This window comes from Mesoplodon mirus (genome assembly GCF_964341445.2).
Source record: "Mesoplodon mirus genome assembly, chromosome: 4".
Lineage (NCBI taxonomy): Eukaryota > Metazoa > Chordata > Mammalia > Artiodactyla > Ziphiidae > Mesoplodon > Mesoplodon mirus.
The window spans coordinates 174600403-175673975 of NC_138979.1; the positions used below are offsets into that span (position 1 = coordinate 174600403).

The following is a 1073573-nucleotide window of genomic DNA, read 5'->3' on the forward strand; positions in this document are numbered from 1 at the left end:
CATTATACGGAGCCCTCAGACAGGCAAACAGTTGCAGAGCGGTGGTCTAAGTGCTGCAGTAAAACCATGTTACAGGCACTGTGTGTTCGAATGCCAGTGGTTCCAGTCCTGGGCCAGTTTGACTTTAGAGCCATTCTCAGCCTTGCCTCTGCTCTGTTTTGCTAGGAGCTGACTCGTGCAGGCCAAGGTTTACAGAATCCTGGGTCAGTTGGCTAATAGAGGGATATGGCCCATGAGAGGCATTGGAGGGAAAGTGGAGGGTGGGAGGAAAGGAGAGGCCAGAGACTTTCTTCACCTCCCTCTTGCCTCTGACAGCATCTGTAGCCATGACTGCATCTAGCTGAGGCTTCTGCCAGGTGACCCCAGCCCTTGGCTCAGGTAACACTGTCACTTCCTGTTAACTCTCCAGCTTAGTGATATTAATGGCTTTCTGCTAAAATTAGTTGCTGGGTAACTTCACCTTCCTCTGTTTACATCTCACATCCTCCATCACCTGTGGAGCAATCCCCTGCATTAAATTCCTTCTGTGCACATCAGCAAATCCCAGTGGAAGGGCAACTTACAAAATACCTGAGCAGTACCCCTCAAAAGTATCAAGGTCATTAAAAACCAGGAAATGCTGAGAAACTATTACAGCAAAGAGGAGCTTTAAGGAGACATGACGATTAAATGTATTGTGGTGTGCTGGATGGGATCCTGGGACAGAAAAAGGACACCAGGTAAAAACTAAGGAAATTTAATAAAGTATGGATTTTAGCTGGTAATACTGTATCAATACTGGTTCATTGATTATAACACATGTACCATACACTAACATGTAAGATGTTAGTAATAGGGGAAAGTAGGTGTCAGGTAGGTGGCAACTCTCTGTACTATCTTCTCAATTTTTCTGTAAATTTAAAACTGTTACTTTTAAAAAGTGTATTTAAAAAAAATTCTTCCGTGGTAAACATTTGAAGTGGTTTTGTTTCCCTACTACAGAAACCCCACTACCTCCCTTCCCAAGCAGGGGCTAGGTCTGATCCAGCAGGTCTAGGGCTTTTTTACAGGGAACTAAAACAGGGGGTTTCATGGTCAAGACATCAGGACATCCCAGCAAGGGATCAAGCAGCTCTAGGGAGCCAGGAAAAAACCTGAATCTGAAGCCAGAATGTGGTCTGGGCAAGGATGATGAGAGGCGGGAGATGGCTGTGAGTGAGGAAAGCAAGACAGCCAGCCTGGGTGTGGAGCCAGGGTCCAGGGTGATGGCTGAGAAGGGAGGCTGCTTGAAAGACTATGGGGTGGGGGAAGGGCTGGCCCCGGCCTCTCTGGGTGAACAGAGAGAAGAGGAAGAGGGGAAAAGGAAGAACAATAATAATAGCAACTAAGAGTCACTGAGTCATTTTACCTGCATTTTCTCATTTCTAGTCCCTTATGAGCAGGGTACTGTTTTTATTCCCATTTTACAGATGAACAAACTTGCCCCAAATTGCACGGATATTTAGGGGCAGAATAACAGCTCAAATACAAGTCTGTAGGACACCAAAAGAGGGCCAACAAGTCACCATGCTGGGCACCCTTGGTAGAAGCCATGAAGTTGAGTCTTCAAGGACAAGTAGAGGTTAAGATGTGAGCAAGTGTGGGGAGAAGAAGGACTTCACGGAGGGGACATCCTAGGTGTGGGCAAGGGCATGGAGGGATGAGAAAGCCAGGCAGGTCAGAGAGCTGCATGGAGAGCCATGAGGCTAAAACAAAGGTTTCAAGTGAGGACGTGCCGGTAGGTCCCACTGGAGATGCTGGCAGGGGCCAGTGACCACCCAGTTTTACACTTTATCTTGACTTGCACATGGCAAACACATTTATCTCCCTTAAGCCTTTGCTCAAAGGTCCCCTTCTCAATGTCTCTTGAGCCTCCCCATCCTGCTGTACTTTCTTCCTTCTTCCCTTGTACTTACCCCTTACTAATTTACTTATTATTCATTGTTTGTCTCCCTCCACCACCAACCCCCATACGAATAAAAGTTCCACAAGGCCAGGAATCTGTTTTATTCAGTGATAATTTCCAAGAACACCAAACAGTGTCTGGCCCACAGGAGGTGCTCAATGATTTTTTTTTTAATGAATGAATGAATGAAGTTAGTAACTAAGAAAGTATTTGTATCAGCCAGGATACTTCAGAGAAACAGAACCAATAGGATGTGAAGACATATAGAAAGCAGTTTTTGTAAGGCATTGGCTCACATGATAATAGAGGCTAAGTCCCAAGATCTGCAGTCAGCAAGGAGAACCATTGGTGTGGTCTCAGCCTGAACAATGGCGGGCTCAAGACCCAGGAAGTGCAGATGTCTCAGTTGGAGTCTGACGGCAGGACGGAACTGATGTCCCAGTTCAAGGCAGTCAGGCAGGAAGAGGTTCTCCTTACTCAACCCTTTTGTCCTATTCAGGCCTTCAACTGATTATATGAGGCCCACCCATGTTAGGGAGGGCAATCTGCTTTATCCAGTCTGCTGAGTCAAATATTAATCTCACCCAAAACACCACCACTGATGTAACCAGATATCTGACCAAATATCTAGGTACCCCATGGCCCAGTTAAGTTGATACATAAAATTCACCATCACAGTTTTGAAAGGGACTCGATCATTCTAGAACCTGTAAGGAGAATAATTTACAAGGGAGCAAGACAAAGGCAGGGAGACTCATAAGGAGGATATTATTATACCAGTTCAGGCAAGAATTGATGCAGACCTGCAGGAAGCCATCATTGGTAGCTCCAGATGACCCTTCTGTGACCCATGGGTGATATGTGATGTTACATACCAAAGGTATCACATAGACACAATGCCAGGAGGAATCAGTCAGAAGTGCAATGTCCAGAAAAGAACAAACTGGAGGACTATGGTGGGTCCTGGTCATTGAGAAGGCCCCTTGCGGCAGGCTGGGGACAAGAGCATCTTCTGGCCTCTTTAACAGCTCAGTTGGAGTCGACATAAGTGGGGGTGGCTACTTGGCTCTCCTTTGGGGGATTTTCCACTTCACTAGATGGTCCTGGTGTTGAATGGGAGCAGGCATCTTATAGTGTGACCATCATTCTCTGACTGTAGGATTAGCCCCAGACTGGGCCCTTGCCCCCATGCCAGGCTGATCAGAGTCTTCTGGAATTTTCTAACTGAAGTCAGAGGAAGTGGGCTTCCTTCTGCTCTGGTTTCCAAGCTGTAGGGTGCTGCCTGCAGCCACATCCTCAGTTTGTGGGCTCAGGAGGTGGGTCACAACCCAACTCTTAACCCAAGCAGGACATAAAAACATGATGAAAGCATGAAATAAACTTTGGATTCTCCAAATAGACCTTTTCCCCCTCTACCATCATAAACGGTTTAGAAGAGGCCGTATAGATAGCCACCGTTTAGATACACACAGAGATGCTCAGAAATCCTCACTCAATTGGAAATTATGTCGTAACACTAACTTTCTAGATACAGGTGATATCAGGTGATATTGAAAGGCAGATTTTCCACTTCCTTCTTTGGATGCTTTAAATTGCAATAAAATGCCACCTGCCTTTGCCCTATGAGGTCACAAACCTTAACATCCTCCATGAAACCAGTGGTGTCGCCCTTCTACTAACACACTGAAGAGACGGTGCACTAGCACGTGACTCAGACTTCATTATCTTTACCCGCCACTTTCTAAGGATTTAATGCCTCCCACAGGTGACGGCACTAAATCACTACTGTGAAGCCATGCTTGTCGAAAGGAACGAACCAACGTCACTTTGCTTCATTCATGTCTTTGATATTTATCACATTTCCTCCTTTATCGACCAAATCCGGTAATTTGCAGGTGGTCCTGCGTTGGCAGCAGTGATGAACGGGTGGCATCCCCTTCTCTGGAGGACCAGTTACAGAATTGGCTGCAATTCGTGTCCTCAGACCCATTTCCCTCCGCTCTGGCTCGGCCCTTGTGGAGTGATTTATCCCAGGGTCTGACTCCTGAGCAGAGCTTGGGGCAGAGCGCTGCCAGAAACAGGCCGGCCCGGCTCCAGGCCAACCAGCTGGCTTCTGAGCTGAGACTCCCGGTGTCTCCCCAGACCCGCTTTGTCTCCCCGGGCCTCGCTCTTTCAGCTGTCTCGCCTCAGGTAATCATCGACGCTCTGCAGTTCCCTGGCTCTTTTTATCCCCTCATTTCAGATCACTTTACACACGTTAAGTAAGCCTTGAAACACCCAGGAAAGAAAAACAAAAGGTTCCCCGGGAGGTCTGCACTGTGCTCCCCCCAGCAGTGCTCCCCCTCGGAAGCAGGCCAGCAGGAGGGCAGCCCCCACTCACCCCGAGGAGGAAGGACCCTGTTCCTTAGAGCAGACAGGGTTGGGGTGAAGAGGGTTGCACCAACTCCACACATCACAGAAAACCCCATTCACTTTACAGTCACGTGTCAGCATCACAGAACAACCTCCCACCTCGGGGTCACCCGCCACAGTTGATCCAGATGACCTTCGGAAGGTGGGTCCCAGGCAAGGCTCTGATTGAGAGGCAGTATCTGTATCACGCGTGTGATGAATGCCCTTCAGTCTGTACTGTAGTGGTGACGGTCACGGTCATGGGCTTTGGAATCAGAGAGGCCTTATTCCACACCACGGCCCTGCCACTTCCCACCTGAGCTGTCTTGCACATGTGGCTTGGAATCCTAAATCCCACTGTCCTAGTTGTAAAGAGGATATGATAGCATCCACCAAACCCCCTCCTTGGTTTCTGAGGGGGATGAATCAGATCACGCGGGCAAAATATTGGGGGCCACAATTTAAAGCGTATTTATTTTTGGCACATAAAATGGTATATTTCAAAACCATCTCTCTATCTAGTCCCAGTCCATCTGAATTAATGTAGTTCTCTAGCTGTGTTGGAACCTTTAACCTTTATCTCAAATTAGCACTGAAGTCTCTCATTGACAAGAAATGGTGCGGGAATCCAAATGAAGTCTGTAGTTTAGTTGACAGCTTATACCATATTCGGTGTCTTAGTTTTGATAAATGTATCATGGTTATTTACAGTATTGACATCCAGGAAGCTGGGTGAATGGTATACTGGAACTCTTTCTTTCTTTGCAACAAATGCTCATCTGACAACAACAATAATGTAATTAAAATGCATCAAAATCAGTAACACTCACACATAGGTCTAATACTTCACCTATACGTTTAGTATACTATAGTCAAATATCTCCTTAGGGCTCAAAACAATGCCAAGTTTTTTTGTTACCAAAAGGAGAGGCAATTTAATGTTATCTCTCGCTGTCCTCACCACCAAGAAAAATTCCTTGAGTTTCCAGTGTCTGCAAGGCACCATACTGTACGTTAAAACTGCAAACATTACTGTCAGGAAAAAAACGCTGCCTGCGTGGAAGTCGTTTTAAGGTAGCCGTTCAGATGTAAGATATTTGATAACTTTACCATTGAAGTCCCCAGTGCTTCCCTTATTTCACAGGAAATGGACGACTTGCCAGTCAACCAGCTCCACGCTCTCCCTTCCAGTGGGCAGTGACTACGAAGAACGATCTTGTCAAATAATGCCGTAGATTATACTGCTTGCCACCCTGAGTACAGGTTTTGAGATGTTCATCTTAAAAGGCTGAGATCTTTTCTCTCTCTCACTTAAAGGAGACCAGAGGCTTTACATACTTTTATTTCCTTATTTCTTGTACCAGGCACATTGTGAGATACTCATGGGGGTCAGAAGGAGGTTTGCCAAAGGCAGAGGGTGAGTTTTGTTAATGGCTTTGACGTAGATCTCATCAAAGAATGTGAATATCCTGTGGCCACATTACAACAGGTTCAGGAAAAGAGCCACTGCTTTAAAATGTGAAGATAGATATGCTATCAGGTTGCCCAGCTCTCTAGGCTATTAAGAATCTGTGAAGGGCCTCCCTGGTGGCGCAGTGGTTGAGAGTCCGCCTGCCGATGCAGGGGACACGGGTTCGTGCCCCGGTCCAGGAAGATCCCATATGCCGCGGAGCGGCTGGGCCCGTGAGCCATGGCCGCTGAGCCTGCGCGTCCGGAGCCTGTCCTCCGCAGCGGGAGAGGCCACAACAGTGAGAGGCCCGCGTGCCGCAAAAAAAAAAAAGAATCTGTGAAGTGTGACTCTCTCCTGAACATATGTTGGCAAAGCATCTCATAATTGAAAGTGCTGTCGGCACCTACTACGTGCAGGGCATTGGGCTGGGTCTGGACCCATAGAGTAGATGAAGACATGGTCCCAGTTCTCAAGGGCAAGAACGACATTTGTCACTGTTTTTAGTTGCCCAGGATGTGACCTCCTTCCTGTGCTTGGGGGAATCCCCAACCTCGGGAGTCAAAGCCACCTCCCGCTAAAGACCGGAAAGTCCCCTGGAAGTGCCAGAGACAGACTTCCTAGCCTTTCTTGCGGTTGGGAGGGGAGGGGCATGACCTAGGCTCCCCCTGCAACTGGCGATACCAAGGAGTGGGATGCTGCAGAATTCTGCAGCCATAGGGGTGGTGGCAGCCTCCAGGGCACAGTGCAGCATCTTTGGGGTCCATAGCAGGGTCACCGCCAGACCCGTCTGCAGCAAAACTGCAGGCTTTGAACCAGGCTGCATCACCTCATTGCTGATCCCACCTCCAGCCCACCTGAGGATTTCTGGGGGCCACCTGCCATGCTGAGCATAAGTGCCCTTTCTGCTTAGACCATCCAGACTCAGCCTCTGTTGAGTGACACAAGGGCCCTGCCCCCAGTCTCCCTAGTGGATACCAGTTGAGCCAACCAGCCATTATTTTTCAAGCCGCAGCATTGGGTTTGCACTGATCCTTCACTCTGTCACCAGACTCCTTATAATAACACACACTTAGGTACAGGGCCATTTGTGGTCATGGAATAAGCCAGTTGCTCCCATGGGGGATTTAACTAGTTACCTTGGCTGCTGGTGCTAAGCAAATCAACCAGAAATGTAAGCAAATTTAATCTCAGATACATTTCTGCATGGATAAAATGAGGCATGTATTGTACACATGGTTCTGGTACTGTAGTCTCTCTTTTTTTTTTTAATGACACTAAAGAATGTAAGACACTAGAGTTCTGGGCAAAAATAAAATATAAAACAAAATAAACCTTCATAGTGACAGAGAAAACATCATTTTTGTTGTTGTTTTAAATAGAGAAGAAACAGTTTCAATATTCCGTTCATCTTCCTTATTCAGTCTCTCCGTTTGTCTTGTAGAAATCGCATTGTGGTGCATACTTGTAATTCATCCACTGACTCTTCTTGATGACACTGAACTTGGCAATAAGAAACTTTCAATGTGAGATTGGATCATTTTGTCTCAAAGAGCAAAGAATTGATTCCTTAAGAGACTGAGAAAATATGAACTTCCGCTGATGAAAACCAGGAACGCAAGTCTTTCACATTATTCTCCCAACAAGTTAAACGTGGAAGTGGGCTCATTTCTTAACAAAACGAGAAGGCAGAGAGATCATTAAGCTTCCCACTTACACTTACTTTGAGCAACTAAGCCCAGGAGCAAATGCTTGAGTGTCAGATGAGAGCAGGGTGGATTGAAGAGATGGGAGTGGAGGTCTCAGTGAAAGGCGTCGCCCCCTGCCTTTCCTGTTGAATCCCCGTGCGTTCAGGTGTCTGCAGACTTGTTACTCGAGAAGGAAGGTGATCGTCCCACCACACAGCTGCAAAGAGGGGGCCACGGTGTCCACCTTCCTCCCTCCCATGCCTTCCTCACCCTGACTCCCCCGATCCATCTCACTAATGCACTAACAAGTCCCCCACGGCTCACTCTACCCGCTGTGCTGTGTGACGCTGCTGCTTCATTTTCTGGGAACTCTTGCTTTCCTGGAGCTCTACTTGCTTCTGGTTTTCCTCCTACCTTTCTGGCCAGTCCTTCCCAGTTTCTCTCCCTGGCTTCTCCTCTGCCTGCTTCCTGATGCTGGTATTCTATCACGGGCTTTTTTCTCTTTTCTTTCCACTTGCGCTCTCTCTAGGTGATCACATCCACGTCTGTGCCTTAGAATGATCACCAATAATCCATAACCAGCACCCAGCTCCCTCCGGAATTCCAAATCTCTGTCTCCAATGAGCTCCTGGACCACTCGACCCTGGATCTTTTGCTGTCACCTCAAATTCAACATCCGTTATGTCCCAGTCTGAATTATTTATCCTCCTGCTCTAAACCTCTTCTTTCTATATTCCCATATTCAGCGTCCAGAAACCTCAACATTACCCTTAACACCCTCTTCCCGCCTGCTCTACATTCATGCACCGAATTCTATAGATTCTGCCTCAGAAATTGTTCTTAAACTTGGCCCCTCCACTCCGTCCCCACGGCCTCTGCCTCGGTTTAGCCCCTTCATATCTTGACCACCGCTACTGCCCCCAGCGTACCCAGCACGGCTTTCCAGTTACCCTCGCACCAGATGAGATGTGCTGCTTGGGCAGCCAAGGGAGAAAAGCCCATCAGACCTGGGAATCCAAGCAGATGGGAGCGAGGAAAAGAACAAAGGTTTCTCAGGGGGTCAGGACCCTGGAGGATTCTGAGGCTGGAATGGAAGAGACAGTTATGAAACCTCAGCAAGTCTTGCCTCTGCCAGTGACCAAGCCAATCCCTGGAGCCACTCTCAGGGTCCGTACATGGCTGCTTGCCTCCACCCACTTCCTACTTCCAGGGAAGCTGCCCATGGCCATATAATTAGTTATCCTAAAAGACCACTTTGGCTCCATCACTTTCTGACCCCCGATCTTTGGTGACTCCCCATCGGCCATAGAATACACAACATAGAATTGACATCCTCCTCTCAGCACTCCAGAAGCCCTATAACTCTCTCATGGCTCTGTTCCCCTGTGTATCTTTGCTTTCTGAAAGTAACCTATCTCCTCTGAACTACTGACCGTGACTTTTCAATTGCTGAAATTTTGCCTATGCGTTTTCTCTTCCTAGAACCCTGTCATATAATTCCTCAAACTTGTTTGTTTCGATCACACATGATTATTCATTTGCTCAACCAATATTTATTGAGAGCCAACTATGGGCCAACTGGATTCCAGTGAAGAAGGCAAATCTCTGACCTTGAGGAGTTTCTCATCCACTGGAAAGACAGACAGGCAAGGGAAAGGAAGTTACGTTACAATGTGATCAATTCGGCAATGGTGCTACCAGACGAAGACCTGGGAGCATCCTTCTGGGAATCTCTCATATCTCATCATCACGGAGACAATTGGGTCACCTTATGGAGGAAATACTGTCTCTCTTTTGAACTCCAAGGGTGTGATTCTCAACTTTGTGGTACAAAGATTCATGTGGAGTGCTGTTTAATCACACAGTTTCTAAGGGTCCATTTCCTGAGATTCTGTTTCAGTAGGTCTGGGCTTGGGACTACAAATAAGCATTTTTAGTAACCCCCCCAGTGAACTTAATAGATGAGGCCACAGTTCACACTTGGAAAAACATTGCTAAGGGGTTTACTGTTTTCGCAACTCACAAAACATACCAGATACTGCCTTGTAATCTACATGCTTACATATATGGCTTCTATAGTTTGCTAAATAATAACTCTTTAAATGTAGGGTCCTTTTCTTTTTTAAACATCTTTATATTCTTCCACAGCACAAGAACAGGGCAAAAGACATTGCATACCTTTTGTACCTTCATAAGTCCTTAATAGTTTTAGTTAAGTCCTTTATTGTGTTTGAATTTTTATATCTACATATTGCTTTTAAAAATTAAAATTTTTAAAAGATTGATCTGAGGACGTATTGCTGCTGAAGGCTGAGTTATTAGTGACAAGATGGGATGTGCAGGGGGCTTGCTGCTATATCCCTGAGGCCCAAGCCCCTCACATGGGGGCAACAAAGCCAGGGTACCCACTGCACATGTCACTCAGGGCAGCTAACGCTGCACTAACATGGGGTTAAGTACATGTTTTAGAAAGATGCCATTGGGCCTTGGAGGAGGGTGTTCTTCAAAGCTAAATCTGATTTCCTGCAGCACAATTGTGGCAAACCATTCTTTCAAACAAGTTTTTCAGTGGCCTTTCATGAAAATGTGGATGGAGGCCCAAGATTCCCTGGCCCAGCTGGAGGAAGTCAGCCTTCCTTTGCTTGCAGCCTCCAGCAGGCACTGCACCTGACCATCCCTGCCTGGAACAGCTACAGGACCGCCGGACACCCTGGGTTGGTGTACTGAGATGCTGGTCCCAACCAGTGGGTCTGACTCCTCCCTCTCTCTGCTCCAACTGGATCCTTTCCTAGATGTGAACATGACTGCCCGTGATGCCACACGTGCTGGGCCCCTGGTTGTGTTTCTTGGGGTGCAGTCCCTGGACCACCCACATCAGAGTCTTCCCAGGTAGTGAACCTGAGCCAGAGCAGGGCCTTTGAATCATCAGTAGAGAAACAAAAGAGGAAGATTAAGCTGGGATTAATATTCTCTTTACTGTTTTTTCCTACAATTCTCTTTCTGTTCTCAGGAGAGGCTTATATACTATTCCCTGAGAGCCTCCACTTGCCCCAGCTTCCAGCTCTCCTCTCCCCACAGCTGAAACCATTAACCCACCTATGCAGTATTAGCCTTACTCCAATCTTGAGATTCTAGAAAGTTCAAGAATCTAGAACAAGTCCAGATGTTGGGCAGGGGAGTTTTAACCATCTACTCTTTAACGAGGCATATATTATACCTCAGAACCCAGTGAGATGTGTCTTGGGATCTAACAGGACGAGGAAGGTTGGGAGCTATCAAGACCCAGAGCAAGACTTAAAACTGGACCCAGAACTGGACCAAGATGGAGCCAGCCCAGTCACAGGTGCTGGTATTGCACCCACTGCATGCAGCAGGTGCCCTACTCTGCAACAGGGACAATTGCAGGGCAGACTCACACGCTCAGGTATGTCCCAGCAAAACAAGAGGGACCCAGAGGTATGGTCAATAGCCAGAAGTAACATAGCCCACTGGTGAACAAAGGGTCCCTAGCTTTTAGGCTGACCTTGACGAGCTTCTCTTAGAGGACCTGTACTACTCGGCGATTTAGCAGAACAGGGAAGCAACACAAGAATCTAGTTATCAATTCCGGGTGGGGTATGGCAAAGAACGTACCATGGCTTTGGAGCTTTGCTAGTTGAACAAAACAAAAAGGAAGAGGGACATATACAGAGGGTTGAGGTCTGGAGACGGGCTTCAGAAATCATCTCTATGTTCCTTTTTATAGGATTCAGAGGAGTCAACAATACCCCATCACAGGGCTGAAGTAGAAGGCAAAGAGGGTAGACAAGGCAGCCCTGGACAATGTCCTGGGTCCAAAAGCCAACCACTGCCTCAAATATATAACATTTCTTTACTTTAACGCCAGCATCCTTCCTTATCCTCACATGCCCTGGTTCATGCTCTCTGAAAACTGGGACTGATCATCATGTGTGCCTCTTCAGAATATCTGCTCAGCAAAATGGGATTAAAAACAAAGTTAGTACTACAGACAGGAGCCCCAAATTTATTCCTTTGAGCAATGTTTCCTTTTCATAAGCATTTAGTAGAAGTGAGAACCTTTAGAAGCTCTGATTTAGTCCAACCCACTGATGTAATCTAAGGCTCTATATGATCTATTATTTTAATTTCTAGAACAAAATTCCAAGGGCAATTCTACTGGTGTTGCCACAGAAGATTTAAAAATGGAAAGCTCATCACTTCTTGGTAGTTATAAGTGTAAAATCTCATGATGTGCTTTATACTTTTTTATTGGCAGGTGGTTTTATAGGCTAGACCATGTGGTGGGGTTTGCCTTCGCTAATGGCAAAATAGGAACATCAATTTATTTGCGTGGAAGTGTTCTAACATTGCTCTACGTATCATGGATGTACGTCACCAGATAATCCCGGTCTCAACTCTCCTTGGTGGCTTACCTTTACTATCGTCACACAGCTCATGGATTTAGGAAGATGTGCCTCCCTACCTTCCCACTTCCCAATTCAGCTCACCCTACTTTATATAAGCTCCATATTCTCCCCACCCCTCCCCTTCTCAATGGCAAGACAGGGGTCTGGTCATTCCTTCTCCTACTGTATCTTTGAGATTATGTCAACGTGGTTTTTATTTCACATTTCCTTTAAGATGTTTGTTTGTGCTAAAGAACCCATACAGAGATTTTTTTTTTTTCCTCCCAGGGGATTAGCATTTTAGTAAGAGCTGAATAATAAAAGTGGATTGTAAAAGCCTGTCAGAAATGTAGTGGTGCGTGTCTTACTTCTCATAATTGCCTTGGAATGATTAGGATTGAACTTTGTTGTTGCTGTGTTCTTGTTCCAAAGTGAAAACAGGCACTTTTTCTCTGCCAGGTCTCAAGAATGGATGTCAAGGGGGAAATGACCTGTGATGCCTTATAAAAAGGTAAATTCTAATTTTCTAGATAAAAAAGATGTGGAGCAACTTAAGATGGGGCATTAAGGTGTGGACCACTAGGACTGCTTTGAATGGTTCTTAATCTTTTGTGGATGTCACTCACACTCCTTCGAGAATTTGAAGCAATTGCATACATACACAAAGATATATAAAATACGGCAACAATTTCAAGGGAATTGTGGACTTTATGTCCCTCAGATGAAAAAGATCCTTGTGGGGTCATCAAAATACTCTCCCCCTTCTTTTGCTTCAATCTTAATCCAGAAGTTAGAATAAATGGATGAAATTTAGAGTCCAATTAAGTTGCAAATATACCATGATGCTTAGCATTGTGCTGGGTACAAAGAACCCAGAAGAATGTAAAACCTCATCCTTGCCCCAGAGTCTCAAGACTTTGAGATGACTATACAAACTTACATGATGTACCTTTCAACAAGACCGTGTAGAGTTCAGTGCCAATTTGTGTGGTAGAGGGTCAATGGCTTAAACAAAGAAGATTTCATAGAGAAAGAAGGATTTCAGTTGCACTTGACAGGATCTGTAGGGCTTAGATCAACAAAAGGGAAATGTGAATGCTTTCCGTGGAGACAATATGGTTCAAGAGAGAGAATGTGAGCTTTGACATCTGATACATCTGGGTTTGAATCACCACTCTGTTGATTACAGGCTCTGTAACCATGCTAAATTTATTTAATATCTCTGGATTTACATTTCTACATTTGTAAAATGGGCATTTTTGTAGAATGGATGGGAATAATAAATGAGATACTTTTTTAAAAGCATATGGAGCAGTGCCAAGAAGGCAACAACTACGTTTCTCTTGTTTGCTACCATATCACAAGTGCGTAACCCACGGGCTGGCACATAGAAGGTGTTTGGATAAATATCTTCAAGAATGTTAAATGGGGGCTTCCCTGGTGGCGCAGTGGTTGAGAGTCCGCCTGCCGATGCAGGGGACACGGGTTCGTGCCCCGGTCCGGGAGGATCCCACATGCCGCGGAGCAGCTGGGCCCGTGAGCCATGGCCACTGGGTCTGCGCGTCCGGAGCCTGTGCTCCGCAACGGAAGAGGCCACAGCAGTGAGAGGCCCATGTACCGCAAAAAAAAAAAAAAAAAAAAGAATGTTAAATGGAAGAGTGAATGAATGAATGAATGAAAAATATGTTGAGTAGTAGGCAATAACAATGAATCCAATGCCTGGCAATATATAATTTATTTTTCAAACATATTATAATAAATAAAATTATAGGATAGCTCTAACTAAAATGGTTTCACATTGTGTCCTAGATTATCCAAGGACAAACTCTCCAGTGTCTGGGTTATTTAGGCCCTTTACAACTTCGTTGCCGGCTTCACAATTCTGGCTGATTTTAATGAGTTTTTTTTCCTCCATCTTTGGTTTTCAGTTTTCAGCAGTTTACTATGATGTCCCTAAGTGTGATTTCTTTGTATTTATCCAACTTGGGGTTCAATGACCTTCTTGAATCTGGAGGTTGATGGTTTGCATCAGTTTTGGCAAATATTTGGCCAATACCCTTCAAATATTTTTTCTGTCCTATTCCCTTCTTCTCCAAGTCTCTGATTACCTACGTGTTAGACCTTTTCACTGTATCTCATATATCTTTTACCCTCTTTTCTGTTGTTGGTTTTTTTTTCTCATTCATTTGTCTCTGCTTCAGTTGAACATTTTCTATTAACTTGTCTTTCAGTCACTAAGTTTTGTTCTTTTGTACCTAATCAACCATTAAACCCATTTAATGGGCTCTTAACATCAGATAGCAGGCTTTTCAACTCTAAAATTTTTATTTTATTCTTTTTAAATAGATTCCTCTCTAGTAAAATTTTCTTTTATTTTCCTGAATGTAGTAATCATAGTTATTTTAAAGCTCTTATCTGCTATTTCCAATGTCTGGGTTATAGGCCTATTTCTATTGCTTATTTTTTCTCTTGGTTTTCAGTCTTATGGTACTTCATACGGGGCTTGTATCAGCTGTATCACTTTTTGTGACCACCTCTATTAGATAAATCCTTAAGAGATCTCCAGATATTTATAATATGTGTGTAAGGCAGAAGCTTCTTTCCCAAATCACAAAGACATCTACTTTTGAGCAAATATCTAAGGGGACAAACATCACTATCTGGTTAACAACATCTAGGTTTCTTAGGGTTCTGAGGGATTTCCTTCATTCAACAAGTATTTGAGATCCTATTATGTGCCAGCACTATTCTTGTGCTAAGGCTATTTTGGTGGTCAAGATAAGGTCTCTGTACTTATGAAACTTGCATTTTATGGGGGAAAGACAGCAAAAAATAAACAAATAAACAGCAAGAAAACTCTCAGAAAGTCATGAGTATTCTGCTGATAATTAAAGTAGAGTGACCTGATAAATAGTAACTTAGGGAGATACTTTACTTTGGATGGTTAGGGAAGGATTTTTGGGAAGAAGGTGACTCTCAAGGTGATAACTGAATGACAAGAAGGAATCAGCCATGCGAGTATGAAAAAGGATTTGAGGCAGAAGGGAGAACTAGCACAAAGTCTTTAAGAGAGGAATGAGGTTGACACATGTGATGGTTAAATTTATGTGTCAACTTAACTGGGTCATGGTATATTTAGTTGCTCAGATATTTGTTTCAACATGATTTCTGGGTGTGTCTGTGAAGGTGCTTCCAGGTGAGGTTAGCATTTGAATCCATAGGCGGAGTAAACAAGACTGTCCTCCCCAATGTGGGTGGGCATCACCCAATCCATTGAGGGCCTGAATAAAACAAAAAGGTGGAGGAAGGGAGAATTCACTCTCTCTGCTTTACTGCTTGAGCTGGACCATTGGTCTTCTCTTACCCTAGGACTGGGATTTATCACTAGCACCCCGGGTTCTTAGGCCTTCAGACTTGGACTCATATCATCAGCTCTCCTGGTGCTCAGGTCTTCAGATCCAGACTACAACCCACATCACTAGGTCTCCTGAGTTTCCAGTTTTTAGATGGTAGATGTTGGGACTTCTCAGCCTCCATAGTCATGTGAGCCAGTTCCTTAAAATAAACCTCTTTATGTACGTAAATATAAAGATGCTACTGATTCTCTCTGGAGAATGCTGACTAATGTTCAAGGAAAATAAAGAAGGTCAGAGTGACCCAAGTATAAATGGGGGAAATTGAAAGTGAAAGAAATGAGGCAGTGGACAGAGACTGTCTACATCCTTTAGAGCTTTATAAGTCAGAGTAAGGAGTTCAGATTTATCCTAAACGTGGTAAGAAGCTACTGAAAAGCTTTAAGTAGGAGAGGAACAGGGTCTGATTTATATATATATATATATTTTTTTTTTTTCTTTTTTTTTTTTTTTTTTTTGCGGTACGCGGGCCTCTCACTGCTGTGGCCTCTCCCGTTGCGGAGCACAGGCTCCGGACGCGCAGGCTCAGCGGCCATGGCTCACGGGCCTAGCCGCTCCGCGGCATGTGGGATCTTCCCGGACTGGGGCACGAACCCATGTCCCCTGCATCGGCAGGTGGACTCTCAACCACTGCGCCACCAGGGAAGCCCTGATTTATATTTTTAAAAGCTCACTTTAGCTTTTGTGTGGAAAGAAGCAGTTTGCAGAGAGGCAAGATTGAAATGGAGAAACAAGTTGGGCTGTGATTGCAGTGGTCCAGGAGAGGGATGTTGAGGACTTGGATGAGGATAATGAGAGTGGAGATGAACAGGAATGGAAAGACTCAGGATTGCTTTTGAAGGTAGAGCCCACAGAGCTTGCCAACAGCTCAATATGAGTGAGAAAGGAGAGATAGTTAGAGAAAAATCCTAGATTTCTGGCATAAGCAGCTAGGTGGACAGTAAAGCCATCCCACTGATTTGGGAAAACTAAGGGAAAGCTCATTTGGAGGTCAGTTGGATGGATTAGGAATTCTGCTTTGGCCACGTTAAATTAGAGATGCCCACTCACCATCCCAATGGACATAGCAAACTAATACTTTGGTACACGCCTCTAGCTTTCCAGAGAGAAGTTCAGCACAGATAAAGAGTGGGAAATCATTCACATGTAGATGCCATTTGAATCAGCCTTGGGACTAGATAAGACGACTATATTTCTTGGCCAAGTATATAGAAACATGACATCTCGGACTGGAAAAGACATTAAAGATCCTCTAGTCCAATCCTATTCTTTTATAAACAGGAAAAATGAGGCCTTGTGAGGTGAAGTGCTTTTTTCATAGTCATACAGTCCATCAGAGTCTAGGATTTCCTTACTTGGTTCAGTGCAGTTTTATTTACCTTCTGCTTCTAAAATAGTGCAACTTAACTTCAAAGTTATAGCAAATATTTGTTGAATGAGATAATTACACTCTGTGCAATATTGGATTTTAAATGACAAAAAAAAGTTTAAAAGGAAAAGAAACCACAAATAGATTGCTTTAAAATATTTCACTATCAATTGGAATTCAAATAAAGAAGCAGCTTGGTTGGCAGACTGGTTGGCTCAGTGAAAAATGAATTAGCAGAAACATTTTTATCCAGAATTTATTGTAGCTGAGGCAACCTTTTTGAGAGAAGACTTTAAATTAAAAGGCCAATCGTTTCTTCATCATATAGAAGAAAAAAACTTGCAATGTAAAATCTCATTACCTGAGTTGTTAAACTGGGTAGTAAAATTCTTTAGACCACTGGCTGTTACATACACACACACACACACACACACACACACATTTACAGTTTCCTTAGATAAACAGCAAGTGTGTGTCCTCCTGCTACAGCAAAGTGGTACAGAAGGAAGCTGTGAGATTGAAAAGAACAACCGTGGACATTTTGTGTTGGCTCACTTAGAATAAAGTGAAAGAGGCAAGAAGTTGAAACTGATGTTAACTGCTTTCCAATTTAGCAGCAAAAAGCTAACCTAGGCACTGCAGATAAAAGAACGTGGCAATAAATGATCAATAATTCCTTGTACAAATGTACCTCTGACTTGTTTATGAAACTCTCGATAACTATAGAAGATATTCCAAATAGAATGTTCCAGATGTTGTTCTGCCTGAGAGACTTTTTTTTTTTGAATTTTATTGTATTTATTTTTTATACAGCAGGTTCTTATTAGTTATCTATTTTATTCATATTAGTGTATACATGTCAATCCCAATCTCCCAGTTCATCCCCCTAACCCTCCAGTTTCCCCCCTTGGTGTCCATACATTTGGTCTCTACATCTGTGTCTCTATTTCTGCCTTGCAAACTGGTTCATCTGTACCATTTTCTAGATTTCACCTACATGCGTGAATATACAATATTTGTTTTTCTTCTCTTTCTGACTTAGTTCACTCTGTATGACAGTCTCTAGGTCCATCCACATCTGAGAGACTTTTCTGAGAAGAAAGCAACATCTGTGCCTTTCCCCTCTGTCTGTATCCAGCAAACTTCCTGGTACCAACACAGGAGACAAACATAAGCATCATTTAACCTCTTTGAGCTTCAATTTCCTGGTCAGTAAAATGAAGCAGGTGATTGCTTGAGAATTCCCATGGGCTTTGAAATCATATTTCCAACATTTGCCAAGGCCAAAATCAATAAAAAGAAAAAAATAAATTCTAAGGTCGTGTGAGACTAACTTTTTTTCTATGCTGGAGCACAGCTGTGACCAGCCACTCGGTAAGTCACCTACCTTTGACCCCCTTTCTTTATGCCCCCAGTTAAAATACCTTTTCTTTGGTATTTTATTGAGTCTTTAAAGTAGTAAACACTATTTTATAAATAACGTCATAGTAACTTCTCCAGTAACTACAACATATAAATCCAACTTTCAAACATGATCTCAGATGAAATCTTCAGTGCAAATATAAATGATGCGTTCTTTGCAATGCCTGAAGATATGGTAGAAGACTAGCCTAATGTGAAGACGTGCTCTAACGTTAGGTTGGTAAACAAGAGACCACTTGTCAAAACCAGGGGGTGTCCCCTTTCAGGAAGGAGGACTTTCTCTCTTCTTGATCCCATCTGGGAGGTCTTTGCTGGGGGCTGATGCCACACCAATGACCGACAGCTGAGTGCAAGAGGAGTCTTCTGCTTACTGATTGCCCACGCAAGATCAAGGCCTCTCTTCCCGTATCCTGCTTCGTTCAGTTAATTCTCTATGTTTGGGGGAAATAAAACTCGACATGAACCCTGATTGCCGCTGTCACCACTAAATGTTGACCCAGTTTAATGTCAACTCAAATTTGACGTATGCCAAGTTTCATAGTGGGGAGCTTCCAGATTTTCCAGGATTTTGGTGGTGGTAGAACAGGAGACATTCCTGACAGTCTTCTTCTTTTTTTTAACAACCAGTTACTTTTACTACTGTATCCCCAGAAGTTAGTGCAGTGCTTGGTATGTAGTAGGCACACTGTATTTGCTGAAAGCTGAGTGAATGAATGAATGAATAAATAGACATCCTTATAGTCTGGGGAAGAACTTTATGTGCTGTGAAGGCGGAGAGCAGGACTGCATTTACAGTTCACTTTAAAATGTCCCAAACTGGCTCCATATCATATGTTATCAGGGAAATGCAAGTTAAAACAATGAGATATCACTCTACACCTAGTAAAACAGCAAAATTGGAACTGACAACACCAAATGCTGGTGAGGATGTGGAACAAAAGGAATTCTCATTCATTGCTAGTGGGAATGCAAAGTGGTACAGCCACTTTGGAAGACAGTTTGGCTCTTATCATATGGTCCAACAGTTGTGCTCCTTGGTATTTATCCAAAGGAGTAGAAACCTATATCCACACAGAAACCTGTCATAGATGTTTATAAACAGCTGTATTCATAGTTGCCAAAACCTAAAAGTAACCAAGATATCCTTCAGTAGGTGAATGGATAAAGAAACTGTGGTACATTGAGACGATGGGATGATACTCAGCACTAAAAAGAAATGAGCTATTGATCCATGAAAAGACATGGAGGAACCTTAAATACATATGACTAAGTGAAAGAAGTCAGTCTGAAAAGGCTACAGACTATGTGACATTCTGGAAAAGGCAAAACTATGGAGACAGTCAGAAGATCAGTGGTTGCCAGGGACTGGGGCACAGCACAGAGGATTTTTAGGGCAGGGAAGCTACCGTCTATGATACCATAATGATGGACACATGTCCTTGTACATTTGTCCAAACCAAGCAGTAGAGTGAATCCTAATGGGAAGTATGGACTTTGGATGGCAACACTGTGTCAATGTAGGTTCATCAGTTGTAACAAATGTCCCACTCTGATGGGGGATGTGGATAACAGGGGAGACTGTGCATGCGGGGCGGGGGGTGGCGGGGGGGAGGGGCCATATGGCATATCTCTGTTCCTTCCCCTCAGTTTTGCTGTGAAACTTAAACTGCTCTAAAAAAAGAGTCTATTTTGAAAAAAACATTCTAATAATATTCAGAAAAGGGGAATGAGGTGAAATATTTCCTACGCTCCCTCTTCCCAGCTTCAACTCTGAGCCCAGTGCAAGCACCCAGTTTCCTCACTCCATGTATAGACCTCAGTTAAACTGCAGGAAGCAAAAAGATCTGTTTTACTCCAAAGCCTGTCCTCTTTCCATTTTACCATATCATCTCATCATCCAAAAGTCTCCTAAAGTATGTTGTATACCCACCTCATCTTAAATGGAAAATACTGAACATGAAATCAAGTTGATGACTTAAAGATGTAGTTAGGGGGCTTCCCTGGTGGCGCAGTGGTTAAGAATCTGCCTGCCAATGCAGGGGACACGGGTTCAAGCCCTGATCCGGGAAGATCCCACATGCCACGGAGCAACTAAGCCCGTGTGCCAGAACTACTGAGCCTGTGCTCTGGAGACCGCGAGCCACAGCTATTGAGGCCATGCGCCGCAACTACTGAAGTCCACGTGCCCTAGGGCCTGTGATCCGCAACAAGAGGCCACTGCAATGAGAAGCTGGTGCACCGCAACAAAGAGTAGCCCCCCGCTCGCTGCAACTAGAGTAAGCCCGCGCGCAGCAACGAAGACCCAATGCAGCCAAAAATAAAAATAAATAAAAAAAGATGTAGTTAGGAACATAATTTCTAGGGTAATGGAGATTGCTGCAGAATGTAGAGCTATTTGACCAGATACAAACTGGTTCCTCATTGCTGTAATTTTTTTAAATGAATTTTTATTGGAGTATAGTTGATTTACAATGTTGTGTTAGTTCCTGCTGTACAGCAAAGTGAATCAGTTATACATATACATATATCCACTCTTTTTTAGATTCTATTCCCATATAGGTCATTACATAGTATTGAGTAGAGTTCCCTGTGCTCTACAGTAGGTTCTTATTAGTTATTTATTTTACATATACTAGTGTGTATATGTCAATCTTAATCTCTTAATTTATCCCTCTCCCGTGCTGTAATTTTTGGATTACTGAGTCTGGGTCTTTTTCTATCTTCTCCTTTGCCACCAGCCATCATGTCAATTTCTAGAAGCCTCTTGATCTTTTTTGAATTAGTTGTTTCTAATCTTCTGTGGGCTAAGAAACCAGGTAACCAGGTTTATTAGGATCATGTCTAAAATGGGAAAAGACAGTTGCTGAATGACAGAGTAAAAGGATGGAAATCAAATTCATGAGCTTAGCGAGTGAGATCTATGGTGTTTATTTTAACTTCTCAGAGGCCTTTTTCTTTGAGCTGTGTTCTCAGTGACTGACATTATTGGAAAAATGACCTCTGGGTAGGTGAGTTATTGCTACAAAATGGCATTGTTTCCTCTAAAATGAATAAGAATGGCAGCTAATACTATATTCCATTTTCTTTGTAGAATGCATTCTTTGTTTAAAAAGAAGCGAGCAAAAAACCCAACAACAAAAAAAGGTGGAGCAATATACTCTGGGAAAAAGACCTAAAGTGAGTCACATTATATGAATAGCTAAGTTGATAGGAAAATAAATGTTGTTTTGCTCATACACTGAAAAGTCAATAAGCAGAAAATGAACTTCAGAGTAGCAGGGCCAATATTCATTTAGATGTCCTTTGTAATTAAAAAACAGGACCCAAACAAAACAAAGCAATAGCGTAGGCACAATGCCTAGAAGGGTTACATATGCAGGGGAACAAATTGTTGTATAAATAGATTTGTAAAACTTATTCATGAGACATCGATAGCTCATTAATGGAGAGGATGATTCATTTATTCAGAAGAGGTTCCATTATTTTTAGATTCTGTAGTTTAAAGTATAGTAAGGGATTTGAAAATGGAAAATTCTAGTAAAAGGATTTAGAACACCAAAATGGGAAGAAAATTCCTAAGAGCTCAGAGGTTTATACTCTTGGAAATTGTTCAATAAAGATTTAAAGGCCTTTATCTGGTTTTAATGCTGCTCATTCTTCACCTGCCTCATGACAAATACCTCTCCTTTACCTCTACCCTTCTTCTTAAAACTATCTTCAGGTGGCCATGAAGGATATTTTATTGTATCAATAGCCTATAAGCAGCTTCTTATCTTTTAACCACAGCCTTGGACTCTAAACTCTACCTTGTATACCAGAGATGTTATATAGGTTTACCTTGTATGCAAACTCCAATCATTTGATGGTGCCTTCCTAGAGGGTTACAGTTAGAAAGTTTCTGAGCTCACATCTGTGCTCAGCAGGAAGGAGTGTAGTGGTTGATTAGTGATGTCTACCATGGGCAAGACAGAGGTGATGGAAATATGCATGCCTTAAAATCGCCATCCCATTCCTATATCCTGCCAACAGTGAACCAAGAGAGGCTGGTTCACACTCAGCTTCTCTCTTGGGCACTGGACTTCCTGTTAATTAGAAAGATCAACTCCCTATATCCAATACCAGCTTGTGGAATATGCAAGTGTGTTGTTTCTGCATTTGAAGAGGATGAGTGTATATGAATTTGATTCTTGGCCACTTGGTGGGTGGATTATATAAATTATGGACATATTTTAAGTCAGTTGAAGAGTATTTAACACAAATATACTTTAAATATGACAAACACACAGAGAGAGAGAGGGAGAGGAAGAAAGAACAACATCTATATCCCAATGAAGTTTTTTTCCATTTCTTAACCTAGCACCATTTCTTAATCTCTCTCTCTTCTGAATTAAAAAAAAAATTAAATCAAAGAGAGCAAGTTTTCAACCAGATCATTAAAAAGGGGAAAAACTGTTAACATTGATCAACAGGAAATATGACAATTCATGGCATAGTAACAAATTAGCCATATAATTCCATATACTTGAAGGTACATTTGACCAAAAACTAAATGGGAGCGGGACAGCTCTTGAGAAGAAATCAAAGGAGAAAAAAAAAAAGAGAGAAGGAATTCAATTCATTCAAGGAATGTTGGGCTCCTGCCCTCAGGGAGTTCCTGGTCAAGTTTATATCGGCCCATACACATTCCTGGGTCATGGATGGAGACCTGCAAGCTAGTAGCTGCTGACTTTTTCTGATTAAAAAAAAAAAGCAAGTATACAAGGTATTTCAAAACTGAAATTTCCTCCTATCTTCTTTTCTTGGTAGCCCTGTTCATGACCTTGTTATGCTCCGGCAAGTGGACCCCTTCCAGATGTCTACCAGGCTTTTCCTCCTGTCCACCATCACTGTACATTTTCATACTCAGAAAAGTGCAAAATAACAACAGCAGTATATAAGTATTTATGCAAGAATTAAAGTCTTTCAGAAGTCTTTCTTACCTTTGTAAGACCTAAGTAATTTTAAAACTTGAATGAAAGTTGAATGAACAAAGGAAAACAAATGTAAAAGAATGTAAAAGAGCATCTGCTTTCCCTTGCTTCTAGGCCTGCACTGAGCAACACAGTAGCCACTAGCCCCAGGTGGCTACTGAGGATTTGAAATGTGGCTAGTCTGAATCTAGGTGTGCCATAAGTATAAAATATATGCTGAATTATGAAAACTTAGAACAAAAGAGAATGTAAAATATACCACTACTAATTTTGTCTACTGGTTACATATAGAAATGGTAATATATTGGACATATTGGGTTAAATAAAATCTATTACTAAAACTAATTTCACCTGTTTCTTTTTACCTTTTTAATGTGGCTATTAGAAAAATTTAAATTACCTAAGTGGCTCACAGTATGTTTATATAGGACAGAGCTTCTCTAGGTAATTTTTTCTGTAAAACATTCAAGATGGATGGTGGTATAGTTTATTTTTGAAGATTTACAGAAATAGAGGTAAGTAATCTATGCTAATTTATCCTTTAAGTCCAGAAAATCCCTTCTAACTGCCTAAAAGGACAAAAATATTATGAGTGTCTATAGCACAGGGTCACAAACTCTACAAGGCACAGATAGTACATATTTCAGGTTGTCAGGACTAAATGATCTCTGTCATTTTTGGCCTCTCTCCACAGCTTGTGGAATCTTATTTCTCTGACCAAGGATTGAACCCAGGCCAAGGCAGTGACAGTACGGACTCCTAATTGCTGGACATCCAGGGAATTCCCTGTTCAACTGTGTTCTTACAGTGTGAAAGCTGCCATGTCCAAGATCTAAAGAGTGAGTGTGGCTGTGTCATAATAAAATTTTATTTACAAAAGCAGGTGGACATGCCATGAGGCACTAGGAATTTCTAAGTACGTAATAGTAGGCATGACAAAAATACCCCATAAGTTGAGAAAATTTGACACAAGTGGTCAACTTGCTTTTGTTCAAAAATAGGTATTGTCTTCTTTTGTAAATATTGGAATAATTTGGCACGGGGAGACACTAGGTCTGAAATCATGAAAAGTCTGCATTGAAGATGATTTGGTTTTCTTTTTCGACTGTGCCACGGGCCATGCGGGATCTTAATTCCCCGACCAGGGATGGAACCCATGCTTCCTGCAGTGGAAGCAAAGAGTCTTAACCACTGGAAGGCCAGGGAAGTCCCAAAGATGATATATTTTAATACAAAGTAATTTTTCAATTATATGTACACTACATTTAGTATTACCTTTTGCAACAATAATTTGTTATAAAGCTACTTGTCTCTGAAATGATTCCATATTCATAATTTAAAGAAAGAAAACATGTATCTTCACATATGATTCATTATAGTCTACTGCAATGTCTGTTTTCCCAGAGCTGAGGAGATCGTGTGTTCTCAGCCAATGAGACAGGATGTGACAGACTCTGCTATATGCTGCAGTCCAATAAGCATTACTGTACTATGAAGCATATACTCTCAACCAATCAGCTTTCTGCTATGCCACTTAAATGGGTTTTGTAATGTGTTGCTTAGTTTAGGATGGCCTCTCTTTTCGACACGTATTTTGTGTTCTGGATAGTTCTGAACCCATCAATGACTGGCAATGTGTACGTGTGATAAGACTGGACTTGATTTTAAGGGAAGGGTATCACCAGGGATTTTAAATATCAATTTTACAATAGCTTGGGAGACCTTCATGGAAATAGTTGAGGAAACAAGAGTAAAGATCAACAGATGATTGGGACTGGTGGAAACTTTTGATGCTGTGAAGGACATCATGAACATCCCTGCAGGCTGGCAGTAGGGTGGGGTGGGGCGGTGGGTAGGGAGGCTTATGCCCTTTATGGGGATTTGGAAAGAATAGACATGAGTTGGCAGCATAGTGATGTGAGATGCTGAGCATATAACTCCATAGGGATGGGGCTTCCCCAGTCTACTCCAGTACAGGTTTGGGAGGCAGTCCCATTTCTAGAAAAGCAGCCCTCGTGATAAATAAGTTTATGAGTGACACAGAATTCAAAGTAGACTTAACATAGTCTTTTCAAGTTTGTTTTGACAAATAAGACATCTTTGGATCTGCTTTAATAAATCTATTTTAAAATGTAGTGTAACTTACATGTTTCATTAATTATATATTCAACCACCTAAACAGCTTGAAAACAGTTTATTTTGTAAATTGGGTTTAATATTTTCCTCTGAAATATTTTTAAACCATTCATTTCCATTACAAACTCTGTAATACAAAAGTAATCTCTGAGCTGATCTCTGACCAAATCATGACAAATTCTCAATCAGCAGCATCTAAATTAGGGCATCCACCAGCTAAACAGTGGCATCAGTCATTAATCTCTTTGTAAAATTGTTTATTTTTCTGTTTAAAAGACATAGTAAAATCTTGTTCCTGTAAGTTATGGTTCAAAATTGCAAAGGGATATATGATCCCTCTAAAGAAGATAGTCTGCTTCAGAAAGCAGTTTGTATTCCATTCTGGGTTAGAGATGGTTACCAAGGAGACAGCTCAACTTCATCAGTAGGCTTCTAGGATCAGGAATCTAGTGGGCTCTTAGAAAGTGTTTGTAGAAAGAAAAAGGAGAGAAATAAAGAAGGAAAGAAAAGAGGGAGGGGGAAGGGAGGGAGGACAGGCTTTTTCCTATTAGGAAAGAACATTATGATGGTTAATTTCATGTGTCAACTCGGCTAGGCTACAGAACCCAGATATTTGGTCAAATGTTATTCTAAATATTTCTGTGAAGGTATTTTTCAGATGGGATTAACATTTAAATCAGTAGATGTTGAGTAAATCAGATTGCCCACCATAATGTGGGTGGGCCTCATCAAATCAGTCGAAGACCTTAATTGAAAAACCCTGACTGCCCCCTTAGAACATAGAATCCTGCCAGAAGACTGCCTTTTGAGGCAAACTGTAGCATCAACTCTTTCCTGGGTTCCCACTCCTGCTATAGTACCTTCTCTCTCCCAGCCTGCACCTATAACCTCATAGGGAGTTCTGTATGATCACTCGGAGAAAGAGAAAACTTGGGCCTTGTTTACAATAGTCCTGTGTGATATGCAGCCACCACCCCAAAGTGCACAGCCACAGCACTACAACCCTTTCTGGGATATCACTGAAGGACAGTGGTGAAGTGAAACCCTCCCGGTGGGTAGAATGTTGAGCAGTGCACCTGATTGTTCATTTTGCTTGTTAGGAGAAATGGCCAGATTAGATAGCAATTAGATAACAATTCACAGTCTCTGGCCATGTGAGGTCTGTGGTTTGACTTGGAAGGAACACGACTGGAAAACTGGTGACAAGGAGGTCTAGAGAAGACATATGTGACAGACCTCTCTGAATGTGCAAAAAATGTGAAGATATCTGTGTCCCATGTGAATGCTCGCCAAATGGTGACCCCAGAAGAGGAGGATTTTAATAGTCAAGTGGATAGGATGACCTGCTCTGTAGATACCAGTCAGCCTCTTTCCCCCTGCCAGCCCTGTTATTACCCAGTGGACTCATGAACAAAGTGGCCATAGTGGCCGGGATAGAGGTTATGCATGGGCCCAGCAACATGGACTTCTACTCACCAAAGTCAACTTGGTTGCAGCCACTGCTGAGTGTCCAATCTGCCAGCAGCAGAGAATAATACTGAGTCCCTGATATGGCATCATTGCCTGGGGTGATCAACCAACTACCTGGTTAATTACATTGGACCACTTCCATCATGGAAGGGGCAATGTTTTGTTCTTACTGAAATAGACACTCTGGATACAGATTTGCCTTCCCTACACACACTGCTTCTGCCAAAATTACCATCTGTGGACTTAAAGAATGCCTCATCCACTGTCATGGTACTCCACATAGCATTGCTTCTGATCAAGGAACTTGCTTCACAGCAAGTGAAGTGTGCCAGTGGGTTCATTCCCATTGGAATACACTGATCTTACCATATTCCCCACCATCCTAAAGCAGCTGGCTTGACAGAAAGGTGTGATGGCCTTTTGAAGACTCAGTTACAGCATCAGCTGGGCTGTAACTTGTAGGGCTAGGGCAAGGTTTTCCAGGAAGCTGTATATGCTCTGAGTCAGAGTGCAGTATATGATGCTATTTCTCCCATAGCCAGGATTCACAACTCTGGGAATCAAGGGGTGGAAATGAGAATGACACCAGTCACTATTATTTGCTAGTGATGCACTAGCAAAATTTTTGTTTCTTGTCCCAAGATCTTATTCTCATTGGCCTAGAGGTCTTAGTTCCAGGGAGGGAATCTTTTACTAGGAAACACAGCAATGATTCCAGTGAATTGGACGTTAAGACTACCACCCAGGCACTTTGGGCTTCTCATGCCTCTGAATCAACAGGCAAAGATGGGAGTTACTGTGCTGATTGAAGTGACTGATCCTGATTCCCAAGAGGAAATTGGACTGCTACCCCACAATGTAGGTAAGGAAGAGTATGTATGGGATACAGCAGACCCCATAGAGTTTCTCTTGGTATTACCATGTGCTGTGATGGAAAACCACATCAACCCAACTCTTGCAGGACTACTAATGACTAATGGCCCAGACCCTTCAGGAATGAAGGTTTAGGACACCTACCAGGTAAAGAACCACGACCAGCTGACATGCTTGCTGATGGACTTTTGAGTGATGATGATGTATCAGTGAAAGTTCATCAGCTCTGCTGGGGCATGTTGATAACTGGGGAGGCTATGCATGTATGGGCACAGGGTGTATGTGGGAGGGAAATCTCTATTTCTCTAAATTTTGCTGTAAACTTAAGCTGCTCTAAAAATAACGTCTATTAAAAAAAAAAGAAAGAAAAAAAGACTGAGGTACTCCAAGGAAGAGGACTGCTTTTGAACTCAAGCTACAAAATCAGCTATTCCATCAGTCTCTAGTCTGTTAGCCCATCCTTCACAGCCTCCAAAATCACACGAGGCGATTCCTTAAAAATCTCTCTGTATATGTATATGTATATGTATATGTTTATGCATATGTATATATGTGTGTGTGTATACATCCTGTTGGTTGTGTCTCTCTGGAGAACCTTAATATAAACATCATATAAAGTAATATTATGCTGATATAAACACCTTCTACATGTCCTTAAATTTTTTTTTTAATTGTTGTTGTTACATGGAGAGAGAGATGGTGTAAGTCAAGGCTTGAGGAGACGTGAAGCTTTAGTGGGTGTAGCAGTAAGCAGTCAGAGGCAGGGCTCTCCTGGTAAGAGTCACCCCAGTCCCAGTCATCAGGTCCATGTGAGATGGACCCGATGGTCTTAAACTCGCAGTTGGTAGATGAGAGCAGAGGGGCCACCTGAACAGAAAAGTCCATTTCTTTAATGAATCCTACCAGACCTCAAGCAGATCCCATCCTAGATTCTGATTCTGATTCTGAGAGCCAGGAGCTTTGATGACAGCTATGGTGCTAGTCAGCTAGAACAGCCAGAAGCTTTGATTGGAAGTATAAGGATTCCAAGGACTGAAAAAGAAGTTTTCTACAGAGCTTTAAGAATAAAACAGAGATTAACAGTGGCTGATAAGATTCAAGGATGGATGAGAAATGTAGCAAATGTACTTAGGTATGTATTTTTTTATAGTAATTTGCTTTGTGGGGCTATCTTGTTTGCTTTTTTAATGTTTATTATTTGTTTTAATAAAGGGATATAGTCTATGTAAAAAGAAATTATAATTAGGTTATGAAATAAATTAATCTTTTGACTAATCATACCTTTGGGAGATTTGGGTTTTTTAGACTGCAAAGCTCTAATGTAAGAATCGTCACTTACATGGCGGCCAGTACCCTAATCGTATGCAAAGCGCTAAGAGGAACTAAACAGTCTTTTGAGTGCCAGGCTTACAGACTCAACCCCATAAAGAGAAAGAAATATCGGAGAAGCAAAACTATATTAAGATTTCCATGTCTGGGTGAACTTCAAATGCTCCATGGCCAATAATTATAGCAGAATAGCACTCAAGACACCCTATCTACAGACCTACTAGAGAATGGACTTGAGGATATGGGGAGGGGGAAGGGTAAGCTGTGACAAAGCGAAAGAGTGGCATGGACATATATACAGTACCAAACGTAAAATAGATAGCTAGCGGGAAGCAGCCGCATAGCACAGGGAGATCAGCTCAGTGCTTTGTGACCACCTAGAGGGGTGGGATAGGGAGGGTGGGAGGGAGGGAGACGCAAGAGGGAAGAGATATGGGAACATATGTATATGTAGAACCGATTCACTTTGTTATAAAGCAGAAACTAACACACCATTGTAAAGCAATTATACTCCAATAAAGATGTAAAAAAAAAAAAAAAAAGACACCCTATCTAGGTCTGGGGTTGTGAACTTTTTCAACTAGGAGGACTCTCTATAATATTTCCAAAATCACTGGGATCCCCTATAGAATGCTAGTCACATTTTAGTATCTGATGCAAACATACATAATAACAAAAAAGTTAGGAAGAACTTGGAAGTTATTTTAAATGAATGTGCCTATTCATTCATATGCACAAGCTCCATGATTTACTTAGTCTAGGCAGGTACATGGATTCATAAGCCCCGTGTAGTAATTCTTCAGTAGCCTCAGGGCTCCTCTGCCACTGATTTAGATAATGAGATGCGAAGCATCTCAATAACCTATACATCTTTAAAACCTCTGCATCTTACTGAGAGCAAAAGCAAGGTTCTCCCTCTGGATTCCTTATCACGGATCTCACTGATGCTCTCAATAGCTCCCTAACTGGTCTCACTGCTTCCACTCACCTCCACACCCTCTCCCAGTTCAAATCCATCCGGCACATCATGGCCAGAGATACCTTTCTAAAAATCTAGATCTGATCTGGCCACTTCCCCACTCAAACATATGCATGGCCCCTCATCACCAAGAGCGGTGGTTCTCAATCTTGAGCACACATTAGACTCATTTGGAGGACCCCTTAAAATGCGGACCATCATGGGGTTCCATTCCCAGAGTTTCTGACTCAGTAAGTCTGAGGCCAGGACTAACGATTTGCATTTCTAAGAAGTTTCCAGGTGATGGTGATGGTGGTGGTCTGAGACCACATCTCGAGAACCACAGCCCTAAGTGTAAAACCCAGACCAAAGTAGGTCCTCCACTCCCTGGACCCCGACATCTCTCAAATATCGTCTCCTGCCTGGTCTGCCCTTCACCCTTTACCCACTTGTCAAATTCCAACTCATCCTAAGCCTAAGCATCACCTCCCTCTCAGAATGCCGTCCAGGAAAATACCAATTTCTCTTTCAAGTTCCCACTGACTGTGCCAAGCATCTTACCGAGCATCACACTTTTACTGAGCATTGCATCTCTTTGCAACCATTTGCTTACACATATCTGCTTCACCCACTAGATTGGGTGCCCCATGAACAGGGGGTCTGGTCATACAGCTTAGAGCTTCCAGCACCAGAAGATAGTAGGTGCTCAATAAGTATTTATGCGGACTTTTAAATCAGTATAAATAGCAAACGCACAACTTTAAAAACACACTGTTTCTCTAAGACGTTTAGAAACCCTGCACCCTTCCGGCTAGCGTCAGTAGGATTAGACTGTTGTCAGTGACTCAGAGTTCAAGATGCTGCTTGCAGCAAAGAAAGTAATATGTTGTTAACACCCTGTAGCTATTTGTGATCCTGATTAAAGAGGACATGTATACGTCATGCATGCAAATAGAGTGAAGAAACATCTGAAATCTTTATTAGAATCTAGGACCAACTAGACTGACACCAAACCAAAAACTTGTGTTTGTCTCTGAAACTCTGTATGACTCAGTGAAAATCAAAGATGGTTCCATATTCCTCCCAGCAATGCAGCATCAGAGAGAGGGAAACTCTATTTCAGTGATCTTTTCTATGTATTTTTTACAAACACAGCTGAGAATTCCCAAGTAACAGACTAATTGGAGGATGGCAATAAGAGACGAAGGAACTTTAAAATTTTTTGAGATTCTCTATAGTCCGTGAGGTAAAGAGAAAAAATAGAGCCTATAAGAACATCTGATGTGGCTGCTTATAAACAGTGGACTATACGCGTACTGGGTCTAAAGACTATTTGTGGTACAATTGCCTGTGGAGGGATACCCGGAGAACTGAAAATCAGCATCTTCAAATGTAAACAATATTATATTCACGGAGTCTATTGTTCTATTATGAGCTCCTACATGATGTATATTCTGGTTGATTACTCATTGATGATTAGGGGATTTTTGTGTTACACTTCCAAGGGTAGATATATCTGGTCAGTGACTGCTTTAACCTGTCAATTACTCCTTCTTTCCTTCCTTCCTTTTTTCCTTCCCTCCTTCTCTCCTTCTTCTAACTCTATTGCCCTTATATATTCATACACATACATACCAATTTTATATGTATATGTATACACACAGACATACACACACATTCTCCTATTGTTCAATTACTTCTCTTGATTTTCATGAATTAATATGACAACTGATACCTCCTCATGCTCTGATAACAGCTACCAAATTTTGCTCAACCTTTAACTATCTGTTATCAGATCCTGCTTATCAGAACATATTCAGCTTTTAAGATGTTTTTCAGATATTCTGTTCATTTTTATTCAGTTAAATAATTGAGTGTCACAGGTTCTGGTGACACCACAGCAAATAAAGTAAATATGATTCCTGACCTCATTGGGCTTACAGCATTATGAGGGAGACTGTCAGTAAACAAGTAATCTCACAAATAAGTAAACAATTACCAAGTACAAGTGCCTTGAAAGAAAAGTCTTTCCTGAGACATTAAGAATGAAGAATCTGGACTTCCCTGGTGGCACAGTGGTTAAGAATCCGCCTGCCAATGCAGGAGACACAGTTCAATCCCTGGTCTGGGAAGATCCCACATGCCACAGAGCAGCTAAGCCCGTGTGCCACAACTACTGAGCCTGCGCTCTAGAGCTTGCGAGCCACAACTACTGAAGCTTGCATGCCACAGCTAATGAAGCCCGTGCGCCTAGAGCCCGTGCTCCGCAACAAGAGAAACCACCACAATGAGAAGCCCGTGCACCGCAACAAAGAGTAGCCTCCACTCGCCACAACTAGAGAAAACCTGTGCGCAGCAACAAAGACCCAACGTAGCCAAAAAAAAAAAAAAAAAAAAAAAAGAGTGAAGAATCTAATTTAAATGAAGCAAATATGGAAGATGTCATCATTGACCCCCAATTCTTCTTCCTTTCCTGTATCCAAGCCTTTTGTCATGTGATTGTCCCAGCCTCTCCCACATAAGGGGTGGAGGGCACTTCCCACCTTTAATTCTGGCTTTGGCCTTGGAATTTGGTTTGACCAAGAGAAGGAGGCAAAAATGATGTTGTGCCAGTCTTGAGTCTAAGTCTCAAGAGTCCACCGTATTTATATTTGCCTATTGTACTTCCGTCATTGCTGTGAGAAGACTATACCCAGATTAGCCTGCTGGTCCCAGAAGGAGGACAGACACTCAAAGCACCCTGACCCTCCTAATGTGCTCCAGTCAATCCTGGCTTAAAGCGAAGCCTCCGGCCATCCCACAGGCTCATGTGTGATCCCACCTTACATCAGATGACCCAGTGGACCTATAGGTGCATGAACTACAATAATAAGTGATTATTTTTTGAGCCACTGAGTTTTGGCTTGTTACACAGCTATTGTTAGAAACAGCTAACTGATGCAGGGCATCAGAGACTTCTCTCCCAGACAGTGACATTTGGACTGAGACCAAAATATTAAGTAGGTATTAGACAGATGAAGAATGAAAGTAAGAATGTTCTTACAGACCGGAGGCTTCAGGGGAGAAAGAACTTGATCACTCAGATGATTGGAAGAAGGTTTAGAGAACAGGATGAGCTGAAGACGGGGAGCAGGGGCTAGGTCATGCATGGTTCCTCATATAGTCTTTTTAGAGAATTTCAGATTAAATTTCAAAAATTGGACTCAGAGGAGAGCTGTTGGTAATCAAGAACATTAAAATCAAAGGATTGCTGTCTTCATTATGATTAATCTAGAACTGCACGGTCCATTAGGGTAGCCACTAGCCACATATGGCAACTTAAGTTCAAAGTAATGAAAATTCAGTTCCTCACTTGTACTAGCCTCATTTCAAATGCCCAGTAGCCCATGTGGCTAGTGGCTACCATATCAGCTGCACAAATATAGAACATTTCCATTATGATGGAAAATTCTACTGGACAGGGTCTTAGTTTCTTTTTACTGTATAACAAATTACCATAAACTGAGTGGCTTAAAACAGCACAAATGTATTATTTCAGATTCCGTAAGTCAGGAATCCAGGTACAGCTTATGTGGGTCCTCTCCGCAGGGTCTCACCAGGCTGCAATCAGCCTGTAGCCTAGGGTCTCCTCTAAGGCTCGGGATCTTCTTCCAAGCCCCCTAGTTGTTGGAATTCATTTTGTTGTATCCACATAGCCAAGGGGCTGCTTGCAGCTCCTAGCGGCCACCTTGAGGTCCTTACCATGTGTCCCCCTCATCTCATAACATGGCAGTTTGTTTTTTATCCTTGAGGCCAGCAGGATATTATTTCTCCTCTGATAATTTCCCTTTTGACTAACTCAGTCAACTGAAGAGTAACCTAATCAAAGGAGGGATATCCCATCATACTCACTGGTTTACACACATTCAAGTGGAGGTGATTATATAGGGTGTATATGCCAGGGCATGGGGGAACCTTCAGGACCATCTTAAAATTCTGTGTACCACAGACAGAACTGATCTAGAAAGTGGGAAAAGCTTAAATAAATTAATAAATAGAGAAGGCAAGTGGCGGGAGAATTTCGAGTGATTAGCACAGGCTTGGACCACAGGTGTAATCTCTATTTAAATAATCTCTACATCACCGAGGTCTGTAACAGCCTTCTTGTAATTAAAGACTGGCTGCAACCAGGATCAAGGTTTATCCACAGTAATTTCACCCTCAAAGTAGCTGTAACCACTACTCTGCCTGCAACCGGGGAGCAGTATAAACAAGACCCATAAAAGCAAACACATTAAAAAAAAAAAAAAAGCAAACACAAATAGATGTTACCTTAAGAGCTGACATCCCTAGATTCTATTTCCTTGCAGTTACTAACCTCCAACAGTTTCTGACCTTCTGCTAAGTCTTGATCTTCAAAACCCAATTGCTCCTTCTCAGATTTACTGGTTTACTGGCTTGACAGAGTCCAGCCTTGGCCTGAACTCCCTGGCTTCCAGACCCTTGGCCCCTCCAACTGCAAACATTCTTGGGCACAGTCCCCTCCTCTTGCAAGCCCTGTCTAGGTGCTGCCCATCCCCCAAGTGACTTGGGTTTCGGAGGAGGAGAGGACTTTAAATATTGATTTTCAGGGAGAGGTGCACTGGCAGAAAAAAAGCAGTTACACCATTTGGTTTCTCTTTTTTAATTGAAGTATTGTCGATTTACAATATTATATTCGTTTCAGGTGTACAGCATAGTGATTTAGTTTTTTACAGCTTATACTCCATTAAAAGTTATTACCAGATAATGGCTATAATTCCCTGTGCTCTACAATCTATCTTTGTTGCTTATCTATTTTATACGTAGTAGTTTTTATCTCTTAATCCTGTACCCCTCCCTTGCCTCTCCCCTCACTCCTCCCTTCAGGTAACCACTAATTTGTTTTCTATATCTGTGAGTCTGTTTCTGTTTTGCATACACATTCCTTTGTATTATTTTTTAGTTTCCACATATAAGTGATATCACCCAGTATTTGATTGGTTGCCCTGAAGGTAAACGTCAGCCATGAATTATAAGGACTATGTAAGGCTAATTATTCATTTTAAAGAGGTGCTAATTAAAAATCATGTAAGGAATGTATTTACCATTTTGATAAAATTGTATCTACATAATTTTAAATTCCACAAAGAAAGTGGGTTTTTTTTAATGTTGCATTTAGTTATTTTAAGAAATTCTATTTCAAAGCTGTACCTGATTCTGAAATGGCTTCTATAGTAGCACTTCCTTTAAAAAAGTTTTTTTCTGTTACAAGTGAAGAACAAGTGTTTGCATTCTAACTACGATCAGTATTTCAACAGAGTGGAGATATTTTAGTGCCTTCGGTGGGCATTTATCTTCTTGCCATCAGCACAATAGAACAAAAGAGTACCCGTATTAGCATTAATAATAAAACCAAGTCCATTATGCAGATTTTCTTGTCAGTTAAATTTGTTGCAGGCTCAGTTTTGGATTCAATTTCATACATTTGGAAGTACTTTTGCTGTCAAGCAAATTTTTATCATTTTAATTTTGGAGGGTTTTTCTTCTTTGTTTTTTTCCTCTCCTGTGTCTAAATTACCTTTTTAGAGGTTGGCAAATGGTTCTTCCCCACTGATATAGGAAGGGTTTGATTTGGCAAACTTAGGTATTTTCCCTGCCATGTGAATAGGGTTAATTTGAACAGAGCCGTTTCATTTTAACAGCCTCAACTTGCTCGGTGTACGTCCTGCCAAACAGCTTTGTGTATGATTGTCGACTGATGTCAGCACAGTTCTAGAAATAGTATTTGATAGTTAACAGCTGCCACAGAGCCAGAAGGGGAACACGAGACATTGTATTTCAGGAGGGTTTACGAAACTGGTGGCTATTGTATTTATTTATTTATTTATTTGATTTCTTGACAACAGGAGAGTTTAAGATACCAAGTATAGGCTTTTTAAAAAGACTGATATTCCTAAGTAGGTCAAGTGGATCCTAGGACCTTGACACTATATACCATTTAAATATTCTGCTCTCAAATAATATTTGATTAAGAGAGGTTTTTACTCATTTTGTGATGATGTATATGGTCAACAGGTATGTAACAAAAAACAGGTAGGTCGAGACTTGGCAAACTTTTTCTTTAAAGAGCCAGGTAGTAAATATTCTAGGTTTTCTGGGCCATGCAGTCTCTGTGGCACCTACCCAGTTCTACTGTTACAGGGCTAAAGCAGACAATATGTAACAAATAGGAGTGGCTGTGTTCCAATAAAACTTTATTTACAAAACAAGCAGTGGGCTGGCTTTGGCCATGGGCTATAGTGTTTCCACCCTTGTTTTGAATACTAAGTGGGAATATTCCACATAATTCCATGCAGCATTCCATAAAGGTTAAAGGTACTTACACTCTCTTACAGGCTTCTGAATCAAATTCCCCATGCATTCCCTGTGGAAACACGTGCAGTTCTTTTATGGACGCAGAGGGGTACTTAATTACATATGTATATGTGCTCTACAACCACTCTAATAATGGTCTGAGAGTAACGTGAGCAATAGATATGCCTTAATGAACTGAGAGGATAAAGATCATGATCTCTGGTGTACAATGAACCTGATTTTTCCTACCTTTCTTACTTTATTTAAGTTAATATCACCCTTAAAGTTTGAATTATCCTGCAAGAATGCAGGTTCATTAACTCCAGTTCAGCTTGTGCATCATCTTAATGGGACATATTTTGTAATGATGTAAATCACGAAACAGTTCTGTGCTCCAAATGACCTGCATATTTCATTGAAGTCATTACAAGCAGTGCATACTAGTAAGAAAATGGATGTTATTATTTAAAGATAACTTACACAGAGAAAAAAATCCAAGGAAGAAAAACTAAAGCATGGTCTAAAAAAAGGAAGTTAAAGAATATGCTGGTTGCCAAATGTTATCTCGAAAGCCTTTATATGCCTTGCCCTTGCCCACTCTCCACCATGTACAGACTACCATGAAAATTACCAATTTGACCGTATACAAAGATGGGGGAAAATGTAACAATGCTTTACACTTTTTATTTTTCTGTATTCATGTATCACATTTGTTCTAGAAATGTCATTTTTGCCTTTGGCATCTCAAAGGCAAATTGATGGTCCCAAGCTGGAGAACGTCTACTTGAAAAGGATCCCATGCACTAGCAACTTCCTAAAAAATGATCACTTTTTCCAAACCTGCCTCTTGCTCGAGGCTACATTTTCTTTTAACAATAGTTTTTGGAAACTTTCCCTCTCTTAATGTTACTACAATCTCTTTGTTGTCTTGTTCTTTCTTGTTTTTCCTATTTGTTACTTTCTAGACATGGGAATGTCATCTATTTGTCTAATGGGATTCAGAATGATTTTAATACTGTTGCTCCTTTTAGCTCAGTCTATTACTTGCCTTCAATATATATATCATATAACACAATAGTGTAGCACCATGTCAAAGGCTATGATGCTTTTTCTTTAATGGGTTATCTTATAGCAATTTAAATTGAATAAGTAAATCATTACACTCTAAGTTATTCTTATCTATTTACATAATTTATAAAAACTATGCCTGTCATTTTGTTAATCATTTCCTAATTGAGTTAGGACCATCTGTAGATCTCTTTGGCTCTAAGTTATCTGAAGGATGCTGTGTTGTCAGCAACCATTTTTCAGTTTACTCTCCCACTGTCATGAGTAAACATCACTGGTCTCAGTACTGATTGCTAGAATATCTCAGCCCTAACTTCATCATCATGCTCTTCAAATGGCATGGAAGTGTTTTTTATGGGTGATCTTCTCTCTCCCAAACTCTCCATTTTATCCCCTGGAATCCCTATTAAATGTTAAGCAAATTTCCTAACATATTCCATCACGTCACAAAATATTCCCTCCACTTCCTAATTATAACTGAAATCTGCTCTCCCTCGAGGACATGGGTGTTCTTTATAGGACTCTTAAGCAGCTGTTCATTCTCACAGGATTGACATGTGAATAGGCCAGGAGCTGGGGGTGGTGTGAGTGCAAGAGGGCTTGATATTCCCTTAGCTTCTCATTGTGACAGCCAAGTCATTACTTCTCTACCTTCATCTAGGCTTTCCTTCCTCTTTGAACCTCGTGCCATCCAATTATGTAGCATTTTACCACCCCTCATGTCTGGCATCTACTGGTCCAGAGGTTTGCATGGTAGAGGCACTTCACAAATAGGGAAGGAATTTATGAAATAATCAACATAATTCCCCAGATTCATCAAAGACAATTCAGTCCCTCCACCACAGGTACCACAGTCATTTTAGGGGTTCTTGGTTTCCAAGAGGGTAACCTGTCTAAAATCCTTAGCTCACTCTTTTTTTACACCTCAACTCCAAAGATTTATACCTCCACTCTCATGATTGTACTACACTTTACCATCATCTAGAGCACTTTACTAACTCAAACACTTTAAACAATTTAAAATTCTTGAAGTGTGCTCCAAATCAATCCCTTACTGTCCTTACTTTGTTCCCTATCAAACCATCCACCTAAGTGTTTCTCTGAATTTTGATATCTTCAAACAACTTTATGTCCATTTAGAACACATGTGGATATTCAAATGTAGGCAAATTATTTTTTAAAAGATTAATCAAAACTTTTAGAGTGACAAATGAGGTGTTTTATACCAATGCTCCTTCTGAGAAAAATTAGAAAAGCTGAAGCAAATATTAAACACACACACACACACACACACACACACACAAACTCTAAAGATATCATAGAAATATCAAAGCAGAGATAATTTGTAGGATCAAGATTTGAATAAGGAAAAACCCAAAGAGGTAAGCCTGGTATTTGGAGTGGAGTGTGGCTGAGAAAATGAGAAAGTAAGCAGAGATATTAGTGGTCTCATAGATTCAAGAAGTGCTATGAATACCCAAGCAGTATGTATATACATATGCTTGATAGTAAAGCTGCTAAAATACAAAGACAAAGAGATAATCTTAGATGCCTCCAGAAGAAAAATTATATATGAGCTTCAAAGAAGCAATACTATAGGACTTACAGCTGACTTCTCAACAGAAGTAATGAATCCAGAAGGCAGTGGAATCATATCCTCCAAGTACTGAAAGAAGATAGATAGCTGCCAACCTAGAATTCTATGTCCAGCAAAAATATTCCTCAAAAATGAGGATAAAATAAAAACATATTTAGGCAAGTGAAAACTGAGATTCTTTTAGCAGCAAACATTCTCTTTTGCAAATGTGAAAGAGAAAATTTTAGGAAGAAGAACTATGATCCTAGATGGTATTTGCAGAAAAAGAATGAATGATAAATATGTACATAAATTTAAATATTTACCCTATGAAGCAATAGTTATAATGTCCTGTGGGGCTTGAAATATACAGATACAATTAAGGTACATTACAATAACAGCCCAAAATGTGAGGGGTAAATGGACTTAATGTATTTTTAGTTTCAAGTAATATCAAAGAAGAAATAAAGTAACAATTTATATCTTACTTTTTAAAACATCTTTATTGAAGTAAAATTGCTTTACAATGGTGTGTTAGTTTCTGCTGTATAACAAAGTGAATCAGCTATATGTATACATATATCTCCATACCCCCTCCCTCTTGCGTCTCCCTCCCACCCTTCCTATCTCGCCCCTCTAGGTGGTCACAAAGCACGGAGCTGATCTCCCTTTGCTATGTGGCTACTTCCCACTAGCTATTTTACATTTGGTAGTGTATATATGTCAATGCCACTCTCTCACTTCATCCCAGCTTACCCTTCCCCCTCCCCATGTCCTCAAGTCCATTCTCTACATCTGCATCTTTATTCCTGTCCTGCCCCTAGGGTCTTCAGAACCTTTTTTTTTTTTTTTTTAGATTCCATATATATGTGTTAGCATACGGTATTTGTTTTTCTATTTTTGACTTACTTCACTCTGTATGACAGAATCTAGGTCCATCCACCTCACTACAAATAACTCAATTTCGTTTCTTTTTATGACTGAGTAATATTCCATTGTATGTATGTGCCACATCTTCTTTATCCATTCATCTGTCGATGGACACTTAGGTTGCTTCCATGTCCTGATTATTATAAATAGAGCTGCAATGAACATTGTGGTACATGACTCTTTTTGAATTATGGTTTTCTCAGGGTATATGCCCAGTAGTGGGATTGCTGGGTCATATGGTAGTTCTATTTTTAGTTTTTTAAGGAACCTCCATACTGTTCTCCATAGTGGCTGTATCAATTTACATTCCCACCAACAGTGCAAGAGGGTTCCCTTTTCTCCACACCTTCTCCAGGATTTATTGTTTGTAGATTTTTTGATGATGGCCATTCTAACCGGTGTGAGGTGATACCTCATTGTAGTTTTGTTATATCATACTTTAAGTAAACCAGGAATGCATGTTGTAATCTATTGGGCAACTACTAAAAAGAATAGTTTAAAATACATAGATAACAAGTGAAGAGAACTAGAAAATGTAATAACAAAAATGGAATTAATGAATAATAACACAAGGAAGAGAGAAAAGGGAACATAGAACATGTAGAACAAATAGAAAACAAATGGTAAGATGGTAGATTTAAATCCAGATACATTGGTAATTACATTAAATGTAAATTGACTACATTTTTCAGTTAAGAGGCAAAAATTTGAGACTAGATTGAAACAATGACATACTGTTTACACTAGTCACATCTTAAGCATAAGAATACAGATAAGTTGAAAGCAAAAAGATAGAAAAAGATATACTATGTGAACAAAATGAGAAGAAAACTGATGTACTATTATCAGTCGAAGTAGACTTTAAAGCAAGAAGCATTACTGGAGATAATGAAGGATATTTAATTATATATCTCTACAAGACAAAGTTAAAAGGAGAAATAGATAAATCCATACACATAATGAAAAATTTTAATATACTCCACTCAGTAAGCTGATAGAGCAACAGACAAAAAGATCAGTAAGACTATAAGTTAATTGAATAGCATGAGCTAAAAAATTTAACATAGAGAGAACACTTTACCCAACAACTGTAGAATACACATTCTTATCAAACATATATGGAGAATGTATTATCCATATGGAGAAAATTGTCCATATGTTGAGCCATAAATTTAAAATAATTAAAATCATACACAGCTTCTCAGGCTGCAACTGAATTTAATAGAAGTTAATAATAATAAAAAAAAACCTAGAACCCCCCCCCCAATATTTGGAAATTAAAGAGTATAGTTCTTAATTAGCATAGGTTAAAAATAAAGCATTATGCAAAAGAGAAAATATTTTGAAGTGAATAATAATGAAAATACAACATACCAAAACTTGTAAGATACAGCTAAAGCAGTGTTTAGAGAAAATTTTTATCATTAAATGCATAGGTTTGAAAAAATAAAAAGGCTAAAAATGAATTAGCTAAGCAACCTCTCAAGAAGTTAGGGGAAAATAGCATTATAGGCCCAAAGAAAGGAGAAGGAGGGAAATAACATAAATAAGAGGAGAAATTAATGAAATAGAAAACAAACATAACAAAATCAGCGGAGTGTACAGAGTTGGGTCCTTGAAAAGTCCAAAAAATTTGATAAAGCCCTAGCAATACTGGATCAAGATGATGCCAAAAGTAGTTCTACCAATTCACATACTCCACCAGCATTTTCTCAGAAGATCCATTGCTCTAATTGACACTCAGTACTGTCAGGGTTTTTGGTTTTTCCTATTTTAGGCATTTTGGAGTGTATGTAATGGTATCTTATTATGGTTTTAATTTTAGTTTCCCTAATGGCTTATGTGGTTGAGCTCACTTTTATATGTTTATTTACAATTTGTAAATCATAGTTATTCTTTATGTTTTGTTGCAACATTTAGATGTTGGATGTGTTTAAAACCAACATACCCAATATTGTATATTTTTCTTATGTCTTCAACAATTTTTTTAAAAAATCAAGTGTAAAATTGAGAAATCTTCAAACACTGTGCTGAAATCATTTGGACCTGAGTTTGTATTTCTAGAAAAATCTAATGTCTGGTCCTCTGCCTTAAGAATTGTGGTGATGGGCAGCGAAATGATTAGTGAGAAAAACCACCTGGTAATGTAAAATGACTTCACTGGGACTATTAGTGTCATAAAGAAATAACTTTGTCTCATCCTTCATTTAAAAATGTTATGGGTACCAGCCCCCCTTCTGGCCTGCAATGGTCAACATGCTTTCATGTGAAAAGCAGAATCTCTATTCACTGTCCATTTTTTGTGTTGCCTGACAAAAAGAAGCTTGTCCTCAGTGGAGTCAAATAAATCACATTTATATTTTTCACTATTTTCTTCAGCACTTAGGCAGTTGGGTTTCCCTCTCCTTTTGAGGCAGAAATTAGCATGTAGGAGATTTATTTGGGGAGTGCTCTTGAGAGGAACACCTGTCGGGGCAAGGGAAGGATGGTAGACTGGGAAGAGGAGAAGCTGAGCTGCAGTGTAGCCACTGCTAGGTGTCAGCCGACCCCGCCGGGAGCTCTGGAGCTGGGATAGCCATTCAGAGTTGTTCTGAGTTGGGGCACTGGGGTGGGGCCTCTGTACCGTGGTGACCAGCCATTGGCTGTGGGCTGACCTGGAAAAGGAGTATGACTATAAGTGGGATAGCTCTCTCCAACCTCGGCTATTCCATCAGGGCAATGCAGCCTGTGGCCACTGCCAACGCTGATCAAATTCACGAGGCACATTATTGAACGTTCAAACGCTCTGTGGATACAGCCATGCTTGGGATGGCCTTTAGGAGCTGCATAAAGTTGTCCAGCTCTTTCTTTGCTGTGCTTATAGGCAGTCACGTATGAATACTGAGCCCAAAATACCTACCCTGTTGACATTGTGGCTTATGGAGTACTTCACGTGCCCAAATGTAAGGCAATTGTGTATATAGGCAATACTCTATGAGAAAATAGGGAACAAAAGCCTTTTGGCAATTTGAATATAATATAAACTTTCAGGAATGCAGATGAAACAGCCAAATAGCTATGCATAATATTTACTTTAATTATGTATATTTAAAATCTCATGTTATAAACTCTCATGCGACAATTTTATTCAAAGTCTTTATATGCTTTACCATATCTGTCATCACTGGAGTCAGTTTTTGAGTTTTCTAGAGCTTTTTAGAACACATCACCTTTGTTTCCTTCTACATTGTTTAAGATACAGTACTTTTGGAATCTCTATGTAATAGTGAATGACCTTGGAAGTTGTACCCTAGGTTAAAAGTAGCCACTTAGTATTTGTGAACTCCATAATCACTTACTTTATTACTTCTTAAATTGTTTGTCTTTTTTTCTTGAAACAATTGACATACATCTTTGTATAAGTTGAAGGTGTACAATATTTTGATTTGGTACATTTATATATTGCAGTATGGTTACAACAGTAGTGTTAGTTAACACCTCTATTATGCCACATGATTATCGTTTCATTTTTATGGTGAAAAAATTAAGATCCAGTCTCTGAGCAACTTTGAAGTTTATAACACAGTATTGTTAACTATAATCACTATGCTGTGTATAGATCCCCAGAACTTATTTATCTACTAGTTACAAGTTTGTTCCCTTAAACAACATCTCTCCTATCTCCCCAGCCCCAGTCCCTGGTAACCACCATTGCAATCTGTTTTTATGAATCCGGCTTTTTTGGATTTCACATATAAGTGATATCGTACAGTATTTACCTTCCTCTGTCTGGCTTATCTCACTTCTTAGTGTTTTTAAAAGGTTTATTCTCAACAGTTTCCAACACACGTGATTGAGAGCTCATTTTACTATTAATAATTACTAAATCTGTGTTGAAGTTTTCTTTTTAACTGATGCCATAACTTACCACTATAAGAATATTAAAACAACGTCTTCTCCCAATGGGGTTATTATTGAAAATAAAGCAACTCAGACAGCACTCTGTAATATGAGTGACTTTGTAAAGATTCTAACTTAAGGCAACAGCTTTTTTTCTGAGAGATCATCTGTGGGGAAAAAAGACCTTGCATTATATTTGTGTGTATTCAGCAACCATGAGCTAAATGAAAATTTTTCCTCTGTATAATGGTTTCCAAAGATAAACAGATTGAGAGCTGCCTTAACTTCCCAATTCCACTCTTAAATTTATCTTTATCACATCTTCCCTATAGTGTCAGAGGAAACCTACTGAAGGTAGGAAAAAGAAGAAGAGATGCGTCATTCAAAGTTGCAACTTGTGGCAAAGATGGTCTCATTATTGCAGCGAAGCTGGGAACATGGTAAAACCAAATAAACGAAATGACAAATTGCCAAGGAAAAGAAAAAAAGAGAGTGAGCGAGTGGCAACATTCCTTTATCAGAGAAATCAATGATGTGTGTCGTGTCAGTGGCCCTCCGCAGGGGAGAGGCCAGGTGACCCAGGCTTGGTTGAAAGCCCATGACTGAGCCCAAATCCCTTACCACAGCGACCCATCTGCTGAAGCTCCTCTTGAAGACATCTGCACGCCCCCAACACCACCCCTGGTTCCTAATTCCAATATTCATGTAACATTCTTGCTTCACTTGGCCTCCCTGCAAAGGTGAAGGATCTCTGGAAACATGCTCCTCCCTTGAATTCACTAACTCACCTTCTACACAGCTTTCCTCTTCTCCTTCTGAACACTCCCTTTCCATCTTTTCCAAGGAAATCTCTCATGATTTACTAGTAAAAGTTCTTGTTCCCTAGAATTCCACTGTCTGCCCTCTGCTTAAACTGCATACTCTGCCTAAGCACACTCACTTATCCCTGTAGCTTTATCTGTTGCCTGTAAAGTGAGACCTTCCAGCCAGATTGTTTGGGTTTAAATCTCAAATGAACCATGTTCTAGCTGTAGAATCTCAGAAATGGGTATAATAAAAGGACTGATCTCACAGGACTGTTTAATGATTAAATGAGATCATACATACAACATGTTTAGTACAGTGTCTGGCACATGGTATAAAAACACATGAAATGTCAGCTGCTCTTCTTAGAGTCTATTTCCAGCCAATATCTCCAACCTGAGTTATCTTGCATATTATCATTTAGATGTCCCATAAACACTGCAGATGCAACAGGTTCCATTTAAAACTCATCATCCCACCCTCTCCACCTCACTGTCCCCGCTGTCACCCCATACACACACCCCTAAATATAGTCTTCCTTCAGTAACATACCCTAATGTCAGATAGCATCCTTGAGATGGAGAGCTCATTTGCAATATTTCATTTTGCCAAGTTATTTTGTTATTTCATTTAATGCGATCAGTATCCATACATGTGTTTGAGCCCAAAACCTTTGCCTGATTCTTAACTCCTCTTTCTATCTCCACCCAACACCCTCCCCTTGCTCCAAATTAAGACTTAAGGTAGCAGAAGAGCCACTCCAGACAGAAAGGACAGCGTGTGCAAGTGCTGAATGGGTGAATGGGTGCCACATGTTTGTCTGACTTTCAAAACTGTCTGCTGCCAACACACAATTTCAAGAATGTGTGTGGCAGAATTACAGTCCAAATAAAATAATACCTAATATGTTGTGTCTGTATGTGGTCATTTTTTAATGTGCTTGAGTACATTGTCTTATTTGATGTGCACAAAAATCATGTGAGTTGGGCAGGGAAGATATTACTTTTCCCATTTTAATATTTTCTTTTCTTTTTTTTTTTTTTGACAGTTTTGCTTTATTTATTTATTTATTTATGGCTGTGTTGGGTCTTCGTTTCTGTGCGAGGGCTTTCTCTAGTTGTGGCAAGTGGGGGCCACTCTTCATCGCGGTGCACGGGCCTCTCACTGTCGCGGCCTGTCTTGTTGCGGAGCACAGGCTCCAGACGCGCAGGCTCAGTAGCCGTGGCTCACGGGCCCAGTTGCTCTGCGGCATGTGGGATCTTCCCGGACCAGGGCTCAAACCCGTGTCCCCTGCATTGGCAGACAGACTCTCAACCACTGCGCCACCAGGGAAGCCCACTTTTCCCATTTTAAAGAGGAGGAAATTGAGCCCCAAAGGGGCCTCAAAGACCTGCTAGAGGTGCATGATCTGAGATCTATGAATGGAGGAGCAGCTCTACCAGTTTTTGGACCTGTGCTCTATGCACAGTGTGGCCACCTCATCCGACAGTGATCAGGGTATCAAAGCTCATATCCAAACCACTGCCTCCAAATCAAGGGCACTTGCTGTCTGTATTACTCAGGGTTCTCCAGAGACACAGAACCAACAGGAGATACGCATGCATGCATGCACACCCATGCATACACACACATCTTAGAAATGTGTAAATAAACACATAGATCATATAGTATACTGAGTGTCTCTCTCTATATATATAGATATAGATAGATGATAGATATAGATATATACATATATTTATTGAGAGAGAGAGAGATTGACTTTAAGAAACAAGTTCATGTGATTATAGATGCTTGGTAAGTCCAAAATCTGCAGGGTAGGCCAGCAGTCTGGAGACCCAGGGAACAGTTGATGTTGCAGCTCAAGTCTAAAGGCTGCCTGCTGGCAGAATTCCTTCTTGCTCAGGGGCCATCAGTCTTTGTTCTCTTAAGACCTTCAACTGGGACTTCCCTGGTGGTGCAGTGGTTAAGAATCTGCCTGCCAATGCAGGGGACATGGGTTCAAGCCCTGGTCCAGAAAGATCCCACATGCCGCAGAGCAACTAAGCCCGTGCGCCACAACTACTGAGCCCACATGCCACAACTACTGAAGCCCATGCTCTGCAACAAGAGAAGACACCGCAATGAGAAGCCCGCACACTGCAACAAAGAGTAGCCCCCACTTACCACAACTAGAGAAAGCCCATGTGCAGCAACGAAGACCCAATGCAGCCCAAGATAAATAAAAATAAATAAATAAGTTCTTTAAAAAAAGAAAAAAGACCTTCAACTAATTGGATGAGCTCCCCCACCTCCCCCCGGCACTGCTCCATGATGGAGAGTAATCTGCTTTACTCAAAGTTCACTGATCTTTGAAAAGCATAAATCAGATCTTGTCACTTCCCTGCTGTGGATCCTCCAATGCCCTTCTAACACTTGAAGAATACAATCCAAATTCCTACTGTGCCCACAAGGTTCTCCTTGGGCTACATTCCAAACTCTGCTAACCTAGATTATAAACCTTCTCCTGAGTCTGTCCCCGCCCACCTAGCTAATCCCACCAATACCACTCCCCATTCCTGCTTCTTCCCTTTCAAGAATCCCTGCACATGAAATTAAGATAATTCAAGGAAGGCTTAATTGTGGGACTGTGTACAAAGCGTTGGGTGGGGTGTAGGAAAACCACAGAGATAGTGCAGTGCCTCAGGGCTGTTATCACCTGAAGGAGGGAGCAGTTACAGGACCTTGGAAGAGAAAATGGAGAGGTGTCCCAGGACACCATCAGCCAGCCAGAAACCCCTCCATAAGGACCTGAACTCACTTCAGGTCCTTCATCCAAATCTCCTCCATCCATATCTCCTCCTGGAGCTCCCCATTGGCTTAACCACAACTGGCAGCCATAGAGCACACTGGTGCTCACCAATTGTAGTCCCTGCAAGTTGGTCTCCCTTCAGAGAGTAGGGGGCAAAGGGTGGAAGGTAGGCCTCAAGGAGCAAATGGAAGGAATAGGGCACAAGGTCCTTAAACAGGTCCAGCGATCTCTCGAGGGGGCGTAGCATATGAACATCCCTCTATCTGGGTCACCTTCCTCCTTCCTGCCCTCGCCCTAACACTCTCTCCAGCTCTGATGTCCCTTCACTGGGCTATGTGTCCTTGCCACGTGTCAATAACACCCTGAACCTCCCCTTATCACACTGAATAGTAATTATATTAATTATCTGGCTCTCCTACCCTGTACAGCTTGTTCATAGTTATTTACCCAGCAAGTTATCTCTGTGCCCTGCACATAGGCACTCAATTTCTGTCGTTGAATTGAATTAACCAGAATTATTTTATGTTCTTTTTTAAAAAAAAATTTTATCGAAGTGAAACAGGAGAGAAGGGGGCAGGGCACAACATTTGAAAGAATGGCATAGCCCAAGGACATGACATAAACTGATTAGAACCAAATGGGTTCAAGATGGCGGACAAGTCGACTTCCACTAGACCTTGAGCCTCAGTATACACTCACTGTAACACATCAGCAAGCTAAATGACACACCCACAGGCGCCATGACAGTTCCAAGACCGACCATAAGGATTAAAACTGGGCAGTGGCCCAATTCCTGGAGATCCCCGCCCCTTCCCCAAAGTAGCTGGAATACTCCTCCCACTCATTAGCCTATGAAATTACCTACCCCTATAAAAACTGACAATCCCATACCCTGGTGCCTTTCTCGCCTTCTGACTTGGCCCACACTCTGTCTGTGGAGTGTGTTTCTCTCTAAATAAATCCACTTCTTACCTATCACTTTGTCTCTCACTGAATTCTTTCTGCGATGAGACATCAAGAACCTGAGCTTCATTAAGTCCTGAAACCAGGTGTGTGATCTCAGTTGGAAGACGGTGGGTTTAAGTTGGGTTCGAGTCCCGCCATGGAGGTTCAAGTCCCAATCTGAGGTGCACAGTTTCAGAAGTACAGTTGATTTATTGTAACTTCTTACGGAAAATTCCGAACGAACTTTTTGGCCAATCCAATACAATGTTGTGTTAGCATCAGGTGTACAGCAAAGTAATTCAGTATGTATATTCTTCTTCAGATTCTTTTCCATTGTAGGTTATTACCAGATATTGAATATAGTTCCCTGTGCTATACAGTAGGTCCTGCTGTTGATCATTTTTTTAAAATAAATTCATTTTATTTATTTATTTATTTATTTTTGGCTGCTTTGGGTCTTCATTGCTGCCCGTGGGCTTGTCTCTAGCTGTGGCAAGCGGGGGCTACTCTTCATTGTGGTGCACGGGCTTCTCATTGCGGTGGCTTCTCTTGTTGCAGAGCATGGGCTCTAGGCGCACGGGCTTCAGTAGCTGTGGCACACGGTCTCAGTAGTTGTGGCTCGTGGGCTCTAGAGAGCAGGCTCAGTATTTGTGGCACATGGGCTTAGCTGCTCCGCGGCATGTGGGATCTTCCCGGACCAGGGCTCGAACCCGTGTCCCCTGCATTGGCAGGTGGATTCTTAACCACTGTGCCACCAGGGAAGCCCCTATCTATTTTTTATATAGTAGTGTGCATCTGTTAGTCCCAAACTCCTAATTTGTCCCTCCCCCCACCCCATTTTATGTTCTTAACTTCTATTTTAGCCGTAGTTATAAGAAATAAAATTCATATTTTATGGCAAGACAAGACAAATTTAAACATAAATGCTTCTCTGCTCTTTGGCCTCCCTCTCGCCCCACTGTGCATTGTGTATCTTCATTATCCATGGATCAGACCTCCCCCGTTGGCAGAAACACCTGCTCAGCCATAAAGAGCAACATTCTCCCAGCATCAACAAGACAACTCCTTAAAAAATAACATTCCTCCTTAATCTTGTAAGAGGTCACGTGACCCACCAGGATTACGCTTAGATCTGGATTATGGGAACTGTCAATAATACGTCATTTGACGCACAGCCCTCTGTCTCAGAAAACTTATATAACTGTGCCTTGATTTCTAACCAGTGGAAGAGTCCTCAGAGCTTTCTGAGATGCTGTTCCCGAGCTATAATCCTCAAATTTGGCTCGAATAAAATTTTCCATTTCTTTCTTAGATTGACTGATTAATTTTTTGTCGACATATATAATACTCACTGACATCCATATTCTTATCACATGTTTGAGCAAATAGGCCAAAGTATTCATTTATACATATTCAAGCCACAAAGATACTGCAATGTTATTGTCAGCATTTTAAACAACCAATTCGTTATCTTTATGTATACTCTCTTCTACAATATGCACTGTGGATAAGACACTTACCCTCTTCAGGCCACTGGTTTTTTTATCTGTGATAAAAGGGAATTTGGCCAGATGATTTCCATGGTGTCCTCCAACTCAAAATTTCAGAGGTTTTAAGTGAAGGGCTGCATAATCTCCTTAAACTCGGCGCCCACGTCTTACTCGTGGTTGTGTTTCCAGCACTCAGCCGAGGGTTTGGCACGCAGCAGGGACTTGAGAGCACAGCCCAGCTGTGGGGTGTCTGTTCAAACCCAGCTCTGCCCCATTCTGGCTGGGTAAACCGAGGCCGTTACCTTAGCCCTTCAGAACCTCAGCCTCCTCCTTTGAAAAGTGGGGCTACTAAATGGGATAATATTGGCAAGGAGCTGAGCACAGAAGCCAACTCACGGTCAACCATCATGGAATGTGGATGACTGTACGAGCCAGTGAATCTGGGATGCTAGACAAATTGCCTAGATTAAACTGTGCACTATTTCTTCAGTATCATGTTCTCTAAAATACTGAGTGATTAACATAACTGTTCCTACTCTCTAGTTCGTAAGTAGATGTAAATTAGTTCCTGGCATTTGTGCCAAAACACGAAATATTACTAAGATGTATGGTTAATAATTATATATACATTTACAGTAGGAGGCATACACTAAATTTATTTATCTTGTTTTTTATGTATAAATAGATCCATAAACTGATTATTACACATTTAAATGAACAACAGGCCAAACATTTGCTGAAACTTTTTTGTGGGCAAGAATTTTGTTTCTAATAAAAAGAACTACTCGATTATCATATTGTTACTTAATTATTCCCGAACAAAACAGTCTGAACCTTTATTGAGTTAAACCAGAGCTCAGGAGTTACATTATCTTTCAAACCGAGTTTCTGACTATCTCAATAAATAAGAGAAGGTGTGACAACAAATGTAATGAACAAATGTGACTTTTTCTGCCAATTTTTTCCCTTAACTGTTTATGCTGTTGGTTTTGCCCATCTGGTTTTCATTTGAGAATAGAAATCACTAATCCCACAAACCATCCACTGATTTCTAATCCTAGAAAAGACTGGAATTACTTAGCAGCATAATATGTTTTTCTTTCCTCCTGTGGAAATAAATGTGCAGCTTCATAGTGGATTAAAAAGACAATTGAGAAATTTCCTATTATAAACATGTATGGTATCTTCATTTCCTAGTATAATAGCAGACAGACAAACATAATTAATTATATTTTAAATGCAAATTGCTGACAACTGTTTATCTGGTTGAAATTATTTAAGCCACATCAACTCTAAAGAAAGTCCTACTTTCTAATTCCTATTTTTTATAAAAATAATTCCATAGGCTTTTCCATACCCAGCAATCTCGTAAAAATTTTACATGATATTTAAAGCACCATTGCTGCAACCCCCATAGAGACATCTGGGCAAATACAAGTGATTTATATGCAGATTTCAACCTATTTACTGAGCTTAATAGTGAGAGACAAAATATTATATGCAAAATGTGTTCATTTAAATTTTTGATCAGATCTTTCTGCTGCTTGATGGCATGAGAAAGTTATATTGGTATAGGAGTAAATACATTTCAGAATAGAAGTCTCATACCACGTTTATCTGTAATGAAAGACCTGGACAACAATGTGGCTAGATGATCCATCGGTTTCACTCGTCTTCTTGATTGACAAGTGTCACTGCAATGTGACTCAATCCTGAGATTTCCATAGTAAGCACTAAAGTGGCTGAAATTATGACAGCTCTCAAACCAGCAATGCTGTGGGACCCACAGAGATCACCTCATCCATAGGATGCCAGCCACATGTGGTATACAAGATAATTTTAGGAATTACACACACATTGGTTGAAGTTACAGTTACGTTTGTATATCAATGTGTATTAGAAAAAAACATAACTAGCATATTGAAGCTATGATTTCATAGATGGTATTACTTAGGAAAAGGATCAGTAATTAAGCAAAAAGTGAGTTGATTAAAGAAAAATATTAACAAAATAATAGTGCAGGTGGCATATAGAAATGACAAAAATAGTGATGGCCATATGTAAGAATGACTAAAATTTAGAAAATACTGACCTACTCCAACCCCTAATTGTATAGGTGAGGAACGTGAGGTCCTGAATAGTTTTAAAGGTTTCCCCAAGATCCTATGGCTTGTCAGAGGCAGTTTGGATTCTACAGTTTACAGCCCCACACTCTATGTATTGCACCTAAGATTGACTATCTTGCCTTTACAACATTTATTTCAGCCTCATGGAGCACACACATCTTTTTCCTGGAAGAATGAGTCAATGAGAAATTCAGATAAATTCTCAAGCTATTTATGTATTTGATGTTGTTCCTTTTTATGGAACAACGGTTGTCCAATGACAACGAGTACAGTTGTCATTGGACCAGAATAAAAAGTGCTAATGAAAGCTGATCTCACTTTCAGCTACATTTTTTTAATTGAATAAATTTGACATGTAACACTGTGTCAGTTTAAGGTGTATAGCCTGTTACTTTCATATATTTATATATTGCAATATAATTGCCATTGTAGCCATATTTATCACATTATGTAATTATAGTACAATATTATTGTCTATATTCATCATACTGTGCATTAGCTCTCTAGGGTTTATTTACTACTCCTTACAAGTTTGTACCCTTAAACATCATCACTCTTATCCCCGCCTTACCCACCAACCCCTGGTGACCATTACACTCTCTGGTTTTTTTACAGGTTTAACTTTTTTAGATTCCACATATAAATGATATCATTTAGTACTTGTCTTTCTCTGACTTATCTCACTTATCACAGTGAGCTACATTTAAACAGAGTAATATTGATTAGGTCTGTGTTGTTAATTATGAGTATAGATGTGGACTATAAGGATGATAAGCTTTGGGCTTCCCTGGTGGCGCAGTGGCTGAGAGTCCGCCTGCCGATGCAGGGGACACGGGTTCGTGCCCCGGTCTGGGAGGATCCCACATGCCGCGGAGCGGCTGGGACCGTGAGCCATGGCCGCTGAGCCTGCGCGTCCGGAGCCTGTGCTCCGCAATGGTAGAGGCCACAACAGTGAGAGGCCCGCGTACCACACACAAAAAAATAATAATAATGGTAAGTTTATAATCCTCTATGCATTTTGTTAAACTAACTTGTGAGCCTTCTTACTCAATTCAGCTATGCTTAAAATTTCACTTTTATCCAACACACCAAGGCCCGTGGACATTTTTGCTTTGTATGTGAAGGATATTCTAAGATATAGATTCTATAGTTTCCTGAAAATGGGGGGGTGGAAGTGGGAGGACTCCACATAAATGTCACTGTGCTCCAAGTGATGTGCTGGAGCCATTTTCTACCAGACCATGAGCATCGCTCCCCACCCCCCTCCAGTGTTCAGAGATGTCACATTGGTAGCTTGAAATCATTGACCACAGTGGGAGTATTTACACCACAGTAGTTGGCAAATGCTACAAATCAGTGTTTCTTCGTTGAGAGAGTTGACTGTCAAACATTTACAAGGAAACCACTTTTTTGAGGGTGAGGGGAAGGCAGGCCCTTTTAAAATGAGGCTTGGTGGTCTCTCGTTTCAGCGGTGGCATGAGAGCAGAGTACAAACTGCAAGCTGTGGCGGCCGGAATCCTGGCAGGACAGGCGTTTAGAAAGTTTCTTCCCCTCTTTGACTGAGTACTCGTTGAAAGAAATGCAGCCAAAACTGTAACCAAAGGAGGTATTACACTTCCAGAAAAATCACAAGGAAAAGCATTGCAAGCAACGGTAGTAGCTGTTGGATCAGGCTCTAAAGGAAAGGGTAAAGAGATTCAACCAGTTAGCATGAAAGTTGGAGATAAAGTTCTCTCAGAATATGGAGGCACCAAAGTAGTTCTAGACAACAAGGATTATTTCTTATTTGGAGATGGTGACATTCTTGGAAATATGTCGACTGAAATATGTCACTATTGAAATGGCATCACGTGAAGCTGCCCGTTCCACTGAAGTTCTGAAATCTTTCATCATGTAAATAATGTTCACATTTCTCTGTGTAAAATAAACTAATGATATCCAAACTAATGACATCCAGTGTCTCTAAAATTTCGTTTCAGTGTATTGATATAAACGTTTCCAAATAAACGTATATAAATGAAAAACAAAAATGAGGCTTGGGTGCTTTAAGAAATGATATGCAAATTAACTTTTGCACCTGTTAGGGAGTAACAGAGGCAGCACCACCCCTGCTCTAGGCAGCAGGTGAATGGAGGACGCAGAGAGCCTCTGACGGTGTTTGCTTTGCTTTCGGGGGACTATGGTATAATGTGAGCCCTGAGGAAAAAAGCACAGGTGCAAATAATCAGAAATGGCTCTTCTCATTATTCTGCTGACCAGAAAGACCCTGCCTAAGGCTCTTTGGAAAGTAAAGATGACAGGTAATGCCTTCTTCAGAAAGAAATATTTCTACATAAAAATCCTCATGAACGGGCTAGATGTGTGCCATCCCATAGAACTTTCTGCAGTGATGGGAACGTCCTGTATCCATGCTGTCCAGCAAGGGAGCCACTACATGCAGCTTATTTAACCCTTGAAACGTGGCTAGTCTGAATTGAGACGTGCTGTAAGGGTAAAATACACACTGGATTTCCAAGACTTAGAATGAAAAAAAGAATGTAAAATACCACATGAAAATGTTTATATTGATTACACGTGGAAATGACGATCTTTTGGATAGATTATTAAATATTATATACTATTATTAAAATTAATCTCACCTGTTTCTTTTTACTGTTTTAACGTGGCTACTAGAAAATTTTAAGTTTAAATTTAATATTTAAATTAATGCACACATTATATTTTTATTGGACACCACTGAGCTAGATCATGAAGTTCTGAGTCAGGTGCTATGGAAGAGAGAAGGGTATAGAGAATCAGAAAGGAGGGGCAAGGAAAAACAAAGCTAAATTGTGCACACCTCAGGAGACGGATTTTGTAATGCAACTTCCCCTTCCACACGGAGTGTTAGAATGTTGGGAAAATGCACCACGAGTTGCCTGTATGTGGCCTAGGAGGAGAGGGAGACACACCCAAATATTTAAAACCATGAGCAGTATGGCTGAGTGTCAAGCAGAACCTATATTCCCCTTAATCCTCCTTCCTTTGGTGGATGGGATTAGGACATGGTTTGAGAAGTTTCTACAGAATTCTGTGAGAAACTACGCTCAAATTTTCAGTCCTGCTTCCAGTAGATGTGTCCTATTTCCAGCCCCAATCTGAGAAAAAACATTGTCGTGTTTGTTTGAGAATTTACGTCAGATCATCACCACCTTGAAATCCAGAACCTCTCTTTTAGATGGGGAACCATAAGGCGTAGACTAAGGTGTAAGCACCCTCAGTAAATCAGGAGGGCTGAGGCCATATAGGACTCAGATTTCATTATTTTAATCTCAGGTCTTCCCTTTCTCAAGAAGATTTAAGAAACACAGCACAGTCATTCCAATACACTTGATGTCCAAGACCTATTTTTTGGTCTGTTTTTTAGAAGTAGGGGTGGCTTCTGAATCTGTCATCAAAAGCATCTCATGGAGGGCAAATGCTGCAGCCAGCAGAAAAAAGTTTAATTTCAACATATACAAAAAAGGAAAGATGGGGAAGGGAAATTTTTTTCCTACTGCATAGAAATCCAAACTTTCAAGCCTTCAGCCATAAAGTATGTGCACCTTAATGAGACAAAAGTCACGTTCTAATCAGGAAACTTTGATCAAGTAGAAGTTAAATAACTTCCCACCTGCAAAACCATGAAGAAGGAAGCACAACAGGAAGCCCTGAGCAGTAGCGAGGCTGGTACACAAATCCTGCCTGTCTCTGCACGCGCCTTCTGGGACTTTAACATTCACCCAGAGAGTGGGAACTATAAAAATAGACGACATGTTTCTGAAGAAGTGAAAGACTTATTGCATAATGGTGGCAAACTCTGTCTGCTAGAACAGAACGACTCGGCATGCAAACAGAAAACTAAAAAATAGCTACCACTCTAGACAAATGTATTTTTGAAATATTCAGCCTCCAGAAAAATGTATGGCTGCATTAGCAGAGTGAAAGCCTCGTCACCTGATATTGGGAAAATGGAGTCACCTTCCCTAGTCCACAAATCTGGCCCATAAATCTGGCTAATTCATGTTGACCCCTCCCGAACTGTAAGTCTCAGAGTTATTTCTCTCCTCTTCCCTTCCTTTTCTCTGTAAGACTTGTACATCAATAGAAAGGAAATAATTTGTGAACAGAAAATATCGATTTTGGCAGAAGCCCTGTAAGGCAGAGATCTACCGCTTCCTTCATTTTCATCGTGGGGAACGAGAGCAACGAGGGAAACATCCAGACGCAGACACAGCTGTCAGGTTGAAGAGGCATCTCCTCTGGTGTCTCCTTTGCTCTCTGCCCTCCCTTTTTCCGCGTCCCCTCCAGAGTTTCATGCCGACTGCGTGAGTCTCTGTCCAACCCCTTCTTCCTTGATGACTACCCGTCTGCTGATTCACCGACCCTTACAACAAATATTTATTAAGCAACTAATATGTGCAAAGCCTGGATTAGATGCTTAGAGAGGGGGCTTTGGGGAGGGGGAGAGAGAGATGCAAAGACAATTAAGATATAATAACTTTCTTAAAGGAATTTAAAATCCAGGGGAGATAAATATGAAGATTGTAATAAAATACCGAGTATATCAAGTGCTGTGACTGTGTGGCAGGAAACCTGAAAATGCCCTAGGATAGGGCTTGTCTCAGAGTGCCTGGAAGTCCCATGGGATGCAGGTGGAAGTCTAAATGCCCAATGAATTGAGAGGCCTTTCGGGAAAAAGTAAGGGGGAGAGAGATTAGAGGTGCATAAGGTGGCTGCAAATTCAGGGCTTCCAGGTCAGAGTAATGAGACACGCTCACTGCAACAGGGCTGTCAGCTGCATCCCTGAGTCTTACAGGGTGAGGCCCAAGTGGACAGAATCTTTCCATCAATTACATGCCCATGGGGGTATCTATGGCCCGAGGTTACATTGTGTCCTTGCTAATAGACCAACTTCATCTCCCTCTGGAGTTATTGTTGGAGGCTATATGGACATGGCACAGACCCACTGTTCTAAGCAGCTGGACAGTCCAGCCAGGAGCTGGACCAAAGAAGATGTGTAAGAGGACAATGTGCATCTACCATTGTGATTGTCAGCAGCAACTTGGTGGCCTCAGAAGATAGTTCCTTTGAAAGGCTTCTCTTTGGCAGGCATCAGCAATTGTGCCTTCATAGCATCACAGATAGAACAGGAAGGGAGAAAATAAGAGACCCTGGAGGCCAAGGCTAACTGCAGATGAACAAAACTCAGGTGCCCCATGGAGCCTGTGTTCTTTACAACCTGAATGTTTACTGGGCATCACCCATGTGCCTAGCATTGGATTAGACCCTAGGGCCACAAGGACCAACCAGTCAGACACTAGCCCCTGCGCCAAAGGGCTGATGGTCTGCTGGGGGCAAACAAGTATTAACTCATAGTTGCATAAATGATTATTTCATTGGGTAAGTGCTCTGAAGGAAAAGCATCGAATTGGGAAAGTATAAGGAAGTTAGGGGCAAGGTCATCTGAGGGGTTATAAACGCTTCCTTGAGGCAAGAAGTAGTTGGGCAAAGGGAGTTAGATGGAGAAGTTCCTACAATTGCAGGCAGGGACAGGACTGGAAAAAAGCTGGTTGTGACTGGTGTTATGGCTCTGTCATTATGCCAAGTCTGGGTACCCTGGAAAAACAGGGTACAAAACCTATAAAAAGGGACTGTGGGGACCCATGGGCAATTGACTTGCAAGAGCTGAGAAGCCTTCTTAGAAAAGGTGGCCTTTTAGCTGAGCTTTGAAATATGAGTAGGGTTTTGACAGGTGGAGGATGCAGGCAAATGGCATTCCAGAAAGAGGAAGAAACAGTAAAAGCAAATACTAAACATGAAGGGAAGAGATGAGCAATTGTGTATCTATACCTATATCATATATATCTACACACACATCCCAATACCATGAGGTAGTTGTTATTTCTGTTTTGCAGATAAGAAGTGCAAGGTCTAAAAGATACAAAGGTTGGAAAGACTTGCCCAAGGTCATCAGAGTCTTAGGTGATAGAGCTCACATTTAAACCCATCTAAATCTGCCCCATGTTGCCTTCCTGAAAGCTCATGGCACATAATAAGCCCTCACTAAGTGGCTATCATTATAGATACAAATGTGACAGCAAAAATGATCACGTGATGTGCCCAAGAGCAGTTGGATGAAGAGGGGGGTAACGGGAATTGGGATGGAATAGCAGAAGGAGTCAAGCTTTGAACGTCTGTTAATGTAGCCCATGTGCAGTAGGTATAAAATGATCAAACAGCAAAGTCTCAGCCAAATCCATTATCCCAGGATCCTGTAAGGCAGAACCTGCTGTTTCAGTGCCTCCTGGGGTTTGTCCAGAGTCAAGAACATAAAACAACAAAAAAAATAGGAGCAGATTATAGAGATATATTAATGGTAGTTGATGAATCCTCTGTAGTTGAGGCAGAAAGCCTGAATTTTAAGGACAGAGGTCTGAGACACTGCAGACAGAAGAGTTTGAACACTGTCACAAAACTGGTGCATTTCAGCAAGGGGGTGACAAATCTCATGGGGACATAGGTAGGTTTCCAGAAGTGAACTGCAGACAATAATGAGCGGCAAGGAGCAATGACCACGTACATAGAGGTTGCTGGCTGAGGAGAGGTGGCAGTTAATGCCATAGTCGCATTTTAGAACACCGGAGGTCATGTTAGTAATATGCTTTGTTTCAATGGATGCTTGTCAATATACTGCTCAGTAATTTCATTTAGAGATCAGCCACAGTATTTGCTTAGAAATTTCTCAAAAATCCCTTTTGATCGTCACTCTGATTTTATGAACTCTTTCAGGTTTTTAAAGAAGGGATATCTAATCAACCAGTATGGTCTCAGTGCTCTTGTCCTGGTTAAAATGCTTTAGATATTTGCTTCTTAAGTGGGAGAGTTGGAGTGAGGTGAGGACAGGGTAGGGGACCTTCTTGTTTGGATAAGGCAGATAAACATCTTTCACATTAAGGAATTTGACATTTATTCCATAGTAGATAGAGTCATCAAAAGCAGTTGAGTTGGGGCTATAACAATCAGCTCTGTATTTTAGGAGGAAAATCCCAATAGCAGTGTGAAGGACGGATTAGGCCTTTCATGCACTTTTCTTTTTTTTTTTATAAACTTTATTTTATCAAAACTTAACTGCTCCCCTTTAATCAGTATGAGGGTGATATGTATTACAATAAGTATCTTAGTGCCTTACTTCTATTAGCTAATAAAAGTTAATGTAATTGAACTTCAGTTGAATTGAATAGTTCCTAGAAATGTAATGACAACCCTTCTAAAAACTGGCTTTTTTTAAACATTTTTATTGCAGTATGACTGCTTTACAATGGTGTGTTAGTTTCTACTTTATAATAAAGTGAATCAGTTATACATATACATATGTTCCCATATCTCTTCCCTCTTGCATCTCCCTCCCTCCCACCCTCCCAATCCCACCCTTCTAGCTGGTCACAAAGCACTAAGCTGATCTCCCTGTGCTATGTGACTGCTTCCCACTAGCTATCTATTTTACATTTGGTAGTGTATATATGTCCATATATACACTACCACTCTCTCATTTTGTCCCAGCTTACTCTTCCTCCTCCCCATGTACTCAAGTCCATTCTCTAGTAGGTCTGCGTCTTTATTCCCTTCTTGCCCCTAGGTTCCTCATGACCTTTTTTTTTAGATTCCATATATATGTGTTAGCATATGTTATTTGTTTTTCTCTTTCTGACTTACTTCACTCTGTATGACAGACTCTAGGTCCATCCACCTCACTACAAATAGCTCAATTTCGTTTCTTTTATGGCTGAGTAATAGTCCATTGTATATATGTACCACATCTTCTTTATCCATTCATCTGTCGATGGACACTTAGGTTGCTTCCATGTCCTGGCTATTGTAAATAGAGCTGCAATGAATATTGTGGTACATGACTCTTTTTGAATTATGGTTTTCTCAGGGTATACGCCCAGTAGTGGGATTGCTCGGTCATATGGTAGCTCTATTTTTAGTTTTTTAAGGAACCTCCATACTGTTCTCCATAGTGGCTGTATCAATTTACTTTCCCACCAACAGTGTATGAGGGTTCCCTTTTCTCCACACCCTCTCCAGCACTGAGACAAAAGACCTGTATGCAGAAAATTATAAGACACTGATGAAAGAAATTAAAGATGATACAAATAGATGGAGAGATATACCATGTTCTCAGATTGGAAGAATCAACATTATGAAAATGACTATACTACCCAAAGCAATCTACAGATTCAATGCAATCCCTATCAAACTACCAGTGGCATTTTTCACAGAATTAGAACAAAAAAATTTCACAATTTGTATGGAAACACAAAAGACCCCGAATAGCCAAAGCAATCTTGAGAAAGAAAAATGGAGCTGGAGGAATCAGGCTCCCAGACTTCAGACTATACTATAAAGCTACAGTAATCAAGACAGTATGGTACTGGCACAAAAACAGAAATATAGATCAATGGAACAGGATAGAAAGCCCAGAGATAAACCCACGCACATATGGCCACCTTATCTTTGATAAAGGAGGCAAGAATATACAATGGAGAAAAGACAGCCTCTTTAATAAGTGGTGCTGGGAAAACTGGACAGCTACATGTAAAAGAATGAAATTAGAACACTCCCTAACACCATACACAAAAATAAACTCAAACTGGATTAAAGACCTAAATATAAGGCCAGACACTATCAAACTCTTAGAGAAAAACATAGGCAGAACACTCTATGACATAAATCACAGCAAAATCCTTTTTGACCCACCTCCTAGAGAAATGGAAATAAAAACAAAAATAAACAAATGGGACATAATGAAACTTAAAAGCTTTTGCACAGCAAAGGAAACCATAAACAAGACCAAAAGACAACCCTCAGAATGGGAGAAAATATTTGCAAATGAAGCAACTGACAAAGGATTAGTCTCCAAAATTTACAAGCAGCTCATGCAGCACAATATCAAAAAAACAAACAGCCGAGTCCAAAAATGGGCAGAAGACCTAAATAGACATTTCTCCAAAGAAGATATACAGATTGCCAACAAACACATGAAAGAATGCTCAACATCATTAATCATTAGAGAAATGCAAATCAAAACTACAATGCGATATGATCTCACACTGGTCAGAATGGCCATCATCAAAAAACTGACTTTCTTATGAAGGGTATTTTAAGTTCTAGGAGAGAGGGCAGTAGAGCAAACATGTTGGAGAAGGAAAACATTTGATGCTAAAAGTACCACCAAGCATATCAGCCTTTGCCCTTACCATCCAAGTTTTTTCCACTGCTACAGATCACTCAGAAGTATTTGCTACAGTGTGGGATAATGCACTCATTTGAATATTTACATTTGAAAATAACAGAAATAGATTTTTTCTAGAACTTCTTTTTCTGCAGTAAATTTCTGGAAAACACAGCTTTTGCTGTGTTTAAATCAAATTGTTATGACTGTGCTTAAACGTGGCCCTCAGCTCTTCCACATTACACGGTTTTCCTCATTTCCTGGGACTGTGGTTTACTGAGAATTGACATACTTTGGGCAAGAATCTGTATAACAGATCTGTCAGCAGAGGCTGAAAAATAAATTTCATTTCAGACTGCTCTGTGTTTAAATTGTTTGAATGAGTATTGGTTCTCTTATTTCTTATGTTCTGAAACCTGCTTACCACCTGCACCTTTTTCTTTTCCTTCTTTGGATATTCATTCATTCATTCATTCCCTCATTCATTCATTCATTCATTTGTTCCTTTAACGAATATTGGTTGAGGTGTACTTGTGCTGGGTACTGCTCTGGGGACAGAGATAAGAACGGTCCAGTTCTCGTCATTGAGAACAATGTGGTTTACTCGGGGGAGATGATGTGATTGAGGCTGGAAGGGGCTCCAGAAGTTCAGAGGAGCCATGTCTAACACAGATTGCAGAGTCAGGGAGCAATTCTCAGAGGACCTGGCACTTGAGCCAGGTCTTCTGGATGAGTAGATGCTAATAACATCAGGAAGAAGAAGGAATTCTAGGCAGAGGCAAAGAGGTGTGTTTCCTTTTGTCACTTTCTTTTTTTTTTTTTTTTTTGCGTTTTTTTTTTGCGGTACGCGGGCCTCTCACTGTTGTGGCCTCTCCCTTTGCGGAGCACAGGCTCCGGACGCGCAGGCTCAGCGGCCATGGCTCACGGGCCCAGCCGCTCCGCGGCATGTGGGATCTTCCCGGACCGGGGCACGAACCCGTGTCCCCTGCATCGGCAGGCGGACTCTCAACCACTGCGCCACCAGGGAAGCCCCCTTTTGTCACTTTCAAACTCTTATTCCTACATCCATTCTCTTTACCTTTTTAAAATTAATCATCCAAAGTGGATAAAGATGGAGAGGAAAACACTAGAAAGTAGCAAAAGAAAAATATTTTTGAAAATACTTTTATCCAATGTCAAAAATATGCAATTCTCTGTGTTCATAAAGAAGTAAGGGGGCCTCCCTGGTGGTGCAGTGGCTAAGAATCTGCCTGCCAGTGGAGGGGACACGGGTTCGAGCCCTGGTCTGGGAAGGTCTCACATGCCACGGAGGAAATAAGCCAGTGCACCACAACTACTGAGCCTGTGCTCTAGAGCCCGCAAGCCACAACTACTGAAGCCTGTGTGCCTAGAGCCCATGCTCCGCAACAAGAGAAGCCACTGCAATGAGAAGCCCACGCACGGCAAAGAAGAGTAGACCCCGCTCACCACAACTAGAGAAAGCCTGTGCACAGCAACGAAGACCCAATGTAGTAAAAAAAAAAAAAATTAAAAAAAAAAAAAGAAATACCAGCTAATGGGCATGGGTGATTATTTTTAAATGCTTAAAAAAAGAAAGACTGTTGTGATGCTTTTCACCATCAGTCTATGCTAAAAGATTCATAGCCCATATTGATTTTTCTTCCCCCAAAGACATCTCAGTTTTCAACAAGTCTTTCGGCCTGCCTCTTCCCATACACTCTTCTCCTTTCTTTCTCTGCTATCTCTAGCCTGTGGCTACCTTCCAAGGTAGTCCATTTCCTAAACATGTATACTTTTAAAGAAATTTTAGCGATGATATCTGGTTTGAGATATTTTATTGCTCATTTGTTCTTTGAGGTTGTGTTGAGATGTTCAGGGAGAAACAGGTGACATTAGGTATCTCCGTATATGGATGCACTTGAACCTGCCCATTGAAGATGAACTAACAGGGCCAAAGTTTCAGCTAGAATTAGGGAGAAAAGCAGGGGAATTAGGGGATCTTCTTAGAGTATCCACAGCAAAAGCACCAACATACAAAGTTTGTCTTCCATACAGTCTCAGTTCCTTATTTGGTGCCATTCTGTCTCTCTGGGTTGGGCATCCCTGTTCCCCAACCCTAAAGATCTATTTTAGGGAATTTATTTTGTTTCCTGACATGTCAGGTTGGAAATCATTCCTGATAGGGTTGTAGTGAAACAAACAAAGAAACAAACCATAATAACAATAAAAAAAACCAAAACAATAGCCACCAAAAAAAGGTCTCCTAAAGGTGTTTACAATGTGATTCACTTATTCCCTTAACAAAGGGTGGCTGGGAGCATACATGTGCCAGACACAGTGTTAATGAATGGAGATGAAATGATGAATATTCAGAATGCAGTATGTTAAATGCTAAGATAGATGTATGCACGAGGTGCTTGAAAGCTCAGAAAAAATCAAGCCTAGTGGGCCAAGCTCTGCATGCATGATTTCAGTGCCTTCTCACTACAATCTTGAGAGGTACATACTTTCATTACTCCCATCATGCAGATGAGGAAATGGAGGTTAGGAAGGATACATAATTTACCCAAGGTCGCACGGTGAGTACATGGAAGAACCTGGACTTGACTGACTCCAACCCCGTGCATCATGTTTTAGCCAGGCTCCTTCCCAGAAGAAGACACGCTCAGACTCAGTTTAGAAAGAAAAGGATTAAAAGCATCCCAGGAGGGCTTCCCTGGTGGTGCAGTGGTTGAGAGTCCGCCTGCCGACGCAGGGGACACGGGTTCGTGCCCCAGTCCGGGAAGATCCCACATGCCGCGGAGCAACTGGGCCCGTGAGCCATGGCCGCTGAGCCTGCGCGTCCGGAGCCTGTGCTCCACAATGGGAGAGGCCACAACAGTGAGAGGCCTGTATACCGCAAAAAAAAAAAAAAAAAAAAAAAAAAAAGTATCCCGGGCAAAGAGAACACGTTCAAAGTTTCAGAGGCAAGAATCATGGCGTGTGCAAGGAATCCCATCTGGATCATTGTGGCTGAGAGTGATCTAGTTAAAAGAGCAGTGGGCCAAGGGCAAACCTGGGGAATCCCAACATTTTAGGGGAAAGGGGGAGAAACCTGAGAAGGAGTAAACCATAAGAAAGGAATGCCACTGAAGCCAAAGAACAAGAAACCTTCATGCAGGAAGGAGAGATGCAGAAGAATGAACGAAAATGAAGAATGAAAGCCCCAGGGAGTGAAGGGTGGGATTTCGGGCACCTGAATCCCAGGGGATGGGAGAGATGATTTAGAGGCCCTTCCTTAAATACATAAATGAAAATATACTGTATAGGTGGTCACCTATCTCCTCCCACGTTGACCACTGACAAGGCCTGCTGATGGGTGGACCGATGGATGGAATCACAAAATTTTAGAGAACAACAATGAGATGATTTAATTTAATCATCTAGTTTTCCACAAGAGGAAATGGAGACTCAGAACTCTGCAGTGATTTTTTTTTTCCTGACATCGCATAGCTAATTAGGGATAGAGCTGTGATTAGAATTCAGATCATCTGACTCTCTATCTCAAAGGGAAATTTTTCAGACATGTATTCTTTGCAAAGGACGTGAATAGACAATCCACAAACGGCCAACAAACATGAAAAAATTTGTTCAGCTTCACTTGTAATCAAAGAATCCTCAACAGTACAGGGAAGCAGGCACACTCACATACTGCTGGTAGAAATCTAGATTGTAATAATTTTGGGGGGAAGCTATTCTGGCAATATGGAAGGGGCCATATAGTGCAGTGATTAAGAATATTGGCCTCAAAATCAGACAGACTTGGGCCCAAACACCAGGTCTGCCAACCACTGTCATGTGGTAACCATTTTCTGGGCACAGGTCTCAGTTTCTTCTGAAAACAAATGTGGATATTAATAGTACTTATCTCATGAATTTGTTGTGAGGATTAAATGGGAATATGTTGATAGCATACTCCCCAGCATATGGAGTCCAATAGAATGTATATTTGTGATCCTTATAACCAAGAGTTCTACAAATACATTCCTTGGACCAGCAATTTCATAGCTAGGCATTTGTCTTACAAAAATAATCAGAACTGAGCATTAAGATTTATGTACATGGATATTCATCACAACATCATTTATAATAGTGAAAAATTGGAAACACAAATGTCCAACAATAGAGTGGGTAAATTAATGATGGTTCATGTGGTTGACGGAATACCACGAGGCCATTAAATATCAGGCTGCGAAAGAACACTTCATCATTGGAGAAAACATCCATACTAAGTGACAAAAGCAGGTTACACAACAATGTACAAGCATAACACCGACTGTGTAATAAACCGTACACACATATGTGCATTCTATACATACAGAAAGTACTGGATGGCAATTCGGTGAGAAAGGAAGGATCTCCACCCCCATAAATCCATGCTGGTCATACAAGTGCATGTCTGTGTGAGACGCCTGTCCCCCAAGTTGAGGAAAACCTAGTTTTAGTGGATTCTGTTGTAAACTCTATAACAAGACTAAGTTAAAAGAAAAAATGAAAATAAGTTCCTTTTTCTGGGGGCTTCCCTGGTGGCACAATGGTTGAGAATCTGCCTGCCAATGCAGGGGACACGGGTTCGAGCCCTGGTCTGGGAAGATCCCACATGCCACGGAGCAACTGGGCCCGTGAGCCACAATTACTGAGCCTGCGCATCTGGAGCCTGTGCTCCGCAACAAGAGAGGCCGCGATAGTCAGAGGCCTGTGCACCGCGACGAAGAGTGGCCCCCACTTGCCACAACTAGAGAAAGCCCTCGCACAGAAACGAAGACCCAACACAGCCATAAATAAAAATAAATGAATTAATTAAAAAAAAAGCATAACACCGATTGTGTAATAAACCATACACACATATGTGCATTCTATACATATAGAAAGTACTGGATGGCAATTCGGTGAGAAAGGAAGGATCCCCACCCCCATAAATCCATGCTGGTCGTACAAGTGCATGTCTGTGTGAGACGCCTGTCCCCCAAATTGAGGAAAACCTAGTTTTAGTGGATTGTGTTGTAAACTCTGTAACAAGACTAAGATAAAAGAAAAAATGAAAATAAGTTCCTTTTTCTGATACTATCAAAATGACATAAATATTTGAGTTTAACGAGCCATTCTCAACCTTCCAGATTTGAAAAGGCTTGGAAGGAAATTATATTTTACAGTTGTAAACTGATTTCAGCATGCTGGGATTTCCACATTTAACTTCTATTAATACTTTGCAATGCCAGCATGAAAACATATACCTTAGACAATCTTCCTCAGTGGTATTTCTTACAGGGAGCTAATTAGACTAAATAAAATAAAGTAGTAAACAAAACAGGCAAACCCTCTCTGGACAAACACTGAAAAAGGATGTTAGAGTTGATTTGTTTACTACTTTCTTCCATCGATAAATCCTAGGAAATCTACAGAGGAATTATAGTACAAATGAGAACAATAAAGAACCCAAAGGAATGAGCAACCTTTTTTCCTACACCTATGATTCCAAGTGGTTCACTGTAATAAACTTTGAAAAGACTATAGTATGCATTCTTAGCTGTAAAGCACTTATCTGCTCCTTCTAGTTGCACATTCTTTGTGGAAGGTTTGGAACATACACACCAAATAGGTTCTACAAATACAAAGACTGCATCATTATTGGTTTTGTGCTTTAATTTATAATGGAATTAAGTTATAAATGTGCTTCTAATAATGTACTCTTGGACAAGTCACATAGCCCATCAAATCCTCCATAACCTCATTTGTAAATAGTTATAGGATTGAACAGAATGATTTCTAAGATTCCCTCTAGCTCTGAAATTATACAGCAAGGTATAAATTTAAAAATTTGTCAATCTTTTAGGTCAGAGGTTGGCAAACTATAGCCCATGGGTCCAATCTGGTAGGCTGCCTACTTTTTAAAATAAAGTTTTACTGGAACACAGCCACACCTGTTCATTTACACATTGTTTATGGTTGCTCTTGTGCTACAGTGGCAGAGGTGAGTAGTTGCAGCAGAGACCACGGGGCTCACAAAGCCTAAGATGTTTACCACTGGCCCTTTACAAAAAGTTTGCCAATCCCTCTCTTGGGTTCAGTTTACAGATCTTATTATTCTTTATATAAAGTTAGCAAATCTTGACAATCACTTGACAATTCAGTTAAAATGCCATCAAACATTTTTAACTACAGGTATACACTTGATGTATTAGATTTCCTTTTAATGTAACTCAGGTGTCTATCTTAACAAACAACTTTCCAAGTGTTTGTATTATTCTTGTAAATCTAGTAAACCATGTTGAATCTTGTAAATATAACCATATATTTATATTATTTTTATATAACTTATAACCATTACTATAATCCTACAACTATTACGTTCCCTTGAATGTTTCAATACTTTGTATAAATGTGGAAAAGTTTCAATTAGACGTCAGACGCCTAAATCAATTATAATTTCTATTTAAGATAACAAGACTGACCTATTTAACCAGGAGGTTAAATTCTCTTAAATATTAACAGATATGAACAGATTCCTTCTTGAAATAAAATATAAATATTAAAGGTTGGATCCTCTTCCATGTTTCTATGCTTCATTCTAAATCATCTCAGAGTTAAAATATGGCAACTCATTAAGGAAGTAATTATATCGTCATTACAAATAGTTTGGGGGCCTCCCCTCTCAATGATGGATATTGCAGTAATAGCAGTGGACGGACTGGACATTTCTTGGCAACAGCGATGGGACTTGCTGAGCTCCATTTATGAGCCATGACAAGGGCACCATACACTACAGTAGGGGTGGTCACAACAGTCTATATTAGTTTGCTACGGCTGCCATAGCCAAATACCACAAACTGGGTGACTTGAACAACAGAAATTAATTGTCTCTCAGTTTTGGAGGCTAGAAATCCAAAATCAAGGTGTCAGCAGGCAGGGTTGGCTCCTTCTGAGGGCTGTAACGAAAGGATCTGTTCCAGGACTGTCCTCTAGCTTCTGGTGGTTGCTGGAAATCTTTGTTATTCCTTGGCTTGTGGAAGCATAACCCTGATCTCTGCCTCCAGCTTCATATGACATTCTCCATGTGTGTATGGATGTCTTTGTGTTCAAATTTCTCCTGTTTTATAAGAATTTCAGTCATATTGCATTAGTGCCCACTCTAATGACCTCATCTTAAGTTAACCAACTATATCTGCAACCACCCTATTTCCAAATAAGGTCACATTCTGAGGTAGTGAGGGTTAGGACTTCAACATATGAATTTTGTGGGGGACACAATTAAATCCATGGACAGAGTCCATGTCCATAGGTTTGACAGCAGAGACTGGAAGGCTAAAAGTATCTTTCCTGAATTCTCTTGACATTGGGATGGTGGCTTTAATGGAGGTTCAGTACTCAAGTAAAATTTGGAAGACAACAATGGGGCAGAGGTCCTGCTTCTGCTGTTTCTTCTGGAAAGCATGGGCATGGAGGCATTTTGTTTTTCTATGAGAGTTTTCAGCAGACCACAGTGGTTTGGAGCTGGGTCTAGTGAAAGATTCTTGACTGTGGTCACTCCCTGAATATGGTAGCCTTCCAGACCATGGCCAGAACAGATGAGTCTGAAGGAAGCAATCTACATTGTATTAAGGTGACGGATCCATTTACCAAGTAAGCTGTAGGGCAGTCAGTTTTGAGTGGGAGAGAGAGTGAGCAAGAGAAAGACCTCAAGCTGATCCAATGCAAGCAGTTCTGCAATTTGGTTCTTATGACTCAGAGTATCGAATGGTGGGCCCAGCATCTATGACAGGTCAGAGTGCTCTCTGGAGCCTGTGATGAGCCCCAGTGGGAGGGTCACAGCATAGGATTTTGATTTTTTTTTTTTTTTTTTTTTAGAAAGTGTCTCCTGACTTCTTTTAAATACATTTATTTATTTATTTTTAGCTGCGTTGGGTCTTTGTTTCTGTGCGAGGGCTTTCTCTAGTTGCGGCGAGCGGGGGCCACTCTTCATCGCGGTGCGCGGGCCTCTCACTATCGCGGCCTCTCTTGCTGCAGAGCACAGGCTCCAGATGCGCAGGCTCAGTAGTTGTGGCTCACGGGCCCAGTTGCTCCGTGGCATGTGGGATCTTACCAGACCAGGGCTCGAACCCGTGGCCCCTGCATCGGCAGGCAGATTCTCAACCACTGCGCCACCAGGGAAGCCCGGATTTTGATATTTTGAAACTAAAGCTGCATCTTCTTTGCAAAGAACTATTAAGAAACAGCTCTCAGTTTGCTGAATGCTTGACAATGGAAAACCAAGTGATCTTGTGACCTGTCTTACCATCATGAAGTGGGTGCTGCATGGATCCACTCACCCACAAAGCTGGTAGAAGTGGAAGTGGTCTATGGGATACTGAGCCTGTGCATGTTCAGATGGTCCAAGGAGCTCAAGTGGTTAGCTCACACTCCCACAGCGCCTGCTCTGGTTGCTTGTCTCCTTCAAACCACACGTAAACCCTCATGAGGAGTTCCCCACGAAAAGCATGGGTTTATTTAGGGACTTGGAAATAAAAAGAGGTGACTGGTGACATGGTAGTCTGGGGAATAGGGATGTGTATAGCCCTCCTGGAATAAACCCAGAGTGTGATGCATCCCACAGGTTTGCTTGCCAAAGGGCAGCACAGGCATTTGGGAGGGAGGCATGAATCCAAATGATAAGGCAGATAAGATGTCTTGTTCAGTGCCTGTGAGTCAGCTGCTTTCCTCAACCACACCAGACTGCCCAGAAAGCAGCCAAAAAGCAAGGATGGGGGTCACACCTGGGCTCAGTCATAGGGGCTTCCACGTATCAAGGCACATCTGGATACCTCTCACTTCTGAGGGCCACCTTACCAACAGCGGACTAATGCTGAGCCCCTGGTGCCACATCGTACTGCCTGGCAGCAGGTTTCATATAACTGACCTCCTCCGTCATGGGGCGGGCGACAACTTGTCCTCACTGGACTATTTCGGTTTGGATTCGCCTTCTCCGCCTGCCATGCTTCTGCCAGCAATGCCATTTATGGACGCATTAAATGCATTATTCATTCTCACAATATTCCACACAACATTCTTTCTTTTTTTTTTTTTTTTTTTGATTTTATTTATTTATTTGTGGCACGCAGGCCTCTCACTGCTGTGGCCTCTCCCTTTGCGGAGCACAGGCTCCGGACATGCAGGCTCAGCGGCCATGGCTCACGGGCCCAGCCGCTCCGCGGCATGTGGGATCTTCCCGGACTGGGGCACGAGCCTGTGTCCCCTGCATCGGCAGGTGGACTCTCAACCACTGCACCACCAGGGAAGCCCCACACAACATTATTTCTGACCAAGAAACGAATGTTACTGCCAGAAAAAAACAGGTGGCTGACCTCCATGGGACTCACTGACCTACCTATGTGCCCATCACTCAGAAGGCTGCCACGCAGAGAGCAACGGCCAGGGGACACAGCTGAGCCACACCTCGCGAGGTGCTTTCCTTCCCGGTGTGACATACACTCCAAAACAGGTGCTCTTAGCGGGTGCTGATGCTCCCACAGGCGGCTCTCACAGATCTGGAAACCAAGGGGTGGAAAAGAGAACGGCACCTCTCCTTAGTAAACCTGGTGCTATGTAAAAGCTTTTATTTGCCTCACTGTGACTTGGAGTTATCATGGAATTGGAGGTTTGTGGACTCCCCCATCGGGGAACACACGGTTTCACTGGACTGGAAGTTGAGGCTCCCACCTGGTCATCATTGGGCTCCTGACTATGAGGGAAAATGAAGGTCGCTGCTACACAGTGAGGGCCAGTAGGTGCTCTGGAGCACCTCCCAGGACTTCCACACCCAGGGGCAAAAGTTAGAGAAGACGTCAGCAGCCCTAGAACTCAGACACCTGGAAAAGGAAGGTTTAGATCATGCCACTGGGCAAAGATGCTGGCCCACTGAGCAAACCTGCTGGGAGCAGAGATGCCATGGAGCAGGTAGCAGAGGAAGGAAGGTGTGACTGCCAGCCCTGGACTTGTGAACCACAGCGAAATGGAGGATCGTAGTAGAGATCATAGTTTTTTCTTGCTCTTTATGTATCATTTACATACATTAACCACTTTCATTTTTTTCCCCTCCCCTTTGTCCCTAATGTGTTTTTTTTGTTTTGTTTTTTTGCGGTACGCGGGCCTCTCACTGTTGTGGCCTCTCCCGTTGCGGAGCACAGGCTCCGGACACGCAGGCTCAGTGGCCATGGCTCACGGGCCCAGCTGCTCCGCGGCATGTGGGATCTTCCCGGACTGGGGCACGAACCCGTGTCCCCTGCGTCGGCAGGCAGACTCTCAACCACTGCGCCACCAGGGAAGCCCCCTAATGTTTTATAAGGGGTCTGGGGGGCATGATTAACTTTACAGTTTAGCCCATAGGTTGTGGAACATCAAGCCTGGATTGTGACTGGGCTTAAGAGAAAATGAACATTCCCCACATAGATACAGGGAAGTGTTGGTCTCCCTTCGTGGGGAGGGCAAGTGCATTTGTATGTTAGGGAGGATCTGTTGTTATTGCTATAATGTGTTTTTTGTTTCTTTGGGTTTTTTTTTTGTTGTTGTTTTGGGCCGCACTGTGTGGCTTGTGGGATCTTAGTTCCCCGACCTGGGGTTGAACCCAGGCCCCCAGCAGTGAGAGCCCAGAGTCCTAACCACTGGACCTCCAGGTAATTCCCGTTATTGCTATAATTTGGAAGTTTAAGTTTGGGAAGAGCAGTGGACCAAGTTCCAACCTCCCTTTCATATGCCTTCCTCGACTGCAGAGGTGGTGGGAACGCCACAGTGTTCAGACTTCCTTGAAGCAAAGTTCTGGATATAATTTAGGTTCTCACGGCACACTGGCACTATCCCAAGTTCACTTCTGGGTTGGGCTGTTCCTGCCAGCAAGCATGCTCAAGAAGCCACCGGGGTCAACAAGGTTAACACTGGTGCCCATACTAGCCTGCTAGGTGTCTGGACTTTTCTCCTTGTACGCTCCCCTCCTTAGTCGAAATGTCTGTTTTATGTGCTGTCAGAATCCTGTCTATCTGTGGATAGTCTAATCTAATAAACTAATTTAGCCTAAGTTAATTGGTGACAGTGGAAACAATGTTTTAATATAGATGATAATCAGGATGAGCACAGCCACTGCTGACTAACATCACTCACTGAGTGTTGATTGTGTGCCAAGAGCTTTACGAGAATTATGTCGTTTAATCCTTTAAAATTGCCAAACTTAATGAACTAAGTGCTGTTATCTCCATTTTACAGATGAGGAAACTTGAGGCCTAGAGAGGTTAAAAAAAACTTGATTAACATCACATAGCTGAATGTATACACTGATGTGTATAAAATTGATGACTAATAAGAACCTGCTGTATAAAAGAATAAATTAAATAAATTAAAACAAAACAAAACAAAACATCACATAGCTAGTAAGCGTTAGAACCAGGATTTGAATCCCAGTCTGAGTTCAGTGTAGTAGTCTCCTAACTTCTGTACTACATTGCCTCCTCAAATCGCACGGAATGATCTGAGAATATTAGGTGACCTTGCAGCTGGATGGGAACAAATATTTTGAGATTTCAAGATGGGGGAACCTTCTAGCAACAGATGCATTTATATTTTCCCGAGATCGGGAGAGCTAAACGTAAGACATGAAGAACTAATGTCTTAACGAATTAAGCACTAAACAAGAACACTTTGTGGTAACACAGTCATTTCTGTAGTAACAAGTAAGCATTTTGGTTTATTTCATCGTATAATGAAAGTGGGAAACATGAATATTTAAAGAAGGAAAAAGGTACACAGGTAAATGAGCAAAAATAGAGAAATCTGGAAAAGTAGAGAAAGGTTAGTTTATTCTTATGATAAAATATTTCATTAAAGAGCCCATATTATGATAAGCCTCTAAAGGATTAAAGTAGTATAGATAAAGCAGTAAATCAAGTTTAACACAGGATTAAATAAGAGGCTGGTAGCCAGTAATAAGGATAAGATGCTCAAAGCTTAAGGTCACTGATCATTTGGAAAACAGGAAAGGTGAGCATGCAAAATGGATCCTGTGTTTGATAAATATTAGGTTCCTAAGAAACAATAACCATAAATGATAAGGTAGAAACCTTGTAATAATGGAAACTAACTGCAATGGCTATGTGGAGATCATTTTCACATTAGGAAATTATGCAGAAAATCTAGTAAGGTTCTCGACATTCATGTATTCTTAATAAAGTAGGGCATGCAGTAACTCTCTAAAACGGTCAATGAATTCTAAGGAGTGAAGGCTGGGCTAACTCATGGGTATAATCAAACCTCTACCTACCTAGAGAGAACAACCAACCAGTTAAAGAGCTGAGCTGGTCAGTTCTATTTGCCGTGCCAGGCACGTGTGGATCCTTACCAATATCTTGCAATCAAGCTGGTCTAAGCTCATACTGATGAATAACTTCTGTGAAAAGAGCTTCAGGGTAATGAATGAAGAATCAGATACTAGGAAAATTACCAAAGAAAAATTAATGTTTGCAAATGCTAATATTTTATTATAAAATATATTGCTGTTTCTACCATTTAAACTACCGAATCTGAAGCACATTCCGCAATGTGCCTTACGCACAAAAAAGTTGTTACTATACATAGTTTTGTACATTCTTTTTTTCCCCTCCAATTAGTGCTAAACATAAAACTATTATTTTCAGATCCTTGATTTAGCTTTCCGAATGCAAAATAAAGGTTCTGTTGTGATACTGGGGGAAAAAGATACAAACACACATATTCATATATAAATATAAATAATATGATCATTTGCCCAATTACAATTACATTTTCAAACGAAAAAGTATGTGAAAGAGGCTTTCTGAGAGATTAAATATTCTGGCAAAATGAAGAATAAAGACGTTCCAAGTGAATGATCCTTTAGAGTGGGAAAAGGTGAGCTGTGAACATGCCTGTGAACTACGCTGAGGAGGATTCTCGTTCTGAGATTATGGTGGTTCTTGCCTCCAGCTTCAAGTGTTGCTCAATCAGCAAGGTGCTCAATTCACAGTGATTGCTGCGCATTTGCTTGTTGATCAAGAAAATGCATAATCTCAGCCTAGACACATTTACCATAAAAATGAATATAAGAAATAGGATTTTGATTTAAATTTTCCAGTTGCAGCAGATCGAAAAAAATATATGCAGGAGAAGATTCCATTTGAAAAGCTCTGATTCAAATAAATCCAAAGAGAATGCATCTCTATGTACCCAATGCAGTCTTCGCATTACATAGCAAGCTTTTCTCGCTCAGATCCCTTGTCCATTTGATTAAACTCACGAGCACGTGACTGACTCCGCCTCTGTTAAACATACTCTCAAGCCGGGGCTTCCCTGGTGGCGCAGTGGTTGAGAGTCCGCCTGCCGATGCAGGGGACACGGGTTCGTGCCCCGGTCCGGGAAGATCCTACATGCCGCGGAGCGGATAGGCCCGTGAGCCATGGCCGCTGAGCCTGCGTGTCCGGAGCCTGTGCTCCGCAACGGGAGAGGCCTACAACAGTGAGAGGCCCTCGTACCGCAAAAAACAAAAAAAACAAAAAAAACAAACAAAAAAACTCTCAGGCCAGAGAATGAGTGAGAATCGTGTGGCTTTGTCTTTGTGAGTGGGTCCTTTAACAGAGCATTCATAACACACAATACTAGCTAGGGGCGTATACGTTTAAATTTAACACCCCACAACTGAATTCTCCAAACGCAGCTCACTGCAGAGAAGGATTTAGGAGAATGCAAATTCAAGTCCAGAATCCAGACTACCCTTCCAGGCATGGACATTTTCAGTTTAAAATGGCCCTCGTGAAACATGATACTTATTTGCAGGGTTGTTTTTAAAAGGCTGATTTGGAAGCCGCTCTGTTTTCTGCATATTCTCTTTCCAAGATTAAAGATCCTTCAGGTGAAACACTTGAGAGAAAAGCACGGGACGCTAGGCCGTGTGTGTACGTGTTTCTTGTGTAGCTGGGGGAAAAAGGTGCGATAAGATTCCAAAACCAAACAGTTCATTCAGCCTAGACCTGGCCCGGACGACCAACTCCGTCCCCACGAGACAGACTGTAAAGTCTCCAGGCCGTTAGCTGGCTCAGGCGGCGGGGGAGCGAGTCGGGACCAACGACCTTGGGCCCCGGCCACGGTTGCCGACAGCTCGGGTCCCCCTGGGCTCCGAGCGAGCGCCTGGCCCCCTCTAGGTCGGAGCTGGAGCAGCGGAGGTGGATGGGCGCCGCCCGGCCGCCCACGCTGGGCCCGGAACCCTGGTTTCCCTCCGGCGCCGACGGCGTCGGGCGCGGCAGACGCGCTACCATGGCAACGGCGGCCTGCCCCCCCCCCCCCCGCTTCCCGGCGCCGCCGCGGCAAGCCGGGCGGGATGGGGCGGGGCGGGTGTTGCTAGGACACCGCCGGCGGGCGTCAGCCTCCGCGGCGTGGGCTCTCGGCTTCCACCCTTCACCTACTTCAACCCTGCCGAGAGGGCTGTAGGGGAGGGTCGGAGAGGAGGTCGAGGAGCCACGTGGTGGCCGAGGGTGTCAGGGCCTTGCTCCTTTGAGGCCTGCCCTCCTCTTTCCCTTTGCCTTGCAAGTAGGGTGTCCTGTGCCCTGGGAGGAAAAGTGAATGAAAACACTTGGGCGTTGCCTCTGCCCAGGCTGGCTCTATAAGGGTAGTGATGTCCCCGGACTCCACTGAAGACGCAGTATCCACCGTTCTTCCCCTTCCGAAAGGAACCATTTCTTGAGCTTTACTAGGTCAAGGAGCAACGCTAAGCACTTTGCCTACATTAATTCACTTTCAGTTCTGTGAAGTAGGAGCTAGTTAACTCCATTAGAACATGAACAAAATGTGGCCAAGGTCATAGAGCTGGTTGGGTGGAGGCAGGATTTGAGGTCCTGTCTTGCTTAACTTCAAGGTCCCTGCTTTTTCATAATGCTTAAGTGTTCTCCCTCAGCTGCCTCTTGGCTAGCACATTATCCTTTGCTATCCAAACACCACACCAACTGGGACACACTGTCTGGAAATGGTCTGACAGCGAGATTAAACAACTGAAATCAGTGTTGTCCAAAAAACCTGGGACATGTGTTTTACATTGATGTATCACTGATAATTTACAGATGTCCCCGTCTGTAATATACTAATGCAATCACCACTTAGCATCCTCAGATTCTTACTAAGGGAAGAGAGTCTAAACGCAAGAATTTGCCAAAACCCAGATCAACTCCTGGTAGGTATCCCATGCCGGGCTACATATGGTGGGAGATTAAAAGGTTTTTTTTCCCCCTAATTAGTGTCTATCCACAAAGAGTTTATGTGCTACTAGGGAACTGTCTTGTCAAGGATTTCTTTGCAAGTAATTTATTAAGGACATGCTTCCAGGAGAAACTAGTAAGGGAAACTGAATAGGGCAGGAGAAGAAGACAAGCAAGGCAGCAATTTACGGTCAAGTTCCAGCCTCAGCTTGATCCAAAGGCAGCTCTCTGGAGCACAAATTACACAGTGAGTTGATCCCACCTTGAGGCAAGGGAGCTGGATTTTTATACCCCTGCACTAATCAGTCACCGGCTCCAGGCCTTCCTGGAGGGGGTGGGGGACATAGCACCCAGCACTTCTGATTCCAGAGTGAGCCTGGGTGAAGTGGCTCTGGTAGATTAAGGTAGTTCTCTGAAGGTTGGAGGTGTGAGCCATTAGGAGAGAAGCACCCAGTAGCTGGGGGATGTGTACAGTGAACCAGTCAAAGGTCTCTGAAGGGATCTGGCAGAGTACCAGAAGCATCCACTACAGTCCACCCCTTGCAACACTCAGACTCACATGTTCTCACATTAAGTCTCCATCTTGTCACAGCTTATTCAAGATTCTAATTGGTCACAAATCTAGTGGGACAAACCACAGCCCTTGCTGCTGCAACTGGTCCCAAGATTATTACTAACATCCATCACCTCTCTTCTCTACCATCCATTCTAGACTCCTCTCATCCTCAACTAGCCCTTCTACCGATCTAGGGGTTTGCCTGTTGGAGTGACCCAAGTCTTCATCCTTGAGGGATCTGAGTTCCTTGCTACCAGGTCTTTATCAGGCAGTGGTTGCCACGACTGCCTATTTTCAGTTAAAACTCGGCAAGCTGAGTGCCAAACACATTCCTTCCCCATTATGTAACAGCAGCCCTGCATTCTTATGATGATTGGGGTCAGTTACCTCTGCCAGTATGATCATAGCTTTCTTTGCTCACATGGAGTCCAAAACAATAGGACTACAGCAATAGCTTTAGGTTTAGTGTGAAGTATTCTCCCTCTGGGAACTAGAACCTCTAGACCCAATGCCCTAGAGTTGTGAGGACAGGAAGGATGCATTCCCCAAGCAGGTCGCTGAGAGTGGCAGTGAGCCAGGCTACTCCTCTTTCCACCCCTTGGTTCCCAGACCCATGTATTCAACTCACTGGAGACAACACAACATAATGGCTTTTGGTTTAAGGCACATGATGCATCCTGAAGGATGGTGCCCCAACCTCACAGGGTATCATTTCTAAGTTAGTGCCTTCCTCTGCCTTCAGAAGGTGGTTACAATATATTATGCTAGAATGGCGTGGTATGTTGTGGGATCTGGGGATCCCCTAGTCATTTGCCCATTACCATACCTCTTTGGGACAAAAAATGTTTTGTGAGATTCTGTGTCCATAAATCAGACATTCTGAGACCTCAAATAGTGGATCTTATCAAAGCACTGCAGTCAGGAAAGGCAAATTCATACAGTGAATTTGTACCAATCAGTCAGAACAAAATGCTGCCATTGCTAGGGTAAAAGGGGTCCTACATAATTAACTTGCCATCAAGGCTCTGGTTGGTCTCTTCAAGGAATGGACCTATAGTGGGGACTCAAAGTCAACCTCTGACAGGTCAGACATTCAGCAGTGGCAACAGCTAGATCAGCTGTAGTGAGAAGGAGCCCCAGGCTTTTGGACTGATGTGTAGCCTCCATTTTTGTTACTGTAGCTACAGTAACAAAAATGAGCCTTTAGGACAAGAGCCTTTAGGACAAGAACTGAGGTAGCTAACAACAAATGCTGGCTGACATCTATTGATGAGTTATCCTGCCCACCAGTTTGCTTAATGCCTCTTCTGCAGTCAGTGCTCCCTGGTGGGCATCAGTGTATAATACAAAGGTCTTCACTCCCATGGGTCCTCTTTCCTCAAACCTCCTTGTCCCGCATCTTCCAGTTGTGTGCCTTCCAGTTCCGTGACCAGCCTGTGGAGTCAGTGTCCATTGCCCATAAGTCTATCTGTATCTTTACCTTGGGCCACCTCTCTCTCCACACAAATTGGATCACCAGGTGCAATGCCCAAAGCTCTGCCTATTACAACAATTTATCTTCATTGGTCTCTTCAGAGCCACCTCTGGGTGGGGCTACAGTGCAGCTGTCCATTTTCAGTTTGTGCCAGTATACTGAGTCAACCCATCTGTGAACCAAACTTGGGATCTTTCCTCTATTAGCTGGTCATGGGGGATACCCCATGAGGCCATAGGTGTGAGCTGATGAAGATGTCTTGGTTGGTGGATAACATAGAGTCTGGGTCCCTACTTTGTGCAATTTACTCATATGTTCTGGACCTGCTCAAGCCCAATTCCACCCAATTACATAGTCCTTATAGTTGTTATTTCCTCTATTTCTCAAAAGCTAGAGATGTTGCACAAGCCAATGCAGCTCCTTTTAGCTGTATGCCATCACAGTTCACCAAGACTGAAAGTCTTAGTAACTTTAATGATACAAAGATATAGAATGCCACAATTAATGCTTGGTACATAAAAAACATTCTGCTTTCCTTTTTTTTTTTTTTTTTTTTTCTTTTTGCGGTATGCGGGCCTCTCACTGTTGTGGCCTCTCCCGTTGCGGAGCACAGGCTCCGGATGCGCAGGCCCAGCGGCCGTGGCTCACGGGCCCAGCCGCTCCGCGGCATATGGGATCCTCCCAGACCGGGGCACGAACCCGTATCCCCTGCATCGGCAGGCGGACTCTCAACCACTGCGCCACCAGGGAGGCCCCTGCTTTCCTCTTTTTTTAAAGATAAAGGTGCTTTTGTCCATTAAAAAAAAAAAAGGTTTAGGGCTTCCCTGGTGGCGCAGTGGTTGAGAGTCTGCCTGCCAATGCAGGGGACACAGGTTCGTGCCCCGGTCCGGGAAGATCCCACATGCCGTGGAGCAGCTGGGCCCGTGAGCCATGGCCACTGAGCCTGTGTGTCCGGAGCCTGTGCTCCACAACGGGAGAGGCCACAACAGCGAGAGGCCCGCGTACCGCAAAAAAAAAAAAAGTTTATTTATTATTTATTTATATTTGGCTGTGTCGGGTCTTAGTTGTGGTAAGCGGGCTTCTCTCTAGTTGTGGCGTGCGGGTTTTCTCTTCTCTAGCTGTGGCACGCAGGCTCCAGGGCGTGTGGGCTCTTTAGTTGTGGCGTGCAGGCTCTCTCCTTGAGGCACGCGAGCTCAGTAGTTGTGGTGTGCGGGTTTAGTTGCCCTGTGGTATGTGGGATCTTAGTTCCCTGACAGGGATCTAACCCACATCCCCTGCATTGTAAGGCGGATCCCTTACCACTGGACCACCAGGGAAGTCCCTATTCTGCTTTCTTGATGCTTCATCATAAACTACTACTTAGAGGTTTGTATCAATATGTATGTCCTTAAACGTAAAATTAGATAAATTATTATATGTAATTTTCTTTTGTATAAAATGAAGATATGCTGATTTTCTAACAAACACAGAAAAAAAATACAGAACGCCACCTACCACCAGAGATGAGATCTCCATTTTCAGCTTGCTGGTGAATGAGCTGCATCCAGAATCCCTTTCTTAAAGTCAGCTTCCTGGGACTACTTATGGCACCATCTGTTTTAGGCAGGTTCCCCAGATGCAGACCCTGAGGAAAGGGTTTTTGTGTAAATAATTTATTAAGCAAGTTGCCTCAAGAGAAATTAGAAAGGGAGTAGGAAAAGCAGAATAGGGAACAAAAATTAGCCAGGCAAGGTTGTGATTTCAAGTGAAGTTCCAGACTCAACTTGACCCCCTGAGGAGCTTTTGAGAATAAATTGCCCAGTAGAGTTTATCCTGCCTGAAAGCAAGGGAGCTAGGTTTTAATACTTCTGCACCAGTCAGTCATTAGCCACAGGCCACAATGGGGATTTGAAATTTCCCAGGCTGTTTTGGTTCTGGAAGCATCTGAATGAAGTGGTTCCAGGGGATCCAGGGTAATGCTCTGAAGAAAGTGATAGATATGAACTCTTTGGAGCAGAGCCTGTAGAAACTGGGGGATGGGTGCACTGAACCAGTAATGGGAGGGATTACAGGGCTTTAGACAGAGAGCCACAATTGCTAAAGGAGCTAAGATTCACATATGGAAAACTGACATAGAGCTTCTGGTTGCTGACAAGATGGTAAACTAAGTTGAGCTTCTGCCTTCTCCCAGAATCTAACTCTGAAGAAACTGGTAGGGAGACATAGAGAGGTTGGGTCCCCATGTGCGTTGATGGGGGGCACAGTGCATGGACGTTCAGAGCATCACAGAGCTGGGTGCTATGGAGACTTTTGCTTCCCTCACTGCCCTGAGCAGATTATTGCCTTCTGTGATTAGGCTACATAAGATTATGACTTCCATCTTGCTAGTACACTCTCTCTACTGTATGTCTGGGTTGCATGTCTTGATAAAGCAAGCTGCCATGTTGGAGAGGCCCACGTGGCAAGGAAGAGGTGGAGGCCTCCAGCCAACAGCCAGCAAAGATCTGAGGCCCTCAGTACCATAGCCCTCAAGGAACTGAATTCTACCAGCATGAGTTTAGGATTCTTTGTGGGTTGAGCCTTCAGATGAGAACACAGCCCTGGCCAATACCTAGACAGCAGCCTTTGAGAGACCCTGAAGATAGTAGCTGGCTAAACCAATCCCAGATCCCTAACCCATAAGAACTGTGAGATAAGATTAATATGTTATTTCAAGCCACTAAGTCTGTGGCAACTGGTTATGCAGCAATAGATAACAAATGCTAGCATTCTGCAGCTGGCCTGTAGGCTTGAGCATATCCTCCTTACAGATGGTTATCTGTGTACAGATTATATCTACCTGCTAGAATGCAGTGCCCACTTCTGGGTCTCCCTGCAGCAGCTAGGGTATTGCCCTGCACATAGCAGTCACACAGATAATGATTTCTAGGTAGGAAGTCCAGGCATTTATGAGAATAACAAAAATGGATTGAGTCCTTACTATGTGCCAGGCCTTGTTGTAGACACTTTACAAATCTTAATTTATTTAATCCTCATTGATGATCAGATTAGGATTTCCATTTTGGAGCAGAAAAATGAGTCTTGCAGAGGACAAATAACTTACCCAGGTCTGACGCTTGTGAGTGGCAGAGCTGGGATTCAAGCCTTAGATAGCCTGGCTCCAGAGCCTGTGCTGCTCTCAGACCTGGGAAGAGATGGGGATCAGTGCCACCCAAACACTGTCCTTTTCTGAAGCACCAGAAAGAACTCCAACCTGTCAGCCGCTGCTCGTCAACTGTTGGAGGGCAGGAATGTACCTTATTTGATATGAAATCTCACTTTTAATATTCAAAACATGGGTATATGGGCTCCCCTGGTGGCGCAGTGGTTGAGAGTCCGCCTGCCGATGCAGGGGACACGGGTTCGTGCCCCGGTCCGGGAAGATCCCACATGCCGCGGAGCGGTTGGGCCCGTGAGCTACGGCCGCTGAGCCTGCGCGTCCGGAGCCTGTGCTCCGCGACGGGAGAGGCCACGACAGTGAGAGGCCCGCGTACCGCAAAAAAAAACCCAAAAACATGGGTATAGTAGGAGCCTTACAAGTTGGCTGAATGAGTGAGTGAGTAAATGAATGAATGAATGAATGAGATGCCTTGAATAGGATGTGGAGAGAAAAGAAAAGGGAACGCACAGAAGGCTCTGTTTCTAGATATCACACCAGCAGACTCAAACGTCTCACCCCCCAACACGTTTCTTTGCAGTTGCTACCAATATTACCTCTGCCGGTGCTTATCTGATAGCATGACTTAGGAAATAGGATGTGTTTTTCTTGATTTGGAATTGAGAGCAGAAAATAATTCATAAGAGGTAAGTGAAGTGGAAGGCGGCTATTGTCCCTAACAAGTGTGTTCATTTCTTACTGGTCTGACTGCACGCGCACACACAGAAAACCCAGGATTATATCTAATTCTGCCTTTATAGCAGCTTATTACCTGCAGGGATAAGCGAGGTTATATAATGGGCTGGTTCAAAGCATGTGCTTGTTTGTATATGCAAATATCTGTCTAAATTGCTTAAAATAACAAGTTGTTTAACCCCCGCCACTGAGGGAATTTGGTTTGAAATGTTCAAACATCACCCTTTATTAGGCCTGCCTACTCCAAGCACATGAAGTGAAAGATGGTTGCTTAGCCACACAATTTGTCCGAAGAAGGAAGGAAGCTCAAGTCTTGTCTCATATTTCATTGTTTTCAGGTACTGGAATCAGAATAATAGTTAACAGTTTTTAAGATTAAGTTGCTTTGGTTTCTCGACACAGATAAAAACGTATGGGAGGGTTTGCCTATACAGTCATCCTTTGCTTCATAAAAGTGGACTCTGCCATTTCAGGCAGTGGGATTTTCTCCCTAATAAGATGTGAACAACTGAGCTTAATTTCCTTGGCCTTTTTTGGCCTTCTTCCTCTCTTTTCGTGCCATCCTGGCTGAGCCACACAAATCTGGTCACATCACACCTTGGTTAAAACTTTGTACTGACTCTCCCAGGCCCCTCAAGACAGGGTACACTTCTTGGCCTGATATCCAAGCCCTCTGTCATCCAGTCCTTACTCCTCTGACTGACTTCATCTTTCAGAGGTTTTCCCCACCTTCCAGCCTCCATATTCCCACCCTTCTGTTCTATTTCTGGTTTCTCAAATTCTCTATGATCTCCAAAGCCCTGGGCCTTTGCATTTGTGGTTCCCTCCATCTTGTTCCCCTTCCTCTCCTACCCAACCCCGAGCCCAGCCGGCCTCCACAGGTCCCCGCTAAGATGTCACCGCCTGGGAAGCCTTCCCTCCGCTGAGGCTCGGTGCCCTCCTCAAGGGTGCTATGGCTCCCGGCACAGGCCCACTGCGTTAGCGTTGTCTGATTCCCCTGCTGGACTCTGAACTCCTAGACGGGGTGTCTCGACACCCAGCACAGGGGCCTGGTTCACGCAAGAAACTAAAAACACTAAAATAAAAATCGGTTGAATGTATTTCTCATTACTCTCCTGTAACCTTTGTTTCTCTACTTTGAGTGGATCTAAATTGTAATTAGTCCAGTTTATACATTTCAATCCAAATGAATGACAGTTTACGTAAAGTAAAAGCCGTTAGCACAATAGAGAATTTTCCTGAAAACAAAATTAACTTTTGAAATGTTAACCACATGAAATTCATTGCTATAATGTAAAGCGCAAAATTGGAAACCGGTTCTCAAATGTTAGACCCCAGTACTGCTTCCAAATCCATCTATTTTCATTTCTTACAGACTCCCATCATTCTATGGGAATAAGCCCCCCTAGACGACGCTGCCTCTCACCCTCCCTCCGCAACTTTTCTTAGAAAGTGTGACATGCATTTTCTTCTGCTGGCCGAATAATGAAAGGAAGGGTAAATACAGTAAGATATGCTTCATGTAGCGCTAGTACAGGACAGAAAAATAGCTAAGAAGATCTAAAAAAAATGCTTCTAAAATATAGTGTGTATTAGCAAAATTGATTTTTATTTAGAAGGGAATTCTCTCTGTGCAGGGCACACTCTTGCTTTGATATCTCCTCAGCTATTATCAGCAGCAATAACAGTTGAGTCAAAGAGATGAGACTTGATAATTTGGGCATTCCTAATCGGACCCCAGTGCTCTCTAGAATGGGATGACTTTAAAACAAGTACTGGGAGTTGGGACTTTGTTACTATTTTGGAAGTTCTAGTGGACTTTGGTCTAAATACTTTGTAAACCATAAATCACTACTGTAGTTTTGCTCAGAGTCTTAAACTGCCTTTATCAGTTTGAATTTTTAGAGCCAGGGGGCCCAATTTGTACATTATGCTGTTATTCTGGGAAAAACTCCAATGTTTTCTGAACATTTTGTTCAGGAAACTGAAGTAGGCCTGACCCCACTTACCAGGACTGACTTCCCAGGTCTGTTGAAAAGGCATTCAATGGCTCACCAGGCAAGTCGGGAAACAAGAATAAAATGAAAGAAGAGAGCATAAGATATAGAGGGTGTATTAGCTTCCTGGGGCTGCCGTTAGAAATTACCACAAACTTGGCGGCAGTAGAAATCTATTCTCTCACAGTTCTGGAGGCCGGGAGTCCAACATTGAGGTGTCAGCAGGACTGGTTCCTTCAGGAGGCTCTGAGGGAGAATGCCTTCCATACCTCTTAGCTTCTGGTGGTGTGGGCAATCCTGGGCGTTTGTTGGCTTGTAGACACATCACTCTGATCTCTGCTCCATCTTTACATGGCCTTCTCTTCTGTGTGTCTGTGTATGTGTCTCAAATCTCCTTTCTCTTATAAGGACTCCAGCTGCTGGATTTAGGGCCCTCACTTCTGCAGATAAGCAAATACCTTATCCAGGTTGACCTTAAGATCTTTAACATCTGCAAGGATCCTATTTCCAAATAAGGTCACATTCACAGGTACTAGGGGTTAGGACTTGGACATATCTTTTGGGGGGATGTAATTCAACCCACTACCAAGGGAGAGTTCACCTGGGGAAAAACCCTTCGTGCTTTGACCCTCCCAAGAGCTGTCTACATTTTGACCTTCTCAACTTTCTCCTCCAGCCACTGAGACAAATCCCTGCCTCTTGTCTGCGCTATTTACAATAAAACCAGAATCTGAGATACTATTGTGACGAGCTCTTGAAGACTGAAAAAGAGAAAAATAACCAAGAAACAAACAAGAAGCAAGACTGGCCCTAGAATCCTAAAAGATGGAACTTTAGAACTAGTGATGTATAACATGGCCCCTCTTTATTTTATTTTTTTTTGTAAGGTTAGATTGTTTATTTGAGATTTTTCTTGTTTCTATTTCATTTATTTCTGCTCTGATCTTTATGATTTCTTTCCTTCTGCTAACTTTGGGTTTTGTTTGTTCTTCTTTCTCTAGTTCCTTTAGGTGTAAGTTTAGATTGTTTATTGGAGATTTTTCTTGTTTCTTGAGGTAGGCTTGTATAGCTATAAACTTCCCTCTTAGAACTGCTTTTGCTGCATCCCATAGGTTTTGGATCATCGTGTTTTCATTGTCATTTGTCTCTAGGTATTTTTTGATTTCCTCTTTGATTTCTTCAGTGATCTTTTGGTTATTTAGTAACATATTGTTTAGCCTCCATGTGTTTGTGTTTTTTACGTTTTTTTCCCCTGTAATTGATTTCTAATCTCGTAGCATTGTGGTCAGAAAAGATGCTTGATATGATTTCAATTTTCTTAAATTTACTCTGGCTCTTAGATGTGACCCTGTTCTCTGCCTCCTCTCAAACTCAGCCAGCTGGTTGGTCTCCAGCCTTTGTTTACTTCTCAGCTTCCTTGATCTTTCCCAAGGCTTCAGTGCTTCTTCTCTGCCTTCTGCTGTTCCTCAGTTTCCTATTCCTCACTCTTAGCTGATTCCCAACAACTATTTTTTTCATCTGATTATTCTTAACGGAAATGAGTTTCATGTATATGAAGCAAAATTTTCATGGTTGCAAAAAAAGGCACCGTGTTAGTCAGCACAGGCGACTGAACCCCAATTCCATCAGTTTTAGGGAATTAACTGGCTCAGGTACCTGGGATGTCTGGGGGCGCTGCCTCCAGGCATGGCTGTATCAAGTGGCTCAAGCAATGACATGAAGAGTTTGTCTGTTTATCTTTTGACTTGGTTTGACTTCTCTCAGATAGAATCTCTCCAACGTGGCAGCAAGAATGCCCTGGCATATCTAGGTTCCTATGATCCCTACCTCTCTTGATCTCACGGCAAGAGAAAGAAACTCACCCCTACCCCACCCTCACCCCCAGCTCTCATACAAACCCCCATAATGATTTTGATTTACCCTGTTTGGGTTGCATAGCCATCCCTTTGGCAAAGGGGTGGGGACATGTTTGACAGCCTCAGGGACATGACACAAAATTGGTGTAATGTTACCCATTACCTTTAGAAAGGGAAGCAATAACTATCCACCTCGGTCCACATAACAAATTTTCCCTGAGGAACACTCATGACAGCAGAGAGAACATGAGTTCTCCACTTAACCCCCATGATCACCACAGGCTAATTTGGGAAGATTTACCCCCCATTTCCAGTTGGCTTGGGATGGGAGGGGGCCCAGCATTAGAGCCAGACAGGCCAGGAGAGAACAGCCAGAAGCCATAGGCCTCGGTATCTGGAAGCCCCTCCCTCATCATAAATGTCCCAGTGACCAAGGGGCCTGCCTGAGTCCCTGGTGAGGAGCGTGGAGAGTGGCCAGTTGCTCCTTCCACTGCTTCCCCTACCCAGGCAACCTGAGGGACAGTTTTCAATACGCATATTCCCAATGTCCTTCTTTCGTCTCCCAGATCTAAATGATGATGGTGATGGCGTTGCTAATGACAGTGATAGCATAATAATGTAAAACTAAAACTTACTGAACACACCCAAGTACTGCTCAGGGTGATTAAGAGGCAGTAACTCATCTAAGCCTCTCAACAACTCCGTTTTACAGGTAAGAAACTGAGGCACAGAGAAATTAAGAAATTTGCCCAAGGACATGTATACACTACCAAATGTCAAACAGATAGCTAGTGGGAAGCAGCCGCATAGCACAGGGAGATCAGCTCGGTGCTTTGTGACCACCTAGAGGGGTGGGATAGGGAGGGTGGGAGGGAGGGAGACGCAAGAGGGAGGAGATATGGGGACGTATGTATATGTATAACTGATTCACTCTGTTATAAAGCAGAAACTAACACACCATTGTAAAGCAATTATACTCCAATAAAGATGTAAAAAAAAAAGAAAAGAAATTTGCCCAAGATCACAGAGCTAGCAAGTGGAGAGCTGGGCTTTGCACTCAAGCAGTCCCTTAACAGATAATGAATGTTAACTGAGCACTTAGTATGTCCCAAATGCTTTATAAGGATTATCTTTAATTTTTACAGCAGTGCAACAATGCAGTGACTATTATCCTTACTTCACAGAAGAAGAAAGTGAGGTGTAGGAGGAGTAAGTAACTTGCTCAGTCCCCAAAGCCTGCAGGGATCCACCCGGCTAAGTAGTTGGGAGCCGGTTCTGAACAGCAGAAACATACATCTGATGCTGCACTTTTGGAAAACGAATCTGGCAGTGGCGTAGAAGAGAGACTGTCTTTTCTCGGCTCAGTAGGATCAGCTGGAAGATCCGACCGCAGAGCCAGCAAGGGGCAGAGCTGGGGTTAGAACCACATCTGTCTGATTCCAGTGCCTGAGTTCAAATCCCCTCAGCCAAGTGGACTGAAGCTGGATGAAGGCTTAGGCTCCACAGCCCTCTTCCCTCATTGTGGGTGCTCTGGTGCCTCATGGCCCTGCTGTGCTTCCTCTTGCTTTGAACCCTTCTATTGGCCCATCTCAGCAGCAGACAGTTCCTCTGAGTCGAATATGCTCAGAAAAGCCCAAATCCGCCACCAGTTGGAGCTGGTAAGGCTGCAGTACTTCCTGTTGAATTGGGTCCTAGGGGCAGAAACTGCAATGTCATTTATACCCAAAGCTCTTTATTCGTGGGGCTTTACAAAACACAGAAGGCTGAGTCCTGTCTCATGGAGCCAACAGACCACAGACGTACATAAAATAACAGAGAAGAAGAATAAACTCTCTCCCCTCTCCTTACACTGTAACTTCCATTCTGCCTGAACAGCCCCCTCTGCTGCCCCTTTTGTTTCTTTCATTACCTTCCTCTGAGCAGGCTTATTACTGACATAGACACCTAATTAACACATCAGGTTTCCCCTTTTCCAAAAAGTCTCGGAAATTTGCCTGTTCCCTGATGCTGTTCACTCGAAGCCCCCCCTGCCGTCTTTATTTGTTCTACTTTTCGTCCTGGCTTGTATCATTTGTTTCTCTGTATTGAAAGCTTGTCAGCTCATGGAACCTGGCACGTATTAATTAGGAGGATGGTCCAGCGCACGTCGCAGCTTGATGGAAAGCAAGCCTGAGTGGGCAACTGGGCAGAGAATCAGAAATAAGCAGAAGCAAGCAGGAGTGGGAGACGGCTTAAGACCATGACCCAATTCTCGGGCCCAGGGGAACCAACAGTCGGCCTTTTTTTTAAATAACTTTATTTATTTATTTTTGGCTGCGTTGGGTCTTCGGGGCTGCGCACGGGCTTTCTCTAGTTGCGGTGAATGGGGGCTACTCTTCATTGCAGCGCTCAGGCTTCTCACTGTGGTTTCTCTTGTTGCGGAGCCCAGGCTCTAGGAACACGGGCTTCAGTAGTTGTGGCACGCGGGCTCAGTAGTTGTGGCGCACGGGCTTAGTTGCTCCGTGGCACGTGGGATCTTCCCGGACCAGGGCTCGAACCTGTGTCCCCTGCATTGGCAGGCAGATTTTTAACCGCTGCGCCACCAGAGAAGTCCCAACAGTTAGCCTTTTGTGCCGTGATTCTTTACTTGGGCTAAGCCAGTCTTCAGCTTGTGCTATTAAAGCTCATATCGGGTCTCGCTTCTGTGCCTCCACCCAGTTTGTTTCCCTCTGCCAGGATGCCCATCCTTCTGTTGATCACCTCTCTGAATTCCACTGATTTACAAGGCCAAGATGAAGCCCCATCTCCTCCAAGAATCCTTCCATGATTCCTCCAATCCTAATTAACCTGCATTTTCATGACACTCTTACAGTATTTGTATCACAGAATCTAGCCCTTGACTATGTAGTCTTCTCAAAGAGAACTGTCTCAGCCTCTCCTTCCCTCAGTCTGGAGAGAATGAAAAAAAGGGCTCCTCCAGACACAGGCTGAATAAGAAAGAGGCTTGTTAGGTGTTTTGGGTCAGACGTACCCCCAGAGCAGTCCTGCAGCCACCGCAACGAGGGCAGCAGGAGAAGAGCTCAGCAGGAGAAGAGCTCAGCAGGCACCTAAGATTATACAGCAGCTACGAACGGGAATCACCAGGCATTGTTCAAAAGTATGACCAAGTATACACACCTCCGCTGCTGCCAGGTGCAAAGGGTTGCCCACCCGTGAGAGAAGCCGCTCAACTGAAAACCAGCTTCTGCAATTTGAAGTGTCTGCCTTTAGAATTTTGGACTCATCTGAAATACCTATTCCTTGTCCTGTACACAGGTTTTAATACATGTGATGAACTATTGGGTGTCTCTCTGATCCCCTCAAAATTCTTTTTCCATTTCTGGATGCCCTACCCTTGGCTTCTATGTTTGCATCCAATGGCCAGCACCAGTGACTCTCTTCAGAAGACTGGAATTTAGATTCTCCTGGGGGGCCCTTGGTCAATGAATGACTGGTACCCAACATGAAAGCTCAGCTCTCTGCCCAGAGTTGGGATCAAGTCTGAGGTGTAACTTACACTCCACAGCCCTCCCAGGGTCAGGCTGAGGCTCGGACTTGCCTGCAATGGCTCCTTGGCTTGGCTTCTTTGTGTTCTCTGTCCTGCCTGTCTGGCCTCCCACTCCCACCCCATTCCCTCTGATTTTCCCCAGGGAGCAACTCCTTTAAAAATTCCTTGCACATGAATCTTCATTTCCAAGTCTGCTTCTGGGAGAACCTGACCTAAGATAATACATATGGTGTGTTTTTCCTTTGGTCATTGGCAGTCATATACCCCACCCCACCCTACCAGCTCCACGTCTTTGAGTGATGATTGTCAGTCTCTTTGAAGTAGCCCTCCAGGACCCAACTCCGAGTAAGTTTCACCACAGAGCCCATATTTCATGTTACATCATTGCAAAGGTGCCCTCCAACCTAGTAAGAATCCACCCAGTCACTCCTAGGTGATGTGACAGCAGATACGCAGTCAGAAACTTATTTTTACTTATTCCATTTAGAAGATAACATGTATCTTATTTTTTCTTCTTGGACTTTCCCCCATTTAAAATAATTTCTATGTAATACATTTAAGGACATCAATGTACTAAAATGTTTTGTCTGTGAAAGAGAGGAACCATTAGGACCAAAAGGAGTCACGGAGCTTGTATATATAATTAAGACAATGATGGTTACTTTCGATCCTGGGTAAAGGTTTCGTTTCATATTTATATCCCAAAGTTTGCAAAGATAACCAATTAAATGTTATCTTTCATCCTCCTAGAAAACAGTAATACCTTCGCCCTCTGTGACTTTGGATGCTGTCATTGGAGTCACTGATAGAGTTCATTCACCTTTCTAGATCCAGCATTCCTGACATTGTGACTCAGCACACTGTGCTTCAGCACCCCTGGCCCTGCCCTAAACTCTTCTGACAAGCTACCAATGAAGCAAAGGAAAAATTTACCTTTCTGTTCTTGGTCACAATCACTAAACTCTTCCTAACTTCATTAAAATCTATCCCTAAAACCCCATCAGCATGTTGTCACCTTTGTTGCAGGCGTGCATGTTCACTTCCTACCTCTCTAAGCCTAAGGCCAAGTCTTGTAGTTCTGTGTTCCCCTATTTTGCTCGGCACGGGTCCAGAGTCACACCTGCCAAACGTATCAATCTCATGGGAAATGAAAGTCTATCAAGCCAGGTAAATAGGGTCTGTACAAGATTCAACCTATTCATGGGTCCAGGCAACTTTGCAAGCTAGAGCCTCACCTTGGCAGCTGCAATGTACTTTTCTACGATGTAATTTCTCACACTCCTTTAGCTATCTGTTGTAAGGTGCACTTGGTTTTCTTTCTAGCTCTATCGTTCTACAACTTGACCCATTTTCCTGCCTCCCTGAGACATTTAAGTCCTCCTGAACTCCAGGATTTCAGTACTTCAGATTTCTAAGAAAGGCAGTTTATTAGGAAACCTGTGTTTACTCAAGTATGTGGCAAGTCCCACTTGGCCAGCAAGCTAAATACGATTCCTTGAAATTTTCTTCCAAGCGTGGACTCCAGGGAGCTAAATGTAACATTTAGTCATCAACAGGATAATTTAGGTTCATTCTTTCTACTTGACTTCTAAGAAGGGATTGGAGTTCACACTGGTAGTCTCTAGAAAATGGAACTACCTTCCCACCCTGTAGAGGTATGTTATTATTGAAAGAGCCACCTATTTCCTGCACTGGCTTCCTCTGTGCTTTGGGATTTAGGCACAGTGTCTTTTCAGACGTGCTGACTCTTTATGGCTTCGGCAATGTAATAGTGGATAAATGCCATTGGCCGTTTACCATTTGGGATTCAACTCCACGTCTGGATCTTGTTATGCAGGCATTTTCAGAGCATTACAGCTCAGCTGTGAAAGCACTCTGGCTTAAAGCGAAAACGCAGTAGAACCTTTGCTAATCTAACAGCTTAATCACACTTACCACCCCTTCACAGCAAGGACTTAATAGTAAGACTCAAAGTGAGGCTTCATGTCTTCAGAATGCACAGGAACACATTCTTCTGATGACTGTATTATCATAAATAATCTCCAACTTTGCTTATTGAAGCAAATGAGACAGTACTTTACCGCTGTGCTATCCTTTTAATGCAGGCTTCAAGGATAGCTTCAAAATGCTGGAGAACTTGACTGAGATATTCTGGTTAATGCCTTGAATTCTATCCTTCAGTACCAAGACTCTGTGAAAATGTATTGTGATCCTGGGCCATTTCGTGTCTTCAGGTACCTGAAGACAATCTTTAGAGGAATGTTCTAAACAAGGAACGTTTGGATTTAGATATGGAAATTCACACATATATAATTCTAATTATTTGGCCAGAGTAGGTTAGTCCATTTTCTCTCCCTTTGGGGGTGAGGGAAGCTTTCATATTCATATTGAAGTTGTTTCCAGTTATCTCTAAACGATTTCCATGGCATATACTAGATAAATTTGTTTTCTATTTACCATCTCGCCATTCATAAAACAGAGAGTGTGTTTCCAAAAGAAGAGAGACTGAAAAAGTGACCTACTGTTATTTTTGAAATCTAACTGATCTCACCTAAAATTCTACCATCTCTAACCAAGAAATTACAGTTGAAAGTTTCTGTGTGTGTGTGTGTGTGTGTCCAAAATCGTTATACTCTTCTATATGAGGAAGTTTTTTACAGATTCCAGAAGGCAGCCCTCAGTAACAAAGTTTAATGGAGATACAAGAGGGAAAAGTTGATGGCTCATGTTCACAAGTTCCCATGAAAATGCCTACCAATCTATCCAACAAATATGTTTTCTACTGAGTATAGTGCCTGAATCTGAGTACAACATAAATACCCTGTACAGATGGATATGGCCATTTTAAGTGACTTAAAATGTCTTGATGGTTTGGGTTATAATCCAGTGTTGTGCAGGCTTCCCGTACATGAGGCTTTAGAATACCAGTCTCTGGTTATTTCAGAATAGGGTCTAGGTATATGACTTGCTTTGTGGAGATCCCTTATTTTTTGGCAACAGGTTGCTCAAGACTTCCAAAGTAATTGGTATTCTCTCTTGTTACTTCATCTATTCTAGAGATGACATTTGTCAAAGATGGAAAAGACACCTCAGAGTTTTGCCCTGACTCAAGTTGTCCCAAGTGATGTCAATTTAACATCACTTCTTATAAATAAATTACTACAGACCCAATCATCAGAACCAAAGTTTTTCTTCAAGAAAAGGGTATTTTTCCATATATGCAAATTGAGCCAGCTATTTCTCTTGTCAGAAACTCAGCATCATTGCATGTGGCAGGAGAAACCTCAGCAGTAATCCAGTATTCCAGAGAATTCTTAGCTGATACCTTAATCTTTGAGGGAAGGAATTCCTAGGAAATCAGTGGAGAGTAACCGCTGAGGTCTGCATCTCAACTTTTCTGGGTTTCATGATCAGTATGATCTTTCCAAGAGAATTCTTGGGAGTCTACAGAAAATCTGTTGCAAATTTAAAAATAATCCTATACAAACATATGTGAAATTATGTCCCTGCCTTGCTCAAAACACTCCCCTAACTTCCCATGACATTCGGAAGAAAATTCAGTCTTCACCATGCCTCCAGGTTTCCTCATGGCTGGCCTCTGCTTGAACCTGTGGCATCCTTGCCTCCCTCATGGGCTCTGGTCACCATGGCCTCCTTGATATTCCAGCCTCCAGCCTTGAGCCTGTGCACTCACTGTCCCGCTGCCAGAAGCGCTCTTCCCCCAGATGACTCACCCTACACCTGTGACTTGTTCCCTCATTTGGTCTCTGCTCAGATGTCTCCCCTCCTCAGAGAGGACCTCCCTGAATCCCCGTTATGGGCTGAATTGTGTCCTCCCAGAGTTCATATTGAAGCCCTAGCCCTCAGCATCTCAAAATGCAACTGTATTCATCAATAAGGCCTTTAAAGAGGTGATTAAGTTAAAAAGGGTTTGTAAGGGTGGCCCTAATTCGATATGACTGGTGTCCTAATAAGAATAAGAGATTAGCACAGACAAAGACACACAGAGATGACCAAGTGAACACACAGTGAGACGATGGCCATCTGTAAGCCGAGGAGAGAGGCCTCAGAAGAAACCAAAACTGCTGGCACCTTGATCTTGGATTTCTAACCTCTAGAACTGTGGAAAAACACACTTCTGTTGTTTAAGCCACTCTATCTGTGATATTGTGTTATGGCCGCCAAGCTAATACACTCCCCCAATCTAAGGGCCCTTCCCTGACTACTTTCCCCCATTCTGTGGTTTACATCTCTTCCTAGCCCTTGAGAGTACGAACTTATTTATTTATTTATTTATTTATTTATTTAATTTCATTTCGTTTCATTTCACTTTTTTCTTTTCCATTATGGTTTATCACAGGGTATTGAATATAGTTCCCTGTGCTATACAGTAGGACCTTGTTGTTGATACTTTTTAAAATTGAGATTTAATTGACATATAACATTATGTCAGTTTCAGGTGTACAATGTAATGATTTTATATATATATACTGTGAAATGATGACCACAGCAGGTCTAGTTAACATTCACCGTTGCACATAGTTACAATTTTTTTTCTTGTGCTGAGAACTTTTAAGGTCTATTTACTTTCTTAGCAACTTTCAGATGTACAATACAATATTACTGACTACAGTCACTGTGCAGTATGTTACATCCCCAGGACTTATTTATTTTATAACTGGAAGTTTGTACCTTTTGACCACCTTCACACATGGTAGGTGTTCAGTAAATAGTTGCTTAATTAATTACTAAATATACTAAATAATGCACAGTAGTCTAGCTCTACAATAACTCTACTAGGAGCTTTGAGCCATGTATAAATACAGATATTAAGGTCTTGTGTTTAAATCAAATGAACCAACTTATTCCCTAAATGTATAGAAACCTGGATTGAAATGATTATAATCCTGGCAGGCACCTCGAAAATGATATTGAAATGAACCTAAGAATTAGAAAGGTGCTAAGTGGAAGCTATGAATATGATATCAAATTCAAGAACATAGGGCTTCCCTGGTGGCGCAGGGGTTGAGTATCTGCCTGTCAATGCAGGGGACACGGGTTCGAGCCCTGGTCTGGGAAGATCCCACATGCCGTGGAGCAACTGGGCCCGTGAGCCACAACTACTGAGCCTGCGTGTCTGGAGCCTGTGCTCCGCAAGAGAGGCCACCATAGTGAGAGGCCTGCGCACCGCGATGAAGAGTGGCCCCTGCTTGCCGCAACTAGAGAAAGCCCTCGCACAGAAACGAAGACCCAACACGGCAAAAAATAAATAAATTAATTAATAAACTCCTACCCCCAACATCTAAAAAAAAAAAAAAAATTCAAGAACATAACATGGTTTTTCTTTCTGCTTTCTGGTCATTATACTATATTTGGAATAGTTAGGAAAAAATGCACAACAAAGAAGCTAATGTTCTAAAAGGCAGAGATACTTGAAAGTCTTTGAACACCTCACCAGAAATAATTTAACCCAATAAGATTAAAATTCCAGATCAAAGGTAGCAAAAATACAGAAAGGAAAGAAAGACAGTTGTAAGACCTCCCATTCCCACACACGTTTACCACCACGCCAATAATTAGTAGATGTGGGGTTCCCATAGCAAATAATTTCCATTTCCACCACCTGTAAGGAATAGCATTACATCAATGTTCTCGGAAACATAGCTGGTTTCCATCACTAATGATCTGATTGGTCCAGGAACAGATAAACAATAGAGAAAAAATAATGATACACAAGGATGAATCTTTACCATCATATAATCAATCAGCAAACATGTATTGACTACCTGCTACTATTTGAAATTCTATCCATGGTGTCATAGGAAAATCCAACATTATATTCAAAAGCTTCATGTGATTTAGGTAATCAAGCAAACCTACATTAAATGGATATTAAGCACCTTGCTGGAATGTAAGCCAGGGCCATGACACTGATTCACCTCTGTATTTCAAGATCCTTACACCTAGCTAGGGCTGCATTAATATTTGTTGAATGAATAAATGAATATCAAAATAGAAGTAAAAATATGGCAGTGGCTCAGTTTCTTGAGTGATCCATGAGTCATGAATTCAAAACTGTTAGAATCTTTAAAAGGACTTTGGTCAGCAAGCTTTGTAGGGAAAAAAACAGGCTACTGGACATCCAATCCAAAGATAAAGATTCCCTACACTCAACCTCGTGGTCAAATATCATCCAGTGTCTACCATTGACTGCTTTACTGGCAGCGGCAACGAATGTCTGTTATTTTGGTCTGTCCTGCATGGACTCCCTCCTTCTTTGAATACCGACATCTCAATTTGCCTTTCTCAGTCTTGATTCACACAGTATAGGTGGAGCCAAACCCTCTCCCCACCCAGCGAAGATGGGCAATTGGCTCAGGTCAGGCCAAGCCAAGGTTGCCTCCCACTTGACCACAGTGATTGGTTTAGGGATATTAGGTGACTCAAGACAGGTCCACAAGACTCAAGCCCAGATTCATGCTGGGACTTTAGAGAGAAAAGCCTTGTCTTTTTACCAAACTCTAGACTTTATTTATCTTCGTTTCTGTGCACCAGCTTTCTCTAGTTGCGGAGAGCGGGGGCTACTCTTCGTTGTGGTGTGCGGGCTTCTCAATGCTGTGGCTTCTCTTGCTGCGGAGCATGGGCTCTAGGCACGTGGGCTTCAGTAGCTATGGCACACAGGCTTAGCTGCTCAGCGGCATGTGGGATCTTCCCGGACCAGGGCTCGAACCCGTGTCCCCTGCATTGGCAGGCGGATTCTTAACCACTGCGCCACCAGGGAAGTCCCAAACTCTAGACTTTTAGATGTAGGCCTGATGCTAGTCAGTTTAACCATGTTAGCAGAGAGGTAGGCAACTCTAGAGGTGGAGAAAATGTGTGTGTGTGTGTGTGTGTGCGCGCGCGCACTCGTGCCTGGGTGTGCACACGCTTGGGCATGGTGGGGGTAGAGGGAAAGAGAAAGAGAGAGGGAGAGAGAGAGAGAGAGAGAGCACGCGAGCCACCATTTAGTCACTTGGATACAGCCGTGCCTGAAACTGGATACACACCACCGATAAATTCCCATAGTGCTTCAGCAAATTTGAGTTGGTTTCCCGGGCTTTCTAGCAAAATAACTTGAATAATACAACACAGAGCAAGCCTCAAACTAGTCTGCTTCTCAGTGGGACATCCCATGGTGAAAGTAGTTGTCAAGAAAAAGGAATACAGTAGACTGTTTAGTCCCAGGCCTTGAAAGTTTGTTGTTCTCTCCATCTGGACTCGAGGCTTCTGCCACAACCATGCTTCGCCAGATCATTCAGGCCAAGAGGCATCCTAGCTTGATCGCCATCTTCATATTTACTGCACTGGGACATACTGGAGCAGCACTGTATGTCTTGCACCTGGCATTGTTCAATCCAGATGTCAGTTAGAACAGAAAGAATAACCCAGAACCCTGGAACAAACTGGGTTCCAATGATCAGTACCAGTTCTACTCAGTGAATGTAGATTACAGCAAACTGAAGAAAGAAGGTCCAGACTTCTAAATGAAATGTTTCACTATAAAACTGCTTAGAATGAAGTTCTTCCAGAAGCCACCTGCACAATTTTCCACTTAACCAGGAAATATTTCCCCTCTAAATGCACGAAATCATGTTGGTGTATTGTGCTGGGGTTTACACTGATTAATAAATAGTCTGAAACTTGAAAAAAAACAAAAGAAAAAGGACTACAAATTTATGGACAAGTGTGGAACTGGGAAAGTTACCTCCCCTGTCTGTGCCCAAGTTTCTGCATCTGTGAAATGGGGATAATAATGAAACCTCCCTCGTGGCGTTATTGTGATTAAATAAGTCAATAAGAAAAGTGTTATACGCAAGTATCCCAAATGTTGATATGATTGGTACTATTATTAGTTACTGTTACTATTATTGTTATTTCCATCGTAAAAATAATTATATCAATGCTAGAGTTCTATTGCTCTATGTGAAGGCTCTACTTTGGAGTCATATTTGAATTGTTACCAAGTTGAATTAACTACCCATAGGGTCTATTATTGGATAAATTGAGCATTTATTCAATCATTCAGAAAGGAAATCCCGGCCCCCCCCAAAAAAAGAAAGAAAGAATTACAAAGGGACTTCCCTGGCGGTCCAGTGGTTAAGACTGCACTTCCAGGGTAGGGGGAGCGAGTTCAATCCCTGGTCGGGGAACTAAGATCCCACATGCTGCGGGGGCCCCCCCAGAAAGGAAATCCACATCCAAGTCTGGGATCTGGCCTGACTCCTGAATCCACAGGGAGCACCCGTGGACAAATAGGAGAGCCCTGGAGGACAGGGTCCTTATCACTACAAGAGCCTGTCAGGACCAGGCAGCCTGTGGCTCCATCTGCACCTGTGGAACCAGGCAAATTTCCCTTCTCTGTGGAATCCAGTAGGGAAACAAGTATTTTTAAGGGAACGGAGGGAAAAGGATAATGGTAGCTTTAGCTTGAATCTGAGGCTGCTGTAAGAGAGAATAACAGTGTTGGTAATTTCTCCTTCCTGTTTAAGCACTTTGGTGAAGTGCCTTCCCCTAAATTAAACTGGGAAGTAAGAAAAAACTAGTTCACATGCCAGCATACAGACCCACAGGCCCACTTGGCTACAGATTTCTAGCACACGGGAGTTGTCTTAAAGGAGAACTGGGGAACTGGGCCAGACTGCAATAGCAGAATTTCCCTCCATTGCGGAAAAAAGGGAAAAAGAAAATGAACTTCAGTCATCTCAGTCAAAAATGTACTGAGGTTTTCTTCCCAAATCCTTTATCTTTCTCCTCAGTCTCTTCTTCCTCTTTCTCCTCCTCCTCCTCTTTTTAAGAAAAACTGTGGTAACATATACATATAAAATTTACCATATCCATAATGTTAAAGTGTGCCGTCCAGTGGCACTGAGTACCTTCACATTGTGCAACCGTCCGCACCATGCATCTCCAGAACTTTCTCATCATCCCATCCTGAAACTGTTGACATTAAACACCAGCTCTCCATTTCCCCTCCCCTTAGCTTCTGGTATCCACTATTCTACTTTCTGTTTCTATGAATTTGACTGCTCTAGGTCTCTGATATGAGTGGAATCACACTGTATCTGTAGTTTTGTAACTGGATTATTTCACCTAGCTTAATGTTTTCAATGTTCATGTTGTGGCGTGAGCCTGAATTTCCTTCTTTTTTGAGACTGGATAATGTTCCATTGTATGTACCACATTTTGTTTATCCATTTATCTGTTGACGGACACTTACATTGCTTGCACCTTTTGACTCTTGTGAATAATGCTCCTATGAATATCGGTGTACAAATATACACGTTCCAGTACCTGATTTCAATTCCTTTGGCTATATGCCCAGAAGTGGAATTGCTAGATCATGGGGTAAATCTATGTTTAATTATTTGAGGAACCATCACACTGTTTTCCTTAGCAGTTATACTGTTTTCTATTCCCACTAGCTATGCACCATGGTTCAATTTCTCCACTTCTTCACCAGTATTTGTTATTTTCTGTTTTTCTTTTTTTAAAAAAATAATGGCCGTATTAATGGGTGTGAAGTGGTATCTCATTATGGTTTTGATTTGCATTTCCCTAGTGATCAGTGATGTTGAGCATCTTTTCATGTGTTTAGTGACTTTTTGTATATCTTCTTTGATGGAATGGCTATATATTCAAGTCCTTTGCTCATTTTTTAATTGAGTTATTTGGTATTGTACTGTTGAGTTGTAAGAGTTCTTTATATATTTTGAATATGAATCCCTTATTAGATATATGATTCACTAATATTTTATCCTGTTTCCTGGGTTGGCTTTTCACTCTGTTGATAATGTCCTTTCATGCACAGAAGTTTTAAATTTTGATGTAGACCAATTTATCTATTTTTTCTTTTGTTACCTATGCTTTAGGTGTCATACCCACAAAATCATCACCAAATCCAATGTCATGAAGTTTTTTCTTTATGTTTTCTTTGAAGAGTTTTATACCTTTGACTCATGTTTAGGTTTCTGATCCATTTTGAGTTAATTTCTGTATATGGTGTAAGGTCCAACTTCATTTTTTGGCATGTGAACATCCAGTTTTCCTGTCACCATTTGTGGAAAAAAAAATACCCCACAATGTTTAGTTTTGAAAACGCTCATAACTGTGAGGTGTAAAATCTTTTCTCAGTTCTTTTAGTGTTTGCTTTGTGTATATGAAGCTCTGTGAATAGGTATATACACATGTAGAACTGTTATGTTTTTTTAATGAATGATCCTTTATCACTGTGAATTGTTCCTCTTTTTCTCTGGTTATATTCTTTATCCTGAAGTTCGCCTTGTCTGATATTAATATAGCCACTCAGCTTTCATCTTATTAATGTTTGTATAGTATATCTTTTTCCATTCCTTTGTATTTAAATTAGATCTCTTGTAGGCGATGTTCGATTGGGTTTTACTTTCTTATCCAATTTGACTTTTAATTAAAGTATTTTTATTTAAGGTAGTTTGTGATATGGTTGGATTTAAGTCCAACCTTACTATTTTATTTTCTACTTGGTTATTTGTATTTTTTTCCTCTTTTCATGCTATCTTTTGGATTATTTTTAGATTCTAGTTTCTCTCTATTGGCTTATTATCAATATCCACTTGCCTTATTTTTTTGATGGAGTATAGAGTTCACAATAAGCACCTTTAACATCACAGTCTACTTTCAAATCGTAATATACCACTAATATGTGCCCTAAGAACCACACAATAGCTGTACTTCCATTTCTCCCTTGGGGTCCTTTAAACAATTGTTGTCATTCATTTTACTTCTACATATATAATAACCCCCACAATACATTGCTATTATTTTTTTTCCTTAAATGGTCAATTCTTTTTAAAAGAAAAATTTAAATTAGGGAGACATTTATTTTGTAGTTATACACACATTCACCACTTCAGTGTTCTTCCCTTCGTGTAGAGCCAGGCTTCCAACTGGTATCATTTTTCCTTCAGCCTGAAAACTTTCCTTTAACATTTCTTATGGTGTAGGTCTCCTGGATAAAAACCCTTGTTTTGCTTTCATTTTGAAGATTATCTTTTCTAGATACAGAATTCTACTTTAACCTTTTTTTCCCCCCTTCCAGCTCTCTAAGAACGCATTTTCCTTGTCTTCTAGCTTGCATTGTTCCTCACAAGAAGTCTGTGAGCATTCTCGTCTTTGCTCTGTGTATGTAATATGTCTCTTTTTCTGGCTCCTTTTAATAACTTTTTTTATCACTGGTTTTCAGTAACTTGATAATGATGTATTGTGATGTGTTTTTATTTGTATATTTTCTGCTTGGGATTCATTGAGCCTCTTGAATCTATACATTTATAGTTTTCATTAAACTTGGGAAAATTTTGGCCATTATTTCTTCAAATAGCATTTCTGTCCCCCCTTTTCTGGTACACCCATTTTATATACGTTAGACCACTTAATCTTGTTCCACAGGTCACTAAAGCTCTTTTCATTTTTTTCAGACTCTTTTTCTTCTCTGTGTTTTAGCCTAGATAGTTTCCTTTGTGATTTCTTCAAGTTCACTGATCTTTTTTTTCTATAGTGTCCAATCTCTTGTAAAACTTGTCCAGTGAATTCTTCACTTCATTTGGTTCCATTGAAATTCTATTCATTTCTTTTTTTATAGTTTGTATTTCTCTCCTCAGTACGATCATGTTTTCCTTTGATATCTTAAATATATTAATATGAGCTATTTTAAAGTTTTTGTTTGATGATTCCATTATTGCTATCATTTCTGGATCTGTTTCTTATGAGTAATTTTTCTCCTGATTATGAATCATACCAACTTGCTTCTTTGAATGTTTAGTAACTTTTGACTGTGATTTAAATTTTTTTTAAATTAATTAATTAATTAATTAATTTTTGGCTGCGTTGGGTCTTCACTGCAGCACGCAGGCTTTCTTTAGTTGCAGCAAGCAGGGGCTACTCTTCGTTGCGGTCCGCGGGCTTCTCATTGCAGTGGCTTCTCTTGTTGGGGAGCACAGGCTCTAGGCACAGGCTTCAGTAGTTGTGGCTCAAGGGGTCTAGAGCGCAGGCTCAGTAGTTGTGGCTCAGGGGCTTCATTGCTTCACAGCATGTGGGATCTTCCCGGACCAGGGCTTGAACCCGTGTCGCCTGCATTGGCAGGTAGATTCTTAACCACTGCACCACCAGGGAAGCCCCTTGATGTGATTTTAAATTTCACATTGTTTTGTGTCTGGCTTTTGTTGTCTTTCTTTAGAGTATTGATGTTTATTTTGGCAAGCATTAATTTACTTATGGACTAGCTTAATTTTTTTTTATTTTCAAGCTTTGTTAGGTCGAATCTGGAACATCCATTGTTTTAGGGCTAATTTATCTCTACTACTATGGCCTAACTGTTCTGAGGTCTCCAGTAAATGCCTCAGTGGTTGTAATAAGCAAAATAATGGCCTCTCCAAATGTCCACATCCTAATTCCTGGAATCTGGGAATAATTAAGTTAAATGACAAAAGGGAAATGGGGTTTAAGAATTAAGTTTTGCTAATCAGCTGACTTTAAATTAGGGAGATTATCCTGGATTATCTAGGTGGGCTCAAGGGTCTTTAAAAGCTGAAGAGGGAGGCAGAAGAGAGAACCAGAGAGACAGAGTGTGAGAAGGATGCAGCTCAGTGTTGTTGACTTTGAAGACAGAGGAAAGGGGCCATAAGTGAAAAAACAGTGGGTGGTTCCTAGGAGGGAAAAAAATGCAAAGAAACAGATTCTTCCCCAGATCCTCCAGAAAGGAATGCATCATACCCGCATTTGGGTCTTACCCCAGTGAGATCTGTGTCAGACTTCTGGTCTACAGAACTGTAAGTTAATAAATTTGTGTTGTTTTAAACCACTACATTGAGAGTAATTTGTTACAGCAGCCGTAGAAAACCAAGGCAGTGGTCAGTGAGATTCCTCCACACTGACTGGGTGGAACTCAGTTGTCTTCCAGATAATTGTGAATGCTGAGAATGTTTCTGTTTATGGCTCCCTTGTGGTTCTTTCACCTTGTTTTGTTTCCCTTCCCTCAGGGATTATAGTCCTGCTGTCCAACATCTGAAAATAATTGTATCATATATTTTATACAGTTGTCTACTTGTTTATGGCAGGAAGGGAACAAATAGTACTGGTTATTCCAGCACGGCTAGAGGCAGAATATAATGTGTGCAACTTTGCATATTGAGAAACAAATTTATATAGCATGACTTTTTTTTTAAACATCTTTATTGGAGTATAATTGCTTTACAATGGTATGTTAGTTTCTGCTTTATAACAGAGTGAATCAGTTATACATAGACATATGTTCCCATATCTCTTCCCTCTTGCGTCTCCCTCCCTCCCACCCTCCCCATCCCACCCCTCTAGGTAGTCACAAAGCGCCGAGCTGATCTCCCCTGTGCTATGCAGCTGCTTCCCACTAGCTATCTGTTTTACATTTGGTAGTGTACATATGTCCATGCCACTCTCTCACTTCGTCCCAGCTTACCCTTCTCCCTTCCCATCTTCAAGTCCATTCTCTAGCTCTGCATCTTTATTCCTGTCCTGCCCCTAGGTTCTTCAGAACCTTTTTTTTTTTGGATTCCATATATATGTGTTAGCATATGGTATTTGTTTTTCTCTTTCTGACTTACTTCACTCTGTATGACAGATTCTAGGTCCATCCACCTCACTACAAATAACTCAACTTCGTTTCATTTTATGGCTGAGTAATATTCCATTGTATATATGTGCTACATCTTCTTTATCCATTCATATGTCGATGGACACTTAGGTTGCTTCCATAACATGACTTTTTAAAAAAAAAACTTCCTTAAGTATAGAACTGAAGACCCGGCTCAGTCTTTTTTTTTTTTTTTTTTTTGGCTTTACGCGGGCCTCTCACTGTTGTGGCCTCTCCCGTTGCAGAGCACAGGCTCCGGACGCGCAGGCTCAGTGGCCATGGCTCACGGGCCCAGCCGCTCCGCGGCATGTGGGATCTTCCCAGACCGGGGCACGAACCCGTGTCCCCTGCATCGGCAGGCGGACTCTCAACCACTGTGCCACCAGGGAAGCCCCCAGCTCAGTCTTACACTGTCAAATTAAAGCACGGCCTTCTTTTGGTCTTGGCAGCCACTGTTGAGGACAAAAGGAACTTTATATGTCTTCACATGGTCTTCCCTTGTGTGTGTCTGTAATCTAAACTCTTCTTTAAGAACACGAGTTATATTGGATTGGTGCCCACCTTAGTAACCTCATTTTAACTTTTAGTCACCTCTTTAAAGACCCTATCTCCAAATATAGTCACATTTTGAGGTCCTGGGGGTTGGGGCTTCCACATATGAATTTGGGAGGAGGTGCCCACGTCCAACATGTAACAGTGCTTTCCCATGCTTGAAGTTACTGTTTCCAAAAAGACTGGAAATCTTTTCTTCCTCTGTTTCTATGGCCCATTGACTGTTCTTTATTAGTTAATGGCAGCGGGAATATTTAATGAAGTCAACTTGATTTGCTGGACAGTGTACCAGAATATGGTCAAGATACAATTCCTGCCCTCAAGGGGCTCTCTTCTTGTGGTGGAATTATACTTTTGAAATATTAAAATATTAACTGATTTTTTTTTCCTTAGTACCTTCTTCTACCGACTGACCCACAAACAAATTTCTATACACCCTGGACTCTCACATAAGCTTCTTTACCCTCCCATACCTATAAGCAGCATGAAAATGCTGAGTCTTGGCCCAATGGAGGGAAGCCCTACAGTCAAGAATGAGTGAAAAATCCCCAGTTAGCTGACAATGAAATCCCAAACAGAAACGAGAATGCCTGCATCCAATGACAATATTGAAGACCAGATGCCCATCCCCACAACCTAAAACTTAGATGGAACTCCAAAAGAAATTAGGAAAACCCCCAATTAACTAGAATTCCTTTCCTGCTATGTCAGAAGCATGGAAACTCAAGAAAGGAATTGAATAAAGAAAGTCACATTTCTTGTACCCTGAAATCAATACCTATGATATTGTCTATCTGGGAAAGGAAGACACTTCCATAAGAAGAGAAGCACTGACACTGGCTAGTAGATACAGAGAGTAAACAAGCTGTGTAGCAGACACTTTCTATAGAAGCTCAAGGCCTTTGAAGACTGTGGAGGTGGAGAGGACATCACGAATGGCCAGTGACTTTCTTGCAATATTAACTGACCATACTGGTTAAGGCGGGGGTCCCCAACCCCCGGGCTGCGGACCCATAGTGGTCCTCGGCCTGTTAGGAATCAGGCCGCACAGCAGGAAGAGAGTGGCAGCTGCCGCTCCCCGTTGCTCCCCATCTCTCACATTACCACCTGAACCATCCCCTCCCCCATCTGTGGAAAAATCGTTTTCCACAAAACCGGTCCCGGGTGACAAAAAGGTTGGGGACCACTGGGTTAAGGTGAGGCACTGTGCCTAACAAGTTGGGTGCTATAATAAGCAAACCCCAAATGTATTTATTTATTTATTTTTCATTAATTTTTATTGGAGTATAGTTGCTTTAAAATGTTGTGTTAGTTTCTGCTGTGCAGCAAAGTGAATCAGTTATACATACACATATATCCACCCTTTTTTATATTTCCTTCCCATTTAGGTCACCACAGAGCACTGAGTAGAATTCCCTGTGCTATACAGTATGTTCTCATTAGTTATCTATTTGATACATAGTAGTGTATATATGTCAATCCCAATCTCCCAATTCATCCCACCTCCCCTTCCCCGCTTTGTAACCGTAAGTTTTTTCTCTACATCTGTGACTCTATTTCTGCTTTGCAAATAGGTTCATCTGTACCATTTTTCTAGATTCCACATATAAGCGATGTTATATGGTATTTGTTTTTCTCTTTCTGACTTACTTCACCCTGTATGACAATCTCTAAGTCCCTCCACATCTCTGCAAATAGCACTATTTTGTTCCTTTTTATAGCTGAGTAATATTCCACTGTATATATTACCACATCTTCTTTATCCATTCCTCTGTCAATGGACATTTAGGCTGCTTCCATGTCCTGGCTATTGTAAATAGGTGCATGCATCCTTTGGAATTCTGAGCAAACCCCAAATTTAAAAGGTTAACCACAATAGTTTACTCCTTGCATGTGTAACAGTTTGACAGTGGCGATCCTGGTTGCTTCCTCCACACAGTCATTCAGGGACCCAGGATGCTACATCTCCCCAGCACAAGGTGGAACATTGTAACAGTAATACAGAGAATTCCTAATGAAAGGAATCATCATAGTTCCCATACATCGAGTGCTTCCTGAGTGCCAGGCACTGTGCGGAGACTCACCATTCCATCCTCACAACAACACTTTGTGAAGAAGCCAGGGCTTGGAAAGGCTCACGCCCAATTTTGCCCAACCACAAGCCAGATTCCTAATCATTCCACTCTACATCAGCTTCTTGATTTATGCTGATATTGCATTCCTCAGACGTGACAGTTAATTCAAAAACATGTAGAGCAAAAATGAATTTTCTCACCAGAAACGAAGGGAAAGAAATGCAAGAGAAATGCTCTAGTAGACTGCAAAATATTCCAGTCATGTAAATGTTTTTGCTATATTGCATTAATATGAACAGTAAATAAGCAGTTTATGGGGAAAGTTGAATATATTAAAATTTATTCATGGAATAACAAGAAAAAAATAGCCACTGACTAATGGAGCACTGGCCAATATAGCCTGCGAATGTGAGTATGCAAGTCTCCATTTTCTACATTATGAAAATTTTAATGTGTGAAGTCTCTCATCACATTACTGGTGTTCCCAGCCAAACAATCCTGTTACTCTTGGTGGCCCTGCTTACATTTTTTCTTAGCGTTTTCATCAGAGAGAAGCATACAGCCAAAGCCTATGACAATACTAATTAATAATAATAATAGTCAAGATCAAACACTCACTGAGCACTATGTGCAGACACTATTCTAAACACACGCGTCGATTCATTTAGCCTTCACGTTCACCCACTAGGATAGGTTCCTTTATTATCTCCATTTGACAGATGAGAACACTGAGGCACTGGGAGATTAACTTCCTACGAGGGTTGCTTTTATGTGTCAACTTGGCTGGGCCATGGTGCCCAGATATTTGGTCAAACATTATTCTGGATGTTTCTATGAGAGTGTTTTTGGATGAGATTTACATTTAAAGCAGTGGACTTTGAGCAAAGCAGATTGCCCTCAATAATGCTGGGTGGGCCTCATCCAATCAGCTGAAGGCCTGAAAAGAATGAAAGGCTAACCTCTCTCTAAGCAAGAAGAAATTCTACCAGCAGACTGCCTGTGGACTCCGTCTGCAGCATTGGCCCTTCCTGGTTCACTAACAGACTGCCTTTGGATTTGAAGTGCAACTCTTTTCTGTGGCTCCAGCCTGTTGGCCTCCCCCATCAGATTCTGGACTTGCCAACCCTCCACAATCACATAAGTCAATTGCTTAAAATAAATCTCTTTCTACATATGTATCATATCCTACTGGTTCTGTTTCTCTGGAGAGCCCCAACTAATACACTTGCCTAAGGTTATATACCCAGTAAATGGCAGAACTGGCTTTCAATCCTGCAGTCTGATGCCAAAATCCGTACTCTTGATGGGAACTGTCCTGTTAGCCCTTGTCAGTGCAGCTGGTAACCTCTATTCTTTTTTTTTTCTTTTTTCTTTTTTTTTTTTTGTGGTACGCGGGCCTCTCACTGTTGTGGCCTCCCCCGTTGCGGAACACAGGCTCCGGATGCGCAGGCCCAGCGGCCATGGCTCACGGGCCCAGCCGCTCCGCGGCATATGGGATCCTCCCAGACCAGGGCACGAACCCGTATCCCCTGCATCGGCAGGCGGACTCTCAACCACTGCGCCACCAGGGAGGCCCTCTATTCTTATGTTAGTAGCTTTTTACCACTTCTTCAAATTAAATGACCATATTGGTTAAGATAATGCAAATTGCTTAAGAAGCTAGCTGCCATAATAAACAAACCCCAAATTTCAGAGGCAAACCACAATAGACATTTACTGCTTACATCTATCTGTAGCCATTTGACAGGGGCCATCCTGGTTGCTAGGTGACCTTCCTTCACACACTCATTCAAGGGACCCAGCTGCTTGAGGTTCTGCCATCTTCAACACATAGGTTCCAAGGTCACCCTGGGGCTTGACTCCACTCCAGCTAGCCAGAAGGGGAAAGGAACATGGTAGATCATGCATGAGAATTTTTAAAATCACTATTGCTAAGGAATTTTTTGTTAAAACAATTTGGCAAGCAGTTTAAATTGTGTTATTCTGAAATTATTTTATGTGCATGTGTGTTGCTCATTCATTGTTCATTTTAAAGAATGTAATTCTTTAAGATGACATTTAAAAGCACATTTTAAAGTTGCTCATTTTGCTTTCATTTTATTTCAAACTCCTTAAATTAACAGAGTGTAAAATGAGAGGCAGGTGTATTTCTTAATGAATCAACCAAATTGACTAGAAGGGTTGTTTATATAGAGGATATTACGAGAGAAGGTTGGAGGTAAAGTTGGGACAAGATTATGGAGGGCCTTGAATGCCAGGCTAAGCGGCTTGGACTTTTTCCTTTGAGAGATCTCAAATTCTTGCTCTTTCTCCTCTGAACTAACAGCCCTTATTCTCTACACTAACTAATCATAGGTGATGTTCACCACCACACTTGAGTGTGATAATATTTAACTCATCATTTGTTTGTTTCTCATTGCCTCTCCTCCCTCCACACCCATTGCCTGGATAAACTGTATGCATCTCAAGGGCAGGACCATGACTTACACTCTTACTAATGCTGCACAAGCCTAGCAGAGCATCTCATATGTGAAGTTAAGGACTACATTCTGTTGAAATTCAAGAGATGTCCCTACACCTTCAAATATCCCACAAATTGGTGAATGTAACTATGCATATAATTTTCTCCCAAAATGCAATCTATTCTAACTGAAAAATATGAATGATGTCTTGAGGCTTCTAATGACTTTATAAACTACCACATTCTGGTTGGGGTTCTCACCAAAATGACTTACCCAATTATGCTCCCTGGCTTGGGGATTGCATCCTTTAACTGTTTTCACATCATAAAGCCAAGCTGCCATCACATTTGGCATTCTGTTCTTTGAAATGTCTATTATTAGGTGGGGAATCTCTATTTCTCAGGCCTCTTTATTTTCCTTTCACTTCTATCACTAAGACTAGCAGTCAGCTGATATTTTTTAGCACTTTTTTGGGGGAGCAAAGCATTTAAAAAATTACATAAAAAATTTATTGCATAAGGAATGGCTAGTAGAGAACAAAATGTTATTTGTGCTGGTGGTCAGCTAGGATCACTCACTAGCTGAGAAACTCGCTCCCACCCACGAGCCTGGGACTCAAATTCATGGCTCAGCAAAATTATAAATGACCATACATCATGGATCTGGGATTTGCAAATAATCAAAACCACGTGTGCTGACTCTAAAGACGGTAAGTATCTAGGATATAATAGCAAACGTGACAATAGCATTGATACCACTAGTTACCAAGCTGTGTGACTGTGTGTGTGTCAAACTGGATATGTGTCTGTATGAATACATTTGCATACAAACGTGAGTGTGGGCATGTGTGTATTTTCAAGTTCTTCATTGCTACATAACAAGCTACCTCAAACAGTGGCTTGAAACAATAACCATCATTTCTTCTCTCACTCAGTTCTGGGACTGACTGAGCTCAGCTGGGTGATTCTCACTTGGGGTGGCTCCACGGCTGCAGTCAGCCTGTGAGTGGAGCTGGAATCATCTCAAAGACCTCTTCACACACATGTCTGGGGCTTGGACTGGGAACACCCAAAAGATCTGGGAGCTAGGGCTGGAAGATAGGCAGCTCCTTGGGCATCTCTATTTCTATTTGGTTTCTCCATGTGGTCATTCTAGTGTGGTGGCCTCAGTGTAGTTGGACTTTTACATGGCAGCTCAGCACTCCAGAAGCATGGGTTCAAGGAGAGAGAGACAGAGACAGAAACAGAGAGAAACTCTAGCAAGATGGGTGCTACGCTCTTACAAAATCCCTTGCACATAATCATATATGTCTTATTGCCTTTGCCACCTTCCATTGATTAGGAGCTTGTCACAAGCCCCACCCACATTTGTGGGGAGGGGAGCGACACAAAGGTATGAATACCAGAAGGGAGGGATCATGGGGTCCCCCTAAAGGCTGTCTGACACATGTAATGAAATTAAGCAGTGAGTTCCAAATCACATAGCTAGTAAGCCCCACAAATAGGATTTGACCCCCAGTGGTCTGACTCCAGAGTCCCCATTCTCAATTATCATACTAGAGGGACATTTGGTATGAGTACATATTTTCAATTGTCACAATCCTCTTTTTAAATGAATACATTCTCCTGTGCATTCTCAGTTAGTAAGAAACTAACCTGACAGAATCATGCTTCTGAGTCTGCAAAGTTGAAGACCAGCCCCCAGGACAGGACATGGTAACTTCATGCAGGTACTGCCATACCCATCAATGAGGCTTCCTTGGTGGCACCTGCTCCATGCTGATACCTTCAGGTCATAATTATATACCTAATATATTTGTATAAACAGAGAAAGAGAGCTTGTCAGAAGACCATACATTTCCTTGGAACATCTTCAGGCCAGATGGCACGTGGGTAGGAACAAACGGGTAATGTTGCAATGGAAGCAACTGGGGGAAAGTCCTGTAGATGCTGGGACTTCAGCCTTGGGAAGGACTCCAGCAGCAGCTGAGTCTCTACCATACAGCAGGCTGAAAAAAACACATCTCTGTAAAAATAAAGAAAAGCCTAACCAAGTGCAGCTGCCATCCTCCCAATAATTAGATTCGGAGGATTATGCTGAGATGAATGGAAGATATCATATGGTCACTGCTAGAAATATTTGCCATCTTTGTCTAACTGCACTACCAGATACTAGAGTTCTTAGTGGACCCACATATGTTTGTTCTTAATTAAAATGTGCTGAATGAACCGTTAGCTACACTGAAATAATGAAGAAAAGCAACACAAGACAAATCGGCTAATTGACAACTCCAAACATTCTATTTTATACCCTTCAGTTATGTTAAAGGAGAGTTCCAATATGTTCTAGTTGAAATAATAATTACACAGCACACTTACATAATAACCTAAGAGGTAGATAAAAATGTTATAAATAACTACAGCAGCAAAACCCACAAATGGGTCAAAGGATCACAAATTCATTTACTCAGTCTTTATTCCAACATATTGAGTGCATATTGCTTATTATGTGTCAGGCTCTCATAAGTTAACGCTTATGATGAAATATTCCTAGTGTTTTCAAATACACATTTTTGTTTAAGACAGCACGTTCTGTGAGTATCGAGGTGCTATGCAGGGTACCTCTCCAACCACATGATGAAACAAAACAGCAAACAACTCTTGAAAAGGAGAGACCATAATTTTAAGACATTTCAAAAGCCAGTTTATATGAAGGCAGAGAATCTGGCCAAGATCTTGACAAATTACATTTTATTCAGTGCACAAGAAACTAGCACAGCTGCCTGAAGGAAAATGTGTCCTGGGATAGTGTACACAGAGCAAGGCCAAAGGGCAGCCATATTCCAAGTAGACTATAAACAGGGGATTGATTGGAAGCCTTTCCAAAGATCATGGCAGAATTTCAGCTGTGCGATGACCAGAATTCTGGCCAAAATTGGGAGTGATGGAAACCATCACATATCTTTGGATATTTTGTGGAGATTAATCCCTTGGCTGGGTCGTCTCTGATGAACGAAGGAGAATAATTCAGAGTCAGTCACAGAACACTCTTGTTCTTAACTGGAGGGGCAGGATATCAATGAGGTAAATTAACTCCAGGGCATTTAGAGTTTATTTACAACTAAACTACAAAGCCTCCATCTCATCCATATTCAATCAGAGAAAATTGTGGCTCATCCAAGACAAGACATGAGCCAAATTTGGGGCGAGGCGAAGGGTGACATCATCTGAAAGGGCTGGAAATGAAGTGCAAATTTGAATATCATCTGTATATAAGTGATAATTAAAGCTGTGAGACGCAATGTGCACCAACAGAGAAAGTCAATACAAATGAGGAAAACAGTGTCCCAAGCTACGTGGTACTCCTGAAATGGAGATTTTTTCAAAAAAAATAAGGTAGTGGGGACAAGATTTTCTTTCCTCTTGAATGATCTCAAGACAAATACAGGTCACTCGTGAGAAAGACGCTTATCGTCTTGCAGAGTCACTCAATCACTTGATAAAGTAGAGGAGTTTTCCTGTAAGATTTACATTCCAAGGAAATAAGTTACTTCATTTAGTTTAAGGAAGACCATTCTCTCTCCTCAAATAGATCATTTTGGTAAATAATAACAATGAGAATCACCCATTCAAGCTGACATTTGCTTGTCCTTTTCAAGTGCAGTATATATTTGGGCAGGAAACACAAGTTGCTTTATCTGGGTGTTAGGTGATTTCATTCATGCAATGAAGAAAGAGTTTCTCTTTTCCTAGCTCTGTCTGAACACTGTAACAGTAGCATAACTAAAGGAAATGAAACATGAGTCAAATGAAATGGAGACTAGTTCATACGGAATTATTCATTACGAAAATGGCAGCTTTTGCCCTAATCATCCCTCTAGAGATCTATGACTTAGGGCTCTCTTTTTCTCTCTCTCTCTTTTTTTTTTTTTTTTTTGGACTACCAGCTCTCCAGGTCAGAGTATCTTCCAAACAACCTGTTCCTCAGTAGCATGGGCTGAGTGTGGAGTGACCCTCACCCTGAGTAATGGGTGTTATGGGCTGAATTGCATCCCCCCACAATTCCTATGTTGAAGTCCTAACTCCCAGTACCTCAGAACAGGACTGTACCTGAAGACAGGGTCTTTAAAGAGGTAATTAACTAAAATGAGGTCATCAGGGTGGGCTGTAATCCAATATATGACTGGTATCCTTATAAGAAGAGGAAATTTGGACACAGACACGCACATAGGGATGACCATGTGAAGACACAGGGAGAAGGCAGCCGTCTACAAGCCAGGGAGAGAGGCCTCAGAGGAAACCAACCCTGCCGACACCTTGACTTCAGGCTTCTAGTCTCCAGAGTTGTGAGAAAATACATTTCTGTTGTTTAAGCCTCCCCAGACCATGGTACTTTGTTATGGCAGCCTGAGCTGACCAATACAATGGGATAAAAGAAGTAGGGACAAGGATACGACGTATTTTCCATGGAAGATCCTTACCCTGAAACTTTTCTCTCATTCTAATAGACCTACCTCATAGACTTGTTTCTTCTGTCATCATGAGCAACAACAAAAACAAAATTTATTTTACTTCTCTGAGCTTGAGTCTTCTCATTTCAAAACTGGGATGAAAAGTCTCGAATTATTGCTCTGGAAGTAGATTTTCTTTTTTTAAAAAAATACATTTATTTATTTATTTATTTATTTATTTATTTATTTATTTATTTTTGGCTGCATTGGAGCTTTGTTGCTGCACGCAGGTTTTCTCTAGTTGTGGCGAGCAGGGGCTACTCTTCGTTGCAGTGCGTGGGCTTCTCATTGCGGTGGCTTCTCCTGTTGCTGAGCGTGGGTGCTAGGCACGCGGGCTTCAGTAGTTGTGGCGTGTAGGCTCAGTAGTTGTTTAGTTGCTCCGCGGCATGTGGGATCTTCCCAGACCAGGGCTCGAACCCATGTCCCCTGCATTGGCAGGCGGATTCTTAACCATTATGCCACCAGGGAAGTCCCCTAGAATTTCAACAAATTAACACGAACTTGTCTCTTTCCCCTCTTCCATTCCCCGTACAGTCATAAAATACTATGGCTTCCCAAATATTTTTTTCATCAAAATATCCTATTAAGGTTTGAATTTAGTCTGGTTTAATCACTCACTATGTGACTTCGGACAAGTTACTGAAACTTACTGTTCCTCATAACCTGCTTCACAAGGTTATGAAAATGAAAATTCAAGTGACAATTATTTAAGGCTTCTAGCAGAGTGCCTGGTACATGGTAGGAGTTCCATGAAGGTTGCTTTCCTCCTTCTAAAAGCATGAGCCTGTTATCCACCAGTGGAGAAATGTTTATTGCATTTGATATTATACTTGTTTTATTTATTTATGTCCCTCTTCACTCTAAAAGGAATTTATCACTTCAGGAAAATATCTCCAGGATAAATTAGTCTTCATAGGGGAAAAATAGTATGGGGTGGTAGACAAGGCCATGGGCCACCTTTTTATAATGAACTCAAAAGGAAGTTCAGAGGGCTGATCCTTAAGGCATCCTGTAGTTGCATGACCTCAAAATGCAGTGGGAAGGAGTAACGCTTTGTGAGGGAGGTAGAGGTGAAATGAAGTCCTGCTTTTCAGTTCCTTTATGGTTGGACTTCACCCCAAAATAAATGTAAAGTATCTTTAGGAAAGGATGAGTTGATCTTCCCTTTTGCTTTTTTAACCTCTTTAAAAATTTAAATATATAAAAACTACAAAGAATGTAACAACCAAACTCCCATATTATACTACCTAGAATTAGAAACCATTCACATCTCACCATATTTGCTTCCAATATTTTTTATTTTTTTAAATCAGGATAGAGTTGCTTTACAATATTGTGTTAGTTTGTGCTGTACAGCAAAGTGAATCAGCTACATGTATACATATATCCCCTCCTTTTTGGATTTCCTTCCCATTTAGGTCCCCACAGAGCATTGAATAGAGTTCCCTGTGCTATACAGCAGGTTCTCAGTAGTTATCTATTTTATACATATTAGTGTACATATGTCAATCCCTATCTCCCAGTTCATTCCACCCCCTTTTCCCCCCTTGGTGTCCATACATTTGTTCTCTATGTCCACTTCCAATATTTTTTAAAGAAATAAAGTACTACATATAGCTAAAGTCACGTTTAACCAACGTGACTGGTAGCAACCTCCAGTGCGTTTGAATTGATCCTTCCAGAACACTGAAAGGTTTATACATATACAAAAGATAGCTGTGTAGGTTTGTGTGTGTGTTTCATGCCCATAGTGGTGAGTGGTAGCATATGGTACATACTATTTTGCTAATCAACATAGATTTTGCAACTATTTTTCAACTCCACATTGTTTTCTGAGCTGAAGCTGCATTGTTAGATGTGTATCTCACCCATTCCTCATGGGGGCTGTTTTGTGGGATGGATTGTGTGCCCCCAAAATTTGTATGTTTAAGTCCTAACCCTCAGTGCCTCAGAATGTGACTATTTGGACATAGGGTCTTTAAAGAGGTAATTAGGTTAAAATGGGGCCATTAGGGTGGGCCCTGATCTAATATGATTAGCCCTTATGGAAGAGGAGATTAGGACACAGACACACAGGAAGAAGATCATGTGAGAACACAGACTGACTACAGCCATCTGTAAGCCAAGGAGAGAGGCCTCAGAAGAAACCAACCCTGCTGACACCTGGGTCTCAGACTTCTAGGCTCCAGAATTGTGAGAAAATAGATTTCTGCTTTCTGTTTAAGCCACCTGATCTGTGGTACTTTGTCATGGCAGCCCAAGCAAACTAATACAGGCAGCGAAGTATTGCACAGAATACACAGCCTCCAGTGTTTTTAGCCATTCCCCTAGTGGTGGACATTTAGATGGAAAAGCATAAATACTCATCCTTGAACATGGCACCTTGTAAGAGTCATCCTTGAACATGGCTCCATGTAGGAGTCACTCCTTGCAGGAGTATCTCTAGAGTAATACCTAGAAAGGAAATTGCTGGGTTATACAGGAGGCACATTTTCAAACTTTCAAGATGCTGTCAAATTACTCTCTGAAGCATGTGTCAATTTACACTTCCACTGACAGTGAATGAGAGGACCAGTTAATTCCCTCACATCTTAGCCAACGTTTAATACCCTCAGACTTAAAAATTTTGTGCCAATATGATTGGCAAAAAAAGTGTTTTGTTAATTGCACTTCCCTAACTATATATGAAGTTGACTATCTTTTCATACATGCATTGCCCATTCTTATTTCTTCTTCTATAAATTCTCAATTCATATCCTTTGCATGTTTTCACTTTGGGTTGTATGTCTCTTTCTATGTGATTTGTGGGAATTATATACATTTTAGATAATAATCCTCTGTCTGCTAGCTGTTTTATAAATCCTTCTCCCAGGCTACCACTTGTCTTTTAATCTTGTTCATGGTGTTATTTTGACAAAAGTTTTCTAATTAGGTGTAATCAGGTGTACCTCTATTTATAGTTTGTCTTTTCTGTGTCATCTAAAAAAAAAAAAAAAACCTTTCCTCTCCAAAATTCATAATTTATTTTCTCACAATTCTGTTTTTTTCTTATGTTTTCTTCTAATAGTTCTAGAGCATTTTCACCATGTTTAGATCTTTAGTACATCTTTAATTTATTTCTGTGATTGGGATAGGTAGGACTTTCTAATTATTTCCCCTGTGAGAGTCAACTGTCCCAATACCATCTACTGAAATAGCAGATACTTACTCTAAAAAAAAAAATCTCAGTAAAGCACCCACAGACCATCTCATTTTAAGTAGTGTAATTTTCTGATAACTCCTCCAAAATGTATTAGGAGGAAAATGTGCCCCTAGGTAAGTAAAGAAGCTGACCTAAATGGGTATTTGGATATGAGCCAAGCAAATGCTAGAAGTTGTCTGCCAAAAATGGTTTTGATGTTGGAAGGGTTGATGTCAAGCCCTTCTTCCTGACAGTCACTGGATAGTGGGACCAGGTGTCTCTCCAAGGCCATTCTGGGTGTGCAATGATTAAACCATCAGTGGCATTTAGAAGGCTTGTCCTTCCATTGTCCCTGGCAAGGGGATGTGCCTCCTGCCCACCAGAGCAGTGACCCCTGCATGGAAATCTCTGGAAGGACACGCTGAAGCCAGCTACAGTATTGTCTCTGGAGATGGGGGATGCGTGGGGAGCCTCTGTGGGGAGGCTGATTTTTTGACTGAATTCCCGCCTTTTTCTTCTGGACCATATGCATGTATTACCCACTCAAAATAAGAATTTCTTTTTAAAGCTAAAAAAGAAAAAAAGGCAATATGTCACTAAGACACTAAGTAAAACCAGGAGAAAACATCCCTGTGCTATTCTGTCTAAAAAAAAGAAACATAGATTGATGAGAATTTTGGAGGGAAGTAATTCAAATAGAAATTACACTTCATCTTAATTATTTGAATAATTTAGACCATTGGTTTTCAGATATTTCTTAGCCACAAAAAACTTTGTTCAAATTAGACCCTTCTCGGGACTTCCTTGGTGGTCCAGTGGTTAAGAGTCTGCCTTCCAGTGCAGGGGATGCGGGTTCAATCCCTGGTTGGGGAACTAAGATCCCACATGCCGTGGGGCAACTAAGCCTGTGTGCCACAACTAGAGAGCCCATGTGCCGCAACTAGAGAGCCCGTTTGCCACAACTACAGAGCCCACGCACCACAACTAGAGAGAAGCTCACGTGCCACAACGAAGACCCGACCCAGCCAAAAACAAACAAAAACAAACAAAACCAACTAGACCTTTTTCAGAAGACCAACATATTGATGAAAATAAAGCAGTCTTGTTTAAAATGAGGATCCCCACTGAGGGTCTTTGAGGGGGCTCTGTGGGACCGCCTCCCCCAGGGCTCTTTAGAGTACACTGAAAAGCCTCCTTTAAAGTCAAGGCATTTGAGAATTAGAGATAAGTTATATAATTCTCTTTTTCACTTTCTTCATGTAGTAATTCTATTTCGTCTCTGAAATTCACAGTGTTATGTGTTCGTAATTCTGTAAACAGTTCTTGAGTACATCTACTGTGTTCCAGGACCTGGAATAGGCACCCAGGAAGAGGAGGTGGCATGGAGATGGTGAGGCCTGAGAAAAAATTTGAAGTGTGAGGAGGAGACAGCTGAAAGTCAGGGAGGGCATGCCAGCCCCAGGAGATTGCAGGGGAAAGCAGCAAGGAAGCAGGCTGGCAGATTAGAGGCGTGGCGGGGCGGCACAGTGTGGGGAGATGCACAGGGCATTTGTTGTTGGTGGCAGGTGCTGAAACTGGAGAGGCAGGGAGCACTGAGTTACTATGTGCCTGGTGGACCTTTCTAAGTTTGGACTTGGAAGGCCACGAGGAAGCGATGAAGGGTTTTAAGCAGGAGATTGACACAGTCATATTTGTGCTTTGGAAGGATCACTCTGGCCCAAGTGAGCATTGAAAGGGCACGTGATTAAGGCAGGGAGACTGGGTAGGAGATCGTTGCAGATATCCAGGGAAGAGATGCTGTTGGACTGACCTGAAGCCGAGCTACAGAGATGAAACAGAAGGGGGCTAAGACAAGATGAGTTGGATGGTGTACAGAGGAGGAAAACAGAAGTGTCTAGAGGATTCCTGGAGTTTGTGTTTGTATAACCGAAATGGGTTGGACAACCAGTGCCATTCAACACAGCAAGAAAGATGGGAGAAAGGATGATGAGTTCCAATGGGGGCGGGTCTTGTTTGAAGTACCTGTGAGATATCACAGTGGAGATGCCCAGTAGGCAATCAGATATTCAGTCCTGAAGTTCAAAGGAGAGATCTGGGATGGAGGGGATGATTTGGGGGCCACCCTGAGCACAATGATAATGGTGGGTCAAGAAGGTAGTTAAAATCCTTGAGAGACTGGAAACAGTACAGAGAGTAGAGTCCCAAGAAGGCAGGGGAAGAGGACCCTAGGAAGTAGACTGAGATGGCTCAGCAGAGAGGAGGAGAATCAGGGAGAGTGGGGTTCAAAGAAACAAGGGAGAAAGTTTTGAGATAAGGGGGATTTATGAGGAGGTTCAAATGCTGTGTTGAGAAGAAGAAATGGAAGAATTGTGATGATGAGAGAAGTGTGAGCTGCCTTGAGGTGAACGTGCTTTATGATTCTGGGGAGCCACACACAGAATGACCAGGTGGAGGATTATCAACTCTAACCGCACAGTAGAAACACCTGGGGACTTTTTTTTTTTAAATAATAAATCCTGGGTCATAGATTTCATTGGTCTGAGGTGGAGCCTGGGCCAGCATACATTTTTAAAGCTCCACAAGAGAGCCTAGTGTGTGGCCACAGTTGGGAACCACTGTTCCAGTTATGACCTATTTGAGCCACACAGGATTGAAACAGCTCCTCTGGGAGAGGTCAGATGACTTTCACATTGATCTGTGTTGTTGGGATGCACAGGAAATGGAGTCCAGCCAATTAAAATGCATCTGTGTGGACCCATGTCTTTTTGGTAGGGACAGGTCCTGAAATTGGGGGAATACCAAAGATGAATCCTCCATTGCTGGTGAAGGGAATTTTGCTGGCTTTCCCAGAATGTAAGAGATCTGTCCCCAAATCAGGCCAAGTTTATACCCACCAAACGTCTTTCTGGTTAATAATTAAGCTTTACCTGGTAATTTAAAGATTACACGTATTTTTCAAAATTTGAAAGGAATGCATATATAAGGATAAAAAGCTACTACAGCAGTAACATTCTTTCCCCTCAGACCATCTCTATCCACAACTACATCCCAAAGCCAACCACTGGACCAGTTCTGTTTATGTGTCTGGTGGTTACCCCATAACTGTAAATAATATGCTAATTTATCAATACTGTACCTTACCTATCAATAACAGAAGATGAAAGTTTACTTACTCTGCTTTTACTGCCGCTTCTCCCTTCCAAAGTTTGGTAGTCTCAGTATTATTTTTAATTCTTCTTTGGGTTACTCTTATAAAAGTATACTTTAATGTACTTAAAATTCTATTTCTCATTCCATGAACTTGACACAGTATTTCTTAACTCCACACAGTGAGAGATGAAGATATCAGCTCCCCCGCTTTCCTCTTTCAACTTCTGTCAGTTTGATCTATGCATTTCCATTGTTCTGATTGACAGCATTACATTCTGTTCTGTAACCATAAGTCTTCTCTGCTTGGTCTGCCGGTTAATTCTGAGTTGAAAACCAAAAAACTGCATTTGAATTATTTTGAGTAGGGCTTCCCTGGTGGCGCAGTGGTTAAGAATCCACCTGCCAATGCAGGGGACAAGGGTTCAAGCCCTGGTTTGGGAAGATCCCACGCGCCATGGAGCAACTAAGCCCGTGCGCCACAACTACTGAGCCTGCGCTCTAGAGCCCGCGAGCCACAGCTACTGAGCCCACATGCCACAACTACTGAAGCCTGCGCGCCTAGAGCCCGTGCTCCGCAACAAGAGAAGCCACCGCAATAAGAAGCCCACGCAGCGCAACGAAGAGTAGCCCCCGCTCGCTGCAACTAGAGAAAGCCCGTGCTCAGCAACAAAGACCCAATGCAGCCCAAAATAAATTAAAAAACAACATTATTTTGAGTAGGTAGATGTTGTTCCCTGGAGAGCCAAGGACTGTGTCGGCACCACACTTCTTCTTTTTGGGTCCAATGTCACAACTCTTGGGTGACTTAGGGAGAGTGTTCCCAGTAGCTTGGTCTGATTCTCTATTATACTCCATCAATGACTCAAAATCATGGTTCATTTTAGTTTGCCTCTTTTTGGATCATGCTTTTCTTGTATCTCTTTTCCTAGACTTCTCTTTTTTCTTGTTGAGAAAAGAAATATTCTGTCTTCATCATGTCACAAACATTTCTGGCATCTTACTCATCCCATCTCTGGAAGAAGAATAATTGAATGCCTTCAATTTTTCTTCTTACAGAGAGATTTCTTGGAGCCCAATTACTTCCTGTTTCAACTTGAACCTGGGAAAAGGGTGTTAGAGATAAAGAACACAAATATTTTGATCACTGCAAAAGGATGGTCTCATTGTAAACAAATCAATTTGCTGTGTATTCATTAGTCTTGTCTGAATTTAGTTAGTGTGACCTTGTCATGGAGATGCCAATTATCTGTGGACACATAAAGAAAATTCAGGTTCTGGGTCTCAGAGATTAAGTATCTGACCCTGAAGGTAGTCACTCGGCCACCCCAAGAGTCTCACCACAATCAGCCAAAATCCTTCAGTGCACTTGTAGTGGATGCTGTGATGTGTTGCCAAGACGCCCAAAGGACTAAGGCACTCAGCCCCTTGCCTCAATTCAAGACATCTCTGAAGGGCCATCCCACGTTCAGAGTTCCCCATGGGATGGGCTGAGGCCTCTTTTGCAACTGCTTTGAACTTCAACTTCTTTTACTGTCCAATCTTTCCTTCACTCTCTTACAGGTGTTGTTCCCACAAGTGCTCCCCAGTAAATATCTGTCTCGAAGTCTGTTTTCTGAGGAACCGTCCCTACAATCCTACTTTTCTCTCATACATAAACAAACAATAATATAACAAACAACAAATATAAACAAACAAACAAGAAGGTTAATTTCTTACGGGGATATTGGGTTATTGTAGGAGGGGGTTGTTTTCTAGGCAGGAGATGGGATGAGGGGTGGGATTCAGTTTCAGGAGAGGCAGGAGGGGCTGGGATCCAGGACATCAAGGGATGGGAACAGGAACTAAGCTTCATCAGAGACAGGAAGGGAGGACACTGAGGTGCTGAAGATGTTTAAAGGGATTGGAATGGGGGAGCAAGTTGAGGACGTGGTAATGATGGTTGTGACTCTGAATTGGCTTGAGAGGAGCACTCTATCTCTAACTTCAGTTCTTCCTCCTATTATACCTGTACCTAGAGACCCTGACCAGAGGTGGAGTGGGGGTGGGGAGATGGGATGGGCGTGGACTGAACTCCTCCCCCATGATGCTGCCCTGTCTAGATACTGCCAATGCCCTCCCTCAGGAGTCTGGTCCCTCTCTTTGCCGTGCCCTCCATCTCTCCAGACATAGGCCAGGGCCCTCGTTGGATGAAAGAGATCCCCCATTAGATCCCATCAGGGTCCTCTCTGGATGGAAAAGATATACCCACATGCCAGTACCAGGCCATGGATGGGACTTTCAGTGTCACTTCCTGCCTGGACCATTGCCTCACCTCCCCCCACCTCCCCATTAAATTGTTCAAATGCCCTTGAACTTGACATGCTTCTCAGCTTCCCACCAATGATGAGGGTGAGCAAACTCTTTTCCTCCCCACAAAGACTGATCTGGTAAAAATGAAATTCTGAGGGAATCCATGTTTTTTTCATTCAAAATGAGAACTTGAATCCCAAGGAAAAATATGCAGCCTTGTAGCTTAGATCACCAGCTTTGAGGGGGGAGGGACCTCTCAGCTCAGAGAACACACACCACAGTCTCTGTCCCACCTCTTGCCAGCTGGGTGACTTGGGCCAATAACTTACTGTCCCTGACCCTCAGTTTGCACATCTGTAAAACTGTCATAAGAACATCTGGTACCACGCAGAGCTTGGAAAAATTTTGTGGAAAATTAAATGAGACAACCACAAAGATCTGCTGGCACACTGCCTAGCACGTGGTAAGCACAAAGTAAATATTACCTATGATTGTGACTATGATTACTGAATTTTAAATATCAGTAGATTGGCACTGATTTTTAGTTGCTAAAATGCTACTACCCGGGCCTTTGTGAGAAGTAGCTGTACAGAGTCAGCTTTCTGTTTTATTCTGATATGTTGTCTAATCCCTTGTTTCTCCTTCCCCTTCGAGGGTCCAGCTGTGGAGGTCCCAAATATGCCTTAAATCCGAGGAGGTGTCACGTGTAAATCAGAATCAAGTCTGTTTCTCTTTGGTAAATACTTACACTGCCCCACGCAAATGCCTGCCTACTCCATGTGGCAGATTCATCTTTCCAAACCGTCAACTCGGAGATTGGTCTATCAGCCCACACACATGCATGGCGTGGATGTCACATCTTGGATGGTACTCGAAGGCCTGACCAGGTGGAGAACTTGTCCTTTGGGGACAAGGTTGCATTCTCCCTCTACCTGCTCTTTCTTTCCTACGTGTGGATTTCTTTCTGTCATCTTATTTTCTCTTTGTCATTTTTGCTTTCTTTTTCTACACAAGTGTGTGTGCGTGTGTGTGTGTGTTTACATATTAAATAAGTAACATGTGCTTAATTTAGAAAACACAGAAAAGCAAAGAGACGGGGGAAAGTGTAATGCCACCACCTTGGGTGTGTATTCTTCCAGAACACCTAGACATGCATACAATTTTTGTTTCCATGAAAATAAAATCATATAGGTTAGACCGATGGTCCTCCATCAGGGAGATTTTTGTCCTCCTCTCAGAGGACATTTGGCAACGTCTGGAGACATTTCAGTTGCCAAAACTGAGGCAAGTGGTGCTACTGGCATCTAGGGTAGAGGCCAGGGATGCCGCTACACATCCTACAACGCACAGGATGGCGCCACAGCAACTGACTGTCTAGCCCCGAAGGTCAAGAGGGCCAAGGTTAAGGAACACTGGTCTGGACCAGGGTTCGGCAGATTAAAGCCCCTGCTGGTTAGCTGCCTGATTTTATAAATAAATTTTATTGGATGGATTTAATAAGACGTCCATCCATTTACATGTTTTCTCTGGAGGCTTTTGCCTTAAACAGCAGCTGCGTAGTTGTTACAGGGACTGTGTGGACTGCAAAGCCTAAAATAGATGTGAACCACACATGAAATTTTAAGTTTTTCTGGTATCCAGAGTTTTTTAAAGTACAAAGACAACTCAATAGCAAAAGAAACAACCCGACTAAAAAATGGACCAAGGATCTGAATAGACATTTTTCCAAAGAAGACATAAAAATGACCAACAGGGACGTGAAAATGTGCTCAACGTTAATCATCAGGGAAATGCAATTCAAAACCACAATGAGGTATCACCTCACACCTGTTAGGATAGCTATAATGAAAAAGAAAATGTAAGTGTTGGTGAGGGTATGGAGAAAAGGGAACACTTGTGCCCTGTTAGTGGGCATGAAATTGATGTAGCCACTATGGAAAACAGTATGGAGGTTCCTCAAAAAGTTAAAAATAGAACTACCATATGATCCAGCAATCCCTCTTCTAAACTTATATAATAGGAAATGAAATCATTGGTACTTCAAGGAGATATCTGTGCTCTCACATTCATTGCAGCATTATTCATGATAGCCAAAATATGGAAGCAATCCAAATGTCTGCTGACAGATGAATGGATAAAGAAATTGTAGTATATATAGACAATGGACTATTATCCAGCCTTAAAAAAATGAGACCTTGCCATTTACAACAACATGGATGAACCTGGAAGACATTTTGCTAAGTGAAATAATCCAGACCCCAAAGGAAAAATACTGCACAATCTTATTTATATGCGGAATCTAAAAGAAGTCAAATACATAGATGCAGGGAGTACAACGGTAGTTACCAAGGGTGGGGAGATGGGGGAAATGGGGAGATGTCGGTGAGAGGGTACAAAGTTGCAGTTGTGTAGGATGAATGAAGTTAGAGATCTAATGTACAGTATGATGACTATAGTTAGTAATGCTGTACTGTGTACTGGAAATTTGTTAAGAGAATAGATTTGTACTTTCATCACACAAAGAAATTATGTGAGGAGATGGATATGTTAATTAGCTTGACTGTAGTAATCATTTCACTCTATGTATGTATCAAAACATTATGTTGTATACCTTAAACATATACAATTGTTCTTTTTAAAAATAAAAGTAAATAAATATTTAAAATGTACCAAGAGGCAGGTGAAATAAATTTGAATAGCATGTCCAAAATATTATCATTTCAACATTGCAATCAATGTAAAAATTATTAATGAGATAGTCTATATTCCTTTTTTTTTTCCATACTGAGCCTTTACTTACAGCACATCTCAATTCAGACTAGCCACATTTCAAGTGTTTATGTGGCTCGTGGCGACTGTACCAGACAACACAGGACTGCACTATTACAAGCTACACTATTTACTTAATATAAAGGTCCTTTCATGTCCATGCTACATTTTTATATCACTTTTAAATGGCTCAATTTATTTAAAAGATCCCCATCTTTTGGATATTTATATTGCTTCCTAGTTTCATAATTATAAACCATGCTGCCATCAACATTCTTACTTTAAAACTTTATACCCCATCTTTAATTATTTCCTTAGGATAAATTCCCACATGTGGGTCAAAGAACACACATCTGTGCTCAAATTTTTAAGCCTTTTAAAATATATTGTTTAATAATAATACCTCTCCTGACAAGGTTGTTATGAGGATTAAGCGAGCTAGTACATGTAAACCAATTTCATTAATTCAAGTAAGGTTAATAAGACTTCAAATAGTAGTGCCTTGCACATAAAAGCATTCTATAAATGTCATCTACAATTATTACCAGTACTATGTCTGAATCCATCTCCAGCACTGTTATACTAATTTATACCCCAGTTAACAACGTCCACGAATGCCTGATTGCAGTGCTCTCTCTCCAATACAATTATATTTATAGCTCTTACAAGTTTCATATGCAAAAGTGGCTTCTTGTTATAGTTGGTTTAATCTGACTGTAGTTCAGTAGTTTTCTTAGAATTAGTTTTTCTTGGATAGACCTGTCACAACCTCAGTCTATATCCATGTATCTACTGATACTATATAAAATAGTTCAACTATATAGATACACATATACACACATATCTAGTTGGACTATTTTTCATTGAACTGCGTAGGACAATAAATGACCATTGTATCAGTCAGCTTTCATTTGGTTATGTTGTTGTAACAAACAACCCTAACATTTCAGGGGCTTACAACAACAAATATGTATTTCTCACTCTCATTCCATGTGAGAACCTGGGCTGAAAGAGCAGTGCCTATTGGGGTTATGCCTTTCTAATGGCAGACAGAGAGGAACAAACGATCAAGAGTAAGAGTGAAGTCTGCTATAACCTCTACCCTTACCTGTCACTCAATCTCTCCTGCTTGCATCTCATTTTGCCCATGACAAAGCAAGTCATGGCACCAAGCCCAATATCAAGGGGGTGGAGAAGTATGCTCCAACCATAAGAGACACTGCAAGTCACATGGCAATGGGCGGGGATTGAAAGGGTGAGCAAATGATTGAGAACTAATAGGATCCACCCCACCAGTCAAATCAATCCAGTTAAGTTAAACTGGTTATGTGGCTCCACCCACCTGAAGTCAGGAATCCTTTAGGACTCACTGTAGTCCCACAGGGGTGTTGTGGCCCCTGCCCCCTGAGGGGACAGATAACAGACGCTGAGCTTCTGAACTGCTTCCAAGGTGCTCTAAGGACAAACTGAGGGACTAAGCTGAAAGCAAATATGGCTACATCTCCACTCCCTGCATGAAGGTACAATCAACGAAAAGAGCTTTGTACCTAAAGAAATCATTTCATCATCAAACAACTAGGAAATGATAAATCCCTGGATGTTCTTGCAGCCATCAAACAAACTAAAGGTACCTCGATTCTCTAGGAAAGACAGTACGGCAGTCTCCTTAAAACAGGGGAGATGGGTGTTCATATCATGGCTGCATCACCCGTATGATCAGTAGTTGCTATCATCATCATCATCACCATCATCACTGCCACAACCACCACCCTTTAAGGTCCAGCCAGCTGCCATACTCCTGAAGCCAGCCAATAGCACCCCGGTTGGCCAAAGGGGCATCTCCATCCCAGATAACTGACCCTTGTCCTAAAGAAATGAGCCACAGGCTCTGGTTGCCTGATTAACTGGAAAATCACTAAGCTATTGGAAACTGCATAAAAATGTATTTGTAAAATCCTAACACTAGATAGTTTCGGAAATAATAAGTGTGTAGTAAAATTACAGGCCTATATTCCACTGCAAATGTAAAAGAAAGCATTCCAGGAATATGAAAAATGAAAAGGAGAAATGCCTGTTTCCTATGGTAAGTCACTTCATATCTGAATCATTTATTTATATAACAAGCCTTTCTGGACTGATTAAGGGAACTGCCAATTACACTCACCATCCTTTCTTCAGGTTACAGAGAAGCACGACGTTTCTTCTTGCTTTACATGAGAGTGCCTGGGCTGGAGAAGTGTGTCCTGGCAACCAGACTCTTCCCCATGTTTGTCCGCCTCTGGAAGGATTCAGTGCTCAAAGGGAAGCGCTTCCCATCCCGAACCAATGGCAGAGGAGAGAAAAACAACAGGATCCTTTCCATCCCACAGTGCTACTGAGCTTGCCTGAGCCTTTGAAAATGGTCAGAAAAGAAAGTACAGTATTTTCTTCTTTATGCATTTTTAAGCTCTAAGTCTATCAAGGCCCAGTTCAAATCCCACCTCTGCTGTGAAGCCTTGCCAAATTCCCCCCAGTGAGCATGATTTTCCATCTTCTGAACCCCAACTTATATTTCCTGACTTGACCCCCTCTTTGGCACTGTCTTCACTCCTGGTAATGTTGGTTAACTTCTCAAGTAGACTGTTGCAGGTAGTGATTTTACAGATTCATTCCAATCTCCTTCTGGGGTTCAGAGCAATGAGTTCAGGGGTGAGCCTGTGATCCCAGCAGGACCATCCAGCACTTGTTCTGCATAATTAAAAATATATGTTGGAAGAGAGAAGCTCCTGTCTTCTCCTGGGTCATGAGCTATAAGGAGATTTTAAGCCTGGAATTTCTGAAGGCCAACTTCCCTGGACTTCTGCAGAAAGCCCAGACTGAGAGATGGACATCGTTTGAACCCCTAGATCCAGCTATGCCTGAAATTCTTACCCCAGACTTCCTAATTATGTGAGCAAATATACTCGTTTCCCTGCTTCAGTGGATTTGAGTTGACTCTTATCATCTGCAACCTAAGTGACTAATCTGCTCACTCAGAACTCCTTAAGAAAAAGGATGCTTAAAGATTCTCTGGACCACAAAGCCTCCAGAATCTTTCCGTCTTGCTGCTCTGCTCTTGTCCTTGCGCGGTTGAAGCTGACTGCCCCCACCTCTGGGTTCCAGCTGGAAATGGCTAGAGCACACGGAGGAGTGCACAGCCAATGCCTGAAGGCCCGGCTCGGGAGCGGGCACAACGGCCTCCCTCAGAGCCCTGTGGTCAGTACTTAACGTCACAGCTACACCTGCAGGGGCCTCTGGGACATGGAATCCATCCAGGCAGCTGTGTGTCCAGCCATGACTCTATTCCTGAAGGAAAGAACAGATGTGGATGCACAACTCTCCGTCTAAAGCACACCAGCTGTTTGCAGATTAAAACAGTTGAAATGCCAAGTCTCCTTGAAGTGCACGCAAGGCTGGGAGTGAGGTGGGGAAAAGCCACATCCTAAGTAAAAAGTGCTGGTGAGCGAAGCTCCGCGGGGTCCACCTCAGAGGTGTGTTACCTGGGCAACTGAGCTAAGTGGGAACTACATTTCCTAGCGTGCCGCTCCCCATGTGGCTCCGCGCCGGGCTTGGCCACGAGAGAACTGAGCGTGAGGTCCAGAAGGTGGCGGTGAAGCAGCAGTCGTTACACCCTGAAGGTCGGTGCAGGGCACCCCGCATGGCCTCAGCTCGCGGGCCGCAGCTCTTCTGCTGCTCACCTGTTGCAGTGGGCAGCGGCCTGCAGCTTCTCAGCCAATGCCCAACCTCCTCTTTCAGATTTTCCAAGTCCTCGGCCAAGTGCAAGGGTAGCTGCACAGCACAGGGCGCCAGCAGCTTCCGTGGGTCACCCTGCATGGAGCTTAGATGCTATGAGAGACAAACATGGGCTCCAGCCGGCCTCGCAGGTCCCAGCCTTTCTTTACCCTAACCTTGAGGTTTCGCAGCCTCAGCACTGATGCTGTTTTAAGCCAGATGATTCTTTGTTGTGTGGGGCTGTCCTGTGCATTGTGGGGTGTTTAGCAGCATCCCTGGCCTCTACCCGCTAGATGCTGGTAGCGACAGTCACGGCAGTTGGGGGAACCCAAACTTTCTCTAGGCTTTGCTGAATGTCTCCTGGGGGGCAAATCACCCCGGGTTGAGACCACTGTCGTCATATCCATGTTTCCTTCCCAATTTCCGGCCCGTGACCTACAGCAACTTCAGGCCCACTTTCACACGCAGAGGCGTATGACTCAGCGACCCCTTGCGACCTCGCCACCAGCTCCCACGGTCACAGTCTAACCCCACAGTCAGTCCCTTATCTGGTGTTCCTCAGGGCTGTTCCGCTCAGGGCTGCATTATGACGGTCATGTGACCCTTCCTCTATAAAAAATAAAAGACGATATGCAAAGGCTATTTTGGTATAAAAACAAATACTATGTAGGCTGGATTTATTATTAGATATTCATTTTTATACTCATTTTAACTAAAATTAGAGCTTTTGTGGGCCCCTTCAAGGAAGGGGGAGCCCTAAGCATTGTGTCTTTGATAGAGGAGTTGGCCCTGGGCCTGCTTCTGCCCCCGGAGCCTAACAGGTGTTCTCACTTCCCACAATTATCTTTGTAAGCAGAACAAAAACACATGCAGCAGTGATGTGCTTCTTTCAAGACCAGCCTGAGTTTAGGGGAGGAACTCCAAGTACTTGAGGCTGCCGTCAGTGGCAACAGAGCAAAATTGGGCGAGGGCCCTTCACGAGTCTGCCTCTTAGCCCACTAGCTGGACCAATAGAAATGACGGATGCGATTTAGCGAATTCGGGGCAAAAGATGGGTGTGAAATAAAACTCCCTTTTAAAAGCACATCAAGGGAAACACGTGTGTCTCAAGGTGAAATTGTAGACATGTGTTTGCTATGTATTTTTCCATTAGATTGTTAATAATCGGATATAAATCATCCAGTGCAATCAGATGGACCAATCCTGGGGTCCCTTTCCCCACCAGTGACGGCTGTTTCTGATTAGCACGGAGCCCCCTGCCCTGATGAACAATGGTCTCCTCTTGGGCCGTGGAGGACAGGAAATCAAGCCATCAGGCATCTTGCCTATTATTCTCACGCTATTCTCAAGCTGTAAATCCATCAAATATGAAAGGCGGAAATATAAATTGGGGCCAAATTGGAGGAAGTTGGAGATGCAGTTTTATTCCACATGTCTCTCAGAAAGTTTGTCCACAAATGTTCAGTATTCACTCTGGAATTAAAATACGCGCTTTACAGCAGATGTTTTATAGACGGGCACCACTGTAGATGGTAAGAAGTTTGTATCAGAGCACCAAATATTTCCTTTAGCAAGAACTCTGCTTTTATCTATGGATATATCAGGAAATCATTTTGAGTCGAACAACCAAAATAAAGGCAGTGGAGTTTGAGATAAATGTTAGGAAAATTGCGTAAAACATTATATCAAAACCCTTGGCACTGTCAAAAAGATTTCTGAATCCAATAAGTAGCTGAAGAAGAGAATTTCAATTCCATTTTTTCACTTTGTCTGCCAATTTTATAGCACTTCATTTAAAATGGAATCTCTAAAGAATCTATTCAAATTAGCTTTACAGTTTTCCCCCAAAGAATCTGCTTTCAAATAAATTGAATTGGAGCATGTGACATAATATGTGAGCATAAAATTCATGTTAACTAGTCCGACGGAAAAAAGTTCTCATAATAAGGAAACAAATAATCACACATGACTGAGCTAAAAATAGTCTTTAGATTGTCAGTTTCAAAATTGAACAAAAATAGGGACAGTTGTTATAATAATGATATGGCACATTTCCTCCTAATGAAATGGCCTTGAATTCTGTAATAAATTACAGAAAGAGAATCCCCTGGGCAAAAAGAAAAATACCAGACATGAGTTGCTGTCATAAATAGAGTGACAGCAATGCAAATACCTTCCAGCTGGGACTGAGCAGCCTCTGCTGGAGGCTTCATTACTGAAGACAGAGCTGAGCTGGGGCGAACAATAGAGTGAGGATGATCCTTCATCATCTGTGGCCCCCTGTTTATAAAACAGCTTCTGCTGCTGTATTTGCTTTGTTTTGATCAGGTATATTGAGTATAAATATTTATTTGAAATCTCTTTATAAAGTTTATTAGGAGTCTTAGGCTCCTTGAGAATAGGGACAATAGCTTAAGTGACTTGGTAACCACCCGTACCTATCTGACACGTGGTAGGAATCCCATACGTGTCTGAGGGAGGAACATAAGAATGAATAAATCGATGAATCAATTTAGCGTTAAAATCACATTAAACTTAGTTATTATACCTTAAAAAATTTTTACAGTTAAGTTAGGAAATGTACTGTTTAATTAAGGAGGGGATAGTTGGGTTGTGGTGATTTTTTTTTTCCTCTGTTGAAATCAAGAAACAAATACTTAGGTTTATCACTGACTAAGGCTTGATGGAGACTTTTTTTTAATTTAATTTTTTAATGTATTTTATTAAAGGATAGTTGATTTACAGTGTTGTGTTAGTTTCTGGTATACAGCAAAGTGATTCAGTTATACATATGTAAAATAGTTTACATCTGCTAATCCCAAACTCCCACTCCATCTCCCCCCCCACCCTTCCTTGGCAACCACAAGTCTGTTCTCGATGTCTGTGAGTCTCTTTCTGTTTTGTAGATAAGTTCATTTGTGTCATATTTTAGACTCCACATATGTGATATCATATGGTATTTGTTCTTTTTCTGACTTACTTCACTTAGTATGATAATCTCTACATCCATCCATGTTGCTGCAAATGGCATTATTCCATTCTTTTTTATGAGTGAGTAATATTCCATTGTATGTATGTACCACATCTTCTTTATCCATTTGGACATTTGGGTTGTTGCCATGTCTTGGCTATTGTGAATAGTGCTGCTATGAACATTGGGATGCATGTATCTTTTTGAGATAGTTTGGCCTGGATATGTGCCCAGGGTTGAAATTGCTGGATCATATGGCAACTCTATTTTTAGTTTTCCTCCATACCCTCTCCAGCATTTATTATTTGTAGACTTTTAAATGATGGCTATTCTGACCAGTGTGAGGTGGTACCTTGTAGATTTGATTTGCATTTTTCTAATAATTAGCGGTGTTGAGCATTTTTTTATGTGCCTATTGACCATTTGTATGTCTTCTTTGGAGAAATGTCTATTTAGGTATTGATGGAGATTCTTTAAGGCCCTGCCTGAAAGTAACCATACAGGAGAAGTTTATTTTAGTGGGACCCAATATCTTGGAATTTAACTATGTCTTGAAGTATGGGCCAGTCCCTCTTTCCACAATACCCATTTGAGCTTCCTTGCTTTTCCACCTTACCTATCCTTCCATTCTTCAATCCACCCATGCATCGGTCTATAGCCATCTATCTGATCATCTGTCCATCAAATACGTAGGGGTACAGTGATGAACAATAATAAGAGCTAACATTTACTGAATACTTACTTACTCTATGTCAAACACTGTTATTAACACTTTGTGCTAATTAACTCACTTAATCATCCATCATCCGCTTCTATGAAGGATGTACCATCATATTCCACACTTAACATTCAAAGCAACTCAGGTGAAGCGAGATGAAACACCCTGTCCAAGATCACATCACTAGGAAGTAGGGGAGTTGAGATTTGAAGCCAGAGGGTCTGGCTCTAGAACTACCAGTCTGCTGCACTAATTAGGCAGAAATGCTCTTGACCTTCACAAGCTTTGTATTCTAATGGGAGAAACAGAATTTAAACACACAATTATGTAATTTTAACCATTAACAACTGCTTTGAAGAAAAAGTACAGGTGTTACAAGAGTATGTAAAAGGGACATGTAGCCCAGTCTGAGGAATGCAGGAAGGCCTTGCTGCTGAGGAAGTTGACCCTTGGGTTGAGCCATGAAGGGTGGGTGGGTGGTGAAGCATAAGCAGGAAAGAGTGTTCAAGGCAGAACAGCATGTGCAGGGGAAAGAGGTATCTGTGCTGAGGACCCATGGGGCCTTTGGTGTCTACTGATGTCAATATGATCAAAAGTCAATTCTAACATGAGCCTCTTCTGATGCTCTCCATCCCACTGACTTGCACCTAGGTAACCCAGTTATAGAAGGCAGACATCTCCAGTTAAGGAGACAGCCTTGTCATCTTCTCCCTCACCTGGTGCCCAGCATATCCACCCTTGCCATCCAGTGCCACCAAATTTAACCCACTGTCCCCATTGATCTATCAGATCCACTTGTTTCTTTCTGATTCCACCCCACCTCCTGAAAACAAGCCACTTTCATTTCTTGCTTGGATGTCTGCAGCATTCTCCTGTATCCAACACTCTTCCAGAATGCACTCCAGAACCCCTCACATCCGTCGTCCACCTGCAGCCAGACTGATAATTTCCAAAGGCAAATCTGGTCATTCCAACTCTGCCCTCACATCCGTCGTCCACCTGCAGCCAGACTGATAATTTCCAAAGGCAAATCTGGTCATTCCACCTCTGCCCTTACTGAAAACCTCCGATGGTCTCCCATTGCTCTCGAGAAAAAGACAAAATTCCCTGCCCTGGTTTAGAGGGCCCTGCATGGCCTGGCTGTCCCCATTGACAATGTCAGTGTCATCCTAGCCCCACGCCATGTCTCACAGCTCCTCAGACACCATGGTTACCTCCCCTTGGTCTCTGCTCCCTGCCATGCCCCTCCCACCAGGAGGCTTGGCAGTGCCCTTCCCTCTTCCTGGAATGCCCTTCCCCTCCACTGTGTTTAGTTAGCTCTTAATCATCCTTTAGATTCCCATTTAATCCTCAGCAAGCCCACCCTATGTCCCTGCTTGGGTACCCATTAATATCTGACCCTTCCCCATTAACATCTCCATCTGAACCAGATTACTCTCTGTTATGGCTGAATCGTGTCCCCCAAAATTCATACGTTGAAGCTCTAACTCCCAGTACTCACAATGTGACTGTTTGGAGATAGGGCCTTTAAAGAGGTGATTAAGTTAAAATGAGGCTGTGAGGGTGGACCCTAATCCAATCCGACTGGTGTCCTTGTAAGAAGAGGAGATTTGGACACAGACATGCACGCACACAGAGGAAAGACCATGTGAGGACACGATGAGAAGTCTGCCATCTGCAAGCCAAGGACAGCGGCCTCAGATGAAACTAAATCTGCTAAAACCTTGATCTTGGACTTCTAGTCTCCGGAATTGTGAGGCAATAAATCCCTGCTTTTTAAGCCACCCGGTTTGCAGTATTTTGTTATGGCAGCCTGAGCAGACTGACCCTTTCTTTCATAGAAACTGTCATAGTTAAAGTTAGTTGTCAAAATTAGTTGCAACTTAACTTTCATTTCATTATTTGATTGCTATTTCCCTGAGAAGAATGCAAGCTCTGTAAGGACAGGAACTGGGTCTGGTTTTGCCCACCATGGTATCTCCAGAGCCTGGCACGGTGCCTGGCATATAGTAGGTGCTCAGTAAATACTTGGGGGCATGAACGAATGAATAGACAAGTAAAAACATATGAGTGAGTGGATGAACACACATGGAGAAGAAACAGTAATTACACAGTGGTTTTACCTTTGGAAAGATCCACTTTGGGCCAGGGCTGCGTCTGGAAGCAAGGGCACCTTGTCCTGGCTACTATGAGTATTAACACGCATTTATGTAATTTCACTAGATACAGCAAATTCCTGGAATTTCAAGTTTTTACTCCCTCAGAGCAACACTGTTCAGTGAAATTTAATCTCATGGATTTTATTTTTAAAGAGGCAAATGACTCTCTCTCTAGGGTAAAAAAAAGATAATTCTAAGAGACATAAATCCAACATCCTTGCAATTGGAAGAAAATATCTTGTTTGTATCAAACCGTGATACAAACGGCATGCTTGATTTCCGCTTGGAAAATGTCCTTGCTGGTTTCCAAGGGACAATGACACAGTGAGAGCAGCATGGAATCACCACACAGGAGGGAGGGTGGGACACACGTGAGAATTTCTGTTGCAGTTTTAAGAGGAGTCTTCTTTTCTGAGAAACTCATTATTCACTTAATTATTCATTCTGTTTATTTACTGTAGAGTTATTACACATAAATATGGTGCAAATCCCTGGAATCCTCAAACACCAGATGCCAGTTTCCCTCTGCAGTCCCAAAAGACATAGCCAAGCCATCACTGTGAGAATTAAAACAACAACAACTAAAACCCAATTAAAATTGTGCCAGCATGTTCATTTCCAAAATAAAAACCCTGGGAATGAATAAGCTTTTAGTCACTCCCCTGACTGCTTCTGCAAAAGAACAAACACAAAAAACTTTAAACTAAAACTGGCATATAATTAGTATTTAAATCACAGTTCCAATGACCCTTGTATCTGCACAGAAAGGGCACTGGCTAAGTCAATGTCGTATTATTTCTCCCATTTTCAAAAATCACGTGATTGAAGAAAATGGCATTTTGCTTTTCAGAATTTCTACGTGTCTGGCCAAAGCCCAACGATGGTAAAGGAAGAAGCCAAGATGGCGACATGAAGTTTGGGGTGTTGGAATCCACAGGTTACACAACCTCTTCCTCCTCATGATGTGAGGGGGCCTCACACCCAGGTGCATCTCACCCACCTGAGTATAAGACTGGGTCCAGGAGGGGATGAACACGCAGCCCATGTTCTTGGAAGAGAGGCCAACAGAGCACAGAGGAGGCCTGTCTCCTTCAAGAAATTGTTGGGAGTGCAGAGAGAACCACACGACTGAGCGCAGTGCAGGGCTGACCGCTGGGCTGGAGGACGTGTGTGGGTGTGGGGAAGAAGGAGACGTCGGGTGTGTGTGTGTGTGTGTACGTGTTTACAAGTCACCAATCCTCAGGTGATACTGGCTCCACGAAGAACCAAGTGGACTTTCTGATGAGCGTGTGACTGTGGTCACCTCCACTGGGGAGTCGCAGAGTGATGGGAGATCTGTCTGACCTGCTACACCCACACCAAATCACAGTCTGCCCAGGGGGTCACTGTGAGACCCGAGGTAACCTTGGAGGTGCAGGCAAATGAGTGCGTTAGTGGAAATACGTGAAGCTCTTCTGGATAGGCTGGAGGCCTGCGGTGCCTCCCCTGACCCCGAGCTCAGACCTGAAAGGCCAGGGGTCTCCATTCTCAGCGTTGTGGTTATAAGGGCAGACTCAGAAGACAGGCTGTGCAGGTTCACATCCCAGGTCTGCCACTGACCTGCGCTCCTCCGCACTTATTCCCCATCTTGACCATAAGGTAATGCCCCTGTCTTAGAGTCGCCACAAGAATTGTCTGTGACAGTGCGTGTGAAGTGCTGACAGCAGTGTCCGCCAACGGCAGGCACATACTAAACACGGGTCTCTACCATCAATGCTGGTTAAGTTCCAGACCGTGTGGCAATTTATCACAGGCCTGAGCTTTGTGGTAACACTGTTGTTTTCTACTTTGTATTTCCAAGGCAGCTGATAAGCTTGTTTGTTTCACTCCTGAGCAACAAGAATGTTGCTATTCCTGGCACCTCAGATTAAAATAAGTTCATTGCCTCCTGTCTCACCAGGCCCATGGCCATGTTTGTTACCTGTCGCAAATATTTTCTAGTCACGTAGCCTAATCGGGGGCCTTTTTGCTGAGAAGGCAAAAACATTTTCTAATCTTTTTGGCAAACACAGTGTAAAGTATCAGGTCCACAAAAACGCAAAAGGTCTTCATTACTAATATATGGAATAGGAACTCTGTATAATATTTCATTATTGCTTTCTTATGAACATAACATTAATAATCTGTTGCCGCTTTAACAATTCCTGGGCATGAAAGCCCGGTATATTAAGGTATGGCTAAGATTAGATATATTAAACAGTCACCTCCATGATATCATGAAAGAAACATGATAGAGCTGAGAAAATCAATTTAAATTAAAATAAAATCATTCTGTCTTATGCTTCAGTTTTCAAGGCAGCTGCTCTTAGATCAGCTCTGACGTGACCTCACTATCTGAGGTCTGAAGTTAAGTGGCTGCACTCAGGCCCTTCCTTCCCGGTGTTTCAAGTCGAGTTGCTCAGTGTCTTCACTTGGGTGGGGCAGGGGTGCAAGGGGAGATGAGGAAGCAGGGGCAGCGGGAGTGGAAGGTTAAGTGTGTGGCTTATAAGTTGACAGCCACACCACTAGTCAAGTCAGGTACCAGGGACGGTAAGATGGCAGCGTGTTCGTAAGACATAAAAACATCGAACTGGAAGATGGCTTAGAGACAGCTAATCAGTCATTTCCCAAAGTATAATCCATGGAACATTAGTTCTTGAAGACGGTTCTCTCTATATCCTCACGTGCACATAAACACACACACACACAAACACAGAATTACATGGCCCATCCAATAAGTCTGAGAAACTCTGCATTCTACCCATTCCTTGGAGTGCCATAACGGACTTCGGCATTTTAAAGTTTCTGTGAACTCCTACAGTAAGAAAACACCCATCTGTCATGTTTGACCAAGTGTTTCCCGAGCTTCCTTGGCCACGGCACCCTTTGTTCATATAACACTTATTTACGTCTAACAGGCAATGAGCAATCTTATCTAAGTCAACCTCCTCCTTGACATTGATGAGGAAGAGGAAACTGAGGCCCAAGGAAAGTGTCTGACTTGCCAAGGAGCGTAATTCAAACACCGAGTGGAGAGGGGAATTCACACCTTCGGATTCTCAGCTCTGCCGCTCAGAGAAACTTCCCTCTCATTCATCAATGTATGCAAACCTGTCACGCACAGGCACGGTGCCAGACACTAAAGACGCAAAGATAAAAAATGGTCCCGGCTTCGGGAAGCTCGTAGTCCAAAGCTGGAGGGGAACTGGAAGTGTACCGACCACACTACAATGTGAGGAGGGCTCAGAAGTGACAGCTGTGGGAGTGGGTCCCGAAGAAAGTATGACTCATCTCCCAAGGCGTTAGGAGTTCGTTGTCACATAGGACGTGAGGTTGGCATGGGGCCTTGAAGGGTGAGCAGGAGTTTGCCTCAGAATGTTTTTATCTCCCTTAATCCCTTTCTAAGGAGTCCCCACAGTAGCTCCCTTGTGTGGGATGATGTTCGCATAAATCACCACAGGGTTCCGTCACCTGACTGGACCAGGATCAGGGCCCCAGGTCGGCCAACAGGAGTGTCTAGGGAGTGCTGTCTAACAGAACTCTGTGCAATGATGGAAATGTTCTCTTTGGCGTGGTTCGACATGGCGGCCACCAATCACAGGTAGTTATCAAACACTTGAAATATGGCTACTGGATATGGCTATCCAGTGAGGAACTGAATTTTTAACTTTATTTAATTTTGATTAGTTAAAATTAAATTTAAGTAGTCACATGTGCTGGTGACTTTAGCACAGCTTTAGACTGATTAACAGATTCACTCTGTGATTCCAATTTAAAATACAAGTTGGGGGACTTCCCTGGTGGTCCAGTGGTTAAGAATCTGCCTTCCAATGCAGGGGACATGGGTTCGAGCCCTGGTCGGGGAACTAAGATACCACATGCTGCGGGGCAACTAAGCCCGCATGCCACAACTAGAGAGCCCGAGCACCGCAACTACTGAGCCCGCATGCCACAACCAGAGAGAAGCTCATGTGCCTCAACGAAGAGCCCGCAAACCACAACGAAAGATCCCGCATGCGGCAACTAAGACCCAACACAGCCAAAATAAATAAATAAATAAATATTTTTAAAAAATACAAGTTGGTTTAGACTTATGATTTTGAGTTGAAATTCGAGTTTACAAATACTACTGAAACATTCAAGAGACTTAAGACATCAGATTATAGAGTTTACTTAATTATACTTAAAATTTATTTAAATACATGGGAAGATGTATTTGTTCACTGGAGAACTGAAGGGCTTAAAAGAGAATTGATTCAAGGATTTGAAAACATTAAAAATAAGTCCTCTGACCAGTGGAATTAGCTAGAAATCAATAACAAAAACTAGAAATGCCACATCCTTTGAACATTTAACAACGCATTTCTGTACAGCCCATGTGTCAAAGAAGAAAGTACAACAGAAATTAGAAAATATTTTGAACAAAATATAATTGAAGTCAAGACATACCAAAACTTGTGAGATGCAGCTAAAGCAGGGCTTAGATGACACTTATAGCCTTAAATATAAGTATTAGAAAAGAAAAAAGGCTGAAAATCAGTACAGTATTTGTCTTTCTCTGTACGATTTATTTCACTTAGCATAGTGCCCTCAAGATCCACTTACATCGTCACAAGTGGCAGCTTTTCTTATTTATGGCTGAATAATATTCCATTGTATGGGTACAGATACAGATATATTTCATATTTTCTTTATCCACTCATCCATCGATGGACACTTAGGTTGTTTCCATGTTTGGCTATATTAACATATTTACAGGCCTTCTGAGACTGGCCACAGGGAGAATCTAGGAACCATACCTGTGGGTTTTCTCAGTGCTGTAGGAATTATGAAGTTCAAAACACATGCAAAGGGCTTTCATTTCGATAGGTCCAAAGCTAAGAGATTTCTTCCTTTGAAATGTATATTGCAAGCAGTATTATAGGAAAGCTAGGCACTTTTGTTTGTTTTTTGAGGTTCTCCAAATGCAATTCAAAAGCAGATATATGAGGTCTCTTCTTTGTCAGAAACCAATCCATACAACAGGTTGTGAGCATACTTCCCTATGGCAAAAGCCTGACCCCAATGGGACACTGCTGAGAGTTCAGAGTCCTATAAAGTTGCCATTAAGTGGTGGTTTTCCATTTTTTGCTAATGTATCCTATAACATTATTTTGAAAAACTATATATAATCCCTTTATATATTTTTAATTGACATCTAGACTTGTAATATAAATTTAGAGTGGCAAGGGATATAATTTCCACCATACAGTAATACCTGAAAATTTTAAAATCAACTTTTATTTTAGAACAGTTTTAGATTTACAAAAAAAAAATTGTGAAGATAGTACAGATTACCCATACACCTCACACCCAGTTTCACCTATTATTAACATTTTACATTAGTATCATACATTTGTTATAATTAATGAAACAATTTTGACATTACTCTTAACCAAAGCCCATGCTTTATTCAGTTTTCCAGGGTTTTTATCTAATGTATTTTTCCTTTTCCAGGATCCCATCCCAGCTATCACATTACATTTAGCTGTCATGTCTCCTTAGGCTCCTCTTGGCTGTGACATTTCTCAGGCATTCCTTGTTTTTGACCTTGACAGTTTTGAGAAGTGCTGGTCAGGTGTTTTGTAGAATGTCTCTGAATTAGGATTTGTCTGCTGTTTTTCCCATGATTGGACTGAGGTTGTGGGGTTTGAGGAGGAAAGCCAGAGAGGTTAAGGGTCATTTTCATCACATACATAAGGGTACATAGTATCAACAAGATTTATCACTGTTGATATTGACCTTGATCACCTGGCTCAAGTAGTGTTTGTCAGGTTTCACCACTGTTACTCTATGTCTCCCTTCCATACAGTACTCATTGGAGGAAGGTCACTATATGCAGTCCACACTTAAGGAACGGAGAGTTATGCTCCACCTCTTTGAAGGCAGAGTACCTACGTAAATCATTTGGAATTCTTCTGCAAAGGAGATTTGTCTCAACGCTGCTACTTAGTTATTCAATCATTTATTTAAATCAGTGTGGACTCATGGATATTTATTTTATACTTTGAGTTATAATCCAAACCACTTTATTTTGTTACTCAAATTGTTCTAGCTTTGGCCACTTGGAGCTCTTTCTATTGGTTCTTGTGTCCCTTTGATATACCCCTACCAATGTAAGTTGTTTTTTTTTTTTAATTTTGTTTTGTTTCGCTTTTTGAGCACTTCCTCACTTTCTGGCTCATCTTGCATATTTTACCACACTAAAAAAAAAAAATTCCCTGTGCTTTACCTATTCAACCCTCCTCCATCACAAAAAACCCTTGATAATCACTGGTCTTTTAGTCATCACTATAGTTTTGCCTTTTCCAGAACGTCATATTGGTACCATACAGAATGCAGTCTTTTCACACTGGCTTCTTTCACTTAGAAATATGCATTTAAGATTCACCCATGTGTTTTTGTGGGTCAACAGCTCATTCTTTTTAATCACTGGATAATAATTCCATTGTACGGCTGTATCACATTTTGTTTATCCACTCATCTCCTGAAGGACATCTTGGCTGCTTCCGGCTTTGGGTGATGATGAATAAAGCTGCTAGTAACATTCTTGGGCAAATTTTTTTGTGGAGAGAAGTTTTCAAATCAGTTGAGTAAATATGTAGGTTAATGATTGCTGGATCATTTGGTAAGACTAGGCTTAGCTTTGTAAGAAACTGTCAAACTGTCTTCGGAAGTGGCTGTGCCATTTTGCATTCCCACCAGCAGTGAGTGAGTAGAAATTACTGAACTGAAAGTTAAACTGAGGGAGGAAGAGGGGGAGGAGGAGAACAGAGAATGAGAGAGACGTCAGATCACATCGGCGGCATAACATACGTGTAACTGGATTCTGAGAGGACATTCTCTTCAAGGATGTCATAAAAGAAGTGTTTGAAGAGATAATGGCCAAGAGGTTTTCATATTTGATAAAATACATGAAGTATGCTGGAATTTTGGTTTCTATTTGTAGTGGGGGGGTGGAATCTGTTGACACAAGGACATCCGTTAAAAAGCAGGTCAGATAGAGCCCTGGATGGCTCAGTGTATGTAATTCTACCTACGGATGTGACAGGGATAGTAGAAACAAAGGCAGGAAGGGTGGGAGGGAGGGAGGAAAGGAAGGAAGAAAGAAAGGAAGGAAGGAGGGAGGAAGGGAGGGAAGGGAAAAAGGGGGAGAAAAGAAAGACAATGGGGCTTCCCTGGTGGCGCAGTGGTTGAGAGTCTGCCGGCCGATGCAGGGGACGTGGGTTCGTGCCCCGGCCCGGGAAGATCCCACGTGCCGTGGAGCGGCTGGGCCCGTGAGCCATGGCCACTGGGCCTGCGCGTCCGGAGCCTGTGCTCCGCAACAGGAGAGGCCGCATCAGTGAGAGGCCCGCGTACCGCAAAAAAAAAAAAAAAAAAAAAAAGTAAAGACAATGAATAAACCTCATCCCACAAGCAGTCCAATGTAAGTAGCAGTAGAGAATGCTTGGTAAAGAAGTTGACTCAAGCACTATTTCTGCCATGTTTAACCTTAGAAACATCATTTAAAGTCAAGGTTGGCTTCCTTCTTTAAAACAAAGAAGATGACCAAACCTGGCTTCTACTTTACAGTGACTATTATTATAATACTTGCGATGTACTTCCAGACCCTTGGTCAATTTTTTGGTAAAAATGTAGTATTATTGAAATTGTTCTTCCTAATGAATATACTACAGCAAACCTAACTGCTTTGTTCTCCTTTGAAGTTTTTTTCCCCTGCCAAGGATCAGTAAATCATAAAATAAGGAGTATATTTGGATTTCGGTTTATGTCTTCATATAAATTAATCTGCATTTTCTGTGAAGTTAGAATAATGTTCTTTTTGATTCACACTTCTGAGCATTTTACCAAGTTAGCAATCTAAGAGAAATTTAGATTGAACACTCCATATTTTATTATGTTAAATTGTTTTCAGCCACTTTTGAATCCACATGGCCAAGCCAATTTAAATTTGTTTTGTAAGAAAGGTCACTTTGTGAGCTGCTATCCCTAATGCCATTACATTTCCATTTGTGTGGGTTTTAACTATCTAATTCCGCAGTTCTAAACAGATTTCTCAAAAGGTACAAGAAAAAGGAAAGCAACCGTTTTTATTAACCCTAAATTACAATTCTGTAAGTGAAGCGTGAATCCCAAGTACCGTGACTGTTGAAAACTACGGTTTAGAATTTACACACATAAGTGAGTGTTGCCCAATGAAGATGCACATCTATTTCAAAAAATGCTTCCACTGTTCAGAGCATTTCTAGAAATCCTCTTTGAAAATCGCCTTTAGAGCTGGCAGCACATTTTAAAAGATATTGTCTCTGGTGGCAAATCTTTGTCTTTTGAAAGTGGATTTGATTAATAACCCAATGTAATTTGGATTAAGCTTGGTGATGTGTAAGATGGGAATTAGTATTTAATACCTATCATGTGATAGAAGCTTGACCTGGGATGGCCAATGAATCTGGATAAACTCATTTTGGATCAAAAATGAAGTGTGGCCAAAGAATGCGGACCAGTGTCATAGATGATTTTCCCACTGGAGGTGATGTAGCATAATAGCTGTTATTTATGCTCAGTCAGGCTGACAGGTTTGGATCTCCACCCTGACACTCCACCCATCGCCATCACCTGGCCTGAGCCACGTTACTTAGACTCTCTGAGGTGGTTTCCTCATTTATAAGAGAGGATGCTAATGTCTATCTCATCAATTTTCAAGAATAAAATAAAATAATACAAAATACCCAGCAAAATTAGCCCTCCTTCCCCACCCCCGAAGGTGACAATGGGGAAGGAAAAATATTCATTAGGACACTTATATACCTAAAATAGATAACTAATGAGAACCTACTGTATAGCACAGGGAATTCTACTCAATCCTCTGTGGTAACCTAAATGCGAAGGAAATCCAAAAAAGAGGGATATATGTATACGATTCACTTTGTTGTACAGCAAAAACTAACACAACATTGTAAAGCAACTACACTCCAATAAAAATTAAAAAACAAATTCACTAGGATGAAGGTGACCCAATGTTTTTTTTAAATGGAATTTTATCTTATGGTGTATTTTCCTATTACCTCATCAGATATGAATTCCAAGGTTATTTGTTAATTTTCTATTTGGGGCAAAGATCTAGTTGTTATTTTGGTGTTTTTAGGCTAAGGGACTTGTATGTGTGTGTGTGAGTTGCCTGGTTGTGGGATGGTATGGTAGAGGTAGTTGTGAAAGATAAAGCTGAACAGACAAGTGGAAACAAGACTGTAGAGGGCTTTGAATGGCACATTAAGGGTTAGACATGACCCAATAGAAAAGATGGCTATTAAAGCTTTTGAGCAGAGAAAAAAAAAAACAATTCTATTTGTGCTTTGAGAAGATAACTGACATGCTGGACTAAATTTCATGACAGTGGGGTCTATTTCTTACTTGTCACCACACCCTTTACTCATCTTTGTAACAACGAATAGAAGAACATATGGCCCGATGGATGGATGGGAGTGGGAATAAGAACATGGACTGAGAGATCATGATGGATGGAAGGAAATGTCATGAAAGTTTTTGCAGATGCAGACTCAAAGGATGCGTGACTGACTGGATGTCACAGTGAAGGAGGATGGGGGAGATTTGAAAGAAACTCCTAGGTGTCTGGTTCAGATGAGAGCTTGGGGTGGGGGATGGGATGGATGCCATTAACAGAAATAGAAAACACAGAATGAGAAGCCAATTTTGGAAATCAGAGAAAACAATGAGTCTGATTTCAGTTCATTGAGCTTGGGTTGAGGTGAAAACGTCCAACCAACAAATGAAAACACAGGTCTGGGTGCAGCAGAGATCAAGATGGAAGATAAAGTTTGGTTGGTGGAGTCACACCCATAAAGGTGATAGCTGAAGTCTTGGGAGAGAATGAAATCATCCTTGGAGAATGTGTTGATCAAGAAGAGTGGCCAAGGACTCCCCTGGTGGTGCAGTGGTTAAGAATCTGCCTGCCAATGTAGGGGGCACGGGTTCAAGCCCTGGTCCGGGAAGATCCCACATGCTGCGGAGCAACTAAGCCCGTGTGCCACAACTACTGAAGCCCGCATGCCACAACTACTGAAGCTGGTGCAACTAGAGCCCGTGCTCTGCAACAAGAGAAGCCACCGCAATGAGAAGCCTGCACATCGCAACGAAGAGTAGCCCTCGCTCACCGCTCCTAGAGAAAGCCCACACGCAGCAATGAACACCTAACGCAACCAAAAATAAATAAATAAATTTATTAAAAAAAAAAAAGAAGAGTGGCCAATGAGAGTACTCTGGAGAATACTAACACTTATGAGATAGTTGAAGATACAGGAAAAGAGAGTCAGGGAAGAATGGGCACAGAAATACCACGAGAGAGCAGTGCTACGGAGGCTAAAGAGAGAAGGACCCAAGAGAAAGGACAAGCGTGATGGGGTCCGAGAGGGGCTCGTGGGTTTGGCCACTGGAAATCACTGGTGATCTCCGAGAGAGAGCTGTTGCCACAGGGGAAGACTGGAGCTGGTCATAGTGAAAGATCAGGTAGAGGCAGAGGTATCAGCGAGAGAGAGCTGGCGACAGCTTCCTCTTCCATCTTGGCTGCTTCTTCTTAGTCTATTTGGAAGACTGTTTTCTCTGCTGCCCCAGTAAATGTTGATGTTACCTAGTATCTGTCCTTGGCTCTATGCTTGTAACAGTTAGGGTTCTCTTGGTTTCAGATAACAGAAAGCAACTCCAGCTGGCTTGAGCAGAAAGATTTATTGGAAGGATACAGAGTTACCTCATAGGACCCAAAGGGTTATGACTGGGCCTTGTGTATAAGCTTTAATCAGAAATCCAGTACCATGCGTTTCTCTAGCTCCTCTCTTGTTCCCCTCTTGGTGTCTGTTTCATTTTCTGCTCTCACTGCAAACCAGCTGCCTTGGTTTTCCAGGCCACATGGTGGCAAACACGTCTGCCCCTCGCCTGAGTCATAAACACTCATTCGGCCAGAGAAGTGCTGTTCCGCTTCCCTCACTCTCATTCCTGAGGTCTTCCACGGGGAGAGACCAAGCTGATCAGCTTGCACAGATGCCCATCCTTGGGCCATGCAACTGAAGGGAGACCAACAGGGTCACACTGCAGACAGCATCATGTGGCTTGGGGACGAGGGTGGGGCAGGGGCCTGGAAGTGAGAAGCTGGGGCAAAGCTTACAAGACAAGGATTTGGACTGAGTGTAGAGGGATAAGGAGGGAAGGTGACATGAGCAGCTTCTCACTGCCCCTTGTTTTGGTCTGTGCTCTGCCCTGAGAGCCTGGGCCCTCCTAAGCATCAAATCCTCAAGGTGCTCTCCCTCCTAGAGAAGGTCCAGATCATATTGCTTTCTTCTAAAAAAGAACAGGGGATGGCTGCCCAGCTCTTATCAACTTCCCCTCCTGTGACCAGCCCTCAGCATATCTGGCTGAGTGCCTAGGGACCAAGCCTATACCCTCAAGAGGAATCAGAGTTGACTGATCCAGGGGCCAACTGAAGCCTCTTCCTAGGGTCTTTGCACTTGCACAGATGACGGGCCAATTCCTTTTTAGAATGGTGTGAGGCTGCAGTGACCATGGGACGGGGGCAGAGTCCGGACGTGCTTGTGTTGCTCGTTCTCATTTTCCTGGAAATCCGGCTGCACCACTGCCCTTCCTATGTTAGATTATATAAGCTAGCCCAGTATTTTCTAGTAAATTCCTTTTCTGTCTAAGCGAGTCTGGGTAGGTTTCTGTCATTGAGACCTCACTGAGACCGAAGACACCCTGGACTAATCCCGGATCAAGGCAGTTGCCCAGTAGCTCTTCCCACCCTGGCCTCCTGCCTGCCACTCAACGGGAGGACGTGACCTCTCCCTCTCTCTTGTCATGTTTACAGGAAGAAATAAGGTCCAAATAGTGATTGCAATACCAGGTTTTGGTATTCTGGCAATTACTGAAATGTAAGCATTTTATTGGTAGATTACTCTAATTTTTATATTTTAAACATCTAAAAGCAGTATCACTTATGTACTGAGATGAGGACCAATGACTCAACTATTCAATTTATGATGAAAATACTTGCTGAATACAACTCCACCCAAAGTCAGAAAGGGCTTTTCATCAGCCAGAACAATTCGTCCTAAAACGCACGTGATGCTCAATGATACCATGGATCCACTTTGTTCTTGAAATAATATTTCATGTGTACTTCTTAATGATTTTCAAAGTCTTCTTCATTTTAGATAGTGTTTAGTATGCTAATTTTGGAATAAGACTTTATCTTTTAACAACCTTTTTATTTTGGAATAGTTTTAGGTTTATAGAAAGATTGTGAAGATAGAATAGAGAGTTCCCATGTACTCACTCACTTTCCCCTAGGATGAATATTTTCTATGAGTGTGGTACATTTGTCACAATTAATGAACCAATACTGATATAGCATTATGAACTAAAGGCCATACCTCACTAGTGTTTACCTAATGTCCTTTCTTCTATTCCAGGATCCCCTCCAGAACACCAAATTACACTTAGCTGTTATGTCTCTTTAGGCTCCTCTGACTTATGACAGTTTATTAAGTTTATCTGCTAATACTTTGTGTCAGAAGGATGCTTATTTAATGTTTCTCTTTGACAAATGTACATATTTCCTTGACCTTTAATACTTTTAAAATTTGAATTATATTAGATGTTTTCACAGTGTTGTTAATGTTTAGCATTCTGAACATTTACAGATAAAATACTAGTATTGATAGGAGTATTTATGTAAAATAAGTGCTGAATGTCCAGGGTCACAGTTTTTGTTCTAGGACAGCAGTCCCCGCATCCCAGGTATGGATGGGCAGAAAACAGGACAGGAACACAGATGGCTAAGGCTCTTGTTGCAGGGCAGAGCCGCCCAGAACCAAGGAGGGTACAGCAGAGGGCAGCCGGGCAGCCCAGGGCTTGTTGTTCTGCTGCAGGAACCCCAGGCCCAGGCCATTCTAATGGGTTCTGCAGGAAAGTCTTTTGCCTCCGATATCCTTACTGCACCCTGTTCTTCCTCTGTATGCAGCTAGAGAAGACTCATACTAATGTCAGCTCAATCTGGTTTTTCCATCTTGCACAGCCAGGGCCCTAGGGCCATTTTTGCAATGATAATTTTTGATGACTACTAAGGATACATTGTCTTAGAGCAGTCTTAACTTTGTTTTCCAAAAGCCTTGCTCATCGCTTGGAACGCAGTCAACACTCAGTTGCATGTACATGCTATTATTTGTTCAACCAAAGCTGAATGCATGAAGGAAACCGGTACCACTGGCAGTTCCTGACACTAGGAACTGCTGAGGATCAGGGAGGCTGTGGGTAGGGTGGCAAGGACCAGTAGATGAGTGGAGCATCCTGGCTGGCAGCGTTGTGGGGGAGAGTCGGGGGTTGAGAGTAAAGAGGAGGGGTTGGGGACCATCCCAGTGGCAGTGCAAGCAATTGTGAGCATCTGAGAACCATGATGAAGAGTATAAGCAATGGAAGGTATGCAGCATGACATCATCGGTAGAGTGGGATTCGACATCTAAATATATCACAATCTATTTTGGTCCCCCCACAGGTTGCCAAAAGCAGCACACAATAGTTAGGCTTACCTTTGTCCATAGTTCATGGCATATTCGAAGTCTTTAAAGCTGACGTGACCATCTGAGTCTTGATCGACTTCCCTGGAAAATGAAACAGAAAGTTATTTACAGGTTAGTTTCGTCTCACCTTATGCATCAAGAGCACATCAGAATCTTCATTTCTTTTCATGTCTATGTGAGAGGCACCTATTTTATCTACTTGAAGGCTGAGGTTGATGCTTATCTCTTTTTTTTTCCTTGATAATACATAAGGTGTGAAGGAAAGGAAAAGTTATTTATTAAAACCTACAGAAATAATATATTCAATACATTTAAAGGAATGTCATCAAATGCACAGGTTATATTAAAAAAGGCAGGAGTGATGGTTTTTCTAGTCATCCTGCAAATCCCTTCTGTGACGTATCAATAAATAGACATGCATTTGTCAACCAAAAACACAACGCAGGAGGCTGCAAAGAAAAGAGTTAATTTAGGGTCTGAAGAATTACAATTTGGGAGATACAAATTCGGGTAACCCCAAAAGAGTGTTCTGAGGAAGAGACGAAAAGCCACGGGGTTGTTAAAAGTTGCCTGGTGAAATCTGTGACTGACTCTGACTCAAGTTAGAGAAGATTTGCCCTTGAGGAATCACACGTTGTTTTAAGGTAAGGGTCCAGTAAATATTTTGCGTTTCTGGAAGGTGTTCTGGATGACGTCATCAGGACAAAAGATTCTGATGTGCAGAAGTCACACTTCCTTAATGGTCTCCTGGCTCCATTTTAGAGAACTCTCTTAGCAACACCAACTCCATTTTGATTTTCCTTTCACACATTACACAACAGAAGTGTGGAATAAAGAATTAAGAGATAAGAAAAACATTTGGGAGTAAATAATAATGATGGGAACAGTGACTGACACCCTGCCTTGCACTGTCTTTACATCACCTGTCTCATCGAATCTGTGCACAGATGCCAGGATGGGTCCATTTTACAGACATTGAACCTAAAGGGGTTCAGTGGTTTCTGAAGGATCATGTTGCTGATAAGTAACCAGACTTGAAATTCAAATCATGATTGTTAAATTCCCAAACCAGGGCTCTATACTCTAGTCCACATGTCTCCCTATGTACATAGGATGGTCCAGAGAGAAGCGGTTGTGTTGCAATTCCCATGCAGCTAACTCAAGCTCCGGAAGTTTTCACTGGCTTCATTCATGGCCTCGGAAGCTTGGTTAATTCCTCACGAACACCTGATAAGCTTTTCTGACTCCTATGGAGAGAGGTGAAGATGTGAGCCTCTGGCTGGTCAGCGGAGGGTGTGGGCGGCCTCAGCTGGGTTGTCCGTGTGTGTCCCTAGAGCCACTGAGACAGGGGCATTGCTCCTTGAACAGGGAGCAGAGGAATGGCACCCATTCCACCTGGTTAAGACAACACATAGCAGAAGGACAATATCATGGCATACGCAGTACATTCAACTGCTACCAGTGAAAGCAGTGTTTAAGAGTGTGTTTGGGGCTTCCCTGGTGGCGCAGTGGTTGAGAGTCCGCCTGCCGATGCAGGGGACACGGGATCATGCCCCGGTCTGGGAGGATCCCACATGCCGTGGAGCGGCTGGGCCCGTGAGCCATGGCCGCTGAGCCTGCGCGTCCGGAGCCTGTGCTCCGCAACGGGAGAGGCCACAACGGTGAGAGGCCCGCGTGCCGCAAAAAAAAAAAAAAAAGAGTGTGTTTGAAAGATAACTGATGAGTTGTGGTTCCAACTCCTCTTGGGGGGGCACTCTAAGACAATGCATTATGTGCCTTATTTGCCTTATTGGGTTGGTGCAAATTATATTTTGTTGAAACAGCAAATGGTATTAACCATGACATAGGGCTTTTTAAAGCAAGGACTGGCCCAAGTAACAAAGCCACTAATCACCATAATAGCTTTAAAGCAGGCTTTTAAAATATTGAATTCTAAAATAAACTTTCTGAATATTTCATGCCAGAGTCTCTGAAGTCTATAATGGTACTGGATAGAGTGATAATAATTTTTCATTCTTTTGAAGTAGAGAAAATCCCTACTTCTCTGCCCCAGGGCAACACCATGTTGCAGTAGGTTCGTATAAAATGACTGCAGACTGTAGGGGCGATTATTCCTGTTACTTCTTTTGGTAAAATATACATGACGATTTCATGCTATACAGGACCAAAAGCAGAATGTCGGATCTCTTCTAAGGGATTAGAAATAATCAGTATCACATGTTACTGATTACAGAGTATAAATCATCCCTTCTATTAAATTAGATAATTGAAGATTCTTAATATTGCCTACGTATTTTTTCTCAAGGAATTGGATTAGACAAATGGCCTTTTTTCTTCCCACTCTGAACTGGTATGATTGAACTATAAATCTCATAGGGTGAGTTAAGTGGATAACCTAGAAAAGTAATATTTAGAATAAACGGTTTCTGATATATATGTGTGTGTGTGTGTGTGTGTGTGTGTGTGTTTATTCACTTATTGAGATGCTGAATGCTTGTAGAAAAGGAAATCCTTTTGCCTGATTTTCTCAGTAAATAACTTTATTGTAACTCCATTAACTTCTTATTTTTCTTGCTGCCTTTGCCAAAGCTTCTCATCATAAAATGGGCACAGTATAACCAAGAGGTATTAAAATGGAAAAGTTTATTCATAAGGCTTGGAGTGGCGTTTTTATAATGAATGGAGGAACATCATGTTTATATTTAGAATGAGACATGGTAAAATACTGTCTTCAACTTTTCTTCCTCATCACATATATATATGGTCATCTCAAGGAGAATGAAAAGGAAATTCACATTTCAGAGCTATAATTTTAAAAGCTAAAATACTGTTTTTCATTGCAGACGGAAGTATTCCAAAGAAGGAAAGTTTCACAGCACCCACACTCAAGTCACCATGTAATGGATGAGCAGATGTGGCAGGTGGGTAGAATTAGTGGTGTGCTGAGGAGATGAAGAAAACGTCATTAGGTAAAACGTTTCATTGTTTCTGTTTACAGTGTTTAACCCTAAAAGGAGTACACTCTCCTTATGAAACTAGAGTGTGCTGTCTTGGTGTCACCAACATACATTCAGCACTGAAATATTCCACCACCGTCACTCCAACTAGAAATAAACTCTGGGAAGGCAAGAACTTTCTCTTGTTTGCTGCTGTGTCCCCACTTCTTAGCCCATAGCAGGTAATGAATGTTTGCAGAGTGAATGAATTTGTGGAGTAAATGAATCTGGGGAAACAGTGGACAACATTTTGGAATATCTACTGCCTCCCAGGAGGTTTGCGGGGATTAAAGAAAGTATATCATCACTGTTTTTATAGAGTCTAAAATACTAGCCAGAGAAATAATAACACACTGAAGGAGGCACCTAGGAGCCATCACTCAGGGACCAATAAGGAACGGTCAATTGTGGTCTCCATGCTCGACTGCATTTTGTAAATACAGACCAGGTACAGAGAGACCAAGTAAGACATGGACTCTGAATGGAAGGAACCCCTTGAGTGTCAGGCTGAACAATTTAGAGATAAAGAGCTGGAAACTGGAAACCAAGAAAGAGCACTGGACACATCTGTGTCTAACCTGCCCTGTAGCTGAAGTCCAAGCACTTGAAGCCACTTAACTAACTGCTCTTTTACTGGACATGTGGCTATAGACATAGATATAGACATATGCATATATACACACATACCTACAGGCTTATATTTCACAACTGTCTTTTTAAAGGAATGAACAAAGTTTATACAGATGGACGAGAGGAAAATAAATTGCTATGAACAACAATAACTGCTTTCTAGACATGTAAATCCAGTTAAATTAAAGGCTTTTTGGTTTGCTTGGTTTTGAGATGCAAAGGGAGAGCTGGAATTGATTTGGGGAGTACGGACTGAAGACAGCTGAACTGCTCTGTGTAACTCAGTATGAACAATATAGGACCATCTGGGAGGAAGGAGATGATGAGCAAGATAGGACAGGATGCAGGGAGAAGGGCTACTGAGGGGTAGGGAGGAGGCTGGGATGCTATACGATGGGAACTGGCCCAAGAAAAAGGCCCCAGTGATCAAAGGTCCTTTAATTAACTGCTACGTTTACTGTGTGCTCTGAAGTTGTTCGTGTTGCGTGTTATAACCTCTCCTTTATCTTCACCAAGGGCTTGACAGGCACACAGTCTAAGGGGGGATGGTGCGTTTGGGGAGTGTGTGCTGGTTCAGCACTGGAGATGAGTTCTGTCTGAGCGGGAGCAGTAGGGAGCAACAAAAGTGGGGTACGGTAAGATGACCCTCAACTGAATTAGAGAAGTGAGAACTCAGAGCCACAGGCCTTCCAGAAATTTGCAACAACCTAGGAAGTGCTTTAAAATTCCACAGGATATGGAATGGGAGTCCCAGGCAATACTATCTGGACTTCAAAGGGCAGAAGACCCAGGGTGACAATGGGATACACTGAGAATTTCAGGCAGGACTAGACTCTGTCCAATCAGCTGAATTCCGATAGTTTTCATATCTGTTAAAATACGAACATTTTTTGACTCATCAGATAAGTGGTTACAATTACTTTTATCACCATGAGCTTTAGCATTTGTCTCATTACATCCTGATTTGTTAAGCAAGATTCTGCTCTTTCCTTTTTTTTTAAAAAAATCTTTATTGGAGTATAATTGCTTTACAATGGTGTGTTAGTTTCTGCTTCATAACAAAGTGAATCAGTTATACATATACACATGTCCCCATATCTCTTCCCACTTGCGTCTCCCTTCCTCCCACCCTCCCTATTTCACGCCTCTAGGTGGTCACAAGGCACCCAGCTGATCTCCCTGTGCTATGCGGCTGCTTCCCACTAGCTATCTATTTTACATTTGGTAGTGTATATATGTCCATGCCACTCTCTCACTTTGTCACAGCTTACGCATCCCCCTCCCCATATCCTCAAGTCCATTCTCTAGTAGGTCTGTGTCTTTATTCCCGTCTTGTCCTTAGGTTCTTCATGACCATTTTTTTTTTTTAGATTCCATATATATGTGTTAGCATACGGTATTTGTTTTTCTCTTTCTGACTTACTTCACTCTGTATGACAGACTGTAGGTCCATCCACCTCACTACAAATAACTCAATTTCGTTTCTTTTAATGGGTGAGTAATATTCCATTGTATACATCTGCCACCTCTTCTTTATCCATTCATCTGTTGATGGACACTTAGGTTGCTTCCATGTCCTGGCTACTGGAAATAGAGCTGCGATGAACATTTTGGTACATGACTCTTTTTGAATTATGGTTTTCTCAGGGTATATGCCCAGTAGTGGGATTGCTGGGTTGTACGGTAGTTCTATTTTTAGTTTTTTAAGGAACCTCCATACTGTTCTCCATAGTGGCTGTTATCAATTTACATTCCCACCAACTGTGCAAGAGGGTTCCCTTTTCTCCACACCGTCTCCTGCATTTATTGTTTGTAGATTTTTTGATGATGGCCATTCTGACCGGTGTGAAATGATGTCGCATTGTAGTTTTGATTTGCATTTCTCTAATGATTAATGATGTTGAGCATTCTTCATGTGTTTGTTGGCAGTCTGTACATCTTCTTTGGAGAAATGTCTATTTAGGTCTTCTGCCCATTTTTGGATTGGGTTGTTTGTTTTTTTGATATTGAGCTGCATGAGCTGCTTGTAAATTTTGGAGATTAATCCTTTGTCAGTTGCTTCATTTGCAAATATTTTCTCCCATTCTGAGAGTTGTCTTTTCATCTTGTTTATGGTTTCCTTTGCTGTGCAAAAGCTTTGAAGTTTCATTAGGTCTCATTTGTTTATTTTTGTTTTTATTTCCATTTCTCTAGGAGGTGGGTCAAAAAGGATCTTGCTGTGATTTATGTCATAGAGTGTTCTGCCTATGTTTTCCTCTAAGAGTTTGATAGTGTCTGGCCTTACATTTAGGTCTTTAATCCATTTTGAGTTTATTTTTGTGTATGGTGTTAGGGAGTGTTCTAATTTCATTCTTTTACGTGTACCTGTCCAGTTTTCCCAGCACCACTTATTGAAGAGGCTGTCTTTTCTCTACTGTATATTCTTGCCTCCTTTATCAAAGATCACAAGCACTGAAATTGAAACTGTGATTAAAAATCTTCCAACAAACAAAAGCCCAGCACCAGATGGCTTCACAGGCGAATTCTATCAAACATTTAGAGAAGGCCTAACACCTATCCTTCTCAAACTCTTCCAAAATATAGCAGAGGGAGGAACACTCCCAAACTCATTCTACGAGGCCACCATCACCCTGATACCAAAACCAGACAAAGATGTCACAAAGAAAGAAAACTACAGGCCAATATCACTGATGAACATAGATGCAAAAATCCTCAACAAAATACTAGCAAACAGAATCCAACAGCACATTAAAAGGATCATACACCATGATCAAGTGGGGTTTATCCTAGGAATGCAAGGATTCTTCAATATACACAAATCAATCAATGTGATACACCCTATTAACAAATTGAAGGAGAAAAACCATATGATCATCTCAATAGATGCAGAAAAAGCTTTCGACAAAATTCAACACCAATTTTTGATAAAAACCCTCCAGAAAGTAGGCACAGAGGGAACTTTCCTCCACATCATAAAGGCCATATATGACAAACCCACAGCCAACATCGTCCTCAGTGGTGAAAAACTGAAACCATTTCCACTAAGATCAGGAACAAAACAGGGTTGCCCACTCTCACCACTATTATTCAACATTGTTTTGGAAGTTTTAGCCACAGCAATCAGAGAAGAAAAAGAAATAAAAGGAATCCAAATTGGAAAAGAAGTAAAGCTGTCACTGTTTGCAGATGACATGATACTATACATAGAGAATCCTAAAGATGCTACCAGAAAACTACTAGAGCTAATCAACGAATTTGGTAAAGGAGCAGGATACAAAATTAATGCACAGAAATCTCTTGCATTCCTATACACTAATGATGAAATATCTGAAAGTGAAATTAAGAAAACACTCCCATTTACCATTGCAACAAAAAGAATAAAATATCTAGGAATAAACCTAAGGAGACAAAAGACCTGTATGTAGAAAATTATAAGACATTGATGAAAGAAATTAAAGATGATACAAATAGATGGAGAGATATACCATGTTCTTGGATTGGAAGAATCAACATTGTGAAAATGACTATACTACCCAAAGCAATCTACAGATTCAATGCAATCCCTATCAAACTACCACTGGCATTTTTCACAGTACTAGAACAAAAAAATTCACAATTTGTATGGAAACACAGAAGACCCCAAAGCAATCTTGAGAAAGAAAAACAGAGCTGGAGGAATCAGGCTCCCTGACTTCAGACTATGCTACAAAGCTACAGTAATCAAGACAGTATGGTACTGGCACAAAAACAGAAATATAGATCAATGGAACAGGATAGAAAGCCCAGAGATACTCTTTCCTTTTGTGATGCAGTGTGGACTTAGCCCAGACTAGATATGTTCCTGTGACCTAGAGGCTAAGTGGCCCCCACCTTGAGGTAGCCAGGGCTTCACACTATGAATTTTTTTATTAAGCTCAGCACCAATGCTGCTCTAATATTACATTCTAAAGAAAAACATAGGTTGTTTTTAAATTTTAAAAATACATAAATAGCAAATGTTTCTCACAAATAGTAAATCTACATCATAACAATTTCTTGTAATGTTTTGAAAATAATTTTTGTTGTAAAATAATTCAAGATGGGCTTCCCTGGTGGCACAGTTGTTAAGAATCCTCCTGCCAATACAGGGGACATGGGTTCAAGCCCTGGTCTGGGAAGATCTCACGTGCTGCAGAGCAACTAAGCCTGTGCAGCACAACTACTGAGCCTGCACTGTGGACCCCGCGAGCCACAACTACTGAAGCCTGTGTACCTAGAGCCCATGCTCCGCAACAAGAGAAGCCACCACAAGGAGTAGCCCACGCACCGCAACAAAGAGTAGCCCCTGCTCACTGCAACTAGAGAAAGCCCATGTGCAGCAACAAAGACCCAATGCAGCCAAAAATAAATAAATAAAAGTAAATTTTTTTAAAATAAAAATAATAATTCAAGAGTGCCCCATGGCCAGGTCTCCAGAGCCAGATTTCAAAGAGTGCGTGCTTTTGCTCAAGTTACTTTAAAAAAAAAAAAAAAGAAGAAGAAGGAAAGAAGGAAGGTAAGAAAGAAACGAAGAGAGAGGAATTGAAACAATGGAATATTCTCTATTAAAATGATGTAAAGACTATAAAAGTGACATTTTTAGGTAGAAACAAGAATACAAACTATATATAACTGCAATCTTATAAACACCTATATTCATTTGGGCAGAAGTTGAAGATTATAGGCTAAACACAAACTCGTCTTATGGGTTATTTTAGCTTAAAATAGTCTTCAATATTGATCTCTTTTTCAACTGAGGGAAGGAATATCTTTTTCTTTTTGGTCTGAATTTTCTAAACAAGTGACCTTATTTATGTATAAATCCTCAACAGCTAGAGCAGGATTTCTCAGTGTTGGTGCTGTTGACATTTTGGGCTGGATCATTCTTTGCTGTGGGAGCTGTCCTGCACACTGTAGGATATTTAGCAGCACCCTTGGTTTCTACCCACTAGATGCCAGTAGGACTCTCCCCTGGCCCTCCCCCGGCCTCCCCGGCTATAACAGTCAAAAATGTCTCCCCTGATTGCCAAGTGTCTCCTGGGGGGACAAAACCATCCCTGATTGAAAACCACTGAGCTAGAGGAGCCAAAGTTGGAGGCAATTCTCTGGAACATTCCAGCTAAATCTATACTTACTAGAAAATTGCTGTAAAGACTTTTTTTTCTTTTTTCTAAACAAGTGATTTCGGGGCAGAGAGGCACATGTTTCTTGGACAGATTAAGCAGATAATTGCCTCAACACTCTGCCTCGCTGACACTAAGGTTTTGAATGGAACCCAGAGAAGAAGGCAAGCTCTGCCTTCTTCTGGTGCTAACAGAGCCAGTGGCGGGCATATCTGTGTTCGCAGCACATACACTGACAGTCGGCAATTATTTTGAGTGACTGTGATAGTTACACGGGGTGTTGAAAGTTGACACCGCATTTGATTCACCTGAAACATGAATGAGAAATTTAATGTGGAGGCAAAGATGTAAATGAGAAAAGTTTTCTGAGTGGAATTTTGGGGGCAGGGAAAAGGGAGAGAGGCCCTCTTTCTCTCTGATTCTTTACGGAATAATTTAAAGGAAAGTCAGAACTACCATTATATTAGGGACAAAGCCGTCATACTGACTGAAGAGTGAGAGTAAAAATTACCCTCCAAGCAAGGAGCCCCTGCTGGGCATGAGAGGACCCGCCAATTGAAGATGCGAGGCTGACAGCTCCGCCCGCAAGCAGCCTTCTCTTCTGAGGACCCTGCCGGCTCTCCCCACTGGCATGCTTGCCTCTTTGTTGATGAGAGTCCTGCAGGGCTCGACAGCAATTCAGTCGGTGATGTGTTTATTAATTTTATCTTTTTAGAGACGTGTTGTTATAAAGCAGAAATGAACACACCATTGTAAAGAAATTATACTCCAATAAAGATGTTAAAAGAAAGAAAGAAAGAAAAGCCATTCAGACACCCAGGAAAGACAAAAGAGCCACGTAGATGGTTTCTGGTCCTTTGCAGGTTCCTTACACGGCTCTGGCAGATGCCTTCCCTTTAGTGTGTGTTGCACCCCCTTCGTGCCCCGCCTCACACACTCGCCACCCATCTTTTGCTCCAGCCTTTGCTGGGGGTGCCTCACGTCACCAGGTACCTCCCGCTGTTCACCTGGGATTGCCTGGAATCACCTGGGCGGGGCCTCACCCTTACAGCCCGGAAGTATGAAAAAAGGAGTTAACACCCCATAGGTGGCCCTTGACCAATGAGGGGACAGGCGTCAATGGATAACCACTTTCCCTCGGTCCCTCTGAGGTTGTTCTCTCGGCTCATGGGAGGTTCTGGTGGGACTGAGTCGCTCACAGAAGTAACAACCGCGGTAAGAGGTCCTTGCGCCGGTTTGCTTTCATTACCTGTTCCGCTCTTGCACGCCAAGGTTGTGCCCCAAACAAGCAACCTCCAGTGTAAGCCCTCATCCAAAGCTCTGCTTTCAGAGAGATCCCAGGCTGACACAGTGAAAAGTTTATTTTGAGAGATGAAGTTCTCACGGGGCATTTAAATTGCCATCATCAACAGCATGTCACATCAGATTCTCATTCAAGTAAAAGGGAACTCACTATTGAAACAGATCAGTTTCTTCTATTTGGAAAATGATTTTTAGAGCAAATTAAATATTCCCTTTAAGAAGAGCTCTGAAGTTTGAAGTTCCAGGCAGTTGAAATGCCAAAGTCAACCAGAAAAAGAGAGCAGCATTCTCTTCATTGTATCATATGCATGTCTTACTTAATACTATCTAGCCTGCCAACAATAAATGGTATTATTAGACTTTAGGTGAGGACAATATATTCCTCAATATAAGAGAGTTCTTCTGCCACTTGGATGCAGAGGTACAGCTATGGACTGGCTGTGGGCAGGTGGTGGAATTGGCCATTTAGGATGAACTGTGGAGGATAAAAGGATGGCCAGGAACGAAGAATGACACAAGCCAGGCAAAACTTTGGCCTCATTAGGATCAGGCTCAGCCTGATGAGAGATGAAAGACACAGTGGATGCTGTCAGCTACTTCCCCAGCATCTATGCCCCCGTCCCCTGTGCTACTCAGCAGCTGTGTGATTTGGGTGGATGGGTCCCCACCCCAAGCTCCAGAAGCGGGATCCCACTGGCCTAAGCCAACCGATTTAATCCCACTCTCCTTAGTGTGGTGACTGGTTTAAGGATTCGCTGGTTAATTAGTCCATGGCATTCCTCCTCTGACTACTGCTGATGGGTAAAGAGTTGGGTCAACCATAATGAAGCCTGGGAATTTTGTTTGCGAGCTGAGAAAGGAGAAGCTCTTTCAGGTGGGATGCAGAGGTGACACGGTATTACAATGGTCCTTTTCCTACCACAAGAGTACAAAGTCCACAACAGTTCTATGAGCTATTGATCCAAAAATTTTTGCACCTGCTTTTCATTGTCAATTATCAGCCTGAAAATGGAGCTATACACAGTGAAGGGAAGAATCAGAAAAATTAGAGTGAATTGGAGCCTAATCAACCAGGCCTGAAGCATGCCCAATTTCAAAACTCTTAGTCACCTGATCCAATAAATTCCCTGGGTTGTTAAAGGAAGTATGAAATGGATTTCCTGGTACTTGCAAATAAAAGTGTCCTGACATGCCAGGTATTCCATCTGAAATCTTTTCTAAACCTTATAATATCTGGAACTTGGTAGACATAGAGTAGACACTCATAAATTCAATATTTTTGAAATAATTATTCCATTTTGAAAGAAACCCTAAAATAACTCAGATTTTTCTCTTTAGGTGCTATCTCAAGATTCTGGATTATTCTCCACAGTTCTGCATTCTAAAGAAGTTACTTTCTTGCTGTAATCCAACAAAAATCTTTGTTTACAGTGGCTTACTGTGATTATGTGCTGAAAGAAGGTATTGATGGGACCGATATGGTTTTTCCCTAAAGAGTGACAGGATAGATTCTCTAGTCCAAGAAAAAGAAAAAAGAAAGAAAAATGGACGTGAAATGCAGTCACAGCTGGCAAAAGCGATTAACCATAAATAATGACTCACTTTTTCCTATTTACTAGGTTTTTACAATGAGAAGTCTTATGTAAAGCTAGAGATATTTTAAAAGGAGGAAAGAATGTACTTTCAGTACGCCTGATTATTGACTGCTTGTGTGCATGTGGATAAATGCAATCAACATATAGCCCAAAGTCCCATTTCTGGCAAAGAGTTTCATATTCCTTCTCTATCAAGTGTTTTAGCAGAACTGCTAATAAATAGTGACATGATCTTTTTTCTCAGTTTGAATCTCTGGAAGAGAAATTGTGATGGAAGAAAATAGCATGGATCAGACAGCTTTAAGGATAAAGAACAAAAACAAAAGTGAGCCTCTTTGGGCTAATCATAAAAAATCTGGTTCCTGTACTTTTGAGTCACTAGGTCCTCCGTTCTCTCCCCACGCCATATCTGTGTAAGAGGCTTACTCTGAATACAGCAGGGAGGCAGTGTGATCCACCAGAAAAGGCCTAGGAGTGAGCTTTCATCTTGGCGAGGCTAGGTGACCCTGGGCAAGTGTCTCAGCAGCTGTCAATCTCAAGCTTCTCTCTGGTCAAGCTGCTCGGCTATGGTTGCTAAGATTTGATACAGCTGTACATTTTGATGAATCTATGCTGGATCTTAATCTACAACTAGTGTCTTTGTACTGGAAGTCTAAAAAGGCAAGCCAACCCCCGTTAGCCATTTTTAGCCTTTAAAAAGTAGGTTGAGGGCTTCCCTGGTGGCGCAGTGGTTGAGAGTCCGCCTGCCAATGCAGGGGACACGTGTTCGTGCCCCGGTCCGAGAAGATCCCACATGCCGCGGAGCGGCTGGGCCCGTGAGCCACGGCCGCTGAGCCTGCGCGTCCGGAGCCTGCGCTCCGCAACGGGAGAGGCCACAACAGTGAGAGGAACCATAAACATATATAAATGTAAATGGGAAAAAAAATGATCCTGCCTTCAATAGTATGAAATATGAATGGAGATAAAACCATTTCTATTTCAAATAGATAATCACTTCAGCTGAGATATCTAGTATCATCTTGAACTTGATTATGAGATAACAGAAATGGGACAGAGATGGCAATCATTTAATCTCTTAAGAACAGCTATTTTGAAGAGCTTTTCACTCTATGCTCAATAGATTTCTAGCAGGTTATGATCTGGCTAGAAAGAAAGCATAATGATGAGGAAAATTATGTTTTCAATAACACAGGCATTTACACTACAAGTTCTTCCACAAAGGAGGCAATAAAATGAACTCTGACCACTTTAACTGATGGCGTAATGGCTCCATGAACAGACGTGGCCTCTCTGAAAGCAACAAGTTCATATCCTTGATTGGAGGTTTAGGAATGAGCTGAACCTTCAAGTGTAATGTAGGAAAGATTACATACTTCCAGACAAGAAAGCTGAGTATTAGGGGGTTCAGATGCTTGGAGAGACGGACTAAAAGAATAAAGCTTAATAAGCTTCATTTTGCTAGTGCAACAAATAGAGTTGAAGTTGAAATATGAACTATAAACATCGAGCCATTTATAAATGCCCTGCTAATAATGCTGTCAGCCACTGTCAGAGAGGAAGCTTGCTTTTTTAAAAAGCATACTTCCTCGGAGTCAGAAAACACCAATTGTCAGATAATGCTTATTCGAGAAGAATATATTTTTAATAATATATGATGGGGGACTGTGGAATTTTTTGTTTGCTTATTTCAAATTGGTGGGGATAAACAGGTTGGTAGGAAAAGGAGCTGGGATCATTGACTATCCATTTATCCATTTGGGAATGGCTGGAGTCTGTTTCCATGGCAGAGCCTGCTATGTGTTCAACAAAACTTATTTCCTTCTCTTCCTGAGAACATAGCTAAACCACATTTTCCAGCCTCCCTTGCAATGAGACGGGACTGGGAGTTCTGGCAACAGAAGGATAATAATATAATAATATAGAAACAAAGAATATCCATTGCTCCATCTAATTAAAAGCACTCACATTTCAAAGGAGTGTACAGGACCTGACAGTCACCCCAGGGACTGTGGCACAGCCAGATCCTGAAAGATATTCTCATACTGTGCTAGCAGAGACTCATAGTAATCCAAGGGATTAACTCTATATAGCTTGGTAGAGGAACAATATTTTAAAATTCTATCATGTCAGGGTGGTTTTTTTTTTTCATTAAATGAGAGTATAGGAATTTATAAAAATTAAGATTTTTAACTGCTTACACTGTAGTTTTAAATAATCCCCTAGGGAAAATAAGATTTTACATCTCAGGCCAGTTCTCAATGACATGCATCACTGAGCCAATAGAAAATCTGGCCTTACTTCATAATTGCAATAAGTTATTTATGTTTTTGTTTACAGCATACTCTCAGCATTTAAAACCTCTGGGTTTGTGGACAATAATAAGCAACATAAAAAATGAATAACACTTCATAATGAAACAATTCCCTCAGATTATCAGAAGTAGCCTATTAATAAAGCCCACTTATAATCACAAAGTCACACCAAATGGAATAACCATGAGGGCTTTTTTAGAATTTCAGTCGAAACAGAATTTCAGTGGAAAGAGATGAAAGTTCAGAGGGCATATGGCAAGTGTTTAGAAAATTATGAAATGCAAAGAGAATGAACATGGCCAAATTAATCAAATCCTAGGCTAAGACCAAGGGACTCCAAGTGCAACTGCAGAGGGGATATTTTAGGACTGGGACCTGGAAGGGCTTCTTCACATAACAGCTAGAAAACAGGACTCCTTTTCTATCCCTGAACTAATAATTCCCAAGGTTGGTATGGGGATGGGGGAAGAAGAGGGGATGCACCCCGCTTAATGAGGTCTCACAAAGTACACGACACCCCCCGTCCCAATCCTGACGGGCCTCTCCCCTCCCGCTCAGCACTGAGAATCACTCTCCAGCGGGGTGACCACAGTGCCGGAAGCTGGCATGACATTTGCCTTCAGAGGTCTCAGGCTGAGAACAGAAGCTGGCTCAAGGAGGGTTTCAGTAATGCGTAAATCACCAAGGGACATTAGGAGTGTGTTGGGGGGTAGGGGCGGGGCCCTTCTTAGCCTTGGGAAGAAACTGGACTCTCCCATAAACGGCCACAGCAATACTGATTTCAGGGGTTCAACTTACTGGTCCCAACCAGCGTGACGTTTTCTACCCATTATCTAGTCTCTCCTGCCCACAGGCAGGGCCACATCACTGATGACGGAGTATTTCAGCCACTAAAAAAGATCCGGATCATCATTAAAGATACTAAGTGTTGATCTGTGCTGGCTAAGTGAGGTAAAATGTTTGTGCCCTTCTAGTAACAACTCAACGAGGCTATTTCAGGATATTTATTAAACCAATTAAGTATTTACATCATGCTCAAGCACAGAGGCACAGTCATAGAGTACATAAATATGAGAATATGAAAACAAGAAAATTTATGTTGGGAAAACTGTTTTTTCCAGTTTCCTTGAATTGGGTGCAGAGGACGCACTAACTGTTTGGGAACGAGTTTGTGTTGAGCAGGCATCAATGGTGACCTCGTGACCACCTGCACACATCTTTTTGCTGTGGTTGAACTAAGGTAACCAGGAAAAGTTCATCACCTCCCCAGATGTTTTCCTTGTAGGATGTACAGTCTACGTCTTGGAAAGTGGTGATTAAGGGCTGGAAAGACAATTTAGGAAATCTCCTTCAAAGCCTAAAGACTAAAGGAAATGGGTCTATTCCTACAATTTTCCCCCTCAATTAAAATTTTTAGTGCCATGATGATGATGAACCCAAACTACAAATACTTTCTTTAGCCTATGGTGCACATGTGGTAAAGGAGTCCATGTTTTCTCAAATACAGTGATAGTCCGTGAATACGGGACCACCTGTGTTATATGATTACTAGTTTTCCCCCTCACTTGACTGTAAACTTGCAGTAGGCAGAGACCACATACATGCTGTTCACTGTGCTGTTCTGAGACTTGATGCAGTGCCTGACGCCCACACTGGCATTCAAGAAACATGTGCTGTATGTATGAACATGTGAATAGGAAAGTTTGGAAATGGGAGAAAAGAAATATCGCTTACCATCCCATGATCTTAAACCAGTTGCTATGATCATTGTAGCACTTTTCTTTCTGATTAGGGTAAGAAATTCTGTATTCTGCTCTTTTAAATGTGCTATAAACATTTCCCCCATTGTTATAGTCTTTATTATTTCCATTTTTAATGGCTGTATATGATTTTATCAAATGGAATTATAATAATTGATTTATTTGTTGGACTTTTTTTTTTTTTTTTCGGTACGTGGGCCTCTCACTGTTGTGGCCTCTCCCGTTGCGGAGCACAGGCTCTGGACGCGCAGGCTCAGCGGCCATGGCTCACGGGCCCAGCCGCTCCGTGGCATGTGGGATTCTCCCGGACCGGGACACGAACCCGTGTCTCCTGCATCGGCAGGCGGACCCTCAACCACTGTGCCACCAGGGAAGCCCCTATTTGTTGGACTTTTGAAATGCCCCAGTCTTTTTGCTTTTATAGCTGTGTCAATGAACATACTCACTAAAAATGCTTTTTCTGAGAAATAGATTCTTGAGTTCATTTACTTATTCATCAGACACACACTAAGAGCCACTATGGACCAGGTGCATTACGTTCTGAAGATGTAGGGGTGAGCAGAAAAGAAATAGAGTTCCTTGCAGCTTTTAGTTCAGCCAGGGAGAGAATTAAATAATTCTACAAGAAAGTAGAAGCACCAGTGTGCTAAGTGCCCTGGAGGAGAGACAGAAGGTGGTGAAGTACAGGGCAGGGACGAATTGCCCAGCAGAGGGGACAGCATTCACAAGGGCCTCATGGCAAGAGATAGCAAGTACATTCAAGGAACCGGAAGAAGCAATGTGGCCAGAGTACAGAGTGGAGATGAGCATGGAGCCCAGTGAGGCTGAGGATGAATGGAATGAAACTGCTCAGGACCTGGTGGGCCACTTAAGGATTCTGGTTATAATCCAAAGAGCTATGGGAAGCTGCCAAAGTGCTTCAAGAAGAGAGCTAATGTGCTTAAATATACATTTTGAAAGTTCATCCTTGCTGAGGTAGGCAGAATAATGGCCCTCCAAAGATGTCCATGTCCTAATCCCTGGAACGTATGGTTGTGTTCCATGGGAAAAGGGGGATAGGGTTGTAGATGGAATTAAGGCCACTGACCTTAAAATGGGAGAGTATCCTAGATTATCCAGGTGGGCCCAATGTAATCTCAAGGATCTTTCAAGGTGGAAGAGGGAAGTAAGTAGAAGACTCAGTAATGAGTCAGAGAGAGATTGGAAGATGCTAAGCTGCTGGCTTTGAAAATGGAGGAAGGTGCCATGAGCCAAGGAATGCAGGTGGCCTCCAGAAGCTGGAAAAGGAGAGGAAATGGATTTTCCCCTAGAGCCTCTAGATGTAATGCAGCCCAGCTGACATCTTGATTTTGGCCCAGGGAGGCCCATTTTGGATTTCTAACCTGTAGTATGGAAAGTTAACATATGTGTGTTAAGTCACTAAGTCTGGGGTAATTCGTTACAGCAGCCATAGGAAATTAATACAAGGGGGCAGATCGTGGGTTTTGTTTTGGACAGTTAAGTTTCATGTGTCCTCAACACAAAGAATATGGACATTTGGAAGTATTCATCTATTTAGCTACTTTTCTAATAAGTTACATGATCTGTAAAGAAATTTGACTTTTCATGACCCCAGTTTTATCATATATAAAAACAAGTTTTATTTAAGGTCAGTTCTACTTCTAAATCTCTGAGTTTATAAGCTTGAAAAGAAACAAATATGCTTTTCCCTTAGATTCCTGTCAGTACTTGGCAGTCATTCGGGAAAAAGTGATATTAAAAATAGTGGATCTAAACTAAAGGGGAAAAAGATTCCATTAAAAAATGCACCCCATATATAAAATTATCTTTAAATACCTTAATAAGAAATGTGTTGAATTTATATAAAGAAAACTACAAAATTCCATGGAGACCTACAAAAGGATATTTTTAAATGTCCATATGTGTGTTCCTGGATGGGAAGACTGAGCGTAGTAAAGATGCCAAATTCTTCCCAATTAATTTATAAGTTGAATGCAATTTTCATCGGAACCCCACAGGGAGGTTTTTGGAACTCTGCAAAAATGATTCTACCATTCATCTGGAAAATAAACAGGCAGGAAGAGCTGAGAACAATTTGAAAACAAGAAATACCAGGTTTTAGAACATATTATAAGAACTGGGGGGAAAAAGTGTGCCCTTGGTGTAAGAATAAGGGAAGAGAGTAGATCACAGCCTGGAAAGGTCCCCTAGGATGTAAAAGAACTCAATACAGACTATGATAATCATGACATTATATACAGGGCTTCCCTGGTGGCCCAGTGGTTGAGAGTCTGCCTGCCGATGAAGGGGACATGGGTTCGTGCCCCAGTCCGGGAAGGTCCCGCGTGCCGTGGAGCGGCTGGGCCCGTGAGCCATGGCCGCTGAGCCTGTGCATCCGGAGCCTGTGCTCCGCAACGGGAGAGGCCACAGCAGTGAGAGGCCCGCGTACCGCAAAAAAAAAAAAAAAAAAAAAGACATTATATATAAATAGGGTTTATCTAGCAAATGATAAGGGAAAAACTGGCTTGCAATTTGCAAACAAAAATGTTTAGATCATCACCCCATGCTAAATACCCAACTAAATTCCAAAGCACTAAACAATCTTAAAATTCAAAGCAACCAAGAAAATGGAAGTGGATATTAACCTGGCCTCTAGATGAGGAAAACTTTCTCAGTATAAAAGCAGTGGGAAAAAATTGCAAAGGAAAAGATCACAGGTTTGAAATATATGAAAACTTAAAACTTTGCAGATCAAAAAGTCATCATAAAATAAAAGGAAAACAGCACACTGGGAATAATAGTTGTGATAAAAATAGAAACAGGTAAATATTCTCATCATAGAAAAGAGGTAAATGACATGGATAGATAATTCACAGAAGAGGGAATAGAAAGAGCTAATCAACATGTGAAAACGTTCAATATTACTAGCAATCAGGGAAACAGAACCAAAAATGAGATACTGTTTTCCAACTACTAGATTATCAAAGATTTGAAAAATAAATAACATTCAATCATCAGTGAGAGCACAGAGGGGCGGATGCTGCAAGAGGCAGTTACATTTGTTAATTAGGCAATTTGGTAAGAAGAATCAGGAGTCCTAAAAATGAAAAACTAAGTTCATACTACCCAGTATGGTCTTCCCACATCTAGGAACCTCTCCTAAGGAAATAACTTAAAAGTGTGAACAAATATGTTGATTGTAGGGTTGTTTATAAAGTGAAAACGGCAAAATGACTGAAAAGCATGGGATCTAAAACTCACTTAACAAAAACATGGAGAGAAACAAGAAAGACTAAATACCAAAATATTAACAACAGTTATCTTTGATTTGCTAGGGATGTGGTTGGTTTTTATTCTCTTTTTCTTACCTTTCTCTATTTCCAAAATATTGTACAAGGAGCATTTGTTACTTTTGTAGCCAGATCTCTTCCCCGCCACAAACACACACGCACAAGCGCCCCCCCCCGCCCCCCTCCACACAACCACCTCTTCTCTATTTTGCCAGCTTCCCCTTGCATGCAACTGCGATGCGAGCTAAGGGAAAATTCATGTTTGATAAAATCATGCTGCGATTGATGGCCAGCAAAGGAAAAACATTTAGCACTTCGAGGGCTTATTTGAGTTTATAAGAAAGGAATGAAAGGAAAGATGTTATGGACAGAGCTGTTAAAGAAACAAGTGTGTTCGAAGGAGGGTCCCGGGTGCCGCCGTCTGGGCGCACATTCCTCCGCGGCAGTTTTCTTTCTGTGACTGCATGGTCTGACTATTCAGCACACTTGACACTCTTTAGCAATAAATATATCCCGCGTATGGAAGTTTCACTGAAAACAGTTCCCAGCGGGGAGAGAAAACAAACAGAACCCTTTTCTTAGTTTGAATCAAACCGCAGGGATAAAACGAGTCTGAACTTCACGCTTGGTGTTCTCATCTCTGGAGGACCGTACAGAACAAACACCCTGAGGTGGGAACGCTTCATGTCTTCTTTTCTTCCCTGTCGCTTCTCTGCACCCCTACCCCTGCCCCCCGCCCCGCCCAGTGGAGTGGGCTGCTGCGATGAGGGCTTCAGATCTGCCGCCTGTCAGCCCCACGGGCTCTGGGACCCTGGGATGGAGGCGGGGTCTAACCTGCCTATCATGCTTCCAAATTCCCACCCCCTCCCCAGAATAAGAGCGTGCAGGCATTTTTTCCTTCTAGAGACTTTAGAAATCACCCAACCCATTTTTTTTCCCAACCCACTCTTGCCATTTTATGGATGAGGAAATTGAGGCTCAGAAGCGTAAAGCAACTTTCCTAAAGTTACCTATCCAGCTAGCAACAAAATTAGGCCAGAAAACCAGGTCTCTTGATTCACAGCACAGTCCCATGCCCAGCTAATAGTAATTCTGTGCTTTCTGAGATCATAAAGAAATCCACGTGGATCCTATTTTACACAGAAAGAAAAGCCAAGTTGTAGAATACAAACAGCTCAAAGCTACATACACACTGTATGTAGTACTAGAAGCAAGACTCTGCGACTCATTTCCAACTCCTAGACTGTTCTCACTGTATGTGGGAATATGGGATAAACTCTGGGGTTAGGATGACGCTGTTGTACAATCAGCCAAGCTTTTCACAGCCGTGCAGAGTTACGGGCTGAAGAAGACCTGGACCTGGAATGCCCTAGACCATGACATCACATTGAGTGTCCTCCCCAGAGTGCCACAGGACAGCACAGAGAACATTCCACTCATTCAGGGCTGGGAAAAGAAAGCACAAAAACATTTCAAAATGTTAGTGCTTCAAAATTATGCAGTGAGTGTACGTTTGAAAATTTTCCATTAAAGTTCTTAATTAGGTTTTTCTCCCACAGATGCTGGGTTGTACTTAAGAGCCCTTAGCAAACTTTGAGTTTAAGAGAAGCACTGGCATCAAAATTAGAGGAATTTCATTATAAAATACTTTTTAATGAATGTTACATAGATAGCTGTCAACTTGAGTTTTGAGCAATGGTGAGGAGATAAACTATTAGAGGACAGTGAGTGCTCCTGGAGCATCATGAAGACTCGAGTTTTGACTGATTTGATAGAGCATCTAACTGGAAAAATAAAAATCAAGGGGAAAGTCAAACGAACAGGTTAGAGACAGAGCTGAGACCAGAGAGAACATGAAGTCTACAGGAGCCTGAGCAACAAGATGAATGAATGCTAAAGCCTCTCAAAATTCAGGGCAAAAGATGAAAAATTTGTGAAGCAAAATGGAAGGTAACCAAAAAGAAATATTCTTTTTTTTTTTGTGGTACGCGGGCCTCTCACTGTTGTGGCCTCTCCCGTTGCAGAGCACAGGCTCCGGACGCGCAGGCTCAGCAGCCATGGCTCACGGGCCCAGCCGCTCCGCAGCATGTGGGATCCTCCCCGACCGGGGCACGAACCCGTGTCCCCTGCATCGGCAGGCGGACTCTCAACCACTGCGCCACCAGGGAAGCCCCGAAATACATTCTTTTTATAATATAGTTAATTTACCCCTCAGATACTTTGCTGGCACGCATAATTAGTTGTATGTTAGAAGGCTTCAAGGGGAATTCTGTAAAATATAACATACACGCTTGATTTTGAATTTGTGAAAACTAAACAAAAGCCTTAATGATATTGTTCTTAGTGGATATACAGATATTAGTGGCATGTAAAAAATTGTAAAAATCATCTTAGAGATTAATTTGGACAATAAAGGGGAACTTGTCTTAGGAAATACCAGATTATGTCATAAAGCAAACCACACTGAAAGTATGCTGCTGACTTCAGAAATCTATGGAACAAAAGTAAAGAATTTAGGTATAGGGCGTAAGTTATATGGGAATTTAATATATGACGATCTGAGTGCAACAGAAAAGAGAACTCCTGAGATTATTCTTTAATAATATTCAGGTATATAAACTTAGACTCCTACTGCATACTACAAACCATAATAAAATTATAATAAGGAAAAATTTAACATGCAATTTCCCAAAGTTAGAACAAAACAGAATAATCTGTTTATCCCAACTGGCCATTTAGATTTACTATTTAAGAAATAGGAGAAATTATAAATAAGTGGCAGCTGGGGTGGGGACGTAAAACTGAGATAAAAGGTAAATATTGATATGAAAACATTTGTGATAAATATTACACGTGTTTAGGCATCTAAATTATAAGGGAAGCTCGTACAAATCTGTAAGAATAACTCAAATTTTCTAGTTATAAATGGCCAAAAGTTACAAAAGGAAAAATTTTAACTATACCAAATTTAAGTAAATGTTCAACTTGCCAGGTGAGTGGAGTGCAATAAAACTGTGATGTAACACTTTATACTTACCAAAATAGCAAACAAATACAACTGATAAAGACCAGAGTTGGCAAGCCCCCAGGGAACATACTATTATTCAACAACAGTGTTTCATACTTTTCCCAAAGTGGTCTGACAAGAGGTAACTAGAACCACACACACACAAAAGATATTTTTGACCTTTTAATCCTATTTCTGAAAATTTATCCAAAGAAAACACATTTTAAAAACTTCTACTCTTCAAAAGACACTGTTAAGAGACTAAAAGACAAGCCACAGACTAGAAGAAAACTGTTGCAAAGCATAGACCTGATAAAGCAACACATAAAGAATTCTCAAAACTCAATAATAAGAAAGTAAACCACATAATAAAAACTGGGCAAAACACTTGAACAGACACTTCACCAAAGAATATATAGAGATGAAAAATAAGCACATGAAAAGATTTTCAGTATCACTGGTTGTCAGGAACATAAGACTGGAAACCACAATGAGATAACCACTGCATACCTTAAAGAATGGCTCAATTTACAAAGACCAAGTGCTGAGGAAGATATAGAGCAACTGGAATTCTCACTCACTGCTGTTGGGAATGAAAATACTTTGGAAAACCTACGCCTACCATATAATCTAGTCATTCATTCTACTCCTAGGTGTTTACCCAAAAGAAAAAGCACATATCCATTCAAAGACTTGTACCTGAATGTGCGGAGCAGCTTTGTTAGCAACAGCCAAAACCTGAGAGCAACCCACATGTCCATCGACATGTGAATGGGTAAGTCAACTGTTGCACATCAATACAATGAAATACTACTCAGCAATTAAAAAGGGATAAACTACTGATACACCCTATAACACGAATAAATCTCAAAGTAATTAGACTGAGTCAAAGAAGCCAGACAAAAAAAAGAGTATATATTGTGTGATCCCATTTATATAATATTCTAAAAATGGGAACTAATTTGTAGTGTCAGAAAAGAGTTCAGTGGTTGCCTGTAAAGAGGAAGCAGGAAGATGGGAAGGGGTAGGACAGTGGGATTGCAAAGGGTTACAAGGAAACTTTTTGGGTTTTTTTTGCGATACGTGGGCCTCTCACTGTTGTGGCCTCTCCCGTTGCGGAGCACAGGCTCCGGACGCACAGGCTCAGCGGCCATGGCTCACGGGCCCAGCCGCTCCGCGGCATGTGGGATCTTCCCGGACCGGGGCATGAACCCGTGTCCCCTGCATCGGCAGGCGGACTCTCAACCACTGCGCCACCAGGGAAGCCCACAAGGAAACTTTTGATGGTGATAAATATCTTCATTATCTTGACTGTGGTGATAATTCAAGAGTATATACATCTCAAAAACTATTAAACTGTATACTTTAAATATGTGCAGTTTATTGCATATCAATTATATTGCAGCATAGATGTTGAAAAATGCTTTAGGTAGAAAACCATCTCTACCATCATCTTTTACAATGGCAAAAACCCAGTAGGAAATCCAAGTGTCCTACAAAAGGAATATAGCTCAGTAAATTACAGCTCCTCAATGTACCGTAAAGCTTTTCTGTTATTAAATAATATATGTGATGCCATGTAGATATAAACTAATATTTTCTCGTAGAATATGAAATGACATACATAACATTACTACAACTATACAAAACCCTGTGATTACACATGGCTGAAGACTGAAAGAGGCCATAGAGAAACCTAACCGCTGTTCTTGCAGAGTACTACATTATACGTATAAATGGAGAGTTGTTGAAATAAGTTTCTTTCTTTTTAAAAAAAGAATAGTATGCTTGTATTGTAGAGTTTTGTTAACATCTTTCTAAAGCTCTCTCTAAAGTATTCAGGAAGTTCTGTGGTAAGGAGACAAAGAAACTAGGTGAAATTTCAATGCTGATTCTCCAACAAAATATTATTTGCCTCTCTCCTCTCTCTTTACAGGCACTCTGTTCCATTCCCACTGGTCCCACGACTGCCATGATCTTTCCATCCCCAGGACACTGCTTTCCTCCAGTCCTTGCCATTCTTCCCCCAGCTATCATCACGATTCTGCACATTAAACCTCAGTTTCTATGCTGCCATCAAGACAGACTACATCACCAATTTCCCTCATAAAAACAGAAGACTCCGACGCTGCCCACACAATATGGTTAACTCCTTAACATAAGTCTCTCATGAGCTACTGCAACCTCTACTTCCAGCCTTATTTCCAAAATTACTTCCTTATTCCCAGACTCTTATTTGTTGGTCCTTAATTCCTATGTACCACCCTAGGCTCTGGGGGTATAAAAATGAATAGTATTTGTGTGGTGGTTAATTTTTTGTGTCACCTTGGGTAGGCTATGGTGCCTACTTGTTTGGTCAAACACCAGTCTAGATGTTGCTGGGAAGGTTAATTTTTTAGATGTGATTAACCTTTAAATCAGTAGACTTTGAGTCTGGCAGATAACCCTCCACATGGATGGGCCTCATCCAATCCGTTCAAGGTCTTACAAGCAAAGAGTGATGTTTCCAAAAGAAGAAGTGATTCTGCCTCCAGAATGCAGTATAGAAACCTTGGCTGAGGGACTTCCCTGGCGCTCCAGTGGTTAAGACTCTGAGCTTCCGCCGCAGAGGTTGTGGGTTCCATCCCTGGTCAAGGAACTATGATCCCACATGCCATGTGGTGTGGCCCTCAAAATAAATAAATAAATAAAATTTAAAAAAAAACAAAGAAGAAAAGAAACCTTGGCTGAGTCTGCAGTCTGCAGCCTTACCTGTGGGACTTCAGACTTGCCAGCTCACAATCGTGTCAGCCAAATTCCTTAAAATAAATCTCTCTCTCTATATGTGTATGTCCTATTGTTTCTGTTTCTCTGGAGAATTCTAATACCATATGTCTCCTACACTCATGGAACTCGTAGGCTAACCCAGGAAATAGGAATATACACAAATAATTAAATCAAACTTGGAGAGTACCAGAGTAGCCCTTCTGCCATAAACCATGAAAGATATATATAGATTTTTTAAAAAACATTTGTTTTTTGATGTGGACCATTTTTTAAGTCTTTAATGAATTTGTTACAATATTGCTTCTGCTTTATGTTTTGGCTTTTTGGCCACGAGGCATGTGGGATCTTAGCTCCCCGACCAGGGATCAAACCTGCACTTCCTGCAATGGAAGGTGAAGTCTTAACTGCTGGACTGCCAGGGAAATCCCCAAAGATGTATTTTTTAAAGTGGCTTTCAGAGACTGGACAGCAGAGAGCAGGGCTTATGATTTCTGAGAAGAAAAACAAGTGAAGAGAGCCCTATAATTATCCTGGCTTTCTGCCTAGAGGTACCATCAGAACTGAGGTAAAGGGAAGGGAAACTCAAGCAGGGATGGCGGTCTTACTGAGCTGAGGAGACAGAGGTCAGAGTCTGGGGCACAGAGCACCTAACATATTTGACAGCAGGAGCCTGTCATTTCTTAAACACCTCTCTTCTCTGCATGACAAAATTATTTTCAGCAATAATCATGTAATAATCAGCAATAATCATTATGTTCTTGATTTATTCTCTGGTTTCAAAACAAACCATTAACGATGCAAAAAGGAGAATAAACATCATTTTACAAAATTTCATTGAAATCTGTAAAATAGTTCAGGTGTAAACTAAACCTTACACTTAACAAACATAAATATGATGCCTCACACTTCCCACTTGGTTTCACTATTTTACATTGTAAACACAAAGTAAAACTCTTAAGTGGTCACGTACAATGACAGACTTTAATACTCACATTATTTCTTTATCTTCACAACAACTGTGCTATCATTGTTTATACCAAATCTATTCTTTAAACATGGGAGTTTCTTATACTACAGGAGATGGAAACACAAACTATATTTGAAGCCAGTCCAAATGATTCTGAACTGCTACTGCTAGAAATGTACTCTCAAACTAAGCACATTGAGCTGTTTAATAAAAGAAATACATAATAATGTGCAATTTAAAGTTTACACGTGTATTATTAAAACTCAAAAGTAACCTCAGCAATTGCTTAGAATGTAGGCCAACAAAAGTCCCGTTTCCCACCCCATCCCAAGTATTTTATCACCTGATTAGTCAGAGTTGTAGAGACATGATGATAAATACAAGATAGACTTTTAGTCATTTTTATAATTATTTTAAAATTCTCTTCCAACTACATACCTCCAAATTCCCAGCACCTGGGTTGGACAGCTCCCTCACCCTAACCTTTGCTGTACCTGGGTTGGGAGTGGCTGAGGGTCTGGAATTTGTGGTGTGGAGTGCCATGGGAAAGGAGCCACACAGAGAAAGAGCTCCAGAAATCTGCATGGGATTCCCTGAGGACACGCAGGGGTGAGAATCAAAAACCTGGGGGAAGGAATTGCCAGGGATGAGCCAGCTGAACAACCACTGATCTCACACAGGGCTGTACCTGTTGAGGTTCCTGCTAGTGAGACTGGAGATAGCACTGCACACCTTGGCTACTGAGTAGACACTGGAAAGGCCATACCTCCGGAGTGGGGCTAAATTAGCTGTAAAGGGTACTCTAAAACTATACAGTTCACCCTTGAACAACACGGGTTTGAACTGCATGGGTCCGCTTATACATGGATTTTTTTCAATAAATATAATACCTGTATTTTCATTTCACAGATCTTTAATCAAGTGTGGGGGAAAGTTTGTGTTTGCTTAGAGATCACAATATGTGGAATCAAAAGAACTAGGGTTTGAGACCTGATTCCATCCAAACAGTTTTAGCTTCCTGACCTTGGGTGAGTCATCTTTCAATTCCTTTGTTTTTTGAGGCAGGGATAGCAGTACATGGATTTTTGACTACAAGGGGATCGGTGCCCTTAATCTCTGCATTGTTCAAGAATCAACTGTACAAACAAAGCTTATAAACAAGCCTTGAAAATCAAGCCCATTTGCAAGTAAATTTAAAACCTGTCAGAACTAATCTCAATACTCAAAAGAAGACATCAAAATCTCAACTCTCAACATCATAACATTCATAATTGTGGTAGGCAGAAGTTCTAGGAATGGCCCCCAAGATTCCATACCCTCGAGTCCTCAGAACCTGTGAATGTTATGAGAGATCATTTCCACGATTGTTAAATAATCCAGGTAAAATAATCCAGGCGGGCGTAATCTAATCCCATGAGCCCTTAAAAGCAGAAAACTTTCTCCAGTTGGAAGCAAAAGAGATCAGAGAGACTCAAAGAGTTAAGAAGGATGTGACACACCACTGCTGCTTTGAAGATGGAGAGGACCACATAAGAAGGAATGCAGGCATCTTCTAAGAGTGCAGAGTAGACTGGCTGACAGCCAGCCAGAAAACGAAGGCCTCTGACCCACAGCCACAAGGAAGCTTCCAAGAACCCAGATGGGCTTGAAAGCAGATTCTTCCCATGAACTTCCACATAAGAGCCCAGCCCAGAGTTTGCATGCCACAACCAAGGAGCTGGTGCACCGCAACTAAGGAGCCAGTGAGCCACAAGTAAGGAGCCCGCCAGCCACAACTAAGACCTGGTGCAACCAAATAAATTAAAAAAAAAAAAAACAACTCAGCCCAGCCAATACCTTGACCCTAGGCAGAGAACTCAAGTGAGCACATCTGACTTATAACCTGCAGAACTGTGAGATGAAAACAGAGGCTGCTGTAAGCTGTTAAATTTCTGATAATCTGTCACAGAGCAATAGAAGATTAATAAAATAAAGTCTGGAATCCAATAAAAACATTATTATACATGCTAAGAAGTAAGGAAATGTGACCCATAAACAGGAGAAAAATCAGCCAAAAGAAAGAGAACCAAAAACAACAAAGATGACATAATTAAAAGTCCTTGTCTACCAATTCTGTCATGCTCCAGGATTAAAGAAAAGATAAACATAATGAAGAGAGAAATGGAAAATATAAAAGAGAACCAAGTGGAACTTCTAGAGACTAAAAGTATAATATCTGAAGCAAATAATTCATGGGATGAGATTAACATCATATTAGACATTACAGAAAAAAACTGTTTGTGAATTTAAAGAAATGGAAATAGAAACTTTCCAAATTGAATCTGAGAAAAAAAAGGCTGAGAGTGAAATGGAAAGAACATCAGTGACTTGTGCGGTAATACAAAGTGGTCTAATTTACATGTAATTGGAGTACCAGAATATCAGGGAAGAAGAAAAAACATTTGAAGGAATGATGGCCAAACATTGTCCAAATTTGGTGAACACTAGAATACCCCTGATCCAAACTCAACAAACTCTAAGCAGGATAAATAAAGAACACTATAAAAAGGAACATCATAATCAAATTGCTGAAAACAAACAAAACAAAATCTTAAAAGCTGCCAGAGAAAATGACACATATGTTCAGAGAAAAAAAATATATAAAGATTACCACTGACTTGTCATCAGAAATAATGGAAACCAGTTAGAATGATAACTTTAAAGTGCTGAAAGAAAATATCCTTCAAAAATGAAAGTAAAATAGAATGTTTGCAGACAAACAGAAACTGAGAAAATTTGTCACCAGTAGACTAGAAATTTTAAAGAAGTTCTTTAGGCTTATAAAAAAATTATAAAGAATGGAAAATTGGATCTACACAAAGGAAAGAAGAGTCCTGGAAATAAAGGTAAGAAAGGAAGGGGAAAAAAAGGACAAATAGAAGAAACAGAAAATAAATATGAAGATGGCAGGCTTAAACCCTACCCTATTGATAATTACATTAACTGTAAATAGAATAAACACTCTAATTAAAAAGAAGAGATTGTCAGTATGAATAAAAAAGCAACTCAACTGTATGCCATCCTTAGGAAATCCACTTTAATCATAAAGACATAGATAAATTAATAGTAAAAGAATAAAAAAAGATAACAAAAGAGGAATGGCTATCCCAATATCACTTCAGAACAAAGAATACTATCAGAGAAAAAAAGGTATTCATAATAATAAGAGTCAATCAATTAATCAAGAAGACATAATCCTAAATGTATATATACCTAATGAAAGAGCTTAAAAACACATGAAACAAAAAACTGAGAGAACTCAAAGAAGAAACAGACAAATCTATTATTATAGCTGGTTATTTTAATACTCCTCTGGTAGTAAACATCGACATCTAAAAGATATTCATTCCACTCCATTTCTAATGGAACATTCACCAAGACAGATCCTGAGACATAAAAAAACTTACAATAAATTTAAAGGAGTTGAAGGGAACAGAATTAAATAAAAAATCAGTAACCAAAAAATCTGGAAAATATCTAAATATTTGGAAATTAAGCAACATATTTCTTAATAACCCATGGTTCACAGAAGAAAACACAAAGAGAATTAGAAACTATTTTGAACTGGATGATAATGAAAACACAAAATTTGTGGAATGCAGTTAAAGCAGTGCTTAGATGGAAATATAAAGTTTTAAATGTTTATATTGGAAAAGAAAAAAAGACTAAAAGCTATAAAATCAACGATGGAAACATCTACTTGAAGAAGCCATAAAAAGATCAAGTAAACCAAAATAAGTAGAAGGAAATAATAATATAACAGCAGCAAAAATCAATGAACTAGAAAATGGAAAAATAATACAGAAAATAAATGACACCAAAGATGGCTCTTTAAAAAGATCAGTAAAATTAATAAACCTCTAGCTAGACTGATGAAAGGAAAAAACCCCCACAAATTACCTATATCTGGATTGAAGGCAGATCTTACAGCCATTAAAAGTATTGTTAAGAGAATACCATGCATAATTTGTGCTAATAATTTTGAACTTAGATGAAAAGGACACATTTCTTTTGCATTTAACATTTATTTTAAAAAAGAGAATGAGAGAAGAAAACACAATCAGAAGCAAATATGGCAAAATGTCAAAATCTGTTAAATTTGGTTGGTAGGTACCTGGGTGTTTGCTATGATATCTTCTGCATGCTTGAAATGCTTCATAACTAAAATTATAAATTAATTGAGGAAAAATTATTTCTCAGAATCATTCAATCAACAAATATGTATTGATCATCTACTATGTGGTAGGCATTGGAGCAGCGTCCTGGGAATACAGTAGCCAATCAGACAGACAGGTCTCTGCCCTAATGGAGTGCAGTTTGGTAGGGGGGAGATGAACAAGGAAGTAAAAAAGATCTACAAAGACTGTGGTAAGTGCTATGAAAGAAATGAACCCGTGATGACATATTTACAAGGGGAAAGGGTTGAAGGGAACCAGTCACATACGAGAGCTTGGGGAAGTGAATTCCAGTGAGAGAGAACTGTAAAGGTGGGAGTCCCACAGCCGGAAAGAGCTAGAAAGACTAGAACAACTGAGAAGAAGAAAGCGGTTTGAGATGAGGTTGAAGAGGTTAGATTTTAAGTGCAATAGGATGTCACTGGAGGTTTTAAGCAGAGGAGCTGGTTTTAAGGCACTTGGGTCACCATATAGAAACTGGATTGTCAGAAAGAAGGACTGGAAGCTGGAAGCTACTGCAAACTTCAGGGGAGAAATGAGGATGGTGTGAGGTAGGATGATGCAGTGCAGATGGAGAGAGGTGGGATCATTTGAGATTTGCCATCTGTGACTTGACCTCAGTGTTTAAAGACGCAAGCTTGTCTTTTTTTTTTCCTACAAATACACATCCAGGCAGAAATAGCCACCCCATTCCCCACTTAGTCGTCATCATTACTGCAATGATGGGTACACGCAGCAGCCTCAAGTTTCTTGCTTCAGTGAGCACTCCATTACCATCAACCCCTGGGGGTGATCTGATTAATCACGATGCCTCTGCATGACATGGATTACTACCACGTCCCACTGGCAAGCTGCTCGGCACTGCATTCAGGGCCGGACACAACCAAACCACTGCCAGACCTGGGGCCGATGCTGTACATCAGCTGGGATCCAGTCAGGAAATCCAGTCCAGAAATACAACAGTTATTTTATTTTATTTTATTTTTTTGCAGTACGTGGGCCTCTCACTGTTGTGGCCTCTCCCGTTGCGGAGCACAGGCTCCGGACGCACAGGCTCAGCGGCCATAGCTCATGGGCCCAGCCGCTCCGTGGCACGTGGGATCTTCCCGGACCGGGGCACGAACCCGTGTCCCCTGCATCGGCAGGCGGACTCTCAACCACTGCGCCACCAGGGAAGCCCTACAACAGTTATTTTAAAAGAGAGATTTTAACCCAAGAAATAGTTAGACAGGTATTGGAGGACTACAAGGCAAAAGGGAAACACTGCAGTTATTAAAAAGAAAAAAAAAGTTGTAACTATGAGTATATGAAGCCCCTACCATCATCAGGGCTGAAGAAACAGAGGGAAGAGGCTGAGGTAGACCTAGAAGGCTGGTGGAGGGTCCTGGGAAGCTGGAGCCCACCCTCTGGGAGCTGTGGTTGATGTCTCTGAGGGGTCCAGGGTGAGAAACAGTGGGAAACTAGAACCAACAGCAGGAAACTAGAACCAACAGCAGGTGCTGGAATGAAGTGACCCTTCCGGGAACCGAGAGGAGACAGGGAGGAAAGAGCCACTGCTGCTCCCTTCTCCAGCCATCAGGCATCCGCTGCACGTTGGGAAGATGGAACCTGCTGAGAGGCAGCTGGTAAAGGAGAAATGTGGCTTTCAGAGTCTTAGTCCCAGCCTCACCATGCAGAGTAGAGAAGGGTGGGTTTGAGGCTGAGAGACAAGAGCTTAATAACCAACAAACGCTGCTTTTTCCATGATCACGTTTCATGAAACAATTTTATTCATTCTTGACATGCGCCTTCATATCAATGTTTTCATTATCACCAGAGCCACTTTTAGAGACATCAACTCTGTTTTCCAGGTCATGTCATTTTCACATCTGTTAAAGTTGTCTGGAAAACAGGACTTTGTAAATTCCATGCTTGGTACTGACACTAGAAATTTTTACCTAAAGCCACTTGGTCGCTATTTGCATAACATTATAAAATGTATGTTTTGGGTTTCTTTTTCATTCAGTCTGAGATGTATATTTGTGATCTCTAATATGTAACCACTTACTGGATTGCTTTTTTTTTTTTTTTGCAGTACGCGGGCCTCTCACTGTTGTGGCCTCTCCCGTTGCGGAGCACAGGCTCCAGACGCGCAGGCTCAGCGGCCATGGCTCACGGGCCCAGCCGCTCCGCGGCATGTGGGATCTTCCCGGACTGGGGCACGAACCCGTGTCCCCTGCATCGGCAGGCGGACTCTCAACCACTGCACTACCAGGGAAGCTCTAGATTGCTCTTAAAGTATCTTTAAAGGCTTGTTTACAATGACAGCCAGTATTTGCAGTTATGAGTTTATAACATCAGGCAGAAGAACTGGATCTGTGTGACATTTCCTTCCTCCTTTATTTGCCAATTTCATCAGGTAACCTCTGTAAGCATCAAAAACTCACACTGACTGAGGCTGCTTCAGGCTCAACACTCTTTTCTTGTTCAAAATAAAGTAACTGAGAACATGTCTGATAGTTTGAAAGACTTCATAGGAGAACTAATTCTTTTCAGAGGGTATGTTTTGAAGAAAAGCCTCATTTTCTATTAAGTCCCCTAAGGCAGTGCTGCTTTAATTCTCTTTGGTAAAGGACCACTTTAAAATTTTTTCCAGTCTGTTGCAAACTGCTACTTTGTAAAACTTAATAAAAATCTCTAGAAAAATGAAATAAAAAGACTTACAAGGTTCTGTACTACTAGTTCAATCAACAGGACATTATACTGCAATAAATATTACCAAAATATACATAAGGAAAAAAGTATGAAAATTGTACATGTTGTTTGTTCATTGAAAGTATGTATGTAGGCAACTAATACGCAGTATAGGCTCACTATTACACTTGTAACATTTTTTTCATTTTGAGGGAAAAAAATGAATCCCCATATTAAATGTCTATAGGCACACTTTGAATGAACACAGTGTATATAAATGCTTAAAATTTTTAATGTGACAAATTGACTTGCTTCTGTTTTTTTTTGGGGGGGGTTCGCGGGCCTCTCACTGTTGTGGCCTCTCCCGTTGTGGAGCACAGGCTCTGGATGCGCAGGCTCAGCGGCCGTGGCTCACGGGCCCAGCCGCTCCGCAGCATGTGGGATCTTCCCAGACCGGGGCATGAACCCGTGTCCCCTGCATCGGCAGGCGGACTCTCAACCACTGCACCACCAGGGAAGCCCCTTGACTTGCTTCTTCATTGATAATTTATCTAATCTAGGTGCTTTTGCCAACAAGGCTACTTGTAGTTGATAAGGTACATCTAAACGATTTCTATGTTTTATGTTAATAATAATAAGAGGAAAGAAACCAGTCTCACAGAATGGAATAGAAGAGGTTTTAGAGCAATTTCAGCAAGTTCGGTTTGTTCATTTTAAAATTTTATCTAAAATGGAGAAAGTGCTACTGTGTTTTCAGAGTCCTTTAAATCCTTCAAAAGAAGTCAGTTCCAGCAATGTAACTTGTAAGTTATGGTTAAATTTATCTTTTGATGAAAGAAATGGATTCTGGATCCATGAATTTTTTTAGGCGTAGATCTTCTTTTGAGGGAAAATAAAATTCAAAATGCCTTATCAAATTTTAAGGTGTTTTGTGATAGCTTTTCACAGATGTGCAGTATAAAGATCATCACCTGCATCATTGATAATTGTTAATTTATGGAACGTGTGTCATAATAATCTGTAGAAATTCTGTTCTTCCAAGCTCCTTTCTTTTTTTTATCAGCCACTGAAAAACATGTTGCATTTCTTCCTTGCATGGAAATATTGAGATCATTAAAAATACTGAAGGTATTAGATACATACGCAATCCTGCTTGTCCAATTCATATCTTCAACAAGCCAGGATCAAACTGTCCTCTGATTTTACAGAAACGTTTAGAGTTGTTCTATAAATTGAACATTCTCAAACACTTGTCCTCTTAATTATCATCACACTTCAGCATGTAGTAATAGCTGTTCATGATCTGCCTACACATCATCATGTAACGCAAGAGATTAATCCAGAATTTAACACACCAGCCTTTACCTAATTCATGATTTTTGGACGGCACTAAGCCCACAGTTTAGTTCCACCACCATTTCTTTTCATAGCAGGACTTCCTCATGAGAGAGACAGCTCACTGATTTACATTCTGGTGCAGCCCCTAAATCAGGGTGATGTCTTCAGGATGTTTTCTGCACCATCGGAACACGCTCCTACACAAAATGTAAACTCCAATCCATGTTTGTTGACAACTAATCCTTCATCTACACAGTTCAGACTTAGTTATTTGTCAGCGACAAAACTGAAAAAAGAAATTCTTCCTTCATATCAAAAACATGCTCAAATTGCACATAAATAGGAATATGAGTGAAATTATCGCACCACAATGAAAAAACATGTTGCTGGCTTCAGTTGCTCTATGAATTGGTCCTCCACACCATTAGCTGGTTCCAGAGTAGGCTGAGCTGCGGGGGCCCTGGAAGTATGCTTGAGCTACCTTCTGTGCACGGATTCACCCAACATTTCTGAGCAAATACCTTTGATACAATCCTTCACCAATGTCTCACCAACTGTATATGGATTTTCGTCTTGGGGAGCTGAAACACTACTTACTAAGAAGCCTGTAGAACCCTCATGTTTATAAGTGAAATACTGAACATCTGTTTGAATCAACTTTTTAATCCTCTATTCTTTCTTTCAAAAAATTCTCGTGGCTTTGAACTTAAATTTTTTTTGGATGCTATTAAAGAATACTTTTTTTGTGTGTCATTGTGGATTCTACTACCCTGTTTTTTTTTTTTTTTTTTTTTTTTTTTTTTTTTGCGGTATGCGGTCCTCTCACTGCTGTGGCCTCTCCTGTTGCGGAGCACAGGCTCCGGACACGCAGGCTCAGCGGCCACGGCTCACGGGCCCAGCCGCTCCGCGGCATGTGGGATCTTCCCGGACTGGGGCGTGAACCCATGTCCCCTGCATCAGCAGGTGGACTCTCGACCACTGCGCCACCAGGGAAGCCCTACCCTATATGTTTAGATGGTTCCATTGCTTCATAGCCAGCATGTCTCTACAAATCACTGAACATTATGCTTTTAGGATGTCAACATCAATGACAGCTATAAACTGAACTCAGTATGTGAGGGATCACAGTTTTGAGGAAAACAAATATGTACTCTTGGGCCTTTGTTACTTCAGAATCACTTCCACCTTCACCATTTGGTTTATACTCTTGCCACATTCAGAAAAGACAAGTGTTTCCTTGCCAACAAGCTAACAAAAAACGCCAGTGAGGCTTGTTTTACCTTCTGTAAATTGAGGGTGAAAATAATCAACATAAATTTTGTTTCCTTAATTAGCTAATAATGTTAAACAATAAAATGAAAATTTTTGATTAAAAATGAAAACTTGTAAATATGTTATAAAAAGAAATGCTTACATCTTCACAGGTTTTTATACACTTTGAGAATACAGCTGATAAACCAATCATGAACTATCACATACTGTAATATGGTCCTACTGCACGGGATTATTTATTACACAACTTGCGTCACATATGACTCACCATTTGAGCTTGCCAGAACTAAAGACGTCTATACCCTGTTCAAGGAGATGAGTCTGCCATTGTGAATGTGGCATCATGACAATTTCAAACTGCTGTAAAAGCTTTTAATGCTTACTCTCAATGTCTATACCTAACTCATCACGGACCAGCACTGATCTGCTGACCACACTTTGAATAGCACTGTAATTAAGGTATTATGATTAGAAAACCAATATTATTTGCTGATGAACTGCATTAGGGATGTGGGATAAGGGGAGGCAAGTAAAGGGAAGGTAGGATTCAAGGAAGACCCTTGGGCAATTTTTAGCTTGAGTCAGTGGATGGATAGTGATGCCACTTACTGAAACAGTAGGGAGAAATATGTTTGATTATGTCAAGTCTGGGATGCCATGAGTCACCCAAGTAGAGATGGTAAGTATGGATGAGCCTGGATCTTAGGGCAAGATCTGGTCCGAAGGTGTAACTTTGGAAATCACCAGCATTTAGGTGTTGTCACTCTGCATAAGATCACGTAGGGAAAAAACGTGGATAGAGAAGAAAACCAGGAACAAGGCCCGAGCTCTCCAACATGCAGAGGTGGGTAGAGGAGGGGAGTGAGTCAAGGATGGAAAGGCTCTGGGTAGACGGTTCTGATGTGCGTCACTGGATTAGTCATTTTCAACGTTCCCCAGTGAGCATAAGCAAGGAGCAGATCTTCATCTCTGATCTGCAGAACTCTTGACACAGAGCACTGCCTATAGAAGCACTTAATAAATAAGCATTGGATGAACGAATGAAAGACACGATAGCCATGAATATTAGTGTATCTTCTATTCTGGTACTGAAATTTTGCGCCAGTTTAATTTTATAAAATGCCTAATGATTATCTGTATGACTAACTTACTCCTTCAAATGAACAGCAGCCCCTTCAACGAACAGAGCTCTTAACTGTTTTTGCACCATGAACCCTTGTAGCAGTTTGATAAAGACTAATTTTAAATGCATAAAATGAAACCAATTACACTGAAATAGATACGAGTATTACAAAAACAAATTAGCAATAAGGTATTATAGGTGCTTCTTTATTAACACATTAAATAACAAGATCTAGTGGCGAGACAAATAACTAGTGGTGGGTAAAGGAAAGGGAGGATTCAAGGGAAAGAGGATTCACTGTGATTCCAAAGCAGTGAAGAGGGTGAACAAATTCAAGACAGCCGCAACATTTATACTATGATACAAAAATATCTGTGACTTCTGTTAGTGACAAAGTCACAGATGCTGTTAAAATGACTGTGCTTTGTTGGCAACATTTCCAGTTTAAAAAGATGCTGAATATCTTTAAAAAGATGCTGAATAAAGTTTACGTTCATGGACTCCAGATGAAGGATCCCTGAATTAAAAGGTCCCTTTCACTTGTAACCTCACCACTACATCCAGGTTAAGTTCTATTTTAAAATACATCTTTTTTTTTTTTACAAGAAGAATCATATAGTATACCAAATGTACAACCTTTAAGGAAAGCAATTTACAATACCTATTACATTTAAAATAAGCATGCCCTTTGGCTCAGCAATTCCACTTCTAATAATTCACCTTGAAGAGATAGCCCCACATGCGAGCAAATAAACATGGATGTGGACGTTCACAGCTGACATGTTCATAGCATCTGTTCATTCAACAAGTAGCTACTGTCAGCCTACTGTGGGGCAGGCACTCTTCCCGATGCTGAGGATTCCACAGAGAACCAAACAGACAAATTTCCTGCCCTCCTTATGTTCCAGGGGTAGAGACAGATAATAAACAAAACAAAAAAGTAACCTCTATTGTAAAGTACATTAGATGGTGATAAGTAACTACAGAGAAGAGGGCTAGAAAAGGCTGGGAAATGTTCTTTATAAATACCCTGGGCATGGAAGACCTCACTGAGAAGGAGTCTATTGAACACTTGAAAGTGTTAGGAAGCAGGCTTGTGTATATCTGGGGGAAGAGCATTGCTGACAGAAGGCAGAGGATGTGCAAAGGCCCCGAGACAGGAGCATACCTGGCATGTTTGAAGAAAAGTGAGAAGGCGAGTATGGCTGGGGCAGCATGAGCACAGTGGGAGAACTATAGGTGAGTATGGGCGGGGGAGACATGGCGGCGGGGGGTGGCGGTGGTGGGGGTGATCATTTAAGGCCTTGTCCACCAGTGTAAGGACCTTGGCTTTTATGCAACTGAGACAAGAATCCACAGAAGCATGGCCTGACCTGCCGCACATTTGAAAAGGATCCCTCAGGTTGAGAACAGACTGTCGGGTAAAGGCAGAAGCATGGAGCTGACTTGGGAGGCCGAGCTGGTGGTGACATAACGGATGTGGAGAAAGAGAAAGGAGCCTGAGATGATTCTAAGGGTTTTGGCATAAGCAACGCAAAGGATGGAGTTCCGTGAATTAAGATGGAAAACTTTAAGGGAAGCAGGTATGGGGGAGAAGATCAGGAGTTTGGCTTTGAACGTGGAGATGGCTATCACACATCCTTGGAGAGAGTTGGAGGCAGAAAAATAGAAAAGCTAGAAGCAATTTAAATGTCACTAATAGGGACTGATTAAGTAAATTATTATATATTGATAAATAGCTGTTACAAAGAATGTGATATAATCATACTCTTATGAAAATTTGTCTGTGATGTATTATATGAAAAAGCAAGTTGCAGAATGGTATGCAGTAGTTTAATATTATATTTATGCATAATCTATGTGTGTAAGTATGTGCATGTATATGTTAGTTTATATGTTCAGAAAAAATGTGGATGAATATACACCAAACAGCTAATAATATTTATCCAGGGAATAGGATTGGCAGAGGGGAAAAAGGAAGAAACTCATTTTACTTTAGTTTCTATACTGTTAGAACTTTTCAAATGAAGAACATGTATTATATATATAATAGAAAAGCTAACAAAGATTGAAAAGTTTTAAAAAGTGTTTTAAATGATGCTTGGTTAATATGTACGCAAACACTCGCAAACCCAGGCACATTTCATTAGTTATTGTTATTTTTTTAGATTTTATTGAAGTATAGTTGATTTACAATGTTGTGTTAATTTCCTCTGTACAGCAAAGTGACTCAGTTATATATTCTTTTTCATATTCTTTTCCATTATGGTTTATCATAGGATATTAAATATAGCTCCCTGTGTTATGCAGTAGGACCTTGTTGTTTATCCATTCTATATATAATTGTTTGCCTCTGCTAATCTCAAACTCCCATTCCTTCCCTCCTCTACCCCCGCACCCCCCACCCTTGGCAACCACAAGTCTGTTCTCTGTATCTGAGTCTGTTTTTATTTCGTAGATATGTTGATTTGTGTCAAATTTTAGATTCCAAGTGATATCATATGGTATTTGTCTTTTTCTTTCTGACTTACTTTGCTTAGTATGATAATCTCTAGGTCTATCCCTGTTGCTGCAAATGGCACTATTTCATTCTTTTTGATGGCTGAGTAATATTCCATTGTGCATGTACGTATACACACCACATCTTCTTTATCCATTCATCTGTTGATGGACATTAGATATTCTTTGAAATGAGGCAGAAACTTTGTGATTGCAGCTCTCGGCTGAAGTGGCAAGCAGTCCGAGATACAGGGTGGATGGTGGTGGGAAGAAAAAGAGTGAAAGAGGGTATGTGGAAAGGGCAATGGAGGAAATAAAGCATGGAATAGGCACACTTCAGAGATCTAACACTTGGGCTGAGACAGTACAGAATCTCTAGACATGTTTTTGTTTGGCGAGCACAGTGTTTTTCAATTTGTTAAACATGGATGCCTTTAGGCAACTTAGGAGCTCTCCAGGTTGCCAAAGCCCCACCACTGCCTGTGATCTCCCACCCAGCCTAAGTCATACATTTATGTTACCGCTGCAGGCAATGGCTTTTCCACTCCTAGGCTAACATGCATTGGGCTCTTATTCTGGCTGGGACTGTATTCAATTCTGCCTTGTGCTCTCTTGGGCCCCTAGGTAACGCCAGAAGATTAAGAGCATTAATAATGTTTCCCACGAAATCTGCACGTCTCATCTATCTCCCTTTTAGCCATATTCATCTTCTTAGACATGTTGATAAAAATTAAAGTGGCCGTAATATCACTGTTTTAGTTCATACTTACGTTGTAAAAACGTGAACTGTATAAATCAGCAGGCAATGGAACCCTGACTTCTGATTTAATTTTGACAATTCCTTTGTTCCCTGGACTGGTAAGAGTTTCCCTCTGCTTAAGTGTAGAGTAGCACAAAGACACCATAACCCAAATCACTATTAAAGTGACTGCAACAGGGAAAGATGGAATATAATAATATGACACATATGCAAAGTAGGTCCTGCTGGCAAACACATTCTGAAGGTGGGGAAAAGAAACCTTGGCAGGTAAAGGCCAAATAAAGTAAAAATAAACTCAGCGTCTCTTTTTGCCATGCATCTTCCTGCACATTAAATAATACCCATTCTAAGATGACTTTAAGTGGCTATTAACATAATTATTTGTGGAATGAATGATGAATGAATAAACAAATAAATGCTCTACATGTGGCATCTCTTTATCTCAATGAAAAGAGGGCCCTAAATAGTTCTCTGTGGAATTCTTTTTTCAAAGTGGGTTCCAAGATCTAATTATGGCCCCTAGGCTGATGTTTGGCCCTCGAGTTTTGGGTTTGGAATACGGAGCCAAGAGAAACTTTACGACGTTTCTCTTAGCTGGAAGGGAAAAGGCCATAATGTTTAATCACATGTCTCTAGGGAAAAAAAAACAATTTTGAAAATGTTCTATTTCTAATAATCATGGAACATACATTGCCTTTTAAGATTTGTTTCTCAGAACAGCAGAACTCATTTAGTCTAGGAGAACACAGTGTGGCTTAATTATTTTTTTTTTCTTTTCTAGATTCTCTGCCAAGAACTACGGAGCAAAATGAAATGACAGTGCAGGAGACAGCTGCTAAGTTATCTCTTTGTTGTATTTCTAATAAGATAGCGACATCATTTCTGTTGCTAACGTATAGCTGTGTTAGTTCTGAAATAAGCTATTATGATTTTTTCCCCCTCAGTGGACTCCAGTTCCAATAAGTAATACATCATTCATAATTGGAAATGTGTATCCCTCCAAAAAAAAGTTTGCTCCTTCTTGCTTAAACTTTTAAAGACTTGAGTTCCTTGCTTGAATTTGAAACCACTGCCTGATTTGCATACATATTTGAGATGGATTGAGCACCCACAGGTCAGTGCTGAGAGTTTAATGAATAAGAAGAGAAGCAGCTGAGGGCAGAGCTCTGAAAAAGACAACAGTGAAGGGAAGGAGACTCAGAAAGCTGCCTGGAAAAGGAGGAAGAGCATGGATGTCAAGGGCAAAGAGCATGTTTAGAAGGCCAGCTCACTTGTGTCAAATACTGCACAGAAGGACTAAAGTACCCATTGGCTTTAGCCAGTAGAGGTGACTGTTGGACCTGATCAGAGAGGTTTCAGCAGAGTTACTGGGGCAGAAATAAGATCACTGTGGACTGGAGGGGATTTGGAAATGAGAGGCAGAGGAGTGACTGCAGCTTAAAGGCAGAGTGTTAGACAGAGGATATCATGGATGCAGTTAGGTCCCCAGCAAGCAGGAAGGGTCAGAATCCAAAGTCATGGTGGAAGGACCTGCCAGAGGCTGGGGGGTGGGGAAGCAGCCCCTTCACCTGTGTGACAGGAGGAAGGCGTCCTGGCGGCAGGTGGGGCTTAGGGGTGGAAAAAGTTAGCCATTATCCTCCATCCTTATCCCCACCATCCTTGTCAGCAGTGTCCAGTGAAACTGCAGAGGGGGCAGGAAGTAAAAGACACTGTGGCTTTGGTGCCTTCTATTTTCTTAGAGAAATGGGAAGCGAGGCCCTTTGATGAGAGTGACAGAGAAGAGGTGGGGCAAGAGCCTGAGAAGGCTGGTGAAGTGTTGAAAATGTTTCGGGGGAACCAGGAAGAAGCTGGTGGTCCAGAGGTCCAACTGGGATGTGTATACTGCTTATACTGTTCACAGGGCAGGCCCTCACCAAGCCGAGCGTAAAGCAGGAAGATGGAGACTCGGGTAGCCGGGTACGAATGATGGGAGGACAAGGGGGCTAGGAAGTTGAGGGCCTTGCTGAGAGCGTGATGGACCAGAGGACCCAGAGCAGGCAGGGAGGCTCACAGTCTGAGAAAAACAAAGAGAAGGGACTGGAGGTCTTGATGAAGATGAAGATCAGGTGCTATGGGACCAGCACTAAACCCAGGCCAGAGGGGACCCTGCCGTGGGCCCTGAATTTTCGAGGGCTCTGTTCTGGCCCTTCTCTGGCTGCACCCCTCTCCACAAAAGGAGTCTGCAAGACGAACAAGATGTGCCCACCCCTACATCCTACATCCTCCACCTTTCAGACCCCATTCCAGGTACCTGGGACCCTAGGATTCCCTACCCAAGCAGCCCTAAGCACGCTTTCAGTGCCTGTGCAGGCCTCTTCCTGAGGGTCCACCCAAAGGGTGGCTGTTTGTAGGTCATGTGGATTAAGGTGGGATGTGAGGGCTGAGTGTCCACACAAGTGCATGTGAGGGTCCTGACCACCTGGAGCGGAGCCGGGGACAGAGGCCAGCTCTCCCCCATGCCATGAGTGCCCCACGTGGATCCCCCAGGAACCGATGAGTTCCAAATCACAGCTTTGCCTTCGAGTCATGATGAAAGTATATTTGTCAAGGTAGGAAGATAAAACATATTTTACCTAATAGTTTACCTTGATTTATAATTTTCATATCTGTAGACATACAGCATGTGGGCTTCTGTTTGTACCTTGCCCCAGGCCCTGCAAACGTTAGGGGTGTGCCCGAATGAGAGATTCAGCTGAGTAAGAGGTTGGAGAAGGGATTATTAGACTTCTGGGTCAACATGGCAGGGTAAACACTTGCTGAAAATTCTCAGTCTGCTGCAACATATAGAAATAACAAATGAAAATTTTTTAACCAAAAAATCACATAAGCTTTGTATTATTTATTTATTCTCTACTTTCATATCCCTCCAATCTATTCCCTGCCTTGTTCTGTGCCCCTCTGGGCCCTATTACCTGGGCTTCCTTGCTGGTGCCTTCCATCTGGGTTTGGCCAACAGAAGTTACCAGCAAGAGATAGGAGAAGAGGGGGAGAGAGGATGGGGTATTTCTTTCCTGCTCTCTCCCTGCCTCAGGTCTTCCTTCTGGTAGTGGCTACTTCCCTCCAAACTCAGCCTCTACCCTCCTCCATAGTGCCAGCTGTCCCTGGCCTCCAATAATAACATTCTCTCCCTTGTCCCTTCAGACTGGGAGTGGTGACAGCTTCCTAGTCCCTGGTACCTCAAATGACCTTGTTGGATTCTTTCTTCCTGTGCATACTTCTGTAAATAGTTTCTTCATTAAAATCTTTTGAATTTAAGTATCTGAGTGATGCTCTATTTTCTGCTGGGACCTTTACCGATTGAAACCATTCTCAAAAACAAGACAGGAAAGTCTCTGAATAGAAAAGGATCATAAGCCCACGGTGCTAAGTGATGACTAAGACGCTGTGGCCATTGTGAGGATGGGGTGGGGGCAGGTGCCAGAAAGACTGGAGGGGTCTGAGGTTTCTACATCTGCACAGGGGAAGGGACTGAATATGCCTCACAGATATCAGGGGTAGGGTGGGGTGAGAAGAGTTCCATTTTTTTTCGGTTAGGACCAAGACCCCACATTTACCTGTGACTAGAAATGAAGATAAGATGCATATATCTCACTAGCAACTGAGTCTGAATCACATGTGGGCACAGAAATTTTTACGTCCCTGTAGTAGGATTCCCAAGCCATGCTTAACTTATGACTTGTTTCAGAGCTAAGAAATTCATGGGTCTGGGATTGAGGAAATCTCAAAACCACCCTTCAGAGAGAACCCTTGTAGAGCAGATCCACAGGGGAGGTAAGCTCTCAAGAAAAGAAAAGAAAACTACAAAATATGCAAGGATATGCAGCATGATTAAATGCACTCTGACAAAAGAGACAATTCACATCTGAGGAAGTAGCTATAATAGAACACTCTGAAAAAACTTTTAAAATCCTCAAAGTCATCATAATGGAGGGACTAATAGCTATCAAACAAGACTGTGAAATCAGAAGGGTGTGAAAGAAAAAGAGGTAGAAATGCAAAGAAACCAACAGAAAATCTTGTAATGAAAAAATATAAGTAGCAAGTTTCATACAGCTTAAGAGAGATTTAATGAACTGGAAGGCAAAACTAAGAAAATCTCCCAGGATGCAGTAGAGAGAGAGAAAAAAAGATAGGGGGAAAAACTGAAAGGAAAATTAAGGAGACAGATGCAAGGGGAAAAAATTAAGGAGAAGATGTAAGGGAAAGCTCTGACATTAAAGAAGTTTCAAAAGGAGAGGAAAAATGGAGAAGAAAAAAAATTTAATGCTGTAAATATCAGATTAAGGGAGAAAAACAATATGAGAACTTCACATGTGTAGGAAAAAAAAAATTCACAGAAGCCCAACATCTATTGACAAATGAAAAAATTGAGCAGATTTGGAATATAAAGGATTTTTTTCCTTTGATATAAAGTGATATAAAGACTTAGAAGCATTTGCATAAAAAGCCAGAAATACAACATGGATGCCCACTACCATCCCTACCGCTCAATACTGTATCAGAGGTCCTGACTCACAGAACAGAGTTATTTGAATGTGAGACTTTAGAAATGGTGCACTTCCTGGTAATGGTCCAGACATTACCAGGACCAAACAATGGTCCTGCTAAGTGAGCAGTCAGCTAAAGTAATGGAGACAAAGGTCACTGGAACTGAGAGGGCGAAGGAACTGAAAATCTAAAGTACTGGGTAGCACCCAGGATGATGTCAGGGCTTTGAGTTTGCAAAGAGGCTGTATGTGATGCAGGTGATCTGGAGCTTGATGGATGACAGTGCCATGGACACAGAAAGCAAATCAATCAGATTCAGGATGATCAAAAAGGGAGGGTCTACCGTAGGGTGGGAAATGTTGGTCTCCAAACAGCACTGTGCTTCTGAAGTAGTGTTCCCTCAAAAGACCAACTGGGCAAAGCTCTTGAAGAAGAGCTGAATGTCAGCTAAGGCAAGAAGGAAGATGCAATGTTCTACCACTCAGTTAAGGATGCAGGGAAGTTCACTTACAATGAAAGAAAGACTCCAAGGATGTCCTTGGAAAGCCTGAGTGAGGGGAAGAGTGGAGGCCAAGTCAGAACAAATGAAGATCCAAATAGAATAGGCATGAGACACCCAGAGAGAGTGAAGGGGCTTCTGTTTATAACAGAGATGGTGGGGCTGGGAGCCGGATGGGATTAGGTGGTATGGAAGACAAAGCTCTCTCTGTTAGTCTGCCCCAGCCTGGATATTGACAGGAGAATCCACTATACATGTTAAGAAATGGAACAGGGCTTCCCTGGTGGCACAGTTGTTGAGAGTCCGCCTGATGATGCAGGGGACACAGGTTCGTGCCCTGGTCTGGGAAGATCCCACATGCTGCGGAGCAGCTGGGCCCGTGAGCCATGGCCACTGGGCCTGTGCGTCTGGAGCCTGTGCTCCCCAACGGGAGAGGCCACAACAGTGAGAGGGCCGCATACCGCAAAAAAAAAAAAAAAAAAGAAAAAAAGAAATGGAACAGACGGCCTCTTGGGGGTTACACTGGGAAGAAATAAAAAAATAAACTCTGACCTCCTGGTCAGATCCACTAAGTATTAACTGCAGATTTCTCATTTGACAGTGCCCTTGTACTGTACTGTAGTCCACACTTATATGTACACAACACAGGGATATTCTCATTTACTAAAATTAGAAATCTAGAGAAATTAGGATATGTCATTAAAGAATGTATCTGGGACAAACACCAAAGTCTTAAATACAATAAAAATTTAGTAGAGGGCTGTAAACTTGGAATCTATAAGTATTTAATGGCTTAATCTTATACTGAAGTTACTTGAGATATTTTATTTTACAATTTCAACAAAGAAACTGTTTCATACTTTGCATAATTAACCTCAGAGAAATAGATTTTGGAGACCAACGTCTCTGTTGATCACTTCGCTTAGCTGTGCCCCAAAAGCAACTGTCTCCATTACATCTGTCTTATCATTTCCCCTGATGCAGAACATGGCATGTATAAGTCTTAGGAAGCATCCCTTTCAATAAGGAACAAGTATCAAAACAAGCAAGGATTGGCATCTGTTAGACTATGAATCTGGACTGTTAATTATCTAAGACAAACACGGTGTATTCAAGAAAATAGTACCCATTCATCCACTTTTTTTCCAAAATAGAAACGCATTGCATTTAATTTTCGGTTCTCTGCGTTTTAAATAGACAACTCAATAGAGCAATAAATGTGCTCATAATGAATAGATTTTTCTACATGGGGAACTCAATGTCAGGAGCATAGCTGAAGATTTAACCCGGTGAATATAAAATTAAACAACAGAACACACAGGAATAATTTGAATTGGCCAGAAAATGCTTTGGTTAAAAAAAAAAAAAGAATCACTGTTATAGAGGGTAATTTTTAGGTTGTGATACAAATGCATCATTGTGCAAAAAGAAAAGATTAAATTACCAATATCTGTAATTAAATTACCAACATCTAAAATAAGATCCAGCTCTCTGTGTATCCTGCCTGTCTCCTCACGTAACTGTTCTACTTGGCCACTCTGTGTATCCTGCCTGTCTCCTCACATATGGCCACTCTGGTGAGCCCCTCTAGCCTTTGTCTTCCCTGTCTTCTTCCTCACGCTGCTCTGCCTTTTTTCTCCTTTGATCCAAATTCCCATTACTCTCCTCCTAAACCTTTCCAATGGGCACCACGGAACTTCCGTTTCCAATTAAACTATCCTACATCTTCTTCAGCTAATGCTCACTGTACCCTATGCCTTAACTGAAACTTGGTTCTCTGTTGGAGACATAGCTTCCCTCCACCTGTTCTCCAAATCCCCTTCCCTCCTTAGTCTTCTGGAATCTCACCATTGATTGCCCCTTGCCTCTTGTATCTTCAACCTTCTCTCTCTATGGGCTCCTTCCCATAGAATTATAATAACTCAAATCTCAACATCTCTCTCTCTCCCCCCACTCACCCACTGCACCTTTTTCTATCTTTCCCCTCCTGTCCTCCACCAAGCCCCTCCTCTCTCCTCTTCCCCACTCTTCCAGCTCTTGGAGCCTACCACTCCATAGACACTGTTCTGGATACAGTCAATGACTCAACAACTACTTTCTTGTTGCTCCATCTAGAAGACTCTCTTAACCATTTCACTGACTTCTTGACAACACTGGTCATCACTGACCCCTCCTTCTTCCTCTATCTCCTTGGTCTCGATGACCACATAGTCTCTGGATTCTCTTAATTCTCTGGGCACTTTTCCCGGCCAGCTTTGCACACTCTTCAAATCTATGTCTCTTGTCCAGCTCTTCCTCCTCAGCTTCAGAACCACATATGCAAATGCTGACTGGGCATCTCCTCTTGGATAGCTCGGAGATGGCTCAAATGGAATACATCCTCCCCCTTTTACAACCTGTACCTTCTGTTTTCCCTCTGTCAGTGAGCATCATCATTACTCCCAGGTGCTAAACCTGGAACCTAAATTCAGTCTTGTAAAAAAAAATTTTTTTAATTGAAGTATAGTTGATTTACAATGTTGTGCTGTTTTCAAGTATACAACAGATTCATATATATATATATATATATACTTGAATCAGATATATATATATATATATATATATAATCTTTTTTCAGATTCTTCTCTATTATAGGTTATAACAAGATATTGAATATAGTCCCCTGTGTTATACAGTAGGTCCTTGCTACTTATCTATTTTATATATAGTAGCATGTATCTGTGTAACTGTTAATTCCAAACTCCTAATTTATCCCTCTCCCCCACTTTCCCCTTTGGTAACCCCAAGTTTGCTTTCTATGTCTGTGAGTCTATTTCTGTTTTGTAAATAAGTTCATTTGTTCATGTCTTATATGTGCAATCTAAAAAAATGATACAAATGAACTAAATTTAGTCCTGATGCCTACCCTTCCCTCCTTAATCACACCCAATCTATTTACCTAGATCTGTAAACTTCACACAAATCTCCCTTAAATCTGTCCACATCTCTCCAACACCTGGGCCATACCCTAGCCCAGGTTCCATAATCTCTTGATTTGGTTGCCATGGTGACCCCTAACCGGTCTCCCTGCCTCTAGACTTCCATTCTCTACAGCCAGAGAGATCTGTCTAAAATGCAATCTGAAGTCACTCTCCTGACTTAACCCCCTCCCCTGGGATCCTCCATTCCCCTAGGGGGAGGTCCTCACACCTCACACACTCACAAAGCCCTTCCCGACCTGGCTACTGTCTTCTAGTCCAGCTTCACATCTCACCATCCCTCCACTCTGTGCTCCTGTTACACGCGACTTCTTTTATTTCTGCAGTGAAGTCATGCTCTCTCACATGGGGACCTCTGCACATGCTTTTCCATATACCCAAAGCAATCAAGCTCTCTTTGCCTGGCTAACTCTTACTCATCCTTCAAGCATCACCAGAGACATTAATTCCTCCTGGAAGTCTTCCCTAAAAAGGGCCAGGTGCTACCATATCACTTTGTGCTTCTCCTATCATGACACTTCCCACTCTATGGGAACTATCTGTTTAACTGTGGGTGACTGCTAGCTCTGAGGGCAGGGCCCGTGTCTGTCCAGTGCACCATACTATCCCTGTACCAGCTCAGGCCCAGTACATGGTAAGTATTCTTTATGTACTAAACCAGTGGTTCTCAAACTTTTTGCATTCAGGATTCCTTTAAACTCTTAAAAACAGAACTCCGAAGGCTTCTGTTTACGTGCATTAAATCTATCAATTGTTACCATACTAGAAATTAAAACGGAGAAAAATTTAAAAGATTAATTCATTTAAAAATAAGTTAATTACGTTTTAACATAAATTTTTAAAATGAAAACTAAGTAAACTTTCCAAAACAAACCAAAAAATTGTGGTAAGAGAATCATTTTACACTTTTGCATGTCTTTAAAATTCTTAATACTTACAGCTGGATTCTCCTATCTGCTTCTGAAATCCCTCTGTGGCATTCTGATTGTGGTATATAAAGAAAAATACAGCCTCACACAGATATGTAGTTGAAAAGGGAGGAGTATTTTAATAGTCTTTTCATATAACTGTAGATATTGCTTTTGATATTATACCATAACTCAGTAAGTGGTAATTTCTTACAGGCTAGCTGCAATGTATAATTTGAAATCATATCAATTAACTTTTCATACTTTGCTACATTAAAATCCTTTGGTGTATTTTCTATTTTCAATGGACCTTTTACCCAACCATGATTTTGTAACATCATGCATTGGTTATCTTCTAAATGTTAACACATTTCATTATACAATATTTTAAAAACTACATTTGTTAATATAACCACTGAATTTATCAGAAAAGTCTTTAAGTATTGAGAAACTGTCAAGCTCACAGTGGCAGATAGATTTCCCCAATTTTAATTTTCACTTGAAAGCTTGAATTTTAGCATTGGCAACAAATACTGTCACAGTTGTTTTCCTTGAAATGACAGGCTTACTTTGTTCATTTTAAAGAAAATGTCGACCGAGTACTCAAGTCTAAATAACCGTAGTTTGTCTGTCAGTCATTCTTTCAAATAAAAAGTGTTCCATTAAAACAGTGGCCAGTCTACATCTCAACTTAACTGGGTAAGAGCTTTTCCTGGAGACAATCATCGTGCCTCCACGTGTGACAGAAATGCAGTATGGGTACTTCCCAGAATGTTAAAAACATGTGCACTTGAGAATTAAGATTTAATAAAACAAGTTTTTATTGCTTCATCAAGGATACTCAAGAGAAACTGACTTTTATTTTTAGCTGTGAGGGCAAAGTGGTGAAGAATACAATGATTATCAGTACAATTTGGTGTTACTGCCTTGATTTATGCCAAAAACAGGTGAAACGATTCATGCAATGCTACCTACCACAGATTTTGCATCATCAATGCAACTGTCAAGAGAGTGAGACAAGGCACACAGTGCCTTAGCATTTTGAAAATAGTTTGGACCTCATAGACCCCTTGGGGCCAGGGATCACACTACAGAACTGCTGGGCCAGATGAATGAATACAAGGAAGGAGACCGCAAGCCAGCTTGGGCGCTGGTGATACTGCTGTCCAGCACTGGCCCTCCCAACTGGAAATCCAGCCTGAGCACCTCCTGCATGGCTGACCCCTCTGCTCTTTGCTCTTGGGCTTCTAGTTGCTTCCTCCCATCCAACCCTTAGGTGTTGACACCTGGGCCTTAAGTCCTGGTTGGAACCTGATCTCCTGGTTTCACTTTTGTTACTTCTGGGACCCAGCTCTGGGTATCAGCCCTCTGGCCTTAGGCCCCATGATGAGGAGTATTTTTCTGGACCATTCTGGGGTGTACTGGCCAGGTTTACCTCTTGCTAGCTCTGTGTATTGCACTGTGCATGCTGGAGAAGGCAGTGGGGCAGGGAAGTACAGGGTTAGAGATGTGGTACAAATTGATATTGTTTAGGGATGAACCTAACTTTGAAAGTAAAACAAAACTGTTTTGCTGTTTTACTTCTTGTAAGACAAGGTGAACTATTCTTATACTCTTGCAGATAGGGGTCAAATAAAAACCTTCATCTGGTCAGTGAATATAAGTTGAAAGAAATGACCAACATATTACAGTTTTAAAGATGTGTGCTCATCCATTTCTCTCCCATCAGTACCTTCTGGATACGCATCAGGAGTTCATCCAAGTATGAGACCTTGGTAAATGCATCTTTTAAATATGAAAGTTGGAGTTGGGCCTGCACAGAACAAGGTATCATTTCCTGAAAATAGCTTTCAGCAAATAGCATATTAACTTAGTAGCAAATTAGTATAATTTTCAAGGTGGTCCTTCCTATTGAGTAACTCATTTTTATCGTTACACAAGGAATGCTTTCTTCTCCTTGCATACCTCTTATATTACTTTTCTGAGTAATTCTTCTTTTTTCTAAATTTTTATTGGAGTATATTTGATTTACAATGTTGTGTTAGTTTCCGGTGTACAGCAAAGTGAATCAGTTTTATATATACATATATATATATATATCTCCATTCTTTTTCAGATTCTTTCCCATATAGGTTATTACAGATTATTGAGTTCCCTGTGTTATACAGTATGTCCTTGTTAGTTATCTATTTTTATATATAGTAGTGTGTAGATGTTAACCCCAATCTCCTAATTTATCACTTCCCCTTACGTTTCCCCTTTGGTAACTGTAAGTTTGATCTCGAGATCTGTGAGTCTGTTTCTGTTTTGTAAATAAGTTCATTTGTATCGTTTTCTTTATGAGATCCCACATATACGTGATATCATATGATGCTTCTCTTTCTCTGTCTGATTTACTTCACTTAGTATGATAATCTCTAGGTCCATCCATGTTGCTGCAAATGGCATTATTTCATTCTCTTTTATGGCTAATTAATATTCCATTGTATATATGTGCACATCTTCCTTATCCATTTCTCTGTCAGTGGATGCTCCCCTATCTTGGTTATTGTACGTAGTGCTGCAATGAACATTGAGATGCATGTATCTTTCCTTTTCTTTTTTTTAAAGAAATTTATTTATTTTTTAAATTTATTTTTGGCTGCATTGGGTCTTTGTTGCTGCGCGGGGGCTTCCTCTAGTTGCAGCGAGCGGGGGCCACTCTTCGTTGCGGTGCGCAGGCTTCTCATTGCAGTGGCTTCTCTTTGTTGCAGATCACAGGCTCTAGGCATGTGGGCTTCAGTAGTTGTGGCACGCGGGCTCAGTAGTTGTGGCTCGCAGGCTCTAGAGCACAGGCTCAGCAGTTGTGGCGCACGGGCTTAGTTGCTCCGCAGCATGTGGGATCTTCCCAGACCAGGGCTCGAACCCATGTCCCCTGCATTGGCAGGCAGATTCTTAACCACTGTGCCACCAGGGAAGCCCCATATATCTTTTCGAATTATGGTTTTCTCTGGATATATGCCTAGGAGTGGTATTGCTGGATCGTATGGTAGTTCTATATTTAGTTTTTTAAGGAACCTTCCATATTGTTCCCCATAGTGGTTATACTTTTCTGAGTAATTCTTGAACTAAAGATTCCATATCAGCATAACTACCTCCTTGTGTTTTGAACAGTCAAGCTCCCATCATAGTAATGTGTCTGTATGAAACAACCGTTTAATATCTTCCAAGAGTTGGTGATAGAATGAAGCACTTTTCCTGACATTCCTCAGCTCTCTTGCGAGAAGAGGCCAGAGGTTTAACTTCTGGGGGGACTTTGGGAAGACTTCTCATGCTGCCCTGGCAGTGAGGGGTACTGTGGTGAGAAAGCAGCACTGTATGGGGTGATGGATGCTCAAAGGCACAGAGGCTGTGCTCTGAGGAGAAGCAGGCTGAAGGTGGGTGGGCACTGGGGAGATGGAGGCCATCCAGGAGCCCTAGTTCCAATGGTGCATCTCTGGGACAAGGGATCTTGAGGGTGACTACCTTCCTCTTCCTTCACAAACAGGAATATGCTGAAGTCCAACACGAGGCTGGCCTAGGTATCCTCAGCCACTGAGAAGCTAGGATCTTGAGTTCTGAAGGGAGAAGGCCTGGGTTTGAATGCTGGCTCCGTCACTTACAAGCTGACTGACCTCGGGCAAGGGACTTCTCTAATCTTCAGAGCGCTTAACTATGAAACAGCTAGAGAACATGTACCCATCTTGTTATAAGGCTGTAAAGAATCATCTGCGTAAAGTGCCTAGCCCAGTAGCTGGCATGTGGCAAATGCTTAACAAATGACAGCTGCTTTTATTATTAGTATTAACACTCTTCTTCAGAAAGTGTAAGCTGTACATTTCCCAAAAGGAGAAAAAATGAATCTAGGACTTTTATATTCTTCCCCTACCAATCCCAGGAAGAGGTTCCTAAGAAAAAGTTGAAGATTCTATCAGATTTCCCGGCCACCAAGTAAAGAATATGTCACTCCCCAAGAGGAGTGTTTATACCCCAACTGGGAGGGACATCTTTATTTTTTATTATTTATTTATTTTATTGAAGTATAGTTGATTTACAATGTTGTGTTAATTTCTACTGTACAGCAAAGTGATTCAGTTATACACATATATACATTCTTTTTCATATTCTTTTCCATTATGGTTTATCTCAGAATATTGAATACAGTTCTCTGTGTTATACAGTAGGTCCTTGTTGTTTATCCATTCTATACATAATAGTTTGTATCGGGCTTCCCTGGTGGCTCCGTGGTTAAGAATCTGCCTGCCAATGCAGGGGACACAGATTTGAGCCCTGGTCTGGGAAGATCCCACATGCCGTGGAGCAACTAAGCCTGCACGCCACAACTACTGAGCCTGTGCTCTAGAGCCCCCGAGCCACAACTACTGAGCCCACGCACCACAACTACTGAAGCCCGCACGCCTAGAGCCCGTGCTCCGCAACAAGAGAAGCCACCGCAATGAGAAGCCCGTGCGCCGCAACAAAGAGTAGCCCCCCTGCTCGTCGCAACTAGAGAAAGCCTGCGTGCAGCAACAAAGACGCAACGCAGCCAAAAAAAAAAAAAAAAAAGTTTGAATCTGCTAATCCCAAAGGGGGGAGACCTCTTTAGACATAAACATTTGGATTAATAACAAAGAATTATAAAAAGACGCACTCTTTTTTTTTTTTTTTTTGCGGTATGTGGGCCTCTCACTGTTGTGGCCTCTCCCGTTGCGGAGCACAGGCTCCGGACGCGCAGGCCCAGCCGCCATGGCTCACGGGCCCAGCCGCTCCGCGGCACATGGGATCCTCCCAGACCGGGGCACGAACCCGCATCCCCTGCATCGGCAGGCGGACTCTCAACCACTGCGCCACCAGGGAGGCCCAAAAGACGCACTCTTATCAGATGAAGGACACCAGTGTGAGGTCCCAACCACAATTCTAGGCCTTGAGTCCCTTGATCTCCTCAATTCTGATGACCTTCACCTCTACTCTGCTTCAAAAACTGAACTTAATGGCAAGACCAGGGGCCTTGCCAACTATCCAGAACTTCTCTGCATATGAACGGTTGAGTGTCAAGATCCCATTCACTGTGGATAACTCGCCATTCTTACGACTCTACTGCTCATTTATTCCCAACTTCCTTTCAACATCTTCTGAGACTCCTAGGACCCTGACCGCTTAACGTTCTCTCAGTCTATGAATAGCCGTCCAGTTTTACTTGTCCTCTCCCGAGCCTAGAGCCCACAGGCCAGCCTGTAGTTATACTGACCACTATCCTCAATTCTCTGCCTCCTCATTCCTCCTAACACACCCAGCCCACACGACCCAAACTCAAGATCGGTCCAGTTATAATTCTCCGGCCAGGCTTTGGATCCCACCAACCACCTCCTAAGGCACTGGGCTCCTTCCATCGTGTTCCTATACCTTCACTTCTATCAATACTTACTATTCCTTCCCAACACATATATGTTGTTAAATATCTCCCTAGATTCCCAGTTACTTCTCTAGCAGCTGATTGTTCAAAAGTCGTTTCCCCGGGCTTCCCTGGTGGCGCAGTGGTTGAGAGCCCGCCTGCCAATGCAGGGGATGTGGGTTCGTGCTCCGGTCCGGGAAGATCCCACATGCCGCAGAGTGGCTGGGCCCGTGAGCCATGGCCGCTGAGCCTGCGCGTCCGGAGCCTGTGCTCTGCAACGGGAGAGGCCACAACAGTGAGAGGCCCGTGTACCGCAAAAAAAAAAAGTCGTTTCCGCCACTTCTCTCTACTTGCTCGCCATCAATTCACTCCTCGACCAAAGCAACCTGGCTTCTGCCACCATTACCTTAACCAAACTGCATTTGTTAAGATTATCGATGTTGTTCATCTTGCCCAGTCCAAGGAATCCTTTCTAATTCTTACCTTTTATGACTCTGCCCTGTGGCATCTGAAATGGTTGATCCTTCCTTCCTGCTCTAAACTCTCAGCTTGCCTTTTAAAAACCAGCGTTGCCCGGGGCTGCATCCTTGCCCTCTCCTCTTCTCACTCTGTAGACCCTTCGGGTGTAACCCACTCAGACCCAGGACGGCAACTACTCCCAGGACTCATAAACGGGTACCATCTAGCTTAGATGTCTCTGATGAATGGAGACCCCGTATGCAGTTTAAAAATGTAGACTCTGAATTCAGACAAACTCGCATCCAAGTCCTGTCTCTGCACTTAGCAGCTCTCTGGCCATCAGAAAGTTATCTTACTTAAACCTCAGTCTCCTCAGCTACAGAATGGGAGTAATCATATCGCTGGTATGTACGCTAGAGTTCTTTTGAGGACTAGCACATGTAAATTATTTCTTTTGAAATAACACATGTAAAAAGCACACAGTTAATAATGCTCACCAATGTTAGCTACCGTTGTTGTTATTACAGGATTTTTTAAATCTAAAAGCCTTCAAAGCAACTCAAACTTCACGTAATAAAAAAAATTAACTTGGGACTTCCCTGACGGTCCAGTGGTTAAGACTCTGCAACCCCTCTGCAGGGGGCACAGGTTCGATCCCTGGTTGGGGAACAAAGATCCCGTATGACACAAGGTGCAGCAAAACAAACAAACAAACAAAAACCCCATGAACTTAGTCAGGAGTCCTCCTGACTCCAAAGTGAATGCTTCCTGGCCCTGGTATCTGACTTTAGTGTTCGAGTCCCACACCAAAACCCAGGGCATTTATTCTGGACTTCTTCCGTCTTAGCCACATCTAGCAATGTGCTGGGGAACTGGCTGTCATGCAAAAAAGAAAAATTTCCTGATTTGCAGCATTTGCTGATTTCAAGCTACCAAGGTGACATCAGGGCAGAGCTGGCTTGAGGGCCTGCACGAGCGGCTCCAGCAGACTACTGGATGCGTAAGGCCCCAAATCCTGTTAATTCAGATCCAGATAACTTGACTGACAGCAATTTTCCAAAAACAACTTAGTCAAAACCAGGTCGGTGCAAACAACAAAGTATACCGTTTGGTGATAGGCTGCGGACTTTTTCTCTTTTTATTTGCTAATCTCTCCAGCCTCCACACCGCTCCGCCTTCCCCCTCCACACTCCAGCCTGACCGGACGGCTCTCCACTCCTGCCAGGCACCACGGTCTCCGCACCTGCAGTACCCTTGGCCTGGAACGTCTATCCCTCCGGCCTGCCATCTTTCCCTGGCTGACTCGGGTTCTTCCTCACCTTTCAGTTTAGGCATCAGCCACGGGGGATTACCGGGAACAGAGTAAATGTCAAACAACGGGACTTAAGTTGGAATAGTGCAAATGTGAGACAATTGGAAGACTGCTTAAACAAATTATACTAGTTTTCAAAACACACATGGCATGACCCTATTTCAGAAGGGAAAAATGCACATAGGCACGGAGAAGGATCTGAGAAGCTAGTCTCTAGGGGTTTTAGCAGTGATTTTCTAAATAATGGGTGGGATTCTGTGCATTTTTTTTTTTGTCTATAGTTTCCATAATAAGCATGCATTGTTTCTGTAATAAGAAAACCTATTTCTATAAAGCCCTTTTATTGTTAATGTCTTTGTATTCCAATTTTTCACAATGATAGACCATTTTGGACAAGGATGAGTGGCTGACTATTCATTTGATAGAAAAAACCTGGAAAATAATGGAAAACAGGTAATTGTGTGTGCATGTGGTTTAAAATGACATATTTATTATGTTACAGTTCTGGAGGTCAGAAGTCCGAAATGAGTCTCCCTGGGATATAATCAAGGTGTCAGCAGGGCTGCATTCCTTTCTGTGGCTCTACAGGAGAATCCATTCACTTGCCTGTTTCAGGTTCTAGAAGCTGCCTGCATTCCTTGGCCCATGGCCCCCTTCCTCTAACTTCCGAGCCAGCAGTGTTGGCCTGAGTCCTTCTCACACTGCAGTCTCCCTACTTCTGACTCTCCTGCCTCCATCTTCCCCATTTAAGAACCCTTGTGATTATACTGGGTTCACCTGGATCATCCAGACTACTCTTATCTTGTTAGCTGATTAGCAGCCCTATTTCCAGCTGCAACTGTAATCCCCCTGGCCAGCCATGTGCCCTTTGCCCCAGTAACACAAACTCCATGTCCCTGAACATGTCATGTGGCCTCAGTTCTCCATGCCTCTGCATGTGCAATGTGCTCTGAAATGCCTTTAAAACACGTACGTGCACACACAGCGTGACACGATGTGATTAACACGACCACACCATAGACTATCAATAATAATCCTATCTGCCCTATGCACACGATTGTGCCTTCTTCACCTTGGCATTCTGAGTGTCTCTGGAACTCAGGTACCCAAAGCGTGTTCTGTAGACCAGCAGTATCAGTATTACTTGGGACTGTGGCTACTAGATATGCACATTTTCAGGCCCTGACACAATATCTACTGAATGGGCAACTCTGAGGATGGGGTCCAGGAGGCGTGTTTAAAAAAGTCCTCCAGGCTTCCCTGGTGGCGCAGTGGTTGGGAGTCTGCCTGCCGATGCAGGGGATGCGGGTTCGTGCTCCGGTCCGGGAAGATCCCACATGCCGCAGAGTGGCTGGGCCCGTGAGCCATGGGCGCTGAGCCTGCGCGTCCGGAGCCTGTGCTCTGCAACGGGAGAGGCCACAACAGTGAGAGGCCTGCGTACCGCAAAAAAAAAAAAAAAAAAAAGTCCTCCAGGTGATTCTCATGCACCAAAAGTTTGAGAAGCACTGACCCAGGTCCTCCTTAATGTTGGCTGAATGAACTGATAAATGGTTAAAAACCTGTGATGCTCCTTTACATTTTTTTTTTTTTTGCAGTACGTGGGCCTCTCACTGTTGTGGCCTCTCCCGTTGCGGAGCACAGGCTCCGGATGCACAGGCTCAGCGGCCATGGCTCACGGGCCCAGCCGCTCCGCGGCATGTGGGATCTTCCCGGACCGGGGCATGAACCCGTGTCCCCTGCATCAGCAGGCAGACGCTCAACCACTGTGCCACCAGGGAAGCCCTCCTTTACATTTTTAAAAACATACCTCCAGTCCAAGCTTTTGCTTTTATATGTGTCAACCTGGACCGATGTATATGTATATACATAAGTAAAATAAATAACCAATCTTTTCAAGATGTCCAGTGAAATTTGACTCATTGGATCACTGTAGGACATTAAACTTTCTTCTCTATAAACAGGCAGTTAACACAGGGCTTCATTTCTTATTTGTTAGTTGTTCAGTGGCTACATTTGCATTACAGTTCTGAATTTTGGTTGCAGGAATAGAACCCCAGGAAGGTAAACTCACAGCGTCTTGCCTAGGACCACACAGCAATTTAACGGGAGGCCAGGTTCAGACGGAGCAGCCTTGGAATTTCCCCCTATGGCTGAGTGTATGGAGTCACAGTGCTGTTCTACCTTTAGGTATATCACGGTAATTAACTTGGTATAGAGACCTCAGGTTACAGTACATACTTTGTTTTGTGGTCAGGTAATTAAATGTGTAAAGGTCCCTACCCTCTATTTGATCATTACCTAAAGGACATTCCTATGGGGCCAGAAGTGATTTGTTGTTGTTGTAATATAGGCAGCCTTTTTACATCTCCCTCTGTAGCTGCTGAAATCTTGGCTGGCACCCAAATGCCCCACTTGGGTTTTGTTCAGGAAAGATTTCTTCCAGCTGCTTTATTTGTTGCACAATTACATGTATGAGCTTCCAGAATGTACAAGATCACAAGTCAAATGAAAGGCTTCAGTTCCCAGTTCGCATAAAGAGATAAAATTTGAAACCAAGGAAACAACAAAACATGGCTAAATGAAGGGCTAAGTAGAAACGAGACTGAATAGTATTCTTACTAAAAGGTTAGCACGTGCCAAAACTCGAAAGGAAAATGAGACACCATGGGGTAATCGTAGTATCCTTGTGCTATATTTATGGCCACACTTGCAAAGGGACTCAGACTCCCTCTTTAGCATTTACAATTTGGGGCACAGCAAGCTGACAGAAACGAAAATATATACCTGTATTTAAGCAATTATACTCCAATAAAGATGTTAAAAATATATATACATATACACCTGTATTTAAAAATAAAAACTTGCACACTCACATTCATAGCAGTATTATTCACAACAACCAAAAGGTGGAAACAACCCAAGTGTCCATCAACAGATGAATAGATAATGTGTTATATACATACGATGGAATAGTATTCAGCCTTTTAAAGAAAGGAAATTCCTTTTAAATGTGGATGGCCCTTGAGGACATGATGCTAAGTGAAATAAGCCAGTCAAAAATGAGAAATACTGTATGATATTACTGATATGAAGTACCTTGAGTAGTCTAACTCACAGAAACAGAAAGGAGAACTGTGGTTGCCAGGGACTGGAGGGAGGGGGAATGGGAGTTTCGTTTTTGCAAAGTGAGAAAGTTGTAGAAATTGGGTGTACAACAATATGAATATAGTTAAAGTTATGGTACTACACACTTAAAAATGGTAAAAAGAGGGCTTCCCTGGTGGCGCAGTGGTTGAGAGTCCGCCTGCCAATGCGGGGGACGTGGGTTCGTGTCCCGGTCTGGGGGGATCCCACGTGCCGTGGAGCGGCTGGGTCCGTGAGCCATGGCTGCTGGGCCTGCGCGTCCGGAGCCTGTGCTCCGCAACGGGAGAGGCCACGACGGTGAGAGGCCCGCATACCGCACAAAAAAAAAAAAAAAAAAAGGTAAAAGGAAAAAAAAAATAAACACAACCACATATATAGGACTTCTGTTTTAAGGACTGGAAGAGTATATTTAAAAATGAAGTGAGGTATCCTGGAGATTTGCCATCATTTATGTCGAGCCTGAGGATCAGGATAAACAGGCAGGTCTAAATGGAAGATGTAAAGTAAGGGGAGCAGGAGTCCATGGTTACTTGTGGCAGATGGAAGAGTAACTGAAGAATCTGCAGATAAAGAACTACAGGTCACAGGACGTGAGAGGAAGGTGACCTTTGGCACAAGCATGGAGAGTTGGACCAAAGGAGGAAAAAAAATCATCAAATGCCAAAAAAAAGTCTGGAAAACTTAAGAAGCAAAAATCGGAGGTTTCATGAATTGCAAAATTGGGTTGGCCAAAAAGCCCATTTGAGTTTTTAACAGAAGAAACCAAAAGGACCTTTTGGCCAACCCAATATATACTGGAAAGTATTTAGAAGTCGATGGAGTCCCAAACATCACTTGAGCTTCAAACACATCACACACGTATCCACTGTGATTAAGCCTCGCAGGCTTGCTATTGGGTTGGCCAAAAAGTGCGTTCGGGTTTTTTCCACATCTCACAGAAAACCTGAACGCACTTTTGGGCCAACCCAAATATATCACAAATGGGACAACTGGCGTATGTAAAGATCAAACACAGTGAGACCTTCAGGAGATCATGTGTAAGCAGTTAAGATGCTCTTATCTGAAGCCATCTGGACCAAAAGTCAATCAGCCAATTTAAAAAAGTCTGTTGAAAAGGGGAAACATGCAAAAAATGGACACAGCCAGTTGTGGATGCTGGGGACCACCACATCCCCCAACTGGAAGTGTCACCTGCTGAGAGTACACAGGTGAGAACCTCTCGGGCTTCACTTCCAGCCAAAGGAAGTCGCCTTGCTCAAGGTGATGCCCACCTCCGCTGGGGGGTAGCCCACACCTGATGTCTGGTCAGTGCAGGAGGACAGTACGAACTGCCTCACTCGGCCACATCTCTGAAGGGTGGTCGGCACTAGCATCCCCACGCCATTGGCTGAGGCCTGAGCTTCAATTCTCCTTCTATTAGTCCTGCCTCTCTCACTCCCATCCAGGCCTGGTTCCAAGAGCGCTCACTCCCCAGCAAGCTTCCTGCCTGCAAATCTCCATCTCAGAGCCTGTTTCCCCGGAGCCCAATCTAAGACACACACATAACTTAAACAGTTAATTTTAAATTTTAAATATAAACATGCATTCATTCTCTGATATTTTGATCTATGCCAAAGCCTTCATCTTCGAGAACCGGTCCATGGATCAGCGTGCTTTGTTCCCTTTCTTGCATAAACTACACCTAAAATTTTAGAATTACCTATTATTTCCGATTTTGGTTTCCTGAAAGTAAGAAAACTTAAAGACCACTAGAAAACAACCTAGATGTGGAATTCCTCTAGCTTTTTAAATTCCACCAATCCTTAACAGGTATCTCACCCACAGTTAATGTGACAGATTAAAACAACTTTTACTTTTTTTCTGTTGTTGTTGTATGCGGGCCTCTCACTGTCGTGGCCTCTCCCGTTGTGGAGCACAGGCTCCGGACGCGCAGGCTCAGTGGCCATGGCTCACGGACCCAGCCGCTCCGCGGCATGTGGGATCCTCCCGGACCGGGGCACGAACCCACGTCCCATGCATCGGCAGGCGGACTCTCAACCACTGCACCACCAGGGAAGCCCTAAAACAACTTTTTAATTTAATAAACTACATATAAAATTTACCATCTTTGTTCAGTCGTATTAAGTGGTACATTCATATGGTTTTGCAGCCATCACCACCATCCATCTCCAGAACTCATTTCATCTTGCAAAACTGAAACACTGTCCCCATTAAATAATAACTCTCCATTCCCCCTTTCTCCTCAGTCCCTGGCAACCACTATTCTACTTTCTGTTTCCATGAAAATAACTATTCGAGGTACCTTGGAAGTTTTTCTTTAATTTATTGAGTTACCTTTATTAAGTCTTTCCAAAATTTATTCTGTATAGAAAAAGCAGCTGTGGGTCTTCCCTGGCAGTCCAGTGGTTAGGCCTCTGCACTTCCACTGCAGCGGGCATGGGTTCAATCCCTGGTCGAGGAACTAAGATCCCACGTGCCACACGGCCAAAAGACTAAATACATACATACAAATGTACATGCATACAAGTTAAAAAAAAAAAAGCACTGTCTTTTTGGATTGCACTTATGTCCTGTTTGCTTAATGTTTAATTAAATCACCTAATTACAATTATAAGTTCAACTGGCATAAATAGGTTTGAGAACAAACAACATAGAACAGGTCTGGGGACAAATGCAACTCAGACAGTTGGAGAAGTACATGAGGGCACTAGAGATAAGGCTCCAATTACAACTGGTCAACATGCTGTGGGCATCCACTAGACGGCTCTGCACAGGGACTGGAAGCTTCCTTTAAGCTGCCGAACTGGTTAAGAGAGCTGCTTCTACTTTATAAAAATAGATATTGATAGCATTTATTGAGCACCTATTATGTTCCAGGCACTGTGCTAAGCATGTAACTATCATTGTGTCACTTAATGTCCATAATCTGTGAGGCAAATATTATCATCTTCATTTTATAATACCTACAGGAAACTGAGGCACAGAGAAGTACTCAAGCAATTTATCCAGAGTTGCACCACTAAGAAGTGGCAGAGCTGAGATTTTCAAGTTGGTGTGAATCCAAAGCCTGTCCCCACTCTACCTGCCACACTGGCTCTTCAAATGAATATTAAATAAAAGGTGTAACAAGAAGAAAAACACAGAAGTGAGCCTTTGTTTTCTACTGGCATCACACAAAATGACAAAATATGTCACAGGTAGTCTTTTTAAGACTATAATTTAACAAACGGGAGGCACTTAAATTCTCGTAAGACAGGACTGTAGGTAATACAATCTGCAATTGTTATTTGTTTATATAGGAATGATTTCAGTTAATCAAAGACAGAAGAGTTAGGCAGAATTTGTAAGGAAAGAACTGAAGTCAGACATTTTAATTATGCTATCAGATTAGCACAAAAAAGAGAATAAGCTGGAAAGTTTATAGAATATAATAAAAGCTAAGTATGTTATGTCTCAAGATAACTCTTTGGATCAAGAAAAAGAGAGAGCACATCTAAAATAATTCATAGAATCAGATAATAAGTGACTAATCAAAGAGGTCTCATTACAACCATCTATATCAACACCCACATGGAAAAACCAAGCTATAGTTTTTTTTGGCCACACTGCACGGCATGCAGGATCTTAGTTCCCCAACCAGGGATTGAACCCATGCTCCCTGCAGTGGAAGCGCAGAGCCCTAACCATTGGACTGCAGGGCATCCCCCCCCTTTTTTTTTTCCCAAGCTACAGTTTTATTAGAAGCATTTTCCCAAGAAAATAAAACATGAATTTGTGGTTGTCTTTTTGTTTTTTTCAGTACACGGGCCTCTCACTGTTGTGGCCTCTCCTGCCGTGGAGCACAGGCTCTGGACGCACAGGCCCAGCGGCCATGGCTCACGGGCCCAGCCACTCCGCGGCATGTGGGATCTTCCCGGACCGGGGCACGAACCTGTCTCCCCCGCACTGGCAGGCGGACTCTCATCCACTGCGCCACCAGGGAAGCCCCTGTGGTTGTCTTTTAAAAAGAAAAATGAATGACAATTCAAAACAGATACAGTCAACACTGAAAGCTAACCAAACCAAAAAAAAAAAAAGGAGGTATTTAAGATTGCCAAATCACGAGTAGAAGCAAGCTCCGTTTAGCAGCCTCTGGGCGACCTGGCAGAGAGATGAGCCCTCGTCGTCCAGGACAATGTGGCAGCTCCCTTCTACATCTACAAGCAAGAGGTCACTCATTACTCCCCAGTCCATCCAGGATGTTGAGATATAATGATAGCTATAGAGATTCCCAACAGAACAGCACAGCCAAGAAAGGCTGCCTGTGCCACTGGGCTCTTTTCTACACCAACAGTCCATGAACCATCAACAGACACGCATCTAAGACCTAGGCTCTCTCCCAGATACCCTGACAACTCCTCTCTCATGGGGCCATCTGACCTTGATGCCCATTTCTAGACAGAACACCTTCCCTGGTTGTCCCACAGACACATCCCAAGTTGACATCATCATAAACCCCACACCTGCTCCTCCTCCTGTGTCCCCGTCACACTGAATGGAGCCACCATTCACTCAGATTCCCAGGACGGGGCCTCGGGCCCATTCTCAACTCCTCCACCTTTCATATCCTGTCGCCATGGTGATTTACATGTAAAACATCACTTGAATGCATGTGCTCTTCCACTACTCCCTTAGTTTAGGACCTAGACTCTTGCAAGGAGGCTTCTTAGTAGTGATCAGTTTGGTCAGGGGGTCAGATAGACAATCTCCCCATTTACTGAGCTCCAACTTCATATCTAAATATCATGTTTGATTCCTTTGAATCAACCAGGGTAGAATCCCTGGAAAAAATGGGGAAAGAGAAAGGAGATTTTCCCTTTCCCTTTTAGCACTGAAGTGCTAAAGATTAGCACTTTAGGTGTGAGAAACTTTTTGCATCCCACTTAGAGATGAAAGAACATCAGGTTAACACCAAAAATTCATTTGTAGCCCAAATATAATAGGCCAGTTGATTTTCAATAGCCTTTTATTCAATCAAAAAACTGTCTCCTTTTAGCAATCTCTCTTAAATCACAGTGATTCATTCTGGGTAAACACAGAGATACCGCCTAAGGAATTTCTCCCAGGTGAAATCTGTAAGGATGCTACGTGGGCCTCAGGTGCCTACTAGAGTCTTCCCAACACCATCTATGCTGATGAACAAAACATAGACCTGACTTTGAAACCCAAACTCTGCCACTTACTAACTGCAGGGCTTCAATCAAGTTACACAATCTTATAGAGAAAAAGAAGACAATGGTATGCAGTTGTATATAAGGCTTGTTAAGCTTAACAACAAACAAAGATCAGCTAAGGGCCAGGCACTGCCTTGAGCACCTGAGATTCAAAGATGAAAGTCACAGCTCAGCCCCTTGCACTTCCAGTCTAGTGGGACAGACAGATATGGACCAACAAGTGTGACAACATACGTGAGTGCTGGAATCAAGATGTGAGCAAGTTCCATGAAGAGGGAAGGCTGGGGATGATGGAGAAGAACTGAAAGAGAACTTATTCGAAATAGGATAATTATGTAAACACCTGATACCTGGCTCACTTAAAGAATGCTTTTTGGTTGTTTTTTTAATTAATTAATTAATTGATTAATTTTTAAATTATTTTTTTAATATTAGGTTTTTTTTTAACATATTTATTGGAGTATAATTGCTTTACAATGGTGTGTTAGTTTCTGCTGTGTAACAGAGTGAATCAGCTATACATATACATATACCCCCATATCTCCTCCCTCTTGCATCTCCCACCTAGAGGGGTAGGATAGGGAGGGTGGGAGGGAGACGCAAGAGGGAGGAGATTTTTTTTTTTTAAACCCACATTTAAGCTTACAACTGTTACTGATGCAACCTTTTTCTTGTCCTCCTGAAAGTTCATATATAAAGTCACCAACAAAACACCTGATGGTTACTCTATTGTGAAGACACTCAAAGAGCCCTGACAAGAGGGCCTCATGCAAACAAGACAGGTGTCTGAAGGAGCCACCTGGGAAGTGAAACCTCCAGCCCCAGTCAAATCTTCAGATGACTGCGGTCCTGGCCAACATCTTGAGTGTAACCTCATAAGAGGACAGGAGTCCTGCTAAGCCATTCCCAGATTCCTGACCCACAGGTATTATGTGAAGCACTAAATATTAATATTTATTGCTTTAATCTGCTAAGTATCAGGGTAATTTGTTACTCAAAAATTCATACCTAAGACATAGGTCAATAGGGTATTAGTGAGAAGGTTTTTGTATTCAGGACAGCATAATTTTTAGTTAAAAACCAATTCCATTTCTTTTCTCTGGAGCACAGAAATATGATACACACGATGGCAGGTTGTGAGGCAATGAGGGGTTAATGCTGGTTCTACTTCCTTCCTTGCCTCACATCACCACCCCCCAAAGGAAACTATAGTTTAAAATACCAGACTTATATAACTAAAAGAGAGTGATGCATTGTGACTTCTTAAAGACAATTTAAAACAAGGTATATGGCAAGGCAAGTAATAATGAAAGCAAATGACTTATCACTAGATTGTAAGAATTAAGCAAATAAAGCACCGTAGTTCTAGCCACAAATATTAGGTAACAAACTATGAGTTTTGAATTTATCAGAACTGATGATTTGGGCACTCAATCTATTTCATTTCTTGAAAAATATAATTTATTATGGGTAGTATAAATTAGTATTTAAAGTTTCGAGGTGTTATATCTGTAGCCAAAAGAAAGGGCATTTTATTCTCACTTATTATTGATCTCAAAGTTAAGATTCATTTATTCACAAACATTTACTGTACACCTAATTTCTTCCAGAAATTCCCCTAGGGTTTGGGAATGAACTGATGGAAATTATAGTCTGTGACCTTCAGGAACTCATAGAGGGTAGACCAGTGCTTCTCATATGAGCCTGACCTATTTTTAAATATGGATGCAAAGGCCGATTTCTCGAAACTCAAATATTGAAGGCGGGCGAGTGGGACCTGGAGATCTCCATGGTTTTACACTCATAATTGTTTCTGATGCTTGGTCCGATGGTTCTCCACCACCTGGGTGGACGATAATACAGTACAGCCCATTTACTCGATCATCAAATATTTACTGAGCACCTGATCTGTACCGTGGGTGCTGGCTGCTGGGGGGTGGGGGTGGGGGGGTGGGTGAGGCTGTATACCAGAAAATACACAACATGAAGTTAGAAGGAAAAGAGAGTCAGGCAAATGAAGGAACAGATGATGTTCCACCATTAGCAAAGCACCTCCAAATGTGGAATCACACCGTACGGTAGGCTTGGTGACTAAGTTAAATGATAAAGTATATTCAAGGATTCTGACATTTTTTTTTATTCAAAAGAGACCTAATTGGCCCAACATCATGCAGCAAAGAAGAGAACTGAATCTAGGTCCTGTGACTCCGGTTCTTACCTACTTTTTTCTTGATCGGTTCCTCTCAGGAGTAAAGCACATCTTCATGAACCAGAATAAGAACAAAGAATATTTCTCAGTTCTAAAAAGCTTGTGTTGTTGTTACTATAGGCATACTATATCTTAGGAGCTATCAATCTGGGGCATTTTTGAAAAGATACAATCAGTGAAGAAAAAAACAAGGTGGATGTGAAAAATGTCTTTGAAGCTATTTCAGTTGCTACTGCTGGAAAATGTTTGAATTTCAACTCTAGTAGGCATAAAATAAGCTTACAGAAAACACCGGTTTTGGAATCTGAATCAATGACCTAGAAATAAATCTCCAAGAGGGATAAGCAAAATTTTGAAAGAGTAGAATCAAAGAAAATAAAACTGTTATCTCTAAATGGTTTGTAAAAATAATGTTTTGGGGTTACAGTTGGAAATAGGTACATTTTAGAGCTACAGGTATTAATGATATACTGGAATTTTGTGACATAACACTAGTCAGCTAAGGAGTAGATTTCCTTCAAAGGGGTTTATCACTGGAAATAACTGAAGGAAGGATCTTGTCTTACAATCTCACCAATAATACAAAATCTTCTCCCTTTTCTGGGTCTTTGCCATCTGGCATCTACTCCTGCCACTTTCCTGAGGTTACTCAAGGGTCAACATTTTGTCCTTCTCTGGTACAAAATCAAACTCAGACCTCTTATATTTTGATTTCTCTGCTCACCCTGTCTTCCTGAAACATTGTCTTCCCTTTGTTCCCATGAAACTGTAGGTTCCTGGCTCTCCTCTGACCCCTCCTTGCCTGGCTTCCGTCCTAATCATGGGCATCCTCTCAAGGTTTTGTCTGGTCTGCTTCTCTTTCTAATCCTCCGTTTATGCTAACATGCGACCATGATTCTCCCACTCACACAAGCTCCCCAGCCCCAGGAGCTAACTGGCATTGCTTTGGCATTGCTTCGCAATATCCAATCAGCTTTTGAGGCTATCAAATTCTTTCTGTGTAACATTCCCAAGACTTGACCTTCCCTTCATATGTCCATGTCCTTTACTCTGGAACCTCATCGATTAAGCCCTAGTCAGTTACCATGGCTTCCAGTGGACCAGACCGGTACATCCTGCAGCCTGAGGCCAGATGAAGATCCTTTTCATCATGCCCCTTCCTTGTCCAAGGATCAGTACATGCCTTGCTGAAGCCAATGACTTTCCCCTCTGTAAGCCAAATATTCTGCTTTCTCCAAGATCCAACATGAAATTCCTTCTTGGATGATACCAACCTAATCCTCTTCCACAGTGAATTTTAATTTCCTCAGCAACCATATCTGGATCACTCTCTCTCACACCCGCTTTATTGCAACTAAAGGGCAGTTCCTTTTTTTTTTTTTTTTTTTTGCTGTACGTGGGCCTCTCACTGTTGTGGCCTCTCCCGTTGCAGAGCACAGGCTCCGGACACGCAGGCTCAGCAGCCATGGCTCACGGGCCCAGCCGCTCCGCGGCATGTGGGATCTTCCCAGACCGGGGCACGAACCCATGTCCCCTGCATTGGAGGTGGACTCTCAACCACTGCGCCACCAGGGAAGCCCTAAAGGGCAGTTCTTGTAGAGACCACCATAATAGGGGGGGCCAGCACAAGCATCTCCATGTTTGCTAAATTGAACTGAATTTACTGCAGCTCTGCCAAAATTCAATTTAAATTATATAAAGATTGAAGGAATGTAGAAAGCAGATCTTGCTCCAACCATAACAGTTATTACTTCAGTTTCTTAAACTATAATAACAGAAATAGATACACACTAAAAGCATTTTTTAATTAGGAAAATCAATGGAATAAAAATCTTTATATATTCTTCTTAGTTTTCTCTCCCCTGACGTTTTAGGTGATCTTATCACTCCAATTACAAAACAGTCTTTTGGCATCTGAAGAGCTAAGGATGGATGACAATGAACGGATAGACTCAAGTATGTGAAGGATGAATTGTATCCAGAACGCTGTGGGTCAGAGAGAGATTTTCCAAATGCGAAATGAATTCTGACAGGAAGCTGCCTGCTGGGGAATGAAGGAAGGCTTTGAAAAGCTAGTAATCATAATCAAATTGTAGTTGTGTTGACTGGTCAGAAATACACAAGTGGAATCTACAATGTAGAAGTTGTTCTGAGAAGAACTTAATTATGCAGAAGAGGAAGCCAAAGATCTTTTAAAATGTGATCATCCACATCGTCAAACGTGTTAATACGTCACAGATAACAGGTCTGTCTCACAAAATAACCTATGTTCAAAAGTTCTTTGCAAGGCTCATAAATCTTACCTCCTTCAAATCAAGATTAGCTCCTGACTAGGTAAAACTAGCAGGAAGTTGCTTTAATAAGATAGTTTAAAAAAATGTGAAAATTAAAATCATACACATGTATTTATACCTAATCTCTTCTCTATTATTTCTTTCTAATCATATGTGAAATGTTGTTTTCATTCATTCACTAAACATTTATTGAGCACTGTCCAAAGCTCCAGGGATTCAATGATTCCTACCCAAAATGAACTCACAGGCCAAAGAGGGGCACTCACGGGCTCGGTGGAAAGAAATGGAGAGTAAAGAACAGGAAATAACTAAAAGGGAAGAAGTAACACTGAAATGGAAAATTTTATGTTTACTCCTAATTTACTAATTAAAGAATAATCCGACAAATCAATGTCAAATAAAGGCAGTGAAGAACTCTGCCAACTTGATCACAGTCAGATTCAGTTTTCTGAAATTCTCATATGTGAATGTGTCAAGCCAAGACAGCAGTGAGGAACAGTCTGGAACACTTTAAGATGCTGAAAAATAGTGACTGTGTAGGTAGAACAGTCTTTAGCACCTACAGATAAGAAATGGTTCCTAGATTTATTTCACAAGAAATATAACTGTTGATACTTTTATCTTCTAGCTTGCTTTTGGCAATAGTTTCTTCATCACTATAAAAGAAATTTAGAATTATATTATTATATCATTATAAAACAATTCTAAAAGAACAATAGGGAATCATTACAGAAATTTTGGAAAATAACAAACGGTCGGAAGTGATCCATATAACCAAATCCTAACAATTCTACAGGAAACTGTAATACAACAAAGAAAATCTTGGAATCAAACAATATGCTCAATAATAATTTTAGGGAAAATGGAATAAAAGGCAACTGCAAAAGCAAAGTTACCTGGTGGCCTGGGGAGCCCTACCCTTCCCTGCTGTATCTGAGCCTCTCCCACCCTCTGCAGGACCACCCGTCACCCCAGCAACTGCTCCCTCTTCTGAACTGCTTATTTCATCTTACCCGGTAGAACCAGACAGTGAATAACCTGCTACTATTTATTTTCCATGTTTTCGCCTTTTTTCCCCAAATAGATCATATGCTGTTTCCTGAGGACAGGAAGTATGCCTTCTATTTCTCTGTATCCCCAGCAACTAGGAAGCACCCTGCACAGGATAAATGCTTGTTGATGAGGATGCATATGCTCATTTTTAATACTTATGTGAATATTAACAAAATCTAGTTGGTTACTATTTTGAAGAAAGGACCTGGGGTTAAAATCTTCTAATATTATATATTTCGCCTTATTTGGCAAGATTTCTGAAGAATTCAGTACAGCTTTGTATTATTTAGACAAGTAAAAATGGTAATAAAACAATTCTCATTAAAAAAGTGAAAATTCATTTATTCTCAATTTTGAAATCTCTTTAAACTTAGATAAAATATACAGAGAACAAAAGGTTATCAAACCTTTCACTAACCAGTAACCCTTATTTGTCCTTCCCCTCTGCCAAACTCCAGTTTATAAAGTCATTCTAATACATCAGTGAGGAACACTGTTTAAAAAAATTTTAATAACAGTTTTAAATAATGCATCATTATATGGGGATATATGTAGATGTACAGCTGATTCACTTTGTTATAAAGCAGAAACTAACACACCACTGTAAAGCAATTATACTCCAATAAAGATGTTAAAAAAATAATGCATAACTGTCCTAAACAAACAGGACCCACACCTTTTTTGAATTCCACCTACCACACCCCCTACACTCAGCCTATGTAAACTTCAGACTCCCAGGTTCAAATGCCAACAGCACAGGGCATCAGACACAAAACTCACTGTGTAATCTGAGAGCCGACTGAGATCAGCTACACGGAGGAAATGAGAGTTGGGATGGGGTGGGGGAAGGGAGAGGAGGCAGCAAGTGATCCTGGAGCAGTGCGATCAGGGGGCTCTGGGGACCCCTGAGGGAGGAGGACACGAAAGAAAGGATGAGCCCGGAGCCCAGAAAGGCAGAGGAAGAGCTCCCCCTCCTCCTCTCTCGGCATTTTAACACTAACAGGCCCACAGGCATTAGGGCGGGGTTCCCCTGCTCTAGGGATTAAAGATGCTGGTGGGCTAGCCTGGGAAACTAAGCAGCAGTTTACTACATTGTCTGGGGCACTACACTCCAAGCTCCAGATTCAACTTTCCCAAACTTTAGAAACCAATCCGTTCTTAGTTGGGGACTATACTCTGTCACTTCCAAAAGGGAAAACTGTGTACTAAGCCCATAGTAAGTGTGCAATAAACACCCATTTAACTGATGGATCAACAGTGTACGACCTGATCACTGCCTCAAAGAGCCTGATCCCTGGGGAGAAACTCAGAAGGACTAAACAAAAGGAAAGGTTTCTTTTTGATCATCTTCCAAGACCTGCACGTAGTTTGTGAGAGTGGCCTGCGTTTCGAATCATGCATTATATTTCAACCGTCACTGCGCATGAGATTGTGCGGTCCTCAGGAAGTTTATGATATGAGATATTCCTACGACAAGGAGGTTTTGATTTGGCATCAAGCTCCACCAAAAGAAGGCATGCATAAGTACATATCGAGATAAAAGTACCCCATAGAGCTGAGGAGTGAACCGACTCCTGTCAAACTCTTTCCTGGAAACACTACAGCTGGGGGTTCTCTTCCTGAGTCATAAACACCCAGCACTGGCCTTCCAGGTGCTGCCAGCCTGAGGCACCCTCCGGGGCAGGCTCCTCCTGCTATCTTTCTGCTGCAGTTCCTTGTTCTAAGTGCTCCGTAAGTCAGATTAAAGTATTTGTTTATTTTTTCAGTAGCCGACTAAAAATAAATCTGCAAGCTAAGGATAAAGAAAGACACTTCAAATTCTGCCTTTGAAGCCCACTTCACGGCAAGTAATTGACTTCCCTCCTAGGGACCAGTTATAGATCAGGGGGAAAACAGCATTCACAGCTTTCACAAGAATACCAGAGACTGAAACACGATTCGCACCCAGCTTACTTTCTCGTAGAAACAAAGGTGTGCATGCCCTGTCTCCTTCCCTCACCTGAGAGAACTATCACCATGTTTAGCTAAATAAAAATCTCTCTAAGGTGCTTGTCCCTCCTCCTCATACTTTAGGAATGTTACCTCCAGCTTTTCCAAAAATATCAACCACCCAGATACCGACGACAGGGTTTTGATAAGAAGAAAAAGTATAAGATTCACTAAAAAAGAGGGGTAACGGGATCTCGGCAATGTAGTCTCCCTCCTGCCTGCAGGCCACAGAGCTTGCCCACTTGTCCCTACTACGTAACTTCCTATTGCCACAACCCTCTGGCATTCTGATATCCATCAGATAAAAACATTCTGTATGCTCACATGACAGTGTTAGGATTAATGGATGAGATGACAAGGCTGTCACACTGCTAAAAGCGTGAGCTGTAGAATCCACACACAGACTGCACTCTGGCTGGGGGAACATTAAGTTACTGCACTTCTCTCTAAGCCCTGCTTCAATAAACAAAACGGGGGTGATGATAACAGCCACCCTGGGGCTGCTGAAAAGAGTAAATGAAACAAAGTATGAAAAGCATTTAGTCTCCAGTAGGTGATAAAAATATTTAGCGGTAGTATGATGACAACCTAAGGGTGACCTCACAAAGAATCTAGTGTCTTAACTCTCAAGGTCAGCTAGAGAAGGGTTGGAGAGCTCCCAGAGGTCTTGTGTGGGGTTGTCAGCAAGCAGCTGCAGTCATTCTTGGGGGACACGGACAAAATTCTCTTCAGAGTTTTGCCACCTGAGAAAGGCTTGAAGGGCCCTTGCTTTTCTCTTGCTCTCTCTCTCTCTCTCTCTCTCTGTCTCTGTCTCTCTCTCTCGACTAGATAGAAGATAGACTTAGGAAAGGAAATAAGACTTCTCCATTCCCCTTGGACAGAGAAGTTGGTAGAGTACATATAATACTTCCCCAAATTTCCCAAATGCATGGGTAATGCCCTCTTAGTACTATAAACATACAAAGTGTTTACGGTCTGTTTTTAGGAATAATGAAAAAGAACAGTATCTAGAATTAGACATCAAGCTAAAAATAACTCTAAATTGGTCCTAGCTTAGGCAAATATGAGAGCACTTAATTTGCAAAAATTTCATGATGTATCCACTCTCCAAGAAAGGTCAAACCACTGAACCTCTCCAGTATTTCTCGCACAAAGGTATAGAGATGTACCATTTTCCTGTTGCATGTGGTAGGGCTCTCAAGGGAAGACATTATCCTCTACCAAAATCCATATAGAAATCTAACAGATGCTATGCCATTCATAGCAATCCAATAGTTTTAATTATAAACTAAATTTCCCTAAGCTGGTCATAAAAATGTATTGCGTAATAGTTGATACACACAAAAGAACGAATATATGTTAACAAATAGCTACATTATGAAGCTTGATAATAAAACCAAAACCCGTGAGCCCAACCCCAACTTAAGAACTAGAAAATTTCCAATATTAGTGTAGCTACCTGTGTGCTCCTTCCCAATCTTAGCCCCGTGCCTGGCCTGCAGAAGTAGTCGCTTTCTTAAACTTTGAATTTATCATTCCCTTGCTCTTCAAAATATTTTTTTGCAAAGATGGACCTTCAAGTGTGTATTATTTACTTTGGCTAAACACTGCAAAAACTTGGAGACCTTTATCTCCAAATGGATCTAAAGTTGGCGCCACAGAGCCTAGGATGTCTCAGCTGTTGCCATTCTTCCTTAATAGGCATTATGTGCCCTGCCCCTCATCTCCCAAGAGAGTCAACAGAAGTTCTAAGGATTCTCTCGGTTTGTGCCCACAGCAGTCACAAAATTTCCTGCATTCTCAGAATAGGTGTCTGTCTACACAGCTGCTGTCTGAAATGGGTAGAACTTTCTACCCACCCAATATGGGGGGGGGGGAGCATGTCACTGTCAGCATCCCATCCTTGTTGATAAAACTGTTAAGAACTGCGAAGGGCCGGAGAATTCAGCCTCCTTGCAAGCTACCAAGGTAGCTCGCCACAGTTTCACGGATGCTGGCAGAAGATCCAGGTCTACTGGTTCAGAGACAAAGGACTTCATTACTCATGGCACAGAGAGCAGCACGAGCATCACACGTTTGCATCAGTTTCCTGTCCCCCAGATTCTACGGGGTAGTGTAGATGCCTGTGCACACAGAGGGCTGCATCACAGAAGAGGGACCTTGAGCTTATGGAGTCCAGCATGCCTGCCTTTTGTTCTGGAAGGAGCCATTAACTCCATTTTCCAAGGATGTTCACCATACAAATGTCTTTGAAAAGAGACTGTGGCACAAAAAGCAGTCAGTGCCTTACTCATAAGATGTGTAGAAACAAGAGAGTCCATAGAGTTCCCATAGTCAACCATTATCTGTTATACTTCAATTAAAATTTTTATTTAAAACGTTTTTAATGGCATGATTGTTTTAAATTCTATCTTGAACCCAGAAGTGACAACCATATTTACAGAGCCTCGTGGAGGAATGTGTGACAATGTGCAGGAAAAGGTCCCCCAAAAGATACTTGTTTATTACAGCTGACAAATATGTGCTTTACAGGTTCAGGACTTCAGAGGCTTTGAGGGAATCTTTCTGACTCCGGTTTTTTTTTTTTTTTTTTTCTCTACTAAGAACAGTAATTTTCCTCTGTAATATCACCTTAGAATTTAATAAATAATTCTAAAAGACATAAAGATCTGCTGTGAGACAGAACTATAAGAATACTGAAAGTTCTAGCCACGGTCTGCATGGCCAGCAAGCTTCCTTGATATGATGTAAGCTCATCTTTACAGTGAAGCCCCTACTTTACAGTATCCTACAATTTGCACCTTTTCTTCCCAAATCTGCCAGTTTCCTCATGTTACTGATGTACTGACCTCTTCTTTATATTACCCTGTAATTTATGCCTTTTCTTTTTTTTTTTTTTTTTTTTTTTTTTTTTTTTTCATAGTTCCTGGGATTTTAGTTCGACATGATACTAAAAACAACAAGAATTGTGCTGGGTATTTTGGCACCTCGTCTTTCTAAATTTCTTATATACTGATAAGAATCTGGCATGGAAACAGATTTAAAGACATGAATGACTCCATACTGCATGATTTCAGGAAAAGTCAATTGGTACAAACGATAAGCACATTTTAAATGCTGAACAGCAAGAATCCTTTGCTAAGTGTCCAAGTAGGTTAATCTTAACCCAAACATAGAGGGTGCAATTCTGCCAGCCTTGTGGCCTGGTAAAACTGCATTTCAACACTCCTATGGAAGCTTCATCAGACTTCACCAAGCCAACATGCTGGCTAACATGTACGACAAATCCTGTCCTGTCTAGGTTCCACTTCCAAGCAATGGCATCAGGCACCCCAGTTTTATTGAATGCAACAGTTGTTTCTATGACCATTAGAGTCTTTGAAGCGCAGCCGCATTTTAGGACGATACTTCTCCAAATACAAAAGTTGCTTGCTGTTAAAAGCTCCTCGCCGCTTTTGTCTGATGAACTGTACTGCATCTTCGTATTTCATTCCACCTTCAATTAATGCTAGGGCGACAAGCACTGGAGCTCTCCCAAGGCCTGCAACACAATGAACGGCAATACAACAACCAGGGTCTTCACGAAACTTAATTTTCACAAGACTTAACCAATCATCAACAATCTGGTTAGATGGTGGTGCGCCATCATCAAAAGGCCAATCGAGAACATGGATGCCTTCTTTCTCCACAAGACTAGTGTCGTACGTTGCTTCACATACTCTTACTACTGTGGTAACTCCGTACTTCTTAAGTTCCTCTATAAATTTGTTTAAGGTCGCATTAGTTGGATTGTGTGTAATAAGAAATCTCATGTTCTTGTAAGTGATTTCCACAGGAGCTGGGCGGTTCATTCGAGCCATGTTAATTTAGTTAAAAAACACTCAGTAGGGTTATGAAAGAATTTAAAAGACTGAATACAGAAATGACGCAAAGAAACTGAGTCTACTTCAATATACTCCACTTGAAATTCTCAGTGCTTTTGAGTATGAAGTTGGGAGTAATGGGAAATGAAATGAACCTCCTGACAAGAAGCAGCAATTCTTCAATCCAGTAATACTGAGGCAAGAGAAAGGAAGTGCACTGAGGTTTACCCCATCCAGGTCAGAACTCTTGTAAAGAATGCTCTGTGGATTTCAATTCAACACTTCTGTGTCCAGGTTCATTCACCACTCTTATGGGGGCTTCTTGGTGGAGTAGTAATGAATTTCTACAGTTCACTTGTCTGCATAGAGGTCGTGCTGTGCCTGGCAGTAATCTCCACTGCCCTTCAGAAACTCCATAAATGTGTGACCAAGAACACCACAGAACTGCCTCTCTCCAGCCTGTTCTCTTGGTGTAGGTTTGGTTATCCCAACAAAGGTCCACTCTTGTAGCTTCACTCTCAGGGCACCGAATGCATCTATGCCTTTTCTTTAAGTCCATCACATTCCCTGCATTACTAACAGACTGACCTCCCCTTTATATTATCCTGCAATTTACACCTTTTCCTTCTGACTCCATCAGATTTCCTAATGTCACTACTAATGTACTGACAGCTCACAATTTGTACTGCATTTCTTGCAATTTGTACTCATTTTTCAGAAAAGCTGGAGGAAAGCCACCTTGTTACTGTGTGTCTAGGGCTGAAGACCAGAGACTGCTGAGCGTGTGTGCTTCACTACAGGCCTGTGGACAGGGTTCCTAACTTAGGAAGGCGATGTTAGGAAGTGATGAAAGATGATAAGCTGGGTCCTAAGTTGTTGACTAAGTATCAATAGATGATGAAAAGGAAGATGTACATTTTATTTGATTTTATATTTTTAAATTTATTTATTTACTTTTGGCTGTGTTGGGTCTTCGTTGCTGCGCGCAGGCTTTCTCTAGTTTTTCTCGAGCGGGGGCTACTCTTCGTTGCGGTGTGCGGGCTTCTCATTGCGGTGGCTACTCTTGTTGCAGAGCACGGGTTCTAGGCATGTGGGCTTCAGTAGTTGTGGCGCGCGGGCTCAGTAGTTGTGGCGCACGGACTTAGTTGCTCTACGGCACGTGGGATCCTCCCGCACCAGGGTTCGAACCCGTGTCCCCTGCATTGGCAGGTGGATTCTTAACCACTGCGCCACCAGGGAAGCCCAGGAAGATATACATTTTATCATCTGTCCTTTAAGAAAGTTTCAGGGGCTCCATAGGATGAGAAAAGTCTATCACAACTAACTTAGCTTACATTTAACACATTCTTTTTCATTGAGTTCAAATAAACGAGAGGCTTTTTCACATGTTAACAAGTTTCCGTCAGCTTGTACTCTTGCTGTTTGCCATATTTCCTCCTGGTCACTCTGAAGTAAGACTTCCTCCAGAATGTGCTACCTACGTGGAGTCTGAAATGAATTAGAGTTGGTAAAACAAAGGGAGGTAGGGTTAAGAAAAAGAAAATTCCAGATACAGGACACCGCATGTGCAAAGGCACAGAGGTGCAGGTTCAAAACCTTTAGGGAACTTCAGCTATTTCAGAGTGGCTGGTGCACACACTGAGTGGGAAGGTGCCTGGAGCAGATAATGAGGATGTGCCACCTGAAGGAATCTGGACAATCTATATAATCTGGAGCCACTGAAGAGTTTTTTTTTGTTTTTTTTTTTTTTTTTTGCGGTACACGGGCCTCTCATTGTTGTGGCCTCTCCCGTTGCAGAGCACAGGCTCCGGACGCGCAGGCTCAGCGGCCATGGCTCACGGGCCCAGCCGCTCCGCAGCATGTGGGATCTTCCCGGACTGGGGCACGAACCGGTGTCCCCTGCATCGGCAGGTGGACTCTCAACCACAGCGCCACCAGGGAAGCCCGACACTGAAGAGTTTTAAGCCAGAAGAGTAATGTGCTCATATTTGAAATCAGAATAATCTCTTGATGGTGGAATGCAGGCCACGTTAGAATGGAGATGACACTGGAGGTAGGGAAACAGATCAGGAGGGTACACAATTAGCTAGTAAGGAGATGACAAGGGCACGTGTTATGGGCTGAATTACGTCCCCCTAAAATTCCTATGCTGATGTCCTAGCTCCTAGTACTTCAGAATGTGATTCTATTTGGAGACAGGGTCTTAAGAGACAGACACTGGTCTCAGAAGAAACCAACCCTGCTGACACCTTGACCTCAGGCTTCTAGCCCCAGAATTAAGGGACAATAAATGTCTGTTGTTTAAGCCATCCCATCTGTGGCATTTGTTATGGCAGACGATGACAGCCTGGATCAAGGATGGTGAGGAGGAAGAAACCTGAGACAGACTTGGGTGGTAGAATACCCAAAATCTGGTGACCAGTTGGTATAAGTGGTCAAGGAAGAAGTTGATTTAGAGGATCCTGGTATGGGTAACTGGGTAGATGGCCATATCATGGACCAAGAAAAGTAATACAAGAAAAGAGAAAGATCAGCAGTTCTGAGGTAAAAGACAACATCAAGCATTTACAACATGTGGAGTTCAGTAGGATGTGAAGACATGGGTCTGGAATTCAGAGAACAGGACTGAGATCAAGGCAGGGAACTGCAAGTCCTCCACGTGGAAGTGGAGGCTGTGAACGAAATCTCCCAGAGAAAGTATACTGGTGTGAAGGAGAATATTGGAAGGAGGATGCATCCAGTGAAGGAGATAGAAAGGGATGCCTAGGTAGGACCGGACCCAGGAATGACAATTGTCACAGACATCAGTGGAAAAGGGTGTTCAAAGAGGGAGCGGTCATCAGGGTTGAATGTTGAAAAGAGGTCAGAGACTTAAGATTATCCATTGAATCTGACAATTAGGAGCTTATTGGTGAACTCAGCAAAATTATTCAGTAGAGCTGTCAGAGGTGAGAGCCATGCTGCACTGAGCTGACAAGTAAAGAGACTGGGGGTAAATGAAAATGGCAAGCACAGATCACTCTTGCAAGAAGCTTGGCTAAGTTGGAGCTTAGGTGATGCAGGGCTCAGGGTGGGTTTTCTCATCATCATCATCATCATCATCATCATCATCAGTAGCGGTGGTACTGGCAGTGGTGGAGGAGGAGGGGTGGGGGAATAGTACTACTAAGCAAGGTGGTCACATCCTAAGGTCAGAGGGTGCTGGGCCTGCCTCTCTGACATGTTATTTCTTCAAGATGAAATCAAACATCATCTTTACAATGAGTTGTTCCAACTCCCATTTGGGGCGGCTGATTTGGATTAGAGTAATTTGCTGATCAAAGTATGGTCATGGGTGCAGGCAGCCCATTGGTGGAGAATCCCTCAGTGACTTCTCTGCAAGGTGAGGTAGACTATATTCATTTGATATAATGAAGGGGTAAGTTGCGTCAGGGGAAAAATAAGAGGGGGACAGGAGATCAAGAAGGAGGTGAAGAGGAACTTTATCCCCTGGCTACACCTGTCATGGCTGAAGCTAGGTGAATTCGAGTCCCTTGCTATGCATTTACTCTCCCACCAGACTGCAAGTTCCCTGCCTACAGCAGTCAGTGACATAGAGCACCCACACAGCACCAGGCACCTAGAAGGAGCCCAATCAATTCAGAATGAGAGCTCTACCATGGCCCTACCATGTAGAGATCATGGCCCTAGAGCTAGGTCTTCATGCCCTGACGCCCAGTCCTGCTCACAAGGCAAGAAATGAGCCCAGTGAGTATCCACACCTGATGTCTACATCCTCTCACAAGACTAGGATAGGTCAGGGAGGGATGTGTAACTGAGTCGGTTAGAGACCACCTCTCCGGGTAGATCCCAAATTCTTTCTGAGTGAAATCAAGGTTACATCTAGGGAAATAGGGGAATGAGGCCAAGAAGAGGGTTTTAAAAGGCAGAGTAAAGCAAACTGGATGGGGATAACATTTAACACAGGAAATCTGAAAACAATTCAGAACCAGGTGGCTATGAAATGTTTGTTAAGGGTTTAAGGTGCACATTATCTTATTTCATTTATAATCAGGACACCTTTCCCCACAATTTAGAATCTCTAAAATTGTGGTGCATCTTACAATAACTGGTATCTTAGCACTGTCATAGTTTAATGGGCAGAATTTTTTTTCATTAGTGGTAGATGATATGAGGGTGCTCTAGAATCAATGGTGTATTAAACTTCATGATATGGCATTTTACTCTATGAAAGCGTGTGGCAGTTGTTTTGATCTGCTGCGTTAATTAAAAGTACTCAGCTTATGTGACAAAGTGAGAGAGTGGCATGGACATATATATACTACCAAACGTAAAATAGCTAGTGGGAAGCAGCCGCATAGCACAGGGAGATCAGCTCGGTACTTTGTGACCACCTAGAGGGGTGGGATAGGGAGGGTGGGAGTGAGGGAGGGAGACGCAAGAGGGAAGAGATATGGGAACATATGTATATGTATAATGATTCACTTTGTTATAAAGCAGAAACTAACACACCATTGTAAAGCAATTATACTCCAATAAAGATGTTAAAAAATAAATAAATAAAAGTACTCAGCTTTAGCGATGGGTAAACTCTAAGTACTATCTCAAAAAAAGAGTATCTCAAAAGGCACCCCTTCACATATTAAGTCACTGAGTAACTATTTTGAGAGCCCAACTGTGCACTTTAGTTGATCACTCCCAAAACAGTGAGCAGGAAGAACTCTAATTCACAGAAAGCTCTGCTACGCTATACCCTGAGTAACAACATTCAGGACCCAAACCTCAGGAATAAAAAGAGCCTGATTATTACCATTTTCTGTTCAATTGGTTCTACATTTGTAATTAAGTCTGTGCCTTCTCTCCAACACTGTGGAATGTTGATGACTTACTACATGGGTCAGAGGAAAAAGACTTGAGACTCTATTTCAAAAGATAGGAGGGGGCTTCCCTTCCCTGGTGGCGCATTGGTTGGGAGTCCGCCTGCCGGTGCAGGGGACACGGGTTCATGCCCCGGTCCAGGAAGATCCCACATGCCGCGGAGTGGCTGGGCCCGTGAGCCATGGCCGCTGGGCCTGCGCGTCCAGAGCCTCGGCTCCGCAGCGGGAGAGGCCGCGGCAGTGAGAGGCCCGCGTACCGCAAAAAAAAAAAGATAGGAGGAAAATTCTAGCTTGCAGGTGGGCCAGACTCTGAAGAATATCTTGAGACAGTAGGCTTTCACCAGATGAACCCTGTGGTAACTGTGGTGTTATTTGGGGGTTGTAATGCTTTCAGTGTTTACAAGGTCAAATCTAAATTCATATACTGGAAATGGGTTCTATTTTCACTGCTGAATACGGGCTGCATCAGTTTATTTGCTTATTTTTAAATGCGTCTTCTGGCCTTTAGAAGCTATTATTTACATAAAGGTAGTTTTGAACTTTACAAACATGTTGGATGCTACCTACTGTCTACATATTTTAAATAAGGTTAGATATGTACAAAGCAACAACCTATATCCAAAATAAGAAAATGAAAGATGGAAATCATTGCCAAACGCCTTCCTCAATCATATTTTAAAAGAATCATTTTCACAGATTTGTTTTTATCATACTGAATTAAAATATACTTTCTTAAAATATTAAACCATATGAATATCTAAATCTATTTTCAATGTTTTATACAAAGAGTATGGAGAACATTTTTTAGAGCAATCAATAGGTCTACTCTGGGCAGTTATTTTATTTAATGATTATTACAACCCAGTGTCTGTTTTTTAAAACTGACCTAAGAGACAATCTAAAAATGTGAATATTTATCTTAACCTTTTTTAAGATCTAAATTCACTTTTCATCTTGGCTTTTCTCATTTCCACCTTGTACCTGATTACTTTACAAGGCATATGTCTCTTTCTTCCTTTAATTGCTTTTTGTACCTCCTTTTTCATTTTTTACAAAATTGCTTGCTGTTAAGCAATGTGCATAACATTAGGATATACATTCATTATTCCAGAACACTGTCTACTTGGTATTATTTTCCTCTATTCCTTTACCTCATTTGAATTGACCTAAACTGTACTTTCTGCTTTCTTTTGACATTTCTTTCTGTCAAAACATGTTCCCCCATCTTCCTGTCCTTTGATCACTACTCAATAGCTATTGTATTCAATATTTAGCCCCATGTTTCTCTGTTCTCCATTGTTTTTGTTAAGCTCTGATGGACAGGCTCATAGCATATGACTATTTTTCTTCTTAGTCTACTCTGCCTTACTTCTTTCTTTTGTATTTAAAGACATTAGAAAGACATCTCTTATGAAATTTAGGTCACTTCCTATTATTTTCCTTTTATGACTTTTGCTCTTCCAGATGTTGGTTTTTTCAGGACCAAAGCACCTGGTATGCTCTCTTCCTCTTCTTACTGTAGTGATTATAATACTGACTGTGGTATAATCCTATGAAACCACTTCACTTACCCAACTTAAATTTGTTCTATTTTTCAATGAGCTACAATGCATTTAATTTATTTAGCTATGGGAAGCTGCCCAAAACAAAAAGTTCCCCCAGAAAACCAAGAAACAAAACAAAAAACCAAGCATGTCAATTACTTACATATACCATAATTTTCTTTTACATATAGGTCTGAATAAATATTTTTGAAGACCACAAAGAGCACACTTTACCTTTTCCAAACCAAGCTAACTTGTAGCCTAACTTGTACTGCTGGGCTCATATAGATTCTTGTTCCTATTACTATTCTTGAAAACAATGATTTCTAAGTAGAGTGTGGACGGGTTTATGACACAGGATTACCTGATATTCAGCTTGACTTACTCTGGTCATAACCGTATAAGGTCTTGCTTTTCTAATTGTAAAAAGAAAAAAGTGATGATTCTTCGCCTACTGTAACATAGGGATGTTACAGAGTTACAGAATAAGTTTAAGTAAGATTCATTATGGATAAACTCTCTGGAACAAAGTTGTTCTATCAGAAATGTCAGAGATGTGTATGGGTACACATGTTAATATTAATATATCCTCTTTCACATCTGGCCTAATAATACTTTTCAAATTCTATTTAATCTAAACTTTGCAAGTATACCCTTCTTAATATTTATTTATATGACTCCTTTCTCTTGAATACTGGACTGCACAGTCAGATGAAAGGGCTCAAATTAATTGATCTCATAGTCAAAGGTTCTTACCATATTTCAAATCGATCCTAAACTGAGAATTGGCTTCCATTTTTTTTCTTTTGAAGGTGGCTTATAATAAGTTGAAAAATAACAGTGGAAACGAAATAATAAACTGGAAAAAAATGTTAATCACTTAAAACAAATGATAAAAACGTGCCAGTTGGGGCTTCCCTGGTGGCGCAGTGGTTGGGAGTCCGCCTGCCGATGCAGGGGACACGGGTTCGTGCCCCGGTCCGGGAAGATCCCACATGCCGCGGAGCGGCTGGGCCCCTGAGCCATGGCCGCTGAGCCTGCGTGTCCGGAGCCTGTGCTCCGCAACGGGAGAGGCCACAGCAGTGAGAGGCCCGCGTACTGAAAAAAAAAAAAAAAAAAAAATGCCAGCTATGTCTGTCTATAAACTCTATGGCTTATTGAGAGGCAGCTAGTGTAGTTGTTAACAGTATAGACTTTGGAGTCAATTGGCTTGGTTCTCTTGACTATTTCATTAAAATGAAAGCTAATAAAACTTATGGAGCAGTAGAACATAGTGGCTAAGAAGGTAAGCTTGAAAATTTAGAAGGAAATGCACTGAGTTAAGGACAGTCAAGATAATTTTGAAGAAATTACAAAGCTCTAGGACTTATATTACTAGATATCAAGACTTATTATAAAGCCATATAATTAAGAGAGTGTGGTATTGGCACAAGGATAGACAAATAGATCAAGGCAAAATAACAGAGTTGATATTACAGTCTCTCAAGTCTGAAGTCAGTCTAGAGGCAGAATTCCTTCCTCCTCAGGGAATCTCAGTCTCTCTTTTTTTTTAATGGCCTCTAACTGATTAGATGAGGCCCACCCACATTAGGAAGGGTCCTCTGCTTTACTCAAAGTCTACTGATTTAAATGTTAATCACATCTCAAAAACATCTTCACAGCAACATCTAGACTGGTGTCTGATGAAAAACTGGATACCACAGCCTAGCCAGGGTCACACATAAAACTAACCATCACACTTGCATAGGCAAAGAATAAGATAAAACCAAAAAAAGCATGAATCATAAAAAAATTGATAAATTGGACTTCATCAAGATAAAGAACTTCTGTCTTTGAAAGCAAACGTTAAGAAAATGAAAATGAAAGTCACAGACTGGGACCTGTATCTGGAATATACAGAAATCTCTTACAACTCAGTAGTTAAAAAAAAAAAAAATTAACATGTAAGCATGAGATTTTAACATACCCTTCATTACAAAGGTGTGGATGGCGAACAGAACAAGAAACAGTTGTTTAAGTCATTAGTCATTAGGGAAGCACAGATTAAAATCACAATGAGATACCACTATACACCTATTAGAAATGGGTAAAAACAAAAACAAAACAAAAAATTAATAATACCCAGTGCTAGTAACAATGGACAGCAAATAGCAGTCTCATATTCTGCTAGCAGGAATGCAAAACAGTAAAGTCGATTCAGAAAAAGTTTCCCAGTTTCTTTATAAAATTAAAACATACACCTACCATGTGGCTCAGAAATCACACTTATTAACTCAAAAGAAATGAGGATAAATATCCAAACAAAAACCTGAACACAAATGTTTATATAGCAGTGTCATGCATAATCACTCCAACTGGAAACAACCCCGTGTCCATTAACTGGTGAAAAGATAAACTGGTACATCTGTACAACAGAATGTGACTCAGCATTTAAAAGGAATTAACCCCTGATATGTGCAATGGCATGGGTGAATTTCATATGCATTATGTAAAGGGAAAGAAGCTTGAGACAAAAAATTACAAACTATATGATTCCATTTACATGGCATTCTGGAAAAGGCAATAACATAGGGGCAAATCATCATTATCATCATCATCGTCGTCATCAGTAGTGCCAGAGGCTGGGAGTATAGGGAGGGAACTGAAAGGGAAAGAAATATCTTATATGTCGATTATGGTGCTGGTTACACAACTGTATACATGTGTCAAAACCCACAGGACTATGATACAACTATTAATGGACAATTCTACAGTCTGTAAACTATACCTTAATAAACCTGACTTTACAATATTGGCAGTGAAAGCCAAAAAGATGAAAAAAACATCACATTAGGATGAAACTTAGTGGGGGAAGAAAAATTGAAATATGAGTTCAAAAAGAAAGGATGTAAAATTTCAAATTGGTAAAGAACTTTTTCACATAATTTTAAATGCTTGTTCACTTTTTTTTTTTTTTTTTTTTTTTTTTTTTTTTGTGGTATGCGGGCCTCTCACTGTTGTGGCCTCTCCCGTTGCGGAGCACAGGCTCTGGACGCGCAGGCTCAGCGGCCATGGCTCACAGGCCCAGCCGCTCCGCGGCATGTGGGATCTTCCCGGACCGGGGCACGAACCGGCGTCCCCTGCATCGGCAGGCGGACTCTCAACCACTGCGCCACCAGGGAAGCCCTGTTCACACATTTTTGAAAGAAAAATAACGACTGTCAAATCACTGTGGTATGTAAGTTCCACCTGATACACTTAAGAGTGACATAACAGCTTTATTTTTAAATGTCAGTGTTTATAATACACTGGAAGTTATATGCTTTGCAACCATTAAACTTACTTTGAAAAGTTTTAGCTATCATTCTAAAAACGCACAAGGAAATGCATAGTTTTAAAGAATCCTTTTAGAGAAATACGAAGACTCCTGCTCTAGAAGATAGCTTCCCCCAAACTCTGCCACAGATGGTTTGCAGGTGTGGCGAGATACTGAGCTCCAAAGTCTCTTGGGCAGGCAGGCTGTTTGCCTTGAGCTAAAAGCAACTTGTCTGTTTACCTAATGTGCTTTTATAAATACTCTCATTGTCTCTGAATGCAATAAGATGAAAGAGATTGTAAGATACTGTCCTAGAGAAATTCTTGCACATGAGTGCAGTTGGAAAGATACAAGAAAACCTACTGCACAGTTAACTGAATTACTGAATAACTGAACAACTTAAATGTCCATCCACAAGAAAATGGATAAATAAAATGCAGAATTACCTTTCAGTGAGATTTTATGTAGCAGTGACAATGAATGAGCTACAAGAGCTCTATGTATCATTATGATGAATCTCAAAAATTTAATGTTGAGTGAAAAAAATCAAGGTCATGATTACATACAGTATGACACCATGTACAAAACATCTGAAAACATGCAAAACAAGATAATGGATTGTTTGTGAATAAATATCTATGCAGTCATACTAAAACATGCACAAGATTGATAAATACTAAAATATAGATCATATGGTTCTCTCCAGAGAGAAAGGGTAAGAAATCAGGGAAGGATGCACAGGGGTTTTCAACTCTTTGTGTAATAGTTTATTTCTTAAAAAATCTGAAATAAATATGGCAAATGTTAAGACTGAAGAAAGCTAAGTAGCTGAAATGCAACTGTTACATTATATTACTATCTACGTTGTTCTGTGTTTAAAATATTTCCAATGGACACACACAAAAAGAAGTATGTATTTGGTATCCTAAAATTTGGCAGGAGTTCTGGTTTATTGCAGATGTCGTGATTTATAACAGATACAAAATCTTCAGAGTCTGAAGAATCAGAAAACTTGATCAAGCCTAGAGATTAAATATACACGTTATTAACTTTTTAGTTAGCTAATTAAAGGAAACTAAATCCAAGGCCAGTCTGGACATCCTCCTCAAGTTCTAAGAAACTTAAAGAAAATCTGATGCACTTGAATTGGTAAAGATCGAATATTATATCTAACATAAATAACTTACTTTTCTGTAGTCTTTAATAAATGAATTCATTGATTCATCCGACAAGAATTGAATGGCCATGTGCTCTGTGCTAACTTGAATATCCAGAGGAATCAAGACAGAATAGACACATCGCTGCTCTCATGGAACTTTATAGTCAAGTGTAAGAAACAGACAGTAAGGAAACAAAGAAAAAAGATCGTCTCAGAGATTGGTTAAGTGCCATAAATGATATAAAACTGGGTAGTAGAGATTTATTGTTGGGGGGAAGGAGGGATAAGGTGAAGCCACTTCGGATACAATAGGCCTCTCTGATGATGCAATGTTTAAACAGGGAACCATAGTGCAAAGACCCAGAATAGAAGGCAGCAAATCTTGAACAACCAGATGCGTGGGACCGCATAAGCATAACAAAATAGACGTAAGCTTTACCAAGCCTATAGAAATACAAGGACATTTATCCTCGGGTAGTAGTTTAAAAGTTTTACAATTCTTTTAAAGCAGTTAAAACTAGAAATACCTTGTTTCCTATCCAGGAGCACTTTAAGTATCACACCTCAGTCATCTAGCTTGACTTATCTGGTATTTCAGTAAAAATAGTACTTTGGTATTATACTGAAATAAAATAACACTGAGAATAAAATAACAAGGAATCCTCAAGGTACTTTCTGAATGACACCAGTAAAAATCAACCTTTTTCTAACGTACGCACCGACAATTTAGAAAAGACAACAGACTGTAAATATATTCTTGGGAACAGATGTTATGGAATAAAGCAAGCAAGCTAAGGCAGGGATCAAAAAAGCAGGTGACTATGAACAGTAAAATAATATTACAGTAAGACATTAAACATCTGTATCATATTTCAGCACATGTGTTAACACTCAAACTTTTCTTGAAGCTATAATGTATTTTCTTGGGAATGGATATAGTGAACAGTGGATCTCTTCACTTCAATCAGAAAAAAATAATCTAAAGTAGACTTACAGAGAGGCAAGCTCTATCAGCTATATTAGTTATCAGCTATATCCCAGATGTCCATCTAGGGGTATTTAAAGACTATTACCTACGTCATTGTCTAATATACTGAGGTAGACAATGTGGTTAACACAATGAGAATTACAAGAAAGGAAATAAAACAGAAAATGCTGTCCTGTCTTTGTTCATAAACCATGATGCAGTGATACCTTCCCTGTTTGCAGTTCTAATTGCTACATCTCAGAAGATGACAAAAGGAGGTATAGAAAGAATAGTGGAACTAAAATTAGTGGTCAAGAACCAGACAAGCCTTCTGTAGGAAGATGGAAAAACAAAAAGAATTCAGATCCTCTAATCTAGAAACAGAAAGGCTGAGGAAAAGCCTATGAGATCAGGAAAGTTTTGCATATGATAATTAGAATGATTTTCCAAATCTGAAAATTAAGAGCCATGAAACAACACTGAAGATTAAAAGAGGTCATATGGAGACAATTTCTTTGAATCATAGCTGTACGGAAATGTATAAAACATCTTATCCATGAGGTGGAACAAGATGAAAATAATTTTAAAAAATCAATAAAGTGTTTGATAAATCATGGATTCTGAAGCCTGCGTTTGAATCCTGACTTTCTACTTATTAGCTGTGCAACATTGGACAAGTTTCTTAACCTCTCTGTCTCAGTTCCTCATCTAAGAAATGGTCGTTGTGAGGATGAAATGAAGAAAGAACAGTGTTTGACACACAATAAATGGTTTAAAAACTTTAGTCATGACTCCATGTGCAGAAAAGAGTTAACATAGCTGTCCTGATGGCCATACTGCTTACAAGGATGGCCCTTGGCTGGCCTCCCACCAACATTAAGTCGTAAGAGTGGATCACTGTGCTGAAAACTCTTTGTGCAACAATATGGTTTATGCTGAACCCCTGCTTTCCTTCTGGGAGTCTGGAATTTTGGTACATGCCAGGCAGAGAATGCCTACGTGATCATCCCACAATAAAAATTCTGGGTGCTGAGTCTCTAATGAGCTTCCTTGGTTGGCAATATTTCACACATGATGTCAAAACTTGTTGGAGGAATTAAGCACATCCTGTGTGACTTCACTGACAGCGGACCCTCAGAAGCTTGCACCTGGTTTCCCCAAGACTGAGCCCCGTGTGCCTTTCCCTTTGCTAATTTTGCTTCATATCCTTTCACTGTAACAAATCATAGCTGAAAGTACAGTTACATGCTGAGTCCTTCCAGCGAATCATCAAAGCTGGTGGTGGTCCTGGGGTCCCATCAACACACTCAGACATGGATTATTATTAGCAATTACTTTACACTAGGTATAAGTATAGTAAAAAATGCATTTAAATAAATATGGAAGTCAAGTTCAAGAAAAGAGACTTTTAGATATAACATCTTGATGAAAATAGAAAACACTGTATTGTTTCTTTTCATAAATAATGGATAAAAAAACAAGTTAAGATTCAATGGCATGTTCATTCAATTATACCACTATTTCCTGATAATATTTTATGTCACATGAAAATAAATATTTAGCTGTTATACCTTTCTAAGTGACATTCAAGACAAGAACAGTAAGTGGTCAGAAATACTTGGGTACATCCTTCAAATAGCAATAGAAGATACACCATAACTAAAATGCCAGAATCACTAAACTGTACGAATGCATCACTAATTTTATATATTTTCATCATCTCTTACAAGTAAGTGGTTAGTCTTCCCCAAAACTTAATAAATCCAATGTTCTGCCCAATAAATCTAATGTTCTGTCTAAAAAATCAATATCTGGAAAAGAGAATTTAGAAAGAAAAGCCTGATAGAAAAAGTCTTTAATAATTCATGTGAGTTTCTATTTTTGGATAGTCAGACCAATTCCCCCACTGAAAAAAAACAAAAGTGGTAAATAAGATACTAAAACAAAACTATCTTAAAGGCACTGAGTTACAAAGATAGTGGGGACAGGCTATATTCTTGAGGCAGCTTGAATCCAAAGAGGTTAGTGGAAACTCAGCATCCCAAGGCCACTTTTGCCTTGGAGTGTTGGTCCATATCTGAACTTGAGCTTTGGTTTCGTGGCTTCATGGGAGAAGAGGCCAGGAGTCAAGATCCAGGGCTTGCCCAACATGGATCATCTCATAGGATAACTTTCCCATGTTAAGCTGATACCCAAAGGGTAAGATGGAAGTTGCCTTGAGCAAAGAAGTAAACGAAAAAGAAAAGAAAAAATGATAAGCTATCTCTGAACGGTTATTGCTATTGATTGCCCTCATTTAGACTGGTACCCTGAATCTGAGCAAACCTTGAGTGGGTACAAAAATTTCAACCTGTGAACTTGTTTTAACATGGTCTTGTACTGATAGTACACACAGACAGACACACAAATATCTTAAGTAAAATATTAGCAAACTGAATCCAACCATGTATAAAAAAAAAAGCATGACCAAATTGTGTTTACATTTATATACACACACACACATATACACACACATATATATAAGCCATTCAGCACATTAACAGAGTAAAGTAAAAAACCAATATCATCTCCTCGATAGAGAAAAAGCATGTAATAAAATTTAATGCCCATTCTTGACAGAAACTCTTGTGCTAGACTAGGGAGGAACTTCTTTAATCTGACACAGGATCTAATTATAAAACATCTATAGAAAGTAAGTGATAAAATGTTGAAGTCTTTCTCCCTGAGTCTGGGAACAAGATATTATCAACACTGGAAGTACTAGCCAGTGTAGTTAAGTCCAGAAAAAGAAATTAAAGGCATAGGATTGGAAAGGAAGAAAGAAGATGTTACTATTTTCTACTGGTATCATAATCTTCTTAGAAACACCTTTAAAAATCTACAGATAAATTTAACAAGGTTACTAGATATAAGATTGATATACAAAAATAAATTACATTTCTATATATTTAATTGTTTCTGTAAGTAATTAAAAAAAATTTTCAAAAGCTACCATTTTAATACCAACAAAACTATAAAATACCATATTATAAACTCCAAAATTGCTAAGAGATTAAATCTTAATTGTTTTCACCACAAAAAAGAAATGATCATTATGTTACCTGAGAGAGGTGTTAGCTAACACTAAGGCAGTGATCATATTGCAAGATATAAATGTATCAAATCAACAGGTTGTACAACTTATACTTACACAACATTATATGTCAATTATATCTTAATAAAAAACTATAAAATATATAGGAATAAATCCAACACAAAAAGAGAAAAACCTATTTGCAATATAGAGTAGTGATTAAAAGCACAAACTCTATACCCAGGCACCTTGGTTTAGAAACCTGCCTCTGCCATTTACTAGTTGTAGGATCTTGGGCAAGTCAATTAACCTCTAGGTGCCTCAGTTTCCTGTGTGAAATATCCCATATTACTAGGATTACCTCATAAGGTTGTTAGGAAGACTGAATACAAAGTAACAGAATGAGGCTTGGCACACAGGAAACCCTTAAGAGTGCTTTAGAAAGTGACAACTGTAATCATTATGATGATGATACTGGTAGTGTGATGGTGTAGAAAATTATAAAAATTTTCTGAAAGGCTTTAAAGAATACTTAATTAAATGGAAAATATACCATAATCAAGGATAGGTAGGCAATATCATTAAGATGTCAATTCTCCAGAAAATCTGCAGACTCAATGCAATGTTAATTAAAATGTGAACAGGGTTTTTGCCTCTCAATAAGCCAGTTCTGGAATTTAAAACAAAAGACTCGATACAACCAATACACTGCTGCAGAAGAGAAGTAAAGAGGGAGAGTAGCCCTACAGATATTAAGATTTTATGAGGACAATGTGGCATTGGTGCAGGGATAGGTTAAGTGACCAAAGAAACAGAATAGAAAATTCATAAACAAAGGCAGAATGGCAGAGCTGTAGAGAAAAGAGGGCAGTCAATAAAAAGAGCTGAAAATATTGGTTATCCATATGGAAAAAAAGTGAAATTAGGTTCCCACACACACTATGCCATACTAAAAAATCAACTCCAGAAGAATTAAGGACTTAATTTACAAGAGCAAAACTTTAAAAATTATGAAGAAAATACGAGTATTTCTCTGACCTTGAGACAAGGGGTTTCTTAAATAAGACACAATCACTCTATTACAAAAAAATTTATGAATTCAAATTAAATTTGATTTATATTTCAAAAAAGATACCTGAAGAAAGTGAAAAGATGAGCAACAAACTGGGAGAAGACATTTGTAAACTGACAAAATATTTGCCCCAAGAACATATATAAAGAACAGGTTCAAATCAACAGAAAATGCAGCAGAAAAAAAATGGGTAAAAACGACAGACATATTTACAATATACAGATAGACAATATACAGATATATAACAAACATGAAGAGATATGACAGATGAATCATTATTAATCAGGGAATACAAATCAGGCCCATGATGAGTTATTATGCCCACTACCCTAGAAAAGATTAAGAAGTCTGACAATACCAAGTCTTGAAGAAGATACAGGTCAACAGACTCTCTCACATACTGATGACTGGAGTGTAAATTAATACAAATGATTTGGAAATATCATTTGGTATTATAATATTTTGGCACTAAGTAAATATGCCAATTTGGAATAATTTACCTTAACACTTATCTTATTTATACAAACTGCTGGAAAGACTAGCATGTAAACACTAGCTAAATAAGGAAGGAAAACAGTGTACATTACTTCCATAAAACTAATTTAAGGAAGTATGATAAACAGTTCTTTTGATGCTAAGTAACTAAAAAGATGCCAGCAACAAAAAAGCCAAATGCACTGAAACCTATCAGTCAAGGAAATCTAGCTGTAAAAATACACACCAACTTTATATAAAAATAGACAGTAAAGCCATGATTCTATAACATATATACTACAGACTGAATGTCTGTATTCTCCCAAAATTCTTATGTTTAAACCTAACCTGCAAGGTGGTGGTATTAGGAGGTGGGGACTTTGGGAGGTGATTAGGCCATGAGGGTGGAACCCTCATGATTGGCATTAGTGCTCTTATAAATGGGACCCCAGAGAGCTCCCTTGCCTCTTCCACCATGTCAGGACACAACGAGAAGACAGCTGTCTGTGAACTAGGAAGCAGGCCCTCACCAGACATGAATCTGCCAGCACCTAGATCTTGGACTGCCCAGCCTCCTCAACTATGAGAAATAAATTTCCGTTGTCTAAGCCACCCAGTCTATGGTCTTCTATTACAGCAGCCCAAATGGACTAAGACACCACTGCCATGGAGAGTACACTACACTGTGGCTGAAAGACCTTGTTCTTAACCTTGATTTTACGCCCATCTCGGTGTGCAACCTTGGGTGGATTATTTAAACTCACATGTGTAAAATAAGAGACTGTACCAAGTGTTCTTTAAGAATCTTTTTATTGGTGTCTATAACCCTATAAGAAACTATTCTTATCAAGAATTAGAAAAATTGTGATGTAATTTCCTTATATAAGTAGCATGATACTTAATCCAGACTCAAGTGCCTTTGGATAATAACAATGTCCACAAGCTCTGAGGAGAGAATGAAGCATTAATACAGCATTACTATAGGATTAGTTAAAAGAAAAAGTTGTTTTCCACACATAGAGTTTCCAAGTGGTAGATGAATTTGTTTTTTGGTAGATCAGAGGTGTTTTATGGTATAGCCTATTAACTACACTGAGGGAAAAAAAATCATAATTTAAGTATTAAGATTTAAACATGAAGCATTAAATTCTACAATGTCAAAGAATCTGAAGAGTAACATAAATCTTGCAGAAACAGTGTTCAAACAGCCTAATATAAAATAGGAAAGATTAGCAGTTGTTCAAAGACAATCTAAATACTTCAACAGGCAGAAAACACAAGACCCTATTAGTATGCTCAAGTGATACTACTCACATTCTCTATATAGTTTTAGACTTTGGACATGTCAAAGTCTATAAAAGAGAAAGTCTTTTGATATCCCAGATATATGTCAAAAGATACCCTAATAAAAAAATGAAAATACAAGCCACAAACAGGTAAAATTTTTTATGACTCATAAATGAAAAAGGATTAGTACTGAGAATATATAAAGAACCCCTATAGATTAACATAAAAGAGACAACTCAATATTAATATGTGGGCCAATAATATAAATAGGCAATTGACAGAACAGGAAACCCAAATGGCTAGCAGACATGATGCTGAACTTTACTAGTAATCAGGGAAATTAAAATGATAATAAAATGCCATTTCACACTCATCAGCTTGGCAAAAACTACAGAGTTTGATAACAAGTGTTGATGAGGATATGGATAGAAAGGAATTCTGATGCACTGATAAGAGAGAATGTGAAAGACCACTTAGGGAGCAAGTCGGGTTACAGACCAGCATGGCTCTGACCCTGCCATTCCACTCCCATGTACATGTGCTCTACAGGATAGCTCCCACATGTGGACAAGGAGACAGTGTAGCACATCTGTGATAATAACAAATGAGTCTATCAACAGGAGAATGGATATATAAATTATGGGACACTTAAATAATAGGAAAAAATGTTCTGGGGAAAACTTCCTTCTCCCTGTCTACTTCCATGCAGAGGGGACCTCTTTTGGGGCAACATTCCCAGCCTCTCTCCACCTCCTCACTCATTCCTCCTAGAGAAATAATTGGTGCTCCCTTCTTCTTTTCTCTGTAAGAGGCACCTGACTGTGTGGGGTATACACAGTGCCCTGCTCCCCAGTGCTATGGGGGCAGAGCTCAGGTGGGGAGTCCCAGGCTAACTGCACAGCCTGTGATTAGAAGGGTAAACCTTCTATTTAATCCTGGCTGCATACTAGCAAGCCTGTCCCTCCAAGAGAGCTATCTCACAAATAAAGCTGATATTTTTATCTACCACTCTCTAACACTTGCATCTATTTCTCAATTTATTCTAGATGGCAAGAGAGGGTGCTAGTTATTGTACCTCCTCAGGCTTCAACAGAATACTATACAGCAGGGAAAATAATTGAAAGATACCCGTATCAAGGGGTCTAAGTCTTTAAAATATAATAAGAGAAAAGGCAATGTGCATTTACGTAAGCTTGAAAGATAAAACAATACTACGTATTATTTAAAACACATAAATCCGTATCATAAAATATAAAGACATACATGAATGATTTTAAAAATTCAGGATAGTGGTTATCTCTGGGGCAGAGGAAGGGAAATGCAACCAGGCAGGGTTACCCAGTGGGCTTCTCAATCAAGTTTGGAATGGAATGTTTTGTTTCTCAATCTGGGAGGAACATACATATTTTTTTCAGCCTCAAATATTTCAAATACACACACACACACACGCACACACACACTTACATACCACATGTACATCTACAAGAGAATAAGCAGCAGAGCTGGAGAAGCTACAAGAACTGCCTGAAGTGGCCTGCCCTGTTAGTCAGGCCTGGCTAGCTCTTTTCCAGACCCCCTGGAACCAAGCCAGTGGGAAGAGGGATTGTCCATGCCTGGAGATGGATACTAAATGTAGTGCTGGCTTCTACAGTGTTATTCTAAACAGGAGGAAAATCTATTAAACCACAGAATCAGCGAGAGTTAGAAAGGATAAAGCAAAACAAGAATCCAAGGAGTGGAATTACTAGCAGCAAACCATTGAAAGGCTTCTAGAACTTACTTTTGCTAGAATGAAACCTAAACTATTGCCTTAAAAAAATCTTTTTATTAATTATCTCTAAAGGAAGATTCAATAACTGCTCTTACTAATGCATCTCAATGTCTTATAAATCACTAGAAAGTTTAATTCAGTGGAAATTTTCAGTCAGTATATTATGACTACACATGGTCTGAAGATGCACAGAAAGGAGATAATCTGTATTATTTCCTGACTCCCTAGGCTAATCAGACGCTCTGAATCATCACCATAATAATAGAACAGAGTCTGCAAATCTGTGTTGCTTCATTTAAAAGAATATATATTTTTTAAACTTTCATATATATTTTATTAAATTGTTAATTTTTAACAACTTATTTCTTCCAGAAGAAAGGTATTTAAATGATAAATTCTTTTTAGCCTGAGGCACACGCAGGCCTCAAAATACCATATTTTTTCTTGTCTTGTGTCTCCAATGAAGAGGAACAAATGAAGACTATGTTAACATTACAAATCACTGACATTTAGACTAGATATTCGGTCCTTAATACACGTTATGATTTGCAACCTAGGGGTAAATAAGATGTTAGAAAAGGTAGCTGACCACCGACTGAAATAATAGATACAATGCAGGAAAGTTGTTTTCCAGTGAAAGCCTATCACATTTTCTGCTGCATCAGTCTATAACTGCCCAGTAGACTCATCAGTTTCTTGTGCCCAGCATGGATTCAGAAAATATCTATTGAACTGAATTTAACTGATAATTAGAAAGAAAGACGGTGAGGATCCAGGAAAGGATACTATAGCCCACAAGCATGACTTTGTATACTGGGAATGCTCAGAAAACCTACACATCTTAAGGACTCGAACATCTTTCTTTAACCCTTCATCTCCCTGTTTACAAGGTATAGAAACATAAATATATAATATTTATACAATATGCTGAGATATGGTATGATACCACACAGCATAGAGGATAAAATAATACAATATCATACGGGGCAGCATCCATGAATAATCCATTATCTTACTCCCTCAACCTTTCAAATTTCACTGCAGATCTCGCCTCTTGCTCACTGCAGTCTAGCCACTCTGGTTTCCTTTCAGTTTCTCAATCCTGCCAAGCTTGTCCCCACATCAGAGTCTTTTTAACTGCTTTTCCTCTTTCAGGGCAGCTCTTCTCCCAAACGGCAATCAGCTTTTCATCATTTAGGCTTTATTTCAAGGTGACCCTCCCAAAACGCCTTCCCTTCCCTCCCCATCAAAACCACCCCCTTGTCAGTCATTCTTTCATTTATCCTGTTTTACTTTCCCTATAGCATGCTATCCCTACCTGAAGTTAAGTTGTTTGCTTACGCGGTTATTGCCTGCCTTCTTACTACCAACCTGTGAACTCCTTGAGAGCAGGGACCTTGTTTGCTTTGTTCATGGCTCTGGCCCTGGGACCCAGAAAGGGACCAGGCACCCAGTAGGTCCTCAGTAACCATTTAATGAATTAACAAAAATATGCCTGCTCAATTTAAAATCCCTCAATTTCAAGGCTTTTTCAAAGAATGTAACAAATGCATTCCCTATTTTACCAAATTCAAAATCCTGAATATTGGGTTTACTTAAAAATGGGGGCGGGTAGAAAAAGATGGAATAGGATGAATATTAGAGAACTGATCCCACTGCAAAGTGAATGCTATTATTTTACGTATTTTTAATCACACTGGTCTGATCCATTAAAAACCAAAAATAAATCCTTCCACTATTTTTACAGTAAGCACAAATTTAATTATATTGTTACTACAGCTATTACATTTTCTATCCAAATCGCATTGTACTTTTCTAGCAATGATATGAGCTATCTCAGTATGTCGCAGGTATTCTTGTAGTCTGAGAAACAGTAAGAGGTGAAACACAATATGAACATATTACTGTATAAAATGCTTATAAAATGTCATTCCTTCTCTCAGCCAGAAAAAGGAGATACAACACATTAGGTCAATCATTAGGAGAGTAAAAGCCCACGAACAATGAATGCATCTGTGTTATGCATGAATCCGGCTCTCTTACATGTCTACTAGAATCTGAATAACTGTGTTTTACTGAATACACATTTAAAGGAGAAAGCCATCCCTTAAAAAAAAAAAAATTCAAGAATCATTCAAACATAATTTTACTGGCACGGTTTCAGAATCTATCGTGAGGTATTCCAAGTGAAATTTAAAACTCCTCATTTTTCAAGCTGGCCTGTTACAACTAATAGGTTTTAAAATGATGAACAGCCACAGAACCATAAAAAAGATTCCATTTTATAAAACCAAAGATCATTCTATCTGAAATGAAGTTTCACTTTTAAAACATCATGCATTTGAAAAAAAATCATATATTCCTGGAAGCAATGGGCATTTCCCATGAAAGAAAATGTTACTGGGACACAGCAGCAGCACAGAAGTGAACTACACACTGTCAAAGAAAAGCTGGTTTGCTATCTGGCAAATACAGAGCTTGTTTCCATATAATGGGTAGGAGAGAAGGGGAGGGGAGACTCCAAGATTATGTTCAGGAAATTAGGAGAGACAAAACAGAAGTATGGTATTAGAGCATGTAAATAATCACAATTTATTATCTACTTTTAAGACCCCTTTCTGCTGAAGTGCAGAACTTTAAAATGCAGTAAGACTGTGGTTAAAGAAGCATCTCAAACCACATCTCCTATTTGCACACAGTAGGACAAAAACTCAGGGGCTAATGGGGCAAAAGGTATGGCTTCCGATGGAGTCCTTTGGGGACGGGGGCTCACAAGATCACCCTCAAGTTTGATGATTTGCTACTTTTTCCTCTGCCCTTGGGTCAAAGTAAGTCACAAGGTCAGCTCAAATTCGGAGAGAGAGAAATAAATGCCTCTTGATGGCAGGAGAGTCAAGCCCCTTTGCAAAGGCCAGCACCAACAGTGGGCGGGGAGAGGACTGGTTGTGGCCATTTTTGCAAACAACCGACCACAGCAATCTGTGAATGCACGTGGCCATTTTCCAGTGACCCGTGTCTCTGAATAATACGGCTTTGGTGGATTAAGGAGAGATCTGTTAACTCACTGAGTTCGATGTGAGAGATGTGCTATAATGACCATAAAAATTGCTATCCTCATGCACGCACAAGGGACATAGGGAAACTTGCACCTTGGGGTGGACAGCAATGTTCTGAAGATCGTGAGGGGTCTAATCTCCACCCCTGAGCACCTGTGAGAGACAGATTACACACAGGAAGAGCAATATAAGGCAGGTAGCATGCACTGAGAGCAAAATGAGAGGCTGGGAAGCTACCATAACAAGCGCTGGGAAGAGGGGGATACTCACTGAGGAATGGACTGATCAGAACACATGATAGAGGAGGAACCCGACCTCAACCTGAGGCAGGAGCAGGGCTCACAGAGCAGGGAGCAGGGGAGGGGACATCCCAGAAAGGAGCTATCACGCACAACAGGGGCCACGTGGAAAAACAGCAAGATGTGTTCAGGTAACTAGTTCATCACGAAGGAAGTGAGAACAGAAGAAAGTAGGAGCCAGAGGGTAGCCAGCCTATGTGAATACTGAGGTAAGAGTCTGTTCTTACAAAAGCTGGTGAGGATACGGAGAAAAGAGAACCCTAGTGCACTGCTGGTGGGAATGTAAATTATGTAGCCCCTAAGGAAAACAGTATGGAGGTGCCTCAAAAAACTAAAAATAGAATTACCATACGATCCAACAATTCCACTCCTGGGTATATACCTGGAAAAAATGAAAAAACTAATTCAAAAAGATACACGTAACCTGATGTTCACAGCAGCGCTATTTACAACAGCCAAGACATGGAAGCAACCTAAGTGTCCATCAACAGATGAATGGATAAAGATGTGGTAAATATATACAATGGGATATTACTCGGTCACAAAAAAAAAAAAAAAAGAATGAAGTTCGGCCATTTGCAGCAACATGGATGGACCTAGAGAATATTATGCTTAGTGAAATAAGTCAGAAAGAGAAAGACAAATCCTGTAGGATATCACTTACGTGTGGAATATAAAAAATAATACAAATGAATATATAGGCAAAACAGAAACAGGCTTACAGAGATAGAAAATAAATTTGTGGTTACCATACGGGAGGGGGAAAAGGAGAGGTGCACGTTGGGGTATGGGATTAATAGATACAAACTACTATGTATAAAATAGGAAAGCAGTAAGGATATGTTGCATAGCACAGGGAATCATAGCAATTATCTTGTAATAATTTATAATGGAGTATGGTCTGCAAAAATACTGAATCACTACGCTGTACACCTGAAACTTATATAATATTGTAAATCAACTATACTTCAATAAAAAATTAATTCTGGCCTTTAGCCTCTACACTTAGATGTAAGGCCTAGACCCCTGGACTAGGGTAATGGGAAGAGGGCTGACAGCACAAAGACACTGAACAAGCAAAGTGACTTGATTTAGAGCAAGGACAGAAAAGGAAAAATCAATGGCTGTGAGAATGAATCTGAGAGAATCGTGGTATCACTGACAAAAATAGAAAGAAAGAGCTGACCTGAGGACAAGGATGACTTTTGATTTAAATATGATGAACTGAAGGTGATAACAAGCAACTCGAAACATTTTCAGCTATGTGTTAACTGTGTGACTTTGCAAACATTATTTAACCTCTCTAAGCTCAGTTTTCTCATCTGTAAAATAGGAATAATAATAGATGACTGTGAGGATTGAATGAAATAATGGCAATGCCCAGCACTCACTAAAGCACTCGAAAAATGACAGATATTTTGGCCATTATTATTATTGATCTTACATTTGACAAATTGCCCAATAACTCTTTTTTGTCACATGAACTTATGATGATACACCTCTTATCAGGGTTTTTTGTTTTTTGTTTTTTTTCCCAATACAACTGAGATAAGTCAAAACACTCTATTCTAGTTGCAGTCTTTGTAAATTTTCCACAGCATTAGAGTCTGAGCAATTTACAACCTGCAGAAGGCTCCAAGTCTATGACAAATTCATCACTGCAAACCATTAAACCTAGTATGTCAGCTGATCCAGCTGGATTAGATGTGAACATTTGATGGCTATGGTTTTCCCTATGAAGCAGTAGGTTTATGGGGCTTCTTTACATTGAAAACATGGAAAGAAAAATTCTGTACATGATTTAATAATAATTTGCAACATATTAAGGATCCCTTTGAAAGTTTTCTGTTTTGCTTTGTTTGGGGTATAAGAAAATAAGATTAAAGAGAATAAGATTCTAGAGGAATAATGTAGCCATGAAGGGTACATTAGCAATGGGGAAACTGAGAGAAGGTAAATTCCAAGTAAATCTGAGAATTTAACATTGTAATTATTAGTAATGCTGGGCAGTGAAGCACAAATATGTATCATGTACACATGGTAGGGGCTTAATAAATATTTGTTAAATAATGCTGAGTGAAACTGATGATGGTGATTGATGAAACTGATGATGAAATTGATGATGATCAGTGAAACTGATGAGCAAATTATTTGCTTGCCCTTTTCTTCATTTCTGGCGATTAGTTCACTGTGCTATTAATCATAATTTTCTTTAAAGGGTAAGTAAACAAAAGGTATGGAAACAGAGAATCCAGGTATTTAAAGCTATAAGTCCTTTAGGAGAAGAAACTGAGGTCCAGGGAGATTAACAGACTTGCCTAAGTCAATTCCCCGTGACATGAGATCCGAGTCTGAACAACTAACCAACAGCCCTGTGCACATCCCACCACCCCACAATGGAGAAGAAAGGAGTTACGGAGAAGCTCAAGCCAGTCAGTTCCGTGATTAGTTTGAAAATCTAACAAAAGGGTGAGATGAGTATACAGATTCTGAGAAACAGGGACTTCAATTATTTAAGCCATAAATGTTTCTCATTATGATGTTTAAACAGTTCAAGACAGGCTAAAATACAGATTTTTTTTTTTTTTGCCATTAATGCACCCACATTTTATGGTATTGAAGTATAAGGTTTTTGATTTTTTTAAAAAATAAATTTAGTTATTTATTTGTTTATTTTTGGCTGCGTTGGGTCTTTGTTGCTGCGTACGGGCTTTATCTAGCTGCAGCGAGCAGGGGCTACTCTTCGTTGTGGTCCGCAGGCTTCTCATTGCGGTGGCTTCTCTTGTTGCAGAGCATGGGCTCTAGGCGCACGGGCTTCAGTAGTTGTGGCACGCGGGCTCAGTAGTTGTGACTCACGGGTTCTAGAGCACAGGCTCAGTAGTTGTGGCGGATGGGCTTAGTTGCTCCGCAGCATGTGGAATCTTCCCGGACCAGGGCTTGAACCCGTGTCCCTTGCACTGGCAGGCAGATTCTTAACCACTGCGCCTCCAGGGAAATCCCATTAGGTTTTTGATACTTTTATCAAAAGATTTTATGACCAAATTGTCAGAAATCAGGGAATTTTATAAAAAGGGTGTACAATTTAGCTTAAGTGTTTTCATATATCCACAGCCATAGGGCCATGAAAAGGCTTATAGCCATAGATTACATAGCTCTGTTTTTGACTGCGAAAATTTATATGCTGTCCAGATCTTTATTCTACTGAAATTGCACTGGAAAGGCCCTTAACTAAAATTCCTTCAAAATTATAAATTGCAGTAGAGCTGACAAAGAGATTCAAAAGCACATGGGGAGAGATGTAAAAGGGAAAGAAAGGCGAAGATTCTCCCTCGCATGACGTGTATGCCTATTTGTGTTTCCAATCTGGAGTCAGAATGTCTGGGTCAAAACCAAATTCTATCAGTTACTGTGATCTTAGCCAAGTTACTTGGCCGCTCTGTGCCTCAGTTCCCTCATCTGTAAAATAGGGGTAATAACAGCAGCCACCTCGTGGGGTTGCTGTGAGGGTCACAGTTAAGACAAGCAAAGCATTTGGAATGGGGCTTGGTGTACAGTGAGCACTCTGTGTGTTAGTTCTTTAGATCACACCCTCAGGTCTACTTACCTTTCCTGTTCCATCTCCTACTCTCTTCCACCCACCCTGTGTCCATGCTCTTCTCTCTCCTGGATGCTTTCCTTCCAGGGATTCTTCAAATCCTAACTCCGTTGCTAAGTTCCTCGATTACCCCGGCTGGAATTAAATCCTCTCGCCTCTTTGTTCTTCTACAGCAGGTACCATTTTCTACTTACAGTCACTCTGTGAAAGACTGTCCCTGTCTGATTTGTTCCTGTAGCCCTGAAAGTACCCTTCTCAGTGTCTCGCACGTGGCATTCAGCAAGTATTTGTGGAATAAACCAATATATAGGGAGAGTTGTCTTCTCCTGCCTTATCAACTGCTAGCTGTTATTATCACTATTATTAAAGGAGAAAAGGCAGGTCCTAAGAGGCCCAAACTACTGATGCAAAGCTGAGGCAAACATCATGACTGTCTTTTGGAATAAAGCATAATTTATGAGATGCAAAGCTAATTTAATTTCATGAAAATTCAGAGAATTTCTGGAACAAAATCAACAGAGAATAAAACCTCAGGTTTGAAAGGAAGCCAGGTTGGTCATTACCCAGACTGGGAAGGGTGTAGTATTATTACTATCATCTCTCGATTACCCACTGTGAAGAGGCATGGCCCTTTCAAGATTAATCTCATTTGCCTGGGGCAAATTATCCCTGAAGTCAAAATCCTTTTATGTTCTCCTGCTTCTTTCTCTCCCGACAGTCTAGACACCTTCATAAAATCATTAACAAACAGTGAGTGGGGCTTCCCTGGTGGCGCAGTGGTTGAGTCCGCCTGCCGATGCAGGGGACGCAGGTTCATGCCCCGGTCCGGGAAGATCCCACATGCCGCGGAGTGACTGGGCCCGTGAGCCATGGCCGCTGAGCCTGCGCGCCCGGAGCTCCGCAATGGGAGAGGCCACAACAGTGAGAGGCCCGCATACCGCAAAAAAAAATAAAAATAAAAAAATAAACAGTGAGGGCCTACTATGGGACAAGCAGAGTGTTTTTCATGCATCCTCTCATTCGATCCTTCAAACAACTCTATGGTGTTGGTTCTCTTAATATCTGTTATTTACAGGTAAGGAAACTGAGGCACAGAGACATTAAATAACTTTCCCAAAGTTTACTAGCTAGTTCAACTCATCTTATTTCAATCCATCTCCCCACATTTACTGTCCTATATGGGAGTGGGAAGGGGATCAGTGTGGAATATCTGGAATATTCAACTGCTGGTGGGAAAAAGGGCTAGAAGAATTCTTCAGGGGCAGGTCAGGTCTGGTCTGCTAAGGGCCGGGCAGGAAGTGCCAGTCGTACGAACGGCAATGAATTTCAGGGGTCAAAGGAACCCAGCTCAGGCTGGATCCCCAAATCCTGGGGGAATCCACGCTGGTAGGCAAAGCAATGGACTCTCTGGGCAATGGTAGTATGGGGACTCCAGCAGACATTCCAAGTGACACAGTCATTTCAGAGCAAGAATCAGCCAGGAGCTGGGAGAAGGTGGAGTCCTGATCGTCAAGACAGGAAGCTAGAAAAGGGAAGCGAGAGTCTGGGACAAGCCTTTGTGTTAATCAGGAAAATGTAAGAAGCTGGATGTGCTGAGCTGGACTCACACTGTGGGGTTAAGAAGGTGAGTTTGAGCAGGGGGTTGCTGGGATCAACCCAGATAGAGGTTATTCTTCACACTGTAATAGGAGACACCAGGTAAACCACAAACCCCGATCCTGTTGCTTCCCTACTTAAAACATTTCAATGGCTTCCTGTTGTCCTTAGGATCAAGTTCAAACTTCTCAGCAACTTACAAGGCCATTCATGACCCAGGCCCTGCGTACCTTTCCAGTCTCATCACTCTGCATTTACCCTTCTGGCCCCACCCACCCAGGCAAACAAAAATGAGTATATTCAACAGCAGACTAGCTATAGTTAACAACCCTTAGTTATTCAACGGGCCAGTGTCCCCTGCTGACCTCTGCGGATACACTCTGCCTAGAACACGTTCTCTCTTCCTCTGCCTGGCTATTTCCACCCTTCAGGTCTCCCATCAGCCACCACTCCCTCTGAAGTCAGCCTCCGTGCCCCCTCCCCAGCCTGCAGTCAGCAGCCTTCCTGTGTATTCCCACCGTGCTCTGTAGTCATCTTTCAGGATTAACCATCTTGGATTCTGACCACCTATCTCCCCAACTAGACAATAAGCTCCTAGAAGGCAGGGCGGTGTCTGCCTTGTTTACTTTTATATATTCCCAGTGCCTGCAATGCAGTAGATGCCAACAAATATTTGTTTCCAAAACAAAGAAAGAGCACAGGACAGAGACACCTCCTCTAGAGATCAGGGTGCAAAGAGAAGACAAGAGTGCATGGTGCTCATGAAGTGTCAGGTGAGAACCATGCAGCCAAGCAGGGGCCCAGGGAGGATTTGGAAACGTTATCAAATATGTAGGGAGGGTCTAAATTTCAGTCACTGATTTGAAAGCTATACACAGTGTGTCCAATGCAGTCATAGAAATACAGGGGTCCCTTGAGTGCCCAGGTCACCTTGGGTGTTGACAGCTTCTCACAGAAGACATGAGAGTCTGACTCCAGAGTTTTTATCACGTGGGGAGAAGCAGGAAGAATGACAGGGAAGGGGAAAACACAATATTCAGAAAAGTTAAACTGCTATTTCTTTGGAACTGGCATGAGCCTGCTAATAAGCAGCCAGGGAAAAACAAAGAGGTAAATAAAGAGAACCGGGAACGCTGGGGTATAATATTTGAATGTGGCAAAGGGGAAACCATAAAGACCATTTTGTTTTAATCATTAAGAAAAGTGCACCTAGTTCATATGCTATGGATCAGGCTCGGGGGAGGGGGGAAAAAGATAAATTAATCTAAGGCTATTCATTTTGTGATAGCTTAACGCAAACAACTTTTAGCAACATTATGAAGCCAGCTAGAAAAATAAATAGAAATGAAGTCCAAGGGGTTTAAAGATGAAAAATTTGGGGGGTGGGGAGAAAGAACTGCACAAAGCAAAACGGACAAAATACAAGGCTAACGAAACAAAAGCTGAATCATATAAATAGGCATTGCCGTGTGCCCTGGAGGACTGCCAAGGAGAGTGAATTTCAACAAAGAATGCTTCTGCTACCAGTCTGGAAAACTTCAGTTCCAGGAAGGTGGGAGGGAGGCTGCAGCCATTGCTGAATGACACGGGGGGAGTGTGGGGCGGGGAGGCAGGCTCGGTAGACAAATGCTGGAACCTTCCCCTAGCAAGCCATAAACAGGCAGCTCACTCCCTCTCCATGCCCTCCCATGTACCCCACACACAGCCAGTTATGAGAAACAAGCCCACGTCTTAGATGAGAAATTGGCAACACCACAGCAGCCTTCTCTTCTCCATTTGCAGATCAAAAGACCACTGTAAACACCTCTAGGCTACCATGCTAGTATCCAAAGTGTTGAGATGAACCCAGTCCCTGCAGCCCAAGTCAAACGAAGCACTGGCAATTATCTGTGAACTTGGATGCTGGGGACAGAGCCCCGGCTCGGTGTGGAATCCTCCCTGGAACAGTCCGAGTCCTAGGAGCAGTACTGTAATAACCGTCACCACCACCAGAACAGTCCCCCCTGCCTGAGCATTTATCCCGTGGCAGGCACAGAACTAGGCCCTTTGCATGGATTATCCCTGTGAAGCCCCCTCTCAGCCCTTATTTTCTTAATTTTATAGCTGTTCACTCTACAGATAAGGAAACCAAGGCAAGTTAAGATATTGATACTTTTCAACGGTCTCTCAGCCAACAAGCAAGGGAGCAGGGATCTAGATCCACACAGAGTTATTCCCAGACAAGCTCTCTTAACCAATAAAAATAAAACCCAATAAAAGAAGGTGGATAACCAACAAGCACTTATTAATGGTGGGCGTGGTGTGTACTATGAACTCTGCTAGGTTAAACTGGGTAAAATGGTTTCTTAAAAAAAAAAATATGAGGAAGACTAACTAGAATTCCTTTTACTTAATCTGTAAAAAAATTCTTGAACTTTATTAGCCTTTAAAGAAAAAAGGGTCCCTACTCTAACATCTACCACACCTCTCCAATAAGTATGTAGGTCGCTCAAACCCCTACAGAAACTAACAAAACAAACCAAAAGCAGAGTTGATAACATCTAGCTCAGTGGCTTTTTTGGGGTTGGCATTACCCAAAAGACAGACTTAGCGCCAAACAGTGGGAGACCTGCGAGTCTGAAGTTCCTTAAGATTTCCTTAGCGTAGTAATGCTTTCTCCTCAAATTTCTGTATTGCTGTCTTTATTGAGATCTCTGTACATTAATATGTGCTTTTTAAAAAATATGACCTATTTTTCCAATGGGACTGAGGGGGGAAAATCACAAATGCATATTTAACCCCCTAGAATATTTAAATTCTCCCAAATCTTATCATACATTTTTAGTACTTTCTATTTGAGATGAAAGATAAAAACGTGTGTGCAAGATTAATTGTCATGATGAAAGAATACTGGGCAGTTGCTTAAGAAACGAGAACAACAAAGGAATAAACTACTGCAGGCATCACCAGGACTGGAATGACACTGCTCTGTGTACTCGATTTCCATGGCAACTAGCAATGGGAAGATGAATGTTTCATAGTCACTCCGCTCTGCGGTACACGTCTATAAATCAAACTTACATAAAGAGCACAAGATTTCTGCTGTGGGCTGTATGCAGAGCCGGTTTATTTTCCTGTTACTGTATAATTATGGAAAAGAAGCACAGAACAATGAGGTCATCTTGAGTGGGGAACAAACTCAGAAATTACTAATACACCTGAGGCACAGAATGCCATTCGTCTCGCAGGAAACCAGACGCAGGCAAGGCAGGCGGCGAATGGAAACCCTGCCTGCCTCTGTCAGGTACGGTCCTGGCACTCATCTGCCCTGGCTGAGAACTGCATGTTGCATACCTGGCGTGGGCTCCCTCCCGCTGCTCTGCTCTGAAACGTATGTAGGGGCACCTTAGTTAACTGCCTCCCGAATGAAACTGCCAGGTTTCATTCTGATAAACTGGGCAGAAATGATACACCATGTTTCGTATGAAAGTTTACTGAGGCTGAACAAGCATACACTTGTTTTTATTTACACCCAAAATGGCTCGTCTTGTAGAAGTCAGGATGGAAAATTAATGCTTTGGCATTGAATTGGGTGTCAGGAGGCCCAAGTCTTGACCCTGGTCTGTGTAACCTTGGGTAAGCCATGAAGTTCAGGTAGCTTCCATTTTCTTAGCTATGTTACAAGAGACGGTGGATGTGATTTTTAAAGTCTCTGCCGCCATCTGCTTCCATGATTCTGTATCTTGAAAACACAAAGGTCTGAATCAATCAGATCTAACCAAAGATATTAGTTGTGCTATTCCTAAAATATATATATATATATATATATATATATATATATATATATATACCTTACACAGTTATACTTTTAAATTCTATACTGGCTAAAGTGCCTAAGTCATAGTGTTTTATGATTACCATTGCATTGAAGCTTTCTTCTGATTTGTTTCAATTTTTCAAACACAGTATATGCTCTGGAAAACTTAACGAAACCATCAGAGTTTTAAATGCAAAAAAAAAAATTGTTACAGACGATCCTAGAACTGATTTTTATGATATAATATAAATAATATTTAAATTTAAATAATCTTCCTGTTACCTAGATAAGGGCTGCCTATCAATTCCTACCAAATGAGAAGTGTCCCGCTTCTTTTTTTCTTATAATTAATTTATTTTTTATTATTTATTTATTTATTTTGGGCTGTGTTGGGTCTTCGTTGCTGCACGCAGGCTTTCTCTAGTTGTGGTGAGCGGGGGCTACTCTTCGTTGCAGTGCGCGGGCTTCTCATTGCGGTGGCTTCTCTTGTTGCGGAGCACAGGCTCTAGGCGCACAGGCTTCAGCAGTTGTAGCATGTGGGCTCAGCAGTTGTGGCTCGTGGGCTCTGGAGCACAGGCTCAGTAGTTGTGGCACACAGGCTTAGTTGCTCCACGGCATGTGGGATCTTCCCGGACCAGGGCTCGAACCTGTGTCCCCTGCATTGGCGGGCGGATTCTTAACCACTGTGCCACCAGGGAAGCCCTGCGTCCTGCTCCTTGAAGTCTGCAGCTCTCAGAGACTTGGTGACGCTTTCCTGGACCTCATCTTTGGAAGAGTCACGCTCAGTAAATTTTGTGGAACAAATAAATGGATGGATGAACAAACTCTTAGTAACACCTCTGCTACACCTTTCAGAAATATTATATCCCCTTCCCCAATCTTACATGTTTAGGCAGATTCAGACCAACACATAAATGTCCCCAGGATAGACAGGCAGATATCTGAAAACCAGGTATAACTAGATGAGTATCTGTTTTGTGAGTCTGTGAGTCTACAAAACCCTTGTGAAACTTTACAAACTAGAAACAGCTCTGCCTTAGTGGGGCACCAGGCGTTATCAGACACAGAGGGGACCTCCTGTGCTAAGGCCCTGGCTGAGTCCAGGAGTACCATGGGGGCTCAGAAGTAACGGAGGCACAGTCCCTGTCTCACGGGAGGGAAAACAACACCCAACAAGCACCCGGTACCTCATCTAAAGCTTACACCACCTCTGGGGAAAAGACGTTATTAACCCCGCTTTACAAGTTAGGAAAACTGAGCTATAGAGAATTGATATAAGTGATAGTTACGAAAAATGTAGGGATATTAAAAAAAAACCTGACTTCCTGAATTGATAGGCAGTCCTTATCTAGGTAACAGGAAGATTATTTAAACTTAAATATTGTTTATGTTATAAAAATCAGTTCTAGGATTATTTGTTTCAAATGGGTTTTTTTTGTTTGTTTGTTCATTTTATTGGTTTTTTTTTTTTTTTTTTTTTTTTTTTTACTTTTTAAGACTGATAGTTTAATTAAGTTTTCCACAGCATATTCTATGTTTGGAAGATTGAAACAAATTAGAAGAAAGCTTCAGCGTGATGATAAAACCCTAAAACACTATTAATTAGGTGCTTTAGCCAGTACAGAATTTAAAAGTATAATTGTGGAAAGTATATATTTTTAAGAATAGCACAAGTAGGGGAATTCCCTGGTGGTCCAGTGGTTAGGACTCGGTGCTTTCATCTCTGGAACCCGGGCTCAATCCCTGGTCGGGGATTAAGATCCCGCAAGCAAGAATAGCACAAGTAACAACTTTGGTTAGATCTGACTGATAGATTCAGACCTTTGAGTTCCTGACTCCAAGGCCTCTGTGCTCTTCTGACTGCATCTCAGGACACATTGAAGCAACAGACTGTTGCTCTACTGGACTTCTTGGGCACTAAAAAACAAAGTTAAACAAACACACCTAGCCCCTAAAAAGCCCATTAATAGTAAAAAAAAAAAAAAAGTAGTAATAATATAAAACAATATTTCTTAAATTACTGTGCTAGCCCACGTTATGGCCCGCACTTCCATTCCCCAGTCAGCAGGTTAACGGCTATTTCCAGGATGGAGCCAAGTGTTATACAACCATGCAATTTCCGACATGTGAACCCTATGGGAGCCAATGACATCTTTACAGAAGTTTATTAGAAATGTATTCTGCCGTCCATCAGAGACACTTGGTTTGGTTCCTAAGCTTAGACGATGCAGTAATTTGGGCACACATTTTTGGCACTGATTTTTCAAAAATTAATAAAGTAACATTTATTAAGAAAGCCTCCAGGTTAACCTCCTCGCCTTCCAATTAGTTTCTTATCAGAGTTTTTAGCACCACCAACTGGTTAAAGAGATCAACTACAAATTTGCTTGGCTCTCAATCTGCTTTGTTCATTAAAAGAGGATCATACACTTTGTGACCGCCTGGAGGGGTGGGATGGGGAAGGTGGGAGAGAGGGAGATGCATGAGGGAAGGGATGTGGGAACAGATGTATATGTATGACTGATTCACTTTGTTATAAAGCAGAAACTAATAAAAAAAAAAGAGGATCATACATATATTTCACATTTAATTTATGTTAAAGTAATTTATTTCAGTCACTAAATAAAATTAGAAATGCCTTTCCTTGTTAGTCAAATAAAAAATAATCCACTTTGGCTTTTTCACTTAAGAAGAAGGTACATTTTGCTTAGTAAGTCATTAAAGAAAACTAAATCTACCCACTAAAGCTAATCTCATTTACTCTACCATAAACTGATACTCAAAAAGCAAAGACTAAGAACTACAATGAAAATTAGAGACTAAGAAAGAGATAGCAAACTAAATGGTATTGAATACTATGTGAGTCTACAGTGTCTATATAAGACATTAATTTAATTGGAAATAAAAACAATTGAGGAGGTAGTTTCACATTTTAAAAAATTTGAGCTTTTTCTATCAAGATTCCTGACTTAGCAATGAATGCTGCCATGTGACACATGAATATTTACTGCCATTTATCTTTCCCTCCTGTTTAATTGAACCACATCTGGCAATGGATGGTGTACAGATAGCACAACTGAACACTTGGGGTTCAAATCTGATTTCTGTACAAGGAATCAATTTGTGAAAATATGTATTCCTGAAGAACTAAGTCCAATTTTTTCCCCCAAAACAAACCAATTTGTGGATACAAGTTGTCTTTGAAAAGTACATCCAGCCACTTGTGGTCATAACACGTTTGTAATAGGCAGAATAAATGGCACCACACTAGAACAAATTTGTTCACCAACAGAAACTTCTCTACCAGACAATGTACAAGAGGGAGAGAAAAAGAAAGTTCCATCCAATTAATTAAATTTGACTCTGATAGCAGAGTTCTGTTAAAAGCTTTCTGCTAAGAGTTTAAAACTGCTGTAATAATTTCACGATGATAGCAGTTTAAATCTCTACACAAATGGTAGTCAGGTTCACATTTTTTAAAGCCTCTGACTCTAAATCTGCAATTGAAAGTCCAGTAAAGCAGATAATTTGCAACAGACCCAGATAAAATTAAGGACCAGCAGCTGCCCTACCCCATTGAACGCACACTTTCAACATGGGAACTTTGATCTTCGTTCTATTCCTTTGCTCATTTATTTACTCATTCATTCTTTCACTCATATATCCATTGAATATTCTCTCTCCAGCAAAGACAGTTAAATTTCTGCAAAAAGGGAAACAAGAATAAGACTCTTCCACTGTCCCCTCCTCTCCTTGGATGACAGTCTTGATATGCCATCTCCAAGGCACAGAAGATTTCCATTTGAAATCATGAATGGATTACCAGAAACCTTAACAATAAGAAGACTTGGGTTAAGAAAAGCATTTTATAACTTTTATTGCTGTTTCTATACATGTTCTTTAACAGGACTCTTGAATGATACTTAAAGCTAAGTGTGTTTAGACATTTTAACTGTAAATTTTGTCTATTCTACTATTATTATTAGACAGCAGTATTCTTAAATCAAAAAATACAATTTTGAGATGTAGCAAAAACATCTGTCCATTAACAAGTACCAGCAACGTGACTGCCATCAAATTAAAAAAAAAAAAAAAAGTTGATTACTTGTCAATTTCCTACAACTTTTCTTCTTTAACCAAAAGATAAAATGACTGAGAAGTCTAAGTCCAGTTTGGCTTGAGATTAGCAATAAAGGTGCTCAGCTTTACCCGTAGAATAGGTATGCGTAACAGCTGATGTGTAGATCACTGCATCAATTCAGCAAGGTAATACTAGCAGGTGTTTAATGAATGGGAACTGCCGTCATTGGCACTGGGTTGGCACGGTGTCACAAAAGCTGGGAAGGAGCAAGCAACAAGGACAGGGTCCCAGGCAGAGTGTTGAGTGCCTTGAGTAGCTGGCAAGAATAAAAACTTAGAAAAAGGACGGGGGGGGGGGCGGCCTAGAGGAACTTAGGTACGAGGAGTAGCTTTCTAGGTGGCAGAGACTGAAGTATATCTGCAGGCAGGGATGTTAGTTATAAACAAGAGAGGGAGTGACTGATGGAGAAAGGTCTTAGAAGAAGGGAAGGGGATGAGACAAGAACAAAGGGGAGGCACTAGAAAAAAGAAAAAACTAGAAACAGAATTGAAGGAAAACAGAACTCTGGAGGTGAAGAGGAAACCCAGGCAGAGGCCATGACCCTGTCCATGAAGCAGAAGGCAAGGTCACCTGCAATGCACAGCAGTAGGAAAGGTTTGGTACAAATGTGACAGAGAGCAAGTCAATCTCATGGTGTGTGACATGCTAGTGAACTGGGCTTGGGGTGTCATACCAAGAAGAATTCTGAGTCTCATCAGAAGAGTGTAGGCCGCGGGTTTAAGGAGGTGGCGGTGATAGCACACATGCCAATGATTTGCCATCCCTGAAAAAGGGAACTGAAAACAGGTGAGCTAAATTCTCCTGGACGACTTCAGCACGAAAAGGAAAGCGTTCTGGAATGACATAGGACCAGGGCTGGGGAACTGTGTACAGAAGATGGATTTGGGTGGTCTAAACACTTTGGTCAAGTAGGCACAGCAGTGTCTGCCTGACCTGAGAACTTGGTTCCATTCCGGGATAGGCAGCCGGGAGAATCAAGGCAAGCAGCTGGGATCAAAGCAAAAGGAGCCAGGAAGGTGGACACAGAGCTCTGAGATCTCTCAGACATGACACTTGCTGGGAGACGGAGAGGGAGAGCATTGAGTGTGGTGTGTTTGGAGGAGAAGGTAGATGCATCACAGAAAGAAGACAAAGGGAAAGCTCGCTCCAGGTCTCAGATTGACAAGGAGCAGCTGCAAGGACGAGCGCACACTCAAGAGCCTGCAGTACAGGACTGCGGGCAGGTCAGAACCAAGGCGGGGGCCTTGGACGGAGGCTCAGCCCAAGGCTTGGGTTAGAAGTGAAGGTAAGGAGGGGAAAGCAGTGTCAGCATTCTTGGGCTTAGTCGTAGCTGAAGACAAGGTAGGAGATGTGGAGGATACAGCAGGGGAGGAAGAAGAAAGATGGGGTCACATGAGGGTCCAGCAGCCATGTTTAGCCACTAGGAACCAGTCCTGAGATTGTACCATTCTTGGTCCTTTTGGGGGGAGGGAAGGGAAAGGTGAGTGACAGGCAGGAGGGAGGGACGGGAAAGTTATGGTTAACAGCATTAGTGCCTGTTCCGCCTCTCCTGGGGTCAGCTTAGGAACAGGGAAAGGCAGGGTGAGGGAAAGCGTAGGAAGAGAGAGACGCCACTCGAAGCCTGTAGTGCACTGAATGCCTACTTTGCCCTGATCTTCTCCAGCAGCAGGTTGCAACCAAGGAGGGAAGGTGAGCAGACAATACTGACAAGCTGGAAATGGTAAAAGATGATGCTAAACTCACAACAACCGATCAGAAGGGTCTTACAAGTGAATCAATGTATAATCCTGCCTTGTAAAGAAGACAATCATAAATTCAGCTTAGCACTCCCACCCCAGCTAAAGTGATGAAACCTCATTTGTCAATTTTAAACATTTTTTGCTTTTCCAGTTGATTTGGCAAAATCTTTCGCTATTGTGATATAATTCCAAAGGCAACACGCAAAACACAAGGGTTCCTATCAAAGCAACGTGACCTGGAATGCCTGCTACCGTTTCATGTAATAAAATGTTGCATCAGTTTCCTTTTGCATATTTTTGTAAATAGTTCCTTTCATTTATGTGCAGATAATCAAATGAAATCTCAAATGTAACAATCCAAACCAAACCAATTCATATGAACGGGAAAAGCTATGTAATTGTGCAGCTGGTTTACCAAGAACACTTCCAGGCAGAGCGAACATGCCTTCCTTAGTCAGGTTTATGGCAGGCATTATGGGGATGCAAAAGCATGCCTGGTTCCTACTCTCAGGACGTCCATACTGTTAGAAGAAGTAAGAAGGGAATATTACAGTGATTAAGAGCACAAGCAAATCTTCGTTCCGTTACTCAGCAGGCAGCAGCATCAAGCAAGTCCTTTGACCTCTCCAAGCTTTGTCCTCATCTGTAAAATGGGGACAGACAGAGCTTAACCCAGGAGGTTCCTAAGAAGATACCTTCAGACCAGGGTCCAATACATAGTAAATACTCAGCAAATGTCACTTGCCAGTGTTACTGCCGTTAGTATTATTAGATGCAGTACTCTCGAAATGCTACAGAAGTTCTAAGGAAGAAAAAGGAAATTTTGTGAGCTGGAGTGATCAGGGAAGGCTCCCTAGAAGAGAGAGTTCAGCTAAGTTCAAAGGAATGGACAGCAGTAGATATAAGGATGGGGAAGTCAGGAGAGGAGAAGAGAAGGCAGTGGAAGAGAAATGAGATAGGATCAGAACACAGCAAGTAAATCAGAATAGTGGATTAGAATCTTTGATCTGGGCAGGCCAGGCCTGTGTGTGGAGGGGCCTTGTATGTCAGGCTAAGGAGTCTGGGTGTTATCTGGCAGGGGATGAAAAGTTACTGAAGTCAAGAGGTAACATTAAAAAGTAATGCTAGTTTACTCTCATTATCCAAAATTGAACGAGGAGGGTGGACCAGTGATTGTCAAACTTTAATAAGTGCATATGGATCACCCAGGGATCACATTAAACACATCTGATTCAGTGTGTTTGGAGTGAGGCCTGAGATTAGCCATTGCTAATCATCACTAACAAGTTCCCTAACGCTGATGCTGCTGGTCTCTGGAGCTCTGAATGACAAGGATGTATCTCTTCAAAGCAGCCTGATGGAAGAGAACGCATGGGTAGGAGGATGGTAGACAAGATGGCTAGACGTGAGGTCGCAAACTCATAGGTCGGTATGCCATACATAAAAACATAGCATTAGAAGCCTTTGGACTTGATTTTTTAAGCTATATCTAAGGGGGACAACTGAAACTTTGTAGTGAAACTCTTAATGCTGAGCCTATTTTTTGTTGGTGACATCTTAAAACAATGTTAATTTAATTATCTCCTCTAAAATAAAAATTTCTTTTATTAAATACAAGTTTTTATTTTATAAATACAACACACAGTATTATCAAAATTTTCACCCAGAAGTTAGCCATCTACTACAAAGGAAAAATGTAAGACACAGATTCCTCTTTCTATAAAGGAAAATGGCATGAATACATGCATGATGTGCGCCTATCACTAACTTCAAGGATGACTGAAAGGGTTAGCAACATTTGGCCATAAGAAAGAAACCATGGCAGCAGTTTCTTATGTGACAGTTGGATTAAAAGAAAAATAGTCCTCAAGCTATCACAGCAAGAAGTCTATTTTACCTTATATGTAGACGAGGAATTGGGAACGTTGACCATAACACTTGCTATAGTGACATCTCAAAAACTAAACCCAGGGTCGGAGAGCTGTCAGCCCAGTAATTTTCTCTTGAGAGCAGTCTTTGTCACACTGACAGATTACATCTGTATTCACATGGTGGGAGATTCTGAATATTATGTGGGATATGCAGAGAAAATCAAGGAGACGGCCATGCCACCCTCCATGATAGATAACCCCACCAGTCGGTTCTGGAACAAGAAGAAGCACAACCCCCTCATGTCTGAGATGAGGAGAGTGCAGGCCTGAGAGGTTTTGGCGAAAGCCTGTTCGCTACGTAAGCCATTCATTTATATAAAGTTCAGTCACTTACTTGACACGTATAAAACTGTGCTTACAGGAGTTCTGTACTCCCATAAATATCCCACTTGTGCCTGTTTATACTAAGCTCACATTCTAAAACTAGAAATAATTGATGCTTGCAAATACCTATGTATAAGCATAAAGAAGAAAGATATTTATGACAGATTAGGAGTTTCAAGGAGAAGGAGGAGACAAGTTCCTTTTTGGGGTAGAGAGGGGTTGGCTAGGGTGTAGGGTAGGGCCAGCTTTCAAGATAAGAAATATTTTTTTAAAAGCTGGGCCTTGAAGGAGGAATAGAATTTGCATCTGGATGGGTTTAACCTAAGAAAAGACTACAAAATCTGGACATCTGGAATGTGAAAGAGATTAAATATTTCTTCCAAACAAATAATACATCCTTGTTAACAGGAACTAATTAGCTTAACTGAAGAAACCAAAATAACACATTCTGTTTGAAAATCTATGTAATGAAGTCATTATTCTTCTCTACTTGTTTCCTGGCCCAGTGTCTGAGCTTCAATTCCTGCATCACCAATTCTAAAATTTATACCGGTAAAAAAAGACCATCCTCAAATGCAAGGATATAATTTTTGTTCATGGAGCAAAATCAGTCAAGAACCCTCTGAAAAACTGACATTTTCTTAAAATGATTAGCATATAATTATTTCTATAGCTGGATTTTTAAAGTACAGTTGTATTTAACATATTACATGTGAAAGTCCCCAGAGAGGAGAAATTCTGAGGTCAGTTTGAAAAGCTTACACATATTCATATTCCCCATTCAGTGATCACATGCAAGAAAATAAACAGAAATGGGAATCTCTGACAATAAAATTCTGAAACATAAACACTGAAATAAAAACCAAGGCATTATCATTGCAGGGAAGATACAAAAATTCACGAAATAAAAATTGGAAACTCAAGAAGTCTACCTATTTGGTCACTACACTCACACACTAGGTACAGCTGGTAACAGCTACCTACTATAGTTACAAAGAATCAGATACGATTTCTAGTCTCTTTTATACTTTTCTATACACAGAAGCATGTAGATACTTACAGATCAACAATCATATTCCCCAAAGTAGGTACTCACTATAATAACTGCGATCTTGGTGAGGTCACCTGACTGCATTTATAAGATGATCATTCTGATGCACGGAATAATGACTGGGAAACTTTCTCCAGTTAGAGACTGTCCAAGAAAATGATATGCAACAAGTTGGCTGCCAGCAGAGAGGAATTACAAGAAGCTAAAGAGCACAGTGAAGAATAACACTTCAAAAGAGACGCAAATGATTTGAAAAATACATTCTATCTTATATCACTTTCCTTTGGGCTCCTTGGTTCTAAAAGACTCTTCCATTAACATGTTAGTTCACGTTACCCAAGCTCATGAGGCCCCTTTCCCCCACAATAGCTGTGATAAAAGGCATATGTGATCTTTCTATCAAGAGGGTACCCATCACTCCCTTTTAAAATTGCATTCTTAAGCCCCTACCCCACTGACACTCTGGCAATGAAAATATACTATCCAATAAGTCATGATGCTCTTATTCTCAACCAATTTTTAATACTCCCAAAAGGAGAGTTAGATATTCTATGTTTTTTGACCATCCCCATGTAATACGAAGAATGAGATTCTTAGACCAAAAATATCATATATCACTTTAAATGTCTCCAGTTGAGACTGGAGAGCATTTTGGTACGTCAGTATTCCCACATTACATTACTATCTGGCAATCCACCTGCACTCAGAGCCTTGGACACTGGCGGGCCTTCTGCACACCCATGTTTCATTTCATATGGCTGGAAAGCAGAAGAAGCTACCCAGAGCTTTTTGCCAACTGACAGGCAGTAAGAAAGTGCAAATCTCAGCACTTATAATGAGATGGAGAAGGCTCCTAGGCATGGAGACGCAAACATACCCACACAGAGAAAAACACCAGCCAGAAATATCACAGGGTGCTGATGGTGGGCGAAGTCAAGAGAGCACACTAAGCCAGCTCCCTGACAACAGCTGGGGCTAAATCATGAGCTGAAAATGTCTCTAAAAAAAAACAAACAAACAAACACAAAGAGAGGCCATCAGAGATTAATTCATAAAAATCACATGTAGAATGAGAAAAATAGACGGCAAAGCCACATGTGGTTAGAAAGCTCCTGATTGCATTTTAAAGGATTCTTGCCTAGATTATAAGAAATTAAAACCATAAGAAAATTATAAGTGAGGATTTTACTGTTACTGCATATTTGGAGTAAGTGACAATGGACCAACAATTATTAAGTAACTAGAATGCATAAGGCAACATGCTGAGAACAGTGGAAGTTACAGAAAAATCTGTAAACTCAAAGAGCTTGTAATATTTTATGGAGATAATCGTAAATACTGTATTTTTGTTTATTGAGTAGATGACTGAAACAATTACACAACCATAGTACTATCAAAATTCAGAGAAAGGAGAAAAGGCTGTTCAATGTAAAGAAAAAAAGACTTTTTTGTGTGTATTTATTGAGCAGGACCTTGGAAGATAGGTCTAATTTGGACAGGTAAGAAGTAGAGAAAGGCATTGCTGGCAAGAGCAACAGAATGCAGCATAAATACACATCACATATTCAAAGGAACAAGCATTATGCAAAGGGAAATACAGGAATTTGGGATGATGAATGAAAGATGAGTTTGGGAAGGGGACCAGATGTTGGAGAGCCAGGTTAAACAGTTTTAACTACTTTTTAGATTCACTAAAGATTTTTGAATGTTTAAGGAAAAAAAAAAAGTACCACAAAGTTTTTATTATGTTCTATTAGTATTAAAGAAGAAAAGAAGTTTTTTGTTTTAAACTTTCAGTGCTAGAAACAGCCTATTAGCTCAGATTCATTCCATTGGACAAACAGCACTACTCAGTTCTCGTACCTCTTAAACTTCTGCCATTTGTAGTGGGTAGGACAAAAGAAAAGAAAGTTCTTCAAGAGAATTTCCAGAGAATTTCTTAATAATAATAAAACGTCATCCATGATATTTATTAGTTTCAGTTATTTTAGTGCACAGGTACACAAGTCATGATTATCAGCTCTAAGTGGAAAGCAACGTTGTAAGTTTTAAATACTGAAAGGAATCTCAAAAGTTAAAAACATTAAGCCTTTTTAACAATACCTTTAGAGGTAATATAAAGCAGTACCAATTTTTGTTTTTTACATAAGATATCACCTCTTGCTTTAAGAAAGAAACATTCCTCAAAACCCATCCCTCGTTAGAAAACTTGCTTTCTTAATTTACATGAAAAAATCTATAATTAGCAGCTCCCAAGCAATCAACCATTAAAAATAAAACCTCAAAAACTACTTTCCCCAATAAAGCAAACACCTCCTTAAAACGAGAGATGAAAGTAGATACAGAAGGGCTTACGGGAGATACTATAAAATAACAAGATACAGCAAAATAACAAAATGAAACATCAGTAGATATAGCTCAAGAAAGAAACATAAGGAGAAAATAAAACCATAACAGAGGGAGTGCTTCAAGATGGCGGAGGAGTAAGACGTGGAGACCACCTTCCTCCTCACAAATACATCAAAAATACATCTACATGTGGAACAACTCCTACAGAACACCTACTGAACGCTAGCAGAAGACCTCAGACTTCCGAGAAAGGTCTTGGTGCTCCTGCGTGGTGTCAGGCCTGAGCCTCTGAGGTGGGAGAGCCAAGTTCAGGACACTGGACCACCAGAGACCTCCAGGCCCCACATAGTATCAATCGGCGAGAGCTCGCCCAGAGATCACCGTCTCAACGCTAAGACCCAGCTCCACTCAACGGCCAGCAAGCTCCAGTGCTGGACACCCCATACCAAACAACTAGCAAGACAGGAACACAACCCCACCCATTAGCAGAGAGGCTGCCTAAAACCATACTCACTTCACAGACACCCCAAAACACACCACCGGATGCAGCCGTGCCCACCAGAAAGATCCAGCTCCACCCACCAGAACACAGGTACCAGTCCCCTCTACCAGGAGGCCTACACAAGCCCCTGAACCAACCTTACCCACTGGGGGCAGACACCAAAAACAATGGGAACTACGAACCTGTAGCCTGCAAAAAGGAGACCCCAAACACAGTAAGTTAAGCAAAATGAGAACACAGAGAAACACACAGCAGATGAAGGAGCAAGGCAAAGACCCACCAGACCAGACAAATGAAGAGCAAATAGTCAGCCAGCTGAAAAAGAATCCAGAGTAATGATAGTAAAGATGATCCAAAATCTTGGAAATAGAATGGAGAAACTACAAGAAACATTTAACAAGGACCCAGAAGAACAAAAGAGCAAACAAACAATGATGAACAACACAATAAATGAATTTAAAAATTCTCTAGAGGAATCAAGAGCAGAATAAATGAGGCAGAAGAACAGATAAGTGACCTGGAAGATAAAATATTGGAAATAACTACCGCAGAGCAGAATAAAGAAAAAACAATGAAAACAATTGAAGACAGTCTCAGAGATCTCTGGGACAACATTAAACGCACCAACGTTCGAATTATATGAGTCCCAGAAGAAGAAGAGATAAAGAAAGGGTCTGAGAAAATATTTGAAGAGATTATAGTTGAAAACTTCCCTAACATGGGAAAGGAAATAGTCAATCAACTCCAGGAAGCACAGAGAGTCCCATACAGGATAAATCCAAGGAGAAACACTCCAAGACACATATTAATCAAACTATCAAAAATTAAATACAAAGAAAAAATATTAAAAGCATCAAGGGCAAAGCAACAAATAACATACAATGGAATTGCATAAGGTTAACAGCTGATCTTTCAGCAGCAACTCTACAGGCCAGAAGGGAGTGGCAGGACATATTTAAAGTGATGAAGGAGAAAAACCTACAACCAAGATTACTCTACCCAGCAAGGATCTCACTGAGATTCAACGGAGAAATTAAAAGCTTTACAGACAAGCAAAAGCTAAGAGAATTCAGCACCATCAAACCAGCTTTCCAACAAATGCTAAAGGAACTTCTCCAGGCAGGAAACACAAGAGAAGGAAAAGACCTACAATAACAGACCCAAAACAATTAAGAAAATGGTAATAGGAACATATATATTGATAATTACCTTAAATGTAAATGGATTAAATGCTCCAACCAAAGGACATAGCCTGGCTGAATGGATACAAAAACAAGACCCATAAATATGCTGCCTACAAGAGACCCACTTCAGAACTAGGAACACATACAGACTGAAAGTGAGGGGATGGAAAAAGATATTCCCTGCAAATGGAAATCAAAAGAAAGCTGGAGTAGCAATTCTCATATCAGACAAAACAGACTTTAAAATAAAGACCATTACAAGTGACAAAGAAGGACACTACATAATGATCAAGGGATCAAACCAAGAAGATATAACAATTGGAAATATTCACACCCAACATAGGAGCATTTGCCTCAAAACATAAGGCAAATGCTAACAGCCATAAAAGGGGAAGTCGACAGAAACACAATAATAATTGGGGACTTTAACACCCCACTTTCACCTAACACCCCACTTTCACCAATGGACAGATCATCCAAAATGAAAATAAATAAGGAAACACAAGCTTTAAATGACACATTAAACAACATGGACTTAATTGATATTTATAGGGCATTCCATCCAAAACAACAGAATACACTTTCTTCTCAAGTGCTCATGGAACATGCTCCAGGATAGATCATATCCTGGGTCACAAATCAAGCCTTGGTAAATTTAAGAAAACTGAAATCGTATCAAGTACCTTTTCCAATCACAACACTATGAGACTAGATATCAATTACAGAAAAAATATCCGTAAAAACCACAAACACATGGAGGCAAAACAATACGCTACTAAATAACCAAGAGATCACTGAAGAAATCAAAGAGGAAATCAAAAAATACCTAGAAACAAATGACAATGAAAACATGATGACCCAAAACCTATGGAATTCAGCAAAAGCAGTTCTAAGAGGGAAGTTTATAGCAATACAATCCTACCTCAAGAAACAAGAAACATCTCAAATAAACAACCTAACCTTACACCTAAAGCAATTAGAGAAAGAAGAACAAAAAAACGCCAAAGTTAGCAGAAGGAAAGAAATCATAAAGATCAGATCAGAAATAAATGAAAAAGAAATGAAGGAAACGATAGCAAAGATCAATAAAACTAAAAGCTGGTTCTTTGAGAAGATAAACAAAATTGATAAACCATTAGCCAGACTCATCAAGAAAAAAAGGGAGAAGACTCAAATCAATAGAATTAGAAATGAAAAAGGAGAAGTAACAACTGACACTGCAGAAATACAAAGGATCATGAGAGATTAATACACACAACTCTATGCCAATAAAATGGACAACCTGGAAGAAATGGACAAATTCTTAGAAAAGCACAACCTTCCAAGATTGAACCAGGAAGAAATAGAAAATATAAACAAATCAATCACAAGCACTGAAATTGAAACTGTGATTAAAAATCTTCCAACAAACAAAAGCCCAGGACCAGATGGCCTCACAGGTAATTCTATCAAACATTTAGATAAGAACTAACACCTATTCTTCTCAACCTCTTCCAAAAGATAGCAGAGGGAGGAACACACCCAAACTCATTCTATGAGGCCAACATCACCCTGATACCAAAACCAAACAAAGATGTCACAAAAAACGAAAACTACAGGCCAATATCACTGATGAACATAGATGCAAAAATCCTCAACAAAATACTAGCAAACAGAATCCAACAGCACATTAAAAGGATCACACACCATGATCAAGTGGGGTTTATCCCAGGAATGCAAGGATTCTTCAATATACACAAATAAATCAATGTGATACACCATATTAACAAATTGAAGGATAAAAACCATCTGATCATCTCAAATGATGCAGAGAAAGCTTTCAACAAAATTCAACACCCATTTATGATAAAAACGCCCCAGAAAGTAGGCATAGAGGGAACTTACCTCAACATAATAAAGGTCGTATTTGACAATCCCACAGCCAACATCATTCTCAATGGTGAAAAACTGAAACCATTTCCACTAAGATCAGGAGGAAGACAAGGTTGCCCACTCTCACCACTGTTACTCAACATAGTTTTGGAAGTTTTAGCCACAGCAATCAGAGCAGAAAAAGAAATAAAAGGAATCCACATCGGAAAAGAAGAAGTAAGCTGTAGATGACAAGATACTATACATAGAGAATCCTAAAGATGCCACCAGAAAACTACTAGAGCTAATCAATGAATTTGGTAAAGTAGCAGAATACAAAATTAATGCACAGAAATGTCTTGCATTTCTATACACTAATGATGAAAAATCTGAGAGAGAAATTAAGGATACACTCCCATTTACCATTTCAACAGAAAGAACAAAATACCTAGGAATAAACCTACCTAAGGAGACAAAAGACCTGTATGCAGAAAACTATAAGACACTGATGAAAGAAATTAAAGATGATACAAATAGATGGAGAGAGATACCATGTTCTTGGATCGGGAGAATCAACACTGTGAAAATGACTATACTACCCAAAGCAATCTACACATTCAATGCAATCCCTATCAGACTACCAATGGCATTTTTCACAGAACTAGAACAAAAAATTTCACAATTTGCACGGAAACACAAAAGACCCCAAATAGCTGAAGCAATCTTGAGAAAGAAAAATGGAGCTGGAGGAATCAGGCTCCCTGACTTCAGACTATACTACAAAGCTACAGTAATCAAGACAATATGGTACTGGCACAAAAACAGAAATATAGATCAATGGAACAGGATAGAAAGCCCAGAGATAAACCCACTCGCCTACGGTCACCTTATCTTTGATAAAGGAGGCAAAAATATACAATGAAGAAAAGACAGCCTCTTCAATAAGTGGTGCTGGGAAAACTGGACAGCTACATGTAAAAGAATGATATTAGAACACTTCCTAACACCATACACAAAAATAAGCTCAAAATGCATTAAAGACCTAAATATAAGACCAGACATAATAAAACTCTCAGAGGAAAACATAGGAAGAACACTCTTAGACATAAATCACAGCAAGATCCTTTTTGACCCGCCTCCTAGAGAAACAAAAACAAAAATAAACAAATGGGACATAATGAAACTTAAAAGCTTTTGCACAGCAAAGGAAACCATAAACAAGACCAAAAGACAACCCTCAGAATGGGAGAAAATTTTTGCAAATGAAGCAACTGACAAAGGATTCATCTCCAAAACATACAAGCAACTCATGCAGCTCAATATCAAAAAACCAAACAACCCAATTCAAAAATGGGCAGAAGACCTAAATAGACATTTCTCCAAAGAAGATATACAGATTGCCAACAAACACATGAAAGGATGCGCAACATCACTAATCATTAGAGAAATGCAAATCAAAACTACAATGAGGTATCATCTCATACCGGTCAGAATGGCCATCATCAAAAAATCTAGAAACAATAAATGCTGGAGATGGTGTGGAGAAAAGGGAACCATCTTGCACTGTTGGTGGGAATGTAAATGGATACAGCCACTATGGAGAACAGTATGAAGGTTCCTTAAAATACTAAAAATAGAACTACTGTATGGCCCAGTAATCCCACTACTGGGCATATACCCTGAGAGAACCATAATTCATAAAGAGTCATGTACCAAAATGTTCATTGAAGTTCTATTTACAATAGCCAGGAGATGGAAACAACCTAAGTGTCCATCATTGGATGAATGGATAAAGAAGATGTGGCACATATATACCATGGAATATTACTCAGCCATAAAAAGAAACGAAATTGAGCTATTTGTAATGAGGTGGATAGACCTAGAGTCTGTCATACAGAGTGAAGTAAGTCAGAAAGAGAAATACCGTATGCTAAGACATATATTTGGAATTTAAGAAAAAAAAATGTCATGAAGAACCAAGGGGTAAGATGGGAATAAAGACACAGACCTACTAGAGAATGGACTTGAGGATATGGGGAGGGGGAAGGGTAAGCTGTGACAAAGTGAGAGAGTGGCATGGACATATATACACTACCAAATGTAAAATAGATAGCTAGTGGGAAGTAGCCGCATAGCACAGGGAGATCAGCTGGGTGCTTTGTGACCACCTGGAGGGGTGGGATAGGGAGGGTGGGAGGGAGGCAGACGCAAGAGGGAAGAGATATGGGAACATATATATATGTATAACTGATTCATTTTGTTATAAAGCAGAAACTAACACACCATTGTAAAGCAATTATACTCCAATAAAGATGTAAAAAAAAACCTGTGCTCTCAAACCACTGAAACTTTTTTTTTGAGTTTTTATTTTATTTATTTATTTTTATTTTTATTTTTTTAGAGGATGATCAATAAATTTTATGGATTATCTGGGCAGTTATATGACTAAAAATAAAATAGTTTACATTTATTGAGTTCCTACTGTTTACCAGAAACTGTTCTAAGAGTTTTATTTACTTTATAATAAAAATAAGCTCTTTTGAGTTTACTTTAAATATTTTACATTTTTTAAAACATCTTTATTGGAGTATAATTGCTTTACAGTGGTGTGTTACTTTCTGCTTTATAACAAAGTGAATCAGTTATACATATACGTATGTTCCCATATCTCTTCCCTCTTGCGTCTGCCTCCCTCCCACCCTCCCTATCCCACCCCTCTAGGTGGTCACAAAGCACCCAGCTGATCTCCCTGTGCTATGCGGCTACTTCCCACTAGCTATCTATTTTACATTTGGTAGTGTATATATGTCCATGCCACTCTCTCCCTTCGTTCCAGCTTACCCTTCCCCCTCCCCATATCCTCAAGTCCATTCTCTAGTAGGTCTGTGTCTTTATTCCCGTCTTACTCCTAGGTTCTTCATGACCATTGTTTTTTTTTTCTCTTAAACCACTGAAACTCTGTATGACTTTTTTTCACCAGATTAGAACATTCCATTTTTAACTTATTAAACATGCGGGTATGAAGGTTTCAATAGGTGTACACATTTTTTAAAACAGAATCACATTTCCAAGTATCTATTTTCAAAAATGCTCTCCCAATAACGTAGATTTCTTTTGAGAAGCAGTTATTTTTCCACTCACTGTTAAAAGACGGCTTGTACCTTGAACGGCTATATTTAAGTGGATTTTTCAAAATTACACATGTGGTACAAAGGGGCACCTCCTGAAACCATTTAACACAAAAAGGTCAGCAAATTTGGACACTTTGTCTTTTTAAATTTAATTTAATTTTGTTTTATTTATTTATTTTTGGCTGCATTAGGTCTTTATTGCTGTGCATGGGCTTTCTCTAGTTGCGGCGAGCGGGGGCTACTCTTCGTTGCAGTGCACGGGCTTCTCATTGCAGTGGCTTTCCTGTTGTGGAGCACGGGCTCTAAGCACGCTGGTTTCAGTAGTTGTGGTGCGCAGGCTCAGTAGCTGTGGCTCGTGGGCTCTAGAGCACAGGCTCAGGAGTTGTGGTGCACGGGCTTAGCTGCTCCGCGGCATGTGGGATCTTCCCGGACCAGGGCTCGAACCCATATCCCCTGCATTGGCAGGCGGATTCTTAACCACTGCGCCACCAGGGAAGACAGACACGTGTCTTTTTGTAAAAGTAAAATGAAGTAATTCTTTTTGTGAAAAACCACTACCATGTGGTAGAAATACGTTGACTTTCATTACTCTTCTCATCACAAAGTGTGCACAAAGATGCTACTGTATTTTAAAGGTCTTGATGTTCTGGAATCACCTAAGCAATACTGTCCTCAGGCACTTTGTCTGCGCCTGGCTTGAACTCCCTTGCTCTTCAATAGCTTGCTCAATAATCTGCTTGCAAATGATGCAGCAGAAGAACTTCATATATGTCACTGTTAATGACAGTGAGTGCAGATCCTTATTTCAAATAACCTGCTTGATAATTTCTACTAAGTAGGGCTGGCTTCCGGTCAGATTTCACGAAATTACTTTTATCCACATGGGAACACCTGCCAGATGTCCCCCAATATCTGTTCTCTCCTTCTTCCTCAGTATCAGAAACTCCATTTGAGTGCACATGACTGCCCAAAGCAGGGACTACATTTTCCAGACCCACCTCCCCCTTGTAGCTATTCGTGGCCCTGGAACTGTGTTTTGGTCACTGGGATGTAGGAAGAAATAATGGATAGCCTTAAAAGGAGGGGCATATCTTCTGCTCCCTTTTGGCCTACCTAGTTGGAATTCAGGTGTGATGGTTGAAACCTTGGGAGCCATCTTGAAGCAAGAGGGAGAAGCCAGATGCTGAGGCAGCCAAACAACAAGAGAGGAGGAATCTGGGTCCTTCACAACTGTGTTGCCACCAAATCAGCCCTGGACTCTCCTGTGTTTATTGCTCTCTTTTTTGAGCTTTGCTGTTTTGGGTTTTCTGGCTCTTACTGCTGTACGAAACCCTAATTAACACACCTGGTAACAGGGTTGATGAGGAACTCATGTTAGCAGTCAGAGAAGAGGCAACTGCAATTTTCTCTGCAAGCATGTGCTTACACTATTCTTACCACTTTCAATCTGCAGTTTCCTAAAGGAAACTGCTTTTAAGCCACTTGCCCATTTTGTCAGAATTAGTTTATTAAGAAAACATAATCTTTAAATCTACTTTATCAGGTGTGTGTGAACTGCAACATGGGTCTATAACTTTGAAAACAAACGAAGGAGGGGCCACCACTGATCAACCCAACTCTACTCTCCAGACAACTCAAGGACCATTTGTAACCCGTGTCTGATGAAATACAGACCATGGGAGAACACCAGCATCCATGTTAAATATTAATAAAGCTTCGGGGGGGGGGAGGTTGGTCAATACATAAATATACCAAGAAGTTCTACTTTCTTTCTGCTCCTCTCCACCCCTACTAACAAATGATTTTTGCACCTTCCTAGTATGCAAGCACTCCACCCACTTTAGAGCCCACTGTCAAGGTGTGGATGGACTAATAGCTAACTATAAAATTCTCTCCTGGGGCTTCCCTGGTGGCGCAGTGGTTGAGAGTCTGCCTGCCGATGCAGGGGACACGGGTTCGTGCCCTGGTCCGGGAAGATCCCACATGCCACGGAGCGGCTGGGCCCATGAGCCATGGCCGCTGAGCCTGCGCGTCCGGAGCCTGTGCTCCGCAATGGGAGAGGCCACAACAGTGAGAGGCCCGCGTACTGCAAAAAAAAAAAAAAATTCTCTCCTGGATCATGACAATATGCTGTGAGATGAAAATGTTCACTAGTAAAAATAAGCATAAATGAATGTTCTCCATAAAACTGAAAACTTGTAAAAGCAAATGGTAAATCAAGGGGTGGGTATACATAAAGATTTTGGCAGCTTACCTGAATACCTCGAGAACAGTCCTTTCCGATAACTTGGGAGCCACCTGCTTAAATGCTTTTTTGAAATCTTCCAGAGTTAAATATCCACGATCTATTTGAAAACAGAATACATAACATTTACACACTTCTATCAGCCCCATGAACTGCTATTTCAGCCATAACATATGCGTGAGACTTTATTACTAGGAGAAAAGCAGTAATTTATAGTTGATTTTACATTTAAGGTAATCTGAGATTGTCTTGTTGGAAGAATTTGAGAATCTAGTAATACTCTCCCTTAGTACAGCCCCAGATGCTCCTGCTGGTTTCTTCCAGCCCCATCATTTGCCGATTCCCTGAGTCCCAGGTAAAGGACTAAGGGACAGACACTGCAACAATGGCATTAGGCTTCAAGTCTTCGTGAATTGCCAAAATAATTCATTCTTCAAAATTCACATTTTTTTCTTGCTTGGTATTAGAACTATATTATTATTTAGAGGAAAACCATTACAGAAGCCAAAATACTGAACCTGGACTCCACAAGTCTTTCAACCATGTGTTCTGTGGGGAGGGGGTCTGAAGCTACTCCTCTGGGCCACCCCAGCATGGGAAAACAATTTCTCCAATTATGTGTGGGTCAAAGGAGGAGTCGGAAAAAAAGGCCTCATGGTCTCCCAAACTTCCATAAGTATCTCTTCACCTATATCCCCGCATGGCCAGCCCTTCTGTTGTCCCCATTACATTGCAGGCAAATCATAAGTACTGTACAATTATATAACTGTAGAAATTATTTCACCCATCGTAAATGTCAAGAATTGAAGATTGTGACGGAGGAAAAAAAATGTACACCAACATCTAAGGTAATAGCTAATGAATACAGTAAAATAACCTTCTAAGTATATTATTTTAGTTACTATGTTCCCATTCACAGTTCCTTAATAGCCATTTTTTATATCAAAACACTTTAAAGATACTTACAGTGCCTGTCAAAAGCTGTGAAGATGTGTCTTATTTCATTCCGATATAGTTGAACTTCCTTCTTTTTCCTTACAATGTCTAAAAACTCCTTAAGTAATATCCCTGAAAGTTGGAGAAAAACAATTTACTGTCTTCCTCTTTAAGAAGGAAACAAAACATAAACGGAAAGTGATACTACCACAAACAAATGTTATCTTAATTTTGGTGAGTAGTATTTATTCATAAAGATCTCTAAAGCTGAAAAGACATTTTCTTAAAAGCTAAGTAGACTCCACATTAGCAATCGATGGCAGAAAGGGCAGACACTTTCGGAGCTCACTGAGCTCTTCCCGGAGATAAAAGATGATGACCTCGAAAAAGTATGACACTCTTCCCTGTGACAGATCTAACAGACAGGCCCAAAACTACTTATAAAATAAGGGTTCATAATTTTCTTTCCTTCTGCGTCTTTGATCCCTTTTTTCCTAGCCAGATGTCATTACGACAGGTTTTTTTCCAGCTGGGAGATCGGGGCGAAGAAGTAGTTTCTCAAAAGTCAATACCAACTGCATACCGCAGATAAAGGTGGAGAGAACATTCCATAAACAATAGCGTTGGCACTGTCCCCAGCCTTAGCTACGTCCCATGACTGTTCTACAGCCTCAGGCTCTGCTTCCTGTGATTCTCATAATAAAAGAGCCCAGCGTGATCATATGAGATTGGCTACTGTGCTTACAATGTCTATTAAAATGAATTCTAATGTGATCTTTGTAGTAGGTTTAAAGAGCGCAGCCAAGAATTTAAACATTTTAGTGAACTGAGCCCTAAATATCTAAAAAGAGCAGTTCATTTTCATAAGTCAGGATTTCCATTTAAAAATGTATCACTGTTTTAAAAATAGCCCCATATCACACAATAACCACGTGCTAATTTTTAAGAACTTGCACCCTTTCCAAAAGGGAATATTTTGGTGTGGTATACTGAACTATACACATTTCCTGAAATAGTTCCGATGGTTTTTTAAAAAGTAGAAAATAGTTTTCTTAATTTTCCACATTTTTCTTATTTGTAGTTAAAGATTCAGAAATTTAAAAAGTCCATCTATCTTTATGTGTTTAAGCGATTCTCTGACAACTTTTTAGGACCCACTGGGTGCCAGGCACTGCATTAAGCTCTGGGAATAGAGGGGAAAAGAGAACACACACAATTCCAGTGCCAAGGGTCACTGGTCTAGTGACACAGACAGGTTCAGTTACAAACGTACATATAATTACAAACAGTGGTGTGCGCAACGAGGGGAAAACAGGAGGGTATAAAATGCATCACAGAAATCCTCCCGTAGAGCAGACTCTGGGGAAGGAGAGATCTCACAGAGGAGGTAATATTTTTAAAATATTAATATTATTTAAGACCTAAATGATGAGAAGGTACCAACTGGCTAAAGGTGGGAAGAAGAGCATTCCAGGCCATGGAGAGAGCACATGCCAAGGCCATGGGGTGGGGAGTGGGAGAAGTGAAAACAGGCCACAGTGGCTTGAATGCGGTGAAGACGGCGTTGGTGAGGTGGGCAGGGGCCCGAACGCACAGCCCCTCGTGGTCCACGGGAAACAATTTGATTTTTATTTCAGTTGCAATAGGAAGTCAATAAAGTTTGAACTGAGAAGTGACATGATCTGATTTCGATTTTGGAAAGATCTCTGGCTATTGTTTTGAAAAAGGACTGGGGAGAAAGCAAAATATAAAAAAGGAGACTCGTTAGGATCCTACTGGCAGGAGATGTGGTCACGAGGGTGCGGGCAGCGGGAACAGAGGGCAGTGGAAGGTTCCAGACATACTGCAGAAAAGATGGAGGGTTAGACGTGGTGCATGAGAAAGAAGATGTCAAGAATAAGCCCTAGGTTCTGGCTCGAGGACTAGGTGGTTTGAGGAGTCATTTAAAGAGATGAGAAAGATGAGGGGAAGCAGGATGGGGGTGGTGCTGAGATGGAGTTGCAATTTGGAGATGTTAGCTGCTTGATGCTTCGGAGGCAACCAAGAGCAAAAGTCAAGAAAGCAGCAGCAGGCGTATCTCCTGGCACCTACCGGAGTGCTTGGCATGTGCTCAATAAATACACATTGTATGGGACTAGCGTTTCCCCCATGGCAGTGGAGGATGTGCAGTGATGCAGCTCCATTTGCATCGGGTCCTATGGTAACTATTTGGCCACACGTCTGCCTGAGACACACTGAGGGAAAGGACTGTCTGTTGTCAAAATTTATCCACAGTGTTTAGTAAGATACCTGCTTGTAGGAGGCATTCCTCACATGTTTGTTGAATAAGTAAATAAAATCATAGGAAGACGTTATTTCTAGTTTTCAGCAAAAAGCGTTAAAATGTGTTTTAAATGCTCTTATAACTGTAAATTAATGCCAAAAAGTAGGTCTCAATTTATTCACATAGCCAGCAAAATCGTCATTTTAGAAACCCCAATTTCTTAATACCTATGATACAGTAAAAAACAAACAAAATTCAGAGGAAAAGGAAATGAATGCATAATATTCGCTCTTCATTTAATTGCATCTGATTTCGGGAAACGATAAGAAAAAAAGCACAGTTCCATGGTTCAATGTGTGATTCAGATTCACAAGAAAAAAAAAGTGCATGAGTGGTGAATGATACATTTTAAACCACATATTCAGAAAACTCATCCGTATTTGGGGCTATAAAGTAGTCAGGTCTTTATTTCATATCTTGGGGGATAAAAAGCACATGTTCTTTAGTGTTTCCTAGGAGAAAATATATGTGGATTTCAACTATATGTTTATTACCACTTAAAGAAACCTTATTCCTACCAAACGTGGACAGGAATCGTCATCTTTTTTATTATGCCCATCTCCTGCTCATAACCCTTCAAAGGTTCCTCAGCGTTATCAGTGCAAAGCCCGGATCCCTTATTCTGGAGTTTAAAGCTTCACTCTTCCTTCCAGGTAAACTGGTCCTTAAATCTCCCCCTCTCCAACTCTCAGCTTCCATCAGGGATGCTCGCTGGGGGGCAGCTGGCTTGCAGCGCGCACCGCACTCCCCACGGCAGCGCTAGAAAGCAGCACTCCGCGGGGGCGGCGGGGGGGTGTCCGTTTCCGGCAGGACTTGGGACAGCTGAGGAGCACTTTGGGCCTGCAAATCTGAGGGGGGGGGGACCGGCAAGAGGGCGCGCTGTAAAACGGGGAGCAGGGATCTGAGAGAAGAGGGTGAGACGCTTGGGGGTAGGGGGTCTGTAGGAGAAACCCCACAGGGCTAGCATGCAGAGACCCTGCGGAGGAGGAGAAAGTGATGGAGGGACCTGTGATGGAGGGCGAGTGGTGAGTGATAAAGCCCCTCCTCTGGGCCATTAACAAGCACCTCGGCAAAGTCTCCAGGACATGACAGGCAACGTTTGCATGGGTGTGGACTGTGCAGGGAAGTCTAAATTCGCACGGAGTTCTGCATCCACGCTGGCACCAGCAGAGCACAGGCAGCACGAGCAGCTGGAGGACAAGCTCGCAGCTGGCATCTGCCTTCACTCATTCTCCCTGTTCTCCTCTTTGCTTCTCCACCTTTTGCAAACCCCACCCAGCCTTCCACATCCGGCTCTGGCCCACACCTCGGGCAGGAAGGGAGGGCCGCTCCCTTCGAGACTCTTACAGGTCTTCTTGTCTATTGTGTTCGTGTGACATCTGGCCATCACGGAAGTGACAATACTTCTTTAATCTTCCCTATCAAATATGACATTTTTAAAAAGTGTCTTTAGGTCAGTGTCTCCTAATTCTTTTTTACCCCTACAAGGAAACTTACTCATCATCTTTAAATGGGGAATTAAATACATTAATTGAGAGGGGAATATCTGTGGGCGATACCACAAAATGGTCCTATGATTTCAAGATAAGTATAATGTGTATGTGTTTCCTGCTGATAGAAATGAACAAAGAGGTCAACTGAAATCTGAAGTCAAACAACAGCCTGCTATACCTGCTATGCCGTGGCCTCAGTTCCTTAGGTAGGAGCCCCCAACAACAAAATATACACAAAACAAATACAAAAAATGTGTTTACAATATAACTTAAAAGACTAGAAAACAGACATTTAAATTTAGGAAAAGAATACTTTTATAGTCAACTATCTGGCTCAAAACAACTCAGCCAAGATAGCAATAAATAAAAAGCCATTAACCTCATCATCCACAAATTATTTTTCAATTAAACGGACCCTGGATAACATGACTGAGTCAAAACAGTCCATCATCACCATTGTAATGAATCAATCTCTTTGATTTTTCCATTGTTTAAAGTTGCAGGTTAAACGTAAGCTCCCGGAAAGCTTTTTTTTTCTAAGTATGAAAGTAAAATATGTTCAGTGTGTTGAAAGGGCAACAATATAAAAAAACAGAAAGAAAGGGGAGAAAAAAGCATGATCTAATCACCCAGTGGAAACAAAATTCTGATATACTTTGTTCTGTTTTTTTTCCCTCAAGCATATTTTATATAGATCTGGGATAAAAACACAGACAGCTGTGTGAGAATGCAGTAGGGCGACGTGCATCGGGCAGATTAAGCACAAGTCTTATAAATCTTAGCTGTTGTTATTCATATAAAATGCTCTACGATTTATCCCACAGTGAAGTCAAACCATCTGAGATCACACATGGTCTTGCCCTTCATAGAACTGCCCAGACACATTTGGCATTAAACCATTGGCCTATGCTGAAGAAAGTTCAAGAAACGGCCTTACAGACTTCACTGTTGTATTTATTGAACAGTTTGTGGACACCAGTGTCGACTTATTAGTCTCTCCTCCATGAGACATCGTGGGGGAAATATCCCACATTGGGGAAAACTATGTCTCTCTAGAAAAGGAGTTTCTGTGGTGTGGATGCTGACTTCTGCACTTGGTTGTGATTCCCTATTTGATCTGGACACTCAGTAGCTCGGAACCAAATTTGACAGCAGCCTCTAGTGGCTGCACAGAACCTTGTGATTTGTGTTTTGTGTACTGACCCACTCCTGATTTCGACTCATTCATTCATTAAGTTCCCAGGACAATGAAGACTGGCCTCAGCTCCATCAATATGATCCATGACACTATTAACCTCAAGGGAAGGGTTTATCAAATGGTTGAGAGGGTAAGCTTGGAGATTATACTACTGTGGTCTGCCGCCCTGCACAGATTACTTAACCTCTCTAAGCTTCAGGACTGTTTTAACTTATAAAATGGGATAATCCTAACATAGAGTTGTATTAAATTTAACAATCCATGCATAATACTCATCACAGAGTCTGCACATGGTAAACACTCAAGGAATCAAAGCTATAATTATTATCTATAATAATAATAAATACTGTAACACATGTAAAAGTATCTTATAAACCAATTAAGAACCATCAAATGCTAGGATTAAGAATTTTTATTCCTCTCTGGAGCTCAGTTTCCTCATTTTAAAAAAGGAAATATATGACTGTTTTCTAGGCTCTTCTAGTTGCAAACTTCTTTCATTTTCTATAGTTAGAGGAGATATGAAATGTTCTATACCCTTAGAGAACAGAAATAAAACCCTCTAAAATTAGGTAGCAATAGTGTGTATTGGAACCAATCCCAACACTGATCTGCTGCTTCCTTAAACAAGCGGCTTGATTTTTTTTTTCCTCCCATTAATATAATTCCTTGTTCCCGGTGCCTAAACAGTTTTTGCTGATACTCACGTGCTTGTTAAGTTATAGGCATTAAAAATGTCATTAACACCTTTTTGCTACTCATTCTGGCTGCCCTCAAGTTCTCCCAGTGTGACTTTCCTTGAGACATCCTACCCTTCTAATGGCTTTGTCTTAACTTTTCACTCTTTTTAATTTTCACAAGGAACCTCTACAGAAACGACCCACCTTTTAGAAAGACCTTGGGAAGCAGGGTCTGGGCATCCAGGTTTAGGTACTGTGTGAAATGTGTGCATCGTGAGGGCTCTGCCCAGTCAGGCTCAATCCAGGATGTGAGTCTGGACCTTCCCCCAGGAAGCTGGGCAGCAAATGGGCTGTGTGTGGAGGGTCCTTTGGGGTTGCATGCTGGAGATACGGCACAACCTTGTCTGAATGTAAGAAGAGCTACACCTAGTGGGAGAATTCCCAAGTCACAGCTACTCAGAAGAACTGTGGGAAGTTGATTACCTGAATAAATAGCTCCCAGAAAGCCAAGGCCAACCTTTCAGTTCTTCAAGATCAAAACATTAAGGAGAGAGATAATATATTTGGTAAAATAATCTGTGTATAAACTCTCTTCGATAATATATTTGGTAAAATAATCTGTGTATAAACTCTTCCTGTAAGAAAAATAACGTGTAAATGTGACTCATGTCACTGAAAGGGAGAAAAGAAGGAGCTGGTCTGAAATTGGTTCACTACTAACAGTCCTAATGAACAAATTTTATGTTAGCAGCATTCAGAGTTCAGCAGTGACTTCCTGCTAAGATGGCTATTTTACTCTTTCCCTGGGAGGTCTGTGGTCTTGAGTCTCCCCTTTCAAAGGGACATGAATTGAAGCTAAGTCTACTCCTTTAATCATGAAGAAAGTGATGCTTTGAGAAAGTTAATCTGCTGTTGATATCAGGACCAGAAGAGGAAGGGAAAAGCCTGGAAGCTTGTAGACTAAGGAAACCCCTTCCACAGTAATTCTGGAGCAAGGTACAAAGCACCTACACTTTGATCTCGTTCCTCCAACCCAATCTTCCCTTGAATTTCTCGGATGACTAATTTACTTTGTAACCTTTTGAAATATACTTAAAAATTAATTATTAGGAAAAGATGCTGTGACAGGAAGCATCCTAATCTGATGGGGAAGTGGATATGAGAGTACCTATAATATCCCTGATATTAAATGCAAAGGATGTGCATACGGGAGCAGGTCCCGGAGCACATCACCGAAGTCGGAAAGTCCTCGTAGGGAAGCCTACTTTCAGCATCAGAAACTCCAGTTCTGAAGCAATCCTTAGACTATTATGAATTTGAGAAGATGTCCCATAATAAGGCAGTCTTCATTATACATAAGAGAACTCAGGTGTGGGATAGGCCACATGAAGGGAATGTAGAGAACCTCATTCAAAACCTAAAGCTTTAATGTACATCAGAACTAATATTAAAAGGAAGCTCCATGACTGCAAAAATGTGAGAACTGTTTCTGCAGGAAGTCCAAATCCAAGCATTAGAGAACTCAGGAAGGAGAGAAAATGTTCATGAAATTTACAAAATATCTCCATCCTCAAGTCAACCCTCTCTCAAACATCAGAAAAAAAGAAAAGGCAGGGGAGGAAACTAACAACCGCACACTTGGAAGATCCTTTTGCCACAGACCAGTCCTCATTTTATATCAGCGCACTCACACTCAAGAGAAACCTTTAGAATGTAATGAAGGTGGAAAAACCTTCTGCCAGAATTTACCCTTCAGTGTACATCAAATTACCCATAGAGAAACCATATGAATGTAACACATGCGTATAAGTCATATCTTACTAAATGTGAGCTAATACACATGGGGGGAAAACTCAAGATACTGAGTGTGGAAGGTTTTTTCAGAAGTCAGCCTTTCCATCAGAGAACTCACTACACCTGTAAAGAACGTGGGTAACCTTTCTTCCAGAATAACACCTGTCTGTACATCAAAGAACTGGTTAAGGAAAGAAAACCTTACGTGTGAAGTCAAATCCCTAATTCAGAACCAAAGAACACACATAAGGGAGAAAATCTCCGGGAATAAGGAATGTGAGAGTGCTCTTGGCAAACTACGCATATTTATGTAGAAACACTACATAAGCAAGAGCAGCATAAGACATGCATCCAGACAGGATCACTCACTGACTCTCAGGGGACTCTTAAAGGAGAGAAACCCTAACAATGCAAAAAATGGGGGAAATCCTTCTGCCAGAAGACAGAAATCTTTATAGACTGGAATATTCACATAGAAACCCAGAGAAAATATGTAAGGAAGGCTTCACCAAGAAGTTACAACCTCAATTGAACAGCAAAGAAATAACATTTGAATACTTTGAAAGCATGAAAATTTTTAACATGAAATTTAAAGCCTGGGGAAATTCCATCAAGTTAGGGAGTATGTCAAAAACAACTTCTCCTAGCAATAACATTGTTCGAAAAGTCATGTTTAATATGTGATACCAAACCTGTATCCAAAAAATAATCTAGTAAACTCTTATGTAAATCCAAAATTTATAAATAAAAAGTTTTTTGTTTTTTTTTTTTTGCAGTAGGCGGGCCTCTCACTGTTGTGGCCTCTCCCGTTGCGGAGCACAGGCTCTGGACACGCAGGCTCAGCGGCCATGGCTCACGGGCCCAGCCACTCTGCGGCATGTGGGATCTTCCCGGACTGGGGCACGAACCCGTGTCCCCTGCATTGGCAGGCGGACTCTCAACCACTGCGCTACCATGGAAGCCCAATAAAAAGATTTTTAAAAAGAAAAAAGTCAAGCCAGTCTAAAGGACACAGGAGCCAGCTCAAGGAGGCACTCAATGGCCAAATCTGTGGTAAGTGGAGCACTAAAATAATTAAGTATAGTAATGAATTATAAATCATTAAAAACATACAAATTCATGAGTCCATACTGATAAAGGAGAGATAATATTGATCAATCAAGAAGACGGGAAGTCTCTTGCTTATAGTAAAAATGCCAAGGGCTAACTGAAAGAAGCACAGGGATTATAAAATCATTACTTTGCAATCATATGGCAAATACTGGATCAGACAAGAATCATAAATGGATACCAAATCCAGGCGGAAATTTTGATGAGAAGCAGAATATCTGCAACGTCGAACGTGTCTCTCCACAAGCTGCTGATTAGTTGCAAGCGAAGAAAATATAAAGAGAAATAATACAATGGAGAAATCCGACAATGTTTTTTGACCGGTGATAAAATTAGTATCTACGAGAGACAGACTGACATCGTGTGCCCCCAGATGGACTGACATCGTGTGCCCCCAGATGTGGCGCACTGAGAGGGACATATCACCCACATAGGATTCTGGCTGAGGGTGCTTAACCTCAATCTACTTACAGAGAAACGTCATGCAAACACAAGATGAGGGCTGTTCCTAAAAAAAGGAAACCATGAGGGGTGGGCTATTTCCTCAAAAATATCAATGTTGTAAAAAGGCAAAAAAAAAGGGCTTCCCTGGTGGCGCAGTGGTTGAGAATCTGCCTGCTAATGCAGGGGACACGGGTTCGAGCCCTGGTCTGGGAGGATCCCACATGCCGCGGAGCAACTAGGCCCATGAGCCACAACTACTGAGCCTGCGCATCTGGAGCCTGTGCTCCATAACAAGAGAGGCCACGATAATGAGAGGCCCGTGCACTGTGATGAAGAGTGGCCCCCGCTTGCCACAACTAGAGATAGCCCTCACACAGAAACGAAGACCCAACATAGCAAAAATAAATAAATTAATTAATAAACTCCTATCCTCAACATCTTCTTTAAAAAAAAGGCAAAAAAACAAAGAAAAAAATGTTTATAGAAATATCCCAGATTAAAGGAGGCTAAAGAGACATGATACCAAGGACTAATTCCTGTATTAAATGAGGAAAGATGTTAATAAGGACATAATTAGATCAAGTGACAACACTGCAATATAGACGGTAAAGCAGATCAAGTGACAACATGGCAATATAGACGGTAAAGCAGATAAAGACAAGTATCAATATAAACGTATGATGGGTGTGCTGTGGTTATGGACAGATCAGTGAGAGGATGGAGAAGTGGCAGAAAGTGCAGAAGAGAAGGTAGATGGGGTGAAATATGAACAGTAAGTGAATCTGGCTAAAGGATAGACAGCTATTCTCTGCACTATTTTTATTTTGCAGCTTTCTGTAAGCCTTAAATTACATCCCCCCAAAAAGTAATTTTTGAAAAGCCAATTCAGCATGCTCTGGACCCTACCTCCTCAAACAATAGGTAGTTATCTCTCTGTCTCATCTGCCTTTCCCCTCTTCACTAGATCATTCTGCTAAGCTTAGAAACATCGTCTTCATGTTCCAAAAAAAGGCAAACAAAGCAAAGCAAACAGCTCTTGAACCACAGCTACTGGACCCACTGAAAGACTTTTCTACTCACATTGTCACTTTGCCACTTTCCCTTTATCTTCAAACCACTGCAGCCTGGCCTCTGCCCCCATGACGCGCTGACACTGCTCTTCCTAAAATCACCCGACACCCCCGGGTTGCCAGCTCCACGGATCCTCTTCAGTTCTTCTGCTACTTAACCTTTCAACAGCATTGGATGCTGTCGACCATACCTCTTCCCTGGAATAGTCACTTCTCTTGGCTTTTGATCAAATACTCTTGATTTTCCTCTGGCCCCTCTGCCCCTCCTAAGTCTCCTTTGCCATCTCTTCATCCCCTACCTGACTTTTAATGGTTATAGTTCCTACGGGCCTCAGTCTACACTCTCCCTCAAGGGGTCTCATCCACTCCCATGGCTTCAAAACCATCCAAACGCTGATGACTCTCAAACTTATTACTGTGGCCCAGATCTTTCCTCTGAATTCCATACTCATACAGCTCAATTGCCTTGACATCATTGACGGAAACCTCTCAAACTCAACATATTCACAATTGAACTCTTGCACTGCCCAAACTCTAAGTCTTCTCCCCCAGTCTTCCCATTTCAGGAAGTGCCACTTCCACTCACTCAGCTGCTCAAGTCAGAAAACCTAGATCATCCGTGGGATGTTGAAATTATCAGCAACATTTTTTCTTTATGCTTTTCAGTGGTTGAAAATTTTCCTGCAATAAACATATGCTTATGAATACATTAATTAACTAAAATTAAAAGAACCAAACCTTGTTCTTTTTGGGTAATCAGAAACAAAACAAAGATTTGCTTAAACATAATGCTTTATAGCCTCTATATTTGTTCTTAGTTGTAGTTTCATGAATGTCTACATAAGAGTACGAAAAATTAACTTTCACATTACCGGAAGTGTTTGGATCTGCTGAGGACATCACAGAATCAGCTTCTATCTAGAAAAGAAAAAAGTACAGGCTATACAATTTCATCAAATGTTTTCACAATACAAGTTCTTAATTCCTGGGGTGTGGGGAAGGAATGTATTTTATGAGAAACCAACTTTGTTGAATCCAGCAGACAAGTAACATCACAGGACAGCTATAATAGTCATTTTTCTCTTCTATTAATAAGATACCAGATGCTGATCTACTACAGACTCTAATGGCCCCCAAAACTTTACTGCATTGACCAAAACAGTTTATCATATAAAATCAACTTGACTGTCACATATACAGAATAACCTAAAAGGTAACATTTCTGTTTTAGACAAATACAAGCAATTGTTACAATGGGCTCTATGGGTTTATTTAAAAATTTTTTCCTGACTGTAATAGTAACATGATGTAGAAAACATGAAACGTATTTTTTAATTATGAAGAAAAACATCTAAAAAACCAGCCATCCAGTGAAAACCACTGTTAACATTTAGGCCTAGTACAGCTTTTTTTTCCCCTCTCCATGCATGTTTAAACATATTTGAGAATACACTGTATATTAAGTTCGGGGACCTGCCTTAACTAAATATTAAAACATAAGCATTTTCCCACATTGTTAAGAGAGCTTTATAAACGTCATGGAATTAGCATCTTGGCAACATCTGATGTAGCTTCTCCACCTTGGATTCCATGCCCTGCACTTCCCTGGTTCCTCCGGTCCCTCCCAGACAACCAGTTCCCAGTGCATCTTCTTCATGGAGTCCCCAACAACCCTTAAATGTGGGTACGCCCCCCATGTTCTCCCCTCAGGACATTGCCCTTCACACTCCACGTACTCCTCTCGGGCAATGCCACCTCGGTCTCATGCTTTGAGCTACCACCTGTGAGGAATCCCAAATCTATCTCTAGCCCTCACCTCTCCACCCAACTTCAGATTCGTACATCTAAGGGAGGTGGCACAATCTGAGAGCAGATCTTTACCACCATCACCTCAACACCCAGCACAGCACTTAAAAAAGGAATGCACTTGGGGTACTTGTAGCCTCCTCCAACTTAATATGCCCCAATCCGAACTCACTGCCTTTCCCCCAAACCTACTCCTTCTGAATTTTCTTATTTTCTTATCCCTTCAGTCCTGTTGTCACACCACTCTGATACGGCCACCACATGCAACCATGAATGACCAAGGCATAACTTCTCCCACCACCACAAAGCACTCCCAGACACTTCGTATCAGAGTCTACCTCCGCTGCTCTAAATGATGCCCAGATTCCTATTAAAGTTACTACAGAATTAGACCCTTCTCGTTGCCCTCCTCCCTTTCTGTTCTTAATCTCTTCTGTATCTTAGTATTTATCAGAGTTTTATAAGTCTCTCTACACTAAACTGTGAACTATTTCAAAGTAGGGTCTATGTTCATTCACCTTTATATTTCTAGCAACTAGCAAGTACTCCTTTTATTAAATGGGAACACAATAAATTTCATTCTGTAAACATTTTCATGAATGCAGAAGTGATTTATTATTGTAGTGCCTTACTGCTTCATGACCTGCATTCAGTAAATATTTCATTTGCTGAAAAGCAATGTTTAAAAATAAAATCCCAAGTTAAATGAGGTAAAATAGCACTAGTGGGCTCTACATTTTTTAAGGATATACAGTTGTTTCAATGTCACTTTTTACATACTTCCATGTATGTAAACATGTCTTCACAGTTTACACTTTCATTTGTATCTGCTGGGCTGGATTAAGCTTTGTTGTGACTGTGACCAATATTCAGGCCACATGAGCACGTCTTATCACATCACCAATTAGTTGTAATAAATGTTCAAGGTACACCAAAAAAAAAAAAATAAATAAAAATAAAACCCCAAACCTCAACCTATTATAAGCGGAAAAATCTGTTAAATTTCACAGAGGGAATATATTAAGTGTCACTTAGTAAAACTTCATGATTGTTACAAATGATTGTTAAGTGTATAGGTGATTTGCTATATCAGTATTTCACTGTTTAGCGATCTGCAGTAAACAAGCATTTCCTCTGATTAAAAAATAAAATCCAAAACCTCAACCAAAAGTAAAAATCTGTTAAATTTGATGGTGTGTATGTACGTATGTTACCATATCTCTGTACTTGTCATTAAATTCCTCACTTACATGTTCTAAAGTTAAAATCAAGTAAGTAGATCCAAAGGTGACAAAGGTAGAATGAGACCAGATATCTTTCCAGCTGAACCTGGGTTAAATTCAATGCTTCAAAAGCTGAGTCCACTTAGCTGACCTGCTCTGGAATTCCAGCTGAAATGACTGCAGGTTAACAGGAGAGCTGCAATTTCTGGGAGCCAGCCCTGAAGCTCCATAGTCAACCTCTCAGTAACTAAGGAACCCCTAGCAGTTGAACCTACCTGGGTGGTTCATGGGACATATTTATATCAACAGAACATATTAACAATGAAGTTGTAATACATTTAAGCATAATGAAGAACAGAAAAGTGGGACATCACGTGGTCCCTGGCTTTACAGGGCCTGCAATCTGACAGACAGGTAGAGCCCACTCATAAGGAACAATTGGGCCAAAGCAGTTGCCCAGCCACTTTGTCTAACAACAGCAGGAGGGATGACATTCCAGGCAGAGCCCTGAGTGCTCCCTCTGTCTGATGCCTGCAGTTGAATTTCTTAAACCTGGCCAAGATCTTGCCCCTGATTAATTCCAGGTCAGCAGCTTAACAAGAGGGATCCATCACTAGAATGGATGTAACAGACCAGAGGAGCAGCACAAGAACAGGAGGCACAGGAAACCTGTCCTACTAAAATGGGAGATTCACTGAAGTTCAGCTCAACTCTCTTCAATTAGTGCAACCTTTCCTGGAGAGCAATGCCCAACAAAATTTCAAATGTACCTAGCACTTGTATTTCTAGGAATTTATTCCACAGAGATATATTCACAAGCAGAGATATAGTTATAAGAGAATGCTCACGGCAGCAATATTTGTAGGAATGAAAAATAATAGAAACAACTGAAATGACCAAAACAAGGAAACTAGCTAAAGAGAATACTAAGCAACTATTTTTTAATGTGGTGTGTGTGCTTTTATGTTCTTCTATTGTGAAGTGAAAAAAGCAAGATAAAATAAAATAGGTATACTATGCACCCACTTTTCAATACAATGCTAGGCGTGTTTGTCAATACACAGGAAATTTTGGGATGATACACGAGAAACTGTTAATAATGGTAACTCTTGAGGAGTGGGACCCTTTGGTAGGGAGAGAGGGGACTTTACACCCAACTTTATACTTTTCTGGACCATTTTAATTTTTTGACTATGTAAATGCATTATTTTCGTAATTTAAATGGAGCAAATTTTTTTTTTAATTTAAGAAAAAAAAATCCTGCATGTCACTTCCTCTGTGAATTCCTTCTGTTACCAACATCCTACTCCCAGGCTTCCCTCTTGGAACCTCGCTAGCATCTCATACTTAATATTATTAGCAGCCTGGTGACTTAGTCTTTTTTTTTTTTTTTTTTTTTTTTGCTGTACGCGGGCCTCTCACTGTTGTGGCCTCTCCCGTTGCGGAGCACAGGCTCCAGACGCGCAGGCTCAGCGGCCATAGCTCACGGGCCCAGCTGCTTCGTGGCATGTGGGATCTTCCCGGACCGGGGCACGAACCCGTGTCCCCTGCATCGGCAGGCGGACTCTCAACCACTGCGCCACCAGGGAAGCCCGTGACTTAGTGTTGATGGATTCTAATTCATTCCTGAGTTGGATTCTTAAGACAAAAGTAAAATTCAGCACTGGACACATCTCTGAAATTGCTCAAAAGGCAGCGGTTTGCTTCATAAACATCCTAAGCTAGCCCTCTGCACTTTATTTAGAATCCATCCACTACTGTATTGTCAGCCCAGTCCCCAAATACAAAAGAAAGTTCTACCTTGGAGGGCTTGTATCCAAACAGCATTACAACAGCAACTTTAAAGTCCTCTCTGCTTAGATAGCCTTTGTTTTCTTCATCGCATGCTTTAAATACCTAAAAAACAGCAAATATCTTTAGTTAATAAGACAGAAACCGTTTGTTCTATTATTACTAACTTATATTAAGTTTAGACCTCCCAAACCTAAAACTTAGCCAAGAGTAGGGCTGGGAAATGGAATTTCATTATCCTAATTTTAATCCTCAAGAAATCTTAATCTTCTGGGACTTCCCTGGAGAACCAGTGGTTAAGACTCTGAGCTTCCACTGCAGGGGGCACGGGCTCTACCCCTGGTCGGGGAACTTAAGATCCCGAATGCTGCCCACAGGGCCAAAAAGAAAATCTTAATGTGCTAAAATTTATCCCCCCAAAAGTGCAAACGACTTAATCGCTGGGTTAATTCCTTTTAACCATTCGGATAAATTCTACCGAAAATTCAATCCTAGAATTGGGAAGGTGAGGCAAAAGGGCTGGCTTTGAAAGGCGGGAGGAGAGATGGAGATTACAGCTTGTTATGCACAGACTATGTCGCGGAGAAAAGAAGGAATTGGAAGTAGAACACTGGACAGGGATCCAGAAGCCTTGCAGCCCTAGCCTCGGTCATTAACCATGACACTTCGGAAGGACAGTCCAGCCCCTATCTGTGCAACAAAGCTGAGTGAGAGCCAGGCGGGGTGACGGAAGTGAAAGTCCCGGCTCAGGTTAAAAGTCCGAGACAGCCCTCTGGACACCTACTTCCACCCACTTCTTGTGTTCTGACTGGCTGGCTTCCCACATCCGCGGCCGGGCCCCGGCCTGGGAGAAAAACATCGCGACAGCCACACGGGAGTCGGGACGCCTGAACTCGCGACCTCTGCGGCCTGCGCCCGGCTTGCAGCGACCTCCCGCCAAACTCCTCTCAGCTCAGGAAGCTGAACTTGGCCGGGTACCTCCAAAGTCTTCTCTTATTGGACGGCCTGTGAGCCACTGGCGTTGACCCCGCAGCTCTATTGGCCAGAGACTTTGTTTAATAACGTTTCCTTGGAACAGCCTATGGCGGAGGGGCTTCCAGGCCCGCCCCCAGCCTTGGCCCCGCCCCAATCGTCCCTTTAACTCCTGGCGCGCGGCTGTGGATCCCGCTCACTCAGGTGCTGTTTCAACCTGTCCTTCATGATTCTTTTCATTTTCTGCCCCCACACCTTGTAGTAAATTACTTTTGATAATTTTGATCAATGGCACTATACTAAACATTATAGGAGACACAAAAAGAGTGTGAACAAAGCATAAAAGAAACCAATCAAAACAAGACCGGGGCTCCCGTGCAGATCAGCAAGTCATTGGAATCGAGCCCTCCAGGGTAGCTACTGTGTCTGTTCCGTCCTCCCTACAAGCCTAGCACTGAGCACGGTACCTGGCACAAAACAGACTTTCAATAAACGAACCAAATGAGCCCTTAGGACGTTTACCCCAAGTTATTTCATTCAGTCCTCTAGGAGAGGTGCCTGGTGTGAAGGAAACAGAATAATATCAACAGCACTGAGCCCAAATTCCACAGCAAACATCCTTATTAAAGCCAAGGAATATTGAGAGGGTTCCGCTTAGCAAAGGAGTTTACCTCACCTCTCTCTTCTGACAAATCAGTAAGATTAAAAAGGCAACACACACACACACACACACACAGGCACACACGCCTCTTTCAACGAAGAAACGGGCATTCGAGGTTGAGTCTAAGGGAGCTCGTTTAACCTTTTATTTTACAGCAGGCTTTACACTCCGCTCCCCCAGGAGAACCCACTCCTCCCGGGACACCGGTCTCAGCCCTCAGCTTCCTCGAACCTCTCAGGTGATCCTGTCTCTGCCTTTAAAATACCCACCCCCTCCCACCCCCCCGCCACACACACACCTCGAGCTCCGGGAGTCCGAAGCTATGAGAACCCCTGCAAAGGGGATGAGTTTTGCTAATTAACTACGGGAGAAGTGAGGGAAATTTCTTTTCCTCTCTCCCCCTTTTAGGAGACACGCCCAGGAGGTGAGAGGGGAGCTGGAGGCGGCCAGGACTTCTCTCCGCCCCTTCGTGCGGGAGCGCCCCCTCAGCCCCTCATGACCCGGAGGGCTTTAGGACCCAGCTGCGGGCGTTCCGGAAGGGGAAGGGGCAGGGCCACTCTGCGCGCGCTGCCGGCTGGAAGGTTTGAAGCGCGCGCAGGCGCGAGTGGCGGCGGAGGGGTGGGATCCCAGGTGGCTGCGCGTTCTGGGGGCTTCAGGTGAGTGGAGGCTGCGGGTTCCGAGGCCTCGGGTGCGCGTTCGGCAGCTGCCCGCGCTTTTGCTCCTTCTGGCCTGGAGTGCGGGCAGCCGGCGTCCGGCGAATTCTTGAGTGCCCCGCGGGGCTGGAGGTGGATCCGGAGGGAAGGGGAGCATCTTGTAAAGACACTAGGTAGGGTCCCCTTGCTGGGCCTCGGCTTCCTCCAGTAATAGTACCTCTTTGGTGCGAGCAGCTGCTGCGTGAGGAGACCAGAGTCCTGCTGGAGGGGTCCCCCTCCGCGGATTCTTATTCTGGCTCCTCCACGTAGTAGGCAGATGGTCTGGAGAGTTAGTGATAGCTAGCATGTTGGGCGCTTACTCTGTGCCAGACACTTAAACTCTGTGTTTAGTCTCCCCATAAATGGAAACAGTTGTGAGCGTGAAATGAGTGTATGCCCGGTAAAGGTGAGCGCACAGAAAACAGTGTACCCCGGAATCAGCCCACTTCACTCCATCCCGATCGCCTTCATGAGCTACCAGAGCCCCTGAAGGAGCCGCCTCACTTCGAATTTTGTCTCCCTCCAAACCATTCTCCATACAGAGTTGTAGGGAACGTAATATTTTTGAAAAGTAGATCGGACCAAGGTACTCCCTTGCTTATTAAAAGGTACCCTCCCCTTCAGTGGGGCCTACTGTTCTTAGAATAAAATCCAGGATCTTTAACTTACTCCTGCCCACCCCCTTCATCCTGGACCACCTACCTGTCTTGCTTACCCAAGTCTTTCTGCCTGTTTTTGGAGTTACTACAACCTTGTTCTGGTCTTTTCAGGTTGGGTTCCCTCACTTGGAATACTCTTCTTTCCCTCCCACACTTTTATTTGGCTCACTTAAATGTTAAATTCAGGATAGTCGAAGGTAAGGGCATCCCTGTTACTCTCTCACACCTGTAAAATATAATGAATATCTGTCAAGATATCTTGGCTTTTTTGGTTATTTTTGTTTGTGTCAGTCTGTACCTTTCTCCTTGAAATATAAGCTTTTCTAGGACAAATTGTTTCTATGTTGTTAGTTTCTTATTCCCAGGGCTTGGCACATAGTAGCTGCTCAATAAATATTTTTCGAAGGGACATACTCTGGGAGGTAGGTATGACACCCATTTCCAGAGGAGGAAGTTGAGGCTCAGCAGTTAAGTAACTTAGCTAAGTGCACATTTACCACCTAGTAATGACTGGATTTGAAATTGGAGCCATATTTGCCCACTACTGGCCACACCTGGCCTCAGTTGAGATTGACCCCCATGCCCTCCTGATGGTCTGCAAGCTCTATAAGAAGGGTCAGCTGGAAACGTAAAAGAAATAGCCCAGCTGGGTCTGGGACGGTAGGGGGAGAGGAGGAGCCAGCAGCTGTAAGAGGATTATCCATTTGTAGCCACAAATTTCCTTTTTTAGTATCTAATAGACACTCTAATGTTGTGAGTTGGCATGTGGTGGTAGAATTTCTTTAGATTTTTTTTTTTTTTTTTTTTTTTTGCGGTACGCAGGCCTCTCACTGTTGTGGCCTCTCCCGTTGTGGAGCACAGGCTCCGGACGCACAGGCTCAGCGGCCATGGCTCACGGGCCCAGCCACTCCGCAGCATGTGGGATCCTCCCGGACCGGGGCACGAACCCGTGTCCCCTGCATCGGCAGGCGGACTCTCAACCACTGCACCACCAGGGAAGCCCGAATTTCTTTAGATTTTTACCCTCCTTGGCATTGTAGCTTAACGCAGTGTTTGCCAAATTTCAGTAATATGGTCGGTTGCTTCCTCCCCGGTTTTGTCTCATTCTCAACATCTGTACTACTATTTGCTTAATATTTTCATTTGAACCCACTTTTACATAAAGACTATCTTTAAGAAGTAAACTTCAGTTATTGCAAATGTAATGGAGCCATAAGATACCTTCTGTTGATGTTAAACCAAAGTGTTACTGCCTGCAGAAGAGCCCAAAGTCCGTTATTTGTTCAAAAGCAGGAATAGAGACATTTCTACAAACAGCTTTCTCCTTGATTAAACTGAGACATTGGATTGGAATGGGAAAGGGAGGTACTTTCATAACATAATGTTAATGTCAGGTCCCAGTCACCTCTGCTTTGGGAAATACTGCACTTTGCTGACCCACTGAATGTCAGATCTCAGAGTCAGCCCACCTGTGTTGTAATTCTGATCCTGGTGTCACCACTTACCCAGAGTGTGGTGTTAGACCTGTGCTGTGCGGGACACTGCCCAGGGAAGACAAACCGTGAGCAAACAATTGAAGGAACACTTAGGTTCTATCCTTGTAAAGCTCTATGACTTGAGTATGAAAGCTGTCTGAGAATGCAGAGAATCTGGGCCTGTGTGAGAGAGAAATGAAATTCTGATCCTGAGACCAGATCCAGTCCTCCAAAGTAGAATCAGTTGCTGGTTAATCTTGGTGTTTACCAACAGCTCCTCTTCAACAGGCTAAGTGCCTTGACTGCATAGAGAGTCTGGTAACCTGCTAGGCTTAATGATTTGTTACAGTTTTATTAGCATATTACAAAGGGTTTTTTTTGCCTTTAATTGGTAAATAATCTCAGGCATATTTTGGATTGTGAGTAGATCCAAAATTTAAACCATGTATAGAGAAGACAAAAACTTTTTTTTCTCTAGGAAATAAATGTCTTTTTCAAAGCTTTATTTTTTACCCACTTGTCCTTTTTTGGAGGGAATTCTCTGTCCTCCCCTCCCCCACCCCCACATGTGGTTCTAGAAAGTGTAGATAATGATAAAACTGAAAAATTTAGAAATCTCCTAAATAGCTCACACAGTCACTAAAGACGAATAAATATTTTCCTTTTAGAGTTCTCAGGATTTTTGAATTCCATTTTATTTCTACGTAATTGATCTGGGAAGAGGGGTGGTGGTGATCTCTAAGGTCTGCATACAGCTCCTTTTCTCAGGCCGGGAGCTGAACCCTTTTTTCACCTAAAAACTCTGAGACCCTCTCTTTGCTTTAGGATGGGGCAGGAATCTAGGGAGAACAGCCTGAGGAATCTCAGTCGAAGATTCTATCACTCATTGCCTAGCTTTAGAGCTGGTTTAGAATTCAGTGGAAGCTAGAGCTTACAGCATGGTAGTTTTCCCAGAGATGGTTCTTTTGTTCTTAAATAATTTTTCAGTTACAAACTAACTGACAAAATGGCTCCTCCAAAGTGAATTGTGATAGCAGTCTCCAGAGTCTGGAACACTAAGGGAACTTAAGTTTTAAAAAAACAGTCAAAACAAACAAAAAACTGAGCTGTTTAAGTAGGTGTTAAGTAGTGAGTCTGTCTTAACCTCTTTCATGGGAAAACCTGGTTCTCAGATCCTGTTAACTGTAACAATACAGTTCCAACAAGCTTGATTATGTGGTGTCTTAACCCTTATCGGATTAGAAACAATTTAGGGGGAAAAACCTACTCAGAGTTCAAACAGCCCCTAGAAGTGGGCTGAACACAGGGGGAAAGGACAGAGAACTTTTAGAAAACAAGACCTAGAGAGAGTCTAGGGCCCCTATTACAGGAGCAAGTGTCTCCATCCATCTGTGGTCCCTACAGCGGTGGCTGCAAAACACGGTCCATGCCAGGTGGGCTTAATAGTGACCCTGGGCCATGAAGAAGGTGTCAAATTATTGTCTACATGCACTCTGCTTAAAAGCTCCTTGAAATGCGTAATTTACAGGAGAAACCTTATCTGACTTGGTCATTAATTGAAAAGGGTGAGAAGTTGTGCAAAGTGATAGATGCCTTAAAAAATACACTTTTTAGCTTGAAACATGAAAGTATATTCACTTGCAAGTCTTTCAGTGCAGAATTTAGCCTTTTTTAAGGAGTGTGGGCCGTGCTGCAGTCTGTCCTATATCTGCACTCATAACAGGTCCTGCTTACGCTCTAGAGCAAACATGTAGACACTCTGCCCACAATCTGAGCACAGACTCTTGAGTCCTATGATTTTCCTCTGGGTCTTGTACTAAAGTGTTTTTTGTTTTGTTTTGTTTTTTGTTTTTTTTTGCGGTACGCGGGCCTCTCACTGTTGTGGCCTCTCCCGTTGCGGAGCACAGGCTCCAGACGTGCAGGCCCAGCGGCCATGGCTCATGGGCCCAGCCGCTCTGCGGCATGTGGGAGCTTCCCGGACCGGGTCACGAACCCGCGTCCCCTGCATCGGCAGGCGGACTCTCAACCACCGCGCCACCAGGGGAGCCCTATTTTTTTTTTTAATCACACTAAGGAACTGTTGTTCTTTAGTTATTTGGGAAATCTACTTAGATAGCCCTTTACCCTTGAATTCGTGACATTTTGTAGGTAAGAAAAGCAAAAGTTTCATCTGTGTTCCTCTTTTGAGAGCAAGGAAGTGGAAGTTAAACTGTGTGGTTTAGAAAACAAAGTAACGTTTTGCTTTAGTACAAGTTCTTTCTCTGCAGGTTTTCGTGGTTTGATTTAGGATTAGATAATCATTAAGTCAGTTGGGTCCTCCTGGAAGCATCCCTAGATAATGTATATATAGAATTGATCATTTGATACTGTCTTGAGGATCTTGTTAAGCTTTATGGTAAGTAGCTTATCTTGGGGGAGTAATAAGTAGTCCCTGAAGTCCTTTGGGCTCCTATACTTGGGTGAGGAATAGGTGATAAATTCCAATTTGAGCTTAAAAATATGAGCATAGTCAGAATTACTCCTGAAATTCCTTAAGCTGACCTTAACCCCAAGCACCTGTTGGAAGCTTCAGGGCTAAGAGTGGGCATTTTTGTTTTGGACTTTGGCTCAACTCCATTTCCTCAGGCATTTAAGAACAAGGTCTAGGTGGAAAGACAAAGGGAGAGGAGCAGGAGGTGAGCAGGATTTTCGCCGTCACTTTATTTGCCAAGTTCTCACGGCAGATTGTGGTGATGTGCCGTGGACACCTACAGAGCAGCTGATGTTCGTGACACGTCTTGGCATCTGGTTAAATGTCAGGTGTGCTGTATGTGTCCTAGAAGCTCAGGACACGGAATTTGAGAGCAAGAGCATGAGTGTGCTGGTGGATGGGAAATAACGAAATTTCCACCTTTCATTTCCAGAGGAAGTGTAATGTCTCAGGAAGGCAGTTATGGGAGGTGGACGATATCCAGTAGTGATGAAAGTGAGGAGGAAAAGCCAAGACCGGAAGAGCCATCTGCCTCTTTTCTCCCGCACGCTGAGCAGGGAGCAGCCAGTGAGCCAAAGTACACCTGTTCCGAGGCTCGGAAAGCTGCCCACAGGAGGAAGATCGCACCCGTGAAATTCAGCAACACAGATTCCGTTTCAGAAGCCTCACCTCCCAAAAGGCAGAAGGGCGGTTCCCAGGAAGGCCTGGGCTGGTGTCTCTCCAGCAGTGAGGACGAGCTGCCGCCAGAGACGCAGCAGAAGCAGCCTAAGGACACGGGGGTCAAAGAGGAGAAAGGCCTCCCTTCTCCCAGAGATGGTGCTGTCCCAGGTGCTGGGCATCCCAGCCCCTCGGCCGGCCACGGGCTTGAAACGTCAGGGGAAGGCCAGGACATCTGCGACCTGCTGGGTAAAGGGAACCCCTTCCAATTTTACCTCACTAGAGTCTCCGGAATTAAGCCAAAGTATAACTCGGGAGCCCTCCACATCAGGGGTGAGTGAAGCCGGGGGTCCGGGAGCTACACTTGTGGGGCTCCCCGTCGAAAAACAGGAGGGCAGCCTAGAAGGGATCTCTTAAGAACCCTCTCAACTTCTCTCAGGGGGTAAAAAAAAACCATTTTGACAAGCAGATGCATTCGTTTGACAGCAAACTTTGCTTAGGTCAGGAAGCCAGCGGGTGTCTCCCAGAGCCCTGCAGGTCACCCTGCTGGTACCCCTTGCACAGTGCTTAGAATTACTTAACTTGTAATTTAAAGGTTAAACTCGGTCGCTGACACTTTATTAACTGAGTAGCCAGCCCTTGACGGCAATAGTCCTCTCTGGTCCCTGGACCAGCAGTGTCAGCACCACCCGGAGCTTGTGGAACAGGAAAATTCTCCGCCTCCTCTTCAGATTCCCAGCACCAGACTCTGGGAGCCTGGCCCTGCAGTCTCCTTTAACAAGCCCAATCAAGTTTGAGAACCGTTGCTTGAAGCCTGGTTATGGTTCCTGGCGCAGAAGCAAAACAAGAAGTGCCCTGATTTTTGGTTGCTGTGGTTAGTCCCCAGGGAGTATCTGTGTGATATTGTGATGTATACAGATATTTGGACTTCACTCCGGTTACAGTTGGGGTTTGGTTTTGGTTTTTGTCCCAGGTTCCTGAAATAGCTCCAAGGTAATGAAAGGTGAAAGGAGCATCTTTTGTTATTCCTAACAGGCCCCTTTCAGCCGCACCGGAGTGGAGGGTATGTTAATGCGATGACTTTTGGAAAACCCCTAGGAAGGGGGATGCTGGTTGCCTGGGGAACCAGCCTGGTGATTAAAGCTGGAACTTGCAGCCCTAACCTCCACCTCCGGGGAGGGCAGAGGGGCTGGAGGTCGAGTTCACCGCCAAGGGCCACTGGTTTAGTCAGTCTTGCCTGTGTAATGAAGCCTCCGTAAAAGACCCCTCACTGGAAGGGTTCACACAGCCTCCAGGTTGGTGCCAACGAGGAGGTGCTGGGCCGTGGCGCACCTGCAGAGGACATGGCCGCGCCCCGTCCCCCATACCTCACCCTGTGCATCTCTTCATCTGGCTGTTCCTGAGTTGTATCCTTTTATAATAAGCTGGTAATCTAGCGAGGAAAGTGCTTTTCTGAGTTCTGTGAGGCCTTGCAGCAAATTATCGAGCCCGCAGAGGGGATGGTGGCAACCCCCAATTTATAGCCGGTTGGTCAGAAGCACAAGGGGTCCGGGCTTGTGACTGGCATCTGAGGTGGGGGCAGTCCTGTGGGGTCTGACGCCACCTCCGGGTGGATGCTGTCAGAATTGAATTCAGTCGTAGGACGCGCAGCTGGTGTCTGTGGAGGATTGGTCTGTGTGGGAACCGCCCCCCCTCCTGCTACACTTGGTGCAGAGAGGAAACAAGGGTTTCCTTTGAGAGAACGGCAGGGCCCCTAGAATCCCAGACACAGGGCCTCACCACCTGCTTGCTGTGTTGCTAATTAACAAAGGACCTAACGTTCTTCAAAATTTCAGTTCACTCACCTTTAAACTGGGGATTCAGGAAAAAGGGAGATAACACAGGAAGTGCCGGCAAAGTATATTCACGTGGCAGATACACAAAATAAATGTTGTCACCCTTATTTCACATTACCTTTCTTGCCCACATTCAAGAATAGATTGTGTTCACTGTTAATAGTGTTTTAATTATATATCCAATGTATAATTACATCTTACGTGATGTATAAATGTTGGTATATTTAATTCCATACTGTAAAGAGTTTGATTCTACAAGGTGTTTATTTTTCCTTTTTGCAAATGTCTAGGTGCTTTACAGAAATATATAATAGATCTCAGTGTTCCATTTTATTTGAGAGAGATTGAAACAGGAAATAGAGAACTATGCAAGGTTTTGCTGTATATAATAAAGTGATAAAGACTGGCTATTAGTACCAAGATATGGAAGAAGGAGAGGTAACATGATAGGAGCTTTTATATAGATTATCTCCTTTAATCCTCGAAACAGCCTTATGAGTAGATGTTACAGTTGTCCTCCTCGGATAGGTGACTGATCTGCAGAGAAGTTAAATAACCTGCCCAAGGTCATAGAGCCGGCAGATGGTAGAACTGGGATTTGAATCCAGGCATTCCAGCATCAGAATGCATGCTCTTAAGCGTCTGGTGTACCACTCCAGCAAAGGCCATAATTGTAGGTTGTTTAGAAGATCTCATGGAGGAAGAGGGACCTCAGATGGGCCTTGAAAAATGGATAAAATTTAGAAAGGTAGAAAGAGGAGTGGCAGTGGGGGCAAAAATGGGGCACCACGTTGCAGTTTCTCTCTTGATTGTGCAACTCCCTTTAAGGTAGGAGCTTCCTTAGAGGACTTTTTCGTTCTTTTAAAATCTTTGTACCCTGGCATTTATCTCCACATCTGGAAGACAGGAGGCACTCAATAAATATGGGTCAAATAAGTGAACGAGCCCAGTCTGAACCCTCAGGGTTGGCTTGGTGGTTAGAGTGGAAGTGCTGGAGCCAGAATGTCTGTGTTCAAGTCCCGACCCTCCCTGTCCCCAGCTGTGTGGCCACGGGCGGCCCCCTAAGGAGAGACTCCCCATCTACAACATGGGAACGACAGACCCCCACGGACAGAAAATGGCTGCGAGGAGTGAGAGTTAACACATGGAAAGTACCAGGAACAGGGCCTGGCACCCGATGGGTCTTGTCCAAGTGAGGCTGTTATAATCGGTGGTGGCGATGAGGGTTGTGTGCTTCCTCTCAGGGTGTAGAGACATGGCTTTCTGTTTTCTCTGAAGTAAAGCCTGAGTGGGTGCAAGGTGGGCCCTCCTTAGAGATGACCTGGGTGCTAGAAATATGAGCTTGGAGCTGCGGAGGCCTCTGCCCTCCCTCCACGGGAAGCAAGAGCCCTCAGGCTCCAGAGAGCTGTCTTGCTAGTCCCAGTCTGGGGAGGTTTCCTGCCGAGAGACTTCAATGAGCACTTGAAGGAGGTAAAAAATTAAGAGATCTGGAAAGAGGAAGGACACGCATCGTTATTGTCCTTGTTGGCAGTTTGTAAGATTGCCCAGTCATCCAGTACTAAAGTTGTAGATGTTGATTTTCCATTATGTTTGGTTAAATAACACTGATACGTAATAAATATTATTAAATAGCCCAGGGAAATTTTCTCTTGAATTTTATGGAACATTAAAGTCTAGCCTTGTAGTACCTTTTCAGTGCATCATTTTCTAAGCCACATTCTCGTCAGTGACTATTTAATAAGTCAGTTGTGATTATTATTACTAGATAGTCTTTATCAAAAATATGAATTAGATATAAATGTTTTGTCTCCCCAGATATTTTATCTCCTCTATTTGGGACACTTGTTTCTTCAGCTCAGGTGAGTTTACAGTTTTTTCTTTGGACGGAAGGGGCAAATAACTCTGTAAGAAAGTGAGCAGTGGGACCTGTGGGCCGGTCCTGTGCAGGGTCCCTGAGATGGCACTTACCTGGAGGCTGGCACCAAACGCCGCGGTTGTGGGATCCATCAGCCTGGAACGTGGATGCACAGTCACTGGGGCTTCTGACTCTCGATGGGGCCATAAGGACTGGCCGAGAAGTCACTCTGGAAATTCCAACCTGAGGGACTTCTCTTTGGGACACTAATAATCTCACAGGACTCTGGTGCAACTCCCTGGGAGTGTGGGTAGAGAGGTGAAGGCCATGTCAAGTTTGATTTGATTTAGAGAAGTAAATGAGAAATTTCCTACACCCTCCAAAGAGAAGTGAGTAGACGTTATGGATGTGGGTACGTCTGCATGTTTGATTGACGTGTTTGATTGGCAGCTCTTCTGCCTGACAGAGCTGGTCCCTTTGCGTTGATAAATCACCTTAATGTGCCAGGCTCTCCAGCAAATAGAACAAGGTCTTGTGCCTAAAGAAGGCAAAGCTTTCTGTGTGCTCCATGTTCTGCTTGGTGGTGAGAATCCTGGTCTCCAGATGGAATGTGGGGTGAATTTGTGTGCGTTCTCCTGGCTAGATTGAGTCAGTATGTCCAGGAGAAGGTCCAGGGATTACCCAGGCCTGGGGAGGACCCCCGTGGGTAAGTCTAGTCCAGAACCTGTAATCAAGATGTAATTGTCATAAGCCTAGTGAATGTCCAGTAGCAGATGCCTGTTTACAAAGTAGCTCATAAGTTAGGCTGAAAGGAAATGTTCTTTTCCAAAAGTCCTTTTTATAATCATCTAGGGGAAAAGGGATAAATTTATAAGCCCCATTAATCAGAGCACTCTTAGAAATAATGTGAAAAGACTCAGTTTACAAATACAAATGCTGCCAAAGCATGCAGAGGTAATTTTCTGTTTTCTCAGGCACTCCCACACTAATTCAGAACCTTTGAATGGTGTATTCCCTTCAAGATGTATTTTAGGTTTGTTTATGAGTATTGTAGCAAATTGTCCATGTTTCTACATAATATATGTAGTTCATCATTAGAGTTTCTTTGAATTCAATAACCAAACACTTCTCCTTATAGACTGCTTTTCTGAATTGCCCATGACTTCTTTTCTTCCCCCCATCCAGTTTAACTACTGCTTTGATGTGGACTGGCTCGTAAAACAGTATCCACCAGAGTTCAGGTGAGTTCCACAAAGTGATGGATGATGTCATAACTGTAATGCAGCCTTAAAACACAAGACTTGTGTTTCTCAGGCAGCTGCCGTGCATCTTCTTTGAATATTTCTTTTGGAACTATTGAAATCATAAAAATGTTAAGTTATACTGGGAAAACAGCATTTTTTGATATATTCGAACTAATCACAAGCCTTCCTAATACAGATTTTAGCATGTCCTTCTGTCCAGAAGTAGATTAGGACAAATTTCAACCCAAATAAAAGAATTTTAGGTCCAATGTTAATATGAAGGAAAAGGTCACTGCCACCTGCGTTCTCGACCTATAAGCATGCCATGCTTCACTGGGCACATCAATGCTGTTCTTTTTTTGAGACTCTACTGTTTCACAAGTAATTTTTCGTGTAGCTTAGGAGTTAATGCAGGGGTCATAGGGCCTTCCTTTACCCAGATTATGGAAGTGATGGGTTTTCAGTCTGTCTGCCTCATATTTGGCAGTGCAAACCAAATAAATATGGCATCCCATGGTGACATGCCACCTGTCCCATTTCTAACACATTGACGTGGCAGAATCCCATAACAGCAAGTAAGGTGGAGGAATACACATGCAGGAAAATGGTTGTCGGGGTCCTCAAAGTCCATGGTGCATTTAGCACATCAGATTGTGGGAAGCTTCATTATTAATAATAGATAAAATGCTGGGAGTTCCCTGGCAGTCCAGTGGTTAGTACTCCGTGCTTTCACTGCTGTGGCCCAGGTTCAATCCCTGGTTGGGGAACTAAGATCCTGAAAGCCACGAGGCACAGCCAAAAATGATACTAATAGATAAAATACTGTTGAAATTTCCCAAGCAGCTTTGGCACTCAGGGGCTCATATTTGACCTGTAACACGTAAGATTAGTTTCAGCTGCATGTAACAGAAAAGTAGAAATAACAATGGCTTAAACAAGAGAGAAAATAATTTCACCAACCTATTCAAAGTATTGGATGATGCCCACCCTCATTAGGGAGGGCAATCTGCTTTGTTGAGTCACCGATTCAAATGGTCACCTCCTCTGCAAGCACCCTCACAGACACACCCAGAAATAATGTTTTATCTGGACACCCTTGGCCCAATGAAGTTGACACACAAAATTAAGCATCACACTGCCTTTTTGTGATAGTTTTTAGAACACCAGTAAATCTGAAGTAATTAATGAGGACTTCAGCTTCTGTCGATAATGTTTAATCTTTTGTTTTTTAAAAAGACCTGATGGGCTTCCCTGGTGGCACAGTGGTTGAGGGTCCGCCTGCTGATGCAGGGGACGTGGGTTCGTTCCCCCGTCCGGGAGGACCCCACATGCCGCAGAGCAGCTGGGGGGCCGCGGTGGTGAGAGGCCCGTGTACCGCAAAAAAAAAAAATAAAAAAGAAAGACCTGATAATCTGATAACAGGAATTGTTTCTAGGTAACAGATGCATGATTATCTCTTACATTATTCTCTGTACTGTGTTTCTAGTTGTAAAATAGAAAATTTTTTCCAAATAGAAACAAACCGGGAAGGTGTGTTTCTTAGTTTTATTTTACCTGACATGTTAGAATAAGGCTATCAGGCTTAGGGGTTAGGAATCAGTCCTGGATGTGCGTTTTCTGTCCTGTTTCTTTTTAGTTGAGTGTTGTCCCTTCATGTGTGGCAGAGAAGCATTCTGCATGTGATTGATAATTGTGGGAGTTGTTCATCTTGCTTGATTGCTTGTTGGAGAAAAATCCAATTTTTGTTTTGTTGGGAGAGTTTATAAAGATATATTGATTTCTAAGGATTATCTCGCTTTGAATTAACCAGCGTAGATCATGGTTCCTTTAAAAGCCTTTTTAATCTATTCCTGCAGAATGTTTTTATAGTGTCCTTTTGAATTTAAAAATAGGGCACTTTCAATGTGCGTTGGGCTCTGTTGCATTGAAATTCCACCCCCTATTAGTGAAACTACATGCTGTGGGCCTGGGCCCTTTCACTTGTGTCCTGGGCATCTGGTGCAGGACCTTGCTCACAGTAGGGGTTTAACATACGGCTAGTGAGGAAGTGGTCTATTGTTTGGGCCAAGAGAAGGGAAAGAAAAGAGCATCATACTAGACAACAATGATTGTATATCTTTTAGTCTATCTGAATTTAAACATATTAACACAGAGCTGACGATGTGCCCTTTTGGACCAAAGAAGATAATTACTCAAGGACTTTCTTGAGTCACAGCCCCTCCAGGTCACAGCAGAGCTTCAGGCTCAGGCCACGGGGCTCCATTATAAAGGTAACCAGTTTCCGAAGGTTAACCAGTCACTGTCCTGTGCTGGCCCCCTACTCAGTCACCACACAGGCCAGAAACAGATGGCGGTGGTCAGCGACCCTTAACTGGGTGCCAGTCCAGCTTCATGAATGATGGATTTTAAATACTTCTGATCTCTTTTTCAGGACGAAACCAGTCCTGCTCGTGCATGGCGACAAACGCGAAGCAAAGGCTCACCTTCACGCCCAGGCAAAGCCTTACGAAAACATTGCCCTCTGCCAGGTAAGCTACTCATTGCCCTTCGAGATCATGCGTAGTCTGAGAGTTGGAAGGAAATTGAGACCTTGAGTCTATCCACCCACCTAATGCAGGAATCCTCTCTCCAGCAGCACCAACAGACATCTGTCCAGCCTTGGCTTAAACGCTTCCTGAGGTAGCTCATCCTATTTGTGGCTAGCCCTCATGGTTGAATGATTTTCCTTTATGTTAACCTGATATCTCTGTAATTAGGGTTCTCCAGAGAAACAGAACCAATAAGGGGTGTGTGTGTGTGTGTGTGTGTGTGTAGACAGAGATTTATTTTCTAAGAACTGGCTCACGTTGATTGTGGAGGGTGGCAAGTCCAAAATCTGCAGGGCAGGCTGGAGACCCCAAGAAGCACTGATGTTGCATTTTGAGGCCAAAGACCGACGGGAGACTCATTCCCTCTTCCTGCAGGGAATCAGTCTTTTTTTTAATTTCCTTTCCACTTTTCAACAGACAGACTGAGGCTCACAAACATTCTGGAGGGTAATCTCCTTTACTCAAAGTCCACTGATTGAAACGTTAATCTCCTCAAAAAATACCTTCACGACAACATCTGACCAAATATCTGGGTGCTGTGGCCTAGCCAGGTTGACACACACAATCTTCTTCCTCTGCCTTCTACGTTGGTCCTAATTTTCCCACTCTGGAGCCACGTAGACTAAATCTCCTTGCACGTGTCACTGATTCTCGTGTCTGAAGTCATCTATTTTTTTTTTTTTTTTTTTTTTTTTTTTTTTTTTTTGCGGTATGCGGGCCTCTCACTGCTGTGGCCTCCCCCGCCGCGGAGCACAGGCTCCGGACGCGCAGGCCCAGCGGCCATGGCTCACGGGCCCAGCCGCTCCGCGGCACATGGGATCCTCCCAGACCGGGGCACGAACCCGTATCCCCTGCATCGGCAGGCGGACTCTCAACCACTGCGCCACCAGGGAGGCCCTGAAGTCATCTATTTTGTCCCCCTAGTTTTCTCGTTCAGGTTCAAGCGTTCACTTTCTTCAGTTGTACCTGGTGTATCAAGGGTTCCCTATCTTTCCCCAACCTGCCAGCCCTCTGGTTGTATCTATTTTGTCCATGTCCCTGTAGAAACGGAGGTTTCCGCATTATTGAGCAGGTTTTTTGGATTCAATTCAGTGGCAGTTTCTTTCTCTGAAGGCAGCTTAAAACTGGTAGCTTTTATTGTGACATTAGCTGCCATTGACATTTCACCCATAGCCCTTAGTTCTTTTTCACAAGAATCACTCAATACTGGGGAGACCCATAGATCAGAAGCAGACCTGTTAGAAAACTACCTTGTGAGTTGTATGCTGCGTGTGATCCTAGTCCAATGAGGGGCGTTAAGTGGTCTCATAACAGGCTTGGTTTGCTGGGACCAAAGCAGAGAAGAGGCAAAAAGGCTGTTTCTTTATATATTCCCATAATTTTGTCCTGATACTTCCCAGTCAGTTCATGGAAATACAGTGTGACCAGTGAGTCTTGGAGTTTCCTTAGGACTCACTGTTTTAGACTCCACGTCTGAAAGGATCTTTTTATGTGTGACATTTTGTGTAAGAAGCAGGCAAACTGGGCGGGGGAGGGGAGGCAAGGGGGTAGCATGGAATTCTGAAAATGTTTACATTTATGATTTCCTTCCTGTGGTGGTTCTGAAGTGGCTGGTGCCCTTTCACCTTTTCCTATTTGAGCAGGTTGGTCGGTCCATTCATGAGCAGCTTGATGAATGATTCTTTCATGGCCCTTTTCTCTCCTGGCCAAAAGCTTAGTGAAATTGGCTCAGGATTTCTGCTCTTGCAGTACAGAGACAAGAGTGAATTACATAGAACCTCATTATTTTTCTTTTCCATTTTCCTCCCAACGTCCTTTTTCCTCCATCCATACAAGGTAAAAGAATTCCAACTCAACGTTTTATCACTTCTTCTAGCTATAGAATACTATCTATGTGTGTATGTGTATTTTTTTAAAAGATTAAAACAGTGAGAAATCTCAACCTGATCAATTTTAAACCCGTCTCACAACATTCTTCCTGTGATGTAACTCACTGTACTTTATGTAGTTGGAGTTTTAAAGTATTCCATCTCTTTATCCATCCTGTTTTGCAGCTCACCTTCTACACAAGATATGCCTTTGCTTAGCAGTTGCCTTAAATCCCCTTGTTTTGCATTTGTTTCCAAAGACAGAAGAGGTTAAACTGCAGTAGGATAGCACTTATCAGACTAATAGTGGGCAGAAAATAAAATAACACGGGAATCCTGAAAAACAGCGATAAAATCAATGGAAATACAAAGTGTTTTTCAAATGTACTGAAGTTTAGGAGAGGTGGTGGCATGCCTAGTGGCGTGCTTCAGGCCAGCCACTAGAGGGGGTAACAAGCCCTGTCTTCCAAACCTCATGTGAAGAGCCTCCGTAAGCTCCCAGCTCTAGTCTGAGGGACATGGTGATTGCCCCATCCTGACTTATTGAAATACTTTTATATCTTGTCTTTAAAATGAATTTTTGATTTTTTTTTAGCAACGTAGTGTCATTTGACTAAGCTGGGTCACGTTAAGTCAAAGAATAAGTGGATGCTGACACTTTGCCCATTTTGCACACCTGGTGGTCCAGGTTCAGACTTCCTGGGTTCTGTCCCAGCTCTCTGCCCGCTAGCTGTGTCATTCTGGGCCCATCACTTAACCACTTAAAGCCTCATTTCTTCATCTTTAAAATGAATTACTAATACAGTATCTTATAGGGTTATTGGGCAAAGAATTTGGTGCATTTGCCAAAAAGAAGCACCCATTAAATATTATCTGTTGAAATTATAATCCTTGCTTTTGTGCTTAGACTTGCCCAAAAGCACACAACAAATCACAAAACTAAACTCAGAAGCCAAGTTTTTTGACCATTGCTTTTTCTGAGCTAAATATCAATTTACAGAGTGGCAGCCTTCATTCTCATTTTGTAATTTAAAGATGTGAAATACTGGGATTAACATATACACACTACTATATATAAAATAGATAACCAACAAGGAACTACTGTATGGCACAGGGAACTATACTCGGTATTTTGTAGTAACCTATAAGGGAAAAGAATCTGAAAAAGAATAGACATATGTATGTATCAATATAACTGAATCACTTTGCCATACACCTGAAACTAACACAACATTGCGTTAATTTTTTTTTAAAAGAAAGACATGAAATGCACTTTCCTGCTCACTCTTCTGTGGCCAGTCCACACAAACGTGTGCCAGTCTGTGAGCAGCCTGAACACTGAGTTTACAAGGGTAGTGAACTTGGCCACCTGTCCGTGAGCATCCCCAAGACAGGGGCTATGTCATCCTCACCTGTGTATTCCAGTTGCCCATTGCTGCCCCCAGCAGACAGGCCCACCTGTAGAGAGTGGGCAGGGGTGCGCTTTGATTATAATAGCACTTGCTTCCATTTGTAGAGTGCTTACCCTGTGCAGCTCCTTTTCCTAAGCGTTTTATGTGTACTTTTCTCATTCATTCCTAACAACTCCCTGAATCTCCTAACAGTACCCTCATTTCAAAGAGTAGAAGGATGAGGCATAGAGATTCAAGTATTTTCCGAGGCATAGAGATTCAAGTATTTTCCAAAGTCCTACATAGTTGTGAAGATAGGATTTGTGTCCGTACACAGAATTCCTAGCTGGTAAGCTATTCTTGACATCTCTATTTTAACTTTTTCATCTTGAGGCCTAACCAAGGTCTTGCTATACCGGATTTTAGATAAAATGTTTTACTTCCCCACCTACCCCCCCATTTGTTTGTAAAGATACCATTTTAAAACATGAAAAATGGATTTAATATATTTATTTTCAGCATCTTCTGTGTTATAAATTTAAGAAAACTTTTAACATCATAATGTCTCAATACTGTCACCACTTTCAATGTTTCTTTTAAATATACTTTGAAAACTTTGTGTGTGTATTTCTGTATAAGCCAAATATCTAATTTTAAAACGTTGCATAGAGTCTCATTTGTTTTTACTAGTTTTCTGGCTTCTAAAGAAATTAGGCTTCTCACTTCTAATTACTGTAATTAAAAATGCAATATGTATTGAATCATTCTGGGTAATGAAAAAGAAGTTTTTTTAAAAATGAACCTCACTGGATGCTATTCTAAAAGCTGTTTTGAATCTACAAACAGTAAATGCTGGAGAGGGTGTAGAGGAAAGGGAACCCTCTTGCACTGTTGGTGGGAATGTAAAGTGATACAGCCACTATGGAGAACAGTATGGAGGTTCCTTAAAAAACTAAAAATAGAACTACCATACGACCCAGCAATCCCACTACTGGGCATATACCCTGAGAAAGCCATAATTCAAAAAGAGCCATGTACCAAAATGTTCATTGCAGCTCTGTTTACAATAGCCCGGAGATGGAAACAACCTAAGTGTCCATCATCGGATGAATGGATAAAGAAGATGTGGCACATACATACAATGGAATATTACTCAGCCATAAAAGGAAACGAAATTGAGTTATTTGTAGTGAGGTGTATGGACCTAGAGTCTGTCATACAGAGTGAAGTAAGTCAGAAAGAGAAAAACAAGTACCGTATGCTAACACATATATATGGAATATAAAAAAAAAAAAAGTCATGAAGAACCTAGGGGCAAGATGGGATTAAAGATGCAGACCTACTAGAGAATGGACTTGAGGACACGGGGAGGGGGAAGGGTAAGCTGGGACAAAGTGAGAGCGTGGCATGGACATATATACACTACCAAATGTAAAATAGATAGCTAGTGGGAAGCAGCCGCATAGCACAGGGAGATCAGCTTGGTGCTTTGTGACCGGCTAGAAGGGTGGGATAGGGAGGGTGGGAGGGAGGGAGATGCAAGAGGGAAGAGATATGGGGATATATGTATATGTATAACTGATTCACTTTGTTATAAAGCAGAAACTAACCACTGTAAAGCAATTATACTCCAATAAAAATGTTTTTAAAAAATTAAAAAATAAAAGCTGTTTTGGCGATCAAGGGCTTGTCCACTAGAGGGCAGTAAAAACCTTAAAAACAAAAAAAGTTGACCTGAATCTTTTCTAATTTAATTTTCAATAGATAGGGATATTATTGAGTTTTTAAAAAAACAAGTAACTTGACCTCTTTTTTTATCCTAGGCAAAGTTGGATATTGCGTTTGGAACACACCACACGTAAGCAATTTTTATGAACTGGGGGAGGGAGGATATGAGTTTAATAGATCAGAGGATGCTCTTCAGAAATCGCCCTTAGGGGGACTCACATGTGATGATTTTGCTGGGGAAAAAGCTATCAGTTAGGAAGCAGAGGAAAAGGAGTTGTTTCTGAACAGCCTTAAGACCAAGTACCAGGATTCTGGCTCTGGACATGAAAGTCTGAATCTGTGATGTGGTTTCTGCTTTCTCTTGAGGGCGTTCATTATAGCTGACCGACGGGATAGATTGTGGTCCGCAGTTAACGCATGACTGTACGTGCGGTAGTCACATGCCTATGGATTCCATCACTTTAAAGAAGGTCTTGTGAATTTTATAAGATTCTGAGTTGCATCAAATAGAATATTGTTGGGTCAACTCTGTGCTGTGATTGAAAGAAAAACTGTTTTACAAGAAATTGTCATCTTGAGAGGCTGGTACCTGTCCCAGCTTCAAGACATCTCAGAAAATTCTCTTAGGATAATTTCTGAGACATTGCAAACAACAGACAGGAGAAACTTTTCTCTTACTTCCTACTTGATACGTACCAGCTTGACTCCCATTTTATTTGAGTCTTACTGTTCAATGGAGCCGTTTTACATAATTGTTCTCTAGCTGAGAAAAGAATAAGACATGGTTGCCTCGATTTCAGTATTTTTGTAAATCATATTTCTCTAGAAATATGTCACACTCAAAAGAGTGACAAAGCCTTATCTTTCTTCTAGACCAGCAGTGGAAACAGGTAGCCTGCTGCTTCAGGCATGTCCCTTTGGGTATCTGTCCCTAAGGCAACAAGGAATCTCATGGGAGGAAGTGTTTGCCCCGAGTCTTTCAGTGACCACTGTTTTCCTGATACTATGCCAAAAACGAGGGCATATGTTCATCATTCTCTTTGTAAGCTTAAAGCTATATTTTGCCAGTCTGTCTCCAGAAAGGAACCAGAGCAGAAAGCACTGAGCCACTTTGTGAAGGGATAGCTTTCAGGCATACATTATCTGGTTTTAGGTGCTCTTGTGTAAATGTTGCTGCATTTACCAGCCACCCCTAATTGGTAACTTTAGTGTAATGGAGGGTTGTTGAGAGTGACCTCAAGCACCTACCTAGCTGGAGTATCAGGCACAGAGCTCACAGAATGCTAATTTCAGCAAAGGATACAAAATAGCACTGAATAGGCTGAGTCTGCCTCTGAGCCTCCTATAGCTGCACCACCATGGGAGACGTCCTGGGAGAGGTGCTGCCAGTAAAGCGTCACACCAGATGGATCCTTGTCCCCCACCCTTAGCTGGAACCCTAGCCTAAATACCTTACTGATTCCAGAATACCTTCAGCAAGCCCTGTTTTGGATCCTGGGCATGATTTGCTAGACCTGCAGTGCGGGGTTCCTGTGCAGGGCACATGTTCTGTGCCCGCAGCCAGCGTTTCTTGGGCACTTTCACACTGCACTTAATATGCTAGTCAGTCATAGGAGAGCCTGGGTCAGGGGAGGGACTGAGTGCTGGGCTGGCCCAGATCTGACACAGTGGCATTTGAGGGGGGCGGGGCTATCTTTTTTTTTTTTTTTTAATGCTATTCAAAAAATTACTTGGTCCTTTGTCTTCATTTTATAGACTAGTGGCCCCAGGTAGGTAGGCAGTTTTCCTCCAGTCAGTGTTGGAGACAGGACTAGAACTGTTTATTTTTGCTTAAGTTCTTAATTTACTTTTGTTGTTTCCTCACTGCTAAAATTAAGTCTGTTTCCTTTGGCGTGTGCGCGCGCGCACACACACACACACGCGCGCGCTTTGCAAGTCCATTCTTCCTTCACCTCCAACACGTGCATTTTGCAGGTTAAACCCAGCAGAGTTCCTCATTCAGAGTTGAAAGTGCCTAGGGAAGTAATGATAGACCCTTTCCTCACTCTGTAGTATGTGTGTAGTTTACATTTTGTTAAAATGCCAGTATTGTAGGAGATTGAACTCATGCCTTGAAATTACTTTCAGTTGTTCATTTTAAAATATTTTAAGAGTTATTCATTAAATATCTATTATATTCTTGAAGCACAGCTCGAGGGGATGTAAAGTGTTTTAAGACATAGTGGTTTTTGTCCTTCCAGCTTTTAGTCTTTGCGTGAGAGAGGCAAGACAAACACATGAGCTAGGAAAGAAGGAAAGCCTTCCAGCTCCTGGTGACAGGTGTGAACGCGTCCCCCCCGCTCCCCCAACAGAGTGGAGCTGCCACAGTAACTCTGAAGGAGTCTCCGGGGTCACACTTGGCGTCAGCTGGTGGGTGGTGACCACGTACTATTTGCAGCCCCATCCCCCAGGAGCTCATGGTGGTCTTAGAGACAGTGAACGTGCTCCATCCCTGCTTCCAGGATGCTGTGCAGGCCCGGGGATTATCTCATAGTGCTTGAGAATGCTGAAGCTCTTTGGTGGCCCCCAGAGCTGGAAGCAAAGGCACCTCCCATGGCCCTGAGAATCCACAGGGGGAGGGAAGCGTCAGATGTGGCCGTGCAGCCAGGAGCAGACTGCAGGATGAGTCTCTCTCCTCTTCAGGCTGTAGCAGGGCCTCCCCTCCATGTGACCCACTCCTGCCCCAGTAGCATGAAGTAGCTGCGGCCCGGTCCAGCCCAAGGGAAGCCGTGCACAGTGAGAGGAGGATCCAACATGTGTGATCCAAATAAGCGCTGCTTCTGGTTCATGTGGGGAGCTGGATAGTCCCCATGACCTCTCCTAGCCACGGATTCTGCAGTTGTAAAATGGGAATGATAGCGCCTCCTCTGGATTGGGTGGGATTTAGTGTGCTAGCATTCTGTGCGGCTTCTAAAGCAGTGCCTGCTCCACAGACATTAGCTTGCCTTCCCCCTGTTCAGGAACAGCTTCAAATAGGGGAAATGTCCCTTCTGCCACCCCCATAGCTTAATAGATAATATGCAGGTCAGTATTCTTCAGGGAAGACCTCATTTCTTTATATGTTTTATCCATTTTTAACTCTGACCTTTTTGGGACATGCCATTTTGTCTATGAAAAGATCAATACGACTCCCCTTAGATTAGTTCTCAAAGCTATTTGATAGGATTCACTGACATTAGTGCATGATTTTCCTGTTAATTGATGCCTTAACTAATGGAAATATTTGTAAAAGTTAAATCATGAATTCGTAACTGGCTTATTCTTAATTACAGTCAGCTACTAATTTGGCAACTGTGTATGTAAATTTGCTCAGATTTCAGGGAGCACATCTCATACATGGAAAGAAGATTGACTCAACAGCTGTCATTTCTCCAGCTTTGCATTAATTTACCATTTGCCAGCTTGGGTTAAATTCTCGTTCTGGCAAGAGCTACATCTCATTCTCTGTTTGTATAGTCTTTTCTGTATTTTTTAGTGCTAATAACCCCATTCTGTCGAGATAGTATTTGGGATGTTGTTTATTTGAGAGAACCAGTGGTTCATTTTTTTCCCATGTGTAAACTGACTTCCATCAGTAAATGTTAAGTAGCATTTTGGCCTCCATAGAAATAAGGTAGAGTTACTGCCTTGAGTGAATCTCTAGTTGGGGGAGAGAGAATTTAGGTTCCTGAAATAATTAGAAAACCATCGGGAGGCCAAGAATCATCCGAAAGTAGATGGCAAAGTAAAGCAAGGTGTGGAAGCAGTAGAGGGAATGTATACCTGGAGTGTTTTACATTTAACAAAACACATACTGCATTTCATTCTCACATCAGCCCTATGAAGTGAACACGGGGTTGATCCTTCATGCTACAAGTGAGAAGCCGAGGCGCAGGGGACATGGAACGACTCAGAGATATTAAATGACTTACGTAGGGTCCTATGGCTTCTAACTGATGAACCCTGGTACTTAGGTCTTCCAGCTTCGGATGGAAAGCTCTTATCTGTCCTGTTCCCTCCCTCTCACTGGAATTAAACTAAGAGAAATAATCTGATGACTGGGGACGCCCCATGGGAAAGAAGGGAATCTCTAAGGCTGATTTGAGTAAAGGGAGAAGAAAAGGGAAGACTTACCTCAAGCCCAGGTACACGCTGGTGACAAGTCTGGTGTCTATAGAGTATGAAGAAAGATCAGTCTCTTGAAAGTGAAGCATGTTTCAAACTTAAGCTGCAACCCACAGTAGGAAATGGGTTTGTCATTTCAGTCTGCTGCATGTGTCTGTACTGATAAGTGCTGAAACCAGAGTTTCACGAACCAGCACTTAAATATATGCAATATACTCTTGAGTTTCTAATTTATTCTGTTGCAGTTTTTTTTTTTAATGCGAGGTAGCCACAGCATAGCAAGAGGTTGTGACCATACTCTGAAAACACTGGACAAGAAGATTCCTGTTGTCCCTGATAGTAATGGGTGATGCTGAATAGATAATACAGAGCCAGACTACAGTGTGGGGAGGGGTTTAAAGTGCCAGGACTGGCCACGTGGACAGGATGGAGCAAAAGTTCATTTACCACCAAATACTCAGCATTTTGGAAGGTGGTTTTCCACTTGTCACTTAAGCAGACTTTGGTAACAATGATGTATAGAAGAAAAGAAAGCTAACTGTTCAAAGTTGGGATAATGTAATAAGAGTTTAAAGAATTCCTTTAGCTATTGCATTTGCATTAGAAAGGTATTATGAGAGTACTGTTAATGCTTTTTGATCCTTTTTCTGTTTTTAAAGGAAAATGATGCTACTGCTATACGAAGAAGGCCTCCGGGTTGCCATACACACCTCCAACCTCATTCACGCCGACTGGCACCAGAAAACACAGGGGTTTGTACGGTTCCGTTCACTTCTTGGTAGTCACTGTGTGTGCTGAGAAAGGTCAAAAGCGAGAACATTCGATTTATTCTTTCTCTCCTGTTGTTTAATTGTGAAAAAACCCAGAATTAATGGCATAGAAAAGAGACACATGCAAAACAAAGTGATAGTATTCTTGTACTGCCTCCCCCCAGTTCCTCTCTTGAGGTAGCCGGTGTTACCCGTCGAGCACATAATCATCCATAACTGCCTTTATTATACCTGTAAACATACATATTTATACACCGTAGTTTTTTCCTAGTTTTTACAAAATGGCATCATACATACACTCTACAGCCAAGTAGATCCAAGGATCTGAGGCAGGAAAGTGGATGAAAAATGAAAGGTCTGAACCTATTATTTTTCCATTAAGACCCTCCTGATAGCTTTCTTGGTCCTCACTTATTCCTGCACCCACTTTACTTGCCACTTCCCAACAGGTATCAAAAGAAAACTTGGGGGTTGATTGTACACTAAAAATGTCCCCTCACCCCCAGTCAGTTTAGTTTCCCATAAAACAAATCTAAACGGCTTTTCTAGAGCCTGTAATGTGGTTGTGAATCTCCAAAAGAATTGAACATGAAGGTTTTTCATGCCTTTATTATAATTATTTTTTTTAATTACTAACCCTTTGTCCTTGGTGCATATATGCCAGATCTAGGTTTTGATCTCCCTTAGGAAGTTTAGGTTTATTTTTAGGGATTTTAGGGACTTGTTCAAATCATTTCACCCTTTGTTCTCCTTCCCGATAAGGCTTCATTATGACCAGCCTTAATTTCACTTTCTTTCACTTAAGATGTTCTGCACGTCTCTGCCTTCCTGTGTTAGAAGGAACTCACCCTTTCAGGGTTCGAGTATCTTCCCCCGCATCCTCCTCCTCATTCCCTTGCTCATACCATTGCCCAGCCTGGACTAGAACTCTAATCTGGGGCTCTGACTGAGCCCAAGTTAGACCTTCAGTTGAGCTGAGACAGAGAACCTCCCAGCCCCCATCCTCTGGGCCTGCTGGACCTAAGTGGGCCGTGCAGCATCAGAGCTGCCTCTTCCCTCACACAGCCTTTCCCTGAGCCAGGTGTGTGTCATCCTCTCTTCACTCCCCTTCCCCACCATAGCAGGTGGCTTGATCCCCTGTCCCCACTGCCTGATGGTTTTCCTACAAACATGTTCTAGTTTCCAAGTGTCCCACTTAGGATATGCTTCTCAAAATGCAGCGTTGTTCTGATGGGTTCAGGGTCTTGGGGATGGACTGTCTCTAAGAGCCTCAGCCACGGTGATCTTTTTTTTTTTTTTTTAACATCTTTATTGGAGTATAATTGCTTTACAATGGTGTGTTAGTTTCTGCTTTATAACAAAGTGAATCGGTTATACAGATACATATGTTCCTATATCTCTTCCCTCTTTCATCTCCCTCCCTCCCACCCTCCCTATCCCACCCCTCTAGGTGGTCACACACCACTGAGCTGATCTCCCTGTGCTATGCGGCTGCTTCCCACTAGCTATCTATTTTACATTTGGTAGTATATATATGTCCATGCCACTCTCTCACTTTGTCACAGCTTACCCTTCCCCCTCCCCATGTCCTCAAGTCCATTCTCTAGAAGGTCTGTGTCTTTATTTCCGTCTTACCCCTAGGTTCTTCATGACCTTTTTTTTTTTTCTTAGATTCCATATATATGTGTTAGCATACGGTATTTGTTTTTCTGACTTACTTCACTCTGTATGACAGACTCTAAGTCCACCCACCTCACTACAAATAACTCAATTTCGTTTCTTTTTATGGCTGAGTAATATTCCATTGTATATATGTGCCACATCTTCTTTATCCGTATAAGACACTGATGAAAGAAATTGATGATACAAATAGATGGAGAGATATACCATGTTCTTGGATTGGAAGAATCAACATTGTGAAAATGACTCTACTACCCAAAGCAATCTACAGATTCAGTGCAATCCCTATCAAACTACCACTGGCATTTTTCACAGAACTAGAACAAAAAATTTCACAATTTGTATGGAAACACAGAAGACCCCGAATAGACAAAGCAATCTTGAGAACGAAAAATGGAGCTGGAGGAATCAGGCTCCCTGACTTCAGACTATACTACAAAGCTACAGTAATCAAGACGGTATGGTACTGGCACAAAAACAGAAATATAGATCAATAGAACAGGATAGAAAGCCCAGAGATAAACCCACACACATATGGTCACCTTATCTTTGATAAAGGAGGCAAGAATATACAGTGGAGAAAAGACAGCCTCTTCAATAAGTGGTGCTGGGAAAACTGGACAGGTACATGTAAAAGTATGAAATTAGAACACTCCCTAACACCATACACAAAAATAAACTCAAAATGGATTAAAGGGCTTCCCTGGTGGTGCAGTGGCTGAGAGTCCGCCTGCCGATGCAGGGGACACATGTTTGTGCCCCGGTCTGGGAAGATCCCACATGTCGCGGAGCGGCTGGGCCCTTGAGCCATGGCCGCTGAGCCTGCATGTCCAGAGCCTGTGCTCCGGAACGGGAGAGGCCACAACAGTGAGAGGCCCGTGTACCGCAAAAAAAAAAAAAAAAAAAAAAAGTGGATTAAAGACCTAAATGTAAGGCCAGGCACTATCAAACTCTTAGAGGAAAACCTAGGCAGAACACTCTGACATAAATCACAGCAAGCTCCTTTTTGACCCACCTCCTAGAGAAATGGAAATAAAGACAAAAATAAACAAATGGGACCTAATGAAACTTCAAAGCTTTTGCACAGCAAAGGAAACCATAAACAAGACCAAAGACAACCCTCAGAATGAGAGAAAATATTCACAGTGCTCTTGATCCACCGAGTTTCCGATTAACAAGGTCTTTGCTGCCCCACGAGCTTCTAAGCTGCTAGCTTGCCTTCTGGGACTGCTGACTCATATGTAGCCCCATTTAAAAGGAAGTGATATTATCATAGCTTGTTCTTGAGGGAACAGTAATTAACATAGCTAAAGGGATTTATCGAGTTGGCTCTCCCGTGGCTCAAAGAATCCCACCCACAGTCTCTAGCGCTTCTGGAGCTTGAGTTTGTAGGCAGCCAGGCCTGTTTCCTTAGGCGTCTCTGGGTTGGCTACTATGGGGAAGGGATTAAGGGTAAATGGCTTGGGTGTTCATTTTTCTCTTTTATTTAAAAAAAGCTTTATTTAAATGTTTTAAAAAATGTATTGACTAGGTAACTTCATGTGGTTCAAAACTCAAAGTACCAAGGGTATGAAATCTCCCTCCAGCTTCCCTCTGCCGGCCACCCCGGAATAAGAGGCGCTGTTATCTCACGGTTAGTCTAGATTCTACTCTCTGATACTTTCGTGTCGTGGGGTGTAACTTTTTAAAATATTGGCTTGGCCAAAAAGTTCGTTCGGGTTTTTCCGTAAGACCTTATGGAAAAACCCAAACGAACTTTTTGGCCGGCCCAATATTTAAAAGTAGTTGTTTTGTGTAATCTTATTTCCTAGTCATCCTATCATGGCCCTGCTGATTCTTTCCTTCTCCACATGTGTTCCAGCCATCCTTTTCACCTGCTTCTTGGTCCACCTGTTAATTTCTCAATTTTAAAATTATCTGGCCCAGGATGATTTCTCTTCTTACCTTGTGAAATGTTAAAAACGCCTCGCATCTTGGTATCCTGGTTTAGAAAGTCGTCATCTGTCACGTTCCTCATCCAGAACTACTCTCGTGAGTGAACCTCTAACCCAGGAGGAGCCCCACTCACCCTGTGGGCTCCGAGTTGCTCCTGGGAGGAGAGACCTTAGCCAGCCCGCCCGACATGGTCGCGTTACACACACAGGGTCAGAGGGGGGCCCAGAGGGGTCACCGAGCTTGCCCAGAATGACACAGCCAGGTAGAAGCAGATCCAGGTCCAGAGCCTGGACTCCTGTCCTGGTCACAAGTATAACCCCTCATGCGAGCGGTCACCTCGAGGTGGGAAGGGAAGGTTTGACTTGCCACCCTGCTAGAAACGTGTACAGAGTTCACAAGACGCACAGCCAGGATCCTCGTGGTTCTGGATCCTTCCTGCCCTGACAGCCTGCCCCTTACCAGTCTCCTTGGAGGGCTGCTGGGTGAAAGCGGAATTGGGCAGTTTCTCTCTCGGCTTGTTGGGTAGAAGTGTGGTGGAAGTAACCCAAGAAGGGAAAAAAGGCAGACACAGCTCGTGCTTGCTGAGGCTGCTTTAAGTTAGACCCTGTTCATTACCTCGTGGGCGCCTTGGTGAGGCAGGACTGTTCACCTGATTTTGCTGTTGAAGAAACAGCACGAGGAGTTTGAAGCCATACTTTGGAATCTACGAGGGACCACTTCACAGAAGGACTGGGTTTAGCTGTGGTTGTTTGCCGTTGCTGGGTATGATATAGAAGTTTTGGCAAAGTACACTGACAAAGAATTGATGAAAGATGTCTTTAAAGTTTTTTTACTGAATTATTGGAAGGTCTGAGGTTAGTGTTAATGTAACATGACTAAATGTGGTCTATACTCATTCCAGACACGAGATGTGGGATATATATATCCCATATGTTATATATGAAAATGAGCTTGTTTATTGAAAACATATTTGCACATGCATTTTTTTCTTAGCTAACTTTTACTTTCCACTTGGCTGAAGAGCTCCATTGACGTAGGCATGGGCAGGACCTTGCTGGGGTTACTGCTGGCGGTGTGGAGTTGCTGTAGCAGTTACGAGTAGAACACTTAACTGTTGTCAGCAAGTCTTTAAAAATGATGTAGAGGTGCGAGGGGGAAGGTACGTTAACGAAGGAGGGAGCATGGAGAGACTGAGTTGGGAGAGGCGGGCAGAGGCCAGGTCTTACTGGGTCTTAAATTCACAGTGAGGTTTTCAAAAATAATTCTGAATATGATGGGAACCATTGGAGTGGTGCCGTCAGATTTGTTTCATGTTTTATAAGGATGACCTTACCGACCGCGGAGAGAGGTAGTGAGAATTCACCTCTTCCTTAGGGTGAGTGCCTAATCAATACAGAGGTACCACTGGGATCAGCTGTGCTTCTGACTGTTAAAGGTTATATATATTTTTTCCATTCCAGAATATGGTTGAGCCCCTTGTACCCACGAATAGTCCATGGAACCCACAGCTCTGGAGAATCAACCACACACTTTAAAGCTGACCTCATCAGCTACTTGATGGCTTATAACGCCGCTCCCCTCAAGGAGTGGATAGATACCATCCAGGAGCACGACCTCTCAGAAACAAAGTACGTGGCCTCTTAGCAACTTGGGGTGCTTACCTTGAGCGCCATGTGAGGTCTGGAACACGGGGGCCTGGCAGGAGATGGCTGTCCTTCAGGACGTGATGAGAGCAGGGCCTGTCACTGTCTGCACCTCCTGGTCCTCGGGCACTGAAGTGGAGGCCGGGAGATCTTGCCCCTCACCTGAGTGCCATCACCCCACCCCCTCCCATCCCAGCTGGAGAGCTTTCTTTTAAAATTGCTGAGCTCTTTGCCTGGTACCTCACACCCCGTGGGTGTCCCCCCATTACTTGATGTGCTCAAAAATGATTTTAAGTGTCAGTCACTCCTCTGAAGAGGCATCTCAAGAAAGTGGGTTGGCTCTTAGAATATTTCTTGCTTAATGTTAGTTTTCATGCATATTTTGTGATTTGGGGAGTCCACAAATTACTATGTTCTATAACTTGTGCTTTCTATCTTTTTAGTGTTTACCTTATTGGCTCAACCCCGGGACGCTTTCAAGGAAATCAGAAAGATAACTGGGGACATTTTAGGCTTAGGAAGGTAACAGAATTTTTACTATTTTACCATTTTAAAAAAATTTAATGTATATTCTGTCCTTTTTCATTTATAATTGGTATATTTTGAAGGCAGCTTCATAGTATCTCTAGCACAATTCTGGGCAAATAGTAGGCACTTGATAATTGATTGTCTAATTATAGTTTCCACTAATTACTTGCATTTTAACATTTTGCCTCATTTATAGGTGTAGAGTTAACAATTCTAAATGGCAAAAGTATATGGAGGATTTTTAGTTTTTTTATTTCTTGTAATAAAGATAGAGATTTTTTATTCTTATAAGTTTTATAGCTTTTCATCAGCACATCAAGGATTTTTAACACAAATCCAACAAAGAACAGAAAATAGTGTTGAGTGAAGACTACAACTGAGCTATGATGTATTTGTTTGCTAAACCATTGCCCTGAGAACTGTAATTATGGCAATGACATTTGCTGCTGGTATGAAAATAAGCCAAGAAAGATCTGTAACAAAATAAAACAACCAGCAAGTTAAAGCTTAAAGTTTTCTCCACCTCTCTCTAGGAGTCAGTTTATCGACCTTGGTAAATTCCTTAAAGGGGCTTTCTTAAAAGCCCCTCTTTTTCCATAAATTATGTTGCGTGAGAATTCCACCCGGCCAGTGACAACTTTTCACTTTAATTTCCTTTTGTAAGTGAGACCACAGCTGAAAGCGGGCAAGGTCTTGAAGCCACCATCTTTCTGTCTTGACCTGGGGTGGAGAGGGTCCCACATACTGGCTAAGTGCACAGCTTTGTGGGCGGATACCCACACCCAGGGCCAAATCCTGACCTGGTTATGAGCCATGTGACCTTGCCTTGCTCCTTAACCCCTCTTGACATCCATAAAATGGGCATAATAATAGTACTTCCCTCACGGAATTACATAAGGATTAAATGAGGAAATGAATGCAAGGCATGTGTTGAGTGTTCGGTAAGCGCTAGTGTGTATTAGCCTGTGGGCCAGTGGTTCAGAACGGCCAGGTGATGGTACATACTGTGCAGCATCCCAATCTTATCGAAAGCTGAGTAGCATCTTGGAGTTTGCGACCACTTTCCACTGTCAGGAACTCGTGGTGCATCATAGCTGCATTCCAAGGAAGATGGGTGATCAGACGTCTGTTCCACTGAGGTGTAAAGAGAAGCCCAGGGACTTGGCTGGGGTCATGTACCTGATCAAGGACTGAGCCCAGAATAACCCAAAATAGAAACTGAGTCTCGTTGTTGGCTCAGTCCTGTTTCCTGTGCCATGCTGCACCCAGGGTGGAAGTTGAGAACTATTTGGGCTCTTGGGGGAAGTGTGTTTATACATATTAATGCCTACTCTGTGGTAAGGAAAATAATACATATGAACTAGACAATACATCCGTCAGAATATGAGCTCCACTGGGGCAGGAACTGCGGCTTTTTTTTGTTGTTGCCATCTCCAGCCTCTAGGAAGACCCTCGGTACGTGTTTAAATGGATAAAATTTCCCAGTACTTTCTGAATTGTTTCTGCAGCTTTGCATAAATATCAGACAAAGCAGGAAATGCAGGTCAGTCTTCTGCAGTGCTTATAGTAGTGTGTATCTATATGTAAATATATTCCCTTTTATTTACAGAGCATCGCAGCTGCCTAGGTCCCAAGAGTTAAACCTCTTTCAAATAATACAAGTCAAAATGTACAATAGCTTGACCTCCTAGTATTGTTTAGGTATGTTAAACCATTGCAACTTCAAGACAAGAATCTAATTTCGTATGGCGGGTTGGTGCTTTATCTGACATTGCTACTAAAATGGGTCTTTTTATTTTTCTTAATCTGTTTTTGCTTTGAGTACAAATCAAAGAATTTTGGAAGAAGAATACTTGTGTCCACTTACTCCATTAAAATAAAATATCTTCAGTGTTTAAAAATATTTCCCAGAGAAGGAAAAAAAACTACACATGGGTATGAACTTGGTCGCTAATAGTTTCAGCCTTTCCTTGTGAACGAGGCATTCCAAGGGCGGAAAACCATGTTCTGAGTTATCACAGCATTTCTGTTCACGTGTTTGGAGTAACAGTAGCATTCGTTTTTTATTCTCTCACAGCTTCTGAAGGAGCACGCCTCATCCACACCTAAAGGAGAGTCCTGGCCTATAATAGGTCAGTTCTCAAGCGTTGGCTCCATGGGGGCCGATGAATCAAAATGGTTGTGTTCTGAGTTTAAAGAGAGCTTGGTGACACTGGGCAAAGAAAGCAGGGCCCCAGGAAGTGCTGTTCCTCTTCATCTGGTGAGTGTTCCTCCTCCTCGTGGTCACTTTTCTTATCCTCTAGTCCAGGAGAGGAATCAAATAAGTCCTCTTTGTCATAGAGAGATGTTTCATTCCGTGGTTTGGGGATGGAAACAGCAGTACCTTAGCATAGTCATTTGTAATCAAGTGGCCCTAATATCATTTGGTGCTGGGAGCTTGCTGGTTTGTTCAGAGCTCCATCTCAGCCACAGACTAGTCTGCGAATTCTCCATTCCTTCCTCAGATCGTCAAGCCAAGGGAAAAAATACTTGATAAAGCATTGCCAGCAGAATTACAAGCATTATTAATTTAGAGACCTTTGAATTAATAATTTTGCATTCGATTCAGTGTTAATTTGTCATTTCAGAGGGAAAAAAATACTCAAATGGAAATGTAATTTTCTTTCATTGACTATAAATGCTTTCTGTAGTTTAATTACTAGAAGTTTATTTTTTTTTCAGTAAGATGGGAACTTGTTTAAAATTTAAAGCACGTTTTCTAAGTCTTTAGGTATTTCTAATTGAGATTTTCATTTTCTTAAAAACGAATCTTCATTCCTTTTAACAAATAGTTCTTCCATGTGGTACATTCCAAGTGTTTTTTTTTTTTTCTAGATCTATCCTTCAGTGGAAAACGTGCGGACCAGCTTAGAAGGATATCCAGGTAATTGTTGGGGAAACTGTCCCGATTGTATTTTGTGTTTGTGTATATTTCATAAATGCCCTGGTAAACTTTTTCTTTTTTAATTTTACTGGGGTATAGTTGATTTGCAATGTTGTGTTAGTGTCAGGTGTACAGCAAAGTGATTCAGTTACACATGGCCTTGGTAAAGTTTTTAAAACAAGTAATAAAAATGCCTTCCTCCTTGAGACCAGAAAAGTGTTGGTTAAAAATTTAGAGATTATTCTCTCTTAACTAGATAAGGATCATGAAAGTAGGTAATACTGAGCAGTGCTGTGTTCCAAAGATGATGCCATGCAGTTGGGCAATTTGTGTTTTATTTAATCCTCACAATAATGCTCTGAGTGATTGATATTTTTACCAATAAGATTGTTCTCACTTCTGCCACCAGCAGATTGGTTGTCCAGACAAGACGTCCTGATAAAACCAGCTTCCCCTACAGCTGTGTGTCATACCTTTCTCTGATCTCTCTCTCCCCACATCCCCCCTGCCTGAAGTACTGTGTGGTTCTTCCAGATTTGAATCCCAGATACAGATAATATTGAAGGTCCAGAACTTATGCTTAATACTGAGATGAAACCTTTGGTATAACCCAGTTGATATATCTCGTCTTGCAAGAGCTTCTTCTGTAAATCCTAGGCCTGTTTTGTAGACATCTTTCAGTCTTGTCCTCTATTTCCCTTATGTCAGTGCTGGGCTTTAAACGTATTTGGAATTCAGCAGCCCCCCAGATAGTGCATTCAGGAGGTATTAACCAGAAACCCAAACAGGGTAATGCCTTGGAAAAAGGGGAAGTCTGATTGGCATTTGCTTATGGCTGGAAGCAGAGTGCTCTGAATTAGACCAGCTTAGTCCATTCATTGCTTATCAAACTGCATGTGACCCTGCCAGAAAAATCTCAGTAGGGTTTGGAGTGTATTAGCCCATTTGTTGCTTTTTAATGGCAAGCTAAAATTACTTCACTGAGACTCAGGGACATGGTGATTTTCTGGTTTGTTTGGCTGCTGCTTTTTTTTCTTTTCCTCCTTTCTGTACTTCTAATAGGCTAGATCCATTCAAAGCATGTTTTTTAGTAGGGAAGAACTTGGTATTTTCAATAAAGCTATTGTGTAACTGGTCCTTGAAACCTCAGCTATGTCCTTAGTTAATTTGTAGTGGGAGATACAACATGTCTTATTCGATATGTCAGAAATTTAAAGCCCTCTTTGGATATAGATTACTATGGAGAAGTTCTAACGTGTTTGGAAAGTCACTGATGAATCTACAGTGAACTTTCTTCCTTTCAAAGAGGAACAAAAATTGGCTTCTGATTGTGTTTCCACTTGGAACTGTATCTTCGTTCTCTTTGTAGGACTATGGCTTTTAGAATTCCTTTTTAAAAATGTAACTGTTTACTGAACATTTTAATTTAGTGATCCTTTTATTTCATTTGTAAGAATCTGTGTAGCTAGGACAAAGTCTATTTGGAGATACCAGTGTAAAAGGTGAAGGAGGCAGGAGAACCAAGTTTTTATCCTAGTGTGCCTTCCCCCGAGTGTCCTGGTCTTGGGCAAAAAACAGGTGCACCAGACCTCATCTTGCAAAATGTGGCTAAGGGTGTCTCACCTGCATGAGGACAGCAGGATGGGTAGAGATTCATTCTCTGGTCTTTCCTAACATTTCAGATCTGTGCTATTATGGATGTTAAATTTCCACCACCACTACCACCCCAGTGATTAAATACCTTTTTCTATTCAGATAGTAAACATTTACTATTTGACATGCATACCTAAGAAAGGAAACCCCATTGAGAGAGCAAACCCAATGCAGGTTTGTTTAGCCATTTTCTTTCAAAGAACTATTCCATAAGATGAAATAAGTAGCGGTTTTCTTTTACCTTCCAACTGTTTGCTGTAGATTTTCTTCTTAACAAAGGATCCTCAAATTATAGTCAGTAATTTTCATTTTTTTATTTTTCTTATTTTAAAAGCTGGGGGCTCTCTTCCCTATAGCATCCAGACGGCGGAGAAACAGAATTGGCTCCATTCCTATTTTCAGTAAGTAATAGGTTTAGAATGTTGCCTTTGCTTCTTTAGGGTAAAATAAGAATGTTATTTGTCAGTAAGATTTTTTTTAAAGAAAAGAACCTTATATAATATAGCTATATATATATATATATATTTTTTTTTTTGTGGTACGCGGGCCTCTCACTGTTGCAGCCTCTCCCGTTGCGGAGCACAGGCTCCCGACGCGCGGGCTCAGTGGCCATGGCTCACGGGCCCAGCTGCTCCACGGCATGTGGGATCTTCCCGGACTGGGGCACGAACCCGTGTCCCCTGCATCGGCAGGCGGACTCTCAACCACTGCGCCACCAGGGAAGCCCAATATAGCTATATTTTTTATCTGCATATGTTAGTGATAGAAATCATTTAAAACAAGGTTCTAAACATTTCTTGGAAATGGTTTTTAATACCAAAGAGTCAAATATTGGCATACAGAGAAAAAGGTAAACAAAAGAACACGTTGGGAAGTTTCGAATTTACATAAGCAGCGTTTTCGTCCATATTTCCAAAATATGTCATCCTTCCGTCTACACATTCATACGCTGTGAAACCACAGGCTTACCGAGGGAAGAATCCACGACACTCTCTCCAGGGCACGAGGTGCCTTTGGCTTGTTGTAACAGTCAGCAAATGGCCGAGTGTTCAGGTGAGCAGGGTGTGCCGCATCCTCTTCTGGCTGCAGTGGCTGCACATCCTGCGTGTTCTAGACCAGTTCTAGTTTCATACTTGCTTCAACAAGCATTCATTATGCCGGACGCCAGAAACGAAGGCAGATTACATTTCTCTAGCTTTCAGTCTGGGAGTTCCCTGGGGGTCCAGTGGTTAGGACTCCACGCTTTCACTGCCGAGGGCCTGGGTTCAGTCCCTGGTCGGGGAACTAAGATCCCACGTGCAGTACAGCGAGGCCAAACAAAAAAAACAGAAAGAAAAAAAGCTTTCAGTCTAATTCAGTATACCATTCATCCTGGAGCCTTTCTTTAATGCTTTCTTTGGAGATGTTTGGTTTTGCTGAGGACATTTTTAAACATTGAACTCCTTTCAGTATTGTCTTCATACAAGTGAATGTAACAATCTAATAACGATTCTCCCTAATCCTGATTTTACTCTTGCAGGCAATCTGTATTCTTGAGGGACCATCCTCTTATATTCATAAGTAAGGATTGTTGCCTCATAATATAGGTCATTTTTTTCCCATGGAACCATAGTCCTAAAAATGTTGGAAACTTAGAAACCAAACTCAGATATATGAATATCAGCATTTGACTGGAATATTTCTGAATTGTCCCCCTGCCTTTCAGTATTCCATTTTGATATTCATACTGTTTGTATTTTTCCCATTTTGTATTTTTTTCTTTCAACAAGCATTTGGTGAGCCTCTTGTACTCAGTAACGTGCTCCGGGAGCACAGTTCCTGCTTTCAAGGAGACCAGATGTGCATACATGCGGTTAAAAGCACAATAGAAGTAATATGTATGTGTATGTATGTGTATTCATAACAAGATGGGAAGGCCATACGAAAGGTTACAGTGCTTTTTGTAGGTGGTGGTAAGTTTTTCTTCTACGTACCTACATTCTGAAATGAACATGTGTTATGCTGTTAGCTGAATACAGTTTAAGGAGATATCACAGGTTATATGACAGAGAAAGATGTACTCACTGTTTTTTAGATGATAGGATTTTGCTTTTGAGACAGTTTCCTCATACTAGGACTGTGACCAATTTATATTTTCTAATTAGTGATGTGTGTCTTTCCCGTCACTAGCAAATGGTCAGCTGACACGTCAGGCCGCAGCAATGCCATGCCACATATTAAGACGTATATGAGACCCTCTCCAGACTTCAGTCAACTTGCGTGGTTCCTTGTCACAAGGTACGTAGTTCTTACATTCCTGATGGGAGGAGTTGTTACAAGTGTATTTGTAACTCCTGCTAAGAGTACTGAATAGGGTTCCAAAAAGTGACTTTGTGGATTGTCATTAGTTTTCTGTGTGTGTGTGTGTGTGTGTGTGTGTCTTAAATGAGCCTTATTTAAAGTAGGCCCTCGACATGAATCCCTTGGTAGAGGGATCATTGCCTGATTTTACTTATAAGTGTAGATGTTTACACGGTTTGCATAAAGTTTGTGTTTACTTCTGTATTTAATACTTCAGAAATAGGAATTAGGCAAATTGACATTTGGAGTAAATACAGAAGAAGAATAACATGGTAAAATTAGTATTCCTTAATGATTTTCTTCTTAGATAAGTGAAACTTGAGCAATCAAATCTCTTTGTGCTTTTTTAAGCATCTTTATTAAGATATAATTATTTATTTATTCATTTATTTATTTATTTATTTAGTGGTACGCGGGCCTCTCACTGTTGTGGCCTCTCCCATTGCGGCGCACAGGCTCCGGACGCGCAGGCTCAGTGGCCATGGCTCACGGGCGCAGCCGCTCCGCGGCACGTGGGATCCTCCCAGACCGGGGCACGAACCCGTGTCCCCTGCGTCGGCAGGCGGACTCCCAACCACTTGCGCCACCAGGGAAGCCCTATTAAGATATAATTAACGTACTATAAAGTTCACCAATTTGAAGCCTACAATTTTTTTTTTTTTTTTTTTTTGCGGTACGCGGGCCTCTCACTGTTGTGGCCTCTCCCGTTGCGGAGCACAGGCTCCGGATGCACAGGCTCAGCAGCCATGGCTCACTGGCCCAGCCGCTCTGTGGCACGTGGGATCCTCCCGGACTGGGGCACGAACCCGCGTCCCCTGCATCGGCAGGTGGACTCTCAACCACTGCGCCACCAGGGAAGCCCTGAAGTCCAAAATTTAATGATTTAGTATTTTCACAGAATTATGAAACCATCACAATAATCCAATTTTAGATTATTTTTGTCACCCCCTGTAAGAAAGTCCCTACCTATTAGCATTTTTGTGTCTGTTTTTATAAGAAGCTATAAAATAGAGCTGGACTAGAACTTTAGTTCCTGGCTTCTAGTCTGCAGAGACCATTAGACATCTCTTCATAATTTAATAACACAGTTGATGCCAATAGCAACTAATTAAGGTATCTACAGAGTAGAATTATTTCTTTAATGATGAACAAACTTTTAAACAGAAGTTTAAAAGCTTTCATGAACACACTTTTCAACCAAAGAACCACTTAGAAGCAACCAAGTTACTTTCCTAGTTTATGGAAATTAGTGGCTAACCTTTGCCCCTGGGTCCGGATACGGGTCCAAGACTAAACAGTGTTAGCGGTGGAGGTTAGATGTGAGAGAGGCCTTCCCAGACATTTCTGAGGAGCCATAGCACAATGGGAAAGCGTACTCTTGAGCCTAAAGATCGGACTATTCTGTTATTTACTAGCTCTGTGAACTTGGGAAATTTATTTAACCTGAGGCTCTTTCCTGTTGTTTAAAATGGGAAAAGTGGGGCTTCCCTGGTGGCACAGTGGTTGGGAGTCCGCCTGCCGATGCAGGGGACACGGGTTCGTGCCCCTGTCCGGGAAGATCCCACGTGCCGCGCAGCGGCTGGGCCCTTGAGCCATGGCCACTGAGCCTGCGCGTCCAGAGCCTGTGCTCCGCGGCGGGAGAGGCCGCGGCAGTGAGAGGCCCGTGTACCACAAAAAAAAAAAGAAAAGGGAAAAGTGATGGCTGCCTTTGGGGTTTATTGTGAGAGTTAAATGACAGAGCCCAGTGCTGGAGACATATCAGCCCCTGACATGAGAGCTGTCGTTACACTTGTTCAAGCTCTGCCCTCAAGGCTGTGAAGGATGGCCAGGGGAATTAGTGCCCTTCTCTTTGCTGTGTGCCTATAAAAAGAGAAACTTCTGCCTGTAAAGAGTAGGTTACCTGAGTATGAGACCTGAACTGTAGATCCCTGGGTGGAGAAGTCATTGCCTGAGACAGATAGGAAGTGCCAGGGAGAGCAGAGGCATGGAGGCCATGTGGCCCTTCTGTGGGTGAGGAGTTTGGGCCTTGGTGAGTGGGAGGTTGTTACTTCCTCCCCCAAGTGTATTTTAAATAAAACACACTTGAGAAAGCTAGATTATTGCCAGTATTCCTGAATTCAAGTGATGAGAAATTAAGTTATAACACTACGCAGTCTTCTAGGAAGTTAACCAACAAAAACATGAATTTGGGCCTAACGTGGATCCTTGAACAGCCTCCCGAGGGACCTGGATACTCAGAGACCACATTTCAGTGTCAGCTCACCTGTGTGCTCAGTAACTCTGTTAAACCAGCTAACTAAGTTACAAGGAGAAAAACCTGGCTTTTAATACCGGTTCTGTCACATCGTGATGCTGTGTGTGACCTTTGCTTCCTTGTATACGCTGATGAGTCAATAGGACTCAGTGAAATTACCTACTTGCTTCTGATTCTACAATGCTACCATTGGAAGCATTGCGGAGTGGTAGGCCATCATACATCCCAAGGGCTACTTTATTACAAAGCTTGTTGTTTTGCTCTGTGTTGAGTACCTGAAATGATGTGACATTTCCCTCTATCAGATCTGACAGATTCTCTACCCATTATATTATGTTTTTATACTCATCAAGGCTCTTACTGAAATCATACCACTTTGCAGCAATGTTGAATTGAATCTGAAGGCTATTCTTCCAACTTTATTTTATTTACTATTTTTTTTTCGGTACGCGGGCCTCTCACTGTTGTGGCCTCTCCCGTTGCGGAGCACAGGCTCCGGACGCACAGGCTCAGTGGCCATGGCTCACGGGCCCAGCTCCTCCGCGGCACGTGGGATCTTCCCATACCGGGGCACGAACCCATGTCCCCTGCATCGGCAGGCGGACTCTCAACCACTGCGCCACCAGGGAAGCCCTCTTCCAACTTTAGTTAAAATCCTCTTAACTATTAGCAGAATGTTTTTTCTCAAAATAGGGTCAGAGGGTCAGAGCAATATAAAGAAACATATCAGTTATTGGGGAAAAGTGCTCTCGTCTAGCATCATGGGTTTTTTGGCTGAGAAAACAGGTGCCCCAAGAAATTAAGCTTTCAAAAGCGTGCAGCTCACCTTTTATCCACGGAGTGATCAGAAGTGATCTCTTTTACTCCCCTCCTGCCGTTGGGTAGACTTTTCCTCCAAGATGTTAGTGTCGAAGTCTTCTATGTAAGAGTGCTCGCTGTGGGTCTTTGAGGGTTACTAGAGATGGAAATCCTGGTGCCGGGGACCCAGGGATAAAGGAGAGGAGAGGCTGTTTGGAGGGCTGGCCTGTAGGATGGAAATGGAAACGTTGGATCCTGGGAAGGGAGGGACGATTCCTCTCACGCTGCCGTGTTAGTCAGGGTTCTCCAGAGAAAAGGAACCAGTAGATGAGATACACAGAGAGGTATTTTTATTTTAAGGAATTGACTCGCGATTGTGGGAGCTTCAAAGTCCAGGATCCGTAGGGCCAGCCCGCAGCCTGGAGTCTCGAGTCTCCGGTCCTGTGTTGCAGTCTTGAGCCTCTCTTTACTTTCCCTGGAAAAGACAATTTGGGGATTGTTCTTCCTCAAAGTGGAGTGAAAAGGATAGATGTGCTTCACAGGATTTGCATGAGATTTACTGATTATGATTTAAGGGCACTAAGGGAGGTTGAGATTAAGTTAACCCCGTGAGTAATCCTTTTCTACGGCTGAGTTTCATAGTTTAATGACCGTGTGTGCTCAGCCCTGGGAGCACGACTGGGAAAAAGAGCGAGGCGTGCTCCTGCCATGCAGGGGCTGCGGGGAGAGACGACACTGGCCCCTCTTCATTCCGCTGTGTAAGGGCCAGTGTTAGAAACATATTTTCTGGCTGGAGCAGGGTCTGGTTGTGTGAGAGACCACCAGCTAAAGCTAAGAAAGTGGTATTTCATGTAGGTCTCGAGGTAGGTCTTGAAGTAAACCAGGTGGATTGGGAGGGGAATCTGAGCCGAGGAGCTAGGGGACAAAGGGCACAGAGCTGAGAAAGCCCATGGGGCTTTCAGGGAGAATCTGAGTGAGTCCATGCAGCTAGATGAGCAAAAACAGATTCAGATACCTTCAGAATAGGTCTTCTCAGACAAGTGCACCTGTGTTCTTGCACTTAAGTCCAGAAAGCATCTACTGTCAGTTGATTCATTTAATATTTGGTGGTGGTTTTGTACTGTGGATGTCTGCTGTAATACTGGCTGGCTTAATGATAACTTGGAAGTTAATTGAAGAATTTGAAATTTGTCTTTGTGAGTCTGTGGCTTCTAATTTTATTCTGGAGCACCTAGACCAAAAACTCTACTTGCCAAGATGTTTAAAGGATAACAAGTAACATTCATTCAGGGATTTCGACATGCCAGACACTGTTCTAAATGCTTTATGCATGCTTATCCATTTAATGCTCACAACAGCTCCATGAGGACTTGGAGAAATGAGTGGTTGAAAAGGCTGCCCGTGGTCACACGGTAGTAAGTGGTAGAAGCAGGATTTGAACCCCAGGCATTTGGCTCCACGACTGGCACTCTTCAGCTCTACCTTCTAATGCCTCTTAATTAAGACACGGTTTTAGTGCTTCTGTTTTCTGTGAAGACCAGTTAGGTCAAAAGAAACTGCAGCACATTTTACTTTGTTATGTAAAAGAGAAAAAGCCCCCATAGCACTCCAGTTTTATGAAAGGATACCTGAGAAATGTAACTTCCATAACAATTTAGAACACACTTAGAGCCCGCTCTCCAGCCCTTTCTTAACAAGGGAACGTACAGGTCCCAAGTATAAGTGACATCTACTAGTAACCCCTTTCTTTTTTGTTTTTGTTTCCAACCGTATCTCCCAAACCGAGCTCATCTTTCTAGAAGGAGGTTCCTTTCCCGTCATCCCTCTTTGCCCCAGAGGCAGCTGCCCACTCTCATCAGGCTTGAAGCCCAGCTGTCCTCTTGTGCTCTTCCTTCCTTCCTTGGAGCGTTTACCGAGGTCCTTCCTCCTGTGGATGCTGGGCACTTGGGATAAAACAATAAGAAACTTTACGTAGTGCCTTTGAGATGCTCAGAATCTCCGAGATGTCAGAAGCCAGACACAGAAATGATTTCAATAGAAAGAGATGAACTGTATTCTTGAGGTGGGCACGTGGACGCTTTCGAAATAGCTATCAAAGCTTACGGGTCCTTCAAATGTCTCAAAGTTTCCTCTTCTAATCCCTGGACTTCTGAAATGATTGCCTGTCTGCTGTCCCATCGCACAGGTCGTCCTCTTCCCAGGCCACCTGTCCTCGTTGTCCGTGACCATTCATCTTTCAGAGACACGGGTCTTCCTCCTCGTCCCATATTCAGAATCCTCTCCCGTTTCCTGTAAGCTGAAGTCTGGAGTCCTCCGTTGGCATTCAGACCCTGGCCACCCCATCTCCACCTTGCTTCTCCTGTACTTCCTGGCGGGAACTGCCAGCAGCAGCCGGGCTGGCCTCCTTTGCCCCTGAAGTCATCCTGCCAGCAGCCCGTGGAGTCCCCTTTCCAGGTGCCTTGGTCCTTTTCCTCTGCCTCTCCAGCTGTTGCTCATCTCGTCAACGCTGTGCTCAGGGCTGGCCTCTTCTCAAGGAGGCTTTGCCAGCCTCTCCCTCCTGCACATCCTCAAGAGCACTTGTGCGTGTGCTTGGGAGCTCACTGTTCCGTCTCATCTTGTAGAGAAGAGAGAGTATGAGCTTTACATCATCAGACGGTCCTGGACAAGATGATCTGTCTACTCCTGAACGAGTCTTTTGCCGTGAACAAGTTTCTTAACCGCTCTGAGCCTCAGATACCTCATCTGCACAGCAGCCACGAGGGTGTGAGGTGCCACGCTTGGTGATTTGACCCGCAGGCAGAAGAGTTCAGCTTTAGCTGATCAGAGCGGTAAATTCACTGATAAAGTACAGTGAAAGAACTGGAAGTGGAAGAGCACAATCTTGACACAAGGGTCACTGGTGATAGTCCAGTGCGTGTGGCCCCTGCGTGTGACCTACTCCTCCATTAGAATGAGAGGTTCATGCTCCCATGGAATTTACATTAGCACCAAAGAGCTGGCTGTATATGTGTTATGTAATTGCAGTGTAATTCTTTTCTGACCATTCTGCATAAGTAGATTTTCTCCCAGCAAGGCCTGCACTGACTTTCAGCTCTCAGCTTAAACGTCACTGAAACTCTCCTTGCTTCCTCAGCCTCCTGGTGTCCGTCTGTCCAACAACTCATGGTCCACATATTACTTATTTTAGCCATTGCTCTTTCCAGACACTACTCTGTTCCAGGCAGGGTGTCCATATGCCCTGGGCTTCTTGCATGGTCTGTGTTGTTTCCCTTTCAGTGTGGTTGCTTGTGTGATCACTGGCTTCCCCTCTCACCTCTGAGCCACGTCCATTTCTGTCTTGTTCAGTGTCCTCCAGTGCCTGGCATGGAGGGGCGCTCAGCACAGATTTGTTAACGAGGAATCGAACGAAGGCCAGGATGGAGGCTGTACCAGTGAAAGCACTGCCTAGACTTTGTGCGTAATTGACTGTGGGAGATGCTTCAAAGGCGAGTCCTGGGCTTGGGGTGTGGCTGGTAGGGAGATGGGGGATGGTCACCATCATCAATAGAGAAGTCAGGAAATGAAACTGGTGTCGGTGGGAGAATGGTCAGCTCGATTAGACTGATTTATTATAGTGGGATGGTCAAGCGGAATTGTTTATTGGTGATGTTGCACTCAGAAGGTCGGTGTACACATGGTATATTTTGGAGTTCTCTTTGGAACTGATCATGGACACCCTGAGCCTTCGTGGATGGTCAGGGAAGAGTGGAGCACAAGGTTGGTGCCTGGGAGGGGAGGAACATACAGGGACTAAACATCACATTAACTAAGTGTTCCACTGCCACACAGATGAATTGGATCCAAGCCTTCCCTCCTGAGTTAAAGAACAACTAACTGGTCACCATCTTCCATGAAATAATCTTCCTTCCACCTAAGAAATGTTCTATGTTGTATTTTGGGCATCATAAAATTTAACCATTCATTTCAACATGTATTTATTGAGCACCTGCTGTGTAGCAGGTACTTTTCCAGGTGCAGGGAGTGCAATAATAAAACGTAATCCTTGACCTTATGATGGTGAGAGTTACACAAAAACCAAGTTTATCTGCATCAAATGGTGATAATTGCTCTAGAGAAAAATAAAGTAGAAGAATAATTTAGGTGCACAGTCCTTTACTCAAAATCCTTGAGACAAGATGTATTTGGAGCTGGAAACATAATATGATACATGTACTATCTGTTAACATCCTTAGTGGTGTTACAAGTAGCCTCATGTTAGCTTAGGTCAACTTTTGTCCCCTAATGAGTTAACAAAATTAAGTTTTGCCATTAAATATAATAAGTTAGGTAATAGCTTAATTTCCAAGTTGGTTTCGGTTGTTTTAGATTTTCAGAGCTAACGTAGTGGTTACGCTAAGTTCCAGGCATTCTTCTAAAAGCATAGTCCATACACACACAGACACTCACGTACTCCTCATAACAACCCTACAACAGGGCTGTTAGTCCCCTTTACAGATGGGAGAACTGAAGCACAGAGAGGGTCCCCAAGTGCCCAGGAACCCAGTAACACCCTCAGGCGCTGTGCTGTCCCTGTGTCAGGAAGGGAGGCTGTTCATGAACAGGACGATCAGGGAAGGCCTCACTGATGTGGTGACACTTAAGCAGAGACCTGGAAGAAGCGAGGGAGCCGTGTGGATGGAGAGCTGGGGGAATGCGTTCTGGGCAGAGAGGCGGAGTTGGGGATATTCTGGTTTGTGACTGAGAAACCAAGTGGGTATTGCTGGAGTGAGTGGGATTGGAGGGCCGGGGAGGTCAGAGCAGTAACTGGCATTTTGGTCAAGATAATCCTTCGTTGTGCAGGATTGTCCTGTGCGTTATAGGGTGTTTAGTAACCTGGGCCTCACATACGAACCGCCATGTCACGGTGAAAGCCATCCAGATGCCCCATGCCTTTCTAAATATCCCCTAGATTGTCTCTCCTGGTGGAGAGAAAAAATTCAGAATAAATTCAGAACTCTGTGAACAACTGATTTATGAGTGCCGCTGTTCTTTCATTTAATGCATTTCCCTACTTCAGAGTGATGAGGTGGGGTTGTAGAGAGAACCATGGATTCTAGTCTAAATGAAACGATAACGCCAGCAAACCTTACAGTCCATCTACAAAGTGTCACATGTATTATGTTTTAAGAATGGGGATTTTAGTGAAAGATAAATACATCAAAAGCTGCATGCATTTAACTCCCTTTTTTTTTTTTTTTTGACACTTTACTACTACTTTGATCTATTACCCCTCCATGTTAATGTTCACGTTTGGGATGAATAAGTACCTTTTACTAAAACAGATTTCCCAGAAAAAAATTATAACAGTAATAAGCAAGATGGATGATAAGCAACGTGAATTTTGACTCTAACCTAAAAATGAGACCTTTTTTTTAATAAGCCAGATTCGCACGTCCAAAGAAGTGTTGCCCTTCAAGGTGGTCACCTTCTGAAACTAGATATTTTATGAAGAATACTGCCACTGCTCAAATCCTTTTGCCACTCTTTGGAATTTCCTTCACAATGAGTTTACATGGCACATTAACGAGTACTGTTTCTTAATAGACATGCTTCTGTTCTAGGCCTTGTATAAGGTTATTGTTGCTTTGTAATAAGTTACCATAAACTGAGTGGCTGAAAACAATGCAGATTTAGTATCCTGCAGTTTCTGTGGGTCAGGAGTCTGGACATGGGTTAGCTGCACAGGATCAAAGTGTTGACCAGGGAGGGCTATGATCTCCTCTAAGGCTCAGGGTCTTCTTCCAAACTCACTGGTGGTTGGCAGAATTTAGTTGCTTATGGCAAAGCATAGCTGTTTGCTTCTTCAAAATCAACAGGAGAATCTCTCCTCAGGAAGGACCTAGTCCCTCCTTTTAGGCTTCACCTGATTAGGTCAGGCCAACCCAGGATTAACCCAAACCTTTTGATTACCTTAAAAGTCAAGGGAAGGGGCCTCCCTGGTGGCGCAGTGGTTGAGAGTCCGCCTGCCGATCCAGGGGATACGGGTTCGTGCCCCGGTCTGGGAGGATCCCATATGCCGCGGAGCGGCTGGGCCCGTGGGCCATGGCCGCTGGGCCTGCGCATCCGGAGCCTGTGCTCCGTGGCGGGGGAGGCCACGGCGGTGGGAGGCCCGCGTACCGCAAAAAAAAAAAAAAAAAAAAAGTCAAGGGAGGGCTTCCCTGGTGGCGCAGTGGTTGGGAGACCGCCTGCCGATGCAGGGGACATGGGTTCGTGCCCCGGTCCAGGAAGATCCCACATGCCGCAGAGCAACTGGTCCCGTGAGCCATGGCCGCCGAGCCTGCACGTCCAGAGCCTGTGCTCCGCAACGGGAGAGGCCACAACAGTGAGAGGCCCGCGTACCGCAAAAAAAAAAAAAAAGTCAAGGGATTAGTAACCTAATCATGGGAGTGAAATCCCATCATACTCACAATTTTTGCTCACACTCCAGGGGAGGGGGTTATACTGGATATGTACACCAGGGGCAGGGGCAGAAACCTTGGGGGCTGTCTTCCAGTTCTGCCCTTCACCGGCCTCATTGGTATTCATTACCCAGCTTGATTCATCCATCTTATTCTCCAGCCTTGACTTGAAATGATTTCTTACTATTTTTAAAATTGAGGTTTATTTTCCATAGTTAAGGGAAATGCCCCTTGAATATACTCAAAAGACTGAACCTCAGGCTCTAGAGGCTGTTTAAGAAGTGACGTTCTGGGCTTCCCTGGTGGCGCAGTGGTTGAGAATCTGCCTGCCGATGCAGGGGACATGGGTTTGTGCCCCGGTCCGGGAAGATCCCGCATGCCGCGGAGCGGCTGGGCCCGTGAGTCATGGCCGCTGAGCCTGCGCGTCCGGAGCCTGTGCTCTGCAACGGGAGAGGCCACAACAGTGAGAGGCCCGCGTACCGCAAAAAAAAAAAAAAAAGTCAAGGGATTAGTAACCTAATCATGGGAGTGAAATCCCATCATACTCACAATTTTTGCTCACACTCCAGGGGAGGGGGTTATACTGGATATGTACACCAGGGGCAGGGGCAGAAACCTTGGGGGCTGTCTTCCAGTTCTGCCCTTCACCGGCCTCATTGGTATTCATTACCCAGCTTGATTCATCCATCTTATTCTCCAGCCTTGACTTGAAATGATTTCTTACTATTTTTAAAATTGAGGTTTATTTTCCATAGTTAAGGGAAATGCCCCTTGAATATACTCAAAAGACTGAACCTCAGGCTCTAGAGGCTGTTTAAGAAGTGACGTTCTGGGCTTCCCTGGTGGCGCAGTGGTTGAGAATCTGCCTGCCGATGCAGGGGACGTGGGTTCGTGCCCCGGTCCGGGAAGATCCCACATGCCACGGAGAGGCTGGGCCCGTGAGCCATGGCCGCTGAGCCTGCGTGTCCTGAGCCTGTGCTCCGCAACGGGAGAGGCCACAGCAGTGAGAGGCCCGCGTACCACAAAAAAAAAAAAGAAAAAACATAAGTAGGATCCTAAAAGATCTAATTTCCAAAAAAAACAAAAAACTTCATCACTTTAGAAGTGTACTTCACATATTTCCTGTAGTGTGTGCATAATGATCACTGGTCGTTTCTGTACCCATCATAAGTAGAGGATGTTGGCTACCTGGTCATGGGGACTTGGTTTTATCCAGTTGACATTTCACAAATGTGGAAACTGGTTTGAAGATCAGGGACTGAAATCTTATAAAAATGCTAGCCTTGATATGGTTTTCATCTTCTGTTTTATTTATCCTTTTAAATACACAAAAATCACAAAGTTTTCATTTCCTCTCTTTCATGATGTGTTGTGATTGGGATTCTGACTGAAAACCTTTTTTATAGATCCTGGGTTATGTTTTCGTATAGAGCTGCCACATCACCTAAATCTGCACTAAAACCATTTTTAATGAAGTTTCTGTGTGATTGGACTTATATACGTTAGAAGTTTTTGTTCTACTCTAAGAGAAAATGAATTCATAATTCCCATACTTTTTTTCCTACGAAAATGCTCTTCCTGACACTTGGTAATTTTGTGCAATGTCTGTGTTTTGTTTCAGACCACTAAGTATAGCACCTAGTACAGTACCTGGTCTGCAGTGGCTCAGCAAATTTTGAATGAATGTGTAGTATCCCTCTTAATCTAACTACAGTACCGTTCATTTTCTGACCGCTTCTCAGGTTTAAGTATGTTTCCCTTTCTGTACTGTCCAGAACACTTAAGCTTATCAGTTTTGTTTTTTTTTTTAACTTAAGCTTATCCTTAAGATTGGTCTCAAATCTTCCCCTTTGCAACTTCTTCTAGCTCAGCAGACATGATTCATTGTTTTCCCTTTGTGTTTTCAAGCACCTCTTGCCTGGTCCTTTTACATCTCCCTTTTTGGTCTTTGGGCATCCATTGGCCTCAATTTATTATGAGCTGCTTGAGAGTGGGTGCCAGGTCTTACTCACCTTTATCCTCAGCATCTAACACTGTGCCCAGCATATGGTTAGGGACCAGTACGTATTTGAATCAGCGCCCTTTTCAGAACTCTTTTGTTCAAATAAATTATATCCACACATCATAGAACAAGGGTATGCAGAGCAGGTTTGTCATCCCACTCCTGTTCCCCAGCCATCCTGCTCAACCCCAAACCACTACTGCTAGTTTCTTAGCTTTAACCTCATCAGCCCTTTCAAACTCAGGTACCTCAGATGATGATTTTATCCAATCAGCCATCATACTAGGACAAGATCCATGTCCTAATTCGGGATTGCCGTTTACTAGCCTTGCCTCTCAAATTTGGGGAAAGTCATTTCTTTTTTTTTTTTAATTTTATTTAATTTATTTTTTTATACAGTAGGTTCTTATTAGTTATCCATTTTATACATATTAGTGTATACATGTCAATCCCAGTCTTCCAGTTCATCACAGCACCACCCCCACCTCCACCCCGGGAAAGTCATTTCTAATCTGAGCCTTTTCTCACTTATGGAATGCTCAGAGGAGGAGGATAGGAAGTAAGTGCGAAGGTTACCCATTAAACGGTATGATGTATGATGATGTAAGTCAACTGCTTGGTTTTTACTGGCTACTGACAACCACGTGTTATTATTAAGGTTATGTTCATTAGTCCTCTAGGGAGTCAAGAAAGCTTATCAAGACTTTATCTGTTTTGTTTATATGACATATGGATGTGTAGTATGTGACCTAAAGATTTTCCATAGGTATAGCCTTTTCTCAACTCAATGTGGTTAAGTTAAAAACTGGTCATAATTTTTCTATATAATCAAGGCAAGTATATTCAGCTAGAAGAATATGTTCAAAGAAACTTAAAACTAGCACTTTAGCTTGAACTTACTAGAATGTTTTATTGGCTAGCTTTTGTCTGGTTGCTTTTTTTTTTTTTTTTTTTTTTTTGCGGTACGTGGGCCTCTCACTGTTGTGGCCTCTCCCGTTGCGGAGCACAGGCTCCGGACACGCAGGCTCAGCGGCCATGGCTCATGGGCCCAGCCGCTCCGCGGCATGTGGGATCCTCCCAGACCGGGGCACAAACCCATGTCCCCTGCATCAGCAGGCGGACTCCCAACCACTACGCCACCAGGGAAGCCCTGTCTGGTTGCTTTTATGGAAAGCTATTTATAGTTCTCCATGCTACTGTGAAATCATCCTGTGTTTGATGGGCAGCCTGTTATGGAATTACTGGAGCATAATGACAAATACAGTATTTAAATTTTACCACAGGACCAAGCAGGCAAGAAGATGAGCTTGAAGAAGCAACCTTGGCTGAGAAGATAGCGGCTAGGAGTAATTGGCAAACCCAGTGAGAACAATTATGAAAGCTGTGCATTGTGGGTGGGCAGAAAGCAGCGATCCCTGTTACAGTTGCCTAGCAACCGACAGGCATTGCCGGATGGTCGGGATGAGTAGAAATGTTAGTGCTGCCGCTTTAGGGGAAAACAAGACAAGTGCTTGACTAGAAAACGACTGTGGCTTTTTGAGGAAACATAAAGGAGACTCTCGCCCCGCTCTGCTTTTCCACATAGCTGTGCAATGTTTCTCTTATGTCTGTTCCTTTGATTCTGAAACAAATAGTCTTTTTCCTCCTTTGTCTGAGCTTTTTGGTAAAAATCAGATTGGATCACACAGAAAAATATTCATAGATGTCATTGGAGTAGACTTGGTTGCCTGGCACTACAGCTCCAGGTTGGTATGCCTCAAGTACTTGGTTACAAATAATGGTTATTAGTATGAAAGTCTGCAAATGACTTCCTTTATATGTTAGAGATGATTCAATGTCCCTCACTTTCTTGCATTCTGGTACAAGTAGACCAAGGTCGGTACATGCCGCTTTTCATGCTCGTGGGAACAAGTCTCCTGAAGCAGTATCCCTGATGGGAGAAAGCTTGAGACCCCCAACCTAGGGCCTCTAGACCCTTCGTACGCTGGCATTGCTAGTGACAAGCTGTACCTGTGGCTAGAGATGACGAGGTACTGTCTGGGAGTTCTGCACCAGGACCTGGCTTCCAAAGAAGACACCTCACAAATGATAACAAATACTTGTGTGGTGCTTATATGCTGACTCATTTAATGCTGACTCATCTAGTCCTCCCAGTTGAGATCTAGGTACTATAATCCTCATTTTAGAGATACGAAAACTAAAGCATAGAGACCTTGAATAACATGGCCCAGTAGGCAAGGTGGTAGAACTAGGATTCAAACCCGGAGAGTCTAGCATGAATATTTCTTGCCTGTATGCCAGACACTGCTCTAGGCTTTGGTGATGGATGACGAACAAGACAGGCATGGTCCCTGCCCGCAAGGAGCTTGTGTTCTAGTCGGTGTAGCCCTGTTGCCTTCTGCTTCGGGATCAGCACTTCTGGCTAAGTCTCTGGGGAGAACACGCAGCTCAAAAACTCACCGCAGCCCCCTTTCCTAAGAGCAACTTGTCAGATCGTGTTTCCTCCCCACTAACAGCCTCCAGCACTGCGGAGCCAGGCCTTTCCCCGACTCTTCTCTCCTGGTCCTTCGACGAAAATGTTCTGACTTCCTACCCATCGCTTTGCCATAGCTTCCCCACCCCCCACCCAGTGAAGGTTGTGGTTTCTGCCATAGCTGTCATTTGTGGCCCCTGCTGCTCAAGCTCAGACGGCAGTGTGGCTGGCCGTGAGAGGCCTGATGCTGCTTTTTCCTAGCCTTTGTGTGTCCTGCCTCTGTTAGTCTTTTGAGCATCCGGTCTGTGCCAGGCTTTGATAGGGTCCAGTGCTTAAACCTTCCAGGTGCTCCTAAAACACTTCTTCATCCTGGTCATCAGTTCCCACTTACTAGTCAACATCCGGGCACCTGACAGATTTCTCGAGCGCCTGAGTCCTCTGGCTTCTGCCCATCTACAGTGTTCATACCAAGCTCAACCACCCTGCATAGTGGTTCATGCCGCCTAGAGCCTGGATCTTCTGGATGTTCCTGTCGTCCCACATTGCTCTGAAGTCCCTCATCATTCAGTCTTTTGCTCATCTGCCCTTCCTTTGCAGATGCACATTCAGTACCTATTCTTGGTGCCATGCTGGGCCTATGGGCCTGCAGATGTCCCCGAGCTCGGGATATTGATCACTAGATCTGCCCATCTACCGAGAGCTTGATCGGGACGTCGGTAGGTGTGCACACGTGTGTGTGTTCAGGGGAATTCACAGTTTACCCTGTGGCAGTTCAGGGCATCCAGGGTGGCAGTAATGCAGGGGTGGTGGTTCAGAGAAGAGAGAGATCACTTCTGCATGAAATAACTAGATGAAGCTTTGGGACATGGCACGTTTTGTGTTTGATAGGCCGAGGTGGAACATTAGGTAGAAGAAATCATGTACTTGAAGTCCTGAGGCAGGGGGCGCTGCCAGAGGGGGTGGTGGTCTGGGCTGGCACGGAGAGCTGTGGGGTGGGAGGGCAGCCTGACCGGTGGATGGGGCAGGGCTTGTGGCGCTGGCCTGACGGGCAGAGGACTTGAGGCTTCACAGGTGGGGAGCACTGAATGCCTTTGAACAAGGGAGTGAGATCGCCAACAGTGTTTTGCTAATGTTACTGATAGTGTCTGTCCTTGTTCAAAGCTTTATGACTGTTGTACTGTTCCCATGATAAGGCCATCCCCGTGCCCTCTGAGATCTAAGTGGAGCAGGTATGTTATGAATGTAGAAACAGCTGCAGAGCTGAGGCTGCTCATCCAGGGCGTGGCTGACCCAGCCCTTGAACGGCTCTTTCTTCTAAGCCATGACTCTTTCTGGAATTGGTTTATGGGGTAGAATAGAGGAAATAAAGCACGGGGGCAGAGAAAACTACTGAGACACTGGTGCAGAGTTCCAGACACAGAACTGTAAAGGTGGCCACAGAAGGGAAAAGCAGAGGGGCGTTCGCAATAGAAACCTTACAGAAGAATGCAGAGAAACAGGCTGATGAGAGCAGGGCGGGAGGAAGCTGGAAGAATTGGGTTACCTGCAAGGTTGTGAACAGAACTCTCTAGGAAAGTTACAGATGCAGGCAAAGCTCGTGGAGCTGGTCGCTCACCCCAAGGAGGCTGCCCCTTGTCCTGTCTCGGAAGGTTTTTGTGGAAACCACTTGTTGGCTCTGTGGCATCAGTACTTGGTGCTATTGGCTGTGAGCTTCCCAGAGGCTGCCCCACTGTGGGACCCAGGGATGCAAAGGTGGGGGACTTGAGCAACGTCACAGACTTGGTTTGGGGGCTCAGGGAGGGATCTTCTTCAGAAAGCCTTTCAGGGTCTCTAAGGGAGTTGACCAAATATTGGCTATTCATCAGACCTTTTGGTGCTACCTGGATTATAAACACTCCACCGCCTGCAGCCACACCCTTGCTCTCCACAGCTCCTTCCGTTTTCTAAGCTGTTTCCCCACGTGGGAAACCAGGGGCTGGACTAGATCAGTGGTTTGGGGCCGTGGTCCCTGGAGCCCTAAGGGTCCTGGAAACCACTTTCAGAGCTCACTGTCCTGCTTTAAATGTTTCCTTTGAACAAAGGACTCTCCAGGCTTAAAAAAAGAAAAAAGTTTAAAATATATTACAGTAGATAGCCTCTCAGAGCCTATTCTAACAAAATTTCATGGATCTGTTCTAAGTATTAATACTTTCCAAATGTCTCCTTTGTGCCATGCTTTACAATTTCCTAAGCACTTTCACCTAGATTATTTTATTCATTCTCATTATAACCCAGTGAAGTGAACAGATGGTGTTAAACCCATATTATAGACAAAGAAATTGGTGCCCAAAGGATGTAACCCCAAGGTCACAGCTGACCAAAACCAAAACTCAAATCTTACGAACCTGTTGCTCTTTTCAAGTTCTTGTTTTGCCTTTCCACTATAGGAGATGGACCAAAATAATGAAACGTTTCAGTAGAAAATGAAATAGCAATCCGTTTTGGGTTATCACATTGGTTACTATTAAATATACACTGAGATTGTTTGATATGGTGTTCTAAATACCAGTTTTGACCCGAACTTTGAAAAGCAACTTTTGATCCCGCTTGACAGGGTTTTTGTCATTTTGGATTCTGGATGCTGACGTGATGGCTTTTTAAGCCCGTGTGATTCGATTTGTGGGATCGAAGAGAGATGGATTCTTTTACAGACTAAGTTGACCGCTAGGCTGGACTGTGCCGTGGACTGAAAGCTAGGCTTCCAGATCCAGATTCAGAAGGGGGTCGTAACATGCCTGTGACTGAGAAACAAAGTGAGTTTGCAAGTGGATTTCTCAGTCTGTTTGGTAATCTGTCAGAATCGTAACTTGCAAAAGCCTACACCCACGTATCTTATCTCTTCTAGACTCTGCTCTTGCTTATCTTTGGAAAAACATGGGTCATAATCATTTTCGTTTTTCTTTCTCTGCTGGCATTTCTTTGTTGATACATTGTATCTATAAATCAGATACCAGCCCCCAAAACACAGCTGATGTGATGTGTCCTTTTTGGTGCTTAATCTGACAAGATTGTTGGACATCTGCAGGATTGGTTTAATTTTAACCATGCTTTTAAGTTCCTGGCACTTTATCACTCATATCTGTATTGAAAATTGGGGGACATATATCTGTACCAAGGAGACCAAAATCCTTTGGACATCCTTTACAAAATAAAATAGAAGCTCACTGTATCTCTGCCTTGGGGACTTGTGATAGGATTTTTTTTTTTTTTTTTTTTTTTTTTTTTCTTTTCAGTACGTGGACCTCTCACTGCTGTGGCCTCTCCCATTGTGGAGCACAGACTCCGGACGCACAGGCTCAGCGGCCATGGCTCACGGGCCCAGCGGCTCCGTGGAATGTGGGATCCTCCCAGACCGGGGCACGAACCCATGTCCCCTACATCGGCAGGTGGACTCTCAACCACGGCGCCACCAGGGAAGCCCTGTGATAGGGTTATTGAATCAGTGACGCAATCTGATGAATGATATTTGGACCCATCTACCACTATAACCTAGGATTAGGAGGCCCAAATGGACCTGCCTTCTGGAGGATTCCATTCCTTGGTGAGTCACACCAGAGAGAAGGACCAGAGTCAGCCTCCCATAAATTTAGCCAAGTATTCAATGATGGTAATAGGTAGTATCTATTAAGCATCATGTATGTGCCTGGGACTTTACACACCTTATCTGATATAATCTGCACATCACTTTTATGAGGCGGCTGCATTACCAGACCTTACAGGTACAGAACTTGAAGGTGAGCGGTGTTGGCTCTAATTGTGATTGAAAGGTATGTGAGCTCAGATTCTGCTCTCACCCACTGGCCTACTGTGCCTCTCCTGCTTACTTGTCAACAATTAGACTTTTTCCCTAGATTTTGTGGTTTCAAAGTTTTTAATTCTCTAACCACAATGAACAAAATAGTCTTGATAAATTGTATCTTCTAAGCCTTTGTGTATTAGTCTCTTTTCTCAAATTAATTAGATATTTCCTGCCCACCTAACATCTGCAGGATTCAGTCCTGGGAGACATCTGTGGGCTGGAATAGTCATCAACAGCTACTTGAAAGAGCTGGAGGAGAAAGGGCTCAGTTATCCACAGAAGTGGGTAGGGTGGAAGGCATCGTGGACAAGGAAATGGTGTTTGCGAAGATGTGGAGGCAGTCGGTAAATCAATTTAGTTAAGGGTAGGGGAGTCATGAAAAGATATGCTGTGAAATAAGGTTGAAGGGGGGCTTCCCTGGAGGTGCAGTGGTTGAGAATCCGCCTGCCAGTGCAGGGGACATGGGTTCGAGCCCTAGTCTAGGAAGATCCCACATGCTGCGGAGTAACTGAGCCTGTGCACCACAACTACTGAGCCCACACACCTAGAGCTGGTGCTCTGCAACAAGAGAAGCCACTGCAATGAGAAGCCCGCACGCCGTGACGAAGAGTAGCCCCTGCTCGCCACAACTAGAGAAAGCCCGCACACAGCAATGAAGACCCAATGCAGCCAAAAATAAATAAATAAATTTATTTTTAAAAAAAGAAAGAAAGAAAGAAGATTGAAGGGCATAAACTTGGTCAGACTGTGGAGTTTCCTAAATGCCAGGCTATACATTTGCTGTATATGTGCTTCAGGAGAAAGGATGCATTGATACTTGGAGAGCCACTGGAGGAAGACACAGAATGAGAAACCAGAGACAGGGCAATCTGTTTGGATCTAAAGTCTGGGGTGGGAAGGACTGAACTAGGGAGATCTTCTTGGAAAGAGAAAGAGAATGTTACAAGGGGTTAAAAAAGCTTGATATCTGACTGTACATAGCTGCCAGTGGAGCCGACAAGACCAAAGTCCCTGAGATTTCTGAGCCTGACTGAGATTGTGGACAGAATCGAATTCAAAAGAAAGCTGGTTTTCAGAGGGGAAGGCATGCTGATAGTTTTCGGGTTTTGGAGTGTTGGATTTGGGGTAACCATGTGATATCCCAGTGGAGAAATCCAGCTTGTGGTTGCAGATGCCCATTTGGAAATTTGATGATCAAAGTTGGACAAGTCCGAGCGTCATCTTGTTAAAGTAACGGTTGCAGTTGGTGAGTGGGAAAGTCCCTGTGGAAGGGAAGAGAGAGGAACCAAGGGCAGAGCAGAAATTTAGAGGGTACAGTTCGGGGTGGAAAAAGCAGCAAATCTGAGAGAAGCTGAGTCAAGAGAGCTGGGAGAGAACCAGAATAGTCAAGTGGAGAGAAAGCCAAGGAAACCAGAGGCAGAGGAGGAGGAGAAAACCACATCAGCACAGCAGAGAGGTCTACAGGGGTAGCTCAGCCGTGGCACTCCTGAGCATCTGGGGCCAGGTCGTTCTTTGTTACGGGGCCGTCCTGTGTATTGTTGGGTATCGCGCAGCGTCCCTGGCCTCTAGAAAATGTCCCCAGACATTATTTACCCTCTAAATGTCCCCTAGGGACAAAATCACCCCCAGTTGAGAACCACTGGTCTAGAAGCCCACAGGGTTTGGCAGTTAAGAATATTATTTGAGTGGAAGGCAGACAACAGGTTTGGAGGGGAAGAAAGGGAAGCTGCCAACACCTTGTTTTAGCCCAGCAAGACCTATTCCAGACTCTGACCTCCAGAAGTGTAAGACCAAAGATTTGTGTTGTTCCAAGCCACTAAATTTGTGGCAATTTGTAAGAGCAGCAGCGGGAAACTAATGCACACTGTATATCAATAAAAAAGACAAGTGACAATTTAAAAGTGGATAATTGGCAGAATTAAGAAATAGTTTTAGAGAGAAATTTGACAGAATCCATCAAAATTAAAGATTCTTTCCTTGCATGTACCTAGATACAACTCACATCCTTAGCCGTGAGAATATCTTTTTGTATTCCTCAAAAATATTTTTTCACGGCCATTCCTGGTGGCGCAGTGGTTGAGAGTCCGCCTGCCGTTGCAGGGGACACGGGTTCATGCCCCGGTCCGGGAAGATCCCACATGCCGTGGAGCGGCTGGGCCCATGAGCCATGGCCGCTGAGCCTGCGCATCCGGAGCCTGTGCTCCACAACGGGAGAGGCCACAACAGTGAGAGGCCCGCGTACCGCAAAAAAAAAAAAAAATTTTAAGCACAATACAGGAAAACCTACAGCAAATGCAAAGGGGAAGGTGACTCACAGTGTGTGTGTGTGTGTGTGTGTGTGTGTGTGTGTGTGTGAGTGTGAGTGACAGGCACGCAGCTGTGGGGTTTGAGGACGGGGTTACAGCAGCACGAGCTCGAGTTGACCGTTCTCCCTCTTCGTCACCCCCGCTGCTCCATCTCCATCCTCTCTCACGTCCACTGTCAACGGTCTGTTTATTGCGTCTGTCTGTGGGAGCGTCTGCTCCCCCACCCCCGTCCTCCTGGATGCGTGGCTAAAAGCTCGGTCTGTTAGGGATTCAGACACCTTGCAACCGAATCTTAGAAGTCAAGTCCGTCAGCCGCTCTGGTGCTCAGGCTGGGGTTGGAGGTAATGGCTCCTGCTGCTGCTGCTATGAGATGTTAGGCTTTCAGATGCCATTGCAGGGTCAGCACAGAGATCACCTTCCTTCCTCCCTTCTCCTTTCTTGCGTGGCTGTTTTCCCAACATGTTATCATGGATTTTATCTTCGCGGTTGGAGGGACTGAATTAGTTAGAGGCGAGTATGGACATCTCTAGTCATTGTAGACTGTTGTCTGGAAAGGGATTTTTGGCCTCATCGGCTGAAATCCCTCATTCTAGAGACGAGAAGCTAAGGCCCGGGAGGAAGAGGAGTGCCTTTGGGTGGCTTTGTGGGCGATATCCTCTTTCCTGATTTGGGGTCCAGGGAGCTGTTCTCAGCATTGGCCTTCCTTTCTTCACGGTGTCCTTTATGTGGCATTCCTGTGCTTTACTGAGCTTTCTTTCAGGAATTCTCTGTTATACATTATTAGTTTAAATTTACTCTTAAAGCTTTAAACTGTGGGACAAAATTCCCATAATGTGGGCTGAGCTCAGATCTCTAGTTACAGCCACGCTCTGCAGGCCATGGCAGAGAACTGACCACAGCCAAGCTCCTGGTCATTAAGGGGCCCATAAACTGTCCAGTTGAATAACCGACCGTTGGTCAGCTTAGCAGGGGCTCAGGAAAAAAACATCCCACCCTGTGGAGGCTTTGTAATGTGTCAGTTTTACACATTTTGCAGAGTCCCTTTTCTGGGCTGGACCAGGACTGAACCACATTTTGCAGAGTCCCTTTTCTTGTATGTTTCCGGTTAGTTCTCTTGTATGTTTCTGGCTAGGATGAGCCCCAAAGGAGATTCTTGTGGGGATTTAGAGGGCAGATGCCAAGTGCACTGTTGTGATAACCCACACATTGTCACCTTGGGCTGGCTCACCTTCTCGGCATGAGGTGGCAGCTGGCCCTGCATTGCTGCGTTTTCTCCTGGTCCTGCTGCAACTTCTCTAACCCTGGACCTCGCCAGGTATGTGCGTTTAGCTCTGGTGAGGGCCCGGCTTCTGCAGGACATCCCACCCTCAGTGCCAGAGGCAGCACGAAAAGACATGGTTTGAGCCTGTATATGTGGCTTCAGCTCGTTGCTTGTGGTTCTGGCTTGTTCTCCTCCACTGTGTGTTCATCCTCTGTGGCTTCTGTCCACCCTGCAGACCTCAAGCTGCGGCTCTAGGGCAAAGACAGCAACGTTACCCAGACTGCTTTACTGGCTCTCACAGCTACTTCCTGATGTCAAATTCTTGTAAATTATATACATTGTATATTTCACACACACACACACACACACACACACACAGTGGTTCTGCTTCTCTGGTTGAACCGTGACTCATACACACCTCCATCCCCCAGAAGCCACTGTTTTTTTGTTTTTTTTGTTTTTTGCGGTATGCAGGCCTCTCACTGTTGTGGCCTCTCCCATTGCGGAGCACAGGCTCTGGATGCGCAGGCTCAGCGGCCATGGCTCACAGGCCCAGCCGCTCCGCGGCATGTGGGATCTTACCAGACCAGGGCACGAACCTGTGTCCCCTGCATCGGCAGGCGGACTCTCAACCACTGCGCCACGAGGGAAGCCCAGAAGCCACTGTTTTATTCACCATTACGTTCTTAATGGCTTGGGCAGTTTCTGATGGACAGTGCAACGCGGGACCTCCAGAATCCTACCCTCTGAGGTTCTCCAACTTACAAATGTTCGATACCCCAGAGAATGCAAAGTCAGTTCAGACCCCAACGCTCTTAGGTGATGAAGCGCATCCAGTACCCAGAATGAAAGCACAGCACTGGGGGGAGAAGCAGCTCAGGCCAGCAGGAGACAGAAGTCATGGAGAACTGAGCTTGAGGGGCGATAGTGGCCACAGCAAGAAGCCAGGGCAGGCAGTAGACGTGGGTCCTGAATGGAGAAGACGAGAAGCTGGAACTCCTTTGGCGTTTCAGGAGCAAACAAGCTTGTCATAAACAGCCCTGTGGTGCCGCTGTGCCTCTGCCAGACACTGGCGGATGCCCATCCACACACACAGCAGGCGGGTCAGAGTCTGCAAATATATACCCCATGTGCTGGCCGCCCTGCGTACCAGTGATCCAAAGTGTATGCAGAGTGTAAAGAAGTATCAAAGATGCTATTTCAAGGAATAAAAATTTATCACCTAGACAGCCTACAAGAGACTTTTAGTCTCATTATTCAGGATAGAGTATCAGGTTCCAGATGCTTAGAGTTCTATTAGGAAACCGTCTGAGGAGATGTTCTCATGATCTCCATTGATCTTTACCTTGGAATGAGCCCTCGGATCTTGGGATGTTGAGGAAAATGTGGCTAGTGAGGGAAGAGTGGGAATAAGCCTTCCGGAAAGTGCGTCTCGCCTATAATGTTCTGCCGACAAGTTGAGGGAGTTACCAGGAAGACGATAATCTAGAAAGCTGGAAAAATTATTCATAGGAAGACGGCTTCCACCTCACGCTCACTGATTGGTTTTGCCATTAAACCTGTGTCTCGGCCCAGGCAGTCACTTCATGTTACTAACAGGCAAGAGAAATAAAAGCAAGCTGTTTTTCTAGAGTCATCATATCACTTTATTGTCAACTTCCCACTTCCTCTGCATTTTATGTCTTTGTGACACATCACCGGTAGTGATGTTCATGATTGTGGCTCTTGGGCATCAAAGAAAGGTCCCCTGTCCTCAGTGTGGTCCATTTAAGAAGGTAGGGAGTTCTGTGAATACCCTTTTTTTTTTTTGAAGTTATAGCTTAATTGCTTTAAGAGCTTCCTTAGCTCTGATTTCCATACTCCTCTTTGTCTGTTCCCATAGAATGCTGAACAGATCGTTCTTTTCACCTTATTGATGCCTGTTTCTCCTTGACTTCAATCCGCACAACAGCCGCAGCCCTTGGCTCAGGAGAGTGGTTGATGCCCCAGTGAATGAATCTTTAATGAATCTTTCTGTTATCCACAAAGTCAGGCTTTAAGGGTCTAAATAGCTGAGGTTTTACTCTCCATTCTAAAAATGAGATAGAATTTGGGTGAGCCTAATTGAAAAAAATGGTCCCAGTGGGTTTACACTGATTAATGGATGGGTGAGAGCTCTCGGCCTGATTTGCTGCAGGAGAGAGTTTCTAAAGATGCCTCGGAGCTGTTTCATCTCCGCTCCTGGGCATCCTGCTTGCATCCTGGTGCCTCCGGTCAGGTCCAAGCCTCTTCCTCCCGCTGCATCGTGTGATTTTCAGCTGTATCTACAACTCTTTGTCCACATAAAACATGATTCTAAAGGCACTATTTCTGGACACAAATACCAATCTAGTGCCCTTGGAGCTGTTTTCTTTTGATTGAAAGTAGAAGTTAACACTCCCTGGCCAAAACCAAAGGCAGAAAGGGGAATGTGAAGCTTAAGATACTACTCTGTAAGATTATATTGACAGGTTTTTTTAAATTAAAGTATAGTTGATTTATAATATTAATTTCAGGTATACAATATAGTGATTCCGTATTTTTATAGATTATACTCCATTTATAGTTTTTATAAAATACTGAGTCTATTCCCTGTGTATTGTGTATTCCCCTATACAATATATCCTTGTGGCCTATGTATTTTATACACAATAGGTGGGACCTCTTTTTTTTTTTTTTTTTGTGGTACGCGGGCCTCTCACCACTGTGTCCTCTTGTGCTGCGGAGCACAGGCTCCGGACGTGCAGGCTCAGTGGCCATGGCTTATGAGCCCAGCCGCTCTGTGGCATGTGGGATCCTCCTGGACTGGGGCACGAACCCGTGTCCCCTGCATCAGCAGATGGACTCTCAACCACTGCGCCACCAGGGAAGCCCAGGTGGTACCTCTTAATACCCCACTTCTGTCTTGCCCCCCACTTCCCTCTCCGCACTGTAACCACTAGTTTGTTCTCTGTATCTGTGAGTCTCTTTCTGTTTTGTTATATGTATAGTTGTTTGTTTTATCTTTTAGATTCCATGTATAAGTGGTAACATACAATATTTTTCTGTCTGACTTCATAAGCATAATACCCTCCATGTCCATCCATGTTGTTACAGATGGCAACTTTTCATTTTTCATGACTGAGTAATATTCATGTGTGTGTGTGTGTGTGTGTGTGTGTGTGTGTCTGTGTCTGTGTCTGTGTCTGTGTCTGTGTGTGTGTGTGTTATATACGAGGGGTCCCCAACCCCCGGGCCATGGACTGGTACCAGTCTGTGGCCTGTTAGGAACCCGGCCGCACAGCAGGAGGTGAGTGGCGGGCAAGCGAACAAAGCTTCATCTGTATTTACAATTACCGCCCCGCACTGCTCGCGTTACCGCCTGAGCTCTGCCTCCTTGTCAGCATTATAGTGAGTTGTATAATTATTGCATTATATATTACAATGTAATAGTAATAGAAATAAAGCGTGCAATAAATGTAACGCGCTTGAATCATCCTGAAACCAACCCCCCACCACCACCACACCCCTGGTCCATGGAAAAATTGTCTTCCACGAAACTGGTCCCTGGTGCCAAAAAGGTTGGGGACCGCTAATATATACCACATCTTCTGTATCCATTCATCTGTGATGGACACTTAGGTTGCTTCCATACCTTGACTGTTGTAAATAATGCTACTATGAATGTGGGGGTGCATGTATCTTTTCAAATTAGTGTTTTTGTTTTCTTAGAATATGTACCCCCGAGTGGGATTGCTGGATCCTATGGTAGTTCTATTTCTACTTATTTGAGGAACCTCCATATTGTTTCCATAGTGGCTGCATCAGTTTACATTCCCACTAACTCTGCACCAGGGTTCCCTTTTCTCCACATCCTCACCAACATTTGTTGTTTGTGGTCTTTTTTTTTTTTTTTTTTTTAATTTATTTATGGCTGTGTTGGGTCTTCGTTTCTGTGCGAGGGCTTTCTCTAGTTGCGGCGAGCGGGGGCCACTCTTCATCGCGGTGCGCGGGTCTCTCACTGTCGCGGCCTCTCCTGTTGCGGAGCACAGGCTCCAGATGCGCAGGCTCAGTAGTTGTGGCACATGGGCCCAGTCGCTCCGTGGCATGTGGGATCCTCCCAGACCAGGGCTCGAACCCGTGTCCCCTGCATTGGCAGGCAGATTCTTAACCACTGCGCCACCAGGGAAGCCCCTGTGGTCTTTTTAATGATAGCCATTGACAGGTTTGAGGTGATAGCTCATTGTGGTTTTGATTTGCGTTTCCTTGACATAGTTTTTTTTCTTAAGTGCTACTTTTATATACAACAAAATGAAATTTCCTGTCTAGGGCTACAGCAGAGTCATGAAAAGGAAAGGGGTTTTGGGGTAGGGGTCTTTCTAAGGAAGGATAATTATTTTAATAGCTGCCCTCGGGGAAAACGCAGGTGAGGGTGAAGCTATCTCTAATTAGCAGTTGGATAAATTTTTTTTAACATCTTTATGGGAGTATAATTGCTTTCCATTGTTGTGTTAGTTGCTGCTGTATAACAACGTGAATCAGCTATACGTATACATATATCCCCATATCCCCTCCCTCTTGTGTCTCCCTCACACCCTCCCTATCCCACCCCTCTAGGTGGTCACAAAGCACCAAGCTGATCTCCCTGTGCTCTACAGCTGCTTCCCACTAGCTATCTGTTTTACATCTGGTAGTGTATATATGTCCATGCCACTCTCTCACTTCATCTCAGCTTTCCCTTCCCCCTCCCCGTGTCCTCAAGTCCATTCTCTATGTCTGCATCTTTATTCCTGTCCTGCCCCTGAGTTCTTCAGAACCATACTTTTTTTTAGATTCCATATATATGTATTAGCATACAGTATTTGTTTTTCTCTTTCTGACTTACTTCACTCGTATGACAGACTCTAGGTCTATCCACCTCACTACAAATAGCTCAATTTCGTTTCTTTTTATGGCTGAGTAATATTCCATTGTATATATGTGCCACATCTTCTTTATCCATTCATCTGTCAATGGACACTTAGGTTGTTTCCAGCTCCGGGCTATTGTGAATAGAGCTGCAATGAACATTTTGGTACATGTCTCTTTTTGAATTATGGTTTTCTCAGGGTATATGCCTAGTAGTGGGATTGCTGGGTCATATGGTAGTTCTATTTTTAGTTTTTTAAGGAACCTCCATACTGTTCTCCATAGTGGCTGTATCAATGTACATTCTCACCAAGCAGTTGGATAAATCTTGAGAGTTATAGCACAGCAGGATTTACGTTCCATTTCCCAGAATGCAGGACTCTGCCGGAAGCTGAACGGACATGATTGCGGCTCTCAGGCGTTGACCGTCGCTCTTGCAGCTGTAGGAGTTTGACCCGCGCTGAAACGCCTCACTGAGTCAATCCTCTCCCTGTCCTTGTCCCCGCAGTGCCAATCTGTCCAAGGCCGCCTGGGGAGCGTTAGAGAAGAACGGCGCCCAGCTGATGATCCGCTCCTATGAGCTCGGCGTCCTTTTCCTCCCATCAGCATTTGTAAGTGCACACTTGTGAGATGATTGGTCATGAGTGAATCGAATGGGGGTCTGTGTTCTCTTCTTGAGTCCCGATGACCTGCCCGAGTTCAGGAGGTCGCAAGCTTGTGCACTGACCCGGAGCCTGTGCTCCCAGCCGCAGGCTCGAGCCGATGAACTTATTCACCGATCACTGTTCTGGGTGTGAGGGGATCGCTGCTCTCAGGAGTGTTCCAGATTAGTGATCAAAGGCATTGCTTTGGGTAAAGTTAATAACAACCTTTAAATGAAGATTGTGAACCAGCGTGTGAAAATTTACTATAAGGCAGTAAGTGACAAGTCACCAAAGGGATGAGTCAGCCAAGGGCGAGGCTTGTTCTAGGTGACTGGAGACCGCCTTCAGAAGCTGGTCGGCTTGGGGGCATCGAAGGATGCTGAGGATTCTCGGTCGGCGGAGAGGAGCGGGAAGGGCACCCTTGTGGGAGGAATGGCGTGAGCACAAGCCGGGAGGGAGGCAGGGAAGCTCACAGCATCTGCTAGAGACAGAGTCCCGGGGGTCACAGAGTTCGTGTGTTACCAGGCTCACGGGGAAGCCCCCCAGAAGGGCACCAGAACAGCCAGCTTGCATCCTGGCTTTGGAACAGCGCTCAGTTTCTGCAGCTGAACACCCAACAGAGTAGCTAGTTTTTGTATAGGGACTGGGTTTTACAAGCCACATGTTTCTCTCAACACTAGAATTCCTCTTGGCCCAGAGAGCTGTTCCCTCTTTAAGCGGCACACAGGGTCCCCAGTACCCCCTCTCACCCCCAACCCCACTCTGGGCACACACTCATTGGTGGATGCAGTTGGAACTGCCCACACCATGTGACGCCTAATGCTTTTTTTTTTTCTTTTTTTTTTGCCACTTGCTCTAGTTGAGCTAAACACACACGTGATGCAGCCCCATGGCAAACCACTTGGACTGGACCAGAAGACTTAGCCAGGGGAGTGCTGTGTGCTTGTCCTGAGACTTATATATCCAGGCCCTGTGATGTGGGGGTATCGTCTCAAGGCGAGCTGAGATTGCCCTCCCGCCCAGGCTGACAGGCCTCCCCACTGTTCCTTTCCTCACTCATGCTCTGGGGAAGAGCTCCCCTCTCCCTTTCTCCTGCCCTCACCACTCTTTATCCATCCTTTTCTCTGTCTCAGAGGGTTTCACTACTGAACTGTCCCACAGGCCTCTCCTGAGGGCAGATTCTAGCACTTTTTGTTTCTTTCCCATAGAGTCAAACAGCAGATCCTGATGCTGCTTTCAGCTAAAGATCAGCACCTCCGCAGCCCCATCGGTAGATGGTTTCCATAGACAAGGAGGTGACTTCCCTAAGGTTCCACCGCTGAATAGATCTAGCTCTCAAGCCTCCGTCTCTAACTGATCCTCCTGTGATCTCTCAGCTGTATCACAGGGAGGTAGGAGATTCTCAGCACCAGGGTAATAGTACACAGTCATGTGGTGTGATTATAGTGGCTGTAGCTTCAAACTCAGGCTAGAATTAGCTCCCAATAATCACCTAAGTAAAGGAATAAATTCCGCGTTGCTCTTGTTTGGCTTTTCATGTCAGCATTTGCAAAATTCTAGTCATTTCTAACTGTTCTGACCTTATCCCTCATCATAAAAATGATGCTAGGAAAGAAGTATACTGTACTTCCAGGACCACTCAACCCTTCTAAGCTACTAATTTTTACCTCTAATATTGTTTCTGTCTGTACATTAGAGAAAGAATGGGCATAATCATTTAGAATCCCCAAATTGACTCTAGAGTAGACTATTATTTCTACACTTTTGGAATAAGAGTGAGTCCCACAAGAGCGCATTCTAGGTAAAGTAGAGATTTAGTTATTTATAAAGACCATCGGGCAAGAATATTAAAACATGGACTCCCCCCGCCCCCACTCCCCGTCCTGTGCCAGCAGATTCAAGAGTGAGGCCCCCAGCGGGGGGACCCGTGTAGTTGACACACTGAGACAGTGGCTTCTCCAGCAGGCGGTTCCATGGCGTCGCAACATGCAGATCCCTTGGGGAACAGTGCTTTACAGCAGGCTTGCTCCACAGCATTAACAAGGACCCACACACTGCCACTGTCTTGCTATCAGGCTTTTTCCCATCTGGGCGGATCGTCGTGTCCTTTAGCAAATCATAAATGACTTGAGCAAAGTGCTGAGATGAGATGTGTGGACAGTACACAAGTATTTGACCTTGCCTCCTAGGGAGCTAAGGGTCGAGTTGAGCAAGAATGTCATAGAAGTGAAGCAGACGCCTTGTTTGAGAGACGTCCCAGGTGCGAGCTTGGGTGCTCAGACATGTGAGGAGGGCACCTGGCCTGACCGTGCAGAACCCAGAGGGCTCAAAGTGGGTGTCCGAGTTCTTTTAGGTGCATTTTATAGACACGAACTTGAGCTGACATAGGCCTATAGAAGGGGGAGTGTCATGGAATCAAAGGAAGGGAGGAACAGCCGAGACGTGGGAGGGATGGACCGGCCAGCTCTGGGGCCCGGGCAGCAGGCAGGCTCTCTGGGCTGCCGCCCCTGCTGTGACTCCACCACATGGCTTCTCCGCCCTGTGACCAGGGGTTCTGCATTTACAGTCACTGCGCAAGCTTGGGTCTGCCCTGCACACCTCTCTCCTTCCCAACCCTGTCCCCCAGTAGGGGCCTGTTTCCAGAAAAGGGGGTTTGTTGTGAGCTGGGAAGCCACTCAAGAGGTAGGAACTTACTGCCAGAGGGTTTCACCTGTAAGTGGGTTGATGGGTGTTTTCTCTGCAGAAAGCAGTTCAAGGGGATCTTGCAACATAGGACACGTTGTCCTTAAGCTCCTATAACTCATCTGCTTCATGTACTGTTACGTGGAGCTTCTGGGAAAGTCATAGACCCTTGTTTGCCCTCACGGAATTAACATTTATGGTTTTGACTTTGAGGGCAACCCAAAGATCTATGACAGGAGGTCATTAGTCATCTTGCTGAGGCTCTAGGAGCACAGAAGGAGACTTAGCTTGTGAAGGAGCGGCCGTCCGTCCTCAGCGTGCACGCCCGGCTCGTCACTGGACATCTGGCCGCCTGGGGTGACCTCTTGTACAGTCAGCTCCGTAAGCACCTCCCGCGTCCTCTTTGGTTCCTCCTGGGAACACAGCGAGGAAGAGATGGAACCTTTGTTCTCAGGAAGCTCGTGGTTAAGTTAAGGAAGCAGACACAAGTTATCACGGTAGGTCCAAAATATAAGGACTGAGAAGAGGGAGTGAGCAGTCTGCCTGGGGGGCTTGGGGAAGGCTTCATTTAGATGACATTTGACCTGGGTCTTGAAAAATGAATGGGGGTTCAACCCACCATCTGGGAGATGAGGCTCCCGGCCAGAGGGAACAGTGCACGTTATATTTGAGAAATGGCAACCAGCTCCACGTGCCTGGAAGGGGCCAGGGGGTGGCCTGGGCTACGCGGTTGGAGCCCTGTTCTGAAGGAAGGTGGCAAGCAGGACGTGCTGGAGTGGACTTTGTCCCACGCGAATAGTGGAAAGCCATCAGGTTTTGGGGTTTTTTTTATGTCGGGGGTAGGAGTTTAGTAATTTATTTATTTATTTTTGCTGTGTTGGGTCTTCGTTTCTGTGCGAGGGCTTTCTCTAGTTGCGGCGAGCGGGGGCCACTCTTCATCATGATGCGCGGGCCTCTCACTGTCGCGGCCTCTCCCATTGCAGAGCACAGGCTCCAGACGTGCAGGCTCAGTAGTTGTGGCTCACGAGCCCAGTTGCTCCGCGGCATGTGGGATCCTCGCAGACCAGGGCTCGAACCTGTGTCCCCTGCATTGGCAGGCAGATTCTCAACCACTGCGCCACCAGGGAAGTCCAAGCCATCAGTTTTTTAAGCAGGGTTAGTGGTCTCATCAGGCCAATTTTCAGAGAATTTGAATCTATACAACTTATCTCCCCTTAGGATTATAGTGTAATTTATATTATGCGAGGTTACTTGAGGAGAAGGGCCTTACAGGTACCGTCAAAATCATCATCTTAATCACCTACACCACACTGTTAGAAAATTCTGATTCTGAATGAATCGCGCCTTGCCTTCACCCACTGTCCCAGCTCAGGGTGTAGGAAGTCATCCCCGACTCCTCGTTCTCCCCCAACATGTCTAATCACCCAGGCTTGTCGTCCCCAACTCCTAATGCACCCTGTAAATCTGTCACTTCTGGCCATCCCTGCTGCCACCGCGTCCAGACCCGCCTCCCGGCCCACTTCCTAGGCCACCTCCAAGCTGCTCAGCCCACTGCTGCCAGAACGTCTACAGACCATGAATCTGGTCGTGTCTCCCACCTGCTTCAAATCCTGTGACTCCTTAGCATGGCCTGCTTTTCCCTTTGCGGCCTGACTCGTGACTACTCGGGTCTGACCTCTTCCCTCTCAATCCTGGCCTGTCGTGTTCCAGCCACATAGAGCGACTGCCTCTCATTCTGGACCAGGCCCCTTAGCCTTCTCTGGAGAAACAGAACCAATAGGATATATAGATACACATAGAAAGAGACTTACCGTGAGGAACTGGCCCACACGATTTTGGAGCGCAAGGAGTCCCAAGCTCTGCCGTCTGTGAGCTGGAGACCAGGAGGGCTGGTGGTGTGGGCCAGCCCGAGTCTGAAGGCCTGAGGACCAGGACCCCATGCTTTCCGTCCCAGTCTGAGTTGAGGAGAAGACAGACGTCCCAGCCAAGCAGTCCTTCCTCGGCCTTTTTGTTCCACTCAGTCCCCCTACTGGCTGGATGGTGCATCGTTGGCGGGGATCATCTTTACTCAGTCCAGTGATTCAAATATTAACCCTGTGCAGAAACACCCTCAGATGCCCAGAGTGATGTTTACCGGTTACCTGGTATCCCATGGCCCAGTCACGTTGACATGTAGAATGAGCCACCATACCACCCTTCTCAGCAGCCTTAATCTGTAGCAGGAACGACCCCCTGAGGCCCCTAACCCCACCTGCCTCTCACATCTCTGCTCCAGGTGTCCCTCCTCTGTGCCCCACAGCCTTCAAGAACCGGGGCTTTTCCCGTGTCCCCTGTGTTGTCACCGATGACTCGTGTGTCTCCTTGACTGGGCTGGGAGCTGCTCTCAGGGAGGGTGGCACACGGGAGGCTCTTAGTGAAGTCTGTCGGTGCCGCTCCCTTGAGGTTCCCGCAGTACCCTCTCCCCTTTCTGTGAGGAGAACACGTGTGCAAAACAGTGGCTGCAGAGGCGACGTGGATTGAGTCTGAGGGGCGTCGGGTGCAGTAGGCGTGTGCCCACGAATCTCGTCGTGAGCAGCTTGCAGCGGGCGATAGCTCACCTGTAGCTGTTCTGTGCAAACCAAAACGTACACACAGGCTCACGCTACCTCTCACTCAGTCACGGAAGTCTGTTGCCTTAACTACAAAGGCCAATCCCTATATATTCATTTAATGTCTTAAAAATTTCGGTATTGGCCATGATCTTAAAAGAGTTACTGACAGTAAGGCAGTTTGTTGTGAAATGAAGCCCAGTGTGATTCCTTTCTTTGGGTTTCTCCCTTCAGTACCATCAAGATAACGTCTTTTTATACCTTTAGTTACACATTTGCCAGAGAGTTACTTAGCACCCAGTTTTGTAGTCGTTCTTCTGACTGGACAGCATCCAAAATCCAGCTTCTTGAGATCAGCCCACGTTTGTGGCCCTTAGGCAGAATTCCATGTCCCAAACGCCCATGTTTCTGAGTTAGCAGCAGCCAGAATTGCCACTTCTGTTCTTTACCAGTGAGCCATCCTGATCTCTGTGCTCCTGAATGCTGACTTGAGGCCAACATTGCAAGCGGTCAGGTTTTGTGCCCAGAACGGCACAGTCTCAAACGCTGCAGAGATGGTCGGCCAGAAGAGATCCGGCAGGTCTCCTTTCCCGCATCGGTCATACAGGCCTGTCACTCAGGAACCAATGGCCGTGTGAAGGGACACGCCGTGTGGCCTACAAACTGCAGTGGATGGAGAGCCAGCACTTCCCATTCATAATTATGATGCCATTTGAAACTTCTGGGATTGATCTGGAAGCTGATAAGTCCCTGGTAACCGAATATTGATTTTTTTCCCCATTTTTTTCCTGCTGCTTTTAAATGAATGAATCAATAAACACATAATTTCGAAATTAACCTAACTTGCCATAGAGCATGGAGTCAGTAGCTTTCCCTTTGATTAGGAACACTTGCAAGGGCTTTGGGGGTTAATGTCAAGGTACATTTGACTGTGTACCCAGCACTTGGCTGTTGTTGCTGCATAGTAGGTGCTTAATAAATGTTTAATTGAAGACTTTATTCTTTTAATGTCTAACATCAATTTATCAGTTTTATTATGTTTTTTGAGTTGTCCCTTTAATTTAGGTGTATTTAACTTATAGATTAGACTAATGCATTTAGGTTCAGAAAAATCTCAATATAGGAAAGATCATCTAATGATTTCAAAGACCAGCAGCTGTATTCCAAACCCTCAGGTATCTGTATTTCAGGGAGATAGAAATTTTCTCTTTGAACTCGGTGCATTTTGATGTTTACTAAGTACGTGCTTTGTCAGGCACCGACTAGGCTGCCCAGCACTTTGTGTCTAGAATGCCTCCTACCTCTGGGAATAATGCACAGACCATCTCAAAATCATGGATCAATGTCCTTCCTCCAGAGGAAGGTACCCTGAGCATCCCTGCCCTTGTCCCAGGACTGAGAGCCAGCTCAGGCCCTGCTCAGCCCCAGGTTCACTTGCTCCCCAGATGGCGGGCTCTCTTTCCTACATTCGGAGTCAAAAATGCTGCCACTAAATCCCCAAGAACTTTCAGTCTTCAAGTCTTTACTTTCTCTTTTCTCCATTCTGGTTAAACTATTTCATTGTCCCTCTGTTGCCAAAGATGGCTCCGGCTGGAAGAACTAATACAATTGACAAGAGCTGCCACATTAACCCCCCCTCCTGCTCCCCGCACCACCTCTGACAGCCTGCCTTGGGCCCAGCGCATGGGTTCAGGGCTCTCGGCGTTTCCCAGGAGGCCACAGCTGGGCAACACTGTTTCCGGTGGTGCTTCTTTGTACCCGCTCATGTTCTCTGACTCACCGAGTAGGGCCACGGCCTGGCGTTCCACTGCTGCCACTCGCCCAGCCACATCCAGTCATCCCAGCGGATCCCATCTGCCCAGGCACGAGTTCTTCTCTTTTTTTTTTGGCCACTCCATGCAGCATACAAGATCTTAGTTCCCCGAGCAGAGATCGAACTCATGTTCCCTGCAGTGGAAGCGTGGAGTCTTAACCACTGGACCACCAGGGAAGTCCCCCACTTTTTTTTTTTTTTTGGCTCTGATTTTTACTACCTTTTCCCTCAGCCTCTTTCAGATCCATTTCTGTCTTTCCGTTTCTCATCCAAATTCACTTCACTTTTTTTTTTTTTTTTTTTTTTACGTGGGATCCTCCCGGACCGGGGCACGAACCCGCGTCCCCTGCATTGGCAGACAGACTCCCAACCACTGTGCCACCAGGGAAGCCCTCACTTCACTTTTTTTTTTTTTTTTTTTTTTTGCGGTTTGCGGGCCTCTCACTGTTGTGGCCTCTCCCGTTGTGGAGCACAGGCTCCAGATGCGCAGGCTCAGCGGCCATGGCTCACGGGCCCAGCCGCTCCGCGGCATGTGGGATCCTCCCAGACCGGGGCACGAACCCGCATCCCCTGCATCGGCAGGCGGACTCTCAACCACTGCGCCACCAGGGAAGCCCCCTCACTTCACTTTTATCTCATCTTTTGTTGTGATGATACCTGGATCCCCATCTCGAATCCATCTCGCATTCCTGTTGTAATAGCTCTTGGTCTTTAGCAACTCCCAGTCTGATCCAGTCTCCTGTCTGTGCCATTCCACCTTTACACTGGAACTTCTCTGTTGAAAACCTTGCAACTCGGGACTTCCCTGGTGACACAGTGGTTAAGAACCTGCCTGCCAGTGTAGGGGACACGGATTCAAGCCCCGGTCCAGGAAGATCCCACATGCCGCGGAGCAGTTGGGCCCGTGAGCCATGGCCACTGAGCCTGCGCGTCTGGAGCCTGTGCTCCGCAACGGGATAGGCCACAGCAGTGAGAGGCCCGCGTACCACAAAAAAAAAAAAAAAAAAAAATCACTTTTTTAGGCAGGATTCCGCTGAGCACCCCCTCGCCCCAAAATCTAAAACAGGCGTACTATTCTCTCTTCTAGGACTCCTCTGTTTTTCTCATAGCGCTTATCAAAAATTGTAGTTATTTATTTTACTTCTATAAATGTATTTGTTTAATGTCTCCCTACTAGACTGTACATGCCACGAGAACAGGCATCATGATAATTGTTCTGACTCCTGTGCACTCAGTGCCCAGCACCCATGCCTGACACAGAAGAGGGACTCAAGAAATAATGTGTGGGATGAATGAATGCAAATGTGAGCCATTCACACAGCCCGTAAATACCAGCACAGAGACTCAACTCAGGTTGCCCAAAGCCCAGGTCCACACAGCCCTGACACTTACCTCATCTTCCAAAGAACTGTAGTTGTAGCTCTGTATATGGGTTCATAGACGTTAGCACTGTTTGATATGTGGGTGTTTAGGATGAGAAGGGTGGATCTGTGCGTGGATGGGTGGCCAGAGGAATGAGGCAAAAACAATGCCAGGATCATCTGGGAAGGGGGCCAGGAGATGATCGATGCGTGGAGGCCTGGGGAGGGCAAAGCCGACGTAGTAGGCACCCCCACTACCGGGCAGGCCCTGTGTGAGGAGGCAGTGCAGTGTGTACATTGGCCTGGGTGTGGCACCCATAGTTGCACCCTGATTCAGATCCAGAGTTAATAGTAGCCTGTTCTCGAGTTCTTGGGATAAACCTTCCATTTTGACGGGTCTTGAGGAGGTCTCACTTTTATATTCCTATCCCATTGTATTGGACACTTTCACGATACATGAAAGCAACTTTCATTCTTCACCAGAGTGAGCAGCCCATGACTGTAGATAGCAATATCGAAAGTATTCAGAGGTATTTTTACACAGTGTCTTCTACACACTACCTGCTGCTGTACACAGAGGTTAGTAGAAATGGGCTGTAACATCCAAAATTGTTTTTCTCTTATGTCTTTGTATCCTTTATTAGACTTTTGCAAACCTTGCTATAATTTATTTTCTGACCTTTGGACCTCTCTTATTTTTAAGAAAGAATATTTGGGGGAGTGTTGTAAATATATTCGACCCACTGAATATCAAAAATAGCACTGAAATAACAAAAATAGCTCTGAATTTTGTTGTGATTATCATAAAAATATAATTGCTTCTTGCGATCTTTTTCCAGAAAATGAGATGCAATTATAGATTCTCTGTGTCTGCAGGGCCTGGACAGTTTCAGAGTGAAACAGAAATTCTTCTCAGGGAGCCAGGAGCCAGCAGCCTCCTTTCCCGTGCCGTATGACCTGCCTCCAGAACTGTATGGAAGTAAAGGTGAGACACCGGCGAAGGAAAACCCTGGGTGTGTGTACCAGAGCAGAAACAAACAGGGCCCAGGGAAAGCCATTGGGTTGGGCTCTCCCTGGGAGCCTGGCTCGTGGGTGGCCCTGGAAGCGCAGGGTTTTGCAGAGTCTCCCTTACTGGTTGGTCTCAGAACCCCTCTACATTTTATTACTGAGGACCACAAAGGGCTTTTGTTTACGTGGGCTTTTATAGCTATTGATACGTATCATAACAGCAATTAAAACCAATAAATTTTTAAATATTTATTAACTTCTTTAAAGATACTAATAAACCCATTTGTATATTTAAAAATATATAAAATGACTACTCCCAAAAACAAGTTAGTTTGGAAGATGGCATTGTTTACCTTTTTTGCAGACCCCTTTATTATCTGGGTTAACAGCCGGATTCTCACGGCTGCTCTGTTGTGTTATCACACAGGTCGTGTAGCGTCTGTACACTCACGTGAAAGTGACAAATAATGGCTTAGTGTTGACAGTAATTTTGACTTTACAGGTATTTCCCCCTCCCCAACCCCCTTAAAAAGTAGGTCCCCAGGCCACACACTCTGAGAACTGCTGCGCTAGGTGAGGACTTCAAGGGCAGTGACCAGGTATTTTTCACAAGAGAAAGCCAGTGGAGTACTGGTCCAGGTTCCCAGCGCTTTTGGGAGGAAGGCTGGCTGGGATGCAGGCACCACCTCATCCCAGCTCTGACCCAGCCCCACCGGCCGCAGGGCTGCTCTGCTCAGCCCCAGAAAATCTGTCTTTGGGGTGAGTTCACACTTCACCAAGCTCACCCCGGAGAAGATGCGTAATCGGGACAAGCTTATTAATTTAAAATGGAGGATTCTTATATCACTGTGGCTGGAGTATTTTCCCCTGGAGGGTAGAGGCCTACACAGGTAGCCAGATTGTAATCTATGGTTTTTGAGTGAAGGCTGAATGTGAACAGGGAAAATTTGGTTTTTGATTGGTAAGTTTTGATGATGCCACCCCATTAATATTTCAAACTCTCAGATTCCCTAACAGAGTCAGCCTTGCCCCAGTGGGTCCCTTCCTTCCCTGAGCGATGCTGGTTGGGTTCTAGCTACCTCCCCGCCCTCACTCGCCCTTTTGGCTTTCGTGGTGAACCAAACCTGCCCTTCTGATGGACCCATTTCTCAGATTGTATTGGCACATCTAACAGAGTTCATCCTGCCTCACCCAGGTGACTTCATCTCTCTCTGATCAGTCGTGTGGATGCTGTTTCGGAAGGTATTCTTGTTCCCTTCCTTCCAAGCCGTGTGCATTTTTCTGAGTCCTCTAAATGTGTTGTAAATTCACACACATTCATTTTTCACTAGCAAGAGGTATTACCAGAATTTCAAGAAATCCATGACCACTCCTCCCCACCCTCCAACCCACAGATGCTTTAGATCCAGGCCATGTTTATGTGCCAGCCTGACAACTTATTAAGTGACCTTGGGCAGTGGTTTGTGTTCTCTAGGCCTTAGTGTCTCTGTTTGCAAAATGAGAACATGAGAGTGCATAGCTCACTGTTGAAGAGTGACTGAGATATAGTCTAGAAAGCATCTAACCCAGTGTCCAGCTCAGAGTTAGCAGCTGATTTCGGTTAGCCATTGTTTCTGTTATTTAAAATGTCCAGTTCAGTTATAACAGTGGATTGATGGCCATCCCTCCCCCTCCCCCCATGAGCTGACATTCAGAAGAGCCTGAGGCTTGTGCAGGACAGTCCCTAACCCAGGACATGACCCAGTGACCTGCCCCCCTTCTGGCTTTGCGCTGCACCTCTGTCTTTTCTCGCCTTCTCTGCTCTCCATGTCCCTCACCCCTACCCCCAACCTGAGTGCTCCTGAATAAACAGGTTGGAGGTGGGAAGGACTAACTATGACAGCCTTATTTAGGCTTAGCCTCCTGCCGTCTGGCCTCAGGCATTGTACCTCCCACCCACAGCCTGGAACCTTGGCTGGAATTTCACCCCCTCCCTTTAATCCTAATCTCCAAAGAACTGTAAAAGCAAGAATGGAAGAGATAGAGGAGCCTTAGAATTATCCTAAGGTTCCCTCAGTTCCACTAGAAAAAGCATTGCTAAGAACTTAAAAGTTTACAACTAGGTAGTGTCTTAGACCATGTAATGAAAATGGTAATCCTTTTATTTGACCAGCAAGCAGAAGTTTTCCATTGTTTAAGTGAGTTTTCTATTTTTTACACATTTCCTTTGAAAGACATATGCGAGAGAGACTGGAACATTTTAGTTTTTTTATCAGTACTGTTTTACCTTCCACACTGCTTTACTAGCATGTAGAATAATGCCAGGGATTCAGATATCACCATTTCCTGTAAAGCCAACATTCAGGGGAGTCATGTGCACCTTAAAAAGGCATCTTGAGCTTCCCTGGTGGTGCAGTGGTTAAGAATCCGCCTGCCAATGAAGGGGACACAGGTTCAATCCCTGGTCCGAGAAGATCCCACATGCCGCGGAACAACTAAGCCCGTGTGCCACAACTACTGAGCCTGTACTCTAGAGCCCACAAGCCATAACTACTGAAGCCCGCGTGCCTAGAGCCCGTGCTCCACAACAAGAGAAGCCACCGCAGTGAGAAGCCCACGCTCCGCAACGAAGAGTAGCCCCCGCTCACTACAACTAGAGAAAGCCCGTGCACAGCAACGAAGACCCAACACAGCCAAAAATAAATAAATGTAAAAAAAAAAAACCAAAGGCATCTTACCAGTGCTTGGAAAAGTTGAGTTGTTAAGAACATTTCAGAAGCACTGTATTTCAGGCTTTCCTGTTGGTGCAGTGGTTAAGAATCTTCCTGCCAGTGCAAGGGACACAGGTTTGAGCCCTGGTCCGGGAAGATCCCACATGCTGCAGAGCAACTAAGCCTGTGCGCCACAACTACTGAGCCTGCGCTCCAGAGCCTGCAAGCCACAGCTCCTGAAGCCAGGGTGCCTAGAGCCCGTGCTCTGCAACAAGAGAAGCCACCACGATGAGAAGCCCATGCACCGCAAAGAAGAGTAGCCCCCGCTCAGCGCAACTAGAGAAAGCCCACACACAGCAACGAAGACCCAACGCAGCTGAAAATAAATAAATTTAAAAAAAAAAGCACTGCATTTGAATAAGTGATTTTCAAGCCACTTTAACATATATAAGATCTTGTTCAGTATTTTTTAAGTCAGGAGACTATAAGAAGAGCAGAGAAATATACTAATGTGAACAAATCACAGTTGGATACAAGAGACCACCACACATCCTGACACCAAGAAATTGATCAAATAAAACAAAAACAAAGACTTAGCTACAGGGGTACCTGCTTTATGCTTGCTGCTTATTCTCTCCCCACAGGTATATCATTGAGAACCTGCTGTGCACAGATACCAGCTAGGTGCTTGGAATAGATCAGTGAACAAGACAGACACAAATCCTTGCCCTCCTTGAGTTTATATTACTCCTCCCATGAAAAGTTACACATACCCAAACCCATTTTACAACAGGAACTGTGTTTTTAAAAGAAAACTTTTACAAAGCAAAATCACTAACATTGTAAATCACGCACTGTAGCATGCAGTCCCTGACCACAGGGACACACAGAGAGAACCATGCCCCCCAGGTTGTCCTTGGTCCTCCCCCACCGTGGCCCTAACGCAGGCCTCACCTGGACTCTCACCTGGACTGTGCTGCTCTTTCATTTCCCTGGTTCTGCACTCCACCCCCTGGATGCCATCCTCCACGCTGCTGCCAGGCTCATCTGATCGTTCCCTCTCCTGTTTTAAATCCTTTCATCGTATTCCAGAAAAAAAAAAAAAAAAAAAGACATTTTTCATCCCCTTTAGCCTCACATCCCAAACAGATTCTGTGAAGATCACCTTTAGAACTTGACAAGGGTGCGCATTGCCAGGCCCCAGCCCAGACCTACTGAAACGAGCTCTCCAGGGGTGGGTCCCAGAAAAACGTGCCAGCAATTCCCACATCAGCCCAGTCAGGGAACTGCTGCACAGACACAGTGGGGTTCAGCATCCCAGCAGCAGGGCATGCCTGCTTGTCTGCCTGCCCCCTGGACCGTAAACTTGAGAGGCCTTCATGTTTGGCTAGCGGAGTACCAGGCATCTAACCAGCACGACCAAGTATTTCATATACACATGTGACTGTATCATGTGAGGCAAGTTGTTCTCTCATGGGACAGTTTAGGAGGATTGCCTAAAACAGGCCTTCATCTGAGCCAGTGAGTGGTAATGGCTGATTTCCAGTAGTAATGGGTGTAAAAACACAACAGAATCATAACACCCCCCTCTTTTCACCTTCCTCTTGGCCCTTTTTGTGGCCTTCCCCCACGGTAGTGGAAGGCCTTGCAGCTGGCATGGAAAGGCTGTGCCCGGGAGGTGCAGACATTTGCTCATTTATAAAGCAGAGCCTCAGGGGGATTTGCCAGGAGCATGGTTTCCAGGTCCTCACTTGGTCATCGTTGACTAAATTTGAGGGAAAGGAGTAGTCATTCCTTGGTATCTGCCAGGGATTGGTCGAGGACCCACCTTGGATCCCAGAATCAACAGATGCTCAAGCCCGATAGTGAGCCATCCGTATCCGCAGTTCCACATCCCCAGATTCAACCAAACACTGATCGTGTAATGTGTATTTATTGAAAAAAATCGCATATAAGTGGACCCTCACAGTTCAAACCCAAGTTGTTCAAGGGTCCACTGTAAATGCCGTGGTGGTCTTTAAGTTACAGCCTCACTGGCAAATGTCTGTATCACAGATGTGCACTGGTGAAGAATCTCTCGAATGGCTATTCATATAGCAGGGACCGGGGGGTCTTCTGCCTGGGGGATGAAGCAGAGTAGACATTGCCCAACAGAGCAGTTTGCAGGGAAAGAGGTAAATAAGGGGAGGTCCAGCCACAGAAGATGGTGTTTCCAATGGAAGAGAGTGCGTGCTTCCTTAAGGCCAGTGAGTAGCCAGGGAGTCAAGTCTGCAGCCCTGCTAGTCCCTTACCTCTTAAGAAACTTAATTACCAGAAAGTGTGGTTTCATGCTTTCAAACCATCTCAAGGCCAAAGGGGAGAGAACGGGGTTCTGATAACTTGTTGCCATCTTTGGCATTCTTTTCCTGCACTTGCTGCTGGGAGTTGCCATTTGCACACTTGCCCTGTGATTATTCAGAACAAACAGCGAGGCTGGGTGGAAGGAGCAGCAGATACCATTGTTTGCCAGGTCGGCCTCCAAGCTACCATCTGCCTCTGTTCAGGAAAAGGAGAAAGCCTCCCCCAGGGGCTGCAGGCAGATGGTCCATCTCAGCTGACCTGCCAAGTGGCCAGTTTACTATAAGCATGCAACCCTTCCATCCTCTGTATTTCTCAGGACAATAATACGGGGGGTTCTTTTTAATCCTTGTAGTGTATTTATACCCTACCCGTATTTTTTTAAATTAAATAATTTATTTTTGGCTGCATTGGGTCTTTGTTGCTGCACGTGGGCTTTCTCTGGTTGCTGAGAGCAGGGGCTACTCTTCGTTGTGGTGCTTGGGCTTCTCATTGCAGTGGCTTCTCAGAGCAGGGGCTCTAGGTGCTCGGGCTTCAGTAGTTGTGGTGCACAGGCTCAGTAGTTGTGGCTCGTGGGCTCTAGAGCAGAGGCTCAGTAGTTGCGGCGCACGGGTTTAGTTGCTCCGCGGCATGTGGGATCTTCCCGGACCAGGGCTTGAACCCGTGTCCCCTGCATTGACAGGTGGATTGTTAACCACTGCGCCACCAGGGAAGTCCCTACACCCTACCCATATTATTATGGTTCTTTTTGAAATGGTTTGACTCTGGCAGTAGCCATGTGTGGTAAAAGAGATTTGTTCCAATTTTTTCAATTTGTGAAACATCAGTTAAACGGAAGAAAAGTTCACACATATTGAGCACCTACAACATGCCAGGAACTTTCACAGATGTTCTCTCATTCATGCTTCACAATAATCCTGGGAGTTTGCTAATGTAATTACTTCCCGTTTCAGAGATAGGGAACCTGAGGCCAAAATCCACATGCCTTCCTCAGGCTGCAGAGAAGGATGAAGGCAGGATTTGAACCCAGGTCACCTTTCCGTTGTACCCTTCCAAGGCATGTTGCTTTTCTCAATGTTGGTCTACGGTCATTATACAGAGACCTTTATGCCTTATCAATCACTAGCCTTAAGTTACAGAACAAAACCATTTCAGGGATGTGACGCTGGGCGTCTTGGCTCTGTGCGACCATGACCAGCTGCTGAGAGCAGAAAAATGGCCTTTGACTGAACCCATTGTCACTGTTGGTTTCTGCAGGTTCTTAAAAGAAGAAAATGAGCTACCCTCATTTGTTACATTCTCTCTGTGCGGAACACTGCGTCTTGTGCACTACACAGGTTTATTTCATTTAATCCTCCTGACAGCTCCAGACTTAGATACACATAAGGAGGCTGAGGCTCAGAGAGATGAAGTGACTTGTCAACGTAAGTGGCAAGCCAGCATTCACCCCAGGCTTCAGCCTGCTCCCATGTTCACTCACCCGTGTCTTAACATGAACCTTTACTACAAGCTTTTACCTATAAGGGCTCTCGGGGCTTGATTCAGAAAAGGCTCTTCATGATTTGTAGACTCCGGCCCATGAGTAGTTTTATCCTGTCAGGTGGGTGAATTTTCTGTAATCCTATTTAAATCAGTATTATACTTATGTAATTTTTTATTCCCCCAGATCGGCCCTGGATTTGGAACATTCCTTATGTCAAAGCACCAGATACACACGGGAACATGTGGGTTCCCTCCTGAGAGCAGTAAAGTACTGTGAAGTTGACGTGTAAGGCATTGAACTCCGAACATTGGATGTCCTTGTTTGCACTGGGTGTTCACTTTTCTTAATGTTTTATCTGCCCCCCTACAAAACTCTTTGCAAAGGTCGAGCTTTCAAACACAGATGTGGGTTATCCTTTTAATGGCCATTGTTAACATTCTCACTTTAAAAAATTATATATTTTCGTAATTCCCTTTTCTATGCTTTGGAATGAAAGCTATTAAACTTCACCACGTTAAAAGAATATATATGTGTAAAATGACCTTCCTAGCGATGAGGACTTTCAGGGCCGTGTCGGCGCTTGTGGATTGAAGGTTGACATGTGTCAGTTGTGCTCTGTCAGGAGAGGTGCTCTGGATTCAGCTGAAACTTCTCAGAGCAGGAACGTGACCTCTCACCCAGCCCTCTCTCAGCTTTCTTAGTGTGTCTCGGGGTTGCTGGAGGGAGTCTGGGGTGTGTCGGCTGGTGCGGCTACCCCGATGCCATGGGCCATGTTGACCGTCGTCACCCTGCAGCCTTAGACGACGTTTCATCCCCCCGCCCCCGGCCGTGCTGGCTGCCTTCCCGCTCAAGGACCACCTGCCCTCCCCTCACCCATTCCCCACAGTGCATGGTGTCTCCTCCAACCCCAGAAATGTCCACAAAAGACAGCTCGCAGGATCATACAAAAGCACACAAGTATTTCACTCAGAAGAGCCCCTGAAAGGTGAACTGATTGGGTGCCTTTAATTCACAAGTGAGGGAACTGAGGCCCAGAAAGGTTCAGGACGTCCCCCAGGCCCCAGCTGCCTGGGTCAGAGCGACAAGCATCGTCCTGCTTTGTGTCCTGCTTTGTGAGGGGCATCTTCCTGCCTTTCACATGCAGGATCGCGCTCTCCTCAGATGACTTAGAGCCTTCTCGTTTTTTCTTCTGTGTGAGGCTCATTTCCAGGTTGTCACCAGCTTCTTCATCCTAGAATTTAGAATAGAGTTCAATGTTAATTTTGAAAGATTTTTTTTAAGATGCTAGTTTTCCAGACTGTTCCTCAGAGGCCAAGGATGTTCACATCAGAAAGCTGCTGGGGTGGGTGAGGGGCCGGGGCTCCTCCCTTCTCCTTCCCCGATCAGAGGAGCCTTCCTTCACCACTTTTACATATTGGGTTCTCTAAAGGATACTATCCGGGTGGTTTTTTGTTTTGCATTCTGCTTAAAAACATAAAGTTGAAAAGCCACTGAATTCGTTTAACCAGTTTCTTCCACTGGTAAGAAAAGTTAGGCTTAATCCTTTTTGCACGCTGCCTTCTACTTCAGGGGCATTCAGACCCTGTATCAGATTAGCCCAACTGCCTTGGAAGGCAACAGGGAAGGTGCCCTGGACTGGTAGTAGCAGTGGGGCTGGCCCAGAGCGGGAGCCCAGGAGTCTGAGTGGGGTGTCCAGGGGACTGCCGTCAAAGACCTGTGATTCCCACCAGCACAGTGGTCCGTCCTAGGTGGGCGTGGGGGGAGTGCCAGCCTCCAGGCAGCAGGGGAGCGTCACAACCGCCGCAAGTAGTCGGCCATCTCCGGGCAGGACCCAGGAAGCCTGGGCTGCTCGGGGCCCAGCCAGTCAAAGGATAGCGGACTCGGGTATGTGGCTCATCTGATCCACATGACTGCAAAGTGGGTCGGAGCCCAGAGCTGGAGTCAGGCTGCCGGGCTTTGAATCCCAGTTCTGCCACCACTTCTCTGTGCTTTGGTCCCCTCACCTGTAAGATAGGGGTGGAGTAATAATCATTCCCATTGCAGAGGCTCATTGAGACTGTCCAGTGAGTTAGGACATGAAAGTGCCTGCACAGAGTGGGGACTGTACAGGGGACACCCTTGAGTCATTAGGCTTATCCTCATTTTCCTGATAAGGAAACCTGGACTCAGACAGGTGAAGTGCTTGTCCAAGGTCACACTTCTAGAAAGTGCTCTCACCAGTGTTTGAACCCAGGTCCGGCAGCATCCAGAGCCTGTTCTGTACTTCCAGGTGGCCCAGGTTCCCAGGCAGTGTGGTGGACAGTATCTGAGGAGATGGACCATTTTCCCCCAATCCATTGTGGACAGATACTTTTATAGGATACAGGATCAGGTGCTTGGATGTCAGCACTGTCAGATTGCTAAGAAAGTTTCTAAATGCTCACTTTTACTTTCTGTTCTCATCACAGGCTGGCCTGGTCCACAGCCACACTTGGAGCGGCACCCTAGACCCAGCAGGGACCCAGAGTGCCCTTCTGGAAGCTGAGACAATCTCTGTAGGATGGGCTGGTTAGGTACATCAAGGTACAGTTAGGGGAAGTCCAAGGTCAAGGGGCATGTACCCAGTGGGTGTGCATGCCCAGTCCCGGAGAGCTGCCTCCTGTGGCCCTTGCCCTGGTCAGCATGGGCTCAGCGAGGCAGGGCTAGGCCAGGCCAGCGCAGTATCAGGTCAGTACCACGAGCTCTCTGGGCACAGTTGATAGCACATGTGGAAAATAAAGTAATGCCTCAAGAGTAATCAACATGGGATTGATTAAATTCCAAGAGGTTCAACAAAACAAGAGGTTCAACCGCATCTGGTCCTTTTATTAATGTGACTGGCTAAATTACCCAAAGTGCCACAAAAAAGCATCATCAACGCCTGTTAATTTTTTTTTTAATATTTGTTTAGTTATTTGGCTGCGCTGGGTCGTAGTTGCGGCATGCAGGATCTAGTGCCCTGATCAAGGATCAAATCTGGCCCCCATGCATTCGGAGCCCAGAGTCTTAGCCACTGGACCACCAGGGAAGTCCAAACACTTGTTAATATTTGAGGAAACCACTTCTGTTATTCTCAGGTCGGGGTTCAACAATTCTCCCCAACCCAGGAAACCCTCGCCTCCCCTCTGTCTGCTGTAGCTGCGTGCCACTTTTTATCCATTTTCCCCACCTCCTTCCGTCCTTTCAGATCTCATGGAAACACGTATCCAGTGACTTTATACCTGCTGAGGGCAAACTTCCATATAAAAGAATCCACCCTCTTCTTCGTAAGCTGCCCGATACAGGAGACTCATCTGCTGAGTAAGGAGTTTCTCTGCATGTGGACGAAAGGAACCGCTGCCTCTTTTTCTTAAAAAGTTTTATCTTGTTCTTTTGAAATCTTACCTAGCATCCTTTTACAGAGATGGACATGTAGCCAAAAATCTAAATGAGATTTTCATATTGGACAATGAATTTCAACAGTATTCTAAATGCTTAAGCATTTAAGAGACCCTCCCCAAATTTTTGGAGGCAGGAAATTGTCAACCCTGACACTTGGTGACTTAAAGGAAGTCACTTGCCATTTAGGCAGGAGGATTCCATGTCCCCTCACTTCTCTGGTACTCTCTGGTGAAGAGAGGAATGATCTGCCACCAGCTTCTTTCTTGGGGGAGGGAGGGAGATGGGATTTTTAAATTATGTTTTATCTTCATACTCTTGGGAAAGGAGACCTAGTTTTAACCATAGTTGATAAAAATCAGCCTTAGAAGTTCACTGATTTGGAGACTGTATTTTTCTACATAATGTAATAGCTGATGTTTCCTGACTTCTTCCTATGTTTAAACTCCTGTACTTAAATGCTTGTTTAATCCTCACATCAGCCTTCTCTCTTTTTTTTTTATCTTTATTGGAGTATAATTGTTTTACAATGTTGTGTTAGTTTCTGCTGTGCAACAAAGTGAATCAGCTATATGTATACATATATCCCTGTATCCCCTCCCTGTCTCACCCTTCTAGGTCATCACAAAGCATTGAGTTGATCTCCCTGTGCTGTGCGGCTGCTTCCCACTAGCCATCCATTTTACATTTGGTAGTGTATATATGTCAAAGCTACTCTCTCACTTCGTCCCAGCTTCCTCTTCCCCCCGCCCCGTGTCCTCAAGTCCGTTCTCTACATCTGAGTCTTTATTCAGGAATAAAGACTGATAAAGGTTCATCAGTACCTTTTTTTTAGATTCCATATACGTCCGTTAGCATACGGTATTTTTCTCTTTCTGACTTACTTCACTCTGAATGACAGACTCTAGGTCCATCCACCTCACTACAAATAACTCAATTTTGTTTCTTTTTATGGCTGAGTGATATTCCATTGCATATATGTGTCACATCTTCCTTATCCATTCATCTGTCGATGGACACTTAGGTTGCTTCCATGTCCTGGCTATTGTAAATAGAGCTGCAGTGAACATTGTGGTACATGACTCTTTTTGAATTAAGGTTTTCTCAGGGTATATGCCCAGTAGTGGGATTGCTGGGTCATATGGTAGTTCTATTTTTAGTTTTTTAAGGAACCTCCATACTGTTCTCAATAGTGGCTGTATCAACTTACATTCCCACCAACAGTGCAGGAGGGTTCCCTTTTCTCCACTTCCTCTCCAGCCTTCTCTTAAATAACATCCGTAAGATCCCACAGTGAGCAACAGCACCAAGCTTCATTTTCCTAGTGTGGAAGTTTTCTTGTGTGGAAGTTACATAGTTGTCCTTAATGGAATTTATTAATATCACATGACGTTTCAGATGAACATGGTTTCTGCATCAGATTCAGTATGCTTAAAATGAGGATCTTAGATTTGATTTTGTTGCAACTTTTTTTCCCACATGACAGTAAAAATTCACTTTCTAAGAAACAATGTCTAATATCATTTGATCCATTGTGAAACCATTTTTGGGTGATCTAAGTGTTTGATTCAAATCTTAAGACATTTTGACTCCCCCCCCACTTACTGTAGAGTTAGAGCTTTAACTAACCCCATCCTTGAGAATTCCTTGAGAATACTTGCTTTTGACTGAATATGTCAAAGAAAAGGTTAGGTAGGCATTCTTTTTTTTACATTTGTAAAATGTAGCAATTGTGTTGATGCATGAATGATATTAATTGTAATGACAAAGTATAATGACAGAAGTCTGTACAGGAACTCAGTGACTGGCAGAAATAAATTAGCTTAACAATTGTATAGAATTAAATCTAAAATTCTTTTGATGATGTGCTAACACGTGTTATACATAGGTCACATCCCATTATGATTAAATCTTTGAGGAGTTTGCCAAGTTTAGTAGCCCACTTATTTCAAGCAATATGCAGGACAAAAGTACTACAAACAAAACAGTACAATTTCTTACTGAATTTCTATCAACTAGTAAGTTATACGTCTTAAGTGGCCGTTGCTTACATAGTAGGATTCACAAGCAGAAACAAAAGATGAGGCCAGAAAACAGGTTCCTGGGAGATGCCAACACAGCAGCTTAGAGGCAGGGACCACCTCTGAGCCCCGTCTCTGTCCACCAGTCCCTGAGGAGTAACACTGACCCACAAGTACTGAGTACTTGCTGTGTCCCGGGTACTGTTCTGTGACTTATGCATATTAACTAACTGAATCTTCATAAGAACCTGATCAAGGAGGCATTATTATTATCCCCATTTTACACATGGGGAAACTAAGATGATTTGTCCAGAGAGAGTCACACAGCTGGCAAGGGGCAAAGCTGGGATTTGAACCCAGGCAGGACTGCTGGGAGGAGCCAGGCAGCAGGTGTGGCCAATGCTCCAGTCAAGGAGCAGGGCTCCCATACATGATATGTAGCTGTAGCTACAAAACCAGGTGCACTTTCAGACACTGTAACAGTGCACGGTTGGCGAGACAGAACCTGCTGGCAGTGCACAAAATCAGCCACTAAATGCCGCCTTAGCGTGCAGGGCTGAGCCACTGCAGTGTTAAAGCCAGAACCTGGCAGTGGAGCCAGTTCCTTTCAAGAGAGAACATCGATGGCTGAAAACTTTGCCTTGTTAAGTATGTTCTCTTCAGTTCTCTGAAACCTGGCGTTTCCACTGACTCAGTAGATCTAAAGCACAGAAAACTGCCAGCGTAGAGGATGCTGGAGCGGGGAGGGCAAGAGGCAGCCCAGGAAGTGGGGAGCAGGGATGTGTTGAAATGAGGGCGCCTCATATATTTAAGGAGGTGTGACGAGTAGTCACAGGGCCAAAGCATTGCAAATCTGGGTACGATTAGTAGCCCAGTTTTTACAACAGAGTTCCAAGCAAGTCCCTCAGCGCAGAATCCAACTGCTGTGTATAAATTACACTTTATTCTCTTTAGGTCTACCAGAAGCTCTACTGAAACTGCAGTCTGATTAATGTTAATCAGTAGAAGGCACTTGGCTCAGTTTCTCCTCTTCCCTTTGTAGCAAGGTTTTCGGAAAGCCCCATTGCAACGGCCAGTTTTCTTAATACTCACAAAGAGACTCTCAGAAGGGAAAGGCAAAAGAGAAATTGCATCTGTAGGGAATTTATTATGGGATATGATAGTAGGTAACTTTATATACGTCATCACATGTGGGGCAGGTTATACCTCATTTTGTAAGAGGGGAAAGTAAGGTTCAAGGTCACAGAACTAGTGTGTGTCCCTTTGTGGCCCCAAGGACACAGATGATGCCACTGTGCGTGATCTGGGTGGCTCTGTGTTCATAGGTTCTTTAGAAATTAACATTATGACAGCTGAATGCTGATTTTGTTTTCTTCAGATACTTGACATTACTAAAATTTTAAAGCCTCTGTAGGGCTTCCCTGGTGGCGCAGTGGTTGAGAGTCCGCCTGCCGATGCAGGGGACACGGGTTTGTGCCCCAGTCCAGGAAAATCCCAGATGCTGCGGAGCCTGCACGTCCGGAGCCTGTGCTCCGCAACGGGAGAGGCCACAGCAGTGATAGGCCCGCGTACCACCGAAAAAAAAAAAAAAAAAAAGCCTCTGTAAATATTTGTTATTTAATAATACTTTATTAATATTTTTATGAAAGACTACATTAGGATGCTTTTATAGTTACAGAAGCCAGATTAGTTAGGCTTAAGCAATGAAAGAGACTTTTAACACGAGTCTAGCAAATGCGAGAGGATCATAATGTAACCAAGTCTACCTTCGAGTCTCAGCTCTGCTTTCCAGTTTCTGGACATCATTCTCAAGCAAGCTCTCTCCACCTGGAGGCTGAAATTCCCACTCCCTCACCACCACCGCACGCTCCAGGATCCCATATTATATCCGGCTCGTCATTTCAGAGAAAACAAGATACTTCTTTCCCAACAGTGCTGGCCAAAGTCCCCTGACACATCTGATTGGTCAGGTTGAGTCATGTGTCCATCCATGATGCAAGCACCCCAGATCAGGGACTGCCCCTGCTGAGGGGGGGCCAGGTGCAGAGTTCACCAAAGACAAGTGGAAGATGCCTGAGGTCCAATCCAGAACAAGAAGTCTCTCTAGGTGAAGTATTAATATTGTGCCAGTATGCCTTGTTCTTAAAGAACGTGTGCAAGCATGCAGATTTTATTTAAAAGTAAAAGGATGCAACTAGAGATTATCATACTAAGTGAAATCAGTCAGAAAGAGAAAGACACATACCATATGATATCACTTACATGTGGAATCTAAAATATGACACAAATGAACCTCTCTGTGAAACAGAAAGAGAATCACGGACATAGAGAACAGACTCGTGGTTGCCAACGGGGAGGGGGTTGGGGGAGGGATGCACTGGGAGGTTGGGGTCAGCAGATGTAAGCTAGTATATATAGGATGGATAAACAACAAGGTCCTACTATATAGCACAGAGAACTATATTCAGTATCCTATGATAAACCATAATGGAAAAGAATATTTTTAAAAAAGGTATATATGTGTAACTGAATCACTTTGCTGTATAGCAGTAATTAACATTCTAAATCAACTATACTTCAATTTTTAAATAAATAAATAAATAAATAAAAGCAAAAGGAAACCAAGAAGGACATTTTAAAATCCAAATTTCTCAAAAAAGCTGGTTATATAAGTGAACCCTTGTAACTTGAGTGTTCTAAAGCAGTGATTTTTCAAACTTCGGGTCACAACCCTTTAGTGAATCATGAATCAATTTAGGGTGTCATGACCAGCACTTTTATTTTTATTTATTTATTTATTTATTTATTTTTTTTTTTTTTTTTTTTTTTGCAGTACGCGGGCCTCTCACTGTTGTGGCCTCTCCCGTTGCGGAGCACAGGCTCCGGACGCACAGGCTTAGCGGCCATGGCTCACGGGCCCAGCCACTCCGCGGCATATGGGATCCTCCCAGACCGGGGCACGAACCCGTATCCCCTGCATCGGCAGGCGGACTCTCAACCACTGCGCCACCAGGGAGGCCCGACCAGCACTTTTAAATGAAAGATTATAGAAATTATCTGTGTGTAGCACAAAGTAAGGTTATTTTTGTTTCAATTTGTGTGAGTGGGTTCAGGGTTACGATCTAAAATGTATTCTTTCCCAGGTTTGCTAGTTCACCCACTCTGAATGAAGACAGATGGTCACCTGGGGGATGACTTGAGGTTTTACCAAAGCCTGAGCGGTGACACTCCTCATTAGAATTGTCTAGCCCCAGCTGTGCTCCCTCCGCCCATGAGACCTTAGGCAAGTCATGTGATGCCTCTGAGTCTTCATTTTCTCATCTGTTATGTGGGGCTAATAGCTATCCTTCCTGCCTCGTGGGATTGTTGTAAGAATCAAATGAAATGGAGCTCCTTCTGATGTAAATTGGAAGGATTCTTGGTAAGTACCAAACTGGCAGTCTCTCCCTGGGACATTTAGAGAATGGTAACTCAAGTGTAAAAAATAAAACGCATGCCTTCTGAAAAATTAGCTACTTGCCACAAATATTGCTCCGCCACCCACTACTAAAGGCAGGTTTTTCTGACAGACGGGGGTAGATTGAAGAGTCCTGGGTGCAGCAGGGTGGCTAATAGGCCTCTGGATTCCAGAGGCGGGGGCTCTATTTTCAAGGGAGTCTTTGTCTGGGGACCCAGGCTCTCAAACGCGCCCTGAACAACTCTGCAGAGCTGACCCACATACTTCCTGCCCTGAAAGCACGGATCCATGTTGCCTCCTGCCTCTGGGAAAGAGGGGTCCTCGTGGAGGCTGAGTTGGGACTGAGGGTGGGGTTGGGAGTCTATGTTCATGTGAACCCCACATGTGAGTTGACCCTTCGGCCCTGAGAGGAAGTCCATTTTACAAATGAAGAAACTGAGGCGCAAAGAGATCTGTGAACTGCCTACAGTTGCCTTCTTGAAGACAGAGGGAGCTCCTGCTTCCTGAACGCCTCTGATACCACAATAGCCTCAAGAAATGGGCATCTTTACTTGTGCTTGGACTGGCAGAATCTTCCTTAAGAGAGAGGAATGAACTGTGTGATCTCAGCCACTTAACACCTCTCTAGAAACAACCTGGGAGGAAGCACATAGGAAGAGCCCAGCCTAGCCCTGGTTCTGCTCTGCCATTCCAGTCTTCTCTGGCATTCCAGGACACACTTGGCAGTGGATGACCTCTCCCCTGGGTCTCTAGTTCCTGTTCTTGGTGTGGCACCCAGCCCCTGCCCAAAGCAGAACTGGGTGGCCTTAAAAATAAGTGCAGCTGTGGGAAGAGGGGATTGAGTGCATAAGGGAACTTTTAGGGGTGATGGAAATGTTCCTAGCATGATTGTGGCATTGGTTACACTTTACAAAACCCCTTGAATTATACACCAAATGGGTCATTTTTATTGAATGTGAATTATAGCTCCATAAAGCTGCTTTTTAAAAACTCAAAGAATGTACAAGCTCAGATATGTGCATTGTCTGTAAATTCTACATAAGAAGAAAAAATCAGGAGCTGAACTCTACTTATATATATATACTGAAGTATTTAGGGGCAAGTGTATTGATGTCTGCAGTTTATTTTGAAATGCTTTAAAATAAGGTGTATTAAAGGACGAATAGATACATGATAAAGTATAGAAAAATTCAGTTGTACAATCTAGATTGCGACTCTAAAATTCTTTCGACTTCGGTGTATGTTTGAAAATTTCATTATCAAACGTTGTGGGGAAACCACGTAACTTCCGGTTTCTGGCAGCGCCAAATGGCTCCTATTGAACCAATTCTTTCACAAATAAAAGTATACGCTCTGGGGCGGAGCTTATACCAGCTACTGAAAGCAACCAAAAGCAGGCAGAAGAGAGTCAACAACTGAAAGAAAGGCACTCCACTGGGTGAGCTTCCTGTCTTTTCACCACTTTGGGCCTGAGGTCAGGTTTTAGTCTGAGGTCAGGTTTACGCATGGCAGGTAAACCACCAGTGGGAAAGCTACAGTCTTCTTGGCTTGGAGATCCAGAGTACAGGGTTTGGAGCATCTACAGCCTCTGAGAGTAAAGAGGAAAATAATAGAAGAAAGAGCCAGAGTGGGGATTCCCAATGTGTTTGTAAACTCTGCTCAAATCTCTGGCTGACCGCTGAACTGTGCGTGCGTGGCTAAGGCTAAAAGAACTGAACTAGAATTTGAGATACTTCCCACTGTAGAGATAATTTTGCAGTTGAGTTCAGCCAAGTTTACTGCCTGTTTAAGAAGTATTGTTTTTAGAGGAACAGAATCCAGAATTTCTCCATCATAAATTATATACAGCAGTCACTAGCCACATGTGATATTTAAATATGTTGTTAACATCAAATAAAGTTAAAAATTCAGTTCCTTACTTACACTAGTCACGTTTCAAGTGCCCAGTAGCACCACGATGGACCACTTTATAGAACAGCATAGATATGGGATATCTCCCTCATCACAGAAGTGATGGACATTGTTTATCTGATCAGTTAAAATGTGGAGATTGTCAGAACTGACCAGAAAAATGGAAAGAAAGAATACCGAACTGCTATATGCTGTCTGTAACAAATCCACCTTAAATATATATAAAGACAGAGATAGGTTAAAAGTAAATGGAAAAGATACCATGCAAATGTTAAGTAAATGAAGCCTGTGGTAACCAGATTAATATCAGACAAAATAAACTTCAAGGCAAAGAGTATTACCAGAGATAAAGACAGACATTTCATAAAAATAAAAGGGTCACTACATCAGGAAGATACAATAATCATAAATGCTTATATTAAATAACAGCTTCAAAGTACGTGAAACACAAATTGACATAATTAAAGGGAGAAATAGACAATTTGACAATCATAGTTGGTGATTTTAATACTCTCAATAATTGTTAGAATAACTAGAACAAATGTCACTAAAGACAGAAGATCTGAAAAACACTATCAACAACCTTGACATAATTGGCATTTATAGAACACTACATCCAACAACTGCAGAATACATATTCTTTTCAAATGCATATGGTACATTCACTAAGACCATATTCTGGACCATAAAACAAGTCTCAATAAATTTAGGAATACTGAAACATACCAAATATGGTCCTCTGACCTGTGAATGAAAAACACTGCCTGCCTTATCAGTAAACAAAAGATGTGGCAGCCATCAAGCCACTGCAGCCACTCCCAGTGGTGCACCCTGAGGGGACTCAGGATGGGAAAGAACAGGATACTGGCCCTAGATAGCTCAGGTGCATATCAAAGGAATGATTTCAGTGAGCCCAGATGTTGCATCTTCCCATACACAGAAAAGTACTAAATTCATCAACTTGAGATACCCAGTTTTCTTTACCAGTAATCTTTTGGTGTTCCAGCTACCTGGTTTTTGCTGGAAAACTCCTATATACCCTGGCTCCTCCCCTCCCTCTTCAGAGCAGTCCTTCAGAACTATCTGAGAAGCTGTGTCCTGGGCTTGAAATCCTCAGAAAGTCTGACAAAACATAATTCTTAACTTTTAGGATGTGCATTTTTTTCACTTGACCACATTGAAAATGTTATAATTTGTCTTTAAAAACAGACTTAAAAAATTAACACAGCTAGGGCTTCCCTGGTGGCGCAGTGGTTGAGAGTCCGCCTGCCTGCTGCAGGGGACACGGGTTCGTGCCCCTGTCCGGGAAGATCCCATATGCTGCGGAGCGGCTGGGCCTGTGAGCCATGGCCGCTGAGCCTGCGCGTCCAGAGCCTGTGCTCCGCAACGGGAGAGACCACAACAGTGAGAGGCCCGTGTACCGCAAAAAAAAAAATTAACACAGCTAAATAATTTGTGGGTCAAAGAAGAAAAAATTGGAAAATGTATTCAACAAAATGATGTAGAAATACAGCATACCAAAATTTTTAGGATGCAGCTAGCCCAGGGCTAATGGAGATTTATAGCTGAAAAATGCAAACATTGGAAAAGAAGATCTAAAATTTGTGACCTTACCATCCACTGTAAGAAGTTGTAAAAAGAAGTAAAGTAAACCCAAAAGGAATTAGAAGAATGAAATACGAGTAGAAATCCCAAGTGGAATTTATCCCAGAAATGCAAGGTTGGCTTGACATTAGAAAAGCAATAAATGAAATTCAAGATATTTAACAGAATAAAGGAGAAAATTATATGATCGGTACACTAAATGCAGGGAAAGCATTTGATAAAATTCAGCACTCATTCATGTTTTAAAAAAAACTCAAACAAAAGTAAAAGGAAACTTCCTCAACCTGATAAAGGGTATCTATGAAAAACCCACACTGTAGTTAACGGTGGAAGAACTAAAGGCTTTCCCCTAGGATCATGAACAAGACAAGGATGTTTGCTTCCACCACTTCTAGTCAATATTATACTGAGGTCCTAGCCATTGCAGCATGACAAGAAAAAAAAAGGTAAATATCAGAAAAGAAGAAGCAAAACACTATTTCAGATGCCATGGTTATTTACATAGAAAATCCTAAAGGGGGACTTCCCTGGTGGCGCAGTTGTTAAGAATCCGCCTCCCAATGCAGGAGATCCCATATGCTGCGGAGCAACTAAGCCCGTGAGCCACAACTACTGAGCCTGTGCTCCAGAGCCCACGAGCCACAACTACTGAGCCCAAGTGCTGCAACTACTGAAGCCTGTGCGCCTAGAACTGGTGCTCCACGAGAGAAGCCACCTCAATGAGAAGCCCACACACCGCAACATAAGAGCAGCCCCTGCTCACCGCAACCAGAGGAAGCCCACGCACAGCAATGAAGACCCAATACAGCCCTAAATAAACAAATAAATAAATAAATGAAAATCCTAAAGGAATCAACTACTTAACTAATGAGTGAATTCAGCAAGGTTGCATGACCCAAGTTAATTTGTAAAAATCATTTGTATTTTTACATACTACAGCAAAGAGTTGGAAAATAGGATCTTGATATTTCATTTACAATTTCATCAAAAAACCAAAATACTTTAGAATTTACAAAGATGTGCAAGATCTCTACATGAAAATTTGCTAAGTCTGAAATAAATTGAGGGCTATACCTCATTCATGAATTAAGATGTCAGTTCTCCCTAAAATAGATCTGACACAATCCTAATCAAGTTCTCACAAGGTTTTTTTCTGATGAAATTAACAGGCTGATTCTACAATTTTTATGGAAATGGTAAGATCCTATAATACCCAAAGAAAATCTTGATAAAGAAGAGCAAAGTTGGAGGACTCACACTTCCTGACTTCAAGACCGATTATAAAGCTACAAGTAATCTAAATACTGTGGTATTCTTATAAGGATGGACAAATAATGAGCAGGATACATATTCCTCTAATAAATTCACTTTTGTCTTTTCAGCAAATGACACTCAAATAACTGTACAGCCACACAAACAAAATATACCTCGACTCTTACCTCATGCCACATAGAAACAAACTTAAGATAAATCATTGACCCACGTACAAAAGCTAAAACTATAACATTTCTACAGGAAAAAAACTTATGCAACCTTAAGGGAGATAATGATTTCTTATTACACAAAGAGATCCAAACATAAATGATTGATAAATTGGGCTTCACCAAAATTAAAAACATAAACATCAGAAAACATCTTTAAGAAGACAATTAGGCAATCCAGAGACTTCTCGAAAATGGAATTTCCAAGATACATATCTGAGAAAGGACTAGTATCCTGGATCTATATAAAGAATCCCTACAGTTCAGTAGTAAAAAAGAGAAACAAATCTTTTAATGTATATTCAACAGAGATTTTACAATATTTCAAAAGATAAAAACAGATATACGAATGGCCAACAAGCACATTAGTCATCAGGGAAATGCAAATTAAACTACAATGAGATACGACTACACATCCGCCAGTATGTTTAACATTAAAATGACTGATACTGCCAAATGTTCACAAGGATGTGGGACATCCAAGACTTGCATCTTGTTGGTTGGTATAGCTACTTTGGAAAAATGTTAGGCAGTTTCTTATAAAATTAAATACACACCATCCCTATGACCCAGCAATTCCACACCTAGGTATTTACCCAAGAGGTATGAAAACATATATCCGCAAATACTTGTGCGAGAATGTTGCTAACAGTTTTATTATTTATGATGGCAAACATTTTTAACAGCCCTGGTTTCTATCAATAAGAGAATGAATATTCAAACAATAAAGTAGCAATAAAAGAACAGATTACTAAGGCATATAACATGGATAGATCTCAGAGATACAGTGCTTTACACAAAAGAATACATAACTGTATGATTCCATTTATATGAAGATCTAGAACTAAGCAAGACTAAGTTCTACAAAGTGAAAACAAGTTGATGGCGGAAAAATCCAGAACAGTGATTTCCTCTAGGAATGTGGGTAGGGATTTGCTGGGAAGGGACATACAATATTTGGTTGAGAGGCTGCATAGGTAGGTGTTTAATTTGCAGGAGTGTACGCATTTGCGAGACCTCATTTAATGGTACACTTAAGATGTGTGCATTTCATAGTTTGTAAATTTTATCCTCCCCCCAAAAATCTGGAAGTAAATAGGGTTGTATTGAACTCTAGGTAGTAATATGCAGGGAGAAGTTGGGGTGTGGGGTGAGGAGGGGGAGTGTAGTGATGTCTACAACTTACTTCAAAATGAATCCAAACAAGATGGGTTGATGGATGGCAAGAGAGATAGATAGATACGTAATAAAGCAAGTATAGTAAAATGTTCGTTGAGAATAAGGCTATTCACTATAAAATTCTTTCAACTTTATGTTTGAAATTTTTCACAATAAAATGGGATGGGGGAGTAATTGCAGGACTCACCCAGTGTGTATACACATGCGCCTCCTGTAAGCGCTGCCACCTAAAACGCTTGTCCTCGATAGGCTAGATAAAAGAGGGCCATCCAGGGGTGGATAACGGGAGAGGAGTGGGAGAGGCATCCTAGCAGCATCAGGGCTTCTGATGGCAGATGTATTGGAACCCGGAAGTGTGTTTTTTTTATTCTCTGCTCTTGGGGAGTATAGGTGGGTGGTCTCTGAGCCTGGGGTCACTCTCGGGAGGCGAGGAAATTCTTAGTTCGAAGATGCCCATGCATCTTTCCCTCTTGTATTCATATTCACTCCCAAATGCCAGGGGCTGGTGATTCCGAAGCGGCAGTGTGTGGCTGGGTACGCAGGTGGGGGCGAGATGTGTCTGAAGGGGACGGAGCGCCCTCTTCTGGCCCTGGAGGGGCCCACACAGGCCCGCTAAGCACCTGACCTGACCCTCCTCTTGAGCACCCACTCCCGGGATCTGCGCGTCCGGGATGGAAGCGCCGCAGCCCACGGGTGGCCCAGCAAGGAGCCGGGCATCAGCAGGCGGAGACTAGTGCTGGGGGCGGCTCCGCGCGGCCGGGAGGCGGAGGACGGGGTGGAGTCGCCACCGCTGCTGCCAGCCGAGCGGCTCCACCTGTTGCAGCGTCGGAGCGCGCGGACCAGGCAAGGCAGAGCGCGGCGTGGACCTCTGCTCCCCGCGGAGAGGGACCCGGAGGGCAGTCCTGACAGAGCGGCGCGGAGGGGGCACTCCCCGGTGAGTGAGACTCGAGCGCGGCGCCAGCGCCCCTTGAAAGGCGGGGTCTCGGGGAGGGGCCCCGGCGGTTGGCTAGCGAGCCTGTGGCTAGGGTGGGGTAAAGCACTCTCAGCGGAGCCCTGTCGGCGCAGGATCTCTGGAGCCCACCGAGGCAGCCAAGCCGGGGTGCGGGAGATGGAACTCTCCGGGGTCACTGTCTCCTGCCCGCGGGCTCCTCCAGTCCCCGGTCCTTGGCAGCCTCCCCAAGAGCTGGGGCTGGCTCGCGGCGCGCGCTTCGAGCGGGCGGATCCGACACGTGGGGGTGGAAGACGCCCCCGCGCGGGATCCAGAAGCCAAGGGCGTGTGGTCGGGCAAGGCTAGGAAGGCTGCCTGGGGGAGAGGCCCCTAACTTACTTCGCTCCGTCACTCCAACCTCCCTTTCTGGTCTCCTCCTCCAGCAAGTCGGCCCGCCGGACGCCGCGCAGCGTCGGGGGCGGGCGGGAGGTCGGAACCCGTGAACCGCGCTCTGCGCAATCCCTCTGTCCGTGTGCCCACCCGGGACCTGCTCCAGCCTTTAAGCGCCGGCAGCCGGGCCGGTGACCCAAGAGGCCCGAGGTTCCGCGCGACGCCGAGCCTGGGACACAGCACTGCGGCTCCATCTGGGGAGGCACTTCCAGCACCAGCGGACTGAGAGCCCGCGTCCTAGACGTCCGCGGCTTGAGAAGCGACGGTTAAGGACGCGGAGACCGCGGGGCTCCGCTTACCCGTCAGCCTCCGAGGCCCCCAGACCTTTGCTTTGGGGGAAGGTCAAGCCCACCCGAATTTGCCCTGAAGATGCGCCACGCCCCCTCCCCAATCTGAGCCGGGCAGGACATCAGGGGGAAGCAGCGGCCGCATCCTCGTGCCAAGCAGAAGCGGACTCTGTGCCGGGTCACTCAGCTCTTCAGCTTTTAGGAGAACTCCTAGGGGGGCGGGGACGGCGGCGAAAATGCGGATTTGAAACCGGGAGTCGAGGCGGACGTGGGGGGCTGGCGCTGCAGGAGCGGTCGACGCGGCGGCCCCGGGAGCCGCGTGGCCTGGAGGAGCGTCCGGCGGTCATGGGCGAGCTGGCTGTCGCGCGGCCAGGGGCGGACTGAACGCCGGGCCGAGACCCCACCTCCCGGGGCGACCGGGCGACAGTCAGCCGGCGGCTACGGCCGCCCGGCTTGGGGCTGCACCCGGGGGTCCGGCCATGGCCGGCCGGGGTTGCGGCTGCAGCTGCGGCCCGGCCCACCTGAACGAGGACAACGCGCGCTTCCTGCTGCTCGCCGCGCTCATCGTGCTCTACCTGCTGGGCGGCGCCGCCGTCTTCTCGGCGCTGGAGCTGGCGCACGAACGCCAGGCCAAGCAGCGCTGGGAGGAGCGCCTGGCCAACTTCAGCCGCCGCCACAACGTGAGCCGCGACGAGCTGCGCGGCTTCCTTCGGCACTACGAGGAGGCCACCGAGGCCGGCATCCGCGTGGACAATGTTCGCCAGCGCTGGGACTTCACCGGCGCCTTCTACTTCGTGGGCACCGTCGTGTCCACCATAGGTAAGTGGGCCCTGCGGGAGGGCGGAGGGGCGGCCAGCCTCGCAGGCGTTTTTCTGGCCCGGCGCTTCGAAGGGCGGGACCGCGCTTCCCAGCCCTGCATTCATCCATCTCCGCGCTCGGCCAGGTGGCACCGATGTGAGCTGTTGCCTGATCCAAAGGTGGTATTGCCTCCCTGCTTCTTTAAGTGAGGTCCACGGACCAGCTGCGTCAGCATCACTTGGGAGCTTGTTATCAATGCAGTCTCAGCCCCTCCCCAGACCACTTGAGTCAGGATCTGCGTGCTAAAATCTCCAGGGAATTTGAGTGATCCTTAAATTGGAGACGTTCTGCTCTGGGAGTGTTCCTAGTTAAGGAGACTGAGCTTGAATTCATGGAACATTCGGGAGAAAGCTTACAGATCGGGACGGGAACCTATAAACATTAATTGAGCTAGTACCATGCAGGAGGCGCTGGTCTGAGGGGGAGAAACAAATTTTAAAGAGACTGTCCGTGACTTAAAACTTAACAGAGAGAAAAAATAGATCGAAAACGAGATTGGAAGTAAGGAGGCAAAAGTGCTAATCAGGATGGAAACTGTTTTCTGCCAGGAGGAAGCAGGTGGGGGGTGGGGAGAAGGGACCTATGGGCTGAACCGCTAAGTGTTGGCCTGACTGGGCTCTGGAAACTAAAAGTGCTTTACACTCCGGAGGAGGAGAGAATTGCGTTCAGGGTCCAGTGAGCTCCCTGATCTGTAGGGAGTAGTGGAAGGAAAGCTAGGGGAGTCTCCTGGCTAATGGGATGGATGGGGGAACTTCATGGACAGACTCAGGAGCTAGAGCTTATCTAGAGGCAATTGGAAGCTATTGAGAGTTTTTGAGCAAGAGGGTCTCATTGCTACCGTCAGTTATGCCTTTATTACCAGCAGAAGGAAAAAGATTGGGAGTCTTTGCACCACACTCCGAAGGACTGTTCACGCTTAAAGCATCCTTGAGTGATAAGGGGGTTGGGAAAGATGCTGTAGAAATTCTGAAGAAAGCAGAGAGCTGGAGCGGAGGAGGGGGCTTTGAAAGGCTGCGCAGAAAGGGAGCGGCTCCCGGCTGGCGGCCGGAGCACCGGAGCCGCAGCAGGGCCGGCAGGGGGCCGCGCAGGTGCTCGGCTGCTGTAGCCCCTGTGCTGCCAGGAGAGCTCGTCCGTGAGGCGGTGACAAGGCGGACTTCTTTGAAGCTCCCACGCAAGGTTGCCTTTGGTAGACGTTCTACCAGGAGAAGGAGCACAAGGTACAACAGGGATCAGCCTCAGACCTGATTGGTCAAGAAAGACTTCCCAGGGTTAGTCTAGAAGCCCAGGGCTCCAGCTGGTGAGTAGGAGGCAAGGTGGAGAGGACTGGCGTGATTCCGGATACACGGGCTGCGTCTGAAGTGCTTTGGGCTGAACTGCCCAGCTCGCCACCGCAGCCCTCTCTCATTTCAGGCGGCCCTGCCCATCCGTGGGCCATTATGACACCACGGTAACTGGGTATCTGGTAAGAAAGACTTTCATAGCATTCTCCACGGTGACCAGAACACGGGCCCTGACGGGGATGGGGGCAGAGTAATACCCTCCACAGTTCTCTCCCCCAGCCCAGTTCTCCACTGGACTCTCTTAGCAGAATTGCCTAAGTCCTCCCATTTCTCAAAAGACAGTTCCAGAATTTCTATGTAGGGAGGACTTGGGGTGGGCAAACTGATTGGGAAGGGTTGCTGTGGAACTTTCCTTGAATCTGCTACGTCTGTGTAGCTGGTACAGGGTTTTGATTTAGATTATTCATTTGGGGGTGGTTTTGGGGGGAGATTGGGGAGCTAAGTCCTCCCCACCCCCTCCACAGGCCCCCCAGTTTGTACTTCCCATGGCCATGGACGTAGGAAGGAGCAGAGTGTGTGTAAAGACTGGTGAACACCAATGCCAGAGGAACCGCGGATGTCGTGGATGGGTGGGCATGTAAGCACACAGTCATCCGGGGGCACAAATAGAATCATGAAGCCTGATGGAATAGAAGGAAACCTGGACCGAGAGTCTGGAGTTGGAGCTACTGACCCTGCCTGTACGTTGGGCCGGTTCCTTAACATTCTGAGCCCCATCCTTCTCTTCTGAGATACCTACAAGTGCCCACCTTGGTATCTGGCACATTGTAGCTGTTGAGTAAATATTAGTCCCGTCTCCTTCCCCCACCCTGCCCCTAAGCCTGCCCCTCTCGCAGGGTTTTTGCTAGGGATAATGAGTTCATATAAGTGAATGTTCTTTAAAAAGAACAAAGCACTATGTAAGTATGGGCTTATTTTTACTTTCTCATTTCTCACATGTCCTTAAATTGTTTCATTAATCGCTGATGTCATAACAGCGCTTGCAGCCCTTTATTGGGGTACGTAATTAGGCACATACTGTGGTTATTATGTGAATATGTGATGCAGCTAAGTGCATAGATTAACCACAATTTCAGTCAACACAATTCATATATGTGATATGTGATTCATATGTGTGAAGTGTGATTATCCCTGTTTTATAGATGAGGAAACTGAAGCTTCATGTTCTTTGTAAAATAAAGAAGAAGAAAAAACATCTGTAATGACATCACCTAAAGCTGACCATGGTTGACAGTTTGGTCATTTTTTTAAATTGAAGGTTACTTGATTTACCATGTTGTGTTAGTTTCAGGTGTACAGCAAAGTGATTCAGTTATACATACATATATATCAATTTTTTTCAGATTCTTCTCCCTTATAGGTTATTACAAAATATTGAGTATAGTTCCCTGTACTATACAATAGGTCCTTGGTTGGTTGGTGCATTTCTTTCTATTCTTTTTCCCTATGGACACACATATGTACATATGTGTTTTTCTAAATTTGGATCATAGTCTATAAACCCTTTACATCTTGTATTTTAATTGTAGTATTATATGATGGTTTTTTCTTCTAAAAATTAGTTCCAGTATGTTTTATTCTGCAAAGACATTGAGGTAACAGATAACAAGAAAGCATATAGTAGAATAATCATAAAATGTAAATAAAACCTCAGAACTAGGAAAAAAAGAAGAACAGAAATATGGAAAGCAATTGGATCTAGGAAATTGGTAGAGAAGAGCTTTGTCTTAGCTGAAGTTCCCTCAGAAGCAGCTTCTGAGCCAAGAATTTGAGTGCAAGCAGTTTATTGGCAGATTCAAGGGATACAGGGAGGTGAAGGAGGAAGTGATACAAGAAAGGGAAGTCAGTCAGTATAGGGTATGGTATTAGGCAGAAAGCATAGTGGGCAACTGATCCTTAATCTCAAGTGGAAGCTTGAGAACAGTACAAAGCTCATGAACCAGACTTACCCCAGGCAAGGGAGCTGGGGTATTTATACACCCACACTAGTCAGAAATTGGTTAAAAGCCTCTTGGAGGGTGGGGGAAGCACAAAAATATAATTTCCAGGTACTTGTGTCCTGATTTTTCATGGACGGCCCAAGAGTAGCCTTCTGATAAGATATAGGCACTGACCATTTGAAGTCAGGCCAGTGTGTCCAGAAATGGTAAAGGAGGTCCCAGGGGGTAAGCACTGAGTATCACCAGTGACTATTCAAGCTTCAGATTGGGCTGCAGGGTCCATGGCGGAGTCATGACCCACACTGGAATTCTTTTTTTTGGCTGTGTTGGGTCTTTGTTGCTGCACGCAGGCTTTCTCTAGTTGCAACGAGCGGGGGCTACCCTTCGTTGTGGTGCACAGGCTTCTCATTACTGTGGCTTCTCTTGTGGCGGAGCACGGGCTGTAGGCATGCGGGCTTCAGTAGTTGCAGCACATGGGCTCAGTAGTTGTGGCCCACAGGCCCTAGAGCATGGGCTTCAGTAGCTGTGACGTGCGGTCTCAGTAGTTGTGGCTCGCGGGCTCTAGAGTGCAGGCTCAGTAGTTGTGGCACATGGGCTTAGTTGCTCCGTGGCATGTGGGATCTTCCCGGACCAGGGATTGAACCCATGTCCCCTGCATTGGCAGGCTGATTTTTAACCACTGCACCACCAGGAACGTCCCCACACTGGAATTCTTAGTAGGCAAAAGGAAGCATACACCTTTTCCCAATATGCAATCCTCAAAAATATTTCCCTCTTGGGATTTTATATGGGAAACATTGCATAGGACAGTGGGTGATACTCACAAACAACAGTTTTCTGGAAAATGCAACTGAGGATTTCATGCAACTGTTGTTTAATTTAAAAGTCAGAGCAGAGTAAAAAACATTGTGGCCAGTTTCTCAGAAGTTTAAACATAGAACTACATGTGACCCAGAAATTCCACTCCTAGGGAATATATATCCAAAAGAATTGAAAGCAGAGACTCAAACAGATACAGGAACACCTCAGAGATGCTGCGAATCCAGTTCCAGACCACTGCAATAAAGCGAATATCACAATAAAGCGAGTCACATGAATTTCTTTTGGTTTCCCAGTGCCTATGAAAATTATGTTTTCCCTGTACTGTAGTCTGTTAAGTGTGCAATAGCAGTATGTCTAAAAAATGTATATACCTTAATTTAAAAATACTTTATTACTAAAAAATGCTAACCACCATCTGAGCCTTCAGTGAGTCATAGTCTTTTTGCAACAGTAACATCAAAGATCACTGATCACAGCCCACCACAACAAATACGACAATAATGAAAAAGTTTGAAATATTGCAAGACTTACCAAAATGTAACACAGAGACACAAAGTGAGCAAATGCTGTTGGAAAAATGGCGTCAATAGACTTCCTCGTCACAGGGTTGCCACAAACCTTCAGTTTGTAAAAAACACAATAGCCGTGAAGCACAATAAAGCAAAGCACCATAAAAAGAGGTATGCCTGTATTTGTACACCAGTGTTCATTGCAGCATTATTCACAGGAGCCAAAAGGTGGAAACAACCCAAGTGTCTATCAGCAGATGAATGGATAAACAAAATATGCATACATACAATGGAATGTATGGACAATGCAGATGGACCTTGAAAATATGATACTTAGTGAAATAAGCCAGACACAGAAGGACAAATACAATTCGACTTAGATGAGGTATTTAGGATAGGCAGATTTCATAGGGATGGAAAGTAGAATAGAGGGTACCAGGGACTGAGGGAAGAAGGGAAGGCTTATTTAATGGCATTTTTGTTGGGGATGATAACAAAATTTTGGATATAGATAGTGGCAATGGTTATACAACAATGTGAATGTATTTAATGCATTGAATAGTACACTTATGAATGGTTAAAATGACAAATATTATGTATATTTTACCACAGCATAGAAAGAGCAGAATATTAAAACACAACTCAGGGAGTTGATTCTGAAAGAGGCTGGTGATCAGACTTGAAACAAGAATGAATTTGAAGTACTCAGAGAAGTGATCTTCTGTAAATATCTTTTTCTCTCAAATAGGCATTTGTTAGGCATTTCTTTTTGTGTTTGCCTGTGTATTTATAACTCAGCTTCTGTCCACAAAGGATATGAGATAATTTGCATATAGATATGGTCAGGGTAGCCTTAAGCCTTGGGCTACCCTGTCATCCCAGTAGCTTAACACAAGCATTTACTTCTTACTCACCCAAAGCCCATTGCAGGCGAGGTGCTTTACCAGGACAGTTGTCTCCTGGGTTGGCCCAGTGTTCCAGGATTCTTTTATCTTGTGGCTGCTCTTTGTCAGCTCACGCCTCCAGTACAGCCCAGGAGGGGACAGAAAGGGTTGAAGAGTGGAGCACTTGCAATTAAACGGCCACCACCTGGAGGTGACAAGAAGTCACCTCCACACGCGTTTCATTGGCCAAATCAAGTCCCATGGCTATACCCAACTTCAAGGATGTAAAGAACCACACTCCTCCAGTAAGTCCAGAAGTGGATAAGCCTTGATCCTGGTGAACAGCAGGGATGCCTACCGCACATATGTGCACAGTGCACTAGAAATGGATACTAATGGATTTAAGACATTGGGGAGATGAGAAAACATGAGTAGGATAGGACAGTTAAGCCACAAATTGTTAATACACAGAGATATATGTCAAAAGGGCCCACATAATTGCCAGATTTGGCTGTGAGTTTTCCAGTTGTTGAAAGAAAGAGGCAAGGGCAACCATTAAATGGTTCCTTTAATCCAGGCTGGCTACTTGGAAGACACCCAGCTTTTTTAGATGTGAATAAAAATTTCTCCTATAGATTGTCATGAAGGGGACAAGATAATGTGATGAGTAGTCTTCTCCACTGCATCTCAGCTGTGAAAGAGAACCCCGTGCTCCTGCACAGCATAGCGTCCCTCAGTACAAGGTGCAGTTCTGTAAAAGCCCCTCTGCCTAAGTCCAAGGTCATGCAGGGTGTGCAGCTTCCAACTGTATGGTCCAGTAAGAACGTTTAGAATTCTCTACTGGCGGTTCCCAAGGTTCACTGTCCATAAGAACTCAGCTGAGGGGAGTGTGGTGCTTGTTAAAATGCAGGTGTTTGGATCCCCCTTTCAGAGCTCCTGATGCATTTTAAGAAACTTCCCCAGATGGCTCTGATAGAGGCAGACCAGGGGGCACACTGGAGGATAGGAGTTGGCCTGGGGTTGAAAATTGAGGCCACCCCCAAGGATTCTCGCTACTCAAACAGGGGTCCGTGAATCAGCAGGATCAGCATCACCTTGGACCTTGTTAGAAATGCAGAGTCTCAGGCCAGCCCCAGACTACCTGAATTAGAAGCTGCTCTTCAACAAACCACCTGGTGAATTGTAGCCACGTTAAAGTTTGAGAACTCTGGAGTCTAGAAGGCTGTTGTCTTGTGATGTTGCTGACTAGGGAAGGCCCCTCCCTGAGCTTTGAAACTTAGGCAAGCCGGTGGCAGGGCTAGAATGGATAGAGGTGAGATGTGCTTGTCTTTTGCCTTGGGGGACCTCCTCACCTGCTGGTGGTTTAAGGAGGCAAGGGGAACGTTAATTTAGAACAACACTGGGACTTCCCTGGCGGTCCAGTGGTTAGGATTCCACGTTGCCACTGCAGGGGGCCACAGGTTTGATCCCTGGTCAGGGAACTAAGATCCCACATGCTGGGTGTCGAGGCCAAATAAAAAATAAAAACAAAAAAGGGAAAAAAAGGTGCAAATGAAAACAAATGAGATAAGGAAAAACTCTTGAAAAAAAAGTCTAGAACAACACTATCAGATGCAGGGATGTGCTGCGTCTGAGCTGAGAAAGTGACTCTGGCTTGTATGGGTCTGGGAAGCTCAGACTCAGAGATGCCCAGCCCCGCCTCAGTGGTGGACCACTCAAAGTAGATGGCCAGATCTTCAACACAGTTTTATTTACTTTAACTAAACAGAGATGATCATAGTGGCGCCCCTTTTTGGACCTGGGTGTGGTTCATGATTAGCACCTGTGCAGCGGTATTCTACAAGGCTCTCGTGGGGTTCAGGAGCTGGGCAGACAGGTATGTGATTTGGCCTGGCCAGTGTGCACACCTATGGGGTGCTGAACTGGATGTTGTTTTCAGAATCGTTTTTTTTTTTCTACATGGAAAGAGCTTTTGAATCAAATTATATTAGATCCAAAAAATAAAATACTGGGAATCACCATCTTATAGTCTAAAGCTATAACCGAACATCAAAGATGATGAACAGGCATTGTGAAAGAGTAAAAGCATCCCATGAATACATTGATAAATGTCACATGTTAGCAGATGTCATACGTGTGTCAAGATTTAACTGACACATTGAATTGGCACTTCACATTTTACAAAGCATTTGCACACAAATCTTAGGAGATGGGCAGAGAAGTTACTATCAATTCCATCTTGCAGATAAGGAAACTGAGGTACAGATAGCATAAATATTTTATGACCACGTGGCTATAAAGCAGCAAAGTCAAGATTAGAACTGGATTTCATTTTGTTTATTGTCTGTTGATAAAAGAAATACATATTCATTTTAGAAGACTGGACATGTATGGGAAAGTATAAAAAAGAAACTAAAAATCACCCATAATTCTACCATCCAACAAGAACCACTGTTAATATTTTGGTATATCATATTATATTGGACCTAAAGTACTAAAGATTTTACTGAATCTAATATGCATCATTATTTTATGTACCATTGAGAAAGCAAATAATGCTGCCAATTAAATCTTGACTTGCTAGCAATTGTGAAATTATCCTGATTTCTGAGATATTAAAACATTCAGAAAAATAACTTAAAATCACTGAAATATATTTTGTATCTGTTTTCCATATAACCATTATAACATGAGCATATAACAACTGTTGTATAAAATGAGCATATAACAACTGATGTAATTAGGTAAAAATGAATCTCATTATAGTTAGAATTTCTTTGATTTATATTAAAGTTGATTAATTTTAAATATTTATTAAAAATACAGTTTATCTCTGAATCAACTAGCTAATCCCCCATTTTTCTTTTGGGAGCAAGAGATTTTGTGTTAATTATTATATGGTTGTGCTTTATATTTTGAGGATTTTAGCCATTTGCCATGTTTGTATCTTACTTTCCATCCGTTGTCGATTCCTGTTTAAGTTTATTTAGACACAGAAACATTTTTAATTTGTGTGCCATTTCATATTTTAGTTTTTCCTTCTGATTTCTTCCATTGCTTTTGTGCTTAGAAAATCTTTTCCCATTTGTAAGAATGCTTATTGGGTTTTTTTAAATTGAGGTGACATTGGTTTACAGTATTATGTAAGTTTCATGTGTACAGTGTCATATTTCTACTTCTGTATACACTACAGTGTGCTCGCCACCAGAAATTTAGTTTCCATTTGTAGCCATACAGTTGATCCCCTTTACCCATTTTACCCTCACCCTGCCTCTTCCCTTCCGAGAACCACCACTCTGTTCTCTGTATTTACATGTTTGTTTTTGTTTGATTTAGTTTGTTCATTTATTTTTTATATTCCACATATGAATGAAATCATATGGTAGTTGTCTTTCTCAGTCTGATTTATCTCACTTAGCATAATACCCTCAAGTCCCATCCATGTTGTCACAAATGGTAAGATTTCATCTTTTTATGGCTGAGTAGTGTTCCATTGCATGTATATATGTGTGTGCGTATCACATTTTCTTCATTCATCTGTTGACATTCGCTTAGGGTGTTTCCATATCTTGGCTATTGTAAATAATACTGCAGTGAACATTGGGGTACATATATCTTTTCAAATTCATGTTCTCATATTCTTTGGGTAAATACCCAGAGGTGGGATAGCTGGGTCATATGGTAGTTCTCTTCTTAACTTTTTGAGGAACCTCCATACTCTTTTCCATAGTGGCTGCACCAATTTACATTCCCACCAACAGTGTAGGAGGGTTCTCTTTTCTCCACATCCTTGCCAACACTTGTTATTTCTTGCCTTTTTGATAATAGCCAGGATGCCAGTTTTTGTTCAGTATTTTTTCAACTGCTCTACACTTTTAGTCATAGCAATAGTTGTTAAAACACTGTAACCTGTTGTTTCATGTGAACAATGATGGGTACATTTTAAGACTGTAGCCAAGGAGCAATGCTGGTCCTGGGGAATGAGGGAGCAGAAAGAGTGGCTGGTAGGAATTTGCATGCATTCATTCAAGGTAGGGTCATCTCTCTTGGGATCTACTACCAAATTTTCACAGGGAAGCTCTCAGATTGTCCATAATGAGGACCCTGGATTTGTTTAATTATTTGTTTCCGACTTAGGAAACTTCAGTACCTATCTTGAAATTAGAGACTTTGCAGGCCATAGCTCTTACTGTCCACTGCCCAGCATTCTCATACACATACATGTTCATTTCAGCTTGTTTCATTAGAAATTCTCGTTTATGTTGTAAAGCAGCGATTTCCTCTTCTTTTATCCTAAATTCCCTCCTGTTCTCTCTTCCCCTTCATACCTTTCTCTGTGAAGGAGAGATGGGTTTGGTATGAATGTAACCCACATAATTCTTGGGCTCCTTAGGGTTCTTAGGGTATGGTGTTCCATACAAAAAAGCATGATCCATTAGTCCAAAGTAATGGAAAAATAAACTCAATTTTTGCTTGTGTATCTCTAAAGAATCTTAGTCTCCCAAAGCGAGAGAGAGGCATGGACATATATACACTACCAAATGTAAGGTAGATACATAGTGGGAAGCAGCCGCATAGCATAGGGAGATCAGCTCGGTGCTTTGTGACCGCCTGGAGGGGTGGGATAGGGAGGGTGGGAGGGAGGGAGACGCAAGAGGGAAGGGATATGGGAACAGATGTATATGTATAACTGATTCACTTTGTTATAAAGCAGAAACTAATTAAAAAAATGAAAAAAGGAAAAAAAAAGCATCTTAGTCTCCAATTTATAACACAAAGGAAAGCTTCCTCTCTCCCCATCTCCCTGTCTCTCATTCCTCAAAGGAGTTCTGGAGCCTTTTATCCCGAAACCCCTCCCCACATCCTCCCCAACTGGCAGCCCTCTCAGTCTTTCTGTCCTTCCTTGTCTCTTCTCCCCCATCTCTCTCTGCTCTGTATTATCATGATTGACTTAACCTCTCCAACTTCTTTTAGCTTCCCCTCATTCAGCCTAGTCTTCATAGTAAAGCATAGCCCCAGGAGCTGACCCAGCAAGCCACAGTTCTTTCCCCTGAGGAGGAGAGAGGACAGGGGATGATTACTATCACCAGCCCATCAGTGACTTTATAGGCGGGGACACTCTCCCTGTAGAGGAACACATTACCGTGTTTGGACCCAGAAACCCAGGGTCCTGCTGAGGACAGTGGGGAAACACACCTCATCAGGACACATCTCCATCATCATGCTGCCCTCCCTTCACCCTCCAGCCTTCTGCCTCCTTCTCTTCAGTTTATCTGAATTGCTGGACATTATACCACTTTTCTGAAAGGCTGCACCTTTAGCACACCCACCGCACCTTCCTTTGGCCGGAGAGCCGTCATAGAAGCGTCATGAAATGTTCAGGATTTATTGTTCCCATTCTCTGATCGACCCCCCAGCATCTCTGCTATTGATCACCTCTTCTTGGAAGGGAAATCCTGTGGTCAGTGAGCCCAGGGGTCAGACCAGGAATGCAACTGAGTGTGACTTAGAGGTGTGGGACATTAGGGAGCAGTGGGGCATGTGCCCTGGAAAGAGCAGCCCCACCACAGGCATTCAGATGCTAATTGCAAAACAACATTGTCCTGGCCAGACAGGTCTGAGGACAGCTCGACTCCAGAGTGTGAGTCCCTCAGTTAAAGCTTTGATCATCTGTGAGCTCCAGGCTGCTTTCCCTTTGGGAGGGAGAAGGATAAGAAGCTCTGAACTTTTCTTCATCAGTAGCAGCATCTTTTTTTTTTTTTTTTTCTGCGGTACGCAGCCCTCTCACTGTTGTGTCTTCTCCCGTTGCGGAGCACAGGCTCCGGACGCACAGGCTCAGCGGCCATGGCTCACGGGCCTAGCCGTTCCGCAGCATGTGGGATCTTCCTGGACCGGGGCACGAACCCATGTCCCCTGCATCGGCAGGCGGACTCTCAACCACTGAGCCACCAGGGAAGCCCAGTAGCAGCATCTTGATCTTTGCAGTTCACTTAAGTACCTGTTTGTGCAGGACACTTGATCATCACAGAGGGTAAATCTAACATATTCTCTGTCACATTGTGCACCCACTAATCTCTAAAAGGAGCTGGGGGTAGTTATCGATATATTCTCTTAACCCTTCTGATACTCATGACTAAACATATTGTATTGTAATCCATAAGTACCTACTATTCTGGTTTTATTCCTTTCCTTTTATGTTATTTCCTGTACACTTTCTCAAGAATTCCATGTGTTCAATTAATGTAGAATAGTTTATTTAACGATCCTTAAATTATTGGATTTGGGGGTTATATGTGATATTTTTTACTCTTGTGTTTAATTAAAAATTATGAAATTTATGGAGTGCTTTACCATAGGTTAAACCCAGTACAATCTTTACATATGTTTAATTCTTATAACAACCCCATAAGGGTAGGTACTGTTAATATTCTCACATTACAGACCAGGATCCGAAGCCCAGAGAGCTTCCAGGCAGTGTCTGAAGTTACCCAGTGGAAGTAGTGTGGGGCATCCCTTTAGAGCTTATACTTTGAACCACCACTTCTTTGCCATTTCTTCCTTTGGGGTCCTTGTGGGGAGAATTGCCAGTTAAAGAGATCACAACCCCTTTTTTCGGTGGTGTTGGTCCTTAGGCAACCTGCGGTAATAGAAGAAGACAGAGATGGCCTGGTTAGCAGAATGTCAGGATGGTAAAAGGTTTGGGTGGTGTTCTGCCTACCTCCCAGGAGTCCACATAATCAGAGTCTGTACCTCCCATTGGAATATTTGATGTTCTCTCAAAGTTGCAAGCGTCCTCCCATCACCATGACAACTCATGAGCCTGCCCCCAGAATTTTACTCTCCAGTTTGGACATATTTGATCCCAGAAGTCACTTCCTGACTCTGCCCATGAACTCTTGGAATACTGGCACCAAAGCTGTGTCTTGGGTCTTCCCTAGTATTAAGCATCTGATGAAGATCAGATTGATCTTAGAGACCAATCTTAGAGACCAACATCGATCTTAGAGACCAACCAGGCAAGTGGTTTTCAAACTATGCTCCAAGGACCCCTGGGATTCTTTGTGGTATATAAGTGCTATCTTGAGAGCCAAGGGGGACACATCAAGTTCTTATCTTTGTTGTATGTTTTTATTTATATATGTCCCAAATATTTATCCTATTATGCTACCTTTTTATTGACTATTGTTTGGAATGTAGAAGAGATTTTTTTTTTTTTTTTTTTTTTTTTGCGGTACGTGGGCCTCTCACTGTTGTGGCCTCTCCCGTTGCGGAGCACAGGCTCCGGACGCGCAGGCTCAGCGGCCATGGCTCACGGGCCCAGCCGCTCCACGGCATGTGGGATCTTCCCGGACCGGGGCACAAACCCGTGTCCCCTGCATCCGCAGGCGGACTCCCAACCACTGCGCCACCAGGGAAGCCCAGAAGAGATTTTTATATACCCAAATACACTCATTTTCACTGGCATTTTTTTCAATATTTTTTCATAAATTTAGGTCCTCTCTGTGGTTGAGATAAATATTCTTATCCATTCTCTGTTTAGTTCTAACTCATCTCAGTGTTTTTCAAAAAGACTGTTTTATAAATGCTTTTTTATGGCTGGCTATATAATTATATAATATATGATTTATTTCTAAAATTATCACATAATGGTTTGAGAATGTGCATTTTCCAGAGTTCTCTTTTTTATTTGAGTGTTTCTGTGTATCTTGGTATCTGTATATATTTCAGTTGGAATTTTTCTTACCTTACAGAATTTTGGAGCAGGAGGGAACATAATCCCCAACCACACTCTAAGCCTAGTAAACACACACAAAATAACATTTGTGTGTTTGGGGACATATAAATTCAGTGTTATTGATTTCATCACTGTGTAACTTTTTTTTTTTTTTTTTTTTTTTGTGGTACCCGGGCCTCTCACTGCTGTGGCCTCTCCCGTTGCGGAGCACAGGCTCTGGACGCACAGGCTCAGCGGCCACGGCTCACGGGCCCAGCCGCTCCGCGGCATGTGGGATCCTCCTGGACCGGGGCACGAGCCCGTGTCCCCTGCATCGGCAAGTGGACTCCCAACCACTGCGCCACCAGGGAAGCCCCCATCACTGTGTAACTTTAAATTTTATTAATAATACTTTTGTTTACTTCTTTATGCTTTATATGCTAACAACTATTTTTAAACTTACATTTGATTAAATTCCTGCATTATATTAGCAGAGACTTGCTGACTTTTGGATCATCTCTCTAGTTTTAATTTTTAAAGTAAACCACTTAATTTTTTTAATTTCCCAGTTTTAAAATTTTTATTTATTTATTTTTGGCTGCATTGGGCCTTCGTTGCTGCACACAGGTTTTCTCTAATTGCGGCGAGCGGGGGCTACTCTTCGTTGTGGTGCGCAGCCTTCTCGTTGCGGTGGCTTCTCTTGTCACGGAGCGCAGGCTCTAGGTGCGCGGGCTTCAGTAGTTGTGGCATATGGACTCAGTAGTTGCAGCTCGCGGGCTCTAGAGCACAGGCTCAGTAGTTGTGGCGCACAGGCTCAGTTGCCCCATGGCATGTGGGATCTTCCTGGACCAGGGCTCGAACCCATGTCCCCTGCATTGGCAGGTGGATTCTTAACCACTACGGCACCAGGGAAGTCCCTACCATGACTTCTTTATCCATTCATCCATTGATGGACACTTAGGTTATTTCCAAGTCTTGGCTACTGTAAATAATGCTACAATGAACATGGGATTGCAGATATCTTTTCAAGTTAGTGTTTTCATTTCCTTTGGATAAATACACAGAAGTAGAATTGCTGGATCATATGGTAGTTGTATTTTTAATTCTTTGAGGGAACTTCATACTGTTTTCCACAGCGGCTGTACCAATTTACATTCCCACCAACAGTGCCCAACAGTTCTGTTTTCCACACACCCTCACCAACACTTGTTACCTCTTTGATAACAGCCATTCTAACAGGTGTGAGGTGATATCTCATTGTGGTCTTGATTTGCATTTCCTTGATGATTAGTGATGTTGAGCAACTGTATTTCTGCTTTGGAAAAATGTCTATTCAAATCCTCTGTCCAGGGGCTTCCCTGGTGGCGCAGTGGTTGGGAGTCCACCTGCCGATGCAAGGTCCGGGAAGATCCCACATGCCACGGAGAGGCTAGGCCCGTGAGCCATGGCCGCTGAGCCTGTGCGTCCAGAGCCTGTGCTCCGCAACGGGAGAGGCCACAACAGTGAGAGGCCCATGTACCGCAAAAAAAAAAAATCCTGTGTCCATTTTTTTTTTAACATCTTTATTGGAGTATAATTGCTCTGCCCATTTTTAAATTGGATTGTTTGGGGGTTTTTTGCTATTGAATTGTCTGAGTTTTATTTATTTATTTATTTATTTATTTATTTATTTGGCTGTGCTGACTCTTAGTTGCGGCACTCGGGATCTTCGATCTTCGTTGTGGCATGCGGGATCTTTTAGCTGTGACATTTGAACTCTTAGTTGCAGCATGTGGGATCTAGTTCTCCGACCAGGGATCGAACCTGGGCCCCCTGCATTGGGAGCGTGGAGTCTTAGCCACTGGACCACCAGGGAAGTCCCTATATATTTTGGATATTAACCCCTTAATCAGATAAATATGGTTTGCAAATATTTTCTCCCTTTCAGGGGGTTGCCTTTTCATTTTGTTGATGGTTTCCTTTGCTGTGCAGAAGCTTTTCGGTTTGGTGTAGCCCTTCTTGTTTATTTTTGCTTTTGTTGCCTTTGCTTTTGGTGGTTTATAGTTTCTATCTCTCTTTTCTCTCTTAAAGTAGATGTTCATTCAGTCTTGCTCATCTGTGGGATTCCTCCTTTCTTAGTTTCCTGCTATTTCCTATAAGCCACTTCCATTCCCACCAGAATCTTGAGATCTTTCTTTGGGACTTAAAATTTGAAAACTGAATTTATGCTACAGTTAGCATTTTCCCCACTATGGGCTTTTTAAATTAATTCTGGCTGTTGATGTTTTCTGCTTCAGATGTTATATTTTTGGTACTTGGTGGGGAGGCATGCTATATATACTATTTCTTGACCTACTGTATTTTTAGACTTAGTTTCTTTTATTTAACAGCCTGTGACTTAATACCAACATCTGTAAAAACAAATGTGTAGAAGGTATGCTTTGACCACACAGGGATTTACTGGTGTTCCATTTCATGGAATGATAGATGAAGACCATCCATCTGGGAGTTTATAACTTGAAACAACAACTATCACTCCCTCTTCAGTTAATTAAGATGAATTTCCTGGAGGATATAGAGTCTAGGGGCTGTTTGGGAAGAGTTGATGACCTGCTTATTCTTTCAACAATTCTGTGAGTTCGGGAAAGTAAGGCTCAGAGAGAGTCAGTAAATTTCCCAAGTACACACAGCAGCTAAGGGAGTATATCAGCATCAAGTTGCCAGACCCAAAAAGTAGTGGTTGAAGCAGACAAAATTTCACTCTGTTCCAGAAAAGAGGTCTGCACTGCATATAGACAATTCAGGACAAGTGTGGTGACTGCATACTGTCAACAGGGAGTCAGGTGTCTTCAGCTCTGTTATCCCTAGGATGTTGCCCTTGTCCTCAGGGCTCAATGTGGTTGCTGGAGCTCTGGCCATCATATCCACACCATAAGTAGCAGTAGTAGGAAAGGGAGAGTCTTTCAAGGTCTGAGGTCATTTTCTCTAAGAAGCAGACTCTGGGCTAAAGGTTTGGGTGGAAGTGATTTATCAAGGAAGTACTTCAGAAGAGACTAGTAGGAGAGGGAGGGGTGTGAGGATGGGAAGAGGGAAGAAGCCAAGTGGGAGGTTATCTTATGGAGCTCTGCAGCATAAATTACACCTTGCAGTTTGTCCCACCTTGAGGCAGAGGAACTGGGCTTTTAGACGCCCACACCAGACACTCACTGGCTCTGGCTGGGGTGGGAAGAACAAGGCACTTTGCTGTTTCTGGGGGGAAAAAAATCACATGAAAAAGGGCGGGATAATCCTTTGTTGTGGGGTTGTCCTGTGCCTTGTAGGACGTCTAGCAGCGTCTCTGGACCAAAGAGAAAATTTTGAAACACAGGGTTTGGAGTGTTTGCCTCTGTCCATGCCTCATCCACACCCCAACACCTCACCTTTAACTTGAATTGTTAACTGTAAAGTGGCTTTGTTCTTTTCTTTTTAAAAATATTTTTTCCATTAAAAAAATTCCTAAACTAATATATGCACATTTGAATAGATTTTCAAATAATTCAAAAGTGTTTAAAGTGAAAAATCAAAGTCTCCCTTTACTTTCTCATCCTACTCCCCAGAGGTAACCATTGTTTTTTTACACATACTAGGGTTCTCTTTTCTTTTTTTGGTAATAGCTTTATTGAGCTATAATTCATATACCGTAAATTTCACATATTTGAAGTGTACAATTCAGTGGTTTTTAGTGTATTCACAAGGTTTTGCAACCATCAGCACAATCAATTTGATGACATTTCATCATCTCCCAAAGAAACCCCATCCCCTTTAGCAATCACCTCCCATCCCCTCCAGCCCTAGGTAACCACTAATCTACTGTCTGTTTCTGTAGATTTGCTTATTCTGGACATTTCATATAAATGGAATCATATAGTACACGGCCTTTTGTGCCTGGCTTCTTTGACTTAGCATAATGTTTTCAAGTCATCCATCTTGTAATACATATCAATACTTCACTCCATTTTATTACTGAATAATATTCTATTATATGGACGTACCATATTTTATCTATCAGTTAATCAGTTGATGGACATTTGGGTTGTTTTCACTTTTTAGCTATTATGAATAACAATGTACAATGATGAATAAGTGTACAAGTTTTTGTGTAGACATATGTTTTTATTTATCTTGGGTAGATTTGGAATTGCCGTGTCATATAGAAACTCTATTCTCAATCTTCGGAAGAACTGTCAGACTCTTTCCAAGTAGGCGTATCATTTTATATTCCCACCAACAGTGTGTGAGGGTTCCTATTTCTTCACATCCTTGCCAAGACTTTCAATAACCTGTCTCTTTGGTTACATCCATCCTGTGGATGTGAAGTGGTATCTTCTGGTGGTTTTGATTTGCATTTCTCTAATAACAAATGATGTTGAGCAAACTCTCACATGTTTTTTTGTCATTTATATAGACATTTCTTGAAAGAAATGTCTATTCAAATCCTTTGCCCATTTTTAAATTGTTTTTTTAGTAATTGAGTTATAAATGTTCTTTATATATTTTAGATTCAAGTCCCTTATCAGATACATAATTTGCAAATATTTTCTCCCCTTCTGTGGGTTGTCATTTCACTTTCTTCATGGTGTCCTTTGAAGCACAAACATTTTAAATTTTGATGATTAGTCAATAGTCTAATTTACCTATTTTGTCATTGTTGTTGCTTATGTTTTCAGTACCATATCTAAGAAACCATTGCCTAATCCAGAGTCACAAAGATTTGTACCTATGTTTTCTTCTGAGAGTTTTATAGTTTTGCTCTTACATTTAGGCTGTTGATCCATTTTGAGGCATTTTTTGTATATGGTATGAGATGTGGGTGCAGCTTAATATTTTTCCATGTGGTATCCAGTTCCAGCACCATTCGTTGAAAAGACTATTCTTTCCCCCATTGAATAGTTTTGACACCCTTGTCAAAAATCAATTGACCGTAAATGTGAGGGTTGATTTCTGAACTCTCAATTCTATTCCACTGATGTATATGTGTATCCTTATGCTAGTACCACACTGCCTTGATTACTGTAGCTTTGTAGTAAATTGTGAAATCAGGAAATGTGAATCCTCCAATATTTTTCTTTTTTATCAAGATTGTTTTGGCTATTATGGGTCCCTTGAACTTCCATGTGAATTTTAAAATCAGCTTGTCAGTTTCTTCAAAGAAGACTTCTGTTGAATCTGTAGATCATCTTGGGGAATATTGTGATCTTAAAAATATTAAATGTTATAATCCATGAACACGGGATGTCTTTTCATTTATTTGGATCCTTTAATTTCTTTCCAATGCTTTGTAGTTTTCAAAGTATTGAATATAAGTTTGGCACTTCTTTTGTTATATTTATTCCTAAATATATTATTCTTTTTAGTGCTATTGTAAATGAAATTGTCTTCTTAATTTTATTTTGAGTTGTTTATTGCAAGTATAGGGAGTACAATTGATTTTTATATATAGATCTTGTATCCTGTGATCTTGCTGCAGTCATATATTAGTTCTAATAGTTTTTTAGTGGATTCCTTAGGATTTTCTATATAAAAGATTATGTGATTATATCATCTATGAATAGAGATAGTTTTCATTCTTTCCTTCCAATCTGGATGCCTTTTGTTTCTTTTATTTCATGCCTCCAATACAGTGTTGAATAGAAGTGGTGAGAGTGGACATTCTTGCTTTATTCCTGATCTTGGGGGGAAAGTTTCGGTCTTTCACCATGAAGTGTGATATTAGTTCTGGTTTGTTTTGGTAGATGGCCTTTATTGGGTTGAGAAAGTTCCCTTCTATTCCTACTTTTTTGGGTGTTTTTATTACAAAGAGGTGTTGGATTTTTGTCAGATTATTTTTCTGCATCTGAGATGATCATGTGGTTTCATCCTTTCTGCTACTGATGCTATGGTACTGCATTAATTAATTTTAGATATTAAACCAACCATGGATTCCTGGGATAAATTCCACTTGGTCATGGTTTATAATCCTTTTCATATATTGCTGCATTTGGTTTGCTAGTATTTTGTTGAGGATTTTTGCATCTATATTCAAAAGATATATTTGTCTATTTTTTTTCCTTTCTTGTGATATCTCTGTCTTGCTTTGGTGTCAGGATAATACTGGCCTATAGAATAAGTTGGGAAGTATTCACCTATGGTTCTTATGTAACTTTCTGAGGTTGCCCAGGATATACAACTGTGGTATGAATGTTCAATAATTTGTTCCTTCTATTGTGGGACATGTAGTTTGTTTCTAATTATTTGCTAGTACAACAGCTCTATAAAGCATATTTAAAATTTTAATATTTAAACTTTCAATTGTAAATATTTTTAGGTACTGCTAAATATTTGAGAATTTTAAAATTAAAAATTTTCTTAACCAATTTGTAAGAATTTTGTTATTCTCACAGCTAAAGTATATTGTATTCTTCTTCTTCCTTGGTATTATGCTAAATGCTCTAGATACACAATTTTTCATCCTGTGATGTAGGATTATTGTTTTCCTCATTCTATTAGTGGGAAAACTGAAGCACAGAGGGATAAATAGCTTTCCCAAAGTCATACAAATAGTAAGTGTTGGAACTTTAGTTCAGACTTTGTTTAGCCATGATTTAAATTTTGGAGAGGAAGTTAAGTCTCTGAGATAGTATTCTAGTGAAAACTGAAACCTATGACACTAGTTCTATTTTTGCCATCAGTGGATTTGATGTTAGTGATGAATATTATTTGCAAGTTATCATTTTGAAGAACCTGGGCTCCCAGGCTGTATAATAAGGAAGACATCTAGATGTCCCTCACTGGGTTTGAACAGTCTTTTCTCCCTTCTTATCGTCTTAGAACCACACTCAGCACCCATCTTATATCAAGCAGAAAATTTAGTTTGGTTCAGTCAGAATTTATTGAATCCCTACTATGTGTCCAGCCTGATAACCTGGGTCCATGCATAGCATTCAGGAGGGCTATAAATTTGGATGGGAAAAGAATTCCGTCTTTATGTTTACTAACCTCAAACTAAGCAGCCTCTAGCATTTCCTTCAATCAAGAATATAGGCAACAACTCAGAGGCAGAATGAGTGGCACCTGTAGCTTTGTCACCAGTAGAAATCACAGATGGTGTTCCTCTCATTTAAGAATGTGGCGGATCCCACCATGGTCATCCCCCCTCAACATACTTCAAAATTATGGTAGTTGTTAGGCCTGTTCCTGTTATTTAATGATATAATAAAGTCGTATACTATATCACACATTTGTTTCCTAGTTTAATAACTTTGTTTTAATATAGTTGCTTTTGTAATTCTATGCATTTTATTTCATTCATTTACAAAAAACATTCAGAGGTGGAACCCGCAGGCGTCCCCAGATTGCTAAAGGCTCTATGTCACAGAAAACAGGAATTGAGAACCAGACTGAGGTTAGGCTGATTTTAAATGAAGACAGAAGGGGAAATTGTAACTGTTGTTATCGCTGCTCCTTGCATGGCTGGCAAAGAGCTTTAATCCACTTGCAGTTGTTTGAAAACTGACTTGAAAGACTTATTGCTCAATCACTGTGCATAATCTCATCTTTTGCTGATGATTCACAAGACATTTCAGGATGTTGCAATGTCTTTTTTTTTTAAATTTAATTTATTTATTTATTTATTTTTGGCTGTGTGGGTCTTTGTTGCTGCACACGGGCTTTCTCTAGTTGCGTCGAGTGGGGGCTGCTCTTCGTCCCGGTGTGTGGGCTTCTCACTGTGGTGGCTTCTCTTGTGGAGCACGGGCTCTAGGTGCGCAGGCTTCAGTAGTTGCAGCACGTGGGCTCAGTAGTTGTGGCTCGTGGGCTCTAGAGCACAGGCTCAGTAGTTGTGGCGCACAGGCTTAGTTGCTCTGCGGCATGTGGCATCTTCCTGGACCAGGGCTTGAACCCATGTCCCCTGCATTGGCAGGTGGATTCTTAACCACTGCGTGGCAGGCAGATTCTTAACCACTGAGCCACCAGGGAAACCCCTGTTGCAGTGTCTTGAGGGTCATGGTTGGAGCATAAAATACCACACTCCCTCAGAGCAGTGGGGAAGCAATAAGTGATTAGAAATGTCATATTTATAGGGTGTACTTTTTCTGGGGTCACAGGCTCGGTTCAGAGCTGCCTTGCTGTGTCCTTACCTTTGTGTTCTCAGCTGATGATGGTGTCCCTCTGACTCTCAGCCTACCACCTCTCCTGTGGTTACAGTGTCACATGTATTCTTTGTTGTAAATACAGGTTTGGGAATATATACTACTTCTTCATGGTTATTTAACATTACTTCTAGTTTAGTATTTAAATTAGAAGATGCAACTTTGGCCAAAGGCAACATGCTTTATTTGACCCACAGATGCTGGTAAATGTTTGACAATCAGCTTAAAAAACAAACAACCCAATTTGTAACATTTGCCTGTTTCTGTGATGTAAATATTCCCCAAATGGCTGATTTCAAGCTATGAACATGAAGTCACTGAAGGCAAGAGTAGAGAAAATATCCTCTTGTGAGCCTGTAGCAGCCAGCTCCAGGACATGACTATGGGCTGCAGGGTGTTGGAGAAAATTCGAATCAGCTGTCAACTTTTAAAAATGAGATTTCCAGTCAAAGTCTAGATTTCTGATTCCTCTTGGAAAATAGGAAACCTGGTTATGCTGGGCCCACATTCCTGCATTCCAACCACTGGATGAAGCAGAGCTATGGGTGCTCCCTTTGGGGAGCCCACTGGTTCCCTGGTCCCACCCCATCCAGGCTGAGTGTTACCTGCCATTCATCAGTGTGTTTGACTTCTTTGCTGTCCCCTGGCTTAAGCACTGAGGTTCTTCCTACCTCTTTGAGATATAAGAACCAAGTGATCTCGTCACCTGGCTCTTTATCAAAAAATCAAGAGGGAGTTGCAGAGTTGTGTCCTGTATGAAAATACTTTTTAGAAATTGCTTCCAGTTTGATCATGGGGCAGTCAATTTTCTCCTGATGGGATGCATGGAGATTTTATTCCACTCTTGTTGATTTCTCTCTGATCATCCCAGATCAGTAGGCAAAAGAGCTTTTCTTCTTAAGCTATGTAATAAATGAGGTTGAACCAGAAAGGCATGAACTTTATGACAGGCTAAAGGTTTTCCTGTGGGAAATTAAGACACACTAACTGGAAATGGCAAAAAGTAACAAGTTCAAAGGAAACTCAGTGGAGTAATTAAAAATGTATCAAGCCCTGTACAGTAGGCAATAGATACAGCACAGTGAAAGGAAAAGAGCGTCTCTGAGGTCTCGTTGGATACCGGCCATGTTGATTTTGGATAATGCCCAAGTGTCTGGGGGAAAAATCATTCTTAAACCTGGAACGCCAACCCCGCCAAAGTGATTGTACCATAAATACCTCATTATTTATGGGTATTAAGGGACCCAGAAAGGATATTAGACACTTTAATACCCTGTTCTTGGGTGAGGTGGAGTGCTTCTGCAGATGATTTAGGAATTCGAGGTTTAGAAAAGGGCTAAGGGAGAGTCTTGGAGTTTCCAGTGCTGAGGGATGAGGGAAAGTCGGTCAGAAAAGCAGTGGTGTTAGGAATTGCGTTATGTATGTACTTATTTAAACATTGGCAAGAGTGTTTTGTTTGTTTGTTTGTTTGTTTTTTCGTTATGCGGGCCTCTCACTGTTGTGGCCTCTCCCGTTGCGGAGCACAGGCTCTGGACGCGCAGGCTCAGCGGCCATGGCTCACAGGCCTGGCCGCTCCGCGACATGTGGGATCTTCCCAGACCGGGGCACGAACCCGTGTCCCCTGCCTTGGCAGGTGGACTCTCAACCACTGCGCCACCAGGGAAGCCCCGGCAAGAGTGTTATTTAAGAAAAAATCAATTTCATTGTGGGAAAGGGAGCTCCATTTTTTTAAAATTCAAACAGAAAGTCACAAAAATTATAATCATCCTCATCAGTTCACTCAGTCCCATGTAATTAATTTTTTTTATCTTGATCTTTTGTTAGCACTTTTATGAATTCATCAGTTTTTCATTAGAGTTCTGAAAATGCTTATTCATTCAGTTCAGCAGTATAGTCAGTTACCAGAAACCTGTACTTGTCAGTCTTTTCCATGAATTCCTTGAAGATGAAACCCTTTTATAGGAACATTTTTGCGAAAGTGTCAGAGTACACCCAGAACTGTCTGTACATGACAAAAGACTTAAAAATGACCACGGTTAAAGATTTGATGAAAGTTCATAATAATGCAATTGACAAGGAAATTTAGTTATTTCTGAGATATACATTTTAGAGTAATAACTAGAATTATGACTTATAACATTATACCAGAACATATGAGATTTTTAGAAATTTCATGTAATGTCTGAAACATTTATATTAAAATATTTCCGTATAAATAACCCAAAGAAAGTTTAGTATTAGTTGTTTTTTTTGTTTGTTTTTTTATACTGCAGGTTCTTATTTGTCATCAATTTTATACACATCAGTGTATACATGTCAATCCCAATTGCCCAATTCAGCACACCACCACCCCCACCCCACCGTGGTTTTACCCCCTTGGTGTCCATACGTTTGTTCTCTACATCTGTGTCTCAACTTCTGCCCTGCAAACCGGTTCATCTGTACCATTTTTCTAGGTTCCACATACATGTGTTAATATACGATATTTGTTTTTCTCTTTCTGACTTCACTCTGTATGACACTCTCTAGATCCATCCACATCTCAACAAATGACTCAATTTCATTCCCTTTTATGGCTGAGTAATATTCCATTATATATATGTACCAGAACTTCTTTATCCAGTCGTCTGTCGATGGGCATTTAGGTTGCTTCCATGACTTGGCTATTGTAAATAGTGCTGAAATGAACATTGAGGTGCATGTGTCTTTTTGAATTATGGTTTTCTCTGTGTATATGCCCAGTAGTGAGATTGCTGGATCATATGGTAATTCTATTTTTAGTTTTTTAAGGAACCTCGATACTGTTCTCCAAAGTGGTTGTATCAATTTACATTCCCACCAACAGTGCAAGAGGGTTCCCTTTTCTCCACACCCTCTCCAGCATTTGTTGTTTGCAGATTTTCTGATGATGCCCATTCTAACTGGTGTGAGGTGATACCTCATTGTAGTTTTGATTTGCATTTCTCTAATAATTAGTGATGTTGAGCAGCTTTTCATGTGCTTCTTGTCCATCTGTATGTCTTCTTTGGAGAAATGTCTATTTAGGTCTTCTGCCCATTTTTGGATTGGGTTGTTTGTTTCTTTAATACTGAGCTGCATGAGGTGTTTATATATTTTGGAGATTAATCCTTTGTCCATTAATTCATTTGTGAATATTTTCTCCCATTCTGAGTGTTGTCTTTTCATCTTGTTTATGGTACCTTTGCTGTGCGAAAGCTTTGAAGTTTCATTAGGTCCCATTTGTTTATTTTTGTTTTTATTTCCATTACTCTAGGTGGTGGATTAAAAAAGATCTTGCTGTGATTTATGTCAAAAAATGTTCTTCCTATGTTTTCCTCTAAGAGTTTTATAGTGTCCAGTCTTACATTTAGGTCTCAAATCCATTTTGAGTTTATTTTTGTGTATGGTGTTAGGGAGTGTTCTAATTTCATTCTTTTACATGTAGCTCTCCAGTTTTCCCAGCACCACTTATTGAAGAGACTGTCTTTTCTCCATTGTATATCTTTGCCTCCTTTGTCATAGATTAGTTGACCATAGGTGCATGGGTTTATCTCTGGGCTTTCTATCTTGTTCCATTGATCTATATTTCTGTTTTTGTGCCAGTACCATATTGTCTTGATTACTGTAGCTTTGTAGTAGAATGTGAAGTCAGGGAATCTGATTCCTCCAGCTCCGTTTTTTTCCCTCAAGACTGCTTTGGCTATTCGGGGTCTTTTGTGTCTCCATACAGATTTTGAGATGATTTGTTCTAGTTCCGTAAAAAATGCCATTGGTAATTTGATAAGGATTGCATTGAACCTGTAGATTGCTTTGGGTAGTATAGTCATTTTCACAATATTGCTTCTTCCAATCCAAGAACATGGTATATCTTTCCATCTGTTGGTATCATCTTTAATTTCTTTCAACAGTGTCTTATAGTTTTCTGCATACAGGTCTTTTGTTTCCCTAGGTAGGTTTATTCCTAGGTATTTTACTCTTTTTGTTGCAGTGGTAAATGGGAGTGTTTCCATAATTTCTCTTTCAGATTTTTCATCATTAGTGTATAAGAATGCAAGAGATTTCTGTGCATTAATTTTGTACCCTGCAGCTTTACCAAATTCATAGATTAGCTCTAGTAGTTTTCTGGTGGCATTTTTAGGATTCTCTATGTATAGTATCATGTCATCTGCAAACAGTGACAGTTTTACTCTTCTTTTCCAATTTGTATTCCTTTTATTTCTTTTTCTTCTCTGATTGCCATGGCTAGGACTTCCAAAACTATGTTGAATAACAGTGGTGAGAGTGGACATCCTTGTCTTGTTCCTGATCTTAGAGGAAATGCTTTCAGTTTTTCACCATTGAGAATGATGTTTGCTGTGGGTTTATCATATATGGCCTTTATTATGTTGAGGTAGGTTCCCTATATGACAACTTTCTGGAGAGTTTTTATCATAACTGGGTGTTGAATTTTGTCGAAAGCTTATTCTGCGTCTATTGAGATGATCATATGATTTTTATTCTTCAGTTTGTTAATATGGTGTATCACATTGATTGATTTACGTATACTGAAGAATCCTTGCATCTCTGGGATAAACCCCACTTGATCATGGTGTATGATCCTTTTAATGTGTTGTTGGATTCTGTTTTCTAGTATTTTGTTGAGGATTTTTGCATCTATATTCAGTGATATTGGTCTGTAATTTTACTTTTTTGTAGTATCTTTGTCTAGTTTTGGTATCAGGGTGATGGTGGCCTCATAGAATGAGTTTGGGAGTATTCCTTCCTCTGCAGTTTTTTGAAAGAGTTTGAGAAGGATGGGTGTTAGCTCTTCTCTGAATGTTTGATAGAATTCACCTGTGAAGCCATCTGGTCCTGGACTTTTGTTTGTTGGAAGATTTTTAATCACAGTTTCAATTTCATTACTTGTGATTGGTCTGTTCATATTTTCTGTTTCTTTCTGGTTCAGTCTTGGAAGGTTATACCTTTCTAAGAATTTGTCCATTTCTTCCAGGTTGTCCATTTTATTGGCATAGAGTTGCTTGTAGTAGTCTCTTAGGATGCTTTGTATTTCTGCGGTGTCTGTTGTAACTTCTCCTTTTTCATTTCTAATTTTATTGATTTGAGTCCTCTCCCTCTTTTTCTTGATGAGTCTGGCTAATGGTTTATCATATTTGTTTATGTTCTCAAAGAACCAGCTTTTAGTTTTATTGATCTTTGCTATTGTTTTCTTTGTTTCTATTTCATTTATTTCTGCTCTGATCTTTATGATTTCTTTCCTTCTGCTAACTTTGGGGTTTTTTTTTTGTTGTTCTTTATCTAGTTCCTTTAGGTGTAAGGTTAGATTGCTTAGTTGAGATTTTTCTTGTTTCCTGAGGTAGGCTTTTATAGCTATAAACTTCCCTCTTAGAACTGCTTTTGCTGCATCCCATAGGTTTTGGATCATCGTGTTTTCATTGTCATCTGTCTTTAGGTATTTTCTGATTTCCTCTTTGATTTCTTCAGTGATCCCTTGGTTATTTAGTAACATATTGTTTAGCCTCCATGTGTTTGTGTTTTCTACGTTTTTTTCCCTGAAATTCATTTCTAATCTCACAGCATTGTGGTCAGAAAAGATGCTTGATATGAGTTCAATTTTCTTAAATTTACTGTGGCTTGATTTGTGACCCAAGATGTGATCTATCCTGGAGAATGTTCCATGCGCACTTGAGAAGAAAGTGTAATCTGCTGTTTTTGGATGGAATATCTTATAAATATCAATTAAATCCATCTGGCCTATTGTGTCATTTAAAGCTTCTGTTTCCTTATTTATTTTCATTTTGGATGATCTGTCCATTGGTTTAATTGAGGTGTTAAAGTGCCCCACTATTATTGTGTTACTGTCGATTTCCTCTTTTATAGCTGTTAGCAGTTGCCTTATGTATTGAGGTGCTCCTATGTTGGGTGCATATATACTTATAATTGTTATATCTTCTTCTTGGATTGATCCCTTGATCATTATGTAGTACCCTTCCTTGTCTCTTGTAACATTCTTTATTTTAAAGTCTATTTTATCTGATATGAGTATCGCTACTCCAGCTTTCTTTTAATTTCCATTTGCATGGAATATCTTTTTCCATCCCCTCACTTTCAGTCTGTATGTGTCCCTAGGTCTGAAGTGGGTCTCTTGTAGACAGCATATATATGGATCTTGTTTTTGTATCCATTCAGCGAGCCTTTGTCTTTTGGTTGGAGCATTTAGTCCCTTAACGTTTAAGGTAATTATTGATATGTATGTTCCTGTGACCATTTTCTTGTTTGTTTTTGTAGGTCCTTTTCTTCTCTTGTGTTTCCCACTTAGAGAAGTTCCTTTAGCATTTGTTGTAGAGCTGTTTTGGTGGTGCTGAATTCTTTTAGCCTTTGCTTGTCTGTAAAGCTTTTGATTTCTCCATTGAATCTGAATGAGATCCTTGCCGGGTAGAGTAATCTGGTTGTAGGTTCTTCCCTTTCATCACTTTAAGTATATCATGCCACTCCCTTCTGTCTTGTAGAGCTTCTGCTGAGAAATCAGCTGTTAACCTTATGGGAGTTCCCTTGTATGTTATTTTTCATTTTTCCCTTGCTGCTTTCAATAATTTTTCTTTGTCTTTAATTTTTGTCAATTTGATTACTATGTGTCTCGGCGTGTTTCTCCTTGGGTTTGTCCTGTGTGGGACTTTCTGCGCTTCCTGGACTTGGGTGGCTATTTCCTTTCCCATGTTAGGGAAGTTTTTGACTATAATCTCTTCAAATATTTTCTCTGGTCCTTCCTCTCTCTCTTCTCCTTCTGGGACCCCTATAATGTGAATGTTGTTGCATTTAATGTTGTCCCAGAGGTCTCTTAGGCTGTCCTCATTTCTTTTCATTCTTTTTTCTTTATTCTGTTCCGCAGCAGTGAATTCCACCATTCTATCTTCCAGGTCACTTATCTGTTCTTCTGCCTCAGTTATTCTGCTATTGATTCCTTCTAGTATAGCTTTCATTTGAGTTATTGTATTGTTCATCTCTGTTTGTTTGTTCTTTACTTCTTCTAGGTCTTTGTTAAACATTTCTTGCATCTTCTCAATCTTTACCTCCATTCTTTTTCCGAGGTCCTGGATCATCTTCACTATCATTATTTTGAATTCTTTTTCTGGAAGGTTGCCTATCTCCACTTCATTTAGTTGTTTTTCTGAGGTTTTACCCTGTTCCTTCATCTGGTACATAGTTCTCTGCCTTTTCATTTTGTCTATCTTACTGTGAATGTGGGTTTTTTTCCACAGGCTGCAGGATTGTAATTCTTCTTGCTTGTGCTCTCTGCCCTCTGGTGGATGAGGCTATGTAAGAGGCTTGATGGGAGTGACTGGTGGTGGGTAGAGCTGACTGTTACTCTGGTGGGCAGAGCTCAGTAAAACTTTAATCCACTTGACTGTTGATGGGTGGGGCTGGGTTCCCTCCCTTTTGGTTGTTTGGCCTGAGGCAACCCAACACTGGAGTCTACCTGGGCTCTTTGGTGGGGCTAATGACAGACTCTGGGAGGGCTCACGCCAAGGAGTACTTCCCAGAACTTCTGCTGTCTGCGTCCTTGTCCCCACAGTGAGCCACAGCACCCCCTCAGCCTCTGCAGTAGACCCTCAAACACTAGCAGGTAGGTCTGGTTCAGTGTCTCCTGGGGTCACTGCTCCTTCCACTGGGTCCCAGTGCACACACTACTTTGTGTGTGCCCTCCAAGAGTGGAGTCTCTGTTTCCCCCAGTCCTGTCGAAGTCCTGCAGTCAATTCCCACTAGGCTTCAAAGTCTGATTCTCTAGAAATTCCTCCTCCTATTGCCAGAACCCCAGGTTGGGAAACCTGACGTGAGGCTCAGAACCTTCACTCCAGTGGGTGGAGTTCTGTGGTATAAGTGTTCTCCAGTCTGTGAGTCACCCACCCAGCAGTTATGGAATTTGATTTTACTGTGATTGCACCCCTCCTGCCGTCTCATTGTGGCTTCTCCTTTGTCTTTGGATGTGGTGTATCTTTTTTGGTGAGTTCCAGTGTCTTCCTGTCCAGCAGCTAGTTGTGACTCTGGTGTTCTTGCAAGAGGGAGTGAGAGTATGTCCTTCTACTCTGCCATCTTGGTTCCTCTCGGAGCTCCATTTTTTTTTTTTTTTTCACTGTATGCAGGCCTCTCCCCGTTGTGGCCTCTCCCGCTGCGGAGCACATGCCCCGGACGCACAGGCCCAGTGGCCGTGGCTTGCAGGCCCAGCGGCCACGGCTCACGGGCCCAGCCGCTCCGCGACATGTGGGATCCTCCCGGACTGGGGCATGAACCCGCGTCCCCTGCATCAGCAGGCGGACTCTCAACCACTGTGCCACCAGGGAAGCCCGGAGCTCCATTTTTAAAGTCACTTTTTTTTTAACCTTAACCCAGTGAGACGTTTTTCATGACTCCTCTGTAAAAACCCTGTACATTCTCATGATCTCATGTTTGTTTGAGAGGAGATGGGACCCAGTGCTAACTCATCCATCCCTCCAGGTTCTTCTTTCCAACAATTTGTATAAAATGAAGAGAGGAAAGGGTTTTTAACTGATGGACTGAGTTTATTAAACACAGATGCAGTAAAGCCACAGTTAAAAACAAAGAAAAATACTGAGGTTTGCAGGCAGAAGGTAAGGAAACATGGAAGATAGATGTCAAAGGGAGCATTTTGAGGTAGAAGGAAAAGCCGCCAGTGAGGAAGGAAGATGGGTAGGATGCAAGATACAGAAAACAAGCTTTTCAGACATCAGCATCTTCATTTCTTTGCCTTTAGAGAAGCATCATGATGCTCTGAAAGGGCAGGGAGACCAAACAGCCACCACTGGTACCCATTTTGCACCAGATGCTAAATCTCCTCTGGGCACTGGGCAGACACTCCCAGTAGGTGCCCAGATTATAATAATGAAATTTGTTGAGCCCTTCGGTGTGCCAGGCACTGTACTAAGCGATGATTTATGTAATAACCATCCTGTTTGATCCTCAGAAAAACACTCCGAGGTAGGTGATGACATCCCCATTTCAGAGATGAGCAAACTGAGACTTAGGAAACTTGCTTCTCATCCCACAGCTGGCAGAAGAAGGAGCAGGTCCATCTGGCTTCAAAGCCCACAGTTTTTCCAGACTGCTGTGTCACCTTCACAAGCACCAGATTGTATTGTGAACTAATTAATTAGTTGAGCATAATGCTCCCCAAAAACACGATGTAGAATTGCTGTTGTTCTCCCAGCACTGACGAAAAATTTAATTCAAAATAATATCAGCGAAGATGGAGTCAGCTCCACTTCCACCTGATTTTATTCTTCCTTGATAGTTTTTTTTAATAAAAGCTATTACCATTACCCTGATTACCCTTTGCCACCTCTGCATTTTCAACAAATCCAGAGTAAGTCAGAGAGAATGGTGGATGCTTCTGATGCTGTATTCCAAGGAATCCTAATCCTGCTGGTGTGCCCAGCCTAAATTAGATGTGGTGTGAATATTGCTAAAGGGCTAAAGGACCCAAGGAGAGCAGACAGTACTGGGCTTGTCTGAGGATTCCTCTCTCCCATTCACTTGCGGAGAACATTATGAGCTGTTTCAGTTCTCTAGGATGAGTCCCTCCCAGAAGACACCGAAGGTTTCCTTGACCATGCATGGGTGGACACTTAAATCAAATCCTCATTAATGGAGCTCTGGAATACAGTCCTAAATCTTTCTCGATAACTTAACTGGTCTTTTTCTGTAGCTGAATTAGTGCCTGGCATTTGGAAATGCTGATTTATCACATAATTGGCTTCGCTGTATTGGGATTTGTTTAATGGGGTTTGGTGGGTGCCTCTCCCTCCTTCCCTCCCTCCCTCCCTTCTTTCCTTTTCCTTTCTTTTCTTTTTATTTATTTTGGCTGCATTGGGTCTTTGTTGCCACATGCAGGCTTTCTCTAGTTGCAGCAAGCGGGGGCTACTCTTTGTTGAGTTGCGGTGGCTTCTCATTGCAGAGCACAGGCTCTAGGCGCACGGGCTTCAGTAGTAGTGGCACGCAGGCTCAGTAGTTGTGGCTCATGGGTTCTAAGTGCAGGGTCAGTAGTTGTGGCGCACGGACTTAGTTGCTCCATGGCATGTGGGATCTTCCCGGACCAGGGATCAAACCCATGTCCCCTGCATTGGCAGGCAGATTCTTAACCACTGCGCCACCAGGGAAGTCCCTGGTGGGTGCCACTTTACTGCTCTGGCTCCTTTGTCTCATTACATTATATCTCATCACTTCTGCTTCAGCATTCACTCCATGGGGAAGGGTGGGGAGTCTCCCAGGTACCTCTTAGGTCTTGCAGTCCACATGGAACCATGAATCCCCTGTCTATCTCATTTACTTCTGTGTGTCTGCACCTAGCACACAATGCCTGGCACACCACAGGCCCTCAGTAAATGTTTGTTGAGTGGATGAATAAATGGAACTACTTTCTGTGCGTTTTGACTGTGATGTCCTTGTGCGCTTCCTTTGTCGCCACTGGATGAGAACCCGGCATTCATACGATCTCCCAAAATGACTGTTTCTTCTGATAGCCAGAGAGGACAGTGATCCAGCTCAAAGCCCCAAACAGGGGTTGCTCAAATGAATTATCAGAGGTGAGACAAGTGTGAAGTGACTTATCTTAATGTTTAATAAAACATTATCTTAGATGTGGCACGTATATACAATGGAATATTACTCAGCCATAAAAAGAAACGAAATTGAGCCATTTGTAATGAGGTGGATGGACCTAGAGTCTGTCATACAGAGTGAAGTAAGTCAGAAGGAGAAAGACAAATATCGTATGCTAACACATATATATGGAATTTAAGAAAAAAAATGTCACGAAGAACCTAAGGGGTAAGACAGGAATAAAGACACAGACCTACTAGAGAATGGACTTGAGGATATGGGGAGGGGGAAGGGTAAGCTGTGACAAAGTGAGAGAGTGGCATGGACATATACACACTACCAAACGTAAAATAGATAGCTAGTGGGAAGCAGGGGACACGGGTTCGTGCCCCGGTCCGGGAAGATCCCACATGCTGCGGAGCAGCTGGGACCATGAACCATGGCCGCTGAGCCTGCACATCCGGAGCCTGTGCTCTGCAACGGGAGAGGCCACAACAGTGAGAGGCCCGCGTACTGCAAAAAAAAAAAAAAAAAAATCTTAATGTTTAATAAAGCAAAACAGAAACAGACTCACAGACTTAGAGAATGAACTTATGGTTACCAGCGGGGAAGGGTGGGTGGGGGGATAGATTGGGCATTTGGGATTGACATGTACATGCTGCTATATTTAAAATAAAATGCCTAAAAAAAGTTAACACGATAAAAAAAAAAAAACTGATTCTGTGAGAGGAAATACCAGAGTATGTAGTTCTTGCTTTACTTGCTTCCTTTTCCTCTGTCTTAATGAGATCAAGTCCTATCCCTGGTCACCTAGAAGGAGGACAAGTCCCCATTACACGTGCACCACAGCATCATCAGGTTTATCGGGCGCCTACGGGATGGCGTGCTACATTATCAAGGATTTTTCTCTAGAATTAAAGTTTTCTCTAGAAATGCATTTGTCCTAAACTTGTTTCTAAGTTAATCATTTTGGTAGAAGCATTTTAATGAATTAAATGTTTGTCTACTGATATTTATCATGTATCAAGATTTATTATAGTATTGGGTTGGCCCAAAAGTTCGTTTGGGTTTTCCTGTAACATCTTATGGAAAAACCCAAACTTTTTAGCCAACCCAATACCATAGTGAGGATTTAGCTTTCTAAGCCTAGAAATCACAAAGGATAAGACTGAGAGATTTGGGTGAAAACACAAAACTTCTGTGTACTTAACACCTAAAACAAAAGATAAAACAATCAACTACAAAAATTGTTTCTAGCTAATGAAAAGAGTTAATGTTGGGCTTCCCTGGTGGCGCAGTGGTTGAGAGTCCACCTGCCGATGCAGGGGACACGGGTTCATGCCCCAGTCCGGGAGGATCCCACATGCCGTGGAGCGGCTGGGCCCGTGAGCCATGGCTGCTGAGCCTGTGCGTCCGGAGCCTGTGCTCCGCAACAGGAGAGGCCACAGCAGTGAGAGGCCCGCGTACCGCAAAAAAAAAAAAAAAAAAAAAAAGAGTTAATGTCTGTTATATATACAATAAAGAAAACATGAATACCCGCACCCCTGGGAACAACCTCATATTCCATCAGTAGGGAGATGATTAAGCACATTATAGTAACAGTAGTTACTATTACCATTTATTGAGTACCTACTATGCATCTCAGATGGTTGTCTCATCCAACCCTCACAAATTCATCCATAACCGGAATGCAATGAAGCTATAAGAAGTATATTTTTTACACAGAACATGATCATAATATATAAAATAGAAAATATGTCATAAAACAATATCCTATTTATATAAGGAAAAAATATATACATAACCTGATAACATAAAGAGAGAAAGATAGAAACCCAACAGTGTGATATAAATCACAAAACAGTGGGTGACGTGATTCTAGGATGTAATTTGTTTTCTTAATGCCTATCTTTATTTTCCATTTCTACAATGAAGAAGTTACTTTAAAATTTTATGCACATTGCAAACTCAACCCGTTTTTTTTTAAAAAAATGGATTACATGTGATCCTACCACCTCAAGAAGTATATATTGAACATAATTTAAGCCACTTTGGATGTTTGAAGCTTATCACCATGGGCAAGAAAATCACCTTTCTGAGTTAGGAAGGAATTCTACCAGTGCCATCAAGGAACCACTGTGGTTAGCATTACTTGTCTTTACATTAACCTGTGACCACTAGAACCTTCCTTTGCTCAGATGTCCCTTTGTCCTGGGATCAAGTGGCTCTTCCTAATAGGAGTGCACATCAAAATCTCCTAGGAAACTTTTTTTAAAATGTGTAACTGCCTTGACAGCTTGACTGGAGTTTTTGATTCAGTAGGTCTGAGGTAGGGCCTTGGAAGCGCCATATAAAACAAACTCCAGGGCCTCCCTGGTGGCGCAGTGGTTGAGAGTCCGCCTGCCGATGCAGGGGATACGGGTTCGTGCCCCGGTCTGGGAGGATCCCATATGCCGCGGAGCGGCTGGGCCCGTGAGCCATGGCCGCTGGGCCTGCGCATCCGGAGCCTGTGCTCCGCAACGGGAGAGGCCACAACAGTGAGAGGCCCGCGTACCGCAAAAAGAAAAAAAAAAAAAAAAAAAAAAAAAAAAACTCCAGAGCTTCCTTTTTATCTTCTTTAAGAGCCAGTGTTATAGTCAGCATGTCTTCTGCTGCTGGTATCAGCTGCCTTACTTTTCTCAGGTTATTTGTGTGAGGACCCAAGAAAGGCTTCTCCCTTCTGCCAACACATTAGAGCCGTCATTCTCATACTTGTTCAGATGATGAGATACCTCACCGTCTTAGTCCTCCTTGCAGACTATAATGAAACATTGTGACATTTAACTCTCTTATAAAAACTAGGGACAATTTTATTAGCAGTAAGTATGACCATGTTTTCTGAACTGCCTCATTTTCTTACAAGTATTAGAACTCACTGGGATTAGCTCAAGGCAAAATGCAGAATGTATTATAAGGAGAGAGGGGTAGTTTCTGGACCTGTGGGGCAGGAAGCACAGCCCGCCCTCACAAGAGCCCTAAACTATGAGGTAGAAAACCAGCAGGAAACGGCAGTCATTTTCTCAATCTCTTGTTTTTGACTTCTGCTTCCTGCCTCTCCCCACTCTTGGAGGCTGATGGCCACCCCTCAGCCCCTGAGTTTTTATCTCCTGAGTTGAAACAACCAGCAATGACTGCATGCTGTTTCTTAGTCCCGCCTCTACATTCCTTAGAGAATCTGATTGGCCATATGTAAGTCAGGTGTTTATCCCTTGTGCAATCAATTGAACCTTGGGGGGTTGGATCAGGCAGGATAAACATGACTGCAAAGGCAAAATCCCCAGGGAGGAAATAGGTGGAGGGAAACCCCAAACCTCCTTTATTTTATCTTATTTTACCTCTTAACATAAGCCCCCCTTCCTGTACACCTTGAGACATGGCCCAGTATAACCAGCCATGTTATCAACAGCCACAAATTGTGTTCTGCATCCTTGATGGGAGAATATTCAGAGTCCTGTGAGCTGCAGTGGAGAGAGGATCCTGGTTCCCAGGTATGACCACCTATCAGCTGCCATTTGTGGACTAAGCAATCAGGTTACATCACCTACAACACAAATTCCCCTTTAGAAAAAGGAATGGGGTATAGGAACCACCATGGCATCGTGTCCAGTTATCACCCATTGGTGTAGAGTGTATACAGCATCCTGAGGGCCGGAGAGAAAAGTGAACCCAGCTCTTTCAAACACAGGTATCAAAACCCACACACACTAACTTAAGCAAACAGAGAGAATCCATCACAAGAATCCAGCTCACTCTCAAAATCTCAGGGCAGACTTGGTGGGGGATGACTCTCAGTCTGTCTCTGGGCCTCCTGTAGCTGCGTCATGTTTCTCTCTCTACTTCTCTGTATCCCAGGCCCTAACCTGGGGACTCTTCATAGGCTCTAAAATATGAATTCAGAGGAACTAGACATTCCTACTGCAGGGTTCTTTAAGTACCACTGGGGCTACATATAATTTTAGGTGGTACATGGAAAACAGTGTTTTTTTTTTTTTTTTTTCCGTACGCGGGCCTCTCACTGCTGTGGCCTCTCCCGTCGCGGAGCACAGGCTCCGGACGCGCAGGCTCAGCGGCCATGGCTCACGGGCCCAGCCGCTCCGCGGCACATGGGATCCTCCCAGACCGGGGCACGAACCCGTATCCCCTGCATCGGCAGACGGACTCTCAACCACTGCGCCACCAGGGAGGCCCGAAAACAGTGTATTTTTAAATGGGTATTTAACTGACATTTATTTACTCCAATTTTTATTTAAATGACACACACACACACACACCCACACACACAACCCTCTGTGATTTTTGCTCTCTTTGTTTAGGAGGAAGTTTAGTTAGAGTTTCCAAGTGCTGCAATTTATATAGCATTATTAGGTCCATGACCACTCAAGCTAAAGGTCAATATGGCCACATCATGGAGAGAGCTTCTGGAGACCCTAAAAGCCTCACCCAGATTTCCTTGGGAATGGAGCTCGTCACATTAATGGGCTTCTCTTATCATCAAGAAATACTAGGATCCTATCCCGAATCTTTAAAAAAATAATTTTGTATCCATCTTTGAAACTAAAGAATGAAAATCACCTGTTATCTAATGAAAATCACCTGTTATCTCACTAACCAGAGTTAGGGCTTCCACTTTTGTGTGTTTCTTTTCAAACACTGTGTGTATGGTTTTCACAGAGTTGAGATGAACTATTTCTAAAATAGTTGTCTCTGTTGTCTCAGTAGGTAGAGTTTTTGATTGGGACTCTGCATGGCCTCCAATACTGCTATGTACAACTGCAAGTACAGGAAGTATCAAAAATGGACCCCTCTCCACCCTTATTCAAGTCACTCCCTTGGTGATTTTGTAAACATCCTCAATAAATCTCTGATACACCTTGTTTCTTGTTAATGACCTCCTTTTCCTGAAAGTTATGTATAGGAGAAATCCCAAGAAAAATATAATGTCCATTAGTTGGGTTTCAGGAAATTGATCATTGATTTATCTATATGAGTTATTAGATTGTTTCTGACTCAACAATTGGCTTTGAATGTATCATCAAGTTTTCTGTTTGAGGCAAGTGGGGAAAAAGTGCTGATTGTTTAGGCAAATTTTGAGGGCTCTAGATGAAAGGCATTGCTATCACAGAGCAAAGTGAAACCCTGTGTGATCAGAGCAGTAAGTCAACATCTGTGAGAACCTGACCATACAGCAGAAAAGTGGAAATCGGGGTGGGCATGATGTTCACAGAATTATTCAGAACGGTTTGGAACATCTGCTTAAGGGAGAAAGTCCCAGAACCACATTCTTTCTCCTACCAAACAAACATAATTTTTCCTTCCAGGGGAGGCAAGTAGTGCAGACAGTCCCCAAATTGTGTGTATTTGGCTTTGACATACAGAATGGTTTCTTCCCCCCACCCAGCAAATTTCCTTCTCTGATAGATATATATATACCTGACTAATTATGCAGCTCTTGAATTTTCTTGAGCTGCTGTTGTATTAGCACATTACCTAAGGCTTGGTTTTCTCCTGCCTTTCCCTTTGCAACTCAATATTAAAATTAATTTGCTTTTTCTATGTTAGGAAGTACCTAAGGGCTTAGATAAAGTTTCTTTGGCATTAATTCCACTTTAGTGTAAATAGTGTAGATAATCTACACCTGGATAAATAGGGACTGGCCACAGTCAAAAAAGAACAAAACTTTTAGAGCTTTATTTAGAACCCTGATGCAAGGAAGTGTGAGTTCACTTTGCATTCTTAAAACTCCAGAATAATTGCCATGGGTGCATTTCTGTGGCTTAATTTTTTGTCACTGGCCCATTCTCAAAGCTCAGAGAGGTTTGACCCTAATGGAGTCTGAACTCGAAGTAGATACTGCATAATGAAATTACACTTAATAAACCGCTTTCCTGGGGATTCCCTTGTGGTCCAATGGTTAGGACTCCGCGCTTTCACTGCCAAGGGTCCGGGTACAATCCATGTTCGGGGCACTAGGGCACCGCAAGCCATGCAGCGTGGCCAAAAAATTAAAAATAAGTAAATAAACTGCTTTCTGGCTGGTACCTGTGACTTCCAGGACATAAGGCTTTTCTGTTTCCTGGAGAGAAAACTGCCTACCTCATAGAAGACAAGGCCTAATCAGCCCCAAGGTTATTAGGCAGGCATCTTAAGTGCGAAGCAGCGGATTGAACAAATGAAAACGATAATTTTATCCAGTTAGTAGTGGTTATTTTTGTAGCTTTGATTTGTACACGTGAAACAGTGGAATGATTTTGAAAAATATTCTGAAGATCTGCTACTTATAAAATTGTATTTGCACCTTAGGGTAGCTATTTGACTCCTGCAGATGCCCTACATGCTTTACAACTAAGTGGGCTGCAGCTTACCTGTGGATTTACCCCTTGCAAGATGCTTCACTCTGCTGTATCTTAGTTTATCCATCAGTAACAGGGGGTGATAGTAATCACAGCTCACGGAGTCGTGCTGAGGAATGAAGGAATGACATAGGCAAGGTGTTTAGAACCATGCTTTTTCACTGAAGTCACTTTCAGTACAAAATGGGCAGGGGACTCTTTTTCTGAAATCTTCATCATAAGTCCCAGCCTGTCTCTACTCTGATAGCTTGTCCTGGATCAGTGATCCCAGTGAGGGTGTCTTGTCCTTTGCATGGCAAAACCAGTACTGAGACAAGGGAGCAGGGTCTCATCTTCAGGAATGGCCCATTGGAGTGAACTCCTCTGCAAATATGGGGCTGCTCCATTAATTCTGGTTGAGGTGGAGACGTACACCTGTGGTGTGGTACAGGTGACTGTAACCACCATCTCAGAGAAAGCTCATTGGACACCAGACTCAGCACATAGCTCTTCCACTTACTGGAATATCTTCACCTGTGGATGAGAGAAAACTGAGGCTTCGAGGGGTTAAGTAAACATCCTGCATGTTCTCAAATGCCTAGTGACAAAGGCAGGACTCCATCCTGGATGATCGGATTCCAGGAGTCATAATCTCAACCCTGACTGCACACAGCCACGCTCAGAACCCTGTGTTCTCTCCTGCCCCGGTCCTGGTTATCGGAATCAATTACATGAACAGTATCTTCTCTCCTGGGTCCTTCCCCCAACCCCTGTGAAATTCCTTCCCTTATCTATATATAGCCCTTGGGAACTGGAGCCTTTCTTGGAGCTTCTAAATCAGTATGGTGTGTTTTCTCAGATGTTCACACTAAGTTTCCATCTCTCTGCTGGTTGCTGTTTTCCGGATTTCTAGTCGAATTGGAAAGCTTTCATCTACAGTGTTAGAACATTAGAGTTTGAGGAATTTTGTGTTCGTTAACACTTCGGGAATTTTAATGGCAACTTGGGTGATTTTATCCAGGAGCTTTTCCCATGAAAAATAATGCAGGTATTTTTGGAGATTGAAAAATACATGGGAAGTTAGAGCACCCTCTCCACACCAAGGAGAAAAAGGTGTCTTTTTCCCTCCCTTGGGCCAGAGAGACCTGTAAGCGCATCGTGTCTCTCTGAAGACTTCTCTTTTCTTCTTCCGTTCTCCCTAGGCTAAATGAAGCATGGAGCTGGTCCAGATGCTTGAGATCAGCCTCTCAGCTTCCTTGAAAGCTACCCTGTCTTTATCTCTGCACATTGCTGGCAGCCAGGAGTCAGCCCTTTTGTCCACTTGTCATCCTCCATTCTTTCTCTGCTGATCTTTCCTCTTTCTTCTGACAACCCCCTTACTTTGCTCCTGTGCCCAGTTTTCCTTCAACATCAGTTTTCCTCTTCCTGTCAGAAAGTCCTAATCTTGCTGTTCCTCTAGGACCAGAGGAATGAGAGCCTTGCTCAACGCCCCCCGCCCCCACACCTTCTCCTTTTCATGCTGTTTGGCCCCCTCCCTGCCTTCTCTTTGGGTGTCAGGAACTGAGTCATTTTGGGACTTTCTCTCTGGACCCTTTCGTCCCTGAAAGCAGTAACATTATTTTCTATAGAGACTGTCTCAAATCCATTATTCTACAGGCCTTTCTCTGATGAGTTTCTGAAAACACAGATTGTCAGAAGCCTGTTCTCCCTCTTGACACAGCAGAAGCACCCAGCCGGCAACAAGTCACACTGCCCTTGTTGCAACATGTGTGCCCGTGTTTGGGGACTCTGTGACTTGCTTGATAATTTTATCTTTTAAAAATGTCCTTGAAGCCTTTGTGTGATCATCTGACGAATTCTGCCAGAATTGTCTCGTGAGGGTGATATCCATTCTCTGTTTCTCTCCCAGGCAGTGTGTCCTCATGGGATGGCCAGGTTAAGCCCAAGAGAAGACTCTGCGCTACTCATGTTTGGCCAGGAAGGTGGGAGAGCCCCGGGGAATCCCTTCCTTTATGAGGCGTTGTCATCTTAAACTTGGGGATTGACTACTTTCCAACTCCATCTTGCTATTAACAAATAGTAGAGTGGTGGGGTTGCGTTCAGCCGTACTCCTCCGACCTTCAGTAATACTGTCCCTTACCCACGCTGCTCTCCTTTCTGGTTTTCCAGTCTTCCATGCTCCTTTCTGCTTCCGGCCCCTTTGGACTCACCTTTCCTTCTCTCAGCTGTATATGAAACTGGGTCAGTGTCCTTCAGCCTCACCTAAGGACATGCTACCTTCTATTATCTGCTCTGGGAAGTAGCCCTCCCCTCATTTACCTCCTCTCTAGCCCTTACCTTAAATGATGGATGTTAGAGGCAAAGCTGTCACTTGATTTTCACATGCAGGATAGAGCAAGTGGCGGAACAACCAACATTTGAGCAACACAAGTCCCCCTATACTTTTGTGGGGACACCCTGTGGGGACAGATTAGGCACCACCCACCCTGTGGTCCTGGATCGTTGTCGCTGAGGGTGATAGTGTACTAATGGGCTTAGCATCTCAGGTATTGGGTCTTTAGGTACGAAATCCATTGCCTTTCAGAATCAAGGAAGTTATTGTTTTTTTCTTCTTGTCAATTTTCTTGAAGTCCCTTGAATCTAATTGCAAACAGACAAGGACAGGCAGCAATTTGTGTCCTGAGAGAGCCAGGAACAAGGGCTCCATTTATTTTGTAATTTGTAATTTCTTTGTCTCCAAGGAAAAGATCCTGGGTAAAAAAAAATCATAATTGAGAGTCCAGCAAAGGTTTTGTGCTTCCTTGTGCAGCTGCATGATGTTACCAATTATTAGCCAGGGCCTTGGTAAGAGCAGGGGCAGAGAAGGAGGTTTTCAGTGGAGACAAGATCTCCAGATGGCTGAGTGGGCGGTGCTGGGGGGCAGAAAGCCATTCCTGGTAGGGGCTGGATTCTTGGGTACCTGGTCCTACTGATGCAAGTTATCCCATGACCTTGGTCACTCTACCTCCCTGGGTTTCAATCCTTTATCTAAAGAATGAGGCAGTTCAATCAGGGCATTTTTTCTTAGCTCTGTCCTACCCAGTAACTTCCTTTTTATGTCAAAAGTTTTCTTACGGTACTAAAATGAAACTTTAACAAATAAGATATTCCTTTACTATCCTGAAATGAGATTGTATAAACAAAATAAGCTGTCTGTACACATAATTTCAAAAAAGACAGTGTATTGACTTAATTTTAACATGAAGAAGAAAACAAAGGAAAATATAGTAAAATAATATGTATGTTAATAAATCCATTCTAGGGTCTGACTCTGATGAAATAGTCTGGTGCTACACCTACAGGTAGACTGACAGGTATGCTGTACTACACACAACTGCACTGCCCTCCGCAGTGGGATAATCTGAGATGGTGTGTTAGAGTTCTCCAGGGAAACGAAACCAATGGGGGAGAGAGACAGAAATAAGAGGAGATTTATTATAGGAATCGCTCATGTGGGTATGAGACCAAGAAGTCCCACATTCTGCTGTCTGCAAGCTGGAGAACCAGGATAGCTGGTGGTTTAACTCAGTCGGAGTCCAAAGACTTGAGAACTGGGGAGGCTGATGGGGTAAGTCCTGATCTTGGTCCAAAGCCTGAGAACCAGGAGCCCTGATGTCCAAGGGCAGGAGAAAATGGATGTCGCAGCTCCAGCAGAGGGAACAGATTCTCCTTTGTCAGACTTTTTGTTCTGTTCAGGCCCTCAACTGATTAGATGATGCCACTGCTTTGGTGAGGGTGATCTTTACTCAGTCTACTGTTTCAAGTGCTAATCTCTTCCAGACACATGTTCATAAACACATTGAAAAATACTCTTTTACCAGCTCTCTGGGCATCCCTTCACCTAGTCAAGTTGGCACATAAAATGAACCATCACTTACGGTGAACAACTCATAGTAATACTTAAAATCAATGTTGACTCTTCCCTCAATTTATACAGCGGTTGCATTCCTGGAAATTTCAGTGTATGTAAAAATGGTGCCCCTCAAAAGGGTAAACAAGAATTAGGTTCTAAGTTCAGATAAATCCAGACAGGTTTTCTGTACCCATGAATATCCAGCGGGATGTCTGAAAGTCTGCAGGAGGCAGGATGCTTCTTTCATGTGTTGACTGCCCTGTACATTGCAGGATATCAAGCATTTCTGTTCACGGCCAAGCCACCTATTTCCTAAATGCTCTGTGGGGGCAGCACTGCCCTGTTGAGACTCTGTCTTCCATGAACCCAGGATCTGCTGCTAAAACTTGGATGTGCACACGTTACCTGGAGGATCTCATTTCATACATATGATTCATCTGCTCTGGGTTGGGCCCAGGATTCTGCATTCCCATCAGGCTTCCAGGTGCCACTGCTGCTGCTGGGCTGGGACCACACTTGGAGTAACAAGGACCTACAGGACTCACATGGCACTAAGCTTCTGTAGATTCAGTGCGTGGCTCTCCAAAGTGGGGTGTCTTTGAAAACCACTGCTATCAAATCTCCTGGGGTGCTTTCAAAAATGTACGTCCCTGGGCTTCCCTGGTGGCGCAGTGGTTGAGGGTCCGCCTGCCGATGCGGGGGACACGGGTTCGTGCCCCGGTCCGGGAAGATCCCACATGCCGCAGAGTGGCTGGGCCCGTGAGCCATGGCCGCTGAACCTGCACGTCCGGAGGCTGTGCTCCACAACGGGAGAGGCCACAACAGTGAGAGGCCCGTGTACCGCAAAAAAAAAAAAAAAAAAAAGTACATCCCAGAGCCTCACCTGGACATCTTGAATCAGGAACTCCCTGTTTCTGCATCTTAATAATTAATTCCCTGAGTGTGGCCTTAAAATCGCTAACGTTGAAAACCCCCAAGTACGTATCTTGACATCTCTGGATCTTGAGGATCTTTGTGGAACAAAGCCCCGTTTCTCCAACAAAATCTCAGATGTGGTGCAGATCAAAAAACTCCTAAAATATCATATGATATCACTTATGTGCACAATCTAAAAACTGATACAGCTGAACTTATTTACAAAACAGAAACAGACTCACAGGCTTAGAAAGCAAACTTATGGTTACCAAAGGGGAAACATGGTGGGGGGGAATTAATTAGGAGGTTGGGATTAACATATACACACTACTGTGTATAAAATGGATAATCAACAAGGACCTATAGCACAGGGAACTTTTCTCAATACTCTGTAATAACCTATATGGAAAAGGAATCTGAAAAAAAATAGATATATGTATAACTCAAATCACTTTGCTGTACACCTGAAACTAACACAACATTGTAAATCAACTATACTCCAATATGAAATAGAGATTTAAAAAAAACACAAAACTGTCCTGGTTCATCAGATAGCAGTTGGAAAGTCAACCACTCATCTGAAGTTCTAGAAATCTTCTATTTCTTGACTGGGTGGTGGTTACACAGATGCTCAAGCCTTTTGCGCACTTATTCACTTTTTTCTGAATGTATGCCACATTTCACATACCGGTAAGACCTCTCCTCGGTGGCTTTAATAGATGTGGTCGTTTAGCCCAGGGAAAGCAGGAGGGGAATTGTTATTTACTCGTCAAGGCCAGTTATCCTTTATTTCCCAGCTGTGCCCTTTTTCTGTTGGTTTCACTTATTCTCAGCTGCTGGTGGGAGAGGGCAGCGTGGGAGACACAGTGAAATGTTTCCTTTTGTTGTCCTGAGACCAAGCAGAGAGCTGTTGACCTGCTCTACTTTGGAAAAGGCCATCCGGGGGCATCTGGAGAAGGGGTCGAGTCTTTCTCTTTCTGGATATAGAACGTCCCTCCTCTCCCTCGATGCAGCATCTCTGCCCCGCGTGGCTCAGCCACGACAAAGCCACTTTCCCTCTGTACTGGCAGGTGGTTACCCCGAGAGTGTTACAGCTAAACCTTCTAAGAACATTTTTACCTAAAATAGGCCTCTGATCTCCTCAGATGAATTACCCTCTCTGGTGATTTCCTGGCTGCACCCCGTTGGTGCAGCCCTCATAGGTGGGTCGCTGTGTCATGTTACAGATGCTGCAATAGACTCCACTCCTCCTGTCGGGGTCTACAGGGGGGAGGCCAAAAGTTCAGCAGCTTGGGGCTGGCCCACCCTGACGTTGTACCCTGGTTCCAAGAGCTAGGACTTCTTCCCTTTGGCCACGCCTCTGCCTCGGCCCATTTCTGGTGCCCATGTCTCTGCCCCAAATCCTATTCTGCTTGTTCTGCTTTGCTTTTGTGCCTTGTCTTTTGTTGATCTTCTACAGCTGGCTGCACAGCCAGCTGCCATCCCATACAACTCCAAGAGTGCCATTTACACTGCCCCGTGGGCAAAGCAGTGCTGCTGGGGTACAGGCATCAAAAAATCAAAGCCACCCCCCCGCCTTTTTTTTTTTTTTTAATGAGACAGGTCATTTGACTCATTTGACCCCATTTGTTCTTACTCTGGCAGACCAAGCATGTGAAGTGAGCTCAAGCATCCAGAAGAGCTGGATGGCCAACACAACAGATTACTTCTGGACAGTAGGGCATTCATGGAATATCTGAGAAGAGCTGCTCAACTCTTCCATGGCTTACCCAAAAGAATACAAATTATCTGTTTTTACCCAAGTTATCAGTAAATGTTATTAGTAGAAATATCCAATGCAACATGAAACTGGCAACAGTTAACACTGAACATAATAAAATGTTACAAATGAGAAGTTCATGATTGTAAACTTGTTGGTAAGTTTGAAAAGTACAAACAGTTGAACTGGGCAAAAATAGGTATAATAGGAAACACCTACACAAAATAAAACCAGCAGAAGGAAACATGCATGCACATTTAAAATTGATTTTTTTTCCCCCTCAGTGGCATTTTTCACAGAAATAGAACAAACAATCCAAAAATCTATATGGAACTACAAAAGACCCTGAATAGCCAAAGCAATCTTGAGAAAGATTATATATAATAGTATACAAATACTGAACCATTATGTTGTACACCTGAAAGTAATACAGTGTATGTCAATTATACCTCAATTCAAAAAATAAAAATGGAGTTTTTTAATCAGAGGAATCAATCTTGGCACAATCTGGATATGCAGATTTTGACCCAGGAAATTGCTGTTGGTTGAAATGCAGTCATCAAAGCAAACTCAGACTGTCAGAAGCCATGATGGACAGCATTCATGTAGACAAAAGTAATTGAAGAACCATGTATTTTTGGTAATATTTTAGCAGGGAAAAACTCCTGTTGAAAAGAAAATTTTACATCGGGACAACATGGTAATAGTTTAACCGCACAGAATGGAAAAATCGTTGAGGGATTAAAGTGGTTTATGATGGAATTCACTGAGGAAAATATAGTTTCTCAATGAAATTTCTTCAGTGTTGGTAAAATTCAGATTAAAATCTACATATTCTTAAAGACAGAACAAAAAAATGTTTTTAAGGGCAAAGCACCAACTGGGTCAAATAGAGTCTTCAAAAATGGTGGGTGGGGACAAATGGGACATGATGACTAGATGACTAAATGCTACTTTAGATTGGATCCTGGGACAGAAAGAAAAAGGATGGTGGTGGAAAAATTGGTGAAATCCAAATGAAGTCTGGACTTCACTGAATAGTAATGTACCAATGTTGGTTTTTTAGGTATGGCAAATGTATCATAGTAATATCAGATATTTATATTAGGAAAAACTAGGTGAAGAGCATACAGGAACTTTCTGTATTATCTCTGCAACTTTTCTGTAAGTCTAAAATTACTCCCCAAATATGGTGGGCTCAAAACGGCCTGGACCAGAGGAAAAAACAACCCAAACTTCCCACTGCAGCTCTCCCATGAGCCTTGCGGCTCACTTCCCGGTGGAGCCCTGTGGTTGTGATGCATTGATTTCTTTCTAGGGACTTGTACCTAATGCCACGCCTGCCCTCAGCACCCGTGAGCTCATGGCCAGCCTCTGGCCTCTCCCCACAATGCTCTCCTCCGGTTCCAGACAGCTTTCTACTGCTCATCCTGGAACCAGCTCCCTTGGATCTCCCAGTGTGTAGACCTAGCGCTCCACCTTGGCCAAATATTGCAATCATCTGAGAAGCTTTAACAATTTCTCATGCCTGGTTGCCACCCGCAAAGATTCTGATTTAAGTGGTCTGGAGAATGGCCTGGGCCTCTGGATTTTAAAAACCTCCCCAGGGGCTTCCCTGGCGGCACAGTAGTTAAGAATCCACCTGCCAATGCAGGGGACATGGGTTTAAGCCCTGGTCGGGGAAGATCCCACATGCCGCAGAGCAACAAAGCCCGTGTGCCACAACTACTGAGCCTGTGCTCTAGAGCCCGCGAGCCACAACTACTGAGCCAGCGTGACACAACTACTGAAGCCCGCGCACTTGAAGCCCACGAGCCTAGAGCCCGTGCTCCGCAACAAGAGAAGCCACTGCAATGAGAAGCCCGCGCTCCGCAATGAAGAGTAGCCCCCGCTCGCCGCAACTGGAGAAAGCCCATGCGCAGCAACAAAGACCCAACGCAGCCCAAAACAAATAAAAATAAAAATAAATTTATTAAAAAAAAAAACCTCCCCAGGTGATTCTAATTGCAGCCAAGTTTGAGAACCCTTGGCGTCACCTCACCAAATCCTATTAGTCCTTGAAAAGCCTAGTGAAGCCCTGACTTAATTACAGCAGCCCTTCCCTGTCCTCTGGACCATGGAGGTTACACATGCTCCTTCCACCATAGATGATTGCATATGTACATTGCGCCCACTCTGCTTTCATATATGTTAATTAGCACCCTGTGGGCAGTTTTGTTGCGTATTTCTTTGCATCTCTACCACCAGGAGGTTCGTGCTCCTGATTCTCAGGATGTTCTTGTGAGTCATCCTGAGAGTGAGGAGTTAAGTTGCTGGTTTCTCTTCTGGAAGCAGATGGCCTTGACTGTCCTGGGGGACTTCATTGTTAGGTAAGCACCGGCCTCACCGTGTAGCAGCCCACAGTGCCTGTTTCCTCTTCTGCAGGTGGCCCTTATCCCTGATGCAGTTGCTGATCACTTCTCTGATCACTTCCTTTGAAGAGCAGAGACCCTCGGGTGCCCTCCGACCATGGCCTGGGCAGAGCCTACTCTCTTGTTTGCCCTTAAAGCCAGAGTCAGATCAAAATCACTTGACTCCCACTAATTCATTGCACATTCTGAGAGAGGTTGGGACCTGGGACCCTTTGCTGCAGTGCTGCGACACTTGCACCTGGACAAACATCTCCTAGAGCTACAAATTACAGAGAAGCTATAAGGGACTAAAAATAATTTGTTGGGGCAAATTCTGGACAAAAGATACAAAAAGACCAAAAAAACCCAACTGCCTCTTCTGAAGAGCTGGGAGCAAAAACAGGGTGTCCAGAGCAAAAGCAGGGTAGTGCACATGCCCCCTGCACTCAGCGCCGCCAGAGGGGTGGGCAAAACACCTAAGCCACTGCTCCAGCCCAGCCCCTGGACACACCCCTACCCTCACCCCATGTAAGGAACCCGGCAGTCCCCTCTCAGGGAGAGAGCAAGGGAATATGTTACTTGTTTCGCTCCCTCCTGCGGCCACCGGGGCCCCAATAAAGCCTTGCCTGAATTACTTGTCTGGCCTCTAGTCAATTTCTATTGAGTGCAGAAGGCCAAGAACCCTGGTCAGTATCAATTCGAGCGTCCAGGTGGAATTATGCCTTGGAAACATTGGATCTGGGCTGGGATCTGGTCTCATTTCAGCCCCTGGATGTCAGTATTCCCGAACACAGAGAGGAGTTGGGGGATTTTTTGTTTGCTTCTTGATTGTTTAATAGCAGCAGTTGATGGACTCTACCCTAGACCTTCTGATTCAGAATTCAGAATCTGAAGGCTGACAGCTGGGAATCTGAGTCTTCCTAAGTTCCTCAGATGATGCTGGGGGAGCCAGCCCACTACTGCTGCTTTTGGGCTCCACTGGGAACTGCGTCAACCCAAAGCATCGAGGGACTGGTTCGGAACTCAGCGTTCCTTGTAAAAATCTCCTGGAATTTACAAAGACATCAGACCCAAGCCCTATCCCTGAAGAGCTGGCTATGGAAGGTTTCAGGAACATCTGAGTGGTTTGTAAACTCCCCAGGTGATTCAAATGTGCAGTCCTGATCTGATGCCGGGATCAGCAGACTTTTTCTGTAAAGGGCCAGTGAATAAATACTTTAGTCTACATGGTCTCTGGTACAACTGCTCAACTTTGCCATTGTTGTGTGAAAGCAACCAGGGATGTTATGTAAACGAATGCGCATGTGCATGGCTGTGTTCTAGTAATGCTTTATTTGTAAAAGCAGTCAGCAGGCTGATGTAGCTCTCGGGTCATATGTTGTCCACCCCTGATAGAACCACCTGGGGAGCCACAAAATCATCTTGTCCCCCAGGGCCAATTAAATCAGATTCTCCATTGGGGGTGCCCAGGCGTGGGTATTTATGAAAACCTCTTCAGGTGAGTTTTCAATCAGCCGGGATTAAGACCCACAGCTGTAATATACTATGATTGCACACATCATTTTAAAAGTCTTGCTCTGACACGATGTTGAGTCTGCTGCAGAAGATTTTTTCTTTCTTTGTATGTTTGCTTGCTTGGTTTTTAAAATTTATTTAAAGGGAAGTATTCCAGGCATACTGTTCTATGCCTGCCTCTCCCTGGACCACAGTTTTTTAACGAGATATGACATATATGCAGTCAAGTGTACAGATCTTAAGTGTACAGCTTGATGAATGTAAAAACATTTACTGATTGTATCCTTCTTCACATATATTATAGCCATGTAACCACCACTCAGATCGAAGTATAAGACACTCAGAGAAGCCCTGTTCCCCTTCCCAGTCAGTAGCCTCCTGATGTTTTTTTGAAGCCTGCTTTGAAATCTATGTTCTCTAGGAATAGGTGTCACTAAGTCACCGAGTATTTGGAGCTTGCTTTGCCCACAGATCTTCTTGGCATTACAGGGGTGAAAGCAAGCATAGGGTGTGCCTGGCATTTTCCACTGTACATTTCATTGCTGTGGCACATGGCACCCTTGGAAGGCAAGCTCTGCAGGCCCCATTGGCCCATGATCCTCAGGGAACAGGGAGGGCTTTCAAGCAGGCCTGGGCTAGTGAGCTCACCACACTTCCATGGATTCTGCTGGGAAGGTAACAACAAGCCCGAGTAGACAGCTCATTTCATCACAGCAGGCAGCATGAGCTTCATCTTCACGTGGTCCCCTTGCCTCTCACATCCCAGGGAAGCCGTGTACAGCAGGCCCAGGTGAACGCTGCTCCCGCCATGGGCCTGTGTTCCAACTGAGGAACATGAGCTCAGAAAACCCCTAGTCTTATAAGGGACTGAAAACAAATGTGCTCAACATTTTCCCCACAGACAGACATTAGCTTTATTTTTTTTTAATTGTGATGAAACTCACATAGCATAAAATTTGCCTTTTTCAAACGTACAGTCCAGTGGCCTTTAATACATTCACAACGTTGTGCCACCACCACCTGTATCTAGTCCTGAAACATTTTCATCACCCTAAAAAAAACTCCATCCCATTGTCACCCCCAATCAGCCCCTCCCCTCAGCCCCTGGCAACCACCAATCCGCTTGCTGCCTCTGTGGATGAAATATTTAGGATAGTTCATGTAAAGGCAGTCATACAATATTGTGACCTTTGGGGTATGGCTGCTTTCATTTAACATAATGTTTTTGAGGTTCATCCGTATTGTGGTATATATCAGTGTTTCATAGTTGATGGACTTTTGGGTTGTTTCTACCTTTTGGCTATTATACATAATGCTGCTATAAACTTTCGTATATAAGTATTTGAGTACTTGTTTCCAATTTTTTAGGTATAAATTGAGGAGTGGAATTGCTGGGTCATGTGATAATTCTATGTTTAACTTTTTGAAGAACCTCCATGCTGTTTTCCACAGCAGCTGTAACATTTTATATCCCACCAGAAAAGTACCTGGGTTCTAGTTTCTCCATATCCTCACCAACACTTGTCATTTTCCATTTTATTATTGCCATCCCAGTGGGTATCTCACTGCAGTTTTAATTTGCGTTTCCCTAATAACTAATGAGGTTGCATGTCTTTTCATGTACTTATTGGCCACTTGTATATCTTCTTTGTAGAAATATCTATTCAACTCTTTTATTCATTTTTTAAATTGTGTTTTTGTTATTGACTTGTAGGGTTCTTCATGTATTCTGGATACAAGACCCTTATCACTAGACCCTTATCAGATATATGATTTGCAAATATTTTCTCCCACTTTGCAGATTGTCCTTTGATAATGTCCTCTGACACACCAAAGTTTCAAATTCTGATGGAGTTCAATATACCTATTTTTTTCTTATGATTTTTGTGTCATACCTACGACACCATTGCCAGATCCTAGAATGTAAGCAAATCTGCTCCATGCAGGGACTTCCCTGGTGGTCCAGTGGTTAAGAATCCACCTTCCAATGCAGGGGACACGGGTTCAATCCCTGGTCAGGGAACATGCAGATCCCACATGCTGCAGTGCAACTAAACCCACATGCTGCAACTACTGAGCCCATGCAGTCTGGAGCCCCTGCATCATAACTAGAGAGAAGCCTTCATGCCGCAACAAAGAGCCCATGCACTGCAACTAAGACTCGATGCACCCAAAAATACATACATACATACATAAATATATTTTTTAAGTCTGCTCCATGCCTCAGAGCGGTTTTGGAAAACATTCTTGAACATAGCTGCTAATACTCAGCTTTGCTCAGAATGTATGCAGAAACACTAGAATTATCTCCCAATAGGCCAACATGCAAAGGCTGAGATGAGAGATAGAGCTGAAAAAAGAAGCTTCATACCAGTTTAGGTGCTGCAGCCAGCTGTACCAGAGTGAAAGACTGCTTTCTCTTAATCTGGTCATATGAGCCAGTCTTCCTTTTCAGCTTAAACTAGCATAAACTGAGAGTTCATTTCTTACAAGTGATTGAGCCCTGAGCAATGTGGTGATGTACAGTGGTGGTCTTCTGTTCTCCTAAGTTTTCATAAAATCAGTAACAGCAACTGGCTCATAACTGATGTCAGAGAGGCAGCAAAAATAACCCCTCAACAAACTCCCCTTGCCAGCTCAATGCCAGACTTGAATTCCCGTCTTTGGGCAAGATGCTTTACAGGACATCAGAACTGACTACCCCAGATGCCCTTCTGACCTGGCCAGGTGGGTTTGGTCACCCCAAGACACCCCTTAATGAGTGTTTTCTGTGTCCCTCTGCAGTGGGGCCCTACCCCTGGCTGTGCTTCCATGGCTGGGATATCTGAGGATTCCCCAGGAAAGCCCTTTGGAACGTGCCCATCTGGGCTGGGTGGTCAACCTTGAGCTAGGAAGTGGCACAGTCCTTTGTTTCTATATCCCAAGGCCTAGACATTGATGAGAGTACAGTGTTCAATAAATGTTCATTTTTAAGAATAGCTAATAATAACCATTAACACTGACTTAAGTACTAGTTCATTCAGTCCTCATAATAGCCTTATGCAATGGCATTCCTATTTTATATTTGGAGAAACTGAGGCATGAGGATATTAGGTTTTCATGTCCAAGGTCACAGAGCTCATAAATGATAGAGCTGAGATATAGGCCTAAACAGAATGGCTTAGTGCCCACTCCCTTTTTACAGCTGCCCAAACAAGTGATGAAGTCTACCTTTGCCTGGCAATGTCCCATCTTCTTGCTTTATTCCATTTTATTCCTTCTGGTTTTCTTTAATTAAGTGTTGGTATGTGTTTTCTGAGTCAACCAAGTATTCATTGTGTTACCACTGTGTGCTCAGAGCCCCTTGCTGGGGACACTCTGATCCTTGATTTCCGTTCTGCTCACTCTTCAAGTGATGTGTGTGTTGTGTCGTGCTATGCTGTGTGTGTGCTGTATGTGTGCTCACGCCATTCCAGTGAAGATAGCCAACTAATCCCCTCCAAGAGTTTACTTTGAATTTTATTTATCTACTCCCGTTTACCCAAAATAATCACCATATATATATATATATATATACGCTCATAAAAGTAGTCTCATAATAAGCTCTGAATATGGGTCCCTGGAGTCTTGCTTTTGTTTTTCTGATGGGGGAATTGGCAATATCTGTATCTAGCCCGGCGGCAACTTCTAGTCAGAACTTAACATTTGGATCCATTAAGAGGCCTCTTCTTACCACCACGCACTCTGTGTTGGCAACCAGAGTGTGAGGTTCTCTGGCCTGATGAACTGCAGAGAAGTATCTCTGGCTGGGCAGTGTAGGAAGGGAATGAGTGAGCTGGTGAATAGAAGAGTCTGGGTGTTTTTCCTTGTTGTTATTTTGACGGAGCTGGGAATAGCCATTGAGATACTTTATTAGTCCAAGAGCCCAAGGAAACTTCTCATCACTGTGGTTCAAGCAAAACCCCCTTGCCAGGGGCTGGACGGGGTGCTGCTCTCCTGAGAAGCAGGCCCATCAGTAGTTGTCTTCAAACTTTTTGTTCATATGCTTCCAAAAAGAATTTTGGAAAACATACATTTTTAAGTCAGTGTCTAGAATTTCATCATAAATGCAGATAGTAAAGATGGCTTTTTAGATACACTGTAAATATTGATATTTAAAACAAAACGGTCATATCTTTCTTCTAAATGTACCCAATGGAATCTAAATACCATAGCAATTTGATACCCACCAACCGCCACCCATTTAAAAAACATAAAAACAAGATTTTCTTTACCTGTCAGAAATTTCATATTGTTTCATTTTCTTTTGGAACCTGTGTACCCATTCCACTTCCCCCACAGAAATTTATACTAATGCATTTTATACATAAATCTTTCTTTGATCACCTCTCTCCTACAACAAAAATATATACATGTAAGTTTAAATTTAAGTTTTTGAATTTCCTGTGATGATAAGGCTTAAATTTTTTAAAAATTTCTTCCTGATTGAGTTATCCTTCAATTATTAGAAGTATATTATTGATCAAAACCACATGAATATGTAACAAATTTGGATAAACAAGAAACACATAAAAAGTGAAATTTTACTGAAAATACGTTTCTAAATGAGATGAATGGAGCCTTATAATTTTTTCCAATTATCACTGAATGAATGTTACTTATTGCTAGAAAGAATTCGGCTTAGAATTAGGAATTCTGTTCCGATCTTTCAATTGAATGTAAGCCTACAAGCAGCCTTGTTTATATAAACAGGCAAATAAGAATGGAAGGAAATTTTGTTTAGCAATGCCACTCAATTTTCTGAATGTCTTCTGAGTTACATGCCCAAAATCATACATGCATTTTCATCAGAAATTATATTTAATGACTGTGGTAGGCTAAATGATGCCCCGCCCACCCTGCCAATATCTCCACATCCTAATCTCTGGAACCTAGGAATATTACTTTGTATGGCAAACGAGGCTGTGCAGACATGATCAAGTTAATTAAGGATCTTGAAATGGGAGAATAAGCCTGGATTATCCACGTGGGGCTGATGTAATCACAAACATCCAGAAAAGAGGGACACAGGCGGAGTTCTGTGAGGAGGAGGTGGTGATACGAAGACAGAAGGAGAAAGAGTTTCAAAGACGCTGTGCTGGACTTCCCTGGTGGCGCAGTGGTTGAGAGTCCGCCTGCCGATGCAGGGGACACGGGTTCGTGCCCCGGTCCGGGAAGATCCCACATGCCATGGAGCGGCTGGGCCCGTGAGCCATGGCCGCTGAGCCTGCGCGTCCGGAGCCTGTGCTCCGCAACGGGAGGGGCCACAACAGTGAGAGGCCCGCGTACCGCAAAAACAAACAAAAAAGGACGCTGTGCTGCTGCTTCTGAAGGCAGGGGCCACGAGCCAGGGAATGTAAGGAAGGCGGCGCCAGAGGCCGAGAAAGACAAGGAAAAGTTTTCTCCCCTCAGATCCTGGATCCTCCAGATCCTTCAGAAGGAACCAGCCCTGCCCATACCTTCACGTTAGCTCGGTGAAACCGTTCTCAGACTTCTGACCTCCAGAACCATAAGAGAATAAATTTGTGTTGTTTTAAGTCACTAAGTTTGTGCTGAGTTGTCATAGCAGCTGAAGGAATCTAATACGTTATCAACCGACAGTTCAGGTACATCCCCCTAGTAAGTAAAGAATTGGAAACCATGACCACCGTGTCTTCGTTCCAGCCCATGGGAAGCGGCAGGGGAAGAGGAGGATGCACATAATCCAGAAGTTGCCCCATCAGTCACATGATCTCACCTAATTAAAGGAAACAGGGAACTGTAGTTTTTTCCTAAGTGGCCATGTGCCAGCTGTTTTAGGAGGTGCTGTTACTCTAGAAGAAGGGGAAGATGAATTTAGAAGGAAAGTAGTGTCTGGCTTTAGAGTTGTTGAGGGAGAGACGGTGGTGGCATTAGCCATATGGAGAAGTGGATGATGAGGGATTTGGAGTCCTTCAGCAACAGGACCTGAAGGGTTGGTGCAGTGAGAGGGGTAGGGAGGCAGTGACTCAGTGCCTGGATTTCTGCCTTAACTGAGTGGCTGGCTGTGTCGCGCGCAGCAGAGGTTGGGACCACTGTGTAGAGCGTGCTACAAAGTGTAGGAATAATATACGTGCCTTATCAGAACTGCAGGTTTGTGTAAATATTGACTCTCATCGACAGGTTTCTGTTAACTTAATTAAGGAGAATGTTTTGTTTAAGGGATAGAAGAGAAGTTGCTGAAGCAGCACTTGGCAACTTCCTGCCCTCGCCTCTCTTTAAGCACTGTGACTTCCTTAGGATACGTTTTACACCCACACCAGGAAAATGTTCTGGCGGGGACCTCGTCATGCCAGAGCCGTGTCATTAGCTAAATGGCATCCGATCATTTGTATGCATTGTAATGAGACAGCTGAATCCCGGACAAAATGGATCACCTGGGTCCTGTTTTCTGTTGATTGTTGTTGGCTGTCTTATATTAACTCTATCTTTATTTTCCCTTATGATAAATGTAGTCTACTCTCCTTTTAGAAAAAAGTCAGAGGTAGAGAACAAATGTATGGATACCAAGGGGGAAAGGGGTGGGGTGGGAGGAATTGGGAGATGGGGGTTGACACACATACACTATTGATACTATGTGTAAAATGGACAACTGAGGAGAACATACTGTACAGCACAGGAAACTCTACTTAATGCACTGTAGTGTCCTAAATGGGAGGGAAATCCAAGAGGGAGGGGATATATGTGTATGTATGGCTGATTCATTTTGCTGTGCAGTAGAAGCTAGCACAACATTGTAAAGCAACTATACTTCAATAAAAATTAATTTTAAAAAACCATAATCAAATAGTAATACACTTTTAGTAGAGTAGCTAAAATTAAGCAGGACTGATGATCCTAAGCATTGGTGAGGATGTAGAGAAACTGGCATTCTCACACATTTTTTTTTTTTTTTTTTTTTTTTTTTTTTGTGGTACGTGGGCCTCTCACTGTTGTGGCCTCTCCTGTTGTGGAGCGCAGGCTCCAGACGCACAGGCCCAGCGGACATGGCTCACAGGCCTAGCCACTCCGCGGCATGTGGGATCTTCCCAGACTGGGGCACGAACCCGTGTCTCCTGCATTGGCAGGCGGACTCTCAACCGCTGTGCCACCAGGGAAGCCCCCTCACACATTTTTGATGGAAATTTCAAATAATAACAGCCACTTTGAAATAGTTTGGCATTAAAGAAAAAATAGTGAAATATACACCTACCATATGATCTAGTATTCCACTTCTAGATATTTTCATGATAGAAAATAAAGCATATATCTATACAAAAAAAAAAGTCAGAAACTTCAGAGAAGTAGAAGGAAGGAGGAAGATGACACATAATCCCACCAGCTAAGGTCCCCCCTTTATTAGCACCTTGTTGGATTTCCTTTCAACCTTATCTCTATGCTTTTTTTTTTTTTTTTTTTTTTTCAGTACACGGGCCTCTCACTGTTGTGGCCTCTCCCATTGCGGAGCACAGGCTCCGGACATGCAGGCTCAGCGGCCATGGCTCACGGGCCCAGCCGCTCCACGGCATGTGGGATCTTCCCGGACCGGGGCACAAACCCGTGTCCCCTGCATCGGCAGGCAGACTCTCAACCACTGCGCCACCAGGGAAGCCCCCTCACACATTTTTGATGGAAATTTCAAATAATAACAGCCACTTTGAAATAGTTTGGCATTAAAGAAAAAATGGTGAAATATACACCTACCATATGATCTAGTATTCCACTTCTAGATATTTTCATGATAGAAAATAAAGCATATATCTATACAAAAAAAAAAGTCAGAAACTTCAGAGAAGTAGAAGGAAGGAGGAAGATGACACATAATCCCACCAGCTAAGGTCCCCCCTTTATTAGCACCTTGTTGGATTTCCTTTCAACCTTATCTCTATGCTTTTTTTTTTTTTTTTTTTTTTTCAGTACACGGGCCTCTCACTGTTGTGGCCTCTCCCGTTGCGGAGCACAGGCTCCGGACATGCAGGCTCAGCGGCCATGGCTCACGGGCCCAGCCGCTCCACGGCATGTGGGATCTTCCCGGACCGGGGCACAAACCCGTGTCCCCTGCATCGGCAGGCAGACTCTCAACCACTGCGCCACCAGGGAAGCCCTCTCTATGCATTTTTAACTTATGTATTCTGCATCTTTTTCTTAAGTAAACACCATAATATAAGTATTTTTCATAATTTCACTAGTTTTACAATAGTCTGTGTTGAGCATGTACTATTTTATATTTTATTTGGGCATTTAGTTTGTCACTGATTTTTCAGTTACCTACAATGCTGTCAATACTAACAGAGTTATTTCTGTATTTAGCCTCCGTTCCTCAGAAGTAACAGAAGTGAAATTTCTGGATGATAGGATATGAATATTTTAACGGCTTTTCACTCATAATTTGACATTACTTTTGCAAAGGGCTGTATCTATTTATATTTTAAGGATTCTATGTGAAAATGTTGGGTCTTATTTAGAATGTGATATTTACCAACTGGCCCAAGGCATTCAGTAAAACAGCAAAATAAAGGAGAAGCTGCAACTGGGTGAGACCAACATTAGAACTAATTTTTAAAATTGCAGCTGAGCTGATAGAAGAAAAAGTTTGGATGGATTTGCTTTATGACACTCTGTTCATCCTTTCAATACATACCCAGTAAGTGCTCCCATCAAAATCAAAATCACACAGGCTGAGGAAGGATCCTAGTAGATTTCCCGTCACACAGATTTTTCCATCACACATTATCTCAGCAGTCACGTGAGGTAATGGCATTTTACAGATGAAGATATGAAGCTTAATGACTTAGCCAAGATCACATAGCCAACTAGTGGTGGAGATGGGACATAAACCCAGGCTTGTGACTGCTTTGATTGGATTTATTGAGCTACCGCTATATTCAAAACAGCATGATAAGCATCATGAGAAACAGGTAAGAAGGCCAGGCGCGACCTAAGAGCTTGCATTTATTAAGGGAGATCAGATATGCTTAAAAGGATATATTCCTCTGCTCGGGCTGCCATAACAAAGTACCACAGACCTGGAGGCTTAAACAACAGAACTTTATTTTCTTATAGTTCTGGAAACTTGAAGTCCAAGATCAAGGTGTTGGCAGGGTTGGTTTCTTCTGGGACCTCTTTTCCTGGCTTGAAGATGGCTGTGTTCCCCCTGTGTCCTTACATGGTCATCTCTCTGTGCGTGTCTGTGTCCTGATCTCTTCTTAGAAGGATACCAGTCATACTAGATTAGGGCCCCATCCTAATGACCTCACTTTAGCTTAAGTAATTAAGTAATTAATAAGGTAACTTTTTAAAGACCCTGTCTCCAAATATAATCACCTTCTGAGATCCTGGGGGTTAGGACTTCAACATATGGATCTGGGGGACACAAGTCAGCCCATAACAAAAGGTCATAGTGTCCAAAACATTGTGAATCCTCAGTTATGAAATTTGGCTAATTCTAAGCCAGTGCCTCTCAGCCTCAGCTGCACTTTAGAATCACCTAGGGAGTTCTTTTAACAAATAGCTGATTCTCACTTGACTCGTCTGTGGAGCACCTGACAAAGGTGTTTTTTAAAAGCTCCTTGGTGATTCGAATGCGCACCCAGGACTGGGAGCCTTGTTGAATTGAAATACCAAAGAGACACCTGAGCTGGTTTTGTTGTCTGAAACTGTCCTGCTTTCTGTCTGGCCAACTCTTAGCTGTATGCATAGAATACCTCAGCATCAGCAAAATATCAGAGCAGCTGCTCAGTTTTGAGTCTCCACTTCACGCACACTCAGCTTTCTCTCTCAGTCATTAAAGGAGATAGTCGTTCGTTGAAGGCCTGTGATACACCAGACACTATGCTGATGTGAGAAGCTGAATAATGACCCCCGCAGATGTTCATGCCCTAATCCTTGGAACCTTGAATAGGGAGATTATTCTGGATTATCTGCATGGGCTCAGTTTAATCCTACTGCTCTTAAAAGCAGAGAACCTTTCCTAGCAAACATCAGAGAAATACGACCCAAGAAGGGCAGGAGAGTTTTGAAGCATGAGAGGGACTCCATCCACCACTGCTGCCTTTGAAGATGGAAAATGGGGGACAGTAGCCAGGGAATGCAGGCAGCCTCAGTAACCTAGGAAACTGGGCAGCTGGGAACGGCCTTCAGCTCTCAACCAGCAAGGAAGTAGGCCCTCATTTCTATAACCTCAAGTCATTGAATTCTGTCAACAACCTGAACGAGCAAGGGAAGCATTCTCCTCTAGCAGCTCCAGAAAGGGATGTAAGGAGTGCAGCCCTGCAGATGCTTGGTTTTAGCGTGGTGAGACCCAAGTCAGACTTCTGACCTCTGAAACTGTGAGATTATAAATTTGTGTTGTTCTAAGCCACTAAATTTGTGGTAACTCATTACAGCAGCAATAGGAAACTAATACAGCTTAAAAGTGAAAAATAAAATAATAACACATTCTCCCTGCTGTCATGGAGCTTAGCAACTTAAATTTGCAAAATTTATAAAAGGAAAAACAAATCAAGTTTCAACTCAAGTCTTAGGCTCAAGAAGTTTTTGAATTCAAGGGCCCTGGGTGTTTGGTGGTGTGTGAGGCCCAAATTATGCACTTTTTAAAAGTGTAAACATGACTCTTACATGCACTGGGAAACCATATATATACATACATATACATTTTATTTATCCATTCATCCATCAGTGGACACTTGAGTTGCTTCTACATCTTGGCCATTGTAAATAATGCTGTGGTGAACATAGGGGTGCATACATTTTTTCAAATTAGTGTTTTGATTTTCTTTGCATATATACCCAGGAGAGGAATTGCTGGATCATATGGTAGTTCTATTTTTAGGTTTTTGAGGAACCTCCATACTGTTTTCCATAGTGGCTACACCAGTCTGTATTCCCACCAACAGTGCGCAAGGGTTCCCTTTTCTCCACATCCTCGCCAGCACTTGTCATCTCTTGTCTTTTTGATAATAGCCATTCTCACAGGTGTGAGGTGATATCTTATTATGTTTTTGATTTGCATTTCCCTGATGATTATGGATGTTGAGCATATTTTCATGTGCCTATTGGCCATCTGTACTTCTTCTATGGAAAAATGTCTATTCATTTCAGTAGGTCCTCTGCCTATTTTTTAATCAGTTGTTTGGTTTTTTTGATATCAAGTTGTAGGAATTCTTTGTCTATTTGGATATTAACCCCTTATCAGACATATTGTTTGCAAATATCTTCTCTCATTCAGTAGGTGGCCTTTTCATTTTGTTGATAGTTTCCTTCACTGTGCGAAAGCTTTCTAGTTTGATGTTGTCCCATTAGTTTATTTTTGCTTTGGTTTCCCTTGCCTGAGGAAACATAACAAAAAAATATATATATATATTGCTAAGACTAACGTCAAAGAGCATACTGCCTGTGTTTTCTTCTAGAAGTTTTATGGGTTCAGGTCTTACATTTAAACTTTTAATCCATTTTGAGTTGATTTTAGTATGCAGTGTGAGAAAGTAGTCCAGTTTGATTCTTTTGCATCTAGCTGCCAGTTTTCCCAACACCATTTATTGATGAGGCTGTTTTTTCAGAATGTTGTATATTCTTACCTCCTTTGTCTTAGATTAGTTGACTGTATAAGTGTGGGTTCACTTCTGGGCTCTCTGTTCTGTTCCATTGATCTATGTGTCTGGTTTTTGTACAAGTACCATGATGTTTTGATTACTGTAGCTCTGTAGTGTAGTTTCCTGGCTAAATGTTTATCAATTTTGTTTATCTTTTCAAAAAACAAGCTCTTAGTTTCATTGATTTTTCTATTGCTTCTTTAGTCTCTATTTCATTTATTTCTACTCTTATCTTTATGATTTCTTTCCTTCTACTAACTTTGGGTTTGTTTGTTCTTCTTTCTCTAGTCACTTTGGGTATAAGGTTAGGTTGTTTATTTGAGATTTTTCTTGTTTCCTGAGGTAAGCTTGTATCACTATAAACTTCCCTCTTAGAACTGCTTTTGCTGCATCCCATACATTTTGGATCATTGTGTTTTCATTTTCATTTGTCTCCAGGTATTTTTTGATTTCCTCAGTGACACATTGATTGTTGTTTAGCCTCCATGTGTTTGTGTTTTTGAAATTTCTTTTCTTGTAATTGATTTCTAGCCTCATAGTGTTGTGATAGGAATAGATGCTTGATATGATTTCAGTCTTCTTAAATTTACTGAGACATGTTTTGTGACCTAGTATGTGATCTATCCTGGAGAATGTTCCATATGAGCTTGAGAAGAATGTGTATTCTGCTTTCAGATGAAATGTTCTATACATATTAAGTCCATTGGGTCTAATGTGTCATTTAAGACCAGTGTTTTCTTATTGATTTTCCATCTGGATGATCTGTTTATTGATGTAAATGGGGTGTTAAAGTCCCCTATTCTTATTGTGTTACTGTCAGTTTCTCCCTTTATGTCTGTTAATATTTGTTTTAAGTATTTAGGTTCTCCTATGTTGCATGCATATGTATTTACAATTGTTACGTCTTCTTCTTGGATTGATCCCTTTACCATTACATAATGTGCGTCTTTGTCTCTTGTTACAGTCTTTGCTTTAAAGTCTATTTTGCCTAATATAAGTATTGCTACCCCAGTTTTCTTTTGATTTCTATTGGCATGGAATACCTTTTCCCATCCCCTCACTTTCGGTCTTGTGTGTCTTTAGATCTGAAGCAAGTCTCTTATTGGCATCATATACCTGGGTATTTTTTTTTATCCATTCAGCCACTCTATGTATTTTGATTGGAACATTTAGTCCATTTACATTTAAAGTAATTATTGATAGCTATGTACTTATTGCCATTTTGTTAATTGTTCTAGGATTGTTTTTGTAGTTCTTTTCTCTTCCTTTCTTCTTCTTTTGTCCTCTTCCCTTGTGATTTGGTGACTGTCTTTAGTCTTATGTTTGGATTCCTTTCTTTTTTTGTGCGTGTATCTGTTTAAACACATTTTAACAACCCTGCATTTTTACTCTCTGCCCCCCATCATTTAATGTTTCTTAAGTCATATATAACATTTTTGCTTTGTGTATCCCTTAATTATTCATTGTGGATATAGATGATTTTTACTACTTTTATTGTTTAACTTTTCTCCTAGCTTTATAAGTGGTTGAGCTAGTGCCTTTACTCTATATTTGTCTTTACCAATGAGATTTTTCCCTTTGTAATTTTAATGCTTCCAGTTGTTGTCTTTCCTTTTCCACTTAGAGAATTCCCTTTAGCATTTCTGGTAAAGCTGGTTTCCTGGTGCTTAACTCTTAGCTTTTGCTTGTCTGTAAAAATCTTTATCTCTTTTTGAAATCTGAATGATAGTCTTTTTGGGTAGAGTATTATTGATTGCAGGTTTTTCCCTTTCATCACTTTGAACTTTGAATATATTGTGCCACTCCCTTCTGGCCTGCAGAGTTTCTGGTGAAAAGTCAGCTGATAGCCTTATGTAACTTGTTGCTTTTCCCTTGCTGCTTTTAATATTCTCTCTTTATCTTTAATTTTTGCCATGTTAATTACAGTGTGTCTTGGTGTGATCTTCTTTGGGTTGGTCCTGTTTGGAACTCTCTGTGCTTCCTGGATCTGGATGTCTGTTTCCCTTTCCAGGTTGAGGAAGTTTTTAGCTATTATGTCTTCAAATATGTTCTCTGCCCCTTTCTCTCTCTAATATCCTTCTGGGAACCCTATAATGTGAATGTTATTGTGCTTGATGTTGTCCCAGATGTCTCTTAAACTGTCCTAATTTTTTAAAATTCTTTTTTCTTTTTTTCTGTCAGCTTGAGTGATTTCCACTTCTCTGTCTTCTAGTTCACTGATCCATTCCTCTATATCATCTAATCTACTATTGATTCTTCTGAGTGTATTTTTTTATTTCAGTTATTGTATTCTTCAGCTCTGTTTGGTTCTTCTTTATATTTTCTAACTCTTTGTTAGAAATTTCCAGCTTCTTACTGTGTTCATCATTCTTCTCCCAAGTTCTTTGAGCATCTTTATGACTATTACCTTGAACTATTTATTGGGTAGGTTGCTTATGTCTACTTTACTTAATTCTTCTGGGATTTTATCTTGTTCTTTGCTTTGGAACATATTCCTCTGTTGCCTCATTTTGCCTATTCTCTGTTTTTATTTCCATGTATTTGATAGGTTGATTATAGTTACTAATCTTGGAGAAGTGGCCTCATGTAGGAGACGTCCTATGGAGCCCACCAGCATACTCCCCTCTGTTCACCAGAGCTATATGCTTTAGCATGCACACTATGTGGACTGCATGGGCCCTTCTATTGTGGTTTTCTGACTATTGTGGTCATCTAGTAGGTGTGGCTGGCCCCCGGTCTGGTTAGTTGCCAGGCCCTGCCTAGTGCAGATGCTGTTGGATGCTGGTAGGTGGGGCTGGGTCCTGTCACAGCTGGTTTCAAGGCCTGGGGAGTTTCAGTCCTGGTGCTGGCTCACTGGTGGGTGAGGTTGGATTACGATGTGACTGGCTATGGAGTCCTAGGGTGGGTCACAGGGCTAGTGTTGGCCCACTGGTGGGAGGAGCTGAGTCCTGGGGTGGCTGGCTGCAGGACTGGGGGTTCTGAAGTACTAGTGTTGGCCTGCTGGTGTGTGGAGCTCAGGCCTAGGGGGTCCTGGGGCTGGTGTCAGCCCACTGGTGATGTGACTATGTCCTGGGCCATCTGTTGGGTGGGGCCGAATCCTGGGGTAGCTAGGGGCTCAGGGTCCTCTGGCATCCAGCCTGCTAGTGAGTGAGGCTGTGTCCCTACCCAGCTAGCTGCTTGGCCTGGGGCATCCCAGGACTGGTAACAATTGGCTGGTGGGTGGGGCAGGTCCCAGCACTAATGGGCTAGAGGGAGGATTACAAAATGGCACCTGCCAGCACTTGTGTCCTCATGGTATAATGAACTCCTAAAAATGGCTGCCACCGTCATCTGTGACCCTAGGATGAATCCCAGTTGCCTTCTGCCTGTCCAGAAGGCTCTCCAAGGTCAGCAAGAGAGTCTGACTCAGGCTCCTTTCAAATGACTGCTTCTGGCCTGAGTCTCATAGTGTGTAAGATTTTGTGTGGAGTCTCTATTTCCTACAGTCCTGTGCCTTTCCCAGGAGTAAGCTGCACTGGCCTTCAAAGCCAAACGTTCTGGGGGCTCATCTTCCTGGGACAGGACCTCCAAGCTGGGGAACCCAATGTAGGGCTGGTACCCCTTGCTCCTTGGGGAGAACATCTGCAATTATAATTATCCTCCTGTTTGTGGGTCACCCACCCAGGGGTATGGGTCTTGACTGTACTGTGTCTCCACCCCTCCTACCTGTCTCATTGTGGTTCCTTCTTTACATCATTAGTTTTATAAGATCTTTTCTTCTAGTCTTTGGGTCATCCTCACTGACAATTGCTGTGTAAATACTTGTAATTTTGGTGTGCCCATGGGAGGAGGTGAGCTCAGGGTCTTCCTACTCTGCCATCTTGGGCACTCTCCCGAATTCTGCACTTTTGTTGGAAGTTTCTGGTAAAAGGAGAATGAGGACCCTGTTACCACAGATTGATGGAAAAGGGAAATTTTTGTAGCTAAATATAGGAAGGACTGATCATATAGAAAGGGTAGACTTTATATAAAGAAAATTATGTAATAATAGCTCCTCAGACTTCAGAGGAATACCTATCTTCTCCTACCCTCAGCCCCCAAATCTTAATTTTAGTATGAAAGCTTGTGGTAAAAATCATATGCATCTAGTAAGGAAATGTTCAAAATTTAAAAAGAAGAAGAAAATTCCACAATGATGGGGGTATGTCAAAGGAACATAGGAGCCAACTGAAAGAGCTCCAAGTGGCCAAAGCTGAAACAATTTGAGGAATAAAATAAAGTAGTATTGGATAATAACCCAAATATAAAGTAAATATCCATGAGCCCATGCTAATATAAGTAACTGATTCAATAAATAAGTGGGGAAGCAGAAACGAACCTCCCGTGAAGAAGAATTCCAAATAATTTATGTAGATGCTCCACCCTCAAGGAGGTGAATGGGGCACAGCTCCCCACCCCTTATGTGTGTGTGCACAGTGACCTCCTCCAAGGGCACAGGGCAGAGAAGCCTAGATGGGGACACAGATAACTTTATAGTGGAGAAACCTGTCAAACTCTCCCTCAGCCAGGTGATCAAGGTTTTAGCATCATCTGTGATAAGGCATGTGGATAGTAAGTTTCCTTGACATGATGTGATGAGAAGAGCACTTCCCCTCTGTGGTCTTCCTCCCCAAGGATGTGATATTAGACACATCATCCAGTCTAATCATGAGAAAGCATCGGACAAGGCCCAGCTGAGGGACAGTCTACAAAATACCTAACCAGTGCTCCTCAAAACTCTCAAGGTCACCCAAAACATGGAAAGTCTGAGAAAGTGTCTCAGACTAGTGCCATCTACGGAGACATGATGACTAAATGTAACATGTTCTCCTGGATGGAATCCTGCAACAGTAAAAAGACATTAGATAAAACAAAGGAAATCTGAATAAAGAATGGACTGTAATAATAATGCATCAATATTGGTTCATTAATGGTAACAAATATACCATACTCATAAAAGCTGTTACTATAGGGGAAACTGGGTGTAAGGTATATGGGAACTCTGTATACTATCTTGACAGTTTTTCTGTGACTCTAAAACTATTCTAAAATAAAACGTAATTTTTTAAGTAAAAAAGAAAAGCATATGCACCTTACAAATGTTTCTTCCATGGACCACATACATTCCGTAGAGTAAGAATAATCTTTCTATATTTTCTGAAGGGGAAAAGGAGCACTGGGTGTGTGGATTTGGACACGGCCCCCAGAGCAGTTAAGAGGAAGGGGCATTTATTTTTCACGTAGTTTAAAAGTAAAAGCACTCACCATACTTTAGTATTTTTTTTGTACACTACTTTCTCTGTCTCACATACGACTCACTCATCATACTACATTAAAGCTATTTGATGTTCCAAGAGTATGTTTCATTTAACAAAGTATATTCCGTGACCATTTTGAGTATACTTTTGGGAAATAAGGAAAAATTATGCATCATGGAAAACAGACGGAGCTTTGGTACTTGCCTGAGTTGAAGGCAAACCTGGTTTGACCCTGGGCCTCTGGGAGCCCAGCTCTAGCCCGTGCCATTAAGGAGAGCTTTCCACTCTAATTGTAAATCCATGTGCACATGGAAATAAAAATGGGTGCATTACCCTCTAGTCCATCAGAGGGAGCATAGGAATCGTGTATCTCATCTTAAACAGTGGACTTGATGGCGCAAACATTTAAGTACTTTGAGAGGTGGTTAAGTTCTCTATCTTCAAATGAAGCTAATTTACTCATTCAGGAAAGGATTAACAATTTTCCAAGCAGCAATTTATTTCCAGTCCCAGGGAAGATTCAACCGGTGGTAGGAAAAAATTTGTGTGTGTGTGTGTGTGTGTGTGTGTAGTAAGGGTGCCTGTATGTATTTAGTTGTTGACATTTCAGGAGGCCTGGGCCTCCTAGGCCAGCTGTTGCTCATGATTCCTCTCCTCACAGCCTTACAGCTCAGCTCTTGCCACTGACTTCTCCCTGCTTGGCACACTGGCAGCTCAAGTGTTCAGTGAATGACTAACCCAGACAAGGCTGGTGGCAGAAAAAGAGCCAACACACAGCACTGTTACTGTCCTAGAGATGGAGGTTGACGAGGAGGAGGGAGGTGGATTCTCTGTGTGTGTCTACTTCCTTCATCCTCTGCAGGCTCCTCTGAGGGTGTCAGTCCTTCCAGTCTGGTTCCCCTTTGGAGACTTCTCATCCTTTCTCTTACAGAGTACTTTTCCTGAGCATTGTTCCCCAATCAAGCAAGAATAGCGTGGTACTTGTCAGAATTCATCCCCTTCCCCGCCACCTTTTTTTTGTTTGTTTGTTTTTTGTTTTTTGCAGTACGTGGGCCTCTCACTGCTGTGGCCTCTCCCGTTGCGGAGCACAGGCTCCGGACGCGCAGGCTCAGCGGCCATGGCTCATGGGCCCAGCCGCTCCGCGGCATGTGGGATCTTCCCAGACCGGGACACGAACCCGTGTCCCCTTCATCGGCAGGTGGACTCTCAACCACTGCGCCACCAGGGAAGCCCTCCCCCCCTTCTTTAACTTAATATTTGATACACACAGAAGAACGTGTGTAACACAAACGTAACTTACAAATCTTCCTAATAAGGTGAACCCACCACCTGCTCTAAGAACTGGGAGTGTTACCTACACCGCTGCGTCTCCCCACCTGTTCCCACCTCCCCACCCCCAGAAGTGACCATTACCCCAAACTATGTGGTTATCTTTTCCCCAGTTTTTAAAAATTTATACTTTCATTACATAAGTCTATAGCCCTAAGGAATATACTGTTTCATTTTTGGCTTGAGGTTTACAAAAGATGCACCACACTGAATGTAGTCAACTGCAATGTTCTCCTCAGCCTCAAAATTATGTTCCTAAGATTCATGTATATTATGTGGAGCTCTTAACTGTAGTTCATTTATTTTTGGGTCTATATAGTATGCTGTAATATGAATATTCCAGTTTACTTCTCCATTCTCCTGACTTGGGGCATTTGAGCTTTTTCCAGGTTTTGTGCCATTATGATTGAGGGCCAGGGAACATTCTTGGTGGATGTCTCCTGGTGCATTTTCATATGAGCATTCATTAGTATAGTAGTTCTCAGACATGAGCATGCATCAGAATTCTCCAGAGGACTTGTTGAAACACAGATTGCTGGGCCCCATGCCCAGAGTTTCTGATTCAGTGGGTCCCAGAGATTTTGCATTTCTAATAAGTTTGCAGGTGACGCTGCTTTTGCTGCTGGTCTGGGACCGCACTTTGGGGACCGCTGTCCTAGAGGAAACACCTCGGAGTTGGATGGCTGGGTTGCAGGGGATGTACCTGTTATAAGGTAATACCCAGTTGTTTTCCAGTTGTTGTATCATTTTATTTTCTCATGACAGTATAGAAAAGTTCCATTGAGCCATGTTTTCACAAATCCTTGGTTTTATTCGTGTTCTTTCTCTACATTCAATGTGACTGACACTGTAGGAAGGGAAAGGATTTGTATACTGAGACAAGTATGTTTTACACTTTTTAAAACTGAAATATAATTGATTTACAATATTGTGTTAGTTTCAGGTGTATAGCAAAGCGATTCAGTTATATATTTATATTTTTTCAGATTATTTTCCGTTACAGATTATTACAAGATACTGAATATTGTTCCCTGTGTTCTTTGTTGCTTATCTATTTTATGCATAGTAGTCTGTATCTCTTAATCCCATACTCCTAATTTATCCCTTCCCCCTCACTTTTCTTCTTTGGTAACCATAAGTTTGTTTTCTATGTCTGTGAGTCTGTTTCTGTTTTGTAAATAAATTTATTTGTATTATTTTTTAGATTCCACATGTGAGTGATATCATACAATATTTGTCTTTCTCTGTCTGGTTTACTTCACTAAGTTTGATGTTCTCTAGGTCCACCCATGTTGCTGCAAATGGCATTATTTCATTCTTTTTTATGGCTAATATTCCATTGTGTATATATACCACATCTTCTTTATCCATTCATCTTTTGATGGACACTTAAGTTGCTTTCATTTCTTGGCTACTGCGTTTTACACTTTTTAAAAAGAAAACAGAGATCTTTTCACTATTTGAGTGTGTTTCTTTGGGCTTAACGAGCGAAAGAATGGACTCAACAGGTTTGCCAAGGGAAGTAAATAGTGAACAATTGATATAACTTTAAAAGGACGTCATTTACCAGTGTCAGGGGGAGCTGGGTGGTTTAGTCATTTAGGTTCTTTCCAAGTAGAAAAACTGGAGAAGGTCCTCACACCCTAGCTGAAACGATTACAGACATTTTTGTCTATTCTCCCATCAGAGTACAATGCTGTTTAATCAAAAGGCACTTCTTTTTGAGAAGATGAAGACTCAGGAGGGATGTGTTTGAAATTTTTTGATATTGTGACAGATAAGATGATCTAGGACTGATGTATCACATGCCAGAACTGGAAGAAGATAAGAGATAGGTATTTAAAATAAATAAGAGGAGAGAGGAGACTGCCCTGTTCAGGACATGGAAGGATTAACTTGCCCACAAGGTGGCAAGACAGAACATGGTAGAAAGAGTATCAGCTTTCGTCTGCCAGGCTTGAGCTTGAATTTTAGCTCCTCTAGCCAAGCTCTGGTGTGAAAACTCGTCCCAATTGCTTGCTCTGTCCTGAGCCTCAGTTTCCTCTTCTATGAATTGGAATCAGTCCTGTGTTGCAGAGGTTTACATGAAATAACACACACAGCACCTGGCACATGGTAGGGCACCCAATAAGCATTCCGTGTCTTCTTTTCCTTTGGACCAGGTTTATAAGAAGAGTAAGTATTGCCATTTTTACATTAGTTCACTGTTGGCAAAGCCCTTTCCCATATCTAATGCTCATAGCGCCCCAAGAGGATGCCATTTCCATCATCCTCATTACGTGCTCATTCACCTCACCTGCCTCACCTCTGAGGCCATCACCTCTGTAATTAACGTCACGCCTTGCTCTCCGCGCACCGTTTTGAACTTTGAAGAGCGGTGCGCATGCGCCATGGTTCCCCACTCTCATCTGAGCGTATGGATGACAAGATCATTACGGACTGGACAGGAGTCTCACCTGATCCCCTCCTTGGCTCTGCAAAGAAACATCAGCAAGAGGAGACCTAACTCTGAGTACTTCCTCTGCACCAGACGTTTGACAGGCTTCTCATCTCAATCTCATAAAACATCTACATCCGAGGTAGAATCAATTATTACTTTCATTTCATACATGACTAAATAGCCACAGACCTCAAAAATATTTTGCTAAGTGAAAGAAGCCAGTCACAGAAGACCACATATTGTGTGATTTAATTTATCTGAAATGTCCAGAAAAGGCAGATCTATCAAGGCAGAGAGTAGGTCAGTGGTTGCCAGGAGCTAAGGGGACTGGAGGGAAATGGGGAATGACTGTTAGTGGGTTTGGCGTTTCTTTATAGGAGGACGAAAGTGTTCCAAAATTGATGTGCAGGTAGCTGCACAACTCTGTGAATATCCTACATTGTAAATGAATTGTACTCTTTAAATGGGGGAGTTTTATGGTGTGTGAGTTATATCTCAGTAAAGCTGATTTTTTAAAAGTCTTATTTAAAACGAAAACAAAACAGGCTCAGAGCAGTTAGGGAACTTGACCAAGATTATAAGCGCTAGCAAGTAACAGGCAGACTGAGTTCAGAGGCCACACTTGAGGCTTCTGGGTTCATCTCTCCCTATTTGTCTGCCTGACAAGCTCCAGCTGGTCCTTCAAGATTCAGCTCAATTCTTCCTCTTCCGAAAGGTTTTCTGCATTTCCAGGCAGCCTCCGTGCTCCCTCTCCGGGGCCCTTATTGTCCCAAGAAAACCTCCTCTGTAGAGCATTTTCCACAGTGTCCTGTAAGGTGAGCTGCTTGTTTGCTTCCTCAGTATAACCATGTATGCTTCTAGGAAGCATGTAAATCCAGGGCTGTATAAATCCAGGGCCTAGCTAGTGTCTGGCACCAATTACATGTGTTCAGTCCTGGCACTGTGGCTGAAATAATGGGGCAAGGGCCAGTCCCTTCCACAAAGCGTCCTTCGGCACCAGCATCAAAGAAGACTCCTGAGCAAAACGACCCCATGTGAGATACGTTTATGGACCCAGTTGGGTATGAGGAGCTTGACTGATGCCTTCTTCACACTGATGAGGCCCAAGTGGCCAGTCTAATCTCCGTGCAGGTCACTGAGCATTGCTTTCTTTTCTGTGATTGCAGTTTGGACCCTCACCCCAGACAGCCTTCTTGTAAAGCCCGTGCAGTTGATAAGATAGGATACTAGAAATGACTATGCATCATTGGGGAAAAATACACTATTGCCTCTGGAAAACTATTTGCAAGTTCATGTCCAAGTGGTGTGAATGAACGCTATTCCTTATACACAGAGCTGACACTTCTTAGTTTTTGATCCTCCGTCTTTCCTCCTATGATAGTTTTTAGAACATAGCCTTGGAAGATCAGTCAGAACCCAGCTGAAATGGAAAGGGATTTTAAGAAAAATTAAATTCCTCCGTAAGATCCAAGGTGTGTGAAATGTTGATGTTTGTACATACAAACACACACACACACACAGACTGCAAGGAAATACATTAAGATGTTATCCGTAAAGCAGCTCACCTTAATTATCTCTTGTGTTGTGCTGAGTTCTTTACACTATAAACTCACTTAAATCCTCCTACCCTTGAACTATTATTTGTCCCTGTTTGGCCATTGGGAAATCTGAACTGCGGAGAGCTGTGTTAACCGCCTTTTTCTGGACGGCAGGATTGTGAGGGGTTTTTAATTGCTTTTCTCTGCTTTTCTGCATGTTCTGAATGTTCTACAGCAAACATGTGTCATTAGGAATAACACATATGAAATGTTATTACAAACAAAATGTTGTTGAAAACAAACCAGGGCTTCCCTGGTGGCTCAGTGGTTGAGAGTCCGCCTGCCGATGCAGGGGACACGGGTTCGTGCCCCGGTCCGGGAAGATCCCACATGCCGCGGAACGACTGGGCCCGTGAGCCATGGCCGCTGAGCCTGCGCGTCCGGAGCCTGTGCTCCGCAACGGGAGAGGCCGCAACACTGAGAGGCCCGCGTACCGCAAAAAAAAAAAAAAACCAAAGAATGCAGCAACCACTGAGGAGGAAATGCTTTCCCAGATGATGGGCTGCCCTGCCGTGGGGCTGGTGGGGATCAAGATGGCCTATTAATCATGCACAGGACTGATTCGAGAGTTTCTGTCCTGGCTGCAAGGCTTACTAAAGCATGCCAGCTTACTTTTAAAGTCATGTGTGAACACCTGACATTTCACATTGTGAAATCTCAGAGGAATTGTGCTCAGTGGCTCATCTGAGGGACTTTCACCTCCACGCTGCCGGTGACCCAGGTCTTCTAAGAAAAACACACACATCTGTGCGTAATCCTTCAACTGGGACTCATTCAAAAAGAAAACAAAGATAAGGATAAAGTGGGTTTCATGAAAGAAAACTGACCATGTGCTTGATGACTTCTTGGCAAAGGCGGACGGGAAGTGTGCTGCCGGCCAGCATCTCCTTGGCAGCCCCGGGCCTGTCTCGCCTGACACAGCGTGTGGTCACCGTTTATCTCACCGAGAGCCAAGGGAAGGGAGGTGCTGAGGTTCACTTATGGCTCGCACTGTTTCCAGGCTGATACGTGATTTTTCAGATTGTCAAAACATAAAGATGTTGAGGTTCCATTGTCTTCTGTTTGGTGACCAGTGCCTGGTGTCAGGTCTGGGAAGACCTTTCCTGCCTTCATCGCCGTTCAGGGGTGATTTCTGACTGATGTGGCTCCCGCGTCATGGGTGGGCGTGAGAATCATCTGGCCTGGTGGGGAAGGTTGGAGGGCACTTGGCTTGCCTTTCAGCTCTAGATCGTGCAGATGGCCTCTTCGAGAACAAGAAGCTTTGGGACTTCCCTGGTGGTCTAGTGGTTCAGACTCCGTGCTTCCACTGCAGGGGGCGTGGGTTCTCTCCCTGGTGGGGGAACTAAGGTACCGCCTGTCCCTGTGGCCAAGTGTTGAGGTCTTTACTTATAATTGAGTTTAGGGGCATGAGCTGCTCACAGAGTTTTAAAGAAGTTTCCCAAATTGCCTGAAAGGACTTATCAGAAGGAAGGGTCCACATTCACTGGGACAGCGGAAGATGCAGATAAGCCACTTTCTTCCCCCGGGAGAAATGAGGAGAGGCCTCCAGCTGTCATCACTCACCTGACCTGAAGGGAACCATTCCCCAGGTGCTGCAGGCCCGCCACTGCCACCCACGCCACCTGCAGGACATGCACACCTGGCCTGAGTAAGCCATGGCCAGGGCAGCGGTGGTATGGACCAACAGGCCAAATGGTATTGGGAAATTGAAACATGTTACTGAAGAGGGAGCCTGGTCTGAGGGTCATGAACAGTGGCCAGAATGTGAGTGAGAGCTGATGTGATGGGACGGGGCAGATGGCTGAAGGTCAAGGAAGTCGGTGCCTGCTGGGTGTGTACTCTCTATATCTCTGGTCTGCATGGCTCCTCCTTTCCTGCAAAACAGAGTAGATGGACCGATGGTCCCTGATCTGTTTTGCAGGCCCCTTGTTTTCCCATCACAGAGCTTTGCTTCTGTTCTTGTGGTTCCCATGCAACAGTCACTTCTAAGTGGGAACAGGAAGTTGGGCATAGGTGGCTGCTGATTGAAGTGGGGCATCTGGGGACAAGGAATCCGGAGACTCCTTACCAAGTAAGTCCTGAACCCAGAAGGGGGTATTCTTTAACCAGGACCCCACAGAAAGCATAACATAAGCCTCTCCCTTAGTGCAGGGACACAAGCTAACTAACTGATTATAGGGTTTGTTTGTTTTTAATTTTAGTAACACCTGAATTGTCTCAGGTTTTACTGAAAATAAAATAGTTGATACTAATGGTCATCTTTATAATAGAAACAGTACATAGCATCCTGTAATGAAATGGCCCCTTACTCTCTGTCTCTCCAGTTAAGTTTTTTGAGCTACTTGAAGGTGGGAGTCTTTCACCTCCATTCTCAGAGTCTAACCAGAATAGATGTTGAATGAAGGCTCAAGGATGGACTGCGGGGAGAGACTGGAGAGAGAGGGAAAGTCCTCCAGTCTCCCCTCCCCTCATTCCAGGCTGAACCGAGGGTGACTACAGACCCGGTCAGCTTTTACATACCACTTGGGGTGGTGAAAGTCTACCACCAGGTACATTTTTTAAATCACAAGCCTACTTTCATGAGTAGCTCTACATGTATTACTCTGGCTAAAACAGACAATGAAAGAGAATTGAAAAGAGGAACAAAGAAAGAGTCACAAAATAGCAAACCAGGTAGGGAAAGTAGTTTCTAGGACCAGTTAATTGCCCACAGGTCACAGGGCAGCTCAGTGAGTTTTTCTGATTCGTATTTCTTCCTTTTCTGTTTGTGCTCATTTAAAAAGAGCCAAAGAATTCTATCAAACATTTACAGAAGAGCTAACACCTATCCTTTTCAAACTCTCCCAAAATGTAGCAAAGGGAGGAACACTCCCAAACTCATTCTATGAGGCCACCATCACCCTGATACCAAAACTAGACAAAGATGTCATAGAAAAAGAAAACTACAGGCCAGTATCACTGATGAACATAGATGCAAAAATCCTCAACAAAATACTAGCAAACAGAATCCAACAGCACATTAAAAGGATCATACACCATGATCAAGTGGGGTTTATCCAAAGAATGCAAGGATTCTTCAATATACGCAAATCAATCAGTGTGATACACCATATTAACAAATTGAAGGATAAAAACCACATGATCATCTCAATAGATGCAGAAAAAGCTTTCAACAGAATTCAACACCCATTTATGATAAAAATGCTCCAGAAAGTAGGCATAGAGGGAACTTACCTCAACATAATAAAGGCCATATATGACAAACCCACAGCCAACATCATTCTCAATGGTGAAAAACTGAAACCATTTCCACTAAGATCAGGAAGAAGACAAGGTTGCCCACTCTCACCACTGTTATTCAACATTGTTTTGGAAGTTTTAGCCACAGCAATCAGAGCAGAAAAAGAAATAAAAGGAATCCAAATCAGAAAAGAAGAAGTAGAGCTGTCACTGTTTGCAGATGACATGACACTATACACAGAGAATCCTAAAGATGCTACCAGAAAACTGCTAGAGCTAATCAATGAATTTGGTAAAGTAGCAGGATACAAAATTAATGCACAGAAATCTCTGGCATTCCTATACACTAATGATGAAAAATCTGAAATAGAAATTAAGGAAACACTCCCATTTACCACTGCAACAAAAAGAATAAAATACCTGGGAATAAACCTACCTGAGGAGACAAAAGATCTGTATGCAGCAAAGTATAAGACACTGATGAAGGAAATTAAAGATGATACAAACAAATGGAGAGATACACCATGTTCTTGGATTGGAAGAATCAACACTGTGAAAATGACTATACTACACAAAGCAATCTACAGATTCAGTGCAATCCCAATCAAACTACCAATGGCATTTTTCACAGAATGAGAATGAAAAATTTCACAATTTGTGTGGAAACACAAAAGACCCCAAATAGCCAAAGCAATCTTGAGAAAGAAAAATGGAGCTGGAGGAATCAGGCTTCCTCACTTCAGACTATACTACAAAGCTACAGTAATCAAGACAGTATGGTACTGGCACAAAAACAGAAATATGGATCAATGGAACAGGATAGAAAGGCCAGAGATAAAACCATGCATATATGGTCACCTTATCTTTGATAAAGGAAGCAAGAGTATACAATGGAGAAAAGACAACCTCTTCAATAAGTGGTGCTGGGAAAACTGGAGAGCTACATGTAAAAGAATGAAATTAGAACACTCCCTAACACCATACACAAAAATAAACTCAAAATGGATTAAAGACCTAAATGTAAGGCCAGACACTACCAAACTCTTAGAGGAAAATATAGGCAGAACACTCTAAGACATAAATCACAGCAAGACCCTTTTTGACCCAACTCCTAGAGTAATGAAAATAAAACCAAAAATAAACAAATGGCACCTAATGAAATGTAAAAGCTTTTGCACAGCAAAGGAAACCATAAACAAGACGAAAAGACAACCCTCAGAATGGGAGAAAATATTTGCAAATGAAGCAACTGACAAAGGGTTAATCTCCTAAATTTACAAGCAGCTCATGCAGCTCAAAATCAAAAAAATAAACAACCCAATCCAAAAATGGGCAGAAGACCTGAATAGACATTTCTCCACAGAAGATATACAGATTGCCAACAAACACATGAAAGGATGCTCAACATCATTAATCATCAGAGAAATGAAAATCAAAACTACAATGAGGTATCATCTCACACCAGTCAGAATGGCCATCATAAAAAAATCTACAAACTAAATGCTGGAGAAGGTGTGGAGAAAAGGGAACCCTCCTACACTTTGGTGGGAATGTAAATTGATACAGCCACTATGGAGAACAGTATGGAGGTTCCTTAAAAAACTAAAAATAGAACTACCATATGACCCAGCAATCCCACTACTGGGCATATACCCTGAGAAAACCATAATTCAAAAAGAGACATGTACCACAACATTCATTGCATCACTATTTACAATAGCCAGGACATGGAAGCAACCTAAGTGTCCATCGACAGATGAATGGATAAAGAAGATGTGGCACATATATACAATGGAATATTACTCAGCTGTAAAAGGAATGAAATTTAGTGATTTGTAGTGAGGTGGATGGACCTAGAGTCTGTCATACAGAGTGAAGTAAGTCAGAAAGAGAAAAACAAATACCGTGTGCTAACACGTATATATGGAATCAGAAAAAAAAAAAAAGGTTCTGAAGAACGTAGGGGCAGGACAGGAATAAAGATGCAGATGTAGAGAATGGACCTAAGGACATGGAGAGAGGGAAGGGTAAGCTGGGACAAAGTGAGAGAGTGGCATTGACATATATACACTACCAAACGTACGATAGCTAGTGGGAAGAAGCTGCATAGCACAGGGAGATCAGCTGGGTGCTTTGTGACCACCTAGAGTGGTGGGATAGGTAGGGTGGGAGTGAGACACAAGAGGGAGGGGATATGGGGATATAAGTATATGTATAGCTGATTCACCTTGTTATACAGCAGAAACTAACACAACAATGTAAAGCAATTCTACTCCAATAAAGATGTTAATATATATATATATATAAAATTCCCAACCTCTCCAACCTCACTCTCCTCTCCAACCAAAATCCCCTATGTGGGAATGCAGACAAGTTATTAATTATTGGATTGCATTCTGTTGGTTAAAACACTTGTTTACACATGAGCTTGCTAAAGCTGTATACTACAAAGCAGGCTCATCTAAACAAGCACAGAAATCAGTTCTGATATTTCCTGCCACTGTACATCCTCTACATCATTTTTTAAAGTTAATTAGTCCGTACAATTCAGCATAAATAGTTCCATTCCCTTTCAGGTTCAGAGGAAGTATGCAAGTATGGAGTAGTAGGAAGAACACTGAACTTGGAGTTCCCAGGAAGATACTGCTGTGAACTTGGAGAAATCTCTTAAATCTTTAGAGCCTCAGTTTCCTCATTTTTAGGGAGGTGATAATGTCACTTCCCTGACCACTCTCATTTGGCTGTTGTGAGGATCAAATGGGTCAGTGGCTGAGCTAGCTGTTTGAGAAGTGTAAAGCTGTGTTCCAACGCCATGTGCTCTCATTATTACGAAGAATAACCAGCACAAGCTGTTAAACATTTCCCTTCTCATGACCTTATGTCCTTTGAAGCTATTGTTATCTTCTTGAGTAGAATCAGCTCTTGTGAGGCATGCCCAGAAAATTCATTGTGGACATCATTGTTTTTAGACTGCTAAGATTAATCCACATGAGTGAAATTTATCATCTTCCTTCAGCATCTTTCAGCATCACCCAAAAGTATATCTTATTTTTAAATTGACATATAACTGACGGATAACATTGTGTAAGTTTAAGGTATACAATACATTGATTTGATACATTTTTATTACAATATGATCACCATCACAGTGGTAGCTAACACCTCCATCATGTCACATAGTTACCATTCCTTTTTTATGGTGAGAACATTTAAGATCTAATCTCTTAGCAACTTTGAAGTACATAATACAGTATGGTTAGCTGTAATCACAATACTATGCATTAAATTTCCAGAACTTATTCACCTTTGTACCCCTTGAACAACATCTTCCCAATTCTCTCACACCAAGCCCCTGGTAACCACCATTCAACGCTCTGTTTCTCCGAGTTCAGCTTTTTCAGATTCCACATATAAGTGATATCATACAGTATTTGTCTTTCTCTTGTCTGACTTCTCTCATTTAGCATAATACTCTCAAATTCCATCCAGGTTGTCACAATAGCAGGATTTTCTTCTTTCTCGTGACTGAATAATATTCCATTGTGTGTGTGTGTATACATTTATACCATACCTTCTTTATCCATTCGTCCATTCATGGACACTTAGGTTGTTTCCATATCTTGACTACTGTGAATAATGCTGCAATAAACATGGGAGTGAAGATTTTAAAAAAATAAGTAAAAAGAGCCAAAGCAAACACACAAAAACGTGGCCAACCTTCTTCTGACTTCTTGACCTTTGGTTTCCTTTCTCCTTGCTGCACTGTGGTTGCTGGCTACTTAATACCACTTCCATTTTCCTGCCCGTAATAAGGTATACACTCAACGGTGTGACTTCTCCCCTCCACCCCCACTTTGCTGCTTTGTGGCCAGTGATCCTATTCTTGTTTTAAAAGGACACCTCAGGAACAAATGAAAGAAGACTATTAATTGTGAAGTTATTCCTAAAAATGGAGGAAATAAATGAGCCGTAAAAATGTGAACCATGTAATTGACTCTCAGCTGAGTGTTTACCATATTAGAACTGCGAGTGCCAGAATTCATTTTCCCACCCAGTGGCTTGACACAATGGTAATGAGTGGCTTACACACACGATTGTGTGTTTTAAAAGCCTGTAGTTTCTTATAATTAGAAATTGATTTCACTGTTAGCCTGGCAAGCGGTTTAACTGTTAGTGTGAAGGCAGGATTGTTCCGCCCCTGAGGAGTTGCTGTCCTCGTGTGGAGTGGGGCGATGTCCCCTGCCTGATTTTTCAGCCCTTGGGCAGAATCTCCTCCTCTGACCCGAGTCATTTGGGGTCATTTCTCTGCTTACCAGCACCCATAACAGGAAGTAAAATAAAAAATTTTAAATTGAAGTGTAGCTGATTTACAATATTGTGTTAGTTTCAGGTGTACAGTAAAATGATAGTTATACACATATATATTTTTTCATATTATTTTCCATTATAGGTTATTACAAGATACCGAATATAGTTCCCTTTGCTATACAGTAAATCCTTGTTGCTTATCTACTTTATGTATAGGAGTGTGTATCTGTTAATCCCATACTCCTAACTTATCCTTCCTGCCCTCCCTCTCCCCTTTGGTAACCATAAGTTTGTTTTCTATGTCCGTGAGTCTGTTTCTGTTTTGTATATAGATTATTATTTTTTAGATTCCACATATGAGTGATATATAATATTTGTCTTTCTCTGTCTGACTTACTTCATTAAGTGTGATATTCTCTAGGTTCATCCATGTTGCTGCAAATGGCCATATTTCATTCTTTTTGTTTGCTTTTTGTGGTACGCGGGCCTCTCACTGCTGTGGCCTCTCCCGTTGCGGAGCACAGGCTCTGGATGCTCAGGCTCAGCGGCCATGGCTCACGGGCCTAGCCACTCCGCAGCATGTGGGATCTTCCCGGACCGGGGCACAAACCCGTGTCCCCTGCATCAGCAGACGGACTCTCAACCACTGTGCCACCAGGGAAGCCCTCATTCTTTTTTATGACTAATATTCCTTTGTATATATATACCACATATTTTTAAGTCAGTAATCTGTTGACATTCACTTGGGTTGTTTGCACGTCTTGACAATTGTAAATAGTGCTGCTGTGAACATTGGGGTGCATGTATCTTTTTGAAAAATTTTAAATTTTATTTATATTTACTTTTTTATTTATGAAAGAAACTGAAATTCAAAGCAATTAATTTTACTTTTTATTTACAGTTTTTTAGTTTGTACTGTTTTTTCCAAAACAGCAATATTATTATTTTCTGTTTATAAAACTAATGATAAGCTCATTTTTAAAAATTAGACCATTCAGAAATATATCAACTATAAAGTCCCATTGTAAATCCTACTCCCCCAAATAACTACTACTATCTACTGTCCTGTCTATCCATACTTAAATAATTCATTTTGATTTTCTAATGCGATCATGTATCTACTGAACTCTGTAACTTATTTTTTCATTTTACAAAGTGCTAATGTCATGTGGTTGATAAAATGTGACAATGTGCTTCAAGTGTCTAGCCCAGCACCTGGCACATAGTTAGGACTTGGTAAGTAGTGAGATTTATGAAAGTAAGATTTGGGGGTTCCCTTTGGCTTTCAGATCTTCATTCTCTATTTACCATGGATAATTGAGAGTTCATATAAAATACCAGAGAACTGAGGCTTACAGTGAGGAAGCTCAAAATCTAGCCTATAGGGCTTGACCTGGTATCTCTGAGGTGACCACTCAGAGATGCTGTGTACAGCTGGGTGATGTGTGCACTGCACAAGAGGAGTCGAGCGGAGAGCTCAAAGCCAGCCTGCATGCACTCCACGCTCTGCCCCCAGGGGGCTACATCTGCCCAGAGGAGAGCCTCTTTCTGATTTTCACACAAATTCCCACACCAGCTAAGTGGCACCCCTTTGACTACTAGTAAGAGGTTGCTTCTTACGGGATAATTTTCTGTTACATCCTAAGACATAGCACAGCATCACCCTGAAGAAGTTGGTCTGGAATATTGAGCTCCCCTAAATGGGATGCTGCTAACTCCAGCAGGCCTCCCAGAGTGCACCGGGCAACATTTGCAAGATGGACTTGCACAGGCAGCTGGTGTTATGCTCGGAGGACCAGGGCTCCTGGATTCCGGACATGCCCCAGAAGCAGGGGAAGGAGGTAGGGAGGGCCTACCCTGCACATCCACGCAAGTGGTGCTTAGAAGGCAATAGTGGGGCTCCAGACAAGGCCCAACAAGGTAAAAAGGATTGGTTCCATTAATCACACAGAGTGTGGCTCAGGGGACTCTGGAAGGAGGAAACCACATGGGGAGCCAGTGTGGTCCAGGCATCTGCTTGGCCCTGGAGAGACAGCAGAGTAAGACGATGAGGTCCACCGTCTCATGGAGCTTCCATGCTGTTATAACAAGTACATACGGAGGTGACTTGAGATAGGGGCAAGTGCCGTAAAAAAAAATAAAGCAGACTGAGATTATAGCGTGCAGCTGGGCAGAGGGCCAGGCTGTTCTTCAGGTGGCCAAGGGCTTGGGATTACTGAAGCTGAGATCTGAAGTCAGCAGTGTGAATGAAGAGCTGGAGAAGAGCATTCCAGGCAGAGAGCATAGCAGGTACCAAGGCCCTGTGGCAGGCCAGCATGGCCAAAGCACAGTGAGCTAGGGGGACAAAATAACTAAATGAGATTGGAGACGAGGTGAGATTTAGAGCATGCGGGGCCCTGGAAGCCATGCTGAGGAGCTGGCACTGTGTACTTTCCTGCAGTGGGAGGCCACTGAAGGATTTTAAGCACGAGAGTGACAAGATCAGAGTTATATTTTCAAACAGTCGTTCTCAGAATGAAAAATTAACTTAATGATGAACTCCGCATGCCGGGTGGACCCGGTGTTGTAGCTGAGCAGGAGAGGAAGCAGAAACGTCCTGTAGGAGCATCTGCAGTGGTCCAGGCGAGCAGTGAGGTCTTCGACTGTGGGTGGCCATGCAGACAGGGAGTGGTCAGATTCGCGATGTCGGAGTTGCAGGAACCACGGTCTCAGGGGAGCCAGGATGGCTATCCTGAGAACCGCTAGGATAGTAAAGGTTGAGACAGGCCCCCTGACTTTGGGGTGTGAGGTTAGAGGGTGGTTATAATAACCAGCAGGAAACCACACCCCAGAGCCTCTGAGCCATCATGTAGGCTCCTGAATAAGGGATAGATTCTCCCAGTGCTTGGTCTCAACTACAGGATAAAAGACTTGAGAAATGTGTTCGTTTCTTCTGATTCTCGAAGACCTCCCCCTCATTAAGAACATTCTGGTTCTTGAAGGCCCATTAAGAAGCAATGAACTTAAACTTTTTTGTTTTTTAAATTTATTTTATTTATTTATTTATTTATTTATGGCTGTGTTGGGTCTTCGTTGCTGCACATGGGCTTTCTCTAGTTGCGATGAGCGGGGGCTACTCTTCGTTGGAGTGCGCGGGCTTCTCATTGCAGGGGCTTCTCAGAGCACGGGCTCTAGGCGTGTGGGCTTCAGTAGCTGCGGCACGCAGGCTCAGTAGTTGTGACTCACAGGCTCTAGAGCACAGGCTCAGTAGTTGTGGTGCACGGGCTTAGCTGCTTCGTGGCATGTGGGATCTTCCCGGACCAGGGCTCAAACCCATGTCTCCTGCATTGGCAAGCGGATTCTCAACCACTGCGCCACCAGGGAAGCCCTAACTTAAGCATTTTAAACATACCGTACGACAAAGCAGTCATTTAGATCTGGGGAAATGGAGACAAGGAATGGTGCTATTAATTGTTAAACATTGATGCAGGGCTGAGATCATGAGTCATCGCCCTTTCCATCCCAGCCCCCTCTCTCCAAAGAAATAACTCTGGTACTAAAGCTGGACAAGCACAGAAATAATTTGACACCCATTTCATGTTAATGTTGCTGCTTTGAAAATCCCACAGGATCCCAATGTACCCTCTGAATTACCTGAGGAAGATGAATTATGTCCAGTAGAGTTTGAGGGTTAAGGGTAGTGGAAAGGAGCTGAAGATAAATGTGCCAGTGACTTTTGTAGATTTTAGGTTCCGTGGTGAGAAATAAATCAGCAAAGGTTCATTCTCTCCCCCCGGGGCAGTGAATTTATTATGATCATTCCTCCAGCCACTTCTGGCAGAGCTCTCACATATCCTGGGTAATAAGTAAGTAAATACTGGCAACTTAAAAGCAGCATGTGGTGGAGGGGGCTTGAGCCTCAGCCACCTACCTCTTCCGTTAGGGGAAGTCATACTTTTCTCGTCAGACCAATTTACGCTCTTACCAAGAGTGAATGAGAGGAAAGACTTCTCTCCACCACCCACCATCCCCTCCCCCAGATATGGAGGTCCTCCTGCACATCTTAGCTTCTCCAGGTCAAAACCAAGAGAGCTGGCCCGCTGCTGGCAACCCAGCCAGGACCCTCCTTCCCAGTTCTTGGCTCTTCGCCAGGAAGAGACTCTAAAATTGACCACATTTCAAGGAGCATTTTCCCCAGTGCAAACACAAACAAGGATGTGGCATCACTTCAAGGCTTAATAGCATAACCAGAGAGCTATTTGCTTTAAACCATAGATTTTGTCTTTTACAACTTTATTGAAATATAATTGACATACAATAATCTGCACCTATTAATGTATACAGTTTGATGAGTTTTGACATATGTATGCCTCCAGTAAGCCAGCTAAAGAATTAAGATAATGAACATACCCATCATTTCCAAAAGTTTCCTTGTGCCCTGTTGTAATCCATCCCTCCCTTCCCCATCCCCAGGTAACCACTACTACTCTGTCACTATGAATTAGTTTGCATTTTCTAGAATTTTTATGTAATTGGGATTATACAGTTTTTAAACTGGCTTCTTTCACTTAGCATAATCATTCTGATATTTATCCATCTTGTTGCATGTATCAATAATTTGTTCCTTGTTATTGGCTGTCTATTATTTCTAGCATCATTTGTTTTGATGTTAAAAACATTTTCAATTCTCAGTTGAATTGCCTAGGCACCTTTCTAAAAAATCAATTGACTGTGTGTGTGTGTGATGTGGGTCTATTTCTAGACTCTCTATTGAGTTTCATTGATCTGTATGTCTATCTTTACACTAATACCTCATTGTGTAGATTGTCTTAACTATGTAATAGCCTTGAAATCAAGTAGTATAAGTCTCTAGCATTGTGCTTCTTTAAGTTGCTTTGGCTATTTCAGGTCCTTTGCACTTCTATATAAATTTTTAAATTAACTTGTCGTTTGCTACCAAAAAAAAAATGCTGCTGGGATTTTGATTAGGATTGCCTTGAGTGTATAGACCAATTTGGGGAGAATTGACATCTTAACAATATGAAGTCTTATATTCATTTTGCTGTACAGTAGAAACCAACACAACACTGCAAAGCAACTATACCCCAATAAAAATTAATTTAAAACAAACAAACAAAAAAACCAATATGAAGTCTTCTGATCCATAAACATAGCATCTCTCTCCATTTATTTAGGTCTTTCATTTTTCTCAGTAATGTTTTATAGTTTTCAGTGTACAGGTCTTGCATGTCTTTTGTCAAATTTTCCTTAAATATTTTCCTTTTTTTTTCTTTTTTTTTAAACACCTTTATTGGAGTATAATTGCTTTACAATGGTGTGTTAGTTTCTGCTGTATAACAAAGTGAATCAGCTATACATATACATATATCCCCATATCTCCCTCTTGTGTCTCCCTCCCACCCTCCCTATCCCACCCCTCTACGTGGTCCCAAAGCACCGAGCTGATCTCCCTGTGCTATGCAGCTGCTTCCCACTAGCTATCTATTTTACATTTGGTAGTGTATATATGTCAATGCCACTCTCTCACTTCGTCCCAGCTTACCCTTCCCCCTCTCCGTGTCCTTTGGTCCATTCTCTACATTTGCATCTTTATTCCTGTCCTGCCCCTAGGTTCTTCAGAACCTTTTTTTTTTTTTCTGATTCCATATATACGTGTTAGCATATGGTATTTGTTTTTCTCTTTCTGACTTACTTCACTCTGTATGACAGGTTCTAGGTCCATCCACATCACTACAAATAACTCAATTTTGTTTCTTTTTATGGCTGAGTAATATTCCATAATATATATGTGTGACATCTTCTTTATCCATTCATCCGATGATGGACACTTAGGTTGTTTCCATCTCCTGGCTATTGTAAATAGAGCTGCAGTGAACATTTTGGTACATGGCTCTTTTTGAATTATGGTTTTCTCAGGGTATATGCCCAGTAGTGGGATTGCTGGGTCACATGGTAGTTCTATTTCTAGTTTTTTAAGGAACCTCCATACTGTTCTCCATAGTGGTTCTATCAATTTACATTCCCACCAACAGTGTAGGAGGGTTCCCTTTTCTCCACACCCTCTCCAGCATTTATTGTTTGTAGATTTTTTGATGATGGCCATTCTGACTGGTGTGAGGTGATACCTCATTGTAGTTTTGATTTGCATTTCTCTAATGATTAGTGATGTTGAGCATCCTTTCATGTATTTGTTGGCAATCTGTATATCTTCTTTGGAGAAATGTCTCTTTAGGTCTTCTGCCCATTGTTGGATTGGGTTGTTTGTTTTTTTGATATTGAGCTGCATGAGCTGCTTGTCTATTTTGGAGATTAATCCTTTGCCAGTTGCTTCGTTTGCAAATATTTTCTCCCAAGTATTTTACAGTTTTGATGCTATTGTAAATGATATTTTAATTCAATTTTTATTGTCATATATACTGCTAATATGTAGAAATACAATTGTATTTGCGTCCTGCAATTTTGCTAAACATATGTTAGTTCTTAATTTTTTTTAAGGTTCAGTTGGATTTTTTATATAGACAATCATGTCTCCTGTAAATGAAGACTTCTTTCTTTCCTTCTAAGAACTGTTTTAAATGAATCTTTAATCTTTCATATTTTGATTTTCATTCCTTTCAAAATACTTTCAAATTTCTATTTATTTCTTCTTTGACTCATGGGTTATTTAAGTGTGTTGTTTAATTTTCAAGTAATTGGGGATTTTGTGCCAATCCTTTTCTTATTATTTTCTAACTTAGGCCCATTGTGGTCCTCCACGTACTTATTATTTGAATGCTTTTAGATTTATTGAGTTTTGTCTTATGGCTGAGAATATTATCTATTTTGGTAAAGGTTCCATTGCACTTGAGAAGAATGTGTGTTCTGCTCTTGGTGGGTGGAGTTTTCTACAAGTATTAATGAATTCTGGTTGGTCAACACTTTTGTTCGACTCTTCCATATCCTCACTGATTTTCTATCTGCTCGTTCTGTCATTTATCGTGAGACGTGTTGAAATCTTCAGTGGTAATCATGGTTTTGTTTATTTCTACTTACCGTTCTAGCAGTTTTTGCTTCATATATTTCAAAGCTCTGTTATTAGTTGCTTAAACGTTTAAGGGTTTTTTGTCCTCTGGATGAATTGGTCCCTTTATCCATGGTAGAAGATCCCCTTAGAAATGATCCTCTTTCCTCCAGCAGTGTTCCTTGCTCTAACCTATGCTTTATCCTTAATGAATATGAACACTCCACCTTTCTTTTACTTAGTGTTAATGTGGAATATCTTTTCCATCCTTTTACTTCTAACCTCTCTGTGCCTTTATATTTAAAGTGGGTCCCTTTTTTTTTTTAACCTAATTTTATTCCTAAGGTTCAAACTAGCTAGTGGGTAGCACTGAAAATACACTTTCAATATATAAAACAGTGTAAACTGATTACATGTTAATAAAGAATTTAACACACACACTTCTCTAATGAAGGAAGCTAGATGGAGCCCTCGCTAAAAAAAGCTGTACCTGAACAAAAATGGACATGTTTAGTCTCAGGCCCTGGCAATTGACTATAGAATGTCAGTTGTTCCCAATTACGTTTAAACGCAGAAATAGCAACAATGTGGAAAATTACATTCATCAATCAAACAGTAGCATTTAAAATATACATGACTAATAAAATGAACATTCAGAGGTGCCCCTGTTCAGTGTGTACCATGTCGGCCATTTGCAGACAGTGACCTCATCCAAAGAGAGCAGAAGTTTCAAACATTTGAGTAGTTTAAGTTAAAAATAGGATGAAGGAGAAATAAGAGAACAGGGTAAATGTCCTCCAAAGAGAACAGTAGCTGATGCCATAAGCAGTCTGACTTCTGTGATTAGTAATAAGAGATGTGTGAAGAAGCCCAGCAGAAACTGGGAAACTGAGCCAGTCCTCCAGCTGACAGGCATACAGCATGGACCAGTGCTGCTGCAACTTAGGATGAATCTTTCCCATCCCCAGTTAGTTGTGAAAATATTTTTTAAAAATAGCTTCAAATTTTGAACAGGAAGTTTCCAGTCCCTTCTGTGCACTGAAACGTCTGGGATCGAGCTTGGGGGGTCCTCGGCTTCAGGACTTGAACACGTGCACGGCACGCACCACGTACTGCCGGCAGATGGGACACTCGCTCATGCGCTTGCCGCACTTGGTGCAGGTGACCATGTGCCCGCACTCGAGCAGGACGCAGTCGATGATGGCGTCCATGCAGATCCGGCACAGGCTGTCATCCTCCTCGTCCTGCAGCTGCAGCCGCTCGCCATATGACTTTTGATTTTCTTCATTCTCTTTGTATAACCGGTTTACTTTCTCTACTAGCTCCCATTTTTCACAACAGCCAGAATAGTTGACAAAATTCCGAGCCAGGATTTCCTTGAGCTGGTGCACGCTCATCCCTTCCACGTCTTCAAGGCTTGACAGGTCAGACAGAGAAGCTCTCACTCTCTTCTTAGCGAGGCCAGATGTCCGCTCCTCCAAGTTTTCTTCATCCTCGTCATCATCGTCGTCATCATCATCTTCTTCATCATCTTCTGTGTTTGCTGAAGCTATTTCACTTCGCACCTGTGCCAGTACTCCAGATCCTAAGGTCCGGTCTCCACCCATAAGCTCTCCCTGAAAGGAAGACACGGTAGCAGATGGGGCTGTATAGTTTGAAAAAAATGAATGTGTAAAAAAGCTAGAAGTCTGGGACCTTGAGGAATTCAGACTGCTCGTGTCCAGGTTGTCCTCAGAGCCCAGCCCACGGTGACACAGTACCAGATCTACCAAGTCTTCTTTCTCTCGACAGGTATCGATCGGTATGTTTCTAAGAATGAGATACTGCCATAGATCCTTCACTTTCAGTGGCATTAACCGAGGGCGCTGAAAGGTTGTCTCTTGTAATAAGTGACAAGTGGAACATCTACAGAGATTTTCTTGTAAGATCGAACAAACGGAGCAAAAATCTTTCTTGCAGTCACAACATACATGCTTCTTTCTAAAGACTGAAAATGAAAGTCCACAGGCTTTGCAAACTATATTAGGCCCTTCTGTAGGTGCTGGTGGGTAAGTGGAAAAATCAGAGCTCGGTGTAAATCTGAATGGACCAGTGCCTCCTGCAAATCCTGACTGCTGGCCCCTGACAGCTCCAGTCCCCATGACTTCATTCAGCAGCCCACAGCACGAAGCCCACATAGACGTGGCACCCGCCTTCATGGCCGCGACCGCTGCGTCTGGGTCGACTCTGCCGGGGAATTCAGCACCATAGCAGCTCCTAGCGCAACTGCCCTCCTTCCTCTAAAGTGGGTCTCTTGTAGACAGCATATAGTTGGATCTTGCTTTTTCTTTCCCCAATCTGAAAATCAGTGCTGGCTAATTAGGTGTTTAAACATTTACAGTTAATGTGATTTGATGATTAGTATGATTGGGTTTAAATCTACTATTTTACTATTTTTTCTGTTTGTTCCATCTATTTTTGTTCTCACTCTCTCTTTTTTTTTCATTTTCTGCCTTCTTTTGGAGGAACTGAGTATTTTTTATTATTCCATTTTCTCTTCCCTGCTGGCTCACTAGCTAAAACTCTCTGATGTGTTATTTTAATGGTTGCTAAAGGTTTATAATATCCGTATTTAAGCCAGTCTATGTTCGAACATTATTATGTCTCTTCACATATAGTATAAGTACCTTAAAATAGTGTATTTCCATTTCTCCCCTCCCGGCCTTTGTTCTATTGTTGTCATACATTTTACTTCAGCATGTGTGCTGCCTGCTGTTCAGTGTCTGAAAGCTGTCATTTCATGTATTTTGTCCACTATTTTTAGTCATTTAAGGCAAGAGGGTAGATTTAGCTCTTGTTATTCCATCATATTCAGAAGAGAAATCCTAAGAGTTTTTTAGCCACATCTTTTTAATTTTCAAGTAAAAGTTTTTCATCTCTGTTCATTACAGAAATTTTAGAAAATGTCAGACAGTACTAAAAAGAAAATATTACCCATAATATTATCACCTAGAAATAACCCCTATTAATATTTTACCATATTTCCCTTACCTTTTTTTTTTTTTTTTTTACATTCTCACACAATTGAACCTATATATAGTCTTATAATTTAAGGGGAAGAGGACATTTTCTTAAATAATGAAAAACTCTTCACCAACATCATGTTATTAGCTGTCTCCTAGTTCATTGTCTGTTGGCTGTTTAGTGTGCCTACCCATTCCTGCCCTAGTACCATGCTACTAATCCATAAAGCACAAATAAGTCTAGGGCACCTGATCCATCATAGGTACTACCCAAGCCATGAGGCCATGAATGAGATCCTCTCCCTTCGTCCCAGGGCCTTAAGACCCATCATGTCCAGGGAGGGAGGAATAACCTGTAAACAGATCATTTCACACAGGTAACAAATGCTGCCAAAGGCAAGAAAGGAAAAGAAACTTTGTCAGGGAAGCTGAACAAATCTTCACAAAGAAGGTGGCCTTTGAACTAAGTCTTGAATGGCCAGAAAAGGGGCACAGCAGGTCAAGGACACATACAGGTAGCATTCCCGAGGTGCAGAGTGGCATGGTGCCTTTGGAGAGCACCCAAGCTCTGCCATGTGCCGGGGAGGAGCAGGATGTGGCAGGAAAGGCTTCAGGAGGCCAGATTCTGGGGTCCTGCTAAGGAATTTATATTTCCTCCTGTGAGCAACAGGAAGCTCATAGAGGTTTTTTCAAAAGGGAGCAATCCATAAATCATACTTGCTTTAGTAGCCATCACTCAGCAAAAGATGCTGGCGATGCACGAATGAACAAGTAACAACACACAGTCCTTGCTCTCTGGGAGAAGACCACGCTTTGCATTTCATTGTGAATACACTGTAAAAACTGTAATAGCGATGTGTTACAGCTGTGCCCCACTGAGAGGCGAGGTCAGGAAAGGTTTTGCAGGGTTTATTGCTCAGCAGGAAGAAGAGCAATAAGGAGATCAGAATAGGCCTGGTGAGACTAGAGGAAGGCCTAAACTAAGGCCATGAGGACCATGGTGATGGAAGGAATTCAGGAGGCATTTCTGAAAAAGAACTTCGGTACACGTTGGATTCAGGGAGATGGAAGAGGACAAAGGATGATTGAGGTTTCTAACTGTATTCACAGATGCGTACAGAGCAGCTACCGTGTGCCAGGCTCTGTGCTAGGCACCGGTGACATATCAGCAATCAAGTAATTCCCAGCCCTCCAACTGCTTGGAATCTAGAAGGTGAAACAGACAAGCAAACCAGCAATTACAGCATTAAGTTAGGCCTACCATAGGGTTAGGTAATGTTGCTCACAGGAATGTACATAGGAACTCACAGAGGGACACACAACCTGGTCAGTCCTCAAAGATTTGGCGGACTCATGATGTCTAATCCAAAACTTGAGATACACTCTAGAAACTATCCAGCCAAAGAGGTGAGTGGATAATAAAAGAGAGTTCTAGGCTTAGGTCCAGAAGTTGGGGAGAACGTGGCAGGGGTGTAGTGTGAGAGGGGTATAGCAAGAGATGAGATTGGAGAAGCAGAGAGAGGCCAGTGTATCTGAGGAATTTGGACTTTATTCCAAGGACTACTACAGGGTTTGAAGCAGGAATGTCAATTTTGCCTTTTAACCGAAGTTCTAGTTGCAGAATGAAGAATGGGTAGGAGTGGGACAAGACTGGTGATACCCAGGCAAGAGAGATGATGGCCTGGACCCAGGGATATGGCCGTGATGGATCAGATAACTATTCCAGTGCTGGAATCAATGGGACGTGAAGTTTAACCAGATAAAAGATGTAGGGCAGTCAAGCTAACCCCAAGGGTTCTGCGTTGGGGTAATGGTGATACTCTTCACCCAAAAGGGAGGGAAAGGTTTGGGGCTTAAGGATGATGACTTCCGTTTGGAGCAGGTTGAGTTTGAAGTGTCAATGGGCCATGTAAATGCAGATGTCCAGCTTCCTGGAGAGATCTGGGTTGAGATATAACTTTAATGACATCAGGATATAGATAGTAGTGAAAGCTCAGAGAACATGTGAGTGCTGTCAGAGTGGGTTGAACATGGGAAAAGGACAGAACACAGACAGTCGTGAGGAAAACCGACATTGAAGGGGGGTACAACAAGAGACCATTCAGGAGAACAAGAAGGACCTACCGGAGGCCTGTGGAAAAGCAGAGGAGTGTGGTGTCATGGAAACTGAAGCTACAGAGAGTTCCAACAGAAGAGGGGTCAGTCGTGTCAAATGCTGCAGAGAGACCACGGAAGATGAGGACTAAAACATATCCATTGGCCTTCCTGAAAAGAAGTTTCAGTGACTTGTCTGAGAACAGTTTTCTGGAGGTGGGAAATTAAGCCCATATTCCAAAGGTTCCAGAGGAGTGAACTGGAGATACGGAATGGGAACAACTGATTCTCTCAGCTGTTTGAAGACATTTGGCAGGGAATTAGAGGAGAAGGAAGAGAGGTAGTGATCACAGGAGGAAACGGGAGAGACCTGAACAGTGTAAATGCTGATAGGATGGGTCTAGAGAGGGAGAATGAAAGATACAGGAGAAAGAGGAGGTAAGTGATGGAGCAGGACCCCTTGGGAGACAGGTGGGAGACAGGTGGGAGACAGGCACACATGGCAGGATTAACCTTAGTTGGGGGAGGGCCACCTCATCCCTTTCTCTTTCTCAGAAGAGAAAGCTAGAAGGGTGTGGAAGCAGGGATGTGTGTAGGTTTCTTGAGAAGTTCTGTGCTAATGGCTTCTATTTTCTCTGGGAGGTGTCTGGGTAGTTGAATTCACACAAAGATAAGACAAAGAAAAGAGCGAAGTGTTGGCATTCCTTGGGGAGCACCAATTCCATGGGGTGGATGGAGACGGAGAAACCAATGAAGGGAGGACCAGAGAAATGGAAGAACCAAGCGGTTCCCTAAAGCCAAGGGGAGAGTTTCAATAAGGAGGAAGCGGGTCAACATAGCAGAACAAGTGAGGACTAAAATGAACTGCTGGATCAGGCAAACCCAAGAACAATGAGGCAGAAGTCTAATTGACAGAACTATTAGGACAGTCATCTGGAGACAGCAAGTGTAGACAACTCCTAAACTTTAAACAGATTGAGTGGTAAATGGAAAGAGGTAAAAGAAATTCATGTAAGGACAGTTCAGGGTAAGGTTTTTTTCCCCTGTGGTCCTGCCATTCTCTCCCTGCGGGTGGTGTGGCTCGGTGGAACAGGTGTTCGTCTAGTGTGATTTGGAGCTTGGGCTGGAGGCGGAGCTTGTCAGGGGCACGGCTTGTTGGGGGTGGGGCTTGTCAGTCTGCACTCCTCACCGGCTGTTCTGGGTACAATAGGCAGGTTGATGGACGGAACTTTTGTGGCTCTTCCACGGGAACGTTGAGGAACAGAGGTTAAGTAGCTTGCCCAAGTTTCCACAGCTAACACGTAGCAGAACCAGGTTTTGAACCCAGGGAGTCTAGCCATAGAGTCCATGCCCTTAACTACTCTGATCTCCTGTTAAAGGTGGGATCCCCAATCCAGCCCTCAAAAACCTTCATGAACGAGACACTCCAACCCACAAAGTCCAGAAAAATATTTGGAGCTAGCTACTTCAGGGAAGGTCTGTCTCACGTACAAGGAAGCAGATTTCCACTTTCAAGTGTACATGCTAAGGAAACTTCTTTAAGGAAGCCTATGGCTAACAGAGCCTCGTAGGTCACCCATTTTAACCAACATGGGGACTCCTGTTCAGGGGGCTTCATTCTGGAGATTTCTGAGGCTTGAGAAATCTGTAGCTCATGGCCTTGCTGGACGACATCATAGTAAGGGCCTGATCTGGACCTTGACATTTTGTCTCCATCCCCATCCTGCTGGCACTTTCCTGGGCACACCATGTGCTTTTCGAGCCCCTTCCGAGGCACTGGAAGTTCCCTGGCCTGGAACATTGCTCCCATCATTCTTTACCTGGACTGCTCATCTCAGGCCTCCTCCATCCACCTCCCAGGGGAAGGCTTCTCTGATGTCCCTGACACTCCTCCCCTGGCCTTTCCCTAAACCCAGTCAGAGTTAGGGGTCTCCCCACAGTATCACCTAGCACCCCAAAAGTCAGCAGGGTTCACTGATTAGGAAACAGCTTTGGAGTCCAAAAGACTGTATTTCTCTTACCTGGTTCTGCGTCTTATCGGCTACGTGACTCTGGGCAATTTATTTTACCCCCCGTAAGTCTCATGTGTAAAATGGGAATAATAATACCAGTCGTACCTACCTCATGGGCTCCTAAAGTAAAGGAATCCATGTAAAGCTCAGAGCACAGAGCCTGGCACCTAGTAAACTGTTGCTGTTATCATGATTATCATTCACTTATACTTGGTATGTTTCTGTCTTCACCGCTGCACTTGCAGGCGGGACCTGGATTTATTCTTTCTTCATGATCTTAGTGCACAGCCCATAGCCTGGCGTGCAGTGGGTGGTCAGTGAATATTGTGGTATGAATAAATTTCCTGTTGGCTCAAGGTCCTCCACCTGATGTCGTGAGAACGGGAAGGGGAACTGTGGGAGGAAACACGGGCTGCAACCTGCAGGCAGGCCTCCGAGCTGTGAAGAAGATTCAGAGGCAGGGAGCCCTCTTCAGGTGTGGCAGCTGCAGCCACATGCCCTGTGCTCCCAGCCTTTCTCCCAAGAGCAGTGACACCTGGCAGGCTTGATGTACCCACCAAGAAAGGTGCTTGGAGCAAAGGCAAACAGCCCCTGTCCTGGGGGCTCCGGGTGATGGTGAGCGGGTCCTGGCACAAACCTGCCACCTCAGGGGGTGAGTTCCATTTGGATTCTGACCTCTACCTGGTCCCTCATCTCTGATAGGTCCCTATGCCTTGACCTCTGTCAGGATTCTTGTACTTTGCTTCTACCTGACTATAAATAGGTAGCTCATGTTCTCTTTGGTTTGACCTGAAAGCACTAGAATTTTCTGCCCTTGCCAACAATCCTGAGTGATCTCTACCAACCCTGCAATGGGCTTTCCTACCACAGTACTGTGTTCTCCTACCCACAGTGCCTGCTCCCCTACCCGTTTGAATAAAGACCTGGAAAGAGGTGAAGGGGTGAATCTTGCAGCTATCCGGGGGAAAAGCAGAGAGAGTAAAAGGTGCATGAGTGGGCCTGGGATGTAGAAGAAGCAAGGAGGCCATTGGGGCTGGAAGAGCAGAGGGGGTGGAGAAGTCAGAGGTGAATTAGGGAGGGGGCAGGTTGGGTCCACTGTGTAGGTTCTTGTAAGGACTTTGGTGAATGGGGGTCACTGGAGGGTTTGGGACCAAGGAGTGTGTGATCTGACATATTTCAGAAGGGTACCTCTGGCTGCTGTAGGATGTTTCAAGGACAGCAGCAGGGAGACCAGTCAAGAGGCTACTGTAAGTATCCAGAGAAGACAGCCACAGCCTTTCTGCGCAGGTTAGAAATCAGAAATGGGGCCCACAGACTCAGCATCTGGCCCTCCTCTCCTTCCAGGCGCCTGCTGCTCTCAGGGCCATGTGTACGGCCAGTCAGTGGACAGTGCGGCCACTGTACGCTGTCTGTTACTGATGGCGCTGGCTCCAGTCAAATATGAATGGAAATGCTATTCCAGGTGCCGTGGTGAGGGCAGGATGGTGGGAGTCAAGTGTACCGTGTGATTGGGCCATTGTGATTATGTAAGGAGTTTTCCCAAGGCGCACGATGAACATTCAACTTTACAGAAAGCATCACTTAGCAAACACTGTGCAAGGCGCGATGCTTGGCCCCATATGTCAGTAACAGCAGCCCCTTTAAAGGGCTAACTCTTCAAACTTGAAGGCACCACTCTAGCATTTTGCCTGTATTAGGTCATTTAATCCCCACAAAAACCCTATGACGAAGGTGTTGTTACTACCTGGTTCTGCAGATGAAGGAACCAAGGCATAGTTTAAATAATTTGCTCAAGGTTAAGAGAATGATCAAACCCTCTCTGCATCCCTTTGTAGCTGAGTGTCCTTGGGAAAGTGATGGGGCTCAGATCTGAGCCCAGACAGACTGACTTCAGGCTTGGTGTTCTTAACCATTGTGTGTGTGTGGCGGGGTGGCCCCGGGAGGGGGAAGGCTGAAGGACAAGACTCTGCTTTTAAGGAACTTAAAGTCTAACAGAATACAAAGAAGTGCTGATCCGGAACTCAGTCCAGGCCTTCAGGCCACAGCAAAACAAGAACACCCAGATTATCAAGAGAAATTGTGGGAGTTCCCTGGAGGTCCAGTGGTTAGGGCTCGGTGCTTTCATTGCCAAGGCCTAGGTTTGATCCCTGGGCCGGGAACTAAGATCCCACAAGCTGCACAGTGCAGCCAAAAGAAAAAAGAAAAAAAAAAAGAAGAGAGAAGTTGTTTGTGCGGAGAGCTGAAGAGAAGTGTATTCCAAGGGAGCTATCAGGCAACCACAAATATCTGGACATTGATGGGACAAATTGCCCCTTCAGATAAATTCTGCTACCTTTTGGGCCTCAAGTCACTTCGGCCAGGTTGAAGGAATCTCTCTGTTGAACCTACACTAACCACTCTCTTGTGCCTTCGCAGAGAAACTCATCCAGAAGATTCAAAAGCACAAAGAGAGAGCTGATTTTTTAACTAAAAATTAAACTTTAAAGCTTTGAGTATCTGGTATGTGCTGAGCTCACAGTCTAGGAATGGGCAAGCGTTCATCAATAACTAGCACGGTGAGGTCAGGGCCTGAGAGAAGCAGGAAAGGCAGTTGGCAAGGGCCTTGAAGGATGAGGACATATGTTTTGGTTTTGTTTGGGGGGGTTTCTTGTGGAGGGGAGGGGGAGGCTCATAAAAAAATCTAGAAATAGAACTACCATATGATCCAGCAATTCCACTCCTGGGTACATAATCCAAAGAAATGAAAATGCTAACTTGAAAAGATGCACGCATCCCCCTGTTCATAGCAGCACTATTTACAATAGCCAAGATATGGAAGCAACCAAAGTGTCCATCAACAGATGAATGGATAAAGAAGATATGGTATTTATACACAATGGAATAGTACTCAGCCTTAAAAAAGAATGAAATTTTGCCATATGCAGCAACATGGATGGACTTGGAGGGTCTTATGGTTAGTGACATAAGTCAGACAGAGAAAGACAAATACTGTATAATAGCACTTATATGTGGAATCTAAAAAATAAAGCAAACTAGTGAATATCACAAAAATAAAGACTCACAGATATAGAGAGCAGACTAGTGGTTACCAGTCGGAAGAGTGGGGGGGAGGGGGAAGATAGGAGTAGGGGATTAAGAGGTACAAACTAATATGTATAAAATAAGTAAGCTACAAGGATATATTGTACAACACAGGGAATACAGCCAGTATTTTATAATAACTTTAAATGGAGTATAATTTTTATAATAAGTATTGAATCAGTAAGTTGTATACCTGAAACTAATATAATATTGTAAATCAACTATGCATCAATAAAAACAGTCAATAAGAAAACAGACAACCAAAAAAATATATATATGGTAGAAGGAAAGACTCCGTTCACATCACCTACAAAAGCTAAGAAACAGAATTCAGTGTGACAAGATTTGTGATGGATTTATATGAGGAAATGACAAAATTCTACTAAGGCTTATTTTTTAAAGATTTCTATGAATGGATAGAGATACAGTGTTTTCCTGGTGGGAAAACTCAATTTAGTAAGGATGTCATTTCTCTACCAATGAATCTCTAAACATAAGGCAACTCTAATCAGAAATCCAAATATCTTTTCTGGAACTTAACCAAATAATTCTAAAGCTCATCAGGGAAATTGGACATGAAATAAGCTGGGCATTTTTGAAAAGAAAAAGGAGAAAGGAGGCAGAGAAGAAGAAAAAGGAGAAAGGAGGAAGAGAAGAGGGGACAAGGAAGAGGGAAGTCTTCACAGATATTAAAAAAGGAGAACTATTTGGGTTTTGGGTACCAGTCCCAGCATAGACAGATCAATGGAACAAAATACATAATCCAGAAACAAATTTAAGAAAGGTGCCTCTGATAAAAATGACATTTCAAGAGAGTGGAAGAGAATGGACTATTTAAAAATGATGCTGAAGAGCCTACACATGTGACAAAGTTGTGTAGAACTAAATACACACACACATGAGTACAAGTAAAAAAGGCAAAATGTAAATATAAGATGGTAGGTTATAGCAATGTTAATATCCTGGTCATGATATTATACTGTAGTTTTGCAAAGTATTAGCAAAAAACTGGGTAAAGTATAAACACACTATTATTTCTTACGATTGCTTATCAGTTTGCAATTATCTCAATAAAAATTTTAACTAGAAATAGTACTGAGAAAAACAAACTAGTATTTTCAAAATGTTAGATCCCTACAGTTAAAGAGGAATGATTATCAAGTTTTAAAATTCAAACTGTAAGTGAATACCAGTATATTCTTGGGGTAAGGAAGGACTTTTTTCTCCATGACTCCTAAAGCCAAACGCCACAAAAGAAGATTGATGGAAACTGATAGATTTTCCTACATTAAAGTTAAAGTTCGGGGCTTCCCTGGTGGAGCAGTGGTTGAGAGTCCGCCTGCCGATGCAGGGGACACGGGTTCGTGTCCTGGTCCGGGAAGATCCCACATGCCGCGGAGCAGCTGGGCCCGTGAGCCATGGCCGCTGATCCTGCACGTCCGGAGCCTGTGCTCCGCAACAGAAGAGGCCGCATCAGTGAGGGGCCCAAGTACGGCAAAAAAAAAAAAAAAAAAAAAAAAGATAAAGTTCAGCATAGCAACAAAACATGTAAAAATAAACGACAGACATAAATTGGGAAAACTATTTCAACATATGTAAAAGATGACAAGTTAATTTCTTAAAAATCTATGAAGTGCGCTCACAAATCAATAAGAAAAACAATAGATACCCTAATTGGAAAATGGACTAGACATGAATAGGAATTCACAAAAGAAGAGAAACAAAAAAAGGCCACTGAACATGAAAAATGTAGGCAATGAAGCAGAAATTGGTAGAGAAAGAAAGTATAAATTATGGAAGAAATATAGTTGAAGGAAGCTGAGAGGTGATATCTTATTTACTGATACCAATTAGCTCAGCGTCTGGCACATAGTACATGCTCAATAAATGTTTGTTGCATGGATGAGTAAGCAGAGAGAAGAACACGGGTGACCTGTCAAGGAGAAGGAATACTTCAGATGCACATGGGAGAGAAGAGAAAGGTAGAAGTGTAGCATAATTTTAAGGGAGAAATGGGCAAATTAGGTGGACTTTGATCGTAGAGCCCATTTGGCCAGTTAAACCAGAAATGATGTCATCAGAAGAAAATCCCTTTGTGTCAACTCCAGAAAGCCTCCAGTGAAAGTACACTCAGATAGGAGAGTCCCTGAGATAAAGCTTAGGGTTTAAACCGTTCTTTTCAAGGCCTATTGTCTGAATGTGCAGCTGCTCAGTCCTCTTCCCATCCCCCAGTGGGTAACCAGTGCCTTTGCCCTTTTCCAGCCCCATGTTTTTGCCGCTCAGCATAAACAGTGTGATTGACGAGATGCACATCAGATTCAGGGTGCACCTGGATTCTGGTTTGCACTGGGCACCTCAGACTTGTTCTCCAGCTTTTAAGTTCACATTTCCCTTTTCTGAAGTAACTTAGCAGAGACCCTCGCATTTGGGTTAATAGCCTGAGTTCACAGGAAGTGTCTGTCTTCAGTGTTTTTCCCCTCAGTGAAAACATCAGTCTGAATGAACTGGCCCTTTCTTTCCCCACGACTAGCTAAAATACCATTTTGTTATACTAGGTTCAAACAGCCCCGCTGGCAGTTACTCTACCAAGTCCACTTGTGCCACAGCTGTCATGGTGCTTTCTGAAATGGGTTCTCGACTGGCTTTGGGCAAAAGAAAGTTATAATTGCTTTCTGGAACTAATACTATCAAAATTAATGTTTTTAAGAAAAGGCCCCAACAGAGCCCCTCAAAGCACAGTTTATTACAGAGCAGTGACTCATTTAGATACAGCCCAGAAGGTGCCTCTACAAAGAATGGGGTTTGAGTCTCTAAAGACTTTTTCAAAGAAATGGAAGGTAGGAGACTAGAAGCAAAGGAAGGAAGGGAAAAAAAGGAAAGAAAACCTTGATTTGCTGTAGGGAGCTGTGATTCCCTAGAGCTACTTTTCTTTGCAAACGTGAGGATGTTTGCCAGATGTTTCTAGGAAATTGTAGGTAATGCAGAGTCGGTATGGGTACGGTAGTAATAACATACTGTCTTAGCTCAGGCTGCTATAACGAATACCATAGACTGGGTGACTAATAAACCACAGAGATTTCTTTCTCTCAGTTCTGGAGGCTGGAATTCCAAGATCAGGGTGCCAGCTTGGTTGGGTTCTTGGGTGACAGCCCCCTTAGGTGTTTCAGACTGCTGTCTTTGCCTTGTATCCTCACGTGGTAGAGAGCAGAGAAGAAGAAACTAGCTCTCTCTGGTGAATCTTATAAGGGCGCTAATCCATCATGAGGGCTCCACCCTCATGACCTCATCTAATCCTGTTTACTTCCCAAAGGTTCCACCTCCTAATGCATCACGTTGAGGGGGTAGGGTTTCAGCATATAAATTTGGGGAGGACACAAACATTCAGTCTGTAACATGTAGGAAATTTCATGAGTTTCAAGGGAAGCACTACAGACTGGGGAGGAACATATATTATGAGAGTATAAATAACACATTGATTTCTTCAGTCTTATATGATTCTGTCATTTACCTGGGCCATGCTTCTTTCATCCTTGTTACATCATACATCTAAGTAAAACCCTAAAAGCGAGAGAAACATCAATATTCTGTAGGTCTTTGACTTTCACACCAGATTTCTAGAAGCACTAGGATCCCACAAAGGAGCTAAAAGGCTGCTGCTGTGGGAAAAGCGAGGTGTTGAGAAGGTGGGCTGGGAGCCATCCCAGGTCAAGCAGAACAGGTGGGCATCACTGTTGTGTACACCAGCTACCACCACTCCAGGAGAACCTTACATCCCTCTCAGCAGCAGCAAGAAATTCAAAAAGGCGACTCCCAAGAAACAAGCAGGGGGGTAAGATGGCGGAAGAGTAAGACGCGGAGATCACCTTCCTCCCCACGGATACACCAGAAATACAGCTACACGTGGAACAACTCCTACAGAACACCTACTGAACGCTGGCAGAAGACCCCAGACCTCCCAAAAGGCAAGAAACCCCCCACATACCTGGGTAAGGCAAAGCGGAGAGATCCCCACACAGAGGATCGGTGCCGAGCGGCACTCACCAGCCCGAGAGGCTTGTCTGCTCGCCCGCTGGGGCGCGCAGCGCTGGAAGCTGAGGCTCGGGCTTCGGTCAGAGCGCAGGGAGAGGACTGGGGCTGGCGGCGAGAACTCAGCCTGAAGGGTGCTAATGTGCCACAGCTAGCCGGGAGGGAGTCCGGGAAAACTCTGGAGCTGCCGAAGAGGCAAGAGACTTTTTCTTCCCTCTTGGTTTCCTGGTGCGCGAGGAGAGGGGATTAAGAGCGCTGCTTAAAGGGGCTCCACAGACGGGCGCGAGTCGCGACTGAAAGTGCGGAGCCCAGTGACGGGCGTGGGACGCTGGGGCTGCTGCTGCCGCCGCCAAGAAGCCTGTGTGCGACCGCAGGTCACTGCCCACACCGCCCTTCCGGGAGCCTGTGCAGCCCGCCACTGCCGGGGTCCCGGGATCCAGGGGCGGCTTCCCTGGGAGAACGCACGGCGCGCCTCGGGCTGGTGCAACGTCACGCCGACCTTTGCCGCTGCAGGCTCGCCCCGCACTCCGTGCCCCTCCCTCCCGCCCGGCCTGAGTGAGCCAGAGTCCCCGAAGAGGCTGCTCCTTTAACCCTGTCCTGCCTGAGCGAAGAACAGACGCCCTCCGGCGACCTACACGCAGAGGCGGGGCCAAATCCAAAGCTGAGACCCAGGAGCTGTGAGAACAAAGAAGAGAAAGGGAAACCTCTCCCAGCAGCCTCAGAAGCAGCGGATTAAAGCTCCACAATCAACTTGATGTACCCTGCATCGGTGGAATACATGAATAGACAACACATCATCCCAAATTGAGGAGCCAGGAGTCAGTGCTGTGCCTCTGAGGTGGGAGAGCCAACTTCAGGACACTGGTCCACAAGAGACCTCCCAGCTCCACATAATATCAAACGGCAAAAATCTTCCAGAGATCTCCATCTCAACACCAGCACCCAGCTTCACTCAACGACCAGCAAGCTACAGTGCTGGTCACCCTAAGCCAAACAACTAGCAAGACAGGAACACAACGCCACCCATTAGCAGAGAGGTGGCCTAAACTCATAAAAAGTCTGCAGACACCCCAAAACACACCACCAGACGTGGACCTGCCCACCAGAAAGACAAGATCCAGCCTCATCCACCAGAACACAGGCACTAGTCCCCTCCACCAGGAAGCCTACACAACCCACTAAACCAACCTTAGCCACTGGGGACAGACACCAAAAACAACGGGAACTACGAACCTGCAGCCTGCAAAAAGGAGACCCCAAACACACTAACATAAGCAAAATGAGAAGACAGAAAAACACACAGCAGGAGAAGGAGCAAGATAAAAACCCACCAGATCTAACAAATGAAGAGGTAATAGGCAGTCTACCTGAAAAAGAATTCAGAATAACGATGGTAAAGATGATCCAAGATTCTATTTCCCAGATCCAAAATCTGGGAAATAGAATAGACAAAATGCAAGAAACAGTTAACAAGGACCTAGAAGAACTAAAGATGAATCAAGCATCGATTAAAAACACAATAAATGAAATAAAAAATACTCTAGATGGGATCAATAGCAGAATAACTGAGGCAGAAGAACGGATAAGTGAGGTGGAAGATAAAATAGTGGAAATAACCGCTGCAGAGCAAAATAAAGAAAAAAGAATGAAAAGAACAGAGGACAGTCTCAGAGACCTCTGGGACAACATTAAACGCACCAACATTCGAATTATAGGGGTTCCAGAAGAAGAAGAGAAAAAGAAAGGGACTGAGAAAATATTTGAAGAGATTATAGTTGAAAACTTCCCTAATATGGGAAAGGAAATATTTAATCAAGTCCAGGAGGCACAGAGAGTCCCATACAGAATAAATCCAAGGAGAAATACGCCAAGACACATATTAATCAAACTGTCAAAAATTAAACACAAAGAAATCATATTAAAAGCAGCAAGGCAAAAACAACAAATAACACACAAGGGAATCCCCATCAGGATAACAGCTGATCTCTCAGCAGAAACTCTACAAGCCAGAAGGGAGTGGCAGGACATAATTAAAGTGATGAAGGAGAAAAACCTGCAACCAAGATTACTCTACCCAGCAAGGATCTCATTCAGATTTGATGGAGAAATTAAAACGTTTACAGACAAGCAAAAGCTGAGAGAGTTCAACACCACCAAACCAGCTTTACAACAAATGCTAAAGGAACTTCTCTAGGCAAGAAACACAACAGAAGGAAAAGACCTACAATAACGAACCCAAAACAATTAAGAAAATGGGAACAGGAACATACATATCAATAATTACCTTAAATGTAAATGGACTAAATGCTCCCACCAAAAGACACAGATTGGCTGAATGGATACAAAAACAAGACCCATATATATGCTGTCTACAAGAGACCCACTTCAGACCTAGAGACACATACAGACTGAAAGTAAGGGGATGGAAAAAGATATTCCATGCAAATGGAAACCAAAAGAAAGCTGGAGTAGCAATTCTCATATCAGACAAAATAGACTTTAAAGTAAAGACTACTAGAAGAGACAAAGAAGGACACTACATAATGATCAAGGGATCGATCCAAGAAGAAGATATAACAATTGTAAATATTTATGCACCCAACATAGGAGCACCTCAATACATAAGGCAAATACTAACAGCCATAAAAGGAGAAATCGACAGTAACACACTCATAGTAGGGGACTTTAACACCCCACTTTCACCAATGGACAGATCATCCAAAATGAAAATAAATAAGGAAACACAAGCTTTAAATGACACATTAAACAAGATGGACTTAGTTGATATTTATAGGACATTCCATCCAAAAACAACAGAATACACATTTTTCTCAAGTGCTCATGGAACATTCTCCAGGATAGATCATATCTTGGGTCACAAATCAAGCCTTGGTAAATTTAAGAAAATTGAAATTGTATCAAGTATCTTTTCTGACCACAATGCTATGAGACTAGATATCAATTACAGGAAAAGAGCTGTAAAAAATACAAACACATGGAGGCTAAACAATACACTACTTAATAACGAAGTGATCACTGAAGAAATCAAAGAGGAAATTAAAAAATACCTAGAAACAAATGACAATGGAGACACGACGACCCAAAACCTATGGGATGCAGCAAAAGCAGTTCTAAGAGGGAAGTTTATAGCAATACAATCCCACCTTAAGAAACAGGAAACATCTCGAATAAACAACCTAACCTTGCACCTAAAGCAATTAGAGAAAGAAGAACAAAAACATCCCAAAGTTAGCAGAAGGAAAGAAATCATAAAAATCAGATCAAAAATAAATGAAAAAGAAATGAAGGAAACGATAGCAAAGATCAATAAAACTAAAAGCTGGTTCTTTGAGAAGATAAACAAAATTGATAAACCATTAGCCAGACTCATCAAGAAAAAAAGGGAAAAGACTCAAATCAATAGAATTAGAAATGAAAAAGGGGAAGTAACAACTGACACTGCAGAAATACAAAAGATCATGAGAGATTACTATAAGCAACTCTATGCCAATAAAATGGACAACCTGGAAGAAATGGACAAATTCTTAGAAATGCACAACCTGCCAAGACTGAATCAGGAAGAAATAGAAAATATGAACAGACCAATCACAAGCACTGAAATTGAAACTGTGATAAAAAATCTTCCAACAAACAAAAGCCCAGGACCAGATGGCTTCACAGGCGAATTCTATCAAGCATTTAGAGAAGAGCTAACACCTATCCTTCTCAAACTCTTCCAAAATATAGCAGAGGGAGGAACACTCCCAAACTCATTCTACGAGGCCACCATCACCTTGATACCAAAACCAGACAAGGATGTCACAAAGAAAGAAAACTACAGGCCAATATCACTGATGAACATAGATGCAAAAATCCTCAACAAAATACTAGCAAACAGAATCCAACAGCACATTAAAAGAATCATACACCATGATCAAGTGGGGTTTATTCCAGGAATGCAAGGATTCTTCAATATACGCAAATCAATCAACGTGATACACCATATTAACAAATTGAAGGAGAAAAACCATATGATCATCTCAATAGATGCAGAGAAAGCTTTCGACAAAATTCAACACCCATTTATGATAAAAACCCTGCAGAAAGTAGGCATAGAGGGAACTTTCCTCAACATAATAAAGGCCATATATGACAAACCCACAGCCAGCATCGTCCTCAATGGTGAAAAACTGAAACCATTTCCACTAAGATCAGGAACAAGACAAGGCTGCCCACTCTCACCACTCTTATTCAACCTAGTTTTGGAAGTTTTAGCCACAGCAATCAGAGAAGAAAAGGAAATAAAAGGAATCCAAATCGGAAAAGAAGAAGTAAAACTGTCACTGTTTGCAGATGACATGATACTATACATAGAGAATCCTAAAGATGCTACCAGAAAACTAATAGAGTTAATCAATGAATTTGGTCAAGTTGCAGGATACAAAATTAATGCACAGAAATCTCTGGCATTCCTATATACTAATGATGAAAAATCTGAAAGTGAAATCAAGGAAACACTCCCATTTACCATTGCAACAAAAAGAATAAAATATCTAGGAATAAACCTACCTAAGGAGACAAAAGACCTGTATGCAGAAAATTATAAGACACTGATGAAAGAAATTAAAGATGATACAAATAGATGGAGAGATGTACCATGTTCTTGGATTGGAAGAATCAACATTGTGAAAATGACTCTACTACCCAAAGCAATCTACAGATTCAATGCAATCCCTATCAAACTACCACTGGCATTTTTCACAGAACTAGAACAAAAAATTTCACAATTTGTATGGAAACACAAAAGACCCCGAATAGCCAAAGCAATCTTGAGAACGAAAAATGGAGCTGGAGGAATCAGGCTCCCTGACTTCAGACTATACTACAAAGCTACAGTAATGAAGACAGTATGGTACTGGCACAAAAACAGAAAGATAGATCAATGGAACAGGATAGAAAGCCCAGAGTTAAACCCACGGACGTATGGTCACCTTATCTTTGATAAAGGAGGCAGGAATATACAGTGGAGAAAGGACAGTCTCTTCAATAAGTGGTGCTGGGAAAACTGGATAGGGACATGTAAAAGTATGAGATTAGATCACTCCCTAACACCATACACAAAAATAAGCTCAAAATGGATTAAAGACCTAAATGTAAGGCCAGACACTATCAAACTCTTAGAGGAACACATAGGCAGAACACTCTATGACATAAATCACAGCAAGATCCTTTTTGACCCACCTCCTAGAGAAATGGAAATAAAGACAAAAATAAACACATGGGACCTAATGAAACTTAAAAGCTTTTGCACAGCAAAGGAAACCATAAACAAGACCAAAAGACAACCCTCAGAATGGGAGAAAATATTTGCAAATGAAGCAACTGACAAAGGATTAATCTCCAAAATTTATAAGCAGCTCATGCAGCTCAATAACAAAAAAACAAACAACCCAATCCAAAAATGGGCAGAAGACCTAAATAGACATTTCTCCACAGAAGATATACAGACTGCCAACAAACACATGAAAGGATGCTCAACATCTTTACTCATTAGAGAAATGCAAATCAAAACTACAATGAGATATCATCTCACACCAGTCAGAATGGCCATCATCAAAAAATCTAGAAACAATAAATGCTGGAGAGGGTGTGGAAAAAAGGGAACACTCTTGCACTGCTGGTGGGAATGTGAATTGGTACAGCCGCTATGGAGAACGGTATGGAGGTTCCTTAAAAAACTACAAATAGAACTACCATATGACCCAGCAATCCCACTACTGGGCATATACCCTGAGAGAACCATAATTCAAAAAGAGACATGTACCAAAATGTTCATAGCAGCCCTATATACAATAGCCCGGAGATGGAAACAACCTAAGTGTCCATCATTGGATGAATGGATAAAGAAGATGTGGCACATATATACAATGGAATATTACTCAGCCATAAAAAGAAATGAAATTGAGCTATTTGTAATGAGGTGGATAGACCTAGAGTCTGTCATACAGAGTGAAGTAAGTCAGAAAGAGAAAGACAAATACTGTATGCTAACACATATATATGGAATTTAAGAAAAAAAAATGTCATGAAGAACATAGGGGTAAGACAGGAATAAAGACACAGACCTACTAGAGAATGGACTTGAGGATATGGGGAGGGGGAAGGGTAAGCTGTGACAAAGTGAAAGAGCGGCATGGACATATATACACTACCAAACGTAAGGTAGATAGCTAGTGGGAAGCAGCCGCATAGCACAGGGAGATCAGCTCGGTGCCTTGTGACCGCCTGGAGGGGTGGGATAGGGAGGGTGGGAGGGAGACGCAAAAGGGAGGGGATATGGAAACATATGTATATGTATAACTGATTAAATTTGTTATAAGGCAAAAAATAAAAATAAAAAAAAATATGTCAAAAAAAAAAAAAAAGAAACAAGCAGGAAAAGAGAACTTCCTTAATTTAATAAAGAACATCTATTAAAAAAAAAAAAAAGAAATTCAAAAAGGCAGGTGGATTTGCTTGTGCTTTATCTGGATATCCATTACAGTAAAGGTATCATTTTCGTAATGTCTTGCAGCCAGATCCTCTCACTCATGTTGAAGAAAAGGCACCTTTCATCAGTTGCCACCTGTGTTGTGCTAACATTCTACTTAATTGAACCATTTCTTTGTAGTCTTGAGGAGGTCAGTTTTGTTCAAGAGAGAACATAATTACAGGTGCTTGGTTTTATTGATGGATTGATTGATTGATTGCTGCATTGGGTCTGTTGCAGCGCACGGGCTTTCTCTAGTTGTGGCGAGTGGGGTCTACTCTTCCTTGCAGTGCGTGGGCTTCTCAGTGCAGTGGCTTCTCTTGTTGCGGAGCGTGGGCTCTAGGAGCACAGACTTCAGTAGTTGTGGCTCGTGGGCTCAGTAGTTGTGCCTCGCAGGCTCTAGAGTGCAGGCTCAGTAGTTGTGGCACATGGGCTTAGTTGATCTGCAGCATGTGGGATCTTCCCCGACCAGGGCTCGAACCTGTGTCCCCTGAATTGGCAGGCAGATTCTTAACCACTGCACCACCAGGGAAGTCCCTAGGTGCTTGTTTCTAAGGAGTAGTTTCACTATTTAAAAATTAAGAAGGGGCTTCCCTGGTGGTGCAGTGGTTGAGAGTCCGCCTGCCGATGCAGGGGACACGGGTTTGTGCCTCGGTCTGGGAGGATCCCACATGCCGCGGAGCGGCTGGGCCCGTGAGCCATGGCTGCTGAGCCTGCACGTCCGGAGCCTGTGCTCCGCAACGGGAGAGGCCACAACAGTGAGAGGCCTGCGTACCGCAAAAAAAAAAAAAAAAAAAAAAAAAAATTAAGAAGGCCTGGAATTGGGACACCCACTTGAGATAAGTAAATCAAATGATTTTCCCCCTGGAAAATGAGGGTAAAGTCAGAAATAATGAGAGCCTTTATTCCAGCTGTCACACTAGCTAAATGTTGGTGAGGAGGCAGAGAGCTTGAGATAGCACTAAACACAGAGCTGATGCCCCCATGACTCCGTGGATCTCTCAGGGAAATGAAATTTGTAAAATTTCTCTTCGGGAGCTGGCGTAGTCTGATTCCCACGAGGCCAATTTTGTTACCTTCTGAGTACAAAACTTACTGTGACTTAAAGTAATGCAAATGACTTAAAGAATCCTTTTTTGGTCACACCCCCATTTTCTGCTTTTATAGTTAGGACATCAGTCATTTATTTTTGACTTATAAACTACTTATTGCTAAAGAGTTTAGAAACATCCCTTAGTTCAGAGTTACCTGGAAAACAGCTTAATCTTTACTACATATGATATCATAATCTTTTGTCAAGGATGCTCTACTGTTAACAAAATGAGAGAGGTATGTCATAATCCTAAAAATAGCACATTCTAAAAATATCCTTGATTACTTTGGAAGTCATTTCAATCCAAAGGAACGGGAGCAGCTGCCATGGTCCCACAGCTAACCCAGAACTTCTGAAGACGGCTCATTTTGATATAATGTACCATCTGCCGTGTTTTCTGCACTGTATATTAATATACAAAAGAAAATGGGTTGCTTTTGCCTTTAGGACCCCGGAGGTATCAGTCCTTTACTGGGTTTCGGCAGGGAAAATGGGGGGCCCTACTTTAGAAGCTTCCCAGGCAGACATGACTTTTGTTTCCAACCCTCCTGCCCCCTATGCTCTGAACCCAGCTGGTGGTGTGTTCCTGAGGGGGGTCTGCAGCCCTTTTATCAGAATCACTATGGGTGCTGGTTTAAACAGGTTTTCTGGCCCCATTCAACCTCCTGAATCAGAATCTCTGGGGGTGAGGCCTGGAAATCCCCAGTTTTTAACCAGTTCCTCAGGGAATTTTCATGTGTACTCAAGTTCAAGACTTCTGTCCTAAGTGACCGTAGTTTCCTTCTACCTTATTCACTTCTCAGTTAATTTTCGGACGGTAAATAAAGGTGTGATCAGACCTTCCATCCTTCCTGAAGCTTGACAGAAGTTTTCCATCCAGCTTTTATGTTGTCTGCAGGTGACTCGGTAAAGGAGTCTACTTGATACACAACCTGGTACAGCTTTCCTTCTTGTGTGTTGTTTCTAGTACTTGATCTCCTGGACCAGGTTTGATGTTCTCTCCTCTAATTACCCCCCACCCTGCCCCTGTTCTTAGTTGTGGCGCACAGACCCAGTTGTTCCGTGGCATGTGGGATCCTCCCGGACCAGGGGTTGAACCAGTGTCCCCTGCATTGGCAGGTGGATTCCCAACCACTGCGCCACCAGGGAAGTCCCTGCCCTGTTCTTAGCACAGTGTTTGGAACCTAACAAATACTGAAATGTTGCCTCACTTGACTGTCACATCAACACTGACCTTCCCGTGGCTCTCTCCTCAACATCTAGAACCTATCCAAGTAACTTTTGACTGTGAACACTTGACCCTCATGTTTTAAACCTCTGTCTTGAAGCATGTTCTTTAGAAGATTCATAAAACTTTATCCACACTTTTAAAATAATTATTTATTTTTGGCTGCATTGGGTCTTCGTTGCTGTGCACGGGCTTTCTCTAATTGAGGCGATTGGGGGCTGCTCTTCGTTGGCGGTGCACGGGTTTCTCATTGCTGTGGCTTCTCTTGTTGTGGAGCACGAGCTGTAGGCGCATGGGCTTCAGTAGTTGTGGCACGCGGGCTTAGTTGCTCCACAGCATGTGGGATCTTGCCGGACCAGGGATTGAACCCATGTCCCCTGCATCGGCAGGCGGATTCTCAACCACTGTGCCACCAGGGAAGCCCTATCCACACTTTCAAGAGCCTGGGAAGCACGGGTGACCTCTCCACCCCTTCATGTACCTGCACGCCTCTCCCTGCTCACCTCCTGTACTAGCGTCCTAAGGTATCCTCCCAGTTTCTCATCATCCCAAGTTTCTTTTAAGGGACCCTCATCACCATTCTGGCACTCCCAGAGTGTTTTTTTTTTTTAAATTACTAACACACTCTACTTTCTTTCTCTGAAGTGACAGGGCCCGATCTTCTAAACCTTTAATATAAGTTGCTAAGACAAGGTTTTACCCATCTAACTATTCAGTAAATAGCAGTTCACTTACTTAAACTTGTCACCCATCCCTCCAGCTCATTTCCAGACATGTGAGGGAAGAGAAAGGGCTTGGACGCCAGGACTTCGGTGGAATTGAAGGGCCTGCGACATCCCTCCTGGGGCAGCTCTTCCCCTGCAGGACCGAGGCTCTGCTGAGCAGCCCTGATTTATTACGCACATGGGAGCCACAGGGTGCAATGCTGGACCAGGAAGGAAAACTGAAAGAGGCCAGAGAAAGCCAGTTTCACGTCCCATCATTCCTTCTTGGTAATTTTCCAGTTTTTGGTTGTGAAGAAAGAACCGTGTCAAAGGAGAGACATTCTTAGCTTGATGTTACTAATTAATAAGGACTGTCTTTTTAGTTTGTATAAGGAAGATAAGGGTGACCGCAAACATGGTGCCATGTGAAATCCCATCAAGCCAAAGAGCCAAAGGGATGTTTTGTTTATTGGCAGAATTCTTTCTTGCAGAACTCAACAAAGTGTTTAGGATGGGAAAGGAGTGACTTTTTAAAAGTTTTAGAAGGTCTTCCAAAAGGATGAGTCATCCTCTTGTTCCTTTGCTTTAGTACAGGGGTGCCTCAAGTGTGAGATGAATGGAAGTTGTTTCTCTCCTGTAGGGCGTGTCAGCATTTGGTACACAACCACAGCTTTCTGTTAGACGGTTCAAACCCTGGCTTGTCATATAAAAGTCCTGACAGGGTGTTAACACAAGCAGTTTCTGGTGTTATTGTGTTGTTTGAGTGGTCATTTATCATTAAACACTTCACTATAAACAGGTAAGTGTGTGTTGTGTACGTTAACTTCAGTTTATACCCTAGCAGCAGTTAGCCATCAATGGAAGCATCTCTTCTGGAATCCATTCTCAAGACATGGCTGTTGGGACTTCCCTGGTGGTCCAGGGGTAAAGAATCCGCCTGCCAGTGCAGGGGACACGGCTTCAATCCCTGGTCCAAGAACTAGATCCCACATGCCGCGGGGCAATTAAGCCTGAGCGCCACAACTGCTGAGCTCGCGCTCTGCATGCCACAAACTACAGAGCCCACGCAACCTGGAGCCTGTGCGCCACAACTAGAGAGAGAAAACCCATATGCCACAACTAGAGAAAAGCCTGTGCACTGTAACTAGGGAGAAGCCTGCGCGCTACAACGAAGAGCCCATGCTGCAACAAAAGATCCCATATGCTTCAACGAAGACCCTGCGTGCTGCAACTAAGACACAACGTGGCCAAAAAATAGATAAATAAATTAATTAAATAAATTTTTTAAAAGAGGTGGCTGTTTAGCACTATGAATATTGTTATGAAAATCTATGCCATAGGCCTGGGGTCCCCAACCCCTGGGCCGAGGAGGGGTACTGGTCCATGGCCTATTAGGAACCGGGCCGCACAGTGTGGCCAAAAAAAAAAAAAAAAAAAAATGGAGGGAGGAGCTGGAGGGGCAGAGAAATAGAGAAGATGCCTGGTGAAAAAACTGCAAGTCCCAGAGAGAAGTCATTTCATTATCCACTGCTTGCTATGTAGCAAACTGCTCCAAAGTAGTGGCTTAAACAACAACCATGGACATTTCTCATAATTCTGTGATCTGTTGGGCTCAGCTGGTGGTTCTTTGGTTCCATCAGGTATCAGCTGGTATAACTCATACAACTGCATTCAACTTGGAGCTCGACTGGGGCTGGAATGTCCAAGATGGCTTTACTCAATATCTGGGGAGGCTGGAATGGCTGGGGAGAGCCGGGCCTCTTTCTCCAGCTGAGGGGGCACGCTTCCTACATGGCAACTCATGGATCCAGAGAGAGAAAGACAAAATTGCCGGGCTTCTTACCATTTAGGCCTGGAACTGGTGCAGCCTCACTTCTACCACATTCTGGTGATCAGAGCAAGCCTCAAGGTCACCCGAGGTTCAGGGGGAAGCAAAGTAGGCTTCCCTTGTTGATGGGAGGACCAATAAGTGCTTACAGGGATGGGAGCAGTTAGCTCAGAATCATCTCTGGAAACACTTGACCACAGGCAACAAGAGTAAAGGAGGGCAGTCTGGATGGAGAACCTGGGTTCAGGCCAAGCCTCCACCACTTATGAAGGTTACCTGGCTTCCTGGTGCCTCAGTTTCCTCACCTGGAACACAAAACCTTGGACGTGAAGGCTGTGTAGAGATAGTGTGCCTGGTGAGACCCTTGAATCTTCCATCATTGGAACCCACTCCCCACCCCCCAGCCTCCCCCCAAGAATAATCCATGGGGTCTGCTCTTGCCCCCTTTTTCCTTCCCAATTGAAATTGGAGGGTCTTCTGAAAAAAACACCCACAAACTCCTATGAAACCTCTTTCATCCCACACAAAGAGGCTTAACATTTCTGAATCAAAAATCAAAAAAAAAGAACTTTACTGGTGGTGCAGTGGTTAAGAATCCACCTGCCAATGCAGGGGACACAGGTTCGAGCCCTGGTCCAGGAAGATCCCACATGCCACGGAGCAACTAAGCCCGTGCCTCACAACTACTGAGCCTGCGCTCTAGAGCCTGCGAGCCACAACTACTGAAGCCTGTGCGCCTAGAACCTGTGCTCCGCAACAAGAGAAGCCATCGCAATGAGAAGCCCACGCACCGCAATGAAGAGTAGCCCCCGCTTGCTGCAACTACAGAAAGCCCAAGAGCAGCAAGAGACCCAACGCAGCCAAAAATAAATAAATAAATAATAATTTAAAAAAAACAACCCCCCCAATAAAATGGAGTGGGTGTATGTATGTGTATAACTGATACACTTTGCTGTACACCTGAAACTAACACAACATTGTAAATCAACTATAATTAAAATTTTTGAAAAAGATTATGAAAACATTTATTCAAGTCAAAGTTTGATTTCTCGGTGTATTAAGGAGATGAATCAAGAGGAATGCTTCTTCTGGGCAGGTGTTTACCTGCAATCTGAGGAAACGTTCCAGAATATTATAACATATTTTTCTCAGTTTAAAGGTAATAAATGATATAAATCATTAAGAAAGAATTATCACCACCCTGAAATAACCGATTAAGACTTTTGTGTCTTTCCCTTTATTTTGTTTTTTTCTGTGTATGTTTGTGGCAGACATTGCCTGTTTTGGGGTCCGTCTCTTCCTCAGGGGCGCTGGTAAACTCTGACCAGTCCAAGAGGAAATCCATTCCTCCTGTAGATAACTGGTTTGAGAAGTGGGCGTGTGACTTCGTGCCGCTTAATGGTATACGATGGGAATTTTTCTAGGGGGTTTCTGGGAAGGATTCTCTCCTCCGATAAAGACGTAAACAAGGCAGGAACACAACATGTTCTGACTCTGGACACTGATGTGTGAGGAGGTAACTCCTGAAGCTTTTGGCGTGGAGAGGGGACTAGCTGACATGTTGATGGAGCCAGAGCCAGAAAGGTGAAATGATCTTGGTTCATAGATCGTGTTCGAAAGCCACCTGATTAACCATTCCTGGAGCTGCCCTACCTCCAGATTTCATGTTCTATGGGATAGTATATCCCCTTCATGTTTAAGCTAAGCTACCACTACTTGTGATTTGCTGTTACTGGCATCCAAAAGCACCCTAAGTGCTACAATACATATAGCTGTATGAACATATTTTGTAAAGTTTATTCTTTCATCCAACAAACATTTAATGAGGACGTCCCAGGCTTGAGTCATTCTGCAGACACACTTTGGCTCTGCTTTTCTCCACTTAACATTTTCTCTGGTCATTAAAAATTATTTGTACATGTAATTTTTAAATTGAAGCATAGTTGATGTACAATATTATATAAGTTACAGGTGTACAATATAGCGATTCACAATTTTTAAAGGTTCTACTCCATTTATAGTTATTATAGAATATTAGCTATATTCCCTGTTTATATGTCCTTATAGCTTATTTTGTACATAATATATATCTTATGTATACAGAATTTTTAAAAATTTATTTTATTGAAGTATAGTTGATTTACAATGTTGTTTTAATTTCTGCTGTACAGCAGAGTGATTCAGTTATACATATATATGTATACGTATATATTCTTTTTCATATTCTTTTCCATTATGGTTTATTACAGGGTATTGAATATAGTTACCTGTGCTATACAGTAGGTCATTGTTGTTTATACATTTTATATATAAAAGCTTACATCTGCTAATCCCAAACTCCCACTCCATCCCTCCCACATCCCCCTCCCCCTTGGCAACCACAAGTCTGTTCTGTATTATCTGTGAGTCTGTTTCTGTTTTGCAGATAAATGCATTTGTGTCATATTTTAGGTTTCACATATAAGTGATATCATATGGTATTTGTCTTTCTCTTTCTGACTTACTTCACTTAGTATGATAATCTCTAGGTCCATCCATGTTGCTGCAAGTGGCATTATTTCATTCTTTCTGATGGCTGAGTAGTTTTCCATTATTTATATGGACCACATCTTCTTTATCCATTCGTCTGTCAGTGGACACTTAGGTTGTTTCCATGTCTTGGCTATTGTAAATAGTGCTGCTATGAACATAGGGATGCAGGTATCTTTTCGAATTACAGTTTTGTCCAGATATATGCCCAGGAGTGGGATTGCTGGATCATATGGCAACTCTATTTGTAGTTTTCTGAGGAACCTCCATACTGTTTTCTGTAGTGGTTGCACCAATTTACATTCCCACCAACAGTGTAGGAGGGTTCCTTTTTCTTCACGCCCTCTCCAGCGCTTATTATTTGTAGACTTTTTGTTTTATATCTTTATTGGAGTATAATTGCTTTACAATGGTGTGTTAGTTTCTGCTTTATAACAAAGTGAATCAGTTATACATATACATACGTTCCCATATCTCTTCCCTCTTGCGTCTCCCTCCCTCCCACCTCCCTATCCCACCCTTCTAGGTGGTCACAAAGCACAGAGCTGATCTCCCTGTGCTATGCGGCTGCTTCCCCCTAGCTATCTATTTTATGTTTGGTAGTGTATATATGTCCATGCCACTCTCTCACTTTGTTATTTGTAGACTTCTAATGATGGCCATTCTGACCGGTGTGAGGTGGTACCTCACTGTAGTTTTGATTTACATTTCTCTAATAATTAGCAACGATGAGCATCTTTTCATGTGTCTATTGGCGATCTGTATGTCTTCTTTGGAGAAATGTCTATTTAGGTCTTCTCCCCATTTTTTCGACTGGGTTGTTTGTTTTTTTATTACTGAGTAGTATGAGCTGTTACATTTTGGAAATTAAGCCATTATTGGTCGCATCATTTGCAGTATTTTCTCCCAGTCCGTAGGTTGTCTTTTCCTTTTGTTTACCATTGTTGTGCAAAAGCTTATGAGTTTGATTAGGTCCCATTTGTTTATTTTTGCTTTTATTTTTATTGCCTTGGGAGACTGACCTAAGAAAACATTGGTATGATTTATGTCAGAGAATATTTTGCCTGTGTTCTCTTCTAGGAGTTTTATGGTGTCATGTCTTATATTTAAATCTTTAAGCCATTTTGAGTTTATTTTTGTGTAGGGTATAAGAGTGTGTTCTAACTTCATTGATTTACATGCGGCTTTCCAACTTTCCCAACACCACTTGCTGAAGAGACTGTCTTTTCCCCATTGTATATTCTTGCCTCCTTTGCCAAAGATTAATTGACTGTAGGTGTGTGAGTTCATTTCTGGGCTCTCTATTCTGTTCCATCGATCCCTATGTCTGTTTTTGTGCCAGTACCACGCTGTTTGATTACTGTAGCTTTGCGGTATTGTCTGAAGTCTGGGAGGGTTTTGCCTCCTGCTTTGTTCTTTTTTTCCTCAGGATTTCTTTGGCAATTCTGGGTCTTTTATGGTTGCATATAGATTTTAGGATTATTTGTATTAGTTCTGTTATGTATGTGTAATTTTAATGGCTTCATTTTAATGGCTACTTTTATTTAGTCCTTGCCCTGTTATCTGACACTTAGGTTGCTAAAGATTTTCATTATTAAAAGTAAAGACAGGGTGACATCACTGTACATAATTCGTCACATTTCTAATACTTTGAGGGATATATTCCTAAAAATAAAAAAAACAGAGAGAAAGATATAAATATTTTTAAGATGTCTGATGCATATTCCCAAATTGCTTTCTAAACAGTTTATGCCAATTTGTATGTCCCCATGCAATGTTTGAGATTTGCTACTGCATCTGAAGTCACTCTCATAATATACATTTTTCCCCAAATGTTTCTGGAAAAAAATATGATTTAAGTCTACAGGACACATTTGCCCAACAAGTCAATGGCATAAAAAAAAATGAAAAGGGAGACTGTTAACAAATGCAAGAGACTTAAAAGATATACTGCATGGACCTTGTTAGGATCCTGATTCATACAGATAGTCTGTAAAAATATATTTTTGAGAGACTGAAATATGGACTGGGTATTGGTGTTGAAGAGTTAGTGTTGGGCTTCCCTGGTGGCGCAGTGGTTGAGAGTCCGCCTGCCGATGCAGGAGACAAGGGTTCGTGCCCCGGTCCGGGAAGATCCCACATGCTGCGGAGCGGCTAGGCCCGTGAGCCATGGCCACTGAGCCTGCGCATCCGGAGCCTGTGCTCCGCAACGGGAGAGGCCACAACAGTGAGAGGCCCGTGTACCGCAAAAAAAAAAAAAAGAGAGTTAGTGTTAATTTTGTTAGGTGTGATAATGACATAGTGGTTATACTGGGAAAACAAAGTCCTTGTCAGTTACAGATGCATCATTATTAATGGATGAAATGGCATGCTGTCTGGGATTTACTTTAAAAAATTCCAGCAAATAAAAGGGGTAGGGTGAGGGGGCTTCCCTGGTGGCGCTGTGGTTGTGAGTCCGCCTGCTGATGCAGGGGACACGGGTTCGTGCCCCGGTCTGGGAAGATCCCACATGCCGCGGAACGGCTGGGCCCGTGAGCCATGGCCGCTGAACCTGCGCGTCCGGAGCCTGTGCTCCGCAACGGGAGAGACCACAACAGTGACAGGCCCGCGTACCGCAAAAAAAAAAAAAAGTGGGTAGGGTGGGATAGAAGAAACATGATTGGCAAGATCTTGACAGTTGCTGAAACTGGGAAAGGAGGGCTTATTATAGTAGTCTCTCTACCTCTGTGTATATTTGAAAAATATAACGCAAAGCTTTTTGATTTTTCACCTTGACTAATTTTTTGAAAGAATATGTAGTTGGCACTATACGCATAAAAGGGTGGGAGACGGCAGACCTATTCTCCTCTCTTCATGGTCTAAGTGAAGGGCTCTTTTGGCGTTGACTGGGACGCTGGCAGTGCCTAATTGCTTCATTCCTGGCCCCAAGGACACCAGGGAGCCTGGTTTGGTCCCAGGAGCACATTAAAACAGATCTGAAATGGCCAAGGGAGCTCGGCCGAAGTAGACTGCCAGGCGAGCTCCCTTGGCCTCCAAACCAAACTTAGGTGCCCTTGATCCCCAGTCAGCTAGCTCATCTGCCCCCAGACTCAGGGGCTGGACACAAATCAGAAGACTTCAGGCTTGAAGCACAGGAAAGAAGCTGTGTATTGGAAAGCACCACCTGTGACAGTCAGATTCATTTGTGTGCCTATGACATACAAAGAGACCGAATGCATGGGGTGTAACACGTTTGGTTTTTTTGTTTTTTTTGTTTTTTTGCGGCCTCTCCCGTTGTGGAGCACAGGCTCCAGACGCGCAGGCTCAGCGGCCATGGCTCACAGGCCCAGCCGCTCCGCGGCATGTGGGATCTTCCCGGACCGGGGCACGAACCCGTGTCCCCTGCATCAGCAGGTGGACTCTCAACCACTGCGCCACCAGGGAAGCCCGTAACAAGTTTTTTAAACCGATTTAATGGCATCACCCATTGGGAGAGGCACACGTACATTCAGAGATGTAAGTGAAGACTCTAGGGCTTCAGCTTCTGATTCAGCCGATCCCCTGATTTTGGTACCAGACCTGGCAGCTACTGCAGTCTGGGTGTCTATGTAAAGCACGGAACTTAGACGCTTGGTTAATTTCCCTCTCTCAGTTCTACTTACAGTGTGTACACCTGACAGTGGTTTCACTCACGTAGCATAGGCAGGTGGAAAGATCACAAGCCTGGGAGACAAGATAAATCTAGGTTCTAACTCTGGCTTTACACCTGTACACCCGGGAGCGGGCCTGGGTATTAGGAGTCAGTGATACCTGGCAGAGAGCAGGCCTTTGATAATGCCTGTGTCCTTTTCCTCCACTAAGGAGGACCCTGAGGCTTATTATTCCCAATCCAAGGGATCCGTAATGCTCAGTATTATGGGACTCAAAAAAGTGGGAGACTTTCTGTGAAAAAGCCTGCATTATTAGCTGACCCACTTTTAAGCTCTGAGAGTAGTAAAACCTATGGCAACACCTCTAACTGCGAATATTAGGAAGCTGTCTCCCGTTGCTTCTATGAATAACATCACTTGTGCCATCTTCTGTCATTTTGCTGATTGGAAAGATGGTACTGATCAAGCAAATAGTGTAGGTAATCAAAAGCCACAGGTTGTCCTTTCTTTCATAAAATTGAATGTTTTAAAACCAAACAAACAAGATAGCATATAGAGATTTTAAATCCCTGGAACATGTTGCAAAATCACTAGAAGTCTCAGTCATTGGAAAAAAAATCATCTTATCAAGCTTGTCAGCTGGCTTCAGCCACACACCTACATGGATCCCAGTCATTCATCCCAAGTGAGGCTGCATTTGGGACCCTGAAGCCAGGATAGCACCACTGTGCCTTTACTTTGGCCCTTGAGTCACTCTGCCTTGTTCTGTAGACAGCAGTTTATCTGTCGCAGCCTGGGTGATGGGCTCCTGGAGGCCAAGGACCTTGTCCAGGCCATCATTGTGTGGCCCAGACACCTAGTGCTGCCCCTGACCTTAACAGATGCTCAGTAAATAATTGTTCTTACCTTTGACTGGGAGCTACTCATTACTCCTGCTTCTTTGCTCTCCAAGAGGAAAATCATTCAGCTCCTTCTGGGATCAGAGGAAGATTTTGTAAAAGAAAACATTTGCCCACTTGAGTCTTGTGTTACACAAGAAAGCTCTCTGATTGTTGGCAAATGCCTCCCCTCACTCCTCCACATATACACCTGTTGTTACCTCTGGGCCTTCCCTTTTTTTAAATATATTTTTAAATTTAACAAATACAGCTCAAAAAATGAGCTGCCCTGTTGTATTGTTTTTTATTGTTATTGTTGTTTTTTATTGGGGTATAGTTGCTTTACAATGTTGGTTAGTTTCCACTGCACAATAAAGTGAATCAGCTATATGTATACATATATCCCCTCCCTCTTGGACCTCCCTCCCACCCCACCCCCCATCCCACCCATCTAGGTCATCACAGAGCACCCAGCTGAGCTCCCTGTGCTATGTAGCAGGTTCCCACTAGCTATCTGTTTCACTCATGGTAGTGTATATATATCAATCTCAATCTCCAAATTCATCCCATCCCCTCTTCCCCACCGTGTCCACATGTTCATTTTCTATGTCCGTATCTCTATTCCTGTCCTGCAAATAGGTTCATATGTACCATTTTTCTAGATTCCACATATATGCGTTAATATACGGTATTTGTTTTTCTCTTTCTGAATTACTTCACTCTGTATGACAGACTCCAGGTCCATCCACGTCTCTACAAATGACCCAATATCGTTCCTTTTTATGGCTGAGTAATATTCCATTGTATATATGTGCCACATCTTCTTTATCCATTCCTCTGTTGATGGACATTTAGGTTGCTTCCATGTCCTGCCTACTGTAAATAGAGCTGCAATGAACATTGGGGTGCATGTGTCTTTTTGAATTATGGTTTTCTCAGGGTATTTTGGGCCTTCCCTATTTTCAATAACTTTATCCTTTTTTTGGAATGTTGTTGGGTCAATAAATGGCTGCAGATAAACATTTCTCCTTTTTCCTGCGTGTTGCCTCAGTTCTGTTTCAATGAAGACAGCTGCAGTTCTCTGCTAGCCTTACAGCTTTGGGGCAAGGGCTCCAGCTTTCATTTTTATATCTTCTTAGTGCAGAAGCATTCACAAGCTTTACTGGTTTCAGGAATTCACTGAGCCAGAGGAGGTTCCCCCCACAGCCCTAAGTGATCAGGAACTAATCACTCCACACCTTGGTCACTCCTCCATGTTCTTCAGACTGGGTAGAAAAAGACACTGCTCTCAGCTCAGTCCTTAAACTCCGTAAGTTTTTTCTTAATTCTCCACTACTTCAACTGCCTCATTGCAACTCAGGCTTGGCGATAAGAATTAAAGTTACTAACAAGAGAAAAGACAGCAAAGAGAGAATTTCCTTACATCATAATGAAGATATCTAATAAATGAAACCTATACTGCCAAGAGTCACTAAAGGCCTTTAATTTTCAAAACAAGAGTTCCCAGAGAAGAGATGATGGTCTGACTTTCTCTCTACCATTAAGGGCCAGGACTGTAACTCCCAGTGGAATCATTCCCTGTCCCTCACTCCTTCCTTACCTGATCACCCATTCCACTCCATGCCATCCAGCTAAAAAGCAATCAGTATCTTCCTGCAGGCTCTTGGCTATATATTGTTAATTTCCTACCCTAGATAGACCCTTGTATGCTGAGAAAGGAAAATTGAATTTACTTGGAAAACTAAATGGTAACACAGTATGCACACCTAGGTGTTTGGGAAAGGTGGCCCGTTGGCTCCACATGAGGGAGCAGGAAGTCATAATCCCAGAGGCTCACAAATCGCGAGGTCTGATCTGACCACGTCCCAGGATGCACTGAGAGGCAGCCAGGAGCTGAGCTGTGGCAGCAAAGAAAAGTGTTGGCTTGATGATAGCAGGGTGTTATCAGGAAAGAGGATAATGGGTGAATCCTAGAGATCCCAATGAGGCGGCCTCGGTAGGAAACTGAGCTTGATAATAAAGAAAAAATACAAAGAAGGAGGTTTGACTTGAATAAAAAATCTGAACCCAGGGTGGCATGATGAGTACTTATTTTTCAGATGGTGTTTATTTTCAGAAGGACTTTGATGCCCATCCCCTCAAACAAATCAGCCTCCTCATGTTTACTGAATCATTTGCTTGGAAGAAATTCGTGTCCCTCACAGTGGGCTGAAGATTAGTGCCCCTGAGTGAGAAATACTGAGTGTATTTTTCTTCCATTTCTCCTTTTTCTTAGTGATGTCCACTGTCCTACAGTTGGTATTCTTACTAACATATCTGTGTGTAGGGGTAGAAAGGTCAAGAAAGTCAAAACTGTGAACAGTAAGAGACAAAGGCAAGAGAGACTTTTTATATGTTCTCAAACTCTAACAACTAACACATCAGTTACCACTCCCAAAGCATGAGAGTTTTGTTTAAAGATGGGAAAATCTTGAGCAAATTGTTCATTTCCGTATATGCTGGCATGTGCTCTTTCTCTGCCTGAAACATCACCAGCACCACGCACACTCACACACACATATACACATGCACATGCACACACACACATGCACCCTCCTTGCCCTGCCTAACTCCTCTTTAGCTTTAGGTTCTCCCTGTTTAGTCTTCCTAGACCCCAAGTCTGAGATAGGTTTCCCTCTTAATAGCTCCCATAAGACCCTGAACATTCTCCAGCACCACGCTTATCACAACATTTATTACAAAACATAGTAATCACTTCACTACATTAGAACTCTGTGAAGGCAGGGACCAGATCTATCTTTTTTTTTTTTTTTTTTTTTTTTTTTTTTTTTGCGGTACACGGGCCTCTCACTGTTGTGGCCTCTCCTGCTGCGGAGCACAGGCTCCAGACGCGCAGGCTCAGTGGCCATGGCTCACGGGCCCAGCTGCTCCGTGGCATGTGGGATCTTCCCGGACCGGGGCATGAACCCGTGTCCCCTGCATCGGCAGGCGGACTCTCAACCACCGCGCCACCAAGGAAGCCCAAGGTCTCTCTTTTTCCACAGTACTATTCCCCATTCCTGGAATGGCATCCAATAAGTGTTTATAGAATAAGTGAATTCTGTAAGACTTTTCTTTGTATGAGCCTTTGTTTATCTCTCTGAACAACGTCTGTTAAGTATGGTCATTCAGGTTATCTGCTGTACGAGGACATCTATCAGAATTGGGAGGGGAGGCTGAAATCCAGCCCAGATTCTCATCACCAAGCCACTGTCACTGGTGGTATCCACTTAGAGGAAGAGGTACCTTTTTCTGATTGGCACTGTAGAACCATATGGGCTTTGAGCAGCCCAGCTCTGAACAACACTTAGTGTCTTCAAAAGCGAGTCAGAATTCTCCCTCTCGTTCCTAGAAAGGCTAGCACAGAGTGCTTTTACGAAACTGTTTCTTCAGATCCTTTGCCAGCCATCAAAGCCAAGACTGACCCCATTCACGGCAAAGATGTCCCTCACTCTCCTCTGATTTTTGTCTCCTGCAGGGTTTGGGATGACGACTCCAGCAACAGTAGAAGGGAAAACCTTTCTGATCTTTTATGGCCTCCTCGGGTGCTCCAGCACCATCTTGTTCTTCAATCTCTTCCTGGAGCGCCTGATCACCATCATCGCCTGCATCATGAAATCGTGCCACCAGCGGCAGCTCCAGAGGCGGGGCGCCTTGCCCCAGCAGAGCCTGAAGAACCCGGGGAAGGGTGAGGTGGACAGCTCGGCTGGCTGGAAGCCCTCCGTGTACTATGTCATGCTGATCCTGTGCATGGCCTCCCTCCTCATCTCCTGCTGCGCGTCCGCCATGTACACCTCCGTGGAAGGATGGAGCTACTTCGATGCACTCTACTTCTGCTTTGTGGCTTTCAGCACCATTGGCTTTGGGGACCTCGTCAGCAGCCAGAACACCCGGTATGCTAGCCAGGGCCTCTACCGCTTCGCCAACTTTGTCTTCATCCTCATGGGCGTCTGCTGCATCTATTCCTTGTTCAATGTCATCTCCATCCTCATTAAGCAGTCCATGAACTGGATCCTGAGGAAGATGGATGGCGGGTGCTGCCAACAATGCCAAAGAAGACTCTTGCAGTCCCGGAGGAATGTGGTGATGCCAGGCACTGTCCAGAACCAGTGCAACATCTCCATAGAAACGGATGGAGTCATAGAGAGTGACATGGATGGGCGGCGTCTCTCGGGTGAGATGATCTCCATGAAGGACTTCTTGGCGGCCAACAAGGTCTCACTAGCCATCCTCCAGAAGCAGCTGTCCGAAACGGCCAATGGCTGCCCCCACCAGACCAGCACTCTGTCGCTGGACGATGAATTCTCAGGGGGGATAGGAGCCTTTGCAATAATGAACAACAGGCTGGCAGAGACCAGTGGGGACAGGTAGGGGCAAGGAGAGAATGGACAACGAGGGTACTGTCACCCAACTCAGCTCTGTGCCCTGGCTGGGTTCATTCTGTTCCTTCTAGCCTGGAGCCCTGCTTGAGAAATCTCATCTTCTTGTCTCCAGCAAACAGCCACTTCCCAGGGCTGCGGGAACCTGCAGCCTCGATGCCTTTCTCCTTATCTTTATTCTTTAAGTCTAAATTCAGTCTTTTAAAAATGAACCACAAAGGCAGTCTAAGGCATCACATTGTCTCCTTTACCCACCTTGCTCCAGGGTTTTAACTGCCTAAGAGAGGGAGGGCTTCCTTAAGCCTTGATTTCCTGCTGCTCTATTCTTCATTTGGAAATAAAAATCCTGAAGATCCTGATTTTCCCCTGGAACTCTGAACAGCTGAATTCACTGCCTCTCTTAGTCCCTTCAACAAAGGGGGAGGGTGGGAACTATTTGAGAATGTGACTGGACTTTCTTTTTGCTGGGCTTCCTTCTGGGCAGATTCATCCATGGGGCCATGGCTAGGGAAAGCATCTGTTCCTCTTTATACCTGCCTCTCTATTTTTGCTTTTCCTTTCTTTTATTTTTAAGCTCTTAATGCTTGACTAAGGTGTCTGTGGGACCTCAGTGTCGTAAGAAAACAAAATTCAGCTTCAGGCGTTTAAACTGAGGCATGGTGGTGGGAAGACTCACTCTTGTCACTAAAGAATAGAGCTTAACGTGTTAAGCTCTATTCTTAACACGTTAAGCTCTGTTGAATGGACCCTTTGAATGGTCCCAGAGACCACTTCATTTTTACCAGGGCTTGGGGCCCATTGCAAAGATAATGGCTGACTATTTATTAGAATCAAAAGTTTAATAAATCCTCATTTTATTAACGAAGATTACATGAGTGCTCATTAAGGACATTGGGGGGAGGGTGCCTAATTAAACAGGTGCTTATTGCACTCAGAGAAAAAGGAAACAGGAAGTTAACTTTTAGGAATGTGGACATCATCTTGGATTCTTGGCTGGAGAAATATTCTAGACCAGATAATGAAACTTGGCTTATCTTGTCTAATCCGTTTCAGTTCTGCCTTGTGGTATTGTAACAGGTCTAATTACATAACCTCCCATGTTGTTAAAGCGGTCCATGCTAGGAGCAAGAGCTGTTGATCTTCTTCATCTACGCAGGAGAGAAGATCTGGGGGGATGAGAGCAGAGTTCATAAGAGATAGCTGCCGTTTTTATAAGATGAGAATGGTGTCCAAAAGGCACTTTCAGAAATGAGGAAGAAAGATGGGTGCCATAAAGAAGATAAAGCAGAAAAGCTCTGCCCAGTGAAACTGAGCTGTTGAGCAGAAAGCATCAGGCTGGAAGGAACCTTAGGAACCATCCCATTCAACCCCCTTGTTTTTGACACAAGGAAACAGAGGCACGCGGGGATTGCTCCTTGTCTGAATGCTCAGAGCCGATGAGATGCAGCTAGGAGAAGCGCCCAGGTCTCTGATGAAGTCTGGGCTCTTCACGCATGCTCTACCCAGCCTCAGAACACCCCCAACAACTCCCTCTCCAGGCTGAGTTGACTTTTCTTCCAGCTGGCAAACTCAGATATTTTCTTTACGGTACCAGGAGTGCCCTAGAGCCAAAGTGTGATAAACAGCAGGGCTGGGCTTTGAACTTAGGGCTGTGAAGCTCCAAAGTCAGAGATCTTCAACCATTACCTTGTATCGCTCTTACAGGGCAGCAGCCTGGAGCTACTGAAAAACCCTTGTTAGGAACTTCTGATCATAAACTGAGCTCCCTGGGGGCTCTGCCCTGCACGAGGCACTGTGGGGATGGGGAGAGCATCTGTGTCCCTGTCCCTAGGGGATTTCTTGATCTCCACATTCCTGGTACAAGGACTGGCACGAAGCAAGGCCTTGCTTCTCTAACCTGGGTCCCTAGAGATCTCGCAGGTGTACCAAGAGGCCAAGGAGCATCAGTATAAGCAAGCCTCATCTTCCTGGAGGGTAAGTTTTACTAAATGATTTTTGCAGAGAGATGTTATGTCAAAACACATCTATTTAAGTAGGTCCCAAAATTGGCATAAACTTTTAAGCTAAACATGAAAAACATTTGTGATCTTATGATGAGCTTTCTAAGTCTTCTCAGAGTCTCAGAGGATGAGTTTGTTCTCCTCTAGGTTGGGGGTTCCCTGGTGGACACACTTGAGAACCAGTGTAAGGAGAGAAAAGTGCAATGCATTTAGGATGGATGGATAGATGGATGGGAGTAACATGCCAAAAAAATTACAAAACTAGGAATCTTTGTTTAGATAAACCTCTTTATACTTACCCTTAGGTGTGAGTTGGTCAATAAGAGAATTTCTAGATAGAAATATCAAAGCTGGAGTTCAAAACCTGGAGCCCACAAATCCCCTAATATTGTTATGTATGCGTACACGAACGTGAGCGGAAACACACATGTGCAATTTCCTAGGTAACAAGCTTCAGGGTTTTCATCATGTTTCCAAAGGGGTCCTCACGTCTTCACTAGAGTAAGAACATTTACTGCTATTTTCTCTTGTTACCTTTGTCCCCACTCAGCATGTCTCTAGCCCTCCTGACCAGTTCTCTCTATTCTGTTCTCTCTGAACTGCCACTGTGTGACCTTTAGGTTGGCCCAGGTTCTTCTGTTTAGGAACCCAGAGACTCCCCAGAGTGATAAAGGACATACTGACTCAGCATCATGAGGTGGTCAGGCTTCATCCATGGCTGGGCTCACAGCTGGCCATCTTGAGCTCTCTGTGACACTATAAATGTGAACTGGCCTTGAATGCAGGGATCTCAAAGCCAAGACCCAAGTGACCATCAAGTTTCTCAAGTGACCGTCATCCCACACACTTGCACAAGTTTTGTTATATCTCCATCCTACCTGAAATAGTATCTTCTTAATATTTTAATCAACTCAATTTTAATTAGTTTTGTTTAAAAAGAAACTTTGTCTCACTACCTAAACAGAAGACTCATATCACTTGCCATAAACAGAAAATAGAGTCATTGCAAAAATCAATATAATGAAGATAAAACTATGTTATTAAATTCTAACAAGATCCCATATCCTAGTAAAGGCTTGAATCCCAAGATCTTTCCTCTCTTGGTTAAAAACGGAGATTGGCAAATGTGGGGCAGTTGTTATAAAGACTCATTAGCACCAAACAGAGACTCTCTTCATGATGTAATGAAAGGACAGGAAGAGAATCGGGAAGGGAGTAACTTCCTCACCGTACGGTTCAGTGTTAATTCATTCCAAGCCTGAGGGCCCCTAAAATCATCTCATGTTCCACCCAAATCATTGGTGCACATCCCACATTGGGGGGGCTACATAAAAGTAACAAAGTACAGCACAGTTTCTGAGGTCATGCCCCCCACGTGGTAAAGAACAGTTCTTGGATTTGAACACCAGGCCCAGTAGTTCTAATGTGAGAGACAGTGGGCAGGTCTCTCAACCTCACTGTGTCCCATTCCCTCTGTACCTGTGATGTGGAAACTGTAGCAACACTAGATCAAATGAGGAGATGCTCAGGGCAGGGCTTTGTGGCCTCTGAGGAGCTGCAAATGCAGTGGGTTCTGGTGGTCCATGTGCTGTGGGGGTGGGGGGACATTACATCCAACAGGGAAGGATTTTGTTCTCTTCTTGCACCTGCCACCCAGCACTTGCCACACTGCGCTTCATTAACTGTTCTCATTTATTAAATGGTGTCACTCTTGGTGATGGTTTTATACTAAACCAAAAGACCACAATGCCTTTATTTCTGTTCCACTGAGTCCTTTTATTTTAGTATTAGCTGAGCCAATTGAATGATTTGACACAGTAGATTGTTCTGGGAAAGCTGTAATATCTTGGATTTTGCTAGAATTTTATAACTTTTAAGGCTTATCCATTCACAGTTGTAATATTTTGACTTTCATAACCACATTGCAAAGTAGGGAGGGTACTTATCTTCAAACTGCCTTTAATCTTTTCTGAAATAAGAGAGAGAAATAATCACACTTCACATAAAAATTAACTGGGGTTCAGATTGAAGTAGGTTAGAGAATAAGTAAGTTAACATTATACAGGGCTTCCCTGGTGGTGCAGTGGTTGAGAGTCCGCCTGCCCATGCAGGGGACACGGGTTCGTGCCCCAGTCTGGGAAGATCCCACATGCCACAGAGTGGCTAGGCCCATGAGCCATGGCCGCTGGGCCTGCGTCTCCAGAGCCTGTGCTCCGCAATGGGAGAGGCCGCAACAGTGAGAAGCCCACATACCAAAAAAAAAAAAAAAAAAAATTTTACAGACTGGGTTTGAAGTTTGGCTTTGTCACGTTCTGGCTATATGAATATGGGAAAATTACTTAATGTTTTAAAGCCTAGTTTCCTCATTGTTAATGTGGGAACGGTTGTATCTGCGTTGCGGCATCACTGAACCAGGTAAATGAAGTGATCTGGGTCTAGGCTCTCATCATCAAGACTATGGTCCCTAAGCCCTTGGAAGTGAAGGATGATAAGTCACAGCATTTCAGAAGCCAAAGGAAAAACAAAACTAGCTTCTAGAAGAGCCCATTTTATTCCAAGATTTGGAAAGAAAGGAAGTTTCCTCCTTCCTATATGACATAATGTAATACATTCTTTTATGACCAAGTGGGATTTATCCCTAGGATGCAATGACAGTTTAACATTCACAAGTCAATAAATGTGATACACGACCAGTAGGCTGAAGATAAAAATCATAGAGTCATCTCAATAGATGTAGAAAAAGAATTTGACAAAATACAGCATCCTTTCACGATAAAAAAAAAAACTCTCAACAAATTGGGTATAGAAGGAATGTACCACAACGTAATAAAGGCTGTAGATGACAAGCCCACAGCTAACATCATACTCAACAGTGAAAGGCTGAAATCTTTTAAGGTCAGGAACAAGACAAGGATGCCCACTCTCATCATTCCTATTCAACATAGTACTGGAAATCCTAGCCAGAGAAATTAGGTAAGAAAAAAAATAAAAGGCATCTAAATCAGAAAGGAAGAAGTAAAAATTCTCTCTGCAGATGATATGATCTTACATATGGAAAATCCAAAAGACTGCACAGAAAATGTTGTTAGAATTAATCAATGAATTCAGTAAAGTTGCAGGATACAAAATCAGCTGTGTTCCTATACACTAACAATGAAATATCTGAAGAAGAAATAAAAGAATCCCATTTATATTAGCATCAAAAACAATAAAATATTTAGGAATAAATTTAACCAAGTTGAAAGATCTGTACACTGAAAACTATAAGACTTTGATTAAAGAAATTAAAGACACAAATAAAAGATATCCTGTGTTAATGAGTCAGAAAAATTAATATTGGTAAAATTGCCATACTACCCCAAACCATCTATAAACTCAATGCAACCTCTATCAAAATCCCAATGGCATTTTTCAAAGAAATAGAAAAACAACCCTACAATTTGTATGAAACCACAAAAGACCCCAAATAGTCAAAACAATCCTTAGAAGAACAAAGCTGGAGGCATCATGCTTTCTGACTTCAAACTATATTGCAGGCTATAGTAATCAAAACAGTATGGTACTGGCATAAAACCAAACACATGGACCAATGGAACAGAATCAAAAGCCCAGAAATAAACCCAAGCATATGCAGTCAACTAATATTTGATTAGGGAGCCAAGAATACTCAATAGAGAAAAGACAGCCTCTTCAATAAATGGTTCTGGGAAAATTGGACATTCACAAGCAAAAGAATAAAACTAAACCCTTATCTTACACCACTCACAAAAATTAACTCAAAATGGATTAAATACATAAACACTGAAACCATAAAACTCCTAGAAGAAAACATAGGGGGAAAGCTCCTTGACATTGGTCTTGGCAATGATTTTTTTAGATATGACACCAAAAGGACAAGCAATAAAGGCACAAATAAACAAGAGGGACTACATCAAACTTAAAAGCTCTGCATAGCAAAAGAAATAATCAACAAAATGAAAAGGCAACCTACAGAATAGGAGAAATTATTTGCAAACCATCTATCTGACAAGAGGATAATATCTAAAATGTATAAGGAATTCATGCAACTCAACAGCAAAAAAATCAATCTGATTTTAAAATGGGCAGAGGACCTGAATAAACATTTTTCCAAAGAAGACAGACAAACAGCCAACAGGTACGTGAAAAAATTCTCAATGTCATACTCTCTGTGCCTCCAGAGGAATGGGGTTATCTATAGCCATGTACCACATGGGGAGCAAGGAGGAAATTCCCACCCCTTATTTAAACAAAAAAGTGTACTAGAAGATTCAATCTTCTGGTATGGAAAAAAAGTAGCCTAGTGGTTTGATAGATTGTCTTGTCATCTCATTTAAAAATTTAGCTACTGCTTCCTGGATATACAGTGGTGTGCTAATAAGGTGGGATGGAAAGTACCAGATGAGATGGGAATTCTCATCCCTGGCTGTGCATCAGCATCCTTTAAGGACTTTTGTTAACACAACAGATTATCAGGTTCCATTCCTCACCTACTGCAAAATATTCTCTGATGCTGGAACCTCAGAAATATATTTTGCACAATTTTCATTGGTGCTTTTGATGTGCAGTCAGGTTGAGAGCCCCTGTTGAGGAGGAGCTTGTTATCTTGGGTTCCAGAAATTACTGTATATAATTAGTAAGGATGATCTAACAAGAACAATACCTTACCTGGCATAATCTTTATACTTTTTGAAGAGCTTCCATGTGTTCCATGTGCCACTTGATCCTGATGACAGTCCTGTGAAGAAGGCATCACCATTCCCACATTTCTGATGAGGAAACTGAGCCTCAGAAAAATGTAAGGACTTGATAAAATTTCTGACCTCTGCCCCTAGATGTGGAGACCTGGAAGGAACATCACTCCAGCCAAACAATGAAAAAGAGCCAGATGAGCTTCAAATTCTCCACTTTGTGGGAAATCACTGGAGAGCTGAGGTCGCAGAGCAACTGGCCCAAAGTAGGAGGAAAAACAGATAATCTGCCAAAGAAGAGGAAACGCAAGTGCTCGCTTAGCTGGGGTAGAAACATTTAGCCAGAATAATTGATGAACTGGTGAACGATGATTCTAGCCTCGTGGGATGTGTGAAGCCCCAAGGGCCACAGAAACTGGAGGAGCCCACACCCTCTTGCAGATCTTTTCTCCATGAACCCCACTGAGCACTCACAGAAGAGACCAAAAAGAGCTCCAAGAAAGTGTCCATTGTGGTGCAAACCCAGGGGAGGGGAGTGGCTGCCATGTGGGGAGAGAAACTCCACCAGGACCCTCTCTCTCCTGTCTCCCCTATGGGACAAAAGCCTTAATGTGGAGTGGAGGTGGGGCAACAAAATCTGCTCTCCTTAGGGCAGAGTGAAAACTCACTGCAGGGGGGCAAGGGGACAGAAAAAGCATCTCTGCTTTGGGGAGAGAGGCAGGAATATGTGCTGCACCAAAAGGCACAGGCAGGGGACAAGCAGTAGGACTGGGATGAACATGCCCCTGATGCCCAAGGACATGGCACCTCTCTGAAACTAAGGCTGAATCTGAACAACACAAACACTCCCAACGTCCTCCCCATCGAGCTCAGGAGCTTCCGATGACAGGTATCAGTGGCATACTGCTAGGAAGATGAGAGTGTGCAAAGAGACCCTCTCTCAGAAGGATGCAGGAAGAAGACCTAACATTCAAGATCAAACAAAACCTTGCTCTGACAAATCAAGTTTCATTCTAAACACGAGGCATTGATACAGGAATGTGAGGCCTGAGGAGCACTGAGGGTAACCATAGCAACCACCAACCTCAAGTCCAGGCCAACTCCTAACTGGATTAATTCAAACATCCACACTAAGCATTTATCAGTAGGAAAAGCATGCTCGTGTCTAGGCATAAAAACTCTGCCTTAGTCTCTGCTGACATACACAAGATGCCCAGCTTTCAAGAAAAAAATTATGAGGCAGGCAAAAAACATCAAAAAAGAAAACTTCCCCCAGAGACAAAGCAATCTTCAGAACCAGACTCAGATTTGAAACAGATGTTAGAAAATATCTGGCAGGGAATTTAAAATAACTATCATTAGTATGTTAAAGATTCAAGAGGAAAAAGTGGACATCAGGCAACACAGGATGGATAATTTCAGTAGGGAGATGGAAACTCTAAGAATCAAGTAGAAATGCTAGAAATAAAAAACATAGCAACAGAGATAAACAGTGCCCTCGACAGGCTCGTCAGTCGACTGACACAGCCAAGAAGAGAATCCACGAACTTGAAGATAGGCCAATAGAAATTGCTCAAACTAAACCACAAAGAGATGAAAGAATGAAAAAAAAAATGGCATGCAAGAGCTTTGGGACAATATCAAATGGGCTAGCACATGAATAAGTGGAATCCCAGGAGAAAACAATGAGAACAGAGCAGAAAATATATTTGAAAAACCAATAGCTGAGAATTTTCCAAAATTAATGACAGAAGCCAAGATCCAAGAAGCTCATAGAACACCTAACAAGTTTTAGATATAAACACACACACACACATATATAATACACAAACACACACCACATACACCTAGGCATATCATATTCAAATTGCAGAAAACAAAAGACAAAAAATCTTGAAAGCAGGAAAAAAAAGAACATTACATTCACAAAAACAAGATAAAAATTACGACAGATGTCTCATCATAAACCATGGCTGTCATAAGACAATAGTATGACATCTTTAAAATGCTGAAAATTTTTAAAGAACCCCTGTCAATCCAGAATTCTATATCCATCAAAAATCTTTCAAAAGGGGAGGAGAAATAAATACTTTCTCAAACTAAAACTTAGAGAATTCATTGCCAGCAAACCTACCCTTCAAGAAATGTTTTTTAAAGTTCTTTAACATTTTAAAACAATGGGAGAGAAGGAACAACTCTTCCAAACAGAAGAATTCTAATTAGTAAATGTAGAGGAAATTAGGGAAATAGTGAATTACCATTAGAACACCAAAGTAATAATTGCTGCAGGTGAGACCCACAGATGGATGCTAAAATTAGTGAGGTAAAAGTTTAAGAAGAACCAGGATATTTGCAGTCTCAAAGGATCTCCACCAACCACCAAAATATTTAGTCATTACAAAAAGAAAAATAGTCACTTAACAGTGGACAGTTCTGGCAGACACCACATAAATCAATTGAGCGGAGTTAATGTCACCAGTGACACCATGATGTCACAGATATCATGAGCCACCTAAAATGATGCATCGAGACGGGAGCAGCATCTAAAGCATCCTTTGCAGTAACTTCAATCTAATCACGAGAAAGCATCAGACAGACCCAAACAGAGGGACATTCTACAAAATAACTGACAAGTATTCTTCAAAAATTTCAAGCCAGTGAAAGACAAGACTAAAGAGGCATGACAACTAAATGCGTGTGGGATCCTGCATTGAATTCTGGAATATAAAACAGACTTTAGTGGACAGACCGGGGTGACATTCAATAAATTCTATAGTCTACTTAATAGTATTATACCAAGGTTACAGTCTTAGTTTTGATGATTGTTCTATGGTTATGTAAGATGTTAAATAAGAAGCTGGATAAAAGGTATATAGAAACTCTCTGCACTATTTTTACAACTTGACTGTAAGTCTAAAATTATCTCAAAAAGTTAGAAGGAAAAAACCCAAGACTTTCTCGAGTTTGCACACAGCCAGTCACAGTTCAGCGTGGGCTGTAACTTGAGCATAGTACACCCATGATTCCAGTTCAGTTCTCACATCCTAAGCAGGTCTTGGCCATTGCTGTAAAGCTGTAGTTCTAGGAATGTCGTCGTCAGATCGGCAGCCTTAACAGCAGCACCTGGGAAGTTTGAAGTGCAACTATCTGAGGCCCCAAACCTGACTTAAAGAATCAGAAACTCTGAGGGTAGGGCCCAGCAATCTGTATTTTAACAAGTTTTTCAGGCAATCTTTTCCAGTAAAGAGTGCTTTCCTGAGCATGAGCTATAAAGGATGGGAAAGAGACCCTCCCTGGGACCCAGCCTGCATCCCCATCAGGCTATTCTGCTGTTGCCAAATCCCAGTGGCTCCCAGAAATTAATTTCTTCTGTATCTCAGAGCCATTTCTAATCATTTTGAATTTCCCAGACACTAAAATAACTACTCTGGAAACTATGCTCCCTGCAGGTTATTAGGTGAAGGTAATGATTCTGGATTTAGGCAGAAGATGGTGCTTTTTTGTTTGCAAGGGATTTTTTAAAAATATCATCTCATAGTTGTCCTTGGGTAGATTTCTTTGTATTCCTAGGACATTTGCTGAGTGAATTTTGTTTAGTCTTCCCAGAGGCTGGCCTTGGAATTTAAGTTATTACAGAATTCCCTGCCAGTGGGAGCCATGTGTCCAGTATGTCCTACCTTCCTCAAAAATCACCATAATCCCCTAGGGAGATTGTTTTTAATGCAGATTTTCAGGACTTTCCTCAGACCTTCTCAATCAGAACCTCTATGGGTGGGACCAAGGAATCTGCATTTTTTATTTTAATATGCATCCACCATCCCCGTAAAAATCAGTCCTTCAGCACATTAACGTTCGAGAACCACTGCTTTGTGGGGTTAGGTGGGAGGAAGAAAGGACATGGCCTCAAAGAAGATGCAGGATCTGCTTCGGGTTTGCTGAGAAAGATTCATGGACACCTGAGATTGTAAATTGCAGCAGAGCTTTGTGCATTCAGCTTGGTTGGGCTGATGGCCACTGAGGCAATCAAAAACCTGCATGGTGCACCCGTTCCCATGATTTATTCCTGACTTTCTCTGACGCGTGTGGGAACTTGGGCACCACCCCATCTGCTTCTCCACGTACAATGGAAATGTTCATCTCTGCTTTCTCGCGGGCTCTTGTAAGTCAGTTCAATATTTAGTAAGTATCAAGACCTGCCCTGTGTGAGCTGCTTTGAATGTACAAAGCAAATCTCAGGCAGTCAGTCCCTGACTTTAGGGACACACTCAACACACTTTATATAACTAAGGGTTGAAAACAAAGTATCTGAAAAATTTCCAGGGTGACCAGGAAGGGGTGAGTGTCCATGTGGACTGAGCAAGTCAGGGAGATCGCATGGAAGAGGTGGGCTGGGAGCTAGGACCGGGAGAATGGATACGAGCAGTAAAGAGCTCTCTGCTGAAGGCACAGGTAGGTGAGAAAGGGAGAAGGAAGATCATGACTGCAAGGAAAGAGACTGTGTCCTGCAACCAACATTGAGTACTTAAGAGCACCTCCCATGCGCAAGGGAAATCAGGGGTGAGAACAAGTCTAGAGCTGAAGGAAACTGCTTGCTCATCTTTTTCTGGAATTCTTTTTCTCCCTCCTCTAAGGAGAGTCTGTCCTGACTCTTCTCTTTCCTTTACTAGAATCTCTCTCCTTCTTGGTCACCCTGGGTCCTCCGGGATTTTACACTAACTGCAAGGACCCTTTAAACTCTCCGTGAGTCGCTTAAGCTCGATCTAGTGGGAATGGAAGGTAGCAACCAGCATCAACACCTCATGCTCCTGGAGAAGAGACATGGGACAGAGGAGAGTGATGAGCTGAGAGGCACCACCTGGGGAAGATGGGCAGGCCACAGCCTGTTGTATTAGCCAGCGTTCTGCAGAGACACGAAACCCATAGGTTGTGTAGATACATAGAGATTTCTTTTAAGGAATTGGCTCATGCACATGTGGGGACCAGCAAGCCCAAAATCTGCAGGGCCGGCTAACAGTCTGGAGACCCAGGGAAGAGTTGATGTTGCAGCTCAAGATCAAAGACAGTCCAGAGGAAGAACTCCCTCTTCCTCCAGGGACCTCAGTCTTTTTCTCTTGAGGTCTTCAACCGATTGGATGAGGCCCACCCACATTTTGTACAGTCATCTGCTCTACTCAAAATCTACCAATATAAAGGTTCATCTCATCTTAAAATAGCTCCACAGCAACATCCAGACTGGTGTTGGACCAAATATTAGGGTACCTTGCCCAAGCCAAGTTGACATAACATTAACCATCATCACATCCATTAAACACCTCAGAGCCTAAAGCAGACAAAAATCAGAAACTACCCTAAGCCCTGAAATCCCCTCCAGTTAAGCTTCAGAGAGAATGCCCCAAATGGCACACTCTCGCCTCAGGGGTCTGGACCTCAGTTCTGAGGGAGGGGCAAGCACTCCTCTAAGTGTCCAAGGTCTCCCTCAGCCACTCTCCCTCTGCTCTAGGGGCGGTAGCTGCTTTCTGCAGTTGCTGCATCTGCACACTTAAGACCCTCCTTCCCCCTTTGAGTGGTTAACACCTTTCACCAGGTAACCATTCCTTCTGCTACATTTTCCCTGTTCAGATTGTTGGTGTGGTTTCCATCTCCAAATGGACTCTGATTAAATCAGAGGGAGAGCCCTGAGGAGAGCACCTTTGATCCTTCCCTTCCCTGATTCAGCTGGGAGACTGAAGAAGGGAGAGAAGAGAAAATTCTATCCTCTGCCGAAAGTGAAAGCTGCTGTCTGTAGTGTCTCCTCTAGGCTTTTTCCTTCAACAGGGCATCCTCTTCTCTCACTGTACACTTGAATCATTTGAGAGCTTTAAAACATATATGATGCCCCATTGCTGTCTCCAGGGATTCTGGCTCAGTTGGTCTGGGATGATGCTCAGTCATGAGTATTATTTAGTTGCTTCCATAGTTGTTACAAGAGAGAACTGCATGAAGTACTCAATTTATGCTGTATAAATTGCTATATAAATTCTGTATTTCTATCTATTTTTTAATTTTCCCTGAGCTATATTTTGTAAGATTTGTCTTGAAATTTTTATCCTGGCTCAGGAGAGAGGTGGTTTGGTCCTCACTCAGCCTCAGGAGAAGAGCATGAGTAGGAAAGTCAGATTAGATATCCATGCCTTGCTTCCTGCAGGGAGGCCACAAAACATGCTCTTCTTTGTTGGATCCATGTGTCAAAACATAATTTTCAAAAAATTAAAATCATAATTCTCATGCAAATATACAGTGAGCAAAAATAGAAGATTTCTTTTTTTTAATAGAAGATATATTTAACTCAGTGAGGGAACAAAAAGGAAAGAAAAAATGAGAGACGACAAATCATTCAAAGGATGATAGGAGATACATAATTCATATGTATGTACACATACACAGTGAAAGAAAAGATGCTGGAATAAAATTGCTAAATTAGATACAAAGTGGGTTAAGCTAACAGATTTTTACAGAACACTCCACCAAATAACAGCAGAACACATTTTTTTCAAGGGCACATGGAACAGTCTCCAGGATACACCATATGTCAGGCCACAAAACAAGTCTTAACAGAAATATTAAAATCGTACACAGTATCTTTTCCAATCACAACAGAATGAAACTAGAAATCAATAGCAGAAGGAAAACTGAAAAATTCACAAATACGTGGAAGTTAAGTAACTCTTATGCAACCAATAAGTCAGAGAAGAAATCACAAGGGAAATTAGAAAATATCTTGAGACAAACGAAAATGAAAACACAACATACCAAAACTTATGGAATACAGCAGAAGCAGAGTTAAGAGGAAAATTTATAGCTATAAGTGATTACATTAAAAAGAAGCAAGATCTCAAATTCATGACCAAACTTTACACCTTGAGGATTAGAAAATGAACAAAGTAAACCCAAAGCTAGAAGAGGAGGGGAATAATAAAGTAGAGGTAAATAAAGTAGACAATATGACAATAGAAAAAAAAATAAACAAAACCAAGAACTGGTTCTTAAAAACATCAACAAAACTGAAAGATGTTTAGCTAGATTGACTAAGGAAAAATGAGCAAAGACTCAAATGACTAAAATAAAAAATGAAATTGGGAACATTACTACTGATTTTACAGAAATAAAAAGATTATAAGAGAATACTGTGAGCACTTGTATAACAACAAATTGGATAACCTAGGTGAAATGCAGAAATATCTATAAACATACACTCTACCAAGACTGAATCACAAAGAAATAAAAAACCTGAATAGAGATTGAATCCATAATCAAAAACCTCCCAACAAAGAAAAGCCCTGGACCAGATGGCTCCACTGGTGGAATCTACTAAACATTTAAAAATAATGCCAATTCTTCTCATACTATTCCAAAAGTTGAAGGGGAGGTAACATTTTCTAACTCATTCTACAAGGCTGCATTACCCTGATACCAAAGCCAAACAAGAACATGACAAGAAAACTATAGAATGATATCCCTTATGAACATTAATGCGAAAATCCTAAAAAAACCCAAAAAACTAACAAACTGGATTCAACAGTATATTGAAAGGGCTATACACCACGACCAAGTGGGATTTATTCCTGGAATGCAAGGATGCTTCAACACATGAAAATCAGTCAACGTAACACACCACATCAACAGAATGAAGGGATGAAAAACACATGATCATCTCAATGATGCAGAAAACATATTTGACAAAATTCAACACCCTTTCATAATAAAAACATTCAACAAACTAGGGATAGAAGGAAACTACCTCAACCTAATAAAGACCAAATATGAAAAACCCACAGCTAGTATCATTCTCAATGATGAAAGACTAAATGCTTTTCCTCTAAAATCAAGAACAAGACAAGAATGCCCAGTTCAGCCACTTCTATTCAACATAGTATTGGAAGCAGTAGCCAGAGCAATCAGACAAGACAAAGAATCTATGAGAGAAACATCTAGTTAAAAAAGAAATAGGAAAGAGGGGGGGACGGGGGGAGGGAAGAAAGGAAGGAAGGGAGAGAGGGAGGGAGGGAAGGAAGACAATTATTTCAACCTCAACATTTTTCATTACTTTACATGGATTGTTTCAGAAATATCTCTTGAAAAGAAGAAACATTTATTTGAAGTTTAATGATTTCTTCTATTTCTTGTCAGTTACTTCTATAAAGTTCAAGTAAGATTAAATGTAATTAGTCTTCTAAATGTCTTATATAGATTCATCCCATTTTTGCAATAGCATTTCTTTCTACAGCTATCTATTCATCCATTTACCCATCTATTTATTTATCCATATTCTGATGCCTAAAAAGATGTCTGAAATTTTGTTCAGGCATAAACCTGGAAACAAATATACTTAAGATGCTAACAATAATTAATTCTGAGTTTTAGTATGGCTGACTCTTAATTGCTTCTTTGTAGTTATCTATTGTTTTTAAATATTCAAGAATTAAAATAAAATACAAAATAAAATGAGTTCAGTACTATGTAGTGGGAAAATCAGACAGATTTCTATTTGCATATTGGCAACTTTGTTAATTTCTCTGACTTTCAGCTTCCCCATCAGTGAAACAGAATAATTATGCTCACCTTACAGTGGAGTTGCACAGCTGAAAATATTTAATGTCTGCAAAATGACCAGAAGTTCCTGGCTCAGAGTAAGCTCTTAGAGGAACTAACTTTGACTCTGTTCTTGACATGTTACTGTCTCCCTCCGCTTTTAGGGTCATCCTGGCAGCCGTCTCTCTTTCAGCTACCACTCTGCCTTTTGGACCAGCCACTCTCCACTGCCTCTCCTAGTTAATGCTTCTAAAATAGACCTTTAAATGAATTTTTAATTATTGATTAAACATGAGTTACTAAAGCTGAAAGAGAGTCTAAGCAAGAATGACTGGCTTTACTGTAGGGTTTATGGCATTTTAGGGCTAAATCTGTGTGCTGCTATGTTCATTTAATCAACCATTCATTTACCAAATATAGATTGAGCATCTACCATCTGCCAGGTGCTACCATGGGCATTAGAGGTAGAAAGATGAATAAGGCACAGTCCAGACTTAGGAGATCCACAGACTTCAGCCTTTATTCCACAACATGGAACTTGTCAAAAAACTGCTGTCTGATGCTTAGATGGGTGTTAAGGTGGATTTCTCTGTCCCCGAAGAGCTAGATCAGTTCAGGGAATACCCTGGCGGTCCAGTGGTTAGGACTCCATGCTCTCACTGCTGAGGGCCCGGGTTTGACCCCTGGTTCAGGAACTAAAATCCCACAAGACGTGCAGCACAGCAAAAAAATAAAAATAAGTTTAAGAAAAAGCACATTAAAACAAAATGATCAGTTCAAAGCCCTCCCCTCTCTACTCCCAAGACTGATATGAATTCTAGGGGAGCCATTGCTTTTGTGGTCATTTCTGGCTCTGACATTCTTAACAGTCTAAACTAGTGTTTTTTCTAAATAGGTCCTTAAATGCCTTCCTGGGTGAACACGTGTGGTTCCTGTTGTGTGTGCTCCCACAAACACACAGGCACCATTCTTCTGGCTTCTCTCTCCCTCTTCTCCTTTGTGATGATTAATTTCATGTGTCAACTTGACTGGGCCGCCAGATGCCCAGATATCTGGTCAAACATTATTTCTGGGTATGTCTGGGAGGGTGTTTCTAGAAGAGATTAACATTTGAATTCATAGACTGAGCAATGCAGATGGCCCTCCCCAATGTGGGGGGCACCATCCAATCTGTCAAGGGCCCCAATAGCACAAAAAGTTTGAGGAAAGTTGGATTTGCTCTCTGCCTAACTGCTTGAACTGGGGAATTGATCTTCTCCTGCCCTCGGAGCTCCTGGTTATCAGGCTTTTGAACTACACCACCAGCTTTCCTGGGTGTCCAACTTGCAGACAGCAAATTTTGGGACTTCTCAGCCTCCATAATCCCATGAGCCAATATCTCATAATAAATCTCTGTATCTATATCTGTATCTATATCTCTATATCTTCATATCTCTATCTACCTATCATCTATCTATTATCTATCTAACAATCTATCTATCTGTCATCTATCTATCTCTTATTGGTCCTGTTTCTCTGGAACACCCCAACTAATGCACCTTCCTGCCTCACCTTCTCATCCTCTCCTGGATTATTCTGGGGAACTACCAGTTCTTCTCATCATTTATGAACAATTATAATATTTCCTTCTCTTCATTGTCCTCTTTTGAATTATGCCCCTTCAATGTGAAAAAGGCCTATCGTTGAATCTAATAAATATCTCTAATTAGCATCACAAAGGAGAAGAATTATTTTAAATTATTGCTGAGAAGGATGCCATTATATACTATAGGGAAAGATCTCTCTCTAATATGAAGTGGTTGGGGGCGGGAATAACCAGTTACAATCGTCTAATTGTTTTTGATCCAAAATATTTCCTGCTTCATTTGTTTTACTTTTTTCTCAGATTAGTGATGGGGGCTGGAGGATTGAATCATTACATGGTTTGAAGCCCTATGTGTGAGGCCAACAGATAGCTTCTTGTTGAATGTTTCAAGGATCTATTCACTGGGCTGAGAGTGCGAGTACAATTGTTCTTCATCTCCAGAAATGGCCTCTTACTCAGAGGCTCTCAGAAAAATTTAAGAAACATTCCTCCAATCAGTTCCATTTTCAAAGGCTTCCTTAAAGGGATCCTTAATTAGAACCTTCAATATAATGGATGCCACTCACCAGAAAGTCGTAATTAAGTTACCTGATAAGTTTCTGAATCTACGTTGTAGTGACAGGCCTATTGCAGGGCAGTTCCAGGGGTCCCTTTTAGTCCAGACACTTGGCTACATTTCAGCCACTGAGCCATCTTTGGCTGTCACTTCTAACTAGATGAAGAGATTGACCTGCAGATGTTACAACTTTTCCACCCTGGACTCTCCATTGTCTTATCTCAACTTAGCCCCTGTGATCCCCCACTTCTCCCATTCTCTTAATTTCCTGGTCCTCACTTCAAAAGCCCATTTCTGGTGCCTCCCCGTGGCCTGACCTGGGCCAGTGTGGTCATTTACAATTCTTACGTTTTCTATGCTAGATGCTGGAGACCACCAAAAACTCTGAGAGGAAAAAGAGTTAAGTACCCCACCAAACCTTGCTGCCAGGAAATAATGAAAGCAAGTCTTAGACCAAATTCCACCCTACATATAGACATTTATTAAATAACTATCTATCAGCATGCCGGTCCCAAACCAGTTCCTACAGCCTGTTCTGTGAGCTTGACAGAGTCCCAGCCCCTGTCCTTTTACACCCTCTGACCACACTCCACAGAGAACATTCATCAGGGCAGAGGGACCAGTAGCCAGCATCAAAACAGATCTCTACGTTCTGCGTTAGACAAGGGACACTTGGAGACTTGGCTGAGGGACTGGGCTCAGTCTTCACCCCTTCCCTTCTGCACAGTTGATCTCTTCTATTAGCACCCTCCACCAATAGAACAGCCAACACTTACCGAGTTCTTGCTGTGTGCCAGGCACTGTGCTAAGCACCTTGTAGATGTTATTTTATGCAGTCCCCATAATAACCATATGACCTAGGAAGTATTAGAAGCCCTGTTGTACAACTAAGAAAGTGGAGCTTGGAGAAGTGACTTGTCCTAGGTTACAGGCATTAAAGGTGCCCAAAGTTAGAGGAATAAAGAGGGAAGTCTGGCTGGTGCCAAGACTTTAACCACTTAACCACATACTGCATTTAACCACTGCACTGTGCTTGAGTCACTCCCAGGGAAACAAATAAATAAAGTAAAAAAGAAACAAGAAACAAAAAAATTCCTTTGATCTGCCACCTGGGCTCTCGTCTTCCCTTCAGAGCCACGCTTCCCCAAGCAAGAGTTGAAGTTGCCATTTCCTCTTCTCTACCCACCTCTGTTCCGCTGCAGCACAGGCTGTACCTCCAGCACCCATGAGATATGGTCACCAGCAGCATCCATGTTGCCAGGGGCAACATATACTTGGGCACAGACCCTACACTGTCTCCTGGCGTATTTGGCGTCCATGGCCTTCCTGAAATTGTGTCCTTGCTAGCCTGGCTGACAGTTTTGTCCGTCCTACTTCTCTGGGCACCCCTCCTCCAGGGATCTTCTTCCTTGTCCATGCTGCGAACATCCTCCAGGGTTTACACTCACCCACCCACGTGCCTTTTACTCCTGCCCTGTGGAGCACTGCTTAGAGTTCTACTGATGTCACTCACGTGTCCTGCTGGTGGTAGAGAAAAAGGCAGAGCAAGTTTCAGCCTGTGTAAGGGATACTCTCTTTGCAGACGTTCCTCTCCCTGTTATATGTGTCAATACTTCAGTATGAGAAGTGTAGTGGGGAAGGCTGCACCCTCAAGATAATCCAAACCTGTAACACCTCCGCAGGGTTGCCTAATGAGCATAAGGAATGACAGAGCATCCTTTGGTTGGTGGAATTACAGGTGAAGTATCGGGACCCACCGTGTGATTAAGTATGAACACTGGTGAGCCCTTATGACGGGGAAACCTCTGGAAGTCTAGTCTGACCACAGCCCTTACCTGTGAGCCATGTTGTCACTCAGAGCTTTCATGCATAGGGTAGATGTGAGTCCCTGAGATGGAGAGAGACACCTTTCCTGAAATTCCAACCACTAGTGAGACTCTCCAGGCTGTTTACTAATAAATGTCTGTGTGTTTGGAAGAATCTGGAGTGGGACTTGCTCTCACTGTCACTCACCTCCTGGTGGTGGTCACGGGGGTGCAGAGGGGTGCAGCACTCCTTTCTGCCTCCAAACACTAGGAGCTGCCCAGAGTCGTCAAAAGAACCCGACGTTCAACAGATTATAAGATGAACTTTTGGTTCACAGCACTCCATTTGGAAAGGATAAAATCTAAGGTCATAAAAAATGTCCTGCCAATGGAGGTTTTTTATTTAATACTTTATTTTTAAAATAAATTTTCGGGACTTTCCTGGCGGTCCAGTAGTTAGGACTCGGTGCTTCCACTGCAGGGGCCGAGGGTTCAATCCTTGGTCGGGGAACTAAGATCCCACATGCCACGATGTGTGGGCAAAAAATAAAAAATAAAATAAAATTTCTATTTTAGGATTATTTTAGATTTACAGAAAAGTTGCAAATATAGTACAAAGTTCCCATATACCCCTCACCCAGGTTCCCTGAACGTTAACAGCTTACGTAACCATGGCACAATTGTCAAAACTAGAGAGTAGTGCTGATACATTATTATTAACTAAACTAGTCTTCCCACTGATGCGCTTTTTCTGCCCCAGAATCCCAGCCAGGGTCCCACACTGCAAATTAGTCATCGTGTCTCCTCGGTCTCCTCTGGTCTATGACAGCTTCTCAGCCTTTGCTTGCTTTCCTTTTCAAGACCTTGACAGGTTTGAGGAGTACTGGTCAGGTGTTTTGCAAATGTCCCCCAGTTTGGGTTAGTTTGGTGCTTTCTCACAATTAGACTGGGGTTATGTGTTTGGGGGGAGAGTCAATGCTGGAGGTCCCCCCACAATGCCCACTGAAGCCCCCTCCACTGAGCAGGGGCCCCCAGAGTGCTCTGTGGGAGCCATGGGCTGGGAAGGGAGCCGGAGCGACTAGGAGACAGTGCCTCGGAATTCCATGGTGGGACATCACCCTGAAGAGTTGTGTCGATTTTATGGTCACTGGAAGGTCCAGAGCTAGAGAAAGGCAATGGTTGTTGATGAAGGGGGTAAATACATCTGAGGCTGAAGGAGGGAGAACGGTACAGCTGTGCACGGGAAACCCTAACCCCTGTGTGTTGTAAATAGATGGGCTAAACATCCTGTTGCTGTTTCTTATTTTCTCCAAGTCTGCTTTTCCACAATAAACCTATATTTCCTGTCTAGGAAGGAAGGAAGGGAGGGAGGGAGGGAAAGAGGGAGGAAGGAAAAAGTACTAGAAAGAAAGAACCTGATTATAATCCACCCTGGATTGTATTTGTCTTTGAACCAATGCAATCATCAAATATAATTTTAATTGGTCTTTTTTTTTTTTTTTTTTTTTTTTTTGCGGTACACGGGCCTGTCACTGCTGTGGCCTCTCCCGCTGCGGAGCACAGGCTCTGGACGCGCAGGCTCAGCGGCCATGGCCCACAGGCCCAGCCGCTCCGCGGCATGTGGGATCCTCCCGGACCGGGGCACGAACCCGCGTCCCCTCCATCGGCAGGCAGACTCCCAACAACTGCGCCACCAGGGAAGCCCTAGGTTTTTTTTTTTTAAGAGGAAAGGGACCACAGAAGTTACACCACAGCCTTGCTCCAAGTGCTGGCAATCTTATTTATTTCTTGATTGAATGCAGGTCCCTGAGGAACAGGGTTCCATGAAGCTTAACTCGGGGTGAATGTTTATCAGCCAGTGTCTCCAATAAGAGGGGAAAGATACAGCCAGAGAGCCCTCGGTGCCCACAGTGGAGGGGGAAGTATTGGTTGAAGCAGAGTCCACAGTATTGCTAAGGACTGGACTTGTCCTTGAGAACACTAGTTCCTTTAGCTCCACTGGGGCGGAATCCCCATTCCACACTAATTGATTAGTGGTAAATGGCAGAAATAAATGGACAAATAGGCTAACAATTTAAATTAGTTTACAACCAGAAATGAAGTTAAACGCACAGAGCCCCAGTCTCTGGAGGAAGAGGCAAGATTACCATGAAGCCGGACATGCCTCACCTTCAGGGAGCTCACTGCCTAGGGAGAAAGATGAAGAAGTAAACAAATAATCACAAAGTAATAACACATTAAAGGGACAATGGGAGTGCAGAAGAGGAAAATCTATGCCTCAAAGTCAAGGATGACTTTATGAGGAGGTTAATTTAGACTGGGTCTTGATGGATGTGTAAGAGTTCACCAGATGAAGGATCAATGTGAGATGGTAAAAATCACAGGTGTTGGAATCAAGCAGTCCAAGGTTCCAATCCCAGCTCCATTCTTTACTGTTCATATGACCAGAGACAAGTTACTTAGCCTCTCTGAGACTCAGTTCCCCTATCTATAGTATACCTACTAAGAAGAGTTCTTGGGAAGATTAAAAACAATAATGTACATATAGTATCTAGGTGCTGCCTGGCACTTAGTAGGCTTTTTTTGTAAATAGGAGCCACCAAAAGGAGAAGGTGCATTAGAAGATGAGGGTGTGTATAAAGGTATGTCGGAGGGATGAGTCACACAAAGGCTGGGGAGAGGGTATGTTGGAAGACTGTTGGAGCCCAGGGAGCCTGGGTTTTCATTTCTTCCAGTCCTTGACTTACCAGCTGTGTGATCCTAGGCCAATTAGTTAGTTTCTCTGCAACTATAAGATGTGGATAATAGTAGCACAACCTCAAAGGGCTGTTGTGACGATGCAGTGAGTTAATGCAGGTGAAATGCCCAGCACAGAGTGACCAGTCAGCACAGGACACCTATTATTTCTGTTGTCATCATCGTTCTTTTTGTCATCATTGGGAAAAAGGAAGTGAGAGAATGGCGCTAAGAACCAACAGCCTGTATCTGGCCCTCCATCTACCTTGACAGTATTTATTGATAGGTTTACCTCTTCGTTGTATCTCCCCACTAGAACGTGCCCTCCCATGAGGGTGAGCTCATGGTTTTATTCACTGCTGAGAGCCCACTATCCAGCATCGTGCCTGGCATGTAGTATGTGCTCCATAAACATATGTAAGATGGGTGGGTGGGTGGATGGATGGATGGATGGATGGATGGGTAGTTGGGTCATGGATGGATGGATGGATGGTTGGATGGATGGCTGGGTAGTTGGTTGCTTGGTTTGGTAATAGCACAAAGCCCATTAGAGGGAGGACTCAGAGCAGGAGAGTGACTGCAGCTCAGCTCCACATGCAGTTAAATCTCCAGAAACGTTTCCAGCAGTGGCCCTGGGAGAATAGAGCAGGAAGAAGGCAGATGGGTGCCATTGCCGGTGGGTGGGCATAGGTGGAATGCACCCCAGCACCTGCACACAGGTGCGAGGTCAGCTGGACCTTCAAGGGGATCCTTGCCAGCCCCCAGCCACTGGCCCTAGGGAGCCTGGAACCCCACCCAGACAGCAGTGATGGGAGCCTGGCCAGGGTCCCCAAGGAGGGATGGTGGGGGGAGTGGAAGTGGGGCCTCTCCGCTGCTCAAACGCTGACCATCCTTTGTTACCCTTTTTTAAGTGTCAGGAGACCCGAATTCAGGTCCCAGTTCTGCCACTCACTGCTGTGTCTCGTAAGCCAGTTACACAACCATCTGTGCTTCAATTTCCTCATTTGTAAATAGTGGGGAGAGGACCTACCTTCTAAATTGTTGTGAGCATTAGACCCAACACAGAGGAGGCCCTGGACAGAGGTGGCAGCTATTGTTACTACTGTTATTATTATTATTATTATTATTATTATTTTTTTTTTGCGGTACACGGGCCTCTCACCGCCGTGGCCCCTCCCATTGCAGAGCACAGGCTCCGGACGCGCAGGCCCAGCAGCCATGGATCACGGGCCCAGCCGCTCCGCGGCATGCGGGATCTTCCCAGACCGGGGCACGAACCCGCGTCCCCTGCATCGGCAGGCAGACTCTCAACCACTGCGCCACCAGGGAAGCCCTGTTATTATTATTTTTGATAATAAAATGCACTTCATAAACAGTTATAATTATTACTATAGGCCAAAGGAATCTCTTTTTTGCTGAACAGCATAAAGACAGCTTTTTCTGTCTCAGCTACAAAATGCCCCTCTAGATGCAAAGCTAGTTTGGGGCTGTGGCCTCTGAGAATCATCCGTGTGTCATTCTGCTTTTCCTGGCTGTCAGGAGCTCCTGGGGCATGGTCTCTCTCTCTCTTTGTCTGTCTCTGTCTCTATTTCTCTCTCTCCTCCTAACTCTCTCCTCCTTGACGTTCTCTCTCCTGAGGTCCTCCCAGCCCCACTCACCATCACCCTTAACCGGAAGTGACCCCCTCGCGACTCCCCGCTCCCCCCCCCACTCCTCTGGGCAGTTTTGCACAGAGCCTCAGTTTCCTTGCCTGTAAAAGCAGGTATGGTGGCAGCCATCTCTCAGGGCTGTGGGAGGCTTCAGTGGGATGGAGCAGACAAATTGCTTAGCCCAGTGCCTGGCGCTGGGAAGCGCTCAGCCACAGGGCAGCACCTGTGACTCTACATTTGCACCTCATTTCCTTCCCTTCATCGTGAGTCCTTAAGTCAGGAGCTGCGCTCTGGCTTCATCCCTGGATGATTCCCAGCATGTATCGCGGCGTCATCTGGGGACCAGTGAGGGGTGAGGAAGACACAGAAGGGGACGAACAGAGCGGGTGATGAGCTGGCCCTGCTCATAGAAACGTTTCAGAGGGAACGCCCTGCTGAGGGGGCGGGGTTTAAAACAAAACATGGTTCACACCCCCTCTTCCTTCTTGCCAGGGAGACGGGCTTCCGCGGGTGGGAGCGGCAGGTGAGTTCAGGTGCGTGGGGTTGGGTAAGTTCCCAGGATGAAGAGACCCTGGCTCGGCCTGGCCCGCAGACGTTCGTGACAGGAGGCGCTGTCCTAAGCCCTTCACGACGCCTCCCTCCCCCGCACCTGCGCAACGAGGCAGGTATCATCCCCTGCACTTCACAGGTGAGGACTCAGGGGCCCGGAGAGCTCAGTTACCTCCCCTTAGGTCGCGTTCACTTCCAGGGGCACGGCAGAGTCGCAAAGCCAGGTCACGCCGCCGGCATATAACTGTACTTTAACCTCTTTATGTCACACAGAACAAACTTGCATCATGAAGAGTGGGCAAGGTAAAGGGCCCCAGACCTTTCAAGAACTTGACTGAAGGTCATCGGGGTTCGTAGGCAAACAGCCTTCCTTGGGGCCCCAAGGCTTAGTGTGGGAAACAGATTTGCAGATGGACAGGAAGACACGCCTCTACACCCGCAGACCGAAGTCTAATCAGTGCAAGGCCCCCGACCACTCAATTCTGCAGTAAGGAATTAACCCTTACTGAGACCTACTATGTGCCAGGCACTATGCTAGGTCCTTACATTTTTTTGTTGTTGAAATATATTTGATTTACAATGTTATGTTAGTTTCAGGTGTGATTCAATATTTTTGCAGATTATATTCCATTATAGGTTATTATAAGACAATAGCTGTAATTCCCTGTGCTATATAGTATATCCTTGCTGCTTATCTATTTTATATACAGTAGTGTGTATCTGTTAATCCCATACTCCTAATTTGTTCCTCTCCTCTTCCCTCTCCCCTTTGGTAACCACAAGTTTGTTTTCTATATCTGTGAGTCTTTCTGTTTTGCATATACATTTATTCGTATTATTTTTTAGATTCCACATGTAAGTCATATCATACAGGATTTGTTTTTCTCTGTGACTTATTTCACTAAGCATAATATTCTACATATATTTTATTTCACTTAATACTCAAAGTAGTCCTAAGAGGACATACTTTTATTCCCATTTTACAGTCAAAAATCTGAGACAGAGGGCTTCCCTGGTGGTGCAGTGGTTGAGAGTCCGCCTGCCGATGCAGGGGACATGGGTTTGTGCCCCGGTCCGGGAAGATCCCACATGCCGCAGAGCGGCTGGGCCCATGAACCATGGCCGCTGAGCCTGCGCGTCCGGAGCCTGTGCTCCGCAACGGGAGAGGCCACAACAGTGAGAGGCCTGCATACCGCAAAAAAAAAAAAAAAAAAAAAGAAAAAATCTGAGACAGAGAGTTTCAGGAAGCTGTCTAAGGTCATATAGTCATTAGGTGCCATTCACGTGACCAAATTCTCAACCCCTCAAATCCCCATTGAGGTTCGAGAGATCGTCCTCACTGCTATTTGAGTCTCACTGTGTGTCACAGTTCCAGGTGATTGTGGCATCATTTACAGACCTGGATTTGTAAAGGAGGAAGTCCTTGGGGGTTTGTAACGGTTTGCTTTTGCTACAATCATACTGCATAACAAACAATCTCAAAACTTGAACTGCGTACAGCAATGAGTATTGCTTTCACTCGTGTGTCTGCAGCTGGGGACTGGCTGATCTGGGTGGGACTGTGCTCCAGGTGTCTCTCATCCTTCTCCTGGAATCAGCAAGCTGCCCCAGAGCATCCTTCTCATGGTGATGGCAGACTCACAAGAGGGCAGGTAGAAATGCAAGAACTTAAGCATACCATCACATCCATCTCATTTTACTCACCACTGTAAGTCACGTGGCCAACCCAGAGTCAAGGACGGAAATATGGGCCAGCCATGGAAGTGACGGGAGCTGCAAAGCTGGTGAAAGGTGTGGGTTCAGGGGGCTGTTCTCTCTCTTTTCTTGAACCTGACAGCATTTGATGACATAAATGGAGCAGCAGGAACATCTCAAGTTCTCTCCAGAAGACAACAGAATTACTGACTTCCCACCTTTCATTAGAATGAACTGGTATTGCTTTGACTAAACACACTTCCATGGGTTGTGAAAAATATTTGCTATATTTTTTCTTATCTCATTGACTGATCATATTAATGATAATATAATTTACAGTTGTCTGGGTCTTGAAAGATTACAAGGCACTCATTATCTTCCTGATCCTCACATCAACTCCGTGAAGTATGTGGAGGAGGGGAGAGCCCACAGTGATGTGTAATTAATAACACAGCAACAGGAATAGCAACTAGCACTTCTTTAGCTCTTGCTACGTTCCAGCCACTGATTTATACAACTGACTCATTTAATAAAGAGTAGTTGCTCATCACTGGGCCTCTGGAATCAGAATCTGCTTTGGAATCCCAGGGGTTCTGCTTCTCAGCTGTGCAGACTTGGGCAACTTACTTAACCTCTCTGTGTAAGTTTCCTAAAGCTGTTGTAACAAATTACCACAACCTGGGTGGCTTAAAACAACAGAAATTTATTCTCTCACAGTTCTGGAGGCTAGAAGTACTCATTTTATAAGCACACCAGTCATACTGGAGTAAGGGCCCATGCTACCCCAGTGTTAACTCCAGTACTAATCCAGCCAACTTAACTAATTACATCTGCAATGACCCTATCTCCAAATAACCAAATAAGGTCACATTCTGAGGTTCCCGGAAGGACATACATTTGGGAGAGGACACTGTCCAGCCCAGTACACCCTCTAAGCCTTGTCTTTTCTTTTCCATCCATAAAACGGTGCCCTTAGTAGGTTCCACATCATAGGGTTGTTATCAGGATCGGGTAAGATATGGCTGGAAAGCTCTTAGCACAGAGCCTGGCACATTGAATGTACTCATCAAATAGAAGCTGTCACCATCACTGACACCATCATTGTCCCCACTTTACAGTTGAGGAAATAAGGTCCAGACAGGTAAAATTGGTTGTCATCCTATAAAGGGCAGAGCCAGGTTCTCTAATTCCTGAGCCAGTGTGCCATGCATACAGTAGATGCTCAATAAATGCTCCATGACAACCATCTGAAATCCAGTGGACATATTCCCAGCCATGGAGCCCTGAGATCACTCCAGGCTGGAAGGAGAGGACCCTGGAAGGCCTGGAACCTGAGCCCTCTGACTGTCGGTACGTTCTTCTCCTCCACCCCTCAAGCTGGCTCCCAGATCTCAGATGTCTTTTTTGGCCGCTCGGCTTGGGGGATCTTCCTTCCCCCCAACCCCACCCCAAACAGGGATCCAACCCATGACCCTTGCAGTGGAAGCACAGAGTCCTAACCACTGGACCGCCAGGGAATTCCCATCAGCTGTTTTTAAAATCAGCTCTTAATTCCACAGCTCTCTGCCTAGCCGGTAGGGCCAACACATCTGGGTAATGATGTCTACCATTAATACTGCAAATTGGATTCCATAAATTAGTCAATCCCTTGCTGGCAGCACTTGGCTGGAATCCTTCCAGCAGCTGGCTTTCAGCTGTTAAAATACCACAGGGACTTGCTCCATTTCCCCAGGGACTTTGCTCTGTCAGGAAGGCTTTGCTGAGGCAGAGAAAGCCACATTTTGACATTTGGTGAGCACACTCGTTAACAAATTGCACCTACTCTTATCTCCACGAGGGCTTCCCAGGGGCGCAGCTGATTTCTCTTGGGAGTTGGGGGAAGCCAGCCAATGGAATGAATGAGCCTCCACTCGTGGGTGGCTCTGTTGGCACCATGTGGGCGGAGCCATGCCAGGCAGACTATGATGGAAGCAGGGGTCAGCTCAGGTGTTGGGCTGCTCGGCTCCTGTCCCAGTACCCGCCCATACCCCCCATGATCTCAGTCCTGTTTTCTGGGAAGTCCCTTGCGTTTCCCCCCACTGCCCCACCACAGGCCACTGAGTCAGGCACAGGTCCCAGGATACAGACCCAAAACAGATATGGTCCCTAGTCTAGGAGCTTCCAGGCTCAGAAAGGGGATAAGACATGCATCACCTCCCTAATTAAGTCGGTGAACGAAAAGGTCCTAAGAAGGAGGCAGGAGCACAACCTTTGTGGGGGGGATCAGGAAAAGCTTTATTGACAGATGGCATTTGAGTGGGTCTTGAAGGCTGAGTAGGAGTTCAGCAGCTAGTGGCAGAGTTAGAAGTAAAGGCAGGGAGTAAAGGCAGGGCGGTGGGAATCCCAGGGCATGAATGGGAAACACGAACTGGTGCAACTTGGCTGAAAAGCCTGAAATTATGGGAGAAGAAACTAGAGAGGTGATATTAAATAATAATAATAATAATAATCCCCTCTGAGGACTTCCCTGGTGGCACAGTGGTTAAGAATCCACCTGCCGGGGCTTCCCTGGTGGCGCAGTGGTTGAGAGTCCGCCTGCTGATGCAGGCGACATGGGTTGGTGCCCCGGTCCAGGAAGATCCCACATGCTGCGGAGCGGCTGGGCCCGTGAGCCATGGCCGCTGAACCTGTGCGTCCGGAGCCTGTGCTCTGCAACGGGAGAGTCCACAACAGTGAGAGGCCCGCGTACCACAAAAAAAAAAAAAAAAGAATCCACCTGCCAATGCAGGGGACATGGATTCGAGCCCTGGTCTGGGAAGATCCCACATGCCGTGAAGCAACTAAGCCCATGTGCCACAACTACTGAGCTGTGCTCTAGAGCCCATGAGCCACAACTACTGAGCCCTTGCACCATAACTACTGAAGCCGTTGCATTCTAGGGACTGCATGCTGCAACTACTGAGCCCATGTGCTGCAACTACAGAAGCCCGTGTGCCTAGAGCCCATGCTCCACAACAAGAGAAGTCACCGCAACAAGAAGCCTGCGCACTGCAATGAAGAGTAGCTCCCACTCGCCACAACTAGAGAAAGCCTGCATGCAGCAACGAGGACCCAACACAGCCAAATAAATAAATTAATTAAATAATGCCCTTTGAGGATTCAATCCATAAATCTACAAGCACTAGGAAATGCCTCAAAGCTCATCAGAATCCTGATTTTGCAATGAGAAAGATGATCCAGAAGGCATAGCAATTGCTTCGCAATGGTCCTGCCAGTGCTGTGGCTAGAACACCCACGAGGTGAAGCGCCCAGCAGCCAGGTCCCCAGAACGGGCTTTCCACCTATGTCATTCCATTCCATCCTCACAGCACCTGAGAACGTAAGGATTATAAGCCCACTTCACAGATGGGAAAAGTGAGGCCCAGGGTTTCGAGGCAGAGAACAATGTGCTTAGGCTCACACAGTGTGAAGTGCTGAAAAAATGGCTAATAAAAGGAGGCAGATTTTTTTTCCAATTATCCTACAGTGATTTCAAGGTTTTCTTTAATAATTCAATTAATGTTTTCATTGAGATGCTGCAGGTAACAGTCACATTTTAGGAAGATTCACTCTGATTAAAAAGTCCAGTTCAGTCTGAAGCCTCCCCCAGGCCCCACCTCAGACCCAATTCATGGCTCAAGATCCCACATTGGAGAAGGGGTGGAGCCTTTCCTTTCAGGTCCCCCTCCCCCACTCACTCTGCTGCTCTGACACCCCCAGGATCAGGACCTGGGGAGGAGGAAGATGCTACAAAAGTCTTGTGTTGACTCTGCATTCCTCAATGGAGTGTGTTGCATTTTGTTATTTTTCAAATTGAGATACAATTGACATAGAATATTATATGTTTCAGGTATACAACATAGTGAATCTATATTTGTATATGTTGCAAAAAGATTACTACGGTAAGTCTAGTTAACATCCGTCACCACACATAGTAACAAAGTTTTTTCTTGTGATGAGAACTTTTAAGAACTACTCTCTTAGTAACTTTCAAGTATACAATACAGTATTATTAACTGTAGTCATCATGCTGTACATTACATTCCCAGGACTTATTTATTTTATAACTGGAGGTTTGTACCTTTTGACCCCCCATCTACCCATTTCACACACACCCTCACCCCTCCCTCTGATAACCAATCTGTTCTCTGTAACTATGAATTAAGGCTGGGGGTGTTGTTTTAAGATTCCACATATACGTGACATTGTACGGTATTTGTCTTTCCCCGTTTGACTTATTTCATTTAGCCTAATCCCTCAAGGTCCATTCATGTAGTCACAAATGGCAAGATTTCTTTTTTTATGGCTGAATAATATTCCATTGTATATAGATGCCACATTTTCTTTATCTGTTCATCCTTCAATAGATATCTAGATTGCTTCCATATCTTGGCAATTATAAATAATACTGCAATGAACATGGCGGTGCAGATACCTTTTCAAGTTAGTGTTTTCATTTTCTTTGGATAAATACCTAGAAGTGGAATTGCTGGATCATATGGTAGTTCTGTTTTTAATTTTTTTGAGGGACCACCATACTATTTTCCATAGTGACTGCACCAATTCACATCCCACCAACAGTGCAAAAGAGTTCCCTTTTCTCCACCTCCTCACCAATACTTGTTATTTCTTGTCTTTTTGATAATAACCATTCTGTCTTATTGTGGTTTTGATTTGCATTTTCCTGATGGTTAGTGATAATTCAGCATCTTTTCATGTGCCTGTTGGCCATTTGTATGTCTTCTCTGAAAAAATATCTATCCAGATCCTCTGTCCATTTTTAAACGGATTGTTTGTTTTTTTGCTATTAAGTTGTATGAACTCTTTATATATTTTGGATATTAACCTTTTATCAGATAGACGGTTTGCAAGTATTTTCTCCCATTCCATAAGTTACATTTTCATTTTTAAGAAAAATTTATTTTATTTTTGGCTGTGTTGGGTGTTCGTTGCTGTGTGCGGGCTTTCTATAGTTGCAGCGAGCGGGGGCTACTCTTCGTTGCAGTGTGTGGGCTTCTCATTGCGGTGGCTTCTCTTGTTGTGGAGCACGGGCTCTAGGTGCGTGGGCTTCAGTAGTTGTGGCACGTGGGGTCAGTAGTTGTGGCTCACAGGCTGTAGAGCGCAGGCTCAGTAGTTGTTGCGCATGGGATTAGCTGCTCCGTGGCACGTGGGGCCTTCCCGGACCAGGGCTGGAACCCATGTCCCCTGCATTGGCAGGCAGATTCTTAACCACTGTGCCACTAGGGAAGCCACCTTTTCATTTTGTTGATGGTTTCCTTTGCTGTGCAGAAGCTTTTTAGGTAGATGTTGTCCTTTTACTTGTTTATTTTTTTGTTGTTGCCTTTGCTTTTGGTGTCAAATCCAAAAAATCATCTCCAAGACCAATGTCAAGGAGCTTATTGCTTATGATTTCTTCTAGGAGTTTTAGGTCTCAGGTCTTACATTCAAATCTTTAATCCATTTTGAGTTAATGTGTGTGTATGATGTAAGACAGTGGTCAAGTTCATTCATTTGCATGTAGCTGTACAGGTTTCCCAGCACCATTTATTTATTTATTTATTTTTGAATTTTTGAATTTTATTTTATTTATTTTTTTTACACAGCAGGTTCTCATTAGTCATCAGTTTTATACACATCAGTGTATACATGTCAATCCCAATCACCCAATTCATCACACACACCCCCACTGCCCCCGTGGCTTTCCCCCCTTGGTGTCCATACGTTTGTTCTCTACTTCTGTGTCTCAATTTCTGCCCTGCAAACTGGTTCATCTGTACCATTTTTCTAGGTTCCACATATATGTGTTAATATACGATATTTGTTTTTCTCTTTCTGACTTACTTCACTCTGTATGACACTCTCTAGATCCATCCACATCTCAACAAATGACCCAATTTCATTCCTTTTTATGGCTGAGTAATATTCCATTGTATATATGTACCACATCTTCTTTATCCATTCGTCTGTCGATGGGTATTTAGGTTGCTTCCATGACCTGGCTATTGTAAATAGTGCTGCAATGGACATTGGGGTGCATGTGTCTTTTTGAATTATGGTTTTCTCTGGGTATATGCCCAGTAGTGGGATTGCTGGGTTGTATGGTAGTTCTATTTTTAGTTTTTTAAGGAACCTCCATACTGTTCTCCATAGTGGCTGTATCAATTTACATTCCCACCAACAGTGCAAGAGGGGTCCCTTTTCTCCACACCCTCTCCAGCATTTATTGTTTGTAGATTTTCTGATGATGCCCATTTTAACTGGTGTGGGGTGATACCTCATTGTAGTTTTGATTGCATGTCTCTAATAATTAGTGATGTTGAGCAGCTATTCATGTGTTTCTTGGCCATCTGTATGTCTTCTTTGGAGAAATGTCTACTTAGGTCTTCTGCCCATTTTTGGATTGGGTTGTTTTTTTTTTTTTAATATTGAGCTGCATGAACTGTTTATATATTTTGGAGATTAATCCTTTGTCTGTTGATTTGTTTGCAAATATTTTCTCCCATTCTGAGGGCTGTCTTTTTGTCTTGTTTATGGTTTCCTTTAGTGTGCAAAAGCTTTGAAGTTTTATTTGGTTTTATTTGTTTATTTTTGGTTTTATTTCCATTACTCTAGGTGGTGGATCAAAAAAGATCTTGCTGTGATTTATGTCAAAGAGTGTTCTTCCTATGCTTTCCTCTAAGAGTTTTATAGTGTCTGGTCTTACATTTAGGTCTCAAATCCATTTTGGGTTTATTTTTGCATATGGTGTTAGGGAGTATTCTAATTTCATTCTTTTACATGTAGCTGTCCAGTTTTCCCAGCACCACTTATTGAAGAGACTGTCTTTTCTTCACTGTATATCCTTGCCTCCTTTGTCATAGATTAGTTGACCATAGGTATGTGGGTTTATCTCTGGGCTTTCTATCTTGTTCCATTGATCTATATTTCTGTTTTTGTGCCAGTACCATATTGTCTTGATTACTGTAGCTTTGTGGTATAGTCTGAAGTCAGGGTGTCTGATTCCTCCAGCTCCGTTTTTTTCCCTCAAGACTGCTTTGGCTATGTGGGGTCTTTTGTGTCTCCATACAAATTTTAAGATTTTTTGTTCTAGTTCCATAAAAAATGCCATTGCTAATTTGATAGGGATTCCAGCACCATTTATTGAAGAAAGTGTCCTTTCTCTATTGTCTTGTAAGTTGTTATGGAAAAACCCAAACGAACTTTTTGGCCAACTCAATATATTCTTGGCTCCTTTGCCATAAACTATTTGATACCATATATGTATGGGTTTATTTCTGGGCTCTCTATTCTGTTCCATTGATATGTGTGTCTGTTTTTATGCCAATACTGCTGTTTTTAATACTATGGCTTTGTAATATAGTTTGAAATCAGGAAGCATGATAGTTCCCGTTTTATTCTTTTTCAAGATTGCTTTGGCTATTTAGTGTCTTTTGTGATTCTGGAGTGTGTTTTATTTCTGAAGGGCCATTTCATTGTGCTGAACTGTTTCAGGCATCATGAGATGTCCAGCTTTCCGGCCTACTAAATGCCAGGGCAACCCCTCCCCCCAATCATTATGACAAAAAAAAAGCACCTCCTCATGCTTACAAATGCTCCCCAAGGAAGTGATATTATCTTCTTTTAAGAACTGAGTCTTACCTGGGGCTATTTGCCATGCTCTTTTGTCTGACACCGACTGGGCAAAATGTCAGTACTTTCATGAAACACATTGGGATTCTGTGGAGGCTCCTCATGAGGACCTCCACACTGCTCTGTTCCCTGACTTTGGCTTCAAATTCTCCAGCTGACCTCTCATGAACACCCCCCCTCCTGCCCCTGGGGGTATGTCACACAGACTCCCCCTGCTGGGGTTCCTGCATGCTGACAGACGACTCGTTTGGGATCCACTGAAGGTTCAAGCCAGCTGTTTTCTGTGGCATCCTCTTGTTCCATGATGAGCAACAATCACGCTGCCTCCTCTTTCCAATGGCCACAGCAAGCTGGTCCAGTCACCCTCCCACGTGGGCCCCCCAGCTACAGGCATACATGTCAAATTCCCACCAAAATTACTCTCACATGCTGCAGCCTGGTACCCCCATATGTCTGCAACTTAGCAAACCTGCAGCCAGGGAACCTGCACTCATCCCCTTTCTGACCGGGAGCCCCACATCTCTAGGGGTGATTCTGCTTGGGTTTGCTCACTTGGTTTGGGAGGGGGAAGGGAAAATCCAAAGTACTTTCTGCTTCCATGTGTGACCTTCTCTCTCCAGTTCCTTTATAAGGGCCATCATGGCGGCTGATGGGAGTTGATAAGACCAAGCCCTGCAAAGGTGTATCTGGTACCTCTCTTAGCAGGTGGAAGGACTCGTTGTCTGCTCTTCTCAGTTTTAGGGTTTCTCCTAACTTCTGTCAACTTCCACCTCCCCTTACAAATGAATGAATAAGCACCGTTCTTTGGGGAATTGTAGGTAGGTCTCTGAGCCTGGAAGCCAGATTGTATGCAGAGCAGATGAGAGAAAATGAGTCAGCTGGAACCCCAGAATATGTACAATCAGTGTTTATTATGTGCTAAGCTCCACACTATGGGCTCCCCATGCATTATCTCATTTAAAACCTAATTTTACAGAGAAGGAAACTGAGGGGCAAAGAGGTCACGTGACTTGCCCAAGGTCACCCAGCTGGGTGGAGGTTGAGGAGCTAAGCTGTGAACCAAGGTGGGCTGGGGAAAACCAGGCTCTGAACTCCTGCTCTGATTAAGGTGAACCTCTGGGCGGGTCCATCCTGCTGGCAGCTTGGACCACAAAACCCTGTGGAGGGGATCAGAGGGGTCTTCATTATGGGGGTGTTTGTTATCCCAGCAAGCAACAGTTCCAGGCTACAGGAAGCAACGCTGCCATTTTACTAATGAGTTCAGCCATTATAAAACCAGTGCCACCCAGTCACCACCCCCGCTTCCCAGCACACGGGGTCCATAGCTTTGTCCTCAGTCTCTTGCTCACGTCTGATTGTCAGATGTTGCCATCCAGATGCAAGAGCAGAACCTTGAATCTTGACAACGATGCTGGACTTTGGGACAGTGATGCTGGAGAGCTGCTTGTGTCTCAAGCAAAGGTCTGGTCCAGGGAGGATGTGGTGAGGACAGACCAGTTAACACCCCAGGACAAGAGCTTCAACAAGCGGGTGGTGACACGTAGAAAGAGAGTGATTGAACTCTGAGAGTCCAGGAGGCCGTCAAACATTTTTGCTAGAACGACCTTTCTGATTGTGCCATGAAAATCAACTGGGACATGAAGGATTTAGTATCACACTGTCATTTACGCTTTTGCTGCAGAAATCACTCTAAGAAGCCACCTCCAAACGAGCAGCGTCTGATTCATTCTTTGTTCACTTTTAGAATGTATGTGGGATGCCATTACACCCTAAATGTCCTTATATATTATTTTCCTAATTATGAGTTCTATTTTTCATAACTGAGTTTCAGCCATGTTTTTTTCCTCTCTACTTTCTATTCCATTTCAAGCCTTGCTTTAAGAGCCTGATAGGATGGGGAAGGAGAGAAAGACTGAGGCTAGAGAGAAGTCAAAGCGGGAATGGAAATAGTTTAGGAGATGGCTTGGAAGAGGGACAAAGGAGCCGGAAGCCGTGACGTTGGGAATGGCAGCTGGTGAGGGCCTTACTGGGCTTGGTGGGTGTGGCACAGACACCATGGGTCTGGGAAGGCCTTGGCCATACCTTTATCCACACATATTCCCTGAGTGCTTACTGTATACCAGAAGTGCTGCTGAGGACACAGAGATGGAAAAGACCTTACAGCTCACAATCTATTAGGAGAAAGAGATACATGAACAGATAATTACTATATAAGGGGATTTTTAAAAACACTAATAGTGAATCTCTAGGAAATTGTGTTGTTATAGATCATCTTCTCTGTCTTAAACCCTAGGCATGTGGTATCCTGCTAGTCTTCTCTGTAACGTGTTACATCCTGCTTGGTATTAGCACAGTTATCTAAATACATAATTGGTATTTGTAAATTATTTGAAGATGTAAGTAAATATAGAAAAGGACTTTGCAATCTGATTAATAAAGCATCTTTTTTTTTTTTTTTTTTTTTGTGGTACGCGGGCCTCTCACTGTTGTGGCCTCTCCCGTTGCGGAGCACAGGCTCTGGACGCGCAGGCTCAGCAGCCATGGCTCACGGGCCCAGCTGCTCCGTAGCATGTGGGATCCTCCCAGACCGGGGCACGAACCCGTGTCCCCTGCATCGGCAGGCGGACTCTCAACCACTGTGCCACCAGGGAAGCCCTAGAGTTTAATTTTTTTTTTAAAACGTAGCTACCATTGATTAAATAATTACTGTGTGAAAGCACGTGGCACGTCTTTTCTAATTCTCACTAAGATCTGAGGAAGAGGTATTATCATCCCTATTTTATGAGGAAATGGTGGTTCAGAGAGGTTAAGGAGGATGTGGCTAGGAAGGGTTATGGGTCAGGATTTGAACCCAAGCCTGAATAACTCAAAAGCCCAGGGGCTGAGAAGCCCATGCTGCACTAAGTGGGGAGAGAAGGTCCAGAAGAAACCGAAGTGTCCAGGAGGCAGCAGGGGATTTAAGCCTAAATCTCAGGACTGAAAAAGAGACAAAAGAGATTCTCCTTCTGAAAGTGGTGGCATGAGGTGAGTACCTTCTTCAGGAAACGCATATAAAACTGGACAAAGTTATCAAAATGACCATTGCAGGGCCCTGGAAAATGATCAGAGGGAGACAGCTTGAGAAGTGCTTACTCATGAAAGCACAGCTCTTTCATGGAGTGGGAAGGCAAGTTCAAGGCATTCTTTTTTTTTCTTTTTTTTTAAATTGAAGTTTAGTTGCTGTACAGTATTATATTAGTTACAGGTGTACAATATAGTGATTCACAATTTTTAAAGATTATACTCCATTTATAGTTATTGTAAAATATTAGCTATATTCCCCATGTTGTACAATATAGCCTTGTAGCTTGTTTTATACATAATAGTTTGTACCTCTTAATCCCATACCCCTATATTGCCCTTCCCTGCTTCCCTCTCCCCATTGGTAACCACTAGTTTGTCCTCTGTATCTGTGAGTCTGCTTCTTTCTTGTTATATTCACCAGTATATTTTTTAGATTCCACGTGTAAGTGATATCATACACTATTTGTCTTTCTCTGACTTATTTCCCTTAGCATAATACCCTCTAAATACATCCATGTTGCTGCAAATGGTGATATTTCATTCTTTTTTTTTGACAGAGTAATATTCCATTTTATATATATACACCACATCTTCTTTATCCATTCATGGACACTCAGGTTACTTCCATGTTTTGGCTATTGTAAATAGTGCTGCTATGAACATAGGGGTGCATATATCTTTTCCAATTTGTGTTTTTGGTTTTTTTGGATAAATATCCAGGAGTGGAATTTCTGGGTCACATGGTAGTTCTATTTTAGTTTTCTGAGGAACCGCCATACTGTTTTCCATGGTGACTGCACCAAATTACATTCCCAACAGCAGTGAAGGAGGGGAGGGTTCCCTTTTCTCCACGTCTGAGGCATTCTTGAGTGAGGTGTTCCACCCCCTCCCCAGCTCAGGTGGCAAAACCTGCAGTTTTCTCAACCAGAGGTGGTGTCTGGACCAGGCAGGTAGCAGAGCAGCTATAAACCTAACAGAGATAGTGAAGTGAGAGAGCCAGGAAGACTGCATAACAAGCTCCACAATCCCTGGCTGACTGCCCAACGACACATGAGAGTGGGGGACCCCAGAGAACCCAGAGAAATTTCAAAGCCTGAAGAGACTTCTGAAATTGTGCACTTATGAATGCATTTCCCAATCCCCACACAGCTTGGGCTGCAGAGGGTAGTGAAGTGTCTGAACAGAACCTCTACTGACCACTTAAAATATGTAGCTGCAAGGGAGACCCCTAGGGAGCTAGGCTCTAAAAACAAAAACCAAAAACTTTGAATAAACATATCAGCAGCTACATATCCCAAGAGATACAGATTTTGCAGTTTGAGTTAATTACCTAAAAAAAAAAAGACAAGAAACAAAAACAAAACACCAAAACCCTCAGAAGAACAAAACAGAAGCCAGAAATGTTACAGTGATACCACATATTGTTCAAAATGTTCAGGTTCAATAAAAAAAATTAATAGACCTGCAAAGGAACAGGACGGTGTGACCTGCGCTCGGGAGGAAAGTGCTCACTTCTGAGTGGGAATGTGGGATTTAGCAGAACAAGACTCCAGAGCATTCACGATTATATATTCAAATAATTAAAGGAAAATGTGTTATATAATGAGTCAACAATAGAGAATATTGACAGATAAATGCAAACTGTAAAAAAAAAAGAACTTCTAGAATTTAAAAGTGTAATGTCTGAACAAAAAACTGACTAGGTGGGTTCAATGGGCAGAAGAAAGAATGAGTGTCTTTAAAGAAAGATGAATAGAAATTAAACATCCAGAAAACAGGGAGAAAAGGGAAGAAAAATGAACAGAGCCTCTGAGCTCTAGGACAATATCAAGTGTAACAACATAGAAGTAATTGCAGTCCCAGAAGGAAAGGAAAAAAAAAAATGAGGCAGAAAAAATTTTTTGAAAAATAAATTGCTGATAACACCTCAAAGTTGGTGAAAAGGATCAACTTACAGATCCAAGAATTTCCATGAACTCCAGGTAAAATAAACAACGCAGGAGAGAAGGCGGAAGGAGGTGGGAGCTGTCTTCACAGAGGGGCTGGCTGAAGTCCTGGACTCTCCTCGGGGAGGATGTAGGGAAAGCAGCCAATGGGCCAGGGTGACTAGTGAATGGCGGTAATTAGAGGGACTGGAGGAGGGACAGCTAAGGGCGAGAGGCCAGCCTCGACAGTGTACATACATGTCAGGGAGGTGAGGGGGAGAGAATCTCATGGAGGTCAGTGGTGTCGTGTGCACAGAGCAGCGTAGAATTAAGGACAGGGACCCAAAGGCCGCCGGGTATGGTCCTTACATCTCCAGGGCACATTCCGCCAACACCCTCATCCTCTACTGCTGGGAGGGCAGCCTGGTGCAGACTTGCAGTATGGCAAAATGGCACAATATTTAAAAATGCTAACTTTGACCCACTCACGCTACTTCTAGGAATTTATCCTATAGAAATTACTAAGTGAGGCACACAGATTTCTGCATATTCATTGCAATAATAATGACAGCGGACTTTTTTTTTTTTTTTTTTTTTTTTTGCGGTACGCGGGTCTCTCACTGTTGTGGCCTCTTGCGTTGCGGAGCACAGGCTCCGGACGTGCAGGCTCAGCAGCCATGGCTCATGGGCCCAGCCGCTCCGCGGCACGTGGGATCTTCCCAGACCGGGGCACGAACCCACATCCCCTGCATCAGCAGGCGGACTTTCAACCACTGCGCCACCAGGGAAGCCCCAACAGCGGACTTTTGTTAAGTGATTACCAGGTGCTGAGTGTTCTGCGTGTATTATCTTATTTACCTCAATGAGGCAAATGCTATTTTTATACCCATTTCATAGATGAGGATACTGAGGCGTAAAGAGATTAACTTAACAAAGGCACATAATACAAGGGAAAGCTCAGGTCTTTCTGACACAGAGCCCCTACTCTCAAATGTGAAAGCAGTATAAATGCTGAAAAATACCAGCTTGGTATAAATGATGGTATATCCAACAACCGAAGTATCACTCTATCGTAAATCTCTTTCCCGTGAGAAGGTCAGCTCCATGAGTGTGGGGTGTTCGTCTGACTTGTTCCTCAGTGCCTGAAACAGTGCCTGGAACATAGCAGATGTTCAATAAATGAGTTTATTTCATATTTGTTCATAAGGTAAATTCATAAAATAAGTGAAGGAATAAGCCTATATCATAGAATATTAAAGGTCATTAAAAATCATTTTTCAAAGAGTTGTTAATGACATGAGGGAAATATTTATGATAAACGACTGTGATAATATTTTAAGTAAAAAGGAAATATGTCATACAAAATATATAGTATGTTCCCGATTTTGCTTAATTATTTATTATACATGCAAAAAACAGCTTAAGGAGACACACCAAAATGTTAATGGGGTTACGTCTGAGTGGTAGAACAGCAACTGACTTGTATTCGCTCAGTTTTTCTCAACTTTTTTCTCTATTTTTAACATTTTCTGTACTGAACATACGGCACTTCCAGAGTTAGAAAAAAAAAATGTTATGAGCAGGGTCAGCAGAATGAAGGTCACGGAAACCACACAGCAGATGGAAGGTTGAGGAGAAATCAACTGCAGGGGCATGGAGCAGCGGTCCCACCAGTCCTGCTGAGACAAGGAAAGAAATCAGACAGAAACAGCCGGGTCAGCTGAGGCTTTTTCCAGGTGATGAGGATCCCGAACCTGTCTGAAGGCAAGGTGGGGAAGCAGCCCAAGGAGCCAACTTTGAAAACCCTGGAGGAAAGTAGAAGTGGTTTCAGTTTAAATGCCTCTGTATTTAGCCAGACCCACTGCAGAGCAGCAGAACTGCTCCCAGCTGAACAGCACTTTCCTTCAACCAGTAAATGGTTAAGGAGGCCCCACAAAGTGCCTGGGGCAGGATACAGTGATATAGGGATGCAGGGATGAGCAGTAGATGTGGCACCCAGAAGACAGTGTCTGAGAATTGTAAACATTTGTTTCCAAAGACAAGCATCTAAGTCTTGTGGGATTCGTGCTCAGAGAAGAGAGGGATGAGGAGATATGGCTGGGGTAGGGATCAGATCTGTGGGCCAGGGAGATGTTCTGAGGTGGATGCTGTTATGGGAGAGGAAGAACTCTTCCTCTACCCTCTTAGGTTAACTGAGTGGGTACATGCGAATTAAACTGACAAGAGACATATTAACAGGAGAAAAGTTTTATTCATATGCATATGAGAGGTAACAAAAGAAGTAGTAGCTCAATAAATGGTTAAAGTTAGAGGCTTATATACCTAATTTAGTAGCATAAAGGGATGGGGGAGAAAAGGCTTCTATGGAAGAACAAATTGGTTTCTTTAGGAAAGACAAACATATTTCAGGAGAACAAATGGGAGATAAGAAAGGTTGTGATGATATTTGTCTATGCAGGTTTGAGTTGGCTTTCTGTCTTCTTCAGGGCCATAAAACTCCCTCAGAGGAAGGAGAGACCTCAGAGGTCTCTCTCCTGGAAGTAAACTGCCCCAGGAGGAAATTCATGGCAGCCTCATTTCCCCAAAGTTGCTGCTTTTAGTCAGATATGGGAAGCTCCTAGGCTTCTTTCTGCATCTGTTGACTCTCAAATGTTTTCAGCTTATAATAATCTTCCTACCAACTCTGGGATTCTGAGTGGTTACCCAAAGTATCTAAGCTGAGATCTGCAAGTTAAGTAGGAGGAAGCCAGGCAGAGATGTCCCCAAGCAGAGGTCACGGGGCCCCCCAAGGGCTGGCTGAGGCACTGATCCACTGTCTGGGAAGTGTAGAATGTGAACTTGAGGCTGCACCCCAGTCCTAAAACCCCCCGGATTTTCCTGCAAAAAAAAAAAAAAAAAAAAAAAAGTGATGAAAATAAAGGTTGGGAGCCGGAATGTCTAAGTTAGACCTGCCTGCCCATCAGCTATATGGTCTAGAGCAGGTCATTTAATGACTCTGAGCTCCAATTTCCCATCTGCTAATTGGGGGTAATAGATGGAACTCAAAGCATTGTTGTGAGGTCATGTGAGCCCACGTCTAAGAATGTGGCCAGGGGTCACTGGGTGAGAGTTAAGTGGACTCCGAAGTCTTTAGCGTTAGTTCATGCCGTGGGGTTAAGGGCCCAAGGGGAGCAGAAATGAGCAGGAGTGGGTGAGCAAGGGAGAGCGCCCTGGCGCTGTTCGGGCGCCTTGGAGGAGCAAGAGTCCCGCTCCACGAGGCATTTCGAGCACGACCACTGCGCAGTATTTCGTTGGGCGGCCCCCTCTGCTGGTGAGTCTCTGAACTGCATGCACCCGTCAGCCACCCGGAAAACTGGCCGCCGTTCATTCCTCCTTCAGTCCCCCAGCTTGGGAGACACACCGACAGTAACAAGCAGCCTGGGCGCTAACTCTGGGGTTTCTTCTTGTTGGAAGGTTATCAAACTTCAAGTCATTTTACCCAAACCCTTTATTAAAAAAAATAATTTAACAAACATATATACTGCTTACCACACTGTTTTATGTACTACTAATGTCACCTACTTTTTTATTTTAAGTACTTCTGTGAGTAGGGTCGGTTAGCGCACCCACTTTACAGATAGGGAAACTGATGCACGGGGTCACACGCTGACATGCTGTGTGAGTGGCACACTGGGGGTCAAACCCAGGCAGCCTGACTTTAGAGTCTCTGCTCTTAACCATTACTCTACACCACCCACTCTTTTATATATATATATAAAATACATATATATTAAATATATATATATTAAACAGCTTTATCGAGATATAATTCACAAGCGTACAACTTACCCACTTAAAGTGTACGATTCACTGGTTTTTATATGTCTTCACAGATATGTACAACCATCACCGCGATACATTTTGGAATCTTTTCATCACCCCCAAAAGAAACCCACTACCCACCAGCAGTCAATCCCCATACCCCTCACCCATTCCCAGGAAACCACGGATCTATATACTTTCTGTCTCTATTGATTTGCCTATTATGGACATTTCATATGAATGGGAAGCATATGTGGTCTTTTGTGACTGGCTTCTTTCCCTTATAATTTTTTCAAGGTTCATTCATGTTGTATGTATCAGGACTTCATTTCTTTTATGTCTGAATACTATCCCATTGTGTGGATATATACCACCTCATGTTTATCCATTCATTGGTGGACATTTGGGTTGTTTACACTTTTTTGGTAATTATGAATGTTGATGAGAAATTAATTAATAGTCAATTGAAGAAAGAAATGGGAGAATTTTTCTCCAGCCAACTTGAGGATTATAACTTTGGATGCAGTCTCTCAGAAAGCTCTGAGGACTGTTCCACCCATTAGAGGTCAAAGCACAGTCTTGATTTCGAGACAAAGGGTTATACATCAAAGTAACATATTGACAGTTTACATGGTCCAGATCTGCACGTACAAGGCCAGTAGTGGGTCATGGTGACCCTTTACAGGACTGGGAAAAGAATGTTATCTCCTAAGGAGTTACCGTGCTGGCACCAGGAGAAAACTGCTCTTTTCAGTTGATCAGGCATTCCTGTGTCTTCCAAGGGGATCTGGTTAATGTATAATGTAGATGCACAGTGTGCACCAAAGAGGGGTAGTGGCCCAAACGGGCAGAGAGAGAATTTTATGGGTAAAAGGTTTCTTGTCATGCCTTAAAAATAATTCTATTCCATCAGAATAATGCTGCTATGAATGTTGATGCACAGGTTTTGTGTGGATGTATTATGTTTTCATCTCTCATCATCACCCAGGAGTGCAATTGCTGGGTCACAGGGTAGCTCTGTTGAACCTTCCAGAACAGCTTCCAGACTGTTCTCATTTTTTTTTTAATGTATGTGTGCTTTTTTTAAGGTAAGACCCCAGGAGGGAAGGGACTCTCCCCAGGTCACACACAAGGTAAAGAAAAGGCCAGAACCTGACCCCAAGTCTCTGACTCCTGGCCAGTGCCCCTCCCACTACACCACACTGTCCCTTGGGCCGGTGGCCTCACCCGTTGGGTCAGCTGAGCTGCCAGCAGTGCCACGTTCCACCCCTTCCTCTGCCTGCTTCTCTTCACCTTCTACACCAAATAGCAGAACTTCCTTCCACACCAAGGTCCAGATGACGCTTAAACCCTTCCCAAGGGCTTCTGTTTTACAGCAGGAATCAAGCCTTGAGAGGAAAAATTAGTCACCTTAATGGTTGAAGTTTATGGTTGATGCAAAAAGAGTCCGGTTCCACGCTCTGATCCTCAGAAACAGGTTTTTCAACCACAAAGATGCCTGGCGGTAAGGTATTGAGAGTCCTGGTGAATGCAGGATGTTTCATTGTGTGCGGTGTCCCTGCCCACCCTGCCCCCAAATACCAGTCACATTCCTCCTCATCACAAGGACCAAAAGCTGCCCCAGAACTTTCCTAAGTGTCCCATTAGGCGGCACGGTCCCTGGGAACCCAGCTCTGGACACCCACTCCTCCCTCCAGATTCCCTTCCTGTCTTCTGCACCTACTACCCTCCCCACCAGCCTGGGGAGAAACTTCATTCTTAATCCACATGGACTCTATTGAGTCTATGTTCTAGGTCTTGAGATTTTTCCTTGCCCCCTTGAAGCTGGCTTCTGACACTGGATTAGGAGGCAGAGGCTCCTTTTTCTCTGCTCTGTGCCAACCTCTCCATCCCTCACCTGGAGCAATGGGTCCAGGAGAGCCCGGCAGAATGGGGGAGGGCAAAAGGTAAAAGGCGATGTTGGAAACTGGGACACAAAACAGCCAGTGGTTAGGATTTCCAGACTATTCTTTCACCACAGCACCTAACGGAGACTGACACCAGCAAGAACAGCCAGTACTGAGACAGGGGTTCTCAGGTAACGTCAAGCGGCCCACTTAGCTGAGGAGGCAACTCTGAAGGGAAGGCACCCTATGCATCGCGCCTGAGGGGCTCAGCACATGTGGGAAGGAGGAAGGGAGAAGGCGGAGGGTAGGAGAGGAAGGTCACGGGGCCCAGAGGGAAGCGGAGAGGGGGGTAGAGAAGCAAATATGGATGCTGGCGGCGGCACTGCCATAACTGCTGCTCTCTGTCCTCTCTTCTGCAGGCCACCGTGACCTCCAAACTTCTATGACGGCTCACGCATCGGTAAAATTGTAATTTTAAAAAGTTAAGCATCAGGGCTTCCCCGGTGGTGCAGTGGTTAAGAATCCACCTGCCAATGCAGGGGACACAGGTTCAAGTCCTGGTCCGGGAAGATCCCACATGCTGCGGAGCAACTAAGCCCGTGCGCCACAACTACTGAGCCTGTGCTCTAGAGCCTGCGAGCCACAACTACCGAGCCCGTGAGCCACAACTACCGAGCCCGCGTGCCACAACTACTGAGCCTGCGTGCCTAGAGCCCATGCTCCGCAACAAGAGAAGCCACTGCAACGAGACGCCCACGCACCTCAACGAAGAGTAGCCCCCGCTTGCCTCAACTAGAGAAAGCCTGTGCGCAGCAAAGAAGACCCAGTGTAGCCAAAAATAAATAAATAAAAGAATGATGCATCTTATGATAGAGGTCAGGTCATCAAACGAAACTTGTCATCACTCCCACTTTGCCTGTTTCCCCATGTGTAAATTCAGAACACCGCACCATGGCTGCGGTACTTCCTTCTGACCCTCATGTGGCTGAATAGCTTGAAGTTGAGCATTATTTGCCAATTAGACATGTTTCATAAATAGAATATTCCAAATCACTGCTGCACCACAGTTTTTGACAAGATCTATTTAAAGAAGTTATGTGACAAAGAAATCTCATAAAAAATATTACAATATTTCCAAAGCTGTAATGAAATTAATGATGTTAAAATGTTTCCCAACGTTTTTGGGGGCTATTAGTTTAAATAAGGGGTTTCTGAGTGAAGGGGTAGTAGGGATAATAGATAATCTTTTGATGTGTCGTGGTAAAGCCTTTTGGGTGCGTCTCCTGGAAACTGAGAGTAAATGGCTTTGATGACTGAGTAGTAAATCCTTTTGTGCACCCGATGTTCTCTAGTTCCTTGTCATCACATGGAAGAAAGACTCAATTCAAATTATCATGAATAATAGATTTTGCTGATGGATCACTATGTGATTTGGGGTATACGACACACAAGGATTTAAAGAATTGGGTGAGGGCTTCCCTGGTGGTGCAGTGGTTGAGAGTCCGCCTGCCAATGCAGGGGACACGGGTTCGTGCCCCAGTCCGGGAAGATCGCACATGCCGCGGAGCGGCTGGGCCCGTGAGCCATGGCCGCTGATCCTGCACATCCGGAGCCTGTGCTCCACAACGGGAGAGGCCACAACAGTGAGAGGCACGTGTACCACAAAAAAAAAAAAAAAAAAAAAAAGAATTGGGTGACATTGTAATTACTAAATTCTTTCCTTTGCTTTTTAGTTCCTAAAAATTAATTGATCACAAACTATAATATAATATATACTTTTGATCAAGTGTGTACTAGTTATAGGTTGTAATAACTCAATCTAGAAAACATTTTTAACATATGGCACCTTAAAGACAGAAAATAAAATACATTGTAAAATTCTAATTTGTATAAAATGTTTACAGAGATGTTTGGGAGATTGATCAATAAAATATTTTCAAGCACAGAAATACATGACATTGGGATAAAAGTATGTGGGATGGAAATGTGAATTCAAGGAGAAAAAAAAATTTAACCCTACAACATACTCACCAGCAAAAATTTATTTTCCATCTGTCACCATACAGTTGATCCCCTTTATCCATTTCACCCTTCCCCCCCACCGCCCCTTCCCCTCTCATAACCGCTACTCTGTATTTATATATTTGGTTTTGTTTGGTTTGTTCCCTTCTTTTGTTTATTAGCTTTTTATATTCCACATATGAGTGAAATCACAAGGTATCTGTCTTTCTCCGTCTGACTTATTTCACTTAGCATAATACCCTCAAGGTTTGTCCATGTTGTCACAAGCGGCATGATTTTATCTCTTTTTATAGCTGAGTAGAATTCCATTATATATATACACATGCGTACCAATTACATCTTCTTTATCCATTCACCTGTTGATGAGCACTTAGATTGTTTCCATATCTTGGCTTTTGTAAATAATTCTGCAATGAACATGGGGGTATCTTTTTGGATTAGTGTTTTCATATTCTTTGCATAAATACCGAGAGATGGGATAGCTGGATCACGTGGTAGTTCTGGTCTTAATTTTTTGAGGAACCTCCATATTGTCTTCCTTGGTGGCTGCACCAATTTACATTCCCACCAACAGTGCATGAGGGTTCCCTTTTCTCCCCATCCTCACTAACACTTGGTGTTTGTTGTCTTTCTGATAATAGCCATTCTGACAGGTGTGAGGTGATATCTCATTGCGGTTTAATAGGTTGTTTATTTTTTTATCATTGAGTTGTATGAGTTCTTTATATATTTTGGATATGAATCCCTTTTCGGCTATATCATGGGGAGAAAATTTTTCAGTGCTAAAAAGAACCTGTGTACATAACTTTCAAATGGATGGTGTTAGATATCAAGCTATCAAGCTAGTTAGATTCCACTGGATAGACAGGAAAATATCAAGACTTCAAATGTGCTGATGAATGGATTCTTTGCAGCTATTTAAAACTTATAATGAAATTTAGATGCCAACTTAGAAACGTGTCACACAATACGTGGTTTTGCAGAGTATTTTTGAGGACATGTGTAGGCAAACGTGTTTGAAGATCTCTGTACCAATAGGTTATAAATTTTGTGAGGGATATGTGACCATTTGATACAACACAGAACAAGGAAACTAGGAGCAATTCGTGTATTAAAAATACTACTAATAATAATTGTAGCTGATGCTTAGAGTTCTAGGCACTTGAGTCCTCAAAGAAGGACTCTGTGAGGGAGGAACTTTTTTTTTTAATTTCATTGGAGTATAGTTGATTTACAATGTTGTGTTACTTTCAAGTGTAAAGCATAGTGATTCGGTTATACATATACATATATTCATTCTTTTTCAGATTCTTTCCCCATATAGGTTATTATATAGTACTGAGTAGAGTTCCCTGTGCTATACTGTAGGTCCTTGTTGGTTGTCTATTTTACATATATTAATCCCAAGCTCCTAATTTATCGAGGGAGGAACTCTTAAGGCCCCTATTTCACAGATGGCAAAACTGAGGCACAAAGGGCTTAAACAGCTTGCTAAGACCACACAGCTCCTTAGTGAGAAGGCCAGAAAGGAGACCTGAAGTGGGGGCCCACACCCTTAACCCCTGTGCTGATTGCCTGTTTAATGGTTCTTCTTTTTTATTATTTATTTATTTATTATTATTATTTTTTGCGGTACGCGGGCCTCTCACTGTTGTGGCCTCTCCCGCTGAGGAGTACAGGCCCCGGACGCGCAGGCTCAGCGGCCACGGCTCACGGGCCCAGCCGCTCCGCGGCACATGGGATCCCCCCGGACCGGGACACGAACCCGTATCCCCTGCATCGGCAGGCAGACTCCCAACCACCGCGCCACCAGGGAAGCCCTGCTCTTCTTTTTTAAATAAAAGATTTAGTATTTAGTATCTTAAAAAGATTTAGATTTAGTTTCATTTTTAGCATGAAAACATTCTGACTTCTTCCCATACGCTGATGGCTGTCAGCTGGGTGGAGAATATTGAGAGGGTCCGTGATGGGGAGAAAAGAGAGGACCATGTTTGCTCTGCATTAAGAAGTCTTTTTTAATGAATATCCTCCAGAATAACTTCTTAACTTTTCACTATTAGCCTATATTTTTTGAAAGTGACGCAATCTCAGGGGCACTGTACTTCTTCATATAACACACAGATTTCCTAGACATTCTGCACAACTCTGGAATTGCTTTCCGCATTCGTGAGGGGAGAGTTGTCTTGCCCCTAACCTATCACATCATTTCATGTATCATGTAGATGCCACGTTTGTTAGTGGAGATTGACAGTGTCAAGACTTTCTATTACAGTATTTTAGTGATGAAATGGAAAGAGTAATTTCCTGTTGCGTGTTAGGGAAATATTTTTAGAGTTTCAAAATTAAAATGCCTAAATTAATCTGGATGGGGATGGGGCGGAAATCAGACAAATAAATCCATCTCTCCAGTTCAGCGAGATGCAGCATTTTGAGCACCTGTTATGGAAGTTTCCAGAGGCCAAAAGGATGCTTGCCATCTTTCTGATGTTCTGATGGATGTAATAAATGACGAACTTTACAAACTGGGTGCAAGATGAGGACTTTTAAGACAACATTTGGCATCATCACAAGTCATCAAAAAAAAAAAAAAAAAGATTTAGATGATTCATGAGACAGCCTCTCGGATGAGCAGATTAATTCCAGAGACCAAATCAGAGCTTAAATGTTGGTGCAAAAGTATATGTTAACTTCTCAGTTCCAAATGCCAGTCCAGTTCTTGGAGAAGTAAGTACAGGTCTTCCCAGCTTGACTTTTGCATATTAAAAAAAATTATATTTTCACAATTGTCTTAGTTTGACAGTCGAGGTCATTGTCTTAAGTTGTTGACAATAACCTAATAACTGCGATTAAAATTTTTTTTCAAGTGAAATATTTATAAGGCTCAAATCTCGCTTGTAAATTAGTGCATCATTGCCCACCCGCTCGCACAAGCCCTGAGAGCTCATTGGTGCGTGCGGGATTTGGTTCCTATCGGCCCCCGTGGCGTCTCTCGTCAACTTCCGCCCCTGACGGGCCGCCGAGGCGGTGCACTTCCGGCAGCGGCGGCTCGAGCGGCCGAAGCAAGATGGTGAGTGACTAAGGGTTTCGGCTGGTAGTGGCGGTGCGACGGGGTCGAGGCGACCCGAGGCGAGAGAACCAGGCGGCTGCCGGAGGCACTCGGTCCACCCGCCGGCCCGGTCTCCTGGGGCGGGCCTTATCCCGGGGCCCCGGGGCCGGGGCTCGGCACGGAGGGTCCCCCAGGCGGGCCACGGGGGCGGCGGAGCGGGTCAGGTGGCCCGGCCTCACTCCTCCGCCGGCCAGGGCTCTGCCAACCGGCGCGGGGTGTTTCGGCGGGAGCCTCCTCGAGTAACTGGGACGAGGGCTTTCGGAGCCGCGCAAGTGGAGGGATGGGCGGCTTGAGCGGGGGGAGGGATTCGCTCCAGCTGCGGAGGGAGAGCGAGCCGTGGGAGACCGCTCGGAGTTGGAGGCATTTGACGGAGGCCTTAAGATGCCTTTCTAACAGGTGGACCTTGGAGGGAAAGGCCCCGTGGTGCGCTAGTAATAATAAAAGCAGCTAGCATTTATTCATTAGTTCGCGGATTGCTGCTGCACTTTGGCGGAGGGAGGGCCCAGGCTCTGCTCTAGGCGCAGGGGATACAGGGGGTGAGCATGACTGACCTAGTCTCTGCCTCTTGGAGCTTACATTCTCAAGAAGGCAGACAAAAAATAGAGGAAAGGATATGTGATATGACGTCGGGGCGGGTGGCCGTCGCTTAGGGCTGTTCTGCAGAAGGGGATAGGATGGGGAGGGGTGGCTGTTTTACATAGGATGTCAGCGAGTCCCGAAGAGGAGGTGAGATTTGAGCAGAGATGTAAATGGAATGAGAGAGTAGCCTGTGCAGATACCTGAGGGAAACTGGTCCAGGCAGAAGCAACAGCAAGTGCAAAGGGCCTGAGATGGGAATGTGTTTGGCCCGTATCGTGAACAGCAGGAAGCCCCGACCACAGTCTTACAGGTCTTAGAAGGACTTTGGGGTAGCAGTATTGTAGGTATGATAGACACGTGGCGGGTACTTTTCCAGCACTTGGTCATTATTCTTCTCAACAGTCCCTTGAGGTCATTATTATTATCCTCAGTTTACCCAGGAGGAAACTGAGACAGGGTAAGCGGCTGTGCTAGAACACAAACCCTGTGGGTCTTTGCTATGAGGTGCTAGTTATCCAGGCAGTAGAGAAACACAGGTATTGGTGTCCCGTGGACCTGAGTGTGATTCCTGGCTACCTCTCTGACAGCTTTGTGACAACAGGCAAGTCACTTAACCTCTCTAAGCCTTCATTTCCTTATCTGTAAACTAGGGGTAATGATGGTGCCAACCTCATAGCGTCTGTAAGAATAAAACGAGGTGATGCCCTGAGAATGTTTAGCACACTGCTTGGCATATAGTGCAACGCATAGACTTGTTATTATTTGAGGCTGAGAAACATCACGTAAATGGCCCAGACATGAAGAAGTTCGGGACCGACTCAGGAAAACGTCCTCCAGTGGGGCCAGACTTGTAGGATCATGGGAAAGGTAGATGAACCTGGGAAAAGTTAGTTGCAGCCAGTTTGGCAAGGGCCAGTTACGCCAAGCTAAAGAGTTTGGACATCACACTCTGTTAGGGAGCAGCTGAAGGTTTTTGAGGAGATTTGAGGGATCGGCTCTTTGCTGTAGGCGGTAATAATTGGATTGGTGAGGGAAGAAACTGGACCTGGAAATCTCAGTTGGGAGACTAGAGCCCAAATAAGATATGATGGCCTGGACAAAACCAGAGACAGGGTGTGAACAGAAGAGAGAGTGAAGAACTGAACCAGAGTGGATTTGTTTCAGAGCCCAGACTTCATAACCAGACTGACAAAATCCTGACCCTGACATTTCTTATTCACCGATGATATTGTATTGAGCAGGTACTATGAGTCATGCAAATTTGAAGTGTTTTACGTGCATTACTTCATTTTCAGCAACAAATAGGAGCTAATACCATCCCCACTTTCCAGTTAAGGACACCAAGGCTCAGAGAGGTGACTTGACTTACCTGAGGTCACATAGCCTATTAGGAATGAAGTCGGAATTCAAACCTGGATACATTTATTTCCTTAGCCCATGTTCTTAGGCTTCTTGCAGTTGCTCATCTAGACAGTAGTAGTAATGAACCCTACCTTGAAGGATTGTCCGGGATTGATGCGGTAGTGGGGGAGAACGTCTGGTACAGACTTAGGCGCATCGTAAACATCTCAGACATCAGCTGCCCCAGCCAACAGCACACTTCCTTACGGGTATAATTGATTGTGAAAGGCCTGCAATTTGGACGGCTTATTGCAGTAAAACTAATTCTATTTCCCAAAATTTCTCAGAGCCTTGAATTACCTTCTTCAGAATAAAGTGCAAAGTTTTAAGAATCCTGCCTGTAGGGAAATAGATTTGACTTTAACTCTTCCAGGTAACGATGAGAGGGTTGTTTTGTCCTGATAACGAAGCTGGTGCTGTATTAATTTAGAGGAAGTGATTTGTGGGAACAGAGGTCCCCTCTAATCAAGTAAATTCACTGTTGCTCATTTCAAATGCCGTCATTTCTGAGACACTGCTCTGTGTGAAACATTGTCCTGTAACTGAAGGGTCTGTTTTAAAGTCAGAAATCCCGCTGAACTTCTTAATACACTAAGTTCTTGATAGCTTAAGGTGATTCAACATTTTAGATTGGGGAGAAGGACCTGCCCGAGCGCCCCAGGCTTTAGGGATGGGAGGTATTTAAGCTGCCATTGAAAGGAAACTCTCCTGGATCTTGGTGTGATCCTAGTAAGGAGTAAGTGATTGATAAGTGATTGTTGAGTAGGTTAAATGATTTAGCTTTCATGGCCCAATTTCATGAAATATACTCTTGGTGGCCTCAGCCAGGTAGTTTTATATTAGAGAGTGTCAAGCTGTATACCTTCCCCTCAAGAAAGGGTGGTCTTAAGATCTTAGTCTCATAATGACACATTAGTTATATCTGTTTCTTAATAGAGTTGTCCTTGATTTAAGATGCAGTCTGTGGCAAGGTGCACCATTGATCTCCTAACAGCTTTCCAGGAAAAAGGAATTCTGCCACATTAAATGTACACATTGACTGCAAGGTATATCTTGAGTTCAAAAATGTTAAAATGTGGGGAAGTGTTGGTGTCTTAGAATCGCAGGAGAATAAGAAGGGTTTTTTGAAGTGATCATATTCTGAATTTATACCTCTGTCTTAATTTTTTCCTTTTTTTTCAGGGTCAGAGTCAGAGTGGTGGTCACGGTCCTGGCGGTGGAAAGAAGGATGACAAGGTAAATAACTAAGAAGCCGGATGTGTCTGTCGTGTGAGTAAACGGCGGCAAACGGCGGATCTTGGCTGAGAAGTTCTTTGGGGATCCATGAATTTTAAAATGCAAAATAAATGATCTGTATTCATTTAACCAGCCTAGCCTACAGATACAGTACCCTTTTCGTGTTTTACAAAAGATTATTGACCGTCAAGTAGGTATTTATGAATTAATGACTTTTAAAGGTGTAAAATTAATAACGTTACAGAAGTGTTAAAATAAATTGCCTGCGATTTTAGTGTTTAATATCCTTAGGTGTGAAGAATTGTGTCAAATCATTTCACCTCAGACTTCTGGCATATAATTCTGAATTCTGACCTCTGTTCGTTATTGAATGATCTATCATTGTGTATTATAATAAAGATCAGTTACATTCACATATTAACATTGCAGGAATGTAAAAACAGATTTTGGGGTTTTTTTAGGACTGTCTTTAATAACATCCTAAAAGATGAGGAAAATTATATTACCTGAAAATAGATGATGGTCCCGCATAAGTAAGTTTGTGTTTTAATATGATTTGTGTGATTTTTTTTCCTTGCTATTCTAAAAACTCAAGGACAAGAAAAAGAAATATGAACCTCCTGTACCAACTAGAGTGGGGAAAAAGAAGAAGAAAACAAAGGGACCAGATGCTGCCAGCAAACTGCCCCTGGGTAATGACATGGTTCCAATTCCTAGGGGGACTGTCTCTGTGTGTGTAGCTTAGAGGTCTGAATGTGGAGACAGGAAATAGGGCGTGGTTGAAGCTCTAGGTCTGTGACTTTGTGGCATTCTCTAGGTTGGAATAAACGCTATATTTTGGTTTTAACAGTATACACAGGATACGACTTATTCATTTTAAGAAATTCCATTAATTTCCTTTAAATAACCAGCTCCTCTAGTGTATTAGAGTATGGGGTTAGATTAGAAAACTCAGGTTGAGCTTGATTACCTTAGAGATAAGATACACTTATTTCATGAAGACATGGAATTTAGTGTATTGGAACTCAGAGCATGCGATGCCTGAACATAAAATTTTTCAATGTCTTCCTACTAAGCAAGGAATAAAACTCAATCAGGTGACGTCGCCCAGCCCACTGCTCCATCCTCAGCCTCTTGCACTCCCCTTGTGTGTTGTTCTTCACACTGCCCTGCCTCGTGTCCTTTGAATCTCCTGCATCAGGGCCTTTGCTTCCCTCTGCTTAAAAATGTTCTTCCCCCAGTCCTTCCCGTGGCTGCCTGCTTCTCATCCCTTCAGGCTTCAGCTCACATACCTCTGCCATCCTCATCTATCATCTAAACAAGTCTGTTCTTGCTTAGATGCAATAAAATAATTTTTAAAATATTGCTTGGTTAATAATAGACAGTAAAAAAATGTGCCATTAACCTACCGTAGTGAATCAGTATGGTATTGATAAAGAATAGATCAGATCCCCAGAAGAGTGTATAAAGTTCAAAAACAGAGTCAAGTTATGGATAACTAATATGTGGTAAAGGTGACATTTCTGTTCTGTGGAAGAGGATGGGTTATTTAATATAAATGGCTGGCATCTTTTATTTGTTATTGAGAGGAAATGAAATTAGACCCCTTGCTCTTTGCCAGATGAATTAGATATACATATGTAAATAAGTAAATAAATGAAAATTCAGGAATACATTTAACCTTAGGGGAGGAGAGACCTTTTGAAGAAGCCAAGAAACCCAGAAACTACAAAAGAGAAGTTGTCTATATAAATGTTAAAAGTCCTATGTAGCACGAGACTTTAGGCCAAAAGAAAGAACACACGAGTGTGGAAAAAAATGTTTGCACATATGTTAATATCCCCAGTATTTCATAATCCTCCTATAAATGGATGTATGTGTTACAGCTAGGGTGCAACAACCTATACTGACTGAACAGCACCTGCAGCTATCTTTATTAGCACCTGTGGGGAATAATAAACCAAAGCAAACTATCTTTTTGGTCAATGAGTGTTTTCTTCTTTGTAGACAGTTACCATATGTCATTTATATTATCTGTTTGGTCATAGGCCTCATCCCATTATTGGGTTGGCCAAAAAATTCATTCAGGTTTTTCTGTAAGATGTTACAGAAAAACCCGAACGAACTTTCTGGCCAACCCAATACATAAAATCCCTCTCCCCTTTGCATTTAGGCACCTGCTTACTTTGGGTCACCAAACTTTGAATTTTTCAGTGTCTGTCCAACTAAACTAAGTCTATTTTAAGTGTTAACTTCTTTTGTTCTTAAGGATGAACCGAATTAATTGCAGACTTCAAGCTCCAAGTATAATAAAACTTCCTTTTTTAATTACAGTGACACCTCACACTCAGTGCCGGTTAAAATTACTGAAGTTAGAGAGAATTAAAGACTATCTTCTCATGGAGGAAGAATTCATTAGAAATCAGGAACAAATGAAGCCTTTAGAAGAAAAGCAAGAGGTAAATTGAGAAATTACTGTAACTTGTTTTTTTACCAATTGAATTCTACTTAGAACTTAAAACTGTTCATGAATAAATGAAATTCATTTTCTGGCTTTAATGAATTATTATTTAGCTGCCTTTAAAAAAATTTTTTTTACTTTAAATTTATTAATCGATTGATTGATTGGTGGCTGCATTGGGTCTTCCTCATTGGGTCTTCGTTGCTGTGCGCGGGCTTTCTCTAGTTGCGGGGAACAGGGGCTACTCTTTGTTGCGGTGCACGGGCTTCTCATGGCGGTGGCTTTTCTTGTTGCGCAGCATGGGCTGCAGGTGCGCGGGCTCAGTAGTTGTGGCTCTTGGACTCTAGTGTGCAGGCTCGGTAGTTGTGGCGCACGGGCTTAGTTGCTCCACAGCATGTGGGATCTTCCCAGACCAGGGCTCGAACCCGTGTCCCCCGCATTGGTAGGCGGATTCTTAACCACTGTGCTACCAGGGAAATCCTTAGCTGCCTTTGAAAAGTACCAACTGCTTTGTGAATCTAGTGAACTGTCAGCATCGTCTACTTTTTAGGTCAAATCTGCTTTTCCTTCTTGGCCTACTCTTATGTAGGAGGAAAGATCAAAGGTGGATGATCTGAGGGGGACCCCAATGTCAGTAGGAACCTTGGAAGAGATCATTGATGACAATCACGCCATCGTGTCTACGTCTGTGGGCTCGGAACACTACGTCAGCATTCTTTCATTTGTAGACAAGGATCTGCTGGAACCGGGCTGCTCGGTCCTGCTCAACCACAAGGTAAGTTGATAGCCTAAGAAAGCCCGTCAGAGTGGTTGCTTCTTCCTTGCAGATCCGTCCACCCGTCCTGTGGAAGTCGATCACCAGAGCACTCCAAAGGGTAGAGAAAATTCTGTGATTTTGCCATTTCATCGTAAGTGGATTGTGTGAACCTTACATGCCTTTGTTAAAGCTTAATGTTCCCTGTTAGGTGCATGCTGTGATAGGGGTGCTGATGGATGACACAGATCCCTTGGTCACAGTGATGAAGGTGGAAAAGGCCCCCCAGGAGACATATGCTGATATTGGGGGGTTAGACAACCAAATCCAGGAAATTAAGGTATGTCAAGGAACCAGCTCTGGGGTTTTATTTATTTATTTACTTATTTACTTGGCTGCTCCAGGTCTTAGTTGTGGCACGCGGGCTCTTTAGTTGCGGCACGCACGTGGGATCTAGTTCCCTGACCAGGGATTGAACCTGGGCCCCCTGCATTGGGAGCGTGGAGTCTTCACCACTGGACCACCAGGGACGTCCCGAGCTCTGGGTTTTCAGACCTTTGGTTTCTTACTGGTATCTCATTTAGGGCGCTTGGCGCTGCTTTGCATGTTTTATTTTTTCTTTATTGATCAGACCAGTAACTGACTCAGACCTTGCTAGTGGTGGAGTTTTGTGTTGTTAATACTGAGTTAGGTACTAGAAGTGGGTATGAATTGTATGATAGTTCTTGCAGCAGCAGCAGCTGAATACTTTTTACATGTAATGTTTACTAATTATCTGTGTGAACATGTTTCCAATTGTCCTGACTTCAGCTGTGGCTATCCAGAAGCCTCCAGTGATGTCTGGGGGTAGGGTGAGTGGCACACACTTGCACAGTGCTGGGGTCTAGAACGTTAACCCCAGCTCCTGCCGTGGTCCTGGGGTCAGGGGCACGTGGTGGGCCAGCCCTCTGCAGGTTCTTTCATCTGCAGGGAGGTCATTCAGAGTGATCACAGATCTCCACTGGTGACTCTCAGACAGCTGGGAAATAGCCATCATGTCCCTAGGTGGTCACAACAGAAAATCTTGCCAGCTCCTGCCTGCAGTTTCATTGAAGAGGGTGAATTTTAGCTTTAAGTTTCTTTTGCTCAGGAAGGGCTTAAATGTTACTCAAGGTTGACTTTTACTGGGAAATGAAAGGGAAATTGGGTGCTATTAGGAAGAGGGGATGGGTGCTGGGACCTCAGGTAGGACAGAGGTCCCCTTCAATATGTCCTTGCTGCTGGTGGAAGTCAAACATTGTCTCTAACAAGAATAGTAGAAATTTTAGCTTATTTTTGTTGAAAGTGAGATGTACCCATGATGTCAGTGAATGAATCTGATAAATTTCAGTAAGAAAGCCTTTTATTTTTACCAAGTGTCTGTTTTCTTTAGGAATCTGTGGAGCTTCCACTCACTCATCCTGAATATTACGAAGAGATGGGTATAAAGCCCCCTAAGGGGGTCATTCTGTATGGTCCACCTGGCACAGGTATGTGTGCTCTGTGTTGGTCACTTTCCAGGCACTGAGCTCATCTCTTGAGCAGCAGCATTAGCTGGTTATAATGACTTAGCTGTTGAGTGAGGATGCCACAGTTCCTTAGTTTGAAAATGTGCTCTAAGCAGCATTTTGGACATTTCTGAATAAGCAGCTCCTCTGGAAACATACCTATTGCATGAAAGTATATATTTCTGTATAATAGGTGTACTAAGAAACTGAACGATCTTAGGCTTGTAACTGTAGACTTAACAGAGTTAATGTGTTAAAAACAATACTAGGAATTACAACAGAAGAGAAACACGAGTAGGAGGCAGCCCACCCCCCCGGAAATGCCTGCTCAATGTGAATGCATTTCCAGTTCCCCAGCACACCTGTTGTATACTCAAATGTGCTAGATTTATATGTTGTAAAACATAATGCTTTAAAATATTTTAAAGAGTAATGTGAGTCTGCTGAAAATATTTTGTAAGAAAAAATAAAAATAAACAGGGTGCTCAACTTTGGCTGTACGTTGGAATCACCTTGGGAGCTTTAAAAAGTACTGATGCCCACTCCCATCCCTGAAGATTCTGATCTGTTCATCTGGAGTGTGGCCAAGCATCAGCACCTTGGAGGACCACTGTTTTAAAAGCTATCCTGTGCTGTTCAGATTAGGTTCATCCTCCTGGTCCACTGGTACTGAACGAGTCTACCATTGGATGAATAAATGGATAAAGATAGAAATGCATATATGTATCTGGTTCATTATGCAGTAAGTTGACCTGAGTAAGTTGTGTAGTCATTGCTATGTAAATTCCAAAGGAAAAGAGGTTATTTGATGGAGTGAACTGAAGCCATGTTGCCAAGAGGGTCTATACTGAGGACTGCCCACGCTGTAGGGACAGGGAGCCAGCTGTACCCTGAGGCAGGGAGCTACTGCAGCCTGTCATTTTATAGCCCAGGGAGGTGAGTTTCAGAGAAGCCAGCGACTAGCCCAAGGCCCCATTAGCTCTGGGAACTGAACTGGTACCAGGGCTGGAGCTGGAACACAGGCCTTCTGACCCACAGCCGTGAGCCTTCTTTGGGGCACAGGTGCTGACAAGGGCTGGAGCGCCGGGTGTCAGCCCTGTCGGGAGGAGGAGGAGACTGGTTCAGGGATCCCTCTGGCCATTGAACATCCCAGCAGCTGAACCTGGCTGCTTCTGGACTGTAAGATCCCATCCACGTAGAAGGTCCTTTTGGTCTTCTGTCAGCCATCCTTAAATGATGCTCTCAGGGAGCAGTCCAGCCCTCGAATAGGCATTTGAACCTGCCACTCTGACTGCCCGGCTGAGGGAATGCCATTGCCCCGTCTTGTTGCAGAGCTTAACTCCCTGTCCTCCTTCCCGCTTGCATGAAATCTTCGGTGTCCCTCACTCACTCGCCTCACTTCCCCTTACAGGCCTAAGGGTGGTCCTCTGCCAGCTGTGCCTCTAACTGCCTCTGTGTCCTGAGGTGACTGCCCAGCCCTCACCATCAAAGGGGCCATGGCCTTGAGCTCTAAAGTTCTTAAGTTGGTACCCTTTGCTTACTCTTGTTCTTGATCTGAAGGAGGAGTATCAGGGAACAGAGCAGGGTTGGAAATGTCAGGTCTTTCCTGAGATCAGTGAGGAACGTCCCATAAGGGCACACCACAAAGGGAAAAGTCTCTGGAGCTTTCAGCAGCTCTCAGCTGTGGGCTTCATCAGGAGCTGGTCTTGGCTCAGCTGACTGAGCCCTGGGGTAAGCCCACAGCAACGTCTTCAGGTAGCCCCAGGGCACTGCAGGCCCTGCTCAGGGACACTATGTGTCCTTCGGTCAAACCTAGGGCTCCCGGGCCTTTTTTTCATCACTGATAGTTTTGTAGGAGTTGAGTTTGGTTCTCTAACCCTGGTTGCATAGGTCAGGTTAATATTATATGCAACTTTGCAGTAAAAAGTATTTTCTGACATTATCATGATGAATTTAGGAAGATGGTTAAAAATAATCAAAATATGTTTTTTAGGTTTTTTTTAATTTCCTCGTCTGCTTTGGAGAACAGAATGCTTTTCATAGAGGGATCCACCCATTCTTGATGTCTTTTTAAGGTGATAATGAGGGTTTTAAAGTTAAAACAGCACTTGAGATTTTCTTTCCCCCTTTTTCTCTTTCAATCTAAAATAGGTAAAACCTTACTAGCCAAAGCAGTAGCAAACCAAACCTCGGCCACTTTCTTGAGAGTGGTTGGCTCTGAACTTATTCAGAAGTACCTAGGTGATGGGCCCAAACTTGTTCGGGAACTGTTTCGAGTTGCTGAAGAACATGCACCGTCCATCGTGTTTATTGATGAAATTGATGCTATTGGGACGAAAAGGTAGACTTTCTCTTACCTCTTTTGTGTTATTTAGAGGTAAAAACCATATGGCTCTTCTCTGAGAATGACCGACCGTTGGGCACTCCCTACATGGCCCCCATGTTGGTTTGCCACAGTCTCTACTGGGTCGCTTCCATGGGTGCTTTAGGCTCTGCTCTCCCACGTGCCAGGTAACAACTACCCGGCAGTTGATTGGTCAGTCAGTAGCCATGCCTTGAGCACCCGCTCTGGGCACGGCACCATCCTGACTCTGGAGACACAGCCATAGGGATGAGTCTCTGCCCTTGAGGAGCTGAATTGTGGAGACTGAATAAATCACATAATTTCAGGCATGAAAACCGCTATGAAGAAAATAATGTGGTGTTGATCTTGGGCTTTGGGAGGGTGTGACTGTATATAGGCTGAGACAGCTGTGTTTTGTAATCCCCTTTAACAGGAGATCCGTTGGGTCTTCACGTCTCCCTCACTTCTTTTCCAAAGGTATGACTCAAATTCCGGTGGTGAGAGAGAAATTCAGCGAACAATGTTGGAACTGTTGAACCAGTTGGATGGGTTTGATTCAAGGGGAGACGTGAAAGTCATCATGGCCACAAACCGGATAGAGACTTTGGACCCAGCACTTATCAGACCAGGTCACGTTTGCTTTGGTTTCATTTGGAGAATGAACGTCCTATGTGGATTTGTATTTCTTAGGAGCGCTTTGGGGAGAATATAAATGATACATGTAAGGCAGATACTGCCTTGAAACTTAGAATAATTCACCAAAACTGTGTTCCCTTGAGATAATCGTGACGTAGTGTGTGTAGCTTGGCCCTTTTAGCCTCGAGACGCCTTTTTTTTTTTTTTAAAGAAATAACTCATGACAGCTCAGGTCCATTTTTTACATTCAGGTAGTACTCAAAAGAAGCAGTAGCTAATTTTACTGTCTTTTGTAATGTTTTTAACATGATTGATCTGTCCTTTTCCACTAACTGTGCCATTTAGGAATCGCTCCTTTCGTTTGTTTCCCAAAGTACCAGAGCAGAGAGGATTTTGTAAATGAGATGAATTCAAACGTTGATATTTACAAACTACAGACATGAGTGTTCACTTTTTAAGATCTGGATTCCTTCCATAGGACACTATGTGACTGAGACCACTCGTGTGGAGACTTAGGCCTCTCCTGGGGCCCCCAGGGGTGTGACTGAAAACCTTTATACCCACAGGCCGCATCGACAGGAAGATCGAGTTCCCTTTGCCCGATGAAAAGACGAAGAAGCGCATCTTTCAGATCCACACGAGCAGGATGACACTAGCAGACGACGTAACCCTGGATGACTTGATCATGGCTAAAGATGACCTCTCTGGTGCCGACATCAAGGTGAGGACCTGGGCTGGATTGTACCTCTGTTTTATCGTATGTGTGTATGAGTTTGGACATGTCTTCCCAGATGACCAGAGTTTAAAGCAAGGCCTGGCAGCACTGCATACAGCCACAGCCTGCTTTCTGGGGAGGACCTGGGTTGATGCCACGGTTAGGTAGGGGCAGCACACACAGGCTGTTTCATGCTGGTGCCTGCACTGAACTGCGTATCCCTGGCATCTGTAGAACTAGGTTAGTGTCTCAGTTGGGGAGTAAATCTCTTTAAAATTTAAATAACCTTAAAATTCTGCACCAACTTTTTATTTAGAAAAATTTCAAGCCTTCAGAAAAGTTGCAACAAAAACACCCACATAGTCATCACCCCCATTTACCAAATGTTACCCTTTTACCTGTTTCTTCTCTCTGTATGCAGAAACACACTCTTTTCTGAACCATCTGAAATAAATATCCTAAAGGACATAACCAGATAGAATCTTCAATGCCAGGATTGTGTTTTTATCATATCATGTTGCTTGGGTTCTTGTTTTACTTTTGGCAAGTAATTATTGAGAAAATAAATATATTAGAATAAATACTGTACTGAAACTTGTAAATATTTAACCAGAAAATACAAGTTCTCTTCTGACTATAGGTAAATGAAATGGATGTACACTCTATGTGGCCTCTAAATTTCTGGAATAATTTTATCTATTTCTTAGGAAGATTACTGCCTTTAATGAAAGCAGGGCTGTGAGAACTTACTGGCCTGCCAGGCCACACGGCGGGGGTTGGAACCTGAGCCAGTCCTCTTCCTTAGTGAAATAATCCCAGTTTAAGCCACTTCAGGTCCTTTGAGGAAATAATTAGACTGTTTAATACATTTTAAAAATCTAATCGTTCCCAAATGGTTTGAGAACTTCGTGTTTAGGTTGGGTGCCTACACCAGATTTCAAAATAGCACTCTGAATTGTTAGAATAAAAAGTATTTCATTTTCTGAACACACTGTTTCTTCTTACAGGCAATCTGTACCGAAGCTGGTCTGATGGCCTTGAGAGAACGTAGGATGAAAGTAACAAATGAAGACTTCAAAAAGTCTAAAGAAAATGTTCTTTATAAAAAACAAGAAGGCACCCCTGAGGGGCTCTATCTCTAGTGGACCACAGTTGGCTTCCAGGAAAAGGTTGGAAGTGTGTCAACCCCCTCAGAGGTGGGAGGTTGGGGAAGTTGCCCAGGAGTCCATGTTGCGGTTGATCTTCACTAGCACAGCACCCCGAGTACCTTTTGAGCGTGATGTGTAGGATGCCCATGCAGCCCTCTTCGTATGTTGCTCGCGTGCAGTGCTCTCTTACCAATAAAGCGTGCTCTTTCTCAAACAAACACTGAATCCTGTTTCTGGGCTCTCCATACCGGCCGCTCAGTAGCAGCAAGTCGGTGGATCCGGGTGTTGAGGAAGCTGGCTGACCAAAAGGACTGCAGACTCCAATACCTGCTGCCCCGTCGCACCCCCAGAGCTGGTGGCAGTTGTTCAACGGCAGCTGATGGGAAAGCAACGATCATACGTGAATAGCCGGCTACACAACAGGGCTGAGGAGTCCCTACAGCCGTGGCTTCCCTTTTGGAAGGTCGGTGGAGCATGTGGGCTCTCAGCGCTCTGGAGGCAGGAAGGAGGTGTCGCTGTTGCTAAGAGACTGAGGCTCCTACCGAGAGTCCTCAAAAGGGCAGGGCCGAAGAGTCCCGCACCAGCCCCGCCATCCCTTGTTCTCGGGTTCAGAACCTGGTCTCTCCCAGGAGTGTTCAGAAACGTGTCAAGCTTCCCCTTCCCTTTTCTTTGTCTGTTATTTCCTGTTCTTCTCCCGTTTCAGAACAGTTCCATCTCAAAGCCTGGAAGCGGGGCAGATGAAGGAAAGCCTCCCCTTGGTTGGCCAACTTCCTTGGGTGCTCCGAGACGCTCTTTACAAAGTGCTCTAGGTCAGGGGTCCCCAGTCCCCGGGCCTCCACCTGTTAGGAACCACCGGGCCGAACAGCAGGAGGTGAGTGGCAGGTGAAGGAAGCTTCATCTGCCGCTCCCCATTGCTCGCACTGCGGCCTGAACCATCCCCCATCTCCCTCCCCCGCACCCCACCTTCTGTGGGAAAACTGTCTTCCACAAAACCGGTCCCTGGTGCCAAAAAGGTCGGGGACCGCTGCTGTAGCTGTGCTGCCCTCTGCTGCTTTTTCCCAACCAGTGTCCATCGATTTCTAGCCAAAATTCTACTCCACAGCACTGGCTTTTCTGGATGAGTTGCCAAGGAAATATGCTTTCAGCAATTCTAGAGAGCATGATTTAAAAAAAAAAAAAAAAGCCAGAGAGAAGCTGTCCACTTTTTTAAAAAGCAGGACCTCAGAGAAGATAAAGCAATTTCCTGTCAGTCAAATGTAACTCAGTTCCTGGAAATCAAAATGAGAGCGTGGCCAACACCGCTGAAAGCCACCTTCGGCACGTGTCACAGGCAGCACTGGGTTTGGTGGGAAGGAGCTCGCTCCATCCTCCATGACTGGCTGCTGGTGAGCTCCCCGGCAGCGGGCTCCTTATTTGTTCAGGCAGTGCTTTCTACACGGTAATGTACCCACAAAGTCCCCTAACGGCGTCCTGTTAGAGCCCAGGTTCTGACAGCAGGGCTGGGGAGGGGCCTGAGGGTCTACATTGCTCCCAAGCGATGCTGGCTGCTCGGGCCATAGTCGAGGACGTCACTGAACAGGGTTCAGGGAGTAATGAGAACTCAACACATTTGATACAGGTGAGAATACCAAGGTTTAAATGACTCCCCTCTGCTCTGGTCTGAAGATAAGGGTAAAATCTGCTCACCAGCCCAGGGGAGGAAGTCCTAGTATTGAGTAACCAGACCTTTTTTTTGACTGCAAGACCCAGGAGACCTGGCAGGACCACCAAGGATGCCAACCGAGAAGGTACATTCACCCCAGCAGGGCTGGCGCTGGCTGGGCAGGGGAAGTGGACCAAATGAGAACTCACACACCAACCATGACAGGTTCAGTTATCACTTAGCGTGATTCCTGTCTATGCACATATCTACACTTACATATATAATATGCAGAACAATGGCTTTTGTGTCATTTGCACACGCAAAAAAAGTGCAAGAGGTGAGAGACCAATAACCCAGACACAAACTATCAAGAAAGAAACTCCAAAGGCAGAGGTCTTAACACGCTCGCACGCATGTGTCACCGTCTCTTCTGGTATCTCCTGGCTCCCACGGGGCAGGCGCCGAGGCCTCGGAGGCACGCCCCACTCCCCTCCTGGTCTCTAGTCCTCAAGCAGAAGCTCCAGCTCCTCCAGCGGCAGGCGCACCCGGAGCTCCTTCTCCGTCATCAGGTCCAGGATCTCCTGCAGCTCATCGGGGAAGTACTCCACGGCATCCAGGTACAGCACCTGGGGCCGGAGAGCAACACCCTCGTCAACCGCCGCTCCCTCCAGCTGCCCCGCCACAGCCCACGCTCCCCTTGCTGTCCTAACCCGGCAACGCCTTGACGTGCTTCAGGAAGGGCTGAGCTCAAAAGCAGAGGGAAAGCAAGTAAACTCAAAGTGAGACCCTCTCTTTCCAAAGTGGGGCCAGCAGCTGTTGGCAGACACTGCGGTCACCATCAGTCTGGTCTCTGAACGTCTCCTGACTTGGGCTGTACAGGGCAGAGCTGAGACGCGGATCCCAATGCTCTCAGCATCTGGGCTGAGCTTTGGGCAAGTGTTGGGAACCAGCCGCCTATATCAACGCTCCCATGAAACGCCAGCTCCAGTGCAGGGAAAGGAAACAAACGCCCCTCCGTCTCCAAAGGGGATACTTTGACTATGGAAAGGCCTGGGAAGTGCCCTGTCCCCATGACACTGACTGGATGAGGCTTGGCAGGGAGGTCCTTGGGAATCTGAAGAGACCGTGGCCTTTAAAACTCACCTTTGCCCAAGGACAATTCTGAAGTGCTTTGTAGAACACACCTTTGCTTCTTTCTTTATTTCCTAAGGAAACCTGAGGCAAGGGGAAAAAATACAAAAATGATGAAAGAGAATCCAAGGCCATCCCGGTACTGATCCACCCGGGGCACTGCCACAGTGGCTGATGGGTGGTATGAGTCCATGTACCACGGGATGCCCTCAGGGGCCACTGCTGTGTCTCAGTGGGCCTGGAGTTGACCTTTAACACTTATGACTTGTTTTCATCTCCTCCATCACTGTGGGCCATCACACCTGGCATTACTAAGAGTGCCTAGAACGAGGCCTTGTGCGTGAGGTGAGGGTGATAACTTTACACAGAGAAAATATTGGCTTTAATACTTGCCATTTTCTGAAAACTATCTTAGAGAAATGAGGTAACCAGGATTACTGAATCAGTAACCTTATCAAAAGCAAATTTTGGGTCAGAAATTTCAGTCTGAGAGCACGCAGATATTCAGCATGTTTTTAATCTAAGCACATTTTTATACTAAGATATAAAATCCTTATATCCTGTATCAATTCACAGGCGCTTTTTCCACACCTGCTGCGGAAGCCGGAGCAGCGTGTGTCCTTCCCTCCATATCCCCGGGCCTCTCCCAAGTCCCAGGGAGGGATCTGTCCCTCCTCCAGGGAGTCACAACCCACCGGGCAGCTCCCCAGGCGGGCGTCCGCAGCTGTGAATGGGCACAAGCCTAGCTCACGGAACTGAAGTCTGTTCCTGGGCTTCCTGCCCACCCACCTCCGCCAGACTTCCCCTTCCCACAGCAGAGCTTTCTAGTGGACGCTGGCTCTGCCCACCAGGCAGCCAGGGCATGGTGTCCAGACAGGACTGGTGAGGGCTGTTGACCGACCTCTCAGAAATGTGGGGGATCAAGAGACCCCCATCCACAGCTCAGGACCTCTATCTACCAAGGACGGCCTCGCCTCCTTTTCGGATCTTTCAGGTTAACTCCCACAGTCAGGAAGACTGGAACTCCGGGCTGTAACCAGCTGGCATCTCTGATGACCTTCAGGCCGGCAAGGCGCGGGCCTTCCTCACCCCCTCCAAGTGCCACCCACAGAGTCAGCCGCGTGGCCCGGGGGACTCCTGCCTCCCTCCCTGGTATGAGCCTCGGCCATTCTGAGGCTGGACCTCTGAATTTATACCCAAGAAGCCAGTGTGAGCTGTCCTTCCTTCACACACCAAAATACTTCAGTGTCCTCTGCTAAAATAGTAACTACACTTAAGGCTTTGTTTGTTCCTGAAAGAACACTGTACTCCTGTACTTTCTCAACCACTGCATTTGTGAGACTCACAGTTAATCCTGGAGTCCAGCAAATCCAGGTACGTAAGTTGGCTAGCCTCAAATGAGAACTGCCCTCTGCTATTTCCTTCATCAGTCGGCCACTGGAAAACGCCTTTGCTGCATCAGGTATGAAAGGGTTAAAGGCCAGGTGAAAGCGTGGTAGTGACCGTTTTTCCTCCAGGGAGCCAGAGCCACATCCTTCCACAGTGGCCCCACGGCGTCCTGCCCTCTCCTGGCGCTCAGAGCCTACACCTCACAGTTTGGCCCTAATTTGATTTTTTCCTGAGTTTATCAAAGCGTTAGGAGCTCACCCAGATGCCTCAGAAACTGCTAGGGGAAATCACTGCTCTAATTAATTCTTGGTCTGATGCTAATCTTTCCAAAAAGACAGACATTCCTTAATGGTCCCCGTCTTTTTTTCTAAGTCAACAAGAATTTTTCTGTCTACAGTCCGCCCAGACTTGGCTCATGGCAGATCCTCAGTAAAAGTACTACAAGTTTGCACTTCACCCTATTTGTCTCTACCTAAAAAAGACTGGAGAAGTTAAACTGGCAAGTGTGCAAGCTCTCCCTCTTTTTAAATTTAAAGTCTTTCACTGGCTTAGACTCCCAGAGTGTTAGCGCTGGAACCATTAGGGAGCATCTGGCGCGCTCCTTCAGTGCGGGCCTGACCACGGGGGTGGAGCTCAGTGGGAACCCAGCCCTCCTGCTGCGCCCCAGTGGCCTCCTCTGGTAACGGGCAGGGCCCGCGTCCAGGCCGCGCGTGCCCACGGACACCATGCTGGCGTCTGGACTTCTGAAGGTTTCCGTTTCACACAAGGGAGCCAAGACGTAAAATCTGAGCTTTTGAGTCTGAAGAATAAACATTAAAAACACAGAAACTTCGGTGGTAATTCATCTTGATGCCGACTTCTGCCCACAAAACTATGCCCGTTTGTCCTGGGTGTGCTGTCCTGAGATGCGTCTTTCCCTGCTACTCAGGCCTTTCAGAGGTCAGGGGAGGTGCTCCCCGATGAATTCTGGACTCTTAAGAGGATGGGGGAGGCCCAAACCTCTCCTAACTCCTAACTTACTCTCTCTGTATCTCTTTACACCCGACTCTGTCAAATGTCAATGGGAAATGTTCAAATACTTTGATCAACTTCTGAGAAATTATCCTATGGAAACAATCAGAGAGATACATATTTATCTTTTTTCAGGAAGGTCACTTCTGGCTTCTGAAAGGTACAATATTCAATGGCGGTCACTCTGATATGATTCAACAGCCTTGAGCCAAACAACACTCAAGTGGCCTAGAAGACTGTTTCTAAAAAAGCATGCAGGGCTTCCCTGGTGGCGCAGTGGTTGAGAGTCCGCCTGCCGATGCAGGAGACACGGGTTTGTGCCTTGGTCTGGGAGGATCCCACATGCCGTGGAGCGGCTGGGCCTGTGAGCCACGGCTGCTGAGCCTGCGAGTCTGGAGCCTGTGCTCCGCAACGGAGAGGCCACAACAGTGAGAGGCCCGCGTACCGCAAAAAAAAAAAAAAGAAAAAAAAAGAAAAAAAAGCATGCAACTTAGCAGTAGATATATTATAGTAAAGGAGGCCCAGCCCAATGCCAAGCCTTTAAGCAAAGGCAAAGACAGTTCAAGACTCCAGGAATGAAGCCCAGGAACCACCTTTCAGCCTGCACAACACATTAACAAAACTAAATGACCTCTCACCATATTCAATCATCGTGGTACTTTTAAGTAAAGACAAAGTTGCTTTGGAAAGGTCTATTTTAAAAACCACATTCCAGATTGAATCTTATCTTTTAGTAACAAAACAGAATCAGGACCTGGAAATTCTTAGAAGCAGAATGGCAACAAATTTAGGTCTCTTTCAAATGAAAGCTCTTAGACCATTTCCAAGTTGTTGACTCAACAAAGTCAACTAGGAGAAAGCCACATGACATTCTGCTGCAGTGAACAGCCCAGGCATCACTCCTCGCTACCATTCTACCAAAGGCCCCAGTTGAAAAGGCAACTTGTGACCCCTCCCACGTCCTGAGGGACCTGACGTCATCCCACCAGGACGCCCACAGGATGAGGCAAGGCTGAGAGGGGTGTGGGCTGCTGGACACCCACACCGCTCACTTACGAAGGAGAAAGCAGAGCTCTGCATAAACACAAAAACTCCGCATCTTTTCTTACCAAAAAATTCAAATACATCCTCCACAGTAAAGGGCACTGGCTGCCGTAGTCACTCCGCATCGCATTTTCAAACAGGGCTCTGATCCGATGCGTCAGGCCGGTCTCGGGAATGGTGGCGTAGACCTCTCTACCATCTACCCTGCAAGACAAAAGCTCATGTAACTCCAAGACAACTTCCCACACCTACGCTGCAGTGGGAAGAGATACGTCAGTGACAGCAGACGTCAGCGACAAGTGGATCTGAGCACGTCGGAGGCAGTGCTGCGCCCAGGCCTGGGGACACGGGGGTGCAGGATATAGTATGATGTGGCTCCTCCAGGGCCAGAGGAAGCCAGAGTCCAGGGTGCTGTGGTGTCTCCACCACACTGGGTCTGCCCAGAAGGCACACAAACTCCCTGCTTCTCTGTTTCCTAAGGAAAACCTACCCTTTCATCAGCAGAGTGCAAATTTTACCGTATGGGAAAGAAAGACCTTTCAGTTGAAAGCAGAGTGAATAAAATCCTGATGGAAGAAGTAAAACAACAAGTAAACTGAAATACTATTCTGGACCTCCCTGGTGGCTCAGGGGTTAAGAATTTGCCAGCCCATGCAGGGGACACGGGTTCAATCCCTGGTCCGGGAAGATCCCACGTGCCGTGGAGCCACTAAGCCCTTGCACCACAGCTACTGAGCCTGCACTCTAGAGCCCACGAGCCACAACTACTGAAGCCCGCGCACCTAGAGCCTGTGCTCCGCAACAAGAGAAGCCACCACAGTGAGAAGCCCGCACACCGCAATGAAACTAGAGAAAGCCCGCGTGCAGCAACGAAGACCCAATGCAGAAAGAAGGAAGAGAGGGAGGGAGGGAGGGAGGGAGGGAGGAAGGAAGGAAGGAAGGAAAAGAAAGAAAGGAAGGAAATAAAAGTTAAAAATAATTTATAAAAAAAAAGAAAGAAATACTATTCAAAGGCAATTCTGAACACTCGATTTCTAAGGTCAGAGTGAAGTAACAACAAAGCTTCTGGAAGGAACAATAATGCCTAAGCCAATATGTCCCCAAGCCTGTCGTTTAACCTTCAGATATAAAATACTGTATCCAAAAAAAACCCAAAAACCATTTAAAACATGACACTGTCATCATCAGTAATGATAACAGAGGCTACTAATTAGTCTGCACTCTCTTTGTGCTCGGTACTCACCCTTCCCAGCAACCCTCTGAGGCAGGTCTTTATTCCCATTTTACAGAAGGGGGAACCTACTGGAGACATGAACTGACTTGTCTAAGATCACACAGCTGCTAAGAGCTGGGATTTGACTCCAGATTCCAACTCCAGAGCCTGTGCTCTTACCCCCATGCTTTTACTACACCTTCTCAGACACCTGAAGACCTGGCAGTCACCACTCATGCACCATAAGCAATGCTCAGGGATCCCAAAAAGCACGGCCTAGGGAGACAGCCACAGGAGCCTCTGACGAAAGGTGTTGCTACTTGCAAGTCTCTTATTCCTTTTTCACCATGTTTTTCTACAACACAGAGAAACCCCCCGGCAGGCGTTCCAGGCCCGGGACGCATTCACTTCTGTATTCTGGAGGCCGAGTGGGTGGTGGGAACACAGCAAGCACTGCGTAAAGCTTTCTGGACACACGGACAAGATGCTCTGTAATTACCTCTGCACAGTTTCCACTAGTCTTTTCCTCATTTTCTCAGCTTCAATTGCGAACAACCACGGCTCCAAGGCTTTGGCAGACCTGGTGATCACATCGAAGAATCTTCTGGTCTTACTGGCACTGTGGGACTTACTCTGAATCTGTACGTACGACCTCCAAAGAACCTGGTTGTCCGGATACAACTTTAAAGCCTCCGAGAGAGCCTCTCGCAGAGGAGCCAGAGGGTAGACGGCGACTTTCATGTGGAATCTGAGCAGGCTCGTGTACATCAGGGTGACGGCCTCAAGAACCCTGCTCAGGCTCGGGGGGCTGGCACTGCTCTCCAGACCAGGGCCCTCTGCGGAAACAGAGACCTTGTGTTTTGCAAATACCTGCTCATATATCCGCACAGCGGCGTCGATCCCTATGGTCAAATACTGGAAGAGCATAAAGCATTTAACCAGGCTAATCAGGCGGCTAAAGGAGTCGGCGGGAGCTGGATCGGAGACACAGCTCTCCCCCAAACAGTCCTGCAGCGCGTGTTCATAAGCCTTCCGAGCTTTCAAAATGTGAACGGCCAAGACTTGCCCGGCGTAGGGCCCGTAGGCCCCATTCTCAGTCAGTCTGGTCAGTACGTGAATGGCTCGGTCTGGGGCGGCCCCTCTCACGTCCGGCAACAGCTCCACCTCCAGCTCGGCGTAGAGGAGACCGAGCTCACACAGCTCACGGTCCTTCAGTCCTCCGCTCCCTGCCATGCCCAGTGCTGTATCGAAAACTCTTCTGGCGTCCTCCGTGTTGCCGAGCAACCACTCCAGATGCGCATACTGCTTCCAGAGGCAAAAATTGTTGCGGTTGTCTGGCTCCTTAAGGAGATTCTTGGCTAGTTTTTTGCAGTTCTTTCCTTGTGATTTTAATCTCTTCTTGTTTTTAGTGTGCAGACACCAAACGACCTAAAGGTAAAAAGAAAAGAATGATTCCAAGTGCTCTGTGATATTAACGACATCCCTTTGTACCGTCAGCTGCAGAAAGCCACACAAGGCGTCCCCACTGCCTTCCTTTATCACGTGTCTGCTAAACACTTAGGCTCTCTGAGAAACAAATCAGGATTCCACCAGGGCCACAGGAGCCCCAAAACGAACACATCTAGTTTTCCACCTGAAACCCTACAAAGAAGGCTTATATACTCCATGTGTTCTTCTCCAAAGATAGATGACCACCAAATTTTACCAGGCACTTTTTTTAAATTTTTTTTGCGGTACGCGGGCCTCTCACTGTTGCGGCCTCTCCCGTTGCGGAGCACAGGCTCCGGACGCACAGGCTCAGCAGCCATGGCTCACGGGCCCAGCCACTCCGCAGCATGTGGGATCCTCCCGGACCGGGGCACGAACCCGTGTCCCCTGCATCGGCAGGTGGACTCTCAACCACTGTGCCACCAGGGAAGCCCCCAGGCACTATTTTAATAATACATACAGCCTGGTGTGTGCAACCTGCAATTAAAGCATCAGAACTTTGGGTTTTATAATTCAATACTAACCGGTGGCCAGCAGAGGGCAGAGGAGTCAACCCTAGACGAACTTCTAGCAGATACTGAAGAGCAGCATAAGTAAGTAGCTTATTTCATCTATTTTAATAAGCCCCTAAATGCTCTAACCTGGCTTAAGCTTAAGCTTGGTCCTTAACACTAACTGCTCACATGATCACAGACATCTGGTAATAAAGAGTCAACACAACAAACAGCTCCCGTCACTGACGCGCTGGACTCACTCCCACCTTCCTCCTCTTCCCCGTGGCCCCTCAGAAGGGGCAGCCACACACCCGGTGGTGCTGTGGCCCAGAGCCCTGAACAACACCAAGAGCCTGGCCATCCCCCTGACAAACAGCGATGGGAAATGAGGTCCTCACACAGGGGAGAGGAGGCCGGAGTTACCTTTGCAATCTCGTACCGTAACCAGGAGAAGCAGAGCTCAGACCTCTCCTCGCCTGAAAACAAAGGCATCACGAGGTGGAAGATGCTGCGGATGAACTCCTCGCCCTCTCGAGTGTGACCCCTGGTCCAGTGCCGGCAACCCAGCTGGTCCGTGCGTCCGACACAGCTGACGCCGGAAAATGAAAGGTTGAGAAAAGTCAAGGGCTTTTCATCATAAAGTCCGTTGTCAAAGATGCTGTTCTCATCCATGGCCAGATAGAGGCAGGAGGCCGGAGGGCTGAAGCCGGAAGGCACACCCAAGAACTGCAGAAAGGCTGCAATCAGCTGAAACTGAAGATCCGGGCTGGAAAGTCGGATCAGAGACTGTCCAATATCATCAAACAACACCTGCAACAAAGACAAAATCAAGTGACCGAATGCAACAAACAAAGAAGCCTTCACAATTTTTTCCACAATTCTTTTTATAGGGATATACTTAACGAGTCAACATTATTCAAATTAAATTTTAAACAGACAAGAGCTAGGTTGTCTGCAAGACGCAAAAAAGCTAGAGGCCTCCCAAGGCAAGCTGAGGGCAGGAGGGTGAGTGCCAGGGGTCCCGCAGCGCCAGCAGCATCTCACACGTCCTGGGAATCCTCCACAGGAGGGGACACCAAAGCGGAAACTTTCAGTCTCCTAACGGATTCACAGGAAATCTAAAATCACATGCACTTTTTTTTTTTACATTCACTTCTGAGAACACACAAAATTGCTTTTCTAGTTACTTTGATAAGTTACAATTGTGAAAAATTTTTATTTTAAGATAGAAGAGCTTTACTACTTTGTGGTTTCTTTGTATAAAATGGCTTCAGGAAATGAAAGATATGCTAAAAAATATGCAAACAGCAGCACAGTAAAAAGGAAAGTGCAGGAGCCACAGACCATGTGCTGAAAGCAACTGTAAGAGCCTAATACTGACGGGAACCGTTTGTAGCTGACTTCACGTATGGGGACTACACTGCGGCTCAGGTCCTGCGTATCTGACTGGTCTCTGTGGCCCTCAGCAAAGAGGAAATCAAAACACGAGCACAATAAAAGTGCACTACCTGGGACTCAGCTCATCAAAACCACCACTAATCAGAAAGCTTTTTCTCCTCCAGGCTTTGACTAGAGAAAAAAATCTAAGAAATCGCTCGCGGCAGTAGTTTGCTCCAGAAATGGGCTTCCGGGAAACCGCCAAAACGCTGCGCCTTGAGAACTAACTTCTGAAGGGTGACCATGAACTCTGTAAAGCCATCAGACACCGAAGACCGAGCCCACCCACTCTGCCTGAAAACTTCAGCTCGGCGGGGCGGGGCCCTCACGGGCAGGCTCGCCACACGACGGATGGTCGCCACATGAGCAGCCATTCCCCCGGGCGCTGGCCCTTCCCCCCTGCCCAGAGGCCACCCCCGTCCTCCCTCCCAGTGCTGTTTTCTCATTCTGGCCACTCCTCGAACATCCCCGGGCCTCTGGTTCCTTCACTCGTGCTGATCCCTCTGCCTGGAGCCGAGGCTCTGGCATCAAATAAATACTGTCCACATCCAGGACTATTAACGGAGCGCTCACCACTGGGCAAGCTTCGTCCAGGCACTGGTGACGCAGCAGTGACGGAAACAGGCAAAGTCTCCACTCTCACGGCACGTGCTTTGCAGGGAGCAGGCAGGTCAAAGCTCAGGAGCCTTTGCTGCTGTAAAACCTCTCAGACTGTACTTGTGACCTGTCACATGCCAAGCAGCACACAGTAGACCCTTGAACAGCACGGGTTTGAACTGGGCGGGTCCACTTACACACGGATTTTTTCACTAAACATGTCCCACAGGACCCCGTGACCCGTGGCTGGTTGAATCCGCAGCTGTGGAACCACGGATGCGGAGTGCTGACTGCAAAGTTATAGTCGGATTTTCAATTGCTCGGGGGAGTCGGTGCCCCTAAGCCCCTCATTGTTTAAGGGTCGACTGTACTTGGTATCTTGTCAAAGTGGCTCAATTCCAGGTATCAAAATAGAATCTCTTCCTTTCGTTTAATGTAAAACTTCCAAAGCTGCTGGCCACTGGGCACAGAGTAGCAGGCGCCAAGCCATGCCAACAGCCGTGAGGGACGTAACCTGAGTGCCTGGCGAGCACAGGTGCCCAAGAGATGCTACTTCCTCCCCAGCAAGATGAGCTGGACACCCACCGTCCCAACACGGCCTCTACACTCCTGTCCCTCTTGTCTTCCGGAGTCACACCCACCCACCCATCTTTAAGGATCCAAGAGTAGGGTGGGGAAAGTGGACACAGTTGAAGAATCTAGGACAGTGACTCCACGCTTTTAAACCCTGAGCCCCCAGGCTTCCGTGTGAAAAATTAACTGAATAACCTGGAAGACAATCTCCAGAAGGGTGACCACCAGAGCCGACCCTCCTCCTCGGGGACAAGAACTATCAGGCTGAGTGCCTCGATGCTCCCCCATCACTCACAGCCAGTGAAAGCCTCCCCGGTTTCCGGGAAAGAGGGGAGTTTCCGCAAGCAGGAGCAGGCTAGAACCTCCCAAGCCAGGCAGGTGCCCAGAAAGCCCAGCAGACTCCTCTGGGGAGCCAAACCCCAACGGGAACGGGGGCAGAGCAAAGACCCCGTGGGGGGCGTGGCGCTCACCTGCCTCTCTGGGTCCTCACAGTCTTCCTCCGCCTGCTTCTTGGTCTTCTCAGGGCGCCACGGCCGCCAGTGTCTGTGGTCTCGGGAGCGCTCAGCAGCAAGCCAGATCTGCCACCTGGGCAGAGTCTTATCTTTAATTTCCTGGTCGTCGTCTTCTGGTTCATCATCGTCATCATCTAGGCAAGAATCAAACTTCTAGCACACCTAACCAGCAAATAAAGCCACCATCAACACTTAAATCTACCTGCTTGTGCCAGCTACAGGGGTGGGCACCTGGAAGGCCAAGGTAAGACCCAGGCCCAGCCTTCTGGGACACTCAGTGGCATTTACAGACTCTCCCATAGTCACTCAGGTTCCCAGAAAAAAACGGCAGGTTAGCCGGTGAAATAAGATGACTGCTAATGCTATCACAGCAATTAAAATGGGAATGACACATATTTAGGACAGCACTGCCCAGAGGAATTTTCTGTGATGCCGAAAGTGTTCCAGTTCTGTGCTGAGTAATATGATAGCTTCCAGCTACAAGTGACTTACTGGGCACTTGAAATGTAGCTGGTAGAATAACTGAATTTTAAATTTTATTTCATTTTAACTAATTTTAATTAAAATAGCCACGTGTCACTAGTGGCTACTGTATTGTACAACACACTTCTAGAATGCTAAATGACATTTAATGAGAGCATTGCTTTAGATTTTCTTAAGCCATCAGAATTTTTAGCCAGTGGCCCTATGATTATGACACATGTTCACTTTTTTTTAAAAAAGAAGCAAGTCAAGATATCCTATACTTTATTTCACTTTTGTTTCCTAACTCTGAACATGCAGAATAGGAAAGGAAAAAAGTCTGAGTCTTCTGTAAAGTTCAATATTTAAAAATAAACAAACAGAGTATGTAAAATGGTGCAGCCACCCAGAAAACAGTTTGGCGGTTTCTTATAAAACTAAAACGCACTTACCGTAAGACCCAGAAATTGTATTCCTGGTGCTGATCCCAGAAAAATGAAAACCTATGTTCACACAAAAACCTATACATTAATGCCCACAGCAGTTCTATTCGTAATACCCAAAACCTGGCAACTATCCAAATGTCCTACAGAGGGTGAATAGAGAAACAAACTGTGGTACATCTATGCCATGGGCACCGCTAAGCAATAAATATGAAGAAACTGCTGACACATGCAACAGTATGGACGGATCTCAGGGGAATTCTGCTGAGTAAAAGCCAATCTTAAAAAGTTACACAGAAAACAACTGTTAGTGAGGATGTGAAGAAACTGGAACCCTCGTGCATTGGTGGTGGGGATGTAAAATGGTGCAGCTGATGTGGAAAACAGTGTGATGGATCCTCAAAAAATTAAACACAGAACTACCACATGATCCGGCAATTCCACTTCCGGGTATAGACCCCAAAGAACTGAAAGCAGGGACTCCAACGGGTATTTGTGTATCCACGTTCACAGCAGTATTATTCACAACTGCCAAAAGCTGAAGCAATCCAAGTGTCCATCCACAGATGGAGAGAGAAATAAAATGTGGTGTGTACATACAATGTAAAATTATTCAGCCTCAAAAAGCAAAGAAATATGGACACGTGCTTCATACTGTATGAACCTTGAAGACATTATACTAAGTGAAATAAGCAATCACCAAACAACAAATATTGAATGATTTCACTTATATGACGTTCTTAAAGTAGTCAAATTCATAGAGACAGAAAGTAGAGTGGTGGCTGTCAGGGGCTAGGGACAGAGGAGAGGAATGGAGAGTTAATACTTAATGGGTATAGAGTTGCAGCTGGAGAAGATGAAAAAGTTGAGGAGATGGATAGAGGTGATGATGGTCGCACAACTGTCTGAATGTAACTAATGTCACTGAACTGTACACTTAAAAATAGTTAAGATGGTAAAGTTTGTGTGTGTTTTACAATAAAAAATGTTGAAAAGTTACATGCCCTATGATCCCATTTATATAAACATAGGTGAAATAACACGGTAATATAATAATAGACATGGAGAACAGATCAGTGGTGGGAGTGGGGGGGAGCGGGGAGGAGGCATGGCGAGAAAGGTACAGCATAGGGGGCCCTGTGGCGATGCAGTGGTTCTGTATCTTGATTGTGGTTACGTGAAGCTGCACGTGTGGTAAAGCCGTGAAGTACGAAACAAACACAGGCAAAGACGAGTGCCTGTCAAGCCAGTGAAATCTGAATGAACTCTGTGGATTGTACCAGCATCGATTTCCCGGCTCTGCTACTCTCTGCAGCACTGGCACTGTGGGGAGCTGGGTGAAGGGGGCACAAACCTCCCTGTGTATTTTGTCCCCCAACTTCTTGTGAGTCTCTAAGTATTTCAAAATAAATAACAAGCAAAAATCCCAAAAAATCGAAATGCATGATACGTGTACCAGCATTTTAAACCCAATATTCTACCCAATGCTCTTCTGAATTCCTCAAAGAAGAAAACAAATTTAACTGTTTATCACCTTCTTCTAAAGGTCTACATTTGAAGTAATCCTTTAATCACGCTGAGAAACTTACTATAAGAGAAATTACCCCTGTGAGTTGCACATCAGACTTAGATATCAGAATTTATTACATCAGTAATTCAGAGTTACATGGTTGTGGACAGATGTATATACGTAACAATCAGGAAGTGAGGGTAAGCAAGAAGAAATAAGTTGTAATGTATGAAGAAGTACTTCAGAATCAATGAGAAACACCAGCCACTCTCTAGATGCCAACCCTGTCATGATGAACCAAAAACTTAAAACAAAACCAAAAATAGCTATCCACTAGTTTTCTGAAAACAAGAATCTTTCAACCTTTCTCCTGATGCTGCTGGGGTTTTGCGTACTCCCATTATATTCATTAGAAAGAAATTCACTGAATTCAGTAGAAGATTCTCTATAATGGAAACTTTGCAGGAATATTGGCACCAACACATGTCCCTAACTTGATACTAAAAATCAAGGTTTCAGCACTGGGGTTACCTTTCTGAGAAAATTACTTTACATCTGATTATGAGTGACGATTAGACATTTGGACATTTATCAGAGAAGTAATGTTAACTTGGTCTCTGGACACTGCTATGAGAACTCTATCCTCATAGAATTGCAGAATATGGTAAACTTTAGAACATACATACCATGCAGTCTAAGAGTCTTGCTCATTCACAAAACATAGAAACAAACAAAAACAAGCTGAAAACACAGAACCATGCTGAGTCGGTCACTCAGAGAAAGATTTATTACCCAAAGACCTATTTTCGTAACTCTTCATGTGGTCTTGCAGACTCAGTGGCTCAAAGTGCAACACCTACTTCCATTTTTCCCTGCAGGTTATTGTTTTCATATATGAAACCACTGAGGTCAGCCTGAAGAACAGTTCTAGTTCTTTTAGGAAAGGACACTCAAGAGAAGTCAAAACAGCTGAGCCTTTGACAGCCCAGGTGAGGCATGACCATTACCAGACAGCACTGCCCAGAGCAGAGTCACCCCAAATACCTGACGGTCCCACCACCCTACCTGCCTTAGTGGAGGCGGGGATGCCACCTGGCCTGGAGCTCTGCGCTGCCAAGCAGACCTTAGCTAATCCAAAGCTTCCATGCTGTGGATGAAGAAACCAAGGCCCAGAAAGGTCACACCTGTGAGAAGAGGCTGGCTGAGTCTGGGCTCTCTCCCCCTCACACTTTCAACAAAACCAGAAAGTGAAGCCATTCCTGAATAGCTGAGAGCTGCACTGTCCAATTCAGTAGCCATAGTGTGAGGCTATCAAGCACCTGAAAGTGGCTGGTCTGAATTGAGACGTGCTGTAAGTATAAAATACACACGAGATGTCAAAGTCTTTGTATGGAAAAAAAAGAAGGCAAAATAGCTCATTAATTTGTTTAAATTGATTACATGTTGAAATGTTAATGTTCTGATATACTAGGTTAAACAAAATACATTATCAAAATTAATTTCACCTCTTTCTTTTCACTTTTTTAACGTGACTACCAGAAAATGTGAAGTTACATATGTGACTTGAATTATATTTCTGTTGGTCAATGCTGTCTTGAAGAGTACAAATCTGGAAAATACTTTGGAGTCACTTAGAATGACTACTGTATAAATGCTAGTTAATAATTATTTTATAGTATTCCTAAAAAGGCAAGTATTTTTCAAATAATCTGTTGGTCTGTACATTGCCAAGAAAACAAAAAGACAGTCTTAAACACACACAAAAATGGGAGGAGGGAGAGCAGGGGATTAGTAACAAAATTACAAATCAGAATCAACCTACAAAAGGAAAAATGAAAATTACTTCCTCTGGAAAGAAATTCAACCCTCAGAGTGTATGGACTAAAGGAGGGGATGGCAGTCAACTGCTTTAAAATCTCTAAAGGGAAGAAACAGTCTTTCTCCCAGGTCAGTTACTTCATGAGTTTTTGACACTCTGATGTTTGCACAGTGTTCTTAAGCTACTGATAAATAGCTCACACCTACGAACAAATAACCCATGAAGACGTGAAAACAAATTCTGGAAGGAAAAGGCGGAGCATCTCAACTGACAGGCGCCTTACCTGGGCTGACGACCACCCAGCCGCCCCGCTCCTGCTGCTGCATCCACGCTCTCCAGCCTCGGGCGCCCTTCTCCCCAGCCCTGGGCTCTCCACTGTCCCAAAAGGGCTCAAAGAATTCTACCTGTTCAGGTTTAAAATAAAGAGGTTAGTCTACCTTGTACAGAACTGCTAAGTCACTGGGCAAAATCAGTGCTGACTGGCATAAGTGGGGCTTATGATTCTTGAAATCTTGCCTGTCATCAGTCTTGGGAGTAGATATACGATACACAAAACAGAAAAAACAATTAGTGTGACAGGCAGCCACCGAGAGAGGCCCCTGTGGCCCTCCCCTGCCCTGAGGTATTCACACCCTTGAACGTGGGCTGGGCCCAGCGGCTTCTCCTAACAAACAGAATATGGCACAAGGTGATGGGAGGACGCCTCTGAGGTTAGTTACAGAAAGACGGGCCAAGCCCACCAAAAGGGACCTGCAGCTGGGTGGCAGAGGGACAATTTGCCGGTTCTGACCAGGGACAGTGGCACTGCCAGTTCCCTGAATGCCACTGGGCCCCCTAACTGATACCTGAAGTCATGTTGCTTTCAAGACCTTTGGAGGGGAAGGAGATTCAACGTCTTTTTTTTTTTTAATAGAATTACAGTTGATTTACAATATTATATTACCAAAGTTTCAACAGGACAGACTGTGAGCTCTAGAGGTCAGGACCACATCTCAATTACAGTAAACCCCCAGCACCTGGCACTGTGCCCAACACACAGGAGGGACTCAATAAGTGTTTGCTGGGAGACGGCTGAACACGGCTGGCACCCCGTGAACAAACAGGCCTGCAGGGTAAAGCCTGGCCCCTCCCTCAGTCATCTGGCCACCAGGCCTGCAGCGTGTGGGGGCAGTTTGGCGGCAGCAATTCCCTATGGAACAAACGTGAACACTTCCATGAACAGGAAACTGAACATGTCATCACCTGGCAATCAGGACTTTGAAAGTTGGCCAGTAGGGACTTCCCTGGTGGTTCAGTGGTTAAGACTCCACGCTCCCAATGCAGGGGCCTGGGTTCGATCCCTGGTCAGGGAACTAGATCTCACATGCCGCAACTAAGAGATTGCATGCCACAACTAAGGAGCCCGTGAGCTGCAGCTAAAGGAGCTGGCAAGCCGCAACTAAGGAGACCTAGTGCAACCAAATAAATTAAAAAAAAAAAAAAGTGAGCCAGTAACCTGTTCAATGAAAGCTTTTGCAAGAAACCTCTCGAAGAAGAACGAGCAGGCTTCAAAGGGCAGGAGCGGCAGGATGACCCAGCCTGAGCCCCCGTCTGCATCCAGGAGAGCCACAGGAGGGCCAGGCCCTGCGCTCCGAGTGCAGGCAGCCACCTCGGCAAGGGGAACCGGGAGGACTACACTCCCTCTTTACAGGATTTGCTCTCATAAAAGGGATGGCAGGGCTTCCCTGGTGGCTCAGTGGTTGAGAGTCCGCCTGCCGATGCAGGGGACACGGGTTCGTGCCCCGGTCCGGGAAGATCCCACATGCTGCGGAGCGGCTGGGCCCGTGAGCCATGGCCACTGAGCCTGCGCGTCCGGAGCCTGTGCTCCGCGGCAGGAGGGGCCACAACAGTGAGAGGCCCACGTACCGCAAAAAAAATAATAAATAAATAAATAAAAGGGATGGCAGAAGTGCAGTCAAGGAAAAGAAGGTTTGTTTTTTTAAGTGTGATGAATGGTTATAACCAATTCATTTATTCCACAGAAACACAGACCAGTAATCCCAGACTCTGCCTGTTTTCTGTTGTACCACTCTGTTTATGGTAACAGTGTCTCTCAGTTACAAAGGTATGGAATGTCATTAAATAAAAGCTTCAAAGTTGTCATACACATGCTTTGAAATTACAGACCTCTTATTCACTGGGTGCCCACCACCTTCAGCTCGGTGCCAACAAGCACTGGTCCCTACTGTGTGCTGGGAACATGTATTAAGTTGAGGTGTGGTCATGCCCTCAAGAGTATTTAAAGCCTCAAGTGCGTGGGCCAGCCCTGGGTGATGCTTCTGTCCTGGGCAGCGCCCCCCAAGCCCATCAGCAACTGCTCCCACCCCAGAGGGTGTCAGCAAAGGGGTGGGGGTGAGGGCAATTTTGATCCTGACCCCCAGCACATACCCCAGGCTCCGCAGAGAGGCTAAGAACCACTTCTGCAGCACAGCACGTTATTCAAACAGCAAAACGTGTCTTAAAATAACTGTGTTATCTGGCTTATTATACTAATAATCAGTTATACCAATACTAACCGATATTCTTTAACCCAATTTTGTCTAGGAAAAAAAGGTTAAAAATAAGGATGGTAAAAAGTCTTTACAGGCAGTTCATGAAAGCTCCACAAGATGGAGACCATAGCCTGTCACGAAAGACCTTTGAAAGTTCACCATAAATTCAGATGTCCAATCCATCTCTCATCAGACCCTCTTTGCTGAGTAGAAAACTGAGTTTTCTTGAGTGGAAAAAGGGAAAAGAAGGTTTTCTTATTTGGATAGTTCTACGGTAAGTTTTTTCTATTGCTTCACATCACAAATATTGGCAATGTTCCCTCATCTTCTAAATGCCTAACCCCCCCAGCCCTACCCACCCCCAGTCAGGATCAGTGTTGACAAAGCACCAACGTGTAATTTCACTTGCAACTCCAGCAAAGATTTTAGGTGGTGGAAAGGTTCACCAGGGGAGAGACACGAGACCCAGATTAGAATCCACAGAGGCAGGAGAGAGGACCACAGTTTAAAGGGCATGACAACTGCCTGCCTGGAGGGCGGGGGCAACTAGCATTTAAACACGGGCAGTAAGTAAGGGAAAGAAAAGGAACACAAGTGAATCTTTGTATTTGGGGAGGTGGAGGGATCGTCTTTCCTCTCTCCATGTTTCACTACTTTCATTATGGAATTTTCTTTGGATTGCCAGAATATTTCTGAGGAACAATCCTCAACAGGACTGATGTAAAGGAGGATATAAATATTTAAAAAATACGACCACCACCTCCCATTATCCACACCCCCCCACGAAAGAGGGAGAGGGGGAGGGAGAGAGATGGAGATGGGGTGGGGGGACTCAAGCAGGACTTGCACCTGTCCTTTGGTAGGCAGGTCTTTCACACTGTCGGGTTTGAAGAAGGTGAAGTCAACCATGGCCTGGAACAGAGAGACGGCCTTCTCGGAGTGACCAGCCTGCCGCAGAAAGTGGCACTGCTGAAGAAAGAGGGCTGCAGGCAGGGAGAGCAAAGGGGAAGAACCCTGGTTAACACCCAAAAAGGGAGAGAACATAACTCCTACAGACATGCAGTTCAACACCCAGAACATCTCTTCCCTGAAATTAGTGACTGTTAATATTTTCAAAGCTGTGGGACATACATGTCCTGATTTTAAAGGACTCAAATAGTACTGCAATGAAAGTACATTCTCATTTTTATGTGAAACTATCACAGAGTTCGAATAGTAACAATAAAATAAGGCAAGAGGATGGTCTGAATATTGGTTATCAAATACTCATTAATATGAGAAAAATTCTAGGAAAAGGATGGCGTTGTAGATTTTTTATCAGAAAGCAAAGATCTGTACTCAACTGATCACTAGATGGCATTATTCACCAGCAGTTTTCATTGTGTACTCAGTCCGCTGTAAACAAATCAGGGTTCCATGTTTGAAATTTTCAGTTCATTTTAACTGTGGTACAGTTCCATCTACTAAATACCATTAAGCTGTTTGAGCTCGTCACAAAGGATATCAAACATGAGACTCTTTAAGTCAGTGGAGTAAATGCTTATTATTTCTAGAGCAACATATTTCTATCTTTAGAAATTAGTAGCACTATTCGATTGCAGGGATTTGATCAAATAAACACCTGCTACATGCCAGACACTGAGCTAGACTCACCATATCTTATCTTAGCTGACATGCGCAACCATCAGGTAAAGCAGGTATTGCAGTATTGCTGCTGAGGGAGAAACTAGAGCTCAAACAGGTTACGGAACCTATCCAAGGTCACACCAGAACCCGTGAAGGGCAAACTCAGGATTCAAGTCAAGAGTGACACTCTCCAGCTCCCGTGCCTCATTACTGGACAAAATTTATATTCTAGTCTCCTTCAGGACCCGCCAAAAATGGCAACAGTATAATAATAGCAAACACCTGCATCTATCGGTGATTTCCAGCCAGTCAGGGCACCCCGCAAACACTAGTGCTTCAGGCCCTGTGCTGTAACGGGTCAGATGAGCAGTGCAGGCATCTCAATAGAGAAGGCCACCAACAGCCAAAGCAGTTCAGAGACTTGACTACATGTACCTGATCAATAAGTAGAAAAGTTGGAACTTCTAGTCTGGTGATATTTTCCGAACCCTACTGGCTCTAATGCCCCACCACCAAGAAGCTGGAGGGGGAGAACCTGTTATCAAAAGGAGTCATAATATCTTTTTTAAAAATCAGTTTTATCGACTTAGACATTCCTAAAATAAACCGAAAACAAATCTTCATTTTCAACTTAGCCAAAAGAAAGTACAGCCCCTCCTGCCTACGAGGATCTGGTCATCATCTCCTTACCAAACATGGCCTCCTCAGTGCCAGGCAGCTCAGGGTGAGACAAGATGCTGCCGTCCTTAACAGCAGACAAAGTACTCAAGCATTTTCCATAAAGACTCTGAATTTTTGATATGGAAAAGGTACTAAACTGGCTCTGGCAAAATAAAAGGTATTTCTGCCAAAGGGCTGTATTGTTGGGATGTAAAAATATCAGTTTCTGCCACTCTTTGACCAGAGTGGAGGGCTCCCAGAACTCGGTGCAGAGCTGCAGCTTGGCGAGTTTCAGATCCACGCTGCTCGGGTTGCTTTCCACGGCCCGTTCCAGAATGGCCAGCTTCTTCTCCAGAACCAGCCTCAGGGACCGCTTCTGCTTTTCCTGCTCTCCTTCCTCGATGGCGTACAGGCCCGGACTTCTCATGACCTCGTCCTCAACAACAAAAACACCAATTTACAAATGCACATGGAAGTGGGGGACCCTCAGGATTTCAAGGCTGCTTGTAGAGTTGACTTATAAGCCCCCAACGGTTTCTCACCTCTCAAAATGAATTGTTATTCAGACATGTTTGATCTTGTGTTTAGTTCACCTAATTTACCTATCCACTCTCTGTCATTTTAAACTTAGATTTATGTATCAATAACTAGCATGCAATGTCTTGAAAACCTTTTCTGAAGAGCCAGTTTCACCAATAACACAGCCAAATGTAGGACAAATATGATAATTATATAAGTGGTTCAAAACGATAAGTGGGACGAAGACAAATCCATGTGTTCCAGAAGGGGAGCACACAGCTCTAACTACGTCATTGCACGGGCAGCCCCCCTTTGCAATTCTGTGCCCTTCGCATGCTCTGTTTGTATTTCAGGAACGCCTCCCCCTGCCTGGTTAGCATCTACTGTTCTTTCACGATTCTGTTCAAGTTTCACCATCCGTTGGAAGCCATTTCTTACTCCCTAGTGGCAAGTCACCCCCTCATTCCATCCCCAAATTAGATGTTATAGCATTTATTACCCCAGATGGCATTTATCCTTCCTCACTGGGCTTTTGAGTAAACTCAAGGCAAGGGCTGAATTCTAGTTATCTTTAGAGGCCCGGCACCAGGGTTCCTCCTAGGAGCTCAAAAATCACTGCAGAGTATATCAGTGCCCCAAATTAAGACCGTTATTCTAAGGTAAGAGAACTGGGACAGCGATACTTACCTGAAAAGCAACAAATGCCATCCACAGCTGAATATCCCGAGGATTCTCCCAAACCCTCCTGTTAAACTCCTCCACCTTGGCCTTGAGAAGCACGTTCTCTCTGTTGGGCTGTGAATCTGGCTGCTTGGATTCTTGCCCTGAAGGACCCCGGCCTTGTAACCACTGCGTGGTGGCTTCATCATAAATCCCCAGAGGGTTCAACCAGGTTGTAACAGGGGAAACCACATCCTCTGCACCCTTCACTGGGATAAATGAGATCGACTCTGATGAGGGAGGTTCAGTTTTACTGCTAATGGCAACTCCGTCAATGTTCATTAATCCCACACTCTTCTTTGTAAAGTAGCGCTCGACATGCTTGTGTGACCGCTTCTTTGCTGTGGAAGTCCCCTCCCAAGATATACACTGCTTCTTAGGGTTAATGCCAAGGCAGGAGTCTCCTTTCCTCTTGTATCTTATATTTGAAAAAGAAAACAAGTTACTGAGAGAACATGTGCCCTGGATCCAAATCACTGAAGACCCAGCAGACACACTCTGTTCTGCAAGTTAACTGCATACATTCAAATTCACCTTCCCTTCAAATTGCTTCTATTTAGAGAAGTACAAGGATTAGCTGTTAACTTTTCCTGCCTGCCTTATTCCTCTAACATGACTCTTTGTTTACGTCTCATGAATTTAAGATCACGCCTGTCTTCCAGATCTTAGTAACTTATATTCTCCTGCAGCTTTGTACAGCACTGTCCCATACATTATGTCATCTGAACATCACAATCATGTGTGACAGGCAAGGCGGAAATCATCTCCTCTTTTACACCATTCCTAGATGAGGACGCTGAGACCTCAGGTGACGCTAGGTCATCCGTCTCCTAGACCAGTCCCTTTTTCTCAGTACTGCCCTGTGTCCCTACTTAAGATAACAGAGAGGTCTAAGATTCTTTTTTTAATCCTGAAACAAAGTATGTCAAATAAAATTACATTTGGCTATTTTCTACTCTACAGGAAAAGAGGCTGGGTTCTGAAATGCTTTTATGGATCATGTAGGCGTCCCCAGAGTTAAACACGAGACTACTGAATATGTGCACAAAAGCTAAGGAAAACCGTGCACACTTTTTTGTATGTATGTTATACAAACAACCCAATTAAAAAATGGGCAAAAGATCTGAACAGAAATGTCACAAAAGATATGAATGACCAATAAGCACAAAAAGTGGTCAACATCATTAGTCATCAAGGAAAAGCAATTAAAACCACAGTGAGATACAGCACAGGCCCACCAGACAGCTAAAATTAAAAGGACTGACAATACCAAATGTTGGCAAATGATCTGTGGAGTAACCGGGACTCTCATATGCTGTTGGTGGGAATGTAAACTGGTACAATCACTTTGGGAAAAGGTCTGGCAGTTTCTTAAAAAAACTAAACACAGACCTTACCCTATGACCTAGCAATTCTATTCCTAGGTATTTACCCAAGAAAAAGGAAACCACACGTCTACACAAAGAGCTGTGCACAAATCTTCTCAGCAGCTTTATTCCTTACAGCCAAATACTGGAAAAAGTCCAGGTGTCCATCAATAGAAGAATGGATAAACAAATGGTGGTATGGCCATTGATGGAATACTCCCACCAGGAAGAGGAACAAACTACTGATAAATGCCATAGCATGGCTGAAACTCAAAAACATTATGCCGAGTGAAAGGAGCCAGACACAATGGAGCACACGCTATATGATTCCATTTATATGAAATTCTAGAATAGACCATACTAATTGATGGTGGAAAAAAATTAGAATGGTAATCTTCTCTAGGGAGGTGGGGTGTGGACTGAGTGGAAAGGAGCCTGGGGAAACTTCTTGGGGTCACAGTAATGTCCTCTATTTTCATAGGTGTCTGGGTTACACAGGTATATGCATTTGTCAAACTCAGCAAATAAAGATGTGGATTATTACACTGTAAGTAAATTTTAAATCAAAAGAAAAAATAAGCAAATCTTGAACTCTAGCCAATGATATGCACATTGAAGTATTTAGGGGGCAGTGTATTGATTTCTGCAGTTTACTTTGAGACGCATCCAAAAATTAAGATGGGTGGGTAGACAGCCGAATGGACACGTATGTGACAAGGCAAGCACAGAGACATTAATGGTAGAACGCAGGGCATGGTTATATGAGTGCTCACTGTACAATTCTTTCGACTTTGGCTGTATTTTGAAATTTTTTCACAATAAAATGCTGTGGAGAGAAAAAAGCAAGAGAGAGGTGCTGCCATCTTCTGTCAACTCCCAGGGAGCTTCTCTTCCACATCGTCCTGGTCCAGCTCCATCACCTCCTCTCCTTCCTCACTGTCAACAGAGACCTGAGAAGCTCTCTGCTTGCCTGTGCCTCCCCCACTGCTCTACTGTGGTGATTCCACTTTGCGGGAATAGTTTCTCTCACACACACGAGTTTTCTCTCAAACCCTTTCTCTTTATCCTCTCTCCCGTTCCTCCTGGATTATCTCTGGATAATCTCTCTCCTTTCCATTTATGAGTCAAACAACTTTAGCAAAGGGGTGATGAGATAAAATAGGCTAAAACAGCTCTATATAAGCCTTTCAGCCCCTAAGAAACAAATTTTAAGTTAAAAACTAGTTTTGTTTTCCTTAATTACTATCTTATTTTCACTAAAAATGAACAAGATTTTAGATATTCAATCTCTTAAAAAATGTTTTCTGACTTTAAAACTGCATTTTGTAAAACTGATTTTAATAGCTTCCTTTTATAACAAATTTGATGAAAATGATAAAGGAGAAAAAAGAATGCTACTGGCCTACATTATTAAGTATCAACTTTCAGATAATGTGCATATGCATATATTCATATATATACATACACACATCCTTTTTTAAAATAGCTGATATATAGCTTCAGGCTTTCCTCCCTACTTTTAAGCATTTCCCCATACCATTAGTTTCAGAAAATACAATTTTTATTGGCTTCAAACTGGTTCATTGGAAGAGTGTGTCATAATTTATTTAATCATTTCCCTACTGTTGGATATTTAGGTTCTATACAATTTATCACTTATCACAGAACCTCAATAATTGGACAGAACCTAGGATTAATGCAATAGTTCCCCAAATAAAGGCACTTTCCTATAAAATCCTTACCAAATAATCTGCTAGTCTTCACTTGAATAATTCCAGAGGTAGGGACCCCCACTTTGTTTGGAGGGTCAGTGAATGATATCACATGTATCTAATTTAAATAAATTCAGATACAGGTACTTAGTCACCTCCCCCAAAAAAAAGAGAGAGAGAGAGAAAGAAAGAAAGAGTGAAAGAAATGAAAAGAAAAGAAAAAGGGAAAGGGTTTGGGAAGAGAATATGTTTAAATCAAACACCCAGTTCTGCCCTGAATCCACTCAGTGGGTCTGAGCCCCAGAGTAAGCTGGGCTGAGCAACATGAATTTGCCTTTCCTTTGGCGAATTCAATTCACACATGCCTTCTCAGTGTCTGACTGCCTAGGTCCAAATTCCAACTCCACCATTTATTAGCTGGGTGACCATGATCAAGTTTTAAAAAACAAACAAACAAACAAACTGTGCCTCAGTTTCCTTGTCTGTAAAACAGGGATAATAACAATACCTTATGTCAGAGAATTGCTAGGATGATCAAAAAAGTTTACATATGTAAAGTCCTGGGACTTCCCTGGTGGCGCAGTGGTTAAGAATCCGCCTGCCAATGCAGGGGACATGGGTTCAATCCCTGGTCAGGGAATTAGATCCCACATGCTGCGGAGCAACTAAGCCTGTGTGCCACAACTACTGAGCCTGTGCTCTAGAGCCCGCGAGCCACAACTACTGAGCCCACGCACCACAACTGCTGAAGCCCGCACGCCTAGAGCCTGTGCTCTGCAACGAGAAGCCACCGCAATGAGAAGCCTGTGCACCGCAACGAAGAGTAGCCCCCGCTCGCCGCAACTAGAGAAAGCCCACACGCAGCAACGAAGACCCAACACAACCAAAAATAACTAAATAAATAAATAGAAAAAAAATTAAATTATATATGTAAAGTCCTTAGCCATACAGTAAGGACTAGATAAGTTTAAATTATTATTATTATTTCATACAACTTGGCTCCTAAACTTAAGCCAATTATTTCATCTGGTATATAGCCAAAGAAACAATCATCTCTTCCAAAAAAGGAGAAAAAACTAGCTGAACTTCACTGACAGATAGTATATTAGTCCTACGGAATTTTCCAAAGGTAATTCTGACTTGTTATACACTAACTTTAGAACCTGACCCTTGCTTACGACAATGCTCCAAAACACACATCATTGCTGGGATGCTCACACTCTTAGATCGCTTTTATGCTGAGCCAGACTTCCACTCACTGGTCCCGGTTCTGCTTCCCAAGTTACACAGAACGTTGCCAACCCACCTTCCAAAAGACAGTCCAACAAAGCCTACAAAACGACGACCATACCCCTGACAGGGGCCAAATACCCACAAGCCCTCACCTCATCCTCATGCGATGGCCTTAGCCAAGTGTCTGCTCACCTTCCTCTCAATGCTCTTGGTTTGTCAGTATCCCTCTTAAAAAGTGTGAAAATTCAGTACCTGACACAGTATTCCCACCGTCCCCTGAGCAGCTCAGAGTACCATGGGACCAACACCTTCTCAGACCTGGACACCAACAGTTGTACAGCTATTAATCTGGGCAAGACTTGCCTACTTAAGTTTTAGTAATTTACTAGGAAATCACACCAATGCCCTAAGCCCTTTGTAGTAGTCTCTTTGTAGTTTAGATTAATAAAGTTGTCTTTAATTACTCTTCCTGAGCTCTGGGCCATTGATTAACAGAGGCTCAAGAGCCACTCTCTGTTCATATTTTTTCTTTTTTTCAATCTATTACTAAATAATAACTCTTTCTATTTGCACACCAATTTCTAATTTCATGGCAAATATTTTTGATATTTGAGTGTAAGGCACAGCAGGCGTTACAATTCCCAATTTACAACTGAAGAAATGGAAGCTCAGAGAAGTTAAGAGACTTGCCTGGGATTATATTACTAGTCAACAGCAAAGTCAGAATGAGAACCAGAGCCTTCTGTTTCCCAGCCTAGAAAATGCCCTACCACCCAACCTGTCTCTTCTTTTTTTTGTGTGGACAGTGGAAGAACATCTGAAGTCAGAGAAATACAGGTTTAAACCCCAACTCTCCTGCTTCCTGGTTGTATGACCTTGAGAAGGTACTTCATCTCTGAGACTCCTTTCCTTGTTGGTAAAATCAGAGTGCCCCCTCCTCATGGAGCAGCTGTGAGGGTCAGACAGGCTAGCATCGGTGAGAGAACATGCACAGGATCATGCTACATACTTCATGCCAATCCAGCATTTGCTGTGTATCCCCACATCTGCGGCATGAAAAACCGCACAGGACTTTAGGGAGCATTAAAATCATTCTAAAAATACACAAATACACTTTAAATATGATAGTCACTTACTCCCTGCCATGAGGTTTTAGTAGACAGTATGGAGATACAAATATGCACCAAAAAAACCTGATATAAACTCATCGTAGAGGAAATTTTAGTTGGAGTTGCTTATGTGGTGAGTTACAGTGTCACAATGAGTGACAATGTGACTAAAATGTGGAGGTGCAGAAAAGTAATGGGAACTAAAATTTACTTTAAAAACTAATTAGCCCATAAAGAATGATAATGATCTTCAAGGCCTCCTCTTGGCCATATATTCCATGATTCTCTACCTTCAGTTTTCATTACCTATAAGCTGTTTGGGAACAGAGACTGTGTATTATTGTTCTTACAAAGTACTAAGTGTCTAAGGGGTTTATTGAGGATTCAAATATTTTTGATTGACAGATTAGAGGAGAAAAGTTGAAACTCATTACTGAAGCAAATACCATCAGCTATTTTTACGATTATCTGGTGACGTATGTATGCTGGAAACAGTTTGAAAAAGTCATTACCATTTAATGTCATTTTTTAAAATGGCATGTGTGCGTTGCAGGGGGTGGATAAATAAAAGGCTTTTGTAAATTCTAAGAACGGCATATAGATTAGACCAAATGGTTTACGGAGAGTCACAATTATTTCAAGGTATTTTTCGGTTCATTCATTCTACAAATATTCATTGAACACCTACTATGCCACACACTATGCCAAGCACCATGGTTAAATAAGATTAATCTGACCTGGGTCCTGATCTCAAGGTTTAAAATTTTATTTTAGAATGTGAGATCACTCACCTTCTATCGTATATGCCTACACAAGTTAACAGTGGATAAAAGTCAACAGAGTCGATGGCGGGGGTGGGGAGGCAAAGAGACGCAGACAGTGCTGAGAGAGCACAGAGGAGAAGGAAGTTCCCTCCCGCCAGGGAAAGCCAGGGAGAGCTATACAATGGATACCTTGCTACATCTCCTCGGTAAAGAGACTTATATTCCCAGTTTGCAGGATCCGGCTTCTTATCTGTTCTGAAGGTTTCTCCCGTCAGAGCCTGAACGTCCTCAAGCCAAACAAAGTGACGTCCAATATCAGCAGTGGCATTATTTTCTTGGCTGTGGGACAAAGGAAGGCGAACAAGAAAAGGGAAGAGGCACTTAGAAATCTCCCAGTTACATATTTCACGTTTCAGAAATGTGAAAGTTACACATTTCAAACTCCGTACAGCATCAAGCACACCTAAGTACATAAAATGTGCACATGCCATAAAAATGGGAAGAGGACTCCTACTCTGGAGAAAGTTTTAAAATACAGAGCAAAAACTGTCAACACTAAGTGACCTTTACCAAGAAATGAAGTCAACTTATCCCAGAAATAGACGTGAAGGATATAGGTGTTTTTTAAAAAAATAATTCATTTAAATGATTATAACTTGATTTTTAAGTATATTTATAAACAAGGTTTTTTCTAAAAAAAAAAAAAAAAAGAGAGAGAGAGAGAGAAAGATAAGGCTGCCCTAACTTTGCCTAACTTACTTGAAAGTGCTCAGATAATTTATTCCAATTAAAATCAACAACAGCAACAAAGCCACAGTTCTAAATTCTTCAGTCTTGTGTGCTACTGTACAGGCATGGTCTAAGCCTCATTTTTATAGTCTGGGCTCTGTGTAGGGTGTTTTGCCTATACGTCCGGACCTCTATCTAAAGGGCAGAGAGTCCACTCTAAGACAAGACCCTTACTTATCCCTTTGAACCAATTTGTGACTTGGCAGACTTTCAGATACAAAGGGAACCAGTTCCCTAGGAGTCAAAGAAGAGGGAGGTTTTTTTCTGGCATCTAACTTCTTTCTTCCTCTAAAGAAAATGAGTTCATAATGCTGCTGACACAAGAAAGTGCCAAAGTAGTCAAAACAGCCATTAAGTGTTGTTCCATCTTTGCTTTTTGGCTCTGCCCAGATAGAAATAAAGATTCTAACGGCTTCTAAATCAATTATTGGCTGAATGGTATTTCAGGGACACAAAGTAGCTACTCAATAAATATTTGTTGAATGATGCATCTCGGGTTAAAATACATGGTGATTTTTAACACATTCCCCTCCAGAACAACTGTGGAGGGCTTTCTGATGACAAAAACTGAAAGGGGCAGCAAAGGGAGAGAAAGAGATCGATGCATTCCAGAAAGAAATGGAAAGCCAGTGCGGAGAGGGGGCGGGAAGGGCCAGGCTGCAGACCACCCCTGGGGGGCAACAAGCCCTCATTCCTCCCCTGCTGGGTACTGCGGTCAGGAAGCAGGCTGTGGTCTAGGCTGTGTACGAGGAAGGAAGCGCCTCCCCCTGAAGGTGAAGAAGAGCTCATCCTAGGACACAAAGGTCAGTTATAAGCTGTGACCTCTGGGGAAGCTGTCCCTCCATCACCCTGAAATAGAGTCCCATATGGTATGCAACCCACCCCTCCCTCCAGGCCGCTTTCCTGACATCACGGAAAGACTCTCACAACTCAGTAATATCTTACTCCCTGTCTGTACAGAAACAAACGATTCTTCCAGGTCACCGTCCCAGGAACAGACTGCAGAAGTGAGTAGGGAGAAAGTAAAAGACAAAGACTCGAACAATCCACTCTGATCTTAATGGGGATATTCTACAAAATGTCAACAGACTTAAAAATGCTGTCTGGATCAGAAAACTATCAAGAGGCTGTAAAGATCACCTCTGATGTGGTTAAGCATAGGCTGAAAATAACTACCTTTCAAGTTCTTATGGTCCTTCCTGTACAGTTTCAGGAAATCCTTTAAAACTCATTTTCCTCAGCCATAAAAAAGATAAAGATGAGTCTTCAGAACACACAGCAATGAATGTATTTTGCTTTGAAGACATACTAAAAAAGCAACAATATCAATGGTATATTCATCCATTCATTCATGTAACAAAAACGTACTTGAGCGTTTACTCCACATCAGGCCCAGTGCCAACCGCTGGGGGGACTCAAAGGCAAGCAAGGTGGGGTGGTTCCCGCCCACAGAAATTCAGCCAAGTTCGAAACCTTGCTGCTAGACTCCTGTATTCCTTCCTCCTCTAGGGTTACAGGGATAGCACCTGAGACACAGAGAAGGCTAAATAAATCTGGGTCCTCTGAGCCACAGAGGACTGCGGCATTCTCCAACACGGATCTGCAGACAGAAGGGTCCCGGAAGACTACGGTGTCTGCCTCTCTGGAGACTACGGGCCGGATTCCAGGCTCACTCCGACCACAGCTCCCACTGACATCAACGGGACTTCTAAGCACACCACAAGAGCAAATAATCCCTGAAGAGTTGCAAAAGTCTTAACAGCACTCAATTTTTTCAAGTATGCCTTGGACAGGACTTAGATTTTCTCTCTTCTAGACCACATGAACAAAGAAAAGAAAAAAGTTAAATGAGGAATAATAATTCAAGTAGTTTCACCACATAACCACCTGTCTCACGCATGGGAAAAGTGCCTCCCTATGTAAGAGGAAGTTAGATTAAGCAGAGAGGAAAAGCACCTGCTCGGGGGTCAACCTGCAGAACACCTGGAACACTATGCTCGGCGTAGACAGCAGAGCGAAACACGAGGAGAAAAAAGGCCCCCAAGGAAAGGAAGTACTGTGGTCATGAGCCATTCTATACCTTTAACACAGTGGTTCTAAACAAATGTGAAATAAGGACAAACGCAATGATTATTTTTAAGTGCTATATTAACCTTAACCTGTGTGTGTGTGTCTGTGTGTGTGTCTGTGTGTGTGTTATGCACACAGGGGTTCTGATGTGAGTGAATGAAAGGAAGACATATCAAGAAAGAGAAAGAAGACATTTTTCTTACTCGTTACAAAAGCGTGTAAAGCTAAGTAATGAACTGGCCCATATGCCCACTGTAAGGCACATCTGCCATCTTTCAGAAATCCTGTAGACTTTTTGTCTGAATCAGATTTTGACACAACCATTACTGTGTCTAAATAATATTTCTCAAATAAAATCATGGCCCTATTTTTTTTTAATGAAGTTTTCTTTTCTTATGTTGACCTAATGATAGAGCTCTTTTTGTTTTTTCCCACTTTACTGAGGTATTTATTGACTCCATTTTGATTGAGTGGCTAAATAGTCATTCAGATGTCTAACTTGTGGCAACGATCAAGGGAGAAAAATTCAAGATTTGAAAAATCATAGGTATTTGAGAATAGAAAACCTACTTCGGTTTCTCTGATTCCTTTTTACTGCTTCTGATGCTTCCGGAAGATCTGTCGTTTTCAGAATCAGTATATGACTCAGATCCACTGCTACTTGACTGCCCACGTTTTCTCTTGGTTTTCTTGTGGTGCTGATGCTTCCTTTTCTTCTTTTTCTCTTTCTTCTTTTTTCTGCTTGTTTGTTTGGGCTTTTTGTTAGTGTCACTTTCATCTGAAGGCTCTGAATTCAGAGGACTCCTGTTTGGGAAAATCAACAATAGAATTATTTTCAAAGGAGAATTAGGGAAATAATATGTAAGCAAGTATGCAAATAAACATATATGCAAAAGGAAATTCTATAAATGCTCACACAGACTTACTATGTGCCCATACATTATACAGTACCTTCCTGGATTGCAACTCACCTTAAAGATTTAAGAGTTGGACCTAAAATAACATCAGCCGAAGAAATTCTAATCTTTCTAAGATTTCTAAGCTTGTAAACCTATAGTTTCAAAGCTATATATTTTTAAATTAATCTACCAGTTATTTTATCAAATACAGTATTTTTTAATGCTATAAAAGGTTTATTTTCAGTCTTACATATTATGCCAGCATATCCTTAATGCCAAAAAAAAAAAAGGTTTAACTCTGGTCCTTGTTTTTTAAAGTTATAACGAGATCTTCCTCATTACTCCCTCTCATGCATCAACTATTCTCAATTTCTAAAAGCTTCCTACACTTTTAGAGTACATCATATTAATGAGACCATTTGGTCTATATTTGTGAGAGAGCTCATTTCTCAAGCCAGTGATCTATAACAAAATTCTTTCAAAGCTGGGTACAGATGTGTGCCATTTTGCTTTCCCCAAAGTTTTCATGAGGTTTTATCCTATGTTATTACAAAAGCTCCTTCTATTTTTGCATGCAACTTCTATCTTTATGCAACTAAAGAAATACCTGAATTACAATATTCTAAAGGTTACTAATGAGGTTAATAAAGTTACTGAAGAATCACAATGATGCCATTTCCCTTGTGGCCTAATTACTGGCAGTAACTGTGTCATGTACTTGCTACTCCAATGGAAAGGAGAAAAAAAGGATAATCTGTAAGAGTGAGATAAGGGAAAATAGTCAAAGATCACCTCATTACATCAGGTAAAAGGAAGAGTTTTACTTAACTCTTTTATCACAGGGTTTTCTATGAAGCATCATTCAAACTAAGCTATAGACGGTACACTGACAAAGACTAAAAATCCACCTATCAAAAAAACTACCTGGTCAGTAGCGACTCTTCAGAAACAAAGGCTGTGGCCTCTTCAGTTTGTTGGCTCAGAGATGTTATGGTTCCAACACTAAAGCTTGGGTTGCTCAGCCAGTCTAATTCTGCACATGGGCAAAAAGGAGAAAAGATCAATGAAATTAGCTCAGTAGGATTTCTAAAGCAGGAAATCCATCTTACCAGCTGACATCTTAATTCACAGCCAACGTCAGCCAGACGTTTTCAACAGTCCACAGAAGCTGAAGGGAATCCATGAAATTGTTATTTCATAGGGCATGGGGCCTTAACACACTCTAAAATATTTAAAGCTGAAATCCTCTTGTGATATCAGGCTGTAGCTTAAGCAAAAGCCATGTAATAAGCATGGCCTAAAATACAACAAGGCTTTATGTATTCCATCCACACTCTAATGAGCATGAACGCTTCCAAAGCATTAGGTTTTAATGACCCCAAATTTGATTTAGACAATTCTGAAAAGTTTAAAAAAATCAAATCATGCATAGAAACCCACCAGGCTTAACATTATTCCAGAAGATTCAGATATTTTTCTTTAAAAAAAAATTCCAATGTTCTATCTTAGTACAGTAACTTAAGCTTTTCCTTATAACAGTACTCTGTGAAAATAAAAACAGAAGGTGTCAACTTTTTAAATTAATGCTAAAATTATATAAGATGTTAATAATGATTATCTCTGGGCAGTGAGGTTAAATATCTAAAATTTTTCTTCTTTCTGCTTATCTATTAATTTCTAACTCTTCTATGATGAACTATTTCTAAATTACTTATTTTCTAACTTTTAGGAGTCTTGGCTGTGAAGGAAAGAAAAAGAATGGTGGCAGAAGGGGGCCCACAGTGGGGTGTGTATTTTGTCCTGCTTTGTTTTAGGATGGGAGGCCAGAGTATAATCACATGCTCAGGAGAAAGGACCCACAAAATGGTTGAAATTAGAAGAGAGAAGGGTTAATTACATTTTTTAACAGTTGTACTGGGATATAGATTATATACAAGGTTCACCCATTTAAAGTGGACAAGTCTATGGTTTTTAGTATATTTAGAATTGTGCAACTGCCACTCTAAGAGAATTTTAGAACATTTTCATCATCCCCAAAAGAAACCCCACACCTATTAGCAGCAACTCCCCATCACCCACCTCCTGCCCTCCGACTCCCACAACCAGCCCTAGGCAACCACAAATCTACTTTCTCTCTCCATAGATCTGCCTATTTTGGACATTGAATATAAACAAGATCATACAATATATGGTCTTTTGTAACTGGCTTCTTTCGCTTGGCATAATGTTTTCAAGGTTCATCCACGCTGTATCATGTATCAGTACTCCTTTCGTTTGTATTGCTGAATAATAATTCCATTTTATGGCTATATCCCATTTTATCCTTTAACAGTTGAGGGACACTTGGGTTGCTTCGGCTTTGGGGCTACTATAAATAATGTTGCTATGAACATCCAGGTACAAGTTTTTATATGGACGTATGTTTTCAGTTATCTTGGGCAGATATCTAGGAGCAGAATTGCTGGGTCATATGGTAACTCATGTTCAGCATCTTGAGGAACTGTCAGATTGTTTTCCTAACTGGCTGCACCACTTTATACGCCCATTAACAAGGTATGCGGATTCCAGTGTCTCCACGTCGCTGCCAGCTTGTTACTCTCCGTCTTTTAGATCACAGTCAGCCTACTGGGCATGCTGTTTTCTCACTGTGGTTCTGATGTCCATTTCCCAGGTGACTAACGGTGTTGAGAATCTTGTCATGTGTTTGTTGGCCCTTCATATTTCAATAGAAATAGTTATTCAAATCTCTCCCCCATTTTTTAACTGGGTTGTCTTTTTATTATTGAGTTGTAAGAGTTCTTTATATATTCTGTATTCTAGTCCCTGGTGGTAACTGCATCTTAGTGAAGAGGGGATGTCGGAATGTATGCTCCATGATACAGTACCTTATTTTATTCACTGCTGCATCCCTAGCACTGAGAGCAATGCCTGGCATCCATCAGTAGGAGTTTAATAAATATTTGTGGAAAAGAGGGGATGGAGGAAGGAAGGAAAGTTCCTAAAGAGAAAAGGTACATTGAAAAGCACAGGAAAGAGGGAAAGGAGAGGGAATCTAGCTTATGAAGGGCTTTACTGTAGGCCAAGCAACAGGTTAAGCACTTAATTTACATCTTTTAATCCTCACAACAACCCTCTATAGGAGGTACCACAGTCTTCATTGTACAGAAGAGGAGACTAAGGCTCAAAGGGATCAAGTAATTTTTAAGGTCATACTTAATAAGAGTTAAAAGAATTCTTCATGCAGTCTTTCTTCTATTGTCTCCTTTTTCCTTCTGTGGGGTTCCCTTCCCTTGGGCCTAATTCCTGGCAAGAGGTATGTGAAAATAGTTCCTGTTGCTCACTGAGATAACAATTATTTTCACAATAATTGGATTCTATCATGAGCAAAGGAAAAGTGGGAAAAAGTGGAACAAACAATATGCAAGGAGAGATGCTCTCAAAGAAGTCCATTATATTTTTACATAAATATCTGGATAGTGAGGAGAGCTTGGAGGAAATGTAAAGAAATAGATACCTTAAAACAACAAAGTGTGTAGCTCTCCAGAGTCCTTCAGAAGGTACAAAAAAAGCTTTTAAAGGATGCATTTAAGGCTTTGCCACATAGGACCACTGTGGGGAGGAAACAAGTAGTTTATAAAGAACTAAAACTCTTGGGTTTTGAACTCAAATCATCACTGACCCTCTGAGTGACCTTCATCTCAATCAAATGACCTTTTATAGGAACAAAAGGTATTTTTACCTGATAAGAAGTTGCTGCTGCTTTTTGGGGGGGCGGGAGGAGGAGGCTATCATATTAGCAGTAACCATGTGTGGAATATTAAAGTAATAATCATTGGGTGTTAGGCCTAGAAAAATTTGGGAGCTCACCTAGTCCACAGATTTTCAAACTTTCTTAGCCAAGGAACTCACTGTTCAAGCACAATGTTTCAGAGACGTTCAAAATGCAGAACAGAAGCAGCAGGATGCCCTTGTTGGGGGCTCACAGGGAGGGAGCAGGTCCACAAAGGTTCACTGGAGCACAGCCTGGATACCCTTCCCTCATTTACAGATCAATAGTCGGAGGCTCAAAGAAGTTAAGTCACACACACAACTGAACCTGGATCTGGGATCCTCCATCCAGCCCTCTCTAACCATGCCATGGTGCTAACTCTTTACCGCCTCAACTAAGGAGTTGCTTTTCCTAAGTCTCCCTGCAATCGGTACAGGGGGCTACGACAGCAATTTTCACATTGTAATCTCATTATCTGCATGTCAAGTTTTCCCATCATATTCTAAGCCAAAGGCCAACAACTCAAATCCTTACGGGGACCAGATGAGTAATGATTACTATGACACTATCGAGAGTGACAACAGAAAAAAAGAAAACGACAAAAATATTCTTCCAGCCAAACAAATATACCAACCGGTTTACAACTCGTGCATCCAAGTTTCCAGCTTGCCTCCACTCCCACTCCCTTCTTCCCAAACCAAAAGAAACATGGGGGCAGGAGCCATGACTATTCACTCCTGTATTCCCAACTCCTAGCACAGTGCCTTGGTACAAAGTAACTGGAGTCAATAAATATTTGTTGAATAAGTAAAGTGAATGAGGATCTGAATCATATCTCTGCATCCCTGTACCCCCAGCACCTAATTTACAGAACTGAAAAAATTTGATTGTTAAAAGAATGCCATTATCTAGGTATAAAGTACTACTTTATAATTCTTCCAGTCTTCATTGTAAATTCAGATTTAATCATTAAGGAATGGAATATCTACTATGTGTCCAGGCACAGTTCCAGGCTTTGGAGGCACAGTGGTGAACATACTTAATCATAACATTAACTGTTCATGTGATACATCTGCATTCTTAAATTTTAATTACACAGAATCCGGGAAAGTTATCTGAGATCAAAAGATGTTTTATTGGGCTTCCCTCGTGGCGCAGTGGTTGAGGGTCTGCCTGCCGATGCAGGGGACACGGGTTCGTGCCCCGGTCCGGGAAGATCACACATGCCGCAGAGCGGCTGGGCCCGTGAGCCATGGCCGCTGAGCCTGCGCGTCCGGAGCCTGTGCTCCGCAACGGGAGAGGCCACAACATTGAGAGGCCTGCATACCGCACAAAAAAAAAAAAAAAAAAAAAAAAAAGCTTTATTAATCAGATTGCAAAGTCCTTTTCTACAGTTACTTACATCTTCAAATAATTTACAAATACCAATTACGTATTTAGATAACTGTGCTAATACCAAGCAGGATGTAACACATTACAGAGAAGACTAGCAGGATACCACATGCCTAGGGTTTAAGATAGAGAAGATGACTAGCTAGCAAACCTTCTGTCCCGGCAGGTTAGTAAGTAAATCACAGGTTGAAATTTACCTGGAAATTAGCACACTGCTATACACATACACACATCTAAGAAAGGAAGAAGAGTGGAAGTATCGGGCAGAAAAACCACTTTAGAACTACTGCCTAACAAAACCAGGCAGGTATCTACAAAAACTACATCATGTGTAATTTTACAGAAAAAAATATAATGTATCATCACTGAATACTTCAAGCTGAAATGCTTTTTGCGATTATATAAGTTTATTATATAATTCTATTTCTCCATCACTAGTGAAAATGCTTTAATTCAATTCCACTATAGATGGAGGGAACAAGGAATTGTCATGAATAGATTTAAATTTTAAAAACAAATTTTGGGGACCTCCCTGGTGGCAGAGTGGTTAAGAATCCACCTGCCAATGCAGGGAACACGGGTTCGATCCCTGGTCCGGGAAGATCCCACATGCCGCGGAGCAACAAAGTCTGTGCACCACAGCTACTGAGCCTGCGCTCTAGAGCTCACGAGTCACAACTACTGAGCCTGCGTGCCACAACTACTGAAGCCCACACACCTAGAGCCCGTGCTCCGCAACAAGAGAAGCCACCGCAATGAGAAGCCCGTGCACCGCAACGAAGAGTAGCCTCCACTCACCGCAACTAGAGAAAGCCCGCGCACAGCAACGAAGACCCAACACAGCCAAAAATAAATTTTTTAAAAAATTAAAAAGTTAAAAAAATAAAAACAAATTTTGAACCACAAGTGGATAAAATATCCTTGTTCTACACCCATTCCCCATTGTATTAGGCTTTCCCCTGCTTTTCCAAAGTTCACTTTATGGCACTTTCCTTTTATGAAAGACCTTCAACTAGTACCTATTTTCACTAGCCAAAATCCGAAGAGGATTTTCGCTTTTACAAAAAAAAAAAAAAAAAAAAAGGCGAAAAGCAAAAGTAGCCTTCAGTGTTTGTTTTGCAGCGAGCCTTCTGAGAGGCAGTGAGCACCCCAAGCAGCAACAGTGGCCTCACCAAGCTCCTTCCCCAGGAAGGAGCTCAGCATCAAGCCGCCATAGCTCTGAACTATGTCTGTGAGTATCTGTGCTTTATCCTGATTTACTTTGTGCATCCGTTAGCAAGATGTGTCCTGAAGTAACTGTTTCTTCACTGTACACCATTTCAGCTTAGGACAGGTTTCATCAGAACGCTGCTCTACCTTCAGATAGTGGGGGAAATCTGTTTAACAAAATAGCACTGATTATGAGTTTACATGAACTCAGAGGCAAGCACCACCCCTTCAGTGATAATTCAAGACATTTCTAGGGCTCTACAGCATATATATTAGGGAAGGAGGTTATTCCTTTCAAAAGAATGAGCCAAGCTCTTTGTTTTGATGGAAACACTTGATTCCTGACAGAATCTGAGAGCACAAGCATTCGTACAAACAGCACTGGCAAACATGACTAAACTTCATTTAAGACGGTGAGTACAGAGAATCTAAGCAAAGTCAGCCTTTCCACAGTTAAGCTACAATTTGAAGAGACCCAGGGATCCCAAAGGTAATGTTTAAACAACCAAACCCCAACATTCCAATATCACAGTGTGGTTTATAATACAATTTCCGGTGTCAGAAGGACCTGCGTTCAAACACTGGCATTAAAGTTTTTTAGTTGTGCAACTCGGAACAAAAAACCTCATCTCTCCAAGTCTTCTCCTTTCATCCAGCACCTTTTCCCTCAGAGCCAGGCATGGACAGACCCAGGACAGCCCTCAGGGAGCGGACACGCTGGCAGTCATTTACATGTAATTAGACAACCCCAAGATAAAGAAAAGTTACAGGGTATAATGAGAGCACACAGCTGGGTTCCCTAGTCCAAACTAGGTATGGATCAGAGAAAGCTGCCTGGGAGAACAGCTCAATAAGACCTAAAGGATGAGAAAAAAAAGTAGGCAAATATGCTCCTAGGAAGCATCTAGGCAGGGGAAATGGCTTATACAAAGGCCTGAGAGTGAGAACGCATGATTCTCTGGGAAACAGGAGGGAGCTGCTGTGGCTGGACCACTGGGAGTGAGCAAAATGAAGCCGGAGAGGTTCAGGGGCCTAAAAAACCCTACCAGAGTTTGTGTTTACCCTAAGAGCAATGGGGAAATGCTTGAGTTTGAGCAAGGGTGACAAAATCAGGCCTAGGGTTCAAAAGATCAGCAGCAAAGAGTAGCGTTTAAGCACACACGTTTTGAAGCTAGATTGCTTGAGCTCAAATCCTGCTTCTGTGCCTGTTTCCTCCTCCCTAAAAATGCTGACAATAATACTGACTTCATAGGGTTGTTATGACGATTCAGTGACTTAATATGTATTTGTAAAGCATTTAGACCAGTGAATGGCACATAGTGGTTTTTAAAATTTTATTTATTTTTTTTATTTTTTGTGGTACGCGGGCCTCTCACTGCTGTGGCCTCTCCCGTTGCGGAGCACAGGCTCCGGACGCGCAGGCTCAGCGGCCATGGCTCACGGGCCCAGCCGCTCTGCGGCATGTGGGATCTTCCCGGACCAGGGCACGAACCCGTGTCCCCTGCATCGGCAGGCGGACTCTCAACCGCTGCGCCACCAGGGAAGCCCTTAATTAATTTTTTTATTGAAGTATAGTTGATTTACAATGTTGTGCCCATCTCTGCTGTACAGCAAAGTGACTCAGTTATACACATACATTCTTTTTTAAATTCTTTTCCATTATGGTTTTTCCCAGGATTTTGAATATAGTTCCCTGGGCTATACAGTAGGACCTTGTTGTTTACCCATTTTATATACAATAGTTTGTATCTACTAACCCCAAACTCCCAATCCATCCCTTCCCCACCCCCACCTCCCCTGGCAACCACAAGCCTGTTCTCTATGACTGTCTTTCTGTTTTGTAGGTCGGTTCACCTGTGCCATATTTTAGATTCCACATATAAGTGATAGCATATGGTATTTGTCTTTCTCTTTCTGACTTACATTTAGTAGAATGATCTCTAGGTCCATCCATGTTGTTGCAAATGGCATTATTTCATTCTTTTTTATGGCTGAGTAATATTCCACTGTATATATGTGCCGTCTTCTTTATCCATTCATCTGCTGATGGACATTTAGGTTGTTTCCATGTCTTGGCTACTGTGAATAGTGCTGCGATGAACACAGGGGTGCATGTATCTTTTTGAATTACAGTTTTGTCCAGATACATGCCCAGGAGTGACATTGCTGGGTCATATGATAGTTCTATTTTTAGTTTTCTGAGGAACCTCCATACTGTTTTCCACAGTGGCTACACCAACTTACATTCCCACCAACTTACATTCCACCAACAGTATAAGAGGGTTCCCTTTTCTCCACACCGTCTCCAGCATTTGTTATTTGTACACTTTTTAATGATGGCCGTATTCTGACCAGTGTGAGGTGGTACCTCACTGTAGTTTTGATTTGCATTTCTCTAATGATTAGCAATGTTGAGCATCTTTCCATGTGTCTATCGGCCATCTGTATGTCTTCTTTGGAGAAATGTCTATTTAGGTCTTCTGCCCAGTTTTCAGTTGGGTTGTCTGGTTTTTTGTTGTTGAGTTGTATGAGCTGTTGGTGTATTTTGGAAATGAAGCCCTTGTTGGTCGCATCATTTGCAAATATTTTCTCCCATTCCGTGGGTTGTCTTTTTGTTTTGATTATGGTTTCCTTTGCTGTGCAAAAGCTTGCAAGTTTGATTAGGTCCCATTTGTTTAGTTTTGTTTTTATTTCTATTGTCTTGGGAGACTGAGCTAAGAAAACACTGGTACGATTTATATCAGAGACAGTGTTTTTAAATAAGTAGTTTTAAAATTCTGACTACGGTGTGGAGAGTGGTTCAGGGAGTGACTATTTAGGAGGCCGTTGTAATAATCCAGGGAGTGACCATGGTGAAAATTATGCAGTGAGAGTGAGAATAGAGGGAAACTAATGAATTTAAGAGTTATTTGGAAGGACTGGATAAAGAACTGAATGGGGGAAACAGGAAGTTGAGGTATGTGTCTAAGTTTTGGCCTGGGAGAATGCTGGTGCCATTTTCTAACATGTGGACACAGGAAGAAGAGCAGGTTTCAGGTAAAAAGACAATGTGTGTAGTTTCTTCCCCAAATATAAATAATACACCTGCCTCATATGCCTCATATCTTCCAGCCCAACTCTGTCTGAATATTCAACCCCTAAGCAACAATGTTTTAGAGTAGACAAGCCTAATAAATCTGACGGTGTAGAAAGAAAAGCTCGAGAATTGGTGGGAGCACACACTGGGGTCTTTCTGCTGCTCCTAACACAAGGGAGGCGCTGGATACCTGTTTGTTGACCGAATGAATGTTACTGAATTTAGCCTCCCCAAAACACTTACTGAGTGTGATGCCTGCTGAAACCCTGGCCTAACTCTTAACAGTACCGAGAGTGGCGAACAGAGCCTCTCTCACTTACTTTGGTGTTGCTCATCTTTCCTGTCCAGGAGTTTTTTGTTTCTGTTTTTGTTTTTAATTGAAACTCTGCACACACCAGTACTAACACCATCTTACATTTTTATCACATTTTATAGTGTAAGGCCAAAAGTACAGTGCTTCTATTTTTAACAGCAAAAGACCAGAAACAGTCAAAATGTCCTTAATAGGGACTGACAGAATAAAGTATATGACATCCACACTATGGAGCTCTGTGTACCAGTCAAAAGAAGTGAGGAAGACTTCTATACTCCACTGTAGAGTGATGTCTGGGATTTTAGGTAAAATGCAGAATAATATGCATTTAAGAAACAGAAGCATGGGCTTCCCTGGTGGCGCAGTGGTTGAGAGTCCGCCTGCCGATGCAGGGGACACGGGTTCGTGCCCTGGTCCAGGAGGATCCCACATGCCGCAGAGCGGCTGGGCCCGTGAGCCATGGCCGCTGAGCCTGCGTGTCCGGAGCCTGTGCTCCGCAACGGGAGAGGCCACAACAGTGAGAGGCCCGCGTACCGCAAAAAAAAAAAAAAAAAAGAAAGAAACCGAAGTGGAGAGGGGAGGAGAGATAAATTTGGGACTTGGAATTAACAGTTACACACTACTATATATAAAATAGAGAAATGATGAGGACGTATTGTATAGCACAGGTCACTATATTCAATATCTTGTAATAACCTATAATGGAAAAGAATCTGAAAAAGTATATATATATTCATGTATAACTGAATCAATTTGCTGCATATCTGAAACACTGTAAATTAACTATACTTTAATAAAAAAACAAAAAATTAAAATAAAAATAGAAACAGAGTGGAAATGTTGTTGCTCATGTTAAGGAGGAAAAAAACGGAAGGCTATCATTGATTACTAAAAATTCTAAACTGTAGGGGAAAGTTGGAGAACTGAGATGGAAGTTTTTCTCCAGAAATAACTGGGTTACATGTATTTTCAACTTTAGAACCATGTAAATGTTTCACAACATTATAAAACGGGACCAAATCAAAAAGAATAAAAACACAATCCCCCAAAATTAAAAACAAATATACCTAATTGTATATCAAATTGGTAATGAAGCCACACAGAGAATTATTTCAAGTGAATTTAAAACACAGTAATTTGACAGCACATGGGTTGTGGGATACAGCCTAAGGACAAATAGAACCATAAAGAAATAGTGAACTATTTAGTATTAGTCATATTACTATTGTTATTTTGGACCTGTACATAACTGGACTAATGACACTAAGAACTAATATTTTCAGCATAAGAGGAAATAAATATAAATAGTAAATCAAAGAAATCAATTAAAAATCTCATAATCTTAACTTGGATTAGAAATATCAGTATGAAGTCATGATGTATTTTTCTCTTTCTGGTTCTGGACACTGAAAATGTTTAGAAGTAATGACAATCCAGTGCCATGAGTACTCCCAACATCCAATTTGTGGTTTTAACATACCCATACCATTTTCCACTAAAAGAAACCAGGGTTCCTTTGAGAAATGGCCAATTCCAGGCCATAATAAAACATGTAAGCGATGAGCTCTGAGCAGCTTTAAGGGCAGAAAGCAAGGAAGTGATTAAAGACAACGGATTTATGCCAAAAAGACACAGGCCCAACTTGATCAAGGCCCCATTAGCCAAAAATGGGACAATTTGAGCATTAGAAAATAGTATTTGCAATGGACTGAAATATAAGCATGTTAAAAATTCATGAGTTCATAATTAAAGGGGGTGGGGGGAGAAACACCTCACTTGTCACCTCTAAAAGTTGCCAAGATCCAAACTTGTTATTCTGTAAACTGACAAAAGGAACAAATCAAGTATTCATCCTGTCTTTCCTGCCTGAACTGTATTTCAGGGTATCCCAACAGTGTTGAGAAGAAGTTCTTTATAGGATAACTGATACTAATAAATATAGGAGGAATGCTAAAAATGGAAAATAACCATTTTGTAACCCCAAGGAAATGGTGGATCTAAGCAATAATCATAAATAGCTGCAAAAATCATTAGGTGAAAGACTGATGGGCAGCTTCATAATGGATGAATCAGGCCATCCAGGAATCCACTGATCAATCTTACTACTAAAAGAGAGAAAACTGGACAGCCCATCTTCCTGATTTGGCTCAACAGCAAATGTAGAGCACACCCAATGAGGTATTTTCAACTAAAAAAACTGTACCTGAATCTAATTAACTCTCTACATCTAACTACCAGTTTACAGGAAATGCTAGGGTAGAAAAGCATGTTAAATGACACCATAAGGATTTGGTGAGAAATGTCTATAGGACAAATGATGCAGCTTCCTCAACAAATCACAGGAGAAAATAGAAGGGAGGGAGAAACTGTTTTATATTTTTAAAAAAGACCTAAGAGGGCTTCCCTGGTGGCGCAGTGGTTGAGAGTCCGCCTGCCGATGCAGGGGACACGGGTTCGTGCCCCGGTCCAGGAAGATCCCACATGCCACGGAGCGGCTGGGCCCGTGAGCCATGGCCGCTGAGCCTGCGCATCCGGAGCCTGTGCTCCGCAACGGGAGAGGCCACAACAGTGAGAGGCCCGCGTACAGAAAAAAAAAAAAAAAACCTAAGAGACATAACCAAAATGCAGTGTTGGATTTCTTTGGATACTGACTTGAAGAAACCATCTGTAAAAGGCCATTTTTGAAACAACTCTGGAAATTTGAACATTAACTGACAATTAGACGATATTAAAGAATTATAGTTAATTTCATCATGGCTAATAATGTTATGTTTAAATTTTTTAAAATACAGTACTTTATAAAAAGCTCTTAACATTCTCTAACACCAAACACAAAAATAAACCCAACCTGGATTAAAGACCTAAAATGTAAGACCGGATGCTGTAAAACTCTTAGAGGAAAACACAGGCAGAACACTCTCTGATATACACTGCAGCAATACCTTTTGGGATCCACCTCTTACAGTAATGAAAATAAAAACAAAAATAAACAAACGGGACCTCATTAAACTTAAAAGCTTTTGCACAGCAAAGGGAACCATAAACAAAAAGGAAAAGACAACCCACAGAATGGGAGAAAACATTTGCAAACAATGTAACCAAAAAGGGATTCATCTCCAAAATATACAAACAGCTCATATATATAGCTCATATTGATACAGCTCAATATCAAAAAAGTAAACAACCCAATCAAAAAAAAAGAAACAATGGTCACAAAATCTAAATAGACATTTCTCCAAAGAAGACATACAGATGACCAAAAAGCACATGAAAACATGCTCAGCATCGCTAATTATTAGAGAATTGCAAATCAAAACTACAATGAGGTATCAACTAACACCGGTCAGAATGGTCATCATCAAAAAGTCTATAAACAGGGCTTCCCTGGTGGCACAGTGGTTGAGAGTCCGCCTGCCGATGCAGGGGACACAGGTTTGTGTCCCTGTCAGGGAAGATCCCACATGCCGCGGAGTGGCTAAGCCTGTGAGCCATGGCCGCTGAGCATGCGCGTCCGGAGCCTGTCCTCCGCAACGGGAGAGGCCACAACAGTGAGAGGCCCACGTACCGCAAAAAAAAAAAAAAAAAAAAAAAAAAAAAGTCTATAAACAATAAGTGCTGGAGATTTCTGCTACCAGAAAACTACTAGAGCTAATCAATGAATTTGGTAAAGTAGCAGGATACAAAATTAATGCACAGAAATCTCTGGCATTCCTATACACTGATGATGAAAAATCTGAAAGTGAAATCAAGAAAACACTCCCATTTACCACTGCAACAAAAAGAATAAAATATCTAGGAATAAATCTACCTAAGGAGATAAAAGATCTGTATGCAGAAAATTATAAGACACTGATGAAAGAAATTAAAGATGATACAAATAGATGGAGAGATATACCATGTTCTTGGATTGGAAGAATCAACATTGTGAAAGTGACTCTACTACCTAAAGCAATCTACAGATTCAATGAAATCCCTATCAACTACCACTGGCATTTTTCACAGAACTAGAACAAAAAATTTCACAATTTGTATGGAAACAAAAAAGACCCCGAATAGCCAAAGCAATCTGGAGAACGAAAAATGGAGCTGGAAGAATCAGGCTCCCTGACTTCAGACTATACTACAAAGCTACAGTAATCAAAACAGTATGGTACTGGCACAAAAACAGAAAGATAGATCAATGGAACAGGATAGAAAGCCCAGAGATAAACCCACACACATATGGTCACCTTACCTTTGATAAAGGAGGCAGGAATGTACAGTGGAGAAAGGATAGCCTCTTCAATAAGTGGTGCTGGGAAAACTGGACAGGGACATGTAAAAGTATGAGATTAGATCACTCCCTAACACCATACACAAAAATAAGTTCAAAATGGATTAAAGACCTAAATGTAAGGCCAGAAACTATCAAACTCTTAGAGGAAAACATAGGCAGAACACTCTGTGACATAAATCACAGCAAGATCCTTTTTGACCCACCTCCTAGAGAAATGGAAATAAAAACAAAAATAAACAAATGGGACCTAATGAAACTTCAAAGCTTTTGCACAGCAAAGGAAACCATAAACAAGACCAAAAAACAACCCTCAGAATGGGAGAAAATATTTGCAGATGAAGCAACTGACAAGGGATTAATCTCCAAAATTTATAAGCAGTTCATGCAGCTCAATAACAAAAAAACAAAAAACCCAATCCAAAAATGGGCAGAAGACCTAAACACACATTTCTCCAAAGAAGATATACAGACTGCCAACAAACACATGAAAGAATGCTCAACATCACTAATCATTAGAGAAATGCAAATCAAAACTACAATGAGATATCATCTCACACCAGTCAGAATGGCCATCATCAAAAAATCTAGAAACAATAAATGCTGGAGAAGCTGTGGAGAAAAGGGAACACTCTTGCACTGCTGGTGGGAATGTGAATTGGTACAGCCGCTATGGAGAACGGTATGGAGGTTCCTTAAAAAACTACAAATAGAACTACCATATGACCCAGCAATCCCACTACTGGGCATATTCCCTAAGAAAACCATAATTCAAAAAGAGTCATGTACCAAAATGTTCATTGCAGCTCTATTTACAATAGTCCGGAGATGGAAACAACCTAAGTGTCCATCATCGGATGAACGGATAAAGAAGATGTGGCACATATATACAATGGAATATTACTCAGCCATAAAAAGAAATGAAATTGAGCTATTTGTAATGAGGTGGATGGACCTAGAGTCTGTCATACAGAGTGAAGTAAGTCAGAAAGAGAAAGACAAATACCGTATGCTAACACATATATATGGAATCTAAGAAGAAGAAAAAATAGGTCATGAAGAACCTAGGGGTAAGATGGGAATAAAGACGCAGACCTACTAGAGCATGGACTTGAGGATATGGGGAGGGGGAAGGGTAAGTTGTGACAAAGCGAGAGAGTGGCATGGACATATATACACTACCAAATGTAAAATAGATAGCTAGGGGGAAGCAGCCGCATAGCACAGGGAGATCAGCTCAGTGGTTTGTGACCACCTGGAGGGGTGGGATAGGGAGGGTGGGAGGGAGACACAAGAGGGAAGAGATATGGGAACATATGTATATGTATAACTGATTCATTTTGTTATAAAGCAGAAATTAACACACCATTGTAAAGCAATTATACTCCAATAAAGATGTAAAAAATAAAAAATGAAAAATAAAAATACTTTTTTAAAGAGAAAAAAATTAAAATTTTTAGACTACATAAAAAAAAGCGCTGGAGAGGGTGTGGAGAAAAGGGAACCCTCCTATACCGCTGGTGGGAATGTAAATTGATACAGCCACTATGGAGAACAGTATGGGGGTTCCTTAAAAAACTAAAAATAGAACTACCATATGACCCAGCAATTCCACTACTGGGCATATACCCTGAGAAAACCATATTTTGAAAAGATACATGCACCCCAGTGTTCACTGCAGTGCTATTTACAATAACCAAGACATGGAAGCAACCTAAATATCCATCAACAGATGAATGGATAAAGAAGATGTGGTGCATATATACAATGGAATATTACTCAGCCATAAGAAAGAGTGAAATAATGCCATTTGCAACAATATGGATGGACCTAGAGATTATCATAGTAGGTGAAGTCAGAGAAAGAGAAAGACAAACACCATATGCTATCACTTATATGTGGAATCTAAAAAATGATACAGATGAACTTATTTACAAACCAGAAACATACTCACAGACTTAGAAAACAAACTTATGGTTACCAAAGGGGAAAGGTGGGGGGTGAGGAATAAATTAGGAGGTTGGGATTAACATATATACATTACTATATATAAAATGGATAATCAACAAGGACCTACTGTATAGCACAGGGAACTCTACTCAATACTCTGTAATAACCTATATGGGAAAAGAATCTGAAAAAGAATAGATATATGTATAACTAAATCATCTCGTTGTACACCTGGAATTAACACATTTTAAATCACCTATACTGCAATATAAAATAAAAATTAAAAAAACAAAATGAAAATAAATAAATTAAAAAAGAATAAAAGCTCTTTTACAATCATTACCCTGATGCTGGGTACCCAGAAGATGTCCAATAAATACTGGTTAAGATAAATGACAAGAGCAACACTCCCCTGTAAACCTGCCACTTCACCCTCCCAAAATAAAAGGATTAACCCTTGGCCTGTTATTCAAGTCAGTACCATCCCTCATCACCAATTCCAACCATATTTCCCAAGGTGCCTCCTTACACCTCTACATTTCCAGACAAATTGAAATATTTGCAGTTTTTTGCAGAGGTCTCATGTTTTCCTTCCTGCGTGCCTTTGAAGGCCCTGGAATGCTCTTCCACTATCTGTTGTCCAAATCCTACCCTCTTGAAGACCCATCTCCAAAGTTAGCTCCTATATAATGCTTTCTTTGAACTTCCCCACAGAAGTCATTATTCCTCTGGTTCACCTGTGTCATCTATAACATCCCACCTTGTATGTACTGTTACTTTTTTGTTAAGTACCTACTATTGGTCTGTACATTCAGCTAATATTTATCGAACACCTACTATACTTTGGGCCTGTGCTAGGGGTTAACGATGCTGCAATGAATAGACAAACACTGTTTCTGACGACATGGATGTTACGGTCTAGTAAAGGATGACCAAAATTACACTAATTATATAAGAAGTTACTCACAGTTATGAGAAGTGTACCAAAAAAAGAAATGTAGGAATTACTACAGGATACGATAAAGGTATCAGACACAGCTGGACTCTGCCACATAAGGGCATGATTTAGGATTAATCACTTTAAATTACAATTCACTATGTGCCAGTTTTTAACAATGCAGACCTGGGAACGCTTAAGGCTTAAATAAAATATGTAATGCCATTACCTGACCTACAGTCGACCCTCAATAAATAAATGTTAGTTCTTATTCCCAGCAGCTGTGCCCATCTGGAGAGAAACTGTGTTTGATTAGCCTTTGGATCCTAATTCTCTAGCTCTTGGTCTGCCAAAAGATATGAGCCCAATAAACAATTCAGAAATAAGGAGAACAGAGAAGGAAAAAAAAAACTGTAATAAGAACACCCAGCATTTGCATCAGGAGTCTCCCCGAGATGTGGAGTACCACTGTTTCCATTTTACAGGTGAAGTAGCTGAGGCTGGGGGGAGAAAACGGGGCTCAACAATATGATTACATGGAAGTCCCAGCTCCGAGGCATCTCCTGGTCTGTCTTTCTCTTTCTGGACTCTACAACTCTAGCCCAGAAACCCGGACAAGTGCCGCTGCTCCTCCCACAAGGCTTTGCAGCACCGCGGAGAACTCTGGGATACAAATGAATAAACAAATCCAAGGCAAGGGCGAGACCTGGGCCCGAGAAACTCCGCCCTAAGCCCGCCAAGTACCTTCTTCATCCCTTTTGTGTGCTTACCTTTCTTGGGGTTCCCGCTCTCGGGCGCCTCACTAACACCCGCAAAGGCGGGAAACAGCGCCATGACCACAGGCCGCACCGCCTTTTCACTCCGCAAAAATGGCGGAGGGAAGCCGAGGCCGGTAGTTAAGGCCCTTTGCGGTCGCTGTGCACTCTGGGAAGTGTAGTTTTCCCGTCGGTCCTTTGGCCTGGACCCCAACCGCGGGGGCGGGGCGGAATGAAAGGGGCGGAAGGGACCACTTTGAAGTAATTAGTACCGTCAGGCTTCTGTGAGAACCAGAAAATGCTGAGACTGCAGGTGCAACTGTTCAGAGCACAAAGTTCAAGGAAGTTGGGATTCTGATTACACCCCTGAGTTCTCACCATGGCTTCCTAACTGAGTCAAATCAAACTCCCTAAGCTTCAGGGGTTTTTTTGTGGTTTTTTTGCGGTACGCGGGCCTCTCACTGTTGTGGCCTCTCCCGTTGCGGAGTACAGGCTCCGGACGCGCAGGCTCAGCGGCCATGGCTCACGGGCCCAGCCGCTCCGCGGCATGTGGGATCTTCCCGGACCGGGGCACGAACCCGTGTCCCCTGCATCGGCAGGCGGACTCTCAACCACCGCGCCACCAGGGAAGCCCTAAGCTTCAGTTCTGATGAAATAAAAATTTGTATTTTAAGACAAGATAAAAATTTAAACAAAAATTTTCTCTGCCCATTTGTACCTCCTCCCTCTCATCTAGTGTGCATTGTGTATCTGCATTATGCATTAACCAGACCTCCCCAATGGCAGAAATACCTGCTCAACCATAAAGATCAATGTTTCTTTTTCCGGTGCCAGCTGGGTAATTCCTCAGAAGATAACATTCCTTTCTCAATCCTGTAAGGGGTCACCTATGACCCACCACTCACCCTGTATGTGTAGGCAGCTTTGGTGAACTTTATGTACAATGCCAATATGTCATTTCCCTTAAAGATAGTGATTGGTGCAGAACAGACTGGTCAGACGACCTGGGGAGAATACTGGGCCACACCTTATGGAAGTTCTTGGCTTAAATACATATTTATGAACTTCATGTTACTAGCTATATTACTTGTTTTCTGTCTATTCTATAAGCTTATTGTTTCTTGCATTACCAAATGTGTGACTGAGTCTCAGATAAAATTAATGATGAATAGATGCCTTGAAGTGATTGATCAAATACATAGTTCTATAAGATCAATGACTGTAATAGTGTAACTCTAGATACAGGAAAAAGCAACAAGAGGCAACCATTTCCTGGACCATAGAAGACTAGTAAGACAGGCAGTCCAGAGGCTTTTGGTTACTGTTAAAGGGGCCTAGTCCAGTAACAGTACCTTGAGGGGCCTATCAATGAAATCTTTGCTTGACCTGCAAATGAGCATTCCTGGCACCTTGGGACAAAGTGGTCACGAAATGCCTCCCAAACCTTGGTCAAAATTAAGACCAAAAGGGAGGGGATTGTAAAATAAAGAATGTCACCCACCATCCAGTTCTACAAGAATCAAGTCACTAGCCACTGCAGTCACTGAAAGGAATCCCTGAACGGCATTCAGGGCAAGCATCAGGATGAGGCACTTTGTGCCCTGGGAGAACTGATAGAACTGGCCCTCAGATAGTTAGATATTTTCAGGTGAAAATTTTATGAACCCATTTTCCTGCACCTTCCAATACTTAGAAAAGCACTAAAACCATTAACTAAGATATCTTTTCCTCCCAAATAGCAGTAACCTTCTATCAAGATGAGAGTTTGCATGTAACCCTTCACCAAAATCACATACATTCTGGCCTCCTACTTATCTCTTCAGAACAGTTCTCAGAGCTGTCTGGGAGATTGTCTCCTGTATTATAATCCTCAGTTTGGCTCAAACAAAACTTTCCATTTCTTTCTTAGATTGACAATTGATTAATTTTTTTGTGTGGACAGTTTCTTCTGCAAAATGTTTTGAAGGTTAAATTAGCATAGAGGTAAAGTGCTTAGGCTTGTGCCTGGCTCGTAGAAAGCACTTAATACAAGTTAGCTATTATGTGAGTTGTGACTGCAAGTCTGACTCAAAGCCTTGTGAAATATCCAAACTTCAATCAATTTCTCATTTTAAATATTTTAGAAATACAAAAGAATTCAAGGTCCTCTCAAGTTCAAAGGTCTTTGTTGGTTAGAAAATATATTTACCCACTTATGAAGTATTCTTGACTTTAAAAAAATTGAATCTGAATCTAATGAAGACAGCTACCAGAAATATATGGGTAAAGGAACAATTTAAAGAGCTCATACCACCTAGAAGCAATCAGCCAAATTCGGAGTGTAGGAAATTATAGAAAACAACCCAGTTTCTTCAACGAATCAACATCTTTAAGGGGGCGGGAGATTGAAATAGATTAAAAGATTTTAGAGATATATCAACCAAATGCAATATACGGCCTCATTATGATTCTGGTTGGAAGAATTGTAAAAATTCTTTTTTTGAGACAGGTGGAGAAATTAGAAGTCGGCAGAATATTAGATGACATCAGATAATTCTTATTAATTCTGTTAGATGTACTAATGTACTAATGGCACTGAGGTTACTTTTTAAAAGTTCTTATATATCAGAGATATATAGTGAAGTATTTGCATGTGAAAATAAATAAATGAAAATATATCTGGGGGGCGGTGGAGTCCCGGGGAGTTCAAAGATCTTTAGTTAGGAAACAGATTAAGAGTGGGAGATGCAAATCAAGTCAAAGGATGGATGGACTCTTGTGAAAGTTGCAGACCTGTGTGAGAATTAGGTTGTGTGCGTCCAAAATGAGCACCCTTCAAGTTTTGAAGGCCTCTACACAGTGCTTACAAAAAGAGACTTAGTATGACGATATGAGCAGCAAAAGTCTGCAACTTTCAGGTTCTACCAAAATCTCTGGCTCTAAGTTCCCTCAGCTAATCGGGGCAGCTTCTGCCTCCCTTAGCAGACCCCCCTGGCTGCCGCCTTCCCCACTGCTTCGTATCCTTCCATTCCAGAAGAGCAACTAATGTGGAAGGGTTAGGAGAATCAGGGCCATAATAGTAACGTTTTTGTCATAAGAAGGAATCTGGGCATATTAGATATTTTCTGTACTACAGATGGGGAAGAGAATTTGGCTTAAGAGACGCCTTATAAGCACAATTTAAAAGTATGTAATCGAGTAACTGCTTTAGACTCCTGATTTTAAGTCGAAATCTTATGAAGTTTAGGCAAAGTTTCAGACCATCGAATAATTTAAAGTTTACCATACTTTTAGGTATAATTGATTACCTTTGTAAAAATTAATACTTGAAGAAGATTGATGTATTATCAGGTAACTGAAATACCCAAAGAGGAAATAAAACGTATTACATTTATAAATTTATATAAGATGCATAAATGCTAAGCCAAGGTCAGCAAACTTTTTCTTAAAGGGCCAGATAGTAAATATTTTAGGTTTTGTGGGCCAGAGGGTCTGTGCCACAACTACTCAATTTTGCCACTGTATTGGGAAAGCAGCCAGAGATAATAAATGTTAAATGAATGGACATGGCTGTGTTCTAATAAAACTTTGTTTACAAAAACAAGTGGTGAGCCCAGAGGCCATCATTTGCCAATCCCAAAGAGGCCTGTATTACATTGGGAAGTGTTTCATTAGCTACCTTTATAAACTGAAGCAAACATTATTCAAGATCCCTAAAACTTATTGCTAAAATAACAAATGAAATATGTAATCTGAACTTGAACATTTAAGAACATTATTCTTCAATTAAAATATTTATTCCTTTATATCCAACAACAAGTTTTCAGGAAATGAAAGCACAAAGGAACATCATAAACACCACCAGGGGATACAATCAGCAAAATCCTGATTGTGGGAAACCGTGTGGAACAAACTACCTGCTTGCTTTCTTTCTCTTTCTCTCTCTTTCTCTCTTGGCTGTGTTGGGTCTTCGTTGCTGTGCGCGGGCTTTCTCTATTTGCCGTGAGGGGGGCTACTCTGTGTTGCAATGCGCAGGTTTCTCATTGCGGTGGCTTCTCTTGTTGCGGAGCACAGGCTCTAGGCACACGGGCTTCAGTAGTTGTGGCTTGTGGGCTCTAGAGTGCAGGCTCAATAGTTGAGGCACAGGGGCTTAGTTGCTCTGCAGCATATGGGATCTTCCCAGACCAGGGCTCGAACCTGTGTCCCCTGCATTGACAGGTGGATTCTTAACCACTGTGCCACCAGGGAAGCCCCCTGCTTTCTTCAACAAATAAAGTGCAAGGGAAAAAAATAAAGCAAGGAGCCAAATGGAGACGTGTTAAAAGAGACTTGAGAGGCATATTGACCAATAGTAATGCACAGATCTTGTTTGGATTCTGATTCAAACATACTGTATATGTAAAATGATGACATTTACAAAACAGCTGAGAATGTGAACACTGGCTGGATATTTGATAAAATTAAGGAATTATTGTTCAAACTTTATAGACATGATAAATGTGTTATGGTTATATATATTTTTAAAGAGTCCATATCTTTTAGAAATACACGCTGAACTATTTACAAGTAAAATGGTATATGCCTAGGATTTGCTTCAAATATGGGAGGGAATTAACTGGTGAAGGTATGGTTGAAACAACACTGGCCCTGAGTTGATAATGATTAAAGTTGGGTAATGTGAACATGGGGGTTCATACACTATTTTGGCCTTTTTTGTTAAGTATATTGAAATGTTTCATAATACAACATTTTAATTTTAATTTTAATTTTAATTTATTTATTTATTTATTTGCGGTACACGGGCCTCTCACTGTTGTGGCCTCTCCCGTTGCGGAGCACAGGCTCCAGACGCACAGGCTTAGCAGCCATGGCTCACAGGCCCAGCCACTCCGCGTCATGTGGGATCTTCCTGGACCGGGGCACGAACCCGTGTCCCCTGCATCAGCAGGCAGACTCTCAATCACTGCGCCACCAGGGAAGCCCAATACAACATTTTTAAACTGGAAATTTAAAAGCTTATTTTTTAAAAAACATAGCAGTGAAAAGGAACAAACTACTGATATACAGAGGGACATGAATGAATCTCAAAATCTATGCTGGGTAAGAAAAGCCAGACACAGAAGAGTATTTACTGTATGACTCTGTTGATATAAAATTCTAGAAAATGCAAATTAATATATAGTGACAGAAAGTGGATCAGTGGCTTCCTGGCTCTGGGAGTAGAAGGAGGGATATTCTGTGGTGCAAGGAGAATCTCTTGGGAGTGATGAAAATGTTCTGTATCTTGATTGTGGTGGTCATGGTTTCATAGATGTGAACCATCTGGTTCTTTTAAAAGCTTAGGAACACACTAAGGTTTTGAATTTGTTGTTTCAATAAACTGAACACTAATCTTTTAAACCAGGGATCACCAAACTTTCTGAAAAGTGTCACATAGTAAATATTTTAGACATAGCAGGACATACGGTCTCTGTGGCAACTACACTGAAATCTGAATTTCAAAAATTTTCACGTCACAAAATATTATTCCCCTTTCTATTTTTTCCAACATTTATAAATGTAAAAACATTCTCAACTCATGGGCCATGCAAATCAGTGTGAGCCGATTTGACCCACGGCCATAGTTCACTGGACCCTTACAAACTTTTTATCATTAGACAAAAATGAAAGTAAACTTTTGAATAGTCTTTTCTGCACAGGAAAAACCACCCCGGAGAGCGTGAAACTAACTCACTTAACTATTATTATTATTATCACTATTATTTTACCCTATAGACTGGGTATTTCCAGTGCCTTTGGCAGGGATTTCTTGGAATAAACCAACAATGTTTTCAAATTATGATTTGGTTTTGCATGGAGCTTGACTAAAGGAAAAGAATGCACTGCTCAACTACTTGTAAATGTTGCTATTCTTTGGAGTAGAGATTACTCACTCTAAATTGATAACTTGCTGTTCTAGCATCTGTCACACTTTCTAATGTACTCTCATTTAGCCTGTCTCACAGACCTTGATCACCTTTGGACACCAACAAGAGTGAATCTTTCCTCCAAAGCTGGGAGGAAAAGATGTGGGGCAGGGGGGTTGTGCAGGAGAGATATATGAAAAGGGGCTGTATTTTAGTTGCAGAAGAGTTGGATGAGAGTAGTTATGCAATCTTGATCTCAGTAAAGTGGGCAGTCAGACTGGCCATGAAGAATGAAAAAGACGTGGGCATGAGGTAGGGGCTGAAAACCATAGAAAACAGCCTTTAAACAATGTCATAGAAGACACCACATGAACAAAAGGATTGCCAGGAGGCAGTTAGACACCAAGTAGGTAGGTGTAGGTACTCGGTACTTGTTTGTTGCCAAAATAGCACCTACATAATTCCCATTTACTTTTGGAGAAGGATATTATAGAAAAAAGAATAGGTAGTGGACACCTTTTGTTTTGCTTAATTAGCACCCTCTTTTCTGAATCCACAGGGTGGTCGTGTTAGTACAATGTGGCCTTACTGTCCTGGCCCCATCTGATTGGTCAGGGTAAGGATGTGACCCAACTTGGCCACGTCTTTAGTTGGTCAGTGTTCAACCCAGCTCTGACCCAATCCAGGCCAAGCAAAGTTCTTTCCCAGGAATGTTGGAGCTAGAACTGAGAAAGAGAAAGCTGGTCTCTCTTTGTATGTCTGGACTGCAAGATATAATAGCCCAGGAGCTGGTGGACGAGTAGAGGACACCTGCTTGTAGAGAGAGAAGGATGAAAGCAGATGTGAGTTGGAGAAGAGGGGTACGGAACTCTAATTCTAGTTGTCCCTGGAGCCTCGGGTCTATGCTTGGATTCTGGAAAACAGCCCAATATCCCTTTCATGTATCCCTCATTTCAGTTAAACAGATTCCAGTTGACTTTCTGTCACTCACAACCAGGAGTCCTATATGATACAGAATGAATGAGTGAATGAATGAATAAATGACAACATCTCTACACTCAAGGTCATAATCCCAGAGCCTAGAGGTGTTCCAGTTAGTTTCAATGATGATGAGACTTTTAAACTGGTATAAACGTTAATAAAGGGAAACCTCACTAAAATGGATTTGGGAGGCTAGAAGCAGGAGAGCTCTCATGCACATACCACTCAGTCTCAATTACAGGAAGAACTGTCGATTACAGACCCCAATAGAAGAATCACGGAAAAGAAGGAACCATCAATTACAGGTCCCAACAGGAAAAGATGTACATTGCATCTCCTACATGAAATCCAATACCCCAGCAATTCAGCCAATGAGAAACCATCATTACCCCAAACTCTCACTTTCTCTAATGGACTTTCATTCAAAACAACCCCTCCGGGCTTCCCTGGTGGCGCAGTGGTTAGGAGTCTGCCTGCTAATGCAGGGGACACGGGTTTGAGCCCTGGTCGGGGAAGATCCCACGTGCTGTGGAGCATCTGGGCCCGTGCGCCACAACTACTGAAGCCCGCGTGCCCAGAGCCCGTGCTCTGCAACAAGAGGCCACCACTCTGAGAAGCCCATGCACCGCAACAATGAGTAGCCCCCGCTCTCAGCAACTAGAGAAAACCCGCGTGCAGCAGCGAAGACCCAGTGCAGCCAAAAATTAAATAAACGAATAAATAAATTTATTTTAAAAAAAACTACCCTCCCAATGTGCTCCTTTTTCCCTATAAAATAATGTTCTTCTCCTTTGTTTATTGGACTTGCCTATGGCTTTTGCTATAGCTTGTTTGTCCCGAATTGCAATTCCTCCACTATCCTGGAATAAACATATTTGCTGGTTGAATAACTGACTTTTATTTTTAAGGTCAACATTGGCCTATGAAGAACATGTAAAAGCAAACTCTTTTCATCTTAAGAAGAAAGGAATCTTCACCCACTAACTCAGGCAAACTGGAGAAACAGGTCTATCAACTCATTCAATCTTAAGGAATTTTCTGGTAGTCCCTATGAAGTAAAAGAAAGAAAATGTGCCTTTGGAAACCAGAGATATCAACAAGGAAATAAAAGAGCCTGAGCCATTTCATTGCTGTGATCTGCTTTCCCTTTTTTTTTTTTTTTAAGAGGAAGAAGGGATGGCATGTCTTATGTAGGAATGCCTTAATACGTGGACACAATCCCAAGCAATTGTCCTTCAGTCATGGCTAAAGTGGCCTATTTATGCCTAATCGCAGTTCACATACTCAAGAATCTGTCAGAAATATGTAAAGTTTTGAGAAGTTGTGCAGAAATTATGGAAGAATGTCAGCAACAACGCTTGGTAATGATGTTAGCGTTTAGGAGAGTCTCTAGGAGGAAACTCAGGTTTACTCTTCTATAAGGAGGGTTATGTGGTCAGGCTGAGGGCATTACCTAAGAGCTTTGGATAAAAGGGGTTATAACCAGAGTTTTAAAAGGTTAAATGAATTTTCTTGTGTAGCTTACTCTTAAACTAGCCTTTCTTCCCAAAATGCCCTGAATTGTCAGTCTCTGTTATGATTAGAGCTCTTCCAGAAAGTGATATGTTTTCTAAGTTATACTGAAAATGAAAGGGATCCGTGAAAAAACATAAGCCTTTTATTTTTTTAAGTAATTTTTAACAAGCAAATAGTTAAATCCCCACTAGTCAGGCTGCCTTTCTTTGACTAGGAAAGTGACATTTTTAAGAACTGGTTGGTCCCAGTTTCCATTCAAAAAACTCCTCCTTTATCCTACTGGCTTTTCTCTCCCTGGTGATTCTCCTGGCTTGTGGCAGCATGTCTTTTAAGTATGGGGCAAGCGTGGCTGGTTTATCTCCTCCCCTTCTTATTCCCATCTTTGCCTCTCTTTTCACTGTCTCCTCTCATTGCCAAAAAGAAAAAAATGTGCATTTCTTTCACCTGTAAATTTACAGTTGCAAATGAAAGTATCTAAATTAAATTGGTTTCACCTTGTGCCCACCTATTTAGGAGTACAGAGAGGAATTATCCCCTCCTACCATTTTAAGCATGCAATACATGCTTGATACAAAAAAAAAAAAAAAAAGTTTTAAACACTGGAAAGTATAAAGAAGATGGGGAATAATTGCCCATATTTTCATTACCCACAGACAAATACTATTTTGGGGTATTTCTACAGAGGCCTTTTCTTTCTTTCTTTTATGTTTTTTTGGGGTCTTAGTTTATGGGTATATTTTTTCATCATAATTGTGATTACTTTTCCCCCTAATATTCTATAGAAGTATTTCTCGGTTTTACTACAAACCTCATAAATATGCATTAGATGCATAATATTTCATCCAGTGAAATATTCTACGTAACCACTTCCTACTTCTAGATATTTCGCAAACCTTACTTCTTCTGTCATCTCATCAGTGTTACCCGTGAGTTTTCCAAAACATGAATGGCCGGGCAGGATTGTCAGCAACAAGATCTTAAGTGGTAGCTCATCCACCGGTAGCCAAGAAAGGATGTTTGTAATGAGGAACTGCCACAGTGCTGGAGCATGAAGGGTGAGGTGGCAAACATGGCAGCAAAAAAGGGCAAGAGGACACTTTCTAAAAAGACAAATATAACTTCAAATAATGTAGGCAAAACTCCATGAAACATTCACTCGGCAGTCCCTACATTACGTGCCAACAGGACATACAGACATCTCAACAAACAAAGTGCAAAGATAATCTATAAACAAACAAGGAGTACTAGCAGCACTGGGGAGGTGGGGATTAACTCTGCCTGGGAGGGCTCCACCGAGGTGGAACTGCTCACCTAGGTCTTGACAAATAAGAAGGAGTTCCCTGGCTAGACAAAGGAGAAAACGCATGTAGACAGAGGAAATAGCATGTGCAGAAGTCCAGTTTCTAAAACAGCAAGGTGTGTTCGAGGACTCTCAACCAGGGCTATGTAGCTGCAGTGAAGTGAGAGAAGCTGGGGTCACGTCTTGAAGAACCCTGATGCCCTGTGTTGTACAGTAAAGAATTTGTCTGGTCCTTGTGTCTAGTCCTATCTCAGTGGTAAACACTAAATACTTGTCATTTACTGAGTCATCCTTTGTTGTTCATGGTGGCCCCTGACCACACCTGTGTTTATGCTAATGAGATGACTTTCCAGCATGACTGTCATGACTTAGACCAGTCATGCTGGAAAGATCAACCAAGTGATTAGAGGGTTGGGGCTTTGAGCCAGCCAACCTCTAGGGAGTGGAAGGAAGCTGGAGACTGAGTTCAATCACATGGCTGATAATTCAATCAATCATATCTATGTAATGAAACCCCAGTAAAACTCGAGACCCCAAGACTCCAGTGAGCTTCCTGGTCGACAAATACATCAAATGTGCAAGGAGGAGGGTGCATCCTGAGTCTACTAGGAAAGTGCACAGAAGCTCTACATCTGGCTGGTCCTGATTTGCATCCTTTATAATAAAACTATAGTTGTAAGTATAGTACTTTCTTGAGAGTTTTATGAGTTGTTCTAGGTGGTTGAGGGCACCCTGAATTTGTAGCCAGTTGGTCAGAAGTGCAGGTAGGCTGGGGGACCCTGAACTTGTGACTGGCATCTGAAGGACAGCAGTCTTACCAGGGACAGTGCCCTCAACCTGTAAGTCTGTGCAAACTTCAGGTGATCTGCATAGGAATCACACTGCAAGGTTGCATCCTGGGAAGAAATTTGGACCTAATTTTGAAGGATTTTAAAGTAAAGGGACATCACATATTTGTGTCTTAGGAAAATCACTCTGTGCAGTATGAAGAGTGGATTAGACAGGGAAAAATATGAAGGGAGGGCTTTATGGATTGATGGGAATCAGGCAGGAGCAATAAACTAGGCCAACATACAGCAATCAGGAGTGAAGATGAATTACCAAAAATCTCTGAAATAAGTGTGTGAAGCAGCAGATCAAAGAGCAGCATCCCCTGGGGTTGGCTCTGCAAGAATGTGCCCAACCTATCATGGAATGAAGATAGCAGTTTATTGGAAACATCACTTTCGATTATCACAAGCTAAAAGATTTGATTCTTTTAAAAAAGTAAAAAGGTGCATTTTTCTTTTGAGTCTTTAGGAAGAGTTTAAAGATACAGAATAATACAATGAATGATTAGGTGCTTACCCCTGCCCCCAATTAGCACATGTAAATATTCTCTTCTTTTCTATTAATTAGTTCTATTTGTGCTTATTTGTCTTCTATTATAAATCAGTGGCTTTCGGCAGGGGGGCGGGGACTCCCAGGGGACATTGGATGGTGTCTAGAGGTATTTTTGGTTGTCACAATTGGGGATGCTACTGGCATCTAGTGAATACAGCCCAGAGGTGCTGCTAAACATCCTAAAATGCACAGGGCCATTCCCATAGCAAAGAATTATCTGGCCCAAAATGTCAATGCTGAGGCTGAAAAATCCTGATTTAAATAAAAGAAATAAAATATTATAGATAAAGTTGAATTCCCTGTGTACCCTTCCAAACCCACTTCTCAACCACCCTCTCCCCAAAGGCAGCCACTAACTTGAATTAGGTATAAGGACAGAGGATTTTTTTTGAGTTATATTTTTCCCATTTCTTTTTTGCTAAGTTCTTAGGGTTCAACCCTTTGAAAATTTTTAGTTAATTCTCAGTGTCTCCGACAGGAATGAAAGTACCCACATAGACACCACTGTGCCATTAAAAAAGTACAATTGTAAAGGTGCTGCCTTCACACACACACACACACACACACACACACACATCCAGATCCATCCCCTTACCACTGTTAATCTGCGCTGCCCTCTTTCTCAAGCTAGGCTGTGTTGCCCACCTAAAAGCGGGAGAGGAGATTGTACTCTCCTTTATTTACTGTGGTAAAAAACAAGACGATGAAAACCCATTGCCAGAAATAAGATTAGACACAGTGCTAGACATGCTTCAGCCTTGACCAACACATAACAAAGAACTCCTCATTCAGTCTCCTTTTACACTGGTACTGGCAGTCCACCCTACCAGATCATATGGTTTTGACCCTTTTACAGGATGCAGTAAGGGTTTAATAACATCTGTTGGAACAGGGTCACTGAAAGCAGGCTTATTCAGCAAGGATGATCTAATTCAAGTCATAGTCTTACAAAAGACTTACAAACAGATGTTTGTGTTACAAGCAGCTTATGAGAATTTGGGGTTAATACGGAAATGATGCTTCAATGCAAAAAAAAATCAGCTAAAAGAAATGAAAAAGTTATCAAAAAGATGGAGAACAAAAAATAGCTCCTTGTGTTTTATTTTAAAAAATAAAAAGCAAAACTATCTTTTAACTGCATGCTAAGGACTGTGCTTTATACTGGTGATAAACTATCACTCCAAGTGAGGGAAATATCACTCAAGATGCCCTCAAGGATCTCATAATCCAGAAAGGGAAACACAAACATTAGCAGATAATGCTCGTAAAATGACATGGTGGGACAATGAAAGAGATATTTTTTCAGTATAACTGCAGCAGAGGTGAAATTAAAGACTCAATTGGTAATAGCAACGCCCTTCTTCATCCCATCCAAACTATTGTTTATAACCTTGTAATAAGAGCTGAGAACGCCATTTAAATTAAAATAGTCCAACAAACTTACTCGACCAGATTTAAAATATATTGCTATAATAATCCACTGTAATTTATATGGATATGGCACTGGTTTAAAACTAGGTAGACATAATAGAATAGAGAGTATAGAAACAGTTTGATCTAGCATAAATATGGTATTTCATATCAGTAAAGAAAGTATGGATTATTCAATAAATGATCTTGAAATAATTTTTAGTTTGGAGGAAAAAGTACATCATATCCCTAGTTCTTCTTAGTAGCAAATAAATTCTAGGAGGATCAAAGATTAAATATTTTTAAAACACATGAAAAACTAGAAGGAAATATAGGTATTTTAAAAATCTTGAGTCAAATGAGATCTTTCTAAGCATGACACCAAATTTAGAAATTCCAAAAAGAAAATAATTTTTGCTAGATTAAATTTTTAAACTTCTGAACTACAGAAAACTGTCACAAACAAATGTAAAAAGAGAAGCAATCTTTTTTAAAAAAAAAAAGTAGGTCGTCTGGACTAATATCCTTAAGATGTGAAGAGCTCTTATAAATGAATAAGGAAAATGTGACTCTCCCCGATAAAATGGGAAAAATGAAATAAAAATGCAATTCACAAAAGATTTACAAATAATCGGGTGGAAAGATAGCATTCTTACTAATAGTCAAAGAAATGCAAATTTCACAATAAATCATGGTGAAGATTTTAAGACTGAAAATACCAGTTTGTGCAGAAAGCAGATATTATTACACGCTGATGGTGGCAAGATACCTTGGCAGAAATCTTCTAGATGGAAATTTGGTAATACGTGTAAAAAGTTAAAGGAGAAGAGAAAATAGAGGGGAAGAAGGTTGAGGGGAAGAAGAGATGCTGAAGGGAATACTTTTGAACTAGCCCTTCTCATGAAATTTATCTTAAAATTTATCTTAGATATGCTTCTAGGTCAAGGTGTCAGCAGGGTTGGTTTCTCCTGAGACCTCCTTGGCTTGCCGATGGCCACCTTCTCGCTGTGTCCTCACGTGGCTTTGCTCTGGCTTTGTTTCCTCTTCATATAAGGATACCAGTCATATTGGATTAAGGCTCCACCCTTATTTAACATTAATTACCTCTCTAAAAGCCCTATTTCCAAATATAGTCACATTGAGGGTTAGAGCTTCAACATACAGATTTGGGGGGAACACAAGTCAGTCTATTGCAAATAGTGAAAAGTGGAAACAACCTAGAGGTCCAGAAAGTAAAATGTTATGCAGCCTCACAAGCGATGAAGCCGATTTATATTTGTTAACATGGAAAGCTGCCATGATACGTGACATTTTTTTTTTTTTGGCCGCAACCCACAGGTTAGGGGATCTTAGTTCCCTGACCAGAGATTGAACCCCTGCCCTCGGCAGTGAAAGCGCAGAGTCATAACTACCGGGCCGCCAGGGAATTCCTTATGACATGTTTCTTAACAGGTTTTAAAACAATAGGCTTAGTATGACCACTCTTTTGGAAACATATATATGTATATTTGCAAAAAAAAGTTTATGTACCCCAGCGTAAACAAAGTGACATCTGGATAGTGGAGCTCTGAGAAAGATACATATTCAATTTTATATTTTTATGAATAATATAAAATGAATATTTTAACCTTTATAATAAAGGAGAAAAAAGTTATTTTCGAAAGGACAGTTCAGTCCCAAATTTATTTCTTCCAGGATTATTTAGATAAACTTAAAATTCTGATTGCTAATTTTATGCATAAATAATTACAAACTATGAGCCAAAGTGACTCTACGGGGTGCACCAGCGGAGGCCACTGATGGGAGGCAGATTACAATCTTGAGTGGAAGAGATTCATTTGCAGAAAAATTATGACCATAAAAAAGTGTTAATTAGGGGCTTCCCTGGTGGCGTAGTGGTTGAGAGTCCACCCGCCGATGCAGGGGACACGGGTTTGTGACCCGGTCCGGGAAGATCCCACATGCCGCGGAGAGGCTGGGCCCGTGAGCCATGGCCGCTGAGCCTGTGCGTCCGGAGCCTGTGCTCCGCAACGGGAGAGGCCACAGCAGTGAGAGGCCTGCATACCGCAAAAAAAAAAAAAAAAAAAAAAAAAAAGAGAAAAAGAAAAAGAAAAAGTGTTAATTAACCAACAGAATTTATGGGTGTGTTTTGTGGACACTGGCACTCATTCCATTTGATTATTGTAGCCTATCAAACTACATAATTTAAGCCAAAAGGCCCTGTTAGAATAGACAAATACACTGACAAGTTTCAAAGACAATAGATTCCTTTTTTTAGCAACTTGGAATCCTATGCACAATTTCAACACCAACCAAGTGGAATTTCACAAAAAAATTGCACTTTCACAACAAGGAAAAAAACAACGTAACAGTATATGTTGGTTTAGTCCCTGATTGGTTTATCCACTAATTCAGTCCCCAGAGTGACAACTGTTTCCTTTTAGTGAAAAATCATCCCAATTTGCTACTTCTTTTGAGTTAGTTTTTGTATTTAAAGCATCAAAATTCACGGCAGCTCCCTCAAATTTGAAGACCTCAGCAGTGAAATCACCTAGTGGTGATGGTCATTCAGACTAAGCAACATTCCCAGTGTAGCCCTCCCTTCTGCATCCTTAGTGATGGTTATGCCGTAGACAGAACCTCCAAAATGCAGCTTGATTTGCCTAAATAGAAGAAACAGATCTTTCTCTGTTGGAGTGAAAGTTGGCATCAAGAACAGAAATTCATCTCCTGACTTTTTGCCATCCTCAAACGTTTAGCTAACTGATCCATCAGGACAGGCGAAAGCATAATGTCTTTCAACCTCTCCTGGGATTATCAAGTAGCTGATTGCAACCTTTCACAATCCTTCAGCATATGGGTTGCATAATCTTTGGGGGATTCTGCAGAATGTGCTGATAATGGTCTCCTCTTTGACATTCAAGTTAATTATCACTACTGAATCTTTAATACTTAAAAAATACGTGTGGCTTAATTTGTTCATGAATCAGTGGTTTAATAAGTGCCAGCATATATATTATGTTAATGCTTTGTATCTTTTTTGAGCAAAGTGCATTAAAAATTAAAATAAAATTAATTCTCACTTTCCCATTCTTACACTGTAGGTAATGTTATTTTACACTGTGCTACAGTCTTCTACAAATTGATGTTCAGTGCTTTGAATTAATGAACTTTGTGATTTATTTACTGGCTGGGGTATTATTCATTGCTTTTTCAATTACTGTAAAACTTTATACATCATGGCATGAGACTGAGCAATTGGATGAATAGTATTGGGCGAGTTTTTCTTTTAAAAGGGATCATGTAATAAAGACAGAAAACTAAATTAGCATCTCTAATATGCCAGCCAGTGACACTGGGCTCTGTGTTAGTGGGCTTATGAATGACCTTCCAGAAGTGAAGCTTTCAGAATCAGAATGTTCAGGAAAACCTGATCTCCCGCCCTTGAATAACTGCAAATGTTCATGGCGAACCGTTATCGTCCACAGAACTAAAAAGCAAGAATCTCTAGGATCCAGCGTATTAGCAAGAGGCTGAGATTTTGAAAGTACTGACATGTCATATCATCCTATCAATTTTTAGAACTGCCAGAAGTGATGGTTATGCTTTGCACCAACACCTAAATGTGTCCCATGCATCTGACTTCTTTCCATATTTCTTTTAGTCAACACTGACAAGATTCCTAGCCCTGCCCTGGGCTCTAAGGGCTGAGGGAACATAACACAGAGATGACATTCCCCCAGGGTTTGTTTTGTTTGTTTGTTTGTTTTAATCTCTTGAAAACCCTGTGTCATTCCCAGGAGGAGCATCCCATGTAGTACATGGCCCCAGCTGGAAAACTCAAGGTGAGGCCAATGTGAGAGGCTAGAGGGGGCCTCACTGAACTGCTCCCACAATCACAGAAGAGAGAGCAGCACAGTGAGAAGCCAGGAGAAGCGGTTGACAAGGCAACAGAAGCAGCAAACTGGCTCACTGGGAGTCCAGACTCAGCACCAGCAAGCCACTGCCTGTGAAAAACCCACAGCCACATGGGGCCCAGGCTCCTTCCAGCCAGCTTGACCCACTCTGCTCATGACCCTCAACCTACAGGAACTTCAGATGCGCCAATAGAAAGGGAAGCTTTTCACCTGGCATGAGGGATTTTACTCTTCAAAAGGAAGGACAAAGGGAGGGAGGAAAGACCTGTTATCGCCTCAGAAAAAATGGGCCTGATGACAAGACACTGCACCACAAACACCCCAGAAGCCCGGGCATCCCCTCGCTTACTCATGCAATTTGAGACCAGACCACACAAAACACCGGAAGGAAGCCTGTGCTTGAGACAAGGGGTAGCCATGTAACTAATAAGCATTTATTAGTCCTGTGCATAGATATGCAAAATACCCATCACACAAGGAGACTTCAAACTCTAATTTTAGGAATTTTATTCCTGTCTCAAAAATATAACCTCTGTTTTCTGGAATTTTCCTCATTCTGTTCTGGCATCTCTTAGTTGGTCAATCTGCCCGCATCCCTTTGGTCACCTCCCATTAGAACAGGTCCCCCTCCACCCTGCGCCCCGCCCCCCAGGGCCATTGCCTTCTCCGGCACAGGGCTGGTCCCAAGTCACTGTCTGTCATACAAGCATCCGTCTGCCCTGACCCCTCATTTCTTGTCCCCCAACCTGTTCCCTGCTTACGGCCTTTCCTGACCCTTGTACCTGATGCTCAGATGGCTTCTCTGGCTCTTAACTCTGCCTTCTGCTTCCTCCTTGATTTAAACCCAGCTCTTTGATGAGACCTAAGCCCCTCCAGGAGCCCCTTACCCAGGACAGGTCCCCACCAAGCCAGCCCTGGTTCCTCCAACTGAGCAGACCAAGGCAGTTTTGGAAATTTTGCTTTTGGGAGTCAAGGAGAAAATCTTATTTTGCATCAACACTTACTGTAAATAACACCTGTAAAAACTGGTGGATTTCTTGTCTGATCCTTCCTCAATGATGCAGCATGGTATGTATCTCAGCGTCCTCATTTCAAACGTCAGTGAAGGTTGCACAGAGCTACAGTTCATCCAATAATATGGTTCATCCATATCTGATAGGACCAGACACTGGAATCCTTGGCTTGAGTCACATCTCTTGTCATTTGATGTTTTCTGATAAGAGACAAAGGCTGTGAAAATAAATAAGCAACAGCATTCCAGTTGTTGCAAGTTCTGGGGAGCAGGGGGCTTTTAGACTTCCTATGCCATAACCATCCAAATGGATCCCAAAAGTTATGTAGCTCCTGGAAAGTGTCACAATTATCTTGGTAAGTAAATCACTCTGCCCAGAAGTACCCACAAAATCCATTTTTTAACGTCTTTATCGGAGTATAATTGCTTTACAATGGTGTGTTAGTTTCTGCTTTATAACAAAGTGAATCAGCTATATGTATACATATATCCCCGTATCTCCTCCCTCTTGCGTCTCCCTCCCACCCTCCCTATCCCACCCCTCTAGGTGATCACAAAGCACCGAGCTGATCTCCCTGTGCTATGCAGCTGCTTCCCACTAGCTATCTCTTTTACATTTGGTAGTATATATAAGTCCATGCCACTCTCTCACTTCGTCCCAGCTTCCCCTTCCCCCTCCCTGTGTCCTCAAGTCCATTCTCTACGTCTGTGTCTTTATGCCTGTCCTGCCCCTAGGTTCCTCAGAACCTTTTTTTTTTTTAGATTCCATATGTATGTGTTAGCCTACAGTACTTTTCTCTTTCTGACTTACTTCACTCTGTATGACAGACTCTAGGTCCATCCACCTCACTACAAATAACTCAATTTCATTTCTTTTTATGGCTGAGTAATATTCCATTGTATACATGTGCCACATCTTCTTTATCCATTCATCTGTCGATGGACACTTAGGCTGCTTCCATGTCCTGGCTATTGTAAATAGAGCTGCAATGAACGTTGTGGTACATGGCTTTTTTTTTTTTTGCGGTACGCGGGCCTCTCACTGTTGCGGGGCACAGGTTCCGGATGCGCAGGCTCAGCGGCCGTGGCTCTCGGGCCCAGCTGCTCTGCGGCATGTGGGATCTTCCCGGACCGGGGCACGAACCCGCGTCCCCTTCCTCGGCAGGTGGACTCTCAACCACTGCGCCACCAGGGAAGCCCTACATGGCTCTTTTTGAATTATGGTTTTCTCAGGGTATATGCCCAGTAATGGGATTGCTGGGTCATATGGTAGTTCTGTTTTTAGTTTTTTAAGGAACCTCCATAATGTTCTCCATAGTGGCTGTATCAATTTACATTCCCACCGACAGTGCACAAAATCCATTTTAAAGTCTCTGCTTTTAGGTTATCTGAAGAGCCTGTATGAAGAGACCTAGCATAGGTTGTAGTGAACAGAGGGTGTGGGTTCCGAGAAAGTCATGACATGCTCAGTTCTGGCCAGAGTGGCTCATGGCTATACTGTGGTCAGTGCCAGCTGAGACCCACTCAGGACCCTGCATGGCCTGCCCAATGACCTCCAGAACTTTTGGGAAGGTGGCAACAGCATGGGAGTGTGACTGAAGGAAGATTCAGGGATGTGTCCCACACTTAGTCTCTGAAATCGGTGTGACTCTTTGGCTCCAGATAGAACTGGTGAATTCCCCAAATCCAAATGTCAGAGTGGTGATTTCTTGTGGAGAGTGGATGGCAGCCCGGGATATTTTGGAAACTAACCGTATCATTTTCCCTCATCTCTTCTGGGAGAGCAGCCTACTTCTACACACCTGATCCCAGGAGATCAGTCTCCAAAAAGCCCCACCTTGAGTGCAGGTTACAGGCTCAAAAGATGCTGCTGCTTTGGCTGACAGCTGGGGTGATGTAGGCAGAGAAGCTGGGATGTGGAGGCATGCTATTCTGACCTACAACTGCTTCCCTTGCAGCCTGTGGACACTGCGAAAGCAATTTTGAAAATCTGAGACATCTTGATGTATCTGTTCATCTTAAGCTTGTTTTAATAACTATAATTTTATTTTTTAAAGCATTTATACCCTTTAAAATTTTTATTTATTTATTCATTTATTTTATTTGGCTGCACTGGGTCTTAGTTGTGGCACACGGGATCATCGTTGCCACATGCAGGATCTTTGTTGCAGCATGAGGGATCTTTAGTTGCAGCATGCTAACTCTTAGGTGTGTCACGTGGGATCTAGTTCCCTGACCAGGGATCAAACCTGGGCCCCCTGCATTGTGAGCGCAGAGTCTTAGCCACTGGGCTACCAGGGAAGTCCCTAATAACTCTAATTTTAGATAGTCATCTTTTATCCTGATCTTGAGTCTTACATCTTACATTTAATTTTTAAGCTTCATAATGAATATTAATGAACTAATTTACTTAGGGATTCACCTAGAGTCTATTTCTTTATGTATGGCTTTTATCACAGTGATCTCAAACACTTCTAGGAAGATTACGCACATAAATAGTGCCCCCAGCATTTATGCTGGGAAATACTTGATTGCTTTCTGCTTATTGTTATATCAGGAAACCCGTTCATTCTCAAAATATAAACTCTTGCAATTGAATCAAATGACTCAGCTCTCCTGCTCCAGCCATGCTGCCTGGCCTTTCCCCACAGCTCCAGACAGGTGTCCAGTTGTCCCGAGCACACCCCCGCTCACCTGTCCTGTTGTACGAAACTAAACGTGTTCCCTTCTTTCCCAGAGTCTCCCTAGTTACTCCCACCAGTTTGTGCAAATATTCCTGTGTCCTTTGGGGATCCCACATCACCTATTGGACCCATGAACCAACCCTCCAAAATCACACATAATATGTGGTACATGTGTGCATATTTTTCTGGTGATCACACCCACAGCTTTCATTATATTCTCAAAGGGCCCATGACCCTCTCATCCAAAAGGATGGAAATGGTCTGTCACTGTCATCGATACTGTCCTATGGTATACTTGCAACAGTAGAACAGCCTCCTGGCTGGTCCCCCCGCCTCCAGGGTCCTTCCAGACCATTCTGTGCACTGACACCACCTCACTGATCATCAGTGGAACACAAGGTTTACCTGCTTTAATTCTCTCCCATCCCCCCAGTCCACAGGAGCCTGAGAGCAGTGCCACCACACCTGTTTTACTCCTAATTAATTGCTTTCCTACCTGCCTCTCTCCGCACACCCATCCACACCCCATACTTCAAGGCCCAGCCAAAGGCACGTCCCAGCTGAAGACCAGCCTAGAGGTGGAGTTTGGTTTCAGATGACAGGATACCTGAGAGGGGATGTGGGCCTGGAGGTTTACAGAGCTGGAAAGGTCTGCATGGAGTTGAAAATCTTGAAAAAGGACGAGCTCTCCAAGGTTTCAACCTTGACAATGAAAGAGCTCTCCAAGGTAACTAAAAGCAAAAACAGTCAAGTGTTTATTCTCAATTTCTACAGCACTTAGGTGCCCGGCCCAGGGCTCCACAAAGAGCCCACTTGAATACTTACTGAACAAATGTGGAATGTTACATTCAAAATGAAACATAATCTGATGGGGGAATGGGAGTTTCATCAGGTTAAAATTTGCCTGCAAAATATTTTGAACAAAGTACTTTGCAAAAATTAGGTGAATTATTTCCCTAGTCTTTGCCTCAAAAATTGTAATATAAAAGCACTGGAGTTGAAAGTGGTTTAAAGCGGCAAATGAAAAGTCAAATGACATCCTTAATAGGTGCATATTAAATATACATATTTCTATTAACATTTTTCATGGATGTGATGATAAAGTAAATCTACAGTGGAGAGAAAGAAAATACACTTTGCATTAATAATTTGTAAATCACTATCTCAGGGATTTGCTTAATTACTGTTACCTATGCAACTAACCCCGGGCATAATTATTTAGGAAATGTCTTCCTTGCAACACATTCTAAGCCAATATTGTTGGTCTCTAAGGAGAAACTGTGTCCGCAGTTAAGTTAGGTGTTTAATATCATGCGTCAATATTAATATTAAACTAGAGCTGAAGAGAGAACAAAAAACAGGGGCTGGTGCACAGCCACAGAACCACGCTACAACTGCAGGCAACTGTGAGTTGCCAAATTAGGTGTTACTGAAACGGAAGACCAAGCAGGAAGCTGGTGGCTCGGCAGGCGGGGCCCGTCCCTCATAACGCGCTCACCAATATAACATTCCCCCAGTGCTTCATCTTCATTTGCAGAGGATAATGGATAGGATCAGGGCTGTGAGCGTTTGGTCAGTTGCACAAGGCCCCAGCCTCTAGGCACAGAGCCACCACGGATCCTGGCTTCTACCAGACCATCTACTCTCTACCAACTCAACAGCAGTTTATAAATTCCCCCCCAGGGCTTAACGATGCCCTTTGGACCTCCACACACAGGAGCCCTTTAAAAGCTGTCATCCCCAAAGCTGGCTGCCCATAGCATCCCACCAGGGTTCAGACCACACAGCCCAACTGTGCCCCAAATCTAGAGAATTTCCAGGTCAGAGCCCTCAACAATACCTGCTCCTCTCATCGCACATGTGACGAAACGGGGGCCTGGAAGATCTAAGAACTGGGCCCGAACCCTGATCTTCTTCCAGTCCAGAGGAGGTTCTGCTGTATCCCAGTTCTGCCAGCTGTTATGACGTAGGGGATGCCAACCGAAGTAGAGCTGGCTTTTCAGAAGTGATGTTGCAGTCCTTCAGGAATCCTGAGCGCCAGGACCTTTGAGTGTTATTGGAAAAGCACTGTTCCAGTTTACTGGAAATTTTCCTTTTACACATTGACCTCCTGCCCTTGCTAAACCGTTCCCCTTCTTTTCCTCTGGAAACGGTCTACCTGGACACCCCTTGCCATTGCTACCCAGCTGTGGGCACAGGGATTCCTGTCTACTAGGCTCCCTTGTAAATGTAGTGAGCACTGGCCAAGAATGGGAGGAAAAGGCCGGAGCATCAGAGGTTTTTTGATGCAGCTGTTCTAGAGCAAGACCCACGGTGCAGAAAACCAAACTCTGACAGCGGGTGTTTGCAGCAAAATAAGGGTTTATTTGCAGGGTGCCAAGCAAGGGAGTGGGAGACCAGTCTCAGATCCACTCCATCTTGGTCTTTGAGTTAGGGCTGTTTTAAAGGGGAAGAACAAAGAAACTGGGATTAATCATTTTGTGACATTTCTGTGACATTTCTTAACTGTCATTTCGCGAGTCAGGATGTCTCTGGTTTATGATTCTCTGGCCAGATGGTCCATGGCTCAGGGATCTGTGAGCTCATCTTGCTCTGAGTCTTTACGTTACTGATGACCTCCATAATAGCAATTTTACTGTATTAACAATGTTACCGAGAACAGCCATCTTCGTCATCTGACTCTGTTTGATTCGTGTTCAGTTAGCACAGGATTGAGGTCAGAGGAGACAAGAAAGGGATCGAGGTTTTGAATAGAGAGATCAATCATAAACTCCGTAAGGGAACTTGGTTTTAGAGGGACTCGGTTTCACAGTCAGTGGCCAAGTCCTTGACCTGAAAGCTGCCTCGGGTGGCCGTGTCTTCATGAAGGGCTTTGCCTGGCTCAGAAAAGCCTTGCAGCTGATAAGCTTTGTGAAGTCCCTGTCCTGCCTTGTTTCCACCAATTAAAGCATGCTCAGCCCTTTCCCCTTCCCTCACTGGTTTAGGCAGATGGCCCAGTCCGTCAGCAACCAAAGCAGAGACATGGTCTGAGCTGACTCATTGAAGAACAGTAATTCCTTCCAGAGAAGATTCGCCATTCGTTTAGACACTGGAGCAATTATTTGCTGGCGGACAGTTGTAATTACTTTTTACTGCAGGTAGGCAACTGTTCCAGAAGTCAAGCTAATCAAATTACTGGTTTCTGAATGGCTTCTGGAACAAGTAATTTTCAACAAGTCAGCACAGCATGTTCAGTGAACTTTCCACCCAGGATAAACCCCTGCCTTTGTGGCTCCGCACTGCAGGCAAGATGTGGGTTCTTTGATGGGGCACTTTGGAACTGTAGGGGCATTTTTCTTCCAGGACGCTTCGTTTGAAAATGGGACTTGAGCAAATCGTGCTTGGAGATATTTCATGAGCTTGCACCAAATCATTCTTCTAATGTTTAATTACTCTGGGAGTTGGCATTAAATTGTATCAACCAACTAACCAACCTTTCTAGCAACAGCACGGTAAATCACTTTCCCAGTCATGGTATCCCATGGTAACTTCTCCCTCCACGCTACCCATTTCTGAAGAGAAGTTAAGGGAAAAATAAATCCAGAGGGTCTTTTAGTCAAGGTTCCTAAAAAAATGACCAACTACTGTAGACTGTAGATAATGATTTTGCGACAAGGTTCTCTATTTGACAAGAAAAAGCCCTTTTGAATGCTTGTCAACATTGGGCCCTATCAGCTGATTTGACATTTCACAGATGTTAAAAAGCACATCCACGGTCTGCTGGGACGACAGTTCCTGTTACTGAGAAGCCGATCGAGGTACTTTTTGCTGTTGTTGTCGTTGTTATGATTACTAAACATTCCCACCTCCTGCTCTGCCATCCACTAACTAGCTGAGCTCTGGTTTTGAGTGGGCCATAACCGTTCTCTTTGTGTCCATGAGTTGGCTTGTCCTGTTACCTGTCCAGGGGAAGGGGCAAACGCAAAACTGTATGACTTGGGAGAAGACTGGGCCTAACTTAACTCTAATATCATAAGAAGAGACAGATCTGCTTTTAAGCAGATTGAGAACACTGAATTGTTGAGAATCAAGAGAGGATGAACTATATAGACTATTGATCCGCAGACTATTTTCCAGCTTTATTGAAAGATCATTGACATATAACATATATAAGTTTAAAATATGATAATTTGATAGACATTTATATTGAAGAATATTTACCACAATAAGGTTAAACACCTCATGTAATTACCATTTGTGTGTATGTGTGTATGGTGAGAACATTTAAGACTTACCCTCTTAGTAACCTTCAAATATACAATACAGTATTGTAAACTATAATCACCATGCTGCACAACAGATCCCTAGAACTCATTCATGTTATGACTAGAAGTTTGTACCCTTTGACCAATATCTCATCACCACCCAACACCCCAGTTCCTGGCAGCCACCAATCTACTCTGTTTCCATGGGTTTGGGTTTTCTAGATTCCATGTGTAAGTGAGATCATATAGTATTTGTCTTTCTCTGTGGAGACTATTTTTTAGACTTTTTGACATATAGTCAATGCATAGAGACCTGTTAAGGGAATTTATTTCAAGCAATGTGTGTTATCAGTTTGGTTTATTGATATGCAAATTCATTAGAGGCTGGGATCCCCAGAGAAGGAATTGTAACCCCACAGCAAACATCCTTTGCAGTCCTTAGAAATCAAAAAACCTTCATTCATTGTTAGGAAAGTTGAAAGTATGCTAGATAGCTGTCCTCAAAAGCCTGAAAAATGCTTAGCTGAAAATCATGAAGTAGGTTTAAGAAACTGTTTATTATTTAATACTACACAACATTTAGTATTACCACAGCCTTTGCAAGTCATTCTGATGAGGGCACTAAAGTCACCCTCAACTGCAGGACCCCAGCTCTAAAACATCAGGAGGGTAGAGTCTGCAAGTTGAGAGCATATGAGTCAGAGCAAAAGTTTGGAATCAGACAGAACTGGGCTCAAATCCCACTCTACCACTTCCTACCCGTGTCTTCCTACAATCCTGTCTGCCTTGCAATGGGGGTGATGAGATAATGTATGTGAAGCACTTAGTGCTGTGCCTGGCACATAGTAAATGCTCAACAAACTGTGATCAATACATTAATTATGCTGATGAATCATGCTTCCTTTAAAAGACATACACCATTAACATTTCAAAGGGTGTACCCTTTGCTAGCCAAACCTCCTTTACGGAACATCTAACATTCTGGGTGTTGAGGAAGATTCTAAGGTACCCATGAGACCTATACTACCACAAAAGGTCAGTGTGGTCACTTATCACAAAGTGTGGTCAGTGGGCCACTGCCCCAGAATCACCAATAGTGCATGTTTATAAAACTGGTTTCTGGGCCCCCTAGAAGGCAGGCTGCATTGGTCAGGATTGGCCAGGCTATGCTGCAGTAAGAGACACACACTAGAAGCTTGGCAATTTCACCTTGAAAGGTTTATTTCTCACTCACGCAAAGTCCGCTGTGGCTCTGAGTGTCCTCCAGGGCATCTCATTTTCAGCAGGGGCTCGGGGACGCAGGCTGTTTCTGGTTGCTCCACCGTGGAGATAAAGCCTCTTGCTGTTGATGTGGCAGGTGAAGAAGACCATCAAAGTGACTCCTGGCACATCTACTCACAGTCTGTTGGCCAGAACCTGTCATGTGATCCCGTTTACTGCCAGGAGCTGAGAAAAAAGGTGAGGAGGGCAGATATCTGAAATGTCTCTCTCTGCCTCACTCACTGAATCATTCTCTGGGGTTAGGATCTAGGACTCTACATTTTCAAACTCCCCAGATGATACAATTCAAAGTTAGCCATCACAGGGCTGTGATTATCTACTGCTGGCAATGTTCCTTTTTGGGATAAATAATTTGAAATAATGGAAATGAGAGAGTGGCTCTGTCAATATAATAATTAAAGTGAGAGTCTAAGAGTCTAAAACATTAGGCTCTTTTCTAGCTGTTATGGTAAGTGTAGCTCTTAGGTACAGATGCCTCTCAAATCTATTTCTGGTCCAGACTCTCCACTGCCTTCAGACTGATGTATACTCAGCCAGGGTCTCACAAACCTCAAACTGTTTGTTCATCTCTACCAAACCTGTCCCCGTGTCGTGTCCTGGGACAGTACCAATACCCACCCTCCCAGGCAACTTCCAAGGCTTTGTGACTTGGGAGTCTTCCTTGGCTTTTCCTTTTTTTTAAACCCCTCAAAGCCAGGCATCAAGACTGTGTTTCTGTCTCTTCACCGCATATTGCTTCTGTTCCCATCTCTCTTCCTCCACTGCTGTTCCCTTAGTCCAGGGTCCCATCATCACTCACCTAGTCTCCCTGCCCTGGTCCAGCTCCTCTCTCCTCTTTCTCCCAAATTGCTGCCAGAGTGATGAACTCCCCTTCACGATAAGCATTTCCTCATTTTTTTATGACTCAGCAAGACTATCTCCTCTCCTCAGCCTTTTCTGTACCCTTGTCCCCTTCACTGTTCCCCAGTATACTTCTCTCACACAGCTATAGTTTGAACTCATCTGTATCTGCTACACTGCAAGCCCCCTGAGGACAGACAGCAAGTTTGCCTCTCTCAGGATTGGATCCTCATGGTCTGACACCACACTCAGCACATAGTAGGTATGAAGGGAGAGAGGAATGAGGGTGGGGAGCTGCATGGTGCCTGGCACCTGGTGGATGCTATACAAAATTTGTTGAATAGAAAAGAGGATATCCAACAATCTTCCTCTGCTTAGTTATCTCAAATATCCATTAAAGACTTTCATCAAACCCAGAATAATAAACTAATTAAAACGGACTATTCATCTATACGGAAATGGCACTTTTTCTTTAGAAGACTTGATAAGCAAAACCATCTTCACTGGAAACCATGTCCTGCAGCTATGATCAAAGATGAGAATGAGAGGTGGAGCGAGTCAGCATGTTCAGGGTGTCTGAGTAGTATTGTTTTGCAAGCAGAGCAGCATTTTAATTTGCAGAAAAACAATTTTGAGTAAAACCAAGTGAATTAAAAATAAGTTGTGCTTCCCTGGTGGCGCAGTGGTCCAGAGTCCGCCTGCCGATGCAGGGGACACGGGTTTGTGCCCCGGTCCGGGAAGATCCCACATGCCGCGGAGCAGCTGGGCCCGTGAGCCATGGCCGCTGAGCCTGCGCATCCGGAGCCTGTGCTCCGCAACGGGAGAGGCCACAACAGTGAGAGGCCCGCGTACTGATAGATAGATAAATAAACAAATAAACAAACACGTAACTAACTAAATAAATAAATTGCATGAGTGAACTAATTCCCAGTTCAAGGAGGGCTAACAACTGAAAGTGATATCATTTTTCTTAATTCACAATCGAATCCATAAATATTTGGGGGAGTTAACATAGTAGTGTTAATATTTGTTATATTCTTGAACATCTACAACAGTATTTATCCACACGTAGTAAAAAATGAGCCAGAAATATACTTAGAATGTATTTCTAGGAGCATGTTTGTGAGCCATTTACATATTATACAATGTGTCTCATGTCTTAAATCATAATACAATTTTGTTACAAAAATTTTCTTATCTCTAGGTCTGCTCTTTCATATTTTTAAGGCAAGACTTGGCACCTCTACTCACTAAAGATTTCCAAAAAATGACCCTCAAATAGGAGACTCTACAAAAGAGGGTAATGTTCTAATATGTAGATATAAAGAGATGAAGAGAGATTAATGAATTAGAAATAGTACTTGGAAAATATGGAATTCTTTTTTTATTTCTTAATTAAAAAAATTTTTTTTTTGATGTGGACTTTTTTTTTTTTTCGCGGTACGCAGGCCTCTCACTATTGTGGCCTCTCCTGTTGCAGAGCACATGCTCCAGATGCGCAAGCTCAGCGGCCATGGCTCACGGGCCCAGCGGCTCCACGGCCTGTGGGATCTTCCCAGACCGGGTCACGAACCCGTATCCCCTGCATCGGCAGGCAGACTCTCAACCACTGCGCCACCAGGGAAGCTCATGATGTGAACCATTTTTAGTCTTTATTGAATCTGTTACAATATTGCTTCTGTTTTATGTTTTGTTTTTTTGGCAATGAGGCATGTGGGATCTTACCTCCCTGAGCAGGGATTGAACCTGCACCCCCTGCCTTGGAAGGCGAAGTCTTAACCACTGGGCCACCAAGGAAGTCCCAACAAGAAATTCTTTTAAAATAATTTTTAATAATATGTGAACTATTTGGAAACTAGAGGCAATCAAAAATAATAAAACAAAAATCGGTCATAATTCCTCCCAAAGCAGATAGTTACTAAATTTTTTGATTTATCTGAAATTTCATATGATGTATGATGTAGGGTAGAAATCAAACTTTTTTCCCTGAATACAAGTTAGCCAGTTATCTCAACTTATATCATTGGGTAAAGCCTTAGAAGTTAATTTCCACTTAAGCAAACCAAGATTGCACCTGTGTTGGCGGCACTTCCTGAGATCCTCTGCTTTTGCCACAGTTCTAAACTTTCTTGGTTCTCTGACTGAAGGGAATATACCAGCAGCGGTGGCCATGTTGCCCACCCAGTCCCCAGCCCCGACATTGTCTCCTTCTCTGAGAAGCTAGGATGACTAGTCAAACCAGAACAGGGAGTTCCAGGGCGGCACCAGCTGAGGGAACAAGTGGAGGCAGAAAGAGTGTCACAGACATTTTCCAAAAGTCTGAATGCATATGCCCAGGATACCACCTCTTTGAATCTAACCTAAAGAAATACTTTCACACATGGACAAAAATGCAAAGGAAGCACTGACCAGTGCAGCATTATCAGTTATCAGCAAAATCATCAATAGGAAGTTGGTTACATAATGATACATCTGTATTATGGAATACTTTGCAGTGATTAAAAAGAAGAAGGGAGAGGGAGAGAAGAGAAAGAGAACGACTGCAAAAACATATTAAATGAAAAATCAAGTCATAGAATAATATGTATGATTTGATCTTGTTAATGTAAAAAGAACCCTCATAAATGTGTATATATGTATATATATAATATATATTATATATAAAATGTAATATTACAAAATATGTATATATGTATTTATACATATATAAAGATATATAAAATAAACATATATATATACACATATATATGTAATATATAGTATATATTTAGAGTATTTAGGTATATGTAACGAGAAAAGGTTTTGAAAAGATGCAAATTCCACTAAAGAAATCACAAATGGAATTGACAGGGGGAGTGCTGGAAAAGAGAGGTGGCAGAGACAGTGTTTTACATTTTGCTCTAAGTACTTCTGTATTTTTAAAATATCTTTTACAACGAGAAATGCAGGAAATGCTTATTCAATATTTTCAAAAGACAAAAATAAACATATAAGAGAGGAAGACTTTCATGGAAACCCTAAGCCCATTTATGCCAGCACGAACCAGCATGTTCCCGACTTGCCTGACAGTGGGGTTCAGTCTTTATCAGCAGGTGCAGCTGAAGGCCAGCCCACAAATTCCTACCCATGACACGAAGCTTAATCTGGGAAATGCAGAATGGAATACAGGAGAACAGGAAACACAGGAGTTCCAGGAACGCTTATGTTAAGGACCAGTTAAACCCAGAATTTTAAAAAGTAGAAGGAGCCAGAAATGATGACTACAACAAAAAGAATCATCACCCCCGCGGAGAGGACTAGGCCGATTTTGTTCTGGGTTGGACTTGATTAGACCATGGCATGAAAAAACCGAAATAATTTTTTTTTACTGTCTCAGAAGAAAAATACAGAAGGTGTGCCTTGAGGTGACTGAAAATCACAAAGTTTTATTTTTTAAAGTGGAAATGATTCTCTCTTTTGCCGCCTGGTGTATCTTACCAAACTGATTTACTAAAGGCTTGACCTTTGGGTCTTCCTATGTTTATAGCAGGTGCCAGATTAGATTCTATTAAACTAGAATAAAAAGCACCTGCCCCAGCCTGCAGCATCAGCCCAGTCCGAGGGCCATCTGAGAGAGCAGGGGCATGGGGAAGCCTCAGGGAGGGAAGACGGTGGGCTCCCCTACCTGTCAGGAGTCCTAAGGAGAGCATTCCAAGGGACCCTGCTCCTCAGATGCTGATTTCTATTAATGGAGGAAGTACTCAGGAGAAGGGAGGGGCGCATAGACGTAGTGGATTATGAGGAAAACACCACTGCCACCACCACCTTCTTTTATAGGTCTGGTCCCAGAAAATGTTACCTTATTTCCCACTTCCCACCCTACCCTTGCCCAGGGGTGAGAAGGGGTGAGAAGGAAAAAATGATTTGCTTTGATACTTGAAATGTATTAAAACCTGCAGACACTGACAGTCTGCTCCTCTTCTATGCAGCAGCGTGGGGCAATGAACCTAAGGAGAGAGATCTGACAGCTGAGAACACTCACAGGTTAAGTGGCTCTGTGCAATTCCACACCCCTGCTGGCATCCCCCAAAGGACGAAATCCCAGAGTACTGTTAAGTGAGGCAGTCTCTCCTCTTTTATCTAAGGCCACTTTTTCTATTCTGTCCTCTCTTGCTGCATGCTTTCAATTACCCTTCTCTTGCTCAAATATTTAATCTTTACCCCTCAACTGCAACTTTTCAGCATGCTGAAGGCCTTCCCGTTTAAAGAAAAATAACCACACTCTCTTGATATGGACTAGATTTTGTTCCCACAAAATCCATTTGTTGAAGCCCTAACCCCCCAATGTGATGGCATTTGGAGATAGAGCCTTTGTGAAGTGATTACATTTAGATGAGGTCATGAGGTTGGGGCCCTCATGATGGGATTACTGCCCTTATGCTAAGAGAAACCAGAGAGCTTGCATGCTCTCTCTCCTTCTCTCTCGCTTTCACTTCCCACCATGTGAGGACACAGCAAGGAGGCAACCACTACAAGCCAGGAAGAGAGTTCTCCCCAGAAACCAGCCATGCTGGCACCTTGATCTTAGACTTTCAGCCTTCACAACTGTGAGAAAATAAATGTCTGTTGTTTAAGCCACCCAGTCTATGGCACTTCATTACAGCAGCCCGAGCTAAGACGGTCCTACACTTTGCTTCCAGGAACTACTTCTTCCACCATTTCACAGCCCAATTTCTGGAAAGTGTCCATGTTTATAAAGACTGTCTTCATTACCCTCCTCCCACTCATCACACCCCTCCAGTCTGGCTTCCTCCGTTTCACTAGCCCAAAGAATCTTTCTGTTAAGTTACCAGTCACTTTCATATTGCTACATCCAATGGACATTTTTTGCCTCTCTCAGTTGTATGTGACCACTCCCTCTTCCCCTGGCTTCTGTGAAGCCACACTCTCCTAGTTTTCCTCTTCTGTCTCTGGCTGCTCTGCCTTAATCTCCTTCGTGGGCCTATTTTCTGCTATTGCCCTAGGCCCTCTTCTCTTCTCCCTGTAGACACTCTCTCAACCAGGGTGCACACCTTCAATTATCACTCACACGGCAGTGATTCTAATTTTCATCTTCAGCTGGGACCTTCCCTCTAGGCCCCAGATCTACAAATGCTGATCTGACGATTCTAAGAGGAGCACCCCAGGACCAGCATGTCCAAAGTAAACTCACAAGTTTGCCCATAACATGGTTCATTCATGCATTTAGACAAATGAGTCAGAAATCTAGGAATGAATCATTCTTGACCATTCCCTCCTCCATCTTACATCCAATCTATCATCAAGGCTCACTTATTTTACTTTCTGTGACCAATTCCCTTTATGTCCCTTCCTCTCTCACCTGCTCCACTGCAGTAGCTTCCTAACTGGTATACCTGCATCTATTCTTGCTGTCACCAACCCATGCTGCACACTGTAGCCAGGGTGATTTTTTTCAAAGTGCAAATCTGATCACGTCTTATTCCTGCTGAAATCCTCCAATAAAGTTTCATTGCTCTTACATTATGACCAAAGTCCCTAACGTAGGCCTAACCACGCATCTTTACTTCCATTCCAGCTTCCTCTCACACCGCACAGCCCCTCGCTTTCTACTCCACAGAGGCCATGTTTCCTCCCGCCAAAGGGCCATGGCATGCACTGTCTCCCCTGCATAGAACACTCTTCTATTCCTCTTCATCTTGTCCTGTTATGGGTAGAATTGTGGCCCCCAAAAAGGTATGTTGAAGCTCCAACCCCCAGTGCCTCAGAAGGTGACCTTATTTGAAGACAGGGTCTTTACAGAGGTAATCAAGTTAAACAAATTGAGGTCATTAGGGTGGGTCATAATCTAATACGACTGATGTTCTTACTACAAAGGGGACATCCGGGCACAGAGACCAACATGTACAGAGGGAAGGAAATATAAAGACACAAAGGGAGAAGGCAGTCATATGCCTTGGGAGGTACATCTACAAGCCAAAGAACACCTGGGGTTGCCAGCATACACCAGAAGCTAGATAAGACAAGGAAGGATCCTCTCCTAGAACCATCAGAGAGAGCATGGCCCTGCTGACACCTTGATTGCGGACTTCTAGCCTCCAGGACCACGAAATATTACATTTCTGATGTCTTAAGCAACCCAATTTTTGGTACTTTATTATGGCAATCCTAGGAGACCAATACATCCTATCAATCCTGTCTCATTAACTCCCACTCAGTTCAATCAGACTTTCTCAGGGAATATGTCCTGGACCTCCTGGCTAGGGCCCCTATTATATATACACAGTACTCTGTTCTCCCCTTCAAAGCACTTACCACAGTTATAACTTGACATGTATTTATATGATTATTTGACAGAATCTCTCATTAGACTATAAAGTCCATTGCAGTAGGGACTGTGCCTTTCTTTAGTTTTTTTTTTTTTTTTTTGCGGTATGCGGGCCTCTCACTGTTGTGGCCTCTCCTGTTGCAGAGCACAGGCTCCAGACACGCAGGCTCAGCAGCATGGCTCACGGGCCCAGCCGCTCCGCGGCATGTGGGATCCTCCCGGACAGGGGCACGAGCCCATGTCCCCTGCATCAGCAGGCGGACTCTCAACCACTGCGCCACCAGGGAAGCCCCTTTCTTTAGTTTCTTGTGGTACTCCCTGTGCCTAGCCTGGTACATCACGCATACTGAAGCTCTATAAATATTTGTTGAATGAATGAATGAGAGAAAGAGGTAAGAGGGGCATGCTGGAGATGGAACTAGAGGCTAAGACCTTAAAAGAAGACAGGCTGGGAGATAGTTTAACATGATATAATTTCCAGAAGGGCCCCCAAATACCTCTGCTGTCAGCTGATGCTATCATTCCATAGAAGAAAGGTTTGAAATGCACATATCCCTGAGAGAGATAAGACATTAACCTAAATTTGCATTAGCATATTAATAACATCCTTCCGAGAAAGTAAGCTCGAGGAGAGGGTGTGTCATGGAGAACACTAAATCAAGACTCTGAATGTCTGAAGATGGAAGCTGCGACTTGATGATGGGAACCAGGGTGAATGGTGTAAAAAAATAACCTTTCTTATGTCACAGTTTTGTTAAGGGTCAGCTTACCATTGGTCAGAAACAAACTGCCAGATTACTACTTACCAAGGGTCAACGAGACCCCTTCCCAGAGAATTCTAACACAGCGCTTCACTGACACTTGGCAGCCAGGGAACCATTTCCTCTTCAACTAGATGATGCTGGGGGACAGTGAGAGGACGTGTATCTGGTACCCACCCAAAAGGGAAGAATCATGCCCTTGAGTTCTGATCACAAGGTTCTTCTGCTGGAATTAAAATGGAAAAATCTTCACCATTGATCAACATCCAGATCCCACAAGGTACCGGCCACCACACACAGCCAGTTCACAAAGGACAGTAATCCTTTTGGGGAGATCAAACTTTAGAACCCAATAATGACAGGAAATGATCCTCACATTTTATTAAAAAGGATTTGCTGAAGATCAGCAGAAATAGAAGAGAAAGTTGAAATGGATAATTGCTTTTATAAAACGTTTTTAGAGCTACAGGAGTTCATTTTTTTTTTTCTCTACTGTCAACATGCCTTCAAAAAGGGAAACAGATTTTTCTTCATTGCCCCAACTCAGGATATATTTCCAGAATAATGATTAAACACTCCCCAAAATGCCTCTCATTCATACTCTCTGAAATTGTTAACGTTAGTTATATAAAGGATTAGTCTAAAGTTTACTGAAATCTTAGACTTTTAGAGTTAAAAGGGATCTCTGAGTATATCTGATCCAACCTCCCTCCAGTGAAAAAATATATTCTACAAAATTTCAACAGTGACCTCAACTTATGCTTGAGTTTTCATAGGAACAATGCTCTATTTTACTTCTTTTCTAGCCAAATTATTCCATTACTAAGCAATTCTACTTAAGCTTTTTTTTATATATATCTTATTACATTGAACTCTATAAAACCAGTTGGCTCCATTTAAATTTTACGCTGGTACCTTATTCTTCCAAAAGTAATTGCCTAAAAAATTACTTAATTGAATATTTAAGTGAAAGGCACAAAATTGGCAATGATTTTATTTTTGGACTTATGACCTCTGGAATATTCCTGTGGCAGGAGTAAAATTAAGCTAAATTTTGAAATTTAACACAAGTTTCAACATGTACATTACACATTTGCATTCTTTCCCCAAAACCAGCTTTAAGCATTAGAGTGTTTTCAATCTTTACCTTTTTTAGTGAAACTTGAACTTCACAAAACACTCATTTGTGAGGTATCTTTCCTACAGTGACTCTTTCTGTGAACAATTTCATTTCTGTAAAATATATTGTTTGCACGTGGTATAGTCATTTAATTTTATAATGACAGTATATTTTAAGAGTAAAAGCAAATATAGACGATTTAGAAATTCTGAAACATAAATTGAGCAACTGGAAGTAAAAACCAAAAGCTTTCTCAAATATGTTTTACTTTATTTATTTATTTATTTAATTTTATTTTTTTTTGCGGTACGTGGGCCTCTCACTGTTGTGGCCTCTCCCGTTGCGGAGCACAGGCTCCGGACGCGCAGGCTCAGCGGCCATGGCTCACGGGCCCAGCCGCTCCGCGGCATGTGGGATCTTCCCGGACTGGGGCACGAACCCGTGTCCCCTGCATCGGCAGGTGGACTCTCAACCACTGCGCCACCAGGGAAGCCCTCTCAAATATGTTTTAAATAAACCATTAGAGTCAGACTAAAAAGAAAACTTCTAACTTTGAGCAGAACTTTAAAACATTTTAAATGTTCATAAAAATCTCAAAATATATAACCAAAATAAACAGAAAAATACAGACGTCACAGGCTTCGGATTGGGCTCAATGTGGAAATAACAATTTACACTGTTTCCTGGAAGTCATTAATAGGACTTAGTCAGAACAAGAGAGAAAATTCTAAAGAAAGGAGATCTGATCATTAAATCATGAGATGATTAGCAAAAGCATGTACCTTCCAAGAGGAAGCAGGAAGAAGGTGATCTCAGCCAACATCTCTATTCAGCAAAACAGAGAGGAGCCCCGAGAAACTGAAATGGCTGCGCTACATCACCCCTACTGCTCTCTATAACTGATAGGGGCTGCTGCTGGTTTTTTTTTTTTTTTTTTTTTTTGCGGTACGCGGGCCTCTCACTGTCGTGGCCTCTCCCGCTGCGGAGCACAGGCTCCGGACGCGCAAGCCCAGCGGCCATGGCGCACGGGCCCAGCCGCACGTGGGATCCTCCCGGACCGGGGCACGAACCCGCGTCCCCTGCATCGGCAGGCTGACTCTCAACCACTGCGCCACCAGGGAAGCCCGCTACTGCTGTTTGATTCAGTTGTAAGGACTCAAACCGATGAAAATTCGTTATAGCAATTGCTGGTACTGTCAGCCATGTCCAAATGCTGCCTTCTATACTATAATAATCACGTTTCAACTTGAAAGGGATTAAAACCTCCACAAATACTGAAGCATAATGAAAATAAATTGAAAACCAGGGGGAAATAGAGTGTGGTTTAAAAAGCTTCATCAGCCACCTTAAACAGAAGAGTTACCACTTGTGCCCCAGATAAAATTTCAGAATGGACTTCAAAAGCAATCCTTAGACTATTTTCAGTGTCTCAAATTATGTTAGTGGGAAGAGAGGCCTAACAATTTTATCTGGATCTGTTTGGGACAAAACAAAGTTTAATTAGAGACAAATTCCATAATGCACTGAGGAAGCAGAGTCCTTTTTCCTTGGTTTATTTATTTGCAATATTTTAAAGTTCCAGTTTTGAAAGAGCTGGAAAATGTTTCCTACTACCTCTCCCATGTTCTCTGTGGATGAAAGGTCTGTGTTTTGGATCCTTTACACGACAGAAGATAAATGCTAAGGTCCATCAGCAGGAGATGGAAGGAGTGAATTCCGCAAACACTCATCCTAGCTGCAGTGTGAAACCATCAACTCTAATCATTTATAGCTATATAAAAAGAAAAAAGGAAGACTGTTACACTTCACAACCACGGATGAGTAGCTGATCACAGCTTTCATACAATCCGCATGCAAACACTTCCCCACAATCACTTCAAAGGACCATTCTCTTGTTCCAAACAATTTCAAAAGCAAAGGAACTACCTATAGCCATTTAGAAAATGAAATGTTGTCTAGAAAATAATTATTGGGATCAATAAACAACTAAAATTGGATGTAGGGGATACTTAGATTTACTTGGATTCTTTCTTAGGAAGTTAAATTAAGAATTATCAAAGAAAATAAATTTCAAAAGACTGTATAAACTCCTTTGGAAGTAAGCTACATATACGTAAGTAGGTATTCTCTTGATCTGTTCAGAAATCATCTGACACCAACAGATACACTACCCTGTATTTTGGTAGTACCATTTAGGATCCATAAGATGGCAGGCCTAGATTTCATAGTGATATTCTTAAAAGTGTAAGTATACTGGTTGCCTTGAAATAAATATTGCATATTATCAGCAGTGTGTGGCTAGTAATAATATTAAGGGCATCTATCAGATTAAATTTGGAAATTATGAAGCATGGAAACTATTAACAAGCTAATGCATTCCATTAGTTCATAATGAATCACAAAATACTACAGCCAGAAGAAAACTCACGATCACCTATTTTAGTCTTGCCTTTCTCCATATAAGGAAACCAGAATCCAGATTGCCCAATGTCACAGGGCATAGGGAATAGCAGAGAGAGACCCAGAATCCTGGTTTTCTTCACCCCAATTGGCATTAATCCTATCACTCACTATATTTCTTCAGCTCCTCACGGTGGCATCAAAGGCCACGTAACTGCTCTGCCCTATCTCACTGCTCTCAAACCCCACTTCTGCACTTCTCCACAGACTGCCTTTTACTTGTCAAAGTGTCTCTCATGAGTTACTACTCTGTTCTGCCTGGACCCCAGGCATGGAATTCCACAACTCTCTTCATAAATTTGTTCGTGTGTTTCTCAAACTGGGGTGTGGTGATATGGAGTGGTTTTTGAAGCTACAGGAGTAGTAAGTCCTATCTCTTAGACAGGTTTTGGAGGTGCAACATCTTCTTAATTGAAAGAAATAAAATATGTATAAATTTTAAACATGAAATACATGAAGTTTCAAAAAAATGTGTAGCATTGGGTAGACTAGCTCAGGCTCGCAGCAATAAATCTCTTCTGTCCCCTATCCTGTCAGGGATACTCTGGTGAAAAGCTTACAGCTGTACAGTTGGCCCTCAGTAGCCTCAGGTGCTGTATTGGTGGGTTCAACCAACTGTAGATTGAAAATATTCGGAAAAAAAAATTCCAGAAAGTTCAAAAAAAGCAAAACTTGAATTTGCTGTGCACTAGCAACTAGTTACACAGTATCTACATTGTATTAGGTACTATAAGTAATCTAAAGATGATTTTAAGTATATTGGAGGATATGCATAGGTTATATGCAAATATCATGCCATTTTGTATAAGGGACTTGAGCATCTGCAGATTTTGGCATCCTCAGGGATCCTGGAACCAACCCCCCTCACATACCAAGGGTGACTGAACCTGGTTAAAAGGTTCCTTTCCTTCAGAGCATAGCCTGGAGCCCACCCTGTCTTCTGTGAAGTACATAAGGTCATGTTACACTTGTATCCTAGACAAATTATCACACTACTGCCTAAATACTATGTAAATGGTCCTAAGATAAATTTAACTTCTATGTGACAAAACATTATATTATAAACATTATAATAGAAATCAAATATCAACTATTACACAACTATCGTCTGGGATACATATGTAACAGAGACAACTGGTTGGCAGAATTCTTATGGGCAAACCAAACACAGTAGACGGAATTAATAAAAATAAACCAATGTACTACTTTTAGAGTTTTATATTGACTTTTTTCCATTAAGCATTATATGCTATAGAGAAAAGTACAGAGATCCAAGAAGGTGAGCTAGAGGACTTTTGACCAATTACCTAATCTGTCTTGGTCTGCTTTCTATTTTCTCATCTGTAAAAAAGAGTGAATTGGATTAGGAAGGGGGGGAAAAGTCTAGAATTTTAAATTGCTTTTTCTCATCTTTTGCTCTACCATCTCTTTGGCATAATTTTTTAATGAATGTAACATAAAATAATTAGTGCCTAAACCTTTTTTCTATATATCCTGACAGTGATTAATTCGGTTACTTGAAATATACTTACTTCCTTAAAAATTCTCAGCGTATTCATTGGTTAGAAATCTGTAAATTAGTCCATGTTGTGAAAAACACAGACAGACTGAGGAAGGATTCCAGATTACGTGACACTAGAGACATGACACTTGAATGCAATGCATGATCTGGGATTTTACTTTGCTATAAAGAACAGCAGTGGGACAATTTACAATTTTGAATGAAGACTGTAGATTGGACAATATTGGACAATGTTATTATGTCCTTTTCCTGATTTTGATAATTGTACTATAGTTATGTAATATGTAATAGAATGACCTTATTTCTAGAATTAGACACTGAAATGTTTAGGGACAAAGGGCTATCATGCCTGCCACAAGAAAGAGAGAGCACAAGAGAACATGTATGTAAATGTTACCATTTGGGAAATAAAGGGTACATGGGGATTCTTTGTACAATTCTTGGAACTTTTCTGTAAGTCTGAAATTATGTCAAATAAAAAATTAAAAGAGGGACTTCCCTGGTGGCGCAGTGGTTAAGAATCCGCCTGCCAATGCAGGAGACACGGGTTCAAGCCCTGGTCCGGGAAGATCCCACATGCCGCGGAGCAACGAAGCCTGTGCACCACAACGACTGAGCCTGTGAGCCGCAACTACTGAAGCCTGTGCGCCTAGAGTCTGTGCTCCACAAGAGAAGCCACTGCAATGAGAAGCCCACGCACTGTGACAAAGCATAGCCCCCGCTCGCCGCAAATAGAGAAAGCCCGCGGACAGCAACGAAGACCCAACTCACCCAAAAATAAATAAATAAATAAATTTTAAAAAATTAAAAGAAAGAAATCAGAAAGACAATTGTCTGATGGCTGCATATAGAACTACAATGGAAACCAGATGTAGAAAGATTAATGAAAAGGGAAAATTGTTCTGGAAAGAAACCCTATTCATTTACAATACTATATTTCTCTGGAATTTGAGTTTAGGATACTAGACATAATACACTATACTATGTACTGTAGAAAAGGATGCTCCTAGTAAACATTGGTGTAAGGATTCTTATTTGATAAGATAAATGTTTCTATAATGCCATTCTGTTTGTGGCTTGCTTCTTTACTTTTATGTTCTGCTTTAGTAAATCTTTACCAGTGTTATAACTTAAAATCTCTTCACAGACAACTCACAGGAAGAGTTTCACTAAGAATCGATGTAAAAACATACCCCAAGGGCTTCCCTGGTGGCGCAGTGGTTGAGAGTCCGCCTGCCGATGTAGGGGACACGGGTTTGTTCCCCGGTGAGGGAAGATCCCACAAGCCGCGGAGTGGCTGGGCCCGTGAGCCATGGCCGCTGAGCCTGCGCGTCCGGAACCTGTGCTCTGCAACGGGAGAGGCCACAACAGTGAGAGGCCCGCGTACCGCAAAAAACCAAAACCAAACCAAACCAAACCAAACAAAACAAACATACCCCAAGTGATTAAAGACAGTTTTGAGACTATGAAATAGAAAACATACATGACAAATAGAAAAGCAATTTAAAGTAAATTTCCCCCCAAAAATGACATTTCAAAATTTACTTTACACCATAAGAGGGAAGGAAAGGCAAAACAAAACAAAAAAGTGAACTCTAATATATGCCTTCTCTGAGTGCATAGGTAGGCTGTTCTGAGGTCCCCAGGATTTAGCACACAGAAGTAACCCTTACTACTTTTTTATGGTATTCAAAGAGCCTGTAATAAATGATCTTCCATATGATTATTAACAAATGTATTTTTCAATCAGTTACTAAATGTATTAATTCTTAATAAAGGATCACATAGATTTGTCTTCTGTAAATCCTTGTTTCTGATTTATCCATCTCGAAGTTAAAATACCCCTGAATTGAGAATGCAGTTTGGGCTGAGGGAGAGGCAGGAAGATGACATTGGGAAGTACACAAGTTATTTTCCACAGTATTGGTAATTTTCTAATTATTTGAATAGGTGGTGAATTCACTGGGGCTTATTTTAATATGCTTAATAATTCACATTTACTATATATATTATTTTATATGTATCAAATATCACATCATAAAGGTGTTTTAAAAGAACATATGTAGTATTTTTTCCCTTTTAAAAGCTACATTACAAAATAGAAGCTTTTCTTCTTTCATTTAACTTTTTTCCTCTCCAACTATTTTAATAGTTATTGATTCCGATGTTCAACATACATTTATTTAGCAACTATTATATGCCAGACTTGGTTGTAAGTATTGAGGGTATAAGCAAACGTAAGTGTAACTAAATAAAACCATGGTCCCTGCCTGCATGTGGGTTATAGTTTAGTTGTGAGAATGTAAAGGGCAGAGCTATGTGTAATTCTTTGCAAGCTCAGTACTCCCAGAGTGCCTTGCCCAGGTAAGAACCTCAATAATGTTCACTGATGATATTGATGCTGCTTGCACCACCTATAGATCTTTTTTATGGGTAGAAGATTCTTTATGTTGTAATCAGATCATTTTACCATTTAAAATAGACTTCATCCAGCAACAAGGAAATCTGTCATACTGGATTCCTAAAGGCCACTTGGAATTGCATCCTTTTGGAAAATCTCAGCAACCTTGTCTTCCTGAAATAATAATCATCGCAACAAGTTTCCAGGTAGAGGCAAAGAGTTGTAGACACTTGTAAATTTTGTTTGGTATCCAGTTATACCATCATTAATTATTCACACAGAGAAGCATTCTCAAATGACAGCTTGTGTTCCCTCTCTGCACCTTTTAAACATGCAAGTTTTACACAAATGCATAAATCTCAGGTTCCAGATGACAGGGTTTCTCTTTATCAGTCTTTCTGCAATAAAATTTAGCAAAACTGATGTTAATTAGGAAGAGCAGCACAAGGAAAGTAATACCAAAAAACCCATTGGTAACCTGTTCTGAAAATAACTCAGGCAATCACTACTCATTCTCTTCAATGAAAATACTTTTTCAAGATAATAAACAAACTTTGATCAAAACATCAATTGTACTAAATCTCACAGGAAAATGTTCTGTGAAAAATCTTATTTACGTACTCCAGGTCTTAGCTGACTTTAATTGTATATATTTCAGGTTGTACAGACTTTAAAACAAAAGAGAGATCAGAACTTAAAAACTTAAAAGACTAGATTTACCAATATGGCATATTATAATTTGAAAAATGCTTGCATAAGTGACGAATTACAACTCTTATCTTAATGAAAAAAACAACGCTATAGGGGCTTCCCTGGTGGCGCAGTGGTTGAGAGTCCGCCTGCCGATGCAGGGGACACGGGTTCGTGCCCCGGTCCAGGAAGATCCCACATGCCGGGGAGCGACTGGGCCCGTAAGCCATGGCCGCTGAGCCTGCGCGTCCGGAGCCTGTGCTCCTCAACGGGAGAGGCCACGACAGTGAGAGGCCCGCGTACCGCAAAAAAAACCCACAATGCTATAATGTATTTTGCCTCCCAAATTCCGGTAGCAAAAAGATGGCCATTTTTTGCATTAAAGTCTTATGATTAAAAACAACAATCAGTTCGAGTATTGAAATAGTTCCCTTAGTGCTACGTATACGGTTGATCAACTAAACTACATATGAACGCCTATGTATATAGTTATCTACATAGATAGATCATATGTGATCATACAGTGGTAAGGCCTAAACACATCCCACTGAAGAGGATTTTTAGATTTTAAATGTTTTGGTTTTGATCGAGTCTGAAAGTCTAGACTCTATGACAAGAGTTTCAGAATTATTTTGTGTATGCTTTTCTGGGAGGTTTCTATGGCTTTTATTAGACACCCAAAGGTGTTGATGACCCAAAACCCACTAATAACCATGACCCCAGGAGAGGGTAATAAGCACTCACATTCAAGGGTATCTGACATACAGAATGAATTTAATAAACATTGTTGAATGAATCTTGAATGAATATCCTTTTTCTAGAGTATCATTAAACTTTTCAATGCTGTCATCAGAGATAAGTGTTGACTAGAAAAATCAGAAAAAAAGAGGAGAAAAATGACAAATCAAGACTGAGTGCTTACTATATGCAGGACAATGGTGCAGGTGGTGGGAATTTTTTTTTAAGGTAACTTCTGTTTTTAAGGAACTTATGATCTAATTAGAATGATAAAAACACACAAAACGATGTAAGAACATTAGCAAAAAGGAAAAGGTAGTCCGTGTATTATAAAATGTATACTAGAACTACTGACGATGAAAAGCCTTTCCTAGGTTTGAAGGATCTTTGACATATACAGCCTTTAATTTTGCCATCTATAATCAGGAAAAGACCAGAAGTATAAAGGGTAGGGAGAGGTGAAATAGAAGGGATTGGAATAAATACTCCTCTTTTTATGGTCTTTGGTGACTGGGAAGACAGTACCAAGGGAAACACAAAATAATCCAGTGGTTCTTTTTTTTTTTTTTTTTTTTTTTTTTTTGCGGTACACGGGCCTCTCACTGTTGTGGCCTCTCCCGTTGCGGAGCACAGGCTCCGGACGCGCAGGCTCAGCAGCCATGGCTCACGGGCCTAGCCGCTCCACGGCATGTAGGATCTTCCTGGACCGGGGCACGAACCCATGTCCCCTGCATCGGCAGGTGGACTCTCAACCACTGCGCCACCAGGGAAGCCCAATCCAGTGGTTCTTGAAGGGCAATTGTTCTTGACGCTCTTCCTCCTTATTGCTAGTGTATTTTTTTGAGGGGCACGGTGGGGGGCCAGGGTCATGCTGACTTGACCAGAGCGTAGGAAAATCACTCCTCCAGTGCTCTGAAACCATTAAATATCTTTAAGCAGGTACTACCCAAGGTCTTTCACCCAAAGGCAAATGCACTGAAAAATTCTAGTTCACACTCAGAAACATGCCCAATCAACAGGAAGATTTGGAAGCATAACTTGGTACACCTCCAGGCCACTGCTGTTGGCACTTTTCCTCTATGAGGTTTCTGAGGAGTCCAAGTAGAAAGCCAAGCCCAACTAGCATCTATATCCTTTCCCCATTTTGATATCATGAGTTTTCGTAAAGTGAGGCAAAACTGTAGCAACACATTTTGCTTACTGGTCTTATTTCCTTCATATAGAAAAATATGTAGGAGATACATGATGAAACCAACATTGGAGAAGACAGTTCAGGAATTCAGCCCAACCACAGTGATATTTGTTGCTTTTTCATTCTTCACTTCAAACTTAAAGTACATAAAATACTATAATTTAAGAAGTATCGGGGACTTCCCTGGTGGTCCAGTGGTGAAGAATCCACCTTCCAGTGCAGGAGACACGGGTTCGATCCCTGGTCGGGGAACTAAGATCCCACATGCTGCAGGGCAACTAAGCCCGCACACCACAACTACTGAGCTCGCACGCCTCAACAAGAGAGCCCGCGTGCCGCAAAGTACAGAGCCCACGTGCCCTGGAGCCCGCGTGCCACAACTAGAGAGAGAAAACCCACACTGCAACAAAAGATCCCGCATGCCACAGCTAAGACCTGACGCGGCCAAAACATAATAAGGACAATTTAAAAATATATATCATTTCTTGGATCTTCTCCTCTAATTCCACTGCTAACACTTTCAGATTAAGGGTAATTCATGGACCAACTACTGCATACAGTAAATGGGTTCCACTTCCAACTCTGTCACCATGGGTGAAGTTGGGTAAGTTATTCTTATAACTTAGTTATTATAACTAACCTCTTGTAACTTAGAGGTTAGTTATTCCTCTCTAACCTAAATTTCCTTATATATTGTGAAAAGGAGTGAATAATAAGGTTTTCGTGAGCTATAAATGAGATATCGCAAGGAAGGATATTGCATGGCATTTTGTAAGGGCTCGATAAGTATACGCCAATATTCTTACTGCTTTCATTAGTCTCCCTGTCTACAGTATCACTGTAAAATTCACCTCCCACTTTGCTGCCACATAATTATTCTGAACCCACCTCTGATTCTGTCAGTCTCTTGTCAAAACTCTTCAATGGATTCCATGCGATGGCATCATCTTATCTTCTGGCCTGGAATGTGTGGCCATTCTCTATCTAGCCTTAACCGACCTGCCACCAGCCTGTCTCCCAAGAGGCCCCTTAATAACAGACGAAACTTCTTCCCCTTCCCTAACATACCCTTCTCTCTTCAGCTTGGTAGCTTTGTTCCTGGTATTCCCTCTGTGTTGAATGCCTTACCTACGTACATCCATATAAGTCGCTGATCCTCCAAGCTAACCTGGATGCCACCTCCTCCACAAAGCTTTCTCTCATCCCTCTAGCAAAGTGAGTTCTCCCTCTGGATGCCTGAAATACTTGTTTTCTTTTACCTTGAAAAAAAATGTTACTTAGGTTCACATTACCTCCCAACCCAAAATACAAGTCCTTTAAAAACCAAGGTTCGAATCAGTTTTATTTTATATCCGCATGGCCCCTAGTACAGGGCCACACTCACAACAGATACCTGAAAAACACTTATGGAATGAGTAATCAAATACTCATAATAAAGTAGACAGTAAGAACAGAAGAGGGTAAAATAAAGCACGGAGGGAGTCCAGTGGAGGAAGAGGTTATCTTAGCTAACTTCGCATTTGAAGTAAGTCTTTAAGGATGTTAGAACTCTGCTAGGCAGAGATGATGGAAATCAGAAATCGAGGCCCAGAGAGCAACGTGAATGTAAGATGGAGGGGAAAAAGCACAAAGATTAAAGAACAGTTCATACGGCCAAAATTTAGGAGTTGCAACGGGTAGTAGATTATTAGGACTGAAAGATCAGATTATGGAGGGCCCTGAAGGAATTCCTGAGGAAACTGCACTTAAGGCTAGAGGCCATAGGAAGCCATGGGAGGTTGAGGAGGGAAATTATATAGTCATATATGTGCTTTAGAAAAACTACTCCATCAGCTAGGCGTAAGATGGAACTAGGGGTGGGAGAACAATTATTGCAATAGTTAGGAAAACAGCCACAGTGTCTTGGACTATGGTGGTGACATATAATGGCAAGAATGTAAAGGTGGGACTTCCCTGCTGGTGCAGTGGTTAAGAATCCGCCTGCCATTGCAGGGGACACGGGTTCGAGCCCTGGTCCAGGAAGATCCCACATGCCGTGGAACAACTAAGCCCACCCGTCACAACTACTGAGCCTGCGCTCTAGAGCCCGCACGCCACAGCTACTGAAGCCCGCGTGCCTAGAGCCCGTGCTCTGCAGCAAAGAGAAGCCACTGCAATGAGAAGCCCGCACACCACGACGAAGAGTAGCCCCCGCTCGCTGCAACTAGAGAAAGCCTGCACGCAGCAACGAAGACCCAACAAAGCCAAAAATAAATAAATGAATTTATTTAAAAAAAGAGAAAAGAATGTAAAGGTGAAAGAGTATAAAAGAGGACAGGGTGGAAAGAGAACTACAATGGGGCAATGGAGAAGGAGTGGGGTTCTGAACCTGGCCTACATGGAGACAATTCAGGTCCATGAACTTGGATGGAAAAGTAGAACATCTCTTTTCACTAACCTCTAAGTGAAATGTAGCCTGCCTTCAATTATGAATACAGCAATGAACCATAGCAGCATTAGGCTTCATCAGACTGACAAAGGGATCCATGGCATAAAAAAGAATTTCTGCACTCCAAAGTGACGAAATCTTTAGGAGAGCCTTTACCAGAGATAAAGATAAAGAAAATTCCGAAACAGAAAGATAGAAAAGAAAGAAAACAGAGGAAGAGAGGAAAGAAGGAAGGAAGGAAGGAAGGCAGGCAGGCAGGCAGGCCTGTGTGGGGACTGAGAGAAGGAAGAACAATAAAGATGGATAAAATTATGTTTGAATTTGGACATGCTGAGTTTCAGGCGTCAGCCCACACTTACCTTACACAAGGACATCCCTCTTCTTGAGCCCAGTAGCCTCCAGCTGCAGGGAAACGTAATCGCCTCTATATAGTAGGAATCTTCATTTCCTATTCTGTTCACCCTCCCATTTTGTGGGAATGAAAACAATCCAAGGGTGACCAAATGTCCTGGTTTGCCTGGGACAGAGAGGCTTTCTAGGACATGGGCCTTTGATGCTAAAACCAGGCAAGACCAAGGCAAACTGATGTGCTAGTCACCCTAAGGGCCCTCAAATCTGGCCTGCATGCTAATAAGGTTACAGTAATACTATGCCTTCAATTAAGAAAAAAAACCATGCCATTTAAGGTTTATTTTAGATCTGAGTTTGTCAGTCTGTTCACCCCACAAAGCAGAAAATAGTGAAGGAAAAGCTTCCTCTCACCATGTCAGACAGCTATTGGCACTCAATAAATGCTTCAGTCACTGAATATCATTATGTCAATAGTTCTACAATTTACATAGTGCTGGCACATTCCCATCTCGTGCAGTCGTCACAAGGACGGGGCAACAGACTTGATTCTCTTCATACTACAGAAGAAACCGAGACTCTGGAAGATGTAGTCCTTCGCTCCCCTCACACAGCAAGCCAAGTGGCGGACTCCCAGCACTGCAGCTGCCAAAGAACACGGGATTACTGCGTGTTCCACAAAGGCACGAGTGCTTCTTGCTATAGGGCGATCATGCAAAGCTGGAGTCGTCTCTCTTTTGCAAGGTCCGTGAACTCAGTGCTCTGGTATTATACTGATACACAGTAAAATGGAGTGTAAGTTTTAGGCAGAAAGCACGCTAAGGTAAAGTGGTGGTTTGTATGGGAAAAGGCATAAAAAGCCAATGATTAAATGTTCAAATTCGGTATGATGAGGTAAGAGTAGCAATAACGTACACATCAAATTGTACGGCAAATGGTTCCAAAATTATGCTCCCGTATGCAGCCTCTAACTAGAAAACCCATACAAGGCAGTGACTGCGCCTGTATTAGTCAATAGAGGAATCAATACAGACCCTCGTGTGCCTGTAATGATCAGTCCAGGAATCTTGGACTGGGATGGGAATGGTGAAAGCCAGGATACATAAACTTGGAGAGTTAATACTACGGTTTCATTCAAGGGAGAGGCCCGGCCTTGCTGGGTTTATTGGCCCCCTTAACTCACCAACTCTCTCCCCCTGTAGCCATGGCAACACCCACACCAAGGCAGCTCCAGAATTCACCTTTGGATACCCACACTGCACCGAATTTGCACCTATGCAGCTCAAACAAAACCAACAGAGGCATCACTCCCGCTAAACCAAGACAACCGTGGCCTTTTCCCGTTTCTCCAGCTCTAATTCACCCAGGGAACATAGTCTTTCTTTTCACCCATATCCACTGAAGAGAGTCCTGAACAACGACCCCTTCTGCTGCAGTAAAAGATAAGAAGAGGTTTTTCCTTTTTTGCGGGTGTGGATATCAGAGACGAATGATAGCCGGATGCGCGCGCGCGCACACACACACACACACACACACAATAGTTGCCTAAAAAGGCAACTAAACTGATAAGATCAAAATAATTTTCAGCCAACGTCTCGTAGCATTTCTGTCAGGCAAGCTCCGTTTTGCTCCTGCAGGCCACTGTCCCTGGAGCCGGTAAACAGTTTCCAAGACGGCTACTGGATTTACAGCTCTAAAACACAAAAAACGCATTCCCTGCAGGCGCACAGCATGAGCAAGAACCATGACGTATTCGGGAGAGCTTTCCAGAACTGCTTTCCAGCCCGAGCAAGATGCCCAGGAAGCAAATCTCCCTTTTGCTTCTAGAAATGGAGAGGAGTCAAATCACACTCCCCGCGCTCGCCGACAGAACGCAGACCCAGCGGTTTTCGGGAAGCGGCGGCTAAACGTCCTGTCAGACTCCCTCCTTCCTGGATGGCCACTCGGCCCTGAGCCGGGAGCCCTCGAATTCTACCCCCACCACCTCCCTGGCACCTGAGCAAAACCGAAACAACCAACCGCAACGGAAACAAGGAAAAGTACACCCCTCCACAAAACTTCTGTCGCAAAGCCTTTTTCTACTGGCCAAAGAACGCCGCGAAAAACCCCTTTGCGTCCGGGACCTCCCGGCTGCCACTAGTAAAGATGGCGGCCATAGGCGGAGCCGCTCCCTCCCGAAGGCGGCCGGCTGCCCCTCCAGCCACGGGCATCCACGCCCACTGCGGCTTGACGCATTGCAGGTGCGGCGCGGCCAATCAGGCGCCTCGGCTCTTTCCGGCCAACTACTGCAGGGTCGCGCTGGCCAATCAGAGCATCCTTGTCAAACTGAACGAGGAAAGCAGCCTCGGCAGCGCCAACTAAACAACCGGCTCCAGAGCCGCGCGTTTTGGGCGTGTAAGGCAAAAGCTGCTGTGTGCTCCTCCGCCGGGAGATATAGTGCCCTCGGCCCGCGCCCCGCCCCGCCTGCCCGCGCGCGCTTGAAAAGCTTAGGCTTGAGAGTCGCCTATTCTCTTCCCCTCGCAGGGACGGGAAGCAAGGAGTTGATTTAAGAACAGTACTGAGTTCCTTTGCCCTGGCACGTGGCACTCCGAGGGGTGATCTCAAACCACCCTCGCCCTGCCTCCTGGCTTGTTGAGGCCGCGCTCGTTACGGTTCATCTGGCACGTTGTGTGAAACAGTTGCCACTGGTGAAATAAGAAAAACCTCCCCTTATCTCGAAAACCTGACTCGATCTGCCTCCGAGACGACCCTTCCTGTTGACGAGCGGAGGCCCAGCCGCCCGACAAGCATCCTTGTGGGCACTTTTGTTTCAGAAGGGCCCGTTTCCACTTCCCTCCTGTGGTCCCGCGGGCTCGGGTTTTCCGCCGCGGCCGAGCAGGAGGGGCCTGAGGGGGACGCGCCAGGAGCCGGCCTGGGGGCTACAGGACAGACAAGGGTAACTTAACAGGCAGTGACCTGAGAGCCAATGGTTAGCTCCTGGGTAGACCGACGGGGAGCTTCTTGTGTCCTGAGGAAAGACTCTCCTAGATAGAGGAGAAGGCTTAGTGAAATAACCTGTCAAACGTGCCCGATCTGGTACCATAGTCTGCCTAGTGTATAGTCTGTCTGGGTTCCTCTAATCCCTCACTGTACAGTGAAACAGTCTGAGATCCAGGAGGGTCAATGGACCCTCCTGCGGTCACACAGCCACTGAGAAGCAGAGCCCAGAACAGAATCTAGGTTGTGTCTCCCAAGCCCGAGTTTTTCTGCTCTAGTAACACCTCATTTTCTGGAGCTGACGCTGTAGTGTGAGATGGCTCAAGCATTTGGGGAGCTTTATTGTATAATTGAAGGAAGGTACAGGAATTAAGGGAACTAAGTTGTCTCTGAACATAATTTTCCATCAGTGTCCTACAGAGAAAGTTAGCAGAGGAGAAATGTTACTTGGTTATTCTCACTACTGTAAGAATCTAGCTAAGAAAATGAAATCCTCTGGATTTCTTAGAACTGCCATTTCATTGAAATGTGATTTTATCCTCTCTCTGATTTTGACACAGTATGGCTTGGATGATCTAATGATTTTTGTGATTGAACTAGTGTATATTCCTGTTTCCAAGCTTATGCTATTAATGGTCTTTCCTGAGGTTTTACAACTTGTAGTGGTGTCTGCTCTGTACCAGTGTAAAAGCTGTTCTCTGATCTAAGGCTATAGTTGCCAGTTGCTGTTTATTGCTGCTTCTTAGACTTTTACTCAAAGCCTTGATCAAAAAGGAGAAAAGCTGTGGTTTTCTTTTTTTTTGAAGATGTTGGGGGTAAGAGTTTATTAATTAATTTATTTATTTTTGCTGTGTTGGGTCTTCGTTTCTGTGCGAGGGCTTTCTCTAGTTGTGGCAAGCGGGGGCCCCTCTTCATCGCAGTGCACGGGCCTCTCACTATCGCGGCCTGTCTTGTTGTGGAGCACAGGCTCCAGACGCGCAGGCTCAGTAGTTGTGGCTCACGGGCCTAGTTGCTCCACGGCATGTGGATCCTCCCAGACCAGGGCTCGAACCCGTGTCCCCTGCATTAGCAGGCAGATTCTCAACCACTGCGCCACCAGGGAAGCCCTATGGTTTTCTTTCTGTAGGCGTCTAGTAGTCATCTCTAAAAATGTTTGCCAAATGAGCAAATATCTGAACTTCCAAATGAGCAACTCATTATAAAAATACCTACTCAAAGAAACAGTACATCATATTTCTTTTGCAACGTGTATGGTATAGGAAATATGTACCATGACTTCTCGGTGTCAAGTCAGATCATAATGTGAGATAAGAGCTCTGAATGTGCCACTATCAAATTGGAAATTCTTGGCTAAGCCCCTCTGTTCTCTGGACCTCAGTTTTCTGTTCTGTCGAATGAGAGGATTGAATTAGATGATTTCCAGATTTCCTTTCAGCTCTAATATTTGATTCTGCTGCAAAGAAGTTAGACCATAACTTAGCTGTGTCATTATATTTAGGCTTACCTGCTTCTGCATATAGTGCTTTAAGCTTTTAAAGTCACTTTTACATTTATTTTCATGCTGGAGGGAGAGTCCCCATTTACCAAGAAGTTAGGTTTACTGTAAAGTGTATCCCAGGTTTATCTTAATGTGAATCAGTGTGCCACAAAATATTCCTCTGAGTTTACTTCAATCCTAGTACATACCAAACCTGCTACTTTTGGTGGTCAGAAAATGAGCTCACTAAACTGTGAACTCCTCAAGGACAGGGCCTATCAAATTTATCTTCTTATTCACAGTGTTTAGTGAATTTCATTTCCATGAGCTCAATAAAAGTTTATTGAAGGAATGAATGAACAATAATTAGGACAGAGGTAGAAAGAAGAACTTGGATGTGAAAGGGTCTTTTGAGTTCCAAGAAAATCAATCAACCAATACTTATGGAGAGTCTACAGTGTAGAAGGTATAGTTTCTTTTTTCAACGCCACAATATTTTTTTCCATTTGAATTGTCTTCACTTTTTATTTTTAAATTAAGGAAATATCATCATTATGGGACATTAATCTTTTGATATAGCAGGGCTTATCTCCAAGCTTTCCTTTGTATGTATTCTATTATGTTCTTTGAAGAATATAAATATTTAGAAGAAAATGTTTTTTTTTTAAATGTGACACTCAAAATTGCTCACTTTCCCCTTTTATTGTTGCTTTTCTGGTCTTTGTAAAGAGATACTATCCTCTTCCCAGATTTTGATCATTTTTGGCTATTTTTGGAAATAAATGTTCAGGATTGATCAGTCAGTGGGAGTAGGCATGGCCTAGTCTGTTCTAAGTATTTTAACTGAGTATCATTCAACAAAGTAGGAACTCTATAATGATCTGAATTTTTACCATTTATAAAAAGATGTAACTCTTGAGTCAAGCCCCCTATGACCTTAGCTCTATTTACATTCACATCTCCAGGGGTCTCCTAGTTACTAGGGAATTCTGCACAAGTTCCTCACAAATTTCACAAGCAAAATATTTAGAATCATAAAATTCTAAATCAGGGAGGCACCAGAGAAAGTCCATCTGGGTCCCCTTTCCCATTTTTCAGATAAGAAAACTAAGTTCCAAGAAGTACAAGTTCAGGACAGAGCCGCCTTTAGGGTCTTACTAGAGTGATCTTTCCTTTGACCTTTGAAAACATTTTAATGAAAGATTAATCATATTAAGGGGATCAGAGGAATGTTATCATTTACAAGGCCTCCAAATGACTGTGGAAAATCTCTAGATGACTTTGCTTTGGACTTTGTGATTCCATTTAGGGATTGGCTGTCCTGAATTGTTCCCTGTGCTAGGCCTTATCTATACAGCTTGTTTAAAATCTTTGACCTTCGTTTAAATTGCTGACACTTTCCTGTTGCCTTATCATAGTTTCTTTACTTACGTCTTCTTCAGGCTAGCAGTGGTTCCCTTTCTTATTCCTAAAAGAGCTTAGAGAAGCTAATTTTTAAAAAGAATTTTTTTAACTGAAGTGTAGTTTATTTACAATGTAGTGCAAAGAAGCTAATTAAAAAAAATTTTATTTATGTATTTGGCTGCGCCAGGTCACTGCCGCGTGTGGGATCTTCACTGTGGCATGCAAGATCTTTTAGTTGCAGCATGCAGGCTCTTAGTTGCGGCATGCGGGATCTAGTTCCCTGACCAGGGATTGAACCCGGGCCCCCTGCATTGGGAGTGTGGAGTCTTAATGGCTGGACCACGAGGGAAGTCCCAAAGAAGGTAATTTTTTGAGATGAGTAACAAACAAATGAAAGGGTAAGTAGTTATACAATTATAATTTTTTCATAACATTCCAAAGTATTTTTTAGGGTATTGCAAAACGCTAATAAAGAATAATCATGAATATATCTTCATTTCTCACTGTGCAACTTTTAGGCTGGTTCCTAAAAATTTGGTTCTTTTCTTCAGCTGATTAAAACAGGTATGAATGGACTTGTTCAGAGTATGGTGCTCTTTCACAGAAAGAAAAACTTGTTCCATGCCTTTCGCAGCACCTAACCCCCGACCCAGCTGGCTACCTAGCAAATGTTACAAGCAGCAGAGTTTAGAAAGTAAAAATGGCTCGGTGGCAGCCTGTGGTATCACCATACAAAGCACAGGTTGAAATGCATGCTCTAGTCTCAAAGTACCCCAAAATACAAAGTTCCCACAGGTGTATACAAAGTCCTGAACGGCTCTGTTCAGTTCTCAACCTTTCTTTAGGATTTGAAAGTCAGAAATACTTCTATTAGAATCACTATGTCAATAGGCCATTTAAAACATGGCTTCTATATTTTGCTGCTATTCGGTTTTGAGGTCATTTCCTAGGTTTCAAACTTTGTGTGAAACAGGTGCAACTAGGAAACTTTGTGTGGCAGAGAAGAGCTAGAGCAGTGAAACGTGAAACTATAAATCAGTTCTCTGAGTCACAAATCTCTTCGGCTGCTCTAGAAGACAGTGATGACTCAGCAGCATTCCACTGGCATGGTGGAGGGAATGAGTCTGCGAGGGCTTGTTGCCCTGGGCACCAGCCTGTTGGGGGCGTGGAAAGATGGGAGACCTTGGATCTTCCCACTGCTGAACTGTTAGACTGCTTCAGATTCCCCGACTGGTTCTGAATTGCCTTCTATCTGACCTTTCCCATATTTAGCTGATTGATGTTTTAGATATTACAAACAACCACAACCTGTATTTGTCTAGCTAGGTATTTATTGTTTACAAATGAATTCGACATTCTTTTCTCGCGTGTAACCCTCACACAAGCCCTTGAGGTTTTGTTATTACACCCATTTTACAGATGAGATGGCTGAGTCTGTGTGGTTAACTGGCCAAGGAAATAGTCATTTAACCTGGCAAATAATATGTCTCCATATTATCCTCTTCTTGGGAAATAACTGTTTTCTTGTCAAAACAATAAAAATAGGGCTTCCCTGGTGGCGCAGTGGTTGAGAGTCTGCCTGCCGATGCGGGGGACGCGGGTTCGTGTCCCGGTCCGGGAGGATCCCACATGCCGCAGAGCGGCTGGGCCCGTGAGCCATGGCCGCAGGGCCTGCGCGTCCGGAGCCTGTGCTCCGCGACGGGAGAGGCCACAGCAGTGAGAGGCCCACGTACCGAAAAAACAAAAACCAAAAAACAATAAAAATAACCAAGCCTTTCGCTGAAATAAGACAAAAGTTCTTTCGTTTTGGTTTATAGGGGAGGATGTGAGAAGAAAGGGGGCACACCGCTGCTCAGTTGTACAGCCTAAAAACTCTCCTGAAGGCAAATCTTTTCAGTGACCAAATGATCCAGTCATCTTGTTGTGATGCCTAGAGTTGGTTTATTAGCCAATGACTCGCAGTCTCTACTTAGAATGAATAAGACTCAAGAAGCATCTTCACTGGACTCAGACAGAGATAGTTCCAGTTTTTCTGTTCAACTACAACTTGCCTTTGGCCGTATTTTCTCCATACAGGAAGCAGGGAATGGATCCAGTCATGTGAAAGTGGGGAAAGCATTGCAGAAGAAGGAAGGATCAGCCCAGGTCCATATTTGCTCAGGGCTGTAAAAGGGTACAGGTCAGGATCAAAGCAGGAATAGTCTGGCCTATTCCCGAAGAAGTATGATCTGCCACCAAATCTAGGGAGACTCATTTCTGGTGGTAGTTCCAGTGGTAGTATTAAAGCAAAAGACTTCCTTTTCCTTTTCTCTCTACTTTGGAAAATTCACTTCTCATATCCTCTCTAGCCCAGTAGTGAATTGAGCTCACCACTAATCAATTAAATAATCTATTAATATGTATTATCAGGTACTGTGCTGAGCTCAGGGTATAAGATGATAGCTTCTGCTACGACCTGGTTGAGGAGATAAAATACATGAAAAGATAATATCCAGTAGAAATGGGTAAGAGGTGTAGGAATTCGGAAGAGAGGAAGTATCATTTAGAGCTATGATCATCGGGAAATTTTGAAAGATGTGTGATTTAAAGAGGCCATGAAGGACTGGTAGGATTTAGATTGGTGGTGAGGATCTGGACAGGCATCTGGGCACTGAGAATGGCGTGGAAAAGGCAGTGAGTTGGGAGGGCAGAATGAGTATTCAGGGGTCAGAGAGTAAACCCGTTTGTCTGAGGCAGAGAATTCATATTTGTAGAGTAACAAAAGTAATGCTGAAAGTAGATCAACGGACTGTTGAAGGGCTTTGAATGCTAGGCACAAGGACTTTGCATTTTATCTTCTGCAGGCATTGGGGAGCCTCTGAAAGTTTCTGAGCAGAGACATGACAGGATGAAGCTAATTTGGGTGGCTGACTGTGTGCTGCATGTATCAGAAGGGAATACACTCATTGGGATGAATGAAGAATAATGGATGTGGTACTAAAAATTTGGAACCCTCAGGATTCTTGATCCAGGCAAACATGATGCTCCTTCCTTTTTTTAAATCTCTAGAATGCTGCGGTCCAATAAAACTTTTGTGATGATGGAAATGTTCTATGCTGTCAAATATGGTAACCACTAGCCATAGGGGCCTACTGGGTACTTGACTGTGGCTAGTGAAACGAAGGAACTACATTTTTAAATTTTAATTATTTAGAGTTAAATAGCCACACGTAGCTAGTGGCTACTGTTTTGAACATCATGGCTCCAGAAGGCAGGATAAAAGCTATTCATTATGATTCAAAACCAAACCACACAGTTACCAAAGTAAATCTTAATTCTGTTGGAATTGGTGAGGCCCATTCTTTGGTATAATCCACAATCAGCATCAGTTTCTCTGATTTATCATTATGGTCCAGTTTTCTGCATATCAAGACCTCAGTGAAAGTACCAGTTTGTGCTGATCACTGGCTCTGCCCTTCAAGCAAACTGAGTCACCCCAAAACCTGCCATTCCAGCTTACCACTGTGGCTACACAGCCCTCAAATGACTAGTTGTTAAATCATCTATAAGCTGCTAAATGCCTATTGTTGCATGGATGTCTTAGACCTGCTCTCTGGTGTGACCCCCACTCTAGCACATGTGGTAGAAATGAGAAGTTGCTGGTTATTGTTTGGATGTTGATTAAAGCTACTTTTGCACTTGACTTTTGGATTAATGGGGAAAATGGTGACTCAGGAATTTCCAAAATAATATGGCTTAGAGAATACATTGCTCAGTAGGTCAGCTGCATTGTTTTTTTTAAAAAAGTTTAAATTTAGTGTAAACACCTAAAGCACAAAAACTATGATCTTATCCCGTTGGGCATTTTAGAATCTGAATTCACATACTTGGTCCCTAAGTCTGTATAACTGTTGGCTGCCTGTGACTTAAAACTCCGTCCATTAAAGCACAGATCTAACGAGGCCCAAGTCATGGGTCCAGTCTCATTAATGGTAAATTATTTTGCTCTGTTCTCTATCACTGACCTCACACTTGCTGTGTTGCATATTCATGACCTAGGTCACAAGGGGGGACCAAGCCAGGGAGGGAATAGTGCAAATCCATGACCACAGCTACTAGCAAAAGAAGCACAAGCCCTGTGAATGGAGGGCAAGATGTGTCCTCTACTATACAAAAGAAAGTGTTTAAAAAACAAACAAGAATTGGGCACATATGCAAGGTGAATGGTGCTATTTGGAAATATTTCACTTTAGATCATTAACTAAATATACTGAAGAACCCTGCAAGCTGGAACACACAGTAGGACATGTGGTGGTCTGGTTATGATTCACTTAAAATTCTGGGACACTAAATAGACATATGCTAAAATTGATAATGTTTTTCTCATGGTAATAAGTCATGGCCTAACACTTGCTTGTTTTGTTACAATGGTAACACATTTCAAATTTGAATGTAATGTTAGAATTTTCCCTTATTCTTTACCTAAGAGTCATTCATAAAAGATAATAGCAAAAAAAAAAGATAATAGCAAAATTTTATATGGAAAAGTAATGAGGTATTTTGTCATTGATAGGGATAGTAAAGCTTGTGTAATAATCCTGTATAACATTTAATGAAATGTAAATCCACACACAAACAGCAGGAACCTGTTCTGGCTATTGGAGATGATTAATGAGGGAGAGAATCCCAAATGGTGGATCATCATCAAATTATATTGGACTATGGGGCAGAGAGGAGGGAGCTGGGGATGGTGGAGAGGTAGAAGACAAGATTTCTTTCCTGTGAGACAGCTTACAAATTTCTTAAGGAAAATCCTCTAACTAGATAATCCATCCACGAAGACACAACAGACTATGGTTTTATTCAGGGAATGAATTTAGCCTGGTTACTTTGTAAAAACCATCAAACCAACCATCCACCTCTCTTTCTCTCTCTCTCTCTCTCTCTCTCTCACACACACACACATAGTCACTTTCTCAAAAGACTGTAAGCTCCATGAAGGCTAGGAGATCTATCTATCTATCTATCCATCCATCCAATCATCTATCTCTCTCTGTGTTTAATTTAAAATACCAATTCCCAGAGATACAGCATGGAATAGGACTGGGATTAGGGAGTTCTTGACTATCTCTTTCAATGAAAGCATATAGTCAACTAAATGTTTGACAGTGAGCAAGTCTCCTCACCTCTTTAGGCCTCCTCTGCAAAGTGAGAAATGTCCTCCAACTAGGAAGCATCACAAAGTAAAAGTTTTGCTTTTTCTTATGCATTCTACTCCTTGTGTGGGAGATACAGCTATTACTACATTCCTATGATCTGATTTTAGTTTTAAATCCTTGGGTAAGAAGTATCTCTTTAACAACCAAATTTGAATCTTATTCTTTGTGCTCCTTCCAAAAAAATTAAAAATAAATTCTATTAAAAATTCTATTAAATTACAAGAGATATAGTGCAATGCTTACATGCTTGGGCCTCTGAAATAGATTTTTGGGTTCCATCACTTAAATTAGGCAAGTCACTGAATCTCTCAGTGCCTTGATTTCTGCATAAGGATAATAATGACACTGGCCTCACAGGATGGGCAGGAAGATGAAATAATACAGTTAGCACAGAGCCTGGCCATAGCCAATGCTCAGCAAATGTTAATTTTTAAACCATTCCCATTTCTCCAATTGCCCTCTTCATCTTCAATATATGTATATTTGTGTGTATACACGCATATATGAAATAATGTATAATATATATTATACATGTATATTTTATAATAACGTATATTATAATCTCAGGCACAGCATTTTACAGCTGGAAGGAATTTTTAGATTAAGTCCAAACCTCTTGTTTTACCCCTGAGTATGTAAAATTATTACATTTGTATTCTTTCTGTTAGACTCAGATAGATAGAGTAATCAGGTTAGTGACAGAAATGATATTCGAACTTGAGATTCCTGACTTGGGGTTGCTTCTTTCTATTTTTCTTCAATTTAACATTACTTTATATAAATAATAATAACCATTTTCTATCACTATTATGAAATATTCCATAGTTTTTTGGTTCTCAGTAAATTATGACTTCATAATAATGTGGCTTATTTTCTTGATTCCTGATCTTTTCATAAATTAGGAAGTTTATTCACTTAAAGAATCTTTAATGAAAACCCAGTGATCATCTAGGTGGTCGGAAGAACCTGCTTTAGGAAACAGGTAAATCTTCACACGGTACCTTTAAAAATTTCAGGTATGCATTTTACTAATATATAATCTAATATTAGAGCCCCTGAGCAAGATCTTGGGCAAGTCACTTGACCTTCTTATATTTCAATGTGTCAAACTAGCCATAAAACTGAGTAAAGCATGACCTCATTATAAATCCAATAGACTTTAAAGCTAAGATGTGCTTTGATACATTAAAGAATTACCAAAAGACAACTCTAGCTGGTAAAATATGAAGAATCACAATAATGAATTTTACTATAATAAGTAAAATGATTTTGAAATAAAGTTTTTAGCAAGTAAAATCATGAAAAAGTTTCAAAGTGTTTTATTTGGGTGAAATAGGTTAAATGATAGAGGAAGAAATATTATCTTAGAAAATGCCTGGTTTTCAAAACCATAGATTGTAGCAACTTAATTATAAGGAATGGAAGACTATTAGAAGGTAATAAACCCTTAACAAACACATTTCATTTCTAGGCCACTATTTCCCCCTACCTACACAATGTATACCAAGTTTAAAATGTATTTAACTAACTACTGTATGAAAAGCCTGGCAAAAGAATACAAATTCCCATCGTGTGTTTGGCCATTTAGACTGTAACTCACTGTATTACTGAATATTCTTTTAATTGACTTTATATTAGTCCCTTTCCCCCTATTTCCAACTCTCCTATTAATATATACATTAAAAATATACATACATACATTTTATTCCCACTCAGGTTACCCCTGTGAGCACAAGATGATGATGATGACGATGGCGATGACAAGGACAGTGATTGGTAGATGTGTTAACTGGATGATGTCTTTCTCATCTGCAGAGGGAAGGCAGTACCATTCCCTGGCTTGCTGCTACAGCTTCTCTTTAAATTGTACAGCAGTTTCACCCTTTCTGCAGCATTCCAGAAGGAATATCAGTAAGAACAGTTCTACAGATGCTTGTCTGAGGTTATCACAGAAGTCCTGGGGCATCTACAATGTGCCTGAGCATTTTCCATTGTTTTAAAACATCTTTCTGCAGACTTTGTCAAAGCCAGAAACAAACATAACCAAGCAAATCCCTTTCAGGCAGAGCTTGTCACTCGCACACTTTGCCACATTCTCTGAAACAGTAAGCAAATGATAACTTGCAACTGTTGCCCAGGCCCTGTAAACAAAAGATCAAATTCTGTGCTCTGCCTTGGCCAAAAAAGAAACTGCAGCATTTTGTCAAGATTTTTACAAAGTTCTGGGCTTCAAATTTACAACTGGTACTGTCCTTTCTCTAGTATACAGAAAATTGAAAACATTAGTAAATTTAAAGGTTAAAATACTACTTGAAAAAGAATATAATTAAGATTGTGCATTAAAAAATGGTCTAGCTCCACAGTAGAGTCAGTCAGCTGTGTGTTCTAGCTCTAATCTAGGGGATTCTATGTATCTATTTTTCTCCTTCTTTGTTTGTACGGGGTGTATGAGTAAAGATCTGATCTCTCTCAGGACCAGGTAATTAACAAAAAACCCAAAACGAAACAAACAAAAAAGTCAAAGCATGTGTTTTAGTCTATAGAAGATGCATAGATACATTAATTTCAGTAAGACTGGGGTCAGGATGAATAGTATTTTCCACAGGAAAAAGAGAACCAAACAGTACGAGGGAGATTATTCAGGCATAAAAAAAAAAAAAATTCAGTGGAAACGTAAAAACATTAAAATAAGACTGGCTAAGCATATGAACACGACACAGATTTAGCAACTGAGCATATATTAATTTGTCTCTGGTATTACTTCAAATTTTCAAAAGCAAACGTCTGACCAATTACTTGCACGAGGCACACTGCCTTTCCCCTTCCAGACCCCTCTCCCCGGCAGCAGAAGGAGAGCGGTCAATTCCTCTGTCCCCAGCTCCCCGCGGCCGCCCCCTACCCTAGGACCGCCCGCAGCTCCCCAACGGAGGCGGCCAGCTGGGGACGACGAGGCCAGGGGCCAGGGGCACCCGGGTGCCCCAGCGGAGCGGTAGGAGATGTGAGGTGGGGGTAGGAGGGGGGTCCACAGGTGGAGGTGGGGCTGGGGTGAGGGGCCTTGGGCCTCTGAAGCCCAGGGCCGCCCCAAGTCGGGGCTATGCTGACGTTCTGTCCTCGCCCCGGCCCCGGTGGGCATCTTCCGGGACTCTTCGCCGCACCTGCCCCGCGACCCTGCGCCTCCCCCCTAACCCTTCGCATGTGGGTCTCCAGCCCAGTCCCGCCGCGGATGGCGCGCAGGAGGCGGCGGGAGGCCGGGCGCGCCTGTGGGCGGGGCCGAGTGGCCAAGGCCCGGCCCTTGCAGCGCAGCTCAGAACGAGGCGGCCGCGGCTGAGGCGGAGGGATACCGAGCGCCGTATATATACCGCGGAGCGCAGGCTCGCACTTCGACAGTGGTGCTGGGAGCCTCGCGGACGCGGAGCCGTTACTCGCAGTTGGGCGGCGGCGGCGGTGGCATAACGCTCAGCGCTCACAGCGCCTTAGTAGCAGCAGCAGCAGTAGCAGAGGCACCCCTGCGGTCACAGCCCCGGCGCAGGTGCAGCCACCCTTGTTCTCTCTGCTCTTCCTCCGTTCGCTCGCACCATGGTAGGTCGGGAGTGGCAAACGCCGGCGTAGCAGCTGCCGGCCCATGATTTCTTACCCAATTTTTAGTTCAGCCTATAATTTTTCTTCTCTTTTTCTTTTCTTTGTTGGGGTTTTTTTCTTTTTTGGGTGTTACGCAGCAGGTGCGGTTTAGGATGCATTCCGGATTTGCATCTCGGTTTTCTCGGCCAGGGATCCTCATTTAAATTTTGGTGCGTCTTGGAGCTGGGCTTGGCCGTGGGTTGTCCGCGGGCAGGGGCTCTGGCCCCAGCTGAATCGGAGCCGTCTGCACCCACCCCCCTCCCCCAGTCCGCAATACTGCATCCAGCGCGCCGCACCCGGGCTGCCCGCAGCGCTTCGCCTCTGCCCCGGGGGGCGGGGGAGCCGGGCGGGGCCGGGCACTAGACCCTGGCTCGCAGGCAGCTGGGCGGGCGGGCAGCGGAGAATGAATGGGCCGGAGCGAGCCGGTGGCGCACGTTGCTCCTGCCGGGACGTGGGGGGCGCCGTCAGCCTTCCCCCAACACTGCTGTCCCCGCTGGGCGCTCTCTCCCGGCGCTCTTTCCTCCTCCCTCCCGGGGGGCGCGGCGCGGGCGTGGGCTGGGAAGGAAGGAGCCGGGGAAGGGTGGGGTGGGGGCAGGAAGGCGCGGGGTGGGGGGCGGAGAGGGCGGAAGCGGCGGGCCGGCCGCCCGGCACCCGGGCGGGGCCCTGCGGTGTGGCCGGGGTTCGTGTCTCCCCGGTTCGCTCCCCTGCAGCCCCCCACCCTGTGCGGCAGTAAAGGCGTGCGTGATCCTCGGTACACCAAGAGGTCCCTTCCCGAGGGAGGCGCTCGGCTCGCGCTAATTGGGACGGGGGAGAGGCGCGGGAGGAGGGAGCTGGCGCGCGGCTCGGCCTCCAGCAGAGACGCAAAGTTTCTGCTCCGGGAGGCGGTGGCGGCGCGGCGGGCTCGCCGCCTCGGGGAGCAGAAGCGGGTGGAGGGCGCGGGGCGGACTGGGCCTCCGCCTGCCGCGCAGCCGCGGGGGTGGGGTTGGGGGTGGGAGTGGGGGTCTCCCTGGCCTGGGAGGGCGGCGCCCCCTTGAACCCTCCTGCACTCGGGGCCCGCTCCCCTGCCCGGCCCCTCGCCCGGCGTTTTCTCCGCCCCGAGCCGCTTCCCAGTCCGAAGGGAGATGCCCTCCACGTTTCCGCTTTCTCTGCAGCCTCTAGACTGCCAGATGCGGCTGTGCGCCTCGCTGGGTGTTTTCCATAGCCCCCTTCCTCTCTCGGCGGGCAGGGCTGACATCACCCACAGCGTTTTCTGGCTTGGCGGGGTGGGGAGGTGGCTCCCGGCAGGTTCAGCGCACCTTCGCCCCCAAGGCCAGCGCGGTCCGGTGGTCGGGGTGTATTTCTTTGTCGAGGAAGGCTGATGCTCTCGATAACCACTCTAATGCGAGAATTTTGCGGCGAGGTGAGACTGTCTCCACGGTGAGGTGACAGCTTCTCTTGCGAGGTGTGGCAGCGCTTCCTGTTGTGCAAGACTGACGTTGCCCTGGCATTACGTAAATCATCGTGTCTCCTTCATTCGGTATAAAGAAGACCAACGTGCTATACCTGGGTTAGAAAGGAAGACCCAGTTCTAATTTGAAAACATAAGTGTCTCCCCCAAATCAGTATGTTGGAACATCATTCCTATTGTGAAAGTTTCCACTTATGAGTTAGAATAAACTTAATGTTGTCAGCTTTCTATTAGGACTTATTCTGGAACTGGCTTCATTAGGCGTGCTTCATTAATATAAAAATACATATTAGCTCTCCTTGAGATCTCGAATTCCCCTGGCTGGAGGCACAGGTTCAGTGTTGCCGAGGCCAAATAATGCAAGTGAGAATTACCTTCGTGGCCGTTACCACCTCTAGTCAAGTATTTCTATTATGAGCAGCTCTTATGTCATCCATAAAGTAGGTAAATATTCTCTAGCAAAGTTAATAGTTCCTCTCCAAAAAAGGGAGGGCACAGTCTCATAATTATTATATAGTTTGTGCATACTTAATTTTTGCAGTTTTGTAACAGCTCAGCTGTAGGACAGTTCCATTTTTTCCTGGCTCCTAAATCAGGATAATTTGACCAAGGGCATTTAGCTGTTCTAAATGTTAGGCTTTTACCAAATAACTGCCTAATTTAAATGATTGGAAAGCACTTGTTACATGGAAATGAAGTTGGTAGGATAACCCATTGCTGTATATTTATTTTTTTCCATTGAATTGTATCTCATAAAATAGATATTAAAAGCCTGTTAATCCAACCCAATGACATTATGTAACGCCAGTTTGGAGATTTGGAGTGCCTGCAGCAATGCGCAAGGTGCACTAAAAGTCTGCCCCTGGACCCAATCCTGGCTGCGGTGACAGCGGCAGCAGGCTGGGTCCCTTCTTGGATGGAAGCGGGGACTGTGGCATCCCTGGTGCAGTAGGTGGCGCTCTTCTTTCTCAGAGCCTGCCCCTGCAGCCGATGCAGTGGGCCTTTTGCCACTGGAGGTGCCCTTTTTCAAACTATGAACCTGACCCTTCCTGGTTAGACTGCAGAGCGTATAGCCCTAGGCCCAGAGAAGAAAACCCGAAATGAGATGTTGTCACTTCCTTTGTTTTTAAAATAGTGTAAAGGGTTCCCTTTATTCTAATTGTTTTTATTAAATGACATTGCTGAAGTTTTCAAACAGCTGATTTTTTCTTCGAGATTGATTTTTGAAAGATCACTAATAAAAGTGTAATTGGAAAAACCATGTTGACCTCGATCAAACTCTGGTGGATTGAATTATAACCTTTTCTTTTTCTATGTAGGCTGATCAGCTGACCGAAGAACAGATTGCTGGTAAGTTGATGACTTCAGGGAGTTTCAGGAGAGCGGAACTAGGCAGACTCAGTTCTGGTGACTCCTCTGTCATCTCCCCCTATGGTCTGAGCAGTTTTCTAAGAATTTATTTAAATGAAAACAATAAGCAGAGATATTTAGGTCAAGTGTTACTCCTTGTCAGCATTTTGGAGATAATGAGAAAGGAAATAGAACTAAGAATACCCACTTATGCTTCACGGTGTGCCAGGCTTTGTATATAATGAGATTGCATGGAGCCTGCTACTCAAAAATGTAGTTTAGAATTCTTATGTCACAGGTCTTTTAGTAATTCACCATGAAAGCTTGTACTTGCTATTCTAAATGGGAATGGGTGGAAATAAGTGTCAGGACCCCTGTAATAATTGGGAAGGAATGATTTAGTTTAGATTTTAGCTTTTAATATTCTCTGGAGGACTTTTTTTTTTTTTTGGCGGTACGCGGGCCTCTCACTGTTGTGGCCTCTCCTGTTGTGGAGCACAGGCTCCGGACGCGCAGGCTCAGCGGCCATGGCTCACGGGCCCAGCCGCTCCGTGGCATGTGGGATCTTTCCGGACCGGGGCACGAACCCGTGTCCCCTGCATCGGCAGGCGGACTCTCAACCACTGCACCACCAGGGAAGCCCCTGGAGGACTTTTTTGAGATGGTTTCTCTTTAGGAAACCAGGAATGCCTTTGAAATACTCTGAATGCCATGTAGGGAGAACACACTGGTTACGTGGGATTGTACATTTCTGGTAACCACCTCTTCCTATGGCTGTGAAACAGGGAGTTCTTGTGGCTGTAGAAATTTAACAGGAAGGGACCATAAAGGAGCATGTGGACCAATCTCACTTGTCAGATTGGACCTAGGACTAAATTAAGCTTAACCTCTTTATGTGAGAATATTGTGGCTTTATGGAACTGGTTACCAGGAATGACGTTTGCTCTATGGACTATGGTGTGAAGGCCAGTCCAACAGAACTGCTGTGATCTTTGTTTCAGCAGATAAAGAGCAGGCAGTTTCTCTTAACTTGCACAACTTGGATGGCTTGCTTTGGCAAGTTAAGGGAAGGGCGTGCTGTGGCTGGGTTGGGTGAAGACATTCATTCTAAAAGGTAAACTTTTGTTTTCAGAATTCAAGGAAGCTTTCTCCCTATTTGACAAAGATGGCGATGGCACCATCACAACAAAGGAACTTGGAACTGTCATGAGGTCACTGGGTCAGAACCCAACAGAAGCCGAATTGCAGGATATGATCAATGAAGTGGACGCTGATGGTAAGGGCTTTAGAACTATGAATGAATGCCAGCGTCGTGTAATTCAAGTTCAGACATGTTAAAGATTGTCTTTCAGGTCCCCAGATCAAGGCGAATGTGCAAAGATCCTTTCTGTGGTTTCCATACAGCCACTGACAATTAAAACAGAAGACTATGGGCCTGCCTTTCGCCCTGCTCACTGTCTAGAATATTTCCTGGATCAGATCATAGTATTGTTCTTTTCCACTCGCCATGACCTACAGCTCAGTCTTTTATCAACTGGCCCATGAGTCTGCGCTGAGTCCTATGGGGAAAATAAAAATAAATTGCCATAGACCTTTTAAAAAAGCTTACTGTCTCTAAGAGGAGAAAAAACCCAAGTGAGGTGGGGGAAGAGCATTCTCAGATGTTAACATGTGGGAGTGAGTACAATGTGAGCCGTCAGTGTGTTTATTGAAGAGGATTTTGAGGATCATTGAGGCTTGGAGGTGGGGTGCATGATGATTGTAGGGAGTGGATTTATGGAAGCTAGTAGAAGGATGTGGAGCCAGAAGGGGCAAGCAGTAACCCCTCTAGCAGTCGGTCACCATTTGGTTGTTCGTTCCTCTGGACTCCAGAACAGTGGACAGTAGACCTTTTAGTGGGCACTTCGATCAGTAAGTGGTTTTTGATCACTCCCTCCCCCCAAACAAAACACGTTTTTTTGGAAATAATATCAATTAAATTAATAATTTTAATTTATTTAATAAACTTAAGTAAATTAATCAAATCTACAAACATTGTAGAACATTAGTAAATTTTGAAAAGATGAGGTAGGAATAAACGATTTGGATCTGGACTACTTTCTTGATTGGCATGATTTAAAAATATGGTATCATAAGGTGATAAAATGGAATTATACTTGTCTGGTCATATACATTTAGAAGCAGGGGTTTGGGGTCAGCTCTTTTTTTTTTTTTTTTTGTGGCACAGGGGCCTCTCACTGTTGTGGCCTCTCCCGTTGCGGAGCATAGGCTCCGGACGTGCAGGCTCAGCGGCCATGGCTCACGGGCCCAGCCGCTCCGCGGCATGTGGGATCTTCCCGGACCGGGGCACGAACCCGTGTCCCCTGCATCGGCAGGCGGACTCTCAACCACTGTGCCACCAGGGAAGCCCGGGTCAGCTCTTTAACAATGGTTTTACCCCATTTGAACTATTTCTAAAGGCTGTTTTCATCCTTAGTAATTTGGAAAAAGAGGTTTTTCATAGTTCTGTCTCGTTTGACTGCTAAGGGTGATCAGCCATCTGGGAACATGGGATGGCTCTCATGTTTTGTGTAAGCCCTGGGGAAACTGTGCTTGGGGACTGGCAAAGTGTATTAGGCCCTCGGGTTTTATGGAACAAGGTGGGGAAAGTTGTCTCAAGCTATAGAATCTGGTACTCGCGATGAATAAATATGATGCCTAAGGACATCGCTGTGTGGCTGTAAGAGAGCATTTCAAATAATTTTGTCTTCCATGAATGTCAATAATGCTTAAAAATTTTGGAGGCTAAATAGATTTGAAGGACTCTCTGAATTATCATTTTGATTTAAAGGTACTGGTGAAAACGAGTGACTTAACGTAAGGCTTTTTTCTTCTAATTTAATTTTTGTTTCGTTCAGTTCAAGTAACACTGTTGATCCTGGTGACTTGTCTTTGGGGTGTTCATCGAGCTGTTGGCTTTAAAGGAGGAGCTGTTTGGAATACTGGCCGTAGAACGGATTCTTCTGACAAAGTTTCCTGAATGTTAATAGTCTAAGCTGAGAAAACACTTTTGAGCCTTGCCCTTAATGGGAAATAAAGATACTGAGTTGGGGAGAAAGCGATTAGGTGACTTACCATAATGTGGCTAAGAAATGCCTCCTGGAGAAGACTTTGCCACACTTTATGGTCCCTGGCGTAACAAGGTCAACTTTTTTCCCGTTCATAATCCTTTTCTTTCCTAAACACGTTGTGTACTCCTGGCGGCCCAATTATGGACCTTCACCAGCATCGCTAGGGCAGGCAGAGCTAGATCCGAGTGATCTCCCTAACTCGGGGGGAGGCAAACTCAGGTGCCTCCCTTGGGAGTAGAAAGATCCAGCTTGCACTGCTGTGGGCTTTTTTTTTTTTTCTCTTGAACTGTACAAAACCTTCAGTGGCCAAGAATCTGTATGTGCAGTTTCCTTTGCATCATTAAATGCTATCCTGGGCACTGATCACTGGTTTGAATTATGTGAATCACATGAAATTGCCCTGTGAAGTATTTGAATAGCTTAAACCTAAGATGGCTCAACATAATAAAACAATTTACCAGTTTGTCCTGGCAAATGCTTACTGTTCTATAAAGTGGTTCTAAAACTATCACTCCAGGGTAGCATTACTGGAGCGCTTATTTTACATGAGCTTTTGTTCTTTTATTTGAGGTAATGGCACCATTGATTTCCCAGAATTTTTGACTATGATGGCTAGAAAAATGAAAGATACAGACAGTGAAGAAGAAATCCGCGAGGCATTCCGAGTCTTTGACAAGGTAACCCTGCGTCTGCGTTGCAGACTGTACTTAAATATGGCTTTCTGGCTGTCATTTCTAAAAGCTTTAACGTTCTATTCTAGTTAGAACACTTACCTAACTGCCTGAGCCTCTGAAATCTCATTTTCAGATATCCCGACTTATTGTAGTAACCTTATCAGATGAGAGTAAACATAATAAATAGTAGAGAAATTTTGAACCAAGTTTCTTGATTGTGACTTTCAATTTCTGTTTGCTTTTCAAAAGCCCCTGCAGTGTCTGCATTGGCTGACTGCATGTGCTTAGTAGGTAGAGGTGGGAACTGGAGATGGAGAATTGTCGACATACACACAGTTGGCAGTAACTTGAGGGGCTTAATTAAGTCAAAGGCCTACTTGCCCACACCGAACCACTATGAGTCCCTGCCAGTAACGGTTGCTGAATGTTCACAGGATGGCAATGGTTACATCAGTGCTGCAGAACTACGTCACGTCATGACAAACTTAGGAGAAAAACTAACAGATGAAGAAGTAGATGAAATGATCAGAGAAGCAGATATTGATGGAGATGGACAAGTCAACTACGAAGGTAACACACCAAGTTGCTTTAGCTTAGTTTCTAAGTTTTCCCCTTAGGATCTATAAACAAGTTAACTACTTGAACTAGATTTTTTTTTTCTTTCCTTATGCAGAGTAGAGATGTTATGTTCATTGAAGCTGCTTTTGAAGATAACCGAAAGTTATGATTATTTGTCTTTTCAGAATTCGTACAGATGATGACTGCAAAATGAAGACCTACTTTCAACTCCTTTTTTCCCCCCTCTAGAAGAATCAAATTGATCTTTTACTTACCTCTTGCAAAAAAAAAAAAAATTCATTTACTCATTCTGTTTCTATATAGCAAAACTGAATGTCAAGAGTACCTTCTGTCCACACACACACAAAATCTGCATGTATCGATTGGTGGTCCTGTCCCCTAAAGATCAAGCTACATCAGTTTTCCGATATAAATACTTGTCCTACCTTAATGATAAGGAAGCACTTAGTGGACACCTGGCAGGTCCGTCCGCTCATGGTTAATACACTGTTTGGGCTGGCCAGTTTTTCATGCATGCAGCTTGACAGTTGAGCACAGTCAGGCGTTTGTATTAAAAATGAAAAACAAACAAAAAAACAAATTCAAAGCCTACTCAAAGGGGTTCTAGTTCAATGTGTTACCATAAATTGTCATAGCTGGTTTACTGAAGACAGACATTTAAGATTGGTTTACCTCAGGATGCTGTGGAAGACAAACTGTCCAGGCATAGCCCCACTAGCAGGATGGCCCTCTTGTCACTTCCCCGTGCCCCCCTACCTGTCGTGACCGTGACACACCCTGGTGGCATGCCCACGTGTGTTGGTTTAGCATTGTCTGCATTGTGCTAGAGCGGAGTGGGTGTCAGGCTATCACCATTCATACAAATTTTTAAAAACAAACCTTTATCAAGGGAGCATCTTTGGACTCTCTGTTTTTAAAACCTTCTGAACCATGACTTGGAGCCAGCAGAGTAGGCTGTGGCTGTGGACTTCAGCACAACCATCAACGTTGCTGTTCAAGAAATTACAATTTACGTCCATTCCAAGTTGTAAATGCTAGTTTTTTTTTTTTTTTCCAATAAAAAGACCATTAACTTAAAGTGGTGTTAAATGCTTTGTAAAGCTGAGATCTAAACGGGGACAAGGCAGTTGGAGGGGGAGGCAAGTGTACCTTTAAATGCCCACAGCCCAGCATTGGGTTTCCCTCCCTCCCTCCCTCCTGAAATCCCAGCACCAACTGCTGAGCCTGAGACCTTGCCTAAAACCAAGCAGATACCGATTGCTTCATCTTATTTATGGACATGTAGGTCTACTTGTATTTTCACTGGGGGGGAGGGGGGAAAGTGAATTATGGTAACTTAATGATTATTCAGGCAGTAGAACTCTTAATGAAGGAAAAAAACCACTTTCAAGCATGTATTTAGGGGTTCTTATCAATTGTGCTGCTGATTACCTGTTTTATGTAACTACTTGAGACCATCTGTGCAAAAGACATGATTTAGTGTGTCTAATTCAATCCTCGCTGTGTGTGGTAGAAGCAGTCACTTTTCTAAGCCAGGCTTTTCATGCCTAAAAGACACTACCAGTCACCTTTTGATTCACAGTTTTTAATTTATGGTTATACTTACCTTAGACTCCTTTTACTTTTTTTTTTTTTTTTTTTTTTAGGTTGACTTGACTTTGCTTCCCCACCCCCCAAGCAGAACTAATGCTAGCTCCCAGCTTGAAAGTAAAACTCCCAGCCCAGAGGGAATTTTGTGCTTCTTTATAAACCTGTAACCAAAACTCAGAGATGCTGGCACTGGTCTTTGCAGTGGGATTGGTTTGCTTAAAAGCTCCCTAAAAGGCGTTTGGATTTAGTGCAGACCCGTTTTTGAAGTGAAGGCTGGATGTACGTGTTTCAGGGTGTTAACTTGGTTGTATCTTATTAGCTAGGAGATTTGGGTTTTGAGTGTTTCTGTGAGAAGTTTTAATTTGCCAGGGAACAGCGGCAGGCTGCAAGTGAGGCAGTGAGAAGCTCTTGGCAGCCAAATGGGTGCATTCGGGGTTGTTTTACGGAGACCCTCAGCTTCTCCCTCTCCTACTCCTTGTCTCTCTGGCACTTTGCAACTCTTTAGTTTTCCCGCCAGAGGGGTGGGTCAGAGCAGTGGAGAGGAGCCTGCCCATCTGCCTTTGCTGCTGGTCCTTAGACCGGGTGGTTGGAAGAAGAGAGGTTGACGTCATGAGCTGGGCTTGGCTTTCACAACTCCTTGAATCTGAAAGGAACATCTCAGAATACCTCGGGGGTTTTTCTTCTGGTGAGACAGGACTGGGGTTTCTCCTTCCAGTAAGTGAATAACCTGGACGTTTCTTGCAGGGAGGTCAAGTAGCCTGACTGTTGACCCACTCTCAGGCCTGTGGCCGATGACCTCCTTGTAGTTTTAAAAAGGGTTGAGGGCGATTTGGCTTGATTTTCAGAAACTTTGCCTTCTATCTTACCCTTTGACCAAGTTTTTTTCTAGAAGCCGGGTGGACTCCATGTTAGTGGTCCTGCAGTCTTTCCTAAAAGACTACCCTTGAAACCAGATGCTTGAATGGCCCGGATCCTGTACGGGAACCAGAAACCTTTCCCCCAGGGGGATGCTGAGTTCCACTTTGGAGCAGAGGGAACTCAGTCCACTGTAGCCTTTCTCTCTGGCCTTTGAGGGGGATGACCAGCCCAGGGGTTGGGTGTTTGCAGTCTGCAGGGGTTTGTGAGAGGAAATAGCTGGACGAGGTGGCAGTGCTGTGAAAGTTGGTCAGCACCTTCCTGTAAACTCTTGCCCCTACTTCTAACTGCTCTATAAATATATATATATATATATATATATTTATATATATATATAAAGTGACTAGTTTAACTGGCATCCCGCTGGAGCCTGAGACTTGCCATAACATACTGCTGAGTCCTTGGCATATACTTTCATAGTTTTGTTCTCCATCTGTTCGGGGTAGGTGTCAAGCAAGGCAAATGTATCTTGATATTTCAGATGGACCTTTGATGTACTGTTGTTGCCAAGGAAGGTTGTTTTTCTGATTTTTTGACAAACGAATTTTTGCACACTTTAAATTGGTGTCTTTCGGCAACTTAAAACACATTGAAAATTAGCTACTGTACATATTTTTATATTCTCTTTATAAATGCATGTCTGACTGTACTTGTAACCATATTGTAACACGTGGCCGCCCAGTAGGCCTCGTGCTGCTGTGGCCCCTCAGCATACTGGGAACTTCTTCCTAAACAAAGAATGTAAATTTGGTCAAGTCTGCTCTTGGTTCATTCAATTATTTTTAACATTTGAATTAATTACTGTATATCCTAAATACACTTATCCTTTTGGCAGTGACTAGATTCCACGAATGTGTCTTAATCTATCCCTTCAGCTGGCGGTTACTATTATCTTTTTTGATCCCTTGAAGTTACCCTGTAGGAGACAGAAATTCTTTGCTGTCTGTATTCCTCAGAGTGAGAAGGTAGTGGCTTGGGAGGAGTGTGTGTTCTTTCTCCAAATCTATTCTAATGTTCATTAAACATGTCTGTAGCAAAGATGGTGGTAGTTCTTTTGTTACCGAAGTCACCCTTCACCGTGGCGATTTGCAAAGGAGATGTACTTGAACGTTTCTGTAAATCGTGAGATGAACTGTTTGGAGATTTCACCACCTCTCTGATGGGGGACCAACTCTATGGAAATTGTAAATAAGTTCTATTTATAAACCTGGCACTGTATTCAATAAACATTTCTGCAGCCTTTCATCTCTAACCGCGAACTCTGTAGGTTTTTAGCTCGCAATGCTTTCCATCCCTTTTGCTCAATGAACAAGCTACACCTGCCCTCAGATGTGATTCCACCTGGGCCCTAGCGTGGTAGGGGAGGGACCAGAAACACCACAGACACATCCCACTACGGCCTTACCCTGGTTTTAAAGTTCAGGTGTCAATAGCTGACGTTTTAACACAGTCTCTTGGCATATTAATGTATCTGTGTTTGCCGTATGTGGAAAATTCACACCGTAAAAAGATTCATTCCTCTTTAACTTCAAGGTTCATCCAAGTCTCCTTAGGAATTGCGTGAAGAAGTACACTTTAAACATTAGATGGGAATTTAGATACTAGATGGGACTTTAACATTACATAAGCACATGCCTCCGCCCATGTCCAGAGCAGGGCAGTGGAGGCTGCGGCTTCCTTGCAGAACCTTGGAGTTGAAACCTTGCCCTTAATCAGTGCCATCCCGGACCCTGGTTTCTAGACAAGGTTCTCTAGCAGGAAAGGCCATCTCCTGGCTGCCACCTGTGTTTCCAGAAGGATCTTCCTCAGGCTGCCTTGCCCATTTCCTTTCCCACCCTGCCCAGGAGCACAAGAGGGCTGAGAAGAACGGGAGTGATCACAGGGTAAGCCCCTGCTTTGGCCAGAGGGCTTGAGACACAGCTCCAGGGAACATTTAGCTTCTGTATACAGCCAGCGCCTCATCTACAAGGATGGAGACACCACCGTGGGGACAGAGCCCTCTGCTGAGACTTTAGGCCCGGCTCCTAGTTTTGCTTCTGTCCTTCTGTAGCCATGGACAGGTTCTTTACCTCTCTACACCTCAGTTAAAATCAGATTATTGGACGAGGTACATTCTACCTGTGGCTTTCTAGTACTCTGACCAACCCAGCTTGGTTGGCGTCACTTGGTGTTTAAATTGAAATTGCAGCCTAAAGGGTGGGAGGCAAAAGAGTGTAGGCGTGCTGTACACTTGGAGATGACAAATGGGATTTTTAAAGTCTCAGCAGCTCCCTGTTGGGGGTGGAGCGGAGGGTAAGCTTGCTCTTAACACTGTGATGTAATACTGGAACGGGGGTCAAAGAAACTGATCGTTAAGTGACTTCCATCCTCCTGGCAGCACAGAAATAGGAAGCTACCATTCACTGCCTGCAGGAGATTCAGTCCAAGTGACGTCATCTAGTTTTTCAGCAGTTTTGGTTCAGGAAGAAAAACACATGCACACATTTCCGATTTGAGCTGAACTTCCCAGGGCACTGAGGGCTGGAGCATCCAGTGACTCATGATGCCTTAGAAGGAAATCAGACTTAGAGTTTTTTTATAGCTTGCTGCTGCTGCTTCTCTCCCACTGCCCTCAGCCCTCTGCCAGGGAGTGAGAGGAGTTCACTCGTGCTCTGGAACCCACGGGAAAGCTGACGGGAGCCTGAGGAACTGCCGGCTCTCCCATCTCACGTCTCCATCGACAATGCCGGAACTTGGGTTAAAAAAATGGTGGCACTGTCCCACATAAGAATTATTTATGTCCTGCCTGTGTGTCAGCAACTATGGGAGTGAAGGTGTGATTTACACATTCAGATAGTATTTCAAATGTCACATTTTTAAGTTCTGTTTTCACTTTCACAAAGGTGAAAGGTCAGTGGTTCGGCTCTCTCTTCCCTCTCTGTGAACATCCCATTCCCTTCCATAGCCTGGCAGAGGCCTGCCTCTTCCTGTTCCTCCTCTTCTGGGACCCCTGTGGTCCTATCAGAATTCTGACTACTCCTTGAGAAATGCTCACTGCCCCCAGCCAGGAGCCCTTCTCTCTAGTACGGCTGGACCTGGCCCAGATTTGTCTAACACCTAAATGAAGCCACCTGGTCACATCTCACCTCTTCTCTTCTTTGCCAAAGTCTTGATCTTCAACTGGAAGATGTCACACAACACCCCTGGGCTCCCATGACCTGATTCCAGCTCAAGGTCGGAGATACTTCCCTAAACCCCAGAAGTGGGTGATGACCCAAGGGTTGGCTAAACCCTAGTGAGCTCATCCTTTTTGGAGGGTTCTGGAGGGGAACTCAGGGTCTGAATGCAGCTGTTCAAACAGAGCAAGTCCTTTAACTCAGCTTTGCAAATAACTGCCCGGCCTTCCCATTCAGGCTGCCACCTATGGCCAGGAAGGAATTCAGAGCATAGTTCTTTTGCTGTTTCTTACTGGGAGAGCCAACTCATTAGAGGAAAAAGTGAGAGTGCTGTATTCTGATTATTTGTTCTCAGGTTCAACGCCTACAATGTTCATGTGCTCAGAGCTCAGAATTAGAGGACTTCAAAATACTGGAAGGCTCAGTATCAACCTTTTGAGGAGCTTTTGCAGGCTATTCGTAGAAACGTTATTAGATACAACCGCCAAGTAGCGTGCCAATGAACAACATATAACAACTCGAATAAATAAGAACTGATGCAGACATAGCATAAGAAAGTATAAAGCAAGAATTGACAAGAGTAACAAATCCATCATCATAGAGATTTTGACATAGTTCCCCCAGTTATTAAGAAATCAAGCAGACAATGGTACATTTGAACCGCACAATGAACAAGTTGATTTCATGTATGTATGTAGAACATGGCATCCAGCAGTTAGAGATTTCACATTACAGATATTAATTAACATTAATAATAATATTAATAAATCATTAAGTATTATATTAATTACAGTTATAGGATAATATAATTACAAATACATAACAAATAAATGATAACATAAGAAATTAATAAATAAGATTAAATAGAGAATTAAGATTGACTACATATTAGATCATAAAGTAAACTGCAACAAACATTAAAAAAATCTTTCATATTGACCAAGTTGCCTAATAACAATGCAATAGATAGAAAATAATTTAAAAATTACAACTTTTAATATACCCATTTATTTTGAAAATTAAAGTCCATTTCTAATAGCATTTCTAAAAAGAAATAATATGAACATCTAGAAAATGTTTAGGACTGAATGAGAACAAAATTCTACATTTCAAAACTGTGGGATACAGCTTCAAAATTAATAGCATGAAAATGCTTATAATGGAAAAGAAGAAAGACTAAAAATAAATAAGGTAAACATCCAACTTGAGTTAGAAAAAGAATAAAATAAGCCCAAAGAGAGCAGAAGTATCAATGATACCCACAGAAATTAATGAAATACAAAACAAAGGTACAAAAAAGAAGATCAACAAAGACAAAAAGTTGGCTCTTTGAAAAGATGATTAGACACAGTATGGTAGCTTGTCAAAAAATTAAACATATAATTACCACATGATATATCAATTCCACTTCTGGGTATATACCCAAAAGAATTAAAAGCAGGGACTAAAACAGATATTTGTACACCCACGTTCATAGCAGCTTTATTTACAATAGCTAAAAGGTGGAAGAACCCAAGTGCCCATCAGTGGGTGAATGGATCAAAAAAAAAAAGGTGGTATATATATATATATATATATATATATATATATATATATAAAACAAAATATTATTCAGTCTTTAAAAGAAAGGAAATGCTGACATATGCTAACACATGGATGACGACAATTTGTTCTTTTGTAAGAAAAAATACTGTATGATTCCACTTACATGAGATCCCTAGAGTAGTCAAATTCACAGAGACAGAAGGTAGAATGGGTGGGTGCAATGGGGGGGCAATGGGGAATCATTGTTTAATGTGTAAAATTTCAGTTTTGCAAGATAAAAAAGTTCTAGAGATGAATGGTAGTGATGGTTGCACAACAATGTGAATATATTTAATGCTGCTGAATTGTACACTTAAAAATGGTTAAAATGATAAATTTTGTTGTGCATGTTTTACAATTGTTTTTAAAAGTCAAGCAAGTGAAGAAAATATTACAGAAGGATAATGTCATCCTGGAAGTTGCTTATATTGCAGACGATGTTTTCTGTTTCATTGATTTTTTCCCCTATTATTTCACCATTAATATAATGTTTAATTATTATAGTTTTATAATAAAAGTTCATTCCTGCTGTTTCTGGTTTAAAAAGTTTAGACAAATCTCAGGCAGTGCTAATGAAAAAAATGTTAGGAGGGAATTCTCTGGTGGTCCAGTGGTTAGGACTCCACGCTTTGACTGCTGAGGGCCCGGGTTCGACCCCTAGTCGGGGAACTAAGATCCCACAAGCTGTGGAGTGTGGCCAAAAAAAAAAAAAAAAAAATGTTAGGAATAAAGGGGGAGACGTAACCACAAATAAATCAGAGATTTTAAAAAAACTGTACTGTAAAAACTTTGATGCCAATAAATATGAAAACTTAGGTAAAAGGGATAATTTCCTAGAGAACTGACTCAAGAAGAAGTAGAAAATTTAAAACAAACTAACCATTAAAGGAATCTAATCAGTAGTTAAAAGTATATCTACCTGTGCTGGATGACTGTCAAACTGTGCCCAGTTCCTCCCCATGAGTGATGAGGCCTTGGTCTCATACCCTTGAGTCTAAGAGGACACTGTGACTACTCTGACCAATGGAATACACTAGAAGGGATATACTAGTGTCTGGGCCCATGCTTTTTCCAATTCTGTCCTTGGAACATTCTGGAAGCCCTGAGACCTCCAGAGGCCACATGTAGATGCTTCAGCAGACAGTCAGCTGGGCCAAGCCTTCCTGCCAGCTGTCCCCCCTGAGGTGCCCAGTAGGTGAGGCTATCTTGGATCTTCCAGACCAGGTCATTTGCCAGCTGAATACCACTGAGTAATCTCAGTTGACCTCAGATGGAGCAGAAGAATCCCCCATCTGAAACCTGCCTGAATTCCTCACCCACAAAATCAGGTAGTTGTTTTAAGCCACTAATAGTTGGGTTCATTTGTTTTGAAGTAACAGATAACAAAGCCACCACCAAAAACAGAAAAAAAATTCTTCCAGAGAAAGAAAACAAAACAAACAAAACAAAAAGATTACACTGCAACTCTTTACCCATTCTTGACAAATTCTTCCAGAAAATAAAGAGAGATTATGTTAAAACTGATTATCCACACCAGATAAGAATACAAGAAGGAAGGAAAATGACAGGCTGGTCTATGTACATAGATGTAAAAATATACAAATATAATTATTAAACTCAATCCAGCAGTGTATTAAATAAAATGCATCTATGAACATGTTGGTTGTAATCCAATAATCCAATGATTATTTCACATGGAAGGAGAGAGAGTTGTACGAGGGGAAGGAAAGGCTGAACAACCTAGCCAGTGGAAAGGCAGATGCCCCGAGCTTCAGGCTCTTCTGGAACTGGGGACTCCCCCTCCTCTGTCAAGCCTCTGGCCCTCTTGCCTTGTGCATTGTCCTCCTTCCCTATCTTCCTCAAAGACTGGCTTTCTCTACTGTAGGAAATGTGGCTGGTACCACTCCTGAGATTTTTACCGTACACTTTTAGCCAGGTAGAGACAATCTGTTTCAGTCCCAGCTCCAACATTTTTGAGGAAGAATTCTGCTACAGTTTGCCTAAGGTACCCAGTCTTGGACTATTCATCTGTGCCAGGAGGTAGACTCTGGGGAAACAACTGTGTATTAGTTTCTTATTGCTGCCGTAACAAGTATCATAGACTTAGCGGCTTAAAACGGGGGTCTCCAATGCCTGGGTTGCAGACTGGTAACGGTTCGCGGCCTGTTAGGAACCAGGCCACACAGCAGGAGGTGAGTGGCAGGCCAGCGAGCGAAGCTTCATCTGCCGCTCCCCATCGCTCCCCATTGCTCGCATTGCCGCCTGCACCATCCCTGCCCCCTCCCCCCACCCCCCCACTCCCAACCGGCCTGGAAAAATTGTCTTCCATGAAATCGGTTCCTGGTGCCAAAAAGGTTGGGGACTGCTGGCTTAAAACAACACACACTTATCTTACAGTCCTGGAGGTCAGAAGTCTGAAATCACTTTCACTGGCCTAAAATCAAGGTGTCAGCAGGACGGGTTCCTTCTGGAAGCCCTAGGAGAGAATCTGTTTCCATGCCTTTTCTAGCTTCTATAGGTCACCTGCATTCCCTGGCTCATGGCCCCTTCCTGAATCTTCAAGTGTAGCATCTTAAATCTCTTTCTCTATGACCCCTGCTTCTATTGTCACATCTCCTCTGACTGTGACCCTCCTGCCTCCCGCTTATAAAGACCCTTGTGATTATATTGGGCCCATCTGGACAATCCAGGATATTCTTTCCACCTCAAGATTCTTAATCACATTTGCAAAGTCTCTTTTTCCATGTAAGGGAACATATTCACGGGTTCCAGGAAATGGATGTGGGCCTCTTTGGGGGCTATTATTCTGTCTGCCCTCGACTGTGATTGGCTTAGCTTGGATCAGGTATTCACTTCTGGACCTATCAACCACCGCTAGGAATTTGGGCTACTCTAAAGTCAGGGCTGCTTCCTCAGGAACCACAGAGATGGGGGAGTCCTCAGAAGGACGGGAGGATGAAAATTTTCCCTCCGGTGGCATTGCTGTCCACTCATTACCCAAACTAGAAATGTGGGAGTCACTCATAATTCCTTCCTTCCCCCTCATGCAGTATCAATTATATTATTTTAAACAATACTTAAGTAGCACTTAGTCTGTGCCACGTGTTTGTTTAAGCCTGTGACCCATAGTCACTCATGTAACCTCCTGTGAGATAGTTACTCTCCCAGCTCCATTTTCCAGGAGGGAACCTGTGGCATAGAAAAGGTCCAGTACTTGCCTGGGGTCCCACAGCCAGGAAGCTGAGAGCCAAGATTTGAACCCAGGAAAACTGGCCCTAGAGTCCATGCTCTTAAACACCCTTCAATTCTGCCTTGATCCCTTTCCTTATTTTGCCAGTGAGCATTTCCTAAATGCTGTTTCTTCCCTACATTATCTTATTTACTCCTTCAGATAACTGTGATTGAAGGTGATCCAGACAATTTTACCTTTTAAACACCCTGCACCCTGACCCTGATCTGCTTCTTTCCTGAGCCTTATCCTGTTACCATCCACCTCTTTTTTTTTTTTTTTTTTTTTGGCTGCACCATGCAGCTTGATTGAACCTGGGACCCTGCGGTGAAAGTGCAGGGTCCTAACCACTGGACTGCCGGGGAATTCCCACCGTCCACCTCTTATCTCTTGGTTGACTGCTACTGCCTTCTAACTGGACTGTCTGCCTCTGGCTTGGTCCCCTCAAATTCATCCGTCAAACAGGTGACACACTAATCTGCCTAAAATGCAAATCTGCCTGCTTAAAATGCTGAAGTTGAGGGTTCCTTTCCTACTGTCGAGGGGAAAGTCCAGTCTCACTAACATACTCTCCAAGGCCTTCCATAAGGTGCCTCACCCACCTCTCCAGCTGCCTTCCTGCCACTTTATGCTGCAGCAAAACCAACTTGCTCATGGGTCCCCTCACATACAACCCATCCCATTAAATGGTGAGTTTCTTGAGGGTAAAGACTTTCTTACTTACATAAGAATCCACTTGGCCTGGCATGTAGGGATGACTCATACTCCAAAAATGTGTTAGGGATCAACTCCCATGTGACAGGAGGTCTCCAGTGGATTGCCACTGAGCTCTGTCCTGATCTATGTTCCTATGCTTGGCTCTGATGAAACCATAACAACACCCCGTATGACAGAATCAGGAAAGTTGAGGTTGAAATGATGGTCCCACACGAATTGAACAGACATTTGCGTAACATCTTATGCTTAGGTTCCAGAATGCACCTGCCCACATACAGCAAGGGGGAGACAGAACTTAGGGCAGCAAATAAGGTAGCACTGTGAAAATTAGAGATTCAGTGAGCGACTCAAGGCCAGGAAAGGGTCAGTGTTGAGTCCAGAGTTTGAAATTCCATTTCCGACATTCTTTCTATAGTCCAGCATGGCTTCCCCAAGGCCTCTCTCTCTTATTGGTTTCTGTCTCCATTGAAGATGAAAAGCGTGTCTTATATTTCACGGCATCCCTCTTGGCTAGGCTGTTTCCTCTGGTCACAGTGCTTGTTCCTCCACTCTGGGATGGCTGACTCCTTCTCAGTCTTTGGGTCTCAGCTTTGATGTTTTCTCCTCAAGAAATGGTGGTCTCCCTGACCATCCTCTATAAGACATCCGCCCATTAGTCTCTACCACAGCATCCCTGTTTGTTTGCTTCCCACCAGCGTAATTTGCTTCCCTTCCTTGTTCATTGTCTGTCTCCTGTGCAAGACAAAGCCCATGGGGCAGGGACCAGGTTGGTCTTGTTCACCAATGTGTCCCCAGCCTCCGGCTCCAGGCCTCTGTGTTGGAGGTCCTCAGTAAATAAATATTTGTTGAATTGGAGGAAGATATGCCACTGAAGCAGTAGAAAGTTACACAGGAAACGCCAAACACACAGGTGGGCCTTCTCAACAAGGGCTCCTGTTACAGCAGGGGATGGGAGGAGATGAGGAGGTCAGTAAGTCCACAGCAGGGTCCAGTCCTGGGGGACTGTAGTCCTGGTCAAGGAGCCAAGGCAGGGACTCAGACCCCAGGATCCAGGTGGCTTTAATGTAACATTGTTCTTTGCTGTGTTCGTGTAGGGCCCAGCATGCAGTTGAGTTTAATACATTATAGATGGGTTTAAAAAAATGTACATATCACACTGTAACTGCCTGACTTCTCCCTTGTTTTTTTCTTTTTTAATGGTAGCAAAGCTCATATAACATAAAATTAACCACTTTAAAGTGGCAGTTAGTACATTCACTATTGTGCGAACACCACCTCTGTCTAGTTCCAAAACATTTTCATCACCCAAAAGGAAACCCCAGACCTCCTCCCAGCCCCTGGCAACCACCAATCTGTGTTCTGTCTCTATGAATTTATCAATTCTGTATAGTTCCTATAAATAGAATCATGCAACATGTGACCTATCGTGTCTGGCTTCTTTCACTTAGCAGAGTATTTTCAAGAATCACCTACACCGCAGCATGTATCAATGCTTTGTTCCTTTTTATGGCTGAATAAAATAATATTCCACTGTATGCATAGACCCCAATTTGTTCATTCATTCATCCACGATGGGCATTTGAGTGACTCCCGTCTTTTGGTCTCCCCTTGTTCTGGTCAGTGATGCATGTATCTTAGTGGGTGACCTAAGAAAATGGTACCCCAGTGTGTGTGATGCTGATATCACAAGTGAGAAGAATACACAGATGTGCCCTGGGGGCCCTGTGCCCATCCTGCTGTCTTTGGGGGCAGTGCTAAGAGCCCAGCTATTGGCCTCAGGACACCCACCTCTGAGTCCTGGCTCTGCCATGCGGGCTCCCTGGACCTCACCTGCCAATGGAGCCGGCCACACTTGTGCTGCCCCCTCACAGGTATGTTGGGAGGCTCCTGTGGATGCCAGAAGCCTTCGTGAGCTGAGAAGCTTAGCAGATGGGCAGCTAATACTGCTGGTTCCCAGGCCCAGGTGGAGCAGTAAGCCTCTGGGCCTCATGTGACCCAGACTGCTTTGGTCCAAATCCTGGCTCCTATAATTTCTAGTCAAGTGGTTAAGACATGTCAGCTTCTCTGAGCTATTGAGAGAATACTTTCCCCCCTGGGCCCCTGAGTTGAGCTGGGCTGGGAACTTGGTTCTCCTGCTTCCAAACTTCAGATTCCTTCCTCTGAAATAATGAAAGGGGGCACCTTTTTATCAAACTGTCGTGGAAAGGTGAGGTACAGGATCTTTGCGAAACCAACCCACGTGGGCGTCCAGATACAAACCTTCACACAGCTGCGTACGCACATGCAGGGTAGCCATCAAGACACTGAACAACAGATAGAGCCCTTGTTACCTCCACCAACTAGAACGCTCTCTTTCCTTCACTGGAGAAGGGTCAGGGGTTAACCCTTCAGTTGAAGGCTCATCTGTGTCAGGGCTCCAGGGAGGGGCTGGGGCAATAAAGGAGAACTTGGGTGTTTGGGGCAGTGGCTGTTTCCCAGCAGGGAAGGATGTTTTAGGATATTTGAAGACTGTGAAGGCCATGATGGTATTTATCAGGTACACATCAGATGAATGTCGACGTTGCCTACCTGCGAACATTTGCTCATCCATCAGCACATACAAGGGCACTGCCCCCTGCCACCCCGCGCCTGACACCAGACTTTCTGACCTGCGATCAGTTTTCCTCGAATGAGGCCAGGGGTGGGCTGACTCAGGCGGCACACGGCCAGCCTGCTGGTATTTCCCTCAGCTCCGGCCTGAGAAGCTTCAGGGGAAGAACCACGCACATCCTGAGCTCTCACCTGCCCTGGACAGGCCTGCAGGCCTCCTGGCCCGGGTGTCGAGGCAGCTGGCCACAGTTCCACCCTGCCCTTTCCTCTTGCCAAACACGTCTGCAGGGAGAAAAACCCACACCACACAGGGTTTCTCCAAACTTCTTCTTGGGAAGAGGCCTACAGGATGGGCTGAAGCTGGGTTTCCTACCTTTTGGAGCTGGGAAGTCACTCTGAGATAACCGGGCCAAGCTCTCCACTTACCAGGTGAAGAATTAGGTCCCAAATGTTGGAGGAGAACCAACCCAAGTCACCCATGGACAGGGTGGTGAGACTAGGGCAACGTCCAGGCCTCCCACGGCCCAGCTGGCACCTTCTACCTTTACAAGTAGAAGTGGACATCCCCCCACTTGGTGTTCCGATTCCTTCCCAGGCAGGACCCCACGAGCAAAATGTCCTAACTGGCCCAGTTTTCTCTCCAAGCTCCGCCATGGCCGTTCTGAAGGCCTGCCTTCTATCAGCTCTGGTCAGGACTTAACCCATCCATGTCTTGCTTTCCCAGGTTCAGGTGACAAATGGGTCCACCTGATCGGCCAGCTGACAAACAGGCTGATGCACTTCAATGAGTGTCCTCTCCTGGGAGCGTGTGGCCTTCATTAACCCAGTTAAATTCACCCTTCCCCGTGCCCATCCCATGCCCACCGCAACACACTGGCTAAGAGCTCCTTGGAGGTCACGGCTGGTCCTGTGGTCTCTCCCTTGCAGAGCCCAGCACAGGGCTAGGCTCAGAGCAAGTGCCTGGTGACTGTTCCCTGAAGGGGACTGAGAGGGACAAGGATCTGCTTAGAACCAGAGGGACCAGGAAGGGGAGGAACTGTGGAGGGTGGCCTGCAGGGTGGCTGTGAGCAGGCAGGGAAAGAGCTCCCTCAGGGGTCGGGGTGGGGGCTCTGGAATCCCTTGGCCTGCCCTCCTGGACAGCACCCACCAAGCACCCAGTCCCGCCTGCGACTGTAGGGGCCGAGGTGGGCCGGCGAGCACTTGCTCAGGATGGGCTGGGGGGCTTCCCTGGTGGCGCAGTGGTTGAGAGTCCACCTGCCGATGCAGGGGACACGGGTTCGTGCCCTGGTCCGGGAAGATCCCACGTGCCGCGGAGCGGCTGGGCCCGTGAGCCATGGCCACTGAGCCTGTGCGTCTGGAGCCTGTGCTCCGCAACGGGAGAGGCCACAGCAGTGAGAGGCCCGCGTACTGCAAAAAAAAAAAAAAAAAGATGGGCTGGGTGGCAGCAAGGCCTCAACGACCCCCCCGGGAGGGTCCTGATTCTGAACAGATGGGCATGGGGAGGGCTTCAGGGAATGGCTGAGAGCCCAGGATGCGGGGCTGGGTGGAGCTTGCGTGACTCAGGTGGGCAGTGGGGAGCCAGGGAGCCTGTCGGGCTGTTTGTTCTCCATGTACCCCCAGACTCACCTCTGCCTTTCGCTGCCCTGCCCAGTGTCCGGGAGTGGGGCTGGCCTGTCTCCATGGCATCAGTGGCCCCCTTACCCACTGGTTTCTGGTTGGAGTTGGCCAAAGGGAAGCACTTAGGAAGACTGAAAGGCAGAGGGGCTAGTCGTTGCCGGGCCATGAGTCACCAGTGGCTGCGTCCCAGCTGCTGCGTGTGCGTGCGTGCGTGCGTGTGTGTGTGTGTGTGTGTGTGTGTGTGTGTGTGTCCCAGCTCCTGTGGGGCAGCCCTCCCCGCAGCTCCGGCGCTCTCTGAGAACTGCCCCCGCCTCTTGCTCGGCAGGAGTAGGGTTGGTGCCGTGTCTAGCCTGGATGCTTCCATATCCCATGCTGGTGTCCTTCTCCCTGTCCACACCCTGTAAACTGCCCCAATTCTCCTGTTTCAAGGTGTCCTCTGTCTCCCGCCAGAACCCTTGTCGGGACCCTGTGGGTCAGGACTAACAGTTGACAAGCATGGTTCTAGAAGATGAGGGGGAAAAGGCCTAAAGCAGATATAATAGTAACTGGGGCTCTGAGGCTCACCCCAGAGTAGACTCCACTGGGCAGCAGGACTGCTGAGCACAGCGGTCACCCAGACTCAGCTGGAGGCCCTGGGGGCTGAGATTAGAGAACCAGCTGAGCCCACAGACATGGTTAGGATGACTCCCAGGAGGGAGGTTGGCTCCCAGGATGGAAGAACCCAAAATGGCCCTCCTCAAGCCCAGGCAGTGGGGGGGGGGGTTGTCTGAGCCTGCAGACAGGCACCCCAGAAAGGCTCATCCCTCATTCCTGCTCCGCCCTCACACCTCCTGCTGCCCACAGGGAATTGGCCTGGACTACTTGGACCTTGATAGAACAGTCCGGAGCCTTGGGGAGATGAGGGAAGTGCAATGGGGTCAACACAGGGCCTTGTTCTGAGTCTGGCCTTCCTACTAATCAGTGATGGCATCTCAGGGGGGCAGCTCCTTACCCCTGGGGCTGCAGCCTGCCGTGCTGCTGCACCGGGACTCTGGGGCTTCGACCCAAACCTACTTGAGAAGCTACTGAGAGCTGCCTTGGCTCCTCTAAAAAATTGGAGAGAACAAAGAAGCAAACTCACCAGTTACCATGGAAACCACCCAAAATTTAAAAGACTAAAACAACAGTTTAATATCTCAAAGATCCTCTTATTTTTTTTCCCCCTCTTAAAAACACACACTCATATACAAATCCCATTGTACCACATTAGTCTGATGAGACGGGGTGGAGGTGGAGGGGAGGATGAGGAAAGGATTCAGGATCTCAGGGGGCCGCATGGCCGTGGGGTTCCCAGAATTAGCTCTAGGGTTTTAAATTAAAACATGAATAAACATTCGAAATGCAAAAGACCTAAATCCTCCGGCTCCACTGCAGATGGAAACACGGTAAAAGCTTTGCGCTGGATTAAAAGGGAGAGAAGATATGCAGGTGGGATAGTGGGGCTGAGGAAGTCAGCTGGGCCCTAGTGCCTGGGGGAGGGCTGGGGACCACTGCTCCCTCCAGAACCCCACCTCTTGGGCTTGGCCATCCCTTCAGCCCCACCCTGTCCCATCCCCCCGCTCTCTGCAGGGCCTGAGAACTGAGGACTGGGAACAAGGCATCCCCAGTATTGTGTGGGCCTGGTGTGGGTGAGTGGGGACTGAGCTAGTTTTCCCTTATGTGGAGGCCATGGAGCCACTGCCGAAACGCCAGGTGCACTCCTGTGAGGACAGGTCTCGCCTCCCAGAGTGTCACACTTGCCCCAGGGAACTGCCCTGGTGTAGCGCCTCACTGCTGGCAGGATGAGTCTGTGGGGCATGTGTGCTGCCCTGTCCTTCTGGGAATGGTCCCCTGAATGTCCACAGGACCCACCCATCCTTGACTCTCAGGCATGTGGTTTTTGCAGGACTGACTCCACCCCCAGTTCCAGGGGAGAGGCCTGCCTGACCACAGGGACGTGTTAAAGGATAGGCAAGTGACATGTCATTAGATGCTGACTTGGAGTTCTGCGAGAGAGATGTCCGTCTTCCCCTCTGGGCTTGAACTTGGCAGCGTGAGTGTGCTGGGGGCCACCTTGAGAACATGAAGGGGTAAACCTGCCTAGAGAAAGGAGCCCACGCTGAGAAAGCAATGCTGAGATATCATCACCCTGGATTAAGCTTCGCCTGAACCCCACCTCCCAGCCCCCGAACGCTTCAGTTGTTTGAGCTGATACATTCCCATCATTTGCTCCTGAAAAAATTTTAGTTGGTACAGATCTCGACCCCTGGGTCTGGCATTCAAGGCTTGTTGCCATCTGCTTCTCTCCCCTTTTATCTGCACCGCCACTAATTGCTCTGAATGATTCCTCCACTCAGGCCACTGATCCAGTTGGCCTTTTTCCAAACATGCTGTGAGCAACCCACCCTCCAGGGTGTTGCTTACAGCACTGTCCCTACCAGGAATGTCCGTTCTATTTATCTGAGTACTGAGTACTCAGCACTTGCTACTATCTAAGTAGTACTTAGACAGGTAGGCATATTAGGTTAGGACTAATTGCTAAGTACTACTTATTTTCCAAGGTCCTTCTCCCTCTTGCAGGAAGACTTCCTTGGAAGCCTCCTCTTGTGTGTTTCCCTGATTGCCCAGGTCTCTCATCTGGCCCTGATGAAATACACCTGGCTTCCCAGGTGGTTCATGAACGCCAAGTATCATCCCTTGGCTTGATTCAGTAGCTTCCTAGAACCTATTCCTATTCCAGAAAGGGACTTGTGTTTAGGGATGGACACCTGTCCCCAGGCCCCAGCTCTGCCTTGTTCAGGCAGCAAAGAAAATGGATCTTATCATACTCATTTTCACATTTGGTCCTTACAATAGGTCTGTGAGGTAGGAGATTTTAACCCATTTTAAGAACCAAACTTTGAGGCTCAGAACAGTTCAATGACTTGTCCAAGGTCACACGTTCCTGCACTAGCAGACTTGGCACCTCAAACCCAGGTCTTCTGATTCCCTTGTTCATTCCTCAGATGAGAGACAGAACTAAATTTTACTGAGGGGTCCCCTGGGATGTGTGTGCATCTCTCCTTGGTCCTGCGGAGCCCAGGGTGGCCCCTGTACCTTCACAGCTGAGCCAGTGTCTTCCATCCTGGACCCAGCAGGCTGGGTACCAGGTGGCAGTGGATTCTGAGCAGCCAGAGGCTGGCCAGACTCATCCTGACCATGTCAAATCCCAGAGGCCTCGCTGAGGGGTCATGTCCCTCCAGATGAACAAAATAAATTCATGGAAATGTTTTCACAAGGGCGTTTTTCCTCTGCTGGTCTCTGCTTCCTTGAAAAACACAGACTTGGAAGTAAACAGTCTTTGCTGCTACAAGGGAGCAAATACAGACTTCCTTCCCCATCCCCGGCCCCGACAGTTCTGCTTCCTCTGCCCGTCTTTCCAGTACTGTCCAGTGTCCCCCAGGAAGGCCTGAGGACCAAGCTCCAAGGGTGGAGGGTGTCCCACAGAGACCAGCCGCGGGGACACCTGGAGCTCCAGATGCTTCTGCCTCCCCTTCAGTCGGGGTAGCTGGACTCCAGTCCTCTGGACTTTCCCCACTCCCAACAGACGGGCCTGATGGCCTGGGAAGGAGCAAAAGGGGAGCACTTCTGAAAGGAGGGGTGTTGTTAGGTTAAGATGGAGGCTCGATCCTGACGGGAAAAATAATCCACGGGCTTGAACCATGCTTTCTTCTTACTTCCAGACCCTGGAATTTGCTTGTAAACAACACATTGTCTTCTTGATGTTCAGCTCCTTGAAATTAAACAACGTTAAGAAGGGTTTGTACAAACAACCTTAACTGCAGAGGGTAGAATGAGAGGAATTACTGTCTGTTTATTTACGCTTTACGTTTTCTACTTGCAAAATGCTTCAAAGTACATTTCACTTTGTGTCTGGGATTTTTTGTCCCCCAAGATCCTGGTGGGGACGCATCTTTCTAGTGATTCCTGGGGATGGACTGGAGGCAAACAGCAGTAGAGTGACTCGCCCTCAGTCACCTGCAAGGGCGAGATTCACGTGATGGGTTAGCACCACGGCAGATGGGATAATTGGTTGCAATGCTTCACTCCCCTGTGCTCATATAACACACGCACACCCTAGCCATAGCCTCATAGATTTCCTTGTCCCACTAATTTTGAGGCTGACCGTGTGACTTGCTTCGACCTATGGCAGGTGGACAGAAGTGACAGTGTGCCAGTTCTCAGCCTAGGCAATAAGAGACTGTGCCTATTTCTACTTGTCCTTGTGCACTTTTACTATCTTCACGAGGAAAGTTTCCCCTGGGTGCCGCTGCCCTTTTATCCTGGGACCCAGAATGAACATGTGAGGGGTCAGAGTTGCCCCTATTGATCCACAGATCCCCGAGAGGGAATAAATGACGGCTGTTGTAATTCTCTGAGTTTGGAGGTGATCTGTTACACAGTGTTTCATGGCCATTGCTGACTGATACAAGTACTCAGTAGAAACTCTGTAGATAGTAGGTGATTAATAAATGACACCCTGGCGTGTTTATTTCCTACAAATTTACTGAGTATCTATGTTTTTGCCAACCACTGTGATATGTTAAGTTATGGGGATACAAATAATAACAAAAATCAGTAAAATAATAATAATGAACATTTATTAAACATTTACTAGGTTCCAGGTATCATGCTCAGCTCTCTCTATATAATATCTTATTGAATTCTCCCACATTTCTATGAAGAAAATGAGGAAATTAAGCCTTTGAGAGTGAAAGCAACCTTCCCCAGATCATATGACTGGAAGGACCCAGTTTCTGTCCTCAGGACGCTCACAGTCTGGCAGAGAAGGCTGCTTGCCTGCAAACACATGTGCATGCCTCTCCATGTGACTGCACCGGTAATTATTATTGTCCAAGTTTGAATTCTGTGGTAAGGCAGCAAAAGGCAGACTGGCTGTTTTGGCAGGAAAATCTGCCTTGTTCTTCTCCGCAGGCAGAGTTGAGCTAAAGGCTGTTAGGAAGCTAGGGGATGGTGAGGTTACAACCTGCACCAAATGGCATGAAGGTGAACATGACCCCCACAGGTACTTAGGAAAGCCCTGCTTTTGGAGTTACAAAAGCTTGAAAGTAAGTTTCTGTGGTTCTGCACCCAGCTTCCACAGACATGTGGTATGACCTTGGGCCCACCCCTTGCTCTCTTTGGGCCTCGGTCTCGTCACCTGTGAAATGGGCTGGAGGATGTGGTTGGGTGATCTCTACAGTGGCTTCCATTTCAGAGATGTGTGTAGCCTTGGACCCCTGCTTTGGAAGGAAAATGTCTTCCTTTCTCTTTGCTCTTGTCATCTGCAAGGGGGTGGGAAAGGGAGTATAGAGGGGTAGGGGAGGAGTGGACGTGTTCTTTTAGAAATTGTGTTAAGGGCTTCCCTGGTGGCACAGTGGTTGGGAATCTGCCTGCCAATGCAGGGGACACGGTTCTATCCCTGGTCCGGGAGGATCCCACATGTCACGGAGCAGCTAAGCCCGTGCACCACAACTACTGAGGCTGCGCTCTACAGCCTGCGAGCCACAACTACTGAAGCCCACATGCCTAGAGCCTGTGCTCCGCAACAAAGAGAAGCCACTGAAATGAGAAGCCCGCGCACCGCAACGAAGAGTAGCCCCCGCTCGCAGCAATAAAGACCCAACTCAGCCAATAATAAATAAATATTTATTTATTATTAAAAAAAAAGAAATTGTGTTAAAAGCAGTGCAAGCATGGGGACTTCCCTGGTGGCGCAGTGGATAGGACTCTGCACTCCCATTGCAGGGGGCCTGGGTTCGATCCCTGGTCAGGGAACTAGATCCCACATGCATGCCACAACTAAGGAGCCTGCAAGCTGCAGCTAAGACCTAGCGCAACCAAAAAAAAAAAAAAAAAAAAAAAAAAAAGCAGTACAAGCAGTTTCATCCTGTGATGTTTGTTTGATTAGAGACTTTGTTGACTGTGGCTCTTTCTCCTGGAAACTGGCTGTAGAGTGGGATTTTAGCACCAGCACACGGGGCATGTGTGTGTGTGTGGAGGGGAGTGGCCGTGTTCTGTGGGTGGGGTTTAGCTTTTCAAATGGAAGGATCACAGCCCCATCAATAGCTACCATTTATTGAGCAACTATTATGAGCCAGGCACTTGCATTATCTCCATCAATCCTCCATTTTACAAAGGAGAAAACTGAGCCCCTTAGAGGCCTCCTGTCTGCTTTCTCTTGCTCAGGAGCCTCTCCTCTTAGCAGAGATGCTCTTCATGGCTCTGTCACCTTGGGCAAGTTCTGAACATCTCTGAGCCTCAGTTTCTGTATCTATAAAATGGGCATAAGAAGCCCTGCCTCACAAGTTTGTAGTGAGGATCACACTGAGTAACATAAATGTTACTGGGATGTAGAAGGCACTTGATAAAAGTAACCATTTTACTTAATGTGCAAATAAGCATGTATTTACTTAAAGTCTTTCTCTTCAGATGCAATAATTCTAACTCCATCCCTTCCCAGAAATTTTTATTCTGTTTTCACAATTACTCACTTTGCTCAATTCAATTCAAACCTCAGAATCATAGACATCAAAGCTCAAAATCACCCAATGTCTGCCAGTCCAGTCAGTTTTGTTTTGTTTTTTTTTGCGGTACGCAGGCCTCTCGCCACTGTGGCCTCTCCCGTTGCGGAGCACAGGCTCCGGACGCGCAGGCTCAGCGGCCATGGCTCACGGGCCCAGCCGCTCCACGGCAAGTGGGATCCTCCCGGACCAGGGCATGAACCCGTGTCCCCTGCATCGGCAGGCGGACCCTCAACCACTGCGCCACCAGGGAAGCCCCAGTCAGTTTTAATCTTGTTTTTTTTTTCTTTTTCGCTTGTCTAACCAGAGAACCTTTTTGCTAACTAAACCTTCCGGAGAAGCCCAATGAACAAAACACAGTAAAGCTAGGTTGCTCTGATGGAAGCGAGACGGCTGGGTGGTGCAAGGGATGAAATCCTGCCCGATGGGGGTTCCTCCTCCCCTAGAGGGGGCTTCTAAATACCTCTGAGGAGGTGCTTCTAAATACCTCTGAGGATCCTTGCCTGGTGCCCTTCAACCCACGTGAAATCAATCTCCAAGTGCATCATTTGGAGCCCAAGGCTGGTTGGAGAGATCAGACCAAGGAAGAAGGAACACTGCACTTTACTGATGACTGCAAAGGTCCCGGCAGTGTGTGGGTTGCATTCAGAGACAGGGGGATTCCATGGGGGAGGCAGCTCCCAGTTGGCTTCTGCTGGATCACGAGGGCTGGCATCCCCAGGCTGGAGCTGGGAGTGACCTTCCTGCTGTACACCAGTGCTCTTGGTGCCACTAAAGCAAGGGAGCAAGGGCAACCTTGAACCTCTTAAGTTATATTGCTATTAATGAGCACCTTTTCCCCAGGCAAATTACTTGTCATATACCTCCCGTGATCCTGCCTGGGACGCCGAGGTGGAAGGCATTAGGCCTGCCGTGAAGCAAGTTTTGATTTTTGTTTTTCTTAGTAATATTCATTTTTTAGACACAGTCCCTACAACTCTTCTGTCCTCCCTTTGTCCCCACCTGCTTTGTGTTCCAGCGTCTCTCTGTGTCTCTCTTGGTCTTTGTGTGTCTCCCTGGATGCCGCCGTCTTTCTCTATGGACTCTTCTCTGTCTCTCTCCCTCTCTGGCTCACTGTTTCCTCTTTCTCTCCATCTCTCTGATGTTCTTCTTCTTCTTTTTCTTTTTAATTAACAGGAACAGAGCTGGTGGCTCTGAATTCACAGTTGCTACCCCCTTGCTAATTGCACCACCAGGACCCATAGACCAATGACCACGTGGGAAGAGGCTTTCAAGGCAAGGGCAGTTCCCGTGATTCTCCTTTCCTCTCTCCACGGGAACAGGAGGGGAGCCATTTGTGGCTGGTTTCTCCACGGGAAGCTTTAACAAGGTGCTGGCAATCAACAGTGGCCTTTTGAGCCCCGACTGCCTGCTCTGGGACACCATCCAGCTCTAGAGAGAGCTAAAATACCCACACTGGACAGGTATTATTAACACTGAGACAGAAAGCAATTTCCCCTCAGCATTTACAGGCTCCTCCCCTCAGGTCTGGGAAGGAAGCCAATATTGTCCCCATTTTATGGATGGGGAAACTGAGGGCCGGAGTAGTAAGTGAAGTGACTCACCAGAGGTCTCACAAGTGATTCAGAGCAGAGCCAAGACTTGAATCCAGGTCTCTTGACCTTAAACCTCAATGCTCTGAGCGTGAGGCCTGTGGAGATGGAAGCTTCCAGGAAATATTGGCGGGGAGAATGAGAGGGGCAGGATGCAGGCTGCTTAGAACTGTGACTGTTTTCCTCCTCTGGGTCCCGGGGCTGAAGTGAGGAAATCCCTCCATGAAGAAAAGTTGGATTGCCTCTTGGAGGCTTCTCTTCCTGTGTTGGGAAGGCTCTCAAGGCAGGAGGCAAGGGGAGCAGCTGGTGGGCATGTTCCTTGCGCCAGGAGAGAGCTGTAGGCGACTGCTTATTTTCCTGTGTCCTCCCAGGGTTTCTTTTCTTTTCTTTTTTCTCTTAAAAGGTTAACTTGAGAATTTAGTATCTTTTATCTATTTATTATTTTTTTTGGCCGTGTCACGTGGCATGCGGGATCTTAGTTCCCCTACCAGGGATTGAACCGCGCCCCTTGCAGTGGAAGCACGGAATCTTAGCCACTGGATCTCCAGGGAAGTCCCTCTACTAAAGTCTTGATTCAGGGCTTCAGTCTGATCTTGGATGAGCAAAGAGGAATTACAGGTAACTGAGGAGGGATGGCAAAGGCGGGCAGTAGTCCACTCCCAGAGCTGCCTGGTGGCAGCATGGTGCCTAGTGAGAACACCCTAAGGAAGGTGGGGAGGCCGTCTGGTGCCCAGCTCAGCCTGTCAATAAGCAATGCTGTGGTTGGATTGGCCCTTGTGGCTCTTATTATGATTGTAAGGCAGCCGTTGGCAATACCCATCAGGAGACTCGGTAAAAAATAAAGGTTTATTACTTACAGGACCTGGAAGTTACACGACACACCTGGAGCCACACAGCAAGGCCTTGCAGGGGCAGGGGTTGGGTAGAGGGGGAATGGGCCTGGGTTTTGCTTTTATCGGGGTCGACGGTGGAGGCCTAGGCTTTCAAGGACTCAATCTTTATTGGTGAATTTAAAACATAAGAGTGAGCAGAGAAAGACAAATATCATATGATATTGCTTATATGTGGGATCTAAAAAATATGGTACAAGGGAACATAATTACAACAGAGAAATAGATTCACAGAGGTAGAAAACAAACTTAAGGTCACCAAGGGGGAAAGGCGGGAGGGGAAGGGATAAATTGGGAGATTGGGAATGACATATACACATTGCTATATGTAAACCAGGTAACTAATAAGAACCTACTGTGTAGCACAGGGAACTCTACTCAATACTCTGTAATGACCTATATGGGAAAAGAATCTGAAAAAGAGTGGATATATGTATATGTATAACTGATTCACTTTGCTGTACAGCAGAAACTTATACAACATTGTAAATCAACTAAACTCCAACAAAAATTAATTTTAGGGACTTCTCTGGCGGTCCAGTGGTTAAGACTCTGCGCTTCCACTGTAGGGGGCAAGGGTTTGATCCCTGGTTGGGGAACTAAGATCCCACGTGCCATGAGGCACAGCCAAAGAAACGAATTAATTAAAAAAAATAAAGTTTAATTACTAAGGGGGAAAAAACCCCACAAGAGTGAGAATTTAAAACATGGGAAGAGAAAAAACAACTGGCCCAAATGGTCAGTTATTGAAATCAACCAAGGTCTCTAAAACAAAGGAGTCTCAGTGGGAGGAGGTAGGCTGGCTCTTTATCTAGTCCTTTGGCTGGCAATGTGTTTATTCAAGATCGCCATCATTGAAGTGGATGCCTCTTTGAAGTGGCTGCCTTGGCCATCAAAGCTTAAGCCAGGCACTTGCATTACACAAAAGAAAAAACAAACAAACAAATAAGAAACAACTGGCAGGATTTATACTACAAAGGCCCTCCACAACTGGAACTATAGGGACTAGGCACCCTCCCCGCATGGAGACTCTCCCCTCACTGTCAGCTTTGAAGGGTTGGGGTGAGATTTTATTGAGGGAGCTGAAGCTGGTCTGCTGGGTGGGCTATGGGGGAGGGCGGAGGCACTGGTCCATTGCTATCCATTTTGGACATCTTTCAGTGGTTCAGGGAAGCAGGTCCGCCTCATCTGGGCTCCACGAAGGATGTACGCTGCACAGCTCTGGGGAGCACCGGTCCCATTGTGCAGGGCACAACCTACACTCCTGTACGTGGCAGCCTGGTCTGGGAAGGAAAGGTGCCTGATTCAAGGCAAAACCAGACCAACACCTGACAGATCCTGGCTGTGGGAACTGAAAGGCTGGTCTTGGTCCACTTCAGTGACCAATTCAATTTCAGATTGAACTAGCCCACACTGAGCTCCTATTATGTGCCAAGCTCATAGTACGTGATTTTTCTCATTCGAGTCTCTCCATCTCCCAGTGTACTCTCTACTACATTTTGAATTGGAGGAAATTTACTTGCCTTATTGATAGAATGACCACATTTATGTTCTCAGTGCAGACAGTTCATTTTCAAAACTCAAAAGTCAGTTTTGTAGCCAGGTCTGGCATGCAATGTAGATTGTCTCTGTACCTCTAAAGACAATTGAGACATTCAAGTTGGTACTCAAGAGCCTTTCTGGGGCCCCGTGGATGTTTATTCTCATACTGATGACCCACAGGCTTCCAAGCAATCACTCAAAGGGTCCCTGGGCATTTGGCTCTTAGCGGGGTTAAGAAGGGCCTGTGATTCTGGGAAGTTTTCCTGCATCAGGGGCTGGGCTGCCTGCTGGAGTGGCCTGTGGAACTAGAAAGGACCTGGGTCTTGGGTTCAACTCTTAGCTCTCTTACCTACCAGCTATGCACCTTGGATAAATTTCTTGCAGTCTCAGTTTTCTTACTGTGAAATGGAGATGATAATACACGCTGTATTATATCATGAGGTTTACATGAAATAAAAGGCACTGTTTATTGAGTACACACTGTGTACCAGATCTGCTGAGCCCTTGACATTTGTCAGCTCATACGACTTGTACCTGGCACAAAATCCCCACTATTTGCTGAATGAATGAATAAACACTTCCTCAGAGGGCCAGCTTCACGTGCAGGCCACCTGGGCACTTGCACAGGACCCCACACTTAGTTTAATGCTCTGCGGTTGACATCTTGAAATGTTTCATACTTTTTGAACAAGGGACCCTGTTTTTTTTTAAGGTAAGAAGTAGATTTATTAATATCCTTTGTTGCAGGAAAATGGGGCACAAGAGGACAGTCAGGTCCCAAGTCTTGGGTGAGTTCCTGGGACGGGCCACCAAATAAGGGTCCTTGGCTTCACGCAGGGAAAGAGGACCCTGCATTTTGATTTTGCACTGGGTCCTGCAAATTATGTAGCTGGTATTGCCTCTCCATAAACCCTGTGGGACATACCTAGTCTGCATTGTCATACCTATTTTACAGATGCATAAACTGAGACATAGGGAGGCGAAACTACTTGCACAGAGTTTCCCTGTAAAATGCAGAGCAGGGCCCCAGTGTGGCCCTCCACTAAATGCAGTTCTTTCACTGGGGTGGTGGCCCTGTTGCTCTGGCCTCACGCCTGGGCTGGGCCTGGCAGTGGACAGGTTACAAATCCACAAATTGGAGTGGCCTTTCCTCCAGCTCTTAAAAGTCAGGGGTTTGGAGGATCTCACCAGTCTTTGGAAAAACTTCCAGTTTCTGACAAAGCAGTAAAAATGGCCTTCAGTCCGCCCACTCTCTTTCCGTCTTGTTCTGGAAGATGAGTGAGAGGTAAATGGGGGAGAAACAAGGAAGATGAACAAATGTCATGGAAAGTCAACAACATCTCCCTGACCAGTGTGGTCAAGGGGAGGAGGACACAGAAAAAGAAAGCCCCCCACCCCAGGCCTGGGGCCTCTGGATGGCTGTGTCCACAGCTCTCCAAACAGTGCTGAAAATGAAAACTGTGGGACAAGCTGGTCCCCACTGCCTAGAACAAAGGGAGGCTCGTGTGTCTTAGTCACTGCTAATTTCTGGCAAATTACTGGCCTTGGGAGCAGGACTGCTTGTAAAGTTCTCGGCTGCTCCAAGCTGAAGGCAATTTATTCAAAGGGAAATAAGGGCCACATCTGCTGAGGTGATGGGGAGACAGGGAGCCTCTTGCAAGCTCATAAAGACTGTGCTGGAATCTTAGATGCAACTTCAACAGGCCTGGCGCTCTCCTCAGCCCAGTTTTTATTCTTTTGGATTGGTTTGCAGAAGGATGCTCAGAAGGGTTTATGAGAACCTGGGACTGTGTGTATGGGTTCTTTAAAAAATAATAAGGTCCTCTACTACTCTCATGGCTGAGTGCATGTGATGAGTGAGTCGTGGGCGGGAGGAAATTGCAACTGGTTTTTTCAGCCTGAGAGGGAGGGTGTTGGAACAGGTTCTGAAGGAGAGGAAATGCTCCGTTGTCTCTTAACTCCAGTGCTGCTGGATTCACACACAACAGTCCAGCAGCTCAAGGCAAAAAGGGAGCTTCAGGTTGTAGGTGAGCATTCAGGTTCACCAGCATTCAGGAGCTTCAGGTTCCAGGTCTCAGGGCTGGAAACCCTTCGAGGGTAAAAGGAGAGAAGGAAGAGGAGATCATGCTTTTGCCTCCTTGGGCCTCAGTTTACCCTTCTGTAAAATGGGATCTGGGAGCCCAGACTAGAATGGAGCTTGAACATTCTGGATTATGAACCTAGAGAAAAGGGGCAGGCAGGAAGAGGAGGTTATTCATGAGCCCTAATATGTACACAGAACTTTACAGTTTATGAGCCTCTTTAAAGACATTGTCCATTTCTTCTTCATTATCATCCTAGCAGACATACAGAAAAGGACATAAGCAAATGCAAAGTGTCATGAGTAATTCTAATTGTAATAAATTCTAAAGCCAACACCCATCTAGTGAACAACCCAGATCAAGACAGAATGAATGACAGAATGATGCCAGCAACACTAAGTCATCTTTCCCACTCACGTCCCCTCCCATATACTACAGGCACTCATAGCTTTGCTTTTATGAAAATCATTTCTTTTTCTTTCTCTTTCGTTTTAGTTTTGCCACCGTGTATACATTCCTCAACGATAAAGTTTAGTCTTGCCTGTTTTTGAACCGTATATAAATGGATTCATACAGGACATGTTATCTGTGTCAGCTTCTTTTACTCAAAATCATGATTGTAATGGTGGCCCATTTTTCCAGATGAAAAAAGGGAGCCTCGGAGAAGTTAAGTGACACATCAAAGGTCACATAACTAGTCCTGGCAAAGCTGGGCATGAAGCCACACCACCTGCTTACTCCGTTACCCAGATCAATCCGCTGGGGTTGCTAATGTCCATTTCCAGCGATAGGGCAGAGTAGGCAATCCGAAAACAGAAGAGATGCCCTTATGGCTGAGCCAAGGTCACGGGCCCTAGAGAAGGAGCATCTGTGCCCTGCTCTTCTCTGGTGGGATCCCGTGCCTGGAGTAATTCTCCCGTTGAGAGTATAAACAGTGAGACAGAGAGAATTCCCCCAAAGGAAATGGGGGTGCTATTAGGAAGGGGTGATGCCAGACAGCCAACAACAACATGTGTCTTCTCTTTCTTTCTTTCCTAAATATAGGTCAATCCTTTAAAATTGTTCCTGTTTCACTTTTTTTTTTCTCTATTGAGAAAAAATAGTTGATTTACAATGTTGTGTTAGTTTCAGGTGTGGAGCAAAGTGATTCAGTTATTTATATATATATATATTTTTTTTTCAGATTCTTTTCCATTATAGGTTATTACAGGATATTGAATATAGTTCTCTGTGCTATACAGTAAATCCTTGCTTATCTGTTTTATACACAGTAGTGTGTATCTGTTAATCCCAAACTCCTAATTTATCCCTCCCTGCCCCTTTCCACTTTGGTAACCATAAATTTGTTTCTATGTCTGTGAGTCTCTTTCTGTTTTGTAAACAAGTTCATTTGCAGCTTTTTAAAAAAGATTCTACATATAAGTGATATCATATGATATTTGTCTTTCTCTGCTTCTCTTCTTAATATATGAGTTAGGATAATTTATCAAAATAAACCCCTAAGTACCAGCGGGCCACAGTGAGCAATCTAAGTTAATGGAAACATAGATTTTTCTGAATTTCTTCTTCAAGAAAGCCTTGCATTTTCTCCTCATAGGCTTTGGCTCCTGAGGCTGACACAAACATAACATAAAACGGAGGCATTTTACAGCACCCGGATGCCCACAGGACTACATTTCCCAGCCCCTGCCTGGGCGGTTGTTCTTTTATGTTACCCCTGCCTTTGCTTGGCCCTTCAGCTTCATGCCAGAGACCACTAAAGTCTTGAGAAATGCCCTCAGTTTCCAGCAGTGGCATAAAATGTTTCCTCTTATTGTCTTAAGTGGGGCTCCTGGTGAGTCAGTTATATCCTAGACTGCAGAGAGGCTCCTGGTTTTCGGAAGATACTTGCAGCTGGGATGAGACCTTGGGGAAGGGGGGATTCTTGGCTGGAGCGGGGAGATGGTAAGGGAGGAGAATGAATATCTGAAGAAATTGGGCTGTGGGTGTTCGGGCATGGAAATGGGGGCAGGGCAGCTTAGAAACACAATACAGGGGTCACGGTGCTCGGGGAGGGAGTGTCAGGTGAAGACAGGGCCCTTGCACAGACCCTGGCCTGGGGCGGCTCCTTCGAGGTGCTCATGACTGAGGCCCTTGGTCTCTTCCAGGAAGGCACAGAACTATCCCCAGGAACCCCACAGCCTTGGGCAGAGGCATGAGCACTGGTCTAGGAGTCTGGGAGCACTCAAGATGTGCCCAGTCCTGTTCCACTCACGCTCCTGTGTTAATTCATTTGAGACTTACAAGGACCCTACACTTTTTTTTTTTTTTTTTTTTTTTTTTTGTGGTACGCGGGCCTCTCACTGTTGTGGCCTCTCCCGCTGCGGAGCACAGGCTCCGGACCCGCAGGCTCAGCGGCCACGGCTCACGGGCCCAGCCGCTCCACGGCATGTGGGATCTTCCCGGACCGGGGCACGAACCCACGTCCCCTCCATCGGCAGGCGGACTCTCAACCACTGCGCCACCAGTGGTTGAGAAGCCCGGGACCCTACACTTTTTATTGGCATCATTACTTTATCGTAAAAGGGAACGTTACTGTTCCCTTTTGACAGACGAGGAGAACGAGGCACGGTGAGGTTAAATAACATGCTTGAGTAAACTAGTAGTGGAGTCAGGATTTGAACCTTGGTATCTGACTTGATTTTTATTTTAATCAAAAAATGAGGGAATGGGACTGGGCGACATCCATCGTCCCTCCCGGTCCACCATCAGAATGGCTGAGGGTCTTGTCTGCTAACTTTATTGTGAAGTCTGGGGTTACACGGGGCAACGGAACAAACCTTATGAAAAACAAGCAGCTTCGTAAAAGATGAGCCTGGTGGGCTAACCCGATTTCCTTCCTTGAGATCATGAGATTATAAGAGAACAGCCAGGCTGGGGGCACATCTTGCCCGTGGTTTGTGGAGGGCAGCCGGGAGCCAGCGGCCCCTTGAAGCTCCTCTGTGTTCTGGGTCTCTCTGAACGGATCCTTCCCTGCCTCGCTCATGCAGCTAATGCTGGATGGGGGGTCCTCACCTCCTCTGACCTCCCCACCTGCTACGCCAGCATGGTGCCAACTTGTACTCACAACCAGAAACGCCAGTGGCGGGGACTGAAGCTGGGCCTCTCTCATCCTTTCTCTGTGGGGTAACACTGGGGTGTCATAAAGTGGGGTCCACCTAGATAGAGTGGGGGACCTAAGGCTTTCATTGGCCTGACTTGCTTGGGTGCCTGCTTAAGCAGAGAAGCAAAGATAAGCCCCAGGGGGTGGCGTTGACAGCATCGGGGAACCCCTGCTACCCACTCCCTGGACAGATGAGCAACCAGTCTTGGAACAACTTGCCCAAATTCGCAGTGAGTGATGGTGGAGCTAAGATTCAAACGGGGTCTCTCAAGGCCAAGTCTGGGCTCCAGCCACTTAATCTTTTCTGCCTTCACATCTGGTACCAGCTCAGGAAACCATATGCTCTGGTCATATGGGCTCGACACCCAGAAGGCCCCACTGCGATGCCAACCGACATGAGACTGAGAAACGTGAACATGACTTTGTCCCATCTCTAAGGGAATCTCCAGTGATGACTCAGCACCTGCAGTCTCTGAGTTCTTGGAGCTCCTCCATCCAGAAACAGAGAGCCTAGGAGTAACATGACTGGCAGCTCTTGGAGTCACTCCAGGCCAGGAGGGACACAGCCCGTCACGGGCCACCTTGGCAGCCTGTGCTGTTTCTCCGGGGAGTGGATTGATCCTGTGCTCTGCACTCTGTCTCTCCCAGTCCCCAGACACAGCGATACCACTAACCAACATTCATTACCCTTCACAGCAATCTAGTGAGGTTGATACATTACTGCACAACAGCATTTTACCGATGAGGAAACTGAGGCATAGGAAGGTTAATACCCTGCCTGTACTGGTTAAGTACAACTAGTCAGTGGGAAAGCCAGGATGGCAAACCCAGACAGCCTGGCTCCCAAGTCCATGCGCCCAATCACTGCACCCAGCTTATCCCTCCCTTCTCCTTTCTGGGGGAAATTCACTCAGCATTTCCTTTAAGAAGCTCCCCTCCTCCATTTTGTGAGGTGGGGGGAAGGGAGGGGCTGGCTGTCAGCCACCATGCCCTACCCACAGGGCGGACCCAATGCCCAAGCTGGGTCAATCAGATTCTCTAGGCACAGGACTCTTTGGCTGAGTGACAAAGACGTCTTGAGTCATCCTCACAGTGATGGCCCCCAAAAGCTCCTTTCTGACTGAGTTCTCTGGACCTGCCTTTGTTTCTTCAGCTTTTCTTTCACCACTGTGAGCTGTCCAGTTTCCTTCCAAAAAATAGCTTTTTTCCCCTGCTTGTTAGCCAGAATTAGGATCTACAGTTCAAGAACCCTATGGGTATAACCACTGCAGAAATGATTTACTTTTCATTTCATATACATTTAGTAGGTGCCCAAAGAGGCCTGCATTCAAATGTGGGCTTTGTACTTACTAGCTGTGTGATCCTGAGGAAGGGACTTCTCTGACCCCTCTCATCTGATAAAGGAGGACATTACCTTGTAGAACAATTATAAGGACAACCCTCCAAGAAGAGGAAAAACCAGATGCAAAGGACTGGAAGTGAGTGAGTGTTTGCCTTTGACCACAGTGGCATGTGGCATTAATGGCCCTGTTCTACACCTCTCCCTGTGTCCATGCCCTTTGTCATGTGGCTTTGCAGTACCCTCCTTATTGTGGGTGGGAGGTACTTCCCTACCTCTTTACTCTGGGCTCGACTATGTGCTTTGGCCAATGGGATGATAGCAGATATGGCTCAAGCAGACACTTGATAAGGGCGTGCAGGACTGATTTTGCTTCCTCATGTTACTACCATCACCTTCAGATGGACATACCCAGGTGAACCCACTGGTCTCAGGTGGAGGATGAGAGCCACATGGGGCAGAGCCAGCCCCAACTGAGCCGAGCCTAGATCAACGAGCTGCAGACTCGTACATTGGCCCAGCCAAGACCAGCAGAGCCAGTCAAGTTCGGCCTGGGTCAACCACCCCCCAGCTGACTCACAGACATGTAAAAAAATCATTCAGGATTGTTATCTTAAATGACTGAAATTTGGGATTTTTTGTTATGTAGCAATAATTAACTGATACATAAACTGGTACCCAGAAGCGGACATAAAACATATGTAACATTGGTTTTGGGGACTGGGTGGTGGGACTGAGTAATCTATTAGGGAAGGCTGAAAGAACAGTAAGGAAATTGCTCTTGGAGGCTGGAAAAATGGCAATCCACATTATGTAATGCTGAATCCTTTAGGAAAACTGTTAGTAACTCGGGAGATAAAAAGTGTATCTAATGAACTCTTGGACTTGGGCAAAGAGATTTCTCAGCAGAGTATTGAAAGCATCAGTTGGCTTTTATGACTGTGTTTGGTAAGGTACTACAAAAAAGAGACAAGCTCATAAAATAACTGCAAGTAGTATCAGAAGGATGATAGAGAAGTTAGAATCTGTTCTGTTGCTGTGGCTTCTGGCACATGCTGTAGAATGGAATCAAAGACAAAGGGAACCCACAAAGTTTTTAGACAGAGTTATATTGACATAACGACTCTTAGCCTGAATTAAAAGAGATGGAAATTGTTCAAAATACAAAAAGACCTCTGGGTAGGAAGCAGTTTCAAAAGATTGCTTAAAGGCTATATTTTATAATGCCTTCAGAAGTAGCCAGGGATGGTGATAGAAAAGGAAGGACATCTCAGAGGCTGGAGCAAGAGCCATAGAGAACAATGGGGAGAGAACCTTTCTTAGAATGCAGATCTTGGAGTCTTTCGGCCGGAACCGCCATCTTCCAGTAATTTGTCAAAATGATCAACGCAAAGGGAAAGAGGAGGGACACGTGCTCCATGTTCTCTAGGCCTTTTAGAAAATATGGAGTTGTTCCTTTGGCCACATACATGTGAATCTACAAGAAAGGTGATATTGTATGTATCAAGGGAATGGGCACTCTTCAAAAAGGAATGCCCCACAAATGTTACCATGGCAAAACTGAAAGAGTCTACAATGTTACACAACATGGTGTTGGCATTGTTGTAAACAAACAAGTTAAGGGCAAGATTCTTGCCAAGAGAATTAATGTGCAAATTGAGCTTTTGAGCACTCTAAGACCCGAGACAGCTTCCTGAAATGTGTGAAGGAAAATGACAGAAAAAGAAGGAAGCTAAAAAGAAAGGTACTTGGGTTCAGCTGAAGCATCAGCATGCTCCACCCAGAGAAGCACACTTTGTGAGAACCAGTGGAAAGGAGCCTGAACTGTTAGAGCCCATTCCCTATGAATTCATGGCATGATGGGTGTAAAGAAACTAAGGGACCTGGACTGTACAAGTGTTTCTCTTAATTGAGTAGAAGTGTTGTGTCCCCTCCCCCAAAGAAATATTTAAAGCACATTTTGATTGTGTCCAGATTCAGTGGGTGATGTCTTTCTTTTTCAAATATAGTAGTTTTTCTTCCTGAAAGATGTGAGGTAGTTTGTTGTGCAATATACTCCACTGGTTAATAAACTGCCAGATATAATTTATATATATATTAAAAAAAGAATGCAGATCTTGGAGCTAATCAAGGAATGTTACCTATCCCCCAGGTTGTGGTAGCTGGAAACATTTTCCCAGCAGGATTTCAGAATTGCTATGGACCAGTGACTGGTATGGACCTCCTTCATCCCCTGTTTGAATGGGAATGTTTATTGCAGATGTCCTGTTCCTAGCTTACCATTATATGTTGGAGGTATGGGAGATGGATAACTTGCCCAGAGGTCTTGGATCAAAAGGAGCTGCATCTGGACCTGATGTAGATCATGAGAAAGTAGATTTTGAGCTTGATGCTACTGGCTGTTTCTCAGTCTTGCAATGGGAGTGATTGATTTTTGCATGTGGGAAGGATCTGAATAATTGAGGTTGAGTGTAGGGTGCAATAGATTGATTGCATTAATGGACCCAATTCTTCACCCCTGCCTGTATCCACTACCTTTGCCATGTAAATTGGCAGTGCCCTCTTACTGTGGGAAGGGAGCACTTCCCTACCCCTTGACTCTGGGCTCCCATATGACTTGCTTTGGTCAATGGGATATTAGCAGAGCTGACACAAGCAGAGTCTTGACAAATGCTTACATGATGGGGTTCGCTCCCTTGCACCTCTGACACCTCGGTCAGAAGGCTATGCTCAGGCCAGCCTAGTGATCCATGGAAGAGGATGAAAGACACATGTGGCAGAGCCTCTCCCAAGCTGGGCAACTGCAGACCTATGTGTGAGTTCACTCAAGACCCACAGAACCATCCAGCCAACTCCAGTCAATCCACAGAGACATGAAAAATAATATGATTGCTGTTTTGAGCTTCAGAGATTTGCAGTGATATTTTTATGCAGCAGTAGATATCTGATATAGCAACGAAGTGGAGTTTTTCTCCGTGGGAGGCTGCTAGCCACACATGAAGACCAAATGAACCCCTTCCCTTGTAAGACTTCTCCGATACCAATCATGATAACAATAACAAAAGCTATCACTTACTGAACTCTTATTTCCAGGTCCTGTGAGAAGGGCTATATGCATCATCTCGCTGAATTCTTACAACAGGCCTGAGGGTTCGTTATGATTATTTCCATTTTATAGATTAAAAAACCCCAAAAACCCCCCCGAGGCTCAGAGAGGTTAAGAAAACAGGCTGAGGTCACACAGATAGTAAGTAGTACAGTTTGGATTCAACCTCAAGCTAGTCTAACTCCAAAAGCTATGCCATCTAGTCAGGCACAGGCACTGTAGTGAATGGGTTGGTTTCAGGCCTCCATTCTCCAGGCTGCCCTATGGATCACACAGCATTGGTTGGTTTTGTTTTCCCAACAGACTTTAATGGAAGAAGTTATTTGAACAGGTGTTGGAGAATTGAAGAAGTGAAACGGGGGATATGAGAGTAACACAGAGGTAGAAGCCACAGCTGTCATCACCCTTAAATCAGGGAACAGAGGGAAGACGTGGAGTTATCAGAACTTTGCAGCTGGGACTCCATTTTCTGGAGAGGAGCCCTGCCTGGCAGGTGCTGGTGCTTCTGATGGGCAGAGCTCGTTTTTGACATGTGAACAATGTCAAGAGCATCAAGGAACATAGCTGGCTGGTTGGGGAAGGACTGGGTTATCCAGTCTGGAACCCACTTTGTTCCAGACATAAAGAGCTGTCTCAGAAATAGGAGAAAGAGGAGCAAAAATAGGAACCCAGGGAGAGGTTGGGCAGCAGAGCATCATCTGGGCCAGCCTGAGACCCTCCTTTCCAAGTCACAATGCCACCCGCAAGCCCTCGCTGATTGCCCGGTGCTGGCCAGGCTCCTGGAGGACAGCATGACAGCTGGTGCACATGAAGGTGCCGTCCGAGGCCACTTTCTGGGAGCCTCCCGCTGCCTCTGGGTTCTGGAGGCATCCTCCAGGGAAGGTCCTGATGGCCTGGTTGGGCATTTCTGCAGAAGCATCAGCTGGATAGAAGTAAAGGGGCGGGGAGGGAAGCAGAGAGGAGATAACGCGTGGCCAAGGCAAGGGGTGATGTGGTAGACTGGAGGGAGAAGCGCGCGCATGTGATTCCCTGTGAGCTGGGCTGTATGTTCAAATGTGGACAAATGTTTGCCCGTGGGCACCAAGCCTGAGGGAAGCCCAGCAGGAGAACAGCGCAGAGAGGGCTCGGCCTGCCTGGGAAATTGTTGCATGGCTCTGCATTATGCTGGGAAAAATAGGGAGTCTGGGTTTGTGACGACCAAGAGAAGAAGACCGGAAACTGCCGTGCATCACGCCTGCTGTGGGCCCTGAGGCTGACCTCCGCTGTCAGCCACCCTCCCTTCTAGCTACCCCGGAGTAGGGGTTACAGAGGCTTAGAGAAATTAGCTGATTTGCCCAAGGACACACGGGTACTAATTGGGAGGGGTGGGTGTCTCATACAGTGTCTTGCTCTGAGGAGGGTGAGCTGCTTAGGACTCTCATGGGGTGGGGGTAGGGGACTTCTGCACCAGGCTGGCCTCCCAGCTCACAGCCCCACCTGCTGTCATTCCTGGCTCTGATGCAGCTCATGGGCTCTGGAGCTCACGCCTAGCCATGGAGGCAGCTGGGAAAGTCAACCCACGGCCTTGGGGACAGACTTGGGGGCTTTAAGACAAGCACCAAAAAAATACTAGGAGGGCAGAGAGAAGCCAACACTTCATTTAGACTGCAGTGGCCGTGCAGAGGCACATTCAGGCAAAACTTCAAAGAACTAGACTGAGAAGGGTCTTGAGGAACAGGAAACAGGCTAACAGGTAGAGGGAAGAGGGGCCGCAATGGTGTTTGCTGCTGATTGCACTGATGGCCCCAGGGACTGGCCCACGCTCTTTGCCATGAGATCTTGCAGCTCCTTCCCACCTCCGATCTCGGATGCCCTTGGTACTTGCTTTGGCTGATAGAATGCAGCAGAAATGTGCCAGTCCTGAGCCCAAGCCATAAGAGGACTCACATGTTGCCACCCACTCTCTTGGACTCCAGCCTCCTCCGTGGGAATAGCCTGGGCTAGCCTCTTGGGGGATGAGGCACCTCATGGAGCAGAGGCAAGTCACCCAATTGTCCCAGCTGAGGCCCTGGCATGTGAGAGAGCCCAGCCCACAGCTCTTCTGCCTGCTGACACATGAGTGAGACAGTTAAGACAAAAGAACTGCCTCGCTGACCCCCAGACTCAGAGGCTAAACAAATGCATACTCTTAAGCATGGGTTTTGTGGTTTGTTACACAGCATTACTGTGAAATAGAGAACTGATACAGTGTTCAATACAGGGAATGGGAAGACAAGGCTTGGAGGTGGGAGAGTGTGGGGTACCTGGGGATGGTGAGCAGTCCAGAATTTCTGTTTCAAAGGGAGGACTGGAGGTAGCCCCAAAGTATTCTCCAGCCAGGGGCCCTGGAACCTCCAGGGCAGCTGACCTGGCCAGCTGTTGAATGATGGATCAAGTGAGTATCTGATTGCCTGGCTGACTGGCCACCAGCCTGACTGCTATCTGATGAGCTGACCAGTTGAATGTCTGCCAGGTTCACAGACAAATAGGCCAGCCTGATGGGATGTTTCCTCAGCCTGTTTTTTCCTATTGATATTTGCCAGTGGCCAGGCCTTTGAAACACCTATCAAAAGACTGCTTCCTGGCAGATCCTGCTCACTGGTGACTTTTGCACCTCCCTTGTGCCCTCTATTATGGACTGAATGTTTGTGTCCCCTTCAAATTCATGCACTGGAATCCTAACCCCCAGTGTGATGGTGTTAGGAGGTGGAGGCCTTTGGGAAGTGATTAGGTCATGAGGGTGGAGCCCTCATGAATGGGATTAGTGCCCTTTTAAAAGAGGCCCACAGAGCTCTCTCCCCATCTCTGCCACATAGGAATACAATGAGAACTTGGCTGTCTGCAACCCAGAAGAGGGCCCTCACCAGAACCCAACCATGCTGGCACCCTGATCTCAGACTTCCAGCCTCTAGGACTGTGAGAAATAAATGTCTCTCGTCTATAAGTCACCTGGTCTGTGGCATTCTCTTACACAGCCTGAGTGAACTAACACACCTTCTGAGCATTCACTGCATCGATGGCCACATGGGGTTGGTCATGTCTACTGTTCTAGTTGTTAGAGGGGAGGAGGCCTTACAGGAGATGCTGATGACACAGGGGGGTAGAGTTAGGACAAGTAAGGTCGAGGGGTTCTTAGATGTGTCCCCCTCCTCTGCTGGTGCTGGAGCTGAAATGTGCCCCTGAAACCCTCTAGTCTAACCTCTTATTATGGAATAGGGAGCCTGAGACAGAGAAGGCAAACAGCTTGTCCTTGGTCACACAGCAAGTTCACAGCTGGGCTCAGACTGGAACCCCATGCCAATGGTCCCACCACACTGCCCAGCACTGCCTTGCCTCCCCATAATCTCCCCTTGTTGCCAGAGCCAAGCTCCCCCTTCATCCCTTCTTCTGCCCCTCTCTGAGGGGCAGGGAAGTAGAGCCACACAGAACAATCTGGCATCCTGGCTGCGTGGATGGATGGTGAGCCCCTCAAGCCACCTCAGGACCCCCGAGTGCCCCTCCCTGTAACTACAGCCATCAGTCATTCTCCTCGTCCTTTTCCTGTACCTGGTCTCTCCCCACCAACCCCCACTTCTGTCTGGGGGCTGCTCAGAAGGCCTGGGGGCAGGGGGCCCAGCCTGCCCCTCAGAGAAGAAAGGGGGGGGTCTTCCAGCCTGTCCTGCCCCTTTCCTTTTTGTTAAGGAGTCCCTAGCCAGCTAGGTTCACAGCAAGGGCACAGTGATGGGGGTGAGGGCAGTGGAGGCTGTGGGCATCGGGTGGTGGGGAAGGAGACCTGTGGGTGTGGAAAGAGCCTGAGCTGGGAGTCTGGAGAGCCATCCCCAGTCCTTGCACTGCCTCAAGAGGGCTCAGTATCTTCATTTATCAAGTCGGGGGGTGAGGAGTCTAAGGGAGCTCTGAGATCCTGTCCAGATCCCCAGCCTGCAGTTTTTGTGTTACCCCCTGAAGATCTGCATCTGAGAAGGGAAGGAGGCTACCTGTGGCGGTTGGGGTGGGGGGTGCTTACTGCATGCCAGAAGTCCTTTGCACCTGCCATGTGGGTGTGACCCCCAGGGCCTCGAGGGAGGCCCAGAGAGGCTCCAAGACCATGCCTGAGTTCCATAGCTGTTCAGAGGCCAAAGCCATTCTGGGACTGGAACCCACGTCTCGGGCCCTGTGAGGGTGCTCTGTGTGACAGAGACAGAGGCCCAGCTCACCTGCACACCTTTGGCAAAAGCACAGGTGGGAAGTCGGTGGGAAGTGGGCTAGTTCAGGCCTAGGCTAGAGGGCCAGCCCCCTGGGAGGGGCTGGAAGGGAGGGACCTACTGTCTCTGCCCCGAATGTGCAGGTTGGGGGGGGGGCAGGGGTAGTCCTAGGCCTCTGCCCTGCTTCTGAGGAGAGCAAGGAAACGCTCCGTGTGTCCTGACTCCGTGGCTCCAGCGGGAAGTGGGTTTTTGCAAGGCAGCCTCTCCCTTCCCCACCCTTCCCCCACACCCAGGCAGTCCCTCTGTCCCAGGACTCCCCATGCCCAGGTTGGTCCCTCTGGCTGGGGACCTGTGTGAACCATAGAGCACCAGCCTTGGCGTCAGGCAGTCCAGAGTCAGGTCCTGGCTTTCTGCCACTGCACCTTTCCATCCCTCAGTTTTCTCAGCTGTAAAATGGGGATCACGACAGGGATTACCTCATAGGGTTGGGGGAGGGATAGGGCCCTTGTGTGCCAGTGCATGTAGTTGGGATTCCCCGGGGCAGAGGTGGGATGGAGGGGCCCACAGGTATCCCTAGCACTGGTGCCTCACCCCCTCCTTCGAGAAGTAAAAGCTGCTTTGGTTTCCATCCCCAACTCCCCCTGCTCTCTCTCCCTCGGGCCATTTGAATGGTCTTTTTTAAAAAGCAGAGGGATTTCTGAGGCAAAGGAAAGTCCTGGGCAGCTCCTGGCTGCCCATGCCACATTTTGGACTCAAACCTGTAATTCATCACGTGTCTAGAGCAAGTCGTAGGTATCGGAATCTCACACCTCACATTCTCGGCTCAGCCTCCTCCCTCCGGGCACCAGGCTGTTTCCCCGGAGGGCCGGGCTAGTGCCTCTTCCTTTCCTGATTCTCCTAGGACTTGCGCGCCCGCAGACTCGAAGACACTTGCGCTGCCCCAGGGGGTGATGGAGTAGGGGTGTTTGGAACCCTCTCCCCGCGCTCCCCCATGAGCTTAGAGCTTGGTAAAGGCCGCAGCCGGCAGCTGCCAGTCCCCGGGGCTGCTCAGGGAGGGACCCGGGGTCCTGGCTCAGACCTTAGCTCCCCCAATTAGCGCCCCACCCCATCCCCAGACCCTTGTTTCCTTCGGCGGAAAACCCCCAGCCGCGAAAAGCACTGCCCTGGAGCGGGTTCTGGAGTGGCAGCAAGAGCAGCCAATGACATTGGAGGCCAAGCATTACATCATCACTGTGGGCTCCCATTGGTTGGGGACACGGCCTTCCCGGCGCTTACCCCCGTGTTTGACAATGGGCATCTCTGTGCCCCAGGCTCCCAAAGGTCTAGTGCTGGGTTTGCAGAAGGGCCCGACGAGCCGGAGGTCCAGGCTCTGCCACTGATAAGGGGTGAGGCGCTGTGTCGCCAGGCGTCAGCGTCCTCACGTGCAAGAGGAGAGAGTTTCTGCTTTAACATCCTCGCCCCCTGACGCCATTCTACAGAACTCCCCAGGACCAGGCTCTGACCCAGTTCCTCCACACCACATCCACCGGCTTGAACGTCCTCCCCGCGGGGCCAGGAGCCCTGGGGGGACAAGGATCTCGTCTGGCCCACTCTCCTTTTCATCCCCAGAGCCCGGCAGGACGTGAACATGTATAATAATGGTTAGCGTTAACTGAGTGTTTTCCTAAAAGGCAGACATGGTGCTAAGCTTTATATATCATTTTATTCATATTATAAACATTAACTCCCCACTGACACTGAGGCTGGGTGAGGACAATGATTGCCCAAGGTCATGAGACTGGTGAGTGGGAAAGCCAGGCTTCGCACCCAGGCAGGCTGGCTCCAGAGCCCTTAATCCCAAAGCCATGGGAATGAAGGGCCAACCCTCACCGCTGGGCCTGGTTTAAGCTCCCCCGCCTGACAGGCAGTCCTTGGCAGGAGCCTTCCCTGGACTGGCTTCTCAGGGCAGGGCTATTCCCCTGAACTGTTGTCAGTGAGCCTGGGTGTTGCTGCGGAAAAGCTGTTGCTGGGATTTGAGGAGTTCGGTCCTGAGATGTCAGAAAGGATTTTAGCTCTTCTGCCACCCCAGGGATGGTGGCACATAAATCAAAGCAGACTGGCTCCTGGCATGTCACCTGTGGCATTTGATGCCAGCATGGCTGCCTCCTCTCTCTCCCCATCTGTCTTGACTCTTGTGTGAACTCTACACAGATTCTCTGAGTGATCCTGAGAAAACTGTCCTGACTGTCTAGGCCTGACATCAACTAACCTGTACCAGGAAAGGGCAGCGATGGATAATCTCACACCCAGGAAACCTGTGGGGCCCTACCTGTGCCCTCCACCTGAGCTCATCTGGCCTGTGCCCTATGGTTTTGAACCAAGGTGCAGTTTTGGGGGTGCAGGACCAGGGAGAGGGTGCAGGTGTCTGAATGCTTAAAAAAAATTTTTTTTTGGCTGTGTTGGGTCTTCATTGCTATGCGTGGGCTTTCTCTAGTTGCAGTGAGCAGGGGCTACTCCTTGTTGTGGTGCGCGGGCTTCTCATTGCGGCAGCCTCTTTTGTTGTGGAGCACGGGCTCTAGAGCACAGGCTCAATAGTTGTGGCGCACGGGCTTCGCTGCTCTGCGGCGTGTGGGATCTTCCCGGACCAGGGATCGAACCCATGTCTCCTGCACTGACAGGCGGATTCCTAACAACTGCACCACCAGGGACGTCCCCTGAATGCTTAATAGGACCAACACTTCAAACCTTAGGGAAGCTTCTGTGGAGCCAAGCTTGGTGACTTAGAACATGAATGTCTGACCCATTTCCCCACTACCTCTTGGTAGGTGCTGCAGAGGGCAATGGAGAGCGATTCAACTCTGAAGGGTGGTTTTGCGAAAGAGGCAGCTGGCTTGCTCAGTGTGGCACTGGCAGGCTCACCAAAGGTCTCAGGTGGAAGTTTCCAGTAGACAGATTTCAGCTGTGCATAAGGAAGAACTTTGAAGCTGCCCAGAATGAGCTGACTTGTGGTAGTGAGCTCCCTGTCTCCAGAGTCATGCAACAGAGCACTTTTACTCATGCATCTAAACTGGCCTATGCAAGGCCCTGTGCTAAGTACTGGGGGTACAGAGGAGAATGAGACCCAGTGGGGACACATGCACTTTAACAGATAATTTTGACATTGTGGGTAAGTGTGGGCACAGGCAGGGGGAGTCTGAATCTGCCTGGGAGCCTGAAGGGAAGGGTGCTTTTTTTTTTTTTTTGCGGTACGTGGGCCTCTCACTGTTATGGCCTCTCCCGTTGCGGAGCACAGACTCCAGATGCGTAGGCTCAGCGGCCATGGCTCACGGGCCTAGCCGCTCCACAGCATGTGGGATCTTCCCGGACTGGGGCACGAACCCGTGTCCCCTGCATCAGCAGGCGGATTCTCAACCACTGCGCCACCAGGGAAGCCCGGGAAGGGTGCTTTGAAGATGAGGTTTCAGCCCTTAGCTGAGTCTTAAAGTGGACCAGAAGTTTGCCAGGCAGACAGGGGCTGGGGAGAGGTCTGACAATCATTCTTGCATTTATTCATTCATTCATTCATTCAGGTTATATCTTCTGAATTGTATATAGAAGGGCATGTTGCAGAAGAAATGCAAGCATCAGGAGAAGGTAGGACTGGGGACTTTTAAAATTCAGAGTTGTCCTTACCATAGGTGATCAGACTTAATCTCCATGTAGAGGTGCTTCTGGGGGGACATTTTGCAGCTCCATGGAGGGCCAGGAGGGACCTCAGCCTCCTCTTTCTTGGCAGACTTGCCTGTTGGGTGCTGCTCTTCTTTTCCCCTCCCCACTGCACAGCCAGCCCATCCAGTGTCTGTGAACTGCTCCAGAAGGATGCAACTCCAAGGAGGCTCTGGGAGCCGAGTATCCTAGCAACCTCCAAGGCTGACATCCACAGGGCTAAACCCAAACTCAAGGCTTGTTCGAATTCCCTAGGCTTCCACAGAAATGGGGGGCGGGTTGGGGAAAAGAGGAGAGAAAAAAGCAACAAGTGTAGCGTCCAGCCCCCTCCTGGCCCAGATCAGGCCTCTCAAACAACACAGTGGGGGTGGGGGGGGAGGGAGGAACAGGGGGAGTCCTTTAACTGAATATTGCCACCTGCCTGTCACCAAGGTCAGTTTACAGCCATTTAGAATACAATGGATCTAGGCAGTGATGGTCAATGACAGCTAATATCATAAAATGATAGACAGCTGGAAATTATGTTTCTTCTGATGGAAGACCACAACACCATCTATGCAGTATTCCTGCCCCCCCCAAATCAAACCTGAATCTGATCGAGCCTCTAGAGGTAACTCCCAGTTACAGAGATGCAGCGAGATCTTATCTATAGGAAAAACACTACAGGTTTCATCAACAGGAGGTTGTAAGGAAAAGGAACAACAGCAAAGACAACTACAACAAAAACCTCAAACAAAACAGAAGGGACAGAAGCTCAAGAGAAATATCAACCAATTATAATAAATGGACTGTATTTGGATCCTGATTCTTACTAATAAACTGAAAAACAACAATGACAGTAAAAACTAAGACATTCATGAGACAGTTGGGGAAATGTGAACACTGACTGGATGTCTACTGATATCATTGAATAATTTTAATTTTTAGGGATGTTAACATGATTTGGAGATTGGAAAGAGTCCTAGCTGTTCAGGAATGCATACTGAAATATTTGTGAATAAAATAATAAGAGGTCTGGAATGTGCTTTAAAATAATCCATGGTGGAGAGGAGGGTGGAGGGGTTTAGATGAAACAAGATGGACCTTGAGCTGATGATTGTTGTAACTGGGTGGTGATAGGAACATGGGGGTCATTATACTATTAATTTAAGTCATGTCAAATTGCTGCTATTTAACCATTTTGGAACTTCAAACGGCAATTTTGTATGGTACAAACTAATCCTTTGGTGTATGTTTGAAATTTTTCATAATAAACGTTTTTTAGAGCAAAAGGAGAGGTCCAATCCTGCTTTTCCAAGAGGCTGTGCCCTAGGAAAGTGGTATCCCAGGCTGGTACTAAAATCTGTAGCACTGTTATGAAAAAAGCTGAAAACAACTCTCAGAGGCTTCTGTAACCTTCCTGAATGATCTCTGTTGAACTACTAATAATAGTAACAATATAATTTACTGATCACTGACAGCAAATGCTTAGCGACTTGACTGGGTATGTTTGAGCTAGGAAGATGGCTTCATTGACATTTTTTTTTTTCCTTTCTTTTGCGGTACGCGGGCCTCTCACTGCTGTGCCCCGCCCCCGTCACGGGGCACAGGCTCCGGACGTGCAGGCTCAGCGGCCATGGCTCACGGGCCCAGCCGCTCCGCGGCATGTGGGATCCTCCCGGACCGGGGCACGAACCCGCGCCCCCCGCATCAGCAGGCGGACTCTCAACCACTGCGCCACCAGGGAAGCCCTTCATTGACATTTTAACTGCTTACTAAGTAACAATAAAAAATTAAAGGAATCCAAACAAGCAGTAGACACATCAAACGAAAATTCTTCTTGCTTGCGGAGGAAGGCACACTGGGTCATTCCGGGAGCATCAATTTTCCCTGCGGAACGTTGGCCAGAAGACCCCAAAGAGCGAGCAGAGTCGGGCCCTGAACTCCAGCGCCGCTTCATCCCATGGTCTCTGCACATCTCCCAACTTTTGAAGCCACGGTGTTCAAGTCCTGCCCATTTCTCAGACTGGTGGTTTCCTGTACCTGGAGAAGGCCCAGGTCACTCTACTACGTCACGTCCCTTGTCTAGTTCCTGTTTCTATCTCGATGCTGAGTTAATTACTCATGCAACCAACGAGGTTTTATTTGTTTGTTTTTAATAATGTCTTCTCTTTGTGAACCACTGTGCTGGGTGCTTTAGATGACACGGTTTCTTGTCGTGACAAGCTCGTGAATCAAATCCCAACTCTTAATAGCTTTGTGGCCTTAGGCATGTAGTATTTAACCTCCATTTGGGTCTCAGTTTCCTTGCCTGCAAATTGGGGTTAATGATAGTTAATACCTGCATATAGGGATTTTGTGAGGATTAAATAAAATCAGGTGGATCAACCACTTAGTGTCTGGCACATTGTAAGGCTCAATGAATGGTAACTACCACTATTATTATTATTTCATAAAACCCCGAGAGTTTAACAGTAAAGATAAACTGTGTGGTTTTGGCGATGTGTGATATAAGATATCCTAGTGGACTGGTTTCACAGGAAAATCTTGTACTGAGAAACTACTAACTGCCCCTCACTATTCATTGTCCCTTTTTTCCTTAATAACAAAGCTGAGACTACATTTCCCAGCCTTCCTTGCTGCTAGACATGGCCATGTGACTAAGTTCAAAGAAGTGAAAACACAGGTGTTATGTAGGACTTCTAGAAAGGCTGCTCAAAAGGATCTGATTCAGCTGGGAGGAGAGTCCCTTTGTCCCCATTTCTTGCTTTTGCTGGTATGGAATGCTGATGTGATGGTTGGAGCTCTAGCATCCACTTTGGAGTGTGAATCCATCTTGCAGATAGAAGAAGTGTACTGAGGATGATAGACCATGACAGGAGCCTGGGTTTCTGATGGCTGTGGAACCACCATGATGTCCCTGAACTCCCTATCTCTTTACTTTTTTGTGTGAGAGAAGCAAACCCTCTTGTTTACCCCTCTTCTCTGGTAACCACCTGTTTGTTCTCTGTATTTATGACTCTGTTTCTGTCTGTTTGTACATTTGTTTTGTTTTTTTAGATTCCACATATAAGTAAAATAAGACAGTATTTGTCTTTCTCTGACATTTCATTTAGCATGATACCCTCTAGATCCATCCATGTTATCTCAGATGGCAAGATTTTATTATTTTTTATGGCTGAGTAATATTCCATTGTATATGGGGTGGTATCTCATTGCAGTTTTGATTTGCATTTCCCTAAAGATGAGTGGTGCTGAGCATCTTTTTATGTGCTTATTGGCCACCTGCATGTCTCCTTTGAAGGACGAATGTTCTCTTTAGTGTGTGCGTGTGTGTGCACGTGTGTGCACGTGTGTGTGTAGGTTATAAGATGGGCTGGAAGATATCACTGGAAATAACATCAAAGAGGACAAATGAATTAGATTACAGAAGTCTGTGAGAGGTAGATTCAGAAATATTCTTGAATTTGAGGTGGTGGAGCATTTGTGGGTTTGGGGGTGAGTGAGGGACCAGATGACCATCGGAAGTGAGGAATCTTGGCTGTGCAGTGCCAGGTGGCATTTCAGTTGCCCCTGCAGTGTAACAAGCCATCCCTATCAGTCAAAGAAATCATGAGTCTGTCCAGATTCGGGGGGAGCACACATAGGTGCCCCTTCTCACTGGGAGAAGTGTCAAGGTCATATTGCAGAAACACATGAGTTGGGAGATTTGATTGCAGCCATCTATGGAAACTACAACCTGGCACCGGAGGTGTCCTTCCTTTTCAGCACCTGTCTAGTTAAGAAGCCCCTCAGGGTGGATGCTTTCTCTTTCTTTGCAGTTCCAGCCCATTCAGAAGTATCTGGAGGCGCTTACTGCCTTCTAAGTGGGATACACAGTGTGCACCTAAATTATTTATGGAAACAAATCATATCTATCGTGGAAAATAACCAAGAAAAGCTTAAGCATTGAACTAATTAGCTAATGTAATTGAAACAAAGGGAATAGTTCAGACTCTAAGTATGACTCAGAAATAAAGAGAAATGATTTTTCAGTGGGAGATGATATAGTTCCCATCACTATCCAAAATTACTGGACTTATGAGTCATTCATTTAACAAAATTTCCTGAGTGCCTACTAGGTACCAAGCACTGTGCTTAGTCCAGGTTGAAGATGCAGATGATCCAGCTCCTACCTGCAAGCAGTTGGATAAGATTTAAAAAATGTGGACTCTGATGTGCTAAGCGCTCTGCTGGAGAAATGCAAAAGGAGCCCTGGAAACATGGGGGTGGTTGGGCTCAAGGGTCAACCTTGAGCTGGGTTTTGAAGGAGTGTAAGAGTGCTGGGAACCGAGAGGCAGGGTAGGGTTTGACCTGCAGGGTGACCCTGCAAGCTTCCTGAGGCTGGATCTTCTCAACCATGGCTGAATGTCGATCTGTCTCATAGACCCAAAGTTAAAAAAAAAAAAAAAAAAAATATATATATATATATATATATATATATATATGGTTTCCATCTTTTTACTGTAGCCTTAACATGAGCAACAGCTAGTTATATACAGCAATATGGGCCTATTCAGGGAAGGGGCAAGCAGCCCCCCAAATCTCTACAAGCCCAGAGGGAATCGTCCAGTTATATTTAGGGCAATAATCAATGTCCATAATGATGATTCTGGGCCATCCACATGTTTAATTATCTCTTAGATCTATTGTTAAATGAGGCACACCAGATGATCGCATCTTAAAGAAAATCGATCATTCTTATATAGATTTACAAACAACATTTACACATACCCTTTGGTCTAATTTTCTTGACAGTCCTGTAAATGAGTTTATCCCCACTTTCTTGATAAGGCTCAGAAAGGTCAAGGGGCTCACTCAAGGTCACTCAATTAAAATCAGAGAGGGGACTCCAGCTTAGTTCTTCTGATATGTTTTACTTTCTTGACTGGACAGTTAACTTCTGTGGAACAGCTGATTCTTCCACGATGCCAGATAAATGACAGATCAACGGATTCGAGTTAACATCACGGAGGGGAGGAAGCGATGGTCTTTGGTCTTTTATACTTTAGACCCCCACCCCCAAGGTCATTCTGAGCTTGGATATCCCACTGGCAGGAGGAGGAAGAGAGAGTGTGGCAGCCCAAGAAGATTTTCGGAGCCAGGTGGGGATGTGGCATACGTGATGCCCCCCACATTCTGTTGGCCAGAACTCGGTCACGTGGCCTCATCTCAAGACTGAGGTGGCAGGGAAATATAATCCCCAAGTAGTAGAGTGTTTCCCAGCGCCATTTAGACTAAGAAGGAGAAGCATGATTGTCGGATATTCTGCTGGTCATCAATGCCAGAACACACTTGTCAAGCATTTACAATGTACCAAGCAACGTTCTATGAGTTCCACCAGCACTGATGCATTTAATCCTCACACCAAAACCGGGTGGAGGTCCTGCTGTTGGTCCCATTTACGGCTAAGGAAGCTAAGGCACAGAGAGGAGGTAGTTAACTGGGATTCACACTGAGATCCTTGCTCTGGACCTTGGAGCGTGGCTTGTCTCCATCCCACACATCCCTCCTTGACTTCTCCTCTGACGTATAGCCTGCATCTGGTTCCTCCTCTCCATCCTCTGCCACGGTTCCAGATTACACTTTCTCCATATGTCTTGTGCTCCCCTCTCCCCCAGCTTTCATGGGCAGGTGAAAGCCCATGTGCTGGGATGCCGTTCTTCTCTGTGTCCCTTGCTCCTGGGGACCGAGAGCCTTCACCTTGCCTCAGGTGGGCTCTCACGGGATGGGTGCCCCATTTGGTGAGCTCACTGGCTGAGGTCAGAACTCTCCCTCAGGGAACCTGGTTGCTATGGGGGCTGATGCCCTGAGCTCCAGGTGGCGGAGAGGAGACGGACACGGGGCCAGCAGGAGAGTTGTCCAAGTCAGAGGGAATCAGACAGACCAAGGAAAAGCTCATCCCAGCCAGACCCTCCCTGGTCCCAGCCTCTGTCTCATTGGGTCGTCATGTTGGCATCATTGCCGCCGCCATCAGGCTGGGAGCTCCAGCAGCATCTGATTTCTTTTCATCTCTGTCACCCCCAGAGCCTGTGTAGATGATGTCATGTGTATCCCATGGGAGGGGAGAGCCCAAGGATTATCATTCCAGTAGCTGTCACCAGCCTGGCATCTGCCATTCATCTGCCGTTTTGTTTGACTCCTGTTCCTGATAGCTCACGTTTGTGACACATACTTCCTATGCTAGTTTATAATCCGGTATATTGTTTATTCACATTTAGTATTTCCACTTGATGAAATCCTATGGGATCTTGTAACTTACATAGCAAATTCCTAGGGAGCGTCTACAATGAGCCATGCACTGTTTGAGGTGTTATTAACTCACTGAATCCTCATAGCAGCCCTATGAAGTAGGTACAGTCATCATCTACATTTCACAGAAACCTGAAGCACAGAGAGGTTAAGTCAGCTTGTGGGTAACTGAGGAGCTGGGATTTAAACCCAGGCGGCCTCGCTGCAGATTCTGTGCCCTAAGCCTTAGCTGAGCTCCTCTCCTGGTCTTTTCATTTCCCATCATTCTTCTCTTTCTCTGATGTTGTATGCCTGCCTTGATCAACATAAAGGAGCTTCTAAACTTTCTGATCATGTATGCCACCAGCAAAAATTTCTGAGCGTGCATCCCTCCAATATACGTATATTTAAGTGCCTATAAGTTATGTTCAGGCACTGCTATCAGGAATCAATATCTCAAGGCCCAATATAGACTTCGTGCAAGGGCCATCACTTACTATGATGGAAATAACCCACTTTTCAAATAGTCTTCTTGAGAATTTAAAATTGGGGACTAGGGGTAATTGTTTGTCAGATTTGTCACTGGTTTTATCTCAAAGCAGCTGAAAGTAAAGGCTGTCCTTGGAAGAGAGGAGGGTCAGCTTTGTCATTTGCTTGTTTTTCTCCTGTGCTTACATGATTTGTACTATCTTCAGCCCATAGATTCTTGGGAGTCTTTTAAAGCCATATGTCCACTTCTTGAGAGCTGATTTAATGAAAAATAGTTTGCAAACTCAGTTGCCTTGGGCAAACCTGAAACCCATGCACTGAAACACTAATGGAAGAGGGTCTGCCGTTAACCCCTCCACACTGTGGTCACCTGATTTGGGACAACCTAGAGGTCAGTTTGTAAATTAAACATCAGTAAAGTATCATTTCTTTCCTAATTTTTACATGAAGATCCGAACAAAAATTCTAATATTGTCTGAACTCAGATGAATCAGCTTTAGCACCCCATGGGTGCATATACCACCCCCCATTACAGTCTGTTTCTTGCTCCTTTAATGTTCATTACCATTTCTTCTATGGTTTTCGAGAGTTCTTACACATGATTCGGCCAATTTTACACAGATCAAACCTTTGACTAACCAAATAAACACTTAAAAATAGCCACAGAAAATTATTTGATTAACTAAATACAAGCTCAGAAACACTAACAGTTCTCAAAAACACTTTTATGGGTGGCATTAAGTTCAAAATAGGTGATTTGTGTTTAGTATTAAACATGGTAGAACTTCTAAGCTTGATTTTAAGAGATCAAGTAAACAAGTGCTCTGAAGGACTTGCGATTCTTGTAAACAGTCCCTGCCTACCTGTCACTTGTTGGGTCAACATTTACAAAGGAACAGGGATGGTGATCACTGCTGGAGTGATCATGGGATTAGTGGGCCCAGCTGCATTTGTATCTCCCATATAAGCATTTGAAGCAGAGAGGTTTAAAAGGGGAGGCACCTGAATCTTGGAGAGGTTAAAGGTCACACAGAGAGTTAATGGTGGAGCTGGGTTATAGCCAGGTCTTTTGATAGTGCTATAGCAAGCTTTCAAGTTGGCCTGTGATTTTCTGAAAAAATTTTGAGATTCTTTGATGTTTTTTTCATTTTTATTTACTTGATCCAAAGTCAAAACTATAAAACACGGTACATTCAGATAAGTCTACTTCTAGCTATGTTCACTTCTATTGTTTTTATTAGCTTGGGGGATTCCTTCAATTGTTTCTTCTTAAAAATATAAATAAAACACACACATGCATGTGTGTGTGTGTGTGTGTGTGTTTATGTGTATTTCTCCCTGTTCTACACAAAAAAAGGACAAACTATGCACTCTGTTCTGCACCCTCTCTTAACAATATGTCTTGGAAATTGCTCCATAACATTACTTAGACATTGTCCTCATTCTTTTATACAGCTGCATAGTAATCCATTGTATGGATGTACATATGCTATTCAACCAATTACATATTGATCAATATTTGTTTTTTTTCCAGTTTTTGGCTGTTACAAATAATGCTTCAATGAATGACTTTTACCTACATCATTTAGTATTTCTTTCAGTGTACTTTTGGGATAGATTCCTAGAAATGGGATTGCAGGGCCAAAAGGTAAGGCCTACGTAATTTTGCTAGATATTGCCAAATTCTTGATAGGGAGTGCTCTTTTTTTGTTTGTCTTCCTACCAGAATTATGTGAGAGGGCCTGTTTCCCTAAGGCTTCTCCAATAGTGTATGTTGTTAAATTTCTGGAGTTTGCCAATATGTTAGGTAAAAAGTGGTATCTTGGTTTAGTTTTAATTTGCATTTGCTATTTTTATAAGTTTAGTGGCTACATGCTTTTTTTTCCCCCTGGGAACTGTCTATTCATATCTTTCATCCATTTTTCTACTGAGTTGCTGTTAGGGGTACTAACTCTGTGATATAAGCTTAAAAATATTTCCCCAGTTTATCATTTTTTCACTGTGCTTATATTTTTATATAAAAAATGAAAACTTTTTTATATAGTAATTTTACTATTTTTCCCCCTTATTGCTTCTGGATTTTTTATCTTTTTTTTTTTTTTTTTTTTTTGCGGTATGTGGGCCCCTCACTGTTGTGGCCTCTCCCGTTGCAGAGCACAGGCTCCAGACGTGCAGGCCCAGCAGCCATGGCTCACGGGCCCAGCCGCTCCGCGGCATGTGGGATCTTCCCGGACCGGGGCACGAACCCGTGTCCCCTGCATCGGCAGGCGGACTCTCAACCACTGCGCCACCAGGGAAGCCCTGCTTCTGGATTTTTAGTCATAGTTTAAAAAATGTTTTTCCAGGGCTTCCCTGGTTGCGCAGTGGTTGAGAGCCCGCCTGCCAATGCAGGGGACACGGGTTCGTGCCCCGGTGTGGGAAGATCCCACATGCCATGGAGTGGCTGGGCCTGTGAGCCATGGCCGCTGGGCCTGTGCATCCGGAGCCTGTGCTCCACAGCGGAAGAGGCCACAGAAGTGAGGGGCCTGCATACAGCAAAAAAAAAAAAAAAAAAAAAGTTTTTCCAACCCCAGGTTATAAAGGAATTCACATATATTCTCTTTATAGAATTTTATTTAGTTTTTACAATTAAATTTCTGGTTCATATGGAATTTATCCTTGCATGCAATATGAAGACTGGATCTGATTTTATCTTTTTCTGTATGGCGACCCAGTTGTCTCAACACAACTTATTAAAATGTTCTTCTGGGCTTCCCTGGTGGTGCAGTGGTTAAGAATCCGCCTGCCGATGCAGGGGACACAGGTTTGAGCCCCGGTCCGAGAAGATCCCACATGTCGCGGAGCAACTTGGCCTGTGCACCACAACTACTGAGCCTAAGCTCTAGAGCCCGTGAGCCACAACTACTGAGCCCATGTGTTGTAACTACTGGAGCCCGCATGCCTAGAGCCTGTGCTCTACAACAAGAGAAGCCACTGCAATGAGAAGCCTGCACACCACAACGAAGGATAGCCCCTGCTTGCCGCAACTAGAGGAAGCCTGCACACAGCAATGAAGACCCAATGCAGCCAAAAATAAATAAACAAATTAATTAATTAATTTAAAAAATAAATAAAATTAAATTAAATGTTCTTCTGGGACTTCCCTGGTGGTCCAGTGGTTAAGACTCCACGCTTCCACTGCAGGGGGCACATGATCGATTCCTGGTCAGGGAACTAAGATCCTGCATGCCGTGTGGTATGGCCAAAATAAATAAATAAACAAACAAATAAACAAATAAATTAAAATAAAATAAATTTAAATAAATTTAAAAAATAAAATAAAATGTTTTCTTTGCTGCTATTAACTTGAAATGCTACCTTTATCATATACTAAATTTCCATATACGCTTGTGTTTATTTCTGGATTTTCATCAATTTGTGCACCAATACTATACTGTTATAATTATAGAGGCTTTAAAATATGTTTAATATCTTTTAATGCTAGGATCCCTTATTACTCTTCTTTTTTAGTTTTTTTTTTCTTTTTTTTGGCTACTCTTACTAGCTGTTTTCCTTATGAATTTTTTAATCAACTTCTGATGCTCCAGGGAAAAAAAGATGGTATTTTGGGAGTGGGAGATCTCATTAAATTTATAAATTAACTTATGGAGAATTGGCATTTTTACAACGTTGAATTTTTCTACCTGAGAACATGGTATATACAATTTACAATTTACAATTTACTCAAGTGTACATATTTGCATTTCAGGAACTTAAAACTTTTTCTTCCTATAGATTTTACACATTTCTTGTTAAGTTTATGTCTAATTTTTTTTTAAGTTTTGCTATTATAAATGGAGTCTGCTCTGCTGTTATTTTCTTCTAACATAATTTTTTATATTTATGAAGACTTGGTTTCTGCATGTTAATTTTATCTTACTATTTTACTAAATTCTCAACACTTATAGCAGTTTTTCCATATTCTTTTGGCTTTTCCAAATATATATAGTCATATCATCTGCAAATAGAGATAGTTGTTACCTCTTCCTTTCTGGTTCTTATACCTCTACTTCCTTTCTCTTATCTAATTGCATTGGTGAATATCTCCAATGCATGTTAAATAGTCACAATGTGCTGTTTTTAAATGTGCTGTTGGTTTTTGTTTGCTAGTATTTTATTTAAGATTTTTCTATCTGTGTTCATAGGTGAGATTGGTGGGGCCTGTTTTTAAACCTTTCCATGGTAACCATGGCCTAAGCATGGGTGACAGCATGAACTGCAAAGATTCTCATTAACTTCACTTTGCATCTTCTTTCCTCTCTTCTTCCTCCACACTGGCTGGTGTTATCACCTTCAAAATATACCTCCCCTTTGCTTCCTTTTTCTCACCCTCCATTGGTTTTTTATTCTTCTCCATTCACCCTCATGTTTGCTTTCTGTTCTTTCTCTTTCCTGGGAATCTATGAATCTTGGTGGGATTGGGTAAGTGAATAGACCTCAGACTCACACAGACCAACCTGGTATTGAATCACAGCTCAGCCGCTTACCAGTTCTGTGACTTTGGGCCAATTGTAGAATCTTTTCAAGCCTCAGCTTTCTCATCTGTAAAATGGAAATGATAATAGTGCCTTACTTCACAGTATTGCTGATAAGAGTAACGGATGAAAGAGACAGTACAATTAACACACGTCTGTTATAGCTCACCAAACCCATCCTTTCTTCCTGAGCATATTCTTAAAAAACATTTCCATTTTTCCTTGCAGTTAGGTGTGGCCAGGTGCCTGTGTGTTAGCCAATGGAATATAATCAGAATAATGTGTGATACTTACAGGTAAGGGCCATAAAAAACTTCCCACAGGTAATTGTCCATGCTTTTCCCCTTCTGCTGGTTTCATGCAGACAAGCAAGGTGCAGATGGTGGAGCTGCAATGTGGAAGGAGGCTGGGCCCCTGCATTGCCATGTGGAGGAGAGTCACTCTTAATCAGAAACATAATTTCAGACTTTACTTGAATACATAGTAAACTTCTACCATATTTGACCCATTGTCCTTTTCAAGGTTTGCTTGTTACAGCAACTAGAATTACCCTAAGTAATACCATGCTCAATAAACATGACTTCTTCCCATCCCTTACAACCCATCTCACAATGCCAGCTCCCTGGTGAGACTTTCTCCAACCTCCTCAGGCAAAATTAATGTCATTCTGTCTCTGTGCTCGTAGGTCACTTAGCACAAGCCCTGCCTGAATCACAAACTGGATTGTGGATTCTTTGTTTACATATCTTCTCTAGTCACCTGGCCCACAGCTGGTGTTCAGCAAGGGTTCGTGGGTTGAATGAAGAATGTGTGTAGTATGAAGATGCATCAAATCCATGTTCTAATAAAGATGGTAGGCTAGCTGATGTCTGCAAAAGGGTGTGGAAATAACACACTCACCTGCTCGTCCAAATTTAAGTCTCAAAGCGAACTGTTGGCTTAGTTACAACATTGGGTCACTGCCAGGGACAGCTCTCAGTAAAGGCTCTTGTTTTTGCACTGGTACAAATGATGTGGATTGCACGGGCCCTTCATTTCTTACCACATAAGGTTCAAGCCTTGGCTCTGTCTGGAATTGGCTGTGCAGGCTTGGACATGTTACCCCTCCCCCCGCCCCCAGCCCTGGACTCACCCCTCCACCTCAGAGAGCTGTACCTGGGAGCGGGGGAGATAACTTCTGACCTGAATGTGGGCCTAGGGGAGCTGAGCAACAGGGACCTGAGGCTGGGGGAGGCCGCCCTATGGCTTCTCTGGGGTCCCAAGTGGCATTCATGTCAGCAAATACCAGAATTATGGGCCCAGGCCTCAGCTCTCCCTGCCTTGCCCAGCTCATCCCCAGCCAGTCTCACTGCTCCAAACTCCCCATAGGCAGGGCCACTATATTTGGAAGAGATTCTGGGGATCGCCACCACCGCAGAAGTCATACAAAATTAAAACAATACTGGAAATACCATAGTCCAAATGAGTTCTGATTTTCTTCATGATTATTATTTTGACAGTGCTTTTACAACATTACATCTCAACATCTTTCTAAAATGTTTTATTTTTCCTCATTTATTTTTGGTCACCCTGTTTGCACTCTTCTTCAGCACCTGCTGGGCCTCCTGTGTTAGGATCCAGGAGGCAAGTGATACTCATCTGAAAGCACCTTGAAAATTGCACATCCCTGGTGTCTGTGGGAGCGGAGCCCAATTCCTGTCCATGTGGGTAGGTGCTAATACTTCCCCTCACACGTGGCTGGAGAGGAGCCAGGTCTCAGAGCTGCAGCACCTCTCTCCAGTTCCCGTGGCACTCGGAGGAGGAAGGAAGTCTTGCAAGCTGCCGAGTGTGGGGTGAGGGTGTGACAAAGGGTGCAGGGATGGGGACGGGTGGGCAATGGAGAAGCTGAGCTGGGAGGAAAGTGAGTCGGGAGGGGCCCGTAGAAAATGCCACCTGCATCATCGCTTCGGCTCTGGATGAGGCAGAAAAATGTGGAACAAGCCCAGATGGTGCTTGGTGGTATAGGGGATTAGGGGCTTGGGACTGGGGAACAAGGAACCCCTGACTGGACTTCCAGCCTTTCTTCTGATGTTCCAATAGTGGCCGTGAAGCAGAACAGTTAAAAAGAATGCACTTTAGAGCCAGATTGACCAGATCCAAATCTGGGCCCCATCATGACCTTGGAAAAATCACTTAATGTTTCTGAGACAGGAGTTGGTCCAAACTGGAAGGGATCAAAAAAGCCAACTAGTCCAGCAACCTCATTTTACAGAGGATGCTGCTGAGATCTTGAGTGGGGAAGGAGCTCTCCAAGAGTCCCAGGTAGTAGGAGGCAAGCTGGAGTCTGAACCAGGGACTTCTGACTCCCAACCAAGTACTTCATCCAGTACATCATTGTGAATATTGGGTACAAACAACATCCACCCGCCAATTCCCCCCATTTAACCAGTTATCCCTCCAACCATCCACCATCCATTCACAGATCCACCAACTGCTCCATTTACCCACCCATATACCTCATTCCATGCATGACCCATCTATCATCCATCCATCCACCTATCAGTCTATCCAACAAGTCCTTATCCATCCATTTACCCACCATCCTATCCACCATCCATCTATCCACTCACTTATCTACCCATCTTTCCATCCAACCACCATGACATCCATCAACCCGGGGGAAGAGGGGGGGAATGACTGTTGGGTGCATAACCAACAGTGTTTGCCATAGGGTGTGAAGCTGAAATTATTACTATTAAACCTGTTGTTCTTAATTCAATTCAAAGTGATTACTGAGTTGCTATTAAGTTCATAGTTTTGTGCTAAGCACTGCTGGGTAGGGGTAGGGATTCAGAAAAAAAAAAAACCCACAATACATAAAATATTTCCTCCTAAAGAAATAGGACAACTAAAAGCAATTCTAGACCCTGGGTTGGGTCTTAGCTTGGGAAAATAAAAGGCCTATAAAGGACATTATTGAGATAATTGATGAAATTCTAATATGGACTGTACACGGATAATAGTATTTTCCTGGTATGTTTAATTTCCTGATTTTTCTAACTATACTGTGGTTATATAAGAGAATGTCCTTTTTCTTAGGAAGTTCACACTGAAGTATTTAGGAATAAAGGGGCATGAAATCTTTGACTTACTTGTAAATGATTTCAGAAAATTTTTTTTTATTATATATATAAAAATATATAAAATGTATAATATATATAAACACTGTAATATATGGTAATATATATGGAGAGAAATAGGGAGGAAACAAATGGGGCAAAAAGTAAGCAATTAATGAATTTGGGTCAAGAATATAAGGGGGAGCCTTTATATTCTTGCAAATTTTTTGTCTGTTTGAAATGATATGAAATAAAAAGTCAGTCCCCCAAATCAATAGTTCCTTTGTGTTAGAGCTTATAATTAGATGAGGGAGATACCCATTGGAAACTCAAACACATATGAGGAGGACAAGATGCGCATTAATTTGTGAGTGTTTGTGTTCCCCTCTCCCACCCTGCAATGTACATCATAAAGAACTGGAGGGGAGAGAACGAAAGCCAATCTGTAGGGGCTGGGGCTGGGGCTGGGGCTGGGATGGGCTTTTGAGAGCTGCAGCTTCAGGCTGTATGAGAACTTGGGAGTTTCAAAGGAGCTTCTGAGAAGTCTGCTATGGATGATGAATTTGTTTTTCAAGCATCAAGAATAAGGACTGAAATGTCTTAAAATTACTTTTGGTTGCTTGACTGTCTTTGAGTGCAACTCTATGCAAAGACTGACCGCATGGAGCCCTGCATCTTATCCTGGTAACAGATTTATAACTACTCCCTATCAATGAGGACTACAGCAAAGAGGTGACTGAGGAATGGGCTGGTCAGAGAAGGTTTACCTCCGATAGTCATTGGAAGATATTGGCGGTGGAGCTTGAGGCGTAAGTGGCAGCGGGCTAGGCATAGAGGAAGAGGAAGCTATGGGAATCCAGTGAGAGAGGGAAAAGTCACAGAGAGGATGGGTATTTATGGAGCACTGTACTAGGCTCTTTTACATACCTTCATTTCACTTAATCCATACAATATCCCTGCTAATTACTCACTGTTAGTTCTATTTTACAGGTAAGGAAACTGGGTCGCAGGGAGATTGCCTACACTGCTGGTAAATGGCAGAAGCAAGAATTGCATGACTCTAAAGACCTTTGATGCCACAGTGCCTCAGGAAAGAGCATGGCTCGAGGAGATGGTAAGGACAGATGAGAATGGGGTGTGTCTGAAGGGAACGGCCTTGAATGCTAGTGTTAGGGGAACCCCTGACGGAAACCACCCTCTCTGGCCAGGCATGATAGTAGCCACTTGCATGAGTTATCTTACAACAGGAGGTCTTGGTAAGGAATGTGGAACTAACAAGCTACAACCAACCGGAAGAATTCGGGAAAGGTCAAGAAGAGGGAGGAGACACTGGTCTATATGTCCCTACCAATCTCCCAGAATCCTTCTCTCTGGAATCCATCTTGCCTGAGTGATGTGCACGCCACCAGGAAGGACCCTGAGTCAGAGTGATTGGCCAGAGACAACCTGGAAACTAACCCCATCACCATAAAACCCAAGGCTGCGAGCCACGCGGCAGAGCAGTTCTCCTGGGTTCCCTCATCCTGCTGCTCTCCACCAGGGCGCCTGTTCCCAATAAAGTCTCTTGCTTTGTCAGCACGTGTGTCTCCTTGGACAATTCATTTTGGAGCCCACTCTCGGACCCTGGAAGGTGTCCCCCTTTCTGCAGCACTAGGAGTAAGATCCCAGGCTTTACAAATACAGATTCCCAGAAAACTACTAGAGGAAAAGGGCCTGGTGGACGTAGAATATTAAGAATTGGGGCCGGGGGACTTCCCTGGTGGCTCAGTGGTTAAGAATCCACCTGCCAATGCAGGGGACATGGGTTCGAGCCCTGGTCTGAGAGGATCCCACATGCTGCAGAGCAAATAAGCCCATGCGCCACAACTACTGAGACTGTGCTCTAGAGCCCGCGCACCACAACAAAGAATAGCCCCCGCTTGTCTCAACTAGAGAAAGCCCGCGTGCAGCAACGAAGACTCAACACAGCCAAAAAAAAAAAAAAAAAAAAAAAGAATGGGGGCCGGGTGTTCCCAATCTTATCCAGCCACAACAACAGTGGTGACAAAGAAGGCTACCTCTTAGAGGGCCTGGTTGGTAGACCTCTCAGCCCGATTGAATATCCTCAGGGTAGAAACTGCTTCTTTCACCATGGCACCAGGCACATTTAAATTCAGAGAGAAGGATTTGTGATTCTGTGTGGGCAGACTCCAACTGTGAACTTGCCAGCTGCCGCTTCCTGTTCTCTCCTGCCACAGGATGGGGGGAAGAGCCCCCCTTCCCCCCCGCCCCGCCGCCTTGCAGAATGGATGATTATTGGACACACACCAGCTGTTCAATTATTCCAGCCTCCCTCTGCTTGGTGACTTGGACTGCAGCCCTGCCCACCTGGCCAGCCCTGACTCCAGACCCAACCCTTCCGGGATGGGCAGAGGGGCTGAGCATGTGACACAAGGGGCCAAGAGAAGGCTGCAGTTTGGAGGTGTGGCTTCAGGGCAGCATGAAGGGAGCAGTGAAAACCAGAAAAAAGTCATTTGGGATTTCAGCAAAGTAGAAGTAGGATTCTCCTGACTGAGCCAGGGCTCTGTCTCCATCTTTCACATGATGGCAGTGAACTATGACAAAGCCCTGCAGGATGGCCGAGCCACAAGATGGAAGGAGCCTGGGTCTCTGAAGGACAGTGAGGAGGACAGCTGACTAACCACCCTGAATACTCAGTCAGGACTAGTGTGAGCAAAAATAACTTCTGTTGTGGTGATCCGTTACATGTTTGGGCCTATTTGTTACAGCAGTTAGCCTACTCTAACTAATACACAGTCTGAATCATCAGGGTGTCATGAAAAGAGCACCCTACTCCTGGTTCTACCACCAATTCACTCTGTCATCTTGGACCAGTCACTTTTCTGGGCCTTGGCTTCACCATCTGTGAGAAAAGAGTATGAGTTAGGTGATTTCCAAAGTCTCTTCTATTCTACAGTTCTACAAGTCTGTTTTCTAAAAGGTGGGTGGTAGTACTTGAGAATAGAAACCCAGTCAAATATTTGACAAAATGCTCCCAATCATCCTTACTAATAATATAGTAAAATGGAACCTTGTAGGTTGTAGGTGGAGATTGGTCACAGCAGGTTGATTAATGATACCTAAGGAGCACTGATAAGTAGGTCAATAACAACTGGGAAAGGAGGTCTCTAGGGACATGCTACAAGGTTGTTTTAAAATCAACAATTTGGTTGAACACACAGAAAGGAAGCTGAAAAAATACAGATCTTTCTCAACTTACAATGGGGTTACATCCCGATAAACCCCATGGTAAGTTGAAATCACTGTAAGCTGAAAATGCACTTAACACACCTAGCCTAACAAACATCATAGCTTAGCCTAGACTAACTTTTTTTTTTTGTTTTGTTTTTTGTTTTGCGGTACGCGGGCCTCTGACTGTTGTGGCCTCTCCCGTTGCGGAGCACAGGCTCCGGACGTGCAGGCTCAGCGGCCGTGGCTCACGGGCCCAGCCGCTCCGTGGCATGTGGGATCCTCCCGGACCGGGGCACGAACCCGTGTCGCCTGCATTGGCAGGCGGACTCTCAACCACTGCGCCACCAGGGAAGCCCCGGGGCTGGTCATCTTTAAAGCCAGAGCTGAAGCAGGTCTTTCCCAGTCCCCAGTTTGTGCTGGTCTTGATACATCTGGCCAAGTGGCTCACCATGGAGGTCATGCCTAGTGACTGGCCTGGCTGAGTTACTATCTTTGCTGGTCCCACAGTATCTTTATACATGATCTCCCACCAACCCCTCACCATCATCTGAAAGGTTCTGAGGAGTGCAGTGAACCCCCTGGCATTCTAAGCCTCTTGTAGGAGTGTGATGGGCATAGGCAGCCCTGAACCCTGGGTCAGGTTCTCAGTCCCCAGGGTCCCCCAGGAGAAATGAGGGGGTGCTGGGAATGGCACCCAGGTCTCTGGCTCCCTGAACCTCCCAATGCCATCTCTAGGACAGGAGCCTTCTCCGGGCCTGAGAGAGCAAGCGCTGGTCAGCCAAGGCCAGGGAACTCAGCCAACAGTGGTGCCCAGCAGGTGTGGGCAGCTGGCATTGCCCTCCACCCTGGCTTCAACCAGGAAGGTCAGTGGGGGGTGCAGGCAGTGGGAGGGGAAGTGGGGACAGGGTCTTCAGAGCATGGACATTGGCTGCCTGTGCCCCTCTGTGTCCCCCCCACCCCTTCATTTCATTAGCAGCCCCTGGTGTTTCTTGGACAATGGAGACCATCCAGACACCACAGTGGCTGAGAGTGCAGTCACTGGCATCCAGCCAAGCTCCTGAGTTTGCCGGTTACTGGGCAAGTCACCCAACCTCCCTGGGCCTCCACTTGCCCATCTGTGAAATGGGGATGGTGATAGTACCTACCACATAGTGGTGAGAGGGTTAAATGAATTCACATGTGTGAAACACATGGAACAGTGCCTGGTGCATAGTATGTGCTCAATAAACACCAACTACTGTTCCTAAGGGCAAGGGCTCAGGGAAGGGAGCGGGAAGGAGGACCTAGAGAAAGGAGAAAAGAACATAGAAACATCAAAAGAGGGAGAAGGGAATGAAAATGGCAGAGGAAGTGTGGGGCCCACTTGGGTACTGGCCCTACCCTCGCCCAGGGCCTGCTCAGGGCTCACTTTCTTGTTCCTCCCTCCCCCATATGCTCTCCCCGGAATTCTGAGGAATTCTGCTTCCACCCCCCAGCAGTTGCCATGGTGATGGAAACCTGGACCCAGTGGAAAGTTCTCTGTGCTTGGCAACGAGACCGCAGCACCCTGCCTCCTGCCTGCCTGTGCGTGGGCGGCCAGCTACGGCTGCTGCCAGATTCAGGGCCAGCACGGCCTCTCCCTCTCCATGGAGACCAGCCCTCCCCCCACAGAATCTAGGATGGGAGCCCTGGCATGACTGGCACCAAGCGCCCTCAGGGAACATCTAGCCTGTCCCATTTTATAGGTGGGACATTGGGCCTGGGAGGTGACGTGGGTGACACAGGGCTCCTGACGCCCCTGTATTCTCTCTTCTGGGCTCAGCTGTGAATCCTGCAGGCGTGGGCTACCCGAGGACATCACAGCATTGGCTGCGTGGCAGGGCAGGCCAGCCCCAGAGAACTGGGCAGCTGCGGAGAGCCAGGGGTGCACGGGAAAACAATGGGACTTTGGGGAGGGCACCACTGCCCCCTTCCCGCATCACAGTTGTCGGTGGGGTTTGCTGAGGTGCTGAGTTTGCTTTCCTCGCAGCAGCCCTGACTTTCAGCCAAAGTGAGAAGGTCACAAAGCCAGCCTTTAGCAGCCCCCTCCGGCCTTTCCTGACAGGGTCCCACTGCCCAGTCTCAGCTCCTTCCTCCACCCCTTCCCTTCCCCCCAGACTGAGCCTTGGTTCCCAGAAGGAGGCCAACGATTTCCTTCAGGTGTTGGTAGGTCCTGGCTTCTCGTACTTTTCACCTACTCAGCTTCTTCTGTGTGATTTTTCTTCTATGGATCCCATATTTTCAAAACGTTGTCCCTTGAGCAAAACGTCTTTATTGAGTGGCTATGCTCACACGGCTCATTTTTTTTTTTCACAGCTCATTTTTGATCATCAAAATCCTTTACATCCCAGGTTTGACTGCTCCAGAGGCAGAGACACAGGACTGGTGTAGTTGTATGGGGGATACATGGGACAGTTCCAAGAAGTGAAAACTGACGCTAGCTCAGGACTCATGGTCCCCACACCTTAGAACCCTGCAGGTGACAGTCCCCAGGTTGGTGACAATGGGATTTCTCCCAAGTCCCACAAACCACTAGTGGGTAGGATGTGGATTGTCTTGGAAGCTGTGGCTACTGACCAGACTGAGGTCAGGATGGGCCATATCATGCCTACCTGCATTTCCTGTGAGGCTGGAGTGTCCAGGCATTTGGGGTACATGAAAGACTCTTGCAGTTGCTGCCGAGAATCCAGCTCTTGCCAAGAAGGGGTCTCCCACCCTGCTTCTGATAATATGACTTGGACAACAAAACAACTTATTAGAAGCAAAGGGCTTTCCTCATGTGATCTTAGTGACCCTGGAAGCTGTTACCCAAAGACCAGAAACTAAGCCCATGAGTCCTAATTTTCCATGGAAGCTAGGATTTGGAAAATTCCCTTAGAGATAGATTTAGCCCAATGTCTTCATTACCCAGTGGTGTGAACTGCCATCTAGAGCGGGGAGTGATGGCTTAGGCAGGGGATGGGGACAAGATCCAGAGCCAGGGCGTAGGGGCTCAAGACCCACCTCTGCCACTCCTGAACTAAGTGATTGCAGAAGAATTGCATCACTTCTCTAAGCTTCAGTCTTCCCCTCTATAAAGTGTGGCCACTGTTCATTCCTTCACCAGGTCATGTGTTCCATAGGGGAAGAACCGTGTCAATCTCTTGTTTCTCTTCCACCTTCCTACTACAGAGAGCCTGGCATAGTAGTCCTGGTGAAGTCAAAAGGTAGGAACAAACCATGAGGGCACTCCTTCCTTAGACCATCCACCTCTCATTCATTTCATTAATTCATTTGTTTGTTCAATCGAAATGTATTGTCATCACTTGTGTGTTGGGGGCACAGCAGTGTGGTAGACAGACAAGTTTATCATTAACTCATGGGGTCAGGTAGGTGGTCCCCACACACTGGGCTGTGGGAGGTACAGAACATAGAGGAGACCACCACCTTTAGTTTGGCAGAACCTGAGAAGCCTTCCTGAGGAGGTGACAACTCAGCCAAGACCTCAAAGATAAAAAGGTTTCATACAAACCAGAGAAGTAGGATTAGAGTTCTAGGAAAGATAAGTATAACCTGGAGGGGGAGAGGTTCTCTGGGGCCACACAATTCCCCCTCCCCCACCTCTACTTCCCAAAGAAACAACCTCACTCTGAGCAGAGACCAGAGGGGTAGTTCAGGACCACGGAGAGCACCGCAGGGACTTCCCCACCATTTTGACCTTGTTAATTCCAAGGTGCACCATTTGGGCTAAGACCTGAGGAGAAAGGCAGGTCTGTGGCAGTTTGGGAACCACCTGGTTAGAAGAAGAGGTAGGAGAGTCTGGGGACCTGACTGAAGTCCAGGGTATCAACTGTCACCTCTCCAGCTGGGAGATGGCTGCAGTCACCAGACCCAAGAGGATCGTGGTGAGCAACCCCTAGGCCTGGGAGCCCAGGAGCCCTGCTGGCCACAAGGAGAACAGCAGGATGATCGAGACAAGTGGTTCTCATACTGTTGAGAGTCAGAAATCCCTTTGAGAATCTGCTAAATAATAAAGAATAAATTTAGAAACATAGCATGATAAATAAATAAATCATATGTCAGAAGGTGATATATGCTGTGGGAAAAACAACCCTCCCACCCAATAAAAAAAAACAGACCCAAGTGAACTGAATGTTTTGGTATAATTTAGGAGGTTTTTTTTCTTTCTGACATTCTAAAATCATCTCTTTATTATTTATTTATTTATTTTTATTGACGTGTAACTGATTTACAATATTATATTAGTTTCAGGTGTACAATATAGTGATTCAATGTTTTTGTAGATTACACCCCATTTAAAGTTATTATGAAATATTGGCTACATTCCCTATGCTGTATAATATATCCTTGTAGCTTATTTATTTTATACATAATAGTTTGTAACTCTTAATCCCCTACCCTTATCTTGTCCCTTCCTCCTTCCCTCTCTCCACGGGTAACCACTAGCTTGTTCTCTGTATCTGTGATGTTTAGCATGCCCGAGCCCTCCATGGACACAGTTAAGAACCAGTCCCCCTCCAGGGTCCTCCTCTGCATGGGTGTAAGGGAGGGGGAGGCAGGATAGGTGGTGAGAGAAGCTGGCTGAGTCTTCCTGGATCCACAGGAAGGTACTGGGGGCCCCATGCTCCCTGACCAGCTGCTAGGGGCATCCGCAGGCTCCTGGATCCTGACTTACTTGCAGTCCCATCTCTCCGTCATCATATTTATTGATTGAGCATCTATGTTGGATCAGTCACTGTTCTAGGTGCTTAGAAGATATCAGAAAAAGTAAAGCCAATGCCCCCAGGGAGCGTATACTCTAGTGGATGAACACAGATTGTAAATAATCAAATAACTTAAAATTATATAGTATATTCAAAGTGGTAAGTGCTATGCAAAGAAAGGAAGAAACCTGGTAGGTTAAGAGGGATTGGGGGCACCCAGGATGGGCTGGGTGGGGGAGGGGCAGTTGCAATTTTAAATACGGAGGAAAGAGGGGGTCTCACTGTGGAAGTCACCCCTGAGCAAAGACTTGAAGAGGGTGAGGGCCGTGGCCATGCAGACACAGAGGGGAAGAGGTCCAGACCAAGGAAACAGCCACTGCAGAAGTTGCGAGAAGGGGACTGTGCCTGGTGTATTGGAGGGATGGCAAGGACCAGTCAGGGAGTAGGGGAGAGCAGCAGCAGGGGACCAGATCGTGGGGAGGCTTCACCAGGCTGGTAGCCAGAGCAGTGGAGGAAACAGGTCAGATTCTGGATAGATTCTGAAGGCAGAACCAACAGGATTTGCTGAAGGATCAAATGTGGGATGGAAGAGAGAGAGAGAGGACTCAAGGATGACTCTGAAATTTTGACCTGAGCACCTGGAAAGATGGAGTTGCCATGCACTGAGATGAGGAAGCTGTGGAGGGGGCAGCTTGGGGGACAGAACGGGAGCTCAGTTTCAGCTCTGTTCTTTTCGAGATGTTCATTGAACATCTCGGTGGAGACACTGAGGAGGCATTTGAAATATGAGCTGAATTTCACAGCCCAGAGTGGCTTGAATGGCTGCCTGAGCCCAAGCGCCCATCAGAGCTGGCACATTCCCTCACGCATCTCCCATCACTGCTTGCACGTCCCCAGGGTCCTCACTTGCTGCTGAGGCAGCCCCTGTCTGTCTGAACAGTCCTGACTGAGAGGAGTTCTTCCTGCACTGAGGAGACTTCTGTACCAGGGCTCTAAGGACCGCAGAAAGAAATGCAGATGAGAGACACTGGGTAGCCTCCAGTGTAAGAGAGAGTGACATGCAGAGGAGATATATGGGTTCTTTTTTTTTTTTTTTTTTTGCGGTACGCGGGCCTCTCACTGTTGTGGCCTCTCCCGTTGCGGAGCACAGGCTCTGGACGCGCAGGCTCAGCGGCCATGGCTCACAGGCCCAGCCACTCCGCAGCAGGTGGGAACTTCCCGGACCGGGGCACGAACCCGTGTCCCCTGCATCGGCAGGCGGTCTCTCAACCACTGCGCCACCAGGGAAGCCCGATATATGGGTTCTTGACACCTTCCCAGGGTCTGGCTGCAATCCTTTGTGAGACTGGGTTTCCCCAAGACGCCTGGAGCTTCCCCACAGATGTTCATTTTCTCTTAAGCTGGCTCCAGCAGGCTCAGCTCCTGCCACCTAGACCCCTGTCCAGCCAAGCCAAGGACCGACAGAGGGGCTGTGAGGGTTGGGTGAGAGAATGTGTTGAATGCTTATCCCTGTGCCTGGTGAAGAGAACGTGCTAGATACAATGAGATAATCACCTGTGACAGGATAATCACCTGTGCTCCAGAAGCATCCAGAAAGGCAGTGGTCAGGAGCCTTGAGTCCTAAGAGGTGGGTAGGAGGTAACCAGATGAAGGGAGCGAGGAAGGGGTTCCCTGTCCTCAGGACATCTCTTCTCCGTACTGAGCAGCCCAGCTCCTGCCACGGCCACGCACCCTCCCCCATGGCTAGTGTGGTCCTGCCCCTTACTGGCCGTGCCCAGCACAGAGCTGTGAGAGAGAACTTAGCACCGTGTAAAGGAAGTTCACAGACTAGAGCCAGATATTCAAATTCAGACCCCTTACTTACTAGCTGTGTGACCTTAGACAACTTAACCCTCCTGAGCTTCAGTTTCTACTGCAGACAAGGGGATAGTAAGAGAACCTACTTTGTAGACTTTTGTGACAACAAAGTGGGATAATGCCTGGAAAGAGTCTAGACATGGTGAGCGCTCAGGAAATGTGAGCCTCTGTCATCACAGAGGGAGCCTGACATTGTACTGGCCTCCGCCTCTGCTCCGTCCAGCCACCCCTGGTCTGCCACGGTTCACAAGGCTTGTTCCAGCGTGTGAGCTCAGGAGACCCCATTTTACAAAGAATGAAATGAAGGTGACTCTGAGTGGCCAAATGACATTTCTCAGACCCTACAGCTGGTTCAGGGCAAACTCAGCCCAGGGTCTGGCTCAGGAGAGAGGCAGTTACCGAGGGACCCAAGTGAAGGTGTGGTGGGAACTCAGGGCTGCAGCAGGAAAAAGAGAAGACAGGCAGGGCTGAGGGGAGAGGGAGGCAGTTCCCAGCAGGAAGAGGGAGAGGAAACCCAGCAGTCTCCTGAGGGGCAGGGGAAGGTCTGACCCCAGACACCTGGCCGTTCCATTAGGTCCCCACAGACCCCTCTTGCTTCGACTCTGGGTCCTGGGCTGCAGCAGAAAAGTCATTTGCTGAGTCACCCAGCAGCTGGGACAGCCCCAGAGCTTCCTCAGGCTTCCTGCAGAGCTGGGCTGCCTGAATCAACTCATTCCATTCAGTTCCATTCCCCTGCCCAGCGTCACCTCCGAGCCTCGGCCTCTGCTCCGGCCTGGCCACTAGCTGATTGTGATCCTTGGGCAGGTTGCTTTACCTCTTAGACCTACAAACTGTCCAGTGGGAGCTCCCATCACCAGAATGCAGCCCCCAGGAAGCCAGGGACTTTGATGGCCCATTTACTATGTATCCCAGGACCTACAATGCAGTCAGGTAGATGGTGCTTAGAGAGTATTTGTCAAGTAAGTAAATGAATGTATGAATGAATGCCCAGCTTTGGTCTGACGGCAGTAGTGGAAACCAGATAATAGGCTGCAAAGTTCAACTTGGTCCCATCTCCAGATCTGTGCACACGCTGGAAACTGGACCCCTCCTTCAGGATGCTTTCAGGCCTCAGACTCCTTCTAACTGAACTCATTTATTGCCTGCCCCCCGACCCGGCTTCTGCTCAACATCATCGCCCCTGACCACCGCCTAGGAGCCCCCTCAGAATCATCACCCTCATCTCCTGTCCGTCACTTGCTCCCTCTACATACTTAATAATCTCAGCTCCGCCCACTGTCTCCATCTGAACTTCATCACCTTAGTGGACCCCACCCTCTCCCCTCCTACCTTCCAGAGTCACCTCCCAGCTGGCCTGTCTCCAGTCACACCTCCCCACCACACACACCATCCCATCCTCCCCACTGCAGCTAGATGGGTCCTTCTCATCCAGGACAGAGTCCAAATTCCTCAGCAGGCCCTGCATGGCCCTTGGAAGATGGACCTCTGCTTATCTTTCCAGTACTCCTGCCTATCCACGCCCCTCTCCTCTTACTGTACGACACTCCCCTTATGATTCAGGAACCGCCATGCTCTCTCCACACCTCTGTGCCTTTGCTCATTCCATTCTTTTGACCTGGAATGTGCAAAGGCCTCCCTTGTCCGCATGATAAACAATCATCCCTCACCTCCCTCAGTGTCCAGGGAAACCCATCCTGACCACCCAGAGTTGTACAGCTTTTGTGAATACATCTATTATATGACATTTCTCATGTTGTACCTTAAGTATTGGGTGTCCCTCTCCCTTATGACGTATTTCTATAATAGGCTCATGGTTTATTTAGGTTGAACATGAATACAAATGTGAATATTTAAATATAAGCAGTATCCAGCTCCAGTAGGTGTTCATAAATATGTAAATAATGGAGCTATTGTTAGATAGCAAGGATGGGAAGACAAATGGAAAAATGAAAGAAAGAATGATTGCATAGATGAATGGATGGAAGTAAGGAAAAAGGAAAGATGGATGGATGGATGGATATGTTGGAGGAACAAGGATGGAAGGAAGGAGGGACAGCTCAACGGAAGGAAAGAAGGACAGGTATTGAATGGCAGGATGTAATGATAAAGGATGGATGAATAAATGGATGGATAGATGGGTGGCTGGACAGAGAGAAAGGCAAGAAGGCAAGATGGAAAGATAGAAGGAAGGAAGGAGGAGAGAAAAGATGAATGAATAAAAGAAGAGTTGGATGGAATGGATGGTTGGTCGAATGGATGAATGGAAGGATGAAAAGATGGAGGGACGATAGGAGGAAGAATGGAAGGATGGTTGAGTGAAGGCATGCATGCTCAGATGGGATTCGTGGATAGATGTGAGTTTTTATGCCGCTGGAGCTGGTCAGCTTTCTCACAAGGCAGTCAGGGGTTCCCAAGTAGTCCCTGTAGCTGGCCCCAGCTGCCTGACCTGGCACATTTATACTGCACATTTTCACCTTAGACAATAAACTCATCATCAATTTGTGGTTACTAAGAAACACTAGAATTCTAGAGATGATTTAGTTCAATAGACTCAAGGGCGTATCAGAGGAACCAGAGCTCAGAGGGTTAAGCAGCCTGCCTAGGTCATAGCCGGCTCCTGGACTCAGCTACCTACCTTGAACTCAGCTCTTCTAACTCCCTCCAGAGCTCTGCACACTACTTACTCTTTGACTCGCTCTTCTCCTGGAGGCTCATTCTGGGCAGTGCCTGCCTGTCCACCAACCTGGGGAGAGTTTTTTTCATGGAACAGATGCGAAAAAGAAATGACCTCACCCAGGGTTGAGGCCGGGGAGACCTGAGCACGGCAGCTGCCTTTCCACAACCAGCATAACCCTGGGCACATTCCTGAGCAGGAGGAAGGGAATCTGGGCCAGTGCCAGCTTCCAGGCACCCTGCCAGGGCCATGACACAGAAAAGGTTTGTGCAGCATTAGAGAGTGGTCTGGGTGCCTGGGAACCCTCGGGGGAGGTGAGCCGGGAGGTCAGGGTGCCCCTCGTGGATCCCAGAACAGGGCCTGGCCGTGGAGGAATCTGGCTCCTCTGCACTGTCCCACCTGCCTTCTGTGGTCAAGGTCCAAACACTGAACCTCTACCTGTGCCCCCAGCCCTGTCCCCTCCATAGCACTGAGTCCTCTCATTCTTAGCTCTTCATCCACGGACTTTTTTTTCTTTTTTTTTTTTTTCTTTTTGCGGTATGCGGGCCTCTCACTGTTGTGGCCTCTCCCGTTGCGGAGCACAGGCTCCGGATGCGCAGGCCCAGCGGGCATGGCTCACGGGCCCAGCCGCTCCGCGGCATATGGAATCCTCCCAGACCGGGGCACGAACCCGTATCCCCTGCATCGGCAGGCGGACTCTCAACCACTGCGCCACCAGGGAGGCCCCATCCACGGACTTTATTAATGAAGCTTCCAGAAGATGCTTGGCCACTTGTGGTACCCACACACTGTCCTGCATCCCTGAATCCCAGTGAGGCCGGCAATGACCCAGGAGAGCCGTGCCTGGGGTGCCATCGGCCCCTTTCCAGTTTCCTTCCACATGTAGCCCCACTCTGGGGCACCTGGTGGTCACCTCCTCTGGCTCTCCCTCCTTTACCGCTCGTGGAGACTTCTAGAAGCCCTCTTGCGGGGAGGGACTTAGGGTTTCTACTACACAGCTGTAGACGCAGAACCCGGGGCAAGAGGGTCAAGAGAGGTCACACGATTCAGTTACCGAGGGGCACAGATTCTGGAAGGTACCCTTAAGGCGAGGTGAGAACTTCACTTTTTCAGCATCTCTGTCTAACTTTGTAAGTCCCGCCGCCTGTTCGTTTTCTTTAAGGCAGCCTGAGGACAAAGCATGTATTTTTGAAATGGCAACGTTTTATTTCCTTTTTCTCCCTTTCTTCCTGGAAAACAATTCAGGCCTTTCTTTTCATGCTTCATGACCATAGTGACTGAAGAAAGTCTGCTTTGGAAAGTTGGGGGAGAGTCCAAGTTTCCTAAGGAGGCTGGCCTGGCCGCGGGGTGTGGGCCATCTCGCTTTCTTTGGTGCGGACGTGGTTGACCGACCCCTGCCAGCCAGCCTCAGACTCGGCTCTTTGTAGGCCTCCCGCCGGCTGCGGTTTTAAATGTGGTTTCTTTTCAGAGTTAAGAATCTGTGGTTTTTAATTGCACCCCAGGATACCACCCTGCTCTGTTCCCAGCCACTGGTCTTCTTCCAGGCAAATGAAGGGCCTCAAGGTAAGTTTCGAGGCTCTGTCATGCTGATTATTCATGAAAACACATAGAGATCTGTATTTACTCAACCAGAGACAAGTACTAGAAGCCTCTACAAAGAACTAGATATATAAAGTCTAGTTTTAAAATATATGCAATTCCCTGGTGGCGCAGTGGTTGAGAGTCCGCCTGCCGGTGCAGGGGACACGGGTTCGTGACCCGGTCCGGGAGGATCCCACATGCCACGGAGCGGCTGGGCCCGTGAGCCATGGCCGCTGAGCCTGCGCCTCTGGAGCCTGTGCTCTGCAACGGGAGAGGCCACAACAGTAAGAGGCCCACATACCTCAGAAAAAGATAAATAAATAAATAAAATATTTGAATTGTAGAAATATGTAACAAAATTGCGATAATACAGTAATTTGGGATTTTTTTTTTTTTTTTTGCGGTACGCGGGCCTCTCACTGTTGTGTCCTCTCCCGTTGCGGAGCACAGGCTCCGGACGCGCAGGCTCAGCGGCCCTGGCTCACGGGCCCAGCCGCTCCGCGGCATTTGGGATCTTCCCGGACCGGGGCACGAACCCGTGTCCCCTGCATCGGCAGGCGGACTCTCAACCACTGCGCCACCAGGGAAGCCCAGTAATTTGGGATTTTACTACTGCACGTCTTTTTTAAAAAAATTAATTTGTTTATTTATTTATTTTTGGCTGCGTTGGGTCTTCGTTGCTGTCCGCAGGCTTCCTCTAGTTGTCATCAGCGGGGGCTACTCTCCGTTGCATTGTGCAAGCTTCTCACTGCAGTGGCTTCTCTTGTTGCGGAGCACGGGCTCCAGGCGCGCAGGCTTCAGTAATTGTGGCACGTGGGCTCAGTAGTTGTGGGTCGAGGGCTCTAGAGTGCAGGCTCAGTAGTTGTGGTGCACGGGTTTAGTTGCTCTGTGGCATGTGGGATCTTCCCAGACCAGGGTTGAACCTGTGTCCCCTGCATTGGCAGGCAGATTCTTAACCACTGCGCCACCAGGGAAGTCCCTACTGTATGTCTTTAAGGGTCCAGCCTCTTCATGGGCTTCCTTGCCTCTACCCTTGCCCCTTACAGTCATTTTCAGCGTCTCGCCAAGAGAGAAACTTAAGGCACACACATGTAGGACAGGGGTCAGAAAACTGTCCTGTAAAGGGCCAGAGAGTAAATATCGTAAACTTTGTGGGTCACACAGTCTCCAAGGCAGCAACGCAACTCCGAACAAAGCAGCCGTAGACGATAGCAAACAAATGTGTTCCGATAAAACTTTATTTACAAAAACAGGCTGAGGGCCTGATTTGACCCTTGGGTTGTATTTTGCCAGTCCCTCTTTAGAAAAAGGACAGGCATAAATGGCCGGTATGGCAGACATTCAGGCGGATTAGGGAAAGAACTTGTTGGGGCTCTGTGTGGAGGAGACTTGGAGAGTTAGACAATCCCCCCTTTAAAACATTGTGGGACTGGGGAGGGACTCAGTGGTCCCAGAGGCAGGCTGTAATGGGGGGGGTGGAGTTACAGGGGGTTTATTTTCATTCATGACAAGACATAAGCAACCCAAGACACCCATAAACAACGGAGGGGTGAGCTCCTCGTCATTGGAGGTGGGCAAGCGGAGGCTGGAGCATGGGGGGATGGACGACCTTGCATGTCCCGGTCCTGGAGCCTCCCATCCCCCTCCCTCTCTTGACTCCAGTCCTGCTGACCTCTGGGCTGATTCCTGAGCCCCGGACACACTCCCACCACAGTGTCTCTGCCTTAGCTAATCTGCCTCCTAGAACCTTGTCCCTAGACCTCCCCACGGCCAACTCTCAGAAGTCACCTGCCTCCCAATGCACCCTAGCCCTCCACCCTGCAATATAGCTTTTCCTCTCTAGCATTTACCTCTACTTAATAGCCATTTAGTTTACCTGTTTATTTGGCTGACGGGCTGTCTTCCCCAACTAGAATGTCACCTCCACGGGGCAGGGACTTTGGCCTCTGGGTCACTGCTGTGTCTCCAGGGGTTGTACTATGCCTGGCTTATGGTAGGTGCACAATAGTTACTAAAGATGGCAGATTGTATTTTTCCAAAGATGGCCACCACCACACTTCGCCCGCAACTTGCTTTTTTTTTTTTTTTAACATCTTTATTGGAGTATAATTGCTTTACAATGGTGTGTTAGTTTCTGCTGTATAACAAAGGGAATCAGCTATACGTATACATATATCCCCATATCTCCTCCCTCTTGCGTCTCCTCCCACCCTCCCTATCCCACCCCTCTAGGTGGACACAAAGCACAGAGCTGATCTCCCTGTGCAACTTGCTTTTCTTACAGCACGAGGCTGACACTCCCCCCTTTGAGTAGTGGGGTCAGCGCTCCATCCCCTCGAAGTTTGGCAGGCCTGTGACTATGTTGGGAATGATATTCTGAGACTGGGTGACTTCTGAGACTGGGTAAGGAAAGGTGACAAAGCTCTGTCCAGTTCTATTGGGATGTTTGCCCTTGGAACCCAGACGCCATGGTGTAAGGAAGCCCAAGTCACATAAAGGCCATGAGCAGAGGCTCCAGCTGACAGCCCTGGCTGAGGTCCCAGCTGATAACCGGCCTCAACCATCAGACACACATGTGAGGAAGTCTTCAAAATGACTCCAGCCCCAGACACCGTAACTGCATCAGAGGGTCCAAGTGAGAGCCAGTCAACCCCCAGGAATGCAGGCTATAGTAACAAAATGTTGTGTTTTTCTAAAAATTGAAGTATGGTTGATTTACAATGTTTTGAGTGTACAGCGAAGTGATTCAGATATATATATATATATATATATATATATATATATATATATATATATATATATATCTTCTTTTCCAGATTCTTTTCCATTATAGGTTATTACAAAATATTAAGTATAGTCCCCTGTGCTCTACAGTCGGCTCCGACTGCCCCTGCCTCCACCCCTACCTCACATTCTGTGGCCCCAGGCCCAGTCCTTCTCATTAACTGACCATCTGTCACTCACTGTGGTGAGTGCCACCCCCCGTCCCTGACCTCCTGAGGCTTCGTCCTCATCCTCAGAGCTCAGGGAGCCACCCCAAGGCCACTCGTCAGCTCCCTTCTTCGGCTTGCAAATCCGAATAAGCTTTGCTCTCTGTCTTGGCAGAGCCTCTCTTTCTTCTGGTTTACCCCAAATGAACAGAAAAAGTGTCTAGGAAAGGAGGAGTGTTGAAAACTGGCCTTTGAGTCAGGGTCAAATGGCTCAAGCCTTGGCTGCTAGAAGCAACATGGACCCCCAGAGGGTTTGGGGGACACATCTCTGCTCCTTACTAGCTGTGTGAACTTGGGCGATTTCCTTTACCTCTTTGAGCCTCAGTTTTGTCATTTCTGAAATGGGCACAACAGTACCAGTCCTGACGTGTCAGACATGCCTGCCTGGTTCTGGGGCTGAACAAGGATACTTCTCTGAGGTCACTTTGAAGTTGGTCTCCGCCTTCTCTGGGTTCAATGGCTCCTTCCCCCCGGACAGAAGTCCCATGGTGATGATGTGTGTACAGGTCTGCTTGCCCTTCACGTGTGGGCACCTGGAGGGCTGGGACCCTCCACTATGTCCTCTGTTAGGGGCCCCATGCCCAGCACAGGGCCACACACAGAGAAACCAGCCTGAGTCAGAGGAGTGAATATGGACTGATTTGTGAGCTCACAGCTCCAGCTGGGGCTGAGAACCCAGGGAAAAATGTCCCAAGCAACACCTTGGGGTGAGTCAGCAGGCAGAGGCAGGCAGAGGTGGGCAGGGGCAGGCCAAAGGAAGACTGCTCTCAGCTCACTTGGCCTTCGGAGAATTCCTAGACAGTAACCCAGGGACCAGCCCAGCCCAGCCCACTGTAGGTGGTGCTGACTCAGAGGGTGACTGACTCTTCCTTTCCCAGAATCCAGGGGCCCTGGAGGCACCTCAGCTGAAGAAATCTCTAGAACCCACAGGCCTGATCTCTTTTGCTTTCCCCATCAGTTTCATCCTGTAATCTGTCACTCTCATTGTCATCATCCCATTACAATGTATCTGTTTTGTTTGGTAAATGTAATGTTTGATAAATGTTGTATTTGATTTAAGTAATGATTATGATACACCAGGCACTATTCTCCATGTTCAAAAAATGTGAATTCATTTACTACATCAACTCTGGAAGATGGGTGCTATTCATTAACCCGAGGCCCAGAGAGGTTGAGTAACTTGCTGGATGTCACATGGCTAATGGATGTCAGAGCAGGGCTCTCTGCTTCCTTCTGAGAGGTAGAAGCTAAGAACAGGGCACAGAATGGTTCTAAGCCCATCTCCAGACACAATATTATCTTGTAAGCTCCTCCACATGCCATGTGGGGCCTCCTGAGCTTCGGTTTCTTCATCCGTAAGTGAGGACAATAATGGCCATTTCTGCGGGGGCACAGGGCTGGGTACAGGGGCTCCATACCCTCTCCTTTCCGTCCACCATCTGGCCAAGGCTGGCTCAGAAGTTCTTGCTGATGCGATTCTGCTGGAACAAGCTGCTGGGATGGAAGGAAGTAAGAGCAGGGCCAGGAAGGAACCCTTAGACTCCATGGCTGGCTGCACTGGGGGGAGGCCCCAGAGTGTGCCATCCCCAAGTGGGGACCTGTGCCCTTGACCTTCCTCTGCCAGGCCGAGAGCCTGGGCTGGCTCTGTATAGCCCTGGGCCAGGTTCGCAGCAGCCCCAGGACCTGGCCCTGAGCTGTGGGCTGTCTTGCCAGGGTAGGGTGACCCTGAGGTCAGGAGGCCTCCCCAGGACGGCCCGCCCCCATCTATGAGGAAATCCACCCTGTTCCCCAAAGAATTCCCTGCGTGAGCGTCCTGCCAGCCAAGGTACACAGGGCCTTTGTGAAGCACAGGGTGTAGGCAGGAGGGGCGGGCAGGGCTCGGGCCAGGAGGAGTCCCGGGCTTGGCGGAAGGCCATTAGGCACCTGCCCCCCAAATCAGCTTCAAGCCCCCAAAGCTCCCACCCCAGCCCTCCTGGGTCCCCTGTGTGAGGTGAGGCCAAACAGGGTCCTCGAGCTGAGGAGAGACGGAGCCCAGAGCACAGCTTGCCCTTCCCCTGCATCAAGGGAACTGAGGCGGGTGGCACGGGCTGAAGGTCACATAGGCGCTTTGGCCACTGGCCACCTTGGGTGGGGCCTGTCACGGGAGGCCTCTCATGCACCAAAGGCCTCCAAGTAGCCCTTTGACACTCTCTCTGAAGGAGGTGACAGCCTTGGGCATGACTGAGAGTCTGCAGGGTGAAAGGAAGTTTATTTTATAGCCACCAGGGAGGGTCCCATCCCCGGATCCCACGCGTGGCCCCCCGAGCGTGTGTATGTGGAAAATAAGTCCTATAACTAGCTTGTCATTATCACTACGGTATTGCCCTGGGGGTGAGGTGGGGTGTTAACAGTAGCATTTTATTAATTGCAAGCTTTAAAACTAACACTGTGGTTCTTATAACCCTATCTTGACATGTCTTGGTTTGGAAATGACCGTGCTTTGGGTTGTCGTCCGTCTCCGAGGGCCTGGCCCCGGGACTGCGGGGCGAGTGGGCAGCCCTCCCCACCCCCATCCCCCAGGGATGGCGGGAAGATGACGAGGCTTAGGGAATGAGCCAAGTGCTGATGACCAGCATGTGAGGAGCAGGTGGACGCCTCCCAGGTCAGCTCCGTGCAGAGGACAGGACCTCGGTGGCCGGCCCGTCTCGCCAGCCCCTCCTCTGTGACCTTGCGCCATCAGACTCTCGAGGGGCTGAGCTGAGTGACCTTTCTGATGCCCTCCAGCCCGGCCCGTGCGTGGCGAGGACACCCCAGCTCAGTCCCGGGGAAGCCCCTCGCTCTGGGGAATCTCCCCCGAGCCACGTGGGGCTCGAGCAGCCTCAGGAAGGAAAGACAGGCTCTTTGAGTTGTCATAGCAGAGTGGGCCTCCAGGCACCTCCTGTTTACCGAGGCTGAGTAAATAAAGCCAGGCCCTAGCAACGGGCACAAAGGGGCCTTTGTGCACCCGCCCAGCGCTTCCCCGGCTCAGCCCCAGCTGGGAGCGCTGGGAGAGGCAGGCCCGGGCCACCAGGCAGGTGACAGGGGTGGGTACAGGACCAGCTGTGCGAGGGCTGGGTGTCGGGTAGCCAGGCCCTTGAGGGTCCTGTCCTCTACAGGCAGGAAACTCCACCTGATTCTTTCTATTACGCTTGTCAGTCAGAGATGCAGCAGGGTGAGCCTTGGACCAAGGAAGCGCAGGGGGGTGGGGGGATCGATGTCACTCTTTTTTTTTTTTTTTTTTTTTTTTTTTTTTTGCGGTACGCGGGCCTCTCACTGTTGTGGCCTCTCCCATTGCGGAGCACAGGCTCCGGACGCACAGGCTCAGCAGCCATGACTCACGGGCCCAGCCGTTCCGTGGCATGTGGGATCTTCCCGGACCGGGGCACGAACCCGCATCCCCTGCATCGGTAGGCAGACTCTCAACCACTGCGCCACCAGGGAAGCCCTCGATGTCACTCTTGGGCGTGAAATCTTTAGCACGTTATGAAGCAGGTTTGGGCCTCCGTTTCCTCATTTGTAACAGGGGGCTGCACACCATCTGCCTCGCGTGGCCGCCTGGGCATCAAATGAGATGAATGTCTGAGGACCTTCGTTCTATAAACCCTACCCCTGGGCAGGCAGAGCAGAGGGAGTTGTCATTTCAGGCTGGGTGCTGAGAGTCGATGATAAATGGGTTGTGCCCCCGTTGAGAGCCAGAGGCTCCCAGGCCCCCTTTTGAACACGAGGAGCCCCTCTTCTGGAAGCCTGCTCTGTACCAGGCCCTGGGGGAAATCCCCTCTCCCCACTGGCCCTCAATGTCTAAACAGGGGGTAAGGCAGATCATGACAAATGGCTGACTCGTGTAGTGTGTGAAGCGCTACTACAAATCGATACAATGATAAATGCCTAGGCTGAAAAATGAGACAAAAACATGAGAAAGTAGTTCATAAAAGAAAGGCTGATAAACACTTGGGGAAAAAACAACCTCACCAGAAACAAAAATGAAAATAAAAGCAACAATGAGATTTTCTTCTTTTCCTCCTATTAGATTATCAAAAGATTAGAAATATTTCTCCTAGTATTGTCAGAAGTGTGGGGAGGGGACTTCCCTGGTGGCGCAGTAGTTAAGAATCTGCCTGCCAATGCAGGGGACATGGGTTCGAGCCCTGGTCTGGGAAGATCCCACACGCCGCAGAGCAACTAAGCCCGTGCATCACAACTACTGAGCCTGCGCTCTAGAGCCCGCGAGCCACAACTGCTGAGCCCGCGAGCCACAACTACTGAAGCCCACGCGCCTAGAGCCTGTGCTCCGCAACAAGAGAAGCCACTGCAATGAGAAGCCCGCACACCACAATGAAGAGTAGCCCCTGCTCGCCCCAACTAGAGAAAGCCTGCACGCAGCAGCAGAGACCCAACACAGCCAAAAATAAATGAATAAATAACTAAATAAATAAATTTACTTAAAAAAAAAAAGGAAATGTGGGGAAATGGGAGCCTCCATAAACTAACGCTCTGCCACTTACTAACTCTTGACCACCGACATAAACTTCTCTGTTCCTCACTTTCCTCATCTGTAAAATGGGTAATGAAAGTACACACCTTGCAGGTTTGAGGGAAGGGTTAAATGAATTTTTCGGTATAACGTGTTTACAGCAGTACCAGGCAAGGAAAAAGTGCTTAATATATGGTAGTTATTATTTATAAATATTATTATTCAAAATATAAATTGGGGGCTTCCCTGGTGGCGCAGTGGTTGAGAGTCCGCCTGCCGATGCAGGGGACACGGGTTCGTGCCCCGGTCTGGGAAGATCCCACATGCCGCGGAGCGGCTGGGCCCGTGAGCCATGGCCACTGAGCCTGCGCGTCCGGAGCCTGTGCTCTGCAATGGGAGAGGCCACAACAGTGAGAGGCCCGCGTACTGCAAAAAAAAAAAAAAAAAAAAAAAAAAATATATATATATATATATAAATTGGTACAGTCTTTCTAAAGGCCAATTTGGAAACATGTATTCCAGTTTTAAATTGCCCACCAGTTCCAGATCTAAGGAAATAATCAGACAAGTGGGCAAAGAGCAATTAAAAGGATATGCCTCAGAGCATTGTTTGTAAAAACAAAAAATTGGAAGGAATCTGAATGACCATTAATAGGGAGAGAATAATTAGATTGTAATCCATCTATCCAATGGAATACCGCCCAGCCATTAGATCAGATAGGGTGGAGATAATTGTATTGATATGGAAAATTCTACCCATCACACTGAAGGATGAAAAAGCAGATCATGTGACAGGGAATTCAAAGAGATCCCATTTATGTGAAATTGTAAACATAGATTTATAGGTTTTGTATCGTGTGTGAGGATATTCACCAGAATGCTAGCAGTGGTTTTCTCTTCAGGTAGCTTTTATTTTCTTCTTTATATTTTTCTGTATTATTTAAACTAAAACACAAGCAAACGTGTATAAAGTTGTTTTTAAAAAATCTTCCTAAAGCTATTTTCTGTTATTTCAAGTTCAAATGCAGTATGTGCTGAATGGAATCATCCAGGCCTCCCTCTCAGCGTCTGGAAATGAACCAGGGCACGGAGTGACTCAAATCGGAAAAGATGTGGACCGTCCTGATGGTGGGGGTGGTCAGGAAGGCTCCACGGAGGGCAGCACAGAGGCAGGGAGGGCCTGGGGCCAGTGCAGGAGGGACCCTGCAAGGTCAGAACCTGGAGGAGTCCGGGGGTGCGAAGGATGGGGGCAGTTCGAAGAGTAGGTTGAGGTCAGATCACAGGGACTAGAGGCCAGGTGCAGGGTGTGGATTTTTTTTTTTTTTTTTTTTTTGCGGTACGCGGGCCTCTCACTGCTGCGGCCTCTCCCATTGTGGAGCACAGGCTCCGGACACGCAGGCTCAGCGGCCATGGCTCACGGGCCCAGCCGCTCCGCGGCACGTGGGATCTTCCCGGACCGGGGCACGAACCCGTGTCCCCTGCATCGGCAGGCGGACTCTCAACCACTGCGCCACCAGGGCAGCCCAGGGTGTGGAGCTCATTTGGAATTGGTGGGACGAGGCGCGGGCCCTGACCCGGTGCCTCTGTCCCGTTTTGGTTGCTCACATCCGGGCCTCACTGCTCCCGGCGGGAAAACCTTGGAAAGGAGGGGACGGGCCCGCAGAGGCCGGATGCTCACATATAAGCAAGTCGTGCCTACTTGAGGCCTGCTGGGGCTGCAGCCGTGACTGTGTCTCTCCCAGTCCAGTAGGGCCTGGGCCATCCCGTGACCCGCAGTGAGGGCTGGGCCCCAGGCGCCTGCTGGGACATGGTGAGCCTGGGGAAAGGGCTGGATCCTCCTGTGGTCGGCAGGCTCTCTCACCCAAGTCCAGAGCCACTCCAAGGCAGCCTGATCAGTAACCACAGGGCCTTTGCCTGGCAGCATTGTACAATTACAGGAGATGCCGTGCTTCATTCTCTGTGCTCCAGCCACGCCCCTGGATGTCTTGAGATGTGCTATTGACATCTGGGGGCTCAGAAACTTCTATGTGGGGACCTACCCTGTCCATTGGAGGATGTTTAGCAGCATCCTCGACCTCTACCCACTAGATGCCAGTGGTGCTCCTGACCGTTGTAACAGCCCCAAATGTCTCCAGACGTTGTGAAATGACCCCTGGGGGGCACAATCACCCTCAAGTGGGAACCAGGACCCCACAGTGACCTACATGGCCGTCAGCCCCTCTCCAGGACCGAACGCTCCTCCTGGGCAGGGTCTCTGAGCCCCAGCTCAGGCCCGGTGCACAGAAGCCATTCAGCCAAACGGGGGGCTCCGACCCTGCCTCCCCCGGACCCCTCCCCTCCCCCGCCTGCAGAGAGAATGGGAGCAGCCCTGCCCCCTGCCTGCCCAGCCCAGGACACTGAAAGCCCCACTGTGTCCTCCCACCTCCCCTAGCTCTGGTCTCCAAGTCACCATGATGAAAAGAACCAAATCCTTGGAGTGAAACAAGCTTTAGTAACATTTGCAGACACTGCCCTCTACCCAACCCCCGCACACAGGGAAGCCAGCGCTGGGGACACAGCGGCCAGCGGCCGTCGGGGCGACGGCCTCTGCCGGGTCTCTGCACACGCATTCTTCACACACATCCTTCCCCGGCACCGCTCTCAGTAGGACCCGCCCCCGGATGCAGCACCACATCCTTAACACGCTAAAGTATTTACGGGGAGTTAAATTCTCAGAACTGCAACCAGGAAGGGCGCTGTAGGTGATGCTCCTGTAGATGTGCAGGGCTGGGACGGCCAGGAGGGGTCCTGGGCAGGGGTGCTGCGAGGTGAAGGGCGCTGGGTGGGCGGCAGGGGCGCTCCTGCAGCAAACATCCTGGGGCCGTGATCTGCACAGGTAAGAGGTTGCTTCCTCCTCAGACTCTGATGCGGAAGGGATTCCGTCACCTTTCTCTTCCAGTGCTTCGGACAAAGGCAGCTCCTGCTGCAGGGCCAAACATAAAGTGAAAAGCCATTCTAGGTAGGCAAGTGGCCAGCAGGGCACAGAGGGCATTGAAGGAAGGAAACTCTTGACAGCTGCGGGCTGGAGCTGCCAGACCTGGGGCTCAGGGCATTCGCAGGTTCAGGGACCCCAAATCTTGTGCACACGGTGAAACGGGCCTTGCCTCAGGAAGGGCCCCTTCCCAGACCCCATGTCCTGGACGAGAGCTCATGGGGCACAACAGGAGTCAGCAAAATCCCAAAGAGGAGGCATTCGGATAACATCAGAACAGGGCGACGTCTCCAAGAAAAGGACTGTCACCGGTCCTCAGAGAGGAAAGACTGGACCCTGATCACACCAATCCCCACTGTCAGGCTCCCCATCCTTAGGCTTTGTTAACTGCAGGGCAGACATGTGAACTTTTATTTCAGAAGGTGCCTGACAGCCAGCCATCCCTTGATAAATCATCTTTATTTGCTGCATGCCATCTCAGGGCTTCTCAGCACTGACTGGTCCCTGGGGTAACGGGGTCCAAGGAAAGGGGCCACACTAAAGCATCTGAGCTTCTAAATGACTACCTATTTGTTCAGAGTTAAAGGGGATTCCAGGCTACCCCGCAACACCATAGCACACAGGCAGGCAGATGTTTTGGTGAGGGCTGGTGGGGGTGGGACCCCGCGGGAATGCCAACGGGTGTGTCATGGTACGAAGAAACAAAGGCTGAGCACTGCAGCTCTAGACGTCTGGGTTTGGGGGACACAGGATATTATGATCAAGATTCTGGTGCCTGGGGTGGGCACAACCCGGTAAGTGGCCCCCCTGCTTCTAGCAAGCTGGCTGTCTTCAGCAGGCCTGTTTCTGGCTGGGCTTGCTATCTTTGGGGCACAGCTGCACTGGGATTTGGGGTCCCTTCCTCCCCTCCCCAGGGAGTTCAAACCCCTGTACCTTCTGTGTCCTCTATCATCACATTGCCCCCTGGAGGATGGAGCTCATGGTCACATGCGCACAAGTGCCAGACATTTTAACAGGCCCTCCCTCACCTCTTCCTGGGCATCCAGATCCCAATTTTGTTCAAAATAGCAGAGTGTCCAGGCCCACGGACGAATCCTGCCTCATTGACGGTCCTGTGCCCTTTTTCCAGATTCTCTCTTTCCAGGCTCCCTTGCAGCTCTAGGTGGCCACTGATTCAGTCCCAGGCAATGAAATATAAGGAAAAGTCTGTTGGGTGGAGGGGGAGTTGGGGAGACATCTGGGAGAGCTTTTGCTCCTTCATAAAAGGGACAGGTATCAAAGGAGAGTTCTCTTAGGCCACCTTTCCTCTTTTTTCATGATGGAACGCAGGCCTGATGTCTAGAGCTGCAGCAGCCAACCCGCAACCATGTGGCACCAGGTTAACACTGAGGATGGTGGGCAGAGATATGTAAAGAACCTGGGTTCTTGATGACCTCACCAAACTGCCAAATCACCCTGAAGCCCCCTATGCCCAGGATTCTTTTTATTTTTTATTTTTATTTATTTATTTTTAAATTGATTGTGGTGATGGTTACTCTGTGACATGTACTCTTTTTTTAAAAAAATTTATTTTATTTTTATTTATTTTTGGCTGCATTGGGTCTCTGTTGCTGCGCACAGGCTTTCTCTAGCTGCAGGGAGTGGGGGCTACTCCTCGTTGCAGTGTGTGGGCTTCTCACTGCAGTGGCTTCTCTTGTTGCGGAGCATGGGCTCTAGGTGCGCAGGCTCAGTAGCTGTGGCACTCGGGCTTAGCTGCTCCGTGGCATGTGGAATCTTCCCAGACCAGGGATCAAACCCATGTCCTCTGCATTGGCAGGTGGATTCTTAACCACTGCGCCACGAGGGAAGCCCCAGGATTCTTTTAAAATAAGGAATTAATGCACTTGTGGTTTAGCTGGATTCTGATACTTGCAGCCAAACACATCAGGGAGGCAATGAGGTGTGACTTGCTCACTGTGAGCGTCTGTGAAGCGCCTAGCACGGTGGCCATGATCACCATGGCACGTGGTGCACGTGCTGCGTGTGTATGCGGTTGCTTACTCACATGGGTACGTGCAGATGGATGGTGGATGTGTGAAGTATACGTACACGTGACCTCTAGAGTCGGAATGCAATTCACGTCCAGGTCTTGTGACTCGGCCTGGCCCTGGGGCATTGCCCCTAACCTTGGGAGACTCAGTTTCCTTAATTAAACTCAGAGGATGATGACGACTAACTAAACTGGCAATTAATAAGTCAGGTGTCAAGATGACGCAGTTAGGGCCAGAGTTCTGGCTCCACTTGGCAGATGGGGAGACTGAGGCTCGGAGAGGCTAAGTGATGTGGCAAAGTCATGAGCTGAGAAGTGGGGAAGCTGGGACTTGAACCAGATTTTCTGCTCCACCATGTGGCCTCACACAGTGCTTTGGGCATTGGAGGGTTGCATGTGGTGTGTGTGTGCAGGGTGTGTGTGCAGGGGTGTGTGTATAGGTGTGTACGCAGGGGTGTATGTATAGGGGTGCGTGTGCAGGGGCGTGTGCACACTGTCACACAGTGCAGTCACATACGCTGTCCCGGACTCCCAGGCTCCAGCAGGGCTGCTCCGTGTGCGACTCCCTGTAGCTCCCGGAGTGCTGGGGCCTCCTGCTCCCTTCTCCTAAACGACATCAACAGCAGCATCGGTAACAGGTCTCAGGGGCTGAGCCGCCTCCCTCCTGTTTACCACCTGCCCAGGCCTCACCCTGCTGGGCTGCTCCAGGCTGCCACCAGCAGGTGTGTTTTCTAGGCCCCTGACATTTTCCCCTCTGGCACCTTTGAAGGCCGGTTTTGGTGCACTGCTCCTGAGGAGAGCTTCCCTCTCCTTTGATGCCAAGACCCCCAAAACAAGGGGTGTTTCCCAGGCTTCTCCAGCTGGGCCAGCCTGGGGGGCAGGGGTGGGGACCTTGTGTGAAAGAGAGGCCAGGTGAAGGCTGTCAGAAGCTTATAGAGATGATCCCAGGCTCCTTGCCCCACCCTCACCCTCTTCCTTGTTGGAGCAGATCTTTCAGGTTGCCCTGAAGACAGGGGTCCACTAGGACCTTAAGCTCTGGCCCAGACGTTGCCCAGTCACGACAAACATGCTGGGAAACCCTCTTGTTCTCACCTTACCCTGAAGGGCGCCTTTCTCCTCCCCCTTGCTCCCTGTCCTCACCTCCTTTTCTGCATCTCTGGTAGAAGGAGATTCTTCCCTCCCACCTGGAGCTCAGGGCATTCCCACCTCCTGGGCCCACCCAACACCTCCAGCCCCTGGGCCACAGGCCTCAGTTCCATGATTTTCTCACAACAAACACACTGCCCTGACGTCCTCCCCTCCAGGGAGGCTTTGATCCAGCTTGGGCCCTGAGCCAAAAAGTCATTAAAAGAAAGTACAGCCAAGGAGGGGAAAAAATTGCTCTTCTGACAGGACGAAACCAACCACTGTCACACACCAAGGCCACTGACCCTCTCCCAGGAACTTGGGGAGAGCTTCTGAGGGCAGCGGGGGGGTGGGCACAGAGTGAGGCAGAAGAGGGTGCTTATGGCCGGGGCCTTGCAGCCCAGCTGGGGAGCCCAGCTTCATTCCTGATGAGGCCTTGAGCAAGAGGCCAGCCCCCTGGGGACAACCACCTCGCACCTGGCATAGAGCAGGCCCCAGTGAGGAGGGCCTCCTGAGGGCTCTGCTGTTTCCCACAGCTCACAAGCGTGTTTGAGGGGGGACAGCACTGGCTTGAGCCTCTCACAGGACAGGTGACCAACTGAGGTCTGGGAGCGATGACCTGCCTGACGTCACAGAGTAGTCGGGACACCCTTGGCTGTTCCCACATCCCCCGTGGTCCCTGTGCCATCCCACACCTGGTCCATAGAAGACATCACAGCAGTAAAGAGAGTGGCCCTCAAGAGCCTCTTTTCTCAGCTGGAGAAACAGGCCCAAAGCGGGCATTCTCACGGGACAGGGGCTAGAATACACATCTCCTGGTTCTCCCTGCATCCTGCTTGGACTAAATAGCTGATGCTTTTTTTTTTTTTGGCCGTACCGCGTGGCATGCGGGATCTTAGTTCCCCGGCCAGGGATTGAACCCGTGCCCCATGCAGTGGAAGGGCGGAGTCTTAAACACTGGACCTCCAAGGACATCCCCAGAACTAAATAGCTGATGCTTATCGGGTGCTTACTGCACTTGGGGCCTAGTGCTCTGAGCTTTCAGTACATGATCATAGTTATTTTTACAACAAACTGATAAATTAGGCACATTTATTACCCTCCCATTTACAGATGAGTTAGTTGGGATGGCAAGGGACAGACCCAAGGTCACACAGCTGACACATGGCGGGGTTAGGACTCAGACCCAGGGCGTCTGACTCCAGTGTCTGTGGCCGTGGCCTCTGATGGGGGCTGAGGGAAGCTGACATAATCCTCCATTCCCTACCTCCCTCCCCAAACCCGTGGGCCAGGGGGGAAGGGTGCAAGGGCGCCTTCTGCTGGGTGCCTGGTGCATAGTAGGCGCCCAGCGGATGAGGCACTGCATTGAGGTGCATGCAGACCAGGCAGTCACAGCAACGGGGCGCTCTGGCTGAGACCCCATGGAAGAAATGGAAGGAGCTGAGGTCAAGCACTTAAAACAGTGGTTAGTGCAGCCTAAGCGCAAACGATTAACCTCTGTTCATCCGAAGGCTGTCTGCTCCCGGGGAAGGACAGGCGGGGATATCCGTGAGGACGCAGGGGCCAGTTAGGACCCTTGAAAGGAACAGAAAGGCAGAGCGCAGGGGAAGCCCCTCCCAGGGAAACCCAGCCGGGGTAGTAGAAGGAGGAGCCATTGGCTGAAGGACACAGGGGCTGCGGTCGGTGCGGCTTCCTCCAGGTGCCCGGTCCCGGCTGGGCATGGAGGTGACCAGAGAGATTGCCTGGGCTCTTGCCATGGCTTCCTCTGTCTCCCAGCCACAGGCCTTTCCAGGTCTCTGGAGCTTCTGCTCTGAGAGTCTGCCCCCATCACCTGTCCCCCAAGGGAGCTTCATGTTCCTGGAGGGGCGCTAGGGCAGGGAAGGCCTCCTCCATCCCCAGCCCAATCCTATCTCTTCTTGCAGCCACAGGCGGGCTCCACACCACCCTCTGCCCTCCGACCTCTCTGTAAAACCAGGTGTTACTGGGTCTCAGAGAGAGATGCCCCTCTCCACACTGGATGATGGGGGGAGCTGGTCCTTTGGCTCCAGACCCTGAGCCCGAGTTGGTCGCCAGGGCAACAGCAGCCCTAGGGGAGGCAGGCCCGATGGCTGAGAGGAGGCGGGAAGCTGGGTGCTGGGGAGTCACAGCCCAGCCCGCTCATCCCTAAGTGCTGTAAGGGTGTGTGTGTGTGCCCGGTGCATGCCTGGCGTGCGAGCAGGAGTGTGTAGCAAGGGTGTGCGCGCCTTGGTGTGTGTCTCTGTGTGTACCACAGCCTATAAGCACGTAGCCCTCAATTCTGTATCAGAAGGGGAGGGAGGAAAGGGGAGGAGAAGGAAGGGGAAGGGAAAAAAAGGGTGCCTCGGTTAATCCTTCCAACTGTCCAGGAAACATCCCCCCATTTTATAGATGAGGAAACTGAGGGTCATTATGTATTTTGCCCACAGCACAGCAGGGCAGTGGCGTTGCCCCTAGACCTGTCGGATCCAAGCCCAGACTCTTTCCCGGTCCCCTCTGTCACTCCTTCTGGCTGCAGGTACAGGACCCAAATTGTACAATACACCTTCCTCTGTCCTTGGACTGTGTGCCTGGTGCTCTTGAGCAGAGCTCCTGGCTCACCTGGCATCCGTCCTCCTGGGGCAAGTTGCGAACAGCTGTGCAGGAGGCCCCGTCCTGATGGGGTCCCTGGGCAGGGGCAGAGCCTGGACCCCACAGGGCTGAGGACCAGGAGGAGGTGGCAGGGGAAAGGGCACTGGGAGCTATAGGCTCGACTCCACCCTGGTCAGCTGAGCAGCTGCACGCAGGTTGGGGAAGCTGAGTCTCCTGCATGCATCGCACTGTCCCTCCTGCCCCTCACCACCGGTGGGGTTCCTGGGGCTGTGTCTGGGGAGAGGTGGCTTGGTAAGCCCGTCACCTGTGGCCTCACCAATGGCCAAGCCCTCCACTGCCCGTGCTTGCTCAGGGACAGAGAGCACCGCTCTTCCTTCCAGAGAACTTGGTGGCAAGAGCTTGGGGGACCGACGGCCCAGGCTTCAAATCCCGCCCCCAGCTGCTCACCAGCTATGTGACCCCGCATATGTTTCTGAACCTCTCCAAAGCCTCGGCCTTCTCATGTGTGATGGGTCACCTACCAGTCTGCGCAGGCTGCCATGACAAAGTACCACAGACCGGGGGCTTAAACAACAGACATTTATTTTCTTACAGGTCTGGAGGCTGGCGGTCCAAGATCAAGGTGTCGGCGGCACTGGTTTCCTCTGAGGCCTCTCTCCTTGGCTTGTAGACGGCCGCCTTCTCCCCGGGTCCTCACGTGGTCATCCCTCTGTGCGTGCCTGAGTCCTCCTCTCCTCTTCTTGTCTCCCAATCTCCCCCAGTCTTACTGGATCAGTGTCCACCCATATGACCTCATATAAGTTTTCCATTCCTTTAAAGCCCTTGTCTCTAAATACAGTTGCATTCTGAGGTGCTGGGGGTTAGGACTTCAACGTGTGAATTTGGAAGGGTACAACTCTATCCATAATAGGGTGTAATATGAGTAGCAGTCTCCTTGGTTTGGTGTGAGGATTATTCATCATGGAATGAAGCCAGCAGGCCTGGGCACCACAGCCCAGCCAGGGTCTTCATACATTATATCCATAACCCTCACAGCCTGGGGGGAGCACAGGCCTGCGCCCCCAGGAAATGGGGGGTGCTAGGGCTCAGTGCCTGGTCTGGCTGCACCCCTGGGCAGAGCCCAGCCTTCTCGAGCCTGCCCTGTCCACTCCACCACAGAAAAGGGCAGATGTGCACTGTTTCCAAGAGCCGTCCATACCCTCAGCCCAGTGGGCACAGCGCAGCCCTAGAGTGAGCAGGGCAAGGTAGCAGAGCAGTCCACTTCCCAGATGGGAAAACCGAGGCACAGAGAAGCCACGCGGGGCACTGTAGCAGGGGGTGGAGGTGCACTGGGGCCGTGGGCCCGGCATAGGGAGCAGCGATGATGAGGAGGTAGCTGCCTGGCCGTGCCCTGTGCTCCCGGAAGTGGGAGACAGGAGGTGGGCCTGGCCTGAGCGAGGGAAGGATCCCCGTGGTCCCAGACCACGGTCTCTGCCCCGGGGCCCTGCCTGGCCGAGCCTCCACTTCCTGAGCCGGTAGCCAGGACAGGCTGGGCTGCCGAAACCCTTCCTAAAAAGGAATCGGACTGTGGTGGCCCAGGCTATTTTTAGACAATTGTGTTGAAAAATTCCCAAAGTACATGTAGCATTTCTTCAGGAAGAAAAAACAGAGAGGGTAAGTGGACTCCCCCTCCTTCGGGAGGGTCCTCATACCACCAGGGCCCTGCAGCTGCCCAGCCTGGAGTTAGGTGCTCAGGCCCTTGGGCCAGGGCAGGGCTCACCTCGGGCCCTCTTCATCCTGGGCTTTCAGGGGGTCTGGGGCACACACGATCACCCCAAATTACAGGTGGGAAGACTTAAGCCATGTGGCCTTTGTCCCCATTTTCAGTCTTCACTTAAAAAAAAACAGCTTTTACAAAATAAATTTTACTGGAATATAGTTGATTTACAATGTTGTGCTAGTTTCTGCTGTACAGCAAAGTGAATCAGTTATACATGTACATATATCCATTCTTCTGTAGACTCTTTCCTCATATAGGCCATTACAGGGTATTGAGAAGAGTTCCCTGTGCTGTATCTATTTTATATGGAGCAGTGTGTATACGTCAATCCCAATCTCCCAATTTATCCCCCCCCAACCCCGGCTTTCCCCCTCCCCGGTAACCATAAGTTTGTTTTCTACATCTGTAACTCTATTTTTGTTTTAAAAAACCAGCTTTATTGGGGTATAATTGACAAATGATAAACTGCACATATTTAAATAGTACCATTTGGTATGACCTAGGTTTAAACTCATGAAGCCAGCACCACAATGCAGGCAGAGAACACACCTATCGTCCCTCAAACTTTCCTTATCCTCTTTGTAACCCCACCCACCTGACCCCCTCCACCCTCCTCAGTTCCCTCCTGCTCCCGGGAACCACGAGTCTGCTTTCTGTAACTGATTTGTTTTCATTTTCTAGAATTTTCTGTAAATGGAATCGTACAGTCTGCTCTCTTTTTTCGACTGGCTTCTTGAACTCATCATCATTACGTTGAAATCCATCCATGTTGTTGTGTGTATCAATAGTCCATTCCTTTTTTTTTTTAATTGGAGTATAGTTGCTTTACAATGTTGTGTTAGTTTCTGCTGTATAGTAAAGTGAATCAGCTATGCATATACATACATCCCCTCTTTTTTGGATTTCCTTCCCATTTAGGTCACCACAGAGCACTGAGTAGAGTTCCCTGTGCTATACAGTGATTCTCATTAGTTATCTATTTTATTGCCAGGACTATCCCATTATGTGAACGGACCGCAATTTGTTTCTCCATTCACCTGTTGATGGCTATTTGAGCTGTTTCCAGTTTTTGGCTATTATGAATAAAGCAGCTCTGAACATTCATGGACAAGTCTTTGTGTGGACAGATATTTCCCTTTTGGTAAATACACAGGAGAGGAATTCCTGGGTAACTCTATGTTTAACTTTTTAAGAAACTGCCAAGCTGTTTTCCAAGGTGGCTGCACCATGTTACATTCCCACCAGCAATACCCAAGGCCTCCAGTATCTCCACATTCGTGCCAACACTTGTTATTGTCTGTCTTTTTTTATTTTTATTTTTCGGTATGTGGGCCTCTCACTGTTGTGGCCTCTCCCATTGCGGAGCACAGGCTCCGGACGTGCAGGCTCAACGGCCATGGCTCACGGGCCCAGCTGCTCCGCAGCATGTGGGATCTTCCCGGACTGGGGCACAAACCCGTGTCCCCTGCATTGGCAGGCAGACTCTCAACCACTGCGCCACCAGGGAAGCCCTGTCTGTCTTTTTGATTATAGACACCCTAGTGGGTGTGAAGTGGTATCTCACTGTGGTTTTGATTTGCATTTCCCTCATGACTAATGAAGTTGACCATCTTTTCATGTGCTTGTTGGCCCAAATCGCACTTCCTTCTTAAATAAACTTTTAATTTGGGGATAGTTTTAGATTTGCTGAAAAGTTGCAAAGATAACATAGATACTCAGATATCCCCTCACCCAGTTTCTACTAATATTAACCCCTTCTGTTACCTGGTATGTGTGCTGCAACTAAGGAACCAGCATTGGTATATTGCTATTAAACTTTATTTAGATGTCACCAATCCATTACACCCATGTCCTTTTCCTGTGCCTGGATCCCCACACCACATTATATTGTCATGTCTCCATAGGCTTCTCCAGCTCAGGTCAGTTTTTTAGAATTTCCTTGACAGTTTTGAGGAGTATTGTCAGGTATTTTGTAAAAAGTTCCTCAATTTGGGTTTTTCTGGTGTTTTCTCATGACTGGGTTTTGGGAAAGAAGCCCACAGGGGTGAAGAGCCTTCTCATCCCATCCTATCAGGGTACCTGCCATCCATGTGACTAACCACTGGTGATGTTGACCTGATCTCTAGGTTTCTCCTGCCAGGTTTCTCCACTGTAGTGTTATTAGTTTTCCTCTTTCCAAACTCTACTCTTCAGAAAGGAGTGGCTAATTCTAGCCCACTCTTGAGTGTTTAAGCTTCTCAAGCCTCACTTTGATTTGAGCATCTTCTATGTCAGGCACTTCACACTGATACTTCCCTAAATCCCCAGCTCTTCCACTGTCCCACTGGGAGAGGGTCCAATTATCCCTAAACTCGGCAATGTTTAAAGTAACAAAGGATCAGGGATCATTCATTCAAACTCTTTCCTACTCTTTTAACAGATGAAGAAACCAAGGCCCAAAGAGGGAGGTGACTCACTTATGATCACACTACAATCAGAAGTGGTATTGGGGCTTCCCTGGTGGCGCAGTGGTTGAGAAACTGCCTTCTAATGCAGGGGACATGGGTTCGAGCCCTGGGCTGGGAGGATCCCACATGCCGCGGAGCAACTAGGCCCATGAGCCACAACTACTGAGCCTGCGCGTCTGGAGCCTGTGCTCTGCAACAAGAGAGGCCGCAATAGTGAGAGGCCTGTGCACTGCGATAAAGAGTGGCCCCCGCTTGCCACAACTAGAGAATGCCCTCGCACAGAAACGAAGACCCAACACAGCAAAAATAAATTAATTAATTAATAAACTCCTACCCCCAACATCTAAAAAAAAAAAAAAAAAAAGAAGTGGTCTTGGGGCACTGGATCAGGGCAGAGCTCTGGAAGGATGTCCTGGCCCAGAGTAGACATCTATTGGTAGATGAGTTGGGCATATGATGATTGAATGATAAGGACTTCTGTTCGTGATAAGGTTTCTCTGAGGACAACGCAGACAGCCATGCAGCACACCTGTGCTTCCCAGGTACCTGCACAAACCAGGGAAGCAAGAATGGGTGATGCCAAAGGGCAGACCACCCCACACTACCCTGATGTGAGCCTGGAATGCACCCCAAGCTGGCCACACAACAGAAAGACTGGATTCGGGGTTTCAGCTGGCTACGAACAACCTACCAAGTGGTCAGGGTCCCCATAGTGAGCAGACACAGTCACAGCCTACGGTGTGAGTATAAACTGGTAGGGTAATTTGTTCATACATATCAAGGGCATTAAAAGTGTTAATGGTTTTCGCCCTGGTTCCCACAGGGAGGCCATGGTTGGACCATGGAATCAGATGGATCCTGGATGGAATACAGCTTATGCTCTTCCATGAGTCACTTTATCACCCTGAGTCTCAGTTTTCCCATTTATAAAATGAGGGTAGATTTGAGAAAGGTTTTTTTTTTTTTTTTTTGGTGAAATTAGTGGTGTTAAAGTGTGCGTCAATCCACAATCAGGGTGGATTGGTTAGCAATATTGTCTGGGTACCTCTAATACGCCCAGTAACCTCTACCCCACCTGGAGCACCTAGGACCAAACCTCCATCTAATTCTGTGTCCAGATGCCTTTGAGGATTTTGTTGCCTGATCAGACCAGAAGGGAAGCTGAATCCTGTCGTCAGAATCCTGTTGCATCTGCCCTAGCGGACTTTTCATGGGAGAGCTTCTCAGTGCCTGGGATGTCAGAGACTGGGAACCCCACCCGGCCCAGACCGGGTACCTGCTTTGGCACCTGCTTGCTGATGGTACCCTCTGTTTATGCCTCACATGCATTGGGGCACCAGCTGGCAAGGTGAGCTTGTGAGGGAGGAGCCGATAGCCCTCAGTGCTGCAAACGATGGGCCTCCAAACAGAGCGGTCAGACAGAATCTAGCAACTGGAGCCACCCACGTGGGCTCTGTTCAGTTTATAGACCGCCTCATAGAATTGTGAGGGTTAAGTGAGACAATCCACAGAAAGTGTGTAGTGTGGTTCCTGCACAAACTAACATTCCTCCTAGAAGTCTATCCTAAGATAGATAATCAGAGATGCTGGAGGAAATGTGTATGTGAGTGGCTAAGAGTGTGGGTTCTGGAGTCCGGTGACCTGGGTTTGAAGCTACCACGGAATCACCCAACCGTGGGCAAGTTTCTTCATCTTCTGAAGAGAGCTTCATCCCGCAACTGTACCAGTATCTGTAGTAATAGCATCCAGCTCATAGAGTTGTCATGAGGGTTAGATGAGTTCATACATCTTGTAGATGTATGTAGACCTTTTAGAACAGTGCTTGGTGCACAGTAAGTACTCAATCAGTGTGAGCTAGCATTAATTATTCCATTGTATGTGGTGTGACAGGGTAAGACCACTTAAATGGCTGATAATAAGGGCCAGGGTTAAATAATAATAATAAGGGTTAAACAATTGACAGGGCATCCATATGATGGAAGGTTAGGCTGTCTTTAATTGTTCATGGAGTTTAATGACAAGGGGAAGATTAAGTGAAATGGTGTATAAAGTGTTACATATAGTATGATTTTACTTTATTAAAAATATACACTCTACAAATGAACTTATTTACAAAACAGAAACAGACTTATGGTTACCAAAGGGGAAAGGTGGGGGGAGGAGGGATAAATTAGGAGGTTGGGATTAACATATACACACTACTATATATGAAATGGATAATCAACAAGGACCTACTGTACAGCACAGGGAACTCTACTCAATACTCTGTAATAACCTATAAGGGAAAAGAATCTGAAAAAGAATAGATATATGTATACCTATAACTGAATCACTTTGCTGTACACCTGAAACTAACACAACATTGTAAAGCAACTATACTCCAATATAAAATGGAAATTAAAAAAATAAAATGCAGTTATCATTCAAAAATATATATACTCATAGGAAATTGCTGGAAGACAATAGGCCAGAATGATGAGAAAGTTAACACTAGATGGTAGAATTTAATGACCTTTACCTTTGTATTCCTGAAACTGTGTGTGGTGGGAGTGGTCAGCAGAAAAATGCACCCGCCACCCCCAAGGTGTCCACGCCTGTGAATTTGTCACTTTACAGAGCAAAAGGAACTTTGCAGAAGTGATTATGTTAAGGATCTTGAGATGGGGAGGTGATCCTGGATTATGCACTTGGGCCCAAAGTAATCATAAGGTCCTTACCTGGGAAAGAGGGAGGTGGAAGTCAGGGTTGGAGCAGGCGCTATGATGAGGAAGATCAAAGGTCAGCACAATTCACTGCTGGCTTTGAGGATGGAGGAAGGTGCCACCAACCAAGGGATGTGGGCAGCCTCTAGAAGCTGGAAACAGCAAGGAACAGATTCTCCCCTCAAGCCTCCAGAAGGAACACATCCCTGCCAACACTTTGACTTTTGCCCCTTAAGACCCACTGCAGACCTCTGACTTCAAAATTCTAAGAGAATAAATATGTGTTAAGCCACTAAGTGGCCATTGACTATGGCAGCAGTAGGAAACTAACACAGTGAGCATGTATTTTATAATCACACACACACACACACACACACACACAGAGAGAGAGAGAGAGAGAGAGAGAGAGAGAGAGAGAGAGAGAAAGCTGCTTGTTATTTTTAAAAAGGCAGAGTTATGGGTGAAGCAACTTCATTTCCACAGAGAGCCATGTGCACCTGCCAGTGCAGACAGGAGCTGCCCAGGTTCAAGATGTTAAATACGAGAAAATGAACTTTGTAAAAATTCTTCATGAAGTTGAAAGCCAGAAAATTCAAAATACTGTACTGAAAAGTCTTGCGGTTTTTGAGTTCCATCTGATTGCTTAATGAATTTTATTGTTTTTAAGACCACGATTGGCTAAATGAAAATATTTGTAAAAACTAATTTAGTAACCTTTGACCAACCATGTAAAAACAAAAACAAAAACAAAAAAAACCTTGAGAGGATTTAAAGTGGGCCACATCTTTTCAGTTTAGAGAATGCTTTTTCGTCTTCACATGGTCAGATTGTCAGTTCCTTGCTGACAGTTAGAGGATGGGCCCCCTTTTGCGCACAGCCAGGCCCAGGCATCTAGAGTAAAAAGTGGCAGGACCACAGGCTTCTTGGCCATGGTTTTCCCTCAGGAAGTCTGTACATGATCCTCTTTTAGGCATAGAACCCCAGACTCCTACCTCTCTCCATGGTGGGGGGCCTTCCTGTCACTCAGTGTCACCGCCTCACAGAAGTGTCCCCTGGCCACCCCATCTAAAGTAGCCATCCACCCATTACTGAAAACCTGCTCCCAGCACTGCCATCTGTCCAGTAATTATTTATTTACTGCTCTGTTTGCTGTCTGTCTCCCCAGTCCCCACCTAGACTGTGACCACCTAAGGCCACAGGAGGTGCTCAGAATCTGGTAGCTGACAAAGGGGGATCCGGGTGGGGGGTGGTCCGCCTTCCTGGCAGCTGTACCTTCCCGGGTGCTGCTGAGGGGCAGTGGGGTGGGGGGCTGGGGGCTGGGGCCGAAGCTCAGGCTGGAATCCCCTCCTTCCCACCATGGCCTTGGGGCTGCTGCATGGGAGGGCCAGGCTTGGCTGTCACCGGAGAGTAACGATAAGCACCGTGGTGGGGAAAGTCTTGTCAACACGGGTACCATCCATGGAGCACACGTGCCTGTCGAGCGCTGTGCTTGTGTTACACACACTCTGAATCTTTGCAGTGATCTGGTTCTGCCCATTTGACAGATGAGGAAGCTGAGACTCAGGACTAGTGACGGGCCCCCCCTCCCCCCCACCACAAGGTTCCTCAGAGAATGAGCATCTAGGCCCAGATTCAAAGCCCGGCTGGCCGGCCCCACAGCCTGAGCCCTTGGACGCAGGCCCTGCTTCAGGCAGCTGCAGACGTGAGCTTCATAGCGCGTGTGGGCAGGGCTGGCTCTCCCCCTCTCCTGGACTCGGGGGCCGAGGGGACCGAGGAGGCCAAGGTGAGGGAGGCCACCAGCTGCACCCCTGCTGACCTGGCGCTGTGGGCAGGAGGCCCCCAGCCCAGGCCTCTCATCTCCTCCTCCAGGCAGAGAGGGAATGAAGCGCGGTGGGAATCGCCATGTGGCTGCAAATAGTTCTGTGTGGGAAGAGGGAGGAGGGAGCGGCCTGTCTCCCCAGGGACTCGCCTCATTCTGGGCAGGGGAGAAAGAGGGGCGTCCCCGCAGTGCACCCGGGGCCCAGGCACCGTGCTTCATCGAGGCTGTATTAATAGGCCCCACGGCGGTGTGAGGGGAAACGTCACCCCTACGTTGAGACAGGAGCTGGAGGCCCTTCTCCGCTGGAGGTGACGTGACCGGGCAGAGCTGGGATTCCAGCCAGATCTGTGTGACCCACAGCCCAGTGGTCACCAGGAAAGCTTATTGTCCTCAGGGGGCCAGGGGTCAACCAGTAGAAGACGGGGGAGGCAGGGAGGGCCCTGGAGGCTCTGGGTGGCCCAGCTGGAGCTGCTGCTCCAGGCAGACGGGCAGAAGGAACCCCACGACCTGCCTGCCACCCCCCGTAGCTAGCGCCACTCTGGGCCTGAGCATCCAGGAGGAGTCCAGCTGCAGCCTGGCTCCCAGGCCCCTCGCGGTGGCCTCGTGGGGTGGTGGCCCCTTCCTGGCACCGCACACCCGCTACAGCTGCCTGCTGACTCACGTCTCAGCCGGGGCCTGTCCCCAGAGAGGGACAGTGATTCAGGGTCACCTCCTGGCAGGCACAGAGCTGGAATGGGTCCCCCAGGGTATGGCCTTGGCGGGGTGGGATTGGGGGGGGTCTCAGCCTGGCCCCCAAAGACCTTCTGGAGGAGCCCCTGCCTGCCTGAGACATTTGCAGGATGTCCTTTTCCTGGTCCCATCTGGCCGTGGAGTGGGCGGAGGCAGGAGGAAGTGAGCTGACCTCGAGTGGGAGGAAGGCTGGTGGCAGTTCTCAGGGTCAGTCTCCTGGGGACCAGCCATCCGCTCGTGTGTGTGCGGGCGGGGGAAGGGGGCTGGGGTCCTCACAACCCGGCACGGTCTGCCCACTGCCCATCTGCCCCCGGACAGGACTTGAGCACGGTCTCAGGAGCTTGTGGTCCCGTGTGTGGATGCTTCCAGAGCAGGCGGGAGGCAGAGGAACCAGAGGAGGCCTGAGTGGGCTAGTGCCAATTCTACGACTCACTTGGTGCCCCCCAGTTGGACACGGGAGGTAGAGGGGGCGGGGGGAGGGGGAGGGGGCAGGAAGGAGTTAGGCCGAGGTGAAGAAGGAGGCACTGTGCAGCCAGAGGCTCCCTGTGGGAGGCCGGGAGGGCGTGGAAGAGGGAGACGGCAAGGCACCGAGTGGCTGGCCCTGACTCAAAACCCCCTTCTGCTGCCCCCAGGCCTTCAGCCGAGCCTGTCATCTTACCCCGCACCGGCGATGCCGGGGGAGCTGGGGAGGGGCTGCTGGGCTGGGGCCACGGCTGAGGGGGGAGTGAGAGGCTGCCCAGCGTGCCCAGAGCAGACAGGGTGGTGGGCGAAGATCTCCAGAGTATGTGGGGAGGGTGCCTGGCTAAGGGCAGGACTTCCGGGGGGCAGATGGGATGGGGCATCCAAGGATGGTCATGTGACCACAGAGGAGCTCGGAGTGACCATCCAGAGGACTCTGGGGGCTGTTCCTGCGGTCACAGACAAGGACACGCACAGGCCCTCTCTTGGGCCATGAACAGGTAAGGGGTCCAGGGGAAGGAGGCCTTAGTTCCCACCTGGGGAGATCCTGAGCTCACAGCCCCTCCCTGGTCCTGGGAGTGAGCCTGAGACCTGCCCCAGGCCCCAACCTGGCCCTGTCCCCAAAACCCTTCCCCGCTGCTGGTGGTGGGGAGGAGGGCTGGCTCCCTTTAAAGAAGGGCTTCCCCTCTCCCCTCACTTCTTCATCCTCCCCTCCCTGGCCCACCTGCCCTCCCCTTCCCTTCCAACTGGTGGGGGAGCTGGAGCTTTCGTGTTCCAGCCATGACCCTGGGACCCAGTCTCTCTACCTCCTCACCCTCTTTTCCTGAGTTGGCATCATTCTCAGGCAGGCCTTCCCACATGGTGCCAGATGGCCACCCGCATCCCCAGGCTGGCATCCTGTCAGGATGTCAAACCCAGTAGAAAGAGATTTTTTCTAATATTTCCATAACACAAGTCCTAGAGGGGCCTTCCATTGGCCAAGTTTGGGCCACATGTCTAAACCTGAACCAGTCACTAAACTTGGGGGCTGTAGAGTTCTGGACAAAAAGGCTGGGCCCATGTGTTCATCCTTGAGCCATACGGATGGAGACTGGGTTCTCCCAAGGGAGATGGGACACTACGGAGGGGACAGACTGTGGACAGGCAGACAGCAGCCATCACCAGCGCCCCTGCACAGGCTGATGTGCGCAGGACTTTCCAAGGCAAGGTCCTGGCACACAGCCAGCCTGGGAGAGAGTGGCTGGTATGATACCTAGACTATTATCCTTGGGTGGCCCTGGCCTCCTGCCTTCCCAGTCCTGACCTGGGAGGGTCTCTTCCCACAGTGCGGCACAGGACGGCAGGCTGGCCCTGACCCTCCAGCCAGGGCTAGCTGCTGCCCCTCTGAACACCTGTCCTTTCCTGCCAGGGTCTCACGTTGCAAATTCCATGACTTATGATGACCACCCACAGCTCCAGGTGCTGCCTGGCAGGGCCAGTGCTAAGTTGGGATGCCTACCTGCTCTGCCTACAGTGAGCTCTTGCTTTCAGTCTCTCTCCAGACATCAGCTGCCCCCTCACCTGCCTGCCTAGCGAGTCAGGGAGGTTGTGCCTAGCTTAGGGGGAGGGGGATTGAGACTTAGGCTCAATCAGAGCTCAGGCTCGCCACACTTCCCTGGGTCCTGGCAGGGTGGGGTCACCCCACAGCTGCTCAGCCAAGCAGCTCTGGGGGATGAGAGAGGCCTGCTCAAGTTCTCTCTGGTTCTTGACCTTTACTCTTCACTCTGTTGGGCTGAGTCTCTGACTTCACATCTGGCCCCCACACCTCTACATGCCCCCTCCTCACAGTGGCAAGAGGGCTACTGCAGTTCCAGCCTCACCTCTCAGGTTCAAGTCCCTCAGGAGAGTGAGACTCTTTCCTTGCAGCTCCCACTCTCATTGGACCATTTCAGGTCACGTGCTCATTCCCGATTCTCCGTAGAAGTGAATGCTAGATGTTGACTGGCCAGGCCTCAGTCACATGCTCCAATCCCAGGCAACATGGGGGGAGCTGGGAAAGGTGAATTCCCACACTGAAATCAGGGCTGGACCTCCTAGTTCCAAGGGCTGACCTGTCCAGGGCGGCCCCCAGGCGCCAAAAGCTACCCACCCCAGGAAGTGAGTCTTAACTTCTCTCGGGTCTGTGGGCTTTCACGAACACCACAAACCATGGGTCCATTTAAAAATCATTTTATTATTAACTTCATCTTTCCATTTAGCCAAGTGTCTTGTCATGTATAAGGAATGTCGGTAAATATTCCATTTGAAGCTTCTTTGTACATATTTCCATCGATAAATAAACTCTGAATTCACATAAAAAAGTTAAACTTAAATAACTCATATTTCCTTCTCTTGTAACAGGCCTATATTGGTAAAATATAAATATTCTTGGACTCAGGCTTTGTTCTAAGTGAGGGCAGTAATTTATCACATGGTACAATTACTGACAACAAAACCAAGAAATTGTCGGCTGGTGTCCTGGCTTGGACGAGTACTGAGGCGGAAAACAGAAAATTCACATTTGGTTTCTGGGCCAAGGGTAGGGCAGGAGTGGTGATGGTGGGGAGAGAACAGTTTTCTTTATAGCTCTGATAAAAATAATCTGTTCTGCCACTGAATTTTAACTTTGAATATATTCTTCTACATTTGCAGATTAATTCCATGATCATTTTACTTAAAACTTAGATGTCAGCTAACAAAATATGGCACATGATCCATTTTGAACAATGTCAGTAGATTCAGAAACTATCATTGGGCTGGCGAAAACGACAACAGAAATGCACGTAGAGAGCAATGATCGGGGGTTGGTTTGGTTAGTCCACTGTGGTCAATAGCACATTCATCCAGGGCCTTCGTGCGCACACTCGACCCTCAGCGCCCAGGCGGGGCCCCCTTGGCCTGGGCGGCGGTGAGGCTGGGGCGCTGCTCAGAGCACGCGGGGGATGATGGTGAAGGGCACCGCGGGGCTGCTAGCCTCCAGCTCCAAGGCCGTCAGGAAGCACTCAGTGGCCGCCGCGTCGTTGCCCTGAGCTTGCAGGACCTCGCCCAGTCCGTTCCAGACCTCGTGGGCCGTGGAGTTCACCTGCACCGCATCCCGGAGGATCTTCTCGGCCAGACTGTAGCGGCCCAGCTGATGGAGGATCAGGGCCTGCAGAGACAGACAGACCGTCAGAGAGACTACCACTCTGCACTCCTATCTGTCCTTGAGTTTCGGCACGTTCCTTGGAGAGAGGCATGCATCTCCATTGGGCTGGGCACAACATAAGTTCAAGTTCTTCCTGCACTCGGGGCTAAGAGTCAAAAGAATCGCTCGAACCATGAACTGTATGAAGTTACTGATGTGCAGCCATTTTTGAACCATAAAAATGGCGATTTCAAAGGGTTCACCCAGGAACGAACTGTTTGGATCGGCCATGGTCTGTACTGACTCAAGGGCGTCCTGCGTGTAACGGCTGACACTTGCCTGCACAGAAGGGTGTCTGCCAGCTTTTACTTTTTTTAACCTCAAGAAATGTCATTTGTGGCCTTACTACCATAACAATTAGAACAGAGATTTCTAGTTGCTCTCAGGCCCTTACCCTAACCACGCCCCCAATATCACTGTCCCCTGTGCACTCCAGGCTCGGCCCCCACACAGCTGTCATTTTAGTTTTAATCAGGGCGTATGTGTTGGTCCCCAAATATTTTATCATAACCGTGTTTCCAAGTTGTGCATCTCCTCAACTGATGTGTTTGTACCCTTTCATCCAACAGATACACTCTCATTTTACTCAACGTCTCCCTCACAGGGGAGACATTTAGGCTGTACCCAATGAACATCTTTTCAGACATCCCTCTGTGCTCTTTTAGACGAATGGATTTCAAAGCTTTTTTTTTTTTTTTTTTTTTTTTTTTTTGCTGTACGCGGGCCTCTCACTATTGTGGCCTCTCTCATTGTGGAGCACAGGCTCCGGACGCGCAGGCTCAGCGGCCATGGCTCACGGGCCCAGCCGCTCTGCGGCATGTGGGATCTTCCCGGACCGGGGCACGAACCCGTGTCCCCTGCATCGGCAGGCGGACTCTCAACCACTGCACCACCAGGGAAGCCCTCAAAGCGTTTTTTATAGCCCCGGAAATCCTTGGCTAAATGGAACCTTACTGCTCACGCTCACACATTATGGGTATAAACAGACAAAAAGGAACTGCTGGGAGTAGGACAAGGAGGGGTTGGCCCAGAGTCCCCAGTAGGCTCCCCAGAGGCCCTGGACAGACTCAGTGGAACCAGCTGGATAACCATTTGGAGAGTCTTCCTTTAGGACAAATTTCCCCGAAGTGGCGTTACTGGGTCAGAGGATAAGACTCTTTAGGGTTCTCCAAATATTTTGCAAATGATATCCCCGAAGGGTGGCGTCACGTTTTTAGCCATCTACAGAGTTGCAGTGGTCCGTGCCCTGCCCCACCCCGCTATCATTACTCTTTATTTTTACTAATTTTGTAAGTGCAGATTGTCCCCTCCTTGTCAAAACCTGCATTTCTTTCATAACAATTGAGGTTAAATATTCAATATTTCCCATGCCCATTAGAAGACATGCATCTGTTACCGTAACTGTCTAAAGTCTGTTTTTGACTTTTGAGGGTTTTTTTCTTCTGTGAACAGAAGTTTTTAGTTTTTTAAGTTGAACTTGTTGATCTTTGGTTATTTACTGATTGATTGTCACTTCAAAGCTTAGGCAGTTATCCTTTCAAAGAACTGACGTGCCTTGGATTCCATTTGTTGTGATCTGACTTCTCCCCGTAGCTGTCCACCTCCCCCGGCAGATAGGAAACCTCAGTGGGTCTCCTCTACCTAGCTGGACACAAACTAGCTACTCCCCCCTCCCCTCATTCCTGTGAGGCACTGCCTTTGTCACACAGTGAATTACTGCAAGAGATGGGGCTGGGGCTTCTTAAATTTTCCTGTGAGCTACACCACCTTCCTTTCGCAGAAGCACCGTGCCGTTTGGATTTCCTTATTCCACGTAAGGATTGAACAGGTGGGATTAGAGCCTTTCCTCATCGCTCTTTGCTTTCAGTGTATTTATTGACAATCTTGCCCTGTACTAGTCCAGATGAATTTAAAAAACCACCTTGCGGCTTCCCTTTGGGAGTTGAATTGTACTTGCATGAAAGCTCTAAGAGCGTGGAGAAGCCTAACGTCCTTACAGTGTTTTGTCTTCCTGCCCAAGAACGTGGCCTGACTCACTGGTCCTTCAAATCTCAGCCCTGTACTTTCTTTCTGTGGCTCACGTGTGGCACGTGGTTTCCTCAAAGCTGTACTTCACCAGCGGGCAAGGGGAAGACCCAGGCAGTGCAGGGGCATAACGTGCAGCCTGGGCCAGGTGGGCCCACTCCAAAGGGCTCTGGCCTCCAAGATGAGCTCTTAGATGGGGTAGGAGGTGCCCTCAGCAGGCGGTGTCCAGGCCCCGAGGGCTGTCCGGCTGACCTTGCCCCGGGCGTGTGGCCCTGGGGGTGGTGTCTGAGAGCCAGAAAAGCAGCCTGACTTCCCAGAGTCCGCTGCACCTATGAGCAGCTGGCACGGGAGCCGTGAGACCAACCCCGGAGGAGCTTGCGGTCAGAGGGGCCTGGGAGACCCACGGCCCCAGCGCAGAGTGTGACGCCTCAGCTCTGGGAGGGGAGGCAGCTCGGGGAGGCTCCCTGAGTGAGGAGGGAGAGGAGGCCTCAGGCCAACAGAGGCTGCAGACTTCAAGGTCAGGTCCAGCCTCTCTAAGAGGCAAACTGCGTATGTGTCCTTTCTTATTAACACCTAGATACGCTGTAACCATGTCCACCCTGGAGTCCCTGGGTATGAGTAGGTCCTGGACTGGATCTGTGAGAGCTGGGGGCTCCGGGGGTGGGGGGTGGTGGCCAGGGCCAGGCAGGAGGGTGTGCCAAGCTTCGGAACAAAAGAGGTGGCAGAAGCCAGTGCTTGCAATTAGGACTTTACTGGGTTTCTGGAATTTGCTCTCCTCAGACTGCAAGGCCTTCCCGTTCTGCAGTGAGCACTGCTGGGTTTCGGCTGCCTTCCTAGGCTGGTCAGGGCCAGGTTTGCTGGGACTACCGTGAAAGCCCCCTGTTTGCACATGAGGCCACCGCAGGGAAGCACTTCCCGCGTCCACAGGGTTTTCTCCTCATGGCTCCCACCCCAGAGCACCCACTCCCTACCCACCCAGGAGGGGATAAGGCAACAAGGGCGGACATTCAGTGTGGACCCGGGCTTCCTGGCAGGATGAATATTCATAAGAACGGCAGCGAGTGCTCACAGTGTTTATGGCACACCAGGCCCTGCTCCAAGTGCTTCGTTCACCTGGGGACTCCAGAGCAATTTCACACAGGCGTGGCGAGGACACAGAAGCACCTGCGTGCAAGGCCTGCTTTTATTGCTGCGGAGAAAGAGCCCACAGTTGAGGAGCACCTACTATGCGGTGGAAAATAGGCTCACGCACTGGGTCCTCCTACCCCCATTTTGCAGGTGAGTATGCCAGGGTGCCTAGAGGCTCCGGGTCTCTTGCCCTGGCATAAGCTGCTTACTGCAGAGCCGGGCCAGAACCTGTGTCTCCCAACTCTTCGGGCCTCCCTGAAGGCCATTCGGGTGTAGAGTGCACGGTGGGGTGGGGAGTAACCGCATCCCTCTCCCGGGTGGCGCCCCCCCGACTCCGGCCCTCCGCCCTCCGTTAGAGAAAACCTGACAGCTTGACACCTGCACTTCCCAACCTCGAAGGTCAGGTGGAAAGAGCGGGAGGCCAGTTTCCCAGGACGTGAGGGCTGTACTTCCTTTCTTCCAGGGGAGGTTAGCAGCCCCAGCTCATGCTAGAACATTCTGATTTAGCCAACAGAGAAATGAGAGTAGGGAGGAGGGTCTGGGTAGTGGCAGCAAACATTGGCATTTAAAGGTTACAGGAGGAGTCCTGTCGCGTTCCTTCAAGGCCAGACTTTCTCAATGCATCAAATTATTGAACACACGTCTTTTCTGAGCGGCTCTACCAGGCAGGGAGGCACAGATTGCGTGTTTGGCAAATGGTGATGGGGACAAGCCACCTGGTAAGCCAGAAAGAGGCATGCTTGGTTAACTGGCGCAGGTGGAGAATATAACTTAGGTCCCACTGGCTCTGCTGCAGTAGACACAACCTCGTGCTGTTTCCTTTCTGTACCCGGAGTTTTTTCTCTCTATCGGGCACTATGCTAGACACTTGATTGGCTTTGGCTCATCTCCTATTTCCTCCACTTTAGATATAAGGAGACAGGTTCAGAAAGGCCAAGCGTCTTGCCCAAGGTCACAGGGCACATGAGTATGGAGCTTGCAGGCCAGCCCAGGTCTGCCTGAGGCCAAAGCCCCGTTCTCCCCACCTTGGCTTCTCATCCGCTCGCTGCTGCCCCTGTCACTTTAAGAGACAAGCCCAGTGCCCCCCAGGCACTAACCCAGTTACATCTGAGCAACAGTAAACGGGCACCTGCCATGCAGTCTCTCCCTTCCACTTTCTCGGACCACTGATGGCTGGCCCTGTCGCTCCTTCCCACGGTTACAATGGGGAGGTGGCTCCTCTCCAGGGCACAGCTTTTCTCCTGTTTTTCTGCTGTTTGGGAGCATCCTGTATATTCACTCAAGGACCGGAAGGCTCCTTGCCTCCCTTTGGTGGCCCACAGGCCGGCTGTGATCTTGAGGCTTGGGGTGGCTGCAGCTGCCAAAGGACTGGGGCTCCTGTTAGCTGGAAAGCAGACCAATGAGATGTGGAGACCCAGGAGGACCAGGGCCTTGGTCCAGCAAGGCCCGGAGGTCACTGCTCTCAGCAGCAATGACCTGCCCCTACTCTGCTGGAGTGGGGACAAGAAACCCAGTCCTTTTGCTGGGAATTTTGTTTAGAAAGTGGCAGGCTGCTGAGTCTACCCTATCTTGGGGGCTCTAGGGTACACGGCAGCAGCAAGTGCACCCCCCAAAATGCCTGCAGGAACCAGCCACCGGGCTAATGTGACCCGTCGCCCTCAGTGCTGGGCAGCTAAGGGTCTTTGTGATTCTCTAGTGTTCTTGTGGGCTTGGAAATTTCCAGCCCATTCCTGGACTTATATTCCGAATGTACGAACAGGCTACCATTTCCAGATGACCTTGAAGCTTCCTGAGCAATCTGTCTAGTGGAACTAATTCCTAAAGCTGGAGCAGCTCGGGGAGACATCAGACTTGCTAGGGGCTGCCAGCTCAGGCTTGGCCAGGGAATGAAAAATCGGCCTCTCCCCAGTGCCCCAGTGAGCCAAGAGCAGCTCAGAAATCAGTCACACAAGGAGACCAACCAGAACAGGCTCCAGCTGGGGTCTGAGTCACTGTACTGGGCCAGCGTTGCCGGCAGGTTGGCCAGAGGTGGGATGGGACCTGGACGTGCCTGTCTGTCAGGACTGACACACCTCCCAAGCCCCTTTACGTTGTGAGAGGCGCCCCCCTGGCTTTGATGTGCTCTTATGCATTAGGACCCTGCTGTCTTTTTCATTCTTCAGGCCCCCGCTTCCTCTCTTCTGCACAGATCAAAGGCCAAAATGTTCTCACCACCAGCTGGGTCCAACTTTCTCCCGATACAGACCTCTTGGTTCATCCAGGCTGATTTGTCAGCCCAGGTATTTCTGCAGGACACAGCCCCCAGCCCCCTTCCACCTCTCTAGCCTTAGTCAGTCCTGGCCTGGCCCCGGCTGCTGGAGCTCTAGTCCATCTGCTCGAACTGCTGACGATCCCCATTCCCCCCAAAGCCCAGGCTACACTGCCTACCTTAGGCACGGCTCCCCAGAGGCACACGGCTCCCAGCTCCAGCCCTCAGGCTGGCAGGAGACAGAGATTTCGATGACTGACGTATTTCATTACCTTAGTAAGTACCCCCCATATCAAAATCACAAAAACTCACTGAGTGATTGCCCAGACCCCAGCCATGTGCTGGGGACACCGATGTGGGCAGGAAGCAGGCCTGCTTTCAAAGCTGGGGCCTGGGGACAATCCTAACATGACCGAGCTATGTGCCAGGCGCTGGGCTACGCCTTGGCTGGCACGCCAAGGCCCTCACTCACGTCTACACCTTGGGGCCTCAGCAGGCAATGTTGGCTCCTGCCTAAGACGTGGGTAAGTGGCAGAGCTGAGACGTGAACGCTGCAGTCCGTGCTCCTAACACTGGGCCCTCTCCCTTTCTCTTGGAGAGGATGTGCAAACAGGCCTCCGCCTTTGCCAGCCCTGCTGTTTCTGTAGACTCTGGAGGTGGGGAGCTGGCTGGGGCTGGCCTTCTGAGAAGACGGGAACCACTGAGGAGGTAACTCATTAGTCCCTTTCTTCAGACACAAATGGAGACAGCTTCCCAAGCTTGTAATTATTATAATCAGGTGTTTTGTACAAATAAGATCTTGGTGATGCACCAAGTTGCAAATAAGGGATTAAATGAAACTTGTTATTTCAAATGAGACAAAATGGACTTGGCTAGTTTGAGGACAATTAGCATCTTCCTCATTCATGTCTTTCGTGTGTGTGTGAAAATTGCTGCCCAAGGACTAAACACCTTGCCCCACGCTGAGGGCACCCGTGCAGGAGCCCTGTGCAGGCTCCACTGCTGCAGCCCTGGCTCTGCGGAGACCTCTGTCCCCGTTCCCAGGAGACCGATAGCCGGGCTGCAGGACAAAAAGCTCCTTGATTTTAGACATCCCTGCGGTGCTCTGCCCAAGTGCCAAGTCAGCCCTTTGCTGGGCTCAAGGGCGTTGTCTCAGACCCCTGCTTGTCCCCCTAGGTGTACAGGTACAGGGAGATAACATCGCCGCAAGATCCCCACCACAGCATGCCTTGGAGAGGGGGAAGGATTTCCCCGGCACCCGTGAGCCAGGGGCCCCATCCTGGATGGGGGCTAATGACCAGATCTGCAGCCTTTCCCAGGGCCTGGCCTGCACTTGAGCTGCTGGGACCGTTCAAGGCAAGCCAGCTCCTCCGAGCTTTGGACAAGGTTAGTTAAGCCTCCTCCTGGCGGAATTCCCATTGTCAGGACCCCGGGATTGTGATGGCAGCTAAAGGAAAGCCTGTCTCCCCAGCTTGTTACTCTCGGGGACAATGACAGAGCTGCTGAGCTGGCTGCAGTCTGAGCTGCGGCTGTGCTGGCTGGGGGAGGTGTGTCAGGGGGTCAAGACACAGGCTGTGCAGGCCCTGGTCACCGCTGGTGGCTCCAGAATTAGAGGGGCCCACCAGCAGCCGGGGAAAGGTGTGGATCGCTCAGAGACGGCAGAGGGTGGGTCAGGAACACGGGCTTTAGGTTCCCCTGAACTGGTTTGAATCTTAGCTCCACCACTGACTTGGACAACTTCCTCTGGGTCTCAGGTGTTCTGTCTGTATAATGGGGACAAATACTAAAATACAGGAGAGCAGCGAGGCCTACATGAGACAGAGTTTGTAAAGTACTCAGTATAATAGACCTTTGGTGAATGGTCCCCATCATCAATCCTATGATTGTGAGTGTTATGATTCCTCCTAACGATCACGGGGCAGGGAGGGCTTCCAGGATACCCACGGTTAGATGATTCGTCACTGCCATCCCTGATGCCCTCTTGGCTGGCGCACTGTAAGAGCAGGGACCACCTGATTTGACCACCTAGAACAGGCCTGGCACATCTGAGGTTCTAGGTGAATGTTTGTTGAGTGGATGGAAGGATGGAAAAGGGGACGGCGTGGATGCTGTGTGATGGTGGGGAGGGGAGAAGTGGGCATGGCCTCTTCCAGTGCTTCTGACTAATGAGCCCCTCAAAGTTCTGGCCTCAGGTCACCCTTGTCCACACTCCCAAGTCACACCCCGCTCACTCAGAGCCTTCCCCGCCTTCCGGGGACATCAGCATGGTGGCTGAGCGAGGCAGGGGAGCAGCCCCGTGGGAGAAGGTGCCCGGTTCCCGCTGGAGCCCAGGGGCTGCCATGGCCTCCCCTCAGGCTGTTTGCTCACTCACCACAGATCTGACACCGCTCCCCAAGAAAACCCCAGAACCCACCTACAGACTTTCTGGTCCTACACTCTTACAGATGAGGGAACAGAGAGGAAAAGAGCCTTGCTCAAGGCCACGACCCCTGGATGCAGAGCTGGGCTCGACCCCTGAAGGCGCCAGGAGGAGAGGCCTGGTGGCAAGTACCCAGAGTTTTAGTTTCAGAGCCCAGTGCTTTAACACTGCCCTCAACACAGCTGTACATGCACGGCAGAGTCAGGGCCTTCTAGAAGCCTATCAGGCCCCCAAGAGGGAACAGGGACCCCACATGAGCCCCCACCCTTTCCCAGAGGCCATAGGTCGGCTGGTCTGGGAGTCAGCACCAGCTGAAACATCAGCATTGGGTGAGAAAAACCAGCACGCTGCCGTCACCACTTCTCTTCTGGTATTTGCATTTTCCTTCCTGAAGATGCAATCCATCAGAGAGAAGCAGGGTGGTAGCGGTCGTGTTCTCAAAAATATATATTTTTTTAAATCAGAAGACCACAAGGAGACAACCGACTTGGAAAGGCTTTCCTCGGAGCAGCTCTGAATGCCAAGCCTAGGGAGGCCCGCTCTTCTCTGCAAGCATCAAAGGCACTGTTCTGAGCACGAGCATTTTGTGGGTGCAGCGAGGGGGCAGCCCTGAGCCCTGCCCTGCTTTCCAACAACACCTTGAAAAGGAACTGAACTCATACTCGGATGGGGTGGGGTTCCAGCTTCTCCACCTGGATTCCAGCAGCTCTGGGTGAGGCCTGGTCTACACTGGGCTCTGTTTTATGTTTCATTTCTGTTTGCTTTGAGTGCTTAGAAATCGCACTGGCTTGCCAGGGGCCCAAGTGTGTGTATCTTGGCAACTATGGCAGCCATGGAAGCCCCGCCTAACCCGGCCAGGAGTCCCCAAGGAGCCCCATCCTAGGGATCCTGGCTGATGCCGAGGGCGTCTGCAACCCTACCTCCTACAGCCCCTTGCCCGCTGGAGCTCCAGAGCCTTCCATAGGCCGTCAAGAGTGAGTCGAGAATGCCCTGGAGAAGGACCCCTGGGAGTTGGTGTGACTCAGTTTTCCTATCAACAGATCTCAAGTTTTGGGGAGGGGCTGGTTCTTTGCCACTTTACTCAATTTGATCCAGTTTCCCCAAAGGCCAAGCCTAGCCATTCCTGAGGACCGTGTACTCATCTGAGCCAGGACACAGCAGGGCATGTGTACGGCTGCTGCAACCGTCACCTGGGGGTCTCAGGGTCCCACCTAGCTGCCCTGGTCCTCAGGTGGGGACAGAGCATTCATGAGGCCATCTGACCTTCAGAGCAACAAAGGGCCGCTGACGTCCTGTTCTGGGGCCCTGGACTGAGGCTTGTGAAGAGGAGGCACAGTGCTGGCTGAGCGGCTCCTGGGGAAGGGCCAGTACTGGACAGTGACCTTGAGCATGGCTCCTGACCAGGGTTGGTGGGATTGAGAAGCTGGGGGCAGGGGGAGGAGAGTGGGAGCCAGGCCTCCATGGTAGCCAGACTTTGTCCACGTATGCTGGGGCTGGAGACGAACGTTACGAGAAAACCTCCTTGCACCCCTGTGGCCTCCGTCCTCCACATCCCCCCAGCCTCCCTGCTCCAGTGTCAGAACCAAATCACAAGGTGGCTCCTTCCCCTACCCCCCTTCAAGTCAACTAGGCCAAATGCTCCCATGTCCTCAGACAGGCATGGGGGTGCAGCACCCAGAGGGGAGCCTCGGCCCGAGGAACCAGTGGTCTGGGCACTAAGCAGACACCCTGGGAGCCATTCCCTCAGCAGTGTGTGCTGTGAAATGGTGCTGAGTATTCCACAGGGAGGAGGGAAAGACCCCCGGCCCTTCCCCTCCCTCCCCCAGAGGCTGAGCAGACATGGCTGAGAGGCTGCCCACACCTTTGCTCACCAGGATGCCTGGCGGCTGCAGGAGGCTGTGCTCTCATGGGGGCCCCTTTCCAGGTCAAATGTTTTATTTGAAGAAATGTACCTTCTGGGGACCAGGCCTTTCTAGCATTGAACTCAACTCAGAAGGAAACAAAACTCAATTTTTCAAAAACCTCTTGTTTTTCAAAGCCAGCAGCCAACCAGCTATGGAAGCAGAAATCCTCGGGGTTGGCGGTGGGGGGAGGGGTGCGGCAGCGGTGGGGTGGGTTGGGCCTCTGCTCTATGACACAGAAGTCTCTGCTGCAGTCTGCGATAGGCAGCCTCCCACTCTTGCTTGCACCCTCCAGTGACGGGGAGCTCACTACTTCTCCAGGCCGCCCACACCGTTGGTGGGCAGTCTGAACTGTCGGTTAAAAATGTATAGCCCTAATTAGGCTTTATATCTAATTCCTACTCTTTGAGGTTTGCTGAGTCCTCTGGAGTCATGCAGAAAAGTTCCCTCCCCTCCCTTTCTGCCCTATAGCCTTTCAGGCTCTGAAGAAAGCTTCCAGCATTCTCTCTCTCTCTCTCTCTCTCTCTCTCTCTCTCTCTCTCTCTCACACACACACACACACACACACACACAAACACTCCAGGGCTTTAGAGGAATGGTAAGCTCAGACCTCCCACCCTCCTGCCCCCATCTCACTGGACTCTAGTGCTGAGTGCAGTGCCCAAAGGAGACCTCACTGTGGGCTCAGAAGAAGGAGCCGTTAAGCCCCAGAAAACCGCGAGTGTGGCTTTTCCTTTATTTTTAAGCGTCTGACTGGCAGAATCTTTCAAAGCTGCTTTCTTCCAGGATGGTGTGGAATGTTCTGAAGGAGCTCATTCTACGATTAGCAGAGCAATGGGCCGTCAGGCAGCAGACACCAGCGGTGAGGAGGGGGCAGGTCTGGCCCGAGCCAGAGTGCCCGTCCAGCCCCCAGTGGATGTCACACAGACTCAGGGCCCTTGGCCCCAAATTTCCTCTGGCCTAATTTCTTTGAAACTGGGTAGTCCGGCGTCAGTGCTGAAATATCCACAGATCGTGGTGGCTTCTAGGGGACAGTCCCTCAGGGAGGAACCACAGCTGGCCTGCCAGCAGCTTCCAAGCACCGAAGACCCACAGCCTGTCGCGCCTGCAGCAGGCGTCGGGAGGGCGCTCAGGCGTGTGCAGAAGGGCACGTGAGCGCCCCCAAAGGCGGGAAAGGGGGCCATGGGTGGGCACTCACGTTGTCAGGGCCACAGAGTGAGCTGAGGAACAGCATCCCAGTTCCCAGGTTCCCAGGACAGGGCTCGCTCACTTTGCTACAACCAAAGCTGTTTTTAGCTCTTCTCTGCCTTCCACAAACTTCTTTTGAGTACTGCAGATGACCTAACACCGCGGTGTCGGGAGCCGTGTGGCACGCAGAGTGCTCAGAGGCCCAGGCCGACACCCTGGCCACGTTCCCTGCTCTCTCTGACCTGGAGGGGTTGGTTTGCTGGGGGTCCTGCCCCAGACTAAGAGCCCCCTGAGCAGGGCAGGGCTGTCACTCAACGTGTGGACACATCAAGAACAGAGCCAGGCTCTTGGAAGGAGGATAAGGGGGAACATTCCAGAAGAGAAAACATGATGCTCTCCCCCTTTGTAAAAAATGAATGAGAAGCTCATAGTTGGGGTGACCGCTCATGGCCACACAGCAGTGAAGCACTGTCACCCCAGATCGGATCCGATGCCTCCACCTCTAAAAGCTTCCTGTAAACTGGTACCTGGCCCTGCGTGTCTAGTTCTTCCTGGAGGACAGTGGCTCTCCCTGAATGGTCTGGGGTAGGCAGGCTCCTATCTGGGGGAGCCACACCGGGGAGGGGCCTTAGAGGTGACCGAGAAATGAGGAAATGGCCCTGGGAGTTGGGTCCCAGAACCCAGGTTTCCCAAGGACCAGCTCAGGGCTCTTTGCCCCACGTCAGGTTACCAGGATCTCTAGAGAGGGCACCGGGCATACAGGGGGCTTAGACGCATGCCAAGAGCCTTCTCTGGGTGGACTGGCTCTGACCGCACAGCTCGTGGCTGGTTTGTCCAGGGAGCAATCCTCCTTGGGGGAGAAGTTCTGGGGACGTGACATCCCCGCCCAGCTCTGTCAGCCTGCCTGGGCAGCGCAGGCCCTTCCTGCATGTGGTGGCTTCCAGACCATGGGCTCTACAGACCCGGGTGACCACCGGAGCGCCTGGCCTGAGAGGGGCTGACAGCATTGCCCGCATCTGTGTGACGTGAAGAGCACCCACCCTACCCGGCACGCTACTCACACGGCACGCCCGTTCCGTCTGGGACGGGGGCAGCCCGCCTCCCTTCCCTGCGACGTAACCTCAGCAGCATCCCTCCCGCTGGCTGTGCTAATCTTATAACCACCCCCTACCTGTGATCTCTGCTGGAAGATGAGCTCAGACTCCAGATTAGAGATGGGGTGTCCTGTGCCCCCGGCAGTCTCCCCTGGCCCCGACTGCAACCTGGCTGTCTAGAACTCAGAGCCCCTTTACTTGACCTTCAGAGTTCATGGTGTGGTGATTTTGCTGGTCAGGAAAAAAAAAAGGGAGAGCTGACCTCAGTAACAGAAGGATGACGTCACCTCAACATCAGGATGTCTCAGCATCTCTCTGACTTGAGCACTGGAAGGACCAAGGAGGCGTCGGCTTCCTTCCTCCCTGAAAACTAGCCCAAAGGCAGGCTGGGAGCTGCTCTCTCCTTACCCCAAGTGCTGCCCCGACCCCTAGCCCTGGGGGTGGAATTACTTTTATCTGTGTCCCGAGGCCTGGGTGTCCCACACTGCGGCAGGCAGGACCCTCGGAGACCAGGCCGGGAGGGTGACAGGGAGTCCTGTGCCCGGGCAGGTGAGCTCCACACCGGCCGCAGCCTGAGGCAAGGCACTCATAAATTCAATGAGCTCGTGCTCATTGATGCTTTCTGGAGAAAGCATCTCCAGAGCTCTGCGTGGCGCACTGACCTAATCGAAGAAATGTCAGATCAAGCCAGCCCCATGCAGCATCAAGGGACACCCGTGAGAAGGAATCTCGGGGTTACCTCTGCACTTCAGGCTGGGCGGGGGCCCTGGCGAGGGGCGAAGCGGGGAGCCTTGGTGTCCCCAGAAAGATGTGGAGATCCTGGGCATCCTCCTTACTATGAAGCCTGGGACAGTTCTTGGTAACATTCCAGATAAATCTCTAGCCTCGCCTCCCTCAATCTGCCATTTAAATCACGTGCTTTGTTGTTGCAACTCAGTCTCAGCGTGAACGGGAATGTTAGCTGCCAGCTCTGAGGAGAGAGAAAGCCACAGCTTGGCCTCAGGGCTGTGGGACCTGCCATGCCCCAGCCAATGTTTTCTGTGGGTGCTAACACGGCTCCCCGTGCCCATACTTTTCCATTGGTAATGGGCAAGAGACTCCTGGCTGACTTATTTAAACGTCTCCCTGGTTGACTTATTTGTAAGTAATAAATAAGGGGGATATCCACCTTCCCCAGCAAGAAGTCAGGCAGGAAGAACAGCAAGGGGTGGCCTGGGAGTCAGCATTTCCCCACGGTCTGAGTTACCCACACAGTGGAAAGTTTGGTGCTAGTCACCCCCGGAGGCCGAGGCCCAGCCTCCCACCCTCAGGGGAGGCTGCTGCTACTCCGGGTGTGTTTGGGAAGATGGCGTTCCTCTCGAGGCCTGTGCAGCCTGGCCAGAGAGTAAACCAGGTCCTGCTTCGGGCCCAGCCTCCCCGTGGGGTCCCAGGGCTTCCACAGGTGAGAACAGCAGCCCAGGCAGTCACCTGGCTCTTCCAGAAGCTGGTGGGGATGGGGATGGGGAGGGAGACAGGACCCCAGAGCCCTGGTGTGGGGAGTGGAGGTTCTCCACGGTCAGAAAGACAATTCACAGGCCACCACCTCGTTGCTGAGCTGACGAGCTTCCTGGGAGAAGCCAAGGGTGGGAGGGTCCTAGAAACTCCAGCCCCACTCCTGAGGTCCCAGGCTGAGATCCCTTCCCAACGACCCTGGCACACCCTCATCAGGTCTCTGTCCCAACCTGTCCTCAGATGGGGGGATGGGGTGGGGGAGGGTCACACCTTTGACTGGGGTGTCACTGTACGTGAGTCTGAACATTTACCACCAAACAATGAAAGCAAAAGCCGGTCGTGTTATTTCCAGCAAGAAGTCCTGGCCTTCCCTGGGCCGGCAGCTGGGGCCGGGAGACGGCACGCTGGTGGAGGGCACGCCCTCTCAGGCCAGCTCTGTGGTCCACCGCCAGCTGTCCAACTTAGGCAAAACCTTCTCTCTAGCCTCTTTCCCAACCTAGAAAATTTTCATCTCCAGATGAAAACACTAGGGTTTGGTAGAATTTCCCACCTAACAGGTATTTTTGGAGCACCTACGACACACCTGGTGCCTACCTATTCTTTCAGGGCTTAAAGTTTAATTGGAGAAACAAGCAGAAAACACTACAGGGCAGCCTCTTTCCTGCTGTCTGCAGGGGAACCGACCACAGCGTGAAAGGAAGGGGCGAGGGGCAGCGGCCGGCGCGGCTGGGAGGGCTTCCCGGGGGAGGAGAGGCCCAGAGCAGGGCTGCCGTCCAGCAGCGAAACTGGACACAAACAGGAGAGCGGCCCCGGCGGCACGTTCCCTACCGCGGCGCAATAGCCCAGGCGGAAGAGAGGGGAGCGGGCTCTGCTCTGATTCTGTGCGGGACCCTGGGGACGCTGGGGACCTGTGTGCCCTGGAACCCCGTGGGCGCTCGGTAAATGCTGCTTGACTGAAAGGCAGTTCCGGTCCCTGGCACATGCTCGGTGTACTACAGGCACTCAATAGATGGCTGTGTATGGGTGTCATCTCCCTGCTCAGTCACCCACTCCAGTCTAGGCAGTGCCCACCCTAAGAAGGGCTGGCACCCTCCATGTCACCTGGGGCAGGGGAGCGGAGGGGAGGGCTTCCAGGCCCCAGCCCTGCAGGCCCCTTGGGGATATCATGGAGAACATCAGCTACACGACAGCCACCAGGACGCCTCAAGGCCAAGAGCTCCCGTGACCGGGCTTCCAGCAGGTCCTTCCGGGGGCTGCCCACCCGAGGCCCACCCGCTGGAGCGGGACAGTGCTCCCCACCTGCCCCGCCGGGACGTGAGCGCGGTGATTTACTCTCCGCTGAAGAGGATGCGGTCATTTTGGCAAGCGCCTCCCCCACCCCCGCCAGGGTTTGGCATGAACAATTTTTCCATTTTTACACAGGAACAAACGGAAATGATAAGACAGTTTCTGATGACGGGAGGACAGGAATTGATAAGCCTCGGAAAAAACGTTTTCCACAAATAACAGGAGGACTCACCCCACGGAGTCCGGGCAGGAAGGTAGGTGTGGGCTCCGGGACCCGGCCTGGAGGCCAGAGCCCGGGGAAGCTACGCTGCAGCGAGGAAAAGAAAGACAGGCAGTTTGCTCGGACATGGGGACTTGCACGCCTGGACTTTTGTTATAAACGTTCTCCCCAGGGCCCTCAGGCCTCGTCCTGGGACACGCGGGGAGCAGCTGCCACCGGGAACCATGTGGCTGCTGGGGAAATGGAACAACCTGGCCCGCTCTCTCTGTTCCCACAGAGCTGAGCTCTTACCACTGACCACTTCAACACAGAGTAAACAGCATCAATATTAGGGCCATTTCCTCAAAACTCCCCCATCAGCCCCCATGGGAAGGGTGCAGTGATGTGGTGGCTCCCCTGAACAGAGGCCCTCGGGGCTGGGCCTCGGTGCCCAGGGCTGTGAAGGCTTCTCCAGGCCACGTGCCTGTGCAGGGAGCTCCCCAGTGGATCCCTGAGGGGTTGACCAATCACCTGGATGGAGACAGGCAATCGGAGGAGGTAATTACAGCCACTGCAAGTATCGCTCCTGTGGTTAAGCTCCTGCAACTCTCACGTGTGTGGACTTAGGGAAGGTAACACTCACTGGGTCCACAGAGGTGGCCACTCGCAGCCAGCGGGAATCTGCCCTGGGCTCCGCTGCCCCAGGAGCTGAGTGGATCTGGTCCCAGCTTCCCGGTAACCCACTCGGGCACCCCCTGCTCTCCGACTGGAGTGCTTTGCTGAGAAGTGAGCCCTGGCCTTCTCCCAAAGGACCGAACATCCACCTTTCATGGGCCCTGGGGACCTCTTCATCTCACCCTCCGTTCTCACAGCCATGCATCCTTGGGAAAAGGGAAGGTGCAGAAACCTAACACCTGCTAGGCAGCTCTTACATGCTGGGCAGGTGCCCTCACAACACCTATAAGGATAGACAGCTAGTGGGAAGCAGCCGCAGATCACAGGGAGATCAGCTCGGTGCTTTGTGACCACCTGGAGGGGTGGGATGGGGAGGGTGGGAGGGAGGGAGACGCCAGAGGGAGGGGATATGGGGATGTATGTGTAGATATGGCCAATTCACTTTGTTACACAGCAGAAACTAACGCACCATTGTAAAGCAATTATATTCTAATAAAGATGTTAAAAAAAAAAAAAAGGATGGAACTCTCCTTTCTGCATGACAGAGGCCAAACTGTCCAAGGTCGTAGGAATCGCCCAGGGGTGGGAGAGCTAGAATTCAAATGTGCGTCTTCTTGGCTCCAAAATGTGAGCTCTCCCAACGACCTCTCCCTCCCTGCCACCTGCCCGGGCAGTTCTGAGTCTCAGTCTTTCTCCCCGTTGCCTCCTCTCAGCTGTTGTCTCTGCGGAGAGTGGTGAGGTGAGCTCCACTGCATCTGGGCCCCAAGCACCCTGCGCCCGGAAGTCCTGACTCAGGGACACCTGTGCTCTTCTTTGCCGATGTCCACTGCTCCCCCTCCTCCTTTGCCTCCCTCCCCACCCCTAAACCATCTGGATCGGAGTCCAGCCGTGTGCTGGTAAAGTTGCTCTCCGAAAGAAAAAACCTCTGATGCGTAGCATTTGCCACTTTCCGTGGTATAAATACTCCCCCTGCGGCTGAGTTCACAGGATGTCACTGTAGGCAGAGCTGGGAAGCGGAGGGCAGAGCAGCCCACCGGCCCCGCAGGCCCCGTCTGCGTCCTCTAACTGGCAGGAGCCCTGAGCTCCGCGCCCCGCAACGAGAGCAGAGAGGGGCAAAGGAAAGGCAGGCGACGCTGGTGCCCTGAAACACGTGCACCCCGTCGGCCCAAGCACATGTGACCTTGATGGCTGGGCGGGGTCAGCACAAAAATACTATTTTCTCCAGGATCGAGGACAGAAAGGGAGAAAAGAGGCCTATTTTCTTCTGTCATCAAGCAACTGGACTCGGGGAAGCTGAAGGCATCATTGACATGCCCTCATAACACCTCCGACACCTGGCCTTTGTCTTCTCCCATTCAGTCTCCAAAGGATCATTGGGCAACATGGCCTTCTAAGCCTGGATTTCCCTAAAGCCAACTTTCTTGTACACCGGGCTGCGTCCTGTCCTACTGGTGGGTGGGTGCATGGTGGTCGGGGGTGACTGGAGGGGCTGCTGACAGCAAGGAGGATGGGATTGCAGCTTTAATCATTCCAGAGGCAGGAGCAGATTCATCCCCTTTGTGTAAGACACCAGGCAGCAGGCACAGAACCTAACAGCTTGTGGGAGTTCTAATTAGAGAGCCAGGTATAACTCCATTGACCTGCCCGGCTTTGAAAGGCCTGGAAAAATGCATGTTTGTCCTTAGGAAGAAGCAGATTTTGCTTCTCGTTTGTTCTGCAAGATCCCCGCAGGGATGGCTTGCTGGCACTTTGATTCTAGCCTCCTGCATCTGTCCGGATGCCCGCTGCCCGGACATAGAGGATCAGAGAGAACCTGTGGGGACCTGGGTCCCTACAGGGGAGGGGCCCTTTTCCACAACAGGCCTGCTTCACGCCTTTGTTTATGAAGAAAGACACAGCATCGTACCCCACAGCTTCCCCTGTGGGGCTGGGCCAGCAGTTTCTGCTTCATTTGGAAGGACATCAGCCAGCATTTCAATTACGGATCTAATCAAGACTGACCTCTTGGCAAGGCCAGATCCCAGGCTTAGTGTTTGTGTGTCCAAGATTCCTTGGAGAAACAATCACTGCTGTTATCAGCTTGGGTTATCCCCCTCCCAACCCCCCCAACCCGGGAGGCTGCCAGCTGGCAAGAGAATCAGGTCTCCAGGAGACATCAAGAGGGGATAGTTCACATTTTTCTAGAGAACCAAGGCCGCATTGACTGTCAGACACCATCGGAGTCTAGGTAAAGCTAGAACAACTCTTGACACGGAGCAGGGGCTCGAATACTGAGTCCTTTCCTGCTATACAAGCCTTCTGGGTGACTAGCTGATGTTCTGAGAGGCTTGAAAAGAAACAATACACTACCAAACGTAAGGTAGCTAGTGGGAAGCAGCCGCATAGCACAGGGAGATCAGCTCAGTGCTTTGTGACCACCTAGAGGGGTGGGATAGGGAGGGTGGGAGGGAGGGAGACTCAAGAGGGAAGAGATATGGGAACATGTGTATACGTATAACTGATTCACTTTGTTATAAAGCAGAAACTAACACACCATTGTAAAGCAATTATACTCCAATAAAGATGTAAAAAAAAAAAAAAAGAAATAATACCTGCAAAGGTATTTTAAGAGACAGGTGTTATGTAAACACCAAGCAGATGAGGAAGGGGAGGGAGGGCGCAGCCTGGAGGAGGAAAGAGAGGGACCACGGGACAGTCAGTGGACCTGGCGGGAAGTGAAGGGGCAAAGTAACCAGGGGGCGAAGTGGTAGGAGTCCCAGGAACCTTGGTGGAGGAGCCGTCGAGCTAAGGAGCTCGCAAAGGGCGTTCCTAAACTCTTGGAGTCTTGGGCTTTCTGGACACTGAGGCCCAGATCTGAGAGCTAGTGGGGGGGGGGTCTCTCAGACTGCAGTTCTCTTCTCTCCCCAGGAGGCAGCTGAAGCCTTGGAGGCACTTTGGGGTAAGGCCACCTCCAGACCCCGGGCAGCCTTCTCACCAAATACCCCAGCGTGGAGCCCCTGCACACCTGTACCCCTCCTTGGTCAGTAGGTTTCTAAGAGCAAGGGGTCTGCAATGACAGGCCCCAGAGGAGGCTTCTGCACATCTGGATCCAAGTCATGACCTTCCCAGAGCCTGAAACCTGGTGATTCTTGGTATTTCGTCATTGGTGCATTTGGCATTCCTTCCTCCAAAGCAATCCTTCACCACCACCCCACCCCCTGGGTAACAGGAGGGACACCAAAGGCTAACCCAGAAACTTTTCTGCATGTGCCCGGGCTCCTAAATCAGTGCTGAAGCTGTCGATTCAGGCATATCCAGGGTCTGGGCAGCTCTGAGCAGGGATGCTACACAGCAGGGAGAGACCCCTCTGGGCAAGGTGAGAGGCAAGAGGAAAGACAGAGACTTCACTGCAGTTGAGAGCAAAAGAGAAAGGAGACAGCTCAGCAGTTACTGCTTGACTGTCAAGTCACAGAGTCAAGCCCTCCAGTCCCCAGAAGATGGTGAGAAATTCCACTCCTCCCACCAGAGCAAGGGGCAGAGTTCTCTGGGGCCAGGGTCACCCTGGAGGGGTTCAGAGAGCTGATCCCTTTCACCCCACCCCCAACCCAAGAAGGCAAGTGCTATCATCCCGTTTTACTGATAAGGAAAGTGGGCATGAAACCTTCAAAAGTGATGGAATCAGGGGGCTTCCCTGGTGGCGCCGTGGTTGAGAGTCCGCCTGCCGACGCAGGGGACACGGGTTCGTGCCCCGGTCCAGGAAGATCCCACATGCCGCGGAGTGGCTAGGCCTGGGAGCCATGGCCGCTGAGCCTGCGCGTCCGGAGCCTGTGCTCCGCAACGGGAGAGGCCACGATAGTGAGAGGCCCGCGTACCGCAAAAAAAAAAAAAAAAAAAGTGATGGAATCAGGATCCCTGGTGGGTCTGCCACTCAGTGCTGTGCCCTTGGCAAGTCCCTTCCCCTGTCTGTCTCAGCTTCCCCAATTGTAAAAGGGGATGCTTAGATTAGGAAATTCCATTGGCGTTCTAAACCCCGGACTGCTTTCAACTGTCTGGGGAACATCAGGTCCAAAGGCTTTCATCTGCCACCTGTCCACCCTAGGCCCTCATCCTTGATATCGGTGCAGAAAAACCAGAAGCAGTGCCTGGGGGAGACTTCTCACGGGAGGTCCTCCCTAGACCTTTGGGCTGAAGAGTTTTAAGCTCAGACTGTCAGAAGGTCCGGACAACACATGAGAGAGACATGGCCCAGAAAGAGCCCAGAAACACTAGCAGGGGCGTCTCTGGGACCAGCCCCAAATGATGGGGAAGCAATTCAGGCACGGGACAGGTCGGAGGCTGCCAGCCTGGGTGGCTCCAAATGCCACCATGAGAAAATGGTGGCAGCTACGCCCTCTGGCTGAGTTCAGAGGCAGGCTGCGCGGGGGAGGAGGGTGCCGAGGAATCCAAGCTAAGCAGCAGGGCTAAAATCCTGGGAGGCCTGAAATAAGGAGGGGGGATCAGGAACCGGGATCTGAGAACACAGAAGGACCCTGGTAAGTGAAAAAATCTGGATCAAATTCCTGATCCAAGCTAGGGAGCAATAACTGTGGAAAGGCAGGAAAGCAGTGGAAGCGAAACGTCAAATCGTCCTGGAATAATGGGGCAGAATTTCTAAGAATAAATGGTTTGGGTAGAGTATGTCAGATTTTAAATAACTTTAGATCATCATTACTAATGAGACACTGAACCACTCTGCCTGTAATTAGTCATCTAAGACTCCAAAACAAAATAGGAATAAACACAGAATTCATTTTTTTCCTTAAGCTGCAGCAAAGGAAAGCCTAGTGACATGGCTTGCATTTCAGAGCCTGCCCTGGGTCTGTGTTGCTTCTGGGTCTGTGATTTCAGTCCTCAGGGAACGCAGGGGTGGCCCGATGCCACGGCTCCCTGGCCAGCACCCAGAAAATGCTGCAGTGGGAGGATGGACCCAATCATCAAGCAGAAAATGTCTGCAGAGAACATCCCTGCCCCGACGGATGCTGTTTGGGGTGGGAGGGTTTCTGGCGGGGGCGGGGGGTGGCAGGAACAAGGGCCCCAAGTCACACAGGAGTCACATGGACGTACAGCACACGTTCCGGATTCCCAGGCGACACTCCTTTTGCTCTAACGAGGACACACGTTCCCAACAAGCCAGAAGCGCACAGTTTCCAAAGGATGTGAAGACATAGCTCGTGTCGTAAAGCCTTTCAATTACCTGGTTCTTCCCTCAAGTCATTCCCAGTACCCGCCCCCCGTCCCCACTCAAAGGTCCTCTCTGCTGGGTTCGCTCCCCTGACCCGCTTCGGCAGACTCGCTCTTTGACTATTTCTGCCACTGCTATCACCTCCCACCCAGACGGGCGCAGGTGCTCTGAAAAGCTGGTTAGGGCAAGGTGGCCTCTCCCTCCCTTCCTCAGAGGACTCCCCTCCCCAACCCAAGCAAGACGTGAGAGCAGAGAAGATATCTTGGTGCTGTGGAAATCAGGAAGCTGCTTTCATCTGGGTTTGGGGGGGGTGGTCAGGGGCAAAAGAAGAGGCTCCCTCAGTCTGGGACCAAGAGCAGAAGGTGGTCTCGCCCTGAACGGGACACCAGGCTCACAATCTATAGAGGGAACCAGCAGGAAGGGCTGAGGATGTGTCCCGAGTCACAACCAAGGGACAAAAGCGTGTCCTTGGGAGAGATGGCTCGGGGGTGACCAACAGAAAGTCCACTACAAGAGAATTCACCTGGCCTGAGGGAGTGGGGTTTGGATGTCCGTTGTTTTCAGACAGGAAATGATGTTTAATGATACCTGCATGGCACACAGGGCTGAAGCTATCCCTTTCTTGGCTCATCTGTAGCCACAGGACATTAGCAGGGAGGTTCTGGCCTACAGGGGAGGTAACAGGTGGGAGAGTTCTGGCCCAGGAAGAAGCTCTGTGTGGCGGAGGAGGGGTGCTGCCTGGGTCCACGCAGCTCCAACCCCTCGGCGGCTGCCACGTCAACACGTCTGCCTTGGTGCCCCCGGCTGCCCGGGGTGGCCATTTCAGCCTCCCCGGCACTTGAGTCTGAGTCAGGCCTTGGGGCCTGGCATCTAGCTTGGCAGGTGAGCTCCTCTGGGGAGCGGAGAAACAGAGCACAGGGGCTTTGACCAAGGAATGGTGGATTCTTTTTACATTACCATTTTGATCTCTGGTCTGGAACTAGGTCTCTCGTGGGCGTGGTCAGGTGAGTCCGTTTCTTAGAGGTGACCCTCCCCGACTGGACTGAGAGAGCCTCGCAGGCCCAGCAGACAGCTGCACGGGGGCGCCTGCCCGCCCTTGGCCCAGGCCTCTCTCGCTGCGATGCTGCCTGTGAGGACGGAAGGCCACTGTGGACTCCAGTAGCGTCCCACGGCCATCTGTGGTCTAAGGATGGTGACCACCATCCTCCCCAAATGGGGTTCAGGGTCTGACACAGAAGAATGTACTTGGGGACAACAGGACAGAGTGTCTGAACTTGAGAGGGGCCGTCGCCGCCCCCCTCCCGGGGCCCCCGAACAGAGGGCTGCCCCTCCAGCCTTCTGTCATGTTCAGCCCCTGGAGCAGGTCCACAGGTAACCACTAAGCTGACACACCTGACGGGAGCCCTGCCTGGCAGCCCAGCAAGTCCTCTCTGAGATCCCGCTGCCCTGGGAGGTGCATTCATTAGCCCTGTCCGGGCCTCCACGGTCTCCAGTCCCACCTCAATGTCATTTCCTGTCCTCGTGGTCGATGGGACTTTGTGCTGAGGCGGAGCCAACAAAGAGCTAGCTAACCTGCCCGGCCGGAGCCAGCATGTTCCCACGAGAGCTGCTCAGTCTATTCCAGGGAATTAGCACCCAGGCTTTGGGGGGGCTTCACTCATAAAAGGGGAGTAATGACATCTGTCAAGTTCACGGTCGCCTGTAGTTGTTCTCCCCCTCTCCCTCCTCCCCAGCCCACCCGCCCCACGCCGGCCGGCCACCCCTGGTCTACGCAGTCACTGGGCTGCCTCAGGCAGGGCGCCTTCCCCCAAGGAGCAGACAGACCCATGAGCAAACAAGTCCGCGTTGGTTCAACCGGTGCTTCCTGGGAGGGAGGTCAGGGGGCTGAGGGACCCTCTGTCAGGGTGGGTACGTAGGGGGCCAAGAAGCGCTTCTCAGAGGCAGTGACTGCTGAGCCGGGCTCCACGACAGGCTCTGCCTTTCCTGCCGCCCAGGCTGATGCCTGGTACCCGACTGCCCCTGCCCACAGGCCGAGGGCCCACCCCAACCTGGCCATGGGGGCACCCATCTTCCACAGCAGCCCTGGTCTGGCCCATCTGGGCCTCCCTCTGAACACAGTCAGAAGAGATGCTTTCCGCCTCTACCTGACAACAAGTCAGGCCAGCTGGGGCCTCCACCGTTCCCTGACTCCTTTCAGCCTTGATAACCAGGGCTACAGGCTCAACAGAAACAGTCAGAAAGTAATACTTAAAAAGGAAACTGTAATACCATGCTCTTGGCCAAGCATGTGCCATGATATATATATATATATATTTTGCGGTATGCGGGCCTCTCACTGTTGTGGTCTCTCCTGTTGCGGAGCACAGGCTCCGGACGCACAGGCTCAGTGGCCATGGCTCACGGGCCTAGCCGCTCCGCGGCATGTGGGATCTTCCCAGACCGGGGCACGAGCCCGTGTCCCCTGCATCGGCAGGCAGACTCTCAACCACTGCTCCACCAGGGAAGCCCCATGATATATTCTTATTTCAGCTCCTCCAGCTGCTGAAATTTGGTTCAGGAGGAAAGCCACACCCATGGTCAGTTCCTTCAGAAAAGAACTCCCTGTCAAATCGAGGCAGAGAGGCTTCCACCACGGGCAGGTGGGACCTAAATTATGGAGACTGGTAGTAACGCTCATAGCTAGTGCTTATGGAGCGCTAGGCAGCCTGTGTGACTCACTTAACCCGCAAAATCACACCGCCAGGGGGTCACCATTATTATCCCCATTTTATAGCTGAGAAAATGGAAGTACCGAAAGATTAAGGGACTTATCTCAGGCCACACAGTTGCTAAGTGACAAAGCTGGGACCCAGGTGGGTTGGCTCCAGCGCCATGCTCTCAACCTCTGTGCCGTGCTGTCCTTCAAGCTGGAGACTCTTAAGTGACTCTACCTTCTTGTCCTGGCCCTGCTCCTAACTTGGAATATGACCTAGGGCAGGTCACCAAGGGCAGCATCCCCATCAGTAAAAATGAAATTCTCTAGTTCATATTTCATACTGCAAGAATAAACATCAGATACGGCGAATGAGGTTTTACATTTCCTTTTAGAGGTTAAGGTTATATTCGTGCTAATTATTAACAATTCTTGGGGGACTTCCCTGGTGGCGCAGTGATTAAGAATCCGCCTGCCAATGCAGGGGACACGGATTCGAGCCCTGGTCGGAGAAGATCTCACATGCCGAGGAGCAACTAAGCCCGTGTGCCACAACTACAGAGCCTGCACTCTAGAGACTGAGAGCCACAACTACCGAGCCCGCGTGCCACAACTACTGAAGCCCGCACACCTAGAGCCCGTGCTCCGCAACAAGAGAGGCCCCGGCTCACCGTAACTAGAGCAAGCCCGCGCGCAGCAACGAAGACCCAACGCAGCCAAAAATAAATAAATAAATCTATTAAAAAAAAGAAACATTCTTGGAAAGGCCTGAAGCTGTCAAAGTTGCTCAGAGGCAGTGTGTACCCTTAAGGGACGGGAGGGAAGCTGGAGTGAACAACAGGGGCTAAGCCTCTGGCAGAAGGCCCTGCTGTTTCCTCTCCTCTGTTAGTTTGAGCCCCACATACTGTCAGTAAAGGCAGTAGAGAAGTTAAGGCCTGTACACTGTTCAAAGAGTACTGCCCATAGCACACAGATGAGTAGGAAAGGTGGGCATCCAACTATTTCAGTCGTCTTTCTTTAAAGAAAACAATTGTTCCCCTTACGTTGAAAAGCATTTTAAAAGTCCTGGAAGTAAATGAAATGCAATTAACAGATTAAGGCTTCTCACTAGACGATGGTAGTGTTTTGTTCCCTGCCAATCATTCTTTCTATGTACAGAGAGAAATCGATACTTTGGATGAAAGAGATCCGTTTCTCAAGATCAGCATTTGCAAGGGGAAGGGTATCTCCGTTCGGCTTCATTACCTTAATTGTACCTGGGTCTTATCCAGAGTAACAGGAAGGAACAAAGTTCCCTTCTGTAAGACTGGCTTCTCCAAGGGAAAGGTGTGGAGCCCTGCCCTGTCTGTGCCCTGGGCCCTGGGTACCCCTTACTAAACGGATGGATAAGCTAGACAGATACACAGACAGCTGCCGCCTCTGGAATCACCCTGAAAAGTTCACGACTTCAGGCTGCATCTCTCCTCCAATAGGGGCATCAACTGGAAAACATGCTTCTAAATCATAAAATAGACACAAGCAATTTCCTCCAAATCTCATGAAACACTTTAAAAGAGGGAGAGAGAGAAAAACACCAAAGTTTCATAATTTAGCAGTGCAAGCTGCCTCAGGCAAGCCGGAGTCACCTCTTGCCCTTGATTCAAACCTGCCCTGCCTGCCACCCTTCTGGCTCGTCATGCGCAATGGGATGAAGTATTTTCGCACAGGAGACAAGCGTGTAAGCTTGAGGACAGTTTAAAGAAAGCTCCGACTTCAGGTCCCTCTTTGAACTTCAGAAGAGCTGCCGCCATCTCCGAGCCATGTCCTTAGCCTTGTTTGGATGCTTCTGGCTCAAACTTTAGAGCTGTGAAAACAGCTTAAAATGTAGTAACCATCCAGAAGACTTGTCCCACTGCACTGCGCATTTCAGGTCCTGCTTCTAGGCCTCCCGCCAACGTGGCGTGCCTCCGGGTATTTCATAACAGAATGCACTTTTCCGACAGCGCGGCCGTTCTCTGCCAGCCTTTGCTACTAATGTGTTCCCGGAACAGAACTGCAGCTCCCGTTCTGAAGTTCTCACACTTGATGTCACTACAGATTTCTGACGTTTCTGAAAATGTAAGATCACGGAGGAAACCCTCGAAGACAGCTGTGCTGAAATCTTTAGCCTGGAGCTGTCTGAATTGAACTGGGGTGTGGGGTGAGGGGTGTTTCACGCCTCATCCACGGAGGCCAACCAGCACTTTTGGACCCTTCACGCCCCAAATAAAAAGCCTATTCTATTATTCAACTGGCCGCCTACAATAGCCCCCAAAGTGACTTTCCACTGAGCAGGAACCCCCTGCAGCCTCCCTGGGGGTCCTTGCCGAGCTATTCATACAACCCACCATCGCGGGGCCCTCAGGCTGAGGCAGGGAGGCTTCCGCCCCACTCCTGGGAGGACCCCTGGGGCCTGACCCCTGGCCTCCGATGGTCTCTCTTCCCCATCGTCCTCCCCTTTCTTTGGGGAGCTCCACCAGTGGGCCTTTCTCACTACTTCCTGTGGCAGAGCGGGTGAAATTCACACCGCCCACCCCCGGTCTCCTAGCTGCCCTGCTTTGAAGGACGGATGGCCTCTGTCCCTGTCCAGGTGTCCAGCCTTGTCGTGGGACCTCCAACATTCAAGGGCGTGGTCCCTGGTGCTTTCCCTCTGGTTTTTCCCCGCTTCGGCATTAGCTCTGAGAGACCCTCATCTTGCCGTAGTTGGAGGCCCATCCCTTGGGGACACGTCAGTCCACTTCCTTCCCTGCAGGGCGGGGTTGGGGTGCGAGCGGGGCACTCCGGGCCCAGCCCCTCTCCAGCTGACACCCTCCCCAAAGCTGTCCGAGCAGAGCATGCCTGTCTCCCTCTCCTGTGGCCCCGGCCCCCAGCATGCCCTGGGAGACCCCATCATCTGCTTCTGTTTCACACCTCTTTTTGACCTGTCCAGTTCATTGGTAATGTGCTCCAGGATAAGTTACTTTCTCAGCAGTATTTTCCCCTCTAGTCTTACCAACATCAGCTCCCCTGCACACAGCCTTTCTGGCATCCTTCCACGTTCATCTCTCGAAGGCTCTGTTCCTTTAAGTTTTTTATTTTTATTTTTTTGCGGTACGCGGGCCTCTCCCTGCTGTGGCCTCTCCCGTTGCGGAGCACAGGCTCTGGACGCGCAGGCTCAGCGGCCATGGCTCACGGGCCCAGCCGCTCCGCGGCACATGGGATCTTCCCGGACCGGGGCACGAACCCGCGTCCCCTGCATCGGCAGGCGGACTCCCAACCACTGCGCCACGAGGGAAGCCCCTCTGTTCCTTTCTTACCCTCCCATCTCACACACTGCCCTCGGGAGCCTAGGCTGACGTTATCAGAGGGCAAGCAGGTGGCCCTGTTTGCAGAGCCTGTCCCTGTCCTGGTCATCGTGTCCCTGTCTACCCTGAGTCCGTGCCTGTCCTTGGCCTGGGTGTTATCACCCAGAGGCCACTCCTCTGCCCTTAGTCCGCCGTGAGCCCCATTTCCCTTCTCTACCCCCTCCTCCTGAGCACAGGGTTACTGGTGTGGAAACACTTGCTCTATGTTTCATTAATTTATCTCAGGTCCTGGGAGGGAAAGGCTTTTTACCATGGCATGCAAATGTATGTAAAGGTATATACTTATGCAAAAATGATATGAAAATATGCCTTTAGATTTTCTGGAAAAAAGTCTGATCACTCTATGATTCTCTCCCCTTGTCAACAACATCACTTTGTAATTCCTTATCCCGTCAGCTCACTGCTCCCTTACTATCTGCCCACACTCAGCTCTCTTGTCTTGTGCTATCTCATTATTAATATTAAACACATTATTTCTCTTCTTCCTTTGCCCTGTATGTGAATTTAAACACATCTGTGAAGGCTGAAACTATTAGAAAACTGTCAATTTTCACTGGGGTTTAATTTACATTTCTGTTGTCAAGTCTGACCTTGTATTAACTTTAATACATTTAATACTTTAATGAATACCATCTGCCTCCAAGTCGTTATTGCTTTTTAACAATATTAATGTGTTTGCATTTCTCTGAAATCATGCCTCTCCTACGAGCTGGGCTGGGCGGTGGTGCATCCTCCCACTAACCTGCCCTAGAAGGTAGCAAACAATCGTTCCTCAGGGAACAAGCTCATGCCCCGACTGCTAATCTTTCTCAGAGGCTACCGTCAGCCCCTGGTCTCCACCTGTGACACACAACGTGGCTTCCTTCCTTCATATCGGCTCTGTCCGACTGCCCCTCGGCCCCTCTCCTTCCTCTCTGAGCATCAGGGCTGACGCAGACGCACCTTCCATCCTCTGGGCTTTTTCCATGACCTTCAATCTGCCTGCAGTCAGTTCCTTCCCTTGGAAGCCCCTTGGCTGGTTCTTTGGGGTGGTGCTCGCTGCCGCGCTCAGGTCCTTCGAACTCCTTCTAGTCTTGACCTCTGACCCTCGCCGTGGCCTGGCGACCAGGCCTCCTTGGCCAACCCTGTCACTTGCGCACCCCACTCCTGAGAGCCAGGCAGGTGCCAACGCTCATGTCTGTTTCCTCCTCCTCTGCCCCGTAAGTCTAGAGCCCCCGACTCTTCCCTTGGACGTCACTTGGTAAAAAGACGGCCTCTGATCTCCCTGCTGACACTTCGTCTTCACTTAGGGGCTTGCAAACCAGTCTGGCTGCCACGAGGGTAGAGGCACGACCTTCTGGGACTCAGAAAGAGGTTTCCCTTCTCATGCTTCATTTGTGTCTGGGGCTAAGATTATGCCTCTTTATGCACAAAGAGGGTGAGCCAAAGAAACAGAGCTTTCCTGTGCAGTTGGGGTGGGAGGCAGGAAAGAGAGGGTTGTGATGTTCAGGGCTGGGGGCCTGGGTTCCAGGGGCTGCCCCTCCATGGGCACCAGGAGAGTCAGCAGCGCCGGTGGGAGGGGAAGCTGACCTTGGCTGCAGCGGGGCCCCCGCCAGCTGTGGCTGGGCTGGGAGGACGCAGGCCGGCGTGCATCATTTACGAGGTCACCAAGAAGGAACCGGCCAAGCCACCCTTTGGGTCCCACAACAATCACAGTCACTGGGCAGTTTCAGACCACGAGAATCTGAACTCCTCAAATTTGTAGGCCTGTTGGTCTCAGTCGGCCTCCAGTCTGGATAGTTTTTATTATTATTATTATTATTATTATTTTTTGCGGTACGCAGGCCTCTCACTGCTGTGGCCTCTCCCGTTGCGGAGCACAGGCTCCGGATGCACAGGCTCAGCGGCCATGGCTCACGGGCCCAGCCGCTCCGCGGCATGTGGGATCTTCCCGGACCGGGGCACGAACCCGTGTCCCCTGCATCGGCAGGCGGACTCTCAACCACTGTGCCACCAGGGAAGCCCTGGATAGTTTTTGAATGTATCAGGATGCGTGGAGAAGTCTTAAGAGTTTATTATTATCGCAATTTTCTCCTGGTGAGACCTCCAAGGCAGCTAATGTCTCCAGGCCAGAGAAGGCTTGGTCGTTGCCCTGGATCCAACAGGCAAGGCCCCTCCATCACCCGGCCCTCGCTCAACAGCTCTCCTCCGCTGGGCCCACTGCTGCTCCTTTCAGAAAGGAAGGCGTCTGGCATTTGGCAGGGAGCTCAGGTGTCTTGACAAGCTCCAAAGGTGAAACAGAAAACTTTCCCGGTGCGATTTTCCTATTTGATCTTTTGTCTCATGTGTTCCCCTTGGGGACAAACAAGAAATACTTCTCTGAATAATTCATAGGCCCCGGGGTAGAAACACGCTGCCTCTTTTTAATAAAAAGGCTGGGTACTCGGTGTTGATTATACCTCTTCTGTGATACTTCAGCAAAAGCAGGGAGATCTCAAAAGCTCTTTACAAATTCCTCTTACAATAGTGAGACAAAAATGAAAAGCCATGGAATATTTTTAATCAAACAAACTAATGTTTGGATAATACGTAAAATTATTTATAAAGCTGTACTGAACTACAAAATGCTCATAAAGGGACGTTGAAAATTAAATGATTGTAATTATTACAAGGTCTGATTTACTTTTAAAACTGAAAATGATTGTCTTCAGTTTTCTATTTAATGAGCACCTACTAGGTGCCAGGAGCTCTGCTGGCCTCATTATGTAAATCATTTCATGTTGTTCTCACAAATGAACTGGGTAAGGAACAGCTCAATGCACAGAAACACTGAGGAACTTAGAGGTTAAGTGACTAGCCCAAGGTGTCCCGGGGGCAGGGACAGGGCTGAGTTTGAACCCAGATCTGACTCAGAAGCATACGTTTCCCATGGTTCCTAATGCTGGGCACCTGGGCCCTCTTCTGCTGAAAACCAGTAGTTACTGCTCAGCTCCATCTACATTTTGCGATGTTACTGTGAGCAATGGTGAGAGAATGAAGCCTTTGGGACCCTCTGGAGAACATTTTACTTATTGGTTACAAAACCGTATCCTCTTAGCACTGGACAGAAACTCACAGCCTATCTAGTTGAATATTTTCATTTTACAGCAAGGAAACCGAGTGCGGAGAGCTTGTGGGCTTTCCCCAAAGTCAGAGAGCGAGCGAGTGACACGGCAGGGCCAGAACTCTGTCCCTGGACACCTTGTGCGATGCCCGTTCCTCCATGTCACACCCCCCTGATCATACACGCTGGGCTCCCGAGGGCTGCCCACCTGAAGGACACCTCGGCTGCATTACCGGCTTTTCCCTTCCCGTGGCTCATGAAATCAGAGATGTCCTACCGCTAAGAATGAAATACAAATTCAGAAGCTAAGTCTGGCCGACAGGCCCAGAGAAAGCGGCTTTTCACCAGCTCCCTGGACCCGGTTCATCTCCAAGTCTCTGTCCAGACTCTTGCAGGAAGGGGACAGCAGACGGGCGGCTCCCGTGCAGCCGCTGTGCCCCACGTGTGTTCTGAGAACCCTCCAGAGTGGTCTAACTGACCCCGCCCAACTGAAACCGAGGTGGTCGGGTGGCCAACTCCCAGGCAAGGTAGGGAGGGGAGCAGTGGGGCAGCCCCGGGCTCCTGGCTGGGCACCCAGAGGAGGGGCGTGTGCGGCCTCAGAGCCACCACACCCGTATGCAGTGTGGACGCTGTGGTGACTTACCTGGGTCCTCTGGGCGCAGTAGGGCTGCCCCCGTCCTCTGACAGGATGCTCCCACTAGCCAGTGGCCTCCGAGACAGGCTGGGGTCTCGGCTCCCTCAAGGTAAGAGAGCCCCCCAGGAGGTAAAGTGCTCTGACTTCTGTACTGAAGGCTCCCCAAGGTGCGGACACCCCCAAGGTGGCTGCTATAAGCAGCTCGGAGACCAAGATGACAATGATAGTGCCCAAAGCCCACAAATATGTCTTCATGAAACCCAGGGCCACAAGGTGGCTTGGACTGCTGGCCGGAGACCGCTGACTCAAAACCCTCCCGTCACACCGATCAGGACCCCCAGGTAGGGTCGCTGAGGCTGTGCGCTGCCGATTCTATGAGCTCCATTTGTGTAAACTACAACAGCAACGGCGCTCGCTGGCTTTATGCACCTTGACAGCCTGGCAGGCCAAGTGCATCTGGCCTTTGGAACGGGAACAGGGTTTGAGGGTCAAGGACTATGTGCTGCTTCCCAGGGGACCCCTGGTCCAGGGCTGGAGGCCCCGCCGGCGCTCAGACTCACCAGCCGCTGCATGCTCTTCACGTGGGTGGGGCTTATGGATAAGGCCTCTTCGTACCACCGCCGGGCCTCCTCGATGTTCCCTCGGAGCTCGGCAACCTGGCCTCGCATGTACAGGACGTTGTGGGACATCGGGAAGAGGTTGGCAGCTTCTTGGGTACAGGCTGTGGCTTCTGCCGGCTTCCCAATGCCGATGTAGACTTCAGCTGTGAGGAGGAGAGCACAGGCAGGTGCTGTCCTGGGTCCCTGTCCTTCAGAGGCCCTGGGACATCGCCTCCCCTCCACCATGGGAGTCTGGCAGGGGCCCACCTGGAATACGCAGGGCCTAGAGCCAGCCAGCCCAGCCCCCAACCCCAAGTGGAAACAGCCGCGGGCTGACGGTCCTTCCCGCCCACTGTTCACAGGCACTCGAGTCAAGGCCGTGCGGCCTCGGAGGGGACACTTGTCACCACCGATGAGAGGGGAGTGAGGCCTGCCTGGGCCCCACCCCCCTTTCGGAGGTCACGCATCCTCAGGGCCCACCAGGGACACCTGCCCTCAGCTCTGACAACCACAGAAGAAGGGCTGGCTGAACCCAAGGACAGGCAAACCAGAGGTGCATGGCCCCTCACAGGGCAACGGCTCGGCTCTCGGGCTGCTTCCCCTGATGCCAGGAAGTGTGACAAGGCCAGCAGGTGGTGGCTGCTATGGGCACGAGGTAAAATCGCTGCTCCATCAGACCCTGCCCTGGACCGACCTGGGAAAGCCACTGCACCGGGGGACTAGTAACTGTATAACACTGACGAGCCATCGCTTTCCAAAAAGCAGGAAGATGAGCTCTCCTCCAATCTCAGGCCTCAAGTCTCCCACGCCTACGTGGAGGGTCCCTAATTGCTCTGCAGCCCTGGCTTCCACCACGCACGTCCAGTGCCCCCAACCATCCCCAGGTCCGCTCAGATCTCTCATCTCCTGAGGGCCCTGAGGTCACGGCCCCACCACTTCTCCAATGTAGGGCCTGCGTTGGCCGGATGTGGGAAGACTCCTCTCCCTCCTCAGCCACGCCTGTCAAGACCACCGCCCAGAGCCCCGCTCAGGTGGCCGCTGTGCTCTGGGCCCACGGACCCCTCCTCCCACCTCCGGGGCAGCGCCTTCCTCGCCCGCTCCTGCCCTGACCGCTGGCCTCCACTTCTGGCAGAGAAGGATGTTTTGTGCCCATATCTCCAAGTTACGTGTATATGCACACGTTGTGTATAATGGAAGGCACACGAGAATAGGAATGATAGAAGAACACAATAAAAAAGAAATAGAACATGTTGACATTTTTCCTCACGCCCCTCCCGTCTCTCCTCCAGCCCCTCTGTTCTGCGCAGCTACTGACAGACCAGCCTCCCCAGGCAAAGCTCCGCTGGGGTCACCACACTGCTGAAAAGCGCTCCTTCCGTTCCTGTGCACCCCTCACCCCATTCAGTCTTCCCCGGAACGGCCTCTGGGAGGCTTTTGCTGACCATCCCACCTAAAACTGCTGCTCCCCCTACCCCGTCCTGACCCAGCACGACCCAGTTCCTTTCCCTGCTTTCTTTTCCGGCCAATACCAGGCTCACCTTGTTTGTCTCACTCACTGTCTGGGGGGCCCCTCTAGAACATAAGCCACCAGCTTCACACTATTCACTGCTGTGTCCCCAGTGACTGGATGAGTGCCTGGCAGTCAGAGCGCAGGAAATGGTTGCGAATGAATGAACAGTAACAGTAATGATAACAGTAGCTAATAATCATCAAACATGTGCTTTGTGCAGAGAAGTGTTCTCATTTCTGCTTTTATCTGCACAGTGATCCACTAGGTACTATTATTTTATCCCCATTATACAGACAAGGAAACTGAGGCACAGACAGGCTAAGCAATTTGTCCGAGGTCCCAGGGCAAGGTATAGGCAGGTGTGGCTTTGTGGCTGTGCTCTCAGCTCTCTACAGAGAACAGTGTCTCCCCTGCCTCCAGATAACATCCAGACCCCTTTGCCTGGCACCCAGAGCCCTTGGTGACTGTCTCTACCACCCCTACTAACCTGTGTTCCTACTGCTTCCTACACCCCCGGGCTCTGCTGTGTTAAGCTGCCGCTGTTTCCCTGGGCTTTTGTTTGTTCTCTTGCCTCTGCTCCGATGGTGTCACCCCTGTACCCCCTTTAAAGCCCAGCTCAATGGCCACCCCCCGCCTGGAAGCTACCTCTGACCCCATCCCACCCCCCCCGCCAGCTGGAAGGGGAGCCCAGCCTGGGTATCCCTATGATGGCTGTGTCCCTAGAGACATTTTGTGAGGGGTCCTGGCTACGCCCCCGGACAGCACGTACTGCTGACATCCACCCTTCTATCTCCCCACCTCCGGCTTCAGGCGCGGAGACTGGAAATTCTGGACAGGGTGTGGTCCGTGTCGATGCCACTGGATGGCCCTCTCCTAAGCACCTCACTTCCCTGGTGACCACAGTCACACCAGTGACTGACTCCTCAGGCCACGAGGAAGCCCGGGAGAGGCACAGACCCGCCCTGCACCCCATCTGTGCTTGTGGCCGGCAGTCCCCCTCGACAGGGAACAGAGGTGATGGGCTGGCCCCGGGACCTGCGGGGAGAGGCCCAGCCTCTCAGACCTGCAAACTCGGACACTCACATACAACTGAGTTCTAAGTGTGGCCGGGCCGGCACTGCACCTGCCTCACGTCCTCCGAGACTCTGCTCTCGAGGTACTTACTGAGCACCTACTACACACGGGGCCTCTGCAGGAGCAAAGACCACACGCGTCTGTCCTTCCGCCTGGGCCTCTGCAAAACCTGTCCTCCTGGGAGGTAGACATGCAGGGCTGCCCGCTGTCTTCCAGTAACACGACTCTCTCCAAGCTCCCGCCAGAAGCGTCCGGGGTGTATCTGGCAGTTTCAGGTTCCGGAGCCTGGCGGCTGCGGGGGCAGCAATACAGAATGTTCCTCCCACTGTAGGCTGCCTCCTGACTTGCTTCCCTTTGGGGGTGAGTTCGTGTTCATTTCCAAGGTCCCAGGGCTGCCTGTGGGCGGGTGAGACACCACAGGCCTCTCCCATCTAGATCGCTCTGGAATAAAAGCCAACTTGGGAGAGTGGGGACTAAATGATTCCAGAGCTTTGTTTTGTTTTCGATTTTTAAAATATATTTTATTTCATTTTCATTTATTTGTTTTTTGGCTGCTTCGGAGCTTAGTTGCGGCACGCAGGCTCTTCATTGCGGTGTGCGGGCTCCTCTCTAGTTGTGGCGGGCGGGCCTAGTTGCCCCGCAGCATGTGAAATCCCAGTTCCCCGACCAGGGATCGAACCCGCATTCCCTGCATTGGAAGGCGGACTCCCAGCCACTGGACCACCAGGGAAGTCCCCAGAGTTTTTATAACAAGAATCAAGGTGTATGTTGCAGCAGGGTGGGGGGAGCCTTAAACACCAACACAACAATGTAGATGACACCCTGTTCTGTGTGGGTCCCCGTGAAAACAAACACGGCACCGAGTGTCTTCTTGGTTCCCTGTCTTCGGCGACAGGTCTGGTGCCTCTCCTCCCTCCTCGTGATGAGGAAACAGATGACGGGGGCTGAGCTGAGTCATGATTGAGAAGGTGGGAGAGAGCATCCAGACCCCCGAGGACTTCTTTGCCGTGCTGTCCAAGTTGTAGGGGCAGGCGAGTGCACGGCCTGCGCTGCTCCCTGATCCCTTCGTTTTAAGGTCAAACAGAAGGACACAGGCGCAACGGGCTGGCCATTTTTCCATTTTCCCCCAGTGGAGCCTCTTTCCTCCAAAGAGTGGACAGCTGCCCTCCCTCTTGGTTTGGCCCCCTCCCTGGGTCTCTGAGGCAGCACTGGGGACCCCAGGGCCCTAGGGTACTCCGTTGGTCAGCCAGTGTCAGGGGAACATGGAGGGTTCGATCCCTGCCCCCAGGTCTTGTCTGTGACCTTGGGCAAGACCATCAACTTCTCTGGGCCTGTTCACCTGCCAGATGGGGCCTGAGGCTGGCCCGCCTCTCAACCAAGAGGGTGGAAGCCTGGAGCCTTGGGTGCCCGCATTCTCGGCTTGCTCCTGCGGGCATGATGCTGGGCCCTGCCCCTGCGACAGCGAGGCCAGCAACTTGGGGCGGGTGCATTCAATCAGCTGTGATGCACTGGGAGACCAGCTGAGGCCAGAAGTCACGATGCACTCTCCGATTCAGCCTCCCGAGGCACAGAGCTGGGAGTGTGATCTCCATCTCACTCCCTGTCTCTTTCTTAATTGGCTCAGAACTCAGGCCGTAAACAGAGGTGTACTATTTCCCCAATGCCTCCAAAAAATGTGATCGGTATTGTCTTTTCCCACTAAAACTATGAGCAACTGCCAGCCACGTCACCTCTGCATCCCTTAGCACAGGATCTAGCACTTAGTAGGTGCTTAAGGAAAGGCTGTAGATTAATGGACACTGCTTGCGGGTCAGAGGAAGGCAACCATCTCTGTGGCCCAGGTCGATGAGGAGTCAAAGGCCAGAGAAGCCACAGCAAGTGATGCTCCCCTGACCCCTTCACCAAGGGCTAAATTCAAGTGAAAACAAAAAAACCCAAAAAAACCCCACAAAGGGCCTTTTGAGCTCATTAAGAGATATAAGAGCTTGTACAGAAGGAACAGCAACACAGAGGGAAGCTGGCTCTGGGAACTTGAAGCTGATGGGCTCCTAACAAGAACACAGTTCAGTGCAATGTCAGAGCCCCCACTGCGGGGCAGGCTCTGAAGGGTCACTCTCTGAAGAGGTCACAGGGACAGAGTCTGTCCTGGTCGCTGGCAGCTGACAGCCTCTAACCAAAGGTAAGGTGCCACTCAGGGTCACGGACACTTTCTACCCCTTTCTGAAGCTCAGACTAAGCTCTGACGGTCCTCTCTGGAATCCCTTGCCTTCTCCTTGCTACCAGGTTACTATGAAAAATGCTGGAAATACCCCTCCACCCCACCCCCGCTTGCAAACCCTCAATGGTTCTCAATTGCAGGTGAATGTAACCCAAATGTGTTTTTTTTGTTTTGTTTTGTTTTGTTTTGTTTTTGCGGTACGCGGGCCTCTCACTGCTGTGGCCTCTCCCGTTGCGGAGCACAGGCTCCGGATGCGCAGGCTCAGCGGCCATGGCTCACGGGCCCAGCTGCTCCGCGGCATGTGGGATCTTCCCGGACCAGGGCACGAACCCGTGTCCCCTGCATCAGCAGGTGGACTCTCAACCACTGCGCCACCAGGGAAGCCCTAACCCAAATGTTTTTGCTTCCCGTTCTAAACTAGGACCCTGCTACCTTTTCACCCCCTCCATGCTCAATTCACGGTCTCACCTCCACACCTCGGCTGTGCTGTACCTTCTGCCCAAAGTGCCTTCCCTGTACTGTTGCAGACCCATCACTCCTCACCCTGGGCTCCCCCAAACCTCACCCTGCACACGACGTCCCCCCAAACCCCACCCTGCACACGACTTCCCCAGACAGGCCTGGGTGTGTCACCCCTCCACCGCCCTGCGTGCTCTGGGGAGTCCCTCACCCCAGGCTGCCTCGTGCTCCCATGACTCGTGTTATCCCCTAGAGGTCATGTCCCTGGAGGGCCGGGATCAAGTCCGCTCCCCTCTGCGCTGCGCCTCGCGCAGAGGGCTTTCCGAAATCATTGGCCAAACCAAGCTAAAGATGGGATCTGAAAAGGGCTGAGCTATAGTGCTAAGGCCCGGGGCCTCTTTCCTCCTCAGTGGTGAGCGGGGCTCCCTATAGGGGGACCTGGAGCGGGACGCACCCACAGCCCCGCACAGGGCCCAGTTTCCTCACTCGTTCATTCACTCTTCTGACACCTGTCAAGCACCTGCTTCACGTTGGCTGCAAGGCTGAGAACCAGCTCCCATTGCCTGCCTTGGGCTCAGGGCTGTTTGGGTTGTGCGCCGTGCAAAGGCGCTGGGCGGAGTGGGGCTGACCAGCCTGGACCCCGCTGGCCAGCTGTGAGCCTGGCGTAGGGCTGCATCTGCCCCTGGAAAGTGAGGAAGCTCTTCTCACCAAGGTGCCTTCAGCTAAGGCACACCTGCTCCCTGGGGCTTAGCCTACCCAGAGGGGACATTTCTGTGAAACTCACACAAAGGAGCCGTGTACGTGAGAGGCAGCCCCAGGGCTGTACCTGTGTGCGTGCCGTCAGATCCTCCATCCCACCAGAGGTCTGGCGGAGAGGGATGCAGGAAAAGGCGCGAGGGCCATCAGCTTCTCTCAGTCTTGCAGGCAGCAGGGAGTTAGGCCTGCAGACTCGCTGACCCCCCGAAACCATTTCCTTTACCCCAAACCCTGCTTCCCTAGACAGAGGAGACTTGGGAAACAACCTTAGCAAGCTGGTCCTGGGACAGCCTCTGCCGCGGAGGGCAGAGCAGCGCCAGGGCTGGGCGCAGGTGTCTGCCGGGAGACAAATGTTTTTGTCTCCACCTTATTCAGGCCCTCTGCAGCATTTCCTGCCTGCCACACGCACTTACAAATCATTATTTTATCACAGATTACCACAGCTTACCCTTCCGCCTCCCCATATCCTCAAGTCCATTCTCTAGTAGGTCTGTGTCTTTAGCTGTGACAAAGCGAGAGAGAGGCATGGACATGTATACACTACCAAATGTAAAATAGATAGCTAGTGGGAAGCAGCCGCATAGCACAGGGAGATCAGCTCGGTGCTTTGTGACCACCTAGAGGGGTGGGATAGGGAGAGTGGGAGGGAGGGAGACGCAAGAGGGAAGAGATATGGGAACATATGTATACGTATAGCTGATTCACTTTGTTATAAAGCAGAAACTAACACACCATTGTAAAGCAATTACACTCCAATAAAGATGTAAAAAAAAAAAAGATTGAATCAACAATAAAAGAAAAAAAATCATTATTTTACAATGGGGAGAGGGAAGGGGGCGGGGCAAGGGAGGGGTAGGGGACTAAGAGGTATGAACTATTAGGTATAAAATGAGCTGCAAGGGTATATTATACAACGTGGGGAATATTTTATAATAACTATAAATGGAGTATAACCTTTAAAAAATAAATGAAGATACAATGCTGATTAAGAAATCATTGTTTTAACAGTTATTGAGTGTTTGCTCCCTGTTGGACACTCTCATGCATTATCTTGTGTGACTGTCAAACTGTCATTTTGCAGAGGAGGGCACTAGGGTGTGGGACCAGGATTTCAACTAGTCTGAGTCCAGAAGCCAAGCCCTTGACGGTACCGCACAGGCGCCTTTGTAACCCCCCTTGGCTGCCAGGACGCCACGTCTCCCGGTTCCCTCCCGCCTTGCTGACCACTTCCTTTCTGTTGCTTTGGCTTTTCCTCTCCTCCTCAAATATTGAATGCTGGGGGCTCAGGTCCGGGGCCTGGCCCTTTCCCTTCTCCATCGACCTTCTCTTCTTAGGCCTTCTCATCACACCCCTTGGCTTTAAATCCCCACTCGCAACTTGATGTTTCTAGCCCAAACCTCAAGTGTAGACTTGAATATCCAGCCACCTGCCTGACAACTTCACTGTGGGTCCTCAGGCACCCGACGCTCCCAAGTTCAAGCAGGGCTCTGGCTGCTCTTGCTCCCCGACCCCTACCCATCGGTTCCCACCACCCAGGCTGCCCGTGGCAGGAAGAGGAATCACCAGTTACCCGCTGGCTCCAGCTCCCAACACAGGAGTCTTCCTTTTCCTTCACCCCTACATCTAACCCATCAACAAGTCCTATCAGTTCTGCCTCGAAAATGCAACTCAGGTATCCCCCTCTCTCCACCCTCAGACCGGCCGTTCCCTGCAGTCACGCAGACCAAAGCTCCTGACCTTGCCTCCCTACGGCACTGTCTCCCGTTCCGTGCCCCACGTTCCGCAGGGGTGATCTTGTAGCAACCTCCCTCTGATCCTTTCATTCCCCCGCTTGCCGTCCTTCAACAGCTTTTCAGTGCTTTTAGGAAGAGATCCTGACCTGGTCACCAGGGCGCTGGCTCGTCTGGCCTCGCCTCGGCCACGTGATTCTTCCTCTCTAGGCTTCGTGCCCTGCGGCCCTGCCATTTCTCTAACCTCAGGGCTCACGTGGCCCACAGGCCTGTCCACGTGTGTCCTACGCCTGCCACGGGCTCAGGCCTCCTCCGGTCCTGGCTGGGGAAGACCTCTGTTCCCAGTTCTCCCAGAGCCCACACTGCTGCTCCGGGGTACTCGGCACCGTGGAATTAAGTGCTTCTGCAATTGTTACATTTCGCATCTGTAAACTGTGTGAAGGCAGAGCCCGTGTCCGTCTGCTGACCACTGAGCTCCAGAGCCTCACCCTGATGACACACGTAAACAGATGCTCACAGGTGTGTGTTCCATAGCCGAGTGCCCGCCCTGGGCAGCGGCTGGGGCTCTGGGGCCACACTGGTTGGGTCTGACTTCTGGTTTCTCCACTTATTAGTCATGTAACCTTAGGCAGGTGATGTGAGAGCTGTGTCTTGGTTTTTCCATCTGTAAAATGGGGTGATTAAAGGGTATTTATACCTTATATGGCTATCACAAGGACTAAACAAGTTAAGACACATAAAGTCCTAGGATAAGGTCTGACACATGCATGGTGCTTGGTAAAAGTCAGCTACCTGCAGGTTGTAGACCATGAATCAAAACCTCCCAGGGCAGCAGATGGGGCAGGTCTGGCGGGGCTGACCCACAGAGACTGGCACCGTGTCGGGTCAGGCCTGACCCCTGGGTACCACATGTTCCCTCCTGCAAGCACTCCCTGTACAGTGACCCTCACGCCACCTGTCTGGGAGCTGTCTTCATCTTGTCATGGTGGCCATGCCACAGGATTACCCTTCAGCCCTGCCGATGCAGCCTCCCGGCGGCTGGGAGGAACCTGGCAGGGGGGAAGGGCAAAGGGGACAGGCCAGCCAGGGCCAAGGAATTTGTGAGAGTATCACAGCTTTACATTCCCAGCAGAAATCAGAAAATCTGATCTTGCACATCTAAGAATAGCCGTTGGTTTCGACGGTGAGAGATGCCAAAGTGAAAGCTATAATTATTAGTAAGTAACAAGCAGAAATTGTCCACCTTCTGCAAAGTCATTTTTAGCTGCCATCCCAGAAGTGGAAATTGAAGGATGGACACCAAGAAGCTGCTTGGCTTGGGAAAGGCCCTGGTTCAACTCTGAATGACTGTGAATGTATGAATTTCCAAAGGCCAGTGATAAGGTGTGCATTCTAAAGAAAACGATGTATGACTCCCAGGGAGATAGGTCTCAAGGTGCAACAAACATCAAATGCTCTAATTCAGCTCTCCTGACTCCTGCCCAGTGAGACCACAGAGGTGCTGGCTTCTATTTGGCCTGGGTTTCCCTTCTGCAAAACAGAGGAAAAGAACCCTTTGGACCTTCTTTATAAGATGGTGTATATACAAATGGCACTAGAAGGTACTAGGAACTTTCAGGAAAAGAGACCATAAAAATGGGTAGTTTCTCTCTAAATATCATGTGATACCCAGATGCTATAAGGAAAAGCTTGATAAATGTAAAAAAAAAAAATTTGGCAAAAAACCCCCAACAAAACCCCAAAACACAAACAAAATTAAAATGGGGGGAAATACTCATAGCACATATGGTACAAGGCAAATTTCTTTGACACATAATAAGTGCTCACAACTCAAAGAGAAACGCTCAGTATCTAAGAAGACAAATGGGCAGAAGCCATGAGCAGACAACTGAAATACCATCTTCACCTATCAGATGGGCAAAGATCTTGAAGTCCGATAATGTGCGGTGTTATAAAGAGTGGGAGCAAATGGGCATTCTCATCTTGTTGACTGGAATGCAAACTGGCACAATTCTATGGAAGGCAGTGTGACAGAATTTACCAAAATTAAAGAGTATGCACCCTTTGATCCATCAATTCCACTTTTAGGAGTTCACCTTACAGGTACAGAACAATCTATAGACGGCTACTCATTGACGCATTGTCTGTAGCAGCAAAATACTAGAAATAATCTAAATGTTAATCAGTGGGCTACTGGCTAAATTATGGTAAAATCATACAATGGACTTACTGTCTGATGTGCCGACAGCCAATGATCTCCAGCGAGTGTTACACCCCGGCAGGTGTGCACACACTAACGGTGGTTGCCGTGGGGGAGTGTGACTGACACTCGGGATGGCAGGAAGCCTCTCATTTCACGTCTTTTGTGCCTTTTGAACTGTGTATCATGTGCATGTATTAGTTTTTCAAAAATAATTTAAATACAATTGTCACATGGGTCCAAACAAACCAAGCAATAAAACATGTACAACCCATGCCCGTTGGCCACCAGGTATCCTGTGAGGAGCCTGAGGCCCTGGGGTCAGAAGTGTCCAGGAAGGAGGAGGAGGTACAGAGGGAAGGGGCGCCCAGGGCATGGGTCCCACCACACAGGACGGGAGGGACCCCGGATGGTCAAGCATCCCTGGACTTCCTGGGTCTATGCTCCCCACTGGGCCTGTGGCTGATTTCCTCACAGAGCAGCCAGAGGCTCAGGTGTCCCAGTCATGATCTCTTTGCCACTCAAATGACACACAAGTGGCTCAGGGACCTGCTCATATAATAGGCTGGAAATCTGAGGTCGTCTCAGAGTGGCCTTACCTGCCAGCCTCAAATCTGGGGCCACCTCCCGCACGGGCCTCCACCACAAGCTCCCACTACACGCAGCTCACCAGAAAAAACAACCAGGAGAGAAGAGACCCACAAACGCCACAGAAACACCATGGCCTTGGGTGTGAGGCCTTGATCTAGTTTCTTCCAAAGCTTGCGACATTTACAGCATCTGGCAGTATTGTTAGAGCTGACGATGGACGCAGATGTTACCTGGTTTCCATAGGTTGTCAAAAAATGTGAGTCACTTTTAGTTTGCCACCCAGAGCAGTAAAGCTCAAACCACATATGGTAAAACCTTACAGTTCAGTGGAAGCTTCTTTTATGAATTCCTTCTGAGTTTACCTCTTCAAAGACCATATTGAATATACGATACAATTCTAATCTTGACTCAAAGTCAGTGCTTTGAAAGAGTCAGTATAGCACCAATCCTATAAAGATGATAATTTGCTTCATTCATACATACTATAGAAGCGGGATTTATATTCTGCCTGGAGTTTAAGGCAAGTATGATATTCCATTTCCAGAATTCAATTCCACCAACTCATAGAACGTTAAAAGCCACACACATTAATAGCAATGAGAGATTTATTCTGTCCTATAGGCTACGGCAATGGGAAAGGGATGTCACACGATTCATAAAACTTCAAGGATAACTCCACAAGGAATCTTAGCTGCCAGGTTCTTCAACGTTCTAATAAGCAGCTACAAAATTTCCTTCCAAGCGTCATGGTGGGTCACGTCAAGAGGAGCAAAGCCTGGATAACTGAGTGGGGTGCAGCAAGCCACTGGGCAAGGCGGTCCTGGAACTCAGTGACCCTCACCAAGGTCATTAGCTTCTCCGAGCCACAGGCAAGAGAAGCAATGCCTGGGAGGTCAAGGGAGCTGCTTCCAGCCTAGAAGGATCACCTTCTGCCCTTGTGGTTTCGTAGACATTGGCCCTTTAAAAAGTCAACTTCAGGCCCATTTTGAAGGACAACTCTGCCCCTCTACTAAGCCCTGCAGGTTCGGCCAGTCTCACCTGGCCTGGACACTAAAGGGAACCCCTTCTCTTTTTGTTCTTTGCCGTCACTGCTCATGAGGGCGACTGAGTAAGACAGGCACCAGGTCCTAGACTGGGGACCAGCTTTTCTTCAAGAGAGCCGCAGAGGAAGGCATGACTGCTGTTCCCGGGCCCTTGAGTCAGCCTGTCTAGAACCCAGTAAGAGGCTGAACGCTGGCCAGCATCTGCACAGGAAGAACAATCGGCACATTCGTGATTCATCCCTCTTTTGTCTTTCTGCTTAGAAGAACATAATTTGTTCATTTACAGTGGTTGTTTTGGCTCAATTAAAGATGCCAACATGGAAGCGGCTGACTGAGCTCGGCTCTGGGACATGCCAAACCCAGGTAAATCCAATTGTGTTTCTTACACGAAGGTTCCAAACAAGGTTGGACATCATACAATTAGCCTTGGCAAAAAAAGGAGTAAACAGATGGCCAGTGGTGGGTAATAAGCGCTTTTGCAGCCAAACCTGGGCTTTTGCCGTGCACCCTGAGAGTTGAGCCTGGGAAGGCCTTGCAGATCAAGGGGGAAAACTTGAGAAACAGAAGTTATCTCTCCTATGGAACTATAAATATGTAAGCAAATCAATAGCCACCATTTGCTCTGTATACTGGGATTCCCACTGCTAAAATGTCTGCAGGCTGGATTTATTGTGGCGACTTCCTAGCTACGCAGAAGCAGCCATGTGAAGCTGGAGGAGGGGCTGTCACACCTGCCTTCTGGGCTAGCTTCCAGTCCGGCAGCTGCTGGTACCTGCCTCGCTCTCTGAGGATTACGAGGAGCGCCATCAGAAGGGAGAGGTCGGACATCAAAACGCTGTCCCCCCCACCCCCTCGGCTTAGATAAAGACATCTGTGTCATCAGGACACCTGGCCCCTCTCCCAGGGTCTCTTAGACTTCACCACCAGGCTGTGCCAGGCACCGTGCTCACCAACCCTAGGAGACGATGCTATTGACCCCACCGTACGGATGAGGAAACCGAGGCTGAGAGGGGAGGCTATCACCTCTAGCCTATGCAGCTGTTGGTAAGTAGCAGAGCTGAGGCTCCACTCCAAGGCTGCAGGACTGCCAGACCTCCATCGGGTCTGGGACACCACGCTCTGCTGTCCCCCTCAAAGAAAGTCTGGGGTGTAGATCTCTGGCCCCTGCTACAGCATAAACCCTGCGGCCCAGGCCGCAAGCTCCCTCTGGCAGCGCGGCAGGTGGGCGTGGGGTTGAGGGGCGGGGCGGTACCTGCGTGGAGCCAGATCTGCGCCAGCGTCATCCAGGGGTGTAGCGGGCCCTGCTTGGGGGCGCTGCTCTGCAGAGACGACGCCACTTCCGACAGTGCCTGCTCCACTCTGGAGGCTGCTATCGACGTGGCGTGAACAGAGCCTGCGGGAGGGTGTCGGGAAGACGGCATCAGAGGTGAAAGGACAGACCCAGAGCCAGCCACCGACCCACACAGCCAGCCGTCCCCCTCACGCACAGGCACGGGTTCAAGACGTACACACGCCCCTCCCTCATGATGTTTCTGAGGTTTACGGTCCTTACTGTCCATACAGTCACTATGGCCTGGCACCTTAGTTTCTGTCCATTGCTTTAGCTCGTCTGGGAGCTGAGTCGAGCGCAGGCTGAGTGTCGGGGCAGGAGGGGCACAGCTAGCCACGAGGCCGTGACACGCTGCTGAAACTTGGCAGACGTGAGGTACCACAAAGGGAGGTGACAAAGCACCCCTGCCTGGGCCTGAACCTAGAAACTACCTGCGGGGCAGGGGGAGGAACCACACTTGCCCCCTGGGGCAGGATTTGGCATAGATGGAGGCCATGCTCAAGACAAACCCAGCAACCGCCCGTTTCATTCCCTGGCCTTTGAGGCATCTGGAACCATATTCTAGGACATGGCTTAAAAACTGTAGACAAAGCACAATTTGCCTGCTGTCTAAGCAGGTGTCTGTCACTAAGGCTAATACTAGACTCGCCGAGGACAGGTTACAGCAAAGTGGCCCGGAGCTCAGGAGCTGCACCCGCCTCACTCTTCTGTAGAAGCTACTGTCCCGAGAACTGGGGGAGGCGGCAGGTGGAGCACATTCACTGGCCAAAGGGCTTCTATTCAGAAGTCAAATGACACATTCCTCTCCACGCTGACCCTCGAGATGTCCTGGCGATCGGAGGCCACCTCCCCAAACAGGGGCTCTTTCCCCACTTCTTTCCAACATCCGCTCTTGGAGGAATGGTTTCAGAACTGAGAGCGGGAGTCTTGGTTATTTCAGATTTAAAACTGGTGATATTTATATTCACTGGCAACATTCTTAATTTATAACTCATCGTAAAGTGTAATATGGAGATAAACATTCCAGCGCCGTCAGTGGCAACTATCAACCTATCATGAGGTTGAAAATGGTGAAAATATAGAGAGATAAGTGCTGACTACTCAAATAAATTTCACTCTGGGTAAAATGAGATGGTGAGCATAAAAATAATTTCTGTTGGGGCTTTGAAATGCACCAAGTTGGTCCTTTTTATGATAGAAAAATATTAATCTAGAAATGGGAAAGTATAGTCTCAGTATGGCACAAACAGCCAGCAACTGTTATTCTCACAGTTAAACATTAGAGATTATCTTATTAAAGCCATAAATGACATAAGAATGTCTTCTATTTGCATGAGTATTTAAGGAAGAGAGCTTCTAAAAGTTCTAAACAGTGAATAAGACATGAAAGATTTGAAAAGAAGAAAGCATAAAATTATTACTTTCAGACTCTATGATTGTATTTCATGAAGACAAATAAAATCTGGAAATTAACTGATCTGAAAAAAGTTTTTTTTTAATAAAAATTAATGTATTCATTTTTAAGACTACCTGCAGCAATAGACTGGCCATCCATATTCTAACACAAAGGAAACATGGATTTTTCTAAATACACTCAAATCCTTCAGTGGGGTGGGGTTGGTGGAGGTGAAATGCAGGAGGTGGATGGGAACCAGACTGGGAATCCAGCTTCTGTGGATAATCCACACACAGCGCCCACGGGGAAGGGTATGAGGAGGGCGCCTCTGGAGAAGGACCAGAGAGTCCTCCAGAGCGAGCGCTGCCATGCAAGGAGGATCTCGAGGCCCAGTTCAGCGACACTGATCAATATCATTATGATCCAGGAGAACTGGTGAAGTTCAGCTAAGAACTGACCTTGCTTAGACGAAGTGTGTCAGACTACCTAAAAAAACCCTAAACAGCAAAATGATTAAACGGCTGTTGATTTTTTTGGTCTTGTTTTGTTTTTAACCTTCTTATGGAAAAATCAATGCTCTAACTTTGATAACAAGGATTTGATGTAGTTTCCCTGAGACTTTTAACAGCAACTATTAGTAAATAAGTAAGGGTGTTGTTGCTACATTCTGACATTATCAAGCCGACTCACCTACTCACTGACTACCTTCAATAGTGGTTCTCAACTTTGACTTCACATCCGAATCGCTTAGGGATTTTAAAAAATCATATGCCATAGCTACAGCCCAGATGGACCAAATCATGGACCCTAGGGGTGGGACCAGGCATCTATCTGTTAATAGCCCAGGTGGTTCCAAGGTGCAGCTAAGCCTGAGGCCCCTGACCTGGGGAGAGAGGAAGCAGGTGTTATTCACTGACATTTGGTCAAGAAAAGCCTGCAGGCGTCCTCCACACAGGCCAGCCAGCCTGAGCAGTCCTGCCTCCCTGCAGCCCAACAGCCTGGGGAAAGAGTACCGGGGAAGACCTTGTTCTTTAGGACGGAGGTTCTCAGAACCCTCTCGGTCTCAGAATCCCTTAGGAGTCTGCAAATTTACTGAGACCCCTCAAGAGATCTTGTTTACACGGGTTATATCTATTGATATTGACACATGAGAAATTGAAACTGAGAAATGCTCATAATATTTAGTTATTAATTCATTTTTAAAAAAGAACAATAACAAACTACCGCTCTAGAAAAATCCTACACATTTTCTACCAGGTTCTCAGGCTCCTTTGCTACAAGGACTTGTCACTTTTGGAGGGGCTAATTTTGCTTTTTTGGATTAACTGTTTGGTTCACAAATGCACTCATCAGAACTAACGTCAAAGTTCCTTCTCTTTGTGGCATCTATATACAACTAAATTAATGAATTCTTCACATAACAATCTGTAAAATAATAAATTTTAATTTATTATTAAAATCAATGTTTCACTGTGAATAAGGTCTGGCAAATGATGATGATGATGATGCCAGCAGTGGTGATTATCGGCTTTAGTGAACGTGGCCTGTTTCAGGCACTCAGATTTGCACTTTACCTATATTATTTCACTTAATCTTTAAACAATTCTTGGAGGCAGGTAACACTGTTACCTGCATTGTTTAGATGACAAAACTGAGATTTTAGTGAGTATCTTACCCAAAGTCATACAGCCAGCAGGTGGCAAAACCAGGACTCAAACACTAGCCTCTGAATCCAGCCCTGACGCCACCTCCACCAGGAAGGCTGCCGTGAACCTTCTGTTCCTTCTCCCTTCCACCCTCGTGTAAAAAGTTAGGCCTCGGGTCCTCAGTGCCCCAGCTCACCCTGTGGGAATGGTTATCACCGTACAGACCACACTGTTTTATGTTAAAAGTTGATGTTAACTGTCTCACCTCTGAGACTGGGTGGTTCTGGAAGACAGGAACATGCCCTCCATTTAGGTATTTTCAGGGGCTAACAATGCCAGGCCCACGCAATGTACTTGGTAAATGCTTGCAGAATGATGAATGAATGAATGGAAGAATGAGTATTGTCAAAACACATCACGGTGTGAAATTTAGAAGAGTGGCCCCTCTTTGGGGAAGCACGTCTGGGTGCCCTACTCTCCTTCCCTAATGGCTCAGAGGCCAGAACCTTCCCCGTCTCAAGGGGCTTCTCAGCATGGCTGTGCTCACTTCCAACAACCTGGACTAAGAACCACAGTGGTGCACAGCTGGATTAACACTGCACCCGCCTAGGGGCTTCCCATCTCTAACGTAACTAACCCACTTAAATAGGGAGGGTAACTGAGGTTCGTCAGAAATAACTGGTTCCTTCCTAGTCGATCCCTCTTCACACACACCTCACAGGGGCAGAGACCCTTCAGGTTCTGTACTAGGGATGGATATTAGGGCATTCAGTACTTATTAATAATGGTGGGTGACTTATGATAATGGTAAAACTATTTAATAGTTAATGTCTATTCTTTCTGGCAATAGCATAGTATATCAAATTCTTCCACTGGGTTAGCATTTGGAGGAAAAAAGGGATAAACATCATTATGAATCAGAATGGATAGATCTGATTACAATGAATCAAAACAACCTGTAACTTAACTGTTTCATAGGATTGAAAATGGTAAGTGCCCAAACAGATTTTGATTTCTGTTGGTAAACACCTAGAAATGCTAGTCTAACCAACCTATTTTTACAGCAACCCTTTTCTTTCTCCCCAAAGCAAATGTACTCCTACAGCGTGCATGGGGCTTAAGAGGATTATTCCCCTAAGGGAAATGGACAAATTGAGGCTTGAGAAAGGAATTAGAGGGAGGAATAGAAGACATATTTCTAATTTGAAATCCAAGACTCTGGAGAAATAAGCTTCCAAATAATCAGGTTCGACAGGTAAGCCAGCAAATGTGTCCGGCCACTGTACATCTCTTATTTATCACGTTAATTTGAGAAGCGCTTATCCCTGTCATAACCCTGAGAGTCAAGCAGCCACCAAGTCCCTCAGTCACAGGGCACAGTGGCTCTGAAAAGCTACCGCAAAACCAACTGAACCGACAGCTGACACAGGCAGGTGAGAGCATGCCCTAAAATCTGGCCTAGGTTCTGTAACCTGATTGCCCCAGTGGTCAGGGGGCATAAGATGCCCTGGAGCTGAGGAGATCTGAATTTCCTCCCTCCTAGAGGCCCAAGAGGAAATGTTATCTCGGACACCTGATACATAGGCGAAGTGCCACTTGAAGAATTGTTCTGATCCCTACATCTGGGGTCTTTATGTGAGTCCTCCCCACCCCGGACCACTGTCTGGGTGGGGTGGGGGACAGGGGCAGCGAAAGAGAGGCCCCAGGAACTGCAGTGGAGTCATCTCCCCATGGGCTGAGGGTCCAGGAACCCAGGCCCCTGACCTCAGGAAGCTGAGTCCAAGCTCATCTTGGAGGATGTCTGCCCCACATTCCTATCATTTGCTGAAGCCTGCGGAGAAACCCTGCCACAAGTAGGACGCCGGGCACAGCCAGGTCAAGTTGCCGTTGCAGTTGAAGCCTTTCCAAAAATCCTTTTCCAAAGCACACTACACCTGCGGTCCATTTCACACAGACCTCAAATGTGGCAATCACATGTGGACCCTATGTCAATATCCAAGGCTCATCATTCAAAGGGATCTCAGAGCCAATAATTCTGTGAAGCAAAAGGCTCAATAAATTATGTGGCCTAGTTATGTTCCATCACCTGTATTTTCACAAGCAGGGTCACTGAGTGCATGGCATGTATTTATATTCTAGCTACCCTTTTGGCTGTTCTGGTCGCATTATGTAAGCTGCTATGGTGTAAGGTCTGAAGGATGTCCACCTTCACTGTCCCCTCATATCTTCACAGCATGTAGAAGATGAACAGGTCTCAGATGCAGCCCTGCAGCCTGCTGACTTGGTGAGCAACACAGTCCAGGAACAACAGACAGCTATGTGACTTGATGTGCGAAAAAAATCCTCTACCAAAGAGACATCAGTAGGCACATCTCATAGGTGTTTGCTCAGGATTCAGGCTGCTCTTTGCTTCCCGGCCCTGGAGAGTTAACTCGGATGCCTCATATGCATGAATGTGAGAGAATGCAGAGCACATGGTCGCGCCCCAAGTTCCATCTCTCTGCTTGTCACCCCCATTCTTTCTGCCTAATGCCGCCGCAGCAGATACTTGCCCTCCCCACGTTTTTCTGAAAAGAAACCGAGTGTGCAGAAATTACCCACTGCTAATCAATCTCCGTACTTATTTTCCCTCAGTCCTGAAGGGATTCAATAGTATCTGTCAGTAGAGTTTATTCAGCTTCCAGTTCTTAGAAGCTGTGCCCCCAAAACAATGAAAGAATTAAAGAAAAGCGCAGCCCCCCTTCTTAAAGACCCTGCAAACTAAACAACGATCTGAATGACTAAGCATTCTGCCCGAGACCTTGGCTTAAAATTTTTCGGTTTTAACAGGAAAAGGATGCCTGTTTCTCAAGATAGGGCTTGCGCGTAAATCAGTGCAACACTGCGGACTGCTGGCAGCCCAGTGACCTCACACCTGGCCCCTGTGCTCTAACCCGAACGTCCTTGGACCCGAGGAGACAGTGATGACTGTCTCTTCTTTTCTGAGGCGGGAGGAGAGATACGAGCGTCCGCTCTCACTTCAGCACTCAAATTAGGCATAGTTTTCTCCATACCTTGAAAACATGAGCCATTTTCCTCCACTCCCCACCCTGCCAACCCCGGGCGAGGACAATTCCCATGTTTGCTGGAGGCGGTCCTGCCTCTCGAGGAGGCTGATCTGGGGGTGGCGGGCTCTTCACAGCACGCTGTCAGAGATCTCCCTTCCACATTCTGATCCCTCGAGGGCTGCCTCCTGCCCTCTACACAGCATGTCCACCCACGTGATGAGGCCGCGGGGCTGGGGCGGATACAGGGGCCACTGCTGGGTCTATCCAACTCCCACCGACTATGGGGCCTCTTGGTTGTGGGTCCTGCCGATAAATAGCTCTGGGGGTCATTCTAGTAGATACTTTCCTTTTTTCACGGAGTGAAAAAGGAGGTTAAGATAGCCAAGGAAATCTGGACAGCCAACCCATGGTCCCAAGACGAGATCACAATTTCCAAATGACTTTAACAGAATATCAGGCACAGTTGAAACCTGACAGGATGTGCCTTCTCTTGAAAGGGGAAAGTCCTTTCCCGGGGAAGCTTTAGGGAAGGATCCCCCTAAGGCAGGGGTATGTGGTCACCAGTGGGCATGCGGGGGGGGCTGGCCTGCGTGCTGCTGATGGGGCTGGCGGAGCTAAGCGGTGCACATGCAGGGAGGGGCCCGCTGTGGGGGGTGAGCCGAGAGACGGCTCTGGGCGGGGACAGCACCTTCCGGAGGACTACACCGGGCAGAGGCTACCCACCTCCTCAAACCCTCCCCAGTGCGTAGCCACGAGGCCGTGCCTCTGGAATGAAGTGTCCTTCCGCCTGGGAAAGGCTTTGGTCTCTGATGCAGCCGATGGGAGAAGCCTCCCAGGCTCAGGCCGTAGTCTAACGGCTGGTCACATGCTCAACTTCTCCCCGGGTGCCATGTATTATTGACTTGTCCATCTCCTAAAATTCCATCCGACCTTGTTTAAAGAAAGACACCCCAGAACTACTTAAGGAGAATTAATTTTAATTTAATTAAAATGGCAAGAAAAGGTTTATACTTGAATCATTAGGGCTGAATTTTTTAAGCTGCCACTCCTCGAAAGCAGTGGGGTCATCACTAGAGTGATTTTTTTTTTTCACATATAGGTGACAAAAATGACTTTATTCTATTAAGCAGTAGCAGAGGGTGAAATTCACCACCTGACTAGTCACTTCCTGATCATGACAGATGTTTTTGAATGTTAGAAAAATGCGAAGTCAATCATAAAATGCCAGCCACAGTGGAAGGAGACAAAACTACTACCTTGGCTTTATTTCTCACCTTACTTCGTTTGAGAGGTATGTTTTCTCGTTAATGTCTATTCTCTAGTTCTGGTTCCTAAAGACAGCAGCAGTTTCCCCAGAATTGGTGATATGAAAAATGAAGCTGTGCACCCAAGGTCAGCCCGTTCTTGGAGAGAAGAATAAAACCTCAACCCACGCTTCTCTCCAGAATGATGACTGCTGGGGCGCTCACTGCTGGGGGCGCCTGGGGCCCTCAGGTCTCAGGAGTGAGGGCAGCGCGCGGGGTGGGGGTGGGGGTCCTGGCAGCCGCGTTCCAGTCCGGCTCTCCCCACCTGGCTGGTCACTGCCCTCTGGAGGCCACAGAGTCCGGGCTGCAACTCGGGGAGAAAGGCACCTGGCAGAGGCTTGAAATCAGGATCAGCTACCGGCAAACCCCAAAGGTGTGTGTGAACAGAATAATCAGTCAACTAAGACCTTTACAGATGAGGAAGCTAAGGCCAGGAAGGTTAAATGAGTTGCCCGGATTCCTCTGCAGAACTGGCCCCTGAACCCAGGTTTCCTGACCCTCGAGAGACTTGGAGCTGTTTTTATGGAAATAGTTAAGTCCCTTGTATACATATGTCAAGCCTCACTTTAACATATTTAAAGGGAATTGCTTAGTCTGCTTTAAATTCTGGTAAAGTAGTTTAAGTTTTATGATGTCTGATTAGCTTATTTTAGGAAAACGAATTATTAGAATTGTTTTCTATGAGCAATAATGGTTGAACTGGAAAGGAATTTTAAGATTCAACTAGTTCCCTCTACCCCAGATTTACAGATGAGCCGCACTGGGGAGGCTGGACGTCTCACACTTTTGATCAGCCCCCGTGGGGTTGCTGACCAAGCCACTGCGCGCCCCTACTTGGGCATTTTTCCTGCAATGCCTTCTTCTGTAGTCCTTCCCAGACAAGTGGTGCCTCCTCAGTGTTTACACCCGAGCTGCAGAAAGCATTAGAGAGACTGGGAGAGCTGGGCCCCAGCGGGAGGGGTGAGCAAGCGGGTGGCAGCTTCAGGTCCAAGCCATCTCAACATTCCTGATCAACGGCCACAACACACACTGCATGGTGGGGTCAGCGTGATTCTGGAGACCCTCAGAAAAGTTCACAGAGAGATTGGTAAACTACTTACTAACTGAAAAAAGGGAGGGAAAACCATGAAAGTGTACTTCTGGAGAGTTGCCTTGGAACAACAAATCAAACCAAAAATTAAAACGAAGAAACAAACATTTGAAAAATCAAAATTAAGGCTAAAAAAGCAAATGGAGTTCTAATAACCTTCCAACTGTAAGTCTGGCTGTCTGGAATCAGATTTCAATTCAAGAGTGACCTATGTTTTTCCACTAACAATGATTTTTTCTTTTTTTTTTTTTTAAAGCAAAGAAAGGCCAACTAGGCATTCCCCTCCACATTTAAATGTTCACTCAGCACATGAAAGCTGACCAATTCATGTAATGTGTTTTGTTTCCAGGGCAGGAAATTCCAAAGGGAAGGGAAAAATAATCAAGCAGTTTTCAGATCTTTCCACACGTTAACTCTAATCATGATTCCAACAGTTTGTAGGGTTGGGCTAGCTTTCAATCCTGTGAAGTAAAGGATTGGAGGGAGAAATTCATAAAACTTCAGGTCTTGGCTATGTGTCCTAAGGGAAAGAGTTGGGATTCAAATTCATTATAATTTTAATCAAGAAATTCTACATTTACTAGCAATGTATGTTATGTTTTCCCTTCTCTAACTAAATGTTGTATTTATGGGGCGGGGGGGGGAGGGGAACAGTCTTACTTAAAACACCTGGTTACTGGCTATGCACTCCCTAAGGATGGAAGATGACTCAGAGCTTCACAGAGAATAAACAACTGAGCACCTGCTTGGTACATATTACATTCAGCAGAAAGCTCAGTGGGTGCTCATCGCCCTAACAATTTGCTAATTAATCTGATATAAGGTGCCCCACCAGAAGAGTCTGGACTTCAATCTTCAGAGGTTTAAAGGGACACAGGGCTCCTTGGGATGCAACAAGATAACTACTGGCAGGGTGTGGAGGTAGGTGGGTTCACTGTGCAAACGAGAAAGGGTGGGGCAGTGGGAACATCTAACATTATTCTAGAACAGTAAGATCCCATTTTAAGACCCCAAAAAACTGGGCAAAAGTCAATGGAATAAACAATTTTTTCTGGAAAAACCAAAGCAGAAAAAAACAAAGTTGGCAATTGCCCGTAGGCATCATATTAAAGGGAAAATGTCTATTTTAAGAAGTGGATTAAATACAACAGAAGCAGTTTGTACATTTTATCTTCATCTTCCATTTCATAAAACTGGGATTGCCGTTGAGGCTGAGTTCAGAACACTTAATATGCAGATAAGTAAGGTCAGAGTGTTTCTTGGTTTGAATTATTTATTTTAGATCATAGTCTCCTTTCTGCCCGACTGTGTGTGTGTGTGTGTGTGTGTGTGTGTGTTTAACACAAACACAGCAGGTTGCCATCAGAAAGATAAGCGCATTAGGGAAAGTAGTTCTTTCTGGCAGCAGCTCCCCTTATGAGCTTTTGTTTAGCATATAACTGAGTGTTTGGAACAAAGATAAGCCCTTTTAAATCATGGACATAGAGATGAAATTTTCTGGCCGTGTTGCGGGTAAAGTGAACATTAAATAAATGAGTGGAAGGACAAGGGCGGATCTCCTGGTGAGATCCATATTTAGGTGCTGTTTAAGGGCTTTATCAACCAGTGTCTCATTTCAATACAGGGATCTTTTGTTTTTTTCCCATTGACAGGTCCCTGAACACCCTAAAACAGACTTTCAAATTTCCCTATTATTTAAAATCAAGATCAGATTAAGATACTGTTCAATTTCCCTGCATAGTTTCATGACACAAGCCCTACATTTTCCTTCCTTGCAAACAGAAAACAATTTATAGCATTGTTTTTCAAAATGTAGTACGCAACCCACTGGCATCGGGATCATAAGAAGGTATTTTATAAAGCCAGATTCTTGGGCCCCACCTCAGGCCTCCTGAATCATAAGCTCCGGAGGTAGGGCCCAGAGAATCTGCAGTTTTCAAAGCTCTCTAGGTGATTTTAACGCACAGTCAGGTTTGAGGACCACATACTTAAAAGGCATGTATGTGACCGATATCTTTAGAATACTACCTTGATTACTATATAGTTGTTGAATTAATTTCTAAACTGAAAACCAGAAATAATTAGGAGTAAATTATTATTTGCAAAATGTCCTCATTTGTCTTTTTAAAAAAATGAGATCTGTATGAATTTATATCAACTCCAGGAAAGCACAGAAGTCCCCAAGAACTAGAAGCGATGTTCCAGAGAAGCTTCTATTGATTCTGCTCTAAACAGATTTCCTTTACTTTTTAAAAGGGAGGTTGGAACTTGGGCACCAAGGTCTCCTTCTGCCCTCAGAGTTTTTGGATTTTCAAACTAGCAAGATTTTCTCTCAGGTAAATTTGATGGAGTTTCCGATCCAGCTTATCAGTTAGGAAGATTATCAGAAAATAAAACATCAGCCAAATGAAGCAGATCTAACAAGAAAGGAAAAAAACCATAAACCATGTTTACACAGAGAGGGTTCCTGGCGGGGACCTGGGTCACTGACTGAATGAGCTGCCGGGGGCCACACAAAGGTATCGGGTTTGGGATGAGAATGAAGATGAGAAGATACAAACAGGTGGAGAGAAGATTCGGTTCTTGAAAGAGAAGAGGAGGAGGAGGAATCTGACACTAAAAAAGTGAAAGAGAAAAAAAAAAGGATAAAGGCAAAAAAAACTTTAGAAACACAAAGAAAAAAATAAACTGGCTTTTAATATACTCACATAAGCTGCAAAGAAAATGAGGTCATGTAATACACAATCATTCCTCTACTTGACAAGAGAATACAAGTGCTTTTCGAAGAAAACAAATTTGCTGTTTTTTCTACTGGTTATTTAATTGTTCTGCAACAACACCACGGCATAAAAACATCTCATTTACCTGGGCACAGATTCAGCAGTATGATCCATTGAAAATAATACCTCTTTAACCTAGAATACCCAGGACATTCTGGAGGAAAAGAAACTATTTGCTTTTCAATTGGAAAGGATTAGAACTTGACTTTTCCCTGATTTGTTTTTTATGAGAAGCACTTATATAAAGTTTACTTGAAAACTAAGGTCTTTCTAGGTGCAGATACTGAGGTGCAACAATGGGTCAGGTCCCCGAATCGTGACAATGGAGTCTAAGCTTGCTAAGCTGGTCTACGGTTGGTTCCACTGGCCGGGCACTTTGAAAAGGAATCTATTACTGTCACTTCCATGTCTTCAGCTGGAGAGATACACAGCAGTAGGGAGAACCACTGCAGTGACAAATTTAAATTTTTCCCAGACAAAATGGATCAAATTTTCAAGGTAAAAGAATCATTACTACCAATCGGTGTCTGGTAATATCTACCAATGATTAAAGATAAATCTCCTTACTCCACATCCTGTTTTGAAGGCAAAAGGAAGAAAAAGAATTCTTTTTCCTCCTCTATTTAAGGAACTAACTTATTCTGAAGAAAAGACAATGATTCAAAGCTTCAAAGTTAAATGACTGTCACCCCATTTGATTCCTCTCTCTTGGTGGCTAGGACCTACTGGATGACAGAGGTGGGGGGAAGGGGACCCAGAGGTGATATTAGAAGGGAAAGCATATTCTTTAAGGGTTTTTTTTCAGTCTGCCACATCCATTTAATAAAACCAATGTCCACTCTTTAGCCGCAGTGGACTCAGCTAGTCCAAAGCTTCTAGACATGGGTTCCCCTTATGTTATAGCACAGATCTGCATATGGACAATTTCAGAGGTGGAAAACCATACCCCAGTTAATTATTCACTTTCCAAAATCAAGAACACTGAGCCTGTACTTTATAATGACCCAGATGTATAATAATGGTATCTCGGTTATATTTTTATAACTGAGCTCTTATCTGTTTGACATATACACTGAAATTTTAACAGGCAAAATATGATGTCTGAGATCTGCCTCAAAATAGTCCACAAAAACTAAGTGTGGGACAGCAGAGATACAGGAAAAAAGAATAGGAATTGTTGAAGGCTGGTGGTAGGTACATGGGGATTCATTATACGAGTATTTCTATTTTGGTATACTTGAAATTTTTCCACAGTAGAAAATTTTTTAAAAAAGGAAATAAATTTTAGTTCTGGAAGACAAAAACAACAATCCAAGAGGGCCTGTGGCTTCACAGAGGAGTCTACTGCACATTGGGTGACTCAGAATTGGCAGTATCACAACCGTGGCAGGTCACCTCAGCTTTGGCCACACGTCTTTGCCGGCTGTGCTCTTTGTCGGATGCATTTCGAAAAGCAGAGAAGCACTGCAGAAGCCTGAGGACGTTCTCCCAAACAGATGCAGAGGAATCCTCAGGGCATGTGTAAAGGGACACGTCACAGGGGCTGTGCGGCACGTATGGTGGAAAATAGCATATGGTATGCTATTTTCAAGTCAAGGGACACGGGAAATCAGATCTAATCTTATCTGCATGGGAGGGTAAACAAAAAGCTCATAAAAAATGGTTATCTTTAGAAAGGCAAGATGGAAGGGCAGGGATGGAAGCAAAACATCTCTATGGAACCTTTGGAATCAGAGTTTGAACCAAATCTGCGGGTCGTTCACGAGACAGGCAGTCCCCACTGATGCACTAATAAGAACCGCTGCCCTCCTGCGACCACCCACGGGCTGAACTATATAAACCTGGGCTTTATTAATCAAGATGGAGGCATCTTTTCCATTTAGAGGCGAGCCTTCCTAATTTTTAAGTCTCTCTGATTTAAACGATCACTTCAGAATGTTTTACCATCATTTATAATCAGTCTGCACCCGATAAGGCCTGCTAACATGGCCTTCCGTTTCTCTGATTCCTGGCCTCCTGGGTAAGTAACTGGTGGTGTGAAAAGCAACGATTTGGGGCTGTGGGGGCAGGGCCGGTGAGAGGAGTCTTGGAGGGCGTCGTGTGGACATACAACCACACCAACACAATAAACTGGTCACTGGCCAGCGCCTGGGAGGCTGTGGTTTTTCCGGTTGTCCAAGGGCACCTGCCCCAGTGATCCAGACTCCAACCCCCCAGGCTCCAGAGTGAGGGAGAGCAGCGTCCACTACGGACAAGGGGCAGCGACCCCCGACTCTGCCACGGAGACACGCCTCGGCTGGAAGCTACGGCCCCTGATGTTTAACCTGAAGTGGGAGCCTCCTGGAGGCTCTGGGGAAAAGGTCCCAAGGGGCAAAGGGGAGAATGAATCCCGAGGGCCTCACTCATTTTCTCCCACTGTCTGTTTTTAATGTGATGTGGATGCAAGTCTCAGACCTCAGGGGAAATTAAATTCCCCGATCAGCCAGAGGGGAAGGGGGTCTGAATGTAGTATGAGTGTCCTCGCAGGGTCCTGGGGGTAGGGGAGAAGGGGAAGCTGACCCTGGGCAGCCACAGCAGCTGTGAGACAGCCGTAGTGAATGTTACCTCCCTCTCTTCTCTCCCCGGGGTCCGAGCCTCACCTCTCAGTGGCTAAGTCCTGACAGCCTGACCTTTCCTTTCCTGCAGCGAGAGGGGCTACACACATCCCTCTAGCAGGTCTGGACCATGAGCAGAACTCTGCTGTGCCATCCCAGGTCAGAGACTGCCTGGTTCGCCGTCTAAGCCCACCAATGACTGCCCCTCCACCCAGGGGCCAGGCTACTCCAGGGGCGAGTTTCTCTGTGGCCTAGCTGGCCTGCATTTTGAGCAGTGGCTGCAAGCCCGGTTAAACTGCACTAATTTATAATTCATGCTGCTTCCAATGCCCAACACTCTTTTGACCTAGGAGCCCCAGGGCCCTGGGATCAGGCTTCTTCAGCCGACTTTAAATTTGATAAAAGGGAGACTAGCACAGGAAGGCAGGTAGCTGTGAGGATGGGCTTGGGTGAGTACCACACCCGGCTCCCATTGCCACCTGGGGAGAGATTTTCCAAGGATGGCTGTGCACGCCTCAGGGCTGCTCTCTGGCTCTTTGGAGGGGCTTGGTCAGGAGCCGGGACCTGGCACCGTGCAGGAGAAAGACCCGGAGGCTCCTTTCATGAAATCAACCCACAGAAGACAAGGCGTACCCAGACAGCGATTCAGCCTGACCCAGGGCCCTCTGGGGTGGCGGGAGAAGCAACAAAACCAGCTTCCAAATGATGCTCTGGAACTACCCCTGAGGCTCAAAGCGCCGTGGATTTCTTTACATTTTGTGGGTCTGTCGAGTCCTCCGAATTGCCACTGAAAGGTCAGTATTACTACTAAAGTTACTTGTTTGGAGTTCTGGAGATTACAGAGGTATCTTTACTGCTCTGTACTTAGGCAACTGTGGAAACACAGATGATAACTGAGGTGTAAATATCTGCTCCGAGGCAGTAAGTGCCACAGGCTTCCTCGTGGGGTCAGTAGATTCAGAAGCTCCGAACCCACCTGCCTCTCCCTGCAGGGATTTTTGTGGGGTTGTGTGAGTTCATATGTGCAACTGATTAGAAACCAAAAGCTTGATTTTAGCAAGGTCTGAAATCTAAAGAAAGAGAAAGAAACAGAAAAGCAGAGGGGAAGCTTGATGGGGATGGGAACAGTCTAATTTTAGTTTCAAATTTTCAGCTCCAAGAGCAAGGGGAAAAATAGAAAGATTTCAAAGAGCTGTGTTGGGCAAGTAATATTACTTCCCCCACTGTGAACAAACACTTGAAAGAAGACACTGGAGAAAATGCACCTCAGGTGAGAGTTTAGCCTATTTGGGTGAGGACTGCTTCCCACCCCAGGCCCTGATGGTCTTCATCCCGCGCGGTTTGGGGCCAGGCCCCATGTCCCTTCTGGTTGACACCATTTCGGCCCCTCTGGCTTTTTATTCTCACCTGTCTCGGGATCGCTGAAGTCTGGCAAAGTAATTGTATTAAGCTGTCGTCTGTCAGCAATGGTTCTATCTAAGAGGCTGCTCCCACGTCCAGAATCACTGCAAAACACAGCTACAAATGTCAGTCATTTGAAGGGTGGGCAGGGGAAGGAAACAGAGTCAACCAATCCCGACTCCTGAAATGCAGCAAAACCTTCTGTGCATTTTTTGAGCTTCTTCAGCACCTTTCCACTCATCACCGGCCATCCTGCTTCCCCGCCCGGCCTGGGCTGGGATTCCTTTCAGGATCCGTATCACAAACACGGCTTAAACCGCGCCCAGAGACCCAAGCTGATTTTCCTCTCTTTTGTGTCATTGTTAGACACAAAAATGAGAACTTCGAGCCACGTTCTCCATCCACCCTGTGGGGGAAACTGATGAGCATTCTGTGCAGGTAAGTCTCAGGCTCATCAAGCCCATAAACACATCATCCTCGAGCTGTCTTTAGGAACCAATGCTCTACACCAGTGCATCTAAGCCCTGGCTGCACAGAAAAATCACCCAGGGCATCTCTAAAAGCCACTGATGCCTGGGTCCTGCCCCAGACCAAGTAAATCAGAATTTCTGGTTTTCAAAGCTCCCCAGATGGTTCTAATGCGTAGCCAAATTCAAGAACCACTGGCCCTTCCTTTTCAAAGGGTGATCACAGCCACCGCCTCGTTTGTGTCCTAAGAACAAGCCTTTAAGATAAATGGCGTGGTTGATACCTCTATTTAATAGACAAGAGAGAGGAGGTGTGAGGCCCTACACTGAGCTCGGTGCTGGCAGAGTGGCAGCTACAGCCCCCTTCCAGTGTTCCCGAGCTGGGAAGGCTGGGCCTTGGAGAGAACACAGTCGCGTTTTGGCAGCAGCCTCCAGGCCGGTGCTTCTCATGAGCTTCCGGCACTGAAGCCCCCCCTCCAGGCTGCTCCTGCATATAGTAACGGGATCAGCCCCACTCCTTGGGCGAATCACGTGGGAGACCACATCGGGACTAAGGGGAATGAGACACCGTTAAGGGCCCTTGGCTCAGAAAGACTTTTTTTTTTTTTTAATTCTAAGAAGCTTGTAAGTAAAAACGATTCAACAATTGCATTCTTCTTTCCTCTATCATGGTATTCTATCAAAAGATGCATATCTGTCTCTTGAGCTTTGAGCCTTTAATGCTTTTCTTTGAATCCATTTTTTTCCCCAATCTGGGGGCTCTACAAATGATTTTTTTCGTTAAGAAGTTCAAATTCCACAATAAAGGGACACAATTTCCTTCCTCTATGCAGCTGTTGCTAAAAGTGGTACAAACAAGATTTGCTATGAAACTTAATATGGTTTGCAGGCTGCAATTTCCACGTCCAGTGATGTAGTTAGAGAAATCCACAGGAAACAGAAGGAAACTTGCTTCAGTACAGACTGGTTTGTCAGCCTATACTTATGACATCACTGGATACATGCTTTTTGGGATCTATTCTATTAATTATTTCCATGACTGAGAAACAGTAAATGTCTCTGAGCAGAAGACAGCATAAAAGTACATGCAAATTTGCATTAATCACATTAGCAACTGAATATTTCTAGCATTGATCTATTCATGCATGTATTTTTAATATAAATATTAAAAAAATACTACAAAAATATTACAAAGAGGTAATTATCTGAATGTTGCAATGGCTCCCCACTTAGGAGTTTTTCGGAAGATCTTATCTCAAAATACAGTGAAGTTTTTCATCACCTTGGGGATTCCAGGACACACAATGAGGTCTTGGAATTGCCAAGGAAGGATCTGCCTGGGTTTTCAGTGGACCAAATCACAGTAAGTGGATGGGAGATGTCTGGTTCAGCCACAATCCTCCAGGCTTTTCATTTCACCAAGTATCAGAGCACAGGGTTGGCTGCTGCGTGTCATGCTGGGTCCTGGAACCAACCAGATCTGGGTTCTTATCCCACATCTCTCACTAATGGTAGGTCACTTTGAGCAAGGCCCCTTTCTCTGTGCCTCAGTGACTTCCTTGTGAGGTGAGGATAAGGATTGTTTTCCCACACAGAAGTGTGTCAGGCTGCACTAAGGTCATGGAGACACAACATTCAGAAGAATTATAACTTCTGGACACACGCCAGGTGTCCTTATAAATACCATGCCTCCAAACATGCATCTGGGGTTAACAAGGCTGGCTGACTTGTGGAGACAACTTATTCCCAGCTGTCTGGTGCAACGGTAGGTATGGAGAAGCTGAGTTAAGGACCTCCTACTCCAGATGTTATAAACCCCAACTAAAACGAAGATCTTAACTTATGAAACTCAGCCAATGATAGGGACACAGGACCTGTTTCCCTTCCACCAGCTGAGAAACAATATTTGGTTACATTCCTTAGTTTATCTCCATAGTATCTGTTGCTTATATAGCAACAAATAACTATTCACAATGGAGATGCTTTCATTTCCACTCTGACTGTTGTGACTGACTGAGAATTTTGCTGGATGCTTTAAGCAGGTTTTAGTTGTTTGTTTATATGGTGCAGAATTTGCCTTTGTCATGATCCACAGGATGTGGAAGAAAGGGCAGGGGGAGGCCTGGCCTCGCTCTCTCACTCTGGCCAGCCTCCCTCCCGCAAGCCTTCCTCTCTCCCTCTGGGACACATCTGCTTGGGCACCTCCGTGGACCACCTCCCCCTACAGCTCAGTCACCTCACCTCTTCTCTGCCTGGCCCTTAGGTGCCAGGACCACCTCCGAAGGAGGATGACAGGCAGGAAAGGAAAACCATTCCTGGTCAGTGGTGTTAGTAAAGGGTTTAGGGGAAGGAAACTGGAAGGAACCCCAAATCCACTGCACATACGCTGCAGAGATCCACATACGTAGATGTACACACCCAGGTAATTTCTATTCCCTTAAATAAGGACTGAAAATCCAGAGTATACTGTACTGATGGTTAAGTTATCCTGGAAACTGGAAGCTTCTCTTGGAAATCCTCTAACGCAGCTACACAGAGATTAAACACAAGAGGCAAGCTGATGGTGGACTGGGAGCCAGACCCTGGGGTCCTTGTCACAGCTTTGTCCTTTCCCAGCTCTGAGACAGTGCCTGGCACACAATAAATACTGATGTAATAGAGGGGCCTTGGATAGGAAACCAGAACATTTCCCAGGCAACTTAAGCCTGGATTACATGAATCAAGGCAAGTTCTCAACATTCCCAAACTCAATTTTCTCATCGGTAAAATGGGTCTGATGGAACACGACATTTGCCCATTTTATGGGGCTACTTTGAAGATGAATGAGAGCACACTTTGTGAAAAGAAAAGCTCCACCAAAATATGGATGACTACTAGCGTGAAATGGGGTTTCCGGGGCTTCCCTGGTGGCGCAGTGGTTGAGGGTCCGCCTGCCAATGCAGGGGACGCGGGTTCGTGCCCCGGTCCGGGAGGATCCCACATGCCGCGAAGTGGCTGGGCCCGTGAGCCATGGCCGCTGAGCCTGCGCGTCCGGAGCCTGTGCTCCGCAACGGGAGAGGCCACAACAGTGAGAGGCCCGCGTACCGCAAAAAAAAAAAAAAAAAAAAAAATGGGGTTTCCAATTTCCAACTGAGGTTAGAGCAAATGAATTGTCTTTTTAAAAAAATGTTTATATGTTATTCGTTAATGTGGTTGAAATGGGACTTGGGAAGAAAAACTTTTCTTCCGATCATATGGCTACATCATGGAGATGGTCTAAGTGGCAGTGACAAGAGGGGGAAGAAGTAGTTAATAATAAAACATAAAAATAAAGGAAGAAAAGCTGGTTGTCAATTCAGAGAGGCAGGATGGGTGCTGGAGAGAGCTTTGATGTTCGGCAGCCCTGGGCTTGAATAATAACTGTACTAGTTGTTTAATTGAGAAAACTAGGGCGAGCTCTTTAATAAAAGTGAAGTGTAGCTTCACTTTTATTTTCTATGAAGTGGAAAGCACAGTAGCTTTCTTGCAAGGCTGAGGCAGGGGTTGAGGAGAACATATGTATAAACAGCTTAGCACGGTGCTGGCACAGAGAAGGTACAGCATCCCTTGCTGAAGCGCTGGACCGTCTGGCGAGGCCCTGGCCAGAAGTCACACTGTCTTAAGTGGCCAAGTCAACATGGACAAGAGCTGAGGGAGCTGTGCACTTCAGCAGGAGAGAAGATGAAACGGAGGCGGATTTCTGTCCTAAAGGCACGCCAAACTGCAGGCCTCAGGAAATAAACCCAGGCTTCTGAAGTGACCAACACCTTGCCAAACGTACACTCAGGAGAACGCCACCCACCCTTGGCTCACAGCAGGAGAAGCGTTCTCAGCCTGCGGGGACCGCTCTCTGGCCTAAGGCTCCATTCGGCGACCGGCCCAGAGGGTGGTGCTCCTTCAAGCAAGAGTGAAGAGGAGGGACGGGTCGCAGAGAACAGGAAGCGAGGTCTCGTCTCCGTGTGGCCCTGTTACTGCCCGTGTCTTCTTCTGCGCCCCCTTGTCCCACCGCTCTGGAGGCCTGTGCCAGCCCCTGGGTGGGGCTCTTGGGGGTGGCGAGCAGTGGGACGCCCTGGGAGGGTGAGCACAGGTCCCTCACAGCTGAGCACACTTAGAAACACGGGCGCCTGAGCCCGGAAGTCAGTGAGGACCTTCTCCAGCTGGAAAGCAACCGCCCCCTGCCAGCATGCTTTCGGCTCAGTTTTCACGTCTTTTATTAAGCAGGGCTGCTTCTCACCCACTTGTGCATGCGTTTCTATACTCTTCTAAAACCCCGCGTGACCCGACTTGAGGCTATTGGGCCCCCGAGCCGCCCTTATCTGGAGAACTGCGGGGTGTGCTGTCCCCGTCAAGACACTGCCCTCCCCTCTTCTGCTTTATTCTACTGCCAGGGTCACGCCCTCCCCGACCGTACTGGGGAGGATGTCTAAATTTGCACACTGGTGAGGGCTACGGGAGAAACAGTTATTTATATCCCAGAGAAAATAGAGTTAAAAAAACAAACAGGAAACTCCTTAGTAAGGGGCTGCTGGACTGCCAGCCCCTCCCCCCACCTCGAGGCTTTGGGAGTAGCTGGAGGCAGCGGTTCCGTGGACCCACCCCCACCCCCACCCCCAGCCAGACTCTGCGCCCGGAGCCAGGGTCCCCCCCCTGCCTGGCCCTGAAGGATCCTTCAGGGAGCCGAGCAAGTACGGACACAGCCCAGGCATTTGGTTAAGTGTTTTTAAAAAGCTTTCCAATTCTGCTATTTTTTCTTCTCCTCACATGCAATGCTCTTGGTTGCTAAGTGGGAAGAAATGTGGGGAGGTGGGAGAGGTGTGGAGAACTGAGAGAAAACTGGCAACGGGAAAGCTGATGGATTTATTTTCTCACTTCTAAAGGGGGTACAGACAAAGGGATGTGCTCCAGTAGGAAGCAGCCAGCTCGGGGAGTATCGCCTGTAGCTGGGCTCACGGCAAAGACCCTCCCTCAAATCCTGCTGCGTCTCGGAGTGGGGACTTTGCGGGATATAAATATGGACATTTCCTCTTTCTGCCTACAGACTTAGAAGAGCAGAATTTTTAAAAAAAATTAAAATGATCTTTATCTCCAGAACATACCCACAAAAGGGAAGAGGCCAGTTTCACGATTAGCTTTTCACCAAGAGGAAGATGGGCCCCGTGGGCCTGGTAACGTGCCACAGGCTACGGTTAGGAAGGGGACTCTCGTGTAATTCTTGTGGCTCGGGCTCTGCAAGGGTGGGGGCTCCCGGCCAGGCTCCCCCATCTTCTAGCCACACCGCCCACGGGGCTTGTGGTCTCAACTCTGGCTCATATCAACTCATCAGGACCCATCACCTCAACAAGGCCCAGATTTTGAATATGTATTTTTTTTAATGGCAGAAACTTGTCAAACAAGATCTCACACGGAACCCCACCAGCACCCTGATGCGTCCCTAACCCCACCCCACCTTTCCTCCAGCCCCGCAGCGACTCACCAGCCCACCTGCCCGCCTCCTGCTGGGCTGGACTGGGTGGGCCACACCCTTGAACACATTTACAATTTGACTTATACATTTTTAGGCTCCTGACTCTTAAGAGAAGAATGTGGGCTGTCCATACATCTTGTTGCGAACTCGAAAAATATTCTGAGTGTTTGAGCAGTTGTTTGAATTCACCTGAATTGTGAGGTCTCTTTTCATTAAATCACTTCCTTCACAGGTCAGGGCACACTTCGTAATCTAGACACATGCTGGGAAACACTGCTCAAGACTTGAAGATGGTGTTTCTCGGGGACATGCTGGGAGTTGACTAGTGGACCTTCCCCAGATTATCTGCCTCTGCAGGGTGGGCGCCTTTGACTGACTCCGACTGGCTGGGCCCTTTCACATCCCTGTGGGGCAGAGTTGGCCAGTAGAAAACCTATGAATTTTGTCTGGTCGAGATACAATCAATGTCCACCCCGTAGAAAAGATAACCCCAAACAATGTATTTCATTGTTCTATAGAATATTATTGTTTTTATATTTATTTGCAAATTCATTTCAGCAAATCTGTTTTTCAAATTCTTCTTTGAATGGGTCTTAACATTTTACTGCTTCCCTCATTAGTTAAGGAGGTACGTAAAATCTTTCATATGTGCTAATCTTTTACGTTTTATATGTGCTAATCTTTTATATTTGTTTGAGTCATGATTTTAACTTTTTGAAAATGACACTTTATCATGTCAAATCAATTTCTACTCTCCTTAGTAGCATGTGGCCTGTTGTCTATGCAGGTCTTTTTAAAATATTACTGTGAGAACCCCATCTGGAATATATAATTGACTAGTCTATCCATAAATCACCAGAAAGATAAAGACTCGTCAAAGGGAATTACATAAATGGCTGGCTGAGAGAAATCAGATGGAGACCAACTGGAAGCGAGCCTAGAGGGCCACCGTGGCAACAAAAGCATAAGAAGCCCACGATTTGGAGATTTCATCAGACACTAAGAGAAAACCTGCTTAAAAATGCGATGTGTGAGGCTCCACTGCTCTTACCTGTGGCTCCCGGGGGCCTAGGGGTGCACAGGGGTGGAGAATTTGTTCTGCTAAATGCCAATCGGGGATGGACTGAGAGGCAGGGGCTATGCAAAAACCACGCACAACAGGTGTCGCCGCTGGCCTCTTACCTGGGATTGGTAAGATTGTAGCAGGATTTCCAAATCTGTAGCATGTGCTTACAAGTGAGCAGCGCCTCATCCGGGCCCCGGCACAGCGACTCCAACTTCACTTTGGAAAACAGTAGTCTGTGGGGGGAAGATAAAGGGAGAAAAGAACACAGCTCAAGCCAGAGTCCCCACCAGAACACAACAAAGTAGCCAGAAGCTCTGTACTCATTCTAGAAGGCTGGATCCGAGGGAAGCAGTGGCAGGAGGGCCGAGGATTCCAGAACTCCCGGCTCAATATCTGCCTTTGCATAAGTCTCACCCCCCAAGGCCAATGCCGGCACAATGCCACCATGTGTGGTCAGGTTAAACGTATCTGGAATGGCTAATTTCATTCAGAACACAGGGATTTTATTAAGACCATGCTTTTTAGAACAAAGCCAATTTATTTGCAAAACTTCAAAAATGCATCAAAAGTGAACCTTGATTTATTTACAAAATTACACAGGAGATGTAATTATCTACATAAATATCTACAAATAACCTTCCACAATGATCTTCATCATGGGAAGGAGATGAAAGCCTGAACCGAGGGCACATAAAAAGGGGGCCTCGGGGCTAAGGCCCTCTCCTCTTTGATCTTCTCCAGCCCTGCTCTGTAGGGGCTAGGACTTCACCAAATCACCCATAGTCACCCACTACCTCTTCCCAATTTTTTTTTTTACCACCGCTGGCTTCACGTTCCACCCAGACCTTCAGGGCACTAAGCTTAGCCCCTTCTCCCTTTCGTGGCCCCTCAGAGCTGCCCCGCCCCCTAAGACTACTTATGTCCCTCTAGACATTTGGTCCCTGGGTTCATCACTACTGTCCTTGTGAAAGCCCCAGCATGAGCCCAGGTACCGTCCTGATGGTCTTGCTGTCCACTCACCTGCCTGGCTCTAAGAAGTCATATAATAAAGATCTCCAAAAATCATTTTCATTCCCAGCTCAAGAAACTACAATGATTCCTTACTGGCTGTAATAATAAGTAAAAATTCCTTATCGAGTCCTTTAAGACAGGGGTACTGGTCCGCGGCCTGTTAGGAACCGGGCTGCACAGCAGGAGGTGAGCAGCGAGTGAGCAAAGCTTCATCCGCCGCCTCCCATCGCTCGCGTTACCGCCTGAACCACCTGCGCTGCCTCCCACGGCCCCCCACCAGTCGGAGAAAAATTGTCTTCCGTGAAACTGGCCCCTGGTGCCAAAAAGGTTGGGGACCACTGCTTTAAGACACTCTGCCCGCTGGCCCACTCCTATGTCACCATCCCATTCGGTGCCATGGATCCCACTGGGCCCTTTACTCCTACCAATGTAATTCACTGGCCAAAGGCTATGTTTTTATCATAACTAAGAATATATGCCACGTTCTCAATCTTAATCTCTACTAATCCACATCGCTCCTTAATTCTTCCTAAATCCAGCTAAAACTCCACCTCATCAAATAAGTCTTCCATGGGTACCACTTTCACACCTTTATCTTTACGCTGTGTGTATCATATTAGCTGGTGTTTGTTGTTAATAAAAAGAAGACAAAGACAGGGAGGAACTCCTGTTTTTTCAAGGTCTTCTATGTGCCCCGGCTTGGCACTTTTACAAAACAATATCAGTGTTATCTTTGCAAGGACCCCTCTCAGTAGGGGGTTTTATCTCCCTTCAATAAAAGAACCCCTGGCCTCACTTCCAGGGTGCTTAGAACTGTGCTCTGAGGTCAGTGGGCTTTAAATCAGCACTTGCTCACGGACTATTTTCTCTATAAACCGCAGAAGGTAAAGAAATATGTTTCTAGTGATTTAAGTTAGACTTATAGGAGAGTTCCTCACTACTCGTTTGAAGGCAGGCACTTCAGAGGAGGAAAGTCCGCCCCCTGCCCCGGGAGAGGTGGAATGAGGCTGGTCCTAACAGTCACCACCCAAGCTCAGGATGGGTTAGCACCAACCACTCCCTCCAAATGGAACACAGGATGCCCAAGGGGGCGCTGGAGGTTCCCAGAGAGGTCAAGGCTGCAGCCTTCTCAAGCCTGGGTCTGCAGAAGCCTAGGACGATGGAATACCAGGCCAGGTAATGAGACGGATGGAGGCCCTGATCTACCAGCAGGTGGGCGTAAAGAGTGAGGCCAGGTGTGAGAACAGGGCTTGGCTTCTGCTCAAAAACACCTCAAGAAGTGGAAATTCCCTGAGGTCTTTCCAGAACTGCCTGCAAGGAATGGCAGCCACTCAGGCTGTCTTGAGGGGTTTTTAAGGAGCCGGAAGCCAACTCCTGCTGATGTCTTCATGAGTCCAGAAGGTGGTGGGAGTACTTCTCCACCAGAATCTCCCACATGACATGGGTCCAGTTGACAGGGGTCAACTGGAACATGTGTTACAAAGGAAGGAGGAGCTGCCGAACGGTCACCTGCCAGCATTTGGTGGAGACCTACTTGGAGGCCAGAGACCCTCGTGGATGGGGTCTGGGTGCCAAGCAATTCTGGCCAGGGGAGACCCCACCGAGACCAGGGTGTTCTCTAGAGGCACACCGAGTCCTCTGGCTGAGTCAAGCTCGGAGCTCGCCAGCCCACGGAGGGCCACGGAGTCGTGGGGAAGGTTTCCTGGCCTGGCAGGCAGCGCTGCGGCTCTAAGAGCAATTATCCATGATTCCTCTAACTGTACCAAAGTACAAAACACCAGAGCTCGTCTCTAAGCCACAGCTTGGGGGAACAGTTCTGTGTGCAAGGCTTCTTGGCTGGAAAAAGAACTTCTAATTAACATGAAATAACAGCTTTCAAACACTTGACTCAGGATATGGAGTTGAAAGGTGTGGGCTGGATTTCAGAGAACCAGACAGGAAGAACAATAGTAGAATTGCTGAGCCCAAATGGTGGGAAAGGTACTTGGAAGTGAAGCAAGAGGGGCAGCGTGAAGGAGAGGCTGACGGAGAAGAGGGGCTGAGAGCACAGGCTGGGGAGAAAAAGCAAAGCCTCTCGGCCACTGTCGGATGTGTCCAGCGCGATGGGCAGAAAGTTCCAGGAGCCTTTAGCTCTGACATGTTCTTGCATGCAAAGGAGAAGCAGGAGATTGGAGGCCTCAGAGACTGTGCTCCTTCTCACCATTCCCCAGACCTCGGCTGGTTTATAAGGCAGAGAACAATGCCGAAAACAGAACAAGGGACTTGTCAACATGTTTGCCGAGCCCTGCTCACGCATTTCAAGATTGTTCGAGAACATCTGGCTGGGTGCATGTTACACTGGCACAGACGTGAAGAGTACACAAACAACGATAAGCGTTAATGTGCTGCGTTTGATGTCCAAAGATATTGCAGGTTCCATCTACTGAGGAAACCCTGAGGCAAAAAACTTGGGACCAACCAGCACTGACTGCATTTCAATCTGTGGAACTGACAACCTGATAGAGAGGGCAAAGGGATGGCCGGGCTGAGATCATTTGCCGGCCACATCACCCAGGACCCACCACAAATTAAGTGAGATGTTCCTCTTAAATATAGTAAGGCATCACATGCTGGGAAAATGGTCTATTCCTGTTCCCTATTCCTGGCTCAAAGTCCATTAATCTAATTAAAAGAAATTTTGCCCAGAGACTCATTGAATACTTACAGGATATTAATGAAGAATAGAACCTCGCTAAAATACCAATCGAACAATGTTCCTGTTAGTCCAAATCTAGCATCACGTGCAGTGCCTTTTATGATCTGGCTCCTGCCCACATGCTCAGCCTCTGTCTGCCCTCTGCCCACCAGGTACATCCCCCATTCTAGCCACGATCAACTTCCTCCACATGTCACTCTCCTTCATGCCCCTGGGTCTTTGCACATGCTGTTCCTTCTGCCTGGAATGCCTTTTCCATCTGCTTCTGCTTTTTTTTTTTTTTTGTGGTACGTGGGCCTCTCACTGTTGTGGCCTCTCCCGTTGCGGAGCACAGGCTCCGGACGCGCAGGCTCAGCGGCCATGGCTCACGGGCCCAGCCGCTCTGTGGCATGTGGGATCTTCCGGGACCAGGGCACGAACCCGTGTCCCCTGCATCGGCAGGCGGACCCCCAACCACCGTGCCACCAGGGAAGCCCCGCTTCTGCTTTTTAAGCCTCTACTTATCTTTTGAGATTCAGGTCAAAGAGCCTCCCCAACTCCCAACCGCTGAAGCCAGCCTTAAGTAATAGGAGCTAAAACTCCCAAATGGAAATGCAATTCCAGAAGATACAAGAGCTCTCAATTGTGGAATAATAAGCTATAAGCCAGGAGGCTTCTGCTTTCAAGACGGGTGAAATAATAAAAACAGCAGCAGCTGCCAGACACTGTAAATATGTAATCAGTGATCTCTACAACAACTCTCCAAGTTAGGCTGAGAGCTAAGGAATCTGCCCAAGTTCACGTTGGCAGTCGCTGTTAGAACAGAAATGTAAACCCAAACCCATTTGACTCCAAAGAGCCAAACAAGAAACAGAGGAGAAGGACTTGAAATGTTCTAGCCACACTACTGACACGAATGAAGATGTGTAGCATTTTCTAATCCATTGTTAAATATTTAAAACCCTAAAATGTGCAAAGATCTGTGTTAGATACTGTGTGGAATAAAAGTGGCATAGGGCTTGCCTGGTGGCGCAGTGGTTGGGAGTCTGCCTGCCGATGCAGGGGACATGGGTTCGTGCCCCGGTCTGAGAGGATCCCATGTGCTGCGGAGCGGCTGGGCCCGTGAGCCATGGCTGCTGAGCCTGCGCGTCCGGAGCCTGTGCTCCGCAATGGGAGAGGCCGCAGCAGTGAGAGGCCCGCGTACTGCAAAAAAAAAAAAAAAAAAAAAAAAAGTGGCATAAAATACAGCCCCTTGCCCTCAGAGGAGTTACAGTCCAATCAGCAGGAAAGACTTGCCACGAATATTAGGCAGGATTTCTGGCTCAGGGACAGATTTAGGCCCTGAAATTTGGGTAGGGCTGCAGGAAGAGTGGAGTTTGGGCTCCTGGGGTATTGTTCCTAGGATACATCATACATGGTTCTTTAAAAAATGATCACATTTGCCTGTGCTTTTTGTGACTTGCCTCTTTCACTCAAAAGTCAGGCACATATAAAATTCTAGACACTTGAAGGATGCAGTTAATCAAGGCTTTACTTTTCATTAAAACTAACAGAAACAATACTTTACCCCATTTTGGGGATTTTTTGAGAATCCCAAGATAACTCTTGAAATAACTGTCTGGCTTAGTGTAGAGCTTAGAAAGAAGATACAGGCCCCTGGTGAAGCTCTGGGGCCATGTGGCCTGGTGACTTTTCACTGGGCACCCTGGAGAATGTACCAGGGCCAGGTTTAATGTCTAATCCTCATCCCCGGGAAGACTTTCCTCACTCCCTGGAAACTGCCCCCAAGCACTAGGCTCCCCCTCTAGCACATCTCTCTGGTTTAGCTTCACCCCGGGCCCCACCCCCATGAGACACAGACTCAACAGGATTCCTCGAGCTTTTGCCACGTGCCCTCCCATCTTCCTGCCTGTGCTCACGGTGCTCCCTCCACCTGCCAAGAAGTCCCTTCCCCAGTGCCCCTCCCACTCTACCTGTGCAAGCCCCACCATCTGACATCTCCTATGACTCACCCCCTGCCCCCCAGGCAGCATCTAGCTCCTTCCTCATCTATCTGTATAAAATAATTTTTGTAATCTGTTTACTCACCCCATAATTTATACAGCTGACTACCTACATGTCAGTGTGCCTGATAATGAACTTGAATTTGTTCATCCTTTTGTCAATCATTAAAAAAAGGCCTATTATGCCCTTGAGGCCACAAAGGGGAATAAGACATGGTATCTTTCCCCACCAAAGCTCACAGTCTAGTGTTACATATACATATGTGATGAACACAAACAGACATATGGACAAGGTTCTCTGGCAGCACAAAAGGAAGCAGACAGGGTCTGCCTGGGGGGTCATGCAAGACAGCGGAGAAGTAGGACTTTCACAGTTAGGGTGGGAGGCGTCCTGGGGAGGGGCCTTCCAGGCAGGCCGATGGACCATCTCGACAAAGGCAGGAGCGTCCTGTGCACTCAAGGAATGGTGTCTGGAGTCTGGGATATAAGGCTGGGCCCAAGAAGAAGCTAAAAGGGTAGATATTGCTAAATTCTGAAATCTGATATGTCTCACTAAGCTTTCTGATGAAGAACTGTCCATGAAAATAAATTAGGAAAGTTTAGAGAAATTCTAAAGTAATAATTCCCTTCACTCTTATTTGGCAGTATAAACAGTGCACTCACTAAGTCCATCAAGGAGAAAACACGCATATTAATAAACAAAACCCTCACTAATTAGCAGATCCGTAAATGCTGTATTCAAGGCAACTGATTCAGAAAGAGCATCACGGGAAACTTGAACGTTTGGTATTTTGTGCTGATCTGTGTTTGTGTGCTCTTGGGCTCAGCATGCCAGGGACCTGTCTTTGTTTATCTGCTGAATGTAGGCTGGGATGCAAAACAGCTGTGCAGAAAACGCATGTGGTATTTGCCCACGTGGGGCAGTGGCCACAGGGTACTTGGATACCGCCCACATCTCTCACTTCCCGGGAGCCTGACCTGAGAGCTGGAGTGGGGCGGGCTGCCAAACACCTGAAGGGAAGTGTCACCACTCTGTCACCAGGTAGAAGTGACAGTACATCAGGCAGGGGTGGGGAGGAGGTAGGTATGATGAAATGAAATTTTAAATTGAGAAGATGGCTTGGCAGCCACAGATCAGATGGTGAGAGAAATTGAAAGAGATGTGCCCCAAGCACGTGGTGATGAGCAGGGGCGGTGGAAATCTGAAGCCAGATGAGTCAGCTGGGAACAAAGTCAGACAGGACCGAGCGGCAGCCGGTCACGGAGAGGATGTTCTAAACACCTCTAACCCACCCCTCAGAGGGGGACGAGGGGCTGCTTTCAGGTTTCAATGTGGCTTTCGTGAAGGAAATCCATCTCAGTTCCTCGTGACCAGCATTTCTCGTGTCCTGCTGGTCTTGGAGCCCTTGCTCTCCTGGCCGGGTTTCCAAAGCAGCCCAATCCCAGGAGGTGGTGTTCTCTGCAGAAAGCAGCCTCTGATCCGGGGCTGAGTCACTGTCACTGGAGGTCAATGCCACGACTGGCCTGCGAGCTGCCTGGCCTGACGCAGCTCCACAGGCCCAGTCACCACCAGGCGAGCCTGTGATGGTGGGGTTGCAGCTGCGTAGGCCCCAGAGCTGAGGCCTCCAGCCCCCTAAGGACCCTCTGATGACAGCTGGAAGGGATGGGGGAGGGGGGTATGGAACCAGTCATGTGACTGCTCCCATTAGATATCCAACACTGCTTGGGGGGGGGTCTCCCTAATGGTGACTGTTCAGTAAATGTCACCTGAATGAATGATCTGTCTACTCAACTATTACACGGGAAATACACAATTTCTTTGATCATCTGGCTCACCTAATTGCTGTACTGACGTGCTGTTCATCGACTCATTAGAAAAAATATAGATTTTTCCAATTAACCCAACCCTGGAAAAGGCCTTGAGAGGTCCTATAATGCTTTACTGCTCAAGAGCGTGGTCGGGACAAGCAGCCTCCGCATCCCCTGGGAGCATGTGAGAAACGCAGAAAGTACACACCCCTCTAGACCCAATGGATCAGAATCTTCATGTAACAAGAGTCCTAGGTGATTTGTGCAAACTTAAGTTCAAAAAGCACCACTCTACTTCATAACTCTCCATCTGAGCCTTCAAATGGTCTGATTAAAAAAAAAAAAAAAAAGACATCCAAGGAAAAGAGTTCCCATAGTCCCTACACTTAGGCAATTCTACCTGTGTTTATTTCATTCCAATAAGGATTTTGAGGGTATTTTATTCTTAAATTCAGTGGCAATTCTGATCAACCACCTACATTAAGCTCACAAATGAAGGCTACCCCCACCTGTGGTCTTGAACCTTCCTTTCCTTCTGGAGAGATTCTCTGGATGGCTTCCTGGTGGATGTGCTATAACCCTGTCCAGGTCCTTCCCGAGCATCTCCAGTGAGGGGCAGTGTACTAAGCCAGGGGCACCATTCACATTGTCACCCACATAAAGGGCACGTCCTGAGTCTGCAAAGCACTGGATAATCATCCACTGCCCGTGGGGGTCCTCTTCAGGGCTGGAAAGCTCAAACGTCTTCCAGAACCAAGCAAGTAAACAGGAGCTGAGCTCAGGATCTCAGGGAGTGTTTGGAGTCATGCCTGCCTAGCCTGAAGATAATCAAATCCAGACATCTTTGAAATGTGCATTGACCTCCTGGAATTCTAAGAGATGTCTGCTCCCAGGCTGCCAGACAGAAACCCTTCGTCTACAAGTTTTAAAGGGATCAGATCTGAGTGCCTGGTTTCCTTTACAAAACCCCCAAGTGCACGCTGACTCCTGCTGGCTTTGCTAACAGGACCACCAAAATGGGGTTTGGAGGGCATGGCTCTTGCTATGAGTGCATCTTCTCCAGGAACGAAGCCCTGCCGAGCGACTGGCACAGGTGACTCATTGGCAAACTTCTGTCTGGGAGTTTTGACCACTGAGGAAGTTCTCGAAATCTGACCACTTTCAGGGCCCCTGGTTGCCGTGGAAGGAGACGCCGCACAGGGTGCTGGCAGGTCTGGGGGGACATTCAGCACAGCTCCCGGTCGCCATGAGCCTGACCCCAGCTCAGGCTCCCAGATCTGCTGGTTCCTGGAACATCGACACCACGCTTGTTCAGCAAAAGGAAGCATCAGGGTCAGACACCTTGCTCTGCAGGGCTTAGCAGCCCCTCATCCTGGCCTGGGAGGCTGCTCGGAGTGACGGTGCTGGGGACGGTCCTGCCGTCGCTTCTCGGTGGCCTGATTCCGCCTCCTCCTCATGACCCGCAGGGACTCCTGCTCCATCCCGTATCAGTTACACTCTGCTTCTCATTTCAGTCAAAGTGTCAACAATCTGGAATACTCCCCCATCCTCCTCACGATATTTTTAGAACAAACAAACAACTGACATATTTAGCTGAAATAAATCACCCCAAGAAACCCCGGTTTGGCTCATTTTTCGCTCCCACCTCAGCTATTAATCTCAACTCCCATTAGCGTCCTGGAACCAGCACCTAAGCTGGAAACGACCAGGACAGGCTGACCTGAGAACATGGGTGGAATCACGCTGCCCAGACTTGGGAGACCTCCTCCCATGCCTGAGTGTGACGTTTTCATGAAGGTAGCCCTTTCGTTCAGTGCTATCCACAAAGCAGCAGTCGGGACGGTTTCCTGAGCGCGGTCTGAGCGGGTGGAACCAGGGGCTGACGGGGTGCAGGGCAGCAGGAGGCCAAGAACCTGCCCACCGGCTCTGGTGAGCGATTCGGTGAGCAAGTGCCTTGGGCCCGGTGAGCCCTCTGCTATACAAACGTGTAAACAGGAAACATTTGAAAACAAGTTCTCCATTGAACTATCCCGGCTCTAAAAAGAAATACTCTATTCTGTCTGAACCACAAAGCCATTGGTCGTCTGTAAAATCCTGAGGGGGTGAACCAAGAGCAGATCTACTGACAGGCCGCTCCCCAAAAGCCATCTCTGCAGGATTTATTTCTGACTCAGCTGCCACGGGCTGGATCTCCCCCACATTCCCACGTCTGAGGATGGGAGCTCAAGAAGAAAAGATGCACTGGGGGGCCTTTTCAGGGATAAAGGCAGATGCCAAAGAGTGGGCACCCTACAATCACCTAGACCTAGAAGGAAGAGGGCTCAGCCCGATGAGACACGGACTCTAAGGGAGCCATGAAGTTCTGTAATTTAGAAATGGCAGCCTCCACTCAAAGACAAGAAGGGTGCCAGAAAGGAAGAGAGCAGCAGGGTGCTGCGAAGCTGGCCAGCTCTGTGGGGCCAGAGGTGGATCAGGCGTCTCGCTGGGATCACAGGCCAGATGGAGCCATGGGTCCTTGCACAGAACCTGCTCCCATGAATCCTGGCCTGTTTCATCCATGTTCTCTCTTTACCTTCTCTGTGTTCTCACGTAGCACCTCAAGAGGTTTGGTACACCCTTGGCAGAAAGCGGGCTCTCTAACCCTTAACTGGACGGGTGTTTAAAGGCGAGCAAGTCTGACCATCTGCAGGTGGGTGATGCATTCCCCACCAGCTGCTTTCGGCTCAGGATCCCACAAGAATGTTAGGAGATAAATTTGAAGATTCTTTTCTTGCTCTCCTTTAGCTCTCAGGTGTTTTTGTTTTGTTTGTCATTAACTTAAAATGCAAAGACCACTACAAATGAACTGGCATTCAACTGGACTTGTTCTATCGGAGGTTTTCTCACAGTTGGCTGGGTACCTAGCAGGAGTTGTAATATGAGCCCTGAAATAAGCAGACATCATCATTTTATCACTTAGCGGAACTCGGCAGAGTGAAAGCGGAAACAGACACTAGATAAAACACTGGTAAATGTGCTTAGCTATGAACTAAGGCCTCTAGGCTGCTCAGCTGGGTCATCAGTGTACAGATGCGTAGTAATGTTTGCAGCAAGCTAAGCTCTGGGTTAGGGGCTGGGGATCCAGAGATCTCCAGGAAACACCCCGCATGAATTCTGAAGATGATACTTCATACTTTGAATGGTGGGACAAGATATCTAGGAGAACTTGAGACATTGTAAATGAGAGCACTGAAATAAATAAACCTTCTGCATGCCACCATCAGGGATGGCTGGCTCTGGGGTGACTGCCCTGGCCTGGCTTCTCCCAGCAGGCCTTCAGACAAGCTCTCTTCCCAGGCGTACAGGGAGACAGGTGTGCAGAACTGGAACCCTGTATCCACTAAGTACTCTACTTTGTCTCTATGATGACTACTCTGGGAACCTCATCTAAGAGTAATCATACAGTATTTGTCCTTTTGTGGATGGCTTGTTTCTCTAGCATAACACCCTCAAGGTTCATCTATGTTGCAGCATGTCAGAATTTCCTTCTTTCTTTCTTTTTTTCTTTTTTTTTTAAGAATTTCCTTCTTTTTTAAAAGCTGAATAACATTCTGTTTTATGTATGGACCAGATTTTGCTTATCCATTCATCCACCCATGGACACTTGGGTGATTTCTACCTTTTGGATATTATGAATACTGCTATTATGAACATGAGTGTACAACCTCTGTTCGAATTCCTTCCTTCAATTCTATTGAGTATTTACCCAGAAGTGGAATTGCTGGATCATATAGTAATCTATTTTTATTATTTTGAGGAACAGCCATGCTATTTTGCAAAGCAGCTGCACCATTATACATTCCCACCAGCAGAGCACAAGGGTTCCGGCTTCGCCACATCCTCTCCAGCACCTGTTAGTATCTGGGGGTTTTTTTTGCTTATTTTTTTAAAATAATAGTCATCCTAATGGTATCTCATTGTGGTTTTGATTTGCCTTTCCCTAATGATTGGTGATGCTAAGAATATTTTCATGTGCTTACTGGCCATTTGAATATCTACTTTGTAGAAATGTCTATTTAAGTCCTTTGTCCACTTTTTATTCAAGTTCTTTTGCTGTTGTTGTTGTGGAAAGTTGATTTTAAAAAGCTACTGCACCACTGAATCCACTCCACTTTGGTCTGTGGTGTCGTTTAGGCTGTCACCCACTCTCCTTTGCCCAAAGATCCCCTCCCCAGCTTGTATCTGAGGAATAGGCATCCCTGGGTTGGTTACCTTGCACTCATCCCTCCCAGACATCCTTCAGGTTTCCAGTGAATCATTTCTCTAGTTTAATAAGATAAACAGCCTCTCTCCTTGTGGTCCAACTTTCTATCAAATGCAAATTTAATAGGCATGTTCATTACTCCATCACTCAGCTCAGACGTAAAAATAGCCCATAACACCTGGCCTCTCAGTAATCACTACATCAAAACATTACTCAATATGATATTTCAACTTAAACTGAGTTTCTCTGAGACTATGTGTGTTAAGTGAGACAGACTGAGAAAAAGGTACAATCTTACTTGCCAAGTAATGTTTTTTTTAAACCAGGTATATATACTCTGCTCAAGAAAAGAATGATCCTCATCAAGTTTTCTGGTTTATTGAAGAGATTAACAGAGGATATAGGATAAAAATCCTGTTCATCTGGATTGTTAGCTTGAAGAGAGCATAAATTGCCTTTCTCTTGTCCATGGCGGCATGCCCAACACCTCACATGGCAACTGGAATGTGGGAAGAACACAATGCTTCGAAGGCACAGAGCACAGAGGCCAAGGCCAGGCTGCCTGGGTTCAAAGCATGACTCTGCCACTTACTAGGTACACAACTAGACAAATCACTAAACCTCCTTATGCCTTAGTTTCCTTATCTGTAAAATGGGGATGATAATACTACCAACCTTTGATGGTCTCATGATGATTAAATTAGTTTAAAATATGTGAAGTGCTGATAGGAGTTGCCTGTCACAAAGCAGTGCATAAATGCTAGTGGTTATTATTGCTAAATGAGTGAACAAATGGATGAATGAATGAACGTTATATATGTTCATTTCTTTCCATACAGTTAGTTCCTGTTGATGTGAAAAGCAGCACGATTGTCTGAAAAAATCTGTTTCCACGGGTACGAGAATAGAAGACCACATACAGAAGAAGAGATTGTTTTCCAATCTGGTGACTTGAGGATTTGTTTCAATATCTGATATATCAAAGTCATGGATCAGAAAACACCATAATGATCCCACTTGTATTTTTATCTTTGGGAGGATTCAAAATTTACTTTTTGTGCTTTGTGGTAACATTTGATGGTTTCTTAAGTGTGTTGTTGATTTGATGACCTCTCTGAGAGCCGGAGAATAAGTGCCTGTATGTGTTCTGCTTAAGTAGGAAAGAGTAAAGTTCAAATCAACTAAAAATCTGTAATTAGGAAAGTTGTACAACCACAATTTGTCTAAGGGCAAGAAACTACACCCTGGTGTGGCTGCCCTTAGCAGCCATTGGAAGCCTTGCTGAATTAGAATAAAATATCTCAGTTACACTAAAGTTCTCAAATGTGCCACCATTGGTATGATACTATCTGGTATATTTTCCAAAGACAAAACTGACAAAAACTGTCAGTTCTCATTGCGATATTTTATCTAAAAATGAATAATCCCATGGCAGAAACACCAAGTCTGTGAGGGCCTGACCAAGCCCCTGGTCACACTGTCTTTAGGAGAAACAATTGCTCCCAACGTTACCTGGCATCTACTTCTACATTCTTGGACCAATGAGGAAAATTATTAAGTAAAATACATTAATCAATTAGGAAATTTTTGCAAAGCTCTATTTTAAAAGAAGAACGATCGAGGCTCTTATACCAAGTACAAGAGATAGCGAATCTATCAGAATCTGTGAACACTGTTCAATATAAAAATGTGTACTTTGTTAAATTTTATTTTGGAAAAAACTTACAGTGTGTTAGAGACATTTAATACATAATCAGCAAATACTAATCTTTCATCCTTTTGTTTAGGCATTTAATAGTTAAAGGGTTTAAATAAACAAGTTTTCAACAGAAGAAAAAGGCAGTATTAGAGGAACAAAAAAGACAAGACACATACAGAAATGGCAGACATACATTCAACCATCATTAATTATATTAAATGTGAATGGACCAAACACTTGACACAAAAGGTAGAACTTATCAGACTAAACAAAAAAAGCAAGATCCAATGATATGCCAGCTATAGGAGAAGACATACTGGAAGAAATAATGGCTGAGAATTTTCTAGAAATGATAAACAATACAAACAAGACAAATCCACAGTTTTAAAAAGTCCAGAGCAGGATCTACTCTTAGCTGTATCACAGTGAAAATGCCAAGCATCAGCAAGAATGGCAATGAAAGCAGCCAGAGAGAAAAGACAGATGACATTAAAATGAACTAAAATTAAACCAACGGTTGACTTTTCAACAACGACAAAAGGAGCAAGATCACTGTGCTGTGAGGAAATGTGAGCTTAGAATCATAGATCTAGTTTGAAAATCTCTTTTGAGAGAAAGGCCAAATACAATTTTAGACACAGGTTGAGAAAGTTTGCCAACAACAGACCCTCACTAAAATTTCTAGGGTCATCAGTAAACAACAACAACCAAAATAGAATGTTTCTTTCTCAAATTAGTAAAGGAAAAATATGTAATAAAAACATAATTATTTAAAAGAAGGTAGGAAAGGAGAGGATAAGATATGAAAAAAGAGCAGGACAAATAGAAAACACAAATGAAGTGGGAGACACTAATACAAATATGTCACTATTTACAATAAATGGAAGTGAACTAAATGTTCCAGATAGAGTGCCAGCCTGAGTTAAAAAAAAAAAAAAAGCTCTATCTAATGAATACAAGAGTGCATGTAAAATATAAGACTATAAAAAGTTCAAAGAATGGAAAAAGATATTCCAAGCACACACACACACAGTATGTGGGTATACATGTATATGTACACATATACATGGCTATTTGTATGTGCAGGTATGTGTCCATCATACAAAACAGACTTTCAGGCAAAATGAATTATGCAACTACTTACATATTGATAAAAGGTTGAATTTACTAGGAAGACGTAGCGATTCTAAATTTAAATGCACCTGATAGCACAGCTTTTAAAATATATAAAAGCAAAAACTGCTTTAACTATGTGGTAAAACAGGACAGTCTACCCATCAGAGGTAGTTTCAATATACCTCTGCTCAAAAACTGATAGATTCAGTAGAAAAAAAAATCAATAAGAAAAAAAAGATCTGAAATGCACAGTTGAGAGCTCAACGTACAAAATATAAAACAAATTTACCCCCAAATGCAGGAAACATTCTTTTTAAGCACACATGAAATATTTATAAGTAGTGACCACATGCTGGGCCATAAAATAAGTCTCAACAAATTTCAAACTTATATTGATTATAGTCTCTGAACACAATTCAATGAAGTTAAAAGCCCATTGACAAAAGATAAGTTTAAAAAAACCCATAGGGCTTCCCTGGTGGTGCAGCAGTTGAGAGTCTGCCTGCCGACGCAGGGGACTCAGGTTCGTGCCCCGGTCCAGGAAGATCCCACATGCCGCGGAGCGGCTGGGCCCGTGAGCCATGGCCGCTGAGCCTGCGCATCCAGAGCCTGTGCTCCGCAATGGGAGAGGCCACAACAGTGGGAGGCCCGCGTACCGCAAAAAACAAAAAACAAAACAAAACAAAAACCCCCCAAAACTAATAGATCATGATCACGTTGGGCTTATTCCAAGAATGCAAGGTTAATTTAACATTTTAAAATATCAATTAATATGACATTCACAGATTAAAGGAGTAAAATCATATAATCATCTCAATAAATACTGAAAAAACATTTGATAAAATTCAATATCAATTCATGATGAAAAAAAAAACTCTTAGCAAGCCTTCTTGGAAGAAGGAAATTTCCCTAAACTCTTAAATAGAGGTTTAAATAGAAAAGCATGGAATTTTTTTCAGGTAACTAGGAATAAACCTAGTAAACATCAGCAAAATCTTTATAAAGAAAATTATAAAGCTTCATTTAAAAAGTATTTTCTAAAGACCTAAATAATTAGAGATATCTAATTTTCCCCAAACTAGGCTATTAGATTAAATGTAATTCCAATCAAAATCTCAACAGATTTTTTCGGTGGAATGTGAAAAACCAATTTGAAAATTTATATGGAGGCTCAAAGGCCTGAGGGCAGCCAGGATATCCCTGAGGAGCAAGTTACAGAGGTGGACTGACCTCATGTATAATAAAGTTGTAAGAATGACGATAGAGAGGCAATCACACAGAGATGGGCACCCTGAACCAATGGAACCAAGTGGAAAGCTCACAAATAGCTCCTCACACAGATGGACATTTGGTTTAAGACAAAAGTGACCCTGGGGAGAAACTGCAAAAGGAATCTTTTCAATACATGTTGCTGGACAATTGGGTATCCACATGGGAAAAAATTACCCTGGATCCCTTACACCTCACATATATAAAACAGTCAATTCCAGACGGACTCCTAGCTTCAAGGATGAAAGATAACGTGAGAGAGCTTGAGAAGATAACTTAGGAAAGGTCTCTTAAACTAGACAGAGAAGTACTATCCATGGATATGACTGATATATTCAACTAAACTTTAAAATTAAGAACTTCTGTTCATCAAAAGATATCATTAAGAGAAAGGAAAGACAAGACACAGATTGGGAGAAGATTTTGACAACACATATAACCAGCAAAAGCATTTTTAATCATAACATAAAGAAATCTTACAAATTAGTATGAAATGGACAACCAGATTAGAAAAGAAGAAAGACTTCTATATGGCTTCATAAAAGAGAAAAGCTACATGACCAATAAACACATGAAAAAGGTGTTCAACCTCATTAATAATGAGGGCATGCAACTTAAACTCACAGTGTGATACCATTAACCAGCAACCAACAAGTCTGAGGGCACCAAGTGTTGGTGTCTGGAGTTGTGTGGGCCCGTGGGCACTGCTGCTGGAGATGTAAACGGACACAACCGCTATGGAAAACAGTTTGGAATTATTTGGTAAAACTGAAGATACACGCATCCTATGACTCAACAATTCCGCTCCTAGGCGTCTACCTGATGAAATGCTTGCACATGGGCACCAGGAGAACTGTGCAAGGATATTTAGAGCAGCATCGTTCGTGTAACAGCTGAAAACTGAAAACAACCCACATATCCGCTTACGGAAAACTAGAAAAAGAAACCTCGGTATATTTATACAATAAAGTACTATTCGTCAGTATAAATGAATAAATTGCTGTTGTATGCAAGAAGGACGACCCTCAGGAACACAGTGTTAAGCAATGAAAGCGAGTGGTGTAAGGAGATCATTACACATTTTTTTAGAATTCAGGATGGTGGTTAACCTGTGCGGGGAGAGGTCAGGGAATAGGACAGCAGGAGTGCACAGGAAATTCACAGGCAACATTAACGTTCTTTTTTTTAAGTTAAGAAGTGGGTATACATAGGTTAGTTGTATTATTATTTTAAATAGAGTTAATAAATAGTCTTTTGCTTCTACTCAATATTTAATCATTTTAAAGGATTCTAAAATATTACATTTGAAGACACTGTATCAGTAGTAATAATATTAATATGAAGGCCTCTCAATTACTGAGTGATCACCATGTATGAATGCCTTCAATGCACTGACCAGAACAGCTCACTGCCCCTGGGGGAGCCCCTGGTCTCTCCAGGGTTACCCGTCCTTACTGTCACCATGAAGTGATAAAAGATGGTGGTTAAGTATCTTGAATAAGTTTAACGGAGACCAAAAAGCTCCGTAATTCTCTGCATCAGGCTAAGAGGCTAGTGAGATCACTTCTTGGTTCAACAGTCGGACAGGCCTGACCCTAGCAGAGGGAAGAGGCCGAGGGAACATCCACTACATACTCAGTCTGTGGTCGGTTATGGCTGCTGGGACACGAGGGACACGAGGACGAGGACATCCCAGGCTTCCGAGAGTCTGCAGCTCTGCTGGAGACAAGCTTGTCACAAACATACGGATGATGCTACATGGCAGTTGGGACAGGTGCCCACGTAATCCTGTTTAGGTTGGTGTTGCAATGTTTTAGCCAGGTTGGGAGGAAACCATGGGATCCACTGACTATATCTGGCCCCAACTTTTAACAAAGTATTCTTGGGAGGAAGAAGTTTCCCATCACAAAGGAAGAAATACAAATATTTAAAAAGCAAGCAAGTCATCAGAGGCTCTCAGCCTTGCTGCCATATGCTTTGCTTTTTTGAGCTTACAGCTTAACATGAAAATAACAGGCTCGCATTCCCCAAATACCTCTACTGCTGTTCCTTACTTCTACTACTTGAAAAGGCTGTCAGCTGCGGTCACTTGGAGGCATTACCATATTAGCCACCACTGTTTACTGCTTACTGTGCAGTGTGGCTGTTAGTTTAATAAGCCTCCTCTCCTCTCAGATGACACCCCAGGCTGGCAAGAGCCACAGGCTGGAGTCTAACATCTAACATCTAACAAACATCCAATGAAGGTGCTGGGCTTGGGAGGCAGGGGCAGCCACTTTATAAGAGTATTGATGAGAGACACTGAATTCAGTTGCATCAGGCTCTACGCTACTGAGGGGTAAAGGGCCGAGTAGTTTTGAAAGTGCTTTAGCCACTTGACGGTTCCACGGGCTAACCAGCTTTGGACAAAATCCAGAAATGTACTCCGTGTGCATTTTGAGATGTACTCCGTGAGCAAGCGGCAAAGCTCTTTAATTCACTCTGCACAAATAGCTGAACCTACAAGAGAAATCTCTAGTCAGAGGTTTCCTGGATTATAATGAGAATTTTCTCGATGGGGAGAAGAGAAGTGCCCTTTTCACTTGAAGACAAAGAAATGTTTGTAATGGAAATGTGTGAACCAATTTTCCGAGGGGAGTTTGCTGAAACGCACTGATTAAAACCACAGTGAGGTGATGAGGCGGAGAAATAAAGCCAAGGCGGATCCACTTAAACTTTGCATTATTTCTGGAAGTGGAGAGAGCCTGCCTTCCCTTCTCCCCCTGCCCCAGGCCGCCCCCGCCCACTGCTGACCCTGCCACTTAGACAATGAGAACCTGCCAGCCTGCAGGACTGTTTACTGTTTCTGGCCACTGTGTACTGGTTACTAAGCTACTCCACTGAGGATAAATGAGTAGCCCAAAAGACATTGTCCTTCTCAACAAAGCCTAATCAACAGGCCTGGATTCAGGGATTCAGAGGGAAGAGGTGAATAAAGCAGACAGTTCCAGCACAGGGCAGTTTGTAATGACAGTTCTTAGGTTACGAACAAATACTGCTGATTGATTTAAGGAATTCCATTTCCTAGAGAATAAGCCCTAATCCACAAAGAGGTCAGGTATCCAGATCAAAGTTGCCTAAACTAGAGTAATCACCTGGAAGTAATGGGAGTCCTTTATGTAATGTGGGACAAACAAGCTATAAAGCAATGTTTCCCAAATTTCAGTCATTGGAGTTTGTTCAACATAGCTTTTGCCATATCCATGTATATTAATATTTCCCTTTAAATTCACTTTAAAACAACTCATTTAAAAATTCTTAGTCTCCCTCTGAGCACTAATTTCTATGAAATCACACTTTGGTAGGCAGCTGTATTTTCTCTAATGTACATTTAAAAAGGCATAACTATTAAAATAAAAATGTTCATCCACAATGCATTTAAAATCATCTTGTATGTCTCAAAGGTACACACTGGGAAAGAATGGATAAAGTATTTCAACTCAGGTTGACCTGAAGACTATGTTTGTTTCTAAATATCATGAAAAAACAAGAGTAGAGGGGATTCTGTACTATTTACCACCAGGATGTGCATGAAGGGCTTTGATAGTTTGGGAGAAGAAGTAAATTCAATACCTTCTGTATAAGGAAAAACAAGTCCAGTATCACTTACATAAAATTTTCTGGATATTCACTCAGGGCCATGTCAATGATATTCAGAGCATCATGGTAATGCTTTTGTGCTGACAACAGGAGGGCAAGGAGGTGCAGGGAGTTGGCATCATCGCCTTGAAGTTGAAGAGCTTGGCGGACATACCCCAGAGCCTCTGGTATCTGGTTTAAAACAAAACCAGAAAGAATTTTTAAACACACACACACACACACACACACACACACACAGCCACCATTTCAGTATCTGATTCTCTGTAAATATCAGGAGTTGTTTCACCACGTGCCACACTCAGACTTTAAGCCATCTTCATGGCAGCCCCAGGATATTAACCACAAACACGAAAACAGAGGCCCCCTTCAAGCAACAGTATGACTAATGAAGTGATACAAGAGACTGTTTCTCAGTATAACTGCCAATACCAAATCGTTTACTTCTCCCTAAATAATTTCTCTTTTTCCACAAAACTGATTTACTTTCGATTATGCCCTAGATAATTTCACTCTAAATGGAGACACATAACAAACTGCCAGCAGTTTTTATTGGAATGAAACTGACTTAGCTGAACTGTGCTGATTTTTTAAGTAGTACTGAAATTAAACTGCTTGATAAGTTTCAGAACCTTAAACAGAGCTTTCCAAAGGATCAGACACCTGTGAGTCTTTTCAAGTCCCTTTGTCCTGCATCTCCTAGACATCAAGGAACTATGCAAACAAACTAACCAACCCCACACCTTTCCAAACTACAATCCAAAGGAACCCCACCCAAGAAACAAACTGCAATGACACATACAGAGCAGGTGTATCCAAATTTAAGTAGGACCAGATACAACCTTAACCTTCAGAATCCAACAGCTCTTCAAGACTTTCTTCAAAACCATCCAAGCACAAGGGTGGGTAAAATGCATACATAATGGGTATCTGAACACCCGAGATTCTGTGCAGGTTTAACAGTACCTAGGGAGAATTAGAACCTGAAGCTGGATTTCGAAACAGGCTCAAGACTGAAGCATTCTTACACGGTCGCCCCAGGGACTCCTTTCTGTCTCCCCTCCAACTCCGGGCCCTGGCCAGACCTCTTCTCAGCTCTCCTGCTTCTTTCCAAACCCTCAGTAACCTCACTCCTTAGTAGGAAACCGTGACTTCTGTCGTTACCAAATCTATTCGTTTTCCTCTCCGAAATACCATTTTTGATGGATGTAAGTTAAAAATGCTGGTTACAGAGGCTTTCTGTTTTGAGCCATAGAATCACAGCTATCACAGCGGGAAGAGATCATCCGGCCCTACACGTCACTTCACGAAGGCTGCTGCTGCACCCAGAGGGCTCCATCTACTGCTCCCTTCCCCAGGGGGACAGGCTGCTGTGTGAACAGCACTGGTATTCTGGGAGGGTCAAAAGGCAGGCACACTCATGATATCCGTTTTTAGGGATGGCTAGCGTAATCAAGAAAAAACTGATACAGGGTGCAAAGTGAGGTCCTTAAGGGCTAGGCTGACTGGAAGGAATTCGAAGCTGGTTCCTTCATTCAATGAGTATTAGTGAGGGCCTACCACGTGTCAGGCAGTGTCCCTGCTGCCAGGGCAAAGCAGTGATGACAGATGTGGGTTCCTGCCCTCGGGGAACCTAAGGTCTAGTGAGAAAGATACTGAACAAGAGAGCTGGGCAAGAGGAAGGAGACGAGCAGGCTGCTACGGGAAGGGGGCTTCAAGGAGGAGGCGCGCGGAGCTCCTGGAGGAGGAGAGAGGCCGGACGGTCAGTCACCAGCCCACAGCTGTCTCCGCAGCAGCTCGTGATCAGGCCAGCTGTGAGCCACACCGTGCCAGGTGAGGGGACCTTTACAGACGAGCTCTCTTGGTTTCCTTGGTCCCCAGGTCGCCAAGGGGAGCCACTTCTTGGCACCATTCCCTGGCCTCCGGAAAGTCAGATACATGCGGACAGCCCAGGCCTGCCAGGGGGATGGCATGTCTGGGGAACTGACCTTCGATTCACCCTCCAGTCAGCACTTAGGAATGTGCTGGGGTTACCACCAGTGTCTTGCACGTGGTGGGCAGGCAGACATGGGGCCAGAGTCTCCAGAACAGCTGGGAGGGAACGGGAGGGTATGAGAATGGCAAAGGCGCTTCTGGAAGCTACCGCTGGGAAGATGAAGACCAACAAAGCTTGCCCCTCCAGCAAGGAGAATACGGTCGAGTCTCCTATTTCGAGAGGCCACTGTGTGTAATTGTTCCTATCTTCTACATATTTGAAAGGAACTGGTCTCTTTTGTCCATACTCGCTGGCATCTTCCTGTCAATCACCGATACCCTTATGACGACCAGGCCCCACCAGTGACTAAATCCCCACCCTGCAGCTCACCACTGGGCTCTGTTAGCAAGGGACAAAGGCTCTCTGAGGACTCCTCGGTCAGGGTATACACCCTGTGCTGCATCCCCTGTTGCCACCCGACCCCAGGTGGGGCCCTCCAGATTTGCGGATTTAATCTCCAAAAGCAGAGCCTGCCTGCCTTGGGTCTTCACAGCTGATGCTCCAATTGACCGAAACACCAGGGTCTTCGCTGCGAGGAGGCAGCAGGCTCTGAGGAGAGTCCCTGGCTCCAGGGCAGCCTCAGGTGAAGGAAAGCAGGTCAGCTACTTCCTCAAACTGTATCAAGACAGAACAGCCACCAAGGGTGAGAACATTGGAGAACTGACCTGTCTGGAGATGGCAAGCTGCAGAGCCAGGTAGAAAGCGGCTTGGTGATCTGTAGGTGACAGGCTGTGGGCCCTGAAAAAGTATTTGCGGCTATTAGTACATGAGAGAGGCCATTTTTATTTTCCATGTCAAACAAGTATTCCCATTTGTATTTTTATTTATACCAAAGCCCCATATTTTTTTTAAAATTAATTTTTATTGGAGTATAGTTGATTTACAATGTGTTCGTTTCTGCTGTACAGCAAAGTGAATCAGTTATACATATGTCTACCCTTTTTTAGATTCTTTTCTCATATAGGTCATTACGGAGTATCGAGTAGAGTTCCCTGTGCTATACAGTAGGTTCTTATCAATTATTTTACCAAGGCTCCATAGTTAAGTTAACTATTTAATGTTTCATTTAAACTCTTCTCCTCTGTCCACGAACAAATGGCATGCATGTTTCCTCTTGCCACTGTACATGGGAATGACACAGGCGCATGTTTCTGTTTTGTTTAACATCTGAAATGGCAGCCAGTGGGCCTTGACTTTGAGAAGGAGCCTGGGGTTGAAGAAGCCACAGGCCCCGAGGTCTGACCTCCCCAGCAGACACCTCCCTTGGGCTGAGCAGGAGAGGTCCACATGTCACGCTGGGACACGGTGAGGCTGTGAGCATACTTGGCAAGGTGACGGCTGCTTTGGTTAAGTTTTGGCTTGGTCTTAACATTAGTTTATGCAAATTTCTGGATTTCAGAGAAACCATATGAAAATCAAAGGCCCGGCTTTGCTTGTAAAATGAGGTTTTGGTTTTTTGATGAACTATAGAGAGAAGTGGAGGATATTCATTCAGTCTTTTGAAGCTTCTACTAAGTTCCATGCAGTTTAACTAATTACATGCAACCATGACATGTAAGACTTTGTGGCCAGACACCAGACTTAGTCTATCAACTGGCTTTTGACACCAATGGGAAGAGGCTATGCTGGCCTCCTACTTGATGGCAGACACGTCATTCTTGCTTTTATGTGGAAGTCAATTGTATCTTACCACAAGCAACTGGGGGGAACTAGGGGTGGGGGGTGTCCTCTGTCCTTTTTTTAACCTTAAGAGCAAAACTCCCATCCCTGGGGAATCTTCACTAGTAAGTTTGCCTCCAGACACGGCCTTAGGACTCTTCTCACTTTAGTCTAAGAGGCTGAGGCTGAGGATTTGCCTGTGTTGCCCTTTGAGATGTCTTATTTCTAGCAGAGGCCTACTCAGCATGCCCCAGTTTTTATTACTTGACAGGCATTGGCTTTTCCATGAATTTGTACATCAAAGAATATTTTTCTTTGGTGTTCATAAAAAGTGAGATTGGAATGTCATGGTTTCTGTCTCTCCCAATTATTCAGGGAAAATGAATACAAAATGGATTATGAAGAGACTTTGAATTTAGCATTATCTATTTTATCTCATCTTCTTTCACAATTAAACCAGCTTTCTACAACCCTCAAAAAGAATTCCACAGAGCTATAATTTTCTCAGCACAGTCTAGATTTTTTACAAATGAAGTTAAATCAAATCACGGTTGTTTCTACCCAACACCAACCAAGTGAAAAGCTGACAATGGTTTGGTGAACTCAGGGTGTGGATAAGAATAGTTCTGGCCAAAGGCCCTACCTTAGCCTCTTCAAATGATTATTAACTGTTAGCCACAGCACTAAGAAACAAACAGAAGTGCTAGAAATCTTGGCATCACTGGGGTACATTAGGACAACATCGGAAGAATCGTCAACTTGGCTAATAATGAATATCCAACAGCCAAATTTCTAATGAGGCACAACTTAAGCATACACATTTTAAAAAAACCTTATTTCAATAATTTGGCTAATACGTTAAACTGGCCACTTTAGCCTATGAAAGAAAAAAGGAAACATGGAGATGCTCAAAAAAACTAGAAGACGTGCAAGGTGTCCATCTCAGGTAGACTCCTGAAAACGTGCTCCAGTTGTGCAGGCCAACTTCAGCAGCTAGGCTTCCTGTGACAACACCACATTTGTATGCCCACAGGAAATGTGCTTGACGGAAATCATCAAGCAATGCAGGTGAGAGGAAGGACATTAGTGATCTTGAAAACTGCAAGCTTGCTGGACTCTGTACATGAATTTAGAGCAGCACTATGAATCCCATTCCCATGCTGTGAGCACCTGGTGAGGCTGCTAAGAGAAAATCAGAGACCTAAAAAATGTCACTACAGGGATGTTCACAAAGTGCTTCCCTTGTCAAAGCACCTCCATACCCTTTAATTCCATTTTTATTCCATAGGTAAGGAAAGAATTGCAAGACACCGGCCCACTGAGGGCATCCATCTATCCATCCATCCACACACCCATCCATCCATCCACCCACCCACCCACCCACCCATACACCCACCCGCCCATCCATCCATCCATCCACCCATCCATCTATGCATCCATCCAAACATCCATCCATCCATCCATCCATCCATCCATCCATCCATCCATCCACTCACCCATCCATCCACATTATGCAGTAACTACTGTGATGCCAGGCCCTGTGCTAATTTTTAGGGAGCTTGGAGATGAATAATACAAGTGCCTTTCCTTGAGGAGCTCCCCCCAACACTACAGAGGGGGAGATCTAAATGATCATTACACTGTAGTAGGAGCAGTGCCCCGAGAAGGGTATGCCAGACTGCTACTGGAGTGCATGGCATGGGCCTCCCAGATCACCTGGCTAAAACTGAGACTGCCCTGAGGTCCACCCCATCCTTCTCCTAGACTCTGGCTCCAACATCCTCTGGAGCTGAACCAAGAATACAGAGACAGCTGATCAATTTTGACCCTGGTCCATTAAGACATGTACCTTGTAACAATAATAACTACAATTTATGAAGCATCTACTATTAAGCATCTTGTTTGAGAACATCAAGCAAAAGAGGTAAAACCAGAAGTGAAATTCCGAGGCCTGGTCTCTCCACCATATCACCCTGCTGCCTTATTTAGCCAATTCTCCTTGAAGTCCCCTTCAATCCTGATTACAGTAGACATGGGATTAGTGTATCATTATGTTAAGAAAGAAAAGTGCAAACCTGGTTAAATCTATTACTCAGGGACCTCCCATTACTTACACACATAGGATGACCCACTTGTCCTGGTTTGTCCTGTATTTTCCTGGTTTTTGCACTGAAAGTCCCATATTCTGGGAAACTGCTCAGTTCCTAACAAACCGGGCTGGCTGATCACTCCATACCCACAAAACATACCACATTCAAACTTAAATTCAAGCTAGGAGTGGGAGAGGAAAATAAAAGTGAGATTGTGAGATTGTGTCCCTTCTACCACACTGAGTGATAAACACCAGTGACACCACGCCACCTCCTCCTTGTGGAGCAGCCCGGATTCCTGCATGCTGGGGGGCAAGTCACTGAGACATGTGCTCGACTGTTTCCAGCCTGGCTTTTCTCTGTAGGATGTGAGAGCCCCCAGGAGCCACCACTGAGATCAATACAGCATCTTAGAAAGCTTTGCAAACAACAGTTTTTCTTCACTCTAATTTTGTACAGGACATATGAATTGGTTCAGCCTCTTGGGCTGAGCTTATGAGTGTATGAACAGTTGAGGGTCTCAACATTAAGATGCAGTCATGCAACTGGGATGTCTTCAAAAATCACCTCTCTGAATCCAGGGGAGAGCAAACCTTTTTGAATTCTGACTCCAGTCATAATTGAGTTAATTTTCACACGCTATATCTGCAGCCTCACCACTTTTTGAGATACACCGTTTTCTTTTTAAACAACATTTGCTAAGCAATAGTATTAACAGAATTGTGGGGAGAAGATTTAAAATATATAGTAAGAAAATATTTCTCATCCAAGTGATTTTTAAATACTCATTTACATGTAAGAAGTAATACAAATTCTTCTTATTTACTTAAAATCTTTCCCTTATAGACTTTTGTAAAGTACACTAGGATAGTCCTAGTTAATGTGTACTTGAAACCAAATATTTTTATTACTTTGCAAAATATCCCTAAATACACATAAATACAAATTTAGGTTAGCCTTTCCCAATATAATCACATAGGTTAGTAGAATTTTATTCTGCTTTATTCCCATATGAACTAATATTTTAAAAATCCCTTTGAATTAGAAACTAAGCAAAAGAGGAACAAAAAGAAATTCAGGCCAATGGAACAGCTGTTATATAACATGAAGTTATGAATTCTGCGGCTCAAGGCAGACCACCACCATGGCTGTTTTTAGAGAGCCAGTAAGATGAGCTGATTTAAGGAAAGTGAAACAGTGAAACAGATGTAATGACCACTTTCTTAGGCATCCATGTGTGGGTTTTACAAACTAGGACTGGAAAATTTAAAACTCCAAATCATTTGAAATGGAAATGCTTTCCACACTCCGTGCTGAAGAACATCAACAAAAACTTAGCACAGAGATAGGAGGTCTGTTTGCAGCTGTCAGTTGGTACCTTCTGTCATTAACCAGTCTGGGACTGGCAACGTGAAGGTGCTATGGGCAAGTCTGCTAGGACATGGAAAGAAAAGAGATGAAAGTGTTTCAGACTAATTGAAACCACGTGATAATGATTTCATGAAAAAAAGGAGCATGTACACTGTGACAAATCTGCAGGCAACCCTAGTTCTAAGGAAAGAAATCTAACAACGGTTATTAGGTATGAGAGGTCCTCATACAACTTTTGGTTAAGTAACTAAGTTTCTAATATAATTCCAAGAAATCAAGTAACTCAGATATATTTAAGGTGAGAGGATCAATACCAATTCTAGATTGGACATCATGGGGCTATACTTTCAGACAGTTATTCATGTTAGTGATTTATTATGCCTGCAATAAGAATAAAATGAGGGAAGTGTGGTGTAGTAGGTACCAGAGAAGCCAGTCAGCATCAGAGACCTTGACCTTCCTGACTTCAATGGCTACAGGACTCCGGCTCTTCATCCCTGCATCTCGGTCCCTCACCTGCAGTGAACACACGACTTGTTCCATCTACCTTATTGGTGTGGGGTGAGGATCAAGTAAGGGGTGCGAAAGGCCACTGTGACACGCAACCGTTCTCTAGTTATAAGGCCTTCTCCTAATTTCATGAAAGGTACAGTGATGGAGATAAGCATAACGTATTATGAAGCATGGAGGGGATGGAGAGGCCTGGGACCTGCCGGCCTGACTGTCTTGTAAGTATTTCAGAGACTGCCCTGAAATCTGGTCTTTTCATTTTGTAATATAAAAATCTGCAGATTGAGCTTCCCTGGTGGCTCAGTGGTTGAGAGTCCGCCTGCCGATGCAGGGGACACGGGTTCGTGCCCCGGTCTGGAGGATCCCACATGCCGCGGAGCGGCTGGGCCCGTGAGCCATGGCCGCTGGGCCTGCGCGTCCGGAGCCTGTGCTCCGCAACGGGAGAGGCCACAGCAGTGAGAGGCCCACGTACCACAAAAAAAAAAAAAAAAAAAAAAAAAATCTGCAGATTGACATGTTAAAAAAAAAAGGTTGCAAAGAATGGTCCTTTTTCTAGATGCTAAAAAAATGTCTTTAATAAAAAGAATCTTCTCCCTAGACATAAAAAAGTACCTCTCTTAGAGCTGAAATCACTTTATTAGGAATGAATAAAATGTGCCCAAATGAATAAACAGATCAAGGATGCAGATTTACATGGCAACAAGTGATGCAGCAAGTTTTATACTGTCTGTTCGGTACTCGAGAGGAAAGACTCCCAGGGGTAAAACACTGTTTACATAATCTTTATAAATATCTCTTCTTTTTATACTTATCATACTTTGGTGTCATTATGTACAGCCGAGTGAAAAGATGAACTCCCACTCACCTCTGAAATGCAAGAAGCGCCTTTCTCTGTAGGACCTCCTGCATCCCTCGCAAAGAAGCTAAGAAAAGGGTTCAATTAGTCAGTGGCATGGGAGATCAGGGAGTTTCTGACAAATAGAAAACTCATCACGAAAACTAAACATTTGACTGGATTAAGAGCAACAAATTATGGGAGCTTATGTGCCCAGTCCTGTCCCAGGCACTGTGGAGGATGGGAAACGAAGGCCGTGTCAGCCTGATGCCCTTGCACTTGTTGAGCATAACTGTGGAACCATGCCAAGGCGAGAGTGGGAGTTGACTGGTCACTCTTGGTACCCCCAGGAATAGCAGCCTGTCTTCAGAAGACCAGCTGGGAACTCCAGAGAGGAAAACATTCTCAAGGGCAGGCATGTAATTCACGGGTGAAGAATGGCTCTGCCAGAATGGAATAGAAGAGATTCAAGCACCAGTGGGTGGATTAGATGGCCTTCAGAGTTCCTTCTGGCACCAAAAACCAAGGACACTAGCCTGATGCCATGGAAGGCCAGTTTAATTCACGGAGGCAATGGCTAGGAACTTTAATACCTTGATGTGAACACCAGGGACAGACAGGGCAAACCCAACACTGATACTGGAAAATCAGCTCAACACTTCCCCTGTAGACAGCATGGGAGGAATGCCACCTTAGAGTCTTGTAGAAACTAAAAAGGTACTTTTTACTGGGACAACAGGAAAAGTCCTAGAGGAACCTGTTTATGGCTGCACCTGGAGATGGTCCTTATCTAACAAATCCAACATGGCAGATCCCGTCCTGACATCGCTCTGAGGATGGTGGAAGGCTGCCCAGAGCTGGATGTAGCTGTAAGCCATGACTAACTTAGAACAACAGTGAATGAGCTAGAGGCACCCAGAGAGCTGTCCCAAGTGAACCATGGATACAGATGAGACCCAGCAGGGTCACGTGACTCTCCCAAAATTACAGGGCTAATTAGGTGTAGAGTCTCAACTAAGAAGTTATATGGATAAATATATGGTATTAAATTTACCCTTCACTGAAAGCCTACTATAGTTAAAAAATGTGCTGGGTATTGCCAGTATATATGAAAAATTAGCAAAAAAATCCATGATTGAAAATCAGTTGATATGCAAAACTTCTCCAGGGTCTTTGATATTTTAGGGCAGAGGAAAGAAAGATTTGGGGTAACATGTAAAATAAACTACAGCAAAATTACAAAGAAAGCAAAAGAAAATGAGTACCATAAAAGTCAAGGTAGTGTTTTCTCTTAAGGGGGCTTGTGATTGGGAGGGGTATGTAAAGGGCTCCCAGGTAGCTGGCAAGGTTCTATCTCCTAAGCAGGGTGCTGCTTATAAGAATACTTTCCCTTATACTAATTCACTGAGTTGGACAATCATTTTTGAGATTTCTTTTTTGGTATTTGTGTTACATTTAACGACAAAATGTAAAAGGAATAATAGAAAGGATTCAGAAAAACAATTTACCAATTTACCCTTTCTGCAAACGTATAATTGAAAACTCATTAAGTATAGAAAACATAATTAAGATTTTTTTTAGCCGGAAGCCCATCCACCAAAACAGTAAATACATCCCAAACGTGTAACGTTACTGCGTGTGCCGTGAGCCGCCATACTACACATGTACGTATCTGTGAATTAAAATGTGCAAATGGGGACTTCCCTGGCGGTCCAGTGGTTAAGACACCGTGCTCCCACTGCAGGGGGCATGGGCTCGATCCCTGGCTGGGGAACTAAGATCCCACGTGCTGCGCGGCGCGGCCAAAACATAAATAAATAAAAAAAGAGTTGTTTAAAAATAAAAAAGTGCAAATGGAGAAGGGACAGGGACTGATAAATCAAGGGATGCTTTCTGGAGGAGGTGGGCCCTGAATGCTTCTACATTCCTAGCCTAAGACCCAACATCCCTCCCCGTGGGGAGAGCTCAGGCCAAGTGCTGGGGCAGAGTCAGGTGAAGGCCGGGTGGGGTGAATTCTCTCTCAGGGCCCTGCTCACCTCACTCCTCAGGACAGATCCCTACAGTTGCCAGCTGGGCAGTACCAGCACAGCGCCCCTGTGAAGAGGGCCTGGGAGCCGGGGCACAGGGCCTGCATTTCTTCCCTCCCATTCTCCGACCGGTCCAAGCAAAGAGGACAGCGGTGGCAGGTCCCCACAGGACGGCAAACGAGGAACCAGCCATGTGCCCTCCTGAGACAGGGGATGGGCCGGTCCTGCAGTGCAGACTTGGCGGCTCCCCAGCTCCCGTGGGCGGGGACTTCGCTCACCGTCAGTGGCCTGCAGACTGTACGTAAGCCCCAGGGCCAAGTAGCCTTTGGCCTTGAACTCTGACGTTTTCTCTCCCGCATCAACGACGGTTTTGGCAAACTTCTCAGCCTCTTCCAACTGAAAAACCAGGTAAGTTAAAAACAACACCAACATCCTGCAGAATTTCTAACATGAGTTCCCGTAAGCATCTGCTGTCCTAAGCGATTTCTGATGAGTCACTGTGAAAATAACTCCCAGATCTTCCAGGTCTACTCTGGTGATTCTGTTTTCTGTATTTCAGCTTCTCAACAGTCCTCAGGATTCCCACCTTGCCTTTTTGCTTTAAACCTTTCCTTATTGCTTTTTTGCTCTCTTTTCCAAGGTCACTTTCATACTTGGTGGGGCTCTTTGTCATCTCTGTTTTTCACTGATTGGCTCTGTAATTAGATTGTGCTAGGTATTCAGAAGTTATATATATATGTAAGTATAATTTGTAAAGAATAAAGTTCTTGAAATATTTTGTGCTTGGGTCTTTCCTTTTTTGCATGACATAAAGAATCTTTTAGGCTTGGATTCTCTTTCCCACAAGCTGTTAGAAATTTCAAAACTCCATCTATTTATTTTACAATACACCGCACACAGACCTTGCACTGGCAGATTCCAAAGGGAAAAGTGTGCACCTGTAAACTACACCCACAATAAAACCTTTTGCACAACTCACTAGAGGCAAAAATAATAAGATTTGCTCCTTTGGGGTATGGTAAGTGTTGATGTTATTGAAGCTGGGTGATAGTACATGGATGATAGTTGATTATACTCCTTACTTTTGTGGTATTTGGAAATTTTAATGATAAAAGTGTAAAAAAAATACAGAAAAGATTTGTTATTCTCATCTTGTAAAAAAGAATCAGGTTTATATTAGGCGTTATGGTGATGAATGATGCCATCGCTGGAAGGAGTGCGGCAGAGTCACAGCTGGAAGCTGGCATTTTCAAAACTGAAAGATTCGGTCCACTGCTCCGGCCACTCTCAGAGCCTGCCTGCATGTCCCCTCACTTGCCACACCAAAGTGTTAAAACCTGCACGGACCACACAACACCTTCACGGCTGTGTTTCAGGTGAGAGCCACATTTCAAAATGTGTTTTTTCTTCCACACTTTCCCAAGAAAAATTTGACCAAAGTAGGACACTTTCTTCACAATGTTTACTTTCATCCTGCTGGGTGAGAATAAATGGAAAAAAACAAGCAGCAAGGACCATAATGGTAAAAAACCTTAGCCAGGTGCCTCAGTCTTTTGGGCAACTTCTTCTTATCACTGACCTTGACATGAAGTTAGAGATAGACATTAAAACTCCATCGTATGTGGCGATCAATTTGAGTTTTCTAGTTTCTGCTCAAACAGTACATTTTTGAGGTACTACAATTGTTACAAATCAGGCTCTTCCCAGATTCAAAGCTGAACAAGAACATTTGAAGCGGAAAGCCTCTGTGCAGGAAGAGGAATGAAGGAAGTTGGGTTTACACATGAGCTGAAGTAGAGGTTGACTCTTGGCTTTACAGAAAAACTCAGGCTCTCCTAAGAGGGAAACACTGAGTGACATAGACTTTTTCAGTCCCATATGACTTACATACAGGATGCATCTGAGTAGGAATTCCAATTCCATCTTACCATTTCTACTTTTGAAGCACATTCCCATGAAAAAGAAAAACCTGGAGTTGTACTGATTCCCCGAAGTCCTTGGGGTGGGGTTGAGGCCTGAGGAGGGCTGTAGCCCAGGCCAGAAGCCCGGGGCTCTGAACAGCTTTGTTTTTGTGTAGCTAATGAACTGCTACTATTTCCTCTCTGCCTAGGAATCAAAAGGGTGGCAGCCCCTGCACACGCGGAGGGCCCCAGCCCCACTCACCCAGTGAAGGGAGCCCATGCACAGCTTTGCGGCCAGAAGCGGGATGGTGGCGTCGTCTGGCTTCAGGCGGATGCACTCTTTCAGCACCTTCACTGCGCGAGCAGACTTGGCAAAAGGAGATCATTTCTGTGAAACTCAAAATTTTTTGACAGAACCAAACACTAAAGCCTTCCCAGTGGGGTTTCTGGTTAGGATACCCTCTTAATGAGGTTTTCCAACTTTCACCCAATGAAGCAAGGGCCTGGGGAGGGTGATAACCTGAGCTTGGAACTTTTGGGGGACCGGGGAGTAAACTGCGGTTAAAACAAGTGAAAACGCTGCCCCGGAATCCCCCTAGTTTTATTCCCTACTTGTGTAGCCATTGTAAAAGTAAGAAAAAAATAAAGTCAGTGGAGGTTTACGTTACTATAAAAAAGAAACTAATTTAAAGCATACCATTCAGAATTGAAAGCATACCACTCCACTTCGCCCAAATAATCTTGTGTCTCAGAGTTTACAATTCACTAAAGGGCCCACATTAACAAGAATAACAGTGGCTATTATCTTTATTGAGTGGGTTCGTTTGGGGGGTCCTATGCTAAACACCTTGTGGGTATCATCTCACTACCTGATGACAATTCTATGAAGTCGGTACCATTTCTCCATGAGACGGAAAAGGAAGAGGAAGACACTAAGTGACCTACCATGGGTCACACGGCTTCGAGGGCAGCACCAGGCCTCTCTCCCCACAGCCCTTGTTTTCAACCAATACCCTACACTGCCTCGTATCACATCTTGCTAAAGATAATTAGCAGATTTCCTCTGCCAGGAATCGTTTACACTCTCAAATGAGTGAAAGGGGTCAGCGTGAAGCACTGACCTTAGTTTAAGCCACAGCTTCAGATAAATAAAGTTACAGTGACTAGAAAAAGGGAAGACTTTCAAAATTTTCTTCTCAATGATGTGTCCGTGTTGGCCCCCAAATAATTAAATTCGATTGCTCATTTATAAATGACCTCAGGACAGTTTCCAATAGCTGGTGTAGACATCTACCAGGCATCACGTCATCCCATGAAATGCAAGTGAACCGTCAACACAGAGGATTGCATGTCACAAAGGGAGACTCACTTTTCCAGCAGCCATGAGCGACAGAGCAAACTGGTACCAGAGGTGGAACTCCTCAAAGGCAAACTTCATGGCTCTTTCTAAGCACTGGTTTGGGAAGAAGAACAAAGGCAGACAGGTGAGAATCACCGGTGGCGCAGCTGGGCAGGTGTGAGCGTGCGTCTGTGCGCACCAAAAGGAATCCTACCACATCGGCCTCCCTGGAATGCGTAAAGCACCCCGCTCCTCCGAACCCTCCCGAGGCGCCCCCCGAGGCAGCCCACTGGGCCGGAAGCCGGGGACCATCCACTGCTGACTACAACACAACCCTTGATCCCAAGGAGCTTTTCATCCAATACAGGCCAAGAGGCAGGTACACAAACTACTCAAATACAAGGTCCCAACGGACAAGCGCCCCAAGAGGAGGAAACAGAGAGTACTGCGGGAAAGTGGTCATGGGGATCGGGAATGGCATCCTGGAAGACTGGTACTTGAGCCAGTTTTGTTGGATGAGAAGGGAGAAAACACAGCTAGGATTTGGAAACGGTACTCCGGGAAGAGGGGGGACAAACAAAGACGTGGAGGCACAAAAGAGGATGCTTCGACGTGCCAATGACAAGGGGTCCAGTATAAACCCAGCTGAGGGCACGGGGGCCAGAAGGCAGGCGCGGCAGCGTCCCTGAGAGTCTGACATGGCGGCTCCTTGTCTGAGTTGTTCCATCTCCCTCCCCCTCCCCAGCTTTGGTTCTCCCTCCTCTGTGCTCCCAGAGTTCATACCTGTGTTAATGCGATGTCTTCACCCGCCCCAGCCCAGCCCAGCCCAATCCAGCCCAGCCCAGCTCAGTCCAGCCAGCCCAGCCCAGTCCAGCCCAGCCCAGTCCAGCCCAGCCCAGCCCAGCCCAGTCCCGTCCCACTCTGAGAAACTATCCAGGGCAGAGATCCTGTCTCCTCTGTCTCCTCAGTGCCCGCCCGAGGCAGGAGATCTACAAATGCAGGCCACTCAGTCCATGAGGAGCCTCTGGTTTCTGCACAGAGTGACACGACCACGTCAGAACCTAAGGAAGATCATGGGATGAGGCGGGTGTATGACGAGGGGGGTGTATGACCAGGGTGGATGAAGGCCAGGAGTAAGGTGGATAGAATGGTCCAGGGACTTCAGAAACAAGGACAGAAGCAAGAAATGTGTCTGAATTAGAATCAGCAAGGAAGGGCCGCCCAAGGAAGGAGCGGGTGGCTGGTGAGATGTAGGGAGTGAAGCGGGCCCCCTGAGTCTCCGGCCTGCATACCCGGGAGCAAACCCATGGCACGGAAGGTCTGTGTATGCAGGGGTGTGTGTGTGTGTGTGTGTGTGTGTGTGTGTGTGTTTACTAGAGAGAACGACAGAGAAAGAGACAGAGAGAAAGACAGACTGGGGAGGCAACCTGAGGGGAACAAGCAGGCAGAGAAGACAGTGCAGAGATGAATTAGAAAGCCAGGCCTCTCATGTGAGGCCTTCTCCCAAGGAGGTTTTTAAATGAACAGAAAAGCCTTAAACAACAACAAAAGCTTCACCCTGAGAGGGCAGACAGCTCCCATCAGGGTCACCTCAAAGACTGGTGTGGACATACAGTAGTACCTACGGCGCCACATGGCCATTTTTCTCCAGTGATGCTCCATGCAGCCCGGGAGCAGAGAAGGACAGGTGGGATGCTCAGGATTAATGGATGCACAGGGAGGGAGGGGCGGGGGCTGGGGCTGAGAGACAAAGGAGCCACAGAGAAGGTGACACCGAAGGTCATGATACAGGTAAAGTGCAGGGGTGAGAGGAGAGGAAAGAATTCCAGAATTTTAAACGGTATCACAGAGAAAGTCACAGTAAATATTATGCTGGCTGGTTTACTGTGAAAACCTGCCCTAAAAAATATATTAAAAAGCGAAGTAGGGTTTCCCTGGTGGCGCAGTGGTTGAGAGTCCGCCTGCCGATACAGGGGACGTGGGTTTGTGTCCCGGTCCGGGAGGATCCCACATGCCGCGGAGCGGCTGAGCCCGTGAGCCATGGCCGCTGAGCCTGCGCGTCCGGAGCCTGTGCTCCGCAACGGGAGAGACCACAACAGTGAGAGGCCCGCGTATCGCAAAAAAAAAAAAAAAAAGAAAGAAAGCGAAGTATAAGCAGTTGATAAGCCCATGCTAATGATGGTGTAGGATGTAAAATGGACACTTGTTCCCTTAGTTTGATCACACTGGAAACACACTTAGTCAAAAACTCGGGGGTGGACATGTGACTCCATCCTAGACCAGGATGTTGGCAGAAGTTAAGGGGAGGGCATCTGCAGTTGGCATACACGTTGCCCTCAGCCTTGGTCCTCCTTCCGCCCGGGACACAGACTCAGTACTGGAGGTGGGGCAGCCAGGAAGTGAGAAGCATGAGGACAAATGCTGCTCTCTAGAATGACGGAGCCGAAAGAGGGAAGGCGCCGGGCCTCCGAGATCATGAGATGCTGCAGCTGCCTCTCATCAGACTTCCTGCCATGGGGAAAAAATAAACTCATATTGGGTTAAGGCACTCACTATATGGTGGTTTTGTTCATTACTTCTGGATACACCTCTCACTAATAAAGACACTGAATGGCAGAGCTGGGATCTGAATCTGTCCCCAGAGCCCTCTTACCTGTTCTGTGACACAGATGAGCAACAAGAAAGCATTACTGTGCCTTTAAGGAGCACAGCGGGTGTAAAAAGGGGAAGGCAGCTCGCTGAGAAGATCAAGTGGGCAAGATGGGGTGGTGCGGGAAGGCTTAACCCAGGTGTGGGGTGGCATGGGCTGGGGACACGTGGGGGAGGACAGGTATTAAGGAGAGAACACCAAGCGGTGAAAAGCCAACAGTGCTTGGAAAGTGATTTAGGGAAGGGGGAGGAGGGATGATGAAGAAGGAAACGAGAATGATGATCACATTGGTGGAATCAGGCAAAGGAGTCAGTGTGTGGAGAGACGTAGGGACATAATGATCAAAGATGAGGTTTGTTCTACAGCTCCACTCAACGAATTCATTGCAGTATAACCACTGAGCCCTTAACTATGTACGCAGGGACATTTAAAGGTTTGAGTGCTTTTCTGCCTCCTTTTGTGAAGAAGAATGATACATATCAACTTCTTTCCTGATAAACAGAAGGAGCTCACAGCTGAAACAGTCTGTCCTGAATCAAAAAGCTAGATCCTATAAAGAAGTGTGCATCCTTATTTTCTTTTGGGACAAAGGCCAACATACTCATTATCCTCGGTGAGAAACATTCATGGAAGCCTAATTGGTATAGAGCTCCATTCCAGGTGCTCCAGGGAAATAGCAGCCCTCATCAAGAGTAGACTCAGAATCGTGGGGCTACCAGGGCACTTGGGAAGCATCTAGTCGAAGTCTCTTAACGGAAGGGACGTTTGTCATTTTGGCTGCCTATCACCTCAAAACTCTCCTGTTTATTTTCAGGCAGGGGTTGGGGTAAGGACACCCTAGATAAAAGGGGGACAGACTCTGCTTTCCAGGTGCCAAACCTAAGGGTGAATGAAGGAGGGAAGCAACTGGAGTGTGTCACGTGACCTGAGCCTGGCCAGTGAGATGCTCCTGTCAGTGAGCTGCATCCAGAGGTCTGGGCAGGGGGACTGGCTATTGGAAGTTGTTTTCCGTGGCCAGGCCTGGGGGCCACGGTAGCAGCGGGGTTGGTGGAGGCCCTCCAGTGTTAACAGTATCCTCCCAAACTGGGGCAGGGGGCTTGCCTCCTCAATTTCTGCCCACCCCTGTTCTTTAGCCTTCTGTGGATCCTGTGTGCTAAATGGTATGCATTGGTAGATGCGTGACTTTTCTGCCTGAATTAACAAGTCAGGTCTGTTACCTACAACCAAGGCTCTGAAGGTGCACCCAATCAAATGCTTCAGGCCCCTCTGATAGCACCCCCAACCACCCAGCCCCCAACAAGTAGCTGTGCTACTTCTGCCTGAGAACCTTCCAGAATAGGGAATTCATGACATGTACAGCAGCTAGAAATAAAGAATCACCACAGATGAAGTGTGTGAATTTGGGCAAGCCAATTAACTTCTCTATACCCAGATTCCTCACTGTAAAATGAAAAATATAATAGTAATTAATGTAGAGAGTTATCAGGAAGATTAAATTAGTTAATACATAATAAGCAACGGGAACAGTACTTCAGATACAGGCTAGTAGGTGCTAAAAAAAGGTTAGCTATTACCTAAAATTAACATTCTTCTATTAAGAGAGAAAATGTAACATGACATCTATCATTTTACCCAAATTTAATATATGAAAATTCAAACGTATAATACATCATATCAGAAATAATTATTTACTTTACAAAATGTTTCCTCATTTTAGAAAAGGATTCAATCTGAGACCCTTGAAAATAATGTACAACTTTATGGAACCGAACTGTTAGAATACATGTTTATTATTTCCTTAATAAGTGGTACGGACTAAAAGTTTGTGTCCCCCCCCAAAATTCTTATGTTGAAACGTAATCCCCAGTGTGACCGTGTTAGGAGGCGGGGCCTTTGGGGTTGACTGGGTCATGAGGGAAGAGCCACAGAGAGATCCCTTGCCCCTTCCACTGGGTGAACAGCGGGCAGTCTGCAACCAGAAGGCAGGCCTTCACCAGACATCAAATCTGCCAGTCATGATCTTGGACGTCCCAGCCTCCAGAATTGTGAGAAATAAACGTTTGTTGTGTACAAGCCACGCAGCCTGTGGTATTTTGTTACAAAAGCCCAGACTCGCTGAGACAACAAGCTTTGCTAACACTGGCAGCCAGGTGCTCTTCTAATTGCTTTACAAGAACTGCCTCGTTCGCTGGTCCTAATGACCCAACAAGGTCCAAGCGGGTACTGTTACATTGACAGAGGAGGGAAATGGAGCACAGCTCTGCCGTGTGACCATGCAGGGTCTCAGAGAGCTGTGGCAGAGCCAGGATCTGCACCCAGGTGGTCTGGTTCCAGAGCTGGAGTGCTTACCCATAGCACTCCACCGCCTCTGAGACGTTAATTACAGATAAGCCACTCAACTGATTGGGCCCACCCGTACTGCATAAAGCAAAGTCTAGCTAAATAAAAGCCTCCTAAAAATGCCACATGTTCCCTGAAATACTTCTGAGATTCAACAATATTTTTTACTGCTTAGGGGCCCTCGCTCCTGTGTCCTCTTGGGGATCCCTGGAGCTCTGAGGACTGAGGCCTTTCCAGCTTGCAGAATTTTCAGGAAACCTCACAGATCCCAGAGATGTCCACCAGCATCACAGTGGCCCATCTCAAAGGTGCACGATTTGACAAAGATGTACACAGGCCATGGTTTCCTCTACACTGCAGCTCTTTCACAGGTCCCTCCCAGCTCGGACCCCATCCTCATAACTATAACTATCCACATCCCATTATAAGCCATCGGAGTGTCATAAAGAGAGTTAGGAAATGCAAACCAACAATTACAAATTAACCCTTAATCCCAATTCAAAAGCATTTGCGCTCCGGCCTCAGAGCCGATGGCTCTGTCTTCCTGTGGGCTCTTGGCATCCTCTATACAATGATGGCAGCTGGCTCTGAAAAAGTGCCCAGACAGCTCCAGATGCTCCTGAAATCCTGATGCCAAGCGTACTGCTCGGCTATGTAACACGTCCTTCCCTATATTCCTGTAAACACTGAGATTATATAAATCTCTAAGCACTCAGGTCGACATACCTCAATCACAAAGGAAGCGCTCTTCCAAAGAATGCATCTAAGACCAAAGGGAACTTGGGGTGTCACTAGAGCATCTGCTATCCACAACCTCTGCCCCTTAGACTAGGTCTTTGCTCACCCCAGTTCTGTCTGGCTATCCCTTTTAAGCACCTTAAACACACATGTATGTGACAGAGTAAAAATTTCCAGTTTTGTTTCCTTCTTAAAAATTTTTATTATTACCATTCCTGTTCTCTGTGAGTTAATTGCCTTTGATATAAATAAGAAGTTCGGTGATAAAAAATTTTTATTATTGAAAAATTTCAAACACAAACATAGGGGAAATAGCATAATAAATCCCCATGTACCCTTCACCCTATTTCAACTACCAACTCAGTTCTCAACCCTGTTTCATTTATATCCCTATCCATTTCTCCCCAACATATTATTTTGATGCAGATCACAGATAGCATAACATCTTGTCCATAAATTTAAAAATGCCAGTTTTAATGAAGTAGGGAGCCTGGGAACAGAATATATGCTGTAAAGTGAGATAATTCACATTTCAATAGCGGTTCCAGTCTAAAAGAGGTACTAATGAAAATGGAACAAGATGCAGGTGTTGCAGGATGGAGACAGACGGGAGTGGGGTGCATATAAGAGGCGGCTTCGGTCCCCCAGACCCAGCCTGGCTGGTGGCTGGAGAGGAAGAGCAGACGCCTCACTCACCAGCCAGAGGGTTGTTATAGGGTTAAAGGAAGTAATACGTGTCAAATGCTTAGAAGAGTGTCTGGCACAGAGTGAATGCAATGAAGATGCTACTGCTGATGTCGCTTTCATGAAACAAAGAAGTAGTGGATGCTGCTGCAGGGCTAGATCTGTGGCGAGAAGCCCTGGGAACGGGGCTGGGGTGCCAGTGGAGGGCAGGGGGAGAGAGGAAGGGAGCCCCTGAATGGAAAGGGGGAGATGAGAGCTGGCCGTTTTCCACTTCCAATGTCCAGCGGAGAGACGGCAGTGTGGGCCTGGGGAGAGGGACATGGACTCCAGATCTGCAGATCCCTTAGTCACCCACACAAACAGCAGGTGACGTCTCCAAATCATCTCCCTTACAAGAAAAGAAGATGGATTTGGCAACAGTATTATATCTACCAGGAAAGACAGGCCCATTTGCTGTAATCAGACTTACCGCCACCTCTCTCTAAATCCCAGATAACATTCATTTAATACCAAGAATATTTGGTAGAACAATAATTAGGCTCTAATTGGCATCCTAATCATTTGAGTGGTAGTCAAAATGTCACTTCCAAAAATGTTATTTCCTTTTGGTAGCTTATCCTTTCCAGTCTCCCATTTTGGCTTTTCATAAACCAGCCATCTCCGAGGGGGCTCCAGGGATGAGAAGTTCTTCTGGCAGAAGAAAAGGATTTAGCAATTACCTTCCTAGTATGCAAAGCCCAATTACACGAACTGGGTGCATGGCAGTGACAGCTGTACAATACCACAAGCAAGGAAAAGCCAACGTCTATATTTGGAGTTCAATGGTGAGATTCAAAAACCCATGGGGGAGGGGGCAGGAATAAAATAATCAGATACCCCTCAAATTTAGCCTGGAGGGGATGTCTAAAATTCATCACTATTAAAATAGAACAAATAGGGCCTCCCTGGTGGCGCAGTGGTTGAGAGTCCGCCTGCCGATGCAGGGGATACGGGTTCGTGCCCCGGTCTGGGAGGATCCCATATGCCGCGGAGCGGCTGGGCCCGTGAGCCATGGCCGCTGGGCCTGCGCGTCCGGAGCCTGTGCTCCGCAACGGGAGAGGCCACAACAGTGAGAGGCCCGCATACCGCGAAAAAAAAAAAAAAAAAAAAATAGAACAAATAACATAGAGAACTGTCTTCATTATTTACTTTGTGGACAGGTTGGCCATATCCTACAAGTTCTCGTAACCTAGATCCTTCAATTGATTAGGAAGGTTTTCTTTTCTACATCGTATATACTTAATGAATCAATTAATAAATGTAATCCTTGGCAGGTGTGTAACAATTTTTAAAAATTTAACATGGTATATGAATAATATTTCATTTCCTTACTTTAGCGGTGAAAAACTATCTAAGCAATGAAAAACTATCTAAGCAATTTAGACATTTTGGACCATTATCTTAGACCCACAGATTGATATAATCAGAGAGCATGTTGACCTTCGAGATTATCTCATCCCATTCTTACTTTACTAAGGACATGGAAACTAAGACCCAGAGACAGGAGATAGGACCGGCCCAGGGTCACACAGTGGGAGCCCTGAAATTAGAAGCCAGGTCTCATGATGCTCAGGTCAGAGCCCTTATTTCTAAATTAACCGCATATAAAAGTACAAATTAAAGCGGAGTTCGAGAAATCTAGTCTACAAGGAGTCTGGGGCCAGGAAAAGCTTCTAAAAGTCAGGCTGATGGGACTCTCAGCTACAAATAAAATCCTCCTACCCAGTTTTGAGAAAACATAGACAACACCCATCAAGGCTTGCTCAAGTTTTCTCCCCTTAAACTGGAAATAAAACAGAGCAAACCCCACATCCGTGCCCCCGCTTCCCGTTTCTCTTTTTGCCCTAAAACAGCGATATGGCTCCAAGCAGAGAAGTGTCAAACCTTTATTACTTCGGCAGATGCTTAAATTAGAGGCCACCGCTGCCTCTGGCCATGGTGGGAGGAGTAGAGAGCGGGTTGGTTTTCAAAGGTCACAGACTTTATTACAGAGCGTGAACGCTGGACGCCACCCTCCGGCACGCTCTCCCTTGGAGGATGTGAAGCAACTGGATCAAGTTTGCACAGTGAGTAAAGGGTTGCCAGGTTTCTACTCAAATACGGCTCCATCTGCTCTTCTGCTGATGTAGCCCTTTGTTATTCTTACAAAATGAATCCCTAAACTCAGGAAATGGGCATTTCATTCCTCTCCCTCCTCCCTCCCCAAGTGCCCTCACCTTTTGGTCTTTGTTTTCAGTCCTTCTCCCCTGGCTCTGGGCACCAGGGACTTCAACAGTGGTGGCCCCTTGACACACACAAGATGTAGGGCGGGAAGTAAGGTGTCCCGGGTGCTCCCCAGAGGTGTGTCTTACACAAAGTATGTGTTCAACGAATGCTTGAATATAGGTCAAATGTTAGGATCCATTCTTCTGGAGGTCCTTTAAGGGGGGCCACAGACAAATCCTCATGACCTTGGATTTGGCAATGGATTCTTAGATATGACACCAAAAGCATGAGCAACAAAAGAAAAAAAATCAGTACACTAGACTTCATCAGAACTAAAAACTGCGCATCAAAGGACATTATCAAGAAAGTGAAAAGACAACCTACAGAATGGGAAAAAGTATTTGCACATCATGTATCTGTTAAGGTTTTTATCCACATTAAATAAAGAACTCCTATAACTCAACAACAAAAAGACAAACAGCCCAATATAAAAATGGGCAAGGGGGACTTCCCTGATGGTTCAGTGGTTAAGAATCCTCCTGCCAAAGCAGGGGACACGGGTTGATCCCACATGCCGCGGAGCAACTAAGCCCAGGAGCCACAACTACTGAGCCTGTGCTCTAGAGCCCACGGGCCACAACTACTGAAGCCCAGGCGCCTAGAGCCCGTGCTCCGCAACAAGAGAAGCCACCGCAATGAGAAGCCCGCGTACCGCAACAAAGAGTAGCCCCTGCTCGACGCAACTACAGAAAGCCTGCACGCAGCAACGAAGACCCAAAGCAGCCAAAAATAGATAGATAAAAAAATAATTTTCTAAAAAAATGGGCAAAGGTCTTGAACAGACATTTGTCCAAACAAGATATGCAAATGATGAATATGCACGTGAAAAGATGCTCAACATCATTAGTCAACAGGCAAACTCACAATGAGATACCATTTCACACCTACTAGGATGGCTATAATACAACAGCAGCAAAAAAACAAAAACAAAACATAAAAGCGTGGGTGAGAATGTGGAGCAACTGGAACACTTGTGCCTTGCTGCTTGGAGCACGGAATGGTGCAGCTGCCATGAAAAACAGTGCGGTAGTTCTTCAGAAAGTTAAGCATAGAATTACCCTGTGACCTGGCAAGTTTACTCTTGGACATATATACCCAAAAGAACTGAAAACAGGAACTCAGATACGTGTACACCTGTGTCCATCACAGCATTATTCACAATAGCCAAAAGGTGAAAACAATCCACACGTCCATCAACAGACGAATGAATAAACAAAATGTGGCATATACACACAATGGAATATTACTCAGCTATAAAAAGGAATGAGGTTCTGATACATGCTATCAGATATATTATTACAACATAGCTGAACCGTGAAAACATTAGGCTAAGTGAAATCAGCCAGAAACAAAAAACTAGTATGGCATGATTCCATTTGTATAATGTACCCAGAATAGGCAAATTCATAGACACAAAAAGTAGCTTAGAGGTTACCAGGTTATGGGGGTTGCGGGAATGGGGAGTATTGCGTAATAGGTATAGAGTTTCTGTTTGGGGTGATGGAAGGGTTTGGAAAACAGACATACTGGTTACACAACACTGTGAATCCAATTCATGCCACTGAATTATATATTTTAAAATGGTTAATATGGCGTTTTTTAAGTTGAAAAATGTTTTCCCTCGAGGGCCATAAGAAGAGAACAATGATGCTTAATTCAAAAAACATACCCATAATGGTGGGACTATAGATACCCGTGGCCACGTCAGTGGCTGAGATCCTTCAGGGCAGGTTGTTCAAAAATGATGTAGTTGATCCCTACTGGGCTGACCCCCAAAGCTGGACCAGAGTTGGGATCTGCACCAGTCACTGCTCTGCCCCGAGCAGGGCCCACCTCTTCCTCTGCTATTCCCCAAGTAAAGGACCTTTAACCTTGGGGCCTACCTGGGGAAGATACACTCATTGCATATCCAGGGACAGTTGACCCCCAAACCAAAGAAAAGCAGGATGAGAATGCACATTGGTTTTGAAGCACGGGTTTATTCAGCAAGTTTTTATTGTGCACCTATCACGAACCGAACGCTCTGCCTTGATTTCTCAGAAGTCTGCGGCTCCGTTTGCATCAGGCCACCCTGATGCCTTCTAGAGACCCTGGCATGTAAGTCAAGGCTGGGTTTCTGCAGAGTGAGTGGGGCTGCGTGAAATACCAAATGTTAATGTAAACTAACAAATGATAGGCCGGTTAAGCAGATGTAGTTAGACGTTCAAGTGTTTTCTACAAGGCTCCCTGATTAAATAAGCGTTTGGGGTATGGATGTGTAGATGCCCCTTTGGTACAAGCACGAGCCAGACAGTTCTACCCACAGAACTATAAAGGTGTTGAGATTTACCATAAACAAATGAATACGAATTCAATAGGAAAGATAACAATACCATTTCTGTCTTTAAAGCTGCCATGTCTGTGTAGAGGGGATACACGCACCCTTCAAAAAGGACCCCAAAACATTCTGTCCAAATGGAGCCATTAATAGTCAAATTCAAGAAACAATTCCTTAGCAGCTTGGGTTGATTCTAAAAAACAGAGAAAGCGGTGCTTGTTACTTTACTTTTAATAGCGCAAGTTGTCATGCCAACTAGTGCTACTGTTTAAAAAGGGGGAGAAAAAGAAGTGTTCCTTCCTACACAAACCTTTCAGCAGGGCTTCACATCAGTCTTTAAAAACATGAAAACTCCTAGCACTGGAGATACGGTAACCACTGCACTTATATTTAAACCTGTTAGGATGAGGATGTGATGCTCCTTTGGTTTGAATTCCCTTTGCACACAGCGCTCCTTGCCCAGGATCTGGCTGAACAGCACCCCGAGAGAAAGAAAGGCACCGTGTGGGCACACAAGAAAGCAGCCCATCTTGAGATGCGAGGGGAGCCTTCCGTCTTGAACCACAGAGACAGAGAGGAGAGTTTTTCTGCAAAGTGGCCCTGCTCCCCGCATAAGCACTGTTCTTAATGGGCGGAGTCTGCACAATGCTTACGACACACACAAAGATGTCGTGACAGGAGGGACTAGGAGAAGGTGGACTGGGGGCCCCCCACCCTGTCCCGGCTGGTGCGGGAGTGCCTGGGCCCGTGCTAGCCGCGTCCTGATGCAGAAGTGTTGACGCTGTTTGGGGACAAGAGAAGGGAGGAAGGTATGAGGACAGGGTGAGAAGGAGGCTAGACCTCTTCTCTCACAGCAGCCTGGTGGAGGTGAACTCTTCTGTGCATGAAAGATTCCACCCAGAAGAAAGGAAGATTCCTGCAGTGGCACAGAGGCAAAGAGAATCTGCTCACAGAGCAGCTGAAGGGTGATGTGCCAGACACGTCAGGGCCTGGCAACCTGGCTCCATGCTTTCACCCAATGTCCTTGCCTCCTCTCCTCCCTCCAGGAGAGCAAGGCCTCATGTCCCTGCACCTCCGTGACCTTGATAATGAGGGTGTCCCTCTGCTCTTAGACTTAATTCCTGTCAGGCCCCGAAGAGCCAATTCATACATCAGCTGTTTGTCATTCTCCCTGGCACCCCCAGCCTGCCAGCTCTGCTGCACCCGGCCTAGTCCCTTCACCTGCAATTAACATGCCTTGCACTATCTAGTCTTCTCTAACTGGTTACCTTTCCATGTGTTGCTTTCTGAGTTCCCTATCTAGACTGGAAGTTTCTGGAAGACAAGAGACTGTTTTTGTATACTTAGTTGCTTCCCCCCTGCCTGGCAACTCCTGGGCACACAGTGGTAGAAACAGCACAGCAGCACACGGCTGCTGTTTAATGAGCTCTACGTGTAGGGCTCTGTTCTGAGCACTTTACATGAATTAGCGAATAACTCTCAGAATGATCTGACATAGGTGTGATTATTATTCCTATTTTACAGAAGGAAAGACTGAGGCATAAGAGGTTAATGACTTGCCGGGATCACACAACTAGTAAGCGGTAGAACCAGAACTCAAACCGAAGCTCTCTGACTCTAGGGCCTGTGCCCAGGACACATGAGACGGCTGACCCGGGTTTGGGGGTTGAGGAGGCAGGGCTGGGGTGGGGATGCCGATGGAGGGGAGGAGAATGATGGGGAATCTCCACAGTAAAACGTCTACGATCCTGTCCCATCCCTTGAAACTTACATAGATGTACATGCACTTGTTCATAAAGAGATGTAGGACAAAGTGATCTCTAAAATGTCAGTGGGTAGTCAACTCTTTCAGGAGAGTGGGCTTCTCAGTGACTTTTTTCTTTTCCATGTTTGTACGTAATGTTTGATTCTTCAAGGAGTCTGCTGGGCTGTCGCACGGGGCAGAAAGACAATGAAGTTGTTTTCCTTATAGGAGGAAAAGGAAAGCAAAACAAAACAAAAAGAGGGAGAAAAAGAAGGGGCAAGGGGGACAGCCATGAAATGTTTCCCAACAGAAGGGTGTTTGAGAAAGATCACTGTGGTGACGATGCAGCAGATGAAGACGGGATATAAACAACCACCACGTGAATGATAATGATAATCCCAACATCCGCGGGGCCCAGAGAAATAATGTAGGAAGTTTAAAATCCAGTTACTCCACAGCAGCACTGTCGCCACGGCCAAATGTCCACCAACGGATAAACGGAGAGACAAATCGTGGTCTATCCATACGATGGGATGTTACTCAGCCATAAAAAGGAATGAGGACGGATACATGCTGCAATGGGGATGACCCTGAAAGCATTACGCCAAGTGAAAGAAGCCAGACACAAAAGGTCGTATAATGGATGATTCCATTTATATGAAATACTCAAAATAGGTAAATCCACAGAGTCAGAAAGCAGATTAGTAGCTGACAGGGCCTGGGGGGAGGGAGGAATGGGGAACAACTATTTAATAGGGACGGGGTTTCCTTTCAGGGTGATGAAAGTGTTTTGAAATTAGTGGAGATGGTTGTACAATAGCATGAATGTACTAAATGCCACTGAATTGTACCTTTTAAAATGGTTGTGTATGTTATGTAAATTTACCGCAATTAAAAAAAAAATCCAGTTAGCCTTTTAACTTTAAGTCCCCAGAAAATGGAAAAGCAGATGAGAAGAAAGAAAGGAAGGGTGGGGAGGAAGGAAGGAAACATACAATACAAATTGGGGGGAAAAAAGGGGAAGGAGGGAAGGGAGGGAGGGAGTAAGGGAGGAAAGAAGGGAGGGAGGGAGGGAGGGAGGAAAGAAGGGAGGGAGGGAGGAAACCCCAGCAAATGAGGGAAGCGGGACACTTTAAGTCATGGCCTGAGACCAAGGGAGAGGGGTCCGTGCTCAGTCAAGGGTGGACCAAGACCCTCCTCCAGGAGGCGAGCTCTCCAAAACCGGGGCCAGCCCTCGAGATGCTGTGCACTTGCGCCTTCCTCCTAAGACAGCTCTACTTAGATCTGCTTCACCGTGGCCGCCAAATGTGCACTGGGGGAAGCTCCATCTGCAGAACTAAGTAGAAATAGCAAGAAAAGCTAAGGCCAAGGATTCAGATCCTTCATTACTGGATGAGACCCTGTGTGGAGACCCCCCGGCAGCAGCCAGCCCAGATGGCAACTGCCTGCTGCTTGGCTGCCTTCCTCTAGGCTGGGAGCTGCTCACGGACAGGGACCCCCGCCTCGCCCACGGCTGCATCCCTGGCCTGAATCACAGCCCCTGGCACAGAACCAGGGGCTGCATTTATATGTGTTAAAGAAATGAATGTCCTTTTTATATATATATTTGATCCATCGATGTATATGTTTAATAGATAAAACACAGATATGGCACGAAATTCAAAAGGCTCCAAGGGATATATGGTGATAAATTTCCCTTTCTTCCACCGTTCTGCTCCAGCACCTTCAAGGCAATCCCTGACGCTGTTTCCACTGTTGTCAATGTGACTAGAGCATATTCTGAATTGCAAAGGCTCCGGCAACCAACCGGACTACCCAGTGACTTGGGCGTCAGGTCATCACCACGAGATGAAGCTACATGTGATGTCAAGGTGAAAGTCATCTGGCTGAAGACAAGGTCCCAGGATTCCGCGCCGGGCAGAGAGGCCCATGCCAGGGAGCTGCGGGCTCGCGGAGGAATGCCGCTAGGATGACAGCCGTGCCCCTGGAGTCACTTGTGGCACGACGAGAAGCCTGTGGACAGGGGCCTCCCAGCCTGTCAGCCTCAGGCTCCTCACACCTGCTGCGGACACAGGTGAATTTCAAGCTGGGGACAGGTTCTGTTGCTACATGATGGGAGGAAAGCAGACGTGCAAACCACGCTGAGCCCTGGCCTCCGAGAAACTTTTAGTGGTTTGTTGGGGGTGGAGGGGAGTTCACCTTAAGAGAACTCAGCTGTGAGCCTGGTGGCACTCTCCCCACAGATGGGCTCTTTGGTGGAAACGGCGGACAGGAACTAAGCTGGCCAGAAGGAGAGGGTCCCAGGAAGCCAAAGCCCCGGGGGTGGTAAAGAATCTGGGCCAATCCCAAGCCTGGGCAGTGTCCCAGGGGGTGTTCCGTGTATGACAGGAACATCTGGACTCATTGCCTTATCTAAGCCAGATTGCGAGGTTTTTTTTTTTTTTTTTTTTTGAAGACTGAGTAACCATTGCCCTGTATAGTCACCAAACCAAAGACTAAAAAAAGATCCAAGCCACGCAGGCTCATCTGTTCTCCAAGGCTCCTGCTTAATGTGGCGATGCGCCGGCAGGCAGGCTACAGGGTGAGCTGGGTGCTTATCTGATTTCAGCCAATCTGTTACTGTATTTCATTCCCTGTCCTCGTGCCCAGAGGCTGTTGCAATATGTGTAAATTTAGAAAAAGAAAGATAAATAACATGGAAAAGTTCATTTTAACAAAAGGAGTTGTCTTTCTTCCCTTCTTTCTTTTTACTTCACTAAAGAGAAGATAAAATGATCTTGTTACTGATTTAGCCCCTACCAGGGTGGATTTGGTATTCTGGGCAGGGACTCAATAACGCATAACCGCAGCCTCGGATTAACCAGCTTCTTGTGAAACTGTAAAACTGTCAGGCTTCCATCCTAAATGTTTCTTAGCAGCTGAGGGAATGAGACGGCAACGCCTGGTACAAGATCTGTAAGCAACTGGGGTCTCTTCTGAACAAGTAAAAGACTCTACGTGACGACAGCGTTTACTTCCCGTGAAGCCTGTACCAGCTCACCCAACGTACACTGGGCCGGAAGCTGCCAGTGCACCAGGAGTTATGCATTGATACTTTATATAAAATAAAACCTGCTTTACAAGGAAATTAATATCACAGATGGGAGGTTGGGGTTATGGTGGAAATTACACTGAGAGAGAAACTGCTTGAGAAACGCTTGCCTCCTCTCATACGTGAACTCACCCCAGTGGGTTTATGGACCCTTGGTAGGAGATGACCACCAATGAATTCCACCACCTAATCGTTTAGCCCAATTCGCATTTTGCAGAGATGGAAACCAAAGTTAAGTGATGGGCCCGAGGTCACATGGCTGCCAGCGACGGGGGGGTGGGGACAAGACCAGGTCCCACAGCTCTTCAAAGTGTTGCTACTGCCAGCACTACCCACTGCTGGAAGTCAACCAGACTCAAGGGCTGTACCTCTGACAGCATCTCATACTGGCCTCTTCTTCCAAGGGCGATGGTCAGTAAATCATAGACCACAGATGCACTCTGTAAACTGATGAGGCGGTCGCTCTTGTGCTCAGGTATCCTGCTCAGCACAGCATCCCGGTTGGCCTGAAAACAACACAGAAGAGAGAAGCAGACGGTGAGCTGGCCCGTGCACACAGCTGTCACCATGCGCAGAGGAGCCATCCAGGCTCTCCTGCCCCTGGGAGCTTGCCGCGGGTCTGGAGACAAGGGGACAAATGAGCCAGGGGTGATTTAGTCAAAGTCCCCAGAGCACCACAGCACACGGTAACATGGTATTATCCAAACACTGAAGGCCTGGCGGGCACTTGTCCCTGTCAGCAGGCATCTGGAGGAAGCTTTAGGAGTTGATGCAAAGCAGGGTTCCTCCTGGGCTCGGGTTCACAGTCAGCCACGCTGCAGACACAGCTGTGCTCTGGGGCAGCAGGATCATCCACCAAGTGAAGCTCTGCTGTGCCTCACTTGTAGACCCTGCTTCTGCTGTACATTAAAGAGCGGGAGAGGGCTTCCCTGGTGGCGCAGTGGTTGAGAGACCACCTGCCGATGAAGGGGACACGGGTTTGTGCCCCGGTGCAGGAAGATCCCACATGCCGCGGAGCGGCTGGGCCCGTGAGCCATGGCCGCTGAGCCTGCGCGTCTGGAGCCTGTGCTCCACAACGGTAGAGGCCACAACAGTGAGAGGCCCGCGTACCGCAAAAAAAAAAAAAAAAAAAAGAGTGGGAGAAAAGTCCCAGCCCCACACTTCCCATCACCAAATGGTGTCATCACGTTCCATCAGTCCAACAGAGATATAGCGTACTTTTCCTCTCTCACCCAAGTCACGTTCAAAGCCCTATATGAAATCTTCACTGGAACAGACTACAGAAACTAATTCAACTTTGTTTAGGGAAGCACAAAACAGATGTACAAGAGACAGCAAGAAGCAAACGGATTTTTGTTTTAAAAGACGTTAGCACAGAGGACCCAGGAGAACACCAGGGCATACCTATTTCACTTCCCCACTGCTTAGCACAGAAATGCAGCAGGTGCATTCAAGCTTATTTATCTCACCTATCTAGAAATCAACCGCTCTTCACAGTGACTTGTTTTCATTACTTTTGAAATTTCTCCTCCGATTCCTCCAGACATATCACATGTACTGGAGACCCTAAACATAGCTCATTTTCCTTTTCTCCCTAATAGGGAGTTCAGTATCAATAAAGTTAGATTTTTCCTGTCTTCTTTTCCTTGCTAAGGAACAGAAGTCCATCCCTAGGAGCACAGAAAGGGCCCCTCCGTTCTCCCCATGGAAGTGGCACGTGCAGGACGAGGGTCACTGGTCCAGGCGGGCTGATGTCTACCTTCCTGCCTGACACTTGGAAAGGCCACGCACACAACCTCCTGTTCACTAATGAGGTGAATGCTTTCTTTCGTGTGAGTCCAAGGCATTGACTTGTAGCCTCCTGTCAGTACTTACTTGTTTTAAAACTCCTTACTCTTAAATGTCAAAGACAAATAAGACTATATAAGACAGGCCACTTCCTACAAAGTGAGTCATCTCTTATGGAAACAAGCCTGCTTTTGAAGATTTCATTCTAAGTTTTTCTTGTCAGGAGTGCCTTTCGACCCAACAAAAGAAGCTCTGAGGAAAATACAGCCTGCTGTAAGTGGTCTCATTTTATTTACTTCCTCTAAATGTTCCATATTGAGATCAATGCCTGGGAGAGAAGGGAACAAGACAAAACACCATTTAAGAGAGATTTTCAGGTTATGCCCAAATGCATTTTTGTTTCTTTTTAAAAGAAAAAGTCTATCAGTGCTTTTTGATTAAAAAGGTACAATATAGAACCTCAAACAGGTCCACAAATAATAAATGTCCCAGACCATTGTCTCAGTTCTAGTTGTACTAACATGGTTCTGATAACCCCTCTCTCCTGGGGAAACTAATTTGACTTGAGGTAAGAATGCAGTTCAATTCCAAACGAGTTCTTGTAGGTGGAGGGACTATGGACAAATTTATGCTTCTAAGTTAAAATTAGGACCAGTAAAGAATACAATTTTCTCAGACACCAAAAAAGCCCGGCAATTCTCATTTTGGTTCTGAAATTGAGCACATCTATTTTTGGTCTAAAAACTGAAAAAAATCAAAGGAGTCAAGGGACGTGAAAAAAGACTTCCCAAGGCAACTTAATTTAGATTTCTACCTACGTAACTATGGAATGATTTACAGGGAGAACATAACCACTTTGGTTGGCAACCTAAGTCCTTCATATTTACTGTCACTGGATTTCACCATCCTCTGAAGAGACTTCCCGGAAATTAAATACGGCAGCGTCAGATGTAACTGTCTCCAGGGGATCCGAACCTTGAGTTATTACTAGTTTCTACCACTTCAAGGAGGGAGCAGGAGAGTTGGGGACATCACTCCCAAGACAGCAACACTTAGAGCGAGCATTCTGGAGATGTGGCCATGTTTCCCAAATTCCAGTCTGGAACGCATGATCTGACAACAGAACTCAATCCTTTCAATCAGAATTGTCCAAGAAATCGAAAGTGTATGCTCACCATGCTTTCAGAATTTTTACACCGTTACTAACCAAGTTTGCCCAAAGGAAGCTAAGTGCCAGGTTGTGAAGACTCCAGCGATGAGGGCTGTGTGGGCAGCCCCCCGCCCCCACAGAACTGATGACGGTGAGACCTGCCCATCTGAACACCAGTTACTGGAGGCCACTGGGCGCCAGCCGGTGCACATATGTGCCTCCACATCTGTGCCAAGGTAGAGTAGAGGATGTAAATGACACCGTCCTAAGTCACCAGCTGACAGTCAAGGAAAGATAAGCCACAGGGGCAACCTGTTTCCTTCAGAGGAAGTAGGGCCAATGATGTCAAACAGCTTCCAAATAAAAAGAAGCGGTGACTCAAGCGGTCTTGCTCTTATAAACATCTCGGGGCCATTTCACAGAACAAGAAAACCCAAAGCTTTAACTTAAGGCAAGAAAGCTACGCCGCCTGCCTAATCCCAGCCTCTTTTGCCCCTCTTTCACTCAGCACACAGGCATTCCTCTTGTGCTCCGTTTCTGAGTCTTTCTCCCCGAGTGTATTTCACGCCTCCATTTAAACTGTCTGCTTGGGGAAGAAGGGAACACCTTCTCTTGTTTTAGTTATGACTCATTTTCCTCCTCCTTTCTCCTCCTGCCTGCCTGGTGGGGTGGGAGTTATGGAAGAAGGCAGGATGCTCTGCTAGAAGGAGCAGCAGACCACTGCATGATGCCTCCATTCTGCCTGCTCTGGGCCTCCGGTCCCTCATCTAAATAACTAGGTGGATGTGAGGACCTCTAGGTTCCTCCACATTCCAGGGGCTTGGTGTTCTGCTCAGGTGCTCAGCAGACACCATTTACTTGCCAAGGTATTAACTACTATAACACAGATTGCTCCAGAATGTTTCAAGCCGGGCTGTCATGTCTAGCAATATGCAGAGTAGAAACCCAGTAGATGATGAGCGATGAAATTGTAGACCTACATTTGATATCCTGGCCAAACACTAAGAAAACATTTCAAAGGAATTTGATGGTCTGGCAAAAACTCCCTCACAACAGCAGAGCCAGGTAACAGGAGTGGGCTCTCTGGGCCTGGGCTCTGCAATGCCTGGGAAACAGGTGGGGGCTTGGGGAGAGGACCTGGGCAGGAGGACGAGGCAGTTTCATCAGGCTGCTGCTATGGAAACCGGAGGTTCAAGTATACAAGTCTTTCACCCCCAAATTCTCCCTCCCACCAAGGCGAATGGAGAAGGCTCATAAAGGTTACCTTTTGGGGGCTTCTTTCCCCTTTCAAGGTTCCTTTGGTGGTCATTTTACCTATAGTTACCCATATACAACCGTGTTAGTGTTCAGTCAGTACTTGGTGGATAAATGAATGAACTAAGGGAAGAGAAGCTCCATGCTGCAGGCTGACCCAGGGACATATCTGGCCAGTCCAAGAATTAGAAACGTCCCTTTATTTTTTAAACCACTATACTTTTTTTCCCATCAGGTATTCCCTTTGGAAAGTACTCTTCTCCAAAGAAAAAGAATCATTATCCTGATGGAGTCACCATATCAAAACAGGGACCATAGGAATAGGGGAAAGAAAAATGTAAAAACACATTCTACTCACCATTGATTCACTAATCAGCAATAACAACAGGGCTTCTTCAGTATTTTCTTGAGGACAAAAAATGCTGTATAAAGAAAATTGACTTTGATACATGGCAATTTCAAAATAACACAAAATACATGACTAAGCAGAACTGAAGGGCTAACAGCTTCTAGATTTTTATATAGTGTAGAACCCATGAAAAATACTGTATAATCTGGGCCCCTGAATTAATTTGTTTATTTCTATGGTAATCTATGGAATGTATACATTTTAACTACGCATTTTAATAGCAGGCAGCCGGGTAAAGCTGTAGAAACCAAGTTAAAAGCCCAAAGAACGTTTGTGCCTATTACAGAGGCAGAAATTTTGATCACTACAAACGGACGTTATCTAAATAACACAAGCTTTCTCCTAAACCCATTACGAGGTATAAACTGAAGACATCTCATTACATGGTACTCTTCTTACCTCTTACTTGCTAGCTGGCGTATTGTATATTGTCATTTAGATGAAATAGGAGATTGGAAGCAATTTTAGAGTTTGAATGATTTCTAGAATACTGTAAGAACTTAGCGAGCTATCTTACTCAAACACACGTGTACTATGGGGGGGGCATGCAGGAGCTGTCTTATTCATCAACTTTATGGGATTTGGCTGAACTCTACCATCTTGGATTAAAATAAAAAGCTTTTAAGCTCAATGTTGCTCAGGATTAAAGAACAATAAAAACCAAACATAACTCTGGTCTCCATTCCCTATATCCTATTTTTTGTGCTTTGAGTGTTTTAAAAGACCTCCAGGGAATTCTCTGGTGGTCCAGTGGTTAGGACTCTGCGTTCTCATCGTCCGGGGCCGGGGGTTCAATCCCTGGTTAGGGAACTAGGATCCCACAAGCCGCGGGGCACAGCCGGAAAAAAAAAACAAACCCTCCAGCATTTCCCCCCATTCTAAAGTTCTAGCATCCTTTGAGTAGAATTGTGTCTCATCACTAGTTGGGCCAAACTCAACTCTGTTTCTTTTTTTTTTTGGTTCTTGTTTTTTTCTTTGTGTGTTTTTCGGCCATGCCAGGCGGGCATGTGGGATCTTAGTTCCCCCACCAGGGATCAAGCCCGCACCCCCTGCAGTGGAAGCGCAGAGTTTTCATCACTGGACTGCCAGGCAAGTCCCATCAACTCTTTTTCGTGGAATGGTAGAAGAGTGCAATAAAAATGAACTTGGTTAAAAAAACTCCTGGATGTTTTGGAGATGACTAAATAAAGACTAAATTTACATCTTCCCAGGGGTGATATTACAATCATTTAACTTAAGAGAAGGGATGATTTCCACCCCCCCAAAATGGCCAAAATAATGTTTTCCAAATGATTACAAATATTTGTTCTCTTTGAAGTGCTGGCAAATTTTGTATTGTGTCAAAGGGCCATGAGGAGTAAGACAGAAAAGTCCCTTGACTGATACTCTTTTTACAATTCAGTCATCCCTGGAGGTAAGGAAACCACCTGTGGGACGGTTCCTATTGCTCTTACAGGGCTAAAATTTTATAAAAGGGCTGGGCTGTGAGTGAGAAGCAGGATTCTGGAATGTGCAGTGACCTCCTTAAAGGGGTAACTTGAGGTGATTTGGGTTTTTGGAAGATGGAACATTTCTTTCCCCTTAAATTCAGAAATAGAGCCAACAGCCTTTGAATTAAGAATGCTCATGTGTGTGTGTGTCTGTGTGCCTGTGTGTCTGTGTGTGTGTCTGTGTGTATCCCCATCCAGCAATCAGTTCCTGATATCCTGGCTCATGCTTACATGCAGTTGGGACCTTATAAATAAAGCAGAACCATTAATCATTTTTTTCACAGCTACCCAGTTCTGCATTGTCCAGACTAATTGAAAAGAGAGGGAGCCCATTCTAATCATAACTTAACACCAGCAAATTCAGTCCAGAGATAATCCCCAAATTCCATTTGAGCCATCTAGCCTACTTAAATGCGAGGTTGTGTTATTTTCACTAGAGCTGCTAACAAATAGCACATTAACTGATTCTAATTCTACTTCCTCTACCCTTCTTTTCAAGGCAGGAGAGATGGGTACTCAGGGGCGCTGCAAAGTTCTCAGGGCTGGCAGGAAGAGGTGGGGGGTGGGGGAGGGGGAAAGGATAGTTTTAAGAGACATGCCTAAAAAACTACCCACTGGAATGCCCCCTTCTCCATAATTATGAATTCTCTAGATCTATTTCTGGCCATTCTTTCCCTCTTCCCTGCCCAGGGGAGTGTGGACCTCAGGGTGGACAGTCACAATTGTTGGGGCCCTCCTTTTGTGATATTATCCTCTTGGGGCTCAAGAGCCTCAAGGGGAGATCCTGGGGTGCCCGGGCCTCAGCCTTGTGGAGCCAGAAAACTGGGACCTTAGACCTGGAGGAAGCTGATTGAAGGGATGGTCATTCACAGCTTCGGTTCTGCTATCAAGTAGTTGTTAGGACCCTTCAATGCCCCCATCTTTATACTTTGAACAGCATCCTCATCCTTACCAAAAGCCTCTGCATTGGCTACCAGGAGGTTCTGACCTGTATTTAGCACGCCATGATAATTACTTTCTCCTCTTAGGCCTACCGAGGAGTTTAGCACAATGTATGGCCCTCCTAGTTTTCAATAAATCATCATCCGCTTCCTGGCATAATAGTGGTTTCTAGCTTCCTTCTTTACTTAGTGCTAATTATCTAGTCAAATATGTATTTAATTGTCTAAGCCACCTCAAGTGCTTTTTACAAGGAGGAATACAATGGAAGTAAAAACATACTTGAGTGACATGCACACATATGTGGACTAAGAAACATGTATAAGAATATTCATAGCAGCACTATTCCTATTAGCTCCAAATGAGAAACAGCGCAAATGTTCATCAAGAGTAGAATGGATCAACATATGGGAATATATTAATAAAATGGAATACTATTCAACAACAAAAACAAACTACTACTACATGCAAAAATATGGATGAATCTCTCCAATATAATGTTAGACAAAAGAAGTTAAACATAAAAGTACTTAATATATGATTCCATTCATGTAAATTTCAAAAATGGGCCAGACTAATTACAGTGATAGAAATCAGGATAGGGTTACCCTTGGGCAGGGAGTAGTAACTGGGGGAGGGTACAGAGAGTCCTTCTAGGGTTCTGGCAACGTCTATTTCTTGACCAGGATGCTAATTACTTGCATGTGTTCACTTAGCGAAAATTCATCAAGTTTTCTACTTTTGGTTCGTGTATTTTTCACAATGTATATTATGTGTCAGTAAAAAGCTTACTTAAAAAATAAGTAAACAAAAGTCAATAAAATTCTTCATAGAAAGATCTAGAAGAAAGGAAGTAAGGAGGGCTATGGCATGTGATTCTTCCTCTCTTTTTTTTATCTTGGATTATCAGCATTTTATTTCCTTTCAACATTTAAGATGGAGAGAGGATGAGCATCCTGTACCCACTTCACGTCCAGGTTGCAGTGACAGGGAGGGGAGTTTTCTGGCAGAGGTTATTTTGCAGTAATTGTCCATTATGACCCATGGTCCTGAATGGTCCATGTGGTTTGCTGGAGCTGGAAGGATCTATGGCACACAAAGTTTGCTTTGTGCTCATGTTCCTCATAAGAGGGGAGAGAGGAGGGACCACCGGCCAAAATGAGATTTAAACATCATCTATGGATTCCCTTTTTTACCTCCCAACTCACATAACTGAACTGGTGATAACATCTTTTTGCCACAAAATTGCTTGATTGGAGAGTCCTGTCTTGTTAATAAGGAAGCCCCAAGCAGATTTTCTCTCTTTACTAATAAATCAGAAGTAAGGGTATGAACATGCAAAACTAGAAAGCTAAAAACTGATGATGATAACTGAAGGAAGAAAGATTAGCACAGAAATTAACTAACTAGAGAAATAGAAACACAATAGAGAAAAATCAACAAAACTGAAAGTTAATTCTTCAAAAAGATCAAAAAGATTTGACAAACTTTTTAGGTAGACTGACCCAGAAAAGAAAGAGAAGACTCAAATTACTAAAAGGAGAAATGGGAAATGGAAGAGGGTACATGACTACCAATCTTATAGAAATTATATATGTGTGTGTGTGTGTGTGTGTGTGTGTGTATGTGAATACTATGAACAACTGTACTCAGCAAATTAGATAACTTAGCTGAAATGGACAAATTTCTAGAAAGACACAAACTACCAAAACTGAAGAAATAGAAAATCTTAATAGCTCTGTAACAAGTAAAGAGAGTGGATTAGTAATCAAAAACTTTCCCACAAAGAAAAGCCCACGACCAGATGGCTTCACTGGTGAATTCTACCAAACATTTAAAGAAGAATTAATAATAATTCTCCATAAACTCTTTCCAAAAATAGAAGAGAAAGGAATATTTCCCACTCATTCTACGAGGCTAGTATTATCCTAATACCAAAATTAGACAAAGACATCATGAGAAAAGGAAACTATAGATTAATTATTTTATGACTATTGATGCAAAAATCCTCAACAAAATACTAGCAAATCAAACTCAGCAATAAGTAAGGATTATATACCTAGTGGGATTCACCTAGGAATGCAAGGTTGGCTTCATATCTGAAAATCAATTAATGTAATACATCACATCAATAGAATAAAGGACAAAAGCCAGATGATCATCTCAGTAGATACAGAAAAAGCATCTGACAAATTCAAAACCTTTTCACAAAAAAATATACTCAACAAACTAGTAGTAGAAGGGACTTTCCTCAACCTGATAAAGGGCATCTATGAAAACCCACAGCTAACATCATACTTAATAGTGAAAGATTGGATGTTTTCCCCTTCCTAAGATCAGGAATAAAACAAAGGTGTCCACTCTTGCCACTTCTATTCAACATTGTACTGGAGGTTCTACCCAGGGCAATTAGGAAAGAAAATGAAATAAAAGCCATCTATGTTAGGAAGAAGTAAAACTATATTTGCAGGTGACATGATCTTGTATATAGAAAATCCTAAAGAATCTAAAAAAAAACTATTAGAACTAATAAACCAGCTCAGCAAGACTTCAGTATACAAGATCAATATAGAAAACCAATTTTACTTCTATATACTTGCAATGAACAACCCCAAAATGAAATTAATAACAATTCCATTTGTGATAGTATCAAAAAGAATAGCACACACACCAAAACACCCTTAAGAATAAGTTTAACAAAAGAAGTGCAGGGCTTCCCTGGTGGCGCAGTGGTTGAGAGTCCGCCTGCCGATGCAGGGGACATGGGTTTGTGCCCTGGTCTGGGAAGATCCCACATGCCGCGGAGTGGCTAGGCCCGTGAGCCATGGCCACTGAGCCTGCGCGTCCGGAGCCTGTGTTCAGCAACGGGAGAGGTCACAACAGTGAGAGGCCCACATACCGCAAAAAAAAAAAAAAAAAAAAAAAAAAAGTGCAAACCTTATACCCTGAAAACTACAAATTGTTGTTGAAAAAAGTTAAAGAAAACCTAAATAAGTGGAAAGATATCCCATGTTCATGGATCAGAAGACTTAATATTGTCAAGATGGCAATACTCCTCAAATTGAGCTACAGATTAAATGCAATTCCTACAAAATTCCAGTTGCCTTTTTTTTTTTTTTTTTTGCAGAAATAGACAAAATGATCCTAAAATTCATGTGAAAATACAAGTGTTTGGGGGATAGTGGGTGACAGCTAAGGGGTGCTAGGTTTATTTTGGGGGTAGTGAAAGTATTCTAAATTTGATTGTAGTGATGGGCTATGTGACTATATTAAAAGCTATATTAATGTGAATTGTACACTTTAAATGAATGAATTATATAGTATGTGAATTATATCTCAGTGAAACAGTTTAAAAAAATGACTGTGTGCATTTGTGTGAAATGAAACTTGTGTCTCAGTAACCAGTCACATGGGAATCTTCCCTTTAACTAATAACTTCATTTAACTAGATCTGCAGTTTGCCTCCATAATTCTCGTACAGATGGGGAAGCTGATGTTAGAAGAGTGACAGAGGCTGAGTGGTTTAGGAAATAAGGGAAAAGTGGCCAGCACTGTGAGCTTCTCTGCCTTCAAGGGGTGAGGCCACATTGGAATCGTACCCAGAGAGACACAGGGCTTCATCCATGTGTGAAACTTGATTAGGGGAGGGAGCAGGAACTAGATTCTTCAATATACTGGCACTTTGGCTATTAAGAAGCATCTGAAGCAGAAGAAAAATCTAGGGTCTATTTTTAAGATTTAAATATCACCTAAAAAAGAACCCCAATCCTGCTGCTAAATAGTTCATAATGAGGGGTCAGCATTTTAAAAGTGAGAGTTTGAGAATTGCTAGAACAGATGTTCTATGAATCCAGGTAAGTACTAAGGAGTAAACGCAGGAAAAAGTTAAGAAAATGCTCACTAGTCTGAATCCATATAAGAAATGCAAATTGAACAAGATGAGGAGGAAGACAAATGCCAGGGTCAATTTAAGAGGATTAAGAGGTAGTTACCCTGAGAAATGCTGCCCCTTTTAAAATGCGGCATTGTGTTCAGAAGTCACACACGGAATAACTATCTAATCACCCCATCTCTGTCAGTGCTTTCTGGGGCCTCAGAAGCAGCAGCCTGCGGTCTTTCAGCCATTTTTCCAATTTGTAATGACTAAAGAAGGTTTCCGTATTTATCCTTACACGTTCCCCTTTGCTTCATGGAGGGGTTCTGAAAAGCCATCATGCCTTGTCCTTGTAGGAACAAAGACGGGAAGGAAAGCTTTGAGGGGGGGAATAGAATGAGTCAACCCCTGTTCCCGTCTCCCCACCTTCTTGTGGTCTCTCTCCCTCCTACCTCCTCCTTCCTGGATCTGGGGAAATCCCAGGCTGACCGGAGTGTTTCCCTATAGACCATTTTCCTCAAAGGTGATCAAGTTCCAAATTCAAAACTTAATCCAATTAAAACATTCTAAAGAGACATCACCTTCCAATCACCTGTAAATTATTAAATTCGCCTTCTTCTTACAGCTAAAAACAAGTTTTTAAACAAAAGGATCAAGGAATTGCTGAGGAAAAGTAAAGAAACGTCAACTCTGGCTTACTAATAGCTTTGTCACTGACTGCTGTATGGTTCTGCGGTTCTTATAATAAAGGAAATGAAAATCCCAAAGACCATCAGTGAAGGCTGAGAATGGCAGCCAGCACTATTTGCTGAAGTTATGCAGAGTAAAGAGCTATCTTTATTAAACTGGTAAAAAATCTACCCTTGAACTTCTATTCATCCTTACATTTTCCTGAAGTTTCCCTCCCATCCCCTAACCTACAAATGAGGACACCAACTCCCATACTTCTCTCCTGAGTAGACACGGGCTTTCCGCGTGAGGGTGTAGGTTTTTGTGTTTGCTCCTTTCCGGAGAGGATCGTCCAGAGGTGACTGGCATGGCGGATCCTCCAGAGGGTTCCAGTAGCTCTGCTCACACATACCCCGCAACAAGATCTCCGCCAGCTGCCTGGCTATTGTCTGGGGACACAAAGGAGCAAAGGCACAGCCATGAATCTATTTTGTATCATTCATTCATTCATTCATTCGCTCATTTAATAAATATTTTTTAGTCATCACTTTGTCATCGCTGTTCCAAGACTCATCATTAAAAATTTCTACTCCTATGATGAAAATTATATCAGTTGATGACAAAAAAAAGAAAATATGATACACTAAGATAGTTGAAAGATTAAAAAAAAATAAGTTCATGCCCTTCAAATGCTGCCCTGCCTCTGTTATATTCTGGAACACTAAACATGTTTTACACCGGAAACAACTGAAACTTTTAGTTAAGCTCTTTTCCAAAAGCTCTTATAAATAATAGGTGAACTGCAAATATTTTCATCACCTCCCAACCGAGGCCTGCCAAAGCCCGACCCTGGCTGAAAGCCAGTACCCAACCTAGATGATGTAATCCCTGAAAAAAATCTCTTCGTTGATGATAAGATGATGTTCAGTGCGGATTTTTAGAATGTCTTCCTTCTTCGGAGTGCCAAGGGCAAGTCCTTCACAGCCCCACCCTGCGACTCAGTACCTGAGGCCCCGTTCTTACTGCATCCTGGCCCTTCAGCCCAAAGGCTCCCACTGGCCTTGAGCAAAGTGGAGAGCTGGCAAAGTGACTATGGCTACTGATCCAGAAGACTGTTTTTTTAAAGCTGGGTAGGGATCTCCTTTCTTACTGTGAAAACCCAGAAATATCCAGATCTTGTTCTTCTAAGTTAGGTGCAGATTAGTATGTTTTTCCAAGCTCTATAGCTCCACTGCCTAGAACAGCATCACGTACGATGTATGGGGGAGGGAGATGTGGCAGCTACTGAGAAGTACTTTGTTAACTGATGCATATCAGTTAACTTACCTCACAATCTTCCAGTGACAAAGAAGAGAAGTAAAAAAAAAAATCCCTCCGAAAATAGAAGCACTGCATCTCAGGGTGGTCCAGGCCACCTCACAATCAGCCAGAGGTGGCCAAATACAACTTCAACCAGTAGGTTTTTCCACAAGGTTTTAGCATTCTTTGGAAGATGCAGACAAAGAATGCTGATCTTCCCTGACAACGAGACTTTTTAAATAAATATGTTCCAGAAGAGATCTTTGCTAGGCTTTCATCCGTGTGAACTCTCTTAAAACACCACAAGGAAACCTAAATGCAACCAAATCACTAGCTTAGTGGTTTCTGATAACCACTGGGTAAAGGGAAATTTTCTTCATTATCCCCAAGGAAGACCCACTAGCTTTAAATGTCTATAAAAATGTGAAATTAAATGCACTCCTATCATCCCCAACTGAGCCATCTGTAAAGATCTCATAAGAGCACGATTTTCAGGACCTACACAGTTCCTGAACTGTTTTCTTAAACCTTCCATTACAGCCTCATTTTGATCTCACTGCAGTCATATAAGCTAATGACTTCTGCTGGAAGCGTCAACTAGCAAAAATAACCTCCACTCACTACAGCTGAGAAAAAAATGTTACAGGAGAAAAATGAACAAAGAACTTCACTTTCTGGATGTATCTGCCATGGAGATATTCTAAGGTTGTAAAAGTCTCTGCCCTCAAAACAGTTTGCTTGTCCACTGCTGGATAGCTCATGCTAGATCTCATTTTCCCTCAAGGTATTAACCTTCCGGAGAGATTTTTAAAATGAGGTTTTGATGTGATTGCCCATTTTAAAGGCATCACCACGTCATGCATTACCGATTAGGAAGGATGTTGGCTGTGTTCACTGAAATCTCACATGAAGTTCAGAAAAGGAGATTAAATATGAGAAATTATGAGCAAGATCACCAATAGCTATGATACCTTTTATGTTTTGTACTCTGGTTATATTTAGCTTGCAGTTTAAATGCCTAAAAATTGTTGGTAGCTATCCAATACATTTCAAATACATTTAGAATTAAAGGAAGGAAAGGAGAGAAGCTGGTCTGGAAGAAGACTTGAACTTCTTAGTACAAACTGGGTCATTAAATGCACTTTTTTGTATGTGATTTTAAATTGTGATAAAATTCACATAACGTAAAATGCACCATGTTAACCATTTTAAAGTGTACAATCCAGTGGCATTTAGCACATTCACCATGTTGTACAACCATGACCACTCTAGTTCCAGAACATTCTTTACCCTAAAAGGAAACCCCGTACCCTTTAAGAAGTCACTCTCCATTCTCCCTCCTTCCACCCCCTGGGAACAACAAATCTGCTTTCTGTCACTATAGGTTTGCCTCTTCTGGACATTTCACATAAATGGAATCATATAATATGTGGTCTTTTTGTGTCTGGCTTCTCTTACTTAGCATAATGTTTTCAAGGTTCATCCATGTGGTAGCATGAATCAGTCCTTCATTCCTTTTTATAGCTGAATGATATTCCATTGTACGGCTAGACCACATTTTGTTTATTCAGTCATCAGTTGGTAGACATTTGGATTGTTTCCGTCATTTGGCCATTGTCAATATTGCTGCTATGAACATTCATATACAAGTTTTGATTTGAACAACTGCTTTCAATTATTTGGAGTACTTATCTAGAAATGGGGTTGCTGTGAATGTACTTTTAAATCCTTCTCTGCTATGGTCTCACACCAGAGTTTACAAAGCAACTTTTTTACCTCATAAGGATATCATAAATTTGTAATTATCAGCTAATCTAAAAAGAATCATACAGCAATTAAGGCTGATAGAAACACTGTCTTATGGGTGGCAACAGCTGGAGAAGTTTCCTGATGTCCACTGGAAACCAAGACACCAGTGTAGACTTCCCAGGAAATGCTTCTCAAATAGAGTGGGCAAAGACTCACTTGTGGAAACTAGAAAATACGGATTTTCAGGCCCTGCTGCAGACTGACTCAGTTGGCATTTCTTTTTTTTTTATTTTATAAATTTTATTTATTTATTTATTTATTTATTTTTGGCTGCACTGGGTCTTATTTGTTGCCCGTGGGCAGCGAGTGGGGGCTACTCTTCATTGCGGTGCACGGGCTTCTCATTGCAGTGGCTTTTCTTGTTGAGGAGCACGGGCTCTAGGTACCCGGGCTCAGCAGTTGTGGCACGCGGGCTTCAGAGCACAGCCTCAGTAGTTGTGGCGCATGGGCTTAGTTACTCCACGACATGTGGGATCTTCCCAGACCAGGGCTCGAACCCATGTCCCCTGCATTGGCAGGCGGATGCTTAACCACTGCACCACCAGGGAAGCCCTCAGTTGGCATTTCTGAGGTCAGGTACAGGGATGTGTGTTTGCTCAAAGTTCCTCAGATGGTTCTGATGCACACCTTTCGTTAAGCACTCAAGGGATTAGAAACAGTTTAAATTAGGTCATTTGAGAACCATCAACCAAGACCAAAGGCGTACTTGCAACTCAAGTGTGACATTGAGTGGGAAGTGACTCCCCCTTACATTAACACTAACCAGTCAGTTAACAGCTGCAAGTGCCCAGGGGCAGCTTTATCTACACAGGCTTTCTTTAGAATTCTCTTCACTGGGCTTCTCAGAAAAAAGAAAAAAAAAAAAAAGAAGAAGAAAACTGTCTTCCTTCCTAACATCTCTAGTCAGAATCCTACCTCACAGGATTTTTATAAGTTAAAACACATTGATTTGAAAATCATAAACCTTAGACGATAGTGGAAGATATTCTTTAATTTTGAAAAATAATATTGGAGTAAGCAGCAGGCAGATTCTCACAGTGCAGTGCACGCACTCAACCTTTTAACGAGGAAAAACCCTTTATTTCCTTAATGAAATATATATTTTTTGAGAGTCTATAAGCAATTTTGAAAGATTGGAATTTTATTTATTTTTATTATTTATTTATTTATTTATTTATGGCTCCGTTGGGTCTTCGTTGCTGTGCACGGGCTCTCTCTTGTTGTAGCAAGCGGGGGCTACTCTTTGTTGCGGTGCGTGGGCTTCCCATTGCGGTGGCTTCTCTTGTTGCAGTGCACAGGCTCTAGGCACGCGGGCTTCAGTAGCTGTGGCTTGCGGCCTCTGGGGTGCAGGCTTGGTAATTGTGGTGCACGGGCTTAGATGCTCCGCGGCATGTGGGATCTTCCCGGACCAGAGCTTGAACCCGTGCCCCTGCATTGGCAGGCAGATTCTTAACCCCTGAGTCACCAGGGAAGCCCAAAAGATTGGCATTTTAAATGTGCTTTTAAAACAATTATAAGAACACTTGCCAATATAACCAGTTACTTTCATCGTGCTTCCAAATGTTAGAAGAAGCTATTCATGCTGACCAGTTCAGAAGTTTTATGGACTGTTGGGAGTAGGTCAGTTTGAGAGAAAAGATAGATGGCAACAATTTTTATCCATATTTTTGCAGGTTTTTTTCCCTTAAAGTACTGTGAAGATCAAAATGTTTTGTTTGAACTTCTGAGGGCACCCATAAATCATATCAATACATAAGTAGATATTGAAGACCAAGTGAGTTCTTGGTGGGGTGTGTGTGTGAAGTCACCCATCTTGTCTTACCTCCCATAATTCTAGGAAAGCCTATGGCTTAGCCATCTGGGCCAGTGAGTTGTATGTCCACATCCTTAGCATGAAGATACAGCCTCATTTCCCACGATAGGAATCTCTTAGCCTTGCCCAACTGAACACTCTCCCACAGCATTTAAAGGACTCATGATAATGGGAGGACAACAGCGTGGATGACGAGACCAAGGACACTGCAGTCTTAGTGGGGCTGCCACATCGGCTGGGGCCTGGGGCACTTCTTAGCTTCCACGAGTACCAGGCCTTCATCCAAACACTCGATGACTCTGGCTCTGAAGGGTAAATTGTGGAGGTATAATTAATGAGCCTCCCAGACAGGAAGGTGAAAGGTTTAAAAGGAAAGAGAGAGAACTCAAGTCAACAGGAGAGCCAAGCTGCTGATCAACCAGTTTATTTAACTAGCTTTTCTATTTCTGGGTTTTATGGTCAATATAGTTAGTCAAACAGCTAGGTTCTCCTCAGGATCTAATCTGCTTTGCTCTGTCTGGGTTTTGGTATGAATCATCAGCATACAACTAACCCTTCACCACACTGGCATCAGGAGGGTATACCTTCTAACTCCTATACAGGATGCATTTTTTATGTTTCAAGAGAGAGCATTACCGAGAAGCAACTGAAAAGATGCTCAACAGCATTAGCCATCAGGGAATGTAAATCAAAACCACAATGAGACAGCACTTCACACCCACTGGGATGGTTAGAACTAAAAAAAAAGATAATAAACACGTGTTGTTGATGATGTGGAAAAACTGGAACCCTCACAATTTTTGATGAGAATGTAAAATGGTGCAACTGATTTGACACATAGTTTGGCAATTCCTCCAAATGTTAAATGTAGAGTTACCATACGATCTAGCAATTCCACGCCTAGGTATATACCCAAGAAAAATGAACCCATATATACACATAAAAACTTGCATGAGAATGTTTGTAGCAGCATGATTCATAATAGCTGAAAAGTGGAAACAATAAATGTCTATTGACTGATGACTGAATAAACAAAAATGTGGCCTATCCATACGATGGAATATCATTCTGCAACGAAAAGGAATGAAAGACGGATACATGGTATAACGTGAATGAACCTTGAAAACATTATGCTAAGTAAAGGAAGCCAGTCACAAAAAAGACCACACACTGTATAGTTCCATTTATATGAAATGTCCAGAATAGGCAAACCATAGAAACAGGAAGTAAATTAGTGGCTGCCAGAAGCTGGGGAAAGGGAAGAATGGGGATTGACTAGTCACGGGCATGGAGATTTTTGGGGAGTGATGAGAATGTTCTGAAATTAAATATTAGTGATGGCTGAACAATTCTGTGACTACTAAAATCCAATGACTTTGGGTGAATGTATGATGTGTATATATATACATATATATGTATATACATATGCTTCACTGAGATATAATTTATAATGTATAATGTCTATATTACATAGTATGTTATGATATATAATATATAATTTATGATACACGTATGAAAGAGAGAGCGGCACTTGAAGTGCCTCGGGCCTCAGCCAAGTCATTAGTTACACTTACCATCCGCAGGTTCTGGGTTGTTCTCGTTTCCACGGCTCTGAGGATCTCTCTAAATCTCCCGACTCCTCTCGTCAAGTTCCTGTGTGCACACAGAGTTTGACAGAGTTTCCGTCTGGCGTGTATTAATGTTAAATATTTTATACACATATTTCAATGCATTTTGCCTACATAAAAGCTGTTGGCGAGACTGTAAGCAATCACTCTGCACATGCCTGTCCATCTTGGTTCAACTCTGAAAAGTCTGACCTAGGATCAATGGTCTTTTGAACTTCCACAATTCAATTTTCTCAAGAAAATAAATGTCGGAAGATCAGATCCGAGGTAAAAAAAAAAAAAAAAGGCAAGATATCTTTCCAGAGTCTATCTTCCACCTCACAGTGGCTGAGGAGTTTTCCTGCTCTGCTGAGTGGTGCTGAAAACTCTATCTTTTCACCGCAAGGTGGGTGGCCAAGGGGTACAGGAGTATCAACAAGGCACTCTGTGCAATGTGGGAAAGGCTTCTTGTGACCTGCAACCTTTACAGGCAAGACAAAGAGAAAAGGTATGAAACATGAGGGGCTCCACCAAGCAACCACTCCGCGTCTTCGAGAACATACATCACTGCCCAGTAAACCCATCGGCCCCTCCTGCCCCCAGCGAGGCAGAGAGTCACAGCCCCTCCCACAGCTAGTGAGCGCTGGCTGGAGGCTGGCGCCACCTGACTGGGGCCAGCATACCTCATTTTGGTGCCCACACACCCCACAGAGACGTGCAGGGTGACACGTTTCGTGAAGGGATAGTAATTCGTTAGTAAATCCCGGTCCCTATGCCCAGACCCCACTTGCTGTCTGCCCCCTCTGAAGGCTGTGCCTGACCCATTCAGCTGGGAGCGTTTCCCAGCAGGTCCCTTTACATCGAGCACCGCCACCTCCTACGACAGAACCCCGTGATATTTATAACCTGCTCGTTAGAACACATCTCAGCTTTCCAAAAAAGCCACAGAGCGGGTCAGCCGGTGCGGACCTGTCAGCCAGCCTCTGCAGTCTGTGGCAGATGCTTTAGGTATTCAGCTCTCTTCTTGGATGACATTTTAAATCACACAAAGGGATTAAATCAAACTGAAGGTGGGTTCTGTATGCTACGAGCACTCACAAGGGCTATTAATTCGTGTCTTATACCTAACGTGACATCCCAGGACGCTGATTCACAAGAACAGCCCCAGAACTTGAAGGTAATGGTTTATTGGCACAGATACATCAATACTCCCATATTCCTCTCACCCACACATATCAGATGATACCAGATCAGAAGCTTTACGGTGGCGTAAAAAGAGAGGCTTGTGCTTGGCAGTCCAGGCAGCACTAAAAGAGACGTGAATAAAAATTAGGTAACAGGCCCTGGGACATGCAATCTATGCTGCTGTTTTCCCCTTCATTTGCCTTCATGGGATCTGTGTTCACAGGCACCAGCGTACATTTGCTTTGGACTGAAGCTCGGTTCTGTTAAGTAACATGGTGGGGAGAAAACAGCTACAGCTGAAAAAAGGGATGGGCAGGGCAGAGCAGTCTCATTTTATTCCAGAATCGCAGATTAAGCTCCTACTATGTACAAGAAGAATGGCGTTTTGAACTGTGTGAAATAAGGTGGGACTGGGACAATATAGTTGGAGACCCAGGTTTAAAGGGCTGTTTTAGCAGGGTGGAAATTAGGCCTTGAGTAGGCAGTATCAAGTCTATATGTTATAAGTCAGGGGAGGCTATAAGATGGGAATTGGCCATTTGGAATGTCTCCCAGGCCCTCTTTGCAGAGTGAGATACCTATCCAGTTACGGAAGCACAGAATTGTCTAGCTATAAGTGATCTGACACAACCTAGCCCACTAGGACACAAGAGAAACGGCTTGCTCAGACCTCCACACCCAGTGAGAGGGCGAGCTGGGACCTTCCTACCCAACCTCTCACCTTCCTGACAAAAGAAATGTGAGCCCCCAAACTGAAGTGCAGCTCTAGAAGAAAGAACAAAATATGCGTACGAGAAAGGTCTACGTTTTACATCATTAATTTGAAAACTAATATATATACATAATACAAATCGGATGCGTTCCAGTGCTCCCAGCTAATGAGATTCTCCTAGGAACTGGTTCAAAACTGGAAAGGAAATCTGCTGGCCCAGGTGAAGCAGCCTGGTGTCCAAGGGTGAGGCCTCAGCTGCCCTAAATGAGAACCGACGGGTAGAGAAATTCAATTCCCCTCTGAGGCCGAGGTGTGGGTTCTCCCGTGCAGGGCCGACGCCCTCTGGTGGCGACTGCAGGAAGTCCCCGTGACCGAGAGGACGCCGCACGGGAGGCCAAACCGGTAGCAGCTGAGGGCGTATTCCTGACGCATTGACACTGCCTTTGAGGCAAATTCAAGTTTTTCTCAAACTGCTTCCAGTTTACTTCTGGGAAGAGCTTAGGATTCAGAATCAAATTCTTCCTGAAGCTGGGAGGAATCCGGCTTGTAAACGGCGGATCTGCAGTAACCGCAGAATGTCTCAGAAGGCCTCCGGCTGTGCTGGTCAAACGGCACCGTCAGGACAACCATGAGGCCACCTGTCCACCCACAGGGCAGGAGGGAGGGGGACTGGAGGGGAGAGATCACCCAGCTTAAATATCAGAAAAGGAAATAAATATCCTAAACCCAGAGACATGCAATTCTCAGCAACTCTTGTACCATTCATACATGTTTTTAGTCACATAATTTTATTCAAGCAATCACGTCCACTGTTGCCATGACAGCAGAAAAAAAATTTTTTTTAAGCTAGATGGAGAATCATGATAGAAAGGAACAAAAAGGGATCAACTTGCAAGAATTACAGTCTAAAGGCTATGAAATACCCCAATTTGAGGGAAATAAACAAAAGCCACATGATTGTTTTCATGTCTCTAAACTCTTAGTTTATTCTTAAAATGTGGAGACCCATGAACTATCTGGAATGCACCGCTGCTTAAAAACTCCACTCCAAAATGAAGAGAAGAGAGACAAGGAATTTCCCCGGTTTTGAGGGTTTCCACAGACGCTCGACATGAGGTCATTTGTCCCATTTCAACACCCTTGACTGAGAGAGTACAATGATGTCAAAATCCATTATGGTAAACTATTCTTAAAAGGAAGGTTCTGGCCAGCATTCGAGCAGCAGGCACTGGCGAGCTGTCAGAACTTGGGGTCCACCTCCTGCGCCTCGCTTCCTGAGCTGGGTGCGCTTCTCTCCACGTGGAACGGTTCCCAACAGCTAAGCTCTTACCACAGAGAAAGGGCCTGCAAGTCCCTTGAGCACCAAATGGCTGTTCAGCCCGACAGGCAGGCAAAACCTGCTAACATCACCGACAGTCCCCAGCCCAGCAGGGAGAGCTCAGGCCAGCGTCCTCAGCCTTGCTCTTGGGCAAACCCAGGCAAAGGAAAGCCCATCCACGGTTCACAGGGACACGTTCTAAAGCTCCCTTGACCTACTTCCTTTTTTTCTTCCCTCCTCCCTTTTCCATCAGGTTTCCTCCTCCTCCCCCTGAGCCTCCTCCTTCCAGGTCTCGTGTGCTGGCCCTTAGGTCAGTGCAGAAGCATGACTTCCTGAGGACATCCAGGGAGGGCACTGACTGGCCAGCTCTCGGCCTCCCTCTTTGGGCCCTGAAAGCAGCACTTCTGAAGGCTGGTCTCTGAAATGTACATTCTGACGTACAAACCTACAATCGAACCAAGGGGGAAACATATACAGGAAGGAAGCCAGAGTTCCAAAATCAAAATCCAAACGGAAAACCAAGGCTGGGAGAAACTCGGAGACCGGAGAACTATTTCACCTTGTGATGGGCAGCTATTTCACCTGCAAGCTCAATATATATATATTTTTTTACATTTTTTATGTTCACTTCTTGGGAGCAGGGTGGGAAAATACAATTCTTCCCTTAACCTGTCCTTCCAAATTCTCTTCTAACCTCAGAGTTTGGCCCAGGCCACCAATGCACTCAAATTCAATCTCAACTGTCATTGTCACTGCAAACTCAAAGTTCTGATGTGAATAAAATACTGGATGTCAAATTCCTGGGTAACAAGGGAAAGGTGCCACTGCCAGCGTAGGTTCAGTATTTTTTCTCCTTCTCTGTGGTGGAGAACTTTATAACTAAAGATCAATATTAGAACAAGTCAACACAGTAGATCTCTTAGAGCTAAGAAATCGTTTGGCTTTTTCCATTTTCTTTCTTACCAACTGGCGCTTCTGAATCTCTTAAGCAGTAGGTTGTTTCAATAATTACTGAGCACTGTTACATATCGGGTTCCAGGCTCATCCCTGAGGATACGGCACAGCACCAGGAAGCTTGGATGGCTTCACATCCCCCATAAGAACATAAGCGCCATGAGGACCGAGATCTTTGTTTTGCTCACTGCCATATCCCAAGCCCCTCAAACAGAGCTGGCATCCAGAAAGTGCTCAGTAAATATGTGTTGAATGAATGAAATTCAGAACCACCGTGAGCTGAGTGAACCACGACCCCGAGGGGATGCATTTTCTACCTGTTTCTTATCCCCTTCATTCTCACTGCACATGGCCTGGCAGGCAGCACAGCAAGCTCCCTTTAAACCGAATACGTCTCATACATCCTCAGTCGTGTTCGCAGCATGGGTGCCTGGGGGAGCAGGGACATGCCTGTAGCAAGCAACGTACCCAGGCATGCCCAGCCTGCCAGGTTCTAGAGGGTTGTGTGGATAATGAGGATTTCGAGACTTTTGAAAAAACCTTTCAGACAGTTCAGGGAAACCTTGCTGCCCAGGTGCCTTTCCACATGCTCCTCTCTCTCTTTAAAGAGTCTTAAGTCATCCTTCAAGACCCAGGTCAAAGGGCACCTTTGAGAACCTTTTCTGAGCTTCCCCAGGAAGATACGACACTGCCTCCTGGTGCTGCCAAGTTTGTACATTTTTTTTTTAAATTTATTTTTGGCTGCGTTGGGTCTTCGTTGCTGCACGTGGGCTTTCTCTAGTTGGGGCAGGAGGGGGCTACTCTTCGTTGCGGTGCGGTGGCTTCTCTTGTTGCGGAGCATGGGCTCTAGGTGCACGGGCTTCAGTAGCTGTGGCACGTGGGCTCAGTAGTTGTGGCACGCTGGCTCAGTAGTCGTGGCTCGCGGGCTCAGTAGTCGTGGCGCACGGGCTTAGTTGCTCTGCGGCATGTGGCATCTTCCCGGACCAGGGCTCGAACCTGTGTCCCCTGCACTGGCAGGCGGATTCTCAACCACTGCGCCACCAGGGAAGTCCAAGTCCAACCTGTGCTTTTCCTTTTCCTTTGTGTTTATGTCTGCGGTCATCTTGAGAGCACAGGCCCTCTCGTACTCACCTCTTCTTGTCCCAGCTGCCTCACAGAGCCAACCAGGTACCCAGTGACCCTCAGCAAGCTTTCTGCGGGGTGAGGGCCATCTTACATTCTGAAATCCCCTTCCCCATCTCCTGGCTGAAAAGCATGTTTGTGATCACAGAGAGGACAATGGAAGAGATCCTTCTCACACCAGGAGATCCACCCTGTCAGTGTCTGGACACTGTCAGCACTTACAACCCTAGAAAAACACAAAAGTACCATGTATCCCTAGGTCAATTTCTCTTCGTTCTCAGGCTTGGGAATTGCTTCCCCTTCATTTATACAACCCTTAGTATCACCTATGTGGAAGGAGTCTGGAATCGAAACCTGAGCTCCAGATCCGCAAAGTGGGAGAAGAAAAAGACATCCTTCAAGGTACGGAAGGCCACTTCTGGCTGGCTGTCAGGGAGCTGTTTTTCCCAGAATGGATTCCAGCTTCTCCCTCTGTGCACACTCTTTGCCTCCGATCCAGTGACATGCATTTGTGAAGACAGATGGCTTGCTGTAGTCAAGGGCCAGGGATCAAACCCACAACCTTGGCCTCATTAGCAAAGGACTCTCTCTGATCACTGGAGCGAGCCAGCTGCAACCTAGATATAGCAATGGAGGGTGTGACAACCGTGCACGCCGGGACCTGAGCAAGCGGGCGAAGCTTCCGTAAGTCTCATTTCAAACACAATGAGAGTCATACTAGGCTTAACAACATTTTTTTGACCACCCTGGCAACGAGGGCTTCCTCGTGACAAAAGCAGAGCAAACCAGGCATCCTAGTCAGCTGGCCAGGCAGCCACGGCACAGGGAGCAGCTGGGTCCCGGCAGCAGAGACACAGGTGGATGAGGCACAGGGAGCCCTGGGGGGCCCGGCCTGCTCACGCCTGTGACATGCGACAGCCAGACAAACTGTCCTGCCTGTGATGTATGACAGCCGGACAAACTGCTGTAGGGGCTCATACGGAAGGACTACGCACCCTCCTACCCATTCTCTCCCGTCATCCCGACCCCGAGGCTCTGGGGAAACATGGGATACGGAAAGGCCTGCTCCTCTCCCATCCTCCTTCCTTTCAACCTTTGGAAATGAGTCAAAGGATATCAATCCTCATTCAGACAATACACAGCGAGTGTCCACTGTGCACAAAGAGAGGACCCCGGGGATGCGGTGCTGGGCCAGCCAACGAACGTGCTTCCTCCCCCAGACCTGGATCGTAACGAGGCTCAACTTGACCCGAGAGGCCTCACAGCACCTAACGCAGAGCTGGACTCCTCAACCTGACAGCACGTTAAACAAACAAACCAGAGCGCATCTAACATACGAGGCTCGCTCTTCAGAGCATCCACTGGAAATCCATGTACTCATCTAATCTACATCCTCAAACTGAGGCAAAATAGAACGTGGACTCTGGAGTCAGTCTGGGCTCAGACCCAAGCTTTTCCACTTAACTAGTTGTTGACCTTGGGCAAATGCTTGCCTCAGTTTCCTCATCTGTAAAATGGTGAGAACAAATGTACCCACGTCATAGACTGGCTGTAGGAATTAAATGAGTTCATACATGGAGTAAGTGCTTTTTAAGCATTCACCATGATTATCACTATTATCCTCAAAACTCTGCCATTGATCAAAACAGTTTTGGAATTCTGGAATCTACCTTCCAGTCAATGCACAGACATGAAAGTCTGTTTTACTTCTTTGGAGTCATTTAATTTTGAAGGAAAAAAAAAAGATATTCGCCAGTTTGATTCACTCATTCACTCTGCTATTTACTGAAAGCCTACCATGCTCACGATGACAAAAGACACGACTGATGTCAGGTGGAAGAGTGAAAAGCTCTCTCCTGGGGCCCTGTGGTCACTCTCGCAGGAAAGGATGGCGACATCGCCTAGGAGTGCTGGTGTCCATGGGGAAGGGCAGAGAGTCTCCGCCAAAGGCCACCGGGCGAGGGTCAGAGCCCAACAACATGGATGAGGCAGAGGAACCAAGGCTGTTAGCAGTTGAGTCCTTCTTCTTCTGGCTCAGTTAATACGGGTTGGCTCTGAATCAATTTGAGGTTGCTCTGAATCAATCAACAGGGGCCAGTCCAAACTCAAAAACGTGAGCTTGGGTGGCTGAGCCACTAGAGGTAGTTTAGTGGATCAAACCAGTGGTCCAGGCGGTTTAGCCACGAAAGTTCTAGGACAGCCTGATACAAAGCTGACAAGAGAAAAGCTCAGCACCAACATCATTCACTTCCAGAGGGAAGTGTTTGCTCGAGACCAGCCCGAGGTGGAAGACACACACGCATGTAGCATGAGGAGTGCAAGAGAGGCCAGGGCTCCATGGCCTGCCTCCAAGAAGGGACATAGCTTATTACGTGGAACCCTGATACGCACCAGGCCAATCTAATACTCATCTAAAATGTCAGTAATAAAGCAGAAGGAAAACAATCTAGGAGGTAGAACTGGTCTGCTAACAATATGGCTTCAAACATTCATGAATTCTAAGCAGGAGGGTCACATAGTTAGAAGGACTTTTGACCATCCTGTTCATCCAGTCACTTGGGCTGTGGAGAGGGGGAAAGGCAGAGAGGACATCAAGTGGTGGGGGGTGGGGCAGTCCTTCCAGATGGACCACAGTACTTAAGCTGAAGGCTCAATACAAGGATAAGAGGGCAGTGTTCACTTCCATTTCAATAGCAGGAAACAGAACTGCATTTCCAAAACAACCTCTGGGGACAATATTTCAAAAGCTATGGCAAGTGAGAAAAAATCCAAGGGACTCAGTTTAAAAATAATATATATAGGACTTTAGGGATTTCCCTGGTGGCGCAGTGCTTAAGAATCCGCCTGCCAATGCAGGGGACGCGGGTTCAAGCCAGGAAGATCCCACATGCCGTGGAGCAGCTAAGCCCGTGCTCCGCAACTACTGAGCCTGCACTCTAGAGCCCGCGAGCCACAACTACTGAGCCCGTGTGCCACAACTACTGAAGCCCGTGTGCCTAGAGCCTGTGCTCCACAACAAGAGAAGCCACCGCAACAAGAAGCCCGCGCACCGCGATGAAGAGTAGTCCCCAATCGCCACAACTAGACAAAGCCTGCACACAGCAACGAAGACCCAACGCAGCCAAAAATAAAATAATAAAATTAAAAAAATATATATATATAGGACTTTAAATGTCCAGGAGTCACGGGTCCAAATGCCTTCAGGAGCCAAGCAGGCAAGAGATGGGGGTGAGGAGAGCTGAGCAGGGACGGGGAGTGGCAGCAACTCTGAAGGCGGCGCTCAGGCCAGGTCAGCCCGAGGGCCCCATTCAAAACCAGACCAGGCACCCACGGAGGGGAAAGGAGGAGCTGGGCCACGAAGCAGGCACATGAAAGCCTCCGGGATTTTTCTCGGGGAAAACAAAGCAGTATTGCCCCGTTTGAGGCAGCATGGTGAAGCTTGGAATCCTCACAGGTTCTTGTGAGTCAGGCTGGGAAAGACTAGTAAGTTGGGGATAGAAAAGAAGGAAAGGGCAAAGGTTGAGAGTGATCATGAGACGAAGAACAGAGACTGGAATGTGAGACATCTGGAAACAAGGCGAAGGGAAACAGTACCAGACGCTGGGCCTCCACGGGAGGGGTAAGAGCCCGGCAAACAGGCTTCACCTTGTTGTACCTGCCTCCCCATCTGTAAAATGGGACTAATACCTGCTCCTGAGGCCTGGATAAGATGACGCCTGTAAAGCCGCTGGCCCAGCGCTCAAAATCACGTAATCCTCCCATTCCCCACCCTCCCCTAACCCTCGCACCACCCCCCATCTGGTCCTCCGTTCCACACGTAAACTGTTATCGGGTAAAAGCCAAAGACAGCCACTGGTACGTTTGTGTACCTCTGGTTTAGCAGAAAACACTGCAACATCAGAACTGGTTTCCATCATATACTATGGTCAACATTTTTTTCTCAACGGACAAGTATTTATTTAGCATCTTCTGTAATTTTATACACGAAGAAACAAAGGCTCAGAGAGATTATGTAACGTGCCCTTGATCATCACACAGCCCACAGAAGGAAGAGCTGGTATTTGAACCCAGGCCCAGTCTGACTCCAGTGCCCAGAAAAGTTGATGATCCCTGTCATGCAGAAGCCTGCAAACAAGTCTGGAAACTGTGACTAACTCCCATGACACAAAAGCAAAAGCACAACAGGGCAGAAGAGAAGCAAGGAAGGCTGGGAACAGCGAGGGCCAGGCCAAATTCCTACCGGGACACACTTGGCTCTGAGGAAGGGCTGTGATTCATGGCCCCTGCCAGTGGCGGCAGACCACAGAGGGACAGCAGAGCATTTCTGCCGCGTGGGCTAACCCTCACGGCAGAAGGAGAACTCTGAAGTGGGCCAGGATGGACAAAGAGACTAACATGGACAAAAGGATGACAATCTAAAAACGGGTCTGGGGCTTCCCTGGTGGCACAGTGGTTGAGAGTCTGCCTGCCAGTGCAGGGGACACGGGTTTGAGCCCTGGTCTGGGAGGGTCCCACATGCCGTGGAGCAGCTGGGCCCGTGAGCCACAGCTACTGAGCCTGCGCATCTGGAGCTTGTGCTCTGCAACAAGAGAGGCTGCGACAGTGAGAGGCCCGCGCACCGCGATGAAGAGTGGTCCCCACTTGCCACAACTAGAGAAAGCCCTCGCACAGAAGCGAAGACCCAACACTGCAAAAATAAATAAATTAATTAAAAAAAAAAAAACAAAAACGGGTCTGTCCACAGTTCGTTAGGACAAGCTTCTACATCAGAGGCTTCCATCCTATGCCTCACAGAGTGGCCCTTCCCAGTCAGAATTCACATTCAATCACTCAGATGGGGAGCTCAACGGTACCTTTGCACCATCTATAGAGAAAAAGCTTTGCTAAGCACATGAGCAGGGCGAACATGATCTGTGGGGAGAATATTTAATTTGCTCAGCAGAATAAGCTGTTTTCAAGCCCTTCTAAGCCATCCAGAAGAGCGGACATTTACTAATAGACCCCTGACAAGATAATTACAAATGAGTCCTCTCTCTCATGAAGAAAGCCTCCCTAAGACTTTCGGCTGCTGGGAACTTCCCTGGTGGTGCAGTGGTTGGGACTCCACGTTCCCAATGCAAGGGGCCTGGGTTCGATCCCTAGTCAGGGAACCCGTGCATGGATTCCCACATGCATGACGCAGCTAGGAGTTCGCGTGCTGCAACTGAGGAGCTGGTGAGCCTCAACTAAGGAGCCCACGAGCTGCAACTAAGACACAGCGCAGCCAAATAAATAAAATAAATAAATATATATATATATATATATATATATATTTTTTTTTTTTTTTTGCGGTACGTGGGCCTCTCACTGTTGTGGCCTCTCCCGTTGTGGAGCACAGGCTCCAGACACGCAGGCTCAGCGGCCATGGCTCACGGGCCCAGCTGCTCTGCATCATGTGGGATCTTCCCAGACCGGGGCACGAACCTGTGTCCCCTGCATCGGCAGGCAGACTCTCAACCACTGCGCCACCAGGGAAGCCCTGAAAGGGACTTTCAGCTGCTTCAGGACAGAGACGGGGTCTTCCAGGGTAAGACCAGCTGCACACCTGCTAGTCACAGGGCTGCTGTGAGGATCACATGAGGCCACAGTCACTGCTCAGTAAATGTTCGCCATCATCGCCTTCTTCTGAAGTGACTGAGCTGGTCCCACGCCACCCCCAGCCCATTGTTCCAGATGGTTCTCCCACCAACCTAGCGAGCAGACAGGACTCGTTACGCTCAACTGACAGAGAGGGAAACTGAGTCCCAGAGAGGGAGTGGGAGAGGCCCGCCCAACAGCGCTGAGTGGGCAGCGGAGCCAGGACTGGGATCCCCAATGCAGGGATCCTTCCCCTGCCCCTGCTCGGTGTCCTTCTATCCACCCCAACTATTTTTTAAAACTTTTTGTTATATAAAATATAGACAGAGGAAGCCACATAAAACAAATATATCGCTTAAGAAATTATTACAAGGCAAAAACACTTGTAACTATCACCCAAGTTTAAAAAAAAAAAAAAAAAAAAAGGATCGTTGTCACTCACCCCATCCCAGTTAACAGGCCTCTCCATCCAACCAAAGTAACTGCCCCCCTGACTTTTATAGTCATGGCTTCATTCCATTCCTTACGGCTTAATCACTCAAGTATACATCCCTGCACTTGCCCGTTTTTTTTTTTTTTTCTTACTTGATGACTCTTTAAAATCTCTGTTAATCTACAGGTTCCCTTTCTACCTCTTTCTTTTCCTTACAATTTGTCAGTTAAAGAATCTGAACTGCTTGACCTGTAGAGATTCCCATTGGCTGGAAAACCACACAGTCATGCAGTTCGACAGGAAAACCACAGAGTCATGCAGTTTGATATATTCCTCCTTTCCCTATATTTCTTGCATTTGGGAGCTGGATTTTGAGGCTTCACCCATTCAGGTTCAATCCCTTTGCAAGACTTTGCCAGTGGTGTGTTCTTCCATCAGGAGGCACATCGGGTCCAGCTGTCGCTCTTTTTTTGCTGTTAGCTGCCCTTGATGCTTGATGGTTAGATACGCTAATTCACTGGGAGTTACAAAATGGTGACATTCTAATTCTCTCACTGCATTTTCACGTACTGGTTGGAATAATTTTATAGGGAGGTGTTTCCCTTCATCTAATATTTGGTTTTCCAGTTCATATAGTAAATGGAGGAAAAACATTTGATTCTTTCTTTCTGTCTACTTTGTTAGATACTGAATTAGAACTCATGAATTTAAACATATTTGATGAGACTATTGCCATTTTTATCCTTCTTGAAATTCAAATTTTCCCATATATGGCCTGAATTCCATGTTAGAAAACATAGCCCTAGAAATCTTTGATAGTTCTCTTGCTATCTGATATGTAGAAATTTTACAGGTTTGTCTTATTTATTTCCTACCCCAGAACTGAATGAGGTTTTTAAAATTGGAAAATGATACTTCAAGATCACAACCTAGACGCTAGGGACCGTCATTGTTACTGGGTCAGTCACTGAGCCAAACCTCCTCTCCTCTCCTTGTCTCTCTGAAGGACTTATTTAAAGGACCTCCTCTCTCTCTCTCTCTCTCTCACACACACACACACACACACACACACACACACACACAAAAACATATATGTGTATATCTACACACATGCACATACAAATACATACAGACACACACACACACACACAGATACCTAATGATTTCATACTGATATTTCCAATTCAGTCATTCAAATTGAGGACTATACTACAAATAACAAATGCTGGAAAGGGTATGGAGAAAAGGGAACCCTCCTACACTGTTGGTGGGAATGTAAGTTGGTACAGCCACTATGGAGAACAGGTGGAGGTTCCTCAGAAAACTAAAAATAGAATTACCATATGATCCAGCAACCCCACTCCTGAGCATATACTGGGACAAAACTATAATTCAAAAAGATACATGCACCCCTATGTTCACAGCAGCACTATTTCACAATAGCCAAGTCATGGAAAAAACTTAAATGTCCATCGATAGACAGATGGATAAAGAAGATGTGGTACATATATATACAATGGAATACTACTCAGCTATAAAAAAGAATGAAATAATGCCATTTACAGTAACATGGATGCAACTAGAGATTATGATACTAAGTGAAGTAAGTCAGAAAAAGATATACCATATGATATCACTTATATGTGGAATCTAAAATATGGCACAATTATAAAGCAATTATACTCCAATAAAAAAAATAAAATAAGGCACAAATGAACCTGTCTACAAAACAGAAACAGACTCACAGACACAGAGAACAGACTTGTGGTTGCCATGGGGGAGAGGGGTAGGGGAGGACAGGACTGGGAGTGTGGGATTAGCAGATGTAAACTATTATACATAGGATGGATAAACAACAAGGTCCTCCAGTACAGCATAAGGAACTATATTCAATATCCTGTGATAAACCATAATGGAAAAGAATATTAAAAAAAAGAATGTCTATATGCGTATAACTGAGTCACTTTGCTATACAGCAGAGATGGGCACAACATTGTAAATCAACTATACTTTTAAAAAATTAAATTAGAAAAAAACAAATTTAGGACTACAGAGTTTTTCCTTGATTCCTTCTATCTTAAATCTATTTTGCCTTTCTCCCACACCAAGAATCCTGGTTCTCAAGGACATGGGGGATAACAGAATTAGAACATTCCATGACTATTAAGCTACTCTATTTTGTGTTACACAAAAAAATTTCACAATATCAAATCATATCACCATCATTATGATTACTGAAAAGCTAAAAAACTTATTTTCTGCATATGCTATCAGCATTCTCCTTCCATTTTTTAGTTTATGGTTGTACTATATGTTATGAGACAATCAAAGAAATAGGGAAGCATGACCTATACTTAAAAAAAAAAAAGAGTAGTCAATATAAACTCACTCTGAGTGAGCCTACGTGTTGGATTTACCAAAGACTTCAAAGTACCTATTATAAGTATGATCAAAGAATTAATAGAAACTATGTTTAAAGATTAAAAGAAAATAGCAAGTCAGCAAATAGAGACTCTCAATAGAGAAATAGAAACTATAGAAATTAACCAAGTGGGGATTTTAGAGTTAAAAAGTATAACTAAAATGAAAAATTCCCTAAATGGGCTCAACAGCAGCTTTGAGATAGCAAAAAAAATCACTGAACTTAAGATAAATGAATAAAAATCATCCAATCCAAAGAACAGAGAAAAAAAAAAGGCTGAAGAAAAACAGAGACACATAACAATAAAACTGCTGAAAAACAAAGAAAAACAAATCTTGAAAGTAACAAAAGAAAAATAATTAATCACATAGAGGGGAATAACAGTTAAGATTAATAGTGACTTCTCATCAAACATAGTGGAAGATATACTCAAAGTGATGAGAGAAAAAAAAAATCACCAAGAATTCTGCATGGCATAAAATTGTCACTCAAAAATGATGGCAAGGGCTTCCCTGGTGGCGCAGTGGTTGAGAGTCCGCCTGCTGATGCAGGGGACATGGGTTCGTGCCCTGGTCTGGGAAGATCCCACATGCCACGGAGCGGCTGGGCCCGTGAGCCATGGCCGCTGAGCCTGCGCGTCCGGAGCCTGTGCTCCACAATGGGAGAGGCCACAACAGTGAGAGGCCCGTGTACTGGAAAAAAAAAAAAACGATGGCAAAATAAAGACATGCCCAGATAAACAAAAAGTGCGAGAATTCATATCTAGCAGACATGCCCAATACAAAATTTTAAAGGAAGTCCCTCAGACTACAAGGAAATGACAACAGAGGGTAATTTGAAACCACAGGAGTAAATTAGTAAGAGTACTAGAAATGTAAATATGTGTTTAAATATAAAATATTGCTTAAATATATTTTTAAATCTTTTCTTCTTTTAATTTATATTAAAAAATAGGATTGTATGAGGAAATAATTATTATATCACACTGTTGTGTTTATAACATATAGAGACATTAGTAGCAAAAGGAGGGAGGAAATAAAGCTATATTAGAGCCAACCTGCATATTTTACTGAAATAGATTGATAATTTAAGATACGTTTTATAATTCATAGAGGAACCACCATAGAAATTTTCAAAAAATACAGGTAAAAAATCAACAGAGGAATTAAAATGTCATGCTGAAAGGTATGTTTAACACAAAAGAGGGCTATAGGGAGGAACAAAGAATAAAAAAGACATGAGACATACAGAAAACAAAGAGCAAAATGGCAGATGTAGATCTAATCATATCAGTAGTTACATTACATGTGAATGAGTTAAATATTCCAATCAAAAGGCAATTTTTTTATACTGGATAAAAAAAGCAAGCTCCAACTATCCATTATCTGCAAGAGATATATAAGAGAGGTGCTTTAATTCAAAGACACAAATAGGTTGAAAGCAAAAGGATGAAAAAGATACACTATGTAAACAGTAAACACAAGATGGCTGGAGTGGCTATATTAATATCAGATAAGACAGACATTAAGTGAAGAAATATTACTAGAGACAAACAGGTATCTATGAAAAACCTATGGCTAACATCTTACTTAATGGTGAAAGACTGCACGCTTTCTCCCTAAGATCGGGCAGGAGTAAGATAAAGAGGTCTGCTCTCACCACTTCTATTCAACATTGTACTGAAGGTTCGGGACAGTGCAATAAGGTGACAGTAGAAATAAAAGACATACAGTTTGGAAAGGAGGAAGTAAAACTGTTTTTATTCACAGATGACACGATCCCATATGTAAAAATCCTAAGTAATCTATCTATTAAAAATTATAAGAACTAGTTAACAAGTTCAGTAAGGTTGCAAGATACAGCATCTATATATAAAAATCAATAGTATATATATATATATATATATATATATATATATAAGAGCAAAGAATAATCTGAAAATAAAATTTAAAAAACAATTTCATTCACAATAACATAAAATGAATAAACTATTTAGGAACAAATTTAACAAAAAATTCAAAACCTGTGTAATAAAAACTGCAAAAAAATTTGAGAGAAATTAAAGAAGATCTACATAAAAGAAGAGACAATGGATTGGAAGATTCACTATTGTTAATGTGGCAATTCTCCCTAAATTGATCTAGAGATTCACTGCCATCCCTATCCAAATCCTGGCAGGCTTTTCTTTTCTTTTTTTTTTTTTTTTGTAGAAATTGACAAGCTGAGTCTAAAATTCATATGGAAATATCAAAGACTGAGAATAGCCAAAATAATTTTGAAAAAGAACAAAATTAGGGGACTTACATTACCTAATTTCAAAACTTGCAATACAGCTACATATTCAAGACAGTGTGCTATTGGCTTAAGAATAGACATATAAATCAATGACACAAAATAGGACTCCAGAAATAAACCTTTATATTTATACTCAATTAATTAATTCTTTTGCTAAAGTGTCAAGACAATTTAATGGGAAAAGAGTTGACTTTTCAACAAATGGTGCTTAGACAACTGGATATCTAAATGCAAAAAAAAAAAATTAACTTAGATTCTTACGTCACACCATACACAAATATTAACTCAAAATAGATTAGAGACTTACATGTAAAAGCTAAAACTATAAAACTTCTGTAATAAAACACAGGAGAAAAACTTTGTGGTCTTAGATTGGGCCAAAATTTCTTAGCTATGACACCAAAAGGACGATCCATAAAAAGAAAAATTGGTTAAGTTGGACTTCATCAAAATGAACTTTTCCTCTCTGAATGACATAATTTAAAAAAATGAATACCTGCCGTAGACTGGCAGAAAATATCTGCAAATTATATATCTGATAAAGGACTTGTATCCAGAATATATAAGGAACTCTTACAGCTTGATAATAAGAAGACAATCCAATTGAAAACAGGGCAAAAGATTTGAAGACGTTTCACCAAAGAAGATATAAGAATAGCTAATAGGCACATGCAAAACAGCTGAACATCATTAATCATTAGGGAAATGCAAATTAAAATCACGAGATACCACTACAAACCCACCAGACTGGCTTTAATTTCAAAACTGCCAACACTAAATGTTGACGAGAATGGAAAGAAGCTGGAACTCTCATACACTGCTGCTAGAAAGGTAAAATGGTCCAGTCACTCAGGAAAACAGCTTGGCAGTTTCTTAAAAGTTAAACATAAACTTATGACCCATCAATTCCACTCTGATGAATCTATCTAAGGAAAATGAAAACATATGTCTACAGAAAGATATGTCCATGAGTGATCATAGCAGCATTATTCATAATAGCCCCAAAGTGGAAATGATCCAAATGTTCATCAATTGGTAAACAGATAAACAATGGAAAAACTATTTAGCAATACAAAGGAGTGATTACTGATATATTCAACAACGTGGGTAAACCTCAAACACATTATCCTAAGAGAAAGAAGCAAGACACAAAGGACTACATATTCTATGATCCCATTTATGTGACATTTCTGGAAAAGGCAAATCTATAGGGAAGATAAGTGGTTGTCTGGAGCTGGGGGTAGGAGTGGGGACTGATTACAAATAGGCATGAAGAACTTCTAGGGTGATGGAATGTTCTAAAGCTGAATTGTGCCAATGACTGCAATGCTTGCGTAAGTTTATTTAAAACAATTGAACTGTATATTTACAACAGGTGAATTTTTGATATATAAATTATACCTGAATAAAGCCGCTAAAAAATAATAGTAGCATCTTGTTTTATGATAATTCCTGGCTACCTCCCCGGCCTTCACTTTTATCTCTACCTGATCGTTCTTTTGTCTCTTGTGTCACTTGGTCAGTTTTCATTCCACTTTCATCATTCTCCTCATGGTGGGGTCCAGTCCCAGCAAAAAGCCCTAGTGGGTTGGTTTCAAGTCTTCACAAGGGTCAGACTGCTCCAGTCCCTTAGACCTTACTTGGCAAAACCCTCTCATTTTCAGCAGCTAATCTCAAATTGGCCAGACAAGCTTTCCAGTAGTCTTGATGGCTATTTTCGGGTCTCCTGTCCTCAGGCCCCTCGGATCTCCCATTGCTTCCTTCTGCTTTCTCCCACACAAATGCAAATAACATGCTTGTCTCTAGCTGCTGGTAGCCTGTCCCCATTAGCTTGTACTTTGGTGTTCGTGAGTACACCTTGTCATCTAGTTTCACTGTAAATGTTGCGCATGGGTTTTTGGTTTTGCTGTCTGGTTACTGTGTCTTTTTAAATGACAGGATATGAGAAGATCCCAAAACTATACTGCCACTGCTGTTATCATCTTCCCAGACTTCTCAGCTGCTGATTCTTACCTTTTCTTCTAAGGAGCTGACAAACCCTTCACTCTGCAGAGTTTTATTAATTTATTTATCAAACTTACCATGTGCCAGACACTGTCCAAACACACCATAATTACTAACGCACTTAATCTGCCTAACAACACTATGAAGCAGGTACTATTATTATCCCCAGTTTACAAATGAGGAAAGTGAAACACAGAGAGGTTAAGTAACTTGCCAAGGTCACCGCGCTTGTAAGGGGGAGGAGTCAAACCCAGGCAGGTGGATCCAGAGTCAATGCTTTTTAACTACCAGACAATGCTGCCTGCCAAGAGTGCATAAAGTGTATCTGGCCTGGTAGCTCTAGCATTCAACCATGACTGCCATCCCTGCTCCCTCCCCCAGGCCTCCCTGAGATGGGGAAATCCTACCCCTCCCTCAAAGGCCAAGTTCAAATGTCAGTTCTTCTAATGAACTTGATGAAGGCACCCAGGCAAGTGCTTCTTCCTCCTTCCTCCTCTCCCTCTCCTTCTCCCCACCAGCCCATCTTTTCTTTATAGTGCTTTTCACCAGGTGTTATAATTATTTGTTGACATCCTTGTCTTCCCCATGAGCTCAGAGAACATTTTTTATTCATCTCATGTCCCAGAGCTTATCCTAGTGACTGGTGCCCAGCAGGCTCTCAATAAACATACATGGAATTGAGAAGGCAATAGCTTCTTTTTTTTAACTAGCTCAAAACGTACTTGAAAGCAGTATAATTGCATCTTTAAAAAAATCTGTAATTCAGAGGTTTTACCAAGTCTGGCTAATGAGTTTTTCTGAGTATTCTTCAGAAGAAACACAACAGCAGATTCTTCCTGGTATTTTAACTGCTTGTTTCCAACATGCAGAGATTGCTGCTTCTGATGCTAATTTGCCAGGGAGATTCAAAGGAGAACTAGCTCCCATACCCATCAACCAAGCACCTGCCAGCAAAGAAAAGATACAGAAGGAAGAGCTAGCTGAAAAAAAAGGTACAGTATGTCTGTGCCAAGCCTAGAGAATCACCACCAAAGTCACCTGTGAATAAAAAGTAAAAATCAAACCTCAAGTAGAGAGGAAGGTGGAAAAACCAAATGTCAATTGAAAAAAACAATTCATTAATTTTTAAAAATCTTACAATTTAATGCAAGATTTTGCTATGAGAACATACAATCATATTGTAGATATCCTTATTGGTGTACAGATCTATGGCAGACATTGCTATACAAATATAAAGGCAGGTGTTTGTAAGAAAATTTATGGCCCCTCTCACTTTCAATAGAAGGTTCTAGCATTTCCTAAGAAAAGTCATAAATTTTCCAAAGATGTCTCAGTCATTTTCTGGGCTTTAACTCAACCTCTCCGCAACTCTCTCTAAGAGCTGACTAAAAATACCTCTGCAAAAAATAAAAAAGAATGGAGAGAAAAATGATGACTTAAAAAGAAATAGGTAGGAAATATCCCTTGAAATGAGCTGGGGCCTCCACCCCCTGCACCCTGCCCTCATATAAAATATTAACGCATTTGACACCTAAACCAGGGAAGGGAAAGAACAGGTTGATGAGCTTTGCTCTGGCCAAGAACAGGAATGCTGCATGCCTTGCCAACACCCTCCTGCCCATCCAGCCCGCTTCCCGGGCAGATACATCTGGACCGGCTCTGTGGCACAGACGTCACTAAATTACTGAGAAAGCTTTCCACAGTCTGACAGGCTCAGAGAGGGTAAAATCTGGCTTCCTTCCTCCCCAGACGGGACGTGAATTCCTCCTTCCCAACACACGTGTGTCATTTCAATGGCCTGCCCTTGAGGGGCTGCCTACAAAGGCCATACTTAAACGGGCTCTCATGCTTCTGTGTCCAACTTCAGCCTGTGAGGTTTTAACTCAAAGAGCTACATACTTGAAAAAAAATGTGGGTCTGGGAGGCTCTGGGAGCAAATGTTCTCAACACTAAACCGTGGAAAATGATAATTCTCTTTCCTGCTGTGGGAACGCTAGAATCCCATCCAGATGTGTACATGCCAGGCTTAAGTAAGGAGGGCCACAAGCACCAATTTTCCACCAAGCTAGGAGTTTCTCAGAAAAGAAAGAGTCTATCAGGCCTGCTCGGGGTGGGGTGTCTTATAATAAAGCCACCATTATGGGAAACAGCCTCCAGTCTCAGAGATAAGGCAGACAGCAGAAGTCCCTAGGACCGTCCCAGAAAACGTATTCTCTCTTACTGAGGTCAAGGAAACCACTTGATACCTGGCCCCCTTCACCCTCTTCCAACAGAAGGACATCATCTGCGGGAAGAGCTGGACGGTCAGGGCACATCTCCCCCTAAACAGCAACAGGAGCGGTCATTTCCATGAGGCCCGTCTAGAATGTCTGTTTCTTCCTTACGTCCCGGCACCTAGCCCAGTGCTTGCACACTTACCTCTCAGTACATACATGCTGCATGAACTAATTTTAAAGAAAACACACAACTGTCAGGCATCTGTGAGCCACAGCCGTCTCAGCTGAATGTGAGAAGTTCATTCACTCACTCACCCATTCATTCACGTACAACTGTATACCAGATACTCTCAAGGTACAGATCCCTCCCCAAACCAAATAGATAAAAATTCCTGGAACTTATATTCCAGTGATGGGAGACAGACAATAAACAGATTAGATGAGGGAAAAAAAAACACAATGTGGGCAAAGGGTTAGCAAATTCCTTTCCTCTCCTGCTTGAGAATCTGACCTTAGGTTAACTTTCTAGTTCTGTTTCCCTGGAAACCTAATAAAGCTAGAATGTCAATTATGTTATGAGGCAACATTGCTTATATTAAAAATGACCTTTGACTGGTAACTTGCATCTGGACTGGAAGGAACTATAAATATCTGAAGGGGACAACACCGCTGTGGGCTTCCTTGAATGGGATGACTTACAACGGAGCATATCCCTCAGGGAGACGTTAAGCCAGGGCAGACCCCATCCCTACTCCACGTGAAGCTCATTCTCTAGCACGTGAGCTGTCACTTGATGAGGGAGGGGCAAAGAAGACAGCTCCCGGGTGGCCAGATGGACTGCCAAGGGCACAGTTCACATAGGAGAGAAACCCTTGACACTGCCTGGCAGGCAACTTACAGTTCTGTTCCAGATATGTCTCCATAGATGGCCAAGTGTGGCCAGTGAAAGCCCTGTGGGTCGGAATGCTTGACTGAACCTAAGAAGATCCCTGGTAAGCCCTGTTCGTAGTACATTTGATGCCCGTTAAATACTGAGAAACACAAAGCAGAGAAAAAGGATGGGTTGGTTGGACCAGATGCCTCTGATGCCTATTTAGGATCCTTTCAGGTCTAACCAACACGAGTGCCCTTCCCATTGCACCTTGCCGTTGTGAGTTAGCTCCTCTTCACTGATTCATCCTCAGGCTCTGCTCAGCCACTTGCTCGGGAAACCTCCCCTAACCACCAGCTCCAGGTCAACTGCATTTTCAAATGGCCTCTCACAGAAATGGGTACCTTGCCGCCTGAGCACCATCTCGGGGTGTAGTTATACACCCAGGAATATAAGGACCTGGTTTCTCTCTGAAAGCAAGAAGCACGTCTGGCTGCTCACCATTTCACCCTCAGCACCTGGAGAACATCTGGCAGGAGTAGCAGCTGAATAAACACTGGCAGAACAAGTGAATGTTGTAACAAATCAGCTGAAACTAAACAGAGTTGGGCAGTAGTCCTCACACCACACTGTTATGTTCCTGCTGTGTAGGTTCACTGATGATACTCCTGTCCAGAGCCGGCCTGCAAATATCGCCCTCTATAGCAGAAAATTCCAGGGTCAATCTCCAGTCGTATCAAGAGTTATTGGGAAATATCAGAAAAATAAAGTAAATTTTGATTTTTTAGCCACAACTGTTATATAACCATCTCTTTTGGGGAAAACTTGCAAAGTGAAAGGCTAAATTTAAAGAGATAGTATTGCCTTCTTCTCCTTTCCTAAGGTGTAAGCCTACTTGTAGTTATTTATTTTCCTGTTGGACTAGAAAACCCACTGGGATCATTTGCTGTCTCAACCCTAGCTCCGAGCACATAAATGTTTGAAGGATGAACAAATTAAGTGAATGAATAACAAAGAACCTCCCCCTTCCCCCCTGCCTCCATTAAAATAGAAAATCACTATCCCGGACAAACCCAAGGTGAAAAATTGGAATAATCTCCTGTACCAGTTCATCTTTCAGGGAATTCCAATTCTGAATGGAGGCTGAAGGAGGCAGCCTACAGCTGGGAGAAACCGTCCGGAAAGGGGCCTTTGTGAGATGCATGTAACTGCCAATTAGTTCACCGGTCCCCTCCCCATGCCCCATGCTCCCACCCTACCCCGCCTTGTACTTTGGAAGCCTCAAATGGCCTATCCCGTTCTTCTGCTGAAGCCAGGACAGGCCAACATGGATGCACCCACTTTGCTGAACGCTGATAACGCTTTGATGGCGCAGGCCTCGAACACGCCGTGGGTGCTAGCGCTTAGGCAGTGCATTGAAAGCAACTACCCGTCCCCCATAATTCATTCCCCGAAATTTATCACGGAAAGTGGTCCTGGAATTTCATAATTAAAACTGACAAAGACTCCTTTGTTTTCATACTAAAGTTTTGATGGCATTAAGGGATGCGCCAGACCTAGTCTACACTGAAACAAAACAGAGAAGACTTGGCTGACGCTTTTTATTACATAAACAATTACAACTAGACTGGCTTTAAAAGTCCTTATTTTCTGAGTCTAATGTATTCCTTGCGGCTCTGCTGCCCAGAGCTCCATCTTCAAGAAGAGAGCACTAACTGGACGTGGTCAGTCTGTGCGAGTGCTGAGAAAACTGGGCTGGGTGTCAGCAGGGGGAGGCACAGGCCACCAACTAGCTGCTTGACCCTGAATAAATCACACTGCCTTGTTTAATTCTTTTTTTTTTCTTTTCTTTTCTTTTTTTTTCTTAGCAGTTTTAGGTTTACAACAAAATTGAGAGGAAGGTACAGAAATTTCCCAAAGTCCACAGTTCACCTTAGGGTTCACTCTAAGGAAGTAAATAGTGTTGCACATTCCATGGGTTTGGACAAAAGTATAATGACACCTATCCATCATTATAATGGCATACAAAGTATTTTCACTGCTCTAAAAAACCTATATGTTGTGTATTCATCTCCCCTCTCTCCCAAACTCCTGGCAACCACTGATCTTTTTATTGTCTCCATTGTTTGGTCTTTTCTAGAATAGCATATAAATGGGATCTTTTTTTTTCTTGAAAAGAGAGGTTCAAACCCTTTAAGTCTATAAGACCACTCATGGCCCACCACAGGCTCTAGGCGGCAAACTCCCTCACTAAATACCGTGGCTTTTCTTCCAATACTGAGTCCTGTCCCACTGGTCCCACGCAGCGGCCACCTGGAGGTGCAGGAGGACATGTGTAGGGTATTTGTTCATAGGAAGGCTACAAGTTTTGTGTCCCTTGTCACAATGAACCCAGATGCCTGTCAGATGTGTTATAAACAGAGGAGCCATTTCTTCAGGCTCCTGCTCTGAGCACACTCCAGCACTGCCTTGTTTACTGACTGTCTCCCTGAGCAAAATGTAAACCCCATCGAGGCAGTGACTGGGTCTGACCTGTTCACTTAGAACAGTGTTTGGCACTAGTAAATAACCTCCTGAGGTTCTTGACAAATATTTATTAAATGATCATTGAATGTGATTTCTCTGGATCTCAGAGTCCTCAGCTACAAAGGGCAGTGATTTTTAAAAATATGCTCTAACCATTTGGACTCCAGGATTTTCAGATTCTATACCCGACCTTCAGCTCAACTATTATGAAAATTTTCCTTATTACTGAAATGACTCATGGGAAGTGCTTAGCACAGTTCGCTAGGTTAACCCAAAGTCTTCCAGACACAGGACTGCTTGAATGACAAGTGGCATCACCGAGGTGGTCCTGGCTGGCCAGGCTGCAGGACTCACACTGGTCCATAAACTTCCCTCTTGAAGCTGTTGCGAATAAAGGAAGTAGCCCACTTACAAGGACTCCCCCCCACACTCCCTCCATCACCCCATCTTCCTCTCAGTCCAATACATACATGGTTCTTGCTGAGATCGGAACGTAGCCTATGGCCGAAAACCAAGTAAAATGAACCAAGTCCGACTGATATGGTGGGCATGATTCTGCTGGCACTAGACTCCTGCCAAATGAACTACCCTAGTCTTGGCCCTTCCTGATACCCCATCCTTCTCCACACCTGAAGAATTAATTCCCTGCCTCTTAGCCTGGTTTTCAGTCTTCCACCATCTCTCCACCATCCATCCTTCCAGCAAGAACCCTAACTTGGAAAAGGAAATGGGAACGGAAATAACATTTATTTAAAGTGACCCACATCTGAGGCCACCACTTCATTCGTGCCGCTCTTTCCCCAATCTAGCTTGTGCTCTGACCATCCACCAAAAGTCCTTTCAAGGTCACAAGGCTTTCCATATTATCAAATCCAGTGCTTTGGTATTTACCCTTATTAACATCTCAGCATCATCAGGTGAGCCCTTCCTCCTCTTCAGGCACCTTAGGCTTCTACGAGAATACACCCTCATGGTCCCTCGGACCTCGGGCAGCTCCTCCATGGGCTCCTCCTCCTTGGCCCAACTCCAATTCTTGCAGGTTTCCTGCTGGGTCCTGGGCTTTGCTTCTCTCTTTACAGTCTGTCCCTCTCAGATCTCATCCAGTCCACGGCTTTAAATATAATCAACATGCTGAGACTCCCAACTTATAACTCAAGGTTCAACCTCCCCTGTGCTCATCTGTCCTCCTAGTCGACACTGCCACTTGGAAATCTCACAGGCTCTCAAACGATACACATCCAAGGCTAATCTCTGACTTTCCCTTTTCTGAATCTGGTCCTCTCCTTGTCCCCACTCCATCTAACCAGCTGCTCCGACTGCAACTGGGGAGTCATTCCTGATTCCTCTGTTCCCCTTCCCGCTCCCCCCCAAATCCAGTTCATCAGCTAGTCCCCACACCAGTTGGGATCACACATCAACCAACAGCAGTTCTACCATACATCTCCAATCCATCCGCTTCTCTTGGTCCCTGCTACCACTGCCAACTTTTTTTTTTTGCGGTACGCAGGCCTCTCACTGTTGTGGCCTCTCCTGTTGCGGAGCACGGGCTCCAGACGCGCAGGCTCAGCGGCCATGGCTCACGGGCCCAGCCGCTCCGCGGCATGTGGGATCCTCCCGGACCGGGGCACGAACCCGTGTCCCCTGCATCGGCAGGCGGACTCTCAACCACTGCGCCACCAGGGAAGCCCCACTGTCATCTTTGAGATGAGCATCTAATGCCTTGCCCACCACTGTCACCTCGCCTTTGTTTTGGTGACTTGGGGATTTCTCTTTGGACGATCACTACTCTCCACTGTATGCCACCAGAGTCGATCTGCCTTTTCAGGGTAAAAAGCCAAACCAGGAGAGTCTGTGACTCTCCCCCTTCCAACTCTGCTGCGGCCACACTGGGCTCTTTTCAGGTTCCTAAACACGTCACACTTTCCTGGGTCAAGACCTTACACGTGGTGGGCCCTCTGCTTGCACCACTCTTTCTCCTGCTTGTGGCATGCTTACTTCCTTCTCATCCTTCAAGTCTTGGTCTCGTGTCACTTCCTCAGGAGGCCTGGCCTGACCACCCTACCTAAGCAGGTGCCCTCCGTTATTTGCTGCACCCATTCGTTTCCTAGCATTTATTATGATTTGTAATTATAAACATTGGTTTACTTGTTTATTATCTTCTCCCTCACTAGACTGTATCCTCCCTGAGAACCCGGACTATGTGTCTTATATTCACCAATTCAGTACCAAGCACAGTACCGGCACATAACAGAACTATGTTGGATAACTGACCAAACCTACTGCATGCCAGGTCCTGTGCTGGGAGGTTTATATAGAAGCGCATACATTACTGTATAAACCTCTGCTCCAACCAGAGTGGTCTCCTCATACCCTGCAGAATATATACAATACTGAGTAGAGTTCTAACCCCATGTTTCTACCAACTAGTTGGAAAGTACCCCTGACTCTCCCAAATCTGTGCACCTACATCATTTCAATCCCACTTCTCCAAAGCTTTACTCCCCTTCCCGAATCTTCAGCCGTCTCAACAGGCAGCCTCCTTATTTGGTTTTCTGGCAACCTGGACTTCCCCTGTCACACATGTACAGACTATCCTGAGACTGCTTCTTTTAGTTAATTCCCTGAGATGAAGTTCTAGGAGGTCAGGGACTTCGTTGTTCTTTTCCGCATTAAAGCCCCAGTGCTAGGACAGGGCCTGGCTCCTATGCAATTAGTCCTCATTAAATGAATGAATAAATACTTTACTGAATGAATGAATGGGCCTGGAAACCTCAGCTCAGTTAAAGTGATTATTAGGTGTTCTTGCATTGTTTACTCTTTTATACAACCATACTGTCGCCTATAAAGTTACTTATTTTCACACCTTACCCTTTTTCTTTTCTCCTACTATCTCCCACAGTGCAGGCCCATCTCTTTATACTCTCTGAATCTCTCGAGAAATGTCAAGTACAAAAAGCTGATACATACGAAATGCTTACTGGAAATGTGTCTGAATTTTCTCATGTTCCTTGCATTTGACTCCTAATGTAAAAAGCAGGGGGCAGTTGAAAAAAGCAACCACTTCTATCACCTCCAGAAGGAAGACGTACTGAAGGCAAGAATGCAGAGGACAAGGCCAAGTCGCTCCAGTGCCTGGGGAGGCCAGTGCATCGAGCCAAGCCCCCTCGCTTCCTGGCCAGCACCCTCCCCCTCCCTCCCACCCCCAACAGGGCCTGTGGGAGCCTGTCTGCTGCTACTGTTTCTCTGAGGCCATAAACCCAGGAACCTCAGCAGCCCATGGGACACCTCAGGCCTCATGGCCCTTCTAATTCCAAGCTACACTGAGCAGGGCTGAACAGTTGCAAAGGTCAACAAGATGACTGGGGAAGTTTAAAAACTTTTAAAAGTCAATGCGTAGTGGTAATTAGAGGTCTATTTAAAGCCAACGCATAGCGGTGACTGACTGTAATAACACAACTCCAAAAAGCCCTCCATCCCACTTTATTCCCTGGCCTGGCTGCAAGCACGTGGGGGGAAGCCCAGAGTCTGACCATATTGCCTGACTTCCTACCTTCTCCGAGACAGGATCTCCCACACAGAACTCCGTGATGCACCCTAGGAAAGAGGACAACCCAGCGGGTACATTTCCCAGACACGGACGCTCATTTGCCTTCTTGCTCGAATTTGTCCCCACCCTCCTTGAATTAAAACCAATTCAGAACCAGGGAAAACACACACTACAATCCATTTGGCTTACCCAGTGCACCTGACATGGTGGAGCAAGAAGCAAAGCTACTTGAAATGTCCTTGGCTACCCTTTGTTTATAAGATATAGTTAACTATTCCTAAAATAACATGGAGTAAATAACTGGCATCCCAAACCCAAGCTTCTCTGGCATTGTGGCCTCAAGGAAGGGTAACACTTCTCCGAAGGCTGAGGGGAGCCCCAGGCTGAGGCCGTTTCTCTGCACACTGCCCAGAACCCCCAGGGCTAGCGCCTCACACCAGGTGCCCCCGCCTCCTTTCTCTGAAACACTGGGGTGGCCCTCGGTGATTAGGGGTTATCCAAGCTAATTGTTATGCATCTCGAGCAGAGCTCGCTCACACCAGCAGTCAAAACTGAGTGCCCTTCCTTGAAAACTCTGCTGTGTGAGACTCTGCCATCAAACGAGTGACGCCTGCTTCGAGAACTTCCACTTCAGCTGGAGCCTGACCTTCCTGTGGTCCCACTTCCAGTTGGAAAGCCAGCCGGGCGTCATCATCACTGGAAGTTACAATTTCCCCCTGCCTGTTTGCCTGACGCTGCACCAAATGCTTCCACATGTGTTCTCTTATTTACACCTCGCACAGCTCTCTGGTTCTGGCACTATTTTACAGATAAAGAAACCGACACACCCAGCGAGGAGAAGGGCTGGTCCCTTATCCGGTCCTCTGGCTCCAGCGCCCTTGCTTCCCCTCATCCGAGTGCCTACCGTGGGCGAGGAAATTCGAGAAGCTCGGGAGCAGTAGCCGTGGCCCTCTGAGGCTAAGGCTCTCTGCCTTCACCCTCTGCAGAGCCTCAGCAGGATATTGTTCTCATCCATAACAGGCCTGCTGCTGCTACCCAGAGGGATAAGAGAATCCCACGTGAAATCGACCGACGTGGGTGTGTGCCAAGCCAGACCACGCCCAAGGACACTGGGGCTGGAATGATGACAGGTTCTCTCTCCCTCCAAGGGGACAGGGGAGAAGGTGGCGCGAGGGGGCAACAAGGAGAGGGAGGGGAAGGGGGTGAGGTAGGAAAGAGAGGGGGAGGAAAGGAGGGGGAGAGGGGCAGGGGGAGGAGGAGAGAAGAAGAAACATATGATTTGTGACAGGCTGTAGATGAGACATGAGGAAAAGTGTGATGAGAAAACACCCAATTCGTGGAGGCTGGGGACCATCCCCCGGCAATGTCTCATCCCGGGGTCGAGTGCTCCCTCACAAGAGAGGCTGGATGGTGGACAAGGCCACGGTTTGAAGGTTGAGCCAAGGCCCTGCACACAGCATTTCCCCTGCAGTGGGGGCGGCACTGAAAGGACTGAGCCCGGCAGCCAGGTCACCGTGTGTGAAATAGAGGCGATGCTGTTTACACCGCCAACCCCCAGGGCGGTGGTGGGCGTGGAAGATAGAACGCCATGAGGATCAACGGTGAAATAAAGTACTTGGTAAACAGAAGAGGGATCTAAGGGATCAGGCGCGGCCCAGGAACTGGTCCTGGCGTCAGGTTCTTTCTGAAAGAGACCCAAGTTCACGGGCTTGGCAACTAAAAGGCTGAACATATTTAAGTGTATTTCTAAAGAAAAAGATATGATGCTTTACCAATTAGTAACCCTTATTGCCAAACTCATCTAAGATGCATTTTCCTAACCCTGAAAATCAGTCAAATCCTGTCAGTTATATCCTTCCAGATATATATACATTTTTAAGTGTAGAAACACAAACAGGGAGCGAGACAACGCAGGAGCAGACACATTGGAAGATGGGAAGCCGCTGGTGCTGAGGGCTGGCAACCACCTCCATTTATCCCCACTTGCTCCGCAGAGACACGGGCGGCAGGCATCCACTGATGAATGCCCCCCGGGTGTGGCTCCTGGGCCCCGAGTGACCCACCGTGTAAGTCAGCAGCCCTGACAGCGCTTGAATGTCCAAAACCTCCCACTGATTCCTCTCCTTTTGTCCATTTTTTTTGGTACGCAGGCCCTTCACTGTTGTGGCCTCTCCCGTTGTGGAGCACAGGCTCCGGACGCGCAGGCTCAGCGGCCATGGCTCACGGGCCCAGCCGCTCTGTGGCATGTGGGATCCTCCCGGACCGGGGCACGAACCCGCATCCCCTGCATTGGCAGGCGGACTCTCAACCACTGAGCCAACAGGGAAGCCCTCGTCCGTATTTTGTGGTCTCAAGACTGGCCTTCACCTCCACCTACCCACGTGACCTCTTGTTACTGCTTTAGAACCCGGCAGCTGACAAGAGCCCTCCAGAGCAGCCGGCTCAATGCATCACTGGTCTTTAGAGCCCAGGGAAAAGAGCAAGAGGACACGAAAAAAGGAAGAGGGGCTTCAAAATTAAGCAGTCCCTTAACTTTGACTATGTCAATGGGAATCTTCTTGAACTTGGGTAAGATAAAATGAGACAGGAGCCAGTAAGCAATTCCCAGCATGTAATCCATCACCTAGTGCAAACCTCTCATCATTATTTTTTAGTTGGGTTCTAGTGGGCATCCAAAGGTTCAGGGCAAGAACCTGAAGGTTCTGGTGGGCATCCAAAGGTTCAGGGCATAGCCCCGCTTCTTCCTCCTCGACGAATAGGCTTCAAATAGGAAAATAAGTCATCCAGCCCGCCCCTATCAATCTCACACAAAACATTTCCAATAGAAGGTATTGGTTTGGGACTCCTGAAAGCCCCAAGGAAATTCATTCCGGCCTCTGGACTTGCATATCAATCACACACACTCACAGGTTAGAGGGAGGGAAAGCCAGGGTTGGAGTTTCCTCTGTGATGACACTATTTATTGTGAAAAGGGAGAATAAACAGAAAAAAATATTCTACGTTCCCTCCCTTCTCTATGTATAACAGCAAAGAAACTAGAACTCAAAACTCAGCCTAGAGGACAGGCACCATCACTCAGACGATCTCAATCAGTGACAGATGAGATCGAACTCAAAAGCATCTATGCCAAAGCTACCAAGCCATTCCAAACTTTGGGGTGTTTATTGCAGCCTTTTGTGGGCCCTGCCAATGTGAACCTTTGGAACAAAGCAGGCCTTCTCCACAAACAGTTTAATAGGATTTGGAAAATAAGCACCTACTCCCCAACAAATGGGAAACAGAAGCACGTGGCTCTGGGCAGGTGAAATCCCACTTCCATGAGCTACGCCCCAAGGTTTGAAGCTCTTGAAAATGAAGAGGGAGCAACTCCCCTGTTCAGTTATCCAATCTGCAGTTTAAAGTGCTATTGGACTACTCCTGAGGAAGGGGCCCCCCATGCACAGCCTAGGAGGAGCGACGGGGGAACCAGATACCTACTGTTGGCCTCCATGCGTATCTATCCTGCAGCAAAATGTCAAAACAAGGGACAGCTGAAGAGATTTGGAAGAGCACCATTGCATTTCTCATAAGAGCAACACGAAAAGGAAAACAAGCATCAAATGCATGAGAGCTATCCCTTACATGCAGGCTCTTAAACCTTTTAAAAACTCTTTTCAAAGGCAGCTCAAGGGGAAAATGTACCTGTGTGGCATGACAGCCATACTCGCTTTCATAAAAACCATCTGAAATTTGGCAAATCCAGTCCTCTAAACGGATCAGCCATTCAAAGGGAGGTGATCCTGTGGGCCAGGGTTCCCAATCCATTCATTTTCCCCGCAACAAAGCGGGGAGGCCTGCACAGTACCATCCCAGGGAGGCAAGGGAGCACAAAGCATGGTGCCCATTCCCTCCCCCACTGGTCCTGGTGCTCCACGTTGGGACTCGTACTCATGGGGGAGCCTCCTCCCCCCTCCTCCCCCCTTCAAATCTCATGGGAAAGTGAGGACCCAGGTGGAGAAGAGACAAAAGAGCCTATGCTCATTCTTTTTTTTAAAAAAAAAATTCCCATCGTGGTTTATATTTCAAATTGCTTTACGATAACAACTCAACTGAAGACGGCATTATGAGGCTTTCTACTTTCCTTCTTTAGGACCTGGATTTAGAAAAAGAAGAAGGCTTACCCATTTTTGAAATAGAGGACATGGGCTCTCTGTAGTCCTGTTTCTAGGAAAAAACCTAGTTCTTGATCGTGGGGAGCGGAGCCAGGCTTAGGACTTCTGTTCTGAATATTAGAAAGTATTACCTAGAAGGGGAGAAAACCGGAAAACTAATCAGATCCACATGCAAGCCTACCTCCTTCAAACCCTGTCTCTACGTGCACTGCAGGACTTGAAAAATTCACGTCTGTAGGCAAACGTCCGTGCAAGGCACTGATATAGAAGTATAGGGATAAGAAAAGCAGAGAGAATGACTTCTGCGAGACAGGGAACAACTGCTAACCCCGGGCCACGTGTGGCCCTCCTGGCACTGTGGACACAGGAGTGAAGGGTGCTGATGAGCGCACGGTGCCAGGAGAAGCATTAGAGGCGGAGTGGCTCTGCCGAAGGCCAGGATGTTGACAGAAAGGCTGAGTGACACAGAAGCCGGTCCAGCAATGGACAGAAACAGTCAGCATCCATCAGCGGCTGAGGTCACTGATGGGTGGCCCGTGGCTTCGGCCCTCCAGAGCTTGAGGAGCTTCAGAAAGAGCTGGAAAGTGCCATGATTGGCACTGGCTCTGGAATTAACCAGACAGGGCCAACTCACCAGGCTACAGAGCTGAGGCCTGTGGACTGGGCAGCAGCCACCTATTCTCAAGGGGAGAGTTGAGAAAAACAACCTCGACTCCCCCGCTCCCCAAACTTGACCTCTTGTCAGCAGATAACAAGGTTTGAAAGGTTGACGTGTTTAGCCCCGCCAGAAAGACTGCCAACTAGTCAAGAGAAAGGTTTGCAAGTTGAGGGGGATGCAGGGAAGTGTACACACTTAGCTACTGTCACAGAGGCTGCTCTCCTTAAACTCGCAAGTCCGATAAAGCATTGATCTACCAGAAGCTACTTGTGGCCCATTTGAAAACCACAGGAGTGCTCTCCAAACATGCTGCCAACATCTGCTGAGTCAGCAGCTCTCCGAAGATCCAGCTGTTAGCCAAACCCCAAATATTTTAGAGGTCTTGAAATTGTTCTCCAAATGGAGTTGAAGCAATTGCTGGTTCTCTACCTTATGAGCTTTGGGGAGGGAAAAAAAAGTAGAAGACACACAACGAACAATACGTTGTGGAACGAAATCCAGGTGGCCAACCCTTGCCTTTGAACTACATCCCAGCATCTTATCAAAGCCGCCTGGCTCCTTCTTGACTTAGCCCTTGGCTCTGCAAGTGCTAAGGGGTAGGAAGGTGTTCCTCCTGCCTCTGAGAACTGTCATTTTTGGCTCCACCCTCACCCATCCTCGAAGTGCTGGAGATGCATAGAGTGCGGGTCTGGGCCCTTGTCCTTCTCTGTTAAGTGTCTCTCATCCACTTCTCAAAAATCATCTACATGCTGACGAATCCCAAATTTATAATCTCTAGTCCAGACTTTCCCAGACTCATATATCCAACTACTTCCTTGACATTCCCACTTGGGGGTCCAATGCTGAAACTTAAAAAAATTATCCTCCACTTGCTTTTGATAATAGCTTTTAATTTTTTTAAATGCCATGATTATTTAAAAGTGAAAACAATGTAGTACAGTACAAAAAGAAAATTAAAAATCATCTCAAAATTCTACCACACAGAAATAGCCAGTGAACATTGATTGAACGATAACCCAGCTATCTCTGTGTACATATGTATCAAGAGGAGAGAAAGATAAAAATCATTTTACAGACATTGAGATTGTTATACATACTGGTTTTAATTTTAATGAAATTTGACAGGAGAAACTAAAGTGGGACCAAAGTAATCACTCAACCTCAGAAAAATGTGGTTTTTTACACATAGTTCATACATGTATGTCTCTCTAAAGTAACAAATATGTTATATTTATTACATGTATGCATGTGTGTTATATGTATGTGTATATAGACAGAAAGACAGAGAGAGGGAGACAAAGAAAGAGACAGAGAAAGGACAGAAAGTAGGTCATTCTTTTATGTACATATTTCAACACTATACAGTATCTGTTGACCCAGAACAAAAACGAGGAAACTGACATATTCATACTACCTTCTCCTTTGCCTTCTCCTCAGCCTCTTATTTTTGTTATAGTACTGTTTTTTATTGCCAAGGTACCTAACAATTACGTTCTACCCCATAATTGTTTTGCATCAGTTCTATATCAAAATGCATTTGAGGGGCAAGATAGGGGTAGGGGATTAAGAGGTACAAACTAGTATGTATAAAATAAATATGCTACAAGGATATAGAGTACAACACAGGGAATACAGCCGATATTTTATAATAACTATAAATGGGATATAACCTTTATAAATTGTGAATCACTATGCTGTACCCCTAAAACTTATATAATATTGTATGTCAACTATACCTCAATCAATCAATCAAATGCATTCATTGTTTCTTTAATTCTTTATTTTAAATTGATTCTTGCTTGGTGGAATATTGCCAAAAAGGGCTCATGGATGCTACAGGCCCTGAATTCTTACAGATGTAAGAATGTCTGTCTCTTGTCTCTGTTCCTCTAAACCTGAGTATGACATTCTCAGATTTCCCATTTTCTCTCCCTCAGAACATGGCAGACGATACTCCAGTCTTCCAACACTGACAGTTGCTGTGGACAACTCGGAAGCCAGGCTTACTGTTCTCCCTGCAGACAATCTGCAAAGAGCAGTCCTTTTCTCCCTGAAGTCTAGAAAATCTACCAGGTGTTGTCTTGCCATTCATCATTCTAGGTCAGCTATTCTTGGAACACAGCATGAACTCTCAATCTAAAAATTCAGATCTGTAGTATCAAGTGAGGCACTGGACTCAGGCTGCCATTCTGGGTTCAAAGCCCAGCTCCACTACTATGGGCAAGTCACAGTCTCTAAAGTTTTCTCATTGGTAAAATGGAGATGGTAATAGAATTTTTCACTTAGTGCAGTCCTATGAACTAAATGGAATAATAAATGGATAGAACACTTAGCACAGTATATAGCAAGTGCTGAATAGCCTTTCTTTGTTGAAGAATCTCTCTTTGATTATATAACTGTATTTTCTCATCTATTCTGTTTTTTTCCATTTTCTTCTTCAGGAATACTAATTGTGTGCACTGTCTTAATTACTGTAGCTTTGTACAATAGAAAGTTAAGAGATTGGGAAGTGTAAGTCCCTCAACTTTGTTCTTTTTCAAGATTGTTTTGGCTCCTCTGGTCCCTTGCATTTCTATATTAATTTGTGAATCAGCTTGTCAATTTCTGCAAAAAAGGCAGCTAGGATTTTAATGGGGATTGGGATGAATTTGTAGATCAATTTGGGGAGTATTGTCATCTTAACAAATTAAGTCTTTTGTTCCATGAGTGTAGGGTGCATTTCCATTTATGTAGGTTTTCTTTCATTTCTTTCAACAGTGATTTGTAGTTCTCAGAACATAAGGTTTGGACTTCTTTTTATTATCCCAATGCATTTTAATCTTTTTGATGCTATTAGAAGTGAATTACAATTTGAATTTCATTTTCAGATTGCTCATTGCTAGTGTATACAAATAAAAGGGATTTTTGTATATTGACCTTGTATCCTACCTTGCTGAAATCATTTATTATTTATAGTATTTTTGTGCGAATTCCTTAGAATTTTCTATATACAAGATCATGTCATCTGTAAATATAGTTTTACTTCGTTTTTTAAAAAAAAATATTTATTTATTTTTTGGCTGCGTTGGGTCTCTTGCTGCACGCTGGCTTTCTCTAGTTGCGGCCAACAGGGGCTACTCTTCATTGAAGTGAGTGTGCTTCTCATTGTGGTGGCTTCTCTTGCTGTGGAGCACAGGCTCTAGGTGTGCAGACTCAGAGGGCTTCAGTAGTTGTGGCACACGGGCTCAGTAGCTGTGGCATGCGGGCTCAGTAGTTGTGGCTTGCGGGCTCTAGAGCGCAGGCTCAGTAGTTGTGGCGCACGGGCTTAGTTGCTCCACAGCATGTGGGATCTTCCCAGACCAGGGATCAAACCCATGTCCCCTGCACTGGCAGGTGGATTCTTAACCACTGTGCCACCAGGGAAGCCCCTCCCTTTTCAATCTGGATGCCTTTTATTTCTTTTTCCTGCCTAATCTGATCTTGGAAGGAAAGCATCCACTCTTTCACCATTATATATGTTGTTAGACATGGTTTTTCATGGATGCCTTCTATCAGGTTGAGGATAATAACTTCTTTTTTTAAAAATTTTTCTTTACTTCTATTCCTAGTTTGTTGTGTGTTTTTTTATCATGGGGAGTGTTGGACTTTGCCAAATGAGTTCTCTGCATCTACTGGGATTATCATTAACATGTGGTTTTTGTCCTTTATTCTATTTATTTGTTGTATTACATTCATTGATTTCCATACGTTAAATCAACCTTGCACTTCTGAAAAGAATCTCGCTTGATGGTATATAATTCTTTCTCTATGCTGTTAGATTCAGTTTGCTGGTATTTTGTTGAGGATATCTGCATCTGTATTCATAAGAGATACTGGTCTCTGGGACTTCCCTGGTGGCACAGTGGTTAAGAATCCTCATGCCAATGCAGGGGACACAGGTTCGAGCCCTGGTCTGGGAAAATCCCACATGCCGCGGAGCAACTAAGCCTGTGCACCATAACTACTGATCCTGTGCTCTAGAGCCCAAGTGCCGCAACTACTGGAGCCCGCATGCCTAGAGCCCATGCTCCACAGCAAGAGAAGCTACCACAATGTAGAAGCCCTCACACCGCAACAAAGAGTAGCCCCCACTCACCGCAACTAGAGAAAGCCCACGCGCAGCAATGAAGACCCAACCCAGCCAAAAATAAATAAATAAATAAATTAATTAATCAATTAATACAAAAAAAAGAGATACTGGTCTCATAAAATTAGTTAGGGAGTGTTTTACTCCTCTTCTACTTTCTGAAAGCTCCTATAGTACTGGCCTCATTTCTCCCTTAAATTGAATCTCTCTTCATTGAATTCACCAAGGAAGCCAACTTGACATGTAGTTTTCTTTATGGGAAGATTTTTAATGATAAAGTCAATTTCTTTAATTCATATAGGTATACTTGAGTTATCTATTCTTTCTTGAGTGAGCTTTGGTACTTTGTGTCTTTCAGGGAATTTGTCTATTTTCTATAAATGATCAAGTTTATTTGCATAAAGCTGGTCATAATTTTCCCTTACACCATTTCAATGTCTATAGATCTATAGAAGTGCCTCCTTTTTTCTGGGTATTGACAATTTGTGTCTTCTCTCTTTAATTCTTGTTCATCTTATTAATAGTTTACACAAATTTTATTGATCTTTTCTAAGACTCCATTTTTGGTTTCACTAGTTTTCTCTACTGTTTATCTGTTTTTTATTTCACTGATTTCTGTTCTAATCTTTCTTATTCCCTTCCTTCTGCTTATTTTGGCTTTAATTTGTTCATCTTTTTCTAATTTCTTGAGTTGGAAATGTAGATCATTGATTTGAAATTTTTCTTCTTTTCTACTGTACACATTTAATGTTATAAACTCTTCAATACATTTTGTTTTCTATATCTTGAAGCTCTATTATTAGGTATACATACTTTTAGGATTATAATGTCTTGATGAATTGACTCCTTTTATTATATCTCCCTTTATCTCCTATAATATCCCTTGTTTGTAATTCTACTTTATGATATAATACAGCCACTCTCACTTTGTTTTGATTATTATTTGCATAGTGTGTAATTTTACCTTTTATCTACCTATGTTTTAATATTTAAATCATTTTCTTGCAGATAGAGAATCTCTGCCTTTAAATTGGGGTGCTTAGACAATTTACATTTAATATAATTATTGACATGGTTGGAACCATCTTGCTAGTTTTTTTTTTTTTAATTGTCCCATATGCTCTTTGTTCCTTTTTCTCACTTTCTTTTTTTTTTTTTTTTTTTGGATTGATGATTCCATTTCATTTCCACTATCAACTGGTTAATTATGTCTCTTTTTTCTTATTGTTTAGTGGCTGCCCTAGGGTTTACAATGCGGCTCTTTATAATATCTCTAAGTAATATCACACCAATTCATATATAGTAGAAACACCTTATAACAATATACTTCTGTTTCCTCCACTATCTTTTTTGCTATCGTTGCCACACATTTTACTTCTATATTATAAATCCCATAATACATTGTTCATATTTTTGGCTTAGGCAGTCGATTATCTTTTAAAGAAATTAAACATAGGAAAGTCTTCTTTATTTACCCTCAGTGTAACCATTTACGATGCTCTTGATTTCACTGTGTGGGTCTGTATTTTCTTCTGCTTGAAGAACTTCTTTAACATTTCTTGTCACACAGGTGTGCTGGCAATGCATTCTGTCAACTTTTATTTGTTCTAAAAGTCTTTTATTTGTCTTTCCAGTGTCCTCTAATCTGCATATCATTTTCTGATGATAAGTCTTCTATAACTCTTATCTTTATTCTTCTGTATTTAAAGTTTCTTTTTCTCTGGTTGCCTTCAAGACTTTTGTCTTTGATTTACAACACTTTGACTATGATGTGTCTAAGTGTGTGTTTGTATTTATCCTGCTTGGGGTTCTCTGAGATTCTTGGATCTGAGATTCTTTGCTGTGTTTCAGTAATTCTGAAAAGTTCTTAACCATTTTCTCTCTCTCTCTCTTTTTTTTTTTTTTGCAGTACGCGGGCCTCTCACTGTTGTGGCCTCTCCCATTGCAGAGCACAGGCTCTGGACGCACAGGCTCAGTGGCCATGGCTCACGGGCCCAGCCGCTCCACGGCAAGTGGGATCTTCCCGGACCGGGGCACAAACCCGCGTCCCCTACATCGGCAGACGGACTCTCAACCACTGCGCCACCAGGGAAGCACAACCATTTTCTCTTCAAATAGTTCTTCTGTCCCAGTGTCTCTCTCTTATCCTCTTGGGACACCAAATACATATATGATATTTTCCCACAGCTCTTGGATGTTCTGTTCTGTTTTTTTTCCCACTCTTTTTTATTTTCTTTTTGTGTTTCTCTTTGAATAATCTCTATTAACCTATCTTCAAATGAAAGTTTTTTTCTTAGCTGTTTCCAGTCTTCTAATAAGCTATCAAAGAAGTTCCTCATCTCTTATATCATGTTTTGTTATTTCTAGCATTTTAATTATACTTTTTTTATAGTTTCCTTCTCCTTGTTGAAATTCCCATCTGTTCCTGCATGTTGCATATCTTTTTCATGATATCCTTTAACACATAACTCATGGGTATTTTAAAGTTCCTATCTGATAGTTCCAATACCTGGGTCATTTCTGGGTTTTGTTTTGTTTATTGCTCTTCACAGTGATTTGTTTATTCCTGTTTGTGTGTGTATATATACGTATCTTATAATTTTTTTTGGCGGTACGCGGGCCTCTTACTGTTGTGGCCTCTCCCGTTGCAGAGCACAGCCTCTGGATGTGCAGGCCCAGCGGCCATGGCCCACGGGCCCAGCCGCTCCGCGGCATGTGGGATCCTCCCGGACTGGGGCACGAACCCGCGTCCCCTGCATCAGCAGGCGGACTCTCAAGCACTTTGCCACCAGGGAAGCCCTTAATTTTTTATTTATTGTTGACAATTGTGTATACAGAAATAAACTGAGTTAAATAATATTTACACTTGAAAATGTGTACCCCTTTTCTCTTATCAGGCCCTAAGTGTTGGGGATTGAGTCAACCTAGTCAGTAGTTGAGCTGGAGCTGGGTTTTATTGTTTCTATAGTTACCTCCAATGCACCATGGGCTTCAAACTCCTCCAGCACTGGGCTACTAACTGTGGGACTTGGGATGCCAGAGGGTTTTCCTCAGTGTTTCTATTCCACCCTCAGTTTTAAGCGGTCTCTGTATGCTTGCACTACAGAGGAGTTCTCGCTCCACATTCGCGCCCCTTTCCCAGTAGTAGTCTGCTGTTGCATAGTACTTGGTGCTGTGTTTGTTATGTGGCTGGTGGTGGAAGGGAGAAATTCTTGGTTCTCCTGGTCCAGCCTCAGTCTTAAGAAGGGTCTGTACACCAGAACCTCAGGGATGGGGCTCAGCTTCAAGGGCCCTTTTCTGGGCATCTCCCTCCTAGCTCCTGGAATGCCTTCCTGGGACAAAAGCCATATAACTTCTACCCCAGAGAAACTTTGAGCATGATTACGCTCCTAGGAGTCCAGATTCAGCCCCAAACTGAAGCCTCTATTTATCACTCCATCTTATAAATATAGCTGGTCCTGTATCCACGGGTTCCACATCTGCAGATACGGAGGGCCAACTGTACTATGCCATATTATATAAGGGACTTGAGCGTCTGCAGATTTTGGTATTCACAGGGGGTCCTGGAACTAATCCCCCACAGATACCGAGGGGCGACTGTAACGTCATCCAGCCAGCTGCCCAAATCAGACGCTGGGGAGTGAGCCTTGAGACCTTGACACTCTCTCACATCTAATCTATTACTATTTTCCTCCTAATTATTTCTCAAATGTCTGTATATATCCATTTCCACAACCATAACTTTCAACAAAGCTACCACCACTTCCTGTTAGATTTCTACAGCAGCCTCCTAAATAGAGTCTCCATGTCCTCTCCTGCTCCTTAACTTCCTTTCCACCCTCCACAAGCAGCCTGAATCATTTTTTAAAACACAGTCTGGATCATGTTACTCTTATGCTCTTTCTCACCTCTCATGCATCAACTTGATTGTCATTTCTCAGGAGGGCCTTCCCTGAGCACTAACATAAAGCAGGCCTGCCTCTATTATTCCCTCCCACAGCATCCTATTCTATTCCTTCACTGCGTTTATTAATTTTTTTTTTTTTTTTTTTTTTTTTGTGGTACGTGGGCCTCTCACTGTTGTGGCCTCTCCTGTCACGGAGCACAGGCTCCGGATGCGCAGGCTCAGCGGCCATGGCTCACGGGCCCAGCCGCTCCGCGGCACGTGGGATCCTCCCAGACCGGGGCACGAACCCGCGTCCCCTGCATCGGCAGGCGGACTCCCAACCACTGTGCCACCAGGGAAGCCCTATTAATGTATTTTTTATTTGATTATTGGCTGTCTCCCTCCATGGTGCTGCACCTTCTGCAAAGTCAGGGGCCATGTCTATTCCATTTACTAATATATCCAGGGTCCAGTGCAGTGTCTGGGACAGGGTGAGCATTCAATATACATAGTAAATGTAGTAAATGAATAAAACACATAGTAAATGAATGAATGAATAAATTTGCAGGGCCAATAAGAAATGCAGGGAAAAAAGCAATAAGAAAATAACCTGTTCTGCATTAGGCACTGTGAAGGTACATAGACTATCTCATTTATTCTCCCACAAAAACCCACTGAGATGCATACTATTACCCTCTCTTTACTGAAGGGGAAACTGAGACTTTGCTCCACTGAGCAAGTTGCCCAAATCACATGGCTAACGAGTGTTAAGGCTGGTGTTGAAACTCAGGTCTACCTGACTCTGCAGTCCGACTCCTCTCCCTTTTTCCTATTAGTCTGCATTTGCTTGCAGAACAAAGCCCAAAAGACAAGGTCAGGGCTGCCAGGATGAGGCAGGATGGGAAAAATGCAAGGTGGATGAGAGAGGGAATAGCTTAGTTCTGAGTTTGCCCTGAAGTCTAAGTATCTTGGATTTAATCCCTTCCTCACAAAGAGCCTCTAATACATGGGCCTGGGCAGGACCATTGTTTGGCAGTGTCGAAGCCACCACTTTTTCTGTGGATAAACACTTCCCTGTGAGAGGACTGCCAACAAGTATCCGTAACAAGTACAGCCTGCTTTGGCAAAAGCACACACCCAACACCTGAGGAAGCATGACAGAAAGTAGGCAGGGGCCAAAGATTTTAGGTCAAAAGGCCCAGGTTCAAGGTCTGGTTCTGACATGCCTCACCACTTGTGGACTTAGGACAACTCCTTTGATCTCTCAGATCTTCACTGTTTTCATCTGATTACTGGGGATAATAATATATACCTACATAATTGTTATGAACTGCAAATGAGAAACTTAATGAGCATGTAAACATTATAATCCTTACTGGAGATATATTAAAGTATCACCTTCAAGTAGGAACAAAATAAGGATACTTTCCACCACCTTTATAATAACATTGTTTTAGAAAAGTCTGGAGATAGGGCATGAAAGAGAGATAAAGTGGAAAATACTAGAAAGGAAGAAAGAATAACGACAAAAATCATTCCTCTGCCACATGTTCATCCTTAGAAAAATGAAAAGAATCAACTCTATTTTTATGGAGGAGTTCAGTATTGTGGCTGATAATCCTGTATTGCTATCCTTGTCAGCCTTCAAGGTTCAGCTCAGGTGTCATCTCTCCCAGGAGCCATCCCTGAACTTCTGCACGGGTCCAAGACCCTTCTCTGGGCTTGCAGAATTCTCTGAGCGTTCCCCACCAAAGCAGCCCACGTGCTGTTTATGGACCTGTGTCCTCAGAAAACAGTAAGTTTCCTGAGGACATGCTCTGTGGCTTATTTCTTCTAGTGCCCCTGGTGTCAAGCACAGTGTGCAGAACAAAGAAGGCACTCATTAAATATTTTTGTAATTGAATTTTAAAAACCAAAGCATTGCTATATGTGAAAATACAATGAAACAAATGATCCTATACGTGAAGCAATACAAATAGAAAAGATCTGGGAATACAATCCATCTACTGAAGTCTGTAAAACAAAAATCTTGCAAAATGGAAAGAGGTATCATGGTCACAGATGAGTAAAGACTAAATATAATTCTCCAAACCAATGTACAGCGTTAATAAAAATTTGACCAAATCCCAATTATTCTAAAATGCATCTAGAAATACCAACAGAAAAGGACAAAAGGTATTCTGAAAAATAAGGAGTTACTAATCCCTTCAGATGTTAAAACATATCATAAAGAAGCACTTATTAACCAGTGTTACACTGGTGCAATATAAGATTAGCAGAACAAAATAGGAAAGTTCAGAAATTACTGTTGTGTCTAAAATTTTATTAAATGACTTAAAATACATAACAGAAAATATGAAAAAAGAAAGATAAGATCATCTTAAAGTGGTACTGAAGTCTGAGGAAAACATTAGAGTCATATCTAATATCTTACACCAAAATAAATCTCTCCAACAAGATTTGAAAATTAAAAGTTTTTTTTAAAAAAATGGAAAATGGTTGAAAACTTTTTAAATCCTAGAGAAGATTTATCCCAGTGTTTCAGCTTTAAAACAATGAAATAAATGTAATAAAAAGATAATCAGATTCAACTAATATATATAATAGATTTAAAATTTATGAACAATTTAGAAATGGAAAAGTACTGAGTGGGAAATCATTCAGAGCAAACATAATAATGGGTTAACATATTTATGGTATAAAAGCTTGATTCAAATTATAAGAATAATACTACATGCTAAAACCAGAGAGAAAGTATAAACAAACAAAAAAGAAATATAACAAGGTCAAACGTAAAGTTATCATATGACCCAGCAATTCCACTCCCAGGAATATACTCAAGAAAAATGAAAACATTTGTCCACACGAAATCTTAGATACAAAAAGTTATAGCAGCATTATTATAATAGCCCAAAGTAGAAACAACCCAAATAATAAATGATAAAATGATGAATGGATAAACATAATGTAGGATCTCCCTACACTGGCATATTATTTGGCAATAAAAAGAAACGAAGGACCAATACCTGCTGCAACATGAGAACATTACGCTAAGCCAAAGAAGCCAGTCATAAAAGACCACATGTTGTATGGTTTGATTTATAGGAAATGTCTAGAATATACACATCTATAGAGACTGGAGAAATTGAAGGTAAATGGGGAGTGACTGCTAATGCATACAGCATTTCTTTTGGGGGTGATGAAAATGTTTTGAAATTAAATATTGGTGATGGTTGCACAACTCTGTGACTATATTAAAAACCACTGAATTGAATACTTTAAATGGGTAAATTCTATGGTATGTGAATTATATCTCAATAATGCTGTGATTTAAAAAAAAAAGAAAAGAAATATAGCTAGTAAGCAAATAGATGGAAAAAATTTCAACCTGACTGATAGTCAAAGAAATGCAGGCCAAAATGGCAAAGTACTCTTTTCACCTAGCAAATCAGCAAAGTAACTTAGAAACAAATGCAACCCCATCAAGATTGCAAAGCAACCACTACTCTCCTGTACATCCAAAGGTAGAAGATGTTAGTATGACTTGTAGAAAGCAATTGGATACAATATATAGTAACGAGAATGTTAAAAATGTCCCGACTTCTGGGAATTTGCCCTTAGGAAACAAAGCAAAACAAGGGAAAAGCTACCTGAAGGAAGCTGGCACCAGAGCACTATAAAAACAGGCTATACCCAACTATAAGTGAATTATATCATAGAGGCCATCCACTTGATAAAATATTACATAACCATGACAACACTTTGAAGTTTTGATGTAATGTTGAGCGAAAAAAGACAGATATAGATCCCTTTAAAGCTATACAATTATGAGGGCAAAGACTGACCAAGAACATACAAAAATTAAAATAAGCTACTGTTCTTTTCTGGTTTCCAGGCTTTTCTAACTCAGCTTTAAGTGTGCGGTAGCCTCCTTTCCCAGCCGGTCAGATGGCAGCCTCAAAGTCAGAGCAACATACTGGCCAGTCAGTTTCTGGACATTTCTTTAAGGAAGTCGTTTATTCAGATGTACTACATTACGCCATGACCTATAACCTGCTGCTTCAGCTTAAGTGAAAAGGCAGGGATTAGGAAGAAGAGAAGGGAGAATCCATCTTTTCTTCATGGTCTCATGCTTTAGACCCAAAAGCACAGCCACATGGACCCCCAGAGTCACACCCTGCCTTCCGTGTCAGTAGCACTGAGTACTTTTCCTAGGACATCTTGTTTGAGTTCAAGACACACAGTAACCTTAATCTAATCCAGTTGTGAATCCAACGTCTTGGCTGTGTCACTGCGAGTTCTTCCTGTGGAGAGGACAGAATCCGCTCAAGGACTGACCACCAGGACCAGTGAACAGCTCCTGATGAGCAGATGAAGCCTAGGCTGGGCTCTGCAACATCTGGGCACCAGCTGTTTCTTAAAACCTGAACACTAAAACAGCCCATAAAAAAATCTATGGGTGTCCCATAATGTAGCATTAACTTCTTTTCTAAAACAGGGTGTAAAGGAATGAACTGTCAGCAGAAGGTAAAGTTCCACCCTGGCACGGCTTCTGCTCAAGAAAGCCATACCCGGCTGGTTGGCTGATGCATGCAACGGACAGAGACAGGATGATTTCATTTGCCAAAAGCAGGGCTCATATTATGATATTCGAGGGTGAAGTCATCTTTATTCCTATCGTTGCACCTTTAGAAGCTCCTTGTGGGGGAGATAACTTTATTTACTGTTGGTGTAATGCCACCATCCAAAGATAAACTAATCAAGGTCAACCTATGTCATGTCCATCTATTCTAATTTGGTTTACTTGATTAAATTATTCTATGTGCATAAGTTTGGAGGTATGTTTCATTCCCCTTCGGAGAACAAACTATCACAGAAAATGATTAGCAGATGTCTCTGTGACCCTAATGTAACAAGGACAACACTAAACCAATATTCAATGCACACGGCTTTCAGGTGTGCAAATTTCCTGTGGCCCCGCCTCCCCGTCTGGAACAAGGAGGGAGAACAGTGCATGGAGAGCTCCTATCATACTGGGTGGAGAACACTGGTGGTTCACTGGTTTTCTTCCCCAGACAAGTCAGGCAGTATGAACCCCGCCATGGAAATGGAAAGCTGCAGCACACAGATAGAAACGATTGGACCAAGGTCAAACAGCCGGGGTGAACAGAGATTCAGAACCCAGATGTGATATGGGGCCTCTAGGCAAGATGTTGTTCCATTAGCTTCCAGGCAAGGAATGGAAAACCAACTTCTCCTGAAAAAAATTACTCCATAAATATCTCTTTAAAATTATTTAACACTTTTATTAAAACAGCATGTTTAAAATACTCCATATTTTCATCTAAATATCTGAAATCTTCGAAGGTTAGGAAAGATTCCACTGCCAGGTGACACAGGAGCAGATAATGACAATAAAATGAACATTTAATGTGTGCTAAACATGTCCTGGGAAGAACATGAGTTAACCCAATGTATGCTCACAACAGCCTTACAGCAATGTTTATTGCTATTTTACAGCTGAGGTTCGGAGGCAGCACAGAGAGGTTGAGTAACTTGCCTGATGTTCCACAGCTAAGCGGTGGCAAGGCCAGGATCCCAACGCCCGCGTCACTTAACCCCTGGGCCCTGCTGCCTGTCCCAACTTAACTTAGCCGCCTGGAGGGGACGCCAAGGTCAGCCCCCTTTCTGAAGAGCCCCTGCCCTTCGGGAAACAAACAACACGAACGTTGCTAAACATACCCACTCTTAGAGAAACTAGAAGAAGAATAAGGCTGCATCAGAAACAAATCGATGGTTCCAGATTATGAAAACACATTTTCCACAATACTCCAAACTGTGCTCCAAAGTTCTCCTCAAATTTTATCCTTGCTAGTGAATGACATTAGGAGGCAACACATAAATAAAATGCCAAAAGGTCCCGGCAAACAGAAGTTTCTTCGCTTTAGAATGGCTGGGAAATGAGGGGAAAACCCTGAAAGACTGCCTTTGCCCAGCAGAACAAACACAGGAACAGAGTGTGTGGGGTTTTCTACTTAAAGGGCTACCTACCCAGAAAAGCAAAGCACTATTTACCTAAGCTTGCCCCAGTCTTTTGCTTCCTTCAGATTTTATTTTCCTAACATTTGTTTTCAATTTAGCATAATTCTTAAAAGTCATTTAAGTTAAAGGAAGAAACAAAAGGCCAAACAGGTATCTTCCTCTGCATGACACCATTGTCTTGCCTCATAAAAACCCCTGAATGTCCACCAAGCCCAGTGGTCACTTCAGGAAGGTCATTTTCCCCCTAGACTTCTAATTAGTCACAGATAATTTATTGAGCATCTACTACAGTCAAAACAGATGTTTCATTCATTCAATCTCTCTCATTGCTAATATCCCAGTTTCCTGGATCTGTGGAGACCCAAAGTGGTCTCCCATGAAGGAAAACTCAGACTGGAAAATCAGAGCCAGAAATGTGAAAGTCATCTAATATATACCCTGAAATTGAACCATACGCTGAGTGAGGCTGCTTCCCCACACTACTAAGAGCTGTGGCTTGCTTGGTCAAATACTTATTGGGCACTTTCTATATATAAGGGTGTAAGAAACTACGGGGTTCCACATTTATTGGCAGCAGCCTGGGATAATGAAGTAAGTGATGCTGAACTAGGTGTCAGAAGAGCTGAGTTCTAATCTTAGCTTTGGCCCTAACTTCCTGTGTGCCCTTAGGGGTCTCCCTTTCTGGGCCTCCATTTTCTTCTCAAAATCTAACATCCTATGATCACTGTTTCCTCAAAACCACGAAAAATATTTATTTTAAATCCTTTGATTATGAGAGTCTCCCTTCTGGTCTGGCTAAAGAACCCAGTGGTGAAGAGGTGGTTATAAAGGAACACAACAGGAAGTACATCCAGATCTGCCAATTGCCACATCATTAAAGACACACATAACAGATGAACCTCCTTTCTCCCAGCCAGGAGAAGGCAGCCCCAGCGTGACAACAGGGAGTAAAATGCAAAATAAGGTCCCCTAAGTGGCAAGGACTGTGGGGTCCACAAGAACAGCTTAGCTGGCATAAGCAGACTTCTCAGCTGCCCAGCACTGGCCATCAGGGAGGTAGACAAAGAAAATCATGTAGATTTTAAAATCAAGCTGCATGATCATTTCTCTAAAGATCGTACCATAAATTCTGAATAACAAATAATTCCTTTCTCATAGCAGACTTCTTATAGAACATTTTGGCAAGACAGCCAAATATATTCCTGAATTCCTGGATATCGTGAACCATGATGTGTCATCCATTCTGGTATGGGCCAGGCCAGACACCACTCCCGTCATCCTCTCCCCCTCTTCTCTGTGGCTCTCACCCTACTCTCCCTGCTCTTGAAAGGTCATTCTGATCCTTGCCACCCACATCAACACACTACAAAAAGATTTCTATGGGGCTTCCCTGGTGGCGCAGTGGTTGGGAGTCCGCCTGCCAATGCAGGGGACGCGGGTTCGTGCCCCGGTCCGGGAGGATCCCACGTGCCGTGGAGCGGCTGGGCCCGTGAGCCATGGCCGCTGAGCCTGCGCGTCCGGAGCCTGTGCTCCGCAACGGGAGAGGCCACAACAGTGAGAGGTCCGTATACCGCAAAAAAAAAAAAAAAAAAAAGATGTCTATGAAAGAAACTACTTCCAGTCTGTACACTTATAAAAGAACAAAAACCATCAAGACTTTGGTAGTCCCTCTCTATTCTAATCCTTAAGGAAACAGAGAACCCATAAGTTGATGGGAAACAAGATGCTGACCATTTTCAAAAAGTCTCACAGAACTTCTAATCATTTCAAACAATCTCACAGGATGCACCACCTCTGGGTCTGAAAGGGGAAATATCAGGATGGAGCCTTGGTTAGAACACCAGGAAGCTCTGCGAGGGGCAGACTTGACTAGGAGCTATTGTTTTTAGTAAAAATAAGTGTCAGTTACCAAGAATCCAATACATTTCTGAATCTGGGCTAAATGCCTTTATTTAAACGACCCTTTACAATCCCCACAAGAACTCCATGAAGTAAGAACCATTATTATGCTCCTTTTACAGATGGGAAAATTAACGCTGAGAAGTAAACAGACAAGTTGCCCACACCTCCCCAGCCTCATCCAGGCTTCAACTTCCTCTGCCTGAGGGTGTGAGCTCAGGGTCCCTTGCTCACTCGTTCTCTCCTCTGATGGCCCTCTGATCAGCTTCTGGTTTCATTCCCCACAGCAGAGGCAAACGACTGACTGCTGGGAGAAAACCATCCCAGATGGTCTCAAGGATACACAGCCTGCTCCAAGCAGGTTGGTTGAGAGTCCCCAGCAGCCCTTTGGCATGACCATTGAGGTAAAGCCTCCCAAACTCCAGATGTACCCTATGTTGGTACATAATCCACGCAAGTACAAAGGAAGCTAACCTGTTTTGCCTATGAGAACACGAATGATTAGCCAGCTTCAGGGCACTGAGAGTATAAATAGATGCATAGTGTCATTTCTGCTCAGAGGATGTTAAAATGCTTCCCAAACATCGACCCATCTATTTTCACAAGGTGCCACATTTACCACCATATTCTCCATAGCATTAAAGAACAGAAGCAAAGCTTTGCACCCAGAGACAGATAAGTTGAAGGCTTCCAGAGGCTGACCACAGTTCTGTGAGATCTGATTTGAAATTTTAAAAAATTATCAACTGAATGAACACATGGTCCTCACTTACCCTTTCTATCTCTTGGAGGTACAGGAGTGCAATGTCCCCTGCCTTCTCATAACAGGTGATGACATCCTGTTCCCGATCCACAAGGAGATTACTGGTAGAAGAAGAAATAGGCAACTTCTCTAAACAAAGTCCTAAAAAAAATCAACATACAAAAACTGGGTAAGTTGTTTTTCATGGGGCTTAATTATTTATTTATTTATTTATTTATTTATTTTTTGCGGTACGCGGGCCTCTCACTGTTGTGGCCTCTCCCGTTGCGGAGCACAGGCTCCGGACGCGCAGGCTCAGCGGCCATGGCTCATGGGCCCAGCCGTTCCGCGGCATGTGGGATCCTCCCAGACCGGGGCACGAACCCGTATCCCCTGCATCGGCAGGCAGACTCTCAACCACTGCGCCACCAGGGAAGCCCCCGGGGCTTAATTTTTTAATATTGCTCTAGAGGGCCAGATAATATCAGAGAAGCAGATACTCTGCCCTCTCTCTTTAAGGACAAAATGGAACATCAAAATGGAGTACCAAAAAGAATATCCACAAGTTACAGATGAAGGAGGCCCCTAAATATACAGAAAGCACCATTTGACTTTGATATCCAGGTTGAGAATTTGATCAGGTACTTCACCATGATTCCATTCAGATCTAACAGAGCTTCTCATTCAAATATGTCACAAGGTCCTTAAAGAATTTTGTAAAGTAAGTACAAGTAGGCTCACAGCACAATACTAGGTACAGAATATCTTCTATCCCAAGATGTACACTTAACCGATTGAACACAAAACATTTCTAAATGCTCTCAGGAGCCTCTGTTACCAGGAAAATCTTCCAACTCTCAGCCCTAGAGTTCTGTAGTAATGACAACACCCCAAGCCACCTCTCAGTTCCAGGCCAAGAAAACACCCAGAACATTGCTGTGTGGGCACTTCTTGGGAGATGGAGGGGTTACTCTTTGCCAAGAGAGAGTTCAGGGCTGGGACGGGATATGAAAGCATGAAAGACTGAGAAATAACAATGCTGAGAGGAGCAGCTGTTGCGTAAACCCAGCACCAACCTCAGCCCCTCCTCTGGGCAACCAGCCTGGGGCACATCAGGCTCCAGGTCCCCGCCTGTAATTGGAGGCAGAGAGGGAGCCCCACAGGGAGGGTTTCTGCTGTGTCAAGTGCCCTGGGGTACCGGGAAACACACACTGCACACGTTCACTCCACGCACGAGGGCACGAGAAGCTTCAATGCGGACACAGTCTGGCTCTGCAACTGGAAGGGGCCAGAGAGGTCCCTGGGAAACCCACTCATTTTATAGACGAAGAAGCTGAGAACCATCATGGTAAAGTAAGCGACTTGCCCAACACCTGACAGGCAGTTAACAGCACAGCAGGAATGAGAACCCAGGTCTGGGGCCTCCCAGGCAACACCTGTCAAGTGAGCTGCTGGCTTTCAGAGCAGACACCACCGCAGAGGGGACCAGACACACCAAATGCCAGCAAGTGACCCAGAGCCTCCCGTTCATCACTCTGAGAACGGCCTCCTCTAAGGTGCTTTTATCAAACTGTGACAGTCCCTCCAGGCTGTAGAAGGTGACAGGAGGTGGTCGTACTGCATGGGAAGAAGAAACCACTTCCATCCACAGGGAGCCCACAGCTGAGGACAGTGCTGGGGAGCTCAGAGGTGACCACGTTGTCACAGAAGGTGCGGATCGGCCAAAGATTTTGTTATTGTTTAACAGCTTTATTGAGGTTGCGCTTTTTTAATGTTTCATCATGATTTCTTTTGTTTTTATTGACTATTTTTTATTAACTAAAGTCCATCGTTTACATTACATTACATTACATTCACTCTTTGTGTTGTGAAGTTCTATGAGTTTTAACAAATGCATAGTGTCATGTATCCACCATCACAGCATCGTACAGAATTGACTCACTTCCCTAAAATTGTGCTCTATCCCTCTAGCCCTCCTCCTGAACCCGTGGCAACCACTAATCTTTTTACTGTCTCTACAGTTTTGCTTTGTCCAGAATATCATATAATTGCAATCATCCAGTATGTAGCCTTTTCAGATTGGCTTCGTTCACATAGAAATACGCTTTTAAGGTCCCTTCATGTCTTTTTGTAGACAGATAGCTAACTTCCTTTTGTCGTTAAATAACATTCCATTTATTCATTATTTAAAGGCACCACGGTTGCTTACAAGTTTTGGCAATTATGAATAAAGCTACCATAAACATTCACGTGCAGGTTTTTGTGTGGACATAGACTTCAACTCAGTTGGGTGAATACCAAGAAGGGGAACTGGTGGATTGAATGGTGAGAATACGTTTGTAAGAAATAGCTAAATAAATATATTTTATTTACAAATAGCTTTGTAAGAATAAATATTATTGGGTTGGCCAAAAAGTTTGTTTGGGTTTTTCTATAAGATCTTATTTTTAGCTTTATAAGGAACTACTAAACTGCCTTCCAAAGTGGCTGTACTATTTTGCATTCCCGCCAGCAATGAATGAGAGTTCCTACTACTCAGCATCCTTGCCAACATTTGGTGTTATCAGTTTTCTGAATTTTAGTCATTCTAATATGTATAGTGGTGTCTCATTGTTGTTTTAATTTGCAATTCCCTAATGGCATATGATATTGATCTTTTCTTATGCTTATTTGCCATCTGTATACCTTCTTTGGTGAAATGTCTGGTCAGATCTTTTGCCCTTTTTTCGATTCAGTTGTTTGTTTTCTTACTGTTGACTTTTGAGTTCTTTGTATATTTTGGATACATGTCCTTTATCAGGTATCTATTTTGTAAATATTTTCTCGCAGTCTGTGACTTTTCATTCTCTTAACAGTGTCTTTCACAGAACAAAAGTTGTTGGTTTTAATAAAGTCCAACCTATCAATTTTTTCTTTCAAGGATTGTGCTTTTGGTGTGGTCTCTAAAACGCCACTGCTAAATCCAAGGTCACCTAGATCTTCTCCCATGTTATCTTCCAGAAGTTTTATAGTTTGGCATTTTACATTTAGGTCTACAATCCATTTTGAGTTGGTATTTGTGAAAGGTATAAGGTTTGTGTGTGTGTGTCTCTCTCTCTCTCTCTCTCTCTATATATATATATATATATGTGGCATGTGGATGTTTGTTTGTTCCAGCACTATTTGTTGAAGAGACTACCTTTCCCCATTGAATTGTCTTTGCTCCTTTGTCAAAAATCCGTTGATTATAGTTGAGTGGGTCTATTTCTGGGCTCTCTATTCTGTTCCACTGATTTTTTTGGTCTATTCTTTCACCAATATTATGTGTCTGGATTACCAGTATACAGTATATCATTTTTTAAAAATAGCTCTACTGGGGTTCCCTGGTGGCGCAGTGGTTGAGAGTCCGCCTGCCGATGCAGGGGACACGGGTTCATGCCCCGGTCTGGGAAGATCCCACATGCTGCGGAGCAGCTGGGCCCATGAGCCATGGCCGCTGAGCCTGCACGTCCGGAGCCTGTGCTCCGCAATGGGAGAGGCCACAACAGTGAGAGGCCCACGTACCGCAAAAAAAAAAAAAAAAAAAAAAAAAAAAAAGCTCTACTGAGAGATAATTTACGTGCCATAAAATTCACTCATTTTAAGTAAAATTCAACATTTTTTAAATAAACTCATAGAGTTGTACAACCATCAACACAATCCAGTTTAAAAACATTTCCATCATCCCCAAATGATCCTTTCTGCCCAAATCAATCTCTATTCTCAGCCCCAGCCTCAGGCAACTGTTAATCTGCTTTCTGTCTCTGTAGATTTACCTTTTCTGGACACTTCATAAAAATAGAATCATATAATATCTGGTCTTTTGTGTCTAACTTCTTTCACTTAGCATAATGTTTTCAATGTTCCTCCAAGTTACAGCAATACTCCATTTCTTTTTACTGCTGTATGGATATACTGCATTTTCTGTCCATTTGCCAGTAATGGGCATTTGGGTTGCTTCCTTTTTGGCTACTATGAATAATGCTGCTATGAACATTCATGTATAATTTTCTTGTGTGAACATATATTTTTAATTCTCTTGGGTAAATACCTAGAAGTGGTATTGTTGGGTCAGATAACAAATTTACTTTTAACTGTTTAAAAAACACTTGTTTTCCAAAGTGGCTATACCATTTTACATTCCCACCAGCAATTTATGAGGATTTCAGTTTCTCCACATTCCTGTCAAGACTTGTCATTGTCTGACTGTTTTGTTATAGCCATCTAAGTAGGTGTGAAGTGGTATCTCACTGTGGTTTTGATTTGCATTTCCATAATGACTAATGATACTGACTTTTCATGTGCTTATTTGTTATCCATACATCTTCTTTGGTGAAATGTCTATTAAAATCAGTATTGAGTTTTCTGACCTATGCACAGAGTATGTCTCTTCATTTATGTAGGTCTTCTTTACATCTCTCAGCAATGGTTTGTAGCTTTCAGTGTGCATGCCTTGCAAACCTTTTGTTCGATTTAAGCATTTCATATTTATTATGCTGTCGTAAGTGGTATTGTTTTAATTTTCATCTCCTTTTGTTCATTGCTAACATATAGAAATACAATAGATTTTTGAATAGTGATCTTATATTCTGTACCCTTGCTAAAGTCACTTATTAGTTCTACACAATCATGTTGTCTGCAAATAAAGACAGTTTTACTTCCTCCTTTCCAATCTGGATGAGTTTATTTCTATTTATTGCCTTATTGCCTTATTGCACTGTCAAGAACCTCCAGTACAACACTAAATAGAAGTGGTGAGAGCAGACATCCTTATTTTATTACTGACCTAAGGGAGAAAGCATTTAGTCTTTCACATGAAGTTTGATGTTAACTATCAGTTTTTCATAGATGCCCTTTATTAGGTTGAGGAAGATCCCTTCTACACCAATTTTCCTAAGAGTTTATATCAAAAATGGATGTTGGATTTCCTCGAATCCTTTTTCTGTGTCTATGGCTTGTTCTCTTTTATTTAATCTGGTGAATTAAATCGACTGATTTTCAAATATTAAACCAAACTTCCTTTCCTGAGATAAACCCTATTGACCATGATGTATTATCCTTTTTTTATATTTTTATATTTGATTTATTAAATTTTTGCTTGGAATTTTTTTCATCTATGTTGATGAGGAATATTTGTCTATAGGTTCCTTGTAATGTCTCTGTCTGATTTTGGTATTAGGGTAAGTCTTAACCTCATAAAATGACTTGAGAAGTATTCTCCCTTCAATTATCTGGAAGAGTTCCTGTAGAATTACTACTTTGTTCTTACAGGTTTGGTAGAATTTACCAGTAAAGCCATCTGGACCTGGAGTTTTCTGTGTGGAAGCTTTTAAACTATAAATTCCATTTCTTTGATATATGGTTGTTCAGATAATCTCTTTGTTCTTAAGTGAGCTTTGGTAGTTTACATCTTTTAAGTAGTTTGTCCATTTCTTCTGAGTTGTCAAATGTATTGTTATAGTGTTGTTTATAATGCTCCCTGATCCTTTTAGTATCTGTAGAATCTCTAATGGTGACATTTCTCTCATTCCTGATGTCGGCAGTTTGTGTCCTCTATTTTTATCCTGAACAGTCTAACAGTTTATCAGTTTTGTTGAAAGTCTCATTAAGATCTTTTGATTTCATTGACTTTGGTTTCACTGATTTTTCTCTATTATTTTCCTGTTTTCTACTTCATTTATTTCTGTTCTGATCTTTATTATTTCCTTTCCTCTGCATACACTGGACTTAACTTATTCTTCCTTTTCCAGTTTCTTAGGGTGGAAGCCAAAGTATACATCTGAGACCTTTTTCCTTTTCTAATATATGCACTTTGTGTGATAAATTTCTCACCAAGTACTGTTTTAGCAGTATCATACAAATTTTGCATGTGTTGTTTTTATTTTCATTCAGTTCACAATACTTTCTAATTTAACTTTTGATTTCTTCTTTAAAAATGTGTTATTTAGTTTCCAAACACTCAGGGATTGTCCAAAGATCTTTCTGTTTTTGATTTCTAAATTAATTCCATTATGGTCTATGTAGTAAAGACTAAACAGGCTCAAACCCTGCACATTCCAAAGAAAGGACTGGCCTTTGATCAGCTGGGAGAAAAGCTCTAAGCTCTTGGAATATCCTACCTGATAAGAGTGTCTTTGTACATCTGGGGCCTCAGGCCACTCCATTTAGTTATACTTAGAATGTGATTTACAGTGTAGGTCTTAGGCCACACTATACCACTTTGACCTCTAGGGAGACTAGAGACCAAATAATTAAGTTCCATGGCGCTCTATGCCTTCTTGACTGGCCCCCAATACACACCGTGGACATGATGGCCTGAGTGAGCTTCCCTGGCTGGCAGCACACCATTAGTACTGTCCCACACCGTTGCTGGGAGAACTAAGTGCTGCCATAACACTGCACTGTGAGAAGATGACTTAAATCTTGTCATCCCTTCTGGACTCTGCCTTATGTGCCTTTTGGCTTTACTAATTTTAATCTGTAGCTTTTTGTTGTAATAAACTGTAACCATGAGTATGAGAGCTTTTCTGAGTTCTGTGAGTCTGTCTAGTGAATCACTGACCTGAGGGTGGTCTTGGGAATCTCTGACAGAAGTCAGAGAACATATTTGAACCCTTCTAATTTTATCGAAATTTGTTTCTGGCCCGGAATATGGTCAATCTTGGTAAGAATCTTGAAAAGAGTGTGTATTCTGTTGTTGGGTGGAGTGACATATAAACGTCAACTAGGTAAAATTAGTAGATTGTGTTGTTGCAACGTTTCTGTATCCTTACTGATCATCTGTCGACTTGTTCTATCATTTATTGAAACAGGGTATGGAAGTCTCCGAGGAGTGCTGTCAGTGGTTGCTTTAAGGTTTAACTTATCACGGTCTACGTCAAACGATATTATACTAATTCACATACAGCATAACACCTTTACTATTACATACTTCCATTTCTCTCTTTCCAGTCCATATCTTCTTATTATATACATTATACTTTTACACAGATCATAAATCCAATGCTACATGATGATGATTTTTTATTGAAATGGTGGATTATGTTTTAAAGACATTTTAATAATGAGGAAAACCTGATATAGTCTCTAATAGAGTTATGATTTCCAGTGCGCTTTGTTCTTTTGTGCAGATTCATATTTCCTTCTACCTAAAGGGATGCCTTTAATATTTATTATAGTGCAGTTCAGCTGATGATGAGGTCTTTCAGTTACTGTCTGTCTGAAAAAGGCTTTATTCCACCTTCCTGTTTGAGAATATTTTCATTCCCATTCACCTGACAGGTTGCTTCCCCCGCCCATGACTTCCGCCCTCCTAGTACTAAAGATGTTCCTCTGTGTCTTCTCACTTGTGTGGTTTTTTTTTTACAACAAATCTGCTATCACCTTATGTTTATTCGTCTGCATGTAATGTGTCTTTCTTTTGGCTATTTTAAAGATTTTCTCTTTCTTACTGGTCATGAGCAATTTGGATTATGAAGTGCTTTGGTTTAGTTTTCTTCATGTTTCTTGTGCTTGGGCCTCACTGAGCTTCCTGGATCTGAGGATTTATAGTTTTCATAACATTTGAAAAACATTCAGCCATTATTTCTTCAGAATTTTTTTTTTACCCTTCCCCTTCCTTAGGGGACTCCAGTTACACACATATTAGGCCACTTGAAGTTATCCCACAACTCACTTATGCTCTTTCCACTTTTTAAAAAAGTTTTCACTCTGTTTCATTCTAGATGGTGTCTATTGTTACGTCTTCAAGTTCACTAATCTTTTCGTCAATGTCTAATCTGCCATTAATCACATCCAGTGTATTTTTCATCTTAGATATTGTAGTTTTCATCTCTAGAAATTAGATTCAGTTCTATTTTTAACTTCCATGTCTCTACTAAACTTTTTGGACATGAAGAATAGATATAATAACTGTTTTAATGTCCCCCCCCCCAGTCCTAAGTGCTCAATATTCACTCCCTTTCCTTTAGAGCCAAAGTTGTTTATATGGTTACAAAAAAAAAATTATTAAGCATCCTCTCTCCAGTGTGAACTCTGTTTCAACCTCTTAAAATTTTCTCTGAAGGAGAATACAAGATAAACTGAACAAATTCACCATTTGGTAGAACAGCTCCGGAACTACTCAAAAGTAAGCACTTGACTGGGGCTTCCTAAATGTGCTTTAAGTGCTCATTTGTACAAAATTAAAATCTCCAGAAAACAACAAAAAGAGATAAATTGTTTCATAATCTGCCTTCTGCTTGTATGAGAAGCAGCCAAATAATGTGCAAGTCGGTATCAGGGACTTAATATAAAGGAAACAAATTCTCCAGAGTATGTCAAAGGACCAGGAAAAACTGGGTCTAGTCTTTGGCACTTGATACTACTGCAGGCTGGACTCTGACCACTAATGCTCATGAAGATGATTAAGGCCCTCAGGGACCTGACAAGCCCACTGAGTCAAAGAAAAGGCAAATCCAGTTCAACACAGTTTGACTATCATCTGTACTGTACATTCTGAAATATCTGAAATCCACTAATCTAGGGCTGCAATCCATGGCCATGCATAGTTGGTAAGAATATTCAAAGCAGCTACACAACGTAATCCTCCACCATGAGGAGAGACTGGTGTTTTCTGTGGATTCCTGTTCTGATTAGGTAGATATGTGGACACCTAAGGTCTTGGTTGGCAAATGGGTCTTTGGCAAGGAGTCCATTCTCGGGTAGGAGGCCCTTAATGGTAAATACTGATCCTTTCCTTCTCCCAAATGCTGTGACGTTCATTCCATGTGCCACCATGCACATCTCAGAGCAACAGCGGAGCCTTGATTTACCACAGTGAATTTGTGGTTATGCAGCTCAGTTCCAGAATATGCAGTTCTCTGTCAAAAGCTGCTTACAGGACCTCTGGACTAGACTGTCAATTTTCAAGTGTCTGGGATCAGATCGACACTATCTGAGAAGCAGAGTTCTGAGGTCACAGTCCAAATTGGCCCCCATTAAAATGTCAGATAATGCCTTGTCAGTTTGGAAAGCTATCATCAATAATGTTTTTGGTTACTTTTTTCCCAGAGAAATGCATGACAAAAATAAAAAGCAGACTTGAAAAATAGCTGGTGTGGGAGCGATGCCTAATAAACATCTCAATAAGACCTGCATCTCCAAAATCAAAGCCGTGGACAAAAGAGTAGACGTTAAGTGCTCCATGACCAATCATCAAGGCCAACTTTAAAGCATGGGTGGAAAAAGTGGCTGACTACACGCTGTGATTTAAAGAATGCTGAGTAGCCACTGGACCCAAAATGTATCTCCCTTCCCATGGGAAATTCCCACAGATGGACTCACTTCTGATTCTGAAAGGTCCTTTCTGTGAAGGGCAACATATTTTAACTAAACTAATGATAATAAAGTCATTTAGGTCATACTTGACTGCTTCGAACCTCTTCCATGTGTGTTAGCCTGTTCGGGCCTGTTTAATGGGTACTATCCTCCTCCCAAACTTGTGGGAAAAGAAACAGGAGGTCTGCACAGGGGCCAGAACTGAGATTACAAGGGAGCCCCTGAGCTGGGACAAGTGCATCCTGCCCCAGGTGATGGATGTTCTTAAGAGTCTGAGGCAGGGTGGACTGCAGGAAGCAAAGGTGCTGTGCAGCCATCAGGGACCAGTGGGACATCACGGTTGGGAGGGGACACCAGTCAGTGAGGGGCAGCTGAGGACCCTGGACACTTAAAAGTTCAAATGCGTTCAGCCCCCGAATCGCTCTGTTTAGGTGCATCTTACAGATGCAACATAATATGGCAACCCGGACTCTCCGTCCCTTGTTTCCTTCCACACCAAGGTTTCGTCACCTCTGAAAGGGAGCTCCATTTTCTTTCCTCAAGGGCTGGAGGTTTGGCTGAGGAAGTGGAGAGCTACATATCTCACTGCCAAAAAGATAAATAGATAAATCCAGCGATCACTGAGGGGTTACCATGCCCACATTCTTTCAGGATTGTCTAAACTTGAGATTCCTCAGCTAGGAGCCTGATCTGGGCGCATAAGGCTGCACAGTTTCCATAATAGTAAAGGTTCGTTTGTCAAGGCCCTACTCAGCACACAGCGCTGTGCCTGGGGTTTAACATGCACCACTTAAAATCCCCACAGTCACCCTGGCGAGGAAGGTGTTAACAGAACCTTATAGATAAGCTTGAACTTAGGGTCCCACATCTAGTAAATGGTAAAGCCAAGTTTCGACCCCTGGTCTATCCAACTACAAAACTCTGCTCATAATATCCTGTCTCATGGAGCTGCTGACAGCATATTCGGTATCTGATAAGAGTAGTGACCATAAAAATGAGTTTCAAATTGTAAAGGCATAGAAATCGGAGTCCAGGGCTTAGGGCAGTGGTTTCCTCTCCCACCAGGAGCTGCATCACCCTAGGCAAGTCCCGGGATCACCGGCCTCTGCTCCTCATCTGTGCCATGAGGGTTGAACTACTGGGACACCATCTTGAGCTGGATGACTGTGCAGGACTACAGGCCAAAACAAATATTTTAATTTTTTTTAATTGCCTTAAAATGAACAGGGAATTAATTTCTCATGGAGTTAAGCAACACAATAAAAGCCTATAAAATATAATTATAGGAACTATGTACTAAAACAGTAGGCATTGTTTTGTCATTTATCTTAACTGCATCTCTGAAGCCAGGCCCAGGCCAGGTACACCCTGATGCCTTGCTGTAACATGACCCACAGGGCAGTTTATAACTGGAAGTACCAGAAAAACCTCATTACAATACCATGTCTCTGTGGCAAGGACTTCAAAGGCAGTAAGACAGTTTCCAGGGATCTCAGTTTCCAAGGCTGAAAAGTAACTCGGGAAAAGAGATTCAAGAGTCTCAAAGCAAAGTCCTGGTACAGGCAGCCCCAGACTGCCAGTCCTGTGTTCTCACCTCTAGAACAGCCGGGCTCCCACAGGTGTCAGATGTACTCAACTCAGTGCAAGACAAGCCCCGATACAGGGTGTAGAGAGGGGATGCTAACGGAAACCACCCAATGCGGAGGGTGGGTGGCCTAGACCTCCTGTGAAGACCCCGTCAATCCAGAGCTTCTCTGCTTTTAGTGGTCTCTGGGCTGGGAGGCACAGTTGGCCCCTTCTGGATGCTTTCAGAAATTGCTGTCTTCCTTCCAGAGTCAGCATATTCTTCTTAGGTGGTGTGCACGTATACATACATGTACGCGCGTGTGTGCGCACACACACACACATACACACACACACACTGCTTATAAAAGGAAACGCCAGGCCTTGAATCAGACATTCACCTGCTACAGCAGACGATCTTTCAGTGTCCCTTCCAGCTCTATAATTCTGTGAGCAAATGAGATGCTAATTCAACCTGAAATGCTCACTAAATAAGAGTTTATAATTTGAATTAATGCTCTTAAAGTCTCTACTTAGTAACCATATAATAGTAATAACAACATGCAACAAGTGTTAGCTACATGCTAGACACCGTTCTGAGAGTTTAAAATAATTTTTCTAACCTTCACAGGAACGAGGGAGACTTCACTATCATCCTCATTTCAGAGATGAGGGAACTGGGGCTCTGAGCTGTTAAGTAAATCACCCGAGATTACACAACTAGTTAGAGGCAGACCCTCTGCCGTCCGAGTTCTTGCTCTCAGCCTCTCACATCTCGGATTTATCTGTCTTTAACATGTAAAGCGGTACTGCATAGTGGCTAAGAGTGTGGGCTTTGGAGCCAGACTCCCTGCTTCCTAATCCACAGCTGACTTTATATGTAAAATGTTATGTGCTTAAAACAGTACCTGGCACATAGTAAGCACTCAAAACGCAGCCACTATCAGGATTATTCTCTATATCACTATTTTCGTTACATAACAGTAGGCTGGAAGGTCTCCAGGAGGAAGCATTTATTCTTTTGCTATATTATTTTTATATATTTTTTAAATATCAGCTTTACTGACATATTATTCGTATACCATAAAATTCATCTGTTTAAAGTGTACAACTCAGTGGTTTTAGTATATTCACACAGTTGTGGAACCATCACCACTAGCTAATTCTGGAACATTTTCATCACCCCAAAAAGAAATACTTTACCCATTAGCCCTTGCCCCCCATCCCCCCTCCTGGCTGACCCTGGAAACCACTAACCCACTTTCTGTCTCTTTGGATTTGCCAATTCCAGATATTTCATATAAATGGAATCCTACAATATGTGACCTTTTGTGTCTGACTTCTTTGTCTCAGCATATTTTCAAGGTACATACTATTGTAGCATATATCAGGGCTTCATTCCTTTTTTTTAAATTGAGGGGAAATTCACATAACATAAAATTAACCATTTTAAAGTGAACAATTCAGCAACCTTTACTACATTCACAATGTTGTACAACCTCCATCTCTATCTAGTTCCAAATATTCCATTCTTTTTTATGGCTGAATAATACTCCATTGTATGGGTATAACACTTTTTACTTATCCAGTCATCAGTTGATGAACATTTGGGTTGTTTACACTTTTTGGATATTTTGAATCATGCTGCTATGAATATTCATGCACTGGTTTCTGGATGGACAAATGCTTTCAATTCTCTTGGATATATACCTAGAATAGAATTGGTAGGTCAGGTGGTAATCCTATATTTTGTTACATTATTTGTAATCTTTGTGCTAAAAATGACACCTATTACTACTACCAATCTGCTGGGTAAAATATTAAGAAGTGAAAATACATGGACATGGAAAATATATGAAAATACAGGAGCAGACAGACTTGGATTCAAACCCTTGCTCCTCCATTTTCTAGCTCTGTGACTTTGAGCAACTTTCTCAATATCTCAGGGCCTCTGTTCCCTCACCAAGCAAATGAAAATAACAGCACTTCCTCTAAGCGAGTATTATGAGGTTTAGTCCAGTGCCTGGTTACAAGTAAAGTAAGTACTTGATAAATAACAACTACTATTATCAACAAGCACCTTTCCTGGGGGGAACTGCAACCCTCCTCAATTTTCTGAGGAGTATCTATAAAATACGGAAAAGCACTGAGAAGACAGTAACAATCATCTATGTCCCCACCCCTCAGAATCAAGCATAGTTAACATTTTAGCACAGACCCCCAGCCTTGCTAATACATGATACCACGTAAACTTTGGTCTTGGTTCTAGTTTCTTTCCTAAGAAGAGTGGACTCATCACCCTTAGGGGATCCCTTCAGTACCAAGTGTAGCCCTGACTACAGCAAGAGATGAGAGCGGCCAGTGAACAGATGTGCCTTCCCTTTCTCCATTCCACAAATTCTCAATAAGCACCACGGCTGGGCTTCACAGAGCAGGACATGGTCTTCTCCCTTGAGAAGGCCCACCTCTAGTGGAAGGCAGGAGAAAGACATTTCCAAAACAGTGTAAAGAGTACAGTGACTGAGACAGACATGGTATCACAGAAGAACTAAGTACAAGCACCTCAGTGGACCTTCACCTAAGGCCCCAAACTTTCTTTGGACTCTGTCTCTGCTTGTTTCCCAAAAAAGAACCAATGAGGAGTCTATCAACACAACCAACGTTAAATTATGAATATGTGTCAGCAGCAATAAAAGGGCTCTTACTCTCCTTACACTATCTAAATATAAACAGGAGGCTTTGACTAGCAACCTGAGATGAGTGGCTACATGCAACGCAGCATCTAGCTTCCCACCATCCGCAGAACTGTTAAATCTAGATGGGACGAGGCCTAAGACAGTGCCGCGCCCGAGATAAACAGCTCCGGAAGGCTTACACAGCAGATCCCCAGCAGGCCACGGCACCACAGCTCCTGGCCTTCTCACACCCATACTCCCATATTTTCTGGGTTTTGCACATGGGCAAAAGCACTCGGCAAGGACCCCCCGGGCCCCACCTCTGCCACCCCATACCCTCTGCTCATGGATAGTTGTCTATCAAACTACTTCTTTTCACTGCCCCTGAAGCGATCTCAAGACTTCAAAAAAAATAAAAAGCAGCTTCTAAAGGGAAAAAACTGGATCCCCCTATCTTCTCTCCTCTCCTTACCGTGGAGATAAGGAAATTCAGGCTCAGAGAGGGTTCATAATTTGCCCAAGGTCACATAGTGGGTACTGGCAGAGACAACCCTGAGCCCTGCTGCAATGAGCTCACTACCAGGGCAGGTCCACAGAAGCTGGGACCCAGCCTCCAACAGACTGTAGAATTTTCCTGCCAGGGAGGAAGCATTCTGCGTGTTACTAGTCTGTCGTTCGGCTCCAGGATACCTAGGAGGTCATGGTCATTAGCAAATATCCAATTCATAAAGGTCAGGATTAGGTTCTGTCACTTTAAGACCTGATATTAATCTACCAAGAAATACTCTAGGAAAATCCTCTTTGGATTCTTCCTACAGTCCTTATGACCAGGGACTTTTCAGTCCATGAAAAAAAAAAGGAGGTATATCAACTCTTACTAAACCTCCACTACCAGAATTCATACTTGTAATTCCTTTCTCTTTTCAAGTCATCCAGGCACTGACTTTAACGTACTGAACGGGGTCGGCCCCTGTGGGAGTCTCTGTAAATGCCGTCACTGCAGGGAGCTGCAGAGGTTCGCCTCCCGGTCTAGTAAGAACGGGCGAGGCCTGTGTGTAATTGCCTACCCAAGGCACAGCTTTCGAGAAATGACCCAGGAGTCGCTTAGGAAGCTCACTGATCCAAGGTTAATAAAGACGGCTGGCAAGTTCACACTTCTTCCCGGCTCCGTGACCTCGAGCAGAATCTCAGAATGATCCAAATTTCAGGGCCAAGGCTGCTGGGTCGGCTCCGCGCATGCTCGAACTCCCCAGCGAGGACGAGGCTCCCGCGCCCCCTGGCGGCGGCGGCCGGCACTGCGGGAAGACCTCGATGGGTGCCCTTTGCTTGGAGGGTCCTCCCCGCCCCCCACTTTGGTGTGGCCCACGACGGAGCTTTTGGCATGTGACCCGCTCAGAGGGCTAATGTGGAATTCCGGTTTTTGAACGTGGCCAGGGTACCAAAGAATCTTACTGTTTAAGTAAGAAGCCCCAGTGTTAATCGACGCTGTTCTGGGAGAAGGATGTTTTTTCCAAGACCTCCTGCAAGGTCCAGCCAGCTCTGGGAGCCACTCAACGCAAACCAAGGCACCTCACAGCACACCAGGGTAGACTCAGCCTCTCTCGGTGCGGCGTCGGCAACCTCTGCACCCGGGAGCTCCTGCACAAATGATACACCGGCCCCAGTCCACAAAGCAAGCATCTGACAGCAAAGGAGAAAATGAACGGGGGTCTGAAACAGAGGGTCCATCCACCCTTTACTCCTCCTCTTAACTGGGGATGGTACCTGTGTGAGGATTAAGGGCGTTAGGGGGCAAGTGCTTAAAGAGTGTTTGGAAGGTTTTTTTTTTTTAATGCTGTAATTACTATTAATAAGTTACTACCATTATTCCAGAACCTGGCCCATAGTAGGAGCTTAACAAACCTGAGTTCCTCTCCCTGTCTTGCGAGGCTGCGGTGTGTCCCTGCAGGGCAGACACAGGTCTCTGCCTCACGGGTCAAGGGACTGGGCAGGGAGGCCCAGCCAGGGCCCAGCACAGCTTCCTGCTCTGCTGCCCCAGTCCCAAGGTGACTGGGGGAGAGTGCAGAGCGGCTCTGACACCCTCCCTCTCCCCAAAACAGTCTGTGCTCTGGTCCCGCCCCCAGAGAGCTCTGAGCTTTCCAAATATGGATGCTTTTTTCCTTCCCAAAGCATCAGGAACATTTGGGGGAAGAAAATGAACACCAGACATGGTTTGGAAGTGATGGAAGCCAAGTGATGGGTGGTGGCAGAACAGGCACTGGGCTAGGACTCAGAAGTCCTGCTTTTAAAGTATTAAATGGGAGCCTGGACTACTCCTGTTTTATAACCTGGCCCACGTTGTATGGGTCCAGGCCTCAAGGACCTAGAAAGAAGGCCCCAAGTCCAAAGAGTGAAAAATATGGCCACTGGCACACAATGCAGGGGAGAAAACTGCATTAAGGAGGCCCAAAGAGCCCCTGGATTTCAAAGAACTGAGCCATGAGAGATGGGCTTGTCAGAGCCAAACGGCCTGAAAGACAGCCCGCAAATTGGGATGATCCACCTGAAGGTGAGTGTGGGTAGAAGAAGAATTAGAGACAAGATTGTTTGTTTTATATCGGGCCCAAACCAAAATCTACTTTCATCTAAAATGGAGAGCATTTCAGAATACACTAAAAACCCTGCACTTTTGCTTAAGCAACTTGTGTTACTCGGGTAGAGTTTATCTTCGATAGCGTGGGCCTGAATGCCAGGGGAGAATGTTTAAAGAACCATCCCATCACAAGTACCCCTGTGTGGCAGGCACTGTCCCAGGTGCCAATGACGGGATCTGCAGCTGGCAGCTTAGATGCGGTACAGCCTCAGAACCCACCCCCCGGAGCAGGCACTCACATATCTGCTGATTCAATGAATTAATCAATCATACGGTCTAGTCCGAGAGAGGCAAGTGACAGGTGCGAAATAATTAAAAACTTAATGCCCAACTGGATGGTACTAACTATAAATAGAGGTAGAATCCGAGGAAGGAGAGGTTGAAGTGGACAATGGAGCTGGAGAGGTTGTCCCCGAGGTGTCCCGGAGGGTGCACTCCTCGCAGGAGAAATGAGAGACTCCCAGCTGGAGAGAGAAGACAAGCGGAGGAGGGAATAGGCCCGCCGGGGTGAGGCAGGAGGGCGGACAGCCGGCAGGCGGCCTGGAGCAGAGCGTGGGCGGGACGGAGCAGGACGTGGGCCCAGCCCGGCCGGCCCAGGACAGAGCTTCCAGGACGGGGAAAATGCACAACCGTGCCTAGACTTTTTTTTTTTTTTTTTTTTTTTTGCGATACGCGGGCCTCTCACTGTTGTGGCCTCTCCCGTGCGGAGCACAGGCTCCGGACGCGCAGGCTCAGCGGCCATGGCTCACGGGCCCAGCCGCTCCGCGGCATGTGGGATCCTCCCGGACCGGGGCACGAACCCGTGTTCCCTGCATCGGCAGGCGGACTCTCAGCCACTGCGCCACCAGGGAAGCCCCGTGCCTAGACTTTTTATGGTCAGCAGAACTCATCAGGAACCCGAGCTTCAAAAACAGGAGAGAAGGTAACAACGGGGGGGCGGGCGTCTGCTCCTGACGACCTCAGTGTGGATTTTCCTGTGGTACATTAATACCTCAGACTGGGCTTCCAGACTGGCACGGGTTCGTGCCCCGGTCCGGGAAGATCCCACATGCCGCGGAGCGGCTGGGCCCGTGAGCCATGGCTGCTGAGCCTGCGCGTCCGGAGCCTGTGCTCCGCAACGGGAGAGGCCACAACAGTGAGAGGCCCGCGTACCGCAAAAAAAAAACAACAAAAAAAAAACCCTCAGACTGCTTACCGCCTTCACCACATTTTAACTTCGACCTACTTAAGAATATAAAATTGCCACAAATGTGCAAATGCTCACATGTTCTGGGGCCCGTAACCCCCAGGGGAAAGGTCTCTGTCACCTGCGCCCCTCCTCCCTTTGTGGGCCCAGAGCCCCGGCAGGCGCTCCGCCTACGGGTAGAACTCCCCTGTTATGTGCTGGGCCTCTTGCCTTCCTCACTCCCTGTGGTCCCCTGAGCGAGATGCAGCCGCTCCTGGGTTGTAACCAAATCTACACACAGTCAATTCCCGAATCTTGACCAAGGAACCAAGAGCCTAGAGACCCTTGTGCTCAGCAGCAGCCCCAGAATTAGAATGGTTCCCTGGACAGCACCCCCTTGTGGTTGCAGAGGTGTCATGATGCTCAACTCCAACGCAGTGTCTTCGCCCCGCCCTCCTAGGGAAATTGGCTCCTCCCCCTGCAACCCTTAACTGGTTCAGCAACAGCATTGCCTGCCCAGTGAGCTAAGCTAAAAATCTCACAGTCATCTCGGTTCCTTCCTCAACCACATCAACACATATACCATCTCCACGGCCTGCTGCGATCCAGGCTTTTGCAGTTATCTGTCAGGATCCAGCTACGACAAAGGAATCACTCTAGTTCTTTCGAATAAAGGAGAATCAGTGTATAGGACCGGGTACATAAGGGATGAAACAGATGAGAAGCCAAACAGGATGGTATGGCATCCCAGGATTCTGCAGGAGCGGAAGGCCATGAACACCCCGGGGCTGGAAAGGATAGAGGGGGGAGGTGGAGTTACAAGAGCTGTTGCTTGGGAGACGGAACCCAGCAGAAGCTCCCTGGTGGGAGCCGAAGCCACAGAGGGAGGGTCTGTCTGACTACAGCTGGAACAACCGGAGAGATGCAGCCGCTGTCAAAGGTGCAGCCTAAGGCCGAGAGAGAAAAAAAAAAATACCCTGGCCCCTCCCTCCTCTTGCTCTCTAATTTCCTGCCAGTGTTTTCTGTTGTCGGAGCCCAGGCATCCGGAAACAGCCTGCAGAAGTCAGGCCCCCTGAAATGCAGAACCCAAAGCCAGCTCACCTCCCCAACTGGTCTCCTTCCCCATAATCTTTAATTCCTTCTAATCTATTCTCCACTCTGTGCCAGAAAGATGCTTCTTGCTCATGAACTTAAGTCATTCCTCCTGCTTAAAACCTGGCAGTGGCTGACAGTTTTCTAGCAGGAAAAAACAGGACTCATCCACCAAGCTGATTTTGTCAATCAAGTGCAAATATAGGAAGTGCTGTTTCCCTTGACGACGATGTGTACTTGAGTTTACTCTGTAACATGGGGTGAACTGCTATTCAAGGTATTGTGGAAGAAAATAGAGACCATTCCTCAGTCATCCACCCTGAAAATGGCAACTGGCTAAAGATCATTCCTTTCTGAGCACGATGGTTTGCCATGATCTGAGGCTCAGGGTTCCAATGAACCCTTATAATGAACAATTATAACTCAATAATAAAAAGACAAACTACCCGATTTTACAATGGGCACAAGACCTGAATAGACATTTTTCCAAAAAAGATATACAAATGGCCAATAAGCACATGAAAAATTGTTCAACATCATTAGTCATTAGGGAAACAAGTTAAAAACCACGGTGAGATACCATTTCACACACACACTAGGATGACTGTGATCAAAAGAACAGAAAAGCGTTGACAAGGATGTGGAGAAACTGGAATCTTTCAGAATAATACAGCCGCTTTGGAAAACAGTTGGCAGTTCCCCGAAAAGTTAAACACAGAGTTATCACGTGACCCAGTAATTTCACTCCTAAGTATGTACCCAAGAGAAATGAACACATACATCCACCCCAAATCTGGTACAGAAATGTTCACGGCAGCATTATTGATAATAGTCAGAAAGTAGGAACAACCTCACGTCCATCAACTGATACGTGGATTAACAAAATGTGAAAAATGTGGTACCTTCATACAATGGAATATTATTCAGCCATAAAAAGGAAAGATACATGCTGCAACATGTGAGAACTCTGGAAACATGCCAAGTGAAAGAAGCCAGACACAAAACATCACATGTTACGACATTCCATTTTTCTCAAATGTCTAGAATAGGTAAATCTCTAGACAAAAAGTAGATTAGTGACTGGCTAGAGCTGGGGGGTGGGGTGGGCATTAATCAAATAACAGGAAGTGAGTGTTAATGAGTACTGATTTCTTTCTGGGGTGATGAAAATGTTCTAAAATTGTGGTGATGCTTGTACAACTGTGAGCCACTGAATTGTACACTTAAAAGGTTGTATTTAATGGGATGTAAATTATATCTCAATAAAGTTTTTTTAAAAAGCTATAGAGCATATTTGTAATATGAAAAACTGAAACAACACAGATGTTCCACAAGCAATTCGTTCAAACATATCCATAAGGCACACCACTGTGCAGCCCAGGTTGGTTCGAACCCTGGTCCCAAAAATACATCTGTAAAATTTGTTAACGAACTCAAGTGGCAGGTTTTATTTTTTGCTTTATATTTTTCTTTATTTTCCAGATAGCCTATATTCAACATACAAGTGAAGAATAAATGTTTAGGGGCTTCCCTGGTGGCGCAGTGGTTAAGAATCCACCTGCCGATGCAGGGGACACGGGTCCGGGAAGATCCCACATGCCGCAGAGCAACTAAGCCCGTGCGCCACAACTACTGAGCCTGTGAGCCAGAACTACTGAGCCCACGTGCCACAACTACTGAAGCCCGCGCGCCTAGAGCCCGTGCTCTGCAACAGGAAAAGCCACCGCAATGAGAAGCCCGCGCACCGCAATGAAGAGTAGCCCCTGCTCGCTGCAACTAGAGAAAGCTCACGTGCAGCAACAAAGACCCAACACAGCCAAAAATAAAATAAATTTAAAAAAATAAATTTTTAAAAGAAAAAAAAAAGTTCACTTTCAGATCAAAGGTCAGAATGAGAGGCGGCTGGTCCCACATAGTGCAGATAGGAAAGCACACAGGCACAGCCGTTCTGCAGCACAGTCGGGAAATACTTCTTTTCTGACCCAGAAACTCCACCTCTGGAAACCTCTCCTAGGGAAATCATTAAGAACAAGCACAAAGACCAGGCTGAGAGGGCATTCATCACAGCCTTACATGTAACAGAGAAAAGTTGAAAACAACATACATGGCCCAAAATAGAGGCTTTTTAGTTAAATGTATTATAGCTTATCCATGCGATGAAATGCTGCACAGCTGCTAAAATGTTGCAGAAATTTATCTGTTGTTGCAGAAAGTGACAGCAGGTCACAAAGCAGTATATGTGATATAAACTCATTTTATTAAAAAAAAAGCCACACGCAGGACAAGTACAGAGAAGATCTAGAAGGAAACACACTAAGATGTTAACAGAGGTTGGCTTTGGGTAGACAGGGTGATGGATACTTTTATGTTCTTTTGACTGGTCTGTATTTCTTGTTTTTATACAATGCACACGTTATCTTGTCTGTATTAAGAAGAATAATAAAGGGAAATTATGGGGGAAGAGGCAAGAGGGCAACCCAGGACAGCTAGAAGCACCACCAGCTGCCCAAGCAAAGGAGCATGATAGGCGGGGCCAGGGGGAGGGCTGAGACCATCACAGCCACTGCTGCTCCCAATCTCAGGATACCTGAGGTCAAGGCTACACAAACTCCCTTTTGCTGATCTCAGATTTATATATTTAAAAGGATTTTCCCATTTTGTCTTCTTCATGCTTCTCAGGATTCTTGTATCATGATCTCCACTGTGTAGATAAGAAAAGTGAGACTTAGATTAACTTACTTAAGAATCACAGAATAGCATCAAAGGTTGGCAGGTTATCTGACACCAGAATTCCGTCAGTGACATCTCTACTCCAACTGAAAGGCAGCTCAAGAAAGCAGAAATTGTATGGATTCTGGAGCCCACAGGCCTTGATTTGAATCCCATCTCACCTCTGAAATTCAGGCTTTCAACCCCTCCGCAGGGAATGATAATCCTTATGGCACAGGATTGTTCTCGGGGCAAAGTGCAATCATGCAGGTAGATCTGAAAGTGTCAAGCCTGGCTCCTGGGAGGGCTCAACAAATGCTAATCCAACAGGAACCCCAACCTCTCAGGGCAGCCGTACCCTGAGGTGGCTGTGTGTGTTAGAAGGTTCTCCAGATATGGGAATACTGCTGGACTCCGTGCCGCTTCCACTGCCTGGCCTGGCCCTATCCCCGAGGCCAGAACAGTCAAGTCCTCTTCCCCCAAGAGCCCTCCACGCAGGCAAAGTCGGCTCCTCCATCCTTGGAGACTGCCTGATGCGGTCTGGTCCCAAGGCCACCTCCAGTCCACAGTGACTCTGTCACAGAGCAGTCACCTGGCTCCTCCTCAACTGTCCCTTTTCCTTTTCCCCTGCAGGGATTGCCTCCAAGGAGAAAGGGCAGAAAGGGCCCCAGCCTCTTTGACAAGAAGGCTCCTACTCAGAGGAGCCACTGCTGTGTCACCTGTCATGGACATTTGCCCTCCCTCTCATTCCCCTGAAGGGCCCACCCTCTTCATCACAGCCTTCATGCAGGTCCTGGGCCAGTTACAGGGCATGTCGCTGGCCACCGTAACTACATTGAAGATGGGAATGTGACCCAGGCAGGGTCAACAAGACCCAGTGAAAATCTGGCTGAGATTCCTACGACTTACGCCTAAGAGAATCAGAGTCTGGAGCCTGAGGTGGGAAGCAACGCCGGGTAAGATGTGCTGGGAAAAGGAGAGAAAGCGTCCATGCCTTTGAGCCCTGAATCCAGCTGCCCCCAAAGTCAGATTGAGTTGGGTTTTCTTTCACCTACAGCTGAAAGGCCCTAACCCACAGATCTCAGCAGAACTTCAAAATGCGTCTTCAGCATGGGTTTACCCTCTGCACGCGCTCAAGGCAGGGGCTCTGGCCTTGGGGGATGGAGTCTGAGTCGCTGACTTGGATCGGCACTTCTGCCTCCATCCTCTCGGTGAGCACAGCATACCCGTTCACTACATCTGCTGAGCAGCGGGCTCGGGCTGGGCAGAGCAGATGACATGGACACCCTGCCACCGGTCCAGCCCCTCCCCCTCCCACCATGTCCCAGCAGCTGTCGTGTCTCTCTCACGGCACTCTCTCCCACCGAGCACACAAGCGACCTGAGAGCCTCTCTGCCACCCAGTGTCTACGTGAGCTGGCTCAAGAGGCAAGCCCTGGTCACCATGCCTGCACCTGCAGCTGTCAGCTGAGCATAGGCGCCAGCTGGTCCGGAAGACGTCAACCCACTGCCCGGAGAGGGCAGGGGCCCTAGTGCGCGAGGGGACCAGCACTGCATACCCCGCAGATGCCTCTGGCGCTGGTGGAGCATGGCCAGCCTGGACCCAACCCACCACATGCAGGCTCCCCTGGGGGCAGCACACGAACATCCCTGAGGATGGAGCCCCCATCAGGGCCCCCAGGCGAAAGCCCCCAACAAACATGTCTCCACTTTCCCAGGGGAATCTGGGCTGCTCCTATAACAGACAATATTCCAGGAGGAAAAATGAGGCAGAAAGGTAAACCACCTCCTAGGAACCTCATTCCTCGAGTCACCTCGCCAGGAGTCTGGCCTCACCTGGACACAGAGGGCTGTTGCAATTAGTCCCCAAAGAGAAAGAGCAGATACACCCTTCTTCTCGCATCTCTTATAGTTCATGGGTGGGGGGCGGGGAACCCTGGTGAAAGATATTTGTTTCCTCTGTGGCCGCAACATGTCACAGCCTTCTTGGGAGCACGACAGTACTCAAGTCATAACTACCCACAGCCTGAACAATTTCCAACTCAATTTATTTCAGGGCTTTTTCGATGCCACCCAGCGGCCCAGGACTGAGCAAAGTGTGATGGAGAAGCCCGTGAGCAACACCTGATAAAAGCCCCTCAACAATGAACCGTGTCCCTTGTGCTGATTTGTCTGAATTTTGCTCTGGTAGGAGGCCCATGGAAGACAGCGAGCAATTCCCAGGGGCCTCTTCCCAAAACCTTTTGTCAGTGAATGTTTTAAGTCTCTGTCCTCTGGCCTAACAACTGATGACTGCAAGCTGAGGTCCGTGGGTGTGAGAAGACACTGGTTTTCAAGCTAGGGAGGGCAAGGCTGAGATCCGCACCTTTCTGGAGAGGGGTTCTGTGTTTGCAGACTAGTGCTTACAAGCTTAAGGGAACAGGCAGCACTTCTGAAAGCCCCTGAGAGCTCCCTCGCCCCTCGGCGCTGCCCACGGAGAGGTGGGCATCTTAGTTCCTTCTTGACACCACGCCCCAAGACCCGATGCTCAGAGCACACAGTGGGCAGACGGAAGAGGGCTCTGGGGCCAGTCTCACATGAGGAAGGAAGTAACATATGCAAGGGGAGGCCATTATATGATTCCGTCACCACATCCCCACTGCTGTTCTCATCACACCCGCCCTTCTGCGAAGCCAGAGGCTCACGAGGTCTGCAGACTCTAGGGAAGGGGAGGCCTCTGGCCAGGAAGTGAAGTCCAGTCAGCAGAGACGAGCCCTCCTCCCTGGAGCCCAGCAGAGACGGTTTCTCCTCCTCCGCTCTCTCCTCTCTTACCAGCCAATGTATTTAGCATGTTCCTTATGAAGACAACTATCTGGGAATTGTGTGAATTGTTTTTGCCTCTTAAAGGAATGCTACTTGAATCAACTGATCCATCCCAATGTGAATGGCCTTTTGTGATAAAACCATGAATGTGGGTCCAACTCTAAAGACCTCTAACCTTCCGGGCCAGCCCGGGGCAAGACTGGTGACGTGCAGGATGAACTTTGTCTCTGGGCCCACCCTCAAGCAGTCCCGTTAGGGTACCCACTCCACCTGCCCCTGACCACTGGGTGCCCCCCATCCTCCAGCACCAACAGCCTTTCCTCCCTAAGCCTCCAATCTCTGCTTGCGCTCCCACAGCCTGAGCCAAGCCTTCTGCTACACAAGGCAGATACACTAGGGCAACTCTCCCCTCCCCCCACAGCTGGCTGTTACCTGGGGCTTCTGAAGAGATCTATCCATTTGGGTTCAAGCTCCAGGGATACATAAGAATAAAAATAGCTAACCTTTGTTGATCTGCCAGGCACTGTGCTAAGTGCTTTACATGTGTTCACTCCTTCCCTACAACAATGCTATAATGTAGATACTATTATTATCTCTATTTTATAGATGAAAAAATGGAGCCCCCGTGAGGTGAAAGTAATAGATCCTATAGCTAGTAAGTGACAAAGCTAGAGATCAAACCTGGAAGTCTGGCTCCAAAACCCCAAGCTCTGAGCCAGTGTGTCAGAGGAGCAATTTCAAACCCAGGAACAAAGGAGGAATAAAGAAAGTGGAGGAGGCCTCACAAAGCTCCCAACACTGTACCGCCTTCTCCACCTGGGCAGACGTCATGCAGCTTGACAGGAACGTTTCCTACCAAGAAACACCTCCATGTCCAGGCCCTGCCTCCAGTTCATTCTGTGTCATTGGGCAAGTCCCTTACCTTCTCTGGCACAGTCTCCCCCGCTGGAAAATAAGACGTTTGTATGAGAGATGGTTGTGAAGGCCCTGTTTATATTTTGAAGTCAGTCCTTCTCTGCTTTGCTACCATGCAATCTGGAAAGGAAGTTTAATACCACGCTGCTGTTTCCAGGTTCAAAATTTCCCCCCTCGTGGGCACCAATCCCAAGCCTCAGATCCTAGGCATTCCCTTTCATTCACCTGAGCACAGGCTACTTTCTTCTCCCCGCATCCTCCAACAGGTCCCATCTGGGTCCGAGACCAGGCTCTGATGGACATGTCTAATGAGAGGCTTACGTGTCCCCCCAGTCTCCTCTTTTTCCCAAGTACCTGGTGGCCATGGCCCTATAGTAACTTCTCACCAAGGGACTGTCAGCACAGCTGATGTGTGTTACTTCCGCTCACCCTAGACATCTCTCTCCTTTCCCCTTTCCACGAGCTGCAACACGCCAGCCACCCAGCTTCAGTCATCCATCACACAGATGAGGACTGCGCCCTAGCAGACGGGGGAGGAACAGCAACCTTGCAGAACACAGCTGCCTACCCACCGTGGCCAGGTGGGCCATCGCAGGACTGTCACAGGCCTTCCCTCAAACTGGAACCAATGCATTTGTGGTTCCTCTATTACAACAGGGTACATGCCAAGGCTATTTATAAAGGCCATCTCTAGGAAGGCAAGCCACTTACAGCTCCCACTGTCCTAGCTGCAGAAAGTTAGCCGATGTCCAGCAGATCGAAGTCCCAAAATAGACAGTGACCATGTGTTCACTGTTCCCAAGCCTCCCCCTTTGGGAAAAGAACATCTGTGGCCATTCGGTGTCCTGGAGATTTCACGTGATATCTCAATCTGTACCCAGAGCAAAGATTTCTACTCACTTGATTAAACCAGTTCTACCAGAAGTGAAAGAGTTTCTCCATGTCTTCTATTTCCATTCTCTGTTTCTCTACTTAGTTTTAAGGGATAGGAGGAAGGCACTGAGGGGATGGGCGGGGGCGGGGGGGACGTTGAGATCCATTTAGAGGCTCTCTGATAATGGAAATGAACTGAAATGTATAACCTTTGGGGAAGGGATCCATGCCAGCCTCTGTCATGGTGTGATGTCAACATGCTCTTACAGGTATACCCCATAACTGGCAGCGAGTAAGTCTGAATTATCGAAATATGCTCAGTATGTTACCTCTGGGCAAAGAAAGTGCACCTGACCATGACAGCTAGAAGCAAAGGCACCCAGGATCACCTGAATTACACGATGGGCACCTTGGTAGAAATCTGAGCAAGGGAACTTCTATAAATTTCAATCAATAATTGAGCACCAATTAGGCACCAGACACCGTGCTAGTTTCTGAGGATGGCAAACGGACAAAACAGTTCCTCCTTGAGTGGAACTCACAGACTGGCAGGATTGTCTGATCGCAGTACAACTAGTTCTAATACGAGGTTTGAGTAGTTCTAACCTACGGGGCTGTGATACTATCAAACGCGATGGCCTCTGAATGGGTGAGCCCCGGAGGGTGTCAGAGAAGACAGGATATGTGAGCTTAAGGGCCAGAACTTACAGCAAGGGACCTGGGCAAGGAGTCAAGGGAGAGGAACGTGAGAGGTGGGGCTGAGAGGAGGGGTGTGGATACAAATCTAGGGTGTTCTCTAGTGACCTGAATGCTTTCTACCTGTGGAAACCTTACCTGGCCTGAGCGCATTCCCATCCACGTGCCAACAGAGCAGAGTAAGAACGTGGGCTTTGGAGCTGAACGCTCTTCAGACTGAGTCCCCCTCCTGCCCCTCAGTAGGAGAGCATGGGCTCTGGAACCAGCCACTGAGGCTGAGTCCTAGCTCTACCACTTCCCAGCTATAGGGCCCCGGGCAGCATATCTAACATCCCTGTGCCTCGGTTTTCTCTCTGTAAAATGGAAAAAATAATAGTGTCTACCTCATAGGGTGATGGTGAAGCTTGGCTGAGACAGCCAAATAAGGGCCACAGTGCCTGGCACACAGTAGGCACCATATCATTCCTAGTAACCTCACCCAGTCTCATTTCCTTTGTCTGTAAATTAGGGGTTTGGAGGATGAAAGAGACAATAAAACCCTAACGTGGTGTTGGCCCATAGGAGGTTCTCATAACGGAATCATGTTGGCTTCTGATCCCCAACAAGCCGAGGCTATATTACCTGGCCAGGGGAATCTGCTCCCGGCCATGGCTGTAAGAGCAGATGTGGGAGTTCATGGACATTGACTCTGGCCGAGAACCTGGGTCGGGTCAGACCTCAGGGGACCATGGAAACGTTGGGGTGACCTGTGAAAGTGTGCAGGTCAATTCCCCGGCCAACAGCAGCACACAGGTGGCACAGGGGAGGGCCGTGGGCTGGTGCGTGCCCATCCAAGGTGCACCCGGGCTCTGCTCCAGCCCAGTCTTACTCTGGTGAAGTGAGGGCACAGCTGTTCCCTTCTCCCATGAGCCAGCCAGCAGGTCCCAAGAGCCAAATGCCTCAGCCCCGTGGCCGGGGCCCACTGCTAATCTCACAGCACCCAGGGCCAGACTTGGGGACCAAGCCTCCTGTCCCCCTTGCCCACTTTGCATGGCAGCTGTGAGACTAAGCTGGTGGTGCCACCTGCAGACAGTCTGCCCCACCAGGCCATCTCAGAGCCCAAATCAAGACCTGAGCTCTTGGTGCTAATCAGGCCTTGGAGTCATGCTCCACCCTCAAAGGACAAACCAACTCCTGGCTACAAGCCAGCAGGCCCCAGGTCAATCAGGTGACTGGAAACTGCCAGATGAAGCCTTGCTCTGTTGTACAATATTGTTCCTGGCCCCAAATCTCTCTCTCTCTCACACACACACACACACACACACATACACACACACACAGCTCCCATAAGCCAAAGGCATGTGAGGTGCTGGGTGAACACCAGCGAGAAAAGAGGGCAGCTGTGTGGCACAGACCTCAGACAGATGCACGCCCAGGCCCAGGCCCTCAGAACCCCTGAGACGGCCTCAAAGGACTGTGCCCTGTCAGAGTGACAGCATTGTTTCCCGGCCCACAGGGACACTGAGAAGATTAATTAGAGGGACCTAAAAGCGCTTGAGCAAGGTTCCCCAGGGAACTGGGTGAATATGTCACCCCTGTCACAAGGCTCTTTAAGTGTGCCTTGGCTGGGTCTTTGTTCAACATTGCATAGGATAACCAAGGCAGACAGCCGGCTGCAGACAAGTGGCCAGCTCAGTGCTGTTCTAGAGGGTCAACCCACTCAGGGCCCGGGCCTCTGTGTGGCCACAGTCAGCCACGTTGCATGGTTTGGATGGTAGGTGGCAGGAAGGAGAGGAGCTGCTTTCAGAGGGTCTCCTTCTTACTGAGGCCTTTATAAATCTACTTCAAAGTGTCCCTCGTCCTCCAGGAAGCCTTCCTGGCCCTGCTGGCCTACAGTGACCTCTCCTGCCTCTGAAAAGCTGTTACCGGGCCTGGCTTTTTCCATTTGCTGTTTTGTTTGGGGCTGACATTTAAAAATATCATTTAGTAAGTGCTTTACATACATTATGTGGCTTAATCCTCATAACTCTATGAAGTGGATGTGATTACACTCATTTCATAGATGAGGAATTAGAAACTTGAAAGGTCAACTAATGTGTGTGTCCTGGCTTTCTGTCATTTTTTTTCCCGTGGGACTGCACTCCCTCACATTAGATTACAAACTCCTCTGTGGCAACCAGGGCAACATTTCCCCCTTCTATCCCCTGAGCCCCTAGACCCCCAGATAAACACTGCATGACTGGCTGTTACAGTGACCCCTGAGCCTGAATTAACCCAGAGGTGGCACTGATGAATAAAAATGAGATCAGCCACATGGCCAACTGGCCATATGATAAGGATCCCTGTATATACGCTGGGCGGCATCTTAATTACCAAGAACCGTCCCTGCTTAAGCTGCACATTAATCATCAGGAAACTTTACTGCAATGTTGTTCCTTCGGGGACAACTGAGGAGCTGCAGCTCGAAGGAAACACCGTGTCGCTGGGCTTAAAATGATCCAGTGCCTGTGGTGGGGCAACCCCAGGGGCCTCACCAGGCGCTGCCAGGGTTAAGCCCAGCCAAGGGCACAGGGGTCAAACCGCAGGATTCAGGGAGGCCCTGCAGCTCCAGACAGCGCGACCCGGGGCACGGCCCCCAGGAGAGCAGGCATGGGCCTCACCTTTGGTGGCGTAGGCGTCCGCGGCCATCCGCAACCTGTAAGGGGGGACGCCCGTCAGCGGCCAGTCTTCCAGGCCCACCCGGGCATAAATGCTGAGAGCGGCTTCATAGTCTCCTTCAACATAATCCAACTTGGCCATGATCAGATTGGACTCTTGTAGGAATTCTGACTAGAAGGAAAAGGAGAGAAAAAAACATTTTCCTCCGATATGATGTGTGATGCTTCCACGGGGCCCCGCGGCTCTCCACACCAAGACGGGCGTGGGAGCCTTCCTGGCGGTACTGCTCACAGGGGCCCCAGAGCGGAAACAGCCCATGTGGCCAGCAGCTGATGAGGGGGGAGGCAAAATGTGGTCTCACCGTCCCCCCGGAATATTACTCAGCCATCATCAGGAACGAAGTGCTGACCCCTGGGACCACATGGGTGAACCTCAAGAACATGACGCCGAGTGAAAAAGCCAGTCACACAGGCGATGTATATTGGCCAGAACGGTCAAGCCTGCTGAGGCAGAAAGCAGACTAGTGTTGCCTAGGGCTGGGACGACGGGGGCATGAGAGATGACTGCTAATACTTACAGGTTTACTGCTGGGGTGATGAAAATGTTCTAAAATTGACGTAATGGTTGCACAGCTCCTGAACTGTACACTTTAAGTGGATGAATTATATGGCATGTGAATTATACTTCAATAAATCTGCTGTAAAACAGGCTCCCCTCAGGCCTCAGGTTTGGGGCAAGAATGGAAGGCGTGCGTTATGAACAAAACACACGAGCACCTGTCTCAGAAAAGGAGGCTCCACGGACATCCTGGTGGGTCCTGCCCACGGCACTGGGGGTATACCACAGACTGTAACACAAATAACCCAAGGAGAGAGCCTTTCTAAATTGGTGCAAAAATCAGGACTTGCTTTCTTTCCAGGGACAAACTTTTCTCGCTGAGCTGTTCCGGCTTGTTATGGTTACTGACCCAGGTCCCTTCCCAGAGGCTGCAAGTTCTAACCCTGATGGGCTCGTCTTCCTCTCCATCGGGAGAGGCTGGCTTCCTCAGTCCACACCCACCAACCTCATCCTTAGCCCATCCTTGAGCCCCACTCATCACTGGGGAAATTAGAGGCGACCCAGCCATCTATATAAGGAAACAGATTTATCGCCCTCTTCTAGGCATTCTCATTGGAACCCCAGGTATACAAAGCCAGATTTTTCAGCTTACAGAAGCACACCATGAAGCTGCACTATCCTGTAATCTATGGCTGAGATGGAGTGGGCGATACACAGGTAACCAGCCAGAGCATGGCAAAGCCGCTGTTTCAGCCAAGGTGGCTGGCTTCCAGGCAGTCCCTGCAAGGGAGCAGGGGCAGCACTGCAGAGGACATAGAACAGGCAAGAGAATGAAGGAGCAAAAGGGTTTTAAGAGTGGCCCAAGGGAATGGCACCAATGCAAGACGTCAGAATTATATTTGGAAACAGAGAAAGAAATCAAAGCAGACTTAAGAAAAGAGAAAAAGAGCTGTGAAAAAAAAGCATCCACCACAGGGGTTCTCCACCAGAGAAGGGGACAGGGCAGGCTTGGGTATATTGAAAAGGCTTCCTAGGAGATTCCTGTGTTCTCCCTCTTTCCCCAGAACTGAGACCCATTGGCTGAAAAGCAAACTGAAGGGGGAGGGGGAGGGAGTTAGTGTTTTCTGGGCACAGAGCTTCAGTTTGGGATGATGAAAAGTTTCTGGGGAGAGATGGTGGTGATCTGAATACGAATGCACTTAAAACCACTGAACCTACAAGATGGTTAAAATGGCAAATTTTATGATATTTATATTTTACCACAAGAAAAAAGTTTTAAAAATTAAACCCGAAAAAAATTTTACTTAAAAAAAGAGGTAAACTTGAAGGGCCAGATGGAAAATATGCAGGAGCTTGAAGAAACTTCCAAGAGTAGAGGCACAGTATGGACGCACAGCATGGAGAGCCTTGCTGGGCAAGTCCAATCTATGGCCTTGTGCAGAGGAGGAAACAGCTTGGCCGAGGCCCCTGGGCCAAGGGGGAGAGGGGAGCAGCTCCAGCCTGGTGCCATGTTACCTTGCCCGTGACAGCGCAACTTGCTTGAGTTGAATCAGAAGCCAGGCCTCCTGATTCCTCGTCCGGGCTCTCTTTGCCACCACAGGGCTACCTCGCTCTGGTCTCTCCAGCCTCAATTCACTTGTGTTTTGTGGGCACCTGTGTCTGCACAGGGCTTTCCCTAGCTTCCAGCTAGGAGACACTCAAACTTAAGGTCAAGAGGAGAGGAAATTTCACAGCAGCCCGCATGAGTGGGTCAACCCTCCCAAGCAAGAGCAATACGACTTTGGAACACTCTTTAGAAGGCAGAGGGAGCTAAAAAATGGCAACAGGAGAAAAATTCTCTAGGTAGAACCAATAAAATAGCAAAAACTGACATGTATCTAGCTCTATACAGTTGTGAAAGAACTTCTACACCTGAGACTCAAAACGACCTTGAGCTAAGTACACTTACAGATAAGAAATGTGAAGCTCAGAGATGTTAAGTAACTTCCCAAGGTCACACAGCTTATACATCCACAACTGGAAAGTAAACTCAGAATTCTAAGTTGAAATTCAATGTTCTTACTACCACACTGGGTTGTGGAGTAAAAACTATGAACATGTGGTAAAATTAAAGGTTAATTTTTCTGGATGGAGGTAGGGGGATTCGAAGTGGGATAGAAACTAGCCAGGTGCCAGGCCTGGAGCAGTGATCTTCAACCTCTCCCCCCAACACAGAGTCTCACCCTTATACCTCCTGGAAGGACACTTGCGTCTGACCAGCGGTCACTATGAGGTCCCCCCACCCTTTCCCCACTGATTAGGACCCACCAATGTCACCAGAACTATCTTCGTTAAGAACAACTGACATGGAGACAACTGTCCCTAACTCGGAAGAAAAGTGAAAGAAGGAAGGAAGGAAGGAAGAAAGGAAGAAGTCAGAGCTTTAGAAGTTCACTGAAGACTACCCTTCCCCAAGAGAGAATACATCCGAGATTTTAAAGGGACCCTGAAGAAGCTGACAGGAATGCTGGGATACAGTCAGCTATCTGAACAAGACTGACTTCAGGAAACCAGTTAAGAGCCAGACTTCGGGCAGGGAAGTGTCCAGAAACCAGTCAGTGAGGTAACAGGGTGGGGAAGGGGGCAGGGGGGAGGGAAGGCAAGATGAAAGAGATTCAGTGAAGCAAGCCAGGGAAGATGTGAAATGGAGAGGGAAAGCTGAATACAGAGACCAGGAAACAGGGCAGATGGAGAGAAGGCAGCGCTTAGGGTTTCCTGTGCCATGAGGATTAGGGTCACTGCTCAGGCAGAGGGAAGTTCCTGCTCTGGTTCCCTCCCACACCAAGGTCCCAGGCCTGCCGGCGCCAGTGTGCACCCCGCTCCAGGCCAGAGCTGCCTGGGACGTTTCACGAGCTGCACAGTTCAGGCAGGATACCATGCGGTAAGTGACATTCCTGATTCACTTCTCTCTTCTCAGTGGGACAAAGTGTCAGATTGAGTCCTGGGCCACAGATAACAGCTTTATTCCAAGCACCTGGGGAAGGTTAGTGCCATTTCTCAGGATAATGTGCCATTAGAGACTCTCATCAGAGAGAAGCTATTGGTCTGGAAGCCCCACATCAGTTGCACAGGGAGTTGGCCTGCTCCTCAGAAGACAAGCCACAGATGTGCTCCGCCCGTCATCCAGTTCGTCCCTGGGCATCCTTCCCGAGCACACACTGCCCAGAGGAAGTAGAGCCAGCATATCCCATCCCTCTGAGCCCTCATCCCGAGGCCCACGGTACCTTGAGGTTCCCTCGGTCCAGGGCAGCGGTCAGATGCTTGCGGACCTCAGTCATCTGGGGCCTGGGGCCTCGGGGACTGGCCCCCTGCCGCAGGGGGTGTTCCTTCAGGTACTGCTCCAGCTTTGATTCCCCGAGGAGGAGCTCTGCCATGTCATCTACAAAGAACACAGTGAGAAGCTAAATGGGGGTGAGGAATGGTCTGTGTGCCGGGACTCCCCAAGGACCTCAGGACCATCTTACAGTGAATTCTCTTAATTAGTTAAGAAGGTTCCAGGGGCTTCCCTGGTGGCGCAGCGGTTGAGAGTCCGCCTGCTGATGCAGGAGACACGGGTTCCTGCCCCGGTCCGGGAAGATCCCAAGTGCCACGGAGTGGCTGGGCCCGTGAGCCATGGCCGCTGAGCCTGCGCATCCAGAGCCTGTGCTCCGCAACGGGAGAGGCCACAACAGTGAGAGGCCCACGTACCGCAAAAAGAAAAAAAAAAAAAAAAGAATGTTCCAGAGTATGAAAGCAAAAGGGTGGTAGCTCAAGCATTCATTTCTCTGTCCCATATTTATTGAACTAGAAAGATGGATACTCGTTAATCTGGACAGAGCTCAAGTTCAGTAGAAAACACAAAGCTGTCTTATGATTTATTCAGCATGATCACTACAAAACACACAAAACCCAATACTCTGTATTTTTCAGAGACAATGCAGTGAAATCTTCTAGCTCTTTTGTGGTCTACAGCTTATACATGGACATGAGCTGGTAGAAAGTCTTGTGCACTCAGATTCTTAAAACAAGTTTGTGTCAAAATGACCTGAATGCGTGCAGTCTGTTTCTGCCTAGAAGTCAAAGCTCTACAGACATAATATCTGGGAAGGTTTGTACGAAGGTTCTCCTCCTAAGAGCGCATTACTTATACTTCTTTGTTAATGTCTGTGTTGGCTTGTTAATTAGCATAAAAACCTCACTCTAAGAGCAGCTCTTTGGAATCACACATCCAGACTGTTCTGAGTAAACCCAGAACAATTCATACACCAGCCTGAACACAGTCTATTTTTTCTGTGAAAGGACAGAACATAATTGTATGAAAATATAAAAGCAATTTTTAAAGGTCTGGAAGGATATGCCTCAAACCCATGGCAGTAGTTACCACTGGGATACAGGAAGGAGAAACTCATCGGGGGTTAGTGGCCGATTAGACTTTAGCTTTATCTGTAATGTCCTGGCCCTAGAAAGGAGAACAGGTTTGCCCATTATTTGTGTAATCTAAAATTAACTAAAAGAAAATATCACAGAGGACCCACTGAGATTTTGGGAAGTAGGTCTACCGAAGGCCGAGAGCTGTAACAAGAGGCTTTCCAAGTGCTCTGGTCAGTGACCCAAAGCTGCTGAATCTATAGCTCTCAGCAGTGCCTCTGTCTGTGCACTGTGGAGCCGAAAATAATCTTTTAGAGACGAGACCGAGGGTCCTGGGAGGAACCAAGCAACACAAAAACAGAGCTGAGTTAGGCTACTGAACACAAGAATTCTTCAGCTGTCCAAGAAGAGAAAGCAATTGCCTACAAGATGCGGAGGACGTCAGGCTTGCCCCATGGCCGCATCAACACCGAGGGCCGTAAGGCCATGTCGGCACAGAGCCCGGGGATACGGAGCAAAGCCCACATGGACAGGACAGCCCAAACAGCGGCTTCCTCCCAGAAGCATGAGTCCTTCCTGAGAATGAAATCCAGCTGGTAAAGAAATCCAGGGCTCAGGGATGAAGGACATGTAGGCAGAGGCCTGCAGGCCTACGAGAATTACAAAACAGAACATGACTGTTGTAAATTAATATGATGCAAAAACAATAATACGTCAAAAACTGGGAGGAACTTCGGGGGCCATGCCCTCATCCTTCAAAACACTGTAATATATGTTTAAACAAAAAAAACAAACATGACTCCAATCTTCTTAAAGCTTTATCGGGGACTTCCCTGGTGGTCCAGTGGCTAAGACTCCACGATCCCAGTGCAGGGGGCCCAGGTTCGATCCCTAGTCACTAGAGAATTAGATCCCATAGGCCGCAACTAAGAGCCCACGTGCCGCAACTAAGAGCCCACGTGCCGCAACTAAAAGATCCCACATGTCAGCAACTAAGACCCGGTGCAGCCAAATAAATAAATATTTTTTTTATAAAAAGCTTTATTGGACTCTTTAGGAAATGACTGTCACATGGTGAAGCATTTATTTGGAGCTCAACAATCCCTTCGGATTCAGTTTCTTCTCTCCATGAATACTTACTAACACAGTTTCTAAGAGTGCACTGCCATCCAGTAGAAATATATGCAAGCCACATGTTACTTTAAAATTTGTAGTAGCTATATTAAAAAAGAAACAAGAAACAGGTGAAGTTAATTTTACTAATATAATTTGTTTAACTCAATATATCCAAAATATTATCAGTTTAACCACTAATCAGTATTTTTTAAGTTATTGAAATATTTTACATTCTTTTTCATATTAGTTTTTCTAAATCCATTGTGTACTTTACACTTTTAGCACATCTTGATTCAAATCTACCACAATTCAAGGGGTCAATAGGTACATGTGGCTAGTGGCTACTCTACTAAATAGGAATATGATCACTACTTATCAAAGTGTGTCTATTTCTCTTTAAATCTGTCTATATCCCTACAGAGACATCTAGAATGATTATCACTGGAGGAAACGATAGGAATTTCTGACTGAAAATATTTGGGATAATTCTTAAGCTCTCATCTTTAAAGTCTGAATTATGTATATTGAGCAGAATCATGTAATATTACTTTTAGAAAAAGTGAACTCTTCTATAAAAATTGGAAATAAATTTAAAAATATATATATATATATATCAGGATATTAATAGTGGTTATTTCTGAGTGGTAAGACTACCAGTATACTTTGAATTTCTTTTCTGTATACTTCAAGCTTCCAAAAAATAAAATAAAGTAGAATGGGATTCAGAGTCCTAGATTTAAATCTCAGTTTGTTGCTCTGTGACTTTGACCCTAGGATTTAACCTCAGCATTTTGGGGGGTAATTCTAAGAAAGGCTCTCTGGACACATGAGCTGGGGATTCCTCTCTGCGCATTATTCCACATTATTCCGCATTATTCTGAATTATTCCGCTGCCCCTCCAGCTGCCCCTCCAGCTCACCTCCAGCTGCCCCTCCAGCTGCCCCTCCAGCTGCCCCTCCACACCACTCAGCTGGGCCTTAAAGGATGAGTAGGATCTGGACTGGCAGACAAGACAGGGAAGGGTAAACTAGGCTGAGGGAACAGCATAGCGTTGGCAAGGTGCAAAGGCAAGCGTCCTTTGCATCGAACAAAGTGGCTGGAGGACAGGGTGTGGTGAGTGAGAAGACCAGCTGGGGTCACAACTCAGACTCACAGGTTCACCCTCCCCCACCTCCCTACCCAGCCCCATCACCACGGGGTGACGCCCAAATCCCTTAGCATGGAACACAGGTCCTGGCTAAGTTCTCCACATGTGCCAGCGAGGTTCACTCCTCCCAGCCTTTGCAAGGCTCTGGGATGCTGAGAACACTGCTGGTCGTTACTGATCTCTAAGCGCTGTGGATCTCCTCCCCGACATGCCCCATCCCAAGCCACCCCCAGCTATCCCAGCAACCTTGAGCACCCCAATCCCTTCTAGACTATAAGGAGAGGCTTAAAGGAAGAACCTGAGTGTCTTTTTTTTTTTTTTTTTTTTTGCGGTACGCGGGCCTCTCACTGTTGTGGCCTCTCCCGTTGCGGAGCACAGGCTCCGGACGCGCAGGCTCAGCGGCCATGGCTCACGGGCCCAGTCGCTCCGCGGCATGTGGGATCTTCCCGGACCGGGGCACAAACCCGTGTCCCCTGCATTGGCAGGCAGACTCTCAACCACTGCGCCACCAGGGAAGCCCCTGTCATTTATTTTTGAGTCCCAGGGCCGGGCACAACATCTGGCAAAGAGTGACAATAAATGGTGAATTAACTCGATGACAGGCAGAGGCATTTGGGCTGCACCTTCCAGGGTAGGCCTGTCCCTGCCTGTGGTAGAATCTGCCAGTCGCCCCCTAATATTCATTCTCCCCTTCTTCCTTTAGCATTAGAATGCCCAGGTTTCATCAGTGCACATAGCTTCCCAGGGCCCCCGGGAGCTAGATGCTGCGTGTGGCTCAGTTACAGCTGATGGGATACACGCAGCATCTGGGCCAGGGCCTTGCCATCCAGTCCCTCTTCATCCCACCCTACCAGCCGGGATGTGGCTGTGCTCATAGATACTGGCAACCTGTCCCAGACCACACGGTGGAAGGCATCTACTGAGGATGGCGAGCAGCAAGACACAAGGACCCTTGGTCTCTAACACCCAGAAGCTGCCACAAGCCCTGGGCGCTGCTTATGGCCAATGAGTACATGAGAGAGAAACATTAACTTTTACCTTGTTCTGCTTAAGTCGCTGTTATTCTGACCTTTGTTACAGTGGCCAAACTCGTATCCTGACTAGATCTCCCAAACACAAAACAGGCTTTCAGTGGAGAAACACTGTCTGAGGAAACTTACCAACGCCCCTCCCCAAGTTCACTGCTTTCTAAACAGAACTCTGCAGAACCCAGCTGAGGGCTTTGGTAGAACCCCTAGACTCTCACCTCTCCTCTTTCATTGGTTTTTACTTCCTAGGCTTGCAAAGGTGTTTATGTAAACAAGGGGCTGCATAGTTGAAGAGGAGTGTACGAACCACTCCCTAGTGCTGTGTGGGATTCACGTCCCCTTGTGTTCACCGATCGCCTAACACTGGGGCAACGCATCAGGGTCTTTTTGTTGTTGTTTGTTTTGTTGGTTTTTAAAACTTATTTATTTTATTTATTTATTTTTGGCTGCATTGCGTCTTTGTTGCTGCACCAGGGCTTTCTCTAGTTGCAGCGAGTGGGGTCTACTCTTCGTTGTGGTGCATGGGCTTCTCATTGCGGTGGCTTCTCTTGTTGCAGAGCATGGGCTCTAGGCGTGCGGGCTTCAGTAGTTGTGGCACACAGGCTTAGTTGCTCCATGGCATGTGGGATCTTCCCGTACAAGGGCTCGAACCCGTGTCCCCTGCTCTGGCAGGCGGATTCTTAACCACTGCGCCACCAGCGAAGTCCACGCGCCAGAGTCTTGATTCAAGACGTGAAGAGAGCCTAGTGCTCACAGCGCAGTGGGGTAGGCCCTGGCAGAGGTTCAGCCTAGAGGAAGAGGCTCTCCTCAGAATCAGGAGACAGTGCCCCTTTTCTCACGGAGGTTCTGGTCCTCCAAGACCATTTAACATGGTGCGGGCTCTAACAGAGATGCGTGTGGCTCTGGCTGGGTGGAGGAGAAGGAGGAGGAGACCAAACCTTCAGCAAGAGTGTGACAGGTCTATGCTTTCAAGGAGGAAAAGGTGGGGAAGGGCATTCCAGGCAGAAGGAACAGAATAGGCAAAGGCATAACACAGACCAGCTGCTTGGGGAAACTCCAAGAGCTGAACCATGAAGGGCGGGGAGGGGGAGAGGAGGTAGTCGGGGGAGTTTCCTGTCAGATAGGCAAGGATCAGATCCTCAGTTCTAAAAGGAGCTGCACAGTCTGAGTAAAGAGCTTACAATCTAATTTGAAATTTAGCATGGTGGCTACAAAATCATTTTTGAAATTTTTAAAATTTCCAGGCTCTAATTAATCTCCCAAGCAAATTATGTTTTCTTGACCCCCCTTCAAAAAAGGTGACTTCCCTGCCACTCACTCTCCCAACGAGGAGGACAGAAATCTTAAAAATATCAAGCAGCTCGGGGCTTCCCTGGTGGTGCAGAGGTTAAGAATCCGCCTGTCAATGCAGGGGACACGGGTTCAAGCCCTGGTCCAGGAAGATCCCACGTGCTGCAGAGCAACTAAGCCCGTGCGCCACAACTACTGAGCCTGCGCTCTAGAGCCCGTGAACTGCAACTACTGAGCCCAAGTGCCACAACTACTGAAGCCCGTGCACCTAGAGCCCGTGCTCCGCAACAAAGAGAAGCCTGCAATGAGAAGCCTGCGCACTGCAACGAAGAGTAGCCCCCGCTCACCGCAACTAGAGAAAGCCCGTGTGCAGCAACCAAGACCCAACGCAGCCAAAAATTAATTAATTAATTATTTAATTATTTAAAAAGATCAAGCAGCTCATGCCAGAGAAATTATGCAGAAGCTGCAAGGCTAGTGATGGACGGGGCTCCACGGGCACTGGCCAAGGACCACACAGCTTCCCAAACAGAATCCACTATTGACAAAAGAAACAGACGTCCCCCACCCCACTGTCATGGCCCAACCGTGTGTCCCACTACATACTGGGATCATGAGGCATAAGGAAATAAGGCACCTCGGGGCACACAAGGAAATAAATTCCCACCGTATTAAAGAATTAAATATAAAAGAGGATCAAAATGTTAAAAATAGACTTTTACTTCCAGCCAAGACGGACCGAATTTACCCTCCCATCTAAAATAAACACAAAAACAAGACAGAATATATGAAAAAAAAAAGAAAAGCAGTTTTCCAGACATTGGACACCAGGCAAGAGAGGAAGGTGATCCCAGAGAACTGGGTAGCAAACAAGGTGCACCCTACGGTTGCCTTGAGAGCTTTCCAGCCGCAACACAGAATCCCGCTACCGAAAGACTTAAATCTGAGTATCTCTTCCCCCACTTACCTATTCACACCCCCAGGCGCAGGGGAGAGCATCAGGACTGCAGAGTGGGGCCGGGGTGTACTTCCCAGGATGGGGAAGCCCAGTAGTACTATGTGAGAAACAGCTTTGCCCAGGGGCTGGATTCAACTTTCCCACGGGCGTTTTTGGGGGTTTGAGGTGGCAGAAGCCAGCTTCCCAGTGACAAACAGAGAGGAAGCCTGAAGCCAAAGAGAGACCACTCCCGAGGGCCCTCACCAGGAAGAGTGTGGGGAATTAGCCCCCCGCAGGGGACTCTGGTCCCCGGTTCATGTCCACAGACAGTCCCACGAGCCTCGCGGCCGGCTCGGCTCTGTGCCCAGGTGGCCCCGGCCCCCCCGCCCCCCAGGGAAGGAGGCGCTGTGCCCTTTGCCACTCGACGTGACCGCCCCTTCCTCACAGCCTTCTCCCCTGTGGTTAGATAAACAGCTGACACCCAGAGAGTTGATCAGATGGGGAAGAAAAAACTTGGGTTTCTACTCTGTTCAGGGAGTACTTGATATCAGTATAAAAAATCTCAACTACTCAGTTTACATGTCAATAGAGAAGCATTAGGTCTATTCAAACCATTCCTGCTGGGGCTCTAATCCAAGAGGAAAAAACAAACCCCTATTGAAGGAGGAACTGGTTTGTCCCCTTTGTTATCCAGCAAAGACAGTCAGGCTCTCCATTTCCCAGTCTCCGTATGAACTCTGAATTTCATCCCCTCGTCTCTCTGGCTTCTTGTAAATCACAGGTACCTTAATGTTTGCAGCACTTGTGACCCTCCTGCCTCCCAAAGAGTGTTGACAAGAAAACAGAGACCATCAGATAGCGTTGGGAGGAGTATAAATCGACAGGAGTGTCTACAGAGGGCAACTCAGCAATACCTACAAAACAATGTACGTACCTGTACCATCCGACCCAGAACTTCCAGTTTTAGCAAATTCTCCCATAGATACACACACTCTTGAGCTCAAAGATGTACGTATAGGGATGTTTAGTTTACTACATGCAGCCCTACTGGTGATGGCAAAGGATAGGAACTACGACAGGGGGCCTGTTAAATGAATGACAGTGTACCCCAGGCAATGGGACAAACTGTGTCCATTAAACAAAGGGAACAGATCTAAACACAGCTCCGTGGTAGCCTGGCTGCACAAATGGCCCCAGGTCCTCATGCCTCCCTGAATCCACATGCTTCGTGGCCTTTCCCATTGACCCTGGGCTTGGCCACATGACTTGCTTCAACTGATATGACAGGAGCAAATCTGATGCACACAGAAGCTCAGAAAATGGTTTATTCAGTTCTACTTCCCTCTTGCTTCTCTGCAACCACCATGAGAACATGCTTGGCTGGCCTGGACCTAGGAGGCTGAAAGGTCACGTGCAACAGAGCTGAGCTGTCTCAGGTGAGACCCAGCCAGGTAAGAGCGCCCAGCCAAGGGCAGCAGCATCCCTGAGCTGACCCATGGCTGGCCACCGAGGCAGGAGCAAGCTCTGATAAGCCCAGAATCATGAAAAACAATAAAATGTGGTCGTTTTAGGCACTGAGTGTTCTGATGGTTTGTTACAGAGTAATAGATAACAACTCAAAGACAGATACAGGGGCTTCCCTGGTGGCGCAGTGGTTGAGAGACCGCCTGCTGATGCAGGGGACACGGGTTCGTGCCCTGGTCCGGGAAGATCCCACATGCCGCCGAGCGGCTGGGCCCGTGAGCCATGGCCACTGAGCCTGAGCATCCGGAGCCTGTGCTCCGCAACGGGAGAGGCCACAACAGTGAGAGGCCCGCGTACCGCAAAAAAAAAAAAAAAAAGACAGATACAAAATAGGGAGTGTAGTATGTCACTACTGTGTGCAAAAGCCAAAAACCAACAATATACTTTCTTATAAATGTACAGGTACACAGAGTGTTTCTGAAAGGGCACCCAGGAATGGTCGTTTCAGTGGAAGGGCGCAGGAGGACATGGAGATGATGTAAGGAGGCAGCTACTTCCACTATAGACTCCTTTGCATTATTAGGTCTTTAATAACCATGTACATTCGTTACCTAGAAAGTATTAACTGGCTAATTTAAAAGGAAAAAAGATGGCCTGTGTTACAGTGTACTCTGAATCTAGAGTGGCTGGTCTGGGTGCCCACAGAGGGCTTCCCACGACGTATTCCACCATCTCAGAACCATGTGAAGATGTTTTAAGTCCGCAGTTACTACTGAGAAAAGAGCACCCGCTCTCCCTGGGGCCGCCAGCCTCGCACACACACTCTCCAGGCCCTCAGCATCCTTCCAAGGCCGTGTCTCACCAGAGGGTGCCTGGACATGCTGTGCCTGCCTCCCTTCTCCTGACAAAGTTCGAGGCATCGTCTGAGATGCATTTCAGGGTCCGCCGGGAGAAGCTTCCCCCACTCCCTCCGCCTGAGCTAACCACGTACCTCACAAGGCTCTGCACATGCAGGCACCAGCCAGCCCGCGCCAGGACGTACAGCAGCGAATGAGACAGGAGAGGCCTCTGCCCACAGGGAACTTACGTTTCTGGACAGAGGAGACAGAGACAAACCAGAGGAAGGCCAGACAGTGGTGAGAGATGTGCAGAGAACTAAAGCAGGGTGGCATGACAGTGAGCAAGTGTATGGCTACTTGAAGCTGGGTGGTCAGATCAGAGCCAGAGTCTCCAAGGAGAGGCGCTTGACACTTGAATGATGTGATAGTCAGCCATGCAAATGGCTGAGGGAACAGCATCCTCTGAGCTCACGTAAGGGCCCTAGGTGGGGACACAGCTGGTGTGTTCTAGCAACAGCAAGAAGGCCAGCGTGGCTGGAAAAGAGGGAATAGGTCAAGATGGGGATAGACAGAGAGGCAGATCATGAACTTTCTCATAGACTGAGGTGAGGAGTCTGGCATTCACTCTAAGTGCAATTGCAACTCTTTGGTTGGGGGCTGGGGGTAAATGGGGGTGTGCAATGATCCCATGTAGGTTTTGGAAAGATCCCGCTGTCTGCTGTGTGGAGAATGAACTTGGGGTTGGAGCGTGGCAGAGGCAAAGGCAGAGCCAGTTAGGTTGCTGTAGTAGTCAGGCGAGAGGTGACAGACACTTGGACAAGAGGGTAAGTGGTGAGAAATAGCACAGAGAGGGAGAAATCGTTTGAGTGAGACATAGTTTGGAGAGAAAATACACCAGACTAACTAATGGAATGGACTGGAGGTATGGTAGACAGAATAGTAGCCACCCCTCGCCCCGTCAAGACGTCTATGTCCTAACTTCTGGAACCTGTGGATATGTCACCTTGCCTGGCAGAGGGGACTTGGCAGATGTGATTAAGTTAAGGACCTTGAAAGGGGAGGATTCTCCTGGATTATCTGGGTGGGCACATTGGGTCCCTAGAAGAGGGAGGTAGGAGGGTCAGAGTCAGAGAAGAAGGCGTGGTGATGGAAGCAGAGTGAGAGAGACTGGAGGACACTGAACCACCGGCTTTAAAGATGGAGGTGGGGCCGCAAGCCAAGGAGTGCGGGCAGCCTGTAGAGGCTGGACAAGGCGAGGACACAGACTCCTCCCTACAGCCTCCGGAAGGAATGCAGTCCCGTCGACACTTGATTTTAGCCCAATGAGACCCATTTCCTATTTCTGACCTCCAGAACCGAAAGAAAACAAATCTGTATTGATTTAAGCCAGTAAACCTGCAGTAATTTGTTATAGCAGCAGCAGGAAACTAATGCACGAGGGTTGAGGAGAGGAGAGGATTAAAGGTAAATTCTAGATTTTAGATTGCACAGTGGAGTGGACAGTGGTACCACTTTGCCATGTACTGAGGTGAGGAAGAAAATACCCAAGAGTTCTGTGTTAACCAAGTTAAATGACACTTGATATCCAAGTAGAGAAATCAAGTCAGTGGACGAGGGTCCACATCAAAGCTGGGGGAGACTGAGTGGGAAGGACCAGGAAAGAGAGACTGAGATTAGAAGTTTCCAGAAAAAGGGAGTGGTCAAGTGGGTTCAAAGCAGCTGGAATATCCAGGAAGATAAGAGCATAAATATAACCATTACGTTTGGCAACATGGAGGCAACATCCGGAGGCGGGGAGGGAGACCTTAACATGAGAAGGCTTGGGGAAGCCCAGGGGATACAAGCCCAGCCAGGGTGAGCAGAGGAGATGACGATTCTCCAAAGAGCCTTTGCCAAAAGGGAACAGAGAGATGAGGCAGTAATTAGACAGCGATGCAGGGCTGAGAACGTTCCAATAGGAAGTCTAGGGCATGTGTGCATCCTACAGGGCATGGTCCAGGAGAGCCAGGCAGAGAGACAAGAGAACTGATCCAGGGAGGCAGAGAGTGGACTGCAGAGGCCAATCTGGGAAGGCGAGGACGGAAGGGATTCAGAGCAAAGGGATTCAGGGCTGCAGGCCTTTGGAAGGAACTGAGGCCCCCAAGCAGGGCAGGAGGAAAGCGGGTCAACTCGGGGGGAGGAAACGAGCTGGTCTCCTGATTGTTTCTATTTCCTCAACAAAGAATGAGGCAAGGTCATGAGCGAGGGGTGACATCAAGGCATGCAGAGGACGTACAGGGTCTAAGAAGAGAAAAGAACGCGTGCGACAGACATTTTGGAAAGGGGGAACGCAGACCTACTGGAGGAGGGGCAGTGCCTTGGTGAGGTCACTGATCACCAGGGACACGTGGTCGGCAAGGTGAGGGCGTTCCTCAGCCAGACCCACGGGTAGGTAGAGCTGGGCCGAACCAGGGTAGGGACACTGTCACGGAGGAGGATGGGGAAGAAAAGGGCACACACCTTGACTAGAAAATGTGGATTACATGCCCTACACCTATTTCAGATCTAAGTCAGGTCATGTCACCCCTCCCCTCAAACCCTGCAATGGCTCCCCCCTCACCCAAAGTGAAAGCCAAGACCCTTGTAACTTACCACCTTAGCTCTGACCTCCATCCTATCGCCCTCACATTCACACGCCACCTCCAGTGCTCAGCACACAGCAGGTGTTCCATACACACTGCTGGAATGAGTCAATCAATAAGCATGTCTCCCCTCCACAGACATGGCCCAACCAAGTCCCTTAGTCTCTGGAGACACAGCACCCCTCCGCCGGGGTGCCTGGCACACAGTCGGGGCCTGATGCTCACTGAGACCAGACCTCCCCGTGTCTACCTCAGGCCCCACTGCGCCCCTTCCACTATCTTTGCTTAGATTGTGACCCAGCTCGGAGGGCCCGGCTACTTTGGAACTCTTACTGACAGGCAAAGATGGCGTGAGGCAAAGGGTAAGGAGCTCAGAAGAAGCTGCAGAAACGACATTCTGGGATAGTCAGGGTCCAGGCCTCGTGCCAATGCCTCCTCACATCCATACACAATGAAGAAGCTGAGGGACAGGACGGGAGAGGAAAATGTGGGAACAGAAGGCTATGCTTCCTCTGCGCTGGCAGAGTAGCCGAGTATGCTGGACACACACACACGCACACACGCGCAAGCACACGCACGCACGCACACGCACGCACTTCCCCTAGAGAAACCTCGTCTAAGACAAGATAACTTGAAAGTCATGAGCTTGGAGTTGGCCTGACCTGTCCCCAGAGCTCCGCAGGGCAGGAAGTGAGTCTAACGGGCAGGGGGGCTGTTATCAGGCCAGCCCAGAAGGCTTGGAAATGGCTCTCTCAGGAAGCCAGCCCCACACAGGCTTGTTAAACGTACACCCACACGGACTCAGCAAGCTCCTCCTGAAGACCCAAAGCCCCAGTCCAGTCCTTGCCTCGAAGGGGTAGGGTCTGTAGGGAGGCGGGTACCACCAAGTCCTGTACGGTGGTGTGCAAAGACCAGCAGGGACACTCAGGAGGGTGTGAGAAGCAAGTGAGTGAGGAATTTCTCCAAGTGAGACTCCAGGCAGAAGGGTGACTGGACACCACCGGCGTGTGTGCTGGGGCAGGGCGGGGAGGTTGCCACAGGGTGTGCGGCGGCTACAACGGGCCAGGGAGACCCACTTTCCCAGGCCTCCAGGCCCAAGACTCAGTGGGGAGCTGACTGCCTTGGCCTGGTGCCTGGTGGACCAGGGAAGGGAGGGTGGCATTGACTGCAGGTCCCTGGGCTGGGCACTACCCACCCCTCAGGGGTATCATCTCACCAACTGGACACTCCTCCAAGGCTGGCTAACTTGAGAGAACGCTGCTTCAGAACCTACAAGAGCCAGAGGGGGCAGTTCCTCAATGGAGCCCGGCCCTGCAGCAAAGGGGCTGAGCCAGCCCGAACGTGAGGAGGAAAGAGGTGTGGGGGGGCAGCGAGGGGACCGGAACCCCTCCCTGGGATGGGCCTCCCAGCAAGTGTCCACCCTGCAGTTGCCCAAGAAACAGGGAGAGAAGGCCACAGGCAGCCAGCCCGAACAGCGATCCATCAGCCCCAGGCAGGCCCAGGCCAGTCACGCTAGGACGACACCAAGAGGCTCAGATGTGCAACCACGCTTGGGTGGACACTCCCTCCCCGGGGGCCGCCACAGCCCAGTCCCTCCACCACCCCCAGCCCCCAGCCCAGTCTGCCAAGTCTCTATGTACTGGACTCAGCGATCTTCGCGTTCCAGGCCCTCAGGACAGGGCTGGCACCCAGGAGGTGCTCAGTAGGTGTCTGATGAGTAAGTGAATCCAAGTTAACTCCTCCAGAGCACAGGTCAAGTTGTTCGTTGAATAATTAGTTGAGTACCTACTGTGTGCCAGCCATGTGATGGGTGCTTGGGATGGAGCAGTGAACAAAAGAACAGAAGGCTGTGCCCTCCTGGGGCGGCCAGCCCAGTGGTCTCATTCATCTTCGTGTCCCCATTACCCATGGCAGCACCCCTACATCCCACCCCAGGCTCACTGGGTGCTGAATGGGTGGCTGGAAGAGAAGGCCCGAGGCACCTGTCCGACCTGGGCTGAAGCGCTTACTAGTTCTGTGGCCCAGCAGACACGGGTTGTTGTCAGCTTCGCGGCACAACAAGAACCCCACCCCCACTAAGCATCTTTGTTATCACCGCTGTTATTGCCGTCCTGCCCACTTCGTCCACACCCTGTAAAGGACTGAGTATCTGGAACTTTCTACCCTCCTTCCACACACAATACTCCTGATGCAGTGAGGCTGCTTGAGATAATGCTTGTGCTAGAAACGGCATTATCTTATTTGTTCCTCAAAGTAACCTTTGAGATAAAGATTGAGGCTCAGAGAAGCTAAGTAATTCACCTAAGGCCGGACAAGCAGTAAGTGTCGGACCCAGGATTTGAACCCGGATCTAACAGGGCAAAATCCACCGCTTTCTCCTGTACTAGGTTCCTTTCCTCTTTGCTAAAATACCTCCATCCGCCTAAGAGGGTGAACCACTGTCCCACTGCCCAGGACTGAGGGGGCTCCGGAACATAGGACTCTCGGTGCTAAGACCGGGAGAGGCCGCCTAAAGCCACGCCCTGCCAGGCCTCACCCACCACCCTCAGCGCCCAGTAACCCAGCTGCACCCTGTAGCCTTCAGTGACGCTGTCACTGCTCTCCTCAGGCCGCAGGTGACACTGTCCCACCACTTGGACAATCATGTCTCAGTGTGGTCCGGGAACTCCCTGCGCCACCATCCCCCGGGGGCTGGTTAACAACCCTGTTCCCTGAACCCGACGCCACCAAGACTTCCCGAAGCAGAAGCTGGGACCCAGCCTGGGACTCCGAGTTACTAAGCAGCCCCAGGTGAGTCAGCTGCCCAGAGGCTGAGGGACTGCCCTGAGCGGGAAGCTTCCTGTGGCTGGTGACCGGCTCACACTACTTCTTCTGGTGCAGCGTCCCCCGCCCCGCTCCACAGGCGGTGCTCCTTAAATGCTAAGAATGCTGGCTGAGGGCAGGGGCTTTCAGACATGCCTGATGACACACATCACCGGAGGCTCAATTTTGAAATGCAGATTTCCAGTCTGCATCTTGGACCGAGAATCGCCACCCTAGAGGAGAGGTCTGGCAATCCATAATGTCCGAGCTCCCTTAATTCGGTGCAGCTCAGAGCGTGTCCGTGGACCAGCAGCACTGGCAAAACCTGGGAGCTTATAAAGAGTGCAGAAGCCTAGGCCCTGACCCAAACGGCTACATCAGAATCACCGGGTGTGGAGCCCTACAAACTGGGTTCTAAAAAGCCGGCTCGGTGATTCTTTGATCTGAAAAGTTCAGAGAAATATCAGTGTAGAAGAATGGAACTAGAGTCGTAAGTGGGCTGGAGTCCTATTCTACGAACATCTCCAAGCCTCGGTCTACTCGTGCCCTGAATGGGAATCGCAGCCCCGACCCCACTCCCCAACTGGCTGTTGTGATGAGTAACCGGGGTCCACGTAAAAGTTCATGCTCAGAATCCAGCACGCAGCTGAAGCTCAGGAAATGCTTGTTCATTCTCCCTCCTTACTGGCACTGTTTTAACACCCATGAAGTCGGGAAAACTAAGGTTTCAGTGGTTCAAGTAATGTGCACAAGGTCACTCAGAGGGAAAATACCTGGGGATTCGGACTCCATGTCTGGCAGGCCTGTGAAAGGCCAAAAAAACATCTGTTCTGCCTGGTGCTGGCACCTCCACCACGTGCTGTGCTTGATGAACAGGGACAGACACACCTGGGGGGTAGCAGGGTCTGAGGCCACAACACCAGGTTTCCTGTGGCTGCGGCTGCCCTTTATAGTTTACGTGGCTCTCATCTCACCCGCCTGCCAAACTCTGCCCAGTCTCATCTTGGTGGCTGACGGGGATGGTTTTGAGACGTCTCAGAAGACCTCTTCCTATTTGCAGCAACATGGATGGACTTGGAGGGCATTATGCTAAGTGAAATAAGTCAGACAGAGAAAAACAAATACTGCATGATATAATTTGTATGTGGAATGTAAACAATACAACAGGGGGCTTCCCCTGTGGCGCAGTGGTTAAGAATCCACCTGCCAGTGCAGTAGGACACGGGTTTGAGCCCTGGTCCGGGAAGATCCCACATGCCACGGAGCCACTAAGCCCGTGTGCCACAACTACTGAGCCTGTGCTCTAGAGCCCATGAGCTGCAACTACTGAGCCCATGCTCCGCAACAAGAGAAGCCACCACAATGAGAAGCCCGTGCACCGCAACACAGAGTAGCCCCCGCTCACTGCAACTAGAGAAAGCCCGCGTGCAGCAATGAAGGCCCAACACAGCCAAAAATAAATAAATAAATTTATTAAAAAATTAAAAAAAAATTTTTTTTAAAGAAGCAGACTCACAGATATAGAGAACAAACTAGTGATCACCAGGTTGGGGGAGGGGGCAATACAGGAGTGGGGGAGTGGGAGGTACAAAGTATTGGGTGTAAGATAGGCTCAAGGATGTATTGTACAACACGAGGAATATAGCCAATATTTGTAATAACTGTAGATGGAAAGTAAATTTTCCAATTTGTATAAAAATTCAAAATTAAAAAGAAAAAGACCTCATCCCTCTTCCTGGCTCCTCAGATGGGAAGCAATGGCTTTCACACAGGTCAAAGGTCTGGAAACCTCCACCACCTGCCAAGCACAAGGTCACCCAGAGGGACAGGAATCCACCCACTTGAGGGCAATGTGAATCAGGAGCAAAGGCCCTCTGGGTGCAGCCTGGTGCAAAGCCGGCCGGCGGCAGGTGCTCTGGGTAAGCGAAGAGGTGCACCAGTTAGAACGCCTTCAGCAGCAAGTAATGACTGAACACCCGACTCAACAAGGCTTCAACAAGAAGGCGTTTATTATCTCAGGTAACAGGAAGTCCAGGGAAGGACCGCTGCAGGCGTGGGGCGTCAGCAGCTCGGCAGCATGAGCAGGCTCTCCCTGTGTCTCTGTGTCCCCACCCTCCGTAACCCACGGAGCCCCCTCACTCCTGAGCCGAGTGCCTCCTGGCACAAAATGGCTGCAGCTCCACGTCTCAAAAGTATGAACCATTTCCAGGGCAAGAAGAGAGAACGTTCTTCTTCCCTCTTAAGCATGTACGTCACTCTTAAGCATGAAGAAATCCTTCCCAGAAGCCCCCTCCCACAGCAGATGTCTCTGATGTCTCATGGGCTGGAGCTGAGTCACATGCTCATGCCTCAACCAATGACAGGCAAGGGAGTAGACCCTTGGGGCCAAGGCCCACCTATCATAAAACACATGGCACTCAGAGGGGCCGACAGCTGAACAAAATCAGGGCTCAATTAGGAAGAAGCAAAATGAGTGGAGGCGGAGAATGCTGGATGGACACCATCAACCCCACAGGTAAACACCAGTCGCCGCAGCGCAACACCCCGCAGGGACGGGGTCATCACCTGTACCTGGGCCTTCACATCCATTTTGGAAGGCCCTCGGCCTTGCTTCCTGAAAGACCGGTTCCAACCGGTCAGGAGCCTACCCTGGTGAAAGTCTGCGGGCCACTTGGACACAGCACACCCAGTGTGGGCTAGGAGGCTGGCGGCCCACTAAAGCAGGAGCACGCCTTCTGTCCTGCAGAAGGACCACCACAGTGGGCAGACCAGGCACATGCCCAGCAGACAGTGTGGGGGAGGGGAAGCGGCCCTGAGCGGGAAGGTGGGGGACGCCAGCACCCACCACGAGACAGCCCATGCTACCTCTGCTGTCTAAGGGCTCACTCTGTGCAGGCCCCGGGCTAAAAGCACTTTCAGGTGCTCTTTGGCTTATTTATTTTGTTCTGTTCTCATGTGGTCCTTCCGGCCACCTTACCAGTTTAGCCCTGTCATTACAGGTTCATGATCCCTTGTCCATAATTTCCAAGATCCAGACCTCTCTACAAACCAAAAGCTGGGTTTTGTCGTTAACTTACTGGGCAGTTAAACTGAACCAACATAAGGTTATTTGGAGTCTATTTATCCCTTTTGCAATGACTGTTGATATGTTTTGATGCAGAAATACTGCCTGCTTTCTCATGAAGCACTGCCGCTAACCCCAGGGGGAGTGTCACGTAATGTCCAGTAAATACACTGCACTCTGAAAAATTCTGCATCCTGAAACACAACTGGCCCCAAGGGTTTCAGAAAAGGAATTTTGGACGTGTGTCCCCACTTTACACATGGGGTTTCACAAGGCAGAGTAACACTCTGACCCAGGGTCCAGACCTCTGACCCACTCTGCTCACCTCTGCCATCGCCGGCTGGTGGCTTTAAGGAAGACACCTCTCTCTCTCTCTGGGCCTGTTTTCTCATCTATAAGATGGGGAGGTTGGACTAGACCAGTGGGTTTCAAATGTGGTTTTTTAAAGCACATTAGCCCTTCCTTCAAAGGAAACTTTAAGGGAAAATGTACCTGCTCCAGTGAGTGAGGCCTGCCCACCTGGTCACCAGGGTGCTTTCTCGACAGGACAGTGTGAAAACTGCTATCCCATGTGATCGCTCAGGGCCCATCTGGTTCTAACTCTCTGTGGTTGTCTTCTCAGAGGCAAACAGCCTTTTCTGTGAGGGAAGGACAGCTAGGAGGAACCTGAACCAGACCTTGACAGATGGCTAGGCTTCTGACCTGCAGAGAGGACTCTGGAGCCCAACAGCTTGAGCACAGGTGAGAGATGAAAAGCAAGGGGAGCGAGAAGGTCCAGGAGGCCAAACCAGCCAACGGAGGGGCCCTGCGCACCCAGGGGATGGGAGGTCAGGCTGGAAAGGCTGGCTGGCCAAGCGGATGGATGTCGGGTATCCTCCTTCCTCTCCACTCGGAGCCTGAAATTTCTGTGCCCTGGAGTCGGGGGGTGGGGGGGGTGTGTGGAGGAGGAGCTGAGCAGTCCCAGCCCCACTGTGTGGAGCCACAAGGTCACAGTGTTTCTGCCCTGACCGCAGCGACCACGTGAGCCCCAATGTCTAGCTCAGAGCCACCCATGTGCATTGTGGAATAAGTGAATCTTCTGGATCCAAAAATCCGGACGTGTGGTCTGCCACAAAGGCATGTCCTTCAGAGGACAGCAGGACAGAGCATTTGAATGCAGGACGCTGGCCCGGGAAGGCTAGGAGGGAGCGTCTCCTAAGTTTCCTTCCCCTGTGTCTGGGGGCTTCCCAAGAGTCTGCTGTACCCCAGGAGTGTCCAAAGAAGCCATTCCTACACGCCAGGGCTACCTTCTCACCCCGCTGCAGGCTCTCAGATACACCTCAGCCTTGTTTCCTAAGAAGCCCCTCGGGCGGGCAGAGGGGCCCCCCATCCACCAGTACCTCTCCGCCTCTCTGGGAAACCTCCAGGGGCCTGAGCGAGCCCGGCCCTCCTCCGAAAGGGGAAGCCACAGTGCCACCGTGCCCTCCTTCAAACCACAGGAATATCAGCTATTGGCAAAGGCGAGAACCTCACTCTCACTCAAAGATCTAAGTATATTTCGTAACCAAACTCTGCCCCCGCTAAATATTCTTTGTTTCAGGCACCACTTCCCTACCTACCCCTCACCAAGAGGTAATTAAAGTGACCCCAAATCACACCTAACCAGAAGGGCGATGGTCCCTTCAAGGAGACGCTATGATTAGGGCCTAATTGCTCTAAGTGAGCTCAGCAACTGAGCCCGTCTGAGAAGCTGAGCAGCCTGGGGAAGTGGGGAGAGGCCGACACCACCTCAGAGCGAGCGGCTGTCTTTCGGGGTGGGTGAAGGCTCCAAAAGGCCCGTTACTGAAGTACGCGGAAGTCTTGACCAGGCACAGCTCAGGTGTGTCATCTCGAGGTCTCCCACACTTTTTCCCAACCAGGTGATAGCCAGGACCTGGCCTGCCTTGCCCAGGGTCATGCTGAGCCAGCAAGAGGGAGTGCACACCAGTGTTTTGCATATACCAAGTTTAACATATATCAACCCATTTCATCCTCACAGCCACCCTGATGGGTTAGGTATTATTAACCCTATATTACTGATGAGGAAACACAGGCTCAGAGATGTTAAGTAACTGGCTCAAGGTCACCCAGCCAGCCAGAGTCCGAACTGAAGCCCAGGGGCCAGATCACTGCACTTTCTCACACAGCAGTGAACCTAGCCACTAGAGTTAGGAGGCTAGAGGGTGACCTTCTGGGGAGAGAAGGCAGCTGGGACTGCCCTCCCAGGGCCAGGGCTGACCTGTGAGCCGACAAGAAGCCGATGTGCGGTTCTCCATGTTCACCGCTGACCCCTCGGGCGGCCATGCCATCTCCAGGCCAGGGCCCCTCCCACTTCCCTGTGCCCACCCATCCCCTGCAGGCCAGGGGTGGGGCCCGAGAGTGTGCGCTCCTCACATGCTCCCAGACGATGCCCATGCTGCTGGACCCCTGACCACACTTGAGGTAGCAAAAGCCTGGGCTTGAGTGGACTCTCCCACCCCCCTTAGCCTGTATGTATTCCCATCCCCACTCTCTTGCTGGAACTCATCAGGGCCTGGCATTTAGCTGCCACACATTTTGGCTCCTTGAGATGGAGTGATCAAAAGCAGTGACTGCAGTGGGGTATGAGGCAGAAAAGGAACTTCTGGGCTCTGTTTCCAGCTTGGCATTGGCCCTTTTCTTCCTTATACACCTCTTGGCAAAACTATCTAAACCGATTTATCTCACAGGAGTCAGGCTGGAGCAGCAGGCTCTGAAAGTGTCTGCTATTTACCGGCCTCCATGGGGAGGGGCTGCCATGCCCTGAGCACAGACGCTGAGGTGCTGAGCGGAGAGGCCCGCTGCAGGCGGGGAGCGGCAAGTACGAGTGACTCCTGCTCAGAAGCTTCCCGGGGCTCCCACATCACTCAGAGAAAACCCAGAGCCTTAACCGTGACCCACGAGGCCCCATGCCATCTGGCCCTGCCGTCCCTCTGCCCTTACCAGGCTTCTGCCCTTGAAGTCCCCTCCCTGGAACACACTCCACCAACTTAGCTCTTATCTTGGATGCTGCCTTCCCGTCGAGGCCTTCCCTGGCCACCCGTTTAAACAAGCCCCACCCCCATCCCACCCCAAAGCACTTTTCCTTCTTCCCCTCTTTATTCTTCTCATACCACTTACCACCATCGGACATCCTGTACATTTTACTTCATGATTTTATTTATCTGTCTCCCTGCCCCTTCCCTACTAGAATGTGGGTGTCATAAGGGCAGGGATGTTTGTCTGATGTGGTCTCTGGTAGATCCCGTGCCTAAAACAGTGACTAGCACGTGGGCAAGTACTCAGTTTTTGTGGAATGAAGGAATAAGTGAATGAATGAAGGGCCTGCCTACTAAGGTGTGAGGCTCTGTGGCTAGCCCTGGGAGTCTTTAGACTCCTTTGAATCTCGTAACAACCCCTACAAGGTAAGTCTTTTAATCCTCATTCTAAGACGAAACAACTGAGGCTCCGAGTGGTTAAGTAATTTGACCAAGGTCACAGAGTTAGGAAGTGGCAGGTCCAGGACTCAGGCACTGGTCTGGCTGGTTCCAAAGACTGTGCCCTTCTCTGCCTGTGGTTGCCTTCAAGGTAAATGTCTTAGTATGACAAACATGACATTAACTCGCTGTCCTTATTCTAAACAGCAAATGTTTTAGCTTAGGGATTTTACCAAATCTGACCAAAACTTGAGGTCTAGTGCACCCAGGTGGGTCTGGTGCCCCCAAAGCCAGGAGGAAGTCCCACTGCCAGTCAAGGGAGCCCCCATCAGCCAAAGAAAGGGAAAGACCCTCCTACAAGCACTTCTCTGAACCCCAAAGGAAAGCCACAATAATTCTGTTTTGTTTCATCCTTTTTCTTTTTTTTTTTAATCTTCCTGAGCAATCTCTTTGACCTTTTCTAGTCTGTGTGACCTTTGACCATCAATGGCTGCTGCTTACCATGTGGGTCCTGGGGCAGAAATCTCTCTCTCATGAGTTTCCCCAAACCAAACTTGCACATAGACCCATGGACCACAGTGCCCCGTACAACCTGCTCCCCCCGCAAGCCCCATTAATGACTGTGGCTTAGATTCTAGGGACCAAGCCTTGGAAAGGGAGCCAAGCCTAGAGGGGCCATGAAGGTAAGATCGGCTCAAGCCACTGCAAGCCCATCTACCCTCTCATTCCAGAGACCACCATAGTTTGAGTTACCCCACCTCCCCTACCCATCATTCTCAGTCACATGATCTTGTCTGTTTTCTTCAAATCACTTCTCACTATCTGAAGCTACCTGGTTTACTGTGTCCATATTTGCTTACCATCTGTCTCCTCAGAGGAGGTAAGCGCATGATGGTAGAAGCTTGGTCAGTGCTATTCACCACTGTTGATGCCTGGCACATGTGGGCATGCAAATATTGGTTGAATGAGTAAATAAAGCAGGAAACAACTGGGTTCTGAAGGGAAAAACCAGGGGGCTCACAAATGAACTGACTTAATCCTAAGATCAACCTGCCCTGAAGGTATTACATGCCCACACAGCTGGGAAGTGACAAAGTAGACCCAGGATTGTCGAACTCTGAAGAAACAAGGAAACTTTGCAGGTACGGGGAAGAGAGGCAAGAGGGCAAGCTCGTGACCCTTACAGGGACAGCAAGGTCAGGCTGCCACTGGGGCCCAGGGGACTGAACACCTTTTCCTCAAATGCTCGCTTAACTGAGAAGAGTCAGCATGTTCCACATACCCCTGCTATGATCATGGCACCTGCATCTGCCCAGGAAATACCGGCCCAAAGCAAGGTACCGCAGTTGAGAGTGCACAAAACCAAGTTCTTATTTTGAGGCTCTGATACCATAAAAGGCACAAATATAAACCGTTCCTGAAGAGGACACACAACATCCCTCTTCATTTCTGGGTAGTTTGAGGCGAGAAGGTTGAAAACAGTGTGGCGGTCCTTTTTCAGAACAGTGTCACTTATTCATTCTTTCATTCATTCATTTGTTCAGCCAACATGTGCTCACCCAGCCTCAGGAAGCCTGAGATGAAATGTGACAAAACCTCTGCCCTCTCACCAGTCCATTGGTGCCTGCGGTTTTGGCGGGCACTAAAAGACAAGCAAATATTAAGGATACTTGCTTCCAAAACAAATAAGGACACGTGGAGCTGTGCTCTGAAATGGGATTTTGGATGCAATTTTGATTCCATTGGGTATGAGAACCAGTTGAGTCAACCGGGTCATAGACTAACTCCAGGCACCAGGTTCCTACTCCTTGGATCTCTCGGACCCCCTCTTCCTCTAGGCCCCAAGTCCCTCACACACCCAACTCCATTTCCCAACATTCTTCAACCACATTGCCACCTCTCTCCACAATATTCTCCCTCCTGACTCCCCTGACTCTATTTCCCCCATATTCCCAAACCCGACCTCCCTAGATCCACAGCTTCGACATCCTACCCTCTGGACCCCGGGACACATCTCAACCCGACTTCCACCACCACCCCCCACACACCCCAAGCCTGGGCTTCCACCTGGAGCCCCTTGAACGCCATCTGTTTACAGAGCATATTTCCCAGGGGTCTCTGCTCACCACTTCCATTCGCAGGACCCCCGTAAATACATCGTGACTCCGAGTACACCATACACCCTGGATCCCCATACATCCACACCCGAGTCCTGAGGACGCACCCTCCCCCCATCACCTCCAACTTCTCAGAGCCCCTAGGCCGGCCCCTGACCCCCTGGGACCCCAGTACAGCAGCCGACTCCGAGACACCCACCCCCTGACTCCGCAGAAGCCCGCCCTGCACGCCGGAACTCTGGGACGCCCGGCACAAGCCCTCGGCCGCAGGACGCCCCCACCGCGCCGCTCCGCGGACCCCGGGTTCCCGAGGCCCTGGCCCCGCCGCGCACATCTCCGGGCGCAGCGCCCTCGTGACCCGGCCGCGCCCCTGCCCGCGTCCCGCCGCGCCTCGGGGGCCCGGCCCGGCGATCGGCGGAGGCCGCGGCGCCTCCAGCAGCCCAGGCCGGAGCTCCCGGCGCGTACCGTTGGCGATGAGCTTGGCCGACAGCTGCTTGACGAGCTCGGGGATCCGCTCCCACTGGCACTCGGAGCGGCAGCGCTCGATCTCCGTCTCCAGCCGCGAGCCCGCCTTCCTGGTCGCCATCGCGGCCTGGCCGGGCCCGGCCAGCCCCCCCGCAGGCCCCGCAGGCCCCGCAGGCCCCGCCGCCGCCGCCGCCGCCCGGGCGCCCCCGTCGCCGCCTCCCGCTGCCGCCGCGGGCTCGGGCTCCGGCTCCCGGCTCCGCGGCGTAACGGGAGCGCCGGCTGGGGAAGGGGCGGGGAGGCGGGCGGCGGCGGCTGGCGCGGCGGGGCCCCGGGCGCCGCGAGGAGCGGCCCCTACCGGCCAGGGCCGGAGCCGCAGCGCGGGCCCGGGTCGGGGCCGGGGCCGGGGCCGGGGCCGGGGCCGGGGCGAGGCCCGGGCGGGGGGGAGGGGGAGGTGCGGCGGAGGCCGGGTCGGGGAAGGAGGCCCGGGAACGGGACCTGGAGGGGGCCTGGGGCTGGGGTCCAGATTCGAGGGGGAAGGCGTGGAAGAGAGAGGTGAGGAAGAGCAGGGGCTGTGGTGGTAGGGGTCTGGCCGAATGGGGGCGTGGAGGAGGGAGACCCGGGAGGAAGGGAGGGAGCGAGGCAGAGACTGGGAGCCCCGCAGACCCTCAGGAATAGGGCCTAGAAAGGGCAGTGACCCTGAGGACGGTCACGGGCCAGGCCGGAGTAGTGGGCCTGGGATATGAGGTGGGTGTGACGGGGAGGCCTGCCTGAGCCTGCCGTGCCATCTCAGGTTTCTGGGAGATCCCTCTGGGCCTGGCTTGGCCTGTGCCCCTTAGCAGGCCCCCTCTACCCCAAGCAGCCTTCGCCCCACCCGGTTCGAGGTGGGTGGAGACTCATCCCTCTCAGGCAGGCTCAGCACCTGCCCAGGGCTCCATCAATGTCTGTTCAGGCGAGTTGGATTGAGCCGGGCAAGGACTGCCAGCTCAGATGTCAGCTCCCTTGCCCTCTGAGGAGGATGGAGAGTCTGCAGTGGGGTTTCCTTGTCTTGGCCTTGCAGACAGAGCTGAGGGCCGGTGTCCAAACTGTGCCTTCTTTCAGTTATCCGATAACTATGTAGTCATCACCTACTACGGCTAGGTCCTGTTGCAGGTGCTGGGGATACAGCAGGAAACTAACAAAATACCTGCCTTGGTTACATTCCAGGCAGGGGAATAAATAAGCAAAATAAAGTAGTAAATCAGAAGGTAAAAATGGTTAGCTGAAAAAACAGAGCAGCGTCCAATGGGGAGAATAAAGCATTGACAGGGTGGTAAGAGACGGCCTCCTTGAAGTGACATTGGACAAAAGCTTGAAGAAGGTGAGAGAGACCGTCTCTGGGCAGGGGGTACCGCAAGTACAAAGGCCCTGGAGCATATTTAATAAGTTGGGGGAACAGGAAAGAGACCCAAGTGGCTGGGGTAGAGAAAGGGAGGGGGTCGAAGCGGGAGAGCTCAGAGGTGGGAGTCAGAGCTGAGTTCATGTTGGGCCTGCAGACCATTATGGAGACTTTGGCTTTTCCTCTGGTGAAATGGGGCATCCATGCAGACTTTTAATGAACGTCATGACGTGACCTACATTTTAGGAATACCCCTGTGGCTGCAGGGCTGAGAATACTGCCAGTAGTTCAGGAGGGAGATGGTGGTGGATGGACCAGGGTGATAGCTGTGGCAGTGGTGAGAGGGTCGGATTCTGGATACGGCGTTTGAGGATGGAGCTGACAGTCTGGAATGTCAGGTGTGAGGAAGCACCAAGTCATAGTCAACATCATCCCTTCCAGGGGTGCCTTACTCTAGCTTTCCAGGAGTTCTTACCTGCAGGTTCGTCTCTCACCCCCTCAGCAGCCCTGGGGCTGTTCTTGGAAAGAAAAGACATGGACCCCAGTCAACCAAGGGTGAAGCTGAAACTCAGATATTCAGAGATGTGAGGAAGGCAGATCCGGAGATGCCTTCTGATGTGACCGGCATAACCTCAGGCACCTGCAAGGACCTATGAGGTGATGAAGGTTGGCCTGATGAGCCTCAGATGCTATGGACAGCTCAAGGAGAGGGGAAATAGAATGTCAAAGTTTCAACAGAGGTCCCTTTGGGGGCTTGGATTCTTTCGTTTCACCAAGAGGAAATGGGAAGAGAAGTAGAAGGAAGCTCCACAGGAGGTATTTCCACCACCATCCTCCACCCCGGACGCTCATATTCTCCTCTTAGCATGGAGGTCTGTTTCTCCAGATGCTTGCACAGGATGTTCTCTCCCCTCTGGTCCAGGAGGGAAATTCCTGTGCATTCTTTGAGACCCAAGCCAAGGGTCACCAAGAAGCCTTGCTCAACATCTGACAGATCCTGTGTGATCCCACAGTAGTTGCTCTTTCCCTCTGTGATAGGGCTTCTTTTTTTTTTTTTTTTTTTTTTTTGCAGTACGCGGGCCTCTCACACTTGTGACCTCTCCCGTTGCGGAGCACAGGCTCCGGACGCGCAGGCTAAGCGGCTGTGGCTCACGGGCCCAGCCACTCCACGGCATGTGGGATCTTCCCGGACCGGGGCACGAACCCGTGTCCCCTGCATCGGCAGGCGGACTCTCAACCACTGCGCCACCAGGGAAGCCCCGATAGGGCTTCTTATAACAAACTCTGTCATATAATGACTGATGTTTATATTGCCTCAGTTGCCACACTGTAAGGTATATTATTGGTGTCCATCTCTCCGCTCCCCCGCCAGCTGATAAGTTCCAGAGACAAGGCTTGTGTCTTCATGAGGGCAGAGTAGACCTTGACCCTTGACTCAGCATGTGCTGCCCGGGCAGTGGCATCAAATAGTTCCTGCCTTCCCCGCCAACAGTTCCTCAGCTATAATACTACCCTGTAGAGTTGATTGTGAATTAAATGAGGAAATACAGGTAAGGCACTTAGAAGGGTGTTGATAGACCATAAGAGTGCAATAAATGTGCCCTGACATTCCGTGTCTCTGTACCCCTTGCACCCAGTGTAGGCTCTGGCACAGTGTAGGAGCTTGAATGAAAGAGTGAATGAATGAATGAATGAATGGACAAGGCTGGAGATCTCCAAGGTCGAGAATCAGCCTGCAGATGTTTTCCTTCAGGATTTAACACAACAATAATAAGTGACCACACTTGAGGCTTCCACCTTCACAGCAGGCCGTCCTGGAAGTGACTGACACCCACCAGCGTACCCTTCTGACCATCTGCCTGAGCGCTGAGTTTGCTGGGATATGGGGGTTGGGAGCAGAAGCTGATAAACATTGTCAGCCTGACAGTTGGGCTCCTTGGTCTCTGGGCTCATTCCCACATCTGCGATGTTTTTTGATCCTCACCTGTTGTCCGGCTGCTCTGGCAGCTGCCACAGCAACCCTGGAGATATACAGGTGATCACAGGGGGAGAACATCCCCAGATGGTTTTCCAGGTGAGTTTACCTGCAGGTGGCATTCAGGGAACCTCAGTAGTAGCAAGTCGTTCATGCTAATAATAATAATTAAGCCGACATCTTTTTTCCAGGCATTGCTGTTACAGGTTTGACAGGGATGTGAAAAATCACAGCCTGTAGGCCGAATCCAGCCTTGAGGCCTGGCAATGGCTGGCAGGAAAGGAGCTAAGTGGAAGATGGCTCAGGAAGTCTGACTCCAGGATAATTCCTGCAGGAGAGCTGGCTTGCCAGGAGCCATGGAGACTGGCTAAATGTTCAGAGCAAAGGTCAGTGCAAATGGGGATGCCTCGGTGGTCTGGAAACGTCCCAGTCCTCTTCCCCCAAAAGCCTGGGCCCCCTGGACAACTAGAATAAGGCAAACAGGGCTTCCCTGGTGGCGCAGTGCTTGAGAGTCCGCCTGCCGATGCAGGGGATGCGGGTTCGTGCGCCAGTCCAGGAAGATCCCACATGCCGCGGAGCGGCTGGGCCCGTGAGCCATGGCCGCTGAGCCTGTGCGTCCGGAGCCTGTGCTCTGCAACGGGAGAGGCCACAACAATGAGAGGCCTGTGTACCGCAAAAAAAAAAAAAAAAAGGCAACAAACTATACTTCAATTAAAAAAAAAACAAAACCCACAACTAGAATAGGGCAAGTGGTAAGCAGAGGGGAGAGGGCTTGAGAAAGGAGGCAGGCTGGGGAGGGGCGGGGGAGCCCCATGGAAAGAAAGAGACTCGAGTGAACAGGGGCCGGGCCTTTGCCCTTGTGCCTCCCTCGGCCTGGAAGACCCTTCCCACATATCCACGTGGTCCCCTCCCTTCATCTAGGTCCCTGACCCAAGGCCACCTCCTTAGAGGGACCTTCCCGACCACCTGATCCAAACCCACTCCCTGTCCTTCCCTCCACTCTCTGTCCCCTTACTCAGCTATAGGCTTCTGCTTGTCACCGCCTGATTCATATTTATTCATTTAGTGTTTGTCTGCCTCCCTCACTAGAATGTCAGCTCCATGAGGGCAGGGATTTTGGTGTGGTCTTGTTCACTGCCGCATCCCCAGCACTGAGAATGGCGCCTGGCACGTAGTAGAGACATAGTAAATGTTTGTTGAACGGCTGAATGAGTAGAAGGAAGGTGGTGGGGCTGGAGTTGTACTCCAGGCAGACAGGCCCGCAGTCAAGTGCAAATCAGCTTGCTGAAGCATATGGGTCAGGTTTGAGGGGGAGGTGGAAATCTGTAAAGAGGAGATGACAAGGGGCCTCAGTGTGCTAACAGAATAATCGCTGCTAACCTCTGACCTCACCATGCCAGGCAGCAGCCCTGTCATCTGGCTACCTGAGTGGGGAGACTCCCCAGAGCCCAGGGTGTGTGAGCCACGTGTGCTCGGTGAGCCCTGTGGGCGGGCACTACAGCAGTGCTTGTGACGAACTGGGAAACCAGCCACAGTGCTCATGCTTGAGACATGATAGCTGCAGTGCCTTTGGATGTCTTTAATTATGAAGTTTTTGACACCTACAAAAACATATAACAGGGCTTCCCTGGTGGCGCAGTGGTTGAGAGTCCGCCTGCCGATGCAGGGGACGCGGGTTCGGGCCCCGGTCCGGGAGGATCCCACATGCCGCGGAGCGGCTGGGCCCGTGAGCCATGGCCGCTGAGCCTGCGCGTCCGGAGCCTGTGCGCCGCAACGGGAGAGGCCACAACAGTGAGAGGCCCGCGTACCGCAAAACAAAAACAAAAACAGACAAACAAAAAAATATATATATAATCAAGAGGCACCTACATAATAAAATAATAAAGTGAACACCAGGGACCCAACGGACCATCTCAGAGTTAACCACAAGTTTGATTTTTGTGTTGATTACATCCTTATTTTGTTTTTTAAGTAGTTTTATCACATTTCCCGCCACCCCTAGTAATATGAGTGTGATATGTAACCGTATGATGCTGTTTAGTTTCGTGCTTTCTAAAATGGTGTCCTGTTCTGTAATTTGCTTTGTTGCTCATTACGCTCCACGATTTGTCCTTGTTATGCGTAGCCGTGGTTCCTTCCTTTTCTCGTGTAATACTCCATGGCATGGAGTATATTATCCATCCTCCAGGTTTATCATACTTCAGTGCCCAGGTTTGCTTTTATGAATGAGGCTGTTGTTTATAAAGCTGCATCGCTGCCACTGTTTTGAGCAGGGTTTCTGAGGACGACTCAAGATGGCTCTGTGCCCCTCCCCCCCTAAAATACCCTGGGGTCCCTTGACTTTCTTCCCAAGGGCCACCTGCTGCTGCCTGGAGCCATGGTTCCCACTGTAGGAACAAACCAGTGGGATCCTTGCTGAGCAACCCCACTGCAGGCACCAAGCTGGTGTTTCCAACTAACCATCTGTTACCCTTTGAGAGGGACAGCCAGATGTAGGAGGCTGACTGGCTGGCTGGCTGCTCAAGGAGGGAACCAGCATGGCATGACCTGAGTGCGGAAACCACGTTCCTGCGTGGCCTTCAGCTTTGCAAGTCCGGAAACACGTGGGTGCTCCAGGGTGCTCCACCTCCTCCCACAATGAAGTCCACCAGCGGCCCTCACTTATGCTCCATGCCAATTCCATTCATGATGTAAGCCGTCCCCCAGTGCCCCATACCCAGAGACCTAGTTCCCAGTGTCAGGATGCTTGCAAAGCTGAAATGCTTGCTTGGAGGTTGCTTGGTGAGTGTGGACTTGGAACCAGAGAGAGGAAAGTCTCAAGAAGGTCATTACCCAAGCCCTGGAAAAGCTCTGTGAGCCTTCTTGGTCCCATTTCTGAACCACCTCTCTGGGGCTGAGAATATCTATGTGTCTCAGATCTGCGTCCCCCTGCCCAGGATGAAGCTGGAATAGCTCTGAGACTTCTCACTTTTCATCTCCATTCGTGAAAACCTTGCCTAGGCTTTGGACACCATAACAAAAATCAAGTTAGTTTTTGGTTTAGTCTGTATGATAGAAATCACTTATCTTTGTGGTTTTTTCACACTTAGAGTTCTGGGGATACTTTCCTGTTACCCTATTTATCACCTGTCCTACCTTCCTCCAGAAAGGCAAAGAGTGGGCTTATATGTCTAAATGAAGAGCAAAGTAAAGATCAGAAACTACACAGATATAGGGGAGAACATTATACTTATCACCAGGGAGGAAACTGTTCCTAAGAGTGTGGATAGGATTTTTGAGCTTCCTAGCAGACCAGGCACAGAAAGAAAAACATGGAGGGTTCTGATTTGAATAATGCAAGTGATTCACACTTCTGGAGTTTTAAAGGGCAATCAGGAATTAGGTAAGCACAAGGGATCGGTTTGTTTTTATGGAGTTGTATTGGGTTGGCCAAAAGGTTCGTTCGGTTTTTTCCATAAGGTGGCTCTAGTAGCACTTAGCTGTCTTTAACTTCATTTGAAACAATTCTGTTAGATTGTATGTGACAGCTGTTATATCAGCATGCATTTAAGAAAAAGACATCAAAATTGGTGAATTTTTGTATAGCCATTTTAATGTTGAAGATGGATGAAAAAAGCAACATTGTCAGTATATTATGCTTTATTATTTCAAGAAAGGTAAAAATGCAACTGCAACACAAAAAGTGATTTGTGCAGTGTATGGAGAAGGTTCAGTGACTGATCAAACATGTCAAAAGTGGTTCGTGGGGCTTCCCTGGTGGCGCAGTGGTTGAGAGTCCGCCTGCCGATGCAGGGGATACGGGTTCGTGCCCCGGTCTGGGAAGATCCCACATGCCGCGGAGCGGCTGGGCCCGCGCGTCCGGAGCCTGTGCTCCGCAACGGGAGAGGCCACAACAGTGAGAAGCCCGCGTACCGCAAAAAAAAAGTGGTTCGTGAAGTTTCGTGCTGGAGATTTCTCGCTGGATGATGCTCCGTGGTCAGGTACACCAGTTGAAGTTGATAGCGATCCAATCCAGACATTAATTGAGAACAATCAACGTTATACCATGCAGGAGATAGCTGACATACTCAAAAAAATACCCAGATCAAGTGCTGAAAATCATTTGCACCAGCTTGGTTATGTGAATCGCTTTGACGTTTGGGTTCCATATAAGTTAAGCGAAAAAACCTTCTCTACCGTATTTCCGCATGCGATTCTCTACTTAAATGTAACGAAAACGTTCTGTTTGTAAAACAAATTGTGACAGGCAATGAAAAGTGGATACTGTACAATAATGTGGAATGGAAGAGATCGTGGGGCAAGTAAAATGAACCACCACCAACCACACCAAAGGCTGGTCTTCATCCAAAGAAGGTGATGTTGTGTATATGGTGGGATTGGAAGGCAGTCCTCTATTATGAGCTCCTTCCGGAAAACCGAACGATTAATTCCAACAAGTACTGCTCCCAATTAGACCAACTGAAAGCGGCACTTGACAAAAAGTGTCCAGAATTAGTCAACAGAAAACGCATAATCTTCCATCAGGATAACGCAAGACCGCATGTTTCTTTGATGACCAGGCAAAAACTGTCACAGCTTGGCTGGGAAGTTCTGATTCATCTACAGTATTCACCAGACATTGCATGTTCGGATTTCCATTTATTTCAGTCTTTACAAAATTCTCTTAATGGAAAAAATTTCAATTACCTGGAAGACTGTAAAGGGCATCTGGAACAGTTCTTTGCTCAAAACGATAAAAAGTTTTGGGAAGATGGAATTATGAAGTTGCCTGAAAAATGGCAGAAGGCAGTGGAACAAAAGGGTGAATATGTTGTCCAATAAAGTTCTTAGTGAAAATGAAAAATGTGTATTTTATTTTTACTTAAAAACTGAAGGCACTTTTTGGCCAACCCAATATTAGCAAACCGTTGTGAAGTTTTCATTTCAACTTTACTAATAAAAACAGTGAGAAGTCTCATTTTGTGTGAAGGAGCCTCATAAACACAAAATCTGCATCCGTTAGGAACTGCGAGTGATCTTCCCCTGCACAAGGCAAATAGCGTGCAAGGTTTCCACAGTTCAATTCAACAAACATTTATTGAGCATCTACTATGTGTCAGACTGTGTTAGGACCTGAGAATACAAAATTGTATAAAGTGTGATGCCATCCCTCAGGAACTCATGGTCTAGTTGGAAAGGGGACAAAGAAGTGAACAGTAGCACTGCAGTTGGACTCAGATGAGCAGAGCCCTTGGTCCACTTTTGTTGGTGGAGATTCCAGGAAGTCTTCAAGGAGGTAAACTCTGAGCCAAGCCTTGCAAAAGGATTTCAGGTCTAGTCTGCTGGCCAAGTCTCCCCATCTAACAGAGTGGTCCTGAGTTTTCAAAAATCCTTGACTCAAAAGAGGGTCATAGCATTCGGACACTTCAAGCACCAGATCACCCCCTACGTCACAGGAGAAAAAGTGCACAGCTTGGTCTCCTTTCCTGTAGCAAAGAACCTGTTGGTCAGAAAGGTTGGGGATGAAGGCTCACCTGAACTGCTGGCCAGCCAGAGAAGCATACAAACACTTCAGATTGCTTCCTTACTCCCAAATTAGATGCTTGCAGTACTGAAACCATGCTCACTGCACAAAACTTTCCCTAGGGACTCGTGGGCTTTCCAAACTTTCCAGCATTTGGGGCTCATTGCTGGACAAGAAGAGCAGGAGGCCTGGGTCAAGTCCGGCCTCTACCCACCAACAACTGGTTTGTGATCAAGTACCCATCAACTTCTTCATTTGTAAAATGAGAGCACTGCTCTGGGAGACTGTAGTCCATGATTCTATCCTGTCAAAGTGGGAGTTAGGCAGTTGCTAGAATGTGAGGAAACCTGGGTTATCCCTTATTAGTCTGAGGGTTCTCCTACAGGCAGAGGTTCCTGGACTGCAATGCTGCTCTGAGCTCTCAGGCAGCAGACGGCGGGTGGGGTGGGGGGGAGGTGTGCAACACTGAAGTTGCAGTTGGAGCCCTGGATCTGATTTTCATCTCTGTTCACCCACCAGCTGTGTGACCTTGTGGGCGCCACCTAATTACTTCCCAGGTAAAATGTGGAACAGATGATCACTAGCATTCCACAGTAAATTGGGGCTTGAGAAACTCATCCACTGAGATGCAGGACAAAACTCGTTCAAATACACGATTAAAGTAAGCGGGAAGTGCGTGCGATCTGCCAGGTACCTAGGAAAGGTTGAAGACACCAGCTCAACCTCAGCGATTCAGCAGTCAAAGGTCAGCGCAGAAAACCAGTACTTTGGCTGGCTGAGAGGTACACTCAAGTCTTTGTCAGAAAGCAGAATTTTCCTTCTGAGGTATCTGCTGTTTGAAGAGAAGTCCGCAAGGCTCGAAGACGAGGTTAAGAACTCAACCTGCCTTCCACCTAGGGGCGGGGCCCGCGCAGTTTTCCCGAGCTCTAGTGGAAGGGGAGGGTCCGGCGCGGCGGCAGCAGCCAATGAGAGAGTAACCCGATGAAGTCATGGAGTTCCTCAGCGCTTCATTGGCGGATCCCTGAGGCGCCGGCGCAGACCGCAAGGCGGGTTGGCCAGTGGCAGCTGGGCGCCCGAGATCTAGGAATGGCAGGGCGAGTCTGCCAACTTCTGCCCTGCTTTTATTTACCCTGAGGGGAGAACCACGCGATGAGTGCGTCTCTTCTTGAAGGGAGAAATGAAAATGCCCAGAAAAAAGACCTCTTACCCACCCCAAAGGCTGGATTTACTCATCCTGAGGTAACTCGCATTTCTTTGGTGAAAGTGGAAAGTTTGTTTTGTTTTAATCCAAACACACTGATTAATTAACCGCTTTAACCGTTTAATGACACTGAACAAACATCCCTTGGCTGGTCACCTTTTATTTCCCCATGGTGACACTCAAGGTTAGGAACAAAGACATTTCTGACGTTTTGAAACATTTTAAAACCGTGACTCTCAAACCGTGGTGTACAGAGGGATCCAGAATGTAAGTTGAGCACACCGGGCGCCACCCCCTGTTTCCAGTCCTTCTGACTCTCGAACCTGCAGATTGAAGAAACTGGCAGGGCCAGGAATGTGGACCCCACTTTGGGAACCAAGCATTTGAGCATCATCAGAGCTTGTTACAAATGCAAATTCTCAGGCTGTGCCCCTCCAGACCTACTGAATCAGAAACTCTGAGGTCTAGCCCTCTGTGTTTTAACAAGTCCTCCAGGTGGTTCTGATGCACCTTCAAGTTTGAGAATGCCTTTCAATCAACTCCTCATGACCCTTGAGGCTGCTTCAGAACAATCTGAAGAGTTACCCTGCAGTCCATTCACTCCTGCACTCCCAGACTCTTAGGCCTATCTGGGGGCCTGTAGTCCAGTCCTTCTGGGGTAGGTAATTTTGGATGCCTGCCCTGTTCTCACCATGGAACTCCAGTCTCCTCATCAGGGCTCCTAGCAGCTGCCATGGTTTTGCCTACAAGTAATTGGACCAGAGATGCACCTGTGACAGTGCTGTCCTAGAATTGATTGAGATGGTTTCTGTGAGTGACTGGACCCTAAGGGTGAACATGGTACCCAAGGGCAGCCTTGTTCTGCCATATGGCCTGGGGAGCAGAAGGTTTGCAGAAGGAAGAAGAGGAGTGAAGCAGACACATAGGTCCAGAGATGGGGGGATGGAAAGAGAATCCATTCCTAGATGCCCTCCAGGCCCTGCACTACCAGCCTCTGCCTACTTCTCAGGCTTAGACCGGTGGCTCTGGCGCACAGGACTCCGTTAGCTGTAGAAAAGATCACTTTCCCAACCTACCTGAGGCCCTGCTGCCTTCCAGCCCTCAGGTAGCAGGTGATTCCTCAGCTTGTATTCTCTGATAACAAACACCCCTCCTGACTGACCCATGTGGATTCCTGAGGTTTGCCACCCAGGGACTCTTGAGGGATTCAGCTTTGTTTTACAGACAAGGAAACTGAGACCCAAGTGACCTGCCCACGGTTATGTGAGCACTAAGCTTGCAGGCCACTGCTGCATCCCCAGGGGACTCACCCTCATGATCTTGGGTCACAGCCCAGGGCTCTCACAGCAAAGCAGTTAGGTCAACCTCAGGTCTTTTCGCCTCCTCTTGCAAGCTTTTAATAAATCAGTTTCATTTTCAAAATACTGCCCAGAATAGTCTATGGTCAGCAGAAAGATGCTGACAGCACTGTCTATTCTAGGAAGTTATTTTATTTTCTGATGAACTATAGTGGCAGTGGATGGTTTGAATGTCTGTTGCTGAAGGAGCATGACAGATGTTACACTGGTCCTCACCCCACCCAGATTTCTTTTTTAAGATGTAAAATGATATGATCTAGTAATTCCACTTCTGGGTATTTATCTGAAGAAAATGAAAACACTAATTCAAAAAGATAGGTGCACCCCTTGTTCATTGCAGCATTATTTACAATAATAACCAAGACATGGAAACAGCCTGTGTCCACACACAGATGAATAAAATAAGAAAATGCTAGATATATGTGTGTGTTATATATTATAATATATATATATATTACTCAGCCATAAAAATGAATGAAATCCTGCCATTTGCGACAACATGGATGCACCTTGAGGGCATTGTGCTAAATGAGATAAGTCAGACAGAGAAAGACATACCGTATGATTTCATATGTGGAATCTAAAACAAAACAAAACTCATAGATACAGAGAACAGATCGGTGGTTGCCAGAGGCCAGGGGTGGGGGTTGGGAGAAATGGGAAAGGGGGTCAAAAGGTATAAATTCCCAGTTATAAAATAAATCAGCTATGGGATGTAATGTATGGCATGGTGACTGTAGTTAATATTGTTTGTATATTTGAAAGTAGCTAAGAGAGTAAATCTTTTTTTTTTAACATCTTTATTGGAGTATAATTGCTTTCCAATGTTGTGTTAGTTTCTGCTTTATAACAAAGTGAATCAGCTATATGTATACATATGTCCCCATGTCTCCTCCCTCTTGTGTCTCCCTCCCACCCTCCCCATCCCACCCCTCTAGGTGGTCACAAAGCACCTAGCTGATCTCCCTGTGCTATGCAGCTGCTTCCCACTAGCCATCCATTTTACATTTGGTAGTGTATATATGTCCATGCCACTCTCTCACTTCATCCCAGCTTACCCTTCCCCCTCCCGGTGTCCTTAAGTCCATTCTCTACGTCTGCGTCTTTATTCCTGTCCTGCACCTAGGTTCTTCAGAACCATATTTTTTTTTTTAGATTCCATATATATGTGTTAGCATATGGTATTTGTTTTTGTCTTTCTGACTTACTTCACTAAGAGAGTAAATCTTAAAAGTTCTCATTATACGAAAAAAGTTCTCATCAATACTTTGCCTGAGTGACTTTTACCAGACTCAGAGATCGTGCTGGTCAGGGAAGGCAGGTGGAAAAAAGAATAGAATTACTAGCTGCCCTTACTCCTGAGAGGCAGAACAACCATTTTTCATGCCTTATGGCCACCTGGGATCTTTATGTCCTGTCCTGTATTGGGGGAATTCCCTGCCTGATGAGGCGGAACCCTCCTCCCACTGAAGAGGCTGAAGATGCCAGGTGCTCACTATGCCAGACTCCCTGGTGGCTACAGCGAAGCTGGGTAACAACTCTGCCAGGCAGACACCACTCAGAGTCCAGGGGCAGCTGCTTCCGGATTCAGTTGCGGTTGCTCTGGCAGCTGCGGGTGGAGTTGGTCCAGGTGCACCTGGGTGCCCACACCGAGCAGCGGCTCCCAGAGATTGTGAACCACCTGAGATTAATTCCATTTCTGCCTAAATCATCCAGAGTTGGTTTCTGTGGCTTTTAATGGTGAACGGGGCTGAGGGATGAGGCTTCCCAAAGGAGGGTGAGACACTGGCGGGGCTAGACAAGGGGGCAGGTGCCCAGGTAGCAGGATGAGGCTTCCCAAAGGAGGCCCAGACACTGGCGGGGCTAGACGAGGGGGCAGGTGCCCAGGTAGCAGAAAATGGCATTCGAGCAGGGAGAGGTGCTGCGGCACACTGTCCTTCAGACCGAGTCACACATCATACGGAGGGAAGTGAGTCACACTGCAGGTCAGAGCATCCTCCAGCTCCTCACAGAGGTTACAGAGGGTCACAGGAATCATGAACGGGCTGGAGGGTTTTCCTGCAAGTCTGGCTGCTTTCCCTTTGATGCTTTCTGAGCTTGTCATTCAAGAATGCTGGGCTTTTCCTTTGTGGAAGAGGAGGTTGGGTTAGGAGGGAAAGGTTAGACTTCCTGAGCCTCTGCACAGGCAGCTTCTCGGGTTTGACCAGGGAGCCTCAGGGTGCTCCCCCGCTTCCAACGCCAAAAGCTAAATCCTTCACCTGAAGTGTTATTTAACTAGGGGTGGATTTCCTTCCTTCCTTCCTTCCTTCCTTCCTTCCTTCCCTCCTTCCTTTCTTTCTGTATAGCTGATTTACAACATTGTGTTAGTTTCAGGTGTACAGCATAGTGATTCCGGTGTTTGCTTTTTTGCAGATTATATTCCATTATGGGTTATTACAAGATATTAGATATAATTCCCTGTGCTATGCAGTAAATCCTTGTTGCGTATCTATTTTATGTATAGCAGTTTGTGTCTGTTAACCCCATACTCCTAATTTGTCTCTCCCTCCTGCTCCCTTTTGGTAACCATAAGTTTGTTTTCTGTGTCTGTGAGTCTCTCTCTGTTTTGTATATAGATTCATTTGTATTATTTTTTAGATTCCACATATAAGTGATACCATGTGGTATTTCTCTTTCTTTGTTTGACTTATTTCAGTCAGCATAATATTCTATGGGTCCATCCATGTTGCTGCAAATGGCAAGATTTCATTCTTTTTTATGGCTGAGTAATATTGCATTGTATATACTTACCGCATCTCTCTCTTTTTTTTGATGGTACTATCTTATTATTTTTTAACTTTATTTTTTATTGAAGTATAGTTGAATTACAATGTTGTGTTAATTACTGCTGTACAGCAAAGTGACTCAGTTATACATATACATACATTCTTTTTCATGGATATTGAATATAGTTCCCAGTGCTATACAGTAGGGCCTTGTTGTTTATCCCTTCTACATATACCAGTTTGCCTCTGTGAATCCCAAACTCCCAATACAACCCTCTCCCACCCCTCTCCCCCTTGGCAACCATCAGTCTATTATCTATGTCCCTGATTCTGTTTCTGTTTCACAGATAGGTTCATTTGTGTCATATTTTAGATTCCACATATAAGTGATATCATGTGGTATTTGTCTTTCTCTTTCAGACTTACTTCACTTAGTATGATAATCTCTAGTTGCATCCATGTTGCTGAAAATGGCATTATTTTGTTCTTTTTTATGGCTGAGTAGTATTCCATTGTATATATATACCACATCTTCTTTATCCATTCATCTGTTGATGGACACAGGTTACTTCCATGACTTGGCTATTGTAAATAGTGTTGCTATGAATACTGGGGTGCATGTATCTTTCTGAATTAGAGTTTTCAGTTTTTTCAGATATATACCCAGGAGTGGGATTGCCGGATCATATGGTAGCTCTCTTTTTAGTTTTTAAAGGAACTTCCATACTATTTTCCAGCTGGCGGCACATTACATTCCCACCAACAGTGTAGGAGGGTTCCCTTTTCTCCATACCCCTTCCAACATTTACTATTTGTAGACTTTTTGATGATAGCCATTCTGACCAGTGAGGTGATACCTCATTGTGGTTTTGACTTGCATTTCTCTAATACTTAGTGATGTTGAGCATATTTTCATGTGCTTACTAGCCATTTGTATGGCTTCCTTGGAGAAATGTCTATTTAGGTTTCTGCACATTTTTTGATTGGGTTGTTTTTTTTCAATATTGAGCTATATGAGCTGTTTGTATATCTTAGAAATTAATTCCTTGTCGGTTTCACCATTTGCAAATATTTTCTGCCATTCTGTAGGTTGTTTTTTGTTTTGTTGATGGTTTCCTCTGCTGTGCAAAAGCTTGTAAGTTTGATTAGGTCCCATTTGTTTATTTTTGCTCTTATTTCTTTTGCTTTGAGAGATTGATCTAAGAAAATATTTCTACAATTTATGTCTCAGAATGTTCACCCATGTTCTCTTCTAGGAGTTTTATGGTGTCATGTCTTACATTTAGGCCTTTAAACCATTTTGTGTTCATTTTTGTGTATGTTGTGAAGGAAGGTTCTAATTTCATTAATTTACATGTAGCTGTCCAGCTTTTTCAACACCACTAGAAGGGATTGTCTTTTCTCCATTGTATATTCTTGCCTTCTTTGTTGTTAATTGACCATGGATCCATGGTGCATGGATTTATTTCTGGGCTTTCTATCCTGTTCCACTGATTTTTTTTTTTTTTTTTTTTTTTGCGGTACGCGTGCCTCTCACTGTTGTGGCCTCTCCCGCTACGGAGCACAGGCTCCAGACGCGCAGGCTCAGCAGCCATGGCTCACGGGCCCAGCCGCTCCGCGGCATGTGGGATCTTCCCGGGCCGGGGCACGAACCCGTGTCCCCTGCATCGGCAGGCAGACTCTCAACCACTGCGCCACCAGGGAAGCCCTGTGATCCATTTTGAATTAATTTTTTATATGGTGTGACGTAGGGGTCCAAACTCATTCTTTTGCATGTGATATCCAGTTGTTACAGCCCCATTTATTAAAAAGACTATTCTTTCCTTCTTTGAATGATATTAGCACCCTTATCAAAAAAAGGGTTTATTTCTGAACTCTGATATTTATTCTATAGATCTCTATGCCTATTCCTACGTCAGTATCACACCTTCTTGGTTACTGTAGCTTTACAGTAACCAATGTGAGTTCTTAACATTGTTCTTCTTTTACAAGATTGTTTCAATCATTGAGGCTCTTTTGCATTTTCCCGTTAAAATTTGGATCAGTCTGTCCATTTCTGCAAAAGCTGGCAGCTGGGATTTTGATAGGGATTGTGTTGCATCTGTACATCAGTTTGGTGAGTATAGACATGTTAAGAATGTGAAGTCTCATCCTGTCTACTTCACCTCGTCCCTTGTCTCTGCAGAGTTGCTATTGTTTGAAAGAGGCCAGAGAGCTGGATTTACTGAGCTCCTGAAATCAGAGAAGTGCTTTGCTTTTTCTCTAGAAGCCCTTGGGGATCAAGGCTCAGCTCCTGGCAGGATTATCTTCTGCATGATCGCTGTAATTCCTGGGCCCCCAACTGGATGCAGTTTCTCAGGACTTCTTTCCACCCCAGGCCTGATCAGCAGATACTCCCAGCCAAGCCTCAGGAACCATCACCACATTAACAAACCAATTATAGGCTGGCTTCTACATGTGAGGTCACAAATGTTTTTGCAAGTCATTCAGGCAAACAATAACCCCAGCTGCTCTTCGAAGGGTATCAGAAAAGGCTTCTACCCAAAGGCCTTACCCTTTCTCCCCAACTGTCCTTAGAGATTCTCGCCTTGGGCAGGGGCCTTTTAACATGCCTGTGTGTCTGAAGGTAATATATGAAGCTCCAATCTCCTAGTTCAAATTAGTTCCTTATCTTGCTTTCCCTTGCAGCTGGCAGGGAACTGTTCCCAGCAAAGTGAGGTGCCTCAGGAGGGCTGTGAGAGAAGCAAGGGATGGAGGGCAGAGCAGAGGCCCTGCCAGCCCAGGCAGGGGTGGGGGGGCGCCCAGGAGAAACTTCTTGACATCTTGATTTTCTGAGACCAGGCCTGAATGAATTCATGGCCATTGAGAATGTCAGGGCTGGAGGGAAGTCCTCAGAGAGCAGAGGGTCAGACAGCACAGAGAAGGAGACCAGGTCAGGGCATCGAAAGGACACATCTGCAGTCTGGAAGGAAGTGCCGGAGGTAAGACTTGAGCCCAGGGCTCCTACCTCTGTCCCTCTAGGCTGCACCTGCCTCGCTGCGGCAGACAGACAGTTCCTTCCAGCTTCCTGAGTGTGGCCCCTGGGACAAAGCTGGATGCTGGTGACATGCAGTGGGGAGCTGACAGCTTAATGGGGAAGAGACACATTCATTTGATGGGTATGTGGTCATTTACTCATAACTGCTAGTTATACTAGGAAGGTGTGTGGGATGCTGAGCTGGGCTCTTCAACCTAGCGAGGCGTCCGGGAAGGCTCCGTGAAGGCGGCCAGTGATCTGAAGGCCCTGGGCTGAGGGCGGGGAGAAGCAGCCGGGCAGATGAAGGGTAGTGGAAGTCTGCCAGGAAGGGGTTGGGGAGTGCTAGGGGGAGGGCAGGAAGGCAGGGAGCACAGGGGGCCAGGCCCTGGTCTGCTGTGTGATGGAGAGGGGAGCAGCACCCCACGGAGCTCTGGGGCTTCTTCCAGGGAGCAGTTGGGAGACACAGAGGAGTTTCACTGGGAACGTGACATGATCAGATTGGAATTTTCAGATGGTCGTTGAGGGGACATCCTCCTCTAAAATCTCTGACTGTGGACCCCACTGGAGCCCAGGCCCTCACCCAGGAGTTGACACCACCCAGGAGAACCTCTGGGGAGGCCGGCCGGCCCCTCCACAAGCAGATCGCTGTCCCTGGTGTAGAAACCAAAGCTCAGGCTTCTCTCACTCGCTTAAGAGGGGTTACATTTAAGCCTACTCTTCACCCTGAGCTTCAGGGAGTTTCCTCAGCTCCCAGAGACACTCTGGTCTGGCTGGAGACCCAAGACACCAGAGCACACGGGGGCATTTCTGGGCCGGCTGGCCCCTCACTTGTGCCTGGGAGCCAGAAGTACCGTTTTCTCTCAGGCCTTCTTTCCACCCTCTCCGAAATCTCAGGAAACCTGCAGAGCCACCTTCTGACAAGGGTGGAGCACTCCAGTCAGCGTGATCCAGCCGCAAGGGCAGACGGATGCTGTGTAACAGACAAAGTCAGCTCTGAGACCCGTCCCTTTGTCAAGAAGCTGGGTTCTAGATCACCCACGCTCCTCCTCTGTGGCCTATTCATTTGGGGTATCTGTACACAAGGCTGGGAATGATGTCTGTCTTTCTCTCTCTCTCTCTTAGGAAAACTTCTAAACAAACAAACAAAACAAGCAAACATGATTTCCAGGGTGGAGCTATCTCTGAGGGTCTTTCTACCAGACTGTGGGTAAGTCAATTAATCTTTCTGAGCCTCACTGTTCTTGTAAATATTTCTTGACCCCAAAGTATCTCAGAGTAGGAGTGTCTGGACACCCCATCCTGGTCAGCAGCCAATTGTACAGAGTCCAGAAACTCAACTGCATTGAGGCCCTGGGCCTCCCAGGTCATCCAGTAGGTTTCATCGGGAGGGTTTCACATGCATGCAGAGGAATAGGCCCTCAGCTTCAGAGGGGACTGTCCGTCTCCGTGACATCACAGATCAGCTCAGAGCCCGGCCTAAAACCTCTGGAAACATTCATGTATCAAAGGACAGTCATCAGGGAATAGGGTATTGTTCGTTTGTTTGAAGTCTTTTTTCAAAGTGCCTTTGGAAAGAAAACTATAAAACTGCGTGATGACTCAGGAGTTTGCCAGTTATTCATTCATGCTTGTGACAATAGTCTGAGTCTGATCTTTAGCTATTTAACACATAAGAAGTAGACAGTGTTTGTAAGTCCAAACAGTGGTCTTGAGAGAAAGGGGGAAAGCTTGTATTTCACACGTGGCCCGTGATGCACAGATCAGCTTGCTCCCGTGAGGGCTGGGTCGCCCCGATGAAGATTCCTCAGGGAGAATGTACGGCCCCTAATTACAGTGGCTACACAGTCACTTCTCCAAAAGTAAGGTGCGCTAACGGTCGGGAGAACAGATGCAACCTTTGACTGAGGCAATGAGTCATATTCTTTCAAGCTGGGAAGGGAAAGACCGTGGGCTCGAGGGTCAATAGACTGATGAATCAACACAACTTTGCTGCAGTTTGCATTCCTTTCTTTCTCAAGGATGGAAATTAATATCTGGCATCTATTGAGCCTTTTTTTCAAACTTTATCTCAGAATAAAACCCTCATTGTTGGATGCAGTGTCTTGACAGTAAATGGCAAAAATTATTCCATTATTCTGCACCACCATAGATAATCGTCCCACCCGGGGCAGGAGGTGAAGGTGCGGGGAGTGAAAAGGAGCTTCCGGGATCAAGTGGCCTTAGAAGCACAAAGCCAGTTTGATATGCTTAATCCTTGCCACTTTCCTTCAGAGTACAAAAATGTTTTGAACTGCCAGAAGGCACTTTGCAAGGATCTGCATTTCCATTTTTCTTCTTGATTTTATTGAACTCAAGTCCATGAGTAGTTCTGAAGCAGCTGCTGAGTATTCAGGATACTGCTGAATCTCTTCACTCCCTCCGCCCTGCTTTTCACCCCACCCCCTACACATTAGTATAGGATGCCCCGCACTATGGGACTCGCTGATGGATTCAGTTCCACGGGTCACTCGTTCTGCAGGTCCATGAACCCCAAAGGCCTGCCGGCTTGCATGAGTGAGCACACACAGCTCCTTGAAGTGCACTTTGTACTGTATACTCACTCACCCTCGGGATCATCTGGGTTAAAATTTTAATCCCTGGGTGGCCTCCTCTCACCACCCACTGTGCTCAGGGCAGACTGTCTCCCTTACCAGCTGTTCAGGGAATGTTTAGAAACTAGTTCTAACAAGGTACTGGCGTGCCAGTCCGCTGCTCGTGGCACTCTGTCTTCTGCAGCTCTGTTCCTCTCTGCCGGGTTTTGTCATCAAGAACGGACTGCTGGGAGGGATAAACTGGGAGATTGGGATTGACATATACACACTACTGTATATAAAATAGATAACTAATAAGGACCTACTGTATAGCACAAGGAACTCTTCTCAGTACTCTGGAATGACCTACATGGGAAAAGAATCTAAAAAAGAGTGGATATATGTATACATATAACTGATTCACTTTGCTGTACAGCAGAAACTAATACAACACTTTAAATCAATTATACTCCAATGAAAATTAAAAACAAACAAAAAGCAAATAAGATGCAAGCAACTCTGCAGTACAGATGTATCTTTGGAAAAGCAAAGGCCCCTCAGAATAAAATTTACAGCCTGTCATTAGAGCCAAAAAAAAAAAAATGGACAGCTCTTTGCTGGTGGGACTAGGCCTACATTTTCCTTTAAGAAGTCATTAGCAAGTATTCTGATATGCAGAAAGGCATAGGAAATGCTATAGATGTTAACACCTGTGTGCTGCCACTACGCTCAAGAAAGAAAACATCAGAAATACAACCGCAGCCTCCTGCTTAAAGAGCCCCAAACACTAAAGTCGAGCTTTGCAACTTGTTCACATGCTTGGGATCAACAGCTATTCATTGGGCCACAGTGAAACATAGCTTCTGTGCCTGATCTGGTAAGACATTGCAGAGTCGCTATGGGCCTAGGAGATTGCTAACAATTATTATCCCTATCATTGCATCTTTCTGCATCCAAAATGCGTCCCCAGCTGCAAGATCAACGTGGGCAGGCCAGTGTGTGGAGTTGGAATTTTTGTGTGTGTGTGTGGTACGCGGGCCTCTCACTGTTGTGGCCTTTCCCGTTGCGGAGCACAGGCTCCAGATGCGCAGGCTCAGCGGCCATGGCTCACGGGCCCAGCCGCTCCGCGGCATGTGGGATCTTCCTGGACCGGGGCACGAACCCGTGTCCCCTGCATCGGCAGGCAGACTCTCAACCACTATGCCACCAGGGGAGCCCTGTGGAGTCGGAATTTTGACTTCAGCCCGCTGAGCCCCCTTCTCATCCTAATGTTAGCCACACTGTCAAATTGAGGGGTGCTGTCAGGCCCAAATTATGAAGTAATGCCCAGGCCCACGGCCTTCGCCTGTGCCCAGACCTCCTGCAGGGCCACCGTGCCCAACTTCTTCAGGTCGTTCTGGCTCTTCCTACTGTAGCTGCCCTCTTCAAGCTGCATGGTATATGATTGACCTTAGACCCTCCCTCAATATTTGTGACTAATCGATAACTACTAAAATTTTTGAGCACCCCAAATGTATCACACATTTTATATAGATATTGCAGCCTAAAAAATTACTGCAGAGCATGTCCCAGTCTTCTGTGATGAAAGGATAACAATAACGTTATACCTATTTTGCAGGTGAGGAAACTGAGGCCCAGATGGGTTGGATCCTCCGGTGGTTGAAACACAGGCAGTACCGAAGAGTTGTACCAAACTTGCTGAGAAGGTAGGATTTTGAGGCATAGGTCTTCCCCAGACCTTCCACCGCAGGCTGACTCTGTTTTCTTGCCAGGCTGGTCTATCCATTTATTTGGTTGCCTTTTAGCCACTCGTGGTCACACCACATTTTTCAGTGGAGGGACCCAGCATGGCCTTCATCTGGGTTTCCTGTGAGTTCCACTCGAGCACCAGCTGCAGCCTCAAACTACCAGAAGGTACAGTCTGGAAGAACTGACTACCGCTTTTGCTGAGCTGTATCACCTGCGACTATGAAAGTCCGATAGAATAAACACATAATATTTACTAGAAACATCCATGGATGCTTTGCATATATTATTATCTTACAGACATGAGATTCTTGACTCAGTCCATGCATGTGGCTCAGCATCATTTGCAGCTGAACCTTCTGGAAAGTAAGCATGCAGACAGGGGCAGCAGCAAGCCAGAGCCACCATCTGGGCCATCAGGTGGCCCAAGGTTATCCCCTTCACCCCACACCTCTGCCTGGAGGCTTAGTCCCCTGCCTTTGGCATCACCTGGGGATTACTTCTTCTTTGTCTTATAAATAGTCAAACACATGCCTAGGTTAGCTATTAATCCCGGGGGCTTGCTCTGAGATTTCAGAATCATGTCTTCCTCAGACTGAGCACACAGCACACAAAGCAGAGCTGACCAGCGTTAAAGGAAAAAAAAAAAAAAAAAACCCACAGAATGCCAAGCACAAGTCCAGTTTTGAGAGTGTGGTTGGATTTGAGAATTGACCAAAGAGGGAAGTATGCTAAGAACAGCCCTCACCACGCAATCCTGTTTACATTATCCCGTATAATAGAAACCTGTTTATGTTACCCCTCCTGCCGTGGAAGACTCCACCGCTCTCTGCTCTCTGGTAATTCTTTGTGGCGAAAGGAAACTTCTTCCATTTGGTCAGGAGGTTTCAGGGCCCAGAGAAAGGGAGGAGAAGGGGATAGGAATAGAGAACAAGGGATCCAGGGCAGGAGGATGGGCTATAATTTATTTCCAAGAAATAAAAAAGGGTTAAGAGTCCAGAAGGAGCTGTGCCACAGAGTTGGGAACACTGACGAACAGCCTTCCTTCCCAGCAAATTAAATTTCTATTGCTCTTTTTAATTTTTTATGCATCCAGTTTGAAACAAAGGCTTAGAAAAAAATGTCCTGCAGTTTTCAACTTGATGCAAAACATAAACAAACACTGTACTGGACACAGCCCAGCTGCAGGGAATCCAAAAAGCAACCACCAACAAATGAAGCTTTACTCTTGGGCCTAATAAGGACCCAAGCTTCTAAGTTGAGGACACATTTATTTCACTCGCAAATTTTGGTTTTAGCTTGTTGAGCTCAAGAGCAAAATGTGTTGAGAAAAGCCCTCAGGGGCATTGATCCCAAGCAGGGCCACTCCTGGAGGTTGGTGGGAATGGGGAGAGCTTTGCTCGTTTCTGTGAGTTCTGCACTGTTTTGTCCCTGGTTTTTAAAAGGAGTCTCCTATGTGTTGTGTTCATTGGTGTAAAGTAAATCTTGTCTCACCCAGGGTAATTAAAAAAATACATCCCCCCCCACCCAGATGCTATGCACCACCAAGGAGGAAGAAAGCAAGTGCTGGGAGAGCGTGTGCTCAGTAGGGAGACCAAGCAGTTGGGTCATGGCCAAACCCATGGTGGCTAGAGGTGGGCATGGGGTGTATGTTTCCTATTGTTGCTGTAAAAGCTATCATGGGCGTAGTGGCTTAAAACAACACAAGTTTAGTTTTTACTGGTTCTTTTCAAAAACAGATTTATCGAGATATAATTCACACACTATACAATTCACCCATTGAAGGCATACAATTCAGAGGTTTTCAGTATATTCACAGATATGGACAACCATCACCATAGCCAGTTATAGAACATTGTCATTGCCTCAAAAAGAAACGCAGTACCCTTTAGCTTTCACTCCCTTATACCCCTAAACCCCCTGGTCCTAGGCAACCACGAATCTAGTTTCTGTCTGGGGCCGGGGACAATGGCGTGCTTCCCTCTAAGTGATGCCCCTGCTTTAGAGCTGAGTGTTTGGTGGGGCTGTGGGTGGGCAGTAGCCTCAGGTCTCCTAGGCTTGCCTCTCTCAGCATGGAACTCTGCCGCAGGAGTCTGGCAAGGCAATCAGGCCCCAGTGCTCTCGATGCACCATGCCAGGGGTGGAGCCCCCATCCCACAAGTGTGGGCCAGGCAGAGGAATGAGGCCTCAGCTCCCATCTGCATGTCCCCCCAGAATTTGGCCTTGGTAACAGGAAGCTGGGGCAGGTTTAGAAATGCTGACATTTTGCCTCTCCTGGGAAGACAGCCCTCCATCCAGGAGCTGGGAGAGAGGGAGCCCTGTGTCCTTGACTTCACCATTCTGGAGTGGAGTTTCCATCATGCTGAGCTGGAGGTCCAAAGTCCAAAATCAGTCTCACTGATCTAAGTCAAAGTGTCAGCAGGGTCAGCACTTCTTGGAGGCTCTTGGGAGAATCCATTTCCTTGCCATTCTAGATACCACCTATATCCTTAGGCTTGTGGGCCCTTTCTCCATCTTCAAAGCCTGCAGCGTAGCATCTTCTCTGCTCTCTGACCTCCTACCTCTCTTATAAGGAAGCTTGTGTTACATCGGGCACACCTGATAATCCAGGTTAATCTCCATCTCAAGACCAGGAAGTTGAGATTGGTTCAAGATGGAGGACTAGAAGGACATGCACTCACTCCCTCATGCAAGAGCACTGGAATCACAACTAACTGCTGAACAATCATTGACAGGAAGACACTGGAACTCACCAAAAAAGACACCCCACATCCAAAGACAAAGGAGAAGCCGCAATGACATGGTAGGAGGGGTGCAAACACAATAAAATCAAATCTCATAACCGCTGGGTGGGTGACTCACAAACTGGAGAACAATTATACCACAGAAGTCCACCCACTGGAGTGAAGGTTCTGAGTCCCACATCAGGCTTCCCAACCTGGGGGTCTGGCAACGGGAGGGGGAATTTCCAGAGAATCAGACTTTGAAGGCTAGTGGGATTTGATTGCAGGACTTTGACAGGACTGGGGGAAGCAGGGACTGAACTCTTGGAGGGCACACAAAAAGTTGTGTGCGCATCAGGACCCAGGGGAAGGAGCAGTGACCCCCATAGAAGAATGAACCACACCTACCTGCTAGTGAGGGAGGGTCTCCTGCAGAGGCAGGGGGTAGCTGTGGCTCATCGTGGGGACAGGGACACTGGAAGCAGAAGTTCTGCGGAGTACTCCTTGGTGTGAGCCCTCCAAGAGTCCGCCATTAACCCCACCAAAGAGCCTGTAGCCTCCAGTGCTGGGTCACCTCAGGCCAAACAACCAACAGTGGGGAAGTCAGCCCCACCCAACAGCAGACAAGCAGATTAAAGTTTTACCTAGCTCTGCTCACCAGTGCAACACCCAGCTCTACCCACCACCAGTCCCTTCCATCAGGAGGCTTGCACAAGCCTCTTAGATAGCCTCATCCAACAGAGGGCAGACAGCAGAAGCAAGAAGAACTACAATCCTGCAGCCTGCGAAACAAAAACCACATTCACAGAAAGACAGACAAAATGAGAAGGCAGAGAACTATGTACCAGATGAAAGAACAAGATAATACCCCAGAAAAACAACTAAATGAAATGGAGATAGGCAGTCTTCCAGAAAAAGAATTCAGAATAATGATAGTGAAGATGATCCACGGCCTCGGAAAAAGAATGGAGGCAAAGATCAAGGAGATGCAAGAAATCTTTAACAAAGACCTAGAAGAATTAAAGAACAAAGAAATAGAGACGAACAATACAGTAACTGAATGAGAAATACACTAGAAAGAATCAAAGCAGAATAACTAAAGCAGAAGAATGGATAAGTGACCTGGAAGACAGAATGGTGGAGTTCACTGCTGTGGAACAGAATAAAGAAAAGAGAATGAAAAGAAATGAAGACAGCCTAAGAGACCTCTGGGACAACATTAAACACACCAACATTCACATTATAGGGGTCCCAGAAGGAGAAGAGAGAGAGGAAGGGCCTGAGAAAATATTTGAAGAGATTATAGTCAAAAACTTCCCTAACATGGGAAAGGAAATAGCCATCCAAGTCCAGGAAGCACAGAGTCCCAGGCAGGATAAACCTAAGGAGAAAAATGCCAAGACACATAATAATCAAACTGACAAAAATTAAAGACAAAGAAAAATTATTCAAAGCAACAAGGGAAAAACAACAAATAATATACAAGGGAACTCCCATAAGGTTAACAGCTGATTTCTCAGCAGAAACTCTACAAGCCAGAAGGGAGTGGCATGATATATTTAAAGTGATAAAAAGGAAGAAACTACAACCACGATTACTCTACCTGGCAAGGATCTCATTCAGATTCGATGGAGAAATCAAAAGCTTTACAGACAAGCAAAAACTAAGAGAATTCAGCACCACCAAACCAGCTCTACAACAAATGCTAAAGGAACTTCTCTAAGCAGGAAACACAAGAGAAGAAAAGGACCTACAAAAACAAACCCAAAACAATTAAGAAAATGGTAATAGGAAGATACATATTGATAATTACCTTAAATGTGAATGGATTAAATGCTCCAACCAAAAGATACAGACTTGCTGAATGGATACAAAAACAAGACACATATATATGCTGTCTACAAGACACCCACTTTAGACCTATGGACACATACAGACTGAAAGTGAGGGGATGGAAAAAGATAATCCATGCAAATGGCAATCAACAGAAAGCTGGAGTAGTAATACTCATATCAGATAAAATAGACTTTAAAATAAAGAATGTTACAAGAGACAAGGAAGGACAATACATAATGATCAAGGGATCAATCCAAGAAGAAGATATAACAATTATAAATATATATGCACCCAACATAGGAGCACCTCAATACATAAGGCAAATGCTAACAGCTATAAAAGAGGAAATCGACAGTAACACAATAGTAGTGGGGGACTTTAACACCTCACTTACACCAATGGACAGATCATCCAGACAGAAAATAAGGAAACACAAGCATTAAATGACACAATAGACCAGATAGATTTAATTGATATTTATAGGACATTCCATCCAAAAACGGCAGATTTATACTTTCTTCTCAAGAGCACACAGAACATTCTCCAGAATAGATCACATCTTGGGTCACAAATCAAGCCTCAGTAAATTTAAGAATATTGAAATCATAACAAGCATCTTTTCTGACCACAATGCTATGAGATTAGAAGTAAATTACAGGGAAAAATACATAAAAAACACGAACACATCAAGGTTAAACAATACGTTACTAACTAACCAAGAAATCACTGAAGAAATCAAAGAGGAAATAAAAAAATACTTAAGAGACAATGACAACAAATACACTATGATCCAAAACCTATGGGATGCAGCAAAAGCAGTTCTAAGAGGGAAGTTTATAGCAATACAATCCTACCTCAAGAAGCAAGAAAAATCTCAAATAAACAATCTAAACTTACACCTAGAAGAACTAGAGAAAGAAGAACAAACAAAACCCAAAGTTAGTAGAAGGAAAGAAATCATAAAGATCAGAGCAGAAATAAATGAAATAGAAACGAAGAAAACAGTAGCAAAGATCAATAAAACTAAAAGCTGGTTCTTTGAGAACATAAACAAAAGTGATAAACCTTTAGCCAGACTCATCAAGAAAAAGAGGGAGAAGACTCAAATCAATAAACTTAGAAATGAAAAAGGAGAAGTTACAACAGACACTGCAGAAATACAAAGCATCCTAAGAGACTACTACAAGCAACTCTATGCCAATAAAATGCACAACCTGGAAGAAATGGACAAATTCTTAGAAAGGTATAAACTTCCAATACTGAACCAGGAAGAAATAGAAAATATGAACAGATTAATCACAAGTAATGCAGTTGAAACTGTGATTAAAAATCTCCCAACAAACAAAAGTCCAGGACCAGATGGCTTCACAGGTGAATTCTATCAAACATTCAGAGAAGAGCTAACACCCATCCTTCTCAAACTCTTCCAAAAAATTGCAGAGGACGGAGCGCTCCCAAACTTATTCTATGAGGCCACCATCACCCTGATACCAAAACCAGACAAAGATACTACTAAAAAAGAAAATTACAGACCAATATCACTGATGAATATCGATGCAGAAATCCTCAACAAAATACTAGCAAACAGAATCCAACAATACATTAAAAGGATCATATACCATGATCAAGTGGGATTTATCCCAGGGATGCAAGGATTCTTCAATATACACAAATCAATCAGTGTGATACACCATATTAACAAATTTAAGAAGAAAAACCATATGATCAACTCAATAGATGCAGAAAAAGCTTTTCAATTCAACACCTATTTATGACAAAAACTCTCCAGAAAGTGGACAAAGAGGGAACCTACCTCAACATAATAAAGGCCATGTATGACAAACTCACAGCAAACATCATTCTCAATGGTGAAAAACTGAAAGCATTTCCTCTAAGATCAGGAACAAGACAAGGATGTCCACTCTTGCCACTATTACTCAATATAGTGTTGGAAGTCCTAGCCATGCAATCAGAGAAGAAAAAGAAATAAAAGGAATATAAATTGGAAAAGAAGAAGTAAAACTGTCACTGTATGCAGATGACATGATACTATACATAGATAATCCTAAAGATGCCACCAGAAAACTACTAGAGCTAATCAATGAATTTGGTAAAGTTGCAGGATACAAAATTAATGCACAGAAATCCCTTGCTTTCCTATACACTATCAATGAAAGATCAGAAAGATAAATTAAGGAAACAATCCCATTCACCATTGCAACAAAAAGAATAAAATACCTAGGAATAAACCTACCTAAGGAGGTAAAAGACCTGTACTCAGAAAACTCTAAGGCACTGATGGAAGAAATCCAAGATGACACAAACAGATGGAGAGATATACCATGTTCTTGGATTGGAAGAATCAACATTGTGAAAATGACTATACTACCCAAAGCAATCTGAAGATTCGGTGTAATCCCTATCAAATCACCAGTGGCATTTTTTACAGAACTAGAACAAAAAATCATAAAATTTGTATGGAGACACAAAAGACCCTGAATAGCCAAAGCAATATTGAGAAAGAAAAATGGAGCTGGAGGAATCAGGCTCCTGGACTTCAGACTTTACTACAAAGCTACAGTAATCAAGACAGTATGGTACTGGCACAAAAACAAATATAGATCAATGGAACAGGATAGAAAGCCCAGAGATAAACCCACGCACCTATGGTCAACTAATCTAAGACAAAGGAGGCAAGGATATACAATGGAGAAAAGACAGTCTCTTCAATAAGTGTTGCTGGGAAAACTGGACAGCTACATGTAAAACAATGAAATTAGAACACTCCCTAACATCATACACAAAAATAAACTCCAAATGGATTAAATACCTAAACGTAAGACTGGATGCTATAAAACTCATAGAGGAAAACATAGGAAGAATACTCTTTGACATAAATCACAGCAAGATCTTTTTTGACCCACCTCCTAGAGTAATGGAGGTAAAAACAAAAAATAAACAAATGGGACCTAATGAAACTTAAAAGCTTTTGCACATCAAAGGAAACTATAAACAAGATGAAAAGACAACCCTCAGAACGGGAGAAAATATTTGCAAATGAATCAACAGACAAAGGATTAATCTCCAAAATATATAAACAGCTCATGCAGGTCAATATTAAAAAAATAAACAGTCCAATCAATAAATGGGCAGAAGACCTAAATGGACATTTCTCCAAAGAAGACATACAGATGGCCAAGAGGCACATGAAAAGCTGCTCAACACCACTAACTATTAGAGAAATGCAACTCAAAACTACAATGAGGTTATCACCTCACACTGGCCAGAATGGCCATCATCAGAAAATCTACAAACAACAAATGCTGGAGAGGGTGTGGAGAAAAGGGAACCCTTTTGCACTGTTGGTGGGAATGTAAATTGATACAGCCACTATGGAGAACAGTATGCATGTTCCTTAAAAAACTAAAAATAGAATTACCATATTGACCCAGCAATCCCACTACTGGGCATATACCCAGAGAAAACCATAATTCAAAAAGACACACGCACCCCAATGTTCATTGTAGCACTATTTACAATAGCCAGGTCATGGAAGCAACCTAAATGCCCATCGACAGATGAATGGATAAAGAAGATGTGGTAAATATATACAATGGAGTATTACTCAGCCATAAAAAGGTACGAAATTGGGTCATTTGTAAAGACATGGATGAATCTAGAGTCTGTCATACAGAGTGAAGTAAGACAGAAAGAAAAAAAACAAATATCGTATATTAACGCATATATGTGGAATCTAGAAAAATGGTACAGATGAACCGGTTTGCAAGGCAGAAATAGAGACACAGATGTAGAGAACACATGTATGGACACCAAGGGGGGAAAGTGGTGGGGTGGGTGAGATGAATTGGGAGATTGGGATTGAGATATATACACTAACATGTATAAAACAGATAACTAATAAGAACCTGCTGTATTAAAAAATAAAATAAAATTCAAAAAGAAAAAAAAGACCAGGAAGTTTCCTTTTGTGGCATAAGGCACCATATTCTGAGATTAGGACACAGCCATTGTTCTGTCTGTTGCAGGGTGAGAAGTAGGAGAAAAACAAAGTGGTGGCTTCCAGCTCAGAAGCTGGCACTTTTACGCTAAGCCAGCTTGGCTCCTTCACTGACCTAGCTGGGAGAAGCCCCCTGTACTGTGGGACTGTCTGGCGAGTGTCTTTCCCAAACACCATCATGCTGGGGGTCCATCTTCACCTGGGCAGTCAGCAGAGTCCAACCTTGGTCTTCTTCCCAAGCCCAGATAACAATAAGTACCATTCATTGAACACCTACTGGGCCTCAGGCTTGGTCTGAATCCATATGACTTCCCTTTGGGGAGATAGTGTTATACTCATTTTAGAGATAAAGAAACTAAGGCTTGGGAATGTAACTCATCCAATACCACATAGTAAAATGGGGGAGTAAGGATTTACATGTGTGGTGATTTTAAAATATGTCCACAGATTTTTTAATACTCCTCCTTTCAAAAGGGGAGCCTAACTCTCATCCCCTTAAGAGTGGCTGTACTTGGTTGCTGGTTTCTAGAGAATGTAATGTCTGTGACATCTGAGACTAGGACAGCAAAGGAACTGTCGCTCCCTCCTTGCTTTCTCATAGGTACTTAGCTTAGGAGAAGCCAGTTATATTGTAAGGACACTCAAGCAGCCCTTTTGAGAGCCTGGGTGAACCATCCTGGGAGAGATCAGCCAACCCCAGTCAAGCGTTCAAATGATGGCAACCCAGCCACCATCTTCATCCTGACTGCATGAGAAACTCTGCTCTGAGTCAGAACCATTCAGCTAAGCTGCTCCTGAATTCCTGACCCACAGGAACTGGGAAATAATAATAAATGGTGGTTGTTTGATGCCACTGGGTTTTGGGGTTATTTGTTACACTAGCTGACACAGCAGCTGAGCCTCTGCTCATTCCATCAACTGCTGCTGTCTCCAAAATAATCCAGTTAAGGAACTATTTCTTTGGAAGACTGAGAGAAGTTGGCCTTGAGGGGTAGAAGGTGGATGAGTTTCAGAGGATAAAAGCGAGGGATCAGTGCCCAAGGGAGCAGGGGAGAGAGTCACAGAAGATTGGGTGGAAGGTGGCCAAGGAGATGGGGAACCAGCTGCCAAGAGCTGTGGTAATGAAGCCCCAGGCATTCCCTCCCTTATGATCTATCAGGGGCCAGTTTCTTCTAGAGCCTTCAGGTTCTGACAGGGGTTCTTTCGAGAAGAGCAATGAATGGGCAACTAGAGCACCAGACCTTTAGAGAATTCGGTGCAAGGGAAGCTTCCTCTACTTTCAAGGCAGTACAAAGCAGAGCAGACAAGTGCAGCTAAGAGAACAACAGAAAACTGCATTCAGTTACCTACATGCAATTTTAGCACAAGCAAGTTAATTTGAGTCATTCCTCTAAGACATAAAATTACTGATATCTACTGTTGTGTTGCTTTAATAATCTTACTTAATTCCAAAAAACAACATATTATAAACAGCTCTCTCTGCCCCAAATCACCTCCCCCCAAATCCAAATCAGATATCAGGTGTTTGTACACTGACGGGTTAATTTTTTTCTTAAAGCTTGAACAAATACATCTTTACACACACAGAAGTTGGTAGAAAGTAAGCCCTTACTGCTTTGTTAAAAATTAAACCCATACATAAAAACTGTCTGGTCAGACTTCCAAGGCAAGAAAACATCATGTTTCTACAATATATCTACCTTTTGATACATGTGTGTTTTCAGTGATACAACTCATTCAAACCTTCCTGAACAAAGGGAAAACTAAATTTGAGACCAGGAAGGGAAAAAACACATTCCTTTTATAAGTTTTAAAGACAAGCAACTATGGGATTCTGAAAATTCTCAATAAATAGTATATCGTATACAAATTTTTAACTCCATACATTTTACCTTTAATCAATGGCAATACCAATTATCACTGTAATAAAGCATTCAAATAATTTTCAAATGACTATGTATATTTATAGCAACAAAAGAAACATGTAACGTTTAGCTCTTCTAATAATCCCAGAAGAGGAAAAGTTCATTATAAATTAATACTTGAAGATTCTAGCACCACTAAACTTAATCAATTAAAAAAAATCCTACCCTAAAGTATTATAAATATGGGATTCAGGAAAGCAGCTAAAGAAAAGCTTCTACCTACTTAATGTGGGAGGCATCAAGCCACTCCCTTTGGGGAGAATTAATACTAGATTAATACTAATAAAAACAATGGAAGATGGCATAAAGGCAGATATAAAGTAAAATTGATCCTTGTTGAGAATAATTTTATCTCTTGCGTTGTCAAAATGTCTTAACATTCTTCTAGAGTGACTTAGAAAAAAAGTCATGCAAATAAAATTGTAATTGCATGCCAGTTCAGTGACTCTGTCAGAGGTTTGCCCCAGAAGGGCTTTTTCAAAGAGTTTAAAAACCCGTTCTAATCGCCATCCAAATTGAGGTTTACAACCAAAAGAGGAAGAAATCATCTATTCCCAGAGCAAATTCTATCTATAGACTTCACTTAAAAGGATTTTTTGCTTCTTTCTCAAGTAAAAAGGAATTTTCCATATTGGAAAATTGGGAGTGAGGTGAGAGAGAGAGAGATATGAAGGTAAAGAACCTCATTAAGGCAGGCAGAACATGACAAAGATCAACAGAAGAAAAATACAGTCAAATGTCTGCAAATAGAATAGTTCCCTCCTTTGATGACAAATGACTACTTGATCCTAGCTGGGGGGACCTGCATAGGCTGCCTGGGAGTCTGAATATAACAGCTGCTCCTCTGGTATTTAGGGAATGATGAATTAGCTACTGCTTATCAGGCAACTTACAGAGCCAGCAACAAAAGGGTTGCAAAGACACCTTCAGAAACAGCTCTTTTGAGATTGGAAACAAACTTTTGGCCAGAGAGGAACATGCACCCATATGTCTGAAAAGAGAAGCTTTTCAAAGGGGATCACTAACTACGGGTCTTTTATTTTAGAAACATATCCACTCTGGTTGGTGATTCTTCTGCCTGAAAGGCCACCTTGGACTGCTAGCTGATGTGACTGGACAGCAAATAGCTGTTTAAAATAGCTGTTTAAAACTGTCTAAAATAGTTAATTTGGTGGCTACCCACAGATAATCCCTGCTACAGGGTTTAGAGTCTAAGGCTGGTTCATTTAATATGGTGACATGGTGACCTGGATTCCAGCAAGAACAAGCACAGCTTCCTTTAAAAAGGTGGGAGAAAGCAGAAGGAATGCCATGGGGGAGAGAGACTGAGTGAGAGAGAGAGAAACAGAGAAGTGAAAACCAAATGAAAAGATGCAATTAAAGTGATTTACTTTGTTGATGCACATCTGGGCCAGTTAGCAAAACCAAGGTACTCTCATTTCCCAAAGATGGAACAAAGGGTGGATTTAAATATCAAAGCTAGATACGTCCCTAAACCTGACCTGCTAAAGCAAAATGGACACATTGTTTCAAGGCTGTCTTACCTGGCAGCTGGCACTACACTAGAATGCCATGTCTCTGCCGTGTCTCTCCTGTCTCTTGGAAGCGTGCTCCTTAGAAGGAAATACAGTTTGGGGACATGTGGACACTCTACTCTGGGGTCCTCTCAGCTTCCCCTCCCCCAGAGTTCCTGACATCACTTCTCAGGCATTGCCCCGAAAGGAATGGCTTCTAGTTTTGAAGGACCTTTAAATAAGAGACGGCCATCAATCCAGTTGCCATAGTAAGACAAAACAGAAGCTATGATTTCAGCCCACTGAAAAAATAGACATCCCTCCCCTCCTTGCTGCCATAAATGCTAAGTGGAAGAAGATACAAATAAAAAGGAAAGAAACTATTGTCAAATTATTAAGAAAATGGAGAAAACAACCCCATCAATGGAGAAAACCATCTTGAAAACATAAAAACAAACCCCAGAAAATAATACAAACCTAGGCCCTTTAAATAAGGATGGTGTTCAATACAAACGTTTAAATGCTTGCATCTTCTACTGTAACACATGACTAGTTCCAAGTTTTAGGAAATTCTTGAACAAAAGGTACACATCAAAGCAGTGATGTAGGCACACTCCTGCTTCCCCAAAGAGTTTTCAGGAAGAGGCTGCATAAGCGCCGTTCAGTGACCTCACCAGGAAGGAACCTGGTTTCCGGCAGGAAATTGCCCTGGGTGAGCTCCAAGGCTCCTAAACTCTAAGATTCTGGGATATGCTAAAAAAAGTGCTATGACTACAGTTTGACCTGATTAACCCTGAAGCCCTCTGAAATAACCAAGTCAACTCAAATAGCAAGACATTCTACAAATTAGCTGAGTGTGGCGATATGTTTTTAAGCCACACTCAGATCTATAACATACACTATAAATTTTTACGAATATTATTTGATGACCTTAAGTATTAAAAATCTATATAATTAAAAAACTTCCTCTTATCAGTTTCTACTTCAAAATGCTAGTTGATATTCACTATACAGTACTAGGCAAAGATACAATGAAATTGCTATATAGCAAAGCTGTCATTATTAAATAACAGCTACATCTATGTTCTGTCCATCTTTTGGATCAATGCGTCTTAGGGATTTTTTTCCTCTACTTTAATTGATCTTTCACTATGCTGCTGAGGTGGGGGGAGGACAGGTAGAATTATTTTCATTTTACAGATGAAGAAACAGAGGCACAGAGATGGTGAGTGTCTGGCCAGTCTGGAAATCCAGTACTAAACTGCCTTCCTACCTCCTTTTTTGCAAAATCATCAGCAATACTCATGGAGAGGCATACATAATACATTTTACTCTTCAATTAAAGCCAAGGGTTCAGGGAAGAGAGAAGGAATAAAGTGAGCTTTTATAATTATTAAAAACTGAACACTGAGAAACAAAGCTGGGGCACTGACTAAGCTACAAATGAATGACGGGCCTTATGCTTCATTACTCATAGCTTCCTGAGCCTTCGGTTCTCCCAAGAGGTTCACTGTACAATAGTCAACTTTGCATCCAACTTCAGCACACAGGGTTCCCAATCATCTCAGAGCTTTTTTGAGCAAAAAGAGCTAATTTAAGAATATGTTGGTCGATATTAAGAAATAAATAGTATTATTTGTTAACAGTCCTAGAATATAGAAACATAGCATTATGCCCAACCAATCCATCTACAAAAAGGTTAAGAAATGGAAATTTCATTTCAAATGGCTCCTCAAATCTATGGCTCATAAGCAAGCCATTAATTTCCAATGTCTAAATACCTTCAAAGGAGTAAATATTTATGTATTAGTCCAGTCGTGTGAAATCTGCCCAAATAAGATCTGATTTGAAAACTTTCAATGTAAAGTGCTAAATTTAATGAAAAACAGTATATATGCATGCTGTTAGTATGGCTGGTATCTAATGCTGTGATAGAGTAATGCTAATTTAGAGTTTGCCATGTGAGAGGCATATGTGCAGCTTTTATTTTCTCCATATTAAAAATATTTCTTTAAACAAAAATAAATTCCAGTCAGCCTCTTATCAGGAAGGAACATTATTAAGTCTGCAAAACAGTCACAATGAAAAGAAGCCCAGAATACTAGCAAAAACTGCTAAATATGCTTGTCATTCTATACATAAGCTGAATTCACTATGATGCTTTGCTTAATTTGCCTACATCCCAACACAGGCTTTGAAAAACTCCTCTAAATGCCACAACTTTGTAAGGGACATATATGGTTTCATGATATTTCTGCTGCAGAAACTTCTTAGGTTATCACCTCTCCCACAAAAAAACCCCAAAACCAACCAAACAAGAAAATTCAAATACCCAAAACCCAGCAGAGAGAGTTGACTAATCAAACTAAAATTTCCTATGAAGGCACCAACTATGAAGTAGCTTGGAAAAAAAAATCACATTTATAAAGTCTAGATAAAATCAACCAAATAAACAAAATGCATTCCTTACTTACTCTTCAAAAAACAAATACCTACTATCTCTGGATGTTTTAAATAACCAAGTTTAGGACTCTGAAGTCTTTGTATGAAATCAAAATCTAACCATCTTTAAAGCTACCTTAAAATAATCATGGAACTCTGGAATGTTACCACCTCTTATAGCTATATTAGTTCTTAGGAAACCAATCTGGTATTACTAGTTTGAACTGTTTGTATCCATATATTTCATTTAGAAAGAAACAAATACAGATATCTCATACCCTATGGTTGACTGATCATTCATACCAGAGAGTACTTCAGTATAGGTGGGGATCACAGCAGGGTAAATAGTGAATTTAAGGAATGGATCTTATTAATTAGGTGTTACAAGCCCCAAATATGTGTGTGTGTGTGTGTGTGTGTGTGTGTGTACACAGATACACACACACACACAGAGGTACATTTCACTGAACTATTAAGTAACTAGTAACAATTAAATGAATTGTTAAGTAACTAGAAAATAGAATAGTATTTTTTCCTCCAAACTAAGGTATCTATTTAGGCTATTAATGCAGACTGATTTTAAGTAATTATAATGTAAGTATGAAGATTTGAAATTGTAATTTATAATTTAATCATTCCTAAATATGCTACCAGATTTAAAACAAAACCCTTTACTATAACCACCATAATCTTCGAACGTTTGAAAAACTTAACATGAAACCACTATAGAAACTAACTTAAAAATAAAAAGTCTAAATAATGAAGATTATACATTAAGGACAATAGTCACAAATAGTTATCTTTTTAGCTTTCATAACATACATATGGCTCAAATGAATCAATTTAAACTCTAATTAGAATTTTAAAAGACTCGAGTTTTTCACTGAATGTATTTATCATTAGAAAAACTTTTCTGAATTTTTCAGTTAGTAGGATTTATTCTGACATTAGAAAGCGAACACTAGGCTCAAAAGCAAGGACACTGAAATAAAAAAAAAAACTGGATTACTTTGTCAGTAGACTTTACTCAAATATCTAAAAGATAGAATCACTCAGTTAAATAATAGTGTACTTATTACACTTCCCAGCCCATTCTTGTTTTAAAACATATATACAATGAGACTAATGCTACAACAAAATACTTATACTACTTCATACATTTTAGGTGTGATTTATTCTAAATATTTTAAGAAAAGAAATTTTAATAGTTACTATTAAAAAATACCTTCAAAACATTTACCATTCAAAATTTATAAAAAGTACTGATTTTATTGTGCTGAAATATATATTCTTCCCATAAAGATTTTATGTAAAACAACTTGTGGTTTGAAACAACTTTATTTGCATTTTCTATAAAAGCATTTTGACACTTTTAAAGTCTAATTTTCTTCAAAATAGTTCATCTTTGCTAGGACAAAAGAAAAGTTTCATGTGATGTCTCAATTGGTGAATAAAAAAGGTTTATAACTTCACTCTCATGTTGATAAAACCTTTGCATTTGCTGAGTATAAATAAATTATTGAGGATAAAATTATTTTAAATGTTTACAGTGGAATTAAGAGAGACAATATAACCTCTGATCACAGTAGACCCTTTGAACAACATGGGGGTTAGGGGTGATGACCTTCCATGTGGTCAAAAATCTGTATATAACTTGTGGTTGGCCCTCCTTATATGAGGGTCCTCCGTACCTGCTGATTTAAGCAACCGGGAATCGTGTAGTACTGTAGCATTTACTATTGAAAAAAATCCACGTATAAGTGGACCCAAGCAGTTCAAACCAGTGTTGTTCAAGGGTCAACTGTACTTTTAGTGAAATGGCAAAGTCATAAGTAGCACAATTTTCTGGTATTTCGATGGTATGGTGTTTGAGAAAAAGATAACTGCTCCAAATGATTTCATGATTAAATAAAATACTTCACTGCACAAACGAATCTGCTTCTGAGAGAAAGTTAACATAGGCAGGATTAGAGAGATTTGAGAGAAGCATCCACCAAAGAAAAACATACTTAAAACAAGAGGCTTGTGGTCCCATTATGACAACAAGGCCAAAAGCGAGGGATTAACCCTCAGAGCAGAGATAAAAGTACAGTAATGAGAAGCTGGATGTAATCACCATTAAAACATAGAGCACATTTAATAGCTATCCAAACATTACCCTACGCTGGAAAAAATATGGTTCAAAGGAGGTGCCCTCTCTCTGTGAGGCTGGGTCTTTGATGTTATCTGCAAGAAACACATTCACTTTGTCCCCAAGAACTCAATTTCTGTGTGTAAGAGAAGATTTTCCAAACATAATATCAACTGTGCTTCAGAGTTGCTGCTGAAGTAACTGGGAACAGTATTCTCCGAATTGCAAGGTGTTAGGACTGATGTCCTCAAAATAACTATTTGCTGTCTAGTTGGTAGTTCTTTTACATGTGTGATTTTTTAAAAAATTAAGGTAACTTTGGGACTTCCCTGGCAGTCCAGTGGTTAAGACTCCTTGCTTCCACTTCAGGTGACATGAGTTCAATCCCTGGTCAGGGAACTAAGATCCCGCATGCTGCATGGTGCGGCCAAAATAATTTTTAAAATTTAGGATAACATTCACATAACATAAAGTTCACCATTTTAAGTGTACAATTCAGTGGTTTTTCGTATATTCACAATGGTGTGCAACCATTACCACTATCTAATTCCAGTACATTTCATCATCCCCAAATCTCATCACCCATACACATTAAGTAGTCACTCCCCCATTTCCCCCTCCCACCATCCCCTGGAAACCACTGATCTGCTTTCTGTTTGTATGGCTATGCCTAGTTTGAACATTTCATGTAAATGGAATTATACAATATGTGGCCTTTTGTGCCTGGCTTCTTCCACTTTTAACTGCCTGTTCTTAGACCACTCCAAAAGGGCCGTAATTCCAAGTACACTAAACCGCAGGTGCTGAAGATTCTTGATCTGTCCTCTGAGTGCACTTTAGTTTCTACACACCTCCTATGTATGATGATGTTCTAGTTCTTTGACCGCCTTTTGATCACATGAAAATGGACTGTAATGGGAAATACAAATGATCATCTCTGGAATATGTCTTTGGAATAGAAAAGAATCCATTGGATGGAGTTTCTGAAGTGGGAAAGAATAGCAAAGAACAGAGGAGTGAAATTTTTGATTTGACCATAATATCTTAACAGTGACATGTACCCAGGTTATATTTTTCTCAGTGACATTTAAGCTGTTCTGGAAGACTGAGAACACCAAGCCATTTTTTAGTATCTCAAAGCATTTAATAAGTGCCCTGTAGCATGTGAAAACTGAAGTTAAAGTGAGAAGCCACAGTAGGCTGATTCTTTATCAGAGTCTTGTTGACACTCATGGAGAGACTTAATCTCAGAGTTAAATTTGTTCTCCATAAGTTAGTTCCTGGAGCTTCAACTCAAATTGTCATATAATTGTGCTTCAAAGTGAGTTTTTCATATGTTTATCTTGTCTGTATGATGTAGAAACTCATAGATAAGGAATTAAGCATAATGTCTTAGCTTTCCAAAGGTGGAAAAAATATTGGTGTATTGTGTGTGAACTGTGAACTGGGTTATGAATCTCTGCAGAACTTTATAAAAGGCTAAAAATATTTGTATAAAATAGGAAGTTTTCATCCCCAAAGTCTTAGCCTCAGTCTTTCTCTCACCCACACATAAGAAAAGTCTTTAATTAGTACAAGCACGACAGAAACCATTTAGTAGCCTTTCTTTAAAACAAGAGGCAGAGATCTTATCTAACTTACTGTTATATTACCTGTGTCTAGAATAGTACCTGGCTTGAAGTAGGAACTCAAAAAATGTTTAGTGCATGAAGGAACAAATTTATAAATGTGAACTTGTGACAACCTCCCACGTGAACCTGTAACAACCAAGTTCTCACTGCCAGAAGGTACTGTGGGGAAATAACAATGGTGATTAAAAATGATGACTACCAGATTTCTGCTTTGGCCACAGTAGAGTAGCTTGTGATTGGAACTAACTCTCCCAGTGAAAACAACAATGAAAGCTAAATAAAATACATAACATCTGCTTATGGACATCAGGGAGCAAACCGATGTAGGCAGAACCTAAGGAGCTGTAGTCCCTGAAAGAAGGAAAGCACACTGGGGTGAGCTCCACATTCATTCTGCCTTCTCTGGAGGCACTGAAAATTTACACAAGGAAATAAAGCCTAGCATAAAGCAGCAATCCCAGTTGGTGGAAGAGACAAAGGTTGGGGCTTCCCTGGTGGCGCAGTGGTTAAGAATCCGCCTGCCAATGCAGGGGACACGGGTTCGAGCCCCGATCTGGGAAGATTCCTCATGCCGCAGAGCACCTAAGCCAGTGCGCCACAACTACTGAGCCTGCGCTCTAGAGCCTGCAAGCCACAAATACTAAGCCCACGTGCCACAACTACTGAAGCCCGCATGCCTAGAGCCTGTGCTCCACAACAAGAGAAGCCACCACAATGAGAAGCCTGCACACCGCAACGAAGAGTAGCTCCTGCTCGCCACAACTAGAGAAAGCCTGCACGCAGCAACAAAGACCCAATGCAGCCAAAGATAAATAAATAAAAATAATTTAAAAAAAAAGAAACAAAGGTTGGACTTTGGGCTACCAAAGTAGCTAGGACATGAGGGACAAAGTCCCAGAGAGTAGAAAAGCTCAGGAAAGTGAGCCTGAAATGCTTCCTCTTGAAGTGTTTGCCAATCCTAAACCATGTGCCCAAGGTGAGACCTTCAGAAACCCAGCAAACAGTAGCAACTGGGAGGCTAAGGAGGCGAGCAAAACTCTTGGTGCTGAGGAGAGAGAGGCTGGAGTTCAAGGCCACCAAGGTGAAGTGGCCCCAATAAACACCC

The 1073573-nt window shown here is 44.5% G+C and overlaps 10 protein-coding genes, 1 long non-coding RNA gene and 3 pseudogenes across 27 annotated transcripts; 7 read left to right on the top strand and 7 right to left on the bottom strand.

The window, feature by feature from the left end:
* Window positions 1-46343: 46343 nt before the first annotated feature.
* Window positions 46344-669141, bottom strand: LOC309802031. The gene is made up of 3 exons (XR_014293706.1): window positions 669037-669141; window positions 664317-664474; window positions 46344-46646 (listed from the first exon to the last, which is right to left on the bottom strand). It is a non-coding gene; the product is annotated as an uncharacterized lncRNA (long non-coding RNA).
* Window positions 53233-53579, top strand: LOC309802279 (10 kDa heat shock protein, mitochondrial-like; annotated as a pseudogene). Its single transcript has one exon. The product of its transcript is annotated as a 10 kDa heat shock protein, mitochondrial-like (transcript).
* On the top strand, window positions 96827-97293 carry LOC309802461 (cytochrome c oxidase subunit NDUFA4-like; annotated as a pseudogene). Its single transcript has one exon. The product of its transcript is annotated as a cytochrome c oxidase subunit NDUFA4-like (transcript).
* EFCAB11 (EF-hand calcium binding domain 11) lies at window positions 120183-293192 on the bottom strand. Of its 7 annotated transcripts, none has more exons than XM_082618668.1 (7): window positions 291918-292078; window positions 291143-291238; window positions 287186-287231; window positions 276232-276333; window positions 275275-275365; window positions 147463-147534; window positions 120183-120256 (listed from the first exon to the last, which is right to left on the bottom strand). In XM_082618668.1, exons 1-7 carry the CDS (start codon window positions 291990-291992, stop codon window positions 120208-120210), a joined length of 531 nt encoding a protein of 176 aa, XP_082474794.1. In that variant the 5' UTR covers window positions 291993-292078; the 3' UTR covers window positions 120183-120207. The 7 variants fall into 7 exon arrangements, with proteins under 7 accessions (XP_082474794.1, XP_082474795.1, XP_082474798.1 ...); XM_082618669.1 differs by lacking the exon at window positions 120183-120256 and adding an exon at window positions 139092-139505; XM_082618672.1 differs by lacking the exons at window positions 120183-120256; window positions 291918-292078 and adding exons at window positions 139524-140612; window positions 293065-293192.
* On the bottom strand, window positions 222310-223392 carry LOC309802796 (protein tyrosine phosphatase type IVA 1). Its single transcript, XM_082618675.1, has one exon. The coding sequence runs from the start codon at window positions 222951-222953 to the stop codon at window positions 222432-222434; it is 522 nt and encodes a 173-aa protein (XP_082474801.1). The 5' UTR covers window positions 222954-223392; the 3' UTR covers window positions 222310-222431.
* Window positions 223308-249448, bottom strand: LOC309802280 (uncharacterized protein; the record flags this gene model as incomplete). Its single annotated transcript, XM_082617703.1, has 2 exons — window positions 223308-223503; window positions 249435-249448. The coding sequence occupies 2 exons, from the start codon at window positions 249446-249448 to the stop codon at window positions 223308-223310; spliced, it is 210 nt and encodes a 69-aa protein (XP_082473829.1).
* TDP1 (tyrosyl-DNA phosphodiesterase 1) lies at window positions 293341-372246 on the top strand. Of its 3 annotated transcripts, none has more exons than XM_082617001.1 (16): window positions 293341-293592; window positions 298496-299052; window positions 302370-302413; window positions 303595-303650; window positions 306085-306181; window positions 311324-311358; window positions 316031-316123; window positions 321217-321384; window positions 321843-321921; window positions 324005-324187; window positions 324802-324850; window positions 326838-326904; window positions 328673-328780; window positions 355626-355728; window positions 365082-365190; window positions 371907-372246. In XM_082617001.1, the coding sequence occupies exons 2-16, from the start codon at window positions 298506-298508 to the stop codon at window positions 371978-371980; spliced, it is 1812 nt and encodes a 603-aa protein (XP_082473127.1). In that variant the 5' UTR covers window positions 293341-293592; window positions 298496-298505; the 3' UTR covers window positions 371981-372246. The 3 variants fall into 3 exon arrangements, with proteins under 3 accessions (XP_082473127.1, XP_082473129.1, XP_082473128.1); XM_082617002.1 differs by having other exon boundaries at window positions 293349-293422; XM_082617003.1 differs by lacking the exons at window positions 355626-355728; window positions 365082-365190; window positions 371907-372246 and adding an exon at window positions 334081-335987.
* On the top strand, window positions 388918-511997 carry KCNK13 (potassium two pore domain channel subfamily K member 13; the record flags this gene model as incomplete). Its single annotated transcript, XM_082619940.1, has 2 exons — window positions 388918-389257; window positions 511047-511997. The coding sequence occupies 2 exons, from the start codon at window positions 388918-388920 to the stop codon at window positions 511937-511939; spliced, it is 1233 nt and encodes a 410-aa protein (XP_082476066.1). The 3' UTR covers window positions 511940-511997.
* On the bottom strand, window positions 475818-477169 carry LOC309803550 (E3 ubiquitin-protein ligase RNF34-like). Its single transcript, XM_082619941.1, has one exon. It carries the CDS (start codon window positions 477092-477094, stop codon window positions 475973-475975), a length of 1122 nt encoding a protein of 373 aa, XP_082476067.1. The 5' UTR covers window positions 477095-477169; the 3' UTR covers window positions 475818-475972.
* Window positions 561141-574267, top strand: PSMC1 (proteasome 26S subunit, ATPase 1). Its single transcript, XM_082617006.1, has 11 exons — window positions 561141-561210; window positions 564412-564465; window positions 565061-565157; window positions 566800-566924; window positions 567516-567701; window positions 567892-568020; window positions 569092-569188; window positions 571358-571547; window positions 572028-572179; window positions 572753-572907; window positions 573909-574267. Exons 1-11 carry the CDS (start codon window positions 561208-561210, stop codon window positions 574041-574043), a joined length of 1323 nt encoding a protein of 440 aa, XP_082473132.1. The 5' UTR covers window positions 561141-561207; the 3' UTR covers window positions 574044-574267.
* NRDE2 (NRDE-2, necessary for RNA interference, domain containing) lies at window positions 575918-624595 on the bottom strand. Of its 2 annotated transcripts, XM_082617004.1 has the most exons (14): window positions 624503-624595; window positions 607738-607846; window positions 606485-606718; window positions 603245-603394; window positions 596838-597288; window positions 595662-596067; window positions 594195-594328; window positions 591098-591218; window positions 586539-586714; window positions 583885-584271; window positions 581979-582907; window positions 580332-580470; window positions 576835-576906; window positions 575918-576317 (listed from the first exon to the last, which is right to left on the bottom strand). In XM_082617004.1, exons 1-14 carry the CDS (start codon window positions 624564-624566, stop codon window positions 576192-576194), a joined length of 3498 nt encoding a protein of 1165 aa, XP_082473130.1. In that variant the 5' UTR covers window positions 624567-624595; the 3' UTR covers window positions 575918-576191. The 2 variants fall into 2 exon arrangements, with proteins under 2 accessions (XP_082473130.1, XP_082473131.1); XM_082617005.1 differs by lacking the exons at window positions 575918-576317; window positions 576835-576906 and having other exon boundaries at window positions 580379-580465.
* Window positions 669142-685347: 16206 nt separating the features above from the next.
* CALM1 (calmodulin 1) lies at window positions 685348-696514 on the top strand. The gene is made up of 6 exons (XM_082617663.1): window positions 685348-685558; window positions 688364-688394; window positions 689527-689670; window positions 692075-692181; window positions 692613-692748; window positions 692922-696514. The coding sequence occupies exons 1-6, from the start codon at window positions 685556-685558 to the stop codon at window positions 692948-692950; spliced, it is 450 nt and encodes a 149-aa protein (XP_082473789.1). The 5' UTR covers window positions 685348-685555; the 3' UTR covers window positions 692951-696514.
* A 30185-nt stretch (window positions 696515-726699) lies between these two features.
* On the top strand, window positions 726700-727180 carry LOC309802104 (large ribosomal subunit protein eL21-like; annotated as a pseudogene). Its single transcript has one exon. The product of its transcript is annotated as a large ribosomal subunit protein eL21-like (transcript).
* Window positions 727181-793032: 65852 nt separating this feature from the next.
* TTC7B (tetratricopeptide repeat domain 7B) lies at window positions 793033-1032905 on the bottom strand. 5 transcript variants are annotated; one of them, XM_082617199.1, is made up of 22 exons: window positions 1032740-1032905; window positions 1009275-1009429; window positions 1005456-1005624; window positions 976391-976521; window positions 959037-959158; window positions 927623-927701; window positions 921404-921576; window positions 914105-914168; window positions 909923-910060; window positions 893717-893800; window positions 892610-892714; window positions 890725-890842; window positions 888450-888507; window positions 882620-882692; window positions 879933-880093; window positions 860576-860692; window positions 853451-853548; window positions 849124-849285; window positions 846680-846730; window positions 838109-838249; window positions 825237-825439; window positions 793033-794015 (listed from the first exon to the last, which is right to left on the bottom strand). In XM_082617199.1, the coding sequence occupies exons 1-22, from the start codon at window positions 1032858-1032860 to the stop codon at window positions 793794-793796; spliced, it is 2745 nt and encodes a 914-aa protein (XP_082473325.1). In that variant the 5' UTR covers window positions 1032861-1032905; the 3' UTR covers window positions 793033-793793. The 5 variants fall into 5 exon arrangements, with proteins under 5 accessions (XP_082473325.1, XP_082473321.1, XP_082473323.1 ...); XM_082617195.1 differs by lacking the exon at window positions 849124-849285 and having other exon boundaries at window positions 793034-794015; XM_082617196.1 differs by lacking the exons at window positions 846680-846730; window positions 849124-849285 and having other exon boundaries at window positions 793035-794015.
* Window positions 1032906-1073573: the final 40668 nt, after the last annotated feature.

Coding starts and splice junctions, on each gene's coding strand:
- TTC7B (XM_082617199.1), bottom strand. CDS start 1,032,860: ATGGCGACCAGGAAGGCGGGCTCGCGGCTGGAGACGGAGATCGAGCGC. Junction 959,159..976,390: donor ACCTCCAAGAGATAGAAAGG/GTAAGTGAGGAC, acceptor CTCCCCTTCTAG/GTAATACTTTCTAATATTCA. Junction 893,801..909,922: donor AGTATGAGATGCTGTCAGAG/GTACAGCCCTTG, acceptor TTCCCAAACCAG/TGCTTAGAAAGAGCCATGAA.
- PSMC1 (XM_082617006.1), top strand. Junction 566,925..567,515: donor CTTTAGAAGAAAAGCAAGAG/GTAAATTGAGAA, acceptor ACTCTTATGTAG/GAGGAAAGATCAAAGGTGGA. Junction 567,702..567,891: donor CGGTCCTGCTCAACCACAAG/GTAAGTTGATAG, acceptor GTTCCCTGTTAG/GTGCATGCTGTGATAGGGGT.
- LOC309803550 (XM_082619941.1), bottom strand. CDS start 477,094: ATGAAGGCGGGTGCCACGTCTATGTGGGCTTCGTGCTGTGGGCTGCTG.
- NRDE2 (XM_082617004.1), bottom strand. CDS start 624,566: ATGGCGCTGTTTCCCGCCTTTGCGGGTGTTAGTGAGGCGCCCGAGAGC. Junction 576,907..580,331: donor GGATGTATTTGAATTTTTTG/GTAAGAAAAGAT, acceptor CCCTTGCCTCAG/GTTTCCTTAGGAAATAAAGA. Junction 576,318..576,834: donor AGAATTGTCCTTGGGCAAAG/GTGAGTTTTAAA, acceptor CTCCGGCCCCAG/GTGCTGTACCTGGATGCCGT.
- CALM1 (XM_082617663.1), top strand. Junction 689,671..692,074: donor CAATGAAGTGGACGCTGATG/GTAAGGGCTTTA, acceptor CTTTTATTTGAG/GTAATGGCACCATTGATTTC. Junction 692,749..692,921: donor TGGACAAGTCAACTACGAAG/GTAACACACCAA, acceptor TTGTCTTTTCAG/AATTCGTACAGATGATGACT.
- LOC309802796 (XM_082618675.1), bottom strand. CDS start 222,953: ATGGCTCGAATGAACCGCCCAGCTCCTGTGGAAATCACTTACAAGAAC.
- TDP1 (XM_082617001.1), top strand. CDS start 298,506: ATGTCTCAGGAAGGCAGTTATGGGAGGTGGACGATATCCAGTAGTGAT. Junction 299,053..302,369: donor GGGAGCCCTCCACATCAGGG/GTGAGTGAAGCC, acceptor TTGTCTCCCCAG/ATATTTTATCTCCTCTATTT. Junction 355,729..365,081: donor TTTTCCTCCCATCAGCATTT/GTAAGTGCACAC, acceptor CTGTGTCTGCAG/GGCCTGGACAGTTTCAGAGT.
- EFCAB11 (XM_082618667.1), bottom strand. CDS start 291,992: ATGTTTTTCTCCCAGGCCGGGGCCCGGCCGCGGATGTGGGAAGCCAGC. Junction 147,535..275,274: donor ACTGTTCTCGAGGTATTCAG/GTAAGCTGCCAA, acceptor TTCATTTTCCAG/GGAAGTCGATCAAGACTCAG. Junction 140,613..147,462: donor GCCATGAACTATGGACAAAG/GTAAGCCTAACT, acceptor TTCCTCCCTCAG/TTTAACTTTCAGTTCAGTAA.